The 1,153,433-nt window shown below is 40.9% G+C and overlaps 4 protein-coding genes and 1 pseudogene across 12 annotated transcripts in view; 3 read left to right on the top strand and 2 right to left on the bottom strand.

The window, feature by feature from the left end:
• Positions 1-684: 684 nt before the first annotated feature.
• On the top strand, positions 685-83,028 carry ARHGAP18 (Rho GTPase activating protein 18). 3 transcript variants are annotated; one of them, XM_063124689.1, is made up of 15 exons: positions 685-816; positions 45,273-45,472; positions 49,085-49,320; positions 53,086-53,158; positions 59,932-60,092; positions 61,940-62,105; positions 65,530-65,621; positions 66,432-66,509; positions 68,773-68,932; positions 70,633-70,715; positions 72,402-72,608; positions 73,752-73,916; positions 75,890-76,014; positions 77,698-77,759; positions 80,340-83,028. In XM_063124689.1, exons 1-15 carry the CDS (start codon positions 773-775, stop codon positions 80,429-80,431), a joined length of 1,944 nt encoding a protein of 647 aa, XP_062980759.1. In that variant the 5' UTR covers positions 685-772; the 3' UTR covers positions 80,432-83,028. The 3 variants fall into 3 exon arrangements, with proteins under 3 accessions (XP_062980759.1, XP_062980758.1, XP_062980761.1); XM_063124688.1 differs by lacking the exon at positions 685-816 and adding an exon at positions 22,173-22,343; XM_063124691.1 differs by lacking the exons at positions 685-816; positions 75,890-76,014; positions 77,698-77,759 and adding an exon at positions 22,173-22,343.
• A 65,412-nt stretch (positions 83,029-148,440) lies between these two features.
• Positions 148,441-626,092, bottom strand: LAMA2 (laminin subunit alpha 2). Of its 4 annotated transcripts, XM_063124693.1 has the most exons (67): positions 625,970-626,092; positions 520,847-521,017; positions 512,722-512,834; positions 479,518-479,760; positions 450,882-451,061; positions 444,733-444,822; positions 443,618-443,735; positions 441,380-441,558; positions 440,807-440,906; positions 436,729-436,889; positions 428,213-428,353; positions 420,652-420,825; positions 365,635-365,736; positions 363,805-364,016; positions 354,957-355,068; positions 346,343-346,396; positions 345,670-345,783; positions 339,570-339,697; positions 335,348-335,434; positions 326,234-326,445; positions 321,763-321,869; positions 319,303-319,566; positions 314,406-314,586; positions 306,990-307,126; positions 302,664-302,900; positions 300,217-300,360; positions 295,051-295,230; positions 292,994-293,182; positions 292,763-292,896; positions 283,965-284,082; positions 280,164-280,298; positions 278,540-278,664; positions 271,429-271,515; positions 269,190-269,245; positions 258,209-258,351; positions 257,578-257,676; positions 253,544-253,655; positions 249,232-249,394; positions 248,002-248,212; positions 245,657-245,773; positions 243,257-243,420; positions 242,519-242,657; positions 235,774-235,876; positions 223,634-223,750; positions 221,147-221,329; positions 215,450-215,604; positions 210,253-210,396; positions 206,768-206,901; positions 202,994-203,153; positions 198,364-198,488; positions 196,142-196,304; positions 193,223-193,367; positions 190,374-190,515; positions 187,481-187,492; positions 181,941-182,061; positions 178,098-178,274; positions 174,846-174,994; positions 167,469-167,645; positions 165,812-166,007; positions 161,675-161,734; positions 158,589-158,701; positions 155,913-156,102; positions 155,264-155,419; positions 153,666-153,819; positions 151,913-152,043; positions 150,850-151,072; positions 148,441-149,357 (listed from the first exon to the last, which is right to left on the bottom strand). In XM_063124693.1, exons 1-67 carry the CDS (start codon positions 626,070-626,072, stop codon positions 149,200-149,202), a joined length of 9,624 nt encoding a protein of 3,207 aa, XP_062980763.1. In that variant the 5' UTR covers positions 626,073-626,092; the 3' UTR covers positions 148,441-149,199. The 4 variants fall into 4 exon arrangements, with proteins under 4 accessions (XP_062980763.1, XP_062980762.1, XP_062980764.1 ...); XM_063124692.1 differs by lacking the exon at positions 346,343-346,396 and having other exon boundaries at positions 269,052-269,245; XM_063124694.1 differs by lacking the exons at positions 319,303-319,566; positions 346,343-346,396 and having other exon boundaries at positions 269,052-269,245.
• Positions 186,291-186,406, bottom strand: LOC134398543 (5S ribosomal RNA; annotated as a pseudogene).
• A 64,423-nt stretch (positions 626,093-690,515) lies between the features above and the next one.
• On the top strand, positions 690,516-707,317 carry LOC134398198 (vesicular inhibitory amino acid transporter-like). The gene is made up of 2 exons (XM_063125447.1): positions 690,516-690,806; positions 706,172-707,317. The coding sequence occupies exons 1-2, from the start codon at positions 690,516-690,518 to the stop codon at positions 707,315-707,317; spliced, it is 1,437 nt and encodes a 478-aa protein (XP_062981517.1).
• An 82,983-nt stretch (positions 707,318-790,300) lies between these two features.
• The window catches only part of PTPRK (protein tyrosine phosphatase receptor type K), a 389,066-nt gene continuing 25,933 nt past the window's right edge, over positions 790,301-1,153,433 (top strand). For 2 of the 4 annotated variants that reach the window (XM_063124696.1, XM_063124697.1), the window contains exons 1-17: positions 790,303-790,696; positions 889,288-889,410; positions 940,347-940,618; positions 992,441-992,522; positions 994,506-994,621; positions 1,013,954-1,014,128; positions 1,029,642-1,029,935; positions 1,084,720-1,085,022; positions 1,089,717-1,089,826; positions 1,091,656-1,091,857; positions 1,094,732-1,094,837; positions 1,101,708-1,101,981; positions 1,104,807-1,104,843; positions 1,123,179-1,123,317; positions 1,140,592-1,140,752; positions 1,149,533-1,149,717; positions 1,151,434-1,151,521. In XM_063124696.1, the coding sequence (XP_062980766.1) occupies positions 790,594-790,696; positions 889,288-889,410; positions 940,347-940,618; positions 992,441-992,522; positions 994,506-994,621; positions 1,013,954-1,014,128; positions 1,029,642-1,029,935; positions 1,084,720-1,085,022; positions 1,089,717-1,089,826; positions 1,091,656-1,091,857; positions 1,094,732-1,094,837; positions 1,101,708-1,101,981; positions 1,104,807-1,104,843; positions 1,123,179-1,123,317; positions 1,140,592-1,140,752; positions 1,149,533-1,149,717; positions 1,151,434-1,151,521 (2,770 nt within the window). In that variant the 5' untranslated portion in view covers positions 790,303-790,593. Of the gene's footprint in view, positions 790,697-889,287; positions 889,411-940,346; positions 940,619-992,440; positions 992,523-994,505; positions 994,622-1,013,953; positions 1,014,129-1,029,641; positions 1,029,936-1,084,719; positions 1,085,023-1,089,716; positions 1,089,827-1,091,655; positions 1,091,858-1,094,731; positions 1,094,838-1,101,707; positions 1,101,982-1,104,806; positions 1,104,844-1,123,178; positions 1,123,318-1,124,723; positions 1,124,766-1,129,424; positions 1,129,455-1,140,591; positions 1,140,753-1,149,532; positions 1,149,718-1,151,433; positions 1,151,522-1,153,433 lie in introns of all 4 variants that reach the window. The other 2 variants (XM_063124699.1, XM_063124698.1) reach the window with 2 other exon arrangements.

Here is a 1,153,433-nt window from a genome sequence, read left to right on the forward strand (position 1 = left end):
ATAAAAATACAATTATAATAAATTCAACAACTGACACATTGCTGCTCTTTCATGACACCCCAAAATCAGGGTGGGCTGTTTCACAGTGCCTAATGGTAGAGGTGGCCCTATCTCTTGTAGCTTTACCCGTTTGCATGACGGGCAAAAATTCATTAAGGGAGCAATGCCCCTCTCAATGGTGGGGGGAAGGCGTGGGGAGAGGAAGCTGCACCGGTTGAATTCCGCCTGCCTTACAGATGTCCAAGGCACAGGGCATCTCCCCAGAAACAACCTGACTGCTTTGCGGCAGAGGTCCCTCGTAAAGACTCCTCAAGAGTGATTAAACGGCAGCTGGCGCGCTGCAATCCGTCCTGTTGCTGCTCTGTTTTCGTGCTTAAGCTGGGTGGGGGTGGGGGGCGACGCCGCCATGTAGGAGCAGGAGGCGACACAGCACGTGGGGCAGAAAGCCCGCCAGCGCCGCAGGCCGTCCCTCCTGCTGGCCCCAGCTGCGAGTCCGCCCGCTCCTTCCTCAGTCCTCTTAACAGCAGCAGTAGCAGCAGCAGAATAGGGAGCAGGGACGAGAGATTGACGCCGTTCATCATGCTGAGCTGGTGAAAGAACCGAAGCCGCCTGGCTGCTTGCGTGCCTTGCCCTCCTCCGGAGAGACACGGAGCGAGAAGGCGGGGAGCGAGGCAAGAGCCGAACCGGGCACCCTCCGGAGAAGCCCAGCCCGCCCCAGCGCTTGCCTCCGAGCATCTCCGGCTCCCCTCAGGCTGAGGTGGACCACGCCAAGATGGTTACCATGGTGACCAAGCTCGTACACTACCTGCACCTCAGGTAAGGCGGCACAACGGCGGCTTTGCGCGGGGCACGGTCAGCGCCCGCCCGCGCTCTTTGGGCGGAATCCTCCAACCAAAACCTTCCCAAACTCTTGGCTCTTGTCTCCGCACAGGCGGCTCATCCTATCGTCACACACCTTTCTCCAATACACACAGACGCGCGCTCTCTCTCTCTCTCTCTCTCTTTCTCTCTCTCTCTCTCTCTCTCTCTCTCTCTCTCTCTCTCTCTCTCTCTCTCTCTCTCTCTCACACACACACACACACACACACACACACGCATCCCTCCTCAAAAAGAAAATATAGTATTTCGGTCTCTCTCTCTCTCTCTCTCTCTCTCTCTCTCTCTCTCTCTCTCTCATACACACACACACACGCACGCACTTTTTTTTTTTTTTTTTTTTTTACATACAGAAAAATTTGGTCCTTACTTTTTCTCTCTTTAATCATCCATATACTTCCCCCAGCCAGTCTCCCAGGAGCCTCTTTCTCTGGCATCCGCACAGACACAAATGCTCCGATATATATGCACACATTTATCTGCATGTGTGTGCATGCACAAACAAAATACACACACGACTTGCAATTCACCCAGCACACAGACAACTCCTAGGCACTTCTCCCTTTCTTACACAGTTTGTTGCTATCAGGCAAGTATCTCAACATTGTAGTCAATTGCATTCCTGACAGCCAAAACTGGACCTGACATGGGAAATATATGTGATCAAGATAGCTGGTTAAAAAAAGAAAGAAAGAAAGGAAAGGAAAGAAGTGGGCAGTACCTATGTGAGAGAATAGGTGTGTGTGTGGGGGAACACAATCATGACTGCAGCACCGAGGGTCAAGTATTTAACTTCTTTTCCCGCATTGTTTTTCTGATTAAAACCAAAACCAATATTCCCACCAGCTTTCCCTTGGAGGAAAACCTACAGGTATCAATATAGATACTGTATCCTATACTCCTCTAAGAGCACCTGAGGTAGACCCTTTGGATAGCAATAGGTTTTCAGATGCATGATGTGTTGGTAAATCAATTCTTAGGACACTGCTGCTGTTAAAGGGACAACTGGAATTTGGATTGCTTTTGTTTTGTAAAGATAAATTATAGTAAGAAAGAGTGCAAGACAATATTAGAGCAAATTACAGTATGGTCATATAACAAAATAAAGAATCTTATATATAAAGATAAATGTAGTAGATGATCCTAATGTAGAATCATTAAATGAAGATGATTTTTATTTTTTATGTAGACTCATTAAATGAGTCTGTGCTAGTAAACTATTTTGGCATGGAACTTTATTGTTTTATTCCTCACCTCTAAGCAAACATTCAATATTACTTTTTCGTGGTTCATTTTGCTGCCTAAAGCCATCCCATGAAACTACTTTTCTCTTCAGCAAAATCTATGCCTTTTAGAATAAAAATAAAATAAACGATGGTTATGCTCATGGAAATTAATGTTACTATTTTGCTACTGAATAACAAACAACATCTAGCATTTAAGTATAAGACATGCATGTCCCCAAAACTAAAAAGAAACTATCCCTAGTAATTTCTCTAAGTATTGATATTTGCACAATTATGGGAAGTCAAAACTTCTTGCATTCTGTAGCATGTCTGACTTATCTTGTTCTCCGCTAGTGCTGACACTATTTTGCAGTTGCATTCAACTGCTGTAAAACCTATAGCTTTCGAACTTTGCTCGCGATGAGAGTGTCTTAGATGTTGGCTGTGATCCCAAGAACTTCTTGGACATGCCCAATGGGATTTTTGTATTTCCTTCCACATTAACCATATCTACAGTAACATCATAAAATGCTTTGGAAATCCACCTCAGTTTGGGATGTAGAATAGGTGGTCACTATTTGAGAAACACAACTTCAAAGCCCAAAAGAACATTCAGAAGTAGTTGTGCAATGCTTTGGATACCTGTTTGTCTGTATTTCTAATGTCAAATTTCTATCTCTTAGGGGAAGTGGCTTACCAATATTGACCTATACATGGGCTAGTCAGTGGTTTTTTTATTTGATAAGCTAGAAGTGCTTGACTTATCATTTTACCTTTATTTAGAACATTATTTTTGAAACTTATGTTTGCTGTAAAATATATTCTTTAAAACAAGTCCTCTATGATTATCTACTAAGTATGTAGATTTACAAGACTGCATTTCATTTTACATTTGTCAAAGGAATTTCTATATACATTCTGATTCACTTGTTAATGACATATTTATATTTGGCATTACATTATCTTGGATGTTCTTTTGAAAAGATGTAATAAGCATGGAGAAATTTAGCTTGGAGCATTTTCTTGGTTGCTACATTCTAGCCATGGAATGAAGAAGGATCCTCTCTGTGCTGACAGATAGTTTTGCTCATGTTTGTATGCATACTATGGAGTAAGTGTAAAAATTACTGAATGCTCAACAAATGTCTGGGCCAGTAATCCTTGGATGCTCTACTCATGTTCATACAGTACAGTTCACTGAAGGTAACTGACCATATTTTCCCTATCAACTACGGTAGGTTGCAAATAAACAGTAGAATTGCTACTGTTGGCACTATTTAGATCTAAGGACCAACATCTATGTTATCTTTGGGGTGTGGTTAAAACCACCACAAAACTATTTTCCTATAGTTTGCTTCCCTCCCACAATGCATTAATTACAAATCATATGGATACTTCCAACACCTGGGTCTTCCCTCCAAAAATGTCACTAATGCTGATGTAGGAAGGACCCACATTATTGAGACTACATATGTGAATCAGGCCTGTATTTACATTTTCTCATGGTTTTGAAATGAATACTTTTTCATTTCTCCCCCATTCCCTTTTATGCTAAAGTCCACCTCTCTAAAAGGATGCAGAAATTCCCTTGATATTTATAGCTCTGTGTGCCAACTGTTGTGTAAAACTCTTGTGTAAATACCATTCCACTAGCAGTATAATTCCCCAATCCCCCTATTCATTCCTCAAACCCTCCTGAATGCACTGTAGACATTGTCTGTTACCCTGATCCTTTATATTATTTTTCTTGCATCATTCTTCCTCATGCTCAGTCCACAGAATTATTATTATTATTATTATTATTTATTTATATAGCACCATCAATGTACATGGTGCTGTACAGAGTAATACAGTAAATAGCAAGACCCTGCCGCATAGGCTTACATTCTAATAAAGTCATAGTAAAGCAATAAGGAGGGGGAGAGAATGCAAATAGGCACTGGGTAGGGTAAACAGGCACAGGGTAGGGAACAGTATAACTAACAGTCTAAAGTCCGAGTAACATCAAGTTTTAAAAGCTTTAGGGAAAAGAAAAGTTTTTAGATGAGCTTTAAAAGCTGAGATTGAACTTGTAGATCTCAGATGTCCTGGGAGAGCGTTCCAGGCGTAAGAGGCAGCAGAAGAGAATGGACGAAGCCGAGCAAGGGAAGTAGAGACCCTTGGGCAGGTGAGAAACATGGCACCAGAGGAGCGAAGAGCACGAGCGGGGCAATAGTGTGAGATGAGAGAGGAGAGATAGGGCGGAGCTAGACCATGAAAAGCTTTGAAGGTCAACAAGAGAAGTTTATATTGGATTCTGAAGTGAATTGGAAGCCAATGGAGAGATTTCAGAAGTGGAGTAACATGGTCGGAGCGGCGAGCCAAGAAGATGATCTTAGCGGCAGCGTGGTGGACAGAAACCAACGGACTGATGTGAGAAGAAGGAAGGCCAGAGAGAAGAAGGTTGCAGTAGTCCAACCGAGAAATAACCAGTGCATGAACAAGCGTCTTGGCAGAAGAGACAGACAGAAATGGTCGAATCCTGGCAATATTATACAGGAAAAAGCGACAGGATTTAGCTACTGCCTCAACATGAGGACTAAACGAGTGCGAGGAATCAAATATAATCTGTGATTTATAACATACATCAAATCTCTGAACTCCTTTCCCAGCTTCTTTCATGCCGTTCATGTCCCCAAATCTATACTCCGTTTCCCCTAATTTCTGCTCAGCTCCAGCACACTTCTACTGCCTTTTCTCTCATGGTGAAGTAGAAGTATTGATGTGTTGGAAGGAAACATGGATCACTACATCTATATAGACTACCATATCTACATTTTTTTTTTAAAAAAGCTGGCCTTAGTACCTCCTGTATTTCCAGTTCCCAAAGTTGATAACTAGTAGGAATTATGGGTCTGTCTTTAATGTGTGTGTGTTTTAATGCAATATCATGTTTGTGAGCCACAGGGTTATCTGAAATACTTCCTACTATTACTTATTTGTTTTAGAAACAAAGTGTCTGAAAGTAGACTGAAAATAACCGAAAGCAGGTGGGAAAGCTGGTACGTGAGTTCTATGTCAGTAACACATCGTCAGGTATTTACAAGAGAACAAGATTAATTTAGCTGTAACTAATTAAGCTAGGCTGGGCTACTCTAGTATCTCAATGCTGATTACACTCAGAATGCAAGGACGTTGTAAACTTAGACTTGAATAGAGTTCTATAGCTGAATTGTCCAATGCTCATTACAAAAAAAAGTGATAAGGGCAGACAGGTACAACAGATCTGACTTAAGTAAGCATTACAGTGGAGGTAGACCTTTATGATTATAATCTGTTATTACACCGCTACTTAAAACAACAACAATAGCTACGCTGATCCAGAAGAAGAAGAAGAAGAAGAAGAAGAAGAAGAAAGCCAAATCTACAGTTAGGCAATAATTTTATTAGGGATAACCAAAATGCCACAAAAGTGTGTGCAAGCTTTTGAGCTGTTGATAAGGCTAGATGGGATAAAAAGTATGTTGGGATATTGCTGTTTTATTTGTACATACTGTACAGTACCAAGTACATGATTAGTGCTATATAAATTATTATTGTTAATAAAATAATAATAATAATAATAATAATAATAATAATGATGATTAGTATGTGGGAGTGGGGTGGGGAGATACACTCAAAGAAGTACAAAGATTAAGCCAAAAGTTGTGGCCATGAGGTCTGCAGCCAGGACCAGATTTAAACTTGTTGTGGCCCTAAGCTATAATATGAGTGAGGCCCTTCCCTCTTCATCAAATAATAATAATAAAAAATGCAAAATACGGGCTGTACAATTAACTGAAATTTGATAGTCGTGTATTATAGGCATTAAAAATGCAAGTTATATGTGTGCACATTCTTTATTTAGGAGTTTCTTAAACACATAACACAAACAATAAAATAACATGTAAATCACAATGTAATTATTCTTTGCACATTTTCTTTGGTTTTGTAAATGTTGCAAACTCTTTCTTTCTTTGTTTCTTTTTTTGCTTTTCAACAATTTTAGAGCAAAGCATAGGGAAAAGGGGGAGAAGGAGAAAAAAGAAGAAGCAAACATTAGAAAACATCACATACTTAACTATTAATATGATACACTACATCTAATAAAAACACATAAACAAAACATATAAGGCCATATTCCATTTGAGGCAATCTTCATGTCAGACATAGCATGTCAATTACTACCCTTTAGCCAGCCCAGTGTTATGTAAAGACCACAGATTATATATAGAGTCCACAAACAAATAGATCATTCTTTTGCAACTCTTGTATATACTCTATCAGAGGTTTCCAGTCCAGTACAAATGAGGTTGTTGATTTTTCTCTTACTAACGCCATCAGTTTCGCCATCTCTGCTGACTCCAAAACCTTGAGCAGCCATTCCTCCGTTGATGGTACTTGTGTCTTTTTCCAGTATTGCGTGTATAGCAGTCTGGCAGCAGTTGTCATATATAGAAACAACAGTCCTCCTTTTTCTTTAAGATGGTCATCCATAAGCCCCAGCAAAAATGCTTCTGGTTTCATTAGTATATTTATCTTAATTTTTTTTTTCATTGACAAGTGAGTCTGAATCCAGAAAGATTTTGCTTTTTTACATGACCACCACATATGGTAAAAGGTTCCTTCTTGTTCTTCACATTTCCAACAGTCTCCCAAACAACCCCTGTACATTTTTGCTAGTTTTGAGGGAGACATATACCATCTATACATCCTTATAAAAAATATTATTTATTTATTTATTTATTACATTTTTATACCACCCAATAGCCGAAATTCTCCTTAGGTCTGGTATTTAACGTATATTTTAAACCTTTTACCCACATATTTTTTCCATAGTTCCATTGGTACCTTATACCCAAAGTTTTGATCCCATTTTATCATACATTCCTTTGTTTGATCATTCTCCGTCTCAAGCTTTAACAATAGCTTATATACCTTAGAGATAACACGTTGTCATTAGTACATAGTGCTTCTTCAAACATTGACTTTGTTTCCTCAAATCCACATTCTTTTATGTCTCTCTTAAACTTCTCCATAATCTGTAGGGAAGAAAACCACTGACATATATGGCCCTCCTTTAACAGCCCTTCTCTTGCTTTTAGTTTAAATTCCCCTTGGGACATCGCCAACATGTCACTATACTTTAACCGTTTGTGCCCACTAGATAGCTCTCTTCTATGAAAGGCCTCCTGGGCTGATATCCACATTGATGTTTTCTGATATAGTCTTGATTTCTATTTATTCCATACTCTTAAAATTGAATGTCTAATATAGTGACTATTAAAATCCATGTTGACCTTAGCTTTCTCATACCACAGGTACCCATGCCACCCAAATCTTAATTCATGGCCTTCGAGCTCCAATAGCCATCTATTCTCCAACAGAACCCACTCTTTCATCCAAACTTTGTTTCTTTCTAATGTGAGGCTCCTTGTAATGTGAGGCCCTGAGCTGTAGCTTTATGTAAATCTGGCCCTGTCTGCAGCTGAGAGTCACTCTTGAGAAGGAGATTGCAGATTGAATTTGCAGGTGTTGCAGGTATCAGATTATGCAACAATAATGGATTATTCAATAATGGATTATTCAAGGCAGTGTACATAATCCTCCTCCTCTCCATTTTATCCTCACAACAACAACTCTTTGAAGTAGGTTGGGCTGAGAGTATGTGACTGGCCTAAAGTCACCCAGTGGGTTTTCATGGCCGAGTGGGGACTAGAACCCAGATCTCCCGACTCCCAGTCCAACACTTTAGCCACTACACCACACTGGATTTTCTTTATATGATACTGTGTTTTCTCAATTGCCCAAATTATATACAATGCAGTGCCTATTTTACTGTTATGTATCTGCCTGCTGATTTTAATTATTTATCCTCTTTAACTGATTACTGTTGTTATGACCTACAGCTAAATAATAAATTATTATGATGATGTTTGGTTTTCTGCAAAAAATGTATGAGCTGATCATGTATTTAGTGAATATCTGCACTGATGGAAAATAAGGAAGGCAATAGAACATAATTATATTTTATGCTTATTTGACATAGAATTGGAAAGCAAGATAAAATTGTAAATTATGGTCCATCATGAACATAAAAGGTTGAGTCAACTAGAGGTACAGCATTTAACAAATTTAAGGGATCAAGGCAAGATAAAATAGTTAAATACAATGGCAAATTGAGTACTTCAAACAGTCCAGGAACACTGGGTTGTTTATGCAAGCTGATGCAAAGCAGAAGTAGAGAGTGGGCAAGAGGCAGCCCGCTTGCTCGCCACCACACAGTGGAATGAACTTAGCTCAGATTTTTATGAATCTGACCCGCAGATTCTGCAGTGGACCACCTTTTCCCTGTTGGGTTGAGTCCACAGACTTGCAGACCATTTCCCTAACCTTCAGGAATTTTGCGCAAATGTTGTTTTATAAAAGTATGCCCCCCCCAAAAAAAAACCCAGCCAAAAATGTGCATTTTCCCCCATAGGCTAAAGAGTAAAAATGCACATTTTAGGGAATTTGCAAATTTGTGCAAAGGCACAAATTTGTACAAATGCACATATTTGCAAATTCTGAAATTGAAAAAAATCATATTCTCTTCATGGGCAGCTGACAATCTGCAAAACAAAGATGGAATGGATTTCACAAAATCCCTACATGCCTCTGCATGGCCCCAACTAACTATTGGTTGTTTAACCAATACTTGCCATTATGTGCGAACCAGGCCATAGCATAATTTCTGTTCTGATTTCCATGAAACCCTTTTGCTACTGCTTAGCATAAATAATTATGCATTTTAGACCTGCAGTAGAGTTATAAATTTCTAATTGTATTATTTATATTGGTTGTAAGTGAAATTACAACAAATATTAGAAAAAAGCAGTTTTCTAGTTTAATATACTTCCCTGTTGACAAATATATATGGACAATTAAAATGGTTGTATATAATTAAATAAAGTCAGAAGAAATGTGAAAGAATACTTGAGAACAACAAACAAAGGAGACAGAAATGGGTAGAACAGACCCAAATGACTAATAAGAGAAACACTGAACAAACAGAGCAAGACAAAGAAAGAGCAAACCAATAAAAAACAAAACAGTATTCATTAGAAGTGGCCACTAATGTTACAAAATACATTTGTATGGAACATTACATAACTACGGTGTTATGTAAAGGGATGTTTTTTTTAAAAAGGGTGTAATTAAAGGGGCACAGGAGTACAACTTTAATTAAGGTGAATCACCCCAAAAGCTCCACCATTATAAGCCTTAAAATTCTATTCCTTATAAAAATTACACTTGTTGTGCTAATAACCTGAAATTTGGCATATCTGATCTACCTACTGAAGACTATAATTGCACAAAAGTTCAAAGAGGTATGATGAAAATGTCAAAGATACAGCCAGTGCTAGCCCCAGGTTTTGGGGGAGGGGGACCCCGCCCTTAGTGAGTCTGCCTTCTCGTTGCTATTGTCACCAGCTTCTATTATTCCCCATCCTCTTTGACATCATTGCTACAACTGTCTTGCTTTATAGAAAGCTAGCAAACAAGCAGGCAGTAGCATGTACTGCTCCTCAGCATTTTTGAATGTGTTGTCATCAGTATGCTGATGACATGCAGCTCTATTTCTCCTTCTCATCTTCATCAGGTTAAGCTGTGGATGTGCTGAACCTGTGCCTGGCTGCAACAATGGACTAATAAACTGAAACTCAATCCAGACAAGACTGAGATGAGATGCTGTTAGTGGCTGTTTCTTCTGACCGGATGGAGGATGTTCAACCTGTTATTGATGGGATTACACTCCCCATTAAGGAGCAAGTTCGTAGCTTGCAGGTTCTCCTAGAACCATCTCTGTCAGTGGTCTTGGTGGCACGGACTGCCTTCTACCAACTTCGGTTGGTGGCTCAGCTATGCCCCTATCTGGACAGGAATAACCTGGGTTCAGTTTCCTACGCTCTAGTAACCTCCAAGTTAGATTACTGCAATCCACTCTATGTGGGGCTGCCTTTGAAGACAGTTCAGAAGCTGCAGCTTGTGCAAAATGCAGCAGCCAGATTGATAACAGGGACTAGAAGGTTCGAACATATAAGACCGACTCTGGCCTGCTTGCATTGGCTGCCTGTACGTTTCCAAGCCTGATTCTAACCTATAAAGTCTTACATGGCTCGGAACCACAATAGCTGATGGAACGCCTTTCCCTACATGGACCTACCCACACACTACTACGTTCAACATCAAAGGTCCTTCTCTGGGTGCAACTACGAGGGAGGCCCAGAAGACGGCAACAAGGGAAAGGACCTTCTCTATGGTGTTCCCCCCACCAATTATAGAATAATCAACCCATTGAGGCCTGTTGCTATCTTTTCTGCACCAGGTTAAAACATATTGCATTTAGCAATATGTGATGACTTTCAGCGATCCTGGGTCAGTTTTTTATAGTTGGTTATGAAGATGTTTATAGTTGTTTTTAGATGTATGTTTCTGTGTATGTTGCATGTTTTTGTGGTTTTAAATTTTGTATATTGTTTTTAATAGTTTTAATCTTATGTAAATCACCTGAGCTGCAGCTATGGGACGGTATAGAAATGTAAATAAATAAATAAATAAATAATTATAATACAAAAAAGGAGTGGGGATGAGTCCACCAGCTTCTGTTCTTGTTGTCCTCTACACTTGGAGGATGACTATCAAAAAAGGAGAATTTCCTCTCTCCATGGAAACTGTCCTTGGGTTTTTAGAATCATGATACTTGACATGTTAAGTTTGCCCAGGGCAGTTCTCCTGTCAGCCTTCTGATGATGGGGGAGGAGAAGCAAGAAACTGTCAGCTCTTAGTCCAAAGTGAGGTAATTTTGAGGGCTGAGGGAGTCATTCTGCCTGACAGATAGATCACTGATGAAGAGAGGGAGGAAAAGTGAAAGGTTATTCTGAAATCCTGTGCAGACTTACTAAAATGTGCGCTTTTCTGAACATAAAGGAGTGTATCTATTTATTTGTAAATATCCAGTTAATGACTTGTTTGTGTTTAAAAACCAGGGAAATTCAATGATAAAGAACCTATCATTTTAAGACCAGAGGTATTTATTTATTTATTTAATTAATTTTTATACTGCCCAATAGCCAAAGCTCCCTGATAGCTTAAGCTTCACATAGCCAGAAAATTGGAAGCTAACACTGATTCTTGACATGACCAGTAATGATGTTGCGCAATGTCAGAAATTGTGCTTGCTTACAGCTTGCCTGACTTTGTGCAGGTGCTGCGCAGCTCCTGAAGGTGGAAACGCCACATGGGCAGTGCACTTGGGAGGCATGCTCTCACTTGCAAAGCCAGCCAAGCGGGGCCAGCTGGGTTGGGAGGTGCAAGAGCGGAATATGGAGCAAGGAACCCCACCTGTTCCTGAATGAGTGAATCTAGATTTATTTTAGCCTGATTTCAGCATGGATACAGTCCAGATGGATGACCTATTCCAGGAGAACAGGGGGAAGTTTGACTTTACTACTTCTCCTGATTCTCTCAGTGGCTTTCAGCACTATCAACAACTGTAGCATTTTGGATAGGCTGCCTAGGTTGGGGGCCTTTTGCTTCCATAGTTCCTCTCCTACTTCGATGGCTGATTCCAAATGGTGATAATGGGATAATACTGTTCCATCTACATGGCTTTTATGCTATGAGGTATTGCAGGGTTCTAGCTTGCTTCCACCTATTTATGATAATGCTATGTGAGGTAGTCCAGACGTTTGGAGTGAGTTGCCTTCGTATGCTGATGACTGTCAGCTCTAATTATCTGTTTCAACTGAGGCAGTGAAAATACTGAATCGGCGTCTGAGATCAGTCTTGATAAGGTACTATTGGTCGATGATTCATTTTAATAGAAAAGTGATATTCATCCTGTTCTGGACGGAATTGCATCTCAGGCCAAGGATCAGGTTCTCACTCTGGAGATGGTGACTGATCCAGTTTAATCAATAAAACCTTAGAAAATTTCTGCACTTTATGACATACATGACAATAAAATAAAAACAGCTAGATAGATCTATGCAGTTCAGGCTCTTACCTATTGAGCATGTACAACAAACATAACAAATGAATATAATACAATTGATGAATCACTGCTTAGCAACAAGAACAATCTTTTTGTCTTTTCTGACTATGTTTAATTGTTTTACTAATGGAGTAAACCATTACCCCTAGTTATTAAATCTTTCCTGCTATTGTCAGAAAAGAAAGAGGTTTTCAATCCCAGGACATCTTGTTTTCATTAACATTTATTTAATTTGCATCCAAATTCAAGAATGTTTACATTGGTAATAGCAAATATAATGAAATTTAGATAACACTAAAACCTCACCAGAATCAGAAAAAAACACACTTCTTGGGTTCTAATTTTTAAAAGGACTTCAGGTAAATGTTTAATGTTAAATATTGATAAGAAATATGCTGGCTAAAAAAAGAAGCAACTATATGCATAATCTCTGACTGCAGAACAAACCAGTGGATTAAATTATCTTCAGTTTAAATATTTGCAGAAGGCATATATATTATATAAAAAGAAACTGTACACCCAATTTTTTAATGGTCAATTACAATTTAATTTAAGCTAGTGAAAGATAGTGATTAAAGCTGATTGTATTGGTAGTTTATCAGTGACAAGTAATAACATTTTTCTATACCAGAAAAGTTGCCAGATAAATCCATTATAGCAGGCACAATCTACTGTGTACTTCGGTTCAATGGAATTCTGCAGGTACTCCTGAGACCTCATACACACAAAACATTGCTTGATCAGGGTGAAAGAGCACTGTGGAACCTCCCAGAAAAGCTCATTCACTTACTGAGTTTACTTCATCAGAGGTACAAATAAGAATAAATATCCACCACTAGCTTGCTAAGGTACAGTGGATGAAAAACCAAGTTAACTTGTGAGGGTCAGGGTCAAAGTAGACATGATATTAAACGCATGAATACAATTAACTTGCAGGTTTTTGTTATGTAAAGTTTGTGCTCTTGCCATTTCCTTGGGTAGCCAAAAAAGTTTAATGTATGAAGGCCATGTCCTCTACTCAAGCAGCTCTTTTGATTTTACTAAGTAAAAGGGGCAGAGGGTAAGCAATGAAATTATGTGTGAAGCATGACTGAAAGTAACCCATGTACATGGTTATATGAATCCTGGCAAGACGGAAGCCCTGTGGGTGAGTGGTTCCCGAGTCCAGGAGGTAGTCTCATTGCCTGTTATGGATGGGGTTGCACTCCCTTTGAAAGATCAGGTTCATAGTTTGGGGGTATTCTTAGTTCTGTTGCTGGAGGCTCAAGTGGCTGTGGTGGCTGGAGTGCCTTTTACCAGCTTTGGCTGGCTCACCAGCTGTGGTATCTCCTAGACAGGGATAATTTGGCCATGGTGGTACAGGCCTTTTGTACTTTAAACTGCCCTCCTTCCCTCAATCTTTCACCGATCTTCTTGAAATTTTCAGGGTATGTAAAACCAACATTTCTTTCTGACACACGTAAATTTCAGGAAGATTAGTCAAACATTTTCAATTTTATGAACGTTAGAATAACCCCCCAATTACCCCCTTATAAGGGTAGAAGGGTTCTACTCTCCGACCTTAACTACAGGGACACTGCCATGTCCCTGTAAATATTTAGTGTAGTATTGTTTGTTCACTGCACATTTAAGGGACCATTATTCTTCCAAGCGTTATATCCTCTACATTTTTACCGTTAGATTCCCCTCATCTTATTATCGTATTAAAAATAGTTACAAAAGCAACCACCAGAGTGCACCAACATACCCTTTTTAGAGCAGATTGTAAAACAAAAGGGGCAAGTTCAAACATTATTTAAGAGTACATCCGTTTCTCTAAGTTATTTGGGCTCTAATCTTATATATGCTTATTGAGGAATAAGCCCCATTTAACTCAATAAAACTTGCTTCTAAGTAGAAACACACAGGATTGCTCTCTTATAGTGCAATCTGTACGTGTCTATTCATTCATAAGCTCCACTGAATTCTCTGGTAAGTGTGTGTAGGATCACAGTCTTAAAAATGTGGGCATAACTAATATTTCATTAGCTGTCGTTATGAAGCAAGTCATGTAATAACTCTAAATACAATATACTGAAGCAAGTTACTATCATATGTCTATAGCTAGACTAGGAGGAAATAAATGTTTAAATATATATGATTTATTATAATTATATAAAAACAAGATAGTTATACCTTGATTGGTAGCCTTAATACAAGTTTACCTTTTCTAATGGGTAATCTGGAATAATTGACCAGTAACAAAATGTTGAGCACTCATAAGTTGGAAATTGTATTGCATTTTCTCCCTGAATTCCCATGATGTTAAAATGTTGGTACTCTTATGTGTGGCATATTTTTCTCAGATTTTATACTTGTCATTCCTGTCCACATTCACTGCTAATCCTTTTTAAATAGAGAAACCTATGACTGATAAAATCGAGATAGAATTTTAAAATGCTGAATACACAGAACTTCATATCCTTGCTCAAGCACCCCACCCTCTGTCACCTTTCTGCTATGTTTCTGTTTAATGGTCAGGAGGTACCAGATTTATCTTTGTTAAAGCACCAGAGTAAATTTGTTTCTTAAATAAATATTGGATTTACAGTATAAGCGAGGTCACTATATGTCCCCACAAGCATGTGGAAACAGTATGAACCAACATAAATACCAGCATTTTCATTAGATTCTTTTAATATGCAGCAAAACATTGTGCATAATATGACCAGATGAAAGGAACAAATACTTACACATAACAAAATTAAAGCAAATTAGGCAAGTGGCCTTGAGCAGGTAATACTGGAGGGGAAATCACATTTTTATTAAACCCAGCTATCTTTACAAGGTTGCATGACCTAGTTTCTGTTGACACTTTGTACCTTTGGACCAACTGCTGATTAATTAGCCAGTTTTATTGCATATGTCTTCCCCTAAGATCTTTTAAAAAGAAACTTTGCCCTTGATAACCCTCTTTACAATTGTTGGTCTTGCTGTAAACCCTTACAGCTTCCTTTCCTGTTCATGCCTTCTGAACACTTTCAAGAGTACAGATTTTTTAGGGGAAACTCCCACTATGTTTGAATGGTGAATATTGTCCTTTTGGCTGGATCTAACGATCTTCATGCCAGTTATACACATGGCACATTATCAGTATTATTTCTCCCTAGACCTTGCCACATTTCACCCTATAGAGTCCTCTAACCATTGGGAAATGGGGTTTTGAGGAGTGTGGGGAACAACCAAAGCTTTGGGACAAACTCATCAACTCTTGGAGCACAAACAAATCTCATGGATAGAGATCTTTGGATCTAACCAACAGCTACAGACACATCTACTGAAAAAATGAAGGACAGTATGCTAGTGTGGTGTAGTGGCTAAGGGGTTAGCCCTAGGGGTGTGCACAGACCCCCCGCTCCGCTTCACTTGCAGATCCGCCATTTTCCGGATCGGGCCGCTCCGCCCCGCCCCCGCTCCGCCCACTTCCGCTCCGCTCCGCCCGGAGCTCGGGATCCGGATCCGGAGCTCCGTTTCCCCCCCCCCATAGGCTTGCATTGAAAGCTAAAAAATTATACAACTTTTTTTCTGTTCAAGTTAGAAACCTCATGTTTGGCACCATGACACCTCATGGGGATATACACACGCATGCCAAGTTTCAAAGCAATCCCATCATCCCCTGATTTTTGGCGAATTTTTGAAAATCGGGCACCCCACACACACCATCCCTGCGAGGTGGGCAGGGGAGGAGGGAGGGAAGGCAGGCAGGCATGCAGCTGGCATTTCTGGGGGCATAAGGAAGTGAGCCAAGGATAAGCCAGTAATGCATATAAAATGGAATAAATCAATCAATAAACAAAGGAGGGGTGGAATTAAAAGCAGCAGTGTTGCTCAATAAACAACAAGAAGAACTTTTTTAAAAAGGCTATATCTGTCTTTTACCAGCAATAGGGGGACGTGCCCGGGGGAGGGGGAAGTAGCTGCCAGTTCAAGACACTGACAGCCACAGCTCTGAGAAGAAGTAAAACGCTCACTTCGACTCAGAACAGGCATTGCTCCACCACTGAAAAGTGACCATTCACTTCAACTCATGATAGGCATTGCTCCACCGTTTTACTCTCTTTGGAAGGCTCTAATGGCCTTCCAGTGCAGGAGAGAGTGGGGGCACGTCCACGATGAGATGCCCTAGGGGAGCTCATCCCCTTGCACCACATCGATTCAGTTGTTCCCCAAGGTTAGGGTGGGGAGCAGTGCTGTGTTTCTATCTCTTATTCTTGGCTTAGTATATGATTTCAGGTTGTGTTTGTGCATTTGGTGGGGCTACTGTGTTAAAAAACACGGGGAAAAGCCCGTTCAGATGAAGAAAGAGAAGTTTCCCAGAATCCCAAGTTACCTGTTTTGCCTATGCCCTCCTCCAACTTTGGGATCATCATGACCGGGAACTGACTCTGCCCCTCAGCCCTTTGAAAAAGGTATTTTTCCCGCCGATTTTTTAAAAACGTCTAGCCCGCGACCCGTACGATGCAGAAAGTTGAGAGTGGTCTCAAAATGACCCCCATCCACGACTCTCTGTGCACAAGAATTTTCAGAACGATAGCTTAAAACCCCCCCCAGTTATCCCCGATTCTTTCCCTCAATGCAATCCTATGGGCGAAAAGCCGAAAACGCAATTTGAGCCGCGCGGTTGACCCGATTTTCACAAAAATATAGCCCGCGACCCGTACGATGCAGAAAGTTGAGAGTGGTCTCAAAATGACCCCCATCCACGACTCTCTGTGCACAAGAATTTCCAGAACGATAGCTTAAACCCCCCCCGTTATCCCCGATTCTTTCCCTCAATGCAATCCTATGGGCGAAAAGCCGAAAACGCAGTTTGAGCCGCGCGGTTGACCCGATTTTCACAAAAATATAGCCCGCGACCCAGACAACACAGAAAGTTGAGAGTGGTCTCAAAATGACCCCCATCCACGACTCTCTGTGCACAAGAATTTCCAGAACGATAGCTTCAAAAACAACGTAGTTATGCGCGATTATTTGCCGCAATGCAATCCTATGGCGAAATGTTTTCAAGATGGCGACCGGAGCGCTCCGCCTGAACTCGGAGCTCCGAAAAATGGTCGCTTCTCTTCGCCTTGCTTCTAGGGGGTCCGCGGTCCGCTCCTACTCCGCCTCTGGGTAAGGCGGAGCAGGCCAATCCGCTACTGCTTCTACGCTCCTAATCGGAGCGGAGCACATCCCTAGTTAGCCCAATCTACCTCACAGGGTTGTTGTGAAGATAAAATGGAGAGGAGGATGAGGATGTATGCTGTCTTGGGTTCATTGGTGGGATATAAATGCAATATTAAATAAATAAATAAATAAATATTGATGCTTTTGAAAGAAGTATATTCAACCCAATCTGGTGGGTGGATTTGTGTGTGATATTCATCACTTTTAAAAACTAAATACATTCTTTATCACTGAAGAACAGGCACATACAGCTGGCAAATAAAGAAAGAGAAAAGGGAAATAAATTGGCTAGTTCACAAAATAGGCAGTGGGATGGGGAAGAAAGAGCATAAGTATGCATTCCTCATCGCTCAGATAAGCGCTCAGTTGTTTAAAGTTGAAAAACATGAAAAATAAAATACATTGTACTGTGCATAGAATTGGAGCCATAGATCCATCACAACTGGGCTATGTCAACTAATGTGAAGGCATTTGATAATGAGAATAAAGTAGAGGAACATTTATAATTCTTTCTTACAAGTCACATTTGACACTTTATACATTCATTATAATACATCCATCTTGTAAGAGAGCTTATTTTCTTTTGAACAGCTGCATGCAACTCACTCCGTTCAACCCATCAGCATTGAACATCTTTTCACAGGTGACAGTTCCAATTAAAATTCATGTTTTAAATGTCAAAGTAATTAATAGACCAATGAAGTTCATGCTTTCATCTAACTGAGTATCTGCAGATGGGTTTCGTAATTCACTTGTTGTTTTGATGTCATTCTAATCCTTGCCCTACCTGCCTCCCACTATGTCAACATGCTGTCAGGTGACTCCCTCCTTCCCATTTTCAGGTCTATCTCTTTCAGCAGTCCTTAGTGAGAGCTCATCTGGATTATGTTATTTTTGTATTTACTTTTTACAGTAAAAGCTTTGCTCTATGGAGCCTGAGATGTGGAATATTATAGGGATCCTTAAGAAAAGGCAGTTTTTGCATATTTATTTTTAGAATGCCAAATCTGCATTCTGTTTTGGCTTATATAATTGTATTGTTTTTCATTCATTTCGTATAACAAAGGTTTCTACTCTTTGTAGATTGTATTTGCACTGTAAATCGTATATATTTGACTTTGATGTCTGTCATCACTCCCTACCCCAATCATATTTTTGTAATTCTTTATAGGATGTTTTGTAACTGAGGGTAGTTTTTGTCATACTGTCAAAACACTGAAGACTTTCATATGAAGTTCTGAAATCCCTTCAGTTTAATACAGTTGCATACCCTCCATGAAAAGCAATGTTAAAACATTGTTATATTTAGGCATCCATAATTTCCCTACTTCAGGAATGACACAGTACATTTCCTATTAAATCTTGTGTCATGAAAATTATAAAAACAGTTACTGTGATTGAAATGAAGTAAGCTTGGTTGATAGCAGTTCAATTTAGGCTGCAATCCTATACCAACTCACCTGTACATTGCATTAAACTCAGTGGGTCTTACTTTTGAGTAGACATATATAGAATTACACTGCCATCCTATCTTTGGTTTAAACATTTGCTCTGCTGTAACTGTTAGGTTTGGATTAGAAAAAAAGTTGTGTCACCTGCCAATACTTTGTTACAAACTCTAAAACAAATGAAAACAATAAATATTTCTATATCTCACAGAGTGAAGGAAAGCTGAATATACCAAATATTGTGAGATCCCATCAAGTCTAAGGTCAAGTTAGGAACACACAAGCAGGAATGGAGTGAGGGTTCACAGGGTCAAAGCTCTGGCACCTGTTGATTAGCAAGGAAGATGCCTTCATCCGCCTCCCTTCCCTCTTGACTTCTCTGTTCCCTCTGAGCTTAACTGCAATCCTCACAGCAGCTGAGAAGGAATCGATTTCCCCAGAAATAATGCATAGTTGTGAGCTTTCCTTGTGGCAATGCAAAGTACTTTGGAGTGTCCATTGGCTTTACAAAAGACCTGCTTTTGGAAGAGCTGAAACTGATAGAACTGGTTTGCTGATATGGATCAAAACATCTGGCTGCATTTTTCAACTCTCCTTGGGGTGTGTGTGGCTATGATGAACAGCTATCATGCAAAACTTACCACTGTACATAAGCCTTGCTCTCATTTTCAATATGCATATGCACTGAGCACGTGCAAGGGAGCAGGAAGTGCACTATTGGCCTCATTCCCCACACATTCAATAAAAGGCATGAACTGTATGCATGCATGTAAGCTCCTTTTGTGGGATTGGAAGAGCCAAACACATGCATAATATACGCAAGTAGAACGCCTCCTCTCATATCTTTGCCTATATGTGCAGAGATTAGGGGCAAGGCCAGGAGGCACATTCTTCTCTCCTCCTCCCCTGCCTTTAGTAAATACCTCTCTTAAAGATGAGAACACAGAGTTATTGCCTGCAGATGTTTGAGTGGATCTGCAGTGCAGTGGATTCACCCATATTAACTGAAGATTCATGGTTTTAATATTGCCTGTCTTGTTAGAGCTGGATGGGGGCAGCTCCACATCATAAGAATCACTGGGTCCACCCCAGCCTAGTAAAACAGATGCAGGAGTATCCTGAACTGAAGTTAAACAGTTCTGTTGTTAAAAATAATCAGTTTAGTTACAACAGGCAGCAGTGGCTGTTTGCACCTTGACTGCCAGCTCCTTTCCTAGCCAACGACAGCTACTAGTATTGATGGCTACAATTTCTTTATTTCAAGAACAATTCTATATTATTATTATTATTATTATTATTATTATTTACTTATAAAGCGCCATCAATTTTCATGGGCTGTAAAGAATAAAACAAAACAAGACAATCTGCCATATGGCTTACAATCTAAAATCACCGTAACAGACAGGGGAGGGAGGGGAAAAATCAATAGGGGTAGGGGACATTAAAACTAAATATAGACTAGTATGACCACGCTACAGTTACTTCCAGGCAAGTACGAGTAGCTCCCTCTCAGTTTTCGCTTAGGAAGGCCTTGAAGTCATTTTTATTTCAGTCTGGAATTAATTAGGCTGGTTTGAAATGAATTGATTATATTGCTCTCTTTTATTAACTTAAATGAGAATTTTGATGGTTCTTTTAACATGTGTTAGCATCTTGTATGTCACTTTGGGAAGATATTTATATTTTATGTGGCAGCTTATAATTTTTTTAAATGAATAAATACATTTTAGAACTCAGGCTGCAATCCTATACACACTTTTTAAAGGAGATAACATTAGCGCATGGACCAAAGCTTAATTCAGAATAAGCATGAATAGGATAGAGCTGCATAGTGCCAGTGACTGAACTGAATTGATGGGCTAGCTTTCTGACACAAGTATGGGAATCAATGGAAGTGTGCGGATAAAGGAAGATTTAACCAGCCATTGGTAAGATGGTAGGTGAAGCTTCCAAAGGGGAAAACTATAAAATTAAATCTATACCAATGTGCAATTTACCAAAGTCCTGAAGGGACTTTCTGTCATCCTGAAAGAACTATATTCTATTTTTGTTTTGTTGTAATGTTTGTTTCAGTATTTTACATATGGTAAAACACCTTTGGTGCCTTGCCAGAAAGACAGTACTGAAAAATAATAAACATTTCAGTTAGAATGCTGACATTTTGCAGGGCAACCCTACCTGTAGTAAATCAAGTTAGCATTTCAAATAAATCTACAACTGTTAATAATCCACTATCCTCATTAAAAAAGAAAAGAAAAAACTAGCCACCTTGCCCATACATGATTTGTTAGGGGAAAACCAAACCAAACCTCATTTATTGACCAACTTGTCCATAATACCTTTTTATTCATTTTGTGGCACATTGCTCACCTGAAAGGAAAAAAGAACTGCAAATGCTTTATCTTTCCGGCTATATTCACTCACCCTTCTACTTGCCTAGTTGCTTATGGTATCCTCTCCTAAAAATATAAATGTGGGGGGTCGGCGAAGGATCATAGCAATGGTTTGCTTGCACAGGGCAAACGCCTTTCTAAAAACAAACAAAAAATCCAAAACAAACCCAAAACAAACAAGCATTGAAGGGAAAATAAATTGGGCAGAAAGTATTTTTTCAGCACCCTGTTTGATGAGAACAAAAGAATACAAAGCCTACTCCCCCGCCCTCTCTGATTCTGTCAATTATAAGTGTCTGCCCAAATCTGTGCAAGAGACACAGCATTGGGCCGCTAGTTGGCAGAAAAGCCCTTTCCATGTTGATCTGACAGAAATACAAAACGAACAAATAAAAAGCTGCATCGTGCTGAAATGGCAAAGAAACGCACATTCATGGCCAGGCGCCGAAATCTGTTCTGTGATCTGTTCTTTGCCGGTCCTTTTTCCTGTTCCACTGTTTTATTAAGACCGTAGCCGTAGGTACGCTTTGAGGAAGTAGAAAATCTGTAAGCAAGGGGTTAAGAAACATCTAGTTTAAGTTACGTTACAAAGCAGAAACAATCCGCTGGGAGCAAGAAAAGACAAAGTCAGCAAAGCAACGCTGCCGGGCGGGAGACATACGTAAAATCCTTTCCTTGCAAGCTGCTGGCGGCGTGAATAAGAGACCGGGTGCGTGTGACTGGCCTGCGCCATCCCACTCCCATGCTCGAATCATCAAGCTGCAATGAGCGAAACGCTGGAAAAAGAAGCGCTGCGAGGGACCCCGCTATCAACCCTGGCGTGAGTCACGCAGTGCAGCTGGCGAAAGGCGGGCCTTCGCTCCGCCCCCTCGGCCTGGGTGAAGCGCCGGCCTCAAAGGGGAGGGCCCGCTGGATGCTAATGAGCTAAGTTGCCGGGCGAGGCAGGAACTTCGGCTGCATTTCGGCAGCGCAACAACGATGCCATCGCGCTCACCATGAGTCGCTGGTCTGCTTCCCAGGGAGTTGTGTTAACAGCTTATCACCCCAGCAGCGGCAGTCGTAGCAGCAACACCCCCCGCCACAGTGCTGATCATGCCGCGGCAAGCACCGCCAAAGAGGCTGCAGACACGGCCCCCTTAAGGTAAGGACTCGCTCGAAGCCATCCTTCGGGTTGCCTGCCGGCTCTGGCAGCCGCACGGATGGGGGAGGAAAGCGAGGCTGGCTGGCGGCTTCTCCTCCTCCTCCGTCTGTCTGCGCTTACCTGTTGACGTAGGCACGCTGGTTGGAGCCAGGTACGGGAGGCCGGCTGTGTGAGATCATATGATCAAAGTTTAAATGTCAGAAGAAAGCTAATAACAGCGGCCATGGGGTGAAGCGCTCACGGCTTTGTGGCGCTGCAGGTAACAGGTGCACGTTAGCACTCACGTAGATTGCGGGGACAACGCACGAAAAATATGTACACAGCAGTAAGGCGTAACATCAAACGTCTGAAAACAAAATCCAGTCTGCAGGGAGGAAAGTAGCTGTAGCAGCAGGAAAATGTTTTGGACAGTGGGAAGACTGAGGCACGGAAAGGGCAGAGTGCATGTGGAAGTGGAGGAGCTGTTGTCCCACATGTTAGGTTTCGGACAGAGGAGTTGCAGTATGTTTTACATCAGTGTTCCCATCCTAGAGATTTTTTCTCTCTAAAGCGAATCCGGTTGCTTTTGATGGATTTTACTTTCAAGCAAGAATGCAATCTGAAGCGTGCAGTCCTGATCTGGGTGTGTGTGTAGGGAGAAATGAAGCAGCACTTTTCAGATGGTCATTTTCTTTTGTCTTCCGGGGGAGGGGGGATATCTTTAAGGAACAAACTTCTTTAAAATTATGAAGTAGGCCAATAGACTGAACGTTCCCTTTTCCAAAGAGGTGCAAATAGTGTTCTCTGATAAATTTTCTTCAGTTCTTGCAAGGCTCTGGTTATCCACCCCCCCCTCCACCTTTTTCTAACCTCAGAACTTCTCTATTTTGCTGCCTCTGAGATATGCTTGCATACATGAAAAATGCTGATTGCAGCATGCTTACATACATGGAAAGAAAGAAAGAAAGAAAGGTGGATTTAGGGTGGATTCCTGCATTGAGCAGGGGGGTTGGACTCGATGGCCTTGTAGGCCCCTTCCAACTCTGCTATTCTATGATTCTATGAAAGAAAGAAAGAATATCATTGTAGTGTGATCCTTGGCTCCTGAAGTTGGGGGACACGGCGGTGAGGATGGGGCAGAGCCAAGTGTGATGTAGGAAGAATTGGCTTCTACAGGATTGTTGCATGTTCAGCCTCTATTACAGGGATGCATTCCTGAATGCCTTATGCTCCCCACACAATATCTGCAACATGCACTGTAATAGTGTCTTTATACCTTTTTAATGATTAAACTATGTAACTGTAAAATAATGATTAATTTTAGTATTTTTTTTAATGATGCATGGAGAAGAGATAATGAGATGCAGGATTAAGTCCCCATTATCTCAAAGCTCTTGCCTTGCATTGCAGGTTAAAGCAGTCGCATGATACAATCATATGCATGCTTATTCGAATTTAATCCATAACGGGGATTTTTCTGAAGTAATTGTGCATAGGATTGTTATCTCTTCCCTACACAGATGGCCAATATCTTGGCTAGAAAGTCAGTTGAAACCAGTGTCTTCCCATTCCTATTGGGCATAGTGGCAGGGGCTGGCGGGAGTTGTAGTCCAACCTAAAGGCAGGATCTCCTGACACGGCAATCCCCAGATGTGACACTATTACAGATTGTTAGGCCTCTAAAAATATATTTTCACTGATTTCTGACCTGCATGAGCCAGTGTGGTGTAGTGGCTAAAGTGTTGGACTGGGAGTTGGGAGATCCGGGTTCTAGTTCCCAAATGGCCATGGAAACCCACTGAGTGACTTTGGGCCAGTCACAGACTCTCAGCCCAACCCACAACACAGGGTTGTTGTTGTTAGGATAAAATGAAGAGGATGAAGATTATGTATGCCACTTTGAGTTCCTTGGAGGAAAAAAAGTGGGATATAAATGCAATAAATAAATAAAAAGCCAGTTTTCTGGATCTTGTGGTCTGTTGACCTTATTCTAAGGAGTTAATTACTTCTACTATAATGATGTCCAGTCTGAAATTCTTGTGGTTTCTGAACTCTATCTATTTTTAAGGCAAATCTCACTTCTTCTTTTTTAAAGTTTGGAATATTTAATGACAAAAACTCCTGTTACTGTCTCTTGATTACCATTGTGAACAGGTATGCTTGTTTGAAGCAGGACACTATGCTTCCTGCATTCCATGGTTATAGGTACATCTGAGTACAAGAGCATATTTGGATGCTTTCAGATAATCCTGGGGTGTAATCCTATGTATGCTGTGCTTCAGGGGTTGGCAACCTGGTGCCCTCCAGATGTTTTCGATACAACTCCCATTATCTTTGACTATTGGCCATGATGGCTGGGGCTGGTGGGAGTTGTCCAAAACATGTGGAAGGCACCACGTTCCTTGCAACTACTTTACTTAAAAGCTCCACAGAGTTCCATGGGATTTACTTCCTAGTATGTATGCAACAGACATAGTTTTGCAGTACAAATGATTTATTTAAGCAACATGTTAAACGAAGGTTTCCCCAGGCATTTTAGTTTCCAACATCAGCATTCTTCTTCTGCCCCCCATAGAGACAGAATGTATCTAGGGCTTGAGGAGTTCTATTTCAATAGCTTTTTTTGAGGGGGGCGGAAATGTTTTCTTTATTTATTTTCCAAATGTAACGACAAAGAAAGAAAGAAATGAAAGAAATTACATCAAGTGTAAATGTAGTGGTTGACAGTAGTATGTTCAACATATTTTTTTCCACATTACTTTCCATGGAAAAATGTTAATGGAATCCATTGGCTGCTTAATTTCTTTTCCATAATCTGAGGGAAGGCTGTGACAGATGTTGCTGCATATGCCCCTGATTTGTATATGAAATAAAATTATGCCATATTGTATTGAACTCAGATATTTTAACTTTTCCTTTCGCTAATTTAAGATGACATGTCAATTTTTCTACCATGGCTATTTGCCACAGCTCCATGTATCAGGACTTCCATTACCCTACAAGCTGCCATCACCATGCCCACAATTAATTTCTTAGATGTCACTTTTGCATTTTGTTCTTACATATTGTTAATATATCCAATGCTACTATGACATACATAGTTTGATTTGTAATGTTAGCCATTTCTGAAAATATCATTTCCTCAAACTGTAACATATGTTCTAAGACAGAACATTTTCTATTTCCATAGCTGATTCAGTTTGCCTCACGGTCTTGTAATGTTGCAAGACTGTTAATAATGGGGAAAATCTGCAAATACTAATTTCATTCAAGATATTTACTGAGTATTTTAATCTTTATTTCACTCTGTAACTGTTGCTTTAAATTTGATGTTGCCTCAAAAGAGCTGGGATGAGTCAGAAGCGTGATTCCATTCTCTCTCTATGTTTAAGGGGAAAGCAACCATTTCTGTGTGGTGGTTCCCTGTTACAACTATATGTTAGTTTTCTGGTTTGGAGCAAGGATCGCTATGCAGAGGAAGTGGCCACAAATGATGAGGTCAGCATTTGCGTTGCTAAGTTGAAATACTGAGTTGATTATCCTAACCCCATGAGCCTGCCAACATTGTAATAATGTTACTAGCACTTCTTTAGGATAGGAAGGAAGTGAAGGATGTTTGTTTGCTCGTGAACGGCTACTTTTGGCTGTTCTAACCCTCCCCCACTCCAGATGTGCTTAATTTGGCTTCCCTCCAAGCAAACATTTCAATTCCTAGCTCCACATATCTCTTCCCTCAAACTCAAGTTTTATCAAGATACAACAAGCTGTTGTTTTGATGTGAAGAGACACCATTATACTATTTAATGATTAACATTCATTTTTATGGCAATTTGAAGAAATATTTGGTTAGGATTTATTCTGTGAAGGAGATGTAGCCAATATGTAGAGGACTTGCCTTTTCAGACATCCTGCTGTGTTTGCTTTTGCTTTAGCATGGCTAACCAGGTTCTAATCCCATTCATAAAACTTGAGCAATGGAAAATGAAAATAGAGCTTGGGGTGGGGTGAAGAAAGCCCTCTAACGATAGCAGCTGCAAATTGTAGAGTTAAGTGTAACCAAATTAGAATTCCAAAAATAGGAAATACTGCTGTGGTTTGGTATCCTGTAGAGCAGTTGACTCCTGCATCACTTCGGGAAAACGGTATGATCTGGCATAAGGATCATATGGGCATCTGGTTTTGTGTGGTTTATTTTGGTCCTCTGTAGCAAATGAGACACCAAGAGGTTTATTTGGATTGGGATAATTATGTGGGAGGTTTGTCCTCCCTCCCTCAGCACTGTGGCCTTGATGTGAATTCCCTTCTCCACTGCATTTTTTTTTAAAGTTGGGAGATCCAATCACATATCTTCTGCTTTCATACCTGGTTTGGTGAAGTTGTTTTCCTCTGTAATGTGGAATAGTGCCAGCTACTTGGTGCCAGAAGAAGGGTAGAAACAATAAGGTGAGATGCTTGATAGAATATCTTTTATTTTTGTCAAAGCTTACAGTGATAGCTTGCCCTTCAGCAAGCTGATGAGAGATAACAAGGTGCTAATAAGTGTCACACATAGAAAATGTAGCAATTTGATACCTATAGAATCACATTCTCATTTGTGAAGAAATTTCCTCTGTTGTTTTGCTATTGCATATGTCATTCTGCAGAAGGCTGTCATACTGCAGCTTCTCTGCATGTAGATGCATAGTAACTTACCATGTACATGGCAACAATGTGGTGAAAGCTTGCTAGAGACTGTCATGAAGGAAGAGGGCTGTACTCTTACACTGACCATATAATTGTTATATTATTCAGAGATGAGGGTTTGAGATGAAAAGAATTCTCTCTAAATTTGAACATCATAGCCCTATTCAGGCCTTCTGTTTCTGTGTACACTAAACATGCGAGGAGAGGTGAACTTTTTGAACAGGAGAACGAGAACCTGCTGCCTATGCGGCTGAGAATGATGGAAAATCAGGGTTCTCAGTCAGGTGGAGAGGCTCACAAAATCGCCCTCCGCAAATAGAGGGCATGGAATATGACAAGGAAGAGCAGGGCTAGAGTCCTCTGCTATTTAAGGTAAGCATTTAGAAAATGCCTGAATAGGGCTAATATGGTTTTGACATTCCATTCAAAAGCTATGAGTCTATTTTCTCTTTCTCCCCCATGCCCTGAATAGACCATTGTTGGTTGAAGACCCTGAAAGCACTTTTGAATTTTGCATAATTATTCCGTAGTAAATGGCTGTATAACTGTGGCTTTTCTCTCAAGTTTGTGAACCCTGATAGAAGTGGAATAGTTATTTTGTTTTTCAGCTGGATTTGTGTGAACCATAATCACTCACTCTTACAAACAAATGAAAAAGATCATGGTTTTGCTCCCAGGACAGAAGTGCATACTTTATCCCATTCACATTGGAGAGTAAATCCTATTGAAATCAGTGGAAGTTACTTTTCTGTTAACAGGTCTAAGATTTGTATGTTAGCACTGTCTTGCATCAAGAGTCTGGAGAAGACAGTTAGGCAGAGAACGATGGGTGGTGGACAAGATTCTCCTACAACCTGTCCGATAGTTCTTTCAGTATTTCTGTGAGTGGAAACTCTTCCTCTGTGTTCTCTTTCTCTGTTGGGGTCCCTCCGGGATCTCTTCTCTCTCTGTAAACTGTCCTTGAGTGAACTCGTCAGTTCTAATGGTTTCCAGTACCACCTGTATACAGCTGACATCCAACCCTGTCTCTCTACATCTGAGCTGATCTCTTCACTCTAATTACTCATCTCTAACTGCCTCTGATATTTGTGCTTGGATGCTTTGTTATCTCAGACTTTGTGAGTTAGATCAACCTTTACCCTTTAGTGAACAGAAGGGCTCCTTCCATTTTTCAAGGGAACTGGAGGAATGAGGGGGGAGGGCGTAATTTTCTCTGATTCCTCTTGCAGCCCCCAGTGTCACCTCCTATACTCTTCAGGAGGGTCTTTCAAAACTGAATCCCTTCTCAAAAGCTACCTTTTCTATGAAGCCTTTGGCACAACCCTATAAATCCCATGCCATACCACAGCCTTTGGCCTAAGCATGTGCAATGGAAACAGCTACATATTGCTTCCCTGTTTAATCCTGCCTGTGTTGCATTTTATATTGCGAGCTCCTTGGGGAAAGGACCTGTCCTCTTGTATTCTGTAAAGCACCCTGCACCCTGATAAACTACATCAGCTAATAAGTAATTGTACAGCATGGAGGAGGATGCTTGTATGGGATTGCCCATCAAAATGCATGGGTAATTGTGAATTGTGAAGTGGTTGAAATATTGTGAAATGGATGGGATAGGAATAGAATGAGTAGGAATAACAAGTACGTGTTAGACTTCTTCCTGCTTATCTCTTTGGAATTTTGTTGGTTTAATTTTTGCCAGAATGCATACTTAGTGCCCCCATACTTAGCCTCTCTGTTGCCATATCTGTATATTGATATGGAGCATGAATTTTTGTTCATTCCGTTTTGACCCCTAGATATTATTTGTTTGAGTCTGGAATGATCTAAAATTAAAGCAAAACCCCCCCCCCCAATGAATTGACAGCTTTGCAATAAAAAATTAAAGTTTATAATAATTTGTATTGTGGATCTGAACAAGTACACAATACATAATCACATGTATTTGCTATTAATGTCTACAATTTCAGAAAAATAATTCTGGTTTTAAAAATTAGTCGAAATGTCAATAATTAAATGTTAAGTTTTGAATTTAGACACTGTCTCATTTCTCCCTGTATTGCACTGCAATTACCTTGCAATGCATACTTTTTGGGTAAAATTAAAGCATTTACTACACAGATTCGGAAAAAACTTTTTGGGGGCAAATTTCATCAAAATAATTTGAAAAACATGTTTTTCTATTATGTATAATTCCAAACTGTGGGTCATAGCGATTGGCAGGTTTGTTTGTTTTTAATTTTGAAAAAGCTTTCCAAACTGAATATCTTACTTACTGTGCTAATCTATCCAAACAGTTTTAATACAAATTTAATATGAAGTTGTGTAATTTCAAGATCGGGTAAAACAGGTGATTAATGAAGTTAGTAAATCACACACAGTTACGGATTTTTCACAGTGGGAACAGCTAGTTTTCATTAACAGAAAGCATAACCCAGCCTTCCTCAACCTGGTCCCATCCAGATATATTGAATTGCTGGGAATTGCAGTCTAAAGCCTGTGGAAGGCTCCAGGATAGAAAGGTTGCTATAACTTGAATACTGAAACATTTTGCTTGTGGTGTCTTTGAGTAATGTTGTCTGTGGTGTTACTAAACATGGCAGGACCTTCTTGGTGGCCTCCCTGTGCCCAGCTAAAGAACTGCCTTCCCTAGAGATTTGTCCCCATTCTGTTGTCATCTAGGTGCTAGGTATGTGTACCTACTTGTGCAGGCTTTTGGGTTACAGTGCTCTATTTGCTTTTGATTGTATTGATGCTTTTATTGTATTTTTTTAAATATTTCTGATTTTAGAGTCATGGCTTTATGTGAGTTATGTAGTGTGCTGTGTTTTAAATAGTTTTTAACCCCCCAGGCTCTTTGTGAGGAAAGGCAAGATATAAATCAAATCAATAAATAATAACGTGCACTGAAAGGGTTTGTATTCCATGTTAGAAAGGTCAGCCATTGTATGCTGAGATGTATGCTTGGCAGCATGGTGTTTGTCAAGCAACACCATTTAGTAATTGTAATAGTCACCTCAAAAAGCACATGAGATTTTAGTCACTCTAATCTAAAGACTGTCAAGTTTATATGTATGAGTAATTTATAATTTAAATCTATTCATGTTTAGTCTGAAGGAAGTCCCATCATATTCAATGGTCCTAATCCTTAATAAGTGCATTTATTATTCGTTCTAACCACTGTATCTCTGTGGCTGCCATGCTAACTTTGTTCTAAGGAAACCAGTTCTCCTACACAATTTGATATGCAAAAGTCTGTCACAACTTATATGGAACGCTGCTGTTCAGTGGTGCACACACACAACAGTCACCACATAAGAGAACTTTGTGGATAAGAACATAAGAAGAGCCATGCTGGGTGAGACCAAGGGTCCATCTAATCCAGCACTTTGTTCACACAGTGGCCAACATGTAAGCAAGATCCTCGTGCTTTGTGGGAGGATAATGGCTTGGATCCCAAGGTACCATTACTGAAAACCATTTCTGATATAGCAGAAAAGTGTTGTGTGAGCAAAGTGAACTTCAGATGCCTTCTTCATTTGTGTAAGCCGTTGTAACATTTAAGCCCTTGGGTGGTTAGCTATTTTTTCCATTGGATTCCATGGGCTGCATCCTAAGAGAAGAAGGTTCACAGAAGGAAAGTTTCCTGACCCCTTTATCCCCTGCCCTTTGCAGCTGCCTGTGCTCAAAAAGCCTCTTTGGAAGGTCACAAACTCATCCTAAACAATGTGGGGTGGTCTGTTGGGAGAGAGGGAGAATCTCCCCAAATTGGCTGGACATCTGCCTAATGCTGGACAGTTCCAGGCAGGTCCCATCCCTCCTTGTTCTGGACTGTCCCCTGACCCTCCAGAGAGGGTGACTCACCCAGTTGCAAGGAAGAGGAGACCAGATTCATTACAGAGATATTGATGCTTTGGTACAGTTCAGTATTTACCCAAGTTATTATATATATGGGATTTGGGAGCAAATTAATGTTTTGAAGAACGAAGTTTGTTCATTACTTGTCGTCTTTCCTTTGTATGTCATTGCTTCTTGTGATCTTTAAACTTGAAAGCAGACTTCAGTCTTAGGATGTGGCGGCAAAAATGTTTATGTCCTTGATCATAACAAATTTTGCCAGCTCAATGTCTCTATTTTTCATTGTTACCTGTTTTGGTCATGCATTTCTATCGTATTTCTTTAGAACTAGCTAGCTGTTGTGGGGTGGGTGGGTTGAGGAAGCCTGAGAAAAGAAGTTGAATGGGATTGTTTTATTTTCCTGGTATGAGAATAATAATTCATTGCGGAGTATCACCAAGGCTTCAGTCTTCAAAACATACTACATTTATTTAACTGGGAGGTTCCCAGAGGAAGTGGGTTATGGATTGCAGCCCAGAGGAGTCCTGGCCCCAATCAGTAAGATCAGAGTTCTATTCTGTTTGTATCAAAATAAATCAGGAACTGATTTTATTTCCATTAGAATAAGCTCTGGGAATTTAAATTCATACTATGATTCTTAAACATATAAGTTCTCTGATTGCTTCACAGATGAAAAAGGGATACTGGTGTGTGTGTCGCAGGGAGGTAGCCTAGAGATGTGAACTGATGGACAATAGTGTGGCCAACATAATCCAGGTTCAAAAGTGTTATGGCTTAAACCAAACAGGACATGACATTAATTGTGTGAATGCAATTAAATGTTCCTATTTTTGTTATATATATATATATATATAGCAGCTGAGGGAAAGCTTGAGCAGGCTTGGGGCCATGGGGCGGAGTGGGGTGTGAACTTTAATTATTTCCCTCCCTACTATAATCTTGACAAAAATTATCTCTGAAGGGTAGGTCCATTCCAAAGGAACCTGATAGAGAGACCGTTTGATGAAGCAAGTCATCGTATTTCCAAGATTCCATTGCATGTGTCTTTTTTCATACAACTGTATGTATCAAACACTTGCACAGATTTTCAAACACAGGCATATTGTAAGAAGAAGCTGTGTTGTACATTTTTCAGTGTAGCCTGATGGCTGAATTCAAATCTTGAACTAACATTTCAGTTTTCTCTTGTCCATTCCTTAGGAGTCAGACAAATAAGGCCAGTTATCAATGTCTTCTACTTGTATTGTAAAACATTTTTGTATCCAGAACTATTACAGAACAGCTGTTGATGGGTGTTTGAAGCTGTGTGTCTGAAAAGCCATTGTTCCTGCTTCTGAAAACCTTAAAATAGCACAAAAAGATATTTGGTTAGACCATTTTAGGGCATTGTCTAGACCAATATCCCTATTTCCTTTAAATTATGATGGCTTCCTCATCCTCAGGAAATAAGATACATGTTGCTATAAGCATCTGTGGCATAGATCCACAAACAATCAAAATGTGTGCATATAATTCAAGGATGTGGAAGAAGCTGTATTGAGATAAACTAACATTCAAAGGAGTTGGCTTCCCTCATGGTAGAAAGTGTGTGTGAAACTTGGCATCGAGTTCTGTGCCTGAATTATCAAAAATATGTATGCTGTATGTGCTTGTTTGTGCTGAACACGCACTAGCAGCAAGATCCTTTGTTACTCATTTTATCTACTACTGAGTGTGATATCTTAAACATTATTTATGCACTTAAGCTGGATCAATTTTGGAAGAGGATTGGGATTGGGCTCCCCAGCAGTGGGGATTCCCTTAAAGGATCTTTGGGATGTGGCATGAAGACCAGGCCAGCTTGGTGGCTGTGAGCTTGCCACATCCAGGTTGGTGAGAAAGGGTTTCACATTAGTGGTCTGCACTGTGGTGGGCCCCTGACTGACATCCACCACCAGTGCTTCTAGCAAGCGGGCCAGGAAGAGGAATTGCACAGCAGGTGGGCTGGCCAATGACAGGATCCATAACCTATGCCTGTTCAGGCAAATCAATAAAGTTGTGGCTGGGTGAATAACATATTTTAAGTCTGTATGTCTGGTTTGTTCGTCTCATTTGCTTCTGCATCTCTTGGCTTGAAACACATAGTGACCCTTTTTAGATGACACGCTAAGCCACGATGGTTAAGCATTTTGAGCTAAACAGTATGGCTTAGAGTGTTGGGTGAACCATTCCTAACCACGGTGGCTACATAACCACGGTTTAAACATGCTCTTGAACCATTTGCTCCAAAAGGGGTAGTGGCCTAACCATGGCTTAGCATGGTGGCTGAACAAGCCCAATGCTTACAATGCTTACTCAAAACCAGAGGGTAAAAATGGTGAGTTTTATACCAGCATAGGATTTCCATGTGTCTTTGAATTTAGATGTAGAAATATGTACACAGTGGTGAATGGGTACAGTTTCTGCTATCTCCTTTGTGTATGTTCTGTATGTACATTTTTTGAGAATATGTTCACAGATCTTTGGAGGGTTTCTTAGCTCATTTGAAAAGGGCTGATAGCTTTGCCCAACTCTTGGCACCAGGAGAGACTTAGATTTTCCAGCTCTCAGTACTATGAGCTTAGCAGCAAATGCTCAGAGTTTTGTTGTGCTTATGGTAGGGATTTACAGATTTTGTTAAATCTGTTCTATCTGTATTTTGTGGATTGACTGGTGTCTGTTTTCTGCTTATTGATGAAATTAGATTTTTTTTTAACCAGAATTTTCTTCTACTTGTGCTCATTTGCATGAGCACAAGTGCACATTAGCACTAATGAGCACTTGCATGAATACACTAATGCTAATTAGTTAATGCAAATTAGTGCAATTTATCCCCGAAAATGACAATCCGGTCCACAAGTCCACAGACTCCATGTGTCTCAGAAAAAGCCAGTTGACTCCATAATCCACAGGTCTGATTCATAGAAATTCAAACTCATTTGAATGTATTGCGGATTTCTCCAACATTAGAGATATCCACAATTTGTGGATTTAAATGTGCTGACCATATTCGTATGTTGTGGCACAGTATGAAGTATAAAGAGCCTGTTCAGACAACACACCAAGCCATGGTTAGGCTGCTACCCCTTTTGCAGCAAATGGTTAGTGAGCATGTTTAAACTGTTGTTATGTAGCCACCATGGTTAGGAATGGTTCACAAGATGCTCTCAGTCATTGTCCACATGACATGTTAAGCCATAAAGTGTAACTCCAAATTTTTAACCTTAGTGGCATGTCATCTGAACAGGGTCATACTTTAGTTGTGAACCACAAATTTTAACTTCTTTCTTTAAGGATCATGGAGGTGAGTTATTCAAATCCAAGTTTAGGATCTACAATTGTCTTTCCATTAACTGAAGCCTATTGTATCAAAATATTTTAGGAATTGCCATATTTACAAAAACAAATGAGAAGTAAAATTATTTTAATTTGTTTGTATTGGCCCTTGTGAAAGCTATATCAGAGTGAAAATCCCCTTGCCAGAACTGCTGAACAAGTATAAGCAAGGCAAATAATAGACCTTCTGCATACACAGGCCAGAAGTGTTCTTGAAGGAAAACTATCCTTCTTGTGCTAACTTAACCTTTGATACCTGACCGTGCAGTGAAACTATTTGCAGAGGCAATACTGAAAGAAGCGTGGTTAATAAGATTAGGCTTCCTTTACAACACTTTGTAGGGCTGACAGGGATTGTTGCTTGATTTAATGAAATGATTTCTGGCAGAATAAGTAGGTCTCCTGATAGATAATTCTTTTCATACCATTTGCTGTTGTTGATAGAGAAATAAGATATCCATATAGACTTCAAGCCTGAATAAGTTGTATATGTATATGGCAAGCTACTGAGAAGAATTTCTATGTGGGGGATGTCAAGGAAGATTAAATTCTTGAGTCACCTAGCTGGTGTTTCATATGACCTTATGAAATGCCTGATGATTAGATAGTTCTAGGGCATTCAACTAAATCCTCCCAGGTTATGGAATTGAAGTGAGAGCCTTCAACGCTCCTGGCTATATGTAGGTATGTTTGTCTTTGGTTTTTACTCCTGGGTGGGAAGATTGTGATCTGGGTGTGGAAGAAATTGAGGCAAGTCCTTTGTCATGGACAGATCAATACCTGGTAGGATTTAGACTAACTGGGACCCTAACTTCTGCAGGGGTAGGGAACGTATCAAAATGGTCCACGTTCAAAGGCTTATGGAACTGATGGATTCCTTATGGCATTTAAAGGCCTATCTTTTTCAACATGCTTTTGAGCATAGTGCTCATTATATTGTAATGTGTATTGTTTAGGTTATGTGCTGTCTTAATGTTGTATGTTTGGAGAAGAAATTGCAGAATAGAAATTGTATTATAAATTATGAATAATAGTAAAGGTAAAGTATAATAAAGTTGAGAAAAACATTTTTTGTAGTTTAATCCTTGAGAATAATTCCTTTGCTAAGCTTCTGATAGCTTTATTTTATTAACAAAATTCATTTTTTCTTTAATTACACATGGCAGGAATGCTTCTAGTGTCTATTTCTGTAACTTTAATAGTCAGTCTGAACATTTCTATTGACTGCTTCTTTTCTGTGTGTTTTCATTCAGGAAACAAAAAAAGCTGAAGAAGTCCTGTAGAAAGGAATGTTATTTATTCATTTATTATTACAGCACTGTAAATGTACATGGGCTGTCCATCATATTTTTATTGTTGTGCCAGTTGCAGCATGTGCTATGTTTGCAAATTCAACTGGCACACCTGATTTGCAAGAAGAGATGCAAATCTGATGGGACACGTAATAGGAGATGCAAAAACATACGCTATGTTTTCTTCATAGACCCCTTCCAGAGCCTTCATTTAATGTGACCAAGCCAGTATTTGGTTTTAGAGATGGACAAATGTAAGATTCAGGTGTAATATACTTCCAATCATGCTTTAGTTACCAGACTTGTCTAATTGTACAACAGTAGTGTAAGAAAACAATGTTTTTGTACTCTGTAAATAGAATATGCACATTTTCATACACAGACATTATTCCTATATAGGAAAAATATCTGAAATTTGGTGGTGGTACGGAAAAGACCAAGAGAAAATATTTTCCAAAAATCTAGCAGCTTGCCCTTGTATCAACCTTAAAGAAAACAATAAAATTACATATTGTTATCTGACTCCATACACAGGTAAACAAGATACACAAACAAAAGTCTTTAAATATTGGGACTGTTGTAGGAACAACAAGGCAGACATCTTGAGTATCTGGTTGTCCTAAGATCCATAGATATTGGCAAAGAAGGATATATAAGATAAACTAATAATTAATTATGACCTTCTTTCCACCACAGTTAACGGACTACTGGAATAGTTAAAAAAATCTAAAAGAATATGATATACTAATTTAGAATTCAGTAAACTGAAGTGTATTTAAATAGCTGCTAAGGAATGACTGTGTAACATGTGGAATGTTGTTGAAATGGAAAGAGTATCCAATGAAGGGAATGCAAAATACGTGTCTGCTTTTTTTTTTGCTTTTTTAAAAAAAGCCGCTGTGTAACTAGTGCGTTTCCTTTTACATGTTTCTTAATATCATGACATCCCATCTATGTGTGCTTCCAGTAGTAACTAGTGTGAAGTGGGTGGAAGGGAAAAGCAGAATATCATGATAGCAGTAATGTCTACAAGATGTAATGGAGGGGACTTAGTTATGCAGCTGCCACTACTGGGCCATTTCTACACCTGCCTTTTCTCCTGGAATCATCCCTGTACGTCCAAATGTCACACAGGGGATCCCGGGAGCAGGCAGGGATGATCGCTCCGTTTTCCTGGGATAATCCTTAGGTGTAGAAAGGGCCCTGGTCTCAGCTTGATGTTTAATGACCTCTGTGGTTTGGTCCTGAGAGATGGTTTACACATTATCGCAGGTATGTGGTACAGCTGTCATGGTTGTATCTGTAAAGCATTCTCCCATTTTAACCTCTCTGCATGTGCAAAGCAAGAGAAGCCTTCTCCTCAGTGTCTTAGCTAAACATATTCAGGAATATACCACAGATCTGCACTTAACATTTGAATAGGCTGTAGGATAACTCAGTTCTACACTAAGCAAGATAAAACACTTTGAAAATGTTTTGAAAACTGTATATGGAGTGTGTCATGGGCCTCAACAGTTGTCAAAACTGTTATAAACTGTTTTAAAGCAGTAGTGTAGATCCTGCCTTGGAAGCCGGTGAGATTGTATGGGCCAGATAGAAGGGCAAATCTTGATCTCTAAGGCAATTGGGTTCCCAGGCCCAATTTAGATGCTAGCGGTTATTGGGTGCCTGGATTTTCTCACCCTTGGTGAAGGTGAAGAAAAACAAATTTGTGTCATGCTTCTCATAATTAAGTGACCCTGTTTAGATATGGTTTATTGCATGAAGGAAAGTATATGTTCTTACGGGGGTGCAATTACATTGGTGTGACTCTAATGGTTGGAGTGAGGGTGGGGGAGGAAAGAGAGGAGCCATCAAAGGAGGGGGCAAGAAAAAAAAAATCCAAATAAATATCTGTGGGCACAAATGACCAGCCAAAATATTGGGACAAATTTATTTACAATATGTCTATACCACTCAATATCTAAAAAAAGATACCAGAGTGGTGAACATAGGTATAAACAGTAAAAAGAAAGAATATTATAAAAGCAAATTAAAATTGTTTAATTTAAAATAAAGGACCAGAAAAAAGTGCCTGGTCAGTTTGGGAAGGCTTCTTGAAATAGAGATGTTTTCCCCCAGGAGGCACCAGAAGCAGCCTAGTGTTGGCACCTGCCTGATCTCCAGGGTCAGGGAGTTCCACAGAGAAGGGGCCACTACACTAAAGGCTCTTCTCCTGGTAGATTCCAATCGGGCCATGTGGAACCACCAGGCGCATGCCCTCCAATGACCTCAGTGATTGGTAAGGGAGAAGGCGCTCTCAAATGCACCCTCAATCCCCCTCCCCAAATGGCATAGTGCTCATGGGGGCCTATGCCTGCCCTAACCTCTTTGATCCAGCTTAAAGACCCTACAGTAGTCCTGAGATATTGAGATCTTCAATATCACATTGAGATCTTCATAGCAAGGGATTTGAACCCAAACATCGCTTGACCAATGCTTCTGATGAAGTATAAACAGCGAAATACAACTTTCAAAGGGTAGCCTTGCACTCATGTGATGAGACTTTCTTCTCCCCCTGCAGCCCCCTCCAAAATTTGCTCCAGAGGGTTTCCCAAATCTCCAGAGCAGATTTTGAGGGTGTATGTGGGATTGCAAGGGGAAGGAGGAATCGCTCCCTCCCTGTTCCATTAATGGAAGCTGTGGGGTTGTATCCAACGTTAGTCTGACTTAAGTCCCATTCATTTCAATAAGGCTACTCTAAGTAGGACTAACATTAGATCCTCCCTTTGGATTCAACCCCTAGTTCCTGTTCATAGTTTAGGAGTGGAGAACTTTCATAGAACGTTTCATTAAGTAACCTTTAGAAATGAATACCATTATAAATAGCATGGGGAAGAGGAGAAATACCTGGTTTTACCTTAGGTGACCATATGAAAAGGAGGACAGGGCTCCTGTATCTTTAACAGTTGTATTGAAAAGGGAATTTCTGCAGGTATTATTTATTATTTATTTGTTGTAAACCGCCCAGAGAGCTTCGGTTGTGGGGCGGTATATACATGTAATAAAATAAATAAATAAATTATACATGGAGAACCTGGTGAAATTTCCTCTTCATCACACCAGTTAAAGCTGCAGGAGCCCAGCCCTCTTTTGAATCTGGTCACTCCAGTATAACTCCTGCAGCTTTAACTGCTGTGATGAAGAGGTAATTTCACCAGGTATATACAAATTATACCTGCTGAAATTCCATTTTGTATGCAACTATTAAAGATACAGGAGCCCTGTCCTCCTGTCACCCTAGTTTTATCTATCAAACACCATGGCCGTGCAAGCTCTTTTTCCTCAATGTGATTCATGTGGCATCCTTCTACAAGTTCTAATGGAGATAGCATAGATAGCATACTTTAAAGGGTTATAGATCTTTTGCAGCAGATGAAACCCTTGAATAAAAAGACTGTATTGCTTTTTTGTTCAAGAGTTCTATATTAAAAGCAATACTTGCGTGAAACAGCTCAGGTGAGAACTGTGAGTAAACTTAATGAAAGATAGTGATGGTACAGTGTTATAACACTTCTGTAATGTTAGACTTGGTAGCCCACAACAGGAAGAGTCACTTCTTATCGTGACTCTGTATCAAGTACTTGGAACTCTGCGAAGGGTTATGTTTATCTTACAGCTATGCAAGAGTGGCTAGCAGCTAAATGCCAAAGGAAATCTTCAGAGAATATTTATGAACATACCACAATTCTTGGCATAACTAGTCCTTGAGTTGTAAATAGTTTTATGACGACTTCCCCTGAAACTGGTATCTTTCTGTGGTTTTGTTGTCAAGCAGTCACTTGGGTACTTTCTGGATACTAACATTTTCTGCAGACTGGGCAGTGCTTGATTTGTATGAGGGAGAAGCAAATATAAAAAGTATTCTCCTTAATGTTCACCTCACACTTGAAATTAAGAAATTTGTTGTGAAAAAGGAATCAAACAGAACAACTTTGGCAGAAACCTATGGGACTCATAAAAACCAGATAATCAATAAATGAAATGGAAACTTAAAAAAACACCCCGGGGGAAAAGTGAAATGAAAGATGTAAGAAGGAAACTGTAATCGACCATGTGTGGGGAGGTATATAGAATAAGTATTGATGTGTATAGTTGTTGTTGTTTTATTCTTGATTTTTGTGTTCAATGTATTTAATAATAATAAAAATTAACAAATTTGTTGGCTGTGTGGTGTCTAGTTTGCTGGGCCTCCACCCGTCTAGTTTCTCTCCAAAATTGTAAGGACCAAACTACATGTGACATTAATCATGTGGGAGGCCCTTGTGTGCATGAATTTTTCCTTCAGAAATAGCCCGCATTGGGGGCCAGCTTTGGATTAGGATCTTGGCCTTGGGAATAGGGAAATTGGAGCCTATCATGTGGGGAACTCTCCCCACATACAAACTGCAGGCACAGCTTCCCCAATCTGGGGCAAAATACAAAAGCTCCCCCTCCCCAACTATACCAGGTTCTGATCAGATTGAGGCCCCTGCTCTGTCTATTTCTGGGGGGGAGGGAAAGTTGTGTGTAAGAGCAAACTATTTAATTAACATCCTGTGTAGTTTGGCCCCAAGTGCCAGTTTGATTGTATCCTGGAGACCTGCGAGTAGCCTTCAAGTGTTTTTGCTTTTTAACTAAAAAGCAGCATTTAAGGCTACAATTGGGAGCACTGGGGCAGCAAAGAGGGTGAGGGCTGATAACCCTTTCCTCTTCCTGTCTTTTGTCCGCTCAGCATTGATCTTCCCTACACTATGTAAGTAAGTAGTTTATTAGGGTCACAAGATGTTCCACCTAAGTAGCAGGAAGAGCAACTTATGTTCTACCTAAGTAACAGGAAAAGCAAAGGAAGTCTGTGCAATTGTTCTGAGGTGTGTATTGTTTTGGTCAGGTGAAGAGCTGCATTCTCTGTCAGAGTCCTTTCCAAAAGCATTTTCATTCATAGTAACGGGGGCATGAGGCCACAGGTGTGGGGCTAAAAAGGGCATGAGGATATCACTGTTTCAACAATACAAGTTGAAAAATTATTTTATAGGTCATTCATTCATGATAGTTGCTGATTCTCATCAGACTTTGACCAATTTCTTTGATGATAACTACCTTTTATATTGAGTCAGTTAAATTGATTTCAATTTTCTTTTTCCTGTACTGCCATAGTAAAGCCCATTTTATAGACTAACTGTATTTCACGTGATTCAGTATTGCTTCCATACTACACTATAATATATATGAAGGCTACAACATTATTGACATCTGCCGGCAAACCAACCTACAGTGTATTATTTTATCACTGAAATAACTTTTGAAACAAGTTCATTATTCTAATCGAATCAAGTTAGAAAAGGTATACTTAATGTTTTGGTTTTAGCTCTGTGCTGCAGAGTGAGGCAATTGCCGTGGTTGACAGAAGCTGGGCTGGTGGTAGCAGGGAGGCATGAAAGGGCAGTGCAGTGAATGTCACACAGCCTGCTTTGCACCCACTAAGCTAGCCTTTTGTTTTCAAGTGTGGTGGACATTTGTTTTTCCATTGCCAGTGTTGAAGTAAGATTTAACTGCTTTTATACATGGAATTGGTAGCGGTGGGAGGTTACATGGAGCCATTTTGGCCTTCATCTCAGGCACAAAGATGTCTTGGGCTGGTCATGCCCCTATGTCATGAACTGGGCATATATTTATCATAATTTCTGAAGTCTAGCCAGTTTCCAGTTTCTCTTGGGGTCCATTTACCACAAGATGTAGTGATGGCCACCATGGCTACTAGCCCTGATAGTTGTGTACTATCTCCAGTATTCGAGGCAGTAGGCCTGTGTGCACCAGCTGCTGGGGAACATGGGTGGGAGGGTGCTGTTGCACCATGTCCTGCTTGTTGATCCCTAGCTGATGGCTGGTTGGCCACTGTGTGAACAGAGTGCTGGACTGATCCAGCATGGCACTTCTTATATTCTTATGTTCATATTCCATTATAAGAGTTAGTAACACAGTTGGTTTCAACTGGTTTAATGTATCTGTAATATCTTTTGTTTAATATCTAAAGTTTAATATCTTTTGTGGTCAGTGACCTTCTCCAAACAGCCAAAACTTCCTTCTCTCCCAGTACTCATTTTACTTTGCTAGCGAAGTATTGCCTCATTGCCTTTAAGTACGAGGAATTGCCCTAAAGGAAATTGGTATCCCTGGAGCAACTATTGCATTAATCTGCACAGATTAATCCTATCCTCTTTTTTTTTTTTTTTTTTAAAAAGTTGGCTTTCATACACTTTGCCTCTGCACTGTTGGTTGGTTTTAACCTCTAAAGTGAATGAACACTTGCCAATTGTGAATGTTTTTTGTACTAAGGGACGGGGCTCAAGAATCGTAGGAAGTTCAGATTTCTTTTTCGTCTGGAATCCTACTAAAGGGTGTTTGCCAATGGAAATGCTCCTGGCCACAGGTTGACATGTCATATTTGATCCATGGAAATGGTCTGAACAGAGTCATAGAAACTCTACATCAGTATGTTGGGCTTTGCTCTTTCTCCATCATGGGTCATCATGCATAAACTTCAGCCCTGCTTAGATTTGAACACAAAGATGAACTTCTTAACTTCAGTACACTGAAGTCGTTTTCCTTGTTTTAGCATGAATTGTCCCATGTGAGTTTATCCATATTTGAAGTATTTCTCTCTAAATAAACCCTGAAAGTGCAGGATGATTAATAGAATCATAGAATGATAGAATAGCAGAGTTGGAAGGGGCCTACAACTTTGCTGTGTGGTTTTATCCTGGTTGCGCTTTTTATACTGTATTTCGTAATTGTGTTTTAACCTGTTGGGTGTTTTACTGTGGTTTTAATTTTTGTGAACCGCCCAGAGAGCTTCGGCTATTGGGCGGTATAAAAATGTAATAAATAAATAAATAAATAAATAAATAAATAAAAATCGAATCCAACCCCCTGCTCAATGCAGGAATCCACCCTAAAGCATCCCTGCCGGATGGTTGTCCAGCTGCCTCTTGAATGACTCCAGTGTGGGAGAGCCCACAACCTCCCTAGGTAACTGATTCCATTGTCGTACCGCTCTAACAGTCAGGAAGTTTTTCCTGATGTCCAGCTGGAATCTGGCTTCCTTTAACTTGAGCCCGTTATTCCATGTCCTGCACTCTGGGAGGATTGAGACGAGATCCTGGCCCTCCTCTGTGTGACAACCTTTTAAGTATTTGAAGTGCTATCATGTCTCCCCTCAATCTTCTCTTCTCTTCTCCAGGCTAAACATGCCCAGTTCTTTCAGTCTCTCTTCATAGGGCTTTGTTTCTAGACCCCTGATCATCCTGGTTGCCCTCCTCTGAACACGCTCCAGCTTGTCTGCATTCTTCTTGAATTGTGGAGCCCAGAACTGGACGCAATACTCTAGATGAGGCCTAACCAGGGCTGAATAGAGAGGAACCAGTATCTCCTGTGATTTGGAAGCTGTACTTCTATTAATGCAGCCCAAAATAGCATTGGCCTTTCTTGCAGCCATATCACACTGTTGGCTCATATTCAGCTTGCGATCTACAACAATTCCAAGATCCTTCTCGTTTGTAGTATTGCTGAGCCAAGTATCCCCCATCTTGTAACTGTGCATTTGGTTTCTATTTCCTAAATATAGAACTTGGCATTTATCCCTATTAAATTTCATTCTGTTTTTTCAGCCCAGCACTCCAGCCTATCAAGATCACTTTGAAGTTTGTTTCTGACTTCCAGAGTATTAGCTATCCCACCCAATTTTGTGTCATCTGCAAATTTGATAAGCGTTCCCTGCACCTCCTCGTCCAAATCATTAATAAAAATGTTGAAGAGCACTGGGCCCAGGACTGAGCCCTGCGGTACCCCACTCGTTGCCTCTCCTCAGTTTGAGAAGGTTCCATTGATAAGTACTCTTTGAGTCCGATTCTGTAGCCAACTGTGAATCCACCTAATAGTTGTTCCATCTAGCCCACTTTTAGCTAGTTTGTTAATCAGAATATCATGGGGCACGTTGTCAAAAGCTTTGCTGAAGTCAAGATATATGACGTCCACAGCATTCCCACAGTCCTTGATCAAAAGATGTTACTTGATCAAAAGTTACTTGAATCAAAGTTACTTGATCAAAAGATGAAATCAAATTAGTCTGACAGGATTTGTTCCTGAAAAATCCATGTTGGCTTCTAGTAATCACTGCATAGATTTCAAGGTGTTTACAGATTGACTTCTTTATAATATGCTCCAGAATTTTCCCAGGGATGGATGTCAGACTGACTGGTCTGTAGTTCCCAGGTTCCTCCTTTTTGCCCTTTTTGAAGATAGGGACAACGTTAGCCCTCCTCTAGTCGTCCGGCACCTCACCCGTCTTCCATGATTTTGCAAGATAATAGACAAAGGTTCTGAGAGTTCTTCCGCTAGCTCCTTCATTACTCTAGGATGCAGTTCATCGGGCCCTGGAGATTTGAACTCATTCAAGGAAATTAGGTGTTCTTTGACCATTTGTTTATCAATCTCAAACTACAATCCTGCCCCCTCAACTTCTGCTTCACTTTTTCCAGGGGGGTCATAAACCCGCTTTTGGGAGAAGACTGAGGCAAAGTAGGAATTGAGCACTTCAGCCTTTTCTTTGTCATCTGTTATCAATTTGCCATCCTCATTAAGCAGTTGACCCACCATTTCTTTCCTCTGTCTTTTACTACTCACGTATCTGAAGAAAGCCTTTTTATTTCTTTTAGCATCCCTTGCTAATCTCAGCTTATTCACAGCTTTAGCCTTCCTGACGCCATTTCAGCACTTCTGCGCCACTTGTCTGTACTCTTCTTTTGTAGCCTGGCCTTCCTTCCACTTCCTATATGTATCCTATATGTAAGCTTTTTGTGGAGCCACATTGGTTTCCTCTATCTTTTCTCCTTGTTGGAATTGTTTGTAACTGTGCCTTTAAAATTTCCTTTTTTAAATACTCCCACCCACCCTGCACTCCTTTTTTTATTAGGCTCGCTTGCCATGGGACCTTACTTATCATAGTTCTGAGTTTATTAAAATCAGCTTTCCTAAAATCCAGAGTACGTGTATAGCTACACTCAACTTTTGTCTCCTTCATAATCAAGAATTCAAGTATGATGTGGTCACTTTCCCCCAGAGTTCCCGTAACTGCCACTTTATCCACTAAGTCATCCCTATTGGTCAATATCAAGTCAAGGATTGCCAATCCTCTAGTTCCTTCCTCCACTTTCTCTGGAGAAAGTTATCACCCATACATGTCAGGAATTTCTTGGAAGGGCTGCTTTTGGAAGTATTTGTCTCCCAACAGATATCAGGGTAATTGAAGTCCCCCATCACTACTACATCACACTTCCTTGAAACACTGGCAATTTGTTTCTCAAAAGTTTTGTCCTCGTCTTCGTGATTGGGTGGTCGGTAGTAGACTCCAATTATCATGTTCTTTTTATTCCTTGCCCCATTTGTTGTCCTGCACTGGGAAAAAACTATCTTCTTCACAAATGCTGATGGAACTCTGAATGTTAATAAGACCAATGGGAATATTTAAAAGAAAATAATAATTCAGGCTTTGAGAACTTGCAATCCCTCCCCTGTGCACTGTAACTTCATAAAATATTTAGTGGTACTCAAAAGTTTAGGAAAAGTGGATAAAAGGGGAAAAATGAAATGTAAAATTTAAATTTTATGACGGCATAAAATCATACGAGGATCAGTGTTATGTTTCTTTACTGGTTTTGATGTCATTGTAAATTATGCTTACATTTTCTAGCCGCAGATCTGGCCAATATACAATGAACCATGAAAACTCCAAGAAGCCCTCAGGGAAGCCACTTTCTCATCATTCAGGTTCTCAGGATTCACTGGATGAATTATCCATGGATGACTATTGGAAAGAGCTTGAAAACATCAATGAAACCAGAGGCAATAATCAGGAAGAACAAGAAATGGTTGTGGTGAAAGAACCTGATGGTAATCAGAATTAAACTTAATAAAACCTATTTCTCCGATCACTTTTTGGAATCTCACCATTAGATCCTTTGGTTCTTGCAGGTGTTACAAACTAGAAAGCATCCACAACAAATCCGCAAAGAGAGAACACGTCTCAAGATGCTGTAAAATATCGTTTATAATAAACCCCTACTTGTTTCAGTCCTGATATTTTGGAGGGCCTTCTTCAGCTATTGAGTTCAAGAGACATTCTTTTAGAGTTCTCTGAAGGCAGTTTTAAAGCTACCCCTGAAGAAAGCTTCTAAAAATATCAAGGCCAAAGTGCACTGGAATTTATTATAAATAAAGTAATCTTTTCTACTACCTTGAGACACATTCTGTGAATTTGCATTGTTACTGATTTAAGACTGAGATCAGTTGGACTTTGCAGTGTATCTGCAAAACTGCCATCCAGTGACTGTGTACTGGCCATGGTTTTCAAAGACTTGAAAGTGCTATTGTAGAACTGTCATTGGCTGGAGAAAAAAACAATAGTTCTTCTCTTATGTGAAATAGTGGGGTTGTTTGGACGACAGCATCTGTAAAAGAAGCCATTGTGGCTTCTCTCCCTGCCCCTGCGCATGTGACCGTCATTTGCAGAATTTTCACAATGCAGTGCAGATTGACATTTTGTCTGAACCCAGTGTGTGGGTGGCTTCGTACCCACGCTACAGCCCCTACTGCAAGACCTGAGTTGTAGGGTGGATACGAAGCCCTGCCCCCCCCCCCCCCCCCCGGTGCTATGCAGGAGGTTTGGATGACATGCCAACACACACTTCATCATGAGGAATTATTGTAAATGATGCAGCAGGGGCAGAAGCCATGATAGCTTCTTTTACTGACATGATCATCTGAACCCTGTCAGTGTCTTCACACCACTCCAGTGATTTGCGTGATGCTAAGGGAAGCAATTGCTAAAAGGGCGTTTTGTTTTTGTTCCTACAGTGAGGATGGATTTTCTTTTTCATTTACATATGTACAGTTTTCAAGCTACTGTTATTGGATTATGTCCAGAGCTTTGTGGTGGAGAACAAGAAGTTGCTCTTTTTCTACAGACGTGATTGTCAGTGCTCAGCTGGTCCACATGGTGCAACATCTAGCAGTCGCATTTGAAGAACTGATTTTGTTCTTCGAAATAATATGATAATAAATATGATATTTACTCTTCCAGCAAGCAGATAACACCATTTTAAACTTAACAAAAAGATTACGTTCTTATATTTTAAATGTAAAGTACAATGCATGTGTTCATTGTGAAGGAAGGAAACAATAACAGTGATACATGATTATACTTCTTTTGAAGTATAATTTCAGTGCTGATCAGATAAGTTTCCTTAGCAGATGCACTCCGCTCCATCATGTGACTTTGAGATTGTTCTTTATCAGTTGGACCCCCCCCCCCCACAGGGCTAACTGCCATCTTCACCCTGTGGGGAAGAAGATGCGAGGGAGACTGGAGCAGGCAGGGACCATCAGAGCCTGCTTCAGTTGGACACCCCCCCACAGGGCTAACACCTTCACCTTGTGGGGAAGAAGGAGCTGTTGGTTTGCCCCTCCATTGGGAGATGAGAGGACGGAGCAGGGCCTTCCCACCAGCCTAAGCAGTCTCCTTAATTTCTTTTTATTTTCTCCCTCTTCCCTCCCCATTCACTTCTCCTTGTGTGTCATGTCTTTTTTTAGAATGGAAGCCTGAGGGTAGGGACTGTCTTCTTTAATGATACATTGTAAGCCGCTCCAAGAGCCTTTTGGCTGAGGTGCAGGATAAAAATACTCTAAATAAATAAATAAATAAATAAATATACCCAGCGTTGCTCAGGCCCCCTAAGATATATGCTTGTGAGGTAATCCTTTTTCCCCTCTCTCACCCTCACAACAACCCCACAAGATAGGCCAGTGTTAGGCCTGTGAGGTAACTTTTAAATTAATTAAATTAGTTTCTTTCTGTCTCTCTCTCACTAGGAGCTGCATACATGGCAGCACTAAAGCCTCGCAGAAGGGAGAGGGAAGAGGGCACAGTGTCTGATAAGATTGGTGAAAAAGACCATTTCTTGTCATGAAGACATCCCTTTTTCTCTCCTCAGAGCTGTTTCCCCCCCTCCCAAGCCCCGCTCTCTCCCAACCAAGCAAGACTATTTTCTTTGCACCAAGCCCCCCACCCCAATCCACCCCACCTCCCAGGCTTGGGCTGATCTCTGAATGGATCCTGAGATAGCAACCATGATCATCATGGGGGTGGTTTGTGATTGGACTGCATGGTTTCAAGCTCCCATCCCCTATGTAGGAGCACATTGTAGCTGTTACAGAGTTCGCACCTGAGTGCTGTTTCCCTTCCACTCGCTCTCTGAAAGAGTTGTCTCAGCCAGAACCAAAGGAAAATGACTCTCAGAGGATGCGGCCAGCTCTGGTCTCATAATCTGAGAGTCGCTTACCTTCTGCTTGTCCTTGCTTTCTCTTGCGGAGTTGCCTCAGCCAGGAGCAAAGGAAAATGCCTCTCAGAAGCAGATAAATGACCACCAAAGCCCAGTAAGGTTGTGTAGCCATTACAGTTGCTTACGTGTTCGTGCGCTTTCTCCGAGATCTGCAAAATGCCTACACATCCCAGCATGCCTTCAGTTGCTTGTAGTCATGCTGGGAGTTGAAGGCATTGGCCTAAGTTTAGTTTTTAATTAATTAAAAATAGTTAAAACTGAAAAATACTGGACCCAAATCATGTAGGGCTTTAAAGGTAATAACCAATACTTTGTACTTCGCCCAGAAACTAATTGGCAGCCAGTGAAGTGATTTTAAAGTTGGTGTAATATGGTCCCCCCTAGGTGTACCAGTGACCAACCTGGCTGCCATATTTTGTACTAGCTGAAGTTTCAGGACTAGGCACAAAGGTAGCCCTATGTAGAGTGCATTGCAGGTAGAGATCCGTTTCCACATAGGAAAAAGTTGAAAGATTTAAATAGTGTAACACTTGAATAAAAAATGCTGCAACTTGAACTAAAAGACTTCAATTGCTAACAAAAGCGGAATTTAATTTGTTCAAAATAGTACTGAGCATCTTTTGCAGTGAGGTTGCAAAACAAAGGCATAGGTAGTACTACAAACATCCAGTTATAATTCTGTAAAATAAATTTTGATGGATTTTTTTTTAAAAAAGAAGTCAATATTTTATTGGAAAGAACTCTGAATCTGTGGTGGTTTATCTAAATTATAAGGACATGATCACATTCCTGGAAATCACTAAGGAAGAGAGAAAGCTGCAATACTATCACCCATTTGTATTAAGATATTTCCCCCCAACTTATCTATCTCTATCTCACTGTTAACAGCCTTTAACTTTCTCCCAGGCAAGGCAATGTATCCCATTGTATTTTTGTATGGGAGAAAGCGAAGCAGCTACAATCAGGGCCATAGGTAAGGTTAGCCAAAACCTCTTCCTCCAGACACCGGAGAGTCTCAATTTGCATCACTGATTACAGACCCTTTGCTTTCTCAAGTCAACAGGAACTATTTCTATCTTCCTTTTAAAATGTGTGTAATGGCCACATCTAGCATTAACATCTAGCATATGTCCCTCTTCATTCTTCTTCTTTTTATTTGGGCCAGAGGGAGAATTGGAAGAAGAGTGGTTAAAAGAAGCGGGTTTGTCAAATCTCTTTGGCGAGGCTGCTGGAGATTCTCAAGAAAGCATGGTGGTTTTGGCTACACTGACCCGTACGCAGGCAGCAGCAGTACAGAAACGAGTGGAGACTGTCACACAGACGATGAGGAAGAAAAACAAACAGTATCAAGTTCCTGATGTGAGGGATATCTTTAAGCAGGAAAATGAGTCAGACGAAAAAGTAAGTTCCTGATTTGTGGCTTGGGCTTGCTCACATTGCAAAAGCTATATACTAAAGTAGGCTATCAGGGATAAATGGGAAGTAAAGTGAGCCCTCTTCTCAAGGACTTCAACAGAGGGCATTTCCTAAGGACTGTTTTGTGTAGTAAGTGTTGCTTTGAGATTACTGAAATAACACAATATTCAGATTTGTTAGGATAATGAAGAAGAGTTTTTGCCTAGGAAAGGACCTGATGTGTGTTCCATGAAGCTTTCTGTTTTGTTTTGTTTTGTTTTGTTTTGTGAAGCAGAATTAGCCTTCACATGAAACAAAGTGAAACAACCTTTTCAGGCAGCATTCTCTGGGGTGGACTGGCAGACCATTATCATAACAACCTCCATTTCTGTGTCTCTCTTCAAAAATGGATTTGGGTGGGCTGCCCGAATCACATATGATTGAATTTATTTGTATGACGATTTTCTGCTATGAGACAATTTGCAATACTCCCATGCCTTCAGCAGGTTTGAAAATGGAGTAATTCAGATAAACTGCCTGTGTTGCTTTTTTTTTAATCTGTAAAAATAATGTTCTGCAGAGAACATGTTGAGGTTCAAGAGAGGGATCTTCCCACTTTTGAGATTGTCATACTGTACGAATTTGTGAGTTCAAGAAACAGATAATGGAATATCACATTTTATTGAATTATTACATCTATAGCAGTTCTTGGTTATTGTAGAATGGATGCTGAAATATGATTTATGGCAGGTGTAGGCAGAAAGTAGATACCCAGATGTTTTTGACTTCAACTCCCAGCATTCCTGCTCATTGTCAATGCTGGAGGAGCTTCTGGGATTTGGTTGAAAACATCTGGAGATCTAACTTTTGCTCCTCTTGACAAGGTATCTCATCTAGGATGGGGTCCCCAACATAGTGCCATAGTGCCCATAGGCACCTCCAATAGCACCTGTGAATGAGTCTCCAATGAGTCTCCAAAAAGCCTTATTCACCATGGTTAAAGCTGAGGTTTAAGATGTCTTCTGAACAGGGCCATTATGGCTTAACGTGTCATGTGAACCATTCCTAAACCATGGTGGCTTCATAACCATGGTTTAAACACGCTCACTAACCATTTGCTCTACAAGTAGGATTACACTGGATCAGTTTCAGTTGGTGAGTACTGAGGATGTGGACAAACTGCTTGGAAGAGTAAGGAGGACAACTTGCCCTCTCGATCCCTGTCCTTCTTGGCTGGTCGCCCAGGGAGGAGATGCAGTTAGATTACAACTACAACATATTATTAATGCATGTCTCAGGGAGGGGAGTTTTCCATCGTGTTTAAAAGAAGCGGTGGTGTGGCTGCTTCTAAAAAAAGCCCTCCCTGGACCCCCTGGACCTTAATAACTATAGACCAGTATCAAGTCTTCCATTTTTGGGTAGGGTGATTGAGGGCAGTTGCCTCCCAACTCCAAGCAGTTTTGGATGATACAGATTTTCTAGACCCATTTCAAACTGGCTTCAGGGCAGGATATGAAGTTGAGACAAATATGGTCACCTTAGTGGATGATCTATGCCTGAGTATTGACAGGGGGAATGTGTCCCTGCTGGCACTTTTGGACCTCTCCGCGCCTTTCGATACCATCAGTCATGGTATCCTTCTGGAACGCCTGAGGGGATTGGGAATCTGGGGCACTGTGCTTCAGTGGTTCTGGTCCTCCCTCTCGGGCAGGTTCCTGATGGTGATGCTTGGGGATAGCAGCTCCTCAAAGAAGGAGCTGTCATATGGCGTACCACAAGGCACCATCCTATCCTCAATGCTGTTTAACATTTAAATTAAACCACTGGGAGAGATCATTCGGAGGCATGGAGTGGGGTGCTATCAGTATGCTGATGACACCCAAATATATTTCTCTATGCCTTCAACAACAGTGTCAGCTAAGGATAGTGTGTCTCCTCTGAATGAATGCTTGGAGGCGGTAATGGGCTGGATGAGGGAAAACAAACTGAAGTTGAATCCAGACAAGACGGAGGTGATTACTGTCAAAGGCCGCAACCTGGGTTTGGAGGTGTGTCAACCAGTTCTGGATGGGGCTACTGGAGAGGAATCTATAGATCGTAATGCTCACCTCTCCTTTTAGGTCAAATGTTATCAAATTTCAGAAGCTCATTTTTGGGTCTCAGCACTGCAAACTTCACTGGCATCTGTAGTAACTGCAACTAAGAGACCAAGCTTCTGCCCAGAGAGCTTCGGCTATTGGGCGGTATAAAAATGTAATAAAGAAAGAAAGAAAGAAAGCTGAGTGCATTTTTTTTTTAAAAAAAATGCTCTTCAAACAGGGGGCTTCAAATCTCCCAGCCTTTCAAGTTCTGACTGGATTCTTCCATGAAAGTCTGCTGTTTAGTTCTTGGCAGTATTTTCTGTAAATATTTGAATGCGTTGCACACTTTAAATTATCCATACAAATATAAATGTCAGAGTGCAAGGGCAGAAAAACAGAGCTAGAGAACTTTATACATTTAAAACTGGCTTACATAACACAAATAAATGCTGAATAGATGTATTGGCCACTGTTTATTTTTATAATATCCCCAAACACAATGCACCTGAGTACACTAGAATTATTTAGTTGCTATGTAAGGGTTTAAGGGGTGTGTGTCCCCTGACTCTGCTTTAGACATTTTATCTTTTAGCATGTTAACTGAAGTATTGAGAGGCATGGATTTCAGACCTGCTTTTGTATTTGCTGAGTATTCACACACAACTGACTTATCAGTGAACATAGTACGCATATGTCTAATACTTGTCAATACCATCGGTTATTGAAATAGAGGAAGAACCAAGTCTGATCTTTACACACTGCTGACCAACTGGCAGTCAATATGAACAGTTCCTGCTCCCCCACACTCCAGATGTAGGACTGGAGTAAGAACTCAGTAGTATTTCTTTTTAGGGATTCCATTAAATATACACCTTTTTAACAACCATTATAGCATACTTCCCTGCATTGGTGTGATGATTAGAGATCAGTATCACAGCTATTAATTGTATCCTCTTGTTCAGTGAGGACATTGACTAAGGCATATAGCTTGTTTGGTTGCCATCAAGATGAATGGGGGGTGATGTAGGAAACTTATTTCCTTGCATGTTCTAATTAGTGTTGTTTACTAAGGTAGAAGAGATATAATAGCATAGCTAGTGCACCGGGGCGGGGGTGGGGGGCGGCGGCGTTAAATTAAATTTAGTGGCCATTTCATTCGTTTTCGTAGGATTCTTCTGGGTAGGTAGTGATTGCATTTCATTTTACTTAAAGAACCCTGTTCAGATGACATGCTAAGCCATGGTAGTGAAACATTTTGAGCTAAACATTGTGGTTTAGTGTGTTGTGTAAACTTTTCCAAACCATGGTGACTACATAACTATGGTTTAAACATGCTACAAGAGTTAGTGGCCTAATGACGGCTTAGTGTGTTGTCTGAATAGGCCCATACTGACCAATCTGGGAGCAAGTCCCATTGAAGTCAATGAGACTTAATTCTGAAGTAGACATATATAGGAGTGCGCAGCTAGTTTGTGTTCTGATTATGCTTGTGAGGTACGTTAATTCTGATGATGAATTACCTTACAAACTACCTCACAAAGACACCAGGCAATGAATAGTGTTGATTTAGTTACACTACTTCATTAAGGAAATAGCAACTTTGTTATGTCAGTACTACAATCAAGTGGGAGCAAAGCATTTTAACTATGATTTACTTATATTTCTGAATATGTTATTTTCTGTATTTTAGGAAACCGTCAGTGAACACCAGCCTGTAAGAACAAAAGAAAACAAGGATGACATGCGGGAGGAAGGAAATGAGGGTATCTGAACATTTTTTTAAAATGTTTGATTGCTTTGAACTGCCTGAGCATGATATATTACAGAACAGATTTATGTAAGTAAAACAAAAAAGCTAGGGTGACCATATGGAAAAGAGAACAGGGCTCCTTTATCTTTAACGTTTGTATAGAAAAAGAAATTTCAGCTGGTGTCCTTTGTATGCATGCAGCACTTGGAGAAATTCCCTCATCACAACAGTTAAAACTGCAGGAACCCTTTTTTGTATCTGGTCACTCTAGGGCAGGGTTCCTGCAGCTTTAATTGTTGTGATGAAGAGGGAATTTCACCAGGTGCTGCATGCATACAGATGACACCTGCTGAAATTCCCTTTTCTACACATCTGTTAAAAGATACAGGGGCCCTGTCCTCCTTTTCATGTGGTCACCCTAAAAAAGCTCTATAATGGACTCTAAAAATGTCAGAGTCTCTATCACAGGGATGGGGAACCTCAGGCCTGTGGGGACAAATCAGTTGCTCTTGGGGTCCCAATCTGGCGCCCCAGCATTTTCCTGGTGGCTACATCCTGTCCTCCTATCACCAATTGCTTGATGGTTTCCCAGCTTTTGCATATTCCCTCCCCCTCCATATTTTAAAAGGTTGAAATGCCTCTCTGACATTTTTGGTGTCTTTGGACTCCCCCCCCCCCCCCCACTTTTACCTTTGGCACTGCCCACAACTGGAATGTGCCCCCCAAGAGCTTCTCTGGTCTTGAGGATGAAAGAAGTTCCTGACTTCTCTACCAGCTCCATAGATTTAGTTACGTGGCTCCCATTACTGTGTCCAAGACAAATTAGGACATAACTGCCAGCTTTTTTCTTCATTGCAACTTCAAATCTAACTACTGGAAATATCAAATGTATAGCATTGATATTATCAATGTATGTTATCAAATGTGTAGCAGTGATATTTCTTATGTTCCATAAAATATTTCCCCATTTAATTTTTGAGCCCAAGAATGAAGAATTGATACGGGTATGTTCAGCATAAAAAATAATAAGAATATAAAAGTATATTTGGATAAGAGCCCCAGCCCACTCAAGTCATACTTGCTATGTAACATGTCTGGCACTGTTTTGTCAACACAATCATACAGTCCTTGAGTTAACATGACCCGAGGTCTGTTGCAAGTATTCCCACCATTTGCGGTAGCATTAGGCCATATAACCTCTGAGCCCTGAACATTCCTGCCAGAGCTGAGGGAGCTGAAAATGCGATTGCCGCAAACCTTGCATAGGTGTGGATCAGGCCCTTTGACCCTGCAGAGTTGTTGATCAGGACCGAACAAAAGTATTGGATGGGAAGGAGGGAAATAGATGAATTGTGCCACTTGTTATTTCAAGGTTGAAATGGTGAGGATATTTAATTCCATCAATTTAAATTGCCAGCCATGTGTATGAAATGAAGAGTAATTGTTTGAAACTGTTAATACGTTTGGTCATTTTTCATTGTCCAAAAGAATGGACATGCAATGAATAGTATTTAATGAAAAGGCTATGAATGAGGAGTTTTCCATAGTTGTTGTGCCTTTTTGTGCTTTTAGCGAGTTCTAGAGGATTGTTTACTATAAGCCATTCATATCTAGCTTTTGCCAGAGTCATTTTTTAATCCAGAAATAAACTAGTTTTAGGTAGCACTTAAATATCAGCTGTCAGCTGTTTTTATAAAACAAAAAGCAAAGAACAAAGAGCTTGGATTAAAATGTGATCTGGCCAAAATACTTTTATTTAATACGCCTTTTTTGCAGGTGATAACTGGTATTGATTTGAACACTCATACCTATTTAATCCTGCACTAACTGGGAGATTTTGTGCTTATGTCCTGTTGAAATCATAAGCATGACTAACTTTCTCTTCATTGGGGTCAATGTAAAATAAAAACAGAATGAGATAGCTCCTATATAGTTCATAGGTTTTGGTTTAGTGCATTTATCACTTACTGCAAACTCAGAAGGAAGTGAATGAGTTAGAGCTTGCAGAGGGAGGGGAGAAACTGTGAGATTGAGGCTAACTTGTGTAACCCCAACTCAGGTTTTGGCGTTACATGTGAGCCAGCCAATTTTAACCAGTTCCTCTTTCCAATGTCTATAAAGGAACATATAAAATTAGCTAATATTATTATTATTTATTATTATTATTTATTTATATAGCACCATCAATGTACATGGTGCTGTACAGAGTAAAACAGTAAATAGCAAGACTCTGCCGCATAGGCTTACAATCTAATAAAATCATAGTAAAACAATAAGAAGGGGAAGAGAATGCAAACAGGCACAGGGTAGGGTAAGCAGGCGCTGGGTAGGGTAAAACTAACAGTATAAAGTCTGCACAACATCAAGTTTTAAAAGCTTTAGGAAAAAGAAAAGTTTTTAGTTGAGCTTCAAAAGCTGCGATTGAACTTGTAGTTCTCAAATGTTCTGGAAGAGCGTTCCAGGCGTAAGGGGCAGCAGAAGAAAATGGACGGAGCCGAGCAAGGGAAGTAGAGGCCCTTGGGCAGGCGAGAAACATGGCATCAGAGGAGCGAAGAGCACGAGCGGGGCTAATAGAATGTTTTCACCTGGCACTTTGACCAGTTCTGTGAAATCCAACTAGTTGCATGTGTACATAAATCAGACAGTTGAGAATTGATAATGATGGTTATCAGAATGCAGCAGCTCCGCTGTTGTCAGGAACTGTGCCCTTTCAGCATATAATGCCTTTGCTGGGTGCCTATTCTGCTATCGGCCCAGGTTTAACACTGTAGTACCAGTATATAAAGCCTTAAACAACTTGGGATAAGGATACTTGAGAGAACACCCTCTTCCTTATCAACCTGCCTGGTCACTGAGGCGACCTGGTCATTAGAATCCACCCAGAGTAGAGCTTTCAGTGTGGTGGCCCCCTTTCCTTGGAAATCTCTGGCTCTGGATATCAGGCAAATACCAACATCGTTTTGTTTCCAGTGCCTGCTTGAACACATTTTTATTTCAACCAGGAGGGGATCTACACCTCATACTGAAGGCGCTTGCGTGCGCCTCCATTGTGCCCCGGAAACGATCGTGTAGATCCTGCCTGGTAAGAGGCGGAGGAAGAGGCGGAGGAGGAGGAGGCTGGGGAATCCGGCTGCGTCATTGCCGCCGCCCACCTCCCCACCGGCCTCCTGCTGCTGGGGAAAGAGCCACCCGGGTCGGAGAGCTCGGCGGAAGAAGCCGCCCCGCCTTCTTCCACCGAGCTCTCTGAACCGGGTGGCTCTTTCGCCAGCAGCAGGAGGCCGGCGGGGAGGTGGGCGGCAGCGGTGGCAAGGACGCGGCTGGATTCCCCAGCCTCCTCCTCCTCCGCCTCTTCCTCCGCCTCTTACCAGGCAGGATCTACACGATCGTTTCCGGGGCACAATGGAGGCGCACGAAAGCGCCTTCAGTACGACGTGTAGATCCCCCCTAGCTTTCCCTGATTGACCAGCCATGGTTTTTACTTGTATTCTCTTTTTAAAATGGTTAATTTTGTTAATTCTGCTAAAACTCTTCCTATTGCGTTGTATTCCTTTTATTTTTTTGTTGTTGACTGCTCTGGAATCTATTTAGATGGGCAGCAGTATATAAACATTGTAAATGAAAAATATCCAATAGCTTTCTGCTAGCAGAACTGATAGTACTGCTGGCAGAACTGATTTCTTCTCTCACTGCAGTCCTGCTCACCCTCCCACCCCAGCTGGGTCTGGAGGTTTGGGGAACCCTCTCAAGCAGATTTGGAAGGCAGTTGGGAGTGCAAGGGGAGAAGAGGAAGAGGAAGTCCCATTGTGTGACCATGATATTGAAAGGAGCCAGTAATTCCACAGCATGTTGAACAGAGCTGTACCCTGTTAGGGAACTAGAGTTTATCAAACTATGGATTTGTTCTCAAGATATGAAAATAATGACTTAGGAACATGTGTTTTGAAGCATACAGAGGCAGCCAAGTAAGCTCCATGTGTGGAATCCAAGTCTGAGACAAGGAAAACATAATGCAGGGTAAACAAGTATAGAAAGAAGAAAAATGACTTTTTTAAAAAACAGGAATTGGTGTACCGTAGCCATAAATACCAGTATATATTTGCCTTTTTTAAAAAAAGCAGCAAGAGAAGGAGAGAGGAGTGCTTCCAATCTGGCAGAAAAACAACAAGAACACTACTTCATGAGCACTGTGGATAATGACAGCAATAGAACCTTGTGTACACACAAATAAATGGGGTACTAATTAAGGCATATATTGCAAACTCCGAGCTCAAGTTCAGTAAGCAACAATAAAGTCAGAAATACAAAATACAGAAATCATTGGTAGTGCGAAGATATCACCAGCGAAATAGTATGTGCTCTCAGGGGCTTCAATAAGCCTTTTCTCCCCTAACTTAAGTCACCAGGCAGTCATTCACGAGTAGGAACAGTTTAAAACACGGGAGAGCTGCCAAACTGCTGGGTCAGCATAAGGCAGGGAGGGAGATACAAAAGCACAGGACTTGTGCCAATAAACGCTGCTGTAGAATCTTGGCCTGGAAAATTGCTAAGCATTTATGTAAGAATTTTTTAAACATCTGTTTCTTTTTTCCCAGTGACTTTTTCTGAGCCTTCTAGAAATGGGAAGTTCTGAAAGGCAATTTCCATATGCTAATGCTCCTCAGCACTGAATGAAAAGGGCACAGCTAAGGCAGCCGGGGTGCATTCTGATATGCTGCAGCTGCTGTCGGCTACCTGACTGCAAAATGGGGCTCTGCTTCCAGGATGAGGACAGGATAAAAATCTGTTCCGTTTGCAGAATTGTCCTGGCTTGTCTGGATCTAAAATGCAGCACCTGTTTCTGGGCTGTGCCAGAGACTCGAGAATAATGAACTAATAATCAATGTCAGTTTAACAGAGCATTGGGGGAGTTTCTTCTGTTTTTGTTTTCTAATGTATTGGCTGTCATTTTGAAGACATCACTAAACTTGAAGTGAAATCTAAAACTAAAAGCGTTGGAAGTGTGTTTCATGCGTTTTTTTTGGCTATAAGACAAAAAAAGCTAAAATGCTAATCTCATTTCTGAAAATGTGCTACTAATTGTTGTTGTTATTATTTATTTCATTTCTATACCTACCAGTCGCAGAAGTTCGCAACAATTCACAAAACCAAAGATACAATATGCCGATACAAAAGCATACAATTCCAATATACAAAATTTAATGAGCTAAAACGACAGCTTACATAAGTGCCCCCTCACATGCCATTAAATGCCTGGGAATAGAGGCCAGTCTTAACCTGGTGGCAAAAAGATGACATGTTGGTGCCAAGCAGGCCTCACTGGGGAGATCATTCCGTAATCGAGGGGCCACCAGTGAGAAAACCCCTCTCCTTTGTTGTCACCTTCCAAGCGTCCCTTGGAGGTGGCTCTCAGAGGAAGGCATTTAGTTGGCATTTGGAGAGAAGTTTAATGCTAAAATTCATGGTCAGGCAAGAACTTCATCAGGATCAACCAAAATGTTGCAAAATCGAAACCAAGCTTCTGGGTTTTCCAGTGAGTTTGCCCCACTGAATGAAGTTAGGCAGATGACTTCAAGAGAGAAGGTCTTCTCAGCTGTGGCACCCTGCTTAACAAATGCCCTCCCCAAAGAGGCTTGCCTGGTGCCACACTGTGATCATTTTGGTGCCAGGCAAAAACACTCTTCTTTTTCCAGGCTTATTAGATTATAGATATTTATAGTTTAGCTTTAAGAATTTTAAAGAATTTTTAAGTGTTGAGAACTGTTGGAATGAGTGTTTTTATATGTTATATATTGATCCCACCCCTTGTACTGATTGTTATTGTCGGTGGGTGACGGTTGTGTTTTTACTTTTTAAGTGACATGCAATCACCCAGAAAACTCTTGCTATTGAGTGGACTACAAATTATAATAAATATATTCTCTGTAATTTTTTATTACAAGGTAGAGTGTGGGGGACCTGTCTTAAGATGGAATGTGGGAAGAGATGGCAGACTTACATTCAGGTTTAGTTAAAGCCGCTGCTAATAATCACACCATGACTGAAGAACTGTGATAGCTTACTCTATTCTTGAAATGGCTTAGGGATGTTGCTCATTAGTTGTGAGTTTTCCATTGCAGGGAGTTCTTAGTATAGGGGAGCTTTTTCAAAAATGGCCTCTCTCACCTGCAGCCTGAAGTTGTACAGTCTGTTCCATCACTTCATTCTACTGCATGTACAGGCCAGGCTTGAAATGGCCCTCCTGTAGATAGAAGTTGGGGATAGAAGTTGGCACCATAACAGGCAAGTTCTAATAGCTCTGAAAATTATTTTTTAAATGGGCAAAGTTATGTGACGTGTTAGATCCATGTAAACCAGAAGAGAATTTTCCTCATTATTATTGACTTAACTCATTGGGTGGGATCCAGTGCAGCCCTTATGTTTGTGTAAGAGGGCTGTGATCCAACAGAAGCTGATAAAGAAGCAGCGGTGGGGGAGGGGGGAAACAACTATTTTTCTTTTTCTTCTTCTTTTTCCTGCAGCCTCCTCCACCACCACCTCCACTTTTCTGGAGCAGATTCTTGGGAGGCATAAGGATCTGCAAGGTGAAGGGGAAATTTTCTTTCCCCTCTGCCTCTATGAACAGAGCATTCTGTGAATGGAACTCCATTCTGGATCTCTGGGTTCAACCAAGTATTAATCAATTTTTTTAAAAATGTGGGTTTGTGCTGGTAAATTACACATGAAAAGAAAAAGGCTGTTTTTAAGGTTAACCTCTCTTTTTTCTTTCTCCTTTCCCACCACATTTAGCACATAGCCAACATACAAGCAACAACAGCCCAGCAGAGGAAGTGCCAGTGACTGAGACAGACATCAATTTGGAAATATCGTTTTCTGAACAGGCAGCTAGTCTCAAAGATGACCCAGTAAGCACAGTGTCAAAGGGCAAAGATGACGACACACTCCTTCCTGTAGGTGCTTTTGTTGTCCTGTTCTAATATCTTCAGTTTGTGATTTCTATCTATCTTCTTCCACAACTTCAAAACTATATATGATAACTTCGAATGTTTTGGGGAATGTTTTTATTCTTCACCTATAGCTCCCTTCATTACGTAAATCATAGGGCCTGTTCAGACAACATGCTAAGCCATGATTGGGCTGCTAATGGTTAGTGAGTATATTTAAACCGGGATTGTGTAGCCATTGTGGTTAGGAATGGTTCACATGACACACTAAGCCATAATCTTTAGCTCAAAATGCTTAACCACCATGGCTTAGCATGTCATCTGAACAGGGTCATAGAGTTGGAAAGGACCACAGAGATCTGTCCAATGCAGGTTCTCCACTGCAGGGTGCAGCTCCAGCATCCCTGACAGATGGCCACCAGCCTCTGGTTAAATACCTTCAACAAAGGAAAACCCATCACCTCCTGAGGCAATCTATTCCACTACTGTTAATGTTCTGATGAAATCTGCTTCCCTGTAATTTTCACCCATTGATTCTAGTCCTGCCTTCAGAGAACATGTCTACTGCTCCTCCTTCTGCATGACAGTCTCTCAGATATTTCAAGACTGTTATCATGTTTCCCCTAAATCTCTTCCCCAGGCTAAACATACCAAGCTCTTTCAATCATTCCTCATAGGACTTTGTTTCCAGACCACTCACCATGCTGGTTTCTCTTCTCTGGATGCACTCCAACTTGGCAATGTCCTTCCAGAACTGAAGGGGCATTGCATGAATAAAGGTCCGCAAGTCACAGTTTTGTCTCTGTCAGTACCCCTTCAAGCAATTAACGTGTGGCAAATGCCCAATGAGATGGTAAAATTGTCATAATGTTTAGATTACTGGAAAACTTATATGTGGAACTGAAGAGTTGATGCCTGCCTTGCACATCACAACAATCCATGGTGCTGGTGCATGCTACTCAAACGCTCCAGCTACAAACGTGAGTGGATAAACAATCCAGGGATGCTTCATTCCTGGGTTGTTTACTGTGACATGTGAATCAAGAAAACTGGCTTGTCTCTCCCCCAAGTAGCCAGAACTGGAGTGTCTCTGATTTTAAAAAACACCTGGGTTGTTGTGTTATGCAAACCAGGCCTTAGTCTAGCCTCCTCTCTGGTAAAGTTAGTTTTCTATGTGCAGTAACCTCTATTGCCAGCTATAGTTGGAAGAGGTACAGTTGAGGAACCCTTTTACCACCTCAACAGCTGTTTATTTTTTTAAGCTTTAGATCATTTTCTAGGAATGTAAAAACATATTAACATCTTTATTGTCCATAAGCATATTAACATCTTTATTGTCCAATTTTTGGTCTGTGATTGACTTCCTTAAATTAAAATGCATCAAGCCTTTGACAGGCATTGCATTTTCACTCTGGCATTGCATTTTTCGTACAGACTAAATTAATCATTACATACTTTTAGGGCATATGTGCCCCCCCCCCCAAAAAAAAATCTGTTAGGTTGCTTAGAAAAAGTCTTAGCTCAATATGCTTAATATACCTTCCAATTTATTACCTGACTGTACACAAATTAATTTTAGTATTATGTTGGAGGGTGTGAAAAGGAGGTGTGGAAAATTTCTAATCACAAATGCTTAATGTGAATTTATTATGCCAAAACTTAGCCAATCTTCCCAATAATACGTACTTTTGAAAGGAACCTGATTCCTTTTTATGACACTATATTCTCCTAATATCTAGTGCACAGGCTGGCATCCACGTCAGTTGACCTACAGGGAATGCACACTGAGACCCGACTTTTCTTGTCTTTTGGTTGAAATTAGGATTTTATGCTATGATCTTACCTTTTATTAGAATTTCAGACTGCCAAAAGACAAAACAGGTAGAACAAAGATTGGTGACCTTGCACCTCAGGATATGAAGAAAATCCATGTTTTGGCACTGATTGAGCTGACTGCTCTCTTTGATATATTTGGAACTGAGCTTAAGCCACAAAAAGCAATAAAAATAAAAATAAAAGGTGAGTTGCTTTTATTTGCAATGACGCATGTGTTATGGGTAGTCTTAAGGTCACACTTTTTTTATTTATTTTGAGGACAACTTTGTTAAACTATGTAACCATGGGAGAACAATGCAGTAAGCTAGTGTGAACTTTTCATTTGCCTTGGCATGAAACGTGTGTGTGATGGACATAAATGTGCACTGTTTTCTCCTCTGTCACATCAAGAAATGGGCCACAGGTGTCTTCCTAGTGCACAGGATGTAAACAGAACCTTTAAACCAAAATCAGTTGATTTCATTGTAAAGGGCTATGGAGAATTTACATGTCAATTACTAACATACAGACAAATTGATAGGATAGGTATCACCCAGGGCCAAGGGAAGCACTCCTGTACTCCACTGATGTTGGTGGCAGCAGAATGTTAATTATGCTTAAACCTCTCTCACTAAAGACAATGTAATATAAATGCACATAATCTGGCTGGATCATGTAGGTTGTAGAGAGAATGAAATGGAAATTGGATTATAGAGGCACCTCAGAATGGGAATAGGACATGTAGGACTCTGAATTCCCAACTCTGAAAGTTCTCTCAACCATGATTTATTTCTGTTTGTGCAAAGCCATGATTTCTTTGTTTTGTGGAAAATCATGTATAGTGATCGGCCATGTGGTCCTTAGGTAAGGATCAAATAACAGTTTAACATGACTGGCACTTAAAGTCTTTCAACAAAATTTTCAGTTATGTTTTATAACAATGTAAATACAATATAATTGACTTCTAGGCCAACACTTATTGCAGATTTATGACGTTTGTATAAGGTTTTTAAACTTTTTTTTAAATGGCATCATAATTTGTTCCAGTTCCAAGATAGAGAGTGGATTTGATATTTTGTTCATTTTTTGTGTGTGGAATGGCACCCACATTTCTCATCTGGTATATTCTCAAAACCTATGACTTAATCTATATGGGTAAGCTTATGTGTGCCACTTCCTTTGGGCCATTGGTTTGCATTTTAGGGTGCATTTGTACATGTGTTACTTGGTTGGGCCTTCCTTAGGAGAAAGCTTAATATCTTTTAATTCAGAATATCAATATTCCCCCCTGAGTAAACTTACTGCTTTCTTCAGACCCAATACAAGCCCCTTTGCACATTAATCATGAATAGGGGTCTTCCCAAGTTCCAGGGATCACAGTGTTTCCCCTGCCCTGACATCCCTGGGTTGAGCATCTGAAGGCTCCTGCAAAGCAGATGTCCATGTTCAGTGTATCAGTATGCCAGGCAGAGAAAATCTAATTTTGTTGTTTTTAAAGTATTTTCCCTAGCTTTCTGTCAACCTGAAACTCAAAGCACTATTCGACAATTAAAAGAAGGCAAAACAAGAATAAAACCAGTTTTAAAAACCAATACAGTATTAAACAAATTTTAAAAATAGTTTCAATGTGCAGGAAACGCTTCCATTTTGTTAGCAGTCTGCATTTCTGACCTTCTCTTTAATGTTTTACAATGACATGAAACAAGTTGCCAGTTAATCAAATGCCTTCCTGGGCTAAAACATGCAGTCAGGGTTCAGCAGAGACGACAGTGCAGTAGCTAAATAATTGAAAGCAACACTGAGTGATGAGAGAGCTAGTGCAGGGTACAGCTGAGTCCTCTGAATACAATTTTCATTCAACAGCCCGGAAAACAATTTCTTCCATTGCAGAACCAGCCACACAAGGTTTTTGTAACCTTCTTTCCTCCGCCTTCTTCCGTTTTTATATACCTAAAATGGTGTGGACGGTTAAATCACTGTACTCAACCTGTTCCAAAAATCTCTTGAAGACATTTCGTCAGGGTAGCTCTGTTTCCTTTCACCCCGGTCTACAGATTCTGTATTTTTTTTTAGGGCTCTTGGGCACCGTCCAACTTTTTGTTCCATCTGACTTGTTCAGAGGATGCTCCATTTTGAAAGGTCCAATGTTCATCAATAAAGTGACAGGGGTTCTTAAGTAGATATAGGAATTATATATAAGCACTTGGTGATGGTTCCACCCAAGGTTGTGCCCCCAACCCACAGGAGCAAATTTGAGAGGTGCACAGGGAGTTGCAGTGGGGATGGAGAATCTATCAGTTGGCAGATCTGTTCCACCAGCAGCTACTGTTACTACTATTACTACTGATGCCTAGACTTTATGTAGGTCATTTGACATGTTCAAATAGTTACATATACTAGTTCTGTCATTGTTACATAAGCCCTGTAAGGAAGGCCAGTATTGTCTCCATATAGTAAATGAGAATCAGGGAGAGGTTTGCCTATTTTTACCTAGTGAGTTTTATGGTTGAGAACTGAATCCAGGATTTCCCTGGTCAATCACGGTGCATGCTTTAGCCACTCTGCTACATCAACTAACCAGCAGAATATCATCTTCTCTTTTGGTGAGCTGTTCCAAGGATTAAATTATTTGCAAGTATATCTTCTTTAGTTCTGGTTAGTATATATAAGAGCATTGCTGCTTTAATAAAGTAGAAATAATGTCTAGTTAAATCCAAAAAATAGACACAACAGCTAGTTAAAATAGACATAGCTAGTTAAATCCAAGATAAATTACAAAAATGTAAAAAGCATACTTAAATTCTGTTACTTGATGGCATGAAGTTGCACCTTATTTATTGTAAATGGGAGGAATGCAGAAAGAAATAACATCTCTTGGAGTTAATGCGGCGAATACACATTTATGGCACCTCAAGACTTGACATCATTTATATCTTAACTTTCATACAATTCTGAAGTGTGCCACTTTTGTATGGTCAGTGCTGTAATATTTGAAAATACAGCATTTAACATGTTTTTCCCCACTGCGGTGCAAAAGGATGAGAGTGGCAAAATCAAGAGGAAATGAAAGACTATTAATTTATGGGTAGACAAAGTGTGAAATGGATTATTTATTTATTTATTAAATTTCTGTACTGCCCAATAGCCGAAGCTCTCTGGTTGGTTCACAAAAATTAAAAACACAAAATACAGCATAAAAAATAATATAAAATATAATAGCTTAAAACTATAGTATAAAAGTGCAACCCGAGTTAAATCTAGCAGCAGTGCAGTGATTTAAAATTCAGCAGTGGATTTAAAACAGCAGAGCTAAAAAACTGAATGCTAAAATGATAAAAACGCCTGGGAAAATAAAAAGTTTTTCACTTGATGCCAGAAAGAGCACAGCATTTTCAGCTATTAAACCGCAATCCTATGCATGTTTACTCAGAAGTAATTTTTGTGTGTGTTTACTGCCATGTAAATAACCATAGCATTGCACTGCAAATGTAATCTGTCTGAATTGCCTGTCTGAATTTACTAATGAAAAGGAGTGTAGATTTGAACATGATGGAAAATAATATTTCTGAAAATAATTTCTTGTCACCATGTCATAAGGAAATTCTCTCTTTTTCCTTGCTTTATACAGAATCTGGTCTTTTTGGTGTTCCACTGTCAGTTTTGTTAGAACAAGATCAGAAGAGGGTGCCAGGCATCAAGATACCACTTATTTTTCAAAAAGTAAGTAGGCTGACCAATCCATTCTTCCCACACCTCCTGGACATCAGCATATTTTAACACATGAATATGCTTATATTCCAGTTAAGTTGAGTTCCTGAAGTTTAGCATTTAATTCTGCTTCAAAGGAGAGACTAGCAGACATTAAATATTAAATATATATTTAACTGACCTTTCTGTTTAAACAGTCTTCTCCCAACCTGGTGTCCTCCAGATGTTTTAGACTACAATTCCATCATCCTTGACCATTGGCCATGCTGGAAAGCTGGTATTAAAATATTGAGACTTGAGTTGTGCACTAAGTTTGGGAACATTGTATGGCATTTGTGGTGTTAGTTATATAAAGGACATAATGAAATCATTCTTCGCTATATTTACTAAAAATACAACGCTCTCTCTTTTCATACCAGATACACTGGGGAGCATCAAATCACACAGCTAGTGTAAATTATGTTGCACTAGCCCCATCACACCAGCTAGCACTATTGTGTGATAGGTCCCTTATGCTAGCTCAATATATATTACATTATGTATTTTATATTTACTTTTGTATCTTACTGTTGTAAGAATTATTATTATTATTATTATTATTATTATTATTATTACAACATTAGCACTACTGTCCAATTGGATACTGCCCACTGATACAAATTCTTTTGACCTGGTTGGTGATAAACCTTCATAGCATCCTGAAGTCAATTTATACAATTGTTTGCCTGGTTCTCTTGCGTGTTCAGCTACTCATGTGAACAATTGTGTAACATCTGAGGATGGGACCTGTGTGTCTGAGCTATTTTTCATTTGTATTTACAGCTCATTTCGCAGATAGAAGAGGCAAAGCTAGAAACGGAAGGCCTTCTTCGCATACCGGGTGTTGCTGCAAGAGTAAAGGTAAAATATCCTTTCAGCTCTGGGACAATTGTAATATATGCATTATAACTGACTCTTTAACGTATTTCTAAGGTACTTTAAAACAACAAACACATTTTAAATTGCTCTTTGGACAATTGACTGCTGTTTGCTCAAGCTCAGTGGGAAAGTAGAAGTGTGGGGCAGAATCAGAGTTTACAGTATAGTTTACAGTACAGTATCATTTGTCAAAACATTATTACATTTTCAGATTTGATTTGTTCACAACCATAGGCTTTTTATATGCATTAGTATAGACATTTGTTCCTCATCAAGTTAAAGAGAAGGTGAAGAACAGTTACTCTATACTTCTTACGTATTGACTTTTCATTACTGTGATGTTGTCTTCTGGATTGTTGTTAGCCATCTGGGCAAACAAGATTTTGCTGTTACTCCTTCTAAGAGTTTTGTATCTCTCTCTTTTCTAAGAATATATTATCTAATTTGACCACTATGCCTTTCTAATATGACTAATAAAAATGTGGAATCCCCCCCTGCCCCTAACAAAGTGCATCTAAGACAGGTTGGTTATATTATTTAGGATTATGTACATAGAGAAATCATTGCTGCACAGAGATTATATTGCCTGAGCAAATGAATGAATTGAAACAGGAACCGTTTGAGGCGAAATGTGCAATTCATGTAATACTTTGTTGGAGGATAGCAGATGATTTTGAGGTGAACTCCATGTGACTATAATGTATGTAGAAGGGAGATATTTGACATGGGTCTCTTCTCCTATACCTGTGGAACTACATTACAATGAAAGGCTTTTGAGGCCTATCCCATATGCAAACTTATGGGATAGGGGATTTGGTCTTGGATAACAAAGACAGATAATGTGTCTGTAGTGTTTGTCTTAGAAACTTGCCTTATCCCATTGGTCCGATCTAGCCCACTGTTGCCTACCTTGTTTGGCAGCAGCTGTTTAGGGTTTCAGACAGAGACCTCACCCAGCTGTCCTTGCAGATGCCAGGGATTGCTCCTGGAGCATTCTACGTGCAAAACATACGCTCTCCCACAGGGCTATGGTTCTTCCCTAATATCTTGTTGTTAGTGATCAGCAGAAGAAACTTAGAAAATGAATTATTAGGCATAATTAGAAAAGGTATTGAGAATAAAACTGCCAATATCATACTGCCCTTATACAAATCTATGGTGTGACCATACTTAGAATACTGAAAATAGCCCTAGCTAGAACAAGGCACCAGCAGATAAACAATGGCTATGAACATTTTGAAAAAGAATGTGGACATTTGCACTTTAACGTTTTATTTGTAAGTACTATGAAATATAATGTAGTATATACAAAAATATTTTAGAATATATAGAACATGTAAATAAATCATACAAGAGAAAATGGCTTGTATGGAGAAATGTTGTCATGAAACTGAGTGTTCCAGTGGTTGAAAATTAAATCCATTTCTTGAACATTCACATTTCTAAGGGCTTCCAGGGAAATATTTTTGCTTCTTCTGAAAGTACTATTTTCAGCATTGAAGTTGAAACAAAATTTTTCAAGCTATAATTCCCTCGTTGCAGCTCAAAAACCCAGAGGGAAATTTGACTGTACCAAGAGTGGGCATGTCAGTACCTTCTATATATACGGAGAAATTTTAAATCTTGTTTAGATGGCCAAATAGACATGTGACATGCATAGAGGCTGTCTGTGGAAAGTGGTATGCTGAGGCCATAGAAGCTGTACGTGTAACTGGTTCTGAACTCTGAACTGCAGAAACATGTGGACTCTAACTAGTTCAAGAAGATTTGCATCAAAATGAATCCATTATGTTTGATTTATTTGAAGCTACACGAAATGAGCTCATGAATATCTCTGCAATTTTTGATTTAAATTTTTAGAGACTTTGTGAAATCTTGAGTAATAAATGGAGTCATTTTCATAAATGACCTAAGCAAACCTTTCTGTAGCTGCATAGGATTCTGTTGGAACCTCTCAGAAAGTGATGGTGGGATCATTCACACACACAGACACACACAGAGGAAATGTAGAAGGCTACTTTTAGCACCATCAGTGAAAGTGCCCTGCCAATTGTAGTAGCAAATGCTATGTATAATTAACCCAAAAATCTAGCACAAATTGTTTAAATGTATGTGCTGCTTTATCATCCAACCGGGATAGGGATGATTTTTAATTTTAAAAAGTGAGCATAAAATATTACGTATGTGGTCCCTTCTATTGACTGGTTTTTTGTTTTGTTTTGTGTTTTGCTCTTGTGTCTTTCAGAACCTTTACCAGGAGCTAGAAGCAAAGTTTTATGAAGGAACTTTCAACTGGGAAAATGTGAAGCAACATGATGCAGCAAGTCTTCTAAAACTGTTTATCCGGGAGCTGCCTCAGCCTCTGCTCACTGTGGAGTATCTCAAGGCTTTCCAGGATGTGCAGAGTAAGCACAACTTCTTCTGGTTCAGAGGGACCAGTTGTGCAGAGTCACATATTGAGCACACGTCTCAACAGCTCTAGCAAATGTTTCACCATCAAAGTTTGTGATATGGGACAATCAAGGAATCACTTATAACACCAAACATTTCTGGACACAGTAAACCTCCCAGAGAGCTTCGGCTATGGGACGGTGTAGAAATGTAACAACAATAAAAGAATCTTCATTGGCATGCAAATCTACATCTTGTAACTTGATATGGAGCAAGGCAACTTTTGGCAATTCCCTCTCCGCCTTGCAGCCCTCACACCATCTCCACTCTGTTATGAAGGGTCCTCTTCAAAACAGACTTGGGCAGGAACAACAGTAGAGAGGGGAATTTTCAAAAATCATATTCCACTGATGGAAGCCTCCACTGGATCAAAGAGCATTCCGTCAGTGAAGGGACACCAATTGGATACAACCCCATGAAGTTATCTGCAAACACCTCATTAGCTTACATGCATCTGAAAGCAAATACACAGAATTGCTTTCTATAAACTATACAATGGCAGTCTTACTGAAAAATGTCCCCAAATTAATTGCGATATAAAATGAGCATTGGTGCACATTTTAGGAGGTTCATTTAGTTTCATATTTAGAAATATTACATACTTTAAGGAAATAAATATTGCCAAGTTGCTATTGATTTCATTGTTGATTGATTTCATTGTTGATTTCATGTGAGTGTGTTGTGCTATAGATGTCTATCTTTCTGCTCTCTAATTGTGCATTCATTATATACTGTCCCCCAGTCAGCACAAGAGAGACACTGATCAGTTGATATTACAGAAACTGTTGCTTGCTTATTTGTATCAAGAAGGTTTGGACAGCTCTGCCAGATTTGAAAATGTTTTAAATCCACCGGGGGCGGGGTCCTGAGGAAAAGAGTAAGAATATCTAAACAATAGTAGTCTTAAGACTATTTCATATGTGAGTTTTACCCTCTGCTTCTCTTATTCACGAGAGTGCTGTATTTGCATAAGAAGTTTAGTCTGGCAATCAGGGGTTCATTGATCTCAGCAATATTCATGTGAAGATTTCCTGTAGCTGGCCTGGGCAGAATGTCTTAGATTTTCAAGTATGTGTATTTTCTTCCATGATAGCTAGATTGTAAAAGAAAACATTAGGGGGAATATCTGCTGAGATAGTTTCAAGTCTATAGGATATTACTGATAGAAGTATTGATCTTGGCTCGAAGTGGTAATTTAGAAATCCTGCAGAGACTGGGGACTTCTGGATTCAGCACCACAAATTAATTGGTATGTGCTAATACTAAACATTGGCTCAACTGAGAATATTGCACTTCAGTGAGTGTCATAGGCTCCTTTCCTATTGATAGGTATAGTAATTGGCAGTCTCATCAGACTGATTTTTCTTCTATATATTAAATTAAATTTATTAAGAAACATTACATTATGAAGAAAAATAGCAAAGGAGGACAAATTCATTATCTGAGAAATAATGAATCCTATGGCAGCTGAATCATGAAAACAATATTGAAACACAAGGTGGAATATCTGTAAATCTTTTGTTGTGCTTTTGAAACTTGCAGAGCATATTAATGATATTGTTTATGTATTACCAAGAAAATGTCATGGGCAGTGTTGTCTTCAGGGAAAATGCAAAATTATTCGAAATCTGATCTTTGCATGTTTCACTGGCAGAACTTCCAAAAAGGAAGCATCAGCTGCAAGCACTGAATCTTTTGGTCCTTCTTCTTCCAGAGGCAAACAGAGATACCCTAAAGGTGAGATGTTGAAATCATTTTTAAAAGAATATCATTATAAATTACCATTGATATAAGCCCTGTTCAGGCATTATGCCTGAATAGGATGAACTAACATTAATAGGAGGACAGGACCATGCATGCCAGCCTCATCCTCCTCACCCCCTGACCCATGGGGAAGTTGGCAGGGGACTTCTATTCCTGCTCAAGTCTCTATACAACCAGTCTCTATACAACCAGAAACACTGCTTTATCGGGATTCTTGATTCTGCAGAGTTCTACTCACATTCAAGCGATCGCAAGTAGAAGCCCACTGCAGACCTCCCTGTTCAACATGGGCAGGTCAGGAACTGAGGGGATGGGGAAGGTGCACACGAGGAAGGGGCTGCCATGCATGGCCATATTTCTCTTACTCATGTATTAATCTACTCAGATGTAATGCTTGAATAGGGTTATATTGAATCCTGGAAGAGAGGTGTGTGTGTGAAATTTAAAATTATGAATATACTATGAACAACTGAGCAATAAGCCTAGTGCGGTCTCTGAAACTGAGGTTCCAGACCTATATTTCTGTCAAACATGAGATGGAGCAGTGAGCTGAGTTCAGAGGCATTGGAATCAGTGGCATGGAGTACAGGTACTATGAATAAAAGTTGAAGGAGGTGAGTATGTTTAACCAGGAGAAAAGAAGACTAAGGGGCACATGATTACACTCTTGAAATGCCTGAAGGTTCTCACATAGCAGAGGGCAAAGAATTGTCCTGTGCTGCCCCAGAAGGCAGAGCTAGATCTAAGGAGCTCAGTTTACTTCAGTTGAATGTTAGGAGACTCTTCTTAATAAATAGTTCAACATTGGAACCAACTACTTCAAAGAATGGTGGGCTCTATCCCTTCTGGACAGCCATCTGTTGGGGGATCTCTAGCTCTGTCTAGCTCTGGATTTCCTGCATTGCTCAGAATGCTAGACTAGATGGCCTGCAAGGTCCAAATCAACTCTATGGTTCTATCTTCCTAATTTGCCTTTGAGAAGTGACCATAAAGCTTTCCAGAAATATGATGTGGTGACAGCTCAACATACAGTTCTTGCAAGAGTCAAACTATAAATGAATGATCTTGGACAATCTGAGTATGAGACAGATGTCTGAGCTAGTCAACCATATATTCTCTAGAATAAATGGCTATCCGCTGTGGTGCAGTGGCTAGAGTGTTGGACTGGGAGTCAGGAGATCTGGGTTCTAGTGACCACTCGGCCATGGAAACCCACTGGGTAACTTTGGGCCAGTCTCAAACTCTTAGCCCAACTTATTTATTTATTTATTTATTTAATTAATTTTTATACCGCCCAATAGCTGAAGCTGTCTGGGCGGTTCACAAAAACCTACCTCACAGGGTTGTTGTTACGAGGATAAAATGGAGAGGAGGAGGATTACGTATACCACCTTGGGTTCCTTGGAGGAAAAAAGGCGGGATATAAATGTAATAATAAAAACAAATCCTAGGTCACTTTTTCCCTTTTTTTTACTGGAAGTAAAAGGAAGCTGGCTTTGATTTTTGGACAAAGAGTGTGTCCAGTTTAGCCAGAGAAGGTAGAATATACTTGTGCATGAAGTTCAATCATCTTTTTCAAATATACTGTTTGAGCGTAATGTTTCATCTCTTGTATGATCTTGCACATAACTACTCTTCAAATGCTGTTCTCATTTTCAGGCACTGCTTGAATTTCTTCAAAGGGTAATTGATCACCGAGATGAAAACAAAATGAACCTAAAGAATGTTGCCATGGTTATGGCTCCAAACCTCTTCATGTTTCATGGTTTGGGCTCCAAGTCCATAGAACAAAACGAGTTTGCTATGGCGGCTGGGACAGCAGGTGTCATGCGCTTCATGATTAAATTCCAAAACCTACTTTGGACTGTAAGTTAGCAGGTTTTCATTGAAACAATTTTTTAAAAATGGTTTTGTCAAAAAGTGTGCATTGTCCTTAAAGAATTGCCTCAAAAGCAGAGAGCCACTTTTGTCTCTCTCCCTCAAAACCTTTGAGGTAGACTTTTCATGTTACAATATTAATGTGAAATCTAGATAATATGCCAGTCTTAAGTACTTCCAACATGTGGATGATGTAAATATTTCTCTCCAAGAACGTTTACAGAACAAATCGTCAGCATTATGTGTATTAGAGAATAATTTAAGTATTTAATTCTTCACAGGAGTAAATAAACTATATTTTGTCAATTGTATTTATATACAGTTCTTCACAAAACAGAGAAGAAGAAAACGTATCTGCAGATAAAGAGAGATTTTCCATTTTAGATTTTTTTAAATTTTCCAATAAGCTATTTGAGAAAGCCTTAGAGTGAGTGAATCGCTGTGCTTTGGACCTCTTAAGATAGTTTTATCGCAGTGAATATTTTTTAGTTGGGGCCTTTTCGTTAGTGTTTGAACTGCTTTGTTTGGCTGTTCTTCTGTCGTCTCCCCCCCCTCCCCAGTTTTTATTAAATTTATTTTATTTTAAAATCATTGATACCATTGTTTTTAAATAATGGTGTTTGTGTCTGCATGTGTATATAATTAAAAAGGCAGTATATACATTCTAGAATAAATAAATAATAAACCTGTCACATTTTGTAACTTGTATCCATATATGTTAATGTTATTTTGAAAGCCTGGTTTTGCCCTCCTGAGGCCTTATTCACCCATGCAAACAACAGGTATGGATGGCAGCAAACTGTTCATGAAGAACTACTCACTTTACTTCAACCCCTTTTTTAAAGCGGTGTGTGAAACCTGACTTGTGAGGTGGTCAGTCACAGCAATATGGTTTGTTTATGTAGAGCAGGTTCTGTACAGTTATATTTCAGAGCATGTCGCTTTGCGTATCTTAGATGAGCCTGAAACAGGAAAACTGGCCCTATATAATTCCATGGTTGTTGGACAGAAATGTTGGCATTTGATATTCTTTTTTGATAGCTTTGTCATTTGAAGGATTCAAACAGATGTTTATGGCAGTTCTTCAAGGTGGTATTAATGTTGCCAATAACATGTTGTATGTTTGCTTAGATTCCTACATTTCTTGTGAACCAAGTAAGAAAGCAAAATGCTGAAAGTCAGAAAAAGGAGAGAAAGGACAAAGCGATGAGGAAACTGCTGAAAAAAATGGCTTATGATCGAGAAAAACACGAGAAGCAAGACAAAAGCATCAGTGATGTAAAAAGTGTCAATGATGTAAGCAAGCAAGTAACATTCAATAAATAAATTGTACAGCATATGCTTAAACCATAGAGCATAACGCCCAGACAAGTGGTAGCTCTAAAATAGTGAGATCGTCATAAGTACAAAACATGATCTTGTTAAGATGATGCCTGAGCTACTAGTAAAGAAGTGTATGCAATATGTATGTCGTTACTAACCCAGTTATTAAAAATGGCTAGATCTTCCAATTCAGAAGGTCCGTATTTGCAACACTTGAAACCTCTTGAAACTCACACTGCTCTCAAGAATCTTACCATTTACTTATATTGTAGTACAGTGATGGAGAACCTCTGTCCCAAGTAGCTTCTGCTGTTACCTCCAATCCATAAAAGCCTGTTTAAACGCAGTTAAACTTTAAATACTCTACGTAGAATGGAGCTGTGCTTTACAGGCATGAGAGCTACTGCATAGAATTGAGTTGTGCTTTTGTTGCACAGTTCTATTCCGTGCAAAAAGATTTGGGTGTGGCATAGAACTGAACTGTTGCTTTTGCAGGCATGAGAGCTGCTGCACCACTCATGAGTAGTCGTGTAAAGAACTAAACTGTGTTTTGTGTGCATGGTGGAAATTGCAGTTATTCTAGGGCCTGCCCCAAGCCCCTAACCCTGCTCAATGCCGGAATGTGACGTCCCCCGCCCACGAGATCATTCACAAATTGGCATTTGAGCAAAAGAAGGCCCATGCTCTTACAGTATAATAATTTGTATATATAGCATAAAATGTTAAGAACATCTTGAATATTCCAAAGGATTTATTTATTGTTGCTTGTTCTACAAGCTGTTGTGGCTGAGCCTTTCCTAGTTTTCCTATTTTCAGCAGTGAACACCTGCTGGTTTCTTGTTCTTGACTGGTTAAGCAAAGCTTTTCTCTAGTTAATTTTATCCAAACTGTGTTAACATCAGGGTCATATAAATGTGAAACATAACGGAATATATTCCAACTATTTCCACTTTTTTGAATTGTGAATACAGATTTTCTTAGGATAAGTGTAACCCATCTTCAGTTCAATTAATATTCACAACCTCAGTGGACTAGAGACATCTTGTGGAAGGTTGTAAAACTGCACTGGCCTGTAAATTGTGTGTGTGTGTGTGTGTGTGTGTGTGTGTGTTTGTAACTTTAGCATTACAAAGGCTGTGCTGGTGCGGGGAGCTGAGCTCTTCCTCATTTTGCATCCCTGTGCACCAGTCTTTCTGTATCTGACTAGTCTGGAGGGGGAGGGATGAGTTTGGATGACAGATCAAATGGATATAAAATGGGGGAGGATCGCATGATTCTTACCTTTGTGCAAAGTTCTTTAGCCCCAGCCAGCATGGCCTATGGGAATGATGGGAGTTGCAGTCGAAAACATTTAGATGGCATCAGGTCAGGGAAACCTGTCCTAGGGATTGTAACTAATGCTATAGTTTTAATAAAACGTTATATAGCATGTGTTGAATTTTAAACAGAGGAAAACCCCTATTCTTTTGAAAACTCATTTATAATTTAATATGAGATATACCTCATTCAGAATTCAACATACAGCACCTTTCTTCACAATTTTTGCAATTAAGAGTGGTATAAAAGTTATTTTATACTGTAGAATATCTGAAAGGGGAAATCATATTTGGTTAGAAAATTAACTTTTTAACTGATCCAAAAATGTTCTTACGATAGCATAAGCTCAAATTAAAAAATAAAGAAAAATGTACTATTGCAAATGTGTGCTCTGTAATGTGCTGGGAATCTGTTTAATATTTCTGTGAATGTATGTAAGTTCCATTCCTGTGTAGAATATACCAGTCTGTAAGCATTTTAGTAAATTGCATAATAGGTTAAAAAAGTCTGCTTTGCATAGAACAATATGGCTAACTTCAGTCCAAATTAATTATTCTGTACTGTGTTTTGAGATGTTCCTCAAAGCCAGCTGCAAGCTGCTATGTTCCAATTTCATTATTGCTTTGCAGGCTGATATTCCTCAGGGAGTAATACGGGTGCAAGCACCTCATCTTTCCAAAGTTTCCATGGCAATCCAGCTGACAGAAGAACTAAAAGCTAGTGATATAGTTGCCAGGTTCCTCAGCCAAAAAAGGTACATGCCTGCCTGCCTCTCTCTCCCCCAAACACTTCATTTTTTTAATGTGTAATTTTGAATTCTACAGCCAGAAAAAAATCTGACTTAATTTTGCTCAAGGGATTATTGGATACACTTTTATTAAATGTCTCTATCTTGAATCCATTAAAAAGAAAAGGCAACCAAACTTGTTTTACCAACTGAGTTGTTCTCAGTAATTTTATAAAAGTTCTATCAAGCCACATATGTTAGAGTACCCATGAATGTGCCATAATACCTCATGAATTAATTTCTTGAAGAATTGCATCTGTCAGTCTTATATGCTTAGATAGATAGATATTATATTATGCGTCTTTGTTGAAAAGAAAGGATACAGGAGTGGGGAGGAAGCATGTTTTCTTAGGTAAACTTGTGCTTGTGTGTGGAAACATGAAAAAGATGCCTTTTCTAGTTCTTTTAAGTAATATCTTTAAGTAATATCTATATATATTTAATCAGATATCCATTTGCCACAGGGCACACAGTCTCATGGTCCCAAGAAATCTCAGTGCCTAAGAGCAAGACCCTTCTGTTCATGCAGGGCTGGGTGTGTGTGAGTGTCACTGTTTTCCACCTGCACCCTTTAATGGTCACTCCTGAGGATCCTGCATCTTGTTTTAGGGATTTATGTAAACTGCCCAGAGAGCTTCGGCTATGGGGCGGTATAGAAATGTCATAAATAATAAAATAATAGTAATGATGATGGTGATGATGATGGAGGGGCTATACACCAAAGGAGAGAATCATCACCCTCCTCTTGTTTGTGCAGCAGGATCTTTGTCTCTTAATTTTTGTTTTAACATGAGAGGGTTTCATCGTTATTCAGGTTCAGGTTGAAATGATGAATATATAGCCTTATGTCTGGACTCCCAGACCTTGAAATTACTTCATATTCTGAAATGCTGCAACCCTTTCATGTTTTTGAGAAATGACTGCCAACTTGCGATCCTTTAGAATTGATGGATTAGAAATTAGTATTATTTTCCAAGGTGGTTTTTTAGTTCTTTTCATGTTAAATCTTTCCCTGTTGTCTCACATTTTACTATTTTTAAAAGGGGAACAACAACTGCTCCCCCAGTCCAAAATTTGAAAACACACTTTGGGCTGTTGTTTTTTACAAAATTTGGTGAGTGGCACGGCAGATGTATTGCTGCCTCTGTGCCCCCCATTACATTTTTAATGATATCACATGACTGATGGCAGGATTAGAGCAAGGGGAAGCATAGCCCTGCATTGTTAAAATAGATTATGAATTGTCTGTGCAAGTTACAAAAGTGATAGTTATAATACATACAGTTATGCCATAAGTATGAAAAAAAATCATAAACATTGTTTGCATCAGTTTAAAATAATGGAATCCATTCAAAAAGTTCAAATCAAATGACCAGATTTAAAAATGGACAGAAAGATTATACTTTAGTGAGTATATGAGTTCCTTCCAAGTAATTTTGCTTCCATTATGTTCATGGTAGTATAGGTTCATCTTTCCATTATCATCCAAGTATGTTAGGCTTATTTCAGTAAGTTAACAGATGGGGAAAGATAATTTTAGTGCACTGGCAAATTCCCAGGCTGAAGAGGATTTTCCTAAGCGGATCTAGTAGTATTTGGTTGCAAGTTATTTGGTACGGTGCCAAATTATTTTGTTACATTTCTTTATAGTGGAATGGTCCAAACTGTGAAGAAAGAAGAGGTGTTTTTATATGAAGTCGGAGGAAATATTGGTAAGGGTGATTACTCAATAGACTGTGCTGATTCAAACTTTCGTTAAATCAGGTGGTACAGCCCAAATTACCTCAGAAGTTTTTTGTGGGAGATTACTTGCATGAAAGTACCTCTGTGTCAATTGCATCTGGAAATTAAGTATGTCAAGGACTAGGCTAGAAGCTTTTCCCTGGAAGTGAATGTTTTGAATATGCCATGAAAGGATATAATAGCACAACATTTCCCCTGTCTGCTGCATAGTGGAAGCGGGGAGCAAGGGAGGAGTCATGGTGGTGCTGGTGGAGAGAACTGTAACAGTCAGCCACATGGCCCTGTACAGTGGCTGACAATGAGGAGTGAGTCCCAACTGGCCCTTTAGCTGGAATACCCAGCTCCAATAACTAGTACAGTTTAGAGGCAGCTTTGTACCTGCCCACACTCCTTTAGCTACAGTATGGGATTTGCTGGTCATTTTAGGATTGAGTAGCTTTTCCTCCCTCCCTCCCTCCCTCCCTCCCTCTCCCCAACACACACACGAATGCCCCCAGCTGTTCTTCTCATCCCACAAAATTGCCATGATGGGACAAAGCGTGGGTGGACCTAACCAAAATGAAGCATCCCTTGAAAGGGGAGTATTCACGCTGTATTAGATGCTATGGCTTTTTAAAGACCCTTTTAAGAGATTTGTGACTTTGGGTTTATCCCAAAGCAGTTGTCCCACATTCTTATTTATGATGCAGCCACAATCCAGTGCATGTTTACCCTGAAGTAAGTCCCACTGTTTTCAGTGCAGCTTACTCCAAGGTACATAGGCAGAAGATTGCAGCTGTAATGGAGCTCATATCCGTGCCAACTTGGATGCTACTATTCTGACGGAGTCTGAGATTGACTGGGTAGTGCTTCATCTAGTGATGTTATGGATATGTTTCCACTTGTGCAGCCTGAAGACTGGACAAACTACTTGAAGGACTGAGGACCTGCTACTTGCACTTCAGTTCCTTGTCCATCCTGGCTTGAGAAATCTGCCAAATTTGGAGATCTGAGGTGGTTAATGTCCCCCTAAGGGACAGTAAGGTTCCCACAGCTTTGAAAGAAGCAGTGGTGAGGCCCTTGTTCAAGAAACTGAAGTTAGATCCTATGGTTTTGGATAATTATTGCCCTGTGTCAAATTTGCCATTCTTTGGAAAGGTGCTGGAGCATGTAGCGGCCTTACAATTCCAAGCAGTGTTGAATGATACTGATTATTTAGATCCATTCTAATTAGATCTCATTATGGGATAGAAACAGTATTGATCACCCTGGATGATGAGTGATGCCAGGGAATGGATGTAGGGAGTGTAACCTTGTTGGTTCTTCTGGACCTCTCAGTGGCTTTTGATATCACCAACCATGATATCCTTCTGGATCATTACCTGGATTGGGCTTGGGAAGCATGGTTTTGAAGTAGTTCCTTCCTTCCTGGTGGAACGATCTTAGGTAGCATTTGGGGAATTTTGTTGCACCCTATGAGCATTAGCATGTGGGGTGCCATCGGGTTCTATCTATCCCCCCTGCTTTTTAATATAAACTGTTGGGCGAATTGATAAGGTGGTTTGGACTTCAGAGTCTTCAGTGTGAGAATGCCTTGGGGTGGACGAGGGTAAATAAGCTGAAACATAATCCAGAGAGGACGGAGGTATTGTGGACTAGGAAACCAAATACTCCGGATGGAGGTTTACAAGTCGTCTTAAATGGGTTTGCACTCCCCATAAAAGACCAAGTGTGTAATCTGGGAGACCTCCTGGGGAAGCCCAGCTAGCTACAGTACCCAGAAGTGTATATTACCAGTTTAGGGCTAAAGCTGGTATACCAGCCTACCTGGAGAAGATGGAGAGGACAGACCTTGCCTCAGTTGTACATGCGCTAATGACATCCAGGCTGAGACTACTGTAATGCACTGTACATGGGGCTGCCTTTTAAAGACGGTTCAGAAACTTCAACTGGTGCAGAATGGTGGTTGAGTTGATTACATCATATAGCCCATACTACTTCGGCTGCACTGGTTACCAATGTGTTTCCTAGCCCAATTTAAAGTGCTGGTTTGGCCTTTAAAACTTAAATGGGTTAGGAACAAATTACTTAAAGGATCGCCTTCACCCATATCGGCCTGCCCACACTTTTAGACTAGCAAGGGAGGCACTTCTCTTTGCCCACTTGTGAGAGCAGTTACGTGGATGACTACACAAGAGAAGGCCTTTTCCGCAATGGCCACAGACCTATGGAATAAGTTGCCATCAGGGGTCTGTCTGTCCCCATGGTTGCAGGCTTTTAAGGCATCCCTGAAAAATTACTATTTTATTCTGGCCTTTCCCAATTAGGCTGGGTTGTAGCTCCAGTTGGCTCCTTTAAAGGTTATTTTATGTTGGTGTTTGCTGTTCTTTAGAATGTTTGCTGTTGCCGTTTTTACTGCTGAATCTGTTTTTATTGTGAGTTTTATTGTACGCTGCCTTGGAAAGGTGCCTACCCTGAAAGGCGGACAAGAAATATTTTAGATAAAATAAATACATGTAATCATCTTTAAAACCTGTAATTTTCATATCATTAATGTGTTTCCATAACAGGTGAACGTTGCTTAGATGAGGATACCTACATGAAGGATTTGTATCAACTAAACCCAAATGCTGAGTGGGTTATAAAATCAAAAAACTGCTGATCTTCTTGAATCTATAAAGGAAGAAATCCTATGGACTGATTTTATGTTATACTATAATGTTCAGACGTACCAAAATAAACAGGAAGTGTATTCATTTGTTACTGAATGTATTACACTGTCAAAGGCTGTATTGTCATTGCTACAGTTGGCTTTCAGGATGTTTCCTTCCCTTTCTCCCAATTCAGTGCGAGTTACTGTAGGAAGACTAGTAGGATAGGTAGCTATCATAAATTTCTGAGTTTAGGTAGCTATGATAACTTTCCGAGTTTGTTGGACAAGGACAGTATATACAGTTCTTTTGTCGTGGGAATTATTGTGCCTTTGGTATGGTCCCATCTAATTACTTTTACCTTTAGATTGCTTGTTGTATTTTCAGTTTTAAATGAAGGGCCAATTTTCTTAAAGACATCCATTTTAAAATGGTTAAAGGAAAAGCATTTCTCCATTGGCCCAAATACTCAAAATATGGTGCTTGTACGCCATACGTACACAGGGCAATGGCTGTGCAACATATGTAATGCAAACTTGCGGTGCTGTGAAAATGATAGCATCGCTTCCTCTTCCATGTACCAAAGTAAATCCATGTTCTTACTGTCCTGGGTTGCAACCACTTCTTCTCAATTCTTAATGAGCTACAAATATAAACATTCTAGGATAAAGGAAAGAGAGAATAAGAGAAGCATCACAAGTTAAGCATTTCCTTCACACAAAATACTTTCATGCAGGAAATAGTGTGAAATTTGTGTAGATCCTCCTGTGTCATGGAAACATCGCAAAAGGTGTGCAGTATTCACACTGGGCAATCTGTACATGTTGAGAAAAGAATAACCTGTGAAGTGTGGCCCTGATTGTCATGGCTAGTCATTTAATGGACATCAGTCAAGAGTCAGATTTCTTTCCTTGCATGTCTTAGACATATCCAAAGATAGCATTCTCAATATAACATCTAAAGCTCGTGACACCATTTATGGTAAACCATCCAGAGAACCTTGGTTATTTGGTGGTATTGAAGTGTAGAAAATAAGAGCATTCATGACCTTTTGATGTTGCTTCACTCTCATCTTGATGCTTACAATGTATTATTAAACATACTCCGTCATTGTTATGCATTTTGTGTAGATTAACCTGGCTGGATGCCATCTCACTAAAACTGTGGCTGTTTTATGATCCCTGGGCCGTATTCAAGCATTGTTTCACCAAAAAGAGCTACCACCAAAAACTATTCATTTGTGGTTGAAGATAAAACATGTCTAAGAGAATTTAAATATGTGTTTTTCTCCACAGTGAACCACCAGGGAAGGTATGGCTAATTGTATTCAGATAAGTGCTTACCTCTATATGTATCTGAATGCTTGCACATTTTTGTTCTTTATAAAACCAAATTAGCAGAATTTAAGTTTTGTAAAAGTATATCAAAGATAACATTTCCCCCCCCCCCAGGAGTTTGTAGCACATAGGAAACTGTCAATAGAGGAAGAAATGTATTACTATTGGGATGCACATTTTAAAGATGCCTCGTCATTACAGCACAGGACTGTTCCTGTTACTATTTCATGGCACTAGCCAATTAGCCATGAGTTTTTGTGTCATTGAAGCTATTGCAATTTCTCTGGCAGAGCAACACACCTGCATGAGTTTTGTGCAGACAACATTCCCAGTGAATTGTGCTATAATTTACATCTATAAAACCATGTTAAGGATTACCTTCCAAGTAACAGGAAAGTTTATATGAACATGCCATGAACAATAGAAATGAAAAAGCAGCAACACCAAATGAGCTGGTTCTTTGGCAGGAATTGCCAGTTGGCATTTTAGGAAAATAAAGCGAGGAAACGAAAACCCACCTTGAGCAGTATGTCTCTACTGCTACATCCCAGTGTTTACCAGTAGGCCTTTTTATCTCTGGATTTATCAGTATACAGTTTCCGTCAGTAGTTCCTGATAGCAAACTGTGGGTTGAATCCAATGGAAAAGCATGCACTAGTGGAACAGATTCACTTCTTCCTCTGAAATCCTTCTTGCAGACGATTCTCTATGGCAGATTTCGGGGGATCGGGCTCGTGGGGAGAGGGGAAAGGAAAGTCCTGTTGTGTAAGTGAAAGTCTGCTTGTGTAACACTGGATATAGTCCCTCCTCACCAACCATCTCGGACAAATGGGAGATATTTATGAATCTAAAACCTAGTTTTAATGGTAGTATAGGTGCACAATAGAGTAACTGCCTTTGTAGCTCTTCATAGTCCTTAGCTGCTCCAAACAAGATTGAATTATAAAGGTAATTTGAGGGATTTGAATGAGGAACATTTGCTGCTTCTGAGAACAGCTATAGTGGTCGTTTAAAAACAAACTTACTTCTAATAGTTGTAGATTTTTTTTAAAAAAAATTGTTGCTGGGTTAGTGCCATTATCTTTTTATTACTGTTTGAAAAAACTCTTTTGTACTTATATGCATTTTCTTAATGCTGTTCTAATTTGAATTATTAGATGTGTACATGAAGTATACACAAAAGATACACTGACTAGTTGTTGAATCGGCTCCCCCCCCCCCCCCCCGGTTTGGTTTCCACACTTGTGTAGATTTGTATATAAAATGAGATGTTTCAGATGAAATATATTTGATTTGGGTTTTTCTTTTTCTCTTGTGTGTATTGTTGCATTGAGCACGTCCCTGGATCTTTGAAATGAGAAAAAGTGACTGAAAGACTCATCTCTGTCATGGAATCATAGAATCATAGAATAGCAGAGTTGGAAGGGGCCTAAAAGGCCATCGAGTCCAACCAATGTTGGAACTAATGATGTATATATGAAGTCACAATAACCTTGCATACTACATTAATTCAGTCCAGCCGTCTTCTAGTGCTGTACTCACTATCAACGATATGAATTCAAAACCTCTCCCATCCCTTTTGAGTGCTTTTTGCCACTAATTTAGTGATGTGTCCCTGTCACCCTTTATTTTAAAGTGCACAGCTAAGATTTTTGTATCTGGAATTGGAAGCACTATGACCTGCTTCAGAAACTTTTTCTTTTCTTCAAGCTGAAAATTCAAGAAAAGAAGGAAAACTTGTACCTGATACAAGCACTATTATTATTATTATTATTATTATTATTATTATTTATTTATATAGCACCATCAATGTACATGGTGCTATACAGAGTAAAACAGTAAATAGCAAGGCCCTGCCGCATAGGCTTACATTCTAATAAAATCATAATAAAACGATAAGGAGGGGAAGAGAATGCACCAAACAGGCACAGGGTATGGGTAAAACTAACAGTATAAAGTCAGAGCAAAATCAAGTTTTAAAAGCTTTAGGAAAAAGAAAGGTTTTTAGCTGAGCTTTAAAAGCTGTGATTGAACTTGTAGTTCTCAAATGTTCTGGAAGAGCGTTCCAGGCGTAAGGGGCAGCGGAAGAAAATGGACGAAGCCGAGCAAGGGAAGTAGAGACCCTTGGGCAGGCGAGAAACATGGCATCAGAGGAGCGAAGAGCACTAGCGGGGGAATAGTGTGAGATGAGAGAGGAAAGATAGGAAGGAGCTAGACAGTGAAAAGCTTTGTAGGTCAACAGGAGAAGTTTATATTGGATTCTGAAGTGAATTGGAAGCCAATGAAGAGATTTCAGAAGTGGAGTAACATGGTCAGAGCGGCGAGCCAAGAAGATGATCTTCGCAGCAGAGTGGTGAACAGAAACCAACGGATTGATGTGAGAAGAAGGAAGGCCAGTGAGAAGAAGGTTGCAGTAGTCCAACCGAGAAATAACCAATGCATGAACAAGAGTCTTGGCAGAAGAGACAGACAAAAATGATAGAATCCTGGCAATATTATACATGAAAAAACAACAGGATTTAGCTACTGTCTCAATATGAGGAATAAAGGAGAGCGAGGAATCAAATATAAAGCCAAGACTACGAGCTTCCTTGACTGGAGTAAGCGTAACATTATTGACAGTAAGAGAGAATGGGAGATGAGGAGAAGGTTTAGGAGGAAAAACAAGCAATTCAGTCTTTGCCGTATTAAGTTTCAAACGACGATGAAGAAACCAAGCTGAGATATCTGAAAGACATGCCGAGATATGATCGTGAACATCAGGAGAAAGATCCGGAGATGAAAGATATAATTGTGTATCATCGGCATACAGATGATATTGGAGGCCATGGGATTGAATAAGATTGCCCAAGGGCAACATGTATAAAGAAAACAACAACGGGCCAAGCACCGAGTAGGAACCCCTACTGAAAGGGGAAAAGAGGAAGACGAGCTGCCATTAGCCAACACGCTGAAAGAGTGACCCGCTAGATAGGAGGCAAACCAGTTATAGAAAGAGCCACAAAATCCGAGGTCATGAAGGGAATCTAAAGGGAACCACTAGTTGGTTCCAACAAAAAAATACTGTCGTGCTTATTCTGTGGAATCAGCATTGTGCTGTGATAAAAAATATGTCCCCCTTTTTTCTTTTACAGTTGGAGCTTTCTTATCTATTTGGTCTACTTTACTTTCTAGGTTTAGCTAGAGATCAATATAAAACTTACTACACAAACAATCAGTTCATTACTATATTTCCTTTCCATGGTTTTGTTATGTTCGTGGAAGCGTGAAAATGTTATTTACATCTCACGTTGGCATGTACCAAATATAGTTCCTTGCTTCAGCTGGGAAGATAATTCCTATGAAAAGGAATGCTGGAGAATTTTATTTCGTTCATATTTTTAAGTGAACCAACCTAATTTGCACTTCCTAGATTAATATATTATTATTATTATTATTATTATTATTATTATTATTATTATTATTATTTTATTTATTACATTTTTATACCGCCCCATAGCCGAAGCTCTCTAGGCAGTTTACAAAAGTTAATATACAGATTGGAATGCAGTTATCCTTCGGATTTCTCACTTCTCCAAATTTTGTAATGCAGTTTTTGGCTCAAAATGCGTATTAGGGAAAGTTGCATAGAAAATCTGTATATTGGGGAAAGTTATGAACAAAAATCAATGTGAATTCTTGTGCATTAAAAATATTAGCAGAATGATGGAGCAATTGGGTGGAATGGACTTATGACTGCATACATATCAAACTGATACAGACTGGCTATAGACTGATTTCCATATCCCTATCTGCGAGTAGTAAAAGGCTTGATTTTATATATCTATTTCCATGTCTAAAGAACTTTGGGTTTCTCTGAAAGTTCCTGTATGCCACCTCAGAGACAAAAATCTTCAGCTTCTGTTTTGCATTTGGTTTTCCATCCCTTTATTTATTTTTGGTTCTGATATTTGTTTGCACTTTCTCTGCTTTTACACGTCTCCCTTCTCTTCACAGCCTCCATAGATGGCAGCATTGCTCTATAGCTGAAATCTAAGATGAAAAGCAAACCAAAATGTAAAATGATTGAAATATTCTTAGAAATTGTGTAGAAATCTTGGCATTTATTGGTAAAGGGGCTATCTATCAGTACTGCCTGAATGCAGGAGACAAGCATATTGAAGACACAGTATCTTAAAATGTGGTTGGTAGATATTCCTCTAAACATAACATATAGAAGGTGTGGATCAAAGTGGTACAAAGTGCAGGTTTGATGGAAGTTTTAATCTTGTTGTACCGGTGCTGTCATCTGCATCTCTGGTTTGGAAGGTCCACTTAACTACTGAAGACTTTGTCTTCCTTCCTGTCATTACCAGTGAGAAGCATCATTTATTTTGTACAACTATGTATGTGTCTTAGCTGCACTGTTTGTGCTCTTCATTTAGCATGCATTATCTTGCATGGAACACATTAAATATCTAAAAGCAGGCTTGGAGAAAACCTTTTCAAGTATTAATAACTGCACCCTAATACTGGGGAACCTTAACATTTGGGTTAAACAATTACACAAGAACTTTTTGCTTTGTTTCCATATGGTAAGACCCCAAAATAGTAATTGTTCATGTCTGGCTAAAATAAATTGATTCTAAACAAGCAAAGACATTCAATTTATCACCTGCCACCAAAATTAAAGTCCACCTTTTAAAAGCAGGCAGGGTATAAAGTCACCTGCCTTAGCAGAAAAGGATGGAAATGGATAACAGTTTTTTTTAATCCTCTAGTGATTTGACGATGATCTGATCGGAGCATTGTTGCCTAGGACATATGTACCCTTGCTAATATCACTTCTATTCTGTGGTTTGCAGGTTTCTGAAACACTTGCAAAACCTCTTATCCACAGATATCAGTTGTGCCACAGCCATGTTACAGCAGTCTTAAAAATAAATATTTTATCAATAATTGCAATCTCTTCCAATTATTTACTTCAGGGGTAGGGAATGTGTGGCCTTCCAGATGATGTTGGGCTTGGGTTGACCATATTTTGGAAACCAAAAGAAGGACATGTCTGCCAAGGGGGTATGCCCACCAACATGCCCAGCCCCCAAGGGGGCATGCGCACCCAAACATGGCCTTGGTCACAGGTCTGATTTCACAGCACACAATTAAGACAAACCTGTTCTACATAACACCTTAATGTTAAAATCACCAGAATAAAGAACAAGTGAGACATTCAATGTATCTGAAATTAACTTCACTCATTCTTACTTTTGTAGCTTTTGCTGTACTTTGAACCTATTGTTATACTCTGTGTGATACATTCTCCCCTTCCCTCAAATATCTTTTCTGACTGAAAATCCTTCACTGGATGATCTTTCCTAACATTTAACACTCTTTCCCCATCACCTTTCTCATATCTATACTCACAGTTTCAGCATACTGCTACCACTAAACAAACGAAGCAGTTGACAAGTACAGAAAAATCTAGTACAGCAAACAAGCATTCAGAAATAGTATAAACTACTATTACCCTGCAAACATTAGCCATGGAACAAAATGGACTAAAGTCTAGCACCTCTTAGCTTGTTTCTACTTCAACCAGACATAACAGTCGGAAACAACAAAGAAAAACACACCTACCTCATAGACATAGCAATACCTAATGACAAAAATGTTACAGAAAAGGAAGAGGACAAGAGAGAGAAATATACAGCACACTGGCTATGGAAGTTAAAGAACTATGGCAACAGGAATAAGTTACAATTATTCTGTTCGTCATATCAGTCACCAGCATTACATTATCATTTTTTTTACGGAAAACCTTTAGAAATTAGGCCTGTCAAAATACATGCACGCCAACATCCAGAAAGCGGTCATATTTAAAACATGTTCAATAGTCAGGAAATTTCTGAATCAGCAAAAGACAGCATTACTTGGCAAAACCCATCATGTTCAACTAGAAAAACCACCATGAGCAAGAAAAGAGAGATAATGACAATAATAATGGCAACCCTGTTAATTTTCTAAAAGATGTTTAAGAAGGATGAACAATTATCTCAATTTTTACAAAACGCACATCATGCCAATTATATCAAACAAATTGGAGAGGAAGATTTATGGATCAAAATGCATGATTTAATAAGCATATCACCTCCAAATCATCCCCCTCAACTCACACACAGAAAACTACAGCCCTCCCCACCCACACTGCAAATATGCACATGCATCCATTCATAGCCAAACAACCAGGCATCCCATTCAGACATCACATCAATACACTCACACACTCCCAGCACATGAACACACACATTCAGGATCACCCACTCCAAAACACGCACACACATCCATTCACTCAAACAACCAGGCATCCTATTCACCCATACACTCTCTCTCACACACACCATAGTCCTACCTTCTACTTGCTTCTTCTTCTACTACTTGCCTCTTTTCATCTGGTTACCCTAGTTGGGCTACATTGGCTGAAACTGATATCTCCAATTTAATATATATTTTAGGGTGACCATATTTTGGAAACCAAAAAGGAGGACAACGTGGTCACCCCCAAGGGGGCATGCCCACCCGAACATAGCCTTGGTCACATGTCTGATTTTACAGCACACATTTAAGATAAATCTGTTCTACATAACATCTTAATGTTAAAATCACTGAAATAAAGAACGAGAGATTCAGTGTATCTGAAATTAACTTCACTCACTCCTACTTTTGTAGGTTTTGCTGTACTTTGAAGCTTTTGCTATACTCTGTGTGTTACATTCTCCCCTTCCCTCAAATATCTTTTCTGACTGTATCTTCACTCATTGCAAGCTGCCGTTGTTGTTAACAGGGTTTGCTATTGCCCCCAGATCTGTTTCAAATTTGGTATGGCTAAAGCTCTACCTAAAAGCTACCATGGTGCCAACTTTCAGCTCTTTATCTTTAAAAATGACAGTCTAAAAAATAATAATTTTAAAACCTCATTTTTTAAAAAATTCCTAAAAAATCAATGGATGAACAGATCTGTTTCAAATTTGGTGTGGCTAAAGTTCTACCTAAATCCTATCATTGTACAAAGTTTCATCTCTTTATCTTTAAAAATGACGATTTAAAAAATAATAATTTAAAAACCTCAATTTTTAAAAAATTCCTAAAAAAATCAATGGATGAACAGATCTGTTTCAAATTTGGTATGACTAAAGCCCTTCCTAAGAGCTACCATTGTGCCAAGTTTCATGTCTTTATCTTAAAAAATGACGGAGTTATAAGCATTTTTGTTAATTCCCATTAGAGCTGCTCTTTGAAAGAAAATCCGGATTTCCCCTCCCCCTCCCGGATTTGCCATCATAAGCCCGGACAGATCCGGGCAAACCCGGTCATATGGTCACCCATACAAAAAGGCAGGGTGCCTGTATCTTTAACGGTTGTATAGAAAAGGGAATTTCAGAAGGTGTCATTTGTATGCATGCAGCAGCTCTTGGTTAAATTCCCTCTTCATCACAACAGTTAAAGCTGCAGGAGCCCTGCCCACTTTTGTATCTGGTCATTCTGGTGTAAGCTATTCAGACGGGGGACAAGGCTGTTAAGTCTTTAACCAGGCTTCTGTGAAGAACTGGAGCCTGGCAACCATCTTTTTTAAAAGATACATATCAAATGATTTAATTATAACTGTATTTTTAAATGTTTTGTTAGTAAAGGGAAAGCCAGTCTAAGGAACCCAAATAATTTTGCATTCATAGAGGATTGAGGAAAACTTTTTTTATAAATTTGTATGTCCACTCTGCTGAAGCCAAGTGAGCCCCAGCTTTTTTATGTACTGAATGCAGGTCTTGCTATTGCAGAGATGAGTAGCATTAAAACATTAATAAACAAAATGGTAAGGATTGCAATGGAAATCTGCTTGTGGGATGTCTGTTTAGGCAGTTTTCAGTTAAAATGGTTCAGTGTTTGAAGCTCAGCAGGATTTATTCCCTACTGAAGCGACCTGACTGCAGTGGGTGAAAGATCAGATACTTCCCGTTAAACCTTCTTGCTGTAGCTAATTAAAAAATTCTGCTGGCAGCCAATTAGTTTGCCTTGTTGAAAAGTACTTTGGTTGGATTTCATGCTACTTGAAGAGCATTAGCTGTTGGCTATTGGGTGGTATAGAAATGTAATAAATAAATAAATAAATAAATAGCTACTGTAGACAAGGTAGGAGCTATTCAATTGATACAGCCTGTCACGCTCCTCTCACACCCAAAATTCAGAGAAGACTTTTGAGGCTAATCAACATACACTGTGTTTTATCAAGGCTATGAGCCACTAGACCATGGTTGCATTACCCATGCACAAGTAGTCTTAACAGGGCTGCCCAAAAGCCTGTTTTCCTCCTTCTACCTGCCCTGGGCATGCCAGCAGGAAGAGAAACAGGGTGTTGTGTGGAATGGGAAGCCTGCTCACTGCTTGAAAGCTGAGCGAGTTGTTATTTACTTGTTTAAAAGGACTTTTAATGTCAACAAAGCAAAACCAAAAATGCCTCAACTTTCAGGGGACGTACTAAACCGAAGGACACCGAATGGCCATTGAAATGCATTGTGTCATTCCGAATGGCCATAGGAAATCATTGAAGGAGTTTAGGGATCATCTACAAATTAAAATACCTAAAGGAGTTAAACATTTAGTTTTCATAGAAAACCACACAGAATCAAAATACAAACCAACAAAGTGGTTTTGGGGAACAATTCCTATGACCCCCAACACAGTGGTTTCTAGGGATCATCTCCAAATGTAAAAAGAAAACAGAATACAATAAAGAGAAGGTGACTGCTGTTTCATGCAATGCTTCATAGGCACCAGTTTTAAAAGACCAAAATAAGTGGAGGGGGGTTGCCAAAAACTGTCACAGATTATTTCCATGTTTACAAATCCCCCCCCCCCCGCACCCTCTCCTCACAACTGGCTTACATTTCAAAGTGGTCATAGGAATACATGGGAATGATACCACAAGCCCCTTAAGAATCAGATGAAGCTGAAAATGCTTACGGAGGTTGAAATTAGAAACCCAAGCATCCTAAGACTCTGTGCTTGATACATGTTGCATTGGACTTGCCCCCAACTTGTGCATAGCCATAATACGGGGTGTCACTGAGAATGGCCATAGGAAAGCATTAGGCTGTCACAAGCAGGCACGCAGAAAAGAGGGGGAGCCCCAAAACGCACATGGAGATTTGAACTAACCCCCCCAAAAACCTAAGAGTTTCTACTGGAGACATGTTCCACCGGAAAGACCCCCACATTGCACATGGGCCCATAAGGTTCCATCAGAATGACCATAGGAAAGCATTGGACAGTCATGCAGCCCCAGAAATCAAGGGGAGCCCCAAAATTCTCATAGACATTTGTAATGAGACCCTAAGCTTCCTAAGAGTTTTTGCTGCAGACGTGCTCCATTGGAATGGCCCCTAAGCTGCACACGGCCACATGAGGTTTCTTCAGAATGGCCATAGGAAAGCATGGCGCTATCTGGCATCCCCAGAAAATCAGGGGGAGCCCCAAAATTCTCGTAGAGGCTTGTAATAACACACTAACCATGCTAAGAGTTTTTGCTGCAGGTGTGCTCCATTGCAATGGCCCCCAAGCTGCGCACGAGCACATGAGGTTTCTTCAGAATGGCCATAGGAAAGCATGGCGCTATCTGGCAGCCCCAGAAAATCAGGGGGAGCCCCGAAATTCTCATAGACGTTTGTAATGAGTCCCTACACATCCTAAGAGTTTTTGCTGCAGACGTGCTCCATTGGAATGGCCCCTAATCTGCGCACGGGCACATGAGGTTTCTTCAGAATGGCCATAGGAAAGCATGGCGCTATCTGGCAGCCCCAGAAAATCAGGGGGAGCCCTGAAATTCTCATAGATTTTTGTAATGAGACCCTAAGCACCCCAAGAGTTTTTGCTGCAGGCGTGCTCCATTGAAATGGCCCCTAAGCTGCGCACGGCCACATGACGTTTCCTCAGAATGGCCATAAGAAAACAATGGGCTTCACTGGCAGCCCCAGAAACTCAAGGGGAGCCCCAAAATTCACGTAGAGGCTTGTAATAACACACTAAGCCTGCTAAGAGTTTTTCCTGTAGGTGTGCTCCATTGCAATGGCCCCTACACTGCACACGGGCACATGAGGTTTCTTCAGAATGGCCATAGGAAAGCAATGCACTTTCTGGCAGCCCCAGAAAATCAGGGGGAGCCCCGAAATTCTCATAGATGTTTGTAATGAGACCCTAAGCATCCTAAGAGTTTTTGCTGCAGGTGTGCTCCATTGGAATGGCCTCTAAGCTGCGCACAGGCACATGAGGTTTCCTCAGAATGGCCATAGGAAAACAATGGGCCTATCTGGAAGCCCCAGAAAATCAGGGGGAGCCCCAAAATTCTCATAGATGTTTGTAATGGGAAACTGAGCATCCTAAGAGTTTTTAATGCAGGCGTGCTCCATTGCAATGGCCCCTAAGCTGCGCACGGGCACATGAGGTTTCCTCAGAATGGCCATTGGAAAGCATGGCGCTATCTGGCAGCCCCAGAAAATCAGGGGGAGCCCCGAAATTCTCCTAGAGGCTTGTAATGAGACCCTGAGCATCCTAAGAGTTTTTGCTGCAGATGTGCTCCATTGCAATGGCCCCTAAGCTGCGCACTGGCACATGAGGTTTCCTCAGAATGGCCATAGGAAAACATGGCGCTATCTGGCAGCCCCAGAAAATCAGGGGGAGCCCTGAAATTCTCATAGATGTTTGTAACGAGTCCCTAAGCATCCTAAGAGTTTTTGCTGCAGACGTGCTCCATTGGAATAGCCTCTAAGCTGCGCACGGGCACATGAGGTTTCTTCAGAATGGCCATAGAAAAACAATGGGCCTATCTAGAAGCCCCAGAAAATCAGGGGGAGCCCCAAAATTCTCATAGATATTTCTAATGAGACCCTAAGCATCCTAAGAGTTTTTGCTGCAGACGTGCTCCATTGGAATGGCCCCTAAGCTGCGTATGGCCACATGAGGTTTTTGCAGAATGGCCATAGGAAAGCATAGCGCTATCTGGCAGCCCCAGAAAATCAGGGGGAGCCCCGAAATTCTCATAGAGGCTTGTAATGAGACCCTGAGCATCCTAAGAGTTTTTGCTGCACGCGTGCTCCATTGCAACGGCCTCTGTGCTGCGCACGGGCACATGACGTTTCTTCAGAATGGCCATTGGAAAACTATGGGCTTCTCTGGCAGCCCCAGAAAATCAGGGGGAGCCCCAAAATTCATGTAGAGTCTTGTAATGAGACACTGAGCATCCTAAGAGTTTTTGCTGTAGGTGTGCTCAATTGCAATGGCCCCTACACTGCACACGGGCACATGAGGTTTCTTCAGAATGGCCATAGGAAAGCAATGCACTTTCTGGCAGCCCCAGAAAATCAGGGGGAGCCCCGAAATTCTCATAGCTGTTTGTAATGAGAACCTAAGCATCCTAAGAGTTTTTGCTGCAGACGTGCTCCATTGCAATGGCCCCTAAGCTGCGCACGGGCACATGAGGTTTCCTCAGAATGGCCATTGGAAAGCATGGCGCTATCTGGCAGCCCCAGAAAATCATGGGGAGCCCCGAAATTCTCATAGAGGCTTGTAATGAGACCCTGAGCATCCTAAGAGTTTTTGCTGCATGCGTGCTCCATTGCAATGGCCCCTAAGCTGCGCACGGCCACATGAGGTTTCTTCAGAATGGCCATAAGAAAACAATGGGCTTCTCTGGCAGCCCCAGAAACTCAGGGGGAGCCCGAAAGTTCATGTAGAGTCTTGTAATGAGACACTGAGCATCCTAAGAGTTTTTGCTGCACGCGTGCTCCATTGCAATGGCCTCTATGCTGCGCACGGGCACATGACGTTTCTTCAGAATGGCCATAGGAAAACAATGGGCATATCTAGAAGCCCCAGAAAATCAGGGGGAGCCCCGAAATTCTCATAGAGGCTTGTAATGAGACCCTGAGCATCCTAAGAGTTTTTGCTGCAGATGTGCTCCATTGCAATGGCCCCTAAGCTGCGCACTGGCACATGAGGTTTCCTCAGAATGGCCATAGGAAAGCATGGCGCTATCTGGCAGCCCCAGAAAATCAGGGGGAGCCCTGAAATTCTCATAGATGTTTGTAATGAGTCCCTACGCATCCTAAGAGTTTTTGCTGCAGACGTGCTCCATTGCAATGGCCCCTAATCTGCGCACGGCCACATGAGGTTTCTTCAGAATGGCCATTGGAAAACAATGGGCCTATCTGGAAGCCCCAGAAAATAAGGGGGAGCCCTGAAATTCTTATAGAGGCTTGTAATGAGACCCTGAGCATCCTAAGAGTTTTTGCTGCAGATGTGCTCCATTGCAATGGCCCCTAAGCTGCGCACTGGCACATGAGGTTTCCTCAGAATGGCCATAGGAAAGCATGGCGCTATCTGGCAGCCCCAGAAAATCAGGGGGAGCCCCGAAATTCTCATAGATGTTTGTAACGAGTCCCTAAGCATCCTAAGAGTTTTTGCTGCAGACGTGCTCCATTGGAATAGCCTCTAAGCTGCGCACGGGCACATGAGGTTTCTTCAGAATGGCCATAGGAAAACAATGGGCCTATCTAGAAGCCCCAGAAAATCAGGGGGAGCCCCAAAATTCTCATAGATATTTCTAATGAGACCCTAAGCATCCTAAGAGTTTTTGCTGCAGACGTGCTCCATTGGAATGGCCCCTAAGCTGCGTATGGCCACATGAGGTTTTTGCAGAATGGCCATAGGAAAGCATAGCGCTATCTGGCAGCCCCAGAAAATCAGGGGGAGCCCCGAAATTCTCATAGAGGCTTGTAATGAGACCCTGAGCATCCTAAGAGTTTTTGCTGCACGCGTGCTCCATTGCAACGGCCTCTGTGCTGCGCACGGGCACAAGACATTTCTTCAGAATGGCCATTGGAAAACTATGGGCTTCTCTGGCAGCCCCAGAAACTCAGGGGGAGCCCCAAAATTCATGTAGAGTCTTGTAATGAGACACTGAGCATCCTAAGAGTTTTTGCTGTAGGTGTGCTCCATTGCAATGGCCCCTACACTGCACACGGGCACATGAGGTTTCTTCAGAATGGCCATAGGAAAGCAATGCACTTTCTGGCAGCCCCAGAAAATCAGGGGGAGCCCCGAAATTCTCATAGCTGTTTGTAATGAGAACCTAAGCATCCTAAGAGTTTTTGCTGCAGACGTGCTCCATTGCAATGGCCCCTAAGCTGCGCACGGGCACATGAGGTTTCCTCAGAATGGCCATTGGAAAGCATGGCGCTATCTGGCAGCCCCAGAAAATCATGGGGAGCCCCAAAATTCTCATAGAGGCTTGTAATGAGACCCTGAGCATCCTAAGAGTTTTTGCTGCACGCGTGCTCCATTGCAATGGCCCCTAAGCTGCGCACGGCCACATGAGGTTTCTTCAGAATGGCCATAAGAAAACAATGGGCTTCTCTGGCAGCCCCAGAAACTCAGGGGGAGCCCCAAAGTTCATGTAGAGTCTTGTAATGAGACACTGAGCATCCTAAGAGTTTTTGCTGCACGCGTGCTCCATTGCAATGGCCTCTATGCTGCGCACGGGCACATGACGTTTCTTCAGAATGGCCATAGGAAAACAATGGGCATATCTAGAAGCCCCAGAAAATCAGGGGGAGCCCCGAAATTCTCATAGATATTTCTAATGAGACCCTAAGCATCCTAAGAGTTTTTGCTGCAGACGTGCTCCATTGCAATGGCCCCTAAGCTGCGCACGGGCACATGAGGTTTCCTTAGAATGGCCATTGGAAAGCATGGCGCTATCTGGCAGCCCCAGAAAATCAGGGGGAGCCCCAAAATTCTCATGGAGGCTTGTAATGAGACCCTGAGCATCATAAGAGTTTTTGCTGCATGCGTGCTCCATTGCAATGGCCTCTATGCTGCGCACGGGCACATTACGTTTCTTCAGAATGGCCATTGGAAAACAATGGGCCTATCTGGAAGCCCCAGAAAATCAGGGGGAGCCCCGAAATTCTCATAGATAATTCTAATGAGACCCTAAGCATGCTAAGAGTTTTTGCTGCAGGCGTGCTCCATTGGAATGGCCCCTAAGCTGCGCATGGCCACATGAGGTTCCTTCAGAATGGCCATAGGAAAACAATGGGCTTCTCTGGCAGCCCTCCCAAATCAGGGGGAGCCCCAAAATTCTCATAGAGGCTTGTAATAACACACTAAGCCTGCTAAGAGTTTTTGATGAAGGTGCTCTCCATTGCAATGGCCCCTACACTGCGCACGGGCACATGAGGTTTCTTCAGAATAGCCATAGGAAAACAATGGGCTTCTCTGGCAACCCCAGAAAATCAGGGGGAGCCCCAAAATTCTCGTAGATGCTTGTAATAACACACTAAGCCTGCTAAGAGTTTTTGCTGCAGGTGTGCTCCATTGCAATGGCACCTACGCTGCGCACGGGCACATGAGGTTACTTCAGAATGGCCATAGGAAAACAATGGGCCTATCTGGAAGCCCCAGAAAATCAGGGGGAGCCCCAAAATTCTCATAGATGTTTGTAATGAGACTCTGAGCATACTAAGAGTTTTTGCTGCAGACGTGCTCCATTGGAATGGCCCCTAATCTGCGCACGGGCACATGAGGTTTCCTCAGAATGGCCATAAGAAAACAATGGGCTTCTCTGGCAGCCCCAGAAAACCCCGGGGAGCCCTAAAATTCTCAGACATTTCTAATGAGACCCTAAGCATCCTAAGAGTTTTTGCTGCAGTCGCGCTCCATTGGAATGGCCCCTAAGCTGCGCACGGCCACATGACGTTTCTTCAGAATGGCCATAGGTAAACAATGGGCCTATCTGGAAGCCCCAGAAAATCAGAGGGAGCCCCGAAATTCTCAGAGGCTTGTAATAACACACTTGTATTGTATATAACACACTTGTATAACACAGTTGTATTGAAAAGGAAATTTTAGCAGGTGTCATTTGTATATATGGAGAACGTGGTGAAATTTCTTCTTCATCACAACAGTTAAAGCTGCAGGAGCCCTGCCCTCTTTTAAATCTGGTTACTCTAGTATATCTCCTGCAGCTTTAACTGTTGGGATGAAGAGGGAATTTCAGCAGCAGCTGAGTCTGGGTGTGGCTCAGCAACCTTTATTAGGAAAAGCCCAGCAGTCAGCATTTGGTAGCTGCTGGAAACAGCCTCTCCCCAACTTCTCCTGGTTTCTTCGCCCATCTTGAACCCAACTTGGACTCCTGCTTGACCCTGCTATTGGATTGTGTATGTATTGGGCTGCCTAACTCTGTTGGACTACTTTTGCTTTGGCTGACTCTATGGCCCTGTTCAGAAGATACCTTAAACCACAGGTTTAAGCACTGTGGTTAAAGCCATGGTTTAACATGTCTTCTGAACAGGGACGTTATCTTGGCTTGCTTGCCTGTGTCTTGACCCAGTGCCTGTTATCTAGACCCCTCCTGCATTTGCCAGAGCTTCTGAAACTTGTCTTCTGGAACTTTGGCCTGGGTTATTACTTGTCCCTTCCATCAGCCCTATAATTAAGATTGCTACCAACACAAGACTGCTAAAATCAAATGTTAAAGAGAGAGCTACTGTGTGTCTCTGGCTGCAGCATGGTTTAGCGTGTTGTCTGAACCAGGCCTCTGTGTGTTCTCTCCTCACCCACACCCACACCCAAAATCTGGGCTCCAGCAGGATCAGGAGAAAATTGCAATGCCCTAGGTCCTTCCTGGCTAAAAAGGATTCAGTAGCACCTTTTCCAGAGGGCTTCCTAAAACAATTCCTATCTGCCCCTGCTTATATTAGGGTGTCTAAAAACCCCTTTTTTCATGCAAAAATAATGCAGTAACCAGCAAACTGTTCTTTTGGTAAACATGGGGTGTGTGTGTATATCTTGTGTCACCCTAAAAACAGAGCTGCAGCACATTCCTAAATATGTCTACTCAGAAGTAAGCCCCACTAAGATCAGTAGGGTTTACACCTTTCTAGTCTTGAGACTGTCTACACGGCTTTCTAAACAAAGGAAGGATATTAAAGCACAAAAATATAACTGTCTCACTGCCTCCTAGGGCGTTGGCATGGGTGAGCATTCTGTCTGCAAACTGATTGGTCTGGATTTGTTTCACCTGTGATGTTGAGAAGCCAAAGGTGAATTTAAAAATAAAAGTACAGTGGTACCAATATTTGGCTTCACACAGGCAGCTTGCGCAGGATTCTGGGCTTCCAATTCTTTGTCTACTCTCTGGTGACTGTAATCCGATATTACTTGCTGGTTTAGAGGCAGAACAGTGTTAATGTTTAAACTTAATTCAGGTCTCAGGTAAACACTTCCTGCAGTTGGAGGCTCTACTTTAGTAGTCCTTTCTCTATCTAAAGGCAGTTGATTAGGAAGCAAGAGCTCGTTAACAAAGGGACGTACTAAAATAAAGGACAGTACTTGCCCATAGGGAAACCACACTTGCCCATAGGGAAACCACACTTGCCCATAGGGAAACCTAGGACAGAATTCTGCATAGAGAAGCCATGCTTGCCCATAGGGATCCACTGAAAAGCACTTGCCCATAGGGAAACCTAGGACAGAATTCTCCATAGAGAAGCCATGCTTGCCCATAGGGATCCATTGAAAAGCACTTGCCCATAGGGAAACCTAGGACAGAATTCTGCATAGAGAAGCCATGCTTGCCCATAGGGATCCATTGAAAAGCACTTGCCCATAGGGAAACCTAGGACAGAATTCTGCATAGAGAAGCCATGCTTGCCCATAGGGATCCATTGAAAAGCACTTGCCCATAGGGAAACCTAGGACAGAATTCTCCATAGAGAAGCCATGCTTGACCATAGGGATCCATTGAAAAGCACTTGCCCATAGGGAAACCTAGGACAGAATTCTGCATAGAGAAGCCATGCTTGCCCATAGGGATCCATTGAAAAGCACTTGCCCATAGGGAAACCTAGGACAGAATTCTCCATAGAGAAGCCATGCTTGACCATAGGGATCCATTGAAAAGCACTTGCCCATAGGGAAACCTAGGACAGAATTCTGCATAGAGAAGCCATGCTTGCCCATAGGGATCCATTGAAAAGCACTTGCCCATAGGGAAACCTAGGACAGAATTCTGCATAGAGAAGCCATGCTTGTCCATAGGGATCTATTGAAAAGCACTTGCCCATAGGGAAACCTAGGACAGAATTCTCCATAGAGAAGCCATGCTTGACCATAGGGATCCATTGAAAAGCACTTGCCCATAGGGAAACCTAGGACAGAATTCTGCATAGAGAAGCCATGCTTGCCCATAGGGATCCATTGAAAAGCACTTGCCCATAGGGAAACCTAGGACAGAATTCTCCATAGAGAAGCCATGCTTGACCATAGGGATCCATTGAAAAGCACTTGCCCATAGGGAAACCTAGGACAGAATTCTGCATAGAGAAGCCATGCTTGCCCATAGGGAAACCAAGGACAGAATTCTGCATAGAGAAGCCATGCTTGCCCTTAGGGATCCGTTGAAAAGCACTTGCCCATAGGGAAACCTAGGACAGAATTCTCCATAGAGAAGCCATGCTTGCCGATAGGGAAACCTAGGACAGAATTCTCCATAGAGAAGCCATGCTTGCCCATAGGGGTCCATTGAAAAGCACTTGCCCATAGGGAAACATAGGACAGAATTTTAGCAGGTGTCATTTGTATATATGGAGAACATGGTGAAATTTCTTCTTCATCACAACTGTTAAAGCTGCAGGAGCCCTGCCCTCTTTTAAATCTTGTTACTCTAGTATATCTCCTGCAGCTTTAACTGTTGGGATGAAGAGGGAATTTCAGCAGCAGCTGAGTCTGGGTGTGGCTCAGCAACCTTTATTAGGAAAAGCCCAAGCAGTCAGCATTTGGTAGCTGCTGGAAACAGCCTCTCCCCAACTTCTCCTGGTTTCTTCGCCCATCTTGAACCCAACTTGGACTCCTGCTTGACCCTGCTATTGGATTTTGTATGTATTGGGCTGCCTAACTCTGTTGGACTACTTCTGCTTTGGCTGACTCTATGGCCCTGTTCAGAAGATACCTTAAACCACAGGTTTAAGCACTGTGGTTAAAGCCATGGTTTAACATGTCTTCTGAACAGGGACATTATCTTGGCTTGCTTGCCTGTGTCTTGACCCTGTGCCTGTTATCTAGACCCCTCCTGCATTTGCCAGAGCTTCTGAAACTTGTCTTCTGGAACTTTGGCCTGGGTTATTACTTGTCCCTTCCATCAGCCCTATAATTAAGATTGCTACCAACACAGGACTGCTAAAATCAAATGTTAAAGAGAGAGCTACTGTGTGTCTCTGGCTGCAGCATGGTTTAGCGTGTTGTCTGAACCAGGCCTCTGTGTGTTCTCTCCTCACACACACCCACACCCAAAATCTGGGCTCCAGCAGGATCAGGAGAAAATTGCAATGCCCTAGGTCCTTCCTGGCTAAAAAGGATTCAGTAGCACCTTTTCCAGAGGGCTTCCTAAAACAATTCCTATCTGCCCCTGCTTATATTAGGGTGTCTAAAAACCCCTTTTTTCATGCAAAAATAATGCAGTAACCAGCAAACTGTTCTTTTGGTAAACATGGGGTGTGTGTGTTTATATCTTGTGTCACCCTAAAAACAGAGCTGCAGCACAATCCTAAATATGTCTACTCAGAAGTAAGCCCCACTAAGATCAGTAGGATTTACACCTTTCTAGTCTTGAGTCTGTCTATACGGCTTTCTAAACAAAGGAAGGTTATTAAAGCACAAAAATATAACTGTCTCACTGCCTCCTAGGGCGTTGGCATGGGTGAGCATTCTGTCTGCAAACTGATTGGTCTGGATTTGTTTCACCTGTGATGTTGAGAAGCCAAAGGTGAATTTAAAAATAAAAGTACAGTGGTACCAATATTTGGCTTCACACAGGCAGCTTGCGCAGGATTCTGGGCTTCCAATTCTTTGTCTACTCTCTGGTGACTGTAATCCGATATTACTTGCTGGTTTAGAGGCAGAACAGTGTTAATGTTTAAACTTAATTCAGGTCTCAGGTAAACACTTCCTGCAGTTGGAGGCTCTACTTTTGTAGTCCTTTCTCTATCTAAAGGCAGTTGATTAGGAAGCAAGAGCTCGTTAACAAAGGGACGTACTAAAACAAAGGACAGTACTTGCCCATAGGGAAACCACACTTGCCCATAGGGAAACCTAGGACAGAATTCTGCATAGAGAAGCCATGCTTGCCCATAGGGATCCATTGAAAAGCACTTGCCCATAGGGAAACCTAGGACAGAATTCTGCATAGAGAAGCCATGCTTGCCCATAGGGATCCATTGAAAAGCACTTGCCCATAGGGAAACCTAGGACAGAATTCTGCATAGAGAAGCCATGCTTGCCCATAGGGATCCATTGAAAAGCACTTGCCCATAGGGAAACCTAGGACAGAATTCTGCATAGAGAAGCCGTGCTTGCCCATAGGGATCCATTGAAAAGCACTTGCCCATAGGGAAACCTAGGACAGAATTCTGCATAGAGAAGCCATGCTTGCCCATAGGGATCCATTGAAAAGCATTTGCCCATAGGGAAACCTAGGACAGAATTCTGCATAGAGAAGCCATGCTTGCCCATAAGGAAACCTAGGACAGAATTCTGCATAGAGAAGTCATGCTTGCCCATAGGGATCCATTGAAAAGCACTTGCCCATAGGGAAACCTAGGACAGAATTCTGCATAGAGAAGCCGTGCTTGCCCATAGGGATCCATTGAAAAGCACTTGCCCATAGGGAAACCTAGAACAGAATTCTGCATAGAGAAGCCATGCTTGCCCATAGGGATCCATTGAAAAGCACTTGCCCATAGGGAAACCTAGGACAGAATTCTGCATAGAGAAGCCATGCTTGCCCATAGGGATCCATTGAAAAGCACTTGCCCATAGGGAAACCTAGGACAGAATTCTGCATAGAGAAGCCGTGCTTGCCCATAGGGAAACCTAGGACAGAATTCTGCATAGAGAAGCCATGCTTGCCCATAGGGATCCATTGAAAAGCACTTGCCCATAGGAAACCTAGGACAGAATTCTGCATAGAGAAGCCATGCTTGCCCATAGGGATCCATTGAAAAGCACTTGCCCATAGGGAATCCTAGGACAGAATTCTCCATAGAGAAGCCATGCTTACCCATAGGGAAACCTAGGACAGAATTCTGCATAGAGAAGCCATGCTTGCCCATAGGGATCCATTGAAAAGCACTTGCCCATAGGGAAACCTAGGATAGAATTCTGCATAGAGAAGCCATGCTTGCCCATAGGGATCCATTGAAAAGCACTTTCCCATAGGGAAACATAGGACAGAATTTGAATTGGATCCCTATGGGCAAGTATGGTTTCTCTATGGAGAATTCTGTCCCATTGTTTTCTATGGGCAAGTGGTTTGCATTGGATCCCTATGGGCAAGTATGGTTTGTCTATGGGCAAGTACTGTCCTTTGTTAACAAACACAAACTGGTGTGATGGAGCTTTTAGAGCATACACTCATGCACACACCATGTAGGGGAAGAGGGGGGGGAACCCCAAAAAGCAAGACACCTTTCCCTTTGCTGAAACCCTTTCCTATAGACTGCAACTAGTGTGTGTTGCAGTGCCTGGTTCAGACAAAACGCTAAACCATGCTGCTTAACCACAAAATGGTTAATGGAATGCATTAAGGTCAATGCATTCCATCAACCATTTTGTGATTAAGCAGGATGGTTTAGCATGTTGTCTGAGCCAGGCCAGTGAAGAGGAAGGAAAACGTGTGTCTGTGTGTGTGGCCTGACTAGAAGAGGCGAGACACCCAACAATGGCACTTTGTTCTGGCAAGCAAGAAGCCTAGTGCTTTCAGCAGGAGCCTTTCCTCTGGGAAGAGAGTCTCAGTTGCCCTGGGGAGTGGGGGGGGGGGTAAGGCACACTGTCTTCTTTTAATTGGATTTTAAAATTTCATATTGGTTTTAACATGTTAATGTTTTAATTTATTTTAGGATTGTATATTTATTCTATTTTATATGTATGGTTTTATTTGTACGCCGCCCTGAGATCCTTGTGATATAGCGTGGGATGTAAATGTTTTAATTAATAAATAAAATGCCTCTGGGAAGAAGGGGAGTCTGGACTCTCCCAGACATGAAGGTACTTACACAGTGCCATGGAGAAGTGCAGTGCCATGGGTCCTAAGCCCTGGAAAAGATGCTCCTTGATATGGGAAAAAGACTGGGCCGCCTTTCCATCCCATCTAACCAAAGGGAATAATTGCTGTAGTTGCCAGAAACCTGCTTTTAACAAAAGATGGCCTTACATGCTAATGGCTGCCTTAAAATACAGGTGTGCAGACTGACCAGGTGTGTCACTAACGATCACTCTGGCTATCCAGCATTCATATTCTGCTCAGGTTTAAAATAAAACCACACACTTTTGCCTTTGGAGAATACATTTTTAAGAGGTCTGTTAGGGACTGAATTGCTTGGTCCAGCTTTGCTGATTCTTCTCAGCCCTGTTCCCTGGGCTTTTCTCCCAAGGGGGGATGGGGACGTCTTGGCTTTTGGGCTGCCTCAAAAGGGAGCCGCTACTTCTCACTTGCAAAAGAGCTGCTTTGGAACAAGAGAGTTCCTTAAGCCCTGAAATAAGAGTAGGGTGACCATATGAAAAGGAGGACTGGGCCTCTGTATCTTTAACAGTTGTATTGCAAAGGAAATTTTAGCAGGTGTCATTTGTATATATGGAGAATCTGGTGACATTTCCTCTTCATCACACCAGTGAAAGCTGCAGGATCCCTGACCACTTTTAAATCTGGTCACTCTAGTATAGCTCCTGCAGCTTTAACTGTGGTGATGAAGAGGGAATTTCACCAGGTTCTCCATATATACAAAGGGCACCTGCTGAAATTCCCTTTTCTATGCAACTGTTAAAGATGCAGGAGCCCTGTCCTCCTTTTCATATGGGCACCCTAAATAAGAGGCATTTGCCATGAATAAGAAACCCCAGTGCTGAGGAGAGAGAGAAAAATCCCCTCAGAAGGAATTTTATTGTTTTACTCTGTACAGCACCATGTACATTGATGGTGCTATATAAATTAATAATAATAATAATAATAATAATAATAATAATAATAGAATGCAATTAATAACAGCTGGCTTCAGTCTCACAATTGCTGGGAGCCAGAGGAAGGCGAGGTGGACCTGAGTGAGGGTTTAGGGAATATGGCCTGAGGTAAAAAAAAGAAAGGGAAAAAAGTATTAAGAGGCTTGTAGGGTGGATTTGATTTAAATCATGATTTAAATCACTACTCAGAAAGACTTTGAGGTGACCCCCCCCAAAAAAGGTGCACTCTTCCTTGCCAAATTTTACACAACTCAGAATTACCAAAGACTCATTCTTGCTGGTATAAGCTTAATATTTACAACCAGATGAAGGTTTCAGTTTTAGAATAGCAACTTTTCAGAATAGTTTTACAGTTATATAAAAAAATAGTATCTAATAGTTTCTAATAGTATCATATTTGGTGATACTATTAGAAACACATCATAGATAGATAATTATGAAATTATTGTGAGGTAAACTGTCTCCAGTTTAATAGGTTAATCATTCATATTTGGCCACTTTTCTGCTGTACTTTATTGGAAGGTGAAAAATAATCTTACAGAAACCTCTGGAAGAGCATGACATTGTGAATGGATTCATGGAATTCATTTACCAAAAAATTAAAAATGCCTCATGCTACGTAGTTAAAAACTAATCCTTATTTCATGATGAATAACCTTTGAACTATAATGTATTTTAAATAGAAAACTATCTTTAGATAGATTTTTCCTCAAAAAACATATCAAAAGCATCAAATTTAAATTTAAAAAATCCGTAATTTTTTGGATTTTTTTTAAAAATCATGGATTTTTAATCAGTGATTTAATCAGCAATTTTAAAAAATCACTGTTGCTGCTTGTAGTCCTTCAGAGTTGCCACCAAGCAATCTTGAAAATCCTAAAGTAAATATTAGGGTCCCCTCAGGTCGGGAGTTCTTGCTGTCTCCTGCACCCCACACTTTCAGTCCTTAATCTCTCTCAGGGACCCCCCCCCACACCACACCCCCAAACTTCCATGTCCCCTTTTAAGACAAATCGCCCAGTCAAAATCACACACTCAAGAGTAAAGTTTTTTTTTTAAAAAAAAACTTTTGGTGATTTTAAATTTTGTATATTTGTTTTTAATGTTCATTGTTTATAACTTTTGTAAACCGCCCAGAGAGCTTTGGCTATGGGGAAGTATCTAAATGTCATAAAATAATGAAGTTAACGGAAAAGGAGCACAAGTCCTGGTTTTCCTCAATCTAGAGCTTTCAGCTACAGAAGGGGCCCAATCCTCCCCCTTTCCCAAACACAGAGGTAAAGAGGTTTAAGGACTGGGGCATTGCTTCAGTAGGAAAAGCACCTAATTTGTGTGAGAAAGGGGGGATCTACACTATTGCTTTTAAAGCGCTTTGAAAACGTTTTGAAACCTGTATATGCAGTGTGTCCTGGGCCCCAACAGTTGTCAAAACTGTTAAAAAGCGCTTCCAAATCAGCTTTGGAAGAACCAGTTCCCCACTATCTATATTATATATTAATGCCACTTTGTAGCATTACAGACTACACAAAGGCTCGAGGCTGAAAATTTCTACTCAGGAGCAAAAGCCTGCTCATGAGGAGAAGGAACCAGTCCTTTTAAAGTTTCTTTTCCCCTTCTTTTTTTAATAGCTGCTTTCAGTGCTGCAAAGCATCGAATGGGCGGAGACTGAAGGGGTCTACTCAAGAGAAGGAAGGACCAGCTGTGAATGCCAATGAGCCAGACTCCGTTCAGCTGCAGCAACAGAGCCAGTGTGCGCATAATCTCTCCGTCTCCCTCAGGACCTCAGTTAGGTGGAGAATTTGCGCAGGGGAGAGACTTAAACGAAGAACCAGCCCTGCCATGCCAGCAGCACAAAGGCCCAACTGGCCATGTGGGGCCAGAGTCTCACCTGGAAGTGGCTCATTTAAAAAAACCAGAGCTGCATCGTGGGGGCATAGCTGGGCATAGCTGCCTCGTGGGGGCATAGCCGCCTCGTGGGGGCATAGCCGGGCATAGCCGCCTCGTGGGGGCATAGCCGCCTCGTGGGGGCATAGCCGCCTTGTGGGGGGGCACAGCTGCCACGTTGCCACGAGGGAGGACAGCCGAGTACAGCCGCCACGAGGGGCACAGCTGAGCACAGCCACCATGAGGGGGCACAGTCACCACGAGGGGGCATAGCCGGGCACAGCCACCACGAGGGGGCATAGCCGGGCACAGCCACCACATGGCATAGCGCCTTCTTGCTTGGCCTGCCTGCTTACCGGGACTGTTTCAACCTGCAGCTGGCCACTAAGGGTTTGCTGTTGGGGACTCTGTGGTGGCTGGATTGGCCCAGAGCCTCACCTGGAAGAGGCTCGTAAAAGAGCTAGCCCTGCTGTGTCCTTCCTTCCTGGGAGCAGCACAAAGGCCCAACTGGCAGCGTGAGACACCCAGCCCTCTGTCTCAGCTGCGTTTTACCTGCTAGCAAGAGTGCCTTCTCGCTTGGCCTGCCTGCTGACCTGGACGGCTTCAATCTGCAGCTTGGCTGGTAAGGGTTTGCCTCTGGGGACTGTGTGGTGGGGGGATTGGGCCGGAGCCTCACCTGGAAGAGGCTCATTTAAAAAAAACACCACCAGCCCTGCTACTCGGGGGCAAGCTGTCATTTGGGGGCAAGCCTCAACACACGGGCGACATTTACAATCATCAGAGGGAGGCCCTGCTTCTCGTTCCAAGAAGAACAGACTATTGTCATGAAGATCCTCGACGGCAGGGCCTTCTCTGTAGCAGCTCCCACCCTCTGGAAAAACCCTCCCTCGTGCAGTTTGGGAGGCGGAAATAGCTTCGGCTATTAGACGGTATAAAAATGTAATAAATAAATAAATAATAAATAAACTTCCTTCAAAAGCCTCCTGAAGACGTACCTGTTTAGACAAGCTTTCCCTGGACTATAACTTGCATTGGTTTTATATGACATTTTAAAATCGTTATTCTTGATTTTGTGTATTATGATTTGAGCTGCCCAGAGAGCCTTGGCTGTTGGGCAGTATAAATATATAATAAAGGAATAAAATAGGGTTCTGCTCTCTTGGCTAGTCTGCTGTAGTTATGGCCGGGGTGGTCAGAGAGTTACTTGGCCAGTGGCTTTGCTCCCCTTCTCCTCCTGGTTGTCCTGAACAGCAAATGAGCCAACAAGCCCTATTGAAATGCAGCTTCTGTTTGAGGGACATCTGAAAACTAAAGGTGTCTCTTTGGATATTGCAATTAGTAAGTTTTAGTTTGCATTAGTCTTAAGTGTTTTATTTGTTCTTGTGTGTAATTGTACGTTTTCACTTCTCTTCTCAGCTTGTCTGTCTGCTTGATCTACTTGCATCAAAGAAAGCTAAGTGCCTGGGATTTCATTTTATAATGTTTCTTGTGTTTTGCATTGTTGTGGGTTGCATTTTATTTTCTGATGCATTTGGGGTTGGAATTGTTGTGGGTTGCATTTTATTTTCTGATGCATTTGGGGTTGGAATTGTTGTGGGTTGCATTTTATTTTGTAATGAAATTTGTGTTTTGAATGGTTATTATTGTGAGAGTTGGGTTGTGTAACTTTTTTAGCGTTTATCACGCAATCCTACATGTGTTTAATCAGAAGTAAATCCCAATGACCCTGTTCAGGAGGCACCTTAAAGTACGGTGGTTCAGGCTTTTTTGTTAACAAAAAAGTCTGAACCACTGTGGTTTAAGGGGCCTTCTGAACAGGGCCAATAGGGTCTTCAACTGTGAAATGGGAGGGCACCAGGTTGGGGAAGGGTGGTTTAGAGGAAGAATGATTGGTACTGATAGGGTTAAACTTAAACCCCTTACCAAGATTCCTTCCTTGCTTCCTAAATGTGCTTTCACATTTTATATTGTATTTTATTTGATGATGCGTTCTGTGGTTTGAATTGTTGTGTATTTCATTTTATTTAATGATGCATTTTGTGGTTTGAATTGTTGTGAATTGCCCACAGAGCTCAATTGTAAGAGTTGGTTAGTGCCAACTTTGCCCTTTCCCCTTGCAGGGAATGAGGAGCAGGACTTCCTTTTGCTTCTAGTACAGAACTTTAAGGAGGCTTCATGCAATCATACTCTGTTTTAATTCCATGTATTTTAAATATTTATTATGTGTTTTCATGTGTTTTATTGGTCTGTTGACTGTAATAAAAAGAATTGAATTGATAGTGCCATTTTTAGGATTTATCACACAATCCTATGTGTGTTTAATTGGAAGTAAATCCCAATGTGTTTAACTGCGAAATGGAAGGGCACCAGGGCAAGGGTGGTTTAGAGCAGTGATGGTGTGGTTGGGATTGCTTCCTCGCTTCCAGACCTCGAGGACCAGGCCCGCTCCCATCACATCTGACAAGGTAAGACATTGTGGGTACTCTTACTTCTTTACTAGCAATTGTTTCATTACCTAGTCATGTTTTATTAGGTTGTGTGGGGTGGCACAGTTTTTGGGATTGTTTCAGGCAGCAAAACACCTTGGGCCAGACCTGGACTTAGAACTGTGTTAGATACATCCCTTTATGGGATGTCCCAGGTTAGCCATGGTGCCCTTCCAAGGACCCTCCTTCATGGAGAACATTATGGTCTAAGTGCTGGAACTTAGCGGACTTCTTTGCCACCTCTTCACGAGGACCACTGACTTGGGACTGTGTTACACATAGGCAGCGTTCCCTTCATGGGAATGTCTCAGGTTAATTGAAGATGCCCTAGCAGGCATGGCCAGCATTCATGCATTTTGTGGTTTTAATTGTTGTGAATTGCCCAAAGTGCTTCACTGCAAAGAGTTGGTTTGTGCCCTTTTTTAGGGTTTATCACACAATCCTATGTGTGTTTAATTAGAAGCAAATCCCAATGTGTTTAACTGTGAAATGGGAGGGCACCAGGTTGGGGAAGGGTGGCTTAGAGGAGCAATGGCTGGTAGTGATATGGTTAAACTCCCCTTACCAAGATTCCTTCCTGGCTTCCTAATTACAATATAAAATGTAAAAGCACATTTTATTTCATAAAGCATTTTGTGGTTTTCATTGCATTTTTTTGTTATGGATTTTGTGGTTTTAACTGTGTATTGCGTGTTATTTGAACATGCATTTTGGAGGTTCAATTGTTGTGTGGTTTTGATTGTTGTGAGTTCCTCAAAGGGCGTTATTGGCAGAGACAGGGCTGGACATCGCAAGATTGGTTCCTAATTGCAATATAAAATGTAAACTCAAGATTCCTTCCTTGCTTCCTATTTGCAATATAATATGTAAAAGCGCATTTTATTACATATTTTGTGGTTTTAATTGTGTTTTTATGCATTTTGGTGGTTTAATTGTGTGTTGTGTTTGATTTTACTATGCAATTTGAGGGGTTAATTATTGTGTATTATGTTTGATTTTACTATGCAATTTGGGGATTTAATTGTTATGTATTGTGTTTGATTTTACTATTCAAATTGGAGGGTTAATTGTTGTGTGTTGCAATTTATTGTGTTTTATTTCATTTCTTAAATTTTTATACTGTCCCATAGCCGGGGCTCTCTGGGAAGTTCACAAAAAAATAATTCCAGGCTCATAGAATCATAGAATAGTAGAGTTGGAAGGGGCCTATAAGGCCATCAAGTCCAACCCCCTGCTCAGTGCAGGAATCCATATAATAATAATAATAATAATAATAATAATAATAATAATAATTTTATTTCTTAACCGCCTCTCCCTCTGGATTGAGGCGGGGAACAACATAGAACAATACAGATAATGGGATAATTGTGAACAGTGGGGTCAAAATAAATTTAACTGCAAAAAGCTGCAACTGCATTATCAGTAAACAAGGTAAATGATAACACCATCACCCTGACACCAGGATACAATCAGACAGCTGGTGTTAATTGTACAGCACCATGTACATTGATGGTGCTATATAAATAAATAAATAATAATAATAATAATAATTTGGCTTAATGGCCAGAGGTGTCGATGTATTCGACATAATTATGCATGGGGGGTTAATTGTTGTGAATTTCCCAAAGAGCCTGGTTGTAAGAGTTTGTGCCCACAGGCTTTTTGCAAGGTAAGTGTTCATAGGAATGACGCATCTCATCAGGATCATTAACATCAGTTGAAGACTTCTGACAAGGTGAGTGCAAGACTGTACATGTATTAGAGTAGAATTATAAAAACTCAGCTTAGCTTAGTCCTATGTACATCTTTTCTCAGACACTGTTAGTTCTGTTGCTTCTTTACTAGCAATTGTTTAAATATCTAGTCATGTTTTATTGGGTTGTGTGGGGTGGCACAGTTTTTGGGATTGCTTCAGGCAGCAAAATACCTTGGGCCAGACCTGGACTTCGGATTGTGTTATACACAGGTAATGTCCCCTTTATGGGGATGTGTCAGGTTAGCAATGGTCGCTTGCAAGCATGGCTGGCCCTCCATGGAGAACGTTATGCGCTAAGTGTAAGGACTTAGCAGTCTACTTGCCACCTCTTCATGGGTTGGCTGACTAAGTGCTTTGTTACACACAGGTAGCGTTCCCTTTATGGGGATGTGTCAGGTTAGCAATGGTCGCTTGCAAGCATGGCTGGCCCTCCATGGAGAACGTTATGCGCTAAGTGTAAGGACTTAGCAGTCTACTTGCCACCTCTTCATGGGTTGGCTGACTAAGTGCTGTGTTACACACAGGTAGCGTTCCCTTTATGGGGATGTGTCAGGTTAGCAATGGTCGCTTGCAAGCATGGCTGGCCCTCCATGGAGAACGTTATGTGCTAAGTGTAAGGACTTAGCAGTCTACTTGCCACCTCTTCGTGGGTTGGCTGACTAAGTGCTGTGTTACACACAGGTAGCGTTCCCTTTATGGGGATGTGTCAGGTTAGCAATGGTCGCTTGCAAGCATGGCTGGCCCTCCATGGAGAACGTTATGCGCTAAGTGTAAGGACTTAGCAGTCTACTTGCCACCTCTTCATGGGTTGGCTGACTAAGTGCTGTGTTATACACAGGTAATGTCCCCTTTATGGGGATGTGTCAGGTTAGCAATGGTCGCTTGCAAGCATGGCTGGCCCTCCATGGAGAACGTTATGCGCTAAGTGTAAGGACTTAGCAGTCTACTTGCCACCTCTTCATGGGTTGGCTGACTAAGTGCTGTGTTACACACAGGTAGCGTTCCCTTTATGGGGATGTGTCAGGTTAGCAATGGTCGCTTGCAAGCAAGGCTGGCCCTCCTCCATGGAGAACATTATGCGCTAAGTGCAAGGATTAGTAGACTGTTTGCCTCCTTTTCATGGGTTGGCTGACTAGTGCTGTGTTACACACAGGCAGCGTCGCCTTTATGGGGACGTCACAGGTTAGCAATGGTCTTCGTGGATTATGGAGGTTTTAATTGTTGTGTATTGCATTTACTGTACACATTTAACATTAGTCATTAGGCAGATTTAAAATATAAATTAATGAGAGGATATTAAAGCAAAAGAAATGTTTTCATTATGAATTTTATTTTATTTTTCTCCTAAGATATTAATGTAACAATCTAATAAAGGCATCTGAAACCTGAGTTGGTGTATTTATTTTGTCCGTGTGCATTTATTTTGCCTGTGTATATGTAATAAAAGCATTCTGTTGCAAAAGTGTCATTTTTCTTTTACTCTACAAAGTTTATTAAGTTTCTCTGAAAGCGCCATTTTTCATGCTATAATGTATCATCTTATGTTGAAATGTTTTTCATCCTTCCAAAATTTGTTTATGTGCATTTGGCTATCTGCATTTTATTTTACAAAGTATTTTGTGGTTTTAATTGTTGTGAACTGCCCAAAGAAATTAGTTGTAAGAGTTGGTTTGTGTCATTTTTTTTTAGGGTTTATCGCAAGGCCCGATTTGTGTTTATTCAGAGGTAAATCCCAATGCATTTAACTGTGGAATGCGAGGACTCCAAATTGGTGAAGTTTGGATTAGAATTTGAGTGGTTGTCTGTGATAGGGTTACACACCCCTTACCAGGACTGCGCTTTTACATTTTATATTGCAAAACATTTTATGGTTTTAATTCTTGTGCATTGCATTTTATTTTGCAATGTGTTTTGAGGGTTTTAATGGTTGTGAATTGCCCGAAGAGCATTGTTGTAAGAGTTAGTTTGTGTCATTTTTTAAGGGTTTATTGCAAAGTGGACAGAAGTAAATCGCAATGTGTTTAACTGTGAAATGGTGGGTGAGGGGCCAGCTTGGTTAAAGGTGTTTTAGAGGGACTGTTGGCAGTGATTGGGTTAAATACACCTTACCAAGTTTCCTAATTGCACGTTTTCATTGTTGTGTATTGATTTTTATTATTTTATTATAAAACTTAAATATCACCATAATACAGAAATCTTAAAAGCAAGGAATAAGTAATAAATTGCTATATATATTTAAAAGAAAGAGTCCGACACTATAAATACCCAGTAGGAATTTAACATTAATTATTAGGCAGGTTTAAAATAAGATAAATTAATGGGAGGATAGGTATCAAATAGAAAGGAAGACTGTTTTTTATTATTATGTACTTTAATTTTTCTCTCCTGAGAAACCATAACCTAATAAAAGCATCTGAAACCTGTGTTGGTACTTTTATTTTGTTTGTGTGTATATAATAAAACACCGGCATTCTGTTGCAAAAGCGTCTCCTTCCTTTGCTTTCTTAATAGTCTAAAATGTTGAGTATGTTTCTCTGTAAGTGCTATTTCCCATACTGTATTGTACCGTCGTCTTAGGTTTAAACCCTTTTGCATCCTTCCAACAGTTGGCAAATGCTATTTCCCATACTGTATTGTACCGTCGTCCTTAGTTTAAACCTTTTGCGCCCTTCCAAAATTTGGCTATCTGCATTTTATTTCAAAATGCATTTTGTGCCTTTAATGGTTGTCAGTAGACCAAAGAGTAAAGAGTTTGTGCCCACTTTGTGATAAATCCTAACAGTGTTCAGTTCCCAATCAGGCTTTGTGCAAGGTAAGTATGCATAGGAATGACACATCCCATTACTTCTGTCAAGGTAAGTGTATAATTTGTACATGTGTGAGAGCAGAATGATAAAAACTCAGCTTAGTCCTATGTACATATTTTCTCAGAGACATTGTTAGTTCGCTTACTGCTTTACTGGTAATAGTTTCACTACCAGGAGGGGATCTACACAGTCGTCGGGGCGCCCTGAAGGCGCTGGCGTGCGCCTCCAGGGTGCCCCGAAACTCCTAGTGTAGATACCTGTCCTGAAGAGGCGGAGGCGGCGACGGCGAAAAGTTCCGAGGGCTGCTGTCGGATGCGAGGGTGCCTAGAGCGTCCTTACCGCTGTCGCTCACCTCCCCGTCGGCCTCCTGCTGCCAGCGAAAGAGCCACCCGGGTTGGAGAGCTTCTTCCGCCGAGCTCTCCAACCCGGGTGGCTCTTTCGCTGGCAGCAGGAGGCTGGCGGGGAGGTGAGCGACGGCGGCAAGGATGCTCTAGGCACCCTCGCATCCGACAGCAGCCCTGGGAACTTTTCGCTGCTGCCGCCTCCTCCTCTTCTGGACAGGTATCTACAGGTATCTACACTAGGAGTTTCGGGGCGCCCTGGAGGCGCACGCCAGCACCTTCAGGGCGCCCCAATGACTCTGTGTAGATCCGCTCCAGGTCATGTTTTATTAAGTTGTGTGGGGTGGCACAGTTTTGGGGATTGCTTCAGGCAGCAAAATACCTTGGGCCAGACCTGGCTTTAGAACTGGGTTACAGCCTACATCCCCTTACATGGGGATATGTCAGGTTAGCAATCCTGACGTGCAATCCTGAAGAAAGTTATGCTTGAAGTTCTCAGATATAGAGACCTAAGAGCTTGGTTGTAAGAGTTTGTTTGTGCTGACTTTGTGATAAAGCTTCAGTGTTCAGTTCCCAATCAGGCTTTCTGCAAGGTAATTGTGCATAGGAATGACGCGTCCAAACAGGATCATTACCATCAGTTGAAGACTTTGAGGACCAGGCCCGCTCCCATCTCTTCTGACAAGGTAAGTGTATAATTTCTACATGTGTGAAAGCAGAATCATAAAAACTCAACTTATCAGAGACATTGTTCTGTTGCTTCTTTACTCGTAATAGTTATATTGCCTAGTTACATTTTATTGGGTTGTGCGGGGTGGTGCAATTTTTTGTATTGGTTCAGGCAGCAAAACACCTTGGGCCAGACCTGGACTTAGAACTGTGTTACACACAGCTTGCAACCCCTTTATGGGATGTCTCAGGTTAGCTATGGTGCCCTTCCAAGGACCCTCCTTCACGGAGAACATTATGGTCTAAGTGCTGGAACTTAGCGGACTTCTTTGCCTCCTCTTCACGAGGACCACTGATTGGGACTGTGTTACACACAGGCAGCGTCCCTTTCATGGGGAAGTCTCAGGTTAGTGAAGATGCCCTAGCAGGCATGGCCAGCATTCATGCATTTTGTGGTTTTAATTGTTGTGAATTGCCCAAAGTGCTTCACTGCAAAGAGTTGGTTTGTGCCCTTTTTTAGGGTTTATCACACAATCCTATGTGTGTTTAATTAGAAGCAAATGCTAATGTGTTTGACTGTGAAATGGGAGGGCACCAGGTTGGGGAAGGGTGATTTAGAGGAAGAACGGTTGGCAGTGATAGGGTTAAACACCCCTTACCAAGATTCCTTCTTAGCTTCCATACTTGCAGATTTTGAGGACCAGGCCTGCTCCCATCACATCTTGGAAGGTAAGACATTGTTGGTTTTCCTGCTGCATTACTGGTAATTGTTGCATTACCTAGTCACTTTGGGGGGGGGGGTTGTGTGGGGTGGCACAGTTTTGGGGATTGCTTCACGCAGCAAAATACCTTGGGCCAGACCTGGACATAGGACTGTGTTGCACACAGGTACGCATCCCCTTTATGGGGATATCCCAGGTCATTGAAGGTGCCCTAGGAAGCAGAGCCAGCCCCTCTTTCATGAGTTTTGAGGGTTTTAGTTGTTGTGTACTACATTTTATTTCATGGCTGACTGTGGGGAGTACTAAGAGTGGTATTCTTGTGTGAAATTACATGTGAGCACACTTGTGATCTTGATCACGCTTGATTCCTCTACTGAGGATGTGCCTAAATACCTAAATTCTTAGCATATGTCCAGGATTCCTATTGGAAATCCCACGAGCCCTTAAAGGACTGGATTTCCTGATAACGCACATCCCTAGCCAAGAAACGTTCATCTAAGAGAGGATGTACGGCTGGGTCCAGGTGTTCAGAAATTCCTGTTTGAGAGAAGGGTGGGTCACTCTTGGGTCGACCTGTGCCAGGAGAAGGACAGAGGACCTGCAACCCTGTGGACTCCCTTGGACCTCTCATGCCATCCTTCTGGGAAGGCTGCCTTGAGTTGGGATGTGAAGTCATTATTGTGATGGTCCCGCTCCTGCCAAGAATTTTGAAGGTGCTGGTAGGGGATGATGGATCTGTCCTATGGCAGTCTTACTACGGAGTGTCTCAGGGCTTTATTTGACCCTCAAGCTTTTCAGCATCTACATGAAACCGCCAGGAGACGTTTACCAGGGGTGCAGGCTGAGGCGTCACGAATGGCACCTAGCTTCGCCTCTCCTTCTCAGCTAACAGAGGTGGGGCAGTTGGAGCCCTGAACCAGCGTACGGGCAGGAGAATGGACTGGATGAGGGCCAATAAACTGAGATTCAATCCAGCCAACACAGAAATACTGTTTGCAGGTGGTTCATCATTCCGGCTTAGTGACATTGACCCTGTTCTGGCGGGGAGTTTCAGACTTCCCAATCAGTGACGTCTGTAGTTTGGGGATGGTCATGGATCCATCGTTGCCCGTAGAGGCACAGGCTCCCTTCGTGGCTCAGAGTAGCTTCTCACTAGCTTAGGCCAGGGAGGAACAGCTGCAGTTGTTTTGGCCTAAAACTCCCATGATCCCCTTACATCGGTGATGCTGGCTGGAGCTGATGGGGATTGTAGTCCAAAACAACTGAGGTCACCATTTTTTTAATTTCCATTTGTATTTTAGTTGTGTTTTATTTTACTTTAGTTCATTTTTTTCTTTTTATTTACTGGACCCAATCCCAAAGTTCTTCAAGCATTTAAAATAATAAGAAATTAAAACAGAATAAAACTAGCCAAAATTCAAACAACAGAAATAAATATACTAAACTAAAACCAGCAGGAGAGAAAATCACTAAAATCGCTGAGTGTCTAATAATATTTAAAATAACTAAGAAGAAGTAAAAACATCCCTTTAAAAGGTGGTGCTCTGAACCACTGAGGGAGCCTGCGCCTCTGCGGACGATGACGGATCCATCATCGTCCCCAACTTGCAGACCTCGCCCTTTAGGAAGTCTGAAACCCCCTTTCAGAACAGGGTGACTGACACTTAACCGGATAGATGAGCCACCCACAAACAGTGTTTCTGTCTTGTCTCGATTGAATCTCAGTTTATTGGGCCCTCATCCAGCCCACTCCTCTGCCCATGCGCTGGTTCAGAGCTTCAACTGCCTCACCTCTGTTTAGCTGAGAAGGAGAGGTGGAGCTACGTGTCATTGGTGATGCCTCAGCCCGCACCCCTGGTTAACGTGTCCCGGCAGTTTCATGTAGATGTTGGAAAGCATGGGGGTCAACTACAGCCCTGAGGCACTGTAGCAAGACCACCATAGGACAGACCCATTATCCCCTGCCACCACCTTCTCTAAGGGGCATTCTAGGCAGGAGTGGAACTGTTGCAATACACGACTTCACATCCCAACCCAAGACAGCCTTCCCAGAAGGATAGCATAAGAGGTCCAAGGGAGTCCACAGGGTTGCAGGTCCTTCTCCCGGCAAAGGACACAAGCAGGCTTGCACGTCCCTCACCTGGCTCAGGTCGACCTAATTGTTTCATGACCTAGTCATGTTTTATTGGGGATTGCTAAAGTAATTTGGGGATTGCTTCAGGCAGCAAAATACCTTGGGCCAGACCTGGACTTAGAACTGTGTTACACACAGCCAGGGTTCCCTTCATGGGATGTCTCAGGCCAGTGAAGGTGCCCTAGGAAGCAGAGCCAGCTCTTCCTTCATGGAGAAGGCCATGCTTGAAGTTCAGGGACTTAGCAGCCTGGCCTGCCTCTTCATGGGGATGGCTGATTTCAGAACTGACAGGCATGATCACAAACTTGTAATTTGGAGTTAACAGAACACAGGCTTCTAATATTGAAGGCTGAGTTCAGAATGTATTTAAATAGTTCTCACAGAAAAGAGACATTTGCACTGAGATTGTTTACTTCACAGTATAAAAATGCTGCTGTAACTGTACTCTGGGCCTTCCCTCTCCTATTGGGGTTCAGCCCACCGCTGTGCAAACTCTCTTTTGCTGTGGGAAATAATTCTATTGCTAGTGTCTCACTGGTCTCTTTGTCTGTGCGTTGGAGATCCACGACAATACCTGGGGAGCCTCGTCTGGGATTTGACAGCACTCGTCAGAAGCACACAGGCAGAAGCTCTCTGGGGACTGCCATTCCAGCACGTACCCAAGGTAAGAGACCTTTTGAAATCCCTATTGGCTTAGCCTTCTCTTTCAGGTGACACCGTGGGTCTGGTTCACACTGGACTCCCAACCCAAGACTTCTGTGAGACCCAGCAAAACAGACTTAGAAAAGTGGGCCTGGTCCATTGGAGGGGCAGATGAGGTTTAACATGGCTGGGCCCAGTGCAAAAGACAGGTCAGTAAAACAGGTACCTGAGGAAGCAAGTGAACAGAGCTGTCGTTGACACTCACGGTGTATATGTACAAAAGTTATGGGCCAGAACCTGCAAATTCGAAAACACTTAAATTGTTCAGATTCTCTTTAAGATAGCTAGGAAGAAGTTGAATGGTTTGTGGCTTAGTTTGCAAAGAGACAGGAAGAAGAGTTTAAATCTGGCACCTAGCAAAAGGTGTTGTGGAGCCTAGAGACAAGAACCGAGAAAGAAAGGGGAAGGAGATTTCTCCTGGCAAAGAAAGAAAGAATTTTTAGGCTGTTGTATATTTAAGCTACCTGCATTTTTTTTAATGTATCACTAGTATTGAATTGTAGTAGAAATTTCAGACTCTGAAGAGTTAAATTGCATTTAGAGTTCAAGCAATTAAGAATCTCATTTTTTAAGAAGCCCACAAAACAAGAACAATGCAGAATCCATGGTAGATTCAAGGGCAGAGGCGATGGATGAGAACATGGTGTGAGCAAAAAGCAAAATCACCCTAGAATATTGCCACTATTGTGGTGAAATTGGTCGCTAGAAAATGAGTGTCCTAATAAGCCTGGCCAGCTTATGCAGACACCTCATAAAGCTAGCTGATCTATACTAACGTTTCAAGATTTCCTTACAGCTACAATGTCTGCTAAAAAAACTATAACTGTTGTAGGCATGTTTCTTAACTAACCGCCTCACTATCCAGACCAACATGCTTCCTCTTTAAGCAGAAAGCTATTCTGTAAATAAAGGTTTACTCACCACATGAAGCATTTCTTGATGCCCTAAATATGTTGTGACCTTGCTGCAAAGCATGGTGTGTGTGTTCTCCTGATTCCGCTTCATGAAATCCAAACTTCCAGCCTGATCACCTGGGGGTCTTGGAATTTGATGAAATCCTTTTTTTGCAATTAAGAAAAGGGATTATCAAGGATATCAGGGCACACCATGTTTCCAGGAAAGGGCAAGCTCATACCTTCTGTGTAGTCTGAGCTATATGCAGTTGATAACGCCATGATTAACAGCGTAATTACTCTAGTTGGGCAGAGCAGTTGGGTGTGTGGCCGGCCTCTGGCACTTATGAACAAGAGATTAGTCCTTATGGGAACCCTCATGGGTAAACCAATGACTCCCCCCCACCCCCTACTAAATTTCAGGCCACCGAACTCCAGCTAACAGATGATCAAGTATTAAGACTATGGCCATGCATTAATGAAGTAGTTTTAGGTTGTCATTCACAGATTAAAGACACCCAGATGAGCCCTGCCACGACCACCGGCATCACGGTTCTTCAGTGGACAAGAGTGCCCTGGCGTCCAGGTGGAAAGGTCCCTACCAGATCTTCCCAGATCCACACATCACCCTGCAAGAGGGCCGTTGACCCAGATTTCGCCAGTCAAGTGTAGACAGCAACCGAGGCGGTGCTCTCAAGGACAACGCAGGCGATTTCTCCTCGACACGGCCAACAGCAGGTGTCTACTGCTTCTCCCAAGACCCAGCGGATCATGCCCGGAGACCACCTAACTTTACTCTACAAATATTTAAGGGCCATAATAATGCCCAGCCACTCTCCAGAAACCAAAAAGGTTTCATCCTACTGGTAGAGTTGGCAAAAGTCCAGCCAGCTGCATGAAGACAGACTTCGCCAGGCAGCCAACGATGACTGAGATGGCCGCTCTGTTCCAGTATGGCGGTCTTGTTCTCTTTGAACTATGCTTTACGGGAAATAAAGAAGGGAATAGTACAACTAAGTATAGCAGTAGCAGAAATAGTTAACCTTATTAAACTGTTGGATGTGTGCTTTAATTACTTTAAGTGTTAGCTGTTTTTATGCTTTTGTTTTTAAAATTTGTATATCGATTTTTAATGTTCAGTCTTAATCTTTGTAACCCGCCCAGAGAGCTTCGGCTATGGGGCGGCATATAAAAATTAACCTTACTAACCTTACTAACCTTACTAACCTTAGTTAACCTTACTAAACTGTTGGATATGTGCTTTTATTGTTTTAAACTTTAGCTGTTCCTATGCTTTTGTTTTTAAAATTTGTATATCGATTCTTAATGTTCAGTCTTTTTAATCTAATCTTTTTAATCTTTGTAAACTTTGAATCTTTTAATCTTTGTAAGCTTTGGCTATGGGGCGGTATATAAATGTAATAAATAATAATAATAATAATAATTAAAAATGCCAGCCCATCATGAACAAGGCATACCTGTAATTGGTGTGCCTGCCTATCTCGGGCAAAAGAAGGGTAGAAGGCATACCAGTTTGAACAAAACATCACCAAAGAAAATGAACAAACTTTGGTACAGAGATATATAGACTTTGCAGCTGAGAATCTAGTGACTGAATTTGCTTCCATCCCCCTTTCTCCTCCTCCCTCCCCACCCCCTTTCCTTTTGTGTCATGTTTTTTAGATTGTAAGCCTGTGGGCAGGGATGTTTTTTAGATTGTAAGCCTGTGGGCAGGGACTGTCTTAAGAAACATTTTTGTAAGCTGCCTTGAGAGCCTTTTTGGCTAAAGGGCAGGATAAAAGTGCTTAATAAATAAATAAGGAAATAAAGGATGGAATATAATCCATCCCAGTCTGAAACCCCTCTACGCTGCCAGTTCAATGGCCCATATCAGAATGCCACACATAGTCAGTGACAACCCGTAGAAGATTAGGCAAACAGCAAAAGTTATTGTGGATTACTTGGAGGGAATCTACACGTAGTACTGAAGGCGCTCGCGTGCGCCGTCAAAACGATGGTGTAGATGGCAAAAGAAGAGACGGAGGAAGAGGTGGAGGAGGAGGAGGCTGGGGAACCGGCCGCATCCTTGCCGCCGCTGGAAGCCGAGCTCTCCGACCTGGGTGGCACTTACCCCGGCAGCAGGAGGCGGCAGCGGCAGCGGCAAGGACGCAGCCGGTTCCCCAGCTGCCTCTTCCTCCATCTCTTCTTTCGCCGTCTACACCATCGTTTTCACGGCGCACACAAGCGCCTTCAGTACGATGTGTAGATTTGGCCTTGATTGGCACTAATTATGGGAAAGCTTTAAGAGATAGAACGCTGCACAAGATTTTGGGTTTCCGAGTTCTTTGTCTACTCTCCTTTGACCATAATGTGATTGCACTTGCTGGTTTAAAGATAAAACAATGTTAATTTTTTAGACTTCATTCAAGTTTCAGGTAGACACTTCCTGCAATTGGAGGCTTCAAGCTAGAGATGGTTAGCAAATACAAAGACCTCTTTATTAGTAGCACTGTTCTTCCTCCTTTACTGTCGTGTTTCAAAAGCAGTTACACACTGACAGATAATGGTAAAATCAGTAAACCCAATGTAGCAAAATGCCGTAAGGATTACAACCAAATAATAGAGAGATCTCCCTCTTCTGTTATATGGTATTCCAGAAGGTGCAGAGCATATTCCTCTACCAGTATGTTTTTCCAAATGTGAGAAATGGTTAATCTATCCAGCGTTAAATGTCCACAGACTCTATTGGCTATGTGGACCATGGGCATATAAGATCCTGCCATAGAACTATTGCCTGGTCTCAGTTCACACACCAGTTTAACAGCAGACATTATTTACAACCATAAGGTCAAAAGGGCTATTAATAATCCTTTGGAAACGGGATACACTAGATCCCATGAATTCATGAAGATCTTGCTTCCAGTAAACCTCTGACACAGCAGAGGCCAATTGAAACTGCCACAATTGATGCCATTTCTGCCCTTTAAGCTGAAACAAGAGATTTCACAAGTCACACTACAAAACTGCATGACCCTTGATGTCTTACTTGCAGCACGAAGAAGAGTCTGTGCCGTGATTAACACTTCTTGCTGCACATACATAAGCCAGAACTATGGAATAGAAATTTATTAGATAATGCATTTTAGCTAGTTCCCATGGAAAAAAGACACACACACTGAGGTTGTTTACTCAGCAATACAAAACGCCTGCCATAGCTATTCTCTGGGCCTTTCCTCTCTATGTATTATTGTGAAGCTGGTAACAAGTGTGAACTAGAAAGAGGGACATACTAAACCAAAGGACACTGAATGGCCGTTGAAATGCATTGGTTTATTCCGAATGGCCATAGGAAATTATTGGAGGTGTTTAGGGATCATCTACAAATCAAAATCCCTAAAGGAGTTAAACATTTCGTTTTCATAGAAAACCACGCAGAATCAAAATGCAAACTAACAGTGGTTTTACGGAACAACTACTATGACCCCCAACACTGTGATTCTAGGGATCACCCCCAAATTCAAGAAGAAATCAGAATGCAATAAAAAGAGGGTAATAGTTTTATACACTGCTTTATAAGCACCAGTTCTAAAACACCCAAATATGAGAAAGGAATTTTGTCGCAACATGCCAAACATTATTTAAATGTTTCTACATGCCCCGCCACAGCGCCCACACCTTACAAAAGGCTGGTTTCAAAATGGCCATAGGAAAACATTGGGCTGTCAGGCAGCCCCAGAAAAAAGGGGAGCCCCAAAATTCTCGTGGAGGTTTGTAATAAGGCCCTAAGCATCCTAAGAGTTTTTGCTGGAGGCGTGCGCCATTGGAATGGTCCGCACTTTGCGCATGGCCCATTAGGTTCCTTCAGAATGACCACAGGAAGCACTGGGCTGTGGAACCTAATGTGGCCAAGCACAAAGTGGGGACAATTCCAATGGAGAATGCCTCCAGCAAAAACTCTTAGGATGCTTACAGTCTTATTACCAACCTCCATTAGAATTTTGGGGCTCCCCCTTTTTTTCTGGGTCTGCCTGACTGCCCGGTGCTTTCCTATGGCCATTCTGAAGAAACCTTATGTACGGGACGTACTAAACCGAAGGACACCGAATGGCCATTGAAATGCATTGTGTCATTCCGAATGGCCATAGGAAATCATTGAAGGAGTTTAGGGATCATCTACAAATTAAAATACCTAAAGGAGTTAAACATTTAGTTTTCATAGAAAACCACACAGAATCAAAATACAAACCAACAAAGTGGTTTTGGGGAACAATTCCTATGACCCCCAACACAGTGGTTTCTAGGGATCATCTCCAAACGTAAAAAGAAAACAGAATACAATAAAGAGAAGGTGACTGCCGTTTCATACAATGCTTCATAGGCACCAGTTTTAAAAGACCAAAATAAGTGGAGGGGGGTTGCCAAAAACTGTCACAGATTATTTCCATATTTACAAATGCCCCCCCCCCCCACCGTCACCCTCTCCTCACAATTGGCTTACATTTCAAAGTGGTCATAGGAATACATGGGAAGGATACCACAAGCCCCTTAAGAATCAGATGAAGCTGAAAATGCTTACGGAGGTTGAAATTAGAAACCCAAGCATCCTAAGACTCTGTGCTTGATACATGTTGCATTGGACTTGCCCCCAACTTGCGCATAGCCATAATACGGGGTGTCATTCAGAATGGCCATAGGAAAGCATTAGGCTGTCACAAGCAGGCACGCAGAAAAGAGGGGGAGCCCCAAAACGCTCATGGAGATTTGAACTAACCCCCCCCCAAAAAAACCCTAAGAGTTTCTACTGGAGACATGCTCCACTGGAAAGACCCCCACATTGCACATGGGCCCATAAGGTTCCATCAGAATGACCATAGGAAAGCATTGGACAGTCACGCAGCCCCAGAAATCAAGGGGAGCCCCAAAATTCTCATAGACATTTGTAATGAGACCCTAAGCATCCTAAGAGTTTTTGCTGCAGACGTGCTCCATTGGAATGGCCCCTAAGCTGCACACGGCCATGTGAGGTTTCTTCAGAATGGCCATAGGAAAGCATGGCGCTTTCTGGCACCCCCAGAAACTCAGGGGGAGCCCTGAAATTCTCATAGATGTTTGTAATGAGACCCTAAGCATCCTAAGAGTTTTTGCTGCAGACGTGCTCCATTGGAATGGCCCCTAAGCTGCGCACGGGCACATGAGGTGTCTTCAGAATGGCCATAGGAAAACAATGGGCTTCTCTGGCAGCCCTCCCAAATCAGGGGGAGCCCCAAAATTCTCGTAGAGGCTTGTAATGAGACCCTGAGCATCCTAAGAGTTTTTGCTGCAGGTGTGCTCCATTGAAATGGCCCCTACACTGGACACGGGCACATGAAGTTTCTTCAGAATGGCCATAGGAAAGCCTTGCACTTTCTGGCAGCCCCAGAAACTCAGGGGGAGCCCCGAAATTCTCATAGATGTTTGTAATGAGACCCTAAGCATCCTAAGAGTTTTTGCTGCAGGTGTGCTCCATTGGAATGGCCTCAAAGCTGCACACGGGCACATGAGGTTTCTTCAGAATGGCCATAGGAAAGCATGGCGCTATCTGGCAGCCCCAGAAAATCAGGGGGAGCCCCAAAATACTCATAGAGGCTTGTAATGAGACCCTGAGAATGCAAAGAGTTTTTGCTGCAGGTGTGCTCCATTAAAATGGCCCCTACACTGGACACGGGCACATGAAGTTTCTTCAGAATGGCCATAGGAAAGCCTTGCACTTTCTGGCAGCCCCAGAAACTCAGGGGGAGCCCCGAAATTCTCATAGATGTTTGTAATGAGACCCTAAGCATCCTAAGAGTTTTTGCTGCAGGTGTGCTCCATTGGAATGGCCTCAAAGCTGCACACGGGCACATGAGGTTTCTTCAGAATGGCCATAGGAAAACAATGGGCCTATCTAGAAGCCCCAGAAAATCAGGGGGAGCCCCAAAATTCTCATAGATATTTCTAATGAGACCCTAAGCATCCTAAGAGTTTTTAATGCAGGCGTGCTCCATTGCAATAGCTCCTAAGCTGCGCACTGGCACATGAGGTTTCCTCAGAATGGCCATAGGAAAGCATGGTGCTATCTGGCAGGCCCAGAAAATCAGGGGGAGCCCCGAAATTCTCATAGATGTTTGTAATGAGAAACTGAGCATCCTAACAGTTTTTAATGCAGGCGTGCTCCATTGCAATGGCCCCTAAGCTGCGCACGGGCACATGAGGTTTCCTCAGAATGGCCATTAGAAAACAATGGCCCTATCTGGCAGCCCCCAAAAACCAGGGGGAGCCCCAAAATTCACACAGACATTTCTGATGAGACCCTAAACATCCTAAGAGTTTTTGATGCAGGTGCTCTCCATTGCAATGGCACCTACGCTGCGCACGGGCACATGAGGTTTCTTCGGAATGGCCATAGGAAAACAATGGGCCAATCTGGAAGCTCCAGAAAATCAAGGGGAGCCCCGAAATTCTCATAGATGTTTGTAATGAGACCCTAAGCATCCTAAGAGATTTTGCTGCAGGTGTGCTCCATTGCAATGGCCCCTAAGCTGCGCATGGGCACATGAGGTTTCCTCAGAATGGCCATAAGAAAACAATGGGCTTCTCTGGCAACCCTCCCAAATCAGGGGGAGCCCCAAAACTCACACAGACATTTCTAATGAGACCCTAAACATCCTAAGAGTTTTTGCTGCAGGCGTGCTCCATTGGAATGGCCCCTAAGCTGCGCATGGCCACATGAGGTTCCTTCAGAATGGCCATAGGAAAACAATGGGCTTCTCTGGCAACCCTCCCAAATCAGGGGGAGCCCCAAAATTCTCATAGAGGCTTGTAATAACACACTAAGCCTGCTAAGAGTTTTTGATGAAGGTGCTCTCCATTGCAATGGCCCCTACACTGCGCACGGGCACATGAGGTTTCTTCAGAATGGCCATAGGAAAACAATGGGCTTCTCTGGCACCCCCAGAAACTCAGGGGGAGCCCTGAAATTCTCATAGATGTTTGTAATGAGACCCTAAGCATCCTAAGAGTTTTTGCTGCAGACGTGCTCCATTGGAATGGCCCCTAAGCTGCGCACGGCCACATGAGGTGTCTTCAGAATGGCCATAGGAAAACAATGGGCTTCTCTGGCAGCCCTCCCAAATCAGGGGGAGCCCCAAAATTCTCGTAGAGGCTTGTAATGAGACCCTGAGCATCCTAAGAGTTTTTGCTGCAGGTGTGCTCCATTGAAATGGCCCCTAAGCTGCACACGGCCACATGAGGTTTCTTCAGAATGGCCATAGGAAAGCATGGCGCTATCTGGCAGCCCCAGAAAATCAGGGGGAGCCCCAAAATTCTCATAGAGGCTTGTAATGAGACCCTGAGAATGCAAAGAGTTTTTGCTGCAGGTGTGCTCCATTAAAATGGCCCCTACACTGGACACGGGCACATGAAGTTTCTTCAGAATGGCCATAGGAAAGCCTTGCACTTTCTGGCAGCCCCAGAAACTCAGGGGGAGCCCCGAAATTCTCATAGATGTTTGTAATGAGACCCTAAGCATCCTAAGAGTTTTTGCTGCAGGTGTGCTCCATTGGAATGGCCTCAAAGCTGCACACGGGCACATGAGGTTTCTTCAGAATGGCCATAGGAAAACAATGGGCCTATCTAGAAGCCCCAGAAAATCAGGGGGAGCCCCAAAATTCTCATAGATATTTCTAATGAGACCCTAAGCATCCTAAGAGTTTTTAATGCAGGCGTGCTCCATTGCAATAGCTCCTAAGCTGCGCACTGGCACATGAGGTTTCCTCAGAATGGCCATAGGAAAGCATGGTGCTATCTGGCAGGCCCAGAAAATCAGGGGGAGCCCCGAAATTCTCATAGATGTTTGTAATGAGAAACTGAGCATCCTAACAGTTTTTAATGCAGGCGTGCTCCATTGCAATGGCCCCTAAGCTGCGCACGGGCACATGAGGTTTCCTCAGAATGGCCATTAGAAAACAATGGCCCTGTCTGGCAGCCCCCAAAAACCAGGGGGAGCCCCAAAATTCACACAGACATTTCTGATGAGACCCTAAACATCCTAAGAGTTTTTGATGCAGGTGCTCTCCATTGCAATGGCACCTACGCTGCGCACGGGCACATGAGGTTTCTTCGGAATGGCCATAGGAAAACAATGGGCCAATCTGGAAGCTCCAGAAAATCAAGGGGAGCCCCGAAATTCTCATAGATGTTTGTAATGAGACCCTAAGCATCCTAAGAGTTTTTGCTGCAGGTGTGCTCCATTGCAATGGCCCCTAAGCTGCGCATGGGCACATGAGGTTTCCTCAGAATGGCCATAAGAAAACAATGGGCTTCTCTGGCAACCCTCCCAAATCAGGGGGAGCCCCAAAACTCACACAGACATTTCTAATGAGACCCTAAACATCCTAAGAGTTTTTGCTGCAGGCGTGCTCCATTGGAATGGCCCCTAAGCTGCGCATGGCCACATGAGGTTCCTTCAGAATGGCCATAGGAAAACAATGGGCTTCTCTGGCAGCCCTCCCAAATCAGGGGGAGCCCCAAAATTCTCATAGAGGCTTGTAATAACACACTAAGCCTGCTAAGAGTTTTTGATGCAGGTGCTCTCCATTGCAATGGCCCCTACACTGCGCACGGGCGCATGAGGTTTCTTCAGAATGGCCATAGGAAAACAATGGGCTTCTCTGGCAGCCCCAGAAACTCAGGGTGAGCCCCAAAACTCACGTAGAGGCTTGTAATAACACACTAAGCATGCTATGAGTTTTTGCTGCAGGCGTGCTTCATTGGAATGGCCCCTAATCTGCGCACGGGCACATGAGGTTTCTTCAGAATGGCCATAGGAAAGCATGGTGCTATCTGGAAGCCCCAGAAAATCAGGGGGAGCCCTGAAATTCTCATAGATGTTTGTAATGAGACCCTAAGCATCCTAAGAATTTTTGCTGCAGACGTGCTCCATTGGAATGGCCCCTAAGCTGCGTACGGGCACATGAGTTTCCTCAGAATGGCCATAAGAACACAATGGGCTTCTCTGGCAGCCCTCCCAAATCAGGGGGAGCCCCAAAATTCTTGTAGAGCCTTGTAATAACACACTAAGCCTGCTAAGAGTTTTTGATGCAGGTGCTCTCCATTGCAATGGCACCTACGCTGCGCACGGGCACATGAGGTTTCTTCGGAAAGGCCATAGGAAAACAATGGGCCAATCTGGAAGCTCCAGAAAATCAGGGGGAGCCCCAAAATTCTCATAGATGTTTGTAATGAGACCCTAAGCATCCTAAGAGTTTTTGCTGCAGGTGTGCTCCATTGCAATGGCCCCTAAGCTGCTCACGGGCACATGAGGTTTCCTCAGAATGGCCATAAGAAAACAATGGGCTTCTCTGGCAACCCTCCCAAATCAGGGGGAGCCCCAAAACTCACACAGACATTTCTAATGAGACCCTAAGCATCCTAAGAGTTTTTGCTGCAGACGTGCTCCATTGGAATGGCCCCTAAGCTGCGCACGGGCACATGAGGTGTCTTCAGAATGGCCATAGGAAAACAATGGGCCTATCTGGAAGCCCCAGAAAATCAGGGAGAGCCCCAAAATTCACGTAGAGGCTTGTAATAATACACTAAGCATGCTAAGAGTTTTTGCTGCAGTCACGCTCCGTTGGAATGGCCCCTAAGCTGCGCATGGCCACATGAGGTTCCTTCAGAATGGCCATAGGAAAACAATGGGCTTCTCTGGCAGCCCTCCCAAATCAGGGGGAGCCCCAAAATTCTCATAGAGGCTTGTAATAACACACTAAGCCTGTTAAGAGTTTTTGATGAAGGTGCTCTCCATTGCAATGGCCCCTACACTGCGCACGGGCACATGAGGTTTCTTCAGAATGGCCATAGGAAAACAATGGGCTTCTCTGGCACCCCCAGAAACTCAGGGGGAGCCCTGAAATTCTCATAGATGTTTGTAATGAGACCCTAAGCATCCTAAGAGTTTTTGCTGCAGACGTGCTCCATTGGAATGGCCCCTAAGCTGCGCACGGCCACATGAGGTGTCTTCAGAATGGCCATAGGAAAACAATGGGCTTCTCTGGCAGCCCTCCCAAATCAGGGGGAGCCCCAAAATTCTCGTAGAGGCTTGTAATGAGACCCTGAGCATCCTAAGAGTTTTTGCTGCAGGTGTGCTCCATTGAAATGGCCCCTAAGCTGCACACGGCCACATGAGGTTTCTTCAGAATGGCCATAGGAAAGCATGGCGCTATCTGGCAGCCCCAGAAAATCAGGGGGAGCCCCAAAATTCTCATAGAGGCTTGTAATGAGACCCTGAGAATGCAAAGAGTTTTTGCTGCAGGTGTGCTCCATTAAAATGGCCCCTACACTGGACACGGGCACATGAAGTTTCTTCAGAATGGCCATAGGAAAGCCTTGCACTTTCTGGCAGCCCCAGAAACTCAGGGGGAGCCCCGAAATTCTCATAGATGTTTGTAATGAGACCCTAAGCATCCTAAGAGTTTCTGCTGCAGGTGTGCTCCATTGGAATGGCCTCAAAGCTGCACACGGGCACATGAGGTTTCTTCAGAATGGCCATAGGAAAACAATGGGCCTATCTAGAAGCCCCAGAAAATCAGGGGGAGCCCCAAAATTCTCATAGATATTTCTAATGAGACCCTAATCATCCTAAGAGTTTTTAATGCAGGCGTGCTCCATTGCAATAGCTCCTAAGCTGCGCACTGGCACATGAGGTTTCCTCAGAATGGCCATAGGAAAGCATGGTGCTATCTGGCAGGCCCAGAAAATCAGGGGGAGCCCCGAAATTCTCATAGATGTTTGTAATGAGAAACTGAGCATCCTAACAGTTTTTAATGCAGGCGTGCTCCATTGCAATGGCCCCTAAGCTGCGCACGGGCACATGAGGTTTCCTCAGAATGGCCATTAGAAAACAATGGCCCTATCTGGCAGCCCCCAAAAACCAGGGGGAGCCCCAAAATTCACACAGACATTTCTGATGAGACCCTAAACATCCTAAGAGTTTTTGATGCAGGTGCTCTCCATTGCAATGGCACCTACGCTGCGCACGGGCACATGAGGTTTCTTCGGAATGGCCATAGGAAAACAATGGGCCAATCTGGAAGCTCCAGAAAATCAAGGGGAGCCCCGAAATTCTCATAGATGTTTGTAATGAGACCCTAAGCATCCTAAGAGTTTTTGCTGCAGGTGTGCTCCATTGCAATGGCCCCTAAGCTGCGCATGGGCACATGAGGTTTCCTCAGAATGGCCATAAGAAAACAATGGGCTTCTCTGGCAACCCTCCCAAATCAGGGGGAGCCCCAAAACTCACACAGACATTTCTAATGAGACCCTAAACATCCTAAGAGTTTTTGCTGCAGGCGTGCTCCATTGGAATGGCCCCTAAGCTGCGCATGGCCACATGAGGTTTCTTCAGAATGGCCATAGGAAAAGAATGGGCTTAGTGTGTTATTACAAGCCTATGGCCATTCTGAAGTAACCTCATGTGCCCATGCGCAGTGTAGGTGCCATTGCAATGGAGTACACCTGCAGCAAAAACTCTTAGCAGGCTTAGTGTGTTATTACAAGCCTCTACGAGAATGTTGGGGCTCCCCTTGATTTTCTGAGGTTGCCAGAGAAGCCCATTAATTTCCTATGGCCATTCTGAAGAAACATCATGTGCCCGTGCTCAGCTAAGGGGCCATTCCAATGGAGCACGACTGCAGCAAAAACTCTTAGGATGCTTAGGGTCTCATTACAAATGTCTATGAGAATTTCGGGGCTCCACTTGATTTTCTGGAGCTTCCAGATTGGCCAATTGTTTTCCTATGGCCATTCTGAAGAAACCTCATGTGCCCGTGCGCAGTGTAGGGGCCATTCCAATGGAGCACACCTGCAGCAAAAACTCTTAAGATGCTCAGGGTCTCATTACAAGCCTCTACGAGAATTTTGGGGCTCCCCCTGATTTGGGAGGGCTGCCAGAGAAGCCCATTGTTTTCCTATGGCCATTCTGAAGACACCTCATGTGCCCGTGCGCAGCTTAGGGGCCATTCCAATGGAGCACGTCTGCAGCAAAAACTCTTAGCAGGCTTAGTGTGTTATTACAAGCCTCTATGAGAATTTCGGGGCTCCCCCTGATTTTCTGGGGCTGCCAGATAGCGCCATGCTTTCCTATGGCCATTCTGAAAAAACATCATGTGCCCGTGCTCAGCTAAGGGGCCATTCCAATGGAGCGCGACTGCAGCAAAAACTCTTAGGATGCTTAGGGTCTCATTACAAATGTCTATGAGAATTTCGGGGCTCCCCCTGATTTTCTGGGGCTTCTAGATTGGCCCATTGTTTTCCTATGGCCATTCTGAAGAAACCTCATGCGCCCGTGCGCAGTGTAGGGGCCATTGCAATGGAGAGCACCTGCATCAAAAACTCTTAGCATGCTTAGTGTGTTATTAAAAGCCTCTACGAGAATTTTGGGGCTCCCCCTGATTTGGGAGGGCTGCCAGAGAAGCCCATTGTTTTCTTATGGCCATTCTGAGGAAACCTCATGTGGCCGTTCGCAGCTTAGGGGCCATTCCAATGGAGCACGTCTGCAGCAATTTTTTTTAGGATGCTTAGGGTCTCATTACAAGCCTCTATGAGAATTTTGGGGCTCACCCTGAGTTTCTGGGGCTGCCAGATAGCGCCATGCTTTCCTATGGCCATTCTGAAGAAACCTCATGTGGCCGTGCGCAGCTTAGGGGCCATTCCAATGGGGCGCGACTGCAGCAAAAACTCTTAGGATGCTCAGTGTCTCATTACAAACATCTATGAGAATTTTGGGGCTCCCCCTGATTTTCTGGGGTTGCCAGAGAAGCCCATAGTTTTCCTATGGCCATTCTGAAGAAACATCACGCGGCCGTGCTCAGCTTAGGGGCCATTCCAATGGAGCGCGACTGCAGCAAAAACTCTTAGCAGGCTTAGTGTGTTATTACAAGCCTCTACGAGAATTTTGGAGCTCCCCCTGATTTGGGAGGGCTGCCAGAGAAGCCCATTGTTTTCTTATGGCCATTCTGAGGAAACCTCATGTGGCCGAACGCAGCTTAGGGGCCATTCCAATGGAGCACGTTTGAAGCAAAAACTCTTAGGATGCTTAGGGTCTCATTACAAACATCTATGAGAATTTTGGGGCTCCCCCTGATTTTCTGGGGCTGCCAGAGAAGCCCATTGTTTTCTTATGGCCATTCTGAGGAAACCTCATGTGCCCATGCGCAGCGTAGGGGCCATTTCAATGGAGCACGGCTGCAGCAAAAACTCTTAGGATAATTAGGGTCTTATTAGAAATGTCTGTGTGAATTTTGGGGCTCCCCCTGTTTTTTGGGGGCTTCCAGGTAGGCCCATTGTTTTCCTATGGCCATTCTGAAGAAACCTCATGTGCCCGTGCGCAGCTTAGGGGCCATTCCAATGGAGCACGTCTGCAGCAAATACTCTTAGGATGCTCAGGGTCTCATTACAAGCCTCTACGAGAATTTTGGGGCTCCCCCTGATTTGGGAGGGCTGCCAGAGAAGCCCATTGTTTTCCTATGGCCATTCTGAAGACACCTCATGTGGCCGTGCGCAGCTTAGGGGCCATTCCAATATGGAGCACATCTGCAGCAAAAACTCTTGGGGTGCTTAGGGTCTCATTACAAAAATCTATGAGAATTTTGGGGCTCCCCCTGATTTTCTGGGGTTGCCAGAAAGTGCAAGGCTTTTCTATGGCCATTCTGAAGAAACCTCATGTGCCTTGCGCAGCTTGGGGGCCATTGCAATGGAGCACACCTGCAGCAAAAACTCTTTGCATTCTCAGGGTCTCATTACAAGCCTCTATGAGAATTTTGGGGCTCCCCCTGATTTTCTGGGGCTGCCAGATAGCGCCATGCTTTCCTATGGCCATTCTGAAGAAACCTCATGTGGCCGTGTGCAGCTTAGGGGCCATTTCAATGGAGCACACCTGCAGCAAAAACTCTTAAGATGCTCAGGGTCTCATTACAAGCCTCTACGAGAATTTTGGGGCTCCCCCTGATTTGGGAGGGCTGCCAGAGAAGCCCATTGTTTTCCTATGGCCATTCTGAAGACACCTCATGTGCCCGTGCGCAGCTTAGGGGCCATTCCAATGGAGCACGTCTGCAGCAAAAACTCTTAGCATGGTTAGTGTGTTATTACAAGCCTCTATGAGAATTTTGGGGCTCCCCCTGATTTTCTGGGGCTGCCAGATAGCACCAAGCTTTCCTATGGCCATTCTGAAGAAACCTCATGTGGCCGTGTGCAGCTTAGGGGCCATTCCAATGGAGCACGTCTGCAGCAAAAACTCTTAGGATGCTTAGGGTCTCATTACAAATGTCTATGAGAATTTTGGGGCTCCCCTTGATTTCTGGGGCTGTGTGAGTGTCCAATGCTTTCCTATGGTCATTCTGATGGAACCTTATGGGCCCATGTGCAATGTGGGGGTCTTTCCGGTGGAGCATGTCTCCAGTAGAAACTCTTAGGTTTTTTGGGGGGGGGTTAGTTCAAATCTCCATGAGCGTTTTGGGGCTCCCCCTCTTTTCTGCGTGCCTGCTTGTGACAGCCTAATGCTTTCCTATGGCCATTCTGAATGACACCCCGTATTATGGCTATGCGCAAGTTGGGGGCAAGTCCAATGCAACATGTATCAAGCACAGAGTCTTAGGATGCTTGGGTTTCTAATTTCAACCTCCGTAAGCATTTTCAGCTTCATCTGATTCTTAAGGGGCTTGTGGTATCCTTCCCATGTATTCCTATGACCTCTTTGAAATGTAAGCCAGTTGTGAGGAGAGGGTGCGGGGGGGGGGGGGATTTGTAAACATGGAAATAATCTGTGACAGTTTTTGGCAACCCCCCTCCACTTATTTTGGTCTTTTAAAACTGGTGCCTATGAAGCATTGCATGAAACAGCAGTCACCTTCTCTTTATTGTATTCTGTTTTCTTTTTACGTTTGGAGATGATCCCTAGAAACCACTGTGTTGGGGGTCATAGGAATTGTTCCCCAAAACCACTTTGTTGGTTTGTATTTTGATTCTGTGTGGTTTTCTATGAAAACTAAATGTTTAACTCCTTTAGATATTTTAATTTGTAGATGATCCCTAAACTCCTTCAATGATTTCCTATGGCCATTCGGAATGACACAATGCATTTCAATGGCCATTCGGTGTCCTTCGGTTTAGTACGTCCCATATTTTCCTTGAGAAACAGTTGGTAAGTGGCAGCAGTTATAAGTCAATTTATTCAGCCAGGCCTGATTTTGTTTTGGTATTTTATTTAATGAAATATTTTTATTGATAGTCTGAGCAAAAGGCAGCCTTCATTACTAAAGGATGAAGAATATTCTATTCTACAAGCATTTTCAATCTATCCACTCCTTGATTTACCAAGTTCATCCTGGCGTAATGCAATATCTGCTGACTTTTATAAGCTGTTGTGTTTTACAGTTAATAGTGTGTGTGATGTGTATCTTTTTAATGCATTGCTAGCCATGCACTTAGATGAACAGCCATTCATTGCTTTGAGCACTGTACATTACATTAATTGAAAAACATGATCAGGCATAAATTCCTGTAAACATGCCTGTGCTGTTCTATAAAACAAAAGCAAATGTCTCTGATCATATTTTGTGGCTCACCTAAAACCCTTTTTTGTGCTAATGTGTAGCTTCCAAAGTTCTGATGAAGGATAGCTGCACATACCTTGGCTTGTGTTTAGCAAATTATTGACACACTTGGGCTCTTTTTAAGTAGCTTCTTCACATGTGCACCCAACATATACAGAGGAGAGTGGTATTGTGCTTCTGGCTGCTCCCTAAATGTCCACATGCCTCCCATCCCCACATCCTGATATCCGTGCATGGAATGGAATGTTAGCTAAGAGGGGGCACATGTGTCTGCATGTAGGCTCTTCGAACCGGGAGTGGATTAGGCCAGATTCCCCTCAAAGTGGTAAGTTTACACAGGAGACAGTGATGCAGTTATGGCTGGACTCTGGGGGCATGTCCATGGCTCTAATATTGGGGGCATGTCCATGGCTCTACTAGGAGGAGGGTTTTCTCTGCTGTGGCACCCCGGTTGTGGAACGAGCTCCCCAGAGAAGTTCGCTTGGCGCCTACGTTGTTTTCCTTCCGTTGCCAGCTGAAGACCTTTTTATTTTCTCAGTATTTTAACACCTAATTTAACTTAAATTTAAACTTGCTGTTTTAATCTCATATTTTAACCTATATCAATTTTTGCTGTGTGGTTTTATCCTGGTTGTGCTTTTTATATTATATTTTGTATTTATGTTTTAAATTGTTGGTTGTTTTTATGCTCTTCATGGTTTTAATTTTTGTGAACCGCCCAGAGAGCTTCGGCTATTGGGCGGTATAAAAATATAACAAATAAATAAATAAACAAACAGGAATGTGGAAGTATTGGTAGAGCATGGAATGACCAGGGTTGGGCGGTGGGAGCTGAGAAATGTATTATCTCAGTTGTAAAACACATGTGACCATCTAGCTTGCATGCATGCATACACCAGTAAAACCATTAAGTCCACGCTTTAAAGTTACCTAGCTGCACCACTGCTAGGAGAAGGACTCTTGTGAAAAGCCCTACTGTTGCTGCTATATTAAGTGCTAAATAGTAATTGACGTGGTTGTCACGACACAACTACCCACCATGGCTGATCAGGCATGATGGATCGTTGTGTTGCGCAAATCCAGCGTAGTTTCGCTTGGACCACTCTGAGAACTCATGGCTTGTTTATGGCTGTTCATAACCATGGTGAGTTATTGTGTCATCTGAACCTAGCAGGGCAACTTCATTGTGGTTGTCAGGAAGAGCTAGAGAGCTGCCTGGCAAGAGTGGCAAAGCTCTCTGCCACTCCCTGCAATCTCAGTAGTGACACCGCCACTCCACCCTGTGCTCCTAAAAATATAAAGAAAGGATACCAGAAAGTCTTCCAAATGTCTTTGTGTTATTGTTTTTTCTGGCTCTGTATAACACAGGAGTGACTTCTGCTACTAGGAAATTTGCATTAATTTCCACATTGTTTGTTGTTCTGCCTTGAAATTTGCATAAATGTCTGTTCCGTTTTGCTACTCTGCCATGAGATTTGCGATCCCAGTCATTGCTCTATAACCTGTATATGTATACGTGAAAGCTAGAAACAGAGGCCAGTGGAGGGAAGTGACAAGAACGAACAGCAGGGGGAGCTGAAAGCAGCTGGTGGCTTGATACTATGTTCAAAAGTGCAGCCCCCCTCACCCTGTCCATCCTAAACCTCACAGTACAAACTCTGAACATTTCCATACATACATCCAGCACTATAATACATGCAGAGCAGTTTCTAAAGAGATATTTGTGGGGAAAGCAGACAAAAGCTGGAAAGCATTTGGTTTGGGACAACTCATCGCCTAAGGGATGATGGAGAATTGTTTCAGAGCATCAGAGTGTGAATAGAGTTGAAGCTGGCAAGAAGCCTGCAGGAAGAAGAGACAGATGTTTAGGGAGACCAAAGCATCAAGAGAAATTGCACACATACAGGACACTTTGAAAGAGATGCAATGTATAATTGGATATTGGAAAGGGATATGATGAGATTTTTCTAAGGCAATCTTGTGATTAGAATGTCTCCTAGAAATACTGTTTCCCTTAGTAAGGTGTAGTTATAACTATATTTGGTGTAGCCTGACAATTTTGTGTGCTTTTTATATTGGGTTTTGGTAATTTATTGGGTGGGAAAGTACAACTGAGCTTATTCAGAAAAGAGATTTGTTTCTTTTGCAGCAATATGGCTTGCCTGAATCAACTTTTTATTTTATATTTGAAGCTTCATGGAAGCGCAAAGTGGACATGCAGCTTTTGATCAGTGGAGTACCCCACCTGCTGTATTTTGGGCTTTTATTGAAAATTACCTATGAAAAGCTATGTAGGCTGGTTGAGAACTTAGGCCTTCTTGTAACTTAAAAATATAGCCCAAAACAAAGTAGTTGATGAGGATGAATGCATCTTAGGTTGAACCCAAATGACAGCTTCACACTGGTTGTGTTGTTATTGTTAATTTCTACATTGCCAAATAGCCAAAACTCTTTGGACAGATCATAAAAATTAAAAACCTATAGTGAAACATGGTAAAAACATAATATAAAATCATATCATTAAAAAAAAATTAAATCTAAAACCGTTAAAACAATTAAAATATGATCTCAGGACCCAATGAGACAACTGACCTTAAAAGCCCCATCAAATGCCTGATAGAAGAAAGTCTTAATCTCAGGCCGAAAAGATGACAACCAGGTGGACTTCAGTGGAGAGAGAACTTCACAGCTGGGGGGCCACCACCATGAAGCCTTCTCCCTGGTTGTCATCTTCTGAACCACGCTTGGATACTCAGAGAAGGGCCCAAGATATTGATTGAAGTGTATGGATAGGTAATATCAGGAGAGATGCTCTGTCAGGAATTGTGGTCTTGAGCCATGTAAAGCTTTATAGGACAAGACCAGCTCCTTGAATTAGACTCCGTAATGTACAAGGCAGCCAGTGAAAGTGGGTCAGAATCTGTGTTATATGGTCAGATCTTCTGGTCCCTACTAACAGTCTAGCTGCCATATTTTTCAAAGCTTCAGCTTCTGAGCTGACTCCAAAGGCAGCCTCTCACAGAGCACATTGTAGTAATCTAACATCTGACACCTGAAAAACCATCCATCTGTATCCTGAAAGTGGCAGAATTGAAAGAATTTTCAGGTCACAAACTTCAAATCTTCCCCCATCTCTCTCAAAAGCTCCACAACCATGGCTACCCAAAGTTAGAACCAAGACAAGCATTCTGAATCAGCACATAGTATAGCCCTTGTGTGCTATACAGCATACTTCTGGGTGCGCGATGTCACCTATTATTTATACTTTGTATCCTGTTTCAGTTTTTCTGAACCAATAACAGCTAAAGGCACCCCATAATATGTGAAATCTAATCAATGTAGTCGGTGCCGCTTACATGTGTTGGTAGTGGTGACTGAATATGTTTGGGCACAAGAATGGATCAGAACTAAGTTTTTAGATCCACTGTCCTGACCCAATACTTCTTTAAGGTGTAATGGCTGCTTGCCTGAACCGTGTCACAATGTGTGGGATGCGCTAATGATGCCAAGGTGGTCAGCACTGTCACCAGATGCATCAGGCTTAAAAAAGGGCTTGCATGGGACAGATTGGATGGAGTGAGGCTTGGTGGAAGGAGGACAGATAATAATTTGCCTGTATAGCATCCTAAATACAGGGTGTCATCACAAAGCCAGCCACATCTGTGTAATGGTATGCACCTAATACTTGCTAGTAGATTACTTACTTATTTTTTTAGACAGCCTTTATGGGGAAAAAACCACCAAGGTGGTCAACAGCAACAAACAACCAGCTTTCCACAAATTGATGTTCTCCCAATGTTTTGGATCACAACTCCCAGCATCCTTGCCCATTGACCATGCTTGTCTAGGACTGATGGAAATTGGGAATCCAAAACACCTGTAGGGTGGCATCCTGTTGGGGAAGGCTGCATTAAAACAACCCTACTACTAAATAAACTACTAAATGCAATGGCTTTTGAAATGGGGTCTCAGCTGACAAACAATGTAAACAGATGGATTTGTCTCTCCTGGTAAAACTGCCGTAGACCTGGTCAGACTATTTGTCCAATATTGTCCAATATTGTCTGTTTTGACTGGCAGCAGCTCCCCAGTCTTTCAGGTAGGGTTTTTCTCCTCTTCTGCTACCTGATCCTTTGAACTGGTGCTGTCAAGGATTGAACCTGGCACCTTCTGTATGCCAAGCATGGGCTTTACTATTGAGTGATGGCTTTTCCTTTTAATTATAAGACTGAAGTACCACTCTCCAACTTGTTGGTTTGAATGACCCAAGTTCCTCATAGCTGGAGTAAGATAAAGGGCCTTCCCCCTTCTTTAAAACACATGGAGAAAATTTGACTTCAAACACCCAGCAATAAGTGTTAAGATATCCAACACAATTCAGTCCAGATAAAGTATAAAGTGGCTGCCCGGCCTTCCTCCTCCTCTTCTAACAGTTCACTGCTATTCTGGATTTTTCAGCCTCTTAATAAAGATTGTGACAACCATAACATATACAGTGTATAAAATAATTACTTTCCCCTGTCAGTTGTCATTACTCCAGACATGTTCTTAAAACAATAGAGAGAGATTGAATGGAGCCCTCGGTAGGGAACTGCGCTGAAGCAATTTAGAATTACAACAATTCAATGGATTGCAGTTGCTGAAGTCTATTCACCATGAATTACCTTCAATATATTTGCCATTTCTGGGTTTCTAGAGTGTTTTCTCAGTTAATTACATAGTTGCCTTAGAGGAACTGCAGTCCCTTCATCAGCTCTTTTAAATTAACTCTACAGATGTTGTGACAAATTGTTGTTTAGGCAAGTAAAGAATTCAGGGGGGGAAATGTAGGAAATGAGAAAATGAAACAATGTTTAATAAGGTCACAGTACTGCCTCCTTGTGTACAGAAGAGAGACCCTCCTGCAGCCTTTCCCAACCTGGTGCTCCCCAGATGTTTTGGACTTCTGTTCCCATCATCCCCAGCCACCCTAGCTAATAGACCGGAATTCTAGGATTTGTAGTCCAAAATCTGGAGGGCACCAAGTTGGAGGGACTACCAATGTAGGTTGTCACTGAATTTAAGGTGCAGCTATTCTAAATGCGCTTATGAAGATTGTGATTTTAAATTTTCCTAAGTTGTTCTGTTTTAAAGAGGCTGCATGAGAGGCTACTGCAATATAAGTCGATACAACGAACAACAGCTTTCAGTGATCTGTAATTACTGAAATGATTTGAGCAGTGATACTTGGTGCTGGAAGAATAAGATGGTTACAACTATAGAAATAACAAAGAGCCTTATGCCACTCTAATGACTAACAAATTCATTATGGCATGAGCTTTCATGGGTATAGTCCACTTCATCACATGCATGAAGAGTTATCCTCAATTGGCAGATAAATATACGTATGGTTGACGTGTAAACAATGAAGTCAGAGGGAACTGAAATGCAGAAAGTACAGATAATTACCTTAGAGTGTCCATTTGCAAAAGTCTAAAGTGAAGTTATTGCAAACTTAAAAGTGTGGGTGGGTGGGTATGCGTGTTTAATGTGTACAAAGCAGAGTGAATTAATTAGCATGGAAGGAGTACTTTGAACAGCATTTTGTAAAGACGCAGTGTTAATTTTGTCACTGCAATGTAATGTCCCCAGTTCTACAAATTAATTGCCGAATAAGGCTTTAATGGCGTTCATTTATCTTTCTTGTATCTGGTGTGGGCCACACTTGTTATAACACCTTTATAACTTCTTTCTCTACATGAAGAGCATTCTCATATGTCAGATTTAAAACATTTGAGCCTTTTGTGTGCTATTTATCTTGATGTTTGCTCATTGTTCATATACAGAAAGAGCATTTATGTGACTATATATTTTATGCAATATAGGCTTTGCATTCACATTACAAACCACTTGAGCCAAGAATTACTCTAAGCTACAGGCATGAGAATAACTTCAGTATTTAAATAATAAGCTGAAACTCAAAAAAAACATAAGAGCATTGCTAACTTTAGCCTGCTTCTTTTAAAGGTGGAATAATAATCAGTTAGCCGGGGAATCCTATATGTTCTTAGATGATGTTGATTTTATGGATCTTTACCAGCCTCTAACTTCCAGCCTGGTTTGCAACTGGGACATCTTTATTCACATTGGTAAATTACATTCATCAAGAGAATACAGAGGAGTGTCTCACGACTGAGTGTCCTGGACCTCTCAGCCATTTTCAAAACCATTAACCATGGCAGTAGTGGGGAACCATGGGCCAGATGTGGCCTCTCATTCTTCCCCACCAAGCCTTCCCAGTAGGCCATGGCTCCAGATGTCCTTATTGAACACCCTGCTCTACCCTTTCATGCCTTGCATGAAAAATGCCTCCTGAGATTCAATATGGAAAATAAACTGTTCTGCATTGCCTGGAAGGCCTCCTCTTTGGAACACTTCAAAGCTCTTATTTCCTTTTCAGAGATCTTTAGTATTTTCTGAGATTTTCTGAGCTCCTCATTCTTCCTCAAAGCCTCTCGTTCGTCTCCACCCCTTCTCCTCGGAGCTCTTGCTAGCTAGAGCTTCCACCTCGCTTTTCCAGTCCCTCAGGTACTGCTTGGTGAGTTGTTGGAACTCTGTGAGAAGGATTGTTGGATTGGGAGAGTACAGAGAAAACTTTTCTGGATCAGGGGGAAGCTGAGTTTAGTGACTATGTGAATTTGGGTGGCATTCTTTGCATCACTATGAATCCTTTTGGATTACCTCTGGTAAATGGGAGCTGGTTCTGCTTCTTTCTGAAGGTTAGGTTTTAGGACTGTGCTTCAGAATTGAAGTGAATCAAATCGGGCTGATTTGGAAAGATTTGGGAATTGGCCAAATTGAGGTGAGGCTCCATCTGAACTTTCTGGAGGCATGTGTTTGTGGGACCTGGGATGGTGTAGCAATGGGTGCTTCCTTGAAAAGTGCTGGATATTCAAGTCCTTATGTCTCTCTATGCTTCACATCCATCATCCACCCTTATTCGATTGCACTTTCTTTGACTTTGGAGACAATTGAGCAGAAAACAAAAATACTTAAACTGTTTTTTGTTTCCCATAAATCCTCTATCTTTCTGATTCCCCCCCCCCCAGGTTTTATACCTAGAGAAACATCTATGCTGCTTGCCATTTTCATACAAATTGTCAAAAAGATTTTCTGGATGGAGGCGAAACGAATTACTTCTCCTTCTTCCAAACTTTTGAACTCTACCCTTTTCACAAAATCTTTTGCCCCTATCCTTCCAAAATTTTGCAGGTTTCTTACCCAGGGCTACATCTGTGCTGTTTTCTATTTGCATAAAAACAACCACACACACACACACACAAAAAAAAACCTCTAGGAGGAGTAAGTGCAGCGTTGTCAGTTCTTTGGGCATCCCCAGTCTGTAAAGGCTACTCTTGCACAATGCCCACCTCCTGAAACTTGACAGGCACGATACCTAAGAAGAGTCAACAATCCCTGCAATTTTCATTAAGTTCTGCCACAAATTATGAGTAGATTATTAGTAGTGTGCTTCCCCCCCCCACTTTTTAAAGGATCAAAATGTAAAGGCATGTAGCATAACACACCCTGCACCTATTTGCCTGAAATCTGGCAGGTGTCATTCTTTCCCAAGGTGCTATTATGCCTGTGAAATTCATCCAATTCAACAGTTAAAAATGTTACAGCCCTTTGTTAATTTAGTCAATGGGTGGCATGAAGCTTCAGATTTCCGAATCGAGAATCAAGATTTGGCACTGATTCAAATTGGGTAGTCTGAGATGAATCGGGCAGTTTTCCAAATCACCGAATTGGAGTTCAAATTCATTAAAATCACTCCACTGGCTGCCAATTAGTTTCCGGGCAAAGTACAAAGTGTTGGTCATTACCTTTAAAGCCCTACATGGTTTTGGTCCAGGTTACCTGCAGGATCGCCTTCTACCATACAGTCCGCCCTGCACACTCTGGTCCTCTGGGGAGAACTTACTTCAGTCAGCCACAACTATGCTGACAACTGTTACCCAGAGGACCTTTACTTCTGTCGCCCCCAGACTGTGGAATGGCCTGCTGAGGAGATTCTCAGGGTTATGGAATGCCCTGCCAAGTCCTTCTGCAACCATGCAAAGACGTTTCTTTTCAAGCAGGCCTTTGTCATATAAGCTAGCCTGTTGGTTGGGTGCTACTTTTATTCTGTATTTTTTGTGTCTATCTGTATTTTAATGTAGTCTTTTTCGGTTTTTAAATGATATTGCTATTCTCCTGCTGGCATTTTAAACATTCAAATTGTATTGTTTCTAAATTGTCTTTTGCTTCGGTTCTTGCTTTTTGTGAGATCTTAATTATTGACCCTACTACATTTTTTTCTTTTTTTGCATGCAACTATGAATTCTATTTTAATAGAAGAAAAGCATATAGGTGCTATAAATAAATAAAATAAACTATGCCCATTACTGGAAAATCATGCCTTGGTAGCCTCTAAATAAAATCACTGCAGTGCATTCTAAGGGGCAGCCCAGAAATATCCATTGCTTTTAATATTCTGCCAATAGGCATGAGACACTTGAATTCTTTCAAATACCACGTGCACTAATGGAGATGAAGCATGAACTCCCAGTGTGAATGTTTCCTGGTGTCATTATCCTTACCGTTCAAAAAAATAAAATAAAAAATAAAGAAGGATTCTTAAGTAAAATTATATGAATTGAACAGTTAAACTGCTCAGACCTAAATCTAAGTCCTTATTAAAATCAATAGCAAATCTCCTGCTGCTTTATAGTGCTCGCTTATCAAAGCCGGTCGTTCTAGTGCTTATTTAGGAAAGCCAGTTTCATATTGCCTTGTCAGGTAAAGAGGCATTTGTTTTAAAGTGATCATTCTGGCATGGCAAATCAATGATCCTCTGCAACCAATAAGCCAGACAGTCAGTAGAGCTGCCATAAAGCATGTGCCGGTACAAGTGTTTCTGATTTTTTTATGGCTTCTCACAGAAGCAGGAAGTGACAGTGCGGCAGAGATCTTTAAGACCAGCCACGGCTGAGTTAACCAAAGTACTAACAAGGCTATTTAAATGTATCATTCTGCTCTAGTTCCATTCCGTTAGAGTAGAAAATGAGATTTGGTTGGCGAAGTTGCCTGATCCCGCTGTGCTACCCTCAAATAAGCTTTTGCAAGGCCTCAGGACAGCAGCTGGTTTCAAGTTGGTACTACAGTTAAGTCCCCAGAGGGTCGCATGGCCAAGTGCAAGTTGCCTGACAGTGCTGAGATCTACAGATAATGGTTTCTTGCACAAACCGTATTTTGTTTAGTCAGTTGTTGCCTTTGCAGTTTAGGCAAGTTACTGAATTTGAACTCAACTCAATCAGTCTGAAGCAAATGAGTGTAAACTTGCAGAAAAGAGATTTCTTGCATCCATCATTGGCAAGCTGAGCATGGACAGGGGATGTTGTGTGAAGCCAAGTGTGACAAAGGTTCTCCATATGACCCAGTTTTGCCCATGTGGTTTCTGAGCCCCACAACTTCTCAGGGCAGCTTGTATGATGCTCTTTCACAAATATTGTAGGTGCTCAGCATCTTGGAAACTGTTAACATGTAATGGCTTTTTGTTTGGTTGGTTTGCTGAAAAGATAATTGTGCACATCAGGGTGCATGAAGCCTTCTGTTCCTTGTGCGATCAGCAACACAGCATAGACGAAGCAAAGCCTTGGGTGGAATTTTGGAGCAACCATGATGGCATCACCACAAAACTTGTAATGGGAATGAAAAAGTATAACAGGACAGAGGTACTGTTAGTAAGTGGTCTGGCCTCTTCTGCAGGGAATTGCACTCTCCCCAAGGGATCAGATTTATACTTTGAGGACGAGGCTAAAGTTCAATGTCCCTGGCTACTAGATGGGTGTACTGTTTGTGTTCCCAATGCATTTCAGGGACTGAATATGAAATGCTTTACAGCAAGCATGGGAGAAATCCAGACCCCGCAAGTGCTAGAGATTTGCGCTCTGCTATGAGCACATGAATTAGCTTTATACTGGGCCACACAAGTGACCCATCTAGTAGCAATATCAATAGGGATCGAAAAACAGCTGTAAGGCTGGAAACCAAAACCAAACAACAGACAGCTACTGGTTGTGCTCCCAGTACTTTTCGATGTGAGTCTTTATCAAGGGAAAACTATTAAAGGCTTTTCAGGAGGATTCTTTCTCTCTTTCTTCGTCCAAAGAAGTCTTCTTTGGATGGAGAAAGGGAGAGGGAATCCTCCTGAAAAGCATTTAACAGTTTTCCCTTGATTAAGACTCACATCGAAAAGTACTGGGAGCACCGGATCTACACTACTGCTTTAAAGCGCTTTATAACAGTTTTGAAAACGGTATATGGAGTGTGTCCTGGGCCCCAACAGTTGTCAAAATTGTTATAAAGCACTTTAAAGCAGTAGCGTAGATCCTGCCCAGGAGCTGTCTGTTGTTTGGTTTTGGTTTCTAAAACCAGCTGTTTTTCTAAAACAGCTGTTTTTCGATCCCTATTGATATTGCTACTAGATGGGTCACTTGTGTGGCCCAGTATAAGGCACCTTCATGTGCTCATAGCAGAGCGCAAATCTCTAGCACTTGTGGGGTCTGGATTTCTCCCATGCTTGCTGTAAAGCATTTCATATCCAGTCCCTGAAAGCAACCGAGCAAGTTGTGACCAGTTAAACAGTGTAATGCTAATGCCGGAAAAAGGAATTTATGTCACAGCCATTGCTGCAGTTTAAACAAAGACCAGAGTTTATGCAGCCCCACTTGCAACAGCGTTTAAATATTGTTGTCATGTTCACTGCTTTGTGCTCCAGCTACCCTCCAAGTCTTAGAGCGCTCAAAGATTCACAGGTAATAGCAAGATATTTTTTTAAAGCATTAAGGTTAAATGTAACAGCCAGCACTCTTCACTGAAATGACTCGACTGCCTTGCATTGTGGGGAGATCTTAGTAGCAATATACAAGTCATGGTAAGTGATTTCTATTTGTTCATATGATATTAGTGAGGTGGGGTGGAGTGGGGTGGGAGGAGTGGAGTGGAGCACTCAGCATTTTTGGAGCACAAATCCAAAGAAAGCCAAGTAAGATGTTACAGTAGCCATGTGGAAAAATTAGATCTTCTGCTGAATCCATATAATTTGGGGGTGGGGCCAGGGAATGGAATAATAATATATAATAATAATAATAATAATAATAATAATAATAATAATAATACACCCATAAACCCCAGCTAGCATGGCCAATGCTCAGGAGTTGAGGGAGTTGTTGGCCAAAATATCTGGAGGACACCTGGCATAGACAGTCCTGGGCTAAATAGACTGATAAACTCAGTATAAATTACTGACATTGCTCTTAGGAATGTTCTGTGTGATTTATCGCATTACTTTGAAGAAAATAGGTCCAGTACTTGGTAAAGAGAAGTCTGTGTGTTTCCTAGCAACCGCATATACCATCTGGCCAAGTTGGCTATCTTTTGGCTTAATGGAATTGATGAACAGTTGGTGCCATAACAGACTCTGGCCTTCCCAGGGAAGAAAACATCTCTGCAGAGATTAAATATTAACACCTCAGAGAGAGTGCTGGGGGAAAAAAAATCACATTTTTTAAAACACAAAACCTTGCAGTTCCATGAAATGCAAAACCCGCTGTGAGGTTTTTTTTTTTTTACCATCTGGTTAAGTGAACTTTAACATGAGAATGACTTGGCGGTAAGTCATAGGAGGACCATTTCTGAATCTAAGCAGGTCTGAGTTTGGCAAATAGCAGGATGGGCGTCATCCTGGAATCTTCACTGTGAGTCACCTGCTGAAGGAATGGGGAGAAATCTAAAATCAGCAGCGAACGTTGTGCTGTGTTAGTTCGTATCGGCAAGCTTTGGTATCGTTAACAGGGATGCAGATTTTGTTGGAGGAGCATCACAAAGATCTAATTGGAGCCTGAGAATTTCATCATCAAAATTTAAGTGGGAACAAGATTTGGAAGGCCTGGGGCATACTTGGCTCAGTTGGCTTATTAGCAATTTCAGCCAGAAGCAAAGAAACCACTATATTAAATTAAGAAGAGAAGCAGGACATCATGTTATTCTGTATAATTCATTTGCAACACTGAAAAAGTGAAACCTCTTGAGACATGGTATTTGCTTTCATTATTAGAGGGATGCTCTATAATTAATACAAGCGATTCACAAATGATCAATCTAATTTGTGTTCAGGCTAACTTTGATCCTTAACAGATGAAAAATAAAAGAGATGGGGCTGGATGTTCAATCAAGGAAATAATTGTACAGAAATATTAATTTAAAAGTGACACTGTGGAATTTCTTTGCAATTCTGAGGCAAGACCCAGAAGGGTGTCCCAATCCAATGCTATATGTGCATGGACTATTTTTGGGGAGTTTCAGTCAAGTTTGTGGAGATGCCAGAATTTGAACTTGAGAACTTTTGCAAACACTGAGTTACCTTGACACTTGCTAAAAAGGAAGAGCCACAGCTCAGTGATGGATCTCTCGTATCTCCAGGTAGGTTTAGTCTCTTGTATCTCCAGGTAGGGCTGGGAAGATCTGGAGAACTGCTGCCAATCAGTGTAGGCAATACTGAACTTGATGGATCACTTCTTGCTATAAGGTTGGTTCCCATGTTTCCAAAAGGTTAACATCCCCTACATCAGCTGGGAGGAGATTGTATCCACCCTCTCTTATTTCCCCCAAACAATCCAGTAGTAGATTCTAACCTTTGCATGTGCAGCTCTGCTGTGGTATCAGAAAAGGAGGCCATGCATGGAGAAGGAGTCCTTTGCACACATTGTTCTCTATCCAGATTGGGATACACATGCAGAAGACTGCTTCTGCATTGATTTGATCACAAGCTGTGCAGGGATTGGAGTATATGAAGTTCATACAGACTTTTCTATTGAATTTCCCCCACCTCACATGTTATTCCTTTCTGAAATTGTAGTATTTTGAAGGTGGGTCCAATCTTGTTGAGCCCACAGACTTTCAGGTTGGGCCATGGCATTTCCAAAATTGTCCACAAGGGGCATAGTTGCTCCAAAATATCTCAAGGAAGCTTAGGTACTTAACCCCCTCACCCCCCAATCTATTTAACATATGGGTGTAGGGAATACAATCCTTAATGTGTTGTGTAAACACTGTTGAATATTATTTCACTTCTACTCTGCTGCTTTTCCTAATGTCACTGTAGTTTTTTTAAAATGTGATGTAAGGAATGGAATGTGGCCAGGTGTCCTCTTTTACAGAGGACCATCTCTGTTTGAAGGACTGCCAGAGGACTGTCCTCCATTTGAAGGCATCCTCTATTTGAAGGGCTTTCTTGTTCAATTCCAGTTTAAAGATAAGGGACCATAAGAATCATTGCTCATCAACAGGGAGGACCTGGACAGTAAACTGACCAGGCAGGCACACAGGTCACCCAGTCATAGTCTTCTACACTGTGCTGAGAGATACTGTATTTCTATTAAAATTATAATAATTATTTCTAAATTTGCATCTATGCCTGCAAATTAGCATATAAAAAGTTTATGCCAATCACTGTCCTCTTCTGCCCTTTTTTTGGGTGATGGATTTCCTCTTCTTTGGCGATGCGTAAGTGGCCATCCTAATAAAATGTCTTGCAGTATGATGAGCACCAAGACTTGTTCTAGTAATCTAATTAAACTTAGATTCCCAACATATGAAAATATCAATTTTGTCAATTTTCTCTTATCAGTTTCTGTGTGAAATGTATTTTATTGTATTTTTTTTTAAAAAAAGAAACACATACCATTCAATTGCTATTCAAATGATATATTAGGATTTCAGTCCAATATGTTCTTCGTAATAACATTGCACAAACTGATCAAACAGTGAACATTGCCATTGCCTTTTCTCTCCCCCACATGCAAAGAAAATGTTGACTCCTGCATATTATGGAAATGTTATATTACATAAACAGAATATAGAAAACAGTAACGGAAAACATTTAAGATCCAGATATCTGGACACAGCGAAGCAATACTGTTTTTTGTTTTTGTTTTTTAAAGGAACCAATAGCTTTACTGTTGAGTTTTTAAATTACCCCCACACAGTAATGGATAATTTAAGCATGTCTGTCTGGATCTGAGGTTCTCAAAATGCAGCATGTTGGTCCTCCATATCAAGAAGGAGATGTTTGATTATTTCCAGATCAAACTATGAACAGCTTCAGATGTTATGCTGAAGGAATTACAGACGTGGAAGTGCCTGTATCCACCTTTCCTTATGTAATGTTAATGTAAGAACTCCCCTACAGAGAGACACACAAGCTCCAGATGCAGGTATAGCACATGAGTCTCACTGTGGGGAGACGTGTAACCAAGAGACAGCAGACTTGAGGCCACATGGGACTATTTCTCAGGAGCACCTGCATTTCTTGTTATTACAAAGTACCAAAAGCAATATCAACACATGAAGCACTATTAAAATACTCTCTTTTTTGCAGATGAATCTCAAATGCTTTAAGGCGGATTCCTGCATTGAGAAGGGGGTTGGACTTGATGGCCTCATAGGCCCCTTCCAATTCTACCATTCTATGATTCTAAATATATCCAAGATCAGGCCTGTAAGACTTTATGGGAAGCTTGCTTCCCTCCCAATTGAAATAGCTTAGTCTTTCCTACCAAAACCTAAAATGGCCCCCATGAGGATGACATATACCTTTTGGATGTCACAAGACAAGCCACAAAATCCAGTGATCTGGTTATTTGCTCATCTGCTTTCACCATTTTATGTAACATTCTACCAAGATAAAACATGAAATTGTTCTGCTGTTCACAGATTCGGAGGAACAGCATAAAGGAAAGGTAGAAGTTGACCCAAAGGTCCCAGAGAAGTTTGTTACCAGAGAAAATCCCATGGGAAACAGCATTAACTCAGTTGGTTCCTACCACAGTCAACCAGTGCAAGGAAGTGGGGTACATAGTACATGTAGCCACCTGTTGTGATCCCAAGATACCCATACAAATGGCACTATAGCCCCCTTTACCCCTTGAAAACCATGGATCTGTGTAAATACAATTCCATTCCTCAAAACTATAGTAAATAATTTCACTTCAAACTGAGGGAAAGACTGACACATCACACAGGAGTAACTTGCTGCTTTATTCATTCCAAGGGGAAAATATTTATCATTTAAATGTTTGTTTCAGAAGCACACCTTGAAATAGCACCATTTTGAATATATCACAGACTGAAGTCAAAATATTGGGAAGGGACCTTTTTATTATGAAGGTACTGCGCATATCTGAGGCACTCCTTTTTTCTTTTTAAGTGGTCAGGGCCATATCAGAGTGGGACGATGTCTTGTTAATTTGCAGGGCATGATAGAGGCTGAACTCCCTTTATCTCCAAGGCTTTGCTGAAGTTAATCTCTAGTGGCTTAAAAGTCCCTTTGGTGAGCTTCAAGGATCTAATACATCCTTTGAAACGGATGTTAGTGGTCAGGCCAAACTGATTGAGTCCATCTGTGAGGGAGAGAAAAATAAGTAATAACTATGCAGACCTCTTTTTCACCTAAAACAACAACAACACGTAAAAGAAAATATTTTCTGTGCTGCACTTGTAAATAGAAAATAATGTAAACTGTTTCCAGGCATCCTTGTTCACACATGTACGAGAACTCGCATATACACTCGTGCATCCAATAGACCTGGAAGTAATAGAATATTTAAATGGTAGCTTGTACACTGTTCTCTGATAAAGAATAGCTCGAGAAGTTTTATTTTACCACAAAAGTTTAAAGAAAGAATATGATTAGTACACCAACATCCTAGCTTAAGACTGGTAGACTATACCTTGTAACAGACCAGAAGGAGCCAGAGGTAGGGAATTATGGTTCTTCAATTAAGAAGTGGGGAGGGTACTGCAGAAATGACAAGGTGGCCTTCAGAGGAATATTGAGAACATGAGAACATTTAGTATCAGTGGGAAAAGGTCACACAAGGGGCAGAATGGACACAGTGGGTATGTTTAATTTCTTTCAGGGTAACTGTACTTCCGGGTTGGTCACAATAATTTGGAAACCCTCCATTGGCATGGGCTATCCTTGTTTTTACCTGTCTTTGGACATGCCATGGGGTAATCTCCTTAGCCAGGCTGATAACAGCAATGATGGGGGAATGAAATAATTGGCTAAGCTGTTATTAGGACCCTGAAGCCTTGCAAAATGCAGTTAAAAATAAAATAAAATACGGAACTGCGTGTTCTAGAGCAATGTCTTCATGGAGTCTGACTATTTTGAGGATAATAACAAGCATGGAGAGGAACTTAGGGGAGAAAGGCAAGGAAGAGAAACTAGCAAAATATACATTTGCTCTTAGCTTAAGAACCTGAAACACATCCGCACAATTGCATAGACTTCTAGTTTGTCTGGTGAAAAAGGCAAACCACTGAGCTTAAAGTTCACAACCTTGATGGTCCTGTTACTGTTAAACTGCCTTGGACCATACCCCAAGATTATGGAGACCCACAACCCCATGGGCAGCCATAGTAGCTGCCCCATAAGTTTAGAATTTCCTTCTCTTGGACTCTCACCAAAGTCTGAGCCTGGGTCTTCCAGAAGTGGCTTAAGTTGTCTTATCCCAATTATATTTTGATGAGCAGGGACAAGTAGGAATGGAGGAAGATAAGGGAACAATCATTGGTCATTGGGGCTTTATGACTAATATGTGGTTAGCTGCCCCAAGTTCAAGATGCTATACATGAAATCAACCAATTCAACCACATCCTTAGTTGTCTTGAAGTCAAACAAATACCCAGCTCCAAATCAATACACAGATTCTCACACACACACGTACTGGAATCTAAATTTTTGTTTTTAGCTCATGCAGCTCAGGGCATGATCCACCCTTATATATAGTATACATCCTTATATTGTGTTTGTTAGTCCCAGAGATTTTACCTTATGAGACACATTATGGGGGGGAAACCCTTTGGATACCTAGTTGGTATACTTACCAGGATATCCTCCAACGAAGACAGGATCATTAGTCTCTGCTGAGGTGGAAGCTGCATTTGGACTGATACCTTCTACATGATGGCCATCCACTGTCAGCATCACACGGTGCTTTATTTTGTGTGCAATAACCCTGTGCCACTGTCCATCACACAAGCTGCCTGGTATAGGAGGTTCATAGATGGCAGAGAATCGACCAGCACCATTATCGACATGGAACATAACCTGGAGAGCAAATTACAAAAACAATTAGGAAAACCAATTAGCTATAAAAGCAACAAAAAAGAAAAAATAATAATCTGCTAATTGCAGGCCTGGCTGCTGTGCTGTCAGATCTGATCTGCCTTAAAACTGTTCCTAGTTATACAAGGTATGGAGCAGAGACTGTAATATGGCCTCCTTATGGTACTGATTGTCCTCCATTAAAGGCAAGAGTGGCTTAGCTTTCCTCTTCCGCAAAAGCAGTGATTAAACACTTAATCAACATAAATGCATGAAAACATGCTGTACTCAAAGATCTACTTGAAATTAATTTGTAGCCTCAGGACCAATATTGGCAGGGAAGCTCAAAATTATGGACATACCGCTTGCCAATTTACTGCTGCCAAACTCTAAAATAGATAATAGACAGAAAATAGTGCTTCAGCAATGGCTCTGGTAATTACGATGTTTGTACACACTTGACTAACTTGCAAAATGTTTAACAATCCACTAAGTGAACAGCAATGTGTGGAACAGAGCAAGTGTCCATGTAGAATCTCTTTTAGAAAATATTGTAGCAGAACCAAGAGAAGATTTTGAAAACAGAAGTTTCATTAAAAGGGATTTTGCTTGCCCATTCCTATAAATCTGGCTATATCCTAACTGTGGGACAGAGCATCCTGGCTCTGCCCTATAAATCAAGGTAAGCCTATTAGGCTGGATTCTGGATTTTTCTACAGCAACCAGGGTACTGATGCTGGGGCCATGGTTGGTTTTAGTCCTGGCACAGGTCCTGGGATCCTGTGGCAAAGTGGTTGAGAAGCAAAATGTGACCAGTTACAATACTGATACTTCCATACTCACATTTTCATCCACCAACTCAATGCCAAGGCCATCCATTTTTTGGCTGCTGATCCCTAATATAACACCATTTGTCCGGGTTGTACGGAACTCAAATTCCACTAGTAGATCTATGCCCACTTTATATGCTCCAACTGAGAAGTGAGGAAGAAAGGTAGGGTAAAACACAGAGCCTCAATAATACCACCAGGATTATTTTCCTATCTTACACAGAGAATCGTATAACGTTCATAATAATGTTATTGCCAGTATTTCACAGTTATATGAAATATATGTAACTAAGAGTTCTCTAGCAAGTGGGAAAGAAAAGAAAGGTGCAATAACTACGTTGAAAATCCACTCCTCCTGACCAGAAAGCAATGGGTCTGAATTTCCTGTTACAGGGGCAGGCAGAGTTGTATAGGAAAAGAGGTTGGCAGGCAGCCCTTCTATCCCTGCAAGATTATCTGCCCATTTAGGCCTCTCTTCTGTGCAACTATGAAAGGCATAGGCCTGGATTGAAACTGGCAATCTAGCGGGTACTTCAGGTCTCATGCATGCTCAACATCCTCTTTGAAGCACTAACTAGGCTTGTACTGGCACTTATACTCACGGTAACCATGGAAATAAAACCTAGCTTGCTCTGACTTCCAGCTGCTTAAGACTACTGTAAGCAGCACATGGTGTTTATTGGCTGCAATCTACTGTGAACTCCCCTAAATGTAGGGTAATCTCAATGCCAGAAGGAGACAGGGTTCCCAGCTGGAGAAATGCAGGGCAGTGTTGCGGGGATGTGCATAGGAAGAGATGAGATTAATGGAGAGGCTCTGAGTCAGCTTTCCTCAACATGGTGCCCTCCAGGTATTTGGACTTCCATCAGCCCCAGACAGCAAGGCCTATGGTGGGGAAAGATAGGAGTTGTAGTCCAAAACATCTGGAGGGCACCAGGATGGGGAAGGGTGCAAGTTATTGAATTAAGTGTACACAGACCATGTCTATATGTGGGAGGGTGTTTTGCGCACACATTTGTGACTGAATAAGAGTAGCTGCCTCCTTTTCCTCAAATTTAATTGGAGGAAAGTACAGTGGTGGGAATCAGAGGCTTGGCTCCTAAGCTCCTGCGAAGTGGGAGAATGAATATCTGGCAATTCATCCATCTGCAGCTCCCTGCACCATATTTCACACCATATTCCCAATGGGACCCCAATCCGTAGGAGCAGATCTGGGGGCAGGGGGCAGCAAGGGAAATGGCAGAAAAACCTTGTTCAATGAATGTGAATTATGTGCCATTTACAGAAAAAATAGTGAGGATTCAAGCCACATGCTTTAATAAAACGGCATTTTTATAAATAAATAAATTTTTATATAGATTTGTTGAGGGAACCTATGGTTATGATGGCACAACCAATTTTAAATGCCATTCCTATGTTTGCATTTTAAATGATGTTTCTATGTTTTTCTATGCCATGCTTTCATTTTGAATCATGAAAATAAGAAAGACTACAGCCACAATCTTCTGCAAAGCCTAGTTATTGTTATTCGTTAAACAAATTCAGTTTCCATAGTGCTGACACAGGAAGCAACCTCTGCGGGTTGCAACAAATATCTTCTTTTCCCCTTCCTCTTCTTTACTTTTCAGCCTTTGTTCTCTGATATGTTCATCCCCCCCCCCACCAACCTCAGCAATTACTTAGAAGGGTCTAGCCATGATTTCTAAAGAACAATTGAGAGTATCCTCTGGTGCTCCATTTAAGGATAATACATTGCGCAACATTACCTGTTTTGGCAAACCCTGTTCCTGCAAAGTATGTTCCTTTCTGTGCATTAGCAAAGCACTTTCCAACATTATAGCTGGAAGTAGGATTATTCAGATCCACAGGAGACTCTGTCATCTGAAAGTGTCGTATGCAGCCATCAATGCTATACACAACCTGAATATGGGTGAAAAATAGGATATTAGTAATACAGCGCTTACATCCCACAATTGAAAGACTGAAATATGGCATCAGGAAGGATCTGGCATTTTATTCACTGCTTTTGGTTAGCTGAAATGAACGAGTCTCTTTATATGACCATTCTACAAAATATCTGTTGACAATGAGACGGATCTCCGTTTATTATCTGAAGAATTGTGTTGCCTAGTGGAAATTCTAAGGAGCACATCACACAAAATCTGGGTCACTTTTTTCAGCCTCGTTTTATGTCAAAGGCAACCAAAACGTTTGGTATAACAGTACATCAATCTCTATTAGAAATATAAAATGCCACATCCTTTCAAGGCATTCCTCCTGTGTAGAACGTATTTTCAGCATCACAATAGGGAGTGTGTGAATTTACTGTTATTTGCATGAGTACATCTTTTGGACTAGCCGTGTTATGAACAGATGTCACCTCCATTGTACAAGCAGGAAAAGTCAGCCTGTTGCTAGAGTCAGTTTCATTTGTTAAGCAGCTGACTTTTTTTGTTCTTCCCATTCTGGGGATTTGGATCCACATTGCCTTGCTTTCCACTGGCAGATAAAGTAGACAATATACATTTTCCTGACATGGCTAAAGTCAAACGGCTTCATTATGGTTATCAGGGCTGATTCATAAAAGATTTTGTTGGAGTACTCTATGTAAATATGGATTAAAAAGAACAACGCATGGACTATTGAGTCTTTACATGAATTTTAGTAATGATAGGGTTAATGGCACATTTCATATCTAGCATACTGTGGGCATATTTTGTGCTTGGCAATTAACATTCAGATTTACAGCAGATTGGCTGCACAGATGGAAGTGGGCTTCCCACCCCTTCCTTTCTATAGCAGCTCTTCCAGGCCCGAGAAAATGCTACACAATGGGCCAGTTCACACATAAAGACAGCCCATGGGCTAAACTACCTATGGGCTGTCAGAGATGAGGGGCAGAAAATGGGCACAATTTCACTTTTACTCAGCAACCCAAGAGTGGCTTCTTTGTAGGTTGCTAAGGGTGAGGTTCAAACATGGACTGCACACTGTATGAAATCCTGCGATATTTCAGAAGATATCCAGGTTGGTTTGTTTTTACCGGGGGAAGGCACGGAGACATGCAGGAGGTTGACGTCAAAGGGACCCACAAACTTCTGTGAGTGGCCAGGCACGAGCATGCCGTATTTCGCTCCTGAGAAGTACCCCTCAGCCTCAAAAAAAGAGGTTAAGAACCAGATGCAAAAAAAATTGTACTAAGCAAATTTCAAGTCTTTTCAAGGACAACAAAAACAAAATGCTTATCTGTATTTCCCCCCCACAGTATGGATATAATGTGTGCATAGAGGACTGTGGTTGCTAAGACATAATGTAAAAATTCTGCTAGGACTTTAAAAGCATAAAATACATCTTCCTTCCTTACCGGACCAATTCTTCTAGTTGTATAGTTAACTGGCAATCCTCCAACATACAGCATCCCCACAACATCCAAAATATCAGCTTTTTTTGGACTAACAGTCCTGTTTGTAGCACCATCAACTACCAGGACACCGTCTTGCTTCCTTCGGAATATTTTTATCTGGAATAAAATAGAGGTTTAGCCTGTTGCTATTGTTATTTTTACAACATATTTTTGTTAGAACTGCTAAGGTTGCAGTCTATGCACACAGTCTAGTGTCAGTCTAGTCTCTCAGCCTAGGCATAAATAGGACATGTGCAGTACAATCCTATACATACCTACTCAGAAGTAAGTCCTACTATGTTCACTGCAGAATGCTCCCAAGTAAGAGCATTTTTACCTGGAAGTAAACTACATTAAAAACAAGGCGTTATTCTGTCTAAACATACATAGGATTGCCCTGTTATGGTTCTTGGGGCCAAAGACCTTCCTGGTTTTTACATATGACACTTTTGAAAAGGCCATATATGCTGAGACGTTGTAGAACTATAAGTCATAATAAGTGTGGAATAAATGAATGTAATAAATGAAATGAATATAAATAACTGCAGACTTGTTAAACCTTTTTCTTCCTCATCATAACTGGTGTGCCATTGTCAACATTATGTCATACCTTGTGCCACTGGCCATCATTGATTTTGTTGGGAATCATTGTGCTTGTGTTCCCATGTCCCAGGTCATAACTAAAGTAAGGAAAGCCATTCTTTATCTGAACGGTGGCAAAATCAGCATGATTGATCCGGGCCATATAGAAGAGCAACCCATTTTCAGCAGTAGTTCTGATTTCAAATTCAATGGTAAGTCTACAGATTTGGGGATAAAAAAGAAAAAAAGTCAAGAAACATGAATCTGCTTTATCTTTCAGTCTTCCTCATAAAGCTAGTGTTGCCAAAGTCAAACTTATTTATAAGACTTATAAAACCAAGACATCTAATATCCCATTTCTAAACTTGCCAAGGTGTATGGATATAATATTCATGTACTTACAGTAGAGACTTGATTTAAGGCTTAAACTACATGTGATTTATGTGTGCAGAAAAATAAGAGATCAAAACTTGCCCCCCCTCCACAAAAGGCCGTTTGTTCTTCTTAAGAGCAAACAGCCAAAACTAGGTTTTCAGTGTATTGAAATGGATAGTTATGACCTCTGAGCATATCCATGGAAAATTCCATGGTGATGGGATTAGTTATCTGTACGCAGGCTGGGACTGGGTTGTAACCCAACCCGCTGACTGACTAGATTTAGTTTGCAGGCCTGAGGTTCAACATCCCTGTTGGTTCTCCTGGACCTCTCAGCGGCCTTCGATACCATCGACCATGGTATCCTTCTGGATAGGTTGTCTGAGCTGGGAGTTGGAGGTACTGCATTGCAGTGGTTCCGCTCCTATTTGGATGGCCGATTCCAGAAGGTGGTGCTGGGGGATTATTGCTCTGTACCATGGCTCCTAAGCCATGGGGTTCCGCAGGGCTCTATCTTATCCCTTATGCTGTTTAACATATACATGAAGCCGCTGGGGAGGTTATCCGGAGATGCGGACTGAGGTGTCATCAATATGCGGATGATACCCAGCTCTACCTTTCCTTTTCATCAAACCCAGGTGAGGCAGTGACTGTTCTGAACCAGTGCCTGGGCACGATAATGGACTGGATGAGGGCTAACAAACTGAGACTCAATCCAGACAAGACGGAGGTACTGTTAGCGGGTGGTTCTTCTGTCCGGCGAGGTGATGTTTGCCCTGTCCTGGACGGGGTTGCACTCTCCCTAAAGGATCGGGTCCGTAGTTTGGGGGTGCTCTTGGATCCAGAACTGTCACTTGAGTCACAGGTGAACTCAGTGGCAAAGAGCACCTTTTATCAGCTTAGGTTGATATACCAGCTGCGCCCTTATCTGGACAGAAATAGCCTAGCTACAGTTATCCATGCTCTGATAACCTCTCGCTTGGATTACTGCAATGCGTTATACGTGGGGCTGCCTTTGAAAACGGTCTGGAAGCTTCAGCTGGTACAAAATAGGGCAGCCCGTTTACTAACAGGGACTGGCCGGCGAGATCACATTACGCCAGTCCTTTTCCAGCTTCATTGGCTGCCAGTCCAGGTCCGGGCCCAATTCAAAGTGCTGGTATTGACATTTAAAGCCCTAAATGGTTTGGGGCGAGGTTATTTGAAGGAACGCCTCCTCCCATATGTACCTGCCCGGACCTTAAGATCATCTACAGGAGCCCTTCTCCGTGAGCCCCTGCCAAAGGAAGTGAGGCAGGTGGCTACTAGGAGGAGGGCTTTCTCTGCTGTGGCACCCCGGTTGTGGAACGAGCTCCCCAGAGAGGTCCGCCTGACGCCTACACTGTACTGCTTTCGTCGCCAGCTGAAGACCTTTTTATTCTCCCAGTATTTTAACACTTAATTTTAGCTTAAATTTAAATTTTACTGTTTTAACTCTGTATTTTAATCTTATATCAATTTTGCTGTGTGGTTTTATCCTGGTTGTGCTTTTTATACTGTATTTTGTAATTGTGCTTTAAACCTGTTGGTTGTTTTATTGTGGTTTTAATTTTTGTGAACCGCCCAGAGAGCTTCGGCTATTGGGCGGTATAAAAATGTAATAAATAAATAAATAAATAAATAATCCCCGCGATACAAGTCCCACTGAGTTCAATGGCATTTATTCCCAGGCAAGTGGGTACAGGGGTTGCAGCCATGGACTTCTGTGTATAACTGAAACGGATAAAATGTACATTCCAAATATTCTAGCTAGTTTTATTGTATGTGTGAATGAAGTATATAAATCATACTTCAAAATGTATCTGTTATATCAAATTAATCTTAAAGTGCAATTCTATGCATGTTCATTCAGTAGTGAATCCCACTAATTTCAATGAGGCTTACTACCAAGTATACATGATTAAGATTGCCGCCACAGTGTCTATAGCTTGCAATATAAACAATTCCAGGAAAATTCATTCCAGCTACAGAGAAATGATCTTATTTGCCTATGACATTTGGTAAGTATAAACCATTAATTTTCTCTCCTTGGTATTTTTGTTTTATTTCTCTTTGCTCTAACAAACTTTTTAAATGAATGGTAGCTATGCTAATTTTGTAATGTAGCTTCTGGTTTAGCTGAATTCTAGAAGGGCAAGAACATTTCATACGTCATTTTATGCAGTACGTATAAGTCATCTTGCTCAGCTCCTTGAATGGTGGCTGCCCTGCTTAGAAGCATATCTACAGTTCACCAAACCACAACAGTAGAATGAACTTCTTGACCACTCCATCTGAAAATTGGACATACTTATTCTTAACTTTGGTGTCATCAAATGCAACAGCAATATGGCTGTTCCTCGAGAGGCCAAATTGCTTGCCACCTTCCAAGGTAATTGGCTCCACATCAGCAGCACAATGTTCCTGCAAAACAAAATGCCATCATAGCCTCCTCTTCCTTATGCTGTGGTAGTTTAGGATGCACACTGTCTACAAAAAACAATTCACATTCTGCCTGAAGAGTGGATCATTCAAATATCTCATCTTTGTGTATGGCAGGGTTTGCTTTCTGCTACACAGGAGGAGGAGTCTAGAACATTATGTCTTTTTTCTCTTTTTCAAATATTTCTACTGCTTGTCTTTTTGCTTTAAGAAGGAACACAAAGAACCAGTGATACCGCGTCTGTGTCAGCACACACATATTGGTCCCGTTCAGAAGACACCTTAAACCATGACTTTAAACACGGTGGTTAAGCCAGAAAGGCAGGCCGTGTTCAGAAGACACTTTAAACCATGGCTTTAACCATGGTTAATAAAGCAAAAACCCTTATTCACTGTGGTTAAAGCCATGGTTTAAGGTGTCTTCTGAACAGGCCCATTATGTATGCAGCAAACCCAATTTCCTAGGTTAGAGAATTGAGGAAATCAGGTCTATTTACATTGAGTTGGATCCAGGATCTGCCTTCAGTGGACAAAAGAGCTCTGCTCACGGAAGGTGCCCCTGTCTGATTTTCAAGATATCCCCGTCCTCCCCTCCGTTCAGTTGTAAAAGGTGTATGGATATGAAGTCTACAGCCTGATTACAGTACTCTTTCCAGATAGAGCATAAAGAAGAAATGTGTGTGTGTGTGTGAGAGAGAGAGAGAGAGAGAGGGAGGGGGGAGGGAGAGGGACTACAAATGTCCAGTCTGTAAAAGAATTGAACTATTTTTGATATAATGGCACTCTAGTTCAGGCCCAAATCAATGGCATGTGCTAAAGACAACCATAAATATGAATGGCATCTTAAACATTTTGAGTTTTTATTGGGTATGCTTTAAAAGGGTAAATCAGGGAAGGTCAGTTTGTGACCCTCCAGAAGTTTTGATCTACAGCTCCAATCAGCCCTAGCCAGCAAAGCGAATGGTAAAGGAAGTTGGGGTGGGGAGAGGCACACAGGATGCCCAACCTGGGCTAAATAAACAATCCCAGACCAGTCCCAGAACAATAATGGTACTGGGAAAATAGATCTTGAAGCCCATCTTTGAACACTTTATTTAACAGCCCTGGGTTAGCCACATCCTTTTTCTTCTGTTTCCATCCCAATTCAGCCGAGATATGGAATGCACGGTGGGGAGTTCAGTCTGTAAAGCATTTTGAAGACATCATAAACGATACAGGAACTTTATACTTTAAAGGGGAATTTCCTTTACTTTGGAAGTTTCAGCAACATTTGTTTCCATGCAAGGAAATCTTCACAATGATCAGAAGCTGATTTTCTGACAGTTTATCGGGACAAGCATACTCTTCTCAATCCACACCCAAGGTGAAATTAATAGGAACATATGAAGCTGCCTTATACTGAGTCAAACCACTGGTCCATCTAGCCCAATATTTTTTGACCCTTACTGGTAGCGGCTCTCCAGGGTTTCAGGCAGGATTCTTTCCTAGCCCTACCTGGAGCTGTGGGGGTTGAACCTGGGACCTTCTGCATGCAAAACATGTGCTCTACCACTGTACCCTCCCTTTAGAGAAAGATAGAGAAAAATAGAGAAGTAGAGAAAGACATAAGGCACAAAAACATTAAAGCACTTCCAGACATAGTGTTTTGTGGGTAGTGGATGCTCTGGATCAAAACATGCATCATCAAAAACCTACACATTCAGAGAACCAATTATGGCTATTGCTGCTAGTCCAGATAAACCAGCAAGATTTTCATTACTACATGACCAAAATGGCAACCGTCACTTTAAACAATCCAAATGGGGAAATTACTTTGAGGTACTTCTTGTTGCATATTCTGGTCTGGTACTACCACTGAACCAGAAGGTCAAACTAGGAGAGTGTCTGGAAGAGCCCAGTTACAAATGTGTGATGATAGTCCTTCAGCAACTGACCACTAACAAGCCCTCCCACCCTACATTGACCCGGTTCGCATGACTGACATCCGACTGTGGCTTAATTTATCCACAGAGGCTGTCATGTTGTGACAAGCGCTCACAGATGCAATTTCTGCATGGCACCCATGGGTGTCCAGCTTGCCATAGCTTGTGTCATGCGAACTCAGGTGGCAGGGGTTGTTTTAGGTTATGTGAGGGTTGTTTAGCCCTCAACTAAGCTCTGCTGCTTGGGTTTGCACAACATGGGAAGCCAGATCCTGTGAGTGACACGCAAAAATGGCACCAGTGGGCACCTGACACAATATGGCAGCCCCCATGGGTAAATTAAGCCAGGGTGGCTATCGTGTCATGCAAATTAGGCCATTGTCTACAGTCATATACTTTTCCTGTCCATTACTATCTGAAATGGGTGTATAGATAAAAATAAAATAGAATCCATCCAGTGGCATAGACTGGGAAATAAGATAGCCATGGACTGATCTGATGGGCATGGACTGGGAAATAAGATAAATATGCTTAATGAAACTAAAATTACATTAAATATTACAAGGGACCAAAAATGTCCAGAGAGAGTAGTTGAAAGCATCCACGGTTAGTCTGAAATGTTGACTAAAGGTTTGTGAGGAGGAGGATTAATAATAATAATAATAATAATAATAATAATAATAATAATAATATGCCTTAATCCTGATAAGTGTCATAGCCATGTATACCACAGAATAGCTTTAAGAAGAAACCTTTAATTGAATGCTTTTAGCTGAAATCTTGACGTGACATTTCCTGTGTGACAGGAAATTGATACCTTTAGTAGAGATGTTTGAGCAAATGGGAACACTGCTGTCTGATTATCTCACACATTTGTCTGCAAAGTTGCATTACCAGGAAAGGGGCGGGGGGAAGCCATTTAGTAACAAAGGAACAAGATAACATCACTGAAACAGCACTGCAGTTCATCTAGCAGTGTTAAACAAAACTGGGTTGGGTGGGTGAGGGAACTGGGGAAAACACTAGGAGATACCGTCACAGCGTCAACGTCAGCTGAAACGCTGGCACTCTTCACTTCAGCAGCAAGCAAGTCCTGAGAAGCAGTAAACAGCATGAGGCAGGAGTAGCAATCATGGATGTTGTTCTCTTGCTAAGCACATTACAGCGTTTCTCTAGCAGGAAGAGTTCCTGCTAGCCCAAACTCATTGTTCTGCCCATTGTTTTAAAGACCAACTTCGCCTCTGAAAACAAAAACCACCCCCAGAACCTATTCAAAGGGCAAATGGAGGCCTGCTTTTGCCAGCATCAAAGCCTGCAGCACACAATGCCAGACAGAGAAGCAGCAAATCAACCCATGATGAGAGAGCCAACTTCCAGTAGCCCAAATCATTTCGTACCAGGGGGATATACTGTAAAGGCATCAATACAAACTGAGACCAAAATGATTAAGCTTGTAAGCAATAAGCTGGAAAGAAATCAGAAGAAATATCTTGAGGCATCCACAATTCAGATGCTGCAACTATGGGTAGAATAGACTACTGAATATTAGATGGAATTTTAGTGATCTAGCAATACGTGGAGCAGTGTGGACATACCCTCTTGTTTAAGGCTGCCCAACAAACCTTTCAATAGTAATACATTTTAGAGGGGCAGCTCTGTTAGTTGCAGTAAAAACAACAGTTTCTTGTGGCACCTGAAAACAACACATTCTTTGTTATTTCAGTAGGAAGGCTCTCTCTGGATCTAATCCACGCAGTACTTAGGAGTGCCAGGTACTCTGAGTGGAGAGACTTCCGACCTAGATATCTTGAGGAATAACTGGTATCACCTCAACATAAAAGGATACCTTACTGATACATTCCTTGCTCAGACAGTCCGGCAGAAATGATTGTTGCAAATTCTTAATAGAATGTATGTCTGCTTCTCAGTATCTATTAAGGCATTATTATCTTTACTGCACCATTCCTCAAAAAATGTTGGGCAATTCAGAAGTCAGACAAAAAGTAATATGAAGCTGACGTATACCAATGAGTACTATCCATTGGTTCATCTATCTGGGTCCTCTGAATGACAGCAGGGATTACACCTGCAACCTTCTGTATACAAAGGAGATTCTTTCTCCAACTAACTGATATATTAAGTGATGTTTAATAGTTTTCTGTTATATATTTCTGAAGAGACATCACATGTGATTATATTCACCTTTGGGGAATATATCCACTGTGAAGCACATTTTGTAGTCCACTATCTTATTACTTGAAAAAGAACAAGATTTTGGTTTGGGTTTAAACAACATTATTTTTGCTATGAAATACCAAATGAGTATGCCTCTTATTATTTACCTTGAACAGCTGGCACATCTGTCCTATCTACATATGCATTGGCAGTGATTTATTTAGTACATGGCTGCAAAGGAAACTCAAAAGGAAAAAACCCCACACATTTCAAATCTTGTTTCAAACTGGAAGTTTATGATAGTCTGTCTTAAACTTTGGTTTGATCTGAAAGCAGGTTACCAGCTTTCAGTTTGCATCAACAACATAATGTTATTTTAAAAACTCTGTTTTTAAAAATAACTGGAAAATAGACAAACATTATTAGCTTCCACATGTTACCATTACGCCACCTTGTGGGAATGAATAAAAGTGCTGCTTTATACAACACATACAAGAATGAATAATGTATATCTATTATCCTGTTATTTGGACTGATCTTGGTTAGAAAACAATTGTTTTACATTTTATGATTCCTTAGAGAGACCATAGAGTATACAGTTAGCAAGTTAACCAGAGACTGTAAAACTAGTGATCCACATGTGTAACTCAAGTCTATCAGAAAGCCACAAAGTGCTCTGCTCATGCAAAAGTGCCTCTGACTGATTTCTAGAAATTTCCCCCTCTCGCTGCAGTCCCTCCCTCCAGACAGAGCTTGTGCTGTTCAGCAGGGTCATCTGAGCTCCAGAGAGGCTTTTCAGGGATACAAGGGGGCTGCAGGGGAGGGGACAGGGAAAATCTGTTGTATGAGTGATTTTCTGCTCGTATAACATCTTATATTTAATGTGGTGATTGTAGTAGACAAGAAGAGAGATTGTCTGGATTTTCCACTGTGGCTTCTATAGGAGGAAGTGATGAATGCAGTAAACAGATGCCAAACTCTTTTGTCACTGGCGACAGAGAGCAACGTTTGAAATGTTGACACTCTGACCTATAATCAGTTCTGTCTTTTGAAAGAGGAAAAGAGAAGAGATTGAGTAATAGGATTCCAACCCCTTTCTCCTCTAGATGACAGTTTCATACATAAGCCATCTCATTGCAAAAGGAAAAATCACTCCTATCTGATAGGTGGCCTGGGTGAAATTAAACCAGTGAACTCCATCCATTCTGTATTGCACTGGTATTCACCTCACAGACATGATATGGCCAAAGTTACTGTTCTGATGGCAGTTTCAGGGGAAAAGTCAAGCAGACGACTCTACTGGAAGTTGATTCCTAACGTGATAATTTCTATGGAAAGGGAATAAGAGACCAAAGGTTTGGAAAGCCTCATCACCACTGGCCTGCATTGAACACGTAGACTGGGTCAGGCTTTTGGTAATAGTTAACAGGAAATCAATCAAACAAAAAAGAATTCATCTCCTAAGGAAAGTTTGAGTATTAAATCCACTTTTAAAAGTATTAAGTACATACTATATCCTTATGCTTTGTTTTTAAAAGAGAAACATCTAGGAATGGGATTTAAATAAATTTAAAATAAATAGATAAATAAAGTCACGTTCATATTTAGTCACTGCCCTTCTTCTTGTCAAGAAATACTTTTGTAAGCCGCCATGAGAGCCTTTTTTGGCTGAATGGCGGCATAAAAATCCATAAATAAATAAATAAATAAATAAACTTGCTTGTCTTATTATTATTGTCAGGGCTGTGGTGTCCCTGAATCCTGCAAACAAATAAATTTTCACTTGGCATACAGGATGTCTTGTTTTTGTTAATTCAGAATACAGAGAATAGCAGAAAAGCAGACGAAAAACGACCTCTCTACTTCTACCTCTACGACCAGGACATTTTGTCCTGGCATCCAGATTTCCAGGACATCACAGAAGCCGCTGTTAAGATTAAAGACGGAGCAAATGTTAATTTTATTCTGAGCATGTCTGGGTTCGTACTTCAGTTGGAAACCAGTGGCAGACTCAGTGCTTGAGCTAAGTGCAAAGTATGAGTGGTGTAGAAAGGCCTAGAGAATCCTATCCTCACCACCGAAATTTATCTTATGGGGAAAAAAACATTGGGTCCATTGCCATACCCAGAATCAGTTATAATACACAAGTCCATTCCCAAAGTTTAGCCCCCAACCCAGTAGTGTCTCTGAATGGGCCCCTTTGCTGCCATTCACTTCTATCGGAAAAAGCAAAGTGCTGCACCTGGGGATTGTGTAGAGGAGGCACATCTTGTCTTCCTTTGACACTGGATGCCTTTGGATTCCATGTGTGTTTGCATGTGAATGTATGTGTGTGTGTACATATGCAGTCCAAGACATTGTCCCCCCACACCCTGGAGGAGCAGATAAGAGGAATGTATAACAAGATGCACTGAGAGTGAGATTAACTATGAATTGATATGTACACAATGCTTGCAGGTACATCTAGTCACTCTGTTCTCATCCAAGGTTGTTGGTACTTGTTCCAGTGTCATGATTATTCTATATAGCCCTGGGCAGAAGTGGATCAGTTAGATCTGGTAGTCAAGCTGCTCTGCACATGGGGGGGAATGTTTCATGCTCAATTTATTTCAAGTCTAAGAACGTTTGGGGCCCAAATCCAAAGTAAGTTAAGCACACCGAAGTCCCATTAAAGTTAACAGGGTATAAATGAGTCGCAACTAACTTGTTGTCTTGATATCATTGAAACTTAACTTTCTCTGAGTTTGGGTCTTGATGTTTTTCTTAGTGAGTCAAGAGACAGCAGATTTTGTTTTCCAGTGTATTTTCCTGAAGAGGAATATCGTTCAGAAATGGGGTGACGCCTCAGTATGCATTCCCATTTACAAAGTGCTACTTTAGTAAATGTAAGGAATTGTTAATGCACCATCACAATACAATTACGGAGCTTCCTAGTCCCATGTAAGAACAAATGATTAAAGAACACATGCATGCTATAGAAACAAAGAAGACTTACAGGTAAAGGAGGAAAAGGTGGTGGAGGAGGGGAAGTTGCACTTGCTTTCTTCTCTTCTGTTTCTGGCCCAGGATGGATCAAGATTGTCGACCGGTGAATTTCATCGTCTTCCTCTTTTTCATGCAGTGGTCCTAAATCAGGGCACCGGCCAATATCTGCATTTTCAAAGGACACCGGCTGGGCAAAATCCATTGGACTAAAGAGATACAAAGAAATCAGCGGTGTCAAATGGTGCCAGTTCTTCGACTGCGTACTTTTTTACCCTGTATATTTATTATTTATTTTAAAATGTATAATCTTTTTTAAGGCAGTACTCAAAATGAACTAGAAACCTGTTTTATGAACTTACACATCATACCACTTTTAAAGGCAATTTTGGATCTGCTTTAAAAGAAGCCTGGCGTACAGTTAGAAAGTTGAACAAGGCTCAAATCCATACAGAGCTACAAAATTCACTGGGTGATCCTGGGCTAGAGACGATCCCTCAGCTTGATCTACTGCACAGGGTTATTGTGGAGATTAAATGGGTGGGAACTCATGTATCCTGCCCTGAGGTCCTTAAAGGTTTTGCCCTGATGGTTGTGTGCTATCTCCAGTATTCAAGGCAGTAAGCCTGTGTGCACCAGTTGCTGGGGAACATGGGTGGGATGGTGCTATTGCACCATGTCCCCCCTTGTTGGTCCCTGGCCAATGGCTGGTTGGCCACTGTGTGAACAGAGTGCTGGACTAGATGGACCCTTGTGCCATTTTACCATAGCTGCTGGTTCTTGAGAGTCTATCCAACATGTGCCCTAATAAGTGTATGAAACATGTTGGATATGGAATGTAGTCATAAATAATAGTTACAAATAAAATAGCAATCTAATTTTCAACTATTCTTTTGTATAGGATTAATGAACATCAGCAGATTCTGTTCAGCACCTAACATCCAGGTCGCCTATATTATTTTCAGTTTTTTAAAATCACCAGTAAGTTGACTTATTTCGCATCCAGTCTGCATATTATTATTATTATTATTATTATTATTATTATTATTATTATTATCATTATTATTATTATTATTATTATTATTATTATTATTATCATTTATATACTGCTCCATAGCCGAAGCTCTCTGGGCGTTTCACATAAGATAAAACATTTAAAAACAATATACAAAAATTAAAATAGCAGTGAACCGCCCAGAGAGCTTCGGCTATTGGGCGGTATAAAAATGTAATAAATAAATAAATAAATAAATAAATAAATAAAAACCACAAAACACGCAAAATTCACATAATTTAAAACCACTATATTAGTTTTTCTTAAATCTCTTCTCACCTTATGAAAGTATCTGGTATTTTACCATGGATTGTATGCAATGTCAGTCCTAGTTAGAGTAAGCCCATTGAAATGAATTGGACTGAAGTTAGAGTGACACTGGATACAACTCGTGTCAGGAATAGTTTCATTTATCAATGTGCTTGCTTTACTTTGCCAAAAAAATAAACAAACATGGGAATTGGTCCTAGTGGGATGTTTGGACTGGGATATCTTCCTGGCCAAGATTACTGGCAGCTTATGTCATATTATGGGCAGGCACATCTCACAAATATTTAAGACAGAGGTGTAGGATAGCATCCAGTGGTTTCTAGTTGAAACATCAACGTATACTTACGTAGCATTGACTACCAAATTCCATATGCAGCCACTGAAGGCAGGGATGTTCCTAATTGGGAAAATGTGAAATTCAAGTGGTGCCCCTCCCACAAAAAGCTTCTTAACAGAAATAGGCTGATCTGATGGGAGTCTCTGAGACTGTCTTCGGTCTTCATCTACTTGTATGGCAATCAACCTATAAAATGATTAAAAGCCAGTTAATACACAGATACCCTGATGCAGCTAGGGCTGCGTGATGATGATGTATTCAATTATACCCTGCTTATATACAGAATACTCTAGGGGCATACGAAGTTAAAGCAATTTAAGCAAGATAAAAACAATAAAATACCACAGGCAGCATAAAAATGTTAAAAACAACTTAAGAAGATAAAACAATCAATAAAACCACACAGCATAAAAACAATGTATAATAGTTAGCAATGAGATTCTAAAAAGGGAAGTCCTGCTGGAATAAGAGAGTCTTTAAGAAGAAGGACCGAGGGGACAGGAGCAGGCAGAAGTAACATCGGGGCCTGCTCCTGCTGGACTCTTCCCCCCCCCCCCACAGGGCAAACTGCCATCTTGGCCCTGTGGGGAAGAAGAAGGACCGAGGGGACAGGAGCAGGCAGAAGTAACATCGGGGCCTGCTCCTGCTGGACTCTTCCCCCCCCCACAGGGCAAACTGCCATCTTGGCCCTGTGGGGAAGAAGAAGGACCGAGGGGACAGGAGCAGGCAGAAGTAACATCGGGGCCTGCTCCTGCTGGACTCTTCCCCCCCCCCACAGGGCAAACTGCCATCTTGGCCCTGTGGGGAAGAAGAAGGACCGAGGGGACAGGAGCAGGCAGAAGTAACATCGGGGCCTGCTCCTGCTGGACTCTTCCCCCCCCCCACAGGGCAAACTGCCATCTTGGCCCTGTGGGGAAGAAGAAGGACCGAGGGGACAGGAGCAGGCAGAAGTAACATCGGGGCCTGCTCCTGCTGGACTCTTCCCCCCCCCCCACAGGGCAAACTGCCATCTTGGCCCTGTGGGGAAGAAGAAGGACCGAGGGGACAGGAGCAGGCAGAAGTAACATCGGGGCCTGCTCCTGCTGGACTCTTCCCCCCCCCCACAGGGCAAACTGCCATCTTGGCCCTGTGGGGAAGAAGAAGGACCGAGGGGACAGGAGCAGGCAGAAGTAACATCGGGGCCTGCTCCTGCTGGACTCTCTCTCTCTCTCTCTTTCTTTCTTTCTCTCTCCTCCCTCCCTCCCTCCTTGACTCCTTTTCCTTGTGTGTCATGTCTTTATTAGATTGTAAGCCTGAGGGCAGGGACTGTCTTTTTCCTAAGTGTAAGCCGTTCCGAGAGCCTTTTTTCGCTGAGGAGCGGGGTATAAATATGATAAATAAATAAATAAATAAATTTAATGCCTGCTTAAAGACACTCAAAGATGTCATCAGGTGCATTTCAACTAGCAGGTCATTTCACACTCGAGGGGCAGCAAAGGGAAGGTTGTCTGGCATGTGGCCACCAATTGTACATTAGGGAGTCTCAGCAGATGACCCTCTGAGGATTTTAAGTGGTGGGCTGGAATGTAGGGGAGGAGGCACTCCCTAAGGTACCTTGGGCCTAGACCACATAGGGCTTTAAAAGTAAGAACCAGCGGGCTGTCTATATGTGTGGGGAGACCCGTAGTGGCTGTGGAACTGCACTGCATCCGTTACATGATGCAGGCGCAGCTTTGCAGTTACCACGGGGCTTTCCTGCGAAGCTACAGATTGAAAAAGTTGGGGCCTTACCCAACTTTTACAGTGGAAGCGAGATCAGTATGGCTCTTCCGCCATCTGACCTTGTTCCGGGGCTGATCCAAGGGGCAGTCCTGCTGGAAGGCGACTGGCGATAGGTTGCCTTCCACCAGGAAGAGGGCGGGGGCAGCTCTGGTACCCAGATGATCGTTGTAAACCCTCCTCCCTCCACGCTGGAATTACCCGCCACCACCTCGGGAGAGGGAAATCGCAGCGTTTTAGAAGGCAGCAGTGTCAACACTTTACATTTTGCCCAAAAGGGAATTGGCAGCCAGCGTGATGACTATTAAACAAAGTAGAAGTCTTATCAGTCAAGGGTTTGGCAAGGGGGAGGAGGGATGGGGCTGGGCTCTGTCCTTCCTGTCCCCCTTTCTCCATCAAACAGCTGACTGGCAGGAAAGGGGACTGGCAGCTTCATTTAAAGGGCTTTATGTGCACCGCTTCACGTGGAGCCCAAACAATTCATTAAGGCTGCCTAATATGCAAATCTGTAAGCATCATCGAAGACTGCATCCGCCATAAACCCAAACAATAAACCATAAGGCTGAGTAAACCCAAACAACAAACATTTATCTTGAGCAGCTTGCTTGGAACAGCTGAGGTTTCTTAGTCAGGGCTTTAAAAAACAAACAAAACTCAAACCAGTAGGATTTCAATTATATTAGTATCACGATGAGCTGAAAAATACAGCCGGCAGATTGACAGCCTTAATATTGATAGCAAGAATCAAGTCTGTTTGGCTGCTATGTTAAGTATAATCACACACAGCTTAGTAAGGTAAAACAGCAAGGGGCCCCATCTTGTTCGGCAATTTATTTTCTTGGAATTCATACTAGTCATTATCTTCTTGTCGAGGAACAAAGAGGCCACCTGAGTGTGGTAGCTACAGTAATCAATAAAAGACAAAGATGTTTACCGGATGTTTTCCAAAGCTACAGACAACTGCAATGGCAATATGGCGACAGGCTGCAGCACCAGGAGTCTCTTTCCTACAGAGGCCCGATCCAGAGCTCCCTCTGAACTCTCCACTCAGCAATAACTAACTGTGTTCCCAAATGGCCAGAAGAAGCAAACATTCCACTTTGGCCTTTGTTGCGCCAGTTTAATGGTTTGTGCCATCTTTTAATTTTTGTGAACCACCCAGGGAGCTTCAGCTATTGGGCGGTATAAAAATGCAATAAATAAATAAAGGCATTGAATTGCATCCAATGCCATGCTTGAGCAAGGGTGCTCACATAAGGGGACTTCCCCACCCCTCTGCCTCACTGTAACCCGCTGAAAAGGGTTACGGGATCCTCAAGTATGGGCTGGGCTGCAGGGTGGAAGCTGCAGTAGGAACAAGGAATGGGGGGGGGGGAAATTGGGCACAGGCAGCTGGGTCTCATCCTTGCTGGAAGCAATCCAGCTATTATAACTGTTATAAATTCCACATTGCTCTCCCAATCTTATGCATTTTTAGTTGGAAGTAAGTCCTATTGAGATCAATGGGACTTACTCGCTAGGACTGCAGATAGTTTATTATTAATGGTAATAATAATTATTACTACTTTTGCATTGTAGTTTTTATAAAGAATGTTATAATAGTTAGTGTGAAAGTGATTTTGTGGGTGGGCACATTTATATGAGCCCCAATGCCCCAACCCTGTTTTAGCAAACAATGGGCTGCCACTGAGATTGCTAATCACTGATGCCCATCCTCAGTTTAAAAAGCAAAATGTAACCATGTCCCACCACTTACCTGGGAGGGCTACAAGATTGTTCATGAACATTAAGAACATCACAAAGAGGAGGGCATTGGACATTTTAAAAACTCGTATTCACTTTGGAGCATAGATACAAAGGTAGACCGGGCACAAATGTAAAAGTAGCTTAATTTGTCCAAAAGCTTAGAGGAGAAATTGTCTAAGACTTAGAATATACATTATCCTTACAGCATAGTCCTGTGCATGTATACTCAGAAGTAAGCCCCACTGAGTTTAAAAGGACATATTTCCAAAGGAATATGAATAGGATTACAGCCTCGACTAACCCTGATTCTCAGGGTAGGAACTGGGGCTCAAAGATCAACTGGGTTTTTTTCCAGCTCCATGATTCTGTGCCAGAGAACAGAACAACAACAACCCCAAATTAGATTTCAAATATATTTGGGTAACAAATTTCAAGCAAAACTCTACATCCCCAGAATTGTTGGATTTTGCTGTAGCCGGTAAACACTGCTGCTATCTAATTTGTAATCATTTACAAAGCTCTCTGATATTGTCCAGTTAGCAGAGAAAATGTTCACACACTCTGTCCCAGAAGACCCACAAACAATGGAGGAACCTAAGGAGGATTAGGCACGGAAGCGCCCTCAGTACGACGTGTAGAATCCCCCTAAGTCCCAATGCTGTCCTAAAATTATCCTGGAAAGGGAAGCAATTAGTTGATAATTGTATGGACAATTAGCTTTCTAAAGAGTTCTTTAGAAACACGAAACAAAAACTCCCTCTGCTTTTAATAGAATAAAGCCAGTGTGATTGTTAGCAAATGAAGAGGTTTGTTTAATAAATGACCTTTTTTCCATTCCTATTCCATTCCAGTTTATGGGGAAATGAATTCTGTTGAACCTTGTATTGGACAAGGTTTATGGAAATCAGGATAAGACTAGGACACCTTTTTCTCCACTAGAGTGTGCTGCAAAAGCAGTAATGTGCAAAAACGACTAACCACATCCTCACAGGGTAACATTAACATCACCCTGTGTATTATACAGCATTTTGATTTTGTTTTGTTAAATTGAAAAGATTTATTTTGGCATTCTCTACTTGTTACTGTATTATTATCAATACTTGTCAGATGGTGTTTTGTGACAGCAATAGTGGTGGTCTTTTCAGAAAATTAAACACCTTGTGTCTTTAATTCCACTTAAAGTGGAAGTTTTAACCAAATCAGTTATTGCCAAGTGCCAGTGTGGAAGGCGAAGATCTTTGCCTGGGAGTTATTTATTTATAAGATCATGGGTCAAGGAAAGATGGAGGTTCTGACAAAATGTAATGAACAGGAACAGAAATGAAAACCAATGAATGTACTTTTTAAGAGATACATGAGAGAGGCAGGGCCTACAGCAGAAGATGCTTCTTGATGCAACTAGAGAAGAAAAAACTATAATCAAAGTAATCCCTTCTGGCCCCTAAATCAACGTCTCTTCTGATAGCTTCAGAAGTAATGGACACATATGACTTATGCTTCCATGTCTCATCTTCAGATTCATATTAAGGGCTTTACTACAGGTTTATAGGTGCAAATATCTAGCTTCACAGCAGTACTTTTGGAGAGAGTAACCTGTCCCCCACTCCTGCCACTTCAGAGAGACTTCCCCTCCATTTCTGTTCATAATAATTTGTAGCCACTGTATTCCTGTCTGTCCTAAACCAAATGGCATCTCCCCTCTCCTCCATTTGTTCAACTTTTTCAGTAAATAATTTATTATTGCATATCTAGCCTCTTGGGGCATGATTTGCGTGTAAGGTTTATCCAAATCACAATCATTCACAAATGCATTCTATCTGTTGAATGGTATCTGATGATATAAATTTTCCCACAAATTAAGAAAAAAGAATGTTAAAAGAAAATTTGCTATATAATCCCAACCAATCAGGGTTTCTAGTCTTGATTGAGAAGGATTCCTTCTCAATCATCCCAGAGTACAGGACATGGAATAATGGGCTCAAGTTACAGGAAGTCAGATTCTGGCTGAACATCAGGGAAAACTTCCTGATTGTTAGAGCAGTATGTCAATGGAACCATTTACCTAGGGAGGTCGTGGGCACTTCCACACTAGAGGCATTCAAGAGGCAGCTGGACAGCCACCTGTCAGGTATGCTTTAATGTGGATTCCTGCAGTGAGCAGGGGGTTGGACTCAATGGCCTCAAAGGCCCCTTCCAACTCAACTATTCTATGATTCTATGATATGCTTTGCTTCAGTAAAACTACCATAGTCCAGTGTGGAAAGACAGAGAGCATCACCTTTCTTACATTGGCAATGAGAACACATTTCTTACCCCACCTGTCATACATAATGCCCAAAGGAAGTATGCATTTTAAGGGAGCACAAAAATGCTCAGAATAATTGAAAACCTTTTGTGCTCAGCTCTAATGCACGTGCGGGGGGAATGCATCCAGGCATGTGGAGAACATCTATTTCTCTTGGAAAGATATGCGCATTTCCAGGCAAGGTCAAAGGAAGTATTTATCACCCATGCTGCGTGTCTCTGTCAAAACACAGGGCAATAGCCAATGGTGTCATTCTGCCAATTAAATTGTACTTGTGCAACTCTGCCAAAACTATTAGTTGCACAAACAGTCGCACAAGCGTAACTTTATCTGGATCCTCCTCCTGTGCATAGTTGCATAACTAATTTCCGCTAATGCAACATTACTTGTGCAAGCTCAGTGCCGCCATTAGATACTGCCCACAGTCATAATCTTTTTTGAATTAAAAGAATAAATCCTTCCCACCAATTTATAGGAAGTCAAATTTAGCCCACAAATATCACCATAGGCTTTTGGGGTGAAACTGCGCAATAAAAAAGCAGCCGGCTTTTTCCCCCTTTTGTTGAGAGGTCACCGCCTTCTTCCCGCCATCTGTCGATGGTGACCTCGCCTCGTACCAAGGCTAGGAGGCATTCAGGTGGCAGCTTGAGGCCCATGGTAGGTCCGACAGACATGCGGGAAGGCCGGCAGAGGGCGGGCCTGATGCGCTTAACGGCTGCTGGCGCGGCTCAGAAAACCCACACTCCCTCCTTCGGCGGAGATTTGCCAGCCTCACCCTGCAGCTACAATGCCACGGAGTTTTCAACAAACGAGCAGCAAAGCAATGTTGTTAAGACGCCCCTTAAGAAAGATCTCATTACTTCAAAAGTGTACTTTTGCAGCTGTTACACAAGTGCATATTAAATCATTCCACACTGTTTAGCAACAATTGAAGGGGAAGTATGGATAAGGAGAAAGAAAAGAACACGGTCACACCCATCAAACATTGCATCTACACTAGGCATCTAGCAGCTTGTTTTGGCATGAGCCAGTGCTGTTGCTGCACAGCTCAGAGTCACAGACATCCACCTTCTCTTGACTGCTGTGTGGTGATGATGAGATACAGAACATACTTAGCCTGCCTGCAGAACCTGTCTCTTAAACATATAGGCCCCCTTTTCTGGCTCCCCCTCCCCCTCCCCCATCAATAGCTTTACCTGCAAAACCTATAAAGAAGTTTCCGTTTCAATTCAGCATGAGTGCCGTTAGGTCCTGATGCAGCTTTTGCTTCTCTTTGGAAGCTGTTCCCTTAATATTAGTTCAAGTTTCGATTCCTCAGCCACACAAATTAGATTAATAAAGTGTATTTGCAAAAGGCATCAAAGGTTAAACATAGCAATTTAGATTAATGAAAATCTTAAGCAGCAATGCCTACACTAAAGCGTGACCTATGCCTTAATGAAATCGTCACTGTCAGAAGATGACTTTTAAAAGAAAGCTGCAGAGAGATTCCATTCTTCCTTTCTCATAGTTGTGGTTGCTTGACTGGAATAGACATTCAGGGTTAATACAGTATCTCTCATAGTCTGATTTATTACCCTGGGAGCCTTTCTATCCAGATAGAGTGTTCTCTGCCATCATGAAACTCGCCAGATTCCGGTTTAATGGCGATCCTGTGAGGATCCCTGATTCCATTAGAGATGTGCACTTCTAGCCGACCTCCATTCAGGAACACTGCATAATGGGCCTGCAATGAGAAGCAACATTCTTAACCAAGTTCTTACAACTAGCCTTGTGTTCTCCTAAGATCATTTCCTAACATAATACACACCCTCCCTTTATATGTACGACAGAAAATAACACACAGCAACATCTGCCGTATACTTTATTACTGATGAACCAGGAGGAAACTATTCAATTGAAGTCCCTGATGACAGTGATTTGAAATTATCAAGCATCCATGCATGTTGACTCTGAGCTGCCAACCTACTGTGTGCTGCTACAAAAGAATCTGTATTGCTTCTGCACAAAGTACTGAAAGCCACAATCTACTTTAGATGCTGCTGAAACTATTTTAAAAAATATTCCCAATACAAAGCATTTATCATGCCAACTGAAGGTAATGTTATAATTTAGAGGAATTCACCAACAAAATACTAAGGGTGCAATTGTAGATAGTAAAAACTTGTACAGCTCCCAGCATTCTTCAGCTAGCCATGCTGGCTGGGGAATGCTGGGAGTTGCAGGACTTTTTTCTGTTTAAGCCTGCCAACTCTTAACAGCATACAGGATTCAGGGTGCTTGCTATTACAGTTAAAGGTAGCTTACAGATGATAGAAGACTGAGTGCATCACTACATTAGGGTAGAATCATGCTGCCTTTCCAGGGCTGCTCCTTTGTGTGATTGTAATGGTCTCCATTACATGGGCAGGCAGGAGCGACCATGTGGTTCGAATTGCCTACTACGTGTTTTGTAATTGAAAACTTCCCCTCCTTTCGGTGCTCATAGCCTTGAATGGCACAGTGCCTGTCAGGGCTGGAAAATTTACCCACAGAGGGTTAAGCCCTGGAAGAAGAAAAATTGGACTTTGGCACAATCTCTGGATCCTTGATTTTCTACAGGTGTAACACATCAGTACTGGACTATAAAATGTCAAGGACAAGGGAGGTGGCCTCCTGACTAATCTGTTAATTGAATAATTGGCTGATGAAACTGTGTGCAATACTATGTATGAAATGTATATAAAGTTGTTCAGATGTAATAGTGGTGTTGGTGGATGCTGGTCAGTGATATTGCGTATGCTGGATGTATTTTGTTCAGAAAACGTTACACGCCTCAGTAAAATCTTTGCTGAAGAAAGTTTTACGTGCCGTGATTATATTTCTTCCTAAGGGACGGCGCTCAGAAACCAAGCAAAAGAATCAAACGCTGAAACTGCTGTGTTGCGGCTTAATCTCTGCGAAGTCAATTCCTCACAGTGCCATCTAGTGGCTGTTTTATAGCACAACTTCAACTTTAGAGACTGGGAAAACCCTCGCTATTTCATAAGAACCAGAATATCTCAGGTTTTTCTTAGAGCGAGATTTCTGGAGGAAGGGCTGGGAGATGTCCTGGAGATTGATGACATCATCTAAAGGACTTCCATGGGTTGCCAATCATGAACATCCTATATATCACTGGTGTAAAGACACAGTGAGGAATGCTTATGCTAGACACTGTCAGCTATGCTTTCTATGAGAGGGATGGGCAGATCATCAATTGCTGGTCCATGTCAGCTTCACACATGTTCTTTTCTAAGTCTGTTCAGTCCTGTTTTTGTATCAATTTTATATATGCTTGAGAATACATTTTATTTTCATTTTTTTTTAACAAAATATGAAATTTTGTATCCCTTTTTATCCTACAAGTTGGAATCTGTGTTTTGTCTGTTTTTCATCCTAAAATATACCAGGGCAGTTCCCTTAAAAATGCAGATTGAATGAAATTCTTCCAGAACTTCTATTCTACCCATTGTCTCCTTCCTTCGTCTCTTCCTCCCTCCATGGCACATCTGTATAGAGAAGAGGAGATTGGGACTATCTGAACGAGAAGGAAGAACTGATTTGGGAAAGCGCTATTTCTACAAGAGTTCTATTTTAGCAATGTCTGTGATACAAACATAAGCAAAATAAGGTTGTCTAGAATATGCCAATGTTTCAGTCAATATATAGGTTGAATTAAAAAGGAGTCTTTTCTATAAATGGCTCAGAATACTATGGTTATTCTAAAGGGATGTAAAATCACTGAGAACACAGGGCAAAGAAAACATTATAAATGTACAGTAAAACAGGGGACCTGAACCTCTTTGAGCTTGGGGGCTGAATTCTACTTTAGAGAAATTCCCAGGGCTGTACTGTAGAGGTGGTTGGGAGCAAAGGCAAAAGAGCAGGCCCAAAATATCTGAAATACAAGCATGTTTTAGCTTAAAGCTCTTATTGCAGGCAACTAAGCTTTAGGAGAGGCATTTCAACCTTTTAGAATGTGGGAAACCCTGTGGAAAAGTTGGGAAACTACCAAACTACTGGTGGCTGGGAAAAGGGCTGGACTGAAATCCCAGGAGGGTCAGAGTTCTGCACCTCTGCAGTCAACCAAATCACATTCTTCCATCAGAAATAACATCCCCAGTATCTTTTAAAAAATTAAACCACTACATGACCATATTCAGACAACACACTAAGCCACGTTGGGTAAGCATTTTGAACTAAACATTATGACTTAGCGTGTCGTGTGAACCATTCCTAACCATGGTGGCTACATAACCATGGTTTAAACGCGCTCACTAGCCATTTGCTGCAAAAGGGTTAGTGGTGTAGCCATGGCTTAGCATGTCATCTGAAAAGGCCCCATGTGTGGTGACAACTGATTGCCAAGTAAAATGAAAAACACATAGAAATCATTAAATGAACCAGATTATTGGCATGTAGATAATGAATCACTTTGCATATTGTTTTCTGACATGTCTCTATTTGTTTTTTAAAAATCATAAGAGTGCCAGCATTATCAAGGGGATGGCCAACAAATCAGTGACTGAGCACATGCTTTGCATGCTTTGACATCTATAATAAAAAGAAAGATCTAGATGCACCTAACGTAATAAGATATAACCTCCAAAGCTCTGATAAGGACAACTTTCAAGGGAACTTGAATCTTATTTCCTTTCCCACACAGTTGAAAGTAGAAATAATGTATTTTGCAGAACAGGATCTGAATATATATATATATATATATATATATATATATATATATATAGCTTCTGCCAAAGAGCTACTAGAAACAATAAACCAAACATTCTCTATTAAGTGTGCATTACCTGCCCGGTCTGCCTGCGTTTCCTCCTTGGGGGTACAGGCACCCCGCTAGTGCCGAAGAGAATGACACCAGATTCATTTTTAGTGCTGAAGGACAAATGGATTTCTGTTCCCACATGAAGCGAGACTGGCGGCATCTCCACAAAGCCCGGTTTAGGGAAGCTGACTGTGTAGATATTCTGTGCGGAAGAAGGAACAGAACAGACAACATTCTTGAAACAGAAGATTAAAATGAATAAATAGTGCAACAGTTTACATTTCAAAGTGTTGTACTAATATTTATCATCTGTTAATTCATTAGTAACTGAAAACGTTTAGGGCACAACCCTATGCATGGTTAGAAAGAGAAAAGTTCTTCAATGCCCAGCATACCTGCATCAGCATATTTGGCTCATGAATCCTGGGTGTTATAGGGCTTTTTTTTCCTGTCCAAACATACATAGATATCTTAAATTCAGCAAAAAAATGCTGAAACACCTGGGCTCCCAATATTATGGGGCCCTTATACTCCTGCCAATTCTTTTACAACTTACCAATTCCCTTCCACAAGGAGCACCCACCACTTATACAAGGGAGATTTAGTATTTCCAGAGGAACCCGAAACAAGCAGAACCGCTCAGTTCTGGAAGGATGGAGTAGGCGGTGCTTGTATAAGGGAACTCTGCTGACATGCCTTCTTCAGAAAGGAGTGTTTCCACTCATTCCGGGGTTTCCTCTAGGAAGCGCTAAATCTCCCTTGTGTAAGCATTGTTTCCTTCTTGCGCAATGCAGTTGGTGGGACCCACAGCTTGCAGAAAGGAATTGGCAGTGCAGAAAGTAATTGGCGGGAGCGTAAGCACTCCATTGGGTTCTGCCAGACATGACTAGCTAGGCTTGGCAAGTCACAAGATCAGAGATCTGCATTGTGGGCAGTATTCAATGGGGCTGCTCTGCTCCTGCAGAGTGAGACCTACCAGTGAGACCCACCACTTGCACAACGGGCAGATGGTGCTTCATAAAGGACCTGTGGAAATGCTCATTTCTGGATCAGAACACATCAATGGATCTCCCTTCTATGAGCTCCGCTGACCTGCCCCATACCAGAAATAAGTGTTTCTGCTAATTTCAGTTTCTTTTACAACTGCTAACTCCCCACTGCTTTAGCGGTGGGTCCCACTGGCACATGGGCAGCATAGGATACTGTGCTGTATCTTTGAAATCTCCATTGCAGAGCTATTAAAGTAACTATGAATTTCCCTGCCTGTTTCTCCTCTCACCCTATCAATTACCCTCCTTCCCCAGTGGTTGTTATGAACAGGACTCCAGGAGCATCACACAGCAGGTGGAGAAGGAAGAGACAGATGCCAAGACGGGGAAAACAGCTTAGCTATGGCTTCAAGGAGGGATTTAAAGGGATAGCAGAAGTCTCAGCATTGCAAGCATGGTTATCTGAATCATGGGAGTTGAACTACAAGTCACTTCCTAAAAGTTCATATAATTTAAAAACAAAGCAATCTATAGAAATATAATAAAACAGCGGTAACAGTCTTAAAAAGCTAGATAGCATAATATCTAAATACTTTAAACAGGAAAACGTCTGGGCAAATAAAAAGTTCTTCACCCCATAAAAAAAGATATCAGTTTCAATGCCTGCCTGCCAAAACTCACTAAAAAGAGTATTCCAAAGTGCCACAACACAAAAACTCCTACTGGCCCCATTTAGAAAACACCCTAAACCATGGCTTTAACCACAGTGAATAAGGAAAAAAGTCTGATTCAACATGTTTAAAGCCATGGTTTAAGGTGCCTTCTGAACAGAGCTATTCTGGGTCATCTCCCACCTCTCCTCTGATGATCAAGGAAGCCATAGAAAGGCCTCTGAGCAGGTCTTAACAGCTGAACAGTTCATGTGGGAGGACGTGAGCCTTCAGATTCCCAGGCCCTTGGCTCCAGTTGGTATCCTAGCTGCCATATTTTGTACTAACTGAATGTTCTGATCTGTTTTAAAGAGCAGCCCCACAGACACAACTCCGCAATAACCCAAATAGGATGAGAAGCGTATGAGTAACTGTGACCAGTCGGTGGCTTTCTAGGAACCAGCCTTATTTGTTGAAGGCTGCTTCATGTCATTGAGGCCACTTGGTCTCTAAAGATCAGGATGGCAGTAATGACACCCCAAGGCTGCAAACCTGGCTCTTTCAGGGGAGTGCAACCCCCTCCAAAACAGGCCAAACACCATCTCCTGCGTGAGATGAACCCCTTAGAAACAACATGTCCCTCCTACTAGGATTGAACTTCCGTTTATTGCCCCTTATCGAATCCTTCCAAGAACCAATTCAGCACCTCCAGAACTTCACCTAAACTTTAAACACCTTTCACCTCCCCATCACACACTGCTTCCCTTTTAATTAATACTGAATTCCTTCTGTGTCATAATTGTGGCCTTTTCTGTCCCATTGATGTGTGACATACTTTATGGATAGTCCAAGTGCTGAAACTGAGCTCCAGCTGTGGTGTTAAGTTTGAAAAGGATTCTACTTTAAAACCAACACTTTATGGTTAATTAAACCTGACATTTCCCCACAGTGGGGTTTGCTTGCACTTTTAAACCAATCCACTCATACATTAGGCTCCATTATTTGTCATTGCTTTATTATCTGGGGTCAGCACTTCAGCTTGTCTGCTGAGCCCAACTCATAAATAAGGCATGCCTTCCACTGCCTATGGCTCTACTGCTTCCCACACGGGGAGATATTAGAGTGAGCTGAAGAGGTGCTAGATGTCACTGAATAATGAATCACCATTTTTATGTGCAATTGCTTTAGCACAGCCAATGTGTACACCATTACAGATGATGTTTAGGAGCCATTCTGAACACAATCTGCCAAGAACTGCGCCTTTGCAGCCCTCTGAAACGAACTGGTCTCATCTTGGAGCACTGTTTGGAAGATGTCACTTTCTCCCCACCCCTTGCAATATATCAATTTAACTATTTCTTGGTAGCTATGTTAGCTTATCCTATGGCAAGCCACTTTGTCTTGGCATGGCTGCCATGTCCTAATATCTAGTACAGCCTGTCAAGCAAAACCTCCAAATCATGGGATCAGTTTCCTTATCAGCAAGGGATGCTTCTAAAAGCAGCTCCACTGTGATTGAAACTCACCACATGGCAAGTAGCACTAGTCATTATGACCAGGGGAAGGGAATCAGCATGCAGAAGCAGCTTGCCATTGTGGCAGTAAGGGGGGGGAGGGGGAGGGGGAGGGAGGGAGGGATCTGTCAATTTTAGTTTCTCTCCGTTTCTCACTTTTGCAATTTTAATTTCAGTTCCTCTCAAACTTTATTTTTTTAAAAAAAAACGCATGAAAGGATTATCATGCGCCTTTAATATATGCACCTTTGCCTAACATACACATTTTTGCAAGCAATTTTTCTAATATAATATATTTTTGAATGTTTGTTTCCCTAATATATGCACTTGTGTATGCATGTTTTGATCGGAGAACTCCATTTTAATATTTACAGAAGTGCAGATTTTGAAAGATAACTTCAATTCTCATAGTGGTTTGAAAGTGTGGAAGTAGGTAAGTTTGCATTAAAATGTGAACTAAATGAGTTTCTCCCCATCCCTACAGAGGAGTATCTCCATAAGATGGGTAAAAAGAGGAGTTGCAAGAAAAAACAGTAACATTCTTCAAGCATGATAGAAGCTTGAAGGGGTTTTTTTATACAAAGATATGTAATATGGTAAGTTCTACCTTTTTCATGAATTTGCTCCCTACAAGTTATGAACTAGCAGTTTGTTGATAGTGATCAGTGATCATTCTTAGGTCATTCAAGGGAATATAAAAAACAGACAAACTAACCTCGAGTGTACAGCCTTTTGTAATGCCAACAAAATCAGGACTGCTCAGAAGATTATATGGTGTCCGAGAAATTTCAATATCCTTGAGGCAACCTGCATATTTATTTACATTTACTTCAGGCCTGTAAATACAAGATCAAAGTAGATTCACTCTCAAGCTAAAAAAAGTTCTTAGATTCTGGTAAGCATAGCAGTATGCATATAATCACAAAACGGCTAAAACAGTTTTCCATATGACTGTTTTAAATACACTGAACGCAATCGAGACCAAGTTAGACATATGTATGATTCAAGAAATCCACTGATTTCAATGGGAACAACAACTGCAACCACATGGAGGAAATTAAGTTGTAGACTCTCGGAACTATGCATCTTTCTGGTGCCAAGTCACACATGGGGGCATATATTTACAACCCTTACTTTTCAATAAAATCCATGGCTGAGTCAACTCATTTGCTTCTTTCTCTTCAAGGCTCAACTACAGATCTACTACTACTAATAATAATAATAATAATAATGCAAATGAAGGTGGCCTTTACTCACAGAAAAGCTGTTTTACACTTTGAAAAGTTTAAATACTCCAAAATATATCTTTCTGCTTGGCAAGAGCTTGAGCAAATTCTTGTATGAGCAAAAGCATGAGAAGTATAGGTGGAAGCATGAGAAATATGATAGCACTATGTGAACTCTTGGATAACTCACTGCACAAGCATTTGGGGAAATATGTGCTGTACAAAAATAAAAATGACTAAATTGTGCCTCTGAGATTTCCATGACTGAAGTTATTCATTACTAACTTTTTCTGGATAGAGGCATTGCACATAAATGTTTGCCTCCTACCTTCCAAGATCTCCATACCTATTTTTGTACACTTAACTATTTCCAATCAAGCTTTTTTTTCTATTTCCATGGAGAGCAAGTATGCTGGTATGAAATGAAACCCAATCTTCTTACTGTACATATTAATTAACATATTAATGCATATTTCAACAAATAAACCTCCACATTTGTTTGCTTGGGTCTGATTGGTAATGCCATCTTGCTCTGAAAACATAAACAGTAGTAGTCTAGAGTAAATGCAAAGCTTTCCCTCTGTATAGGAATTGAAGACCTGAATAGATATAGCCTTAGTTTTAGTGATCTGCCAGGATGGTAGCGCAGAAATAATCATAAATGTTTCATAAATGTTGACTTTTTTTGGAAACTGTAGCCTTTGTGAAGCTTGGAATTCATCTTCTGATCCACGTTACTGGTCAATGGACATAAAAACATAGTGACTTGAGATAGGGATACAATCTGGCCAACTTACCGACCAAGGGAAACGTGTTTATGAAAATAAAAACCTAAAACAAGGGTATTAAATATGGAAAACAGAAATTCATTGTTCATATACATTCTGTATTAATTTCAATCTTAACAAGGCAATAACAGTGGAATATAGCAAAACAACTTGCATATTCATTGATCACTTTTTTGGAATTGTTCTTGTCTCTCATGTTTCATTGTAGCCACCTTAGCAAAGCATAGCATGTCTATTTCAAAAGCTGCAAGTACTTGCACATTTGTACTAAAAAGCTGTGGGTGTGGGGATTTCAATTCTATTTCATCACCAGTTGAAGATATACAATAATCCTGTAACTTGTATTCTATAGTTTCTATAATCTCCCAATGGACACCATCTGAGAACAGTGAACACAAATTTTTTCCAAGTCTGAAAATGCCTGTCCTTCATCGCTTACATTTTCATCATAGCAGAGTTTTCTGCAGCCTCAACAACCTGTAATTTGTTAGAGAAGATCAGCCTCACTAAGTAAAACTTGTCAGAGTTTCAGAACCATTGAGGCTAAAATTATATGTTAAGCAGAGTACTGAGAGTCTTTTCCCTGCAGGTTTTCTTAATCCGAAGCAGGATGGGGTGGGTTGTGTCTCAGCAGACAGAAGTCTCAAGAAAGGTTGCCTGACCTTTCCTTTCATGACATTTTTCAGTTAAAAAAAATCACCTTTGCCAAATACCTTCTTCAACCATAGGGAGAAAGCTATGGAGAAGACATCAGGATGTTCCCTTCATGTGGATGATAAACTTGGCAAAGGGGATTTTGAAAAAGGACTGTTGGAGAAAGTCTGAATTATCCTCTCTCTCTGTGTTCTTCCATATGCATGTGTGCACACCAGCTGCACACAAAACATAGAGGAAAGAATCACAGGATTTTTTGAGCCTCAATGACAATCTCATTTTCCAACTCCACTTAAATGAAATTTCCCATAACAAGAACTGAGTGAACCTTTATGCCACTGAGAAACTTGCAGGACCACAAAACTGTTATTTAAGTGTTTCTAAAAACATCTCCAAAAGGTTACAGAGTTTACTTCTCTATAAAGGCCATGATATTCTTTAATTACTCATCTAAAGCATTTCTACCCCACTCTTTAGCTGAAAAAGGCTCAGAGAGCACCTTACAAAGATCAATAATAAGGCAGTGTTTGTCGTTTGGCTGACAATCTCAAGTTAAATTCTATTTAATTCTCTAACTTTTTTAAATTCTAGCTTTCTTTTGTATGAACCCTATCAGTAGGATCCATCTGTATACTCCTCAGGAAAAGATTGTCTGAAACTTTCAGTTTGAAACCTTGCTTCATATTATTAATTCTTCTTTGTCCTCTGGTTCATTCCTTTCTGCTTTTAAACACGCTACAGTCTCTCCGATTCTCAAGAAACCTACTCTTGATAGGCTATCTCTGTCTAACTATCGACCTGTCTCTTTGTTGCCTTTTGTTTCAAAGATCCTGGAGCGTGTGGTCTACTCTCGTTGTCTTGATTTTCTTTCTAGTAACTCTGCTCTGGATCCTTCTCAATCTGGATTCCGTCCTTTGCATTCCACTGAAACAGCCCTTACTAAGATTACCAATGATCTTCTTATTGCCAAGTCTAAAGGCCTTTATTCCATTCTTATTCTCCTTGATCTAACTGCAGCCTTTGACACGGTTGATCACGATCTTCTTTTAGATTCCCTTCATGACCTCGGATTTTGTGGCTCTGTCTATAACTGGTTTGCGTCCTATCTAGTGGGTCGCTCTTTCAGCGTGTTGGCTAACGGCAGCTCGTCTTCTTCTTTTCCCCTTTCAGTAGGGGTTCCGCAATGCTCAGTGCTTGGCCCGTTGTTTTCTTTATACATGTTGCCCTTGGGTAATCTTATTCAATCTCATGGCCTCCAATATCATCTGTATGCCAATGATACACAGTTATATCTTTCATCTCCGGATCTTTCTCCTGATGTTCACGATCGTATCTCGGCATGTCTTTCAGATATCTCAGCTTGGTTGCTTCATCGTCGTTTGAAACTTAATATGGCAAAGACTGAATTGCTTGTTTTTCCTCCTAAATCTTCTCCTCATCACCCATTCTCTCTTACTGTCAATAATGTTACACTTACTCCAGTCAAGGAAGCTCGTAGTCTTGGCTTTATATTTGATTCCTCGCTCTCCTTTATTACTCATATTGAGGCAGTAGCTAAATCCTGTCGTTTTTTCCTGTATAATATTGCCAGGATTCGATCATTTTTGTCTGTCTCTTCTGCCAAGACTCTTGTTCATGCATTGGTTATTTCTCGGTTGGACTACTGCAACCTTCTTCTCACTGGCCTCCCTTCTTCTCACATCAGTTTGTTGGTTTCTGTTCACCACTCTGCTGCTAAGATCATCTTCTTGGCTCGCCGCTCTGACCATGTTACTCCACTTCTGAAATCTCTTCATTGGCTTCCAATTCACTTCAAAATCCAATATAAACTTCTCCTGTTGACCTACAAAGCTTTTCACTGTCTAGCTCCTTCCTATCTTTCCTCTCTCATCTCACACTATTGCCCCGCTCGTGCTCTTAGCTCCTCTGATGTCATGTTTCTCACCTGCCCAATGGTCTCCACCTCCCTTGCTCAGCTTCATCCATTTTCTTCTGCTGCCCCTTACGCCTGGAACGCTCTTCCAGAACATTTGAGAACTACAAGTTCAATCGCAGCTTTTAAAGCTCAGCTAAAAACTTTTCTTTTTCCTAAAGCTTTTAAAACTTGAATTGGTCTGACTTTTATACTGCCTGTTTGTTGCATTCTCTTACCCTCCTTATTGCTTTATTATGATTTTATTAGAATGTAAGCCTATGCAGCAGGGTCTTGCTATTTATTGTTTTACTCTGTACAGCACCATGTACATTAATGGTGCTATACAGATAAATAATAATAATAAATAATAATAAACAATGGACAAAATATCCATCCATGTATCATTTTTGTGGATTTCAAACGAGATCGGGCGTATTCAAGGTAGTATGGCCGTAGGCTTTTTCTTTTCTTTTTTCTTTTTAAGCCTACAGCACCCGGTATTCCCAGGCGGTCTCCTATCCAGGTACTAACCAGGCCTGACCCTGCTTAGCTTCCGAGATCAGACGAGATTGGGCGTGTTCAAGGTATGGCCGTAGGCATCTTTGTGGATTTCAGAACACATCTCAGGATAAACGTGGCTTTCAGATTCCAGGTTCAATACAGACTAACCCAAACCTTATTAGTCAGGAAAACCTATATGAAACATTCAGCTACCAAGGCAGCATATACCTCTGAATATTATTTATTACATTTATATACTGCCCCATAACTGAAGCTCTCTGGGAGAATACCAAATAAGGGGGCAAACAACAAGGGAAGGTGATCACCCTTAGGTCCTGCTTATGGACATCTATAAACATTTCACTGGCCTGGTTCCCTTAACCATTTTGTGGTTAAGCAGCATGGTTTAGCATGTTGTCTGAACCTGGCCAATGGCTGCTGCTGGAAACAGATTTCTGGACTAGATGGGCATCTGATCTGACCCAATAAGATTTTTTTTTTGTATGTGCCTGAACCTACACAGAAAACATATATGTTGGAAAGAGATCTTCCTCTAGCTTGCACTCAGAGTTTACTCAGCCTTCTTCAACCTGCCACTCTCCAATTGTATTGAACAAGAACTCCCATTAGCCATGCTGGCTGGGGATACTAAGAATTGTCACCTAATATCTGGAGGGTACCAGGTGAGGGAAGCCTGGATCAGGGAGCTTGTTTTATAAATCACCTTTTGAGATTGACACTCAATTCTCAAAGATTTCCAAACAAGTTCAGCACTAATTTGTTTCATGCTGAGCGGAAGCACTAACTGGTTGTTGTTGTTGTTGTTGTTGTTGTTTTTTAAATACAGCTTTTTCCCTAGATATAATTAATTTAAAAGAAAAAGAAAAAAAGAAAACCCTACACAGCAAGATATAAACAGCTGTGTGAAGATGCTAGCTAAGGATTTGTTGCTGCAAGGGTGTGCGCAGCGTACGGCTAGACTGTGTTAAGCACTTAGGAGTAGCTTGATTTGCTGCAGCAGGATCTGTTGCCAAATGAACAGCCCCAGAGGAACAGCTGGGAACAAATACAGACACAAATTGCTTTTTGCTTTGCCACCTGTTGCAAGCTGCGCTAAACCCATGCAAAGCAGAAAGCATGCAAGTATTGATTTAAATTTGATATCTTTTACCTTGATTTCATACTAGGATAAAAAAATGAAAAGAGAGAGAGAGAGAGGGGGAGAGAGAGAGAAACACATAATTTTATTTGTCATGATAATATTTATAACAAATGACATTCCTATAATGATACCAATTTTGCAGGCCGATTCAAATATAGGCTACCTTCAGGAACCCATACAATTTTTTTTAATACCTCCAGGAGCCTATATACCTTTTTAAAAATCAGCAAAACCACCTCCTGTATGTTGGTAGCCCAGGCAGGCCAGATTTTATTTATTTATTATTTTAATTTATTACATTTATATACCGCCTTTTTTCCTCCAAGGAACCCAAGGTGGCATACATAATCCTTCTCCATGTTATCCTCACAACAACAACCCTGTGAGGTAGGTTGGGCTGAGAGTATGCGACTGGTCCAAAGTCACCCAGTGGGTTTCCATGGCCAAGTGGGGACTAGAACCTGGATCTCCAGATGAAAGGATCCTCCAAGCATATCACAACTTAATGGGGGACTCAACTTCTCTATTGACCACTCTTTGATCGGTCTCTTCATCCCCAACCTGACACAGTGGCTGTAAATTACAGGAGCCCTATCTGCAAGAGTCTCCTACAAGCCTATTATAGAATCAGGCCTTCCTTCAGAAGGCCGGGTAGGTTAGGCTAGAGAAGGGAATGGGCAGTCCTTGCTAGGTTCTACCCACCTGAACATGTCCCCTTAACTCCCATGCTAACCTCTCTATAGAGGGGAAAGAAAGCTCACAGTCTAGTTGGTGAAGAGAAAAGGGGCAATGCCCAGAGAAGGAGACAAATTAAGGGGAAGGCATGGAGAAGGACTTGCTGCAGATCTGATACACCTGAGATTTCCCACAGGAACAGCTGAGGTTGCTGGGATCTCTTCTCATCTCCATGGTATTAGCTGTCAGCTTTGATCACCAGGGGTATGGGACCACAGCATCCCAGAATCTATTAGAATAGAGCAACCACTCTGCCCTTCTACTCAGTGTGGCTATTATGGGTTCTTCAAGGGCCTATATTAACTATAGTGGCTAATAAGGATCCACCAAGGTCTCATATTAGCCACAGTGGGTAAAATGGATCCACTGAGGGAGTGACTAATATGGATCTAGCAAGGAAGCCATGTTGGCTGGGAATGGAGAAGGAGAGGATCCAAGCTATGCATTTACACTTACTGGAATAATGTCCAAGTGCTTTCAGCACTGCATAACATATTATCATTTACGTGTGAAAGCAGATTAAGTACTGCCAGACATCTATCTATCTTTTTATAGGATTTGTGCCACACCCCTCCAACAGTTCTTTGTGTGGATTACAAGAAATTAGATATGTGGGCAACTGGGGCAAAATGTAAAGCTATTGAATTCATGGAAGTCTATGGATAAACTCCCATTGGCATGTAGACTGTATCCTCTTATGGGGCAACTGAACACTACTTTCCTATGAGCAAAGGATTGGAGCACCTTTCCTACTGGAGGAAAAGCTGAAGCATTTGGGGCTTTCTAGACCAGGAAAAAAAAAGATGACCAATAATGGGGACTAACACAGATTTGTAAAATTAAGAGTCATTTGGAAAGAGTACATAGAGGGATTTCTTCCCTACCCTGATTATCCCACAACTCATCTAATGAAGATGATTGGTAGCACGTTCAGGACTGACAACTGTTCTTCACACAATGCATAATTCACTTATACAATTCACTTGACAATATATGTTGCAGGCTGCTAGCTTAGATGACTTTAAGAAGGATTAGACAAACTCATGGAGGATTGGGCCATTAAAAGATATTAGCCATGATAGCTAAATGTAACTTCTGCTTAGGAACTTCCAGGGGCATCTTGTTGGAAGAGGGTCTTGAACCTTTGAACTGATCCAGTGATGCAACTGTTACGATGTTGTGCTTTTCCTGTGATACGCTTACATGTTTTCTGTTGAGCTATTGCTTTATGCCAAATTTATGCATTTTGGGCATTTTAAATCTGTAGTACTAATTTCTGATTTTTTAAAAAAATATCTGTGGTTAGAAGAAATAAAAAGCATATGTAAAAATAATAATGCAATAACTGCATTCTCAACATTACCAATCAACCAAAAGCTGTTTGGCTCTGCAGCAGTCTGTTAACCCATCACTCCAGATCTATCTGCACGTTCACATAATATGACTGTTATTCTTCCTTGAAGATGAAGATGCTATACATAATAGGGCTATCTGTGTCATACCATATCTGCACTTTGTAGCAGAGAGTATGTAGAAATATTTATGTAAACTTCAAAAAAGGTGCAAGAGTTTATTTTTATAACAGCTAAGGGCACAATCTTATGCATGCTTTAATTCAAATAAATCAAACAATTGCCATGTTAGGTAATGAATCAAACCCATTAAGAGATTTTATAATATTAAGAGGTTACTAATAAATAAAATCGTATTGGAATCCCTGGTTCGGTACAAAACATACACACAGGTTTCAGTACCAAGAGATCTCCTGGTAGTGAGGGTTCTTTTCAACAGAACCACAGTGATGTATTCTCTAACAGTGCTGTTAGGCCTGTTCAACAGAACCACAGATGGGGGTGGGGAGACAAAGTTAGCAGGGGGTAAGAGGCAGGAATCAGGAGAGGGCAGGCAAACTGTTGCTGTCTTCCACATGAAATTTCTTTTGCGGAACTTCAACCTGTGTATAGGAAGTGCTGTTCTTGATGAACATTTATAAAGGATAAAGGAGTATTTGTGATTTTCTCATAGCAGACGTAAAGATACAAATTTAAAAGTACATGATACAAGTATCCTTTCTCTGGTAAATTTATCGCTTCCCTGAATTATTAAATCAGTTCAAATAATAAACACTTTTGAACCCCCATTGTTAACTACATGTTAAGTATTATACCTTAGGTTTCCTCTCAGAGTTGGTAGTCCACCAAAATATATTGGCTCATTTGCTTTCAAGTTGAGGCCAAAGTGCTTCCCTGTAGAAACTGTTGATATGCTCTCTTCCTGATTGGAGTCTATGTCTACAATTGATATATTAGCTGTGAAAGTATAAAGAAAACATTTAACATAAATTTGACCTGAAGAAGATGTTTCAAATATTTATAACATTTTCTGAAGAGAGACACCCGTGAGAAAATTTCAATAAAAGAAAAAAAAGGGGGGGTAGCTGTAATGCAGGGCTTGTTTTCATGATCACTTTTACTGGTATATTCTTTTCCCAGTTTACTGGGACTACATCACTATAAATACTTGTTAAGAGAAACAGTGGGTAATATCCGATTAAGGGTTCCACTGAGGAAAAAGATTCCGTCAGTGGAATGGAGAGGAAGTCAATTCCCCATCTTACCTACAGCTTCCATGCTCTCAAAAAATCTGCTCTAGAGGGTTGAGTGACCCTCTGGAGGACACTGAATGGGGAACTGAAGGGCTATAGGGGGAGGATAAGAGGGTAAGTCCCATTCTGCAAGTGGTCAAGACATCAGCATTAAATTTCACCCAGAATTATGCAAATAGTACAACATCAAGGGTTGAAAACATAATATATTGGGAAGAAAAAAAAACAAGCAAAGCTGGAAATAAAGAATGTGGAAAAAATACAAGAAAAGATGGTGAAAAACTATTTGTCATCCTAGCCAAAAAGTTTAGAATGGTTAGCACAGATAGTTCATTGAGGATGTTTTCTCCGCAGAACAAGGGCCAATGCTTAAGTATTGCTGTCTTGATCATGCTGACTAATTTGGGAAATATTTCCACAAAGGTGTAACTGAGGTATGTATATCCATCCAACAAAAATTACAACAAAAATATGTAAAACCACCAAACTGATCATGACTTTGTTCCAGTAGCCTTGCTTATACAGGCTTCATTTCTGCTCACTCCACCCACCGCTGTATCCATGGAAACTAGCCTAGCCTCCCCATCCTGACCCTATTCTATGCCACCTCAGTGGTTGGTGTCCCACTGGGTGTGGCCCATCAAAATGAGAGCACATGCCCCTTCTATACCTCACTTTGACCTGCTGTTCCCTAAGGCAGGCTTTGCCATGGGCCTTTGGGACGTGGAGAGCTGAAAATCGAATTCAATACAATCTAATGAAATAAATATATAGCATCCATATAGAGAGGTGTCAGACAATCTTGATAAAGCTGAGATTTATGGTCAATGCAGAACTTGGAAAGTTGACTGGTAGTCTCCAAATGCAGTTAAAGGTTCAATCCTCTGTATGTTTACGCAGGAAAAAGTCCTGCAGGGACCAGCATGCTCCAGCAAGCATGGCTGACTGGGGCATGCTGGGGGTTGTAGGACTTTTTTTCTGTCTAAACATGCACAGGATTGTGCCTTAACTCTCCTTTGCCAGTGAGAACAGTACTATGAAAACAACTGTGATGAACTGGACCTGCTGTATGGTTATATAGACTTTGACCCCAAAAGCAGAGTATTTATTTGCTTACAAAATTTATAAACTGCTCTATATCTAAAGAAAATTCCTATGTGGTGAGCAAAAAAGGGGAAATCAGAGTACAAAATAAAATATTTAAAATCAAGTTATACCAACAAAACTGTGGCTGGGCATGCAGGAAACACTTATTTAAACAAAAATAGCGGACACCTAAAAGAAAGCAATGTTGACACCTGCCTGACAACAACTGGCAGGGAATTCCACAAAGAATACACTGATAGTACCATCCTATGTATGTTTAGATAGAAAAAAAAGTCCTACCACTCTGCTGGCTGGGGAATGCTGGGAGTGGTAGGACTTTTTTCCGATCTAAACATGTCTAGGCGATCATCCTAAACACACTACTCCAAGTGGACTCTAAATGGACCTCAGGTCCATGTGGAAACCACCAGGAACACCTCTTCTGATGAGCTCAGTGATCAGGCAGGCAGGCAGGTTTTCTCTCAAATAGATAGTGTTTCTTTTGCCAGCACAACATCTGTGAAAGTTTCTTTTGGTAAACACAAAAATATCATTTCCAGATTTCAGACTTGAATGAGACAGCCTGAATCTCTTGAAAACCCCATGGTCTGCCTCATCTGTCATATTTTAAATTCATCAGAAAATTTCACTAATCTTCTTAAAATTCTTTTCTGTTTGCTGGAACTTCTGACAGATAATTCACCTGAGCAGGACTTTCCTTGGGTTTTATTTTAGGTGGAATTCAGCAGCTCTTCTAGTCATCATATAAGTTGAAGATCCCTGTCATCTTTGGGAGGCCTTTTCTCCTTGCAGTACAAGCAGCTGTGACACTTAGCAAGCCATGTCCATTGTGTATTGTAGACAGGTATTACACCACCAGCATTTAACTCACTGCCTTTTAAAAGCACTTTGAGAGATCCAGCTTATGAAAGATACCAAGAAGTACAAAACCAATTTATATTCTAACAGAAATAGCATGGGTTTGTTTTATGAACCTTGAACAACATCAGGGCACTTCATGAAAAAAACATTTTTATTCAGTTGCTTTTTAGAGTGTAATTTAGGTACCTGTAATGCCTGAATTATGCCTGAAAAATTAAGCTACCATTTTCAAAAGAAAATCATAAGAGACCTGTTTGACACTGCAATCAGTCAAACTAACCTGAGCCATCAGTAATTGGAAGCAAAAGAAGTTGCTAAATCACTTTCTTTTACAACTTTCTAAACCCAGCAATTTTGTACATCATCTTCTCCATGATTAGATAGTTAGCTGTGCTGGATAAGATAATTAGGACGTTTATGATGTTATCAACGCAGGAACTCACCTTGTTTTAGAATTCTTGACAAGGTGAACGATTTCCATTTCCCATCATTGTGGTTCTGGTTGCCGACAACAGAAGCTGTTCCTGAACCTAGATCATAACTGACTTTGATACGCCCATCGCTGAGCTCTATGCTCATGAAATCTTTCTGTTAATGAGAAGCATTAGGAATCTTATTTAGCTACTAATAGACAGGTTCCGCTTTGCTGGTGTGGAATAATTGCAGAGGAAATGACTGTCCCATCCCCAACCCCATCTCCAGGTAATATGCAAGTCTCCCGTCCCACCCCTCTTTCTTTTTAAAGTTAATATCGTTTAGAACAAAGGTGTCATCAGTGGGTTTCATTTGAGGAACCATTTGTGGATGGCACTGTAGACTGCAGTGAGAGTAACTTCCATTAATTACCAATAACATGACATGACATAACATGACATTACAAATAATAAAGAAGATGATTTGAGAAATAAATAACTTCCAGCTCAATGCCCCAAATATCATTCTTCTTATGTGGTTACTTCTTTAAAAGATTCTCTCTCTGTCTCTCTCAATCTCAATCTCAATCTCAATCTCAATCTCAATCTCTCTGTGTGTCCACACACACAAACACATGTTTTATATTTCCAAACAAGGGACAAGTTATTGTAACTGTGTTTCTATTATCCTTTTAAATGTTAAATTTATAAAATTATCAAATATGAGTTTTACATTAAAGTCTTGAATAGAAAAATAATAATAATAATGAAAAAAAGAAAACCAGATAGCACGCTTTTGTCAACATTCAATTAAGACAGTTAGATGAAAAGTTTCTTTTCTTAGATGGAAAACAAGGGGTTAATACCATTTTACAAGGTATTAACCCCTTCCAAAGATCCTCATATCTCTTTGCTAAGCAGATCTAGGGGAATTTTGGTAGTAGCAGCTAGTAGTATACTATGCCAAATGCACATCAGTTGGATCTACTGATAGTGCAAAGAAATTGGAAACAAGCAGATGTGCTTATTTCCAAAATGGAAAAGGTCAGGCGAACTTGAAGAAGGGCGCTCTGCTAACCCACTCTGATTTATATTATTATTATTATTATTATTATTATTATTATTATTATTATTATTATTATTATTTACATTTATATACTGCCCCATAGCTGAAGCTCTCTGGGTGGTTTACAAAGATTAAAAAGTTTAGATTAAAAAGACTAAACATTAAAAATCAATATACAACATTTAAAAACGAAAGCATAAAAACAGCTAACATTTAAAACAATTTTTGAACACTCAACCAGTCCAAAGCTCGTTTTGGAGTCAGTTAAAAACTCAACATATGCTGTTAAATGCTTTGGAGAAAAGGAAAGTCTTAAACTGGCACTGAAAAGATGACAATGTCGAACCCAGGTGGGCCTCGTCAGGGAGATGGTTCCACAATGGCCACCACAGAGAAGGCCCTCTCTCTTGTTGCCACCCTCCGAGCTCCCCTCAGAGTAGGCACCTGGAGGAGGACCTTAGATGTTGAGCATAGTGTATGGATAGGTTCAAGATCTGGAAACAAGTATTTTTGCTTGTTTCCAGGCTTACTTTATGTAGCACTGTGTCTCCCCATTGCACTAGTGGTGGGTCCCACTGGCACAACAGAATAAGAAGAATTGCAGCAGAAGTACCGGCTATTGCCCTCTGATGCAGACACAGGAGCAGAAAGAAAAGTGTGGCCAGAAATTACTTCAGCTTGTGCTTACTTAAGTGTTTCTTTGAATCAGAGCCATAGTCTTACATGCGCTACTTTCATACAACCATCTTATGTATCTGTTACAGGTAATGTCCAACATTTGGTAAAAATCAACATTCATGTGGGTATACTGCCAATACATATTTCGTCAGTTATGACATCAACCAAGGAATGCTGACACTCACACTTTACATCACTGTCCACATTTATCAGTGTATGTTGGAGTTTTCAGGCATTCACAGATATCTGTGGGATTGTCAGTGTGACATTCTCATGACATTTGTCAATATTCACCCAATTTCAGACATTCTTGCCATCTTGCCAAATGTCTTGCCATCTGTTACTAGCTGGTCTAGTTTTTCTCCTTGAAATTAAAGGAAAGAACTAGAATACTGTAAGAAGCCAATTTGAAATTAAAAGGAGCATAGTTTTTAAAAAGTCATACCCTTTTATATACAATCAGATTTCAACCTGCTATTAGATGATCTCTATGAGGCTCAATGTCTATGAGACACAAAGAGGGAGAAGAGGTTTGAGTATTCAATGTTCATTGGATTGTGTATTGCTTTGCATGGGACAGTCCTTCCCTTCTTTGTAATGTTTGTGTGTGCTGATTCTATGCATGACTGGACACGTGTGCCATGGTGTGTGTAGGAAGAAATAAAGATCTACTGAACCTTATGTATATTGATTTACACACAGACTCTTGTGTGGAGAAGGATCATGCCCCATACTGTCTAATTAAAAATGTATGCCTACTTTTCTTTACACCCAAGCAAACTAAGACATCATCACCTATCTAAGACATTGTTAAAGTTAGTAGAAGTGTTTCAGTAAAATATTTTTGATATCACGTTACGCATGACTATAACTGATAAGACAAAGTGTCTAACAGCTATGCAGTCCAATATTAACGTTTCTTTGACAATACAACTTATAAAGCAATATATATTAAAAATGATAAGAGCAACCATTGTAATGATCTACATGGAACTCTAACAACATTATGCAAACTGCTGAAGTACATCCTTGTAAATCACCCTGTTTTAGCTATAAAACAGCTAAATACAAGTCATAAAGCTCACTGTCTTCATTTAAGAGACATCCATCACAGCATAATGGCATACATTTTAATCTCTGTTTACAAAATCTGTGTACTCCATAATATTAACAAGACAGGCCAAGAAGTGTTTAGGCTAGTTTACCAGGTCTTGGGTAGCAAGGTACATCAGAAGAGCAGTGGAAGAAAATGTCTTGAACTTGAACATGACCATGGAGATGTTTGGGTTCCATCTTATTGGTCGGCTCACTGTAGCATAACCTTCTCCATCAAACTGAACAGTGCCCTCACCATCTGCCACCTGTGGGCTAAGAAGGAAAGAAAAATTCAAAGTCCAAAAAGGTTTCTCCAGAATTGCTATACATAGACACATAGCTGAAAAATGAATCATGGAGTTTGAAGATCAACTTCATATAGACATACTTTCTCTAAACTGGAATGTTTAGTTCTTATGGGTTGTATCCAAGGATGGATGTCCTACAGTGGAAAGATATTGCTGGTGTAATGGTTTTCCCCTCTCCTCTGCTCCAGAGGGTTGGGGGACCTTCAGGAGCAGATTGAGCCGTGGGCAGAGGCTTCTGGTGGAGAAGAGCAAGGGGAAGTCCCTTGTGTGAGCGAAGTCTATTCACATGACTTTGGATTTAACCCTATATACTTTCAATAAATATTTTCTTGAAAAACAAGGAGGAAACGGGCTGTGTTGTTGAGCTAAACTCAACAGCATTCTTTTTCAGAGCAATGACATGTCATGAGAGACTAGTCAGACATGGGCCATAAAAAAATGACTGGACTTGCCAAAGAAATCAAATTATAGTAGTTTCAATGTGTCAATAGTACAATATGAGTGATAACACTCAACCACAAAGGTACTAAGAAAGTTTTATAGATGAATAATTCAAAAGATATCACAAATGTACAAAAGACAGGCATATAGATAACATTTACAAGATGTTCATCAAACATTCATAATGATGCACACAAAAAGTTGGCATCCATTAAACATGCATGACAAGAATCAATGATCCCATAAATATGCATCTAATAAATAATTTCATAAAGCGTCTAATAAACAGTAGTCCGGTACAAGTTCTGTTTCGAGAATTCTTCATCAGTAGGATGCTGTAGAATGATACAAAAACACCTTACTCAGCATTTGTAACCAATCACATACGTTGTCATTTACTACATACAATGCAAAAAACCAGAGTATATTGGCCTCACCAACTGGTTCACAAAAGGAGCCGCGGCTATACATTTAGAGTGGAACCCTCCAAGGTTTATCTAAAGAAGAAATAGTGAAACTTGTAATTATAGTTATAAACTATCCAAAAACCTAAGTTCATTATATAAAAATATACTAAAGACTCTCAAGGCTTACCACCATATCATTTCCACGTATTCAAGCCATCAGATAATGCTCTCAATTTCTTGAAGAGATTTCAAAAAGCTCCCAGTTCTTATAGAGTGTAGTTAAAGTAAGCCTTGAGAGTCTTTAGTATATTTTTGTATAATCAACTTAGGTTTTTAGATAGTTTATAATTATAATTACAAGTTTCACTATTTCTTCTTTAGATAAACCTTGGAGGGTTCCACTCTAAATGTATAGCCGAGGCTCCTTTTGTGAACCAGTTGGTGAGGCCAATATACTCTGGTTTTTTTGCATTATATGTAGTAAATGACAACGTATGTGATTGGTTACAAATGCTGAGTAAGATGTTTTTGTATCATTCTACAGCATCCTACTGACGAAGAATTCTCGAAACAGAACTTGTACCGGACTACTGTTTATTAGATGCTTTATGAAATTATTTATAAGACACATATTTATGAGATCATTGATTCTTGTCATGCATGTTTAATAGATGCCAACTTTTCGTAGGCTTCATTATGAATGTTTGATGAACATCTTGTAAATGTTATAAAACTTTCTTAGTACCTTTGTGGTTGAGTGTTATCACTCATATTGTACTATTGTTATTTTCAACCCCAGCCTTCTATTTTACTTTAGTTTCAATGTGTCATCACGTTGAAAATGGCATAAAGCAGCATCCTTAATATACCTAGAAAAGATATTTAGAGGCCCTAATATTTAAAAAAAATTTTTTTTTAAAAAAATCTCTAAATTCTGGCACTCACTCCCTACTATATTTGACACATATGGAAGAATATTCAATGAAGCGTATGTGATTATTCATTTCTGTCTAGCGATAATGAACATTTGTTACACTGTAATTGTTGAAGACAAGCAATAAATAAAGGTGACAATTCATTTAGTATTTAGCATTTTAAACTTGTTATGATTTTATTTGGTCAAACGAGCTGTATATTCAACAGCATTACAATGGACAATATATATACAAAACCTACCTGACCGCACATCCTTTGCACTCTCCTTCAATGTCTCTGAAATTCCATAGTCCTATTGGTTTGCTGTCTAAATACGTCTCTCCCATACAGCCAGTGAAAGTAGTGACTCTTACAGCCTCAGATTTCTGGAAATGGAAAGCATGCTGGGTGAGTTTTACACTGCTTGTTAACGAACAACGCAGACAGTGTTTGTTTGTTTGTTCACTGTGCTCTTGTCTTCTGTTTGTCCTCACATTAATAGACTATTTTTTTAAAAAATGCAACTAATGTGGAAACCATTCAACCATCACAACAAATGGACACAATCTTTTGTGCCCGGGGAAGGTGCACCAATAGAGCTGAGGTGTGCCCGGCCTTCTTTGTTTACTGGTGACTGAGGAGAGCCGGGATGCCTCCGATTACAAGGAGGCTTAAGTGGTGATGAAGTGAGTAGGCTCAACTGCAGTTTCCTCCAAAACCCATTATAAGTAAATGTCACTATGGAGGCTGCTGTTTTTGCTGGGAATTCTATTTACCTCCTTCATCACCACAGGCCATTACAAAGTGTGGTGACGGATGAGATTGCAATATCATAGGACTACTCTACCTCTTAACATCCCAGTTTCATTTAATGGTGGAGGACACCTTCCTTCGCAAGTGTACGAAGTCATTTTGGAGTCATGGAAGACTTCATTCTTTCATTAGATGCATTATGGACAATGACTACACACTACTCTAGTTTACATCCCTTTTTCCCTACTGAAGGATATTCATGTCTGACTGAGTGAAACTAGCAGTTATGCCAGCCGGCCCCAACCTGGTGCCCTCCAGGTGTTTTGCACTACAACTTCCAGCATTCCTGACCATTGGCCAGGTGGGCTGAGACTGATGGGAGCTGAAATCCAAAACATGTGAAGGGCACCAAATTGGGGAGCCTGATCTATGTGGTGGCTACTTGAAATACAAGCCATGTGGAATCTGTTTGCAACTTTGCAAAATAACTGCACCATGTTTTGGGGTTGTTTGTGTAAATGAGCCCTCAGTATAATTATAATATGTCTAGCTCTAGAATAGTTTAATCTCTTTTAACGTCTCACAGTTCTTCCATACTGCACCAGGGAAGCAATCAGGTAACTTCTGCTAAGATAATCAAGGTTGCCTTGAAAGTTTGAAAGAGAGTCTCGAAAATTGGCAACCAGAATAGTTGTTTGACAAAGTTAAATTAAAATTTTTAGAGCAGATTTTTGTTTTGTTTTTTGCTCATATACCAGCAATATTAACAATCAAATTCCAAATAAATAAATGAAAATTAAAAATGCTTAGCTAAGGTCATATGGGCAGCTTGAAGAGTATTTGTTCTAAGAGGAACTTGTCCTTTTGAAAAGTATCCAATTTTTTTATGTTTCACTTCATCAATATGAGATAGTTTCAATTCCAGATATTTAGCAATTTGAGACACACAAGCACCTGCTACTTTTCATGAAGCAATTATGAATATTAAAAATATTAATGTGCGAGCATATGGAGAAGAGCAACTTGACTTTCAAAGTGAGACATGACATGAAAGTCTAACAACTTGGGTGATCTATTCCAAGGTCACTGTGGATGTTTTAATTGGCAAAGTATAAATTTAATGCCACTTTTGAGAACTTCATGATGAGTAGGCACTGCATTCAATATATATATGAAATAAGCCATTTGAGAGAGGAATATATATATATATATATATATATATATATATAGAATACTAAACAAATCCTCTAGAACCTATACTAATTATGTAAATACAAAATGGCAAGTACCATCTTAATATGGTTGCCAGCACCACATGGAATCTATACATTCGCCAATGCAATGGGAGATGGGGCAGCTATGTCTGTCCATACCTCCCCTGGACCCTTCCTTTCCAACTAAAATTAGTAGGAGGCTGTTTATCTCCTGTATCTACTTTCACTTTTGTTGCAGAATTGAGATCCAAGCACTACACGAAGAGCATTTCCTTTCTTGCTTTTCTACTACATAACCTCTAGGTGGCACTGTGGTGTAGCAGAATTACACAAGTGGAAAACATATTTTCATTTTCTTCCACAAATAATACCACATTTTTCCTTCCTTAAAAGAAAAACTCATAGAAAGTGCTGTTTAAAAGCAGAAGTGAAACTGGAGGGTCATGATGTCATCTAAAGAACCCATAAACAACCATGAGTAGGGAATGATGAGCGCACAACAAATGCTTCATGTAAGAAAGCTCCATGTGTGTTACAGAACAGGTGGGGAGGGGGACTAGGCAGGGGGAGAAACAAGTAAGAAAAACCATGGCTGCCTCACCTTCTCCTGCATCAGGGAATTTGAAAGTGCACTACAGATTTTTCCACTGCAGTCTGACCATAACCACCTTTCATTTAAAATAGCAATGACCATAATCAACATTCAGTTTTAGCCTTTTATATAAACAAGCACCTACATGAGCATTTGCTACATCTTTTCAATGGATGCTTGAGGAATCCACACAGGACGAAATGCTTTTAAAAGTTTATGAATCTGCACTATGCGAAAGATCAACAGATTGGGCTGTTTCCCCCTGCAATCTTATGCACTGATTCAAATCTCAAATTAGAGTTTTCTTATCTGAGCAGTAGACATGCATGCAAAGAAAATATATTAACAGCACTTGAGTTAGAGCAGTAACAAACAGTTAACCCACAGAAAAAGCAGGTGCCCTGGCTGGCCAGGTGAGAAGCAAGAGATGCAAATATTCACAGGAGCTAAAGCTGAGGCTGAAAAAGGAGATAGTTAGATGAGCAGGGAGGAAGCCAAACTGGATTGACAGAAGAACCCCAAAACAGATGAAAATATGTTAATTAAAAGTTCAAGGTTTTGTATAAATAGAGTGAGCTCTATCTAACACCACACAAGTGGACTTCCACTTGCACAATGGAATTCCCCTTGTTCTCCTCCACCTGCATCCCCACACATAACCACCAAATTTGCCCTGGAGCAAATTTGGTGGTGCTGAAGGTGGGGAATCTGTTTTGAAAGTGGTTTCAACTCCACTAGTTGACAGACAGCACTGGATATGCATACATATGTATAACTATATTATATGTAACATAGTGAACCTATACATTATAAAAACTGAACGGAATTTAAGTTGAAAACTATGAAATTCAAGCAGAATGGAAAAATGGAAATTCATCCAAATGTAGTCTTGGAAAAATTTCATCTTGTGTATGAGCGTCTCTACATTATGGGAAATCATGTTGTTTACCCAGGGCTTTTGTGCTTCCAGGATCTTTGGCACAATAGTTATTGGCTTCATTACATGGGTGGAGAGGGGTGACAAAGGGTTTGAATTGAATACTTGCCCTCTGTTCGTTGAGACAGAACCATTTAGTGGCGGAATATCCTGCTGTTTCCTGGCTACAACCACTTTAAAAGTGGTTCATTTTATCCCAGGATTTCCAGAAGATTCCAGAGGAGATGTCCTGGTTGTTGTCGACATCATGAAATCGACTGAAAAACTTCTGGGAGTAGCTAATCACAAGTTGTTTAGAGGAGCCCCATATATGCAATGACTGGGCGCTATGGAGGGACAACTATGCTTATCTTACCCAGAAGTGTAAAGGAAGCCTCTTATCCTTTTAATTTATAAGCTTTACTGGAATATAGTTCAGACCCAGTAATAAATAACTCTCCAATGTTTTAGATTGATTGACAATATCTTGATCACACCACATCGTTGCTGTTTTTTAATCTGACTGACCAGAGACAGAGGTGCTTGGAAGTTCCCTACATAGCCTGTCGAAGCTGGTTCCAGAATTAACATTCCAACTGAGCGCTTTTGCAAGGCATCCAATATATCCTATATCACAGATTTCTCTTCAGAATTTTCTGACTGGATATGGGCCGTTTGACTCTATACCTTATGAACCTATAATAAATCGAACATTTCCTTGCTTTGCCTCTCCATATGATCCCTTCAGTATAAAAAAGAAATTGAAACCCACTGCTAAAATCCTACATTCATTTATAAGCATTTTCAGTTATAAGGACTTGATATAAATAAAACCATCACTGATGTTCTTCCATAATGCTAAAAAAGGACTTGATATTCAGTGGGATATTTAAAAAAGCATTAAGTAGATCAACATGTCACATTAATATCTTAATTAGATACTGACACAGTAGGAGACTCTTGACGACCATCTATTTCTGCCACTACTCTCCTGCAAAGAATCTGATGTACCCAGAATGCGTAGTAGATTAGCCAATAACAGCGTTGTAGTATGCCACAAGCAGAAACCAAAAGAAACAAGTTGCTCAATGTTAATGTTGCTTGTAGAGTACAAAAGCTGCAATCCCATCCACATTGCACACTAATTTGGAAGTAAGACTATGAGATAGAGTGGCCATTATTTTGAAACAAATTATATTGGTGTAAAATGCTTAATTTGGTTTGCAGTCCAGAAACCACTTACAAATGCAGAACGTCTTTGAAATCCCACACTCCTCTAAGATTGCTCCCAAGCAAGTGATTTATTATTTTTCTGCCTTGGGCTCAATAATAATAATTTCTTAGTTTAAAAGAAAGCAAACCAACGAGGAAAAAAATATATGATTAAATTGGCTAAGCTAAGCGGAGGATAATTACCTTTATTTTCCCAGTTAGGCCTCCAACAAACAACATGGCATTTGCATCCACATCCAGAATGGTGTAACCGGGTGGAGAAATTGCATTGAAAATGCTTGGTACAATGGTGGCTTTAGGACCCTCCATTGCCTGTACTGAAATGGTGCCATTTCTTCCAGTCCTTCAGCAACAAAAACAAAATTGGAGGTTAATTAGGTTAATGGCAATGCCGCACTGATTTAAACAAGCCGCTATCATACCGATTGGCTCACTGTAGATTCCAGCATAGCTGGTAGGTTGCTGATCTCATGAAAGGAGACTAGTCTGCAACTAGCAAGCAAGATTCCCTGTTGGCTAGAAATTAACACAGTGGCAAGTTGTGATGGAGTGAAGCCACCAATGGATTGTCTGTATTTGAGAGTAACGTTCCAAGGTGCCACCACAGTATTGGGTGGACTAGCCATGCCAGACCCTTGCATTCTTCCCCCTTACAGTAGCTCCCTGCAAGTCCTTCCAAACATTTTATGCACGTGGAAAAGATACTTCCTTAGCAATACGCATTAACCCCATTACTTAATGGGATCTTTTGTCTCCCAAATCACAAATGAAGCTCTGCTTTTAAAATGAATAATTTACTTTTCGGCACTAGGTAAAGATCTCTTCCAGGAATTTTAGTCCTTCCATTTTTCTGATTTTAAAGGGTGCAATTCTATGCATTTTTAGATTGAAAAAAAAGTCCCACAACTGCCAGCACTCCCCAGCCAGTCAGCTAACACATGTGGGAGTTGTAGCACTTTTAATTCATTTGGGATTGTGCCCTAAATGGATTATGGTATTTTTACGTGGATCTTTACAGTGCTACTGGCTTTCACTTTGGTTTTATATTGTACTTTAAAAAGTGTTATATTATATCATGTTGCATTTTATGTTTTTAACTTTGTGACCTGCAGAGAGCTCCAGCTATTGGGGAATATAGAAATGTACTAAATAAATAAAAATATATAGACTTCTCTCCTTCTATAGCCTATATATGTAAGAAAAGAAGGAAATATGTGTAAACTTTATTTGAAAAGAACAAATGAATTAAACTCCCAATCCTTTTATATAAAACTGAAAGCCCACAACAGAAAAGTAAAAATAAATAAATCTTTAATGCATTTATTTGTTTCATGGATATTGTCTGCTTCATGCATCAACAGTATCTTTGATTTTACAGACCAGAAATATTTATCAGTTCTTTTCTTTCTTTGGAAATGTCAGGCCTTTACATTCCAATCTGTTTTGCCCCAATGAATTGATAATGTGAACAAGATATGCATGGCATCCCTTGGTGAATATTATCTAGGAAATAACATAAATTGCACTGTCATGCAAATTACTAGCAAAAGCGTTAAATAATTCTAATGGCGCCTACTGTATAATTAGACTGTAAAATGAAATGTATTACTAGAGCGTAATTATGATGTTGTATCGCATACTTAACAAAACGTTAATACAGATTTTATAGACAAAGCTAGCTAATTGATACAAAAATCTAACTAGTATTGTGGTGGAATTCCTGTCAGGAATAACTTCTGAAAAGTTTGAAAGTGCTTCCACAATACCTGGGTTCAACACTCCCATTTCAAAATTAATCTAACTCAGAGTCCTCCTAGACGAAAATAAGGTCAGTGGGATTCTATTTTGTAGAACCTTCTGTAATATATGAAGCATGTCCTGTCACATTCCTCCCCTTTGTTGGTACAATTTATATTTAGGGAAGGACATCAGGGAGATTGCTTTGTGGGGGAGGGGTGAGATTCAAAGACCCACTTTTGAATACGGTCACGATTAAACTGCACAAAAACCAGCATATTCTTAAGAGCATTGGTTTCCCTTTTTAGACTTTATAAGAAGGTATTATTATTGGAAGGAGTGAAGGGAACAGAACAAACCTGGCTTCACTGGTGCTGAGGCCATCCCTATGGGGGAAGGTGCGGAACAGGCAAAGGAGGCCTGGCTGAGGCACCAGGTTGATCCTCCACTCAGTGACTGGGTACAGACAGCATGATAACCTCTGATGGGTTAAATAAGCCATGATGGCATACTTAACCCAACATGGCCTATCATGTCATTTGTCAAATTTTTGTTAACCCGTGACGGTTTATTTGGCCCAAATTACCCACTCTGATAACCCGCAGTCTGCAGAGTGAGTTATTTAACCCATCATGGTTTATTGTGTTGTGTGGTGGTCACAGTGGTTTTGGCTGCCTTGGCAAGAGCAACCAGAACTGCTGTGGCCTCTCTCTAGTGGCAGATCTTTGCTTCCATGATCTGCCTAGCAACGGATTGCACTCACAGCCTGTCCTTGCCCCAACCCTTCCCCTGGCAGTGTGCTCTGCAACCTCCCTACGTGCCAAATATCCTGTTAGTTGGGTGGCGTCAGCTGCGCAGGGTTGACATATTGCCTAGCAGGGATGCTGTATATGAAGTTTTATCTGGGTCCTGCAAACTTCCATGGTGTTATAACCACCACCCCTTTTTGGTAAAAAAGTGCCTTTGCGCAGGTGTCTTTGTCAGCCTGCAGGGTTTTCAATGGGCCTCGTATGCACCCTTGCTAGGGGAGGCTGTGTATGAAGTTTGGTCACAAAGGGCTTATCTACACCACTCCCTTGTCAGGGTGATGCTGAATGCACTGAATTAAGCCCCTGTACTTTACACCACATCTGTCCCCTCTCATTGGGGATATTGTAGAAAGTTAAAACATGCTGCTGTGTTGTTGTCAATGGGTGAAACAGCGCCACTGCTGGGCAAGAGGACTGCAGCAGGACAGGAGGCTGGTGGATGACTGAGATTACGCACAGTAGTTTATTAACCCATCAGGGATGAAAGTGGTATCCAAATGCAGCCAGTGCCTTTACCAGGATGACTTACCTGCATGTGGGCGTTCCTTGTCTGGAACGCCCACATGCAGGTACCAAATACTAGAATTGATTTACTTAGTCCCTCAACTGCCTGCACTATTCTTCCTTCTTAGCTTAAGTTGCATATAAAATTGACTCATCCTGTTAGCTTCTGATGCTATAGGAAGTACTCAGTCCTCAAAAACATATGGACAAATGACTTATAGTTTACCCATTGGCAGAGTAACAAGCAAACAAAGAAGGCAATGCATAACCCTGATGCCGAGAACTGATTGTCACTAGAATTTGAAATAGCACTGATTGCCACAGGTGTTTTAAATATTTTCTTTTATTTATTCCTAATGCTTATCTTCTCTTCCATCCGTATTGGGAAGCTCAAAGCAATTTAAATACATTAAACACAAAAATAAAACAACAGTACCTAAACATTATAAAAACTATGGCCTTAGCTAAACCTAAGGTTTATCCTGGGAATAATCCTGGGGTCATCCCTGCCTGCTCCTGGGATATCCTGTGTGTCATTGACATGAACAGAGATGACCCCAGGTCGATCCCGGGATAAACCTTAGGTCTAGCTAAGGCCTATGACAACATTGTCTGTCTATTCATGTGCCAGCAACATATTCTTGGCTTTGGAATTTCACCAATTCCAAAAAAAGAAAAAGAAAAAAGACCACCTAAATAATTCAGTTATTTTAACCCACACTCTAAAAACAGAAAGGGATGAACTCCACAGGGGAGATGCTGCATGACTCTGGTGCCAGTACTGAAAATGCCCTGCTCTATGCCATGATATATTTAATGTCAAGGATACAAGGAAACTGAAGCATGGCATCTCCACTTGATCTCATAATATGGTGGGGTGGTGGTGGTGGAAGAACTGAATACTTGCCTTGATGCTTCAATTCGGTACCAAAATCCATCATCAATGGTTAGATCTGGATACTCAATGCGTCCCACACCAGATCCCACATCCCACAAGAAATCCACTTTGCCTTTACGCATTTCTATGGCCAAAAAGTCAGTCTAGGATAAAAAATATATTTTTAAATATCAACAGCATTAGAGAGATAATAACAAAATTGATTACTTAAGAGCAAAAGCAATAATGGAAGTACAAGGCAAGGCAAAACAAGGTAGTGACTTAGTAAAAGAGTGAAAATAAAACAAAGTGAGTAGAGGGCACTGACACACCATCACTTGAAGTGAAGGAATAATCCTCCCAAATCTAGGGCCAGATCTACACCAAGCAGGATATAACACTTCGAAAGCGGTTTGAAAACGGAATATGGAATGTGTCATGAGCCCCAACAGTTGTCAATACTGTTATAAAGCAGCTGTGTAGATCCTGCCTAGGTCTATTAAATTTCCCTTCTGAATATATACTTCTGAACATGATTATTTGTCATTTATGTGCATTACAATATACCCATTTCTACTATTGGGGTCAGCCAATTATTATCATAATTCCCCCTTCATTTGTTTATTTATTATTATCATTTATATACCATCTTATCTGCTAAAAAGGCAGTGTGAAACAATTTAAAACAATAATATCTTGCAACAATAAAAGCAAAACAGTAAAAACTTCAAAACATTAAAAACTACATATTTTAAAAGTCTAAATTTATCCCCTTTCTAAAGGCCAAGATTGGAGGCCAATCGCAATTCTTGAGAGAGTGCTTTCTATAGTTTGAGGACAACAAAGGAAAATGCCCTTTCAAACTAGTGTCTGCAGGTAATAGTGCCCTCAAAAGACAACTTCTGGAAATCTTGGCAGGTTCATAGTGAAACAGGAGGTCCTTAGATAGCCAAGTCCCATACTCTTTAGGGATTTAAAGGTTAGGACCAACTAGAGATGTGAAGGCCCAGAAAAAAACTGGAAAAATTTGGAAAAAAAGTTTTTTCCCGTTTTTCCCCGGAGCCTTTTTTGTTATTTTTCCGAAAAATTGAAAAAAATGAAGAAAAAAACAGATTACGGGATGTTTTATTTTAGCATGATGAATAACATGTTTAAGATAAGGTGTTTAGATATTTACTTCTCCAAATGATTTCTAAAAACTGTACAGTATCAGATTATTACAATGTCTGTGCACCAAGGACAAGCAAGTCCTAGGTTGCAAACTGAGACTACAACTCTCAAATGCAAGAGGAAGATGCATTTCTGCCTCTAGGGGGCACTTCCATGGAAGCAGAGACTGAAACTAATACTGATAGCTATAGGTCAGAAAACGAGTCTGATTAAATTTCATGCATATTCATTGAATCTTGGTCCCCCCTTTTTTCCCCTCAGTTCTGTTTATTGGAATGGGGGCTTTATGTTTTGACAATGGAGGACTAGCGGAGACATAAATAATTTTCTTTGTTACTAATGTTGGTGGTTTCTTCAGTTGTTCTTTTTTAAAATTGTTATTTGCTTGCTCCTCATAAACTGGCAGAACCAAAGAGGTTCCTTACAGTTCAGGTGTTCCTAACAGTTCAGGAGCTTGTAGCTCCATTTGTTACCCCCCCAAAAAAGTAAAAAAAGTAAATTAAATTTGTAATCATTGTTTGAATACATTACTTTTAATATACCAAATGTAATAATTTTATGCCAAACCAACTTGGACATAATTACATTTTATGTTCCTAAAGTAACAAAGTGACTTTCAATCTGTAAAAAGTACTAATATTGCATTATTTCAATTTTTTCAAAAAATTCCATTTCCCCCTGAAAAAAATGGAAAACCCCCGGTGTTTTTCCATGGCTTCAAAATTTCTGGAAATTTTACATCTCTAGGACCAACACATTGACTTGAGCCTGGAAAGCAGTTGGCAACCAGTGCAGCTCTTTCAGGGCAGGTGTAATATGGCCCAAATACCATGCACTGGTTAGCAGCCACGCTGCCACAGTTTGCACCAATTGAAGCTTCCTGTCCTTCTTCAGGGGTAACTCCACATTGCAATAGTCTAAATGTGATGCAACCACCACACGGATAATTTTTGCCATGAAAGACCAATTCAGGAAGAGTCATAGCTGACGCACCAGGCCAAATTGTTGAAACATACTCCTTGCCACCACTGCCACCTGATGTTCCAGAGGCAGTATAGGATCAAGGAGCGCTCCCAAGCAATGGTGCACAACACCTTCCTAACAGGTTGAATTTGTCCTTGAGTCAGACTTTCTTCTGATCAACACCTCCATCTAGTTTAACTTCAGCTTGTTCACTCTCATCCAATCCATTATAGAATCCAGGCAATGTTCAAGGGTTAAAATTGCTTCCATAGGGTTAGATAACAAAGAGCAATAGAGCTGGGTGTCATCAACATATTGGTGGCACCTCACTCCAAAGTTCCAGTGGTTTAATGTAGATATTAAACAACATGGGGACAAGGTAGAACCCTGTGGAATCCCACAGGCCAGGGGCTGTGGAGTCGAATAGTAATCCCCCAGTACCACCTTCTGGACACATAACCCAACAGAGATGACCAGAACCACTACAACACAGCACACCCAGGGCCCAGCCCCACCAGATGGTCCAGATGGATACCATAGGCAGAAGACTGCTGCTGAACCCTTTCCCCATTATGCTTTTCTCCCAATTAGTTTCCCAATCATTTTTCTCCTGGCTGATAGAAATAAGACAAGACCACTGCCATTGATGTAGGTTTTATCACTTTAACCACACCAGAAATCTCTAATATTTTTTTTAAAGGCAGTCTTTTTTATTTTTGTTTACCATTACAATAATTATTCCTTATCCTTAGTTCCCCTGGCCTTCTACTGCCTCCACTTTAACAGGGTTGGCACAAGGTACTGTGCTGCCTGAGGAGAACTGGTGGACCTGCCTGCTGCTTCCTCCTCTTCCCCACAACCTACACTTCAAAGATGTTTTTGCTGCTGGGTAAGCAGCGGTGAACCAGACAATCCCAAGATTTCTAAGGCCACCTCAGCACTCGTTTAAACAACATTTACCACTGTTGTGGCAAAGTTGTGGCAGAACAAACAGCCTCTGTGGCCACATGACCTATGATTACTCACTCCGAGGAAGGATCTCTTCCACAGAGTGAATCCATCCCCAAAGTGAAGCACTTAGTGCTATGAAGTCTGGAGAACCCAGTAGTAAGAGCTTTCTTGACAAATCGGAGGTCATGCTCCAGTGTGGGCTAGTGGGCTTTGGTGGCAGCAGGAGCATGATGATCTGGTGGAGGCAGCAGCGGTCATAGATGTCTCTGCATTACGCAGACAGGGGATATGATCTGCCACCCCTCCTGACACCTACCTGAGCTCATCATGGCTCATGCCAGGACCGGACATATTCTTTGAATACATTTTCATCTACTACAGGTATTGGTGCACAGAAAAATGTTTATAATGGAAAACAAATGCAGACTTACATATCTGTTACTTCCAAGATAAAAAAGCAGATTGTCAGCAACGGTTGTCTTTACATTGAGAATGACTGTGTTGTAGCTTCCTTTTTTAATATCTGGTTTGTATGTACGAATGCAGTTGCCTCCGGAAGCCACAGATACTTTAATCTTCAATGGAAAACAACAGAAAAGACAAAGTAGGACACACACACACACACACACACACACACACACACACACACACACAGAGAGAGAGAGAGAGAGAGAGAGAGAGAGAGAGAGAGAGAGAGAGAGAGAGAGCACTCAAGTTATACAGCTGATTACTGGTAATGAAACATTTACGTATCCTCATCCCCAACACAAAAATCCAACAGATTTGGGTTTTTCTTTTTTCTTTTTTAAAAAATATGCTCACTTGAAGTCTAAGCACATGGAATGCATTGCAATTTACTTTCCAGAATGCTGGGTTGGGCTTATGGGCTATTGGCAATCTTATCTGGCATTCTGCACAGACATCATAATGCAATTATTTAGCCATAAGGATTACTAGACTCTGTGACTCTGTACAAGGGTCAGCTATGACAACTCAATTGCTGAATATATTCAGAAGTAAGTGGCTAATGAACTCACAAGGGTAACCAAGCATATGGCCTTTGTGGAACATGTGGTCCATCTACTACCTTATTTTGAATGCATTCTTCTCTATTGTCTTGGGTTTGCATTATGAAAGCTTGTCACGTATTTTAGTTCTACTGTCAGTTGTTGCTAGTTCCGTCTCAGAGGAACCCTCTTAACTCTTAAAACTAATTATCTAATACTCATTAAGTGTTCACTTCATGCTTACTGTAATATTATTGCCATTATGTAAGAAGGCTTTGGCATTTATGGGAGTATAATAAAAGACTCAATAAAGTCCTGGACCATTTGCTTTATTGCACTTACAGAATCTTGTTACCAAAACAAACAAGAAAGTTTTTAATCATGAGCTTTTTTAAGCTCATGATTAAAAATGAAAAGACATTTGGGTGATGATGCAAGTGAATATCACATCTGTATCAGGTAAAAACTGGGCAAGAGTGTACCATATCCACATCTGTTACATTTTTTAAAAGTGGGTAATTCTATGATCATAACAGTAGCAGCAGTTTTCTCTGGGTACCCCTTCATCGCCACCTGCCATCTTTGATTCGTGTAAATGTGTACATTATAGAGTGAGGACCTCCTGGACTTGTGGCTGGATTACAACTCCCAGAATCCCTGAACATTGACCATAATGGCTGGGGATGATGGCAGTTACAGTATCTGGAAGGCAAAGTTTCCTCCGTCCTGTGATAACACTCTTACTGCATGTGTGAAGCAGGTATAAAATGTCATCTTGGGTACCAAAGAAGGCAGTAGAATGCTAGATAATGTTCAATATAGGGTAAAGATGATATGTCATATTTCATAACACATTTATTTTTTCAATAAGAATTGCTAACTAGAATGTGAGAGAAAGCATAAGGCACAATTATGACAATTTATGTTCATGAATTTGTTTTGTGAATTTGAGGATGTAGCAGATTCATATTATACAACTCAGAACAATAAAAGAGCTACATCATTGTAAAAGGGGGTGGGATTTTAAATGTAAATGTGCTACATTTACAAACTTTTAAGCTAATATACCTGCATTAAAACATGTCTGAAAATTATCAGCTTTGAAAGGCACACACACGCAAACAGAATATGATCAGAAATGTGTTTGCCTTTAAAACTTGTTGCTATGTCTAAAATGCCACTGGGGTGAATTACTGAACTGCTTTCCCATCCACGCATGCAAATATAGCAGAGATGTCTACCCAGAGACATGGCTAAAGTTAAGAAAATAGCTTTGAAATCTATGAATGAAAATTATTTCAGAGGTGAAAAAAATAATCTGATGTTTTGCCTCTATCTATAAAATTAACACATTGTTTTATCACTATTATTGTACATACATTCCATCTTGTATTTTTCCTACAGGCAGCATGATGATTTGACTTGAATTAAGCAGTAGCTCACCAAACATTCATCTCTAGGGATTTTCTTTACAGATTCTTACAGGTCATATGGCAAATAAGTTTAGCGTTACCAGCTGATCCCTGAGTTTAAAATGTAATTACATTGGGAAGACAGATTCGGGTCTTAGTAATGAGGCTAGAAAATGATGCTCTTAACCCAAGGACACAAGGTGAAGAAAATCAGGAAAATGGAAAAGCAATTCCACTTAATATTCTTGGTGATTCTGCAAAGGTGTTACAAGTTTCCTCACACAGAAGCAATGCCTGCTGATAACAAAATGGATACATTTCCCAAGTAACTGGACCTTTATCAAGGGAGGATGTCTAATATAAATATTTGAGCAATTAGTACATATTTTGGATATTTAATATATTACTTATAATATTATATTTATTGGCCTGTATCTAACGCTGCCTGCATGCTAGCAGAACCTACTGTTAGTACAACAGCAAGCTACCAGAACCTGCAGGCTTCAGAAATAAGTGAAACAATAATTTTTGGAATGAGGGAAGCCAGCGGACCTTGCAAAAGGGAGTTCTGTTGGAAATTAGTTTTTCCGCTCACTTCCGGGATTGCTGTCAGAAGTGCTAACACCTGTCGCATAAGCAATGGATCCCATTAGCACAAGAGAAATGGCGGGAGGCCAATAGCAGTATTGGATACTGCCCATTAATGTTTGTCAATAAATATCAATTGATAGATTGATTTCCAGTCCCTCTTGGCATACTCAAAACAGAGGGCAAGACTGGAATCAACAATTTGTTGTTTCAAGCACTGAACAATTTATGTTATGCTTGATGCACATCAAAGGATAATTGTAGACCATGAGCGTCCTTACATTAAGGGGAAATCGCATTGCTTACCCCAGGGCGTTTGAGCTTCCTGCTTTTTGGTGCCGATTGTTACGGGCTTAATTACATGGATGATGACCATGTGGGTTGAATTGAATTCTTCCCTTCCATTTAGTTCCTTTGAGACAGTGCCATCTAGTGGCAGAAAATTTCACTTTTTTCTATATGTTACCACTTTAAAAGTGGTTCTTTCCATGACAGAATTTCCAACAAATGCTGTGGGAGATGTCCTGGCCATTCACAACATCATTTAAAAGTCCACAAACTTTTGTGAGTGGCCAATCACAAGTGTACAATAAATTGCTTGTTTAGAGGAGCCCTATATACTTGACAGTTGATTTGTGCTAGATATTTCACACAACCAACTATAATTTGATAGACAATCATTTGATTTTAAGCATCACATGAATTTTTTTTCCCATTTCACTCCCCCTCCCATGTGATAAGATGTGGCATAGTAACTGAATCCCAGTAACCATGATATATGATACTCCAAAGAAGGAAATGAGGTTCAGTTTAATAATAGGCCAGGTACAAACCACAAGAAATGATGTGAATATGGGTTGAGACAGGAGGAGAAATTATAAGATCTCATTATGGTCTATCAATGAAATAACACCAATGTAAGAACATTTAGTTTAGGTATTCTAAAACTAAAACTTGGGCACACAATCTGTCCCCCCAAAATTGGCTGTTGATTTTTAACTTTAAGTACATAGTATCGTTTTATCTAAGGCCCAGTTCATGTTTACTGACTACATTATGGAAGCTACTTCCTCAAAGCTCTTTGTATACTACTTGGGGATGGACAAACCATAATGGTAGAGCCAATGCCATGGTTCCATCCCATGTAAATATTATCTGTGGTTATCTTCATGCCCATGTTATCAGAATGACATGAGAACTGGCTCCCATCTTTCTCTCAGTAACCCTTATACTACAACTCCCAAGAAAGCTAATCAGGCTAATATGTAATCCATATCCACCCAGCCAGGCCTCGCCCAAGGCAGGTCACTGCATGAAGTGCCAGGAACCCACTGTGCCCCAAGGGCATGCACTTTGTTATGTCTTGCCTTCCGGCCCTGCCTGCTGACAGGCAACTTACTTTTTGGAGGGTGGAGTTACACACCTGTGTTGCCAGTACACTGCCTCTTTAAGGTCTTTCTGCCTTCAGGAGCCATGCAGCGCCTGTGTGTCCATCCAGCGCAGCTCCTGAAGGCAGAAAGACCTTACAGAGACAGCACACTGGTGATGCAAGGAAAGTAAGCTGGCTGGCTGGCAGGGTCGAGAAGCGAGGCGTGGTGCGAGGTGTGTGGGCAACTGAGCAGCTGCTTCTTTGGGGGGCTGCTGGGTGCCTGCATGGCTGGCAAAAGCAGCCGATCCTTTGCAGGGGGAGAGGGCCACTCTTCCCCTCATCCATTGCCTGCTGCGCCCGCTAACTTCCACCCATGCCCCATTTCACCCGATCAGTCAAACGATCAGGGAATGCAGGAGATCTCTATTTTTATAAACTGGAGATGTGCAACTGTGCATCCACAAAGTAAAGGATAAAAGCCACCTCCATAACTGTGCAGGGGTAAATTAATGCAGTGTCAGGTGTGTGTGTGTGTGTGTGTGTGTGTGTGTGTGTGTGTGTGTGTGTATGGGGGATGGTTTGAGGTAGAAAAAAATTAAAAATCCTAAAATCAAGGGATGAAGGCATCTGCATCACACTTGACATGTCTAAAGCCCTACTTAAGAGCTATCATCATGCCAAGATTAATATCATTATCTTTCAACATGATGGAAATGTAAGCATAGACTATAACGGAACAGCTGTCTGTCAAACTTCTGAGAGCTGAGCTGTCAAACTTTTAAAAAATCCTAAAAAATCAAGAGATGAAGGGATCTGTTTCAAACATGGCAAGTCTATATCCCTCCTTAAGAGATATCATTGTGCCATATTTTTTCTTTTACATCTCCATCTTTAAAAATGATGGAGATGTAAACGTTTTTGTTAATTGCTGTAGACTACAATGAAGCAGTTATCTGAAAATAGAATGGAGCTCCGAATAACCTTCACTCTGCACCATGAGTATCCAATGGTTTAAAAAAATGTCCCTTAACTGCACCAAAAGTTCAGAGCTCCATCAGAGCACTGTTGGACCCTCAAGTTTTTGGTGCGGAGCGCACACTCCTAATAGTAAGGCCAGCCCTGCACCCAGCCTTCCTGGGCTAAGTTACCAATATAGTTATCTTCAGCCCTATTTACTCCTCCTGAAATCTCCTTACAGATGAAATAAAATAGTGAAAGAAATGGTTTAAACTATTAAGAAAGAAAGGCTTACAGAATTGGCTTGCTTCCTGGCTTGATTTATCAAGTCTTTGATATGAGAGATGTTTTTTCCCAGGTTATCTTGAAGTTGTTTGATTGGTTTGAGTTTATCCATCAACCGATCTGCTTCTTTTTCCAGATTATTAACAGTGTCATCTGCATCAGCAACTACATGTGAAAAAATAACATAAGAGATTAAACAGTGGATACCAGTGCCATCAGTAAAAACTAAGGACACAATGAACCACAAGTTTATTAACCCAGGAATTAATGAATGTCATGCCATATATGCCCTACCCTGCATTTGTCTTGCCTGACCATAGGGAGCCTTTTGTGGATGGGTTTGAAGGAGGGGGAGTAGGGATGCATCTATAAGCACCAGCACTGGCAGAACTTGATGGTGCCACCAGCCGGAGGAGGGGCTTACGAGGAGATATTTGGTTGTGTGGCCTCCTCCCTGCCTCTTCTAAGCAGGGCTTCCTCCCTTCCTTCATGTATGCAATATGGGTGGATTCCTGCATTGAGCAGGGGGTTGGACTCGATGGCCTTGTAGGCCCCTTCCAACTCTGCTATTCTACGATTCTATGATATGGGGGCTTAATTGATCACTCTTTTGAGGGCTGAGCAGAAATTTTTGCACATAGTCTGATTGGCTGGGCTGTGAGCCTTTTTGCCTGCTTCACATGTAAGTGGCATGAAAGCATCTTAGGTTGACTTGGTGGATTTTCTTCTGGTTCACTTGGCCACATCCCCCTAAGTTGGCTGGTTTGATGGGGAGTTATAATTGCCTGGATGCATCTGGGGATCATTCTGAGGTCTCATTGGTGGTGACAGGTGATGCCTGAGGCCTCCCGCTGAAGGTTCTGGGGCCCTGGTGGGGGGGAATAAGGATTATCTGTGGGGCCATCTCTCCGTGCACATCCAGTGTTTCATGGCCTGGAGGGATGTGACAGGGGATGTCGTTCCTTTCCCCAAATTTGGGAAATTCCAAGGGGTGCTAATCCTATAATCAACATCCAGCAGGCAAAGAATGTTTTGCCTGATTATATTGACTGGCTAGTGCCAGCAATCGTGGAGTAGCTGCCAGGGATCCTCTTTGCAGATCAAAATTTAATAAATGTGGCCCAAGTTTCAACCCATATCATTGTGTCGTCTCTTTATTGTTTCACCACCTTCACTCACAAATTTCCTCCTTGAAACCTGGAGGCTTGTATCATGGCTACATTAAATCACATTTCCTATTACCATGAGTTAACCTTAGACTCCAGACCACAATATAAAACATCTTGGTTTCATATTGTGGTTTTTAGTTTATTATTAAATCACGGTTTCCTGATTCAGATGTAACATGCAATTGTGGTTAGTTTAAACCATGATACACATATTGAGAGAAACATTTAAGAGGAAAAGGGGATGGAAAGGAGTCCACAGGCATGACATTCATTGCCACATTAATAAATCATCATCATCATCATTATTATTGGATGCAAAATAATTTCAACACTAATTTCAGAGCTTGGTTTAAAGGCAACATAGTTGCAAAAGAGGAAAGTTTAGAAGCATGTTCTGGGTCTGAAGTTACAGTTTTTTTCTGAGGTTAACTGATTGTGTAATATGGAAAGGTCAAAAGTCAGATGTCAGAGTATGGAGAGCCAATGTTCAGAAGTTTACTTCTTAAAATGGCAGTTCATTACTTAGTAAACAAATTAGCACATTAGCTATGCAATCTCAAATTACAAAAAGAACTATTAGCCTCAAGTTTGAAAACGATTTCAGATTTCAGGGTAACTTTGATTACTTGTTATAGACATTGCAGCCCATGTCACAAGCCTTTTCCTTATCCCTTAAAATTTATGTTGGTATCTCACATTGAATTTTCCAGTGTCCCTGAACATTACAAAACCTAAACAGACTGTCAACTGGAATTTCAGGGTGTGGCTCTGCATAAAAAATGCTGACGTTTTCTTGGCAGGCCTTATAGCGGGGTGGTTTGCTGTTGCCTTCCCCGGCCGTTATTCCCTTTCCCCCAGCTGACTGGGTACTCATTTTACCGACCTCAGGAGGATGGAAGGCTGAGTCGACCTGAGCCAGCTGCCTGAAACCAGCTTCCACTGGGATCGAACTCAGGCCATGGGGAGAGTTTCAGCTGCAGAAACTGCTGCTTTACCGCTCTGCGCCACACGAGGCGAGTAAGAGGAGACATGACAGAGGTGTAAAAAATATGCATGGTTTGGAGAATGTGGCTAGGGAGACATTTTTCTCCTTCTCCCATTAACCCATAAAGCTGATAGGTGGGAGATTCAAGACAGATAAAAGGAAGTACTTCTTCACACAGCGCATAGATAAACTATGGAATTCGCTTCCACAAGATGTTGTTATTGCCAGCAATTTGGATTGCTTTAAAAGGGAATTGGGGAAATTCATGGAGGATAAGGCTATCACTGGCTGCTAGTTCTGATGGCTATATGTTGCCTCCATTACCTAAGGCAGTATGCCTATGTACACCAGTTGCTGGGGAACATGGATGGAAGGGTGCTATTGCACTCATGTCCTGCTTGTGGGTTCATGATCAACAGCCAGTTCACCACTGTGTGAACTAAATCCTGGAATAAATGGTCCCTTGGTCTGATCCAGCATGACTCTTCTCATGTTCTTAGTGTATATTTATAGTGACCTTGTATTTCTTGTGAATTGTTGTGAACTGCTCAGAGAGCTTGGGGGATTTGGTGGCATAGAAATGAAATTAATAACAACAACTACACACAGCTTGCCACATTGGCAAAAATGCAGGAATCTGTGCATTTGTGCATAGAGCTCTGCACATTTCAAGAGTGAGGAGCCATGCGATGTCCATGGTGGGGCTACCAGCTCCTTCTATATGTAAAAGCTCCATTCAAGTGTATAATGCATGAAGGAGGCTTATAAGTACTGGATTGCTAGATAAAATCTGGATGTTTTTGGACTCTCTTGAAGAGGACATCATTATAATAAATAGCCTTCTCCTATTGTTTGTCTGCAGTATTTGGTATTTTATTCAGAACTACAGATGAAAGGTTCATCCAGTTATCATGGACACTGATACATGAACTTGACTTATGTTTTAAAATGTCTCAGTGACTGATCCTTATTACTATCTATGAGCACCACTAATTATGCATTGTTTCATGCAACACTTTCTTCTCTTTGTCCTGAACCTACTGCCAGCCAATTTCATGGGAAGGCTCTTGGTTCTAGCAGTATGATCCTTTGCCAACATTTTAGATGGTTATGCAAAGTGAACGTATAATGGTTAACAGGTCACTATTGCTATTGTGGCCATAATTTAGCTATATAGGTTAGCTATTGTGGCAACAATTTTGAAATCCTCCTTCTGTTGTAGAAATGATTCTATATCATCAGATATTTATCTTGGGTCTGTAAAGAAGGAAAAACCAAGTTCTTTGTTGGCCACTTTACTCATCAGATATAGAGATGGTTGTACTATTACATTCATCTTCAAGGTGGAATAGAGAACCAGCTTGTTTTTAAATGACAGAAGTAACAAGTCTTCCATTTTGGAACATGCAGTTTCTAAAGGAGAGTTGCAGCTTCCAAGAGCCTCATTTCCATCTGTCCTTTTGATAAGATGACAACTTGTGTCTTCTGCTATTCTTTATACAGTTTCTCACTTGGGCCATTAATACATGAGTATGAACATGCTCCTGAGCATAGGTGTGTCTTTTTCACACTACTGGGATGAACGGCAGTATTAGTGTCATTGCTGGAACTAGAGCAAATAGTTAGCTTCTCTAATGCAATACCTTGGATTTAGGTACCATGCAAGTATTTTTTAGAAAATGAAGCAAATAGACATACAGAAGGGGGAAAGGCTTATAAAGTGATCCTGATACGTACTGATTCCTGTAGACAAGATTTGGAGATTTAAAAGAAGAAGAAGAGAAACTTGTAAGACAGCAAGTTCAAAAGGGCTAATGAACATAATAAAATGGGCTACTGAACATAGAAGTGGAAGAGTCCAGAACCAACCTCACAGGTCTTTTCCCACAAAGTAACCAACCACCCTTAGTTTCCCCTCAAGCATCCTTTTTCAGAAATCAAATTTAAGAGTGTGGGGTGGGGAGTGGGTTATAATTTTTTCTGCTGTAAAATAACTGGTAGCCAGAAAGAAACCCTTGCCAATCGACTTCAAATCCCCCAAAGATCTAACCGTAGATCACCATCTGACTTCTGCTACCTCTGCTCTATGGTAGCTAACTGATATGACGGAATTGTGATACAACCTATTTTTAGGGTTTAAACATTTTTGTTTAGGTAGAACATTCTAACTGCCATAGCTTGACAGTCTTTAGCATTCAAGAAAGCTATCAAGACTGATCTCTTCCAGCAGGCCTACTGGCCTATCCAGTAGAATTTTAGGATACTTTTAATAAGCTTTTAGGATGTTTTTAAGATGTTTTTAACAGTGTATGCTATGTTTTTAATCAGTGTTTTATGTATTTTATGCTTGTTGTTGTTCCTCACCTTGATCCAATTCGAGAGGCGGGTAAGAAATATTATATTATTATTATTATTATTATTATTATTATTATTATTATTGCTGAAGATTCAAAATCCACAAACTTGTTGATAATATTTAATTCCTCTTTAAAAAGAAAAAAAAAAGCAGAGGCTTGTAGTGAAGAAGATGGCAATGTCACTTCTTCATTTCATCATTCACAGATACTCATTACTACGATGAACCAACCCAATTCTTCTTTGGCTTTACAGGTCTCCCCACCTCTTGCTCCACCTTGTTTCATGAACAGCAGCTCTTTCTTCCAGGTCCTACACACACACACAGACACACACACACCACCTCACCCCAGACAAACATCCAAATGCCACAAAAAAGTAAAAATAAAACTTGTGCAACTACATATAATATAGGCAGAATTAAAAAAAAATGCACTTCCAAACATGGAACTCAGAAGTTTTAGAAAAGAACTTCAGGGCTTATCTATTTAATATCTCAGAAGGTCTGTATTTTTTTTTTTCACCACTGCATATAAGGAACATTCAATGGAAGTGGATGTTCATTTGCTGTGTCATTGTGATGCTAAAGGTCATACAGTTGTGCTTGATACATCCTTGCTCGATTCTCCTACCATGCACCACAGTGCTACTCAGTGAATATAATAACTAAGGGATCAGCATAAAATATGCTCTTAACATTGCTGTATTACCCAAGAGGCTATAATACATCTTCTACAACCCAAAGACAGCTTTATTAAACTCTTTTCTCATGCTTTCCCCATTAAAGGTTAGCTCATAGACCAAGTTGATATGTTCATGTACAACAAAAGCTTGTCATTATTTCCGCTGTCCTGGGAATGCTCTTTCAAGGACTTTTTTTTTAAAAAAAACATTATTATTAACGTTCAGAGCTAAAATTGTTCCTATTAATAGAAATGTTCCATGGACCCAGGGAATGGATTCTTGAAAACATATGCCAATTATTTGCTATTGGAAGAATGCAGAACAACTAGGTGAGGAAGCACACCTGGAATATTACCAGGACAGTCCCATTAAAAATATATATAGAACAGCAACATCTATATTTATAGCTACAACATCTATATTTCTGTTTAAATTATACGGAGGGGCAATCTGTGCATTTCAGAAGATTGTGTATATGAAGAAACAACAGTAGATATGGAAAATAAAATCTTACTGTTTTTGGTGGGATCTTTCATTGCAGCATTTGTTTTGGCTGCATCATCAGCAAGTTTTCTGTAGTTATCTTTTAAGCCCAGGAGATTCTTGTTGAGATCTCTGATTCTAGCCAGTACATCATTTGCAGTATCATTAGCTTTCTGGGCTTTGTCTTTGACTGCTTGTACCTTGGCTGCTGTATCTGTAGGAAGGAGGAAGGAAAATGAGAAAGATAGAGAGAGCTGCCACTTATTGTATGCACATACACCCATTTCGGTTAGAATCTGTCATGCTTTTTTTAAAAATACGTTGCTGAATCGCGAAGCCCTTCAGGTTTGGAAAGATACATACTAACGTTGAAGGAGTGCAAAATCATGGATTAAATAGGAAACTTATCTAAACTTAACTAAACTTGCACCTAATCCAAGAGAGCAGACGATGTATTAGCCAGAACCTACTATTGCACAACCTGTTTGTCTTACGAAGAGCCAAATCTGCTCAGTGAGTTCTCATGGCATTGTAATGAGATCTCATCAGTAAGTGCAACCATCACATATTGCTAGTATTGGCCTGGCTGGCTCAATGTTTCATGAAAGAATGTCAGTGGAGCGGAGTGGTGCCCAGTGCTATCAGTTCTGTGAAAATGGAAGACTACAAACATATGTGAATTGAACTGGCTGGAAGTTTACTGCATTATGTTTGAAATCTAAATTTCTTTATTCTAATATATATATATATATATATATATATATATATATATATATTAAAATGAGTATATTGTTTTCAAGGGAGCCACCTTTGGGGCATGGTTTCATGTTTGTTACATCCCTCCTCCCTCATAAAACCAAAGCCATCCTATCACCTGCCCTGGCAAAGGAAAGAGCACAGATGCTTTTGAGTGAATTTAATTAGATCACAACTTTGTTGAAGCAAAGATGTCTGTGATCCAGCATAGCTTGGCACACTGCAGAGATCATGCTGAGCCTTATATAGCTCAGACCATCTCTCTCCTCCCCACCATACCACAGAGAATTGGTCTCTCCAGTAGGAAGTATGGCAAAATCTCTATGATGTCATGCCAAGTTGGCCCATAAGGATAGAACACTGGCAGCAGATCTTGGCGTCTGTTTACATCCTTTGGATGCAAAGTGTCTCAGCCAATTTCAGTCCCTTACATGTACACACTTTGGATATTTCTGTGGAAATGATGAGTTTTATCTAACTAGATCTTTTCCTCTGTGAATGTTTGTTCTTGTCTCAGTTCTAGATTGCCACAGTAACCACAAGTAAAAATACTTTGAGGAAATGGGCTAAAGAAATGAGGGACTGGCTGGCAGCATGTTGTCTTTCGTTTCTTTTTTTTTTTAAAAAAAAAAACAACTTCCAGAACTGGTTGCAAAGAATGACAAGAAACTGACAGCTCCTGCAAGGCCAAAGAAAAAGTGAACACCATGTATTCCTTCTTCTGCAGAGCACAGCTCACCAGCATCCCTAAAAAACTGAAACAGCCAAGGGAACTTGCAGGATGGAGTAAAAAGTATAATACACTTTTTTTTTTCAAAAAGTGAAAGATAAAGTTATATTTAGCCAAGTTTCTCAGCACTTTGTCACTTCTTCCTGGGGCTGAGACTGGTTTGTGGGCTATGAAAGGGGCTCTCACTTTTGGTGAAGCTTCAGGTGGATGACCCATTGTGGGGGTAGGGGTAATAAAACCACCACAGTGCAGCATGAAAAGATTGAGACCCTGTTGAGATGACACAACAAGCCACGGTGGTTAAGCAATTTGAGCTATACAATATGGCTTAGTGTCGTGCGAACCATGACTTACCGTGTCATGTGAACCATTCCTAACCATGGTGGCTACATAAGCATGGTTTAAACACACTCACTAACCATTTGTGGCAAAAGGGTTATTGTCCTAGGTGCAGGGAACATGTGGCCCTCGAGATATGGATGGACGACGACTCCCATAAGCCCTAGCCAAAACAGTCAATGGTGTGGAATGGTGCAGTCCAACAGCATCTGGAGGGCCCCACACAGGCCTCATTCATGAACTACATGTTCCCTGTTCAGCTAGATTCATTCTGTGAGGGGGAAACAAGGAGCAGCAAAGATAGGAAATACTGAGCAGTATCCAATGCTGCACTGGGACTTACAGTGGGAAGCTAGTGGATCCTGATGCAAATGGAACAAATGGAGATGCTTGTTTATGGAATAGGGCAGGTCAGCAGAGCTTTCAGAAGGGAGCTCTGTTGTCTTGTCTCACTCCAGAAAGGAGCATTTCTGATTGTTTCTGGAGTTGCTTTAGGAAGCACTGGGTTCCTATTGCACTTGCAGTGAGTCCCACTGGTGGAAGAGAAACAAAAGGAGTGCAGAGGCAGTATTGGATATTGCCCATTGTAAGTGCACACAGCCTGGAAGGAAAGATGGAAAAGTGTGTTTGAATTTAGGGGGCACTCTGCAGCTCAATTTTTCATTGGTGATAGTTTGAATCCGTCCTACTTACCATTAGGAATTGCTGACAGCTTCCCCAGTGTGTCATTCAAAGCTCTCAGGAGATCAGAGTTCTTTTCCTCTGCATTTTGCAATCTATTCTGCATTCCTTTTAGATGATCCTCATTTGCTGCAAAGAGTACACAAACCAAATATTTAACTTGGTTTTTTATGGCCAGAATTCTATGTTCACTTCATGTATCATACTGGCTAGCAAATAGTGATCTAGTGCTATCTCTGAATATATTAAAACTATGCCATATTTTACAGTTCATATATTTGTTTCCCACTTGAGTAACCTCTTCTTTGAATGCCCTCAGATGTACATGGGAGTTGCTCCATTTTATCCTCACAACAACTCTATGAGCGTCATCAGACGAGCGTTTTATTGCATGCTCACAACTGCCCACTTACAAATGTTCACTTGTCCTTTAGACGACATCATCCGCCTCCCATGTGCCTCTTGCCCATTTTTCTGTCACAAAATAGACCCATTTTAATCTGCCTTTTTAAAAAAATAAGCTGAATGTGCCGCCATTTCCTGCTGTGTGCAGGAAAAGCAGCCCCTGAATGGTCGTTGCTACTTCCTCTTTCTCTCCCCGTGTAAAGAGACTGTCGCTACTGCAGGACAGCAGCAGGAGGCCATAGTGACGGTAGGGCAACATGAAAATCCACCTGTCTGATGATGCTCTATGAGGGAGTTTAGGCCAAGAGGCAGTGATTGTCCCAAGGTATCCAATTAGCTTTAGGGAAGAGCAGGGATTTGTAGCCAGGTCTCTGCAGTCCAAGACACACTTTTTATTCACTACATTTTCCCATGGTCAATTCATTTCTAATCAGTGGGTCTGGAACCTACATAATATGAAATGCCAAGAACTTTTTCAACTTTCCACCTAGTGTCAAGTTATGCATATGAACATATATAACAGCAGTAGAAAAGAAACACCAACCAAATATGTCAAGGTTTTCCATAATGTCAAATGCCTTCGTTTTCTTATACTGGTACTATAAAATACCTGTTCTTAATGATCTTTATTATTAGAGAGAAAAAAAACTTGATATAGAAAAGTCCTTTGGGTCTGGCATAAAATTACACAAAGAGAAGACTTACTGAACAGCCCAGAGATAATAGTTGAATTGAACCAAAGACCCAGGGGGCTTGCTTAAAATCATCTGACCTGATCGATAGATGACATTTCTTTGCGGTAACCTCAGAATTTCTCAATTCTTAAATCACTGCCTTTGTGTGTGTATATGTGTGTGAATAAAGAGGATCAATAAGGTTAGAACAGTGTCACAAAGAGAATGTTTTACTTACCACATTCCCATACATTTACTTGATGCAAGGCAGCTGACACACATGTAATGCCCATTGAAAGGTCATGAAGTTATGTTAACTCTAACATGATCAATAGTCAAGGCAAGACTGACAATTCTCTCACACACACATACACACACATTTTCAGGGAAAACTCACTTGTAAATGAAATAACATCAGTCTAACATCAGTTTAACCCACCCACCCCATGCCACAAATTATAAGGGCAGTAATTGAATATTCAATATGCTACTGATGGAATATGATTCAATATTCTTTGCAAAGTATTTTGCATGATAGCAGTGCTTTTCTAGAATGTCATCTCCCTTAAAAATTATTCCTATAAGACTGCTGAAAGATATGTTACAACTTAGATTTGTGGGTATTTGCAAATACATATGTCAACAAGTCAGGATGTTGTTTGGCAAGGAAAATGCTGATTAGTGCTGAAGCATCATTTTAGAGACATTTTTCATTATTTATTCACATCAAGATGGAATGTCACACTGTTGCAGAACTGGGAGAAAGAAATCTGTAACAACATGGCACTTTACTCTTGGAAACAAAGGGATTGAACGGATGGCAGAATCTGGGAAACGAGCCATAAATCACTTTGCTGTAGATGGCAAATTATAGAGAATTCCAATGTTTGGGTATTAGCAATATTGGGTTGCATTTAATGGTAGTTTTGTGCCAGCGCAAGGTGGAGCCCCCGAGTTTCACTGATCGCCTATTTCCACTACAACCCTCTGTACCATTTCCATAATGTTCTTGAAGGAACCGCAAACCTCAGGAGCAGCTTTTCAGAAGTGGATGGGATTGCAATGGATAAGGAGTGATTGGTGTAAATCAGGTATCCCGGCTTGTGCAAAGCCACCATTGGATACAACTAAGACCAGATCTACGGGCTTCTTTAAATAAACGATTTATAGCATGCTCATGGAAGTTTGCAGGGCATTTTGATGATGTCGTGAATCTCCTGCATGTCTCCCGCTCCTTCCTTCAGTTATTCTGCTTAAAAATAAACCTTGAAAAACCCTATTCTTCTGAAATACCCCAATTCTTCCTGCTGTGTGCAGTTGAAATTGCACTACAAACAGTCACTAGAGGATGCTGTCTCATTCAGCTATATGAGCTGGGAAGTTTTAAATTGCAGATCAAATGTTTGCTGCTCTCGTCCTGTGTAATTCAGCTTGTTTCAAATGCTATATCCCTCTTGCGCGCGCGCACACACACACACACACACACACACACACATATATATATATATGATAATGTGAAATAAAAAGCAGAAAATAACACGATGAAAGTGATACATGGAGTGCATAATGTGCCTCAACAGTTATCAGTGCACTTCAATGCTGCCATAAAGCAGTAGTGTAGATCTAGCCCCAGTATATTTCCAAACATTGGCTACAAAGATGGATCAAGGTACAGAAATGCAGGAGTGACAATATGTCCAAGTAAATGTGTTTGCAAAGGGAATTTGGATAGGTTAAACTTTGTTTCTGATTGAGGGATATTAACAAAGGTAGTTTCTTGCGTAAACAAATATTATTCCGAAATATTTTTAATTGGATGATTTGTTTTAAAATACCAGTTTCCCAATATTGCTCCAAGTTCTCTTGGGCATTTCTTTTTGAAACTGCAAAACATATGTATTAATTTTAAATTAGCTTCCTTATAATAGATACACTTCAGGTGGTAGTTTTAGCAGTTCTGCAGCCCAATGCCTCTTATACTGACTGCTTCTCTCTTGGGCGGCTTGCTGAAATTATAACAATTATTCCATTTTTACATTTCAGAATCACCCTGCTTTGAAACCTGATTCTAGCTTTGTAGCCATTGGACCAGCCTATTTTTATGGCTTTTAATAAGTTTAATCTCTGTGGATCTTTTAAATGCCAATATTCAAACTCCATCTGTTTAATATTTTCCCGTTTAATAGCTCAAATGCGTTTTAATTGTTTTCTCAATATTAGCAAGAAAAAAAAGCAAAATAAATTTCCTGAGGGAGCCTCATGCAGAAGGGAAAATGTTCCAAAAATCACCATTAATATTTAAAGAAATTGCACTGTTCTACTGGTGATAAGTGTGCTGAAAAGCCACATTTTGAAGTCACCTATGGTGAAATTAATACTGAGAGAGCATTTTACTTAAAGCACTGTGCTCTAGTTATAACACAAAATTCAGCAACCTGTGTTTGCATTTATTCTACATGTAATAGAAATCCTCTTTCTCTCATTTTTCTTTCTTTCTTTTTCTTTTTTTAAGAGAAAATGGGCTAGATCCTTGTGGGAGCCTTTGCCTCCCACAAGTGGAAGGGCTCCTGGTGGATCACGGGAGGAGGAGATTTCTGTCGAACCCCCTTCAGCCTCTATGCTCCCCTGAAAATCTGCTCTGGAGTGTTGGGTACCTTCCAAAACAGCATTCTGAGTGGAACTATGCTGGGGGAGTGTTACTATTAGATAGGGTCTGTGTACGTAGTTCCCAAGTATTCTGTAAAAATAACAGTCTGTAAGGAAGTGTAACCACAGATAATGAGAATAACACAGCATTATAAGGTAACTCATGCTATTCAAGTAATGTACCAGTTCATTTTTAAATATGAAGAAACTTAGTTTGTGCTAGAGGTGAACACAAATGGTATCTCAAAATTCTCCACCCCGTGTCTGTCTGCAGAGAAATGTAGTGGAGGGTGGTCATTTTACCAAATTCCTCTAGGAGAGGAGAAATTCTCCAATAGTTCCTCAGGGGCAGGGCTCACCATTAACAATGGGAGACCGTAACACAGCTTCTTTGGTTTTTCTTATGTTCTTGTTTTGTTTTTATTTTGCTGCTGCGAAACGATGCTGACAGCCTTGCCACCATTTTGCTTCCACAATGTCCTGAATGTCATTTGGGGCCATTGTGGGGAGAAATAAATAATATAGTAGCGACCACGAAAAACAGTAGAAAATATTCAGAGGAAATTCTGTGAAGTAGCCTTCTGTTTCTATGGGTAAGAAAAATAAAAATCTCAGACAATTTCTATGAAAAAATGTCTTCTGAGCAATGTCTCACCTCTAGGCTTTGTGCACATAGGAACATAGGAAGCATACAATGAATGTGAAGACAAGGCTCTTCTTGGGAACTGCCAGTTTTGTGAAACAGCTGAATAATTATAAAGTGGACAGAAGACTGAGGGAAGGCAGGTACCTGCCAAAGCCAAGAGTGATTGTGGGCTCCTAGCACTAGCAACTACACGACATTGTGTAACTGTTCCATATTTTTCTCCTCAAAGGATTTTCTGCATTAGGGAAAAAGATGGAAGATGTGGTAACCTTGGTTTGATTGACAGAAGAAGCATAGGTCTTGAGAATGTTTCTCCTACCTCCTCGAAGGTAGTGTCTGTAGAGGTTTCCCAGTGTCTACCTGAAGTGGTCCAGGAAAGAGGCCTCCACCAATTTCATGGTCCTTGGTGACTCAGAATGATTTCTCAGACAGTTCATTACACTGGCAATGCCCAGGGGGAGATCTACACTAAGCTGGATATACTGCTTATAAACATTTTTTATTGTGTATTGAGTCTTATCTTGCCACATGATGCTTGCCTTGTAACATTGTATCACTTACCCTTTCTGTCGTTCTATTTTCTGTATAAGTTGTTGTATTTTCTCTTATGTGGCCGATTGCATCATAAGAAACCTTCCTTTTTTGATATGCTTTTCCTTAGCCAATCACCTTCCTTGGGGCATGTTTCTTGTGTTTCCCTGCCCAAAGTAGCAGCTGTTTTTCCTCTTTCTTGCCTCGTGTTCCTCTTTGCAGCCACAACCTTCCTCCCCCTTCCATGATCTGCATGTGTATGGGCATTGTTCTATATGTGTTTACTCAGAAGTAAGACTCTCTCTGTTGAATGGGCTTTCCTCAAAGGTAAGCCAGCATGTGATGTTAGCAATTGAAATAAATGGGATTTACTTTTGAGTAAGGGAACCAGCACACCTGTAGTTCATGAACTTGAAGATGCAAGCAAGCAGGGAGGGAGCCTCCAGGCAGGGTTAGTAGATTTACTTTATTGCAATGCGTTATACGTGGGGCTGCCTTTGAAAATGGTCCGGAAGCTTCAGCTGGTACAAAACAGGGCAGCCCGTTTACTAACAGGGACTGGCCGGCGAGATCACATCACGCCAGTCCTTTTCCAACTTCATTGGCTGCCAGTCCAGGTCCGGGCCCGTTTCAAAGTGCTGGTATTGACATTTAAAGCCCTAAACGGTTTGGGGCCAGGTTATTTGAAGGAACGCCTCCTCCCATATGTACCTACCCGGACCTTAAGATCATCTACAGGGGCCCTTCTCCGTGAGCCCCTGCCAAAGGAAGTGAGGCAGGTGGCTACTAGGAGGAGGGCTTTCTCCGCTGTGGCACCCCGGTTGTGGAATGAGCTCCCCAGAAAGGTCCGCCTGGCGCCTACACTGTACTCTTTTCGTCTCCGGCTGAAGACCTTTTTATTCACTTAGTATTTTAACACTTAATTTTAACTTAAATTTAAATTTTACTGTTTTAACTCTGTGTTTTAATCTTATATCAACTTTGCTGTGTGGTTTTATCCTGGTTGTGCTTTTTATACTGTATTTCGTAATTGTGTTTTTAACCTGTTGGGTGTTTTATTGTGGTTTTAATTTTTGTGAACCGCCCAGAGAGCTTCGGCTATTGGGCGGTATAAAAATGTAAAAATGTAATAAATAAATAAAAAAGTAAATCCCATTGATTTCAGCTGCTAACATGACATGCTGCCCCTTGGTCTGTGCTTAGGAAAAGGGCTCAGAAAGAGGGGAAACCTTTCCAGCCCCCCTTCTCTCTGTTTCTCTCCCCTCCAAGCACAGACCAAGGGGCAGCAGGTCACATTAGCAGTTGAAATCAATGGGATTTACTTTTGACTAAAGTAAATCCCCTAACCCTGCCTGGAGGCTCCCTCCCTCCCTCCATGGCTCCAGCTAAGGAAAAGCTCCCAAGTGTGGAAAGAGGGGAAATCTTTCCACCACCACCCTTCACCATTTCTCTCGGAGGAGGGACAATGGAAGAAAAGAGAAAGCGGGAGGAACAATAAGCAGACGGGGAATTGGGGGAAAAAAGTTACAACATACATTGTGTGGCCCTGAGTGCTGCATTCCTACCAGAGAGGAAAACTGTAAGAAATGTCTTAATACCTACGTGTGCCCAGCGACGTTTTCAATCGGTATAACATATTACGTTTACTGACTGACAAAACAATGTTATATATACCAGTGTAGATCTCTCCCAGGTAAAAACGTATCCACTTTTTTTGGGTCTCGCTTGAAAAGTAAATTGCTTTTATGGGAAAAATCAAATAAGTATAAAGAGAAATGCACAAGATATATAAGAAGAACAGACATCTGATAATTGTAGGTGTTCATGAAGTGTCAAATAAGCAAAAAAAATGACCTGTATAGTCACATAGCTTAAGAACTGTTGAATTCTGTTCTAATTATATACTTTAGTGACATTGATGAATGGTGAAAAGTACTTCACTTTTTGCTGATTTTGAACATTTTTGTGGTTGTAAAGTAAGTCAAAGGAAAAGCTCAGGGGAATTTATTCAAGAACATATACAAAAAATAATGAGTATACAACAAAATAAAGACAGGGAGGGGTAGGGAAGCCACTACTGCAACTTTTAAAGTTGCAGTAGTGGCTTCAGAAAGCTACAGAATCAAAGCTACAGAAAATCACATGTCTTCATCAGATATGTGGAAGAAGATGCTGCATTTGAAGGAAAACCTAAAGTGAAATATTGGTAACCAACACATTACAAAGGAAATCCCTGATTGGATCTCATTTCTTAACACTGAAATGCAGGAGCTGCCAATTTGGATCAGTCTCATGGTGGTGGTGTGTGTGCACGTCAAAATTGCCCCACTTCAGCTGCTCTTTGTCTCGTAGGGCAAAAATACAGGGATTTTAACAGGTTTTCTGAGAGGAAAAAAGCAGATGTGTGTGTAATACAATACCCAGAATTTCCCAGTCAGCTTAATTAACTGGTGGGGTAGTATGGGAGGAGGCAGTCTTTTAGGTGTTTGAGCCCCAAGCCATTTGGGGCTTGAAATGTGATAACCAGTACCACTGTATTGCATTTATTGCTTTTAACTTTTATTGTAAGCCAGCCAGAATGCTTTCATTGTTGTGTGGCATACTAGTAAGGTAAATAATATTGCTCTTCATAGGCATACTTTGAATATTTGGGTCGCTCAATTAATGGATGAAATGATGCAAAGTTGTCAATCAGCCTAGAATCAATAGACTAAGGGACAGCTTAGAAAAGGAAGACTGGCAATACACTGGCTTATAAAGAGGACTCAAGTGGAGTTCTAAACAGAAGCAATGAAACCAGTGCAATGAATCTGTATATGCAGCTATCCAGAGCCTTTCTACACAAAGCATTTATGGAGTGCTCATGATTCTCCACTCACGGTAGTATGTGGGTGCTTTATGTGACATCGTCATCCTCCAGGGCCTCTCCCATTATTTGGAACCATTTTAGCAGGGTTATGTTTTTTTTAATGAGGATTATCTGCGTATATCTGTGAATTGTGGCACAAAATCCTTGTGTATTTGTGCAGTTCTGCTATACCATGGCACCACCTAGTGGTTGTGTATTGGAAAGACAAAGAAAAAACCCCCATAAAAAACAAGTGTAAAGGAGATGATCTTAATCCCAAAAAGAATCTGGAAGCAGAAGCCTTGGTAAAGTGGTAGATTAAAAGCCTTATATAAAAAAGCCTTATGACTCTTATTTGAATATTGTTAGCCATTGATAAGAATGTGCAAAGAACAAGTCCATGTGGATGCTTGCATCACATAGAATAGATGAGTTTCAAACCAACATCGTATATGCAACATCATATACTAACAGTGTAATCCTATACATCTCTATTCAGAAGTACGACCCACTGTGTTTAATGGGACTTAATCTCAGGAAAGTGCGTATAGCATTGTGGCCTTAGAGCTTAGGAGTGGAAAATATAAAACGGCAAGAATAGGAGAATTAAGTAGGCATTGGCAATCAGTTTAAATAAGGCTAATGAGCTTTCAGTATTAGAAAAGGAAACCCAATTTAGTATGACTCTGTAGGGAAACACCAGACAAGGCAAACTTTCCAATTCCACTGCCTAGTGAACAGTCAGATTATACTGGCATATTAGAAATGAAATATTTGAATCAAGTTCTCAAAAACACCACTGTCATTAAGTTATTAGTTGTTAATCTGAAGGAAATGTAAGGGCCTGGATTGGAAAAGTCACCATTAAGGGGCATATGATTTCTGGCCTTTTATGTCATAATTATGTTGTAATTAACCTTGCTTTAACAGAAGCTTTACACTAACTAAAATATTGCCATGTACAGGTATATTTTTAAACGTATATTTTTGTTTCCATTTGTCTTGCTTAGAAATTGATTCCTGGCAAAGAATCCTTCCTTTATTCTGACATGGAACAAGGCCAAGGAAATGCAGAGTTCAGTCATTCATAGCCAAGATCCTGAAATTCACATTTGTGCAAACTGCTAAGTGCAGCATCTACAGTACTTTCCCTACCAATCCTCTCCACTTTTCAAACTTCCAACCCCACAGAGGGAGAAAGAGAAAGAGAGAAATGAGTAAATCTCCATTTTAATAGCTGCCCTCAGACGTTTTGCTCTGTAAGGCCTATTTCAGCAATTTTTGGTGGTAATATATGGCATTTTCCTGATTAACAGCCATTTTATACCTTATGTAATTGGCTACAAATCAGGCAGATGTCATAATGTAGCAAGAAAACATTCCCATCTCTGTCACGGCCCAAGCCCAAGTTCCTGGAGGATATATTACTTGAGTAGTTTACGGGTTTTCATTACTTTAACTAATGTACTACCTGTAGTGCAGAGAGAGAGAAATTCTAAACTAATGATCACTTCTGCCTACTAGCTCTTTATAGCATCCCTATTATTTGTCTTTCAGTTCTGAGTTTCCTATAGGGATTCTGGAGAATTCTAAGGAGATTTTATTCTATACATTTTTAGTTACCCCAGTGCTCTCTTTCTAACCCAGAAATGCCAAGCTGTGGATAGAGGATAATGTTCATAATAATTTTTGAGCAAATGCTACAATGCAGCTAAAAACAACTAATCTCAGACTCCAGTTCCACTTTATATCTATTGAGGCCAAAACTTGATTCTGCAGGGCAAATGAAAATGTGTAACAATATATTACCATATATACAGGACAGAGCATTGAGGAAAACATTAAAGCTTTATGTCTTGGCATGGCAATTTCATCACTGTTAGAACCTTCTAATGAAAAGAAAAATCAGCTTCATAACCCTCCAATTAACTGGTAATAGGGTTTCATGACCATATATGAGTACTTAATTTGAAATGTTATGTGAAACCCTTGTGCTGAGATTAGATTGCGTCAGAGGCAGAACTTTTAGTTAGTGAAAAAGTGAATCTTTGATGATAACTAAGGTGTAAAGTGTATGAACTTATGTTAAATATTGCTTATTGCAATACAGTACAAGCCATTTTGATTATATTCAGTAGTGCAGCCATGAAAAATCCAACATAAGAAGCTATCTGTTACAGCTGGATGATTCTGAGAAAACTAGAATCACTAATGTTAATGTATCCCAAAGGGTGGTTGTGGGAGTAACATGATATAAATAGGTTTTGGGGAGATAGGTTAAAAGTCATCTCTCCACTTGCTGGAATCCTAATAATTACCAACCCCCTCACCAGTTGGTACAATTTGCATTTTTAACCACCACCCCCATACCAAGACACGATTAATATCATGTGCAGTTTGGCCTTTAATAAGGATGCCAATGTTTTAAGCCATTCCCCACCACCACCTTGCTGGATTTCTGTCCCTTGGGTCCATTAGGCTCTCTGATATCGTCCCTCATTTACACTATTTATTTATGCATTTATTTATATATTTTCACATAAGCTGTTCTGCTCCTGAGGACAGAGAGCATTTTGTTATATTATTTATCCACTTAACCCTACATGTAATCTAGGCCATTATTAACAACAATGAATCTTTTGGCACATTAAAGAAAAACAAATTTATCACGGCATATGCTTTCATGGACTAGAGTGCCCTTCATGAGATACATGATGACATGTTATCCTTAGTTAACATGGATATACAGGGAAAAATGTAAATTATGGTCATTTGGTCACACAATTTAATTCTGTTCTCTTTCTCTTTCTTTCTCTGTATACACGTGTGAATACACACACACACACACACACGAGAGAGAGAGAGAGAGAGAAACCTGACAATTGAGGCTAACACTTCACATACCTGATGAAGTGGCTTCTAGTTGTGAACCGCCCAGAGAGCTTCGGCTATTGGGCGGTATAAAAATGAAATAAATATATAAATAAATACTCCTTGAAAGCTTATGCCATAATAAATCTGTTCATTTTAAGGTACCAGATGACTTTTTGTTGGTTTTGATGCAACAGACTAACACAGCTCTATTGCGATTACCTTTACTAGAGGTGTGAAACAGAGGCTGAGAAACTGTAAGCTACCGAAAGCCCCCAAACAAGATCATGACTGAAATCGTTTGTGAACCTATATGTCATAGAATCATAGAATAGTAGAGTTGGAAGGGGCCTATAAGACCATCGAGTCCAACCCCCTGCTCAATGCAGGAATCCACCCTACAGCATCCCTGACAGATGGTTGTCCATCTGCCTCTTGAATGCCTCTACTGTGGGAGAGCCCACAACTTCCCTAGGAAACTGGTTCCATTGTCGTACTGCTTTAACAGTCAGGAAGTTTTTCCTGAAGTCCAGCCAGAATCTGGCTTCCTATAACTTGAGCCCATTATTCCATGTCCTGCACTCTGGCATGATCAAGAAGAGATCCTGGCCCTCCTCTGTGTGACAACCTTTCAAGAATTTGAAGAGTGCTATGATGTCTCCCCTCAATCTTCTCTTCTCCAGGCTAAACACGCCCAGTTCTTTCAGTCTGTCCTCACAGGGCTTTGTTTCAAGACCCCTGATCATCCTGGTTGCCCTCCTCTGAACAAGCTCCAGCTTATCTGCATCCATTTTGAAGTGTGGTGCCCAGAACTGGATGCAATATTCAAGATAAGGCATAACCAGGGCCAAATAGAGGTGAACCAATACCTCACACGATTTGGAAGTTACAGTATACTTCTATTAATACATCCCAAAATAGCATTTGCTTTTTTTTTACAGCCACATCACACTTATATTTAGCTTGTGATCTACAACAATTCAAAGATCCTTCTCATTTGTAGTATTGCTGAGCCAAGTATCCCCCCATCTTGTAACTGTGCATTTGGTTTCTTTTTCCTAGGTGTAGAACTTGGCATTTATCCCTATTAAATTTTATTCTGTTGTTTTCAGCCCAATGCTCCAGCCTATCAAGATCACTTTGAAGTTTGTTTCTGTCTTCCAGGATATTAGCTATCCCACCCAGTTTTGTGTCATTTGCAAATTTGATAAGCGTTACCTGCACCTCCTCGTCCAAATCATTAATAAAAATGTTGAAGAGTACTGGGCCCAGGACTGAGCCCTGTGGTACACTACATGTTACCTCCCCGCAGTTTGAGAAGGTACCGTTGATAAGCACTCTTTGAGTCTGATTCTGTAGCAACTGTGCTTTAGATGGGTATACAGTTCATATTGGAATCGTGTACTGAATATGGACGCAGAATTGTAAACCAAAATATATTCCTATAGAGATGTCTGTGTACTAAGACCATGGTGGATCTCATTAGCTTTTCAATAAAAGCCAGTTATTGTAGGGAAAGAAAAATGCATACCTTTAACATCAGTTGCCTGCCTGTTGGCATCAGTGAGAGCCCTGAAGCTTTTTTGTAGAGCATTCTTAGCACCATCCTTTAATGAACCTTCTGGACCGGATGCCTATAGAAGAAAAAACAACAGCAACCAACTAGTGTCAATTAAATGTGTGGTAAACAGCAGGTTCAGGAAAAGTTTAAAATCCTAAAAATGTAACTGGGGCAATTTAGCTGAACAGTCATGAAAATTTGAAAATATCATCAATATATTTTAAATTATACTCTCAAACCACTATGATATTCATCATACAGAACAAATAACATATTTTTAAAACTAATTTGGTTTTTACATCAAAGCAGAGACCTCCATAGCCAGTTCCCAGGAATCTGGAAATGGATGTGTGACTAAATTGGGGAATAGAACTAATGTATATGTGAATTATATAGTCAGTCTTTCTGCATCTATATGATTATAGTTGTTTCCTCATTAAAAGTTTATAAAACACTTATTATAATTATTAGAAAGAGGACAATATAAGTATATTTTTGGAGTTAAATAAATTCTGCTAAAATGTAAAATGTTTGTGGAAATGTTATCTGAGTAATCCTAACTTTTCCTATGGTCTCGGGATGATCCCGAGGCCACGGGATGTGTGATCAGGTGTCCTGTTTTCGTCCCGGCTCATTGCATCGGGGGTGGGAGCAGAGTCTTCTTTAAAAAATTTAAACTTACTTTCTCGTAGGAGCGCTCCTGCACTCTTTTTTGATTTTTTTTAAAAAAACAAAATGGTGGGTGCAATGTCCTCCGTCCTCCCAGGATGTCGCACACCGTGTGTAGACAAGGGGGAGGATCTCACAATCATCATATCGCGAGATCATCCCCCTCCATCCCCTCACCTAGTTATGCCCTTGGATTCATACCTGCAGTCTTGGCACAGACTCTCCTGCTGGCTGTGGTGAGAGAGAACACGCGGTGCATCACCCCCTCCTCCATGATCCCATGCCCCCTTACCTTTACCATTGTTGTCCTCTGTTTGCCTTATCATGTCAAGAGCCACGCTGCTGGGAGAAACAGATGTGGATCTCCCTTAGATGTCGCGAACCCCTTCCAGCCATACAGCTCTTCACATGATGAGGCAAACAGAGGGTGAGCAGCTGCTCCAGAGAGCCCCTCTTGCTTCTCTCTCACTGAGGCAAATGCCACAGTGGTGCAGTGGCTGATGGGTCTCACCAGAGCACCTGTGGGGCAGCAAGGCAGTGGTGGGCATGTTTCTGGGCAGTAGCAGCACAATTCGCTGCTCCTACCACTCTGCTGACTGAAGTGGGCACCTCACCCTGCCTCATGGGAGAGCTGGCTCTACATATTTGGTACTTCTAATGGCTTCTCCCTACCCCTTTCCCAAGGGGACATTGTTCTTCTTTAACCCCTGTGCAGGAGTGGGGATTTTTGGAAAACAAGCAGATGGTGTGTGTGTGTGTTTTAAACCTACTGTGTGTGGTGGTACTGATTCAGATTAGGCTCTGACATGTAGGATACATATTTAACACATTACACTGTTTGACCCTTTGAACTGTACTTCTGTTGAAGGAAACGGAGTCGCCTTTATGGATGGGGTAAGTCCATGGGTTCACAGTGCTTCCTGTGCCAGCAGCAAAGCAGGGAATAATTGTTGTAACAGGTGCTGCTAAAAGAGCTAATCCTTAGAGAGATGTTCTTATGAACCTCTCCATGGCTTTTGGTGTAATTGGCAACCTGCAAGGAGCCACTTGTAAGGGACTGAAGTGGGGGAGCACAGCTTGATAGTGGTTCTGTTCCCACATGGTGGGTCAGGGCTTGTGATTACCCCTGGGTTTTGTCCTATCACATATTGCAAGGTTCACCATTCAACAATACATGCCACAGCTGGCGGGTATCACCCTGCAGTTCTGAATGTAGCGTCATGAATAGGCTGATGCCACCCAGCTCCATTTTTCATTTTCAGCAAATCAGGACTAATGGTGCAGTCGCTGAATGAATGCCTGAACATAGTTATCAGTTGGATAAGGGAGAACAAATTGAAGCTTAATCCAGACAAGACTGATAGTGGGGATGGTGATCAGCCTGCCTGTTTTGTATGGGATTATTCTACCCATTTAAAGGAAAAAGGAAAAAAAAACTTTAAAATATTCAGATCCTGAAAAGCTGCTCATGTGAATCATTTGTTTTTCTCTTATTAAATATCTGAACTATCCTTACAGAGAGGCCACTCCATCAAATTCAGCAATAGAGGCGCCTGCCACATCAGATCATATTTATTCTGTCCTTTCTCCCTTTGGATCCAGAGGCACTGGGATGAACTCCACACTGAAGGATTAATAAATATATTTGCTTGACTGGCTAATAAAAAAAAAGGGCATTAGACAGAATGAAATTGTAAGAAGTCCCATTTGCAATGTAAAAACAAGGAGTAAGTTGCATATGAGGCTGAGTGATTAGACTTGGCTTAACACTTGAGCAAGACATTCTGATTGCATTACATTCCCTGTGAAGGACTATTTATGCATGCTATTTAATAGATCAGCAGAGATTATTATCAATACTGTATCGATGTGCCTGGATGTGCATGACAATTTATATTACAAACATAGGCCTGGATCAATCTTCAAATTCCATATTGATCAATATGATTGCCACGCAACGAAAATGCTTTAGGCATAATAGCTGCATGTGATGGAATTACCTTAGAAACAGGCTATAATCGCCAGCTAGATCACAGTGGGAGGAAAGGGAAGGATTAAAACTGTGAGTGAGTGAGTGAGTATGTGAGTGCGGGAAGTAAGTAGGTGTGCATGTAAGTGGGTGGCAGTGCATGTGTGTGTATGGAAGGGGGAAGAGCCACTCCTGCCAGATTATATTTGAGGAACTGAGGTCCCTGGGAGTGAACAGGTTGATTTAAAACATCCCCCAAAGTTCTTAAAATAACATGTGCATGTAAGCTTATGCAATCCATTTTGGGATTTGTTTCAAATGAGAAGTGGTATATAAATATTGCTAATGATGAAAGAAATGTATGGACAAGTTTAAATATTGTAAGAATGTATGGGTCTATACATGCACACACACACACACATGCACAATGGGACGTTGCAGTTGGCAATGGTTCCGAAAGATGTGCATTGTGTTATATGTGTAGCAAAACTCCACATCACACATGTCCTATCATCACACATGGCTTTCACAGCTTTTCCTCCATTGGTTCTTAAGAGTGGCCTTGAGATACATGGTTGGGTAATTCACTTATAAAGACGGTATCTTACTACAAAGACTTAAAAGAAACAACAAAGGAGAAGGGGGGAAATAATGATCAATTGTGACTGCAAGGCCTTGGAGCTGAAGTCCAGGGCACCATGGGCCCAAAGAGTGGCAGGTCATGGGGTTAGTGGCAAGGCAAAAAGGCCTGGTGTCATAGACATGCCAGGGCCTACTCGGGATGGCTGCTTGCTGCAGCATTCTTTCCTTCCTCTTTTTAATTTCCCCCCTCTTTTTTATTTTGAATATTAACAAAACAGAACCAAAAACAATTGTGAAAAAGGGGGAAAAAGAGAAAATTTTAACAATTTATAGTCGGGGCCAGCTGATTGGGCATGTATATGGCTACAAAGGCTCATTTTATTATTTTTACTTTTATATTATTTATATTATCCTTTTCTAATATAAATATTATATAAATATAATATATAAATATAATATAAATATTATATATATATATATATATATATATTATATAAATATAATATATAAATATAATATATTTATATTATCCTTTTCTCCCACCCCCACCCCCACCCCCAAATGATGCTTACTCCCAAGTAAGCATATTTAGCTTAAGGTCAGCTGAAGCAAATTGCATTTTATTCCAATAGTTATGATGGTGCAGTGATTTAAGTGAATCTAAAATGCAAAAATTCATATGGCAATAATACTCCTGCTTTTATCTGGGTTGGCAAACAGGTGTTTTCCCCCCCTCTAATGTATCAGGAGTATGGAGGCAGGTATAAAGCATGGGATGAGGGTGGGGGAATGCTATTTATGTGCTTTATGACTAAAGTAATACTCAAAGCTGTCTAAAGGGAGGGGGCAGAAGACCATTTCACCCAGTGTATAAAATGACGTAGGTGTATCACTGTACAAGACTGTAAGCCCAGTTATGTTAGAGAGTAAAAACAAAACGAGAAGTTAAAGCGAAGCTTTGAAGAACAAAGTTTAGGGAGAGGGAAACCTTAGAACTGTGAGTGATCAATTATAAGCCCTATCAAAAAACAAGCTGTAAATAAATCCTGCCTTATTTAAATTAATGGATTCTTTCATCACAATTTAAATAGTATAGAATAGCTAATCAGTGTAGTTTAACTGTATAGCAACATGGCTCTTTAAGGAAAAAAAGGGGAAATAACTTGTCAGAGCCATAACTACATAATCACAACATATACCACTGAAACCTTTTTTGTCAATTTAAAGGTTATACTGACTTTTATAAAACATGAGCTCATCCTAAATATATTTTAAAGTCTTTTATATTTTAAAAAATAAAATAAATATAAAAATGGGATTCTGAACTCTGAATTGGATCTTTTATCATGATAAAACCCAGATTACCTTCACCATCCAGGCAAGTAATGGCCTATGTAAATCCACTTGAATAGTGGGAATACCTCATCTGTGATGAATTTATTTTGCTTGACAAGGAAGGGGGAATCCATCATATAAAATACCAGAGGAATTCCTCTGTCATATTTTAACATGGTTTACCTTTCTAGTTGTCAATTATTCTTTCTGATCCTGTAAGGATCTCTAGAGGTTTGTTTTGTTCTTGCTTTTAAGCATTGGCTGCTTTTAGGTTTGGAACAAAGGCCACAATCTTGGCCCGTTATGCACAGAAGGGAAGGTGCAAAGGACTTCTGGTAGCAGATTGATGCTTGGGCCATAGCTGTGCCAGGCATGAAAACTAAAGGCCTCCTATTTTACCCTTGGGGAATCCAGGAACACCCTGCTCCCCTAGCCCTTATGTACAGGGTTTTCATAGTAGGAACAGGAGTAAATTCTCCACACACTCCCTGCAATGTAGGACCCCATGTATGGCATGACCCAAGGAAAGGAACAGAGGATCTTGGTTTACTTCTGTGCATGGCATGTGGGGTTGCTCCCTGCCCAACACAGCCACAGTGTTACAGGCAGATCTGCATGTCATGGCTATGAAAATAACACCCTGTCCTCTGTGTATGAAAGGGCTGGATTGTAGCAAAATTACCCTATTCATAAAAATAAATTCTTGAGATACAAACAAACAAACCCCAGTGCAATGATAGGCTGCTACATGAAAACTTTCTTGGACAGAAGTTGAGATTTTATAATGCACCATGGAAACATTGAAAGCTAAACTTGTGGAGTAAACTAGACACTTTAATGAACTCATCAAATGATCCATATTCTATATTAGTATAGTGCTATGGGATACAAAAGCACCCAAAGCCACTTAAAACTTTACACACTACACAGAAGCTGGGAAAGAGCAGTACAGTTGATTCTTCATTTCTCTGTGACTACTCTGCTGTGTGAAATGGGAATGTGAGCCCCAGATCAACACTAAAGTGAGATCTGTAGGTCACATATCTGCAAATGATACAGTAGATCAGGCTGTCACCAACCTGCTGCCTTCCAGTTATTTTGTACTTCAATGCCCATCAGCCCCAGCCAGCATAACAATGGTCAGAAATTTTGGGATTTGTAGTCCAAAACATCTGGAAGTTGTGAAAGGCTGCAGTAGGTAGAGGATAGCCGTTCTTCTATTTCACTCCACCTCTGTGATAAGCAAACTGGCCCAGAGGTGCTTAAAAGCCAAAAGCATGAATTGCGCTGCTTTCTTGCTATTTTTATTTCTTTTTCTACTAAAATAATTATCACTGAAGTCCTAAGAGCATTCACTGGTGTATTTGTCTGTGATACCATCATTAAATTTTCTGCAGCAACTGTAGAATATAATATTTTGTGACAACGCACTTGTAATAGCTCTATGTATACCCTTTCCCGAGCACTGATGTGCTGATACAGCTGGTTGTCTTTAGAATATAATCCACTGGTTCACTGTTTGCCTGACAGTTATTCAATAGCAGCAATCCTCTTACTTGTCTGCTTTGTTTCCTGGGCTTCCATTACAAAGTACTTGAGTGATAAAGAAACAGACAATATTTTTAATGCCTAATATCTCTTCAAATACTTGATCATTCTAAAATATACAGGCTACCTGAAACTGGGTAATTGTTCCTATGCTGCTCTGTGCCGTGCACTGACCCACTGGCTCTGATGTCAGTGGGTCAGTGTATCCATTCTGGGTTTCAGTCACAACTCTAAAAGAGCTATTCACATCTTGGATAGCTGCTTTAGAGTTCTGACTGGTTCTGAGTGAAATCTGGAGCGGATTCACCAACCCACTGACATCAGAGCCACCACTGTCTTCCACCCACCTGTTTAGGGAAAATTGCATGGTTACATACCATGCTGTATTTGGGAGGGTGAGTATGTTACCAGGGGATGTGTTAACCATGCAACCTGCCCTAACCTTTCCAAAGACAGTGGAACCATACCATTCTGGATAATGTAGATGAGGCCTGATAAGTATTTGTTTGCAGATCAGAAAGACTGTCCCAGACTCTGGGTGTTGGAAGGAAGATAGTGTAAAAGACTAGGGCTTGCATTTCTCCCTTTTCAGAGAGCCTGACTTTTTCTTACCAGTCTTATGGCTTCATTGGCCTGAGCTTTAGCTCCTTTGGAAATTCCATCAGCTTCATCAATAAAGTCCTTGATGTTACTGTAGGCCTTAAAGGCTACTGTGGCATTAAAGGAGAGGTTTTTAGCTTCGTCAAGGATCCTGTTAGATGTAAAAATAAATATTAATGACCCGCCATGGTTTATTTTGCACTTTGTTTTATTTTAAAAATGTACTTCTAATGTTTTTTATTCTGTTTTTATTCTATTTTATTTTGTTCACCACTCCAAATTTATGAATGGGGAGTGGAATATAAATATTGTAAATAAATTAATACATAAATTGCATATAACTTAAAAGAAAACTCGAGAGGCAACTCCACAGGTCTAATGAGTGTTGTCAGTTTGAACCCACCAGCTTGATTCCAACCAGAATAGACAAACAGATCTGAAATATCCAGGATCAGCCAGCCCATCCTGAACTGTGCTATCAGAGGATGAAACATGGACCCCATGTTAAGTGATGCAGGGATCAGGGTTCAGCACTCTTACACTCCTGATGGTAGTCCTAATGCTGCCAGAGGTTCCCTCTATTTTCTTTCAGACTGTTAGTCATTCAACTAAAGACAAAAGTGAGCATAGCTGCTGGAGATCATTCTTTCCTTCGTTCGTTCGTTCCTTCCTTTCTTCCTTCCTTCCATCAGTGAATTCTACAAGGCAGTCAAACTGAGTCACAAAATAACAATTTCATGGTTAACATACCCATCCAGTATAGCAGATGAATCATTCAGCTGGGCAGCTTGTCTTTCTGCCTGGAGCACCATTTCTGGAAGATTCCTGTCTTTGATGTCTTGAAATAAATCATCTATTTTATCCTTTAGTTCATCAGACAGTGGACTTATTCTATCCCGAATGTCATCCACATACTGAGAGCCACAAAAGAGAAGAGTGTTTAAGCAACTGAACACAGGAATCACAATTATTTTTCAGTGAGGTGGTACTACTACTACTACTAATAATAATAATTCATTACATTTGTATACCGCCCCATAGTCGAGGCTCTCTGGGTGGTTTACATAGGATAAAAACACTAAAAACAATGTACAAAAGTTTTAAATCACAAAAACATAAATTTTAAACCACAGAAACATACAAAAACAAACCCAGGCTAATTACATATTGCTATTAAATGCCTGGGCCTCATCAAGGAGATTGTTCCACAATTGGGGGGCCACCACAGAAAAACACCTCTCTCTTGTTGCCATCCTCCGAGCTTCCCTTGGAGTAGGCACCCGGAGGAGGACCTTGGATGTTGAGTGCAGTGTATGGGTAGGTTCATGTCGGTTGTTAACAACAACAACAACAACAACAACAAATCCCCCCCCCCCAAATCAAGAGAATTCAGGGCTGTATCATTTGAGTTTCCAGGCAGTTTTCTCATCTAGATTCAGGCCAGGCTATTTATTGCTTGGCTTGGATGGAACTATTGCAGGTTCCCTCAGGTATACAAACTTAACTAATCAAATGTTAGTGGATGATGAGAGGAAAATATAAAATGAAATAATATGGTACTAATTAATTGACTGATTGTTTTCAGAAAGTTGATAGTCCCTCAGAACCATATTTCCTGAATTTTATTTGCTGTAAAGACATAATGGAAAGTAATTTGCCTAGTAAGTCATGAGAACAGGCTCTTCACCAAAAAGCACATGTTTTTGTGCCATCAACATACTTCTTTACCTAAAAAGAAGAACCATGAAATATGAAAATAACTAGTTCTTTGTGAATTTTCTAGAACGAATCCACTGTGTATAAAATTTGCTTCTAGTTTACTTTGGTTCATGGTGGCTGCAGTTTATACCTAGACAAATGTGCAAGTACAGAAGGGTTTCATATTGCCATTCACAGATATACCAGACATTCCTCGTTAGGGAAAAAAGCCCACTAAAATGTTCCAAAGATTGGGAGAGTCCCTGGAGGATGACAATGTCATATAAAACTCCCACAAAGTACTTATGAGCGAGGAATCCTGAGTGCACATTAAATGACTTTTGCATAAAGGCTTTTAATTTTTGTCTCAAGAGCTAGAGAATAATTTCCATCTTAGACTCTTCCACTAATCTTTCTGAGTCTCCAATTCCCTCCCCCTTTCCCCTTCAGTCCCATGTATTGGGTAGCAACAGCATTCAACAACAACTACTACTACTTTTTCCAGAGGCAGCTGAAGCCTTTTCCCTCTTCTCTCCTCTCTCCCTGCAGCTGGAGCATCATCATAAGCTCATAAGTGGGTTTTAAAGGAAGTGGTTGGAGATTGAGTGAGGCAAAAGGGGCTGAGAGGGTGTGGGTTCAGGATCCAAAGAAGGGGAATAAGTTTATTTCCAAGGTTGGACTGGCTCAGAAATACACTTTTGAAGCTCTTTGGAAATAACCTGTTTTCCAGGCCAATCTGATATGTTCTGGGAGGGAGCAGGTCAAATGATTTGAATACTTCCTCTGTCTTGAAAACAAATACCTTGGAGGGCAGCATGCTGCAGGTAGCCATGGGCTTCCAGGTGGACATCCAAGACCCTAGATCTAGCAGCAACCCAGGCAGCCCTCAAGAATCTAGCCAGAGGAGTGGAGCAGAGCCCAGCCCAGCCCAGCCTCTCACTAGAGTAAAGCAATCGCCATCCCGACACAGGGCAGTGGGCAGGCAGACAGAAGAGTGGCCTCGCTGCTCAACAAAAGCTTTAAAAGGTGGTGTCCAATATAGTGGGGGGTGGGGGAGAGGAAAGGAGGAACTTTGCCTGGTGGGCCCTCAAGCCTATCATGCCTCTGGTTGAAAGCAGAGCTGGGCAGCACTTCTCCCTTTTGCCAGAACATTCATCCAATGTGCTGGGTGGAAGAATGTCAATGAATTTTGGGGAAGGGTGGAATTCAGCTCTGAAATTCAGATGGGCTGAAGATTTGGTTGAAGCCTAGTTGGAGCCACTTCCACTCTAGAATGTATATCCTCATCCTTATACCAGAATATTTATATGGTATGATTATAAAGCTGAACATTTGTATTTAAGAAATACAGTACTGACAATAAATATTAATCAGAGTTTTATGTGATCACCAACATCAGTTTCATGAAAATCGGTAGCATTGTGCCCATTCTCCAAATATAATCATTCTTACCTCTACAGCTGAATTGATTCCATCTACAAGGTCATTAGCTTCATTAAGGATATCATTTCCTTCTTTTAGAGTATTTTCAGCCTCCTGCCGTCCATCTTCTAAAACTTGCTTCTTTTTCTATAGATTATATTTGGTTGTGTGAGTAAAACAGTTCAAAATGTATGCATTTGTTTTCAGAGGAGCATTTACATTTAACAAAACATCCCATTTCCAGTGTTGTTGCTTATTTTGATCAGCTTTGCTTCATTTGCATTATGAACTACAAGAAGGTGTTTGTAAGAAACCTTGGGACTTCCGCCTTCCCTAATACCAAAGAATTAGGAAAATGCATAAGAAGTTGAATAACCAACTGCATAATACCACACATATATTTCTGACTCTGCTTCCCAGCATCAGAGGCTTACCATCTTTTAGAGAGAAGATCTGAAGAATCAAATTAAAGCACAGAATCCACAGTATTTTTTTTTTATGTTTTGTCAATTTATCCCAAGAATCACAGGAAAATGACAACAATGAGAAAAAATTGGGTAAACATGGGCTTCTTTAAACCTTCTTAGCCATTGGTTGGGATGTGAAATGTCACAGAAGCCTGGAAATCAGAATTAGAGCCTCCAGCCATTGCCTAAGTTTCTGTAATATCACGTGATGCTCATACACACCGTCTAACTACTGAAGAGTTAAACTGTTCTAGGGACCGAAGAGACAGGTGTGAAAAATGGGACATAGTGCTATCTCAGCAATGATCACTGTAAGGTTGAGTGGAGTGTGCAAGTTGTTTGTGCATAAATGGAGTATCTGAGTGTTCTGTGCAGAAGTATGAAAATGGGTGTGAATGGTGCTTCTGTGTGAACAGCTAAGGAATTGTATGACTTGGTGGTGTGTGTGTATGTGTGAAACATGAATTTCCTAGCAGACAGAATGCACGAATTTCCTGAGGCAGCAGTGCTTGGTTTCTTCTGTAAGGATGTTAAGTGAGTTTCAAACACACCATGTAAGATGGAGTATCAGCTGACCTCTAGTCAGCTGACTCCAAGGACCAGTCCTTGAGCAACAGGCCATAAAAGCCCTGGCCTCAGATTTTTCTCTTATCTGCTGGTTTCTAGTGTGTGGATTCTGCCTAGCTCCTTCTCTCTTGTCCTGTTTGATACTCTGAACCTTGGCTTTTGCCTGACTTTGACTGTGCAATTGCCACTGACCCCTCTGGTCTTTTCCAAAACATGACCCCTGAACGTTTTATTCTCCTGGATCTAGAAATCCAGCTGCCTGTAGCCTGACCCTAGGCTTAACATGAATACTGACACAATTCTGCAAATAATAACAAAAATGGCTGCAGACTCATAGACAGTTGGGTTCCACAAATGCCCTACAAGCAACAATTACAAAACTATTTTAAAAAGATTTTTTAAGGATTCAGGTTTATGGCAAAAACGTTGCCCAAAAATTCTAAAAAGCAAAAATAATTTCCCCTCTTAGCTGAGGGGAAATATATCAAATGCGTGGAGGTGAGCACATCATAAAATTGTATAGAAAATAAAAGATTTCAATCATTTGTATTTATCTTCTCTCTACTTTGAAGAAGAAACCTAGAAGCTAGATCCACTGTGAGGATGTGACAAGTGTTAGCCCTTGAGGCCTTCAAGCATTTTATGAAAACTAGCATCATAGGACTAATAACTGCCTTTAGGCACAAAGTGACTGAGACATAAACAAGAAACCAAAACATTTGTCTTCATTTGAGGTTGACTTTGCTCTTCCTGTCATGGCTAAGCACTTGTTAATGTACAGTATAATGTGCTTTGAAGACATTGCAATTAAAATTAAATCAAGGGAAATCATTTACACCACTTACTAACTACAAAAGATATGTGGTAGTTTGATTTATAATCTGAATTTGCATAGGCCCATTTAATTCCTTACTGGGAGCATGACAGAAGGAGAAAGTGCAGCATTACTAATCCTGAAGACTGATGGGCTCTGTGTGCATATGGCCTGTGTTGTAAAAGGCCATATATAGGCCTTGTCTGTTTTGGACTGCTATCATCCATCTATAAAATACATATATATTAGTCATGAACTATTCGCCAGTGGAACGTTTAAGTTTCCCTCAATTTCCTTCCTTGTATCAATAGTAATTTCACTGATTTAATTTAGTCCCCAACCAGGAATTAAAACAAGGTGTCAATTAACTTGTCAAGGTTTTACTAAGTTTTATTTGTAGCATTTTCTGCAGTGGGGGAAACCTTCTAATTGTGAGTGAAGAATATAAAGTATATTTTTTAGCCCTGCTCTATAGTCCACATCCGTTCAAATATTCCAAGAGGGAAATCTTCTGATCAGACACACACCTCCATTGCAGTCATGTTTCTTTGGTTGGCTGCAGATAGTCTATCTGCCTCTCTAATTTTATTGGTTGCTTCTCTGAGAAGGTCCAGAGCATCATCAACTTTATCTTGGTAGTCTGCCAGTTTGTCTCGCACTTCATTCTTGAGCTCCTCCGTCTTCTTCCTGGGCTCTGCGAACAGCCTATGCACATTCTTCAAGAGGGCTTCAGCTGCTCTGTAACAGACCATTATTATTATTATTATTATTATTATTATTATTATTATTATTATTATTATTTATATAGCACCATCAATGTACACCAGACACAGTATTTGGTAAAACGTCATACATCCTATGTGCTTATGATACTCACTTTAAAATGGACTTAGTCAGCCTTAAAAATTATTGGGACAAAATACAGAATTGCCCAGATCACCTCAATGTTGGGTGCTTGTTCTGATTTTGTAATATTTAAGCTTTGAAAATGTGGGTCAAAGTACAGAGCCTGTGCTGAATGATTAAGTTCACATCAGAAACATCAGAAGCGAATGCAACCATCTGCCACTTGCTATGCTTATTACTCTTGGAGGGCACAAACCTGTTCCCAGGAGGTCTCCTGTTGACAGATACGTGTACACTTTTGCAATATTCTCAATGTTGCCAAGCAATGTTATAAGTCAATGTCAATCCTTTCTTTCTTTCTTTCTTTCTTTCTTTCTTTCTTTCTTTCTTTCTTTCTTTCTTTCTGATATACAATATTTCCCAGGGCTTGCAGCATTCAATCACATTTCAATGATAAATTGCCATTTCAGCAGCCCAAATATTGACAGGATCAAAATGTATACCTTTGCACAGAGATTCTGAAGACGTGAAGATCTCAAGCTACAGAAAGCGAGTTCAAAGTCCAAACTAAATGTTATATGGGAATCTGTGTATTTTTTCCCTTCTTCTTCATCTACTTTTTTTTGTCCAAAGGAAAAGCAGCCACAGGAGGCTGCACTATTATGTGGAAGTACAATTTACCCATTCAAACCATACTCTTTTCAAATGTCTTTCCAGCCATAGGATAAACGTTATGGATACTTTTGTATAATTTGTTCCCAACTCTTTGCTAGTCTGCAGCATATTATAGGAACAGAGTGCGGCATGTTCTATGACTGTTTCATATGGTGATAAAGTAGTGCTAGCCAGAAGGATGTTGACAGAGCAATCCTACACGTTCTACTCAGATAGTTTATAGCTTTACTACTCACTCCAACTCATCTTGGGCTGCTCCCTCTTGCACATTCAATTTTCTCTTCCTGAGCTCTGCCATCATTTTGTCAACGTCATTCTGTAATTCATGAAGGGTCTTGTCTAGGGTCTTATCTGGGACTCCAAGCGTCTCATTCAGTCTTAAAGCAGTATCGTTTGCAGCTGCAGAAAAGTGTCAAATTATGCACATCAACCAAGAGAGCAGAAAAAGTATTGCATATTCACTTCATCTTTTCCATTAAGGGGGTTGCAATTTATATTGGATATTCCTTGTCTGAAATACAAAGGACCATTCATTGAATGACCAGAAATCAATGAGGAAATATCATGGTTTCCCATCAAATTCCTTATTGTACGGGGGCCAAGGCTCAGTGGTAGAGACTATGTGTAAGGTCGCCAATTGTTTCCCCTGTATCTTCACTTAAAGGATGTCATAGCATATACTTTGAACAGACATCTCCCTTTCAGTGTAGACAGTATCAATGCTCTGATCCAGCCTAATGAAGTTTTGTATGTTAATATCACTTTGATGTACAATAACCGAAGTAAAGCCTCAGTATTTAGAGCAGCACCAGGCCACATAAGTTCACATAGTCTTATCTTTTAAGCAGTGGAGATTGGTGGCCAGAACTCTAAAGGAGCTATCCAAGGTTCTAGAACCTATCCCCAAAATGGGTTCAGCACATTGGATAGCCCCTCTGGAGTTGTAGTTCGGAATTAAACCCAAAATGGAATTATAGCCACCAGCCTCCACTGCCTTTAAGCTATTTCCCCTGCAAAGTTATTGGACTACAGGTCAACCACAACAAGACAGAGGACACTAGGATTTTGTAAATCATAGGAAAAAATGGCAATGAATCAGAACCCTCTTAGAGGTTCAATGAACTGAGGGAGATATAGAATCTTCCCAAAAAAGTGATCTTCATTCATATTAGCTTGAAAATCATTCAAATTTATAATCTTCTCATTTACTTTCACACATGCTCATGCACCAGTGTGGATGCTATTGGATGAAGAAAGAAAACGTGATGAAGTAGTAGAATTGGCAACATGACATTTAAAATAGCTGCTTTAAAATTCAACTATGAGATTTAAGATTTTTTTAAAGTCACATTTCAAAAACTTGAAAATATTTGAAATGCATGCTTAGAAATCAAAATTCAATTCTATTTTGCCACATTTTGGATGTGTGCAAGATTTCAAGGAAGGAAGAGAGATGTCACTGTAATCTCAGGGCAATGTAAATTGGGGAAATTTGCAGAGAAAGAAATTATTATAATGCGAGTTTCTGTATTATGTTAAAAGACTGCTTGGAGGGAGATGGAAAAAGAAATTGCGTGGGGACCGATTAATGATCTCAGTGTAGATTAAGAAGTCAACAATATACAATAAACATAAATCATTGGATGGTTAGTGCACTGTGTTATACATAATGTCAGATAGCCTGAACTTAAGACTTGCTGTAGTAGCAAATAAGTCTCCTGAGTGGTGTGTACCAGCTGATACTTTATAGTAAACTCACCAAAAAGGTTGCTGCCATAATTGTGTTTAGGACAGAGATGCTAATTTAGTAAAATTCAGTTTCTATGAATGGAATTGAAGTCCTTACTGATGATTTCCATAGTTGGAAATCTTTTGCAAGGCTTGTTACATTTCTCACATTAATAGTTATATTTATTAATATTCTCAAATGTAAAAACACATTTGAAAACATACACAGAAAGCCTCCATAAGTCAAAAAATACAGCTAAGCCAAGTACTGTTCTTTGACGGGAGGAGCAGTAGCCCAGTGGTAAAGAACCTACTTTGCATGGGAAAAGGTCCTAGGTAGGTTTGACCACCAGCATCTCCAGATGGTGCTGGGAAAACTCCTGCCTGAATCCTGGTGAGCTGCTACCAGTCATTATCAATAGTATAGGTTAGATGGACCAGTGGTCTGACTGTATAAGGCAGCTTCATATGTTCCTATGTTCAGGTGTGACTAAAGCAAAGGTGACATCACCCTCTTGCCAAATGGACTTAACACTCTTTTCTACACATTCTGTGGAAGGAACCTTCTAAAGAATATCCAAGCAGGAAAGGGGAAGTGAGGGGTTTCAGAATCCTAAAGCAATTATTCATGCTTCTACAGTGACTTTTCCTTCACCCTTTTGAGAACTGGGTTACAGGACATGGGCATGATCCAGATGAAATGAAGAAATTTTAAGACTCACTGATATTAAAGGGCAATTAAACAAGTGCTTAACCTTCTCTGATAGACATAAACGGGACTGGATAGTACTTTGTTTTCCTTAGATTTTGTCCAATGCATATATATGGACTGGGCAGTGAGATCACATTACACCTATGATTTGTCAGCTGCATTGGCTCTTAGTCCATTTCTGGGCCCAATTGAAATGCTGGATTAAGACTTAAAGCCCTAAATGGCTTGGAAACAGGTTGACTGAAAAACTGTCTTCTCCCATATATACCTACCTACCCACACCTTAAGAACTTCTTCAGAAGCCCTGTTCCAAGTGCCCTTGCCAAATAAAGTGAGGTACGTGTTTACTACAAAAAGAGTCTTTTCGGTTGTGGCACCCTGGCTTTTGGAAGCCTTCCCAGAGATTCTTGCCTGGCGCTATTCTTTTTCAGTGCAAGATGAAGACCTTTTTATCCACTCAGCCAATTTGAATAACTTGTATCTTTTAACCTGGGCATCTTGATTTAATTTTTTAAAAGTTGTTTTTAGTTTTAATTGTTCTTATTATTTTAATACTATATTTATTTTATTACATTTATATACCGCCCCACAGCTGAAGCTCTCTGGGCAGTTTACAACAGTTAAAAACGTAAACATTAAAAAAGTATACAAAATTTCAAAAACCATCAGAAATATATAGAGAACAATATAAAAACAACACTATCCATTTAAAAACAACAGTTCTGGAGTCCATTAAAAACAAACTTAGTGTTGTTAAATGCTATTAAATGCCTGGGAGAAGAGAAAAGTCTTGACCTGGTGCCTGAAAGATAACAGTTTTGGCATCAGGCGAGCCTCATCGGAGAGATCATTCCACAGTCGGGGGGCCACCATTGAAAAGGCCCTCTCCCTTGTTGCCACCCTCCAAGCTTCCCTCAGAGTAGGCACTCGGAGGAGGACGTTAGATGTTGAGCGCCTTAAAAATTTGGATTTTTACTTATTTGTGAGCTGCCTAGAGAATTCTTATGGGGTGGCTATATAGGCATCTCTCTCTCTCTCTCTCTTTCTCTCTCTCTCTCTCTCTCTCTCGCTATGGAAATGTACTTGAGATATATAGTTTTGCCAATTAACTATTCTTTTCTTTTTACAGGGGGAAGATTGGATTTAGACCTTCCTGTTCCTCCCATCCAATTGAAATTAGTGCAATTACTAGTTTTTTAAGAGGTTTCTATTTTTGTATCTGTGAGTGCTGGGATGTACACAGGTGGGCTGGGCTAGTGACTACTGCAGGCAGTTCTGGATATTTCATCTGAAAAGATGATAAAATAGAACTGGAAAGGGGATAGACAAGAGAATAAAGAAGGCCAGGCTATCCTTAAAAGGATAGCATCTCAGTTCAAACAATGGCACCAAGTTTATAATCATGTGATTTTTTTTGCCTGGTCTTTTATTATTCACGTTCTGTCTTTTTCGCCACCCCCAGATGTTGCTTGATCTGTTCTAGTGATGGCTCTCAATTGCACTTTTAAGTTCAGAGAATCAAATTCCTTACTGGGGCATCGTTGGCTGAGTCTCAGGGCATATGTATGGCTGCATAGTTATTTGCAGATGCTAAGAAGCAGATGTTCATTAATGACAAGTAGTAATGTATTTTTAAAGCCACTTTGAGAAATTAAAGATGTACTCTTAATGCACCACACAGAATGTTAAAATGATGCGGGGCCTTTCTTCTTCTTTTCCAAATGAACTTTTTACTGCCTTGAAGATAAACAGCAGCAAAACAGAAGTTGCCCATTAGTTATTTAATCATAATAGCCATTCTTCAAGAACCAAAATGTTCCGGTAGGAACATATTTACGTTTTTATTTGTGTGTGTGTCTATTCTGTGCTCATAATTGGCAATTGACCAACAGCTCTAGCAAACGGCACCCCTTAGGTTGCAGGGAGTCTGCAATGGGTCTCGCTGTAGCGTCTCTAGTTTAACACATCTGAAGTCCAGGACTTTAATCAACTTATTCTGTTCAGCTCATGAACTCTTGTTCAATGCCTTGTACTATTATTCCTAAAAGGTGCTGCTTCACTTTCCTGGAGAGGCTATTGGCATTTTTCTTTCTTTCGTTCTCCAATACCTTCTGCAGCCTGGAGGGTGCCCTTGATGAACTGTCTAAGGCCCTTCGCTCTCTCATTAGTTGTCTCAGCATCCTGTCCAGTTTGCTCCCCATCTGCTGTCACCTTGGTCGCCTGGCGATACAGATTAAAGAAAAGTGTAATTAATGAACATGACAAGGAGATACTCCATCTGTCTGAATCTACTTGGAAACCTTACCTCAAGCAAGAGGCAATCAATGCATTATTGATCAGATATACTGGAAGTGACACACACTCTTTCCAAGTACACAATTACATTTTATTACTACTTCTACCATTAAAGACCCATCAGAGGCTTCATCCTTGATCCTTGGAAAGCAGCAGGGAAACAATAGGACACAAAAGAGGTTCTGGATGACATTATTCTTTGATTTTGTTCACAGATATCATTCTTAAAAGATGTAGGGCTCCATCCATGGTGAAAATACAGAAGTCCCATTGAAATAATGAGACTCTTGGGATTTCATTAGTCACTTCCATCCTATTGATTTCAATATCCCTTAAGAACACCCAGGTTATACCCCAGGTCATGACTTCACGATCTTTTTACATAATTATCACTATCATGTAATTTAACAACAATAAGGCTCTCTATTTTGCACTGTAAGCTGAATCCTAAATGCTTGTTTTCAGGGGAGAGAGATAAAAGAGTAGGCCTAGAACTTACATGTCCCCTTGCACATTCCCTCATCACTTTTCCTCACCATAGGACGAAGTGAATGATTTAATTGGGATATTGCAGAATGGGATCTTCCTGACACTGGGAGGATAAACCCCCACTTTTCAGAGGGTCTAATCTGGCAATTTCACTCAGAATTTATGTTCAATAAATATGGAATGTCATAGGGATGTACAGATTTTGTAAAATCCATTCCATCCATGTTTTGCTGATTCTCAGATGCCTTTTGATCTGTCATCTGCTCATTGACAGAATCAGATTTTTTTAATTTCCCAAATTTGCGCAAATTCATCTTTGCACAAATTCGCATTTGTGAAAATGTGAAAATCCCCCCCCAAATCCTCCTCCCCCAAATGCACAAATCCCCCAAAATGTGTATTTTTGTGCTTTAGTCTATGTGGAAAAGGCACATTTTTTGCTGTTTTTTTAAAAAAATGTTTTACATATTTTTCTAGGGCTAAATTTGAAAGTAAAAAAAAAAAATGCTCTGCAAATCTGTGTAATCTGTGTGACTTGGCAAAGGCTGGTCCACTGTGGAATCTGTAGGTCGAATTCATAGAAACTCATTTGATTCCATTGTGGATTTCTCCGACATCCCTCGGATTTCATGGGTTGGATTATTCACTTCTTCCTGTGGGAAATGCACAATACTTGCTCCTAATCCATTATGAAGTTCAGTCATTCATTCCTGTCCCCTAAAATGCAGTGTATTAAATCAAGTAACGTTTAGGACACATATTCTTTATCCTGAAGGTATTTTGAAGAACAGTCCTTTGGTTTTCTATCGCAATTTTTCACTATACTATGCACATGCAGAGAACTGAGTTCCTTAAGAGCACAAAAGCAGCCATCAAATCTGCTAACAGTATGCACTTTACTGCAAGATGGGAAAAGAAACAAACAAACAAATGTATTGTACTGTTTATTAATTGAAGTGTTACAGGTACAAAAAAATGATCTGAAGGGAACTGTTCTTTTCATTTTCCATAACAAATATATTCAACCACTTAGAGGTATGACAATAAAATGGCATGGCAATTGTACACCACTGTAAACCAATTAGGCTTTTAACTCTACGTGAATACGGATGTCCATCTGTCCAATGATAACTTACAACTGCGTGCATGTAAGCATTTGGTCCTCTGTATTGTGTTGCCAATTGAGGGAAACGGCACTGTTTCACATGATTTATCCTGGTTGTGCTTTTTATATTGCCAATCAGGGCCCCTTATATTGTATTTTGTATTTGTATTTTTAACTTGTTGGTTGTTTTTATGATGGTTTTAATTTTTGTGAACCGCCCAGAGAGCTTCGGCTATTGGGCGGTATAAAAATGTAATAAATAAATAAATGATCAGAAATCTAGGAAAGGAGATGGGTAAGACTTTCCTTTTCACTTGGCAAAACAACACAGATGACCACTAAGACTGCTATTGTATACTCACTTCCCTGGAGAAAGTCCCATTGAACCAAGGACTTAATTCTAAGTAGGATTGTACTGTACGGACTATATCCATGTGCTAGTAAGTTTCCATTTAGCAAATGGTCACCTGAAGTCAGCTGTTCTTAAAAGCACAAATGGCACAGAAGAAAGCTGAACTACTCTGCAAACACCATATTTCCAGATTCTCCTCTCTCCCTCACTGTATTTCATCAAACTTCTTCAACTTAGATTGCTTTGCCACTAGGTGGCACACTTTATATTAATATAATCCTCTTTCTGATTCATTCACTAATGAAATTCCAATTTCTGCACAGTTTGGAGTGTTTGCTAATAAAAGGAATAACAAACAACACTGGTGTCATCTCAAGAGGATTTTACCTCCTACAAAATAAAGGTGATTGTTTTTCTCCTAACAGTTTCCCCCCGCCCCTTCTAAATGAAGTTTGCTTGATAAGGACTAAGTCATAACTGAGATTTCATTTTAATATACAGTTTTCTCTCTCTTGCTTTGCCTGTGTTGGATTAGAAATTTAAATAAACCAAAGTGCTTTTACCTGGATAGGACAAATAGTAATGCATAACTTGTGGTAAAAGTAAACCATTTTCTATATTTTCTTTTGCCACTACATAGCTGAGCATCACCTGGACAAAAATTAAGGGGGTGTTTCTCTCTAAAAGGGCAGCCGTATGTGTGTGTATCTAAATTGAAGTAAGACAGCAACAAAATGGCTGCCCCATGCCATTTTCCTCAGTCAAAACCATGCCTCTCCCCACAGTTGTTATTAGCCCAGTTGGAGGGGTGAGGGAAACACAATTCCCTATTCCATGCCTTTCCCCAGGAGGTATAATAGCATCTTGTGTGTGTTTCTATTTCTATTGGGAAAATGTTGAAGGTGAAAGGATAAAATACCTCCACCCCCAACACTGTGGCACAAGCTAAACGTACCCCCGATACTGCTTATTTCTTAAGCAGACAATCCAGTCATGGATCTCCCACAACACATCTGGTTTAGCCCTCAAATAACTTTCACTTGTCAAGTGTAGAAAATGAAGTGGAAGTATATTTACTGAAGGTATCCCTTAAAGGATCTAAGACTGTAGCCACCAGGGTTTCTGCAGCCTCTCGTAATTGTGGAGCACATAACATGTGGGATTCCTTTGGATAATTTCCTTTCCCTGGATTCCTCTCACCTTTATGACTGCAAAAGTCCTTAAGTACTGAGGGACTGGGGGCTCATTATTCATATCCAAGAGGTCATAATATGTTGACAGGCATTTTCACTCAGATATAATAGACTGTTCTTATATCCAATTGGTTTCATTCATGTAATTATTAATGAGCAATTTGAAGGCATCCAGGTACCACCACCTCCTCCTCCTCCTCCTCCTGCTCCTCCTCCTCCTCCTCCTCCTCCTTCTTATTCTGTTTATTTGTGTTTGATGAACAAGGTGGAACAGTGGAGAATATGATTCTCAAGAGGTTCTTCTGGTCCACAAGCAACAATGATGTACTTGAAGTCCTTCTTATATATAGATATAGATATATTCTATTATGCCATGACTAGTGCTGGTACTGCAGCCAAACACACTCTGGCATGGATAACAAATAAAAGATTAATTTCTTAAATCATCAATGTATAATTTCATTTCATAAAGTTTTTTCCCCTTTCACTGTGGGCCTATTCTGACATTACCATACTGTTACATTACATTGCCATTGGTAGCAAGTTATGCTAGTACAGGAAGTATCCATATTATCAACAATTCCACATGATTTCCTGTATACAGGCATTACCGTTGACAACCATGTTCCTCGTGTATGCAAAAACAGGTACTGAAACATTGTTCTTCATACTGAATTCACGATCTATCCATTTCTGCATTGTACTCACCCTTGTCAACAGCTCATCCATCTCTGTCACAAGGGTACCCAAATTCTTCTGTGCCAACCAAAGGAGTCTCTCTGGTGCTTGCTGAGGTGAAAGTAAATGCTGAGGGAATAAAGTCACACATTTTACATTATGGATTTCATTTTTAATGAGGAAAAATTAAAGTTTTCTCACATTGCTGAATGACTTCCCTATTGACCTCAATTATTGTCACTGCAGACACATCAAAAACTGTTTATTTAAACAGTTTTTTATAGGACTACAAACAGTATGTGCATATCATCAAGGATTCCCAGCACCGTTCAATATGTTAAGTGACTGCTTTACTTCATCAAATGTTAGGACCATTATTTTACATTAACTGTACATACTTCACTTTGCCTGTTCTTACCATTCATTTCCTTCTAGCCAAGAGAACAAACAGTAATTACAACAGCATAGTTTACATATTATCCCTCTCAATAATGTATTGTAATAACTATTTAACCACTGTGGCATGTTTAAAGTAATCAAACCATTAATTCACCCTTTTCTCAGGTCTAAGCACAGCAACAGATGCCGATTAAAAATGTGTGTGTGTACTGGCCTGTGTTTCAGTGTGTGAAATCTAAAGCAGCGACGGTTTCGTGTATACCTTTAATTCCTGGGTTGTATTTTCAAAAGAATAAAGCATTTTATATGGCGGATGAAGCGGCCCACTTAGATTGACACTCAAAGCCATCTGGTTAAGCTGATCCAAGTCACGAAGAAGGACTCCGGTGCACTCATCATCACAAACTGTGGGAAAGGACAGTAAAGAATATTTATTCCAGCTAAACATTTGAGGCAGATGCTTGATATTTCGACTCTGAAATATTTTACAACGTACATAAAATTCACCAAAATATAAGGCCACTAAACTCCAATAACTAGTGCCTACAAAACGTGGTGCAATAAAGTGGGGATGGGACACAATATGTAAGCAGCAGATGGGATAAATGGGTACCTAATTGTCAACAACTTTTTCACAGGACAATGTGATATAAAATATGATTTGTTTAGGAGCTCAGCATATACTGAGTCACAAAGGCAGACCATAACACACAGTCCAGGGAAGTTTAACCATCTAATTTAGATTGAGTGGAAGGAGATAACAGAGGAATTAAATGGTAGTGGGGAAAGACAACAAAGATAAATGTGAATAAATGCATTGAATGTATAATTAAGGCACATTTCATTTATGGATTAGGACTAAGTGGTTAGCCAATGGCCCCACGACTTGAGTTGGGGCTTAATGGGACTGTCTTAGTGTCATGAGGAAAATTTCCAAGCATAATGTGGGGGGAAATCCCCTTGATAAAAAATCCCTCCCCCTCTCTTCATCAAGCCTCAGCCTTCCCTCCAAAAGCAGCTAGTAATGTCCAGCCACGTGCTTAGGGGTCAAACTAGCCCTCCATCAATCTGAAAGCAAATACTCCAGTGTACCTGGATTGAGGACTGGGCATTAAATGCACGAATCACACTAAAATTGTACATTGAACATACGAAATACATGATCTAACTGTCTGTCTATCTATCATTTCTATATCTGTATCTCACAGTCATTTATTTCAAGTTTTCATTCATTTATATCCTGCCATTCCTCCGAGGACCTCAAGATGGTTATGCCCACTACCACCATTTCTTCCTTACAACAACCTTGTGAGGCAGGTTGGGTTGAGAGATTATCACTGGCCATGATCACCATGGCAGCCATTTTATGAATGGGTAAGCCCCATTGTCATGGCAATCATTTTGAGACAACACCCATGAGACTTTCTCAAAATTCCAAACATGCCCACCAACCCAAAAACGTTGGGGACCCCTAGCTAGACAAAGTAAGTTAGACAAAGAAAAACTACTACTTCTTCATCAGCATGAATGGTGCAAATCCATTTTGCCTATGCTTTTATGATTAGCATTGTTCTCAAATCCTTTCCTTCATGGGCTAAGGAGCCCTGATCACCAATCCCGAAAGGGTGACTTTCAAAAGAAGGAAGCTCATGAAATGCCAATGGTGTACCTCTGTAGATCATAGTAGACAACCTCACCCCTCTGATTCTGGATTCATACATGTTTGTCTGAGGCTGCCAAAAGCTGAGGTGACATGTGGCTAACTAGAATTTGGAAGTACTTTGAGAAATGGCTTAAGAAGAAAATGTTCTCAAAATGGGACAAAATAGTATCACATAAGTTTTTAGGGGCCCTGATAGGCATAACACCAGGCACTTTCCCTAAGGAATTGATATTTTCCTGCTTTCTACGGATTATTTTTTGCCAGTTTTAAAGTGTTTTCTCCCTGATACATTCAAATGTCATATGAACTCTGTTTTCCTTTTTAAAAAACAATATTCAATATGTCTTTTTCATTATACTCAGATGCCTTTATTTTTCTTTCTGTCTACTCCACATCATCTCTATGGCATGCACATGCCAGACTGATAGGATACATAGCAGGGGTGTGCACTCCACCCCAGAATTATCTGCAGAGCATTTAATCTTCCAGAGCAGAGATTGGCCACTTCCAAACCCATCGATTTATATCAGAACGGAGACGTCCCCATCTGGAGCTTCTAAAGTCTCGGGAATTCTCTCTCTCTCTCTCTCTCTCTCTCTCTCTCTCTCTCTCTCTGTGTGTGTGTGTGTGTGTGTGTGTAAATTGATTATCTCCATATTGGAAGACGCTGAGTGGGATGAGCGATAGCTTTGATATTGACTTCTGTGGCTAACCAATTAGAAATAGCCACAGCGTTGTCCCTGACCATGTTCTCCTCCAATCGCAGTGTTTGGGGGAGTGGGAAACTCTAACTGGCTGCTGATTCTGGCCATGGGGGGGGGGGGAGAGGGAGCACGTTTCTGCTTGGACTCATAGAAGTCAATCATCCACATTTCCACAGTGTGAAAGTGCTGCTGTGCTGGCTGGCTGGCATGGTGAGTGAGAAAGCTTATTTATTTATTTATTTATTTATTTATTTAATTTCTATACCGCCCAATAGCTGGAGCTCTCTGGGTGGTTCACAAAAATTAAAACCATTCAAAGTATAAAACAACAGTATAAAACCATAATATAAAGTACAATATAAAAGCTCAACCAGATAAAAACAGCAGCAATGCAAAATTACAAATTTAAAACCATGTTATTTAAAATTTATAGATGGGAGAATAAAAAGGTCTTCACCTGGGGTCTAAAAGCATATAATGTAGGTGCCAAGCGAACCTCCTTAGGGAGCTCATTCCACAGCCGGGGTGCCACAGCAGAGAAGGCTCTCCTCCTGGTAGCCACTTGCCTCACTTCCTTTGGCAGGGGCTCACGGAGAAGGACCCCTGAGGATGACCTTAGGGTCCGGGCAGGTACATATGGGAGGAGGCGTTCCTTCAGATAACCTGTCCCCAAGCCGTTTAGGGCTTAAAATGTTAATACCAGCACTTTGAATCGGGCCCGGACCTGGACTGGTAGCCAATGAAGCTGGAAAAGGACTGGCGTAATGTGGTCTCGTCGGCCAGTCCCTGTTAGTAAACGTGCTGCCCTGTTTTGTACCAGTTGAAGTTTCCGGACCGTTTTCAAAGGCAGCCCCACGTATAACGCATTGCAGTAATCCAAACGAGAGGTTATCAGAGCATGGATAACTGTAGCTAAGCTATCTCTGTCCAGATAAGGGCGCAGTTGGCAGCCTGAGCTGGTAAAAGGTGCTCTTTGCCACTGAGTTCACCTGTGCCTCAAGTGACAGTTCTGGATCCAAGAGCACCCCCAAACTACGGACCCGATCCTTTAGGGGGAGTGCAACCCCATCCAGGACGGCAAACATCACCTCGCCGGACAGAAGAACCACTCGCTAACAGTACCTCTGTCTTGTCTGGATTGAGTCTCAGTTTGTTAGCCCTCATCCAGTCCATTACCGTGCCCAGGCACTGGTTCAGAACAGTCACTGCCTCACCTGGGTTTGATGAAAAGGTAATGTAGAGCTGGGTATCATCCGCATATTGATGACACCTCAGTCCACATCTCCGGATAACCTCCCCCAGCGGCTTCATGTATATGTTAAACAGCATAGGGGATAAAATAGAGCCCTGTGGAACCCCATGGCTTAGGAGCCACGGCACAGAGCAATAATCCCCCAGCACCACCTTCTGGAATCAGCCATCCAAGTAGGAGCGGAACCACTGCAACGCAGTACCTCCAACTCCCAGCTCAGACAACCTATCCAGAAGGATACCATGGTCGATGGTATTGAAGGCCGCTGAGAGGTCTAGGAGAACCAACAGGGTCGCACTCCCCCTGTCTCTCTCCCGACAGAGGTCAACCCACAGGGCGACCAAGGCAGTTTCCGTTCCAAAACCAGGCCTGAAACCCGATTGAAATGGATCTAGATAATCCATTTCATTCAAGAGTGCCAGGAGTTGTCCTGCAACCACCCGCTCAAGCACCTTGCCCAGGAAGGGGATATTAGCCACCGGCCTGTAGTTGTTAACATCCTCCGGATCCCGGTTAGGCTTCTTCAGGAGTGGTCTAATTGCCGCCTCTTTTAAAGAGGCCGGCACCACTCCCTCTCTCAAGGAGGCATTTACAACCTCCTGGACCCAGCCGGCGATCCCCTCCTTATTTGATGTAATGAGCCAAGAGGGGCAAGGGTCAAGCACACAGGTGGTCGACCGGACTTGGCCAAGCACCTTGTCCACATCCTCGGGCCTCACTAACTGAAACTCATCCAATAAAACTGAACCGGACGGCGCTCCAAACACCTCTACTAGTGGAGCTGCATTAAGTGTGGTGTCCAATTCATGACGAATCTGAGCGACTTTATCTTCAAAGTGCTGTGCAAACTCGTCACAGCGTGCTACCGAGGGTTCCACCATCTCTCGCCCTGGCCCAGAGTGTAACAGGCCACGAACCACACGGAAAAGCTTCTACACCTGAGTCAGGCACAGGGAGGCTCTTTATTTTAGTGGCTGGGTGCAGAGGGGCTCTGTCCAATAGGTCTAGAGGGTACCAGGTTGGAAAAGTCTGGAATGGTTTTTTTTAAAAAATTTTTTTTAAAAAATCAAGGCATTAATGGATCTGATTCAAACTTGGCATGGCTAAAGCCATCCTTAAGATCTATCATCATGCCATTTTTCATCTCTTTATGTATAAAAATTATGCAGATGTAAGCATTTTTGTTAATTTCCATTTAAAATTCCTAAAAAATCAAAGCATGAACTGATCTGATTCAAACTTTGTGGAGCTAAAGCCCTCCTTAAGAGCTATCACTGTGCCCAGTTTTATCTCTTTATCTTTCAAAATGAGGGAGCTGTAAGCATTTCTGTTAATACCAGTTTCCTGAATACTGAATGGTTCTTCAATGGGTAATTCAATGAGGCGGAAAGAGGGAGAGAAAGGGGGGCACTCTGAAATCAAGGCAGCGAATCACCTCTATGGAGTTCCAGATCCCCTAATACATAGATAACATTACATTGGGGTTCTTTGTATAATAGGGTTAAAAGGCATTATTGTGGTCTGAACAGCCACAAGGCGGCAGCTCACTGTGAGTTTTGAACCTATATATTTTGGGAACTAATGTGGTGCTAGGGCAGGAGTTAGGGAGGGAATCTGTGTGTCCCCCTCCTCTCCCTCTAAATACCATGCAAATTCCCGTATGTAATATATGGGGAATAATCAGAGTGATCTTCAGGTTGTTCTGTGAGAAGTAAGAGAATTATGTGAAGTGTTTCAAGCACTTAGAAAAATTGTGATACAAATATGAAATATTATTCATCTTCCATCCATTAAAAGAAGCCCTTCATATGCCTTTAGAGGGTTATGACTTGCTTAATCTTCAAGCACAGAGTCGTTTCAGATGCTACCGGTACTGTGCAGTGTAGAAGAAACCGGATGGCTAAATAATAGTGACATAATTACCTCATTCAGCAATACTCTGAACCATTCTACCGGACCAGAAGAGAAGCATTTAACATGTATCTTCAACCATTTATTAAGGGTAGTGGGAGATCAGTATTTCCACATTTCCTAATTATAAGGATACACCAATTTCATTTGATCTTGTTCAAGCAACACCAAACCTTTGTGGTTTCCTGTACAATGTTGTCACTACCGTCTACCATAAGGTGGATACATCTACAAGGGTCCTGGAATAAACTGACACATCCTAACTAACCATATGGCTTGCACCTATGTATGCGTTTAAATGTATTGAGCCTGATCCAACAGTATTTCCTGTGCAGCAGTAGGAGGAACTGGGCATGCAGAGTCCCTGTAAAATAAGCTGTGAACATGCCGATCAACTGGTTGGTGGGGAGAAGGAAGTGGAAGCTAAATCTAATACCTCTGCTCCACATTTGAAACACCTGACTGGGGTGAGTGCCAATATTTGACACCAGTAAGCATGTGCAGTGCTGGATGCTGGATTAATTTTATATTATGATTTTATACTGTTGTTTTATACTTTGAATGATTTTAATTTTTGTGAACCGCCCAGAGAGCTCCAGCTATTGGGCAGTATAGAAATAAATAAATAAATAAATAAATCAAACTGGGAAACCATGCATGCATATCCGTTTGCACACTGTTCCCACCCACTAGAGATTAATGTAAGGTAGCCTGCTTCCATTGAGCTTGGTTGGAGAGGCAGGTAGGAGGGGAGGCTCAAATTTTATACCCTCCTGTACTTTTTGATATTCAGTGAAACTCATGACAAACGGTTCTCGTTAAAAACTCAGGTGCGATGCTGTTTCAGTCAGCATGGAGCTAAAACTACATTTTTGCTGCAGAAGTAGAAACAACAGCAAAGCAAATCATTGGCCAGGAAGCAAATTGATTTAGTGCAGTGAGAAGGCAATTGCGAAGTTGCACAAGGAGGCACTGAGATGTTATTTTCAGTTACTTCCTTTCCCCACTAAATTCTTTTTGCCTTCTATTCCACATAGTCCTCCCACTAATTTGCCGCTTGAACTGAAGTGCACTGTAATTGCTCTAGGAAGGGGCGATATTTTCTACTTTACGCATGCATGTCAGAGAAACCTATTAGTGGCCCAAGTCTTCTCATTTGTGCACTTGTATACAGAACACAAAGAGAAAGAGCATTTCCATAAATAACATATGGGTTTAACACTGAGCTGTGTGTTTTATATACCAACATCTATTCTAGTTGGTCAAGGAGTCATACAGATCTGTCAGGCTGGAATTCAGAAACTGTAAATCAGATAAATAGCAGAAAACCATTTTATTTGAAAGACTTAGACTGGGTTTTGATTTGTTTTTGAAAGAAATATTTTGTTGTGCTAAACCAACAGATAGCAGCATACTAACAGATTTCCCTATTTAAACAAGCTTTTCCTAGTTAACCTTGAATAGTTGGCAATGAATATCACAAAATGGGATGCAAATGAAAACCAACTTCATTCAGCATTTTAGGGGGAAACCCTGAATCACTTATAAAGACATGAAACTACCCTGAATGAATAACTACCCTGAATGAATAACACTATAACATGTGTTCTAAACTTTCAGCATGAATTAACACCTCTTGCTTGAAAATTGAGTTGAAAAGAGGAGATGCATGGAGTTTGATGCTTTAATAAAAGAGACAGGATGATGTTACTTGAATACACAGGCTAGAATGTATCAGAGCAACAGAAAATGTTTCAGGGCGATAGTTATATAATTTATACATGGCTAAATATCTCCATGGCTCGGTCTATAAAACTGTCAGTAAGAATTTGTGTTCAGTATTAACAAATGCAGCATTATATCCAGATCATTACGGCTGTGCACACATGAAAGACAAAAATCATGCAGTGTTTCAGAAAAGAGTTAGTAGGAAGCACTGAGTTGAATCCAAAATTAGTCTAACTTAAGTCCCATTCATTTCAATAGATCTACTCTAAGTAGGACTAACACTGGATACAACTCACTGTGAGCAAGTTGTAACTTCGGCTCATCCAATGGCCTGGTTCAGACAACACGCTAAACCATGCTGCTTAATCACAAAACGGTTAAGGGAATGCATTAACCTTGTGTTGTCTTGAACCGGGCCAATGTGACTTTCCTTTCCTCTCTTCCCTAATGTGCCTCCTAATGTGCTCTAGATGGTTCTACAACCCTCTAAAGCAGATTGCAAGGCCATGGAAGGGGTACAGGTGGAGGGGTAACTACTCCTCTCCCCATTGTGCTGATGGAAGCCGTTCCATCAATGAGAGGAATTAAAAGGAAACAATCCTGCGTGTTCACTACGCACCCACTTTGCAAAACAAGTAGAGTACAGCTCAGACCTACCTTAAAAGTGAAATTCCTCACAAGAAAGCATGTTTGTAAAAACAAAGCAAATTATTTAATAAAAGTGTTTGCAAACAAAACTAAATTTTAAAATACATTGGTTTTGCAAATACAGGTATGCTTCCATGGTCAATTTTCAAAAGAAAGCTCTTTTCTAAGTCCTAAATCCAAAGATTCTCAGGATCAAACTGTCAGACTGTTACATTAATTCCCTACTTTGTAGCTAGCCCTGATAGTCATTGGTGTCCATGTGTGTGTGAACGGGGTGGGTGCGAGCAGGACAACTGCTCGACGGGCACTGGGCTAGGCTGGTGCGTCATCTGGATCGTTACAAAGTGCTTCAGATGCAATTTGACCTGCTACAGGCTGCTTTGGCCTGGATTTGATCGACTCCAGATCCAGATGGATTCAATCCAAATCAGCTAGCTTCAGCTTGGAATTTGGGTCCGGAGCCAAAGCGGTGCACAGCCCTATTGGAAACCAGTGCCTTACCCTTCAAAAGCAGCTATCAGCAACAATGTTGGAGATGATTTTGAAACTTCTTTCTACAGATTGGCTTGTCTAGATGTGGATGTATACTTAGGACAGAATCTTTTATATCATAAGCTTGCTTTGCTGACAGAATTTTCTAGAATTGCAGTTTGAAGCTTTGAAGCTTCCTTTTTCATTGGGATTTTAACGTTTGATGGTTTACTGCATTGAAAACCTGTCTTATTAGAATAATCTTCAGTAAATTTAGATATTATTCCAAACAACATCAGTATTAGGAAGGACTGCCAACACATTTTGTCTAAACATAAATTAAACGCCAATTGGAGGTCTGCTCTGGTGGAACGTTGACTCTGTAACGCTGTGTTCAGGCTTTGAAAATACCCCTTGTGCTCTTATACCCCTTATACACCAGCATTATATATGACTGGGGCAGACCTGGGTATAAACAAATGAGTCTGCTGCCATCCTGTGTAGTTTAACCCTGACTCATAACTTATTTTTTCAGGATTCATTTATGGTCAATATTTCTAACAGGTAATAAAGCAAATATCTTGCAATAAATAAATAAACATCAGGATTTAATAGCAATTTAAAGGTTTCATGCTCATGCTTAACTTATAACTCTGAAAATTTCCTTATCTATCTGTCTGATGGAAATATAACAACTATCCAAAAACAGATTTTGCCATGTAATTTTTGATTATCATTTTGTTAAGCTTAAATGTAGATAATCATAGGAAATTAGTCATGTGCTGCGGACAGAAATCAGAAATACAATATCAATTTTACAGTAACCAGGACCCAAGCAATTTTTAAACAGAAGGCAATCTATTAAAAAAAAAATGATAGTGGAGAAATCCAGTAGTGTTTTCAATGCTGAACTGGTGGTGATTTTAATACTTTTATAAAAAGAAAGTCTTTGTTCTTCAACCTCCTGTACTCCTTTCACTTGGCTCTGTGTTTTATTAGGAATGTGTGAACTGGCATGACCAGCCACTGCTACCTCTGAGATGTACAGTAGGGGGAAAATTCCTGACTCTAAGTAAATATTAAATAAAACAACAGAGTTGTTTGTTCAATATTAAGGAGGATGCTTTAAAAAAAATAAGCACAGAATTATTTGATAAAGTAGCTGTGAAAACTATGGCAGAAACTGAAAGGATCCTTTCTTGAGATACTTCTATTCCAGAGGGCAAGATCCAAACCTGGGATGAAATCATACTTCGGTGGCACAGCACATACTTTCCACACAAAGGTCATAGGTGCAGTTTCCCAGGTAGGGCTGGGAAAGCCCCATTTGAAATCGTGAAGCGATGCTGCCAGTTATTGTACACCTGTAATCTGCAACATGGTGTGGACATCTTTCTTTAGATTTTTAAAGAATATATATTAACTGAGAGGATGGCATACTGCAAAGTGGAGGGTTGGCCTTCAACACCATCTTTATTTGGGCTCAAAAAGGTGGCTTTGTGTTTTGGAGCCAGACTTCACCTTATATTAGGTTCTTGGGAAAGTTACTTTTCTTTTAGGGCTTTTCTACATGAGGCTTTCAACCTGCCATTTTAACTGAGCCTTCTGGATTCTTTGTGGGATTAAGACTGGCTCCTTTACATATTTTTCCAGTGTTTTTCTTCCTCTGCCTTTCTACATGTTCCATTACTCATTCACTGGGTGGTACTGCTGGAATAGCAGAATCGCACAAATACACAGGGTTCCATGCTGCCATTCACAGAAATACACAATTTTCCTCATTAGAACACCCCCACCCACGCTATAATGGTTGCAAACAACAGGAGAGGCCCTGAAAGATGACAATGTCATGTAAATCTCCCTCAAACCACTGTGAGGACTCACATCCATACAATAAATGCCTATGTAGAAAGACTCATCAGTTTGCCTTCTGGGTAATGAATGTTTTGTGTCTGGCCATGCCATCCAAGACAGTAATTTTATCAATGGGCAAGCCCTCCCCTACACACACATTGCAGTCATTTTCTGAGAGCACCAATGACACTTTCAAAATCCCAAACCTCTGATCCAAAAAGGTTGGGGACCCCTGTTGTAGACAATACTGAACTAGATGGTCCAATTCAGTATAAGGCTTCTTCAAAGATCTTCCACTGTGACTTGCTTCCCCATTCAAAGGGCAGTTCCCTTCGAAGCTCAGCCAAAGGATTCTAATGGCAGGCGCATGAAGCTGCTGGCAGTCAGTGTTTTTCTCTCCTCCATGAACAAGCAGAACAGTATTTCACTCATGAACACCACACACATTTTAGATTTCAGCGTCTACATGGTAACAGCTTTTCTACATGAGGCATTTATTGTGTGCTCATGATTCCTTGGACAACATTGTGATTCTCTAGTTTTGCTTCTGTTTTTCAGGGCACTTCCCTGATTTTTTTTAGAATGGGAAAAATGGGATATTATTGCTAAAAGCATATTTCTACTTGTGTATTTGCGTGATTCTGCTAAGGTACAACTCTTTGTGTACAGCTCGCATCTCAGTTTGAAACTGAAAGCAGGTAGAGCAGATTAATGGCCTTGTGTAGAAAAGCTTTAGATCTCAATGCAGTAGTGCAGAACACAGTATAGACACATGACAGGGGTCTGGGGATATTAGAGGTCTAGCAACTATCCTAAGAAACAAGATTCACAAAACAAGCCATCAAAACTTCAGAAGTACTGTTAATATACATACAAACACATGCTATGCCTTCACGAGCATGCCGGGGTTCACATCCTGCACACTTCCAGCCAGTCGATCCAGGTTTGCACGTGCATTGTCCAGTGACAGGATCACAGGGAACAGGCAGCGAACCATATGGATGACACTCACATTCTTGACAAGATCCACCAGGGATTCTTGGGTTCCCAGTATATCCAGAGGAACAACTACAGGTTGGAAAATTGAAATAAAAAAGTAAATTAGGTTTAAGAATCACCATGTCAATGGTTTTCTGTGAAGGAATCACCAAACAAGCAAAGCATGATTCACTTTTTTTTATTACTGGAGCAGGTCCTCTGTAGACATGTGGGGGAATGGAAGAACACTCACACACCTCAAGTACATAATGCAACTTACATTTTTGCCAACTTTCTCTATTATCAGGGGAGAATGATTTCATCACATTTGTGTGCGTATAACTTCCGCCATACAAAACATTAGGCACAAGGAGAGGAGGAAGAGCATCTATGCTCCCCAAACAGGGACATATGACAGTCCAATCTGGTTAAAAGTGTGAACCATACTATAGAGCTCAAAGAAATACAATGAAATATCCAGTCACATGGTACCTCAAGACAGGCTCTTTTATACCCAAATGTATGCAGAACACATCATGCGATGTGCTGGGCTCAACGAATCAAAGGCTGGAGTTAAAATCGAAGGAAGAAATATTAACAATCTCAGATATGCAGATGACACCACTTTGATGGTTGAATGTGAGGAGGAGCTGAGGAGCCTTATGACAAAGGTGAAAGAAGAAAGTGCAAAAGCTGGGTTGCAGTTAAACCTAAAAAAAACCAAGATTATGGCAACCAGCTTGATTGATAACTGGCAAATAGAGGGAGAAAACGTGGAGGCAGTGACAGACTTTGTATTTCTGGGTGCAAAGATTACTGCAGACGCTGACTGCAGCCAGGAAATCAGAAGACGTTTACTTCTTGGGAGGAGAGCAATGACAAATCTTGATAAAATAGTTAAGAGCAGAGACACCACACTGACAACAAAGGTCTGCATAGTTAAAGCAATGGTATTCCCCGTAGTAACCTATGGCTGCGAGAGCTGGACCATAAGGAAGGCTGAGCGAAGGAAGATAGATGCTTTTGAACTGTGGTGTTGGAGGAAAATTCTGAGAGTGCCTTGGACTGCAAGAAGATCAAACCAGTCCATATTCCAGGAAATAAAGCCAGACTGCTCACTTGAGGGAATGGTGTTAAAGGCAAAACTCTGAAGTACTTTGGCCACATAATGAGTAGACAGGATACCCTGGAGAAGAGGCTGATGCTAGGGAAAGTGGAAGGCAAAAGGAAGAGGGGCCGACCAAGGGCAAGATGGATGGATGATATTCTGGAGGTGACAGACTTGACCTTGGGGGAGCTGGGGGTGGCGACGGCCGACAGAAAGCTCTGGCGTGGGCTGGTCCATGAAGTCACGAAGAGTCGGAAGCGACTGAACGGATAAACAACAAAACTGGACCCATTTTGCAAATCTCCAATAGGCCTCAGAACTATTCTCTTTGGCCTCACCGTTGAAACCTGAAATGGCACGCGTGTTCCTGGTGGCGTGGAAACATTACTTCCCTAGTCTTGAAAACATTTCTTTGCTATTCACTCTAAATGGACTCATGTGTCGCAGCTTATTTTATGTATTTTATGCTTATTGTTGTTACCCGCCTCGATCCAATCGGAGAGGCGGGTAAGAAATAAATTGTTGTTGTTGTTGTTGTTGTTGTTGTTGAGTCATGTTCACTTGCTTATTCACTAAAGCTTATAAATGGTTCACAGAAATGGCACTTTCTAGTCAATTTTCTTTCACCTTATTTTGCCTGCTGTTTTGTTGTTCCTATGGGCAACACTTTATATTCTTCTTCAGCGAATTTCATTCTTTTGATGATTTCCCCATCTTTCTGCTTTAGATCTTGTTAACATCCCTATTCTGCTAAGCAAATTCCCACACATCCCACCAACAAATCAACCTGTTTATCAACCCTTCTAATAAAACTTCCAGTATGGAGTAGGCAAAAACCTCCCCACCATTTATGGGGAGGAAAAATTACTACTCAGCCCTCCCCGCAAAGGGAGCATCTGGCTAAGTCCCATACTAGAAGAAGGGAGGGAGGGTGGGAGCCAAAAGAACCAGAGAGGCTGATGGTTGGGTGGAGACGGCCTTTGAATCCATTGATTTGTTTCATTACAGTAATTTATGAAAGAATATGCAATGGCCCTCTTAATAGGCTAACAGGCAGATGTTCAATGATTGCTTATTCCTCTATTTCTTTCACTATTTGTCATCTAGTTGTTCACTGCTCCTTTCATTTTGATTATTCTCTTCATCTTTCGGTACCATTCCTTACCTTTCACAGTACTGTCCCTCGTATCCAGGCGGGCAAGCAGTGCATCGGTAATCATTGACTCCTTCCATGACACATGAGGGACTGAAACTGAAACAAAAAACAAAACACAAGGCTCACTCTCTTTCAGTTAACATATATCAGCTGCAGGTGATTTTGGGCCCATCCTTCTGTATATTAAAGAGAATGTCAAACTGCAACCATGTAGATACATAGAATGTATCTGACCATCTTAATGCTTTGGCTGTTGTGTAGCATAAAAATGCAATAAATAAATAAAGCACAGGGAGATTGGTATGAGAGGAGACAGTCCTTCAGGCTCCCAAGCTGCTCAGGGCCTTAAAGGCATGCACTGGCCCTTTGAATAGCACTTTGTGTGTTTGTATACAACCCAATATGTGCTGTCCCATATAGGCCCCGTTCAGACAACACAATAAACCATGCTGCTTCATCACAAAATGGTTAATTTGTGGTTAAGCAGCGTGGTTTAGCATGTTGTCTGAAAAGAGCCATAGCCATGTGGATGGAAAAGGACCAATCTCACCCCCCCTCCTCCTTCCGCCTTTTCTTCCCTGATGCACTTGCACATGTGGGGTGGGGTGGGGTGGAGTGGAGAAGAGGCTGCTGAGCTCTTGAACATAGAGCAGCTCTGCTTGTTGTTGTTTTTTAAAGCAAATTTCTTCCCACCATTTTCTCATTTTTAAAAAAGGTTTTTTTTAATTTATTTTCGCTCTTGACTGAATGATACAATGCAATGCAAAATCACACGTCTTCTCTGTTCTTTTGCATACATACACCAGTCATCCCAAAGTAAAACCGAAGACATTCTCTCTCACTCCCCCACCTCCAAGCCTAAATAAGCAGTGCTCGAATGCTTTCCAAATGGCAGGTGAAAATCAGATCTTAATACCTCTCTTACCTGCTTCTATCCTACCACCCAGCACCCAAAACTCCTTTCCAAGCTTCCAATCACATTTGAAATAACTCTGCACTGAACTCAAAAGTACCAAAAGCTTTGCATTGAAAAAACATGGAATCTCCTATTTGTAAAGAGCAGTGCACATTGAATGAATATTAGTCCAGTGGAAGGGCCCAGGGTTTCTACCCGAATTCGTTAATTTTCTTTCCTTGCCTCTAGGTATTGAATCTCAGTAACCAAGGGAATAATGCTGGTCAGCAAAAACAAACAAACAAACAAACACACAAACAAACAACAACCCTACTTTTCGTAACAGCTTTGCTTACAATTCTTTCTTTCTTTCTTTCTTTCTTTCTTTCTTTCTTTCTTTTAAATGACTAGATTCTAGATTTTAAATGACTAGTAAATTGAGATCAGAATTTGTGGTGCTCTCACCTAATTTGTGAACACTCTCACACAGCTAGCATGTAAATGCTCAAATTGCTGGCAAAATAAATGCCTTCAGTGTAAGTTACATGAACAAAAGTATTTTAATGTTCTGATCTTTAGCACATTAAAAAAAGAAGAGGCCCTTTATAAAAGAAGCCCAGGAGAAATACCCTGATCAAACTGGCATGCACACACACAGACATACAGAGTCTCTGCTATTTTGATTTAGAAATTAGCAGTGCATGTATATACATATCTACTCAGAAGTAAGCCTCATTAAGTTCATTAGGATTTAAGACTGTAATCCTACACCCATTTACTGTATTTGTTGCACTTTGTAAACTGCTGACCTATTTTATCTCATGTACAACACTTTGTTAGAGAGCGCTATATAAATTATTATTGCTATTATTATTTTACACTGTATAGAACAGTGTTATATATGTTGTATATTACATTGTGTATTATGTTGTTTATTTGCAACAGAAGAGATTTCAGGGATAGTCTCATATTGGGGTCTTGTCAAATCTCCAGTGGGACAGCATATACCCTATTCCACTTTGTGATTGTGGAACAAATTGAGGAGGAGCCTTTGAACCCTTTCAGGATATTTTAGCTTCTCTGGATACTCAAACCAACAATGATTTGATCCTGTTGTTGAAATTGATTGGAAAGAGAACTGTAGTTCGTTTTCTCTTTCCCCCCTCTCCACCTTAATAGCTGGAGAGAGTGTTGCTGGGCTGCATAAGCATTAGATATGTCTTAAGATTTTTGTTTGTTTGTTTCATCCACCACAGGAAACCGCTTGAGAATCGTGCTGTCCAATAAAATATATTTGAGCATCACAGAACACAAGGTCTTTATTTATGTATATTGTTCACACCTTTCCTGAAAATATTTATAAAACAGAATGGTGGCTTTCACAACCGCTGCATGCAACACACATTTTCAAACACCATCAGATGATTTCTGGTTTTATCCTTCCACTTTCTCTCCCTCCCGCTCTACTCCTACTTTGCATTTTAGAACAACACTGAAATGTCAGCTTGAGAGCATAGGGCCGCTCACTCTGCATTTCATTTCCAGAACACTTTCCTCAGCATGATTCAATGGCTATGTTTTTATGCACAACATCAGTCCAGTTGTACATAGTAAAACAGGTGCATCACCATCAACCTGCTCTAACATTCCTCTGAATGTCTGCAAAATTTACCTGGATGTGGGACTGGAACTGGATCAATTTCCAAGGCCCTAGAGTGCAGTGATGATGCCTTTACCACATGCCAGGTCCTGGAGTCAAGAACCTAAAGCAGTTCCTATGTCCTGCTTTATTTTATTCATTAGAGGTGGCATGAAGAGTCTCTTGCGTTGTAGATGCTGGTAAGCAGCCACAAAGTGCATCCAAGGAAGCTGAGAGCCATCCACATCTCCGTGAAGATGGAATCCACCCTTGCCCAACCTGCTGCCCTCCTGATAATCTGGACTTCAGCTCCCATCAACTTCAACCAGTATGATTAGGAATGCTGGGAGTTGTAGTCCAAAACATCTGAAGGGCACCAAGTTGGGGAAAGGCTGATGTAATCTCTACACAACAGAGGCTCAAGGACACTTTGGACCAGAAACACACCCAAATGGTCTGGAATCTGGACTGAAAATAATAATAATAATAATAATAATAATAATAATAATAATAATAATAATAATAATTATTATTATTCTAACCCGCCTCTCCATCCTAATCGAGGCGGGGAACAACAGGAAGTATAAAATACATAAAATATTAATCAAAACACAGTATACATTGTTAAAATACCTGATGGAACGCCTCTCCCGACATGAGCCTACCCATACATTGCGCTCAACATCTAAGGTCCTCCTCCGAGTGCCTACGCCGAGGGAAGCTCAGAGGATGGCAACAAGGGAGAGGGCCTTCTCAGTGGTGGCCCCCCGACTGTGGAATGATCTTCCCGATGAGGCTCGCCTGGCGCCAAAGTTGTTATCTTTTCGGCGCCAGGTCAAGACCTTTCTCTTCTCCCAGGCATTTTAAGCAGCATTTTAACAGCATTTAATAACGTTGAGTTTGTTTTAATGGACCCCAGAATTGTTGTTTTAAATGAATACTGTTGTTGTTTTTATACTGTTTTTATGTTTTTTAAATTTTTTGTATACTTTTAATGTCTACTATTTTTAATTGTTGTAAACTGCCCAGAGAGCTTCGGCTGGGGGGCGGTATATAAATGTAATAAAATAAATAAATAAATAAATAAATATAATAAAACCTCCTAAAAACATACTAAAAATATACTAAAAGCATCATTTTAGGCTGAAATTTATTGAAAAGAGTTGTGTGGTGTGTCTATGTGTGTGTACCACCCAAATAAGGTGTGTGGGGCTTGCTGGGAGCCATAGGCTCTTTTTTTGTTGTTGTTGAAATATGCATAGGATGGTGCCCTTAGTTGTAGGTATTTTCCAATCTTCATATTGATTACGCCAACTGTCACTGCCAGAAGTCCATGCCATTTTTTTTTAAAAAAAAAATAACCACAGAAACTTTAAGGTAAGACAGTGCGATCTTTGAATGGGTGGGTTTCTTTCTGCTTGGCAAAGCTGCTTTTCTGAACGTTAACAAAAGACACTTTTGCAATTATAAAGAAGTAAAGGATCTCCCCATTCTCAGGATTCAAACTCAAGTTTACTATTCCTGATCACATCAGCTGACCGATGTGCTTGCTTTATTTTTTCATTCACCCATTTTAAACTACTAGGCGAAATTATTGCAGGAATATTCTGATACAATCTTTAACCTGTGTGCAAAATGAAATGCCAAAAGCCCTGAGGGGCATGTGGAACTGATCGTGTGGAGGCATTTCTACACGAGGCTTTCATCCTGCACCTTTACTGAGGATTATGCTTCCGGATTCTTTGCGGGATTAAGATCGCCTCTTTTACATGTGTTTTAAGATTATGCTTCCGGATTATGTTTTAAGATTATGTTTTAAGATTATGTTTTAAGATTATGCTTCCAGATTCTTTGCGGGATTAAGATTATGTTTTAAGATTATGTTTAAGATTATGTTTAAGATTATGTTTTAAGATTATGTTTTAAGATTATGCTTCCGGATTCTTTGCGGGATTAAGATCGCCTCTTTTACATGTGTTTTTTTCTAGGTGTTTTCTTTCTCAGCCTTTCCATATGTTTTATTATACAACCACTAAATGGTGCTGTGATATAGTGGAATTTTGCAATTTCGCAAAGCTCTCATTCTGCAATTTCTAAATAATACTGTACTTTCCTCATTAAGAAAACAAACACGCTAATGGTTGCAAAGCATGGGACAGGCCTGCTAATGTAAAGGACCTGCTAACTACTGTGAGTGAGAAATCATGAGTGCCCAATAAAGACTGGTGTAGAAATGCTCTAGTGTCAGAAATGTATCCAAAATGTGTTCAGGGTTTGTGGAAATGTTGGTCAAGAGGGAGAGGAGGAACACCATTGTTGGAAGCATGTTCTGTTACATTTGCAACAATCTGTACAGCAAATGCTGAGCCAGATCGATGCTAAAAAAGAAAAAGAAAAAAAGCAGTGCTGTGGCAGTTGTAGCCACATGCAAAAACTTCCCCTTTGCTACAGTGCAGTCAGCAGCATCCTCTAACTTGCTTATAATGCATTAAATCAATAGTGCTTGAATGAGTAATAAAATTACGCCTTTGCAAAAAATGTAAACAAATTGATCTACGACTCACAAACTCATTATTCAACACATTTTCAACTCAGTAAAAACAGACCCACGAAGCAAGTCACACTCTCCAGATTTGTTTGTTTTTTCTAGCACATCACATTGGAAACTGAATGCTGAATGAAGAAAAAGGAAAGCATCTTAAAATGTTAAAGACTTAAACATTGCCGTTAGGATTACCTACTGTTAGGATTATGGCCTCTGAAGTAAAAGTAGAAGAGAAATATATGCAAGGCCTTGTACTCTGTCTGGGGAAGACTGGAGTTGAAGGGTGTCATCCATGGGCCCTCATGGATTTTCACGGGTCCTATTCAAGACGTCGTCTGTATCCTGCATGCCTCCCACCCCTTCTAGCCTTCTTCACACAACAAAAAAACACCCCAGAAAGTCTGATATATTTTAAAACATGCACCTTCGCACAATCTCCTGCTATGTGCAGGAGAAGCAGCGCGATCAAAACAGTCCACTGAATGGGCCACATGCACGTTGTTTATTCCCTTTTTAAAAAGAGGAAGTAATGAGGGACAAATGTGCAGGTGGAGAAGCGAGGGTAAGGAAATGTGATTTCCCCCCGTGTGATGACGCTCAAAGGCCACCTAATGATTTCATGGCAGAGGCAAGGTATGAATGGGAATTTCCTCATTTGTATCTCAGTCTCTTCACTAGTTTGCTACATTAGCTCTAAAGCCAAGTCCTCCAATGTAACAAGGATGCGTGGAATTGAAACCCAACAGCCTGACCTGCTGTGAAGATACAAGGGTACTGGTTGAAGAAATTTAATTAGGACATTGGTGAAGTTTGTTACCTTTTTAGTTTGCCTTGTTAATAATACCTGGAAGAACTGAAAAGTCTTCAGGGAACTCTGATATGCACAAGGAAATAGGAGCTTCCTGGGTACAGGGATGTATGCATGGAACTAGGCGCTTTCTGTGTACAAGGATGTGTGCATGGAACTAGGCGCTTTTAGTGTACAAGGATGTGTGCATGGAACTAGGAGCTTCCTAGGTATAGGAATGTGTACATCGGAACTCCACTGAAAATTATGGATCAATATGTTAAGGGGTGGTTAGAGGTATGTAGGAGGTAAAAGCAATTTAAAATTTGGTCACTGTGTTAATCAATAGACAGCATCTTCAAAGGAAGCAGTGAGGCGCTGGCCATTGCTAAAGACTGAAGTCAATCTCTTTTAGATAGGTAATCCGATTCAGTATTAAAAAAACAAGAGAAAGAGAGAGAATGTAGAGACCTCTCAGCATAAAATTAATGCCATTTTAAGTCACATTTGCCAAAGAATAATGGAATGGGAAGGTCATTAGCGTAACATATCCAACTAAATGGATCAGCATGATGGTATCTCCTTTAAGTTATTTGATCGTTCACAAGTTGTCCCAAACCAACATAACATTAAATAAGAACTCGATAAATTACAAAGCCCATAGCAAAGCACTGTAATGCTTTTATAGCAGCACAAAATATGAGCACAAGTCTCTCTATGGCTCCCTTGTGACTACATTGAACTTGAGAGCTCTGTTCTAGCTTCACTTGTGAGAATAATTTTTATAATGCTCATTCATTATCCGTTGACTATCACATTTTCTATCCTTTATGGATTTCTACATAGCTAATTAGCCTGGAAGCAATTTCTGAAGCAAGACAATTTAACAGTTTGGTCAGCCACTATTTAGCATGGCTTGACTCACTGTGCTTTTAAAAAAAAACATGGATAATTGACCTAGAGGAGAAACACACAAGCTAGACTAAAGACAGTAGAGTCAGTGTGGTGTAGTGGTTAGCGTGTTGGATTAGGGCTGAGGAGACCCAGGTTCTAGTCCCCACTCAGTTTTGAAGCTCACCAAGTGACTTTAGACTAGTCACTGACTCTCAGTCTAACCTACCTCACAGGGTTGCTGTGAGTACAAAATGGAGAGGAGAAGGATTGTGTGCATCAACTTGAGCTCCTTGGAGAAAAGGCAAGATATAAATGTAACAAAAAAATAAAGAAAGAAACAAATTTTAAATGTTTGCTTACTTGTTGCTTGAAACAGTCAGAGGACACGCACAAATCTGGCAGTCATTAGGAAATCCTCTAACAATCCCATAGAAGCCAAGAGCACACCTTTCACAATGGTCACCACTAGTGTTGTGACGGCAGTTCTGTGGTGCAGAAATAGAAAAGAAGAAATCACAGAGGATGAGCTACTGGAGTTTTTTTTTTAAGGGCCTGTGAGTTTGCCATTTTTCCATTGCAAAAAACATTAAGAACATAAGAACATTTTCACTAGATCAGACCAAAGAGCCAACTATCCCAGCATTTTGTTGCCAATATTGGCCAACCAGGTTTCTATAAAAAACTCACAAGCAGGATCTTATGATCATCCCCTGTTTGTCACAGCATTGAGTATTCAGAGCTATGCAAAAGTCAGAATGCATTAAATGTAGGGATGCTGGTAAATTTCTCCCAGAATTTCAGGGATGTCCAATAACCCACCTCAAAAGGAAAGATGAGCTTTTAAAGACCCCGGAATCTTCTCTGTCTCTTGGATAAAAATCCGAGCCACAGAAGAATAAGCTGTACTTATCTTAAGTATGGCTTCTTAATTCTGCTCCTATTTAATTTTATGGAGATATAATGTCACTCCATTATACTGAAGATAAATGAAACCTGAGAAACATTGGAGAAAATTGAGAATGGTGGAGGGAAAATACCTTGTGGGTTCTCAGCAAGAGATTTTCTTCTGTCCTTCAGTTCCCCCCCCCCATTACTCCCTTACATTAAACAGAGAGAGAATTAAGAAGTGGAAACCTGGATGCCAGTCATTCTAGGCCTGAATTTGGCTTGGGGAAAATGTTACACGATCTTCTGTATTTTTTCAGAAGGCCTTACATCATTTCCAAATTAATCTAAGGCAAGCTTGCCCATGTCTAATTATATATTTACTAAAGATCTAGTGAGGATTGCTGAAAATCTGCCTAGCTATTTGATAACAAGAATCCCAGCATACTGCCTCCACCATTCCCTTATCTGCCCATCACACTCTCCCACAAACATAACCCAGTCCTTACTGTTCCTAGCCACTATATGAGGTTCTTTGATTAAACTGGCTCATTTATCTCACCTCTCTATTTCCACTGCCTCTTTCCTGTAATGATCTATCTTATGGTCCATTTCTTTGGCTCCTAACCTATGGCCCTATGCCTAACCAAGCAAAGAAATAAAAATGGGAATTGGCCCTAATGTCCTTAGGAACTCTGCCTAAGAAAATATCCACAGTTTATGGATATAAGCGTTACAGAATGCTAAACATGGGAAATTGACGTGGAGACAAGTATTTGTAACTACATGGCAGACACTTCCCAAGAAGATGTGACAATCAGGTTTCTACAGCATATGGCTGCTATATGTTTACAAATATATGTGTTGTTCATACTTTATTTTGTTTTCACTATGAACACTGAGATATAGTTAGATAGATAGATAGATAGATAGATAGATAGATAGATAGAATCTCAAAACTTATTTACTGAGCAAGGTGTGAACCAGGCTTAAGTATCAAAGTGAATTTTAAAAAAGCTACTTTGTTTCAGTAAAAATGAACTATATGCAAAGAAAAAAGATTGTGGTAAATAGTCTAGGAAAAGCATAACCTTTATACCTGACATAGTGAGGTTTCGGGATCACACATATCACTATGCCCATGACACTGACATGGGACACAGGATCCTAAAGCTGGACTTGGTCGTCTCTCAGCTGAAGTGGAAAGGAGTCTATAAAAGCCCGGAGAGCACGTCTGCAAGAAATCAAGAAAAACAAACATCACAAGTCCATTATACTGTGGCTAGGCTAGGAAGGACTGGAGAGGACTACAAACACATCTTCATCCCCACTAGTTTTGACAGGCAAACTGCCCTCCCCCATTCCAATAGCCAAGCTCAGGATGTTTGACAAACAATGCACAGTCCACTTTAGAAGTAACAGAACCAATCCTAATTGAAAACTCAGCCGCCAGATCCCTGGGGGGGCACAGCAGCACCAGGTGTTTCATTTTACAGCTTGAGAAGCCTTTCGTTTAGATGATCTTTCCTTATCTGTCCTTCTATTTCCTGAGAAACACACACACACACACACACACTGTGCAAAGTGAGCAGAATTGCTCTGTTTTCCCATTGTCCTTGGTGTGTTTTTCTGAGATGACAAGCTAATATCTGCCTACACACTGGCTGATAGATAACAAGCAAATGCCCAGTGATACTCAGCAAAATATGTCTCCATGGCTACATTATTTATACTTGTATAATTTAAAGACCATAAAAATAAAGAATTCAAAATAATAAAAATGCTACCATGTCCTGAGACCATTAGCCCTTGAAATAAAATGTATCTCGCTCTCATATATTTTCTTCACCCAGCAGTAAAAATCAGGAAGCATACTGAAAATTACTACCAAAGCTGACAGATGCAAAAGAAGAAGAAGAAGAAAAAGAAGCAATTCACTATCTTCTTACCCGCCTTTCCTTTACTCTTCCCTCCCCATTCCTCCCTAATGCGTTTCATCTTTAACTAGATTGTAAACCTGTGGACAGAACTAGATTGTTTTGCTTTTTTCAAGATTCTACAGCATATATATATATATATATATATATATATATATATATATATATTAAAAGTAGTAGTAGTGAAAGTGCTATAACACATTTATAGCCAGTGGAGGCTGGTGGCTCCAATGTCAATGGGGCAGTAAATCTGCTATGGGTTTCAGGCAGAACCAGGCAGAACCAGATAGCTCTTTTAGAGTTCTGACTGAAAGCCAGACTGGATTCAACACCCCCTTGACATTGGCGCCATCAGCCTCCACTGGCTATAGCTCTTCTAAAACGGACACAGCTATAGGATGTTGACAGCACCACGGGGTTAGTTGGGGAAGGACTGTACCTCAGGGGCATAGAACATGCAGGTTCAGTCCCTGGCACCTCTAGACAGAGCTAGGAAAGACCCCTATATGGGGAGTCAGTGTAAACTGCCAGCTAGACGGACCGATGGCAGTGAGCCAAGTTCTTGCCCACCGCAAAGCAGAAGCACTGCAAGACAGCAGCTAGGTTGGCTCCATGGTCCTATTTGGAGAAGAGGGCAGGAGCAGCAATTCTACTCTCAAGAGACGTTTTCCTTGCTACGGCTGAATCTGACTTGGTCTAAGGCAGCTTCCGACACTCCTAGGTTTGTTTTAGGGCGCACTGCCATCGCAAGGAAGCAATAACAGATTTCCCAATGTTTTGTTTCAGCACTCCTCTCAAAGTGAATTGATCGCTAACCATTGGCTATTGTGGCTAGGGCTGATGACAGTTCAAATCCTATTATTATTATTATTATTATTATTATTATTATTATTATTATTATTATTATTACATTTATCTACCGCTCCATAGCCGAAGCTCTCTGGGCAGTTTACAAAAGTTAAAAACAGTGAACATTAAACAGAAAAATACAAAATTTAAAAACATAAGAAGCATAAAATGCAAACAAAAACAGACAACATCCATTTAAAAACAGCTATTCTGGGGTTAAGATCTAGAGGGCCACAGTTGTGACCTTCCATCTTCAGATGGGCTGCTGATCCACTCTGGTAATGGAAGCAGGAGGAGGAAGTGTTTTTTGTTGTTGTTGTTTTGCCATTTCCCTCCTTATTCCACAGTTCACCGAGCCCCCCCTTACCCCGCCCCCCCATCAGATCCAGAGGTTTGGTCAACCCTCTTCAGCAGTGTGGGACATGGCACAGGTGACTGCAGGAGAAGGGGAAGTGGTGAAAATTGCCTCATTCCACCTTCCATTCATGGAAATCTCCACAGGATCAAAGAGTGTTCCATGAATGGAGGGCCAGCATTAGATATAAGCCATTTCTTTTTTAAAAATGAGTTGTCTGGTGACCTTTAACAGCATTATAATTGAATGCTTTTGAATTTACCAAAAGTAACATAATGCCTAAGTCAGGAGTGGGCAACTGCAGGAGATCACAGGGCCATTTTCGTCTCCAGACCTTTTTAAAATGGCATCCATAAATGGTATGTAGTGACAAAAGGCTCAAATTTAACTCTGTACTTTCTACAGATGCCTTTAACAATATTTGTGCCACATCCCATCCTATTTTGGAGTATCTTCCAGTCTCAAAACTGGCCATTTGTAGGGTGCAGTAAGACCAGGGAGACAGAAAATTCTCGTTGCATAAGCAAAGTTCCACTTGGGCTACTCTTGTTCTGGGTACCCGTACCCAGGGCTGGGCAGAGGGGAGCAGTGGGACCAGTTGGCATGGGCCTACGATTTTGAGGGGGCCTACTTGGAGTACCCCTGGGCAAAGTTGCTTGATTTTTCTGTTGTTGTTGTTGATGATGATGATGATGATGATGATGATGAATTTGCCCAAAGAAAAGCATGTAAAACATTTCTGAATGTGAAGAAGTGATGTCTTATATACATCTTGAATAAAAGTGCTTGCCATTACCTTTTTTTAATAAATCGTTTTATAAAATAAATTTTATAAAATAAATTCTAGTTCATATGTATTTAGAACTGATTAAAAAATACTTAATAAGCAGTTTGAAAAGGGGCCTACATTTCCCATCTGACCTGGGCCTACTACCAGCTTTACCCGTCCCCGCCTGGACCCTGAAGTAACTTCCATTTATTGACTCAAATGGAGCCTGAATGATTCAAGTTCTTCACTGAAGTGCTCAAAATGCATATATTGATGGATGGATGAATAAACACAAGATATCAGGCAAATGGACAAGAGTGCATTCCACAGAACTGGAAAATCTAGGGAATCCAAAGATGAGGAGAGTAGATTTTTCAAAAGTGATATGAAAGCAATTAATTCTTGTGAACAGGTTTTGGAGTTTGTTTGGTTTTTACTGTATTTTTTAAAAAAAGCAAAACAAGAAATGTGAGTGTACATATAATTTTCAACTGTCTTAAATATTGCAAGCCTTAGATTACAATCCTATATAGATATATTTACCCAGGAGTAAGACCTATTAAACTCAAAGTTGCTTACTTCTGCATTGCAGTTCTTGCACTGAGCAGGGTGGAAGACTAGATAACCTCATAGTTCTTTCCAATTGTATGATTCTGTGAAATAATAAAGCTACTAACAATAATAAGAATAACTACTATTATTACATGCCATTTCCCCCCCTCCAAAGACCCTAACACAGCTTACATGATCCTCCTCCTCTCCATTTTATCATCACAACAACCCTATGAGATAGGTTAGGCTGAGACTCAGTGACTGGCCCAAATCATCCAGTGAGCTTTATGCCTGAGTCAAGATTAGAACCGGGATCTCCTAAATTCCAATGTAAAACTCTTAAGCACACTGGGTCTTCATTCATTTCTAGTCTCCAGACAACAACACTACTGATCAGCTGAATATGGTAGCAAAATAAACGTGGAAGAGTTCCTCTACCTCACATGACAAGCCAGAAGAACCCAATGGGCAGTCACATTTCTCAATCATTTGGGCACGAGGAGTCCTTCCCGATACATTTCCTTCCTCTGCAACTTCCATGGAGATTTCAGAAATTCTGGCATAAGGGAAGAGGAGGAAAAATAATTAAAGCTAACTAATGGAACTTTTCAGTGTTGATTTAACTTCAGTTGTTATATAAGAACATAGCTACTTTTACACAACCTCTTGGCATCATCCACAGAAGAAAAACAACATTTATTTTAGCCTGTCTCAAAGAAAGATCAAAGCTAGCACCATCTTTAAATTCATTTGCTTATTCACCTACAGTGTTGTTTTGTTTTTAATTTAGAGCCAAAATACCACAACTCTGCAAAATAAAATGAACAGGATGTGCAACAGACTTCAAAGACACTGGTGACTTATAAAAGAGGTTTTAAGATCTATAGCCAGAATCAAATATTTTGTCTGAATATCATGAAAAAACTCAAACACATGCTCCAACATGTTCAAATACAATTCTATCATACTAGATAAGGACATTTCTCTTTCTTTGATGATGGGGGAGAACAATACAGTTAACCCTTCTCTACTTAGATATCTCTCTCATTAGAGGGTTCTCAGGTGAGAATAGAATTGAGTGCAGGGCTGGTGCCAGACTACTTTGCGTGCTAGGCAAGGCAAGCTACTTGCACCCCCCCCCCCAAATTGCCAACGTCAATTCAGCTATTCAAGAAGAGTTTCTGAACTATTATATTTTCCTTTTATTATGTTTTTTCTTAAAACAGCTAATCTGTATAGAACTGTGACCCTTAAAGGGCAGTACGGTGCCCCTCTGAGGTCTGCGGCCTAGGTGGCTGCCTAGTTGGCCTAATGGTAGCGCCGGCCCTGATTGAGCATCATCAAATGGATAGGGGCAGAGAAACCAGAAGGCCTGCTCTTTCCCCTCTCCCCTCCTCACATGCTCAGTGAAGCTTTTAAAATCAGTAAGTCTCTACATGCACTTGCACATTCATACATAACAGCCTTGTCACGGTCTGCACTCAGTGAATATTTAAAGGGGCAGGCAGCAATGGACCACAGGGTTGAGACAGCGTCCTTTCAAAGCAGCAGAACCAACACCCATCCCCAAGGCAATAAGTTACTTCTGGGTAGACATGAGCCCTCGCTCCATGCAACTCCTCCCTTCTGTAAATTAGTACCACTTCCACCAGCCCATGCTGAAGCCAGTTGAAGTAATATGGACTCCCAAACTTCATTGAAGCTGCTATGACTGGAAAACACACCACAAATAGAATTTGTTTTTAAAAACAGATTTAGGACAAGAAACACTGCATTAACTTTGGGGAAGGGTGTATGTGTCATCTGGCATGACCACTTTGGCAGTGGAGTAGAACTGGAGTAAAAGCCCAGTGTAGATGAGGTGCAGAAGGCTGGTAAAGACCTCCCATTTTAGAATTCCTTCAGGCTATGATCCTGCCTTTGCTGTCATTATTTGTAGATTTTCAGTGTGGTGGCTGTCATATATAGAAGCCACCTGCTAGATTTCTTTAAATATATTATATGCATTCTGGCTGACAACCTTATTGGCTCATGGGGGCATATATATATTTAAAAAATAAATGATAAATGAGTCTTCATCACTATTTGTGGCCACATTGTGAACAGATCAAGCTAAAACTATGTGGGCAGTCAGGCAGACATTGTGCATTGTTCCACACAAGATATCAACAAGCTACAATCAGCTCAATTTTTCAAAATTATTTTTAAGCCGGCTTTAAGCTACCATCGAACCAAAAAGGAGAAAAGTCCCACTCACACGTTCATGGGAGGTTGAGACATTTCCTCCTAGAGTTGCCAACACATGAAATACAAGAAATCCAGAACATGGGGTGGGAACCAACATTGGCCTGGAGTGGATTCTGGAGGTTCATGAGTCCAGAGCTTTTTGGCTGGCCCAGCAGTATTTGTAGGTGTAGTCAGTCCGATACAAACGGAAATAAACTGGTTGAGGATTAAAAGCATCTTGTTTTTTCTGGTCCAAAGAAAATGCCCAAACCACTCGACAACCCAATTTTCTTCACACAGGGCTGTCTGTCTCAACCTATTTTGACCTAGGCAAAATGGTATTTTGATGCCCCACAGAGAGACATGCTGCTGCCCTCTTTTTTCTCTTGCCTACCCTTCCCCATCTCCCTCAGCCACCACCATCCTCCACTCTTCCCTCCTGGCCACCTGACTGCCCAATTGCTATGATGCATCCTTCCTAGTGAGGCAATCTCCTAGGTCACCTCACCCTTCACAGTGAGGCACTTGGCCCACTGCCAGGCAGTCTCTCTGAAGAGCCTCACCATCCATTTTCCTTCTACAGTTGTTGCAGTAGGGAAGCAGTCAGTGGGGCTTCCCACAGTGTCCCCCACCCTTCTGAGGGGTTCAGAAGGGTGGCATTCTGGGGAGCTGTGCCAGGCATTCTCCAGGAGGAGCACCAGGCAGGCCAACCCCTCAGAGCTAGGCAATGCGTGATCCCCCAGAAGTGGAAGGATGTGTAACTGCACCTCCCAGCACTGGCTAGGAAGACTCAAATTTCTGCAGCTGGCTGGCCCACCACCACTACCACATGGCTGCACTGCTACCACCTTCAGGGGGCTGTTTGCCAGACCAAGAATTTGGCGTCCAAGGCTCTGTTCACCCCTCCCCCAAAGAACTGGCCCTGTTTCCACACCTCCTTAAAAACTCCTCCTTGATTTTTGCTAGTGATTACCCATGGTAAGCTGCTGCATACAAGCAAAACACCATGTGGAGGCAGGCATATATCTAACTGTGTCTGTGCTCACGCATATGTGCATGGGCATGCAATGGGAATGGGATGAGAAACAGGAGTGGGGAAGCAATGGGGCAAGAGAGGGAGAGATATGGTGCATGTGTGCACTACAGTGAGAGCTTCAGAAGGAGGGAAGTCATAGAAAGATTTGAAAATGATTAGGAGGAAACATTGTCAATGCCTTCCTGGTGATGTATCCAGCACTTTCCCAACAGCAACAATCCATGTGCACCAAAAACCAAGCACTAACAGAGAACAGCTGAATGCACAAAAGCTATCTATTGTTTGTTAGAAAGTTGTGCTCATGGAAAATGAGGCTTGGCTGTTGGTTGGGGCATTTTGGTCTAAACACTGATACCCCGTAAATATTAGGAATTCTGAAATAACTGATGCTAAAACATCCCAGTTCGAATAGATGGATTGTCCTAGTCTACTTTCTTGAAAAGGAAAGCGGCCATCTAATGTAAGAAATGCCTCAATTTTGAGGACTAAATGGGAAAAGGGGAGCAACAAAATTAACACAGCAGGAGAAAAATGTTTGGCTTTAGCTTTTCAGCAGCAGCCTCTGAATCATTCACTGTAATAGCATCGCTCCCATGCTGAAACATGATTAGCGTTGCTGCGAAATTACATTGCTAATATATAGAGCTACCACTGGAATTAAGCTATTTTTGCCCTTGCACCTATAGTCAGCGTACAGTTGCTTTATCATATTTTGCTGCAATATATCAATGATCTGCAGTGCTGCACGTCAGACAATCATTTTCAGATGTGCCAGCATTCATTTGAAAAGTCAAAGGAAAACTCTCACTTCATTGAAATCAAATAAGGGACCCCCAGCTTTCACATTCTTCTTCCCCCATTGCCACCATTTTGCACGCCTATTTATTTATTTATTGCATTTATATACCGCCCCATAGCCGAAGCTCTCTGGGCGGTTTACAAAGATTAAAAACATTAATCTTCTGCAGTACGTTTAAAATGCTGTACGGAATCACAGCCTGCCCACATTTTAAGAACAGCAAGAGAGGCCCTTCTCACTTGCTCACCTGTGAGAACACTTAGATATGAGAGGTCTTTTCTGCAACGGCCCCTCTACTCTGGAATAAACTGCTATTGGGGATCTGCCAGTCCCCATCACTGCAGGCTTACAAGAAGGCCCTGAAAACATATTATTTTACTTTGGCCTTTCACTGGTATGTTCCCTGTTTTTATTGCTGTTTTTACTGTGCACTTATTTATTTATAACATATACCACTCATCGCTCTCTAAGCGATTCACAAAAATTAAAACCACATTATTAAAAGTTAAACACAAATTATTGCTTTCAAATACCTTATAGGCATTTATAATGTGTTTTATTATTGCAGGTCCTTCCCTGAAAGACAGCCAAGAAATATTTTTAAATCAAGCAATAAATGATTGGTCCAACTAGCCAAGTATTGACTAAGGTTACTGGGCACAGGACTTTCAGGGTCTGAGGAAGAGAGGACTTTGGCAGCCCAGTTCTTTTTGACTAGAAATGTCAAAGACTGCATCTGAGATCTTCCATACACATTCGACCACTGAACTATGAGCCTTCTGCCACTGAATTATGGACCCACTGGTTTCCAGTGGGTCCATAATTCAGTGGCAGAAGGCTCAGTTCGCAAAGTAAGAACTTTGGGACCACTGGAATCCCAGCAAGGAGCAGCACTAGGCACTGGGCTGTGAACAGGGGTTTTGTAGCAAGAGAAACCACATGCCCTAAATGTGAATTCCTCCCCCACTGGCCCACTGACATTTTAGAGCAGTATTTTGAGCCCCTTTTGTCATGACAAATAGTACAAATGTGATTAAAGGAAGCACTTCTTCACACAAGGTAGCTAACCTATGTGATTTGCTATCACAAGATGTAGTGAGGGCCACTAAGCTTTGAAAGACAACCAGACAAATTAATGGAACATACGGCCATCAAGGGCTGCTAGTCGTCATAGTTATACATCTACCAGAAGCTCTATCCTGTTTGGTATGCTTCTGAATACCAATTGTGGGGGAACCCAAACAGGACAGAGCAGGGCTGGAGAATGTCAGGCCCAGGGGCCAAATCCAACCAGAAAGCTGCACTCCCTTCCCCTCACCCTATCCCTTTTCTTCCTACCACCAACAGTTTAGTGGTTTCCTGGCCTTTGTGCAATTTAAAAGGCTGAAATGCCTCTTCTAAGGCTTAGATATTGGCATAGAATCATAGAATCATAGAACAGCAGAGTTGGAAGGGGCCTACAAGGCCATCGAGTCCAACCCCCTGCTCAATGCAGGAATCCACCCTAAAGCATCCCTGACAGATGCTTGTCCAGCTGCCTCTTGAAGGCCTCTAGTGTGGGAGAGCCCACAACCTCCCTAGGTAACTGATTCCACCGTCACACTGCTCTAACAGTCAGGAAGTTTTTCCTGATGTCCAGCTGGAATCTGGCTGCCTTTAACTTGAGCCCGTTATTCCGTGTCCTGCACTCTGGGAGGATCGAGAAGAGATCCTGGCCCTCCTCTGTGTGACAACCTTTTAAGTATTTGAAGAGTGCTATCATGTCTCCCCTCAATCTTCTCTTCTCCAGGCTAAACATGCCCAGTTCTTTCAGTCTCTCTTCATAGGGCTTTGTTTCTAGACCCCTGATCATCCTGGTTGCCCTCTTCTGAACACGCTCCAGCTTGTCTGCATCCTTCTTGAATTGTGGAGCTCAGAACAGGACACAATACTCTAGATGAGGCCTAACCAGGGCCGAATAGAGAGGAACCAGTACCTCACGTGATTTGGAAGCTGTACTTCTATTAATGCAGCCCAAAATAGCATTTGCCTTTCTTGCAGCCATATCGCACTGTTGGCTCATATTCAGCTTGCGATCTACAACAATTCCAAGATCTTTCTCGTTTGCAGTATTGCTGAGCCAAGTGTCCCCCATCTTTAAGAGCTTCAAACAAAAACAAACTTTTCATTCAAAATAAATAACCCCCAAAGTGGTTTACAATATAGTAATATACAAGACATTGGAGGCAGTATACCAGATGCTGGGGAACATGAGTGGAAGAGTGCTAAAGCACTCTTATCCTGCTTGTGGGCTTCCCATAGGTAAACGGTTGGCCATGGTGGGAACAGAATGCTGGACTAGATATGCCTTTGGTCTTATCAAGCACGACTCGTCATATGTTCTTAGATCAGCATGGAGAAGATTAAAAAATACACAATTTCCACCCAGCTCCACCTCCCACAATGTAGACGGCCAACAGAATTCTGTGCTATCAAGAAGTATAAATTTCCAGAGGTAGAATGACTCAAAAAACAAAGTGGCCCAAATTCATAAGAGATAAGAATATCCATTATCTATAAAGATAGGGTATTCAACTCAGCCATGAGAAGCTTGCATTGCTATTTCACATTGAGCTGTGATCAATAGCTGGCAAATAACTGCTTAAGCAAGTGATCCGTTCATGTGAGCAGTGAACTTAAGTGACAATACAGCTCCACTTCCATGAACTGGAAAAACTGTGCGAGTTGTTCTATCTAAACAACAGAACTCAGTCACTTAAAATTTAGGACAACTGTGAAAACTGCAGCGCAGTGCAACTCAAAGCAGATTCACTCAGAAGTAAGCTCCATAGTGTTGAGTGGGGCTTAGTTTGAATTTGCCAAATCTTGGCCCAGCCCCAGGATAGGCTATAACTGAAGTTCTATTTGAGTGTGGGCAGTAGGGCAATAAGTGTGTGTGTGTGTGTGTGTGTGTGTGTGTGTACACATGCTCAACTCTCTGCAGGGGCTGCAAATTGGTGCTGCATCACTTATATGATGCAGCCACAGATTCACAGCCACTGTGGGGCTTTTCTGTGAAGCTGTGCGGTTGAAAAGTTGAGGCTTACCCTGATTTTTTTTGGTGGGAGCAACGTCCCCCCTGCTCATATACCAGATGCTGGGGAACATCAGTGGAAGGGTGCTAATGCACTCCTGTCCTGGTTGTGGGCTTCCCATAGGCAAACGGTGACCTCACTCCATGGTCACTGGAAGCCAGGAAGAGGGCAGGGGGTGGCTCCAGTACCTGGAGGACCGCTGGAAATCCTGCACTCCCTCCTTGGCATGGGGATTTTACCCCACAGGAGTAACATTGTTGGGTTTAGAGGGAATGCAGTGCTAATGCAGCGCTTGGTCACAGGCAGGCTGGAGGTTAGGTACTGGATCAGGCAGATGAGGAGCAAAAGGGAAAGACATAGTCACTCACATGTTGGGAGATCAGGATGAAGATGATAAAGGGATGGCCATATGCCTCCAAACCCAAAAGCTTGATCCAATGCAGAGCAGGAGGAGCAATGGAGATCTTCGCCTCCCCGCTCCTCCCACTCTGTATTTTAGCTAGCTGGGGTGCATCAGAGGGGGAGGGAAGGAGGCATAACCCAGCCTCTCCAGTCCCCTCCCCTCCTGTCGGAATGTCCCCTTTACCTTGTCTGGTTGCAAAAGTGACCTTGCAGGGGAAGCCAATGTGGTTCTTTCCACACTGGCTGTGAGGGAGCAAGGGAGGGGAGCAGGAGTGTGGATTTTCAGCTCCAAGGTCAGAGCGCTGTCTCCGAACTCAGTTCCAAGAATCTGAAATATCCTATGACCACTGAGATGCTGCCTAGGGGCCATAGAATTCCATTCAAAAGTGAAGAGTTAGAGCCAGGCAGAAGGTCAGGTTCCAAGGTTGAGATGAAGGAGCAAGACACAGATGCAGATGTAAGGTCAAAGACAGGCAGACAGGCAGTAGTCACAATCCGAGGCAACAGTGAGAAAAAGTGAACAGGAGAATAGCCAGAGCCCTCACATTCCCCCGAGGCTACACCACCTGGCTTCCTGGGGATCCAGAGTTCTGGTGACACCAGAGGCAAGGTGGTGGAGGGTGCTGCTTGAGGCCCTAATTCAAGACACCCACTGATATCTTGCATGAAGCGTGCATACGATTGCAGGCATAGTGGTCCCTCACTGGAGTTTACATTGTTTTCTTCCCGATTTTAGCTTGATTTGTTATATGATGTTTCAAGCACTTTATTGTTGTGTGGCAATTGACAAAAATAACAAAGAAATAATGGAGCCTGTACACCTGATCAAGGTGATGCTTAAGGACAGCTCCAAATGAGCAACTATGTACAGATTAATGTCTGGAAATTAATCTAGACCTCCTGGAGTAATCCTTTGGAATTGTTTACTTATTAAACTTTTATATCCTGCTCTTCCTCAAAGAGCTCAAAGCAATACACATGATTGTAGCCTCTCACTTTATCCTCACAACATCCCTGTGAAATAAATTAGGCTGAGAGAAGTGACAGACCCAAGGATGCCCAGTGAGGTGAGTAAGGCTGGGCGGAGATATGAAGCTGGGCATTTCCAGTTCAGGTTTGACACACTACCCATCACACCACACCTGACACCTCCATGTTCGTTGCCTAGAGACCTCTCAAAGGGCGCCTAAGCCTTTTGCCCTCTTTGGTCTGTCCCCTCAAAATCCGGCTAGTCTCCTTCCTTCCTCTGCAAACAGTTACTGGTTGTCAACCCTGCTGCCAACTACAGCTGTGTGTCTATTGCTTAATTTCAATTGAATTTGCATGAAAATCTCTTGAGCATTTTCCACAGACCTGCCTGCCTGCCCCTCTCTTCTCTTGCGCAGTCTTTTATTGACTGTATTTGTCGTCAGAAATCAGCATTCAATTTCTAGAATGAGAGATTTGTCATTCAAGTCTGCTTGGAATTCCCATCTTCTGATGATGCAGATGTCTTTCTCTTTTCACTTTTACCAACAACTAGAGTTTAAAAAGTGAGTATATTGGCCAACTCCAGGACCAGAGTTAGGTGAGTTTAAGCCCACTGATGTAATGTGCCAAAATGTACATAACACTGGGCTAGTTGGTAGCTTATGTCTTTCCTGTGAAAACGACTAGTGCTGATGCTAATACCATTAATTGCACCATGCAAAATGATTACCTGCTTTGCCTCATGAAGCTACCATGAGTAGCCTTAATAAGTATGTAATGAATGTTGTACAAGACATCCATGAAGTCCTCACGGGTCACAGTCCTGCTGACTCTTGGGTCATCACCATAATATTTCCACTCATGCTGAAAAGGAAATGGAAAGAAGCTCAGCGCAAATGATTTAACTGTTTCTAAAGTGCCAATGACATAACTTCTTGAACAGGTTGGATTGAAAAATTACCTCCGTCATTTCTATCTCGTGCCTTGTCAACTGACCATTCAGAGGAGCAGCTACGTGCCTGACAATAATTTGTGTACGTGTGGGAAGCCCCCCTCTGATGATGACCTGGGGTTTATAAGTTGCAAAGCCAGTCTCTTCCCGTGCTTCAAAGAAGATAGCATATTTGAGTTTCCCCCCATAAGCCGTCAGCTATCAAAGAAAAACAAACCATATAAATATTGACCATACCAAAATCAAAAACATTTCTGTGGGACATGCATATTAAATTGAGAGTTTGCCAACAGGATTAAACGTGAAAACATTGTTCTGAGAATACACCTTTCAAAATGTTTACAATATATTTAGGGCATCTTTAATGAACATAAACATAAGTGGTTGAGTTCTATTTTGCATGCCTCATATAACAGACCTACAAATGTACATAATGGCATATGATGAGACTATGAGCATGTCTACATGAAGGGTTTGCCCCGAGGTGGCTTCGTGGCAGCGGCACATCATCTACATTGCGAAGCCATCCGGGGGCAAACCTTGGAAGCTCTGCTCCAAAAAAGTCGGGCACTTACCCTGACTTTTTTGGCAGTGGAGCCCATGGCGTTCCCTGATTGGTCACCATGGGCGGCCCTGCGCGTCTGGAAAAGTGTTTTTTTTAAAAAAAGGCTGTTCTTCCTCTGCAGATACAGAGAATAAAAATAAAAATAAATGGATGTATGTGGGTAGGAACGGGCAGCCAGAGGGAGGAGACATATAGTCCCTCTTTCATCCTCCTCTGGCTGACTCATTCCTTCCCCCCCACCTCCACAAATACAGACAATAACATTTAAAAAGGGTGGGGGAGGAATGGCCCTGTTCCTCTCCTTCCCCCTTTTGATTTTGATTTTTTACTTTTTCAGAGGCTTTTACTTTCCCAGAAAATTTGCACTTGCCTTCCTTCCCGTGCAGATGTCAGGAAGGAATGGAAGTGCAGTCGGAAGGCGCCTCATGGCGCCGAAACAGTGCCATAAAGACGGGGGCTATGTAGCCTATTTTAGGAAACAAACTATCTAGACTACTTTTGTTTGGAAACTTACTAAACTATTGTTAGTTTTTCACAACACTCTTTGTTATTTTCCCTGCAACACTGGCCCCTCTGGAAATGCCAGGCTACATCAAGCTAACCTGAAACGCATTCCAATATGGTGGATGCTGCAGGAGTCTTTTATACTGTGCTTCCCAAGTGCATCCCTCTGCATCTCAGTTTGGCTGACAGGGTTAGGTCAACTAGAAGGAGATTGTGTTTCTTTCTGGATAATCCCAAATTGATCCGGGTCAACTATAGCCACAGGCAGAACAAAAATGATGTACTTGGAATATTGTATTGTCTTAATGCTTTCCTCAGTACTCAGGTGGTTGTGACTCAGCCTGGGTCAACATGACCCTAACTACATAGTTTTTCAGGAGTGTTATTCAAGTATTCCAAAGGAGCTTGTTTTAATCCGAGGGCTGGGGAGAAAAGAGTAAGTAGAGTTCTTTCATTTTATTTCACGTTTTAAAATTTGTTGCACTATATTATAAAGTCTCAATTAAATTTGAAGTATTTTTATGTTCAACTGTAATATCAAAGAATAAGGTGTGGGGGGGAATTCTGAAGTGCCAACAAGTTATACTTTCCTGCAGAGGATTCTCTTGTTTTTATTTATTACATTTATATTCCACCTTTGTTTTCCTCTTGTAAGGAACCCAAGGTAGCTTACACAGTTTTCTCTCCCCCCCCCCATTTTATCCTTACAACAGCCCTGTGAGATTGGTTAGGCTGAGAATCAGTGAGTGCCCCAAAGTCACCCAGTGAGCTTCATGGCCAAGTGGGAATTAGAACCTTTATCTCCCAAGTCCCAGTCCAAAAATGTAACCACTACACCACACTGGCAACAGTGGACATTGATTCACAAAAGAGAATGAACAGTTATTGTTGTAGCATTTCACATTATGACAATTCCAATTCTTCCTAGCCTTTCTAGAGAAAGGAGAAGAAAAAATGGCACAAAATGGCAGCTCAAATCAGAATTCATATCCTTTACCTTCTGTCCCTCAAACTGTTCAGGAAGTCTCCAATAAAAGGACTCCGAGTGTAAATCTTGCATCACCAAGTCAATATTTGCAATTGTCTCTGGATATTGATATATAATTCCTTGGACAGTTCTGTGCTGGACATTCTCATCAACCAGGGGAAGAATCACCTGATCTGGCTTCAGAGTCAACTATAGGCAGTGAAAGTTATAAGACAAAAATAGGATATTTTTCTATTTTCCAGACAAAATAATATTAATTTGTAAATTGTCTAAGATTTAAATGTTTTATTAAATAATCCATAACATTTTCACAAAACTAAGGATGCATAATGTAAAATAGAGCAGTCAAATAAAAACACGAATGAAAAATGTAAAATACACAGATAAAACAGATTACACAAAAAACTGTAAAAGGCCGTCTCCCAAAGGTTAGTGAAATGTCACAAATTTTCCAAAACATTTTACAGGTTGTCTGCCAGGTGTATTTTGTTAGTACTTTCACTGCTTTCCATGCTTTAGAGCAGTGATAGGGAATCTGCGTCAACCCCCTGGGCTCTGGCCCTGATTTACTGTATTTATTTATAATATTTATATACCACTCCCCATTCAATAATTCAGAGCAGTGTACAAGATAAAATAAAATAAAAGCAGAATAAACACACAACACATATAAAAGCAAGATCTTCTATTGCCTGTGCAAGACTGTTTGTGACATTTCTTCCTATTGCGCAAGGCTGAGACTAGGACTGGCCACTGTGGGGAAATCTGGCACTTTTTGAGCCCGACAGATCCCCACAGCCACCCCAGCTCATCTGGCATTTGTGAGCCAAGTGGTGGGTCAGTTCCTGAAATTCAGGAAATTTGCCAGCTTTTTAAAATTATTATTGCAATTACGCCATTTGCACAAAATTGTGGGGGAAAGTATTTACAAAATATGTGATTTGTGCAAAATTGCAGCTATAAATAGCACGATTTGCAATTTGCACAAATGAAAAAACACTGTAAAATCACAAGCTGGCCTGACAGATTGCGCGACGAGTTGGGCCAGCTTGTGGATGAGTGGTCGGAGTCCAGGGGCCCGATCTGCTCTACTCCCAAACAGATTTGTCTGATATCCTTAGCTGAGACTGAAGTCTTGTCTTGACCCAGTTTTTAAAAATATATAGTGTTTTTTTTTCTGAAAGCGCACCAGAAATATGTCAACCAGATTTACAGCATAATCAAAGAAATCTGAAAGACCATCATACTAATTAATTACACATACATGTGTGTGCATGCACCCATCCACCTACTCACCAATGCACCCACAGAAATTGGGTAGAATATTAAATAAGTACAATTGGGGGGATCTGAATACACAAAATTGTAGGTAGTATGATGCTAAAGAAACAGTTATGGCAATTAAATTAAGCAGAGAAAACCACCGTTGAAAACACCTTTGTGGAACTTCACAAATGCCTGTCTAGCAAAGGAGAAGAGAAGAAGCCCTGAGCTGACATTATTATTTTTCTACCATATCTGTAGCAGATTCGGCAGTATGACAGCAGATTTCTTTGAAGTGCTAATGCCAAAATGAAGTGCCTGACTTCACTCTGGAGGTGTTTCTGGCTCCCATGCATTAGACATGCTAATCAGAAAGAAACTGGTTAATGCACAAAGTATTTGAAATGTATGCTCAGTGTCATGATACCGGTGTATCAGAGGGTTTGCCAGTTGCCCTCAATCTGTATTAAAATAGATTGGAATAGATAGAAGTTCTAGATGTTCAGAGAGACTATGGTGTGAAGCCGCATGCCTAATTTAAATATGAGATTTCAAAAGAGAGATAATTGATCATTAGGGAAATTTAAAATCAATATTTTAGATCATGTACACCTGCACCTTCCAAAGTGGAGAGTTGCAGGAGACATGAAGCTTTGATTAACTTAGGCTGCAATCCTCTACACATTTACCCAGGAGTAAGTCCCACTGAGCACAGTGGGATGTATGCATAGGATTTCTTTGTTCAAATATAATTTTTACTGATTTAGTTATATTCTCCACTGAGCCCATGACAGATCAATGAAACACCTGATGATTTTCACAGAATGTCAGAGGGCCTGCTCAAACATATATGTACATCACTTTATTTCAATTCGCTTGATTACGCAAAAAATGATATCTTGCAGCTGAATGTGTGACCTAACTCTACAGAATAGCATTGCATTTGGTGAGGTAAACAATGATATATTAAAGTTCTGTCTCTGATGTTTGATCTGTAACGTTGTGTTCACATGCAAAATCATCAATGCTGCAGTCTTGGGGCTTCACTAAATCAGCTATTTATGGCAAGCTCATTTCTGGCCACTCATGGAAGTTTGCAGGTCAGTTAAATGACACTGTAAACAAACAGGACATCTCCCATGGTTTCCCTCCTTATTCTGTTTTAAAATAGATCAGAAAAAAAGCTGGAATAAACCCTTAATGGTGCAAAATTGGCAGCGTGCAAAGCTGGCATTACGCTATGAAGTTGCCAAGGACAGGAGAAAGGACTTTAAATGGAGGGAGAAGAGGGTGAAATGCCTCCCTGCAACAAAGTAGATCTGAACCCCATGTGTCCCATTGGGTTCAAGTATGCTGAGAGTTGCAAACTTAACAGCAAAATCTTATTTCTACTCAGAAGTGGCTTTCCTGGGGGCTGCGTGGTACCTTTAGAAATCAAGACACACACCCCCACTCCTTTGCACACATGCTAGGGAGGGAGGGACGGAGGTGCTCCCTTGATTCAGCTGTGCTGCCCCTGGAAGCAGCAAGGTCTTCTGCCTTGTCGCCCCTCTCCTCCTGTGTAATCCAACTCATATCAATTGCAACAAAGAGCCAGGAAGCACAACAGTGCCAGGTAAACAACGGGATTTCCCTTAAAGTACACATGCTCTTGGTGATCAACATTCATGTGCAATCCAGCTCAGACTCTTGAATAGCTTGTCCACATACTTTAGTGCTGACCTTTTTCATTTCCCTCTCTAGTACTCAGACTACTTGAAAATCTTGATGTGAGTTCTGTGAAAGGTTCTGATCAGTGCAGAAGCAAGATGGAACATGAATTTTGAAAGCTTAAATTTCCATATAGAGCAAGGGTAACTGTATAATGAGTGTCCCAAATCTCTTTCTACAGTTTTTGTATTCTCTGTGCAGTTGAGAAGACTGTGGATAAAACCATTACCTTACTGAAGTCTTTGCATCCATGATTTCACATTTATGGAATTCTGTGCTCCCTCTTTCCTCCAATATCTTTCAAAAACAAAACTGCAACCTGGGAGGAGATGTGGTATATTGGGAATAATCCCACCATACCTTTCTTTATCTTCCAGTCTTCGTAATAAGATAGGTTTCAGATGGTCCCTCACTTTCTTAGGCTAAAATTTGCTGAGCCCATGGAGATTACCTAGTTCCAAATCTTAATATCAGCAAATTCGGAAGATCCCATTAAAATGTTTCCATTTATCAGAAACATAGACGAGATTCAGACAACACATTAAGCCACATTGGGTCAAATAAGCCACAACTGAATACCCCTTTCTGATGTCCTAAGGGCCTGCTTCTAAATATTTGAAAATTGTCCTTCTTCTCTTCTCTAGGTTAATATATTCACAGAGCATCCTATGCATGTCTATTCATTTCAAAGGCGTGTGATCCCAAGTAAGTGGATATAGGATTGCTGCTTCAATTTCTTCACTTGATTTGCTTTCTAGACTCTTATCATCATAGCTTTTTTTCTAAGTTGTTTCCAAGTTGTCAATACGCTTTTGGAATGGTGGTAACCAGAACTTGAGCCAATCTCAAATCAGATCTAAATAGTGCTGCACAGAGCAGTAGCTATTTCTGAGGGCACTTCCAGGTGGAAAGACCTGTGTATGTCAGGTATGCTAAATCAGTGTATCTGACACCCTGTACAGCACAAGGGATTTTGCTAATCCACATGATGATCACTAAATAGGGTCATAGGATTACTGTAGGTGAGGCAGCAGAATAAAGGCACAAAAACGTCAACAATAGCACCAAACCATGAACTTGTTATTAATCTCTCACTTCACTCCGTCATTGATTAAGTGCTTCCATCTTAGCTGCAATGCTTTAACAAAGACAACATAAAATGTTTGTTTTTAACGACTGCATCGCATTGTTGATTCACATTCCGTTTGTTATGCAACAGAGCCCCAAAATCATTCTAGGTAGTGCTACCACCTATCCATTCATTCCCTTCATTCCCATGTATATATTTATTTGTTACATATATATCCCACCTTTCCTCCAAGGAGCTCAATGTGGTGTACAGTATATTATCCTCCTCTTCCTCCTCCTCCTCCTCTCCATTTTATCCTAACACAACCCTGTAAAATAGGCTAGGCTGAGAGTCTGTCACTGGCCCAAAGTCACCCAGTGGGCTTCATGGCAGAGTCATCGCAGAGTCCCTAGTCTGCTTCATGGCATAGTCCTCAGTCCTAGTCCAGCACTCTAACCACTAGACACTCACCTGCCCTTTGAGTGTAACATTTTATAATTTGCAATTCAGTTTCATTTTATTGTTGTAATTTTTCTAATCCAGATCATTTTTGATCCCAGCCATATCCTTTAAAAGTTCATTAGACTGCTGCTTTTCCAATCCATGCATCACAGCCCTTGAGATAAATATCTAGTAATATTTAGCAATATCAAAAACTAGCAAGTTTCTTCTGCTTTTAAGGAGAGGTACCATTACCAGTGCTTAATTTGCTTTACAAATTAAAATGACAACATGAGCAATAAAACAGTTAAATCCCCTTAATATATCAGCAATCTGTTTCACTGGCTAAAACTGAAAGATTCTAATTTTCCTCACGGTTTCCCACTTGAGAAGCAAAGAGTGTTATATTTTCATGGAACAATTTTCCCTCACTTGACTACATTGCCTTTTCTGGGTTTTAATAGCTTTACTCTAGGGCTTGACATCTATTACCCTATCTGAGACTTTTCGTGAATGAGTTGACCCTGATTGCCTAATGGAACATGGTCCTCTTACCCAGTTCTGAAAGGACACAAGGGAGAATTGCTTAAATGTTTTTCTACAGTTTCTAGCTTCATCTCTGTGTCTGACTAAAAGACACCAGCAGGAAATAACATTATCGCATTACATGGCTCAGCAGTCCCCTTACTCACCCACAGACGGACTAGCCCCTTTGCCTCGCTGCACCTTGATGTCAGGCCAAAGCAGTAGCAGCTGCTGCAGCCAAGTGGGTTTCTGGCATAGAGTCCAAACCTGCCAGGTTTGCACCTGTCACAGTGGACACCTTCCACATTAACCTATTTGCAGAAACAGCAGAGGGGAAAGCTTTAGAGATGTTAATATCTCCATTTCACACTCTGAAACACACACACACACCACGCCTAAGGCTGGTGATCACAATAAAATTCTTTAAAAAAACTATTTTGACAAACAGTAGGAAGAAGACATGTGGTAAACATGCTGACTTTTGCAGAAAAAAGCTCAATATTTGCAGCACTTCAAGAGCTTACAAAAACAGTTTACTTGCCTGCTGTCTCACATATAAATGTGGGTCACTGAAAGGCATCCGAACTGGGTTCTTGTGGAGTGTTAATGAGAAATCTAGATCACAACAGTTCTGCTCCAGAGCGAGTTTAGTATCAAGCATCAGCACAGTGATACATAGAATAAGAACATTTCTCAAGGTAGGTACAGAGTACATTTTAAAAAGGTGTCTCTAGAGGCACTGCTTCCCAAATAAACTCGAGATGTGTTGCCTACATGCTGCTTTTAGACTAGTGGCTACCTTCTAAAACAGGGTGACTCAGTGGATAAGCTACTTTGGTCTGAACCAGTAAAATTCTTAAGTTTTCCTTTAACTCCTTTTACATATCATTTAGACATATAAATAAGACACTCCAATGACCATTTACAGATGGATAGTTAATTGAAACCGATAGGATCAAAGGCCCTTTCTACACCTAAGGATTATCCCAGGAAAATGGAGGGATTGTCCGTGCCTGCTCCCGGGATCTCCTGTGTGTCATTTGCATGCACAGGGATGATCCCGGGGAAAAAGGCAGGTGTAGAAATGCCCAAAGACTCCTATGGCACCTTAAAAACTAAGACAATTATTGTGGCATAAGCTTTCTTGGAGCTCATATACACCAAGCAGGATATTGCACTATGAAAGCAGTTTGAAAGTGGTATATAAAAGGCAGGAGCCACACTACTGCTCTATAGCAGTATTTAAGTACGCTGCAGGATCTACACTACTGCTTTATGGTGGTACTGAAGTGCACTGACAACTGTTGGGGCCCAAGACACATCTACACCAAGCAGGATATAACACTATGAAAGTGGTATGAAAGTGGTATACGATATGTGTCAATGGGCCCCAACAGTTGTCAGTACACTTCAATACCGTTATAAATCAGTAGTGTGGCTCCTGCCTTTTATATACCGCTTTCCTAGTGGAATATCCTGCTTGTTGTGGATGAGCCCTTGGTCTACAGCCCAATAGATGCATCTGTGGGCTGTAGTCCATGAAAGTTTATGCCATAATAAATGTGATAGTCATTAAAATGCCACAAAACTCGTGTATGTTTCTTCGATTTGTTGCAACAGACTAACATGGCTACCCTTCTGGAAATTAAAAGCAATGAGGCTAGAACTAAGTAAGTAGTCAGTGAATTGGTCCTTAATAGTGAGGAAAAGTGCATATATTCAGGCAGTATTTTAAAACAGGCTATTAAAAGTATTTAGAGAAGTACTTAGCAATGTTCTATCAATGAGCACAATCTACTGGAAATTGTCATTGCATATATGCTCTATTAATTTAAGTCCACACAGAGTTGATTCTATACATTGTGGATGTTAAAAAAATGCCTCATTACACCTTATACAAGTCCATCAAGGCAATGAACAGTAACTATGGCAGAGAGGGTAGCTGCAAAAATAGCAGAGGGGAGGAAGCCTAGATCTCTCTTAAAAGGACTGCTGGAGACTTGGGGAAGTATGGAATAGAAGCAAGGCATGAAGAAGTGTCAGTTCAATACTTAAAACTCTGGAGATCACCTTGCGAAGAGGCCGATTTGGTCCCCTTTTCCCAACCAGTCACTGTCAATGGTCTATATGCAGTCTCATCTTGTCAATTACCTTGTATGTTCCCTAGTAACACTTCCTTCCCTTTAGCAGGTGAAACATACAAGGACATTGACAAGGCATTATATATATGAAATTGTATAAGTGCAACTGCAAAAAACTGACTACAAATAATAATAACTAAAACAAAATTATGAACGCATTTTCACAAATTCCTGGGGGCAAATATTTGCACAAATGTTGGGGGTTGTGTGTGGGTTGTTTTTTAAAGGAGTTGGAAAAAAGTGACAGCCCCACCAAAGTGCTGTTTGAATATTGGTGGTGGAGCTGTCACTGTGGCATGGGCAGGATCACTTAGGAAGAGTAGCATGGTTTTTTTTGCCACTCTTGCCATAGGTCTCTGTACCCAATCACCACAATGCAATTGCCACAACAGTTCATCCACTGTTTCAGCTAAATAAAAGGCACTACAATGGAAACAGATTAGAAAGAAGAACTAGTAATCTTCCTTTCTTACCTTACACGTGCATTGTCCTGTCTGATCAGCACATGAACATCTTTCCATTTCTGAATCACAGGTCTGTGGCTCAGTTCCTGCTATCTGGCATTCACAAGAAGTGCACTGTGGGTAGCCTCGATATCCCAGCCTGCATTCAGTACATTTATCACCAGAAAATTCTGCGCGGCAGAAACAGCAGCCAGTATCAGGGTTACACTGGGAACTGAGGGATCCAGCTACACTGCAGTCGCAGGCCTAAAGTGGAAAGGGGAGATTTTTTTTTTTAAAAAAAAGCTTTTAATGATTTCTGATAGGGCTTCCAAATGTTTACCAAAGCACAAAGCCTTCTCAAGAATGACTGAAACAATCAGTGCCAAGTGTCAACATATTTATATCAGCAGACTAGGCAACTGGTTTATGGAGGTAAAAAGTTCGTACACATGGGTTCATTTCTTAAGTATCACTTTACATTTATTTCTTGTGAGGAAAGTGAATGAGTGCCTTGGTGTTCTAGTGGCTATGATGCCTCTTGTCTCTGAGGTGTAAGAGTGAGAAATCTATGGGCTGTATCCAACTGTGTCCATCCACTCTGCTTGTGAAACAGAGTTATCTCACCCCCTTGCAGTAATCCTGGCACCCAAATCTACTCTGGGTTGGTGGACCTCTCAGGAGGAGGGAAAGTGGAAGTCTCTTTTTGCAAGCAGAACTCTACTCAAGTGATGTTGGATGGAACGATGGATGCAATGAAGGAGAGGGGTGGGGTAGAGCACTCCCTCTTTTTGCATGTTTACCCTATTCAGGTTCAGAACGCCTGAATAGGGCATCCATCCATCTATCGTGGTGGTTTGTTTGTGGCTATTTTTCCCCTGAGCCATAGTATTTCACTTTACTTTTTGACTTTATTTTATTTATTTATTTACAATATTTATATACTTCTCCTTATCCAAGGATTTCAGAGTGTTGTTGTTCATGATCTCATAACTGTTGGATTGATTGTATATAGTGCTGCCCAGGAAGGCTCCATGCATTGTGGGTGGAGTGTGGGGTTGTGTTTGGGGTGGTGGTGGAATAGGGCTTTGGTATGCCCTATGAGGATCTCTCTGTATCCATAGAATGTTTCCTAAGGGATAGAATGCTTCCTAAGTAAATACACACATTTTCACTGAACAAATAATAGTCATTTTTCCATCTTTATAGTTATAGGTGGCTAACACTCATTAAAGTTTCCTACATTTCTTAATTTCTATATTATAAAAGCAACTTGAAATGTATATAACCAATATGTATATAACCAATCATCTCCCTGTCATCTGGTAGAAGCAGTGGCCGAGAGTGAAAAGAAATATACCCTGTTCAGTTGACATGCTAAGCCATGGTGGTTAAGCATTTTGAACTAAACATTATGGCTTAGCATGTTGTATGTACCATGACGTAGCATGTTGTGTGAACCATTCCTAACCATGCTAGCTACATAACCATATTTAAACACACTCACTAATCATTTGGTGTGAAAGTGTTAGGAGACTAACCATGACCTAGCATGTCATCTGAACAGGGTCATAGAGTATCAGCTGAACATTACAGAATGTTGGCAAAACATGAAATACTCTTTAATGACCAAGCTGAAAATACTGGGGGTGGGAACTGTGCGAGCAGTGCTGAAGCTATATTATAAGACATAGTAAAGTAAATGTTGTACATAAAAATAAAATAAATGGAATAATACCAAGGTGAAGGGGAAAATAGCAGGTATTAAAAGGTAAGCAGTTGTTAAAAGGTAAGGCAAAATTCAGAGGACACAGAGTTTGTAGTAAAATGGAAGTATAATAAAATTCTACCATCTGTGGTTGTGAGGAACTCCCTATCAAATTAAAAAAATAAATGATATGTCTTGCAAATCCTGAAGATTTCTTTCTGACATGGAGGCCTTGTCAAGCTTATGGAGAAGCCACTAAAGCCCTTGCTAGTAAGCCTCCAAATATAAATTCTGTATTTCAATATTGAACTTAATTTTTTAATCTACCATAAAGATACTATTCATATCAATGTTGATCCTAAACTAGTAGCAGGAAGGTAGAAGGTGAAGTATACTCCAGATCAATTTAAAGGGTTTTAATGAGTCTGAGTTTTGCTTGGTTCATGTTTACTATTCCTTTAAATTGTAGGTGAAAATCATTGAATTAACGAAAATTAACAAATCAATATAGTGATAACAATTCTGTAGAGCTGGAAAGGTATGGGGGGAAAAAGTAGCTGGAAACACAGCCCTTCATTGTTCACATCAAAATCCCATCACAGAGATTACTGGTGACAGCTCAAGTTGATTTTGAATGAGCAGTCCCACAGCTCAATTGGATCAGCTCATAGGGTAGGCAAAACCTGTACTATATGTAGCTGGGAACACTAACAGTTAAGAATTGCCTGGCAGGCTGCTGTGTAGTCTCAGAATTAAAAGCTATTTGGACAAGGGAGCCTGCACAGTGAGTAATGCCAGAGGATAATGCCTACTGGGCAAATTGTTCACCATATGCAGAGTAAATTACAGTCAAACGTAATGTTTGTTTTGCAAGGAGGCAGCTTCATGTAATATTCCCTTGCCAGTGAGTTACGATGGGCTCCGAAATCGGCTCCACTAAAAGCTCAAGTGGAGAGGGGGCAATCACACCTTGCCTTGGAGAAATTAGTTGCAATGCGTTAAAAGGGGAGACTTGGCTGACATTTCATTATTAATTTAGAGAGTGCTGTAGCAGCTGCCATACTAATGCACTCATATAATAGACAAGGCGAGGATAGATAGAAAAGACCCCAGAGCTGAAACAAGGGTCTTCACCCCTATTAAGTGGGTTTGCAGAAGCTGGGTGATCTGTGTGCTGAAGAAAGGCAGAGGTTTTGCGAGAGGAGCTTTACAACTCCAAAAGAAAATAAATGATTCTGCATTAATTAACTAGTCTTACCTATCATAAAAACAGCTTTGAAAAGAGTGTGTGGTGGCATGTGATTGCTTGCATTCAGGTAATATATGCTGAAGGAAATCACAGCAATGTTAAATGAAGCCCTTTAATGTTGCTGTTAATTATCACTTGGTGCAGCACTTACAGTATGCAGTGATTACTGTTTTTACCATCTTCATATTCACTACATCCTTAAGAGAAGGTCATTCTTATTCCTACTGAATAAGAGGAACCCAGACGTGAGTGTCATAATGACAAAGGTGGGAGCCTATAACAGAAGTGGAAGCTAATGGTAGAGGTGGACATTGAACCACGGCCAAATCCAATATTGTGTTGACTGGATGACAACGATTCTCGTTACGGATACAATTAAATTTTGGTTCAAAAGACAAAAGAAAACACTGCCTTACAGATGACACAATGAATGTATGAAACTCACTACCACAAGATGTAGTGTTGAGCAGTAGTTTAAATTGGAAAAATACATGGAAGTCGATGCTAAAATTGACACGTAATAGCTCCTAGGCCAAACTTCCCTGACCTGGTGCCCTCCAGATGTTTAACACTTCAGTTCCCATCAGCACCAGCTGACATAGGCAATGGACAAGAATATTGGGAGCTGTAGTCCAAAATATTTGGAGGGCACCAGGTTGTGGGAGACTGTCCTAGGCAATGGATCCTTCATGCTTACTTTATTTATCAAATTTGTAACCACCTTTCTCCTAGGAGCTAGATAGCATACATGGAGATCGTCCCATTTTATTCACACAACTCTGTGAAGGAGGTTAGTCTTGATGTCTTCTTTTTGTGTGAAATGCAGCCACATTTCATTGTGAAATGAAGCCTACATTTAGCTCCCAGAAGCTTGTCCTCAGTCCGTAAAGCTTGTAACTCATATCTGGCCTCTCTCATATTTCTGGCTCCCATTTTTAATTAGAGAAAAGTAAGATCAAATGTAGTCCTAATACTGCCCATACACCAAACATTGGTGTCACTGAATGGGACACTCGGAATATTATTAAACTAGCGCATGGAACAAAGAAAGCATTGCCAAACACAATACAACACATCTGAGTTTCCTTAGGTTCACTTTGCCTTAGTTCTGTGAAATGGGATAAACTTTGCTTGAATTCAGACAGACTTGTTCTTCTGACTTCAGCATATAACCGTTGAAATAAGCTACATGCACATGCAAATTTTCAGCACTTATTTGCACAAAGAAGCATCTCCTGTTCAAATACATCTCATCTACTCATCAATGCCAATATTCACAAAAGAAAACACAATTCTATGATTCTTTAGAGAACTACCATTGTGTTTTGGTTCCTAACAGTAGCAGTTTACTACACAGACAAGGAAGAAACACACACAGAGAAAATACAGATCCACTCACCTTGCACCCGCTGATAATGTCATGACCCCAGTGATTTGGTGCACATTTATCACACCTCTTTCCTATGGTATTGGGAGGGCAGATGCAACGGCCGGTGTGTGAATCACAATTATTACCAAGATGGGAACACTCACAAGCTTCATGGGGAAGGATAAAAGAGAAACAAAACAATATTTTGAAACATGAAACGCACAGCTTATTATATTTGAAGACAGTTTCCATCAAGATCTTCATAATATGTATCTATTGTTGTCCCCTTTGTGGGTGTGGGTACCATCCAACGATGGGCAGAAAAGACAATAAATGAGCCACAGGCTATAGGCTCCTTTGAAGCTGATCTAGAAATAAGAACAACAGAGGTAGATCTCTGACTAGAGAGCTAAGAATAAGCTGTTGCGTGACCATATCTTCACAGAGCCACCACTTACCACATAAGCTATAATTCTCAGCTCTTCAGCTGCATGGGAACAGACATGGCCAGCTTACTTGTGGGGATCCTGCTGTGCATCTATCCCTTTTCTTATGATATATGAAATATTGAGGCTAATCTATTCTAGACATGTACAATGGCTGCAATCCTATACTCACTTACTTGGGAGTAAGATCATTGTATTTAACAAGGTTTCTCAATAGACTTGCACACTGTGAATTGATGCTGAAAAAATGAACAATTTTTGCTAGACTGCTGCCATTCCAGTATTTATTTCACTTCTGTCTTGCTTTTAATTTTTTTCCAAATAGGCCAATTATCAGCTGGGTGGATGGGTGAGAGGAGATTACACTGGAAAGGGGCAGATGGGAAAGAAGTACCAATCCAATCTCTCTCCCCCAGCTCCGCTCTACTTAGGACACATGATGATGCACCAGAGACAGTATACCTCTGAACATCAGTTGCTGGGGAACACAACTGGCAGAGTGTGATGGCATTCATGTCCTGCTTTTGGGCTTCCCATAGGCATTTGGTTGGCTACTGTAGGGAGAGGATTAGTTAGCCATTAGCCATTTGGACTGACTCTTCTTACGTTACGTTCCTAAATGGACCGGAAGCATATGTCTTTTCTCAGTATGCCCTTTAAGATGTGTCTTTAATTTAAAAGATTTAAAAGACTGATATGCTGTTATGAAATTCCCCCTACCCCAAAACAACTTACTAGAAAATGAAAGCCCAGAATTCATTAAAAGTAGAAATGGACTTCCTTGAAATCTCTTCCATACCTTTTCTCTTCAAATGTCAATACTCCATTTTTTCAGCTCTTTTGTTACTACTACTACTACTACTACTACTACTACTACACAAACACACTGTAGGATTTAGTGTGCCAAGTGACATTTCTTTTAATCAGATTGAATTTCAGAGATACAATGGCACCAGCCTCTTAAAAGGGCATGAAAACGGCCATTGTAGAGGAAAAATTCCCCACATCCAGAGCCTGGACGTGCATGTACTGTATTCCTGAACTATTCATACCAGGAACAGATGACTGACACTACCATCTCCAGTAATTACCTCTAAGAGGCACTGGGGTGGGGGTAGGGGGAAGGCCTAGGAGAGAATGAATGTAGGGGGCTCTTTCTCTTTCTCCCAAAGTGAAGTCAAAGCTGACAGCACTGTCTATCTGTTAGGCAGAGGCAGTAAAGATAATCCATGTGTACATCAACAGGCAAACAGCCCATTGCCATATGAGAACAGTTTTGCATCAGGGCCAATACGTTTTCTACAATTCAATTTCTACACTTTCATATTCATAACTTGTGTCAGCACTTACAGCACTACTGAGTTATTCTGCTCCGTTGTTGTTGTTGTCTTAGCCAGAGGGACTTCCAGACTTCTCTCTCTGTCCCCCAGAGTTGTTTCGAGTGGCTGGATTTAAAATGTGAGGAACTGACCTACTGATCTAATTAAATATTTGCCCAAATCCAGGATTCCCAGTGTGCACACAGCAACCAGGTTCATTCATGAAGTTCCATGTGAGCACGGTCTTGTCAGTGTCAAAGAACACTCCGCAAATACACCCCAGAGCACATACAGAGCCTTATTCAACATTGAAGAGAACAGGAAGTTCAAGCCCATGCAGGACTCTCTTGCATAAGAGCACCATAGAGTTTTATATCACCAATGTTATTTCTACTCCAAAAATCCTACCATTTTTATCTATTAGATTTGTCACAGAGATATCTCATTCTTTTCCTTTTTGTGTGTGTGGAAGCACAATTTAAGATGAAAATGTAAACCATCATTCATTTCCATTACTTTATCATGTGAAAAGCAGACAGGCCAAACCTAGTTGTTCTGAGAACACATCTATTGCAGAAAGTTTTCACAACAGACAACAGCTTTCCAAACCTGCAAGTGCTGCAAAAACAGCAAATCACAGAGATCATTCACTGTGTGCTTGTTCCATCCCTATTTGTGCTAAGAGCCTTAAGACTACAGTTACCATTTGTTTTTCATTTCAAGTTTTCTCTTCAGTGATTCCAAAAGGTGACCTCTTACTCTTAGCAAGTGCTGACATGCTTAAACTTTTACACAACAATAAACATGCCATTATAGATCCACTCTTCTTGTACAGGGACACAATAGTACAGAGTCATAGTTCTGAATATAATCCACACAAAATTTAAGATATATTCGTCATCCAAGAAGTTTGATTCTTTCCTAGTTTGAAACAACCTTTAATAGCCTTGTGGCTTCTGCCACATTTAGGTAGAAAAGGAAGGTGGTATAGCTCAGAGTTATACCACAGGGGTTGTATAGATGAGGTTCCAGGTTCAATTCCTGGTATCTCTGATTAAGGATTTGAATAGAAGAGTTGGTAAAGGCATCTCTGCCTGATACGCTAAGGATTTGCTGCTAGACTAAGAAGTGTTATACAAGATGGACCAACAGTCTTATTTAGACTGCAATCCTATACACAGTTACTGGAGTCTAATGGCTTTTCCACATTCAGCAAAAATCCCTCAGCCTCACTAGTGCTTCGTCTTCTGGAACCTTTGTGGATTTGACAATAGTCACAATACATGTGCTTCCCCCCCACCCGTTTTTTCAAATTCCTTCTTATATGTTTCAATTCTAGTGCCAGTAGATGGCACTGCTTTATAGTGTGTTTCCATTTTATTACTGAATTTTCAGGGTTTTATAACATGATGGATTCCTGCTTGAGAACAGCGGGAGAGGCACCAAAGGTTGACCATGCCATGAAAAGAAACCACAAAATTCTGTCAGTGAACAACCATCAGCGTGCAATAAACTGCTTGTGTGGTGAAGCTCTCGAACCTACTGAACAGAATGGAGCTTATGTTTGAGCAGACTTGCACAGAATTAGCTAATAAGGCTACAATCCTGTACACACCCCATGGAATATAGCAGGACTTGCTTCTGAGTGTGTAGAACTGGGTTATAAATAGGGATGGGCAGATCAGTCTATATTTCCAGTCTGTATCAATTTTGTATGTGGTCATTCATAAGTTTGTTCTGTCTCATTTCTGCATTGATATGTGATTTTTGTTGTTCTTTAAATCCACACAAGAAGTTCATATAGATTTTTACTGATTTCTTTCACAAAATATGCCTTTTTATTTAAATATATGCATTTCTAAACATATTCTATTCTAAAAGGGGCATTTGCTACTTTTGCCTAGCCAAAAACTGCATCAGATTCGGAAAAGTGTGAAATCTGAAGGACAATCACATATTAGTCTGGGAGGTCAAGTGCAATTCAGAATTCACATAGAACCAATTTTACAAGCTTTCCTAGCTTTAAGTCAGCAATGTACACTTATGACATAGGTCAGGGACTCTAGAGCTTGTTTATAACAAGTGTATTAGATAGATAGATAGATAGATAGATAGATAGATAGATAGATAGATAGGGAGGGAGGGAGGGAGGGAGGGAGGGAGGGAGATTTCATCATATTTTATATGTCAGGAAGTGTAAATATCTCATTGTACAAAACACTGGGATATGGGTTTCTGCTTGGCTTTATGTTTCTTATGAAGAGTAGCTCATATGAATTGCTGAGGAACGAGAAAACCTTCACACTTAAACAGGGCCAGCGCCAGACTATATTGCGCCCTAGGCAGGCGCGTTCTGAAGCCGCCGCCCCTGCTCGCTCACTCACCGCCCCCTCACTCACCTGCCCACCCGCTCGCTCACTCACTGCTCCCCCTCGCCCGCTCGCCCCCCCACCCGCCGCCCCTGCCCACTCGCCGCTCCGGCTCCCCCCATCGCTCGCCCGCCGCCCCTGCTCGCTCGCTCACCGCTACAGCTCCCCCCTTGCTCCCCCACTCACCGCCCACTCCCTCCCGCTCCCGTCTTTGAAGCCGGGACTCTGGGGTTGGGGGGCGGGGCAGAGGCTTTGAAGCAGCGTGCCTGGAAGTGGCTTCCTGGCGCACCATACTGAAGCCTCCACCTCCAACCCCAGTATCCTGGCTTCGAAGGAGCCAGGACGCTGGGGTTGGGCGGAGGCTGGGGCGGCGGCTTTGGAACAGCACACCCAGAAGCCGCTCTAGGAGAGCAGCTTCCGGGTATGCTGTTCAGCACCCTCGTTTGCTTGGCGCTCTAGGCAGCCGCCTGAGTTGCCTCTATGGCAGCACCGGGCCTGCACTTAAATAGGAAGGGTTTCTATCAATTACATACTATTAGGAATATAAGCTGACCAGTGTAATTGCATCATTTGAATGCTTCAAATGGAGGACGAAATAACCATTTCCCAAATAGGCTTTGTGTTACCTGTTTCATTTCTCAGTAATTGTACTGGACTCAGCAACTTATGTTCATCCATAATTTCCCTGCGGAACTTGTTCTATTGACTATCATTCCTTAGACCGAAAAGTCTCCCCCCCCCCCAATCATACAGGTCATACTGATCTCACAGACCCCGTGAGGATCAAAGGCTCTTACAGAGAGTTGGATTTGGGCCCAAAGAAACAATATTACATGTAGTTTGGGAACTAAAGGGGGGAAAGGCTTTTGAAATTAAAAACACATATTCAGACCCATGGAAGTAAGTCAATATGCAAATAAATAAAAATAAAAACCCAATAGCACACAGGAATAGCCCACAATTGTGGACTTTAGGAGGCTTCTTCTGCATTGTGAATCTTTCTCCAGTTTTCTAGGTTAGCTTCTGGAACTGTCAGGATGAATCCTTTGGCTAAAGCTCTGTGCTCTCATTGGATGGGAGGGGCATGTCCAGTCTGTCTCCAGCCTATGAAAGCACTTTGACACTTGAGCTTTGCCAGTTGTTAAATGGGAAGGTGGAGAAATCTAGACTTGCCATAATCTCCATTCTCTTGCTCACCAAACCAAAAGGCTAAATCAGTGGACTTCAGTCTCTCCAGACCAGGGACTCATGTCTAACTTCATGAGAAACATAAAAGACACCTTTAATTATCTTATATATGATTCTTTCTTGCTCTGTCACAGTCTTCTCATTCTCCCCCATCCACAAGCATTTTGTGGATATTATGCTGATTTCCCAACCAGGACTGAAACTGTGTACAAACTCAGAGGTGTACCTCAGCATCCAGAACAATGTGGCAGAGAACACTGGGGCTCACTTCGCAGATTTTGGTCTACTGCTGAAGTGTGTGTGTGTGTGTGAGAGAGAGAGAGAGAGAGACTGTGTGCATATGAGGAAACAGGAGTACAGGTAGCACAAACCATCTTATATATGGTTGTACCCAACTCAGTTGTATCACCAGTTCAAGATGAATGAGTTAGAAGACAAAGTCAGAGTGCATGATTGCCCCTCCTTCAAGAAGGAGGAAGCCCCTAAAACGAGAAGGGATATAAAAGCAGAATAAACATTGTGTGAAAGGCCTTAGCTAGACCTAAGGTTTCTCCTGAGATCATCCCAGCCTGCTCCTGGGATATCCTGTGTGTCATTTACATGAACAGGGATGACCCTGGGACAATCCCGGGATAAACCTTAGGTCTAGCTAAGGCTGAAGAGAGAATGAACAACTATTATTTATTTCCTTTCCTTTTCAAGGAGTTTTACAGCCAAGTCCAAAGACTCAAATTGGCCCCACCTAGAAATTAGGGTTGCAAACTTTTCTGCTGATGGAATTATTTAAATGATGCAACAATTATAAAATGGATTTAAAACAGCTGATGTATGATATGACCTCAGCTGTTCACATGATAATTATTTTCCCAGGTTAGCTGATATTTTTCACATCTGACACATCAATTTCTTTTGGTAATGCTTTAGGCTGTATTTCTGTGGAATGTTTTGCAGTGAACTCTGGGTTATATCCAACGTCAGTCTAACATAAATGCCATTCATTTCAATGGAACTACTCTAAGTAGGATTAACATTGTATACAAACCACTGTGATTAGTTTAGATCCAGGTTCAACAAAGAATTCCACCACAACACACAGTTTCCTTGTGTGACTGCATACCTCCACTTACAAGCTTTTGTTTCTGAGATTTGCAAGCAATATTTTCAACTTACGTTTCCTTCTGATGTGCCAAGTGAAAACAGAAGAGATATGCCACCACATAGCAGCTGTTGATTTTGCCATGCAGTCTATACATTTGTAAACATGGAGTTTCACACCCATTATGCTTTGCCTCTTAGTTGCGCTACAAAGACCTAGCTGCTACATTTATCTCTAATGCTAATATATGAAAAGGGAGAACTTCAACCTACTCTAGAATTATGTGGCCATGGCTGGCAACCTTCATATTTCAAGAGAACGCTTTTCACTGTATAACCTTCCAAATTACCCCTCTGTTAAGATCCTCTGGGTGGGTCTTTAAAAACCTAAGAAGGAAAACCAAAGGTTCCAGGCAGTCACAGTAGACTGGAACTAGATACTTGAAGAAGCCTATCTTGGTTTTTAGAAAGAAACTCAAATCACATATTTTGGAGTAAGCCTTTGGACATTCATCACTCTTGCTTTCTGCAGTGCATCATGGGTGATATCCAATTGCATCTGACAGAGCAGCATCCCCCAGCAGCATCCCCACAAATCTGCTCTAGAAGATTGGAGCTGAAAGAGGATGGAGATGGCAGGAAAGGTCTGTTGTTCATATGGAAATCTACTTGAATGTAGTCCAATGTATACCTGAATATTGACATTTTTTGTGCAAATGGGTTTATCTGGACATTTTTTTAAAAAAACAACAACACCCTGCTATGGCCGCCTTGAGCATTTGAAAAGATCCCCTACAAATTGTTTGTTTGTTGTTTATTCGTTCAGTTGCTTCCGACTCTTCGTGACTTCATGGACCAAATAAAAACTCCTCTGTGTAAAATTAAATTTTCCTATAGTTAAATCCCAAAGGAACACAATGCCATCAGTTCTTTCTATTATGAGACCAAGTCAATCCTGGAAAATGGCCCATACACATAATAAAAAAGAAAACTCCCCAGCAATTAAATAAAACATAATTCTATACATACGGGTGCATCCTCCTTCTTCAAAGCCATAAAATCCATGAGCACAGCGGTCACACTTCTTTCCTCCAACACCTGGCTGGCAATGACACTGTCCGGTCTCATCACAATCAAAAGATTTGGATCCAAATGAATTACAGTTGCATGGAACACAGCCTCTGGATGACTGTACACCAAAGGTTCCAGGCTGTCAAAGTAGACAGAGGGAAATCATTTAGCAGAAATAAAAACAACAGGCAAACAGAAAAGGAGGGGAAATGTCTGAGGGAGACAGAGATTTTAAAGGGACAAATGGAAGAAGACACTTTTTTTTCTATCTAAGAGGATTAAAATAAATAAGTAAGGTCCAACTCTGATATCTCTGGTTGTAGCTACTTTCAAGGTATCCATGTTCATATTTCTAAGAGGATGTTTAATGTGTTTTAAAGTTTTGTTTGTGACGTCTGAAATACACGATAAAATCCTGAAATCTGAGATACAAAGGAATCCAACTTGGACCTTTGCAAGCTCCAAAATTAATTAGAAATCTGATTCATTTATCCTCCTTAAATATTCAGCACCATGTCTTGCTACTTACTGTTTTACTCTGTACAGCACCATGTACATAGATGGTGCTATATAAATAAATAAATAATAATAATAATAATAATAATAATAATAAAAATAAAAAGCACTCATTTTCAATTCTGAATTTGTTTCAACTTTACTGGAGCACCTCAGCAAGGCATCTTCTGCATTTCTTCTGCACTTCCCTGACTCGTATAAAAAGGGCCTCATAGCAGAGCCCTGATCAGCCCCTTGTGATACTACAAGGACCTAGCAGAAGAGCGACCACTTGCCCATGGGATCTAATAGAGCCATTGTTCTGCTTTACAAGTGAGGCCCTGTCCGCTGCATTATAAACTAGGATTTCCCATGGACTTTAGATGATATGGAGGCCAGCAGTGTCCAGTCTAAGTGAAAATATGGGAAATGATGGCACATCTTAGGATATCCCACTAGCTGTGCTTCTTGCTGGGGGCAAAGGCTGTTAACCAGCTCAGCAGTTCTGAGTCATGAACTGCAACGCTACAGCTTAAAGAGATTCATAGGTCTGAGAGATCAGCTAGTATAGAATGCTAAAATAATACAGCATGAACCTGTATCAGCAGCAAGTATTAGTGCAATGACATCTTTGACTCCAAATCCCAATAAAAAACAGAACCAAAAGTTCTGTTGAGGAGACTGCCCACTTCAGTGCTAGTGTGTACAATCCTAAAGTGTGCCTTTTAAATCCTAGTGTAGGGTTTACCAGTTGGAGGGTCCCGGTCTAAATCCAGACCCCAAAGGCCTTGATCTGCCAGTCTTGGGAAATATTCAATGCAACATAAGCCCTAACATTAAGCTGGACTGGCATAAGGGACCTGTTGTGTTAGCCAACATGACAAGTTTTCCAGCTAGCATTATTAGTATGGTGCTAGAGGTCCCTTACACCAGTGCAATGTGATTTATGTTAGCTCTAGTGTCACATTAGATACTGTTCATTGACTCTGTTCGGAAAGTGTCTCTGACCCAGGTCCTGTTCAAAATATGACTTTTAGTCTTCTTGTCTAATCCATAAAGGCAGATCTACTTCACAACAGAGCCAGCCTATCTTGTCTGAATTTCAGGCCAAGAAGCTGAAGTTGCTCCCCAATGCTGTAGCTGGACTGCTCCCATCCCCAATGGGGCCATCTGTCATGATATGTCTTTTGGGAAGAATCCTGATCACTTCTTATGACCCCCCCCCCAATATTTTTTGGTGTGATTGGATTAATGGTTGCTAATGTTACTTGTAAACTCCCTTGGAAGGATTTGAATCCTGATAGATAGGATATAAATAACTGCAATTGTAATAACAATAATTAGGAAGAACACTACACATACACTTCTGTATACTTCAGTAATTGCTACAGCAGCATATCTCTCAGTGAGAAGAGATAGGAATACTTCCACTCATGCAGTTAAATCCTAAGGTCTGATTAAATGTGAAACCATCTTATTTGTTTCCCCAAGATGCAAACAAAGAAAACAAAAACAGAAAAGGAAGGACAAAGGAGCTCCCTTAACAGCCATTCAAAATAACACAGTGACCTGGTGCTCATAATCAAAGTAAGCTACCATGGCTTATTTAAATTGTGGTGCCGATTTGAATAATCATCACCCAGACGTGGCTTGGCTTGTTGGAGGAAAACAACCCTCCAATAACTCATGGGTTGCTGTTGTGTTATTGGAGGGCTGCTTCCCCTCCAACAAGGCATGCCACCTGGGTTCAGACAACACGACAAGCCACACCCCAAGTGGTGATTATTCAAATCACGTGCCTCAATTGAAATAAACCACTGTGGCTTAAACGACCACTGTGGCTTATTTTGGTTATGCAAACCAGCCCAGCGAAGTTAAATACAGCTAGCATGCAACTATCCTCTAAATAAGGAGGTGTAATAAATTATATTTAGAAGGATAAAAGGATAGAAAATTATTTGCCCAACCCACAATTCTGTGAAGATTTTTTGTCAGTGGCTGTAGAAGTTCACTTAGGATGCCAACTCTGAAGTCGTATAGCCACCAACTAAAACTATGTTTTATTCATTGTTTTCCAATGAAGATGGTGAATAATTTAATAAATGTACTGTATTTTCTGTTAAGGGGCCCCTAGAGTCAAAGAACTGTACAACTAATTCAATGAAACCCTCATGAACAGGGTCCACTACCACTGCCAGCCCATGCCATATGGTATACCTTCCTGGAGAGTTCCAAAAGAAATTTGTGAAATTACAAAGGGATCTGTCATTCAAATCACCAGGAGAAGAATTTCAATGGGCTTAGGTTGACCTAAAGTAGCTGTATGGATTATGGTCTAATTGTAAAAAGAAAACACGTGCATGCATGCCATTGGATAGTTTTAGAAGACAGCCTTGCCATAATATCCACTGCCCATCCTGGCTTCTATCTAGCAGTGCACTGACTTTTTGAACATCACTGCAGGTACTTGAAAATGTCATGTGGAGGAACATGAAATGAGTCAGCCACCTCACAACCATGTCCACATATGCCGCTGATAGCTCAAAGACTGCACAAGTAATCGCTGCAAGAGGAAGCCATACAAATCTGCCTTCCCTTTACGGAGAGTAAAAATAATATGGGGTTACTTGAGAAAATGTAACAAAGAATTCAGATAAACAAAATAATTTGGGCAACTATTTATTTATTTATTTATTTATTTATTTATTACATTTTTATACCGCCCAATAGCCGAAGCTCTCTAATGTTATCCAAGTTCTGGTGTAAAATGGGGGCAGTATCCAAGGGGCAGTGTGAGCAAGACCTACTGCTAAAGCAACAGAGAGATGAACATTGTCTAAAATAAATATGTAAAGGAGCAGAAATGCTCATTTTGGGATCAGAACAGGTCAGTGCAGCTCCCCTCCACTGACCTGCCCATTCTGGAAACGAGCATTTCTGTTAATTTCCAGTTGATTTAAGAACCACTTGCTCCCTGTTGTCCAACTGGTGTGCAGGTAGTGTAGGATACTGCCCATTATTATTTATATGTGAATTGGTATGTCTGGGGCTGCATGGACTCTGTTGCTTCTCAGAAGGTTTGGATTTTGTAATTACAATTTTCTGAGATTGTCCTCATTAATTACCCCAATTTTGTTGAACTGTGAGTCTCCTGTGGCCAGCTGTCTACCACAATGTAGGAAGCAAAGAGAAAGAGAGATCCCCTCAAACTGTAAACCAGTTCTCACCCACCAGATATGAAAGGTTGCAAATGGACCAGAGGGGAAAGGCAACACAAATATTGTTACTTGAAACCTAAAAGCACCTTTGTTAGGTAGGGCTTTGCAGAAACTTGTAAGAGGGAGCTGGCATGAAAGAGGTGAGGGGAAAAGGTGTCAAGTGCCTTGTTTGCTTCTTTCTGAATGGAGAAAAATGTTGACTTCGCTCTATGAGAATGTAACCATGATGTTAAATTAAAGTTGGGGAAGTGATCACATTAACACTATGCCAGCATTACAAAATTGAATGGAGGGGACATAGGAATGCATTTGCTGTCCCTCCACCTCTGACTTCTCTGTGTTCACCGGGAAGGTCTAAAGAGAGACTGTACCTGCATTTGGCTAAGTGTGGTTACAGTCTTCTGCAATCAGCCAGACATAGAGGTGTCCATCGCTGGGAAATCTAGTTGTTGTTGTTTTGGCTCAACAGAGTTCTGTGGCATGCATGTCTTGATTTGTATTTGCAAGCTGAGCTGCAGGCTTTCCCCCAAACTCTGGGAACCTTTTTGTGCATTTTTTGCAGTTTCTGCAATTTGCACAAATTGCTCAGAAATCTGCAGGAATTGCTCAGAAATCTGTGCAAATTGCTCAGAAATTTGTGCAAATTGTAGAACCTGCCAAGGGGGAGGGTTGTGCAAAAGAAAATCCATGAAGTAGCCCAACTTGCTGCAGACCGAGTTGGGTGCCACAGTGGGAACTGGAGCAAAGTCGAGGAGGGCAAATTTAGGAAAAACACTCAAACTCCACCGCCAGCCCCAATAGATTTTTCTAGCAGGAAACGGTTACCATCTCCCTACTGGGGCTGGCATGCATGTCTTCATGCTTTCTATTTTGTAATGCCTGAATAGGATTATTGTTTATCAGCAAATCCTGATTTACAGATACATCTCCACGGCACATAGCTGTGCAGTGGCATGGATCCCAAGTTCAATGAGACATATTTACAAAGAAGGGTCTTGCCCATATTGTACATTGTGCCAGCTAATGTTTTGAAACCTGTTGACTTCCTTTGCATTGATTCCTGCTACATTGTTAATGTAGTACCACACATCACAGGCACATGCTAGAATGCAAGGCATGCTGCACATGGTCTCTCTGATTACCAAAGAAGCAGGTTTGAAAGCACCTCTCGGGCACCCACTTGCACTGGAGGAGCCCCATCTCTGATGATGTGCTCTGATTTGCTGAGAGGCCGATGGGTTCTCTTTCCGGATATACACCTGCCTGCTCAGTTCACATCGTTTGCCTGTGAATCCTGATTTACAGATACATCTCCCTGACACATCACAGTGCAATGACATGGATCCTAGTGGATTGCAGCCACATGGTATGCAGAACTGCTTTTCCGGAGCCCAAAAGTAATTGGGCTTTTGAAGAGAAAGGGGTAGGGGGAACAAGTTAAAAAACAAACCGTACAAGAAAAAGCAGAAGAATAAATACAGAGGGAAAAGAGCCTATGCAAAGCTGCTGTACATCAGATCATTAACTTCTATTAAAAAAAGAAGAGAAGATGGAATGCAAATGCACACACAAAATCCAGTTAAAAATTATATAAATGCAACACCTTTTTGTTTTACACTTCAAACATGTTTACAAAATCAAGTCAACGTTGCTCTGATACCGTAATATTAAGCAATTTATATCAGAGAGAGATAATGTTACATCAATAATGTTCCAGTAACATTAAGTAATTTATATCAGAGAGAAGATTTAACCCCAAACATGAAAGTACTGGGAGAATTGTTTGGGTAACTTTTTTTTTTAGAATTCTTAGAATCCCAGTTTTCAGGGCGGGGAGGGAGGAGGGACTTTCTGGAACTTTTGTGCCTCCTTATGGTACTTTCAACTGTAGAATTTTAAAGTGCTTTAGTTCAACATTTACACAAGAGATAGGGACAAAAAACCTCTAGAAACAGACTCTGAGACTTCCTTAAGAAGACCGTGATACAGAAACACTCTCTTATTTCACTAGATAGCCTCACTTGTTTATTGGCTCCATCACATGCTATGATGTTTGTTCTATTTATTTCAAGGTGCTTATTACAAGTGCTTGAAGTGTTTACATTACCATGATAAAAAAATGACATTAGTATACCATTGTGATCAAGGTGTAAGATAGTTATATGTACATAGATTGATCAGAAAACAGATCACTGATCTATCTTAGAAATGCAGTATGGGCTGTGTGCCCACAATTATAGTGACTAAGCATGTTCACGTCAGTCTATATCTGGTTTGTGTCAGTTTCATATGTATTAAAGCACACGTCTGCATCATTCTGAGATGTAAAAAAAACTGCAGAGAAAGTTGAATTTATTTTTCAATGCATCTTTCCCTAACATCTTTCCATAATATACACATTTCTGTATTTATCTTTCCCTAATATATGCAGTTTTGTTTAAACATTTCCCAATATACATGTTTTTGTATGCAAGTTTTAAGTTGACAACTGCATTGCAAAATTTAGAAAAATGAAAAATCCCAACAACAGTTGTATTCCAATCCCCATATTAGTCTACAAAGTGTGTATTATGTTGGTTCACTTAAAAATGTGGCCCTGGTGAAATTCTCCAGAATTGCTAGTATTGGCTGACAATCCTGGAATCCAATGGGATTGGTCCTTTTTCTTTCTTTCTTAGGGACCCCTCCTTGATGTAAACCCTTCCATGTGTTCTTATTGAACTCAAAGAAAGAATCAGGTTAACTGGAATGCTACACATGGTAACAGGAACTATTCCATGGCTATTCCAGTTTACATACATCTTCTGAGTTAGACAAGTGGATTCATTTTAATCACTGTAGGGAGATCCTTTAATATAAGTAAACACAGAAATTGGGAAGCTTTGCAAGTTCTGAATCTATGAGTTTCTCTTGCGCAAACTTGACTGAAATAAAAAGTCTAGCAATTTAAAGAGAACACACAGGCGACATTCTTGATCATTTGTCTCTCTTGACTAAAACGGAAACATTCAGACACAACTTGAGGCTGTGCATGCTTACTCAAAAGGAAGTCCAACTGATTTCAGTGGTATTTACACCAAAATAAATATGCCTAAAATTGAAATTTTAGGATTACATCTGTCCCAGTGCTTTACAGAGTAATTTGTAATCCATGTCAGCAAAAGACATAAAAGACTCAACACACTTGTTATACAATAGGGGGGGAAAGATGGTGGGTCTAGTCCAGTCATTTTGGCTCCCCCACCCCCCGAAGTCAGCCATTCTGTAAATAATTTTTGCAGAGAAATAAATGTGCTCCTTTAAAAAAAAAAGGTGTTAAATATTCATGGTGTACATTTATTTTGCTTGTCTAGATATTTAAAACTGGATGGAAAATAGCATGTTCTATTTAGCTCTGGGGGTTGTTCCAGAAAACCTTAGACATGAATACTGGGATTCTGAGATAGAAATAAAAATCATTTAACATCCTTTGTTCTATGCCTAAAACTACCAATGACATTTTTTTCTGAATCAAAAAAGAGTTATGTGAGAATACATAAGAATTGTGTGTGAGGGGGGAGCATTAGGTCTGGATTCGTTTTTTTGTTTTGTTTGTGGCTTACCTTACACTCATTACATTGATGTCCCACAACATTGGGCCTGCAGTCGCATTGTCCAGTCCTAGAGTTGCAGTTCTCTGAATATGAGCCATTGATATTGCAACGGCAAGCTACAGGCAAATGAGAACAGGTGTCACAATGCATGTTGGTAGATGAAATGTACATTAAATAGAATGAACACTTGTACCAGATCATTTGCCATTGGGAGAATTAAAAATACAATACAAATAAATAACAAATACATACATAAATGCTTATTATGGAAAATCCAAAGCTGGTAACCTCTTGCAATACATGACATTGACAAAGTACTAGCTCTTATAACATGTTACATTAGCCTATACCTATTAATAGGAGAAGAACCTCTTCAGCAGCCTGCGGTATATAAAGTGCTAATTAATTCCCGATATATGGTTCAGTGAGCCAGCTTTGCTCAGTCTACAACCTCCACCGCTAGTATCCACAGTTTTTATGACCCAAAAAGGCCCTGGGATGCCATGCAAGGGAATGAAGAGGGACTTTGCTTTCTCCCGTTTCTAATCTTGCCACGGCTGTGAAACCAGAACTATGGCATAAAGACACAAACTCCTACTTCTTCTACATTTACTGATGGATGCCAGGTCACGTCTCCAGCATGAGGGGGAAAAAAATCAACTATAGCTCTTACACAGACAATGAGACTGTGACTGCCCCAAACAACTTGTGATCCACCAAATTTAATGCAGCAACCAGACATATCTGGCAGCCTACCAGGAGCTCCATAAATGTTCTGCTTTTCCTTCCTAACTAGGACTGCAAAATCAAAGGAATTGTCAAGCAACAGACAGATTAGGTTGGTGGATCACAGTCTGTGCAAACCTGACCTATGCTGTTCCACCTCAAGGCATAGAGGTTTACCAGGTAGTCCAGAGGGTTCTGGAACAGGAGTGGGGGTAGTCCACACGGCACACAGGAAGCTATGCAACATGGCTTCTGCGATCCCCTCCCCACCCCACACGCAGGACCACTCCAGGGGAAGGAGCACAGTTTCTGGGAACTGCGGTCAGAGCCAATGCTTCCCAGAAACCAAAAAATCCTGTGGCCATCTTCACAGTGCATAATGGCCATAGGATTGCATCCTAACTTATTCTGAATCTAATACAAGCATATTTATTTATTTACTTATTTATTAAAACATTTGCATCCTGCCCTATATCACAAGGATGTCAGGGCAGCATACAGGTAAAATCAGGGCTGTGGCTCTGTGCCTGTGTGGCAGGGGCACTCGGTATGGTTAGTGGTAACCACCATGTACCGTGATTAGCCTATCCAGTCTTCCCCAAGTTGCATCTAAACAGGGCCATTGATAAATGGCCTAAATTATATAGAAGATTAGACAATCATTAGGGCTATAATTGTTTTCTATTCTGTCTCGAAGTTTATGTAGTCTTCAGCTATAAGATGTATCAAACCATGATGCTTCCATCATTAAAAGTCAGTTCTAAAATAGAAGTCAAATAGATCTAGGAGGTTAGTCTTTATTTTAGTCTTTATTTTAGATTATTAGTCTTTATTTTTGATTATTTTAAGATGCAGCAACCTTTAGGAATGCTGTACTGGTGACAAAACTCAGCTATCATCTGAATTGGCAAATGCAAATGATAATGCCACTGTTGATAAGGAAGAAAAGGAAAGGGGGAAAAAACATTTCCAGCTGTACTTTGAGAGCAAGGTTGGTGCTTTGCTAGTTTCCAATCTTGAATTTGATTCTTTAATGAACAGTAAAAATGGAAAACAACAAAGTAAAGGCACGGTCCCTCCAATTTCACAGCTTCAGGGCAAGCTTCATGGAAGCCTGCCCAAGAAATATGCAAAAAGGAAAACTAGTGGTAATAGGGGGAAAATAAACACGGGGTAACTACAAACGCAATGACGTGAATATATTGAAAAGTTCCACTGTCAACTCAGCTAATGACAAAAGCAAAGAATCTTGAGTATACATTAAAACTCTATCTATCTTTAATGTCTACTTTAATTATATGTTTTCATTCCAAATACAGCCCCCTTTACAGCTGTCTCTGTTGGGGAAATGTTCAAAGCTTCAGCCGTGTCAGTGCCTCAAGGAGAGTAACACAGCGATGAGAGCTGCAATTCCACTCAGAGTTTGAAATTTCAAGTCCTCTGCTTTTTAAATGACATCTTTAAAGAACAAGTCATGAAGCACCATACCAGTGAATTATTAATCAACGCAGATGCACCTCCTGAATTTGGAACCTTCAAGGATGCCAAATGTGCAAAAGTGGAGGGGTGGGGTGGAAATCTTATGGAAATATATCTTGAATCACACAACAGTGAACAATTGTGCCGTAGTACCATTTTGTACAATCTCATCTGTTTACCAGTATTTATGTCCTTCTGGCAAAATTGAGTATAAGAATCAGGCAAAACTAAGTATAAGGGGATAACATACTATCTATCTATCTATCTATCTATCTATCTATCTATCTATCTATCTATCTATCTGTCTCAAGGTACTGTCACAGAAAATGGCAGTCTGCAACTTACCCACCTTAGCCTCGATAATCAAATACAACTTTTTTGTCAATAGAGCCCAATGACAAACTAAAATGGAAGGTAACTCCCCAAGCTCAGAAATGTGACCAATTGGTCCTGGGAAAAGGGGGGGTGGGTGATCCCCAATCATGCTGTCTAAGAGAAGATTGGGGTGGTACATTACATATGGCAAAGTTCATCATTATGCAATGTATTTGTATAATGACAAAAACAGTTTAGGCAAATAATTTCAGGACATGAGTTTAGTTGTACTCAGCATTATGGGGAGGACAAACTCAATGTGGGGCTGCCATTTTCAGCCGTTGTTTATCATAACTTTTATCAGTAGCCTAGGAAAGCATGAGCAATTTCTGGGATTTCTCTCTGGGATCCTTGTTTTTGCTGCCATGAAAGGAAATTTACAAAGGGAGCAGGCCCTGCCTAGAGTGGTATATTGCCCACTATAGGCAATCAGGCTGCTCAAACACCAGCAGGACCTACCACTAGAGCAACAGGGAGCTAGCAGTTCTATAAGCAACCCGAAATGAGTAAAAACTAATTACTGGAGTTGGGCAGGTCAGCAGAGCTTACAGGTGGAAGCTCGGCTGATCTTTCCCGATCTAGAAACAAGGGTATGTGGTATGCATCAGATTGAGTGGGAACGTAGCAGCAGAATTAGATACTGCCCTATAGAAGGAATCACAAGACATGCTCTCACCATAACTTTTTCTGTTCCATCCACAGCAAGCATCCTCAAGGCTGCAACACCATGGAAATCTCCAAGTGAACAATTTCCTGGGGAAAATTGTCTTATAAATCCTTGCAACCACATTCCCCCTCCTATGTTCCACCCCACCCCACCTTGACAGTATGAATACTTAAAGGCCAAGCCTCTGGCCTGAAGATGAGCCTTCTTCTTTCTGTGACCTTTCTGTTTGGAGTGTTCCAGTGGTCTTCTGCCTGTCATATTGAAGTGGGAAGTATCTGGATTTTCAAGTGAATTGGGCTCAGGGAGAGACTGCCTCTGTTCCTGGAGGTAGCATGTAGCCATCATTATTAGTAGCCATTGATAGTCTTATCCTCCCTGAATTTGTCTAATCCCCCTTTAAAGCTGTCTAAATTGGTGCCCATCACCACATCCTGTGGAGGCAAATGCCATCATTTAACTCTATGCTGTTCTTTTGTCTTTCCCGAATCTCCCACTTCATTGGATGACACTGGGTTCTAGTACTGTGAGAGAGGGAGAAAAACTTTTATCTATCCACTTTTCCCAAATGGATAATTTTATATACCTCTTTCACTCCCCCTTGCTTGCTTTTTCTTAAACTAAATGGCCCCAAACACTATAACCTTTGCTTGTAGGGCAGTAGGGAATAAAATTTATTTATTTATTATTTATTTATTGCATTTCTATACCGTTCACAAAAACACCTTTTCTAATCACAAGGGGTGTGCTCTGGATGCTAGAATAAAAACAGACAGGACCCAGGCTGGGGATGCAGATCATGGGTGACTAGGACAATATATGTTGTTTTCCAAACCTTCAAAATACTTGAATGTAATTAAGTACGCATTAAGTCCCATTTATCTACTTGGCTAGGTGACATTCCAAGTATCCACACAGTCTGAGCTTCAGATGAAAAAGAGGTTGCTGGTTGTATATCTGTCCTCTTGTACTCTGTAAAGTGCCACTCACACAGAAGATGCTAGCACAAAAGTGCATACATAAATACATGACCATGACCACCAGGTTACTCAGAGAACACACAATGAATGTGGATGGTAAGTAAGGAAATCTGAACTATCAAGCTTTGGATGATATGGCATTTACTGTATGTAACACAATGCAAATAAATGCATGTCCTATTTGACAGACACTCATGAGATTTGCCCATAGGGAACGAATGCATGCTGACAGGAGAAGCAAGATTCCAGGACTTACGTTGACAGTTCCTTGCATCAAGAGCATCTCCGAAATACCCATCAGCACACTTCTCACAGTACTGGCCTGTTGTACCTGGCTTACATATCAGGCAGGCTCCAGACAAGCTGTCACAGCTGCCAGGAACGGAGAAGTCAAGGTTGTCATTACATTGGCAAGGCTGGCACGATCCCCCCGGTCTTAAAGGTTGTCCGAAATAGCCTTCTGCACACCTAGGGCAACAGACAGAACATCTTAAAGTATTTACCTTGGCCTGTTAGCATTACAAAAACATGTTTACAGTTGTGCTGTCTTACGGATCACTAAAAATAGCTTGATTTTCTCTCAAGTGTTTTTCAGAGTTTTCTCCACCCCTTCCCATTTTTTTCAATTTTTCATTTACTTTCTTTAGCATCACTACAGATTCATTACTTGCTGAATTCCTGCCAGCTCCAGTAGGTCTTGAGGGTTGGGGAGGAGAAAGCAGGGAGGGACCATGTCACTGGAACGGAAGATGAGACAAAAGCATAATAAGAAATCTGTCCATTGGCACTCTAGGGGAAATGAGGTTCCTGTTGAGACCTCTTTGTATAACTAACCACCCAGATGCTATGCTAGCTAACCAGGAAGGCTGGCATTTCCCTCCTTAGCATGAAGTGCTTTTTTAAGATGGGAAACAAACAATAAAAGTGTATGCAGAATAATATATCTCTATCTGTCACAGAAGAATATACTGAATTGTACATGCACACAATGCAGGAGATACAATTTTACCTTATTCGAGGTCTCTGTAGACACTTGGCAGCAATGCGGATGCTACCTATCTGTGAAAAGTTCTACGTGGCTGGACAGACATTTTAATAATGCAATCACATGAACAGGAGCCAAGCATGGGAGTGATTGGCACCCTCTGATAAGAACGTAAGAAGAGCGCTACTGGATCAGAGAAGGGTCCATCTAGTCCTGCACTCTGTTCGCACAGTGGCCAACCAGCTGTTGACAGGGTGTTGTGAGAATCCGACCGGGTTCATGAGGGTAGTGAGCCACTCTGCTTCCAGAAATGCTGCATTTCCCCCTTTCATGTTAATAGCAGCTGCCACTAGCATGGGAGGGGGAAATCGTGTGTTCTCCTTGCGTTAATAGGGCCATTAAGGCCCAACTGGTGTGGGGGCAGGATGCGCAATTTCTGGAGGTTAATGTCAGCTTCATTAACGCGAAAGGGAGGCAAATACAACTACTGGAGCCTCCGGAAATTGCACTTCCCCTAGCTGCATTAATGGCGGACACCACTGACACAGGGAGAAAGGGTGTGATGCTGGAAGCCAGGGCAGGTGGTTGTTGAGCACTTGCAAGCCTTGTGAACGTTTGATGGAGGCTCATGGGGGCAGGCAGCAGCCACCATGGGGCAAATGCTCAGTGATTTTGCCCATCCCTAGTTGTCGACCAGGAACTCACAAGTAGGACATGGGTGCCCATGTTCTTCGGCAACTGTTGTATCTAGGCTTATTCCCAGAGGAGTTTCACATATGTGTTTGAAGTTGTATGTATATAAAACTGCAACCTTCATGCCTCCAAAACAACTGGCAGGCTACTTTTAAAAAACTGGATACTGCTATTGATGGAGCCTTGGTTTGATTCAGCAGGGCTCTCCTTTTGTTCTGAGATAAGACAGAACCCATAGGATGAAGGCTGCCGCCTGGCCAGTACAACACAATTTCTGCAAGTATATTGAGACAGCACTGATAGCTTCTTAAATTACTACTCATTTTTCCCTTCGCTTATCTGGGTTCATTTTGTTCTTTTCCCCCCATTTAGGCTTTTGTCTTGTATCCGATAACACCAGCAGAAACTTACAAAGATGAATGCCCCCCAAGGACTCATGAGCACTGAACTGTTAATAATAAATAACCCTCCTACCAATGACAAGCCACTTTGATCAATTTTTTTTTGGGGGGGGGTATTCTCATCACTTCGGACTCTGCTAATTGAGGTTAACACAAACCTTTGTTTCTTGGCCTTTTCCAAGTGTTGGAGCTACATTCTAGTGGTGTTCTATATCTTGCAATGAATTCCAAGTATCTTTTGAAAGTGGTGTGCAGGGCAGGAGTGAAATGGTCCTGCATCTATCTTCCCTCCCTTTCGGTCTTTTGCCCTTCTTTTCTGAAGGCAAACAACTTTTACTACAACTCTATATCTGTCCTGCCTTCTGTTGTCCCTGGTGTTACGGCCTTGGAGGAAGATTCAGATTCAGACATAGAAGGGACTGAAAAATTGGGGGCTGCTCAGGCAGTGGAATGGTGAGAGCTGCCCTCTTCCTGGCTTCTCAGTGGGGAGCAGGCCAGAGGAGTTGAACACTCCTTTTCAGAAATTCGACCTTGAGTGACAGGCTGACAGTCTTTGTGTGGAAAAAAAGCAGGCTAGAGACTCAATTGAGGAAGTTGGGTTTCCAACACAGAATGAAAAAGAATCGCCCTTTAGGTATAGTTTACAATTACAGACAAAATTTGCTTGCAGGGTTAGGTAGACTGGAGAAGGGCTCTCAGCGCCTAACCTCTGTTTGAAAGCTGCTGCAGAGCTCAGGGAGCTTCATGGATACAATGTCTTTAGTATCAGAACATTATCTTGCATGAACTATACTTGAACATTGATCTTTTGTCTTGCCTTGACTTCCATTTTCATGGGACCTTGTCTTGAAAATTATTCCTGAATCCTGATCTCTTGTAAGAGGTTCATTAGATGAATGTTTTATTTCATGCTTGCTACTGCCCACTTACGGATGTGTGCATGTCCTTTAGACATCGTCGTCTACCTCCTGCATGCCTCCCACTCCTTCTGCTTGTTTTTCCATCGTGAAATATACACCTTTTAGACACTTTTAAAATAAATAAATAAATAAATGGATTGTGCCACGATCTCCTGCTGTGTGCAGGAAAAGCAGTGTGATACAAATGTCCCCTGAATGGGCCACATGGTCTTTGTTTACTTCCTCTGGGCAGAAAGAGGAAGTAATGAAGGACAAAAGCAGGGGTAGAGAAGCAACGGTAAGGAAACGTGATTTTCCCCCGTGTGATGATGTTCTGAGTCTTGAAACCTGTACCTTTGAAACTCTAAGACTACATTGCTGATCTTCAGAATCCTTTTCCTAGTTTCTGTTTGGATTGTGTCTTGGAACTTAATACTGGATTTACAATTCTGTCTGTGATCCTAATTGAACTAACTGATTTATTGGGACTATAACCTCTGTGAAGTTTCCATGCCACGGACTCTAAAGGATTGCTTGTGTTTCAATCTCACTACAGTGAAGAGAGTTCTTTGTTTATTTTAATCCTGTGCTAAATTGTTGGTATTACAAGGGAACCAGGTCTGACAATACCTTTCCCTTAGGATTTTTTCCACTTCGGTTACTCTCTTCTGATCTAATGTGCTATGCCCATGGGAATATGAATATAGCAGAAGAAAGTCATATGGGAAATTAATATCTGCTCTTAACAGGAAAAACAGCACTGACTAACAAAATGGTTATACAGAAAAGAAACAAGAAGGAAAATACAATTTTAAAGGAAAAGGTAAAAAAAACCACATTCAGCATATTTCCCCTGCCCATCTTAGCTGTAGCTATGTCCTAGAGCAACATTGTCCATATTTTTTATTGGCAGGTACATCTATGCAGTGACAGTTATAAAACAATTTATAATTGTTCCCCTTCCTAGAGTTGGAAGACCTAAAGATGGTTGTGCATACGTTGGTAACTTCAAGGCCCGACTTCTGCAATGCGCTCTACATAGGGCTACCTTTGTGCCTAGTCCGGAAACTTCAACTAGTTCAAAATATGGCAGCCAGGTTGATCACTGGTACACCTAGGGGGTGACCACATCATACCAGCCTTAAAATCTCTTCACTGGCTGCCAATTAGTTTCCGGGTGAAGTATAAAGTGTTGGTTATCACCTTTAAAGCCCTCCATGGTTTGGGTCCAGGCTACCTGCGTGATCGCCTTCTCCCGTACAGTTCGCCCCGCACACTCGGGTCCTCTGGGAAGAATTTACTCCAGCCAACAAAAACAAGGCTGACAACTATTACCCAGAGGACCTTTTCTTCTGCTTCTCCCAGTTTGTGGAATGGCTTGCCGGGAGAGATTCGTCAACTTACCAGTCTTCCAGAATTTAAGAAAGCCATAAAGACTGATCTCTTCCGGCAGGCCTACCCAGTAGAATTTTAAGATGCCTTTTTTAATGGTGTGCTGCTTTTAACGATGCACTGGTTTTAAACGTTTGAATTAGTTTTATGTATTTTATGGTGTTTTTATTTGTGTTGTACCCCACCTTGATCCAGAGGGAGAGGCAGCTAACAAATAATAATAATAATAATAATAATAATAATAATAATAATAATAATAATAATAATAATAATATCCCCTCACCATCACCACCCTAGGGTTCATCCATTCAAATTGTGACTCTTAGGTTACAAACACACAGTGTGGAATCACAAAGCTTCAGAGTATGCTATTCAAAGTGGATTATTTGTGGAAATGGTTATTAGTCAATATGAATTATCAGGACTCAGTATACCAGTACAGTGATTTATGAAAATCAACTGAACATCAGTCATTTGTGTAGGACTGAGGAAGAAGAAAGTATTAGATGCACCAAACCCAATAGTGCTGTTTCATATATATGGTTCTTTAAAAAAACAAAAACAAAACAAAAACTAGAGCTTAATTTGAAGTTACATTCAAACAATAGTTTTTAACCCATTTCCAATGCTAATTTTAAATCCTTTGTTGTGGGATCTATCTTTCTTCCAGTTTATTTCAACCACTCTCCTGCCCTATTTTCTGCTATCTCTATCTCTCTTCAGAAAATTCAGAATGGCTCTGTATTTGTCACTACTAAGATAAAATGATCTAAGAGGGCAATGCTATGCTGACTGGGAGATGCTGGGAATTGTAGGGCTTTTTTCTGTTGAAAGAACCATAGGATTGCACCCTAAATGTCTGGATTCTTGTCTCTTTCTGGAAGAATAGTCTTTTAGTCCATACATTTAAATTCAAGGGTCACTTTCCATGCTGAACATGTGTTGGCCCACAGATTCCCAGCTCATCTTGGACCCTCAGATGTGCTTGTTCAGAAAGTTGATGATGAGCCAGGGTATGGAAAGAGATAAGAATTGAATTCCACCAAAGGTAGAGAGACAGAAAGCTGCAAATACACGGATTAGGACATAAAATTGAAAGCAACAAGGAGGCAGTTGAGAGATTTAAAGAGAGGGATGTTGTTATCTTTGCAATAAGGAAAAGCAGAAGCATTCCAACTTTACTGAAGGAAGGAGAGATAGCAAAAGAAGGGTAATGGCAAGGAAGTGATTACAAAAAAACTAGAGGGAAGATGGGTACAGAATGATGCAGGAGAGAAGAAGATGAAGAAGAACGTACAAAGAAACATAAATGCAGCCCAGCAGTCAGTCTGTATATAAATCAATGGAACAATGACTGTGACAAAACACACACACACCGTATTAAGCATTTTAATTTACTAGAATTATATATAAACAAAAAGAGATGTATTGCCAGTTCTAAGAGTGGGAAATCATGGGTGGCTGCAAGACAAAACTGAATATAGAACACTTCATGATAATTTTAAAGCAGTTAATTTAATGACTACATATGACTCAGAACAGTATCCTCAAGCTAAAATAAGAAGGGATTCCATGCAAATTCCTGAAGCTATTACTCATTCACATTTAATAGCATATAAAGAAGGCTTCCTAAATGTGCATGTGTTTGCTATAATCAAAGGCCTCCGGCAATTTTATTCAACTGTTGACAATTAAAAGAAACATTATTCAAATTCTTTCCTCATGGCTAATCTATGGATTATTCCCCACTCAAGAAATATTACTTTTGATGATGAGAGGTGCCAGTGACCCCTACACTGACCAACTGTCACAAAAGTACTCTTCAGCTGATTTGTTCTTGCACTCATTAACTTCACAGCCCTCTGATTTGAGAGGAGGGTGATGACTTGCCAGATAGACAGGAAAGGACAGATAGAAATAGCATTCAGCAGTAGCCATCACAGTGATAAGTGGGTGAGTGCCTAAGCCTTTGTGGCAGGTGCTTTTAGCCAAAAATAACACTACATGGATGTAAAAGAAAATGGTGGACTTGGTGCATGTGCTGAATCTTCAGCTTCAGTTGTGTGTTCAGGTATGTTTCTTTTTAATGAAGCAAACGGCTAAATGATTATACTCTCCAAAAATCTTCCACAGAAGTCCATCATTGAAAGGAATATTCTGCATTTGGCTCCCTTCTTACACATGGTGTAGATTCCTCAAAGGCTTTGCTAATTCCTAACACGTTAGTGGTCTTCGGTATTCTTTTTAATTGCCAGAGCTTCCACATTTTAAGGCTTATGGTGCATGTTACTGCATGTCTCACTACATGTCTACTCAGAAGTAAGTCTTAGTGAATTCAATGGAAGTTATTCCCAGGCAAATATATATAGGATTTCAGCCTCAGCAGGATTGGAAAGATTCTAGATTTTGCTAACTGAAAACTGTGGACTATAGACTTTCAGTGCCATCCAAAAATGGCTCTGTTTTGCTTTCATATTAGTGAATAAGTTGAAAGATGCCTAAAGGTGAAATGGGGTGGGTGGGTTGCTAAACAGAACACCTTGTAGAGTATTGTTATATAACCCATCTAACAACTGCCAGCGTATTAAACATATCCATTTACTTTACAGCAAGGTACAAGATATTTTAGATTTTGTAGCAGTGGAGTAGGAGCTGTAATCTTTGGGTTCATCCCATAGTGCCACAGTAAAATTATAAGATCCACCACCATGTGAGCTGGGCATGTGAGTCCATAGCACTCACTTGTTGACTGGCTAGGATTGGAACAATGATTGACTGGTAAAGAGCTATGCAGTTGGTCCATCCATGTATTTGTGAGCCTCTAAAAATTACAGCAGAACCATGGGATAATCCTTTAGAAAAGCTCTCACACTGTGGAGGTAATCTGTTGCATTTTTAAAATTTGGCAAATAACATGACCAGCTTAACGTCTCTTTGGAAACAACCTGCTTGCTCGGATGTGCCACTTTCTTTGATAATGGACACCTCCTAAATTCCCCTTCCCACTGCTATTTGCTTCTCTGCTATTGAGTATATTTGTATGTTCAGTTTCCTTTCTCGCATAGTCAACTGTGGATTCACATGTAGGGCATACAGGAGAGGTCATAAAAATAGTCACCTAACACTGCTATGCCTTTTTATGATTGGGAGCTTAATTCCACCACCACCCCTTTTAGCAAAATTGTCAATAAACACCTTAACCAGTTCTGCCTGTTCTGCCCACCAGTGAGTTTCCAAGTCTACATCAAGATTGAAAGAGGAGAGCTTTCCATTGTTAAATGAGGACTTCCTCCCTTTGGCTTAAAGAGCCATGGTGGAGGTGTCTGTGTGGCCACTTTTAAGGTGGGGTGAAAGCAAAGGATTCTGTTCTGGAACTAAGGATGCCCTGGCAAAATAATTCAAAACCTGCTTTTGAACCTTTTCTTTCTTTCTTTATTACATTTTTATATTGCCTAATAGCCGAAGCTCTCTGGGCGGTTCACAAAAATTAAAACCATAATAAAACAACAGTCTAATTTTTCTAATTTTTAAATGACATTTTGATTCACTTAAATAATTCCATCATCATCATCATCATCATCATCATCATCATTATTATGACCACCACCACCACCTTCATGCCTGCTTGGCTGATATTGGTGAGATGTTTGAACTACCCTATCTATTTACAAAAGTTTTGAACTCCTCTTTTATTGGGCATGCACACTGAAATCCAGGCCAGCCAGTAAAGCTAACAATGTTTTGCATTTTAAATACTTAAAGATTCTGTACAACACCTTTGTTATGCCTGGTGACAGTTTTATTTTACATAAATTAACCTAGCAATTGGCAGTAAGAATCTGAAAATCTTTTGTCAACCATCTCTTCAAATAACTACTAGTGTTGTTCATTTCAGGCAAATACATGACAAAACACTTTTTATCATGATCAACTCTGGGGGGTGGGGGGAAATAGTTTGAAGGAGCAAAGTGATGGCAAACCCCATTATATGGGGATCAAGTATTTAATCCATCCTATGTAGGACCTTAATACAATGTTACAAAAAGCTGGGGGAGCAAATGGAATGGTGTGAAATATTTGTGGGGCATGAATGGACCAGCTACCCTTCGGAGTCAGTCCTGCCACTTTTGGACTTTTACCACCATCTTTTTCTATGTTTACATCAAATCCATTTCCAGAATACAGCAAAAGAAAAAAGTGAAGAAATGCACAATAAGAAGATGTACAGTTTTATCAAACATGAAATTCTCTTAGGGAAAGACTGATCCCATACTGTCAAATTTCTCCATTTGTTGTGGTTCAATCACTTAGGAAGCTATGTGTCTTTATTAAGCTCCAGAGAGAGAGGGAGAGGGAGAGAGAGAATGAGAACACCCTTCTGAAATATTTGTAACACTGAGATATTGCTTGGAGCCCAGTAATTCCACATGCCAAATGAGCAACTTCAGAGGAAAATTAGAAGCAAACATATTAGAAAATATGTGTTTTAAAATAATTAAGACAAATAAATCTAGCTTCCACAATTGCATTGTTTGGCTAAATGTAAGAAGATGAAATGGCAATTCGCTGAATAATTGAATAAATATACTCTCAATGCTCAAGCCAAATTTGGTGGAAACAAACATAATAACGAAACTAACAGGTGCACAACAACAAGAAAAAATAATTTTAAAAATCTTATCAAGTAATATTACTTCCACGGAAAATACTTTCTTTGATGTTATGGCTTACTATTTATCGATAAAATTAAATAAAACAATTGTGCTGGTTCATAAAGCAGCTGAACAAATCTGGAACAGACAATGAAATTTCTTATTAAAAATAGAAACTGTATGACATCATTACTACAACAGCATTCTGACTATGGGGAAGACAATAAGAACATGGGTATGACTTAATATGGCTGCTTTAATACACAAAGGCAATGAGGATTTAGAAAGAACCATTTAATAAAGTATTGTGAGATAAAGGAAATAAAATCCTATACAATGTTTTCTTACCTCTCACAGCGTGAGCCAGTATATCCAGCAGGGCATTCATCACATATTACTCCACGACTTTGGTCCAAATGACATGTTGGGCTAAAACTTTGTTGTTGATGTAGGGCAAGAAGAGGGGCACAGAGAAAACAGAGAAAGAAATTCATTAACAGCATAGTTGCTGTCCTTCTTCAGAGAGCGCTGCTTTCAAAACAGAGCATGGGGAAAGTCCGTCTGGCCTCACACATGGGGCTTAGGTTTGGCTCCAGCCGGTAGAGTTTGGAATGACTCTGCTATTTCTGCCGAAACTGGATATAGCTCAAATGGGTGGCAGCATCCAAGTGACATGTTGTTATGGGACTTTAGTCTATCAATGAGTGCCTATGCCATTTAAAAAAGCAGGAATGTACAGCTGTTTGTCTGAGCCCTTGAGGGCCTATCTCAGACTATACTCCTCAGTTAAATCTCACTGCAGCTGAAGGGCAATTGATGGGAAAGCTCAGTAAACTCTGGTTCCATATATCGTGGAATAAAACTGCAGTATTAAAAAGCAAAGGGAAAGGGGAAACTTCATAACTTAACCTTTGTAAACCGCCCAGAGAACTTCGGCTAAGGGACCATATATAAATGAAATAAATAAATAAATAAATAAATAAATAAATGTGCTGTTTTTCAGGATCTACCCAAGCCTTACCTAAGGGCACACAAAGATAACTGAATGGAAGTGGCTTTTACCTTACCCCCTTCCTCCTTGCAGCCCCCTGCAATCTCCCAGGGCCTTGCTAGACGACGGGGTAGCCCGGTACAAGCCCCTGTGCATCCAGATGATGCACAGGGGATCCCGGGCTCAGGCAGGGCTGAAACCTCCTTTGGCCTGGGCTAACCGGAACCTCTTTTGGCCCGGTATTACCCTCGGCCTCAGGCTGAGCCCAAGACTGTGGGCATCTAGCTCGTTCCGCCGCTTTTCCCGGCTACCACACTTACTCGTGAGTAGCCAGGACAAGCAGCTGAGCCTGGGGGAGGTGGGGGGGAGATCGGAGGCAGGGGGGAAGAGGGCAGACGGGTGACAGAGCTGGCAGGGATGGGGGGGATGAAGCCGGCGGGAGAGGGGGGGACTCATGGCCAGGGAGCGGGGAGCGGGGAGAAGTTTTTTTTTTAAAAAAAAACCTTACCTAAGAGCAGGAACATTCCTGTGTCTGGCCCCTTTAAAAAAAAATTAAAATGGCGGACGTGATGGGGCTTTGCTTTCCCCCATCGTGTCCATGTCTAGCACGGGCTTGCCGCTCCTCCCGCCTGGATTAGGCGGTAGGTCTAGCAAAGCCCCCAGATTGTTTCAAATGGCCCTCTAATCCTCCAGAACAGATGTTGGATATGTGCAGGGAATTGCCTTCCATCAACAGAGGAACTGCCCTTAATCTGCCCTTAATTGATTCACAATCAAGAGTGGCAACATTTGTGGATACTTCCCACCTTTCCAGGACATGCTTGTGACTCAGGGTGAGGATTTTATTTAATTTGTATAATTGTAAAGAACCAGAGGCTGGTAGCTATCTGGATGATTTAAATTGGAGTATGAAGTATAATCTCATGAAAGTAGCTTTGTAATGGAATCCTGTGTCTTCTCAAAAGTAAATGTCAATGAGTTCAAAGAAGCTTGATCCAAAGTCAAATGGTATAGAATTTTGGCATCATTTAATCAGATTGTCACTGCAATAGCAATTAACCATCCTCCATAAATTCTTGCTACCCTGATGTTTCAAACTGGCTGCATACCTAAGAGACAGAGCTTTATATTTGTTTATTTCATGCCTCCCGTGCTTTTTACAAATAAGATAGCTGGAACATAGTTGCATCTCTTGGCAACCCAGCCATTTGCATGTTTACAATCCCCTCTGATAGTATTTTACCCTAGCTGTGTACCTCTGCCTTCTAGCATTTTGTTTTCTGCATTTTCCCCCCTCTAGCATCTGATTGACACACAGTAATGAGGTAATCTGCTGGCACACAGAAAGATACAAGCAGTTTGAAACAACAGGATATCTGTCACTCTACTATTTTAAAGAGATCAGCCTTCAATTATTCTTCCTTTTATTTCACTTAGAGATTTGTTTGCACTGCATAGCTATTCAATTTGCCAAACAACCCAGCAGTAGACCTGGAGCCCTAGGACAAACTTTTGTTTAACATGGGTGCACTAGTGGAATAAATATAAGTAAGCAATGAGATCTGTCATTCTTCTTTTAGGGATGAAACTGTGCAGGGCTATGAGAAGTTTTTGAAATTTCTAATGGGTCCGTATGAAGTGGCAAATAATCAATACAAATAAACACCATTTTCTTCTTTGCTATTTCTGTAACCCATACCATGTAATGGATGTAGGTTTTTTTTATATACTAATGTCAAGAAAGACTGACTAGTAACATACTCCCATGTGTATCTATTCAGAAGTAAGCCCCATGGAGTTCAATGGAACCCACACCCAGGTAAGTGTGTGCAGATCTCCTCAGTGCATAAGAGCCCAGCTGGGTGAGACCAAGGAACCATCTAGTCCAGGGCTTGGAAACTTGTGGCTCTCCAGTTGTTGTTGGACTGCAGCTCTCATCAGCCCTAGCCAGTGCAGCCAATGGGGCGGGATCATGGAAGTTGCAGCCAACCAACACCTCGAAGGTCACAAGCTGCCCAACCTGTTTCCCACAGTGGCCAGTTAGACACCTGTGAAATTTAGCAGAATTATAAACAGCGGTCCTCTCTCTCTGACCCATATTGCAAATGCACTTCACATACATCACCTCAAAAGCAGATCTGTTGGAAGGGAAAACCCTCAGCTTTCCACTCATTATGGCTGGTTGAGTGGATTCCTCACAATCAGATCCACTCTTGTGGAAAATGCTGTGACAAGCACAAGCCTAGGCAGCTTTCTTGTGAATAGATTGACTTGCATGGATCCCTATTAGATATTTTAGATATGACCAAAGATACTTATTCAAATAGGGACATAAAATTAGTCTAACCCTGAAAAATGTAACCGTGTGTGTGTAACAGCATGGAGGGAAATTGTTCTTTGGCTCCCACATACACATTTCCATTGACAGCCAGAGTTGTGCAGTAGTTTAAAGTGATGAACTGGGACTGGGTCTTCGGAGATCCAGGTTCTAGTCCCCACTTGGCCATGAACCTCACTGGATGACTTTGGGCCCGATACTTACTTTCAACCTAACTTAACACACAGGGTTGTTGTGTGGATAAATGATAATGTCAGTGTGATGCATGGTGCTCTAAGCAGGGATAGTCAATTCACATTCCATTGGGCCACATTTAGCCCATGCACCAATTCCTCCCCTGTCTTCACACCCATCATGACTAATACCACTGGTTCTTACCTAGTAGGTGTCCTCAGTACATGCAAGGGAAAAAGCAGCACCACACATCCAAATCACAGTCCACTGCGGGAAGGAATGGCTACGATCAGTAGCCACACAGTGCTTTTTCTTGCAGATAGCACTCATATCAGGAAATGAGATCTACATCTGTACAAGAACTCTGTTTTCCTGGGAGTGGTGCTTGCCAGTATATAAGCCATGCAAATCTCTCGATCGTGTCACACTTCTCAAAGGGAGGAGTATCAGCAAGAGGAGAACTGATATAACTCTCTCCTGGTCTGCTTGTCACCTCTCAGGTGACCCTGTCAACATCTGGAGCCTTGTGAGGTGGGACTGTGGACTTTTCCTGAGCCAAACCACAATGGAAGTCTTAGAGGATGACTACCCATCCATCATGCAGCTTGACCAGAGCAAATCTAGACTCAAGATGGTAGCCATGCCTACATAAGCTCCAGCCCTGCCCTGATTCTTGCCAGAGAGCCAGGTTGCCAATCTTTCCACCCAGAACTATAGAGCATTCCTGTAGAAAATGGATCTCAGAGGCCCTGTTGGGCATGTGGAGCTCTTAGGATCACAGTATATCTAATTAACCTATTCAATCTAGTGTTTGCCTATTTGTCTGATTAACATGGAAAAAATCAGGAATCTGAGCTAGGCAATTGTGTGGCTAACGGAAGTTTACATTGCATTGATGTTCATTTCACTGTGTAGAACTGAAGTAAGAGAATATTGGGATTATACATTTGGTTTGAATATTTATGCTAGCCAATCTATTATTTATTTCATGGGTTGCCAATAACCGATAAAACGATACTTCAAGGGATAGTTCAATATTATTTTTACTGACAGAAATTGCAACTTACTTGTTTGAAGGTACACTCAGTGGGCAGGCACACAGCTGACAGTCATCGGGTTTCCCTTTAGTAGCATCTCCATAGAAACCGGGAAGACATCTATCACAATATCGGCCACCTGTGTTGTGCCTGCAGTCCTAAAACGGCAGGGAAAGACACAAAGACAACTTTTCAGTATATCATAGAACAATAGTTGGTAAAAATACAGTAGGGCATCTAGTCCACTCTGTCTGTTTTCTGTCTATTATATGTTTATCCTGCATTTCTTCCAATGACTCAGGGCAGCATACTTTTCACCTTCCAGCCCCCCCTACAAACTTTAAAGGTATGTTAGGCAGAGACACAGTGACTCCAATGTAAGTCCAACACTCTAGCCATCCTATGAGTGAAGATTTGATCTGTTATGTTATAGGTATCCACTGGTGCTCCCCCCAACTCTGAAAACAGGTGACTACATTCTTCATCACCTGTAGATTACAAACTTTATTCAAGAGCACCTCAATACAGATCTCCTCATTTCCTAAACCAAGCTAATACAGATGTAGGGAGAACAGAAGCAATCAATGAACTGTCATTCAAAAATTATTTTCTGATTTCTTTTAGCTTTATGGCTTCAAATTGCTGGTATCAATACTACAAATGCTTTATTAATGTGCATTTAAAATCTATTTTTCCTATGTATATTCAAGCTTCAGATATACAAATCAAGTGTTAGCAAAACTCTGAAGGCTACCCACTTCCAATTATTCAGTGATCACACATGAATAATTAAGACCCAATTATCTGAGCTAAATTATTTTGGGGGATATCGCAGTAATTAACCACAGTTTGCTCACAAACCAGAGAGTGAAATCTGAATCTTCCAGAAATATACGGATTTACTTTCCTCTGGGGAAAAATGAGGATCAGTGACTAGATGTTCAAAACTTTGTGAATGTTAGATGAAGAACTGGGAAAGGGGGCTGAATGCTCATCTGAATGCACATCCAAGTGTACATGTTTCTCAGCGCTACATTCCTCTGCATGGGTTGCACATAAACATCGGATAAACATCCACAACTAGCACAACTGGTCAACTCACATGTGACAACAGCTGCTGTAACATGCATCAATTTGAACATCTACTTTTGCAGTGTGTGTGTGTGTGGGGGGAGGGAGCAAGAACCCTGAATGCACTGAAGCTGATGAGAAAACCAAGGATAAATAAAACACTCTGTATTTACAACAGTAACTGGGAAAGCAAAGCAGAAACTCTGTGGAAATAAAGGGGCAGAATGGTTACATTTATTCAGATGTCACCAAAATAATAAACAAATGTTATTGCTCGCTAGGAAACTGAGTGAGGAAAATAGGGAAGCCCCACAGGAAAGGAGAAATAGGAGTGGGGAAGGATGCACAATCCCATCAGACACTCCCAACAAAACAAAAACCCATAGTTTTTGTCGAACAGGGATTATGACATCTGAACTCACTGTTGTGATGTGATTACTCAAAATTCTCTTAAAATGGTATCTGTATAACACCCCATCGGTGCTGAAGACAAGAGTAGCACCACAAAATGCCTGACAAGGCCTATATTTTGTGAATCTCTTAACAGTATGGCAAGGAACAGTGTGTCAGTAACATGACAAAATGGAACTTCTTCATGTTCAGAGCTTGTGCTATCTACAAAAGTAGTTATCATGTATATCACATTGGTAATAAGAATGTAATATGCTACACCTCCATGGGTGTGTTGGGGATCAAAGGGCTTTGCAGGTTATTCCAAGTTGTGTGTTAGAAATGGGCTTTTTTTTTTTTAAAAAAAATACCAACCTAGGCTACAGCCGTTGATTTGAGCTCTTATTATGAGTCAAAGAAACATATTTCAGCTTCTTTTCAAGTCTATTTCAAAGCTGAAGAAGAGTCAAAAGAAGTAACATATCAGTAAATTAGCTGCCTAAATTGTCTGTTGTATTACTGAAAAAACACCATGAATAGTAATGAGAAGGCCAAAAGGCTCAGTGCATCTCAATACAAAAAAGGGGTAAAAAAGAATCCCTTTGATGTGAAGCATGCCTCTTTTTCAGCACTCAAACTTCTCTCTCTCTTTTTCACTTCAAAAGGCTTATGATCCAAATTGAATTGCAGCATTTAACAGCCTGCATGAGTACCAAGTAATCTGACTTCACTTACAGCCAACACAAAATCCCCAAATAGATTTTCAAGACTTAGTTTCTGGGCACTTTCTCTCTACGTGATGATATAGTGCATGCTTCAATGCCGCAGTGAAGGGTACAGAGAAAGCACAGGATAAAGGCATAAAGGTTGGGCAGATGCTGCATGTTATTGTTTCCAGAGATGTATTTCTCCTGCTAGTTGTCTCACTGGTGTACTATATCTACCAGATAACATGAGCACTGATAACCAGGACTAGAGCTGTATAAATCAGAGCCACCAAGTTACTAGGCAGTGACTTCCACGAAGGTTGTGCGTATGTGGGTCTGTTTATATGTGTGTAGCTAAACTGTTTTTATATTATGCACAATATTGTATTTTGAAGGGTTTTAATCTATATAAACCCCCAGTAAAGAAATATAAATGTAATAAATGAAAATGAAATAAAATGAAGGTTACATTGTTCCAAAAAATCCTGTCTATTCCTAAAAGTTTCCCACATATTACCATGCAGGAAATATAAGCAATGTATAGAGATGCAAAGGTCTGAAAGAAGCCCGGACAAAATGGGGACTGGGGAGACAATACAATCCCCCCCCCTCATTTTGTCCAGAGATTTTTGGGGAAATTCTAGGGAAAATATTTTTCTCATTTTTTTCTGCTCCACCCCCCCCCCCCTCGATCCTTCCCAGGACTTCACATCTCTAGAGATGTTCACCAAAAACAAGATTCAATTCAGATCCCACTTTCAAAAGTAAGCTGATTTGACACAGTCTGTTTCAGGTATGACCCGCTTCACCGTAGGTCCAAATCCAAGCCTCACTTTGGAAAATCCAAAGCTCTATATGCCTTCCTAGTGACTTCAATTGAGAAATGAAGAAACAGCTATTTACATTTTTGACTGTTTGAGAGAAGTGGATGAAATCTGCAGGCAAAATAGCCCCTTCTGAGTGGTTGAAGTTGACCAAATCTCAGACAAATAGGTAGATGGGTTTTTATGCAAGTAGACTTTGAACTGCAACATTGCTTTTAAAAGGTGAAGCCTACAATGTTGTTGTTGTTGTTGTTGTTGTTGTTGTTGTTGTTGTTGTTATGGACAGTTTCTTGGCACAGTTGGATCATTGTTCCTTCTGAGATGAAGCCTGCAAACTTCAGACAGATAGCTTCAGAAGGGACTGTGCAAAGGGACCCTTACAGTTTTCAGGGGTTAAAACAGTTCAATTCCTCCTTGTTTTGTTGTGGGTAATTTGAATGAAGATGGCATATATTGCAGAGGTGCTCCTATGTACATAATCTACAACATTTCAGACAGATATGTGTAGGGGTTAGGGAGAACTGATAAATGAAAAACAGTTTGAGAATTTGTTTTTGTTCTCTGACACCAACTGGTCTGTTGTTCTATCTCCATCCCTCTCAAAAGCTCTGGGGTCGGAAGTGAAAGGAACCCCCAAGCAAAGTTATTATTTGTTTGGAAGCTAGAGCTGTCAGTCACAAAATTATACTCCTCTTCCCCTTCCCCTTCCCCTTCCCTGCCTCCCTTTAACGGAAGGCTTGGAGGGGAAATATAACTATTTTTACAACCAGTCTGTCAAATCTGTCTTCATCCTTCAAACCTCTGAGGCTCCAAGAACAGCCCAATTTACACTGAACTGCTTCAGGGAATCTTCACTTCGCCACAGACAAAGCCAAAATTGGTCCAAAGCAAACTGCTTCGGTTCTGGATTGGGGCTGCGTCTGAAGCTGATGTACACTGCTAGTAACAACACATTTGTGATTTCACAGGAGGGGTGGGCAAATTGTGGCCTTCCAGATGTTGTTGGACTGCAACTCCCATTATGTCTGGCTAGGCTAGAGCTGATGAGAGTTGCAGGCAAAAATATAAGGAGGGCCACAAGTTGCTCGCCCCTATCTTACAGGATATAAACATTTTAAAAGTCTGTTTAATGGCTCAAATCCAGCTAGAGTCAGTCATAACTAAAGTTGCAATCTTAAACACATTTCCATGCACTCAATGAGACTTACTTGTGAGTCGACATTGTGGCATTAATCCCACTGAGATATGGGAAATAAGTTGCATTTCTCTCAATTGAACATAGTCATGACTAAGGCCACAGCTAGACCTAAGGTTTACCCTGGGATCATCCAGGGTTCGCCCCTGCCTGAGCACTGGATCCCCTGTGTGTCACCTATATGAAGAGATTTGACCCCTGGACGATCCAGGGATAAACCTTAGGTCTAGCTATGGCCTTAGTTTAGCTGAGTTGGGGCCAATGTGTGAAGTAGCTCTGTCAGTAAAAAAGCAAAGAATCAGGGCTGCTTTCCCTTGAGACCTTTAATCAATGGAGGCTTCCTTTTCTTTTTTTAACACCCCCCAGCCAACATGGAAAGAGGGGTGGAATTTTGGGATGAAAATGGAGAATACCTTAATCCCCCCTCCAGATCTGAATTCGGACCATTTGCTTTTAGGAGCGTAGGGAATACAATCACACATAGCTCCATCATGTGTGATTAGGAGAACATCTAGTTTGGCCCTAAAATAACAGCAGAGATTGACTAGGTTCTGCTAGATTATTTCAACATGAAGACCAAGCTGAGCAAGTGGCTGTAGAATTCTAGTCAGCCATGCACTAGCATAGCGAGAAAATTGTTGACTTGCTGTTGGAAGCACAGAGTTTCAAAACATCAGCCAATTTTGTTGTAAATCTTAACTAATTTTGTTAGATATTAGCATTAGAAGGCTGAAATCATGGGAACCCCCCCCCCCCAATGAAATAGATTCTCTAGAGACTGGTGAGGAAAAACAAATCAATTTATTCCAGGTGAGATCTCTCTCTCTCCAAATTTAAGTGAAATATTTCAAAACATAGCTATGATGACATACTTTTTGCCAAGTACTTCTTAAGATTAAGTATAGAATTAATGTGAATCATGTTAGGTATTCATTCATGAAAAAGCAATTTGAAAAAAACCACCAATCCACCAATTTAAGCTATCTTGTGCAGGTCTGCAGAGCAATTAAACATCTTGTACAGAGGAAAACAAGAAGGCCAGTGGTAATTTCAAATGCCAAATTGCATTGTAAAGACCCTGAATTTTCATTCTGATTTTTCCCTGAAGCTTTTCCTTAGGAAGAAAAAGTAAAGAAGGGGCGGGAGAAACATTTTAAAGCACACACAATGCAGAGTTAGTTTGAATACTGCAGGGAATCTGGAGTATGATATCCCACTAAATTGGCAGAGGCTCAAATTGCATTTCTGCAAGACTAATGAAATGAGAAATGTTGTTTCAAGCTTCATGCCATGTCAGACAATATAAAACTAAAATGCCCTTGAGTTAATCAGAACAGTCTATTCAGCGTAATTCACCCATTCAAAATAGCTACTGAGCAGGATGGAAACAGAGGCTCACTGGGCATGATTATGCTGGATAATAAACGCATTTAATTGCTGAAGTAATAGTTAGCTACAGCAAATATATACATTCTTATAGGAAAAGCCACCTTTCTATTTAGCCTAAACTGTGACCTTTCCCCAATTGCTTTATTTCTGAAGAATTTCAGTGAGGGTTACTGATATCCCCCGATAGTCATACTTGCATATTGCATTACAGTAGCATTTACAATTAAATTATTACTCTTCTGTACAGAAAGTAAACCCACAACAGAGATGAGAACATTCTGCATGGCGAAGTTTGTTGAAATATTCTCTTTACTGATTTCTGTAACAGCTATTGTTATCAGACTAAGGCGTACAAGAAGGCTTCTTGTTCACCTTTATTTGCAGCAGCTACATTATCATGTTACCGAGATTCTTTAACTTCAGAGGCAGTTCAATATAAAGATCTCTCCTGTCAAATCTCTGCTTCTTTCCTAAAGTACTCATGGTCCCTAAGGTAGTTAATTCAATTGCATTGGTCTACCAGGCTGATCTCAGCACTGTCAGTCAACACTTACCAGGCATTCTCCGGTGACATCATCACAGGACTCCGCGTGACCAAAACATGTGCATGGCGTACAGATTCCTCCAACAATGGTGCCGTTCACTCGTCTGTACCTTGACTGACAAGACTATATAGCAGGGGAAACATTTTTGAAATAATTATTATATATTTAACAACAACAACAACAACGGACTTAATTTGATAAACTAAAAAAGAAAAGAAAAAGAATTTGATATAAGGCAACTTTTTAAAAATCCTGCCTTCTGTCCCCTCCCAACCCAGCACCATCTTGTTCCATAGCAGAGTGTGCTGCAGACAGGATTGCTGCTGTATGCAAAGATCGCTTGGGGCACTAATTCAGTTCTATCATGAAAAAGGGGAATACAGCAAGACATCTCAGACGCCCTCCCATATCCATACACACAGAGCACCATTGGGGGAGGGGGAGACACAGCAGTTCTTTCCCAAACAAAGATAATGGGGCAAAACGTTCCCTCTCTTCATACAAATCCAATGTGGCTCAGCAAGGATCTAGGCTTGTGTGCCTGTGGCAAGGCTCAGCCTGGAACTTCACCTAGGGCAGGGCTGTCCCAAAGTTTGAAAACCACTGTGATATGGAATCAAAATGGAAGCCTTCAAACACCTCTAGAAAACATGTTTCCCTGGCATGATGTCTAGGCACTGACCTTAACCGAATAGGTGGGTGTAAGACTAAAGGAGGCATTAGCTGGATGTTTCTTCTGAAAAGGTAAAATAAAAGCAGAGAAGTAAAAGAGAGGAAATAAGGCAGATTCAGAGTTACAGACTGAAAAATAGAAGACAAATTAGTGGAAGGAAAAAAAGAGAAAGAAGAAGGGACTCTAATCATAGCTAAAATACAACTTGGGCTATTTTGTATTGAAGATTAAAGAGAGAAAGAAGGCAAACATGCAGGTAGAAAAGAATCCATTCCTCTGACTCCTCTTAGATACAGGTCTAGTGACATGAGAGCTGCTTCTTCATATTAAAATTCCATATTGCTGGGAGGGTGGATGAATATCACAAGCATGTAGACAGATTGCATGTCTCTTGCTCAGGTCTTTCCCAACTCATAGACAACCCAACAGGAAAGTTCAGTGTAGTCAACCATGTCTAGATGATTGCAGTATTCACACACACATCCAATAGCATGGAATAGCACCATCGGAAAAGAAGCTCCATGTCTGGTGTTTATAGGCAGAGATGCTTGTTATACAAAAACTTCATTCTTTAGTCCTTTGCAAGCTTTCAGCCCCCTTCAGACTGTGGAATGGAGTCTCTGGGGACAAGACTTGCAGGCATGCCTCACCCTTCCATACTTTTACCCACCATATGATTAGGCTGAATTCCTACATTGGGTTGTAATACAAGTGGAGATGATTGCTATCCAAAAATCTTACTTTTGATTGCAGCACAGTACACTGTATCACAATCAATGGGCGTTTCTCCGCAAAGGGGACATCTTGCATGTGTGATTCATTAGCAACCCGCGACTGTTTTGCTTGCATTTCAGAATAAGATGCCAGGCAGCAGTTCTTACCTACCATATATTTTACAAATGGTTTTACAATTCTGAACGTTCAAGCACAACTGCTGCTAGCCAGAATCAGGCCATTTCTGTATAACTCTGTCTGTAGGCAAGGAAAGCGTTCAAAAAACGTTCAAATACCCAGCTCTACCTTTCCTTTTCATCAAACCCAGGTGAGGCAGTGGCTGTTCTGAACCAGTGCCTGGGCACGGTAATGGACTGGATGAGGGCTAACAAACTGAGACTCAATCCAGACAAGACGGAGGTACTGTTAGCGGGTGGTTCATCTGTCCGGCGAGGTGATGTTTGCCCTGTCCTGGACGGGGTTGCACTCTCCTAAAGGATCGGGTCTGTAGTTTGGGGTGCTCTTGGATCCAGAACTGTCACTTGAGGCACAGGTGAACTCAGTGGCAAAGAGCACCTTTTATCAGCTTAGGCTGATATACCAACTGCGCCCTTATCTGGACAGAGATAGCCTAGCTACAGTTATCCATGCTCTGATAACCTCTCGTTTGGATTACTGCAATGCGTTATACGTGGGGCTGCCTTTGAAAACGGTCCGGAAGCTTCAGCTGGTACAAAACAGGGCAGCCCATTTACTAACAGGGACTGGCCGGCGAGATCACATTACGCCAGTCCTTTTACAACTTCATTGGCTGCCAGTCCAGGTCCGGGCCCGATTCAAAGTGCTGGTATTGACATTTAAAGCCCTAAACGGTTTGGGGCCAGGTTATTTGAAGGAACGCCTCCTCCCATATGTACCTGCCCAGACCTTAAGATCATCTACAGGGGCCCTTCTCTGTGAGCCCCTGCCAAAGGAAGTGAGGCAGGTGGCTACTAGGAGGAGGGCTTTCTCCACTATGGCACCCCAGTTGTAGAATGAGCTCCCCAGAGAGGTCCGCCTGGCGCCTACACTGTACTCCTTTCGTCACCAGCTGAAGACCTTTTTATTTTCTCAGTATTTTAACACTTAATTTTAACTTAAATTTAAATTTTACTGTTTTAACTCTGTATTTTAATTTTATATCAATTTTGCTGTGTGGTTTTTATCCTGGTTGTGCTTTTTATACTGTATTTTGTATTTCTGCTTTTAACCTGTTGGTTGTTTTATTATGGTTTTAATTTTTGTGAACCGCCCAGAGAGCTTCGGCTATTGGGCGGTATAAAAATGTAATAAATAAATAAAAGATACAGGTATAGCAAGCCTCACTGAATCTCAAGAAAAAAAGTATATTTAAAGTTTAGAATTCTTTGGGATTCTACACTTTCAACACAGCATAACAGAGTAACATTTCTGTTTCAATCTTTTATTATTTATTTATTTATTTATTTATTTATTTATTGCATTTTTATACCGCCCAATAGCCAAAGCTCCCTGGGCGGTTTTACTTAGTGTGATAGTTTTGTCAGGTCTGACACCTGTATGTATGTTGGTAAATATATTATCTTCCCCATTTCTACGACTCACAGTGGACAGCATAGTAGAAAACAGTCTATACATGTGTAAAACTCATTAAAATAACTCAAAAGCCATCCTAAAAGTATAGCCTTAACCAGGGTGCTCTCTGTATTATAACCAAAGTTTATAAGAACATTGGTTATTTTTGGTTTTACTCAATTAAATATTTGGGGGAATTCAATACCAGAATGAAAGAAAGTAGGCAAAAAGTATTTTATAAAGTTCATCTTGTTTATTTGCTCCCACTCTTTTGAACTTCTGTCTTCCACTGAACAATTCAAAGGGTTCTCACTATCGACAACCCTTTCCCCTCAATTAAAAAAGATGTGTCCATTGGAGGTCAGGTACAGAAGCAACACCTTATTATCTTGCCCACTTCAAATTGCAAGACGGATGCTCATAACAAATACATGCAATAATGGAATTCAAGAAAGTCATTATTTTTTCATTGACATTCTACGATGGGCACAGGATAGTACTGGAGACCAAATCTATAAATTATTTGCTTAGTAGAAAGGGTCCAGCTTTCCAATGAACTGTTGGTTATGAAGTATGCAATAGCAACATATGAAGTCGTAAAAAAGTGCTCCCAGGTTGTGGGCAGGATCACAAATGGCTGGCATTGCCAAAAACTATGCACTAAGCTTTAAACTGAAGTACTGGGCTTGGGTCTGGGTGGTGGTGGAATGGGTTCCAATATGACAGAGTAGAATTTGGAAGGTGCACCATGTTCACATTATCAACTGAAAGTTGGTTTAACAGTCATTCCCAAGGGAATCCTAGGATTGGGGGTTCTTTAGTAGGGGTTAGGAGTTTCAATCAGATAATTTTCAAGATTATTTGATAATTTTCAATTACCTCACCAAACAAACAAACAAACAAAAACCAGCAGGAAGCCGGTATGAAAATATGTTTTAATTTTATGATTTAAATTTCTTGTGTACATAAACCAAGTGTCTTTCGGCATCAGTTTCCCTTCTAGAAGCGCATTTATTCCAGAATTCCATTTTAAGAACTACTAGACAGTGAACCAAATTTTATTTTAAACCTAATAAAAATGTTTAAATGCCACCTTTTTTTAAAAAAAAATGCAGTGTGCTCTAGGATGGCCAATTCAAATGATGTGTGCCTTGAATGGCTTGATTAGGTTAAGTACTGGGCAGGAAGAAGGCAACTGCATGTACCTGGAGTTCCCATGCCCATTGCAGAAAAGCAGGAACCCCAACTGCGGTGTGTAACAAAGGATGGCTGCCCACATACACATACTTTATTGCTATGTATGCCCAAGTTTTTATTTAATACATTACATTTATTACACTGACATACCTTACCCAAGAGGCAAAGTGAAAGTTCCTAGAGTCAAGGTATTATGGGTATACTTAAAACAGCCACAAGGCTGAGATCCTTGGTAACAGAACATTTATCCAGGGTCTTCAATATGTGGGAAGATAAACTTTAATTACAAGGAAGGATAGGAATTGGTGGTGGTCAAGGTAGAAAGTTCTGAATGTATGAATCAGAACTTCAGAAGAGAGTCAGATTGAGTAGTCGACATTTTAACAGTGAGCCAGAGCTTTTGGTTATGTACAAGAGGCTGGTACTCTTGAGATCAAAGATAAAATGTGAGTTGAGAGTACAAGAGAAATTGGAAACATAGGGCATGTCTAGACCAGCCCTATATCCCGGGGTAGCCCTGGATCATTCCTGTGCATCCAAATGATGCACAGGGGATCCCGAGGGCAACCTGAAATGACCAGGGACTTTCCCTGGGATATCGGGAACTGCAGAAAACCTTACTTTTCCACAGTTCTGGGACCATCCTGCGGAGCGCAGGCTGCGCGGCCGCTGCTCCCGGGTTGTCCTGTCCTCCCCGCGAGTAGCGGGGCACTTGAAATGGGCATGGAGCTGCATGGCAGCAGTCCATGCCCATCAGGGTGGGGGGTCGGGGAGCGAGGTCGTGTTTTGTTTCGTTTTTTTTAAAAATACTTTTTGTGCTAGAGTGCAAGTGCACTCTTCCTCCTGTTTTTTCTTTAAAAATGGCAACCACAACGTCCTTCTGGGATGTCATGCGGCTGCAAGATGCCCAGGGAGAATTGTGGCAGCTAATAAGTCCGCAATTCTCCTCCTCCCTCCGTCTACAACCGTAGGTGTATTATTATTATTATTATTATTATTATTATTATTATTATTATTATTATTATTTATATAGCACCATCAATGTACATGGTGCTGTACAGAGTAAAACAGTAAATAGCAAGACCCTGCCGCATAGGCTTACAATCTAATAAAATCATAGTAAAACAATAAGGAGGGGAAGAGAATGCAAACAGGTACAGGGTAGGGTAAGCAGGCACAGGGTAGGGTAAAACTAACAGTAGAAAGTAACAGTAGAAGTCTGCACAACATCAAGTTTTAAAAGCTTTAGGAAAAAGAAAAGTTTTTAGTTGAGCTTTAAAAGCTGCGGTTGAACTTGTAGTTCTCAAATGTTCTGGAAGAGCGTTCCAGGCGTAAGGGGCAGCAGAAGAGAATGGACGAAGCCAAGCAAGGGAAGTAGAGGCCCTTGGGCAGGCGAGAAACATGGCATCAGAGGAGCGAAGAGCACGAGCGGGGCAATAGTGTGAGACATGCCCATAAAAGTCATGGATAAACATTGTGTTTTATTCTATTGTACCTCCATTCTATCTGTACATAATTTACATATAGGTTTCAAAAGCTGTGTTCTCTCCAGCTAAGATATACTTTTCAATGGTTTTGTTTGTTGGTTTAACATTAGGAGCTAATAAGAATATTTGCCTGGAGACAGATATTAGTTGTTTTTCTCTGCAAATAACTGAAGATAGTACAAGAGATATATTATTTTATGTTCATTTTATGTTACAATGTTTAGTTTTTTATTGTTAATATGATATTGAATTGAAGACTGGGATTTTATTAACACCACCCTGGAATACAGTTTCTGGGTAAAGGTGCAGTTTAGAGATTTTTAAAATAGATAAATAAATAATCATTGCCTATGATGTATACATATAATTCCTTTGTCCCATTGTCATCTCTCATCAAATAGGTTATTGAATGGTCAAATGGTTATTGAACAGAAATCTGCAAGACCTTTATGAATTGTTTTTGATTTGGTTTGTACATTAGTATTTCTAATAGGAGGAACAACTGAAAACATTTGCTATGAATCAAAGCTCCAAGCCCTAAATAACATATACAAAATCATGGTGCGCTTTAAAGGAAAAGAGATCTGACAAGTAAATGCCTAGAGTGCCTATATAAATGGCATATTGTTTATAGTCTTGTGAAACAGAACATCTTTGTGTTCTAAAGTGTTTCCTTGGAGGCATGGTTCCGAAGAATTTTGCATTTCAAACCACCCTGAGCAATGCCTTGACAAATTCGTTAAGCATATGTGCACTCAGTAAGCACTCAGAGTATATGCTAGGCAGCATTTGGATACAAATACTGAAAATATGGGAATGTTACGTTTATAACCTTCAACAAGGCTGCAATCCCTAAACCAATGTGGCAAGCATCCCAGAGGCAGAGGAGACAATCACACCAACAGTAGGGAAAGCATCAGCTCAAGCCAGAAAATTGCATTTTGTGTTTTAATAGTCAAACAAAGCTTGTGTTTTGATTGAATACCTAGAGCTTCTAAAACTGCAATGTCTGATAATGAAGCGAGGAAGCCCAAGTAAACTGCTGATAATAAAATTCTTACAATATGGAAATCGCTGTTTGAGGCACTCACAGTGCATTCCTATCTATGTCTCCTCAGACATAAGTCCCAGTGAGTTCAGTGGGACTTATTCCCAGATACTTATATATAGAGCCATTCAAAAACAATATTCCATTATTTGCAAATGTGAAGAACTAAAATACAGAAGGTTCCAGATTTGGTGTTGTTGTTGTTGTTTTAGCAAACCATTGCATCAAAAATCAAGTGACCATTGATCTAACAGTCAATTACATCTGTTTATGTCATTACATAAATAGTGAAACTCTACTAGACTGTGTTTTGAGAAAGTTCCTTTTCCAATGAAATGTCTCTCTCTATAGGAGTGACTTTGATATACCAGTGGTGGGAAAATGCTACACCGTCACTGTAAACTTACATAAGGAGGAACAGTAGCAACCAAGTATGCTTCTCATAAAACTTCTCCCTTCCCAAACCACATTCTCTGGACCAGTATTTTGTAATGTGGACAACCTATTAAATGTAATAACATTTTGGGAAAACAGCTACAAGAATGCTTGCTGATTCTCCCACTTCCTCATAATGAATTTTCCTCTCTTCTAAGGTTGTTAACAACTTTAGCTACAACCAGAAGTGGACAAAAATGTCTATTTTGCTTTCTCTCGCATTCAATCTTTAAAAAAATATAATATAAAATTCTTCCCATCCTCTTTATGAAGAAATCTGTGGATTTTTGGAAGTCCTTATAAAAAATATCCTCCCCACCCAAAGGGCAGCTCTACTTCATAGTCAATGGGATAATGCTTACAGTTCTATTATTTTTAAAGATAAAGAAATGACTCTTGGCAGCATGGTAGCTCTTAAGTAGGGTTTTATCCATGCCAAGTTTGAAGCAGATTCATTCATCTGTTGACTTTTAGGAATTTTTTTAAAAGTTTGAGGTTTTAAAATTAGTTTTTTTAAAAAACAAACAAACCATAATGTTTAAAGATAAAGAGATGAAACTTGAAACAGATTCGTTTCTGTTGATTTTTAGTTTAGCTGGTATTAACATTTAAAGCCCTAAATGGCTTGGGGCCAGGTTATCTGAAGGAACGCCTCCTCCTATATGTACCTGCCCGGACCATAAGGTCATCCTCAGGGGTCCTTCTCCACGAGCCCCTGCTAAAGGAAGTGAGGCAGGTGGCTATCAGGAGGAGGGCCTTTTCTGCTGTGGCACCCCGGCTGTGGAATGAGCTCCCCAGCCGGGGTTCCTTGGCACCTACATTATATTCTTTTAGATGCCAGGTGAAGACCTTTTTATTCTCCCAGTATTTTAACAGTCTTTAAATTAATTTGAACTTGCTGTTTTAAATTTGTATTTTAAATTTGTATTTTTGCATTGCTGCTGTTTTTATCTTGGTTGTGCTTTTATACTGTATTTTATATTATGGTTTTATACTGTTGTTTTATACTTGAATTGTCTTAATTTTGTAAACCGCCCAGAGAGCTTCAGCTATTGGGTGGTATAGAAATGCAATAAATAAATAAATAAAATAGATTTTTTTAAAAAAATTGAGGTTTTAAAATTATTATTTTTATAAACCCTTCAAACTCAGGTTGTCAAACCTCCTCTTTGGGGTCTTCCACCATGAGTAGTTTCAGCCATTGGCATCACAGGGATCTTGAGTTTTCAGCTAAGAAGTGTTGCAGATTTTGTTGAGTAGCTTAAATAATTGATTGAGTATAATTATTGTGTTGTATAACAATACAAAGTATATTTTTTCACTAATAAATAAATAAAAAGCCAGCCAGCTGGCAGCAAGCCCTGCTAACAACAGCAGCAGCTTGCAGCAGAGTGAGGATACAGTCAGAAAATCAGTGTAGGGGTTAATGGGTTGAAAAACCCAACTATGCAGCAAGGGGTAACTCCTGCGAATTTACAAAAAAGAAAAAAGAAAAAAGAGGGGAATCCCAATGATAGGCTTCTTCCATTTGATCTTAACAGGACAAAATGGGGCTGCAATTTTGGGGTAAGTCCAATTTAACAGATTCATTCAGGCCACATTCAGACATCTGAATAAACTGTGATTTATCCTGATGGGAATGACCCTAGCCTCCCTCTTGGTTCACATGCTTCACCATCTCCTCTACTCTTCCATTTTGGGGTGTCATTCAAATCCTAAACTGTAGATAATTTTAACTATGAGTTCTTGAAACTAGCCAGCTTCATGACCCATGGGTTGAAGATGGCTTGTTTTAAACAAACCACAATTAAAATTAATCAGAGTTTGTCAGGTTTTGTTGACATAACAAGCCAGTTAATCACAACTGGAAGTGAAAGCTTCCAAGCTTCACCTCAAAGCTACATTCAAGTGAAGGAAAAGGGATCCTGTGAGGATGCTAGGCTTCTTCCTGTCATGATAAACCATGGTTTATTGCAATGTCCAAATGTGGCTATTATGACTTGCTTTCAAGTACACACATGCATACAATGGTGTTCTGGGTTAATTTGAAAGAGGTTGCTTCAGTCTATTCTATAAACCCACTTTCAGTGCTTATTGGTCTTGCAATTTCAACTGGAGATCTGTCCACTATTTACAATCAGATACTCACTTCACAGGAGGTACCAGAATACACTGGAGGACACTGGCAAACTTCAACAGCAGATGCATCTTTTCGTCCAGTTGAAAAGCGATCAGCAACTTCCAGGCTAACACCACTCAGCCTAGAGTGTAAGAATAAGATTGATAGATTACCATTTACCATTGAAAGAAACATTGATCTTATCATGTTTCCTTGGTTAGCTATGTGTGTGTGTGTGTACGTGTGGTGGTGGGGTTGCTGATGGTGGAGAGACCTTAAGTATAGAAATTGCCTGTTACTGTTTTATTGCTTTAAGTGAGGCAGGTCTTTCCATCTTTTACCTCTTTCTCTTCTTTTTTGATATCATTCATGTTTAGACTGTGGCAGGCCCATATTAGAAGCTGTCTCAATAAGTGTATCAGCAGTAGCAGGACTGTGCTTAGCTTGCAAGTTGTATTTTTTTCTTCCATTGCAGACTCAGTCTCTCTCTCTCTCTCTCTCTCTCTCACACACACACACACACACACACGAGAGAGAGAGAGAGAGAGAGAGAGAGAACTAAGTTGTTTGTCAAAAGTCAAAGTTGAGAAATTCTCCAACACAAAATCCTCTTTTCTTACTTAGAAGGACTGAAATCTTTAATTACATTCACAAAGCATACGTGACTTTTGAATATATATTCTGTTGTTGTTGCTGCTGCTGCTGCTGTTGTTGTGGAAAATAGTATACCGCATTGAAAAATGGTATTCAGCATTAGAAAGTAACAAAGGGAATCACTTCTTACTTCCCTCATCCTACATGCTATTCAATTAAAGGAAAGAAGTTTGTGTTCAAAAAAGTCACACAAATTAGTGACCAGGAGAGGATGTCTTCAAAGTGCCAGGTTGGTGCCGCATTCCTCGGAAACAACACGCTTTCCTTCCCCATCTTGCGCGTCCTCACCTTGCTCCGGGGAAAAAAGTTGGGGTAAGCCCTTGACCTTTTTTTATCCACAGCTTTGGTGGAAGGCCTCGGGGCAGGTGCGTGTTCCAGCTTCGTCATAACTGACACCACACCACCACGCACCAACCTGGGGCTTTGCGAGTGTTTCGACAGCCCCCAGGTGATAGCTATCTGAGCACGTACGTGCAGTAGAGAGGAAACATCAGGTGGCAAGTCTATAAACCCATTGCAGCTCTCCAAAGGGCAGTACCATACACTCTCTACCCTAACAGCAGGTTGTTCGGAGTGACTTTCAAAACATCCAGAAGTCGTTAGACAGGTTGAAGAAGGCACTTGCCTAAGGCTCAGCCCCCTTTCAGTCTATACAACTCCTCCATTGTGGGCAGTATCATACGCTGCACTGTGCCTCTGCTGTTCTCTTGCACAAGGGGAACCGACTGCTCATGCAACAGGAACTAGTGGTTCCTGAAATAAACCCTGCAATAAGCACCAATATTAGTTTCTGGAATGGAGCAGGGCAGCAGAGCTTCTTTCTCTGAGCTCCACTGATTGGCCCCATTCTTTCAGATGTTTCTGAAACCACAACTTCTCATTGCAGTAGCAATGGTCGGACAGTGTAGATTACTGCCCTATGCTTCAGAGGAGTACTTGGAGCCTGTCCCAGCAGAACACTGATATGTTATAGAGAGAAGAGAAGCAACCAGAGACTGAATCTGGGATCTTACACTATTCACATGCCAGGGCTGTGAGAAGCCCCTGCTCTCCAGTACTGACCACCCTGTAGGAATTCTGTGAGTGCATTAAAGAGGAATGAAGGCTTTTGCTGTACACAGGATTATCTGCATCAGGGACCAATGTGGCTAAAGACCACAAATGTATGTATGGCATGAATTTTTATTTATTTCTTTAAAATAGATATATTTATTTCATCAGGACTGTACATCAGGACGACTGAACGTGCAAGCCAATTGATCTACTTTCACAGAGCAATTACTGATGCAGGTATGTGCTTCACAGAATTAGGATTGTTGTGTGAAATCTAGTGGAAAGGTAAACATGTGGAAGTCACACTCAGACCACTGATACTTAAAGAACACTGCTAAGTATTTAACAGCAAGAACCTAGGCATGCTGAGTTGGAAGTAAGTCCAACTCTTTTCAAAGGGCTTGTTCTGGATGCTTTGAAGGAGGAAAGGAAATCTGAATTTCTAGGGAGCAGGTTCCACTGAACTTAATGAAACTTACATCTAAGTCTTAGATATGCATAGATTGTACAGTCAGTCTGTTAACTGTGGTTAAGAGGACATGTTCATTACATCTGCACTGGACCAAAATAATTATTATCTATAAAGGATTTTGACAAAGATAGCAAGCAAGTATTTCCCAGAATCTTATTAAAATCATAAGCTATACTACTAATTACTGTTTTGGAAGTATTTTTCTACTCTAATATCACTATTTTCTTCAACAGAATGTGTTACTAATTGCACCTGTATTGCCAGGAAAAAATAGACAAGCCACACAGCCTGGGGTTCTAAAGAGCAACAACGTTAACTATAAGGGATCTCTGATGGGCAAACAGCATAAGAGAAAGAACTCCCTCCAGTGTTGCTGCCTTATCAGATCAAGATGGAGGAATGTCCTTCCTTCTACGCCAACATTTTCTGGGTCAGTTGTCCCAGCTAGTGTTTCACCTACCCTTTGCCCTAGCATTAATGTGCCAAGTACGGCCTACTACATAACTCCTGCCCCCACAAGGGCTGCTGTGGCTTTGTGTGAATGAGTAAAGTAAACTCCAAGCGGAGGTCCTGTCTCTGTCCCCTTTAACCACATGGCCTTGAAAAAGTCAAGTCTGAAGAAACGTCCCTTCATCTCAACCAATGCCTCAGGGTGCTCGCTTTCAGTTTTCTTCCCTTGAATTCACTCTGCACTTGCCAACCAGTCCTATACTGACCACCACCCTATAAATAACTTCAGATCAGTATGCTATAAGTGAAAAAAACACCATTAGCCACTTGTCCAAATCGGGCCAAGAGGGTAAACAATTCCAACAGGGTTCTGAAAAAAAGGCAACCAGTGAAACCCACACTGCATTTTGGATGTGTGAGTATCAAGGAGAGGGGAGAAAGAGGAAACATGAAAGAAGGAACTGTGCTTTCAAAGATGCTCCATTCAGCACCAGACTTTTTTTATATATATATAGCTAACTCAGTCTTCTAGGCCATCCCTATGGACTGGGTATAAAAAGGCCCTACTCTGTCCACCAGCAAAAGCTAGGGGTGGGGAAATTACCAGTAGGCTTCAGGACTAATTCTTCTTTTTCTTGATACCCAATCTCGATAGTGCTCATCCATACATTTTACAGAGCTGTGAGAAATAATCTTACCTGAGAATTTATTAAATGCCACAGTTTATTTGGCTAACTACCTCATGATGGAATACTCTGCCATAAATCTATAAGGGAAGGAACAGAGTTGACCACAAGTCAATGGGAAAAGCTATTTTGCAAAACAAAGAGCTACTTGATATGATGTTTTAGTTTAGTTTTTACTCAACTTTTGTCAACTTGAGTTTAGTTTCTATATTAAACTAGAATCTCCTAAATAAAGCACAGCTGAGAAAGATTAGGTATGCATGTATTATTAAAATCATTTATATCTCATTTTACAAAAGCACTCAAGGCAGCTTACAAAGAACAAAGGAAGTTGAACCAGTATAATAATTTCCAGATATTCCTTTCTCATCTATCCAGTTTTGTCTTTATGCTAAGTTTTCATTGTAGAGTTTCATTAAAGTGAGACAAAACAAGTCTAGCAAAAAGTAAAAAAAAATACAACAATTTTAAAGACTAACTATAAATCAAAAGAATCTAAGAACGATAAACACGACAAAATTTGCCCGTCTTCTTATTATCCTATTTGCGTTTTGAACCACAGATTGTCTCTTCCTAGTACGATGTAATATAATTTGGAACAATGAGAAACAGTTACACACAGAACATTTCACTCAGTATTATTCTACATTTGTATTCACTGAACAGTTCCAGTTTTCATTAGGTTCTGCTATTTGGTAAATGGTATTTTAATGTGTTTAACAGTTTTTATTCATTGAAAAAAAGCTGCAGTGCAATTTTTCCCCAATTCAACGTAGTAATTTCTATTCCTGTGTGCCATTCTGCAGACATTAAAGTACATAATGTTGGCAGTAATGGGACACAGGATCTTGGAGATACTTGAGAAATTCGAGTATCTAGACCAAATATTTAATATGACGCTGCTCATGTGGCAGACACTGTTGACTTCTAAATGCAAACAAGATTAAAAGAGATACCACTTTTGAAGCAATAGCTGCACAGTTTACGATGTGCTATTACATTAATCGCTATATCCTGAGATTAAAAAAGAAAAGAAATTCCCACAACGATACAATACTACTGGAAAGCCTCTGGGTCACATCATCTACATTTCACGCAACATTATTCCACAGTTGTATTTGTTCAATTGTGCCAATTTTCATTAGGTACTCAAGACTGAATACTGGCTACATGGATACTGACCTATCCTATTTCTTGATACCACATGGGTCTAAGTGACCTATCATGAAACCATCAGGATATCTATTGCTCCAATCAATGCTTGATTTCCACTGAGGGATTCGGGTCAGACAATGAGCAACATTACCATAAGATTATGACATTTTCTTCTGCCCCAGTAGTTCCAATGTTCTGCCCTTGTAAGAATTTCAATAATTATCAGTAAGGCCATTGATGTTTCGAATACATTGTTTCTGCTGATATATCAGGATATTTTGCCAAAGATCAGCAGGATTCACCACAGTGTTTGCAGTCAGAATGCTCCAACTACACAGATGTGAACATCTGCTGCAAAACTTCCGTGTTGATGCTGCAACAAGAAATATGAAGCAGAGGCAAGCTGATTCCCCAACACTGTGATGGGAACTCTTCTCTTTTTAACATTGCACCATCTGCTTAGGCTTTGTTACTGGCCTCATGCTGATGTTCAAAGTTGCTACAGAAGAACACACAAAGGAGTGAATATCAGGATTATCCTTGCAGGATCCATCTCAAACTCTCTGCATTTGAAGTCTGGTCTGAGCAAAGAACATAGGCTCCAAATGCACAATCTACACTCTGGAAAAATGGAGTGTTGGTGCTCAAAACCTACATAATAGGACCTCAGGGATGGAGGTGGGCCAGCAGGCATGATCCAACATTCCTCCATGCAGTCATCTCTACCTGCTTAGAACACAGTGCTACAGTGTATAATTGATTCACAGAAACAATTTCAAGTGCAGAAAGTCTAACAGATATCTAACTGTATGGAGGATTTACAATTGACATAAAAGAAAGACACAAAATGCTGAAGGAAAAAAATTGGCTGTAAGAAAATGAATCTGCACATGCTTAAGACAGTTGCAGTGTCCGTGCAATGTAATTATCCATCATGCTCTAGTGTGAGCAAGAGATGGAAACCATCATAGGCTAATTATCTGTATATCTGTGCATATGGAGTACACAGAGATACTATGTCTAATGCATTCCTGGTGGTTGTGATGCTATTGCTGCATGGGTCAGGAAGGGCATTCCAGAAAATGTTTCTCAACACTGCCAGCGCTACAAATACAACCACTGGGTGCACTTTGAAACAGGAATAGGGTATCTCATGCCCTTACCCAATGGTGACAGCAGTGGCACCACTAATCGTAACCCTCTGGGCAATGCCAAATACCTGAAGTGTTTTAGGAAAGCTCCAAGCCATTTGCCTTGCACGGCATAAGTTGTTCCTTTGGGAAAATATGCCTGACATGGTGTCTCACACTAGCTACATTATAGCCAGTTTACCGAAGAAAGGTCAAGAGGCAGAATGAGTCTGTACAGAATGAGTTTCTGAGGATGTTTTTGAAAGAGAAGGGAGGGGTATAATGGCATACGTGCTTGAGAAGCAAGTTCCGCGCACAAAAGAAAAACAAGGAACATAAGGCAGAGTCGACAGAGAGATCAAAGACCTTGACATGAGTGAAGGTAGAAGAACTGCAGTAGCGGAGGACTTAAGTGGCGTACAAAAAGAATAGGAGAAAAATAAGAGGTGAGGTTAAAGCCAAGGAGAGGCTTGATGGTAAGGAATCGTTATTCAATGTGAAATGAAAAAGTCACCAGATGGAAGTTAGCATTAGCACGTTCAGTGCTAATGCTAGCAATCAAATGTTTTGGCAGAAATTAAAGTTGCACTGTATGATATATAAGGCCTAGAGAACGTAAGGTAGCATGAACCAGGTGTCTAATCAAATGAAAATAAAGAGCGTTCCTTGGCAAGATCACATCAAAGTTTTGGCAATAGCTTGCATCCAGGCTAAAAAAGGAAAGCTTCAGAAATAGAATGGTTACATGTTCTGATAATGAGATGCTATTGCAATCCACCAGGTTCAATTTCTGATATGGATAATGTTGTTCCACTGGTGTGGATAATTATGTCTGATTATATCTGATATACAGTACTTTTGGTAAGGAAAAGGAAGAATGGGAGGCTGGATGCAGGGCCAGCATCGAGGGTAGGCATGGCTGGGCACCTGCTGAGGGCCCAAAGCCCAGCAGGGTCCTATTGATAAGAACCCCCTGAAGATGCTTGTCCTCTTCACCACTGCAATCTGTTATTCACCTGTTTCTAGGGATGGCCAAAGTCCCCTGAGTCATCATCATGCTCTGTTTGCTGGACTCCTGCTGGCTGCCCAACTGTGTCGTGTTTGTGAGGGCATCTGGTGAAGGCTCGCTTCTTCTTTCTTTCTTTCTTTCTTTCCTTTTTTATTTATTTATTTATTAAATTTTTATACCGCTCAATAGCCGAAGCTGTCTGGGCGGTTCACAAAAATTAAAACCATGAAAAGCATAATAAAACAACCAACAGTGTAAAAACACAAATAAAAAACACAATATAAAAAGCACAACCAGGATAAAACCACACAGCAGAAATTGATATAGATTAAAATACGGAATTAAAACAGCAAAGTTTAAATTTAAGTTAAATTAGGTGTTAAAATACTGAGAAAATAAAAAGGTCTTCAGCTGGCGATGGAAGGAATACAGTGTAGGCGCCAGGCGGACCTCTCTGGGGAGCTCATTCCACAGCTGGGATGCCCCAGCAGAGAAAGTCCTCCTCCTACTAGCCACCCGCCTCACTTCCTTTGGCAGGGGCTCACAGAGAAGGACCCCTGTGGATGAATTTAAGGTCCTGGCAGGTACATATGGGAGGTGTTCCTTCAAATAACCTGGCCCCAAGCCATTTAGAGCTTTGAATGTTAGTACCAGCACTTTGAATTGGGCCCGGACCTGGACTGGCAGCCAATGAAGTTGTAAAAGGACTGGTGTGATGTGGTCTTGCTGGCCAGTCCCTGTTAGTAAACGGGCTGCCCTGTTTTGTACCAGCTGAAGTTTCTGGACTGTTTTCAAAGGCAGCCCCACGTATAACGCATTGCAGTAATCCAAACGAGAGGTTATCAGAGCATGGATAACTGTAGCTAGGCTATCTCTGTCCAGATAAGGGCACAGATTGTCCACAATCTGACATTTACACAAATTCACGGTTGGGAATATTTACACAAATCACGATTTGTGCAAAATCGCAGCCATAAATTGCACAATTTGTGTAAAAACGCAGGCATAGGTCATTTATGGCTACATTTTTGTGCAGATTGCCCTATTTATGGCCGCAATTTTGCACAAATAGCTATTTCTGTACATATTCCCAACCACAAATTTGCACAAATCACGAATTGCACATGCAAACAAAAGAATGGGAAACCACAAGCTTGCTTGACTCAGCACGTGCCAAGTCGAGCCAGTTCAGGGATTCACAAGCTGGCATCTAGGGGCCTGAACTGGCAAAGACTTGTCGAGCTCCATCTCCAAACCAGATTCCTCTGATATTCCTACCTGTCTCTTGCTCTGGCCCAGACAACAGTGATGGTGTGAAGGAGGAGCAGTCGATAATACTGCCTACCTGCTCACTGGATCTCTGCCAATCAATCAAGCAAGGGGTAGCAAGGATGAGAAAGAGGAGGAACAATCACAGCTCCTGATGATAGCAGTGAGAATGAGACTCACTTAGGTAGGGCACCATTGAGTATGTCTTTCACAAGGGCCCTCAAAACCCTGGAGCTGACATTGGTTGGATGTGCAGACATTTATGCAATTTAGGTAGAATGCAGCAAAACCCAGAATTTAAATGGATTTCAGAATGCATACTGGAATGCCACAGCAGATGAACAGACACTAAACAGCACTTAATTCTCCACAAAAGAAGTGCCAGGGTTCAAACTAGGCTGAAAGGCATGCCTTCCTATCTAAAACAAAACAGAACATGCAACTGTATCCAGTAAAGTGTTTCTCATTAAGATAAACAAAATTATTAACGACGCTGACAAAATTAGGAATCTCATTGCAGCTTAACAACCAGGCACTGGGAAATGCTCACATACAGCAAATTGCTGCTCCGTTTGCTGCAGTGCATTCCATTTTTAAAAAATGGGAAGCTGAGAAATCCAATATTTTAATGTTATACTTGGCGAAATAGAATATTACTTACTTTTCTATGTGTATTGTGTGTGAGTCATTATCTACCAACCTTATCTCTCCCTTATTTAAACTTAACTATTGGTCAGAGCTTAGTTTGAATTGAAATGTGTTTCATTCTTTTATTAACAAAAACAGCCTGTGCCTCTCAAATTATTTATGAAATTTCTTCTCTTCTAAATTTGCCATTGGACACTAAATACAAATATTACTGATCCCAAAACTATCTGAAATTTAATGACATCAGCAATGAGAAAAAGATAGGTCAACTTCTGGGACAGAACATCAAGGCTGAACAAAGAAAAAAAATCACAACATTGCGGACAGAACAAAATGCATTTTCAACAATTACCTGTAGATGGCATTCATCCCATAGCTGTATGTGGCTCTTATAAGGAGTCTCTTTATATTTGCCAACACAGTCATGAATTCCCTTTTGCTGACCGGAGAGTCAGTGCCATGCAGCATAAATAAATTATGCTTCAGCAACACTTCTTCAGTATGTTCTTCAAATGGGTTCAAGTGTATTCCCTCCTGCGATGTGCTGATTCTCATGCCACTTCCCTAGCAATTATAATAAATGTTAAGGGTGCAAACATTTTAAAGAAGCAACAGGTGAAGCTGCCTCATTATAAAGAGCACAGCGCTTTGATATATATATAAAAAAGTATGCAGCACACTATATTTCATATATATCATATACCCCCTACTATTTGATATTATTACTGGTGTGGAAACCTGAATAATGATGGAACAAAGGAATTCAGATAACCTGTTGGAAACAGACATCAGTTTTGCATTTTCGTGGAAAAAATGCAGAATTTTGAGGTCTACTTTAAGTTATGCAAATGTACAATACAAGATATGCAGCTATCTAAAAGAGTATTAATATCCTAGACATTGTGTACTCCAGTTAGCTTAACCCCACCCCCACACACATACATTATGCCCCCCTCTCTCTATTACTTTATACTTCCAAACAAAGTTACAACAACATATAACTTTTATTATCTTTTTCTTTTCTTTTTTGTGTACAGGTTATTCCATTTCAAGGATTCTTCCAGCATGAGGTTCCCTCCAGTTTACATTTCACAAAATTGTAGTCACTGGCCTGGTTCAGACAACACACTAAACCATGCTGCTTAACCACAAATGCATTCCCTTAACCATTTTGTGGTTAAGCAGCATGGTTTAGCATGTTGTCTGAACCAGGCCACAGTATTTTCTCCTTTATTTTACTTGGCTTAGTTTTATGTATCCTTCCAAAAATGAATACAGTTATAGAACTTTTTTATATTTAAAGTGTAGTTCCAAACAAATTTAGGACTTTTCTACACGAAGCTGCTAATCCACTATATCTATTTTTTGCTTTTGTCCCAGAATTGAAATCTGAGCACTACACATAGAGCTTTCCATTCTTGCTTTTCTGCTATATAACCTCTAGGTTACACTGCGGTATAGCAGAATTGGAAAAATACACAAGTATAAACAGTGTTTTCTTTCCGCCATCAGAAATAACATCCCATTTTCACTGCTCTAAAATAAAATTCACTGAAAGTTTTGTTTAGAAACAGAAGCAAAATTGGAGATTCATGATGTTCTGTGAGTAGGGATTGATGAGCACACACTAGCCTGGTTCAGACAACATGCTAAACCATGCTGCTTAACCACAACAACATGGTTTAGCGTGTTGTCTGAACCAGGCCAATAAATGCCTCAAGTTGAAAAGCTGTAAGTGAGGTCATTTCCATTAAAATAAATGGCCTTTATTTGCATTGATCTTTCTTAATGTGAAGTCTTTGGGAATCATCCTGCACACAACCGAGCATCCTTAGGTCTTCTTGAAATCAAACATGCTTACCTGTGCAGAGGATTACACCTTCTGGGATGTTTATTGCCATTATATTAACCCTTTAGTTATTATCCCCAACCAAAATTAATCCTAAGAATGTTTAGCTGCATTTGCATGTATTTCTCCTGCTATCCTTGCTTCTCCCTTTCTTTCTTTCTTTCTCAGCTGTTGTCTTCCCCACCACCAAAATTTAGATTGTACTGTAAGAGTCCTGGGGAAAAGCCCTGTAGTTAGCTTCTTCTTCTTTATAGCTGATGAGGTCTGCTGATGTTGTGCTGGTGGCAATTTACCCTTTCAGTGAATGAATCCAGAGATGTGGTAGTACTCTACCTCTATGATGACATCGGATTGAAGCATGGCTTGAGCAGCATCTTCTTCCCCTGTGAGGTCGTATGAAACGGTAAATTTCAGATGTCCTCCAGCAGCTGTTAACTGCAGTGAAAAAGAATGAGGTTGATTACATAGCAGAAAACATGCCTTTAACCATTTTGAACTACTCTTTTCCAATTACAGTGCTTTCAAGGGGAAGGACTTCTAGTGTGCTGAAAGGACATGTGGATGATATAGAGCCCCAAGGAAGAAGTCATTACAAACTGTTCATTTCCTGTATGCAATCTCTCTCTCTCTCTCTGTCCTGCGATCTCTCTCTCTCTCTCTCTGCCACAATCCATTGCTGCAGTGCTCCAAATAAGCCATTCTTATAGGTACTTTCAGAAACTTCTAAAGGCTGGAAACCTATGAATGCATGCACAGTTTCTCCCCAAAGGAGGTCACAATAGTGTGAACTATGTCATAAGAATGTTTGGCCTTTATATTCTATTATTCCTCCTTTTAAAAAGTCCTAACATGCAAGACGAAATATTTGGCTGACGTTAATTAAAGTGTAATAAAGAAATACGTAGAGGAATAGTGGCTCTATGGTCCCTCTTCTGTCGCACCCCTCTTTCCCTCCTCCCCATTTTCAGTTCCCAGATTCAAGGCTAGTAGAGAGGGACTCTGTGTCAGCCAGCCTGAAGGACTGGCTGCTACTTGTGAAGTATAACATTAAACAGAGGGAATCTGCCTGTAGGAAGTAAAAACAAATTCAGTTAAAAAGAATGCCACAATCTTTTTCTCTTAGAGGCGTATCTATCTGAATGCAGCCTTTTCCTTCAGATTTGTTCACTGCTTCAAATACAATATGAGGCAAATAACCTCAAGCCATCTCTTGGCCCTGTATTACATTTTCCATCCATGTTTTTATATATATATAAAAAACTATTACCATTTTTAAAGATGCTGATCATGGCATTCCAGAGAACAGCAGACTATTCTTAGGAGCAGCATCAAAACCAAATCACAAATGAAAGTATCCACTGCAAATGCAGCAATTTTGCTTTATACCTTGACATGAACATAACATATTTTTAGCAGAATAAAGTAAGCCGTGTTTTATATTCAAGTATAACAAAGGGTGAAATCTTGGAATCACTCTCCTTTCCTCTGTTGCACACATTCTGCATGGAACAGAATTGTTTTATTATTTTCAAGGCTGTTTGTTTACTTACTTACTTACTTAATTAATTAATAACCTATCCTTCCACCCCCCAAAAAAGGTGCTTGATTTAATTACCAATAAAATGCTGGTTGAAAACAATTTTTTAATTAAAAGATAACCTAAAAAGAAATAAATTAAGAACACAATAAAAATACACAATAAAAGGAATAAAGCAGTACCCAACCAATTAAAAACCATTTCAGCAACAGACCAGCTTATATGCCAAAACCCCACTTGAAAAAATGTCTTCTGCCTGACAATAAAGAAGGAGCCCACCTAACCTGTCTTGGCAAAGCATTCCAGAGCCTGGGAGGAGCCACTGAGACACCATCTCTGCGTCCTCACCAAATGAGTTTCCAGTTGTGGTGGAACCACCCAAAGGTCTTAAAACCTGGGGAAGCTCATATGAAATGATGTGCTTTCTCGGATCACCTGGTCCCAAGTGATGTGGGGCTTTTATTGATCATAACCAGCGCTTTGAGTTGTGTGTGAAAACAGCGAAGTTGTGGTAACAAAGGAGTCACGTGCACCCTGTAACTTCTGGACCAGCTGAAGTTTCTAAAACAGTTTTCAAAGGGATAACACATAGAGCACATTACAGTACTGCAAATGGAAATAATGTACCATTTCCCATAATTATTCATAATTCTGGATTCCCCCATCCCTGCCTCTCCCCCCACCCACCCACCCACCCACACTGCATGTCTTTGAATGCATAAAACCAAAAGGGACTTTCGTTGTATGCATTCTAATGAAAACTAAACCAGGTTTTGTAGAGAGTCAATCACATCCTGTGGGTCATATTCTGCCACTGTGAGCTATGATAAATGGTCACTATTTCAATACATTCATGATGATGATGATGATGATGATGATGATGATGATGATGATAGTGTAAACCACTTTAAGCCTAAGTTGATATGACAGTTTCTTATTATCGTTCTTTAAAGTTTCTCCCAGCAAACATAGAAAAACAATCTACCACCACAAGCAGAATTAATTTCATTTCATGGGGGCTACTGCAGACCTTCCCGGTGGATTATACTCTCTAGCCAAATATATTAGGACATGTTTTGGTGGGACTTTCACTAGAAGTGTAACAGCAATACTATTATTGGATACATAACTCCTGTGCTCTTTGCTATTGTTACCTTGAGCTGTAAAATTCAAATATCAAAATCGATTCTCTCTCTCTCTCTCTCTCTCTCACACACACACACACACACACACACACACAAGCTCTAACTTCTGACCTGCTCAAAGGAAATGCAATAATTGAAAAGGCAATAAGACATTATTGTGTTAAAATTGATACATTCTGCACACTCAGGCATTCCATTACCTAGAGTACCGATGAAGGTTTTTCATTCTTCTGTAATCTTAAGGTTCTATGAACCATACAACTGTACGTATATGTGTCCCTGGCATTTCTCCAGGGACACATAGGTTCTGCTTCATCATGAAAAGCTACTGAATACTGCATAGACTCCCCTTTTCCATGGTTACTGGTCCAGTCCCATTCCTACCACCAGGAAACAAAGCTCTGATATGCTAAGGATGAATATAAATGGGAGCTGTGTGGAGGAGAAAACACCTCAAGCATTGTTTCTTGTGCAAGAATTGCAATTATTGCTGAATACTTTTCAGTGCCAACCACAGGCTGGTATGTTTGGGTAAGTGTCTCTTGGCAGGAGTCCACCTTTTTGCCAGGCATAGGAGGTAGCGGTGGATGGCCAAGGAAGAGGCAGAAATAGCTGTGGAAATGTGTGAATTCCACACATTACTAGGTTCAGCTTGACAATCCAGACTTAGTGATGGACCTTGGGGCACTTTGGGATTGTTAATGTGAGTAAGAAGGCAAGGTTAAATCATGGCAGCAATGGGAATCCACTCTTCTAAACCAGTTCCTTCTAAATAGGTTTACTTCCAACTTCAATTTGCATGCCCACATGTTCTCCCAAACTATGGAAATGACATATGGCATCTCAACATTTGTCTATGCTCCACAGATCATTCCTTCTCTTTGATACCTAAGACCAACCTAAGATGAAATGACTGGAAGACTGTCTTGAAATGCATGAAATAAATTGATTTTATTCTCTCCCTGGATTTAAAACCATTTACTGCAATGTATCTTAAAGACAACAATGTATCTGTTGTCTCCTCAATGGCTTGCGGGTGAAACTGTTTCACTTGCACTGGTTGAATCTGGGAGTTAGGATCTCAACGTTACTAAAAAAATTAATGAATTCTGCCTAGCAGGAAAATGGAGGCTCCCAACATCAAAGACCGGGGGTTATAATTTGCTTGTATTGGGGCTCAATGAAGGACCTTGCTGCCAGGGGAAAAGGCACCCAGATATTGTGACACTTGGCTGACAGTTGTCAATCTGAATAATGTTTTATACTGTTGTTTTTATATTTTTGATGGTTTTAAATTCTGTATACTTTTTTTAATGTTCACTGTTTTTTACTTTTGTAAACCGCCCAGACAGCTTCGGCTATGGGGCAGTATATAAATTTAATAAATAAATAATTGGGCTCAATTTTTTATGTTTCAAGCAAAAAGTAAAAAAAAAAAGAATAATAATCAATAAACCTTCAAGTATAAACAAATACATGTTTGATGCTAAATAGCTCAATGCACAGTAAGTAGGCAAAATCTCTATAAAAATGGCAATCCAATTGATAGATAGGCTGCCAACCTAACCCCAAACTGACTGCCACCTGAGATAAAGTACTGAATGGAGAACAAGCTACCTTAACAGATGGCCAGTAAGTATGTATGCGCCTCATGTGGGTTTCAAGATGCACAGACGGAATGTCTGAACATCTGTTTGCTTTAATTTACATGCTTATGTTTTAGGAGAATGTTCCATCATTAATCCAGTCCTGAGCTGGATTAGCATTTTTAGAAATAACAAATACTGGCTGAAAAGTCATAAGGAGAATTTTATATGGATTTGTTACATTTAGGGAAAACGGCAATCAGACAGATGTAGAAATGAATTCTAATGAAGCTCTTACCATGGAAACAACATATGTAGGTCTTATCATCTTCATATAATTTTTCAGCAACTATTATATATTTTAGTTCCGCTGAAGTTCCATTTGTTGAGTTTAAAAGGAATTGTCTGTCTCTGAGAAGACCTTTGTCCAGAGTTAGTATGACTGATGAAAGAAAAACAGTATTTTTTCCTAGATCTGTCTGAACAAGCACACAGAACCAAGGCATTTTAAAACAAGTTTTGTTCCCTGTAAATATTTTCTATGGGCATGCAGAACAGGTCTGCTCCTCCCTGAAATTCAGAGCAGCACTCTGATGAGGCAATTCCCGACCCAATTTTTGGGGTGAAATGGGTGTGTGTGTGCTCTCTCTATGAGAGGTCAGACAAGAACAAACAAAAATAATGTGTGTATTCCAAAGCATATAAACTTGAGTCCTGTCTTCAAAACAGGAGATATACTAGCACTAGCAAACTTTTCTCTCGCCGCCCCTTCTTCTCTTGACTTTATACCCAGCCAAGTTGCAACCATACTTGCAGTAAACAGATAAACCTTTGGCACAAGATTATTTTCCGTATCCTAATATTGGCTTGTGAGACTGTATGGACCTACACTGCCTGCCAGTCATCATCACTTCCTGGGACAACTCATTTACATGGAATGGTTTTCATTAATTTCATAATGTGAGTCATTTTTCCTAAATCCTTCCTTTCAGCCAACATCAATAGTGCATATTGACACTTTATCACTCCACGAGCTAGCAAACAAATGAGTTCCAGGGTGGGGGGAAATGGCTTGTATCATTTGCAATCCCTCCCCCTAAGCACTGAGATTGAAGAGGGGACAGGGAGGAGACTGTGGCTATTGGTTAGCCACAGATGTCAATCTCAAAACTTCACCCCCTTCACCCCTCTGTGTCTTTCTAATATGGAAGTGTGCTCAGCCATCCATCAACATGAAATGTGCCCTCACGTCGCCTAAAAAACCTTCAGACCTACAGATCCATTTGGGGCTCCGAACAATCCATGGGTTTCTGATGGTTTTAAAACCACCCCTAACTGCACTGCGATTTCGGAGGTTTGTTGGAGGTCTGGCGGAAACCCAGATTTTCAGTGCGGAGCACACACCCCTAATATTTTCCACAGAGGTATAATATTCAGTGTTATAGAGGAAATCCAACTCCTCAGTGCCAGTGTTAGAAACCTGAACGCCTAAAGCAAATAATAAAAATGCCACTAGCCATGTTCTTGGTGGAATACATTATGGGCTCCATCACACCTTTTTTTCCCCCTCTGGTTTTCCTCTGTGTTTTTTACCTCCATTTCATAAGTGCATCAAGGTAATGGTCCCTTTCATGTGGGTTTGTGGTATTACACTGCACCGTGAAACCTCCCTTTCCCTTGTTTGCTCTTCCACTCCACCCCGCCCCTTCTCCTTCTGCCTCCAGGTCATTGGTTGTAGTACTTTGATGGGTGTGGGCTCCTCCCCCCCTCACTCTGGCTTTGTTGTCTAGCAATTTACTGATTTAACATTTCATCGGCTGGGCTCCGTTTCTGCAGGCAATGAGGGTGGGGTTGGAGCAGTAAAAAGTCCATTCAACTGACTAAGTACAAGTCTGTTTGTTCAACATGGTGTATTAGAGGAGGAGAACTGTTCCATCTTCCCCTTTCATCAGCAAGACCCTATTCAAAGCACACGTCCCCAACAAAGGAAAAAAACAAGAGGATAGCAATACACAGAGGCTTAAGGGTGCATTAAATCTGCTTGGAGAAAATAATCCAGACTCTCCCCACACCAAAATAATTTGCAAAATGAAAGAAAAGAGGCGAGATGGGTGCAGGACAGGTGTGTACCACAACATCATGTGTCCCTTGCAGCAAAACCGGATACCAGACATGGCGAGAGTGCGTTAAACCGCTGGTGTGATGGATCTCTATGAATGACACACAGCTAGCCATTTTTATTGGATAGAACTGTGAAATGCCCCCCACCCCACCCCAAGTCTCTTGAAACCAACATCTGAACACTGTCTTTGCTTGCTTTTCATTTTGGTCCTCAAAGAAGAAATAAGACACAACATGAGCAAGGTGTGAAATAGTGATTTGGGGTGGAGGTAGAGCTAGATTCAAAATGGGGGCTCACGAGATGCCTCAAAGACGAAGAACAGGGTTTGCAGCAATGTGGCACTGACACCGCTTCTAAAGCATGCAGAGGCCAAGGGCTAGATCATATTAGTCATGGTTGTGTACAACATGGATCCTCCAGCCAAGTACTATATACATCCCATGGCATGATTGTGCATAAACACCAGCCCAAGGCAATATTACTCTCATACTGCAGAAGGAGATCTGAGGCTGAGAAAATACTGGCTAAGAACCAGTCCATACTCCAGGAAATAAAGCCAGACTGCTCACTTGAGGGAATGGTATTAAAGGCAAAACTGAAGTACTTTGGCCACATAATGAGAAGACAGGATACCCTGGAGAAGAGGCTGATGCTAGGGAAAGTGGAAGGCAAAAGGAAGAGGGGCCGACCAAGGGCAAGATGGATGGATGATATTCTGGAGGTGACAGACTTGACCTTGGGGGAGCTAGGGGTGGCAACAGCCGACAGAAAGCTCTGGCGTGGGCTGGTCCATGAAGTCACGAAGAGTCGGAGATGACTGAACGAATAAAAAACAAACAACAAAAAGAATATCCAAGTGGGATAAGAAACAAAAATAAAGCTTGGTTTCTAAATAGCAAAGCAGTCATCCTTCAGCCATGCCATTTGGGGAGGGGAGGGGGGCAGGTAGTCAATGACCTTCATAGCATTGGGCAAAAGGCAGGATACAAATAATAATAATAATAATAATAATAATAATAATAATAATAATAATCTGCCCAGAGAGCTTCGGCTTTGGGCCGGTATAGAAATTTAATAAAGAAAGATTCTTTCCTTGCGAGTAAGCTAATGTGTAGAAAATAAATCAAACCTCCTAACCTCCAGGCCACCACATCATCCCTTTCCATGACTCCAAGATTAAATTGAATATAAACAAAATCTGTGAGATGGTGCTATCCTAGGAACACACAGGGATTTCATGGCAGAAATTAGAGCTGAACTGGGGACTTCTCAACACACCATTTCAGTTCTTACATCAGCTTCACTATGGTTGCACCAAAATATATTAATAACCACTTACTAGCCACCTTTTGAGCATACCTAAAAAAAATCTTTGTCTTTATCTATATAGTCTCTAAGCAAACTATCACTTCTATATGAATAGCATTTTTGCAATGAATTTACAGTATATATAAATCTTCCAGAGAGCTTCGGCTAATGGGCAGTATAGAAATATAATAAATAAATTTAACACAGTATATTGGCTAAAATTTACAGTTGTTTTGAAACAGTTGTTGTTGATTACAACTACCAAGAGCAATAGTGGAGGTATTTAGAAACCCTAAATTTGATGAAATATACTTTGGGACAGGTGTGGACAGACTTCAGATTTGTAGGATCTACTATATTATTTTTTAAAAAAAATATTACTCAAACATGAATGTCTACTAACTGGAGCCAGGTGCAAATAGTGGCTTGAGGAGGGGATAGAGCTAAATTCTAAATGGTGGCTTTAGGGATGTAACCAGTTACCCACTACATCCCATGAGCCATACACTGGGATGACCTTGATATACAAGTACAAATATACATTTATTACTACAGATCAAGCATTCTAACTGCCTAATTTAGGTGGAAAGGGATTCTTTATCTACCTTCCACCCACTTCTGCTCTAGGAATTTCAATAGCTTCTGCTACAATGGATTTTGTACTTATTGAATGCGTCTGTGTTCTAGCTTTTGAAACATATAGGTGCAGTAAGTTCATTAGACCAATTATGCAGTTGATGGGAAAAGGGCATATTCATTATGCTAGGCACAATCATGAAAATATTCAAGTTAAATGTTGAATTCTGTAGATACTTGGTGGGCCTGCTCAGACAACACACTAAGCCATGGTTAGGCTCCTAACCCCTTTGCAGCAAATCGTTAGTGAGCATATTTAAACTGTGGTTAAGTAGCCACCATGGTTCGGAATGGTTCACATGACATGCTAAGTCATGGTTCACATGACATGCTAAACCATAATGTTTAGCTCAACATGCTTAACCAACATGGCTTAGCCTGTTGTCTTTTCATACATATTTTAGGAGTTAAGCCACTTGAACACTTCATATCCCCACCCTTAAATTGTTTCTTGAATATCCAGTCTGAGGAAAGTTCTGTTGTTCAAAAGCTTGCACACTGCATTGTGTCTTACTGACACTGAATTTTGTATTACTGGATCAAGCTGGCTATCTGATTTTGGTCTGCTCAGATGCTCATATCTTCAAACTGCAAATTAAGATGTGGAGTAGTGGCTAAAGTGTTGGACTGAGAGTCGGGGAAATCCGGGTTCTAGTCCCCACTTGGCCATGGAAACCCACTCGGTGACTTTGGGCCAGTCACAGACTCTCAGCCCAACCTACCTCACAGAGCTGTTGTTGTGAGGATAAAAATGGAGAGGAGGATTACGTACGCTGCCTTGGGTTCCTTGAAGGAAAGAAGGCAGGATATAAATGCAACAAAAAGATAAATTAAGATCAGCAACAAAGTTCTGCCTGTGTAATCAGGGCCGGTGCCAGACTATTTTGCACCCTAGGCAGGTGAACTGCTTTCACCCACCCACCCCCACCCCAGCGTACCTGGGCACGGGGCGCCATCTTGCCTGCCCAGCCAAAGCGAAGCCAGGACGCTGGGGTGGGTGGCTTCGGAATGGTGCACCCAGCCGGAACCCGCTCTGGGAGAGCGATTTCCGGGCGTGCCGTTCTGAAGCCCACCCCCACCCCAATGTTCTGGCTTCACTTTGGCTGGGTGCCCACCCAGCCGAAGCGAAGCTAGGACACTGGGGTGGGGGGGCCAGCGGGCAAGCGGCTTCGGAACAGTGCGCTCAGCTGGAAGCAACTCTGGGAGAGTGACTTTCGGGTGCACCGTTCCGAAGCCGCCCTCCCTCCCAGCATTCTGGCTTCGCTTTGGCGCCCACCTAGCTGAAGCGAAGCCAGGACGCTGGAGTGGGGGGCGGGCATGGCTTCGCTTCAGCTGGGTGGGTGCCCCGCCGAAGTGAAGGCAGGATGCTGGGGCGGGCGGGTGGCTTCGGAACGGTGCGCCCGGAAGCCGCCCTCTCAGAGCCGCTGTGGGAGAGCGGTTTCTGTGTGCGGCGTGTGGCACCCCCCCTACTATGGTGCTCTAGGCGGCCGCCTGAGTGGCCTCTATGGTAGCACCGGCCCTGTGTGTAATATATATTAACCATATACTTATGATGGCTTCATATTGGGGTACACACAGCTGAATGATTCATTTGTCTGTATCTGCAGTGCAGGAGCACACAAGTACCATATATGTGGGATATGTACCATTTCCTTATACAGCACATTCTTATGCAGGCAGGTCAGTATCTATTAAGACAATCCACATGTACAAATCTTGCTTTATGCATAACTTGCCCTTGCCCTCCATCTAGAGCAGGACTGCCTACAATGTACTAGTTATGGTTGTCCTTCTAACCAAAACTATTATTTTCCAAGCCAGAACTCCTACATTTTCAGTCGATGAAGAAAACATTAATTAAAATGAGGCTCATTGTTCACTTGAGTTCATTGTTCAGTTCATAATGATAATCCTTTCTTTGGGAAGATAGACGTTTTTCACTGTCATTAAAATAAAAAAGTAATTGTAAGATTTCTTACACCACAGAGAATACCCTGCCTTGTCTTTGCTCAGATCCAGTATTAACAGCCTATTGTTCTGTACATACACAGACAATAATATATTATTTGTAAGAAATATAACAGACTTACTAGACTGATGGTAGGTTAACACTAGGGAACACACAATGAAGGCATTCTTCGCCAACCAATACATAAATAAATCACAAACTATGAAGTTTAGTGAAGAAAAAATGTAATCAAACCACCTGATTGTGCCTATGGATCTCAGCTTTATGGCCAACGAGAAATTCTCCAATGTTGAATAAAACACGCAAGAAATGCTTGCTTGACCTAAAGTCTCAAGCGGCTGGCTTCTAAGGAAAGCGAACATAGTCTCATTGAATTATCTACAGCATGGACCAGTGGACTCTGGCAGACTCAGGAGACCTTTTTGCACAATCAATATATATATATAATGCAAATTTCACGGAGATTTGTATCCTATAGGTTCTGATTATTTTATGTGCCTAACAACACAAAAATGATGCTGCCAACAGTCCTCTTTAGAGAAGGTTGTTCTTTAAATTCCAGAAGGGGAATCCAATCACATTCAGATGAAATTGCTGTCTTGTAGATAACACAGCAAACCAATACCAACAAAGCTAAAACAAATATACGCCACAACAGAAGAGTAGCAAACCTTTCTTTCTTTCTCCGTACAAACATCCTTGAGCCTATAAGTTCCACACATGACATGACTGCCATTTCTAGATATTAACTCTGAATGTACCCATCTAATATATAATTAGATTTTGCCTCAAACTTGTTTTCTAATTCTCTCAGGTGGAGATGATATAAATGCAATATACCCACACACTATATTACTGTAGTGATGGGTAGGCCTGAATTAGCCCTTGGAAACCACCCAGTCTGGCAAAAAATAATGCTGACAGCTGTGATACTGCTGCAGAATATGCCAGGTTTTTCTCATTGAAGGGTTATTAAAAATCTACTAAGTGCTTCATCAGAATTATAAATATTATCCAAACCTCTATCTCATCTTAAAAGTGAAGAAATAGAAAAGGACAAGCTGACCAGCTGCTGAATAGATTCCCCCCGCCCCACAACAGTTGTTTTGCTCTTAATAAACTATAATCCAATAATTAGAAGTCAGTGAAATAGATCATCGCAGTATTCAGTCGCAGGAAGACACAAACTTTTCTTTTGGGGTTTTTTTTTTTTTTTTGGTAATATAAAAGGTAAACAATGAGAAAAAAGTTAAATGTATCTATTTTGTTGTTGATAACAAAATAGGACTTTTTTTCTCAATGTTTTGAGAAAAGTCCGTCTGCCCTGAGAAGGAGCCTTAATGCTCTGTGAATGTCGGGAATATTGCGTAGTGACTCAGTGTGATGAGAAAAACTCTCAGCATACTCTGAGCTCCATTTTAAATTAAGTAATTTTCTTTTATTCTGAGGCACAATCCCAGTTATGAAAGCAGATTCCAATGCTGAAACCCAACACAAACTGAGCCCTAGATTGACAGCCTTCTGCGTATGGATACAATCTTGTTAACAAAAGAACTGTGTGTGTGTCAAGTAAAAACAACAACAACCAGAGGTCACAGCATTAACTCTGACCATAATCAAGACAATCTTCTTGTAGGATGAAGTATGTCACAGTCTTGTCTGTAAGTCTTAACCATTAAAGAACAAACTAGTATCTAAAACCACACTTTGCTCCACATTTGTTTGAATACTTAGGATAAACCCAGGTTTCCCAAGAGTGGATGTAACAGGAAACTGGTTTATTCAAAACTGAAAGATGAAGCTTTCAATCGTCTCACCTCATGTGCAAACAGGAAGGGTCATTCTCACAGCACTAAACCATAGTTTAGCATTACATCCAAACCAGGCCGACCTGCATATTTATCAGACATAAGAGAATAAAATTCTTTATTCCGTGTTGTTTCATTGACATATTGCAGCTGTTCAGCTACAAGCATTTGCCATCTCTCTCATATAGCAATAAAAATGTACTTATGACAATTGAATGTCATTCATTTCTGTGGCCAAAGAAACACAAATTACCTCTTTTAAATTGACCTAGGGCTTTGCTAGACCAGATGACGCACAGGGGATCCCAGGCTCAGGCAGGGGTCAACCCTGCCTGGCCCCGGGGTAATGGGCACCACTTTTGGTCTGGTATTTCCTCAGTCCCGGGCTGCCCGGGACCATGGAAGATCTAGCCTGTTCCATGGCTTTTCCCGGCTATGCCGCTTACTCGTGCATAGCCAGGAGAAGCTGCGCCACAGGAGTGCTGTGCTGATTGGGGCCAGGGGGAGAGATCAGGGCCGGGCAGGGGGAAAGATCGGGACCAGGGGGGGAGATCAGGGCCAGGGCAGGGGGAGAGATCAGGGCTAAGGGCCAGATCAGAGGCAGGGGGTGAGATCAGTTATCCGGAGATGTGGACTGAGGTGTCATCAATATGCGGATGATACCCAGCTCTACCTTTCCTTTTCATCAAACCCAGGTGAGGCAGTGACTGTTCTGAACCAGTGCCTGGGCACGGTAATGGACTGGATGAGGTCTAACAAACTGAGACTCAATCCAGACAAGACGGAGGTACTGTTAGCGGGTGGTTCATCTGTCCGGCGAGGTGATGTTTGCCCTGTCCTGGACGGGGTTGCACTCTCCCGAAAGGATCGGCTCCATAGTTTGGGGGTGCTCTTGGATCCAGAACTGTCACTTGAGGCACAGGTGAACTCAGTGGCAAAGGGCACTTTTTATCAGCTTAGGCTGATATACCAACTGCGCCCTTATCTGGACAGTGATAGCCTAGCTACAGTTATCCATGCTCTGATAACCTCTCGCTTGGATTACTGCAATGCATTATACGTGGGGCTGCCTTTGAAAACGGTCCGGAAGCTTCAGCTGGTACAAAACAGGGCAGCCCATTTACTAACAGGGACTGGCCGGAGAGATCACATTACGCCAGTCCTTTTCCAACGTCATTGGCTGCCAGTCCAGGTCCGGGCCCGATTCAAAGTGCTGGTATTGACATTTAAAGCCCTAAACGGTTTGGGGCCAGGTTATTTGAAGGAACACCTCCTCCCATATGTACCTACCCGGACCTTAAGATCATCTACAGGGGCCCTTCTCCGTGAGCCCCTGCCAAAGGAAGTGAGGCAGGTGGCTACTAGGAGGAGGGCTTTCTCCGCTGTGGCACCCCGGTTGTGAAATGAGCTCCCCAGAGAGGTCCGCCTGGCGCCTACACTGTACTCCTTTCTTCGCCAGCTGAAGACCTTTTTATTCACTCAGTATTTTAACACTTAATTTTAACAAATTAAAATTATACTGTTTTAACTCTGTATTTTAACCTTATATCAATTTTGCTGCGTGGTTTTATCCTGGTTGTGCTTTTTATATTGTATTTTGTATTTGTGTTTTTAACTTGTTGGTTGTTTTATGATGGTTTTAATTTTTGTGAACCGCCCAGAGAGCTTCAGCTATTGGGCGGTATAAAAATGTAATAAATAAATAAATAAATAAATCGGGGGCAGGGGAGAGATCAGAGCTGCGAGGGAGATCGGAGCTGGAGGAGAGATCAAGGGGGAGATCGGAGCCAGGGGAGAGATGGGGGGGAGATTGGAAGCCGGGGAGATCGGGGGCAGGGGGAGCAGGGAGATTTTTTTTTTTAAAAAAAAATACTTGCCTAAGCGCGAAAGCATTTGTACGCATCTGGCCCTTTAAATACAAAAAAAATGGCAGACACGACAGGGCTTTCCTTTAGCCCATTGCGTCTGACGTCTAGATTAAAGCGACAGCCCACGGAAGCTGCACCCCGGCTCGACCCGCCTGCTGCACGGATTAAGAGGTAAGTATAGCAAAGGCCCTAGACTTTATTTTTTATACTGATTTCAATCCCAGTGTTCACACCTGTAAGGTCTGAAGTTGTGAGAAAGTATAGCATCTATCCTCTGGGAGTGAAACAAGGCCAGATCTACACTTTGAAAATGGTTTTAAAACTGTATGTGGAGTGTGTCCTGGGCCCCAACAGTTTTCACTACTATTATAAACCGTTTTAAAGCAGTAGTGTAGATCCTGCCCAAGAAATAGGAATCAAAACTCTCCTAAGAGTTCATCATAAGAAGCTGAAATAGTTCCTGGATCCCATGATCCTCTCACTAGGATTGAAGTTGTAGCTTTGTATGCACCTTTAGTTTAAGGCATCTTGGGAGACCCTGCTGTTGGCTACAATACTGATTCCTGGGCTAAATTGACCAATGGTCTGACTCAATATAAGGTAGCTTCATATCCTGCAGATGGCACCCAGGGTACATTAAGTATTTCTTGGGCAAGTGATCTGGAAATTAGCTCACCGTTAGCTTTAGCTTTATGTCTAAAGGGCGAGTGGAGAGCCGATGGCTTCAAAATACAAGCTGAATTCAGCAGCCAGATTGTCCCTGCATTAAATCCTAGCATACAGTGTCACTCTGAAACTATTATCTTCATTTTCTTTTCTCCAGCTCTACCAGATGCACCACCGCTGTGTTTCACCAAAGAAAGCATAGTATGCTAATGGTGCGCAAAGTGGTTTCTTGCTGCATACACCATAGTTTGTAAGTAGTTTGAATTATTTGGAATGAAAGAGACTACATGAATGCAAACTAATAACAATAATTATTTTTGCAGGTAGCAGGGCTGATGGAACTGCAGCATCCATTTTGTAAATTGACCTGATGTAAAATATCCATTACTCTTTGCTGAGTTACCTATTTTAAGGTTAAATGCATTTGAAGAGAAAAAGAGGGAATGGAAGGGAGAGAGGAATCGGATTCAACAGCACTGAGCAAAAACCAGAAACGCAGCATCTTCTACCCTTGGGACTCTTTAATCATGTCCCAGCTATTTGTACTAAAGAAGCAGATCATGTTTAATGTAATGATAGTATAATATAGAGTTATATTTCATAATCTTTCAAACAGGCTTCACCATTATATATCAAAAGAGGAATAAGGAAGAGCATTCAAGAACAAGTTATAAAACTATATGAATCTGACAGTTCTTTGTGCTAAGAAATAGTCATATTAATCCTGCAATAACTAAATTTCTTTCTTTCAAATATTTTAATATTTTTGTAAATTAGGGTGACCATATGAAAAGGAAGACAGAGCTCCTGTATCTTTTACAGTTGTACTGAAAAGGGAATTTCAGCAGGTGTCATTTGTATATATGGAGAATCTGGTGAAATTTCCTCTTTATCACAACAGTTAGAGCTGTAGGTGCCCTGCCCTCTTTTAAATCTGATCACTCTAGTATAGCTCCTGCACTTTAACTGTTGTGATGAAGAGGGAATTTCACCAGGTTCTCCATATAAACAATTGACACCTGCTGAAATTCCCTTTTCAATACAGCTGTTAAAGATACAGGAGCCCTGTCCTCCTTTTGATATGGTCACCCTATGTAAATACTTCCTTTCTCATCATGAATTTTCCCATACAAGATTTGTAGTGATTTAATTCATGTTTTAGAAAATGAAGTAATATTTGAGCTTCATTTATCTTCAGATTTATTGGCATGCTAATTCACATCAAATAGAGGCTTACCTAGAAGTGAATGGGACTTACTTCTGAGTAGACATGGTTATGATTGCACTATTAATGACCTATATGAAAGCTTGGTGCAATGTTCCTTTGTATTCTTGTTCTTTCTTTTAGCTGTGGGCATTTCAAACTAATTTGCAGATGAACATGGCCCTTTCTACCACTGACAAATGCAATAAAATAATGTGATGAAACTAGCTTCAAAGCACTTCAAAAATATCTAAAATGCATTTATATTAATTTTTGAAAGTGTCCCCGCCTAAAAGGGGACTTTATACACATTTTACTGTATTTTTTGAATAGCTATAATTGTCTAGTTGAAGATTGTTTTAGAATTTCATTTAGGTCAGTCACCTAGCCTGTCAAATCCATATGACAAGCATCATGTTTAAAAAAGCACGAGTTGGATCCACATTTAGAGTAGACCAATTGAAATCAACATGACTTACATTAGTTATGACTAGTGTATGTATCAGTTCTTATGCATGCATCTGTGTGCCATCTGCACAATTAGCTGAGCCATAGATTGTTGGTATGCAAACACTTCATATAAATAGGCCAGTACATATGGGGTTGGATTCAGATTTAGTCATACTTAAAGTAAACCCATTGAAATTAATGGGACTTGACTTGGCAACTACAGTTAACTGGACTGTTTAATTGCAATGTTTGCACAGCAGCAATTGGCTGTATAAGTGCCACGGGGATGCATGCATATGAGATAGTGAATAGGGTGAGCAATAAACAAGTAAATATATTTTTGTGAGACAGCAACACATTTAAATCAAACCTGAAATAGTGTGTAGTACAGTGGCTAAATTATTGGATTGAGATTGAGAACTTCAGATTCAAATTCCTGTTCAACAATGAAATCTTAGGTGGCTTTGGGTTAGTCAGTTTCTCTCAGCCTAACTTACCTCACAGTGTTGTAAAACTAAAATTGCCTTTCCTGGGGTCGAGGCAAGATGCACATGGAACAATAATCATGTCACACTGGACTGGAAAAATATGCCTAAAATACACCCAACACACACTTGAAATGTCCCTTCCCACTGCAGTGAACTTCCCCATATTCATTCAAACTACAAAAACTCAAATGAAGTGCTCATAAACATCAAGGTGTGGTTGTTGTTGTTGTTTTAAAAAATATAGATCATAAATAAAATGCACTGAAGAGGCTTTGATTAGTATGGTTTGAATTGTATTCATTCATTTCTTTTAATTTACTTCATTCTTATAAAATGCCCATGCCTTCCTCTCACAAATGTATGCTAACAGGACTGTATATTCTTTATGATAAATTCTAATGTTTTGCTTTAGTCTCAGAACTCTTTAATATTTAGTAGCATCCCATGATACCTTAGGTTTAATGCAAATGGTATAGCCAGAAGCAATGATTAGCTTTACAGCTGAAAGATGAAAAATGGCTAGAAGAGCTATTATATTACTGGAGAATAAAGAGGAAAAATGATTATACGTTATTAGCTTAACATTAAAGCACAACATATAAGCCTAGCCTGATGCAGTGGATTTATAGCATCCGAGCACACAGGCTTCTAGACAAACCAATGCACATTACCCGCTGGCCCACACTGGCAAGGACAGCATAGTCTATAGTCCTTTTAGGCACAAAGAAACCCTAGGAGGTGACATACTGTTCCATCCAGAAGAGAAAAGCAAAGAATAGTGTCTCATCTCAGGTCCATCCATTCTCAGAAAGAATTTACTCCATACAACATGAACATGCTTGTTTAAAAAAGCAGTTCACCCATAATGAGCCAAGGGGACATGGCTAAACATCCTGTAGCAGCCCGACAGAAAACAATGAGTGAAGCCTCAATTGTGAACCTGTGGTGAAATTGCACATCAAAACAGCAGCAATAATCAACCGGGGGCGGGGGGGATAAAGGCTTCTTTCACTGATTAATACAGGGATGGGGAACTTATGGCTCCCCAGATGTTGTCAGAGGGCAACTCCCTGACCACTGGCTCTCCTGGCTGAGGCTCATGGGAGTTGGAGTCCAAAAATATCTGGAGGGGCACATGTTGTTCACCTCTGGATTAATCAAAGTGTTGCTCCTCTCTTGATTTCATGACTCAGTCAAGATTAAGGGTGCTGGAGAATTCAAGACCGTCTAAAATGAGTTTGGATTTCTAAGATACCGACTGTGGAATCCGCTGTGTACCAGTCTCCCAGGCTGCAAGGAGTCCACAAACTTCGAGATTTTTTTTAACTTTCTTGAAATTTATGCAAATTCATTCGCAGGAAAATACACACATTTTTGCTGAGACATATGCCATGCTGGTATACATGGGGAAAAGTTGAATGGAGTAGGGGACAATATGCTAAAGGTTACATACTAACAAAAGTAAATTGTTGCAAACTTTCTTATGGAATTATTTGCATATTTTTCTGTATAATTGGGGAAGGATCTAATTCATCTGTGAATAGACGTAGGAACGGACAACACTACATAATCCACAAAACACTCACATGATAGGTTTCACAAAATCTGAACATTCCTAGTCAAGTTACATGCTGGAAGATGTGAAGGGAGCCTTACAGGTTCTCTGACATTTGTTTCTGTAGAGACACCCAAGATTTAGTAGAATGGAAGACTGTAAGATTCCCTGAGAATTTAGGAATAGGATGACACAAAAATACAATAAATAAATAAAATGCAGTTATCAGTAGAGCCAATTCCAAATAAATGGGGTTAGAGTTTTTTCTAGGTTTTGAAGTGTAACTGCAAAAGAAATGATTACTATTATCAGTAATAACAGACTAAAGGTAATACTAGACACATATATGGATGTCATACTCCTGTTTAGGTGTGCAAAGCCCAACTCACCTCTACAGATAAACAGGGAGTCTAGCCATAACATGTAGTCCCACCTAGGGTGACCATATGAAAAGGAGAATAGGGCTTCTGTATTGTTGTATAGAACAGCAGTTGTATTGAATACAACAACAACAGTTGTATTGAAAAGGGAATTTCAGCAGGTGTCATTTGTATGCATGCAGCACCTGGTGAAATTCCCTCTTCATCACAACGATTAAAGCTGCAGGAGCTCTTTTGTATCTGGTCACTCTAGGCAGGGCTCCTGCAGCTTTAATTGTTGTGATGAAGAGGGAATTTCACCAGGTGCTGCATGCATACAAATGACACCTGCTGAAATTCCCTTTCCAATACAACTGTTAAAGATACAGAAGCCCTGTCCTCCTTTTCATATGGTCATCCTAGTCCCACCCCAGCGCACGCTACGTAGTTCCTCCCAGGTGTTTGCACATGTAGTGTGTCTGTCTTCAAAATAGAGGCCTGCTCAGTTATAGTTGTACGCATGTAGGCCTCCACACCATCCATAATATTCCTGGTATCGGAGACTGCACAATATCATGCACCACACTGGTCCCATTCCCTGCTTGAGTGTAGAAGTAACTCAGGTTTTGCACAGCCAAATAGGGCTATAGTGAGATAATTAACTGAAAATAATGTTTGTGTGATAAGGATGCAACATGTGGCTAAAATGATCCATAATAGACATAACTATAACTTATATTCCAGGCTTGGTGGTTCTAAGTGCCTTCCTCCCTTTTCAAATATTTAAATATATGTTGTTTGTAAAGTCCTTGTGTGTTCACTGCTGGGATTGTACAGTGAGCTGTGGTCATACACTTCAGTTCTAAACATTTCTATACCTGTGTGTAAGTCTGGAATGTTTCAATAGCAAAACATTAGTTCACCCCGATTTTAAGCACACATTTGTTTCTGTAGCAGATATTAGGATCCAAATATTACCATTTATCATTACCTATCAAGTTCCAAAACATATATATTATTAGTAATGTAACTGATGCATCAGGTAAAACAAAAACTTATATAGACCGGGAAATATTAGTAATTTCTATATAGCACTCTTAAATGAACTATTTTACTGGCTCTATAACTTCCTTCTCATCTGATTTTTTTGGGTCATAAACTATAAGAACTATCTAAGACTAAAGTAATGTTTGCCCTTTCCTGAGAAAGGTGACTTCTTGCTGTCCAAAGTCAGACTCCCAGGACTTTAGAGAATTTGCTCAAAGTTCAAAGCAGGGCATGAAAGCAGAGGATATCTATCATGGTGCATAAGCCACTGCTCTTCTCACACTCTTGTGGGTGGTACACATATTTATGCAGCTTTAGACAATTTGAATTTGCGTCACACTGTTTTCTTTGAAAACTATCTAGGCTCTGTGACATTTTGTGTGTGCAGAAAAACATGTCCTTCCTTGATTGACCAGCCATGGTTTTTTATTGGTATTCTGTTTTAAAACAAACAAACCAACTTTTAATATGTTGTATACTTTGTATATTTTAATATGGTGTTTTTATCTTTTATTGTTCACCACTCTGGAATCTGTTTAGATATGGAGTGGTACATAAATGTTATAAAAATAATAAAAAATAAAAAATAAAATAAAATCTCTGCTTGAATTGTTGACCATGGCCTTTTCTTATTCTAAAGCTATCTTTCAATCCTAAATATTAAACTACTTGTGATACAGTGTAATATATATTTATAATGTTCATGTTGTAATGATAACAGTAACATGATAAAATTGTGTTTTGTGATGTTGCATTAACAAAGCTGAAAGTATGCCATTATGCATCGTAAAAATGCTATGTGCTAAAGCAACGCATTTTAGGACCAAGCTGTTAGAGTTATTATAATAGAATACCATTGAATTAAAATTACTTCCACATAATAGTTCCAGAGTATGCGTGGTGTGTATAAGCATAGTGCCAATACACACAAGAAGGACTTTTTATTTTAAAATTATTTGGGTTTTCAGTAGCTTCCCTAACTGATCTCTAAATTAATTCTTAAACTTTTTTTTTGAGCTGAAAAAGCAATTTAAGGGAAAAGTTGTGAGCAAACGTGAAGTGAAATAGATGGAAAAACTGCTCTCACATAACACTGTTCACATAACCATTGGTTATGAGAACTGGGCTGTGCTTCGTTCTGTTCCGGACCCCCGGATCCGGAGCACATCGTGCCAATCCGGACCCCCTAAATTCGCATCCAAATTGGGTCAGGGAGGTCCAGATTGGTTTAGATTGGTTCGGATCGATCTGGATCGATCCAAACTGATCCGGAGCTCTGGACGCCATTTTGGGTTTCCATTGACTTACATTGGAAAAGAAAAACACCTATAACTATTTTAGTTTTAAAGATAGAAAAATGAAAATGGGCACCATGATAGCTTCTAAATAGTTATGCCAATTTTGAAGTAAATCGGCTCACCCCCTGATTTTTAGGGAATTTTTAAAGTTTCCCCATTTATAAAACTGCATTCATTTCTGTCATTTTTACATGTAACTGGGCACCATGATAGCTTCAACATAGGACCTTATGCATGCCAACTTTGAAGCAAATTGGATCATGCCCTGATTTTTAGTGATTTTTTTAAAGTTAAACCTCAACCACAATCTCCATCAGAAATAAATATGTTTATTAGAAAGAGCAAAAGTGCATCTGAGGACAACATTAGCGCTTCAAAAGGAACACAGTGAATTCAGGCATTCTCTTAGTGGATATAGAAAACACACAAGGAGAGGACGTGCTCCGTCGCTTCTGCCCCTTGTCATGTTTGTTGCCCTCTACTTATTCAGCGCAACTGTCTCCTGTATTCTGGTTCAGGTAGAGAGCCTCCATGACTACAGGAGGCTTTCATCTTCAGAGAGTTGCCTTTCATGAACAGAGGGTGACAGTGGGAAGGGAGGCAGGGCTGGAGCAGTCTTTCTCCTCACATGTTTGCTGTAGCTGGTAAGAAAAATCCTGAACAGGGCTTATATCTGACCACAAACCATCCTCAAATCATTGAGACCTTTAAGTGTGAATAGTCTCAACATAAGGCAAAATGGAGGCAAAAGGAAACTTTCCCATTCAATATCCTGTTATTATTCACAAGATAAAATTACAAATTAAATATTACAGAAGGATGTTCATATTCTTTTGAAGGGAATGTACAAGAAGGATGGGAAAAAAACACCTTTCCAATTGCCCTCAGAAGAAGCACAAATAAAAAATCTGAAAGTTTTTGGTCTCACACTTCATGAACAGTATTTTTCATGTGTAACTGATGTGTGACAGATATTTAAGAGTAAAGCACAGCCAAAGTAGAAGAAACCAAAGGAAACATAGCAAAGAAAGACTAGAACGGGTAAAGTAAGAGTTTAGGAGCCAAAATTTTGAAAGCAGTGGGAATCAGGATCAAGGACACATAAACAGAAAAGCAGTTAACACAATATGATGGAGTAACACGTGTTGAGAAGTAGCAGCTATGGTGGGAGAACACTGTGGACAGCCATGACAGGGAATCTATGCAAATATAAGGTTAATAGTAACACAGCCTTTATAAATTAGTCCCTCATGGCCATGAATAGTTTAGGGGTGTAAATGATATAGTTTTCAGTGCTGAGAGAAATAGATCTCAGTAATCATGCTGTCATCTAATTCCAACTTTCCTTGCTTTCAGGCTATTATAACATTAAGGGCAGATCCTCTGAGACAACCTCATGCTATCACAAGACATCAACTATTTCCTGTCAGCCATGGGGACCAGTGCATGACTAGAACAGATTAAAGCTCCAGAATCTTTGGGCTGTCAGGCCTAGAAATACTAAAACAGCATGCCAAATGCTCCCAAATTAGAACCATCTGGAGGTATCCTACATATTTCTTACTGCACATTTCTTTTACACCAGACATGTGTAACTTGTGCTACCCTGAGATGAACATCAGTCATGTTCTGTGGCCTACTGAGTGCTTTACAACTGGTTGTTGTTGCTATTGCTGTTGTTTTTGCTATCCCAGCCATTAGTAGTTTGATTTAAGGACATAAGACACTGCCTTATACTAAGGCCTTAGCTTGATATAGCCTGGGATATAGCCCGGTCTAGCCATGGCCTGAGACAGATCAATGGTCCATCTAGCCCAGTATTGTTGACACTAACTGGCAATAGCCCTTCATTGTTTAAAGCAGGATTCTTTCCTAGATTTACCTGGAGATGCTGGGGATTGAACCCGAGACCTTCTTCATGCAAAGCAGGTGCTCTACCACACTGACCTATGGTTGCGAGGTGATGGAGAAAGATGCATTTTCCAGAAGGGGTGATTCTGCTGGCACATTTACTGATTTTCATAAAAACAGATGTAATATTGTAAGAACTGTAAGCAATGGAGCCACTGAATGCTTGTGATGAATAAATTATTTTAAACTATGCACTTGTGTTCTATCATTACACTGATTTCACCTGTAATCCACAAGATTTAGACTTGAATCCCTAGGTGTTAGTCCCATTGAAATAAATGGGCTGAAACACAAGTAACTTTGTATATGTGCAAGGCTATTAAATGGGGAGTCTCTTTTATGGAGAAATATTAGAATGCAGATTGTTGGGCAGCATTTGACATAGCTGAGTGAGTTTCATTCCTGAATGACTACCTACAAACTTGTCATTTACTTTATAACTGAAATGGTGAAAAATCTTTTGAGGATCATGTTTTGACTTGTGAATATCAGCAGTTTCTCAGAATGTTTTAAAGAACAGCAAGTAAATTGCCAGAAGATACAAACTACTTACGCCACAATATTGCCACTGTAGTTAATGAGGCTACTTCAAAGTTGGAATCATGTGCATTGCAACTGAGGCAAGAGTACACAGTCCTATCATATATCTACATGGACTAGAAGTCTTAACAATCCTTTCTCATTTCTAATTTATGTGTTTCTACAGTTCTATTAATCGTATGGTTAGCCGGCAATGCAGAATTTGTATAGATTTGTTTTCTTTGGGACTGGTAGAATTTATCTTCTGAAATGATTAATGGGATTTAGCACTGCTCAAAGCACAGTTAGATACAATCTTGCTTATAGTAGGAAAGTTAGACATGTTAGCATTAAAAATTGACTGTTTATTTGAAAGATAATTACTATGCTAGCTCTAAAGCTCTAACTAAAAGACAGTTTTAAAGTGTTTTGTGAATGACCCAACAGCCAATGGCTTTATGATAAGAAAAAATACAACTTTTGAAATGGTATGTATGTTCTTTAGACATGCTTGAGAGTTTTGGTGTACCTAGTGGTGTTTTCCCTTTCCCCCCTCATAGAACAGTAGATCCACCAGCCATATCTCAAACAGTTTTGGAAGGTCTTCATAGTTTCAAAGGCAGTTGGCCATTTATTATGGGGGACTGCTATTTGAGGAACTCTAGTCCAAAGATCCAATTGGCATGCAGAAATAGCCATACTATTTGTTAGATCCCAGTCAACAACTGGAAATGCATGTCTGGCTTTTTGAGAATTACAAAGATACATATCTATGATTAGTTCTGAGCCATTTCTCTCTATGTGTTTTGACAAACGAATCAGGTAGAAGTAACATCAGAAGCAGTTCAAAGCCGCCAATATAACTATGTAATAGAAGTTGAGGAAATACTATTAAGATGTTCACTGATCTAACATCTTTGGAGACTTCCCAAGAATCACATGAAATGGCACTACCATTGATAGCTGTGGCCGTGGGTGACCAGTGGCTGGGGGGGTGGGGCAGCTAAGAAGAGAAACATCCTCACATTTGTGTTTGTGGAGACAATACACTGCCCGTACGGAGTTTGCGGCTCTCTGTTTTCCCAGGCAAATCCCATGTCTGTCTATGGCATTAGCTGTTCTTCCCATGTTCCTCTCTTGAATGGTCTACTTGAAAGAATTGTAGCTACTTCCTTTATTTCATGATACCTAGTACTTAAAACAGTGAACAGTGAACAGCAAACAGGCTTCACTTGTCTGCTTCTCATCTTTCCCTATAATTTCACACAAATGAAGTAAAAGTGAAGAAATTACAAATTAACAACCATATGAAAATTAAGTTTTTTTTAAAAAAAATCTTAGAATCAAATAGGCTAAACTTTTTGGGGACCACTGTTCTCGGACTAGCAGAAGGAAACACAAATTAGTATCATGGTAAACATGCTGAATGAAGATAATATTTGGCCGTGTAAGAGAAGATCTTCTCAAAATAGAAAACTACATTTCCTCAGGATATTGATGTAGGCTTGCTTGATCCTGCAAAAGACTGGAAAGTGGATAATGTAATTTCACATGTGAGCACTTATTAACTTAAGTGCTAACTAATCCTCAACTTTTAGAGAAGGAAGATTGTTCCAATTATTTTGTTTTTCTGGTACACATCTGCTAATGTGAGCCATTTTTAGTAGAAAGAACTGCTTCAACTAATTTGTGATTGTGCCTGTAAGAGGCAAGTTTTGATGGATAGAATTATTTGCATTATTTCCACAGGCATATTGAAAGGTACAAATCAAATCTGATTGATTTGATTATGGAAGAAAAGGGCTTTCTTTGTGTCACAGAAATTGTGATTCCTGGGTTTTTATATTGTTGGAATTTTTCATGTTGTAATCACAGCACAGTGCATCAGCAGGTAACTTGTATTTCTAGTAATCATGCAATTGCATATTAAAAATATGGCTAGTAGTCTAGTGTTGTTACAATTGCCCTAATTCTATCATAAGTTGGTCTAGCTCAACTGGATTGAATGTGGCCATAATGATTTATACTGGGCGCGTTCAGACAACACATTAATCAACTGTGTGTTAATAGTCAACTCTACGGTTGATTATTTAGTGGGTATTCCCCACACAACATGCTTTTAGTCAACTGTTGTGTGTGTGTTATGGCAAGCATCAAGTTGACTATTAGTCATTGGTGTTTGATTGACACAGCCCCCTCCCTGTCTCCTCCTTCACTCCTCCCATTGTTATCCCATCAGCTCTTGCTGCACAAAATCTATTCTGGCAGCCATCGCAACTCAGAAATGTCACCGCTCCTCCGCGATTGGCTCCTTCTTGGCTGTGAGCATTCCTATCCCCCTCCACTCATAGCTAGGAACTTTTACTTGAAGCGGGGGCTCCCCATTCCTGTGATACCCCCTTTTTCCATTGAGATCAGCTGCTCCCTATTCCCACACAGCCACAATCCTTCCCTCCCACCCCACCTGTGGGCTTTCTGCGCAGTTTATGCCATGCCACACACAGGCACCCAAGCAAGCCCGGGCATAGTCCCCGAAAAGACTCACCCCACTTTTCCTGGCCATGCAGCAATTCCTCCTTGTTCAAAGGATGTAAGCATCACCCCCTTGTTCAAAGAGGCAGTGATCCTTCTCACCTCTTCCCCGCTGTCCCTTTTCCCCAATGGGCCAAATGCTCATTCCTTGGTTAAAGATTTATCCACTGAATTAACTTCTGATTTCTAGAAATGATATATCTGCCTTTAAAATACTGTGGCAGTAGTAGAGCGCAGGCCTTGCATGCAGAAGATCCCAGGTTGGATCCCTAAGATCACCAGGAAGGGATGGAAAAATTCCCAGAGACCATCTGCCAGTCAGTGTTAACAATATTAAGCAAGATGGTCCAATGGTCTGACTCAGTATAAGGTAGCTTCCTATGTTCCCCGGTAGTATGATAGAGATGGTACAACATGCATAGCCAAAAACTAGAGCATAATTTAGAAATACTTTGAGCAGTGCCCCAAAATAACAGGAAGTGGTTTCATAAAGCTTATAGAAGGTTCTGCCTGAAGCACTGTGACTGTGTGACCAGACAGTCTTTATTACTGTATGTAGGAGAGATGTTTCTAAGAGAGAGAGGCAAATGTCTAAGGTCTGATTCAAATATTATGTTACTGAAGTGGTACAACACTCTGATGTCACCTCAGTTTTCAGATGTGGAGTGTGGAAAGTGCTCCTTATGTGAAGATTGTACAATGCATGAAAACTTGATATAGCAGAGACAAGGTGGGACTATAATTTTCATGTAGGAGCACTTTGCACTTGAAAAGTGAGATGGTACAGTCACATGACAAGGATGTGCAGTCTTTGTAGGGATGGATGAACCTCTCTATTTTGCTTTCTACAATATTCAAATTTATTGAAGCATAAGTTCAATCTATCACATTTCTGCATCAGTTTGCAATTCTTTCTCTAAAAAAGTTGACATGAAAATTCATATACATTTTTGTATGCATTTCCCTTAACATATTTTGTTTGCAATTTCCCCTATTATATGCATTTCCACAAGCAATTTCCTCTAATGTATGTCTTATTGTACTCACATTCCACTAATGGAAACATTTTGTTTGCCTTTTTTGATCAGAGATCTACATTGCAAAATTCAGAGAAGTGTGAAGACCAAAGGATAATTGTGTTCTGATTTGCATATTAGTGTGAATTACATAGGTTTATGTTAAAATGCAAACCAGACATATTTATTCCCTATCCCTAAGATTTAGTAGTAACTTAAGTCTTTCTTAGTGCAGACTTCACCAACCTGCAGCAATGTTTATGCTATTTATGCGTCATTCTTGTTATTTGTATTTATTAGAATGTAAGCCTATGCGGCAGGGTCTTGCTATTTACTGTTTTACTCTGTACAGCACCATGTACATTGATGGTGCTATATAAATAAGCAATAATAATAATAATAATAATGCCATCCAATGTAAGTGTCCAAAAATTAATGTGGGAAAAACCATCAGACCCCTTAAAAACACAGGGGAACACCTGTGTAATAATAAAAACAATAGACCAAGAGCTCCACTCGTATCCCACTTTGGGGGAAAGAACATCTTTTAATATATTTTGAAGAAGGGCTAGAAAACAAGAGGCCAGAATGGGTTGGGCTTTTGTAAAATAAACTTTTCTAATAGCATCCTGAGACTTCTCTCCTTTCACCAACCTAGGACCTCCCTGATGTTTTGGATTACAACTCCCATCAGCTCCAGCCAGCATGGGCAATGATCAGGAATGCTGGGAGTTGTAATCCAAAACATTTGGAGGGCACCAGGTTGGGAAAGGCTGCCTTAGTGTAACATATGCTTGCCAAAACCAACAGGCTTTTCTACATGAGGCCTTTATCACAGTTGTTTATGGGTTCTTTAGACAACATCATGATCCTCCAGTTTCACTTCTGTGTCTAATAAGCACTTCTTTATTCTTCTCAATAAATTGGCTATTTGCAGTTGAGTTCAGTGGCTCAAAATCTAAAGATCCCATACATGTGTTTGGGTTCAACTTAAGAACGCACAGACACACATGTCAATCAGCACATGTAGCAATACCCACTAAGCATTATTAGTAATTTTGCTGAGTGCCTCCTCAATGATAGCAATGTTATTCTGAGCCCTATTTTATTTCATTTTTTACATTTTCTTAGAGAGTGAAACAAGGTTGGAATCAGGCATATTGCTTCAGTTTACAATTATCTGAGGCCTTAGCTAGACCTACCTTTTATTCCAGAACAGAGGAGGGAAGATCTCGCATTGTGTTTAACACTAGATCCCTCCTCCATTTACACGTAAGGCGCGACGACCTCAGGAGGAGAGGCATCGCGCCCACCATTTTTTGTCTTCAAGAGGAAGGTGCACACAAACGCTCGTGTGCTAAAGGTAAGTTTTTTCCCCACCATTTTAATTACTTTCCCCACTCTCCCCACTCTAACTCCAATGGGCGCAGTGCTCCTGAGGAGCACTGCACCTTCTGGGCAGCTCCCGGCTCCGCATGAGGAATCTTGTGGAGCCAGGTCAAACCACAGCAGTGGGCCGCACATTCCACAGTCTCAAGCTCAGCCCGGGACTGTGGAAAAAGCGGGCCCAAAGGGGAGGGCTCTATCCCAGGGCAAGGGAGGGATCGTCCATCCCTGATCCCAGGATCCCCTGTGCATCATGTGGATGCAAAGGGACAATCCCAGAGTTTGCCCCATGATAAAGCCCAGTCTAGCTAAGGACTGTGTTCTCCTGACCGGGAAGCAGTTTGAATTTTCAACAGGGTTTTAGGATTGTTTGGTGTTTACATTGGAAATTAAGCTCTATAAAATCATGGAGAATTTGAGGAAGCTACATTACCTCTCTCCACATCACACACCAATACTCAGAGTTGGTTTGGCTGCCCATCTTTCTCAGCTCCAAATAGGATGTTGTATTTTCTCCCAAAGAGAGTTATTCAGAAGGATAACTAAGGCCTTAGCTAGACCTAAGGTTTATCCTGGGATCGTCCCAGGGTCATCTCTCCTGGGATCCTCTGTGTGTCATTCAGATGACCCTGCGACGATCCTGGGATAAACCTTAGGTCTAGCTAAGGCCTTAGTCTACTGTGAATATAACTGTTTATGCAATTAACAAAATTACAGGGATCACTGGTAGAAAAAAAAGTTTACTTATTTAATTTCTATTATAATTTCTTTTCATTTCTCATTTAAGCTGTGATGCAGTAAAGGTAGTGATTTATTCATATTTTCAGCAACAACTAATACACATTCCTGGCATTTTTAATATTTTGATATGCAATATACAGACACATTCCTGGGTCAATAGTTTGTAATTTCTTGCAAAGTCAAATTTCCAAAGCATGTTTTGAGGCAGAATTTTAACTCTTCTAATATTCTTGAATAACCCCAATCAAATTCATAGTAGCCTAAGCTAAATATGTTATATTTTTCACCAAGTTTTATAATTAATATACTTAATTTTTTTTAAAGTTCCATTCATTACTTATTCACTAGAGATCATACAGCCAGCCATGCAATTAGCCATGAAATTCACTAAGTGACCTTGGCTCAGTCATTATCTGTCAGTCCAACCTTGCTCACTGGTTGCTATGAGGATAAGGGGAAAGAACCATATACTCTTCCCTAAGTTCCATGGAGTGAGGGCAGGATATAAATATAATCAATAATAATTTGGCACCAATTTGACATTGTATTAACACTGAGCAAAATGGAATCCATATGCATAGCAATCCTATGCATGTTTATTCAGAAGTAATTTTGATCACTTCTATTCCATGGAGTTTATAGTGCAATCCTATGGTCCCTGGAGAGCATCCCAAGGGCCATAAGAATTCACCCTTCTGAAACCAGAGACAATGGTAGGTTCTTCAGGAGGGGGACTCCAACATCCAATCCCTCTTCCCACCACAGAAAGAACCATGGCGTCTGCTTTCCGAGGTCACAAAAGAGGCCTTTGGAGATCTCACAGAAGTCCCAAAAGAAGCTTTTTGGTGGGCAAAAAAGGGAGGGGAGAGAAGAGGCAGTGTGGTGTAGTGTTTAAGGTATTGGACTGGGAGTCGGGAGATCCAACTTCTAGTCCCCACATGGCCATGGAAACCCACTGGGTGACTTTGGGCCAGTCACAGACTCTCAGCCCAACCTACCTCTCAGGGTAGTTGTTGTGAAGATAAAATGGAGAGGAGGAGGATTATGTACACTGCCTTGGGTTCCTGGGAGGAAAAAGGCAGGATATAAAATGAATAAATAAATAAAATCCTATGGCTTTTCTAGCCCCACCCCTGTTCAAAGACCCATCTAGAGGGAAATGTAAAAATAGGAAGACAGAGAGGCAAAATCACCTATGTCACTCTTCCTGCTCTGCTGGGCATAGGATATTCCAAATTCTACTGAGATTGGGGGCTTCCATCTAATGGGCAGCAACTCGATAGGATTGCTCCTTTACTCCATGTAGAATCATAGAATCATAGAATAGCAGAGTTGGAAGGGGCCTACAAGGCCATCGAGTCCAACCCCCTGCTCAATGCAGGAATCCACCCTAAAGCATCCCTGACAGATGCTTGTCCAGCTGTCTCTTGAATGCCTCTAGTGTGGGAGAGCCCACAACCTCCCTAGGTAACTGATTCCATTGTCGTACTGCTCTAACAGTCAGGAAGTTTTTCCTGATGTCCAGCTGGAATCTGGCTTCCTTTAACTTGAGCCCGTTATTCCGTGTCCTGCACTCTGGGAGGATCGAGAAGAGATCCTGGCCCTCCTCTGTGTGACAGCCTTTTAAGTATTTGAAGAGTGCTATCATGTCTCCCCTCAATCTTCTCTTCTCCAGGCTAAACATGCCCAGTTCTTTCAGTCTCTCTTCATAGGGCTTTGTTTCTGGACCCCTGATCATCCTGGTTGCCCTCCTCTGAACATGCTCTAGCTTGTCTGCATCTTTCTTGAATTGTGGAGCCCAGAACTGGACGCAATACTCTAGATGAGGCCTAACCAGGGCCGAATAGAGAGGAACCAGTACCTCACGTGATCTGGAAGCTATACTTCTATTAATGCAGCCCAAAATAGCATTTGCCTTTCTTGCAGCCATATCGCACTGTTGGCTCATATTCAGCTTGCGATCTACAACAATTCCAAGATCCTTCTCGTTTGTTGTATTGCTGAGCCAAGTATCCCCCATCTTGTAACTGTGCATTTGGTTTCTATTTCCTAAATGTAGAACTTGGCATTTATTCCTATTAAATTTCATCCTGTTGTTTTCAGCCCAGCACTCCAGCCTATCAAGATCACTTTGAAGTTTGTTTCTGTCTTCCAGGGTATTAGCTATCCCACCCAATTTGGTGTCATCTGCAAATTTGATAAGCGTTCCCTGCACCTCCTCGTCCAAATCATTAATAAAAATGTTGAAGAGCACTGGGCCCAGGACTGAGCCCTGTGGTACCCCACTCATTGCCTCTCTCCAGTTTGAGAAGGTTCCATTGATAAGTACTCTTTGAGTCCGATTCTGTAGCCAACTGTGAATCCACCTAATAGCTGTTCCATCTAGCCCACTTTTAGCTAGTTTATTAATCAGAATGTCATGTGGTACTTTGTCAAAAGCTTTGCTGAAGTCAAGATATATGACGTCCACAGCATTCCCACGGTCCACAAGGGAGGTTACCTTATCAAAAAATGAGATCAAATTTGTCTGACTGGACTTGTTCTTGACAAATCCATGTTGGCTTCTAGTGATCACTGCATTGATTTCAAGGTGTTTACAGATTGACTTCTTTATAACCTGCTCCAGAATTTTCCCAGGGATGGATGTCAGACTGACTGGTCTGTAGTTCCCAGGTTCCTCCTTTTTGCCCTTTTTGAAGATAGGGACAACGTTAGCCCTCCTCCAGTCGTCCGGCACCTCACCCGTGTTCCATGATTTTGCAAAGATAATAGACAAAGGTTCTGAGAGTTCTTCTGCTAGCTCCTTCATTACTCTAGGATGCAGTTCATCGGGCCCTGGAGATTTGAACTCATTCAAGGAAACTAGGTGTTCTTTGACCATTTGTTTATCAATCTCAAACTGTAATCCTGCCCCCTCAACTTCTGCTTCACTTTTTCCAGGGGGGTCATAGACCCTCTTTTGGGAAAAGACTGAGGCAAAGTAGGAATTGAGCACTTCAGCCTTTTCTTTGTCATCTGTTATCAATTTGCCATCCTCATTAAGCAGTTGAACCACCATTTCTTTCTTCTGTCTTTTACTACTCACATATCTGAAGAAAGTCTTTTTATTGCTTTTAGCATCCTTTGCTAATCTCAGCTCATTCTGAGCTTTAGCCTTCCTGACGCCATTTCGGCACTTCTGTGCCACTTGTCTGTACTCTTCTTTTGTAGCCTGGCCTTCCTTCCACTTCCTATATGTATCCCTTTTTGTTTTCAGGTCATCTCTAAGCTTTTTGTGGAGCCACATTGGTTTCCTCTGTTGTCTTCTATCTTTTCTCCTTGCTGGAATTGTTTGTAACTGTGCCTTTAAAATTTCCTTTTTTAAATACTCCCACCCATCCTGCACTCCTTTTCTCATTAGGCTCATTTGCCACAGGACCTTACTTATCATAGTTCTGAGTTTATTAAAATCAGCTTTCCTAAAATCCAGAGTACGTGTTTGGCTATACTCAACTTTTGTCTCCTTCATAATCAAGAATTCAAGTATGATGTGGTCACTTTCCCCCAGAGTTCCCGTAACTGCCACTTTATCCACTAAGTCATCCCTATTGGTCAATATCAAGTCAAGGATTGCCAATCCTCTAGTTCTTTCCTCCACTTTCTGTAAATATTTCTAGAATTGCAGCCTAAGTATGTCCCATACTTTCCCATAAGAATCCTGCTGATATCAATCTATGCATATCATATCATATTATGATGCAACTCTTCAGTAATAAAGATTTCATCATTCCAACAGCATTGTGTTTTATTACTAATTATCAAGCACCTGTTTTCAAACTGCAATATATAAATTCCTTGAAAGATGAAGATAACATCTTGTTTCCTATGTAACATTTTGTATAGGCCAGTTAAAATAGCTCCAGTATGGGGGATTCCCCCCATCTACCATGTGTTACAACATGAAATCTAGCATTTCTTGAGAAATGCTAGATCACAGCATAGCACCATTCCAAGTGAGACACACTGTGGGAAAATATGGTGTTTGTAGTGACTCTGATAGTGGGCTGCTGTTATTTGCAGCAGTGACAAAACTATGTCTAAGCAAGTTGAGGGGAGGAGCCATTGCCATTTTCCCCAGTAAGACCTCCCCCAACACCACATACACAAATAGCTCAATTAATCCTACGCACCTCAATGAAATGACCTCCTGGAAAGTGGGGGCAGAACGATTTCAGTTTCACACAAATTTATCTATCCAATTTTAGATTGCCTAAAGAGACAACCAGATGTTTTTATCAATCACAGAAAGGTGGATCTGCATTAAGTAGGATAGCCAGTTCTATGACTGCCAGACTTGTGTGAGAACAGGAATCTGGGGAATTGGTGTCACAAGAAACGTCATGACAGATTTCACAGCTCTTGAACTGACTATCTGATAACACTCAACTACGGCTGTAGCTAGACCTAAGGTTTATCCCAGGGTCAAACCTGTTCATCTAAGTGCCACACAGGGCATCCAGCGCACAGGCAGGGACGAACCCGGGATGATCCTGGGATAAACCTTAGGTCTAGCTACGGCCTACATGTTCCTTGAAATTCCACAGATCCATTCCAGCATTGTAATTTGTTTATAGTTATACATTCAAGATCATTTAAAGAGAAATAGTCACCCCTTAACATGCTTCCCCTCCCCATACACACACGCTGTTAAGATAATTAAATGCATGTTAGAAATACGGATTTCCTACCTTAATCTTCCAATGTGTGTTAATTAATTGTGTGTGATGTTCAATTAACTTAGTGGCTGTATTCGAACAACTATGGTTTAGGGAGATGTAACCTTGCCAACCATGCCCAGGACTTGTGTGTGTCCCTCACCTTTCTTCTTGAACATGACCGCAAGGATGACTTCAGATGCTTTTGCTTCCATTTTTGATTAAGCCCAGCTTGCCATGTGTTACAACCTGAGAACAGTGGTTAATCTTAACTATGATTAATCTATACCAGGCTGCTTCATAAACCACTGCTCAAAGTTGGCTTATTTGAAACTAACCAGAGTCCAGATTAACCACAGTTTGCCAGATTCAGCAAGTTCTGGTAAATTAAAAGTGGAAGTGGAAGCATCTGAACTCCTCCAAACTGGGAGTGTTAGACCCCAGTTGAAGTAAGGGCTAAACTCAAACCAGAACTGATGTCTGAATGAAGCCAATGACTAAAGGCTTATTACTGAGTCAAGAGTCAGAGGTGGATACACACACACACACACACACACACACACACACAGAGAGAGAGAGAGAGGCTATCCTGAGACACATCCTATCTACATAACAAAATATTCCAAAATGTTCTAGCTGCACACCTTTTACTCACTATCTCATCTCATTTACACACTGCTGAATTTGTCTACAGACCTGTGCAATTCATCTACCCAGAGATAACACTATGTATACAGATAACTAAAGAAAAGTGAGTAAAGAGCCGCTGTTGACTCCCTTTCAACCCCATTTAACCGGTGAATCACCCTTTGAGTGGGTAAACAAATTACAGGTCAAAATGATTTGATGGGTTATCTCTCAATAACTGATTATATAAATGGGCCCTCAGAGCATGGGAAACAGTGTGGTGGTTATTTCAAATTAACCTACAGTGAAAGGTTGCATGCTCAGTAGAATTCTATGCACAGCACTGATAAAAAGGTATCAAGAAGCAACACAGTGCAATCTATAGGGATTTTTTGCCCTTGGAGAGAACTTGCAATAACAATAGATTAAATATAATTAAATCAAATATTTAAATCATAAGATACAGCTGACCAAACATAATCAAGTCTATTTATTTGATTAATGTCAAAGTCAGCTGTTGCCTGAAACCTACTGCATAAATTACTTCCCACTCCTATAAACAAAAGAAAATATTAAGGAACTGCTTAGGGATGAGGAGAAAATTGGAATTGTACATGGTTCATCATTCACCTCGATTAATTTTGCCATGTTTCTAATTTGGAAGTGAGTAGCCATATATATATATATATATATATATATATATATATATATATATATATACATATACATACACACATACAGGGCTGCTTTATGTACATATCTTGTTCATCTAAAAATGTAAAGGGTTCTATGAATAAGGGGAAAATAACCTCATTGTGTATGGTTTCTAGAATCCTAGAATAGTAGAGTTGGAAGGGGCGTATAAGGCCATCGAGTCCAACCCCCTGCTCAATGGAGGTTCTTCCTTCATAAGTGCAAACATGGATATGTCAAACTCTTCCCATCTAAAGAGAACAGCTGTTAGAAGACTGTCCTGGAGAATGAACAAGATTCAGTCTCTTTAAGGAGCCTGGGTCCTTGAAATAGAAAACTAAAATCTGATCCACCATCCACGCCATGCCATTCTTTCTCCTTTGGGTGAGACAGATTTGGGGCGGGGGGAGAAGGCCTTATTGTCTGACCTATAGAACAAATTAATATTGTACATAAATGAGGCTTGTGGGGGGTGCTTAAAAATAGTTTCCCACCTGATTGATACCAAGATGGAGGCTTCAAGATATTCAAGATACTTGTGTTGAGTCTTTATTTCTTAAAGCCAACATTGGCTGAACCAGTTTGGTTCTTGAATTCACACTTTAACCACCACACCAATGTCCACTGAATGGATAATCACTCTGTGGATTTTAAGTAGGAAATGTTGACACAGATCTCTTTGACAAAAAGGGTCTGTGTGTACCAAGAAAGCTATGTGGATTGGCACATTACAACATATATTCAGCTAACTGAAACCTATCTCTGTTGCCACTACTTTCTTGGCATCTGTGGCCTCTAGTTGCTCTTCCTGAATTCCACCTTATGGCTGCCGCCACCAGACAATCCAGGGTTGGAGTGCCAGCTTCCAAACTGTGATTGAGGGGAGTGAACATTGTTTCTTGTCTCCTCAGCAACATGCAAATTGGCTGCTTGTGAAGTCCTGCAGAATACAATGGGGTATGGCTGAGCAATGCATAGGGCAGGTTGATGTAGCAAGCACCCTATGAGAAGGTGGGAAGGAGGGAATATGTGCTGCTACATCATGGTGCTAACCAGCCTTTTCTGCTTTGGCACTGGATGCTTTTGGTTCTGTGCCTAGGTGGGGAAGCTGTGTCAGGAGAGGAAGGCTTGCTCTCCTCAGAAACATTCTTCTTGAATGTTCTTGAGTGATATTTTCTTAAGCTTTGGTCTCATGGCACAACCAAGAGGGCCCCTAGCCCTGCCTGAAAGGGGGCTTCTCTTCCACAAATGAAACAAGCTGCTGAAGTAAAATTTAAACAGTGTCACAACTACTAAGATATGAGTCATGCCAGAAGCCTGTCATTGGATAAAGTATGAGCTGAGGGGAAATGTCATTCCTGCTGGAAACCCTGTCAGTCAACCAGGAGGAGGTTCTACCCTAAAGTAAAGACTTCCGTACTCCAAAACCCTGAAGAATAATCTTTGGTGTACATTTTGAATAGAATAGCTGTTAGTGTACATGTTGAATGACTGCCCTCTCCATCACCATCTTTTTTCCTCACAGATTTGAAATAGCTGCTCATAAATTTCTTGATCCATTTGGGACACTTATCCACACTTAAGAATCCACCATTTTCTCTTTGTGAATTAACAACACCCTGAGACAAGAAAATAGTTAATTACATTTATTTACTTTCCCCAGGGTTTGGACTGTTTAAGGAAAAACTGCAATTAAAGCCAGAATAATTTAAAATATTCCAATTATATATTATCCCTAGAAATTAAAATTATCTTATGCTTGCTTAACTCTGGCTGTTGAATGCAAACAATAAAACTTAGAGGGTTTTTTAAAATATTCAAGTTCAGATTTGAATGATCATTGGCCGCCCTGGCTATCTGGAGAAAAATTCAAACAGTGTCACAACAGCTCAGATAAGTAAATGATGTGATTTTTTTTTTACACTACCCTTCATCTAAAAAAAAATGCTAGGCCATTTCACATCTTTTTTTAAAAGTATAGAAATACTTTAAATAAACTGGAAAATAAACCATTTCAATGTTAAAAACAAATAAACAACAACAAAAAATGAGTGAGCTGAAAGGACTTTGCCTGGAATCTAAAAGAAAGCAGTGTGGATCCTAGGAAAAACCTCCTTGGTGTAGGGTGGGGCTTGTTCCTTAGTTGGGGTACCACAAACAAAAATTCTTTGTTATCACTTCACTTATGATTAGATATGGATGAATATATCAGTTTTGGTTTCTCTCAGTTTCTCATTTTTCCAATCCTCAGTTCTTTCCAACTGAGGTCCACATCACTTTACAACAAAATTCGTATGCATTTCTTCTAAGATAAGCAGTTTGTATGCACTGTTGCTTCCTATATACATTTTTTTGCAAATGGTCTGTTGTACATTTACCCCACTAATGAACACATTTTGTATGCCCTTCTTTTGTTCAAAGAACTGCATCACAAAATTCTGAGAATTCGAATACCAAAAGGTAACTCTGTTGCAGTTCACATATATTTATTTGGGAAGTGCAAATTTGGTAAGTTCTTATCAAAATGCAAAATTACAAGAAGGATGATAGTTGCAACTTCTCACTTCTGTAAGATCAACACAGAAGAGTCAATAGAAAAATTAGAGCTGTATGCAACAGGCCTCTCAACATTCTCCACCTTATTTGCAGGTAGAGAAATTGCGGGGGGCAGGGGACACACACAACAATTTCACCAGATTTCTCCAGGGGGAGGAGAAATTCTCCAGCAATATCTCAGAGGTAGTCATCACCATTAGCAAAGTTTGTATAACACCTTCTTCCTTTTTCCCTAGAGTTTTTTTTTTTGGGGGGGGGTTTGCACTGCTACTGCAAATGGCAGCAGCATCAACTGTGCAGCCTTGCTCCCATTTTGCATTCCCCAGAATGCCCCATATACCTAGCCTCTCTCCAGGGCATTGAGGGGAGGGAATGCACCCACCACAAAAATAATGGTGAAAAAAATGTGGAGAAAATTCTGAAAAGTGTCCTTTTATATCCAGAAGGTAAGAAAATAAAAGTCTCAGAAATTTCCTGAAAGTTTTCTTTCCCCGTGAAAGGGGCTTCCATTCTCGCCTCATTCTCAGGGCATTTTATAATTAATCACTGTGAGGTAGCTGAGGGTATTGCCTATATTTTTATTTCTATTACGCATCTCACCATTGCTCTACAGACTCCCAGGGTGCAAGCACATCCTGATCTGAAAAGGCTCTATGAGAGAAATAAAATTCATGATGTCTTTCCCTGGACAGGAAGTGTAGGAAGCCAAGGAAGCTGATTGTAAATAAAAGACAGTACACTCACACACACTCCTCAGTCATCTCATAAGTAAGGTAAGCACGAGAACCCTGAACCAAGCCCATCAGAATTTCTCCGAAATTCTTCTCCTTAGAATTACTTTTCGAAAGCAATTCTTTTCTATCAAGTTGAATGAGAATGGTTGAAATTTTCATAGGAATTTGTTTTGGCCCAGCACTATGAAAAATTGCACTAAGAAATCTAGGTTGACACTATTTATGCATCTGGATATATTAACCATGCAATGAAGATGCATTTGAATGTGGCAAAGCTCTGTAGGACACCATGTGTGAAATATGCTTATATTTATATTGTATTACTATCGACACAGATAGTAATACAACTAAATATATTTTAGTTAATATAACTAAATATAATATATTTACTAAATTTAATATAACTAAAGGCTTCCATCAACATAAATGCAATGGAAAGTTAATTATGGAAGCTAAGGGGTTATTCAAATCAAGATCAATAGGAAATTGATCTGCAAATTTATAGTAAAATATTATGGGAACACAATACAGGATATATTCATTGTGCATTAAATAAGGGTAATTTCATTTCTCTTGTCATTTTTTCAAAGGTAGATAAAATCATAGAATAGTAGAGTTGGAAGGGGCTTATAAGGCCATTGAGTCCAACTCTGGACTCCTGCTGGCTGCAGGAACCCACTTTAACACATACCTGAAAGATGTCTGTCCAGCTGCACTTTGAAGGCCTCTAGTGTGGGAGAGCCCATGAACTTCCCTATTTAATTGATTCCATTGTTGTACTGCTCTAACATTCAGGAAGTTTTTCCTGATGTCTGGCTTCCTGTAACTTGACCCCATTATTCTGTGTCCTGCTCTCTGGGATGATCGAGAAGACATCCTGGTCTTCCTCTGTGTGACACTGTTTAGAATTGTACATGAAGTATGTCATACTTGTAAATAGTTCAGATAAGAAATTTGATGTCCAAAATGATGATTATGGAAAAAAATGTCTTTGTGGTGCCTTGCACAGAACAATGACATGTATTATGCATGACATGAACACATGCATGTACACTGTACCTCTGGAGTTGAGTTCTGCTAGATGAAACTGTTAATGAACTTTTTGTTAGTGGAAAAAAACAAATACAAAATAAATTACAGGATATAAATGACACAGAAAAACATGAGGCAATGTAACTAATGCGATCAATAAACTAAAACTGAAATGCCAAGATCAATCATCCTAAATTATTAATGTGACTCTAGATTCTCAAATCTTCATCTTGTATTCTCACAGTTAATGTCAGATGCTTGGAGATTATCTCTCAATCATAAAACATTATTGCTGCCATATTCCAAATTATGAGAACATTTTTACTTATTTTCAGCATGTGCCTAAGAAAGGCCTTTATCTCTACTTTACATGTCAATATTTTTCAGAAAGATATAGTTCTGTTGGAAGCTAACTGTTGTTGTTTTATAATAACTATTTCTCTAAAGACCTGCTGGCATCTCCCAGACTCTTTTATATCTTAAATAGGAACAAACAGGGCTAAATAAATTCAGTATACTAACAAACTACCAATATGTATCACTTCAAAGCAAGGAATTAGTATTCTAAAAATCAATATTTTGCCATGATAAATGGAATCTGCATGCTAGCATGAACTAATGGAGAAAACCCCTATTCATACAGCCAAACAGGGGATACTGAACATGTACTACTATCTCAAAGAGGGTCTACATAGGGTCAGTGAAGGTAGAGAGGGGGTTTCTTAAACTTCCTGCTGTATAGGCAGCAGGCAAATTATTACTGCCACCACACCTTTATGTCCACCTCAGCCTGAGCCAGGACACACTTAGGGCACAGAAATAAGGGTACCCTCTATTTCAAACTCCCAAGCCTGAAATGTTGCATAGTAGCAATTAGTTTACTGGGAGGTTTACCTGGAAGAACTCACAAATGGCTGTAAAGGTAGGGGGGTTACACAGGGAAAGGGGTAAAAAGGTGTACCAATATCAGAGAAAACCAGAGAAACTCTTTGGAACAACGCTGCAGGCAAAAATAACAAAGCAATACCTAACCCTATCCCATATGTTATGTAAGTAAGGGTTTTCCAATAGAACAGGGTCCAATTCAGGATCCAAAAGCTCACGGGCCTGAAAGCCAGTAAGTACACAAAGATGAATCTGAAGATGAAAATAAAGTAGCCCCACTTGCTTTATACATCCCCCAGGCCCTCGACAAATGTCAGGTGAGCCTCCTTAGCCAATCCCTGGCTAGCAGAATAGTTTCTTCACAGACAAGCCTTTTTGGCCAATCACAGCTTCTAGGAGGCCAGCCCTATCATTAGGCAGAATGAAGCAGTCACGTTGCAGCAAAATGCTGAGAGACCTTTGTGCCATGCAGCCTGCTCCGTTCCCCCTAAGCTAGCCTGTTGCCTTCAGGTGCAGTGGAAGAAGCTGCCTCATCATGCATGATGAAGAAAGATTCATCTGCCGGTCCAAGTGGCTTTTGTATATGGACTGGGAAGCGGCACTATTTTTAACCTGTTGGTAGTTTTATTATGGTTTTAATTTTTGTGAACCGCCCAGAGAGCTTCGGCAATTGGGCGGTATAAAAATATAATAAATAAATAAATTAATAAATAAATCTTGTTCTTCACCTCAGGCAGCAAAATGTTTTGGGCCAGCCATGATGATGCAAACTTGTGCCTTACCACATAAGAATGGTAGCTCAAGAGTACTGTATATAAGCACAAGGCTGCTGAGGAGGAGGAGCACTCAGCATGAGTCATTAACGTCAAATCTCACTCTCTCTCTCTCACAAACACACACACACATGTAGCACACAACACCTGCAGGCTTTCATGGTACCAAGTGAGCAAGCCCCATGCTTCCTCTACAACCACACAACATCTTCTAGAGCCAGTGCCAGGTTCCTCCTCTCCCATACAAGCAAACTGCCCTAGAGTCCACCACTGGCCAGGATGTTATACCGAAAGGATCTCAGGTAAAGGGGCTGGAAAAGCTCTTTATCTGATAAGCTGTTGTTCTGCTGCCAGTCAGAGTGTCCAATATGAAAGTAGGTAGATCAAGGCTCTGGTCATTATAAAGCTGCTTATATGTTTATATCATAAAACAGAACAGAAAAATTCCCTAAAATTGAGCTTTCAGATTAATAATCAGTAACAAAGACGTTTGATACTATGTATGATACTCTGCAGAAGGTGCCTATTACAATATTTTTAGTAAAACTATACTAACTAATGTAAACTGCTTCTTACAGTATAGTTGACCAGATATCCCTGGAACATTTAGCTTAAACAAACAAACAAAATGAAAGGTTTTACAAAAACGTGGGATCTAGTAATTAAAAAAATAATTTTCTTATTCAGAGAAATGCAGTTCCTGCCTTACCTGGGGAACACAGTTGGTGTGTGTGTGGGGGGTTCATTGGGGAGGCAGGTATGGAGCAGCTGAGCAGTGGTGCCAAATGTGTGCACCCACATGGGAGGGAAGGAGCCAATCAAGGGCTAGATTGGCTCGGTGGGAACAAGGTTTTGTCAGTGGACTGGTGGGAAAACCATTAAGAGCAGGGCTTGCCATGTGGCTTCGGCATTGCCGTCATTGGCATTCCCACCCACCCATTCCAGGCTAGCTCATTTCTTACCATGGATTACAGTTAGGCCATAGCTAGACCTAAGGTTTATCCCGGGATTGTTCAGGGGTCAAACCTGTTCATCTAGGTGACACACAGGGGATCCAGTGCTCAGGCAGGGGTGAACCCTGGATGATCCCAAGATAAACCTTAGGTCTAGCTGTGGCCTTAGTCACCAGTTAATGGGGATGGGAAAGAATTTTACCTGCACACAGATTGGCACCATTGTGCAGAGTTTTCACCTTCACCATAGCAAGAATATTAATTCAGTGATATCTGGATTTGTTTGACTTGACAAGTCTAACAGCAAGGATGGTTATAAGACTTTCAATTGTAAGTCACAATTTTGTAGGTGCAGAAGGCATTGGGCTAGATCCATTGGTGAGCGGAATGGGATTGGGTGCCCTGTTTCCCCTTCAAGAGGGGGTCCACTTAAGGGACCATGGGGGTGGCATTAAGAGCCAGCTCAACACGGGACTGCAATCTGGGCCACACCCCGAGAGGCAGAAAGAGGCTCACTTCACTGATCTGCACCATGGGGTGTGCCTCTGACTCTTGCCCCACCCCAATGAGCAGGCAAGGTGGGAAGTCTGATTAATGGATTTATGCCCTATGCCCTGCCCACTCTATTCCAAGCTGAACCAATGAAGTTGTGGTCAATTGTTTAACAACCAAGTCTATGTCTGAATGTGTGCCCCCCACCTGCTAGTACTGCCCTAAAGGGACCAGCTATGTGCTGCCACACACAAAGGGTCATTAGGGATCTGTCAACTGCCCAAAAAACAATATCAGAGCAACTACAAACTAGAAGTGGCCATTGTGGATTAAATTGTTATCTGAAAATATTTTGGTGGGAAATTAAAAACTAGAATAAAAGGCTTCCAAATAGCAGGAATGATTCATTGTTTGACATGATTGCCTAAAATCCAACTAAGAGTGTAAAGTGCCCTTTAACTTCTTGGAGAGCTTTATCTTATCCAATGTTTCATTACTTTATAGCTAAAGATGTCTGGATAAGTCTATAATGAGTGATTAATCTCTAGAACACAATCTAGGCTACATCATTTTGTTAAGAGAATCCCATTAGCTTTCACTATCATGCTTGGCAATTCAGAAAAAGGATGAGATGTGAATGAAGGCCACATTTTCTAGAGAAGCTCAGGTTAATGGCAGCAAATTCCTTTAGAAAGGAAACATACTTGAGTAGGAGATTTTAAAAAAAGTACAGCAGATTGCTGGAAGGCAAATTGCACTAACTTTTCCTAAAAACTTCCATTTGCTCCCTAGGCCTGAGAGACCAAAAAAAGGGGGCAAAGGCCAAACTGTCATCAAATTGAAGCACGGAGTCATGTGGGCTGAACTCATCACTCTACCCCCCTCCCCAATTCGAAATGTGATGAATTATTAAAGAAGCAGTTTGTTGGGCGATTGAATATTACCTGCAAAGTACCGCTCATCTCCTTGAGGCAAACTGAAAGCTGACAGAGTTGAGCCAATTAGACTGACTGTCTCCTCAATGAGTTGTGACCTATCAATGGTAATAGCTTATTATGATGATAAATGAACCCATCTCTCAAACTGAAGCACAAGTACACACTTCAGCAGTTTCCCTGAATCATGGGGCCATTACCTCACAACTCTGGATCGACAGGAGCGACAGCAACAAGAGCGGATGGCATGCATGAACAGACACAGATGATTGTTTTACCCTGCTGAATATATTTACAGTTATTTTTGGTGAAGCATTATTTTCTTTTCCTTCTTAATGGGCCTGCCTGAGCCTTCCTTGTTTTCACTAGCAATATACACACTCACACATGCACACATACTTCTCTTGCCGTAGAAACACTATGCCTATCCCATGAGACAGGTGGATGGATTTCTGATGGGTATCTACATGTCTGCTCAATCTTCACCGTCTCAGAGGAACTCAGCATTCGATCACCGTAGAATATCCTCCAGCCTGGCTGGAAAAGTTTGCTTTACTTCCTTTTAATCCAATTAGCACCTTTAATTGCTCTGCCAGAGATAATCTTCCTTAGGAAATGTAAAAGGAAATAGGCTGGGGGTGGGCATAGAACATTAGCCTACATACTTTCCCCATGTTGAACTTATACAAGTTTCAAGACTTTTTAACAAAAAGAGAGAGAGAGAGAGAGAGAGAGAGAGAGAGAGAGAGAGAGAGAGATTTCAAGGACCAGGTATTCCACTTGCAAGGAAAGCTTCTTTGCAGCAACCAAGACCAAAACCACCACCAACTGGGAATCATTCTGGATTTGTTTTCATGCTAGCGCTGAAGGACATTGGTGCAACAACAAACACATCCATCTTCCCTTCCTCATTTTATTCTATCTTTAAAATACCTATTGGTAGCTGCTACAGCCTTCTATGCTTTGATAAGAAAAATATAACATATAAACAGACTGAATTGAGGACACCATGTACGTTTATGCACCAGGTGTGCTTGCTGTAGATTTATTTATTTATTTTATTTATTACATTTTTATACCGCCCAATAGCTGAAGCTCTCTGGGCGGTTCACAAAAATTAAAACCATCATAAAACAACCAACAAGTTAAAAACACAAATACAAAATACAATATAAAAAGTACAACCAGGATAAAACCACGCAGCAAAATTGATATAAGGTTAAAATACAGAGTCAAAACAGTATAATTTAAATTTAAGTTAAAATAAAATGTTAAAATACTGAGTGAATAAAAAGGTCTTCAGCTGGCGACGAAAGGAGTACAGTGTAGGCGCCAGGCGGACCTCTCTGGGGAGCTCATTCCACAACCGGGGCGCCACAGCGGAGAAAGCCCTCCTCCTAGTAGCCACCTGCCTCACTTCCTTTGGCAGGGGCTCACGGAGAAGGGCCCCTGTAGATGATCTTAAGGTCCGGGTAGGTACATATGGGAGGAGGCGTTCCTTCAAATAACCTGGCCCCAAACCGTTTAGGGCTTTAAATGTCAAAACCAGCACTTTGAATCGGGCCCGGACCTGGACTGGCAGCCAATGAAGTTGTAAAAGGACTGGCGTAATGTGATCTCGCCAGCCAGTCCCTGTTAGTAAACGGGCTGCCCTGTTTTGTACCAGCTGAAGCTTCCGGACCGTTTTCAAAGGCAGCCCCACGTATAACGCATTGCAGTAATCCAAACGAGAGGTTATCAGAGCATGGATAACTGTAGCTAGGCTATCACTGTCCAGATAAGGGCGCAGTTGGTATATCAGCCTAAGCTGATAAAAGGTGCTCTTTGCCACTGAGTTCACCTGTGCCTCAAGTGACAGTTCTGGATTGAAGAGCACCCCCAAACTACGGACCCGATCCTTTAGGGAGAGTGCAACCCCGTCCAGGACAGGGCAAACATCACCTCGCCGGACAGATGAACCACCCGCTAACAGTACCTCTGTCTTTTCTGGATTGAGTCTCAGTTTGTTAGCCCTCATCCAGTCCATTACCGTGCTCAGGCACTGGTTCAGAACAGTCACTGCCTCACCTGGGTTTGATGAAAAGGAAAGGTAGAGCTGGGTATCATCCGCATATTGATGACACCTCAGTCCACATCTCCGGATAACCTCCCCCAGTGGCTTTATGTATATGTTAAACAGCATAGGGGATAAAATAGAGCCCTGTGGAACCCCATGGCTTAGGAGCCACGGCACAGAGCAATAATCCCCCAGCACCACCTTCTGGAATCGGCCATCCAAGTAGGAGCAGAACCACTGCAACGCAGTACCTCCAACTCCCAGCTCAGACAACCTATCCAGAAGGATACCATGGTCGATGGTATTGAAGGCCGCTGAGAGGTCTAGGAGAACCAAAAGGGTCGCACTCCCCCTGTCTCTCTCCCAACAGAGGTCATCCCACAGGGCGACCAAGGCAGTTTCTGTTCCAAAACCAGGCCTGAAACCCGATTGAAATAGATCTAGATAATCCGTTTCATTCAAGAGTGCCAGGAGTTGTCCTGCAACCACCCGCTCAAGCACCTTGCCCAGGAAGGGGATATTAGCCACCGGCCTGTAGTTAACATCCTCCGGGTCCAGATTAGGCTTCTTCAGGAGTGGTCTAATTACCGCCTCTTTTAAAGAGGCCAGCACCACTCCCTCTCTCAAGGAGGCATTTACAACCTCCTGGACCCAGCCGGCGATCCCCTCCTTATTTCATGTAATGAGCCACGAGGGACAAGGGTCAAGCACACAGGTGGTTGACCGGACTTGGCCAAGCACCTTGTCCACATCCTCGGGTCTCAATAACTGAAACTCATCCAATAAAACTGAGCCGGACGGCGCTCTGAACGCCTCTACTAGTGGTGCTGCATTAAGTGTGGTGTCCAATTCATGACAAATCTGAGCGACTTTATCTTCAAAGTGCCGTGCAAACTCGTCACAGCATGCTACCGAGGGTTCAACTATCTCACGCCCTGGCCCAGAATGTAACAGGCCATGAACCACTCGGAAAAGCTCCGCCGGACGACACTGAGAAGACGCAATGCTGGTGGAAAAGAACTGCCTCTTTGCCACCCTCACCGCCACAGAGTAGGCTCGATAGTGAGCTCTAACCCGTGTTCAATCAGACCCAGCACAAGTTTTCCTCCACCTGTGTTCTAGCCGTCTCCCCTCTTGCTTCATCGCCCTCAGCTCAGGTGTATACCAAGGAGCTGACCAGGCTCTGCTCAGAGGGAGAGGACGCTTGGGCGTGATCGTGTCAACCGCCCGAGTCATCTCTGCATTCCACAGAGCGACCTGGGCTTCGACAGGAGCACCGGCCATATCAGCAGGAAAATCCCCCAGAGCCCTCTGGAATCCATTGGAGTCCATTAGCCTCCGGGGGTGGACCATTTTAATAGGCCCCCCACCCTTGCTGAGGGGAAAGGCCGCCGAGAGTCTAAACCTCAGTAGGAAGTGATCTGACCATGACAAGGGGGTAGATGTTAGTTCCCCCACTTCCAGATCACCATCCTCCTGTCCAGTCGAGAAAACCAGATCAAGCGTGTGTCCCTTTGCATGTGTTGGGCCGATGACATGTTGAGACAGCCCCATGGTTGTCATGGCAGCCATGAAGTCCTGAGCCGCTCTGGATACAGCAGCCTCGGCATGGAAGTTGAGATCCCCCAGAACCACCATCCTGGGGGTCCTCAACACCAGGTCCGAGACAACCTCCGTCAGCTCAGGCAGGGAGACTGTTGGGCAGTGGGGTGGACAGTACACCAGCAGAATCCCTAATCTGTCTCGAGTACCCAACACACAGTACAAACACTCCAGACCAGCACTCGACTGAACAGGAAGCCTAGAGAGGGAGATTGTATTCCTATAGACCACGGCAACCCCCCCTCCCCAGCCCTCGAGTCTGTGCTGGTGCTGCACCGAGTACCCAGGAGGGCAGAGCTGGGTGAGAGCAACCCCTCCCAGTTCCCCCACCCAGGTCTCAGTGATGCATACCAGGTCAGCCCCCTCATCCACAATCAAATCATGGATGAGGGAGATTTTATTCTGGACTGACCTGGCATTCAGCAGCAGCAGCACCAGACCCGAGAGCAAGCTGATATGGCCGTCAGGAACTATCCGGTTGGGGTAGGAACCAGAAGAGGGAATAGCTGTAAGGAATCTATCCCCTCTTCTCCTCATCTGGCCTGTTCCTCCCCTAGCACCATACCTCCCCTAGCACCATAGATATACTTGTGTTACACTGTTTTACACGTTCCTGCAGTGAACATGTAACATTTGGATGACAGAAATGCATCCTTAGGGCTGGACCTACCATTAGGCAGAGTGAAGCAGCTACCGCAGGCAGCAGCTTTTAAGTCTTACGAAAGGGTTGGTTATTAAACTGCTATTATTATATTTTCACCACCAGGCATGGGGAGAGGTGCTTGTTGGATTTTCTGCATCATATGCCAAAATCGCTTGCCTGGCTTTGGGTGTAATGCACTTTGACTTGGTGGTTGTGGAAGGGGTAGTGCTATTTGCTGCAACAACAACAACAACATTTCTTACCTGCCTCTCCACTTGGATCGAGGCAGGAAACAACAATGAATATAAAACACATTAAAAACTGATTAAAAACATAGCATACATGATTAAAACATTCTTAAAACATCCTAAAAATATTCTAAAAACATTCTAAAATTTTACTGGGTAGGCCTGCCGTAATAGATCAGTTTGTATTGTTTTTTTAAATTCTAAAAGACTGTCAAGTTGCCGAATTTCCTCCAGCCGGCCATTCCACAGTCTGGGACCTGCAGAAGAGAAGGTCCTCTGGGTAACAGTTGTCAATCTAGTTTTGGCTGACTGAAGTAGATTCTTCACAGAGGACCTGAGTGTGCGGGGTGGTTTGTACTATGCCTCTGGCAACAAAATATCTGGGGCTGGCCCTGTAGATCCTTAAATATCCTCTTACTGAGGTGCTTGGGAACCTCAGTAGAACTGGTGCACATGTACATTCTTTAAGACACATACCTGACATCCAGAATGTATACATTGGTCATAGAACTGCACTGTAAAATGTGGACTCATGGAGAAACACACAGATGGCCAGACACATTTGTTCCAAATAAAAAACATAAATGCATATTCATTACAGAAGAGAAAAATGGTTTGGTTGGTATACCCTCTAATACATGAGTCTAGTAGGCCTAACTAGAAAAAGCCAGGGGGAAATGACTAGTGTTTATCAAATAAGGAGGGGAAGATAGTGTTACGGAAATGGCAGACCAGGAGATTGGGAGCTATTTGACCAAGGTAGCTCAGGCGCTGGTGATAAAGGTGGGCAGAAATTGATAGATTTAGGAGAAGGAAAAGAAGCAGGAAGAGAGATAATTACATGACTTTAGAGGAAGGGGAAACCAAACACTTCCTGTTGGTTGCAAAAAGTAAGAAAAATGCTTGGGACGCAGACCACCCTCAGCTTTCTCAGTTGTAGTAACATATTCAAAAGGCAAATGGAGCTGTCAGGGCAAACTAGGCAGGAAAGCAGGGGGTCTTTGGCCCTGGAAATGCGACATAAGTGCCAGAATAGAGCAGAGAATTGTGCTAGGAAGGATCACAATGAATGGTATTAAAGCCAATGGGACCCTGGAGTTATTCTTAGAGCCAACACACACTAGGCCAAATCTACACCAAGAGAATATAACACTTTTAAAACATTTTGAAAACTGTATATGCAGTGTGTCCTGGGCCCCAAAAGTTGCCACTACTGTTATAAACCATTTTAAAGCAGTAGTGTAGATCCTACCCAACATGAGGGATGCCCAAGTAGAAAGAATGAACACTGGCTGCCCAAACGCAATGGGAGCTATAGGTTTAACACAAGGGGAATGAAGAGCTCAGTGGATCAGGCCAGGATGGGTCAAAACAAAGGGAACAAAAGTTTGTTTCTGACAACTGAACAGAAGGCTCGGGGAGATTCCTTGCATCTTGATTTATTTTACATTTTGCAGGCTATACGAAGTAGCATAATACAATAACTAAAACAAAAGGTGCCACCAAGGGTGCTCAAATGTTTCTTCCAAGGTAGAAGAATCCCCCAAGTTCTCTGGACCAGGATCTTCCCAACCTTCCCTACTCCCTGTCCTCCTAGATTAGATCACTCTCATATTGCAGAACAGCTAGGTGTTGTGTTCTTTTGTTTTGTTTTCAAACCTGCAGATTCACACAGGTCTTGACTATGTCAATACAGGAACATATTTTTCTTGAGAACACAGAGAGATAAAGAAATGTTAAACAAAACAGACAACTATAAAGAAATTAAAAAAAGAAACATAATTTTAACTTCTTTGTTGTGTCTACATGGAAGGTAATATGCTGAGCTGGTTCTAAAACTCAAAAATTACTGAGCCATACGCTCAGTGATTTACATTTCTAGGGAGCCCACGATGGGCAGCACTTCCCTGAGGAAATGAATGAAACTCGACACGTTATTTTGCTGCCTGGGGAAAAGAAAACAAGATGTCCTCCCCTTCCTCACACCACCCCGTCGCACCACCACCATTCCACATACAGAAGCAGACTGGACTGACTGGCAGTTGAATCTTACTTTAACACTGGTTCCAGGAGCATTCTCCACTGAATTTGAGGGCAGGAACCTAGCTTATGGGTCACACAGCAGGCTGTATGGTACACTTGGCAGTGCCTTCCAGCACTTTGCTACTGCTTTGTGTCTCCAGCATGCATCATGTGAGATGGCTGCCCTGCACATTACAGAAGCAGAAACTTCCTTTTTCAAAGAGTCCTTAGGGAAGAAGGCGTTTTACAGTATTCACCCAATCTCTTTTTCTCTCATACACACTGCACTGTAAATATCCTGTTGAACTAAGGAAAGGAAAGGAACCTCTCGTGCAAGCACTGAGTCATTACTGACTCTTGGAGGGACGCCAGCTTTCGCTGATGTTTTCTTGGCAGGCCTTATAGCGGGGTGGTTTGCCGTTGCCTTCCCCGGCCGTGATTACCTTTCCCCCAGCTACCTGGGTACTCATTTTACCGACCTCGGGAGGATGGAAGGCTGAGTCGACCCGAGTTGGCTGCCTGAAACCAGCTTCCACTGGGATCGAACTCAGGCCGTGGGGAGAGTTTCAGCTGCAGAAACTGCTGCTTTACCGCTCTGCGCCACTTGGCACATAGAGAGAATGGGGAAAGTCAAGAAAATGCCTCAACAAAACAAGACTCTCTTGATCACGACTGAATCTTTTGCATCTACATGATGACATTTCAAAACTCGATCACAATCTTGTTATGATCAGTGATAATGTTGTCATAGTGCCAGAGGAATAAGCAATGGTTGGTTGTATGCATATGCGCGGAATTTGGGGTGTTATTTGTATTATTACAATCTGTTGTAAGCTATCTGAAACATATTCAATTGAAAGGCAGGGTATACATCTTCTTAATAAATAATAAATAAATAAAAAAACTTCAGTGGGATGTGGGGTAATAAATAAATGACCAGGGAGAGAATGTAAAAGCGTGGCACTTCCCACTGTATAAGGTATGGCAATGAAACATGAGAAGGTAAAAAAAAAAAATGGACAAGCAAGGTCACCATCTATTCATTGCATACTGAAATCTTAGTTTACGCTACTTTAGGCAATATATTTTAGAAAACCACACATATAATGGGGGTTATTATATTTGTAGCACTGCAAGCAAAGATTATCTAGAAAGGCTGGTTTAATCCAGTTTAAACTATTTAGAGAAATGTTTTATTGGGTTTACAAATAATAACCTGCAATATTCCATTTCCATAGCAATACGCTAAATCACCTTGGCTAAGTATGTCATCATGGCTATAATTTACAAGATACAAAATGACAGTTAAGATGTACTATGGTAATTTGTGAGTGCTTTCAGTATTACTGTAGTATCAAAAATTTATATGGTTCAGTTATTAAGGCAAATTTTTTCATTCATACAGAGTTGTCTGACAGGAACCGAAGTCCTTCCAAATTACAAGAGGAAAATAGTCTTTCCAAATTACAAGAAGAAAAAAAGCCTTCCCATGTTCAAACAAATTGCACATGTTCTTTCCATTATTTTGCTTCCTAAATAAGAAAAAAAAGGACCTGCAAAGTATCTTCCATAAGCACAAAATGTGCATTACCTACAGGAGCAAACAAATAAAACCCTGCTCGTGCCAAACGGACGCAAGTCTCCTTAGCAATCTATAGCCCCGAACAAGATGTCCATATTCTTTGGAAGAGATGCACTCTAATCTTTACTTGCTCACTTACCTTCTGTCATACCGATTTCAAACCAAGAAGAAAAAGCTAAAATAGAGATGCCTTGGGAGCTATTCTTAGAGTTTCAAATAAACTATACCATAAGCAAGAAGACGCAAGTAATAAACAAACAAAAACTCAAAAGCTCAATCTTCAGTTTTATATATGGATTCTGGACATTTTTGGTAGCACAGCCAACTGTCTCCATGCCTTAATCTAGCTGCTACAGTCTAATGCTCACCCAAAGGATCTATCCCCAGGCATACAAATTTAGGGATGTAATCTTAAACCCTGACTGAAAACACAGGGCATGTCTACACCATGCCTTATCCCGGGGATCGCCCCGGGATCATGCCTGTGTGTCCACATGATGCATAGGGGATCCTGGGGGCAGGGAGGGAAGATCCCTGCATTTCCCCATGAAACCAGGATGGCTTTAATCCCAACTTTTCCCACAGTCTCAGGATCATCCCGAGACTACGGGAGGTGTGGACGGCCGTCCTGGTTTTGTCCTGGCTCCTCACATGTAAACACGAACCAGGCACGGGAACCAGGCACTGAGCTCCTCAGGTACTCCATGCCCATCGGGGGTGGGGAGGGGAGTGGGATTGTTTTTTACCATTTTATTTTTGCTGGAGCACTCCAGCTCTTCTTTTTGTAAAAAAAAAAAAAATGGCCACCGTGACAAGCACAAGGCCCAGGATGTTGCGTAGCCATGTGTGGACTGAGGGGGAGGATCTTGCAATCAGAAAATCGTGAGATTCTCCCCCCTCTCTCCAAGAATGCCGGGTGGTCTAGACATGCCCCCAATCCTTTAACAAAGGGTTCATCCCAAGTGGTGGTGGCAGTGGATAAGCCATTGCTCAGTAACAGAGCAGATGTTATACCTATAGAAGTGCAGAGATTTAATAATTGTCCTGAATTTTCTTTATGACTGATGGTGTCTGATTTACTTTCCATGGTCCAGCATATCCAGTAAACAGGTTCAGATAGCATTCAGAATTGATTGGTTAGATGGGCCAATTGTCTGAGAGTAGAAGGGAGCTTCATAAACTGCACTGAAATCAGTAAGCAGGACACTATCCTCACCTAAGATTATTAGAACTGGGGTTATATGGGGTATTATTCAACTGTGTCCAGTGCTAGCACTACTGATGTTTTGCAGCTTTTTCCCACTGCCGTAGCAAGTGCTAGTTACACCACATGAGCTACTTACATTAAGAACATAGGAACATATGAACATCAGAAGAACCATGCTGGATCAAACAAAGGATCCATCTAGTCCAGCACTCTACAGGAAACCCACAAGCAGCTAGGAGTGAAATAGCACTCTCCTATCCATGTTCCCCAACAACTAGGGTATACAAACATACATACTGCCACTGATATTGAAGGCAGCATATAGCCATCAGGACTAGTAATCACTGATAGCCTTTTCCTCCCTGAATTTGCCTAACCCTCTTTTAAAGCCATGCAAATTGGTCGTGAATGCCATAGTTTTACTATCTGCTGTGTGAAGAAATACTTCTTTTATCCCCCCATCAGCTTCACGGAATGACCCTGGGTTCTAGTATTATGAAAGAGGAAAAATGTCTCCTTATCAACTTTTTCCACATCATGCATAATTTTGTATACCTTTATCATGTCTCCCCTTACCCACCTTTTTCTCCAAACTAAACAACCCTAGCAGTATCTTCAAAGGGGAGTTGCTCTAGGCTCATGATAATTTTAGTTACCCTTTTCTGAACTTTTTCCAACTCTACAATATTTTCTTTTAAGGTATGGTGACAGTATTCCAAGTGTAGTCATGCCACAGATTTGTATAAAGGCAGTATATTGTCAGTTTTATTCTCAGTTCCTTTCCTAATTATGCCTAACATAGATCGAGGCAGGGAACAACATGAAATACAAAAAAATTAAAATACAAAAAACTAATTAAAAACATATAAAACATTGAACTGTCCACCACTACCCCAAGATCTCTTTCTTGGTCCGTCATTACTTGAGCTTAGATCACATCAGCTTATACTTGAAGTTGGGATTTGTTTTGCCCCAACATGCATCACTTTACATTTGCTCACATTGAACAGCATTTGTCTTTTGATGTCCATTCTCCGAATTTGGATAGATCCTTTTGGAGCCTTTTGTTTTAACCCTTTTTGTTTTAACCACCCTAAATAAATTGATGTCATCAGCAAACTTGCCCACTTCATTGCTTACACCTTTGAATTCCAGATAATTTATGAATAAGTTGAAAAGATTCCACAGATTTCTGTGGAACCCCACTGTTTATATCCCTCAAGTGAGAGAATTTACCGTTTGTTCTAACTTTCTGTTTTCAGTTATTTAACCAGTTACTTATCTTCAGACTCCCTTCCTGAAAACATCAGTTCAGGCTCAGGTATCTCTCTTACATCTTCTGTAGTGAAGACCAATTTGAAGAATTCATTCAGCTCCTCTACAATCTCCTTGTCCTAGTACTCCTTTAACCCCATTGTTATCCAACGACCATCCTACCTGTTTTCCTGCTTCTGATATATTTAAAGAATTCCTTATTGTTGGCCTTGATGATTTTAGTGACATGCTCCTCAATATTCTTTTTGCAGTTCTTATTGCCTGTTTGCATATCCTTTGTGCAAACTTGTGCTTCCTTTTGTTTTCCTCATTTGGGCAAGATCTGTGGTATACATTCTAACTATTATTATTCTATTATTGTGGTTTGGGTAACCACCAAGCATTTTGAAGGCATTGAACCCTCTTGACCTCCCCTTTCAACTTTTTTTTTATCAGTTCCCTCATTTTAGAGAAGTTTCCTCTTTTCAAGTCAAATGTGTCTGTGTTGGACTTCCTTGGCAATTTCCCACTTAAATATATATTAAATATGAATATACCATGCCTTCAAGGTAAGCAAACTGCCTGTTGATGCAAGTAGGGGTGGGGAAATTTCATTTATCAGAAAGGCATAAGGCTTCAGAAGATGGGTCAGCTTGTAAGTAACTGTGTGGGATTAAACAATGCAATAAAACCTGTTAACTTTTTAGCATTGCACTGTCTCTGGAATGCCAGGGTAGAATTCCCTGCATTCAAGTTTCCCACTAAGCATTACACTTTTTTTAGCACACCCATTCAACATCTGATCTGCTATCTGTATCTGTATTAACTAAGTGGGAACGAACCAGCAAAATTTGAAAGCATAGAAAGACTAACTTGAAAGAAACACATGTTCACTGCACATAACAGACCACCAGCCATTTCATCCTAAAAATAATACTGCAAATTATCTGAAATTTCCTAACGCCTGACACAAGAAGCTGCCAAGGAGACTCCAGAGGCAGGAGTACTTTACTTAGTCTACTTACCCTTTACCTTGTGTTTCACAGGGATTCTCTGTATGCCTATGTCAGTTGCTTTCATCAAGCAATTTTGCTGGTCAAATATCTCGCCAGCAAATGAGGATTCAACCCCCCTCCCCCCCATATAATTACTTACATCTTTCACTATTAATAAACCAAATTAACACCCAGGCAAAGACCATCTGCACTTACTTTGTTGCCCAAATAAGGACTGGGTGCGCTCCAATAATATATCTGCTGCAGAATGCTCCTCACTGCTGTGTTGCTGATGCTAAGCTGCTGGGGTCCATCAAAGCTGTCCTGCTGAGGAGTAACTCTTGTGTGTCCAGGTACATCTGTCAGGTACCAGCCATTCATGTCCCCAATCTATGGTGACAAGATGAATTACGTATTAATATCTACACATTGAAACTTGCATAAGCTTTTCCCTTACTTCCTTTCTGTATTTCTTTCTTGTTTCTTTTTTGTTTTCAATTTTATAGTATGGACACATTGCCACTGAACATAGCTGTAGAGAGTAGGGACGGCTATATTTCTTCTACTAAATGACTACAGAAACTTTTGAATAAAGTAATTCCTGGACTTTTGATACTTAGTGAAATCAAAAGAATCAGAGATTTTTAAGTCTGCAATTTACTTGAGAGTAAGTCCCATTGAAATAAATACAACATACTTCTGAATAAACATGCACAGGATTGTGCTGTAAATCATTGTTTAAAGCTATGAGTAACATGAAATTGGCAAGAGTTTTTTTTAATGATCATGAGTTCAAAGCACTCACTCAGTTTTTTCCTTCATATTTGAGGCTGATAACAAATTCTGAATGCAAGTACTGTAGAACAAGTAAAACGTAGACTAACTGTAATTTTACATATGCCAGGTTCACGAGAAAGTTATTAAAATTGCGTTTAATGCATCTAATTGAATATGCATATTAGAAGTGGATCTTTATATTCAAATTATCCAGTGTAATCCCCATACAAGAAGTATAAAACCATAAGGATTTATGGGCCAGGAAAACAAAAAACATAACCTTGTAATCACAAATGGTATTTTCTATAAAAACAAGAATTTGCATAATAATTATAGCAAGGATCTGTAACAGGAGCTCTTACTTTCTAACACACTGAATTAAGAAAGACAGAGCTGAGCAATTTCTAAGCAAGCTGGTTGTACTCAAGAGTAGGAGTGGGAGTTCCCATACTGGAATCTGGCCTGGATTCATGGCTTTCAGTGAGGGCAAGGAAGGAAAAGGGTATAGTAAGGAAACAGCTTAAAAGTAAAAAGGAGAGAAAATTTCAGTGGTGCACCAATAGCAATATATTAAGACCCAACACATTCCAAGTCTCAAGATGCTTTTTCAGTACAACCAACTTATTATCTTTGGGGGGTAGCTAGAAAAATCTAGTACGATATCACAGGGTAATGGCTTTCTCCAAGTACAGGCATGCTCTATAAATACATGGAGATGTTATAGTCTTCTGCTTCTTGTCTTGCATCCTGAATGACCGCTGCTGAAAAGGGTAGATAAATACTCTTCCCATTTGCTGGATTGGAGACTGGTGGGGTGGCCAGGGAAGGTCGACTTCAGCTTACCTCTCCCTAACTGGATGAGGGGGGCACTGAAATGAAAGCACTTCACATCAGCCCCTGTAGGTTTTGTACCTATCCATCTCTATATTGAAGATATTTCTAATAGCGATGAGAGTTCCTCAGGAGTGAGGTATCTGTGCTCTCTGATTCAGAGACAGGTAGGTAAAACAACAAACCTGCCTGGCTCAATCTGAGCTACACCAGTCGACCCTCTGGGTTGCCCAACTGTGGTCAACATGCTCTGATCAAGCCAGGCTCCTACGGATTGGAAACATTTCCACCAGGCTTGAGGGGGAAATGCAGTATGATAGGATGGATTGCCTGCATTCTCTGATGTACAAAAGCAACTTCTTACGCAATGTAAGATGTATCAAAATGGGAAGGGTGAGCCAACTATTCCCATCCCTATGCCTCCAACAAGAAAGTTTAACCTCTTTCTGACATGGAGACTGCCCTCCTGAGATAAGGAGTACTGCCTACATCACAGGAGAAAGCATCTTCATTCTCCTATCCAGTAAGTGGGAAGTTTTTAAAAAACAACACAAAAACGTTTCCCTTACAAAATTATACCATGCATAATTTTATACACCTCTATCATGTCTCCCCTTAGCCTCCTTTTTTTCTAAGTTGATCACAGCTGTTGTAACCTTCCCTCATAGGGGAGATGCTCCAGTCATTTTATCATTTTAGTTGGCCTTTTCTGCACTTTTTCCAGCTCTACAATATCTTTTTTTAAGTGTGGTGATCCAAACTGTACACAGTATTCTAAGTGTGATCACACCATATATCTGTATAAAGGCAATATGATACTAGCAGTTTTATTCTCAATTCCTTTTCCAATAATGCGTAACATGGAGCTTGCCTTCTTTACAGCAGCCACACACTGGGTTGACATTTTCATCAAGCTGTCCACAACTCCAAGATTTCTTTCTTGGTTGCTAACCATCAGCTTAGATCCCATCAGGTTATACTTGAAGTTGGGTTTTTTTGTCCCAACATGCGTCACTTTGCTAACATTGAACCATATCTGCCATTTGGATGCCCACTCTCCCAGCTTGGAGAGATCCTTTCGGCGCTCCTCACAATCCCTTATTGTTTTAACCAATAATAATAATAATAATAATAATAATAATAATAATAATAATAATAATAATAATTTCTTACCCGCCTCTCCATTTTGATCGAGGTGGGGAACAACAATAAACAATAAAATACAATAAAAATACGATTAAATAATGTGGTGTCATTGGCAAACTTGGGCACTTCACTGCTCACTCCTAAGGGAAGAGACTAGTGAGGACGGTATTGGAGCATGAGCCCCATTTTGTGTTTGACCCATCTGAAAGGGAGATAGGTCAACTAAAAAGGAAGACAATCAATTCAAGAAGGGGCCTTGCATTTTCTCTCTCTCTCTTTCTCACACACACACACAAAATAAGCTCATTAATTCTCCTCCCTATGCTCTCCCTAACACACAAAATCATGAACAGACAGGCCATCCAATTTTCAAGATTTCTCAGAAAAGTTCAAAAGTGGAAAGCTTCTTTCCCCAAAAAAGAACACAACTGACAAACATCTCACAACGTCTCAGCTATCGAAATAGCTTTGTGTGCCATATGTTGTGCACTCCTGCTGTAAGGAACTCAGCAGTCTTCTTCAGCACAAAAGAATGAAGTGAGAGTACAGCGGACTATCAGATGCAGGTCCAACTGTTTAACAGCACCTTCTCAGTTTTCTTGCTCAAAATATTCACCACAGAGATCAAACATCACTTCAGCTGCATCATCTTGAAGAGGAACATTGGGTGGGAGAGGGGAGCCCCTGCCCTGGAAAACCTCTAACATTATGGATTTCAAAAGCCAGTTTTAACTGCAAGGCATGCTCAAGGCTGACTGCTTTCTGCTTGGACTGGATGTCATCAGAGTTGCGGAAAGGCTCCGCTGTGAGCGGAAAAAGATCCTAGTTACACAGTTGGCCAGCATTTCATTTTGTACATATGCAAAATACAGTGGGGGAATCCGCACGTCGTTCTCAGGGCGCTTCTAAGCGACCCCAGTGCGGCCCCAAAGCGATTGTGTAACTTACCTGGAGAAGAGCCGAGGAAGAGACGTCCTTGCCGCCGCCACCACCCAACTCCCTCCTTGCCGGCCGGCGAGGAGAGCTCGGGGGGAAAAGGCGGGGTGGAGAGCTTCTTCCACTCTCCACTCCGCCTTCTTCAGCTGAGCTCTCCTCGCTGGCCGGCGAGGAGGGAGTTGGGTGGCGGCAGCAAGAACGTCTCTTCCTTGGCTCTTCTCCAGGTAAGTTACACGATCGCTTTGGGGCCGCACTGGGGTCGCTTAGAAGCGCCCTGAGAACGACGTGCGGATTCCCCCACATTTAAACTAAAATAGTTTTTCCCAGGCCCAACTGACTCAGGGAACTATTAGCTAATTCAAAACACATGATGAGAAGTTGAGCCTGAGATAAGCTGATACCTATTACCCAAATTCATTGTGTTCTCGATTCAACTCAACACCTGATCTGTGGTTAAAAGCTTACCCTATGGTGCTTGTAGTGGAGCTACCTTGAGTGCCATTTTCTTGATAGAAAAGTGGGGCACAAATCAAATCAATAAATAACTGTAATATCATGGGTAGGTGGTGAGCTAAGGCAGCTAAGTCAAGGGCCTGATCTATACCAAGCAGGACATTGCAATATTAAAGCGGTATTTTATTTCGACACCAAATAAAAACATGGCTTTTTAACAAAGCCTTTGATGGTTAAATTCACTAAGATGGCACATTGTTTTAACTGTTTTAACTGCTTTTAAATTATATATTGTTTTAACTTGGTTCATGGTTTAATTTGTTTTTAACTGTGCATATTTATTATTTTATACTGTATGCTTTTATCTGTGCACCACCCTGAGATCTTAATGATATAAGGCGGGATACAAATGTTTTAAATAATAAATAAATAAATACATAAATAAAAGGCAGGAGCCACACCAAGCAAAATTTACTGTTTTACTCTGTACAGCACCATGTACATTGATGGTGCTATATAAATAAATAATAATAATAATAATAATAATAATAATAATAATAATAAGCAGGATATAGCAGTATGAAAGCAGCATATGGTATGTGTCAATAGGCCCCAACAGTTGTCAGTGCACTTCAATACCGCTATAAAGCCATAGTGTAGATTCTGCCTTTTATATACTGCTTTCATGCCACTTTCATAGTGCAATATCCTGCTTGGTGTAGATTAGGACTGCAGATGGGTAATAACACTCGGCTTAACCATGTGATCAGTGGGTCTATATGCAGGAGGGAGTGCACACAGTTACAAGTGCCATACACAAACTTTTAAGCAGCACTGCATGGCTCCCACTACTCTATTTATGTTATTACTCCTAAAATAACACATACTTTGTTTAGGGTTAGGGTTAGGGTTGTGGGTGAGTGGGTGGGAGGAACAGTGATGATAAAAAAAACCCAGTGATGAGAATGCTATGTTCAAAATTTCCCCCACTTTCTAGGAGTCAGTACTAACCCTGGGATTCTCCACTCTGGAAAAGCCTGCTTTCTCAGTAAACCTACATGTTAATCCAACATTTTCAGGAGACTTGTACTGTAATTCTCAATCATGCTAAATGTTCCTTAGCTTTTAGTAGGGAAAAATGGGCATCCTTCACAAGCCCAGGGCCGGTGCCAGACTATTTTGTGCCCTAGGCAAGGTGAGCTACTTTCACACACACACATAACAAAAAATGCCAACTTTGATTTTTAAGAACATATGTTTCCTGGAAAAAATAAGACGCACAAAACTTGAAACTGCTAAATTTATTTTAAAGTGCAAGAAATACGTCATGCCAATTATAGCAAACAAATTGGAAAGGAACTTCTATGGGTCTAATAGGAATATCACCTCCAAATCATCCCCCCCCAACTCACACGTGCGCGCACACACACACACTTAGCATCACTTACTCCAAACAAATACATGCATGAACACATGCATTCACTCAAAGACCCCATGCACCCCATTCACCCATACATCCTCTCTCTCTCTCTTCCGGGCGCGTTCCGGAAGTCCGAACGTGGAGCTGCCCCACCCCCACCCCAGCATCCCTGGCTTCACTTCGGCTGGGCGGGCGCGGGGCACCATCTCGCCCGCCCAGGCCCAGCTGAATCCTCGGGCCGGGCCGGCTCACAGCCAATGCACGTGAGTGCTGCGCCCCGCGCCCCTCTTAGCTTGGCGCTCTAGGCGGCCGCCTGAGTGGCCTCTATGGTAGCACTGGCCCTGAACAAGCCACATTATCTCATTAATGGCACATGGATGGCTTGCAATAATACAAATCACTGGAAACTACAGAGAAATGTGGATGGTTCAAGTTTCCCTTCAGTTAGGGGAAGAACAACTGAATTTCATCTCAGGCTGTAACCTACATAACATAAGAATATAAGAAGAGCCAGTAGCACCCTCCCAATCCTGTTCCCTGGCAATTGACTCTGATTCTGAAGGTAGCACATAACCATCAGGACTAGTAGTCTTTAATAGACTTCTCCTCCAGGAATTTGTCTAACTTCCCACCCCCTAAAGCCATACAAGTTGGTGGCCATCATGTCTTGTGGTAGCGAATTCAATGCACTGTGTGAAGAAGTACATCCTTTCATCTGTTCTGAATCTCCCATCAATCAGTTTCATGGGATGACCCTGAGTTTTAGTATTTTGAGGAAGAAAAATGTCTCCTCACACTTTCCACACTATGCATATTTTTATACACCTCTATCATGTCTCGCCTTACCTTTCTTTTTCCAAACTAAACAATTCCAGCTGTTGTGACCTTCCCTCATAGAGTAGATGCTCCGGCTCCTTGATCATTTTAGCTGCCCTTTTCTACATTTTTTCCAGCACTACAGTATCTTTTCTTTAGGTATGGTGACCAGAACTTTACAAAATATTCTAAGTATGCTCACACCATAGATTTGTATAAAAGCATTATGTTAGCAGTTTTATTCTCAAATCCTTTTCTAAGTATGCCTACCATGGAGTTTGCCTTTTTTTTTTTTTTACTGTGGCTGTACACTGGGCTGACATTTTCATCAAGCTGTCCACCACAACCCTAAGATATTTTTCTTTGTTGATCTTCTACAAACTCAATAAGCTTCAAGCCTTTTTGAGTCATCAATTTGGCTAGTTGTTCTGTTAACATTTTTCAAGACCATTAAAAAAAAGTTTATATCTCACTGAGGGCATTATGCTGAGTCATTCTGTTAGTGCAAATGATGTTGTACTAGAGAAAACTAGGTTCTGAACTATGCACACAAGAAGAATGCAACTAAAGTTGTGCTTTGTAATTGTGCAACCTGTTGTGGAATCCACTGTGCAACCAATTGCATAACTGCTTGCACAACTAGTTGTGCAAGCGTAATGGACAAAGACTTGGACAACATAAATGTTCATTGGAGCTCCATTAGTGCTACTTGAGTTTGTGGAACGACACTGTTGGATACTGCCCTGAATATTCCAATAATATATACAAAAGTTACTGGTAAATACCTCACTAAAATATTGCACAAGTAAACTTGCACTGATCTGTATGAGACAATAGGCATATGTGTTCCGATTCCAGAGAATTTTAAGTCTATGTCCATTCTAACCAACTATACAATTGCAACTTTAGTCAGTACACAACCATGTCTATCTACCAGCACAACGAACACTGCTGGCAGAATGAATTTCCCTTCTCCCTCTGATGGGTTGGGTGATCCTTCAAAGCAGATTTTGAGGGGGTATGGGTGTGACCAGGGGTCAGAAGTGGAAGAGTAAATCCTGTTGCACAAGAAATCCACTTGCAGAATATTGGATGTTGCTATACAACAAGAGCTAAACATTTTCTCTCACTCTCTTGTAATTTTCTCACGAACACCCAAAGAGCAATTTCCTGGAGTGATTTTGCTTGCATTTTTCTCTTTGGCATGGGTTATAGAACACCTCTCCAGTGTAAACATTTACAACGTTGGGCTTTTACATGTGAAGAATTGTCTTGTTTTATTCTTGAGGAAAGAATTCTGCTATAGAACACACAGCACAAGGCTATGTTCAGGGAAGACCATTTTTAAAAGAAAAGACACACTGGTAGGATGTATACATTTACTCTTGTTTTCCTTACAGTGTTGTAGGTCCAGTGAGAGGCCACACAGTTGCTTGTTATTCCTGAGCAGAAACATGCTTCACAGCCCTGGGGGTTGTCTTGCTGCAGGTTAAAGAAGCCTGGTTTACAATGATCACAGTTCTCTCCTTCCACATGGTCCTGGAAAAGCACATTAGAATATTAGTTCTTCTCTTTCATGCATTATAACTAAAACAATTTTCCTTTTGGTTTTTTTGTGCTTTGATACAATGACTATGAATATTAATCCATGGCTTTAAAAAAATGTTATTGCTTTTTAATAATTCTTTTTTAGTCCTTTTTTATTGTTTCGCAAACATACATAACATAAAAGCATTACATAATGACATTACAGCTTTTAAATATTTGTATGTATTTTTTTATTTTTTATTTTTTATTATTATTATTATTAATTATTATTATTATTATTATTATTGTGATCATATATCAAATCAAGTGTTCCTTGAACAGAGGGGCAATTCCAAAAGTATTATAAATCAAAACTAAAATGAATATAACGATCAGCTGAAAATGTTTAAAGAAATACTTTAATCAATAGGTGGTTCAGATAAGACCCCAAGCTAATCAGGCTGGTTGGGCTTAATTGCACTGGGCTCTGCACATAGGCCTTACTCCAATGATACAACCAATACATGAAATCTGATACGACGAAAGGCAGGACTGTGGGACAGGCAGCCACAATCCCGTTCCACCACACTGTACTTTTGGAGAAGCTTCATGTAGACTACTCCAATATTTTGATGTACATATTTAAAGATAATAAATAGCTGAATGTGTGTGTTCAGTGTGTACCCTCATTTCCTCCCTTTTTAAAGAACTTCATTTTATCTGCAGTCATACTCTTCCGTTCCTCACACAGAAAATTGCAAATGGCTAAGAAAAGGAAACAATGCCATTAAGCCCTTTTGTATACTTTTGTTAGGGACAGACACTTTGCTATTGTTTCTGTGGGTTGGATTAACTATTATGCTAATGATAAAAATTTATTTAGCTAGCAGCTATATCTTCTTTGTTTCCCTACTGAAAAGTAAGCATAGAAAGTAAACCTAGATTAGGACTCTAGGATGAAGTACTCCTCATACTCCTATGCAGGTCTGATCCAGATTGGAGGGGGGGTGGGGTCTGTGTGCCTGCAATTTGCATTGCCAAAAAAGGATATATTTATTTACTATTGAGCAGAATCCCATTCCTCTGTTCTATAATGCTCCTCTTCCTCCTCCTGTGCATATTCTGAATGTGTCTATTGCAATGACTGGAATCTAAATGTGATATCATAATTTTACTATAAAAGAGTCACAGTTCCTCAAGAGTTGATGAGTTTCTGGGCAGTCACTAGTCTGGTTTTATGCAGTTACATCTCAAAGTGGGTGTTTTAAAGAATAGCAGGCATTGAAATTTGCAGCATAACCAAAATGCGAACTCAGTACTGTCTGTCCACCTTCAAAATTCACATCCATGAGAATTATTTTCATGAAAATGTTCTTTAAAAATATTGTGGAGATCATCTCCATTTACAGTGCTGTGTGCCATGCACAGATGGACAAATATGAATGACTGCAGGCCAGCAAAGGCTGAACATTCCAGTGATGGCTATCCTATTCCAGCTAGTATCATGCCTGTAATACTTTTGTTATACAAAACTAATCATAGTCACTCACTTGCTTTACAGTCAAAAACATTGAATAAATGTGAAGAATAAGGCAAAAAACCCAATTCTTGGATTTTCTAATACTTCAGGAAAGAAAAGCTATCGAAGAAAGGAAAAAAGAAAGACATTTCGATGAAAAGAGGCAAAGAAAACAATTGTGGGCAAATGGTAAATACGGATTTTATTAAGCCTATTAATTCTATAGCCCGAACACCGTTTTCATGTATCTCTTATTGACAGAAATACCAGAAACATCCTCCTCCCTTAGAATCTGTTGTTCATATCCATTGTCTAGAAAATAACTAGATCTCTGGGTCAAAGATATATGCTACTTATATTATAAGGGGAAATGTACAATTCAAGAAGTAAAGCATGAATATTTGCGGGTGAAAATTTTAGAAGGCCTTTTGAGCAGATGACCTAAAATTAGTTTCATTTGTGTGGAATGGTTCTGTTCTGGTGATGCTATTTTGCTATTAGCATGGATAAAGAAGAAACAAAATTAGCAATACAAATCCACTTGATTCACAAAAAAATGCCAACAACCCCAAAGCAGGGTGCCTAATTGATCCACCTTATTTATTGTGGATAGGCAATGAATTAGTAATATTGAGTGGAGAACGTGTAACCTATACTAAAAAAAAAAGTAAGTTTGTTTATTCTATGGAATGGTTTTTTAAGTCCGTTTTTAAATTAGAGAAGACAATAAATTCTATAGATGAATATGAAGTGAGCATTGGTTGGTGAGATGCAGTTCATTATTAAGTGTCTACTTCTGCTTTTCATTTCCTGAATTCTTGTGCAGTTTGAAGCTAAGAACGGAGAAAGGTTTTATTGAAAAGGACAAAGTACATAAAATTTCCATACTTTTTGTTTTGCATATAGTCAGGTCTATATGTATTTTTAAGGGAGATGTATTTTTAAGGGAGAGTAAGGAACAATTTCAAGTATGTTAAGTCAAGGCATAATAACAAAGTTGCATATTTTGGAATTAAAAAATGTGATAAGAAGCCATTCCATTTCTGAGAAAGAAAAGAGCATTTCATACTTCTGCAAGTGCCAAGTGGGGGGAAAGGTTAATACCCTGAGCAGATTTCAGGGATGACCAGCTGTCACTGTAGTAATTTGAGTATGTGGTAATGCAGTTTTTTCTTTAGACTTCTGATCCTGATAATAATAATCTACTTGTATTGGTATGCTTTAATGAACACTGAAAAGAAGCTTCCACCAAGACAGATTCAGCCCCTACCACCCAGGTTGACAACAGCAGGGAAGGGTTTAAAAACAACCACTGCGATGTATAAAGAACCTGACACCTCAGGTACAACTATGGAACTTAGATTTCATTCAGAATTAAAATGATATGCGGATTGTGCTAAGCACATTATTTGGAAGTAAGTGCCATTGATTTCCATTGAATTTAATCTTCATGTGATATGTGATATGTGATATGTATAGAAGTGGGGTACTAAGATGTTTTTATTGCAATAACTCATCTTATTCATATTTTGATAATATATCAATAAATATTGTTCTCGCTATATACCTTCACAAATTGTTTATTGCGAGTTCTATGTAAAAGTGCTCTTTCGTATATTATTGCCTTGGTGTGGAAGCCTACACATTGTGGCATCCCCCCATGCAGCTGTGGTAAAGTTTAGACACTCAGAACCATATTGATGGGCCAATCGTATGTATTCTTCCTACCCAATCATCAACCTTCTCTTGGTTGGGAAACAATCACATGGCAAGGGCCTGTGTACTTGACCCTGTCCACGGGGATCTGGGATTTTACATATGGCATAGTGGCATTGGCACTGCTTGTCAAAGAAATTAGCATATGAGCTTTAACCTGGCCTCATAAGCAGGGAAAGAATAGTGAACCAGAGTGTGAGCCATGACCTTTTAGGGGTCAGGACAGACAGCAATATTAAAATATACTTTGAAACGTTATTCTGCATCATGACTTAGCATGTTCTATACACTTGCTAGCCTACGCCCCTGTTTATTGCCTCTAACACCCTGATACCCCACCCTGCCAGAGCAGTGTGTGTAATATTGATAAAAAGTTGTATAAGGTGTTTACGTCATGTGTGTAATGAAAACATGTCACACCAGACTGTATTGGATCGGATATTTCAAATGTATGTGTGCTTTGATTGGTGTTTTCTTGAATCCACCTGCACCCTATAAACCTGTGTGTTAGTATCAGATGCCAGTCTGCTCTAATGTAGACTCCTTGCAATTGCTAGTAATAATAAATTTCCCTCCATTTAAAAGAGACTGTGTCTTGAGAGTCTTTGACCCCTGCCACTCAAATGATCCCAAAAGGAGGAATCAGATCTTACAAAATTCCCCCACACAGCTCTGCCACCAAACCCCATGGTATTGGGCTGCTGGCAAGTAATCCCCACTGGAGGAGGCAGTGCAGGCTTTCTGGCAGCCATTTGGCTCACCGGGCCAGCAACCTGCCCCTTCCTGTGCCCAATCGCAGGTCGCTTTCTGGCCAGGAACACCCCCGACATGACACCAGACAGAGAGGACAGATGGCAGAAGAACCATAGTGACTTATCCAGCATGCAGCTTTGTGAGAAAGCCCCATGGTGGCTGTGAGGTGGCTGCTGGGTCATATAACTGACGCACCACCACCACGCAGCACCGCAGGGCTTTTAAACCATATATTCAGTCCCCTAATCTTTGTAAAGTACCATTTACATGGATGATACTATACAAATATATAAATTAACTGGAATCCACTCCCACGCTGCTGAAGTAACCTATGAAATTACTAATTCATTCAACCTCAACTAATTTTTCCAGATAATACACAATAAGGCCATCAGTCTTGCAAGCAAAATCCTGCTTACTCTATGGTATACCCCAGAGCAGAGAGCAATGAAACAAAATAGGAGACGGCTTGAGGGCAGATGGAGATGAACTCCTAATGGATGCAATCAAACACTGGTGAGTGCCTTTAGTAAGCTATATTCAGGAGCAGTGAGGGCAACAAAAAAAAACCCAATACCTTGCTGCCACTATCAAATTATCAATCTGCCACCCAGCAGAGTTTTTCACAGTTGTCCAGAGGCTATTACATGCCAGCCCCAAGGACATGGTAGAACCTTCTGAGGCCCGCTGAAATGAATTTGCTAGGCACTTCCTGAATAAAATCTTTGGCATCCACCAGGACTTAGACTCCAGTGTTATAGCAGGTGAATCTAGCGAGGAATCCAGAGCACAACCTTATCCAGTTTTATTGGATGAGTTTCAGTTGGTACAGCTTGAGGACATTGACAAAGTGCTTGGACAACTTTGTGCAACCACCTCCATATTGGATCCTTGCCCCTCTTGGCTAATAAAAGCTAGTAGGGATGGAACAGCCGGCTGGGCCATGGAAGTGATTAATCCCAGGCCATCTGAAAGAGGCGGTAGTGAAACCTCTTCTAAAGAAAGCTTCCCTGGACCCTGACAGTCTTAATAACTATAGGCTGGTGGCAAATGTTCCATTCCTGGGCAAGGTCCCTGAGCGGGTGGTTGCGGGCCAGCTCCAGACACTCTTGGATGAGACTGATTATCTGGATCCATTTCAGTCAGTTCTGGCCTAGTTTTGGCATGGAAACAGCCTTGGTTGTCCTGAGTGATGACCTATATTGGGAGAAAGACAGGGGAAATGTGACTCTGTTGATTCTCCTTGATCTCTCAGTGGCTTTCGATACCATCGACCATGGTATCCTTCTGGAATGACTGGCTGAGTTGGGGGTGGAAGGTACTGCATTGAAGTGGTTCCACTCCTACTTGGCTCGTCAGCTCCAGAAGGTGGTGCTTGAGGAACTTTTGTTGGCCCTGTGGATTTTCCAGTATGGGGTTCCGCAGGGGTCAGTCTTGTCTCCCATGCTGTTTAACATTTACATGAAACTGTAGGGTATGGTCATCTGGAGTTTTGGAGTGCATTGTCATCAGTACGCTGATGACACACAGCTCTATTTCTCCATTTCATTTTCAACAACTGAGGCTGTGGATGTTCTGAACTGGTGCCTGGCTGCGACAATGGACTGGATGTGGGCTAATAAACTGAAACTCAATCCAGACAAGACTGAGATGCTGTAAGTGGGTGGTTCTTCTGACTGAATAGTGGGTGTTCAAACCTGTTCTGGATGGGGTTGCACTCCCTCTGAAGGAGCAGGTTCAAAGCTTGGGGTTTTTCCTAGAACCATCTCTGTCACTTGAGGCTCAGGTGGTCTCGGTGGCACGGAGTACCTTCTACCAACTTCAGTTGGTGGCCCAGCTATGCCCCTATCTGGACAGGGATAACCTGGCTTCAGCTGTCCATGTTCTGTTAACCTCAAAGTTAGACTACTGTAATGCGCTCTACATGGGGCTGCCTTTGAAGACAGTTCGGAAGCTGCAGCTTGCGCAAAATGCAGCGGCCAGATTAATAACCGGAACCAGAAGATTCGAACATATAAGACCAACTCTGGCCTGCTTGCATTGACTGCCTGTATGTTTCTGAGCCAAATTCAAGGTGCTGGTTTTAACCTATAAAGCCTTATACGGCTTGGGACTAGAATACCTGACAGAATGCCTCTCTCTACATGAACCTACCAGTACACTACACTCAACATCTAAGATCCTCCTCTGGGTGCCTACTCCAAGGGAAGCTCAGAGGATAGTAACAAGGGAGACGGCCTTTTCACTGGTGGCCTCCCAATTATGAAACGATCTCCCTGACGAGGCTCGCCTGGCACCTACATTGTTATCTTTCTGACGCCAGGTCAAGACTTTTCTCTTCTCCCAGGCTTTTAACAGCATATGTTGAGGTGTTGCTTTTTAACTGACCCAAGAATACTTGTTTTAAATGGATGTTGTCTGTTTTTAGGCTTTTTAGGCTTTTAAATTTTGTATATTTGTTTTTAATGTTCTGGGTTTTAATCTTTGTAAACTGCCAAGAGAGCTTCAGCAATAGGGCAGTATATAAATGTAATAAATAAATATAAAAAATAAATAAACCTTCCCACCAATCATCACTGAAGTGAATCTTATATCCATTAGCGCTGCCATCTGTCATTTCATGTGAAAGATGCCATTTGGGTCAGTAAAAAGTGGCAGCAAAAACAAACACCCCACTTTGCACTCTTGCATTTGTCCGGCCTTTTTACGGCCATGATTTCTCCAGTCTCTTGCTGCTTTGGCATCATGTGTTGTTGTTGTTGTTTTTAATTTGGAATGGCTTCTTCACTGTATGATCCTAGACGATCAGGGTCATGTAGTGAATGTGGTAGTGTAAAGGCACCATGTAGCCAAGCTGTTGTGTCATGAGAGCCATTCTATTGCCCTCACTCTGAAAGAAAGGGGAGAGGGTCTGCATTCCCATTATCCAGGCAACCGTCCAGACACTCTCTGAAGTGTTCTGGATGTCATGACTATCCAAGGTTTTAATAAATGCTGGGTAGTTATGAATGAGAGGGAGCAAGCGAGCGTGCGTGCGTGCCGAGTCCCAGCCATCCAATTGCTCACATTGAGCTAAAGAACCCAGGGGTGCTCTTTCGCTGAGTTGTTTAGTGTGAAGGGTTGTTACCCCAGCTGCAGCGGGAGTGATTGGGAGGCCAGGAACCAGCACACTCGCTTGCTCTCCCTTCTCTCACAACATCCCAGCTGTTTGTGTGTAAAACAACAACAACCTGGGTTGTGGTGACATTCCAAACCAGGTCTCTGTCTTGCTATGTTGTGCAGGCAGTTTCGTTGCATGCTGCCATGAAGGAGAAAAATTCCCACCACAAGTCAGCTTCAGTTGCACATAATTATGCATGACTAATTGCAGCAGAGTGCGGATGATAATGTGTCATCCATCTACCCTAAATCACTTTCTGTGGGATTGCAATGCATTACTTCCAGTGGGCTGTGCATCCAGATGCACATGTGTCATGTCTAGCCCTGCTCCCTCTGTTTTGGGAGAAGGTGTTTCAGGTAATCAATCAAAATCAGACTCTGAAGTAGAGGAGTCGGCACCAGACACAGGCCAGCCTATACCAGAGGGGGAGAAAGCTCTCACGCTTTCTTCTCCAGCTGGGAGTGAACCCTCTCCAGAGCTTATCTCCTCAAGGGCAAATCCTACACACTCAGTGGGAAGTGATCATTCTTCTGGAGGAGAGCGCCCCAACAGGCTGGCTGATGCTAGGGTGCGCCACAAGCTAAAACGCAAGGAGCGAAAGGAAGGCGTGAGAAAGTCGGCCCGGCTGGCATTGCGCCAGAACCTGCCCCTGAACCCGCCTCTCTGGGCTTTGGGAAAAAGCTTTCTGTTCTCCTTGATAGGACAATTATTTCACTTAATTTGCATAGTTTTGCCTAAAGAGAAGTTTCCAAGAAGTTAGACTCTCTTCAAGTGAGAAGAGATGTTTATTACTTAATAAAAACTTTGCAGATTACTTAGCAAGCCTCATCATTTGTCTCCCATCAAAGCAAGTTTCCTGAAAAACTCAACAACATCTGAATGTGCTTTCCCAAACACATAGGACTCCCCCCACACACACACCATAAACAATTGTTCTAGAAACATGTTCAGGACCTCAAGCCAATGGAATGTTTTTACACCATCAAGTATTGTCTGTCTTATGCAAACACATTATTTAACAGCAACTTACGGTTATAACAAAGCCTCCTTGCTGGTGCGATTCCTAATAACTATTGAAGATTAAAAGATCAATTTGACATCAGGAATATTTACTTCAAAAGGGAAGTCACAGTTGCTTTACACTTCGGCAACAGGAAGAACGGACAGAGGGAAAACCTTCTTATCTTTCTTAGATGAAAAATTTACGTTCCGGAAAAAGAGGGAGGTCGTAATCCATACCTTGCACCTGCAGGGTCCTTGGCAAGGGTCATCGTTTAAGCTGCCTTTCAGAGAGCAGTTGCAGGGTGCACAGTACGGAAAGCCTTTGTAACCCAATGCACATCGATCACACCTCTCTCCTCCAAAGCCAGGTTTACAGTGACAGAACCCAGGGAACATGTCTGCAGCAAGATAAAGCAAGCAACAAGCTGAGTGAAGTATTCATTAATACTAAAGAAGTTGAAAGTTACAGAAAAGGAGTTTGGGGGAAATTTAAAAATGTAACAAATCTCTATTAAAATGCATGGGAGCAAGAAAGCTCCCCCCCCACCCCATGTTTAATGAAACAAAACTACCCAAATGTGGCTTTTCAATAATGGGCAATCCCAAAATTTGATTTTGAAGTATTTGGCAGCATAATCATCAGTAGAAGGAATGCTGAGTTGTCAGACAGCATTGTTGCATGCTGCTGGGAGGTAGGATGAAGACCTCCTAGACCTCCATCTCTGCTGGGTGTTGCTGGCAGGTTGCATAATGCTATGGCTGAAGCCTGCATTATGCAACCAGGGTAGGATCTACACTACTGCTTTAAAAAGGTTTATAACAGTAGTGACAACTGTTGGGGCCCAGGACACACTCCATATACAGTTTTCAAACTGTTTTCAAAGTGTTATATCTTGCTTGGTGTAGATCTGGCCCTGGTCATGCCCCAGCCTTTATATTTCTTCCTAAGCAACGCACTTAGGGCTCCTCCTCTCCATGCAATTGTGGAGAGCAGGCAGTGCATTCACATATACGTGGTCAATTCACAACTGGTCTTTGACATGGAAGACCTGGGCCTGAATCTCAATGCAGCCATTGGCTATCTTTCAGTAACCTGGTTCGCACATTACAAGAAGCCACTGTGGGTGAATTTCCCCATGCGGCTTCTTGTTTTGGCAGCCATCACCATTTAAAATATTTGAGCCATGGTGGGGGTGTGCTGTAGCTTCTTGAATGTCAAACCTTGAGAGGGTGGGTTGTTAGGGTAGTTGAATCCATGGGCTGTTTTAGGGTTGCAGGTGGCTTGCACACACGCACACACCCAACAACACCCTTTACTGGGTTTGTACGTAATAGACTTTCATCATTTGATAGCTTACAGATAGACACAGGGTGGAAGAAACATAGAGACTGAGTAGGAGAGACAGCAAGGGCCAGATCGACACCAATCAGGATATGACACTTTAAAAAAGTTTGGAAAACTGTATATGGAGTGTGTCCTGGGCCCCAACAGTTGTCATTACTGTTATAAACCATTTTAAAGCAGTAGTGCAGATCCTGCCAAGGATGTAAGTGGTGCAAAACTAAAGTCATTGGGGCCGAAACACACGCTGCTTTAAATCTGTTGTCATTTTTTGTCCAGGGCCCCTGATTTGTATCTTAAACGGTCACCTACCTCCCATTCTAAGATCCCAATCCAGTTTGGAGATCCCAGAGCCTATTTTAGAATAAAAATGAAATACTAGACACAGATTTAAAGTAAAGTCTGTTTTGGCCCTTAGTGGGCCTTGAAGAATTTGACATTGGACCAATGAAAACTGGGACCTGCGTAAGTGAAGGAAGGTGTCTATGGTTTGCTTCTGATGCACCTCTCTTATCTCACAAAGGTACATCCACCAGTCATTTTCATGACAAAATGCCTACTGTGAGGTGTGCTATTAGTTTTGTATTGTAAAGAGCTTCTAGATATTTTTTTCAAATATGGTAAACATTCTATAAATTGATTTATTTAAAGTATTTTGTATCCCACTCCTAGCCAAAAAGGCTGTTGAAGAAACTTACATATAATTCTGAAACAAGACAGACCCTGTCCTCAAGCTTACAATCTAAAAAGACATGACATATAAGGAAAAGGGGGATGGGAAGGGTAAAGGACAGGGAAGCATGGCTGGTGGAATGGCCCCGCTACCCTCTCATCTCCCTCTGTACAGCCTGCTGGAATGGCTGATGATGATATGTGCATTCAGGAATTAAACATGAGTATCCCAATCTGCTTAAAGGGTTATTAGCATCATTGAGGATCAAACTAGATATTACTGTAAATGCATTGCTCTCATCTTGCATGTACTAATCTATTGCAGTTACTATCAAGAGACCAGGAAAGACCGAATACGTCCTATTATACAGTGTTTCCCCGAACACTCTCCTGAGTCTCTTATGATTATTTTACTTCAGGGTAACAACAAGCGTATTACAACAAGTATATGTACCTGCCCGGACCTTAAGATCATCCACAGGGGTCCTTCTCCGTGAGCCCCTGCCAAAGGAAGTGAGGCAGGTGGCTACTAGGAGGAGGGCTTTCTCTGCTGTGGAATGAGCTCCCCAGAGAGGTCCATCTGGCGCCTACACTGTACTCTTTTCGTCGCCAGCTGAAGACCTTTTTATTCTCTCAGTATTTTAACACTTAATTTTAACTTAAATTTAAATTTTACTGTTCTAACTCGGTAATTTAATTTTATATCAATTTTGCTGCATGGTTTTATCCTGGTTGTGCTTTTTATATTGCATTTTGTATTTGTATTTTCAACCTGTTGGTTGTTTATTATGTTTTTAATTTTTGTGAACTGCCTAGAGAGCTTCAGCTATTGGGCGGTATAAAAATGTAATAAATAAATAAATAAATAAATAAATAAATTACTGAACAAGTGGCCAAATTTCTGAATCTGGCTATTCTCATTAGACCACACATGAATGTCTGATCATTATTTTAAACCTACTGATTAGCATTTTTACAGATTTTGTATCCTTTCTTTTTACCATCATGTATTTTTATTAACATCTGTGTACCTGTATACTATAATAATGGTCTGTTGACTGTAAATAAAGATTGATTGATTGAAAACAGCAGTCATGCATATAGCTCTCATCCTGCCTACGTAGAGCATGTCTCCCTGTTCTAGCATCACAGTGTTCTATGTTCATCCACTGCCAATCTATATCATTGCTTGCAGAGGCTGGGGATGCAAAATGTAGTGCACCAGGGGTCCTAGATGTTGGGGGAGCATGATGTGTGGTTGCCATTTCTGGAAGCAGCTGTCTAGCATAATATCTAGTTTGACCCCAAATAATTGTTCTCCACACATTTACATTCTTTGAGTATCTGCACAAGGCTATTGTTCTCATGTTTTAAGTATAAGATTCCAACACTCTAAACTTAAAGGTATTTGTCAGGCTGATGCCCCTTCTTGACTTCCAACTTCTAATGCCCTAGTGTACCTTTTAAATATTTCCATACATCCACTTATGTGTTCAAAATGAACAGTATCTGTTATTGGTATTATCTGTCCCACAAAAAAAAAAAGTCATTGTAAGCCTTCTGCCACTCCAATCTAATGTTAGCAATAACAAGACCTAACATTACACTCAGCTCTTTCCAGGCTACAATATAAACTACTTACAGCTTATCAGATCACAACTCTTACACTTCTAACTCTATACAGTTAATAAACAGGCAGATATATGTGACACATTATAAAAGGCCTTATTCTGTTTTTTCAAGTGCAAATAAGAATGGAGAAGAGAATACTGGGGATTTAAATTATTTCTAATCACTCTCTCCAGAGGAGAAGTCTCCTTGCTCTTGGCAATAGGATAAAAAAAACCTTCACAAGGATGCAAATACATGGTTCAGATGTACAACTCTTTTTCTAGGAGAGAATATGGAGTGCACACTAGGGGAAACAGTTGGATACATATTCTGTGTGCATTTTTGTACAGAACCTTGAACAATACTTTTCCAAAAATAACAAGAGGAAAAGAGGGAGAAAACAAGAAAAATTAAAAGTCCATAGGGGAGAGATTCCCCCTTGCCCCCCCCCCCTGCAAATGTCACAACAAAAAGAACTGAAAGAGAGCATAAGAGGAAACAGCAGGAAAAAAATATCTTAGGTCTCCAAGGGAGAGCTCTGCAAGAACACAGGCAAGCAGATTTGAAAAGGTCTCCTGTGAGATGATATTTCTGAAAGGACTGGCATAGCGAAAAGAGGTTACTATTCAACATTCATTTTAACAAAGTGGTACATAATGTTTAACACTGCAACCTAGTCAAAAATCTCACCTCCTGAAGCATGTTTTTCATCCTTGACACAAGTGCCATCTAAACAGCCAATGGACTGGCAATTACATTGCCGGCACGGGTTGCGGTCGCCTGGTAGCATCTGTATAAGCAAGGAAAAGGCAATACAATTGCAAGCTAAATTTCCTGACAATACAACTTTACAAAATAAGGAAACCCAAGAACTACCCTGTACTTTATTCCGCAATCTCTTTCCCTGGCTCTCGCCTCATTGGTGATTACAATAATATTTCCTTGCTCTGAAAAACAACATGCCCCTACTGATAGAAAAGCAGGGTTTACAGAATTACATTCTCTGTCAGTTCAAACTGAAATATTAGCTGGAGGCCCTGACCCTCTAGTCATTCTTTCATAGCAACAAAATTTACTTTCATATCCTTGCAAATCTTTCTTTTACAGATTTCCCACTGTGAAAGGCAACTAGTGGGCTGTAAAAATTAGAAGTTAACCTTCATAAAAACGCGATCAAAAGTGTGTCTTTTCCATTTAATAAGGTAACACCTGTCACTGAAATGATGCCTTAGACTACAGAAGATAAGATGGTGCATACTTTACCCCTTTTGGCCTGAAGTACCCATCAATGCAGGTTTCACAGTTGATCCCTGCAGTGTTTTGTGTACAGTTAATACACACTCCACCCCCAATATATTCCCCACGGATATTCAGACTCTGCTTTCCGTCGGCCACAGTCTGATCATAGTAACATTCTTCAGCTTTCCCATGACAATTGCAGGCTGAGGAAAGATAAAAAAGTATATTAGCAAACATCACATCCAGTCTGCAGACATGTAGAAACAACATTTTTACTGGAGTATTAACAACATTCTTTCATCATTTTGACACTTGTGTTGTGCACATTGAAACAAATGGCCTCAATGACTCCCAAACACAGGGCTTTTTCTGCTCTTTAAATGAATAAGGGCCCACTCATAAATGATGTTGAAGCATTCGTCCGGACAATTCCTTTTCAAATCATTTTGTTAGTAGATGGACAGTATTCAATGCCTTTTCCAGACATTGACATGTCTAAAGTACAAACTACCTTGTTAAAACCAGCACAGGCACACAGCATTTTTCTAAGTATAGTGGTTTTTCATGAAAACGTTGATTAATAGAAGGCCATGATTTAAGGAAATGTACTTCACTATTATTAAGAATGGCTCAACTTTGAAAGAAAATATAGTTGCTCACACTTATTTACTAGACTTGTATTTAATAGGAACATTTGCTGTGTGAACACAAAAAATAAGCAAACTTGAAAGGGTACAACCCAACCAGGGATAATCACTCATAAGTCCCAATGTTTTCAGTGCAATGATATGTCTAAATTTATCCTATTGAAATGAATGGGACTTTAAAGTGCCCTATATTTCCAAAAGGAAATATATATCCAGATAGTTTATTTATTTATTTATTACATTTTTATTCCGCCCAATAGCTGAAGCTCTCTGGGCGGTTCACAAAAATTAAAAACCATGAAGAGCATAAAAACAACCAACAAATTTAAAACACACATACGAAATACAATATATAAAGCACAACCAGAATAAAACCACACAGCAAAAATTAATATAGGTTAATATATGAGATTAAAACAGCAAAGTTTAAATTTAAGTAAAATTAGGTGTTAAAATACTGAGAAAATAAAAAGGTCTTCAGCTGGTGAAGGAAAGACAACAATGTAGGTGCCAAGCGAACCTCTCTGGGGAGCTCGTTCCACAACCAGGGTGCCACAGCAGAGAAAGCCCTCCTCCTAGTAGCCACCTACTTCACTTCCTTCAGCAGGGGCTCACGGAGAAAGATCCCTGTGGATGATCTTAAGGTCCGGGCAGGCACATATGGGAGGAGGCATTCCTTCAAATAACCTGGCCCCAAACCGTTTAGGGCTCTGAATGTTAATACCAGCACTTTGAATCAGGCCCGGACCTGGACTGGCAGCCAATGAAGTTGTAGAAGGACTGGCACGATATGATCTCGCCGGCCAGTCACTGTTAATAATCGAGCTACCCTGTTTTGTACCAGCTGAAGTTTCTGGACCGTTTTCAAAGGCAGCCATAACGCATTGCAGTAATCCAAACGAGAGGTTATCAGAGCATGGATAACTGTAGCTAGGCTATTTCTGTCCAGATAAGGGCGAAGTTGGTATATCAACCTAAGCTGATAAAAGGTGCTCTTTGCCACTGAGTTCACCTGTGCCTCAAGTGACAGTTCTGGATCCAAGAGCACCCCCAAACTATGGAGCCGATCCTTTAGGGAGAGTGCAACCCCATCCAGGACAGGGCAAACATCACCTTGCCAGACAGATGAACCACCAGCTAATAGTACCTCCGTCTTATCTGGATTGAGTCTCAGTTTGTTAGCCCTCATCCAGTCCATTACCGTGCCCAGGCATTGGTTCAGAACAATTTCATGAATCCATAGAAATGGCAAAGGATTTTAAAAATATTTATTTAAACAGGAGTCACTGGCAGGATCTTTAAAACAGTTTATAACAGTAGTGAGAGCTGTTGGGGCCCAGGACACACTCCATATACAGTTTTCGAACCGTTTTCAAAGTGTCATATACTGCTTGGTGTAGTTCGGGTCACTATCAGAGGCAATAGTAATTTCTGATGTTTATTTATTTATCTCCATTTATTTATCTCTGGCCCCAAGAAGGCCAGAGCAGCTTACACATAGTTCCTAGGCAGACAGCATGCAGGGCCAGACCTGGATATATTGTTATGAATATGTAGATAGTCTCATGTTTTTGTCAAATGTCATAAACAACATCTAATGTATTCTTTCCATTACCTTCACACTCGTGCTTTACAAGGAAGGTCCCAGCTTGCCAAGGCTTCTGATTAAATCCAGGGCAACACTGATCACAGCTTTCTCCACAGGTGTTGTGTTCACATTCACAAGAAGATCTCTAATTGAATTGTTAAAAAAAAAAGGTAAAGACATAAGAGCAGCTAAAAATCCTAGACAATCAGAAAATATAAGCAAGTTTCTCTTGGTAACATTTCAGATGGGATAGGGATATGCAAATGGACATAGCAGGTCTATGCAGAGAGGAAGGAGCAGGTGTGGTTTATATCTGGATGCAGAACCTCTTTCAGCCCAAGGGCCACATTCCGTTGGAGGCCACATTCCAGTGGTGGGTGGAGCTAAAGGCCAAAGAAGCAGGAACAAAATACAAGCATATAGCTCTTACTAGGCCTGTTCAGAAGACACCTTAAACCCTGCTGGTTAAGGCTTTTGGTCAAGCAGCATGGTTTAAGGCGTCTTGTACAATGCGTTTGCTAAACCCTGCACACTCACTAACCACAATCTGCAGCAGGGTTAGTGGCTCTAACCATGGCTTAGTGTTGTGTGCGACAGCATGGCTTGTGGTTGGTGCAACCACAGCCTGAAGTGTCATTTAAACAGGCCCACTTCCAGTAACTAAGACTAGAGGCCTTAAAAGCTGAGAAACCACTAAAACTTGGGTGTCTGGGGAGAAGAGGGGGCTAACTGAATTGTTAAAAACAGGTATAGATGTTAGGAAAGGAAAGGAACCTCTCGTGCAAGCACTTGAGTCATTGCTGACTCCTAGAGGGACGCCTGCTTTCGCTGACGTTTTCTTGGCAGACTTTGTAGCGGGGTGGTTTGCCATTGCCTTCCCCAGTTGCAGTTACCTTTCCCCCAGCTAGCTGGGTACTCATTTTACCAACCTCGGAAGGATGGAAGGATGAGTCAACCTGAGCCGGCTGCCTGAGAACCAGCTTCCGCTGAGATCGAACTCAGGCCTTGGGGAGAGTTTCGGCTGCAGTAACTGCCGCTTACCACTCTGTGCCACACAAGGCTCTATAGATGTTAGAGGTCAGTGTAAAAGAAGAGGCTATTTTTAAAATGTTAACAGTGAGAGAGTTTTAAAAAATACATACATTTGTAGCTGGATTCAGTGGGCATGCCTTTGCATGGCCATAACAAATGCACATTCCTCCAACGGATATATCTTTTATAGAATAGTAATACTGCAAATAAAAACAAAATAAATAAATGAAATTGTGATTATATTGCAGACTGCAAATACATACTTATCACCTATTTTGTTGCATTGCTGAAAGCTTCCTAATGGTAAAGGAGAAAAATAATATGAAAATAAAAAAAACACAAAAATAAGTGAAATACAGGCCTTTTAAAGGTTCAAAACAACATGTTTTCTAGGTCCTTGGATGAAAGAACTGTAGGACTCCCTCACCCCTATAGTGTACTCACAAGTCACAAAGGCCTGACGAAAAGCTAAACACATATCAAATTCCCACCCCCAATTTCCACCTCATTCTCTTTTATTTTCCTCCCATGAAATGAAAACAACTTATTTTACCACTTTTCCAATTCTTTCCCATGCCTCCCAGAAAAAGTTGAGAGCAAGCAATGGTAGTTTATGTGGATAATGTCGTACCACCAGGGAAAATAGTACTACACTGGAGGGAAAGCACTGAGGTTCCAGTAGTGCAAGTCAGAGGAACTGTTGTTGAGTCCAGTTCCTGTGCATGGATATCTACTCATAGGATGCTCCCATTGGAAAAAGTAGGGTGATTTTAGCCAGTCCTGTTTCCCTCCTGCAGCCACATGTGCCTCTGAAAAGCCATTCTTCATTGTTGGGGGAGTCTCCGTAGGGAGGGATATTATTTTAATCAATTCCTCCTTCCCTGACAGCAGTGGTTACCTGGGATGGGGAATTTATTAAAATGACTCCTCCTTCCTCCAGTAGGAGCTTCAGCTGAATATCAGACCTTTCTGTAAACAGAAGGAGCCTTTCTGTTCACAAAAGGGGCACTTGGAATCAAACCTGATATATCAGTGAGCTTTACTTATATGTAAGTATACTTAGGCTTGTAGCCTAATATCTACATAAAACAAAAAAACCTACGGTTTACAAAACAATGTTAAGGCTCTATAGTTTTCAACCAACCACCAAAAAGCATGGAAATTCTCATCCAAAAGTCTCAACTCTGTACAGTATCATCTATCCACACACCCAATTGTAAGTGTTAAGACTGTAAATAAATATGATTGTGGGATTTATAGTTGTTGTTTTCATTCTGTATATGGGCTTCTTCTTGAAGCTGGCCAGTTCCAGAAGTTTGTGCATTCCTTGACCTTAGCAACAGTCAGAAGGTCTCCTGTGACTGACTGCCCCACTTACTGTGTTATAAACTAGATCAAAGAAAAGCTTGAATAAATCCTAATGGTTTCAAATCCAAAATGTGTAAAGCTGGGATTGTGATATGAAATTGCAGAGGAACGACATTCCGCTAGCATCTGCTGTACTTTTTCCTTGCAGGCTCCGGGAAAGCCAGTAGCGGGTCTACATATAAGTGGATAAACCACTTATAAACATTTTTAATGGCGCTTTCCATCTTATTCCGCCACATGACGCTTGGCTTTTATCATTTTATCGCTTACCCTTCCTGTCGTATTATTTTGTGATGTTATTCTTATAAGTCGTAGTATGATCTGTTATGTGCTCAATTGTATCGTTCCTAAGCGTTCTTTCTTTTTCTATTTTTTTTTTAAAGTCTATCGGTTTCCTAGGGGCGTGTTCCTTTTCTTTCCCGCCCAAAGTTGCAGCTGTTTTTTCAGTCTTGCCTCGTGTTCCTCTTTGCAGCCACAACCTCCCTCCCCCTTCCATGTATGGGCATTGTTCTATATGTGTTTATTCAGAAGTAAGACTCTCTCTGTTCAATGGGCTTTCCTCAAAGGTAAGCCAGCATGTGATTTAGCAGTTGAAATCAATGGGATTTACTTTTGAGTAAGGGAACCAGCACACCTGTAGTTCATGAACCTGAAGATGCAAGCAAGCAGGGAGAGAGACTCCAAGCAGACTCCCTCCTCCAAGAGAAATGATGAAGGGTGGTGGTGGAAAGATTTCCCCTCTTTCCACACCTGGGAGCTTTTCCTAAGCTGGAGCCATGGAGGGAGGGAGGGAGCCTCCAGGCAGGGTTAGAGGATTTACTTTATTCAAAAGTAAATCCCATTGATTTCAACTGCTAACATGACATGCTGTCCCTTGGTCCGTGCTTAGGAAAAGTGCGCAGAAAGAGGGGAAATCTTTCCAGCCCCCCTTCTCTCCCCTCCAAGCACAGACCAAGGGGCAGCAGGTCACATTAGCAGTTGAAATCAATGGGATTTACTTTTGAGTAAAGTAAATCCCCTAACCCTGCCTGGAGGCTCCCTCCCTCCCTCCATGGCTCCAGCTTAGGAAAAGCTCCCAGGTGTGGAAAGAGGGGAAATCTTTCCACCACCACCCTTCACCATTTCTCTTGGAGGAGGGACAATGGAAGAAAAGAGGAAGTGGGAGGAACAATAAGCAGACGGGGAATTGAGAAAAGAACAATGAAAAATACATTGCAGATATCTATGGACAACACAACGGCAAGGAACGTATTAATAAATACATGTGCCTGGGGATGTATAAAATCGTAATAAAATAATACTTTTAATGACTCAAAAAACGACGTTTTATATATCTGTGTAGATCCGCTCCAGCAGGACTTACTCTGGGTAGACATAAGACCCTCAGTACACTTACTTGGTAGTAAGGCCCACTGAAGACAATGGGACTTTTAAAGTTGGAATAAACAGCCCATTATAGGACACTGCCGTGTCCCTGTAAATTTCTCATAAGTGTTTCATGAAGTTTAACTTTATGTACCCTTTAGGTGTTCTATGTCAACACCATGTAGGAGAAGATGCAGCACAAGACGAAGACCTCAAATGCTATGGTTCTCTACAACACAGGTAGGCACCCTCGTGCCCTCCAGATGCTTTGGACTACAACCTCCATAACCCAATTCCCAGCATGACCAATGAACCGGGGATTATGAGAGTTGTAGCCCAACACAGTTGAAAGCACCAAGTTGCCTAACCCTGGTTTTATAGCAAAAATGGCCATAAGTAGTAAATAATTATTATCTTTAAGTTACACCTTGTTGTAAGAATGGAACATTTATAACTTCCACACTACCCACATTAAGGGCCAAAACAGACATTCCTTTAAATCTGTATCTCTTTTTTTCATTTTTAGCCTAGAGTAGGTCAAGGGGGCTGATCCAGATTGAGGCATGGAGAGCATGGAGAGCATCTGTAGCATGGAGAGTAGGGGGATTATTATTATTATTATTATTAATAATAATAATAATAATAATATATTGCCCCATAGTCAAAGCTCTAAGAGTGGTTTAAGATCCAGATTTGGGCTCCTGTACCTACACTAGAGTAAAAATGAAGAGAAAAAGATGTAGCTGTTAGATATGGATTTAAAATCATGTTTGTTTTGGCCCAAAATGCCCAAATTTCTAGGGATGATCTTTTGAATCAAATGTAACTATTTCCCTGAATTGCATACCATAATCCAAAGACATTTTTACACACATCTATGGGTATCTCATATACTGCAGAACCAATGGGCAGTATCCAATACAACTGCTACATTTCCACAAATTCTGTTGCAGCAGTGAACCCACCGGTAGCACAATGGGGAGTTAGCGCTAACTAAATCAACCCTGGAAATGAGCTCTATTGTTTCTGCAGACCTGCCCCATTCTAGAAATGAGAAGTTCCATTCATTTCCAGTTGCTTTAAGAACCACATGCTCCCCGTTGCACTAGTGGTGGGTCCTCCAGTGCATGAGCAGCACATGTACATAGATGGTGCTATATAAATAAATAATAATAATAATAATAATAATAATAATAATAATAAAATTTCTGTAGTTTTCACTCATATAAAGCAAGCTGCTTTTAAAAATGAACCACACCTAGCATCATTACTGTGGAAACTGCAGCAGTGAAAACAACGGATAAAAGTACAGTTGCATTATCCATTTATTTAAATCTATTTCTTTCTTTTAAAAAAAAACTTATCTAGCTTTCCATAATAGTATTCAAGACAGCATACAAAAAGTTTACAAATTTAATAGCTCCATTTTAATGTCGCCATTAAAATATGTCCATCAGAAGCAACAAGGGTATTTTAGAGCCATGTATGAAAGTACCCTCAAGGCACTTGTCATAGAATTCTCAATACTCTCTGCAATCTGTAGACTCTTACAGCTGCATTTTCCAATTGAATGGACAAGCAGAATTAAAAATCACATCTATAATGGCATGAAAACAACAACTGCACTTTTTAATTTTAAGTAAGAACTAATTTCAGTGTTAATTTTCAATATATAACACGGTTGTGGCAGTGCTGCTTAGAGAATGTCAAAAGAACCAAAGGATACGTAGAGGAGCATCACAATAATCAAGAGTATCTGACTCTGATGAAACATCTGTATCAGAACATCCTGCAGATCTCAGCTACCAAGTCTGCACTGTTGCTGATATACCATGTTGATAACCCCATTAAACAAAAGAGGTAAGCAAAATATTTTATTTTATTTTATTCCCCATTCTACAACACAAAGGAAGGCAAATGACTGAAAAGACAGAAGAACTGCTTAAATGCCAAAGGATGATTTTATGTATTTATTTAAATAAAAATACTCCCCTTCAGTTAAAAATATCTAGGGCAGAAATTGAAGGAAAGTAAGCAAGAGACAGGGTGCATTCATACAACACAATAGTAATTGGTACGTTAACAGTCAACTCCACAGTTGATTATCTAGGGGGTACTCCCCACATGACATGATTATAATCAACTGTGGTGTGGATTAAGGCCAGCATCAAATTGACTATTAGGCCGTAGCTAGACCTAAGGTTTATCCCAGGATCATCCCGGGTTCGTCCCTGCCCGAGCACTGGATGCCCTGTGTGGCACTTAGATGAACAGGTTTGACCCCAGGACAATCCTGGGGTAAACCTTAGGTCTAACTATGGCCTAAGTCAACAGTGTGTTTGATTGACACATCCCCTCTCTTCCCCCCCCTTCAGTCCTGCTGGTATCCCATCAGCCATTGCTGCCCAAAAGTGAGTTCTGCCAGCTGGACTAGAGCAGCAGCTGCCACTTTCACCACTCTTACCAGGGGACTCTGTAGTCGCCGAAAATAACCAACTGTGTGCAAGGAAATAGTCAACAGTGCCTGCCACTTGAGACAATAGTCAGCTCTGCACAACATTGGTTATTTGCTTTGGTTATTTAGGCCAAATAAAATCATAGAATAGCAGAGTTGGAAGGGGGGCCTACAAGGCCATCGAGTCCAACCCCCTGCTCAATGCAGGAATCTACCCTAAAGCATCCCTGACAGATGCTTGTCCAGCTGCCTCTTGAATGCCTCGAGTGTGGGAGAGCCCACAACCTCCCTAGGTAACTGATTCCACCGTCGCACTGCTCTAACAGTCAGGAAGCTTTTCCTGATGTCCAGCTGGAATCTGGCTTCCTGTAACTTGAGCCCATTATTCCGTGTCCTGCACTCTGGGAGGATCGAGAAGAGATCCTGGCCCTCCTCTGTGTGACAACCTTTTAAGTATTTGAAGAGTGCTATCATGTCTCCCCTCAATCTTCTCTTCTCCAGGCTAAACATGCCCAGTTCTTTCAGTCTTCTAACCAACCATGGTGTGAAAAACTCCTGACAGACAACACAATAACCCACCATTGATTATTTAACCCACTGTTGGTTATCCTGTCATCCAAACACAGGCCCTTTCTACACCTAAGGATTATCCCAGGAAAATGGAGGGATCATCCCTGCCTGTTCCCGGATCCCCTGTGTGTCGTTTGTATTCACAGGGATGATCCCGGGATGATATTGGGGGGGAAAGACAGGTATAGAAACGGCAGCAATCACAGTGATGTGGGCTTTCAAAGAAATTCAAATCAGAACATTTCCCAATAAAGGTTCTGTGAAATGATCCAACAGTTTAAATAGATTGGCATCCAACTTAGAACAATTAGCAGGACAATCCTAAGGAGAATCTAAATGTGGATTCAGCTATTGGGCAGTATAGAAATGAAATAAATGTGGAAGGTGCATGTATGGAAGATTTTTACAGAGTGTTTTTTTTCTTTGTGTGTATGTGTGTTTTCTTGATTTTCACTTCCATTCATTCAAATAGCCATTCTACCATTTCATGCCAGGACTTACCCTCCTTGTAACTATTGGGTCAATTTCGATGAGATCTCTGTGTGCAAGCATCATTAAATCAGCATTCAGTGTCCGTATTCTCTGATATCGCAGGCGAATGTAGCGAGCTGAGGTGAATTCTAGCAGGGCTGGAGAAGGATCATCTGCACTTGGTCGTCCATTGATCAAAGATGTGTGAATCTACAAAGTGGGAAGAACAACAGGTGTAGATTAAGTAACAATTCTCACTTCTCCTTTGAAAACTACTAGAACTGCAATGTCACTTCAGGCATGGTGATAGTGAAACAGATCTGCTTTTAAAAGATTGTCCTGCTCTTTCACATATGTCTGTCTGCCCTCTCCTTCCATCATTCTAAAATAGTACTGGGTAAACTGGGTGATCAAATCTCAGTGGGTAAGAGTGAACGTTAAATGCAAAAAGAGGAGGATTTGATGATTTGTTTTTTTATTTTTGTTTTAAAGAAAAAAGTATTTAATTAATTAATCTATACATATGCAAGAAATGTTTGTTTGTATGTCCTTGATGGGTTTGAAAATGGTGCAACAGATTGTTATGAAATGTTTAGGATTTGTTCTACCTCAATCTGGGATGGTTTTAAGTTTAGTAAAAAATTCTAGAAACAAAATGGCGGCCAATCAACCTATTTAAGCATTTATAGCTTCAATACAATTTCATTGATTTCAACTAAACACCATGATGATGCAGCACTGCAGCAAGCAAATTTTAACCATATGATTACCTATAGTTTTGAACTCCATACAGTTAGAAGCTGCAACAGTTTTGTAGGTCAAGGGTCATAGTTCTACACCTGACCCTCCCCCTGCTGTGAGGCAGCCCCCCTCAGGGACAGACATTAGATTCATTACAATACACAGCGATAAATGTAAAATACATAATAGTGGCTAAGACATTGATATAAAACATTGATAAAACATTAAAACGAATACTCACTATACCATATGACTATGCCATATGACTATGACCAAATGTTTGACATACCAATTATCAAACTATTCCAAGGTCTCTCAGAGAGAGCTCACATAGGTATGGCTTATGCATTTTAGGGTCAATCTATGCATGACACAGAAGAAACGCCAGTGGATCACCCAACATTTTTGTTTTTAAAATTAAAAGCAGCTCCCAAACCCTCAACCTGGATTAGGACAGCAGTTAGAAAAGAAAACTTGTGGGAGCTGATTCACCACTGCGTGAACAGAACGCTAGACTAGATGAACCCTTGGTCTGATCCAGCATGGCTCTTTGCATGTTCTTATATTCCTAAGGAAGCATTTAATCATTCTCCTCTGCACTGTATCCCAAATCCACTCCCTGTTGGGGGAAAAGGAAGGCATTATGCAGGTACCTATCTTTTTACCTGTAAAGCTAAAAGCTGGGGAGGTTTTAAACCCACTTCAGGACCACTACCTCAATAAGATTCATCCGTGCACCAGCACCAAGGATCTTCTTTTATGTTATTGTTTTTTTAATATCAGATACGCAATTTAATTTTATAGTGAACTTTGAACGTTGTTTCATTAAAGTCTCATTACTTTCATTTTTGAGCAACTCAAATGTGAATGGATTAGACCCCACATGAAAATTTGAAGAATATCTGTTTTCTGGTTTGTCTGGTTTACCTTGTACTGCACTTGAAAATATGTTGCCAGCATTTAAGCTTTTGAAAACTCAGATTTTAGATTTCTGTTCTTAAAATCATGCATATGATCCTATTTTAACCAATAACCCATATGGTAGCTTCATGAAGCATTTAAGAAAACATTTCTTTTTTTCCTACTCACAGTTTTGGTATTTGAAGTTAGATACTTTGCCAGAAAATCCCACTGAGTACAGACACTCCCAAGTTGTTTCTGACATATATATAAAAAAATCCCAGCTGTTTGGCTATGCTGCTCAAAGCATTTAGGTTCACTTGCTTTTCAAAACAAATGACATTCTTGTCTGGGAGGGGGTTTCACTCTTCGGAGCTTTTTCCTTTTTTTAATTGTACAAGATTCCTTTCTTCCTCAAATTCTAAATACATTTCCTTGCAGTTTTCCTCAAAGGACCACTTACATATTAAGACAACTTGGGCCTTGGCATGCCAGAACAAGAGATGGTATCGATTTGAGTTACACGTAATGCATCACTAATCTCAGAGTGTTAAAAATATCGACCCATTTATCAAGGAATTTGGAGGAATCTGGAACTTGTTATACAAGGAAATTGGCGGAGACTGGATATCTGTTTGCTCATTTGTTTCTTTAGTATATTTCTGGCCTACCTTTCTCTAAGAACACACATCCAAGGGGCATAGCAAATAAAAAACAAAAACAAATGCATTGAATCCAGAGATCTGCAGCTCTGCTCACAGAAGAGGGCACTCTCATGGATCCTTTTCCTACCAATGTAAATTGCATTTCCCACCCCCACCCCAGATCCAGAAAGCAGCAAGGCGGAAAAAAAGTTAGAGTTACCCTACTCCTTATGCTAGGGTCACAATCTGGGTCAGGTCACCCATCCTTACATTTGAGTGGGGATGGAAGAGATGTGGTTGCTAGCTATATCTTCAAAGGTGGCCTGGAGAGCCCATTCCTGAATAGGGATAGCCTAGCCATGGTGATCCATGCAGTGGTAACCTTACCATTAGACTACTGCAATGCACTCTATGTGGGGCGGTCCTCGTGCCTGGTTCAGAAGCTGCAGCTAGTGCAGAAAACAGCAGCTAGGGCTCTCAGTGGGGCATCTAGCTATGGTCACATTACACCTAGGCTAAAATAACTGCACTGGTTGCCTATTAGCTACCGAGCCACGTACAAAGTTATGTTAATGTAATTGTTGTTTATTCGTTTATTCATTCAGTCGTTTCCGACTCTTCGTGACTTCATGGACCAGCCCACGCCAGAGCTTTCTGTCGGCTGTCACCACCCCTAGCTCCCCCAAGGTCAAGTCTGTCACCTCCAGAATATCATCCATCCATCTTGCCCTTGGTCGGCCCCTCTTCCTTTTGCCTTCCAATACAAAGCCCTAAACAACTTGGGACCAGGATACCTAGCAGACTGCCTTCCCTTAAACCATTTAAAATGACCCTAGGAGGCCTTGCTGGTCATTCCAAAACTAATGGAATGTCGCCATGTGATACCCCACCGGCAGGCTTCTAGCTAGCAGCAGCCACCCTCTGGAAAACCCTCCATCATGCGCTTTGGAGGCAGCAGATGTGGCATCTTTTGAATGCTTCCTGAAAACACACTTGTTCACCCAGGCTTTCCCTGGGGGTGTAATTAAATTAATCACATCACTCCATCTTACTGCTCCTATATTGCTTTTATTGTAATTGGAAGTGTTTAATGATGTGTTTTTAATATTGTATTTTAAATGTGATTTTAATATTTTTTGTGAACCACTGAAGAATTTTATTATATTTAGTGGCATGCAAATGTCACAAACAAACAAATAAAGGAATTAATAAAATAAGTTACTGATAATTTGACCCTCAGGCCTTAGCTGACCCTTTCCCCCAGCACACCCTTTCCCTCGGCAGCCCAGACAGCTGTTCTGTTGCTGCTGTTAGCAGCACCAGGCCAGCAATTCCAATCTGGGTCAATGGAGCAGGGGGGCAAGGCTTTACCTTCCCCTCCCTCACTAACACTAAACAGCCAGGATTACTGCTTCCCTGCCGCTAATGGGAGCAGGGAAGCAACAATGCTAAATGGAGTTGAGGTGTGTAGCGGGGACAAAACATGGTGTGTGTACCTGTCTATATGCTTAACCCACAAGGCAGCCCAGTGTGGCCCAGAGATTCTTGGGGTTCCTCTAGGGGCATCTCGTAGCTTCCAAGTCTTGCCCCCAGAAAGGATTCTCTCAGAGGGCAGCTCCTATTGTTATCTTTGATGTCAGATTGGAGGGCATCCCCCTACTGAAGCACACTAGCAACAATCTCTGATCCTTGGGGATGTGGGACAGTAGGATTTGTCTGTGCTGGGCTGTAGGGCTCACCCAAGCTGGGAGGAACCTTGCTAAGTCCAGCTACTTTGCATCACTACTGTTCAGTGAGGCTTTCCTTTGGCACCATGCACCAGCAGCAGAACCCCTATTATCACTAGGGATGTGGGCAGGGCCAGTGCCAGACTCTTTTGCACCCTAGGCAAGGCGAGCTACTTGCACCCCTCCCAAATTGCCAACTTCGATTCAGCTGTTCAAGAAGACTTTCTGAACTATTATATTTTCCTTTTATTGTGTTTTTTCTTAAAACATCTAATTTGTGCAAAACTGTGTCCCTTAAAGGGCAGTACTGTGCCCCTCTGAGGTCTGTGCCCTAGGTGGCTGCCTAGTTGGCCTAACGGTAGTGCTGGCCCTGGATGTGGGGCAGCCTGACTAGGCTTATGCTGGGAAAAGCAGCTGCTCTCCAGAGCACAAGCCAAGTACCTTTGCTGGGCACCTGGTGTGCAAGAAGGGCACTGGCACAGCTCCTCCTCCTACAACCAGCCAAATCCCTTTCTCTGTACCGGGAGGAGGCACAGAATTCCATGCCACCTTCCAGCAATGAGGGGGATGTGTGGGAGGCATCAGGGACAGAATCCCTTCCGGATGTAACATCACGTGGTGGGGCCATGTCTCCTGATGTCATCTAGTCCATGCGGAGGGGGGGGAGGCAATTCATCTCCCTCCCCAAAACTGTTTTGCACTACTGCTGGGGACTGGAGACCTACATCAGGTATCCTCTGTGTTCACAACAGATTAAGAGACTAGCATAATTACCATTAGGAAATAACTGCCATGTACTTGTTACCCAATGTAACATGATAAATGCCTAGTACATTATTTATTTATTTATTTATTAAATTTTTATACCGCCCAATAGCCGAAGCTCTCTGGGCGGTTCACAAAAATTAAAACCATCCTAAAAACAAGCAACAAGTTAAAAACACAAATACAAAATACAATATAAAAAGCACAACCAGGATAAAACCACGCAGCAAAATTGATATAAGGTTAAAATACAGAGTTAAAACAGTATAATTTAAATTTAAGTTAAAATTAAGTGTTAAAATACTGAGTGAATAAAAAGGTCTTCAGCTGGCGACGAAAGGAGTACAGTGTAGGCGCCAGGCGGACCTCTCTGGGGAGCTCATTCTACAACCGGGGTGCCACAGCGGAGAAAGCCTAGTATAAGGCTGTTGCACTGTAAAGATCATTGTTATGATGTGGATATAGTTAGACCAAGAGCATTCTGCGATACCATCTGGAACAGGTAAGATATGTCCAACGAGAAAATATATTATATATTATATATTACATATTTTATGCACCAGTAGCTAAAGATGTCAGCATTAATACATTAGTAGTGTTTTTAGTCTGCAATCCTATAAGCAGTTATCTGGGAGTAAGCCCCATCAAACTCAATGGGACTTATTTGTGAACAGTTATCTATAGGATTGCACTGTGAACCAATTATTAAATTCCGTTTCATTGATTGTTAATGAGTACAGATCTCAGCTGCTTAAAATGCACAGCTTTCAGCCACCACCAAAATGTCAAGTGTTGTTTATGTCATATTCAACTTCAGCTAGTTCAATTCCCCAAAGAGTATAGGCAAATGTCAGCTTAATGAATTGTTTAGCAAATACTGTTATATGCTGGACAACTTGTACCTCATACAGCTTAAACTAAACAGAACTTTTTTTTTTCAGTAAATCAATTCCTTCAACTCACTTGCACCTGAAACTTAAAATTGCTTCTCTGATACATCCTTTTTCTTCTACAGCAGTGCAATTCTTGCATTTTTCATTTTCCGATGGAAAGTAATTTGTCAAAGACAATGTCTTTTGTAAGATATTTAAAGAGATTGTTCATTGTCAAAGCAGTGATTATTAATAAATCACAGTGTAATAAGGAATTCAATTCCCTCAAAGGGTATTTGTCATGTGCAGGGTTTTTTCTTAAGTCCTTTATTACTGTTGCACCTAAAACAAAATATTATATTAGACTGAAGCTTTCAACAATAATTATGCATTAAAAAAGCCAATAGGTGTTTCAGCAAACACATATGATCTATTGCGAAGGTATGCAGTAACAGTGTGTGCGGGGAAGTGCATGTTTTGTTATAGGGGATATTGTTACTAATGTTACTTCCTCCAGGGAGGCTGCTGTTATCGGAAGGGGGGGGGGGAGAATCTAAGTTCTGGAATGCACTATGTAGATCAAATAACATCAAAAAAATTCCAAAACTGGGGGATACATTGGAGAAAGATCCCTTTGCCCGATATTGGGCGATTCTCCTCTTGCACTGCAGTCCCATGCAATACAGCCCTGTATGAAACAGCCACTGTTCAGGAGGGTCCCCCAACGTCCTAGAAAGGACTTTTGGAATGTACAGGGAGCAAGAGGAGAAGGAGGGGAAAAAAGAAAGACTGGTTGTTGAGCTGCCTTTGACTTACACAACTAGTAGATATCTGAGAATAAGCCCCATTGAATACACTGGAACTTATTGTAGACTCTAGGAAGTAAGTCCTATTGTACTCAATGGGACTTATTAAGTCATTTCAGTTGCAATTCTATGCACATTTAAATGGGATACCCCCTTACACTGATTGAACTCAGTGGGAATTACTTCTGAAAAGGCATGTAAAGGAGTAAAGGATTTTATTGCACTAGACGGTGGTGTGGTTATAGCAGAACTGCACAATTTCCCATTGCCATTAAAGCAGATTTAATTTATTACTGCATTATTTTTGATCTATTAAAAAGCAGGATACAATGGGAGATGCCCTGGAGATTGCCAATATCATGTAAAGGATCCACAAATATCCATGAGTGACCAATCACGAGAGTGCAATAAAAGCTTTCTGTAGAAATGCTCATAGAAGCTAACTAGCCTGGCAATTGTATTAATACTAGCAACAGGACAGCAACCACCATCACATCTGAAGGCAGCAGGCTAGTTTAAGGGCTGCAGGACAGACCTGCACCTCAAGACAGGGGAGTGGCTGGGGTGGGGTGGCAGTTCAGGAAGAATGGTTGGGGAGCTGCCAATGCTGTCTTCCCCAGAATCTGTCATCTGAGGATGTTGTCTTACCCTGCCTAATAGAAGGACTGGCCCTCCCAAAAAATACTGTCATGATTGTGGACATCATTACAGCAAATAATAATAATAATAATTGTATATTCCTGCTTCAACAATTCCCATGTAATCATGTGTATACTGCTGTGGAGAAAACGGAGCGGTGAAAATGACTGTGTGAAGCCTTTAGTGAGCTGACATTGCTATTAGACAAATGTACCAATTACCCTTATTGCAATGTATGATTTAAAATAGTGCACAAAGAAGATGGAAGGAATGAGCATGGTTTCTCTGTAATTTGTCTTTGCATATGAAACAGCTGTGTAATAATAAGGTCAGGAATACTGACAGCTTAAAGTTGGAGCATGATCTGTATCTGAAGCGCCACATCCTGTTTTATTCCAACTGGAACGTAAACTGGACAGGCATCACAAAAACACAGATGTGACTGTTTTTAAACTGGAAGTATTCTATGTTTCGTCCCCCCCCCCTTAATTTAAAAGATGTAGAAGAAATTCACAGGAGGAACAGGCACCCTTCAACCCATCCACGCTGTGCTTGGCAGTAGCTGTAAGCTGAGAAAAAACCCTCTGCTGAGCAGCTGTGGGTGAGGAGACAAGCTCAGCCACATCATAACGCCATTAAGCTAACTTGTAAAATAAGACGAATTTGTAAGCATACCTATGAAAATATCTGTACCACCTGTCACTTAATTTCACTAGTTTCATGAACTAAATACTGTAATGCTATACATATTTTACCACTGAATTAGTAACGAAGGGTTTAGCCACAAAGTATTTATTAGATTAGATTTATAAATTACACCCTCCACCAACTAGGCATCTGGGACGATGTACAATTAAAAACTAGCTTGTGTAGGCAGTGCTTAATTGGGTCCGGTTGGCGAAGGGAAGAGGACAAATTAGATACGCAGGCATAGCTGGGATAATAAATTGGCCACAACTTTATTGACTCACTTGAAAAGGCCAGGCTGTGGGCATGGATCCTGTCATTGGCCATCCCACCAGCACTCTGATTCCCTCATTCTGGTCCACTTGCTAGAAGCATTAGTGGTGGGTGACAGGGCCAAGGGCACACCACGGGGTGGACCGTAAGGTGAACTCCTTACCACCACCATGGACGTGGCCAGCTAGCAGCCCCCATGCTGGTCTTGGTGACACATCCCCGAAATCCCTTAAGGGAATCCTCACCATGGGGAAGCAAGGAACCCAGTCCTGCTCCCCCTCACTAGCCCAGTGCCTATCACACCTACTTAAGTTGTGACAAGTGTTATAAAATGAAGCATCTAAGAATTCACTGATAGCCTAGATCAATTTATTTACAATATTAATCTTGTAATGGGGAAGGCAAAAACCCTGCAGTCTTTGCCAATTGGCATGCAGGTACCAATTAACTGGTGACTATTTCTGCCACTGCAACAGATCTCATTACCAGTAGTGGTTGGTTGGGTGGGTAAGTCAGCAACTGCAAGCCAGCAGCCACATGGGAGGCCTGCCTTTCGGGGCCTCAGGTTGAAATGGAGTGAGAACAAAGGAGAGATCTCACTCTGCTATGTCTGCCTCTTTTGCCCCATCCCACCAAAGTGCTGATTGGCTCAGCAGTACCCCCCTGGGAAGGAGACGCTGCTGCTGAAATTGGTTCAGCAGTGCCCTTCTGGCTGTGCAACTGCTCCTCACCAGCCTTCACTGCCAGCCTGCATGCCTTCACAAATCATGGCTCTCCCTTAACAGGGCAACTTAGCATAAAAACATATAACAAAACTAAAACAAACAAACAAAAAAAAAAAACAGAGCAAAACACATACCATACAAAAACATCTAAGAGTAACATTAATTTAAGAACCGAAAAATTGAAGAGCAACATAAAAAAAAAATAGATAGCATTAAAAACCCAATGGAACAGAACACTCCTTACTTTCAGTCTAAAGCACAGAAGAAGAAGAAGAAGAAGAAGAAGAAGAAGAAGAAGAAGAAGAAGAAGAAGAAGAAGAAGAAGAAGAAGAACTACTACTACTACTACTACTACTTCGGAGGGAGTTCTTCAATTGAAGTGCTGCTATCAAAAAGGCCCACCAACATAGCCTATTCAGGGCCTCTAATGGTGATAGTAAATTACATGTTGGTTGCTATGGAATGAAGCAATCCTTCAGGCAGCCTGGCTCCAAACCGTTTAGGGCTCTGTGGATCAAACCTAGCATCTTGAATTGCACATGGAAACAAACTGGAAGCTGGTGAAGTTGATCCAAGACTGTGTAATGTGGACTACAAAGTGCATGCCTTTCAAAAGTCTGAAGGACTCCCCCCTCCTTCCCATAATGGTCATCAGAGGCTCTCTTGCATGTCCCATCATCAAGATGGGTTAGGTTTGGAGAGTACACAAAACAGGGCTTTTTCTGTAGCAGCACCTCAGCTGTGGAACTCCCTCCCAAGGGAGGTCAGCCTGGCCCTCTCTTTAAAGTTTCACCTGGGTCTTTGGCTTTTAAAATTGTGTCTGGTCTGTGTTAAATAATGTTGTTGTTAGCCTGTATGTGGTTGTGATTTTATTGTGCATTGCTTTGAGGGTCCCGGTGGGCAGAAAAGCAATGCATAAATACTTTGAATAAACTAATAAAAATGGTCTAGCCACTTCATTTGCACTAGCTTCCAGTTTCCGAATACTTTTCAAGGGCAGCTCCAAATAAGAACCAGATAGCAGACAGAAATTTCAGTAGGCATGTCTTTCCCAGGCATTACTTTTCCATATTAGGGAAAGTGTTTGGGTTTCTATAAGATGTACAGTTTTAAAACAAAGTAACAGAGCTTCCAAAAGGAAAACAAAATGGATAATTTAGCAAGTAGTAATGTACTAGTTTTTAAAGATGCACACAGTCTATCTTCCTAGCTGTCTGTTCTTGTCTCCCACTCTTTTTTCTGGATCATCATAACTTCCTTTTATCCCTCAGTGAAAGGAAACAAAGCAGAAGCAGCACTAGCCCTTCACCATAGGGCTTTCAGACCATTCCCTGCCAGATGGCTACCAGAGTATCAGCTGATAAAAGCCAGGATCCTTTACACCAACCGACAGCTTGCTTCCTCCTTTCTTTCCACCTAACATCTCCGTCCTCTTGCTACCCAGCAGCTTTGATTTGTGTATTCTCCTCTACACTGGTTTGTAGTCTGATTCCACTGTTGCAGCTCTCAACATCCCACCAGCTGCCTGACAGTGCAACCCTGTACATATTTACTCAGAAGTAAATCCACTGTGTTGAGTGGGACTTACTTCCAGGTAAGTGTGTGCAAAGGATTGCAGCATGAACCTATTGTGTCTTAGATTCTGTGAGGCAGGGGTAGGCAATCTTTTTGAGTCATGGGCACATTTGGCAAATTGACAAACACTCTTGGGCACCACCACAAAATGGACACAATGCAGATAAAAGTATCTGCCTGCAGCCACCCCACCATCATCATTTGCTAAGAACATTTCTGAGCTCTGTGTGTGGCCCAGAGGCATCCATAGGAAAGAAGACGGGAACAGCTGGAGGACCTCACTTTTCTTTAAAGTAATTCCAGCTGTCAGTAAAAAAAATTTTAAATTTTTTTAAAATTTTAAAAATTAAGTAGAAGAGGAAGAGCATCTTTCCAGGTGGAAAGAGATGTGTCCAAGACCACGCTGGTGCACACGGGCACCACACTGCCTCCCCTTGCTTAAGGATTTTGCCTACTCAACATTTGTCAGAACAATCCATTCCCCATCCAAATGATAATGAAGTGAATGTTAACTATTCCATAGTTTATCTTTCCCACAATTTTCTTTTACTGATTCTTCCTTCCCCATACAGCCCGCTGTACCTCACAAAGATCTGCTATGGAGGGTTGGAGGAACCTCCAGGATACCACTGGGAACTGCATGGTTAAAGGCAAAAATACCCCAATTGCCACCTCCTTCTTCCAGAAGGAGTCACCACTAGATTTTGAGCCATTCCATAAGGTGAAGGAGTTCTAGATCCAATCCTACAATTCAAGACTGTCATACAAAATTCTGAAATTTTAGTCCATCATTTTGACTAAGGCTGCATTTCCCTGCATGGACTAATGGATTAATTACATGAACCTGACACAGTGTTATGCAAGTGATATGTATTATTCGCCAAGTAGGCAAGTCAAAAACTAATCTATTTGCTTGCCAGCTTCATAAAGGTTTCTGGGTTGGCCTCTTTATTTAGGTTATTTTATATACATTTCATCTGACAGTAACGGACTCAAGACAAATGGCAATCCACACACATCATAAGTAATTCACAACACTGGTTCAACATACCCATATCTACTAACAGTCAGATTATGTTAACCTCACATGTAGAAATTAGTGTATAAATTTGACTGTGATGAAAACTCGTACACCATACTAGCTAAACTCACTTTTAGAAATGCTTCATTATGTAACTTTGGAGGCATACGCATACATTGTTTAATTTGCCCATGTAAAAATATAGGGATGTGACAAACACATGCTTGAAAACACTTGCAGTGTAGAGTTATCATCGGTGAATGTAAGAACGTAAGGAGGATGCTACTGGATCAGACCAAATGTCCATGTAGTCAAGCATTCTGTTTCCCAGAGCAGCCAACCAGCAGCCAACTGAGAAGCTCATAAATAGGATACGAAGGCAGTAGCCCTCTCTCACTTTTGTTTCCCAGCAAATGGGGAACAACAAACAAAACCTGAAGGCTGCATATACACTTGTGGGCTATACACAAAGGCAACAAATTAAAATTTGCATTTGAGGATAGTAGTGTTATATGTTAGAGGGTGTTAATTGCACCATTTTTTTTCTTCCTTAGTATCAAGTGTTCGAGGCAATATAATAAGTAGACACAAACATCACCCAAAAGGTTACCTAACCCTCTAACCTTTAGCAGTACTGGATTGTTCTGGACACAGCGTACTTTGTAAATGATTACTTTTAAATCATTTGTAACATATTATCCTAGACAGTGTCTATGAATCATGTTATTAATGATCGTTCTGTTTTCAATAAGTGACATTAATTACTATCATGCTTCTGTAACAGAAAGCCACAATGGAAAGGAATTTGTCAGCAGAAAGAGATCATCATTCCAATTTGCTCCAAAAGAAGTAGTAGCAAGTCTCTTTCCTCCTCCTTCTTTTTCTCAATAAAAGTTTTCCAATCATTTTCTTTCCAGCATATGAGTAAGCACAGTTGATTAATGTTATTATTACTCCTTCACTTTTTGTATTCAGAAAGGTGGACTGAGAATGTAATTGTGTACAGAAAGAGTCCCAAATATTACTATTTTTCTAGTTCAAAATTCACTTCAAAGGGCTTCAGTTTAGGAAAAAAAGGCCTTTTACATAATAACTTTACCATCCTAAGTTATTCAGTAATAACTCCCATTGAGTTCAGTGTGGCTTCCTTCCTAATAAATGTGCTTAAATTACAGTCCTGTTGGCAACCTTTTATTTAGGTCAGAACTATATGTTTACCTTGACCTTGTATCTTTATAGTATGAGATCTTCTCCTATTGGGAACAGTAACTGTCATTGTAATTTCTAATTTGCCTTCTTCCCAATAGGAGAAGAGTCCAGAAAGTAAACAATAACTTTCCCAATCACACAGAGAAAAAAGGAGTCTCACAGCCTAATTTTAAAAAAGCAAAAAGGGATATGTGGGTAAGACAACCATTCCTGTTCTTGGTAGTTTCCTCCCCAAAGTGTTTTTCTCTCAACTCCACTTCCTTCTGGCGTCAGAACCACAGCTGGAAAAAGTGTACCCGGAGAAAGGCTATAAATCACAAGAGAGGGGAGGGTTCAACTCTCCTCACCCACAAATCAATTTTGCTTATAAACTTGAATTCTATACCAACCTCTTTCCTTGTTTAAACACATGGAACTGCTACCATCACATCTAGTTTGGCTCTTGAGATATATGTAATCTATAAAGCCTTAGCTAGACCTAAGGTTTATCCCAGGATCGTCCCGGGGTCATCCCTGTTCATGTAAATGACACACAGGATATCCCGGGAGCAGGCAGGGAAGACCCCGGGACAATCCCAGGATAAACCTTAGGTCTAGCTAAGGCCTCAGAAACAAGATGCGCAAACCAAGGAACCAGACCTAAGTCTGGGATTTTATAGGTGATGATGGAACCCTGTTGGCCATTGAGCTAGTTTCTGGCCAACTATAGTTGTACTGGCCATTCATAGTTGTACTACCTAAGCACAAAATGTTGAACTGTTAATATTCGCTGCTGTTAAATGGATTAAAACACTGCCCAACGGTTGGTGCATAGTCTGAACATACAGTAGTCTGCACCTGGTGAAAGCCTACAAAAGTCCAGCTTTCAGCTAAAATTAGAAGATAGTTGCGTTCATTAAAACAAAGCTACAAATAATGGCAGTGCCCTATCTGATGAGTCAGTCACTCATCATAATGTTATCTGCTGTAGTCATTTGCACAAAATGGGAGAGAGACTCAGGATTCAACAGGAGATTCAAATATTGAACTGAACACTGATTGATACTGAACTGCACAATCACCCACCTGGCCAATAGCAGCCAGGTAAAAGAGAGGCTTGGAATTTAATATTAGGGGTGTGCACGGACCCCCCGCTCCGCTTCACTTGCAGATCCGCGATTTTTGGAGCAGGCCGCTTCGCCCCGCCCCCGCTCTGCCCACTTCTGCTCCGCTCCGCTCGGAGTTCCGGATCCGGATCGGAGCTCCGTTCCCCCCCCCATAGGCTTGCATTGAAAGCTAAAAAATTATACAACTTTTTTCTGTTCAAGTTAGAAACCTCACGTTTGGCACCATGACACCTCATGGGGGTATACACACGCACGCCAAGTTTCAAAGCAATCCCATCATCCCCTGATTTTTGGGGAATTTTTGAAAATCGGGCACCCCATTCACACCCCTTTCCATAGCTCCGTCAATTTGCATGTTAGAAACCTCAAACTCGCCACCATGAAAGCTTATCCAGGGATACATACGCACGCCAAGACTCAAGCAAATCCCATCATCCCCTGATTTTTGGGGAATTTATGAAAATCCAACACCCCTTTCCATAGCTCCGTCAATTTTGCACATTAAAAAAACCCCTCAAACTCACCACCATGACAGCTTATCCAGGGAGACATGCGCACGCTGAGACTCAAGGCAGTCCCATCATCCCCTGTTTTTTGGCGGGGCTTAAACCTGCAAAATTTGGAACTTCCAAAACTCCAAGTGAGCGCAGGAAGGACTTCTCCTCTGAGTCAAAGCCACACACACACAACATCCCTGCGAGGTGGGCAGGGGAGGAGGGAGGGAAGGCAGGCAGGCATGCAGCTGGCATTTCTGGGGGCATAAGGAAGTGAGCCAAGGATAAGCCAGTAATGCATATAAAATGGAATAAATAAACAAAGGAGGGGTGGAATTAAAAGCAGCAGTGTTGCTCAATAAACAGCAAGAAGAACTTTTAAAAAAAGGCTATATCTGTCTTTTACCAGCAATAGGGGGACGTGCCTGGGGGAGGGGGAAGCAGCTGCCAGTTCAGCTCAAGAAAGCCATTGCTTCACCAACAGCTCTGAGCTTGAGAAGTAAACGCTCACTTCAACTCATAACAGGCATCGCTCCACCACTAAGAAGTAAATGCTCACTTCGACTCATGATAGGCATTGCTCCACCGTTTTACTCTCTTTGGAAGGCTCTAATGGCCTTCCAGTGCAGGAGAGAGTGGGGGCACGTCCACAATGAGATGCCCTAGGGGAGCTCATCCCCTTGCACCACATCTTTTCAGTTGTTCCCCAAAGTTAGGGTGGGTAGCAGTGCTGTGTTTCTATCTCTTATTCTTGGCTTAGTATATGATTTCAGGTTGCGTTTGTGCATTTGGTGGGGCTACTGTGTTAAAAAACACTGGGAAAAGTCCGTTCAGATGAAGAAAGAGAAGTTTCCCAGAATCCCAAGTTACCCGTTTTGCCTATGCCCTCCTCCAACTTTGGGATCATGTGATCATGACCGGGAGCTGACTCTGCCCCTCAGCCCTTTGAAAAAGGTATTTTTCCCGCCGATTTTTCCAAAAATTCTAGCGCGCGACCCGCACCACGCAGAGAGGTGAGAGTAGTCTCAAAATGACCCCCATCCACGACTCTCTGTGCACAAGAATTTTCAGAACGATAGCTTAAAAATCAACCCAGTTATCCCCGATTGTTTTCCGCAATGCAATCCTATGGGCGAAAACCTCCGTTTGACCCGCGCTGTCCCTGTTTGTAATGTTTGTTTACCCGATTTTTTAAAAAATATAGCACGCGAACCACATGACACAGAGAGGTGAGAGTAGTCTCAAAATGACCCCCATCCAAGACTCTCTGTGCACAAGAATTTCCAGAACGATAGCTTAAAAATCAACCCAGTTATCCCCGATTGTTTTCCGCAATGCAATCCTATGGGTGAAATGTTTCAAGATGGCGATCGGAGCGCTCCGCCTGAACTAGGAGCTCCGAAAAATGGCCGCTTCTCTTCGCCTTGCTTCTAGGGGTCTGCGGTCCACTTCTACTCCGCCTCTGGGTAAGGCGGAACAGGCCAATCCGCTACTGCTTCTCCACTCCTAATCGGAGCGGAGCACATGCCTATTTAATATGTCTGCTCTGATGCCCACTAGAGTAGGTAAGCTATTAACTTACTAGGCCTCTTTCAGCTGGACCTGTTAGAGAATAGAGATCAATAAGGAAAGAACAAAAGCTGAATTTGGCAGAAGGGGTGTTTTCATTCCTTTATTTTGACATTGCATGACCTAGTAGAATGAAACCTTCGTTGGGAGTATTAGCAATCATGAAAAAGAAGCATGAAATTTGAGTTTGGCAGCAAAATGCATTGCTTAAAATATCGAACTAGGATATGTGTGTGTGATTATTTTAAAGGAGACATTTGCTATATTCATCGAATTTTATTGGGCAGCAAGTCACAACAATTTCTCAAACCATGCTGGGATGAATACATTTCAGTTGTGAGTACTTGTAGACATGTTGACCCTTTGACCCTATGGTGTTGACAATCTGAAACTCCCAGTGTGAAAGGATTAAATCAGGCTGGGGGGAGAATTGGATTTACAGTTCATTTGTAAGTCCCTTTCTCCTTCTCTCCATGCCTTTCTCGATCAGCCAATCAGTTTGTCTAGAATGCCTATTCAAGCAGTAAGGCATGAAGGAGATCTAACAGACAGGCATTGAGAAGTACCAGAGTTCAGCACTCCTGACATCGTTGGCCTGACATTAGTACAGCTCAGGAATGAGTTACACAGAAAAAAGGAGCTTTTCAAAGGGAGTCAAGACCTACATTTTAAAAAAAAGGAACATAAAAATGGATCCCGGTGTTAGCAGATGAGCACATGGGAAATGAAAGCAGTGACACAGCTACAGTGTCAAGGTCTTCTATCCGAGGGCTCTGTACAATTTTTAACTGTGGAGCAAAATTTGCTGTCCTTCCCTCTCTTTTTTTTATTTGTATCCTTTTTTCTCTTGAGTTATTTATGGATTGCTAAAATCCCTTCAAATCTCTAAATGAGTGCTTCAAGCTTCCGTTTGGCCAGCCAAATTAAACAAAGACTGACGCACTTGTTAAATCAGTTTTACAGGAACAGGAAATTATCTTCTAGACCTTATACTTATCTTTGTAGTATATCAGGAGGGGCATAGGGTTAAGAATGTGGAGGAAGCAGTTGAAAAACTACCAAATTACTCATCAGAAAGGAAAGATGCAGAAATTCATCTCATGTCTACTATAGCCTCTCCACGCCAGCATATATGCAGAAAATAAATAAATAAACTGGATACCTGAGAAGACAATGGACAGATCTACATCTTGTGCCAAATCATTACAAGTATGGAATAAAAAGCAGGATATAGCACTATGGAAGTGGTATACGGAATGCAGATTGTGCCCCAACAGTTATCACTGCACTTCAATACTGTTATAAAGCAGTAGTGTAGCACTAGCCCATGTTTCTGCATAGGATCAAGGCTATTACAAAAAACCAATGGTGAATCCATTCATCAACCACACAGAAATAGCATGCTGTGTCTTCTAACCTTTCTTTGGTTCATTTGAGCGAAGTAAATAGGGAAATTATGCATCATACCAGCATTCCTATGCCATTGCACTGCTGAATAATTACAAAGCTCCTTTTGATCATAAAAGTTAATAAGAAACAACATTTTTGTAACTCTTTGAATATACTTTAGACATAATCATGATTTAGAAGTGGAGCTTAAGTCCACTTTTGGGTAATGCATTGTTGAAAAGAAGAAACCCAGAGTAGAATCCATTTTAATATTACAGTTACACAGTGTAGAAATAAGATACACTTGTTTCATGCACCAGTCTTGGTAAGAACAAATTGCAGCGACAAATCATACACAATTCCTAGAGACTAATGCTTGCAGACATCAGATCCAATGACTGGTTTATGCTGCATCACATAGTCTCTCTGGCAAGCTTACTCCAGGTCTGGACCCACCCATTGTCTGCACCTTGGGCATCACATTTGCATAAGGGCCATGCATTTGTGTGGATATGTGCATTTTGCACACTGCTAAACTGGAGTATCCAAATTGACTAGTTTAGGCTTCTAAACATTTATGCTTTATAGGCAGTACCACTAAAGTGAAATATGTTGTGCTAGAGTAGACAATCTCTAGCACAACGCTAATACTGTTTGCTGGCATGATGGGTTTCCCCATTGCACCAGCAAGTCCTATTGGCATTGCACGAGAGGTGAATTACGCTATTGGAACATAATTTACAGTGTCACATTGGATACTGTCCTATGTGCCCATATGCAAATGTGACATCCAAAGCAAGAGTGCTTGAGGGGCTTGGAGCATGGTGGTCATTCCAGAAAGAGGCAGGGGGAGCTGGCATGATACTGGTCCCTACTCCCATCTGCACTTTATTTATTTATTTATCTAACACCTCATAAAACATTTTCTAGGCATTTTACAAAGCAAAGAAAAACACAATAAACATATTTCAGATTTTCCCAAAGTGTCACAAAGCAGCTGTCCCACATAAAGGGCCCCTAGGTGTCAATACACATTGTTTGTCCTAAATATACTATTAGAATATGGAAAGGAGTTTCATTCTATATTCATATTTGGTGCAGTGGAGATATTCTAAACCAGACCATGAAACTAAACTTCTAATGTAACAACATGAAAAATTGAGAAATGAAAATAAAGTGAGAAGAAAGAAAAGAGAAAACCTCAAGAGGACAGAGTTTAGAGAAACATAGGAAACATCTACACCTGTATATGAAACGTTTTTTTTACAGTATATAAACATTTCTTTTAAAAACATTTTTAAACGTAGGTGTTTTTAAAAAGTTTACTTACGTTTTCTCTTGCAGTGGGAAAGCATTCTTTTTTGGCACACTTAGAAAAGTAATTCGCTTCTTCTATTTCCCCGTGTTGCCGTTTCCCCTCCCACTTCCTCTTCTCTTACCTTTAGATTAGAAGTCATCCACCACCTACAAATAACACACCAAGCCGAGCCTCGCAAAAGTGAAACTGGAAGTGGCTGCCACTTCCAGTTTCACTTTTGCGAGGCTAGAAAAAATTAACGGCTGGAGGTTTAGGCGCGGAAATTAAATAAACATGCCCCCAGTACTACTGGAAACACATTTAATACAAAGAATTCAGGCACGACGTACAAAAAAACACGACTTTTTCTTGAGAAGTTCAAAAAGTAAAACGAAGAAAAGGGAAGAAAAATACATCAAAAAGTATACGTCATGTGGCGAAATACCATGAAATGCACACTTCAAACCGGTAAGAAACATTCCAAAATGATAAGTGTAGATTCCCTCATAGTTTCGATGTTAAAACCTTAAGTTTGGCAAAGTGACTTTTTCTTTGCAAAATGAAGGCTGGAAATTGACTTGGTATCTTCAGGAATTTGGAAAATTTCTCTCATTCATAAAACAACTATTTATTCACCAGCCCACACCTTTGAATACAGAATACACATTGAACATCTATGACTATACTTGTTGCAGAGAGCTTCGGCTATTGGGCGGAATAAAAATGTAATAAATAAATAAATAAAATAAATAAATAATGTCCTTGTTGGACTCTTAACTCATTGCTTCTTTTAGAACCCCCTTTGTGGAACTCCTGTTTCTATGATGGGGGAGAACCTACACATATATACAAGCACTCTCCTAACTCAGCTATTAACATGAATAGATTATATATTTTCCTACATTCATGTACATGGATGTAGGAAATATGCTGTGTAAACCAACCGTCAAGGGGAAAAAACCCTAAAGCAAATTAGATATCATCTTTCATTGGATGCAATTGGAGGCTCCAGGGTAAAAGTTGTAATTATGATATGCCACAATATGAACCATTCACTTGTATTTGTGTGAATCAGTAGGATGTGAAACTGATTCACTGACAGACTTGTACACTTCAGAGTTGATTCTGTATTTTACTGATTATAATGAAAAGGATCATAAAAATGAAGAATGCTAACTGTTAAGCACTGTATTTAAAACTATGGGGTCATTTAAAAGTTCCAGTTAAATTAAGATAACATTAAACAAATGCCTGATATCTTCCACAGAAAAAATAAAGATATTACCAAGAGTTAATGTCCCTAAAATAATTTCTACATAACAAGATTAATAAAAACATAGGCACTGAGTCTAATCCATAAAAACAAGAAACCACTGCTTTTATAAAGAAAGTAATTAAATGCAAATAACAGTGGCTTCAATGCAAGTGAAATGAAAGAACAATCACTATGGTAACCATTAATTTTTAGTTTTCAGATTAATGAAAATCACAGGAATCAAAAGCAATGATGGTAGCTTTGCAAAGCTTTTGAAAAGGTTGAAATTTTATTAAATCAACACGAAAGGTAGTGTAAGGGCATTAATCTCAAGAAAAAACACTACATGGTCTTAATTTGTGCTGAAAGGAAAGCTCACACAATATAACACATTTGCTCTGATCTACATTGTTGGATTAGAGTCCCAACACAGATAAAAAACTGCAAATTTCTTCAAACCCGGTGAAGCATATCATTTTTAATTTTAAACACTAATAAAACCCAACAATAAAAGCTGAAATTCATGCCAAAACTTGAATTTCTTGGTAAAGCCCAAATCTGAGGCATGAAGTTGAAGTGATCACATTTATTCCATTGCTATAAAACATAATTGTTCAAATTTATGATTCGTGTGAGTGAATGGTGCGATTATGTTCCCAAGCTCACAAGACAGAACTTTGGTGAGGGCGAACTATGGGCATTTTGCACACGATGGGAAGACTTTGTACAGAGCAGTCTGGCATCACAAGACACATGGGAACTACAATACATTGATAACATTCTTTGCCTAAAGCTCTAACAGACACAACACCAAACTCCACTCCAATGCAACAGGTGGTGGTGCCAGGACAAAGCAGCCCACACAGGTAAGTAAGGGAGCATAAGCAAAGCAGAGCTTGTGTGACTATCTCCCATGGATCCTCAATTGACATTTCACCAATGGAAGCACACTACATGCAGGGTGGGATTTCTGTCTCCCCACTGCAGCTCTTCCATTCGCCCTCTGGAGCAGATTTAGAGAGCAAGTGGGGTGTTACAGGAGGGGAGAAGAAGATGCAAAAGTCCCATCCCATAGGTGGCATCCTTCTGCTGACAGAACAAAGATGCTGGATCCAACCCCTTGTCACTCGGTCCAATGAGCTACACTACCACAAGAGGAGGAGATTTGTTTTGAATCGCTGTTTTCACCACATCCTGCAATCCTTAAATAATATAGGGGTGTAGGAAAAGTTATAGTAACTTAACGGCTGTGGTACAAGACCCAATGGAAGTTAATTCAAATTCTCCCAATCATTGGTTGACAATGAAAAATTGCAGGCATATTTGCATGATGTATGGTGACAAATATCATAGTTGGTGTTCATAGTTTTTATATATAAAACTATGTCTCAATGCTCTGGTCAAATGCTTCACAGTTAAATAAAGATGCCTGCAATATAGGAAAAGTAATTAATTCATGTGACAGTAATTGAAAGTAAGCCAAGATTTCTTATTCCTCACATTATATTATACTAAAAGATTAACTAGGGAAAACTAAGATTGTACAAGCAAATACATATATGTATATAGGGAATACAGTAAATTCAGAAGTAATTATAAGAAAGCCCAATATAGTTATTTAAAAAGGAACTTTTATAGCATGTGAAATTCTATAGAAGATAACTAGAAAATTGCTGAAAATTAAGGAACCATCTTTGAAAAAGTAATGGCAAAAAATGATAATGGTTGTAGCTAATAACAGGTAACCAGTCATAAATCTGAATGACTACAATATTATATCATTATTTCACCTATCGGGTTGTAAAATAAATGGCTAGGATAAAATGTAATGTTCAGATGTTTTCAGGACATCAGTTAAATGAAAACAATTAAGTAAAAATTAAGATTTTCAAGAAAAGGCAGATTGAGATCCACTACAGGTAGATCTTTGGATGATTTGTAGTAGATGGACAAGGGTTTCTGCTTCCTAGGCGTTTAATAATAGAAATAACTAAAAAGCTCCTCACCCCCTGCAAATTAGGTTGCTAAGGAATAATGCTTGGGTGAAAACTAGGCATTGGGTTTTGTGTGGCAGGACTTATGTGTTTGGTTCTGATAATGACCACAGATTTCTTGGCTAAGCATGGGCCATAGACACACTGTTCCTTAATTCTTAGTATATGTCTGTCCATCTGAGCCACTGTTTTGTATCAGGCTCTGTTTGGTGGATCTCAGAGTTCTAGTAAAAAACAAAGTAGGTCCTGCAAGCCTGCAGTTTGTCCACCGCATTGTAGAGTAATGAATATACCTTATTTAAATTTTGCTCTTTGAAATCATGCCTATAGACAGAAGGCAGCTGTTCCTCTTTAAAAAGAAATGTGCTAAAACTCGTCAAACAGTTGTGTCTACCTATCCAAGCCCTTTTCATCTAGCCTATACCCTCCAAACTTTACAATCCAAGCACCCAGGCATACACATAACCTGAGAAATGTCAGGTTAATAAAAGTCTTAATACAATTAGTGCTGTACTAAAATCTGTCGTCAAATTCTCTGGACTTTTTCTTCCCCTATGAAAGAGGCCTCTGTCTTCTCAAGTTGTTTTAGAATTTCCTTGACACTTCTGTTGGTGACGTTTTTGAGCCCAGTTTGTCACGGAGAAATGGCTGGGGGTGCCAGGTTTCTCTCTCTCTCTCTATTCTACATCTCCCCATATGTCCCTGCTTCCTGTTCTGACAAAGATCATAGGACAAATTACTTCATGACATCTTCACCTGGACTTTAATTGAAGTGTAGGCAACCGAGAAGACTGCAGACTGCCAGAGAGAATATCATATAGTAGGGATGTGCTCCGCTCTGATTAGAAGCGGAGAATCAGAAGCGAATTGGCCTGCTCTGCCTTGCCCAGAGGCGGCGTAGAAGCGGACCGCGGACCCCTGGAAGCAAGGCGAAGAGAAGCGCCCATTTTCGGAGCGATCCTCTTTCTGCGGACCGCTCCGATTGCCATTTTGAAACATTTCGCCCATAGGATTGCATTGCGGAAAAGAAAAGGGGATAACTGTGTTGTTTTTGAAGCTATCTTTCTGAAACTTCTTGTGCTTAAAGAGTCATGGCTGGGGGTCATTTTGAGCCTACCCTCAGCTCTCTGCGTGGTGCGGTTCGCTTGCTAGAATTTTTTAAAAAGTAGGGTAAAGGCGGGAAAAAGATTACCTTTTCGATTGCTGAGGGGCAGAGTCAACTCCCGGTCATGATCACATGATCCCAAAGTTGGAGGAGGGGATAGGCAAAATGGGTAACTTGGGATTCTGGGAAACTTCTCTTTCTACTCTGAACGGAGTTTTCCCAGTGTTTTTTTAAAACAGTAGCTCCACCAAATGCACAAACACAACCTGAAATCATACTAACAGATAGGAAACGCACAGCAGTGCTACCCACCCTAATGTTGGGGAACAACTGAATACTTGTGGTGCAAGGGGATGAGCTCCCCTAGGGCATGTGGACGTGCCCTCACTCTCCTGTACTTGGAGGGCCATCAGAGCCCTCCAAAGAGTAACTCAGTGGAGCAATGCCTATCATGAGTTGAAGTGAGCGTTTGCTTCTTAAAAGACTGATACCTAGACAGGACCAGTCAAATGGCTGATGCTTCCCCCTTTGGGCACGTCCACCACCACCCTATTACTGGTAAAAGACAGATATAGCCTTTTTTAAAAAGTTCTTCTTGTTGTTTATTCAGCAACACTGCTGCTTTTAATTCCACCCCTCCTTTATTTATTTATTTATTTATTCCATTTTATATGCATTACTGGCTTATCCTTGACTCACTTCCTTATGCCCCCAGAAATGTCTGCTGCCTGCCTGCCTTCCCTCCCTCCTCCCCTGCCCGCCTCGCAGGGATGGTTTGTGTCTGGCTTTGACTCAGGGGAGAAGTCCTTCCTGCGCTCAATTAGACTTTTGGAAGTTCCAAATCCATTTTTCAAGTGTGGAAGAATATTCATATTTAGGTTGATCTCTCTACTCCCCAATTCATGGCATCTTGGGATTTCCTTTGAAATGGCCCCATTGAGCTGTCTGCAGGTTTAAGCTCCGCCAAAAATCAGGGGATGATGGGATTGCCTTGTACCTTGGCATGATTGTGGGTCTAGATGGCATCTGTGCCCACTTCCCTTTTTTTTATCTGTCCAAATGTCAGAGAACAGTCCATGTCTGCAAATGGGGTGCCCGATTTTCATAAATTCCCCAAAAATCAGGGGATGATGGGACTGCCATAAGTCTTGGCATGCGTGTGTATCCCTGGATAAGCTATCATGGTGGTGAGTTTGATGTTTTTAATGTGCAAATTGACGGAGCTATCGAAAGGGGTGTGAATGGGGTGCCCGATTTTCATAAATTCCCCAAAAATCAGGGGATGATGGGATTGCCTTGAGTCTTGGCATGCATGTGTATACATCCATGAGGTGTCATGGTGCCAAACTTGAGTTTTCTAACTTTAACAGAAAAAAAGTTGTATACTTTTTTAGCTTAATGCAAGCCTATGGGGGGGGGAAACGGAGCTCCGATCCGGATCTGGAGCTCCGCAGCGGAGCAGAGCGGACATAGGCGGAGCGGGGGCAGAGCAAAGCGGGCCGATCCGCAAATCGCAGATCTGGAAGAGAAGCAGAGCGGGGGGTCCGTGCACATCCCTATCATATAGTGAAACACAGTGGGGACATACCTATCCCTTGGCCATAAAAATCCCATACACCAGAATTTCACTGAAATTCCCTTCTCCTTAGCAGAATTTTTTTTTGAAAGCAATTTATTTTCCATCAAACTTGATGGGAATGGTTGAAAAAAAGGCAGAAGACACTTTCAGCTTTAATATAAATCATTTTTCTTCACTCAGAATTATTCCCACTTTTCTCCTGCCTTTCAGTTTCACTTTAGGTGAATTATAATGCAACCTTACTTCTAGGGCCCTTTCTACACCTAAAGATTATCCCAGGAAAATGGAATGATTGTCCTTGCCTGCTCCTAGGATCCCCTGTGTGTCATTTGGATGCACAGGGATGATCCCAGGATGATCCCTGGAAAAAGGCAGGTGTAGAAACGGCCTAGGTCTAATCAGCTTTATTCACTGCACTGATATACCTTTCACCAGACTGGACTTCCAACCAGGCATTCAGTGCTAGAGAGCAACTAGTCTTCATCTAAATTTCGAATGGGTCCAGATACTTCTGGACTTTGGATGTGATTCATAATGGTCCTACATGCTTCCAGGTAACTATCTCCCCATTGCCCTTTCCTTTCCCTATTCCAAATTTAACTGGTGGTGGCATTCGGGAGACTCACTGTTAGATAGATACTGCGACAAAAACAGCCGTCATGAAAAGCTGTGGTAAATACAGCTTCCATGGAATGACAACTACATTTCCTATGGTTGGAAATTCAGTTCTCTGCTGCACATGCTGTCAAGAAGTTTGTAAAGGGAAATGGTTGGTGAGATGGGCAGTGCAAGCCAATACTTTGGAGTGAAATGGGAAGAGTCACTGTTGATGAAATCCCCCTGAAAGTAAGTAATTGTGAATTTGTTTGTCCTGTGGCATAGTGCTGGACAGAGAGAAATGTTCCCTGATTCCCTAAGCTCCTTTCCCTGGCCTCAAGCACTACAGGCAACTCTGTCCATCTTCCAAAGACCTCCATGCAAGTGGAGGAGGAGGAGGAGGAGGAGGAGGAGGAGGAGGAGGAGGAGAAGAAGAAGAAGAAGAAGATGAAGAAGAAGAAGAAGAAGAAGAAGAAGAAGAAGAAGAAGAAGAAGAAGAAGAAGAAGAAGAACCCTGCACCCCACCACCCACAAATGAGGTTGCAAAGCTGGGCCCTGTGTTTTCACTCAGCCTTTGAGGTAGAGGACTTGTGGCCAGTGTGGAGCTTGTAGAGAAGGTGAGTAGCAAGGAAACTGCTCAATCATGCTTCCAATGAGATCTGAACTTTGGAAAGGGTTTGAACTAAAAATGATTTTTGTAAAGCGAACAGAGGACAGTAATGTATTTGAACAACTACCAGAGGACTGTCCACTGCTTGAAGGCATCCTGTATGTGAACGGTTGTTCCATCCCATTCTAGTTCAAAGATAAAGAAGCATAATAACTGTCCATCAAGAGTTAGCTCCTGGCCAGCAGCCCAAACAGGCAGGCAAACTATGGTGAGATTTGCTATATTTCAAGTTTAAAACAAAATTCTAAATTTGCATTTATACATATAAATCAGTATATGCAAATACTATGCAAATTCTGTCATGTTTTGTCTTCTCTTTGGGTGATGCATTTCATTTTTGGTTATTCATAGATACTAGATTTATTTCTTTTGTCCCCCCTTCCCCACTTTTTTTTTTTTTTTTTTTTTTTTGCAGTTTTACTGAAGCCTATCCTTAACTGTGTGCAGGGGATTTTGTATGATGCCACTGGCACATCTTGGCTAATAATCTGTATTAATGTGTTCTGTAAATCCCAGGTAGGTGTGTGTGAAATCCCTAATTAATTTTTCTTCCTAGCCATCAAAATTCCTTTTGCATCCCTGAAAACATCTTAGATATTTCAATTGAAATTCACCTTGAAATTTCACTTTAGGAAAATTTCAGTACCAACTTTCATTACTATTATAATATTAATAGTGTTACACACAGGTAGCCCACTTTAGAACATTGAGAAGTTTCAAACATATGGAGCTCACCTAGGTGCTTTGGTTTTCTAAAACAAGGCATGGGGGGTATGACATTTCTGTGAAGCCCACTGCCCATTTCAGACTTGAATCTAGCACCAAATGACTCTTGGTCCATACACTTATCTTAGGTTAGCACATTCCATGGAGGATGTCAGAGGATAGACCTCCCAGACCAGAATAGTCTACGGCGATCTCTGGTGTCAACTATCACTTGATCGTCTCTATAACAGTAGGGAATTTTCCAGACTAAACTTATTCATTCTAGCAGTCTTTCCAAAACCGTAGACCTACAAAATGGGAGGTGGGGTGATCCTTGACTTACACCTCGGGCTCATCTACACCAAGCAGTTTATTCCACCATGAAAGTGGTATGAAAGCAGTAGGGCTGTGCTCCACTTTGCATCGGAGCGTAGAAGCAATAGCAAAGTGGCCTGATTCACCTCCGGCAAAGGCGGAGACGAAGTGGGTTGGGGGGCTGCGGAATGAGGTGAAGAGGATCGAGACCAAGCGGATCCTTTGCCTCAATCCGGAGCTCCGAAAAAAAGGTAAGTGGAGGCTTACCTGGCTCTGCCACAGTCCGTGCGGTGACAGCAGCAGAGCCAGGTAAGGGGGCAGAGGGAGGGGGGCTTACCTGCCTCTGTTGCAGTCCGGCGGTGGCTTCAACTGAGGCTGAGGCTCAAACCAGAAGACCAGGCCACAACCGCGGCCTGCCCTTCTGCTTTGAGCCTCAGCCTCAGGTGAAGCCACTGCCGGAACGCGACAGACTCAGGTAAGGGGGGAGGAGGGAGGAGGGCCTTTCCTGGTGCCGCCAATGCCACTACAGTCTGTGTGGCGATGGCGATGGAGCCAGGTAAGGGGGCAGGGGGGAAGGGTCTTACCTGAGTCCGTCACGTTCCGGCAGCGGCTTCAACTGAGCCCGAGGATTCAAACCGGGAGACCAGGCTGCAGCCTGGTCTTCCTGTTTGAGTCCTCGGGCTCAGTTGAAGTCGGTGCCAGACTGCGATGGATGCAAGTAAGGGGGGAGGAGGGAGGGGGCCTTACCTGGTGCTGCCGGCGCCACTGCGGAGCTCTGATTTGGAGCCAGAGCTCTGCAACAGAGCGGCTCGTAGGCGGATCAACGCGGGTCGGAGCAGGCCTGATCCAGAATTTGCAGATCAGGTGCGGAGAGGATTGGGGGGTCCGTGCACAGCCCTAGAAAGCAGTATATAAAAGGCAGGAGCCACACTACTGCTTTATAGTGATATTGAAGTGCACTGCAGGATCTATACTACTGGTTTGAGGCCCAATGACACATATACACCAAGCAGGATATAGCATTATGAAAGCAGTATATGGTATGTGTCATGGGCTCCAACAGTTGCCAGTGTACTTCAATACCACTATAAAGAGCAGTGTGGCTCTAGATGACCCACACACACACACACACACACACATACGCACAACCCACACAACTTAAAACAATATATACAGATGAAAGCAATGAAGCTGTTTATGGACTTGCTAAAGTCCACACAACAAATCAGTGCATAGTTGGGACTGAAACCAACACCAAACCATGGGTATTTCCAGTTGAGACTTGTATCATGCAATTGCTCTGCCTTATTCACAGAATTTTACATTGACATTGTCTTTAGCTTGTAACCATCCCGTGTTTTAACACTATTTCTTCAGTCTTTGTTCTTCGCACAAAAAAAGCTGTTAAAGAGGAAAAGATAGAATAGCTGCCCTGTGTCTAGGAGCCCTCTATTTAGAAGCACCCCATATCACATTTCCTTTTCAAAACAAACATCATTTTCTGTTACAAACTTTGTAGGTCACTACTATGCATAAACAAACAAAAAAACCTGATAGTTCTAGCAATCTAAACAAAATAAGTTGTAATGTAACAACAACAGGGTTTTAGGAATAAGAAGAAATAATGTCGTTTGGGTGCTTCACGTGGTTCATCCTTACAGATGTTACCAGAATGACCATGAATCTTTTAACACCAAAGAAATTTTCTGGGGTTTGATTTATGCCTACCCACCCCAATACTTACACTTTTAGTCAGTGTCTTTTGAGACTTTCTGTTGTGTATATAATCATGTGTCACTTGAAACTTTACCTGTCCTAGTTAAGTCATTATTGATGGATATGCAATTTTGGGTAGTCTGAATAGATTTTGTTCTAGACTTCAGGGAGGGAAACTATAACAATGTTTGAACACTCTTGATTTTACATATGCACGTCCATTAATTGATAAGAACATGTACATCTTCAAAAGGGCAGTTTAGTTGACAGCAGCAATACTTCTCAACTTACCTCTCCATTCTCCAGTGGATGGATCTTGGAGTAATATGAAGTACATATAACTTCATCATCTTTTGCATATGATGGAGGTCCAGTGCGGGGAGAAATGTTGTAGCGTGTCAGACATTCAGTATCCGTGATAGCATAGTATTGCCAGGGCTCGTAGTTAACACCATCTAGTGAACGTTCCAAAATCCAGTTTCCAGGTCGTGGTGAATTAGCTGCTTTTACAATGACATAAGCAATCTGGAACACCTGAAAAAATGTAAAGAAAGAAACCATGAGAATAACTTGTTGAAATGCAACTGCATTTTCTTCTTTAGCTCTTTTCCTGGCCTGCCATGCTGATTCTGTAGAATCAAAGTTTGATACAACGGCTTGGTTCTAGCCGATCCTACAGAACAAGTAGTAGTTTACATCCTGTTTACAGCAACTTTCCATACATGAGACAGGAAGCCAATAGTCCTCTCTCTGTTGAAATATTCTGCATTAATATAGATTATTGTTGCAGCACAGTTTCCCTGCTGTTTCCAGCTCTGGGACAAATGCCTAGCACACAAGTTAAAGTGGGGGCCCTGTGGTTGGCCCAACTGCATCCCTATCCCTATTAGAGTTGCCCAAGCCCTTGGCACTGCACATATCTGCCATGAAAGAGCTTGAGGCACAGCGCTGGGGAAGAGTGCTGGCACAGCAATGACAGTGGGAATAGATTCATATGCTACACACATTACAATGTGATGGGTTGTACCCACCATCTCTAACAATGACTGCTTATTCTATGTGTCGTAGACTCTGGACTGAAGATATTCAAAATGGATAGGGTTATTGTACTAATGACAATGAGTGGATATGGCTAATGTGTATAAGAATGTTGTTCAAGTTAGACTTCTGGGAAATTGGCACACAAAAGAAAAGCGTTAGGGTGGGAGGAGTGTACAGCCCTACAGCTGTTCCAAGTTCTTAACCATGGCTGAGACACAGCCACCATTATGTCTATGCTGACCTTGATTGACCATAATTTCTTTTTGAATCTGTAGTATATTCGTACGACAAGAACTTCAGTGAAAGCACTTTTTTCTGAAGATGGTTAAAAATATCATTCTCCATTTAATATATAAGCTGCATACCTTCTGTATGATATGAAGTAATAATTAATTTCAGATATCATATTTTAATTTTCCTTTGATAATTTCACAGCAGAATTCATATCCTTTAAATCTGGACATCATAAGAAAGTGGAGGTTTGTGTGTGTGTGTGTGTGTTTGCAAATCCATCTTCCACAATGTTATTATTTATAGCTGTCAGATATCTGACACTCACAGAAGGCTATATTTAGCTTACACATTTAAATCTCACCTTCCTTCCATGGAACACAGTAACTTGTACTGAATTACATTCCATTTTTACCTGACAACACTATGAGATGTTATGCTGAGAAAGAAGAATGTGACTTGTACCATGCCATCCAAGATGCCCTATTGCAGCCTTTCCCAATGTGATAATTTCCAGATGTTTAGACTACAACTCCCATCAGCCCCAGCCAGCATGATTGGGGATTATGAAAGTTGTAGCCCAAACCACCTGGATGGCACCATTTTAGGGAAGGCTGTTCCACTGGCTCTCAGCAAGCTACCACAGGATTGTTACCACCTTCATGGAATATGGCTCCTTCAGCCAGGCCCCAACTGGCTTTTATATTGATCTGAAGCCCAGTATAAAATTATTTCCTCTGTGAAACACGTACCCTGGGCATTCTGATGATGATCTCTATCTGCAGCGTATGACTACTGCTCTCATATAAGCAGATTAGGAACATTTAATCAACACTTATTATGGTTTGTGCTTTCACCAGCCTTTCCAACTAATTTACAAAGGATTTATTTTCAGCTAACCTACTTGCCAGGAGTGAGACTCAAAACACAGCTATATTTGATGAAGCTTTGAATGTGCTAATAATTTATCCTTCTTTGTAAATCAGACTTTATTCCAGCCCAGAAAAAAATGAGGCAGATGGAAAAGTATACATCTCAGTAAGAAGAATTAAACTAAAGGGATTTTATTCAAAATGAAGCAAATCTAGAATGTAGTAAACTCTTGTGAATAACATAGAGACCCTGAGCAAAATATTTAGCACGTGTGGAAAGTGGAAGATGACGTTCCAGAATGCATTTTACATATTGCCAACCCATTCATGATATAACAAAGAACATTACACTGAAAGGTAATCAGGTTCCAGTGTAGAGATCCTGTTCAGTCAATCAATATTTCTTTATGATTGCACAGTGGAACATTGCCTAATAATATGCAACACAGTTTTCCTGGAGGAAAGGAGGTGTAGATATTTCTCCAGTTCCAGTATGATGCCCCTGAAGTTAATGCAGGTGTACATAACCTCTTAATTCGCATTTCTGAGATTCTAAAGAAATACAAGGTGCAAAAAGGAAATGCAGGTTGCTTACCTGTAATCATAGTTCTTCGAGTGGTCATCTGTGCAGTCACACAAAATGGGCTCTGCGCCTGCGCGGAGTCTCGATCGGGAAAAACTTCTATAGCTGAGGCGTTTTTGGCGGGAACCCCTCCCCCATGCACTGAGTGCACATGCGCAAGCTGAGGGGTTCCCGCCCTGAAGCTCAGTTCCTTGAAACCGACATTGTGGCCTCGGGACCGAGAGTAATAAAAACTGTCAGTATCGATGGAGACATCGATACCGAAAAACAAGTGCTGTTACATAATACTATGTGTTGGTATGGATACCGAACAAAAAGCTTCAATAACTCAATATCGATGTAACCCCAATTGTAGCTACACTTATATAGCAACATCATTAAGAAAGTAAACAAAGTTACTATACATAACACACCGAAGTGGGGATGGTAGAGTGGGTTGTGTGACTGCACAGATGACCACTCGAAGAACTGCGGTTACAGGTAAGCAACCTGCATTTCTTCTTCGTGGTCTCTGTGCATCACACAAAATGGGAGATTAGCGAGCTGACTTACCGGAGGTGGGTCGGTGTCGTTATGTCAGTATCGATGAAAGGACGGCTCTCCCGAAGGAACAGTCGGTTCTCGCTCTCGTATCCAAGCGATAGTGCTTAACGAAAGTCGACGGTTTCGACCAAGTCGCAGCACGGCAGAGGTCAGGGATGGAAACGCCTTTGCCGAAGGCTGTCGAAGTAGCCATAGCCCTGGTGGAATGGGCTCGAACGTTGGCGTCCAAAGGGAGTTTGGCAAGTTGATATACCAACTTGATAGTCTCAACAATCCATCTCGCAAGTCTCTGCGATGAAATAGGCATGCCTTTATGTTGTCCAGAGTAGGAGACAAATAAACAGGGTGATTTGCGAAAAGGTTCTGTACGCTGTTTGTAAAAAGCTAAGGTCCTACGGACATCGAGTGTATGAAGAGTGGCTTCCATCTGTGACGATGGAGAGGGGAAAAAAGCAGGAAGAACAATATCCTGCTTCAGGTGGAACTCTGAAACGACCTTCGGTAGAAAGGTTATGTCAGGTCTTAATATGGCCTTATCCTTATGAAAAGTTAGATACGGAGGATCTATACGGAGAGCCACAAGCTCACTCGATCTCCGAGCTGTAGTAATTGCTATTAAAAAGCCTGTCTTAAAGGAGAGTAACCGGAGGTCCGTTGTGGCCAGTGGTTCGAAGGGTTTTGAGGTTAATAAATTGAGTACCACTGAAATGCTCCAGGATGGTATATGGGAACGGATTGGTGGGGTTAAATTATTAAGTCCCTTCAAAAAACGTTTTGACAGAGGATGTGAAAATACAGTTGAACTTTCTATACTAGGATGGACTGCTGAGATTGCTGAGAGATACATGCGTATGGAGGATGTAGATAAACCCTTGTCTGAGAGAGATAGAAGAAACGTAAGAATTTGATCTATGGTGGAAGACAAAGGGTTGAAATTATTATCTTTGGCAAATTTCTCAAAGATAGTCCACTTCTGTGTATACGATTTTCGAGTGGATGGTTTCCTAGCTGCATCTAGGATATCCTCTAAACTAGTGGAGATTACGTCGGATTGGCGAACTGGATGTACCATGCTGTTAACCTCAGGGTTTGAAGACTGGGGTGTCTGATTTTGCCCTGTTGTTGTGTCAGCAATGTTGGTGATAGTGGAAGCCGGCGGTATTGGCCGTTCAACAACCGTAGAAGTGAGGTGAACCAAGTTTGCCTCGGCCACCAGGGAGTGATCAAGATGCAATTGGTCTTGTCGGCAATTATCTTGGTGATTACCCTCGGTATGATGGGAAATGGGGGAAATGAGTAAAAAAGGGCATTTGTCCATTGCAAGGTGAAGGCATCGCCCAGGGAGGTCCTGCCTAGACCTGCTCGACTGCAAAAACTGTGGACGATCCTGTTTGTCCGTGTGGCGAAAAGATCGATGTCTGGTATGTTCCACATTTGGAAAATTACTTTGGCCACGGACCTGTTGAGCTGCCATTCGTGTGCGAGATGATGGGATCGACTTAGGAAATCGGCCAGCAGGTAATTTGAATCAAATTTTGTAGTTGTTATTTTGTTGGTGCTACCAAAAGCCAATCATCAAGGTAAGGATAGACTTCTACTCCCTTGAGACGAAGGTGGGCACAGACTGCAGACATACATTTTGAAAAAACTCTTGGGGCCGTGGATAGGCCAAAAGGGAGAGTTCTGTATTGGTAGATGTTATGGCCAATTATAAAACGTAAATATCTTCGGTATGTGCCCTCCATTGCGATGTGGAAATAGGCATCGCGAAGGTCAATAGAAGCGAACCATTGTCCCTTCAATAATAATGGGATAATAGAAGCCAAGGAAACCATTCTAAACTTTCTGGTTGCAATATGTAAATTTAATAAACGTAAATCCAAAATAGGACGATGTCCTCCATCTCTTTTTGGTACGGTAAAGTACCTTGAGTAGAAACCCCTATTAAGTTGACTCCATGGAACAGATTTGATGGCACCTTTACCAAGGAGCATATGGACTTCCTGGAGTAAGGGTGTTGTAGGTGGTGTAATGTTTATGTTACCGAGAAGAGGGAGGGTTTTAAATTCTATACGGTATCCTCTCTGTATTATAGAGAGGACCCAGGAGTCGGTAGTGATAGTCTCCCATTGATGGAAATAGTGGGAGAGCCTATCATCAAAGAAAATGGGGAAATCATTTACTGGTGTGGGTAAAAAATCAAAGACGCTGTTTAAAACCTGCGTCGTTCCTCCGAGAGGTGATTCTGCCTCTGTAATTTGAGAATTGCTTACGTGGCTGGAACGTTTGTTGTTGTTGTTGTGGTTGCTGGTGAGGTTGGAATTGTTGGTATTGTTGCCTATTGGCATAATATGAGGAACGCAGGCGGACCCATCGACGTTGGAATTGTTGTTGTTGGGGTTGGTTGAACCCCATACGGCGGGATGTAGTTCTCGCCTTTTGCACGGTATCGAGCGAGTTGTCGGTGTCGGCATTGAAAAGCCCGATACCGTCGAATGGTAAGTCCTCTATTCTAGAGCGAGCTTCTTGAGAAAGGCCGGCCGAGCGGAGCCAAGCATGTCAACGGAGCGCTATGGTTCCCATGAGAGTTTTTGCTATGCAGTCAACTTGGTGTTTTGAAGAATGTATTTGTTGACAAGACAGCTGTGATGCTTCGGAATGGAAAAGTCTGGCCAAATGCTTTTTATCTTCAGGTAAGTGTTCCATTAATTTTCCCATCTTGTCCCAGAGTAGTAGTTGGTAACTCGACATTGCTGCTTGGTAATTTGTGATCTTTAACCCCAAGGAGGAGGAGGTGTATAACCTGCGAGCAAGAAGGTCTAGACGACGTCCCTCTTTGTCTACAGGTGAGGAATGCTGGTGCCTACTTTTGCCGTGGGATGCCTCACCGACGATGGAGTTCGGAGGCGGGTGCTCAAAGAGGAACTGTACATCTGCGTTTTGGATCTTGTACATCCCCTCCAATCTTTTTGAAGTCGGTGGAGCAGTTGAAGGTGACTTTCAAGACTGTTTAATAGTTTCCAGCAAGGCTGGTAACATTGGAATGGCCACTGGTTTAGAGGTGTCGGACGTGATGGAATCGAAGACCGGGTCCTGTACAGTGGACGCGGCTTGTTCGACTTGGAGACCCAATGCCTGAGCCATTCTAATAATTTGGTTAGAGAAATGGCCCAAATCCTCTGATGGAGAGATGCCCCCTTGGGGAGCAACCTCTATGTCTGGGGAGGCAATAGATGGTCGTGCTGATGACGAAGAAGAAGAATCAGATTCATAATCGTCATGGGGGGACGACGGAGAATTCACTCTAGGAATTGGCACGTGAATGAGTGGTTCTGGTTGCTGTGGTTGGGATGCCTGTAGACTGAGAGGTAGCAATGAAGGCGGTTGCATTGGTTGTGTGCTGGCATCGATAAGACTGGATTGAGGGTTAGGCATTGTAGCTGAAGGTCTAGCTACAGGCTCAGCCTGTGGGTGTCCCGTAGAATATGGCAGTCGGGTGTAATAGGTTTGGGGAGAATATCCCCATTGTCCTTCATAAGGTCTTTGGTAATACATATCACGACCATAATATTGGTCTCTGTAAGAATGCCGTTCCCATCTCTCATGGTGTGGTGAACGGGACCTGTCTCTCGGCAGTGGTGGTCTATCATAGTAGTAGTAGTCTCTCCCTGAGCGACCCGAAAACATGGAGTCTGGGGAGTCATGTCTATAACGTCTGTCCTCAGTTCGCGCCTGTCCAGGCGGTATAGGGGCTGGAGATACATCTCTTATCTCCCCTTCAGACGTTGACGTCAGCCTTGGGCCCCGTGCTGACTGTGGCCTTAGTGCTGGTATAGGCGACAGCAATAGCGGCGGTGGTAAAGGCTGTGCCAGTGTCGGCATTGATGCCGAAGACTCGGCCGCCGAAGTCTGTGGCAAAGGATCATTCCTCGATGCTGAGGGAGATTTACAGTATCGACCGTCAGCATCAGTATATTAGTCATCGGAGGAGGAGAAGACGGCCGAGTAGGGTTCGGCACACTCTTTTTAAGAGATTTTTTTATTTCTCTTTTTCCTGCGCTCCTCCGGATTTGAGGCAGTATGCTTTGCCTTCTTTGCTAATCGTTTGGCAATAGAAAGTGTAACACTTCTCCCAGGCGTCACAGGTATCTCTGGCTGTTGGGGAGGTTTTGGGGAGGTTTCAACAGGCTCCATAGTGCTGGAAGTCGATGTCGAGGGTTTTTCGACTGATTGTAAGGCTTTGCTCCAAAGGAGGGCTTTTAGCCTATCTGACCTGTGTCGTCGTGTTTGCTTGGAAAAGGCTTGGCAAAAACAACAGGTCTCGACAATATGTGCTTCACCCAAACACAAAAGGCACAATGAGTGTACGTCTGAGGGGGGAAGTTTACTTCCACACTTGGTACACTTCCTGAACGGGACCTTGAGGGCCACGCGCCCTTTCGGGCATTTTCGCTTTTTCGCGAAAAATAGGAAAAGAAAAAATTGTAAAATAACAATAATAATAATAAAGAAGAAATATGAGAAGGATAGAAAGAAGAAGAAGAATAAAATGCCTCTTACAATTTATTTCCTACAGAGAATTTCCCAACGAGGTCACCACAATGGCGGTCGAAAGAGAACTGAGCTTCAGGGCGGGAACCCCTCAGCTTGCGCATGCGCACTCAGTGCATGGGGGAGGGGTTCCCGCCAAAAACGCCTCAGCTATAGAAGTTTTTCCCGATCGAGACTCCGCGCAGGCACAGAGCCCATTTTGTGTGATGCACAGAGACTACGAAGAAGAACTCAGTGTTTTCAGTTCTGCAGTTGGGAGTGAAGAACGACAAAAAAAAGTGAAAAACAATGAAGGAAATTGTACTGTGGGAAACCAGAAGACAGCGTTCCATATCGTTAGTTGGTGAAAGCTTGCATTTTCAATGGAATGCTGCCAATTCACACCAAATGAAGTTCTGGAATATTATAATTACAAAGTGGAACAGATGAAATAATTAAAGCTGTTTCCTTTTTTCTTTTTCTTTTTCATGGTGCCTTGGCAGCCTTTTCAATGTTGGAATTAAAATAAGTAAAGGGGAAAAATGGAGATTTCACAGCTACTGTGACTAAGTACTTCAGGGGTTTCCCAATGGAGAATTCTGAGAGCTATGTAAAAAGGCAATCCAGTGGCAATGAATGTTACTGTCTTAATACTATGTTTAAGGAAGGTCCCAGGCTGATGGCCTCACTCAACAAATTATGCAAAGAGGAGTGCTGCACTGGTTAGTGCTGCACAAAGCTATGTCATGGAGCATTTCTTCTTAATGACCATCCCTGTGCTTTAACCATGACTTGTACACATCTAGTAGCAAACAATTAAGCTCAAGAAATCTACTTCCATTTTGGTACGCTTGCTATTAAGGAGAATAGCTAGCTCTAATCACAACAAACTTGGATTGAGAATAAAATCATAATGCAGCCTTCCCCAGCCTCGTTTCCTCCAGATATTTTGGATGACTATCCCTGCTATCAAAAACCATTGGCCATGCTGACTGGAACTGATGGGAGTTGTCAGCCAAAACACCTGGAGGGACCCAAATTGGAGAGGACTCACAAAAGGCCTGTGGGATAAGTCTAGCATCCTTTTTGAACAGTGACCAGTCAGATGTTTCCAAGAAGTCAACAAGTAAGGTATGTAGGAAATAGCTCTCCGCCAGCAACTGGAATAGAAAACTTCCATGCCTTTGAACATGAAGGTTCCACTTCACTATTATGGCTAATAGCTGTTGATAGTTGTTCCATGATTTTGTTTAACTGGTTTAAAACCATCCAAACCAAGACTGAAACCAGTAATTCACCACTCCATTGATGGTGATCATTGATCACCACTCTCATCCTGATTCACTCTTAAATCTGTGACTCAGGCCGTTGCTAGACAAGGGTTTAGCCCGGGCTGATAACCGGGCTCACCTCTGTGCGTTCAAATGACACACAAGGGATCCTGGGGTCAGCCCGGGCTAAACCCTCCCTTGGCCTGGGATAACCGGCACCGGTTGTGGCCCAGTATTTCCGCAGCCCTGCCTGAGCCCAGGGCTGCGGAAGGTCTAGTCCATTTGGCAGCTTTTCCCGGTTATGCAGCTTACTCGCGAGTAGCCAGGAGAAGCCTCTGTGCCCATTGGGCAGGGGGAATCATGGGGGGGAGAGATGGGGGCCGGGGGGGAGAGCTGACCCAGCGGGAGAGATGGGGGAAGAGAGGAGCCAGGGTGGGGAGATCGTGGCTGGGGGGGCAGAGGGGGCATCGGACATGGCAGGCGGGTGGGCGATCGGGCAGGCGGGCAATTGGACATGGCGGGCAGGCAGGGGGCGATCGGACATGGCGGGCGGGCGGGCAGGGGGGATCAATTGGACATGGTGGGGGGGAAATCGGGGGCAGAGGGAACAGGGAACCCTTTTTTTTTAAAAAAAACCCTACCTTTGTCGTTGGTGCGCTCCTGCGCACATGGCCCCTTTTACCTCAAAAAAATGGCCGACATGACGGGGCTTTCTTTTACCCCGTTGCGTGTCAATTGTAGACTGGGGCGACGGTCCACACTAGCTGCAGCGTGGGCTCGCTCCTACTCCCGACTGGATTAACAGGTAGGTCTAGCAAGGCCCTCAGAGGCACGGCTAGCATCTATAGTGCTATGAGCTGCCCACATTCAGTCAAACAAAACAGATCATAGAATCATAGAATAGGAAGGGTCCTATAAGGCCATCAAGTCCAACCCCCTGCTCAATACAGGAATCCACCTTAAAGCATACCTGACAAATGGCTGTCCAGTTGCATCTTGAAGGCCTCTAGTTTGGGAGAACATGACCTCCCTAGGCAATTGGTTCCATTGTTGTACTGCTCTAACAATCAGAAAGTTTTTTTTTTTATTTTTAATGTCCAGTCGGAATCTGGCTTCCTGTAACTTGAGCCAAATAGTCCGTGTCCTGTACTCTGGGATGATCGAGAAGTGATCCTGGCCCTCCTCTGTGTGACAACCTTTCAAGTATTTGAAGAGTGCTATCATGTCTCCCCTCAGTCTTCTCTTATCAAGGCTAAACATGCCCAGTTCTTTCAGTCTCTCCTCAGAGGGCTTTGTTTCCAGACCCTTGATCATCCTCGTTGCCCTCCTCTGAACCTCCTCCAGCTTGTCTGCATCCTTCTTGAAGTGTGTTGCCCGGAACTGGACACAATACTCAAGATGAGGCCTAACCAATGCCGAATAGAGGGGAACCAGTACCTCGCATTAGAAGGTACTGTTGATAAGCACTCTTGAGTCCAATTCTGTAGCATCTGTGGATCCACCTAACAGTTGTTCCATCTAGCATGACTATTCATAAATGTGGACTTGCTAAAACTGAAGGTTACATAGTATCCCCAAATTTATTGTAGTTATTTATTTCATAAAAGAAGCATTACTTGTGTTCTTGCTATTTTAAAACTCTTCCATATTCACCCATCCATGCCAAGCATCAATGCCATGCCACACAATGTATCATTTCCATCTCTTACACTATCGCTACACATCATCAAAAATTATTACAATTTTAAATTCTATCAATTCCATCAGCATACTGTTGTGTCCATGCACAAGCAGGACCTACCAGTAGCACAACAGGGAACTACTGGGTCTTAAACATGAGCAGAAACTCTCGTTACTAGAATGGTGCAGGTTCTACTGACTTGCCCCAATCTGGAATTGAGCATTTCCACTCATTTTCAGGGTTACTTTAGGAAGCTAATTCCCCATTGTGCTATCAGTCAGAATGAGTTGCTGGTGCAATGAATGAGCAGGACTATACAGTGGTAGTATTGGATACTGCTCCATGATGCCATTTGATATGACAATGGACAAGAAAAGCAAATGTCAGAATGACCATTTGTTTATGCAGCTATAAATCCACGGAGTGATGTGATCGCAAGTTGATTTAGAACCTGCATATAACAACATCCAGTGTCTGAACTGCAATAACCAAGTGAGAAAGCACTGGACTATGAGGGACCATGAATAACCACTTCAATTTCCAATTGCCCAATAGATTTTCTAGAAATTCATCTTAGAGATGAGAAAGTAGAACTGCTGATCAACTCCTATTCGTTGTTGTTTTTCTATCTTTTTTCCATCGTTGCAATATTGTATGGGAGAAACTGACCTGTATAACTCCTGGCTTCCCCCGTAGCCCTGTACCAGAGAGCATCTTGACATAGCAGATCTTGAAGTATCCCATTTGACATGGTCAAACCACAACGAGTCCATCTTGCTCTCCATTCAAATAACCATGTGAATTACCACAGCCTCACACCTCATCAGTTCCAATGGGCTCATCAACATCTCATGTCGAGCCCTAGATCTGCCAGATTCATTATCTAACATCCACCACTGCTTGTTATTTCACACTTCCTTGTGCTCCTATCAGAACTTCCATCCTTTATCATTTCTCTGCTGCTTTACTGCAGCAGAAGTGAAATAGAACAAGAAAAGCAAATGCCAGAATGACCATTTGTTTATGCTACTATAAATCCATGAAGTGATATGATCACAAGTTCTGTTATATAATCCAGTAGCAAACTACTTTCTCCTTCTCAGCATTCAATAGTATACAAGCACACAGCAGTGTAGAGCAATAAGTTTTTAAAAGGCAAATGTCTAAAAAAAAATTATTGACAAACATGTGTTTAAATAAGCCAGCAAACTTCATAAAGGTAAAAGGGGCATAACTCCGCCCCACCCCCCGTTTTCTCTGTTGAATCATCCAGAAAGGTGTTTAGAATTAATTGGAAATAATGACAAGTGCAGAAATGTCAGTAGAGCCTGCTTAACATTGAAAGGTGAGAGCCCAGCTCTCAATTCTGTACTTTTGGTTTCTTCCATACAAGCAACAAACCAGTCAGTCAAGATGGTCTGCCCTATTGGAGAGCTGAATATTTATTTATTTATTTATTTATTTATTTATTACATTTATATCCCACCTTTTTTCTTCCAAGGAACCCAAGGCAGCGTACATAATCCTCCTCCTCCTCCTCCTCCTCCTCCTATTTTATCCTCACAACAGCAACTACCCTGTGAGGTAGGTTGGGATGAGACTCTGTGACTGACCCAAAGTCACCCAGTGGGTTTCCATGGCCGAGTGGGGACTAGAACCTGGGGGGGATCTACACTACTGCTTTAAAACGCTTTAAAGCGCTTTATAACAGTTTTGACAACTGTTGGGACCCAGGACACACTGCATATAGAGGTTTCAAAACATTTTCAAAGTGCTTTAAAGCGCTTTAAAAGCAATAGTGTAGATCCCCCCCCTGGATCTCCCGAGTCCCAGTCCAACACTTTAGCCACTACACCACACTGGCTCTTGTGTAGGGACCAAGTATTTACAGCACATGATATGAATTTAGAATGAGTAGGATGCAAATCTGCCTTCTCTCTAGAGTCTTGCAAAATAGCCAGTACAGTATAACTCTAACATAGACATTGTAATCTGGCTATTCAGATCTGCAGAATGTGAATATTCAGAGTGACTGTACTGATGGTTGCCTTGGGTAACAATTGATCTCTTCACTCACAGAAACTTGGTTATACATCGTATAGACTTCCTGAGGTGTACAGTGGCAAGAACAGACTGTCACTGCTGTTGTTAATGTTGTTGTTGCTGCTGCTGTTGCTGTTGCTAAGTCGCTTTCCTGCCACTTCCAAAATAATAACCCCTATTCTCTTCATTTTCCCACTAAATGACAGAGTGAACTGTAGCCTGTTACAGCCACACTGAATCAGACGAATGGATGTCATTTATAGCAAACAATGCAATGCAGTTTTAATACAGCTGGAGTATATTTTACCCTCTCACAAAATGAATTTGTTTGAAACAAATTGGTCAGCTTGGAGTGCTTAGTAATTGAAGGTTCTTTCCCTGTTTGAATACCACAGGAAACAACTGTACTTTACAAGAGCACCTTTCTGATTCATTATCATGGGGAGCCATTTTCTATGTTCAACTGCCAGTTAGTGGGGAAGGAGGGCAAGGAATAAATGGCTTACTTGTTCTAAAGATGTCCAATTGCATTTGTATTACTTTAGCCGCACATATTATTGGGTCATAGAGTACTGAGATGAGAATAAGAGAACTGTGAAGCACTAAAATTAAATGTTCCAGTAGTTAGGTTATATTCAGAGTTCTGATTTAAAGATGGCAGCATCCACTAAAGATCAGCCAGGTGGCAGGTTAGCATTAATTTAGCAGTGCTCCCAGGAAGTGCACTGTTTGCTGTGACTTGCTATCACACATTGTTAAGCAAAGGAAATAGAATAGAGCCATGATTGAAATCACCAAGACAGGCAATTGGAAACAATGGACTGCCTTTTTCTGAAGGAAATCTGTCACCATTTCTCATTGTTGCAACTCTGTTCGGTGAATGCTCCTCTAATAAATGATGTGATTCATTCTTAAACCTTGAATGTAGGCTTCATCCTGAAGTACATGTTCAAATCATTAACCAAGCAACTCTATTTGGGATTGTAAGGAATCCTCAGCCAGGTTGACAGGAGATTCTTGCCTGCTCCTCTCAGGTAACGGAGCTCTGTCCCCATAAGAACCCGAAGGTTCACCAACCTGCTTATCTCTGTGACTAATCGGATGTCTTTAGGTAGCCCAAAACCATGACATGAAGGCAGTAGCCCTCTCTGGCTCCTGCTCCCCAGCAACTGGTACTCACGGGCATATTGCCTCTGAGCTCAGAGCTTCCATATAGCCAGTGATAAGCTCCCTTTTAGAGCCATTTAACTAACTGGCCACTGCCACAAGATGCAAGCTTGTCTAGAAAACAGAAGTTGTGAACTTGGAGCTCTGGCCCTTAATCCCATAGGTGCTACCATTGCCAGTGGTTATTTAGCATTGCAGAAATGCTCATGCCCAGCCATGATCTTCTTGAAACGCTACTGTCTCGTTCCAGAGCTGTGAGGGCAATTCAGCTGTGGATAATGGATATTCAGTGTGATAGAGATACATGCTCCACATGCTTAAGAGGTATCCCCTTCTGAACTATTCATTTTTTCTAAGGTTAATCCAGGGCATTTAAAACAGAACTTTAGCTCTGTGACCTTCCCCCCTGACAACTAAGACTTTCCCATTACCAAAGGGGCTTTTCTTCAGCCTTTAAAAAAAACCACCTTTGACATTGGCATTTAGAAGAATTCATGGCTCATTGTTTCAGCTGTTATAATGGTTGCCATATTGGTTCCAAATGCAGGAAGATGTGTTTCAGATTATAGCTTTCCCTGGACAAATGTATTGTTAGCAAACTGTTTGGTTCCTCATCCAGTGTCTTTAACTCTATATTTAAACCCAAGGGACCGTATCCAACGCTGCCCCTTTGCCAGCAAAACCCACTACTAGTGCAATGGGAAACTAGTACCTAAAGCAGCCAGGCAAACACTCATTTCTAAAGCAACCAGAATTGAGCCTAGCACCAGCCTACCTTGCAGGGTTGTTGTGAGGGTGAGAGAGGGGACAAATTTAATTTGTTTAAAAGTTAACTCACAGGCCTAGCATTGGCCTACTATTTTAAGATGATTACCTCTCAGACATATATCTTAGGGGGACTAAGCAACGCCAGGTATATCAGCTAGTACTACTATAAAATGTGTTTCTATTAACCATATTGCCCATGCCGGATTGGGATGCACATGTGAATAAATATGCGTATCTTGTGTGGAATAGTATAGAATACATTTAATCCATCTGTTCACTGCATATCTTTAGCTAAACCATTTATGAAAATTACAATAAACCCCAGAAAATAATCGAAATTCTGAGTTAAACTCCTATGAGAGCGGCTTTTGTTTTTGCTTTATTAATGTGAAGATTTTCTAGAGGGAACACAAGTACTTAATAAAATAGCGCACAAAGCTCATTTTGAGATATGCAGTAGTTAACAGACTCTTCTTTTGTTTCCACTTCAGCCTTTGATTGGAAAAAAAAATTCCATAAGTCCTTTGTTGAATTTATGCCAAGTTATTTACATTCCATAGAGTGGTGGACCACATTGCATATTCTAGTCTCCACTCATCAGCTTGACTGAAAGAGAGTGGCCAAGTAAAACAGCAACAAACAACCCCCAAGAATCCTTGAGGGGTTGCAGTCGGTAACCAGGCCTTTTGTCTGGCAGCATTCTGACTTGTGGAATACCTTCCTAAGGGAGGTTAGGCCAGCCTCCTCTTTAGTATCCTTTAGATGGCTGGTGTAGACCATATTATTCCACCAAGCTTTTAATAGTTAATTCCACTGTCTGCTTTAGGGCCTTTTCAGCCAACACGCTAAGCCATGGTTAGACCGCTAACCCTTTTGCAGCAAATAGTTAGTGAGCATATTTAAACTGTGTTTATGTAGCCACCATGGTTGGGAATGGTTCACATTGACATGTTAAGTCATGATTCTCCCAAGACGCTAAGCCATAATGTTTAGTTCAAAATGCTTAACTACCGTGGCTTAGCTCGTTGTCTGAAGAGGATTAATATCATTGGTCTCCAGTTTTAACACCTGCTTTGGGTTTTTGTATTTTTATGTGTTTTAATCCTTGCATTTTTATTGTACGTTGCCTTGAGTACTCATATGCTAAATAAAGCAATACATTTTTATTTTTATTTAACTTTTACTGGATATTGAGAGATGTGCATCAGCTTCAAATGAAGCCAAAAGAAAAGTGGGCTGATCCCAAAGCTTCAGACTATTCTGGAACGTTGGCAGATGCCCCACTGTTAAGCGCCTGCAGTGCAGTCCCTACTAATCCTGACAGTGAAAGCTTTGACCTCAAGGGTGTGTATGTTGGAGGTGGGGGTGTCTCCACTTAGCCATTTGGGGGAATGCAGGGTTTTTTCTCCACCCTGTGCAGACTATCAATATCACCACTGGTTTGCATAGGAGAGGAAAAAACATGTACATCTGAAAATGGCAGTGCGCGGGTATCCCACCCTCACCAAGGAACCTGTTACCCTAAGAATCCTTGAGGGGGTATCTTCCCCTCTGTGCACACATCAATGTACATACGTAGACACACACCCCAAAGTCATTTCCCCATGAAAGTCAATAAGGAAACATGAAAATTTGGAATGGAAGGAAAGAATAAGGTAAGGATGCAATGGCAGCATAAATATGACATTTTTGAATAGGGTTGCACAAGAATAATTGGTTTATGGAGTGCAGCCTAAGCATATTAGTACAAAGCTATGAGAGAATGCAGTTACAGTAGTTGTGTTCTGCCTCATTATGTAAAGTGACCATTCCTGATTCTCACAGCAAATGATTCAAATTTATCAGGGAAAAAAGCAGGAAAGCTATATCAAGTTCTTAAAAGATGTAGCAACTAAAGTAGAAAAAACTATGATGAGATAGAATCTTGACTGAAGAGCATGTTACAACTCTGGCAGCAAGAAAAATATGAGACTTAGTTGTATGATGGAAGATAGAGAACACTGAATTAAACAAAATCCTGAGCCAAAAACATTTAGCAGCAGCAAAGGCATCTGGTAACATAATTTGTTAGCAAGGAACAGGCTGCTGTCTCTGACTGACAGAAATGAAAGGAATGGGAGTCTACCCCTTACTTGTAGAACTTGAAGGCCGTAGCAAAGCCTGATATGTCAGCAGTGTGGAGACACGTAGCAGCTGACTTTCAACAGCAGCCACTGGGAGCGCTGCTGAGACCAGAGCAAGTCTGGTGTAATGGTTAGAATGTTGAACTGCAGTCAGGAGATCCCGCTCAGCCATGAAACTCACTGGGTGACTTTCAGCCTAACCTACCTCACAGAGTTGTTGTGAGGATAAAATAGAGAGGAGGAAGACCATGTAAGCCACTATGGGTTCCTCGCAAGGGGTGGGGGGACTGGGATAAAAATTAATACATAAAATAAAAATGCCTGTGCTGGGCACTGCTGGCCATTCACCATCTACACAGCTGCATAGTACACATTAGCAACTCTTCAAGCCTCTTCAACCAGCTGACAATGCCTACCAGGTGCAGGGACATCTGCCAAGGCACACCCTAATGTCTCAAGCATTAAGGGCCAAATTGGGGGGTGGGGCATTGTTTTGGGATCCAGAGGAGGATCCAGATGCAGCACGATCCTCCTCTGGCTGCTCTGCTGTAGCTGCCCCCAACAGCACACTTGCTCCTGGCAGGAGCAAAACAGAATCACTCCACTGGAAGCCAGACTTCAAAGAGTCCAGGAAGAAGGGTCCCAAAGGCTAATATCACCAGTTAAGCCCCTCCTCTGGCCAGTGTCACTACAAAGCCCCTCCAATGCTGGGGCTTGAGGAGCATCATCTCCTCATTCCCCCACCCCCCAATCACCTGCAATGGCCCTCCAATGGTCAGGCAAGCTGAATGCGGAGTAGGGCATCAGTGTCTACAGCATTTAATAAATAAATGAATAAAAATAATGTCCTTTATGACTGAGTATTCAATAAATGTTCATCTTTAAAAAAATGATAATCCCTGGGTGCATGCCCTAATAAAATGTGTTGTGCCCGCCTATGCCGTTGCTTACTGCTCTACTGCAATAGCCTGTTACTTATCATCAAGCCATCTTACTAGCTCAGCTATGTAGTGCTTAACTTCAAAGGTAGAGAACTGTCATAAGGCCAACCAATGGACAATCTACATGGCAATCTAGCGGGTCGCTCTTTCAACGTGTTGGCTAATGGCAGCTCGTCTTCTTCTTTTCCCCTTTCAGTAGGGGTTCCGCAAGGCTCGGTGCTTGGCCCGTAGTTGTTTTCTTTATACATGTTGCCCTTGGGTAAACTTATTCAATCTCATGGCCTCCAATATCACCTGTATGCCGATGATACACAATTATATCTTTCATCTCTGGATCTTTCTCCTGATGTTCACGATCGTATCTTGGCATGTCTTTCAGATATCTCAGCTTGGTTGCTTCACCGTCGTTTGAAACTTAATATGGCAAAGACTGAATTGCTTGTTTTTCCTCCTAAACCTTCTCCTCATCTCCCATTCTCTCTTACTGTCAATAATGTTACGCTTACTCCAGTCAAGGAAGCTCGTAGTCTTGGCTTTATATTTGATTCCTCGCTCTCCTTTATTCCTCATATTGAGACAGTAGCTAAATCCTGTCGTTTTTTCCTGTATAATATTGCCAGGATTCGATCATTTTTGTCTGTCTCTTCTGTCAAGACTCTTGTTCATGCATTGGTTATTTCTCGGTTGGACTACTGCAACCTTCTTCTCACTGGCCTTCCTTCTTCTCACATCAGTTCGTTGGTTTCTGTTCACCACTCTGCTGCTAAGATCATCTTCTTGGCTCGCCGCTCTGACCATGTTACTCCACTTCTGAAATCTCTTCATTGGCTTCCAATTCACTTCAGAATCCAATATAAGCTTCTCCTGTTGACCTACAAAGCTTTTCACTGTCTAGCTCCTTCCTATCTTTCCTCTCTCATCTCACACTGTTGCCCCGCTCGTGCTCTTCGCTCCTCTGATGCCATGTTTCTCACCTGCCCAAGGGTCTCTACTTCCCTTGCTCGGCTTCGTCCATTTTCTTCTGCTGCCCCTTACGCCTGGAATGCTCTTCCAGAACATTTGAGAACTACAAGTTCAATCGCAGCTTTTAAAGCTCAGCTAAAAACTGTTCTTTTTCCTAAAGCTTTTAAAACTTGATTTTGTTCTGACTTTTATACTGTTAGTTTTACTCTACCCTGTGCCTGTTTGGTGCATTCTCTTCCCCTCCTTATTGTTTTATTATGATTTTATTAGAATGTAAGCCTATGTGGCAGGGTCTTGCTATTTTATTGTTTTACTCTGTACAGCACCATGTACATTGATGGCGCTATATAAATTAATAATAATAATAATAATAATAATAATAATAATAATAATAATAATAATTTAGTCATTAAGAGACTTGTAGCAGCAACAGCATATCTAGAGTTCTTATGAGTTGTCAGTAAGCATACTTTTGAAAATCTCAAAGTAAATATTAGTATCCTCTTACGCACAAAAGATCCCTTTAATAAATTGCCTTGTTTAATAGTTCATCTTGTCTCTAGTATTGATGCCCATCTCATACCTAAGCCTCTTATACCAAGCTACTGGGAGATTTTAAAGTATTCTGAGAGAATTGGTGGCAGGAGAAGAGAGTCAGCTTGGATTATAGTGACAGAGATTTCCTTAGGCCCTGAAATATAAACATTTGTTAAAACAAGGAACCCCATAGGTGGGTTTGCCCAGTGAAGGAGTAGTTTTCCCATTGGTGGTAGTGGTGCTGGAGAGAGAAAAACCCATAGAAGGTAACATTATTTGCTCTGCATCTGTGTTCAGGTTATCGGTTCAACATCGGAATTAACCACAGAAAAGAGGCTTCAGTTTCATGGCAATGTTGAATTGGGCCCTACTGTTCCAGATATGAAAAGGGTCTTGTATTGCACTGTTTGTTCAGTGCAATTACCTTACCCTATTAGAGTGTGCTTAACTTTACTATGTTCTTGACTGTACAGTTGTTTAGGAAAAGGGGTAATGTACCCCTATTCTAATTTACAAAACGTCATTGATAACAGCAGAGAGGGTACAGGTACTGCAGATCAAAGCACACTTCCTAAGGAAGAGCATGATGAAGCATATCACACCAATGCTCTATAGTTTGAATTAGCTACCTGTTCTTTTGTGGCACAAATCAAGGTTAATATTTCACAAAAGCATCTAATGTCTTGTTTAAAAGTTATCTTCTCCTCCTCCAGTCATCCTGTCTATGATATGTATATGTGTACATGTCTTGACGAAGCCTCTAAGTGTTACCTTTCCTTTCCTTTATGAAGGCCTTGGATGGGACTCTCTTGTATCCTCTTTGTGCAGGCCTTGGAGTTGTCTGGCATATGACTCTTCAGGGTCTAGTCTTCTCTCATGTATATAACAATAAAAATGGCTGTTGAGTGTTTCTGGATCTGAAGTGCATTGCCTAGAGCACAGGGCCTACAGCTGGACTTTGAGCAGGTTAATTCACCTCCACATCAACCTTGCCCAAGGGCTATGACACCCTCAACCTATCATATTGCAGTATCTATGGTCAACAGAAAGTGACTTCTCAAAGGGCTTGTCTACACCTAAGGGTTTAGGGGAAGGATCATGGACTTACCTGCTTCCACGATCCTCCCCCAGCATCCAAATGGCAGCACGACATCCTGGAATTTTTAAAACAAGGAGCGCAATTGTGCTCCACAGAAAAGTAGGTAAAAATAATAATAATGAACCAGCTCCCCACCCCGCCCCCTCATGGGCATGGAGCATCCCCATACAGCTCAGTGCCCATTTTCAGGGACCCACTACACCCAGGGAGGAAAAGAAGAGGTGGGAGCAGCTGTGGTCCGCAGAATGCTCCCGGGACTACAGGAAACATTGGTTTTTCCACTGTTCCTAATATCCTGTGGAAAGCCTGTGGCCATCCCTGTTTGCCCCCAGGATTCCCTGTGTATCATATGGACGCACAGAGACCCACCCAAGACCTGCCCAGATTTAATGGCTGGTGTAGCCATGCCCAATATCAGTAAAAAGTCATTCACAATACCATCTCTCTGGTTCTATGCCTATTCCCTCAAAGACTGAAGTAAGATTTAGGTATTATTTTTCTGTGGATATGTGAGATTGAATAATACAAAAATATGAACATTCAAATAGGTAGCACAAGGATCTCATCCGCTAACAAGTCAGAAACAGAGGAATATGGGTACACTTTACTGGGGCTAGTCTGCAACAGCATTGCCATGAGGGGAACAATTGGAACTAAGTTGTAGATCACGCTTGAGGGTATTTATGGAAACTCATTTCCCTGTATCTATGCACTTATTGTCAAAAATCTTGTGATATTTGCCAAATCTAATGAGAAGTAGTGTTAGGGGCAAAATAAGCAACATTTCTGAACAGTATGTTAGTAGCCTGGGCTCTTCCCCTAGAACAAAGAGAGTGTAGTTCTGCAGATAAATTAGGGCTTGTTGTTTGAGAGAAAGGGAAAGCACAAATATCTATGTGGCATGCCCTCTCAGGAACTGCCAGCTGGAATTCCTTGTACACAGACAGGAGAAGGGTCAATAGGCAGGAGGTACAAAGCCCATAATAACTGGGGACATTGATTCAAGAGATAGTGGAAACTGGTACTGCTCACAAACTTCACAGGCCCAAAATATAGATGAATACATATCTACCTCTCTCTCTCTCTCTCTCTCTCTCTCTCTCTCTCTCTATATATATATATATATATATATAATATTGGGGGGGATCCTGGTGAAATGTTGTATCTCCCTCTTGCCCCGAGAGAGAGAGAGAGAGAGAGAGAGAGAGAGAGAGAGGGAGAAATCTGCATTTAAAAAAAAAAGAAAAAAAAGAGTACACATTACGCTCATGTACCATTTAAAATTAAATTTACAAACAAAACCCAACAACTACAGCTAATTTTCAGGGAAGTGTGCATAGCCATGCGGATTCTTTTGTACATTTTCCATGACTATGGCAGAAGTTGGAAGAAGTTTCAGCAAGCTAGTACTCTTCAAAAACTGCAGGCATTCTACTATGTGACAAGAAAAGTTACGCCACTTAGGTATTTGTTTATTGAGTGTGAATGTTCAAGTGAGGTTGACTTTGAGAAGATAATTCATGGGTTTGGAGTTAAAATGGCCAGAAAAGAAAAGCTTTGAAGTGATTTGATCTATTTATAAAATGCCTGCAGCTGTGCTTGTTTATTAGAATTTTAAAAATCAAAATAATGAAAGAATTGTTAGGGTCAAATAAAAAAGTTACAAAACAGTAACAGTAACAAGTTTTGGAGGATATTTCTTCAGGGTGGATATTATGTTAAACAAAAATAGTGAAAAAGGAGGGGGTCTTTCAGAGCATGGAAGACATTTGTAATGGCATAATTTCAGAAAGGCAGAAAATATAATTACAGAATCAAAATACAAACTTTTTTTTCTTGACTCATCAGATGGTAGATATGGGATGGGACCCAGGTATGTGTTGGAGGAGGGCTGTGTCCACAAAAGCAGAGGTAGGAAACCTGTAGTCCTCTAGAGTTGCTTGGCTATAACCCCCATCATCCTTGACCATTGCCATGCTCACCATGGCTGATGGGATTTGGAGTTCAAAAATATCTGGAGGGCTACAGGATCTCCACCCCTGCACTAAACTCAACTCTGAAGCTCATAGATTTGACTGTGGATTAAATCTATTAGCAATCAGTTTATACTTTTATAAAATTGCAAGTGTGCATGAAGAGATTCTTGAATCTGCCATGGCTACAAAAAACTAAGACTGTTTGAATTTAACTTTTTTTTTTTTACATATAGAAGTAATTAAAGTTTGGAGATTTTGACATGTTGAACCATTTTTTAATTTTTATTTTTGTGTGTGAATCTCTGATATAAGTCCAGGTTGTTAATTGCCTAATCCTGAAATATTTCACAAAATACGTTTAACCAGCAATCAGGATAAGTTGTTATTGTTTTAATTATGTTTTTGGAACAAAAATAAGAATGAATCAGGATGAAGAGAAACTAAAATACAAAAGAAAACTAAAAATTACAGAGAAGTATACACAGCAATGCAAGGTCATGTTAATTGGAGTGTTTATATATATGGCAAACAAGATTTATGCTGTAAGGTTGTGTTGTGATCAACACACAAATTGGAGCATTCAGAAGTCCAAGTCAACGTCCAAAACCTATTGAATACATCTAGTCAGTTTAAATAACATTTGAAAAAACGCCTCTAGGAATCATGGAAGCAATTTGGTTGTTTTTCTTCTTCTTGGCCCAGCATTTAGTGGTTCAGGATAGCTAGAAGATTTTTTACAGGTAGCTGCACACGTTTTAATTGGTATATATTTTATTATTTTGTAAATGCTGTTTTCTATCCCGAGACACAAGGGACAGTATGAGCTGTAAATCTGGGTTAATAAAATACACCTCTAAAAACACGACAGAATTTTCCAGTATTAGGCAGTGTGGTCCCTATGATAAGACACAAGTTTCCATTTCCACTGGTAATTGCCTCAATCTGTACAGTACACACTGTGAAACATACCTCCATAACTTGCAATACTCACTAACAAATGGCTCATAAGACACAGGAAACGGTATCGTATTACAAAAGGTTATTCACTACACTAATATTATTCATATTGAGCTGAAATGAATCATTAATCTACATAGCACTAGCCAATGAAGCAGGAAATCTCATTGTGTATTGCTCCCACCTGCTCTTCTAGCTCAAAATAAATCCATTAGTTAGGAGCCGGTTGTGTAATTTAGCTTGCAGAACAGCGTCACACAGAGAAATACAATTGAACAGCTACATACATATCTGTAATATGAGTAATATGTATGTAGGAATTATGTATAGCTTCTAACAACCTGAGACTTACTTTTGTCATACCTATCTTTCATGGAGTTGCAGCAACAAACCGATATACACTAGAGTTTCCCTCCTCTCCCCTGATTATTTATTGTGATGGCTTAATCTAATGTTTATTCTACCATACTAGTCATGTCATTGAAAATGCATAAATGATATTTCCAGTGCAAGGCAACACATATTTACTCAGGAATAAGTCCCTCTGAATTCATTGTGACTTATTCCCAGGTAATGTGTATAGGATTGCAGCATAAGTCACTCTGGGAGTGGAGTTTGGAGAAACAATCACAATGCTGTTGCTCTCTATAACCTTCAGCAAGGAATTGGTGGTGTAATATCTACTTTGGAATGCAAAGCAGTATAGATGACAACAGCCTGGATTTTTTTCTTAATTAACTTTTAATCCTTATGGTTGCAACAATGTCTCTTGGCACTTCAGCAGAACATAAACCAGGATAGTGTTATCTTTTCTAAATCTTAATACAGGCGTCTTGTAACAATTGCTTTGAGAGGTATCATGAGCTTATCATCTCAATACCGGTAGATTCCAGACTCTGGTAGCAATGTAATTACCATAAATAAAATCAATTTTATGACAGCTATCCATTTCTGTATAATGGTAGGTAGCCAAGATAGGAAGGCAGGCTTCAAACTCCTTCTATCATTCTCACATCTCATCATCACTCCTAAATTATGTCCCAAGTAAAGGGGATGTTGAAGATGGTATAACCAAGCTGTCACAGTAATAGGGTTAAAAAATAACCCCCTAAAATAAAACGTGTATCTAGAAGTTTTGGGAAACAGGATATATGTCCTGAGAAAAGGGATTCGGTAAGACACTGGAATTAATCAAGGCAATGCTCATCCAGTTTGCATGGCTGGTATGGGTAAGATGTGCACACAAAATAGTGAGGAGGGAAGCATATCCAGACCTACCTTGTCCCTTCCACTCTAAAGGATTAGGTCCTTTTTACAGCTGGGTGAACAACAGGCAGCCAAGCTCATATGAGCCTAATGGCATTTGGATTCCAAACCACCAAAAATGTAATCCGCATCTCCACAAGCAATCTTGCCAACATTTGTAATTTCTTGGCTCTCTTTCCTCTAATGCCATGTAGCAAAGCTAGGGATGATGAAAGTGATACCCATAACTGGGAGGGATAGAAATGGGCCTTTTTGCTAACAGTTTAGCAGGTGCGCTTACCTTAGGTGGCTGGAAAGTATTTTCTTTTTGCTTTCCTTTTAAAATATTTTGTAGCAGACTGTGATGGCTGCACGAGGGCTCCGTGTGGAGGCCACCAGCTGTAGGCCACCACGGCTCTCCACCAAGAGACCACCATGTTGGTGTAACGTTGTTCCAAGAACATTCTAGAGGCAATCTTCATGGGAGGGGTATAATCCTCCTTTTTCCAGCTTAGTGAGCTGCTAACAGACCAAAGCTGATTTCAGGAAAAAAGTGGAGAAAAGGCTAAAAGTGATTCTCAATGTGTTTTCTTGAACATGGCTCCCTAGATGGGAACAATATGGCTTACAGCTGCTGGCTACTGCAAGGACCTCTTTTACTCATCTGCCACTGCCATAAACAGGGGCAAAAAGTCTAAAGGGGGGGGGGGACAAAAACTACTGACCAGCCTCGGAGAATATGCAGCACCTGTCTCCCAAAATTTCTTGCAAAATTTTTCCTCTGGTAAAATAAAATTATGGGATGAAATTGGTGATGGCGGTGGCAGGACCTTAATAACAAACAGAGTACAAGTGGCTACAATGGAATTCTCAAAGAAAACTCCAGCATTCAGCATTTTCCTCTCATGGGCTGGTTGAAAGCACATGAAGGACCACCACCTCATTGCTTTAAGCCATTCAGGAAAACAAATGACTCTAGTTTGTCTTCCAACCTGGTGGTTCCTGGCTGCCTTACCAGGTTTCCTTTGAGTCTGGTGGTGCCGTTGCTGAATAACAGGTCAGTTCAAAACAAAAACTTCCTCGTCCATGATTTGTTTGTGGATTAGAGGGCCGATCTGCTATGCATTACTGAAACCTGGGATGGATGAGTAGGTCTGGGAGGGGTTAGTCTCTCCCAGGTGTGCCCTCCCAGGTACTAGGAGCAGCACCAACATTGATTGGAGGGTAGGGCATGGGGGGATTGCTCTGGTTTATAGCCATTCTATTCCCTCTCTATGCTTACTGTCCACTCGAATACCAATCCTGAGTGTTTGTACCTTGTGTTGTGTACCTGGGGCAGACTGGGGATTCTGCTGATGTGTCACCCAACCCCTTGCCTTCAGTTTCCCTGCCAAAGCTGAAGGAGGTGGTCTCTGATTTGGTGTTGAGGACCCCTAGAATTCTATGACCTGTAGAATTCTAGGAGATTTCAACTTCCATGCTAAAGCTGCCAGGTCAGGGTTGTTGTTGTTGTTAAAGGCCTCTATGACAGCAAATGGAATGTCTCAACATGTTGTCGGCCCAACACATGTTGGATTTAACCCTATATACTTGCAAATATATATAAAAAAACAATATCACCATTAAAACCTAGTTCCAAAAAATCTATTGCTGTCACCATCCCCATGTAAACTCTGTGTTTGCAATAAAATATTGCTGCCCTTGGAATAGTTTTAATCTTTAGGAAAGATCTTAAATTTTAATGTCTGCTCAGAGATAAATGGCTGCTGCAATAGTAATTCTGTCATATCTTGTGACCACAGACATTCCCATATACTGTTATTTATGCTGCAAACATCCAGTTTTAAAGGCTTGATTCTCATTCCCTATAAACTGTTTCACTGTAATATATTTCAAAAACAGGACCAAACCTGTCCAAGATTCAACCACATCTTAAATCTATTGTCTTACAATACTTTGAAACTTTCCACCAATTTGGCTTACTGTACAGCCTGCCATTGAAATAGGTTGTCAAATAAGGATATAAACTAGAATACACTAGGCACGCATATGTCAATTAAGGTTAAATCCAAGTCTTACATGTGTTTACTTGGAAACATTATAAACTTCACTAAGAGCTATGGTGATTACAACAAAGTACATTTAGTTTGCAGAATTGACAAGAAGCAGTATAAAACATATGGTGCTACTAACTGCTAAACCTTGACATGATATCTGTTATTGAACAAACTTCTGTTGGTCTAGGAATGTGCAGACTTGCTGGTCACAGAATGCTTAGCTTAGCTTCCAATACTGAATAAAGATAGGCTGTTTTAATTGCATTGGCTTAATTTAAGTTAGGTTTAATTTAAGATGCCTAACTCTGCAGAACTGAATCATCAATGAAGCAGGTAACTATATAGAGGTCAAAATGGACTATTGATACACATTTATTTTGAGTAGTTCAGATAGAAAGTGGGTTCAGGATCCAACCACATGTTGCATGGGGGTCATTTTTTCCCTCCACTTTAAAAATAAATAAATCACAATGAGACTGGGGAGATTATGAGTTGAAGCAGAGGAAGGACAGGAAGAAATATGCTGCTTAACCCTTTCCCCTTTTCAACTAAAAATCATCTCCCCAAACTGATTTTTCAAGTGTGATAAGGCCTGTTCATGCTGCGCACATGTGCTGTGAAATGTGACAGGGCATCATCACCTAAAGGCAAGTTGTGGAAATTATGCTTTCCTGCATGGGTACAAAATGTAAGTTCCTCTTTTGCATGTTAAAGGAGAAAAGTGAAAAGGACTCCCGTGATTCTTCTATTGTGACTTCTGGATCTCAGTCTTCGTACCTTTACTAGATTATGTGTTTTAAAATCTTTTTTTCTATCTTCATGACAGCTAGAAACTTACTATAAAAGAAACCACACTCATGACATTCTCAGAAACTTCAAACATTCCCAGTTTGATCTCTTCTCGATCATCCCAGAGTGCAGGACACAGAATAATGGCTTAAGTTATAGGAAGGCAGTTTCCGGTTGCTCATCAGGGAAAACATCCTGACTATTAGACCAATATGACAATGGAACCAATTATCTAGGGAGGTCGTGGGTTCTCCAACACTAGAGGCATTCAAGAGGCAGCTGAACAACCATCTGTAAGGGATACTTTGAGTTGGATTCCTGCATTGAGCAGCCAGTTGGACTTGATGGCCTTATAGGCCCCTTCCAACTCTACTATTCTATGGTTCTTTCTTTCTTTCTTTTTAAAAATAGGCTATCTAAATTAGCTAGCTCTTTTGTTTTTTTTAATAATAGAAGCCTCTAAATAAATTTCTAATTGGCTAGCTAGACCCCTTGCATTAAAGTTCAAGCTTCTCTCATCATTAGTCCAAATTTCAACTTCCATAAATATGTGAGGCATACCCTCAGTTACTTTGTCTCCATGAAACTATCAAAAGACCTAATATACTCTATAAGGACTCTATACTCTCCAAACATCTCTTCTGGAAGGAATTCTACACATGCTCTGAAAGCCAAGATTCTACTAAACCAAATCTAACTAGCTAAGTTAGACAGAATTTTTTATTTTATTTCCAAGTATCTGTGTGAAATTTATGGCTTTCCCCTTTTTTCTTACCCTTGCCCTGCAAATAAACTTGCTTTATATACTTTTGACATTTGGCTTCATTTGTTTAAAAATGTATTTCTCTAGAATTTGGGCTGATGGGAGGGGTCTTAACTCTAGGGCTTTGAAACCCCAAAGCAGCTGGACATCCTAGGGTATGTCAAGAGGGTCAGTCTGACTAGTGACAGCCTGTTGTAATCCTTCTCTGGAGAGCGCTAACAAAAAGAGGTCCACCAATGGGGAAAGACTTCCATTATACCATTATTATACAGAAACGGAATAATGTTTTTGCTTCTAAAAATGTGTCAGTTCTGCAAATACGTTTTTATTATCCTTTTATGCCATTATTTTATTATAGTAGATAGTCAAAGAAATATAATTCAGTTCCCCAAAATGGCCCAGATTTATTTAATGAAGAAAACTGTAATTATTTTCCTGGTTTTTTTCCATAACATTAGAATTTGTTAAAGGCGTTCTGCATACATTCATAAATATCAATAATAGGCACTAATGCATTTCTACAATTTACAGCCTATGGCTTTTAGAAATTGAAAATATCCCATCTGCTATACAAAAATCTGTTGCATTTCAATAAGGACCCCTCAGTGAACCTCTGAATTTGGTGCTTTCCAATAAAGAGAAATACAAAGCCTTCTGATGCTTTAGTCTTATCCTCTTGACCCTATTCATAAGAGCTCAACAGAAACAAAAATCTCATATTTTATTCAGTATTACATTAATGTTCTATTATATAGAGAAATGTGTATCTCTGAGGCTAGAAATACACACTGCAGCTGATGTGGTCACCTCTGAAAACAGCAGCACTTCCCCTCCTTTTCAAGACACCAGATTGTAACAGTGACCCCCAACACAGACACAGAAGCTGAGGAAGCGGTGGTGCCCACAGAAGAGGAACCAGAGACCCTCAAGCCAGAGGTGGAGGCCCCCGAGCTGAAGACCTTTGAGCATGAACCAACACTAGGCTAGCTCCAGCACTGGGCCAGCACACCCATCTCTTAGATCTCCATAATCCATGAAGCTGGTGTACCGATGCCAGCAGGGCCTTGCTCATGGAGAGACTGAGGTGCGCTAGGCTCAAGACTAGAGGCCTGTTCCTTTAAGGCTTCCACTTTGTGGGAAGGGGTGGAGTCTAAGAAAGAGCTTCCAGGCTGAAGTATAAAAGGCTTCAGTCTAGCCTCAAAACTTGTTAGAGCGAGTTGCTTACTAGGATCTCTTCTAAGTGCTACAACATTCCAACTACCTTCCAGTCCTGAACCCTATGGGCTTCTGCTTCTGACCAGAAGAGGACAGTCCCCTATAACATTTAATAAGTCAAAGCATGTCACTAGAAAACTTTAACCTTTGTACTGTACACCTTGTTGTGTGCGATATTATCTCAATCAGGGCTGGTGTGTGTGTGTGTTTACGTGGGGCTTCTCTAAACCAGTGATTTATAGCACCCTCGTGACCAGCCACTCACAGAAGTTTGCAGGTCAATTTCATGACATTGTCAACAAACAGGACGTCTCCCACAGTTTCCCCCGTTTATTACGGTTTTTAAAAGATCAAAGATAAATTGCAATAAACCCTTAATGGTGTAAATTCAGCAGTGTGTAAAGCCGGCATTGCTCTATGAACTTGCAGAGAAAGGATTTTCCATGTCTGCGACTGAGAGAGAAGAGGGTAAAATGCCTCTCTGTAACAAAGGGAGGCAGATCTGACCCACCCCACCCCACCCCACCTTTAAGTTCAATGGCGCATAGTCCCAAGTAATTGTAGTGAGTACAAACTTACAGCACATTCTTATGTCTACTCAGAAGTAAGATCCATTGTGTTCAATAGGGCTTACTCTTAAGTAAGCCTCATCTTGAGTATTGCATCCAGTTCTCGGCACCACACTTCAAGAAAGATGCAGACAAGCTGGAGTGTATTCAGAGGAGGGCAACAAGGATGATCAGGGGTCTGGAAACAAAGCCCCATGAGGAGAGACTGAAAGAACTGGGCATGTTTAGCATGAGAAGAGAAGATTGAGGGGAGTCATAATAGCACTCTTCAAATACTTGCAAGGTTGTCACACAGAGGAGGGCCACGATCTCTTCTTGATCATCCCAGAGTGCAAGATATGGAATAATGGGCTCTAATCAGTTTGAGCTACAGAAGGGGCATTTTATTGGTATAGAAAATGGTAGAACATTTACAGGGCTACTCTAAGATGAGACTGCAGGTTTTGGTACTAAAGTTACTAGCAACCAGTAAGGGTTAGAGATTCTCCACATCACTCAGTCACTCCCCATGAAAGTCCAAGTGAATTATGGGTGTTAGCTGAAGCATCCATAGAGTTTTGCCAGTCAGGAATCTCAGCTGACTATGCTAACTTACCTGAGCACCTCCATCACATCTAGTTTCTTGCTCCCTTATTATTTTAGCTAGCTTTATATGCCTTCTTCCTTAAATAAACAGGAAGCCTGTTTCATCCCAGTCTTTGGAGATGGCTCTTTATTTCTTGTTCCTGCAAATGAAATACTGTAATTTCTATTCTTTTCCCCAACACTGTTGCTGATACTCTGGATATTGTCACAGAGGGTGTAGGAGCAACCGATAGCCAAGAGAGCAGATTCAGGAGCCAATGTGACAATCTTCCATGCAGAACGGATAAAGGGAAGGGTGGAACCTCTTAGGTTAATCTAGTCTATTTTTAATTTCTTAGATACCGAAAAGCAGCAGGATAGGTTCTAAAACTGAGATTTGTTTGTTCTGGCACCTACTAGTTATTCTATATTTGCATTAGCTAGAGGGAAATAAAAACACTTCTTTTCAGACACTCCATATTGTCTTACGTGCATACCTGCCATAATCCAGCATACTCGTGAGCATCAAAAGAAAACAGCCTTCTAAAACTTATACAGCTGTCATTTCATCAAGTTTACTGTGGAATGAGAAGGAAATGATTGGCAGGAAATGCAATGAGAAACCTAAGGCTACTTCCTACTGAGTCTATGCAAATTATCAGGTCTTGTTAGCTTTCCAAGTATACTAGGTTAACTATTTTCTTTTTTAAAACTGACACAGTTTGCTGAGCTTTCTGTAGTAAAATGACATTTCTTTTAACACATCCCTGGGTTATAGAAAACTGGATCTGTGCCCATATCATTTACTCACATTTTTAGCAATTCAAAATTTTGAAACAACACAAGGTTGTGCTGCAGTCTCTCATATTTTTACATTTCTAAGGAAATATACAGTAATATTAACTTCCATTGTTCTAGACACTAGAGGAAAAGCTTGATATTTAATATTTGTTTTAAAAGTGTGTACTGAAGTAATAGCCTAAAAGGTAATACGTATGTTCTTGTTCTCTCTCTCTCTCTCTCTCTCTCTCTCTCTCTCTCACACACACACACACACACACACACACACACACACACGAACTGCCCATGTGAGTGTCTATAATCTTCTAATTTAGGTCATCTTAAAAAAAATAATCTGTATTTATAAACATCTAAAAATTACCCTGACCATGTGTGCAGATAAATCACATTGCAGGAGGCAGTGTTGTAGCTTGAGAAAGTGTGGGTTACACCAGCCCTGCAAAGTAGCACAATGTTGTTTTGCACAGGAGAAAGGTTAGATTAGTGTATGACAATTTTGCAGTGTAGTCCTCTGTTGTTATCTACTCTCCTGGAGTGTTGGTGTTTCAGGAAAATGCAGATGGGGCAGTGAACTTCATTGTAGCAACAGTGCAATTTATAAAAGTCAGCAACACCCCGTAGACTTTAATGAATTGCACTGTTTATATAATTTTAGGAAAAACTGCCATTTTTAGCTCTTACGGGGGGACGAGTGGAGCCTCCCCCCACATCTCTCTCTTAATGCATGCCTTGGAGCTGAAACAGTGTGCCATGTACCTTCTCTGTTGCGAAGCTACCTGAATCTAGGAGTGGATCCCTAGGTGAGCGATCATCCCTGTATTAACCACTTCCTTCATTGCTGTAAGTGCTGTTGGCCCAAGGAGTCGGGGGGGGGGGGAATAGGGTTTCAGCTGCAGGTGGAAAGACATAGGCTGTGTTCGGACAATACAATAGTCAATCGTAGGTTAATAGTGAACTCCACAGTTGATTATCAAGGGGGTACTCCCCACATGACATGATTATAAGTAACCATGGTGTGGATTAAGAGCAGCGTCGAGTTGACTATTAGTCAACAGAGTGCTTAATTAACGCATCCCCTGCCCACTCTCCACCCCTCAGTCCTCCCGCTGGTATCCCATCAGCTATTGCGAGTTCTGCCGGCAGGCTAGAGCAGCTGCCACTTTGGTCACTCTTGCCAGGGGACTCTGTAGTTGCTGAAAATAACCAACTGTGCGTGACGAAATAGTCAATAGAGTCCAACACACAACATGATAACCAACAGTTGTTCAGATTATCAACCCATCATAAACCAAACTGTCTATGTGTCTAATGATTGAATCTCCCACTATCACAAGCCCCCCTCCTGCTAGAGGCACATCCTTGATGCGGGAGGACATTTGCTCATCTTCCTCGGAATGGGTCCCTTCTAAGAGTTCATTTCCCTCTTCCTCGGAATGATGCCCTCCTTCTCCCAAGACCTGCATTTTCCATGACTGCTGGAGAATGCTGGTTTAACAGGAGACTTTTCCAGCCCTGCTTGGAGATGCCAAGTTTTAAACCTGGATTTTCTGCAAGAAAAGTGTGTGCTCTGCCACTGAGCTATGGCCCTTTCTATCTGCAGTAGTTCTAACATTCTTATTTTTATGTCTTTTACATGTTCTACAATATGCTGAAATACAATATGATGAAGTGCAATATTAAAAAAGAGAGCCAATGTGGCGTAACGGCTAGAGTGTTGGCCTGGAAGTTGGGAGATCCAGGTTCTAGTCCCCATTCGCCCATGAAAGCTTACTGGGTGACTTTGGGCCAGTCAGAAACTCTCATCCCAACCTTCCTCATGGGGTTGTTGTTGTGAGGATAAAATGGAGAAGAGAATTATTATGTATGCTGCCTTGGGTTCCTTGGAGGAAAAAAGGTGGGATATAAATGTAATAATAAATAAATAAATAAAGTTTTAAATAAAAAGAATGAATACATAATATTGATGCTTCAACATGGAAGAGAATATGGAAATGTTATATTACCATGAACAGCTCACATTTTGTATTGTTTGTAAGCTAATCAATGCTCGGTTGGTGATAATCCAGGAGGTAACAGATGCTCAGAAGCACCGCTGATAGGCTTTGGAAGAACATGGGAGCAATTTCACTACCAAAATGCAGAGGCCATAACAAATAAAAAGCTTACCTGACGAAGATCCAGAGTAATGGTCACATAATGATATTCCTTCCCATTCTGAATGCTAGGACTTTGCCACCAAGTATTCTTGCCATCAATTGCATTTGTTATCGGGTGTCGCACTGTTGGGCGAACAGTAAAATGGAAAATAATAATAAAGTTAATTAATAGTGAACGTGATTCAGCTTCCATCTCACCCACTATTCTATTTGTCTCATACAGTATGTAAGGATCATATTATAACACCTCAGATAATACTATATTCCTGCGCTTGTTATGGTACACTGCAGATTTTAAATGTGTTCTCACATCTTTATTATGAAATGCATTTCAAGTACATGTTTAGATTCCTAATGAGATTAAATATAGAGAGTTTTAAAAATAATCAACATACACACACAATAAAAAGCAAGCTATGGCTTATTATAACAATCCAGCCAGTGCTGCAATTAAATCAACATTAATTTCAATGGGACTTGAAATACATTTCCCATGCATATTCCACCGAAGTGAATCTTAGATACTCAGCAGCAGTGTCTATTGAACTGTACTCCACAAAGTGTCAGCTGCGAGGTGTATAAAGAAAAAGAAAAGAAAAAAATAGAGAATATGCCATGCTGAGGAATCCGTAACTTTTCAAGCACAGCTCTGCAATTGCCAGCAGTGACTGCTAGAATGTATTTTTTTAAAAAAAAAAAAAGAAAGAAAAAGAAAGTAGCAAAAGAAAGAAAGGGCAAAACATATTGAAGCAACAGAATTAAAAACTGAGTGAGGAAAATCGGGAGGACTTGGGAAGTATATAAACAGCTACCTCAATCCCACTAAAGTTGCAGCTGATGTTACTGCAACTCCCATTCCCTCAAAAGTAATTTGTGTTCCCTTACAGACGTGGCGATGACCTACTACATTCTTTAAAAACTTCAGTCCCACAGCAACACGGCCTTTTCTTTTCTAGCACCCTGATTGTGCCGTTCTCTCCCTAGAAAGGTAAAACTGTTCCCACCTTTGCTCAGTTTCAGGTGGGTGGTGAAGTTATGTTCTTTTTGAATTCTTGTGGGTTTTAATCGGGATTGATTCTGCTCTCTGATAGCTCTGTTCATCTGGTTTGTTTTGATTTTTTTGTACATGCCTTGTGAGCCCAGTTTGGGCTAAAAGGTAGGTCATTAATATTGTCAGTAAATTAAATAACGTGAGCAGCAATTGAGGGGTTCTATTATTTTCTTTCCTAACAGCAGCTTATCATACATCGTGAAACTGCATTTGAACTTTGGTAACTTTCAAAAGCCCCTCATTTATTTATTTATTTATTTATTTATTACATTTCTATACCGCCCAAGAGCCGGAGCTCTCTGGGCAGTTCACAAAAACTAAAAACATTCAAAGTATAGAACAACAGTATAAAACCATAATATAAAATACAATATAAAAGCTCAACCAGATAAAAACAGCAACAATGCAAAATTACAAATTTAAAACACCCAAGTTAAAAAAATTTATAGACTCTTACAATGCTGGGAGAATAAAAAGGTCTTCACCTGGCGTCTAAAAGCATATAACGTAGGTGCCAAGCGAACCTCCTTAGGGAGCTCATTCCACAGCCGGGGTGCCACAGCAGAGAAGGCCCTCCTCCTGGTAGCCACCTGCCTCACTTCCTTTGGCAGGGGCTCGCAGATAAGGACCCCTGAAGATGACCTTAGGGTCCGGGCAGGTACATACGGGAGGAGGCGTTCCTTCAGATAGCCTGGCCCCAAGCCGTTTAGGGCTTTAAATGTTAATACCAGCACTTTGAATCGGGCCCGGACCTGGACTGGCAGCCAATGAAGCTGGAAAAGGACTGGCGTGATGTGGTCTCATCGGCCAGTCCCTGTTAGTAATCATGCTGCCCCGTTTTGTACCAGTTGAAGTTTCCGGACCGTTTTCAAAGGCAGCCCCACGTATAATGCATTTGTAAAGCTTTGTTGCTTCACTTGGAGAGGATTCTTATTTGCCTACACCAAGTAGGATATAACGCTTTGAATGTGGTTTGAAAACAGTATATGGAAAGTGACCTGGGCCCCAATAGTTGTCAATACCATTATAAACCAGTAGTGTAGATCCCGCCCAAGTCAACTAGATGAGTGGCTAGTTACAAGATCTTTACATTGCTAAATGATGTTTTGGCACCACAGTGCAGCAATTAGGAAAGCAATTGAATGAATTATGTTTTGTATGACTATATTTGTATTTCTTTTCATTTGTTAACACCATGGGGAATTTTTTAATAATAATACCACCACTTTTTGGCCCAAAGGGTCTCTAAAGCAATGAACAGCATATAAAATAAAATGAACTGTTTGGTCAATCATTAGCTGAGGCCTACAAGCTGCACTTACATGGAGATACATGGGAAAGACAAAAATTATCATCTGTTTTGCTTATCATCTCTTATGATTAGCTGTTATCTGGGGCTGAAGCCCAGCAGAAGAAGCTGACAGGACAGCAATCTATTTGTTGTCATGTTTGTCCTTTTTCTTCTGCTGCCCCTTACGCCTGGAACGCTCTTCCAGAACACTTGAGAACTACAAACTCAATCACTGCTTTTAAAACTCAGCTAAAAACTTTTCTTTTCCCAATAGCCTTCAAATATTGAGTTTGTTCTGACTCTATACTGTTAGCTTCTCCCTACCCGGTACCTGTTTACACTTCCCTGTGCCTGTTTGCATTCTCCTTCCCTCTTTATTGTTTACTACAACTTATTAGATTGTAAGCCTATGCGGCAGGGTCTTGCTATTTACTGTGTTATCTGTACAGCACCATGTACATTGATGGTGCTATATAAATAAATTAATAATAATAATAATAATAATAATAATAATAATAATAAATAATAATAGATTCCATCCAACAACTGTCCCATCCTGGCAAGGATGAGCCCATGGTGGCTGAGATGTTTAGCTGCCTTATATGCCATTCTATTTGCAAAGTTATTGTTTACATTATGCAGGTTTTTATATATGTCTTTAAAAGAGTTTAAAATGCATACAGTTCCAGGAAGTAAGTAGGCCTAAATGTACTTACAATTTGTGTTTACAAGTCTGGTAAGTATAAAGTAGAAGAGGAGGGAGTGAATGCCTGAGTGCTGAGTGCTGATCTGATGGTGGCAGGGGAGTGCTTGGATTGGATGGCAGTGGGAGAGTGGGAGGAGCTGGAGAAATGTGTGTATATATATATGGTTTTGGCTGACAGGAGCTGAGTAGTAGATGAATATATGAGAGTGTATGATAAGGGAGTGAGAGTGTTAGATTATATGGTGTGAAGAGATTGATAGGCAGATACTGGAAAAGAAAGATTTATGTAGGACATTGTGTTGGGAATACAGATGATTATAATAAGGAACAGTAGAATTCCACAGTGAAACCTTTTAAGAGAGAACTTACAGAAACCAATACACATTGAAACCTTGTAACCATATGCACTGCAACTGAGGAAACCATTAAGCTTGTTTACATGCAATTACTTCTGTTAATAAATTCCAGTTAATTTGAACAACTGGTGTGGTCTGTGGAGGAGTGCCTGAAGAGGGTACAGTTAATAGTGGCAGTGGAAAGGAGAACTGAGAGCTAGGTTGCTGGGCTGTGGGTCCTAATAGAGACAGGGGCAGCAGCAGTAAGCCTAAACCCTCACAAGCGTCATCAGCACCGGGGTGGTGGTGTTGAATTAAGTCCCGAGTGTGAGTGGCGTGCCTAGTCCTGTCAGGTGGGCATCACAGGTGAAAGCAAGACATCACAGTGGCATCAGAAGGAAGCAAGTTGGGCAGTAGCTTGGAACATGCAGCAAGAGCAACCAATCAACAGGCAGAGACTGTGTAACACAGGGGTAAGCAACCAATGCACCAACCCCCCAGATATTTAACTAAAACACCAAGGTGCCCATGGGCACTAATGAACTCCAGATACTTCTCTTGGCCCCCAACAAGGTGTCCTGCACCTCCCACATTTTAATTAACTTTCTAAAAGTTTTCTTATTGGCAGCATGGATCGCTGTGAAATAGATTTCTGTTAGTGATGAAAACTGTAGGTTTAGTTTGTTGGGGCTCTGATGCCACTTCTAACTTGCAGTCAATCTTTTGGGTATCTTACTTGTCCTTGCTACACCTCTCCTGTGCCCACCACGAATGGTTAAATGTGTCCATGTCAGTTCTTGCCAGGATAAGAACTGGCATCACAGAACAAGGGTGGTTCAAGACAAGTCCTTCAGAACTCTTCATCAACCCAAGGCAAGAGACAAGGGGTTCTGGCAAGGCTGGATGATCACTGAACTCTTTATAATGTTGCTCAGCTTGACTATCTATCAGAGATCCCTGAAAGGACAGGGATCCTTTCTGAAGTCTGGCATTCCTTTCGCATCTGCTATCTCTCATTGAGCACATTGTCTGCAGTCATGCACAGACGCAGTGGGAGCCAGTGTCACAGTGGGCAGTATCCAATGACACTCCTACACAGAGTAGATCCATTGAAGTGAAAGGGTCTAGTTTACATAGGACCACCATTGGATACTGCCCCGGGTATTCTAGTTTTTGAGGATCTGAGGCTGGGCTAAGGCTTAGTGGTGTTAGTTCAGACCTCTTATGTTTAGATTGTCCTAGTGGCCCTTCTGTTTCCACTGGCCTCTCTGAGACAGGATCTAAGTCACTGCTGAAAGTCTGGGTCATGTAAACAACAAGAACTACATGGACATCCCCCAACCATTGGATACAGTTATCCAGCTGAGATATCAATGCGTACAGTGCCCTGTTGCACATGCTGGTCCCAATCCAGCCAAGAGTTTATTGTATGTGTGCACTGATGTCCCTTGTTGGATATGGGCAATGAATAATACCCAAGATCTGGAGATAACATACATTATCTGGATTTTGCATATTATCTATCAACAGTTATCTGAACTTACCAACCAGATTGATAATCTCTAATTTCATAGGTTCATATCACATCAGTAGCTCACTGAAGGAAAGGAATCCTGTCTCACTACTGAAAAAAACGGAGTGCCAGAACACATGTGAGAGCACAATTTAAGCACATTTGTGGGTGGGAAGGAAGGTGTCAGTCTCAAAATTGCAAATGCCATACACTGTATGTAAATATCAAATGAATCAGCACCACTAGGATGCATTAACAGCATTGTGTTATAAGATTAGGGAAAGTATTGAGTTATTATTGGATTCATCTTTGTATTTTAAAGAAGATACCAAGGGTGGGAGAATCCTTTGCTCTAGATATTGTGTGATCTTTTACTATGTCTGATCTTTTTTTCTTTTTTCTTTTAGAAATGAGCTTAAAAGTATCTTAGGGGAGAAATCAGCTGTAAATCAAACCCAGGTCTCCAAGGTGATAGTGATAGAAGTTGCCTAATTGGAAATTTTGCTATCAGCCTCCTCAAGTGAAATTGATATGAGGGCTAGTCATGAATAGGAGGAATGAGAGATGAATGTATAATTAACTGTAATCCCATTACAGAAGTTTAATCTTAATTAATTTGAAACCACTGATTAATTGCTGGAATGTATTCCTTATTTTTAGAAAGGAAAAGACAAAATATACTATACTCTGCCAGTAAAAAGGGATAAAACTGCAGGCTTAACACAAGGACCTATCTCAGTGATAAATGACAAGGGAGTTAGTTCACACAGGCAACCCATCAAAGTGTGGTCTTTAATTTGTGCTCACATATGATTAACCAGGGAGTGTGTGTTCATTTCCTTCTACAATAATTAAGGGGAGGTACACCAGATTCACAAATTCCAAGGGGACCATTTAAAGTCTGGTTACATTACATGGCACTCTTATTAAAGGGCCATCTCTGGATAAATAAAACAGTTCATGTTGCCAAATGAACATTTTGCAAACCTTAAAATGAGATGGGCTTGTAATGAAAGACCGTGTTATTTTAATGGCTGACTGCACTGCAGATTAACAGAGGCAGATGGAATTGCAATACACAAGGTGTTTACAGAAGCTAAAGGGTGCAATACGGGTTAATAGAATGGTACATTAGATTACAGAGCCCCCAGAATTTGTCCACACTGTCCTCTTACTGGAGATACTGATGATCACAGACCCACGCAGATAAGCAAATGATTATGTCATTCTTCTCAGAGTCTTCTAAGAGGATAAAATGATACTGCATAGCTCTCTGAGTTAGGATAAATAATGTTATTGGTGTTCCCGCTTTGCTAGGATAGTTCTGAAAAATAACCAGGAAAATGTCCATAACATTTAATGCATATGCAGGAAGAAAGGGGACAGACTTACTCTGATCTAATCATAAAGTGTCTGATGTATAGAAGGCTTCCCCTAAGAACAACGAGGTACAACTAGGGAGCACAACTCCTTCATGGACCACAATATTCATCAGCCAGGACTGTGTATCTGCTTCCTATTTCTCAAGTTTGACTGAGCAGGTAGCATTAACAGGGCTGATGGGGAGTGAAGGAGGATAGAATTCAGTATTTGAATATTAGCATGTTTATCATTTATTTTGTTATTAATGTTTATATGCCACCTTACTTGCTAAAAGGCCACTGAAGTGGTGAATGAATTAATCTGTGTCAAAATTAATCTGTACCATGAATTATCTGTATTAAAAACTGGATTCACTAAGCTTTTTGTGAGGAGGACATAAAAAGGATAAACTTCATTCTGGAACAGTCTTTAATACTGAATGATGTACATGTCCTCCTAAACTATTACCAGTCTCTTGGAAGCTAACTTATGGTCAGCGCAAATAGAGATTTCCAAGCCCTTATGACAGCCAATAGACTGATATAACTATGTTGGAAGGATAAATACCCACCTCCCATAATGCAATGGACTGAGGACCTTACAACTCCATCAACATATGAATGTGTGGTATATCAGTGCCACTAATGAGTGGATTAATATATGGATATTGGTCTGTGTTTCTTGAAATTTATGCATAATCTCCCCCTTTTTTAAAAAAGAAAGAATGATGTATTTGATGCAATTTTGATATTTCTATTCATGTAATTTTCTATTCCTTTTTTATTTTTATTCTCACAAATTGTTTTGCTTTGTTTTGTTAAATTTATGTTAAAAGGAAAAAAAAATATTTTTTAAAAAACTAAGCCCATAAAAACATTCTTCTGGAGATTGGTTAATAAAGGGAAAGTGTCTGTACTGAATTAAGTCTTTGGCATTTCATCTTCATAGAGAACAACACTAAAAAGTGAAAACAGGGGGGCAGTGAGGATCACATGCACAACAATGAACCAGGTAAACAAAACCAGAAATAATTCAAATATGTTTACAACATAGCGGTTAAAAAAGGTGCTTGGTCCCCTTTGTTTAGAAACCTTCCAGCCAACACAATAATAGCCATACTACAAATTAAACATAATGTATGTAAGAATTAAATGAGCACATTTTTAAATTTTAAATATCAACTCAAGAAGGCCTAAGCAGGATATTGCATGGCTCTCTGAGGTATTGTGGGGGATTGTTAAGTTTTCCCCTGCATGTTACTGTCCTCTTGAAAATTGCCCCATCTCTGAAGCTGATATTAGCCCCAAGAGGGAATCTTCCATTGGCAGCAAAAACACGCTATACCCCATTTTCTCCAATAGAAAAATAATCTCTATATTGCCCAATACCCCCCAAAAAAGATAGTATTCAATGGATTTTTTTTATTATGTTGCATTTTGTGTTGTAATTTTGTAAAATAAAAATGCAACATACTAAAAACATTGTCTACAATGTACCACCCAGAGAGCTCCGGCTATTGGGCAGTATAGAAATGAAATAAATAAATAAATAAATAAATAAATAAATAAATAAAATCTTTAACATACAACATTTAAAACACTTTAAAACTGCCAAAAACACTTATAGTCAAACATTGGGCCCAATAAAACAATGGATATTCAATCCCCCATCATATGCCATGAAATGCCTAGGAATAGAGAAAAGTCTTAACCAGTTAGCAAAAATATGATAGTGTTATTGCGAAGCAGATCTCATTGTGGAGAGCATTCTGGCGAGAAGACCCTCTTCCTTTTGCCATCAGTTGTGTTCAGAAAAATACCTGAAAGATTGGACACACACAGCGAATGTTAATATGAAACAAAGAAATGTATACATACGATTTGGGATCCTACTGTGCTGGTCACAGATTCGACACTGAGGGTTTCTCGCTGGTTGGCCAGATACATGTTCCACCAATTTGCAGTACATTTCAGGACCTCTTTTGCCACAGGTAGCATTTGTTGTGATGAGAGCATTGGAAGCCAAATTCAGTACTGCTGGAAACAACCCTGAAAGAAGAAAAATGATGCTGTAAAGCCAGAGTAAAGTAAAGACAGAAATTCTGCATACTCTGGTGCAGTAATTAAAGAATAAATGTGATATACTAATTTTCCTTACTGATTTGGGCTATTGGAAGAGGTTCAGGAAATGGACAGAACAAACTAAAAGGCATGGCAACACAACCCATCAAAATCCTCTGGCAAATTCCATCTCTAGAAGCTACACTTTGGGGCTTGAAGGTTAAGTAAACCTTATCATATACCCATCATTTGCTTTTGCCCCCAACCTGTTGTCTTTTAAAAAAATATGTACATTTATTTGAATTAATTACTTCAGTGTTTAAATGAAATGCCAAAACAAGCAAACACACCTTCAGTTTATTGAAACACACCTTCAGTTTACTGCAAGTACCACTAATTGGTCCTATCTATCCAATTAAAAGTAGAACCCAAAAAAATCTCAAGCAACAAATTGGATCAAGTATTAAGATCTTTCACAACAAAATAACAATGTGGGCTGGGGATTTGAAAAACTGAAGACATCAACACTGAATGGAATTTGGGTTTGTGTCTGAGAGCTACAGAGGAGTCTTATGTTTGCCACCCCCGTGCCTGGCTTCATTCCCCGTTTCCAGCTCCAGACTTTAATGAGCACAAAGCCTAACCTCAACTAAAACGGCCAAGGATGGGCCTGAATGTGTAACAGATTTCCGAAGCTTTTCTTCTTTCTCCTTCTGGAATTAATGTGGCATTATTCACCCGATTCCTTCTGATCTGCCATCTCTGTTCTCTTGTCTGTCCCTGCAATTAACCTGTGTGTCATTTAATTACTGACCCTTTTGGTCATGGTACAGTTATCCTCTGACATTCTACATTAGTGACTCTAGTGCTCCCTTTAAAAGCCATGTTGAACATATTGCCTAAGCAAGGCACCCAATTAGCTGCTAACTTGTTCAATTTGTACAACCAGTCAATCAATAGCCAGGATTGTATTGAATTTGCAGCTTGCCACATCTTTACAGATTACATCCACTTGTTATTGTGTGTTAAATTTGATATCGTTACAATTGTTGTATTGTTATTATTATTTTCATTCAGAGATATTTATGGTTCTCTACAGCGGGGGGGGGGGGTTACACAGCAAAGGCAGGGTGCTGAAAGTGCAAATGAATCGTCAGTGGCTATGGCACCTCCTGATTGATTTATAACCTCATTATTATGTCTGAAGTTCTGTAGCATAAACAACATAAAAGCAAGCAATCATTTCGGCATGATATGAAGACTGGTGCCCTGCTTTCAGGTGTACCATATATAGCTTCATCTAATGGGAGGACAGTATAGGCACATAATATTGCGAGGCAGAGAAGAATTTACAGCATAAGGTGTTGGAAAAATGTATTTCAGGAACATAAAAGGAGAAGATAAAAGAATGACAGGGGAAACACACACCACAATGTTTGTTTGCTCTTTCTTTCCCTTAAAACCACTCTCACATACACACTCATGCAAACATACATGACATACATTTTATTTTCCCTAGTAGATACCCTAGCCTTTTAGGAGCAATTAGATATTATACACATATGCATGTAACAATCCTCTGGTGGCTACATATGAAAACAGAAATTAAACCCTAGCAGTCTGCACTCAACTGTGGAAGAGCAAGGCACAGAGGGTGCTTAACCCTTTTCCTGCCAACTATTTTTCCCACCCTATCCAAACAACTTCAGTTGGCCTTGGAAAACATTTCAACTGTTTTAAGGTTTTGAAATTAGCTGTCTATTGCAACAGTAACTTTGAATTTTCTAAAACAAAAATGGGAATCATTGTTAAGACAATTCCTGTTTAGTATTTGATCTTTGATCACCTCAGGACCTTTCTGGAGGAGGCTTTTGTTTTGGGTTCATCATACCTCATTCATGGTTGTTTATAGGTACTTTAGACATCTTCATCTTCCAGTTTCTGTTTTGTGTGTTCCAACCACTCTCACAGGATTTTGGGGGAGCAGTGAAAATGCAGTTGTTGTTTTTAATCATGAAACAAATCACAACTCTCCACAAGCTTAGTTGGTTATTCTGTTTGTTCCACTACAGCTCAGCACCAGTTACAAGTTATGTAGCAGAAAAGGGGGGAACTGTCTAGTGATCTGATATTAATCCTGCAAAGAATCTGGAAGCAGATGCAGCAAAAATGACCCCATTTAGGAAAAAACTCACAAAATGAGAAGAATGCTTCCTCTAAGATAGCACATGCCACCTGCAGTTATTCTATGCACTTTTATTAGTAAACACTTACTTAAACCCCTGCTCCTGATTAATCTGGGACACCTTTGAATTTGGCCAAAAACATACTAATCAATAAAACATGGCAGGCCTACATACCCCACCTAGTTTACACACCTGCTTCAATAAATATCATGGGTAGTTGTGGCTGAGTGTGATAATCCACCTCTATCTATAGAAGTACCACATAGATGTATGTGGAATAAGAGTTAGCACAACATTATGGCCATAAAAGGAATAATAATTGATATCATCAAGTTAACTGCTTGTTTTGGCATTTCATTAAAACACTGAGGTAATTAATTCAAATAAATGTACATATTTTTTAAAAAAAATACAACAAAAGCAAATGATGGGTATATGATGAGGTTTATTTAACTTTTTGGGTTAAATTCAGGGGCAAAACATTACTTTAGATTCATTTCTAGCAGCTACATCCCCCCCTTTTTTTTTTTTTTTTTACTCTAGAGGATGCACAGATCCCCTAGTCTAGATTGGGACTGTAGCATGGAGGTAGGGAGGATTTTAAGTTCTTGTATCAGGCTCTCTATACCTACTCTAAAGTAAAAATGAAAAAGAGGTAGCTACGATATACAGATTAAAAGTAATGTCTGTTTCAACCCTCAGTTTAAAATATCATTTGATATAACCTTTTCATCTTAAGTGCTATTTCCTAGCTGCAATTATAAATTGATAGGAATGTTCTAATCATAGAGATGTTAATTCAAGTTGATAGTATTAATGATCTTTTAAAGTGTTAAGCTTATGTTATCATTTAATTTCATATCATTTTCTTCCTTATTTTATGTTGGATTTAATAGTGACTCATGAGAAAGTTAGCTTTTCAGAACAATTTCTTATGCTTTGGAGTATTGTTTCTGTGAACAACTGCCTTACTGTTAATTTTACTTTGATTAGTAGCTTGGTGCTTTGAAAATGATTACACTTATTTGAGCTATGGGTCAAAATATGTTGGGAGAGCAGGTTTGCTAGGAAGTGAGCACATAGTCAAACCTTGAGTGGGAACACTATTCATGGCACATAATCACACACACCCCCACACGACACTGCTTCCTCACCAAATGAGGGAAGACCACCTCTGCACAAATATGGCTACCCTAAAACTACCCTGGAGGCAGCATTTAGCATCTCTTTTTAAACAGAAGCTCCACACTCAGGGAGGTATTTAAAGTGGTACATAATGTGAAATTGTCTGAAGAACAATTACTTCAATGCAATTACCAAAGTTAAAATGAAATTAATATGCTCCCTGAATAGACTGCTGGGTTAATTGCATGCACCTCTATAAGTTATTGTAGAAATGCACCGTTTTACAAAGAGGTGCACAGGCATACATACAGGCATGTGATATGTGGCTGTTTTTTGCAATGAATTATCAAAACCATGTAAAAGAACATTCTGCTTCCAACTGTGCCAATATGATGTCATTAAATGAGAACAAAATTTGACCTCATAATGCAACATGTTACCAGCATAAGCCAAAGTAACTATTGTTAGATGTTTTATTAAAGAGACATTGTCAATGTGCCAGTGTTTCTGAGAGAAGAAATCTTGTCACATTCAACCCCCTGCTAGCATACATGAGCAGAGATGGCAGGCAGAGCACAATAGCAGCAGAAGGAAGATGAGCTCTCCTACCATGAGGAATTCAAATACTGGGACTGCCAATGATGAATTCCTAAGCCTGTGCTACACAGCCAATCAGAGTAAAACCATGTTGGGAGGGTTTTTTTTTGGGGGGGGGGCAGTCTTTCTATAACACATCACATTTGTCCGTGTTTAATCATCATGTAATCTAGTGCTGAGAAAGCATTGGTGGATTCAATGCTAATCAGAATCTTTCATTTCATTTGTCTTTGTACAATTTGAGAATGTAATTTTTGAATTATTTTCAAATACAGCAGTGAAATCAACTTAACTCTCAAAATATCCATGGCTTCTAATCCCCTGTATTGTGGGTGAATAATGGCTATAAAAATAATTAAGTGCTGAGACCCAATGAAACACCATCTATGAGTAAATTATATATCACAACTTATTTATTCTCTGAACAGATAACAATATGATCCTTTTTAAAGGAAGATACAATAAGGAAGTGAGGCAGTTCACATGGCATGGTAGCAAATGATGGGTTAATTAACCCACGTTTTATGGGGCCATGCATGGATCACACAAGCAATTCCAGTTTGGATGAGCAACCTATAAACATCCCATTTGTAGGTTGTTAGTGTGACATCTGAACCAGGGTTAAATAACCCAGAGTTAGCCCAATAACAAACTATGGGTATCCGAGTTCACATTTCTCTGTGTCAGGGTAGCTGGCTGCTGCCTCTTGTTGCACTATGCTACCAATTTGGGTTCAGTACAGGAGGAAAGATTGGCAGTGATCAATTTCTCTTTGCTTCTGGTGACTAGAAATATTACATTTGGGACATATGGTCCTATTTCATCTGTCCCTAAACTAAAAGGGCTAGCATACCTGGCAGTATGTGAATGGAAGAGACTCTAGATTGGATGGTCTAGGTAAGAACTCTCGTTGCTTCCCTTCCCTTTTCTCCACATCCCTTTCTCTCTGTATCACCCTTGTAAACGTCTGATTTGATATTCAGATTTGATTACATTCATATTCATTGCAATAACATTATCCTCAACCACAACAAAGCTAACATATAACAAATAGTGTTGTTAGATGCATATAACAAATAGCTTGGCAAGATGAAAGCACAGAAATATATTTATTTTACATTTATTATGGCTTTTTGGGGACAGGAATTGCTTTCTTTCCCTTTATAGACATATATGTGGATAGTTAAGACATTGAAGATCTTAAAAATATCACAAATGTATCTTTAAAGTCAAGCTAGGTTATGCAAAATTCACTGAGTTGGATCCAGAGTTCCATTCAGCAGAGTTCTGTCACACTAGAGGAAGGGAGGAGGGTGTTGAAATTTGTCGATTTCTCTTTCACTCTGAAGCCCCCTTAAAAAGCTGCTACAGGGAGCATGGGGACCCTTTGGAATAGTGTAGGAGGTGTCGCCGGCCACACAGAGGGAAGGTGAAATCAGTGGAAATTATTACTTCTACTGGATCTGAATTCCCTTCCCAATTGGAAGGAAACTTTCCATTCATGGTGGACTTCGTCTGGTTCCAAGCCATTAAAAAGCAAACTTTGATTTAAGTTTTAAATTACATGCAATATCTTAGCAATTCTTCCCCTTCTTGTCTTATTTATTTGTTGCTATTTTTAGGCACTAAACAGAGTGTGAAATACGTGGAGTACTGAACAAACAACATGACAGACTTCCCTGGCCAACATAATGTGCTACCCACCAAACTGAACACCACTCACACTAGCTACATCTTCTGGCCTAACAACTATCCTCTTTTTCTGATCCATGTATGTAGCAAAACAAGTGATGCATCAAATCCTTTGTGGGTAAACATCCATGGCTGATGAGCTTGGCAGGTCACAAGTTGAGTAGGCCAATGTTAAAGGCTAGAAAGCTTAATTCATCATGGAAACAAAGGGCACAGAAGTTTCCAAACTGTCAGTCTAAAATGCATTTTATAGAGGATTATAAAAATGGACTTGATGTCACCCAACCATTCTTTTTCTGACTAATATCACCACAGTTTCTGCTAACACATGGCTATTTGAGACAATTATCTCCTCTGTTTCTCCACTGCAAACAGCACTTGCCACTTCAAAGGAGGAAACAAAGCAATCTGCCTAAATTGCATCTTAACTTTTCCAAGCTCATCTTCCAGGTCTGCGGGGGAACCTTGAAATGTCACTAAAACAGACCAAAAGCAATAAAAAAAAATCTGGCAGTTTCAGATGCTGTAAGAAACATCCCCAGGAAGAAGAAAAAAGTTACTTGTCTGCTGTAGTACTAAGCTATGCTAGTGTGGGGTGACACAGTGAGTAGGCATACAAAAACGCTGGGGCAAAACAAAACAAAATGTTGCAGCAAAGGATAATTTCCAGCTGTGCACCACAGGGAGTAACTTAATGCACTCAATCCACAATGTAAAAGAACACTTTTATACAACTGGAAAATAAGTTCCATTTGTAGAAATCACTGTCCAGACACAGCAGTGTTTGCAGACTGGAAAATATGATGTTAAAAACTATTTGTCCAGAGGCAAACAAAATCCAATACCACAGCCTTTCAGTTCATATTTACTACTCTGATCAAGTGTTCCTACAGCGTTAAACAGCTCTGTTATCTTTTCTTGTTTAAAAGAGAGCTAATGCATTTTTGTTGTATTGCTGCTTCTTTCAGTTGCTGATCTTTTCATTTATTTTTCTGCACTAAGCACAGGAGGTGGGGAAATCTCTTTTAGACCAGGAACTTTTCGCCCCAAGTTATATTCTTCACTTTGTGTAAAGATATACCTTCAAAATATATGACTTTCTCCCTGTACATTATGTTTTGTTTGTATGTAGATCATAATGTACATTATGATCTACATACAAACAAAACAGATCTCTGCCAAGGCAGCTAAATATGTGGAACCTGCATATTTAGTGGGCCTCTACCCTGACCTAGACATTGGAATTCCTGATGTCTGAAGTAGAAATCAGTTTTTGCACATTTTGAATGGCTTCCATTAACTAGTATAAGAGAAAGTAAAGGATCCACAAATAGGGCATTGTTATTAATGGGAGATAAAGTTGCTCCCCAACCCAGGCACTGAAAATTCCAATGTCAAGGGCAAGGCCAGCATCAGGAATCACCATAGTTGGGCACTTATAGAGGGCTCACACCCCAGCTCCATCAAGACCACCCAGAACCTGTTGGTCAAAAAGACAAGGTCCAGCAAGGGTATTCTTGCCCAAGAGGCACCTCCAAAACCCAAAACTGACACTAATCAAGGGAGAGGACTGGAACACAGTTGTAGTAGGAGACACAAATAGGGGGATTTGTTATCATATCTGCTGATGACACAGTGCTGAGAGGGGGACCTAATACCAGGGAAGCCAGAATCACAATTCAAATACTGACAGGCTGGAACACTGGGCCAAAACCAGCAAGATAAAATTGAACAGAGCTGTTCTATCCTTAGGTATTAAAAAAAATCAAAGGCACAAGTAGTATAGGATGGGGGAGACCCAGCTTGGTAGCAATGCTGACCCACTTTGGCAGGGTCAGTTTCAGCATTTAAGGTAGTTTAAGGACAAATCCAAGTGCAAATCAATAAACAAACAGTGGCCACAATCACAGTATCACCAGGCAAAAAGGAGAGTGCCAAGAGAGAGTTCTGAGGAGCAGCCAAAGTCCAAACACAGATAAGGAGTCAGATACGAACACAGTCCAAGCAGCATAGTGAAGCAGGGATCCAAAAATCAGTAGCAAGATGGTTCAATCACAGAACAAGTTCATAAAAGCAAGACTTCAAGACGATAGAAAGATAAGATATAATTTCCAACAGCTCTTAAGTTCCATCTATGAGCTGATATAGCCAGAGCTTCTAGAGCCTCCACCCAGTCCTCAGCTGAAGTTCGTCAAAGACTTGTGTTAAAAAATTAAGTTCTCCCCATGAAAAGGGCCCTACTCATAAGGAGTCCTTAACTCATTAGAAGCCTACTTGTTGTCATTCTTGAGGCAAGCACTAAGCTTCCACCTCTTGGCAGCAGCACACTGTAACACTGGGCAAATGCTTGCCTCCTCCTTAGGCTCTATGGGGATGTATGCTCTGCAGTATCTGACAGCTACATATGAAAAGGAACTAGGTGTCCTAGGGAACAATCCTATGTGGATTGCCAACAGCCTGGAAGACAGCAGAGGCAATCTTTGCTTCCATGCTCCAGCTGCCCTGCATTTCTGCTAGGCAGTTGGTTTTGCCCATCCAATGACGGTGCCTCAGAGAGGGAGGCAAGGAGGCTGAGGTGGTTTCCTGGCTCCAAGGTCTTCAGAGCCAGGAAACTGAATTATCCTATGCTTCCCCCAGATGCTGGTTGGGGAGCATAGGGTTGCTCCCTCCATTGATCACAAGCTGGAGAAGAGCCAGCAGTGCAATACATTTGCTTTAAAAGGTAATAGAAACATAGGCTGCATTAGTAGATGCACAGGGCAGTATCCAATTCAGCACTACAGCTAATGTAAATTATTTTGTGCTGGTGTAAGCAACCTCTAGTGCACCACCAATAGCATTTGCTTTTGCAGCAGGTTTTCTGGGGAATCCTGTTGCACCAGCAAACACTATTGGCTAGGGCAGTGGTTCCCAAAGTGGGCGGTACTGCCCCCTTGGGGGCGGTGGGATTGCATATGGGGCATTAAGAGTCAGGAGGCACTCGAGGTGGTCTTTTCCGAGAAGTGCCTCTCCAGAAGGTCTTAAAACCCAGGGACATTTTTATGGGAGAAGGTAGTTTGGTCCCAAGCCATATAGGGGAAGAATCCACACATGTATTAATACCATTTAAGAAGAGTTCTTTTAATGGTGAATTGAAATGTTTCAAAAGCACCAAAATGCTAATGAAGAGACATAACCTGTTTGGTATGCCACGCCACGCCAGCTGCAAAACAGAGGTGTTCGCTCTCTTTTCCCTCCCTCCCTCGGCAAGCCTGCGGTGGGTGCTTACCCTGCACTATGGAGAGTGGTTCAGAAGCTCCTGGTTGCATTTCCAACGTCATATTTGGTGGAATGTGGTTTTAGTGTGGTCTGCCTATTTCTCTCCAAGCAAAGAAATTGATTCCAGATTACTAAACGTGGTGATTTAAGTCTCATGTTAAGTGACTTTAAACCAGACATTGGGAAACTGGTATCACTTCATCAAGCCCATCCATCACATTAAGGATATACGGAATAGTGAAGTACTCTACCCTAGTTACTAAATGTGATATCTAATGTTCTTGCTAAATGACTATCAGACTTTGAAAAGACGGTATCACTGGATAAAGTTCATCAATTATGTTTAATTGAATAAATTAAAAAAATGTAATTGGGTTTTGAATAAATATTCAATTAATTGTTACTGTTTTGAATTTTATTGTTATTATCTTCCTTAGTGGGTCGTTGAAAACCGCTATTCTGAATAATGATTTTTATAGTGTAGGGTAGGGGGCACTGGGCATAAGTTTGTGGAACCAAGTGGGCGGTTACCTGAAAAAAGTTTGGGAATCGTTGGGCTAGGGTGACCATATGAAAAGAAGGACAGGGCTCCTGTATCTTTAACAGTTGTACTGAAAAGGAAATTTCAGCAGGTGTCATTTGTATATATGGAGAACCTGGTGAAATTCCCTCTTCATCACAACAGCTAAAGCTGCAGGAGCTATACTAGAGTGACCAGATTTAAAAGAGGGCAGGGCACCTGCAGCTTTAGCTGTTGTGATGAAGAGGGAATTTCACCAGGTTCTCCATATATACAAATGACACCTGCTGAAATTTCCTTTTCAGTACAACTGTTAAAGATACAGGAGCCCTGTCCTCCTTTTCATATGGTCACCCTACTATTAGTGTTGCTTTAGAGGTCACTAACAGTAGCACAAGTTACTTTACATGTTGAATTGGATACTGCCCATAGTGTCCACATGACAAGATCTAACAGTTTTGCTGTATTTTGCACTGGTCAAGTAGTACACAGAGTCAGGCTTTAAGAAAGTGGTAGACAAAGTGAAGCATGTTACAGGGAGGTAGACTAGTGACCTGAAAACCATACCCAATAGGAAGTGTTGAAAAAACTGTGTATTTAGTCCAGAGAAGATTAAGGGAGACATGATAACAATATCTGAGCAAATTTGTTTTGTGGCAGGAGTAGAACCAATGAATGAAAATTGCAGGGAAGCACATTTCATCTACACATTAGGAGAAACTTCCTAATGGCAAGAGGTGTTCAACAGTGCATCAGACTGCCTCAGGACATGTTGGACCCTCTGTCATTTGAGATATTTAAGCAGAAGTTGGATGGCTATCAGTCAGATATGCTGCAATTTTATCCTACGCTGCAGATCCTACACTGTATTAGACCACGGACAAGGTCCTTTCCAAAGTTTCCTAACTTTGGTTCTGTAGACTCCAGTATGAAAGTTTTGGCTTTGCCTCAGCTTATCTTCCCAACTAGAATCCATTCACTTATGTGGGAAGGTAAGTCGGAAGAAGAGTGTGCCCCTCCTGCAACAGGAAATATACAACACATCCAGCATGACCAGGGGCAGATCTACACTACTGCTTATTCCATTTTTTCCTACCACTGGTACCATTTCATGTTGTTACGCTTTAATACGTAATGGGGCACACTCTTGGAATGTTTCGTACTAACCTTTCTGTCTACTGGTATTAATTCAATACTGCAGGGCACACTGTTTCTTTTATCGTTGTTGCTTGCTTTTTGTTGTCGTCGCTGTAATCTGTCCCCCGCCCACTTCCTGGCCTCAGCTTTATCCCCATTTCCAGAAGCAGTTGTTCAGGTGCCAAAAGGAAGTATCCATGCCCCCTGGAAAACTATTGGCTGACAAACGCCAATTCAAACTCAGTGGGATACAACTTTATGATGAAAAGGGGCACATAAAACTTGCAACACTATTTAAATGTCATAATGGAAGACATACAACGATTGAAGGAAGGGAAATACAACTATGATAAAATGTAAGAAACATAGCGTCATGTGACCCAATAAGTTATTGCAACCCTTCCCTAATGTTTTAAACCATGTGTAGATCCCACACAAGAGAGAAAAGATGGAATATGAAACAACTTTGGCACTGATTTCCTTCAGAGGTGCATGATGCCCCTTACAGCATGAGCAAATTTCACTCCCCCTCATTTGTTTTCACAAACAAGCCTGGAAGTTATGTGAAGAGTATTACTTTTTATATATGAGGAATTGAGATCAAGCAGCTGTGATTCCCTGTAGGCTGCCCAATTAGTTCATGGCTAAACTAGGGTTTGATAATTCCTTTGAAACCATAACATTTTACAAGAATTTCCTGCAATAACCCAGTACCATCTTCACTTCCAAAACTTTATTTGCTTCCTCAGTCCCAGTCCATGTTGAGGATGAATGGAGAGCTCAGAGCAGATGGCTGTCAGAAAAGCAATGACTACATACCATAGCTGAGAATTAGTGCACACACAAAAATTATGCATCTTGGTGAACAGTAGAGAGATCCTGCCTATAAATGCCAACAGACATCTGGCTTGAAAACACTGTAAAGCCAGTTTGAATATTTTTCTATGCTTCCTTTAATATTCATGAATATTATTAGATTATTACCATATCTGCTAACACTTCTCTGGGTGAGGTTTTACTTGCCTAAAAGAACTTTAATTTCAAGCACTTACACTTTTGCCATTTAAAGATTATACTAGAATGAACAAAGATTTGTATCCCATTAATACAGGAAGGAAACAGAAAAGACGCTCCCATTTACGGTGGTGGTACTTGTTAGCTGGTTCCTAAAATTCTATTTTAATTACTGAAGAATTTTCATAGGATTATGTTTTTTGGTTCATAGTTAAGGAAAACAATGTTTCTCTCAATCTTTTTTTTTTTTTTTTTTTTGCAGGTTTATAGAACCAGATGATGTAAAAATCTAGTCATTTCCCCTGACACACAGACACATCCAGACACGCATTCACACTCATGTGTACACGCGCACCCACAAACGTGTACATGCAAGCACCCATCCGTGCACACACACACATGCACCCACACACCCTCTAGGACACCGCACCAGGAACCCACCCGGGGACACCTGGAAAAGGTGAATGGGCACAACAAGGCAGAGAAGGAGAGTAGCCAGATGCCCCTCAGTAAAAAAACTCCATTTACCCCCATGCAAGTGGCATGTAGGTGACTTCCAAGCCCCTTTCTTGCCAGACAATATTAAGTTAATCCTGCTGAATCCACATTGCTGATTAACTGCCAGAACAACACCATAGGTCAGTTTCAAATGAAACTGACCAATCAAACCCAACCAAGTCCTTGCGATTGTCCCCTAGCCACATCACCAGTAGGGGAGGGGCTACAGACGCAAAGCACATGGCAATTTCAGCTGCAATTCCCCTTCTGACCACAGCATAGAAGTATATAAGCTATTGTCCTGCCTCAGCACAGTGTGACCCTGCCTTTGCAGCGTGAGCACCAGGTTATCACCTATTCTCGAGAAAAAATGTTTGGTGCCCAACATTTACTTGCCTGTGATTTTTCATGAGTGTCTCAATACTGGATTTTGGCACACTTGGATTTGGCATAATTTATGCAACCCAGATAGTCAGCAGGATTGATCAGAGAAATATATGATGAAGCTGCCAGTGGACCCACACCCACTGGCTCTTCATAAATCAGTAGACAATGGCAGAGGGTTATTTTGGAGGATATCAGGGAAGTCTGAAGTGGACTAGCTGAGTAACTTAGCCAGTGACCTCTAAGGGCCAGGGCCTTATAGACCCCCCCTCCAGATATGTCACAATGAAGACTGGAGAAGTCAGTTAGCTACATGGGCAACTCGTATGAAAAGCAGAAAGGTAAAATTCCAGTGGAAAACATAAATTATACAGGTATAGTGGAGAAGAATCTTTTATTTATACAAGGGGACACAAAGTAAGGACAAAGAAGAATCTGAAAATATATATATAAGAATGACTAGCTTCCTCAGAATCTTCAGATTTAAAATGTAATGTTTCTGAATAAATTAAGATAGTTTATTTTCCATGATTCTTTTACATGTCTGTACATCTTTGTAATGTAGCTGGCTGTCACTACAATAATATTTTATTTATTTGCATAACAAGCCCATCATTTCTGCCCTTAAAAGCACCCCAAGTGCCTCACAATATAATAAAAATACATAAATAATTTTAAACAATAAAATATAAAAATACAACAAAAAAGTACTGAGCTAATTTAATACTTCCCCTTCAAAAGCTGTTTGGAAAAGAGTAGCTTTAAACCTATTTCCAGATGGAGAGGAGAGGAGAGGTGGGCCAACAAAGTTTCCCTTGGCAGGAAATTCCAGATTATAAAATACTGTCAGAGAATCCTAGCGTGGATCTGGTTTCTCATGTAAATCATACTACTTGGATTTCGGTTGTATAGGGATGGGGATGGGTGTTTTGAACACCTTTCTGTTTGTTCAGCCTGAGAACGGGACAGGATTCTTGGAGAATAGAAGCAAGTCTTACTATCGGCACAGTTGAACCTTGCCATTCCTGGCTAATTGGCATGGCCAGACTTAACCTAAGTCTCATTCTTTTCAATGAGTCTATTTACATAGGATTAACATTGGATACTACACTTGCTGTCTGAGCAACAGAAGTTAATAGTTTCCTGAGAGAGAATGTTGTACCATGTATTTTGATGGAAGTGGTGGTGCATCCTTCGTGGCAACATCTACTTTGGATAGAAATAAATCACCTAGTCTCACCCAGTTTTGTGTTTGGAAGTTTAACTCCATATTTCCTAGATGATGCTGATTATCTGGATCCCTTTTAGTCTGGTTCTGAACCAGTTTTTAGATAGAAACAGGCTTGATTATCCTTGTGGTAAGGAGACAGAAGGAAAGTAACACTGATGCTTTGCCTGAATCCCTCAGTGGTACTCAATAATATGATCACTATGATTACAATATTCAACTTTTATGTCTTTATCACTTGTTTTCATCCAGTCTTAAGGAGGCAGAAAAAAAAACCTTGAACTTGGAATAGTGAAGATTGGACATGAGACAACATATTAAATTTTAATTGAGATAAGATGGAGGGCCTATTGTTTGGGGTTTTAGTAAACTGGGAGATAAATGTGTACTGCTTGCCTGAGGTTGCACTCTTGCTTGCAATGCTGGTTCATAACTCAAGGTACTTCCTTTGGATGCCCGTGTAGTGTCCATGACTTGGAGGTGCTTTTAACTACCTTAGGCTTGTACACCAGTGGGTAAAAAATACTTGATGGTCATTCATGCTTCAGCAACCTTTAGACTAAAGTACTGTAACAGGTTCTATGTTGGGCTATCCTGGTCTGAAACATAGAAAGCTGCCTTATACTGACTCAGAACAATGGTCTATCTTGCCCAGTATTGTCGACACTGATGGACAGCAGCTCTCCAGGGTTTTAGGCAAGAGTTTTCCCTGCCCTAGGAAATGACAAGGATCAAATCTGGTACCTTCTGCATGCAAAGTAGATGCTCTACCACTGAGCTACAGCCCCTATTTTAACAGGACCAAAATGTCAGTGTCAGGAGGTTGTCTGAGGCTGGCCAAGATGGGGCACAGCACACAAATTCTGATCAGCTTCCAGAAATAAAAAAATTAAGAACATTACATTCTATACTCAGGAACTTAAACATTCAATTGGTTCATCCAGTTCCAACAATGCTGAATGCAATTTCTTTTTTTCTTTTTTAACCAGCTTCTTCTATTTTACATTTGCCTATTTCTTTCCCAAAGAGATGAAACTAAGAGATCTGTAAATGAAACATTTGGAAAAAAAAGCCATAGATTACTTTTAATTTCCCATGTTAAAAGAAAAATCTCTTTCTTTTTGAAAAAGAGAACTTTTCAGTTATTGTAAAGATAGCAGGAACACACATTTCAATTAATTCTCCACATTTAAAGAATACCCCTAGGCTCTCTTATCTTAGCATTCAGCTCAAATTAGTGCCCAAAAGAACTGTTTCTGCTCCCTGACTGGCATACACAGAGTATGTTTTAATATTTCAGGGGCTTATTTTATTAGTCTTTTCCCTAATAGTTTTCTCTCCTGTAAGATGATATCATAGTGGTCTTCGTCTGCTTTAAATTACTGTTCAATTGTTCTGTCAATATCTGTATCAAATGAAAGCACCTGCTTTCACCTAGCAGTTATTTCATTCTGTTGATGTCATAGTGTGCTGCTACCTGTTCCCTTGCTAGAGGATTCACCTGAAATGTACAACATAGTCATGGCCTATCTTGGACTTTTTATATTTGCTGTTCATTGTCTTTTATATCCATGGAATAAATTGTTTTGTTTATTAATTATTTATTATTAACATTTATATACCGTCTTATCTGCCAAAAAGACATCAAGGTGGCTTACAACAATTTAAAACAATAAACCGTTACAAACAATATAAAACAAAAACATTAAAAAGTTTTAAAAAAATAAACTACAGGTTCTAAAAAGCTAAATTGAAAACATGTACCTTTATAGCTTTCCAAAGGCCAAGACAGTGATGGGTCAATCTTAGTTTTTGTGGGAGAACATTCCATAGCTTGGGGGTCACACAGGAGAAAGCCCTTTCATGTTTGCCTGATACAGAGAACCTCTCAGGGTAATTAAAGGTCGTCTCCTGCAAGTTCAAAGTGTGTCAAGTGGTCCTTTAGATAATCAGGTCTGACACCATTTGTTCCCGTTGCTTCACTCTTCCTAATGTTCACATCATTGGAAGTTTGATGAATTCCAAAAAATGGATTTACAAAGAAAGAAACTAACTAACTAACTAACTAACACCCTCTACTAGCCACATTGTCATAGAATCATAGAATAGTAGAGTTGGAAGGGGGCCTATAAGGCCATCCAGTTCAACCCTCTGTTCAATGCAGGAATCCACCCTAAAGCATACTTGACAGATGGCTGTCCAACTGCCTCTTAAATGCTTCTAGTATGGGAGAGCCCACGACCTCCCTAGGTAACTGGTTCCATTGTCGTACTGCCCTAACAGTCAGGAAGTTTTTCCTGATGTCACCAGTCACATTTCTTATGGTGTCAATGGAATATCACCCCATCAGAAAACTGCATGCTAATTAACTTAGCTACCTTGGATGGAGGGGAAACAACAACTGAATTTTATGTTCTAGAGAATATTGGACTTCTTGGGAAGTGGAGGAGTGCTAAGACTACTAAGTCAGTCCCTCTAGGCATCTTTCACATGCATTAACGCAGAGTGGCAGCTCAAGTCTCAGTTTTCCCTTTGTTAACGCAGAGTGGCAGCTCAAGTCTCAGTTTTCCCTTTGTCGTTGCATTTTCCAGTTAGCTAGTCTTTTGTGGTTCAACATCTACAGATCTGCTGTCACTTTGTGTGATTAAAAGGTTCATCTGATCCAACATCAGTGACACAGAAAACCAAAACTCCATTTCCCACGTAATCAGGCCTACTTTTCATTGGATCTCATGGAACACATTCATTTATATTGTAAATATATAAAGGTAGCTTGAATTTAAAACAACAACACCTTTCCAGAGAATCCCTGGAATCATTCAGCTTGCCTTCAGATTGCTATTATGGGCAGAAGTCCCTTTCCCTTTCCCACCCTGCTGGCATGGCTAGGGTGGGGGCAGGCTTTTGCGAGTGGGAAGAGCGAGGAAGGATGGCCTACCTGTTTTTACACCTGAACAAGGTGAGGTGTGGATGGTGCTTGCCTTTAAAAGTAAGCCCCATACGCATCCCAGGCTTCTTATGTTTCTGGCTCCCAACCTCTCTCCCTATACCTAGTATGGGACTAGCCAGTAGCCCCCTTTGCAGGGGGGGCTGAGTAGGAATTTTGCCTGACACAGATTGGCTTTAATGTACAGGTTTTTGCCTACTCCATACTGGAACTTAAACTTAGCAGAGGGTGGGTAAATATGTCAATTAGATTGGGGCAGGGTTGGGCGGGAATCTTAGGATATCAGATGAGGTTGGTGTGCACTCGTTGGGCACCTTTATGTTGATTGGCAGATTCTGAGGCCTGGTCCCCTGGGGGCTAAGCAGCTCTCGACCCAGGATACGGCCGGCCTCTGGGACCTCACTGCCTCACCTACTTGGAGTTGAGTGGCCCGAGCGGGAGTGAAATGGAGGGGGGGTTCCCTCAAGCACACATGTGTAGTGTAAGAAATGAGCCGGGTTTTACCCGACTCCTGGCTTGGCCGATTGGCTGGCCCATAACACAAGCTAGTTGCCTGGAGACAGAGTGATTAGATTCCCACACCAGCAAGCTGCCCAGTACAGATACAAGTACTGTATAATCCTTGCCTTAAAATGAAAGCCCATGGAGCAATTTTATTAGCATCATCAGAGGGAACCTGGTTTATTATTATTTTACTTAGGTCACCAATTCTAGAGAAGCTCTCACAGCAAGGACACTGAATGCCGCAAGCTCCTCTTGTTGTCCCCTCACTCCTGACACCTTGCAAAGAATCAGGGAGCCCTGCTGTGTAAGAGATCTGCTTGAGCATTACAGCATTTAAACCCCGTTGTCATGCCTTTCAGCCTGTTTTCATCAATGACCTAACCAGAAAATGTATTCAGAAGCGGTGGCTTATGAAGCAGAACTTACTTCTGAGTAAACATGCATAGGATTGTGCTGCAAAACGGTTTTTCACACATGAGGTATAAATTACTTTTATGGAAAACCCATGCATTTCTCACGCTATTTTAACCTCTGATTCCTAATAATGCTGACGAAAAAAGAGGATGAAAGCCATTTGTAATTTGAAGGCATGCTGTGGCCAATGCAAAGTTTATTTTTTAAGTCTCCTCTACAAAAACACCTTGCATCTCAGTCTATTTCTGCAGAAAGCTGTTGTGCAGAAAGATATACACTGATTAGCATCCAAGCTTCCAAATGGATTGAGTACAGATGTGACACTGCTAGTCCCCTAATCATTGTTAGGAAATGGGAAGTAAGCTCGACACTCACACCCACCACAACCTTATCATTTCCCCTTCCATACACACACTTTCCTCATTGTTTCAGTTTCTCATTGTTGTAATCTTAAATTTCATTCATCTCAAACGTCGAGAATTTCTCCAGTCCTAAATTTGGTTTGTCCCAAACTTTGGGATATTTTAAAAAGTTTGTATGAAAATTCATAGGTATTTTTGTTCAAATTTCTCCTAATACATGCATTTTTATGCACTTTTGCCTAATATGCACATTTTTGCTAGCTGTTTTCCTAATACAAGGCATATTGCAACATTATTTTCTCTGTATGCATGTTTTTGTTTGCATTTTATGATTGAACAACTTCATTGCAAAATTTGGAAACATGCAAATTACGAAGGATAATTTCTCCCCCATTCTTAAAGAGCGCACATAGAAATTCCTTCCTAGAGCGCTCTCTCTCCCCCTCCCTCTCTTTGCCTGTCCATATTCACTACCTTTTTGACCATTACCAGAAACTGGGTCATAGTGGCTATTTTGCAGCTGCCCTCACACTACTGAAGACAAACTAAGTACAGGGTGTTTATACTTTGAAAATGGGGTCCTTCTGGTTTCTAATCTATAACTAAAGTCAGTGATGGACTATCTTACTGTTACTGGAAACAGAGCATATGAATGGTGGACATCCAAGCTCTTCAGACCATAATGTTTCTAGATGCTCTGCGTGGAAAATGGGGAAGGATGACCCCAAAGTCAACAAATTTTTATCTGGGATTCCACTAACCTTGTTGACAAATAGACATTTTCTCTGAAAATCTAAAACCTCTTGAGTTGTTTCAGGAATTCATCACAGATCATGGGTAGTCTCTTAATTTCTTTATGGGTAGTAAAGAATTCCTAAATGCAGAATTCTTCACCTTCCTTTTGTCCTTAGTAGAGAGAAATCACATGTGTAAATGAATATACTGTATTGTCAATGCAAGCAGACAATAAAAACAATTCAGAAATAGCACAGTCTAAAAATAAATGAATTCATTTGTGATGTAAAACAAGTGTACTTTCAGGTAAGAAAGGGAAGGGGGCAAACTTCTTGTAATATAGAACAATTTATGGAAATAAGGAAAGTGTGATTATAGTTGTTAGACAGCCTAATAAATCATTCAGTGAAATGAAATGCTAAAGAGTCTCCAGCAGACTGGAATATTCCAGAATTTTTGGTTTAGGGACTAGATCTATGTATGTGGAATAAATCTGGATTCTCATGTCAGAAAAATACAAAATTAATGTTGTCTCTACAGGAAGTTTAAACTACACTTTTTTCAAATCGTCTTTGGGCTGTGTTAGAATACATACGAGCAAAATTATGCATTTTTTCTATTGGAGCAGGGAGAAGCCCAAGGTATACAAAAAATAATTAGAACAGGTTACACAGTCTAAGCTTCAAAGTTAAAAAGGAATAATCTATATCAACTCATCTTGTCAGTTTTTACATTGAACACTTGACATCATATATCTATACCCATCTATCTATCTATATATGGCAGATAATAACCCAAGATGTTCATTCTGACAGTATAAACTTCAAATGAAAATGAATTGTCCTTATAAAAAATCTTGTGTAAACATACTAAACAGCCTGCTCCTTCCTAAGAAAAACACATGATTTTTCACAAACCCAAATATCTAAACTCAAATAATAATGGCCTATATTTTGTATCTCTCCACCCGTGATTGTAGATCAGAGATAGGCAGCATCATGCCTTTCAGGTATTATATTGCACTCCCATAATCCCTGGCCAAGCTGACTGGGGCTCATGGGAGTTGTAGTCCAAAACATATGGAAGAGGGCACCAGGGCACCTGCCCCTGTCCTAGATCTTGAAGAAGGAAAATGCCTAGTTCCAGTTACATCTAGTTAGCCATGTAAAGCTCTGTTTTGGAAGCTGTAGTTCTTCAAAGAAATTGTTAGCATTTCCATTTATATACAATGCACTTTTCCCCTTGTATCAGGCACACTGGTACAAATTCACATTGCCCAGTGTTAAAGCTACATATTTCAAAAGCTTGGGTAAGCATATCCCACTGGATTTCTCAGTACTGCATTAGCCAAGATTGTGGGGAGCAGGTGGGGGAGAGGTAGAGTTGCTGTGGTGCATCCTGATTCCAGCCCCAGACCAGATGTCCTGTTCAGCAATCTACCTATTTTGAGTGTCCGTTCTTGAGCGTAGGTTTCAACTTGTATAGCCTAAGGATGTGGACAAGATCTTTGGTAGTGTGAGATGAAACATTTGCACAAACATTTGATCCTTGCCCATCCTGACTCATTAAAGCAGGTGCTTTAAATGAAGCAGTCACAGTGCTGGCTTCAAGTTTTTTGTGGGCTCTGGGGCAAAACAATCCCAATGAACCTCCTCCATCAGTGAATATATTCTCACTACCCTTGTCATCAGCTGAGATTGCTCCTCATTCTCTTTCTCATCATTGTTACCTCTTGCTTGCTTGACAGTCAGTGAACAAGTAGGCAGTGGCATCTACTGCTCCTCCTTTGTCTAGGTCAGAATGAAAAGCAGGTGAACAAGGAGGTTACAATGGTGAAGAGAAAGAACAAGTGCAGGGGGCTCTTCTCAGAGGGCCCTTGCTGGGGTATGGGCCCTTGAAAGGTGCCCAACGATATCTACCCCTTGATGCTAGCCCTGCTTGGTCATGCGTAAGGGACAGTGGTGAATTCTTCCTTAGAGGAATGCATAGTTTCATCTAACCTTCAGATGGTTGTTTTAAGACATTTCTTGAAAATATCTTCTCTAGACCTAACCATGTTGGACAACTACAAACCAATCTCAAATCTGACATTCTTTGGTAAGGTTTTCAAGCATATAGCAGCCTCTCAGGAACTGGTATTCAGAGGCATAGTGCCTCATGTCTGATGGCCTTATCCATCGTGAATGTGAAGAATTGCCTAGACCTGTACGATATCATGATTTAAGATAATCTTTGGAGGCCCTACTTTCTAGCCTACCATTAAGATCAATAAGGTGGGTGGGCACTAAAGAAAGGACCATCTCACTGGTAGGCCCTTTCCTATGGAATTCCCTCCTGAAAGATTTGGCTATGCTTTAATCAGTATTTTGCTATAACTCGTCCACTTTAAATGATTTCTGATTTTTATAGATATGTCATACTAGAATTTTACATGGTAATGTATGTTAGGAAGTCAGTGGTCTTGAAAGGCAGATAAGAAATGTTATAACTATATACATGCATACATCTAATCACCTCTAAAAACTATATAACCTGGTAGCATTATCACATCTTGTAGTAGCAAATGCCATATGTACTAAGTGTACTAAGTGAAGTACTATTTTTGTGTCTCTGAATTTCCCACTGAACAGATATATTGGATGACCTTAAATCCTGTTACCCCTCTATCCACTTTCTCCACACCATGCATAATATTGGAAAACTCAGTTATGTTTCCCACTTACTCATCTTTTTTCTAAACTAAAAAGTCATGAACCCTGTAATCTCTCCTCATAGGGGCATAACTCTATCCCCCTGAATATATTGGTGGTACTTTTCGACAATTTTTCCAGCTCTATAATATCTTTCATTAGATGTTTAATAAATTCTCAGATATCAGTGAGTCATTAGTCCATTACAAATTCCTAGACAGCCTGGATAGAATGTGTGCTAAATTAAGATGCCAATGGAATATGTTACACTTAATTCCCTACCCCCACCCCAAAGCACATGACATCCTCTTTCTGCCACGTAGTATACAGTATGTTTGTGCAGGAAATAGCAACTGTCACAGGACAGACCTTGTCCTTTGCAGAAGGTTAGGGAATATTATAACTTGTTTCAGTGATATTTGTCAGGTGTGACCTATGCATGACCTCTGACTGCAGAAAAAAGGACTGACCACTTGTAGCCAGTAGATTAGTATAATAACCCTAAGTGCCAAGGATCTGAAGCACAGATGTCAGGTCATCAGATCAAAGTACTGTCAACTCCCAAGGCAACATTGATTCTTAATGCAACTGTGACATATTGCAAAGATAACTTGAATGACCTCTTTAAGTATTAACCCCTTTATTCCCAGTGGAATCATTTATTATTATCATTTATTTCTAAAAACTCTGCTTCAGCAAATAGTCAAATATATTCATGGGTTTTTTTTCCAATATTGAGAATTAATTTAGTGGTTGAAATAAAATATGTAAAGCAGCATAAGAATAGCAACATAAACAAATCATTACCTTAACCATTTCAACATTTTGTCATGTAAGTAGTTTTATTCAACAGGCTCAGTTCGGTTCAGATACCAAGTCCTGGGAATGGACTTCAGATACAGTATGGGTATGGACACAAGATTTACTTAGGAGGACCTGCTGTCTGTTCCTCACTGTCACTACTGTCCTTCATTAATTTCATGAAGGACAGGTCAAGACTTTTCTCTTCTCCCAGGCATTTAATAGCATTTAACAACACTAAGTTTGTTTTTTAACAGCCCCCAGAACTGTTGTTTAAATGGATACTATTGTTTTTGATGGTTTAAAATTTTGTATACTTTTAATGTTCACTGTTTTTAACTTTTGTAAACTGCCCAGAGAGCTTTGGCTATGGGGCGGTATATAAATGTAATAAATAAATAAAATAAATATGGTGGTAGTTCATAGCTCAATCAAGATGAAACCACCCTTGTTACCTGCAGACATCTAAATCAGTGGCAGAGTGCAGCTTCCATACTAAATCAAGAGGTCATGAAATTATTAATACACAGAGACCTTAAAGCAAAGTAAAGAAAAGTGTTAATGCATCATGCAGCACCTAAAACTACCACTGACCAGGTATAACATGAAAGACATTCTATCCAGGTAGACACTGTTCTATCATGAGCTAAGGCCAATTCATACGAAAAAGCATAAATGCATGAATTACTTCACACAGACTTGCAGCTGAGAGGGAAAGGAACAGAAACATGAAAGAAACTAGAGGATTGTTTTCTAAATGTGAAATTCTTTTTTTAAAAAAAAAAAAAATCACTGCCTATGGCCACTGGGAGGATGAGAAATCTTTGATCAGTAAGAGAAGTGGCTGAATTGTTTGTCGGTGAAATGATATATGCTGTTAATATAAGTTATTCTTCTCAAGCAGAAACTTTGAGCCTTGGGATCTGTAAGCATTGCTTGTGTGAGAAGATTTAAGTGGGAAAACAAGAGCTAAGGAACAAAGTCAAATGAGTAAGAACAGATGTGCATTACTTTAAACCCTCACAGGATGTTTAGGAACCTGGAGTAATCAAAACTACATTTGTTCTACAAAGCAGAATTAAAAATTTAAAGCCCAAACCAGTCATGTTTAGGTATAGAAACCTACATTCAACAATAATCAGATTTTTAAAAGTACAAAATAGAGAAAATATATTATTTGTGGTATTTGTACCTGCATTCACACACACACACACACACACACTTACACTTACTTCCCCATTGGCTTCTCCCATTTGGTCTACCCCTTGACTTCCCATGACCTTTTAGATAATTGTCTGTACCCAAGGGTTACATGAACGTTAGACACGTGTGCAACCAATATTTCTCTTTTTCTCCAATTGCAGCTCTAGTACCCACCAAAAAACAGGGGGGGAAACCTTCTTCAGAGGGTCAGGGAGCGTCCATTACAATGAGCACATTGCCTTATGGGGCTTTAGTGTGAAGAGATATCACACAAATCCCTCTACCTAATTTTAGCCGATTCCTCCCTGCCACTGCAGCACCACACTCTGTTCAGCCTCCCCTCAACCCTCTGGAGAGGTTTATGGATGCAAAGTGAAGATAAGCTGTGATACAAAGTGAAGATAAGCTGTGTGAGCACCCTTCTGCTCATGCCACCACTGGATACAACCTAATAAGTTTAGTCCTCATATTAGGCCTGCAATATGAAGGTCCTATGGGCTATTACAACTAACTTTTTTTAAAAAAAAAATAATAAAGCTGCTTACAATTTTCAACCAATATCAAATGCTTTGATGCAAAGCTCTTTCTCAGATTTTTCATCACAAAATCACCATACATTTCATAATTCCAATCTACATCCTATGTTGGTTTTCATTAATCAGCCCACATTTTACATGGTTATATGCACATATGCTCCATGGACTTCAAAATTGTGATTTCAACGGAGAAAGTCTGATGTACGGCAGCTTCCTATGCAAGGACAAGGAGCTTGTGTTGGATATATGACTAGGTAGAAAATGTGTGGAATTTTAAAAAAGGTGTCACTCAAGGTGGAAATTCTTAGTGTCAGAGCACTAGATAGAGATGAGAGGAGTGGTGTATGATTACAGAAAGCCAGAGAGGGAACAGTTGCAGTACTCAAAGTAGAAGATGATCAGAGCATGAACTGGAGCACCCTTCCCCAATCAGGTGGCCTCCAAATGTGTTGAACTACAACTCCCATCATCCTTATCTAGCCTGTCCAATGATGTGAGTTATAGTCTAAAATATCTGGAGGCCACCAGGTTGTGGAAGGGTAGGAAAGGAAAGGAAAGGAACCTCTCGTGCAAGCACTCAGTCATTACTGACACTTGGAGGAATGCCAGCTTTCGCTGATGTTTTCTTGGCAGGCCTTATAGCGGGGTGGTTTGCCGTTGCCTTCCCCAGCTGTTATTACCTTTCCCCCAGCAACTGGGTACTCATTTTATGACCTCAGGAGGATGGTAGACTGAGTCGACCCGAGCCGGCTGCCTGAAACCAGCTTCCGCTGGGATCGAACTCAGGCCATGGGGAGAGTTTCAGCTGTAGAAACTGCTGCTTTACTGCTCTGTGCCACACGAGGCTCAGTTAGAGTTTATTCCAAGAATACTGAGATAAAGCGCCTGGGGCTCATCTACACCATGCAGGCTATTACACTATGAAAGTGGTGTGAAAATGGTATATAAAAGGCAGGAACCACACTACTGCTTTATGGCGGTATTTAAGTACACTGACAACCGTTGGGGCCCATTGACATCTTGTTTTCATACCGCTATATCCTGCTTGGTGTGGCTCTTGCCTTTTATACACCGCCGCTTCCATACCACTTTCATAGTGCAATATCCTGTACGGTGTAGATGAGCCTTTGGTTTCTGTGATGTTATATCCCTATCAAAACAGGGAGTCTTTAGGTTTTAATGTATGGATGATTTTTGCTTGCATTTTCCTGGACAGATTAGACCCAGAGTGCAGATATGCTATTTCTACTTTACAGTTGACAAAAACCACTTAAGCAAACACCTTTAGTGGCTATTTTAAATCTGATTTAAAATTGTTGCCACCCTTTTTATAACCAAGAAACTTGCAATAATCCTCAACAGCTGCCAGCCAACAGGTGCAGCTGAATAGCAGTGCCATGAGCTGAAATCAATTTGGTTTCCTTTGCTGTTACAATCAGGCAGGCAGAACAAGTTTAAGATTTTATGTCTTACCTTAATATCCTCCTACAAAAACTGAGGTGAGGAAACAGGACCCTGCTGTATAATCAAGAAAGCACATTGTGCTATCATTATCATCGCTCTTTAGAGCTATTCATTTTATGACTTATATACGGAAGTTACAGTGAAGGTCAGTTTCCTGAAGATTCAGTACGATGGGTAAGTGGTGAGAACAAAATTACAAGAAAAATGGGTGAGCACAGAAATACTATTTTCTCAAGGTTCTTTATTCTGCAGATTTTATAAAATGCCCCGTTACAATGTGAACTAATAACAGGAATAAGTCACTTTATGCAATCCTAAGCATTCTTTCTGGAAAGTAGTACCAGCTGAACTCAGTAGGGCTTGCTATTGAGTAAATACGTTTTAAAATCAAGTTCCCAGTCTTAGCCAATGAGTCTGCAACAACAAAAATATTTTCGTCTTTATAAAAAAATCATTAAAATTGCTGGGCTTGACGAATCCAAGGCTGGAGTTAAAATCGCAGGAAGAAACATTAACAATCTCAGATATGCAGATGACACCACTTTGATGGCTGAAAGCGACGAGGAGCTGAGGAGCCTTATGACAAAGGTGAAAGAAGAAAGTGCAAAAGCTGGGTTGCAGTTAAACCTAAAAAAAACCAAGATTATGGCAACTAGCTTGATTGATAACTGGCAAATAGAGGGAGAAAACGTGGAGGCAGTGACAGACTTTGTATTTCTGAGCGCAAAGATTACTGCAGATGCTGACTGCAGCCAGGAAATCAGAAGACTTGGGAGGAGAGCAATGACAAATCTTGATAAAATAGTTAAGAGCAGAGACACCACACTGACAACAAAGGTCCGCATAGTTAAAGCAATGGTATTCCCCGTAGTAACCTATGGCTGCGAGAGCTGGACCATAAGGAAGGCTGAGCGAAGGAAGATAGATGCTTTTGAACTGTGGTGTTGGAGGAAAATTCTGAGAGTGCCTTGGACTGCAAGAAGATCAAACCAGTCCATACTCCAGGAAATAAAGCCAGACTGCTCACTTGAGGGAATGGTATTAAAGGCAAAACTGAAGTACTTTGGCCACATAATGAGTAGACAGGATACCCTGGAGAAGAGGCTGATGCTAGGGAAAGTGGAAGGCAAAAGGAAGAGGGGCCGACCAAGGGCAAGATGGAGGGATGATATTCTGGAGGTGACAGACTTGACCTTGGGGGAGCTGGGGGTGGCGACGGCCGACAGAAAGCTCTGGCGTGGGCTGGTCCATGAAGTCACGAAGCGTCGGAAGCGACTGAACGAATAAACAACAAAATCCTAAGACTTCTGATGATACATGGACACATTGTATGGTGTGTGCACGCAGTTACACACATACATGTACACACACCTGGGAATCTCTGTCAATGAGGGCCAGCTTAGCCAGTGTTATGGCTGCCGGGAAAGCTTTGTCCTTACTGCAGCCAAATGCAGTACTGTACTTTCCCCCATAGGAATGAATAGCAGCCATTCACCCATACACAGGAAAGTAAAGATGTGCGTTTTGGAACACATAACAGAAAAAGTACTTAACTTTAGCTTGGTTGAGCCCTATGTTTAATAAAGAAAACATCTAGCTAGCTCTAACATAATCTATAGGGATGGGCAAAACACATTAGCAATTTCAGTCTTCAAATGGAAAGGCATTGTTTTACAAAATCTTTAGCTGTGATTTGGGCATTCAAAAACAGTAACGAATTCTGTATATTAAAATTATGTGCTTTATGGCATCATAATAACATGGGACATCTTAAACCAAGCATGCAAACTTGATCACAAGGAAGACTTCTGAAGTGTTAGCTGGAATTGCTAGAATTAGTCCTTCACAACTAGCTGGGTGGGGTACAGTTATAAGATCAAAATCCTGTCAAATTATTTAACCTTGCATCATATATACAAGTATTCACCCAATAGCTGGTGTCTCATATGATCTGAACAAGTACTGAAATGTTGCCAACATTTCCATAAGACTCAGATGGCAGGAAGTTCTATTGCACTGTCCCACTATGTCAGCCACCAATAAGCCACAGCTACACCAGTTATGTCAGCATAGCATAGCCACAGTCCTTTACATCCCCAGCAACAAAGTTCATAGGACCATAGGAAGCAATCTTATACAAAGTCAGACCATTGATCCAGCTAGTATTGTGGACAATGACTGGCCACAATTCTCCAGGGTTCCAAGCAGGGTTTTTTTCTTGGAGATAATGGGGAGCAAACCTGGGGCCTTCTCCATACAAATAACGTGCTCTATCACTGAGCCATGGTCCTTGCCTAAGTAGAAGGCAGACCAGTGCTAGTAAAAGAAAAGAAAAGAAAAGAAAAGAGAAGAAAAGAAGACATAAAGTAGCAACATGGGCAGCTACTTTCTCAGCCACCCTAGCAATGGCACCACCATCCACCAATCTCGACATGGCATACCCAATCTTCCAGACTAGCAAGGTAAGGAGGACATAGAATCGATGAGCGTCTATGGCAGGGATGCCATGAAGACATTCCTACTTTCTCCTACACACGGTGTCTTCCTGCTGAGAGTCATTCATAGTCTAGCAGTTATTATTTATTAACTAAATTATGTATTTAATACTTTGTTTCTTTGGGGATATATACCTCATCTTTCTAGTGTTTTCACACCACTCAGAGCAGCTTTCAACATTTAAAATACAACATTCCCATTAAAAAACACACAATATTAAAAACAAAAATAACAACAACAACAACAACAACAACAACGCCATGTTAGCCATAAGCAAAATCCAAAATCCATATTATGGGAGAATCTTTACTAGGCCAACTCAAAGGTCACAGAAGATGCACAAGCTTTTGAGATCTCCTGATCTTTTCTGGCACAATGTTACAAACAGCAGGTGGGGAATGGAGTGGGGGAGGTGTAAAGAACAGCTGGCTTGATGTTGAAGCCATGAGGTCTGCATGGTCAGAATATTATGATAAAATGTGGAAGGAGGTTGCAGACTTGGCAGAGCCTAATCTGAATGTGCCATCCAAAACAGGTTGAAACCCTGTTCCAGTGTCCCTCTCCTAACCAGGAGCACTTCTATCTTGTCTACTTTATCCTTTGAAGGATGGTAGGTAGGACAGATTTAGGGTTTTCCCCAGAGAAGCCCAAACAGGTCTAGCAACAGGAAGGAGTGGTATTAAGCATGGACAAATCCACGAATAGTTGATCCATTCTGTCTCATTTCCGCATTAGTCTGCAATTGTTTTAGTCCTTATGAGAACAAAAGAAGACACATAGAAGACACATATGAGAACAAAAGAAGACACATAGCTCAGGAATAATGCACACAAAATATAACTTCACGGTAAGCAACACTGTGGGTTTTGGGGTGGGTTTTTTAAATCTGTAGTGGCAGTGCTGGTTACTGCTTACCTTACCAAGGCTCCACCATTCCGTGGGGAGGAGAGATGCATTGCGCGGAGACGCTGCACACCTGTTGCCAAGTGATGGTGGATCATTGCCTCCTCCTGTCAAGGTGGATGTCTGAAGGAGTGGTGGTGCCCACAGGCACTGTGTTGCAGATTCCAGAACTATGAGTTGTATCCAATGGTGGGTTTGTCTTAGCGAAAAGTGTTGCCGCTTGCACAGATAAGGGCACCCTGCTCTCCTAAGCTTCCAAATCTTCCAAAGAGCTGCCTCTGGGGGTTGGAGGTCCCTGAGGAGCAGAATGGGATTTGGTGCAGAGGATTGCAGTAGGCAAGAGGAATCAGCAGAAATGAAGTATCAACTTGCACTTTCCACTCAGGCAAAGACATTATTTGACCAACAACTTATGTTTATTGTCAGATAAATCAACTTAAAGTCCATCATGTTTGCCTTCTTGCAGCAATAACAATTACTGCAATTGATTTCCATTTGTCTTTCCTTTAACTGGAGTCCATAGAAGTGGAACAGCTGGCTACAAATGTAAGGTTGTCATTCTGAACACTGACCCCTAGGCTTTCTCTACAGGAAGGATTGTTTATGCAAGTGTTATATTGTAGTCACACCGTAAGTAAACTGCTTTAGGGCAGATGGTTAATCTAGATGTACCACTAGGTTTTTCAGCTCTACACAGTTCTATGAATAGACCTGAAACACTCCATAGTTATTTAGACTCACCTTTTATCCCTTGGGGGGGGGGGAGAGTCAATTTGCTTTATATGTTCAGCTTCCTGCTTTAGGTGTAGCAGATGGGAACGATCCATAACCATCAGTCAGCACTTCATTTATGCAAGTATCCCTTTTTCTTTTTCAAGAGCTGTGCCCAGCTAGCTGTGCCATCTGTGCTGTGCCCAAGGAGTGCTTTGCAGTCTGTTCTTCAACATTCTTTACTGCCATGCCACGGAAAAGGTTATGCAACATGCTGCTCTTTCCATGTGACATTTTTTTTATCCCAACCCAAGCATACCGATGCCCTAGAAAGATTTCTTGCCTGTCCTTATTGATTTGTTCCATCAGTCATCTATAGCATTTCACAGCTGCCACTATCTACGTCCCATTTTATCCATCTCTAATTGCAGCCGCCTCAAAACTAATTTTCTGGTTTGAACTAACCCTTTACTCTTAAATCACAATGATTTTGTGGAAGTGTCTTTTTAATGCAAGGCTATTGCTCTGGCAACTGACTTTCCGTTGGGTGGGGGGGAATAATTCCACACAGAGTTTTCAAGCCAAGATATTACTTAAACATATTATCTTCCATTTATAATATCTCCCACAGTACTTGAACATTCTGCTCTTTTTCCCCACCCCTATTCAGCTTAGTCCAATTACTTGTATGAAATGAACTTCTTTTGCATATTAAGAGGCCATACATATTTTTACACAGCCTCTGTGACTCAAGAGGTCCTTTTATAGATGAGCCTTTGGTAATAAATAAGTGAAGGGCAAGTTACACACACAAAAGAACAATTGTTTGACAAAATAAAATGGGTGGGGGACCCAGAATGGCAATTAATGTCGGATTCTCTGTCTATATTGTTCTATTCTCTTAATACAGACAAAAAAGAAATGGGAAAGGGAAATGAGTCAGATTGGTATATAATTGGACCCTTCAAATACAGTTAAGGCAACAGTGTGATACATCTGGTCAACCTATTGCTAATCCCCATTTTATAATGATTCGAAATAAAGCAAAAACGGCAATTATGTTGAGCTGGCTTCAAAACGGCAGGGATAATTCTATGACCTTCTGCCATACAGCCAGCTTCAAACATCTCATGGAAATAATGTAATTGCACACATAATATTAACATTTTTAGAGATTACTACAGTAACTTTTATGCATATATAATTAATTCAGGAAATTTTATATAGCAAGCATAATCTATTTTGTCAAACTTGGCAAATTTGGTTTTTTATGTGCTGTTCAACACTCGAAAGCATTATTCTTTGAAATACTTTTTTTTCCTCAAGAAAAAATACATGTAGGGTATTGCTTGCATGTGATACATCACTCAGCTTTCATCCACTGAAATTAAGTTTTGATAGCACAGGTCATATTGGAAAAAGCAATATTTCTTTCTTACGTTCTTTTCAGGATGCAAAACAGTTTCCCTCAGATTTTACAAGAAAATAAAGCAGCCAGCTGCCAGTGCGAGAGCATATTGATAAAGAGACTACTCTAATCATGGCCAAGAAAGGGACAGCCTTGAACAATCTGAATGTAAAGTAGGCTTTATTCAATAAGGCAAAATTCTCAACACTTAAGTTTTTCATTCTCATTTGGAAAGCACCCAGCTGCTTTTACAATAACTCTACAAGAATAAAAAACAAAGGCCTTATTTTAGAATTTCGGTATGGGGTGGGGTGATTTCAATGATAAAAACGTTTTAAGTCCTCCTCCTGGACTTATTCAATTTGGAGAAAGCACAGGCATTAAAAAAAGAAGTTTATTGAGTTTAATTGGTAACAACCACAACAACCTGGTGGGGAACTTCCTCTGGTTGGGTCACCAGAGGAAGACCCAACCAGTCACCAATGAAGAAGTAGTCTTTTGAATCCCCAGCAGCCCATACCGCAGAAAGGGAAAACTGAGGCCCATGAACTTTAAGATCATGAATGCAAAGCAAAGGCGGAATCCACACAGCCAGACAAAATAACTTCTTTGAGGCCCATATTCTCCTGTCCATTGCACAAAGAATCAAGCAATTTTAAGATTATGAGTGAAAAATGGGGGGGGGGGAATCCGCACAGCCACACAAAATGATGATAATACATTGCAAAAAGGGACAATCAGAACGTGCCTGCAAAGCTGAATATTCAGGGGCTAGAATAACCACCACCACCACCTCAGAGCCAAACAGAAAAGCAGTTTTTGGAACCCAGAAGCAAATGCTAAGAACAACCAAAGTCCATCCCCTGACGTGTCCATCACAAAGCATCCCCCAAACTATCCCCACTGCACTGCATAGCTATTCAGAAATAACAGTGAAAAGTAGCACAGTATAAAAATCCAGTTTATACTCAGTAGTAAGAAGGACTGGATTATTCAGGAGTAAACATGGACAGCAAATTCTGAGCATACAAAATCCAGTACTTCCAGAACCAAGTGATCAAAATCCCCTAAGTAGTTTCAGAGATTTACAGAACATTTACTCAGAAGTAAGTCCCACCATGTTCAATGAGGCTTAGTCTTAGGTAAGTGGGTATAGGATTGCAGCCTGAATGCTTTACTTTTGTAGGTGCATAGATGTACCAATCCTCTGCAGGTCTCACCATTTATAGCCTTTCCATTGAGGTATTTGAATGATGCACTTTATTATCACTGTGCAGATTAATTTCAATGCAATTCAAACCACCACTTAGCCATAGCCATGGAGTAAGCATTTATTTTATTCTTAGCTCTACATTCAGTTTTCATTATTTAAATCCTAAAATTTAAGGAGTCAGAGTAGTCATTCAGCAAACAGCAGAGTTTCTTCTGTTACCAAAAGGGCATACACATTTCACCAGATACTTCCACTCCAAGAAAGAGGCTTGTTTTCTGCCAATTCCTTCTACCCTCTGCAGCCTCCTGGGCCTACTCCCACACTGGTTTTTTTGTGGCAGGAGCAATGTCATTTTTTTTTCTTTTTGGCATTTCTATAAACTTGCCTATCCCAACCTGGTGCCTTCCAGAAGTTTTGGACTATAACTGTCCAGGGTTGATGGGAGTTGAATTCCAACACATCTAGAGGACGTGATGGGGAAAGCTACTATAGACAGAGACTTGGTTCACAAGACATAGCAGCCCATAGGTGCCTGGCTTGCCATGGCTAGTCGTATCTTGCAAACGCAAGCAGAAAAGGGTGTTTGAAAGTTAGACAGCCCTCAAATAACCCTAAAACAGCCATGGGTTATTTGAGGGTTATCTAAGCCTCAAACTTCCCCTGCCACCTGGGTTCACACAATATGACAAGCCACAAGCCCACACATGGTCATATCATGTGGACCAGAGCTTCTTCACATGAGCAAAATAAGGCCTGCACATGACTCACAGAAGTTTGCAGTTCCTTTTGACAACATTGTGAATCTCATGCATGTCTGTCACTCCCCCCCCCCCATTATTCTGTTTAAAAATAAACAAAAATCCTTTGAATGCCCCGATTCTTCTGAGATATCTTGGGATTTCCTACTGTGTGCAGGGGAAATCATGCTACAAAACACCCATTAGAAGGTGCTGTCCCATTCAATACTATGAGTACTGAAGTTTTCAATTACAGACCACATGGTTGCCCCTTTCCTTCCATGTAATTCAGCTCATTACAATTGCAGAAGAAAAGCAGGAAGCAAAGCACCAGGAAGCAAACACGATTTCCCTTTAATCTAAAGAAGCCCTGTGTCTCTGTCTGTAGTAGCTTTCTACAAATTGTTATCCTCCAACTGTTTTGGAATTCAACTCCCATTGACCCCAGGCAGTTGTAGTCCAAAACTTCTGGAAGGCACCAATTTGGGAAAGGCTGGTCTATAGCAATGCCAAAAAGAAAACTTAAGACTGGAAAGATGACCTAATTGTTTGAACAGCCTTGTAGATTTATCATCATCAAGTGTAGGTAACATATTAGTGTTCACTGGAACTTCCTGTTGCAGAGGATAATCAGTTGTACCACTGATTATATGGAGAACTGAACATTTTTCAAGGCCAATGGCTTTTTTTATAACTTCACTGAAACATTTTGTCGTTGTTTTAAGGCTGCCGAATCTAGTTGTGGATTCAGCAAATAATTTTATGTCATCTATATATAAAAGCTGTACAATTCTACTACTTTCTCTGCATTTTTAGAGTTGGCACCAAAACTAGAATTTAATGAAGCTGAGAGTGGCATAAAAGCTAGGCAAAATTGTAGCTTGCTCAGAAAGTTCCCCTGACAAATACCTCTCTTTATATGAATATTATTGATTTTTATGTTGGCCAGTTTTACGTTTGTGTTCCATTTTTCCATTGTAGTTTTCTAGTATGCTATAACAGTAGGGTTCTTTTGTACTCCCTAAGTTGAAATAGCCAGAGGTATGGCATCAAAAACCTTCCAGGAGTCAATACACATCACTGAAAGATTACATGTTCTCAGTTCTGTTTTCTTCAAAATTACAGAATCAATAACAGTAAGTTGATCTTTACAACCATACTTCCTGATAAAGTGTTGGACTGGGAGTTGGGAGATCCGGGTTCTATTCCCCATTCGGCCATGGATGCTGACTGGGTGATTTTGGGCCAGTCAGAGACTCTGAGCCCAACCTACCTCACAGGGTTGTTTTTTTGTAAACTGTCCAGAGAGCTTCAGCTATGTGGCGGAATATAAATTTAATAAATAAATAAATTGTTGTTGTTGTGAGGATAAAATGGAGCAGAGGAGGAGGATTATGTATGCCGCCTTGGGTTCCTTGGAGGAAAAAAAGTGGGATATAAATGCAACAATATATAATATTTCTTTTGCCATGTAGTTATCTTGATGGAGCTCAACTGATGGTTTATTTTATGGGCCATCACTGAAGCTAGTATTTTTTTACATAGCTGACGACGAGGGGATATGTTTACAGAGACAATTAACTATATAGTATATATGTGATATTGTGACAAAGAACTTGGGAAACTGCCTGAAGAGCTTCAGCTGTGGGAAAGTATAGAAATGTAATAATCTCTACCTAAAAGGCTGAAAGTATGTTTGAGGGATGTATGTCCAGAAATGTTTACCCACTTCCTGATGAGTTAGAAACTTGATATTTGGCAAGCAGATAGGTCTGGATGTACAATATACCAGAAAAATCTAAAAACACAGAATTTTAGGTTTTAAGGATTTTTAAAGAATTTAATTTAAAAAACTAGGATTTCACCTACAACTTTCAGCATGCCGTTGGCAGAACTCTCAGCATGCCTTGGGTAGGAGACCAGCCTTGCCAGCCTTTGGTGGCCATTGTGAGTGCATGGGCGTGTGGCTGCTGCATGCCTTCCACAACCTAGATTCCTAAGGTCAGTCTTGAATAGTCAACCCAATTCCACGTAAATGGAAATAAGCCACATAAATGGACTGCATCCATTTGCAGTGCCTCCTCCCACCTGGTGTGCATGCTTCTAAAATCATAACTTGATACAACAGCTTGACTTTGAGAGGCCAAACTCTGAATATGCTCAAAGACAGAATCTGGAGGAAGTGCACATGTGGCCTTCACCCTTAAGAGGAAGGGGAAGAACTCTGTGCATGCCCAGAAACAGGCCCATTGAAGGGGGGCAAGTGCCCAGCCCAGCCCAGCCCTGGCCCTCCAGTATAGGCTCCTGATGGAGCACTTGGTGGGTGAGAAGCATGGGCTGAGGCAGTCCCAGCAGGACATGGCCAGAGCGGGACATTTCCACTGATGGCTGCTTACCTCCCCTTCTCAGCGATGCTACTCCTCAATGCTCTATCAAAGAGCAGCATTGGCAAGGAGTGGAGAGAAGTGTCTCTCAGAGGATGCAGGCGCCTGCAAGCTGCCAAAGGCATGCTAGGAGGTGTAGTAATGGTATGTAGAATGGATGGTTTTAAAGAAAGCATGGGTTAGCAAACCAGGTCACTATTATTATTATTATTATTATTATTATTATTATTATTATTATTTATTTATTTATATAGCACCATCAATGTACATGGTGCTGTACAGAGTAAAACAGTAAATCGCAAGACCCTGCCGCATAGGCTTACATTCTAATAAAATCATAGTAGAACAATAAGAGGGGGAAGAGAATGCAAACAGGCACAGGGTAGGGTAAACAGGCACAGGGTAGGGTAAAACTAACAGTATAAAGTCCGAACAACATCAAGTTTTAAAAGCTTTAGGAAAAAGAAAAGTGCAAATCAGATCACTGTCTCTCAATCCTAACTTAGCTCCCACTTTCCTGATCTCTCACACTAACTGTCTTTGTTCTCCCTCTGACTTTCTCCAACTGCCACTAACCCTGCCCACCATTCCCTTCTAGCCTCAGCTATCAGCCATTCCGCCATTCACTCTTCTATTTCAATGGTATACTCAGGCTTCTACATAAAAATCATAAACTTTATTCAGTAATTCCAGCATCTGTCTTGGAATATTGTGGTTTAGTTATAACAGGAATACAACAACAACACGCAGCATTAAAAATCTCATCGGGTTAAAAGGCTTTGGAAAATAAAATTAAAAAATTAACTTGGTACAGGAAAGCCATAAATGCCCGCTCTCCATCTGTCTCCCACCACACCTCAGATGGTGTTCAAAGATTAACACATTATTCAGAGACCTAGGCTTATGCCCACAACTCCCAGCATGCCTTGGGCAGGAGGGAAGACTTATTGGGCTTTGGCGGCCATCATCTGGAAGTGCCTTGCCATCCTGGGACTGAAGGGAGAGTTCCTAGGACCACTAGGCACCATTGGGAGTGGGAGCGAAGGAGGGTGCAGCTCTGGCCCCATTGCCAATGGCAAGGACTGAGCTAACCATCAGTCAGCTGGCTGGCTCCATCACATCCTACATACAGGCACCAACTGCACAGTGCAATATGGACTGGCTTGGCCAGACTTCACTTCCCTCAGTGGCATGATTCCCATTGGGCAAGTTGGGCACCATGGCAAAAGGCATCCTGGGAGTTGCAGTTTCATTTTCTATGGGGACAAGGAAAACTTCAAGGCGGCCCTGCCCGTGCCACGGGGTGAGAGGGACAGAGAGAAAAGAAACAAATTTAATTTGTTTTAAAGTTACCTCACAGGCCTAGCACCTGCCTACCTTGCACGGCTATCATGAGGAAGAGGGAGGGAAAAAAGATACCAATTTAATTCTTTTAAAAGTTAACTGAGAAGTCTAGCACCAGCCTACTACTTTAAGATTATTACCTCGCAGACATAAATCTTAGGACCTGAGAATGCTGGGTATATCAGCTAGTAAATAAATAAACCTTCTGGAGCCTGAACAACATCACAGATTTCTACCAATACTGCTGTACTTTATACCTTCTAAAGTGCTTTCCCATTTGTTGTATTTTTGAGAATTGTTAATAATAATAACAACAGCTGCTTTTTTTGTTATTCATTCCAAGCCCAAACAAAAGCAAATTTTAGATATGTAAACAAAACTATTCCAATGTTCATCCTCGGTTCTGAACAAAAATTACATCAAAGGGATATTTATTGTTATACCCCCAAACTTGTTAATAAGCCTGAATCTGTGAGCTTGCAGAATTATATAATTTAGGTTCCATGCAGCATTCTCCTGTAACCTGCAAGTGACTTTTAGTGTCCAGAACATTTAGTAACATTAGTGTCCAGGAAAGAACATCTCAGATTCCAATAAAAAATGTTTATAGCCTCATAAATGTGAAGCAAACTGAGAAAATGTGACAGCACTGTCCAGTATTTAAAACAACCAAATTACTTTGTAAATATGCTTGGAATTAATTGCTATCTCCCAGCAGGGAGTCCCTCTTATTGCCTATCAGAAACCTGTTTAAGAATTGTGCAGGTAAAGAGACAGCTGGTGCGCAGCTAGCTACTGGGTTTCAGCAATAGAAGCAAACAGTTAAAATAAAGCTCATATAGTGACAGGAGACAGGCTTGTGACGATGGCCGTCTATACGATGTCATATCTATATTTAACTACTCAGGGAGCAAGACTCTCTCCCCCACTCTTTCTATCTCAGAGATTCCTGAAAGAAAAGATGATCCTCAAAAGAAATTGATTTAGCTTTAAGCATTAAAAGAAAAGGAGGGGAAACTCTGCAGAGCCATTTCAGAAGCTCTATCTGATAGCAGCGTTGTCAACCTTGACTGATCTGTATTTTAAACTTGAGCCCTTCAGACGAAAGTCTAAAAAGGCATCAGTGGGTTCCCCTCCTGCCTCTAAAACTGTACAAGCAACTGACCTATTTTTATTCATAGGAATTCACTTAAAATTCATGACCACACACACACGTAACAGACATAAATCAGAACAGGATGAAATAGGTTATGAACAAAGGGGGAGGGGGAGCTGAGGAAGAGCAGACTGAGTAATACGGGAGTTACAGGTACAGCATTCTGATTTACATCAAAAGAATAAAAATGTGATATTCTGTCACTGAATACGTGATAAAAAAAAACCCAGGTATTTTGGGCTTGCCATCTAATTAATTTGTTGAATATTTGACAGAGGTAGAGTGAACGTGAGAGAAATGCCAGTGAGGCATTGGTAAAGTATTCATTTCTTTATGTTTAACATATTATAGCAGTTCAAAACAGCAACAACTATAAGTCCCCTGGTTTAGGAATGCTATCTGGGTTCGGTAAAGAAGCAATAATGCAGGTATCCTCAGCCAATCCAACAGATAGCTAAAATACAGGGGAGAAGTCATGAAAAATAAGGTTGGCTGCCACAAGTGACTGATGCTTCAGATTAAGCTACAGTGCAATTTGGGAAAGGAATCCAATAGCTTAAGGTTAAAACATTTTCCTTATAACCACAAAGTCGGTTTCATTTTAATAAAAATCTAGTACAACACACAGACAGACACACACACACACGACACACACAGAGAGAGGCACCATTCAGTTCTCTCTTTGGTGATCTTCTGTTGAACATACATAACACATCTTAGTTCCCAACCTTCTTGAAAAGGATCTTAATGCATTCTGGTGCAAAAGCCTAGGATCAACAGTTTAAATCAGAAACAGCCTCAAGAAACAAAACTATATCCTTAATAAGATGAAATGCTTTCTGCTGAATTAAAACATTCCATCATGGGATGGCAGAGTTGTAGTAGAACCACCTTTACAGACATCAGGCTTGTCTATTAAAACAATGTTACCAGTGCTTTTTAAAAAAATTGTTTCACAGCTAGGATAAGCCTAAGAAGGTTTTGATTAGGGCAGGAGCATTTTTTGGAGTAGATCCTGAACCAGCTAAATTCCAACAAGCTCCAGGCCTATTCTCTAAATACCAGAAAGAAGCAGCTCACATGCCTGAAGGCCCACAGTAACAAGGTCATAATGTCAACTACCTCTCACTGAACCAGAAACCTCAGAGCTTGCACAGAAAGGACCAAGCATGATGCTAGACCACTCTGCACAGGTTTGAAGTGGATTACAGAATCTATTCCAAACTGCAAAAAATTGCTCCAGAGTTGGAGGTGTGAAATAGGTTCACTTCTGGCTCTGTCAAAACTCCATCTCTACTCACAGTAATACTGAACTTTAACAAGTTCTAGCAGGGACTCCTGCTAGAACATATATATTTTTCTGCACCTGCTGCCACAGGCTCAGCTAACACTTATACACCAGGGTACACTGCTACAACAGCCCACTAGAGAGAGAGAGAGAGAGAGAGAGTGAGAGAGGGAGGGAGGGGGAGAGAGAGAGATAGAGAGAGAGAGAGAATAGTTCCTTTTGAATGACATTAAAAACATCTTAGGTTGCTTTCAGATGAGGTTTATATGGTGCCATTGCCCTGCCTCATTCAGAGAATTCTGTGAGGGATCCAGATGTCATCATTGTCTTCTACTCGAAATCCTCCCACATTTTCCCACCACTTCTTCCATCTTTTCTCTTGCCGCAGATAATCCATTAATGAAAAAAAGATGAACTATCTGAACAATGCCTTCTCATTGGTAGCGCTAGGAGCACTCTGTTTGGAAGCACTCCTTTCCTGTATTCCATCACATCCAGATGTGGCTCAGCTGGGTAGTGGCAAGGACTGATGGGATGGCCAGGGTGGGATGGCATGATAGTACTGTCCTCTGCTGCCAGCTCTAGCCCTAATGTGTGTGTCACATTCAGAGGGCAGTGCCAGTGATCAAGCTGAGGACTCTGCTCAGCAGTCCTTGCCACTCTGTTGCTTCTGTTGCCTCTCTGTTGCTTCTAAGGCCCCTGTCATTCAGGACTTGTTTATCTCTAGGTCTCTCCACCTCCTTGCTCTTACTGGAACCTGGCTTCCTGCCCATGATACCACCATCTCTGCTGCCCTCTCTCTTGGAGGACTCTCTTTCTCTCACACTAGTCGCCCAGAGGGTCGGGGTGGTGGTGTGGGTCTTTTATTATCTAGTTTGTGCCAGTTCCAGCCTCTTTCCATTCCACCTTCACATTGTTTTTCCTCCTTTGAGGTACATGTGGTGAGGCTTTTCGCTCCATTGCGACTGCGGATTGCAGTTCTGTATCGCCCCCCAGGCTCGTCCTCAAAATTTATCTCTGATTTTGATTCGTGGCTGTCCTTTTTCCTCTCTGATAACTGTCCTACTCTTATTTTGGGTGATTTCAATATTCATGTGGATGACCCTCAAGACGCCGCAGCTCTACGATTTCGCTCATTATCTTCCTCTTATGATCTTAAGCTTTGGTCTGATGTACCCACACATTCCCTTGGACACTGTCTGGATCTTGTTCTCACTTGGAATTGCTCTGTTTTGGACTTTTCTACTGCTCACTTTCCGTTGTCAGATCATCACCTAGTTTCTTTCAATATTACTCATAATCCTCCTCCTTCACGTCCCGCTTCTCGCTCTTGTCGTGACTTGCAATCTATCAATTATGAGGCTTTTTCTCAGTCTCTAGCCTCCTCTCTTCCTTCTGTCTTTTCGGCTGTCTCCTTGGACTCAGCTGTCTCCTTCTTTAATTCCTCCTTATCTTCAACTCTTGATACTCTTGCTCCATCTACAACTCGGATAGTTCGCCCTTCTCAACCCCAACCATGGCTCACCTCTTTCCTCCGCTACCTTCACTCTTGTTCCCGGGCAGCTGAACGCCTTTGGTGTAGGACCAGGGACTGGGCGGACTTTGTCCATTACAAATTTGTACTCTCCTCTTTCTCTTCTGCCATTTCATTGGCCAAACAGCAGTATTACTCAACGTTGATCCAGTCAAATGCTAGGCATCCTCAGCGGCTCTTTGCATCCTTCAATTCTCTGCTGAAGCCTAATCCACCATCTCTCCCCGCCTCTCTGTCTGCTAATAACTTTGCCTCTTTTTTCAATGCTAAAATCCAAACTATTCGCTCTGATCTGGCCAGCTCTGCTCCTCTTCCAGTTCCTGTTCCTCATCTGTCAGTTCCTCCTGCAAATTTCTCTGCGTTTCCTTCGGTTTCAGCTGATGAACTGTCTACAATACTGCGCTCTTCGAAGCCCTCCACTTGTTCTCATGATCCGATTCCCTCTCGCGTCTTTATTAACCTTATCCCTGCTATCCTCCCTTCCTTGCTTCATATTATTAATTTTTCTCTGTCCTCTGGTTCATTTCCTTCTGCTTTTAAACACGCTACAGTCTCTCCGATTCTCAAGAAACCTACTCTTGATAGGCTATCTCTGTCTAACTACCGACCTGTCTCTTTGTTGCCGTTTGTTTCAAAGATCCTGGAGCATGTGGTCTACTCTCGTTGTCTTGATTTTCTTTCTAGTAACTCTGCTCTGGATCCTTTTCAATCTGGATTCCGTCCTTTGCATTCCACTGAAACAGCCCTTACTAAGATTACCAATGATCTTCTTACTGCCAAGTCTAAAAGCCATTATTCCGTTCTTATTCTCCTTGATCTAACTGCAGCCTTTGAGACGGTTGATCATGATCTTCTTTTAGATTCCCTTCATGACCTTGGATTTTGTGGCTCTGTCTATAACTGGTTTGCCTCCTATCTAGCGGGTCGCTCTTTCAGCGTGTTGGCTAATGGCAGCTCGTCTTCTTCTTTTCCCCTTTCTGTAGGAGTTCCGTAAGGCTCGGTGCTTGGTCCGCTGTTGTTTACTTTATACATGTTGCCCTTGGGTAATCTTATTCAATCTCATGGCCTCCAATATCATCTGTATGCCGATGATACACAATTATATTTTCTTCTCCGGATCGTTCTCCTGATGTTCACGATCGTATCTCGGCATGTCTTTCAGATATCTCAGCTTGGTTGCTTCATCGTCGTTTGAAACTTAATATGGCAAAGACTGAATTGCTTGTTTTTCCTCCTAAACCTTCTCCTCATCTCTCATTCTCTCTTACTGTCAATGATGTTATGCTTACTCCAGTCAAGGAAGCTCGTAGTCTTGGCTTTATATTTGATTCCTCGCTCTCCTTTATTCCTCATATTGAGGCAGTAGCTAAATCCTGTCGTTTTTTCCTGTATAATATTGCCAGGATTCGATCATTTTTGTCTGTCTCTTCTGCCAAGACTCTTGTTCATGCATTGGTTATTTCTCGGTTGGACTACTGCAACCTTCTTCTCACCGGCCTTCCTTCTTCTCACATCAGTCCATTGGTTTCTGTTCACCACTCTGCTGCTAAGATCATCTTCTTGGCTCGCCGCTCTGACCATGTTACTCCACTGCTGAAATCTCTTCATTGGCTTCCAATTCACTTCAGAATCCAATATAAACTTCTCCTGTTGACCTACAAAGCTTTTCACTGTCTAGCTCCTTCCTATCTCTCCTCTCTCATCTCACACTATTGCCCCGCTTGTGCTCTTCGCTCCTCTGATGCCATGTTTCTCGCCTGCCCAAGGGTCTCTACTTCCCTTGCTCGGCTTCGTCCATTTTCTTCTGCTGCCCCTTATGCCTGGAACGCTCTTCCAGAACATTTGAGAACTACAAGTTCAACCGCAGCTTTTAAAGCTCAGCTAAAAACTTTTCTTTTTCCTAAAGCTTTTAAAACTTGATTTTGTTCTGACTTTATACTGTTAGTTTTACCCTACCCAGTGCCTGTTTACCCTACCCTGTGCCTGTTTGCATTCTCTTCCACTCCTTATTGTTTTATTATGATTTTATTAGAATGTAAGCCTATGCGGCAGGATCTTGCTGTTTACTGTTTTACTCTGTACAGCACCATGTACATTGATGGTGCTATATAAATAAATAAATAAATAAATAAATAAATAAATAATAATAATAATAATAATCCTTGCCCTCATAGTTAGGAAGGCAGCCTCCTTACCAACTCCTGGGAGGAGGGAGGGGGATAGCAGCATTCCTGTGCATATGTTTTCTATGTATGGCAATGCTCAGATTTTGTTCATTCATAAGTTTTGGATCCGCAGCACTCTAAAATCCAGCTTGTACTTCATAGATTTTGCCAAGCAGGCTGTCCTGTACATCACTCATAAAACTGTCACTGTGGGGTGAATCCAGGAAGGAAAATAAGAAGGCCATGCTGATGCTTTCTTCCATCTTTACCCTCTGAGTTGGAGGGAAAGAGTTCATTCAGTCACCTTATTCTTCCTCCTCTTGCCCATGCCTCCTAATACTGAGTCCCTAACTGTCTTCCTTGGCTGCTCAAGCATAGTACAGCAAGCCATGTTTGTCCTCTGAAACCCTCTGGTCTTCCACAAGACAGTTGTGGCCTTGCAGAAGAGCCACAGCAATGCAATCATCAGTGCAACTGAGAAAATGCATGTCCCCACTGCTGGATCAGGAGCCAGCCTGGTTGCCCAGGAGCAATGGCCAGCCCTTCTCCTTTACCACTGCTTCAGGGAAGATTCAGCTTGCTATGGAGATTATACATGTATCATCCTGTCCTCCTACTTCCTTGTGAGGAAGAGGGCATCCAGAAGCATACACAAGTTTTGTATGTACATTGAAAGATGATAATCCTTTGTTAAGTCATGTCACAAAGTCATCTCACATGAGAGTTATTGTGATGTAGTGGTTAGAGTGTTGGACTGGGACTTGGGAGATCCAGGTTCTAGTCCCCACTCAGCCATGAAGCTCACTGGGGGACTTTGGGACAGTCACTCACTGTCCACCTACCTCACAAAATTGTTGTGATGATAAATTGGAGAGAAGAGGATCATGTAAGCCATCTTGGGTTTCTTGCAGGTGGGAGAAAGGCATAATATAAATGTAATAAATAAAATTAAAATAAAAGTGAAAAGCACAAGTTCCATGTCCTGAATTGTTTAATATAGTAAGAATCTCAATTGTGTTTCCCCCCTTAAATGTAAAAACAATTACCATTGTGTAGATAGAGCATTTATCCTAATCTATACTTCCTTATTGTTTTCTTCATGTTGGTTCTCATGTCTTATTTAGAACAAGAACAAGAGGAAATATTAAATGCCATAATGTGGGTAAACGATGACAAGCATCCAGTTGATGAGCATCCATTTGAGAAGAGTCTCTCTCTCCAAATCATATCTCATGTACTTATCTATGAAGAAAATGAGTTTCCCTTGAGTATGAACTACATTTGTTTCTAGAGGCGGTCTCTTAAGGTCAGGAGCAAAGAACGGAAAGGAATTGATTTTCCAGGCAGTGATGTATTCCAGACAGACACCAGATATCTAATCCTTAATTGGAGCAACAATTGGAAGTTACAGAATTTCCTACTGCAATGAGAAGTTTGAAGTAAATGCTTGCATAAAAACAAAAAAATTGTCACATTCCTATTACTCGTTTATATAGTGCAGGTGTGACTAAAACTGCTTGTGATTAATTTAGAGCTATAGAGAAACAGTGTTTTGATTAGAAATTCATGGAATTAATCCAGTAATTTGAGAAGAAATCATTTCATGAACTTGTCTCTACCATTTTGCACCTTCACTTCTGCATGTTTATTTGGAAGTATGTCCCATTGAATGCAATGGGGCTTACTTCTGATTAAACATGCATAGTACTGCATTGTTAATCTCTAATTCCCAAAACCCCACAAACAATGACATCAGGGGTGCATTTTAATCTTTTCAGTCTACTTTCAAAATAAGCATCTTTGGGTTCTTCCTCTTCCTCTTCTTTTTCAAAGAAGAACATAAAACGTTTAAAAAGTATTCCCTAGAATTTCAGTTTTAAAACAGGGTTGAATGGAATGGCACACTGTGACTTTATATTTTTAACGAAACTGCTTCAATCACTGATCTTTCTTTGGAGGGTATTTTAATACTGCACCTCTCAAATAAAATGAGCTGCTGGGGGAACAATCTGCTCACTCTGTAAAAATTAGGGCCGGTGCAAGACCTCCAGCTGCCTGAGGCGGAAGTACATGCTGCACGCTGCTGCGTGAGCTGCTGCCATGTACTGCTGCATGTACTGCTGCCAAGGATTGGGGAGTGTGAGTTGCCATTGGGGAGGTGGGGTAGAGCTACCCATGTTGCTGGGACTGGGTGGAGTGTGAGCCGCAAGTCACATACTGCTGCAGGGGGTGGGGTGACGAGTACAAGTCAGCACTGTGTGCCCCTGCCAGGGATGGAAGAACACGAGCTGCCACCAACTGGTGGGACTGCCAGCAGTGGGGGGAGTGTGAACAGGCCCCGCACACTGCTACTGGGTGGTGGGAAGACACCCCGCTGCTGGAAGTGTGAGAAGTGTGAGCCATGCAGTACTGAAGGTAGGGGAGCACAGGCCTCTGTGGCCACCACCTACCTTCCTCTCAATACCTCGCTCTGAGGTGTGTGTTTTTCAGAACAAAGCACTGGTGAAGAGGTGGCCCTAGAGACTGCCTGTGCAGCACAGGCAATCTCCAAGGTCACCTCCCCACCACACCTCACTCTGAAAAAGTGTCCCTTAGAGGAAGATATTTAGGCTAGGTAAGCTGTCTGAGGAGCCATGAGAGATTCTTCTTGTTGCAGCTTTCTTGCTGCAACGTTAAAGTGAGCAAATGGCACCAGCAGAGGCAGCATTGGAACTCCCATCAGTGGGCATGTGGAATCCACCACTTTTCCCAATCTACCACCTGAGGCAGAGGATTCTCCCTGCTTTATAGGACAACTGGCCCAGGTAAAAGGGTGTGTTTTTCCATTACAGTGGAACTGCGGTCCACTGTAAAGGCAACCTCAAGTGAGTGGCAAAGGAGGCAGCCATTTTTTTATGGTGGCAAGCATGTTGAATTTCCCAGAATTAAAAAATAACCCAGAACAAGATTTTCTGAGAAAAACAAAACAGTGACCATTCTGTTTCTCTTCCCCCATCCCAAAATATTTTTGCCTCAGTCCTGAAATATAGCTGAAACAGAAAATCAACTATTTCAAGGTGAATGAAATGGCCCTTGTTAATTCAGTACAGCCCTATTTTCCTCTAGAATTGGAAGTTATAATGTTATTGTACACTTTATAATTTTAAGTATGTACTTCAGGTGTTTTAGTAAAGTGTAAAGGCAACAAATGTTTATCATGGAGTTTTAATTATAACTTTGTTATTTTATTCTTAGCTGCCTTGAGCACTCTGTTTAGTGGAAAGGACGGATAGAAATTTAAATAAACAAACTGGCCATAGATATGAACTTTCAGTGGAAAGTCTTGCTTTGCCCATGCTTAACACAAGAAAAGAACAAAGGTCAGAGAAATGGGGTTTCTTCATTTGGTTAACTTGGTGCCTCTCTTTCAGCTGTTGGGCTCAGTAATACTAAAATATTGTTTTGACAGTTTCACAATTGCATTCAGCCTTGGCTGACCAAGCCAGTGTATTGAAATACTTTTAAAGTGTATGTAGGGAAGAATATAAACATTGATTCAGAGTCTACCAGAAAGTGCATAGTCTGCATCATAATAACCAGAGGGATAATGCAGCTGGTGTTAATGCTATTTACATGAATGAAATCTGATTATCCCCCTCATTCTGGCACTGTGTAGAAACAAGCATACTTATTTCTGGTTTTTGTAATCCCTTTAGTAAATACCGTGTGGAGCTTAATAAGATGTATGCTTGCTGAATTTCACCTAGTTTGACCTACTGTTCCATTAGAAATCCCTAGAAATAATATAAGGATAAGGAATTTCCTCTTTAACATAGAGGAGAAACATCCAAGGCACAGTGTAGTTTACACCATATGCAGCACACATGCCTTTTCCTTGTCCAGCTTGTATATATTGCACAGAAAACACAGATGTGCTGGACTTCTATCAGCTGAAGAAGTTACAATATGATATGTGGCTCATCAACACAACAGCAGCCACGGTTGAGTCAGAAGTGGTAGGGCTTCAACTCTCTGCTGTTTTCTAAACCAGAGCCGGATCTACACTAGTCTTATAACATTGCTAGTGTCCCTTTCTAACGTGGTTCTCTGTATTACGGAGCACACTAGTGTGACTTACGTTTAGCTGTAACATTACTGCCAGGCACATTGTTAAATCCTTTCCGTTGTTCTCACTCTTCTCTGAGAGTAGCAGAGTTGCTGGGTTTGCTCCACCCACTGCCTGCCTCATTCCTAGCCAGCAGTGCAGGGAAATAGTCATAAGCACACACAAACCCCCTCCCAAAACATCTTAACTAGGGTGACCATATGACCGGATTTGTCTGGGTTTTTGATGCCAAATCCAGGAGGGGGAGGGGAAATCCGGTTTTTTTTCAAAGAGCAGCTGTAGTGGGAATTACAAAAATGCTTATAACTCTGTCATTTTTTAAGATAAGGACATGAAATTTGGCACAATGGTAGCTCTTATGAAGGGCTTTAGTCGTACCAAATTTGAAACAGATCCGTTCATCCATTGATTTTTTAGGAATTTTTTAAAAATTGAGGTTTTAAAATTATTATTTTTAAAATTGTCATTTTTAAAGTTAAAGAGATGAAACTTTGTACCATGATAGGATTTAGGTAGCGCTTCAGCCACACTGAATTTGAAACAGATCCGTTCATCCATTGATTTTTTAGGATTTTTTTTAAAATTGAGGTTTTAAAATTATTATTTTTAAAATTGTCATTTTTAAAGATACAGAGATGAAACTTTGTACCATGATAGGATTTAGGTAGAGCTTTAGCCACACCAAATTTGAAACAGATCTGTTCATCCATTGATTTTTTAGGATTTTTTTTAAAAATGAGGTTTTAAAATTATTATTTTTAAACTGTCATTTTTAAAGATAAAGAGCTGAAAGTTGGCACCATGATAGCTTTTAGGTAGAGCTTTAGCCATACCAAATTTGAAACAGATCTGGGGGTAGTAGCAAACCCTGTTAACAACAACAGCAGCTTGCAATGAGTGAAGATACAATCAGAAAAGATATTTGAGAGAAGAGGAGAATGTAACACACAGAGTACAGCAAAAGCTTCAAAGTACAGCAAAACCTACAAAAGTAGGAGTGAGTGAAGTTAATTTCAGATACATTGAATCTCTCACTTGTTCTTTATTTCAGTGATTTTAACATTAAGATCTATGTGGAACAGATTTGTCTTAAATGTGTGCTGTAAAATCAGACATGTGACCAAGGCTATATTCAGGTGGGCACGCCCCCTTGGTACTGGACACACCCTCTTGGGGCGACCATGTTGTCCTCCTTTTTGGTTTCCAAAATATGGTCACCCTATCTTAACACAAGTCCCATGGAATTGCCTGAATGCATAGGAGCCAGCTGCTTTGCTGAAGCTAAGCAGGGTTGGGTCTGGTCAGGGTTTGGATGGATGACCAAATTGAAAAGTTTTAGCAGCAGCCCCGTTTTGGACTGGGAGCCTTGTTAATTAACCCTTGTTAATTTTCCTGCACAGAGCTACAGTGATCCTTTGAGCGCTCCTCAGCTCCTTTGCAAAGAGGGGGGAAATGTTTTTTAAAAAATCATAAAAAATCAACCGATGACCCAATTTGATTCAAATTTGGTATTTGAATTACTGTGCCAATTTTGGTGTCTTTATCTATAAAGCTTACGCAGATGTAAGCATTTGTTTAAAATCCTGCTCCTGCGCCCACAGCAGCGGCTCGGGCGAATCTTTTGCATCCTTTGCATGCAATTGTCAGTGATTGCACAGTATAACGCTGGTGTGATTTATCTGCTGTAGCAGATAAGATAGCAAATGGGGCGAAGGAAGGAGAACAGGAAGTGGGCGAAGCAAACCCAGCAGCTCTGCTCAGAGAAGAGGGAGAGGAAAATTACCGGTAGAACAAGGCACATGAATCTGTAGACGTGCTGGAACTAAGAAATAGAACCTGTAAGTACAACTCATTTACAATGTTAGAGACCCAGGGTCATGTGACGCTGTGCGTCACAGTAACCCATTCAAAACTTTAGAATAACATCAGTGTAGATTCCCACCAGCTGTCAATTCCTCTGCTTCTAACTTTAGTGTATAGCTTGGCTCACTACTTGCCCAAGCCCTTTGCTGCACAAATAATCCCAAGCATCTGACTGCAGCCTCTCTCATTGCTCTCCTTTTAGGGTACACTTGATTGGATCTAAAGATTCCTTGAGCAAGCAGAAAGGCAATTCCACTCCTGAAAGGCAGTCAATCATCAAATTCCACCAATTCCCTCTTTCTGCCACAGCCCCCTGTGCCCCATTCCACACCATCCTGCAAGTGTAGCTTTTCGAGAAGAGCTGGGAGCTGCAGGGTAGCGGAAGGTCCAGAAAAGCCCCAGTGCATGAGCAGAGTTCCACACTTCTTTCTTTCTTTACAAGGAACTGGTGAATATAAGGAGATCCATGCTGGATCAGGCCTATCTAGTTCAGAATTATGGGAAGTCCACAAGCAGATCATGACTGCAATAGCAACCTCCTGCTTGCATTCCCCAGAATCATACACAAAAAGTGTCCTATATGACTTCCTTATAAAAAAATCGACCTTTTAGTTGTTCGGCAATCAAGACAAATGATCTCTCATCAAATAAACACATTTTTGTTCAAGTAATTGAAAAATACAAAAGGTCAGAGTAAGTCGAATAAAGAGGTGCTTCGTAGAAAAAGAAAAAGAAATATTTGAAAATAAGCAGTTGCCCTAATTTGGAGGGACAATGAAGATGCATCATTTAACTGATTGCAATCTTGCACACCCTACATACATAAGAATCATGCACAGATGAGAAGGCCCCGCCTCAATCAAAATGGAGAGGTGGGTAATAAATAAATAAATAAATAAATAAAGCACCACAGCTGAAGGGGAAATCTACTGCGCATTATTGCTACACAATTTTCATTTATTTCAATGGGGCTAATACAAGAGCTAAGAACAAAACCCCAACTAAGGCCTTTGCTAGATCTAAGTGAAAATCCGGGGGAGAGGAGGGGAGACCTCGCATTATAAATAACACGAGATCTCGCCCTTGTTTACATGCGAGTCGTGATGAGCTCAAGAAGAGAGCCGTCACACCCGCCATTTTTTTTTATTCTTAAAGAGGCAGGAGCGGTCCATCGATCCTGCACAAAGGTAAGTGTTTTTTTAAAATTCTACCAACTTTCCCTGCTTCCCGCACCCTAGCCCCGATGGACGCAATGCTCTTGAAGAGCCCTGTGCGCAGCTCCCGGCTCCGCACGAGTAATTGTGCGGAGCTGGGAAAAGCTGCGGAAATGGGCCACATGCTCGCGGTCTCGGGCTCAGCCCGAGACTGCGAAAAAAAGCGGGCCCAAAGTGTAGGGTTTTATTCCAGGGCTAGGGAGAGTTGATCCCTCCCTGATCCCAGGATCCCCTGTGCGTCATTTGGACGCACAGGGGCGATCCCAGGTATCAGCCCGGGATAATCCCTGGTCTAGCAAAGGCCTAAGATGTATGGAAAGTATTTAATGTCATGGATTGGTTGATTGAACCTGTAGAACATATCACCACTGAACATATCAATGTTTTAAGAAACATTACGAGGGACCACACTGGAATAAAACTAAAGGGTTAGAATGGCTATACACTAGTAATATTTGGTGGACTCTCTTATCTCACTTTTTAATTAATTAATCTTTTTGGGTGCTTCAGAAAATGAAAGGAGATAGACAACATTTGCAAGTGTGTTCCTGCCTGCACTAAAAGATGTAGTGAACATCCCTTATCCAATATGCTCCCATCTTACACTCTTTGAAAGACTGGCTGTTTTGGAAAAGTACCACTTGCAATTTCATGCAAAGACAATAAATTCTCAGATTTCACAGAGACATTTCAAATACTGTTCATTTGCAACAATTATTTAGAGAAAGAATGGGTAAATATGGAGACTACAGTGTTCTCATTTATTTATTTAGCTCTGTGGTCACATCAGAAAAGGATTACAACAATTCATGGCAGGTATGGAACAAAAACACAAAGTAAGCTTAATATTTTTCAAGTGATTTAGAACTATTGTCTATTGTAGCTCTAGGTGCTGTCTATCAGAAAAGTTGGAACGTACAAGGGCAACACAGTTTACTTTTGCAAGAAGAGTTAATGTGTTCTTTGAGTAAGTTCATCTCCCATGTGATCCTTTGCTTTTCATGAGATCTTTTTAGCATTTTCTCAGCTCTCATTCCCTCTAGTAATCTGCAGTTGCTAGAATTTCATTTTGCTTTTAATGCCAATCCTCATGGAGGATCAGACAGCCTGCAGCTTTATTCATGTGACACAGCTTTGGAAATAATGAAAGGAGTCTATATATTTTTATTACACATATTGATTGTCAGTAACTAAAGATGCTTCCCAAGTGTGTGTTGTTGCTGGAGAAAACTTCCCTTCCCCACAATAGGTACTTCAAGTAGAGAAAGTCAGTGCAGAATTCAGCAGCTCCAGGCTCCACCTGATTCCACTCATAACATCAGAAGAGCAACACTTTCCTACAGTGTTCATTCTAAAAACTGAGGCTAAAATGTACATGACAACACTCCAAGGTCTTCCTTGTTTTATTGATACAAGATATTGCTTTATTATTGTAATCATGCCTCTAGAGCACTGGAAAGTAAACATGGAGTAGAAAACTTAGCCTCTATTTTCTGTTCCTACTGCTGTGTTAATTATCATGACTTGGAGATATCTGTTTGCACTCTTCCTCACACCTTTCACTTTCTAGGTTTGAAGAGTCCAAGTTCTTCAGCTTTATGGACTTCTATAATCACAATTCACACTTAGCTTGACAAAACTGGTCAATAAAATCATGGGCCACTAGTCCTGTGTTAGCTAACTGGCTACCAATCCATTTCCAAACCCAATTCAAAGTGTTGGTGTTGACCTTTAAAGTCCTATGCAGCTTGAGGCCAGAGTATTTAAAGGAACATCTTTCCCCATATGTACCCTTAGGTCATTTTTGAAGGCCCTCCTCTGGGTGACCCTGCCGAGGATGTTAAGCAGATGGCTACCAGAGAGACGGCCTTCTCAGTTGTGGCACTCATTTATGGAATGCCCTCAACCAAGGAGGCTTGCCTGTGGTCTTCAGCACCAGGCAAAAACCTTGCTTTTCTCCCAAGCATCTTAGAGACTTAGTTTTTAGATTAAATGGCTGCTCTTCTGAATCTCTAAATTTATCTATTCCTATGCTGTTGTGGCTTTATTTTGTATTTTATTCTTTTAACTGTTTGTAGTTCACCCAGACAACACTTGCTGTTGGACAGAGGGAATTTCACCAGATGCTGCATGCATACAAATGATACCTGCTGAAATTCCCTTTTCAATTCAACTGTTAAAGATACAGGAGCCCTGTCCTCCTTTCCATATGGTCACCCTAGTAGCACTGCCAGCCATTCTTCCTCTAAACCACCGTGCCCCAATCTGGTGCTCTCCCAAATGGCAGTTAAATATATTGGGACTTCCTTCTGAGTAAACATGCATAGGATTGCGTGCTGTATCCTTAAAAAAATGGACCTAGAGGCTGCCCCAGAATGCAGCGCTCCATCCTCTCCTCTTCAGCCTCTTCTTCTCTTTTGAATCTTGCCTTGAAGAAGGTAGCCACAAGCACAGGGTACACTGAGGAACAGCATTGGCCTTGCTGAGGCTGCCTTGGCCAGAATGACCAGGTGAGCCCTCCTGGCACAAGTGGTACAGATTCACCATTTTTCCCACTCCCTGCCGCCTTCAGCAGGAGCTTCCTCCCGCTTCACGTAAGGCCAGCTCTAGTGCCACCCCATCCTTTCTCTATCTCTCTACCACTTGTGCACACAAATACAAAGCTGAGAATTCCCAGAGTTTTGGCTCAGAGAGCATGAGCGGGCTCATAGCATCCACAGAACAGAGAGTCACAGGCTCCCCACACCAGCTTTAGTGGAACCAGTGCCTTGAATTGGGCCTTGAAACATAGTGGGAGTCAGGGCAAACTGAATAGCAATGGAGCCACGTGTTCAAGATAACAAGCCTCTAGAAGCAGCATTCTTCACAAGCTGCATTTTTAAAACACTCTTCAAAAGCAGATTACATTGCAATCAGCTAAACATAATGTGATGTGATCAAGGCATGTATGACAGTGGTCAGGTTTACCTTTACCAGGAAAAGACACAGCTGGTGCACCAACAAAAGCTAAGCAAAAGCACTCCCTAATCATAGCAGCCATCTTACCAGGAGGAAGGCTGGATCTAGGACCACCATCAAGCAGTGAACGTGATTCTTCAAAGGGACCAGGATGTATCTCTCATCATGGAGCAGGTTCCCAACTAACAAACAGCAGTTTGTTTTGTGTGTATTAAATCTTGGCATGTTAGCCCACATGCACACAGCTCCAAAGCATTGATTAAGAACCTTCCCTGCTTCCCTGAAGTAAGGTGGAAAAGAGAGGCAGAGCTGGAGTCATGTGCCTATTGGTGAGTCCAACAACAAGGAGAACAGATATGCTGGCAATATAACCTCTCAATATTCATTATGAAACCCTACCACTATGATTCTATTACCACTACATTATGAACATAAGTGACATGAGATCATCAATAGGTTATTTTGTCTCAAACAAAGACAGGCTAGCAAACATCTCAAAGTCATTATATAGTCAACTACCAACCCTTGAACTATAATGCTACTACATTAAGAGGCACCTTTAAGATAAATTTAACCTCTCAGTCATCAGTCTGTTATGAAGAATCTTGCCAAAACAAAGCAAGTTTTCCATCCTCTATACATTGGCTCTTGACCCTACTGAATGCTAAGAAGGAATATAGTGCCATATTAATTATGTTTCACTTTTACACTATCCACTGAACATTCTTAGAGGCTAAATAATAGGCACATATTTCTGCCATGATACATTGTAAAACAGTGGGTTGGTTTATCAATAGTGCAAAGCCACTAATTATATTCTTCTAATTTGATTCTCAAACTGACAGAAAAGGCACAAATGGTATAGCTTTTTTGAGTGCGATAATAGTCACTATGAAGGCAATTCTAAATACCATTTGCTAATAGAACATGTAGGATTCTTCAAAAACACATCTCATACACTTGAATATATATTTTTCAGATATACTGTGCCCATAGCAAAAAGAATACAGATAATTAATATGGCTAGGGAAAAATGAAGAGGCACTCCAAAGTTACTTCTTTCTCTTCTCTGAAGTACTACACTTAGAACGACTTTTATCAATGGCTATTTTCTTTTTCATAAGTCTAATTATTAAAATGCTGTAGTGGTGTTTTACTTGATTTTTATTAATGTTTAAATTAACTTTCTAATGGATTTATGTGATGTTAAATTCATCTATATGAGTTCAATTAAACGGGGACATACAAGATAAAATAAAGAGCATCTCTTTTTCAAGTCAGTCAAAAATGTTAGGCTGAGACATACATATGAATATATTTACCTTGCCAGCACATTGTTGTGTAATACACATCTTCATAAAGAGTCTCTGAAGAGCTTTCAAGCTCTCTTTCTAACTTGCTCTATTTTTCAACTTAATTTTGATAGGTATTTAAACTACTATAGGTTGGATCCTGGCATGCCCCTCCACAAAGCAAAAGGCTTCTTCACTTTTCAGAGAGAACTGGAATTCAATGCAGACTCCACAATGGAGGAAGGGGGCAAAGCAGCAAATTTAGGTGATTCTTCCTTTCCCCTGCAGCTCCCATTACATCTCCCATCATGTGCACCCCCACCAACACCCTTGTGCAGGTTTTCAGGGGCATAGGGGGGATCAGTTAAAATTGCCTTCCAACCTGCCACCCATGGGAGGATCCAGTTTGCAGAATTCAATTCCATGTAACTCTGGATCCAACCCATTATGTATTCTCCTCCTCCTCCAATCCCCTTCATCCTTCACAATAAACCACTGAAAGAGAAAAGGACAAGGGGATTTGGGAGTTATAGTTGGAGCAGAGGAGTTTTGGAGAGCAGCATGAGAGGAAGTTCTTTGTTAGATCAGCAAAAGATTCTGCCGATGAGCTGATGACACACTTATGCTTGGCAGTGGAACTGAAACTTCATAGGGAATAACTCCTCCAGAGGAGGCTTGGCAGGGAGTGGGCCATCTGGAGGCAATCTGCTACGTGTTCAGCTGCTCGCAACATCACCTCCAAGTGTTGTCCTGTCCCTTGTCCAGTCAGATAAGCACTTGTTGTGCATGTTGCATGGTATTCTGGGAGCAGTCCAGAGTGAAAACTGCTTTGTTCCAATCCTCCACTAGCATATGTAAAGAGAAAGTCCCAGGAGCAGGTTCATTTGCTTCTTTTCATGTATGTTCCAGTTTAAAGAATGCACTGTAAAACCTTGCTATAAACCACAATTGCTTGCAAGCTGAAGATCCTAAAAGGTATTTTATCCCTCCCACCCCATGTAGCCAAGTGGGGAGTGAGTGCCTCTTCATAGCAAACCCACTTGTTTATGCTTGGCATTGGTAATGGTGGTTCTTCATCTCACCATCACAGCTAGCACTTTGATATCAGAGAAGATCCATGGTTTGGATAATCACTAATGCACTAGATGGACAGGTTCTCGAGTACACCCCTGTCCCCAACACTATGGGATTGTGGTAGTGGTAGTGATTAACATCATCCATGATCATAATCCCCTTCTTCCTCCCAGGTTTGCCCAGCACTTAGACCAGACAGATACCCAGCTATAGGAAAGTTCATTCTAATCAGCCATTTATTTGAATGGGGGAAATGTTAGTTATGACCCAGGTCTATTGAAATTAGAGGAGTTTAAGTTAGTCACTGAGAGCTAACTTTTATTCCATTGCATTAAATTCATCTTAATTGCAGTTAATTCTGGTTTGTGCTCAATGTTTTTAAAATTCTCTGGCTGGAAAAAAAATGCCATAAAGTACTATAAACCTCTTTATTGATTTGAATCTTTCATGGGGACAAGTAAAGACTGAAATAAATGGGATAGTACATATTGCAAAACATTCTTTTCCTTTTCATGCAATTGTCAGAGATCCAACTGTCCAGAGGACTGACATAACTTTGGCTACAATACTATACTATACCTGGGAATATGTCATTCAACTCAATATGACTTGCATATGAGTAGACATGCATAGGATTGAACTGAAGTTTACTTTATCTTATCTACTATGTCAGTACCCAACACAATTTTAAAACAACAACAACAGTACAGATATTGAAACAAGATTATTCAGATTTAAAATAGCAGGATTTTTTAAAGGATTCTTCATATATGTCAGTGAAGTCACACTTTGAGATATCTATGTGAAAGCAGTTCATGATATAATGGTGATGGGGGGGAATACATTATTTTTATCCAGCTGCTGCTCTGATTATTCTGTGGTAAACTAGTTGCATCTATAAAAATAAAAATAGTTTAACTACAAAAGTTGTTCTACTCAAATCTGGACATTCTTTCTCCTCCTTTTTCCACAACTTTCAGATTATAAACTTCTGTACTTTCATTCAATTTAAACAGTAAACTGAGGGATCCTTGAGTGGATTATATCCTGTATGACCACCCTGTCTATTTAATGCATTTTCCAATACTTCACAGCTATATAGAATGTCAATGGGTGCTTCATTAGCTGAAATGTGATAGCACAACTGTTACTTTTTAACTTCTGCCTGTGTGTGAATGTTTATTAATAATTTACAGAGATCTTGGCCCCAGCAGAATCACACCACATAAAAACAAGTCTCATCATCCAGCTGATGAGATGGCATGAGTTGTTTGCCTTCAGGAATTGTTTAAATGTGTTTTCCACTGTAATTGCTTATTGTATGTGGGCAAATAAAAATATAGATTTTATAAAATCAGAGTCACTACACCCTTTCCCTGTGTTTACATGTGAAGTCTTCCTAGAGAAGACAGGTTCTGGAGGCCCTTTGCCATAAACTCAGATGTGTAGAGCTGGCTCCAATATTTCAAGCTCAATTGAGATGATAAAAAGCCTGACTTGAGCCTGAGTGACACTAATGGGAACAGAGAGATAATGCACAGAGTAAGTCCAGCTATTAAAAAATACCCTAAACGTGAGTTTTCAGTTGCATGTTAATAGTGTTTGCCATAGGTAAATTGAGCACATCACATGTTAGTCAGGTATTTTGGTTAATAGTAGAACAACAGATTTTTAGACCTAGACCCAACACTATTTTTTTCTGATTTTTACAAACACCCATAAAGTTATGATCGCATATATAATTAGCATAGCCAGAGCATTGTATACAAATTGTTGGATGCTAAACAATGTACCAAGTATTGAAGAATGGGAGAACAAGTTAGTGAATATGCAGTTTCTGTTAAATTAGCCCACTATACATAAGCTGAAGAGAAAATAACAAATAAACCCATCTTTTATAAAATACTGGAAAAACAGATCTCACCTTTCTGTAGATACTGTGTTCTAAATACTGTTATGTTTTTAATCTATTCTTTGTTTTCCCTTTTCTTCATTGCATTGTATGTTCATATGATAATATTAATAAAAACTCACAAACATAATACTATGAAATATTATTTACTCCTGTAACAGGTAAGCTAACACAATGTTTATGAAGCTTCAATAGATAGTAAGGCTGCAAACATATACCCATTTAACTGCATTGAAGCACCATTGAACTTAATGGGACTTAGTTCTGAGTAGACATATATAGGATAGTGTGATGTAAGGCTGCATTTCTATGTGATTTTTCTGGTATTATATCCCTTTGATCACTTCTAAGTAGACATGTATAGGATTACACTGCACATCTGAAATAGTGACCACTTTTACATTGTTACAAAGCCACAATGCTCAGTTTTCTCCTGCTGTTTTGGTACAAGGGTAGCATGGATAACATTTTTTTATCTGGAATAATTTTGAGGATTGTTTGTTTTTTAAATGAAGTTGCAACAGCTGCACATATGAAAGGCACTTTGAAAACATGTCTAGGTTGACAAGGGCTTCATGGAACAGTGCTTGCAGTTTCACTGTCCCAGTATCCACATTTGATTTTTGAAAATAGTTTGCATGTTTGATTTTTTTTTAAAGTCCATTTCAGCTTGAATAAAAGATTACTTTTATTAGTAGAGTAGATCCACTAGTGTGAAGACATCAAAAATATGTAGCGGTAATGTGAACATAGTTCAGGGATTTTCACATAGTACTCAAGTAAAACTACATTTTATATGAATACACAAGCATTTAAACTATATTTTCTAAATACAACTGAATACATGTGAGTAATTGAAAGTCAACATGAATCTATGTTCTCAAAATGTGGATGCGGATACTGAGCGAATTAACTTGTTGGACATAGCATATGGCTATCCTGAAATAATTGTTTCAACATAAATAATAAAATACTGCAAACAAAACAATTTGGAATCATGTCAAAAAGATGTTTCACTATGTTTGCTTAGATAGTTGCTTTCTAAAGTAAAAATGTATGCACCTAGAATACGAAATACCAAAAACAGGTGCAGCAATTTCCATGGAGCTCTGCTTTCAATCTAAACGTGTGTCCCTTAGAATCTAAACATTCACCGCAGTCATATTATATCATAGGGTTGCTTATACTCTCAGTGAAATCAATACAGGAACTCTTGGTATCTTTTACCAAGAGAACAACATGAGAGAAATTCCTCCAGTATTTACCAAGCCTTTACTCAGGAAAGACATCTACTAATACTTGCATAAGTCAAGATGTCAGGAGATTATTGACATAGTGAACAGTTTCTCTTACATCTTTTAGTCTCTGAAGTGTATGATGATATCCAGTTTGATATGTCTTTTAAACCTGAGAGCGGATGGCAGGTGTGGAAAAACTGGAAAACACTTCTTAGTATTCAATTTGTTGTCACTAGGCAGAAAATAATCTTTCTGTAATGAGGTTTATGTATGGTGTTTCACTGCCCAGTAATGTGTCAGGCCCCAGCTGCCCAAGTCCATAGGAAACCTCTTTGGAAGAGGAAGATTGAGATTCTACAGCAAACTCCACTCCAAGAGACATGGGGCAATCTGAGGAGCCACATCACATGAACATTTTGGGGGCCCAAATAACTCTTGAACCCCATTACAAGCCTGCCTTGGTGTTCAAATCCCCTCCCTCATTCTATGACTCTTCAGCACTGGCAGCAGACCAGGTAAGAGACTCAGAATACTGTCACAAGTTGGAGAACTTGCATGACCACCAGAAGACCCTACTGACTAGAGTCTACTCAGGAGGAAGAGTACACTGAAGAAAAAGTGCCAGCTGTGTACAATGAGGAAGCAGACCCAGCTGCAACTGCTGAACCAGGAAGAAAGGTAGCTGACAAAATGTACATAAATCTTCAGTTTACTCCAAGACCTTTGCTGGATTATCAGCTCCCTTAGCGCCTTTGCTCATGGATATAGTGAAGCACCTGCAGTGGTGCAGTCTCTGCCAAAGATGGGAAGTAGAAAGTGTAGATTGCATGGCAATCATGAAGGGATATGGTGTTAATCATCAGGACCTAGGACAGCACACTATGTCAGATGGACAGGACTAAGGATTACTGTGTTTTAACCTTTTGTGCCTGGTTTTTGTTTAACAAAAAGATGGCAAGAGAGGAGGGCAGTCTGCATTGTGACCATGGTGTAGTGGGAAAGGAAGGCTTTAATCATTTGAGCTTTTCATGGTTCTGAACAGAACTGAAGCCCACTGTGCCTCTTTGCAATGGGATGAATAGTATAATTGACAGCAATGGGAGCTTTTTCTCCATGGAATAGGAGGTGTGAGCAAGCCCAATTCTGATTAGGGCCACAGTCGGGCAAAAGATTAAAAAAAAAACCTCCCTATGCCATGGTCCCAATTTAGCTCACTCCCCACCCCATTGCCAGATCTTCATTAAACAAAACTCAGCCACACAAGGCCAAACCACATGATGGACAAATGTCACATTTAGTTTCACTCTAAGGCTAACTAGCAGATGGCAAATAATCTGAACGGTTGCTCCAGCATTCATTTGATCCTAAATGAAGGCTGAAACCTGCTGCAAAGTACTCTCAGTTAAAGGAGCAGCACCCTGCTGTTGACACATTCTTACTCTTCAGCAGTGCTAGTACATCTCTGACCACTTGGAGATTGATGTAATGGTAAATAGCTGAGGAGGTTTGGTGAGTGAAATGACCAGCATCTAAGGAGTTTAGCAGGAAAAAATATATTAGGAGTAGGAGATAGAGGAACATGGTCCCAGGGAGAGTTTTCCTTATTTATGGAAGCCTTTGCAAGAAAGGGTCTTTGCAGCCTGCTCCTCTGATACAGATATTGTGCCATGACACGAAGATTACCTTAACAGGTTAACACTTGGTAGGTGTACTGCATTTTATGGTTTCCTCTTGAAAAAAGAAAATCATTAGAAGTGTGATGGCATTTATACAACCTGCCTGTTTGGAACTGATTACACTTTCTTTAAAGGTAGAATAAATTCTTCAAGCGATGGGATGCAGTTCTGCCACATCTCTGTGTGATGGCCATACTACATCACATCACAGAGAAGAAAAGAGTGTATCTTCTCTTTTTGCCTCTTTCTTATATGCTGAGTAGATTAGGAGCCTTGTAAAGTAGTTTATTAAACTATATTCAAGAATATGGTAGGCTGACGGTGGGGAGAAGTTGCTAACACCAAAGAGAATTAATTTCACAAAGTTAAACTGTTCTGAATCACTTTTTTAAATAAATGCACATGCATTTCACCAGCAATTTGACTGTCTGAGACAAAGAGAACTAGGAAGGTGTCAGGACACTAAATAATTTATAGTAAAGCACAGCAAGCCTGTCACACAAATACAAGAGGAAAAGCACTAAGCAAGCATATGTATCTCCAGCTCAAAGATTAGTACATATTACTTAGCAACTGCAGGATGCTACTCGAAGAGGCTAATAAGCACACACAAAAGAACAAGACTTGTAACAAAGAGTTTATGCTGTAAAAACATATCTCATTCGATTAATGGAAGGAGTTTGATTCAGTTTCTTTTTAAAGCTGTGCCCTAAAATGGTTTGCTTAAAATAAATAATCTAGAGGTTTGTATTTCGAGATTGTTATCCTGAGACAAAAACACCCACAATCTTTATTTCCTCCACATACTCATTACTGATGATCATTCTAGAGTAACTTTATTTACAGGCCACTATATTTCTCTATGAACAGAAATCTCTACCACAAGAAGTAACCAGCCTTGTATATTCAATTGTAAAAGAAAGTCAAAGTTAAGAACCTATGACTTTGCTAGAAATTTTTCAATCTCCTTTATTAAGGCCTAATCTACACCTATAGCCCTTTTGCAACAGAGGAGGGGTGATTACGACTTTTCCCGCTTCCGCGACTGGCACTCATGGGGCCCATGGAGCAAAATTTCCTGCAATGACAGGAGTGCCATTGCGGGAGCACGTGTGCCCCATTATAGTGGTTCTGCATATGTATCAGTAGAAGTGGGCGGGGCTAGGCAGATGGCTATCGGGCACAGGATTTTTTAAAAAAAATATTTGTGAGGGATGCGCACCAGCGCAGATACACAGCAACACATAGGGGGATAGGAACTCTGACGAATATGCACTCCTGCACAGAAATATGTCTGTTTTTTAAAAAAAACCTTGGTGATTAAACACACTGATACCCATGCACACGCCACTCACAGCTAATTGGCTGTTCACTGATCCTGGAACTCATGGCAAGCAGCGACCTCACAAAGGGAAGGGCACACCGCACACAATCCTTGCAATGGACGTGAGAGAGAGGGAAAAAACATGCCAAAAGCTGTCAGGGATATTCCAGGAAAACTAAAAGGTGGAGCCGAGATCACCGTGGGAGCAAGTGAACATCATATGGCCCATTAGTGATGACAAGGATACAATCCTGCAATAAACGGCTGGTGTACACACACCCTTTCGTTTACTCCATCCTGTTATTTATTCCAGTTCAATAGGACAATCAACAGCAAAAACAGGCATCTTACCTGGTAGACTATTCTTCCCTTACACTAATAACAGAAATTTCATCTTTTCTTGTCACAAATACACCTTCACTAGATATGTATACAAAAAATACAACTAGTAGATCACTGAACCAGGTTGGGGTGAGCTGTATTTTGCATAAAAAATAGTGACACTATAAAAAAAGTTGATTATTAATATATAACAAAACATGGAGTTGAAACATTAGCCAATAGAAAATATCCAATAACTAGCTAGATTCTTACTAATAAAAGTTTGCCAAACTGTGTTGTGAGGTTCCTTGTAAGCCTAATGGGTGTTACTCAGTGGGCATGTCTACACCAGGCAATATATCCCAGGGATCATCCCGGGATTGTCCCTGTGCTTCCACATGATGCACAGGGGATCCCAGGAGCAGGGAGGGATGAGCCCTCCATTTCCCCAGGATATCGCCATACCCTTTTTTCAAACCCCTTTTTTCTCATTTTTCCCCACAGTCCTGGGATAATCCAGAGGACCGCAGGTGGTGTGGCCAGCTCTCCCAGCTTCTTCCCTCTTCCCCACGAGTAGTGGGGATCATCTGAGGGAAGGAGCTGGGACGGGAAGAGTTCAGGGCCATCGAGGGTGGGGTAGGGAGCGGGGGTGGGCTTTTTTTTTTTTACTTTTGCTCTGGAGCACAGGTACTCTCCAGCTCCTACCTTTAAAAAAAAATGGCAGGCACGACATCCTCCTTCCTCCCTGGATGTCACACGCCATGTGTGAACACAGGGGGAGGATCTCATGATCAGTATATTGTGAGAGCCTCCCCCCTCCCTCTCAGATCCCCGGGAGGTGTAAACATGCCCAGTGAAAAAAATCTGTATTTGTAGATAATACAAATACATTGAAAGACAATTTCCCTATTTTATTACTCCTCAGTGCACAGCTACAAGCCAGTGTTTTCTCAATCTACCGAAGGCAGCAGTTAGGCCTAGTAGGGCTGGACAGCATTCTGCATGAAATTACTGTGTATTCTAGGTCATACTCCAGATGTCTTTAGAATGTTCAGGGGTTTCATGGCAAATTATGAAATGATATGTAAATGGTGCCATGAATGTTGGAAGTTTGAAGACTACTGGTCTTGTGGTGAAATACTTTCAGGCAGACTTGGCTAATATGTATTACACTGAAACTGGTTCTTTCTTTCTTTTTGATTCTCAATGCTACTGAAACACTATCAATCCTTTATTAAATCACACTTCAAATATAGACACATCAAGGTCAAGGTCAGATTATTTGCAGTCAATGAAAAGAAAATCACAAGTGATTTACCACCCCCACATACATGTCCCTGATTGGATAATGTATTCAATTAGGAGACTTCAGTGTTTCTCTGTTGGATACAAAAAAGTACACAAAGTTATGCTGTTTGCTCTGTGAGTGATTATGTTTATTTATTTATTACATGCCTATATCCATCATAGCACACAGAAAGTAAGAAAGAAATGCATCTTGTATTCTTAATGTGAAATATAAAACAGCAGTCAAGTCATTCATGCTTAGGAGTGATTCACTCTGTGTAATGCATGTGTGTTCAGATGAAAGAGCACCCACGTGTTTCCCTCTCAGTGTATCCACAGCTCAGATTTTCTGTTAATGGAAGCCTATTTACTGTGTAAGGAGACTAATGAGAATTAAGAATGCTTGATAGTTTGGGACAATTAGGGCCTGTAAAGATGTTCTGCAGGCAAGGACCCAAAGTAGCTGGTTTCCTTTCAAGAAGCACTAGCACCTTGTCAGTGAGTAGCCTTTTTCTTTCATATCACTTTTCTGTGGTCTTTCGTATCTCTTTAAATAAAACCTCACTCTCCTCTCATGTTTTCACTTCTATTTGACATCATTATGATTTGGCTCCTGAGTGTTTTCTTAGAATCAGTTTGTATAGTACAAAGGAATATTGCAGAGAAAGAATTCTCAGTTGAATATCGGCATCTATCAGAAGTTGATTTTGCTTCCAAGTTATTCCCTGCTGCTAGAATCTATCTCCTAGAATTAAGGTTGCAGACAACTCTACACCATATCAGTTCATAGCAATTGGAGATAAAACAGATTCTTGCATGGGAATCCATAAGTCAGAAAGGCAAGTGCCACCAGAGGGGGCTAATTTATGAGTTTACAGTAGCCAAGATCAACACCATGTCTAATTGAATTTGGATGCATTCAGACAACCATTTTTCACTCACATGTACATTTAGTATGAAGGAGGGTTCCCTATGGAACAACCCAATCCAATGCACTTTGGATTCTATAACTACTACACTTTGGACTTGAGGCTGTTGAAAGCATGGTGTCCACAAGCTCCATTGCATGCTTGGCCCCTTTATACAACCTAGTTATAGAGGGCCACATGGTGATTATAGACATCCTCTGTGTAAATCCACAGAGAACAAAAAATAAAGCTCCTTGTATAACTCATTAGACTACTGAAAACAACTCATTGTGAAAGCAAGTAGGACGACTACCAAAGCCTTCAGAAAGATAACAAAGCATTTTTGCTAATTGGTCATTATGCCATTAAGTTGCAAAGCAGGCATATACAAAACAAATGTCCATTTAAAATGTGTAAAAATTGCTATTTACAATGTAACCTTATATGCAAGGAAATTAAAATCTTGACTATTAATGCCAACTTTGACAAAATGCTTAAGGAGGAGGAGGAGGAGGAGGATTTGGGCATTTTCTTGCCAGAAATTTCCTATGGCCAAACTAGATGAGACATTCACAAAATTAGAAATTATGTGAATGGCTTTTAAAGTAAATTGAAGGCATAGGAGGGATAATCCGGAACAGGAAGGAACCTAGGATAGGGATAAGAGGGCCTTGCCTCCCACTATTGTCCTGATCCAATGCCTGCTATCTGCACTAGAAAAAAAGCTCCCCCATTTGTTCCATGGAGAGGTCTTTTTTCCAGTGCAAATGGCAGACACAGGGAGATGATCTGGATTTGGACCACAATAGGGGGGAAAGGGTCAAAGCTCTCTATCTACCACCACTGGGGACCTAATATGAAATGAGCCTCCCATGCCTACAAATTACTTTTAAAAACCCATTCATACAATTATTAATTTCATGAATGGTGTCATAACTAGTCTGGCCTTAAATAAAACAATTTATTGTTTCCTCCCCTGCAAATTATATGCATTCACTGATTTGGTTTCATACCATTTCAAAAGTACTGAATACAATTGTTTCTATTTTAACTACTGTGCTGTAGCTGCCCATTATATTGAAGTAACATCTGCTCATGGACAACTGAATTGGCTTACTAAAGCTATTTTCCAGTTTTTAGCATTTAAGTGGAAACATTATTAGTCACTTAACCACAAAATAATTCAAATGTCTCAACCTTTTCCTATTTTGTGCTTTTGTTTTTAATTTAAAAACCAACATTATGACTAATGAGAGTACTTTGTGAACTGCCCAGGGAGCTTTGGATATTGGGTGGTATAAAAATGCAATAATAAATAAATAAATAAATAAGCACTCGAAATTAAAGCATGGATTGTTTAACACACACTCACACACTGAAAATAGTGATTCACTAGGCATACCCGAAACTGATGAAATTGCACAAAAACCATTTTCTATGTTATCAGATTATTATATTGTATACAGTTTATTTTACTAAACTTGTTTAGTTTGCAGGTAACACTGAGATGTACTTCTTGATACTCCTGTCTCCCTACTAAATGTTACCCCTTTTGTGATTAGCTGAAGTAACTAGATGCAATTTTCACTTCACTAAACTTCAGTGGATTGCGGATTGCAAATACTCCACTGAGGCACCCAGGTTGTGGAATGAGCTCCCCAGAGAAGTCCGCCTGGTGCCTATACTTTACTGTACTCCTTTCGTCGCCAGCTGAAGACCTTTTTATTCTCTCAGTATTTTAACACTTAATTTTAACTTACATTTAAATTTTACTGTTCTAACTCTGTATTTTAATCTTATATCAATTTTGCTGCGTGGTTTTATCCTGGTTGTGCTTTTTATACTGTATTTTGTATTTGTGCTTTTAACCTGTTGGTTGTTTTATTATGGTTTTAATTTTTGTGAACTGCCCAGAGAGCTTTGGCTATTGGGCGGTATAAAAATGTAATAAATAAAAAAATAATAATACTCGCATTTGGATTGCATCTAGTACTTTATTAGATACTCACAAATGGGGGTAACATTTCTCTCAGATAACCTCTCCACCGTGCCTGGGTCCAGCTCCAGCTGAGAGCCCCCTCCCTCCTGCTACCAACTGTCTCTGCAGAGGCCACCAGTGAGGGAGGAAGCAGCAGCCAGGCACCTCTCCACCGTGCCTGGGTCCAGCTCCAGCTGAGAGCCCCCTCCCTCCTGCTACCAACTGTCACTGCAGAGGCCACCAGTGAGGGAGGAAGCAGCAGCCAGGCACCTCTCCACCATGCCTGGGTCCAGCTCCAGCTGAGAGCCCCCTCCCTCCTGCTACCAACTGTCTCTGCAGAGGCCACCAGTGACGGAGGAAGCGGCAGCCAGGCACCTCTCCACCATGCCTGGGTCCAGCTCCAGCTGAGAGCACCCTCCCTCCTGCTACCAACTGTCACTGCAGAGGCCACCAGTGAGGGAGGAAGCAGCAGCCAGGCACCTCTCCACCATGCCTGGGTCCAGCTCCAGCTGAGAGCCCCCTCCCTCCTGCTACCAACTGTCTCTGCAGAGGCCACCAGTGACGGAGGAAGCAGCAGCCAGGCACCTCTCCACCATGCCTGGGTCCAGCTCCAGCTGAGAGCCCCCTCCCTCCTGCTACCAACTGTCTCTGCAGAGGCCACCAGTGAGGGAGGAAGCAGCAGCCAGGCACCTCTCCACCGTGCCTGGGTCCAGCTCCAGCTGAGAGCACCCCTCCCTCCTGCTGTCACCTGTAACTGCTGAACTTTCCAACTAAGATTGTAGTGCCTGAATTTGCTTTCCTTTTCCCCCTCCTCCTCCTCCCTCCCAATCCCCTTTCCTTTTGTGTCATGTCTTTTAGATTGTAAGCCTGTGGGCAGGGACTGTCAAGAAATACTTTTGTAAGCCACCGTGAGAGCCTTTTTTGGCTGAATGGCGGCATAAAAATCCTTAAATAAATAAAATAAATAAATAAATTTGAATTGCATTCAGCGCTTTGGTTACTCATAGCAGTAACATTTCATGCAACCCTCAGCTTAATTTTAAAAAAATCCTCTGCAAGGTCTCTGAGAGGAGAGAGTGGGATAAAGAAAGAAATGGCCGAAACAGATGAGTGGACAGAAAAGGAGGGAGAGAGCGGTTCCACCCACCACTACTAGGTTTAGCCCCACCTACCTCCGCCATGCAGCCTGACAGATTCCCTGAGAGAATGCTGCTCTTGACAGGGAAAAGGTCCCAACCCCAGCACCTAAGTCAACAGTAAAACTCCAACTGATTTGAATGGAGTTACCATGTCTACTAGAGACTTATTGGACTAATTTATTCTCTGTGATATTCAGCAGCTAACGTTTCCTACCATCATCACCAATTCAGAACATCAGCAATGTCAGGGAAGTGCAAATGGCCTGTTTGCACTTGTGGTTTTATGTTAATATAACCAAAAAGTTATAGAATATAATTTAACCTGCTATCTTCGCCTTAAATAATCACTTCACTAATCACTTTAATTAATCAGTTAAGATTAGAATTTGACCAAGGATTTCCCCACCTAAGAATATTGGTTTCTCAACCCATTTTAAAAAATGCTAAACATTCTCTGAATATTTTCCACAGTCATCATCTCTCACACACACCCCAATGCCCCATAGTGCCAATAGGTTCAGGGCATTGTGGAGGATACAAATTGTGACAAGGCTGGCAACACAATTGCTGGGGATGCCACCTGCAATACACCCCCAAAAACCCTAGGTACAAATAAAAATAGTGCTAATGATGCTTTGGGAAAGGTTCAGGTTCAACCGCAGAAGGTCCAGGTTCAACGGCAGAAGATCAGGCTCACTGAAGCCACGTATACACAGCAAGCACTCTAAAGTGTTGTTTTCAACAAATGCCGGGGAGCCTTGCTGACTTATATACAGGTGCTAGCCTGGATATGCCCAACTGCCAACTACAGCTCATTAGAAAGCTTTCCTGTGAAGTTGGCTATAAAAGGGGTCTCTTAGAGAGCTACATTTCTGGCTTGTAGCCTGGTGTTTTTCTATAGAGGCTGAAAGCTTTATCACACCAGCCTTATGGTCTGCTTTCGCCGCAAAATAAATTCAATGGGCTCAGATGATGCCAACCTTATAATCTGCTGTGGGGGAGAATTGCATTCAAGGTACTCACATGACGGTGACCATGTCCTGCTGGGATTGTGGTCCTTTCCCCACTCCAAGTGACGTATTTTGGTGCTCGGAAAGTCTGGTTCTTCCTGTTATGCAAAAGCACCCCGCTCAAACTGCAACATGTATTTTCATCCCTCGTTTTGAATCCGTGTGTTTTCAAGGGGTGGTATTGCTGACAAAAGAGAGAGGCGTGCCTGTTCTACAGTGGTTGTTTTAAAATTCCTATTCAAATCCTTTTCTCCTGCTGCTTCTTGACTGCTGGGTCTGTTGTACTTTGGATCCTCCACCTTTCCTTCATGACTTGCTTTGTGTGTGGGGGGGGGGAAAGCATTGGTAACATCATAGAGGGGGCCCTGCGTAGTTTCTTTCCCCTCCCGTTTCCCTCTTGATTGGAAGTGCATGACAAGAGGAATGCAATGCAACCTCCAGTGGCAGGTGATAGGAGTTTAAGTTGACTAATCAATTGAACTCCATGGGATTTTTAAATGGAAATTAAACAAATGTTTACATCTGTGTAAAGATATCTTTTTAAAGATAAAAAGATCAAAACCAGCACAGTAATAGCTATTAAGGACAGCTTTCAGCAGACCAAATTTGAATCAGATCGGGTCATCCCTTGATTTTTTATGATTTTTTAAATGGAATTAAACAAATGCTTACGTGTTCATAAGTTTTAAAGATAAAAAGATCAAAACCAGCACAGTAATAGCTATTAAGGACAGCTTTCAGCAGACAAAATTAGAATCAGATTGGGTCATTTGTTGATTCTTTATGATTTTTTAATGGAAATTAAACACATTTTTACATCTGCATAAGTTTTAAAAATAAAGAGATAAAAATTGGCACAGTAATAGCTATTAAGGATGGCTTTCAGAAGACCAAATTTGAATCAGATTGGGTCATCTGTTGATTTTTTAATGTTTTTTTTAAAAATTCCCCCCTTAAACCCTTTTCCTGGTAGTTCAATAATATGAAGGATCATAGTTCCATTCCTTTGATCATGTGAAGCTGAGTGGGGGATGGCAGGAGACGCAAACAGGGGGAAGCAGAGATGAAACGAAGAAAATGGGGGATTGCTAAACACAGGAGGGGAACCCAGTGTGATCACTGCTCTTCATCCCATCTAAGCAAGTATAGTTTCAGAAAGAACCACTTCACTGATCGTACCCATATAATTTTTATGTTCACACACACACTCCTGAACAGCATGGGATCTCACCCAGAAAAGCAGCTGCAATCAGATATGTGTGAATGGGCTATCTGTTAGGGCTCTTGTTCCGCCAATGCCTGGATGCTCCTGTATAATAGCCTTGTTCCTCAGCAGAGCTCTGAGGGCACGGTGTTCAGTAACAAAAGAAGCAAATCACAGTGCAAGACCCTGTTTTCCAAGAAGGAGTTGTCTCACTTCAAACAACCAATAAACTGTAGGGAGAGGTACAAAGGAGATCTGGGGGGTGGGGATAACGAGGTGTGCAAGTGGATCACAGCAATGCGCTACAGCAGAGGTGTAAGTTTGCAAACTTTCATACGCTATATATAACCGAAGTGGGATAATTCAAGGGGAAACCAAAACAAAAGCACATGTGGGATGAAGCTTTGAGTTTACTGTCTATGCCTTATCCTTTACTGCTACCTAAGGCTGGGTGGTCTTGTCACATCTGCCTCAGCATCCCATTCATCCTGGGAAGGGAATGGGGGGGGGGGGAAGAGAGAGAATCCCATTGGGCACTCCAGAGGGCCCAGCCTTCTCCTCAGCCACACATCTGCCATCCACCAATAACGCTGCCTCCGGAGCATCCTCAGGGGAAGGAGAGTCCTCAAGCTCAGGTAAGCCAAGTTCCTCCTCAGAAGAAGACTCCTCAAGGATAGTCATGACAAGTAGCCATTGATAGTCTTCTCCTCCAAGAATTTATCTAACCCCCTTTTAAAGTCATTCAAATTAGTTCTTGAATTTGATTTTGTCTCCTTTAGACATAATGTTATTTTTTTCTTTTTATACTTTTAGGCCACCTAATAACCTAGGTTCTCAGACAGTGAACAGATAAATTGCCTGTATCCACCATTGGAGATCCTCCATAAGAACACCATCAGGCAGTTATGAAGGAATTGGTTGGTGAAATGGAAGCAATTAAACACAACTGCAGTGCATCCTGTGGTTACAGCAGCCCAGCTCATGAGTTAGTCTGAAATATAGAAGCTTGTGCATGGCAACATGTGCACTAGGCATAAAAATAAGTATAGTTTCTTGCAATATATTGGATTCCTGTGATTCTCCCATCATATTTGCTGCCCAAAGTATGGGTATTGACTGACATATGTGCATTATTTATGCATTTCCAACTATATGAAATGACCCCTTTTTAGAGCTGCTATGATCTAGGAATAAACTGCAACGGCATGTTACTAGATACAAGTATGTGTCCAATTTACTCACTACTTCCTCAATGTAAATACAGGCTTTAACCACACTTTTGGTACTTTTGATTAAGTTTCAATGTGTAAATACTTGCTGAGAATTAGGATTCAATTCTTATTCATTCATACTCATGCAGTCATATAAATTAAACATTTTTCACTGGCTTCATTGCATGCAGATTGTGCTCTGCAACCTCCTTCCCTTTGGGCAATTAGTATTTTATGTGCCTGTTCAATTATGTGGTCTGCTGCTGTTTTGGCACCACCTTAGTTTTGGGTTTTTTCTCTTTACAATGCAGACCCAAGCAATTTGCCAGTTTCAGGATTCTAAATTAGGGGAGAGCAAATACATGAGCAGAGAGTGTGCTGGTCCCACACTCTCCATTGTTGCTTTCATCATCTTCTACACATGGAGGGTGACTTTGTGAAGAGGAGAGCTTCCTCTATCTATGGGGGCTCTCCATGCAATCCAGAATGCTGATTTCCCAGCATTCTGGATCACTTGGGGAGTCCAGACAGGTAAAGGAGGCTCATGAGTTCTTGAATTCATCCTCTTTGTATGGAATGACAAAAGCAATTAGTATTTTAAGTGCCTATTCAAAACAGTAGTTTATGTGCCTGCCTGAGGGCATTGGGGCTAATGCACTCATTCTCCTTGTGTGCTCACTCTCCCCCAACTCTAAACACCTGAATAGGGCTATTGTGAATGTGAAAATATCACAATGCTAACACAGATGTTTGCCTATGTGGTGTTATGATGCCAGCAAATTCAGGGACTGTTTATTAAGCATTCTGAAGGTTTTAGAAAAAACACCTCCCACCCTTTTTGGCTCAGCTCCACCACAAACATTTAGTACTGGAGTGACTAACAACTTGAATCCATTTATTTTGGCTCAGCTTAGGTTGTTGTTAGGCTATAAGTTTTTTATTTTTTATTTGCTTTGACATGGATAAAAATGAGTGTCTGGAAATAATTCCATGTGGACTTTGAAGCAGTTGAAAGGGAACTTCTACTGGCAACCCTACACTGTAAACTAAAGAAATAACAGTCCAAGGTTAAGGTAGAATTTGCAGATAATTGATAAACCCAGATTTGCCAACTTTTCATGCACTGTTAATTTAATCTGACACTGCCCCACAGCATTAACATGTTCTTGAAATCTGAAGCAACATTTTTGAACTAATTATTCAAGCTGACTTTCAGACACAGGTGGGGGCTTTTACTGTGCCTGCACTGATTATTTCTTGTCCTGATTGAGCCACCATAATTTTTAACTCAGTAAGCGAGCTAATTTAAGAACAAACATTCATAACAAAAGCCAACAAAACAAAATAAGATTTCCTTGCAAGGGTGCCTATCAAGCCACATTTTCCTAGAGTAAAACAGAATCCAGATGTTGACACAATTCATTTCTTAACGTTAACTTAATTTTTCTATTTCTCTCTCATAAATAAAGGCTGTCATTGTGCCATGAAGCAGCAACCTAATAGAAAAGCATATAAGGATTAGTAACAAGTTAATTTTCAGATAATGTCAAATCAACTGAAAGAACTAAGTCTAAAGCCATATCTAAATATTATCATATACTAACCCCAAGATGGATGTGGCCTTCCCTGATTAATTTCTTCCGGCTTTAAATGTGATCAGGTAGCAGTTTCTCCCCTTTACAATGGCAAACTATATGGCAAGTTGATAGCATCCCTTCAGGCAATTTTCCACATGAGTGGAAGGCTTTATCTGGGGTAGCTGCAGTGTAGTTAATTTCTAATCTTGTATTGATTTCTAATAATCAATCTAACACATGGTAGTAGTGGTATATAAATTATGTCTTTGGAGAATTTATAAGGTGACCATATGGATACTCCTGTATCTTTTAGCAGGTGTCAGTTGTATGCATGTAGTACCTGGTGAAATTCTCTCTCTATTGCATTGGATCCAACCCTAGATCATATCAGTTAAAGCTGCAGGTGTCCTGCCATCTTTGAGCAGATAGAAAAGAGGGCAGGGCTCCTGCAGATTTAACTGTTGCAAAAAATCAACAATTTTGGAAGATACCACTGGAGTTAACTTGGTCCCTATGGTATGGTTACCATACATCAGTAGGCTATTAGTGGCACTAATAACTGCCTACTCATGTTAAAAGATAGGCCTTACAACCATGCCTGGCTTGCCTGGGTGTGGTGAGGCAATTGTGGGGAGGGGAGAGAGACGTGGATGGCTTGCCATAGGCTGCCTCCATTTTTGGCACCACCAATGTGGGTAGGGGACTGGATGCCCTATTTAAGGAGCGCTCCCCCTCCCCAGCCTGCTCTTCATCTTTTGTGGCTCCCTCCCTCCCTGTAGACAGTGTGGGTTCTCCAGTTGCTCATAGGGGGGCCAAGTAGGATTTTTTTTTTGCTCTCGATCATTTTTTTTGGGAGTTTTTTTGCCTACTTCACACTGTAAGACAGCAGGGGAGTATTAACTAGGCTAATTGGTTGAATTTGGTCACATTTTGACAGGGGCAGGTGTGCAGGCATCAGGAGCAAGGATAAGGTTGGTGAGCATTCTTAGGCACTGTTGTGGCAATTGGTAACACCTGAGGCCCTCAGCTGGGAGTCCTGTGGCACCAGATGATGGGATTAGGGTTACCTCTTAGGCCAACCTCACTCACTCAAGAGTTTTGCAACCTGAGGGGGAGTGATATTGGAAGGCCCACCTACCCCAAAAGGTGAATCCTGACAGGTGGCGATAGACACGCATCAATGGCTCGCCCGTTCCCAATTATGGCCAAGATAGGATGCCCGACTAGGCCTCCATCTTCCTTTGCAGAAATTAATAAATGTTGCCCTATTTAAATCCAACTTCTTGTCTCGTTATTTCATCTTCCATCCACAATAAAATGCCTATCAAAATTATTTCCTCATTTATTGTACCATTTGTTTTAGTTAGCAACAGGCAATTTCATTGCTTCTAAACTGGCTATCATGAATGGTATATAACACTTTTCTTTTATTCAGTTAGAGTTATACAATTCTAAATTATTTATCTAATATATGTTTATTTTGTGTTCTTAAAAACATGTTAGCTGTACTGATTGTGCAAAGGCTCTTATATCACTGTCTTTGAGCTTCTAAGGATTAGGTCATGGCTTTGCAAATTTGAGAATATAAAAAAAAATATTTCAAGTTATGTATTATTCAAGTGGAAAAGTAAGATACATCCCTTTCTTTTTCTCTAGGAATGTCTAATTTCCTGCTACATGAAATTGTTCCTCTTAACAGAAATGCTGAGTTTCTCAGACAGGGAATCTATTTATATGAAGACAGCCTTTTTATCATTTTCTTTCACAGTTTAAACACTCTGTCTGTGACAGCTATTGTTTTGTATTAGATGTTGGAAATTTGCTAATTTCATACTATTTTTAGAAGTCAGTAGTACAATGGAAATATGATGTTGTAATGATTTTAGAAGCTAAGCTTTTGAAATTGTTTTCTAAATGTGCTCTGATATAAATCTTAGCCACTATAATTTTAGAAGCTAAGCTTTTGAAATGTGTCCATTTAAGGATGTGTCTGTGGGCTGGTCACACATTAATTAATTTATTACGACATAAGCATCAGCGTACACTGCAGAGGATACGGGACAGATGCCTGTGCCTGAACCAATGTTTTCAGGAAGGGAGTCTGAGGAACTGCAGCAAATAGTGGTGACAAAAGATGAAGTTCTCAACCTTATTGACAAATTGAAATCAAATAAATCACCAGGCCCAGATGGCATCCATCCTACAATTTTTAAAGAACTCAAATATGAAATTGCAAACCTCCTCACAAAAATATGCAACATGTCCCTAAGCTCAGCCTCTGTACCAGAGGACTGGAAGATGGTCAATGTAACACCAATTTTCAAAAAGAGATCCAGGGGGATCATGTTGCACCATGTCCTGCTTGTTCATCCCCGGCCGATGGCTGGTTGGCCACTGTGTGAACAGAGTGCTGGACTAGACCCTTGGTCTGATCCAGCAGGGCACTTCTTAGGTTCTAAGCAGTCTCTTCACCTTAGGATAAGTCTGGTTTTGAGTCAGAACCCCATTCTTTTCAGAATGGATAGTATGCTAAGTAGGGGGTGCTCCACTCCATTATGGATCCCCAGATCTGAAGCGGAGTGGGCCAATCCAGACCTCTGAAGCCCGGTTCCGGACCGTTCCAAAGCTTCAGAGCAAGGTAAGTGGGGAGGAGAACTTACCTGGCTCCCCCATCCGCCCCCGCCATGGTCCGTGCAGTGACAGCAGCAGAGCCAGGTAAGTGGGAGGGAGGGGGCTTACCTGGCACCGGCGCCACAGTCCATGCGGCAACAGTGGTGGAGGGAGGGGGGCTTACCTGGCCCCATTGTGGTCTGGGTGGCAGTTTCAACTGCGGCCCAGGCTTCAGGTGGAAACAGGCTGCAGCTTGTTTCCGCCTGAAGCCTGGGCCACAGTTAAAGCCGCCGCCCAGACCACGACGGAGCCAGGTAAGTGGTGGGAGGGGGCTTACCTGGTGCCATCTTTAAAATCATGCCATCTTTAATGGAGCTTAAAGTCTATATATCAAAACAGTCACTTATTAAGACTGCAATCTTATAGTTCCTTAGATGTATAGACTCACAAGGGCTTTAAGATATTGCAGATCACCTTCTATGTGTGTGTGTGGGGGGGTGTTTCCTGCCCCTGGAGGTCTTTTTGTTGTGGTAGCAGAGTGCTCCATTGCCATTACTTGTCTGCCATCCATAACAAAGGGAGGAAAAACAGGCATGTTAGAGGTGGATCAGGAAGGCCTTGGATCTGTTAGATCCAAAGCAACCTCATTCTCTCAGTATACCCCACAAAGCAGGGAGAAGGACTATGCCAAGGCTGGAGCTAGCATAGTAAATCCCTCTCCACTGAAGGCATGAGAAGTAACATTTTACTAAAAAAAGAGATAAAAAATAAAATAAAGAGAAAAGGTCACTCTTGCCCCTCCCACCTCTACATTGGCTGGTGCAAGCTAGCAACAGGCTGGTAACAGGGCTCCTCTACCACAGATTTTCCTAATACCCTTTTATGATAAAATAATGATCATGTAGTATAGCCTTATTTAGTGTGCATATGGTTTTATTCTTAAAGGGTATTTAAACTGTACAAAGACATTATCAAAAATAATACCTATTTTAACCTGATGAAGTAAGAAGTGTCTGATGTAAAACAGGCATGTGGACGTTGTCAGACAAAACAATACTTTGTAGGCCTACTCAAAAATAGTTCCCACTGAGTTCAGTGGGAGCTCAGTTGGACTGACTTGCAAGTAAGTATGCACTAGATAGCATCTTGGGTTCATAGGCATGCGGACTGGGTCTGCCTGGTGTGCCCAGGCACACCCTAATAACTTTGGGGGGCTCTACTTTCCCAACCACCCCCACTGCTCCCATTGGCTATGGATGGTGCAGAAATAAAGCAGGTGCAGAAGCAGCGCCTCTGCTCCCATCCTTGATGGCCTGCTGCGTGCATTTGATCTTTACTCTTGGGTGGTCTCTTCTGGGGAGCCTTCCTTTGCTAAAGCCAGTCCTTTGTTTTGCCATCGCCTGCCCTCTTCCCCCACCATTCCCCTCCTTCTCCCCGGCACGGCCTGCAAGAAGAGAGAAACACGGGCTTGGCTCAGTATTGGGTGACTGTGGAGAGGTTTGCACCTTAAGTAGGTTTAAAATGTGAAACTCAGCATATGTGTGGAGTCTTTTTTAAAAAATATGTTTTTATTCTAGCTTCATGTATGCATCAGTTGCGCAGTGTGGAAAGTATGCTGTGCTTTCCCCTCCTCCCTTCCAGTCAGGGCCTTAGGTGCACACCCTAATGAAATGAGCTGCACATGCCTATGCTTGGTTATCAATATAATAATTGTCTACATGTCTATTCATCCTGCAGAATATACAGCTATTAATATTATTTATCAGCAGACCTTTCTGGGATTTTATTGTAGAAACTCTTCTTTAGAGTCTCTTTTCTTTGACTTTTTGCTTTATTGTTGCTAACAATAAGTACTGGTTGGTGAAAGAAGCAAGCAGATTTTAAATCTACTGTCTTAACCAAGTAGTATAAAAGAAGTTATGAGCTACCAAGTCCGCTTGGTAGCTCATGTGTTCACAAGAGAGCATTTTTCCTAGTAAAGAGAACCATTAACAAAATACTGGTTAACTTTAATGAAACATGAACAAAGTCCTAAATATGCCATTAATGTTTCTATTATGTTACATATAACAAATACAAAATAATGGTGACATACGTTTAGTAACAGTTGTGCTTTCTTTAGTATTGCTACATTTATTTACAGAAGTTAAGGTATCCCCAGCCAAGAACACATTTTGTCTCTTTCCATCTATCAACCTGTAGACTCAATTGGGTAGGGACTTTTTTATTTATTTTCCATGTACTTCGAGCAAAAGATCAAAAGGAGTAATAAAAAGTGAGCATTCATTCCCTTATCTTTTGTGAACAAGCCACTCTTGAACTCCTCCTTGATATATTATCTGCCATTGCTTTAGTATATTGGTAAAGTTGTTCTACCCTTTATAGCATTGAGCCATATATGCTGTTTAAGTATCAGCTTGTATCTTGAGCAGAGGTTAAGCATATATGTTTTCTTTATTTTCTAAACATAGGGATCTGTTCAATGAAACAATGCAAATGGAAAAACTAGCAATAAAAAATAAAACAGCCCACATCAACCACAGAGATATTAGATCTTACAATTATTTTTCCTTATAGCAATATATTTACTGCATAGCATGCAATGACTACAATTCGTAAAGGCTTAGAATATTTTTGATTTATTTTTAAGATTACAAAGCAGGAAAATATAATTGACCGTCTTATGGTTTATCTTCCATGTGGCATAGAACCCTGAAAAAACAGAGCCAAAAGTGGAATGACAAGACTAAAGACTGAAAGTAGAACAAGGAGGCTAAAAAGCTAAACATAACCTTTTTTCCTTCCTTGTAAAAATAATCATATTATTATTATTATTATTGTTATTATTATTATTACTATTACTCAATGTATATTATGTTTTAATCCAGTTTATGTATTTTATCATTTATTGTTGTTCCCCGCCTTGATCAAAATGGAGAGGCGGGTAAGAAATAAACGTATTATTATTATTATTAATAATAATAATAATAATAATTTAGTAACCAATGTCCTCCCAGAGGATTACAAACAGTTAAGAAAGCTAAAATGCCATTTTAAAACAATTAAAAATATAAAATGCAATACCCATATTTAAAAGAATAAAATGCAATATAAGAAGCAGCAAACAGCACAGTAATTGATAAAACAACCTTGCGCTAGGTCTCTAAAATTGCCTGAGTAAAGAAAGACCTAACATTTATGTTGGAAAGATAACAGCATAGGTGTCAGGAATAACTCTTTGGGGAGTTTGCTCCATAAGTGGGGTGCTACCACCCACCTAGCTTCCTTTGATGAGAGCACCCAGAGGAGGGCCCATGAAAATTACCTAAGCTTTTAGACTATAATATTTACTGAAAATGAGCCAGTAACATCAAATAGAAGCTTAGGAAATGTCTTCCACTGAAGCCCTCCAGAGCAGATCGCAGGGAGAGGGAAATGCATTCCAGCAGCATTCCAGCAATATGTGACACAACCCACTGTAAAGAAGGCAAACTCCATGGTAGGCATTATAAGAAAAGGGATTGAGAATAAACTGCCAGTAGCATACTGCCTTTATACAAATTGATGGTGCAACCACACTTAGAATATTGTGTACAGTTCTGGTCACCACACCTAAAAATATATATTATAGAGCTGGAAAAAGTGCAGAAAAGGGCAACTGAAATGATTAAGGGGCTGGAGCATCTCCCCTATGAGGGAAGGTTACGATAACTGTGAATGTTTAGGTTGGAAAAAAGGAGGCTAAGGGGAGACATGATAGAAGTGTACAAAAGTATGTATGGTGTGGAAAATGTGGATTGGGAGACATTTTTGTCCCTCTCTCAAAATACTAGAATCCGGGGTCATCCCATGAAGCTGATTAGTGGGAGATTCAGGACATATAAAAGAAGTACTTCGTAACGCAGCACATAGTTAAATTATGGAATTCACTACCACACGATCTAGTGATGGCCACCAATTTAGACTGCTTTAAAAGGGGGGTGGAGAAATTCCTGGAGGAGAAGGCTGTCAATGGCTACTAGCCCTGATGGTTGTGTGCTATGTCCAGTATTCGAGGCAGTGAGCCTGTGTGTTCCCCATGTTGCTGGGGAACATGGGTGGGAGGATGCTGTTGCACAATGTCCTACTTTATTGGTCCCTGGTTGACAGCTGGTTGGCCACTGTGTGAGCAGAGTCCCGAACGAGATGGACCCTTGGTCTGATCCAACATGGCTCTTCTTAGGTTCTTATTTTCTAACCCTATCGTCTTTAACTCATGAGCAGGCAAGAATATTATGGGAAGCAGCTTATACACTCAAGACTCCCACACAAACTTTCATAAATAAGGTATAAATTTTGAGAATGTCCACTCTGATGACCCTATAAATATTATCAAATACAGCTATTAATATATGGGCAAATAAGTAAATGATGCACACTTAGACTAGTATGAATATTTCCCCTGTTCTTCCATCAATTTTGGAAGTATTACAAAGACCAATGAAATGTAAAAATCAGGCTGGTTTGTTTAACGTTTAAAGACTGATATCAATGGTAAATATTTTTACCTTTCTCCTGCTGAAGGCAATGGGAAATAAAATGTAGACCCCAAGCCAATTGTATTCTTTAATATTCAAGGCTAGGGCACTATTTTCTTCTGAATGTTTGCCAATTTGCTAATATGTTTCTTAAACACAGATTCAGGTTAGACTAGCCAGGCCACCTTATATATCACACAACTGTATGGCATGTGCCTTTGTTCTAACTGTGCTATATCACTGCCAAAGCAAAATTATCTTGCATTGTGTTTTTAACCTGTTGGTTGTTTTATTATGGTTTTAATTTTTGTGAACTGCCCAGTGAGGTTCGGCTATTGGGTGGTATAAAAATGTAATAAATAAATAAATTCTCTATGATTTCTTTCCTTTCCATATTATAATCCATTTTAATGTTTTCAGCCCAAATATTCAATCATTTTAAATTCCAGATCCATTCAACAAAGAATGTAAAATAATTTCCAGACTTTTGATCACTTCTTTGACCAGGTAATGAATAAAAATGTTGAATAGCACCAAACACAGGGCAAATCCCTGTTCAACGTCTGGTTGATACATTGCCAATATGACATTGAGCCATTAATAGTTGCAATCTGCAAGTGGCATTCCAACTAACATTGTAAAAAAAAAATCCGCACAAACTGCACATTGAAGTGACAGAAAGACATCTTTGCTGAATATCTGACAGCTGCTTGAATTCCTCTTTCCTCCCACAGTGGAATACAGTGTTGAAATTAAAAATTCATTGAGCTCCTATTCTAAAAGCAATAAGGAGTGACACTGTAATTCTTGTAAAATAAATTACTCATAAGTCAAATCTACACTGCAAGTATTGATAATATTTTATGTGAAATGCAAACAAAAAAGTGCAAGATAAATTTTGATTTGATTTCATGTCTGCCTCCTTGAAGAAGATGAAGAATGCTCTATTCAGAACCACTTTAGCAATAGTTAGGACACGTGCACACACTTAACTCCCCTCATGTTCTTTGCATCCATTTGTCCTACTGAAGGTACAGAAACAGCTCTAGATCTACAAGTTTTAATACAGACATTCAAGTACTCAACCCTAGGGATGGAGCAAAAATCTGCAGGGGTCTGAGAACTCACTGGATGACCTGCATCCAACCCTCATGGGCTCCGATGAAGAAGCCTGGCAGATTTTCACTTCATGGTCCCTATAGTGACAAAGGTCTGGGTGGAATTCACTTCCAACCTGACCTGTCCAGGCTCTTTGTCATTATTGCAGCAAGTGAAAATATGCAATTTCCCCAGCCCTAAGGAAATTGCATTAGTCCTCCTACCATCACCAATGGGGTTCTTAAAGGCCCTTTTAACAGGGCCTTTAAGCCCCACATCGGCAGAGGGGTGGGGGAGAGGCGGGTTTTCCCCTTCTAGTCTAATGATGACCACAATTAGAGTGAAACTCATGACCACAAACTCATGCACTACTGTTGTTTTCTAATTCCTACTTGGTGGTAAACCACTTGCCACAGTTTTCAATGTCACAGCAAACTATACTTAATGCTGAACAGGAAACAGGGAAAGTAGGTGCAAATGAGAGAAACATGCAAGTGTAAACCTTGCAGAAACCATGTATATTACCGCAACTGTGAAATGTATTGTGAATATAGCTGTAAAATCTAAGGCGCTTCAGTATTCCTCACAGGATTATTCATAGTTATTCTTGGAATTGGCTTGACGCCATCATCCTTGATTAGGGTTCTTCAAATGATTTAGTATAGTCCTCAAACTTCAAGTCTAAAAAAAACTACTTGAAATACAACTTGCAATGGACCCTGAGAAGGGTTCAGAGACAGGGTCAAAAGGCGGTGCCAATTCCTAGAAAACAAAGGCTAAACTGATTACATAAAATGAAGAAGGCAAAAAACATATTGAGCAAGAATTCATGCAAGACTAAAGTTGATGCAAGTTCATGGCGCAATCATGAATTCAAGAGCAATGCATAAAATGATGACCAGAGCGCCCTGATTAGAATCAGGGACTCACGCACAAGAATTGTGTCCAAGATTCAGGACTCAGGCAGGATGAGGATAAGGCTTAGAGATGTTTTTAAATATAGTTAGCACTATATAAATCTGTCCAATAACTAAATAATAATTAGTAGTTTTTTAAAAAAGAGTGGACAGATTTTGTGCCACCGCAAACATTCAACATTTTAGATGAGCCCCCCAAAATCTCAAGCCAATCAAGGAAAATACATAGGAAGGCTTTCTTTCTCTGTTAAGCACGCACAAGGACCATCGCAGAAAGAAGCCAGCTTGTCTTGCAGCTGATCTTTTTATATTCCCAATTAGCCAGTCAGGCTACAACTTCGTCAGCTAAGTTATCTGAGTACTCTGACAACAAGCAGCTGAGTTCCAAGTAAGCAGGAACCTGATTAAATACAGTCTTGGACAGTTGCCCATAACACTGAAGTTGATGGCTGAAATATGGACCCTGAGAAGTTCTTAATGAATTCAAACATCAAAAAGCTGAGCAAGTAAATACAAAATCCAGGCTCTTTTCACTGTAACCGAAGCCAACAAATTCAGTGGCGACGTTCAAAATTATCCAACAAGTATGCATGTGTGAGCTCAATATAAATGTTTTAAAGTTTTATCTCATAAGTTCAATTTGAAAAATAGCCATGCTTTAGTCAGGACTGCTTTGTCTAAAGTACGTCCACTGAAATCAAATTAACGAAACTCTATTGATTTCCATGAAAGTTATGTACAACTAACTAAGTCTGGCGCTAACAATATATATTGACCTGGTTTGCATATCACATGCTCAAATTCAAGCACATAAAAATCATGACATTTATATATGCAAGATGGTCATAGTGAAAAAAAACACAAAGGTCTTTTCAAACCACTTGAAAACTTTGAAGCAATCACGTGTGAAGCAATAGTAAGAATTGGGGTTTTTTATTTTTAAAAAAATCTGTTGATCCTTTCAAACATTTTCCTGTTTATTATTGAAATAAAAAGCAAGTTTTCAAAAATGGCCCTGTGCTCACAGTTGATTTCTATTCTATCCAAGCATTCTTATTATTATTATTTTTGAACTTCTGTGCAGTGCTTTAACTTTGAGGATAAAGCTCTTATCTCCACCTGGATAAGATTTAAAGGGCAAGGTGGCTTTATGTGAAAAATGTCAACAGTAATTTCTCTTCAAGAGAAGACATACACTATAAAGAAATAGTAAGACTTTTGTCAGGGGAGGTGCTGTTTCATATAAACTGTCTTTTTGAAAAGCATGGAATAGCAGCAATTACAGCCAATAATGTACTTAATGTTACATCTGAACTAACACCGACATTAAATGCCAACAGGTCACTAAAATACACTGGGCTTTTTTCATTTCACCTCATATTTGAATAGTTGTAAGTACTAACCTGCTGTGAAAATGCAGTTAATTTATATTTCTCTGCAGGTAACCTTCACTGCACTGGAATACGACAGATATGCTTCAGCTCTAATACATGCCAGTTCTACTTAAATTGTATGTGAGCATGGTACTCACTGAAATAACATAATGGATTAGTAACAGCAGAATGCAGGAAACAAAACAAACCTGAAACTGGTTTGCACATTGCTTGATGGACCAGCTGTGGAATCAGGGGCCCTTTAAATATTGGCCCAGCCCATGCAGCAACCACTTTGCCATAAGCAACTCCCGTGAAGCTGGAGTAATGTTTAAGTGGAGAGCCAATCATATAGGACTTTCAGACTCCTGCTGCTCATCCTTTCCTGTCAAAGGGTGAGTTTTCAGCCTTTTATGCGCATGCAGCTCCACACATACTTCATTGGAATGGAGCAAGTGCTTGTAAAGCTGCTGTTTGACTCAGCTCCTTTGAATATAAGAGTCCAAACATCCAAAATCTTGACATGCCTAATTCAAGTTGAAATATTGTTATTTTATTATTTTATAGCATAGCACAATAATTTTGTATTACTGCTATGGTTTTATATCTTGACTAATTGCATTCAAGAAATCTATCCTGTCAGTTTTCAAAATGAAGACTGCATTTTTTCCAGTAGTCTAGGGTGACCATATTTGGGAAACCAAAAAAGAGGACACCTAGTGTGTGTGGGGGGAAGCAGCTTTCTGAGTCCTGCAGAAAGTACGTTATTCCCCCGCCAACTTAAAGAACCTGATTGGAGTGGAGGAGGGGAAAGGATTTCATTCTGCACCACCACCATCCACTCCAATTGGGGCCTTTTCTATAATGTCCACGAATGACCCACTTTCCCCTTTAAGACCACAATTGGAGCTCGGGGTGGGGGAATGATGTGCCTCAAAAAAGCATGTCATTCACTCCTGCCATGCTAATGGCAGCCTTAAAGAGGAAGGTGTATCATTCCAGGACATTATTGAAAATTATAGAAAATCCCCCCTGACACCATGGAAAGAACAAAAACCAGGACAAATCTGGGGAAATCCTGACAGTTGGTCACCCTACAGTAGTCCAGCTTTGGCTGAAATAAGCCTGTAAAGCAGAATATGCAGGATGCATTTGTTGTGAGCATACACTGGGCCAGATCAATAACTCATCTTATCTTGTTGCCCAAAATGGCCAGTACCATTATGTTAGAACAGGCCTGCAGAATCTACAACCTACCAGCTATGTTTGGTGACTCACCACGGGCTCAATAGATTGGCTTTTGCAGCACTCCAAGATTGCAAAAATGGAAAGAGGGGTAAAAAAAAAAAAATCCCTGGCAAGCCAATATAATAGGCGAACCACATTTGACTTGGAGGGTAACAAGCTATGCAAGCCTACTTATGTTTACATATATATAAAAAAGGTTCTTCTGATTATCAGTTGTGAATTTAGTTTTCATAGTAGATTTTACTAAAGTACTGGAAAATGTTTTGTTCTTGCTTCTTCTCAGGTGAAATTATTTATGCTATGGTGTTCAGCTTTAAACAACAGAGGGCGCCACTTGACACATTTACCTACCAAAATGCTGGATCAAGATTCTAGAAGCCTTTCACATGTGAATAAGTCTGATAAAAATACGTCCTAATAAGTAAGCATTGGAAGGACTATAACTGTTAAGAATGGGCATTCCCTCACCCATTTAGCTTCTAAGTGATCACTCATAAACACTTTATTTAGGGTGACCATATGAAAAGGCTCCTGTGTCTTTAACAGTTGCATAGAAAAGGGAATTTCAGCAGGTGTCATTTGTATAAATGGAGAACCTGGTGAAATTCCCTCTTTATCACAACAGTTAAAGCTGCCGGAGCTATTCTAGAGTGACCAGATTTAAAAGAGGGCAGGGTACCTGCAGCTTTAACTGTTGAGATGAAATTTCACCAGGTTCCTCATATATACAAATGACACCCGCTGAAATTCCCTTTTCAATACAACTGTTAAAGATACAGGAGCCCTGCCCTCCTTTTCATATGGTCACCCTAACTTTATTGCTTTCAAAATAACTTCTTTAAATGTTGCCTTATCATATTATTTTAATGGACTACTTGTATTTCGGGATTATCCTGGCCCTATGTTGTTCAGAACACTGGTATTAGGAACATCTATGCTTCCAGCTAATGTTTTGAAGGAAAAAAGCACAACCTCCTCAAGAGGGCTATTTTTCATGTCTGACACTATTGAAGCTGAAGACCTTCCTTTTTGGCTTACTGTTCTAGGAAGAAAGAACAAGAAGATCTCAAAGGAAAATGTGTTCATTCAAGTTCAGTTAAGGCAGCCAAGTTCATTCCAAATAAGACAAGCCATCCTGTTGGGATGGTGGCGGGTATGAACCACACCTACTCTCAAAAGATACCCAAGGCTACAGCTGCTGCTGCTTCATTTCAAAACAAGGTTCAAAAACAGGCACGGTACATAAATAAAAAGACATCATAATTCCTCCTGCCAAAAAGTAAAACCAGTTATACTGATCTAGTTTACTTGAACTATTGTTGCTCAACATTTGACACATATGTAGCTCTTTCTATTGTAGGGGTAGCCAACTTGGTGTTCTTCCTGAAGTTTTGGACTACAACTCCAATTAAGCCCAGCCAGCATGGCTAATGGTTGGGTTAGCAGGAGAGCATCCTCCACTGCACTTGAGGATAGTGAGCTAGTTTATGGAAACCCGGACAGACTGCAGTAGGATCTACATGACTGCTTTAAAATGGTTCATAACAGTAGTGACAACTGTTGGGTCCCAGGACACACTCCATATACATTTTTCAAACTGTTTTCACAGCCTCATATCCTGCTTGGTGTAGATATGGCCTGCATGGCACACAAAGATCTGTTCTCCAATATCTTGCCACTGCTCTTACCCCTTTCCCCAGCATATGCCGCCTGAGGCAGGTGCCTCACTCATTCAGCAAAAATGATATCGCCCATCTAGCAAAAATGCAAGGTGGATGGAGAGTGGAGACAAATATCACTTCCGCACTCCAGCCATCCTGGATTGGATACTCAGCAGCCTCCGACTTTGAATGCAGCCATTTATCTTCATAGGATTACGCTCTTACTAACATTTACTTTTCAAAAAATATTTCAAAGCAATGTACAACATAAGTCATTAAAATAATAACATTAAAATGGCAGCAGAAGAACAACTACATCAGCAAAGATAATTCTGAAAGAAATAACAGCAAGGATGGGGGGCCTTCCTCCTGCAATATGGCATTCCACAATGTTGGGGTTATGAGGGAAAAGCAGCCAATCACGTTTCCCCACAAGATAGAATATGAAACAGGGCTTCACTTGTAGATCCCAATTGCTAGGGAGCTTTTCAGAAGTGAAAAAATCCCTGAGATAATCAGGAATGTTTTTTAAATATATGTTTTATTTTTAATTTGAAATGTGTCAGGAACTGCTGGATCTTCACGCACCTCTCCTGTGACTGTGGTGAACTTTTGAACTGCATTGAATACTTTCAGGCCCTGACTAGCTCCACTCACCCAGGCTGGCCATTGGATCATCTTGGAAAAGAAGCCTTCAGGTGAGCCTTGGTTAAACAAAAAGGTCTTCCTGAGTTCTGGAGTGTTCTTATATTCTTGGTTATTCTTTGGTTCTGATTTCCTCCTCCTGGTTTATCCTCTGGTTCTAATGTATTTTTTGGTCCTGACTTCTGGGTTGTTCCTCAATCATGCTCCCTGGTTTGTTCATCTGCCTTCACTTACTCTTTGGCCCTGACCAGTGATGTAGTGATAAATGTTGAAGTGCAGGCACTCATCATGACAGTCCCCTTAGCCACATCCCCAAGGAAAGTCCAAAAAACTCTGGCAACTGTGTTAATCCATATCAACAAACCACACTCCGCAGCAGATCTTTTGCAAGTCTTAATTGACCACTCAAGAGAAAGCCACCCCTAAATACCTGCCATTACAACAGTGAACAATATATCATTAATGAGAAAATTCATCCCATCCGCCCCTGCCCTGCCAGCTACTAGGAGGATTACAGTGAAAGTCAGAGAGAACAGGGAAATCTAAGGGGTGTGAGGGTAGCAGATGGCATCATCAATGCTGCTAGTAAAAAAAAAGTGTTGGTGTGCTGCATCCCTGAAAGCCCTGGCTCCACTACACCAGTGGCCCTGAGTTCTGGCTTCCTTCTTGACCCTTCCACATTGGCCCCGTGGTTGTGACTTACTCCACAGTCCTAACCACTGACTGATCTCAGAGCGCCTGGTTTCTAAACTCCTTGCTTATCTCAGACTTCTGCTCACAGACCAGCCCTGATCATGCGTATGTGTGTTTATACTGTATCCAAATCTGACCCTTAAATGTGGGGTGGCCTAGAAGCCCAGTAAATAAATAAGCACAATAGAAGCTACTGAAGAAGGTGAGCATCAGTTTTGCCAACTTCAGTTTTTAAACAATGAGAATTAAATTATTTTTATAACAGTGGAATGTCACAGGAGTCGCAAAATGTATTTTCAAAATTTAATTCTACATCCTATGTTGTCTGGCCTACTTTTTTTTTAACTGAATGAGGGGTGTGGGTGTGGGTGTGGGTGGGTGGGTTGGTGTGCTTATTATTGTACAGAAGCCTAGTCACAGGAATATTAACGTCAAGAGGATGAAAAGAGAAATGACAATGTCTTCCCCAAGGGAGAAACTTGAAAGTGAATAGCTACTTGGAAGTCCGTCCTATTGAATCAAAATATTCGTGTACCTAACCACAGCAGAAAAGCTACATTAACTACATTAACTTTACCAAGCAGCTATGTAAGCTACATTTGCTTTTCATCTAAAAGTAAACTCTGTGTCAATGCAAAAAAAGGAAGAAGGAATCCTGCACATCTTCTGCAGGTTTTTGTGCATAGTTACATTTAACAACAAACCACAGCAATGATAGGAACTAAAAGAGAGCAGTAATAATGGAGGTTGATTTTGGACACCCATTTATTTTATCTGGCATATCAGCAATATTACAGGAAACGGTGCTCCAGATGAGAATGCATGGTGCTCAAAGGTTTATAACATTATCAGATTTCCAATATCTCATGATGCTTTGCTCTTGGTTGGGATGTGAAGGCAGTAACCAAATCCAGATGTATGTCTAGGACACTTGTAGAATTATTTAATTTATGTTTTCCTGAACACTTGGTATAAACTAATTTTTACAATTTGCTTATTAGCTTAAAAGAACAACATACCCCTGGGAGGCGACTCAAAAGGTTAGTACCAGTCCCTCCTTCATTTCCTTTCTCAGGGCTTAATATTACTGTGAAACCAACAGAACAGGACTCAGTTAGAAGTTATAACCATGGCTCCAGTGAGAAGTAGGATTTTATCTTCCTATGTAGCACAACATGCCAGATTTGTTGGTGGGTGGGGGGAGTATGGGAAGGAAGAGGGGGGAGGGAATTAATTGATTCCACCTATATTCAGAGGCTCAGGAAATTGCTCAAGGTTTTTCTCCGTTACTGATAGGCTTTACTAACTGTACCATGCATTCCTTTCCCAACTAAGCACCAAGGAAAGTTACAGTCTGTGGACTAGATTCATACTTGCTATTTTGTGAACAGAATGGCTACTTCTGCTCTCTTACATAGATGCTTGCACAAGTAGACAGAGGAGGGGATTTTTCACCAATCCCACCTTCTCCTTGAAGTTCCCATTACCTCTTCCCTCAGAGCCATGGTGGTGGAGGGTGGGGTGGAACTGCCCAGAATGGTGGAATTGGTGAAAAATGTCTCCCTGCTTTCTACCTGTGATTGCATCTGGATAGTAGAGTTCCAGTCCATGCAACTCTGCATCCAACCATTGAGAGCCATTTGCTATTGAACAAACATAGAGAGCATGATATTCTAGACAGAATAATACACAGAAAGGCCAAACCCAAGACACAAATCTCAACAAACCCAGAATAAATTAATGGCAAACTAAATGTCAGTCATCTTATGTAAACCGCCCAGAGAGCTTCAACTATGGGGCGGTATACAAATGCAATAAATCATCATCATTATCATCTACAAGTGTTTATGTTGTGCACTCCATACAAGGGACAAGTTCACTACCTAAAAGTTACATTCTAGGAGATGGAGGGGGACTAGATGTTGGTGTTTGGAGTGCAGACTGAGACTGCGGTGGTTGGTAGCAGGAGTAAAAGCATTCAACCAAACAAAGGCCCAAACGTTTTGGGGTTGCTGTATTTTTTAACAACTCATACATGATAGAGTATATAGCAACTACACAGTAACTGAATATGGATATATCCACTAATTAATTCCGTAGGTTAAGAAGTACACCCTGTGTTTGCCTAGCACCTGCAACACATATTTCCCGTCTCATGCACTCTGCAAAATGTGTCGCATTATGAGGACTAAAATACTGCTGCCTGTCACAAAGGAAACCAGAAGAAGTGGCAGCAAATGGCTGGCTTTGAGGCATCTCCACCCCCACACTCATAGTTGAGATCCAAGACATGGGTCTGTTCTTTTCAAAAAATGAGGCAGGCCTAAATGACTTTAGGAAGAAAGTGAAATATTGCTGAGTGCCTTCTAACAGGAAATTGACACACAGAGAGAGCATACACTGTTACAAACCAGTAGCTTTAATAGGGTACAACCTGAGAACATTCTGAACAATTTTGTTCCTTAGAGGTTTGAAACCAGATGTTCACAAGGTCCAGCTGACATCTTTCGTGTTAGCCAGCAAAATGTGGGATGATTCCAGGAAAGTGATTATTCATGAAAGCAATGCATGTCTCCATTAAAGAATTCCAATGCCTCAGTTTAAAACTGTGATTTAAAATGGTTTTCTTTTTGTTTACCATATTAGAACATTATAAAAATGCAGCCATACTGTATCAGACTAATCCACATTCCATTTTCAAAGTGTTGTTAATACCAGATTTTCAGATGAAGCTACGATGGATAGGTCAAAAATGCACTGTCCCTATTGGTCATTTATATCTCATCCTCACTCCAGTTTATACAATTCCAAGATTCATGGATACTCTTCATATAAATTTTCATCCCTAACTATCACAGCTACTAGCCCTTAAGTGGTCTGTTGCTCAGTAAGTTTGCAATCCTTTCTTCACTCAGGTATTAGCATTATAACACCCCAGAGCGAGTTAATTTCACATGGCACAAAAAATCAATACTTTTTAAACCAGTCTTCTCCAACCAGGTGCCCTCCAGATGTTTTGCACTTCAACTCCTATCAGCCCTAGTCAATATGGCCAATTGTAGTCAAAAACATCTGTTCTTCATTTCATGTTCTGCATCAAACACCATTAATTAACTCATACATTATTGTCATATCACATTTTGATACTTTGTTTTATATTGTTAATATCTCATTTGATAACATTCCTATGCTTCTCATCGTATCTTCTCCAGTTCTGCTTAACCACTTGTACTTTGTGTCCTGATCAGTCTTCTTCCAGCCATTAATCCATGAAAGAAACTCTGTCCAACCCTGCCCTTATCTCTCATGTTCTGCTCATCTCTCATATTGTTACAATGCTGAGCAGGAAAGGAATTCCCACTTTTCTTCCATTTGTGGGGTGGGGGAACCCTTGTTGAAAAGCCTTGTTGCTTGTTGCTAAAAAGAAAATCCCCCAAATGATAGAAATTTATTGGTATGTTCAAAATATCTCAAAAAGTGTGATAAATTGTAGATGGTTGCAGCAAGTCAGAAGGTTTTAAGGGAACCTTTGTAGATGATATCCACTTCCCATTCAGTGCACAAGAGCAGCTGCACTAGAGCTGGTTCTTTCATTTGGGCCAGTATGTGTTTACTCCTACAAAATAAATCTCTCTTTTATATTACATTGTGCCATTTATGTGTGCAAAACAGTCATCATAGAAGAGCAAAACGGTCTCGTTGGATATGAGCATGGAGTTTAAAAAAACCTCTAATGTCAAGCTGTAACTTTAATCCAGTGGGGATTGCCATCACAGAAGGATCCGTGTCAACATGAAGAAAAAAAGAGACATAGGAGAATGAGGTGGGTATAAGTAGATGTCTGGAGAATATCAACTATGTGAAATGGAGACTCATGGGGAAGTTCTGTTGGTTAGAAAAGATATGGGACAAGTGGGGGCAAAGGGACAGCTCCAAGGGGGAATCCACCTCATGCCAACCTCTTCGAGTGGAGAAGAGAATCTCTAGTCTCAGGGCAGTAGATTTGTCCTATGGGGCATCTTGGCTGCTTTTCCATCTGGGCATCCTGAACTTCTATTGAGGCTGAAATCTCAACACATTTACAAGGGAGCAAGATTTATTTCACAAAGTGGATTTTACTTCTGAATAAATATGCAGAGCATTGTGCCATATTTCCCCTCTTCACTGGTTTAGGGTGAAACTAAACATTTTCTTGATATAACCATACAACTATGTATCAGGTTTTCATTACCTAATTATTGGTGTGGGTGTGTGAGGGAGGGTGATCAGAAGACATAACATAGAGGACAGGCTGTGGCTAGAATGCTCAGGGATTCCCCCCCCCCCTAAGCGTTCTAGCCATAGGATGTGTGGTTGATATTCGTGCTGATCATGTTGTGAAGAGAAGGCATAAGTCTCTCCTCTCCATGCACCATATTGCTTGTAAGGAGTGCCCCCACCAGCCTGTAATTATGTAATGGAAAACTTGATATGAAGCTACATACTATGTTCCAAGAGAATGGCTAGTTTGGCCCTTAGAAAGTAGCTCTAAGAAGTTCTCTTTAATGCTCACAAGAACATCTAGCTATGCTCATATAAAACCTGTGTTAAAAGAACTGCACTGGCTTGCCGTTAGCTACCAACCCACATACAAGCCATGTTGTATGGCTTAGGACCAGCATACCTAGCAGACTGCCTTCCCTTATATGTATTCAGATGACAGTTACGATCTTCCGAGCAGGTCTTGCTGGCCATTCTGAAACAAACAGAATGTCACCATGAATAGGCTGACCATATTTTGGAAACCAAAAAGAACCAACATGGCCAGCCCACAAGGGGGCATGCCCACCCCAACATGGCCTTGGTCACATGTCTGATTCTATAGCTCACAATTAAGGCAAACATCTCTACATAATATCTGCACTTAGTGTGTTGTAGATTTGTCTTATGCTGATAATTGATTTTGATTGATTCCCCCTTGGAGGGGGATTTTTTTTAATGTTTGCTATTGTGTGATTTTTAATAATGAATGCCACCTTGGGAGAGCTCCCAGAAGTATTTTAAATAATAAATAAAGTCCTATTTAGTGACCAAATAACCCAACAGAATTCTCCCTTATATTGGATAGATTATGTTTTGATATTCCTTGATTCTTTCTGTTGTCCTTCACAGAATGTACTCTAATGATGATGATGATGATGTGTGGATGTTACCAGAGATAGCATTTCACAATTATGTTATAATTACACTGCATAGTACAGAAAATACCTTACTGCTTTTAAATTTAGTGTGTTGATGAGATCCCTTTTTTGTCAAACCATTGCAATTTAAGTTCCAGTTAAGGTACTTTTCTTCAGTGTCCCATGCAGAGCTTTATACAATATAGTCATGTTGTGTTAAGAGCTTTATACAATATAGTCATATAGTGTTAAGTTGTTGTATACTGTGCCATTATAGCAGGAGATTAGTTCTGCAATCTCACTATCCCTACTTAACATAATCTCCCTTTCCAGAATACATACAATAACAGTGATTTCATTAGTGTGGCTGTAGACCTGTTGCTGGGGAAAATGGGTGGGAGGGTGCTGTTTCACCAGGCCCTGCATTTAGGTTCCTGGTAAACAACTGGTTGGCCACTATGTGAACAGAGTGCTGGACTAGATGGACCTTTGGTCTGATCCAGCACGACTCTTCTTTTGGATTTTCTCCAAATAGAAGAACTGTCTCTGGAGAGGCCACCAGTGAGGGAGGAAGCAGCAGCCAGGCACCTCTCCACCGTGCCTGGGTCCAGCTCCAGCTGAGAGCCCCCTCCCTCCTGCTACCGACTGTCACTGAGGAGGCCACCAGTGAGGGAGGAAACAACAGCCAGGCACCTCTCCACCGTGCCTGGGTCCAGCTCCAGCTGAGAGCCCCCTCCCTCCTGCTACCAACTGTCAGTGCAGAGGCCACCAGTGAGGGAGGAAGCAGCAGCCAGGCACCTCTCCACCGTGCCTGGGTCCAGCTCCAGCTGAGAGCCCCCTCCCTCCTGCTGTCAACTGTAACTGCTGAACTTTGCAACTAAGATTGTAGTGCCTGAATTTGCTTTCCTTTTCCCCCTCCTCCTCCTCCCTCCCAATCCCCTTTCCTTTTGTGTCATGTCTTTTAGATTGTAAGCCTGTGGGCAGGGACTGTCGAGAAATACTTTTGTAAGCCGCCGTGAGAGCCTTTTTTGGCTGAATGGCGGCATAAAAATCCTTAAATAAATAAATAAATAAATAATTTAAAAGAATACATCCTTTATTAAAGGTTTTTGTTTTTCCATCTACTGACAGAAGAAAAAATCTAGTACCTTTAGCAGAAATATATAATGACTGACAAAATGCAGAGAAATGATTCTGTTTTCAAATTGTTAAAATAGAGTTAAGTCATTACAAGCAAGTCACAGGTCATTTCTGGAAGATAAATAGCCAACTATGGAAGGTTGGTGGCTCCTGGCAATATCTTCAGCCATTACCCAGAGAGGATCATCATTAATACATGAAAATTACCCTGCCTAGAGGCTGTCATTGATATTATAAGATGAAAGTGCAGAGAAGTGAAAACTATTTTATAAGTCTGAGTTTGCAAATCCCTCAAATTTGATTGTGACAAGTTCTGAGCACTTCTTTTTCTAAATTAATACCTCATGTATTATCCAGCCTAATTGTTAGAATCATTTCAACATTCAGTTACATTTATGTGTACGTATGACAAAATTAAAGTGGCGTGAAGAATACCTAATGCAGCTTGATTTGTTATTTCTTTCCCCAGAAATACCTAATTCTTTTATTTTCATGCATACTGAAAGTGCCATGAGGCAAATATGACTATTTTTCATGCCCACCTTTCAAAGATAGCCAATAAACAAAACTACCTTCCCACAAAATAATATTCCCAGAAATGAATATAAATATACATTAAGCGTTTGACTGAACCTACATGTATATTCATTGGAATCACATATCTGCTGCCTAAACACTCATTTAAAGAAAGCTGTGAATGTCTATTCAGCCATATATACAAGCTACAACAGTCAGCCAATTAATCAATTAGATTAAATAGTTTTTTAAAAAGCTATCCTCTAAAACAGGTATTTTAATTGTTATTTTTATTAATATAATAACCCTACCAATTAACTGCTCCTGCCAATGCGAAAGTTTCTGTCAGCAAAATAGGGAATGAGGTGATTTCCCCCACACACACAACAAACCACCTCACACCCTCAAAGTCAGTTCTAGATGGTTGGGAAGATAAGGTGGGCTGTAGGGGGGAAAGAGAAGGCGAAAGTCTTGCACAAGCCAAACTCCATGCCTTTGGATTTTGCTCTGTGTAAGAATAAAAACCAATGCTTTTTTCTTCTGCAGAACATTGCTTTATTTAGGTCCAAATTTATGCAGATGTAATTGATTAATAAATTAAAATCATTAAATTTTAATTGATTAATCAATTAAACTCATACAATTAATCAATGAAGGTTTCTTTAATTGGATGACATCCCCATTATATAACAGATTCAATTAAAATGAATATTAACATCATATATCACGTATTTAGTTGGATACACTGAGAAAATAGTAAAATTAAAAGAAAAGCGTTTTGAGGCAATGCTTTTTCTTTTGTTTTAAAAAAGTAAAACAATATGGGGTTGTTTCTTATATGGAAGTTATATTAGATCTGTCTGCAGCAAATGCCACACCATGTTTTACCTTCCTGTGAGGCAGAGGAGGGGGGATGGAGCTGAGAGGCCAGTGGATCTGTTGGATCTACAGCCTCTCCTCAACCCACCCACCAACATACACCCCTCACATTCCATCCACTTCCCAATGTCAGAACTTACGCCTTGAGAGAGGAACTGCTGTAGAGCTTTCTATAGCGGCTGGGATAAGGAGAATCCCTGTTCAAATTTCATAACCCTGACTTCGGGAAATCCACACACCTTCAGATGCTATCTAGGAGCCCATAAGATTGCTCTCTTTCACTAGCTCACTTTTGTTTCCTTTTGTAATCTCAACCTTGTATTCTCTCTAAGGTCGTAAGCCATGTAGAATCCATTGTCCTGGACAGGTAGGAATTGTAAGGTGTTGTTCAGGAAAGATTTGAGTACTGTGCTGGATTACAAAATTTAATATGTCATATCCATTGAATTCACCACCACCCTTTAATCATTACCGTATATGCCTACATTTTATGTTCAACAATTGGAAAACTTAACATAGTTAAGAATACCAAGGGATAGTATCTTGAGTTGTTGTTGTTGTTGTTGTTGTTGTTTTTAAAGGGGGGGTTAACCAATTAAACATATTGAAATCTGTTTTGCTGTGGTACCAGTGTGCTGTAAAAATAATATCAATGACTAAAAAGCTATGTTTAATGGACTATATCTCATTTTAATGTCCCCTAGTGATTCACCATCTCAGAACTAGATGAGCACTCAGCTCTTGCATCTAAGATGATCTTATCACAATCCACATGCCCTTTATTTGTTGTTTATATTGCTGTCCAAGATTTCTTACTTAAAGAGTCATCAACTCCAACAAGACTTCAGCTTGGTTTGAGAAAATAATTATTGTCTCAATAATTGGATCCTGAGCCATCATCTGCTTTTAAGAGATTGCCTCCTTTTGCCCATTAGGCCCTCTTGACTTATCAGAATGAATGTTCCCCATAATTGTTTCAAATAGAATGTGGTTGCCATTTGTATTATAGGCATTCTTTCCTTCATTTGTTAAGTGCTTTCTATATTGTACATACATAATGGGATTTGTGGGAAAATACACTTTTGCTAGCTATTCAGTATGTGCTCAGCTAGATCTTAGATCTCATGTATATAATTATTTTGTTAGTCTTCAATAGGACAAGTAGACATACCAAGATATGTAGGTGGCAGAAAATATTCACATACTTAACTGACACATTATTCAGTTGTCTGTATTGTAGCTGGGGGAGCGGAACACAGCAACTGCATGCATAATCAATAGGTATAGACTGTGCATGTAAGAATTCCCAACCCACTCTCACGCTAGCAAATATTTTCCACAATTACTATATGACCAATATGGTAGTCACTGCAAGGGAGGAATACATTCTTTGGCAAAATGTCTAACCAACAGAAGCCTATTCTGGAAATAATGGTGCTATTCTAGAGGCTATTCTACGACTCTTGTGATGTTAATACATGGAGCAGAGCCACAAGTCAAAGGAAAAGAGGGGAATGGGACAGTTCTATGCAATGAATTTCTCATCACATTTGTACTTGATACTTAATACATATAAAATGAAAATACTGCTGGTTTGGGAAACTACTAATCTCTATAGAGTTTTGCAACTGATTTTGGATTGAGTTTACTTGTTTCTTTATGGATTTTTATCCTGTTTTTAAAATCAAAGTTCTCTCAAGAGAGCTTACAGTCAATATTATAAAAACATTTTGAAAATAAACCCCAATGTCTAAAAATTCAAACTAAAACCTAAAATTCAAACTGGAACCTAAAATTCAAACTGGAACACTACCCATGAAGGTATTTAATTGGGTAATTAATATACTTGACCCAATGGAGGGCAGGGTGGCTAGGAATACCTTTTATCAGGTGACAAGTTTGCTAGTTGCAACGCTATCTGGAGAAAAAGGACACATGATGCTACATAAAGCTAACATTAAAAAATAGTTCGGAAAATCCAATTGGTACAAACTTCAGCTGCCATAATGATTATGGGTGCTTGGCTAACTGATAACCAGGACCCACTTTTTGGAAAAACCCTCCCCATGTGCAGTTTGGGCATCAGAAATTATGGCATGTTCCAAATGTCTCCTGAAAACACACTTGTTCACCCAGACATTCTCTGGCTTGTAATTAAATTAACTGTGCTGTTACATCTTACAATATGAGCAATACAAGGGGCAGTAATTGTTTTTAATATTTATTTTAAAAGTGATTTTAATATTTGTAAGTAAATCTTTTGCTCTATCGTCTGTTGATTAATCAAACTGGAGTTTCTCAATTTCTTAGACTTGTAGTCTTGTGGACTTGAATAAAGGTTCAATTCCAAAAATGCACAACTCCCTCCAAAATGTGCAAATACCCCCATTTGTGCATTTTCGCTCGTTTTTTTTTTAAACAAACAAACATATTTTTCAACAACTAAACTTGCATAAAATTCTGGAAAATAAATATAAAAAACTTGACTGGAATTCCACAGAATCCATGCAACTTGGGAAAAGTGGGTCTGCTGTGGAATCCACATGTCGGAGTCATAGAAATCCAAACTCATTTGAATCCGTTGTGGATTTCTCCAACATCCCTAATGATAGGTCTCAGCTGTCCAATTACATTCAAAACTTTTCCCTCTATGGCTTCCTCACAGCATCACATATACAGATTTCACAAGGGCTATGTGCTCACTGCCAGACTCTATAGCAGCATATCCCTTTGAGTCAGCGCCTAATGTCATTACAAGGCCTACAGCAGCTGCAGCAATGATATGCCAGTGAACTATTGTGAAATCTTACCATGAATTATAAACACACTTTCTCATTCCTTTCTCATTAAGCATTGTATTTTCATAGTTTTAAAACATAGCCAGGTATCAGCAGGGTGGGGAGTGCTAAATGATTGCCTTTCCATTGAAATATACCATCATGCTTTTCTGCCCAAGCAGCAAGATCACATCCTTTGGATAGCAGCTGAAAATCACTGTCATTGGCAAAACTTACTCCTTTTATTATAGAAAGACACTGGATGACACCTGCACCTTGAAAAATGTGGAAAATGTGGTAAAATTGGATAGTTCATGAAACTGGCTCCACCTAGGCAAGTGTTCTGAGTCTTCTCACAGCTCAATTTTATGCAACTCTACTAAGGAGGAGGGTTCAATAGGGCTTATCCCAGGTAAGTGGGCCTAGGGTTGCAGCCTTAATTTGCATGCTGCCCTTTTGCAAATCACTGATATGTGTTGTTGCTGATTGCAGTGCATTCAGATACAGACAGCCACCATTCAATTTATGTTGTACTGTTCTGAAACACAGTATGTAGATATCTGTAGGCATTATACCATTTGTAGATATAATTGTTCTTGAAGGATATTTGTTCCACATGAATTTGAGTGTCCTTCTTTGATCTCTGCTACAAATAAATGTTTATTACCTTAAATTTCAATATGCTAGTGTGAACAAATTTCAATGTGCCATTGTGACTAAAACATCATATGGGCCCAAACATGAATTGTCACTTTGATATACAATTCATTACAATGTAATGAAACAAAAAGTAGGAAGTGGGGCAACAGGTTAAATATCATGTAGCATACATTATCAGAATTTGATTTCTATCAACAATCACTGTGTGCGTTTCTCTAAACAAAATAATATAGAAACTCACATGTTGTTATTGTGCTATAGGGTTAAGACCATAATCAATATCAGGCATTTCAGAGACTGAATTCATTTAGATGTCTTACTTTTGCAATGGGAATGTTATCAATGGTCATGCAACTTCATTATTATTATTGCATTCCTGACTACTATTTATGCGACATCCCTAGCTACTGAGATTCCCTTAGCCATGTTATTGATATCGATAATTTTGATGCCACATCAATCTGTGCATATAAGAGGTAGCATACACATAGCCTTTAAAAAAACCCAAAAAAAACAGGTCCCTGCATTTCAAGAGGAAACTTTTTCTGACATACCTCTGAAAGGGAACAAGTAGTGAGAATGGGACTGCTAAAAACTGCATCTCAGTGTTGAATCCTCCATTTGCCCCTTATAACATGTAGTAAAGCTGGCCCTGTGTCCTAACATCGTGTTGTTACATGTTTCCTCATTCCTAACACTGGGAGCTAGTGTTAACATGATGTCAAGATACAAATATGTTTTAATACACATTATGGAGTAGAAGGGAAGAACTCAGAACAGGACTGAGCTGCAAACCCATGTTTATCCTATGTACTTTACACAAAAAACCCAATGTATCTGTGGATTTTGCCATAAACATCTCTGGATTGTTGCATTGTTCTTACACAGTAGGTTTATAAAGTTACATACTGTAATAAAGGTGCTAACATATGGAAGTAATCCAAGAGATGGTTCAGTCATAGTGCTCCGCCCTTGTGAAAAAATATTTTAATTTACAATTATGTATTTAAGATATTTATATTCCATTTCACACCATCCAGTAACGGAAAAGCAGCAATAAAGCCCACCAGCTAAAAACAAGCTTTTTTTTTTAACAGGGCATACCCTAGTCAAACAATTAAGCACTGTTGTTTTCAATGAAAAAGATGGGTTTGGTCAGAAAAACCCTCTCTGAAGTCTTAGAAGAAACTTCAACTCAGAGAAGGCTCTTTGTTTTTGAAACCTCCCTTCTGGCCCCTCCCAACCATCACAGAATTTTCCCAGTATGATGAGTTGGGGCTGTGTGGTGGATGGGAGAAGCCATGAATCCACAGAATCCTCAGCCTTCTAAGCCCCCAATCACACCCCCCCGACATGGGGAAACATTTAGACCAGCTTGCTTGGCATGGGAAGGACTTTTGTCTTAAACTGGGGGGGGGAGGGGAAGCCCCATGGAGGGGTGGGGAGAGCCCAAAACCATATCTGTTGTTCCTTTTGCCCTGCCAGCAAGAGCATAACAGCACTTTCGAAGTGTCAGAGGTTCTTACGTTGGATGTTCCAATGTCAGAGCTCCAACCAGCGGAGGGTTGAGAAGCATAGATTCTTTTCTTAAATATCTACTTAACTTCAGTGAAAAGACTTCAGTACCTACTTACCTTTAGCTGCATTGTACTACATAAAAAGGAGCAGAACAACAATATTCTCACTCCTTTTCATCTACCTACTAATGGACTGAACACGCCTTGCACATCCCTCATCTAACTCTTCCAAGAATTAAATATGCATTCTTTTTTACAGTCACTTTATTTTAATGGCTCATTCTCATCTTGTGATCAATCAGTATCCTGATTGCTAATCATGAATGAAGATGTTACTCAAATGTTTATTTAAGTATAAATCATAGATCTTTACTGAAGCAAGTAAAAGAAATCAAATGCATAGTGCAAGATTAAAATTGCAATTGCCAAAAAGAAAACTCTATCATGCCTATTTAATAAACTACTACTTAACAACAGTAGGCATTAAGGCCAAAGATTCCAAATTGATGTAAAATTTGATGGAATTTTAAGTTCAAGACATTTACATAGGCTGTGTTGATTCACTAGTCTTTAACAGATGGCCCAAAGTTGAATACCAAGTTCTTTTACAACTATGCAAAAATAACCAGCCACATGATGGATAGCTCAGCCAGTAAAATACTGATATAGATCTTGGTGTCACATACCATTATCCTGGCTCAAGTTCCCAAATCATTATCTAACTCTGAATATATGAATTTAAATATTCAATTTCAAAATCTGCAACACATAGTATCTGTAATTTACATTCATTTCAGGTTCAGAAAGTATGTCATAACTTGGTATGAAATTTACAACTCATTTAAGCTTTGGAAATGTTTCTTAATCGATTCCTAAAACTGCATGTAATATTTTCTCCACTCTTACGAATTTCATTCTAATATTCTGGAGGAGGCAGAAAAGTGTACAGTCTCACTTTTTAAAGGCTGCTATATATCTCTTTGGCATATTTCCTGTACTAAAAATATTCCAATGTATAAGATACAGTTGTCTAGAATACTGTTTTTCTTAGGAAGGGAAGAAAAGGTTCTCTAAGTTAAAAAAAAAAGTTCTCTCTAAGTGGAAAAAAAACCTTCAGTCAACAGAAGAATAAGTAACATATGAAGCAATGAGCTAAATTAACTCCAGGCTTTTGACAATAAAACTCTCCAAACAACTTTAAAAGTCAAATTGCAAACTAGTGTACTGTCTGTGATGCAAGATGTGCTAGAATTCTACATTTTAATAACCATCCAGAAATCCTGTAGAAGTGCCTTAGACATGTTTTGCAGTAATATATACCAAAATATCTCAAAATGGTACTCCACACTATCATGGGATTAATTACACAGTAATTGGGATGGATGAGAAAGTGCAGAATAACTCATCCCCATATTATGCCAAATTTTGAATGTGTGGTTAGCATCATTATTTATTTAATGCATTTTATACCAACTTTCCGAAGTCAACCATGGTGTTTTACCCCAAAATTAAAAGTCATATTCACATTAAAATGTAGTAAAATATTATAAACATTTTAAAACATAACAATTTAAAAATCCATGTTAAAAAGATGGGCTTTGACCCACTTCCTGAATGCAGAGAGGTCCAGTTACAATTCCAAAGGGAGTGTGGTTCAGAGTTTGTGAGCAATGCAAGAGAAAGCCTTTCCTGTGGGCCCTTGTAAATGAGGATGTCTTCAAAGAGCCTCTCCTGCTGATCTTAGTAACTGAACAGGTTCATCCCAAGATAGGGGGTCCCTCAGATAGTCAGGCCCTAAGCTCTTTAGAACTTTAACACCAACACTTTGAATCTGGCCCAGAAAAAAAGTGGTAATCAGTTCAGTATTCAGGTGATATAATTACAATACCATGCATCTGTTAACAGCATAGTGGCCGATTTTGCACCAATGGAAGCTTTCAGATGCTCTTCAAGGGTAACTCCACATACAGTATATTGCAATAGCCTAACCATGATGCAACCAAGGCATAGATAACTGATGCCAGATCGACTGACTCAGGAACAGTGCTGGTGCACTAGATACAGTTGTGCTTCTAGAAAGTGCTTCTCGCTGCCACCTGAGAATTCAAGGACAGTGTAGGATCCAGAAGCACTCCCAAGGTACAAATCTCATCTTTCAAGGGGAATGCAACCCCATTCAGAATAAGTTAAATCCCAGTTACTGAGCCAGGCTTTCTACTGATGAACAGCAGCTCTTTTCTGGATTTAATCTCATCTTGTTTACTCTTACCAAGCTCATTATCAAGCTCAGACCAGGGTGTCAACTACTTCCTTGGGTTAGGTGACAAAGAGCATCAGAACTGAGTGTCATCAGATGTCATCTCACTTCAAAACTCCAGATGACCTCCCCAAAAACTTCCATGAAGTTGTTAAACAGCACAGGGGATTTCTTATGAACAAGGAAAGATTTACAGATGCATCACAGCAATATGTAACCTGTATATCAGGGGTGTTGAACCTCTTTCAGCCTGAGGGCCAAATTCAATATAAGAGATGCTCTTGGGGGCCACATTCCAGTGACAGGGAGGGCCAAAGGCAAAAGAGAGCAGTGCAATAATACCAACAGATGTTTACCTTTAAGAGAAGTATTTCATCCTTTTAGAATGGGGAAAATGCATTAAAGCAGGGATACTACCAAAAAATCAGCAGTTGGGAGAAAGGTGGCATGGCCACTTGGGGAACCCCAGAGAGCAGATTAGGACCACAGACCTGAGGTTCACCCTCCCTGCTTTATATGGTTAAATCTAGCAGTTCTCAGGATTCTCCTACTACTTCATTCTACCAAGTTAGCATGGGCCAAGGCAGCGTGGCAAGTCCCAAGGAGTGAGGAAAGACACAGGGGCAGGCAGGGAACAGTTGCAAACTGTGCCCCCCACTTCCCCCCCCTCAAATCAAAGAAGTAAGCTAAAAGATATATTACATGAGTTCTTCTTGCCTATTAGATGTTCAGATGGTTCTTTTGGGACTAGCTAGTCTTCTGGCAATTATCTCTTTTTATCAGGGTGCCTATGGGTGACTCAAAATATAGAATGGATGATAGAGATGCAATGGTTAGTGACCAGAGAAGGTGATGACATTGACTGGGGTTGCTGTGAGGATAAAAACAGGAGGAACCATGTACTCTAATTTGAGATCTTGGAGGAAAGGTAGGTTATAAATGTAATAAATGAAAATAAATATGGAATATATACCAGTTAGCCCATTTCTTTCCTTGCTCTTCATTAGTCTGTTTCACTACCACCCACATAGCTTCCATGTAAATAGATTTATCCATTATATTATAAAGATTATAAGCATAAAATATATGATATCTAACATACTGCTGGGTGGGGAGGAGAGATTCAATGCTAGACTGCAACTATTGGTATGTGTAATTGATATTTCCATAGTTCTAATTGATATTTCCATAGTTCTAATAGGAGGTGTACTGTGGCAGACAATACGTTTTTCTGGGACTGTGGCTCTGAAACATATCAGCTATGCCTGGATTCTATTTAAATTCTGGCTGCCCATACTAATGACCAACACTCCTCATCATTGAACCAAAGTTCACTGTTACCAACATGGTTCCTTCCTCTATCTTTCTTCAAATCCCCCCAAAGCCAAGCTTTTTTTTTTTTTTTTTTTTAAAAAAAAGCCTATTGCTCTACATAGTTATTTATATATTTCTCATCTCCAGCTGAAATGAAGCCAAACTACATGGAACTGCATTTCCTCACATTAATTTATTTGCTTCCCCCTTCTTTCCTTTCCTTTCCTTTGACTGTTTATTCCCCACTGCCAAAATTTAGATTGTAAACTCATTGGGGCCAGGAACTGTCTCTTTTTTTTTTAAAGTGCCACTACAATGATGGACTTCTATAAGTAACAAACCAGTACTAAGAAAATGTGACAAAAATGTGAAAAAGATATTTCTATAACTGGAAATTATCTCCTTGTCTGAGCAGTACATGGTAACAGTACTGAATATATGCCTCAATGTATTTTAAATGTGCTATTTTAAAATGTGATTGGCAGTGCTGTTTTCCAGTGAGTCAATTTCCAAATGTAGTCAAAATGTCTGACTGAGGTATTCTCCCCTAGTTACCTGTAACTCTATTAAAATTCAGTGAAGATATGCATGGCCCAAGCCTATGCATGCTTACATGCAAGTAAGTTCCACTAATTTCAGTGATACTTATTCTTAAATATGTATGCATAGGATTGCAGCCTTAGTCAAGCTCTATTCATCTTCTAAGAGTTAAAATTAGCATTAAGAAGCCATCTGCTTGATGCTTTCCAATGGGGATAATACATGAAAACTTACAAGTTTAAGTATCTAATCTTCTCACCTAAAATGTGGAATGGACAGGAAATCCTTAAATGAATCTGAGGCTTTTGATTGGTGCCACATTACTACATTAAAATCATGATCAGGATTTGTTATTCAAGCTATTTTTAATTTGTTTGCTTTCTAACATGCTTTACCGCAAACTTTTGTCTTTGAAAGCTCAGGCTGCAAACCTATACACAAAATTACTTCAGTGCAGTGAAACTTAGTTTAAGCTACACATGTCTCAGATAATTTTAGAGCCCTTTTTGTCCCTAAATAATATGTCCATGTTATTCTCTTAATTGATTGTCTCCATCTCTAGTCATCATTGCAGAATCAGCCCCACCCCACAAAACCAAGCTATACAATGCAATTATAGTATTATAATGAAAAAATAAATGCTGGGTACTTATTCCATATTTGATGGGGTTTTGGTCAAATTCATTGTAACATCACTACATCACCACACAATGTAGATTGAATTTGACTGAAATCTGAGCCTTTTGGATAGATGCAGTTTCCATACTGGAGATGGTCTACCAATATGTTCTTTAAATATTCAGTCCAAATTCCAGGTGGCTGCTTTTAAATAATAATAATAATAATAATAATAATAATAATAATAATAATAGCAGCAGCAGCAGCAGCAGCAGCAGCCACCTGAGCTTTAATTCTTATCTTCTCAGTGGCAAGTTTATAGTTAGAAGCTCAAAGCAAGAATTGGTATTAAAGGAGGGGGGGGTGTTTGAATGTGTGTCTGTTAACATGTGCAGTGAGCCCCCTCCATTTGAAAATATGAAAAAGGGAAGCAGCTTTGCATCAAACACGCATTGAGGCGGGGGTGGTGGAATTTGTTTTTGAAGAAATTTAAGTTTCCTCTAAAGGATAAAACCAAGCCAGAGAGAGGCGGTGGGTCTCCTGACTCCACTTCGCAGAATGGAAGCCCAGCTGCCTGTCTGAAAGCTTCAGGACCTTGAGTCGTCTTTCTGTCACAGCTTTCCATGGGGGCCTCTTCTTCAGCCCAGTCCCATCCATGAGACGCAGTTCAGCGCTCACCCTATCCGAAAGACCTCACTGCCAAAGTTTGCCGCTTCACTTCATTACAGTTCAGAACCAACGCGGGGGAGAAGAGCAAAAGGAAGGCGCAAAGGACGGGGTGGACGGGGGGAACAGCTACCCAAGTGTGTTATGTGTGTGCTTTTGCCAGAAGCCCCTCTGGGGAACTATTTCCATGCCGCAAAAGCGCTACCGTACCTCGTTGCTGCGGCGCTGCCTGTTGCTGCTGCTGCTGCTGAGAGCCGCACCGGCTCAGTAACGCGGCGAGGACCAAGAGAGGAGGCAAACTTCTCCGCGTCATCGCGGCGAGCACCGCTATCTCTCGCTCCCCTCCGGGCCGGCGAAATGAGGCGAGGAGAAGAGACGCTGCCTGTGAGGCGAGGAGGAGGAGAAGTCCCGCCACACATACGCACACAACTGCTGCCACAAGGGAGGGGACCGCGCAGAAGGCCACACCCCTGTCCCGTTGGTTTTGCTCCCTCCCACAGGGCCTGAGGAGGGTCACAAGACAATGAACAATCGGGGAAGGCTTCCAAAGAGGGAGGCTTAGCGGGGGAACGGCAGGGGAGGGAGGGAGGGAGGTCGAGGCATGCCTGAGGTGGAGATAAGGGCACGAGGACAAGGTCATGGCCAGAAAGTCAGGGGACGTTTAAATACAACCACCACGGAGCACAGATAGACGTTATAGTCTTAAGCTACCCGTGACGTTAAACACGTACTTGGAAAACGATACTTTTTAACACTGCCGCTTCTCTCTTGAAGGAAAGGCCGATGACGGGCTGAGCCGCGGGAAGGCAATCACCACCTCTCCTCCTTTGCCCTTTCAAGGGAGGGAAAACGCCTCCCTTAGAAAGCACCCTGTGTGCCTCACCGACCCAATGGTGACGTCTCCTCGTTCTGTCTCTTCTGAGGAAAGGCAGGGAAGAGTGCAAGAGAAGGGAGTGGCTCTTGCTCACCAGCAGGTGGGATTGGGCTCACAATGCTGCCTACAGAGAAGTAGTGAACAGAAAAAGCTCTGCCCAGTTGCCTGGCATTTCCTTCTGGGCAGAGAAGCACCGCATCCTCTCACTAGCTCACCTGTGCTCCCTCTGTGAGTGCCCAGCCAGTGGGGGGGGGGGAGCAGCAAAGGTGGTGGCTTCTCCTCCTCGAAGGAACTGCCAGCCTTTCCTCCCTTTAGGAGCTAAGTACAATTCCTTCTGCTGCACCACCCTCACATGTTGGGGTGCACAAGCAGGTAGAGTCTTCCAGAGTGGGAGCACAGGTGAACAAACGGAGGGGAGTGGCTACCATCAGTTGCCCAATCCTTCTTGCCATTGCTTCCTCTGCCTCACTATTATCTGTGTGTGTCTGCATGGCATGTTTCTCAGGGGTGGCAAGGGTACAAGCAGAAGGAAGCAGCAGCTCCTATATCCTTTCTTGTTTACCCTTTCTGGACACTGTGGCAGGCTGGGTTGTGGCAGTTGTGCTCCTTAGAGAGAGCACACAAGCCGTGCTTGCTCCCCTCATCTCCACATTCTCTGGGTGTTGCAGTGGATCGTGGAACGAACGGGGATGATCATGGAAGGAACGACCAACTCATCCTCCCACTTGCTCATCTGAATCCTCTCTCTGGGTAGCGTGGTAGTGGCGATTCTGCCCAGTGAATCAAATCCTCCCTGTTATGCCACCCAAAGGGGGGGCAGTAGCTGCTCCTCCCAAGAACAGCTGCTGCTTTCACACAATTACTCAGCTATCCTTTCTCTCCACAGCAAGGATTTGCCTCTGTCTCAAATTGCTTACCTGCCCTTTTCTTCTGCAATGCTAACTTGCTGCTCAATCATCCTTTTTTTGGAAAATGCAGCAGGAAAGATTGGGTTTAGTGGGGCCATCCAGTGGGAATAAATGAACAAAAGGAAGCAGTAGCCTGCTAACTTGCTCTCTGCCTGCTTACTTACCCTCTCTGTGTAAAGGGAATGAGCAAGCAAGAGAGGGAAGAGCTGCAACCACGTTTGCCTACTTACTCTCTGGCTGAGTTCAGACAAGACGCTAACCAATGGGGGAGGTAATAGGAACAGAATGGGAAACAACCATTGATTAGTGTGTTAACCGAACTCAGCCTCTCTCACACACGTACACTTACTCTGCACTGGATTATCTCCAAAGGCATTGAATTAGCCCACAGGGCAGAGAGGTATCCAACATGGTTACATGGGTACTAGTATGTGTAGCTCTTCCATAAATAAAAGATTTGGAGAATGGAAGTGATAGTGGAGGGGTTGGTGGAGGGGGCAGGGTGATACACCAATGCAAGGTTCTGGATACAACTGATCTGGAACAGATTAGAACACCAAATTTTGGGGTTTGATGGAGACTACAGACTACCACCTTGGCAACAAGGGAACAGAAGAGCAATAGTGAAGCTGAAGCAAATGTGTGATTCTTTCATCAGTCTCTTAGGACCCAGTAATTTGCTCTCTCTCTCTCTCTCTCTCTCTCACACACACACACACACACACACACACACACACTTTACTGCACTGCCACTCAACTCATTTCAGGCACATTTGTCAGCTGACTACATATGCCCATTTACCAAGTGGCATTTTATCAGCGTGTTGCTAAATAAGTTTCATGTAACCTTCTGCCAGGTGGTGAAGAGAATTTCCGCTTTCCCAGATTTCTGATATCGATTTGTGGTAAAGTTCTTGTTAACTCTTGGTGCTATGTTATAGATGATGTACACATGGTATTACATGTGTACATCGCAATAAGGTGCTATTTGGTAAATACTAAATAGCTCTCTCTTGTCCAATATATAGATATTGTAGTAAAAATTACTTACAATGCAGTCTGATGCATGACTACTCAGAAGTAAGCCCCATTGTTTTCAATGAGGCTTACTCCCAGGTAACTATAGAATTACAGTCTAGGCATGTATTGAACAAATCATATGCCTATTTGTGTACTGAACTGTATGAATACCATAAACTCATATTCTCAAAACATGTTTCATCATGTGATTTGCACTGAAACATATTTTCACAATATAGTAGGAAATCTCGTGCTGCATAATTTAGCTTTTGTTCCTACTCTTTCACACATCTGAAAATAAAAGATTGGATTCAAACTTAGGCCTTAGCCTAACCCTAAGGTTAACCCTAAGGTTTATCCTGGGGTCGTCTCTGCCTGCTCCCAGGATATCCTGTGTATCATTTACACGAACAGGGGTGACCCTGGGACGATCCCGGGATTTTTAATTTTTAAATTTTTTTATTACATTTTTAGGTCTAGCTAAGGCCTTAGTCACACCATCAATTGGACAAGTGAGTCATGACTAATTAGTTCTATTGATTTTAATGGATCTACTCTAAGGCCAGATCTGCACCAAGCAGGATATAACACTTTGAAAATGGTATGTGGAATGTGTCATGGGCCCCAACAGTTGTCAGTACTATTATAAACCGTTATAAAGCAGTAGTGTAGATCCTGCTTAAGTACGGCTAAGTCTGGATCCATCCCAAAGGTTGCCTGTAAAGATACTCTTGAGCATCTTTATGGGCAACTTTTGCTTTCAAGAGTATGAAGGAGCAGTTTGACTCCTGCAGTTTCAAATGGGTGCATACAGTCCTTCAAGTGACCTGGTCCCAAACTTATAGGTCAAACCAACACTTGAAATTTGGATCAGAAATGGGATCAAGAAAACTGGCAGTAGTGTAGTGGTAAATTTTGCAGTGCAAATACTCATCAAGACAGCCCTAATAGCCACACTTCCAAAGAGAATCCAAAAATGCAGGCAGCTGTTTTGATCCATCTCTGTTTGTGCATATCTACTGTAGGTCTCCTGTAATTTTTTAAATCCTAATTCAGGACCATGCCACCCAAAATAATTTTCATTACAATAGTATTGATTCATTTGCCCACCTTCGATGGCAGTTAACTGGGCAAATATATAAGAGAGGGCCTTTTCTGCAGTAGCCCCAAACCTCTGGATTGTGTTGCCACTGGGGATCCATCAGGTGCCATTATTGCAGGCTTTTAAGAAGGCCTTGGAGACTTATTTGTTTACTCTGCCTTACCCAGATTATGTTTTACTGGACTGTTCTGGTCGTAGTTGCAAGTGTATTATAGGTTTTTAGTACAGTTAAGGCCAGATGGTTCATTGCTGGTGTTTGTTGCTTCGGTTTTTATTTGTTGCTAGAGTTTTTATTGTAGTAAGCTGCCTTGAGAAGGCTCTTATCCTGAAAGGCAGCCTAGAAAAGTGTTAAATAAAACAAATAAATAAACAGGGATAGCTCACAACAATATATTGTTGCTGGGAGAACCCATTTCTCCACCAGCTACTGCGAGGATTGCAGCTAGGCTCAGAGGAAACAGAGAGGTCTTGGGGGTGGAGATGGCAGATGACATAATCATCCCTGCTAATCAAGAGGTCCCAGTACTTCATCCCTGTGAGTCCTGGCTCCACTATACCACTGGTAACTAGTACAGAATTGGTCTCACATGTTCTGATCAACCACCTTCCATCAGTAACCAAGCTGTTGCATTGTGAACCAGCTGAAGTTTCTGGAAGGCAGACCCGCATAGAACACATTATAATCATCTACATGACAAGTTGTCTGGATGCAACTAGTTGGCTCTGTTGTCCTTTTGCCAAAAGGCAAAGATGTTCTTATTTAGGCAGGTCCTTGGCATATAAGCTGGTCTCTTGCTGAGGGATTTTTTTTAATTGGTTCATGCTGTTTGATTTTTTTATTGCATTTTTTATTTATTTGTTTTATGCTATGTTTTAATTAAGATTTTGTTTTTATACTGGCTTTTATTATTAGCTGCCTTGAGCACCATTTTTTATTTTTTGGCAGAAAGGTATGATAGAAATAAAATACATTAAAATAAATAAATAAAAATGTATGGGTAACCATGGCAAGATCCAAGTTCTCTAGGTAGAGTTACAGCTGGCATACCAACCTATGCTGGTAAAAGGCTACTGATGCTTTGACAGAGCTAAATACTGGACAAACATGGTCCTTCAGGGGCAGTGCAACCCCATCGAAGACCAGTTGTATCTCTCCATCCAGATCAGCCAGGTTACCTAGGCACCTTGCCTGGATTAAGCTTCAAATTGTTTGCCTTCATTCATCCCAAAGTTTTCTCCAGACATCTTTTCATGAGTTCCACAGCCTCCCTGTAGATTGAAATGATGGAAAAGAGAGGTGTAGCTGGGTGTTTAGGCAGGTAGGGCACTGCAGAGGAAGGCAGCAGGAGGTGACCAATCAGAGACAGCAGCAACCATCACTTGCCAAGCCTTACTGTTGGAGAAGCTGAAAGGTCATGTAGGGAAGCAGCACCTCTCTCTCTCTCTCTCTCTCTCTGGGTGGCACAGCAGGGAGTATGTGGTTGACTGGAAAGAATCCCCACCACCGTACTGCCCAGGAATTCAGGTGAGCAAGGTGATGAGGTGGCTATTCCTTCACATTAAGAGACCTTATGCACCCATCTTCGACTAAGAAAGAGTCAAACCATCTAGGTGTAGATTGGATGTCTTGGAAGAATTTGTCTAACCAATTTAAAACATGTGCAATAATTCAGAGTGCAGAAAGGGTAAGTAAACAAGACACAGCAAATGTAAAGTAAAAATTAGTATAAAATATGGCATAAGATAAAACTGATGGCATTCTATTAAAATCTTTATTTTAGTCTTATTCCATTATACAAATTAAATCAGTAGAATAAATATATGTTGATAAATTGGTTAAAATCTCTTTAGTCAGCTTGCAGCCCTGAGCTTCAGCAGGAAACACATTGCAACATTTTTGTTACCAGTCTCTCTTGAATCACATCTTGACCAAGGATAACTTATTGATAAATAGCTAATATAGTTAATAGGAAAAGTAGGAAATAAGAAGCCAAACATAGGGAAAAACTATGAGCAGCTGAATAAATCAGGCTGAATTCAAAAAGTCAAGGGCTTGACAAACTTTACTGAGTCATAAACAAATAGCCCCTTGGCTAAACAGACAAAAGTATAAAACAGCAGAGCAAATAAGGCCAGGCTTCTAACAGAATAAAACCACTACTACTACCACTACCACCAACTTATTTAGCTCCATCTGGCTGCTATTCCCTCCTTGTGATCTCTGCACCCAAAGCTTTCTAAATGTGTCCAGGCTATTAATTAGTTCAGCACCCTGAGCAGCCCTTGCTACTGTACCTAATAACTGCTTTTAAAACACCAAGAACAGGTTAACAGCTTACACCATTTTTTGGTGTGATCCCTGACTTTACAATTTGAACAATAACAATAGTCATTTGAAAATAGGAGTTCATGCTCAAGATCAGTTTAAAAGATTAGGTACCTGTAATCATCTTTTAGCCACTTGTCCTACTCATAATCAAAGGGTGTTCCCCCCATGTTCAAATCATGCTCGTTAGTGTCATGCAGATTCTAAACATCAGTAATTGTGTAAATAAAAGTGTTAGATGTCCTGTAATGACACTGAGTACAAGGGTCTGGTTTTGTGTGTGTGTGTGTACTTGGGAGATCAAGAAATATAAGTAGAATTATTTTTATTATTTTGGAAGGTGAGTAACAAAGTTTAAATTGTGAAGGTGACATATAATAGCTATGAGGATCTTACAAAAAGGATTGGATTACATGCTCCAAGGGCAAAAATCTTAGTAAAGATTCGGAAGGCCAAAGATATTTCATTAGAAACTAAAATCAATATCTATGATTCAATTTCCGTGCCATTCTTCCTCTTTGGGTTGAAATATTGGAAAAGAAGGACACCTAGAGAAAGATCTTGACAGTGGAATTGAGATGGCTAAGATTTGAGATGGCTGAATTTCAAGACAGCAAAATAGAAGACACATAATAGAAGAAAATGGACAGGACAAGAAATCACATTGATACAAGATGTCCAAAACTGGAGCTGCTATGGCTTTGTGTGTCTGGAATGCAGAGAAAGTAATTCACTTGATGTGTCACATCACACTGTAAGATAAGAGAAGCACGAGACAAACCCAAAACACAAACCCAAGACAAAGATAGCAATCCTAAACACACCTGTATGTAATGACATCCCATTGATTTCCATGGAGACTGAGTAAACATGGTTAGAGCTGTACTGAAAGAATCTTGGGATATCTTAAAGGCAAATTTGTTATTATAACATGATCTGCTGAAGAAAAGGACCTATTGTTATATTACTTCGATACACACTGATGGTAAAGCAATCCTTTTTAAAAAACTTAACTGATAAAATTTTTATTGAACTAATCTGTGTGTCTGATGGGCAATTTCAAGTGGATTCATTTGTTCATACATGGTTTATGTTGTTTGGATTTTGTTTTCTTTGAAATAATTAAAATAAGCATATAATTTAAAAGAACTTGAGTTTAAGAGAAGAGTTAAGGCACTTCCAAATTAATTCACTCATTCTCTAAAAAAAGCTTGTAAGTTAAGACAGCCACCTTAACTCCTGCGCCATGTAAGTGACAAACATGTTCCACAGTCTCACATGTGCCCATTTATAACTTAGCTTCCATGTACAAACACATAGTCTTGTTGTTTTTACCCCTTGCCAGGTTATTTCTCCATGTCATAGTGGTAGGATTATATAAGAAATTTCTAGCTTGTCGAGGTAGAACACTGAAAAACCCAAGTGCCTTAATTATCCTGCCCCTTTTTACTATATAATATCTTAGTACACCGTGTTGTTGTTTTGAAATTAAAACTGGAGGTATATTTCATTCTCACAATACTTTTTTTTTTAATGAGCAGGCATCATTATTGCAACTGTGAGATAGTCCAGTTTATCATGTCTCCCAATGTCCTGCCCTTCTTCTTTGGCCAATCAGTCAAGTCTCAGGGATATTTTCTGGGCATTGTTGATGTTTCTAGGTTCTCTGCATACATGGCAAAGAATCATGGATTGGCAGATGCATCCAACAAGATGCCTTTATTTTAGAAGGTATATCTTGAGACGCATCGGTGTGTGGCAAAAAAATTCAAAGATAAGCCATAAAACAACTCTGTAAAGTAAGTCAATATTAATATTATCATCATCATAACCACCACCATCTCCATGTTGTAGAGGTGGGTCTGAAGCAGAATGAACTGCCTTGCCTAAGGGCACATTTCTGAACTGAAATTTGGTGTTACCATTCTAAAAATATTTGAGATAGGCCAGAAAAGAGATTTAAATAAATAAGAATTTGGATATCTGGTGTACAGCAAACCATGGGTTGATTCACACATGTATGTTTATTCCTAGATGAATACAGAATTAGCTATGCAATCATATATATCTATATCTATATATATCTCACTGAGTTCAGTGTGGCTTACATCCCAGTAAACGAGTATAAGATTGCACCCTGTTCATTTGCATGGGTGAACTCTCTGTTCTTCACATATTTCCACAAGTACTCCAGACTCAATATTTAATTCTAATGCACACTGAAATGTGCTGACAATAAAAATATTCTGCTCAGTGTGCGTGTGTGTGTGTATATATATCTCCATTTGTTCCCTTCACTGCTTATCTGTATTGAAGAACACTCTTTTTTTCCAGAAATAGCAAGCAATATTGAGACCAAAATAGTATATGGTTTAGTTACTTGCACTTTCTTTTCAAAGAACTCTCATTACTTCTTATGCATTCTCAAAATTGGTATGCATTTCAGTTGGTAAAAATAAGGCCCCACTAGTGGTTAACTATCTGTAACTCATGAGCATCTCCTTTGCATGCCCAGTGCTGAGGCAGAGAGGAATTGTTAACTTCTTAATAGGAACCACCTATTCAAGATTAGCTTTGACGATCCTGATTTTGAAAGTTAGCAGTTAGCAGGGCCAGATTTTGAACAGACCGTCAAATATCAGTCTATTAAGATTTCTAACAGCAGCTGTTCTTACTAGTGATTTTAGAAATTTAAGAAAAGATTATTCACGTTTTAGTCTACTAAACAATGCTGACTAAATACTTTCTTTACATGTATTTACTACTAGGGCTCAAATAATGACATGGCCAGTATAGTGTAGTGTCATGTCGTGGATAGAGGAGACCTGAGTTGAATTCCTGCTTAGCGATGAAGTTCACCTTGTCTCAGCCTAACCTACCTCCAAGGGTCAATTGTGAAGCTAGATTTTTTGAGGGAGGGAATATATGATGCTTTGAGCTCCATTGAAGAAGGATAGGATATACTTAAGATAAAACCAGGATGGACACAGCATGGGTTAGAGAGGGAGAATGTAGTAGTGATGCCTATTTCCCCACAAATTGGGCTAAAATTCATAGCATTCCTTACCACTGGCCATATTCGCTGAGGCTGATGGGAATTGAAGTCTAACACATCTGGAGGGCACCAGGCTGGGGAAGGTTGTTGCTACCTGTCCCATGTTTCTATCAGTTTGTTCATTGCACCATTTGAGATGTAACAGATTCACAGACTATGCAAAGGCAAATTCAGGTCTGCCACAGTCAGACCTGAATTTACAAGTAGCAGGAGCTGCTTGTAATAATGGTTCCCTGGTGTACATGAAGGATAAACTCATTTGTTAAAAGTACATTGTGGTTTTTTTAAGTGTACACCTAGGAAGTGTATAGCATGTAAAGTGGTCCTTTGATAAATAACAGGAGTTGTTTTCACCTAGGACAGGGTTAGGTAACAAGCCTCCCAGAAGCTCAATTTCCTTAAAAATAAAGTAGGGTAACCATATGAAAAGGAGGGCAAGGGTCCTGTATCTTTAACGGTTGTATAGAAAAAGGAATTTCAGCTGGAGGGCTTCCACACACAGTCTTCGGGGCACCTCGAAAGTGCTTCAGGGCGCCCCAAAACTCCTAGCGTAGCTACCTGGTCAGAAGAGACGGAGGAAGAGGCGGCGGCGGCAAAAAGTTCCCAGGGCTCGGCGGCTTCCTTGCCGCCGAGCCCAACTCCCCGCCGGCCTCCTCCTGCTACCGGCGAAAGAGCCACCCGGGTTGGAGAGCTCAGTGGAAGAGCCTGCCTTCTTCCGCCAAGCTCTCCAACCCGGGTGGCTCTTTCACTGGCAGCAGGAGGAGGCCAACGGGGAGTTGGGCTCGGCGGCAAAGAAGCCGCCGAGCCCTGGTAACCTTTCACCGCCGCCGCCTCTTCCTCCGTCTCTTCTGACCAGGTAGCTACACTAGGAGTTTTGGGGCGCCCTGAAGTGCTTTCGGGGTGCCCCAAAGACTGTGTGTGGAAGCCCTCCGGGTGTCATTTGTATGCATGCAGCACCTGGTGAAAGTCCCTCTTCATCACAACTGTTAAAACTGCAGGAGCCCTGCCCTCTTTTGTATCTGGTCGCTCTAGCTATCCAAAAGAGGGCAGGGCTCCTGCAGCTTTAGCTGTTTTGATGAAGAGGGGATTTCACCAGGTGCTGCATGCATACAAATGACCCCTGCTGAAATTACCTTTTCTATACAACAGTTAAAGATACAGGACCCTTGCCCTCCTTTTCATATGGTTACACTAACGTTTACTTTGTGTGGCCTCTGTGAGGTAATAAATGTATCTGAATTGGACTGAGGCCTTGTTTTGTTATGGTCAAAGACCTGTGTAGTAATTGCTTAGTGATGTTCTGAAAGGGAAGAGAAAGAGACAATTGCTTTCAATTGTCTGGATCTCCTAACTGGATCTCTTAACTTCAATTCCAATTGGCAGGAGATTCTCGTTAGGTGGAAAAGAGTGGCTGGGAAATGGCAGTTAAAATATGACAGTTGACAGTTAGGAGTTTAGTCAGAGGGAGTCTATGGAGAGGCAGAATGTCTGTTGGTTGGTGTTGTAAAAAGGACTGGAGAAAGCCGAGGAGAAGGGAATAGCTCAGGCTTGAATAGTATGCTATTTCTTATCTGGGATGACCTTATGTGGCTGTTGAAGATCAGGAGTAGGGAGCAGGTGGCTGCCCTAAGATCTTGCCAGAGGAAGATTATACAAGCAGGCAGTTAAAACTCAGATAAAATGTCCAAGAATCCAGAAATACAACAGAAGGAGCTTTGGTGTCAGGGGAAGACTGTACCCAGAAGCTGGAGCTAGTTGTAAATGTATTTGGGGGTGGAGGTTTAGGGAATTTGGCCTGAGGTAAAAGAAGTCATAGAAGCTTGTAACTAGCAAGATGTGTCTCTTAATTCCTTAAGATGTGTCAGCAAGTCATCTTTTGAAACCCCCAATGTAAATATTAGTAATCTCTTATATACAAAATAATAAATTAATACATTACTCATTTAATAAATAAATTAATAAATTACTAATTTAATAGTTTATCTTGTCTCTAGTGTTGGTGCCCATTTTATGCCTCCGCCTCTTATACCAACTACTAAGGGAGGCTTTAGAGTATTCTAAATTAATTGGTGGCTGCAGAAAAGGGTCGGCTGGGAAAATTCTGAGTTTTAATGGCAGATAGCGTGGCAGAGAGGACTGGAAGATGGCCAATGTAACACCAATTTTAAAAAAGGGATCCAGGCGAATTTGGAAAAGTAAAGGCCAGTTAGCTAAATGTCTGTTCTGGGTAAATTGATAGAAAGCATTATTAAAGATAAAATTCGTAAGCAGCATATAGAAGGACAAGCCCTGCTGAACAGGAGGGTGCTGTTGCACTTATATCCTGCTGGTAGGTTTCTTATGGACAGTAGTGTGAACAGAATGCTGGACTAGATGTACCCTTCATCTGATCCAGCATGGCTTTTCTTATGTTCAAATGATATGAAGAGTTCCTTAGGCTCTGAAATATAAGCATTCTCTAAAAATAAGAAACCCCATAGGTAAGATTGCCCTGTGAAGGAGCAGCAACCCTGTGGGGGGTGGCAGTGCTGGGGAGAGGAAGTCTTAGTTTGTGACTTTCACAGGCACTTCTGTTACTGCTATGGCTATGCTTTTACCTCCTCCCTGCATTCCCAAGTCTTGGTGTTTGTTTTCATTGTTGTTGTTTTCTTTTAAACGCTAAATAAAACAAATGCTATCTCTATATAGTTTTCCAACTGAGTATATAATAATACGAAGCTATCATAATGCCGCAAATGTTGAAATTCTTGGTGTTTCAAGATTGGTTCTAATTTGCCCTGCTTCAAAGACAGCACTGTTTGGAATATGCTTTTGAAAGAAGAACATCACCAGAAGAACCTTTAGGATCCAGATTTTTTAAAAAATCTTAACTGTGGGAAGTGAAGCAGATGGGCAATATCTGGTCATTTTATTTGTTAGATATAGCCCATCTGGTTTTCTCCCTGATTGCAAGGTTAGTTTGCAGTACTATCAATGTTCTGAAAAGCTTGTCAATAGAATTCGGCAAATCTAGTCTAATTTAATATTTATTATTTTTGCAACTCATCAGCTCCTGGCAACAGCCCATAAAGCTTTGCTGAAGTGTTGATTAAGCCTCACAGTTCCTAGGTCCAATGCATGGAAAAGCTAAGATACATAACAGAGTAAATTTAGTAGTCCCTATATTAATCAGTTCCAGCAATTTTGGCAGCTTTCCCCATGCAACAGACGTAGCAGTTAAATGAAGACGGTAATGGCTATTTTTATAGGCATTTTTTTTAATTGAAAGCATCAAATGTCATCCTGAACTGGTTCTGGTTGCTCTTGGCTGCATCAGACTGTGAAAATCAAGAGGGGTTCTTTAGCAAACATCTGATCATCTCAGAATGTTGCTACTGAAGCCATTGAAAAGGGCCAAACAAGATGTGAAGTTAACTGTGCAAATGCAATTAATGCATATATTAAAAAGACGTAAATAGCAACCAGCAGGAGAGCCAAGCCGCAAAGGGGCAGGAAGGGAATATGTCACCATTGCCATCCTAATGTGGTCCCAATGCAAACCATCCCTCCCCACCCCACAAACACATTATTTGCATCAAGAGAGAAATTGGTGCCAGTGGAGGCTCCCTTCCCTATACAAATAATGCCTGGTTCGTGTGTAGGAGGTCAGGGAGGGATTTTATTGGAACAGGACTGGGAAGGATTAAACTCTCCCTCCTTCCTACCTGTAGTACTGATGCTACTCAGGCTCCCTCATAGCTTCTACTTACAAAAACAAGACTGCAGCCTTCACTGGCTGCTTTTCATACACACACACACACACACACACGCACACACACTCCTCCACATAACATGTAGTTTGACATGGGCTATTCTGCCAAGGATAGGAAAGTAGCCCCTCTTGTGGCATCCTAGGGCCAAGGAGCTGAGGAGAATGGAGTAATTCTGCACTGCTGCTCTTGCAATTGGACAATGCTGCCCCCCCCCCGAAAAACTAGACACATCAGCCACTGTGGAAGAGACTATTGCTTGATCCTAAATAACTAAAGTGTATTGATGGAACCATGCTTTTAGACTCTCCTGTGAAGATTATATACAGCTAGTTATTTAAGTCCTCTTTCTTTCCTGAAGCAAGCTCAATGGAAGCCATAAAACATTGATATATACTAGTAGGTGGGGCAGAATGAGGTGTAGATGAGTAGCAAGCTTATTATAACTTGAGGCTGCAGGGTTATGGGCATGAATGCTATGTGCAAAGAATATGGAAGAAAAATAGAACTGAAGCTGAAAGGGGCCCTGGAAAGGAGATCAATGCTGTGCTGGTGAGCTATTTCTAGTTGGTCAGATGGTGGCTTCTCTACTCGTCACTTCTCTTTTTAAACACACACACACACACACATTACACTACATTGCTTTCCATAATAAAGCCATCAGTCTTGGCTTCCTATACTCATTGATAATTATTGTTGCATACCACATGGCTCCAGCCAGTGTTCCACTCTATTCTACTTCTTTTCAGTAGCCATGACCTGATGGCTGAGGTTCAAATGCTTCAACTAAAGTATCTTACAGGAATCCTTGAACCCAGTGAGGCTCTCCAGAGGACAACTGTGGATTTAAAAGAATGTAGATATAACTGAGAACAAATATAGTATTTCAAAAAGGGTGGAAATATGTTTACTTTCACAAATATTACCAGGAAATGTATCGAACATGACTATGGGCTTACTTCAATACACACACACGCACGCACACACGCACACACCCCTCATTTCACAGCTTGGAGCAAAGACCAACTCAGGGGTATGCCCTGCTTCATGTGTTGCGTCAATGACAAACTTCATCAGCCCCATGGTTATCATGGAGGTTCTGAGCTGGAGCACCTGGGACAGCTTAAGAATGGGAATTAAAGTCACCCAGAACCACCATCCTGGTTTCCTCCAACACCACACTTGACACCACCTCTGCTAGCCTGGTCAGGGGACACTCTGAGCAGTAGGGTGAGCAGTACACCAGCAGCATCCCCAATCTATCTTTAGGGCTCTACAGCACGTGTAACCCCTCAAATCCTACTCCAAGATGGGATGGCTTCCTAATGAGATGGAAGTTCTGTAAACCATGATGACATCACCACTTCCCACCCTCCAGCCTATGTTGGTGCTGCACTGAGTACTCAGGTGGGTCAGCACCACCCAGCTCACCCACCTAAGTCTCAGTAGTTCATGCCAGATCACCCTTCTTGTCTATGATTAATGAGTGTGACCTTATTGCGGACCGACCTGTCATTAAAAAGCAGCACTGCAAGATAGGCAGGCTCAGCGGATGAACTACCAGGTACATGAGAGCTAGGGGAGTATCACATAGTCGTAGTATCCCATAATACCTAGTGCTACAGTGTCAACTAAGCAGGAAGAAATGGATAGGGAAGAAGTGAATGTGGGCAAGAGATACTGCCCACAGTGTGATAAAAGTCTGAATCTATATAGCTGTTCCAGATAGTGTTTTTGTGATTTGGGTTCTGTATTCTTGATTGTAGTCAACTAACTAATTTCAAACCTGCAACATGGACTTAGACCACACACACACACAAATCTACCCATACCTAAACTTTACAAATCACTATACTGTAAATAAGGGATAGAGCAGATTGTTGGTTGATATCCATCAAATAGGGTACTATCCTTTTATGCATGTATGCTCACAGGAGCAACTACACATGCAATGGGGCTTTCTAACAATAATTCAAAACAAGTGGAAATGGAGCACTTCTGGAATGGGGCAAATCAATGGCGCTAACACAAGGGGATACCACTGTCCTGTTCCCATCCAGAAATGAGGTTTTAGCCCAATTCCAGGATTTTTTTTAGAAGCATGAAAGCCCCAGTGAGCAAGCAATCACTCCCGTGACTGCAACAGAATCAGTGGAGGCAGAGAATCCCTGCTAGATACCACCCTAGCAGCTTAAGAGAGCTCCTTACATGCTCAGCTATTCTGGGATAACAATCTGTATGCACTCACATAAACTTGGTAGCATCTTCTTGGGATGTGTTCACATTTACCATGTTAAAGCAGCAGTGTTTATTCCAGCTACTGCCACTTGTAGAGTGCAGATGTGAGCACACCCCATCTTACAACGAAGAAGTTTAACTGAGTTCATATAAACTGTTAGCACGGGATAGCCGAGCATGTAAACAGCTGTCTATGCAATGGACATCAACCAACACAGTATAGAAGTTCTTTTTAGTTTAAGTTATTCCTGAAGTAAATTTAGGTGCTAATGCATCCATAGTGAAGTAAATTACTAAAGGAATTTGGCTAACAATACTACAATTCCTTGTGGAGACTGGCAAAAGTTGATCTTTGAGGAGCTGATATTTTGGAGTAGTGAAGAGCATAAGCTATAAACTATAAATCTCCAGTTCAAAAATTAAGCTAGGAACATGATCAGTTCTGGAGCTGTCCAATCTAGACTACAAAGGTATCATTTCTTCTTTCTGTAAAGAAATATATTCATATAATGTTAAGGTCACTTTGAGATTTATTTTGGAACAAAGCATATTCTCCTTTTATCTTGCTCTCTAAAGATTTCTCTTAACGACAAAGTCTCAGACCCGGCAACTCATTTCTAATATAAGAAAATATTCAAAAGTAAGTGAGAAAAGAAATTCTCAATATTAGGTTACACTTAATTATGTCTCAGAACACATCCTTATATTCAACCACAGTGAACTACTATTTAATAAGCTCTTCCAATCTGTTTTGGTGGTTCCTTTCCTAGAACTGATTCATACTTTATAGACCAGCTATGTTTTCTGAATGTGCATGAATGTTTTGCTCCCTGTACATCAATCTCTATAGAGTTTTGGAAAGATTAGTAGGAAGTTGAAATATAGGACAGAATCCTTTGCTTATTCAGTTATTAACCAAAAGAAGATTCCCACCCACCCCAGCCAAAATAAAGGACATCTCATTAGAACTTTGTCATGGGATATTTTTTTTATTTTATTTTTTATTTTTCTACAATACTTAAACATACGCCAATACAATTAAAGAAACAACATACTACATAAATGTTGAATAACAATAATATAATGTCTATATAACATAATCAAACATAACATATAAGTGCTCCCCCCACCTCGGGATCTCATTCCTGATTCCAAAATCTCATACTTTCTTCTGCTGGTGGCTTCCCACTTCCCTTAAAAAACACAAATATTAGGAACTGTTTCCAAATTCCTTCAAAATCATTTGTTTTAGCTATACCTCTTCTCAATTTAATATTACAAGTCAGTTTATCATTAATAGCTAAATCCCAATAGTCATGGGATATTTTAAACCTTTAAAGAATTTTGAATTTTTAGTCATTGAACTCAAATATTATTGCTATCTCTTCTTTCTGGATTGGATTCAAGTCTTCAGTCATATCAGTATATTGTTTGGACCATGGAATGCATACTTAAGTTGATATGCTTTCTGAAGTTTATATACTATGGGAGAAGCCGTGTACATTCTGAACCAGTGCCTGGATGCAGTTATGGTTTGGATGAGGGCTAATAAACCGAGGCTAAATCCTGATAAGACAGAGACCCAGTGGGTTGGCAGTTCCCAAGTCCAGGAATTGGGGTGTTTGCCTGTTCTAAGTTTGGTTGCACTCCCTCTGAAGGAGCAGGACCATAGTTTGGGGGTGCTCCTGGATCCATCTTTGTCACTGGAGGCCCAGTTGACCTCAGTGGCCCAGAGCGCTGATTACCAACTTTGGTTGGTGTGCCAACTATGCCCAATCTTGGATAGGGGTAGCCTAGCCATGGTCATTCATGCACTGGCAACCTGATGATTAGATTACTGTAATGCGCTCTGTGTGGGGCTACCCACATATGTGGTTCAAAAGCTGCAGCTAGTGCAGAACACAGCAGCTAGGGTGCTCATGGGGACACCCAGCTCTGCTCACCTAAAACCTGTGTTAAAAGAACTGCACTGGCTGCCTGTTACAGAAACTTGTAAGGAGGGAGGCAAAATTAGAGCTCTCCCTCTCTCCTTCTGTGGCTAGTAGGTTTAAGGGTTTAGTCAATAAGATTTCTCCTCTGTAGCTAATAGCAGCTTCAGGGGCAATTAAGTTGGGCAATCAGCACAGGGGACAGCAGATCCAAATCTCTCACTCACTCATTCACACACACACACACACATACACACACACACACACACAAAGCGAGAGAGAGAGAGAGAGAGAGAGAGAGAGAGAGAGGGGAGAGAGAGAGAGAGAGATGCTTTTTCTAATGCAAAAAGACATCAGGAATTCCTGTCATAGAACTCACACATGATTTTAAACTTACAAACCAAGCTGTAGTTTTAACTCTCTTAGCTAGTAGTTTAGAAACTGTCCTTCTATATCAAGTGAATTACATGCTGCTGTTTAGATATATGGCAAAGGAGGAGGCAAACTCTGGTGCTCAGGACAGAAGTAAATTTATTATGCTCTATGTGTTTCGGAAGGATTACCTCCTTCTTCAGGAGCTGTCTTTTCTTTTTGAATTTCCTGGTCTCCAAGAACAATAACATTCCCTTCTTTTTTGAGTGCTGTAAATGCTGTGTTTTGCTGTTTAGATATAAGCAGAAGACATTTTTCATCAGGCACTCAGACCTAAGTGTCGGCAGGTGCCTGGCTTGCTTGTTTACTGGTAGCACAGAGGGAGAATCTGCTGTCCTGCCTGAACAATTTTGCCTACATTAAGGAAAGGCAGCAACTCTGGGAACTTTATTGCTCAGGCAGTGACTCTGGATTAACCCTGTGGTATAACCAGACCCCTCAGGATTAGGGGCTGTTGTGCAGCTGACCCAGTTGGAACCTCCTGCAGCTTCCTACTCCATCCAGCAGCACTGGTGGCAAAGGAAGACACCCCCTAATCTCCTGAGAGCTTCTATTCAAGCTCTACAGCCTCCAATGATTTACCAGTGACAGGTTTGGTATGTTATAGACCACCCCTCCAAAGTGCTTTAACTTGACAGCTATATGATCAGCAAAGTCATCAACAATTATCAGTTCAGACATCTGGAACTGCTGATAGGAAATTCAAGGTCTTCTGCTCTGGAAATAACTTCCCTCCCCTTTTGTTCCAGGAGAAATCAAAGTTTATCGTCCTTTGGGGCTTGCCTATTGCTCACCGGAGAGCTCACATGAGAGGAGATGGACTTTGTAAGGAGTGATTATTTTCTTAGCAGGAGCTAAAGAGTTCTTTAATGTCCCTGTTTTATTTGCTACACTTTTTTCTTTTTCTTTCTTTGTTTGCTTGCTTTTATGTTTTGTTGTCATTAGGAGATCATGACAGCAGTGAGCTGCTTTCCCCCCTCACTCCTCACTTCAATCCTGATGTTAATAGAGCTTATAATAATCCTTTTGTTTCATGCAGTTAAGTTTAATTTGAGGGTAGTTATTTATATGGACTGTGAGTTAGTGTAGCTAAAAAAATATCCAATACAAAAAGTATAACTGGATATACTAGCCCCAGAAAATAGTCTACAGGCACACAAAGGGATTCTGCTACTGAAGCTAAGCAGGCCCTTTTATTTGCCTGGAAAGGAGACCACCTGAGAACCATATGTGAGCTACTCTGGGGTCTGTGAATGAAGAGTGATATACAAGTGCATTTTTTTTTAGAGTTTAGGGATAAATTGTTGCTAGATTTCTAGCTCCTTTTACACGTTCACTGAACACATGTGTTGGGGCATGAGATAGCATCCTCTGTCCCTGCTACTGACTTCTGCATATTTATCCTGAGGTGTGAATAAAGTATATATATATATATATATATATATATATATATATATATATGTGTGTGTGTGTGTGTGTGTGTGTGTGTGTGTGTGTGGTATAGGAATAGGAATAGGAGGGTCCCCAATCATACGTCCAGTCACATGTGCATACGTTATAAACATTCTCCATATCTTTGCCTGAATGCTCCTCCACATATTCAGTAAACATATAGCTGCTGCATGACGCAGGACTGCTAGTTCTGTTTGTATTTCCTAAATAGCTAAGCACATACCCTACCCAAGATACCTTTATGCGTGAGGCAGAAAATACAAATTAGCTCCAATACATACACACACTAATTACCTTAGGGCACAATTTACAGCAGGAGCTCATAACTCACATGCAGTGCTCTGCTGCTCCTGTTGTGGTCTGAAAAGCCACCCCACCCACTTTTTCCTCAAGCCAAGCTGATCGCCTGCCAGCTCCTTCACCAGGCCCTGCCCCCTCTTCAAGCACAGAGAAGCTCTTATCTCCAGTCAGATGATTATCAGAGATAAGAGCTTCCCCCCTCCCCAAACACAGGAAAAGGCTGCCTTCCTCAAGTCTGATCAGAAACAAGAACTTTTCCCTGTCAGAGAGTGGGGACAAGTCCCAGGATGGAAGCTGCTTAGTGATTTAGTTCTGTTTACCTCTGAAGAGACATGCAGATACTAGGCCTATGTACTTGTAAGTAGTAGACATGGTGCTCATGCTTATTTCTGAATAGACATGCAAAGGCTTGGTATTTGAGATGCTGTTTGAACATATTTCTGAGTGATTCAGTCCTGCTTATATCTGAATAAAAAAGGTTCCTATTGGCAGCAAAGGCATTACACATTCTATGGTGTTGGTATTTATGTGTATGTGTGCAAGTGCGTGTATGCATGCATGTGTGTGGCCTTCACTCTTCCAGCTGACACCACCCCTCGACTGATGCCATGGAGCTTCGGCTATTGGGCAGTATAAAAACATTTGAGGGCTTCACATATGCATCTGGCTGGACATTGTACAAATAGTATACTAGACTAGATAGGCCTTTGGTGTGATCCAGTGTAGCTCTTCTTATGTACTCATCATGGCTATATACTATCAGTTGCTGGAGAACAACAGTGAGAGAGGGCTACTACTTTCATATCCTCCTTGTGTAGATCCCATAAAGCATCTGGCTAGCCATTGTGAGCAACCGGATGCTGAACTAGATAGACCTATATTCTTGTATTCTTACATTCTTTTTCATATATGTTTATTAGGATTTATTAGGATTTTTCAAAAGGAAGTCAGACACATCTAGTTTTCATTTTCCCATCCTTGTCTGCTTCCTTCATATATGATGCTTATATACAAAACACAAACAACATTTGAAAACAAAGGACTGCCCCAAATCTTTCTTGTTAAATGGAAAGATTCCATATCAAAGAAGTATGGGAAATTGTATAGCCACACTTGCCCTTATCTGTGTTCAAGTAGAAGAAGAGGGAGAGAGAATGACTGAGAAAAGACAGATACATTTTGGACATATTTGTCCTTTACCAAAGCAGAGGGTATCATGATTTATCAGATAGAGAACTGGTAGCAAAAGAAGAGATGGCTAAGAGGGGGAGAAAACTTTATAATGAAATGCTGACAAGGAAGAAGAAAATAAATAACGGTGCAGTAATGGACAAGTAAATAGAGACCACAGCATAAAACTAGGCTGCACTCCATCCAATATTTCACATCCCATCCAAAATATAATAGATTGATATTTTCTGCAAAGGCTTCTGCAGTGGTCCTGAACATAATTCATGTGATACTAGCTGTTTTCACATGTTCTTTGACTGTGTACATGGAGGAAAGAGAATACATGTTTGGAAACACAGTTCTTCAATTACATTTGTCAGTGTATTCACTGTAAGTAAAAAGGATTTTACAGACCTGAATGGTAAGGGTTAACCAAGCTCCTGAAATGAAGAGAGCTAATTGCATCAGCCAGGGTGTGCTGATTAGCAGCACCTGGGATGTTGCTGGTCAGGTTGAAAACCCTGTGTATATATTCTGTAGGTAATGTTCATGTTGTGGTTGGGTAGTTGATGTAGTCGGTGGTGGATGTTTGCTAGAAAATATATTTATGATTAATTGGACCAGCAGACTCTGTGTCTTTCTTTGGACTGCAAGAAGGGAAGCGCGTACTCTGACAGGTTATGGGCCCAGAGATGACTTGAAAGCTCTGATTCTGTTTGAGTGGATCCACTGGTGAGCAGTGCTTAAGGCATCTTCTTGAGCTGTTGAAGGTTTTGTAACGAGGCCTGAGAACACCAGAAGATATGGAAGCCGAGGCAGCAGTTGCGGTGAGTGGAGGAATTCCTTTGAACCGACTAAATGAACATAACTACCTAACGTGGTGCATTAAAATGGAAATGTACCTCCGGAGGGAAGGTCTCTGGGATGCAGTCAGTAATCCTCCAGTAAACCCTACTGCAAGAGAGCTGAGAGCTGATGAAAAAGCTAAAGCATGTATAATTTTGGGTCTGGAAGACAGCCAACTTGTCCACATTCGTGGGTTAACAACATCCAGTGAATGCTGGAATGTTTTGCAACAGATTTATGTCCGTGACACTCCAGGCAGCAAGATTGCTTTAACCCGAAGGCTATACAAAGCTAGCTTGAAGCTGGGGGAAAGTTTATCTCAGCACTTGCAAAACATGAGAACTTTGTTTGCAGAACTGGAGGTAAGAGGAATGACTTTTTCAGAAGCAAACAAAGTATATATTATTCTAAGCTCCCTAGATGATTCCTGGAATATGATTGTTGCCAGCTTAGAATCAATGCCAGAAAGAGAGCTTACTTTGCATTATCTTACTGGGAGGCTTCTCGAAGAGGAGCAGAAACGGACTGATAAAGCACAGGAATGTGCCCGTGCAAAAATAAGCTTGCGAGGAAAAAAAGACATGGAGGAGGCAGCGACCAGCGGAGGAGTAGAGAGAGCTCTGGCTGTAAAGCGTTGCTACAGATGTGGATCAACACAGCATCTGAAAAGAAATTGTATGGCTCAGCTGCAAGAAGGGGCTGAGAAACCCAGGAACCAGCAATTAACAAGAGGCAAACGTCAGCAGTTTGTTTCAGTGGTGAGAGCAGTTGATGAGCTGCAAAAGGAAACCTGGCTCCTAGACTCTGGATCCAGCCAGCATATTTCCAACAGAAAAGAAGATTTTGTGACTTTGAATCCAACTTCTAAAGACCATGTTAGTTTGGCAGATGGAAAGAAATCTGCAGTTCATGGTCAAGGGCAAGTGTTTGTGCCAAGCATGAACAAAACATTTGATGGGGTATTACTGGTGCCAGGCTTAGAGTACAATCTTTTAAGTGTTTCCTCTCTTACACAGGATGGATATTCTGTGTTATTTAAAGGAATGTATTGCAAAGTAGAAAAAAATGGAATTCTCTGTGCGAAAGGTGTGTTAAAGGACAGGCTGTATGTCATGTTACCTAAAGAAAATATCTCTGATAATGTAAATACTGCAATGTATAACAAACCAGTGCATGATAATTGTATACATTTACTTCATAGAAGGTTAGGTCATGCAAATTTCAGAGCTTTGGCCAAAATGCCTGAAATGTGTGAAGGGTTAAACATAAAACAGTGTGGCAAGTATTTGGATTGTGCTGCGTGCAAAGTATCAAAATCAAAGGCTTACCCTGTTAGTAAACAGAGTAATAGGTCAACGAAAAAACCATTTGAATTGGTGCATGCAGATTTAATTGGTCCACTGCCACAAAGCCTAGGAGGGGCAAAATATGTACTGGTAATAGTAGATGATTTTACAAGGTATGGGTTCTGCTATTTGCTCAAATCCAAAAATGAAACGTTTGAGACATTTAAAAGCTGGGTTGCTTGGGTGGAGAGGAGGTTTTCCTACAAAGTGGCTCAGTTACAAACAGATAGAGGAGGAGAGTTTCTTGCAGGTGTTTTTCAACGTTGGCTGAAGCGGCAAGGCATTTGGCATCGCAAAACAAACCCATACTCCCCCAGTGAGAATGGTGTGGCAGAACGGAGGAATGGTGTGTTACAAACCATGAAGGACTCACTGTTACAGGATTCAGGATTGTCAAAGCATTTCTGGGGGGAGGCTATCTTAACAGCGAATTATATACTGAATAGATTATGGAGTTCTGTCATGAACAACACTCCATATTATCTGCTGTTTGGAAAGAAACCAGTGTTGTCTCATTTAAGAGTATTTGGTTGTTACGCATGGGTGCATATACCAAAGGGACAAAGAAGAAAGGGTCAGCCTAAGGCAAGGAAACTGAGATTTGTTGGATACCAACCTGGTTCTAAGGCATATAGATTTGCACTTAACAATGGGAAAGTTGTAATTTCCAGGTCAGCAGAGTTTGCAGAACAGGATGGTTGGGAGAGAATACATGCAAACACAGAGATAATCATGCCACTAAGTGATAGTGAGGAGACAGAACACAGTTTGCAGCCATCACAAGAATCAGCAAAGAGTCCAGAAAAGAAAGCAGACATTCTAAGTCCTAAAGTAGAGAGAGAGGAGGGGGAAACTGAAATCTTTGTACCCAGGCGTTCTGAAAGGGCAACAAAAGGCATACCTCCAGAGCGATTCACTGTGGGGGAAGTGAGAGTGTGTCATGTAAGTTATGAACCTCAATGTTTAGAGGATGTGTTGGAATTGCCAAAAGCTGAATCTAAAAAATGGTTTGAGGCAATGGATGAGGAAATGCATTCAATGGCAAAATACAAGGTCTTTACACCAACACAGTTGCCTAAAGATCAGAAAGCAGTTGGCTGCAGATGGGTATACAAAAAGAAAGTTCTAGTGTCTGGTAAAGTAAAATACAAGGCACGTTTAGTAGCACAGGGATTTACACAAAGAAAGCACTTGAACTTTGATGAGACCTATGCACCTACTGTTAGGTCAGAGAGCGTAAGATTAGCTTTGAAATTGGCAGCATTAAAGAAATTTGAAGTCAATCATTTTGACATCACAACTGCTTACCTAAATGCAGAACTAAAGGAAAATATTTTCATGATGGAGGCTCCTGGGTATGAAAGTGGAAAAACAGGAATGGTGTATAAATTGAACAAAGCCATTTATGGTCTAAAACAGTCAGCCAGAAACTGGAATCAATGTTTAGATGAAGTTTTACAATCTCAAGGTTTTAAAAGAAGCTTGGCAGATCCATGTGTGTATACCAAGGGAACAGGAGAAAAACAAATGATTTTGTTAGCTTTTGTGGATGATCTTTGTTTGATGGCAAGTAAAAAGGAACAAATTCAAGACTTTGAAAAGGAAATTGGTAAAGAATTTCAATTGAAAGATTTGGGAAATATTAAAAACTATCTTGGAGTTGAAATTGAAAGGGCACAAGATGGCAGTTTTCTGCTAAACCAAAAACAGAAAATTGAGCAATTATTAAAAGAATATAACATGGACAATTGCAAAAGTGTCCAAACTCCAATGGTAGTAGATTTTCAAAAGAATATAGGTGAAACATATTTTCAAGACCCAGACCTTTATCAATCTATCATTGGAAGTCTGTTGTACCTGGCACAATGGTCAAGACCAGACATATCCAATGCAGTAAGCATTTTGAGTAGATTGGTGGCAAAACCCACAACAAATGCATGGCAAGCTGTAAAAAGAATAATGAGGTATTTAAAAGGCACTCAGGACAAATGCTTAAAATTAAGTTCATCAGGAACACCAAATCTGGAGTGTTACGTGGATAGTGATTATGCTGGAGACAGAAGTGATAGAAAATCTACCACTGGCATTGTGGTAACATTTGCTGATTCCATAATTGGCTGGAAAGCAAGGAAACAAACTGCAATTTCTGTTTCTACTGCTGAGGCAGAATTTGCAGCACTATCTGAACTGTGTAACGAAATAGTGTGGTTCAAACAACTGTTGATAGATGTAAATGTGCCAATTGATATACCAATAAAAGTAAATGAAGACAGCCAAACGTGTATCCAGATGGCTAAAACTGAAAGAATGCATGCCAGGAGTAAACATGTGGATATAAAATATTGTAATGTTAGACAATCTGTAAATAATGGACTGATAGATCTGGAATACTGTGAATCAGAAAATAATGTAGCAGATCTGATGACTAAACCATTATGTGCAAAAAGGCATCAAGAGTTAATTGAGAAACTGAATATGGTAAATCACAATATGTAAACTGTTTTGTGTATGTTCATTCAGGTCAGTAAAATGGAGGGGTGTCAGTGTATTCACTGTAAGTAAAAAGGATTTTACAGACCTGAATGGTAAGGGTTAACCAAGCTCCTGAAATGAAGAGAGCTAATTGCATCAGCCAGGGTGTGCTGATTAGCAGCACCTGGGATGTTGCTGGTCAGGTTGAAAACCCTGTGTATATATTCTGTAGGTAATGTTCATGTTGTGGTTGGGTAGTTGATGTAGTCGGTGGTGGATGTTTGCTAGAAAATATATTTATGATTAATTGGACCAGCAGACTCTGTGTCTTTCTTTGGACTGCAAGAAGGGAAGCGCGTACTCTGTCAACATTGACCGTAATAGGATTTATGGGCTCCCTCTGGACTATTTGAGTTCTGTATAACTTCTACCAGCTGGTAGCCAGAAGTGAAATATATTTGCATTAAACCATTGCATTATAGAAAGTGAGTGAGAAGACACTATCAAATCCCATCAGAAGCTCTAGTATCGAATTAGGGCAGAATGTGGAATCATAATATGTAGCCCTGGATCTCTAAATGCCTATGCTGGTAAGGTAAGAGGGATTTAACAACTACACAATGAAGATTCACATTAGAATATGTTTTGCTTTTCATCACTATCATTTATATTAATAATTAGCTTCCAACGTTTTCTTCATAGTCTACTTGTCAGCTTTATTCAATGTGACAACTGTGTGAAATCTTAAATGCTTTTCTCCTACATCTGACGTTAGTTTATAAATGATTTTTTTTAAAGTATTTAAAACTCAGCAGAGCTTCTGAAAAGTCACCGAAAGAATTCTTTAGCAATTCGAGTATTGATGCCTCCATGTGAATCTAACGCATTTTGGTGAGCACTTAGAGATACACTTTAATGATGGGCACTGTCAAAGGATTTTTTTTTCTATAGCCAGTTAAACTGTTTCAAGGTCATTCTGCACCACTTGTATCTCTCTAGATAAATACCATTCCCTCTGTTTTAGTAGCAACTGTTGGTAACTGGTATATTTTTGGATGGGAAGGGAAACATTGGAGAAGAGCCACATGTGGGATCCATGTGCACAGTTCTTTATGATGAAAGAGAAGCTGTTTCCTTTATAAAAAACATCGTGACCCAGGCAAATCAACAGCAGAATATGCAAACCAAAAAAGCAAAAAATTCATGCCAAACCAGTAACAGAGTTCCATGTGCTGAAGCAAGACTCTGCATGTACAGCTCATGTAGATCCTAAGGCACATCTGGATAGGCGTACATGGACATCTTCACCCCAGGTTTCTAACAGATGTTCATAACTAGTGTCCCATGATTATGGCTGGATCAAGGCTGTGGCGATTAAGAGAGTAACCACACTTCACTTGATTTGAAAGGGGGGTAACATTCAGGTAGCCCTTGCCAGGGCCACATCAATATTATTTGTGCCAAATCTCCATCCTTTTAGTATATTGCTGTGTTGGATTAAAACAGAGGGTGATCTAGTGTGGCATCCTCTTTCCAACAGCAAATAGCCAGATCAGCTTGCCCCAATCTGGTGCACTTCAGATGTTTTGGATTAACCATCCCAGTATTTTAGGCCATTGGCCATGGTGGCTGGGGCTGATGGGAGTGGAGTTTTAAAACATCTGGAGGGCACCCAGGTTGGGAAAAGTTGAGCCAGATGCTTCCAGGTAGTCCACAAGCAGACTGTGAAGCAATTCCACCCATCTGTTGTTTGCATCCATACAGTATGCAGAGGTATACTGCCTCTGAACCTGGTCACTATCATAGCTGACAAACTGACCACCATGACTTTGGTTAAGCTAGTGGCCATCACCACATTTTCGGGGGGGGGATCTCTGTCCATTTTCTCCACACCATCCATCATTTTATCAACCACTGTTGTGTTACCTGTTCCAGGCAGAGTAATGAGCTTGACAGCTACATAATCCCTGGTGTTGGACCGCATCAACAACCTTGTTCAACATGTCTATACTTTGTCTTAGCTGCTCAGGTTATTGTGTTGCGAGGGCAGGAAAATGCACTGGTCACTTCAGTCTGTTCTTAAATAAATAAGGGTTTTATCATTGCTTGGTGGAAATTGTTTCAGTATGTGAATATTTCTAATATTTGTATTTAGTTTTAGTCCTATTGCTTTGCTTTTATTAGTAATTCAGTTATTAATTGGATTCTAACTGCATATTATTGATGTTTATGAATGTTGTGGGCCATCTTGAAAAGATGGGTTTGTCCTATAGCCTAATACAAAGAGGTTTTAACCTCATCCATAGAAGTGGTCCATCTGGCTCTTTCAAATACACAAAGAGCTAAGGAGTGTTTCCCCTTGCCCCCCGCCCCCGCTGTCTCTTGCTCTCCAAATAAATACAGCTAAAGAATATACTTAAAGTCTCCTGCTTGCCTCCACACAGATTTCTTGCCAGGATATCATGTTTAGAGAAAAGTAACAAATAAAAACAAAAACCAATCTGTTTCCCTGCCTAAGAAGAATAACTCGGCTAGGCACAGCTTTTATAAAAGCAAACTGGAGGGGGGGCAGGGGAATCGGATCTTCAAGTCATTCTTATAAAAGTAATATTGGAAAAACATCCCAGTGGATCTTCTCATCTGAACTCCAGATTTCAAGAAAGACAAACCCAGGAGTCTACATTGTTTAAGATGTCGCACAAGGACTAGAAGTGATGGTTATTTGCAAGTGGAGAAAGGTAATTCATTCACCATTTTACAGTAATTGACTGCGACAAAATTTCAAAATTATATGAAACATCAATCTTTAATGTGGAAGGTTCACCAGGGCCTGCAATTTCTTCAAACAGTCCTCTATCACTCAGTGCTTAAAAATTGAATAACGTCTTTGTGCCTCACCTTCCCAGCGAACAATACAACCATTGTATTGGTGGGCACTGTACTGCAACATAGCCTGTATTCCAGCTGTTCTTGTTTACAACTTCTGAAAACCTCTTCATTTTAGCCTTGTGTTATTTGAACGGATTGCAAGCTCTGCATTTGTCCCTCTGTAATCTTCCAAACAGTACTGTGAGTTACATACACACACCAGAGTGACTTAGGATAAACCATTGAAAGAGACTGAAGAACATTAATCTTATAGCAAATTATAAAATATCTTGTTTGGAAAGAAATGTCTGGTGATTGATATGCCATGAGGGAAGTGCAGTTGTTATGCTGTTAAGGGAATTCTGTATAGGTAACACAGGTGGTGGTGTATTATTAATATGCAGAATTAATTTCTCTTGCTTAATTAACTGGTGAGATTTGCACTCTCTTCTGAGTGATAAAAACAAGCCACCTATTTCTAAACGCACAAGTTGACATGTACAATATTTGGAGTGCTCCATTATTTACTGAATGCCAATACCAATCTGCTTCACAGCTCCTTTGTAAACCCTTAGGAATAATGTACTGGTGGATGTCTTAGGTATTTTAACCCACAATTTTAATCAATGACTTTTCTATTGTATTAGTAGATGATGATGATGATGATTTTCATCTCTGTACCATCCCATAGCTGAAGCTGTCTGGGTGGTTTACAGCAATTCATAAAAACACAAAATACAACATAATAAAAATAGTATAATTTAACATAGAAAAATTGAAACAATGAAAACAGCTAAAAACAATTTAAATAATCATTCCCCCTAATAGACTTGTTCTAAAACAGCTGACATAGCTGTTTCATAATATATCATTAAGTGTCTGGGAGTAGAGGGTGGTGGTTACTTGATGCCCAAAAGAAGACAATGACTAGGTTCGGATGACACCATAACCAGTGGTGAGTTAAATAGTCAACCTTGGGTTATTGTGTCATCTCTCAGGACTTTTTCACACCATGGTTGGTTATTCAGCTGAAATGACCAACCAATGCTTTGTAGAGTTGATTATCTGAACAACCACTGGTTATTGTGTCGTGTGTCAGGCATTGTTGACTATTTTGTCACACACATGTGGTTATTTTCAGCAACTACAGAGCCCCCTGACAAGAGCGACCAAAGTGGTGGCTGATGCTCTATCTAGCCAGCAAAACTCGCAATGCCTGATGGGATACCAGCAGGGGGGCTGGGGGGGAGAGGGCAAGGGATGTGTCAATCAAACACACAATTGACTAATAGTCAACTCAACTCTAGCCTTAATCCACACCACGATTGATTACAATCACGTTGTGTGGTGTGTAACCCCCTCAGTAATCAACCGTGGTGTTGACTATTAGCCCATCATTGACTATTGTGTTGTCTGAACACAGCCATTGTTGGTGCCAAGTAGGTCTCAATGGGAAAATTATTCCATAGTTGGGGGGGGCGCCACTGAGAAGGCCCTCTCCCTTGTTGCCACCTTTCAAGCCTCCCAGTTTTATTTCTCCAATGTAGCTAAAGATTTTTCTTCAAGAGAAAAAAAATCTTACTTTTTTTTAAATTAGCTGCCACAAATGACCTAAATCATTGTGTTTCCCAACCAAGTCAAACTTGTCTGTTTAAAAGAAAGAATCCACCTTCCACTCCCGGCCACTGCTTTTGTCTAGGATCTAAGGCCAAGGTCAGGAAGCTAGCCAAGACATGGGTGATATAGCTAGAACAAGAAGAATGCAAAAGGCAGGCAGACCTGGAGCAAGCAAACAGACTAGATAAGATTCAGAAAGAATCAGATTACACCAAATGAAACGAAAGAGAGAAAACGCAGCTCAGGAGCTAGAAGCAAGTGCTGTCAACCACCTCCCCAGCAGCCGCTTCCTTCTTTCTTTTATAGAGGGTTGGCTGGATGCACAAAAAGAGAAACTCAGGTGACTTCAGGTGAGCTTGCATTTCAAAGTAAGGCAGGGATGAGAAGCTATTCTTGGCAGGTAAGAAGCTATAATGAAGAGTTTTTATTACAATAGTTTCCCCTGGTCTTCCTTTAATCTTTCACAAGGGGCTATTTTCAACAACCCTTTTTCAACACTGATGCCCATCCCTCCTATCAAACTGCATCCTTTCCTTTTCAAATACTTCCTGTCATTTGTATGAGCAGTTCTTAGTAGCTGTTGTCCTGGCTCACCTATGAGTTCAAGGTCTGATCCTATTGGGTGCAATGTATTAAACCGTAACATATATATTTTAGGAGGCACTTCATTTTTGGAGAATTCTCAGAATGGAAATGAAGTTAGCATTCTGGCAGCCTAGGTACTGATTATAACTGGAGAAGGGATAAAGGACAGCTCTTATTACAATGACTTGACTGAAGAGCACAGAGGATGATAGAAACTCAGTTAGTTAGTTAGTTTAAATATTTATATACTGCCCTTCATTATGAAATCACAGGACAGTGTACAAAATCCATTAGAACAATTAAAATAAAAAATATCATAAAAACAACAGCAAATAAAAATCTACCAAGCTAGGTATTAAAATCTGCAAATGACTCAGTATATAGGAAAGTTTTTACAGATACCTAAACACCATTAAGGATGGCACCTATTGCACTACCAGGGGGAATGAATTCCAAAGTTGGGGAAACCATGACAGAAAAGGCCTCTCCCCTGGTTGTTGTTATTATATTTATTTGTATCCCGCCTCAAGGCGGCCTTACAAAGTTTAAAACATACATTGGGGGGGCATAAATGTTTAAAATACACAACAATATAAGACATTAACATAGATGGAAGGCCAAATTATTCTCCAAAGGCCTGCTGGAACAAACAAGTTTTAGCCTGCTTCTGAAAACCCATCAAGGAGGGAGCCAGCCTAGCTTCCCCAGGAAGAGAGTTCCAGAGCACTGGAGAAGTTCCAGACCACAGAGAAGGCCCTCTCCCATGTTCCCACTAAGCGCGCCTGTGAAGATGGTGAAACTGAAAGACTGGCTTCTCCAGAAGATCTCAAAGCACGGTCAGGCTCATAAGGGAGAATACGTTCTTTCAAATAACCTGGACCTGAGCCACATAGGGCTTTAACCAGCACTTTGAATTGTGCCCAGAAACAGTGGAGCTGTTTTAACAGGGGAGTTGTGTGCTCCCTGTAACCAGCCCCGGTCATCAATCTGACTGTAGCTCTTTGAACCAGCTGGAGTTTCCAAACACTCTTCAAAGGCAGCCCCACGTAGAGCGTGTTACAGTAATCCAATCGGGATGTAACTAAGGCATGTGTCACCATGGCCAGGTCTGACATCTCTAGGAATGGGCGCAGCTGGCGCACTAGCTTTAACTATGCAAATGCACTCCTGGACACCGCCAAAACCTGGGCATCCAGGCTCAAGGCTGAATCCAGAAGTACACCCAAGCTGCGGACCTGTGTCTTCAGGGGGAGTGTAACCCCATCCAGCACAAGCTGAATCCCTATTCCCTGATCTGCCTTTCGACTGACCAGGAGCACCTCTGTCTTATCAGGATTAAGCTTCAATTTGTTCGCCTTCATCCAATCCATTACTGCCAACAAACAGTGATTTAGCACAGAAACTGCTTCCTTGGAAAAGTAGAGTTGTGTGTCATCAGCGTACTGGTGGAACCGCACCCCACAACTCTGGATAACCTCTCCCAATGGTTTCCATGTATATGTTAAATAGCATGGGGGACAAAACACCCAATGGCCAAGGAATCGAACAGGAGTCCCCCATCCAGGAAAGAATGGAGCCACTGTAAAGCAGTGCCTCCAAATCCCATCCCAGCAAGGCAGCCCAGAAGGATACCATGGTCGATGGTATCGAACGCCGCTGAGAGGTCCAGCAGAACCAGCAGGGACACACTCCCCCTGTCCAGTTCCCGGCGAAGATCATCCACGAAGGCAACCAAAGCTGTTTCTGTCCCATAACCAGGCCTGAAGCCAGATTGAAATGGATCTAGATAATCCGTCTCATCCGGGAATCCCTGGAGTTGGGAGGCCACCACAAGCTCCAATACCTTGCCCAAAAATGGGATGTTGGAGACTGGCCAGTAGTTATCCAATACAGTGGGGGCCAAGGAGGGCTTTTTCAGTGTGGGTCTTACCACTGCCTCCTTCAAGCAGGCTGGCACCCTACCTTGGTGAAGGGAGGCATTGTCCACTACACTTACCCACTCGGCCAGTCTCCCTCTGGCAGCTTTTATAAGCCAGGAACGGCAAGGATCTAGTATACACTTGGTGGCTCTCACCAATCCAAGGACCCTGTGCACATCATTGGACTGTGCAAATTGAAAGGTATCCAATAATACTGGACAAGCAGGGGCCAAAGTTACATCCACTGGGTCTGTATCAACAATAGCATCCAAGTTAGAGCGGATTCAAGCGATTTTGTCTGCAAAGTGCTGGGCAAATTGGTCACAGCAGGCTGTTGAAAGGTCTGAAATCACTTTTGGGGGGCCAGAGTGTAGAAGGCCCCTGACTGCCCAAAACAGCTCTGCTAGACGGCTCTTTGCAGATGCAATAGTGGCAGAGAAAAGAAGTTCTTTCGCTGCCCGAATTGCCACAGAGTAGGCCTTCAAATAGGCTCTAGCCCTTATTCGATCAGATTCACTCAGTTTTCCGCCAACATCACTCTAGCCTCCATCTCACTCGTTTCATTGCTGCCAGTTCACTGGAAAACCAAGGGGCTGGTGTGGCTCCACAACGTGAGAGAGGACGCTCAGGAGCAATCATGTCCACCGCCCTGGCCATTTCTGCATTCCAGAGATCAACCAGGGCTTCGAGGCAACAGGAAAATCCCCAAGAGCCATCAGGAAACCATTCGGATCCATCAGCCTCCTGGGGTGGACCATCTTAAACAGTCCTCCACCCCTGCAGAGGTTCTGAGTGCCAGCAAGTCTAAACCCCACCAGGTAGTGATCTGCCCATGACAACGGAACTATAGAAAGTTCCTTCACTCTCAGATCCCTGTCACCCCATCTAGCACAGAAAACAAGGTCCAAAGTGTACCCAGCAACATGGGTGGGGCCAGATACTACTTGAGACAGACCCATTGTTGTCATGGCGGACATGAAGTCTTGAGCTTCTCCCAACAGGGCAGCCTCAGCATGAATATTGAAATCCCCCAGAACAACAAGCCGTGGGGACTCCAACACCAACCCCAAGACTACCCCGGGTAGCTCAAGAAGGGAGACTGTTGAACAGCGGGGTGGACGGTACACCAATAGAATCCCTATTCTATCCTGGGCACCCACCTTCAGATACACACATTCAAACCCTGCAGACTGTGGGACAGGGCACCTGGTCAGGGGGATGGAATCCCAATAGACCACTGCCACTCCACCTCCCCGCCCTCCAGGCCTTGCTTGCTGCTGGACAGAGAATCCTGGTGGGCAAAGCTGAGAGAGATTAACTCCCCCAGCTTCATCCGACCAGGTCTCTGTGATACAGGCCAGGTCGGCATGCTCATCCAGGATCAAGTCCAGGGTAGCCGTTGTTTTCCCATTAACCGACCTGGCATTCACCAGCAGCAACTTCAACCCGGGAGGTCTGCTGCCAGGGCCATCCAGGTTATTTGAATTGGGGGAAAGTTTGGGGGCAACCAACACCCTGTCGTTTCACCCTCTCTTGTTACAGTGCAACTGTCTCCCCCCACCCCTGGTATCTCCCTCTGCCCTGTATAACTGTGATGGCTGCTCCTGGACTCCCATCACCTCCTCCACTCAAGCAGATATTCATGACAGGCTGGCAGAACCCTCACACGATAAAAAGGAGGCAGTCCAGCAGGCCAAAAGTAGGGGGAGGGGGAGAAAAGGAAAGAACAAAACAAACAAACGCGGGGACAGGCCTCACCCTCGTGTACTTCCCCAAAGTGGCTTCCCCAAAGGGGCAAACTCCTTTGGTGTCGCCCCCTTCAGCAGCGAGCCTGCCTCTTAAGCACCCAGTCCCCCAAAGTTGTTGCAGCTGGGGGTGAGATGTTTCTTTGCTGGGAGCCTGAGTCTGCTAGGAGGCAGTTGGAGGTTCCGCAGACTAGGCAAACCCCCAGAAGGCAGGACAACGGCAGCCGCTGATTGGCCACCTGCTTTGCAGGGCTTCCTCTCCTGGCTGGATCAGATGGTCAAAATCCCAGGAAGCAGGAGCCTGCCTCTTAAGCTCCCAGTCCCCCAAAGTTGTTGCAGCTAGGGGTGAGCTGTTTCTTTGCTGGGAGCCTGAATCTGCTAGGAGGCAGTTGGAGGTTCCACAGACTAGGTACCTAGGTTGCTATCAGAGATACCTGTGCAGACAACAGGACAATTAGGAGGCCCTGATCTGTAGATCTCAGTGAATGGGCAGTGGAATAAGATCTGGGAGTAAAGGGCAGTGTCCAACCGTGTTGTTCTGTTAGGACAAATGACGTTGTGCTAGCAGAAACTAGATTTTGAACAATGCGCAACTGGAGAATCCAAATAAAGTTCCATTTGCTCAAGTGCAGTTGTGCATTACGCTTCTGCAACATGTTGTGCATAACTCTTGCCCAACCCATTGTGCAATCTGTTATGGAACTGCTTGTGCAACTGGTTGTGCAAGCATAATGAGCAACAGCTTGAGCAACAAAAAGATTTGGCAGAGTTCTGCTAGTGTTATTTGAGTTTGCAGAATGCCACTATTAGATACTGTCCAATAACAGAGCTAAGTTAATTAGGCCTAAAAATGGTTTTCCCTCCAAGAAAAGTTAAGGATTATATAGGTAGACACAAAGAGGTAAAGGAACATGATACTAATAGTTGTATATATGGATGAGGTGTTAAAGTCCCAATATAAGAGTGAGACTACAACCCTGAAATTATGCTATCACTGAATATGACCACAGATTCAGCACAATATCAGCCATTAGTGCTTTTCAACTGGCTTTTGCATCTATCCTTGACATTGTATGTTGGTGCTGTGAAAGAGTAGAAACAGGATGGTGACCGGGAGAGGTGCAGGGGACGATAATCTAAGGGCACATCTACACAAAGGGTTTGCTTCACAGTAGTGGCACGTCATCTACATGAGGCAGCCACTTTTGCAAAGCCATCCGGGGCAAACCCTGGAAACGCCACTCCAAAAACGTCGGACACTTACCCAAACTATTTTGGCAGCAGAGCCCATGGCGTCCCCTGATTGGTAACCATGGGTGGCCCCGCACCTCTGGAGAAGTTAAAAAAAAAACGGTGGGGGAGGAGAGGAATGGACTGTTCCTCTCCCCCATTTTAATTTTTTAATTATTATCTATATCTGCAGAGTGGGGTGGGTGGGGAGGAACGGGCAGCCAGAGGGAGGAGACATGGTTCACCCAGTCCCTCTCATGTCCTTCTCTGGCTGCCTCATTTCTTCCCTCCACCCCATTTTTATTTTTATTATTTGTATCTGCAGAGCTCTGCAGATAAAGATTATAAAAGAAAAAGGGGAGGAGTGGCCCCATTCCTCTCCTCCCTCCACCCCACCCCTCTGTTTTGTTTTGTTTTACTTTTCCAGAAAATTTGCACTTGCCTTCCTTCCCGTGCAAATGCCCAGAAGGAATGCAAGCACCAAAGCACCACTGTAAACACAGGGGCTAACTTAATGCACCTGCAGTCACTAAAGTCATTGCAAAAGAACTTCTATGGGGGCAGTGGGGGAGACACATCAAGAGGCAATGAGATGAGATAAAGGAGAATAGAGGAAATAAAACTAGATCGCTTCTTAGCTGAGCTCTTGAGAAGGAAGAAGAACAAAACTCAAAGCTGGTTTGGGGGGAGGAAAAAAATACCTGCAATCCCAGATTCTACACTAGAAAATCTCAGAAGTCCTAGATACATAATAACTGCTATTGAAATAGGGAGGATCGCTAAGTAACTGTTTTCTTCATATTTTTCCTTTCGTATTATCTCTTCTTGGCTGGTTTTTTTTTTGAAACCCATTATTACTTTTATTTAATATATGCGTAGTTTTCTTGTTGAAGGTGAACTATATATCAGTCTAGATCTCAGTATCTGTTCATTGTATATAAATTCAGAACAATGATGAAGTTTGAAATTCTTCAAAATCTGATTTCCCCTGAATTACAGTCATAATATAATATAATACAATTTAATGTGATTATAACATACGTTAAAGCAGTTGTCCAAAATGTAGTGACTGTCAGCATTCATATGGGTCAATCCTAAAGGAATCATGTAAATTCTGAAAACTCAGTGATATACTGGTGAATGTTAAAATGTGATCTGTCAGCATTTCCTTGTGTGCATCCAAAAACATGGAGAATTATTTATTATGAGATGTTCACAAATTCATCTATTGTTAGTATTTAGATATGTATGTTGATAGTCACCAAATTTTGGGCATTTGCTGTAAATATGTATATGGCTTCATGGTCCTGCACAGGATATCAGTATTCTAGTTGTTGCATTATTTTTAAATAAACTTTATGTTGATAGACAAATAACACTAACGTAATTGTTATTAGCACTATGTAAGGAAGTGTTTGTATTATTTTCTTGCTTTCCAGTTATTTCATTTACTATTTTGTAACTAGTTAGTGTATCGAGGCTAATATTTTTAACATCAGATTTTGGAGTTAAAGGAATATCTGTGTGAGGTGTTATTTCCTCCTTTTAAGATTCCAGTCCTTACAATCTATGCAGCACCCATATGATGCTGCACTATAAAGCAAAGGAATCATGGAAGCAGCAATTTCTAGAAAGGTGCATAAATCCCCACACGTCATTCTATCTTTTCTACAGGAAATGCTTTCCAAAGGACTCTGTCTGCAGTAGGCAATGTCTGTCCGGGACAAGGAAGGACAAACTGTACTCTCTGTTTGTCTCATGATATTTCTGTGGATTTATGCACACAGAGCTTCACAGAGATTACTTTCTACTACGTGCTCTAGACTGCTGTACCAACATATTCTGTTAATGCAGAATATTTTAATAACGACCACCAAAGCTGTTGCTCCATGTTATATAAGTATTTTTCTCCAACCTTACACTCTCATGGAATGGACTACTCCCTCACCTGAGTAGCTATTTGTGCATATCTGAGCCAATTAATATATGAACTGGGTCTCAAGTGTAGCCTGGCCAGGTCCCTTCAATGTTGCCTCCCAACAGCCCCAATGAAAGCCTTGAGCTGCTCAAGACGTCTCAGGGTCTCTGAATCTGTCAGAGGGGCAGCTCTACACTGATCTCTCTGTGGAAAAGGAGAAGTTACTAGATATGGAATATCATATGCAGTTTGGAGCTTTTGGGTGATGACTGAACTAGCACACCAATCACCCAAAGAAGCAGTAGTCTCTCTCCCCATTGGAAATGGCAGAGGGCAGTACAGTGTACAGCACAAACCAAAGAACTGCCTCTATAAGTTCTTTGCAGAAGCACATGGGATGGGGCCATGTCAGTCATCAGTCTGTGCTTGGAGGTAGATCTATCTATCTATCTATCTATCTATCTATCTATCTATCTATCTATCTATCTTCTGTTCAGATGATATGCTAAGCCACAGTGGTTAAGCATTTTGAGCTAAACACTATGGCTTAGCGTATTGTGAGAACTACGACTTTCCATGCCAAGTGAACCATTCCTAACCATGGTGGCTACATAATCACAGTTTAAACATGCACACTAACCCTTTGCTGCAAAAGGGTTATCAGCTTAACCATGGCTAAGCATGGTGTCTGAACAGTCCCATAGACTCAATTGGCCTTTGGAACTAGACCTCCTTCACTAGCTGTGGGTGGCATCTCCTGTGATTCTATGCAGTTGCACAGATTTATTTATTTATTTGTTTGTTTGTTTATTTTATGTACCGCCCCATAGCTGAAGCTCTCTGGGACGTTTACAAAAGTTAAAAACAGTAAACATTTAAAAAGTATACAAAATTTAAAAACCATCAGAAACATAAAAACAACAGTATAGAAACAACAGTATCCATGGGTGGGCTCATTTACAAACATGCATACACATATACACACACACTAGAGCCACATGGGAAGAAGTTCACCAAGAGCCACCTGGATTAATATGCCTAGGAACTCTTTCAGATAGTGAGGACTGTATCTGTGACAAAGAAACAGAAGGAGAGTGTTACACAAGGAGGAAGAAAAGGAAAGCCAAAGGTACAAAATAAATGCGGGGAAAAACCTGACTATATTTATTTATTACATTTCTATACCGCCCAATAGCCGGACATCTCTGGGCGGTTCACAAAAATTAAAAACATTCAAAGTATAAAACAACAGTATAAAACCATAATATAAAATACAATATAAAAGCTCAACCAGATAAAACAGCAGCAATGCAAAATTACAAATTTAAAACACCAAGTTAAATTTATTTATAGACTGTTAAAATCGTGGGAGAATAAAAAGGTCTTCACCTGGCGTCTAAAAGCATATAATATAGGTGCCAAGCGAACCTCCTTAGGGAGCTCATTCCACAGCCGGGGTGCCACAGGGGTGCTCTCCTCCTGGTAGACTATATAAATATCTTTCAAAATTGTTTATCAAAAAGCTCATCACAACTCAATGTAATGTCCTGTCCCTCACCTGTCAGCTCCTCCTTCAACTCTCTCGGCATTCCCTTCGGTCTCAGCTGATGAACTGTCTAAAATACTGCGCTCATCGAGGCCTTCCACTTGTTCCCGTGATCCGATTCCCTCTCGCGTCTTTATTAATCTTATCCCCACTATCCTCCCGTCCTTGCTTCACATCATTAATTCTTCTCTGTCCTCTGGTTCATTTCCTTCTGCTTTTAAACATGCTACAGTCTCTCCCATTCTCAAAAAACCCACTCTTGATCGACTATCCCTGTCTAACTACCGACCTGTCTCCCTCTTGCCCTTTGTCTCAAAGATCCTGGAACGTCTGGTCTACTCTCGTTGTCTTGACTTTCTCTCTAATAACTCTGCTCTGGATCCCTTTCAATCTGGCTTCCGTCCTTTGCATTCCACTGAAACAGCCCTTACCAAGATCACCAATGATCTTCTTACTGCCAAGTCTAAAGGCCATTATTCTGTTCTTATTCTCCTTGATCTAACCGCAGCCTTTGACACGGTTGATCACGATCTTCTCTTAGATTCCCTCCACGACCTTGGACTCTGTGGCTCTTTCTATAACTGGTTCGACTCCTATCTAGAGGGTCGCTCTTTCAGCGTGTCGGCTAACGGCAGCTCGTCCTCCTCTTTTCCCCTTTCAGTTGGGGTTCCGCAAGGCTCGGTGCTTGGCCCGTTGTTGTTCTCTCTATACATGCTGCCCTTGGGCAAGCTCATTCAATCTCACGGCCTCCAATATCACCTGTATGCCGATGATACACAATTATATCTTTCATCTCCGGAACTTTCTCCAGATGTTCACGATCGTATCTCGGCATGTCTTTCAGATATCTCAGCCTGGCTGCTTCATCGTCGTTTGAAACTTAACATGGCAAAGACTGAACTGCTAGTTTTTCCTCCTAAACCTTCTCCTCACCTCTCATTCTCCCTTACTGTCAACGATGTCACGCTTACTCCGGTCAAGGAAGCTCGTAGTCTTGGCTTTATATTTGACTCCTCGCTCTCCTTTACTCCTCACATCGAGGCAGTAGCTAAATCCTGTCGTTTCTTCCTGTATAATATTGCCAGGATTCGACCATTTTTGTCTGTCTCTTCTGCCAAGACTCTCGTTCACGCACTGGTTATCTCTCGGTTGGACTACTGCAACCTTCTTCTCTCTGGCCTTCCTTCATCTCACATCAGTCCGCTGGTCTCTGTCCACCACTCTGCCGCTAAGATCATCTTCTTGGCCCGCCGCTCTGACCATGTCACTCCACTTCTGAAATCTCTTCATTGGCTTCCAATTCACTCCAGAATCCAATATAAACTTCTCCTACTGACCTTCAAAGCTCTTCACTGCCTAGCTCCTGCCTATCTCTCCTCTCTCATCTCACACTATCGCCCCGCTCGGGCTCTCCGCTCCTCCGATGCCATGCTTCTCGCCTGCCCAAGGACCTCCACTTCCCTTACTCGGCTTCGTCCTTTTTCTTCTGCTGCCCCTTACGCCTGGAACGCTCTTCCAGAACACTTGAGAACTACAAACTCAATCACTGCTTTTAAGACTCAGCTCAAAACTTTTCTTTTCCCTATAGCCTTCAAATATTGAGTTTGTTCTGACTTTACACTGTTGGTTTTGCCCTACCCTGTGCCTGTTTACACTTCCCTGTGCCTGTTTGCATTCTCCTTCCCTCTTTATTGTTTACTACAACTTATTAGATTGTAAGCCTATGCGGCAGGGTCTTGCTATTTACTGTGTTATCTGTACAGCACCATGTACATTGATGGTGCTATATAAATAAATAATAATAATAATAAATAATAATAATGTATAAAGCCCTAGATCTCGTTTGCACATAATACTAACCCAATGCGTTTTTAACCCATAGTTTGTTGCCCTATCCAGGCAGGGCCAGCACCAGACTATATTGCGCCCTAGGCAGGCGCGTTCTGAAGCCTCCGCCCCCCCCCCGCTCGCTCGCTCACTCACTGCCCCCTCACTCGCCTGCCCACCCACCCGCTCGCTCGCTCACTCACTGCTCCCCCCTGCCCACTCGCCCGCCCACTCCCTCCAGCTCCTGGCTTTGAAGCCAGGACGCTGGGGTTGGGGGGCGGGGCAGAGGCTTTGAAGTGGCACGCCTGGGTCGCGGAGCTGGAGCGCATAGCGTGTGAAAGCTGGGCTGGGGCGAGGTGAGGCGGCGATGACACAGGGTGGGGACGCCGACGCCGCGGGCCAGCCCACCAGCCCCCTCACAGCCACCGCCGCCTCTGGGACGTGAGGATCCACTGCCGCCACCGCTGCTGCTGAGGGGCCGCCGAGGCCGCCCCCCGCCCAGCTGCCCCTGCTGCTGCTGCTCCCCCCCACGGGCCGGTCAGCTCCAATCCCAGCATCCTGGCTTCGAAGGAGCCAGGACGCTGGGGTTGGGCGGAGGCTTGGGCGGCGGCTTTGGAACAGCACACCCGGAAGCCGCTCTAGGATAGCAGCTTCCGGGTATACTGTTCGGCGCCCCCGTTTGCTTGGCACTCTAGGCGGCCGCCTGAGTTGCCTCTATGGCAGCACTGGGCCTGTATCCAGGGTTTGTTGGGCAGATGATTGAGGAAACCAAGATTTCTTTTCTCAATCCTTGGGTTGCTTGTTTCCCTCCTCCTTTGCCTGCTCCCTTCCTGTATCCTAAAAGCCTTTGTGGCACTATAGTACGGACATGTAGAGTGTCTGGTTGTTGTTGTTGTTGTTTTAACCACTCTGGGTCACTGCCTCTACAAACTCGCAAAACAGCCCATTAAGAGTTCTACGTTCATATGTAACAACAACTAATAGTTTTAACCACCCAGAGTTTACCATTCAACAACAAACCATAGTTTCTCTTTCTGGTTGTTTCTAGTTAACAAACCATGGCTGGGATCGCATAACTCAATAATCCTGAATTCAAAAACCAATACTATAGGTTAACTTTATGTGCAGAACCAGCCTTAGCACAGCTTTAGTAACAAGTTGTTACATGTCGAGAGTTTAGTTTGTGAAGATTTTTTAAAAACTATTTTGATTATGAGACTATTTTTGACAATTACATGCTGTAACAGTTTATCTTGCAGTATTAATAGTTTTATGAGTATAATTTGTATACTCGTTCCTACATGATTAGTTCATCATAATATTATTGTTTTTAAAGGATTAGATATTTATGGCTTATCACAGAATAATAGAATAGTAGAGTTGGAAGGGGCCTATAAGGCCATTGAGTCCAACCCCCTGCTCAATGCAGGAATCCACCTTAAAGCGTACCTGACAGATGGTTGTCCAGCTGCATCTTGAATGTCTCTAGTGTGAGAGAGCCCACAACCTCCCTAGGTAATTGGTTCCATCGTTGTACTGCTCTAACAGTCAGGAAGTTTTTCCTGATGTCCAGCCAGAATCTGGCTTCCTGTAACTTGAGCACATTATTCTATGTCCTGCACTCTGGGATGATCGAGAAGAGATCCTGGCCCTCCTCTGTGTGACAACCTTTTAAGTATTTGAAGAGTGCTATAATGTCTCCCCTCAATCTTCTCTTCTCCAAGTTAAACATGCCCAGTTCTTTCAGTCTCTCTTCAAAGGGCTTTGTTTCCAGACCCCTGATTATCCTGGTTGCCCTCCTCTGAACACACTCCAGCTTGTCTGCGTCCTTCTTGAATTGTGGAGCCCAGAACTGGATGCAATACTCTAGATTAGGCCTAACCAAGGCCGAATAGAGAGGAACCAGTACCTCACACGATTTGGAACCTATACTTCTAATTTATGCAGCCCAAAATAGCATTTGCCTTTCTTGCAGCCATATCACACTGTTGGCTCATATTCAACTTGTGATCTACAACAATTCCAAGATCCTTCTCGTCTGTAGTATTGCTGAGCCAAGTATCCCCCATCTTGTAGCTGTCAGATTAGTCTGACAGGATTTGTTCTTGACAAATCTATGCTGGCTTCTAGTAATCACTGCATTATTTTCAAGATGGTTACAGACTTACTTCTCCATAATCTGCTCCCAAAATTTCCCAGGGATGGGTGATGGGTGTCAGACTGACTGGTCTGTAGTATCCAGGTTCCTCCTTTTTTCAATTTTCCATTTTTTTATTGTTAAAAGATGTTTTTACAATTGTTGTTTTTAAAAGTTATAAAATTATATATATATATATATATATATATATATATATATATATATATTAAAGCTTTGACGTGAAGCTGCCCAGATACCTTTAACCATCTCTACCATGGAAGGCCTGTTCCCTATTCTTTGCTGCTCAATCCTCCTGCTGTTCCCTACTCTTTGCTGCTCAACCACATGGTCCACCTCCAGTTGCCTTGCCTCTGTCAGACCTTGTCTGCAACTCCACAGGCTCAGCCTGGTCTGGATGAACAGAACAGCTTGCTAAAAAAATCCTCTTGAGTCATTGTTTGAATCATAATACTTGCTTTATTTTTATTTAATTTGGACCCTACATGACGGCAGTCCTATATTTTTATCCTGTGTTTGGTGACAGATTGCTTAGGCTGGATTTAACAATCACTGATTAGCAATACTTGATCTTGTTCTTTTTCTGTTTCACCTAGCAGAGGAGGAAGTCAGAAAACGAGGCCATGAACCTCTGCAATTGTTGCCAACATTTATGTTTTCAGACTAGCAATAAGCATTTGTTAATGTTTATATGAACAGTGTGTAGAAAATTTACTGAATTTCTATCTTTATCTCTCTTTTTCTCACATACACATTCCACAATATAGTATCCAATTTTAATTACATACACATGCATGCACGTTTCAGTTTTTTAAATAAATGCAAGCAAGTATTAAGTTTCATCAGTCCAGAAATAACACTGACTTCCATGCCTCTAACTTTCTTGTTGCAACATATTTTTTAAAAACACACTCAGCTAGCTCTGTCATATACAAGATGTTTTTCACAATGGTGGGGGTGTTCTGGTGCTAATTTTGTGCTACACATATCCAGAGCTGCCTTTCACCCTCAGTCCATCCCATGTGTGTCTTGGGCAGGATCTACACTACTGCTTTAAAATGGTTTATAACAGTAGTGACAACTGTTGAGGCCCAGGACACACTCCCTATACAGTCTTCAAAACGTTTTCAAAGTGTTATATCCTTCTTAGTGTAGATCTGGCCCTGTGATGTATTCAGAATGACATCATTCCTGGAATAACTCACTGCTAACTTTGAATAAATAGACCAGCACAGGTATGTAGGGGTGTTATTACAATCTCTCAAGCATTAATGCTTTGCAGAAAGAAAGGGTATTCTTACAGTATTGTAAGTATGAAATATAACCCATATTTCTGCCTGCCCTACCCAAAGGCTTAATTCAGCGATATCCATGTATAAAAGAGTACTACATGGAACTAGTTCTAAACAGGTCACTTTGGTACCAAACTACTACACAGTTTCATCTGCATTAAGATAAGGATAGCCAGTATGTTAGGCTAGCTAATCAGAATGTACCATGCCTGTTAGCAAAGGGTTGGACAGAAAGTAGATATCTAGATGTTTCTGACTTCAGCTTCCAGAATTCCTGACCATTGGGCATGCTAGCGGGGGCTTCTGGGGGGTGCAGATCTACCTTCTGCCCACCCCTGTGTTAGTAAAATCCAACTCCTTGGCATGTGTTTCTCCCAGGTCATATGGAATTCATTCATTACTGACCTGCAGCATAAGATTCCATGTGTAAGATTCCATGGCAGGATCTACACTACTGCTTTAAATGCTTTACAGTTTTGACAACTGTTGGGGCCCAGGACACACTCCATTTACAGTTGTCAAAACTGTTATAAAACGCTTTAAAGCAGTAGTGTAGATCAGGCTCATGTGTGGAGCGCAATGGATCAACGTTAGTTTTAGATATATTCTGTTGCATGTTTTGCACATCAAACAACTTTTCTTCATCCATAATATCTCTATCATAGATCAAAGAAGTTGGTGAGTTTAATAAGCTTGTAAGGCTGGGAGAAAAAAAAATCCATGACCCCCCTGAACAACTGGCAGACACTGTCCAAAATGACAGTGCTGACCATCTTTTAATACACATATGTGGGCATGTAGTGTAGATGACAAAAATATTTGGATCAGGGCCACAGGACCAAGCTTCCTTCTCATCAGAGACATTCCTTCTTGTATGGCTTTAAAGGGAGGTTGGAAAAATTGCTGGAGGAGAAGTCCTGATGGCTATGTACTACCTCCAGTATCAGAGGCAGTAAGCCTATATACACCAGTTGCTGGGGAACATGGATGGGAGGATGCTCTTCCACTTGTGTCCTGCTTGTGGGTTCCTGGTCACTCTCTGATCCAGCATGGTTCTTCTTATGCTACTATGTTCTTATCAGAGAGACAGAGTTCCCACTACCACAGAAGATACTATTATGTTCCAGGTTCAAGCTAGCATTCAGTCTTTAGAGGTCTGCTTTGCTTATCAAGGAAAACTGCACAGGTTTTTTTTTATCAGTATGATGGGTTTTATTGTCCTTTAAATAAAACATACTATGCTTTAAAATTATAGTTAATACCCATGGATAGAGGCGCATAGGAAGCTAATGTATACTGAGTCAAACTATTAGTCCATCTAAGCCAATACTGTTGACACTGACTGGCAGCAGTATTCCAGGGCTTCCAGTATCAATTTTTCCAACCATCCCGGAGATGCCAGGATTTGAACTTGGGGCCATCTGCATTCAAAGCATGTGGTCTACCATTGAGCCATGTCCACCCCTTCCTCTCAGCTCCCTAGTCCTATGGTCTCCCCCACTCCATCCTAAATCTACATTGGTGCCTGCTCCCATTCCTTGCCTGCACATCTCACTGTCCGCTTTTCCTACCATCTCTTTTGTCTCTGCCACTTTGATTCTCAACTCTTTCATGCTGTCCCTCAAGCTTTGAACAGCTTCCCCCTTCTTGTCTGACAAAAGCCATCCCCCACATCCAAATCCCTGCTTAAAATCCACTTCTCTCCAGAAGCCTTCAAGTACTGATCTCTTTGTTGACATCTCTTACCTCCTCACCCCCACCATCTTGAATTAAATTGTCATCCCATTAATTATTATCATCCCATTAATTGTTGTCTTGTGGAATTAGACGTTAAGCCCCTCAGGGCAGGGGCGTTTGTCTTATGTACTTCTAAAGTGCCGTGTACATTTACAGTGTTCTACAAAGATTTTTTCTTTAAATTATAATGTCAGAAGAGCTACTGCAAGTGCTGGTGGGAAAATAACCCCAAAAGAAAATAATTATAATGCGGAAAACATTTCTTCTGAAAAGAATACAAAACTGAACTTCTGAAGCAGATGCTTCACGAGACAAACAAGTTTTAAACAATGCATTTACCTTGACAAAGACCTTTTGTTTCTCTTCCATATTTAAGTTCACTGGCATAAATACCCATGGAACGCAAACCTCCACCTCCTGTAATTCATGGGAAAATATGGAATTTCAGTAAGTTTGGTTGGGTTGAAGTTTTCTTGACAATCAATTTTCACTAGGGTCAGTGAGTTTGAATAGAGAAATATCAGTCCTATAAATCTTTTTTAAAAAATCTTACATGTGATCATTGAAGAAATGTAAAGAATAATTGTTGTTTATTCGTTCAGTCACTTCCGACTCTTCGTGACTTCATGGACCAGCCCACGCCAGAGCTTTCTGTCGGCTGTCGCCACCCCTAGCTCCCCCAAGGAGTCTTGGAGGGCCTACACAAAGTGTCTCTTCCACGGAATGCAGATTCTCCTTCAAATGTTATTTACCTTATTCAGGTACACTGGGAGTGAAGGGGAGGGTTACCATTTCTTTTCCCAGCTATAACCCTTCTAAAAATTCTTCCTATTTGGCTACAAGTGATAGGGAAAAAATGTTCCCATGGATGCCCCAAAATTAGAAAGAAGCTGAGGCCCAAATTTGCACCATTACCACAACCTACTGTGCCATATTTAAGCCATGCTGGGTTGTAGTGCATGTTGAAGACCCTTTTGAATATTCAAGCTGCAATGGTCAGTGGCCATGGCTTATCATGTCATATGAACCCAGTGAGGGTGGCTTATGGAAGGGTTTAACCCTTATTGGGTTTGCACAACATGATAAGCGATAGAGTAACTGCTTGCTATGGGATGAATATTCAGAATGGTCGCTGGCACAGTAAACTCCAGCAATCATATGAAACCGCGATCATATGAAGTTATCATTGACCCTGTTCAGATGACACGTTAAGCCATGGTTGTTAAGCATTTTGAGCTAAATGTTATGGCTTAGCATGTCGTATGAACCATGACTTAGTGCATCATGAAAACCATTGCTAACCATGGTGACTACATAACCATTTGCGGAAAAAGGGTTAGTGGCCTAACCATAGCTTACCATGTTGTCTGAACAGAGTATCTGTATGATCAGATTTAAAATATCTATTATGTAATTTCTTCACAGGGATACCCTGGTTAGTTTCAGGACTGCAGCATATGGGAAGAGGGGATTTAATACATGCCATAGTCTTTGTTGAAATTGTCACCCCACAACAAGCTGATATTTGCTGCAGAAGGGAAGCTGCTATTGGTGCCAACTACATGTTCATGTTTAATGTATTTATAAAGTACTGTCCTAAGTATAATAGTTAACCCAATCCTGGTAGACTGGGAGAACAGGATTTAATTGTGAACATTGCTTTTGGCAGTTTCTTTACCTATAAATGAGGTAAATAAACCAACAAGCCAAATATACTGACTTGTGGAATATACATTGTTTTAGACTAAACCTCTAGACTAAAAATTCACTAATGTATTATTTCAGTAGCAACTTACCAGCAGCGTCCAAGGAATATATAGCAGACTTTTTTTTTAAAAAAATCACTGAACATTATGGGTGCCATTTCAGTGGGACAAACAATGGTGACAATGCATATAACTAATGAGATGAACAAAAATATAGATAGTCCTTAATGACACCAAAGAATCCCCCACAACAAACACACATACACGCACATCTTCCTGAAATGATACCAAAGCTGAATAAAGCTGAAATACTGTATGAATTTACCTGGGAGTAAATCTCCTTTATTTCAATAGGGCTTACTTTTGAGGATATATGTATAGGATTGCACCTTAAGAACCTTTTAAAAGAATGGCACAACAATAGTAAAAAAAGAATTAATATAGGATATAAATAATCATGAATCATTCGCTGAAGCTTTACAAATTTTAATGATCTCATGTGCTGTTGGAGAGGAAGACTAATAAAAAGGATGAGAGCACATTTGCCATAACCCTTTTACTGATAAGAATGTCAAGTGATAGACTCAAGTGTTTGTTAGTTTGCAGATGTCTTACTTTGTAAGGGCTGACCTGAAAAGAGCATTATTGTATGTTATTTTGGAGCACCTCAAATTATGCTAAGCTTGTCACTCCCTGGGAAATTGGACACACTCCCTGAATTGGAAAGCTAGAAACTGACATTTAGAGAAGATCCAGCGAAGGGAAAACAAGATAGTAATGAGGAAAAACGGAGTTCATCATGCAGTTATTCAGCAAAAGCCAGGAGTTAACTGAAATAATAAAATAAATATTTATTCTTCAAATATATTTCCCTCAGCAGGTATGAAGACACAAATCCCTGAAGCACAAGAATCTCATATCCTGCTGACAACAGACATGTGTGATTAACGCTTACCTCTTCGTTACTTACCTGGTTCTATAGGTCCTAGAAACTGCTTTCATTTCTATTTCTTTCTTAGGAGATCACTGAAATTGTTGCATCTGCACTATGCATGTAAATAGACTTGTTGCAGCATTTAGGGTGTGGGGGAGGATGTAATGTCTGAATGATAAGCTCTCTGTGAATCAAAAAGAGGCCGGCCATCAATATTCAAGAAGAGAGCTGAAATTAGTTCATTCGCCCACAAAAACATAAGAAGAAACAAAAACACTGCCTTTTCAAGTCACATCCCTACTGAAATGGAAGAATATTAAGCATTTGGGGGCTAGTTCTTGTGATTAGTGTTTCGTGGTCCTGCCTCCTAGCTTAGCTTGCTCTTACTCAATCTGGCCTGCTGGCTTGTCCTGTAGTCCTGATCTGCTCTTCAGCCCTGACTTCAGACTTGCTTCCTGGCTCAGGTGAAAACATCTGGAGGGTTGCCCACCTCTTTCTTTTATTGGTAAATAATAAACTATCTATCTATCTATCTATCTATCTATCTATATACACACACACACACACACACACACAAAGAGAGAGAGAGAGTCCAAAGTCAAGTACAAACATAACACAATCTAATTATAATTATGATCACAAAAAATATTTCTTTTCCATTTATATTCACTCTCATTACAAAAGATTTTTTTAGCAATAAAGAGTGGGTCAAGAACAACATTATCCCAACTTGAATACTCTGCTTTCCAACAACAAAAATACCACCAGTACTTCCTCAATTAAACCTTCATGTTTATTTCTTCCTTTCTCATAAATAAGAATTTTATTCCACTGTCTCACAGAATCCTCCTTTCTTGCTCTACATTTCCCCAAAATGTATATCGAGTTATTTTATACATTAATATTCTTTGCCGTATACTGTTTTCCCATAACTTAAGTGGTGGTGTTTCTTTCTTTTTCCAAAACTTTGCAATTAGAATCCAAGCTGCAACTGACATATTAGCAATTGATCAACCTTCCGTTTTCTTTCCAAGCCCTTTAATATTGCCTGCTAAAAAACCCAAAGGGTTCACAGGTAAACTACAACCCATTACCTTTTAACAAAAATAAAATCCACATCTTGTGCCCAGAATCTATTCATTCCTTACAATTCCCCCAAATGGACAAAATCCGAAGGAAGAGTATGGCAGATTTTAGGGAAGCTAAAACTGCTGAGTTTCCCTTTTTTATATGACAAAGGCATGGAACCCCTCTCCTTTCCACATAACCTTAGGACTATAAGGGCCAAAATCAAGGGATAACATGAACTAGTTTGGCTCTTCGTACCCCTTATCATCATGGCCCGGGATTATCACTTGCTATTTTAAAACCACATTTTCAGCACTGTACCAAAGTCAGATCAACAGAAGCCTGCTAATAGTCTTGTAATCTCATTAAGACAAGAGAAGAAAAGGGAGAAAGGGGGTGGGAAAAACATGTCAAATATTAGCATTACGCAGGCACAGAAAACAGTCAACAACTTTATTGTAGCAGAGAAAAAGTTTGATTTTAAATATTTATGCCTTCATCTGAGACTCATCCTTGTGTCTCAACTCAATAATACATAAAGGCTAGATAGTTTCTAATATCCAACAGGGGAGTTTTTTCTAAGCTATTGTGGATATTTCTTGGAAGCACCCTATAATGAAACTGTATAATTTCTTCTTTAGATTCAAAGTGAAATCACTTCCCAAAACTAGAACACCCAATCAACGCAAGCCCGCAACACAAAACCATCACGGTTAAATGAAAGGTGTTTTTCAAACCTACTGATTAACTACTAGTACGTTCTCCTCAAACACACATTACAAATTCAGGTGTGGCTGGAGAGCCAGCAAAACCCAGATCCTGGTGGTTGTGGGGCAGTAGCATTTTTTCTGAGCAAGATATTGCAGTGGGCTTGGGGACTGTTATGAAACCCATTTCTGTTTGCTGTTCCTAAGCCCACTGCAGAAACTTGCTCAGAAAAACAATATTATTTCCCCTGGAAGGAAATCATATTATAATTCTTACTTAGATTTTTGAACCAAACTTTAATTTAAAACATAAAGTTATACATTTTATGTAATAAAATGACTATATTAGGAGTGATAATGAAATGTTTTTCTTATATCTTGTTATTTTTAAGATTGTGGGATGGACACTCAGCAATGTATCAGCTCATGCTGATCCACTGCTGGTGTGTGTTAAAAATGTGACTCATTGAGCTTCTTCAGACAAGCGTTTTATAGCATGCTCATGACTGACCATTCATGGTTGTTCACAGGTAATTTTGATGACAGTGATCCTCCTGCATGTCTCCCGCTCATGTCCCGCTCCTTCCACCTTTTTCTCGTTATAAAATAATCCTCAGAAAATGAGATTTTCCTGAGCTGTAGTGAAATTGGTCGCTATTTCCTGCCATGTGCAGATGTTTTGCTACAAAATGACCAGTAGAGGGCACGGTCCCACTAAACTGAATGGGCCACGTGGTCTCTGCTTGCTTCCCCTTTCTCTGCTGTGTGATTCTGCTTGTCCCTATCACAGAAGAGAAGCAGGAAGCAAGCGTGACGGTAAGGAAATGCGATTCCCCCCTTCCCATCTGAAAGATCACATTCTTAGAGCATTCACTGGAGGGGTGGGCTGTAGAACAGTTAATGATCTTGGCACCCACCAGGCTCCCTGCCCCTCATGATTTTAATTTTACTTCTTAAGATGTTTTACTTTATATATATATAGAAACCTGGGAGACTGATATGCTGCCAAGCAAAGTGCTACCCTCTAGCACCATCCTTATTTGGGTTTTGTGATTTAGAGCTCCTTGTCTCAAATTATTACAAATGTGGAAGAAAAAGCAGAAAATAACACTACGAATGTGATATATTGAATGTGGATTGTGCCCCAACAGTTGTACACTTCAATAATGCTATAAAGAAGTAGTGTAGGAGCTCCATCAGGCGAGCATTTTATTGCATGCTCAGAGATTTTCGTGGGTCTCTCTGAAGACGTTGTCTGCCTCCCACCCCTTCTAGCCTTCTTTGCGCCACACAAAACCATCCCAGAAAGTCTGACTTATTTTTAAAGACAGAAGTTGCCGCTATCTCCTGCTGTGTGCAGGAGAAGCAACGCAATCAAAACGGCCCACTAAATGGGCTACGTGCACGTTGTTCACTTCCTCTTTCAAAAGAGGAAGTAATGAGGGACAAACACGCAGGTGGAGAAGCAACGGTAAGCAAACACAATTTCCCCCCGTGTTATGACGCTCTTGATCTGGTTTTTCCTTTATAAACTTTTCTGTCATGCAGCCTTCCCCTACCTGGTGCTCTCCAGATGATTGGGGCTAAAATTTCTATCATTCCTGAGCACTGGTCAGGGCTGATGGGAATTGTACTCCAAAACATCTGGGGAATACCAGGTTGTATAAATGTATATGTGGTTATTCCTGCCCTGGGCTAGGGAAGACTGGCACAAGACATCTACTGGAGACTTGTACGGGAGCTCCTCTGAGTTGGATTGACTGGGGCAATGTTGACCCACCTCAAGGGCATCACAGCTCTTCTTCAAAGGTTTGGCAAGGTCTTCCAGCATGCTCCTTGATAGCTTGCCTGTGAACTTCACAGCTCCAAGACTTGGAAGCTTCCTCCTGTTCTCATTTTTTCACAAGTTGTCTCATTTTGCAATAAAAAGTGCTATGTTGTTAACAGGGCAACTTTCAATAAGAAAATAAAAGTTGATAAATATTTAGTTTAGCCTTTATTCTTAACTACTACTTCAGCACACCAATTTTAATGTGACTTATTTCGCTGTGATAAACAGTTATTCTGGGATGTACTGCCAGTTTGCTATAATCAGCAATTCAATTCAAAAAACCCTCCCTCCCCCAACGAAAAGGTTAAATGTAATATATTGCTGTATTTCCTTCAGTTGCTCAGAAAATGCTTTTTAATTGTGGAAATCCTTATTGAATAAATTTGAGACAGGAGACATCTTTTTGTAATTTGGATGATATCCAAAATCCTATCAGGTCAATTCTATGCTCAGATTTGTGTTATTTACAGGCTCTGACCTCATAAACACTGAAGTATCCTAAAGCTCTCCAGGCCAGGCTGGAGGGACAAGAAGACTGGGCAAATAGAGGGGGGAAATATTTTGATGGTAGCTAACATGGTAGCCATGGAAGCTCTGACCCTGGGGACCAGTCAACACACACTCCCTAGTTGACATCCACAGCCCATCCAGACTGCTAATGTTTACCCATGGATACAGACAGAAATGTACACACATGCCCACATCAACAAACACACACATATGTGCTGTCAGCCAAGCAGGGAAAGGCCCCAACCCCACAAAAGCACTAGCAGACCTCATGGTGACAAGGAGCAACACCCAGGGTCGAAGACCCAGTAAGGATGGCTTCCCACCCATCTTCCAGAAGGGCCACACACATCCACAGAGGCCATGTTGTGGCACATTCCACACTCTCACTAGCACTACCATTCTTGAATGAGCAGTCACAAAGCAAACAACAGCTACAACAGTCCACAAAGACTGTTTATCCATTGCAAAATAGGTGGAATGCAATTCCTAAGAGCTTTGGCTATTGGGCGGTATAGAAATGTAATAAATAAATAAATAAATAAATAAATAAATAAACACACCCCATTTCAGAGAAGCATACGCAGAAAGGGGAAACATGACAGTAGATCAACTAAAAAAAAGATAATCCATAAGCACGGGCAGAATATCCCAGGATAAGTAGGGGAATCACCATTTGGTAGGAAAGAATGCCATGAAAGTTACTGCCACCTGGCTCTGAAGGGAGTGCCAAATAGGGGTAGTTGGGAGAGCAACCCATGCCTAGCCTCATGGCCAGAAGGTAGCTCCAGCCACCATACTTTACTTCATCTGATAGCCTGGTGAGTTCCCAAGCAGGGTCATCCCTAGTAGGGACATTAACCTTTTCCCTGGCTTTAGGTCAAACCACAACTCTTCTGGGTATCTGTCACAGAGCAAAGCACACCATCAGCAGACTCATGGATCAGTCTGCCCAAGTATTCCTTCTCAGGCATGGTCACTTATTCACTCCTTCCTCATCAGCCATTCTGAACAGTTTCCAGTCCATTTCTACAACTTGGGCACAGGTGGGAACCAGCAGTGTCCTCAGAGCCACCTGGCTTGATGCCTACACAGGGGCTGTTCAGACAACTTGCTAAGCCATGGTTAGGCTGCTAACCCTTTGGCAGAAAATGTGTGTTTAAACTGTGGTTAGGAATAGTTCACACAATAAGTTAAGTCATGGTTCACACTACAAGGTAAGCCATAATGTTTAGTTTAGCTTAAAATGCTTAACCACCATAGGTGTGTGCAAGGGGTGTGCCAGGTGTGCCCAGGCACACCCTAATGTGTACATCAATAAGCGTCGAATTGAGGGGGGCATTTCTCCTCATTCCCCTCCCCCACCTGCAGTGGCCTTCCTGCAGTCAGGCAAGCCAGAGTAGGGCATCAGTGTCTACAGTGTTTAATAAATAAGTGAATAAAAATAATATCCTTTCTGACTGAGTATTCAATAAATGTTCACCTTAAAAAAGAAAAAATCAAATTCCCTGGGTGCACACCCTAATGAAATATTATTAACCACCATGGCTTAGTGTGTCGTCTGAACAAGGTCATTGACAGAGGCCATAACCAGGTAGACAAGACAACTCATCAGTGAGGAAGTTGAGCATGCATGGGCTCCCCTATTCAGCCTTCGGGTTGCAGGATGTCCCACCTCAGACAATAGAACCTCTATCCAACAGCCACAAAAAACATCCAAGCCCAGGTGGCACAGCTTCATCTCCTAGATCAACAATCCTGGACAAGGGAAATAAGGGCATCAATAGAGTGCATAGAGTGTACTGTGGACTGAATCTACAGAGCAAAGTGACCAATGTTCCTATGGGCCCTCACAAGAACAATTGGCCCACAACATTTTTACTAGGGATGTGCTCCGCTCCGATTAGGAGCGTAGAAGCAGTAGCGGATTGGCCTGCTCCGCCTTACCCAGAGGCGGAGTAGGAGCGGACCGCGGACCCCCTAGAAGCAAGGCGAAGAGAAGCGACCATTTTTCGGAGCTCCGAGTTCAGTCGGAGCGCTCCGGTCGCCATCTTGAAAACATTTCGCCATAGGATTGCATTGCGGCAAATAATCGCGCATAACTACGTTGTTTTTGAAGCTATCGTTCTGGAAATTCTTGTGCACAGAGAGTCGTGGATGGGGGTCATTTTGAGACCACTCTCACCTCTCTGCGTGCTGTGGTTCACGTGCAATATTTTTTTAAAAATCGGGTCAACCGCGGGGCTCAAACTGCGTTTCGGCTTTTCGCCCATAGGATTGCATTGAGGGAAAGAATCGGGGATAACTGGGGGGGGGTTTAAGCTATCGTTCTGAAAATTCTTGTGCACAGAGAGTCGTGGATGGGGGTCATTTTGAGACCACTCTCAACTTTCTGCGTGCTGTGGTTCACGTGCAATATTTTTTAAAAAATCGGGGTTTGGGTTTTTTTTTATTATTATTATTATTTTTTTGGAAGCGATGACAGGCACATTCAACTCCCAATCCTGATGAGAATTCATCTCCTCAGAAAGCATCCTCCTCCAATCCCAGCGTTGGAGGGGGGACTAAGGCAGACCCACCCTGAGAACTTTCTGTTTTGTGTCTCTTTGTGGGTTGGCGTTCGTGGAGGGAACACTTACTTAGCTAGTGCTCCTGCTTTGGAGATAGATTAATTTAATATAGGTTTAGTTTGGCGCGTGTGTGTGTTTGTTTGCTTCTTTCTGACTTGTAGCTTAGTTTGCCCTGTGTTTTCCCCTTACTTTGATTTAATATAAACTTTATTTTTGAATTTTGGAGTGTGTGGTTGGGTTGGTTGCCCCCCCCTTCCCTGTATTAAAGCCTGACTGTTCTGCTTTTGTGAAAGCTTTCTTTTGAAAGCATACACACACTTTTTGTCCCATTTCCCTACATTTATATTCTTAAACATATTTTATTATATTCTTTCACATAGTCCATTAGTATATATTCTCATACATATTATATTAGTATTCATATTTTGTTCTTCTTATAGTAGTGGTTGGTTCTTTTTCCCCCTCCCCTCTCTTAAATCCTGATTGTGTTTCCTTCTATCTTCTATATACCAAATATACCAAAAAAATTGGATTCTCTTTTTCTTCTCTGTGTAACTTCGACGGAGTGGGCTGCTTTTGTCAAGTTCAACAGGCAGCCACAGATTGAGCATTTTGGGGAAAGCATACGCACACCATTTCCCTATTCTTAAACATATTATTATTATATTCTTTGACATAGTCTTAGTAGTCTATTAGTATACATTCTCATACATATTAGTAGTAGTATTCATATTTTGTTCTTCTTATAGTAGTGGTTGTCCCATTTCTTGTCCCATTTCCCTACATTTATTAGTAATATTCTAAAACATATTATTATATTCTTGTAGATATTCTTAGTAGTATATTCTCATACATATTAGTAGTAGTATATTTTATTGTTCTTGTCCCATTTCCCTACATTTAAACATATTATATTCTTCTTATACATATTCTTAGTAGTACCTTATACATAGTATTAGTAGTATTAATATTTTGTTAGTCATCATGAAAAGAGAAAGCAGGTGTGCTGAAAGCAGCAAGGCTCAGTCTGCCAGCAGGGCTTCCTCTCCTCCTGTGAAACTCAAACGGGCAACTCCTTGGCTGACTGCTCCAAAACAGAAGCAGGACAAGCAGCAGGCAGAGCCACTCTCTTCTGCAACTTGTGCCCGGCGTTCTCTTTTTGAGGGTGGGAATGGGAAAAGTGCCCGTTTGCAAGAGGCACGTGGCAGCAGTGCCATTAGAGGAGGAGGAGTATCCCCAACTCCTTCATTCTCCTTTCAGCCCACGAGCCCGCTGATGGACCTAGACGAGGTCCTCAGCACAGTGGAGGGGGGGGAGGAGGAGGAGGCGGTGGGCCTCCAGGATGTGGGGGCTGAGGAGGAGCAGCAGCAGGCCGAGGCTCTCTCCCCAGTCTCATCCCACACCCCTGTTTCTGTGGCAACACCAGAGAGCTCAGGCGGGCAATTGGTGGTGTCACCACAGAAACGAAAGACAAGCATCGTGTGGGACCACTTTGAGTTGGGAGCGGATCCCCGCTTTGCTGTCTGTCGCCACTGCAAACTCAGCCTAAGCAGGGGTTCATCGACAGGGCATTATGGAACCAGCAGCATGAAGATGCATCTTCATAGGCAGCACCAGGCGATCTTGCTGGGGAAAGAGGCGGGCAAGGCGACTGGTTCCAGGGGAAAGCCGAAGGCTGCTGCTGGCACTGCCACTCTAAGCTCTCCATCTCCCATCCCCACAAGGGTTAGGCAGGCAACCCTGCAGGACATGGGGTGGGGGAAGTATTGACCCACAAGATGGCGTTTTCCAATGCCCACCCAGGGTGCTACTGTGTTGGGGCATCTGCCGGGACTGACTCCTCCCCAATACTAGATCTATGACATGTCACTCTGCCTGCCCCTCTGCTAGCCTGTCCTCCTCGGTGACCGACTCGCTGGGATGGTTTGCGTTTGCAATGCGTGACTAACTGCAATGCTGGCTTAGAAACCAGCCATCACTTCCTTGTGCCCCCAGAAATGCCCGCAGCCTGCCTGCCTGCCTGCCCGCCTCCCCCGGGGTGCTGCTGTGGTGGGGCATCTGCCAGGACTGACTCCTCGCCTACTCTGCCTGCCTCTCTGCCCGCCTGGTGCCTGGTTTGCTCCCAATCGTCCTCCTCTGTGCCCCTCAAGGCGTAACTGCTGGCTTAGAAAGAAACAACCAGCCATCTTTGCCTCACTTTGCGCCCACTTATGGGTTGGTTTGCTATGCGTTAGTGCTCAAGCCATCCTTGCGGCACTACAATGCATGCTGCCTGCCTGCTTTCCATTGATGGTGCTATATAAATAAATAATAATAATAATAATAATTCTCCCCTTCCCGCCTTGCAGCGATGGTGTATGTGTCTTGCTTTGACTAAGGGGAGAAGTCCTTCCTGCGCTCACTTAGACTTTATCAAATTCAATAATCCCTTTTTCAAATGTGCCAGAAGATTTAGGGTTATCTCGTGGCATGTTGGGATTGCCTTGGAACTGGCCCCATTGAGCTGTCTGCAATTGCAACTTTAAATCCCTGACATACTGGAGTGTTCAAATTTCAAAAGTTCCCCTAACATCAGGGGATGATGGGATTGCCTTGAAACTTGGTGTCCATGGGGACACATGGGTAAGCTGTCATGGGACCAAAGGATAGGTTTCTAACGTGCAAATTGACGTAGTTGTAGAATGGGACTTGATTTGGGGTGAGTTAAAAAGTTTAAGCCGCGCCAAAAATCAGGGGATGATGGGATTTGCTTGCAACTTGGCGTGCATGTGGACACATGGATAAGCTCTCCTGGTGCCGAGTTTGAGGTTTCTAACATGCAAATTGACGGAGCTATCCCAAGGGGTGTGAATGGGGTGCCCGATTTTCATAAATTCCCCAAAAATCAGGGGATGATGGGATTGCCTTGAAACTTGGCGTGCATGTGGACACGTGGATAAGCTATCATGGTGCTGAGTTTGAGGTTTCTAACGTGCAAATTGACGTAGTTGTAGAATGGGACAATTTGGGGTGAGTTAAGCCATGCCAAAAATCAGGGGATGATGGGATTTGCTTGCAACTTGGCGTGCATGTGGACACATGGATAAGCTCTCCTGGTGCCGAGTTTGAGGTTTCTAACATGCAAATTGACGGAGCTATCCCAAGGGGTGTGAATGGGGTGCCCGATTTTCATAAATTCCCCAAAAATCAGGGGATGATGGGATTGCCTTGAAACTTGGCGTGCATGTGGACACGTGGATAAGCTATCATGGTGCTGAGTTTGAGGTTTCTAACGTGCAAATTGACGGAGCTATCTAAAGGGGTGTGAATTAGGGTTATGGGAGGTGCGTTAGAGGGTAGAGCCGCGCCAAAAATCAGGGGATGATGGGATTTGCTTGCAACTTGGCGTGCATGTGGACACATGGATAAGCTGCCCTGGTGCCGAGTTTGAGGTTTGTAACATGCAAATTGACGGAGCTATCCCAAGGGGTGTGAATGGGGTGCCCGATTTTCAAAAATTCGCCAAAAATCAGGGGATGATGGGATTGCCTTGAAACTTGGCGTGTGTGTGTATACGCCCATGAGGTGTCATGGTGCCAAACGTGAGGTTTCTAACTTCAACGGAAAAAAAGTTGTTTACTTTTTTAGCTTTCAATGCAAGCCTATGGGGGGGCAAAAACGGAGCTCCGGATCCGATCCGGAGCTCCGGGCGGAGCGGAGCGGAAGTGGGCGGAGCGGGGGCGGGGCGGAGCGACCCGCTCCGAAAAATGGCGGATCTGCAAGTGAAGCGGAGCGGGGGGTCCGTGCACACCCCTAATTTTTACCTATGTGAAAGCAAAACTGTCTGGATCAGTCCATGACTCACAAGCACTGCTAGCCCTACTGGAGACATGGCCAAGCAGCCAAGGCTGGCAACTGTACTGGGTAGGTATAGTGGAAGAACAAATTGTGTGTTGACCCAGCCCACATGACTATCCCTGGGGTCTGTTCCTAACAGGTGACTGAGGATATTACCTGAAGCCTTACCTTCTGGGTCCACTGCTCATTACAACAGAGCTCATTAGAATGTAAGCCTATGCGGCAGGGTCTTGCTATTTACTGTTTTACTCTGTACAGCACCATGTACATTGATGGTGCTATATAAATAAATAAATAAATCATCATCATCATCATCATCATCAGACCTTTGACATGCTGAAGACGTGCTTCTGTGTCCCTGAGAAAGTGCCAAAAGGTTATAGCATGTGTGATGTTACACAACTTTGTCCTGATGCTAAAGCTGCCAAACCTACAGAAAGAATGAAGCATGCAGGCCCCTCAAATACGTGCCAGAGTGCCTAGAGAGCTATGAGATGAGAAGGGCCAGAACTCACCTGAGACAGAGATGTAGGAAATGTCTATACCTAAGGTGTAGAGAGAGAGGAGGATCACAGACTTACCTGCTTCTGCGATCCTCCCCCAGTGTCTTGATGGCCACGCGATGTCCCGGAAGAGAAGAGAGATATTGCAACCTCCATTATTTATCCCCGGAACGGAGACAGAGCACAATTGTGCTCCAGAACATGTAAGTTAAAAAACAGCAATAACCTTGCAACTGCACCCCACCCCTGATGGGCGTGGACTGCCCCTGCACAGGTCCATGCCAGTTTCCAGAACCCCACTACTTGTGGGGAAGAAGGGATGACCCGGGAGCAATAGCCACACCACCCACACTCCTCGGGATGGTCCCAGGACCATGGAAACATTGGGAAATCCGCAGTCCCAGATATCCTAGGGAAAGTCCCTGGTCATCCCGGGTTGCCCCCGGGATCCCCTGTGCATCATGTGGATGCACAGGGACGACTTGGAGACAACCACTGGATATAGGCATGGTATAGACATGCCCATGGATACCATTGCCAGGGAATATCTCTGTATGGAGGACTCAGTAGGCACCATTTGGGGGAACAACAGCCATGACCCCCACAGACACCCATGCCCCTTTACAGAACTACAGCCATCTACTGACTGGCAAACCATGAGGAGAGCATCCATTAAATCTATCCACTAAAAACAAAATTTACTTCTGAGCAGACCTATAGGATTGCACTGTTAAATGAGTTCAATGCAGCTTACTACTAGGTAAGTGTGCATAGGATTGCGGCCTTGGTTTACATTAAGGCTTCAATACTATGCACACTTGCCTGGGAATTAAGCATCACTGAACTCCTTTAAAGAGCCTCGTGTGGCACAGAGCGGTAAAGCAGCAGTTTCTGCAGCTGAAACTCTCCCCACGGCCTGAGTTCGATCCCAGCAGAAGCTGGTTTCAGGCAGCTGGCTCAGGTCGACTCAGCCTTCCATCCTCCCAAGGTCGGTAAAATTAGTACCCAGTTAGCTGGGGGAAAGGTAATAACGGCCGGGGAAGGCAATGGCAAACCACCCCACTATAAGGCCTGCCAAGAAAACATCAGCGAAAGCTGGCGACCCTCCAAGAGTCAGTAATGACTTAGTGCTTGCACGAGAGGTTCCTTTCCTTTCCTTCGAACTCCTTTAACAGTGCAATCCTATCTATGTCTGCTTAGAAGTAAGTATTGTTTTCAGGGGGACTAACTACTAAGATTTATTTTAAAAAATTGGACCTTAAATGTATAGTCTCGTCACATTATGGCAAGTACAGCAACCAAGTGTTCAGATTTGTATGGAAATTTTGATATTTCTGGCCCATCTCCTAACGCAGGAAACACCAAATATCCAAACTATCCTAGGAAACTTTGCCTTTTTTCTATGTAATACATCAAACATAAAAGGAAGAACTGTGAAGGTTTTGCTTCTGATGTAATTTAGTTTTTCAGTCAAAGGTTTTTAAATAATTCTTATCTGTGCTCAAATCTAATAATAATAGAAAAGCTTTTTAAAATGCTAATTACATGTCTCACCAGATTATACCTCTCACATAAGGCTTATTCAGTGAATCAACGAAATGTGGTTTTTCTCTTATAGTATAAACTTGTACCATAATAACAATGCTTCATAAGTAATAAAAATTAAAAAGCGCAGAATAATCATATTTTGTATTTCAATCGTTTTAGCTTATTTAAAAGAGAAATGTATTCAAATAATCCTAAAGATAGATGGCAGCAATTTCATCCGCATTAATTTACCTGTTCACAACTGCCATGTGCAATAAGTGCATAGCATTTTTTTGTTGACAATTTATATATTTTTATTATACTCCTTGCTGTCTTTCTCTCTTCACTGTCATTTTGCCACCCAATGAACACATTTCTGTTTCTAAAGACATTTCCTTCTGGTTGACGTGAGCACTTTGAAATGCTTTTAGCCAACCACTGGTTTAATTTAGGAATGATTTTAGGTTTTAATGTTTTATTAACTTTGTATTGCTGTTCTATGTTGTTTTATTGTTCTTACAAAATGCCACTGTGAGTGTCAATCTGGCAGAGAACACATCTTATAAATACCTGCAATAAACTAAAATAATCCTTCAGCAGAAGAAAGAGCTCTTCTGGGGGACATCTACATGGTGCCACTTTTACTGCTGATCCCCCCCCCCAAAACCCGGAGCAACAACCACCAGAATACATGGGCCAGATTGAACATGGAATATCCTGACCCAAAACTTCACAGGATCGGATACAAGGCCATAATGTGCAGCAAACAGCGACTAACTATGACGCTCTGAAAGTATTTTTTTCCTTCTACTATCAATTCCATAGCAGTGAAAGAATGCCTCCACACACCTAGCAGCTTCACATCAACAGGTGCCCACCCTCTCTCACATTGGCTGTTTCATAGCTGTGAAGCTTTGCATTAGCAGGCTTCCGCCCTCACTCATGTGCTCCTAAAGTGAAATGGAGGAGTTACATCTGAGTAGACACACAAACATCCACCCTTGCACCCTCTCCCTCCCGGTGGTGGCGTCTGCACTCCTAAGCCCGGACGAAGTAGGAAAGCCTGAAATACCCTATATTGCAGGTGCACAACTTCACAACTGCGAAAAAGTGCAGCAATAAAGAGTGGGATGGCAGTGATTGATCCCACATTCACAACAACAGAGTTTCAAAGCAGCTAGCTTCCCTCCTTCTTACTCCTGTATTCAGAAAAGTACAATGGAAGGCAATGATTTACTTCTGGGTAGCCATGTTTAGCTCTCTAAACACAACTTTAAGAGCATAAGAAAAGCCATGCTGGGTCAAACCAAAGGTCCACCTAGTTTATTTATTATTTATTTATTTATTGCATTTTTATACCGCCCAATAGCCGAAACTATGAACCCAATCATTTAGGGGGAGTGCAACCCCATTCAGAACAGGGTGAACATCACCTAGCTGGACAGATGAACCACTCTCCAACAGTACCTCCATCTTGTCTGGATTGGGTCTCAGTTTATTGGCCCTCATCCAGTCCATTACTGTGCTCAGGCACTGATTCAGAACAGCCACTGCATCACCTGGGTTTGATGAAAAGGAGAGGTAGAGCTGGGTGTCATCCGCATATTGATGACACCTCAACCCACATCTCCAGATAACCTCTCCCAGCAGTTTCATGTAAATGTTAAACAGCATAGGGGGTAAAATAGAGCCCTGTGGAACCCCATGGCCTAAATGCCTTGGCACAGACCAATAATCCCCAAGCACCACCTTCTGGAATTGGCCATCCAAGTAAGAGCGGAACCACTACAACACAGTGCCTCCAACTCCCAGCCCAGACAACCTATCCAGAAGGATACGATGGTTGATGGTATTGAAAGCCACTGAGAGGTCCAAGAGAATGAACAGGGTCACATTCCCCCTGTCCCTCTCCTGGCAAAGGTCATCCCACAGGGCAACCAAGGCAGTTTCTGTTCCAAAACCAGGCCTGAAACCCAATTGAAATGGATCTAGATAATCCGTTCCTTTCAAGAGTGCCTGGAGTTCAGCACTCTGTTCACAAAAGTGGCCAACTTTCCCATTGGCCAATCAATGCCTGCTTCTACTAGAGTGCACCAAAGCCAGCTGAGCTCACATGGACTCCCAAACTGTACTGAATCTGCAGTGACAGGGAAATCCTTCACAATATGAGTTTGGGGGCGGGGGAACAGATTTTGGGCAAGAAAAGTCATGCTAGCTACAGAGAGGGATGGAGTAGAACCAGAGAAAAAGCAACATGTAGATATCCTCCTGGTAGGAAATGACCAAAGCCAAATGTTGGAAAGAACACTCTCAAAGACACAAAAAGCCATTATATTCATTGTGTAGTTTGAGACACATTCCCACATCCACACTCCTGTGCCATGATACAGAAATATTGCATATATGGTGTGCCCCATTTATTTCAGTGGAAGGAATGGTTCTGCATATACCATAAATTCTTTTGCAAAATGGCTTCATGCATATACAGGAGCTCTAACACCTGGGACAGCGCACTGGATTGGGAAACAAAATTGGTATAACATTTATGATAGAGGTCCTACCTAAGTGCCCGATTAGAATGTAGGTAAAGAAGATTCATGTTTTGTCCTGTAAAACAGGGATGGGAGGCTTTTTTTTTCTATGAACGGCCATTGACCCATGGGAAAAGACCTTCAGAGGCCTCAGCCAATTGTAGGTGGGACCAGATCCGACTGTGAATGGAGCCAAAATCAAATGTTGCTGTAGTTTGTATGAGTGTGTAGCTCTTTTCCTCCTGCCATCCCATCCTTTACATACTGTACCTCTTTTAGCATGCATGCACTCACAATCCCACACACCTAAGGCAGAAGAAGAAGTGATTCCCTGAAGGTAGTCTATAGAGTATAACATGAAAACCGGATGATGCTAAGTGCCACATGAAATTAGTGCCACATGAAATTGACCCGCAGGTTTAGGAGAATCTAACAGGCTCATCTTCAACCCTTTAAAGAAGTATAATAGTGGACACAACAGGTGAGAATTAACAGGGATCAAATGAATTGGAGCATGCACCCCAATTCTGACAGTATTTTTCTTTCTTTCTTACAAAAGATAGCTTTAGCATCCTGTGATTATATAATAAGATTATTATTATTATTAAAAAGCAACTCCTGTAACAGGGACCAGAATTTGAGAATAAACAGACTATTATATCAAATTTTGGAAGGCATTATCCTGCACTTTTTCACAAACTAGCAAGGGACAATGTAAAAGGTCATAACAATGTCTAATAGAAATTTCTCAGACTTGGAGAAAGGAATTTCTGTGTAAGTTTTTATTTTCTGCATCTAAATTTGAACAAATGATTAGTTTATGTAAGTTTTATATCAGTTTTTTAATCTTCACCTGAGTGAAGAGAAACTTTTTTTTAAAGTACAACATGACTCACCCTAGTGAAAACCTGAGTGATTAGCTTGCAACTGAATACATTTTAGAGTTCATTTTGGCAGCGTCAGTCAAACTTGGGTGTTAAGGGCAGTAATTATTTTATGGAGGCATAGTTGCTTGTATGGAGATGGATACTTGCATAATACCAAGCAATAAATTCTGGCAACCACTTGTAGCTGTTACACGATTGAGCGATCTACGTAATGATCATAACTGGGAGGATTTGAATTGGACGGGTTCATTTGCACCCTCATTGATTCAGAGTAGCACATTGGGGACCACTGCAGACAGTCTTTTAGATTAGAATTTTGGACTGCCTGAAATAAAGGACTAAGACAAATCTACCCTTATACAGCACAGATACTCTTTCAATGCACATCTTGCAAAATCCTAAATAAGAAAATACTTTTGCAGAATTAACTTCCGCAAGGACAATACCATTCATAGGGCTTTCTGGTAGGCAAGGCAGATTACGCGCAGCAAATGTTTCCATCTCTTTCAGTCCACCTTAGAAGTACCAAATCCCTATTTTTGAAAATGGTGAGATGGAAAAGTTGTCTGTACACTGATGAAGAAAATGTGAATTTTGCCCAACATGATGAACTCAATCGAACTCAGGATGAAGAAGGAGGAGAACCAACTGGAAGAGCTTCTGATAAGTTTGGTGCACCTTCTCAAGACCCAGACTACCAGAGCCAGGTTCATAGGGAAAATGCCCAGGGCACATTGATCACCACCTGGGAAGCTGGTTGGAATGTAACCAATGCTATTCAGGTAATGCGATGCTCAGTAATTCATTATGCTCACCACCCATTCATCATTTTCTTAAATTGTCTTTACTTCACAGCCTTCTGAAGATCCAGTTTCTCCTCAAAGTACAGCTTACATTATATGTATGCTTTTATCTGCACACTGCCCTGAGACCCTAATGATAAAGGGCAGGATACAAATGTTTTAAATAAATAAATAAATAAAGTGAAGGCAATTCTTAAACTTCTATTGTAGTGTTGAGTTTTTATATGCATATATGTTTTCTCTCATTCATCCCTTGTTAATCTTCTCTCTCTTCCCTCCAATCCCTTCACCCCACCATTTGTCCATTGTTGAAACGTAGGCTGTAAGCTCTTTAGGATGGAGTCCTGTAGTTTGTTTTTGTTATTCAGTGATGTGTCCTGTGGATAGATGGTGTAAATCCTTAAATAAATAAAAAAAAATGTAAATAATGATGATAGGTTGGATCCAGACTCAGCCAAACATGAGTAGAGTGATTGAAATCAATGGCACTTAAACTGACCAACTTAAATCCTATTGAATTCAATGGGTAACTCTAAGTATAACAGTGCAATCCCATACAATTTTCAGAATTAAGTCTCATTGAGTTCCATGTGGCTTACTCCCAGGTCAATGGGTGTAGGATTGCAGCCTAAATCTGGATCCAGCCTAACAAATATAATTGTGACTAAATTCTAACAAAAAACAACTTAATTGAAGTACACTGTAGCCACAGTCCCAAAACTGTTGATCTACAAAACTTGGATTAGTTTATTTAATGGGAGTCACTTTCATGTTAATCCAAATATTCTGTTTTAATTGGCTTTGCTATAGATATTGTAGTAGGACTGATTTCAGAACTGCATTAAAAGCATGAACAACATATGATCATCATTGGCTTTCATAAATTTATATAGCTACAAGTCACATTAAATTTTGTTAGGAATTGTACATATTTGTGCTTGCATGTGTTTGTAACATTGCCACAGACAGATATCCAAATGAAGAAATTAATCAAATGAGCATTTTATCACATGCTTTCTATTGCACACTTATGGATGTGTGATCGCCCTTTAGACAACTCTGTGCACCTCCCACTCCTTCCGCTCATTTTTCCATTACAAAATAGACCCCTTTTAATCCAACTTTTTTTAAAAAACAACAACAACAACACACAACAGAATTGACCCTCGAAGGAAAATACAAAAGACCTTGTAATATTTAAATTCAGATAGATATACCATTTGTAGCTTCTAGATTCTAGACTCTAAACATAGAACAAAAATCTAAAGGCATTTAAAAACTTCTTAACTCTGTTCTGTTCCTTGTCTTTGAAGGCAAAAGCAGTTCATATTTCTTTTGATATTTCATTGAAGTTGAAAAAGCTATTGTAAATTCAGTTTAAAGAATGCCAATGCAGTAAAAAAATGTTGCTTTTAACAAACATGTTATGACTACAAAAATGTGCAATTGTAATTAAAGAATGTCATATTACAGCTGCATCTGCTTACCAGCTTGGCATAGTAAGCAGGAAGTTTCTCAATGAATTTGAGCTAAATGTTTTCAGTTCTTAACATGTGCCTGCTCTGGAAGCCAAAAAGAAGAAAAAGTTGAGATGCTTTTGTCTGTACATTTTTGGGAACATCATTTGCTAGCATTCCATCCACTCTAATTAAAACACATGTGTAAATGTATTCAATGTTTTTGGATATTTTGGAGCAAAATGCTAACATGCCGATATCAATCACTGGATTTGTTAAAAGAAGCAATTTATTTATTTATTTATTTATTTATTTATTGCATTTTTATACTGCCCAATAGCCGAAGCTCCCTGGGCGGTTCACAAAAATTTAAACCATTCAAAGTATAAAACAAACAGTATAAAAACATGTTATAAAATACAATATAAAATCACAACCAGGATTAAATTAGCCAATGTCTATCTGATTTCACCATGCCTAAAATAAGGTCAGTCAAAATTGTTATCTGCACCACAGCAAGGGATGAAATAAGCAATAAATACACATTAAAAGTTAGTAGAAGTCAATGCATAATTTCTAAAATTACCTTACCCAAATTGGCACTGTCCAGATGGATTGTACTATGACTCCCATTTTTACCAGCCAGCAATGATGGGAGTTGTAGTCCAATACATCTGGTGGAGATGAGGTTGGGGAAGGTGGCTCTAAAATGAGAGGTGCTACTATAAAATGATAATTTCTTGCTAACTCAAATGTCCATCAGTAAGAGGAGAGCTGCGGACCAAGTGTGGGGGAATGCTCTTGCTTCAGCAGGCCACCCTTCCTCTGTTCATGCCAGTGGCTCCCAGGGTCAGGGGTCACAGGCAGCCACTTCAAAACCAAGAGAACTTCCTCTCACCCCTGCTGGCCCCCTGTCAATCCTGCCGTGTGTCTCTCTTCTGTGAAGCATCAAGGGGGTGCACAGAGTGAGGATGACACTATCAGTTGGAATGAAGCCATATGAATGAAGCCATATGAGCTCCTCTCAATGGCAGTGTTGCTCAGTTGCACACGTATAAGCTTGGCTGCCTCCCTTTCTTCTATTTTTCTTCTAAGATCAGTGTGTGTAACAAAAACACTTTGAGTTTTTTACGCTTGATTCTTAGGAAGGTAGTAGTTCACTCTGTCACTGTCAAAAGCACAACAATAACACACACCTACAGACCGCAAAAAAATAATCCTACAAACCCTTAAATGCCGTTTTTGGGAGGGAAGGAGAGCAGTAAAAGTGGACTGTACTATACCTCTGTGTGTACATGGATGCCTGTGTGCCTCTTGGGTTAATATGCCCCTTTCTTTGAATGTTATTGTTGTGTTCTACAAGCCAGAAATCATTTTCCCTGTGGTCTCCATTTATGGAATCATGATTTTTTCTTTAGAAAGCAATGACAAATATGGAGTGATGATAGAAAAGCCTGCATGAAATAATAATGAATTGGAACTTGGGGAGGGGTGTGTGTGAATCTTTGCAGACCTTAGAAGAATGATTAAAGCAATCCGACTTCTCTTTAGTGGTGGAAACTGAGTGTAATAAATGAGAATGACACAGTTGTTTTGCCCTACCCAGAGGAAAGGGCAACAGTGTTTTGCATGGCAATTTAGAGGTAGCAATTCCAAGTTACACTTGAAACAACACAAAACAGCTACTATAAAAACCTCAACTTGGCAAAGTTTTATGATCTGGATTGTTCGGGATGTATAGGTGATAGGGTGACCATATGACCGGATTTGCCCGGATTTGTCCGGATTTTTGATGTAAACCGGCAAATCCGGGAGGGGGAGGGGAAATCCGGATTTTTTACAAAGAGCAGCTCTAATGGGAATTAACAAAAATGCTTATAACTCCTGCCCTGAGGTTCTCCATCCCTGATTTACAGGGTCATCCTACCTGCCACTGTGAAGAGCTCTGACGTTGGAGCCTCTAACAAATTCAAAGCTCAGCTGGCACAAACCCAGCAGGGTTAAGAGAGGTAGGAGCCACATATCTACTTCTCCCCTCCACCCCTGAGGCAGTTTTAAAAAAACCACCAACCTCTCCTATTGAAATCAGTGGGAGGGATTTGATCTATGCCAGCTCCAGGACTGATGTAGTTCATCAGCTGACTGGGAACATGTTTGGGGGCCAGAAAAGCTGTGGATGGTGCAGATCCACAGCTGTTCTTGTCACACCCCAGAAAATGCCTCCTTTTACCCTTTTCCAGTATTGTGCATTTTCCCTCAATAGATTTTGTTGTTGCTGTTGCTTTGTGGTAAGAAAAATGATGGAAGTAGCAGTGGAAAAACCTATGGCAAATGATACCATCTGGACCCCCTGTAAAATTCTGTGAATGAAGTAGGGCAAAGCCTCACCTGGAAGCCCCCCCCCACCTCTCAAACGTCCCGGATGGAAGGGTAGGGGCAGCAGTGGTGGTAGCAACAAAGTCTCTTCCTCTCCCTCTCTTTTTCTTCCTTTGCATTCTCTGTTTGACACCTATAAAGCTGCAAGGCATTGCTCTTCAGAGCTTCTGAGTCCATATGGGAAGACGTACGCGTTGTTTCAAAGTTGGTGAACTGCACTTCGCAGATTCAAACAGACTTTGCTTCCAAGCAAACTTACTGTTCTTATTTAAACAAAGACTGCTATATAGAACTCTCTCTGGCCACTCTCTCCTCAGGCCAGAAATGGTTTCCTCTCAGGAAGCACAACCCATATGAAAAAAATATTTCATATTGTTACAAGTGGGGCTTAATGCACTCACTTTTTGCAATCTCAAGAGTCTTTTTTTAAACCATCCTCTGGGAAAGATCACCCCAAAAGTGAATGGAATTCAAAGTGAGCCAAGAAGAGTTCATCGCCAGTCACAATTAGAATCACAGAATGATAGAGATTGAAGGGGCCATTTAGGCCACTGGGCCAAACCCACTACTCAGTGCACGAATGCAAAGACTGAACCTGACTGTCCAGTCTACAGTTGAATACCTTCAGTCTTTGCTTGTTTCTGGGTTGCTCTAGGGGACAGGAGCTTTGTTAAGCAGGTGTGTGAATAATTTTGTATCTTTCTCATGATGTGGGAGCGGGGGGGGGGGAGAGAGAGAGACACCAGCCTGCCCATGTGAGAAAGAATGAGGGGAGGGAAGGATTAGTGTTTGCTTCTGCGTTAATTGTAGTCAGACCTGTTCGTTGCTCTCCCAAAGCTCCTTTCCATCCGTTTTACCAACCTAATGGACTATAAAGTGGCTGCAAGAGCTCAACAGCCTCTGATTGTTTTGACTACATCTTTTAAAGTCATATGGTGACACTCTGTCAGGGGACCCTTTCAAATGCAACACTCAATGCATAAAATGGCCTTCGCTTTCTCATTTCCCTCTTTAGTTTAATATACACTTACATTAGTAAAACTAAAGCATAAAGCATGACAGCACTACTATGAAATCATTGCTAAGTTGAGAAGGTTAATTTTGAACCATTTAAAATATTTTCCCCATCCAGGTTTTTAAAATGGCCACGCACCCAAATTTTCTCCTTCTGTTTAACAGGGACTACAAAGCTTGCAAGGCAGACCTTAAATTATCTCACATACAAGTTCATGTAGCTATCCTTTAAGTAGTTATACTTAGCAACAGTAAATAAGTCACCGCAGTACATAATAGCATGGCACCAAAGGATTGTGTACTCTTGATTTTTTTAATATAATATTGGTGAGTGCTTTGTGGTGCTGGGCAAGGAAAGACCCCTTTTCACTTGTTTAATTTGTATATGCACTCTAAATAACATGTGTGTGTGTGTGTCTGTGTATCTGTCTTGCTGCTTTTGAACAAGGCATACAGCAGTGTGAGCAGAAAGTAGATTCCCAGGTGTTTTGGACTTCAACTCCCAGAAGCCCCTGCTAGTATGGCCAGTGGTCAGGAATGCAAGGGATTGATGTCCAAAACATCTGAAGATCTACTTTCTGCCCACCCTGCCTTAGAGTATACTTACCTAAATTGTTATAATTGGGGTTATGGGTACATAAGTGCTGTATTCAATTTAGCTAACAAAATCTTGATAACCACGTGATGATCTTCTATAGCAGCCTTCTCTGCCCATGTGGGGGGCACAGTTGGGGAAGTCTAATTTGGACAGCTTCAGTTTTCTACTTGTAACATTGAGATAATGATCGAGCAAGGGAGATGCATATTTAGAAATGGACATCTGAATGTTTGGCAATATATCTGAATTGAGCCATAGGAGGGCTGTCATTCCCACATGTTCTTGTCCTCTGCCCTTGTGAGAAACACATTCCTCATTCGGTTTGGAAGAGCCAACAAACAGGAAAGAGCTATCCCAGGGACACAGTCGGACATCCAACTTCCTGCTCCGCCTCCTTTTTTCCACCTGACCCTCTCTGTTTTTTGCAGAGCCCTCTCCCTCATCTCCCCCTGGGTTGGGGGCAAAAGCTCAACCCATCCACCAGCAAGCCAGGTTGGGGGGGGGGAAGTAATGTTCCCCCCTTTCCTTTCCTTTTTTGCCATTCCTTTTCGTTCATATTTTGATAATACTTTGTCTCATTCCTCCCAATAAATGTAGAAGCAAGGATAGAGAAATAAATTGATGCCTTTTCTGCCTCTCATTTCTGCCTGGTCCTTGCTTTTTAAGGCATATTAGCAGTTCTGTAGATTACATTTATTATATCTGCTTAACTGAGGTATTCAAGAACTGTCTTTTCTGTTAAGAGTGCGTTTTTATGTAGTCTTCAAATGAAAGCCATAATTACAAGGTTCTTGTTCCTCACTTATAGCCTGCAAGCAACACTGTTAAAGGCTGCAGAATGGGGGTGGAGGAAATAACCTCAGCTAGTCAGTACTTCCACACACTTCTGAAATATATTTCTTATACAGTTGCTTGAGTGAAGCTTTAACTTTTAAAACTTCCTTTACTCTCTACTTTATTCTTTGTGTAAATCATTTTCTTTAACAACCTTTAAGAAATCTAAAGCAATGCTTTGAAGAAAACAAAGCAAGAAAAACATAGATGCTAGACCTCCGTGATTGACAGCCCTAGGCTAAAACTTTGTCTAGCCAAGCTTTGATTATGATTTTTTTTTTCTTGAAGAGAAAACTTTCCCCCCTAAGATGTCAGTGGGTACTGGGCAGGCTGGGCAGTGACCAAAATGTTAAACCAAAGAAGAGTGACCCCTAGTGTTTACAAATATAGATTCTGAAATTTGTCCCTACTTTCTAGGAACATCCTTATAATTTTAACGCTGGAAATCACGTACATTGCGCATTGTTGGTATTTATAGCGCTGGGATATCCAAAAGGCAGTGTTCTCTCTTGCCATACATCCATGGTTAATCTATTGTGCATGACTAAGTGCGTAAACCCAACATTCTCTTTGGAAAAAGCATAGTGCTTTGCTTGAATGAGCAAATAGACCTATGCCAGAAAACCAAATGCCCTAAACACTGATTACACAGAGTAGTGAGGAAAATGACAAATCGCACCCTAAGTCTCAGAGGTAGGGAGCTAGATGGAACGCTTTGCCCCTGGAGCCAAAGGGAGGAAATGAACCTTTCTTTCCATCACATCCACATTTCTAGCTGGGAAGACAGATAAAGAAAGGAAGGGGAAAACATTCTTTAAGTGATCATTTGTATTAAGAGGCACATATTAATTCATTAATTCATGACATTTCTATACCACCCAATAGCCAAAGCTCTCTGGGCAGTTTACATATTGGGAATGATCTGTCCCATAGTGCTTCTTTTAAATCCCATTACTTTCAATGGGTGAGAATTAAGCAAGGATTGCCCCTGCTTAACTCACTCAAATAAAGGGGGTTTACAAATGCATCTTGCCCCCAGTTTTAACTGTAATCCAGTTTAATCTCCCCATATGCTAAACTGTGTGTGTGTGTGTGTGTGCCAAAACTATACCTTGTCTGTGGAAATGTGTGACAGAAATCTCAACTTGCTAGGCTTCCTCAAAAAATGTGTATGCATATTGGATTATTAATGTTGTAAGTAACTGAAAAGTGGCACTGGATCAAAACATATGATTTCAGATGGACTTGATCCCCTTTTCCCTGAATGTGCCTTGAAGCAGTTCTCTGTTTTGCCTTTGCCTCTGTAATTACACTGAGCAAGTATTGCTGAAGGACTCTTCACACATTAATATGTGTAGAGGGGAAAGTGGGATCTTGCCTGCAGCCCTCATTCTGGGCTCTTACACATTTCTAGGAAGCTTTGCTCTTCCCATGCAATTTGTACATCTGAGCTCTTTCAGAAGTTATGCTGAATGCAGACAGTGCTCATCCCACCCCCTCCCTCTATGTGTATATTCATCATAACATGCGAAGAGCCCTTGAGCTTTCCTGTAAATACAACTGACATACTCACCCAAATGTTTTCTCAGCATCAACAAAATGCACCACCCCTGCATAAGCACTGCAATGTGTCAACCTACTCTTGCTAGCATGATTACTGTCACCAAATATATATTTTGCTTTCTGTTTTAGAGGTCTATTAGGAACTAATAGATGTCCTATAGCACTGCCATAATCATTGCATTGTGTGAACAAATAAAGATCCAGCACATTGGCAGGGATTCCAGAGAAGCATTTATAGCAGAACCTCTTTAGGAGTAAACACATACACACACACACATGGACAGATCTACACCAAGCAGAATATGATACTTTGAAAATGGCTTGAAAGCTGTTTACAGAGCGTGTCCTGGGCCCCAACAGTTGTCACTACTGTTATAAACCGTTTTAAAGCGGTAGTGTAGATCCAGCCATGAACACATGTCTTATGGCACCTTAAAGACTAATATTTATTGTGGTACTTTTTTTTTGTGAACTAGAGGCTACTTCATCAAATGAATGAAATGAATTGGAAGAAGATAGATAGATAGATAGATAGATAGATAGATAGATAGATAGATATGGGCCGGGGGATATGGTTGGAATTCAAAAGTGTGGACAAAGAACCCCAAAATCATATCTCTCAATGAATAGTCATCTTTCAGGCCCCCAAGTCACCTTTTTGTGGAATTTCTCTCTCCATGTGAAAAAATACCCCTTGGTAGAACATGAAGACTTCCTAAAGGCACTATATGGGTCCTCCCAGTCTTGATGTGCCAGCAGGCGCTGCCCTCTTTTCCACTTTGCCTGATTCACTCACTACACACCCAGCTTCAGTACTGCCATTCAGCCTGCTGGACCTTAAAGGGCCTAAAGGTGGCAGTATCGACAATACCGTGTGTGAGAGAAGGATGACTTCGGAACACATCGAGCTCACTGTAGTCTAGACCAGAAACATGATGGGACAAAATACTGGCAAGCTGTCCGTCCTTCCTTCCTTCCTTCCTTCCTTCCTTCCTTCCTTCTGCACTGCTTTTTCATCTTTCTCCTCCTTTCACTTGTCATTTCCTTTCCCTTCCTTCATCCATCCCCCTTTCTCTGCATTGCTGTTTGTTCTTCTCTTTTTACATACTTCCATCCATTCCCCCCACCAACATTTACTCTTTATTTCTGTCCCTTGATGCTGAGGAGAAGATGTTGGCTGGAAAGTAAGGATTCCCATATCTCACCACCTGAAAGAAGAGTGCTGGAACAACCACTGCATCCTCTAGTACACACTATTTTCTTTGAATTGGCAAGTAGAGGACCAGATAATACTCCTCAAGGGCCAGAAGGTTAATGATCTCTATCCTAGAATCTTTTTTTGGATGGTTGATTTCCTGATATTCAGCCTGAACAGAAACCAAAAGATCATTCCTCCCCTCCCCCCACATCCAGTAGGAACTGAATTAATTTGCACTGTATCTGAGTCTGAAGCAATCAGGTTACAATTGCTCCTCAAGCACAACCCGTTAAACCGAGAATCAACTTTGGATAGAGTATTATAAAAAAAAAAAACACCAGAAAAATGCTCAGTTATACTGAAAGAAGGAAACACATTTAGAATTAACAGAATGCTGAGTTTCTTTTCTCGGGCACCGTTTCGAGGTCCATGGTTACAGGGCAGCTTTTCCCCCTATTAAAAATAAACGAAAGAACAGGGTCATTAACTTCCAGCAGTATTCTGTAATACAAATGTTTTCTGTAAAATGGAACCCTAAACAAACAAGATTAATCTTGTTAATGCTTAAAAAACAAAAACAAAAAACCCTTTGGTAATGAATAGCTGATGTGCTAATTTTGGACACAGGACGATTGTCACAGTGTTGGGTTCCTAATAAATTGGTCCATTTTTGGCACAGAAGAGAAGTTCTGAGATGTACAGTGCCTCAAATAGAAACTCCAGAGCAGATTTGGAAGGTGTAGGAAGAAGGGATGAAGGAGAGAGTAGAGCGAGGGAAAGTCCGGCTGTGAGTGGAAGTCCACTCATGCGACATCGCATTTAAGCCCAGGAAAAAATCATTTTCTATCAATGCACAACGATAACATATAGAAAGGAAAACCTGTCATCAGTTTATTGTTTTGTAATAGCATATTCCCTTCCATGGAGTGACCCTCTATAGAGCTACTCCAGGGAGTTGTTATTCTTTTTTATTTTCATCTCACTCTGGTCTGAAAAGGTGCTCAAGTATGCAGCTGCAACACATTTAGGACTACCAAAATACATGTCCTCGGTGTAATGGCTGCAGAAAGCTGGGAAGGTTAATGGGAGCTAACCTCTGCACCGTTGTGTTTGTTCTTACTCCTGTATAGTAGGCAAATGCAATGCTTTTAACTCACTGGATTTTTATTCCCCATAGTTGAGTGTTGTAGTACAATCTTCTATTTCTGCTGACGCTGCTGACTAGTAGACTGAAAACTGCTCTCCCATCTGGTTTCCTTGCTCTGGTACAGTCAAATAGAAGACACTTTAGGTCAGGATAGTGAAATGCTATATCTCAAAGGCAGATGGAGCAGCTCCATCTCAGCCCATCTATCTTAGCAAACAGAAGCGTCAGAGGAGTTTTAAAGAGGCACGTTGAGCAGCTCTTCGCTTTTCTATTTCTCTTGCATAGAACACCAATTTCACTTCCTGTTGCAGTGCAAGCCACCCACCACTGCTGTTGTCTCTCACCCATCGTAATCCCATTCAATACACTGTGGTTCCTCTATTTCAGAATTGTATTAATCCACATCATGGATCCATCCTGCTTCCTCAATCGCATGCCTCGATTTTTAGGCTTCCCAACAATTATACTGAAAAGGAGGGGAGTGAGGGAACAACATTACTGTGAAAGCAAGCTATTCATCAACACTTCATAAGAAATAACAATTAAAAAACAGTGTAAAATTTGGTGTTCCTGTGTAAAAGAAGCAAGAAGCAAAGAAACAGCAGGTCCCTATTAAAACCTGATTATAAGATTCTGACCCTGGCCAGATTATCAGCATGGAGCTGATCCATCCCTTCATAGAATCATAGAATAGCAGAGTTGGAAGGGGCCTACAAGGCCATCGAGTCCAACTCCCTGCTCAATGCAGGAATCCACCCTAAAGCATCCCTGACAGAGGGTTGACCAGCTTCCTCTTGAATGCCTCTAGTGTGGGAGAGCCCACAACCTCCCTAGGTAACTGATTCCATTGTTGTACTGCTCTAATAGTCAGGAAGTTTTTCCTGATGTCCATCTGAAATCTGGCTTCCTTTAATTTGAGCCCGTTATTCCGTGTCCTGCACTCTGGGAGGATCGAGAAGAGATCCTGGCCCTCCTCTGTGTGACAACCTTTTAAGTATTTGAAGAGTGCTATCATGTCTCCCCTCAATCTTCTCCTCTCCAGGCTAAACATGCCCAGTTCTTTCAGTGTCTCTTCATAGGGCTTTGTTTCCAGACCCCTGATCATCCTGGTCGCCTTCCACTGAACACGCTCCAGCTTGTCTGCGTCCTTCTTGAATTGTGGAGCCCAGAACTGGACGCAATACTCTAGATAAGGCCTCACGTGATTCCAGTACCTCACGTGATTTGGAAGCTATGATCCTTCACTAGATGAGGCCTCACGTGATTCCAGTACCTCACGTGATTTGGAAGCTATGATCCTTCACTGGATGAGGCCTCACGTGATTCCAGTACCTCACGTGATTTGGAAGCTATGATCCTTCACTGGATCAGATCAGCATCCTTGGATGGGAGGAAAATTTTATCTTAGTGTTGATTCCTATAATCCCTTTGCAAGGTTGAATCTATTTTTTCCCTTTCTTTTTCTAATTTATTTTCGTGTATACAAAATTCCAGGGAATCATGGCAGCAGGGAGAAGAGATCGAAGAGCCATCAAATGACTAGGTTGGAGGTCCACTAGTCCCATCCCTTATCTGAAATGCATTAATACTTGAATAGTGAACTACAACTCTGAACTGAAGTAACTCTATGGGGCACTATATGGTATTATTTTGGGACCAGATGCAGCAGGTTTCCACTCTACATAGCATTAGGAGTGGAGAAGAAACTTCTTGCAATCCTACTCCCAATCCAATAATCTGTCACAGGCATGCGGAGAATGTCAGAATATCAGACACCTACCTGTAACATCTCTATATTTCCTCAGAACAGTCTTGAATCCAATAAACTTCATAATTCTCTGACACCAAGGCCATAGCTAGACCTAAGGTTTATCCCTGGATCGTCCAGGGGTCAAACCTGTTCATCTAGGTGACACACAGGGGATCCAGTGCTCAGGCAGGGGCGAACCCTGGATGATCCCAGGATAAACCTTAAGTCTAGCTGTGGCCTAAGACACCTTCATAAGCCCCCACCCTCAATCACACCTTCATCAGATAGTTGTCTGGCCATGACAGAAGTCTAATCTCTGTATCTCCTATCATCAATATCAGAATTATGCTCAGTACAAAAAAGGAAAACAGGAGCGTGGGACTTTTCAAATATCCAGGGTCTATAATAACCTGGGAGAGCCCATAGGTTGCCATAGATGCCACAAAGTCCTCAGCTTCACCTAGCAAGGAGGCTTTGGCAGCAAAATTGAAATCCCGCAGCATTTAAAAATAAATGGCTAGTTTCCACAATCATACTCAATACCAGCTCTGGCATCTAGGCATTTGTGCCACCAGTAGAACCCTTAGATCCCAACACAAGGTACATTTAAGCAAGACTAGAGAGTAAAAATACTGGGTATCTGTGCAAGAAAAATAAGCATGGTGTAGGGAGACAACACCCACCCTCAACTTCTATTCCATGATTCATAAAGATTTATGTAGTACATGGCAGGTCTGCTTACTCAATCACAATCAAATTATGTCACCTGCAGAACCCTAACTCAGCCTTCCCCAACCTGGAGCCCTCCAGATATTGTGGACTACAACTCCCATCATCCCTCACCATTGGCCATGCTTCCTGGACCTGATAGCGGGGGGTCCAAAACATCTGGAGGACATCAGGATGGGGAAAGCCCTAACCTATCCCTAGACAGCACAATGTATATATAATCAAGAGTGGACAAGAATTGCACTGGTTACCTGAGGGTCAGGGATACCTGAAGTTGCAAACCCTGAGCAAAACCAAGAGAAGATCCCTTAACTATCTCAACTTCATATTTGCATATCCCATATCCTCCCATCACTGTTTCTCCTCTGCCTCATAAGCACTCCAAAGTAATAGCCCTCTTACCTAGCAAACACATCTTGTCAAGTTTTGTTCAACAATGAATCTAACCTTTCCATTACCACTTGTGTTTGGACTAGAGAGTCACATTGCAGGAATAATATGCTGGCCATGTCTTCTTGGCAGATAACATCAGTGTCAGCATGGCAATGATTATGGCAATAAGATGAGAAGTCACACACACACACACCAACCCACAGGACCAATGTTGGAGGAAATGACCTCCTCCCTGCTGTGATATCGCCAACCAAAGCTGAACGGTCTCGTCACATGTAGGCTGTAAACTGTGCCTAACAGAATGGGTGCTGGATGGTAAACTTTCCCATCAAAGTGATTTCCTTGCTGCTTCAACAGTCTCATGGAGACAGAGGCAATAAGAGGAGAAGCCCCATAAGTATATACAAAGCTGCCTTTTAATGAATCAGACCTTCAGTCCATCTAGCACTGACAACACTGACTGGCAGCAGCTCACCAGGGTCTCAGTCAAGAGTTACTCCAGCCATACCTGGAGATGCCAGGGATCGAACCTGGTTCCTTCCACATTCAAACCATATGCTCTGTCCAGAGCTCCCCGTTAAAAGTGGTTCTCATCCTGGAATAATCCAAGGATGTGTTGTGTTCAGCTTCCAGATGGGGAAAAGACCACTATGATATCTCTTCAGCCAAGGCTGGTGAGGTTTCTTAAGTGCAGGGGAAGCTGTGTCTGGCAGAGTGTGGTGGGGCTGGACCTAGAGCTTGCAGTTGTTCCATTGCAGCTGGGACGTTAATCTAATAAGGATAATTTATCTACACAAATAATTTTCTCCTTTCTTTCTTTCTTTCTTTCTTTCTTTCTTTCTTTCTTTTGTCTTTCATGAAATGAGAAACACTGACAAGAGTGTGACTGATGTCTGTGGATATGTTTTCAAACTTTTATATAGAGAGAAATGGGAAGTGTCAATGAGAACTTTTTGTCTGAAATTGAATCTTTTCTTTTTATGCATAGCTATTAAGAGGTTTCCGTACTGCTGTGAATTAAACGGCAATAAAAACAACACAGCAGCACATGGCATTACATGAAACATGAGAGGCTTCCATTTGGATGGTAAATCCACCCACTCTTGTATGTGCTTAAGAGAAGTGTTATAAGTATAAAATAGGTAGATTGTGTATAACCAAGGTTATTTATTTAAATTTATTGTAACCATTTCTGCCTTCTTTTGAGCAATGCACACACTCAAAAATAATCCAAGAAAAATGTAGCTGACCAAGTTTTCATTTTCTTAAGTAGGGCCCTGCAAACAGACGTACAGCTCAGTGGCAGAGCAAACTTTTGCATTCGGAAGGTCCCAGGTTCAATCCCTTGCATCTCCCATTTTAACAAGGACGAGGTAGCAAGAAATGGAAGACGCCTCTGCCTGAAACCCAGGAGAGCTGCAGCCAGTTGTTTGAGTAGACAGTAGTGGGTTCGATGGAGAAATAGTCTGGCCTGTGCAGCTTCATATGTTCTTAAGTATAATTGGCTCTGTTGAACAGGGCGGCATTAAAAGCTACGGTAGGCAAGCTATAGAATTTGCCCCAAAATGAACACACACACACACACACACACGCTGCTGCAGTGTAAATATTTTTAAGGTATTTTTGAAATATTGCTACCCTTTTGTATGTAATGGAATGGCTGGATTTGCAATTGGGGGAAATTGAAAACACTAGTAGTCTGCTCAGTCTGAACAGCATAAAGGCTGTGTCTATGGATGAAGGCTAACAGAAGAGTTCAATATTTCATGTATTGGAAGTATCAAGGAAGTATTGCAGAGTTTTAAAAATTCAGGTATAATTCCCCATTTTTATTTCTGCAGCACAGCTGCTAGAATTGTCAGTTTCCCATTTGCACAAAATGTGTGGAGCCAGCTAAATCTCTTTGATTTTATCATTATCGAACCGCTATTGAACATTAATATGCACATTGATTAAATAAATACTTCAGAGCCTATCAAAATGATGCCTGCAATCACATCAGCACTTAATATTTAATAGGAGCTTGTCTCTACAGTTGGCTTGTCTTCAATTTCCGGGCTTATCTGGATTTCTGTGCTCCTGCCAACAGTTGTTTTCCCTGCTAACTTCATTCATCATGAATATACACATATTTGGCAACTATTATTTACGGAGACAGGTTAATGTAACAGTGATCCTTCTGTGCAATTAGCAAAAGGTAGCCTTTGACAGCTGCAGGTTTGAACGGGTTGTTTCTAGTAAACATTTTCCTTCAGGGTTTTTGTCCTCTCTATTTTTGTCTCTAGGGGATTTTTGTTCTAGGTTTGCCATATGCTCTCCTCCACAGTGGATATAGCGGGCTGCTCCTTATTATCCTGGCTGCAGTTTTCTGCTGCTACACTGGCAAAATTCTAATCGCTTGCCTGTATGAAGAAAATGAAGACGGGCAGCTTGTAAGAGTGAGAGGCACCTATGAAGACATCGCTAATGCCTGCTGCAAAAAGCTATTTCCGAAACTTGGTGGCAGAGTTGTCAACGTGACCCAGGTGATGGAACTGATCATGACATGCATTTTGTATCTGGTTGTTAGTGGGAACTTGCTGTCTCACAGCTTTCCAGCTCTACCAGTGACTGAGAAAACGTGGTCGGCAATTGCATTTGTAGGCCTGCTGCCTTGTGCATTTATCAAAACCCTCAAAATTGTATCCAAGCTCAGCCTCCTCTGCTCCTTGGTCCACTTTGTTATTATCTTTGTAGTGATCACTTACTGCCTAACCCAAATGCACCAGTGGTCCTGGGCGAGATTCAACCTCTCTGTAGAATTTGAGAATTTCCTGGTTTCGGTAGGAGTGATCATTTTCAGTTACACATCACAGATATTTCTGCCAACCCTTGAAGGGAATATGCAGAACCCTGGAGAATGTCGATCTATGCTCAACTGGACTCACTTCTTAGCTTGTGTCTTCAAAACAGTCTTTGCACTGACAGCATTCCTAACCTGGGGTGAAGAAACAAGGGAGGTTATTACTGACAACCTTCCACCATCGTTACAGACCTTGGTAAATTTGTGCCTCTTAACCAAGGCACTCCTGTCTTACCCATTGCCCTTCTTTGCCGTCACAGAGATCTTGCACACTTACATATCCCCAAGCCAAAAATGCCGTTCTAATGCTCCATGGCTTCCTGTGGTTTTAAAAAGTTCCCTCCTCTTGCTAACACTACTGATGGCCATGTTTGTCCCACATTTTGCTCTTCTTATGGGTTTAACTGGCAGTGTAACGGGTGCTGCAATGACCTTTCTCCTTCCATCTCTTTTCCACTTGAAGCTTAAATGGGAAAAGTTAATGTTCTTGGAGAAATGTGCAGACATTTCTATGTTTATCTTGGGCATCTTTTGCAGCCTAGCTGGTCTTGTGTGTTCGATAAAAGGTCTGTTGAAAACATTTGGATGAAAATAACAAGACTACATCAAAGCCCCTTAACATTTGGCTATTGTAAAACATTTAAGTAACATTGAAATTGAATTAAAATAAAGCAATTGCATTGATGTCTGCAAAAGAGCGGGTTGGACCCAGAGGAAATTAGTCATTTTAGTCCCACTGAAATCCATGGCACAAATTCCACTTATCTCAATGGAACTAAAGCATGACTAATTTCTACTAGATCCAACCAAAAGTGTCCATGTACGTATGGAGAATTTATTTATTTTTACAGTGAATTTCACATTCAAGGTGGAAAGTGATTTAATGCCCTCAAAATATCATACCACAGCAGTGGCATACCTTTTTGGCAAGGCAAGTCCAAAAACTGAGGCATTGCCATCTTAAACGTAAATATGCATGCTTTTCATATCTTTATGTGCTTTTGCCTCTAATCTACTGATCTGAGAGAAGCCAACAGTGTAACACAAGAGAGGGAAGCAGGTTTTGTGTTGTAGCTTCTTCTTCTTTTCCTAGGAAAAGCTTCCCTTGGTGAGAGGGAAATTATTTGGACTGAAGAATCAGAGGGGAGCAGCAACTACCCCTTTCTTCATCCAACGCGTCTCCAATCCAGATCTTGCCCCCATGAGGCAATCTCATGTTTAGAACCCCATGTTGAATGAGTAGCTTGGGGAAGCTGATTTGGAACAGAGAATTGGTGAGTGAGGAAAGGTTAAGCACACACATACCACCTCTCCACATCAAATTGCTTCTCCCAGAATCAATTTCTCCTTAAGGAAAAGGAAAAGTCTCTTGGGTTATGGCTCCTTGCATTTATGTATATTGATTTATTTTATTCTTGCTGTATTTCTGCTGCCAGATAAAATATTGCTATTCTAACAATCTGATGATTATGGATTATTATATTCACAGAATATACTCTAAATGTTTTGTTTGTTTGGTAAAGTAACTTTTCCCCATTCCCTCACAATGTTATTTACAGGTAAACATGAAGAATGAAGTAGTAATGTGGACACACTGAGGTCTGTGAGGTACTTGAACATTATCTCATTTAACCCCCATTTTGAAGCTAGATTCTGATGCATGTTAATGCACATCCATAAAACATATCAACCTACCTACAAACCAACACTATCGTCTGTATCTTCTATATTATACTACTGTGCCACAAAGGATAGAACAGTGGTGAACAGAGCGTATCACGCTGGTAGATCCTTTAGCCAAAAAATATGCCAACTGGTTCATGCTGGTAATCAAAGCCACAAGGTGAAGAACCTTTTTGGAGGTCTCAGGGGCCATGTTACAGTGGTGGGTGGGGCCAAAAGCAAAAGGGGCAGGGCCGAAAATATCATCCTATTTTACCTTAAGGCTCTTACTGTTGATAACTAAGCCTTAGAAGCTTTCAAGCATTTAGAATGGGTGAAAAGTTACACAAAGAATGTCATTATACAGGGGTGAAATTGCATTTCCTTACTTCTGTCACACAATACCTCCTCTTCCTTCACAAGAGGAAGAAAGAGGAAGTAAACAATGACCATGTGGCCCATTCAGTGGGCGTTTTTATTGTGCTGCTTTTCCTGCACACAGCAGGAAATGGCAGTACGCTTTGCTTTTAAAAAATGGATTAAAAAAATCAGAGTGGGAGATGCGCAGGAGGTGGACAGCGTTGACAAAAGGAAATCATTGTGGTATTCAATAGACATGATTGATTGATTGAGACAAAAGGAAATGTGAAAAACCGTTGAGTGCCCAGTAACAAGCGTGCAATAAAATGCTCAGCTGATGATGCACAAAAGTTGGGAATTTCAGGGGGGAAAGGAGTACGGCCCCTTGAGCTTGTTCTACACCACTTCCACATGCCATTAAGCAATGTGACTTGGGCAAAATCACTTTCTGACCCTCAAAGTTGCTTAGAGCTGGAGTGTACAGCAGAATATCGAGTGGGAAGAAGGAAAGAAGGGGCTAAAGTCTTCCGTAGGATTGGCTGAGCCCCACTCCCAAGGGATGTTTCAGCAAAAATAAAATAAGAAAGGCTAATTGATAAAGAAGCAGGTAAAGTGTGGCCTATTTTCTAGGACCCAGCAACAAGCTACACCATTTTGCTTGCTGTGCATTGGGAGCAGAGCTTCGCTGTGAATGGAGGAGTTGAACTGAGGTCAGCTAAGAGCGAATGGAGGGGAGTGGGGTGGGAGACAGAGAGAGGAAGACAGAGCCATGGTTGAGAAGAAAGAGGCTGAGCCCTGAACAGTAAGCTTCTAATTCTTCTACCATTCTATAATATTAATGAATGGTCTCTTCAGCATAGTTCAGATCCATTTTGAATGGAGTGTTTAATATTGGACCACCTTGACCCCACCCGTCTTCCTTAAAAACACTTCAGGAGTTGCTGAAGACTGGGGTTGTGGCAAGGAACTTTCAGACAATAATTATTTGCTGCAGTTTCCTTCAGTGTCTACATTTATAAGACTCTTGTTTCTTCAAATGCAATTATCTTGTGGTTTGGTAGAAGCTTCGCTGGCATCATCAGGAAATTAATATGCAATTCGCTTTCTTTTTGATGAAGAGTATTTCTTGACTTCTTTTTATATTTTATCTGAGCAAATTAGAAGCTGGAATAAAGTAAATCAACTTCAATAAGCAGACACATAATTAACATACTGTACAATAGACTTTGGTTTTAAAAGATAGCGGCTTATTAAAAGAATAGGCATCACAATGTATTTCGCATTAGTGATAATCCGTTATGATAGGAAACAATCTAGATAGAGTACTTTAATGAATACTTAGCATCTTATTATGCCAAATCTATCTTAGGTTAGGTAATTAGAATAATTATTTGTAAGACAAAAAGCTAAATTATCATTACTAACACTTTCACTCAAGCTGGCACCGAGTCATAATAAAATGTGCAAACGGAGGTTGGATCGCAGACCAGAATGCCAAATAATAGAGTCAAAGTGCAGCATTTACCTTTGTATTTCTCAGCAGTGATGCTCGTGGTTTGAATGAGTAACAGTGGATTTCTCAAGAATAACCTGTTGAATAATTACAAATACACAATTAAACAAAGGTGTCAAAATTGCACAAAAATCGTGATATGTCTGGTGTATCTCCTTTTATCTCCTTTCTAGAACTACATGCCCATTGATTTGTTAGAGAGCATGAACTCACAGGGCTTGTGTACACACTCACTGTGTCCAATCCAGAGAAAGTTAAATGCTCTTAACACACATTTATCTCCATGCTACCAGAATGGCACCACAAACATTAGTGGTGGCAGCGCATCTTGCTGTGGAGTTAAACCATGTAGCAAACACATGGAGAAGCCAAGAAGCAGAGAGCAGAGCTGCCCCTGATGTATCATGAAAAGTGGATAAGTGCTTATTGATTTCATACACTTAATATTTTCCAGATTCACACACTACATGTACCATTTGACTGCGATGTTGAATTTTAAACAGACTAGAGGTAATTCATAAGAGTGAAACAAGAGCCAACCAAGTGGAAATTTCAGCCTAATTTTAATATAATATGGGAATAGTGATAGATTCCATGCATTAAAATTTCCCCCCAAAGATAAATTATGCAGATCCTAATGTACACTCATGGCTATAAGACAGTCACTCAACTCATCAATGTTTTCTAGGTCTTGGAGCCCTAATGCATACAGGGAATTCTGTCACCCACAATGATTTGCTCATTCATTCCAAACCATGAAGAAGATCTAAATGCACATAACTTTGTGCATACAAGTATGCTCTTTTCACATAGCCAAGTATTCCCACATAGCCCCCCCCCCAAAAAAGATTCTTCTATTTCAAAAATGTAGTGTATGTAAAATGTTCTTTTCAAACTCCTGCTGGGATTGCAAGACCTGCGATTTTGCATTTGTGAACTAAGTCCTCCTCCCTTCCTTTTTGGGTTTTCATCAGATTTAGACTCTAATCCTCAGCGCACTCTGTCAGAACATCCTGAAAGAATAGGCTGCCCTTGCATGTAGACTGGTTTGCTCTTCTTGTAATGTGGGATAGGAAAGGTTAGGAATAGTGATGAAAAAAACACAAAATACAGTTTGCAATTTGATGAGTTATGAGTGCTCCTGTAATGCGCAGATTGTGGGTTATATTTTTGGCCAGGAACACCTGAAGTCAAATGACTGCCTTGAGGCAGTCACAAACAATCTCTTACCTTCATTTTATTTATTACATTTTAATACCGCCCCATAATTGAAGCTCTCCGGGCAGTTTACAAAATCTTAAGCTATCTTAAAGGGCTGTTGTGAGGATAAAATGGGATGACCCCCATGTATACCGTCTGACCTACCTGGAGAAAGGTTGAGATACAAATATGACAGTAATCATAATTTATGTTTCTAATACTGAATGTAATGTGCTTGCCAGAAACACACTTGCTACGAGGTGGGCATCTATCACAGTAACCTTCCATCACAGATTCATCTGCTCGGTGTGAAAGATCCTTTCATCTCCCCCCAGATAGAGAGAGATAGAGACAGAAATACTGCCCTCATTCTCAGGAAGGAACCCTTCCCTTGGAACAGTCCCACATGATTCCTTTTATCAGAGGCAGGAAATTCCCCAAGAGTGGTTACACCATTCTGTGAAAAGAGTGAGAGAAACAGACAATACGCTAAATCACAGTCAGTGGTTGAGTATGGGTGGTTGTTGAACTGTTGATTGGATGTTAAACCAAGGGTTAACATGCTGTGAGATCCCAGGACATTTTCCACAGGATGGTTTCTTAACTATGCAGTGTGGCTTGTTAACCACCCTGAACAACCCAACAACAAACCATGGGTTCTCGAGGTGGCTACACTACATGGTTAACAAGCCACCCTGTGGAAGATGTATTGGCTTCAGACAACATGCTAACCTACAGTTCAACAAAGAAACCATTTTTGTCAAACAACTGTCAGGTTTCCCAGTCCCTCAGAAAAGCTCACATTCTTGCAAACTGACATGGGACATTAAATCAGTGAGACTTCTTTACTGCAGGAATCTCATGGTAAAAATTTAATGGTTACACACTTCAGAAGTTCATATAGCTGGTGGTCAGAGTTATAGGGCATGTCTACACCACAAGGGTGTAGGGTGAGGATCACAGACATACCAGCTTCTGCGATCCTCCCTGGGTGTCTAGACGGCCACCATTTTTTTTAAAAAAAATGTTAAGAGGAGTGCACTTGTGCTCCAGTGCTAAAGTTAAGGGGGGAACCCACTCCTGCTACCCACCCCCGATGGGCATGGACTGCTTTTGAACAGCTCCGTGCTCATTTTACTTTCCCCACTACTCGCAGGGAGAACAGGACAACCCAGGAGTAGGGATGGTCCTGGAACCATGGAAAAGTCTGCTTTTCTGCGGTTGCTGATATCCCAGGGTAAGTCCTCGCTAGTCCAGGTTGCCCCAGGATCCCTGTGCATCATGTGAATGCACAGGGATGATCCAAGGACTACCCCAGGATATCGGCATGGTGTAGACATGCCCATAGGCTCCAAGAAATTCTAAAACAGTTAAAAGCTTATCACTACAATAGCAACATGGTATCCCTGTTGCCATCTCCAGTTTCAGAAATGGGTTCCAAACCCAGACAAGGGAAGGGAAAGATTCTTGATATGATCTTTCAGGCAACCAGGGGAAATTCTTGGAAGGCTTAACAAACCACCTAATGGAGCTAGTCCAACTGTGGATCACTTGTTGGTAACTTGAAGGAACATCGTCAAAGCTTAAACAAGATCACAGGGGAAGTAAAACTTGAGGCTTCTGCTTTGTCCTGTGCTTCTGCTTTAGCACTGGAAACTCCCCACCACCTGATTCAGCAGAGGAAAAGTCCAACAGTCATAATCCAGCTCAGTCTGCTGCTACACTGAGCTGTCAACCAACAAAAAACAGAATCCACAACAAACGAGAGTTTAAGTTTATGAAAAGCCTCACAGTACTTTTCATGGCAAGTTCTTAGTAATCCAAAGTCTAATAGGAGAGAATCCATGTGCAGAGTGCTTTCTGAGTCCTAGACAATGATGGATCCAAACCAGGTGGGGTTTTGTGCCATGTTAGCAAGACTTCCTAGCAAAGGCTCCTTCGCCTTTGCTTCGGCTTATAAAAGGAGGCATGGACTGCTCCAGACCCCTTGGCAGACAAGGGTTTTGGCCTTTCAACAATGTCCCTATCCAAACGGGGCGGCACTGCTCAGCCCTCTTGGATGATGCTACAATCTGAGTGACTCTTTCAGCAAAGCCCCCACCTTTCCAAAACTCTATCCGGTTCTCAGAGAAGGCTTGCAACCTCAAGGTCGAAGCGACTCCCATTTGCTCTTTCTCTGAGAACATTGTCAGAGATAAGCTTGCATAGATTCTAACATTTCAGACTAGTTCTAATTACATCTTGCAAGGCCTCACAGCAATGCCGAAACCTATACCTAACAACAACCCACACTCAACCACTGATTATGGGTTAGCGTGTTGTTCATTCAAGAGATGAACAAATGCAAGTTCATCAGGGAGATGTCAAACAAGAAAAACAACAACCACTCAGACTCACTGTAAAGTTTATACAATGTGAAGAGTGACATCCTGCAAATCATGCCTGTGTAGACCTTTGTGTGACCAGGAAGAGCTATCTCATTGCATTCTGACACATCTGGTAGCAACTCAGATGGCAGAAGAAAGATTATTGCTTCAATAATGTCATTGACAGATTACCTCTACTTCTTTATGTGAAGAACATTAATAATAAGCAAATATGCACATGGGATTTTTATTGCATCATTCTCTACAAGACTCTGAAGGGTATACTTCCTAAAATATAAGTGCCACTGAAACCAGTAGGACTTACTCTGAGGAAATATGGAGAAGAATGGACAAAGCTTTTGCAAAAAAAAGAAAAGAAAAATGGGTTGTATGTTTCTTTCTTTAGACATTATTTTCTTTGACCTCTGTTCAGGGTAACTTATTTTTTTTTATTCATTTTAGCTGGTTAGTTATGCCCCGCTCTTCAAATAAACTTTTGTTGGATAAAAACAAAAATATAATAATAGAACAAAAATAATTAAAAGTATACAATAAAACAAAACAGCAATTAAATCTAAATGGTAGATAGTGGAGCAACGTAAAATACACTTAAAATGCCTAGGTGAAAAGAAGGGTATTTGGCTGGCACTGAAATAACACTGAGATAGACTCTGGGCTTCCCTGTGGAGAGTACTCCACAACTGGGGTACTACCACTGAGAAGGCCTTTTCCCTGGTTGCTACCTGCAGAATCCATGATGGCAGGGACATTAATGTGGGGTGGGATACCATACTACGTACTTTCAGACGGACTTATAATTATCCCACTTCTTTTCAGGTAGATAGAACTGAATCTGGCCTAACCATCCTAATCCCCTTTTACTCCTACTTTGAGCACTGCTTAGATATAATTTATTTCAATGAGGTTAAACAACCTAAGTCTGCACAGCCTAGTCCTGTGCATAGGACTCACTCCCAAGTAAGTGTACATATAGAATAGCAACCTGAGACTGGAGTCATATGCGCTTTTGAGAGTAAACTCCATTCTACTCAGTGAGACTTATTTCTGAGTAAATATACATATGATGGGGTTTAACACCTGGGTTCTATATATATTTATTTAGAAGTATTATCTCATTCATGTTTGACTATGGTGATGGGAGGGGCATTCAGGGAAGAAGCTCCAAAGATCACCTCAGCACACAGACAGACTCATGTCGAGATAAGCAGTACCTGACAAATGCATTCTTAGTACCCCAGTATGACTCAGTGGTGTTGATGCCTGCTTTAGGCCTCTCTCAACATGGACAAAAGGACTCAGCCAGCACTAGGAGGAGAAGCTGCTCCTCACAGCATTGACTGAGTCTCTGGCTTCATGCAGCAGGCAATAGGGTCCCAAGCACTGTGTGAAAAGACTTGGCTAATGCTGGGTAGAGCAGCCACTCCTCCCAACACTGGCCAAGTCCAGAGCTTTGCATAGTGCATGTCACCCCTGTGGGTGCACTGTGCACTGTGCAAAAGCACTTGAGTGGTGCTGGGAAGAACAGCCACTCCTTCTGGCACCAGCCACTCACCACCCACATTCCCATGGTTACCTCAGCTAATCCTGCCCCCTGGAAGAACCCAAGCAGATTCCATGGCGGATGGGGTTAGGCCCGCAAGCTGGAGGTTCTACATCCCTGCACCGGACCCACAAGGTCTTGAAATAGTCATGTATCCAACATTTCATAGAAGTCCCCAGTAATGGCGGAAATGTCTCCTATCTATTTCCCAAGGCTGTAAATGAAGCCTGCAATTCAGGTACGTTTCTAAAACAGGATTTTAGGGGTACTGCATAGCATCAAATTGAGGTGCTGAGGTGTTGGAGGACAGAGCTGTATGTGCCACATGGCTTGGCCTTCACCCCCTAAGCTAGCCTGCTGCCTTCAGCTGCAGTGGGATGCTATCCTGTCATCAGCATAGAAATCATTTATGATTTATTAAAATTATTTAAAGACTGCTTTTCATTATAAAAGCTACAAGGTGGTTTAAAAAGAAATGAAACTTGCTTATAATAAAACAATGGTAAAACATACAAAAATAGCCAGGACTCAATAAAGCTGATACTAAAACTCATTGACCAGGAATTCCCACCTGAATCTGTATGTTTTTAATAACTGGCAAAACACCGGCACCATACCTGCTCATTCGATGTTTAAGATTCTACTCAGCTTCTTTGCTTCAGGCAACAAAATATCTTGGGCCAGTCCTAGAGTTCCATCAGACCAGTGTTTTATTGCATGCTTGATACTAGGTACTCAAGGATTTTCACAGATCCCCCTCACATTGTTGTCTGCCTCCCACATGCCTCATGCCCCTTCTAGCCTTTTCTTGCACCACAAAAACACACCCCAGTGAGTCCAACTTATTTTTAAAGAGGGAAGCTGCTGCTATCTCCTGCTGTGTGCTGGAGAAGCAGCATTATCAAAATGGCACACTGAATGGGCCACATGCACACTGTTTACTTCCTCCTACAAAAGAGGAAGTAATGAGGGACAAAAGCGTGGGTGGAGAAGAGACGAGAAGCAAACACGATTTTGCTCTGTGTGATGACACTCCTAAACAACGCGGATAGCATCTTATTGTGACTGAGCATTAGCAGGAAACACTACTTGCGCAACTGGCATTTGTGGTTCTAAAAATAACCTGAAAAGCTAGCAGAATGGCTCATTTCTGGAGTGGGGCAGGTCAGCAGAGCTCACAACCGATGCAGCAGAGGTGGAGTGTTTCTACTGGATACTGACCTATGTCTTCTCTGCTGCCTTTGCTGTACCAGTTCTATGTGTGATGAAAGCAGTGGCCATATTATGCTATTGCTTTTTGAAATTGTTCTCCTTTTGCACATAGGTTCTTCAAAGCCTTGTATGTTTATGCTTCTCAACTTTCCTCATCTTTCAACAGTTTGGATACCAGCAAACACAGGATATAGCCCACAAGGCAGTACACTTGAGGACCCTTGAGTAGAATTTATGATAGTGCCACCTTTAAATGTTCGTTTGTTTGTTTACAATATTTATATACTGCTCCCCGTTCAAAATTTTGGAGCGGTGAACAAGATAAAATAGAATAAAAACAGAATAAAAACACATTAAAAGTAGATTTTTAAAAGAAACAATGTGTAATATTTTATGTTTCCAATATCTAAGGACCCTTATCAGTCTGAAGTGAAAATATAATATGTTTTTCACTGCAGTGGATCCTTTGAACAAGAACAACGACAGCTACTACAATAACAACAGGACCTTCCACAGTTATGTGCAAAAAATGGACTTGGCTAGATACACACACTATAAATTAAACACTCATTAAGGACCAGCAGGTTATAAGAGTACAATAATGTGCTCGATAAAAATAATAGCTCAATATGGGCTAATGGTATAAAAATGTAAACTCCATTTAATAGGATTATTATTTTTAATGAAAATAGCTGCAAACATATTTCCATATACAATTTTATTTCTGTTTGGTTGGCCAAACTGTCTTCTGAAAAATAATGTATAACCCTGTAAAAATTAAGATCACTGTTTATGTTTTCAGATTAATATCGCAATATAATGTGAGCCTCATTCACTGCAGCTGTGAGTGTGGCCTTGTCAATATGCCTTTTATGCAAAAATTGGGATTAAACACTGGCATTTTGTTATATGTCATTTCAACGCATGGGGAAGAGTAAAAGGCAACTAATATTGGCAAATGTACTTCAAATATCCCTTTCCATATAGAGCTGGATTCCAGGCAACTGTAGCTTTTCTAAAGAAACTAGATCAGATATAAAGGGAACTGGACTCCTCACCACTAGGTAACCCCTCTGTTCACTTCAATTGGCACCATTAAACTACCTCTTATGCATGTCCCATTAAGGTATCTGGTTATTAGGAATGAGAAAAAAAACAGATGAGAGGTGCAAGAAAAGTAAAGAAAGTATAAGGCTGTCCAACTGCTTCTTGAAGGCCTCTAGAGTGGTAGAGTCCACAACCTCCCTAGGTAACTGGTTCCATTGTTGTACTGTTCTAACAGTCAGGAAGTTTTTTCCTGATGTCCAGCTGGAATCTGGCTTCCTGTAACTTGAGCCCATTATTCCGTGTCCTGCACTCTGGGAGGATCGAGAAGAGATCCTGGCCCTCCTCTGTGTGACAACCTTTTAAGTATTTGAAGAATGCTATCATGTCTCCCCTCAATCTTCTCTTCTCCAGGCTAAACATGCCCAGTTCTTTCACTCTCTCTTCATAGGGCTTTGTTTCTAGACCCCTGATCATCCTGGTTGCCCTCCTCTGAACACGTTCCTGCTTGTCTGCATCCTTCTTGAAGTGTGGTGCCCAGAACTGGACGTAGTACTCAAGATGAGGCCTAACCAGGGCCAAATAGAGAGAAACCAGTACCAATGGTGAGGGGGAGCGGGAGCGGGCTCCGGGCTCCCCCACGGTGAGGATCCCATAAGGGATCCTGGGGACATAGCACCAAGACCAGATCAGCATGGGGGATGTGAGCTGGTCACATCCGCGGTGGAGGAAAGGGGTACACATTAGCTGTGGTGTGCACCTGGCCCTTCCATCCACCACCAGTGCTGCTGGCATGCATGCCAGGAAGCGGAATGGATCAGCAGGTGGGCTGGCCAATTACAGGATCCACGTCCTATGATGCCACCAAGCCTATTCAAGCGAGTCAAAGTTGTGGCCAATTTATTATCCCAGCTATGCCTGTGTGTCTATTTGTTCTCATCCTTTCACCATCCAGACCAAATTAACCGCACCCACACAATTGGATTTCAATGAACATATGATGAAATGTTTCTGAGCATGCTAAGACTACTTTTTTATCATCATCAGATAATCACAGCAGATGCTCACCCATCTGGGGTCAGTGAACAATGCAGCAAAATAAAGACTGTCATTTCTAGCTCTATTATTTTTACACAAAATTAATTAAGCTCTAGATATTGGGCCAGACTTCCCTTCATGCTTCTGCACCAGAAATATAGTAAGTGTAATGAGACCTCATTGCAGCCTAATATATTTTAATGATCCAAACGAAACCTCTTGCCCTCAATAGTTCTGGAATACTACCAGTATTCTTCCAACAAAAGATTTATAGTCATATTAAATTTATAGGGGTTTTCTCCCCTTCACACTGCAAATTGTTTTCCAAACCCTACCTTGGTCTTTATTTTTCCTTCAACTGCAATGATATATGTATTCCTTTCCTAGGTTACTGATAAGAAGACCTCAAAGATAGGTCAGGAGAGGATATTGAAAGGCATTTCTTGATACCCAAACACTTTTATTAAATGTTCACCCTGAGTTGAATGCTGAATTATGCATCCTAAACTCATTTTATACTAAGCAGCTACTTTGAAGAAGAAAAAGGGGGAAAGGCATTAGGAAAATGGAAGCTATATAAGGCATGTTATCTGTGCTTCAAATAATAGACTGATGCCTATCTCCAAAAATGCTAAATCAAGTTTCAGTTTTCAGTACTGCTGTTCATTAACTATAAAACTTTTAAAAGTTGCAACCAACTGCTGAAAATCATTCATCCTGCTCTCCTGCACTACTATTAATACCAGGATAATCTATCTCTGTAAGAAAAAGTTTAATCTTCCAAAATTCCTGTTAAAAAGGAAATGAAGTTTTTTTTAGAAAGAAAAAATCTGATGGTATTTCAAGATTTACAGTCCAAGAAGCTTATATAGGAAATAAAACGATAGGAAATTTATTGCATTTTTTAGTCATTTGTATTGTATTTGAGACAGCAGAGAGAAAAGCTTGAAAGTATTTTTGCCGTTGTCTCAAAGGTTGTCAATTTGTTGCCATTTCTACAGCTTGGAATGCTTTGCATGGCATTCAGTTACAAACGTGGTGCAGTTTGTAAATCCAATGCTCAAGGTTGGGTGGGATGCCACACCTCTTTGTTTAAAGGCAACCTTATAATTACCCCACTTCTTTTCAGGTGGACAGAACTAACGGTCCGACTTCCTTTTTTCTCTCTGACTTCAGGCCCTTCATAGATTCCATTTATTTCAATGGGATTCAAGCAACCTAACTGTGCATAGCCCAATCTTGTGCATCATTGAATAGGACTGACTCCCAAGTAAGGGCGCATTATAGGATAGCAACCTGAAACTGGAATTGTATGCGCTCTTGACAGTAAATCCCATTAAACACGGTGGGACTTATTTCTGAGTAAATATATGTAAGTGTGTTTATTTGTGAACATGGGAACATGTCTCTCTCCGTGCGTGTCTGTGTCTGTGTGTTTGTGTGTGCGTGCGTGCGTGTATGTAGACTATGTCCATAAGCAGGTATGTGTGCACATGTGAGGCCTCAGCAGGCACCTGATGTGGCCTCAGAAACAAAAAGCATGTGCACCCCTGACCCAGACACAGGGTAGCACTTCATACATAACACAGAAAGCATGAGCAGCATAATGTATGGAAATGTGTGATCACAGCACAAAAGATAGTTGTGTGGTTTTCACTCATGATTTATGTACATTTTGCTCTTGCCTACCACCCTCATAGGAATCATGTCACACATCAAACAGCCCATAAAGAGCAACTTGCTTAAATGTTGATTCTATAGTGTTGTGTTCTATGGATTTCTTTGATTTTTGGCAATTCAGATATCTGGGGGTGGGGTGGGGCATTTAAGGCCTTAGCTAGACCTAAGGTTTATCCCAGGATTGTCCCGGGGTCATCCCTGCCTGCTCCCAGGATCCCCTGTGTGTCATTTACATGAACAGGGATGACCGCAGGACGATCCCGGGAGAAACCTTAGGTCTAGCTAAGGCCTAAGAGCACAAGAACCGCCCAGAGAGCTCCGGCTATTGGGCGGTATAGAAATGTAATAAATAAATAAATAAATAAGAAAAGCCCTTCTGGAACAGACCAAAGACCGATCTAATTCAGCATTCTGTTCCCACATCTGACTAACATGGGATACAACCCAAGCTTCCCAACAAGCTCTTGGGCATTAATAAGAGGGCTGAATGATGGGCATTACAGGATGGGACCAGGGAACACTCACTGTAACAGCAGCAGCTTCACAACTTTGTCCATCACATAATGTAAGGCTGACAAATTGGACTTTTTCTAGTCTATTTCAGTTTTGTATGTATTTTTTCTAAACCTATTCTGTCCCAGTTCCATATTAATCTGATTTTTTAAAAAGGTCACATGAATACATATTTTTGAACACATTTTCTTGCAAATGCATTTTCTCATAAAATGCATGTTTTTATACATGCGCTGTTACATTTTTTTCAGCTGAAAACTATCACAAAATTCAAAGAAGTGCAAAATCCAAAGGATGACTACATTCCAATCCACACATTAATTTGGAAGGTGCAGATCAGGTCAGTTCGTAGCACCATTCACAAAATGCTAATTTCTCAAGCATCCCTAACATAAAGCCCTGATGACATCCACTGCTGACTGCCAATTTTCGGACCTCCTGTTCCTAAAGCACCTTTTCTTACGAGCACAGCTTAAGGTTTCCTTCAGCTGAAGATATGGTTACTGTTCTCTCATCTTCTCATGATGCAACAGCCAATCTGTTCAAAGGTGTAAGGAATCTCAAAGTAGCCCAGCTCATAGATCAGGATGCAAATAGTCTCTAAACATGGAGGAAGCCCAAGATGAACACAGTACCTCTGGAGCCTCAAAATAACATACTATTTTATTGCATATTATTGCTTTTTGTTAGCTACCTTCAACTATTATGAGGAAAGGCAGGTATAAATATTTAAACAAAATAAAATATATTATATTTAAGCAAAATGAAATATACTTTAAGCAAACAGACAAATAATAACTGACTATCCTCTTGCTCTATAGCTTATATAATAGCTAATTTGGTCCCACTAAGAATATAATAGCCCTACTACAGTCCATGCAGCCAGATCTACACCAAGCAGCCAGATCTACACCAAGCAGGATATAGCACTATGAAAGCGGAATGAAAGTGGTATATGGTTATGTGTCAATGGGCCCCAACAGTTGTCAGTGCACTTCAATACTGCTATAAAGCAGTAGTGTGGCTCCTGCCTCTTATATACTGCTTTCCTACCAGTTTCTTAGTGCTATATCCTGCTTGGTGTAGATCTGGCCTGTGTCATGGATCAGATCCAAATTCTAGCAGCTGTCCACAACCTTGTTTCTGTGCCATAGTTCAGTAGCAGAAATGTGGAGGGTGTATATATAAGAAAAAGGCAGATACCTTTTATCTTGGAGTATAGGATAAAATAAACCAGGTTAAAAGGTATAGGGACAGCAGGAAACTGGCTATGCCTCCTGCCTAGACTAGTATCCCAACTGGGTCTCCTCCAGATGTTTCTGTCTAAAACTCCCACAATCAGTGACCATTGGCCATGCTGGCTAGGACTGATGGGAGCTGTACTCTAATACATCTGGAGGTTGAACTAGGTTGATGCTGGTCTAGACCGTGTTGGTCCTACAACAATCTCTGTCAGCTGTATTAATGTTTGGCAGACTGAAACACCCAGTACATGTCGGTACACATAACCCAGGAATACAGGAGTCAGCATCTACTTGAACCTGAATGAACTAGAATGATCTGAGTTCAAATTCCACAATCAGGTCTTTTCTGGGCAACCTTGAGCAAACCCACAATCAGCCACAGAGAAACACTTCTTTAAAACAGGGGTAATAATACCCTATCTTGTCAGCAGGGTTATCACAAGTCTAAACGAAATACGGCTGTAATCAAATGCTTAAGAAGAGATCAGTGGAAGTAGCAACAATTAAAACACTGAACCTGAGAAGGCATTGACAGAGCCATAGAAATCCTCATCATAAAGCACACTGTGAAAAGAAGTAGAGGAGAGAAAAATACATCATTAATTAGCACTGCCTCCTCAGCATGAGCTCCAGCAGACCAAAAAAGAAAAAAGAAACGGAAATAAACGAAACCCACCCTCAACACATGGGTGAACTGTGGAGTTAGCAGGTTGCTAACACCACTTGGTTAGCACTTCGCAAATAATAATACTTTACAGTAAAACTTGTAACACAAACGGGAACAAAGAGAGAGAAGCAGAAGGATTCAGTGAGTGTACTCAGCACATATATGACACACTGCCTGTACCAAATTCCCACTACAGCTGCCTCAGGGAGACTAAGCTGCACTTGGACAGCTGCACTGCTCAGTTATCGCCATCTGTGGCTGGTAACTGTACCCAGCACCCAGAATAGACCGTGTGTAGGTGAAACGGGCCGGGGTGGGGGGTGGGAGGGAAATATAACTTCTATCAGCATAAAGTAACTAACAAGTCACCAGGCCTGGGCAGTAAAAGGGCTACCCCCACCCCACATAGTCCTTGGAATCAGAAAGCAACTCGGTAGCAACTGCGTCATGGAACAGTTGCCTAGTTACCAGGCACAGGAGGCTGGCAATGGTTAGTGGTGGGCAAATGTTGCCCATTAAGAAGCCAGATGGGAATGCCTAGCATGCAGTCATTTCTTGTTAACTTGGGAGCTACTTTGGCAGAGAACAGGAAGGATTGTCAATGAGAAAGATAATTGAATAAAAATACTCATCTATCCAGTCCCTTGCTCCTTCTGCCATATTTAAACTAGGGCTGAGGCCAAAGCTACTCAGTCAATTTGGATTTTGCTTTCACTGACACACACACACACACACACACACACACATACATACAAACACAAAACATATGCCTCAGTCGTTCTGGTTTCCGCTTCTTTGGAAAGTGCTGGAAATTCATCTCAGCCCTGACTTAGACTGAGGTGATTTAGACTGAAGGACCAAAAATGAAAGGGGGAAAACATCCAAGTCAAACAGAAGAAGGGAGAAACAGGCCCTCAGGGTGCAAAAGGATTTATTTCTGCAAAGCCCGACACATTTCAGCTTGTGTCCTTTCAAAAGCCTCCTTCAAGGGGCTGTAAACATTAAAAGTACATTTAAAAATATAATGGGACAACATATAACATGAACCGTTGTAAGTCTTCCCCATCTCCCTGCCAAATGGTAAATACATCATTAATATACCTCAGCCATATCAGAATATGTCTTATATATTGGCCCTCTGATGAAAGAAGTTCCTTTTCATATTCTGCAATATACAAATTAGCCACCTCTGGGGCCAGAGCAGAATATGAAAAGGAACTTTCATCTGAGGGCCAATATATAAGACATATTCTGATATGGCTGAGGTATATTGATGGTTCATAACATGGATAAACTCTAGGAATGAAAACGTCCAATTTGATATTCAATACAGCAACCTGGAAATTAATTTCTTGGATTTAAAAGTGAAAAAAGAGGGAGAACATCTCATTACCTCCACTTACAAAAAACCCACTGATGTGCCTAGATACCTGAGTTATAATAACTTTCACCCACCCACCCCACTCTCTTAAAAATAACCTCCCATATGGACAGTTCATAAGACTAAAGAGTAACTGTTCCAAGATAAAAGATTTCAGACAGGAATCTCAGACACTGGACTTACCTACACCTAAGGGTATAGTGGGAGGGAGGGAGGGGAGAGGATTGCAGACTTAACTGCTTCTGTGATCCTCCCCCAGCTTCTGTACAGCCACACGATGTCCCAGAAGGGAAGAGGGATGTCATGGGTGCCTTTTTCTTTTTTTAAGAGGAGCCCCGTCGCGTGGCCCTGATCCATGGAAAAAGATAAGTTTTTTTAAAAAAAACACCTCTGTGCCAACCCACCCCCGCCATCTCAGGAATGGCAAAATTGCTGGGCCCCCACCCCCAAAGGGCATGGAGCCCTCCCCCAAACAGCTCCATGCCCATTTTGAAAGCTGGAGGAGGTGGGAAGAAGCCAGGACAGGTGTCCACACCCCCACGGAGCTCAGGATCTTCCCAAGACCATGGGAAAAATTGGGATAACCAAGGTCTCGGTTATCCCAGGGAAAGTCACTGCCAGACCCTGGTTGCCTCCAGGATCCCCTGTGTGTCATATGGATGCACAGGGACGCTCCTGAGTTGATCCTGGGATAACTGCATGGTGTAGACATGCCCACTGTCACTGCAATTAAGAAAAAGGGGTATCCCTGTGCTGTAATTACACAAGGCCTTGAAAAAGCAGAGAGAGAAAAAACATGTGCAGAGCGTCTCACAAAAAAGAACAGAACACCTTCTGAATGAATCAACTGTAATTTAACATACGATTATGTGACTAATCATCTACAAGGAAGCATAAGGAGACATTGGCACATAGTGCAACATATTCCAGGGTGCTAGGAAAAAACTTCAAAAGAACTAGGAATTTAAGAAACTTACTTATCAGGAGTGAATTTAAAGAAGCACACCCAGTATTTTCCCTGGTGCCACCATGCCTAAAGAACACCATCCATGTGGACACTGCTGCTATTGCAAATACACCACCAAAATCACTGAATTTATAAATCCCTTCAAACAGCAGAAATATTCTCTGAGACATTTTACCACCTGCAGTAGCATTTTTGTCACCTATGCTATCCAGTGTAAACGCCCTAAAATCTATGTGGGTAAAACAATCAGACCTTTAAAAAGACACATAGGAGAGCAACTTCAGCTCCTGTGCAGACCTAACGTTTTGGGCACTGGACAAGTTGAATACCCATGATGACAAACAACTACTAGGGGGGGGGGGGAATCCAATGGATTCTTAGATTAAAAACTCTGAATCCAAGTGACCTAAATGAAGATCTTGAATTTTTGCCACTACTGTGACTCAGTAATTTGCTGTAGATATTCCTCTAGGATAGCAGAAGTGTCTCATCACAAGACACTATCACAGCCACATGGGAACACCTGGCAAAGTAAAAAAAGTGAACAGGGATATAATGATGGCTCTGAATATCATTCTTTCCAGTCGCCAGAGATTATTAGTGTAAGACAGTTCATTGCTAGAAGGAAATCTGCAGACACCTTCTAACTAGTAAGGTATGATAATGATATTTTTGCTGTATAATTATTTCATATGTTTTTATTTGGACACATGTATACATGCTCCAGTGGCCCTATGCAATATGAAGACTATACATACATACATACACACACACACACACACACACACACACACACACACACACACATATATATATATACACACACACACATACGTACATAGGCCCTTGTGGCAATATGTCTAATCAATTCTACAATATGAATATATTTTAATGTTATATGTTGTCCCATTATATTTCTAAATGTACTTTTAATGCTTACAGCCCCCCCTGAAGAAGGCCTTTGAAAGGACCCAGGCCAAAACACTCCAAGCTTTGTATAAATAAACCCTTTTGCATCCTGAGGATCTGTTTCTCCTTTCTTTTGTTTGATTTAGACTATAGGACCTATTCGTGCTCATGAAATGAACAAGGCTTGCTCAAGAACTCCTGCCTGTGTTCGCCTTCTGCTGGAAGCTTCCAGGTGGACGGTACGCTGTCCTTGGAATCGGAGTTGAGTTGAGCACTGTGTGTGTATCATGTGCTGTGCTTGGGATTCCTGGGAAGTATTGAGCCATGCTAAAATTACAAAGAAACTATCACATTTGCTGATCCCTAAACTCGGCCTCGGGTTGCAATTATGAATTCTCAGTCCAGTTAAGACAGAACACATTGCAACCGCACTGCACAGTAACCTACATATGCATCAGTTTCCCCCAGCTATAGTCCTCATCTGAGTATGTCTGACTTCCTTTGACAACCTGATGAGAGAATCATAAGTGTGCAGCTCATACATAGGGCAGTTTGCTTTATGCAATCCTTTGCTATCAGTTTGATTGGAAAGTGCTAGATTTACATACTTTCCTGCTGCTGCGCACCATCCTGTAGATGGGATAATCAGGCCCCTAAGGCTAAATTGTCAATCCAAGAACATCATGTTTTCTTACACTGTCTTGAAATCTCCTTGTTACACATTTGGGAGGGGGGTAAGAGACACAGATGCCTTTACCAATCAACATAAACACACCTGATTTGAAATGCTGATGAGTGCTTCATCTTTCATCGGTTCTTTCTAGGATGTGCCCAGGGAAAGAAACAAGGCATACACTTCTGTGCTTCCAAAGTGCATTCAGTGGTGAGGAGGGGAGGGACTCCCTCTTGAAATACAATCCCTTTTAGAAGTGGGGAAAATTCCAATGGAAAGAGCACACTAGGAGAGTCAATACATTTTGAACCTTGGAGAAAAAGTGCAGTAGGTTGATTGGTACACTGGGATGGGTAAAGAACCAAACAGCAACCAAAAAGATACACAGAAAACAGCAACCAAAAAGATACACGGGGACATTTTTGATATTTGGGGACACTTCCAGGTTTGTTTGGGTGGGGGCATATCTATGTGATATACTCATTAACTAAATACAAGAAGGAAGTTTCTGCAAACCCAGTAGATTGTTAAGTTGGTGAAGCAAATAGAAAAAAGTTCTTGTCAGTATGGTTGATCTTGGTTTTGTATTACTTCTGCTTTAATCATGCCAATCTAGCAACATCCCACCCATCTTTCCTCTTTCTTTAAACAAATGGATATTAATATACAATAAAGAAATATGCCTCTCAACATGTACAGAACATCATTTCATCCCCACTCAGGCCCTTTCTACACCTGCCTTTTCTTCCAGGATCATCCCGGGATCATCCCTGTGCATCCATCCTGGGAGCAGAGAGGGACGATCCCTCCATTTCCCAGGGATTTCTGGGACCACTGTTATCCTGGTTTTACCTGTGGTCCCAGGATGATCACGAGGACAGTGGGCAGTGTGGGTGCCCATCCTGGCTTCTTCCCTCTTCCCCATGAGCAGCGGGGGTCAGCAGAGGGAAGCAGCTGGGTAGTCCAGGGAAATTAGGGGTGGGCTGGGGAGCAGGGTCAGGTTTTGTTTTTTTAACTTACTTTTCACGGGAGCGCAAGTGTGCTCCAGAGCTCCTGTTGTTTTAAAAAAATGGCGGGTGCAACAGGCGTGACGTCCCTCTTCACTTCCAGAATGTTGCACGACCATCTGGATGCAGGGCAACAATCCCAGAAGCTGGAAAGCCCAGGATCATCTTCCCTTAGGTGTAGAAAGGGCCTTATGTCAGCTTATACACACAGAAATAAGATGCTAAGCTTCCTTCCAGGATGCATGGTAGGGATCCCATACAGACATGGGGGAATATTCAAGTCTACCTGCATGACAGGCGACCTAGCACTAGCTCAGTGGTTCCCAAAGTGGGCGGTACTGCCTCCTTGGGGGCGGTGAGACTGCAAAGGGGGGCGTTAAGAGGCCAGGGGGCACTAAGAGGCAAAGGGGCGGCAGGGGGGGTGCTCGAGGTCGTCTTTTCCGTACCAGGAGTTTTGGTTACAGAAGGAAATTTCTGATCGCTATCCTGCACTATGGAGAGGGATTCAGAAGCTCCTGGTTGCATTTCCAATATCATATTTGGTGGAATGTGGTTTTAGTGTGGTCTGCCTACCTCTCTCCAAGCAAAGAAATCGACTCCAGATTACTGAATGTGGCAATATAAGACTCATGTTAAGTGACTTTAAACCAGACATTGGGAAACTGGTATCACTTCATCAAGCCCATCCATCACATTAAGAATTTACAGAATAGTGAGGTACTCTACCCTAGTTACTAAATGTGATATCTAATATCCTTACTAAAAGACTATCAGACTTTGAAAAGATGATATCACTGGATAAAGTTCATCAATTATGTTTAATTGAATAAATAAACTTTAAAAATATAATTGGATTTTGAATAAATATTCAATTAATTGTTACTGTTTCGAATTTTATTGTTATTATCTTCCTTAGTGGGTCGTTGAAAACCGCTATTCTGAATAACGTTTTTTATAGGGTAGGGTAGGGGGCACTGGGCATGAGTTTGTGGAACCAAGGGGGCGGTTACCTGAAAAGTTTTGGGAACCACTGCACTAGCTCAACAGGGAGCTAGTGGTTCTAAAAGCAACCAGAAATGCTCGTTTCCAGGACGTTTGCAGAAGGAAGCTCCACTGACCTGTCCCATCCCCAAAACAAGTATTTTTGCTTGTTTCTGAAGATGCTTTTTGAAATGCTAGTTTTTCACAGCATGAGTGGTGGGTATCACTTGCACAACAGATCAAGCTGGAAAGTGCAGCAGCAGTATTGGATACTGCCTATGGGCCCCAACATCTTTGTGTACAGAAATGAAGTACTACCCAAATCTCACTTGAACTGTTCCTAGAACACAGCCCCAAATTGTTTTGACCCTTTGAAAGGTTCCAGTTAGTCTCATATTCTGTAGTCACTCACAAAGTCCCTTTCTACACCATATGGTGTAGAGGGAGGGGGCAATCCCGGACTTACCTGCTTCTGGGATTGTCCCAGGGTGTCTAAATGGAAGTGCAATGTCCCAGATGGGAGGAGGGCTGTTGAGCGAGTTGCGCCCGCCATTTTTTTTTAAGGAAAAGGAGCTGGAGCGCACTTGCACTCCATCAAAAGGTAAGTTTTTAAAAAAGACCCAACCCTGCTCCCCACCCTACCCCCAATGTCTCTGGACTGTCCCCAGCCTGGCTCCTTCCCTCTGCTGACCCCTGCTACTTGTGGGAAGGAGGGAAGGAGCCAGGACATGTGCCCACACCTCCTGCAGACTCGGGATGATCCCGAAACCATGGGAAGAATAGGGGGTTTTTTTATCCCTGGGAAAACCCATGCCCGTCCCCACCTGCCTCTCCCCCGTGAGTAGCATCATTTAGACTCACAGAGACTCAGCCGTGAACAGCCCGGACTATTGGGCTGGTGTAGACATGGCCATAGTATATCTGCATAGGACTTGAAAAGTTTGAGAACAGAATATAGACGTTGGAACCGGAAGTCTATGAAATGTTGCAGCTCAAGTAGAATATCAAAACCTGCTAGCTTCTACACCATCCCTGAGGGGAAGCTTTGAAAAGTAAATAAGCACATCATGACAAAGTGCAATTTGTCAGATTATCTGCGATGTAAAGAAAGGAACATGAAGTTCCTTATCGGATCCTTGCAGGAAGCAAAACATCTCATGATCCATAGCATGATGTGAATAGTTCATTGGTGATTCTGCCAAACAAGTAGGCAGCCAAGGGAGAATCTAGGGCAGCAGTAAAAAGATGCATACAAAAATACGAAGGACAAAGGGACTCTGCAATCGTATTCTTCCAAACGTGCCGCGTTAAACTTCATTGCTCACAATCAACCTGGACTTCGTTTGTATGCACAATTCGTTTGTACTTCCAATGAATTAGAGAGAGAGAAATGATTATCTCAATCCCAGAGCAAGCCTTGTGATATAAAATATGTTTTGCATTGAAGATCCCACAATTCTGATAAAATCATAATACGTACTGGAAATGACATCTGGAGGGGGAAATAAGTGAAACAAGCCCACAGCACAAAGCAGGATAAGGCTGCTCTGTTATTTTGCTGCCAAGTGTACAGCACAAATCTCCATGTTCTGAAATTGTCGCTACCTGCAGAATTGTCAGTTTAAATAGCCTTCCATTTTGCCTTTGTTGATAGTTCTTTACAAGAGCAGGTGATGGAATTATCCAGGGATATTTCATAACAAACTCTACAATAGACATAACTCAAGGGCATTCTTCTGGTTTAATTAGACACCCAAAGTAAGTGTAATATCTGTGGCTGTCACAAATGTTGATCCTTTAACTGAATGTGGCCTACAAACACATTAATACCTATCTGGGCACTGGACCCAATTAAATAATCCAGCCATACTGTGAGTAAGCAAGTGTAAAAATGGTAAGAACAGGCTCATATATTTAGGCTGAAGCAAACTGTTCCACATTAGACTGTTGCTGAAACTGTGCATTCTTCGGGGAAGAAAAGCCTATAAAAAACAACTCAGGGGGAAGGGGGTCATGCTGACATTACTGCAAAACTGAATCTTGCTTAGTTAGAGGTCCTAATTTGGCTAGGGTGGCCATTTGTGCTTGGCCAAAGCAGATGTAAATGTATCAAGGAAAAAAGGATATAGATTTACATAAGATTTGCATATGATGATTTATGTTCATAGATGCAAATGTAGAAGTAATTACTATAAATTAAATAAAAATATAATACAACTCATCAGAGTGGGGAAGACTATGACCAAATACCTTGTGTGCCTGCTCATTCTGCTGTCCCAGTGCTATCTGTTGATGAGTCCCTGCTCTCTGCACTTATGGTTCTGAATCTTTAAGCTGGTCTTGGACTGTTCAAATAGAGGATGTCTTCAAACAGATGACTGTCCTCTGTCAGCCTTTGAAATAGCAGAAGTGTCTTCTGTATATGTGGCCTGTGGAGCCTGACCCAACATTTCCCAGCAGCGTAGCTGATCACCCTTCAGTTGAATTGCAAGGAATAGACTGTTGTTAGCAGCAAGGAAACAGGCATTCACTGGGGAGACAAGTTTAACGATAGCTGTTTACAAGCAACGATCTTGCCAGTATTTGGTTTGAGGGTAGGGAGAGGTTTTAACCTCCCCTCTAGCAATCCTGATCAAGATGGCTGTTTCCCCACTACTACATCCCTGCATTGGGATCACTGGGGGTGGGGCAAGTTAAAGCTTCCCCCTCCCTGTTCTCCCAGCAATCCTGATGCAGGTGAGATTGCTATAAACAGCAGTATTGAATTGGCATGTGTGAATGGGTTTGTCTTGGGCCCAGTCACTGATGATGCACCACTGACCTCCACCCCTGCCCCTGAAGGGTTCCACCCACCTACATCCACACCCACACCAGGTTGGCTACCACTAGTACAGTCGGACATGGCCACCCTATGCCTGGTATCTTCTTGGATCGTCATTAGCAGAGAGTAAGAAACAGACTTCATGCTAGCTGCTCGCTGTCTTCATGAAACAAAGGAAATCATGTTTCTGCAGAGATCCTTAAAAGATCCAGGCTCCAATTCTATGAACAAATTCCTGGGAGTAAAAACTCCCATTGAACACAATGGAACTTACTTCTCAAAGATCATGCATGGGATTGTATTACCCAAGCAGGAAAAATGCAGCCTCTATAGATATTGCATAATTTGGATTTCACTAAGATAGATGATACTAAAACCCTGGTAATTTCTAAGCAAACAGGAATCTATTTTATACTTGCTCCTCTGTGTGTTTTCTGTTGCCAAGTTCTGCAAAACTTCACATAAACAAGTTGGGGTACAACTTACAACATACGATATATATATATATTGGCTTGCCATATTCTTCACAACTGCCTTCTGCAGTTCCCAAGCAGGCAGTATTCCTAGAGCTGCAAGCAAATTGCCTCTTGATACTCTCCATCCTACTTGTGGGCAGAGAAATTGGGAGGTCCATCTCATCAGTTTTTTCCAGAGAAAAATTCTCCAGAAATTATAAGGGGTGGGGCTCAGCATTAGCAGTGGCAGTAGTACAGCTATTTCCCCTTTTGCTGTTAACCACCCTGAACAACCCAACAATAAATCATGGATTGTCAAGTTGCCTTGTTCAAGAGAAATAAGCCACAATGCATGGTTAACAAGCAACCCTGTGGAAAATGTCTTGGATTCGGACAACATGCTAACCCACAGTTCAACAACCACCAACACTCAACCACAGTGTTTGGAGTAGCATGTTGAGTGAATCCAGCCATTGTGACATGTCTACACAGCAAGGGAATGTTGAGCCACTTTGCACAATTAGTTTTCCCATACACATGCAGGCATGGCCCCACTCTGCCATTACAACCATCTGAAAAAAGTCGTGTCAATCTGACCCAAAAAAAAGTGTAATCACAAAAATGACTGTTGGCTGTCTCCATGTAGAGCCACATTCATGCTATGAATAAGTTAATTTTTTAGCTAGTAGCTGTTTATCAACAACAAACACTAACAATAATACGTGATACCATTAATGCTAAGTGCATCCACCCCATTGATGCCGAAGAAGAGGGCAGATGGATGCATAGCACTGACGAATACACAATTCTCTCAGACTTATGTATGTCCTACTCCCATTGTTGCACAGAGGGGAAAGAATTCTTATAAAAATCTTCCATGCCAGTTTCCTGGTGACAGATTTACATATAGCATGGAGAGTAGCCCTGGCCATGATGAGGCTATTTTAGAGAAGCTACCACATGGAGGCCATTTCAAGTGTTAGCATGAAAAAGGTAACATGGAGTCTGACTCTCAGCAGGCACTGCCTTCATTTTTAAAGACTGTTCCCACTAAAACAAAATCTAAACACTTGCTCTCTTTTTTTAAAAAAAAGCAAAGGTGAAGGGAAACGTCCTCTGACATTTAATGAATAAATAGGATTCCAAAGTGGATACCACCAGTTACCATGTTTCACTGTATGATCAAGGAGATACACAAAACTATGAGTCTGTAAACACCATGGTCACTGGGTGTGATTAACATTCAGAGGCTAATGCACTGTCACCAAGATGGAACTCATTTGAAGTCTGAGCTTTTCCTCAGATGATGCTTTCAGTTAATGTATATGCTGTAATCTGTACACATAAATGAAAATCAATAAGGAGTTAATGGAAAGAAAATGCCTTGGGGAGCTTCAGGTACCACACAGAGGATTCTTACAGGGAGCAAAACAAACAGTTGAAGTAAATGGATAAAAGGAGTGGATTGTTTTGCAGAAGAAGCAGATCAAGAATTGGCAAAGTCCTTTTATATGATGCTTATCTTGGACATACTGAAGACAAGCTTCTGATGGGTTTAATGTATTTTCACTCTATCAGGGTTATAAGAGAGCCCCTATCCAGAGAAAATGTGCGAGAAACATCCAAGCTGAAATGACTCACCTCGTTACAACAAAAGGCCTATAGATCTTACCTTTATCAGAGTTACAGAAAACAAATTTTCAAAGACCTGGGCCTTGTACATGATGGATGTAATGAAGTACATGATACATTTTAGGTGAAAGGACATAGCAATTTCCTCTGTAGGCTCCATATTGTAAAAGCACTTTATATTAATTTCAAGAAAGCCAAAAAAGAATATTTGTCTTGAACCATTTCACACAAAATCTCTCAGACTAATCATTTTTCCAAGTGTTGTTAGACTGTACAAAAACCAAAATGCAACAACAAATGTACCCAGCTACCATCTTCACATATAGTCATTTCCTAAAGTATTCCTTTCTGGCTTCAGTGAATACAAGTATGACAGCAGATCTAATCCAGTTGTTGGTGATGATGTCCTCAGTTTACTCTCATATACAGTAAATAACATGTTTGATCCTTTTTTCTTTTTTTTAATAACACAAGTTTTCATTCTATTTACTAGGCTGCCTGAGGAGGGTGAAAAAGCAGTTTCAGGAGGGGGGAAATTTGGACAGGAGGAACTGCTGAGAGAATGGGGAATGGGGAACATGGAGATTTCCTGGTTAATGCACCAGTCTCTTCCCCATGGAACATAATCACAAGTAATCTCTTTGGATTGGGGACTTTATGTTCTAACTTCCAAAAGTTAGAACTTAAAGTTCCACTTTTGGTGGAAACAAAGACAATCCTTATCCAACTCAAGTGGTTGACATTACTTAGTCTACATAAAGCTCTTTAAGGGATGATTTACATATGATTTACATATAATATTTATAAAGCACTTTTCCCAAGTGTTTTAAATGCTGCACATACATTATCTCAGTACTCCTGATGTTTGTATTGGTCTCGTATTAGAGATGGATCTATATAGCAGTGGGGGCAGCAGTAACATTCCAATCAGCACAGGATGTGTCTGGGAGACACCATTTAAATTTCCCACAATGCCTTAGAGCAGGGTGGGCAGACAGTAGATTTCATAAGTGTGTGTTTTTTTGGGGGGGACCCTCAAAGCATTCCTAACCATTGGCATGTTGGCAGGGACTTCTAGGAAGTCCCAAACATCTGGAAATCTACCTTCTGTCAACCCTGCTGTAGAGTTGAGGCGGACAGCTTGTGACTTGCCAGACGTTTTGGTCTATAATTCCCATCAGCCATAGCCAGTATAGCCAATAGTGAGGGATGATGGGAATTTTAGGCAAAAACATCTGGAAGGCCACAAATTGCCCATCCCTGTCCTAGAGCAATGGGGAACTAAAATGGTGGCCTGGCACTGGATGGAAAATTGTTTAGAGGGGCCCAGAGGAGGTTTCAATAGTGGATCTTACTGAGGTGTTGGGGCCCTAGTGGCTGCCCAAGGATGCTGTGTGCTGATACTCAACCTGCAGCCACATGAGCCAGCAGTATTTTTAAGGGCACCAGTGTGCAATCTGAGAGTGAAGGCCAAGCATCTGTCACCACACTGCAAAAGATACTGAAGCACCCTTTTGGTTGGTGCAATACACAACCACTCAGGGCAGAAAAATGTTTTGGGCTGTCCCAGTACCAGCAGTGTTATAAGCAAATGTCAAAAAGGGTCACATTCATGAGGCCTAGACTGTTTCCCAAGATTAAAACATGAGTTTCACTTTAACTTAAAACATTTTGCTAAGAAAGAATGTGTGGCCTTTTGTTCCTTAGAACCTTAGACTCACGCTAAATCCTTTCACCAAATTGCTTTACAGAAGGTTCTGACCTTCCTGTTTCCTCTAATTAACTCATCTTAATTAAAAGCAAATTTTCAGTCACCTCTTCCTTGACTGCAGAAAATGCCCCAGGCAGAATACCTTTGAGGAAAAATTCCTTTTTTTATCTCTTTCCTTCCACAGCAATCCCAATTAAAAGAGTATTTTAATAACTTTCATTCCCAAGGAAACATCTTGGCACACGTAATCCCTCAGGAAATGAGAGTGGGACAAGAAAATGGTGGGGGCTGAGGCAGTGTATGTTCTTCTAAGGCATGTAGATGATCAGCCTCACTTCAGGAACATAGTTAGCAAGAAGCAAGAAAACTGGGACATTCCAAAGTTTTCTTATCACAATCAGGAATGCAGTGCTTGTTAATCCAGAGTCCTGGATTAACAAACCCTGAATTCTGAAGTAACAACTCCAGTTTGACAAGGACAGTAAAAGATGCATGTTCACCATCATCCAATGACAATGGTTTGCAGCACATAGAACTTTCACAGTAACTCAAGGACAGTGTTGTTTTTTCAGTAGAGTCAGATCACATTTTTATCAGATCAGATGAACCTCTCAACCATTGGGTGGGGGGCACAGAGGGTGGGGGACAACACAGCAAAGCAAACAGGGAGGGGATGTAATGTTTTGGTGGCCACCTCAAACAACACCATAGCTTACTTGTCAATCCAGGGCTACACTTTGAAAATTGCTATCCCAGTGTGCACAACCAATGCACCCCAACATCTGAGTATTCAGCACAATGCCTTAAAAGGGGTCCCTACACATGTACAACTCTACACATGCAGGATTCTCAATTGGGTGGAGAGTCTATGCACATGCAGCTATATGTGGATAGGTTTCATATCCTGTGTCGCTATATATTTATATGTGCATAACTATATGTGAATAGGCATCATATTCCTTTTCAGATGGTGTGGTGAATGTGTGGACATCAAGAGCCCTGGTGGCAGTGGCAGAGAGAGACAGCAGGAACTGTCTTGCTTGCTTTCCCCTCCATGGATAGAGTGTACACGTGGAAGAAGAGCAAGTGAAATGTAAAGGGTTCAAGTGATGGGGGAAATGATGCACATGCATGTGTGAGCAACTGATTTCCCAAAGGATCTGGTCCCAAAGGATTCAAATGTTTGGTTGGAGGGAAGAGGGAACTGGACCAGGTTTATACATTGAGCCTCATCTCTTCTCTGCCAAACTTAATGGTCTTGATGAGCGATGGTTATGGGGAGATGAGGGAGAAGTAGGCCAGTTGGGTTGTAAAAAGGTCTAAAACTGCATCTCACCACATTACCCATCCACCAAACTTAATGGATCTTTACATAGTATCTAGGAAACAACAGAAATGGAGGAGTTCTTTGCCTCTTTGCTATGAAAGAAGTTTAGTTAGTACTTTTAGGCAGTAACCCTATTCTCACTTATCTTAGAGTAAACCCCATTGAATTCAGTGGGGTTTACTTCTGAAGGACATAGAGCAGATTGCAGTTTTAATACGTTTATATCACAGAACTCAAGGTAGCATACGAGAATCCCATTGAACTCAGTTGGGTTGAATTCTGAGTAGAGACATATTGGATTGCAGTGCTAGTGCAATTATATAACAGCTTTTTCCATCATGGAATTCAGCATAGCATATGTAGGTAAAATGGTTGCAACATCAGACCATGTCCTGAAATTCCTCCTGCATAACCTGCCCATTCTTTGTAGAAAGATGATCCCAAAGATTGGCAGGGGAACAGAAAGAAAGATAAGCTCATAGAGATAGCACAGGTTTAATTCAGGAGAGGAAAGCAGCCTGAGATCAAGAAAATGGAAGTAAACGTTGTTCCTAATGTTTTAATAGTTCCTCAGTACTTGAACAGGAAAGCTGTATAATGGTATATCTTCTTGAAAGAAGGGAGAGGGGGAGAGGGAGGGAGGGAGGGAGAGAGAGATGAAAAAGGCAGCCCTGTCCTGAAAAGGGCAAGAAAGTGAGCAAAACAGTAGAAAGTGATGGAAGGCATGCATGAGCACAAGATTTCCATATAGATGGAAGTTGTGTTCCCAGGGGTCCACAAAGATCTCCGATCAAACATAGAGCTTGCATGCAACCTAGTGAGGGTACAGAAAAGAAAGATATTCATCTAATAAAGATATGAAGAATAAATGTCAATGGGAAACCACGAAAAGGTTTTCCTGTCACCAAAGTGCGTCTTCTCATCTACGTATGCAATCTGACCTTGCCATTGGATGCAGCTACCGCTTTCTCCTTGAGATACAGAATATGTAATGCAAGAGTTGTTTAACTTCCAAAGATCCTCTAACAATAAGTTACAGCACATTATGTATTCACATTCTCCTGTTCCTTGGGTTGTTTACAGAGGTTTCAAGAACAAAAACGCTTTTCACCCCGATCCTGCTCTGATCAAGGAAAGCATTAGGGGCTTAGAGATTTCCCTCCCTCTCCTTTGTGGCTCAGCAAAAGAACAGGTGAGTGGGACATAAAAAGCCACTAATCCCACCTGGGCTACATGATAATAAGGGCATTTTCACACGTTAGCCTCCTTGTATAGGTAGATGGATGTTGTTGATGTGGGATAAAAATTAAAATGCAGTCTAGCCAATGTAATTTTTAGATTCTCATTATAGCTGTAGGAAATAAAAAAAAAGACACCCTGCTTTTAGTGACATGTGTAAAAGCATCCTGCACAGTATCGCTGATCTTGTATCCTAGGAGATGCAAGTTTATCCTTTCTTCATTTGCAGTTCACTTATGCGACAAATAAGTTAATATACCACAATAGGAGATGTGACCTAGACCCATAAAAGACCTAGTTTTACAGTTCTTTCACCTGCTTTGCTTACTATGAGAAAAAAATAGCTAAGGAATTTCTCTTCTTCTCCTGAGGAGCTTAATCAAGAAAGGAAAGAAATTGCTTCTGTGGCCCTGGAAAATAGTTAAGACTTGAAAATGACTCTAGAGAAGTAAATGTTCAAGCCCAGTTTAGGAGAAAAATAACAAATATTCCTTTGCTTTATTGCAGTTATCCAAGTACTTGCAGTGAAATTGACTAGTCAATTATTTGAGATGTTAGAAATCTAGAATCATAGAATCATAGAATCATAGAATAGCAGAGTTGGAAGGGGCCTACAAGGCCATCGAGTCCAACCCCCTGCTCAATGCAGGAATCCACCCTAAAGCATCCCTGAAAGATGCTTGTCCAGCTGCCTCTTGAATGCCTCTAGTGTGGGAGAGCCCACAACCTCCCTTGATTCCATTGTCGTACTGCTCTAACAGTCAGGAAGTTTTTCCTGATGTCCAGCTGGAATCTGGCTTCCTTTAACTTGAGCCCGTTATTCCATGTCCTGCACTCTGGGAGGATTGAGAAGAGATCCTGGCCCTCCTCTGTGTGACAACCTTTTAAGTATTTGAAGAGTGCTGTCATGTCTCCCCTCAATCTTCTCTTCTCCAGGCTAAACATGCCCAGTTCTTTCAGTCTCTCTTCATAGGGCTTTGTTTCCAGACCCCTGATCATCCTGGTTGCCCTCCTCTGAACACGCTCCAGCTTGTCTGCGTCCTTCTTGAATTGTGGAGCCCAGAACTGGATGCAATACTCTAGATGAGGCCTAATCAGGGCCGAATAGAGAGGAACCAGTACCTCACGTGATTTGGAAGCTATACTTCTATTAATGCAGCCCAAAATAGCATTGGCCTTTCTTGCAGCCATATCGCACTGTTGGCTCATATTCAGCTTGCAGTCTACAACAATTCCAAGATCGTTCTCGTTTGTAGTATTGCTGAGCCAAGTATCCCCCATCTTGTAACTGTGCATTTGGTTTCTATTTCCTAAATGTAGAACTTGGCATTTATCCCTATTAAATTTCATCCTGTTGTTTTCAGCCCAGCATTCCAGCCTATCAAGATCACTTTGAAGTTTGTTTCTGTCTTCCAGGGTATTAGCTATCCCACCCAATTTTGTGTCATCTGCAAATTTGATAAGCGTTCCCTGCACCTCCTCGTCCAAATCATTAATACAAATGTTGAAGAGCACTGGGCCCAGGACTGAGCCCTTCGGTACCCCACTCGTTGCCTCTCCCCAGTTTGAGAAGGTTCCATTGATAAGTACTCTTTGAGGCCGATTCTGTAGCCAACTGTGAATCCACCTAATAGTTGTTCCATCTAGCCCACTTTTAGCTAGTTTGTTAATCAGAATATCATGGGGCACTTTGTCAAAAGCTTTGCTGAAGTCAAGATATATGACGTCCACAGCATTCCCACGGTCCACAAGGGAGGTTACCTTATCAAAAAATGAGATCAAATTTGTCTGACAGGACTTGTTCTTGACAAATCCATGTTGGCTTCTAGTGATCACCGCATTGATTTCAAGCTGTTTACAGATTGACTTCTTTATAATCTGCTCCAGAATTTTCCCAGGGATGGATGTCAGACTGACTGGTCTGTAGTTCCCAGGTTCCTCCTTTTTGCCCTTTTTGAAGATAGGGACAACGTTAGCCCTCCTCCAGTCGTCCGGCACCTCACCTGTCTTCCATGATTTTGCAAAGATAATAGATAAAGGTTCTGAGAGTTCTTCCGCTAGCTCCTTCATTACTCTAGGATGCAGTTCATCGGGCCCTGGAGATTTGAACTCATTCAAGGAAATTAGGTGTTCTTTGACCATTTGTTTATCAATCTCAAACTGCAATCCTGCCCCCTCAACTTCTGCTTCACTTTTTCCAGGGGGTCATAGACCCACTTTTGGGAGAAGACTGAGGCAAAGTAGGAATTGAGCACTTCAGCTAGTCCATGTGATCATGCTGACCCAGTTCACACATCATGGCCAATTCCTGGGTTGTTTAACCCAATAATTGGCCAGGACATGTGAGAAGGAGCTTTGGCTTTCAATTAACATCCCAGGAACATTGTTTTGCTATGTGTGAACAATTGATGCAATGTCTGTTGAGGTTTCCAGTGCATTGGCTTATCCTATGTATTGGAATCAGTTTAAGATTTTGGAGCTTGAGTATGTGAAAAACTCACTTGCATCTCTACGATCCACCACATGCTTTTTCAACTCCTTGCCCTTCACAGGTTCTTTCAGCCAGCCTCAGGGGACTGATCAGGTGGATCAGGGGAGTAGCGAGCACAGCATTGCATGATGGTGTGGTCTCTACTGCCTTAAAGAAGGCAGTGGTGTGACCATTCCTAAATATGCCTTCCTGAACTGAAAGATCTATGCCAACTATTGTCTGTTCACAAATACCCCCTTTCTATGTAAGGTACCTGACACAGTGGTCCTGTCTCTCCTGTAGATGCTCTTCTCTGCCAGCCCCCCCCCCAAAAAAAAGTGACTTTCTGTTTGGTTCTGTCCTGCAGATACTCTTGGATGAAACTGATTGTCTGGATCCATTCTAGACAGGGTTTAGGCCCACTTTTGGGATAGAATCACCCTTTGTTGCCCTGATGGATGAGCTTCTTTAGGAGATGGATTGAGAATTTGAACCTGTTACTTCTCTTGATCTTTCAGTGGCTTTGGGTACCTTTGATATCCTCTCAGGCTGTCTACATGAGTTGGGAGTTGGAGGTACTGTTTCACACTGGCTAGACTGGCTATTGTCCTGGTTTAGTACAAAGTAGTTTCTTGTCCCATTGGTATTCAGCTACTGGGTCAGGAACCACAAGTAAGCTGCACCCTAACCTAAAGTGGGTTGTTGTGCTATAGTATCACCACCACTTCGGTCTCGTTTAGGATTTTGTTCAAAGAGGAAAAAACAAACAATAGGCAGTCAGCCTGTGCCTTATAACCGTTGGTGATCTTAGATACTGTTTATAAGATGAAATATAAACGAAACACTGCTTATTTCCTGCTTTGCCATGTCTTGTTCATTTTTTAAAAAAGAAAAGAAAAAAAGAAAGCCTTTTTAAAAGAAAAGGAAAAAGAACATAGAGGGAAAATGTCAGGGAGAAACAGAAGGGAGAAAGAGTGCCTACACAAGTACAGCTGTTCACATGCAGCAATTCCGGAACTTTGTTGAGCAGAGGGCTAAAAGGAAGTTCAATATTACATTCAAAAGGCATTCCAACCGTACTGAAAAGACTCAATTTATGAATATTATAGAAAAGTAGAAGACACAGATGTGAACTGTTCAAGACTTGGCCACCTCACTCTCAAGTTCCTCTCCCCACCACCACCAATACATTATCTCTCAGCTCAGCTCAGCTCCTCTCTCCACAGCAAAGTTCTGCTCGCAACCAAGGCATAAACAAGATGAGGCAGTTGGCTGCTATACATCTCTTTGCGCTTTGACTATAAAAGCAATCTCTCTCTCTCTCTCTCTCTCTCTCTCTCTCTCTCTCTCTCTCTCTTTTGCTTGACCCAGTGGATGCTCTACCCAATCTTCAGGGGAGGGGTGACCTTCTTTGCCCACTTCCTTGATGCCTACTTAAGTGGCATAAATGTTTTACAACACTTAAGCCTCTTAAACATAGCTTATAAAATTATCTGCCAATAGTAGTATGAGGCAACTATTTACTGTTATTAATTTAGCACTGCTTGTATAATTAGTTTGCAGCACTAGAGTGAAGGAACTATTTAGGGGCACTCTGTCTTTGTGTGTGTGTGTGTGTGTGTGTGTGTGTGTGTGTGTGTGTGTGTGTGTGTTTCCTTGCACATTTTAAACAACCCACTGTTGATAAATGATTATCTGTTGATGAATGATTATCCAGCCATCTGTCAGGGATGCTTTAGGGTGGATTCCTGCAATGAGCAGAGTATTGTACTCGATGGCCTTGTAGGCCCCTTCCAACTCTATTATTCTATGATTCTATATGTAAATCCTTTTTTAAAAAGTGTTCTCTTAAAATGTGTAAGTGCTATACTACTTGTGAACCGCCCAGAGAGCTTCGGCTATTGGGCAGTATAAAAATGTAATAAATAATAAATAAAATAAATTAAAATAAATAAATACTAATTTTTCTTTTCTTTTCTTACTAGACTTGCAAACCAACTAAGCCATTGGCATGAACACACTCTCATCCTCTTAATAAAAAACACAACTACTATACACATCTTAGCCTCCACTACACAACCATCCCCTTTCTTTCTTTCTTTCTTTCTTTCTTTCTTTCTTTCTTTCTTTCTTTCTCTTTCTGTTTTCTTTTTCTTTGTTTGTCTCTGTCTTTGTATTTTTAGGGCAAATCAATTCAGCACAGTTTTGGATGTGTGCCAAAACCATTTGTTGCACTCTGTTAAAAATTGTCATCAGAATAATATTGATACAACTATCACAAATCCATCAATATTGCCATAGCAACTTTATAGAAATGTAAGAGTCTATTATGAATCTATTTTATAAGCTAAATCATCTTGCAGTATTTAATACAGCAAGATACTTAAATTATGTTTGCTTAAGAAGCTGTTGAAGCTTTAGTCTTCTAAACAGCACTGTTACGTTGTGCAAGTGGCATTATTGCAAACCCTACGAACACTCAAAGGTTATAGCCGTGATCACTTCCAAAAGCTGCTAGCATTTGGGCTTTAAAAGTAAATATGTCTTTGGGGAAGAAGTGGGAAAACCAAAAGCTCAATTCTATGCATGTTAACTCAGAACTAAGGACTGCTGAAGTTCAGGAAGGGTTGCAGTGTTAATGCTGGCTATTAATTCATCTTACTTTATCCTTGTGAAAAACAACAACAACTCAGATCCCATTTCATTAGGACTGTACATAGATCTGAATAAGAAGCACTACAGAACTTATTAACTGCTACAAAGGCAGACTCTTCAAAATCAAAGCAGAAGGGGATGACATCCAGGTAGCTCTTCCTAAATGAATGCTATGAAACAGAAGCTTCCGCTATTGCCTCAAAAAAGGCTAGTTGGCCATTTGATCACTTTCAAAGAAAAGGAAATTGTGGCTACTTAAGCCTGCCTTTTACTGTGACCAGATTGGACACCCAGAAAGGTAGCATGAGCATCTCATTGGGTGCTCAGTCTAACGAGGATTGCTGGCATAGTTGGAGACTGTATGTTCTTTATCCCTTTTCTCTGGCTTTCTCTGGCTCATCAGTTAGGAAACCAGACAAGAACTTTATTGTCTCTCTTACAGAACAGCTACAGGAACTGCCTGATTCCTGATACCTAATGACTAAACTGCCACCTAGTGACTAAACTGAATAGAATATCTCTTCTGCCCTGGAGGGCTAAACTGTCCTACTTGACCAACTACTAGAAGCTAGTGCAGACTAATAGTTGAGTCACACTGTTCCTTGCTTTTTAAATGAGACACTCTATTCTGACTGGCTGCAGCAGCAGTTGGGGTAAGCAAGCTAAGCTATAGAAGAAGGCAGGTTTGAGAGGGAGCCCAGCTCTCCCAGCATGAGGAGGCCCAGTGACAAAGTGCCTTAGGCCATGGCTAGACCAGGCCTATATCCCGGGATTGTCCCGGGATCATCCCTGCGCAACTAAATGACACACAGGGGATCCCGGGAGCAGGCAGGGACGACCCCTCCATTTGCCTGGGATAATCCTTAGGTGTAGCTAAGGCCTTAGCCTCAGTGACAAAGCATCAGCACACAAGCGAGTTAGGCACTTGTACAAGTTTAGCAACAGGGTGAGGAGGCCAGAGCAGTTGACTCCGCCCTGCCTTCTCCTAACAAGTGACTATAAATAAATAACTATAAATAAATAACTATACATAAATCCCCTGATTCTTCTAGTTAATAACTTATTTTCTAGATAAACAAACCCAATAAAAAACCAGCTATGAAGGCAGAAAGCCAGCAAGGATGTGTGAGTTATCCAGTGTATTGCACTGAGAGCTACATGTATGACTGAAGTCATGGGTGTGTGTTCAGAATAATGAGCTCCTGGCTTTCAATTTGTTAATAAGGTTGAGAACTACATCTTTTTTCACCACTATTGGATTCAGCTCCTCACACTCGTTTCCTGAAAACATTACTTTAGGGACAGGTATCTGTCCTACATCTTCAGCAGTGAAGACAAATGACAAGAATTCAATTAATTTCTCTGCAATCTCCTTATCCTCCTTTATTTTTTCCTTTAACTCCGTTGTTATCCAGCAATTTCACACAGCACATAGTTAAACTATGGAATTCAGTACTACAGGAGGTAAGTGCTACTTCCAGTATCAGTGGCAGTATACCTATATACACCACTTCCTGGGAACATGGGTGGAAGAGTGTTGTTGCATTCATATACTGCTTGTGAGTTTCCTGAGGGCAGCTGGTTGGCCACTGTTTTGGACTAGATGGGCCTTGATCTGATCCAGGATGATACTTCTTATGTACTTATATAATCATACTATTCCTACTTTGCCAATGCAGCACTGCAGAGTTCTAGATGGGGATATATCTCTAAGATCTAAATTTAGGTTCCTGGAGATACTCCAGTGTAGACAATTTACCCCAGATCCTAAAATGCTCCAGCTGGTATATTTAGAGCAGAGGACGGTGTCTAAAGTGTCTAAAGAGTGGAAATAATAGATTGTAAGCCTATGCGGCAGGGTCTTGCTATTTACTGTGTTATCTGTACAGCACCATGTACATTGATGGTGCTATATAAATAAATAATAATAATAATAATAATAAGCAGATTTAGGAATTTAGATAAGGGAATTTAGCTGTACAACTGTTAAAGGTTTTGCTTAAGTTTAAGCACAGATGTGCAGTGTCATGTATAGCCCCACTGCTCCTGTATTGGGAGTAGGTGAAGCAGGTAATCAATCAGAAACAGATTCAGACTCAGAAGACGCTGAGCCAGACACCAGGCAGTTAGAGCCAGTGGGGGAGGAGGTTCACACGGGTGAGACTCCAGCTGAAAATCTGCCCCCTCCAGACTCTATCTCTTCAAGGCCAAATTCTATGCTTTCAGGAGACAGGGAGTCAACTTCCGGGGGTGACTTCCGGGGGTAAGGTCTTTCAAAGACCTTACTTGATGCTAGGAATTGCCAGAAACTAAAACGTTCAGCGAGGTTAGCGGCAAAGAGACAGGCGGACAGATTGCATGAGAAATTGTCCACACATCAGCCACCTTGAAGTTATGAACTTTTGAAAAGCCTTTTCTTTGAACGGACAATTGTCTTGCTTAGTTGTAGCCTAAGGAGGAGTTTCACAGAAGGCGCCTAGTTTTACAGAAGTGTTTATTGCTTGCAATAAAGTTTTGTAAATTGCCCAGCACTTTGTCTTATTCGTCTCCCAGAGAAAGCTGGAGCAGCTATAGTACACCACATGCAGTAGCTGCATGAGGCCTTTGCTAGACCTACCTAGAAATCCAGGCGGGAGGAGGGGTGAGCCGCGATATTGCTATCGCCCTAGTCTTCACATCAGACATGATGGGCTAAAGAAAAGCCCCGTCTGTCTGCCATTTTTAAAAAAAATTTAAAGGGCCGGGTGCGCAGGAGCGCACGAACGAGAAAAGATAAGGTTTTTTTTTAAAAAAAGTTATCACTCACCCCACCCTGCCCCCCGATGGGCGCAGCACTCCTGGGTAGTCCTGTGGACCATGCGCGGCTTCTCCCGGCTTCTCGCAAGTAATCGCCAAAGCCGGGAGAAGCCACGGAACAGACCACAGGAAATATCGGGCTACAAGTGGTGCCCGTTATCCCAGGGCAAGGGAGGGTTCATCCCTGCCTGAGCCCGGGATCCCCTGTGCATCATCTGGACGCACGGGGGTGATCCCAGGTATCAGCCCGGGATAACCCCTCGTCTAGCTAAGGCCTCAGTCTTAACAGCACTGAGACAGGTTACCTTTCTGCTATTTGTGATGGATCCACAAGAGCACCACTTTCCTTTGGTTATGAAGTTAAGAATCTTGTGAACTAATGGAAGACCCTCCCATTTTCATCAATAGAGTCTTAACCTACTTCTAGTTCCAGATATTCTGTTCTGCATGAAATTCACAGAGGCAATTACATTACATTAATATTTGAACACAAGTTCATAGTGCATGAACCAAGACATGGAATCATCTCCATAATTCCTAGCACACATAACATTTGTTTCCATCGTCTCATGCAAACGCTTTTTCAAGTGAGATCTTTCATCTCCATTTGGTGAAAATAACTTTTTTAAAAAATTCAACAGCTATTCTTTGTGATATGTTAATTCTCAGCAAGAGGTCTCTATACGGAAAAGAACTGAGACAGGAACTGTATGCACATTGTCACTCAGGCAGGCCTAAGGTTAGTTCTCTGATGTTATCGGTTAATTTTCACAGAACTCATACCTACTTTCATTTTTTTCATCTTTAGTGGTATAAAAGCTTACTGCCCTTATAAAAACAGATCTGTGACCAGTATCTGGTTCAAAAGCCAGAGCTCTTGCCCCAAGAGTGAGATACAAAAAGAAAAATCAACCCTACTCATCAAAGCTTTGTATGGGGAATAAAATTTGGGGTCCAGGATCTTGGATGTCAGTGGTAAATAACAACAAGAAAGGTAATTTATTTATTTATTTATTTTATTGTAGCACTTTTATCCCACCCTTTAACCAAAATGGCTCTCAAGGCGGCTTACAAAAATATTTCTTAAGACAGTCCCTGCCCACAGGCTTACAATCTAAAAAACATGACACAAAAGGAAAGGGGATTGGGAGGGAGGGGGGGGGGAAGCAGCAGCACCAAATTCAGGCACTAGATTCTTAGTTGCAAAATATATAGTACAAATATTAAAACAAGCAAACAAGCAAACAAAAACAGTGCAAGATAAAACCAGCAGCAAAGAATAAAAGTACTATAACATCATAAATGCCAATTAAAAATTAAACACATTCACTAATCAGGGCGTCTAAATAAGCATTCACATTTCTAGGCGTCTAAATAGTTGTAGGCATCTAAATAAAACAGGTGTCCGGTACAATTCCTGTTTCGAAGAGTATTCATCAGTTGGACGCTTGTTTATAGAAGTTGCCGGGGCTGTATGTTTGGGGTGGAGCTCTCCAACATTATCACCTTGTAGTTTTCATGTTTAGATCAGCCACATAATGCTCTCAACTGTGTGGAGATACAATTCTGTACCTTTACTACAAAAATATTTTTCCCATATGCTGTTTTGTAACATGTTATTGTGACTTTAGTGCTGACACATTGGACACTATTATTGTTATTGTTTTCTCTATTTTCTATATAGTGGAAGCTTCTGCACCGTTGGATTTCTTTGGAGGGGTTTAAGGCAGTGTATCAGGAAGGAGAAAGTGTTTTGTATACTTTTTACAAACTGTATATGTAAGAATTCTGTATACATCACCCACATTTGTAATAGATTGCGTCTATCTTATATTTCAAGAGTGAGTCTTTGTGGTTGAATGCTCAGCACTCCAATTGTGTTTTTGCTATTTTAACCACAGCCTTCTATTTTCTCTGCTCCTAGCTGGATGTCAGACGTGACGGGGTTACGGAAGCCCCATTGCGTCTGCCATTTTTTTTAATGTTTTAAAGGGACCGGAGCAGGAGCGCTCAGGTAAGTGTTTTTTTAAAAAACTTTCCCCACTCCCCCCCTGCCCCCAATCTCCCTCCCCATTGGCCACAATCTCCCCTCCCAGCTCTGCTTGTCCCCCCATCTCTCCTGCCAGCTCCGCTCTTCCCCCCCTGCCCCTGATCTCTCCCCCCCATCACCCCTGGGCTGCAATTCCCCCCCCCAATGTCCCCTGGCTTCACTCTTCCCCCGGCCCCCATCTCTCCCCACCCCCCATGATTTCCCCGCCCCTGGCCCGTTGGGCACAGCGCTCCTGTGGAGCGCTCTGCCCAGTGCGCTGCTTCTCCTGGCTACTCGTGTGTAAGTGGCATAGCCAGGAAAAGCCACGGAAGGGGCTAGACCTTCCGCGGCCCCGGCCTCAGCCCGGGGCTGCAGAAAAACTGGGGCAAAAGTGGTGCTGGTTACCCCGAGGCCAGGGAGGTTTGAGCCCTGCTTGAGCCCAGGATCCCCTGTGCATCATCTGGATGCACAGCGGGGACCCTGGGCCTCGCACTGGGCTAAACCCTCATCTAGCAAGGCCCTGGGTTTACTTCTGAGTAGACATGCACAGATTTGTGCTGCTGCTGTCTTTATTAATGGTGAACATGTATGTAGAAGGCACCTCATGAAACAATTTTTGGGAACTTTTGCCTTAAATCAAGGGTGAGCTACTTATAGCCTCCCAGATGTTATTGGACTACATCTCCCATCAGCTCTAGTAAGCATAACCGATGATGAAGGTTGTATAGCAACATCTGGAGGGCCACAACTTGTCTCTCTCTGCCTTCAATTATTACACTTCAGGAATGAATATGAATAGATGGCTTTAAAAACATAAGAACATAACAACCATGCTGGATCAGACCAAAGGTCCATCTAGTCCAGCACTCTGTTCCCGTCGTAGCCATTCAGCTGTTGACCAGGAACCCACAATCAGGATAAGGGTGTAACAGCACTCTCCCATCCATGTTCCCCAGGAACTGGTATATATAGGCTTACTGCCTCTGTCTTTCATAAATTTGATTGATGACTTCAATTTGTGTGAAGAATTCAGATTCCCATAGACAAGCAAGACTGAATAATATATTTTTAGATAAGTTCCAATGTAACCTTTTGAAAACAATAATATTAAGAAATGCCAATGAACAGACTTGCTAGCAAAAGCTCTATAGTAGAGATGCCTTACAGAGATTTTTAAATACTTTTATTTGTTCCATTATCATTGTCTTTTTGTAAGAGGGGTGCAGGGAGAAGAATATCACAGAAACTTAATTTGCATAGGAAAGGGCTTGCAAATATGAAATCAGAATAGTAAGTCGCTGCTAAACAGAAACAGTAAATCTCTGCGTGGGTTTTTTTGTTTGTGTTGATTATACTAATTAAAATTAGAACTTCCAACATTAAAATTTCTTGCAGCTGTGTAGCGTTCGCTGCTATTGTTCATGTGCATGGAAATACTCCAAGAGAGGGCACCAAGAATTACTCATGATCTGAGTACCCATGAAGTCTTGTCACATTGGAAGGGTTGCAGAAAGCATAACTAATAAAGTTATTGTGCTTGTTTGAAAGAATAATAGCATGCTTGAAGAGAGCATATTAACCCTGTTGTAAAGTATTGATTCCACTCTTGTCGTAAAGGAAATGAAACAACAAAGACATTGGCATTTTAATTCTTATTCTGTTTTGCTCTTGCTCCCTTTTATTTTGTTTCATTTGCACTTATATTTGAAAACACTTAAAATGTGTCATCTGCGACCACAAAAAGAGTTTTATTTGTCTTGGCACTTATTCAGCAGTGTTGGATGTGTTCTGGATGGACATCAGTCCTATTAATTGCAGGGCCTGATGCCCTGGCTCCTTCTCCCAATAAAACCTCATATGACACTAGCAGGGCTGTGAAAATCACAAAACTAATCCAAACCTGTGAATTATGAAGAGGATGGCACCGTCAGGTAAATCCTAAAATCTAAAGAGTTACTTCTTGGCAGCAAACCTTACTTACAAACGGCTGAGCCAGTGGATGTGGATCAGGAAGACAAGGCATGAGGCAGGTTTAAGACCTCTCAATACCTCTACAAAAACCTTGGACTGTCATGGATGAATCTTATAAATGTAAGCATTCAAGAGGCATAATACGAATGGCTGTTGGTGAATGCAGCTAGAAACAATCATATTGGTAGCTTTTGGGATATTGATCTCAAAAGCTACCGATCCCAATACAAGGTTTGTGATTGGCATATATAGCCCGTAAATGGTTTGGTACCCAAGTATTGGTGGACACGCCTTCCCTAACACCAACTGACCTAAACCTTATGATTAGAAGGGGAAACTTTGCTTGTTGTCCCAACAATAGTAGAGGCTAGGAAAGTGGTAACATGAGACAAGGCATTCTCAGTAGTGGCACCCCACCTCTGAAACGCTCTCCCAGGTGACTTTAGATCTCCCCCAATGTCTAACTGTTTACACAAATGTTGAAGATATTGTTATTTGTTCAGGCATTTGAATTTTGATGCATAGCATATTAGGTGTGGCCACATAGAGATGTATTACTGGGGACAGTGTAAAAGCTGAAATGGAACAGAACAGGCCGGAACAACCCCTTGATAATAATTTTTAAAAGCCCCCAAAAAGTGCCATGTGTTAGAATTGTATGAGAACAATATTTTAGGACTAGAACTCTTGCAATATTATATCACTATTTTAACCCTATAACTCCCATAACATCAGGAATAGAATGGATGGCCCAGAATGGCCACTTCCAAATTACTGAAATCAACCAAACCCACCAGTCACATGTAACTTCATGGCAGGGTTGTAATAAGCACCAAAACATCCACAAAAACCATGTTCTGACACTTGTTCTGGGCTTAATGGATTATCAGTGCAAGAAACCCAAGAAGAAGGACATCATGGTTCTGTGCCAGGGAACATGTCAGGATTGGTACCATCTCTCTTGCCTTGAGATAAATCAAGCTCTTTGTCATATATTCAAATGTCCAAAGTGTTGTGAGAAATGAAGACTGAGTCAAACAATTGGTCCACCTAGCTCCCTCTTATCCACACAGGGCTAAATTAGACGAGACAACAAATGCAATTAGCAATTGTGTGATTGGCTTTTAAAAATAAATTCCTTGTTTGGGCTGGGAGGTACCTATCAAGATTGTGGAATGAGGGCATTGATGTTCATCTCCTGGTGTGATCCCAATCTGGGTCAGATTCTGTGAAAGTTTATTGTTCCATTTATTTATATTTTATTTATTTATTACATTTATATACCTCCCCATAGCCAAAGCTCTCTGGGCTGTTTACAATGAAAATGGCTTATTTGATTGTCTTCACTCTCACAGTTGTAATTCTGAGCTATTTCCCAATAATAGTTTGAGCCTCATTTTGCTCACCCATAATTTGCTTTTCCAGCTTATTTTGCAGAATATGAACTATAGAATGGGTATTGGAATGTGGTTTTCAAGGAAGTTTTTGAGGTTATTACCCTGTAATGTGTACCTGGTGAGTTTGGTTGAGTTGGCTTAGTTGGAAGCTGCCATTCCAGCCTGCTTTGTGGAATATAGACTATTGCCCACAACGGGTATTGAAGTGTGGTTTCAGTGGACATTTTGTGGCTAATTATATCTGTCCCATCTAGTATGTTGAGTTTGGTTGAGTTGGCTCACTTGGAAGCTGCCGTTCCAGCCTGTTTTGCGAAATATGGACTATGGCCTGGAATGGGTATTGGAATGTGGTTTTCATGGAAGTTTGGGTTCTTATTGCATGCCTGCCATGAAGGTACATGTGACTGGTGGGTTTGGTTGATTTCAGTCATTCGGAAGTGGCCGTTTCGGGCCATCCATTCTGTTCCTGACATTCTGGGAGTTATGGGGTTAATAATGATATAATATTGCAAGGGGTTTAGTCCTAAAATACTGTTCTGAAATGTTTCTAATACATGCCACTGTTTTTGTCATTATTTTTTAAATAAAGGGGTCATTCTGTTCCGTTCCAGCTTTTACAACATCCCGTTTTACTGGTGCTTTGTGACATTTTAAATATAAGTGTTGTTGAGCCTTATTTGTAGAGAGGTTTTTTTAAAAAATATATATATCTTGGGTTGTTAACTGCTCTGTGGTCCAGAACTGAAAAAATGGGCAAGATACAAAAATACTGAATAAATAACATACCATGTTGTTGTTGTTGTTGTTGTTAAATCACCATATAGTCAATGCAGGGGTGAGTTTACCTGCTCAGCTTGCAGTTCACCCTAGACCTTGCCTGCCAAGTAATGACCCTGAAGCTTCTACGACAGCTGCCAGTTGTCTGCCAATTGTTTATTGGTTTCCCAGCTTTTGCACAGTTTCTTCTTCATTCTAAAAGTTTGAAATGCCTCTCCTGTGGCTTAGTTACTGGCAGTAAAAGCTTTAAACTAAAATATGCTGATATATATATATATATATATATATATATATATATATTGATTGATTGCATGGTTTTTACCCTGCCCTTTTTCACCTTCAGTCCCACCCATCACTGGAATGCCACCCCCAAGAGCTTCTCTGAGATTAAATTCAGCCCTCTGGCTGGAAGCGGTTCCCCACCCCTGTCCTAACCTCTTCTGTTGCTCCACACAGCCCTTCGCAGCCCGGTCCACCCTCCTTGCTTCCTCTTCCCTAAGCAATGTGGTCTGTCCCTTCCTTCCTTTTATGGAGGGATGACAATGAGTGCTTCAAAGCATAGCACTAGCCTCCAGCAGCCCACCATCTTTACTTCCTAAGAATGTGGGGCTCAGAAAAATAATAATTAAAATTTAAAATATTATAAATCAGTGTGGGAATTCATAGGTGCTATGCAGGGCGAAATTTCCACCAGTGCAGTAATTCCTACAAGGACCAGCTACAAAGATGGAGGGTAATGCTCGCTAGAGTGACACCCGCCTCATTCCATCCAAATGCAGACAAATTAAACAAGCCAATTTCAAACCAATTTCAAACCATTCACTATCTGAAGATTAACCACAGTATAATTTGGAGGTAACACAAAACAGATTACTTAAAAACAAAAGTGAATGCTTGTGACCTTCTCCTTGCAGCTACACCAGAGAAAAGAAGGGCAAGGGCATAAGCCAAAAGCACTTTTGTGTGATGCTAAACTATATTTCTGCATGTTCTCCAAATGAGCCCACAATCTCATATTTTGAAAACGGCTTGTGCACTTCTCAAAAAACACTGACCACCATTGTTTAAACTCGGGAGTGCAAAATGTGCATTCTGGAGGCTACAGGCAGCCCCCTCAAACCCTGTCTAGTGGCCCACAGACCCACAGGGGGAAGGAAGGAAAACTGCTCTAGAAATGAAAAGTATAGTTCCCGACATAGAAGCTTTGTTCCTAGAGCATCCCCAGAGCATTCTGTGAAGCAGTGCTAGAAGCTGTCTGCTTTCTAGGTTGCTCTAGGAATGGGGCTTCTATGACAGGAATCCTAGCATCCATTCCTAGAGCATTTTTCCTTTCCTCCTTTTTCTCTGTTTTCCCCCTTTCCTTTCTGGGTTTTAGGGGCTATGTGTGAGTGTGTGATTTTGTGTGAGAGTGAGAGCGAGTTGTATGTTAATGTGTATATGCATGTATGTATATGCATACACAAATATGCGCAACCCCCATGAGACACCTGGTGTGGTCCTCAGGGCTGAAAATGTTATGCACTCTTGTTCTCAATTTTTATTGATTATTTGCATTGTGTGTGCTTTTGTTTATTTTCTTCCTTCCCTACATATAGTACTTTACAGTTGTCCTTGCTGGATTTCATTCTACAGTTTTCTGCATGAAACATCGTATAATTATGATGGCAGCCTCCAAGGGAATACATTAATTCCACACAAAAAGAGCAGCAATGTGCAAAGCCAAGCCGGGTTGTTGTCTCTAATGTTTTGCAGATGTTTTGTGCATGAGCATAAATACGCAGAAATAAATTATGTAATGCATCTTTATAAAATGGCTCTAAATGAGAATGAACAAACATTTGGGAATATCCTAGAAACTACTTTTTAAAATATTTAAGAGGCCTTAACACTTAGCCATAAGTGTTGCCTTTTAATGATTTGTTCAGAGATGCAACAGTTTTTAAAAACTAAAAAACAACAACCACGATACCAAAACTACTGCATTTTTCTTGGTTCAGGTGTAAGCTCTGTGTGTGTGTGTGTGTGTGTGTGTGTGTGTGTGTGTGTGTGTGTGTGTTTGAGAATGATTAGTGAGTGATAAATGACAGGTATTTTATACCGCTATTAGATTTAAACCAATATATAAAATTTAAATAATGTTCTTCTTTATTGTTAATGAATGTCATTTGCAATCCTTCTTGTGCAGAATCTGATACTTATAAAACCACTCACCTTTTTCTTAAATGCTGCTTTTAAGTCATGAGTCCTGTAATTGCATTTCCATCTCTTCCTGTGAGCAACTGAAAAGACATTTGGCATCTCATCTGCAAAAACAGCAGATGGAAAAGCGCCTCCCTACGTGCTCTATCAAGGGAATTGCAAGTTTAGGTGGGGGTTTAATAGATATCAAGGATTTACTGACATGCTATAGATTGCATGCCTTCACCCTTGCTATTATTTGCGCTTCTATCTTTTAATGGGAATGAAAACAATTACAGAGTAGAAGAGGTTCAGCTTTTCATTGAGAGTATCATCCCCGGTCCTGCTCCAGCTGAAGGAATGCATAGCTTGACAAAGTGAATGTAAAAATGACATATTTGCACATCAGATAATACCAGTTAAAACAAAGATCTGGGCTTTAAATCTCTCAGTGAGCTGATGAAAAGGTTCCCTGGTATCAAAATAACCCAATATGCTAATGACAGTTTTATTAAGCCATAAAAGATAGTGGTTGCAATGTGCTACTTTTCCCAGGGGGGTGGCCTTGTGAACCAAACCACTGAAATATAAAATCTACCTTACCTAAGCTTAACTAGGACTATAACCCCAGACTACAAGCATTGATGCAGCTCATCATTTTCCTTGCAGTCAACTCAGCTCAACAGAATATCATCAGCGCTGACCAGCACAGAGAGTCTGCTCCACAGAAGTCTCATGTAAGGGGAGGTCAGTCCATGAGATCAATCAGAATTTTACTGGCGATGCCAGGGGGCAGGGGGGCAAGTACCCCCCCCAACAAGGAGTTTGCCACCCCAGTTGCTGGCAGAGCTGATTTTACCAGGGGGGCTCACCCAGGCAAGGCAGCCTCGGCATGTCAAGAGTTAATACCACATTTCTTCGATTCTAAGATGCCATCGATTGTAAGATGAACACAAATTTCTGTACCAACAACAGAAAAAAAGCTTTGATTCTAAGAAATAATAAACGCAACCGCAATTCTAAGAGGCACCCCGTTTTTAGAGATGTTTATATGGGGAGAGAGTGCGTCTTAGAATCAAAGAAATATGGTAGTTAGCCTTGTTGATGCCGGGCACCTTGCCTGTCACCTTTATTGTCATTCTCCTCCTCTGGTTTCAGAGAAGGAGTGAGAAGGAGCCACATGGGCAGCCTCTCCTCTTCAGCTTCCTACTAGAGTCCTTTCCCCTCATTCAGTATCAAGGAGCCAGGCGAGCCCAGACGCCGGTTGACTTCTGCTGATAATCACCTACACTTTCCAGGTACTGGTAATAGTATTTTTTATATTCCATCATGACTTATTAGGGATATTAGCACTTTCCACTTACAAGCTGTATATTTTTTTATGTTGTTACTAAATCCCTGTAAGACTCCAGGATGAAATTAGGAGTTGGGGAAAAAATTGTGGGAAGGGGATGTTTAAAGTTTTCCAACCTTTGCTGTTCTCACCCGCCCTTGCCCCAACCCCTGCTTTTTGCCCTCACTGGGGAAAATACAGAGTGGAGTATTTTCTCTCTTGTCCCCCTGTGTATTTAGTGAGTAGCTGCTAGGAGAATAACTTTAAAAGCAACTTTGCCCAGCCTGACACTGTCTAGATGGTTTGGCCCATAACTCCCAGCATTCTTGACTATTGACCATATTGGCTGGGGCTGATGGGAGTTTAAGTACAAAACCTCTGGAGAGCACCAGGTTGGGGAAGGCTGGTTTAGAGGAAGAATAGTTGGCAGTATAAACACCCCTTACCAAGATTCCTTCCTCTCTTCCTAATTGCAGATTTCCTCTTATTTTCATTTAAAACTTTTTTAAAAGGCAGAGCTTTAGGGGAAAGTTTTACGCTTTTACATTTTATATTGTAATTTATAACAATATGGCTTTGTGGTTTTAATTGTTGTGAACCGACCAGAAAGCTTCATTGTAAGAGTTGGTTTGTTCCAGTTTTTAGGATTTATCACACAATCCTGTACACTCAGAAGTATGTCACAACTTACTGCCAACGGGTATTAGGAGCCCTTCTTGGCAAAGAAAGGGTTAATGGGTGTTTTTCCTCCACTCTTTGCTTTCAATGTTGCAGGGGTTGCTGGGTTCAACTATTTGTAAATGTGGGCTAGAATCCATTTTGTTTTGCTGTATAATGCATCAGTCATAATGTGAACATGCGGTTTTAAAAAATCCTTTCTTTCCTTTTTGTGATGCGAGTTAACACATATTCCTGGCTAAATTCCTTCTGTTCTATGAGGCACACTTTCTTTTTCTTAAACCTGTGATTATGTAATCCAAACTCACTTACAGCCATTGATTTTTATTTTCCTGCTGCCTCACCTTGCCTATGTGTGAAATGGGTTTCGTGTTCTCCCATAACCGTTTAATGTAAATCTTGGAGAAGTGGGCTTGGCTATAAATGCCTTTCTCTGTGTTGTGACATACCCTGGATAATTTTTTTAAAAAAAACATTTTTTTTTAAAAAAAAAGGTTGATCTCTGTTGGTTCTGGGAATTTAGTATGCTGAAATTATGTAACCCGAACACACACTCTCTTGCAGTCATTGACTCTTATTTGTCTGCTGCTTCAGTTTGCCTGTGTGTGAAATGGGCTTCTTCCTTTCCCACCTCCCTTTGCTTTCAATAAGTGGGTTCTGCCACAAACTGCTTTCTGTGTGTTATTCTGAAGACGTTTCTGGGAAGGAGTGGTTCCCTTGGCTCTGCCTCCAGTGAAACCATATTCTGCCCCACCAATTAGGGTTAGGTAACTGAGGTTTGGAGTGGGGGAACTCATAACTACATCACTCTTAAAACCCGTGATGCCGAAACTTTTTCTTGGCAGTTCTCCAGACTATACTCCGGTACCAGCAGTCAGAGCAGCAAGAATACCCTTGGAAGAATTAATCAGCTTCTTCCTTGGATCTCTTCCTTTTTTCCTCAGGCCAGGAAAAATGAGAGGGGGAGGAAAGGATTAAATATGTACCTTCTCCATGTCTTCATTTTTTTCCTCTTCTCAGAGAATTAGGACAGGAATGGGGGTTGGGAGAATTTACTCACAGTGCAAGCCTATGAATGTTTACTCATCAATTAATCCCATCATATTCAATGCCTTATTTCTTTTATTTCATATTACAAAGGCAATGGATTGCAATAATAATAATAATAATAATAATAATAATAATAATAATAATAATCCAGATTCATCAGGAGCTCCATCTAAAGATCCAAAAGATGAAGTTTTTGAACTTCATCTTTTGGATCTTTAGACTACTACTTCATATGCATTGGGTTTTGTGGCATTACCCCACAGTTCTGTTCCCTTGTATGTCTAGTGAGTGCAGAATGTTGGACTGAGTGGGTGTGGCTGATGATGCTGTGAAAGGGGGGAGGAGTATAAATGGGGGAGTCTAGAGTGGGAGTTGTTGGTCAGTTAGTGACTTAGAAGTAACTAAGCTTTTAATTTTGTTTTGTTACCTCAAACCACGTGTCTGCTTGGCTTCATGACCTGCTTTACAGTTGTTATCATAAACACCTTATATATAACCTTCAGCTTATTACATACACAGTAAAACCTTTTCAGATTCTAGCCTTTACCCTCTCATATGAGGGAAAGGTTGTGTTTTACCCTATCCTCAGGTTGTTCAATTGGTTGCACTTGGCTTGAGGAGGGTTTGTGCGTGTCAAGGTGTGGGAAGCCTGTGTCGTGACAGGTTTCCTAGGTGTACAGCGCCCGGATATCTCTTTGCTCTTACTTTCCTTACACTAAGTATCTGCCTTCCCGGTTCTGCCTGCACTGGTTCAAAAGTAACTGTTTTCTAAAGAAAGTGTTCTGTCTGTCTAATCTGTATGTCAAGGAAATGCTTGTGTAGTGACTGTACCTTGTTTGAAATCCTTTTTCCTTACAGTAATTTGAATTTGGTTAATACATGCTATATTAAAAAAAAAAAACATAAATTTATCAATATATGACTTATTTCAGAATCTATGGTTCAGTTGGCAGTTTTACGGCTTTGCTAGACCTACCTTGGAATCTGTGCAGGAGGAGGGGTGAGCCCGTGCTACAAGTAGTGTGGGCCATCATCCCTGTCTACACTTAAGACATGACGGGCTGCAGGAAGGACCCGTTGCGTCTGCCATTTTTTTTAGTTTTAAAGGGCCATATGTGCAGGTGTGCACTAATGATAAAGGTAAGGTTGTTTTTTTAAAAAAGGGTTCCTCACTCCCCCCTGGCTCCGATGTGTCCCCATCTCCTCCTGGCTCCGTTTCCCCTCCACCTGAGATCTCCGTTTGCCCCCGCCCACGATCTCCATTTTCCCCCACCCGCGATCTCCATTTCCCCCACCCGAGATCTCCATTTTTCCCCCACCCGCGATCCCCCACCCGCGATCTCCGTTTCCCCCGCCCGTGATCTCCATTTTTTCCCCTGCCCATGATGCCCCACCCGCGATCTCCATTTTCCCCCATCCCCCCGGCTCCGATTTCCCCCATCTCCCCACCCTGCCCTGATGGCCGCGAGTAAACGCGGTAGCCGGGAAAAGCGGCGGAACGGGCTACACACCCATGGTCTCAGTCCGAGACCATGGGAAATACTGGGCCACAGGAGGTGCCGGTTACCCCGGGGCCAGGGAGGTTTGACCCCTGCCTGAGCCCGGGATACCTTGTGTGTCATCTGGATGCACAGGGACGAGCCCAGGCCTCGCACCGGGCTAACCCCTCGTCTAGCAAAGGCCTGTGTGTGAGATATACTGTTATTTTTCTTTCAGAGATCTTATGATGTGGGACACAGTCCACCCCTCTAAAAATATGCTGTGCCCCTTCTGTGCCGCCCCCCATTTTTTTTCTGGTGCTGCAACTGATCAGAATGTGTATTATTCCCCAAAGCTAGGAGAAATGTAGAGATATTTTCATAGACTGTGGCAATGAAAAGTTCTCAGTCTGGGAAGATCTTGTCCATTCAGATCTTTATCTAAGAACACCTTCCCCAACCTGGTGCCCTCCAGATGATTTGTACTACAGCTCCCATAATCCCTGACCATTGGCCATGCTGGCTAGGGCTGATAGGAGTTGGAGCAAAGCAGAGATCAGTTCCATGATGAAGAGGTGGACAATTGTGCTGATTTCATTGGCTTGGATCCACTGTTCCTGAGAAAATGTGTGCTCACAGAACATACTAGGAGGGGAAGGCAATTTTGATCCTGAAAAGTTGCTTGCGAGGTTTTGGGGACCCTCCAGAACTGTGTGAGAAGTGGTGCAGAGCCTGCAGGGGGAAGGGGGAATTGGCCCAAAATAATCCCCGCCCCACTTCCTCCAACAGGAGTTTTCACTGGACATCATTCCATAGGAGTGATGGAATGATGTCCCAGCTCATTATGCTATGGATCCAACCCATTACTAAGGTCATAGCTAGACCTAAGGTTTATCCCTGGATCATCCAGGGGTCAAACCTGTTCATCTAGGTGACACACAGGGGATCCAGTGCTCAGGCAGGGGCGAACCCTGGATGATCCCAGGATAAACCTTAGGTCTAGCTGTGGCCTAAGTTTATCATAGACATTTTCTTTTCTTTTCTTTTCTTTTCTAAAACCCATCTTGATTAGGGAGATAAAAGAAATACTTTCAATTGTCCAATATAAAAACACCTTCACCCATTCAAAAAAAATAATTCTTTAGCAATATAAGAATTTAGGAATTTTGGGGTTCTTTAGCTTTTAAAAATGCTTTGTAATGAAAGCCCTTGATAAGATGAAAGCTGAAGTCTTTCTAGCTAATGGCATTCGATTTTTCCCCTTCACAAAAAAAAATCCAAGTCTAATTTTGAAGCCACAACACTTTAATGTGCTGGCAGTTTGATATTCCTCTCTCTGTGTTGTTGTTGTTGTTGTTGCTTGGGAGGGGGGGCGGTTGTGTGTCTGTAGGTATGATGAAATACTTTTTATACAACAGGAGATGTAGCAATGCTACATTCTCTGCTGTCAACAATGAACATCTGTAGATACTTCAACAATTCTTATTGGAACCAAAATATACTTTGCAAGAAATCCATGATTGCTCCTGGCCCACAGATTGCTTCCGTGTCTCTCTGCAGCAACATTCAATTAAAGAACATGTATGATGCGGCATCATTGTCCTCATGGTTTCTCTGCCCCTCCCTTCAATTTCATTAGGTGCTGCTTCTGGGGAAGGGAAATGTTCTGCATGATGCTGTCCCATCATTAACTTATTGTTACCAAGGAGATGGAGATGTGAGTCATGACACTCATGCTTTCCTCATAACATGTCATTTGGATGGGCTGATTCCTTCCCTTTTTAGCTGATTATATCTGCTACTTTGTCTCTGTACTTTTCACACTTACTTTTCACTGTGGTTGAATTGTGCTATGGTTTCTTGTTATTTTAGTTTTACATAATGTAAGCCTCCCTGAAAATGGCCAGCCTCAGAGGTAAGCATCCTTGGGCTCCTGCCAAGGACCACACACCCTGCAGAAGGCCCACCGGCATCCCTTCAAGCCTCCTGCTCCTTCTCCTGCTTGCTGTCACTGCTTGTTCACCTGCCCTCCCCAAGCATGCAAGCAGTGGACAAAGTGAGAAGTTGGTGCCGCATGGATCATCTGGCCTATGCTCTTCCTCTGGCCAGTTGTACAAATTGGGACTAGAGAGAGAGGGCAAGTGAATGTGCAGTGGAGACAGAAGTGAGGAGGAGGTGACCCACTCTGGTAGGAGGGCCCTGAAGGCATCGTGCCTAAGTGCCCAACAAGACCTGGAGCCAGCATTGTCCCTGTGCACTACTTTGACAAGTCACACTCACAAATAAATACATAAAAATAATTCCCTGGTGGCCTTATGAATTCTATAGGGTTTTTAAAAATAGAGCTTCAGCTACTGGACAGTATAGAAGTAATTCAATCATCATCATCATCATCATCTGTGATTCTTCACAGCAAAGGAAAACAAATACATTTTCTGGGATCCACTGTGTGTGCACACCAAGAACATCAGTGCCCATGAGCACCATATTGGAGACCCCAGCTCTAGAACACCATTCAGCATATCACAGAAAGCTGGGCCCTGAAAAGAAAAGTGGCCAAATTCTCACATATATGTGGAAGTGCCTTTCCCCCTCACACATGGGACCATTTGGGTTTCAGCTAGAAAGGTGTTGGATATTTCACACAGCACATAGTTAAACTATGGAATTCACTGCCACAGGATGCGGTGATGGCCACCAATTTAGATGGCTTGGATAAATTCCTGGAGGAGAAGGCTATCAATGGCTACGTCCTGATGGCTATGTGCTACCTCCAGTACCAGAGGCAGTAAGCCTATATACACCAGTTGCTGGGGAATATGGGTGAAAGTGTGCTGTTGCACTGTGTCCTGCTGGTACATTCCTGGTCGACAGCTGATTGGCCACTGTGTGGACTTGATTGGTCCTTGGTCTGATCCAGCACGGCTATTCTTATCTTATGTTCTTAGAATTATCTCCCAGATAAACTCAGTTTGGGAATATATATATATATATATATATATATATATATATATATATAATATTTTTAGCCCTGTGCCAATAATCTAGGAAAATAATCTAGGAGAAAAGCAGCTGTATAAAAACTGGAGGAATTTCATAATGCCCATTGATTTCACTGTGTTATCAAGGCAAATAAGTAAGCAGGCTAAGCTGTGTGTACCATCAGATACCATAATGCTTTGTTGCTATTTCCCAAGAAATGTAAAGCACACACTTTAATCTTGGATTTTGTTTTGTTCATAGAGAGAAAAATGCCAAAAGTATTCAGAATACTTGGATGACTCATTAATTTTCTCAATAGGCTTGATATAAGCCTAGATCAGTACTGAATAAAGATAATTATCTTTTGGTGGCTACGATATCTGCTAAGGAAGCTGAAATGCTAAGGTATTTCATGATAGCTGCCAATGTGCAATAGAACCTGGTGATACAGGTTTTATTATGATCTGGAAGTCCTAATAAACTAAATCCCCCAAGAATATTCTCTGCAGCTCTATATCACTGTGACCATCTGTAGATGTGAAATTGTAAAATGAATATCTAGCTGTATGTGAAATTCATGTCTAGGTGTTTTGAGTGTTCCTTCTGGAACACATGGATCAACACAATTGTGCTGTGATTAAGATATTTTCAGAGAAATTCTTCAGTAGCCCAATGCTCAGCAGGCATACATTCTGAAATACCTTCTAGTCCCTGAAATCGACCTTCAAGCAGTCTTGATCAAGGTGAGACACCCCAGTAGAGCAATTTGGGAAAGCCTGCATTTTTACAACCCATTCCATATCTGTTATGTGAATAAACAGAAGGCTTCAATCTCTCTGGAATGTCAATCTGTCATCTTTTCTTCTTCTTCTACACACAGAACGAACAGGTATTGCCTTATAAAAAGGGACCACTGTGTTCTGAGATGGGTTGTAAATCTCCATTTATTTTTTCTATATAAAAGAGTAAAGAAGCAATGTCAAATTACCATACCCATATTTAGAATTCTATTTCAATTCAGAAGAAGCAATGAATAAAGACTACAAAAGCTGATCTGGAAAGTGGAGGAGTGCAGGAAGTTTGTTAAAGAAGAAGGGAATATGAAGCATTTAGATCTCTATGTGGGGATATAATGGTGGATGCAAGTTTCAATCTATGGCTGTCATAAAGGGTGATAGAATTCACAAAACAAGGTAGCCGAGCCTGATGTGCCATCCATCAAATGCTTACTTTGTGACAAACACTGGAACTTTGAACACAGCTGGATTAGAAGATCACAAGCCTCTCTGCAGTCCGTTCACATTGCCAGACACTCTGCCTTCTTTGTAGCAAGAAAACAAAAACACAAGTCTTAGTTCCAAACTGAAATGAAATTCTATCTGGAATTAATTAAAGCTTATTGTGGATTTCGACAGCCAGTTTTACCCCAATATGTAATGTTTTCTGAACATGTTTTCAGATAATCTACAGAGGTCATAATCCATTGGAATCCTTCAATCAATTTAGGGCATGTCTGCACCATCAATTTATCCCAGGATCATCTCTAGGTTGTCCCTGTGCATCCAAATGACACACAGGGGATCCCAGGGTCAACCTGGGATGACCAGAAACTTTCCCTGGGATAATTGAAACCAGAGGATTCCCGGTTTTCACGTGGTCCCAGGATAATCCCGACAACCACGACTGGTGCAGCCAGTGCTCCCAGGTCCTCCCTCTGAGTAGTGGGGCTCTTTAAATGGGGACAGAGCTGCACAGGGTGACTCCGTGCCCATGGGGATGTGAAAAAGCAATTTTGCCATCCCCAGGATGGGTGCCGGTGCTTTTGTTTAAAGTTGCAGCTGTTTTTTTTACTTACTTTTTGGAGGATTGGGGTTGCACAATTGTGCGACCAGCTCCTCCTTCCAAAAAAAGAGGAGCCAGTTGGACCAGAAGCTGCAACTAGTGCAAAGTGTCGCAGCTAGGCTGCTAAATCAGACAGCCTACCAGAGACATGTTACACCAGTTCTGAATGAGTTACACTGGCTGCCGATATGCTACCAAGCCAAAGTCAAGGTGTTTGTGTTGACATATAAAGCCCTACATGGCTTAGGGCCTGGATTCCTGGTGGAGCCCCTTCCCTCTTATGTACCTGCCTGGATATTAACATCTACTGAGGATGCCCTCTTGATGGTGCTACACTTGCCAGGGATTCAATATGTGGCAACCAGAGAGAAGATGTTCTTGATTCAGCCACTCTGGTTGTGTAATCTCTCCCAGAGATAGTCAACACCAAGTTTTATAAGTTTTTGATTCTAGCTGAAGACCTGTTTGTTCCCCATGGCTTTTGATTGAATCTGTATTGCACTGTTTCATAAATGGTTATGACATGCAGGAGATTCAGGCCATTGTGAAAAGGACCTGTGAACTTCCACAAGTGGCCCGGTCATGAGCGTGCCTTATTTCACTCATGTGAAGAAGCCCTTAGTACAACCACCACCCTTATAGATCTGTCGGCCAAAAGGACCCAAGATCCAATGTAGTCAGATCAGTAGTGCAGTCTCATGGCAGGAGACATACTTCCAACCAATACTGTAAGGCATCTATTTTGTTTTGTGAGGTAACAGATGGTTCAACTTCCATCTTAGTACAAGAGCCTCAAAATGAGAATGTAGAACACTGCTGTGTTGATGACCATTTAAACCAGCAATGAAATGAATTTTCTGAACAATTATCCTACAAATTATCCTCTGTGACTGCTGATGGCAAATATTTGTGAAACATTCCCTAAACATTTGAAATCTGTGAATTTAACACAGAATTTGGTAGTTGGCCTATAATGGTGTTTAGAATGTAACAATATTTGATATTTGACCTCTGATAGTCCATAATGTTTGACTGTGTTCGCTAGCTGGCATGTGTAATGGTATTTGTTTCAACTGACAGTTGACAGATTCTCATATTTCATATCTGAGACCAGCCAGATATGAAAACAATCAAAAGATGGCAGCAGTACTAAAGCTCATGGATTTCAAATTGTTAAACATTTGAAACTAATAATTTCTCAAATTGGAAATGGTAATATCTAAACTGTAAAGCCTAAAATTAGTTACGCTGCCTTCATGCATTAGTTGTGAAGATCAAGGGAAAGTGGTCCGCATCTCAGGCTGTGAAGGTGAAGGTGATTGCACAGGATTCCAGCAGTGGGGAACATCCATGCATCTATGCAGATGTCCACACTTGAAGTGTGGAGATCAAGGTGAAGCCACATGAGCTCAAGGTGGGGCCAATAGTATGGTACACTGTCCTTCAATCACATAGAGACTCCTTTATTTGGACTCCTAATACATGAAGGAGCCTTTAGTTTATAGAGAAATTCTGATGAAGTTGATGAAACTATACAACAAGTACATAATAAGCTGTTTTATACCCTCCGGCCACTGGTTCATCTCAGTATTGTCTACATTGACTGGCAGTCTATCTCCAGGGTTTCAGTTGGTTCTTTCCCAGCCCTACAGGCATGCTGAAGATTAAACCTGGATCCTTCTGCATGCAGTGCATGTGCTCTACCATTGAGCTACAACTTTTCTCCAAGTCAGAAGACTATATAGAGTTTCTCTCCATGAGTGATTTATTGCACACTCATTATTGGCCACTCATGGAACTTTGCAGATCCTTTACACTATGATGTCAACCTCCAGGACATCTCCTGTGCCTTCCCCTGGTAATCTTGCTTTAAAAAAGATCAGTGATAATGCACTATTTAAAATTATGTGGGATATAATACAGCCACTAGATGGCACTGTTTCATTGACCGTTATGGAGAGGGGAAGTTTCCAGTTACAAATCACTTGGTCATCATTTGTCTCCATCTAAAGGGGGCATAGTCAATGCAGAAAGACCCCAGAAGAAGAAATTGTAAGGGTGTGGGTTATTTCCTCAATATAGAGTTATTCATAGTCTACTTTAAGGTAGCTATAGTCCATAGACTATAGCTTGAAAACTATAGCTACCTGAAATTGCTGGTGCTCATGCAAATGACCAGGGGGTTGGACTCGATGGCCTTGTAGGTCCCTTCCAACTCTACTATTCTATGATTCTATGTTTCTGGTGCTCAATTAAATGTGCTTTTGCACATGTAAAAGTTTGCAAGACTATGACCCTTGCATAAGTGCAGGTAATGAGTGAGCAAGTTATTTTTGTAGTCTTATCTATCCTTTCTGAATAATCATTCTCAGTAGAAACACACACAAAAGGATTTTAAAAGAAATTTCCAAGAACCCCACTGATCTTGCTCAGCAGGACAGCACTTTTCAGCAGTGTTCACTTCATTCTAGCTTTGCTTAGGACAATTTTATTACTTAGCCTCCAATACTATTGACCTTGACTCTGTTGTTTCTACCTTATTACTGAAGGTGAAGGTGTTGGTCAGGTTATCCTTTAAAACATAGAAAGTCTTGTACTGTGAGCCAAAAAGAAAAAGCTGCAAATAATGTAATGTATAGCCAAATTGTATTAAGGCAAGTATGAAATGTTGCACACAAAGTGTTAAAAAGTAAATGCATATTTTTAACTATGCTGATGACATGCTGAGGTGTTGTGACTGAGTGTGAGTCACTTGGCAGACCAGAATAGAAAATGAAGGTAATAGCACAATTGGGGGAAAATAAGAATTTTCTGGCAATAAACTTTAATTCTTTCTCTCACATGCACACAAATGCAAAATACTTCAATTAATAATAATAATAATAATAAATAATAATAATTTGAAAAGTAAATGAAATAATATTTTATTCAGGTCCTTAAATCCAATATTTAAATCCAAGCTTAAAAACCTGTTATAAAATCAGTACAGTAATTTTATATTATGGATGAATAGGGATTTTAGAAACAAAATGCAATTCAAAAACTTTGTAAGGGCCATGGCTTTTAAAATTGAAGTTAGATAGACACCTTTTAAGTGTGGATGTGGGTGTTACATAAGTCAGAATGATGTCTATCAGACCTAGGGCGTATCTATATGAGGAGAAAGCCCCGGGTTGGCTCCTCAGTGGTGCTGTGTCATTTATATGACGCAGCAGCCATTGCGAAGCCATCCCAGGGCTTTCCCCCAAAGCTCCAAATTTTAAAAGTCAGGGACTTATCCCAACTTTTTTCTGTGGAGCAAGGTGACAATGGCTACATCTGTCGCCTTGTTTTGATGTTACCGCTGAGGTGTGGCTGGCCAATGGCAACCCCTGATTGGTCTCCATTGGCCAGACAGGAAGGAGAAGGGCAGGCCAGCAAGCTGAATGGCCGCTTCCGTGCCTCCAAACCTTCTAGCCTCCACACCTCCAATGGGCTTGAAGAGTTCCACAAGGTAGGAGGGGGAACTGGTGAGGGATGCGATGAGGCTTGTGCGGTGCTCATGTAGTGGAGCATGGGACAGCAGTGACTCTTCTTCCCCCTTCTTCCCCTCCCATTAATGGCTAGAAACCCAGAGCTTGCTGCTTGGCATGGGGACAACCCCCGAGTATGCAAAGTGTGGGGTTGGGGGGGCTCACGACGCCAGTGTGCCTTCTCAAGACACCCCCTAGCTTCTGCCAAGCTCAAAGGACTGATGTGGAGTAGTAAACACTGGCAGACACAGTATAAGGCTAGATGAAACACTGGCAAAGGTAGGACAAGGCACAGACCAATGCTGGCCAAGGCTAGTTGCCCAGCTTTTGTTGGTCCTTAACAGCAGGCTTTGTTGCTGTCTGAGACCAAAGAAGTTGGCTTAACCTGGAAGCTCTTGAAGGAGATCAGACCTTGTTAACTTACTTCCTCTGGCCTGCTGAATAGAGAGTGGCTCTGATCAGTCTAATTTTCCTGTGCTTTCCTCCTCTGACCAGATCCCATCTGTGGCTCAATAGGGAGATGCAAGCAATTCTGGCTTCCCAATAAGTATGCCTGTATGAAATGTGACTGCCAATACATGGCTGCTGCATTCTCATCATATGTTCTAATGTGCACATATAAAACACCTTGAGTGGCATCTCAAAATGTAGAATGTCAAACAGTCCTAAGCATTCTTTTAATTTCAAAATATTATCTAGGTTTTTTGGATACCTAAATGACTCTCAACAGTTATTAGAAGTTATGACAACACGAGATACTTCAAACTTTTTTTTTGAAATTCAAATCAGATGCACTTCTTGGACAGTTTGCCTGTCCTAATATATTCCCTTCAGACAAGCAGGCAGGCCTGACAAAACAGGTAGTGTTACTTCTATTATGTTGCAAAACTAGCTCCACTTTGGTCTCTGTTAAGATCATTTTATCTTTAGAGAGTCATCCGCAGCTGTATCAGTTTTCCAATTAAATGAAAGGTTGTGCAAATAAGAATCTTAATTACTGAATGTAGTGGACTCACTTTTATCAAAGTAACAGGAACAATCACAATAGCTCTGCCTCTTATTTTCTTCTTGAGTAATAGAGCTGGAAGCAATCTGAATGAAACCCTTATAAGCAAAAGTTCACACAAAGTCAGTGAATAAATGCAGCCCGTTGTTGTTGTTACTGTTGTTTGAAATCATATTTTAGGATCTACACTAAATAGCCTCCATTTCGATAAAAGAAATCTGCAAAATCTGGTGCTGAAAACTTAGCAGTCAGTGCAAGAATCCGATCTGCATTAAAGAACTGACTGCTCAATTTATTGTACAGCTAAATAATTGATGTGGCCCTTGGGTCCTCAATAAACCATTTTGCTGCATATAATACTACTGGACATAATAGAAATGTGAGGAGCCTCCAGGCTACAAACCAACTGGCTATCATTATTCTCCATCCCAGGATGCTCTGTGCTTTCCACTAGTACCTGCTCCACTGGTGGGTGCTGCATTTTAGCACAAGTTGTCAGCGAGAGAGAGAGAGAGATTGATTCCCAGATGAGTTCAGGTTCTTTTGGCTATAACTGTAACCTCCCAACATCATACCAATCATCAGTGATCCTTGCAAGCATTTTACTGCCCCTCTCCACTAAAACAGGGCCATATAGTATATACTGTGAACAGCTAAAAGCCAAACACTGCTCAGTATCTAGTTAGAATAGCCTAAAAATGAAGGGTACAATCCAGCCAAAGTTTAGTTCAATATATCACACTGAAGGATTTACAGCCCAATCCTGTCCACCGTTAGTTATTTGTAAGGGCTGCAAAATTCAGGGAAAAGTCTGCAAAGACACACTTACCCTGTTCAGGCTAAGTCACGGTGGTTAAGCATTTTGAGCTAAACATGGTTTAGCATGTCATATGAACCATTCCTAACCATGGTGGCTGAAACCATGGTTTAAACATGCTCACTAACCATTTGCAGCAAAGGGGTTAGCGGCCAAACCATGGCTTGGAGTGTTGTCTGAACAGGCCCTTCAGGTGGTCCGTGTGGGACTTTACAGAGTGCTGAAGCTGTCATCATCCAGACTGTGAAATCAATGGAGCATCTAAACCAAGTGATTAGGATGGGGGCCTGTCCCCTGACTCCCCTGTCCCCTTGTAGCCTTCCAATAGCAATAGCTAACCAGGCTACACAAAAGGTAAAGGCCCCCATCCAGTCAGAGTAATTTGAACACTGATCCAAAGACAAGGCACAATCACAGAAAAGGGCAACTAAAATTATCAAGGGGCTGGAGAAACTTCTCTATGAGGGAAGTTACAACAGCTGGGATTGTTTCACTTGGGGGGAAAAGGAGGGTAAGAGGTGACAAGATAGAAGTGGACAAAATTATGCATGGTGTGAAGAGAGTAGATAGGGAGACATTTTTTCCTCCCTCTCTCATAATACTAGAACTCAGGCTCATGCCATGATGCTGATTGGTAGGAAATTCACCAAAGGAAGTACTTCTTCATACAGCACATAATTGCACTATGAAATTTGCTACCACAAGGCGTAGTGATGGCTACCAATTTGGATGGCTTTAATTATTATTATTATTATTATTATTATTATTATTATTTATTTATATAGCACCATCAATGTACATGGTGCTGTACAGAGTAAAACAGTAAATAGCAAGACCCTGCCGCATAGGCTTACAATCTAATAAAATCATAGTAAACAATAAGGAGGGGAAGAGAATGCAAACAGGTACAGGGTAGGGTAAACAGGCACAGGGTAGGGAAAAACTAACAGTAGAAAGTAACAGTAGAAGTCTGCACAACATCAAGTTTTAAAAGCTTTAGGAAAAAGAAAAGTTTTTAGTTGAGCTTTAAAAGCTGTGGTTGAACTTGTAGTTCTCAAATGTTCTGGAAGAGCGTTCCAGGCGTAAGGGGATTTAAAAGGGGGTTAAAACGGGGTTAGACAAATTTCTGGAGGAGAAGGCTATCAATGGCTATGCTGCCTCCAATATCAAAGGCACTATGCCTATGTACACTAGTTGCTGGGGAACATGGGTGGGAGAGTACTATTGCAGTCATATCCTGCTTGTGGGTTTCTGTGGACAGCTGATTGACCACTGTGTAAATAGAATGCTGGACTAAGTGGGCCCCTTGTCAAAGAATTACTAATAGCAATGTTGCAAGAAACCTCTCCTAGGCTAGCAGTGGGACTGCCTGAACACCTTCCTTCCTTTGAAAAGCATCATTGCAGCCTTATGTCCATATATGGTCCACTTACTTTGGAACGTGTAACTTCATACACAGACTTCCGAAGAAAAAGGCAATGTATTTGTTGGAAAATGATTATGATGAATTTCCACAGCCATGTTGTAATTTACATTTTTTAGAAGATTTCTTCCTTTACCTGCGGGCTCTGAACTAGTTACCTTACAGAAGAGATAGGTAACAAGAACCCTTTCCAGTAGGCTTCAAGTTTCAAAAATAGGCACTATTGAAGCTACTCAAACTCAGTTTTGTTGCTTGCGTGGTTAAAATGAAGATCCTGTTGCAACATCAATGTTTTTGGTCAATCTTGTGAGCTTGAGCCTTCAAATAAACAACAACAACAAACTCTACTTTGTAAACCACACACACACATTCATTTTTGCACCAGTTATTTGTGCAGGCTATCTCAAAGTTCTGTTTGAACCTTAAACAACTGGTTTTGGGTTACTCAAGGAAATATTGAGCAATTTTCTGTTGCTCAAAAATCATAGGAGATTTTTGCTCAGGCATTACAAACAATAAGGAGGTTATAGAAGAACATCTCGGGTGAAAAGTCAAGCATGGAAAATTACTGTCCTACTGGTGAATGCTGAAGAAACTGTGCAAGCAAGAAAACATAAGATACTTGGAATGAAGACTCTTGCACAATTCTCCAAAGCTTATGTTACACCTCGGACTGTCAGGTAACAAGGCTAGAAAGCAGGAAATGAACTACAAAGTCTTCTGTGGCCTCAGGGCTGGAGAAACAGTCAAAGGGTTGTCCCATACCGATTCTGGTTAGAGATGGGAGAACATTCTGTCCTTACAAAGTCTCAAAGAAATCCTTCTAGGATTCTCAGCTCAAGGAAGGGCAAATTCAATTCCCAACAAACCTTCTGGTAAGTGATGGCCATTATTTGGACAGCTGACTTTTAAATAACAACTTGAAGCATGACGTCATGACCCTAGTAATAATCTAATCAACTCCATTATAGCAAGTAGTACCAAAAGCAAAAGGTTAGCTAGTATGAGCAAAAGCAGCTCAAGTCTGTAATTGTCAGGAGGAGCAAAACCTGGTCTCAGGCAGGCAGGGTCCAAGTATAACGTTTTCAGGCCCAGAACACACTTGCATCGTAGAACCCTCTTCCCATTTGCAAACCTCCCATTCATACTGGCCATGTTCAGACGTCATTTTAAGCCATTATGGGTCAATAAGCCACTGATAGTAGCTTATTTTGAAAATAAGCTACTGTTATCCCCCATATGATCAGATAAACTACTGTGTGTAGTTTGATCAACTATAGTGTGTAATCTGAGTTCCCCCTCCCCCGGCCTTCTCTGTAGCAGCACCTACCCTCTGGAAAAACTTCCCTCATGCCATTCAGGAGACAGAAAATGTAACATCTTTTAAACACCTCCTCAAAACACACCTTTTCACAAATGCTGTTACTGCTGCTGGGTTTTACTTTAGTTTTATGTGGTACTTTAAAACTTTTAAAAGTTTTATATTGTGTCTTGTCATGCTTTGTTTTATAGTTTTAATTGTGAACTACCCAGAGAGCCTCAGGTCTCGAGCAGTATAAAAATGTAATAAATAAATAAACTTCCAGCATTCCTGACTAGTGTTCATGCTTGCTGGGGCTCTTGGGAGTTGAAATCCAACACATCTGGCGGGCACCAGTGGGCCATCTTCACGGCGCCAGGTTAGCATTACCTCCCTCCTCAACCCCACACTTCCTCTCTCCCGGGGCAGCGTCAGCTAATCCTGACGCTGTGGAGGGAGCACAGAGTTTCTGGGTTCCGGAGCCGCCCCTGCGACCAATCACTGGTCATTGGTTGCCTTCCACCAGGCTCCGCCCCCAGGTTGGCCCCAAACACAGCATCACAGGGAAACTCCACAGTGGCTGTGAACCTACGCCTGCATCTTTTGACTGATGGGGCGCAGATCCACAGCCACCATTGGGTTTTCCCCATGTGTAGAGAGTCCCCAGGTTGGGAAAGGCTAGTTTAAACTATGTGCCAGATACAACTGCTGCCTCACGCTGGTGCTGGACTGTGACCCAAACTATTCCCTCCCCCTGTACAAACAACTGCTTACTACCCTTTGCATCCGAAACAGTAGTCTAAGGACTCTTTCAGTACACTAATTAAACATAAAGCACAGGGCAGTTTTGCTTGCTTCATTCCGCATTTTAAGGCTCTCTTTGGACTTTAAGAAACACAGAAGCTGTAAACATGCATTTGACTCTTCCTTTTTGATACGATTTATCAAAGAAATGAACAAGATTCAATATAGAACAAAACACAAGGCAGACACAGACACAGGCTGCACCATACCCCAGGCTTCCATTCTCTAAAGGAAACTCATCCTTTGGGAAGCATGAAAATATTTTATAAAACAGAACTAAAAATTGTAGTGGTTTCCTTCAATTATATATTGTCAAGAAAACCTTGGACCTCTCTAATGGTGTCTCCTCAAGTACTTATAACAAACTGTTCTGAAAAACAGCTTTTAAGGATTTTTCAGAAGAGTTTAGATCTTTTCCCATTCAGCATCTTAAATGAAATGCCCAGATTTTCAACAGTGCTGTTTTTAACACCCACCATTTTCAGAATGACCATAAATAAATAATGGCATCTCTAAAACGTACTGGTTCTTCAAACACTTTAAAACTCAGAGTGTATTGTTGAATTTCTAAGGGTTTCTTTCCAGTAGCCATTGTTGTGTCCTTGTGGAAAATTAGCTATTTCATTTAGGTGCCTCAAGAGGAGAAGAGGAGAGGTTTTGAACACTGGTTAGAAATGTTAGACACATGCAGACTCATCCACCCCACTAAATTATGTAGACTTGCAGCTTTATATCCATGAATTAACAGACTTGGGCAAAAAAAAATTCTGCAGAAAATTTTGATCACATTCTTATGCCAGCTTTGAAGGTCTCTCTGTTGAAGCTCTTATTCAGTAGCATATGACAATTGCTTTAGGGACTCAAAGAAAGCCCTGTTAGAATGATGAATAAATTTTTGAGTTGGTTTATGATTCAGCAGAAAACATCTATTATGACACTGGATGTGTGCTAAGTTTAACACAATCCAATTAACAGTGCACGTTTGAGCATTTGACAGGATTCCAAGACCCGCAGATCAGCCATCAGGGCCAGCCTACCCATAAAGCAGAGTGAGGCATGTCATCAGGTGGCAGACTGGGAGGGGCAGCAAATTGTGCTGCTTTCCCACTACTTCCAGTAGGTGCTCTGGAAAGATCTGCCAGCTGCTCGTCTACCATGGTATTTGCTGCAAGAAGAGAGCCATTGGCGGAACTCACTGGAGCAGCCGCCTGCCCTGCTTCCTTCAGCGTGCCCCCCTTCTTCTTGCTGCAGCCGCGTCGGCTCTATGGACATGTTGTGTCAAGGAACACGAGAAACCTCGTTCTCCAGGGTAGCTGAACCCATTCTGTGTACATCAGTTACCTGAAAGCTGCATGTTCCAGGCTCCTAGGGCCTGATTTGTTGCTGAGCATTTTGGGGGACTAGCCAAGCATGCTCAGCAACGAACCAAGCCTGGAACATGCAGATCAGGTACACTGGAGGAAAAGTTTTTTCATGCTCTTTGAAACCTGACAGTAGCAGCATTTTATTTGTCAATTAATATATCACTTTCCATATTTCTAAGCAGTTTACAACATTAAAAGTTAAATATATTAAATACATTTAATAAATTATATTAAAATATACTCACCTCATCATATATATATATATATATATATATATATATATATATATATTACACTGTGCACAGTTGTGCACAGTGTAGTTAAGGACGGTCAGTAAAACGAACATTGCCCTAAACTCTCCACTGATGGAATGGCCTTTCTTTTTTCAAAAGACCATTCCATCAATTTTTAATTACTTTTTTAAAATCCCCATGTTTCCCTATGGGGAATCTGATAAGCTAACGCATACGCGTTAGCATCTGATTCCCCGGAGGGAGGGGGGAGAAACAGGGAGAGCGCGGCCGGCGCTCATCCCCGACGGGTAAGGTAAGTGGGGTGAGGGGGCTTCCCTGGAGCCGCCACTGCAGTTTGTGCAGTGGCGGGCCCAGGCGTAGCGGGGGGGAAACCGGAGGGATAAGTCACGCCCCCACCTGGTTTCACCTTGTCCATCGGCGGCAGGCCCGGGTTTCAATTGAGCACCCGGCTCCACCCGAAAGCAAGGCCACAATTGCGGCCTTGCTTCTGGGTGAAGCTGGGGGCTCAATTGATTGAAACCCGGGCCTGCTGCCGACAGACAAGGTGAAACCGGGGGGGCGCGACTTACCTGGTCTGTCGGCGGCAGGCCCGGGTTTCAATTGAGTGCCCTCTCCACCCGAAAGCAAGGCACAGTTTGTGCTGCGGCAGCGACAGGCCCAGGCCGGGGGTGGGGAGCGGCGACTTACCTCCTCGTCCTCCGGCCGGCCCAGGTTGAAATGGAGTCCCCGGCTTCACCAGAAGTTAGGCCTTGGCCTAGCTTCTGGTGAAGCCAGGGGCTCGAGTTAAACCCGGGCCGGCGAGAGGACGAGGAGGTAAGTGACGTTGTGGGGGGTTGAGGTTGGGCGGGGGGGAGTGGGGGGGGTTTGTCTGTGGCCACCGCTGTGGCAGGCCCAGGCCTGGGGGGGAGCGGAGACTTACCTCCCTCTCCGCCGTCCGTCGCAGGATTAAATTTAGCACCTGGAAGCGCTAAAAATGACACCTGGCAACTGTGACACAACCTGCCTTGTTCCAAATGCCTTCCTTCTAAGGTTGTCAACTTGTGTTGGCCCGATGCCTTTAATACCACCCTGACACACATATGTGTATCAGGTGTAACTTTTGCTGGCATCATCATCTAATTGATTATTTATATGCCATTGTTCTATTATTGTACCCCGACTGGTTTACAGAGTAATGATAAAAAGAGTACGTGGAGTGGAAAGAACGCTGTGTGACTGGGGCTTGGTTTTTCTGAATGAAGACATCACCCTGATTCATTCAGGGAAGTTTAGGGGTGGGGGTTTCAGATAATGATGTCTTCTACTTGTGACCTTCCCGTGTTTTCTTACCATTTCTTCTTTCTTTCTTTCTCACACAGAGAATCTGTTAAAAAGATGGAACAGCCTTAGTTTCTTTGTGTCTGGATACTATTGAAAGGAAAAGAGGACAAGCCTATTTCTCTCTGTCTCTTACCATCCCCTATATAAAATTCTACTTTCAAACTCTGTGGGCTGCACCACATTACCCCATTTTTACACCTCACTGTCTGCTTTCTCTCTCCCCATATACTGCATTAGGTTGTTGTTGTTGACAATAAAGGCTCCTTCCAGCTGCTGGATGGTGAATGGCGGGATCCCCCCGGAGAGCTTTGAGGTCATCCCCCAGCCCATGAAGAGCAGGTCACGGCCATCGTTTCACCCCACCAAACCGACAGTCAAAACCCACGGCTCGTTGGCTGTCACAAACTGATTGTCACCAGGATCTTTGGGGTGGTACAGCACTTTGTTAATATCCGCAAGGGCTCACCCTACTGGCACAGCCCCTGGAAGAGCTGAGCACTAGATCGGGCCCGAATCGCTTTGGGTCACTCTGCCTGTCCGCTGCTCCGTGGAGTGAGATCCGGCGCTGTCGTTGTCCCCTTATGGATAGCAGCACCAGGTAGGCCAAACCCCCTGCCCCCTTACCTACCTCTGTCACGGTCCGTCACAGGCTTCAGTTGAGGCCCCGGTTGAAGCCAGAAGAGAAGGCCGTGGCCTCTTCCAGCTTCAAGCTGGGGCCTCAATTGAAGCCCGCAATTGATCGCAACAGATGCAGGTAAGCCCCCTCCCCCTGCCACCACTGCCGCTCAGACTGCGGCGGTGGAGCCAGGTAAACGAAACTCCCCCCCACCCCCTTACCTGCCTCTATCATGGGCTTCAACTGAGGGCCATGGCCTGCTTCCACTTTGACACCTGGCCCTCAGTTGAAGCCCACAACGGAGGCAGGTAAGCCCCCCTCCCCCCTGCCCCCTTAACTGGCTCTGCCACTGTCGCAGCGTGGACAGCAACGCCATATGGACAGCAGCGCCAGGTAAGCCAACCCCCTGCCCCATTACCTGCCTCCGTAGCGGGCATCAATTGAGGCCCTGGTTGAAGCCAGAAGAGAAGGCCGCGGACTCTTCCAGCTTCAAGCTGAGGCCTCAACTGAAGCCTGTGACGGACCGCAACGGAGGCAGGTAAGCCCCCCTGCCCCCTTACTTGGCTCTGCCGCTGCTACCGCCACATGGACTGCAGCGGCGGCAGTGGACCCAGGTAAGCAAAATTCCCCCTCTCAGTTGAAGCCCACCACAGAGGCAGGTAAGCCCCCTCCCCCCTGCCCCCTTACCTGGCTCTGCCACTGTATGGACGGTGGCAGCAGCAGAGCCAAATAAGCCCAACTCCCCCCCACCCCCTTACCTATGTCTGTTGCGGTCCATCGCGGGCTTCAATTGAGGCCGTGGCTTCAAGCTGGAGGAGAAGGCCACGGCCTCTTCCAGCTTGAAAATAGGGCCTCAATTGAAGCCCGCAACGAACACAGGTCAGCCCCCCTCCCCCCTGCCCCCTTACCTGGCTCCATCGCCGTCGCCGCACAGACTGCGGTGGTGGTGGCACCAGGTGAGTCCTCCTCCCCCCCACACTTACCTGCGTTCGGAGCTCCAGATCGAGGTAAACCGCTCCGCCTCGATCCACAGCCCCCCCGACCCAATTCATCTCCACCTGTGTCGGAGGCAAATCAGGCCAGTCCACCATCGCTTCTCTGAACCGAAGCGAAGCGGAGCACAGCCCTACTGGCCACATACCACCAGCTCCCCAGCCCGCTCATTCAGCAACAGCAAAAAAAAAAAAGGATTTTTTAAAAAAATCTCCCTGTACTTTTTTGTTTAGTTTCTACCATTACTCTGCCCATACTCTTTAAAGCAGTCTCTATTATATACACTATATTTAAATACAAAACACATTTCAGAGCAATTGCAGCAGTACTGGCTGTCAGTGACCCCTTGAATGTCTAAACAGCAAGTGCAGGTTTGCTGTGTTTATGCTGTTTGTTTTTCTAAGAGTGTAATTTTGAGAATGTTTATTCGGAAGAAACTTCCACAGATTTCAGTGGGACTTACTGGGTTCACACAACACACTAACCCACTCAATGTGGGTTGTTGTTGAACCATAGGTTATCATGTTGTCTGAACACAGTGCATTTTCCACAGGGTGGCTCGTTCCCCATGTAGTGTGGCTTGTTAACCACCCTTAACCACCAAGTAACAAGCCATGGGTTCTCAAGGTGGCTTATTTGAGAAAAATCAGCCACACTGCATGGTTAACAAGCCATTCTGCAGAAAATGCACTGCATTCAGACAACACTCTAAACCCACTCTACAGAAAACAAACTGTGTTTAGAGAACATGTTAATCCACCCAGCAGGAAACGTGCTGCATTCAGACAAGATGATAACCCATGGCGAGTTAGCATGTTGTGTGAACCCAGTCTGTTTCTAGGATTGAAACCTAAATTGTTCTAAAATCTCTGCACCTACAATGATCACCAAGAAAGCCTGGCCCACGACCTCATTCTCACTTGGATTCTCTCTGCTGTGTTACGACTTTTGGATTTGTCATAGAGAAAGCTATGTGAGATCCTTTGTGCATATGGATGAAGTTGGACTGGCCATATAAGTGGCTGGATGAGATATGAATGGCCACACAACTGAATGCCAGTGGAGGCTGGTGACTCTAATGTCAGTGGGGTGGTGAATCTGTTCCAGGTTTCAGCCACCTTGGATAGCTCTTTTTGTGTTGTGATTTGCACTCACTAAAACCCGGAATGGATTCACCATCCCACTGACATTGGAGCCATCAGCCTCCACTGCTGAATGCCAATGTCCTGGGCTTAATTTGGGCTGCACGCATCTTCGCATACAGTTTATGAAAAATAGATCCCAACTACAAACTCTGATGAATTAAAAGCCAGACTTTGTCTGACCTCAGATTAATGATTAAAGTTTAATGTTAAACCTTGGGCATAGGTTGGGAAAGGAAGTAGAGAAAGGGGCAATGTGTGAGAAACCTAATTTTAGACTAATTGAATAATTGCAAAATTATTGTGAAGGAGTGTTACGGCTACCAATAGGGCAGGATACAAGTAGATTCACTCTCTACCTGTATTATCAATTACTCCAGTCTCCATATATGTTGTTATAGAAGTGCACTCCATTTCTGAGCAGTGAGAAGTTTCAGGGTTTCACTTCTTAGGATTCAGTTTCTTTAGAAAGAGGCCACTAGAGACTTGTGGTGTTTCTGTGATATAAGGTATATTATTCACACATATATACAGATTGAGCATATAATGAGGGTTCACAACATTAGAACTCCAGCAGACTGCTGCTCCCCATCAGATGTTTGGGGGGGAACCACAGTGTCAGAGGACTTTCTGCAGAGAGCAAAGTCAGCTGTCTGCCTCCTTTTCAGATCCAGTTTCAGCCCAGCCTGACTTCCTGCAACACACACAGACTTCACTTACCCCTTCCCTTTTTCCAGTATGGGAAGAAAGATGAGTCATCTTCAAGCATTCTGTCTCCCATTGTAAAATATCACCAGAATTTTACTAGCTATCAACTGTCTTTTAAGAAGTATTGCCTAAAGGCATCCACATTGATAGCTTCACGAAGAATTACATAGTTGGAAGGGGATCCTGCTGTCATAGGCACTGTAAAAGATCCCTGAAAGGTCATTCAGGCCAACCCCAAACACATAACAATATGTGTTTATTGGAAGCCTAACCATTTGGCTTCTAACATTTGTAAGGTCCTTGGGGGAGGGGACCTGGCATCTTGTAGAGCCCCCTGTACACTAGGGGTTCAAAAACTGTACCCTGTGGCCCATTAACCCATTTCTGGTGGCCTGCCCCCCACCCCGCCTGTGCCACTGTGACAGCACTTCCAATGCTTTGCTTATGTCCATCTCTCATCAGAGATTGCAGGTGAGCAAGGGATTTCATTGCTAAGGCTACCTAGGGGATCCATTCCCTGATCTCTGATGAGAGATTGGAGAGAACAGGGATCACATGGCAGGGGCACAGGGCAGAGAGGAGGCTGCAGCTACTGGGGATAGTAAAGCAGTGATTGACTCTTGTACAATGTCATCTATTGTTTTTCTAAAAGAATGCACAATTCTTTTGGCATGGGTGTTGCCTTTAATTTATGTTTAAGTTGTACTCATTTTGTTCTTTTAGCTCCCAAGGAAGGATTTTTATCCAAAATGTTGAGTCTATTGAAGAAATTGCTAAAGATAAAAAATTTCACCAGAACCAGAGCTTGTCTCTATTTTTGCAGTGCATTTGTGGTGCTTTCCCCCATCTTTTCCACACCTCCTGGTACGTGGTATGTTCCCTCACCCACTCCTGGAACATGCCCCCTAAGAGCTTCTCCAAAATTGAATTCAGCACTCTCTGGCACTCCCCAGCCCTGGCATAATGGCTTCTGTATTTCTGAGTCTTTCTCTTGCTGAGACCATATTTGTCCAAGAGATTCTCCCTGAGACAAGGAGGAAGATATGTAAGCTCTTCCTTCGAGACATAAAGCTATTTGCCATACCTACCCAGACCCTAAGGTCATCCTCAGGGGTTGGTGGAGAAGGGAGGAGACTGCAGCCTCTTCCCTTCCAAGCAACGCCAAACCAGGTGTGTCTCTCCCCCCCCCCACCCAGTGTGTGTGCATACATTCCCACTTAGTGCATGCATGCACATGCGGATGCTAAACCTGTGAAAATTGGATTTGGCCTTCGGGGCTAGAAACATTGTGAGCCCCTGCTGTACACTGATCGCACTAAAGAAATAAATAAATAAATAGCACAGGTTTTCAGTAACAAACTTTTCATTTAGAAGCTCTGAATGTCAAGCAAACCCTTTTGACTTCACTGAATCTCGCTAGGCAAAAAGCCTCCTGCTGTACAATGCCATTGCAACCACACAATCCAATGACAAACCAAGGTTTTTATGCAGTCACTAAAGGAAAACACTTCCTTTATGTTTTTGGGAAATAGTCTCGGAGCACTGATATGATGGAAAAAACTCCTTTTTGATGGAAAGTAACAAGTGTGTGCATCTGTGTTTGGGGGTGGGGTTCTCCCCCACCCCTTTTAGTTTTGTTGTGTCACAACCTAGCTTATGATTGATTTGACAGTACCCAGCAGTGCAATGGGACAGTTCTAATGGGAATACATTCAGAGCTGGGAGATCCTACAGAGATTTGGAAGTATTAAGCTTTTATTTCTTTTTTAGTTTGGGGAAGATTTCTTTCTCATCTCACTTGGAAACTAAAACCAGCTGGGATTAAAGATGGTAGGTTCCTTAGGGCTTCATATGCAAGGCAGAAACTCCCTCTAGGGTGGAAAGAAAAAGTCATATGAGGGTTTCTGTCTCTGCTGTTTTAATTCTCTCCAGGCTTCCATTCCGCATATAAGCCCGTAGCTCAAGTGTGTGTGTATTTAAAAAGAGAGATAATTGGAAATTATTTTTGGACTAGTCTCTTAGTTTTAAAGCCCAAATAGCCAAAATCTTAAGAGCTGGGAAAATGTAAGATAAATATCTTGTATTCATATGTACTCATCATCAACTAAATTATGAATAGAGACTCTTTAAATGGGCATTGATTATATCATCTTCCAAATATCCTCTAGATTTTGCTTAGGGTGCAAAAATACCAGTGCAGCCTGAGGGAAATAAAAAAAGTGCATAGCTGGCCTGCGCTAGGATTTCGTGGCCCTTGGGATGACACGCTCAGTGGGTTCCCTCGTTTAATGAGGCTACTTCCTCACCACCATGATCACCAGTTGCCATTGCTTCTCATCCTCTTTCTCCTCATTGCGGCGTCTCCCTGTTTCTCCTTCTCACCACCACCATTGTCAGGGCTGGAGCGAGAGGCAGGTGAACAAGCAGGTTGCAGTGGTGAAGAGGAGGCGCACATCCAAGGAGCTCTTATTTATTTATTTATTTATTTATTTATTGCATTTCTATACCGCCCAATAGCCGAAGCTCTCTTGCCACTAGGGCCCTGCTGCAATGTGCAGGGCTAGTGCCAGACTATTTTGTGCCCTAGGCAAGATGAGCTACTTGCACCACCTCCCCTCCAAAAAAATTGCCAACTTCGATTCAGCTGTTCAAGAAGGGTTTCTGAACTATTATATTTTCTTTTTATTATGTTTTTTTTTCTTAAAACAGCTAATTTGTATAAAACTGTGACCCTTAAAGGGCAGTACTGCACCCCTCTGAGGTCTACGCCCTAGGTAGCTGCCTAGTTGGCCTAATGGTGGCCCTGGCAATGTGCACCCTCAGTAGATGTCTGACCCTTACCACCCTTTACCTGTATATAAGGGTCCTGTATTGGGAGATACCCTCCAGTGTCTCACTTCTCTGATTCACATATTGGCAGTTTATTCATTCAGAATTAGGACCAATAAAATAACTTTCATAATGCCTGCCTGAACTGATATACCTTTAGAATGTTCCTTCAAGACTGCAATCCTATATACTCTTACCTAGGACTACGACCCATTAAACTCAGCGGAATTTACTTCTAGGCAATACACATCCATATTTTGTAGCTTTTTGATTGGCCCTAACTCCTATCAATAGCATTATCCTGTCATTTATTTATTTATTATTCTTTGATCCTGGTGGACCAATGCCACTGCAGATATTTTATACAGAGACCAATTCACTTTAAAGCTTTACTTTTATAGCCCTTTTCATTACACAATCATGAATTATCTCACCCAAAGTCATTTTCTCTTCAAAGTTCACACTCAAAATAGCAAGTTGGTCCATGGTGGAATGCCTGATGCTTTTGATGACTGCTGAAGTCTCTCGGATTCTGAGGCCGCAGTCACTGGCAGCATGCAAAAAAATCTGCAGGGCTGTGCACACTTCACTGAAAATTACTTGTAACTGTTTCTTTTATTAAAAGAAAATTTGTAACTGTTCCCACCTCCCCAATACTCCCAGTGTGGATAGAATCAGTGTCCCTGATTATTATAGTGCCCTGTTTCTCTTATCAGTTGTCATTCCCTCCTTCCCCTGCAAAAGGAACTCTGGGAGTTGTGAGCCATGGTGCATACTGATGCAAGCCAGGCATGATTTGCATAATCGCCCTAAAGCCGTGGCTTATTATGTCATCCAAACCTGGGTGGAATGGCTTCTTGGAAGGTTAAACAACCCTCAAATAACCCTACAACAGACCAAGGGTTATTGTTTTACTCACAATGGCAGTTTTGATCATGTGAACTAGGTCAATGGGTCTTACTTCTAACAAAAGAAGATTCCTGGATCATATCAATCACCTATCTAGTGGCTAACCAGATCCTTCTGGGCAGACAGGCATAAGATTGCACTGGAAAAATGATAGTACATTTCACCTTTCTTCCTCTCATGGATCCCTTCCTATATTAACTTCACAAAAGAATGCTCTCTGGTCAGAGGCCTACTCTGAGAAGTCACTTTCTCCTGAGGAGTCCTTCTTGCAGTCAGGCACTTCTTCTTACAGAAGCCCTGCAGATTAGCCTCTTAAGGTGACAATGCTCTCTGGGATAGGGCCAGCCCCACTCATCCTGTGGGGATGGACCCATAGTTCTTTCCCCTGAGGGCTCAGGTTTCCCCAAGTCTCCTATTATAGACGATTCAATGACATGATCTGTCTGTCAGAGCTCTAGCTCCTTGGAGGAGGAGGAGTTCTGCAACAGTATGCCTGTTTCAGCCTCTTTGCTGCTCCTCCTATTACCTGCTGGTCTCTAATGGTCACATTATGAGGAACGTCTGCAAGGCCCTGGACTTTGGCTCAGAGATCCAGTCCTATCTGCAACACAGTGTGAAAAGGAAGTCCTAGTTACACCTTCCATGGATCTACATCGGGGATATAGCTAGTTCTCTAACCGTGATCTTTAAAATATAATGTAAAAGGAGGGCAGAGAAAGAATCTGAATAATTAAAAATAAGAACCAAGGAAGTATTTTTGACACTGACTGCTTGTACTGCGGTATCTCAACTGTGGAGATGGGCACATGCTCCATTGTGCTGAAACGCAGCGACCAGAAATGTGGCGAGATCAGGAATTCATGTGCTAACCCAACACAACTTGGCATTTCCTTGGCTCTGTCAGATAAAGAATCAAGTGTTTCCTGAACCACAGCTGCTTGCATGTTCCAGATATATTGGGGTTAGTTTTCAGTCACTCCATTCAAGTGAAACCTTTCCGGGCCGCATTCAAGTTTCTCAACACAGCAAAGATCTTTGTAAAATGTTAACCATCTCCACCACAAAGAAAAGATTCTGTGTAGCAGGGTTTTCTGTGTATTTATTACTGCTAGCTAGTAGCTGTGATCCACCCCCCCCACCTCCAAACCTTACACAGGCATCTAGAACAGCAGCTAATTTTTTTTGTCAAATTACTATATCCCAGATCTGAAATCCAGACCACAGAGTTCAAGAAAATCTCCAAAGTAGGGAATAACTAGCAAACTGTGTTTTACTAGGATTGCAATTGTATATGTGTCTCCTCAGAAGTAAGTCCCATTGAGTTGAATGGGATGTACTCCCAGGTAAGAATATAGGATTTCAGCCTTAATGGCTCTTTTCTTGTGCCTTCAACAGCAGCCTGACAGACAGAAATTCCACTAGTGTATCTTTTCTTGACATGTGATGAGGCGGGGGGGGGGGGGGACTTCACCAGCTAAATTTCTGCTTTTAAAAGCATTGAGGCAGGATCTGTAAAGCTTGGGTCCACTAAAGACTCCTAAAAGCATATTGCTCAAAGTAAAGCCAGAATTACTGTAGTGAATTTCTAAAATGAAATGTGCTGAGGCTCAAGCTTGATTGGAAACCATACCATCAAAGCAAGAAACATCACTGTCTCATTCTAAATGTACAGGAGCAGTCTGTAGTTTGCAGGTACTTTACATTACATCATCTGTCTCCAGAACATCTCCCATGCTTTATGCCCTTTATCCCATTTTTTTTTAAGGATTGGGGAAAATGAAGTATTTTCTCTAGAAGCACAATGAAGCACTCTAATGACTGCATGAACTTCTGTAATTACGCTATACCACACCGCCATCTAGTGGCAGTACAATGAAACATATAGAATTTGCAGATAAAACAACCCCCTGAAAAACAGCACACGTAAAGGAACCAATCTTAATCCTGCAAAGAATCCAGAAGCAGGTGCCTTGGTAAAGCTGTGGGATAAAACCCTGGTGTAGAGAAGCCCTACATTTCTATTACTCCATAATGAAAGGGGTAATACATCAGCTTTCTCCAACCTGGTGCCATATGTTTTGGATTACAGCTCCCAGTAATCCCAGCAAGCATGGTCAGTGGTCAGGAATGCTGGGACTCATAGTCCAAAACATCTGGAGAACATCAAGCCATGACATGTCACGGCATGGGTGGATAACTATTTTCAATATTCAACCTCCGGCTAGGTTGCCATGGTTTATTGTATTGTCTAAACCTGGGCAGTGGTTGTTTGAGGGTTAACCCACAATAGACAATGAGTTAATTGAGGTTGTTTAACCCTCAAACAATGCCTGCTTCCCGGGTTCTGATGACATGATATGCCAGTGCTTGAATGTGGCGCGAGTGAACTCATGGGCTGCGGTGATCTTGTGACCAGGTCAAGATAAGGCAGCGTCTATCTTCCTATGTTAATGCAAATCACTGTACGAACTGATGCAGGATCTACTTGCCTGCAGGCACAGGGTGTCAATCAAATTCAACAAGTAACAATCACTTATGAAGCAGATACCCTACTGCGACAGGAACACTTTCCTCACAGTGTCAGTAGTAAACCAACACTTAAACCCAAGTGCTAATATACTTTGTGAAAACAATTTCTTGAGCAATATGGGCTCATACTGCAAAGTGTTGGTTTTTCTTTCTTTTTTGGTATGTGCTTTCATTTAGAGCTAATATGCGGCTCAATAAAAGCGATTGCATTTCATTTCATTCCATCTTCTAAAATTATATGTTATGTGTGTTGCAGAAGCAGTCGCCTCCCTCAGATCACAGCAGATTGTCTTCCCTGGTTCGGAGCTGTGGCAAAAGACGTCTGATGAATCCAGGCGTGCTTCCAGAGGAGGCTTTTCATGGAATGTTACTGGGGGTGGGGGGGGGGAGGGTGTCTCATCCACATCTCATCTTCCACTTGTATCCCTCTCCTGTCTCCCCACCACATCTTCCATCTTTTTTTCTGACCACAGGAAAAGATGGAAGAGCTGCACAATGTCCTTTGATTGGTAGCACTAGACGTCCTCCATCTAGAACCACCCAAGCCAGGTTTCCTATTGGTCCCAATTGGAAGCTGTTTTATACTGAGTCAGACCATTGGACCACCCAGTTCCATATTGCCTACACTGACTGGTACCATGTGGCATACAGGAGCCTTCCCCAACTCTACCTGCAGGTAGCATGAATGGAACCTGGAACCTTCTATATACAAGGCAGCTACAGTCTTTCCTTTCCTAGTTTTAGGCCCCTCAAAAAGCATTTGAAACATACGGACAGCCTAACTTGCCAGGAATGAACAAAGCTTTGGCTACTGGGCCAAATAAAAATGGAATAAATAAATAATTGTTAAGTGGGCCCAATTCCATGAGCTGTGAAGGCTATACAGTATATCACCTCCATGATCAGAGGCAGAATGTCTCTGTATACCAGTTGCCGGGTACCACAAGAGAGAGGGGACATATTGCACACATGTCTGGACTTCCCACAGGCAGTTAACCACTGTGCAAACAGAATGCTGAGCTAGATGGACCCTTGGTCTGATCCAGCATGGCTCTTCTCATGTTGTTATTGTAGGGATGCAGCCCGGGTCTGCTTTCCTTTGGAATGAGGCTATTGGAAGCTTGCTAGAATTCTATTTATTTATTTATTTATTTATTTCTATACCGCCCAATAGACGAAGCTCTCTGGGCAGTTTACAAAATTAAGACAATTCAAAACAAAACAACAGTATAAAACCATACTATAAAATACAATATAAAAGCATAACCAAGATAAAAACAGCAGCAATGCAAAAATATGAATTTAAAATACAAATTTAAAACAGTAAGGTTAAAAGACTAAGATATAAACTGTTAAAATGCTGGGACAATAAAAAGGTCTTCACCTGGCGTCTAAAAGAATATAATGTAGGTGCCAAGTGAACCTCCTTAGGGAGCTCATTCCACAGCTGGGGTGCCACAGCAGAGAAGGCCCTCCTCCTGGTAGCCACCTGCCTCACTTCCTTTGGCAGGGGCTCACAGAGAAGGACCCCTGAGGATGACCTTAGGGTCTGGGCACATACATATGGGAGGAGGCATTCCTTCAGATAGCCTGGCCCCAAGCCATTTAGGGCTTTGAATGTTAATACCAGCACTTTGAATCGAGCCTGGACCTGGACTGTAATATATGTGTTTATTTACAAACATGCTGGTTGAGCACAATGGAGGTACAACACTGAACACTTCAACAGATGTCCCAAAGTTCATTGCCTGGTCAGTTTTCTCAGGAGTGGGGCATGACAGCCTGCACCTGAATGTACTGGGAGAACCCCATTCAGCTTTCTGTGTGTCTTTTTCTGTCTGATCCTGTCCATCTTTCTCCAAAAACTACCAGCAGGCTTTTACTCACAACATCCAGTAAGGAGAAGAGAAGGTGAAGGAAGAAAGACAGAACATACACAGGCCATTTCCTTGGCTATCAGCTAATCTCCTTAACAAAGAGAGGGTACTTGAGCAGTTTGCCAGGACTATTTACAAGTCCAAAGCTCTGACCAGGTTTGGCTTAGTAGAGTTAGAACCAGGTCAACCAATCCAACCCCAATCCCATAAATATATATTCATTAATTGGAACTAAATTGAATTTGAATTATAGCTTTCAATCCTTTTGGGCTAAGAGTAACCACATGCAAATTCAAAGGGACCAGGGGCTTTAAAAATAAAATTTGTCAGGCACATGCAAGAAAAACTGTGCCTACTGACATTTCTTCTGCAACACAACTATTAAAGCCATGAGCTTTCTCCTCTCATTTGCAGAGGTGGGGAGGAGGAATCAAAATTCAATTAGTGGGTGGGGTGGGGGAGAAGTGTGAAAGAGAAGTTTTCAGGGCTTGAGGGGAAAAACTGGTTATAAATGAAGCAATACAGATATTAGGGGAAAGGAAATTGCGTTAAGTAATGTACCATTATAAAAAATGGCCAAGAAGTATTAAATAGAGAAGGGAAAGGGGAAAATTGCATTTATCTTTAAATCAAATGTCAATGTTTGTCCTTTTAATATATCACTTTAAGAGCTATGTACAACATAGGCCCATTACACTAAGTGACAAGGCAGCCATTGAGTATGGTCAGCCATAGGTCACTTTTTATGGTACATTAACAGTCCAATATGTGTAAAACAGTGGAATGCCTAATAGATGGTGCCAAAAATAAGTTAATAGAAGTCACGAAGAGTCGGAAGCGACTGAACAAATAAACAACAAAAAATAAAAAGTAACAGAAGCCACATCGGTTCATAAGAAAAAAATCCAAAACTCACAGTGGGGCAATAATTTTATTGGGACCAGCCAAAACGTCACAATATACCGAGCAAGCTTTCAGATTCTTCAGAAAGCTTCATTGGGCTGGGTGTCATGCAAAGCAGAGGGTATAGGATGGGGGGGAAACCCTCCCATAATACCATAGCCAGTTGTAGTTCAACACATCTGGAGGGCACCAGTTTGGGAAGAGTTGTCTTAAGGCCTGCTCCTACAATCAGTCTCAAGATGGAGACTGCAGACTGGATTGAAGTCTCTACTAGGTGCTGCCAATCTCAGTTTACACCTAGGAGTCTGTGAGAAAGACCAGTAGCTATTATCCCAATCTTTAAGCAAAACACACAAGTTCCTTATGAGGCAGAGAAGATAAGTAGACAAACATGGCAGGCTTTATATTACCAAAGTAGAAGCCAAGGATATTGGTATAAAAATGGCCCATGCAGTGCAAGCTAACCAAGGTAGTCCTACTCCCTTGGTGCGTATAGGATTAAACCTTAAGGTGCGATCCAAGCATGTTTACTGACTGACTCCCACAAAATGAGGAGCTTTTATCTGCTATCTTCAACCCACTGGTTCCATAATAGTCCCATTAGATATTGAAGAATCTGGACCTATTTGTCCTACAGATCAAAGTTCTCATGTTGTTTTTAAATCTGGTTTCATAACTTTCTGAACTAGATAGCTGCAAGTGAGGTCAGATCCTTTATGCCACTTACAATTATGCTATGTATTTATAGATCACATTTTTCAGTACATGAAGTGTAGACTTTTTATTTCATTTACCCTGGCAAATTTGAGACATTCATTCAATGAGGTTCACAGTTCTGTAGGGATTTTTTTCCCAACTTAATTTGGCAGTACTTACCCACAATCTACCTGTCTGTTAAGTGCCCTTGAGATAGGGTAATACTCAAGAGCTTCTGTCCAATGCACATAGTGCCCCTTACCTATGAGAGGATCAGGCTGTAAGGCTGCAATCCTATGCACATATTTATTTAAGAGTCCCATTGACTATAGTGGAACTTTCATTTGAGTAAATATAGATAGGAACAGTTTGCACCCTAAAGTAGTCTGCTAAGAAGCAAGTCCCAATGAACTTAATGGGATTTACTTCTAGGACCCAGGATCAGGCCCTAAGATGAGTATTCTAAAATAAGCAGCTTGTGCACAAAAACAGAAGCCATGCATTAAAAAAAAAATAACTTTCCCCGGTTACCTTCATATACTAAACTCCGCCCAGTTTTTAAAGCCTTTTCCAATTATGTTCCATAAACCACACAAAGTAGCCCGTCTTGCAGATTTTAACAGGACTACGCCGTTTGCTTTAATTGACCAGGAGACACGGAAAGCACGTATTCAGCCGCACTCGGGTATCGACTAGCCTTCCCTGCCCGGGGGCGAACATTGCAAACAAAATGAATGCGAAACGTACAAACGCCTGATCATGTTGGTTCTCAGGGCAGCTGCCTTTAACAGCTGGACAGGCAAGTAGCAATCCAACAGGTGCAGCTTTGCTCAACCTGGAGATAAAAGTGATGGTGAAAGCTGCACCTGCTGAGTTTTCACGCAGCTGTTAAAGCCACAGAGTTCTGAAAGGGAAACCGGTTCAGAATGGCGGGGAGGGAGGACAGTGAGAGAAAGGTGGCAGCCTAGCAGGCAGATGCGGGGTGAATGATGCTTACCATCTCAATATGTTATAAACCCCTCACATTACAAGGCTTACAATTCATTTCTCATTATCTCAAAAAGGTCTCGTATTGCAGGGTGGCAAACTGTATACAACCGCGATCCCGTGTACACTTGCTGGGGCGAAAGCAACCTTAGACCTGCTGCCTTGCTGCTGAGTTCAGCATGCACAGGGCCAGGGCTAAGAATGTTGCCGAACATGAAGAGCATCTCCCGCGACTTCGAACCTGCCCCTCTCGGGGAGACACAGAGAAATCGTGGATTTCTAAGCTGCTCTTAATTCTCCCGAAGAAATCACTTGGTAGAATCAGGGAAGCCGAGGCAGCGGAGGAAGGAGCACATTCAACACCCTTTCACGGCACTTCGTGTCTGTGTCGAAAGAAAAAGTGTGTCTGGGATTCTCTCTCCGGTGTCTCAGAGGCAAATACCAAACGTGAGCGAACACACGCGCCGCTTTTTAAGATAGCCCCCGTCTCCCTTTGTCCTCCCCAATCCATACCCCCGCTTCCTCTTTTTGTCTGGAAAAGCAGGCTGTTCAAGGAGCCAAGTGGACGCGAGCCTGGTGGCTTCGTCTTTCTCAGTCGCAGGCAGCCGAGGCAGCGAGCGAGCGAGCGAACTGCCCTCCTCTTACGGGCTGCTTTTCCACGCTCCAGCAGCAGGAGGCGCTGACGGGCACCGCTGTACCGGGCTATGGACTCCGGCCCGAAAGGAGTCCGTCATTCCCTCTGCCGAAGCGCTAAGAACTGGAGGGCTGGACGCGCGCGCTCGGCTCCTCCCTTCCCCACGCGCTGATCAGCAAAGTAACTCCGGTGGAGTGAGAGCAGCCGCTCTTGTCGCCAAGTGCAAGGAGCGCCTGGCTTGGGATTGCCCCTGGAGGGGGGGAAGCACCCCGCCGCCGCCGCGGAGAGGAAGAGACTGTTGCTGCTGTGGCTTCCTTTCTGCCTGTCTTTCATCCAAGCAACAGGAGGATCCGGACTGGCCAGGAGGACGAGCTTTCCTCACGCCGTTGGGCGACAGAGCGCGTCGCAGCTCAGCTACCTTGCAAAAGTTCTCCAAAGTCGCTATGGCCCCGGCGGTTGGAGCCGTCGGCTTGCTGGCGGCGCTCGCCTCCTTCGTCGCTCCCTCGGCTGCCCTTCTCGGAGTAGCCCGTGGACAGTTCTCAGCAGGTAAGCCGTTCCGTTTCCACGGGGAAGGGCCGCCTCGCGAGTCTTCTCCCGCTCAGGCTTGCGCGCGCGCGTATGTGTCCATGTACCTTTTTGGACTCGCGTTGGGGCTGGGATCGGAAGTGGGGGTGGGGGAAGGGGAAATAGGGAGACGGAGTACTCGGCGAACGGGGCTGTGCTCAGGAAAAGTCCTCCTGAGGCTTGGCTGCTTTCCCGACTGTTGCAAAGGGAGAGCGCGGACTAGTCTCTCTTCCCAGGGAGGGGAGACCCTCTGGAGAAGTGGGGCTGTTCCACCTTCTCCCTTTAGAACGCTCCGGAGCTTCGGGCAAGCTGAACGTTCCACTTCGGAACGTTGGGACATTGTCTGCTGTTTTCGGGACCGCCCGAGAGGTTGGGGGGGGGGGCTGGAACGTTCGACCCCCCCCCCCAATCCGGGGCAACTATCCCTCTGCTTTAACGATGACTGGCGGGTTCGAGTGCCCTTTGTATAAAATCGCTCTAGTTTGCATCTTCGAAGCGGGGTGGGTGGGTTTGAAATCTGTACTCTTCCGAAAACTCTTCCCTTCACACTTCCCGCTTCTCAAGCCAATCCTCGTCCTCTTTTTCCTGGTCAGTTTCCCAAGTGGCTTTGGCCGATTGCGTTCTGGACCCTCTTTGTTAATAGTGATCGGGTAACGTTTTACTCTCGTTTGAGTTCCGGATCGAAGCTCCTACGGGCTGTTTTCTGCACGATAAGGGCAGAAATCGAAACACCTTACAAAAAATCTCTCCCAAGTTTCTAGAAAACTGGAGTCAGTGGCTACTTTGTACCAAAGGTGGAGGAAAGAGTAAAGGGCTTAGACGAAAGGGGAGCTGGTTGCAACCAAAAACACACACACCCCGCGTAGACCTCTGAATGGGGGTGGGTGTTTCTGGTTGCAACCAGCTCCCCTTTCGTCTTTTCTTTCTTCTCTTCCTCTCCCCCGATCGCTTGAGCAGCCCCTTCCCCGTTCAAGGAAGGGGCGAAGCAGTCACGAAGGAGTTAATGCATTGGAGGTGTTATCTGCGTTTCCTAAAGCAAACAGGCTGCGCCCAGCAGCGACAGGCTGATTCTTTCTTTCTCCTGTTGACTTTTAAATGTTGGGCTAACTTTTGGCAACGGGGCTGCTCTTGGCTGTCCAATCTCGCCGGCAGCGACGTTACCTGGGCGGAACTGCTGTGGACGCGCAAGTTTCACTGCCCGGACGTGAAGAACTTTGTGTGTGAGAGAGAGAGTGCGCGCGCTTCTACCTAAGCGCGCGCCTTCTACGCCAATCTCAGCCTGGGCTTTGTTTCGGGGAAGGTGGCCCCAGAGAAGTCATCTGAAGGTTTTTGCAGAACTGGGGGTGGGAAGAGGGGAAGCAAGTTGATTGCGGCGAAACGAAATGCCGAAAGTCCCAACAAACCTGCTTGCCCAGTTCAAGGGACGCGAACACACATCCCAGTTGAAGTTCAGGCTTGAGCCATTTCCAACAGGTCCGTGGAAAAAGCTGCCGTTCAGCTTGTAGCAGTATGCAAGCGCATGCAAAAATTGCACGCGCAATTCTTCATTTACAATCCCTCCGGGTCCCTGCTGGTCAAACCTCTTGCCATTGCTGCATTTTCTATATAGGATCTGGTGAGCAGGCTACCCTGATCTAATACTGTTGTTTGAGTTGCTGGCTTTAAGGATGAAATTCTGTACAGACTTACCTGGGAGTAAGTCCCATTGAACTCAATAGGGCTTCTGAGTAGACATGTATAGGATTTTGCTATAAGACTGGTATTGCAAGGGAAACATTTCATGCAAAAGGCAGCATTACAAACTCAGTTTTGAATAGAACTCTGTTTTTCCCATTTTGTCAGTAATTGTAAATTGATTGGAAGTTTGAATTGAAACACTGCTGGGGCTAGAACTGCCCCTAATTACCACAGTTGGAAATATATATTTTTTATTGCAAGTGATATATATTTAACAAAAGCAAATCAAAGGTATGGATTCTATATACTTTGCCATATTCTCAGAGCATCTGAGCTCATTTCTTTCCTAATAAAAAGATGCAAAAGTTGTCTCCTTTGTGTTGATATGCATACTTCTGTTGTATACAGTTCTGGGCAAAGAGGTGGCAGCTGTATTTCACATCTATTTACATGTGACTTTTATTCCTAAACACTTGTGCTGCTTTGCTCAGTAGTAGCATTTTCTGTCTCTCCCCTCCCCCACTGCCAAGGAATGACATAATAACTTTTTATTCTACAGATATACAGTACTTCATGGCTTACAATGTAAATTAATGGCTAATAGATTACATCAGTATCCTGGAATTTTACTAGGTGTGGTGTTAGAACAAAGAGAGAGAGAGAGAGAGAGAGAGATGGGATTCTTAGGGGGTGATTCACAGACCACCTGCAGTGGTGGCAAGCATTAAATAAAACAACTCCAAGTAGTCTGTAAATTATCCTGTTATTTTTAGGATACTTGAGCAAATTGGAGCTGTCTTCTAGTATGCTAGTATTAGACATATTATGGTTCTGCACTTGTCTTCAAATATGTGGCAATCAGATTGAAGCTCTATGAATTGGATGCTTATTATAGATTTTAATTCAGAAGGGGGAAGTCACCTTTTTGACTTTTGGCTCAAATCTGCAATGGTTTAGAAGTATGTGGTGCTGTTGTTTTTAACAGCAACCTCATGTAACCCTCCTGTATAATTTTGTTAAGTGAATTTTCTTCAACTTGTTAAGTTTCCTTCAATGTGCTGTTAGCAAAGACACATATTTGAAGAGAAGGGTCTGCATCAGAGAAATTAGAGGTGTTGCAAATTAATGCAGATATTTGTTACTTCTCTGATAAATACATAGGGATTGTCAAGGACAAAATAAGCTTCATCGATGCTGAGTGAAATCTGGGGGGAGGGGAGCCGAGCCTGCATAAAACCAAGTCACATACATTTGTCTCCCAAGTTTTTACATCATAATTAGTTTCTGTGTCTCCCTTCAACTGATTATATAAAGTTCATTGTCATTCCTGCTTAGTGTTCTATGTTAAAATTATCAGATTGAGTGTAAATGTTGACTGTCTTGATCATCATTTAATTAACATCTTTAATAATCTCAGCCTACTAGCTATAACTTCAGTATCTCAATGATGTGCATCACCAGCACATTAATTGAAATTTTATTGTAGTATCCAATTTGTTTCTTGAATCTGTTAATGTAGAGGCAGTAGCTAGATGCAAGATAAACTACTGCTGGTTTTTGTATCAGATTATGCAATGTACTGTATTGATATCTGACCTAAATATGGTCCACAGAACAGTGTAAAATCAGCCCTCCTCCAAGTGGCTTTTGCAATACCTTCACTCCCCTCCCTGACTTCTTTAGGTTTAAATAATTTCCATAGAGGGCATTAAAGAGCAGAAGATGAACAAATTAAAGAAATGCTGCCAGAGATCAGCGGGGGGGGGGGGGGGGGAGAGACTGAGAACAGTGCCTCCTGGGTGGAGAGTGAGGAGAAAAAAGCAAAAGCAGAGGACAGAGGGGCATGTATTCCTTGTCGCATTTTCAAGGCCCTCCAAGATGGCTGGTAGTTACCTTTACAAATGGGACCTTCAACAAAATGCTGCAGTCTAGAGCACTGCGATTCAAGATTCCAGCCACTCTATTCCATCTATCCATTCTACCCGCTATCCCCATCAGCAATTGGGGGTCATGGTTGGGCTGTTTTGAGGGTTTCCCCACGAGATGTTTTCTCTAAAGATTTTTTTGTACCTCTGCCAACCTTGGGGTTCACTGGCTGATCAGGATGGGTAGTGTTTTTGTTTTGTTTTTGGCTACATAAGGCCCAGTGCTTTGAGAATCAGGATCAACAGTATATATGCATAATGGATATAGGTAGAGTAGGTGAGTGATGCTTGGCTTTTGACCAGAGTTTAAGTCTTTCAGTTAATACTGTTGCATTTTGTCTTTTGTTGCTTGTTGTTCCAAGTTTCTACACAATGATAAGTATCACCTGCCTCTTGAATTCCTGTTACGGATGGATTTCACTTTCTTAGGTATATGTTAGAAGATACAGCACGATGCGTGTGTTCCAGGGAGCCATGGGAGTCAAAGAGCAGGAAGCAGTTAATAAGTGCCTCCTTTTTAATGAGTGGAAGTGAAAGGTGACTGCTGCTCCTTTGGAACAGACCTCTTAGTTTTTATTACATTTGGCCACAACACTTCATATAGAGGAACTCTCCAGAGAGTAGTCTCAAGGTATTTCAGAGTAGAGGGAACAACCCAAGAAATGTCCACATTACAGTTGGTGTTATTGTACCAGCTTTGTCCAAGATGTCAGAAGTTTAGACATCTACCACATTATCTTGATTTTGGGGGAAAGTTAATATTGCCTTCATTCATTTTCTTATGATAAACCATGGTGTTTAACTGTTAAAACTATTTTTTGTGACAGTCACAATAGTGAACATGTAAAAATTCTACTTTTCGACCAATTGCGTAATAGCAATATTCTCTCTGCTATACCAACAACGTAGGTGTCACTTTGAAACCAAGAATATCTTGTGTCCCTGAAGCAGGCAAATCTTAAAGCTGACCAGACATGAACGGGGCATGGGGAATTGAACAATGACATCTAAAACAAATGTATGGTTTAAAATGTTATATTGTTTAATATATTTTAGAAATATAATATGCAAATAATATATTAAATGCTCCTGGGTAAAGTGAGCATAAGTTAAACCAACATAAGCCTGCTTGATAGGCTCAACACCTTATATTATACATTTTGCGCATATTTCTAAAGCAAGAAATAATTTGAGAACTGTAGTTCCTCTACTTTTCAAAACCCTTGAGTATCTGCCAATTTGATTTAGGCACTGATTTTGCCGACTTGATTAACAGAATTGGTCTGCATGAGTAGTGCTTCAATTGGGTGACAGGGTTATTACCATGATCTTTTATTCCTGGGCCATGACCCTTTTAACTCTTCATTTTCAGTGTTGCATCTGATTTAAGGGCCATTTCACACAATTGGTGGAGATAAACTGATAGCTGCATAGACACTATCACTGGATTGGCCTGTCTCAACTAAAGGGTGCTGTATTCAGCTGATGAATCTCTCTCGCAAAGCTCATCTATATTTTTTTTTAAATAGTTATTTCACACAGTCAGGCCAAGCCACAATAGTGGTAATCATGTGTGAAGAGATGGTCATGTGAGTTGACTTTAAAGCAAAGTTTTTAGGAGATTGAAATTGAGAACACCGAAAAATGTAGATATAAATTGGAGCTACAAAGTAGTCCTGGTAGCTTGAGTTCTGTGAAAAACAAAATGAGTTTGTTCCTGAGTAGTGCAAATAGAAGGAAGTTATGCAAAGAAACTTTTCCATCCCATTCTCCTCTGGAGGTTGGATGACTCCATAACCATAGAATCATAGAATAGCAGAGTTGGAAGGGGCCTACAAGGCCATCGAGTCCAACCCCCTGCTCAATGCAGGAATCCACCCTAAAGCATTCCTGACAGATGGTTGTCCAGCTGCCTCCTGAATGCCTCTAGTGTGGGAGAGCCCACAACCTCCCAAGGTAACTGATTCCATTGTCGTACTGCTCTAACAGTCAGGAAGTTTTTCCTGATGTCCAGCTGGAATCTGGCTTCCTTTAACTTGAACTTGTTATTCCATGTCCTGCACTCTGGGAGGATCGAGAAAAGATCCTGGCCCTCCTCTGTGTAACAACCTTTTAAGGATTTGAAGAGTGCTAGCATGTCTCCCCTCAATCTTCTCTTCTCCAGGCTAAACATGCCCAGTTCTTTCAGTCTCTCTTCATAGGGCTTTGTTTCCAGACTCCTGATCATCCTGGTTGCCCTCCTCTGAACACGTTCCAGCTTGTCTGCATCCTCCTTAAATTGTGGAGCCCAGAACTGGACGCAATACTCTAGATGAGGCCTAACCAGGGCCGAATAGAGAGGAACCAGTACCTCCCGTATTTTGGAAGCTATACTTCTATTAATGCAGCCCAAAATAGCATTGGCCTTTCTTGCAGCCATATCACACTGTTGGCTCATATTCAGCTTGCGATCTACAACAATTCCAAGATCCTTCTCGTTTGTAGGATCCAAGTATCCCCATCTTGTAACTGTGCATTTGGTTTCTATTTCCTAAATGTAGAACTTGTCATTTATCCCTATTAAATTTCATTCTGTTGTTTTCAGCCCAGCACTCCAGCCTATCAAGATCACTTTGAAGTTTGTTTCTGTCTTCCAGGGTATTAGCTATCCCACCCAATTTTGTGTCATCTGCAAATTTGATCAGTGTTCCCTGCACCTCCTCGTCCAAATCATTAATACAAATGTTGAAGAGCACTGGGCCCAAGACTGAGCCCTGTGGTACCCCACTCGTTGCCTCTCCCCAGTTTGAGAAGGTTCCATTGATAAGTACTCTTCCTCCTTTTTGCCCTTTTTGAAGATAGGGACAACGTTAGCCCTCCTCCCATTGTTCGGCACCTCACCCGTCTTCCATGATTTTGCAAAGATAATAGACAAAGGTTCTGAGAGTTCTTCCGCTAGCTCCTTCATTACTCTAGGATGCAGTTCATCGGGCCCTGGAGATTTGAACTCATTCAAGGAAATTAGGTGTTCTTTGACCATTTGTTTATCAATCTCAAACTGCAATCCTGCCCCCTCAACTTCTGCTTCACTTTTTCCAGGGGGATCATAGACCCGCTTTTGGGAGAAGACTGAGGCAAAGTAGGAATTGAGCACTTCAGCCTTTTCTTTGTCATCTGTTCTCAATTTGCCATCCTCATTAAGCAGTTGAACCACCATTTCTTTCCTCTGTCTTTTACTACTCACGTATCTGAAGAAAGCCTTTTTATTGCTTTTGGCATCCCTCGCTAATCTCAGCTCATTCTGAGCTTTAGCCTTCCTGATGCCATCATCTGACAGGGCAACAGAGGTGGCTGGCACAGGGGTTAATTGACTGACTGACATCAGTTGGAGACATCTTCTGTGAGTGGAGAAGAGGTTGCGCATGATGACTCTAACTGATTTTGGGCAATTGCCACATTGTTTAGAAGTGACCCCTAACACACACAGTCATACACACTGGGAGAGGCTCTGCATGGGCACAGGGTTGAAAGTGGGATGGGAAATTCCCATTTGATGAGCTTCCTTCTGCTCAAAATTACATAAGATCTCTCCAAGCCAATCCATCCAAACCAATGCAAATTTGGGCTCTTGGTCAATGAATATGTGGGATGCTTTCACATATGGTTTAATTCCAGTGAAGGGATTAATCTAGCAAGTATTAATAGCAATGGTGGCTGTTGCAGTTTTCACTTAACTAATCAACAAAAAAAGAGGATTTGGACACTTGTGCTTATTGGTTATAATGTCAAGAGTTATCTTAAGCTGTGCTTCTTGGAGAATCAAATGCTTCATTGATTAGCTATGGATCACAATTAACAGCCTTCCCCTCCACTTGGTAAAAATGTTGACAGCATTCCTTAAATGGGAGTAGTCTACCAAAAGCTGTTAGAGGACCCTTCAATTGAGGCCACACTTGTTGATGCTGATTGCCAGTCCTGAATGTCAGCAAAGTAAAGCTATCGCAGGTGATCATATAACACAGGGACACTGTATGCATTGAAAGAATAAGAAGAAGCACCTTAGAATATTTTACATGCCCCATATGTTTATGAAATAGAATCCAGTACCCACATACAGAACTGTCGCTTTCACTGCAGTCTTAACTCTCCTGATGAAGTTGTGAGAGTTTTACACAATGATCCCCCCGCCCCCAATTGCAAATAGATCCAGTATTTTGTTACATTAAAGAACTTAGTGTGTGGAAACAAGTAGCATTCTCAAGCTTTTCCCTTGTGGTCTTCAGATTTTGTTGGAGAAACCTCAAACTACAGAAGCTAGCTTAAAACGAACACATACACACCAGGGTTTAGCTAAGTCTTCATGGTACCAGTGCCATATTTAATCTAGCTTGCAAATTTAATTGTCAGAATTTGAAAACTATTAACAAAGTAGTCTAGATTTGACATGATAGCAGAAGAGCATTCTGCCAGTCAGTTGGGTACAGTTGAAGGGTACATACTGCACGAACTGGTATATGTCATTATAAAATGGATGCTGTACCTATTACAGTGACAACTACAACTTTAAAGAATGTCAATACAATTGTATAAACTTTTGGTAGTTAAAAAATTTCTGAAGGCTGCAATCTTATACCCACATACCTGGGACTAAGCCCCATTGAACTCAGTGGGACTTTTGAGTAGATGTAGGATTGCAGTGCTAATCACAGGTTTATGAAAGAGAGATGTATATGTCTCTAAATGTCTTCAAGACTTCTAGCACAATCCTTTATCTGTTTACTCAGTTCCATTGGGTTTGATAGGGCTTACTCCCAGGTAATTCAGTATCAGATTGCGACCTTTGGCTGCAACCCTAAAAAATACTTACTTTAGAGTAAGTCCCATTGAACATAGTGGGATTTTCTTGTGAGTAAACATGCATAGGATTTTACTGTTAAAAAGAGGACTAGTAATTAACTATTATGAGTAACTTTCTGTTCTATATTATTATAAGCAGTTTGTTCAGTACATTCTACCTGAAGATGTCCTAAAGAAATATCAATGAGCCATTAATGCATCCCTACTTGATTAGTAAATTATCCCAGCCAATTTTGGAAGCAGTCTAACCTTTCACCAAAATAACTTACTAAAGTACAGAATATTTACATTTAGGGTGTAATCCTATACATGTTTAGATATATAAAAAAGCCCTACAATTCTCAGCATGTCGCAGTCATGCTTGGAATTGCAAGACTCCTCCCCCCCAATCTAAACATGCATGGTATTGTGCCCTCAAAGGGCATGTGAGCAAACTTCTGTTTGTGAAATAGGTTTGCCCCTTGCTCACCTCTCCCCTGCAGCCCCCCAAACTCTGCCTGGGCCCCTAACCTATATGCTGCAGATTTGGGAGGTGTGCAGGGGAGAGGTGAAATTGGTTCCTTTCGCTATTCTGCTGGTAGTTAGTGAAGATTGGATTCAAGCCAAATGTGTGTACAAATGTGTTTGAATTGAGTGAAATAACCCTCGTCATGTTGTATTTCTTTATTGAGACAGTGAAGCAGGGGTGGGCAATTTGTTGCCATTCAGATGTTTTCGCCTACAATTCCCATCATCCGTCACTATTGATTATTATGGTTAGGGATGATGGGACCTGTAGTCCAGGACATCTGGAAGGCCACAAGTTGCCCACCCCTGTAATAGACAGTGCATCTTTAGTCTAAACACATTCTCAAGCTTGCATATTACTAGAGTCTGAATGGAGCAAGAACAAAGGTTAGTGTACAGCTCAGCTGATAACATTTAGGCTAAAGGGTTTTCCTTCCTTGCCAGATGTAGGTGTTCTGGCCAACTCTGTTTGTAGGCCCATTGTAAGCCTTTTCCCAGGGCAAGTTATTGTGGAGATGTTTCATAGATATTTGTTGAATCCAGGTGACAATCTTACCACATTTCTGCACCTGTTGTGCGATGAAATTCTCCTTACCCTTTGGCAAAGTACCGACAACTGGTTTACCAAAATCTGCATGTAACCATGCAAATTTCATTTGCCACTTAAGTATTTATCTGCATCCGTTTCCATAATCTGTTCTGCAATTGCTCGCAATTTGTATCTGGCAGTCACATGGTTTTCTGGGCCCATCTGGTCAACAGAGTACATGTAGATTCAGCTGAGATTAGTTTGTTTTTATCATTGTAAAATAAGCACTTATGCAGTATTTCTAAACCATTAAAAGAAACTGTTAAAGACAAAATTGTGACTCAGCCTTGGATTTTGCTATGGAAACAGCCACTGAAGTACATTTGTTCAGCAGAGTAAATTGCTATTTCTTAATTGAATGGTACTTAACCTCATTAAGAAAAATATGCACCTTGGAGTATGTTTGGGAATTTCTCAGATATAGTGATCAGCATACTCTAGACAATAAGGAATGAAAGAGACAGTATGGTGTCAGGTTAGGAAACCCAGGTTCAGATATTAACTCAGCCATGAAGCTTGCTTGGTGACCTTGAGTCAGTCACAATTGCTTAGATCAGCCTTCTCCAACCTTTGGATTACAACTCCTAGCATGTCTGACTGTTAGCCATCCTGGCTGGGGCCAAGGGGAGTTGAAGCCCAAAACATCCAGAGGGCATCTGGTTAGGAAAAGCTGACTTAGCCTAACCTACCTCAAGGGATTGTTGGAAACATAAATTCAGACGGGGGCAGAATGTTCCATCTTGAGCGCCTTGGGCGAAAAGACAGGATATGAAAGTAATATATAAAAATAAATCTTCACAATTTTTTCCACACATAAGTTAACAGTGGTAAAACATTATATATCTGTGAAACAAATACTTCACTATATTAATGATTGGAAAAGTAGTACCAGGGCCTTTTCATAGATTACACTTTTTATGTGAATATCCAAGAGGTTGTTTGTTTATTTTTAAGTGTTTGCCTCAAATGTAACATGTGAATGCTATAAATGTCTGAACATGAGTGTATCATGTCAACCAGAGAGCTGAGATAGGCTGTAGAATTTTGGGGGATGTACCCTCAGTGGAATCCTGGCTTAGCTGCTGTATATATAATGTGTAAAAATCCCTCCTTCTGCAACCTCAGGCAGCAGCATTCTAGTTTCTTTGGAAAAGAATACAATCACGTGAATGTTGCCTTATACATTTCCAGAGATGATTAAACAGGGCTTGGCCAGCTCTGTTGTGGTGACACAATGGTAGAGTAATTCATCCTGCAGCGAAACATGCGATACCTGCCTTCCTGTCCCATTGTGTGGAATCTTATTTGTAAGAGGAGGCAAGTGCTCTCTGAGAAGGAACAGTGCTGCCCAAACAATCAGAACCAGTTTGCTTCAAGCTTGTAAGCACAGGAATAATTTCCCCCTCTTGTGTCTCTCCTTCTCCGAATTTAGAATGCTCAATTTGACTTTTTAGCTAGACCTGGAACAAGGTGGCCAGCATGTCATTTATTCCTGACAAAAGTTGGGTTGAGAAATCTGTCTTTGGGTAAGAGAATTTGGGCTGGAAACTGAGAAAGAATACAGGTGTTCCTTGAAGAACTCAAGTGTGTGTGTGTGTGTGTGTGTGAGTGTGTGTATGTAGGGAGAGACTATACAGTATTCTTGAATTTACTAGCAAGCATTTAGCCCAGCATTTACAGGCAACATGGTGATTGTGTGGATTTGGAGGAATAATAATAATAATAATAATAATAATAATAATAATAATAATAATAATAATATATTTATTTATTTGTTACCTGCCTCTCCCTCCGGATTGAGGCGGGGTACAACACAAATGCAAACGCCATAAAATACATATAATTAAAACATTTAAAACTAATACATTATTAAAAGCAGCACATTATTAAAAGGCATCTTAAAATTCAACTGGGTAGGCCTGCCAGAAGAGATCAGCCTTTATAGCTTCCTTAAAATTATACCATATATAATTATTAATAGCATTTCTAGGCTTTGGGTACACTGTGAAGTAATTGGATAGATTGTTTGTGCACAATAATAGCATTCAAATGTTTGCTATAAATGCCTCATCCTTAACTGAGTATGGAAACCAAACTGAGGCGTGTTAGCTTATTCTTATTTAGTTTATTTGAAGTTACTTTTAATGGTCCTCCAGATTTTGGCCTACAATTTCCATCAGCCCTATGGTGCATGGCCAATGGTCAGGAAGGGTGGGAGTTTTATGCCAAAACATCTGGAGAGGCACATGTTGCCCACCCCTGCTTCATGGGATGTAACGTATTTCTCAGTTCTTTAGTTGTTTGCGAAAGACAACTGTAAAGATTTGAAATGGCTCCAGAGAATAAATCGAAGCGGACACGACTGCATTGGGTAAAATAAATTAATGCATCCCATGCAGTTTGTGAAGCAGTGTAAGTGTGAAGAATGTTGGCTTCAGTCCTCAAGATGGAGAAACCTCTAAGCAATCAGGAATTCAGGAAAGTACTACAGAACCGCTCGTGTTTAATTAGCTTATACACTAGATGATCCCTGGAGGATACACTAACACGAGGAAGAAGTTGGTAAATGTTTAGTCATTTCTTCCAGAAGAATGTATTCTGATTTGCTTTTGAGGCTTTATCAGCATGCTGGTGCTGATTTCATAATTGGTCTTTAATTCATAGTTTTGTCTTGAAAGCAGTTTCCCTGTGATAAAAATGATTATAATAAAATATGACAAAGCTGCTTTCAGAGCTTCTTTTTTTAAGCGTACTATAAAACAGTTGCAAGATGTTTTAAGAATTTATCACCCACACCAGGAATTTAGCAACGAAACTGACATACACATGTGTATTACACCATGTTTTGATAAGCTATAGCGTTCATGAGCAAGTATTTTGCATTTCAGTGGGTTTCATTTATTTATTGAAATTGTGAGTCACTATAGTGGAAACTGAAGGTGACATACATATAAAAAACAAATAACTATAAGGATATAACATGCACAGGATTGTGAACAATGGTCACATTCCCACATCATGGCAAGCCATGAATACTGGCTTATTGAACTATGATGCTCACAAATTGTCTGCTTGTACCTGCAGTTCCCTGATTTGCATGAGGAGGTAAACAAACCAGGAAACCTCTGGTAAGTGTATCTTCTTGTTAAGATCCAAGCCTGGGACAATGGTTAATTCCTCCCAGCAAGCAAAGATCAGAAGCCAGCTTTAAACAAGGGCAGTTTAAACCAAAATTGGTGATACAAATTCTCACTAGTAAAATCTTTGAGTTGCCTATTAATAGTGAAAACAAATAAGCTTAGATTTGCAAAGGAAAGAAGTTAGATATGTAAAATCTTAAATTTCTTTTCAAAAGGCTAAGGGAGGATGATCTTGCTGAATGAAAACAAAAGGGTTAGCAAAAGGCTATTTTGCAGAAGTGGGATATGGAAATGGCTGCTAGTTTGTTATCAAGGATACCTTAACAGTCAGATAGCATAAACCTCCATGAAAGGAGAATAGGGCTATCGATGGCTATGTTTTACCTCCAGCCTTGGAAGCAGTGTGTCTCTTCTTATCAGTTGCTTGGAACCATAAGCAGGAGATGCTACTGCTCTCATGTCTCTGGGGCCTAATCTCCAGCAAGCAGGATATTGCATTATGAAAGTGGTATATAAAAGGCAGGAGCCACACTACAGTTTCATAGTGGTATTGAAGTGCACTGACAACTGATGGGGCTGATTGACACATACCATATACTGCTTTCATACCACTTTCATAGTGCAATATCCTGCTTGGTGTAGATTAGGCCTGGGAAGCTCACAAGTAGGGCGTTCTGGGAATAGTAAGCTGGACTAGATAGGCCTTAATTGGGTATCTGTACCACCATTTTTAAAAATGGTAAGTTAGGAGCGGGCTACATTGTGCTTTCATTGCATTTAGAAAATATTCAGACATCAGTTTCAAACAGGGATTTGGGTAAGAACAACCATGTATGCCTTTCGGTGTGCATGTTCTAACCATGGTGCTTAGATAGAATGCTCACGGCTGCTCTTTAACTAATCTTGGTGATGGAGCTATGAGAGGCCACAACCAACGTTTTGACTTGTGCCCAGAGGACTGTTAGAGCAGTACAACAATGGAACCAATTGCCTAGGGAGGTCATGGGCTCTCACACAAGGCCTTCAAGAGGCAGCTCGACAGCCATCTGTCAGGTAGGCTTTAAGGTAGATTCCTGCAATGAACAGGGAGTTGGACTCAATGGCCTTTCCAAGTCTAATATTATATGATTCTATGACTTCAAGCAGCCATTGTTGCCACAAGAGCACTGATGTAATGAATTTTTTGATACTCATTCCCACCCCATATCCTATGTTCTAAATGTCAGAAACACCACCATTAGATGTGCAAAGCACATGACCATAGTATGCATTGGTGAATTAAGGATGCAATCCATGGCTAACTGGGGAATACTAGGAGTTCTAGGGCTGTTTTTCTGTCTAAACATACATAGGATTGCACCCTAAAGGATTTGAAAGCAAAGCATACAAGGAAAGGCTGGCTGAGCTGGGTTCATTCTGGGCTAAAAGAAGAAAGGGGTTATGGGACGGGTCTCTAAAAATATATATTAGAATGTCAGAAAGAAGAAAGAAATATACATTCAAGGTGTCCTTTGGGAATAAGACAAGGAACAATAGGTAAATTATGAGGATATAAATTTGAGACAGCTCAATGAAAAAGTCTGAACTCTTTCCTCCATAGGGTAATACAAGAGGCTACATGGGAAAGCTGTGGAATCTCCTTTCTTGCAGTCTTTCAAGGGAAGAACAGACCAACATTTATTCAATACTTTAGGTCTATTCCTCTGGGGTCAGGAGTTGGATTTAGCCAACTGGGCTTACTTAGAAGGAGAAAAGAAGGTTCCTCTTTTAACATACACCAATTTATGCCCTAAGTCACCTTTTAGATTACTACATGTTGTACAGCCACATGGGTAGTCGAAACAACATAATATTCAGATAGTGTTGATATTTCTTTTAACATATACCGATAGTTTTTGTACTAGGGTGAAGGGAGGGGAAGCCACTCATTCTGTGACACAGTGATTTTGACTTCCCTGCCCTTTCTAGAGAAGAAACTGGAGCAAAAGGCAAAGATACATGTGAAAAGAGCGTTTTGTCATCTGCTTCTCAGTGGACAGCCAGAACTATGAGAAAAGCCTAATTTGTAAGCACTTGGAGAGCTTCGGTAAAATATATGATTTGGTAAACATTCCACATGTAGGATCAAAATTCCTCTTAATAACTTGAATTTTATTGTATTAAAACATCAAAACAACATATCTGGGAAGAATGGAAACTTCTCCCAGGGCAAATGCTTCTACAGCAGATACTATTTTCCTTGATTTGGGTGCCTGGCCATATAGAAAGTTGGATGGACTTGCTTAATAAAATCTTTAATTCAGAGCCTGCTGTTTTGATTGCTGTTATAAAACCTGTTGGGAAGCTTTAAAGTTGGCAGGTTTGAGCTGGATCTGGAGAAGCTCCCAGATTTCTAGCCCTTGATGCTCCTAAACTTAATCTAGTTAGTTAAAAGTGTGACGTAGTTCTGCATCTACAGCTGTCTAATGTTTTGGAAGCTACGTTTATATCCCCACTTCTTTGGTTCCTGAATTCACTAATTATTTGAGAATCTACCAATTAATACAAATTGCTCAATAATTATATAATTTGATATTTAGTTCTCTTTATCAATGAGGACGTAAACTTCTATCTGGACTGTACCACTTCAAATTGCAATCACATGAAAACAGACAAAAAGTCTTCCACATAGAAAACTAGGGACTCGGTCCAGCCCCATAGGACACAGTACAGCCTATTTTCCCCTTACCCTACTGGTGTATCCCCAGCAGTACGTCCCACAAGTACCACACCAGGCTATTACAGAGAATAGGAGAAATTCCGTTCACACTTGCAAATGGAAGTGGTGCAGCCTAGACAAGTAAACTATTGTGTTATGAACTAGGCCTTAACTGTCCAGTAAGGATTAGAGGAGGCCAAATACAAGTTAATAGTATCTCAGATATTAAACTTAATCTGCAAGTAACATAAGAAAAAGCAAATTAGCTAGTTAGGTTATAGGTGTCAGCGGATTCTCAAAAAGTGTCCAGAAAGAAAAGGTGGCCGAACTGTTGACACCTACAGAAATTTATCCCATATTTATCCTAAATATGGGATAATTTATCCCATATTTTATCATATAAAATATGATTTTTACATCATATCTTATCTGGAAATTAATTAAAAGAAGAATTGACCAGAAGAGAAGGATGAGCTATAGCAACTTTACGAAAACATCCACCCTAAGGGAGATTAATAATAGGGAAAATCTGATTTAGAAGCGATATAAGCAGGCATTAACCAAAGGAAGAGCCAAACCCACAGCTATTGCATAGTGAGCTGCTTTGTAAAATGTGTTCTAGAAGAGCCTTTGAGGTTTGCTTCTTGCTTCCTTAAACATCTCTATGTAAATAAACCAAAATGACATATTTGTTCTGTTCAGAATCCATAGTTCTCTGCAGAAGGCATTAGTTCTAGATGGTTCCTTTTTCTTTATTCTTTTTGGGGCGGGGTGGCGATTGTCTGATTTCCCTCCTGAAGGGAACAATTGCATCCCCTCATATCCAGCTGCCAATGTATCCACAGGGCATAGATACATTGACCCAGTATATTATTTATTTATTTGTTACTTTTATATCCCTCTTTTCCTCTGAGGAACCCAAGGCAGTATACATGATCCATCTCCTCTCCATCTTATTTTCGCAACAACCCTATGTGGTAAGTTAGGCCGAGATTCTCAGACTGGCCCGAAGTCATCCAATGAGCTTCATGGCTGAGTAGAGACTAGAATCTGAGTCTCCCAAGTTCCAACGCAGTATTCTGACCAGTAGACCACATTGCCTTCCAATAAATGTGATCCTTGTACCCCTTTTTATTCCTTGGCCTGATAATGTATATCTGGCATACACATGTGTGCCTGCACTGTATGACTTATGTGATGCTGAGTGCATGCAGAGGATGCAAGTGGCCATGCCCTTCTATTGTGCTTTGAGTATACACATCCTTTGGTGTGAATAGGTGTTAACAATGCTAGGACATTGTTTGTTACCCTACCAGAGGATGATTTTTCTCAGAGTGAGGCAGCTACTTGAATTATGTATAGTATTTGGTGCAATGTAACCTAGATGGCACTGTACCATAAAATTTCTACTCCGCCGTACCTACCCATGCAGAATGAGAAGAATGTGGATACAGAGATGTACAGGCATTTAATTTAGATCATGCTTTTAAAAAATAATAATAGAGCTGGTCTTTCTGACAACACTGCCTCCCTACTAAGGAAATATGTGTGAAACTGATGCTCAGCTAGTGTTGGATGTTCAACACTCATGTAGAATGGACTCTAAGTGTGAACTGAACTGAACTGAATTCATGGAATTCTAATGCCTAAGGGAATACTCCTTATGTCCCTTCGGAGGGCCATGCTGAAAACATACGAACTGCACCAATCAATTGCATCCCTCAAATTTGTGATTTTGAAATGGTTGATTTTGTTGAAATGTTAATTTTTCAAATGCTGTTAAAATTCTTAAAACTAACAATATTTTATTTTTTTAAAGAAAGAAGTGCATACCTTGGCCAAATTAACAGGCGCTGCCATGTGTATGTTATGACCCTTGGATAGTGGAGTGTCATTGCAAGGTTTTTGGGAAGGAAAGAAAGAGCCAAATCTTCAGGACTGAAATGGAGTTTATGAATAGAAATCAAGAGAGATACCAATTTATGAACTTTTTTCAAGAAGATGCAAATTGAAAGTTATCCCAGAAGGAGAGGCAGTAGATAGAGAAAGTGAAGAGCAACAAGTTGAAGGAATAGGAAGGAGGAGGGTGGGAGGGAGGGAAAAAGGAGGGCATGTTACCTGTTTTTAATTTGGTGATACAAACTGAGAAGGGAAATACTTGGTGATAAATTAAATCCAGAAAACGAGGAGATAGCAGCTGTGAGTCAGGCAAAGTGTCTGCCTCCAGGACTGCTCTTAAATACACATGAACCCTGGGAATCTGAAGGCAATTATATTTTGGAGAAGAATCTTCTGCAAAGAGAATTTCATAGGTAACAAAAAGGTTGAGGGTGTCAGGGCTGATTTCTGAAAAAGTAATGGTAGACACTCGATGGATGAGCAGGTACTAGGCTGAATCATCACAAAGGAGCCCAAGACATTTGGTAATGTCAATTAGTGAGTGGCAGGGTATGGCCATGATAGCATTGGTAGAGGCTGGGGGGGAGCAGCTAAACCTGGGTGCACCATTTCTCATGGTGTTTAGATGTTAGGATGCTCTCCGTTCTAATGGAGGAGTAGCCTGACAACCAGCCTGAAGCCGTCAGTGTTTGCCTGCATGACAGCCATAGAAAAGCAAGATGGAGGGGATGTGCTTGGACAAAATGGAACTACTTTGGGATCAGGCAAAAGAGTCTAGTGGGAAGTGGCTTGCCTATCTGGTGGGGACTGCCTTGTCCACAGCTCAGTTTCTTCACCAGTCATATATATGCGTGGTCCACAAAGAATGAATGATTTTTAACATTTATTTATTTATTTATTTATTTATTTATTTATTTATATAGCACCAACAATGTACTTAGTGCTGTACAAAATATACAAATAAAACAGCAATACCCTGCCTAGAGGCTTACAGTCTAAAATCACAGTAAAACATATGAAGTGGGGAAGGGGTTACACAAAACAGAAATAATCTTGTGGCTGGGGGAAAGAGAATTGCTCTTGTTTTATATAAATTAATATCCCGCCCAACTGAGTGTCTTTAACTGGCCCCTTGCAACCTGTTTGCACAGTTATAGGGAAAGTTGTCTCCTATACTTGGCAATTGCAGCCATCCTGCTAAATTCTCTTACTACTTGGGGAACAGCCACTTTTCTGGCTCTGGGCCAGCTAGCATGGGTTCCTTGGCTGTGATCGCTGCCATGTTGTCCTGAAGAAGCTTTGTATATGATATGATATGATAGCTGTGTCATATGCAAGGATGTGGAAGTGTGCTGGATCAGCTTCCCTGGATGGGTGGATGCCAGCTCTTTTGTACTAGCGTGAGGGTCTAATTGGTCCCACTGAGCTGGGGCCGGGGCCACTGTGCCGAGAACATGTGCCGAGCTGCTGCTTCTGAGCACTGGCTCGTAGAATTGGAAGCTGCTGGAGGCAGATGTATCCTTAGGAAACAGGCATATAACTTGGAATTATCAGCCCCCCTTTCCCAACTTCCTTTTGCCTTTGGGAAGTAGTCTTATGCATATTCATTATTTTGTTTTGATTGCCAGTAACAAGAAGGTTCTTTCAGAATGTCAGTTTTTCAGTTGGCAAAGTGCTGAATCATTTTGGGTTTTGGGGAGGGGGGTTAGGAAAAAATGATTCGTAATGGTTTTTGTTTTGTTTTGATGATTTATGTTAATGTGTATGTGTGGACAGGGAAGTGTTCAAGGTTTATTTAAAAATATATGTATATAGATAAGCTCTGCAGTTTAAGAATGATCATATAAAACCAAAAGCTTGCATGTTCTTAAAACTGTGGCCTGCTCGAACATCTGCTCCTGTAAAATGTTATTTAATTACCTGGAATTATTTTCTGTGTTCAGAGACATCTTTATTTTATTTATTACATTTATACTCCACCTTTTCTCCTCTTGCAAGGAACCCAAGGCAGCTTGCACGGTTCCTGTCCTCTCCATTTTATCCTCACAATAACCCTATGAGGTAGATTAATCTGATGGTCAATTATTGGTCCAAAGTCACCAAGTGAACTTCATAGTCAAGTGGGGACTAGAACCTAGGTCTCCCAAATCCCCATCCGCTATACCATGCTGAACCTTTATGAGAGAACATCGTTGATAGATACATAGTCAGGTAGAAGAGACCTGATGGGTCATCTAGTTTTGGACCCTGCCGGCCTGGCCAATTATGAATGCTAGGAGTTGAAGTCCAAAACATCTGAAATGTACTTTCTGCCCTGATCTAGTTCAACTCTATGATGGCATATATGATTTGTTTGGTGTGGTTGTACTCTAATGTGTCCATTTGGAAGCCTGATGGTGAAGTGTCCATTGAATTCTGGACTTCTCGGTTGCTGGGCAGGTGTTCATTTGGTAAGTTCAGTATGATAATGATGGCTTCTGGCCTTGACCTAAAGAGGGGATGAACTTACTTGGGCAAGAAACAGGTCAAACTTTCTCTGCTAATCACTGGTAGGGTCTCATTTTACTATCTTTCAAAGAAATCGCCGTTGTGCATAATTTCCCCTTTGGGTTTTGTACTCATAACATGCTATTGAATATTTGCTTTTTTAATAAAAGTGTGCCACTTAGGTCCTTTCTTAAGTGTTCACAAGGAATTGGCTTTCGGCCAGCTCTTAAGAATGATCTGAGTGGATTCGCTTGCATTGCTGACCTTATGATTCTGCAAATGACAAGTGCTAGCTGGGCTGTTGGCCTTATGACTTTTAACTGTCTCTAATGGCATCTGTCTTTGAACTTGCTCTCAGTGGCAGAGCTTGAATTGTAAAGGGTAGGTCACGTCATCCTATTTAGGGCACATTCAGGATTCATTTTGGCCCTTGAGGATGCAGGGATGGGTCTGAAAGGTACACAAAAAATGAACAAAAACACATACCAAAGGATGTGAAACAATAAACAGATACCTATTCTTATTCTTTCAATGTGCACTTCCTTCGTGTCAAGCTGATCTGAGTTCACATTTGATGGTGGCACCATCTGAATACACACTATAGAATAGGTACACCACTTCTCCAGTTGTCATTTGGCACAAACCACGTTCGTGAAAGTGACATGTAGCTGATGTTAATTATATGTGAATAATGTAGATGCATTTGAAGAGGGCTCCCATCTTATGCGATTCAAAAGCGCCTGTGTCCTCAGATGTAGGATCAAAGAGAAAGCCACTGTGGCTTTTGCAGCTCTAGTGTTCATTTTCCATACATGTTCCCTTAAGGGATTAATAAGGAAATAGGGAGAAGAAGTCTGAAGACTTAAGTCTTTGTAGTTTTGAATGATTACAGATGATGACCACACACATACACACAAAGCTAGCAGTAGAGTTTTTGGGAGCTTTGCCAGAAGAGCCATTGTGGTGTTGTGGTTGGGCTGTGGAGACCCAGGTTAACAGCCCCACTGAAGCACACTGTGTAACAGGTCAGTTGCCATCTCTCAGCCTCATCTACCTCACAGGATGGTCTTGAGGATCAAATACATGATGGGGCAGCCATGTATGCTTTCTTGAGCTCTTCAAAAGACAGGCGTGATAGAAATGTTATAAATAATAACGTAAATTATAGATGCCATTCTAACTTGACAAAGTCACTGTTTCCGCATCTACTGATGCCTTGCATAAATGGGGAAATTACTAAAAACTTGAAAAGCATAATATAGGCACCCATATTTAAAGAGTTGAATCTAATGCTTGTGTGAGCAGAAGACAGCTCATGCAACCACTCTTTCTTTTCCGGTCCTACACCTCTGTAGCTTTGGCACCTTCTAAGAAGCTTCTCCAGAGGGCAGGGTCTTCCTGCGGAATAGTGTGTTCTGTGTTGTATGGGTCCGCAGTGGGACTGGGGCGAAATTGCCTGTTTCCGGTGGAAGAACTTTGCAGAAACAGAGCTCAGCTTGTGTAGAGCTTAGCTTTCCCAACCTGGTATCCTCCAGATATTTTGCACTTCAATTCCCATCAGCCCTAACCAGAATGGCTGATAAAAAAGAATGCTGGGTGTTGTAGTCTAAAGCATCTGAAAGGCATAAGGTTGGTGAAGGCTGGCATAGAGTGACATTGTTAATCCGCAAGTGTAGAAAGAGTATGCTGATGGGACACTTCTTATTCTTCAGGGTAGATCTCCATGCTTTGTGTGTTTCTCTTTCTCCTGATTCTTTGTCCACATGCTCCAGATAGAATCATAGAATAGCAGAGTTGGAAGGGGCCTACAAGGCCATCGAGTCCAACCCCCTGCTCAACGCAGGAATCCACCCTAAAGCATCCCTGACAGATGGTTGTCCAGCTGCCTCTTGAATGCCTCTAGTGTGGTAGAGCCCACAACTTCCCCAGGTTACTGATTCCATTGTCGTACTGCTCTAACAGTCAGGAAGTTTTTCCTGATATCCAGACAGAATCTGGCTTCTTTTAACTTGACCCCGTTATTCTGTGTCCTGCACTCTGGGAGGATCGAGAAGAGATCCTGGCCCTCCTCTGTGTGACAACCTTTTAAGTATTTGAAGAGTGCTAGCATGTCTCCCCTCAATCTTCTCTTCTCCGGGCTATACATGCCCAGTTCTTTCAGTCTCTCTTCATAGGGCATTGTTTCCAGACCCCTGATCATCCTGGTTGCCCTCCTCTGAACACGCTCCAGCTTGTCTGCATCCTTCTTGAATTGTGGAGCCCAGAACTGGACACAATACTCTAGATGAGGCCTAACCAGGGCCGAATAGAGAGGAATCAGTACCTCTTGTGATTTGGAAGCTATACTTCTACTAATGCAGCCCAAAATAGCATTTGCTTTTCTTGCAGCCATATCGCACTGTTGGCTCATATTCAGCTTGCGATCTACAACAATTCCAAGACCCTTCTCATTTATAGTATTGCTGAGCCAAGTATCCCCATCTTGTAACTGTGCATTTAGTTTTTATTTCCTAAATGTAGAACTTGTCATTTATCCCTATTAAATTTCATTCTGTTGTTTTCAGCCCAGCACTCCAGCCTATTAAGATCACTTTGAAGTTTGTTTCTGTCTTCCAGGGTATTAGCTATCCCACCCAATTTTGTGTCATCTGCAAATTTGATCAGTGTTCCCTGCACCTCCTCGTCCAAATCATTAATACAAATGTTGAAGAGCACTGGGCCCAGGACTGAGCCCTTCGGTACCCCACTCGTTGCCTCTCCCCAGTTTGAGAAGGTTCCATTGATAAGTACTCTTTGAGGCCAATTCTGTAGCCAACTGTGGATCCACCTAATAGTTGTTCCATCTAGCCCACTTTTAGCTAGTTTGTTAATCAGAATATCATGGGGCACTTTGTCAAAAGCTTTGCTGAAGTCAAGATACATTACGTCCACAGCATTCCCACAGTCCACAAGGGAGGTTACCCAATCAAAAAATGAGATCAAATTAGTCTGACATGACTTGTTCCTGACAAATCCATGTTGGCTTCTAGTGATCACTGCATTGATTTCAAGGTGTTTACAGATTGACTTCTTTATAATCTGCTCCAGAATTTTCCCAGGGATGTCAGACTGACTGATCTGTAGTTCCCAGGTTCCTCCTTTTTGCCCTTTTTGAAGATAGGGACAACGTTAGCCCTCCTCCAGTCGTACGGCACCTCACCCGTCTTCCATTATTTTGCAAAGATAAAAGACAAAGGTTCTGAGAGTTCTTCCGCTAGCTCCTTCATTACTCTAGGATGCAGTTCATCGGGCCCTGGAGATTTGAATTCATTCAAGGAAATTAGGTGTTCTTTGACCATTTTTTTTATCAATCTCAAACTGTCATCCTGCCCCCTCAACTTCTGCTTCACTTTTTCCAGGGGGATCATAGACCCGCTTTTGGGAGAAGACTGAGGCAAAGTAGGAATTGAGCACTTCAGCCTTTTCTTTGTCATCTGTTCTCAATTTGCCATCCTCATTAAGCAGTTGAACCACCATTTCTTTCCTCTGTCTTTTACTACTCACGTATCTGAAGAAAGCCTTTTTATTGCTTTTGGCATCCCTCGCTAATCTCAGCTCATTCTGAGTTTTAGCCTTCCTGACGCCATTTCGGCACTTTTGCGCCACCTGTCTGTACTCTTCTTTTGTAGCCTGGCCTTCCTTCCACTTCCTATATGTATCCTTTTTTGTTTTCAGGTCATCTCTAAACTTTTTGTGGAGCCACATTGGTTTCCTCTGTTGTCTTCTATCTTTTCTCCTTGTTGGAATTGTTGGAATCGGGAGAAGACTGCGGCAAAGTAGGAATTAAGCACTTCAGCCTTTTCTTTGTCATCTGCCTTTAAAATTTCTTTTTTTAAATACTCCCACCCATCCTGCACTCCTTTTCTCATTAGGCTCATTTGCCATTGGACCTTACTTATCATAGTTCTGAGTTTATTAAAATCAGCTTTCCTAAAATCCAGAGTACGTTTATGGCCACACTCAACTTTTGTGTCCTTCATAATCAAGAATTCAAGTATGATGTCACTTTCCTCCACAGTTCCACTAAGTCATCCCTATTGGTCAATATCAAGTCAAGGATTGCTGATCCTCTAGTTCCTTCCTCCACTTTATGTAGGAGAAAGTTATCACCCACACATGTCAGGAATTTCTTGGAAACACCGCCTTTGGCAGTATTTGTCTCCCAACAGATATCCCAACAGATGTAGTTGGACTGCAGCTCCCATCATCCCTGACCTTCAGCCATGCTGTCGGGTGCTGATGGGAATTATAATTCAACATAATCTGTAGGATACCAGTTGTTCAATGTCATCTGGAGGGTACCACTGAATAGCCAAAGGTAAACAGTGTGAGGCATGGAAGCCACATCTTGCTGATATGAGAAAACATTGTGGAGAAAACTTTGGGAGATGGATTACCTACACAAGGCTGACCGTTTCTAAATTATGCTCTTGCCTAGGGGCCAAAGTAGCACCTGAGGGGAAGCTTGAGTTGCCTGAGAACATTTTCTCTGCCTGCCCCAGTTTGGACATAAATGTCCCAAGCCACTATCTGCATTTCAAGGGAAGCTTTGGCGCCAGTGCGGAGGCTGTCTGCATTGTGGTGATTGGGGGTGGCAGGGAGATAGTTAAACTTACCCTCCTTACTATTCCAAGACTATTCAGGCTTCTCCTTGCCTGTTGTGCACATAACAAAAACGTGGACATTAATTGCATTCATGCAATTAAAGTCACATCTATTTTGGCCTAGGAGAGCTTGTACTGCAATAATTTGGCTAGCCTCTAAGGTGCTGCATCAACTCTGTTTCTTTGGTACTGTTGACTATCCTCAGACTATCTGAGCTGATTAAAGGTATTGTTAATAGACAACTAGTTGTTACATTGCAGCAGTCCATTATATTTGAGATCTTAGAACAAGGATAAACTTAAAATAATTTACATTTTCTTTTGCCTCTAATTGGATCATCAATAAAGGCATTCTAGTTTTGAACAATTTCTGAAGCTACCGTAGCAAGCATTTTCTGCCAGGGCCAGAGCCTTAACCTCGCAACTTAAGACTGCAAATATTTGTTTTAAAAGAGAGAACTTTGTTCTAAAGGCAGAAGTACTTAAGAGTCCATTGACAATAGTATGTTCTTTGATAAGATAAAGGATTTGAAGAACCTCTCAAGAAGGAGCGTGTGAGACTCCTTCAAGGCCATTAACTGGTCTTGAGACACAACTGCAATGTTCTACGCTTGGACTAGCTGGAATTCAATTATTGGCTTTTTCCTTCAACTAGGGAGAGCAGTTCCAGTGTGTGTGTGTGTCTGTATGTGTTTGTGTAACATACACATACACCCCCTCCTTCATGCATTCTGCACAAGCAGCTGCGAAGCTGTAGTATCTTTGGCTAAACTCTGCAGTGATAGCTATGGCTATAGCCATGCAGCATGGTTTGGATTTGCGTGGGCTCAGCTGCCCGGGCTGGAGAAGCAGATTAGAGGGTTGCTCAAGTGCAGGAAGAAATTCTTGTGGATCTGTGTTTAGTGTTAGTGTGAGAGGTAGCTGTGGAAAAATACTTAGTTTCTGCCAGAAAATGACAGTCTGACATAAAGAGTTAGTGCTCATTTGTATTGTCACATGATAAAAACAAACAAACATTGTCAGTACAATGGCTTGTGGTCCATTACATTGAGCATGAAGCTGGCAACTATATCAATCTTCATATATGCAAGAGCAAGTATGCAAACTGCTCTTGTGTGTCCCCAGAGGTTTCATTCCAGCCTATTGTACTCCAAAGGATCAGATGTAACATGACACCTGGTTGGCCTAACCTCTAATTTTTCTTGAAGGAGAAATGCTTTAGCTTATAACTTTCCCCCTCTTATACAGTTCAAGTAGAGGCTGCTCTTAAGAAAATATTTTGGCTTGTCCTTTAGTGGAAAGGGCGAAGTTCTGTGGTTCCTTGTTAAAACTTCTGTCCACATTCCACAGGAAATCTCTCTCATTCTTGGCTGAAAATTTGTCAATACAGGCCTTTGTGTGAAAGATTTGAAACCTGTTAGGCCTACTTGGAGCTTGATTAGTAACAAAACAAAACAAAAACAAAATTGTTAATCATACTCAGTTTATTTTATCAATGGATTTTTCCTAAATTGCTTGTTTAAACATCATTTTTATGTTTTCCCCCTCCCTTTTCCCCAAATTTGATTTGAGTGCGGGGAGAAACTTGCTTGAATGAAATAATGTTCCTGGCAGTGCAAGAAGAGAGAGAACCCAGAGGAGAAAATTTACATTTTAGTGCAGAGTTAGTTTCAATATGATACCAGTCTTAAACTTCCTAGAGCTAAATGAGTGTAATCTGCTTAGTCTGGTAAATAGAGGCCGTTGGGTTTTTTGTTCTCATTGTCAAGTTGTAGACTGAATTCACAGTTCTCTGTTTAGCGTTATGTGTATTACATACTGTTAGCAGAATATGAAGATAAGAATCAGAAGTGTGAAGATGTTTTGTTTCAGGCAGTGTTATGTTTAAAAGCCTGTTAATGTACACTAAGTGGCACTTTTTCGGAAAAAACCCCCACCAGAGCTGAATGAAGAAGAAACCGCTTTAAGAAAACCGCTTTAAGAAGCCAGATTCCAGCTGGACATCAGGAAAAACTTCCTGACTGTTAGAGCAGTACGACAATGGAATCAGTTACCTAGGGAGGTTGTGGGCTCTCCCACAATAGAAGCATTCAAGAGGCAGCTGGACAAGCATCTGTCAGGGATGCTTTAGGGTGGATTCCTGCATTGAGCAGGGGGTTGGACTCGATGGCCTTGTAGGCCCCTTCCAACTCTGCTATTCTATGATTCTATGAAATCATATTATTGAATACACTTATAGGCCTAGTTCGCATGATCATAGCATGGTTGATAAGCCACAGTGGCTTGTTAACCGTCCTTTATGTAGTAGTCATGTGCTGGGAGGATTAGCATACTTACCCTTGACAGTATAGCTTGTTTTGTTGTGCAAACCCTGCCAGGGAACCACCAAGAACCCATTGGCTTTCTGTAGGGTTCTAGGGTGGCTTGTTAACAATGGCAGCTAGGTTTGCACAACACAATAAGATGCCATGGGTAATTATGCTAATCCCCTGGCATTGATCCGTGAGCTATGGTTTATTTCCCCTGCTGAGATCATATGAATTAGGCCTATACTAAATTATTATTATTATTATTATTATTATTATTATTATTATTATTAGTATCACGCCTTTTGCCCAATTCTGGGCCTCAAGGCAGCCTTACAAAGTTTAAAATATACATGGGGGGGGGAGGGAAACAAAACCATAAACAATTAAAAAATACACAACAAAATTATAAGACATTAACATAGATGGAGGGCTGGATTATTCTCCAAAGGCCTGCTTGAACAAAAAAGTTTTAGCCTGCTTCCGATTTAAATAAGAGAATAACATCACAATCCTATCTACTCAAATATAATCCCTACTGAGTTCCAGTAGGTATAGTGTTGCAGCCTACAATAGTAGACTTATGAACTGCATCCAAGATGGAACAGACTGGAGTTTTGAAGTAAACAGTAAAACATCAGCATAAAGAATAATTTCAAATGTGAACACTACTATTCTTTCTAGTAGTACACACCAGGGCTTCCAAATATAGATCAAATATCGATGGAGGAAGTGGACAAGTAAAAAGGAAGCCAAGAAAAGACCATTGGGTTTGAATATAACATTTGTACCCATTCAAAAATGTTACTGAAAAGCTAGAATTAATTAATGTAGAGGTGACAGACTTGACCTTGGGGGAGCTGGGGGTGGCGTCAGCCGACAGAAAGTTCTGGCGTGGGCTGGTCCATGAAGTCACGAAGAGTCGGAAACGACTGAACGAATAAACAACAAAGCAAAGATAAGTTTCCAGTGAATTTTGTCAAATTCATTGCCAGCATCTAAAGAAACAACAACATCCGGGTCTGTTCTATCAGTATTTAACGCTATCAGATTGACAGCTAATTCAAGATTATTGGTCTCCTATCTGTGTTTATAAATCCCACTTGGTCTGGTCGAACTAGTTTTGCAATAACTTGTTGCTATCTTTTGGGCAGAATTACAGTTAATATTTTAATATGTACAAAATAGATATTAAATATTAACAAAATAGGTCAACAGCACAATTGGTGTGATCCTTGCCAGGCTTAGGAACACTGTAATATAAGCATCATTTAATGATGGGGAAAGGGAGCCCGATTCAAAAATACAATTATAAAGGCAATAAAGTTTTGGAGCTAAGAGGCTGGAAAATATTTTATACCACTCAACTGGAAACCTGTCTGGACCAGGTGATTTCCCAGTATTCATATTTGCAATTGCTTTCATAATTTCCTCCATACGCAAAAGAGCCTGGAGTAACTCTAGTTGTGAGGAATCTAAATATGCAAGATTAACACGAGGATGAAAAATGTCCATGTACTGCTCCCATGTTTTGCTACCCATTCTATATAAATCAGAATAAAACTGTAAAAATTGAGAGTTTATATCTATGGGACAAGTGTATATTGTATCACTCTAATCTTCAAAAGCTGTTCAAGACAGGATCTCACCGTTTCCTCAATATGCCTGCTGTAAACAGGTTACAGCAAATCCGCCTGCTATAACAGAACATCATTTCAACTCATGTTAACATTGTGCACCTCCTGATAATGTTGTACAGTTGGGCAAATGGCAAACTGAGTTCTAAAAGATTTTAACTTATTTAAAGACATTTTTAGTATTAGCGTGGGGTGATGATTCAGCTCCGTGTAAAAGCTTTTCTGGCCTCCCATTTAGTGGCGCATTAATCTTAAACTACTTAATTTGGCAGAGAACTGATTTTTAAGCATCTCATCATTAAGAAGAGAAACTTGTAAGCTGTAGGGGGACTGGGGGACCTTAGCAAAACTGAAAATTGCAACTCCCAAGAATAATGGGGCATGATCTGAGACTACCAGTCTATCAATCTTACAAGCATTTATTTGATGCATCTCAGATATAGAACCCCAAAAAATAATCTAATCGAAATCAGTTATGATGGACAGGTGAAATAAAGGTGTAGTCTCTCTTGCCAGGATACAAAATTCTCCAAGCATCAATCAAACCCAAGTTCAGTCATGAAGCTTAAAGTGCAAATCTCACCACCATTTGCCTCTTAGGAACAGGTGTACTCCTATGCAGCAAAGGGTCTAAGATCTCTTTAAAATATCCACCCACAATCAAATAGTGATAAGCAATATCAATCAAATTGATAAAACATTCATGAAATATGACCGGAAAATCACTGTTAGGCCCATACACATTAATCATAGCAATTACTTTATCCATGTATTTCTCAACCAGATGAAAAAACAACCAACCATCAGGATCAATGACCTGTTGAGCTGAAACGGAAAGTTGCTCGTGAATTAAAAGCGGAACCCCTTTAAAACATGTCAAAGTATCTGTTAAATAAAACTCATGAACCCAATCCTTTCTCAACAAATGTTTGTCTTCAGCTATCAAATGGGTTTCTTGTAAAAAAAGAAAGAAAAAGCCATAACAGTGTTAAGCTCTTTTAAATTAGAAAGCACTCTCTTCTGCTTATTTAAATCCTAGAAACTCCTTGGCATTCCATGAAAACACATGGAACATAGAAAAAGAGAAAACATTATTTGCCCCTCTACACAACCAGATCTTGCCAATTTTACAGAGGTTACCAACTTTAAAAAAATGTAACATATGCATCATTAATATAATACATTTCAGTCCAAAATTTCAAAAATAAATAAAATAAAATAAAATCCAGACCTGATTAAATTTAAGACATGTTTGAGGTAAAATTATTGTTGATAAGCCTGGGACATAAGTAAATACTTCAAATCCTTTAAGAATGTGGAACCTAACTTTACTCTCCATAACTTGCACTATATATCTAGGAATATACAGCCCAATTTTGTTTTATATCGTGTTTCTATAGTAAAGTAAAATGTTCATGTTGGCAGAACATTTGTATTGCTTTTTTATTTCAATTGCACTGAACAAGTTTTCAAAAAGGATACGAAATGAAATACAAAAATTAAGAAAAGTTACAGCCCAAAGAAACAACAAAAAATAATAAACGAGTGTCAAATCTATATGTGTGGTAAATAAACATTGAACTCTCAGTGGAGAAAAAGTACGTTCAGGGTGAGTGAAGCAATGGAAGTGAAGCGTAAGAGCAGAGAGGGAGACTTATTGGCATATAAATTAGAGTATGCAATCCTACTTTTATTTCATAGGAACAAAATTCCTAGTAAGGATTCCACCTATGTGGTGACTGGGAATGGAGCAACCACTGCATTCAGTTTCTGGGCTGGATGTTGACTGAGCTTATACCCTATTTCTTTGATTCTAAGACACACTTTTCCCCCCATATAAACATCTCTAAAAATGGGCTGCGTCTTAGAATCGCGGGTGTCTTAGGTATTTTTTTTCTGTTGGTGGTACTGAAATTAGTGTGCGTCTTACAATCGATGGCGTCTTATAATCCAAGAAATACGGTATATAAGGCATGGCTAGACGAGGGAGGTTGAGGGGGATGATCACACGATAGGATGATCGCGAGATTGTCCGCCTCGTCTACACGTGGTGCGTGACATCGTGCCCATTATTTTGGATTTTTTTTAAAAAGGAAAAGGAGCGCACGAGTGCTTGAATGAAACCGTGAGTATTTTTGTTTCGTTTTTAAACCCTCGTGCTCTCCTCACCCCACTCCTGATTAGCTCTGTGCCCAGTTCCCGGCTCCTCATGGTTACTTGTGAGGAGCCAGGAAAAACCGCGACGGCGGGCCACACGTCCCGTGGTCTTGGGATCATCCCTAGACCACTGGAAAAACTGGGATGGAAGGATAGGGCGAGATCTCGAGGAAATGGAGGAATCATCCCTCCCTGCCCCTGGGATGCCCCGTGCGTCATATGGACGCACAGGGACAATCCCGGGGCGATCCCCAGGATATCGCCCCCTCTAGCCATGCCCATAATCACCAGCTCTTCACCTTGTCCAGCCATTGCTGTTTGGTAGGCCATATTGGTTTCTGTGTGAGGGGAAATGAGCATTTGAAAGGCAAAAGGATAAGGACTGCTTAAAAGGAAGAATGAACACTTGAAGAGAGAACCACAGGAGGCAATAGGTTGGTAGGAAAGAACATGCAGTGAGAAGTGAGTGAGCCACATACCTGAAAGATGTGAATCTGGCCTCCACAGCGAACACAAGCCTTCTGGGTCTACTCAACTCAGAACAACATTATAATTGTAGATAGAAAAGGGAGAAACTTTCTCCCTTTTCTATCTCGTACTCCAGAGAGTAGCACATTAACTGTACTATCACAGGAAAAGGCAAGAAGGAAGGCTTATGATAGGGCCTTTGCAGTGTCCTTAATTGCTTTCCAGTTTTTATGTATATTGGTCACTTTGGGGACCCTCTGGGTTGAAAAGCAGGGTATATGTCTTATATTAAATAAAGTGAGGCCTTTCCATTGAACAGTCCAGGGCCACCAGCCATATAAATTGATGCTAATGTGTTGAGCTTGAGCTCAGTGGAAAAATCACAGGCTCACCCCTAGATACATCTCTAGCAAAGAGCAGCCTGCAAGGAGCTAAACACTGTAGGCCACTGATAGGTGATGAAAAACTTTCCACCGATATATATTTTCACTTAAAAATGTCCACCTCTAAAAATGCAGGTTTTCATAAAAATAAAATAAAAATCAGTAAAATAATGACTGGTTATGAAAGTAATATGATTTTTCGGTCCTTGTCCCCCTGTCCCATTAAATTTAAATCATGTAGGGAATGTGAATGTTATTGAGCTGTCATGTCTTAAATAGATATTCAAGTATTCTAATAAAAATGATTTCCAAGTGAAGATTGGAATTTGTTTGAATGAAATTGCTAATTAAAACACTGAGTATACTTTTTATTGAATTTCTAACCCTCCCCCAATACAATATTTCAGTTCAGCAGCATTTGAATATTGAGACTTTTGCAGCATGTAAAATTAACATCGCATGCTTTAAAAGATTGATTTACTAAATTAAAATTAAACATGCTAGACTTTAACCATTAGGTTAAGACATTAGAAAATGTTCTGATTCAACAACCTTCTGAGAAGTCCATATCACTGCCTGAGATTGCTAATCAGAGTGATTGGCACATGGACCAGTGGCCTCATTCTAATAATTGTTGGACTTATATGCCTCGACATGTGCGTGATTTTGCCCAGTCACCTTATTCCCCTCTAGCTATGCCTTACAGATATTGATTTGGTTGATTGCCAGGGTTTGTTGCTGTTTTCCGAGGAAACTTGTTGCCAGTTCTCTCTCTCCCCACCCCTCCCCCAATATTCCCCATCATAGTTGTAATAGTGTGTGATGTAACTAGGGGTCTCCTATAAGGCCTAGAGTTAGCTGAGTCCATACTTTCCCCCAGGACTCCCCCAAACATCCTCTGCTATTACCTACTGATTTATAGAGAGCAGTAGGACTTAGCATGTGAGGCAAGATATGCCAATCTTCAAAACAACAACAACAACATGGTTCAAAAACCTAACACCACTTCTCTGCTTTCCATAGTTTCTCTCCCTCTCTTCTCACCCACAACTTGTCTCTAATTCTTCTCATTGGGTAACATAACTAACTCTGCCCTGTAATTCCTCTCACTGTCTCTCCATCCCAATGCCACTCCCTTCTTCCCTGACTTCTCACTAACTGCCTCGTGTTTCTTCGCTTAGCTCACTTTCCACCAAGTGCCACTAGCGTCACCCAAGAGTCCATTATGGTCTTAGGTGCCAATCATTCCCTCCACCACTTTTCCATTACATACTGCTTGACTCAGACATAATGAGAGGGAGAGCAATAAAGAAGTCACTGAGATGTTGGGATTTTCACCCTAGGTCAATCTTCCCCAGCCTGGTGCATTCCAGATGGACTGCAAGTCCCAGCATTTTTTACCATTGGTCATGCTGACTGGAGTTGATGGGAGTTGAAGTCCAAAACATCTGGAGTGACAGTCAAAACAATTATGAACAATAACAGTTATAGAATAAGTTCTACATAGAATCACAGAAGAATAGTATTGCCTGGCAAATCCCCTGTTCCTTTGAAGGCTACATAAGGTAACAACTGCAGCTTTACCTATCACAGTTTCCCCATGCTGTGTAAATCTGCACCTGCAGCATTTGTCTGTCAAGCAATCTTGAGAGAATCTAAATTAAATGTGCTAGATCCCAATTCATTCAAGGAGTTGTTAGCAGAGGTCACTGTTGCTATGTGCCACTTGTTGATAATGCACGGCTTTGGTTGGCAACATCCTGGCCTGTCAGCACTGCATGGCTGCTTCATTGCTTGTGTAGGGATGCTGACATAGTGAAACATTAATATAATGATGCACAATGGGTAGCAGTCGTGACAGGTAGGATTTGTGACTGGGTGATCATGAAGCATCAGTGCCTTGGAGTTCTCCATCTGTGTTCTTTCTCTCGCTGTATGTCTTACTTAGCCAGGCCGTTATTTTGGGTAGTCCCTGGTATCCATCTGGTTTGCCTTTGCTTTGGGTAGCCATGAGTCCTGTCCCTTGGCATTTTTCAGCCTAAAGTGGAGCCTAAATGCTTCCCCCTCCCATACACACTACGGCTTTAAAATAAACTTCATTGCACCAGACCACCTAATTCCTGCCATAAGCTGTTTCGCCTTATGATCTCCTTGAAGTAGGTTGCATCACAGGTCAGCCCTGTTAAAGATGTGAACATTAAGCAGCACTCTCCCATCTATTGTAGGAATTTTCCTTAGAACCCTGGCCCCAGTTGTTTGTGTTGCAATATGCTCTGGTAATCTTTGACCACCACTAGAGTTAAGAGTTCATTCACCAATGCAGGTTTGTTTGGAAGGGTTGCCAGGAGAAAGCCTCTTCTCTCTAAAAAGAACGTGGCAGCACGGCTTAGGTTTGCAAAGTTGCATCTGAACAAACCACAAGACTTCTGGAACAATGTCCTTTGGACAGACGAGACCAAAGTGGAGATGTTTGGCCATAATGCACAGCACCACGTTTGGTGAAAACCAAACACAGCATATCAGCACAAACACCTCATACCAGCTGTCAAGCACGGTGGTGGAGGGATGATGATTTGGGCTTGTTTTGGAGCCACAGGACCTGGAAACCTTGCAGTCATTGAGTCGACCATGAACTCCTCTGTATACCAAAGTATTCTAGAGTCAAATGTGAGGTCATCTGTCCGACAACTAAAGCTTGGATGAAATTGGGTCATGCAACAGGACAATGATCCCAAGCACACCAGCAAATCTACAACAGAATGGCTGAAAAAGAAAAGAATCAAGGTGTTGCAATGGCCCAGTCAAAGTCCAGACCTCAACTCGATTGAAATGCTGTGGCGGGACCTTAAGAGAGCTGTGCATAAACAAATGCCCTCAAACCTCAATGAACTGAAGCAACGTTGTAAAGAAGAGTGGGCCAAAATTCCTCCACAACGATGTGAGAGACTTATAAAGTCATACAGAAAATGATTCTGTGCTCATACAGAAAGTTATTGCTGCTAAAGGTGGTTCTACAAGCTATTGAATCATAAGGTGTACTTACTTTTTCATACATGGCTTCTCCATTTTGGCTTTATTTCTGTTAAATAAATCATGACACGGTGTAATATGTCATGTGTTGCTGTTCATCTGAGGTTGTATTTACCTAATTTTTAGACCTGCTAAGGAACAGATGATTGTTATTATGACCTGATATGTAAAATCATACAATTCCAAGAGGGTGTACTTTCTTTTTCACACGACTGTATATAAAGGAGAATCTATCTCGATGCTGTTTCCCCAAAGCTAAGCAAAGTTCATCATTCTCATTTTGTTTTGATGTTGCATGAATCTACATCAAAATACATAATCTGTGAAGCTGCAGCTTTGCAGTTTGAGATTATGACTGCAAATTAACATTGGTCAGAAACCATAGGGGTTATAGCAAAAGTTTCCTCAAAATGATTTGTTTGCGTATTCAAGAACTTGGGATCTGTTATCTTTCAAAGTTAATTCCCAAAGAAAACAATCCCCGCCTACATGGACAGGCTATTTCAGACACAACAGCTTGCTCAGAACATTTTCCCCCCTGAAGGAACTCAATATATCACCCAGCAATTTGCCAGAATAAAAATCTTACTAGTGTTTGTGATCACTTGACTTGGAATGAAAAGGAGGCACCACATGAGCCCCTGATCTTAAGAGGACTTGTTGATTTTTTATTCAGATTTCAAATCAAAGCTTCAGCACAAAAATACACCACAGCCTGCAGCAAGTGCCGATTTCTTCATCCTGGAATATCGGATTGTTAAAATCAAACAAAATTGAATTACATTTCTTTATAAATTGAATTACATTTGTATATTGCTTACACTCCAATCAGGTGTCTTTCTCAGACATTGATGGAACTGTTTGGTGATTGGCTAATGTATGGTTTATTTAACCCAGGGTTTGTTGCCCTACCCAGGGTTTGTCTGGCACACAGTTTAAATAAATGGTGGTGTCCGTCCCCCCCCAATCCCTGGGTGATTTGTTTCCCTCCTTCCTCCCTCTATCTCAAATGCCTTTCCGGTGCTGTAGGACTACATGTAAAGTGGAGTTGGGGGTTTTCTGCTTCTGTAGCCTGGCAAAATAACTTATGAACAACCCACAGTTCTGGGTTAACATCCAACGACAAGCCATGGTTTTAACAACCCAGAGTTCACAACTGAACTACAAACAATGGGTTCTCTTTCTGGGTTGTTCAAGGTTGAGCAGCTATATTAACACATCACGACAACTCAGAATTTAACAACCCATGTAATGGGATTAGTGTTATGTGTGTCCCAGACCATTGTTAGAACATTTTGCACAGACCTTTTACAAGAACGCAGATAACTTGTATGGTCTTAAAAATAAACAGATATGCCCTTATCTCTTAGCCCTACCAATTAAAATTTGTCTCAATCTACTGTTTGAACTGATTACAGCTACTAGTTCTTCTTGATGAATTTATAAGGCCCAAATACACAGTTCCCAGCTCTGTGTTTAGGATGAAGTGGACAGCTAATGTTTCACGGCTGCTGTGTGATGTCTACATGTTTTTGACTGAAAGCATTATGTTCAGATATTCTATTAGCATGCCAATCAAAGCAAGCACACTTTTAACACATGACATGCATATGTTATGCTGTAATTTATGGCAAGAAACGGCAAAGTGAGACTTAATGGCCCAAGATTGATTGTGATGTGAAGGCCAATATGTAGGCACATGCAGTGCATTGTGGGACAGCTTAATCTTTAACTATTGGCTCTAATCCAGCAAGAGGTGTTTATTTTCTAGATTGAATACAGAGTGACAGCACATCAGAGGCAATATTTCCTTGGAGATCTGTATTATTATTTTAATGTACAAATAAACACATTTTATAATATAGAATAGTAGAGTTTGAAGGGGCCTATAAGGCCAACGAGTCCAGTCCCCTGCTCAATGCAGGAATCCACATTAAAGCATACCTGAAAGATATGTGGCTTAGCATTTGCTAAACATTGCATTTTTAGGCTCCTGTTTCAGCTAAGTTAATAGATCTTAAAGAATATGATATGGTGTTTTTTTTAAAAGGCTATACTATGACCAGGAGGTGGCAGTAGAAATCACATACGACTGTGCTCATCCTAGCTTTATTTTTCATATTCTAATCGTGCACAGTTTTAAAATATAAAGTCCATGCTACAAATATTTCAGATACTCCTGTAAAATAACTGTATCACATAAGGTTTATGAAAAGGCGTAAACCGCATTTTTGTTCTTTGTTTAGCGATTGATCCTTTGGGATTCATGGGTGATCCTGAAGAAGTATGATTGATTTGCTACAGAATTACTTAGAAAAGCAGTATATGTATTGTCTCTGGTAGTATTATCAAAACAGGAATGTCTGTTTAAGTAGTCAGGCTTGCTGTATGGTATGAATTCATGTACTATCATGGGACATGTCTACACCAGCCCTGTATCCGCCCCGGGATCATCCCTGTGCCTCCGCTTGACACACGGGGGCAGGGAGGGGTGATCCCTCCATTTCCCCAGGATAACCGTGACGGCTTTTAGACTGATTTTTCCCACGGTCTCGTGATCGTCCTGAGACCGTGGGAGGTGTGGGCAGCCATCCTGGTTTCGTCGCAGCTCCTCATGAATAAACGCGAGGAACCGGAAACCGGGCCCAGAGCTCTTCAGGCGCTCGGTGTCCATCAAGGCTGGGAGGGGGGAGGGCAATCGGTTTTTTTAAAAAATAAAAAAAACCTTACTTTTACGTTGTAGCGCTCGTGCACTCACCTTCAGTAAAAAATAATAATGGTGGGCACAACATCCCTCGTTCCTCCCAGGATGTCGCACGTGCCGTTTGTCCAAATAGGAGGATCTTGTGAGCAGAATACCATGAGACCCTCCCCCTCCCTCCCGGAATGCCGGGAGTTGTAGACATGCCCTTAGCTTCTCCTGCATCACTTCATATGATTTGCTTGACAGCCCTGCAACTGTGATTTATTTTTACTTTTTTAGTTCATGCTTATTTTTGAGCCATGTTTCCATTGGCTGAAGTAGTTGTGCTATGGTTGACCCACTGTCTCAGAATGTTGTCCACATTAGATTTTGTACTTTTTTCAGTTGAAGCGATAGGCAGGTGATAGTAGTATGGAAACTTCTGGAAAACCACACTGCTCTGTAATTTGAGAACCATCTCCATACCAGTTGTAGTTTTTAATTGGCCCTGTTGTCATTTAGCCACGCTTGCTCAAGCTGAAGGACAGTTGCAGAATTTATGTAGTCTGGGAGCGTTTCCAGAAAGAGGGCTCCCAGCGCTACCAATCAAAGAGCTCCTTTAGACAGGGGAAATTGCATTTCCCTACCATTGGCTCTGAAGCTGCATATCTTACACCTCTGTAACAAGCTCCAATTACACAGAGGGAGAGAGCAGGAAGAGAAGTGACCATGTGGCTTGTACAGCGTCAATGCAATTTAATAGGACAATGCCTATTATATTTTATAGTGGAACTTCTGCTCATGGCAGGAAATAGCGATGTATATCAGAAGAGTTGGCTTTTCAGAGCCTTTTTTAAATCCCTAAAACCGGGAAATAGAGCAGGAGACATGCAGGAGGATCACTCTATCATCAAAATGACCTGCAAAGATCCATGAATGGCCAGTCGTGAGTGTGCGATAAAACATGGGGCGATTACACCACAAAAGCACCCTGAGTCACCATTTTTTAAACTATTTTCAAGCATTTCTTTTTGTTTCCTCTCACCAGTTGAAAGGTTTGGCTGAAATAATCTTGGAAACATGCTATTGTTCATAAAATGGATATGAGTTTACCCCTTCACACGAATTTACCATGGTTGAGGCAAGTTCATATATAATATAGTTTTTTCTGCCGAGCCTGAAAATCTCTTATTCATGTATTGGCATTTGGTCTTTGAAGATGGAAGAGGCAATAGCCCCAACCATCACACTGGTTGGGTCCTTAATCCCATCTAGCAGGATTCTTCTTATGTATACATGCTGGAGACAGTAGAGCCACCATTTCTGTGGAATGGTGGGAGCAAAGTTCTATCATTGGGATGGCAAGATTCTCAGCAAGAGTTGAAGGCCTGCTCTTTGAGATTAAATTGTTTTTAAAAACGCTGTCTTTTAAGGACAGTTGTAGCAGTTACTTTTTTATTTTGAAATTTTATTTTATTTCAAAATAAAATTATATTGTATTTTATATTATGGTTTTATACTGTTGTTTTATACTTTGAATGTTTTTAATTTTTGTGAACTGCCCAGAGAGCTCCGGCTATTGGGCGGTATAGAAATGTAATAAATAAATAAATAAAACCAAAGCAAATATAATATATGAATCAAGATTATGAAAGAAGCAAAGGTATTTACAAGTTATCATTCTTAGGGTAGAATTCAACTAAAGTCCTACTTACAGTTGATCCATTGAAATGAATGGGACTTAAGTTAGTCATGGCTAACCTGTCCCATTTATTTTAATGGGTCTGCTCTAAGTTAAGTCTTTAGTTAGATTCTGTCCTTAGTCTATAACAATATGTTTATGGAACATCTGCAGTAAAATGGGCCTAAGTAGGAGCTCAATATCTAATGAAAGAATAAAATTACAATTTATGTAGCATATATAGGGGTGTGTGTGTGTGTGTGTGTGTGTGTGTTATTTGTCAGAAAAAATATAGGCAACTACACTTGGTTGGAATTTAATCAAAATAAGAGATACGGCTTGAGAAATAATAATGTGTCATCTGAAATATCCTTTGCCCTTCCTAAACGGTGCCCCTGGGAGACAAGCCAAATGGTGTAACCCAAGGGCACAATAAATAGCCTAAAATATGGCTTACATTTGTTTGGGGACTAGTATACATCTTCATGGTGTCCCATGAGATGCAGAAAAGTGTACATGTAATGAGGGTTAATGACCCTTGCGATTATAATATGCCTCTGAATACCATTTCAGCAAAAAAGCAGGTCTTACATTTCTTTCGTCTTTCTCTTCCTTGATTGAAGCCAAATAATCTCCTTGAAATACATGGCCTTCCCCAACATGGTGCCCTCCAGATGTATTGGACTACAACTCCTAGCCAGCATGGCTTTCAGGCTGGGATTATGGGAGTTGTAATCCAACATATCTGGAAAGAGCCAGGTTGGCAAAGGCTGAAATAATGTAAACTTTTTCTCAGAGATTGTCCTGTTCAGACAACGTACTAAGCCATGGTTAGGCCGCTAACCCTCTTGCAGCAAATGGCTAGTGAGCGCGTTTAAATCATGGTTATGTAGCCACCATGGTTAGGAATGGTTCACATGACACTCTAAGTCATAATGTTTAGTTCAAAATGCTTTCTGAACAGAGTCACAGTTGCATGGTGTAGTTTTGAACATTGTACAAGTGTATGGCTATTGTACATTGTGCTTTGTGATACTTGGTAAAGTTGAAAGTTAACTCTGCATTATCAGCCGTGAGTGATACAATTAATCATTTGTGAAGAAGAAAATGGAGCTGGGATACAGGCCAGTGTATACACTGAAATTAACATTCCTAAATGTAACACTGGCTTTTCCTTTCCTTTTGAATATATTATCTCAAAGTTTCAGATGCTATTTAAGGGAAGCCTAACTTTAAATCAAAGCGAAGATGAAACATTAGTTATTAAAAAGTTAAAGATGAAACCGCAAATCTCACCTGGTTGTGTTTTTCCCCACTCCCTCTTCTGTTTTCTTTTCTCTATTTGGATTTTGTGGGGGAAATGCCTAAACTTCAAGAAGGTTTTTAAAACTACTAATTAATATAAACACATATCAGCTGTAACTACAAAACAAAGATTGATTATATTATCATTAAAAAAAATTAGTTGAGGTTCATATAATTAGTTGGAACTGTATCTTTGGGCAGATATTGGGAGTACCTAGAAATTCTATAATTGCCTTAGTTGGAATGCAACAGGTGATTTTAAAATACCTTTTATCTGTCTGAGCTTGTAATGCTTGAAGGATGACTTTATTAAGTCCTGATTAATATTAAAAGGTAGTCTTGGTTCTTAATAAATATATTTGAGGGAAAGCGCTAAAGCTAAACCTGGATTCTCTTAAGCTTTACAAATAGAAAATAAGTCTGCTCATCGGTTTGCAGAGGTTCTGGATGAAGCTATACTTTATTGTAATGCAGTAGATATTAACCATCTTGTCAGCTTGTTCAAATAAACGTGCAAGCTTTAATTTGTTCATGACTTTCACTCTGGATTCTTCAAATTCTTTCAGGGAGGAGAAGCTGTGTTTTAGGGGTCTTTCTGTGAAAGTATGCTGTAAAGTAAACATACATTTGTTGCACACAGTCCACAAGTCTTTCATGGTTACGCACTTCTGTTTTGGACATTTACACAGAACACTGGAATATGTGTTATTTTCAAGACAGCATATTAAATTTGTTAGTCTTTAGTGCCACAAGAGTCTTTGTTTTTTTTTCTGCAACACCCAAACATGGCTACCCTTCTACATATTGGTGGTATGATTACTGTGTACAACAATAATCTGCCACCAGTCCCAGCCAGTATGGCAAGTGACCCGGAATCCTGGGAGTTGTAGTCCAAAATATCTGAAGTGCATCAGGATGGCATGGCTGGTGTAGAATGTGGTCTCATGGGTGTCACAGGCCCTTCCTGAGCCTTACTTTGAGTCTGTGTAGCCCCCTCTTGTACAAGTCTTAAGCCACGGTTTCCCAAATCCAGGTACAACATTTGCCTCTCCAAGGTGAATACTAGGGCTGTGCATGGACCCCCCCCCCCCATCTGCTTCTCTTCCAGATTCACAACTTCCAGATCGGGTCCACTCCGCTCCACAGTGATCCGCCTATGGCCTGCTTCGCTTCGCTACAGAGCTCCGTATCCGGATCGGAGCTCCGTTTCCCCCTCCCCATAGACTTGCATTGAAATTCAAATGCCTATAACTTTTTTCTGTTAATGTTAGAAACCTCAAAATTGGAACAATGAGACCTTATCCATGTATACACATTCATGCCAAGCCTCAAGCAAATCCAAGCATCCCCTGAATTTCGGGGAATTTTTGAAAATCTGACACCCCATTTTCAGAAATGGGATTTACTCCGATATTTTTACAGATACAAACTTGAAAGTGGGCACTCTCACGGATGCCATCTAGATCCACATTCATGGCAATCTTCAAGCAAATCCCACCATCCCCTGATTTTTGGTGATTTCCCCCCCTTTTAACTCACCCCAATTCAAATCCCATGCCAGAACTCCATCAGTTTTCACGTTCGAAACCTCAAAATTGCCAACATGACAGCTTATCCATGTATCCACCTTCATGCCTCCACTAATTTAGGGGGAATATATGAAGAATCCCCCACAAAGAACAGTATGCCCATAAGGAAACCATACCTGCCCATAGGGATCCATTGCAAACTGTTTGCCCATAGCAATCAATAGAACAGATGATTTGGGGGTATCAAGATTTTTTTTTCTAAATAAGGATCTTCATCTCAGGTGAAACACTTCCAAAAATGCACGCACACACACACACACACCAAGAGCGTGCAATGCAGCTGCCTTTTATCACATGGAAGGCTACCCTTCCTGAGTCAAAGCAAGACACGTACAAACCATCCCTGCAAGGTGGGCACAGAGGAGGACAGGCAGCACTGGGAGCAAGAATGTCAGAGGCTTGTGGGGTTGAACCACAAAGGCCATCATGTAGTACATCTCTCAGGCACCAGGTGAGCAAAGAGGCAGGCAGAGATGTACGACTATGCCATAGATCTATGGGAAAGTAAGTCCCAGCAGATACCCCAAAACAACAGCACCCAGGTGGAGGTGGGAAGGCAGGCATGCAGCAGACATTTCTGGGGGCACAAGGAAGTGAGCCAAAGATTGTTTCAAAGCCAGTAATGCAAACTGTCCCTGTGAGGCAGGAGCAGCACAGAGAGATGCCTTTTCTTTTGCATCCCATAACTAGGGGACTAGGAGGAGAAGAGTAAAGCTTTGTGATCCTTGCTTCAGAGTTGATTGACTGCACTGTGATCACAGCCATTAATAATGTTAATAATAGCAGTACTAATTAAAACTAACAACAACAACAACAACAACAACAACAAGGAGTTGAACCACAATGAAATCCTGCCTGACTTCACTGAAGAGGGAAAGCCAGGAGAGCTTGGGCTATGGGGTGTATAATAAATGTAATAAATAAATAAATAAACAAAGGAGGGGGTGGAATTAAAAGCAGCAGTGTTGCTGAATCACAACAACAAGAAGATTTTTTTTTTTTTAAAAAAAAAGGCTATGTCTGTCTTTTACCAGTAAGAGGAAAGTGGACGTGCCCAGGGGGAGGGGGAACTCTGCCCATTTGACAGTCTTTAAGAAGCTAACTTGCACTTCAACTCATGACAGGCATAGCTTCTCCACTGGTTAACCTTTGGAGGGTTCTGATTACCCTCCAAGGGCAGGAGTGTGCACTGGGCACGTCCACATGCCCTAGGGGACCTCATCCCCTTGCACCACATCTATTCAGTTGTTCACCAAGGTTAGGGTGGGTAAAAGTGCTGTGTTTCCTATCTATTATTTATTTGCTTAGTATATGATTTCAGGTTGTGTTTGTGCGATTGGTGGGGCTACTGTTTAAAAAAAACACTGGGAAAAGTCCGTTCAGAGACTGAAAAGTTTCCCAGTATCCCAAGTTACTAAGTATCCCATTTTGCTTATCCCCCCCTCCAACTTTGGGATTGGAGGATGCTTCATCAGGTGATCATGATTGGGAGTTGAATCTGCCTCTCAGCACTTAAAAAAAAAAAGGTACCTCTCCCACTTTTTTAACCCTATTTTTTTAAAAAAAAATATAGCAAGCAAACCGCAGCACGCAAAGTGCTGAAAATAGGCACAAAATGACCCCCACCCATGACTCTCTAAGCACAGCGAGTTTCAAATAGGTAGCTTGAAAAACAAAAAAGTTATCCACTAATCTTTTCCGCAATGCAATCCTATGGGGGAAAATGGTGGGCGGAGCGCTCCGCGAAAAGAGGAACGATCTGCTTATGGTTGCTTCTCTTCGTCATGCTTCTCCAGCCCCCCGATCCGCTTCTCCGCTGCCTGTAGCGGAGGCGGATCACCCCGGTTCGCTTTTGCTTCTCCGACCTGAAGAGAAGCAGATCACAGCCCTAGTGAATACATACATTTATAATGTTCAATTCTATATTTCTTTCATAGTTATTAAATTAGGCCTTTATGATCTTCTGATTTCTTCGTATCTTTAATAGTGCTTTTATGTTCATGCAGAATTACTAATTGGAGCTGTAAGGGCAGCTTTCCCTATCTGAAGTTTGATCTTGAAAAGAACTAATGAACAAGCCCTTAGGTGCTGAGCCTATGTTCTAGCATGATTTATTTGGATTGGTGGGGGAGGTGGGGATCTTTCTCTTAGATCTAGATGATACTGGACATATGCTTGCTTTTTCAGATAAATATGATAATGTTGTGTATTGGTAGGAAAGCATATCTGTTTGTTTAGAGCTAATGTACACACAGATGCTAAGCAGAGTTTGAAAAAGCTGTCTAGTATAAGTACAGATTTCACTGGTTGAGAGAACTTTTGAGACTGAGATTTTCCCATGATTATTAACAAGGATATATCAGTGTTGCCACTTATACCAAGTTTCACAAATGCAGTTGTATCCCATTGCGAGTGGAGAAGTAAGCATGGAATAAAGATACAGAGATTGGGATAAACTATGACCTCTTTATTTAAATGAGGGAACTTCTCCCCTCCCTGGATCAGAATGTGAAAGTGCGGGAATCTATTAGATCCTTTCTTCAGGCACCTAGCCTGCCATTACGGGTGAGCCACTCTCCCAAGCCAGGAGTCAGGTGAACTCAGCTTCTCTCTTATGTGACACTTTGAAAATGCCAGGAGACTGACCTTCGTCACGCCGCCTAGTGCTACACAGCTCCGAATAGGTGAGGCAGGAAGGTCATAGAATCATAGAATAGCAGAGTTGGAAGGGGACTACAAGGCCATCGAGTCCAACCCCCTGCTCAATGCAGAAATCCACTCTAAAGCATCCCTGACAGATGGTTGTCCAGCTGCCTCTTGAAGGCCTCTAGTGTGGGAGAGCCCACAACCTTCCTAGGTAACTATTGTCGTACTGCTCTAACAGGAAGTTTTTCCTGATATCCAGCTGGAATTTGGCTTCCTTTAACTTGAGCCCGTTATTCCGTGTCCTTCACTCTGGGAGGATCGAGAAGAGATCTTGGCCCTCCTCTGTGTGACAACCTTTTAAGTATTTGAAAAGTGCTATCATGTCTCCCCTCAATCTTCTCTTCTCCAGGCTAAACATGCCCAGTTCTTTTAGTCTCTCTTCATAGGGCTTTGTTTCCAGACCCCTGATCATCCTGGTTGCCCTCCTCTGAACACGCTCCAGCTTGTCTGCGTCTTTCTTGAATTGTGGAGCCCAGAACAGGACGCAATACTCTAGATGAGGCCTAACCAGGGCCGAATAGAGAGGAACCAGTACCTAACGCGATTTGGAAGCTATACTTCTATTAATGTAGCCCAAAATAGCATTTGCCTTTCTTGCAGCCATATCGCACTGTTGGCTCATATTCAGCTTGCGATCTACAACAATTCCAAGGTTCTTCTCGTTTTTAGTATTGCTGAGCCAAGTATCCCCATCTTGTAACTGTGCATTTGGTTTCTATTTCCTAGATGTAGAACTTGGCATTTATCCCTATTAAATTTCATTCTGTTGTTTTCAGCCCAGCACTCCAGCCTATCAAGATCACTTTGAAGTTTGTTTCTGTCTTCCAGGGTATTAGCTATCCCACCCAATTTTGTGTCATCTGCAAATTTGATAAGCGTTCCCTGCACCTCCTCATCCAAATCATTAATAAAAATGTTGAAGAGCACTGGGCCCAGGACTGAGCCTTGTGGTCCCCAAAGGCAAACCATATCCTGACACGTGAGTGGCATAACCCCCGAGGAGCAGGTCCTCTGGATATGCCAATCACCCAAAGGTGCCAGAGTCCCTATTTTAATATCATGCAAATCCCCACACAGCCTAGGGGAAATCCCACAGGCCTACATCCAAGTCCTGCAGGAAAATGTCATTGGCCTGCATTGGACACGTGAACCTGTCTGCCCTATAAGGTTCCCCTCTGGTGCAAAAAATTGTTGGATGCTAGATCCCTGCCAATCCTTAGATACATACTAATTTATCTATTGACTTTTGTCATTGTGCTATTTAAGCTATGGGCTTCCGCACCCTCACGCTTCTACGCAGAGGGAGCAAGTTTGATCTCAGTACAAATATCTGGCCATCCTCCAGGTCTGCCCTAGCCTGTAAAGTTGGGGACATCTGCTCCAGGAGCCAGCTAATACCCTCACCCCCAGGAGGGCACCACACCTACAGTGGGGCAAGAAACCAACAAGACTGAATTGCTTATGGAGGAGATGCCACTACAGCATGCCTTGCCTGCCGCCCCACTAGGTCGAGGCCAACTGAGCTCCGGCTATTGGGCGGTATAGAAATGTAATAAATAAATAAATAAACAGCTGCTCACATCACTCTATGGATGGCCCAGGTGCCATGTCTGCAGATTAGGACCCCCCACGGGCTGTGGTCTCTTTTGCCAATCTAACAAGGAACACAATTAACAACTGCACCCATCTTCCTGTCAGAATGTGCACCTTGCATGTGCCATGTTTCTTCCACTCCTTCCCACCCACAAAAGCTCCTCCCCCCCGCCCTAGCCATTCTGACTGGACAGGAAGCGGGCATGCCTTAAAAGCACATTTTACTTTGGGATCGCAAGCTGTCATATCCAGTTTGGCCAATTGCTTTTAGGATTTTAGATATTAGCCTATTTATATTTTTCTCTACAACAGGGGCGAGAGAATTGCTGCATATTGTGGGTGCTGTCTCATTCAGGCATGTGCATTGCTTTATTATACCATATTTAATGCTGTGCAGCTGAAAGCATGAAGCGATTTCACAGAAAAGCTCCAATACTGTAATGTTTAAAAGGCTGTATTTGAGAAAGCAAGAAGATATTACTTGGTTTTTAGGAATGATGATTAGGGTTCAGATTTGGGTTTTCTGCTTTCCAACTCCTGAGCTTTCTTGTCAATTTCCTTCGCCCAGTACCTGAGTTTTCAAAGTGGCTGTTAAAGGCAGTTTATGATATTTGTACTTTGGCTTTTCCTAGCTAGGAAATACAGCTCAATAGATTCAATAGCCATCAAAGGATCTTATTGTGGGGTGATTCGGGGTGGGTGTGTTGTATGTTTGTTTATATATTTCTACTGATTGCTTTGGGTAAAGGTTATATTTGTTTGCAGTAATCTGCTATAGCGTGTGTTTTTTAAAAATATTTGAGCATATTACTTCTGGCTCTATCAAAAGCTCGGAGAAAAGTTTCAGTGCAGAAACCTAGCCCAGGAGAGACGACCAACAAATTGGATTTAATCTTTTCAATTTGTAGCCTATGTAACCTGTGTTCTTTCCCCTCTCTTGGTAAAACTGCAGTCATTCACAGAGCCTATGGTAAGAATGTGTGCCACTTTCCTGCTGTAACTTCCATTTATCCCTCTGTTAGGTGGCAGAAATGAAAACAAAATTGAAGGTGGCTGTGGGTGAACTAGCTCTGAATTCTATAGAAGGTGTAAGAGGTCTGAAGGAGGCGCCGTGTCGGCTCTGCTTTAAAAATCAATCTCTGCTCATTTTTTCCTTTTTTTTTTTTAAAGCATGTTATTGGAAAATGGTAAAGACTAAAAATGGGTGGATACTGAACCGAGACCTCAGTCATTATCTGTTACAAAAATGATATGGTTCCTGAATGAAAATTTAGTTTCCTGTGCTGTTTTATTTTCTCTGTACACAATGTTGCTAGGCTATTCTGTGATGGAAGATGCACAAAGCAGATATGCTACAATTTGACATTGGTGGTTTATATTGGAAAAGGAACATGAAAAAATGAAATATATTCATTCTCATTCTGTGTGTGTGTGTGTGTGTGTGTGTATATATATATATATATATATATACACACACACACACACACCTTGATGATTTATGGATTATTGAGCAGATATTAATGAAAAAGCATTTTGTCTGAGGTCACATCCAGTGATTTAGTGGTAAAATCTGAAGTGCAGGCATCATCACTGCCACTCCCATAGCCAAGTTCCCAAGGAGAGCCCAAAATCGCAGACAGCTACAAACAAGTTCCAGAAGTTTTCATCTGCTGGGATCAGATCTTCCACAAAGCTAATGGCTCTTAATTTCCCATTCAAGACCAACCAACCCCCCCAACACAAATACTTTGCATTATAAAGGACAATAGATATATTGTTGCTCGGAAAATCCATTTCCTACAGTTACTGTGAGATTCTAGCTGGGTCTAGAGGGAACACGACATCCAGCTAATAAAAATGTTACCCTGCAAGGCCTGTAGCCACTACCAAAGGTTAAATCAGGAGTTGTTGTTATTGCATTTATATCCTGCCTTTTTTCCTCTTAAGGAACCCAAGGCAGAGTACATAATCCCCTTCTCCATTTTAGCCTCACAACAACAACCCTGTGAGGTAGGTTGGGCTAAGAGTCTGTGACTGGCCCAAAGTCACCCAGTGGGTTTCCATGGCTGAGCAGAGACTACAACCTGGATCTCCCGACACCCAGCAACAAAATACTGCAGTATGTTTGGAGCCCCGAACTCTGGTCAGAAGTGGATGATATGCTGTGTTTCTTTTCCACTCTCTCCTGGCCTTCACCTGCTGTACTATATAGTGCTAAAGGGCTGCCAGTCCTGAACCTGCTTATTTTATAGCTGTATAGTGAATGTGGGAGTGGGTGGTGCAGTTTTGGAGTTGGGAAAGGCATTCTTCTCCCTCCCAACCTTCTAGGTTACTTACAATGAAGCTGCCAGAGGTTGAGCAGATCAATTCTTTCTCTTCTTCTACGCTCCAGTTTTCTTGTTGTTGTTCTTAAACTAACACACAAACATTCTATGATATAAACTACTCTTGGCCTTAGATTGTCACAACTCATCTTCACAAGGTTCCCAGTGGGGCTGCACTGTTGGCCCTGGCCCCAAGATCACACAGCTTTCTCACTCTGCCCTCTCCCCGGGGTCCATGTGCAGAGCATGGCCATCTACAGGATGGAAACCTTTGCGAATAGACTTCCAGAAGAGCTGGAACCCCTGTGTGATCAAAGCTCCAGCTCCTTGGGAATCCTAGTTACACAAAGTTCTATGTGTGTAGGCTTTCACCCTGCAGGCATCCATGCTCAGTGTGTGGACATCGAGGAGCATGGTGAGGAAACCATGTGAGCTATCAGGAGGGACCAGAAGTACCCCCCCCCCCCGCTTCTTGGAACTTCATGAAGGCTCCTTCACATGTATAGTGCGTGAAGGGAGCTATTGTCGAACTTGTCATTTCTTTAATACTATTCCCCCCTCCCCATAGGCTTAACACCCATCAATGTTATGGAACTGCACATATTCCTATCAGCAGTTTTTAAAAACATTTAACTTCCTTTAAATTCACAGTCTGAAATACTTCTGTGAATCTGCGGTGTCCCCTGTATACGTAGAAGCCACCACCCTATTTCACCTGAGTTTGCTATTAAGGGGAATGATGGCTCATTCACAGTTAGGCACTCCTTGATGTCACAGTTATCAAGTTATAAACGTGGTTATGAACCAGTCCTGTCCCAAGCTTACAACCCAAAGCTGTTTCTGCTTATGTAGAGTTTTGTGTTAATAGTTTCGCTTGTTGTTGTTGTTGTTGCAAAAGCAACTAATTTGAACCACCCTGGTTTATATACTGTTAATAAACTTGGAAGGTTTTTTTTTTTTTTTTTGCCTTTGGCAAATTTTCTTCCTGCATGAAAGTGCAAAGGAGAACCTGTTGCAATTAGCTCTTCTTCTTTTTTGGGCCAAGTTGCTTACGTAATAATGAATAGGTGTTCTACATTCCCTTCATACCTGTGTAATCTTACTGGCATATCTTGGCACATATTTCAAGCAAGTCGTTTAGCAGTTTGGCTTGACTAGTGAGCTGTCTGGAAACCTTGTTCTGCTATGGATATAAATAATACACCTGTCATTTAAAAATATTGCTTAGTGTGCACAAGTTGAAATGTGTGTCACTGAAAGAGAGACAGTACACCATAAGTTTCTCATTATGATTATACTCCTAAATATGAATTTTCAGTTCTAAAATAACTGAAATTAGTCCAACTTATTTACAAGTAATCATAGCTGGTTGTACATGACTAAAACAACTACTAACATAGATTGCATGAGACTCATAGGAATCTTGGGGGGAAATGGCAAGGTTTTACCACTCTAAGCCAGCAGAGGGTAAATAATAGGAAATCACCTAAACATGCACTTTTTACTAAAAAGGCTTTTTATATTATATTTTGTATTCATGTTTTTAAATTGTTGGTTGTTTTTATGCTCTTCTTGGTTTTAATTTTTTTGAACCGCCCAGAGAGCTTCAGCTGTTGGGCGGTATAAAAATGTAATTAATTAATTAATTAATTAAATTAATAAGTGGGTTTTCCCCATTTTCTTAATCTGGAATTAATTCTGATCATGGTGTGCTCCACTTTTTTGTGATTTCTAAAATGAATTCTGTAGTTAATGCATCTTCAGTTTGCTACTGCTTTCATGTCTGTTTCTTTGTATTTCCCACCCCCTACCGAAATTACTGATGTGCACAAGCGCTTGTGCACATCAGCACAAACAAATGTATTGAAAAAGGCAATTAATGTAGCCACGTGCCCCATAGCATCAAAATCCCCTGTCTGCACTACTAATTATGTGTATAATTGCTTGTGTGGTTGCAAAAACCGCAGATGAAAAGATTGGGAGGAAAAGTGTAGCAAACTGCACATGTGCTTTAAATCCAGACATCAAAACTGGGAGAATAGTGGATTGCTATCACAGTGGTGTCACTCTGCAAACTAGGCAATTTAGAACTACAAAATCCAGGGGATTTCCCCCCTTATTTTTAATGTGCAAAGCCAACTGTGGCCAGCCAACGGACGCGGTTGGGTTCAAAATCAGCCAGCCCAGCAGCTTGTTTCTTTTACTTGAAAAGGGTTGGGAAGGAATTTGATCCTTGGAAGCATCCTTTGATGAAAGGGCACATATCTTGCTAAAGCTACGGTGACAGCAGAGGCCGTGTGACAAACCAGTTTGGACTGCCTAGTTTTTCTAGATTTCCAAAAGTTTCCAAAAGTCCAAAAGACTTGCAAAAGTTCTTTCCACATTAGGGAAAAGTGGTTACTGCAATACATCTTTTGATCTTTATCTGTAGAAAACAACATTATTGGCTGCATTGGTATTTTTCCATTAGCTGAAACGGCAAATAAGACTGTGTGCTATCTCTGGGCCAAATATTCAGTTTTGCTTTGCTACCAAAAAAAGACTGGAGTGTACAGAGACTTGCTTTCACTTTGCTAGGCTAAATGTCTCCCCTGTAGCATACGCTCTGCTCTTATTTGTTGGCAGTCCCTAATATTGAAGCTGTGCCAAACCATATCTGAAGTTATTTTTGAGACCTAGCCATCTCTACGCGCGCACACACACACACACACACACACACACACACGGCTTGTGTGCAGCACTAATGAATAGTTGGCTGTTTGCTAGGTAACATTGACCACATGCACTGTGGCTTAATTCATTTAGTAATTTTCCATCGGTAGTTCAATTCAGTCAGAGTCTACTAAACAGGCTGAGTCCCTGTTCCAGTGGATTCACTCCTCTTTTTAATTATGGTTTCATTAGTGGTTGAAAATGTGGGAGCAAAGAGAGAGACTATAATTAGAAGGCATGAATACAATGTGGCTAATGAAAATAGGTTTTATTTCTTGTAGTGTGCATGAATACTTTTCTTTCTTTCTTTGTATAGAGTTCTACTGTTACGCAGGAATGAAAATTACATCTAAATTTATTTGTAGTTAATTACCTAGATATTTTTAAGGCAGTTCTCGTCTTCGAGACGTAAATGTTTAAAAAGGTGTTCAAACGATATGCAGGTGATGTAATGTGCATGATACAGCACTCCTAAAAGCAAAACAAATAACCATTCAGTTTAAAAATGATTATAGATATAAGAACTTTAAAACTTCTAAAAATTTAATTTTTTAAAATATATACAAATATAAATAGATTTTAAAATGTGAGATGTTTCGGTATCAGACTTCAGTGTGAAATGTTTCTGTATGAAATACCAGCTTCGGGTGTTATTGATTTGTCTTTGGAAATTTAGGGCAGTTTCCAGTTGAGGCCTCTGCGCACAGCCAGCCCCACCGGTTCCGGTCCAGAAACAGCCCCTACTGATTGCATGACAGGATTCAGTACTTCTAAGGGAAAGCCCCCAAATGAGTTGAAACTGTTATTTCTGGAATGGACAGGGCTCCAGTGACCTCCCCACTTCCAGAAATGAGCATTTCCACTCATTTTGGGGCTTGCCTTTGGAAGCGCCATATTGTCTTACATAAGCAGTAGGGGCCACCTGCAGACCAGGGCTCGTGGGACTGGCCACCTGCGGGCTGGAATCAGCAGGGCTGGCTGAGCCCAGAAGGCTGCAATTGGATGCTGTCCTTAAATTTTTAAAATACACATATTTCTGAGAACATTTTGAGCACTTGAAAATGTGTGCATGGTGTGTGTGTGTGTGTGTGTGTGTGTTTCTTTCTGCATTTTTGGCACTGAGAATTCTTATGTGAATAACATAATCAGGTATGACTAAAATTTCCTTCTTCTGCTCGGCTCACTGCATCCTTCCTATTCAATTTCATTTTCATTGCTGCTGGGATGCTAGTAAACATTATCTGGAAATACAGAGTAGGATGAGCCTGTGTCTCTGCTGATCACTAGCTTGCTTGCTGCTTTTTCAGGAGTCCAGAGATGGAAGCAGGCTAAGCGGGGTTTTGTGTTAATTTACTATGAGCGAGTAAACATCACATTCTTTTGGTGCTCAGAACTACTAAATTTCACAGTTTATATAATTATCCATATATATATTATATTCAAGTACACTTCGCTTTGATTTTCCTGTCAAAATGAACAATTTTGGTAGGGTGGAAAATACTTACTGGATTAATCTTGGTCAATCCTGTTTGCTTTTCTTGGGTGTTGTTGTTTTGGTGCCCTTTCTGTCCCTGGCATCTTTGATTAGTCACACATAGGCAATCCCACTCAACCAGGAATACTATAATGAATGGGAAGACATCATGTTGCTGCACACTGATGTCACTAATGGATAGTGAGTTTAATGGAAAATAATAAAGTGGACATTTCTGCAAGCAGTGTCAAAAACTAGTTAAAAATACTTTTTTTAAAAGCACAGCTGAAGATGTTTTCACTGGGGTTCTGCACATGACATGACAACCCACCCATGATGAGCCTGCGGTGCGTGTGGACACCATTTTGAATATGGAAAGCCTGCTTGGCAGATGTTATGACGTGTGAACCCTGGCAGGCACGGGTTGTGTGAGGGTTAAACGACTCAACAAATTTAAAACTGTTGTGTTCACACATACTACTATGGTGATTATAGTAGTGCCATCTTAGGTTGCTGTTCTGAAGCTTCCACCATGCATGTTTTCTTTGTGATTCTCTTTTCATTGGTTCTGGTTAGCAGCCACCCCCTGAATTACTGAAAGGTGGAAGTAAGAGGAGTTGTGTACGAATCATGGGGAGGAGTAAAGGGGCCTGACAGCTTGGGAAGGAAGTGGTGTAGGGCAGGGGTTGAAGACCCAGCTGTTTCGTTAGGGGTCTAATAGATTTAGCTCTATCAGCTCTAATAGATTTAGAAAGGGGGCACTATAACACTTATTTAATATTATTTTTAGGCCACCTTTAAGGGTGGAAAGGGTATAAAAGGTGGTGTGTGCTTGTAAAGAGAGCTTCAGAGCTCCTTTTATGTTCCCTAAAAGTTAAGGGAGGAACAGTCTTATCAGGCCTGTTGCCCGTTAGATCTGTTTACTGTAAATTCCAGGCTGTATTTCAACAATTCCTCTTATTTCGCCTGCTCTGGCTGGAACAGCTTGCTTCCTTTGACAGGCCATACTGCCTTGCATAGATTTTCTCTGTCCTTTCATGAGGAGTGTGCGTACGTGTTTTGTGTGTGTCTGAAAGGGAGATTGATGGGTTTTATTGCCAATGCTGACAACTGGCAACTATAGCACTGAGGTGAGGTGGAGGGAAATTGTCAGATTGTTGAAATCCCTGTGGAGACTTGGTGCTGCAGCAGTATTGGAGGAAGCAAGGAATACAAATAATGGGAAGTTTTGAGTTCCATTGCCTTCTGCCCTGACTGTGTCTTTGACAGTCTGAAGCAGTATGAGGGCAACCCAAGGCAGCTCCATTTGGGAATGTTAAGGAGTTAATGTGCTGTGTCTTTAGTGTTGCTGTATGGCGGCTAAACAGATGGTGTAATTAGCCTGCAGCAGCGAAGAACTATTTTTCTGCTATGGTAAGAGGAAGTAGCTGTGGGTGGCGAACAAGAGCTTCTAAATTGATCCTAAATATGTTTATAAAAGCATGTTAAGCGCAGGCATTATAACGGTTTGTCTCCAACCCCAGGGCTACTTTAATTTTATATCTGTTATAAAAATACAGAAGTACCCAAGAGTAACCTTTCAGGGCAAAAGGACTGTTTATATTTTGAGTTGGGCATAAGTCAATGTGAAGAAAAAGTGGAGGAGGAGAGGCTTCTAAAAGCAAATAACACTTCCCATTTTCCTGAGCAGTAGCAATTGCAGAGCATAGAAGGCACAGTATAATTGGCCTTTGTTTGCCTTGGACCCACTGCACATACACTACTGCTTTCTTGCACAGGGTAAGGAGATCTTGGGGCATAAATGGTTCCATCCTCCCCAGTTCCTTCTTTTCTCTTTGTTCTTGCACAAATTCCCCTCCCCTTCCGTTGTTGGCATTACCGATGATTCAACATTACATCTGCACCTACACTAACAATGGTTAAAACTAACGGGGCTCCCTCTTATCTGGGATTTGCAAACCTGCTTCAAAACCTGGTTGCAAAGCTTGGTTAAAATGATACCTGGTTAGTGTTAGCTATAGTTAGTCTTGGTGACTTAATGCTGATCCGTGGTGAGGCTGATAAGGAAAGGAGAAGGGGTCTGTATCAGAGGTAGAGTCCTGATATCTCTAATAAATCGTTGCTTATCTTTTAAACACGACTCTGTGAAGAAACAGGATCTTCATTGTTGATCTAGTATAGGGTATCTGGATGGAAAGTATATTCACAACATTAAGGTTGCAAAGCCCAGATTAATTACCATCTTCAGTCATTATTTAGTTCACAGTCTACAGCCATTATCTAATTCAAAGTTTCAAACTGTGTCAGGTCTTAGAATGAAATTCATAGGTATTTCGATAAGAATTAAGTCTTTATAAATCACTTACCAAAACTTACCCGAAAAGGAGAAAGTCTCAGTATTTATTGCTACAGCCAATCTGCTATAACTACAAACTGAATTTATAAATATCTAATGCTCTCTTTACCACTTCTTTGAACTTGACATGAACTTTATGTGCCAAATACTTTTGCAGCGGAGATCCTGATAAACTTGTTTGCACACAGCTTTGTTAAATAGAGACCCAGTGTTAACAGCCGTCCAGACTACATTTTAATTTAAATTCAACTTTAGGTGGTTAGGAATGGGTGTTAAGATATTCCAAAGCAGGAAATTAGCAGGAAAGGGTATTTAATAGGTCATAGAAATAGGAGTTAAAGTAAGAAATAAGATGGTGAATCCAAGAGAACCTTTCCTTTTCAAGGCATTTTACTTGTATACTTGTAACAACTCATAAGCTATACTATTACAAAAAATAGGTGTCCCCTATTTCTATCATGCTATGATAGAAAGTCTACTCTGAAGACCTCAGAAAAGTAGTTATTGCTGCTCATCAGTCTAGGAAAGGTTACAGAAACATTTTTAAGGATTTGGGGCTGTCAAACAGATAGTCTACAAATGGAGAAGATTCAAACCACAGCAGTCATCCTACCAAAATCTCTTCAAGAACAAACTGGTACATCATCCAGAAAGTCCAAAATCCCCCAAATTGATGTGAGAAAGTAACCAACAGTTATAGAAAATACTTACATTAAGCCATTGCTACTCAATGGGGTGCCATCAGGTACTGAATCTAAAGGTTCACAACATTTTCACACCTAGATATTGTATGTTAAATCAGTTATGATTAAAGAAATGTTGAAAAAGCATTATGTTTGTGTATCATTTGTTTTATCAGATTATTGTTCTTTATCTAGAATTACAGGGTTAGATTAAGATCTAATAACATTTTAGGTTGGAAATATTTGACAATTCTAAGGGGTTCACAAACATTTTATTGCCACTGCACATCTGAACTATTGCTTACTCCGCAATCCTATGTAGTAGGTCCTATTGCTCAGTGGAGTAGTAGTAAATTTTGAAGTTCAGGTACTCCTCATGACCCTATAGTTATTCCCAAAAGAAGAGTCCAAAATTGCAGGCAGCTGTGTGGATCCGTATCAACCAACTAGTTCTAGGAGTTTTCATCTGCTAGGATCAGATCTTCCGCAAAGCTAATGGCTCTTAATTGCTCATTCAAAACCAAGCTCCCCGAAAATATTTTATATTGTAACAAGGAACAATATATTGTTGCTGGGGAAATTCATTCCCCGACCCCAGCCACCAGTGCACATCAATATCACTATAAACAGTAGTGTGGCTCTTGCCTTTTATATACTGCTTTCATACCACTTCCATAGTGCAATATCCTGCTTGGTGTAGATTAGGCCATAGCGATGGCTTTGAAGTGAGAAGGGGGAAAGGGGCAACTTTTTCAGTAGGGCTGTTAGGGAATCTACAGGCGATTTTTAATTTGCCACAGGTGACCAGGCTGAAAACATATAGACAAAAAACTGTTTGCAGCCTGGGAATGCATCGTAGAATTGCTCTTAAAGATTGTTTTAAAATGGATTTATCCAATTGTCAGGGTAATGTTTTAAAAATGACTATTGAAAAACTATTTTGAATTTGCAGTCCTTTGCTCACACCTGCCTGTGGTCAATTTCATTTCCATCAGTGTCCTCTGAATTTTATAAGCAAAATTTAAACTGAACAGAGGACAAAGAAAGAATGTTAAATTCTAATGAGCTGAACTGAAGTGCACCGATCTACAATTTTTTAATGAGATCTTCCCCCTAAAAAGTACTACAGCTTTGTAATCTTGAACGCCGCCCCCCTCCCATTGAAATTAAAATTTCAGTTTGTTTAGAAATGTGTTCTGGGATACATACCAAAGGATTTCTGTGAACTGGGTGATTGGGCATAAACATCTGGAAAACGTCACATTGAAATGTTTGGAGTTTAATCAGTCTAAAGCAGGCAAGCCAGGGTCTGACTGTCATAGATGAATAAACACTTTGAAATCCGTTCTTTTTGTGGAAAATGTGGATTGGTAGATGGATGATATTCCAGTGTACTATACAGATCTTGTTGTTCAGGTAATATGATGAAAATACTCTGGGAACATGGAGAGCTGGGTTTGGTGTTACAGTGTCTGACATGCAACGTAATCCATTCAACTATTGTACTCACCCATGCCTTCCTGGCATCACAAAATGCTCTTTCATGAGCTTTGAAAGAGACTCTAGGTAGGGATGACAGCTAAATTGGAAGTTATTAATCTATCCTTCCTGGGAACATGGGGTTTGTTAGGGGTTTCATTTGTTTGTTATTTTGTTTCTTCTTTTTCACATTAGGTCAAAATGTGAAGATAAGTAGAAAGTAGAATTCAGGTGATTAATTCTAGAAGGGTAGCTGCATTAGTCTATTGTAGCAAAACCAGAGTTTTGTGGTACCTTAAATAGACCAGGATGGGACTGAAGTGTGCTCTGACCTATGAAAGCTTATGCCGCAATGAATTAGTTCATGTCTTGGACACTACAACTTGTAATTAATCTTAACATGCAGTGGTGAGTCCAGTGTTTATATACTGCTTCTGTATATAAGGAGTGTATCAAAGATCATGTGATGCAACATTACCTAGACAACTCCATACCACTATCATTAATTTCTTCAAGAATGTGTCCCAGTTCCCCTCTCCGCCTTCTCTTGGTCTTATGCAGTCTGCCAACAGCATGAGACTTCTTGAATGTTTTCCATGAGTACCATAAATTATTTGTTGTTTGTTCGTTCAGTCGTTTCCGACTCTTCGTGACTTCATGGACCATCCCACGCCAGAGCTTTCTGTCGGCTGTCGCCACCCCCAGCTTCCCCAAGGTCAAGTCTGTCACCTCCAGAATATCATCCATCCATCTTGCCCTTGGTCGGCCCCTCTTCCTTTTGCCTTCCACTTTCCCTAGCATCAGCCTCTTCTCCAGGGTATCCTGTCTTCTCATTATGTGGCCAAAGTACTTCAGTTTTGCCTTTAATACCATTCCCTCAAGTGAGCAGTCTGGCTTTATTTCCTGGAGTATGGACTGGTTTGATCTTCTTGCAGTAGTGCCCTCTTATTTTTTGTCCTGCGCCTCATGATTTGCATCTTTCTACCAATTCTTCTCTAAGAACCTGCTTTCAATCCACTGTCTCCCTGTAACTTTAATATCCCTTGGAACTCTTCCACACAACTTTAGTCCTCTGCTGACATAGCTCATCCTATCCCTCAACATTTTGCGATGTTTTCCCAAATTGACTTCCTGCTTCTCTAATTAAAGATGGACTCAAGTGTGTATATTCTCTTGTGGAGCGAGTAATTCCTTCAGTGGTTGGAATGCTCAGGAATGTTCCCTGATATCAGAGTAGTTTAGCCAATGACAAGGGGCAGTTTCATACTACTACTACTACGACCACTACCACCACATCCTTATTGCTATTATACTATAGATTGAAATATGCACTGTAGGCTGCCCAAAAAGGTAAAAACACACACCACCATATCATATTTTTGCTGCTTTAGAAAAATTAATGCTACATGGCTTTGTGGGATGCCATCTGCCCATAACTAAGAGCGCACTGAAGTGCACCAGCTATGCTTCCCTTCATTTGGATTGTCTATTTCCAGTGTGTGTTCTTCAAACAATGTTTGCACTTATACAAAGCTTATCTCCCTTTAAAAAATTAAATACCCACTATGTCCTCCTCCTCCTCTTCCTCCTCCTTGGTTTCCTTGATTATTCTTTGCACTCTGAGAAAGCTTTGGAGAGACTCGAGTTCTTGTCTACAGGTTACTGAAGTTTCAGGGATAGTGACAAGCTATAAAAGAATAAATTGACTACATTCTCTTTATTGGCTATTATACATTTCTTAAATATTGTATGGCATTTGTGCTGCGTATTTGTTTTAGAAGGCTCAAAACCCAAATCAGGCTTTCACATATGGTTAAAAAATCCAAGCAAATTTCCCAAACTGATAGGAGGCCCCTCCTAAAGATAAATTGTTCTGTTTTCTGTCTCTCAACACTCCTCAGAATGACGGGGATAAAGAGTTGAGTGTCTGTTTTATACAAACAAATATAAAGGCTGTGACACACACACTTGAAAAGCTTAGGAATTCAGAACAGAGGGGAGTGTGTGTGTGTGTGTGTGTGTGTGTGTATGTGTGTGTGTTTTAAGAGAATGTATCATGAGATTAGAAGTGCCAAAAAGAAACAATTGAAGGCGTGTGTATTTTTATGTCATCTTTTTTTGCTAATAAAAGAAGGCATTGTAATGTGCAAGTGAATAGTGATTAATTGTGAGGGCGCTAGGTCAGAAACAAAATAAAATGCATGCAATGAAAGTTGCTTTAAATGTGATCTGTTACACCATAATTTTAGATTAAATTACAGTATATGGTGCAGTGTTCCTCCTAAATAATGTCTTTACAATTCCATCATGCACTTCTAAGAAGTGCATTATGAACCTTTATTCTCACCCCATCAAGAATTTCTTTTCATGGCTGGCATTAAGCCACACAACTAAACTTGGGAGTCAACATGACTCCATCCCACATTTTTATCTATTTCTGATGTGGACTTGAAGATTATGGGAGTGTCAGGATACAACTGCAATCTACAAGATTAAGAAAGGATGCAATGAGGCTTGTAAGATTTTGTGGATGATGTGAGATGCAGTGCTATTAATTATATTTTTATTCTACCTGTAGGTTAGAATTCCCAGTTTTCTTCCACCTAGACACCCATTTTATGCCCACATCAATTATGTGGGGTAGATTAAGCAGACCGAAAGTTAACTTCCAAAGATTGTGGAGTTTAAGAGTGAGTAGCATTTGAACCTCCGTCCCCCTAATCTTCAGACCGGTGTTCTACCACTGCACCATACTGGTTGCCTATTAGTGCTAGGGTATGGCAGAATAAGCAATGGATATAGCAAAGAGCTTTATTTATTTATTACATTTCTATTCCGTCCTTTAGCCAAAGCTGTGTGGGCAGTTCACAACCATTAAAACCACAAATTACATCATAAAGTACAAAATAATAATAATAATTAATAATAATTTTATTTGTTACCTGCCTCTCCCTCTGGATTGAGGTGGGGCACAACACAAATAAAAACGCCATAAAATACATACAACTAATTCAATATAAAGTGTAAATGTTTAAAACTACAGTATAAAATTACAACCCAAAAATAAAACTTAGCAGCAATGCAGAGATTTAAAGTACAATGACTGATTTAAAACAACAGAACTGAAAGATTGAAATGCCTGGGAAAATAAAAAGGTCTCAGCACTGGAAAGACTACAATGTAGGTGCCAGGCGAGCTCATTCCTTAACCGAGGTGCCACAGCTGAAAATTAGTCATGGGCATGGCAAAGAGAAGGGACAACTTAAGTTTAAGAACCGCTGATGGTACCTGCTGCCAAAAAACCCCTCTGCCACTGCTGCTCAGTCACTAAGGCCATAGCTAGATGGGGTTTTATCCTGGGGTATCCACATGACGCACAATGGATCCCAGGATCAGGGAGAGGTGATCCCTCCCTTGCCCCGGGATCTCACCCTCCCCTTTGGCTCCCTTTTTCTCGCGGTCCTGGGCTGAGCTGGAGACCGCGGAACGTGTGGTCAGCTGCCACGGGTTGACTTTGCTCCACGTGATTCCGCGTGAGGAGCTGGGAGCTGTGCATGGGGCGCAGCGCTCCTCAAGAGCATTGCACCCATTGGGGGTAGGGTGGGGGGAGTGAGGAAACGAATTTAAATTTTAAAAACCACTTACCTTATGTGCACGAGCGTTCGTGCGCTGCTGCCCCTTTAATAAATTTAACAACACTTTAACGACACTTTAACGACCCTTTAATAAATTTAACTGCCCCTTTAATGACACTTCTCCTTCTGAGGTCGTTACGCCTCGTGTGTAAACAAGAGGAGGGATCTCGCGTTAACCACAATGCGAGATCTTCCCTCCTCCATCATGGGCTAACAGGTAGGTCTAGCTAAGGCCTGATTTTCCTCCCCGCACCATATCATTGCTGCTGAATACTGTAACACGGATGTTCCCTCACTGCCAATCACCCTCTTCCACCGCCTCACCTCCCAGTTCCTAGCTCTTCCAATAAAAGCATCTTCCTACTTCCTGAAGAAAGCCCTAGGACCAGCAGTTGGAGAGCAGCAACCCTACATCCCTGAATAAGTGGCTGCCAGATTGTCTCCTCATGTTGTTCTTGCAGCCTGCTGTCAGAGGGCTCTATGGCTCTTTTGCATCTTCATTGCATCCTTTCTTAATCTTGTATATTGCCCAATTGCATGAGTGCAGCACTGACTGTTTCTGCTGTTGCTCCCACAGAAAAGCGCACTTTTTAAAAGAAATGTGAAATAAGTACATTGTAGAAATCGAAAAATTAAACAGCCTAATTGGAGGAAATGGTGGTGATGGTGGTGGGAAGAAATGATAGACACGTGTGTGTGTGTATAGACTCCTGCTGATACTGCATGTGGCCCTCTGGGCTAAGAAGGTTGGGCACCCCAGGTTAATCTGAAAAGGAGGAGGATTTAAGGAGGCATACTGAGGTAATAGCAACGAAGTTCCTTTTGACTTTTAGCTTTGGAACAGTATCAGCAATATGAGTCAAGACTCTTCAGGGAAGGTTTTGTTCTTTCATTTTCTTGCCTTTGTTCTCAAGCCTGCAACCATCTGCTAATAATCAGATAAGTGATTCAAAGCTCAACTATGTTCATGTAAGACACACTGTCGGAGAAGGAGAGGGCTAAAAGAGAAGAGGACTGTTCCTGAAGCAGTGAGTGTTGCTTTATGTCCCCTGGGATGTGGTGTCACTCCAATGACTGCTGGCATATCTGTCACTAATTTGGAATATTTTGAACCTGGCTCGATTGCTGTGGTATTGTCCAAAAAACCATGGGAATTGTGGTTTTGGTAGAGTGTACTAGGGATCCCTTGCTAATTCAGATTTCCTCTGTTTAAAGGTAGAGTAGGTTTAAATTTGTAGGAAAGACTTGTGCTTTGATGCCAGGTACAGCCCCTTCCCCCACAAGCATGGTACCTAGCCTAGGGCAGAATTGACAAAGAAAGTGCTGTTTGCAGTATTGCTGGTAGGGACGGCTTCTCAAGAGCTCCAGGTTGTACCTGATAGGTAAAGATAATATTTTGGGATCTTCAACAAAGTAAGGTTCACGCTGTTAACCTATTTACATTTTACAAAGTATTTTACAATATTTACATTTTGGTCTTCTGTCTCTGAAAACCACACATATCTATCACAAGTCCGTTTCTCCAAAGAAGATTGTACTAACAACATGATGTTCAAAATACAGCCCCACACACATTCATATTCATTCTCAAATTGATTCCCCAATGCATGTATTTATCTTTAACGTCTAACATGTATGGCAGCCTACTTGCTTGCTCATCTAGGACAGATCGCAAATGCTGCTGGGTGAGTGCCTGAATGGTAAACTCTGTGACATGTGCCCTCTGTGCCCTCTAGCTTTAGAGGGCTGGCAGACATTTAATATACAGTAGTGCGAGAGGAATGGAAAAGAGACCGAACTTGCCAGTGCCGTGTGAAGGCTTTTGTGCTATTCTATCTCGTTCCTGGCTGTTTAAGGCAAAATGAAGATACGAGGTGAAAGCAGCATATTGGCCATTGCGTCCAGCTATGAAGTGCTGCCACTTTTCTTGGGCTCTTGCTATCCCGCTTTGCAACATTGAAGGTAGAACAAGGTGCAGGAAGAAAGGAGGACTGGGGAATACCCCCCAGCCCAGCCTGACTGTTTGCAAGTCCCTTGTGTTATTACATTTTTCAGTTTATATATTAAATAAAGGATTTTCATTTTTAAAATAAATCTATAAGGATATTACAAATTTGTTTACATTAAAACAAAATAGCCTACACTAAGACCAACCTCCATAGACAATATCAAAAACAAATGTTCAGCAATAGCTTATTGCTGAATTCTATTTGTATTGCCTGTATGGATCAGTTTGAATAATGTTTTTGGCCTTTGCCAAACTGGGTTTTTTAAAACAAACAAAACAGACGTTGGACACCAACTGTCTAGCCAGGCATTTGTGCTAGCTTAGCTATTTAAATGTATGTATTATACATATAGCAGCTTTCCAAAAGTCAAGAAGCGGGAAACAACAGCATTAGCCTGACTGTGAAGTTTACACTTTCAGCCCCTGCTGTTGTGGGGGTGGATTTAGTTAAATGTTTTTTACTGGGTTTGTTTGGTGTATTTTCATGTTAATTTTAAAAAATGTGGAAGAAAAAATGTAGCACAGCAACAGGCAACTTTTTCCTGACGTTTCTCTAAGTTTTTCTTCTGAAGAGTGCTCCTTGTAAGTGTGCAGTGAAAGCGGTTTCAAGGTCACTGTTTCACATGATTACAAAGTCAAATTGCATAGGGTTGGATCCTATACATAGCGTTCTTACAGTAGGGTTACTCCCCCCCCTTTTTTTCTAGGGTTCCTAATGACATAATTGTATAGTTGTGTTCTGCTACTGGCCTTTCCCATTAATATAGGGAAGTCAAGGTTGGAGCATGCGTCCCCTCCACAAATACATTTGCCAAACACATGAAGTGGGTTCATTCTCCTCAGCCCTCCCTCCCTGCAGTAGCTCCACAGGGCTGTGCTTCAAGAATCCCACAGGGGGCCACAGTGCACAGGGTTACAAATATATTAATTTGGGCATTATTTGATCACTTATAAAAAGCAGCGATTTCCATTTCTGTGCTGAACACTAGTGGCTCTTTTAATTCAAAACACTTTGCTTATGCTCTTGCAAAAACAAACATTGGCCATGGCTAGACCAGGCCTGTATCCCAGGATCATCCCTGTGCATCCAAATTATTATTATTATTATTATTATTATTATTATTATTATTATTATTTATTTATATAGCACCATCGATGTACATGGTGCTGTACAGATAACACAGTAAATAGCAAGACCCTGCCACATAGGCTTACAATCTAATAAAGTTGTAGTAAACAATAAGGAGGGAAAGAGAATGCAAACAGGCACAGGGAAGTGTAAACAGGCACCGGGAAGGGTGAAGCTAACAGTATAGAGTCAGAACAAACTCAAAGTTTAAAAGCTATAGGGAAAAGAAAAGTTTTTAGCTGTGTTGGGATCCCGGGAGCAGGCAGGGATGACCCCTCCATTTGCCTGGGATAATCCTTATGACTAGCTAAGGGCATTCTTTCACCAGTTCACAGCTTCTATCCTGTAGTTTTGGAGTGGTGGCAGTGTTTCTGTTTCCTGATCAACCTGTTCATCTGTTGCACTGAACATAATAAAAACAGCAAGAAAGGTGGGGCGAAACGATTAACCTCGGCTGGAGCCCAATTAAATCCCACAAATCATAGGGATGTATTTGCTGAAAGAGAAGCTATGCCAAACACAGCTGCTTCATTCCAAAATTTTCAGTCTTAATAACAGAAGGAGGCTTTTCCAGGTGGATCATCTTCCTTTGAAGGAATTGCTAATGATAATCGCCATCTAGCGTGATTCCATGCAGCGTCCTTGTGACCTCCAATCTCATGACAAGTTGATTCATTCTTTAATTCCTGTCAAAGAAGCATCTGAACAATTGTGTATTCCTTACAGAAAACTCGATTCCAACCAAATTGTTATTTTTTACTCGGTTCCTGACTGACAACCAGGTATGGAAATCCAGCTGCCCTAACTTTGATCAGATAAGTCTATTGGAACCATTGCAAGTAGGTCTTTAGTAAGCTTTCCTGGAAGAGCATTTCCATAAAGCGTGGAGCATTCCCTAAGAACTCCTTCACCACACACTTTTGGTTAGCAGCCTCAGTCTATCCTGGATAATCTGGGGCCCTTATCCCAGACAAATGGAGGGATCGTCCCTGCCTGCTCCCGGGATTCCCTGTGTGTCTTTTGGATGCACAGGGAGAATCCCAGGATGATCTCGGGTGTAGACATGCCCTGGTTGATGCAGAGCAGGGATGCTGAAAGCTTTTCTGCCTGAGGGGCCAAATTCAATTTCAGAAAAGATTTTTTGGGCTGAATTCCAGTGGTGGGCAGGAGGACTGAAGACAAAAGGTGGTAAGGTCAAAACACACACAAAATACTAACATAATTTAGCTTAAAGCTTTTCCTGCCAGTAACTTGGCATTAGGTGAGGAATTACAATATTTTAGAATGGGGAAACGCCATGCAAAAGCCAGGAAACCACAAACTGACCGATGGTCAGAAGAAAGAAGGCGAGGCTAGGGGGAAGGGGGCATGGTCAGTTGGGGCAGTTCTGAGCAGCATTGCCATTTCGTAAACACAGAGCCTGTGGGTGTGCACAGAATACATTAAGAGGCCGCTGTGCATTATTAACTGCTAATGTAATTGTCTTCCAGTCACTGAATCGGGGGACTTGGGTAGTGGAAAAGTTGGCAGCTGTCTCAACGGAATTGCATGACATCGTTTCTCTTGGATTTACCATTCAGAATGCAGGTGGAAGGCTGCCTATTTGTATGTCTTGCACTGAAAAGACCTCTCTGCACACAGGAACAGCTAGTGCATTGAACAGGAGGTTTCTTAGGCTAATGCTTGCTGTTCGGTGCTATTTTTCTATAAGCACATTTTATTTATTACTAATATTTCTATACCATCTTATCTTCCAAAAAAGCCATTATATGCCATCTCACTTTGCTATTTTATTTGTGTGAAGCAGCAGTCAAATCTCCATTTGAAGTCTGCTGTATAGTAGGAACAGTAGCCTTGAGCTGTGACATTTTGCTGAATCTAGCCTTGTGGTTTTAATTTAATGTGATTACATTAGATGGATGAAATGCCACTTTGATTTCCCAGCCAGTAGATGCCACCTTCCTTTAAATGCCTGGACAGTGCAGTAGACAGTTGAGCTCCATTGTTAACATAGCCATGCTGTTGGTTTGTCAGAAAAGAAATCTGACTTACAGGACCTTCCATCTTCAGTTGCAACAAGACAATGGGTTGAAGATTTGTTTTTGTCTGTCATATGTCCTGCTGTTCTTCCTAGGCATATACAGGTTCTCTCTATGCTGGTGAGGAAAGTTGTCTGAAAGAGAGGAACCAGTGAGCTTTATGTCTGACTAGTGATTAAAATCCAGATCTTCCTGTTCTACTACCCGGTCTAGTCACTATATCAAAGCCCCCCAACCTTTCTGGATCCATGGACCCATTTGGGAATTTGAGAAACTGCTGCGGGCACCATCACAAAATGCCTAATCAGTAGATCACCAGCTTGGCATCTATTATTTATTTATTTTATTTTATTTTATTAATTTATTACATTTATATACTGCCCCATAGCCAAAGCTCTCTGGGCGGAATAATAATAACAATAATAATAATAATAATCCTGTCACAACTATGAATCTTAGGTGTATCTTACTCAACAAAAACTGTTGTTTCATGTGTATTGAATACCACAACGTCTCTTTAAGAAGATATTGTCTAATTTGGGTAATTGCTGGCAGTGCAATACAGACATTTTTCTCCCTCTCTCAAAATACTAGAACCAGGGTCATCCCATGAAGCTGATTGGTGGGAGATCCAGGACAAATAAAAGGAAGGACTTCTTCACACAGTGCAGAGTTAAGCTATGGAATTCACTACCACAGGACGTAGTGATGGCCACCAATTTGGATGGCTTTAAAAGGGAGTTGGATAAATTCCTGGAGGTGAAGGCTATCAATGGCTACTAGCCCTGATGGTTGTGTGCTATCTCCAGTATCCGAGGCAGTAAGCCTGTGTGCACCAGTTGCTGGGGAACATGGGTGGGAGGGTGCTGTTGCACCATGTCCTGCTTGTTGGTCCTTGGGCGATGGCTAGTTGGCCACTGTGTGAACAGAGTGTGAACAGAGTGCTGGACTAGATGGACCCTTGGACTGATCTAGCATAGCACTTCATATGTTCTTATGGTCCCTGGCCGATGGCTGGTTGGCCACTGTGTGAACAGGGTGCTGGACTAGATGGTCCCTTGGTCTGATCCAGCAGGGCACTTCTTATGTTATCATGTTCTAATGCAGCTTTTAAACATAGGTTTTGTTAATGTCCAGTAGTTGCTTCTTTTTGTGGGGAGGTCATTACACAGATAAATTTTGTACTGGAACAGTCTTTAGTTTTCACTGATGTACATGCATTTTTTTGGGGGGGGGTTGCTTTTTTTTTTTGCTTTAAAAAAACCAAAAAAAACCTGCTTCATGGAAATTGCGTAAATGGATTCTTCACACCCTTTTGATAGCTAAAACACTAATATTATAACATTGGAAAGATAAACACTCACCTCCTATAATGCAATGGTTTGAGGACCTTACAATGCTTTCAGTATTTGAATGGGTGCCATTCAAATAGATACTTATTTAAATATTTGGTCTGCTTTTGTTGAACCATATGTATAATTGCTAGAAAATTCTATAGTGCAGGGTGCCGTGTTGGGGACCCCTACATTATACTGTAACAACTCAGTACTGGCATTGTTAATGTTTCCCATGTTGCTTGTCTTGCTTTCATTGATTGCATTTATATCCTGCCTTTTTTCCTCCAAAGAACTCAAGATGGTGAACATAATCCTCTCCATTTTTATCTTCACAACAACAATTATGTGAGTTACATTGGGCAGAGAATCAGTGACTGGTCCAAAGTTACCCAGTGAGCTTCCATGGTCGAGTGGGGACTAGAACCCAGATCTCCTGATTCCCAGCCCAACACTGTAGCCACTATACCACACTGGCATTGCTTTGGAAAATGCTGCAGAGTAGGTGTGTGTGTACATTGGGCTGCAGGATGGAGGGGTAACTTGTCCCATCAGCAGCTTCTGTTCCATTGATGGACAGCCAGCATAGGAGTTGAGTTGATTGATCCACTTAAGATTTCTTCAGTCATGCTACAAAACGGACTGCCTGGTTATTTGCAATTCTCTAATGGTATTCTTGTTCTTTTTCCATGTCTGATGTGCTTAAACCTTTCTAGCTTTGAGTGTCCATAAATGAACCAGGTCATAGATCTCTACAAATGAATGTGGAGCTTTAATTTGAGAGAGCTTTTAGAGATGGACCTAAAAAGCACATTTGGAACCCATCCCCATACTCTCTCTTGCTGATAGTGCCATATATGATTGATTGATTAATCACAGATAGGGAAGATATATCAATATGGGAGAGATTAAAATATGGAGGAGAAAATAAATGTATATTATAGTCAACATAGGTTTTATGGTTGCAAAAGAAACCAATTTAAGGATATTTAAGAATATTGATAAAACTTTCTTTCTAGCTAGGAGAGGGAGCAAAAAAGAGAAGTCGTGCTTTCCATATGAAAAGAACTTACCTTTGGGTTTAGATTTAAGCTGCCAGAGGGAAGGAGGTGTCTTGTGAGATGGTGGTTCTCTGCCTTAAGGAATGGAAGCTTACTGAAAAAGTTCACTTCCATTGCACAACATTTGTCATTCCAGTAAGTCCAGGTCTGACTAATTTAAGAAGTTAAAATCCTGTCTTGCGTATCGCAGTCTTGAAAATCCAGTATAATGTGGAATGCATTATACTAGCACACTTTTTGTGTGTGAAATATGGCATAGTGTAGCAGCAACTTAAAATGGAATATACTTGCTTGTATAAGGAACATGCTATATTCCACACACACTTATGAAGAGCAATGCAGCTACTTGGAAGCATGAGGAAAATTGTGCCAGTTTGTTTTTGCTATGCTCACTATGAATATGATTTTTGATTCAGCTCCAGTCAAGGTAATATTTTTTAGTCTCAATTCCACTTCTGTATGTAGGCTTCCCCCCCTAGCCCCCACTACCTAAATGGCGGTAGAGTGTTTTTTTTTTTTTAATGCATTGAAATCATATGCTCTCAGTAGCTGACTGTGGCTTGATTTTGTATTCTTTCTACAATAAATCTTTTTTTCCCCAATTAGCCATTAAGGTTACTGATCGTTATTTAATGGATGGTGTAATAATGGACTTCTCTCCCTAATTACTAAAATTAGTGCCCTGGAAATGCAGTAGTCAATGAATGAATTAGAGTGCTGGATCTTGCACTTCTCCACCCCAGCCCCCAACATTTACTCCCCACGTCTGTCTCAACAATTTGAATATGTTGCTAAACCACTAAGCTGGGTCCTTTCTTCCAGAGGAAAAATAACCTTGTCACAGTAATTGTGTGGTTCATGTCTACCTCCGGTTGTTAAGACCTGAATTTGTGATAAATACTTGTACGTTATGCCTCATACTTCTTTTAACATTGTTTTTAAAACCCAATACTAACGGGAGTGCTGCCGTTTTTAATTCTTCTCAAGTAGACATGTCTGTTTTTTTTAAAAATCTTTAGATTTGCATCACAGCAACAAGAACAATGGCATCAATGGAAATGGTATCCTATCAATAAAACATATCAATATACCGTAACTATTAACAACAGATAGAGAGATCTTGATGGAAGGAGGGGATCTGCTTCTTTCCAGACAATATGTACCTGTAAATTTCTTCGTAAGTAAAGAAGGGATGGGGGGGGGGGAGTGAGGTCGTGGCTCAGCAATATTGTGCATGCTTTGCATGAAGAAAGACCCAGTGGCATTTTGAGTTTGGGTTTTTTAGGGATTACATTGGAATCTCTGCCTGAGAAGCTGGAGAGTTACTTCCAGTCACAGTAGACAACGCTGGAGTTGATGGACAAATAGTTTGACTCTGGACCTGAATATGGGAGAGGGTGATGGGATAGTTATAATTTACTGGAGCCCTGAGGTCAGGGGAGATAGTCCAGGCTGTAATCCCATTGCCATGAGCACTTCAGGTGAAGAGGAGTGACTCCAGCAGGCTTTTTTTAGGGGCTCTTGCTGGTGTGTAAGCCCTCAACAGGTGCCCAACTTTGCCTACCTTGATGCTGGCCCTGGCCCTGAGGAAAACGTTTAGGCTAAATTGTAGATCATGCTTGAGGATATTGATGGAGACCTATTTCCCTATATCTGGGGTCGCCAATTAGAAGCCCATGCTCTCTTGGTGCCCAACAGGCTCCCTATTCATTCTAATTCTGATTTTACTTCTAAAGGTTGTTTTTTAAAAATGAAAACCTGTTTTAACTGGGAGGCTGCAAAGCGAACTGCTCTCCAGTGTCATTTTTATTTGGGTTCAAAAGAGCGGTTTTGTGTTTTGAAGCTCAGACCCTTCCATTTCTGCTTTGTATTTAAGTTCTTGAGCATGTTGCTTTTCTTCTAGTCTCACCAGTTTGCCTTACGGGAGTGAATCTTTTGTGACTGGCCATGCACACCATGGCAGCTATTTTATGAATGGGCAAAACACTCTCTCAGAACTTCAAATATGCCCAGCAACCCAAAAAGGGTTGTACCTATTTTCCAGATCTTGGTGAGATTTGATGGACCCAGTCAGAGAAGCAGTGTTCTGACCAGTGAGTTGTTCCTTCTTTAGAACAGGCCCTTTTCTAGAACAGATAGTGTGCTTGTGCACTGAAAGCTAGAACTTGTAGTTTGAGAATCAGATATTTGGGTTTCCTTATGTGACATAATCTCTCAAGAACTACTAATCTCAGGACAACTGGTGGGAGAGATGAAGCATTATAATAATCAGGGATATTGATCCGAGGGACAGTAGGAGCCAATACTGCTGTAGTATTTCCAGGCTCAAAATACAAGTGAGTAAACGTCTAGTTCACACAAACACAACAAACTGTCAAGGTTAGCTAAAAATACAAATCATGAGATGTATGGGATGGATTGAGGTATGTGGCATAAAGCAACTTCCTTTGATATAAATCTTCACAGACTTGAATTTGATGCTTCCACATTTGAGTAAAAGTTATAATCTAGTTTCAAGGCCTAATCCTCAAATTTTGCTGCTGCACTTACAAGATACATATAAATTAAAATAGGCTTCCATAAATATTCTCAAGCATGATCTACAATTTAGCCTAAATGTTTTCTTCATGGCAATGGGGTTGCAGCCTGGGTAATCATAAGATTTGAGAGTGGAAAATGTGATGTGACTTAGAGTAAAAGACACATGTGGTCCTTCAACGATCCAAATCATCTCAGTATTACTTCATGAAGTAAGATATCAGTGTCTGTTTCCTTGTATAGAAAATTGTTGGCTACAGTGACATGTATTGCTTTCTCCTCTCCACTGTATTATTTCAAGCACCTGAAATTCCTGCTGGACCACATTCTTAAAGGTTGGTGACTGAATTGGAGTGTAAGTTGGATGAATGTAGTGGATGCTTTTGACTTTTCACTAAGACAATATTGCTTCCTAAAATCTCAATAAATCTAAAATATACTGTGTTCTAGTTCATAATTTGTAACCTGCTGTGTTCACTGATATGGAAGAGCAATACATCTGGTGGAACAATGCTGGGAACATGAAATAAGTAGAACATTGAATGAGCACTTAGGGAGACTACTGAGTACAATCTTAGTTAAGACTTTATCACAAAGTCAGTATGAGCAATAACAGGTACTAAAATGCAATGGAAGAGTACACAGTAATTGAGAACTGGCGTGAGTGCAAATGCAGCCTATTTCACATTGATGGCTGTCCATCAGATTTAGCTCTGATCTGCATGTATAAGCAACAGTTGTTGTTGTTGTTGTTGTTGTTGTTGTTGTTATTATTATTATTATTATTATTATTATTATTATTATTATTTACATTTATATACCACCCCATAGCCAAAGCTCTCTGGGCGATTTACAAAAATTAAAACATTGAACATTTAAGAAAACATATACAAAATTTTAAACCCATAAAAACATAAAACAGATAATATACAAAGACAATATCCGTTGAGCTCTTTCCTTCAATGACTACATATAGTATTTAGTTAGTACACTGAACTCCACTTAGCATTTCTCATACATTTCTAGTCTGAATTATTTAGAGGCCATCAAGTGCAATGGTCAAGGCTCAGATAGTCCTAGGTGTAAACAAAGAGAGAAGCCAGTCCAGTCCAAGGTCATACACTGGAATCCAAATAGCATAGCAGGGGCGAGGTCAAAAGCAGTCCAGAGGTCACTCCACAGAAGTCAGTTATGCCAAGTGACAAAGCCAGTCAGGGGTTTGTCCAGTGGGGGTCGTTGAAAGTCCAGGAGTCTGCAAGGGTCGGAGAAGCAAGGCAACATGCTGAGGTTAACTCAGAGTTGACTGCAGTAGAGATCTAGTTCAAGCTGTGCTGATTTATAGCTGGTCATTCATCAGCACAGCTGGCTAATTAGGTCAGCATGCTGTCCTACACGTAAGAAAAGTCATATTGGATCAAACTAGTGGCCTACCTAGTTTAGCATTATGTTCCTAGAGTGGCCAACCAGATGCAGGCCTGGTGTCAGCAGGCAGCATGTTTGGGTAGGTGCCCACCAGCCAGTGGAGGCTGGTGGCTCGGATTTCAGTGGGGCTGTGAATACATGCTGGGTTTCAGTCAAAACCAGCCTGAACTCTAAAGGAGCTATCCAAAGTGATGAACCTATGTTGGGCATAGGGCTGAGCACCTTGGAAAGCTCCTTTAGAGTTCTGGGTGGTTCTGACTGAAACCTGGAATGGATTCAAAGAAGGGCCATGCACAGTCTCCCCCACCCCAACTCACCTCAGAAGCTGTTTCTGAGCCTTAGAAACAGCCCCAATTCAGGGTTACCCAAAACAGATCAAGAAAACTGGGTGCAAGGCTGAACAGGAATCCATTGGACTCACCGTTCGCTTGCTGGTGTAAGTATTCTGAATGCAGCATTGTGTAGGCCAGCAGATGTGAATTGTATTTCCATTTTGTAAATAAAATACACATTCTGCACACTAATAAAAAATGCTTTCAGCTATAACTTCCTGGTTGACTGTTTAATGCAGGGATGAGGGATATGTGTCCCTCGGCATAGATGGTGAAGGATGATGGGAGTTGATCCAACAACATCTGGAAGTCATCCATGTTTTCTGATTTAATGAAACTTAAGCTTCATTCATGCAAAGAAGGCCCAAGTTTGCTTGAATAATATTTAGTCAGACTAGAATTCTGGACAAAATTGCATAGTGTCCACTCCAGGAATACATTTAATAACCACTTTTAAGTGAAGAAGCCCCAGACACTGTACTTAAGTAATTGCAGCAGAAGCAGAAAGAGACTGTCTTAAGTCCAAAAATTATACACTTAAGGTTCCTCTCCTCCATCCATATCACCAGTGCACCATTAATTTTCTATTTCTATTCACCTTTCAAAGACTGGTCAATGGCTTTTTAAAGATTTTACTGTATAGCATTTTAAAAGTATTTCATAGGAGACAAAGTGAGGCTATGACTGGGTTCGCACAGCACTACAACCCACCATGGTGGGTTGTTGTGTTATCTGAACCCAGAGTGTTTTCTGTGCAGTTACTTATTTTTCTGGCACAAGCCACACCGAGAACCCGTGGTATATTTTAGGGTTGTTCATAACCATGGTTGTTTGTCATGTAGTTCAAACCTGGGAGAGCAATATTATGGTGAGTTGTTGGAATCAACTACAGAGACACTTGGAAAGCATGGCAAAATGCCCCTTGTTGCTCTCTCTACCGTTTCCAGCCTCCCTTGCCAATGACTGTCCTTCTACTGATGCTGAAACGGCACTTTGGAGGGACTGTCACTCATTCACTGGCTGTTTAAGGTTAGGGAGATTTGCGCACATCCGCTGAAGTGCAGTAACCATGGCAGTAACCAATAAAGGAGCAGTGAAAAGAGGGGGAGTTAATACCTCCCCTTTCTGGAGTAGCTGGAGACTTGGGGAGATGTTGAAAAGGAGGAAGACAATGATAGGTGTCAGTTTAATGATGAAGAGTAAGAGCATCACATTGTCTCCTCCCCTTATGGTGCACTTCCTCTGCTCACCTTTTTGCCCCATTTTCTGTGCTTCTGACTTGTCCCTCCTTTCTCTTACTATTATTTCTCCTCTGGTCCTTCACAGCTGTGCACTAGTTAGCTTGTATGCAGCCTAATCTTGTCAATACCCTTGTATGTTACCTACTTTTCTTTGGCACTGCCTTTGACAGCTGAAACATACAAGGAAATTGACCAAGCAAGACTGCACATATTAAACAGCTGTAAGTGTGCACTTGTACAAGACCAATAAAACATTTTTTAAAGAACTATATGACCCCTTTCATGCATTTTTGAGGCACCCAAAAATTGAAAAAACACTAGGCGTGATATGTGAACCTGCCCATTGTCTAGCTGTAGTACTCTAGATGCATCCTATTCCAGGTGTCCTCTACTTGGATAAATCAAACATGCAAGGAGAGAAAGCACTCCAGCATTGTCCCTTTCTGCCATTACATTTGTTGCCCTCTACTCATGGAGGGTGACTTTCTGAAGTGGAGAGCCCCCTGTATCCTGCGTGATTGAGAACATTGATTTTCTAGCATCCTGACTCACATGGACCATTAAGAAGTTATTCCTGATGTACAACTGAAATTTGTCTTCCTTCCTGTAACTTTAGTCTGTTATTTTGTGACCTACAGTCCTGGATGATAGAGAACTGATTGCAGCCCTCTTCTGTGTGACAATCCAGAACAGATACTTTAAAATGCTATCATATTCCCCCTCCCCGTCACATTTCCCCTTTGATAATAGGTTCTAATGCAAATGAATTGATTGCACATTAAGAGTTTGTCCAAAGAAAATTATTTATTTATTTATTTCATTTATATACTGCCCGATAGCTCAAGCTCTCTGGGCGGTTTAAGGCTTTATGCTAACTGTTGTGTCCACAGACCTGGGACCCTTGGAAATAGGAATCTGATTCCATATAAGACTTAGGTGGTAGTCATTTATTTTAGTGTTCCTTCTTTGCAGGCAGCCACAGGCGAACTAGCCTTTCCCTTGCCCGTCTGGTACAAAACCTTGGATGGATAATCTGTACTTAATGCAGGTCATTCAGAAATCCTGGCCTGGCTCAAAGAATCACAAACACTATACAAACCTTAGTTAAGTACTAGAGGGGTCAATATAGAATGGGTTGAACAAATGTGTGGTCCTAAGGGGACTGTTACTAATTGTTTGTCTCTACTTCCTCTCTCTTTGAGCTACAACAGACATGCGGCTGCAGAGGAATGACAGACTTTCTGCGCAAATGTTTGTGTGTGTGGATGCCTGTGCGATTCTGAAACAAATACTGATATGGAAATTAAAATATATAATAGGAAACTATTATATATTTTAAGGAAACAAGAACTGCAGTCGTGAGTTTGTGTGTGTGTTATTGGTACACAGACACACCTGCATCCAGTGGAGATCATTCTGAAATCCAGACATCATCATCATTATTTTTTGACAGTTTTATCAGTAACTTTTCCCCTTTATAACCCAAACTCACCCAGTGGATTGGAAAGAGGATGCTGAAGAACATCTGCCCCTTCCCTTCAGCAGACCTTCTTTTGCTGTTACTTGCCCTTGAGGAAGATCCAGGAGCCATGACAATTGGATAACAAACCTGGTGTAGGAGTCCATTCACTCGTCCCCCCCCCCACTGCCATTACTGCCTTTTACTAAAAACATCTGGCTGCGGAACATAATAATAATAATAATAATAATAATAATAATAATAATAATAATAATAATTTCTTACCTGCCTCTCCCTTTGGATCGAGGCGGGGAACAACATTAGAACAGGAATCAAAACATTTTAAAAATTCATGATTTAATGTTGATCTGGATAGGCCTGCCAGAAAAGGCTAGTCTTTAAAGCTGCCTTAAAATCACACAGAGAGTTAATTTTACGAATCTCCTCCGGCAGGCCATTCCACAATCTGGGGCGACAGAAGAAAAGGTCCTCTAGAAAACTGATGTCAGCTTAGTTTTAGCTGACTGAAGTAAGTTCACCCCAGAGGACCTGAGCAGACTATATGGGAGAAGGCAATCCCGCAGGTTACCTGGACCCAAACCATTTAGGGCTTTAAAGGTAATGACCAACACTTTGTACTTTGCCCGGAAACTAATTGGCAGCCAGTGGAGTGATTTTAATGTTGGGGTAATATGCTCACCCCTAGATGTACCGGTGACCAACCTGGCTGCCATATTTTGAACTAGTTGAAGTTTCCGAACTAAGCAAAATGGTAGCCCTATGTAGAGCGCATTGTAGAAGTCAAGCCTTGAAGTTACCAGCGTGTGCACTACTGTCTTTAGGTCTTCTGACTCTAAGAAGGGGCGCAGCTGGCGTATCAGCCGAAGCGGATAGTAGGCGCTCCTGGCCGTCGCATCTATCTGGGCTGTCATTTGGAGCAACGGATCCAGGAGCACCCCCAAACTGCAAACACAGTCTTTCAGGGGGAGTGTAGCCCCATCCTAAGCCTGGTTGCCTATTTCTGTAGGACAGGACCATTTTCTCCACATAGCAGCTGCTATTGACCTGGAGAGGCAACAACTAGGCTGGGGAGAGGACTTTATACATCCTTCCATCCCATACCACTGTGCCCTCAACAAGTCATCTGCTTCTGTTTATGGACTAGGTTCTCCATTCCAAGATTTTCCTTGCAAAAACACCCCCCCCCCAAACCAGGATAGAAATTTTTCCCTTTGTGGGCCCCATTTACTAGGAATTGAGAGAACATGCCAGTTCACGTCCAACCACGCTAGGCTGTCGGCATGTGTTTAACCTCTGTGTCCTGTCTAAGTTATGACTGATGTGCAGCAAGTGTAGCATCATCTCTCCAAGGATAGCTACACTCACCTGATTAGTTCATCCTTATTCCCCTGCCTTGAGTATAAAAATAAAGATGAGGCTGTTTTCCCTATGGCTTATGCCCATCACCAAATACTGAGAGGACACCATTGAATCTCCAAGTAAGGCAATTTACCCTATGTAACTCTGTTTAGCATAGGGTTATTTAGAACATTTCTACTATCTTGTTTTATGCTACTTTCTTATTTCTCCCATCTCCTCAGCCAAAGCTTAAATTAACCTTTTAATGTAGAACTGGGAGTTGACTGGATGTTTATATAGCTGAAAGATCTGACAGATATATGTGGGATCAGTTGCCTTTCTTGCAGTTGCAGGAGTCTTCTCTTGACATTTGATGACCATTAAAAATCTGGAGTGGGTTGTGTAAACTACATAAATGCTTTTACAAGTCAGTCACTGTGGAAATAAGTGGGGAGTTTTGGAACATGCGGCTATTATAAAATGCTTAATAATTGCAGCAAATCAGGTTTGTTTCTATAACCTTTGTTGAATCTAAGTCACTAAATTACAAACTTGGCCATTATAATTTGCAGGTGTAGTTCAAAACACTTATGAATAGGATTTGTTGCATCAGAATATAAAACTGCTGCAAAGTACCTTGACCTTGCTATACATGCAGCACTGGCGTGTTTGGTCCTCTTCTGAATAAGACTGTCATAACAGCAAAGTTTGTATTAGATTAGAGCCATTTCAAACTCCCAGGAAAACTGTTTCTCTTGGCCAACAGGAACCATGTGTGCATTTAAAAAGATTAAATGCTCTCTACCAAATCAGAAATGTGTGTGTCCGAATAGTTTCCTTGGTTCTTTATTTGAACTGAAAGTGACAGTGCTGTAAGATTAAAACCTTCATTTACTTCTAATGTCTCTAGTAAATGTTCTACTTCCAAACGTGAAAGTGCAGATTTGGCTATAAAACAGCCTCATTCGTTTTTCACTCACAGACTCAGTGATTTAAGGTGGTAAGCTCTTGAGCATTGCTAAGCAACATACATGTCTATTGTTTGCACAGAGCTATCAGTATGAATTATGAACTATTAACTTATATGGGTAGGGTGTTTTTACAAGCCTGTCAGAAGAGTAATTGCATCCAGACTGCTTAATATTCTGTGCAGAGAAAGGGCAAGTTGTATAAATGTGGGCCTGGGGGTAGTTTTATTTCTTCCAAGCTTCTCGGTATTGACCACCATGAATATTTTCCTTCCATCTTCAGCTGTACTTTTGTGTCTTCTGTAACTTAGGAATAATTTCCTCCACCACATCTAAGGGAGTTCTCCTGCAAGTCAACTTCCAAGACTAAAATTGTAAAGTGGGATGGATTCGTATCGCAAGATTCGAATCATTGGAATACAAGGGGTCCAGGAGCAGCTTGGCATAACAAGGTCTGCCTTGGAGTCGGGGTGAGGGGAGGGTGAGGTTGAAAGAGAGAGAGAGAGTTGAGGGGAATACTGAACCTTGCATGTACGTTGAGATACCTCAACTTCTTTTATCTGTTTTTTAGCTGACAAGAATTTATGGGAGAGGTCAGCTGATCATATCTCAGGTTATGAACAAGCATTTTGCCTGTAGCTCCTTTGTGCATGCCGTGATTAAACCAGAAAGCCTTTAATGAATTGTAGTTTCTCATTTTGTTGGATGGAGTGTGTTTGGGGTGGGGGGGGGAAGTCCATCTTTGCAGTTTGTTTCCCCCACTTTTTCCAAAACACTCTGAATCATAGTTTCCCAAAGCAGCAGCTGCCACTTTAATCCTGCCAGCAGAACTCGCAGTGGCTGATGGGATACCAGCAGGAGGACTGGGGGGGCGGAGAGAGGGCAGGGGATGTGTCATACAAACACACCATTGACTAATGGTAAACTCAGCACTGCTCTTAATCCACACCACAGTTGATTATAATCATGTTGTGTGAGGAGTACCCCTTCATAATCAATTGTGGAGTTGACTGTTAACCCACCATTGACTATTGTGTTGTCTGAACACAGCCAAAGAGAGCCCTGTTTGATCACACCAAGGGGATGTCTAGTCTAGCATTCTTTTCCCACAGTGGTGAACCAGATTTTTATTTATTTTGTTCATTTAAGATATTTATAAACTGCATTTAGGGGGAAAGCCCTCTCAGGGCAGCTTTCAAAGTTGTAAGTAAACTTTATAATTAATCAAACTTAGATGCAAAAATTAATCATGAATAAAATTAGCAAACAACTATAACATTCTAGCCAATGACATGCAAAACTTCAGTTGATATTTAAACTACAGTAGCTAAAAGCATCTTGGTTCAGTAGCGCATAAAACCTTAAGAAAAGGCTAGAGAAAACAAGTGCACCTTAAGAGGTCTTCCAAGTGATGACAGGGTCTGACACACATCAGTTGGTGATGTGCTCCATGGCCATGAGACCATAAGTGAAAACCTCTTCTCCTTAGTGCTCACCAGCCTAATTGTCCTTACTGGTTGGCGTGTGAGCAGGGCTTTGGCAGCCGCCCTCAAAGTGCAGGCAGGCAGGTAAGATTATGCCTGGCCCCAATCGATTTAAGGCAAGGGTCCCCAAACTTTTCAGATTAGTGGGTATGTTTGGAATTTTGAGAGAGTGCTGTGGGTGCTATCACCAAAATTGCTGCACTGGGGGGTGGTCTCTTTTCCATTCATAAAATGGCTGCCATGGTAGGCATGGCTGGACACCACAAAACACTCATTTTCCAAAACGCAAAGTGGTGAAACTGAAAGAAAAGTAAGAATTTAAGTACAAGATAAAGGTGAGATCTGAACTCCAAAACACAAAACCACTCTTTTGAACTCAAGTAGAGATAGAACTGGAAGGTATGCCAGCCTCCCAGAATACTACTACTACCACTACTAATAATAATAATAATAATAATGCAAATCTTAAGAAATAAAATCAAAAGGCACAGGGAGTCTGGTGGGTGCCAAGAGAAGTCCAGGGGTACATTGGTGTCCTTGAGCACAGCACTGGAGATCACAGATTTAAGGGTCTTGCTATTTACTGTTTTACTCTGTACAGCACCATGTACACTGATGGTGCTATATAAATAAATAAATAAATAAATAAATAAATAAATAATAATAAGAAGTCTTTGAAGGTTAAACCCAGCACTTTCAATCGGACTCGGGACCATGCTGGCAAGCTTGCAACTGGTGCACTATCGGTGTCACAGTGTCTAATTGCTGTACTTTTCCTTTTGCACATCAGGTTCAGTGCATAGATTCTACCTTGTATTAAAAAAGAGTTGTCCATTATTTCTGAATTGGCTTGATCATGGTTAACAAACCAGGCTACTAAGACAGGGTCTGATTTGGGTTTGTTAAATATTCGTTAAGCTGATTTGGATGCAATGGTGAAGTCTGGCTTAATGCAAGCCAGGAACTCTATACTGAAGTCAGTGTGCAATGGGGAAGAGAGGAGGGAAGGAGCAATTCCCATAGCTCTCTCGTTCCCAGCCACAGTTTAGGAAGTGCTGGATGAACATCCGAATGTGGCCGCTCTCTTCCTCCATAGATTTTAATCACAGGATGGACTTGTGGGGGTGTCTCTTTTTGGCTAAAATCTGTATTGCTGTAGGAAGTAAGCCTTTAACATTGAACGTAAGTCCATGTTTCATTTAATTAGCATTTCTTCCTTTCCTGCTTTGTTATTAAAACAAAAATCCTTTTAATGGGAAAGGATTATTATTTGGTATAAATTGCTTATAGTTGCCGTAATTTTCTTAGCATGGTGTCTATTATAATAAGACCAAAAAAATAATAATTAAACGTTCCATTTTTAGAACTTTGCTATTTTATTTTCTAGGAGATTTAGGGTAAAATATTGTGTGCCAATAAAAGTTTTCAGCTTCACGTTTTCAGCCTCTTTTGAAGTTTTGCACATGGCCTTTAGTCACGGCTTATGTATAAAGGGATAGAGCTTACTTCTTTTGGAATGGCGTGCAGTTGTAAAAGTCTCTATGTGAGTGTGCGTGAGTGTGTGCTTGTATGTACAATAAATGCAGCTCTGTTAGAAAGAAGCTTTTAAAGCAAAATTATTGGGCACTCTCTCCATTTATGCTTGAATGTTCAACAGGATACCACAGATAAAAGTTCTCTTGTTTCACCTTTGGCAGTCTGCAATAAAGAAATAGAAGTGACTCGGCCTGTGTTTATGGGGAGGGGGGCCTTCTTCATAGTAACGTGTTTGCTGTCCCAATCCCAAAGATGTCTGTTAAAATACCTTCTTTGGTTGACTTGTTGGCTTCACTTGCAGTTTCACTTGGAGACAACCATAAATAACTCTTAATTCATCATGCTAATCGCTGCAAATACCCTTTTTTAAAATGTTTGCCCTATTCCTCCCTTTCAGCTAAGGATGAATGACAGTAAAGCCCTGACTGCCCCAAGGCAGAGGTAAGTATATGAGGTTGTCTTAGTGGGCTCCCTTGGCTTTTTTCCTCATTGCATTTTTTTAGCTGACATTTTACTTTCTTAGTATTCCGTACTTCAGCAGCTCCTTGATAGCTCTAACCCTGAGGCCAAGGGACGTTGTTTCCAAAATTGGAATGACACTTTCCTTCCTTCTCAGCTAATCACTAGAGGCTGCTGGTGAGAGATGCTTTTCCGTTGTTTTACAGTATAAGTGTATGTCATTGAGGGACAGTTGCAATGGAAGCCTTTACAGCTTCAGCCACTTATTTTGGGCTGCTAAGGAGCCAATGCGCATTGGTCCTCATAATATCAATACAAACCAATATTTTCCTGGGGACCCCACAACTTCCTGTGGATATGAGGTATATGCTGGGTTGGATTGGATTGGGGAGCAATCCAATGGCTCGTTGCCTTTCTGTTCCTTTCCAATCTCATCCATGCTTGAAATTTAGCCATTTGGAGGGGTGGACCTTGGGAATCCTGTTCTAAATTTTCTGCACTCTTGAGCTCCTGTCAGAGCAGTGTGTGGCTTCACTGCTTTGCATGTCCATTTGGCATTCAGCTGTCCTTCCCCTGCAACTCTTAATAAGTAGCTGCATTGATTCTACCTGCATGCTTTTTCCAATCCACTCCCAAAACATTGCATCAAATATCTTAAGGGTCCAGCTATGATGCAATGTGAGAGGATGCCATACAGTGGTGACAGTACACATCCTTTGCATGCAGAAAGGGGCCTCGTTCAGTATTTGGCATTTCCAGTTAAATGGCTCTCTAGCAGCAGCTTTGGGAAAGACCCCCACCATACCTGCCGCTTGAGCACCAGAGATAGAGCAGTCTCTATTCAGAGCAGGCAGCACTGGGCTCAAGGGAGTAATGGTCTCACTCAGGGTAAAGTAGCTGCATGTGTTCATGGCCTTTTTAATCTTCTCCTTTCCTCTCCTTTCACCACTCCTTATAGTACTGTATAAAACCATTCAAATGCTAAGTGATTATTTAAAGTTCTTGAGATAGGGTAACAACAGTGGCAGATGCATGAATTAAATCTATTTGATTCTGCTGCTACACCTGAGAATAGTAAAACTGCATATGAAATGGTTTCATTAACCAGAAAGGTGTAGTAGGGTCCTGGAAAGACATTTGAAGCTTAACTCTCTCAAACTATGTAAGGAGAAATGTAAACCCACTGACATGCATTGAATTCTGGTATTTTTAAAATGAATCATTCCTTGATTATATATGGGATTAATGACTTCGGAAATGCCACTTTAAGAAATGGTATTGTGCAGTATGCCCTCAGTATTCTTGATGATTGCACTGGGCAATATTAAGTTTCAACAGAAGGACTTGGAAACCTGGCAGAAGAAGGATTTTCATTTCTCATACTTTCTATTATGACATGCCAGCTTGTGTTAAGCCAACTGTCTTTGGTTTTGTTGTTTAAAACAAGCACACAGTATGAAAGCAGGCCAAGTGTGCTGCGTAAACCAATGCTTGCTAGGGCAATGGGAATAATTGTCCTGCATGTGGGCCCCTGGTTGACAGCTGGTTGGCCAATGTGTGAACAGAATGCTGGACTAGATGGACCCTTGGTCTGATACACCATGGCTTAAGTTGCAATTTGGCATTGTTTTACGCCAGCCAATGTCACTGGCGCTAACGGTTGGGTACTCCCCTTTGTGTTTTCTGCACTCATAAGGTGCACCGACTTGCGTGCACTCTCTTCATAGCTTCTGTTCAGTGGATGAAACTCCCCCTAGAATGTGAATGAGCAAAATAGATACACTTGCATTGTCTTGACTGAAATCCTAGAGAGTCACTGCCTGTCAGTGGTGACACAGCTGCACTAGCTGAACAGTCTCTGACTCCAGATTAAGGCCGCTTCTTGTGAGACGGTTGCACACATGTTTTCATACCCTGAAGATTAATTTGTACCAGATGTTGGGACACGTTTGACATATATATGGCTGATAGAATTCCAGCTATGTCTTGTGCCAGCTTTAACACGGTTTGCTACCATTTGCTGAACACTGGAATTCTGTAGTTTATTTATTTATTTTATTTTACTTATTACGTTTTTATACTGCCCAATAGCCGAAGCTATTTCAAATGTCTAGCATTTGAAAACAGGATGGAGCAACATAGATGGAGGGGTGTGCGTTGATAATGGGAAAATGCTATTTGTGAGGTGAAGCCTCTCTAAATGTTTGCCAGCCACTAGACCCCATGAGAGCATTTGGTTTCCATTGCTTGCTCTCTAGTGCACTATAAAGATGTGCTGTTTCATGTAATATAAAATAGGAACTCTTACTTGTCTTTGACAAGCATTGGATGATAAGGAGAGCTCCGGCTATTGGGCGGTATAGAAATGTAATAAATAAATAAGTAAATAAATAAATTACACCCAGTGTTCATCACTTAAAATGTTCAAATGTTCCTTTTAACAACCATACAAGGTTCCTGTTTTTGCAAGTTCACTTACTGAATACTCATTATCCTGTAGCTTTCTAGCGCAAAGGCGTTTGCAGGCTTACATCTGTAGGTGGTTAATTCTGGAGTTCTTGTTTGTAGCTATATTTCCAATGTATTCCGCATCAGTTATGAAAGATTGATTTTTATGTTGAGTTAATCAGCTTTTATTGTTTGGTGCTTACTGCAGTTTATGAAGCCTTTCCCCCTTACTATAGTTCTCTGTCTTGTAGTCTCTATGTTTTCTCACTGTGCTGTTCAGTCTAGTAAAGCTCCCTTCCTTCCATATGAACCTGCCTGTAATTTACGATATTCCCCCCCCCCCCCCAACCTAGACAGGTTAGGTTTGTGGGTACATGAGACAGGGCCTTTTTGGAAGCAACACCCTGTAGAACTCCCTCCCAAGGTAGATGAGATCAGCTCCTTCTGTACTTTCCATTAGATGGACAGTAAAGACTGTTCTGTTCTGTGGGGCTTTTAATACTTCACGATGTTTTATGTTGTTGTTCAGTTTTAATGCTGCTGTCAAATTTTAGGGTATGGCTTGTTTTTTATTCCAGTGTTTCTTATTTTATTTTTAGTATACATCATGCTAGACATCAGCTAGGCAGATGGTGAAAGCTATAAATTTAATAATAATAATCAATTAGGATTGAGTTTATTATTGCTCAGTTTCTTAGATTTATTTAGTAAGCCTTAATGGAGTCCTAATTTTGTTTCTGTTTAGTGGAAGTGCTACTCTTGGTATGTGCAATTCAACCAAAGCAGCTCAGTGTTGCAGATCCGTGATCTGAGGCAATCTGCAGTCTCAAAGGGGGAGTACTTCAAAGAAATGTGTCTTGACAAGCAGTATAAGCTCCAGGCCACTTAATGACCACTGAAATAATCTACATTTCTTCTCGTAGATGAATGAAAACTGAAAAGTCTCATGTTTTCTTTCTTTCCCGAAGAGATTTTTCTTAAGTAGTTTAGGTGAGCCAAATTGCTTCCCAACAACTTTTTTTGATATTTCCTACAAAAGAGATTTTCATCCTTCTTGTAAGGGTGTACACAATTTCAAGGTGTTCTTGAGAGACTCATTTTTCTGGACTTATTTCGATCTGGTGTCAGGCTTCATTTAGGGACAAATGAACAAACCATGCTTGTGCTGGTAGATGACCTTTTACTGGGAGAGACACCTTTCCTGCTGGTTCTCTTAGACGTCTTAGTGGCTTTAATATCACTGACCACAGTATCCTTTTAGACCTTCCTAGCAAGAGTAGGGGTCATTGCTCTTTAGTAGTTCACTCCCACCTATTGGATAATTTCTAGAAGATGATACAGGTTAGGGTGACCATATGACCGAATTTGCCCGGATTTGTCCGGGTTTTTGATGGCAAATCTGGGAGGGGGAGGGGAAATCCGGATTTTTCCCCCAAAGAGCAGCTCTAATTGGAATTAACAAAAATGCTTATAACTCCGTCATTTTTTAAGATAAAGACATGAAACTTGGCACAATGGTAGCTATTAGGAAGGGCTTTAGTCATACCAAATTTGAAACAGATCCGTTCATCCATTGATTTTTTATGAATTTTTTAAAAATTGAGGTTTTAAAATTATTGTTTTTAAAATTGTCATTTTTAAAGATAAAGAGATGAAAATTTGTACCATGAAAGGATTTAGGTAGAGCTTTAGCCACACAAAATTTGAAACAGACCCGTTCACCCATTGATTTTTTAGGATTTTTTTTTTAAAAAATGAGGTTTTAAAATTATTATTTTTTAAACTGTCATTTTTAAAGATAAAGAGCTGAAACTTGGCACCATGATAGCTTTTAGGTAGAGCTTTAGCCATACCAAATTTGAAACAGATCTGGGGCCAGTAGCAAACCCTGTTAACAACAACAGCAGTTTGCAATGAGTGAAGATACAGTCAGAAAAGATATTTGAGGGAAGGGGAGAATGTAACACACAGAGTATAGCAAAAGCTTCAAAGTACAGCAAAACCTACAAAAGTAGGAGTGAGTGAAGTTAATTTCAGATACATTGAATCTCTCACTTGTTCTTTATTTCAGCGATTTTAACATTAAGATGTTATGTAGAACAGATTTGTCTTAAATGTGTGCTGTAAAATCAGACATGTGACCAAGGCTATGTTCGGGTGGGCATGCCCCCTTGGTACTGGACACGCCCCCTTGGGGGCGACCATGTTGTTCTCCTTTTTGGTTTCCAAAATATAGTCACCCTAGTACAGGTGGAATCCTGCTCTGGCATATCGCACGGGGTTCCTCGGGATCCTATATTCTCGGGGGTCAAACTGTGTTTCCAGAAATGGAGATCAGCCATTGCTTGTCTGTCTCTGAATGCATTTGTTCTGCAAATATTCATTTTGAGACTGGGAGTATCTCCCATTTCAGACCTCACGCCATACCATCTGGCCTAATTGTTGGACTATTCTACTTCTTCCCCCGTCCCCTGCTTTTTTTGTACCACCTACCTGATGAAGAATTCTCAAGAATTTGAAAGCTTGCACACTTTTATAGCATTTTGGTTGTTGCCCAGCTGTGGGTTTGTATTTTTAATGGCAGGGATACAGAGAGACATTCATGATCTTCCTTGTGCACAAAAGAGCTTTTAAGACTCCCTGTTTCACCACAACATTCCCATGTACGCTGAGAAGCTGCTCCTAAAAATCAGGGTGTTTTCAGAGCAGCATGACATAAAGAACTAAGGGCTGCCTCTAGTAGACAAATGGGTGCGCACACATGCGCACACTCACCTATCTGCTTACCTATGTATATGTGCCTATGCCACATTGAATCCCAGCCAAGTCAATTTTCACTTTTTAAAACTGAATGCGCATTTTCAATATTAAGAGAAACAATTATTTAATCATGTTTAGGCAAGCAAACTAAACTATTTATAAAGGTCAGTGCAGCTAGAGGGATTGGGCCTGACCCTGCCTTCCCGAAATGTAATATGCAAGATCATTTGTTGCTACAGGGTGTGTGTGTGTGTGTGGTTTTAATGCTTATTTGGAATTGCCTTTGAGTAGAATCTGGCTTTTGGTCAGAAAAAGGAGGTAAATGTTGGCACTGATGTAACCGTTTTTCTATAATGTAAGCACATTCTCTTCTAATCATCTTAAAATAGAAACAAATGTAGAAGAAATATTTATTTATTACATTCCTATATCGCCTAATAGCCAAAGCTCTCTTGGCAGTTCACAAATAGGCTTTGGAAGCTGTGTAGCACAGCTAAGGTAACATTACATACTTGTGTTATGCAAAATCTTGATTTCCTTTATGCCTAGTCCAAACTTCACGAAGGTGCGAGTCACAAATGAAAGGTAAACTGCAGAAGATTTCAGTTCTAGTTTCTGTTATGTCACTGCTAATCAGGCTGTAGCACAGCTTTTCTACAGTCAGTTGTTTTGCCAAACCTACCTAAAATGCTTTCAATGATCCTCTGATGACACACTGGTCTCCCTAGATCACCAAAGGTGTTACTAAACATGAAATCAGCTTAGAAGTGGTGTTCTGTATGTACTCCATACTATATCTGATGTAATTTTTGGACTCGGTGAACTAAGAATTACTAGAACGGGAAAGAAACAATTTGGGCTTGATATATGCAAATATATCCAGAGTCACAACATAATAACAGAGCAGAGTAACTTGTGGCTTCCAGTGATTTGATAGATTGTTTGTCCCTGTCTGTCTTTCAGGGTTGATTTGATTTATATCAAATTGATTGAAATTATGATTTAAATAATGATTTAAATCACTTCTCTGACGGACTCATTTTAATGATTTAAATCACTAGTGAGGAAGATTCTGTTTAATCACCATTTTTAGTAGAAGTAAATTATTCTTTAATATAACCTTAATACATATTCAGTGATGTAGGTTTCATTAGAAAGTAGGTACACACTAAGCAGTTGTTCTGAATTGTTCTCAGATCAATTTTAATCAAAAAATGGGATGATAATTTGGTCATTTTAGTACTAAAGTGGAATGAACGTTTGAAACCATTTAGGAAATGAACTGTTCAATTAATCATGATATTTTTGTATTGATGTGCCACCAATAAGGTTGTTGCATGCAGCAGAAATTTCCTTTAGAGTCAGGATTGCATGAATATGTTCTGTTCACGTTTGATTTTACTTTCTATTCCCCTTCCCTATTCCTTGCATTTACACCCAGATTCCTCCTTATTGTTCAAATCTACTCCATATCCCCAAATTCTCTATTCATTGACTTTCTCTCTCTTTGCACTTAGGGCATGGCTAGATGAGGGGGGTGATCTCACGATTTTATGATCGTGAGATCATCCCCCTCATCTACCCGTGGCGTGCGACATCCCAGGATGAAGAGGGCATTGTGCCCGCCATTTTGGATTTTTTAAAAAAGAAAAATGAGCGCACGAGTGCTTGACTGAAATTGTAAGGTTTATTTTTAAAAAAACTCGCACTCCCCCCACCCCACCCCCAATGGGCACAGAGCTCTTGAGGAGCTCCGTGCCCTGTTCCTGGCTCCTCGCATTTACTTATGAGGAGCCGGGACAAAACAGCGATGGCAGGCCACATGTCCCACGGTCTCAGGATCATCTTGAGACCACTGGAAAAAACAGAATGAAAGGGTAGGGCGATATCCTGGGCCAAGGGAGGAATCGCACAGGGACAATCCCGGGACCATCACCGGGATATTGCCCCATCTAGACATGCCCTGAGAGAGAGAGAGAGAGAGAGAGAGAGAGAGAGAGAGAGAATGCACTTCTGCACACCCCACCTGCAGTGTACAATAGGAATGATCAGGTTATCTCCCATCTTCATTAACTTCTGTTAACATACATATATATAATATAATTGGAAGCTATGTAATTAGTATTCATGATGATATCATGATGTTATCTTTGATCTAGGCTCCTTTTTAAGTAATTGTTTAAATCTGATTTAATTTTTTGAAAAAGTAGAAATTAAGTTAAAAATTCTCATATTTGGTGTTTTTTTTAAAAAAAAATCATGGATTTTTTTTAAACTAATGCTACTGACTTTTAGGAAAGTGTAATGCTAAATTGGAGGCCACATGGTAAATTGCCTGCCTAGTTAGAAGGTTGTGGATATCACGCACCATCTATATAGCTTTGTAGATAGAGCTGGGGTAGAGTCAATGATCGTGATACATGTTGGTACCAATGATGTAGGGAAATGTAATCATGAGGTCCTGGAAGCCAAATTTAGGTTGCTAGATAGGAGGTTGAAATCCAGGACTTCATGACTATATTTTTTGAAGTTCTACCTGTTCCTTCTGCAGGGCCAGCTAGACAAGCAGAGCTGAGGAGCGCTGCTGTTGCACCCATGCCCTTCTTTTGGATTTCCCACAGGTAGCCAGACTAGATGGAACTTTTGGTCTAATCCAGCTAAGCTCTTCTTATGTTCTTCATATGTTACAGAATATACCATGGACACCCTTATTTTTCCCTTCAAAATGTGTGTGCCATACTTTTCTGAACACATGTACACCCCCCTTGGATTCATGGCTGGATTCCACAGTGTGTACTCTGTTAAGTTAACAGCTGGGATATGTGCTGGAGCTGGGGGAACCAGTGGGGGAAGGGGAGAAAAGGAGGGATAAAATGAAGAGGACGAGGAGGATTATGTATGCTGCCTTGGGTTCCTTGGAGGAAAAAAAGGCGGGATATAAATGTAAATAAATAAATAACAAATAAATAAAAGGAGGGGGAAACAAGCCATGTCAAGACCAATCGTCTGTGGGCGCATCGTGGGTTGTTCCACAAACAACTCAGACTACATGGCTTATTTGCCAGGGTGGCTCAGCGTGTCATGTGAATTTGCCCAGTATGTCTTCTGCATGGAGTTGAAGCTGCTGCAGTCTTCATACAGATTATTGAGCATCTTTAGTGTACAAAATTTACACTGAATTATACTTCTCCAGGTGCTCCTTCCAGTACTACTTCTTTGTGTTAAAGGACAATTCATAGTTGAAGATCCACTTTTTAAAAAAGTACCTTTATTGGGATGTGAAGAATACAGTATGTGTTTCTGTATGCGCAGGTTGGATCCAACCAAACTTACAACCGGATCTCAAATTAGTGGGGGGGGGGGGGTTACTGGCAGGAGTATAAAAGGATGTGCATAGTCTCTCTTTACGCAGTTGTATACTTAAGGTGCCTAGAAGGAGAGGGATCATGCCCACCAGCCCCACCCTTGACCTCTGTGCATGTAGTGCATAGGCTCAGCCATGTGATTGGGAACCCGGAGCGTGTGAGGTACCTACACACATATACCCCAGCCTTCCCCTTGGTGTCCTCCAGATGTTTTGGGCATCAGTACCCACCAGCTCCAATCAGCATAGCCAATGGTCAGGAATGCTGTGAGTTGTCCAAAACATCTGGAAGGCACCAGGTTTGGAAAGGCTGGTTTAGCCCATTTCGCATTTGCATTGAGTGTGCAGAAGGTTGAGTTGTAGACTGCAGTACTGGTTGCTCCTTTGAAAACTGATGCTGTAGCAGTAAGATCTTTCACATGAAAAAAGTTTTGCAGTTTGCTGATAGGATAAATGGGAACAGGCAAAATGTGAAATTCCTGGAAGCTCAAGCTGGAATGGAAATGGAGAATCTAGTTTCTTTCAGTCTAATGGGCAGGTGTATGTTCAATGCCATACTTTTTGTTGTAGGTTGAGCTTAATGTATAGCTGCTTACTCTTTGGCTTTTCCTGGATATGGCTGGTATGCATTTCTATGTGTCTAATCACATTTGTTTCTGAGGTATAATGTTTTCAGTTACTTAGAACACAATGATCTGAGAGGTTGAAAGACAATTGATATATGTTAAAACTGCAGGACAAGAACAAAATACAACCATTGATATTTCCCATTGGTTTGTGTTAATTGCTCCTCTCAGATTAATCTCCAAAGCACACTTCTGAATGAGTTTAATTTGCGTCAATTTCAGGAATGTTTGGTATTTCATAAATATCAGGGCTATTTTTAACCACAACTACTGATGAAGAAATTACTTTGACTTAAAAGGAAATATACACCAGATATGCCATGTCACATCTAATTTGTAGTGTTAATTCCTGATTTAGCTGGCATTCTGCCTGGGTTTCCAGATGAGTCTTGATGTGGCTTATTTAGTTGATTTGTTCTTAAAGGATGAGAGCGCTCTTTGGAAATATTGGTGAATTCGAATGATAAGAAAAGGGATTCGGTAGATGTTTGTTTTTATGTTGCTTTTTTATTGTGTTATGTGCTGTGTGAATTTTATTACCATCTTCAGAAGAGCAATGTTGCAGTAAAAAGCAAATGTAGCCATAAGAAAGATTCCAAAATCCATGTCAGGCCAACCCCTAATGTCAGAAAATAGTGAGCAAGCATTTGAGTTATCCAGAATTATCCAGAAGTCTTTATCAAGCTAGATGGTAAACAAAGTGGGGAGTGAGGGGGAGAAGAAAGAAGCTGGCTGGTGGTGAAGCCATGAAGTCTTTAGAGGGGGCCATAGCTCAGTGTGATAGAGCACCTGCTTTGTATGCAGATGGTCCTAGGTTCGATCCCTAGCTTCTCCAGGTAAGGCGAGGAAAGGAATTCTGCCTACTGCCAATCAGTGTTGACCAATACAGGGCTAGATGGACCAATGGTCTAACTCAGTAGAAGGGAGTTTCCTACGTTTCCTAAGTCTGCATTTAGTAACGAAAATGGAATGGCTGATCTTTTACTTGTGAAAATCTGTAATCCAACTGTTACCTAGACCTGTCCTCATTTGTAGGCATTTTGACTATAAGCATGAGCGTGAGAAGACTCGGATTGGAAATAAAGGGAATGATACACAGCCCAAATGAGTCTGGAGTTTAATTGATAGCATTATCTAGGAAAGGCAGTTGGTGTGAATGGAATTATCCTTCCTCACAGCCCTATCACATGCAATGGTGATCAGCTTCACATCACTTTGGAGGGTAGCCCCTGGGCATAAAACCAACTTACAATAACCATTTCGTTCTCACTGACTTTTGTTAGACCAGACCCACAGGGCCTTTCCTTTGTCTCTCTTCTGCCTGTTGAGTATATCTTGGAATTTCCTTTCATGTGGGATTTTGGAATGGTCTTGTACAAAAGCTACAATCATACTGCAGACCATATATTAATGGCTCTTTTGTCAAAGTATTTTGTCCATCTAGCAGAGTGACACACCTGCTACTTGCATTCTTAAAGGGGCTTCAACTACACCCTTCCCTTAATCCCCTTCCCAAATTTAACAGTCATGGAATAAGAGCAGAGATCCTTTTATGGATAGTAGGAACCGGTGAAAGAACAGAAAGCCAAAGAGTAGGAATAAATGGCCAGTTCTCAGAACAGAGAGATGTAAACAGTGGGGTCCCCTAAGGTTTTGTATTTGAATTGGTGCTTTTTAAAATTGTTTATAAATGATCTGGAGTTAGGGATGAGCAGTGAGATTGTTAAATTTACTGATCATACTGAATTATTCAGGGATGTTAAATAAAAATATTATTAAGAGTTCCAAAACCATATCTCTAAACTGGACAAAAGGGCATTAGCATAGCAAATCTGGTTCACTGCAAGCAAATGTAAGGTAATGCACATGGGTAAAATACATCTTATTTCATATATATGTTGATGGGGTCTAAACTGGTAGTGACCGACCAAGAAAGAGACCTTCGGGTTGTGTTGGATGGCTCAGTAAAAATGTTGACCCAGCATGTGGCAACTGTGAAAAGGGCAAAGTCCATGTCAGGGATCATTAGGGAAGGAATCAAAAATAAAACTGCCAGTATGATAATGTCCTTATACAAATTTATGTTGCAGCCACACTTGTGCAGTACTAGTTGCTGAACCTCAGCATGGATGTTGTAGAGCTGGCAAAGAGCAAGCAAAAGGATCAAGGAGCTAGAACAACATATCTTTAAGGAGGGGATTTGGGGAACCCTCTTATCCTAATTATATGATATGCTTAATTTGGAAAAGACATTGTTAGAATTGACAGTCATCATCATCATCTAAGCTAGAGTTTGGTGCAAGTGTTTTAGGAGTGATTTGTGTTGCTTATTAAAAAAATGTGCTGCATTGGGGCTACTGATTCATGATGGGAAGGGGTTCTAAATGACAGATAAGAAAATCCACTTTACATTAGAAATACATTCTTACTGATTTGGAAGCAATAAATGGCAAAAACCGTGAAGTTGCAAAGTTGCTTGTTTACAGTTAGCACTAATCAGAATCTGGATTCCTAAAATTAATAGGGGCTGTGAAGGACAGCAATTAGGAACATCAATCTTCCAAATGAGTCCATGTGAGCTCCATTGGTACTTTACATTTATATACTTGAGGGCACTTAAGCCATTAAAAGGGGTAATGGCTGCCCTTAAGGCATGCATGTTAAAGCAGACTGTCACTTTGCTATTGTGACAGGGGATAGTGATAACATTGCTTAAAGGAATAGCACTGTTAGTTTATCAGTTAAGTATCTATAGAAATGGAAGGTTTTGCTGTAAAATGGCCATAGCATTATTGTAATCTAAAAGGAGACAGATTTGAGCGCTGAGATATGTCATGACAGATGCTGATTAAAAAGGACTCCTGGTGAGAATAGTGTTGTAACTTTTAAAGGCTTAATGTTTTCTGGTTTGTCCCCCCCCCCTTTTCCACTCTGTAATCTGCCATCCTTGACAGTTGCTCTGACAAAGCAATCAGCTCAGTAGAGAACATTGCTCTTTGTTTTTGTTTGACAATCTAAAGTGATACATAAATGCCTAATATATGAAAGACTTCCCTTGGGTGGAAATGCAACTGGTTTTGGATGCTTTAGAAAAGTATTCTAGCATTGTCAGAGACATTAATATTTCAGTTGCCATCCATTGATATCCAGTTGTTTTGAACTATCTCCTAGCACTTTCCTAATTCTTCCACCTCAAATGTCTCACAAACTTTAGGGAACATTGGTAATTGGGAGGATTAAAAATGTTTTTTTTTTTTAAAAAAAAAACCTTTAGGAATCTCTCCCTCCCTCCCCAGAAGATTTTTTTTTAATTATTGGTTTCTTGTAAAATTGCTTAATGCTAATGAATACATCTACAGAGGAAGAGAACTGAGTGGACTAGACTTCCCAGTTAATCAGGTAGAAACAAAATAGTTCCATAAAACTCCCAAGGATCTTTTGTGAGCTAGCTGCACAACTATGTATTGGAATTAATGAAATTGACAGTAACACAAAAGATTATACAATTTGAACTCTCCATTAGTGGTTATTCCATATGAAGATGATGGCATATTTTGTAGTAATAAAATACCTTTGATAAACAATGCCGACAGTGGTGGTACTCCTTTGGTGTCCTTTATAGTACATTGCTAGGGTGCCCTTTCCCTTTCTTCTTTATTGTTGGTACAATAGTGAAAAGTGAATGGTTTAAATCTTAAATAGTGTGTACCTTTAAGCCTGCATATAAAATAGTGGAGATTACTGGATTGATCCCAGTGTAATGGTGTATAAAATCCTGCTTTCCTACTGAGATTATTTTGTAGTGGCTTCCTTGTACTTTTCCATTAGAACTGCTGCATAAGAAGGTTGGTAATTTGAAGCCTATAAGACCTAGACATCCATGTTTGGGCTGCATAGTAGATGTGAAGTGTACAGAACAAATGACAAATCGGAATCTTTCAAACTGATCATTGTGCCATGCAGCTATTAAAAAGCAAAGTTCTTACATCTATGAACATTGTTAAGATATTTGTTGGAAGAGTGGAAATGGAAGAACAGACTTTATGCATTGTGAAATTGTTCCGAGACAAGGAAATTCTGGAAGTAATAATTTTTAATTACAGTAATATTCTGCAGTATATTATTCCTTCAGATCCTAGAATGGGAAACATTTAGGAAGTTTTGGCATGATTAGCAAGATGTGTTAATCCATTTCCTTAACTGTAGTGTTGTTGTAAGTTATTTGAGAAGTCTCACAGCTTTGTTGTAAGGTACATGATGGGTCTTATAAGAACATAAGAAGAGCCATACTGGATCAGACCAAGGGGCCATCTACTCCAGCACTCTGTTCACACAGTGGCTAACCAGCTGTTGACCAGGGACCCACAAGCAGGACACAGTACAACAGCACCCTCCCACCCATGTTCCCCAGCAACTAGTGTATACAAGCTTACTGCCTTTGATACTGGAGGTTGCACTTAACCATCAGGACTATTAGCCATTGATAGCCTTCTCCTCCAGGAATTTATCCAACCCCCAACCCCTTTTTAAAGCTATCCAAATTGGTGGCCATTTATTTATTTATTAAATTTATATACCACCCCATAGCCGAAGCTCTCTGGGCGGTTTACAAAAGTGAAAAACAGTGAACATTAAGAAGTATATAAAATTTAAAACCATCAGAAAAATAAAAACAACAGTATAAAACAACAGTAGCCATCACCACATCTTGTGGTAGTGAATTCCTTAGTTTAACTATGAGCTCTGTGAAGAACTACTTCCTTTTATCTGTCCTGAATCTCCCACCAAGCAGCTTCATGGGATGACCCTGGGTTCTAATGTTATGGTAGAGGCCTATCCACATTCTCCACACCATGCATAATTTTTGTACACCTCTATCAGGTTTCCCATTAGCCTCCTTTTTTCCAAGTCTCAGTGGCATTTTTTTAATGTTTGTAATAGATTCCAGTGTGTTAAATATCTATAGAAAAGCAACGTCTTAGTGTTCGCCATGATTTGTTTTGTAAGGTAATCTGTTCAAAAATAATACATAAATAAATAATACCTTTAAAAGCAAAATACTTTTGAACTCATGAATAATGAACCCTACTATGACAGTGGACTACTGCAGACTGGACCTTGGGCACTCCTCTGCCCCTTGACAATTCTTTCTTCTCTAATCCTGAAGTTTCACACTTGTTTTATGCCCATGAGTTATAAAAGCCACTCTATATAGGTGATCTTAATGCCTGTTCGCAGCCAGCCATTTTCTTTGAGATTATCACAGATTATCTTTCCTGATCTTGCCTTTCATTTTCAAAGCTAAGCAGCAAAGCCAAGGATTTCTAAGTGTAGGCTGAGATAACAGCTGCTGCAAAGTTTATAATATGGCTTACATCTGTTGCCCTTGTGAGAGGCATCTGCAACTAGGAACATAGGAAGCTGCCTTACACAAGGTCAGATTATTTGTCCACCTCGCCCAATATTGTCTACTCTAAGTGGCTGCAGTGCTCGAGGATGTCACAGGGGTCTTTCCCATCACTTGCTACCTTATTCTCCTAAAACCCTTGTTTTTCCTTATTTTTCTTTCTGAGCAGACTCCTATGGAGTGCTTATGGCCCTGCTGATTCCTTTAGATCTTGCTGATTCCCTTACACAAATGATGGCTCCTTCCAATACTATTGCACAAGTTGGACCCACTGCTTATGAAAAGGAGATTTAGCGCTTCCTAGGGGAAGCCTTAAGACAAGCAGAAACACTTGTTTCTGGAAGGAGGCAGGTCAGCAGAGCTTCCTTATTGAAGCTCTGATATGCCTCCTTCCAAAAACATGTGTTTCCATTTGTTTTGTGTTACCCAGGAAGCGCTAAATCTCTATTGCACAACACAATTGGCGGGGCGTAAGAGAATTGGCAGGAGCGTAAACATTTTACTGGATTATGTGCTCTGTCTCCTACATTCTGTTACAAATTTCCAGCACTAAGCTCAAGTGGGTAGATAAACTCACGTAAGGGGCGCAGAGCCATGTCTATGGGCCATGCACCCCATATCCCATGTCACCGACCCTGTCCACTCACTTCCAATTACAGCTAGGTCTGAAGAGAGGTTTTACATTCATTCACTTGACTACAAATAAAACTCAGCAATCAGGAACCCTAATAAAGCCAAGTCCCCAGTTGGACGGTTTATCATGTTCAAGGGAACATAAGTAGAACCACTCTTCAGATTTTGCCACCCAATGTAGGCTCAGTGGGCATGAAGTCATAGGTGGCGGTGCCAGTGTGCGCAGGCAACCCTATGCCACTAACATGAGTTTGCGTACCCTGTTCAGGCTTAACACCAGAACAGGAGGGAGGAAGAGGGGAGATTTTGCATCAGGACAAGTTTTGCTAGAGAAGAGGCATCCTGCCACCTCTTTCGCACATGAAAGCAGTAAATAGGCCTTGACCAAGACCTATACTATATTCCTAAGGTTTCCAGTATGGTGCCTGTGAGCCTGTTATTTTGTTTAACTGGACATTGCCATACTGCAAAACCATGTCCTACCCTCAAGCACTGTTATTTGGGTTCAAAAGAGTGTTTTTGTGTTTTGGAGCTAAGACCCCCATCTCTGCCTTTTACTTGGATTCTTGGGAAAGTTACTTGTCGTTCGTTCTCACCAGTTTTCATTCTAAGAAATTAGTATTTTATGACCAGCTATGCCCACCACGACAGTTGTTTTATGAATGGGTAATCAATTCCAAAACTTAAAAAGTTTTGCGACTCCTGCTATATTCTTTCTTTCTGGAACTTTAATTTTACCTTTCATTTCTGGTTCTTTCTTCCATTATTCTTGAAGTTAAAGATTTGAAAAAGACCGTGAATTGCAATTGACCATTATTTTCTCTCTGAGGCCAGTTCTTAGTCTTAGTGATTGGCTTTGTGTCCACCCTTTTTTGGATTAGGTTGATATTAATAAATAAATACCATTAAATGACAACTGTATCAATGAAGTATTAGTGTACTTCATTCTGCTTTTCTCAGTGGATTTGCTGGATGCCAAGTTTAATGCAACACTGAAAATTGGATGGACTCTGGTACTTTTGATTGAAGTTACCATTAATCAGTTTGTCCCACCTATCCCTCACTGATTATATACTTCTTTAAGTAAATACTAAGCTACATTCCAACTGGGGTTGATTTGCTTGTATTGTGATTTCTAACACTCTGTTAAGGGACTTTGTTTGAAGCAGGCCTATGGTAAGCAACTAATGAAGATGGATGAGGTTATTGGGATTAAGAAATATCTTCAGGCCTGGAAACTCATGAACAGTTTTTTGGAGTGTGGGCATACTGCAATAATGTGTGCTTGAGAAAACTTTCTTGGTAAAATTACATACATATGCATGTTAGTGCTTTTTGAAATGGTACCTTCCTTTATTGCATCTGGTTCAGGGTGCCATCCATTTATTTTGTTGATTAAAAATACCACTCAAAATTTGTTTGGGGGTGGGGTCAGACCAAATCTGAGCTTCTGTTATGGCTGCTCTAAATTCTGCCTCGATTCCCTCTCTCCCTCATTGCCTTGGCTTGCAGGATCAAAACATGCCACGGTTTGTTGTGTGCCATCACTGCCTGACCACAGCATATTGTATCATCCGAACCTGGGCAGCATGGCTTATTGAAGGGTTAAACAAACCTCAAATAACCTATGGCTTATTTAAGACAAGGTCACTTGTTTTGATCATGTGAACTGCTCCAGAAGGTCTGCGTTTTGCAGATCCAACCACTTCCTCTTGGAAGCGTTAGCTCTTGGATTGGTCCACTACAGAGCTGTAGCCTGGACCAATTGGCCAGTCTAGAATGATGGCAGGGTGCTATGGATCCCAGGAGTCATCTCCATGAACCACCACTGGTGCCTCTGGGCAAAATCCAAAGCTCAAATCAATGTTGGGTTAAGTTGGAGGCTGGCTGTGGATGCAAGGTCTACTGCCGGTAGTCGAGCCTCAGATCAGAGGATGTTGGCAGTAGAGGTGCTGCTACTGCTGCTGTTTCAGGTCCCGAGGAATGGCTCCTTGTGGCTGCATTAATTCTCCACTCCAGAGATTAATAATGGCAGCCTGCATCCAGTCTCTAAAGAAGCTCATTTGCTGGAAAGAGAACAAGGAGCTTGTGTTTTTAAATCTTGCTACAGCTGCAAGAGGTAGGCAGCTACCCTGAGGAGCTGGCAGCAAATTGGAGGGAGGAAAACCCCAAACCTTCAATCTAGCCTGCCAAATCATCTTCATGTCCCTGTGAAATGCAGTTCTCTTGTTTCAGGTGCCCACCTTGGCAACAGCAAACTGTAGGATTTCTGGTATAGGCCTTATACATATAAATATATGCGTATTAGATAATACAATCCAGATTTTGAAGACAGAACTGATTTCTTTCTTTCCTTTCTTTTAGGGGGTTGCACCTTTGATGATGGTCCAGGGCCCTGTGATTACCATCAAGATCCATATGACGACTTTGATTGGGTTCATGTTAGTGCTCAAGAGCCTCACTACCTGCCACCTGAGATGCCCCCGGGTAAGAATTACTACAGTAATGAATACGTTGACTCTGTTGAGTATGGTTGGTTTCATAGGGCTCCCCCCACTTCACTTGAGACCTGTTACCCTTTGTTACTTGGACATAATAGCGAAGTTATGGAAAGAGACAAGTGTGTACCTTGCATAATTCGCTATGTATGGTTTAGTGTATATCTTCACTATAAACATATTCTGGCTTCATACCAGTTTGAACAGAATTCCAATTAAACACAATAACATAAAATGAAAAAAATGAAAATATGTTGGCTTACCCTGATCTACAAAAGCTAGCCCAAACTTTTCAGAGAAATCAGCATAGCAAGAAGAAACTACGCTGCAAGTTAAGCCTCAGGTTGTATCCCTGGTCACAAACTCCTTGCTTTCAGAAGGCACTACTTGTCAACTGCTGTTCTTTATCTGTAATGTGAAGTCCTGAAATAAACATAATTACAGACATGGGTCAATCATCTGACACAATAAGAATCCCATGTGCCACCTTATAATTTCCTCTATTTCCATCATCCGGGTTGTGAGTGCTGTTGCTGAAATGGCACTGCCGACACATAGGATAAAATTATTGGTAGGTTTGTGGGGAATCACATGGTTTGTAGGAGTACAGAACCCCTTTAGGATAAAGCCCTAAGTGGGGTGTAAGAGCCCTTCAGTAGGGATTAAGTATGCTCAATGGCCACAGGTTGTTGACTGAACCCAGAGGAGCATTTAAACACGTGATTCCCCCTGGCATTCTGAAGCTGATTGAGAGCAGCACCCCAAATTTCTTCTCACAATTTAGGTTAGCTACTGCTCTTTAAAAATATCATTTTCAGTAGATACAAAGAATGGGTCACATGTAATTCATTCTGCACAAATCCCATTGTAATAAATTTAGATTGTGGGGACAGTAGAAATCTGGTGGGTTGATGAAATCATTTACACCATGATCTTATTAATCAATTTATTTATTTTTACAAATCACAACAATGAAACACATATTGAAATGTCCCTCTAGGTTCGAAAAACAGAAAGAAAAAAAGCCAAGTGTAACTACACACTGTAAAGGCCTCAGTTTCAAATATTACAACGTTCTAAATGAAAAAAAGGGGGAAAGGGGAGTAAATTACACATAAACTTCTGTAAAGCCAGACCAAATATCCAAATATAAGTCCATTCGTAAATGGTGCCTATATACCACTCTTTCAAATGTTGCTACTGTTGTTAGGTCTTCAATCCATTGCATTATAGGTGGTGAACTTTTATCTTTACATTGTTGCAATATCAGCCTTTTAGCAGTCAAGAGTGCGTGAAAAATCCATTCGCATTGATCATGTGTAACTTTCTGAAGAGCAGGTACATAATTTAAGATAACATGTACATCAGAAAATATTAAAGAGCTTTCCAATACAAAGTTAATGCATCTAATGACTTCCTCCCCAAATGAGGCAACTATTGGGCATTTCCAGAACATATGAACAAAAGAAACATTATCTGTAAGACACCTCCAACAATTAGCCAAGTTAGACAAACCTTTATTAAGAAGACGTTGTGGCATCCAATAGGCCCAAAACAAAAGTTTTTGCTGAATAAGAGGTAACTGGAGGTCCATAAACATATCAGTTATCGATGCCAAAACAATGGTCCATTGATTGGACGAAATAGGACATTCCAATTATCTGTTCCACTCCTGTTGAAGACCCCGTGTATTATATTTATTCACTGATAATAAGTATTTATAGACATGATTCATGTGTCAATATACCTGGTCAGCTTCAATAAGTGTTTCCAATAACAATGGAGACTCTAAAGCAATAAAAGCCATGATGCTGAATCTAGATTCTAAGGAATGTTGCAGTAAAAAGTACTACCATTCAGCTGTAGCAGGCAATTTAAATTTATCTCACAAAGCTGAAAACAGCAAAAACTCCTCATCAACACCCAGTAATTGATCCAGGGTAAAAACCATTCTGTCTGTCCAGGTCTGCCACAGAAATTTTTCTTTCCGATTTTTAAATCTGGAGTTCCCATAAAGTGAATTTAGCGTGGGAAAATGGGTCAAACTGTAGGCCATAAACTTATAACCATTTACTTGGGAGTAAGCTGCATTGAACTCAGTGAAACCTTCTTCTGAGTAGAAATGTACAGTATTGCACTATTAATTTTGCTACCTCATTCTCTATCATGGAAGACTTTGCACATGTGCTTAGGATTACCTAGCCATTTTCAGAAAATATGCAAATGGAAGTGTACTTTGTAAAGGTAAACGCAATTATTGAAAGAATTTTAATTTCTTAACAGTGGCACAGTCTTTTAATTTTAGCATAAGTAATAAATAACAAGAGTGTACTAATTATTTAGTTCCCTCGTTACATCCAATTAATTTGGGTTCCTGAAATGTTTTTCCTCTGCTTCTTACCATACAAATTAACTTTAGATGACAATATATTTTTGCTGACTTGTGGTTGTTAGCCAAATAAGATGGAACAAATTAAAAAGTTAATATATCTTGTTTAAAAATAACTACAGGCTGTACTCTTACAGTAAGTATAGTTAATCACTCAAACTATCTACATATGCCATAATATTTTATTCTCAACTTGGAACATTAAAATTTTCATTTAAGCAGGCAATTAATAACTCCAAAAAAAGTCTCTCAACATAGCCATGAAAATATTTGAATATATATGCATGCTTTTGGACTATAGTAAATCTGGTTTTCAGTGTTTCCTTTATATGCAAAAAGATTGCTTAAATAGGATTAGCTGATGGTTCCCTGCTTTAAAAAATAAATTCCACCTGATATCTATATCTATATATCACGGCACTCATGATAAGCAGGGGGGGAAAGGAAAGAGTTTTCTGACTGTTCATCAGAAAGCTTGTGATTTATAGAAATGTTTCCATTGTTAATTACTACTGTGGACAAGATAATGAATAACTGAAGAGGTATAGCCTAGATGACCTTGTCTGTTCACCTTTGATGAACAGCTTAATCGGTGCTTTCTAGACAGAATGATATGCTGAGTAAAATGAATGCTTCTGAAATTCAATTGCATTTTTCAATTAATAGGTTATTAAATAATTAATCACGCAAAAGGAGGAAATAAGGTCGGGGCTACTTTATTTGTGCCTCTGCACAACTTGTGTCAGATGCAAGGAGAAAAAATGGGAACTTTCCACTGTCAAATTAGACCAACCCATTTGCAACCCCTTTTTTTCCTCATCGTCTGTTTCCTATAATTAATTATGTTTAAAAGCGGGTGCACTTTCATTTTTGTAATTAGCGATTAGGCTTTCACTATTATGTGGCCGCAATTGATAAATGGTTGAATGCTACAGTGCACCTTCCTTGTTAAACAAGGTAACATATTACATACACATTTACATCAGCCCCCTGTCTCCTGGAAGACCCTATAATGGCCGGACATGCTCCAGTTCTTAAGGAAAATAGGTATGCTCAATTTATGGTGACTTCGTTTTTCATTGGACTGGTGCCATACCCTAACAACCGGTTAGAAATATTGGGTTGGATCCAGACTGTATTTCCATCAACGGTAGCGTCCCCTGAGCAGAGTTGCATTCAGAATGCTCCTGCTGCCAGAAAAGCGATGGTGGTTTTCTATGACCCTGCAGCCCTCAGCACCACCCCCTTTTCCAAGAGATCCCCCAACCCTCCTGAACAGATTTTCAGGGGCATAAGGGACTAAGGAGAGGGCAAATAAATAAAACCACCTGCTCCCCCATTCTACCAGCAGGATTACTTCACTTGGAACAGAAAACTTCCATGAACAAAAGGAGTCTTTCTCCCCATGGGACACATGTTCTGGATCCAAACCATATCCTCAGTCATACCATGGGAAAAACACATTTTCATATGAATCATAACTACTGTGCAACATCTAACCCACTCACCCCACCCCAATTCAGTGAACTCTTAACAAATGACTAGTGCTTATTGATGCCAACTAAACATAAGTAGATGTGGTAGCATATGTTCAATGTCTTCAAATCTAGTGTGCGAAGCTTGACTAGTGGTAGGTTGAAGTCAAGGTAACAGTATTATTACATACCTAGCTTAGAAGGAACTATGAAATTAAACCATTACAACTCTATGATCCAAATTTAAACGAGCATTTATCAGTTGGTTAATTAGTAATGTTTCCCCCCCGAAATAGATATTTCTCTGAGTGACCATCACTCCCAAGTCACTGCTCTCCTAAACTTAAGCATCCATAGGATCAACTTTTTTAAAAAAGAGATTTCCTGTAGATTGAATTGATTGCTTTAGGGCTCAATTTTCTCAGGATTCCTGTCAGCCTCTGAACTTGGAGGTTGACAGGGAACCTATGCAGAGCAGGAGGAACATGGAGATGATTTCTGCCTCCCCGCTCCCCCCACTCTGCATTTTTGCTAGACGAGTGATTTTGCCTGTCTAGCCAGGGCTCTGAGGAGCGGGAGGGAAAGAGGCTGGGGGATGTTGGAGGATTCTGTGTGTCAGCCACTCTGGTTTCCCACGCACACCAGTGCCCCCTTTCCCTCCTGAACTTGTGAAGGCAGCCAGCCCAGTTCTCTCCATACCTGCTGAAAGGGGAGGAGGCAAAAAGCTTGGACTCCTGGATCTGAACTTGGAATGATGCTTTGGCATTAGATTCAGGAATCCAAAGTATGTTATGCCCCCCCCCCCAGACTCCATCTAGGGGCCATAGGATTGCTCTCTTAAATGCTTAAACCATTACAACTATATGTACCATTTAAAATGAGCACTTATTCATGACCTTTTTTTTTAAATTCTAATACCTCATAACAGTTCCTCAAATGATTTTTTTTATCATACACATGGGAAACAGTTATTCCTGACATTCACCCATATATAGTTACAGGAACCCAATAGAAAGCATGGCCACATTGATCTTCCTCCTACCCTAAACACTGGGTAGAAAAGTCAGATAGACATATCATTCTCATCTTGTGGAATATGCTTCTCCATATTGGATGATCCATTGGCGTAATCAGTGTTCCACCAGTCTCTTCACCTTTCCTTCATTGCTCTACCCTTTGATAACTATTTTTCAGAAATTTACTTAAACCGCATTTCCCACCTCAGATACTTCATATAAAATGTCCAGCATACAGTTTCTTTTTGTATAGCTCCTTGAAGAGCTGAGGGATGTGGAAGTGGGTTGATCCCAATCTCTTTCACATCCCAGCTTTCTAGGTAAGCAGTTATGATTCCAGGGTCTGGCTAGAGCCAGTAAGTGAGTTAGGTTCAACACCCAGTGCCACAACTTCTCCTCTTTCCTTTCTTTGGCATTCCAGCTCTCTTCTAGCTTTTGAATCTTAGTGCTAGGCAAGAGGAGGTAGAACATGCTTCTATTTCCTTGAAATTTTAGTTTGAAAACCATACCTAAACATGTAACATAACTTGGCAGCTGCTGCTCATTTGGAATGAGATGTACTTTTTTTTTTTTTGCCTCAAAGAGCATCATCAGACTCATTGTTATTAAGTTTAAAACATTTGTTTACTTGCCCTGTACCTGTTTTCGATGCAATCTCTTGGTGGATTTTTCAGTATATGTCAGGTGTAGAATGCACTTCTCCAAATACCATTATTAAAGGATTTCATGTAAAAAATTAAATAAATCCCCAAAATGGTTAGAGGTCAAATGTGGAAGATTTCATGGTGAGTGGTATGCGTCTGGAATGTTTTAACCAGGCTGTTTTGAAAGCAGGTCCTAACTGGAAGACACTTTGCCATTTTAACTATGATTTCACTACTGATGGGACAGAGGATCCCTTCTAAATTTGTAATACCTCTTTAATTATTTTGTTTTATTGATCTAGGCTTCATGTATTGAAATCACAATGAAAAGAAAAATACATTTTTATTATGGGGAGGTCATGTATGACAATTGTAATTTTTATTAGAAGTGTAAAATAAATGTTAGAAGATGTTACATAAGATTTAATAGAAAACATGTATTGCTACACTATTACATACCCCAAAGAATACTGGATTTTGCTTTTAATCAGTAGAAAACATCTGATTGGCAAAACTCTTTCATTTCTAAATCTGTTATAGGGCATTGATAATGAGAATGTCGTTTTCAGTTGGACGTGTTCATTGGAAAACTGTACTTTTCGCCCTTTGTATCAGCATGTTTCTATCAGAGCTGAGTGATAAAATCAATTAATTGGTGTATTTGAATTTGAATGCTTCACTTGGTACCAGATGAAATTTGGGATTAGAAATCCAAAGCTCAACATCTGAACTTTCAAAAGAATTTGAGATACTTGTGATACTTCTTAAATACTTGAATAGTATCACAAGCCTCTTGTTTTGAATTACATTTGAATATATTAATTTTATATGGAATAATTCTTGAATGTTTGATAGTCAGTCAGTTTATTGTGTTACAAGCAGTTAGCCATTATACACAAGTTATAAAAGAGAACAGTTTACAATAAAAATAATTGAGCATCACAAAAGGGGTCACTACCCAAACCCTTCATGCATTGTGAAGAACGTATCTGCAAAGACTTAGCTAAAAATTTCGACACTCTAAAAGAAACATTTTTTTTGCATCTGATAACAAATGACAAACTTTAACATGTGATGAGGAACCCTTCAGCGATTTTAGCAAGGGAGAAATGTAAATATTTCTAAGATCGTTATACATAGGACATTCAAGCAAAACATGAATTAAGTCTTCGATAGAGACTGCATTACATCCACATACTCTATCTTTAATTGGTAATCTCTTATATTGTCCTAACTGAACTGCTAAAGGGAGAACATTTAATCTTGCCTGTGTAAAGATTATTCTCAATTTAATGTTGGGTATATCCACCAGATAACTTGGTAGAGATAAATAAAATGGCGTGAAAGAATTATAGAAAGGGTTAGTTTTACAGGACTTAAGCTCTTCTGACTGAGACTGCATCTCTATATCCTTTAACCTTTGCAATAGCAGGGTTTTAGCTTTATCATGGCCCTGGGATAAGAGAAAGGGTACTGAAAATCCCAGATTCATTACAATCCCTTGCATTCTATGCATCCATGAGTCTGAGCCCTCCTCTGCCAATGTCATCAGAAGAATCTCTGACAATTGTTAGAAGATGAATTTTAACCAAAAGAGCAGGGCTAATCTAAGAGCTTCCGCTCTAATTGGCATAACTCCTGCTTCTGCACGCAGGAGTGCCAACTTTGTAGAGCTGGGCGCTTCCAAGAGTCTGCGCAAAAATTTGTTTTGCGCTTTTTCAAGTTGATCTAAATTTGTAAGCGCCCACAAGGGGGGTCCATATAACAACATGGGCAAAACCCTAAGCTTATAAAGTTCCATTGTGGGCTGAATCAAATTTCCCCCTTTTGTCCGGTAAAATCTTAAAAGCCCGTTCAAAGTTCTTTCCGCAAGCAACGTACTTGCTTGAACCTGAAAGGACCAGTTGCTCGTCCTATGAAACACCACACCAAGATATTTATAAGAGGAGACTTGCTCTAGTTTATTCCCATCAAGTTGCCAATTGCAGATTTTTTTGGATTTACCGAATATCATAGTTTTTGTCTTTTCATAATTGATGGAGAGAAGTTCGTTCTTGCAATAACTACTAAATTGATTCAGCAATCTGCGAAGGCCAACTTGGGTATAAGAGATCAACACAGCATCATTTGCGTATAGAAGGATAGAAAACTTCTGACTACCGATTTTAACTGGGAAATGTTGATCGCCTCTTAAAAAATCAACGACATCATTTACATAGAAGTTAAAGAGGAGAGGTGCAAGCAAGCATCCCTGCCTCACACCTTTTGTGACTGGAACCGAGTCTGTTAGGTGTTGTTGTTGTTGTTATTATTATTTATTTATTTATTTATTTATTTATATAGCACCATCAATGTACATTCTAATCTGTACATCTCTATCTAATCTATCTCTATCTAATCTGATTTTCAAAGATGTATTAGAATAAAGATGTATTAGAATAAAGAGCCTTTATACGTATTAAAAGTTTCTGGTCAATACCCAGAGACTGTAGTTTGGTCCAGAGGCGTTCCCGTGGGATAGAGTCAAAGGCAGCTTTCAGATCAATGTACGCCACATAAACATACTTTACAATACCGGCCAAGTACTTATCCGACCTTTTTTCTAACCTCGCAATTATATTCCAAAATTTAGATGTATCTTTTTGGAGAAGTGCTAGACCGAGTTCCCTCCACTGATCCCTATAATAGCTATTTTTTCTCTCTCTAATTAAATTTTTATATTTCCTATGTAAATTGTAAAATTCCAAAGGTATTTTAGGGAGGTTTTTGGTACAATAGTCTTTAATAATACTCCCCATTTGCCTTTTTAGAGCCCTGCAATCCTTATCATACCATGAATTTTCCTTTTCAGTCTGATGGATTCTTGATTGAGGATGCTTTTTTACCTCAATAAAAAGAGGTCTAAGAAAATTTATTAATTTATCAAATAGCTGGTTCACTAGCTCAATAGAGGACGCTTGGAGGAGATCACTTCTTAGGGTCAGAAGTTCAGATGAATAAAGCCTCTGCTGAAGATCTGCTTGTAATAAAGGACTCCACTTAATCCTTTTATCTGATGTCAATTTCACTTGATCAGAATCTAAATGATAACTGACTGAGGAAGAAACCTCATTGAGTCCCCGAAGAGAGAATCTAAGTGGTTGATGGTCACTGCCAGCTATGGAATTAACTAGGAAGAAGGAGCACAGTGACTGGAAGGCAGAGGAGATCAGTACATAGTCAACTATACTTGCACCACTGTTGTTTATATAAGTAAATTCTCCATCTGACTGGTCCAGTTGTGAGCCATTGATTATCATTAAACTTAATTTAAGGACCAGAGCAAAGAGAACAAGGCTGGAATCATTAATCTTTTTGTCTTTGGACTTCCGATGTTCAGTAGCTTCACACAATTCATTTGGAATGCCTGAGGCCCTAGCAATAGCTTGATTTGAGGAGCCTATACGCGCATTGAAATCGCCAACAATTACGAGTGGGACCGTTGGAAATTCATGTTCTAGTCCACCTAGATAATGTTCAAGCTTGTTTGATATATAATCTCATAGTAGTTCTATTGGAGGGGATCTCTACCAGAAATTATGCAGTCAAGTTTCCCACCTGGTTGTCACTTGGAACTTGACCAGACCTTAAAACAACTGCCTGGAGCTCTTGTTTCGGGAGGTTGTGGAATAAATCCATTGTTACTTGGACTTTCAAAAGGCTTTTGACAAAGCCCGTTACCAAAGACTTATGAGCAATCTTAGGATTTATGGAATAAGTGGAAACACCCTTCTATAGTTCGGAAATTGGCTAAAGAAATAGTGTGTGTGAATAAATGGACAATTTTCGCAGTGGAAGGATATAAACAATGGAGTCTACCAAGATCTTTATTGGACCAATGCTTTTTATATTGTACATAAACAATCTGGTGTTATGGGCGAACAGGGAGGTGGACAAGTTAGGAACATAAGAAGTTGCATTATACTCAGCTAGATCATAGCTCCATTTATCCCAGTATCGTTGACACTGATTGGCACCAGGGTTTCAGGAGTATTTCACTGTAAATCCTCACAATGGAAGGAACTAAATTGCAGGGTCCCACAGGGAACTGTGTTGGGACCAATGCTTTTTTTAACTTGGAATTTGCAAGTTTTTTAACTTGGAATTTTTTTAACTTGGAATTAGGAGTGAGCAGTGAGGTGGCCAAGTTTGCTGATGACACCAATTTATTTAGGGTGATTAAAACATAACAGCACAGTAAAGAGCAGCAAAAGGATCTCTCCAAACTGGGAGAATGGGCAAAATAGCAAATAATAATAATAATAATAATAATAATAATAATAATAATAATAATTCTTGCCCGCCTCTCCATTTTGAGAGTAACACACATGGGGCAAAACATCCCAACCTCATGTATATGTGGATGGGAACTGAGCTAACAGTCTGATTATGAGATCTTGGGGTTGTGGTGGATAGCTTGTGGAAAATGTCAACCCAGTGAGAAACTGCAGTGAAAAAGGCAAATTCCATATTGGGTATAATTAGAAAAGGAATCAAAAATAAAACTATCATATTGTCCCTATACGAACCTGAGATGCAACCATACTTGGTTGGTGGACCTCAAAAATGATATTATAGAGCTAGAAAAGGGCAACCAACATGTTCAAGGAGCTGTAGCAAACCCCTCTAAGAAGATGGGTTACAGTGTCTGGGGCTTTTTAGCTTAGAAAAAACACAGGTAAGGGGGTATTGTTGTCAACAGTGTGACAGAGGTGTTTACAGTTATGCATGTTGTGTAGAAAGTGAATAGAGGTTACGTTGCTCATCCTTTCTAATACTAAAACCTGGCAGTTTGAATGGTGGGAGATTTAGGACAGATAAAAGGAAATACTTCTTCACATAGTGCATAGCTAAACTATGGAATTTTCTTCCACAGCATGTAGTGATGGTCAGCAACCTGGGTGGTTTTAAAAAGGGGTTAGACAAATTCATTGAGGATAAGGCGCTCAATAGCTACTACTCATGATGGCTTTGACAGGTATAGTACAAGGCCAGAGGCCTTGTTGAATGTAGGTATATTTATTAGGAATAGTTATAGAATGTAAAATGTCTCGGCAAGCTTATCTCTGTCAGAAGTTTCCATGGGACTAGCTTGCTTACTCCCTGTTGCGGCCTTGAGTCTGCTGGTTCTCTGGGAACTTGGGAGTGTTTGCTCCTGAGATTTTACCCTACCCATGATCTTGTTTGGGCTTTAGTCACATCCCCTGAGTTACCAGCGTATGCAGCATCTGGAGAAGCTCCCTTGGGATGGTTTGCTCAACCTTTCAAGAATTCCCTTTGAGATTGCCTGAAGCATGGAGCCTAAAGTGCTCTGACCATCATTCAGCTTTAAGTGTGTTTTGGAGAGTGTGTAACCACTAAGCCTGCTACCCTGAGATTTCCTCAATAAAAAGAAGTCTCACTGATGTGTCTCGTGTCAGTTTGCCAGCACGTGTGAATGCCAGAGGGAACAGGCATGCACACGACAAGGTGTATATTACTGGAAGCAGCAGAGCCCTTCCAGCTTTTTTAAAGTCCTTGGGTGAGACAGACACAATGCCCCCTGCCTTCCCCAGTAAGTCAAGCTTCTCATTGCCATTGTCACAAGTTGCGATTGCTTCTCATTTTTTTAAAAATGTTGCTACCACTTGGTTGCTTGCCAGGCGGAATACCAGTGAATAAGTTGGCAGTGGCATCTGCTGCTGCTCCTTCTCGCCACCATCTACTGTTTGGGCCAACGTAAGAGGCAGGCGAACAAATAGGTTGAAATAATGAAGAGAAGGAGCAACTCCCTGGGCCTCTTATTGTTGGGCCCAGCTGGAGTATAGGCCGTAGGCAGGTATCCAGCCATGCCTACCTTTGACGTCAACCATGGCATGCAGTATGCCTCTGAATACAAATCCTGGGGAATAAGAGTGCGAGCAGGACTAGATAGGCCTTTGGTCTGAACTAGCAGGCAGCTCTTGCATTCTTAGATTGCTGATAGAGCACTGTGAGGAGGTGGGATGGTAGGGGAGTGCATGGGACTGATCTCATTAGCAAATGTAGTTGTTAGCCCTGGTGCTAAAAATAACTCAAACCCTTTTTTTGGTGTTACTAGGCTGCTATAGTTTAGGTTTGTTGTCAGTAGTTATGGGCTTGCATTACAGGTTTTATGTGGCAGCCGTTTTTAAAAATAAAATGGATGAAAGACATTTCACCATCCACACTGCGTTATTTGCTACAGGGTTCCCCCTTTTTGTTTATTTGGTTTGTTTTGTCTTCAGTTTTTCTGCTAGGCCTTTGTGTGTACAATTTCCATATGGTAAAGACCACCATGTAAAAGGTCCAGTTTCTTTCATATTTTTCTTCTCTTTCTTTCCTCCTTGTATCTCCGACATCTGTTCCTTCGATCTTTATTTTCCTGCCTGGAGGGTGGCTGACATGGGAGAAAGGAGATGGAATTCCTGCTGCAGGGTATAGAAGATAAGGGTGAGAGTGATGATGCAAGAATCAGATTTTTCTATCTTGTTGTCCTTTGCAAGACACTTTAAGTTGCCGGAGGGTATCTTTGTGCTGTTCTGCAGTGGTTGCTCAGCTCCTTTCATGCTCATTCTTTGTTATTTCTTAAGTTTGCCATTCTGCCTGAACATGACTAATTACAGAAGTATGCATAATATAAACCTTAAGAGCTAGAAATTCGAGAGCTACATTTCAGTATTGGAAAATTCTGACCTTTTTATCTCAAACAGGTTTCAAGGAGGAATGCATTTAGAATCCACAAAAACTTGCAGCCCATGTAGGCAGCCAAATTTTCTTAAGGTAGAGACTTTGTTCTTAATTGAGGTACATTGTTTTGAGTGCCTTCTGATGGAAAATGCAATATAGACATAATAAATGAATCATGTGCCCATGAAATCTACAAGTTTACTCTTTTGTTTGGGGAAATGTTATTTATATCACCCCGCCAAGTGATAAGGGCAGCTTTTCCACACATCAAGTGCATTAAAGGTTTTGGTACCATGCGTAAAGTGGTTTATTAAAGCTTTTATTAAAGTTTTGAAAGCTTCAGCTTTGTGCTGGTGATTAAGTAAACAACTAGATTTCATGGTCTTACGGTTTCTTATATCTGACTTGTGTTTCCCAGCTGAAGGCTATCAAAGCAACATAGATAAAGTAAAGAATGAAGCCAGTACAATAAGAAAAGTTAAAAAGAGGAGAGCACCAGCACATAATGGAGTGAGCAAAAGAAATGCCAATTGCTGCTGCCTGCTCCTTCATCTGTGGTTTCTCTCTGGGCAATAATGGGATGGGCTCAGACAAAAAGCATGGGGGCAAAGGAGGAGAGGGGCCCGCCGGCAACATCTTGCCCAAAATCTCCCAAACCTGGAACCAGCACCGCCAGCAAATAAACAAAAATAAAGCCAAAATACAAAGTAGTTTACAACATGGAGTAGGCTGAACAGGAGGGGAAATCACCTAACTTCATGTTCTTCTATGAGAGTGATTATATCTGCATGACTTCAGCATGCCCTCTAAAAGAATGGATTATGGTATTTCAATGAAAGAATGGGAAGTACTTCAAGCTTGCCACTGGACAGATCTACACCTTGTGTCAAATCATTACGAATGTGGAATAAAAAGCAGGAAATAACACTCAGAAAGCAGTATATGGAATGTGGATTGTGCCCCAACAAGTGCACTTCAATACTGCTATAAAGCAGTAGTATAGATCTAGCCGCTGTCTACGGGTTTGATGGTCTCTTAGTGCAGTATATAATGCTAGCAATCTGCTAGCTCTAAACATGTTGGGCTAGCAGGAATGACTGCGAGCTCAACGGCAAAATAGTGCTTGCTAGCTCAACCCTCTTTATCCTCAGACAGCATCACCATTGGGATAGCACTGAGTTTGGGGAAGGCTGATGTAGGCAATACTGAGTGGAACAATATAATTCAATACAATACGGACCAATATAAAGTAAAGCTTCCTATATTCCACTATATGGCAGTGATGAGGAAAACAAGGGAATTCTGGGACATGATGTGTGGTGTAGTCTTTTATCCTGTCTGCTTGATAAGATACATTCTATTAAATTATGGTTTTATTATTTTAGTAATGCTTTTTTAAAAAAAATCTCCCCTTTGAAAGTTTTTATGTAATTGAAACTGGTAGGAAAGGGTAAGAAATGGGTGGATGATTTTCGGTCACTAACCTTTTGGTATCTATTTGTGTGCATGCTTATGAGAGTTGCAGCCTAACACATCTGGAGAGTGCCAGGTAGGGAAACTCTGATGTAATGTATATGTTTTAATAGTCATTGCATCTTCTCAGTAAAATGTCTGTATGTGTTACTATTTCTTTTCCCTAAGCACTTCCTTTAAAATCATTTAAATCCAAAACAGGCATATTACTACATTTGGAATACCCATTTTCAGCTGCAGCTCTCTGAACAACAAAGGGTCAAGGTATGAGATCCTTTAATGAACAGTTAGAGGGAGAGAGATTTAATGAAGGCTCCTTTTTAGAGTAAAGGCTACCTGCCTCTCAGATAAAAGTACATTTTGAAGAATGCCTTAAATTACAGGAGGCAAAAATGACACGCTGAGAGGTTGTCTTGCATTTGCTATTTTGGGAATTTAACATTACCGTATTTTAGATGTACTAATACAACTGAAAACAGTTACACAAGAAAAGGCAACATTTTAATACATGGGGATATTACTAGAGCTTTTCCCCCTTTAGCCCATTTTAGAGTGGACTAGAGAAGAGGTACCAAACATAGTGTTTATATATGCATTAAATTAATGTCTTGTGTAATGCAATTAGTAATGATTTTGTGCACTTAGTCCTAAATATTAAAATAGCTACATTGATTATGGTTTATGAGGTTGCCTCCACAACTATTTAAAAAAAAACCCATAAAGAAGTTCACTACATAAAAACATACACAAAAACTGGTTTTTAAAACTTTATGTCAGTATTTAGAAATAAAACACCTTAAAGCTTCCTATATGTTCTGTGGTTCATCTGAGGCTCAACTTCTGCAGTGCGCTCTACATAGGGCTAACTTTGTGCCTAGTCTGGAAACTTCAACTACTGTAGTTCAAAATATTGCAGCCAGGCTGATCACCGGTACACCTAGGGGTGACCACATTATGCCAGTTTTAAAATCTCTTCACTGGCTGCCAATTAGTTTCCAGGCGAAGTATAAAATGTTGGTTATCACCTTTAAAGCCCTACATGGTTTGGGTCCAGGCTACCTGTGGGATCGCCTTCTCCCGTACAATCCGCCCCACACGCTCAGGTCCTCTGGGAAGAATTTACTCCAGTCAACAAAAAACAAGGCTGACAACTATTACCCAGAGGACTTTTTCTTCTGCCACTCCCAGATTATGGAATAACCTGCTGGGAGAGATTAGTCAATTTAACAATCTTCCAAATTTTAAGAAAGCTATAAAGACTGATCTCTTCTGACAGGCCTACCCAGTTGAATTTTAAAATGCCTTATAATACTGTGCTGCTTTTAATAATGTATTAATTTTAAATATTTTAATCAATTATATGTATTTTATGGCATTGGCATTTGTGTTGTACCCCGCCTCAATCCAGAGGGAGAGGCGGGTAACAAATTATTATTATTATTATTATTATTATTATTATTATTATTATTATCTTGCTCACACTGCATGAGAAGTACTGACACATCAGAAGACACATGGACCACAAGTTATTTTGACCTACAACTCCCATTATCAATTAAATAAGTGAGTTCTTAATGAAACATATAAATAACCAAGTTGTTTTTCATAAGTAACAGGCATCTGGTAATAATCCCATTTCGTCATGCTAGACTTCCTCAGAGAAACAGTTTCATTTTCGCCATGTGCAAGCAAAAGCCATGGGAGAAGGGTTTGCAGACTCTAAATAGTAGTCCCGCAATGTTTTTAGTTTTTAGTTAAAGCCCTCCAAAATGTTTTTTCCCCTTAGTCCAAACAATCCAAATGCTTCAACAGCGGCAGTACAGTTAGACATGCGACTTGGAAACAGCTGGTCTGTTGTGGAATCCTCAGGTCAGATTAATAGAAATATTTTCTTATTTTCTTGAAAGAATCCCTCGGTGTTATGAACTAGTTTGTTCTTTTTTTCTTTCTTTCTTGGTCCAATAGTCTTATCTGTCTTTTAATGAACCAGTTGCTTATGCATTCAAAGTGATGGATTATTTCATCTTGCACATTATTTATACTGAAGTAGCATGTTTAATACTAAGTGCCTTGTTAGTAGAAGACATTGAGGGAGTCTATTAAAATAAATCTCTAGGCCTGACTAAGCATCTTCCTTCTCCCTTACTCTCCATTTTAAAACCTGTTTAATACAGCTTGTTAATCAACATGTTGTTTAGTCATTAGCACTTGTGCTTATTAATACCTTGTAGAGTCGCAGTCTGCAATATTCTGCTCTAACTAGATCTCTGCCATTTTACTGAACTTAAATGAGCTTGAAAATAATAAAGTTAAAGAGGACGACAGAAGGCCTTTATAGGTAATAGAAAGTGTGATGAGTTTAGGCCAATTTTCTTTCACTAAACATGCCTGGATGGTTGGGGAGGAATAAATGCAATGATACCTCCCAATTGGCAAAACTATTTTCTACATTCACTTCCTGTGAAATATTTAGATTGTCCTCCCTGCCTCCCTCTCTACCTTCAAATTCTTCTAGTCTGAGAATTACTATTCTTTTCTTGTCTGAGAATTAATGCTGGCTTATTTTTGTGGGACCATTTGTTTTGAGCTCTAACCTGGCTGTTTTGAGAATACTGGTTTTATTTTATTAAGAAGGCAGTTATTCCAGTGTTGTGAAAGTGTTTGGGATACAGTGGAGGGAGGAAGGTCCTTGCAAAAGGGGAAGGATCAACCCAGGAATGGGGAAAACAATCCACAGTTTGTTTGTCCATCTGCCAGATAAATTCTTGAATAAAGCAACAAACCATGGGTTAGCATGATGTGCGAATGTAGTATTCATAGATGTGTATGATTCTCTTAATACTGTAGAATAATTTTTATTTGGAACAGAAAAAAATGCTATTTTTTCCTGTTAGCTAATCTCCTGTTAGCTCAGTAACTGATTGCTTAGAAGTATGTTTTTATTGCAAATCCAAAACAAACATCTAGTGAGGAATTGCTTGGATCATTTATCTTGTTAAAATAACCTTTAGGTTCTTGACCTTCATGTAATTATATCTAGTTTATGTAAATATTTTGTTTGATGATAATAATAGCATGACTGTGAAACAGCAGTACTTAAAAGGTCCCAATGAGGATCTTCATCATCTTTTTTTAGTTACTGCACAGTCTAATAGGCATAACGTTATGACCTACAGGCCTTGAAATCTAATTTGAGACAATAAGTGTTGAGTAAATAAGTCAATGATGGGAGTGCTGAGGCAGAGGACATAATGAGGGCAACATCAAATTCTACTTTAAAAAATAATTACTCAGACAACATCATAGAAAAGAGATGGAGGAAATAGTAAAATCGTTACACATTTTTCTCATGTAATACTCTACAGAATCTGAAGCGCTGTCGACATAAATATTGATTTTTGAAACTCTATCCCTTTTGGCTGTTCAGCATGTAATTTGTATTCCCTTATTATGTTTTGCTGCTGAGACAGCATTCATTGATGTTTTACGTATAGCAACAATATATTCCAGTTATATCATTGCACTGAAGTTGTTGGGTTTTTTTAAATTATTAAGCTGTTAGCATTTAATAAACAAATAATTTTGGCTGTGAGTATCGAAGGAGCCTATTGTCCCTTTGAAGCTTCATTCATTGCTAGATGTTTCCTTGCCCCTCTCTCCCCCCCCCCCAAAGCCAGGATGCTAGATGTGGTCCTAAATTGGAAGTTGTCTAGCTCCAATGGATGATGAATGGATGCATGGAATTTGGAAAATGTAGGATATGGTGGACTTTACTAGAAGCCTGTTCATATACAAAAGTGCTTATTCCTTAACCATACTTTAGGAAGAAGGAGTGGCTTTTAAACTGTGCATCCCGTCTCTTTAGCAGGATCTACACTACTGCTTTAAAGCGCTTTGAAAACGTTTTGAAAACTGTTTATGGAGTGTGTCCTGGGCCCCAACAGTTGTCAAAACTATTATAAAGCGCTTTAAAGCACTTTAAAGGAGTAGTGTAGATCCTGTCTTTGTCTTAGGCTTCACTCTTATGTGGATTTACCTGGCAGTAAGGACATTGAACTATGTGTAATTTAGTTCTGAGTAAACATGAATAGAATTGATCTGTTAAGCATGGTTATGGGTTACGTTGGCATCATAGTTAATCATGAGGGGGATTCAGACCACCCCTTGCCTGTGTGTTAAGGGAACTGTGAGCAGGGTCAGGGAGCTATGTGAAATAGTCCTGCTCCCCACTGATGCAGACAGCAGCCACGTCGCTGTATGTACACAGATAGGGCTACTCCTTGTGAGATGGCACCTGGATGTGTAGACAGTGGGGATGTCTGGAGAGTTGTCTAAAAGCTCCATCACACCTGGGAAAAAATTCTGGCTACCGTGGCTTCTCCGCTTCTGGTTTCATCACTCACTTACTTCCTGTTTACTAGGAAGTAAACAATGAGCACGAGGCCCATTCAGTTGGGAGTTGCAATCTTGCTGCTTCTCCAGCACACACCAGGAGAGAGCAGAACACTATTTAGGATTATGTGAAGAGGCATGCTCCCTACACCTTGTACTTGTATTCCCTTCATCTGTTGTAACCACAGTTCTTCATTACATCTGACCTTGGCTAACCAGGTTACAACTAAATCCCAGTTCAGAAACTAGGATACAGGGATGTCTTTCAACCTGGGCCCTTTCTACACCTAAGGATTATCCAAGGAAAAGGGAGGGATCGTCCCTGCCTGCTCCCAGAATCCCTTGTGTATCATTTGCATGCACAGGGTTGATCCCGGGAAGATCCATGGAAAAAAGACAGGTGTAGAAACGGCCTTGGATGCACTGGGATGATCCCGGGACAATCCCGGGATAAATGGCTGGTGTAGACATGCCCCTGGTTAGCTGTAACATGATCAGATATAACGCTGAACCATGGTTAAGGAGGCAAGTGTGCTTGTTTACTCTGATCCTGCCAGTTGAAGTAGTACACGTTATTGTAGATTTGTGTGCTCAAATTTATAATAACTAGTATTCATAGTAGGGTTTAAAAAACATATAAAATGTCAATAATATGTTTGTCACCAAATAAATGTAGCCTGCACTTGGGGGGTCTGCATTCCAGTGGTAGGTTAAAGAAAAGGGGCAGTGCCCCAGATCCCAAAAATACCAGTACATTTTAGCTTAAAGCTCTTTCTGCCAATAACTAAGCCTTAGGAGAGGAATTCCAACCTTTTAGAGAGTAAAGTATTAAAAGAGTAAATGCAAAACCCATTCTCTCTTGGGAAATACCTTTCCTAAACCTGTTTTAACGAAATTTGTACAAGATCCACATTTTTAGTACTTTAGATTAAGACTGCTGCAGTCTAGTTCCTGGAAACCTAGGATATAATATTTTTCAAGCTTGTTTTCTTGTAATACAAAGAAACATTATTGTACTTCAGTATCAGAGGCAGTAAGCCTATGGGGAATATGGCTGCTAGAGTGCTGTTGCACTCGTGTCCTGATTGTGGGTCCCTGGTCAACAGCTGGTTGGCCACTGTGTGAAAAAAATGCTGGACTAGATGCAGGGCCGGTGCCAGACTATATTGTGCCCTAGGCAGGTGCGTTCAGAAGCCTCCGCCCTGCTCCCCCCGTGCGCGCGCCCTCCCACTCCTGGCTTTGAAGCCAGGACGCTGGGGTTGGGGGGTGGGGCAGAGGCTTTGAAGCGGTGCGCCCGGAAGTGGCTTCCTGGCATGCCGTACTGAAGCCTCTGCCCCGTGCCCATTCCCGGCTTTGAAGCCAGGACGCTGGGGTTGGGGGGCGGGGTGGAGGCTTCGAAGCGACGCGCCTGGAAGTGGCTTCCTGGCGCGCCGTTCTGAAGCCTCCGCCTCCAACCCCAGCATCCCGGCTTTGAAGCCAGGAGCGGCTTCCGGCTGGGCACTGGCTTCGAAGCCAGGACGCTGGGGTTGGGAGGGGCGGGGCGGCGGCTTTGGAACAGCGCTCCCAGAAGCTGCTCTAGTAGAGCAGCTTCCGGGTGCGCCGTTTGCCGCCCTCGTTTGCTTGGCGCTCTAAGCCGCCGCCTGAGTTGCCTCAATGGCAGCGTCGGCCCTGACTAGATGGACCCTTGATCTGATCCATCATGGCTCTTTTTACATTCTTATGAAAAACTACTGAGTTTTTGTCTAAAACTATCATGGCCATTTTAAAAGATAAAGTCTCAAGAACTTCAAAGTTTAGGGCAAATTAATATATAACTTTGGATAACCTGTGCATTTACTGTACGTCAGCACAGTAGCCTGTAGCTGTGTAAGCTAGAAACTTATAATATTGTTGCCTGCCATACATCTCTTACAGCCCTGTGCATTCCTGCCCTGAAACTGCTGTGCAAAAATATGAGTATTGTTTTTAAATACGGTAGCCAACACCACTAATTATTTTGAAGAGTCTGCCTTATTGAATGCTGTTAAGTCAACATTTAGCTGTGTGAGGCTGCTACTGCATTCAAAATATTATTTGGTGAAGCAGCAGTGGGCAAAAATCACTTTCCAGCAAAATTTTCTCCATGGTCATGTCCTGCAAAATAGTTAAAGATTGAAAGGAGGGGATGGCAGCCTGAGCATCAGTCTGAGCCCCCCCCTTTTCTGTTTTCAGAGAGGCTGCCACTTTTTGTCCCTGCCAAAGCTAGCAGCTGGACAGGAGTAACTTGTTTTTCTCTGAGAACAGTGACAGAGACAAACTCACTCTGATGCTGACATTCCACAGACTGGATAGGCCGAAACCTTTCCAGATCACCTCTATTCACTGGCTGTAAATTATAAGGTCCGCTATCACACTGGAGTTGGGCCACAACATCCCTAGATCTGAGTAGTTCTGAGCCTGTGCAAAGTTCCATTCATTTATTAACTGTGAATGTGATGTCTTGTGGCTCGCTCTTAGCCTTGCCTGTCTTCACTAGGTGAGAGAAGCTCCTCTGGTGTAGCTTGGACCAAACAGTCCTTCTCCTGCGAAGAAGGCAGTTTGGGATCTACTCTGGGGTTGTGGGGTTGTCTGCAAGCCTACAAGACTCCAAACTTGCAGAAAACTTGCAGTCTTCTCAAATGATGTGTATAAAATGGTGCCATCTATCTCTGTGGTTCTGTCTTAAAGAGGTACGCCTTTGTGGAACACCATGAGCTGTATGTGCTTGCATTTACAGCCGAAAGCTTTCAGAGCTCCTGCATGTGTTCTACACTACAAAAACACTACCATCCTGATGTGATGTCTTGCACTGGTATAGTTCATGCTAGTGAATGCACAAAGATTAATTGCAAGCAGAACTCCGTCTCTCGACATGCATTTTGCAATTGTGGCTTCTGTCTAGCTAACAAGCTTATAGCTGTGCCAGTCTTTTTGCATGAGTTTTGTTTCATGCTGCTTTCACAAAATCTATATTCGTCTTTAGAGATGCCTGCAGTTATAGTATAAATGTTTTAATTACCCATTTCCTCGTAATTAGTGATATTGTTGTGCTGTAATGTGGTGGGCTTTTTGTTGCCTGTATTTTCAATTTTCAGTTTTAAAAACACTTAAAAACAGGAGGAAAAGGATGGAGAGGCTGAAGTTCTCCCAAAAAGATAATCTGATCCATGCAGAAGTAGGAAGTGAGGGGCTCTTATTCCTGCCTTCACTATTAAATAGCTGTGAGCGCAAACCTAAGCACACTAACTTGGGAGTAAATCCCACTGAACATAGCGGCACTTACTTCTGAGCAAACATGCATGGGATTAAACTGTGAATGATGAAGTATTAAAGAAAGGCTGCTACTTACACAATGGAGTTTTGGACCAAATGGAATATTTGGCAACATTTCAATACAATCAAGTAATGTGTGGTTAGTTTCACAGTATTTGATGGGACAGTTGGCCCAACATTCCAACTTTACTAATTTCTTCGTAGTGTTTCATTTCTCAGTATATACTAATACCATTGTATATTTTTATAATAATAACTTTTAATTGTATTTGTTGGGAAATGTTTCATTAAAAAACAAACTTGTCAATTAGGGTCATGTAAAATTATGTGTAAGCTTCTAACAAAATTGAATATCTAAATGGAAGGAAGCGTGAATAGTTTCCTGGAGGAGAAGACTATCAATGGCTACTAGTCCTGTTGGCTATGTGCTACCTCCAGTACCCGAGGCAGTAAGCCCATGTACACCAGTTGCTGGGGAACACGGGTGGGAGGGTGCTGTTGCACTTGTGTCCTACTTGTGAGTCTCTGGTCGACAGCTGGTTGGCCACGGTGTGAACAGAATGCTGAACTAGATGGAGTCTTGGTCTGATCCAGCATGTCTCTTCTTATATTCTTATTGATCTATGACATTATTTTCTTTAATGCACTAAAGAAAAAGTGCTGTTCCATGTTTTCCAAACATTGTAATTGGTGAAAGTGTTTCTTTGTTAAATATTAGCTAAGTCACTTTTAATTTATGATTTACTGCTACAAAGGCTGTTCATTCTGCAACATGTCACAGCTTATTAGTTTTCGTAGATCATAAAAGCTATAGATCTGTTAAAACAAATTTTGATCAAAGAGCTAAAACTGATATATATGGATGCTAATGTTTTCCATGTTGGAGGTGCATTCAAGTTTTATGTGCCTGAAAGAAGCAAGTATATCTTAATTATTTTCAAAATGTAATTGAATTTGCATGCTTTTCTAACTCCTCCAGAGTGGACTGAAGTTTTATAATAGGAAGAAAAATTGCATGCAATGATATTTTGTATTTGACCTTCATGTTAATGAGATAGTAACTATCTCTAGTCTTATTGCACTGTTAAAATCTATTATTTTTGATAGTAAGGTGGGGAAATCTTTTAAAATTTAGGCCCATTTCATCTTGAATCAAGGTCATTTAGTATCAGAAAATTAAGGGTTGAATAAAACCCATACTTGGACTTTAATTACTTTTAATTAACAGCTACTATATGTACCCTTCTCTGAAGGTAGTAGAGTGTGAGAGAAATTACTACTCCATACTCCTGGGTATTATAAGGGTAAAACTAAATATTAAGAAAGCAGTGTAGCAGCCACCAAACATGATGCGCTGTGTTTAGTTTTAGGTTTTTTTTGTTCATTAATGAAACTCACTATGAGAAGGAGATATTTAAATTGTGCATTTCTCTGACTTGATATGGTAATATCAAGCCACATAGTGGGATTCACCTTACAGGGAAATGGGAGGACTAGATATGGGGATGCTATTTGGCGATGAACCTCTGCAACAAACAGCCTTTTGTTTCCATGTAGGCTCCACACACAGGATGGGTTCAGACAACACGCTAACCCATGGTGGTTTAAATAGTAGACAGTTGGTTATTTAACCCACCATGGGTTATCATGTTGTGTGGCAAGAGTTTTTAAACAACAGTTGGTTATTTGGCCAAAATAACCAGTGCTGTGCAGAATTGGCTATTTGAACCACCGTTGATTATTGTGGTGTTGGAATCTAATTCCCTCTGCAGACATCAGTGTGGATAGCACTGGTGATTATTTTCTCAGCCATTGTTGGTTATTTCATCAACCACAGAGTCACAAGGCAAGAGCAGTCAGCTGCCACTCTAGTAGAGCCGGCAGGGTAGATTGGCTGACGGGATACTAGCAGGAGGACTGAATGGGGGAGAGAGGGCAGGGGATGAGTGAGTCAACTCAGCGTGGACTAATAGTTAAATCAACGCTGATCCTAATCCACATCATGGTTGATTATTATGTTGTGTGGGGAGTACCCCTAGATAAACAACTGTTGAGTTGATTATTACCCTGCAGTTGACTATCTTGTTGTCTGAATGTAGCCACAATGTAGAAACCTGATTTTCCAGTGTTGTACGTGGAGCATAGCAACATAAGAGCCATGTTGAATCAAACGAAAGGCCTATCTACTTCAGCATTCTGTTCACACAATGGCCAACCAACTTCCTGTGAGAAGCCCACAAGTAGAACATGAGTGCAGTAGCATCCTTCTGCTCATGTTCCCCAGAAACTAGTATGAAGAGGCATACTGCCTCCCAATACAGGAGGCCATACATAGCCATTATGACTAGTAGCCTAAGAGGGTTCCATTTAATAGTTTTAAATAAAGTAATAGCCTGCTTGCTACAGAAGGGGGAGGTTAATGAGAACAGAGACAAAGCTGGTGTGCCTCTTACTCTTTCCCACTTCTGTGTTTGTTAAACTAAAAAAATAGAATGAATGATTGTGTCTCGTATATTATCTGAATCCAGTATTATCCTGAGTTTGTAATTTCCTGATCTGCAGTCTTCAAATATAGTAAAATTTGCTTCCCTTTTTATGGTAATATCCCTGGTCAAAGGAGGTCATACTTATATCAAGGTGATGTTCAACATGTAGAGAGATTACAAGGTCCTTGTAATTTATAAGGAGCATTACAAGAGGATGCCCTGCATTTTTAATATGGGCAAAATACTAGTGTATTTTTCTTTAAAACTGAATCTAGCAGTGAATAAACAAGTTGGAAAGCAGGTTTAGCTGGGACCTATTGACTATTATAACTGTGAGCATAGAATTCCCATTAGGAATAAGTACAGGCTGATATTAATGGGGGCAAAGGTGCAGGAAAAAGAGCTCAAGGTGATAGATTACAGAGCATTTTTTCATATATATTTGCACCACTTATCAAAAAAATTAATGGCTCAACTTTTAATCTTCTCCCAATTTGATTACATGCCAGACATTGCAGCATGCTTAATTGACCTTTGAAATATAAATCAAGAAGTTAGTTGCCCAATTTAATTACCATGGAAAGCTACATTGAAGGTCAAACTCTCCATCAGCAGGGCAGTGTGAAAAGACGCATGTAAACATGGAATACTTGCATGACATTGACATAGAGTACTACATCAAGTTTGGTATAGTAGGTATTGCCTGTAATAATTCTAATGCAACACAAACGTACCAGTTTTTGCAAAAAAAACCAACTAAATGGGTTCCCATAGTTAAGAGGACAACTCTAAGAAATGTAATAATGTGTTATAACTTGCACATGGGAACTTGGGAATCTCAGCTCTGAATGTATTTCTTGACTAGATAATGGTTAAAAGTAATCGGTGATTTGTTCTGTATAAGACCGTGTCTTTACTTTAGTGTTTCTTAGAAGTATCTTATGCAATTTCCAGTTTTTTTACAATTGAAGTGCCTTTCCTAAATCCCATACAGCATGCTCATTTTTATTGAATGTATAGAATGGTATGTATATATGTCTGTTTCTTCATTTTTATCCATCACCCTCCTAGCTAAATGTGTTCTGAGACTTATGAATAATGAAGCTATAGCATTATACTAAAACACATTTTTAGAAGGCTGCGTAATGAACAGGTACATTGTGGGATGCTCAGAGGAGCAAGATCTAGATGGAAGGTAATCCCTATTTAGGCATTTAAAATGTGATTACAATTCTGTGACGGGGAGGGTGGGGCTGTGGTATTAAGCCTCATACTCTCCACGTGTTCAGGAATGTCAGCAATGCTCAACGTGTCCTGGTTCTTCCCATGATCTAGAAACAGAGTTCCAGATCATTGGGATATCTTACACATACACAGCAGTCTTCTCCATTGCGAACATGTGGACAAAGCTGGGCGGGTCTGACAAAGGAAGCATGGAAGCATGCCCCTGCTCCCCTGCTCATATATTTACAAAATCATGATTCTTAACATTGAATAAGGTCATAGGCCTTCTGAAACGGTGCTTCTGTTATGTTCTATGTAGTTGTCAAAGGGAACAGGAGGACCTGTAAAGGGGAAGGTGCAGATGTGCCAGGAAGCCATAGACGAATGCATCTCACTAGAATATGAACTTAATATTTAGAAGCAAACATTATCCCTTCACACTGGAAACTTTAGTATGTTTGCTGCATAAAGTGAAAGAACAGTATTCCATTAAGTAGAACTCTACAATGGAAGTTTGGAAGGCACAAGACATTTTTGGGGAGTGGGGCAGAGGGCGGTGAAAATACCATGTGAAAATACCACCAAAGAACCTTGTCTTGATGAAGAGTGAACAAGTGTGTGTGTGTTTATTCATCCTTGTATGTTTCTAAAGCCAATTTAGATGCTACCTCCATGCGGATGATGTGACAAAGCTCTTGTGCTAACAGTGCCTATGAGGTAATGTAACAGTTAAAAGCTTCTAACAATGACCCAATTCACATGATCTAAACAGCTGTAGTGTGTGGTGGGCAGGATTTGCACATTCAGTGCCTGGCAGTGGCTTGTCATATTGTGTGAACCTGGGGGCTGTGGGTTATATGAGGGTTAAAAATCCTCATAACCCAACAATAGATCATCGTTGCATAACCCTTGCATAACCCATTGTCTCTCAGTTTGAACGACACGACAAGCCGCGGTTGGAGTTGAATATTCAAAATGGCTGCTGACATGTACTGCAGCCCTCCGTGACACAGTGGGCTGTTTGATTGTGTGAACCAGCCTAATGGGTGTGTAATTTACAAAATCTAATGTTGCATGCTCCCGGCTGTGCGAAAGCTTGATGTGTGGGCTACTGTACACGGGTGAAGAGTAATTAAATGCTATGTATTTGACAAAGTTCTTTCCTGCTTCCCACACATGGGACAAATAACATCTAAGCTCTAACCTCAGTGGGAGTTCCTGATGACCCAAACCTCCAAAGCAGTCCTAAACTCCTTAATTTGAATTAAGGATTAGTCCTTAATCCTTAGCCCTCATCCTGTTTCCAGGTTGCAAATCTTCTCTCAAGCCAGTTAGATGTGGATGATGATGCACCAAGCACCTCAATTGCAGAATGTTCATGCCATGTTTAGTTTAGGCCTCAATTTGCCTTCATTCCATTGGAAAATTGATAAGAAGTTTCAATGAAGATACTATTTGATATGAGACTCAGTGGTGAAACTTGAGTTATTTATTCTGTTTGTGGAGGGGAATACCACCAATGTTTTATTTTTGTATGATTTACAGCACACCTGGCAGCTCACCTGTGTCTCTGTTCTTTCCCCCCTCCCCAGATGTTTTACCTGTCAACATGATAGAGCAGGAGTTTAGCTAATGATTTTATCTAGTAACAGTGGGGGGAAATCAATAAACATATGAAAAAAGGGACAACAGATTGTAAATGGCTTTTCCAAGTTGTTATAGTAACTAAGATTTTAGCTCCATGATGGCGCAATGATTATAATGCTTCCTATGCTGTGCGACTTGTTTTTTTTTTTAAAAAAAATGTCTTTAAAGAAGTACTAATTTGCATTTGGCTTGCTATATTTTTTGAGAAGAAAATGTGCTTATGTGTGTGCACTGCTTTTACCTATCTAAAAATGACATTACCTAGCACAGAACAGAAATGAGCAAATAAAATGCACTGCAGCGAATGTGCAGTCTGATACATTCTGTGGAAATTTGAAAGATTAATTTACAAAAGTCAAGTATACATTCTCCTTCTAGTTTCAACTCCCCACAGTTCCTGACTTCAGCTGAGTTGGCCGTAATATGTTACTGAGCTGTTTCAAAGTAAATTAGTGTCCAAAATAAATTACTTTATTTCTGTGCTGCTGTGGCAGAGAAGGCAGGGTGGGAATTGCACTCAAAGATACATGAAGTAGGGAGGCTGCTGGATGGAGGAATAAGCAGTGTTCTGAGAATCAGAACCTGAGGGGATGGTGGGTGGGAGACAAAAAGTTGTCAAGGGGCAAACATACTGAAAGAAACCCTCACACAGAGTCTCAGTTTGCACAGTGCAAACTGTGCTAACAGAATGCTGGACTAGATGGACCCTTGGACTCATCCAGCATGGCTCCTCTTACGTTCTTATGGATATGCTCAGAAGTCCCATTGAGTTCAATAAGGCTTACTCCCAGATAAATATGTATAGGCAGCTGGTTCACAACTGTATGAACAGAATGTTGGACTAGATAGGCTCTTGAGTTTTATCCGGCATGGCTCTTATGTCCTTCAGATTGTAGCCTATGTCTACTATTGGTTGTAAAGGAACGAAGGAACTAAGAAGAACAGAAAATCTGAGTTTAAACCTCAGTTTGAAATAGCCAGACAAATCTTCAGGGCCTATGTATCTGGTACATACATACTGACGTTTCGCTCTTAACAGTGGCTATACCACTCCGTAATAGGAAATACTGGTTGTAGAGCTATTGGTGGCAGCTCTAAATGGTTAAGTGAGTATGAAAAGAACATAAGAAGAGCCAGGTTGGATCAGACTAAAGGCCTACCTTGTCTAGCATTCTATTCTTACAGTGGTCAATCAGATGCATATGGAAAACTCACAAACATAAGTGTGTTTCACATGACTGCCCCATTTGGAACATCCAAATAGTTAAGAGCATTTAAATGCATTTGATTTTGATTATGTTATTCAGTTTAAGAGATCCTGTTATGAAGATAAAATGAATTTCCAGCTAGACTTTGCCTACTTATCATCTATCCTTTTGCAAGGAATAATGCCTTATAATTTCATAACAATATTTTAATCATCCCTAATAGCAACTAGAGCATTTCTCAATACTCTTCTTCCCTTGGGCTGTCATGTTTCACTTGGCTGTCAAGTTCTTCCTGTAGAAGATGAGTTAAGCAGGTGTGTGGGTTAACCGAGGCCTATCTTTACCAGCTCAAATTACTTTGCAGCTGTTCCTCAACCTTTACTTTTTCAACCCTATGGAAGTGTGGGAGTTCTGTTGGGGACCTTAGAAAGCTAGACTATTAAACTTAAGGGCTTAAAAATGCATTCAAAAAGAAGAGTTTATAGACTAGTGAAATATATCCTTCCCTGGGAGTTTGAAAGAATAGTTAACAGGAGTAATACTGTTTTAGCATCTTTAATTTTGGAAAACAGATACTTTAAGGAAATCTTTATACTGAGGTGGATAGTGATCAAGAGACACTGATACTTGTGTTTCTTCATTTTGTTATCTTCATTATGACAGGACAATGAGCATTGTGCCCTTGTTCAAAATGAAGATATGATAATTATGTTAAGTATTTATATAACTTGATAACTAGAGGGCATTACTGGTCAACATTCCTTGAACCCAGACATGCAGTCCACAACCTCTGACAATATCATGCAAGTATTCCATGTTTACATGCGTCTTTTCACACTCCTCTGCCTAGAGGAATAGAGAAAAATACAGTTTGCATCTGGTCACAGAGGGAGAAACAGACTGTTTGTTTTGCTTGCGCATGCTGGCAAAAAGCAGTCTGTGGAACAGCTAAGGTGGGCTGTTGCTTCTGAAGGACTCGTGGCTTACCTTGTGCCTCTCCGCTCTACCCACAAGTTCCATTCCAGTTAACTGGTACATGTTATAAATAAATAGATATTACAAAACCACAGTAAGTATTTTTTTTCACTGCAAAACAACTGATGCTATAGGATACCCCCAAACTTTCAACTGCTTGGGGAAATGGTGCTAGAACCGAGAGACGATTCACCGAGCTTCTTGGTTGGAAAGGAAATGATAAAGAAAATTTCTCTTCTGACTCTGTTAAACATGGGTAGAAAATATCCCAAGGCTGGCAGCTTTTGTCAGCTGTTTGAGCCACTTTCGTTTCTCCACTGGAGGGCTAATTGGTGTATCCGCATTGATGGATGCTTAGCTCTACTCACTTGAATGTTGCTGAGTCTCATCCCAGCCATGATGCAGAGGTGACAATACTAAGAAGAGATTATGCTGGCTATTGTGTTGAGATAAAAGTTGTGCAAGAGCATGTCGGGCTGCAGAATAGAATCTTTTGGGCTGTACACAATGCAGTTATGATGCCTGCAATTGTAGTCACACATTTGGATCAAGTAGGCTGCGCCTAGCTACATGCCATCTCCCTTCCTTTGTGTCTTGTTGTTTAGCCTGCACCTGGTGAAAAATTATTACAAAGATCCACTGTTAACGCTATCACAGACTGATCAGGGGCATTTCCAATTCATAGGCTTTTCACGGTCCAACAGGTGGGAATTGTTATGCCTCTGGCTTATTGGTTTGTTATAAATACTTTTGTACTGCCTTTCAGTTGAATTCCTAAGGCAGTTTGCATGAAAAAAAAATTAGGGGGAAGTTAAAACAATATAGAAATTTAATCAATACTAATATATTTACAAGTATATATATACTAATATACTAATTAGTACTAGTATACCTAAAAATACAGCTGATCACATAGTAGAATAAAACAATCAATATTTTTAAAAAGAAAGTGACCTTAAAAGCCTGGAAAAAAATAATAAAAAAGCAGAATTAGGCATTACCTTTAGAAAGTTTTAGATTAATTGTTAAATCAAATTTCTGTAATTTGTTGCTTTTTATAAAATTTAGATTTATCTTTTTGTTATGTCTTTTGTGTTTTTCTTTGAATTTTACATTCTATATTGGATTATATTTTGGATTTTTTTAAAAAAGGCCAAGGTAGGCTTATTGCCTCCGGCTGGACAGAAAACAGATGAGATATTGAAAATCAAATATATATTTCAGCAACAACATGGAGTGTTTTGTTGCATAGACAGGCTCCAGGCAGGATGAGCTGGTTCTATAGAAACAAATGTGAGGCAATATAAAAATCTATTGTGGCTTCTTGGCACTGGAAGGCATGTAAACTGTGAGAATGAGCCAGTGTCAAAGAGTGCAAGGTTTCTTCCCAACTCCTAGAAAGAAGGAACCATGTTCACGGTTCTCTGTAGCCAGATGTTCTGACAAGCCCAGTAAACTGTTTTATAAGGACTTAGTTTGAGTTATTTCAGTGATGGCCAACATTTTCAACCAAACCGGCGGGGGTGTTAGGTGTATGTATGTAGGTGGGGCTGAAAAAGCCTAGTTCTTTTATATATGACAACATGCTCTCAAACAACTTCGTAACATATTACGGCCAATTCATGCTCTCCCATGTACAGGTTTTTGATATACTGACTGTTTTAGATGCTCTATTTTTCCCTTCAGTGGGACGCAGGGGGCAAAATCCAACAGGACTTACCATTCTCTCCTTCCTCCTGCAGTCCCTCCATGCCTCCCCAGATCTGCCACAGAGGGTCCCCCAAGCACAAGGAGGGATGAAGGTGGAAGGGGAATTGCCTCCACTCCATTCTGCTTATGAAAGCTTTTCTGGCGAAAAGAATTAACTGGATACCACCAGTGCTAGTGGTTGACATTTCCTTCTCTCCACCCTCCACTCACTTCTGTAAACCAGTTTTATTAGCTGCTGTTTTACATCAAGAGCGGGCATGTGTCATATCCTAGATCTTCTTAAATCACCTGTGGCTTCCAAACTGCTCTCTGTTCTGTATACATGGCTGATGCGTTGAAACAGAATCCATCTTAACTCTGTTTTGATACTCACTGCCTGATTTCTTTTTAATGGCAGATAATGGGACTATAATGTTCTGAAGCCCACTCTACCTCATGAGACTTGGCCTCCTGCTGTTAAGTACAGTGCTCTATCATTATGATGGCAGCCCCTACTGGGAGAAGGAGAACTGTTCATTTAATAGAGACACTAAAACCAATTATTTCTATCTGAACTTGTGGGCAGGGAAGATCTTGCAATATTCTGTATGTTTTTAATGTCTTAGAGCAAGTCATCAATTTTTCTTTATACAGCTATATTTTAAGTAGGGACACAACTCCCAGCTTTATCTAAATGATACCTGTCCAAAGCAGTTACTGTGATATTAACTAAATAAGAGAGCAAGCAATTCATCTATGGAACCTTTTGCTTTGGTATATACCTTTATTTATTCAATTTATACCCCGCCTAGCTACAAAATATCCTAGGCAGCAGACAAAGTTAAAGCAATTTCAACCAGATAAAAATGATCAATAAGATATTACAGGTAGCATAAAAGCATTAAAAACAGTTTAAAAAGATAAAACAATAAAACCACACAGCATAAAAACAATATATAACTGTCAGCAATAAGATTCTAAAAAGGGAAGGCCTGCCAGAATAATAGAGTATTTAGTGCCTGCTTAAAAGACATTCAAAGAAGCCAGCAGATGCATTTCAATCAGCAGGTCATTCCACAGATGAGGAGCGACAAAGGAAATGGTCCTCCGGTGTGTGACTGCCAAGCTCACATTTGTAGCAGATGACCCTTCGGTGGTGGGCTGGAACATAGGGGAGTGAAGCTGAGGACTGTGGTTTAAAAACTTTGATGGGGGCTGTGGCTGCTACCTGACTGCCACTACACTTGGAACTTAACACCAAACGCACAACAAATGCAATTAGGTTTCCTTCAAAAAGGATTCAGTGTAAAGTGGGAACATCATGGAGGAACTGAGGGGCATATAGAAACAGGTGAGTATAAGCCTCTAGAAATGTATGACTGTTTTCATGGAGGATAAGGCTAGCCATGGTGGCTCTAAATCCCTCCAGTGTCAGAGGCAGTTTGCCTCTGAATACCATTGGCTGAACCCCAAGTGAGATGGTGCTAATGCCTTCTTGTCCTCTTGTGAGCTTTCCATAGACTTCTGCAAACAGACTGCTGGGCTTATATAGACCTTTGGTCTGATTCAGCACAGCTCTTCTTATGCTCTTATGTGAGAATGTTTCAGGACACACTAGATTTGATTTATTCTTAGAAAAAGTGAATGTTCATGTGTCTATAGATGTGCACACACACAGAAGCACACACACACTTTGTACGTGTAGCTTTTATCCCGGCATATTGGGCCTCCTCTCTTAAAACTCTACCATATAATTTTGTGAGAAACAATTTTTTATGTTCCTCTGGTGGGTGAGTTAATATAGTGCCCTCTCAGCCAGTGCATTCTTTGCTTGAAGGTTGTAGATGTTTATGGGAATGCTGGAGATTCCCAATTTCATTGATTTAAGGAAACTAAACATGTTTTACCAGTAGTTTTATAGAGAATCTCAAAGATAAACCTAGGTTTCTGCAGTACATAGAAGAGAGAAGATGCCTGATGCCAGGCAAGACTGTTTGTCCATCCAGGTCAGTATTGTCTGCTCTGGCTGGCAGTAGTTCTCTGGGCACAGAGAGACAGACAGACAGACACACAGAGAGAGAGAGAGAGAGAGAGATCTTTCCCATCACATGTTACCTGACATTTTTTAACTGGAGATGGCATAGGTTCAGCCTGGGACTTTCCACTGGTGGATGGCCAGTATAGGATCCAACCCTGTATTTTCTCTTTGCCATGTTCGCTGTCTCATTTTTAACACTCTCACCCATCAAGCTTTGAACTTCCTTAAAAATATTTAGCTGCTTTTACAGGCACCTTTCAAAGTAGCAATGTACCTTTCTTCAGGTTCCATGTCACCTGTGTGTGCTTTTCTGTGATATTTATACCTAACCTATGTTCTCCTGATTCATGGTGAATTTATTTCTTGTTGCAAGCCCTATGTTAGGAACATTATATTTTCCTGCTGTTAATGTATGACTTCAGTAAGGGCTTTGCGGATATAATGCATTGCAGTAATCCAGACAAGAGATTATCAGAGCGTGGCTAACTGTAGCTAGGCTATCTCTGTCCAGATAAAGGCGCAGTTGGTATATCAGCCTAAACTGTTAAAAGGTGCTTCTTGCCACTGAGTCCACGTGCCTCAAATACATGTATGTATGTATTTGTTTATTTCATTTCTATTCCAATGCTCTCTGGGCAGTTCACATAAACTAAAACCACAAGGTACAGCTTAAAATATAAAATATGGATTTATTTATTTATTTATATCTAATAGTTTAACAATTATCTATTTTCTGTAATGTAACAGAGGAATATGTATCTTATCATGTAAGGAGTGTATTTTTTCTGTGCTGCAGCGTTTTCCTATGAGATCCGGACACCGTAGGTTTTCCAGAAGGCCACGCTCACTTTCCCTCAACCACTGATCATGGTTTTGCATGTTGTCTCTCTCTCTCTCTCCCCCCCATTCTAAAGGCTTGAAATGCCTCTCCCAAGGCTTAGTTACTGGCAGTAAGAGCTTTAAAAAATGTACTTGTATTTTTAGTATTTTTATTTTTGCTTTTTGGGTAACGTCCCTTTTGTCTTTCGCCCAGCCCACCATATCTTCTCTGAGAGCTTCTCCAGAATGGAATGCAGCTTTCAGGCTGAAAGAGATTCTACAACCCCCTGCTTAGAAGCATACAAGAGGAGGAGAAATTTCAGGGAAAATGACATCTTTCTCCCCCACCCCTCATGCAGGCTGGAACATTTCCACCTCTTTTTAAAGGACACACCCTGCCTTCCTTTTCAGCATTCTGTGCCTCAGAATGCAACCAATTCCCTGCCACATAGAAGTTCAGTCCATAGGCTCTTCCCCATCTAGTCCACCATGTAAAGAGATGGAATAGATCCATTTCTTTACATCTCCCTCCCTTGTTGCAGGCAAGCTGTCCCAGAAACTTCACACTCTGTTACCTTCTTTGGGTTCAAACTGTGCCTGTATAACTTGTGTAGCAGAACTTAAATGTGGTGCCATCCTACCCTTTAGACTTCCTTTGTAGTACACTTTCCCAAAAGTGTATTGTTATTTGAAAATGCCATTAGAATACCTCCCCACAGCTATCTTTCCCTAAGCACTGCAGATCCATATACTAGAAAAAGGCATTAAAATTAAGCATATATAATAAATACGAACATTTATTTGGATGTCTTTTTAATGGGGTGTGGGAAAGAGGGCAGATTTTTCTCCCCAATAATATAGCTAGAAGTAAAAACCGCAAAGTGAATTATTCATGATTATACCACATCCCACCTAGTCACAAGTCATTCCTCTCAACAGTTCAAAGAGTAGTCACAAACCTAGGCACTCTGTCCCACTGACATGACCTAGAAAAACAAGCTTAGAGCCTGGCCCCTCTAGAGTCAGAACCTCTGGTGCCCTCAAAATATGCCTTAAAAACCTTTGTAGTGCATCCAAAATTATTCATTTAAAAGGAGGCATAATACACAAGACAGTACACAACCGTGCAGCTCAGCGGTCTTGGTAACAGCACATTCTGTATTCTGTTTAAACCGCTATTTTAATATGCAATGCTTGCAGTTTTTACTTCTGAGTTTTTATTTAAAACACAGTAGCCTGTCAGCAAATAAAAGCCTAATGCCAAACTGTGTGTGGTATGCAAGAGGGGGAAAAAAAAACCTGCTTGAGATTCTCCTCAGAAGTCATGGCTTCTTAAAGTGTTTTCCCTTGGAAAAAAATAGCTCTCCAAATTGGTCTTTAACGAATTCCTGCTTGGAATTTGGGGAGGGCAGTGTTACTATGTGTACTCATTCACACATGTCCCAACAAACTCTGAATTATATTTCCTAAAGATGTTGTGCACATACAACAGACCGTGCACTGTACTTCAACAAATAGGAAATATAGTTTGAGAACAGCAATCAAGGTTGACCAATACAGTTTTTTTTATTTCATTGCAGTTTTTCTCTATAGAACAGAAGACTACTTAGTATACCAACCCCTTTCCACATGGATCAGCTTACTACTCCTAACAGTAATAATAGAGATAACAGGGCTTGTTACACAGGGAGGATCTGAGTGCTGATGGCACAGGAAAGACCATGTAAGGGGCCGAATGGATAGATCCAGAAAAATACCAGGAGGAAAGGAAGAAACAGAGTTAGTGGTTATATTTACCTTGTTTCAGAGTAAAGGGAATACAAAGGACCTCACTTCCTGCTTGGTCAGACACACCTGGAAACTCACAGATGCTTCTGAATTCAAAATAGGGTAACACTTGGCTGCCCAGATACTTCTGACTAGGTTATTGAGAAACAGCCATACCGAGATGACTCCACTAGACTCTTGGTACTCGTGGAGATGATGGGGAAACCAAACATTTTTATGAACCCTAAAGGCAAAATGGTTTGGTTGCAAAAGTAAATATTGGACTGGAGCATCTGAAAATCAGGCCTTTTCTTAGACCCCGAATTCTCCAAGGGAAATAACAGAGATTGAGAGAGGCAAGGGAATTTCGGTAAAGAAGGGAAACTAGCTAAAGGTATGTAGGTGGTGGTGCTTGACTCAAGACTCTGGAACAACCTCAGTGCAATGCCCAGGAGTCTCAACTTATCCACCAAATAAATAAAACAACTCATAAGAAGTGGTAGACCCTGCTGTGGATAAATGCTATGTACAGAAACGTTTTTGCTATGTATTTAAGTAACAGTTGATGCTTAAACACTCTGTTAACGTCTGTGAGGCTATAATGTATCTTACTAGGAATTTACCTGATCTAGGCCCCATCTATAAATATTAAATTGATAGTCTCTCTCCCCCTTCAGAACGTGTCATCAAGCACTTACTATTAAAATAGCCCATCAATACAGCAACAACGCTTGGCTTCAGGCGACTAAAATACATTATAGTCTCATAGAGGTCACTTAGAGTATTTAAACATTACAGTTATTTACATAGCATTTCTTCAAACTTCCATGAAACAAAGCTTCCTAGATGGGGCACCTATGGAGCTCACAGTCTTGGTGTAAGGCTATGCCACAGATGCAAGTTGGGTAGAGAGCCACAATGGGTGCTTCATCAGGGAGTGAAGCTAAATCACGGTATGCAGGTGGTGGGGAGTAAAGCAAAACATGCACTAAGCACAAGAGGGCTACGAAGGGTCACAAGGAATGGGCTTGAGAGCCAAGGGAGCCTTGTGCACATCCTAGAGCTATGTGTCAGTGAATTGCTTCCAGGAATGAAGACAGCAGCAAGAACAAACACTAGTGCCGGAGCCCAAGGGCAGTAAAGGCTTCAAAACAAAGAATGCGAAGGGATCAAAGGCAGTGGGCCAGACTCAGGATGGGGTGGAACTAAGAGTTCAATAGCTTAACTACTGAAAGGGAATGAAACAGAACCTCAAGGAGGTTCCTGGCTACTTTACTGAATTAAAGCTGGCTAGCTAGTTGAGCATTACAGGCAGTCATGCTTCAGAACATTGGAGTTGGGCTATACAAGAGGGAAAGGGAAGCAATTTTTGGCTCCTTCTCTCTTTGAACTGTTTCCAATATAGCTGGTTGTGCTAAGAAGACCAGCAATGACTGGCTTCAGACAACACTAGACAGTGGTTGATTGAATAGTCCATGGTAGACTAAATAGTCCACTATTGACTACTGTGTCTTCTGTGGGGCAGAAACCACCCAACGGTTGGCTATTTTCTAGAAATAACCAACTCCAATAATCAACACTGTGCAGAGTTCACAGAGTTCACTAGCAGTATGGCAATGGAACCAGTTACCTAGGGAGGTTGTGGGCTCTCCCACGCTAGAGGCATTCAAGAGGCAGCTGGACAACCATCTGTCAGTGATGCTTTAGGGTGGATTCCTGCATTGAGTGGGGGTTTGGACTCGATGGCCTTGTAGGCCCCTTCCAACTCTACTATTCTATGATTCTATGATCTGCACAACCGTTGGTTATTGTGTCGTCTGTCAGGCTCTGTGGATTATTTCCCACTGCCCACAGAGTCGCAAGGCAGGAGCAGCAGAAACCCCTGCTGCTCTTGCCCAGTAGGGCTCTATAGGCAGGGGAAATAATCCCGTCCAGGAAGTGCTTGGCAAACCATGCCCCTTGTGCCGTCCCTTGGTGGGGTGCTGCAGTCTGCGGCTCCCCATTTGTTTCCCAGGACAGGGGCATGCCATCCCTGGGTGGGGCGGCACCAAACGTGGCACCCCACATTTTCTCAGGGACATGCATTTCCCTTTCCCCCGTCCCCGCCATGGAGGGAAAGTGCTGGCTGTTGAGGACAGGGGATGCTAGGGACTCCAGCCGCTGCAGGAGCTCCTTGTGTCCCTCATCTCCAGCCCCAAGCACTTTGCAGCAAACAGAGGTTGGGGCACCAGACGAGTGAGGGCATCCTTCTCTGCACCCTTTCCTCCATTCCCTATTAGTTTCGAGGCTGAGGGCAGAGGGAGCCTCAAAATGAATGGGAATAGGCGTGTTGCAGATGAATATCATACCAGGTCCGGATATGGTATTCATCCATAGCGCGAGCGTTCCCGATAGATAGATATTTAGATAGATAGTGAAATCATTTTCTGTCTCTATTCTAGAAATATATTGATTTAAAGGGTGCCATGGATGGTGCCCAAGATGGTTCTTCAACCTGCTAACCTACTTTGGGGTGAGGATGCTTTAGAATTAGACCATTCTTCCCACCAGTTCTCTGGACTGGCTTAATTTACAAGTACGCTTATGAGTTGTCTGGCTGGGGTGGTGACTTGGTAGTCAGGAAAGTATCTTCGTGTGTCCAGGACCATGGTGGCAATTCCTTTTTAGTTTTTCTTAATGGAAGACACAAATAGGTAATTCGGTGCTAGCCCCCTGCTACCCTTTGGGGCCATCTCATTCTTTTCAACCTTCAAACCTCTTGCTGTTGCTGCTTTCCCCCAGAACACAATGGACAATTTAAACAAGGTGCTAGGATGATGCCAGCAAGACTGCAAAACACAACCTCCATGCGTACAGAAAGCCACCGTGGCTGAGCTCCTCTGAAACAGCAGGGGAAGGCAAATGAATATGCAAATCTGTGTCTAGGTGAATTAATTTTACAGTCTTGGTTTTATTATTTGGAAGAGATGAATATAAAGTGAATTCTGATCCATATCGTACGTTATTTTGCTGAAATACTACTTTGCTCAGTCATATGAGTTCTCGTACGAAATAACTGCTTTTTATACAAGTCTATTTCATTTTTAATTAGAGCTCAGGAATGTTATAGTGATATAGATTTTTTTATTTTATAATAGTGACTCATCATGGTGCCATTTACCTATTGTTTGCTTTACAAGGATTTTGCAATACTGGACATACCTAGACATGGAGCTGTGCCTAATTGAAACACGGCTGTGTTTTCCTTTATCACTCCAATCTGAAAAGACATGAAACTTGAGTTATTGGTTATCTGCTCTGGACAAGATTTGTAAGTGAAGGTACATTTCCTTTGCAGGCGACCAGTATCTCCAAACTTAGATTTGCAAGATTACTTTTGGTTTGAACATCCATAACTAAAGAATCTCATAAAAGACAAAAACTTGCAATTCCTCTGAATGTAACTAAGCTAATTGGCCCAATAAAAGATACTGTTGGCTATTTCTTCATTTTGCCAAGTAATCCCATCAAGTAACCCCTGTCCCTTGCATAGTTTTCAGTGGGACTGTGCACGGACCCCCTAAACCACTTCGTGGCCTGATCCGGAACTTTCGGATCGGGCCCGAACCTCTTTGGGTCAATCTGCCTGTCCCCCACTCAGCGGAGCGAGATCCAGCTCTGCTGATGGCGCGGTATCGACGGCAGCACCATCGGCAGGTAAACCAACCCCCCTGCCCCCTTTCCTATGTCCGGCGCGGGCTTCAGTTGAGGCCCTGGTTGAAGCCGGAAGAGAAGGCCGCGGCCTCTTCCGGCTTCAAGCTGGGGCCTCAATTGAGGCCTGCGACGGACTGCGGCGGAGGCAGGTAAGCCCCCCTGCCCCCTTACCTGGCTCCACCGTTGTCGCCGCACAGACTCTGGTGGTGCTGGAGCCGCCAGATGAGTCCCCCCCCCACTTACCTGCATCTGGAGCTCCAGATCAAGGTGAACCGCTTTGCCTCAATCCGCAGCCCCCCCCCCCCCGACCTGATTTGTCTTGGCCTTTGTCGGAGGAGAATCAGGCCGCTCCGCTATCGCTTCTCCGAAGTGGAGCGGAGCACAGCCCTAGTTTTCAGTAGACCCTGGACTTCAATTTTGGTTAGTCTATATCAGATTAATTTTTAGCAATGGACATTTTGCTAGTATTGACAGTGTCATTGGTGATAATACCCACCATTTCCTCTCCTGGTGCAGAGCCTAGCCAGGTTGCCCAGGCATATCACGCTTAACTGTAATTGGCATTGATGTCATACATACTCTCAAACCCAACCAAGTAACACAAATATTTATAATTATAGGTACAATCTATCTCAAAATGGGCAGGGATTGGTGTAGTGTTTAATGGAAACCCCTTCTTGGCCTCTTCACAGCTGGCCTTAGGCCCACTAAGTTTACATAAATTGGTTACAGCTTGGGACCAGGCTATCTAATAGCTTGCCTCTCTACACGAACCTACTCAGATCCTTCTTTGGAGGCCCTTCTCTGGGTGCAGCAGGGGATGGCTACTGAAGAATCGGCCTTTTCATTGGTGCCCTGGGTCTGGAATGCCCTCACCAGAGAGGTCTGCCTGGTACTGCCTTTGTTGTCATTTTGGTGCCAGGCAAAGGAATTTAAAAAATAGTCCAGGTCTTTTAATCTTTCTTAAGTTTATTAAAAAAAAAAAACCCACAAAAAACCCTGCTGCTTGTGTTTTTACGCTGCAACATCTTTTGACTGTTCTGTGTAATTGTTAATGAATATAATCCTTTTTATTTCTTGTGATAATTTCCACTGAGAACTCTGTTATAGGACTGGCTTTACACATTGTTAATATATAAATAAACAAATAAGCCAAGGCACCAGGGATGAGAATAGTGACTGGTGGCAGACAAGGACCTAAAAATAGGCTTTGCAGTCCACTATAATGGCCATTGTGAGTTGTACATTATATGGGGGTCTGTCATGGAGGGAGAATTGGCCATATATCAATTCTCTATTGACCTTATACCAGTTCCTCCTTGTTTCATACAGGGCCCTATATTCATCCAAATGAGAGGAAAGGCATTTTTACTTATAACCCTTATCAGGATCAGTGATGTAGTGGTAAATTTTGAAGTGCAGCCGCTCATCCTGACAGTCCCAGTAACTACTCCCCCAAGGAGAATCCAAAAAGGCAAGGAGGTCTGGTTTATTTCAATAAACCAGTTCTAGCAATTTTTATCTCCACCAGAGGCATGTCTTTTGTAAAGTTAATAGGTCTTAAGCAATATATTGTTGCTGGGGAAATCCTCCCCCCCTCCCCCCAGCTAATGTGAAGGTTACAGCTAAACTCAGAGGGAGCAGGTAAGTCTGAAGTGGTTGGCAGATGATATTATCCTTTCTAATCAAAAAGTCCTGGAGCTGCCATCTTGCAAGCCCTAGGTCTACTTGGGCTATATTTTCCTTCACCCAGGACAACGATATTCCATGCGCACATATGGTCTGCTTAGGTGTATCAGAGGGAATCTCCTTAGCAAATGGCAATCTAACCACCTAGAAATTCTGGGCTCCTGCAGGTGGAGACTTTCAGAGCAGAAGGGCTTGGGGACTATCCTCACTGAGGCATGCACCAACAAGAATGTTTAAGCTGAAGGCTCGTCAGTAGGGTATTATTCCATTTGGTTAGACCTGTTATCTGCTGCTGCTGTTAAATAAATGTCATATCATACAAAGTGCAATACAATTCAATATTATAAAGTTATTATAATTTGAGCAGTAAGAAAACAAATCACATTTCTTTATAGCTTCCTTTCTATTACCCCGAGTTCTAGCGCAATAAGCTTTGGACTTGATAGTGACCAGTTAAAGCTTAAAAGCACGTAAAATAACTGAAGAAGGTCCCCAGAATGTATTTCATTTTATTTAGACCAGATACTTAATTAAACAGCATTATAATATTTTTTGTCTAGATTAACTTAAAGATATTAAAATAGTGTGTATTTTAAATAGTGTGTATACATAAATATATGTATTTATATATATATATATATATATAGAGAGAGAGAGAGAGAGAGAGAGAGAGAGAGAGAGAATATGTGTGTGTATGTATGTGTATACACATGTGCACACACACAGAGTTAAAGGAACCATAACCTTATGGCAGCTTGTTAGGAGAGAGATTGTGAACTAAAGTGAGGAATGGTTCTGATGGTGTATATAAAAATCAACTGCTTTCAGCTGCTTTAGTTCTGTCATGCACTAAGGCACTAACCTTATACAATGATTTGCTTCAGTGGTGTTGTATTTCTTTGAGAATCGGCCCATAACTCTTTGGTTCACCTGATTGCAGATATGCTTATGGTAACGTCATTAGTTTCTTCATGACGGCTGTGGTGTCCTTTTTAATTAGTAGAGCTTGTCAAGAACATCCATCAAGTAATTAGTCACTAACTGTTCAATTGCTGAAAACGTAATAAAGTGGGTCATGAATTAAGAGTAAACAGTACAGCCAATAATTAAAGGGTTATTTTACTGTTGACCACGTGCACATAATCACAGTCATGAACCTTGTATTATTGTCTAGACTATGAGCTCTGTGTTGTAAGATACCTATTCCTTAGCGAGTAATTTTAAGTACTTCATTAGTGCCCTGTAGTTTATGGCACCAGCTATGTCAAAGACAGGTTATAGGGCTAGACTGAGCATTAGTTTGACCTCAGAGCAGAGTCATGCAGAAATGGAAACTTCATGTGCCAAAAGTCCTTCATTAGTGCCCTATAGTTTATGACATCAGTTATGTCAGAGGCAGGTTACAGGGCTCAACCAATGATTGATCCAACATTATAGCAGCAGAGTCATGAAGAAATGGAAGTTACGTTTGCTATCTTTTCATCAAGCATGTTCTTGCCTTCAGATTGTCTTTACTCTAGAGTTCCTGTTCCCCCAAAAATTACGTACTAATGGTAGTCCTGCCAATTCATTCATTAATTTGTTCACCTATGCATGTATTCACTCATTCTTTGGAATTCCTTATGTCACGTAACTTTTTTATGGTAAATCCCTGCCCCTTCCCCCCAGGAATTGGAATGAAAATAATATTGTTTCGTAACCGGTTTTGATGTAGTAAACCAAGAGGTTCAATTTCTGACGTGGATATGTTTCTGTTGGTGCAGAAAATTCCAAATCTTTGTTACGTCCAATTGACTTTCAGACGTGGAGAAAATCTTCATCTCAGTGCACAAATTGCATTGGCGGCAGCAAAACAAATGACAGAAAAAGAAACTATTCCTGGGTGTGGGTGTCTGATAGGGCTGTGGGATTTGTAATAACGGGCAGGGCATGCGCTACAATTAGGAAAACCAAGGTACCTGCCTTAGGCAGCATTACTGGAGAATAGATGGGGGTGGAGAGGCAGCAGTGAGGTGTTGGGGAGTAGAACTCCCCAGAATTGAAGCAAGGTTCAACTGGAATGGCTGAAACACCACTTTGCCTTTTGCTCTGGGCAGAAATATGTATTGGGCTGGTCCTGTGCATGGGACATATATGGTAGGGCTGTGCAAGCCTTGGGCCTTGGATTTGAATATCCAAATCACAGAGGTCATTTTATGATGGATCTGCCATTTTATGATGTATCTGCCATTTCCTTGCAGAGTCCTAGGCTCTTGTACAGCCTATAACTCCCAGCATGCAGTGCATGGGAGAGCTGCACTTAGCGGGGTTCAGGAACAAAGGGCACATGTGTACTCACTGCTGCTGCAATCACCCACTCCTTGCGGTCGCCTCCTCCTTGGCGTGATTACCGGCTTCTCAGCATGAATAGCCACTGCTGCCACAATCCAGGATACTCCAGTGACTCTGGAGGGGTTCCTGCATGTTCCACACGTGCCCCTCAGCCCCCTGCTTACCCCAAGAGCCAGGGATGCAGGCAGCTGCAGGGCACCTGTGGAATGTGCAGGGTTACTGGAGTATCCTGGATTGTGGCAGCAGCGGCTGTTCACGCCAAGAAGCCAGCGATCATGCCAAGGATGAGGCAACCGGCGGCTGCGAGTACACGTGCCCTCTGTTCCTGGGCAGCCCTCCCAGGCACTGCATGCTGGGAGTTGTAAGCTGTATGGGGGCCTAGGGCTGTGCAAGGAAATGGTAGGTCCATCATAAAATGGCAGATATGTCATAAAATGGCCTCAGTGATTCGGCTTTCCAAATCCGAGGTCCAAGGCTTGCACGTCCCTAATATATGGCATAACAAACTTAGGTCTCATTCATTTCTATGGGTCTGCTCTATGTAGCACTAACGTTAGATATTATCCTATATGTGCATCATAAATGAGTAAAACAGTAATGGTTACCTGACTTATGTGTACGGTCAGGGACAATCTCTTCTCCAGTTCCATGTTTGGACCTGGAAAGGATGACTGGTGTATTCTACCCCACACCACTGAGGCACTGTGGCCATCACAGCCAGTGAGTCCTGCACCGCCTTCTCCACAGCTGGTGAGGGTGGCAGTCTTCTTGGTTTGCATCACCAAGGTACTTTGAGCAGTTGAGCAACTCCCAACCTTCTTCTGAACCTTGGAGCTGGGAAGAGGACAGGATCAAGGATGGTCCCTGCCCCCTCTGAGGCTTCAAACCTGGGAGGCTGGAGCTTGTAAGACTTTTCAGTAGCTATAGTGAATGAGAATGTAGCACCTTAGTTCCATCACATCATAAATAAATCTTCACTCATTGTTTCATTGTCCCTGTGCAATACAGCACAGAGGAAAGAATAGAGGGGGATGGGGAACAGCCTTTCATGTATCAAAAATATAACATACATATATCTTCCATGTAACTGCATTACTTTTATATCACACACACACATTTCTTTATGAATTCACAATTGAAGTATATAATAGCTACCAAATATATTGTGAGAAATAAATGTGTTTTATTAGCTTTGAGAAACCATTACTTTTAGCATCTCAGGGTACTTATTTCTTTTCTCGCTGTCAGGCAAAGCTGTATAATAACCCTAACTCTAAAGTCTAATGGTTCCATTGGGCCTCTGCACCTCTGTTTCCATTTATTAATTTATATTTACACAATAATGGGAATGTCTGAGATTGTTGAGGAACATCGTCTGCTTTGGTCTTTGTTGATGCAATCATTTACTCAGTCTTCTATTATGTTGACTTGCAAGCTGCAATTTTCAGGGCTCTTTGGTTAGCGCTAGTCCTTTTCTGTTTCAATGGCATTTGAACAAGTGGGGATCCAGCATTGCCACTGTGCTAGCTATCATGGAAATGAATCTTTCCCCCATGGCCATTTGGGGCCTCGACATAATGTACTGCACGGTAGTACTGTTTTTGAAATGTCTTCTGTGATATAGGGCTTGTAGAAAACTATAAATTGCAATATGGGATTACACCCTGATGATGTAATCAAGACAGTGACAGGGCCTGATCCCTCAACCAGCTGCTTCCATCAACCCGCTTGGCTTCCCTCCACCCTTTGTCTTCTCTTGCTTGCTGCTGCAGCGACAATGGGATGGGTATCTCTCTTCTCCATTGTCCACACTTAGAATACTGTGTACAGTTCTGGTCACCACACTTAAAAAAGGATATTATAGAGCTGGAAAAAGTGCAGAAAAGGGCAACTAAAATGATTAAGGGGCTGGAGCATCTCTTCTATGAGGGAAGGTTATATCAAGTGGGATTGTTTAGCCTGGAAAAAAGGAGGCTAAGGGGAGACATGATAGAGGTGTACAAAATTAAATTATGCATGGAATAGAGAATTATTTATTTATTTATTTAAAATATTTGTATCCTGCCCTACATCAATAAGATCTCAGGGCGGCGTACAGATAAAAGTATAGAGTATAAAAACAGTAAATATACATAGCTAAAAACAAATTAAACCATAAACCAAGTTAAAACAATATATAATTTAAAAGCAGTAAAACTATTAAAACAGTTAAAACAATGTGCCTAGTGTATTCAACCATTAAAAGCTTTGTTAAAAAGCCATGTTTTCACTTGGCGCCAGTCGGGCCTCCAAGGGGAGGGCATTCCACAGTCGGGGTGCCACAACAGAGAAAGCCATCTCCCTTGCCCCATCATAGAGAATGTGTTGTGCTGGTGGGATGCGGAGAAGGGCTCCTCCAACAGATCTCAAGTCTCGGGCAGGCATATATAAGGAGAGGCGCTCCCTCAAGTATCGAGGTCCCAAGCCGTTTAGGGCTTTAAACATCATTACCAACACCTTAAATTCCGACTGGAAGCATATAGGCAGCCAGTGCAATTCCTTTAAGACCGGTGTTATGTGGTCTCTGTAAGATGTACCCGCCAGCAGTCTAGCTGCTGCATTTTGTACTAGCTGCAACTTCTGTGTCGCCTTCAAGGGCAGCCCCATGTAGAGTGCATTGCAGTAGTCTAATCGGGAAGTTACCAGTGCATGCACTACTGTGGCTAGGTTGTCCCTGTCCAGGAAAGGCCGTAGCTGGTGGATCAGCCAAAGCTGACCCCAAGTACTCCGTGCCACAGAGTCCACCTGGGCCTCCAGTGATAATGATGCATCTAGGAGTACTCCCAAGCTACATACCTGCTCCTTCAGAGGGAGCGCCACCTCATCCAGAACAGGTCGCTTACCCAATTCCTGGACTCGGGAACCACCAATCCACAGAGCTTCCATCTTATCAGGATTCAGCTTCAGTTTATTGGCCCTCACCCAGCCCATACAGCCTCCAAGCACTGGTCCAGCACCTTCACAGCCCCAGCTGACTCCGACGACAAGGAGAAGTAGAACTGAGTATCATCAGCATACTGATGGCACCCAACCCCAAAGCCCCTAATGACCTCACCCAATGGTTTCATATAGATGTTGAACAGCATGGAGGATAGAATAGAACCCTGTGGCACCCCACAGCTTAATTGCCATGGAGTGGAACAGGAATCCCCCAATACCACTCTCTGGAGTCGGTCCCGCAAGTAGGAGCGGAACCACTGTAACACAGTGCCTCCTACTCCCATCTCGCAGAGCCGGTCCAGTAAGATACCATGATCAATGGCATCCAAAGCCGCTGAGAGATCCAGGAAGATCAACAGGGTAGCACTCCCCCTGTCTTTCACTCGGAGTAGTCAGAGCCACCAAGGCTGTTTCAGTGCTGTGCCCTGGCCTGAAACCAGACTGAAATGGGTCCAGATAATCCGTTTCTTCCTAGAACGTCTGAAATTGCCCAGCCACCACACGCTCAAGCACCTTGCCCAAAAAGGGGATATTAGCGATGAGGCGGTAGTTCTCACATACCTCTGGGTCCAGGGAGGGCCTCTTCAGGAGAGGCTAGGGAGACATTTTCTCCCTCTCTCATAATACTAGAACCCGGGGTTATCGCATGAAGCTGATTGGTGGGAGATCCAGGACAAATAAAAGGAAGTACTTCTTCACACAGTGTATAGTTAAATTATGGAACTCACTACCACAGGACGTAGTGATGGCCACCAATTTGGATGGCTTTAAAAGGGGGTTGGATAAATTCCTGGAGGTGAAGGCTATCAATGGCTACTAGCCCTGATGGTTGTGTGCTATCTCCAGTATCCGAGGCAGTAAGCCTGTGTGCACCAGTTGCTGGGGAACATGGGTGGGAGGGTGCTGTTGCACCATGTCCTGCCTTGTTGGTCCCTGGCCGATGGCTGGTTGGCCACTGTGTGGACAGAGTGCTGGACTAGATGGACCTTCTTATGTTCTTATGCATCCTCTCCAGTGGGGTAAGGGCTGGGCACATAAAGCTGAGGCATCGCCTGGAGGAGCACTCATCCAGTGGTGCCTTGATTGGTAGCCCAGCCTTGCTGTGCATGAATTTTCTCTCCCAGCCTAAAAACACTAACCCATCCCTGTTTTGTGCTGTCTGGTTGAGCCCTGTAATCCTAAGCAAAGTGCCAGGCTTGCCCAGTCTCCATCCCTCTTCCACACAGCTGGGAAGAGTATTCAATTTCACAGTCCCCTATTCCTGGCTTGTCATTCTTAAAGACCAGGAATCCTGGTTTAGAACAAAGTCTAGTCAATTGCTAAACAAGCCAACTACAAACACTGGTTGGTTTGTTTTTTAGCTGTCTTATTTAACAAATGAGGCTTTTATTTTAAATCACAATTCCTGGTTTGTATGTACCGATAAGACAAGAAAGTGAAAATAAATAAACTTTGTGGGACACCTCTTTCCAGCCATGTTTGAGGAGGAACGGGGGAGCATGCAAGACCAAAGCTCATCCACAGAGTGCTGGATCCTGGCATATCACACATGTTGCTTGATATGCAGAGTATAGTTTCCCCTGCAAAAAGATGCAACATTCATATTAATATTCAAAAATTAAGCAGAATTTATGTAATATTAATTTGTACAGGCTGTAGCTGTAAGAAGAAATAACCGTCATCTCCTGTGATAATTTAGAAGGACTATTTGTGTGGTGCTGAGGGAAATGTTTTGAAAAAGTTGAGGGCAAACACAGAGTTTCTTCACTTTGGTTTAGAACAGTAGTTCTTGTTCATGTGCAGCTGCTGCTCAAAACTCAACAGATGACACAGTTTTCAATGTGGTGCAAAATGTGTACTGTTAAGGCGACACTGTATAAAAGGTACAACACAAATACTTTCATCTATCTCAGACATATTTTCCACAAGCATTCAAGCAGAGTATTGGAATTATAGGCTGGTTGAACTGTTGATATGAGTTAATACTTAAGTCCAGTAACGTGGGTTATTCTATGTACGTCCAGTGCTGATAAATTTGTAGGGGTTCTCAATTTTTTCTTCTTCCAAAATTCAGTGCCATCTGCTAGAATTTAAAGGTTTATGTACTAGTCACCTTCTAATTTCCCATGAGTATGTCATAAACTATTGTCAGCTCATTCTTTCCCAATTGATGTAGACCCTATTGGACAGATTCTTTACTGGCATGATACTTACTTGGTGAACAATAAACTAAAAGATTTAGGATGATACTGAAATGTTGTGGGGTTAATTTTTCCCCTGTGAAAGGTGACATTTTAGGAACCGCAAACACTTCTTTTAAAAAAGCATCCGTCTCGGGGGAAAAATAGTGTTGTGGCTCCTTCACTTGGCAAATTAGATAGCAATAGTCACTTTGAAGGAGCTGATCTACAGTGCAGTGGGGAATACATTTTCCATGCCCCACTGGCCCTATGATGGGACAGATCATGCTGCATGTCTTGCTGTGGATTTGCCTTCTTTAAAGTGGGTCTTGCTCTTGGCAAAACATTAAATGCAGCAACATCCTGCCCCTTTTTGGGGGGCTTGCACTGCAAACCGCCTTGTTAAAAGTGGCGGTCGACACTTCATCCTAGGGAAACATTTTTGCTGGTGTTTGCACGTTTCCCAAACAGTTGCAAAGGACCCCTTTTTACAAAGCCAGAAACGTTTAGTTCAGTATCAGCGCAGCCCTTATAAAAAGGATTTCCAATGCTATTTGAGGAAGATGCATACCAATTAAGCTGCAGGCGTATCCTCCTGTCCAATGTCAGTAATCGCTGAAGATGTTGGGTTTCTAGGAATGGCTTGTGACTGGCTTGAGATGGTTTGCTCTGCTCTGTGGTATGCTTCCACGTTGGGGAGCCAAGGAGGTATTTTAGTGTTTGAACTGCCTTCCCAAAATGTGGTTCTGAATCCATGTTACCACAGCAGCGCCGAAAGAAGCTGCTAGGAAGCAGCTCATGTATAACAGAAACTAAATTCTGTATCGTGCTTATTACCATGAATAAGCTTAGCTAGTAAATTATTTTTGTTAGTGCACTCAATTAACCCATTACACTTCTCTGCCTTTTTTTTTGAACGGTACATAAGATGGAAAATCATGATATTTTATATACACAATGTATGGGTTTTTCCGTTTTCATGATGTATTTTCTGTTCTGTTTGTTAATGTCCACAATAAAAAAAGACAAAAAGGGGGGGGGAGAAAAGAAAGAAAGAAAACGTGCTAAAAGTGAACTTTCTATGGCTAAATTTCCACCATTTAAGTCTACCTGTCTTGGAATTCTTCCACTTTGCTCACAGATGTGTGTTTGAGGAAGGGGATTTATGTCCATGCCAACTCTTCAATTATTAGACCACAAAGCATGGTGGTTTGGGTTCTACATACCCTGTAGCAGTTATTTTAGAAACTCCTAGTGTGCTACATTTAGTCATTTCTGATCCAACAGCGATAGCAACTGCCAACAATTATGAATGTAAATATCCTGCTGCCAAAGTATTCCCGGATTTAAGAAAGAAGCAGTAAAAACAAAGTTGGCCAGCAGCCAATGTAGCCTTGCCAAGATATCTGAAACTTATCACTCCATTGGGTACTGTCTGGTTAATCAAATATAAATGTCAACTGAGCTCTTGAACCTTTAGCAGCTTTGTATTAAAAAATACCTTTGTTTCATTTGGATGCACAAATAAAATATAATGGCATGTCATTAATAAAACTTTTTAAAGGTGGTTTTGAATCTGTAAAACATTACTGTCTGTGCCATTAGTCACTAACTTAGCAATGCTGAATTGCATGGAAAGGCAATTAAAAGGTTTGTACACAAACAAAATAAATGTTGATTTTTTTTCTGTTACATACTGACCTATTTTTATTTTCATTGAGCAATAACCTCTCAACAATCTATCCCGCATTACCTCAAGTGCATTTTCAAGAGCAGTTAATAAACCTCTGCAGAAAGCAAGTGGGCATGCACAATAGCTTCGCTGCATATAAGTTTTTGGAAGTCAGTAATTTAGTATAAAATATTTTCTTTAAAAGCACACACCCAAATGCTGGACTCTGGAGTTGTTTGTCTTTCTATTTGTTTTTAGCATCATGCTTACTAAGAAGGGCTAGTTGCTCTAGTAAGATGTTCATTCATCACTTATGGGCAGGCCTGTAGCAGGCATGGCCAGCATTTTGTTAGATGCTTAGCAGAAAGGACAGCTGCATAATTGACAGTTAGTACTATGTGGCATTGGTGCCCTGGGGCATTTTGGAAGTGGGTCTAGTTTTGGGTTTTCTCCAAATCGACAATAGATGGTACTATTTTAAATGTACTATTGGTGGTGGGGAGAGTGAGTTTACATTTTATAATAGTTCAGACATGTGGCTCGATAGTCCAGTAGTTTAAGAGTGCCTCCAGTTGGCTGCTAAATAATTTGCAACAGACTCCTTTCTTTTAAGTCCTACTAGATTGACTTTTCTGAGTTAATTGCTGTGCTGAACATTCTTAACAGTTATGATTAACATGATATGGGCCAGATCTACACCTTGTGTCAAATCATTACGAGTATGGAATAAAAAGCAGGAAATAACACTAAAGAAGTGGTATATGGAAGACATAGGCCACAGCTAGACCTAAGGTTTATCCTGGGATCATCCAGGGTTCACCCCTGCCTGAGCACTGGATCTCCTGTGTGTCACCTAGATGAACAGGTTTGACTCCTGGACGATCCAGGGATAAACCTTAGGTCTAGCTATGGCCACTATGTGCCCCCACAGTTATTAGTGCACTTCAGTACTGCTATAAGGCAGAATCATAGAATAGTAGAGTTGGAAGGGGCCTATAAGGCCATCGAGTCCAACCCATACAAGTGTCATGATGGCAAGGGCCACCTCATTTTTCCTGAATGAGTTGATGTGCGTCTCCACATTTACCTGGGTTCTCTTCCTCTTTCTCTCTCTTTCATCAGGTTCATACATGATAGTGGATTCTTCCCACCACAGCCATGGAGAAAAGGCTCGCCTCCAGCTTCCTACAATGAAAGAGAATGACACTCACTGCATTGATTTCAGCTACCTTTTGTACAGCAAGAAGGGGGCAAGTCCTGGAACACTGAATATCTTGGTTAGGGTAAACAAGGGGCCTCTGGCGAATCCCATTTGGAATGTGACAGGTTCCACTGGCAAAGACTGGCTACGGGCAGAGCTGGCTGTCAGCACCTTCTGGCCAAATGAATACCAGGTAAGCTTGGATATATAAAAAAAATGATTTCAACCATTTTGCATCTATTGCCAGTATACATTGTGTCTTCATTTCCTGGTAATATATTCTTGAAGGACTGCTTGGAAATGAGGGTCCTATCATGAACTATCACTAGCGAGTGGTTGTAGAACAATACTCCAAAAACCTTGCACATATTCAACCATTTGGAAGTTGAGAAGGAGGAGTAAGGAAATGCATTTCAGAAATAGAGCACACATCCTAACCTGGGATCTGGCTTTGAGAAAGTGCTTTGCTTTGAATGTGTGACTCCATCTGTCTGTTTATTTTATTTATTTATTTATTTATTACATTTATATACCGCCCCATAGCCAAAGCTCTCTGGGCGGTTTACAACAGTTAAAAATGGTAAACATTAAAAAGTATACTTACTGTTTAACGAAGGTTTCTTGGCGGCTTATCTAATAGGCACTCTAGTAGGCTGGCACACCTAATTCTAAGCAGTTAGATGTTCCATGTACAGATTTCTGCCACTTTGTCTTGACTATCTCTTCTTTTATTTTCCCAACCTTACCTTTCTACACAAATACAACTGATTTTGTCTTTGTATCTTCCACTCTCCCCAAAGAACCCACCATTGTGGCTGGATCATCATTTCCTATCCTAATGTAATCCAATGATGGGGACCGTGTGGCCCTCCAGATGCTGTTGGACTGCAATTCCCATCAGCCCTCACTATGTTGGATAAGGGTGATGTGAGTTGCAGTCTTAACAACATTTGCAAAGCCAGATAATCCAACTGTCTCTTCTTCCCTTCCTTCCTTTCTTTTCAACAATGTGGGTTCTGATTGTTGCACCAAAATAACACCCATCGATTCTCAAGAAAAGCTGAGAGACAGCTTATATGTTACACACATGTACATAATAGGAGAATGATAGCTTTTCTTATGATTGAAGAGCCACTCTAGGAGGGAGTGACTGGAATCAGAGACGTGGGGGAGAGAAAGAAGAGGTGGTACTTAACTCTTTTTTTTCTACCTGTTACTTATGTGTTCACATTCTCTCTCTCTCTCTCTCTCTCTCTCTCTCTCTCTCTCTCTCTCTCTCTCTCTCTCTCTCTCTCTCTCTCTCTGTGTGTGTGTGTGTGTGTGTGTGTGTGTGTGTGTGTGTCTGTCTCTACCTTATGGCTTTCCCCCTCCCGGAATTCTTGATCTGTTTGCTTTGACATCTTTATTACTTACTGTGCAAACTTTATGGAATTGTATTTCTTTCAAGTATTGGTGTCTTGTGTTTGCTTGGTACCATGTTAAGTAGTAGAACACAGAGTGTGGACAGGAAACAATATAGTAAGTGATCTGTGAATGCATTCTCAAGTAGGGACATGTCAGTGTGGAAGTTCTGTTAAGTCACCGAGATGTTGTTTTACTAATATTTTTTAAGAAAACGGTTGTAAACAAGAACTAGCCTTCCCTGCTTCCCCTGCTATTTGATGCTTTGTTTAAGCACAAAGCAAAACTAATACTAAGAGAAAATTAAATCTCTCCCATTTTTGTCGGTCCAATGAGAAGTAGGTCGGAAGCTCTTGTTTACACAAGCTTTCTAGTATAGTAAGATGTACGTGGTTCTAAAAGCCACTTAATGGAGTGTGGTTGGAAGCCATATAATCTTGTACAATTTCATGAAGGGAGAGAGCCTGTCAGTGTGCATTGTTTTCTCTCTCTTTGAACGGTGTGCCTTTTTTTTTGGTCTCCTTTTGTAAGAGCTTCCTTTAAGGGTATGAGGTCAACACAGCTGCTTTAAAAAGGACTGACTTATTTTTGGTTTCTTTACAATGCTCGTTTAAATGTTGCCTTACACTACAGAGTGTGGCATGAATGTCTCCTTTGTTCAGCAGCAATTCTCTGTGACAATGCTCCGGTTCACTAACTCTGTTGGTTGCATGTTCGCCTGTAGAGAGTTTAGCAAACACTAGCGGAATGCCACATGTGCTTAAGACAGGATTGACAGCTATGAATTTGCATTTAGGAGCTGTGTTTATAAAGTGAAACAGGCATATTCATGCCCACAAGTCCCATATTACCAGGAACAAGAGCCCGGGATAAATGAAACATGCATACAAGCATGCAGATTCTCCCTTTTCAGATCTTAAGGAGGTTGTATAGTTGCATAGATAAGCCAGACATCTGTGCTAATCAGTCACTTCCATAATATTTCATGTATGTAGGACATGAGAACCTGAATACCACCAAGGTTATACTGTCATTTCCTTTCTGCTTCTGACCCTCAAAATGATTAACTTGAATAATTGAATGTTAACTAGCAATTGGTAGGTGGCTGCCAGGAAAGGGAGTGGAAAACATTTTTTGCTTGCAAATAATTGCTTCGAAATTGGCACATATGTGAATCACTTGTAATCATCTGGCAGTGTTTGCTTATCAGCGTCATTTAATAGACATCGATCCTGCTGGGAAAGATTGAAGTGAGTTCTGGGAATTTGCTGCCCTGCTTGAGTGTAGCGGAGTTTGGAATGTCTTGACAAAAAATGACTCTGGGTGTGAGATGGCAGCCTTTGCAGAGTTGAGGAAAGAGCAAACCAAGCTCAATTTAATCTTCATTGAGTTTGTTAATATGGCACATTCGCAGTTATCAGATAGGATTAGATGTCTTTATTATTATTTATTGATTACATTTCTTGCAACACCACTCAAAACTCAGGATAGAGTAGAAGGCATTGTCACAGTTATTTCATCCATTCAGCTAGAGACAGTACTGAAACATGTGACGAAGGAATAGTGCAAGCGCAATTTCTCTAACCCAAACAATGGGAGGGAATTTCGTAGTCACCTATCACTTTAAAAAGATTTATTTTATGTATTTATTATTGCACTTATATCCCTCCTTTTTTCCTCCAAGGAACTCAAGGTGGCATACATAATCCTCCTCCTCCTCTCCATTTTATCCTCACAACAACCCTGTGAGGTGGGTAGGGCTGAGGGTCTGTGACTGGCCCAAAGTCACCCAGTGAGCTTCCATGGCCAAGTGGGGACTAGAACCCGGATCTCCCGACTCCCAGTCTGACACTTTAGCCACTACACCACACTGGCTCTCTAGATCCAAGGGAACTTGCAAAAAAGTGATTAAAACATGCAAAATATAAAATAAGACAAAATCAATTTCCATTAAAATACTATAACAAAACAAATTAAATATCAGTGTAGAACAAAAAGGTCATCATAGGCCTTCAAATGCCTGGGCAAGGAGGGAAGTTTTGACATGGCACAGAAAAGATGACTGTGTTGGTGCTGGGCAGGCCTCACTGAGAAGTGGACATTTGTGCCTGCCCCAAGTTCATTCATTCAGATTGGGGAGAGTGCTGAAATCGCATATTGGTGGAGTGGCTTTAGGAATTCTGCACGAGAATTCAATTGTATGGTGGTTCTACTTGCATGATTCTCCCTCCTGTTGTTTTGAGTTAGAGAAATTGGGCTTGCACTGTTCTTTCATCACAATGTTTTAGTGCTGCCATAGCTGAATGGATGAATTGACTGTGACAATGCCTTCTACGCTATCCTGAGTTTTGAGTGGTGTTGGAACAAACTTAGTCAAAACATAAATGAAAATGTAAAAGTCAATAGAAAAGATAACTGATAAAATGTCTCCAAGTTGTTTGAGATGGCCACAAACTGTACGTGCCAGATGTGAGAAATTCATGTATTTATTTAATTTAATTTAATTTATTTTATTTACAATATTTATGTACTGCTCCCCATTGAAAACTTTGGAGCAGTGTACAAGATAAAATAAAATAAAAACAGAACAAAACATTTTAAAATAGATTTTAAAAGAAGCAAATTGTACAGTGAACCATGGCCGGACATTAAGGAAAGGCTTCCTGGAACAATGACGTTTTTAGGAGGCGCCGAAAGGAATACAAAGTTGGCTCCTGCCTGACCTTCAGAGGCAGGGAATTCCATAGGAGGGGGGCTACCACGCTGAAGGCTCTTTCCCTGGTGGACTCCAATCGGAGAATGGGTCTATGTGGAACCACCAGGAGCATGACTTGTAGACGATGCTCCTGAAAGGACTTCCCAGAAAGGTTCAAATGTCCATAACAGCTCCTAGTTGCATCTGTGTTATCACGAGGCTTCAACTCCTACATGGTATAGTCGGGAGAAAGTGTGGGTGTTCAAGAGAGCAGTGCAGGATAGGAAAAGTCTTTGATATATTGGAGCAACAATTTAGTGCTTTATAAGGGAGGTCCTGCACGACATTGTCTTGGAGGTGGTGGCGGGACTAAGTCACATTGGAAAGCTTCTGCTATGGGGCGGAATATAAATGTAATAAATAAAATAAAAATATATAAAAATAAACTTGATTACAGCAACAGACAAAAGGATATTACATTCTGTAACAACTGTAGCTTCTGAATAGTCATTGAAGTCAGATAATGCTAGCTTTGAGATTACGATGTAAGACTGTTTGCTAGGTCCAAAGCATCTTCTGCGTTGTCAACTCTTATGATATTTGGGGCTCTAAAGAGTTGGGAAATAACATTGAACTTTGCCAGTACTTGCTCACCAACAGCTGGATTGATCACAGGCTTTATAGCAAGTCATTCACATCTTTTTTTAAAATTATTATTATTATTATTAATAATAATGTATAACGTGCCATCAATGTTCATGGCGCTTTACAGAATAAAACAAAACAATCTGCCATATGGCTTACAATCTAAAATCACAGTAACAGACAGGGGAGGGAGGGGGGAAAACAACCGGGGTAGTGGGCATCAAAACTAAAATATAGACTAGTATGATCACGCTATAATTGAAAAGCTTTCGAGAAAAGAATCTTTCGCCAATATGTTTCTGGAACTCTTTTTAATTTCAAATGAATAGTCAAGGTGAAACCTAAATAGCTAAACCCGATGATGAGTGGAGATTCAATCTGGTGTAATAGTAGTGTCGGGCTATGACTGGACAGATCTGGGTTGAAATTCCTACACATTGATGAAGCTTATTTGGTAACTGTCTTTCAGCATAATCTACCTGATGGGATTGTTGTGAGAATAAAATGGAAGTGGCAGAAGAAACCTGCATGCTGCCCTGAGAAAGGGATGGGCTAAAAATGTAATAAACTATACTCATGGATTTCCTGCATTGTGTCTAGTTTGGCTCTTAGAGCAGAAGGGGGAAAAGACTGTCTTTCCAAGGTAGCCATTGGAAAAGAGGCAAGATTCTGGTAGTTCCCCTGTTTCCTGCATTTGCTTTGACCGCTGGCTCCCTCACCCCCAGTACAAACGGCTTCTCTATGATGAAGACAAAGAAAAGGCTCATTGAACTCAACTGTTGGCTCATTTGAAATTTCTTGAGACCTGCATTTCAAATGAATGGAGTGTGACCATGTTTTTAATCAGATAATGCCCCTAAAGTACTATTCAGAGTATCCAGAATTTAAAGGAGCAAGAGACAGTGATCAAGGACCAGTAAAACTCTAAAAGGAGCTCTCCAAGGTGTGGAGCAAGGCGAACAAGTTAAAACCTGGTCACACTCTATTCATTCTTCATTATAGAAGAATGCCGGGGTGTGTGTTTGGGTCAAAGCAAATACAGGAGACAGGAGAACTACCAGAACCTTGCCTCTTTTCCAATGGCTACTTTGAAAACTAGGCACATGACTGTAGTTTATTACATTTTTAGCCCATCCCTTTCTCAGGACAGTTTGCAGGTTTTTTCCACCACGTCCAGCTACTCTAGAGTTCTGACTGGTTCTGACTGAAAGCCAGAGCAGATTGGACTGAAACTCTGACATTGGAGTCACCAGCCTCCACTACTTCAACATATGAAGTTTGGCTTCTACAACTGAGCTATGGGTCCTTTTCTATTCTTTTATCAATTAGGTTTAAAAAGTTTTTTAAAAGTGTTACATACAAGCTAAGTCAAAAAACCCACCCCTGTAGACGTTTATTTTCTGAATTTTCCCTAGTCCATATATTTAAATATAGAGTTCTGAGATTGGATATGGAGAGGCATGTTTTTCTTTATAAAATCGTTGTCTAATAACCACTTTGTTTCTTTGAAAGATTTGCATGAGAATTCTCAAGCAGCTTTCTTTCATTTCAAAATGCAATGCAAGATGTGCCTTTTCCTCCCCCACCCCCCCCCCGGGTTGCTTGTCAATCATTTGGTCTCTTTGGGCCCTCTTTCTAACATAAACCATCTGCAGCATATTGAATCCATGCTGTTTTGTAGTCCTGCCTTCACGTTGCAAATGAGTTGACTCCGAACAGAGGTGACTTCATTCATGAGGTCACCTTTCATGAACTTGCTCCAAGAGGGATTTTATCCATTTCTGAGGATCATCACAAATAATAATAATAAAAAGTTTGACATGTTCAGCATTCTGATGCAAGTTGTGGAGTGACTAGAGATAACCTAGTATTCATAATGAGAGAATGTAGCAGATTGCAAATAATACTATTGTAGTCCGTGGGAAATTCTTTTTGTTGAGTCTTCTTGTGTTAATATATAATGTTGCTCCCTGTGACACCTTCAGGTAATTCACCATCCTTCAGTGAGAACTTTTCTGTAAATAAGAGTGATATATGAAGCTGCAGTAGTTAGGCATGAGTTCAAGCTGCAGTCTCTTTTCCTAAAAACATACAAATGCACTTTGATTTTCTCATTTTGGGGGCTGCAGACAAATGTTTGTTTTGACCCTTATTGTATGTAAGGATGATCCACAAGCTGCTATTCGCTCTGAGGGGCAACAGAATAGACACAGATACCCATATTGTACCTGCATGGTTGTTTGTCACAATGGCAGATGCAAAAAGCAGGTTGGTTCCTAACTTTTCATTACATGAAGGGAAGGAGAGTTTTGTTCACGAAACAGGTCTCTCCGTCAGCAGAGGCTCCTGATATTGGCAAAAGAAAAACTTGGATCCAATCCTTTGATCTGTAACTGTATGTTGTTGTTTTCTTCCATACATAGTTGAACATTAAGGGTGAAATCTAGATACGGCTTTGATAGTTGATTAGATTAATTTTAGAAAATACTCCATTTTTCCAGGTAATCTACAGTATATAATATGTATAAAGTTAACCTAATTTTCCATATTGATATAGATAGGATAGTGGTATTCTGAACTGTTTCTTATTTTAGGAATAGATTTCCAGATAGTTAGTGAGTAAGGAAGAGAAAACCAAAATGCTGAAAGGGTTGGAATCAAAAGGAGTTAGGGAAAAAGTTATTCAAATGGCTACAGTGCAACAAATGGTTACACTGCAGGATAATATTTCTCCCTGATAATATAGATTACCTGGAAACCTCAGCTGGAAATACTTAACTGCTGTACGTTTTTGACATTAGTCAGAATCCAAGGAATTGAATTCCATGAGCTCCATGAGGCCCAAAGGGCTTTCCATTTCTTTCTCTTGAACCACAGCTCCCAATGTCACGTAGCAAATGACATTGAAACTTAAGGGAATTTCCAAAGTCATTTTATGGCAGGATGTGGTGGTGAAGATTAATTGCCCAAAGAAAAATCCACTGTGTCTGCCTAAACCCCTTTATGTGAACCTAAGCAACTCACTGGATGTGAGCCATTAATCTCTGGTACTTTAGAAATTGCAGAGGAACTCGGCAAAGTGCAGACAGAACATACAATTTAGGGAAAATATGAACCACAGAACGGAAGGTGAGCATACGCCCCTCATAGTATGGTAATAAATATGGTAATAGATTGAAGAATTGGACCTGGGACTTTATGAAAATAAAGAAGCATGCCTAATTGAACTAAAATCAATAATGCTATTGATATTTTGTTCATGAGATTTTAGTAATTTGTGATTCTGAATAGTAGCCAGTTAATGGTTTGTGAGACTAGATACGAAGACATCTATTCTCCCTCTTGCTTGCCTAGTCTTTAATGTAGTCTTTTGTGGGAATTTTCCCTGCTTTATGTTTAAATTGTCACTCATGGATTGCTCAGCTCTGTTGTGAAAGCACTTTTCAAGAGAATGGCATGAACTGCCCCCACCTTTGCAATTCTGGTTATGACATATTTCCAGCATCTCTGAATGCCTTAGAAATACAGATAAATATCACTTCTAAACCTATTTCAAATGAAACTATACCGATTACTGCTTTTGGCTATATCTGTTTGTTTGGGAACAGGGGGAGACTGGGAGACTCAGTACTTGTCTGTGTGGTTGGGAATGCTACTTCCTTATACAGATTTTCTTCATTTGAGGCTATATTAAGCGCTGGAACAAAAAATGTTGGCTCTGTAAATGGGGGAAAATGACAGCAAAATGTGACGCACAAATATGACACATATAGTTAGCCTGATGCTTGCACTTTGTGGAGCATAGAAGTGTTAGTTCTGGGAATACAGCAGAACACTTGAAAGGGTGTAATTATCTTAAATGATAACAAGAACTATTCGTTTTGCAATTGAGGGCGTCCAAAGGCAGAAAGCACATAAGCCTAGATGCTTGGCATACTTGTGGTTATTCTCTGGTTTTTATCCTTTTTAGATAATATAGTTATGTTGCTGTGACAGAGCAAGTTCAAACACTGAGAACAAAGCTTGGGCATTAAAAATTGCCTTTCATTTGCAGAATTGGCTAGATGACTTGCAGTTAAATTGCTCTTGCTCTTTTAGAAGTATGTATATCAGACAATCAAAAATAATTCAGCTGTTTGCGTTAAAAATGAAATGTTATTATGATTTAAACTATTTGGATTAGAAATTCCGTTAAAAGGACATCAATTTTAAGTTATTTGAAGGGGAAGTGCTTATTATTCAAGAATAACAAGTAATGAAAACAATTTCTTCTGTCTGTGCTCAGAATAAAACTCAACAATATCTATTTCAGTTGATAACAATTGAAATGGTAAACTGCAATAGTACAGTAGTCAGCTCTTTTAGAGTTGCTGCAATACCCTGTTTCCCTGAAAGTAAGACATCCCCCGAAAATAAGACCTACTTCCAGTTCTGCCTCTCGCTGTAATGTAAGGCATCCCCCCGAAAATAAGACCTTTTTTTTGTTCAACAATAAATGTGTACCGTATTCTTCTTCATGGAAAAATAAGACATCCCCTGAAAATAAGACCTAGCGCATCTTTGGGAGCAAAAATTAATATAAGACACTGTCTTATTTTCGGGGAAACACGGTATGTATTATGGTGGCTAAATCCTTTTCCAGGAAAGAATGCAATTACTGTACCATATATAGTTGGAAAGAGGTACATATGGCCACGTCTATTGCCTGTCTTATGAAGCAGCAAAGTCATGTCCACAAGTAATCCCAAGCTGCAAACTGTGCACTGTAGGGGTGGGTGGGTGGGGGGAGTGCGACTCCATTTTAAAAAGACTGGCCTTCTAGATCAGCCTGGCTGTCCACTGGGGCATATTTTACAAAGCATTATATGTAATAGTGACTTTGTACTTGTGGAAAGCACTTCCACTTGTGTAAGTCAGGGTACCTTATTTTTTCTCCTCATATCATTTCATTTCTATACTGCCTGATAGCTGAAGCTCTTCATAAGATAATAAAATGCAGCATAAACATTTGAATATACAAAGTTTAAAATAATCTAGACAGCTAAAACTAGTTTCAATAGAATACTAGACCTGTTTAGATGGCTGGCATAAATGCCCCCATCATATGCCATTAAATGCCTGGGAGTAGAGGACAATTGTAACCCGGCGCTGAAAAGATGGCCATGTTGGCACCAGGTGGGCATGAGTGGGGAGCTCATTCCATAGTCGAGGGGGCACTGATGACAAGGCCCTCTCCCTTGTCACCACCCTCTGAGGAGGTACTAGGCGAAAGGCGCCAGATGTTGATTGTAGCGTTTGGGTAGGTTCAGGTTGGGAGAAGCGTTCTGTCAGGTATTGTGGTCCGGAGCTTTATAGGCTGAAACTAGCACCTTGAATGGGCTTGGAAGCATACAGGCAGCCAATGCAAGTGGGTCAGAATTGGTTGAATGTGCTCAGAACTTTCGATCCCAGTTACTAATCCGGCTACTGCATTACCCCCACCCCATATATCCCATACTGTTCCAGAGTGTTCCCAATGCCTTTAGAAACAGCTTTGGGGAGGGGCAGAGGACTGCAGTGGATGCTTTCTTCTCGTGCAGAGACCCCATTGTATACAACCCTAAAGTGGCTTGCATCTGATTTGACTTGAACACCATATTGAGACGAGTGCAACTGCTGAATGATCCTGTTGTTGGTTTGGATGATTTTCAATCTGTGCAGGCCAAAGATGGGGATGGGGAAGTTGGAGAGTGTGGCCTATTGAATGAATGCTTGATCTAGTCTGCCCTTGCTAATAACACCTGGGCTGGAGATGATTGACTGGCTGGGATGGAACCAGGGAATGGAGAGTGGCCATTTGGGACCCCTGAAGGGTTGATTTGGAAACCCAAGTGGGCTGGATTTGGCCTGCGGGCCTGAAGTTCAACACCTCTAGTTTAGGAAGTGGTCCTAGTTTTCTTAAAGTGGATTAGCTTCCCATGATTCATGTGGTCTCTCTGTCCCTGCTAGACCATTTAAAGAGCCTATGAATCCTCCTGCATCTGAAAAAGCAGCTACATCCTCTTCTAGATAAATATGACTTCACCACCATCACTTATGCCTTAGTTATAATATTAGATTACAGTAATGCTCTCTATGTGGGGCTGCCTCTTGAACATTGTTTGAAAACTACAACTAGTACAGAACATGGCAGCCAGACTGTTGGTTGGAATTGTCCACTCTGAGCACTTCACCTGAGTGCTTCAAGCTCTGTATAGGATTCTGATTTGTTTCCAGGCACCAGTGTCTTGGTCGGGATATCTAATGAACCAGTTTCTCCGATGTCAACATGCTAGTGTGCTATGGTTGTCAGTAGGAAGACCTTGGCTTTGGATACCCTTCCCCCATCTAAATCCAAAGTTAGTGGGTTGTAGAGAACACAATTTTTTCCAGCGTGGTACCCGGACTATGGAATTCCCTTCCCAAAAAGGGCCATCCTACGGAAGAATGGGGAAGAATATATCCCACTCTGTTATGTAACCCAAGTGTAGCATAATTTGATTGCGTTCTGCAATTCAGCTGGGTCCAAAAGAACTTCTTCAACAGCAGTCTTGCCTCGGTTAAAAGGCACACATTCCCTGAAATTCACAATTACCAAGAAGGAACTGGTTAGTCTCTAACCAGTTAAGCAGGTCAGTGGGTGCAAAGCACTAGTACTTGGTTAAACAGCAGCAAAACTGTATTGACATCTTCAGTCTGTACCATCATGTTGCCTTTCTCTGGTGCTTAATCAGATCAGGGCTTGGTGAGCTCCAAGTTCATCAGTTTCCTCTGCATATCCTTGAGGAATATCGCCAAGGGATGTACGAAGTTACTGTGGAATGACAAGATTCATCTGGCCCATTAAACGTCTTTGGGTACATCCCTAACTGTGTAACTAATTAGCCTGCTGCTCCAATGTGAGCAGCCCCCAGGTTTCTCTTTGGGCGCACTCATTCATTCGATCCAATCCCACAGTCCAGTTAATTACCTGCAGCTGTGTCTTGAGATCAAACAGTCTTAACAGGTCAGGCACAAGCTGCGTTGGTTGCTGTTCTCTGTGAAAAGTCACTTAGTGGCTATAATCTCACGAGAGACACAGTGATCCCCTGCTGTTCTCTTTTGTTGCTCATTCTCTTCTGAAATAGTTTATTTTAATTCTAGAAGTGCAGACTGTGGCTAATCCTACCAGCATAGCCTGTAGCAGTAAAATGATCAAAAGTGCCATGGTACCTTAGAAGAGGCTTGCATGTACATGCTCCATAGTAGCGTGGGAGCAGCTTGCCCATGGTGTGATCCCGCAACACTTGGGAGCGTGAATAAAATGAGCATGGTTTTCGCTCACCCAATCATTATTCTTCCTTTTCACTGGGTGATCTATGGGTTGGAAGTAACCATACATTTGGCCTTTCCCACATATCCCTTCATTTGTATACATTCCGGTGCATGAAAAATTCTGCCAAAATGCAAGGAATATAGTTATGCATGCACACACTGCTTGATAAGATGGATTAATAACATTTTGTTTGTTTCTGGGACATGGTGGTGATTTCAGACTTCATTAATTCTGTGGAGAAACACCAAGTGGTTTGTTGAAAACCAGTCTTTATTGGCTGCTGGAATTAACAATGGGTTGTATTCGATGTTAGTTTAACTTAATTTATTTCAGGGGGTCTACTCCAAATAGGACTAGCACTGGCTACAACCCCTTGGCCTGGTTTGCACATAACAAGAAGCCACCGTGGGGGAACTTCCCTATAGGCATTCTCATTGAGCCATTTTGAATATTCGGGCATGGTGGGGGGGGGCACTGTAGCTTTCTTGTTATGTGTGAACCTGGTGAAGATGGGCTGTTGGGGTGGTTGACAATCCACCTACAACCCTAAAACAGCCCATGGGTTCTGGGTGGCTTGTCAAGCACCCCAATAATCTACCCTCGCTGGGTTCACACATAATGAGAAGCGCAGGGGCTTCGATTGCCAAATTGGTGCCCACGGGTGCTGCAACCCTCCATGGCTAATAAGTCCTGGGGGGCTGTGGTGATCATGTGAACCAGATCAATAACTGTAGAGCATAAAGAGAGGGGCCATTGCTTAGTGGTAGAGGACATGCTTTGCATGCAGAAGGTTCCAGGTTTGATCCCCTATATTTCCAGGTAGGGTAAAAAGACTTCTCCGTGCAATCTTGGAAAGCCACTGCCAGTCATTGGGCTACCCAGACCAATGGTCTGACTCAATATAAGGCAGCTTGCTATATTCCTATTTTCCTAATGATAATGTTCAGATTCTCTCTCAAAATAGTTCATACTAAACCTATTGCAATATTAAATACTTCTTTATAACCAGGGTGAGCAATCACATGGCACTTATATTCATATGAATTACTCTTCCCCAATGTGCTTTCCTCCAGATGTGTTGGACTCAAACTCTTATTATCCCCAGCTGACATAACTATTAAAGCTAAAGCTGAATTGTTTAAATAGGAGTGTTATATTATGATGTGTTAGATTCATCTCCAAATGCTCCCCTCCCTGATTTGGTGCTTTTTCTTACTTCTATATGTGTGTGAGACTACACTTTTCAGAAGATTCTTGTCCATAATGTTTCAGGTAAATTAAATGTAAATTGCTGTAGGAAACCATTAAGATATCCTTTCCCTGCAACCATTTTGAGTTCAGATCACCGTAAGAATAGTTCACCTTACTTTCACATGCTTTAGCATGATTGTCTGCCACACCCTGGCGCAGGATGAAATATTGTCACCTGCTAGACTTAGGCCTTAGCTAGACCTACCTTTTAATCCATGACGGAGGAGAGAAGATCCCGCAATGTGATTGTCACGAAATCCCTCCTCTGTTTACATGTGAGGTGCGACGACCTCAGGAGCACCCGCCATTTTTTTAAAAAAATTAAGTGACAGGAGCGCTTGAGCGCCGAAAGGTAAGTTTTTTTAAAAAATACTTAAATTTCCCCGCTCCCCCCACCCTACCCCTGATGGGCGCAGCACTCCTGGCTCCACGCGAGGAATCGTGTGGAGCTGGGTCAACCTGTGGCAATGGGCCACACGTTCCACAGTCTCGAGACTGTGGAAAAACCGGGCCCAAAGTGGAGGGCTCTATCCTGGGGCAAGGGAGGGATCATCCCTCCCTGATCCTGGGATCCCCTGTGCGTCATGTGGACGCACAGGCACAATCCTGGGGTTCGCCCCGGGATAAAGACCCATCTAGCTAAGGCTAATTTATATTGTGATAATATTGCTAACAAACCCTTTCTCCCTCTCGATGGAGAAGGCAATTCACATTTATAACATGTTTTGTGTTATAAATGAATTCAATCTCTGGTAACTCCGATAAGAGAATCTGTAAAGGATAATTGCTGTTTATGTTGGAAATGAGTGGTTTTAATGAAATGTTGGCAAATTTATCCTTTTGTAAATGAAACATATTCATATTAATTTGTTTAAAAAACAAAAGTTTGGTGCATCTGACAGATAGGCAAAAAAGCCATTTTGATGGGCATTTTCATGCATGCAGCCATGGTAAAATGAGAAATAAATGGGGCCCAAGTAGTTATGACTAACTTAAATCCCATTCATTTCAGTGGGTCTACTCTTAGTAAGGCGTTAGTTGGATTCTACCCACTGCACCCCCACGGCATGTGTGGATTGGCCCCATGTTAACAAACTGCCTCTGCCTTCTACAAACCTTTAGCATAAATGGAGAAGGCAGGAGTTGATACAAAAAAGATGCAACCGAATTAGTGCACCAGGCACACAACTACTACAGTATGAAAATTAGAGTCAAAGATGGGGTGAACAATTATAACAAACAAAAGGTTTTATAACAAGAACAAAAATTCAACAATATTATAACAAAAGCAAACATAACAGATAACATGAAAGTTAAGAACAAATGCATGTTGTACAATAATAATAATCTACAGTGTTGAGACACGAATAAGTCTCTAGCGTATAATAACCAAAAAACATTACAATGTAATATAGTTACAATAGGAATCCACAGTGTGAAGACACAAATTGGTCACTCAAGTGTTTTTGAACCTGTTGTGTTAAGACAAAAAATAGTCTCTTCATTCTCAACGCTGTAGATTATTATTATTGTACAACATACATTTGTTCTTAGCTTTCATGTTATCTGTTAAGATTGCTTTTGTTATAATAATGTTGAATTTTTGCTCTTGTTATAAAATCTTCTGTTTGTTATAATTGTTCATACCTTCAAACATACCTACTCTCCTCTATTTGAAAGAACTAGTTTAACTTGTTATTTTGTCCTTTTTTTCTGGTAGGAGATCCTCCTGAATAATCGGCTTTCAAGTTGTGGGAATGTGGACTTTTATTAGTTTTGTATAAGTTTTTCCCCTCCAATTCTATAGCAGTAAACCGTAAAGAAGCCTGCGGCTGAAAGCACGGACCAAAAATTTATCATCCTCCAGTTGAGATCATACCCAGAATTTCTAGTTATTGAGTGTGTCACCCTTATCAGAAAATAACTTCTAAATCTCTCCTTCCACTTTGGTTTGGGCAATAAAGTCATAGAAGTTGATTAGACAGCTAAGCTTGCCTTGATCTACAGATTCCTCAAAAACATAGTTAAAAGTATGGCAAACATGTTGTTTTTTAACCTAGTAGTTAAGAACTGAGTATCTCGTCACTTCTGTTTTTGTGTATTAAGGAACAAATATCCTCAAGTTCTGTATATATATATTAAGGGGAAAATGTACAGCATACAAATAATTTTGCCTCTGGGAAATACTTCATCATAATATAAATAATTTCTACGAGTAAATGTTGTTTGGGGAAAAGGTACATTAGTCATTAAAAAAATATATCCCATGGAGAAATGGCAGTAACTTTCAAAACAGTTATTGATTTTTTTTTTAAAAAAAAGCCTCCATGTAACCAAAATACACAGGAAAAGATATATAAATTAAGACTGGATATGTGGTAAGTTTAGGTACATGCACAAATCTTAGTGATGTGAATCATGAAATTGGGTATTATATGTTGTTGCACCTGACCTTGGCCGTTTGGCTAAGTGGATTTTGTCTTTCCTTGGTCCAGTTTACATAGGGCTAAGAATCGTAAGAACATAAGAAGAGCTGGATCAGACCAAGGGTCCATCTAGTCCAGCACTCTGTTCACACAGTGGCCAACCAGCTGTTGACTGGGTAACCACAAGAAGGACATGGTGTAACAGCATCTTCCCACCCATGTTTCCCAGCAGCTAAGGCATACAGGCTTGCTGTCTCTGATACTGGAGCTTGCACTTAAGCCATCAGGACTAGTAGCCATTAATAGTCTTTTCCAGGATTTGTCCAACCCCCAAATTGGTGCCCATCACCACATTTTGTGGTAGTGAATTCCATAGTTTAACTATGTGCTGTGTGAAGAATTACTTCCTTTTATCTGTCCTGAATCTCCCACCAATCAGCTTCATGGGATGACCCTGGGTTCTAGTATTCTGGGAGAGGGAGAAAAATGTCTCCCTATCCGTATTCTCTACAACATGCATAATACAAATCATCTTTGTATGTCATATTGTTACGTTCACCCCACTTCTTCAATTGGTGAAGAGTTCCAGGGGTTCAAGCACTTACCCGTGTTTGATTTGCTTTGGAAGGAGGCTTCTTGGTATTTTGTAATATCTGAGGGTGTTTGTTTTTACAAATGTACAGGTTGAGAATAGGTGTAGGGACAGCTTAAACAGTCCAGCAGTCAGCCAAATCCTCCGTCCCACCTCAGATCTACAAAGTGAAATTCAGAGCTCAAATTCAGCTCTCTGTGTCTCTTTCTCAAAAACTATGGCCTGTCATTTTTGTTCTCTTACAGACTGTAACACCTAGATTACATCATACTTTGCTGGGTGGAAGGGGAGAGCTGCTTTCCTCCCATTCAGGAGGCTTCAGGAAGATCAGGCTATCAAGAGCTGTCATATAACCATTAGCTGCCATGGAGACACATCACTTCAATATCCTGGGCTATTGAGACTCCTTTCTGAAGTCCAAGATGCTGGAAAGGATTGCCTTAAGACTGATGTTTTTGATCACATTTCCCAGTGGCCAATACTCGCTGATGACATTTGTAGTCTGAAACGTCTGGAGGTCACCAAGTTGCCTACTCCTGCCCTAAAGCAACCCATGGTGCTAGTCCTATTCACAAAAAAATGGTAGTGAAACCCATTACAATATGATGTGGAGAGTTTAAAGTTAGGCCTGTTCATTAACTACATAAGAAGAACCATGCTGGATCAGACCAAGGGTCCATCTTGTCTTAAAAAAATTATTCATCATGCTAAATTCCGTAATCCATTTTTCCTTTTTTTTTCTTTTCCCAATGTTTCCAATTTTTCGAGGGGACGATGACAAAAAAGGCTTTGGAAACAAATGGGATTTCCCCCCCTGAATTTTTCCAGTTTTTTTCCGGGCCTTCACATCTCTATAAATATGTATCATTGCATCCCAATTCTTGCTGCTAGTGCAGGGCCAGCAGCTTCTGGGTGTTGCCTAACACACCCAGAGCCACTGAGGGCTGTACTTAACTGAATACATCACAGCAGCGGCAACAAACAACCCCCCCCCCACCAATTTATCAGGGAAAGTAGGCATGTGAGGATTGCACCTTGTTCCCAAACAGAATCCTGCTTCCAAGCAGATTTGTACTCTCCGAAACAAAAGTTTCCCTGCTAAATCTGTGTGATTTTTGCTGCTGCCCTGCAGCAGCAAATCTGGCAGCGGTAGCAGGAGATGTTTGAGCACTCACGAAAGGTATGGGCTTTTCATATTGTGATGGTTTTTGCAAGTACGTGCAAGTATCAGCTATTTGCAACTGCAGCTTCTTTAAGACTGTCAACCATCCACTTTTTAAAAAAATATGTATTGAGTTTCTTGTGTGGGGTTGATAACGTGAAATGATGTATTGCTAAGCAATAGATGAATGTTTTTTACAGGCTATAACAAGGCATGAGGAAATAATGTGCCAAAAGAGCCTGCCTTAAATTATCCCTGAGTTTTGGCAATGTGAAGTACCAAGATGCACAGTTTTTAATCTCATTTGTCTTTTTGTAAATTACAAAAGAATATTTCTCTGCAAGCTTTCTGACTTGTTCACCTCGGCACTATACAGGTGATGTAGGACTTCCAACTTCCTTCCACCCCAGCCAGCATGGCCGTTGGGCTGAGATGGCGTGAGTTCTGGCTCAACGACATCTAGAAGGCCAGAAGGCCCTCTGCTCCAGGTGTATATAAACAGTAGATGAAACCCAACCGACTTGTTTTGTTTTGAAAATCCTGTGTTGTACTGTGTAAACATCCATTTAATCTCCTTCCACCTAGTTCTAGAATGCTAGAATGAAGGTCCTGGGAGTGGCTTTGTTGGAATTCAAGACGAAAAGTTAGAAGAAAGAGATTGTGGGGAACTTTAAGGACTAGACAGTGGCTGCTCCTTTTGTTGGAGAAGACCTTTTGCCAGGGTGTAGAAACTTGTTCTCCCCAAAGGCTGAATTCCTTTTCAGAGAATTTCTTGGAAGCCACATTTTAGTGATGGGCATGGCTGATGGCAAAAAGGGGCAGGGGCCAGTAAGCCAAAAATACCATCCCATTTTAGCTTAAAGCTCTTAGTGCCAGTAACCACTTTAGGAGAGGCATTTCACCCTTTTAGAATAGGAGGAAACTGCACAAAAGCCAGGAAACCACAAAATGGTGCTTGAGGAGGGGGAAGGGGCATGGCTTTCTGGGGAACCTTAAGGGGCATGGTTTTGCCCCTGGGCCTGAAGTTCTGCACCCCTGACCTATTAAACTGGAAGGAAAAAAAATATTCAGTGTCCCATTGTGAAGGGTAATAGTAACGCAACCAAGGAATTGAGAGAAAATCTGTTGTTGTTGTTGTTGTTACTATTATTTACATTTCTATACAGCCCTGTTGCTGAAGCTATCTGGGCAGGATCCTTGAAGTATTTAAAACTTGATTGGGTTAAATCTATAAGCAGCACTTTTGAACATGTGTACATTTCTTTCAAATGAATACACGGATGAGTAAAACAGGGCAAAACTACATATAATAGAGTATGATAAAAGGGCAACGTCTGTTTGATTTGGGAACCAGAATCCCCCCCCCCTTTTTCAGGTGGAATTCCACACTTATCAATTGTTGCAGCTGAGCTTGATGATTCTGCTCACTGCTTCTGATTATATACACAGTCCTTTCCCAATTAATACAAAACCACGCTTTTAAGATCTCATACATATTTAACTTGTAACTGTCTCAGAACTTACAATGTTTAAAATGCAGCATTTTAATATCTAATAGGCAACTGTGGAATGTAGATTATTAACAGGAGAATTGGAGGCAGTTGCTGCTGCAAGGCTTCTTGATTTACCAAAAAAAATTAAAAAAAATGTTTCTGATTTCAGAAATGGGAATTAAAGCTTTTCAGTTCCATTTGAAAAAAATCAACAACTTTCTGTGTTTTAGTGGGACAGGTTGCAAGGATAAAGAAAATAAAATGAGTTTTGGGCAATTATTCTACAAAAGTTGATTCAGAGTAATTCTCTTCGTCTTCATTGTGCTCCAAGATTCTTAATTTTTGCTGCAGCAGGCTAGTGAGACAGGCAATTTGATGGACTCCACATGGTTTAGACTGCAACTCCCATAAGGCCCAGTATGGGCAATATTATGGGATTATGGGGTTGTAGTCCAAAACATGTTGAGGGTATCATGCTGCTAACCCCTGGGCTCATATGACTACCCAGAATGTAAAGCATTTTGCAAATTTAAAAGTGCCAACCATTAGAATCCTCAGCGTCTGACCCAGGTATCAGCTCAAAAGTAAGCTCCACTAGGTTTAATGGACCTTTCTGTCAGGCAAGTGTGTGTACAGGATTGCAACCTGAAGATCTTAATTTCTGGGCAGGTTCTTAAGTGAGTAGGCAGTCCTATGATATCCGTCCCAAGCCATAAAGTGCTGAAAAAGTTAAAACCTGGAACAGGAAGCCAGTGGCTCTGATACAACACAGGTAACATGTTCCTGCGGCTAATACCAAGCACTGTCTTTTCAAGTTTCTGAGTAGTCTTCAAAGCAGCACCATGCTAAACACACATTGTAGAAATCTAATCTCGATGGGCAAATGTTTGGGGTCAACGGGCACATTTGGAATTTTGAGGGAGTGTTGTGGGCACTCTCAAAAACTGGCTGCCATTGGACGGGGCTTTCCCATTCATAAATTGGCTGCCATAGTGGGTCACAAAACACTATATTTGCCAGAAGGGAAATGGTGAGACTAAAAGGAAAGTAATTTAATCAAGAAACTGAGCACAAGGCAGAAGTGGGGGCAGCGCCAAACTACAAAACTACACTTGATCTCAAAGAAAGATGTCGCTGGAGTAGGTTGTTGGAGAAATCTGCAATGGATTCAAATAAATTTGGATTTCTGTGAATTTGACCTATGGTTTCTGCAACAGTCCGGCTTTTTCTGAGACTTGCAAATTGTTTTTGTTTTGTTTTGTTTACCTCTTGATGGGATTTGCGCAAGGGCACATTAGTACAAATGTACATTTGCAAACAAACGAAATGCTCATATGTAAAGTCTGATTCTGTCAATGAGTAGATGACGGAATGAAAGTCACCTGACAAACTGTGAAACAGACGGAATGAATTTAACAAAATCTGTACATCCCCATGCCATAGGATAGCATTTTACATTGCAGCATGCCAGCATCACAGTTAATTAATTTAAAATAATTAATTGAAAATCTTATGAAATAAAATACATTTCAAAAGGCACAGGAAGCCTGGTGCATGCCAAGAAAAGGGTCCGTGGACCTGTGGGAGGTCCCAAAACTAGAGCTATATTTCTGAACAGGATGAGAGCATCTACACATATACATCCCACTTGTGTTGGTGACAGGCTCTTCATATCACAGGTGTCCCCTGGATAGCTAAAGTAAGATCTAGATCTAACAGCATTCTCATGCTGTGGAACTGATTTTTAAGGGAGTGTGCAACCTGTCTACAGGCAGGCTGAGCACCACCTTTGAGGTGGAAGCATTCTTGAGTTATGGATTGGCAGTGGTGAGTGCTTGGAATTTCAGCCTTGTTTGGATCATCCTTATATTGATGACAATCATTTTGTGCTAAACTACCCCATTTTAAAAAATAAAGAATCACTCCTTTGCTTCCTCTGTAATATTGAAATGGTCTCCTGAGTGTTGTCTGATAGATTTTCTCTTAGAAAACTTCACTAGGGCTGTTCATGTTAGCTGGTTTGACATAGTGCCAAGTTGCCTATACCTATATTGACATGGTGAAAATAATTGCTGCTGTATGATGTGTCACAGCAGAATGTTTTGTTGTTGTTGTATTTTAAATGTAGGCTTGTCTTTCTGATTGCATAAACCTCTTGGCTCTCAATCAGATTGTCAGTGTGTAGAATTAAGTGCTATTTAGAGGATTTCTGCAAATCTGTTGGTTTTGTTTGTAAGGTTTCCCTCTTTCATCTTTTCATCTTTTATTGTAATGTTTCCTCTTTCTCAGACTGCTCATTATTCTCAGTATCAAAGGAAAATAGCTGACCTTTGTTTCCAAGCACATTAAAAAAAACACAACCCTGGATATTTAGGACAGGAAAGCTTTTGAGGGATAGCACTACAGAATCATTGCACTTCTGTTAAAAGCTTCAAGTGGAAGTACAGTGGGCTTTCCACAATACCAGAGCCTGTGTGTGTGTGTGTTTATACGGGCATATCTTTCAAAGCTGTGTAGGCGCAGGGTATGACCAATTCCCCCTTCCCCCCACTCTAGGATTTTGGGGCATTAGCAAGGAGAACCGCCCAGAGAGCTCCGGCTATTGGGCGGTATATAAATAAGGAGAACCAATGGAAGGAAGTGCCTCAGGAAGAGTGTACTTTCCTAGGGAGGGAGTGGTGCCTTGTGGACTGCTTGAAGGAAATTGATGCTTACTTGACTCTTTCCTTAAGAACCCTAAACAGGAAGAGGAGGAGCATGCACAGTGTGAGGTTCCTCTTGGCTGTTTGAGCAGGCTAATGAGGTTGAAAGGAGGGAAGTCCAGAAAGCTACAAGGAGCAGTTGCCGTTTAATCCTGTGGAACTGGAAGTCAGAGAGAGCAGAACTGAGATTGTGGAAGGGAGCGGGGTTATAGGCCAGCCTGCAGCATAGTGAAAGAGGCTCGTTTGGTTTATCCCTCCCACTTCCTGTCCCTCAGTGATGTCAGACCAGCAGTCTCGTGTAGCAGCAGGTATCTCGAGTATGGTGTATCCCTAGCTATGTAGACTGTGGATGCTCTTCGTATGCCTGCCCGAAAACAACAAATAGGGGGTTGCAAATGAAATCAAGGCTTAAAATCTACTGGCATTTGGAAAAGTGTCAATAAACAAGTAGATTAGAGTAAATTGATATTACTTGAAGCTTTCAGAAAGCCTTTGATAAGATCCTCCAGCAAAGGCTCTTAGAAAGCTTAAGTAATCATGATATGTGTTGAAATGCCTCTTGTGTGGATTAACTACAGTTGAAGGATGGGAAACAAGTCAGAAAATAGTTGTACAAGGGAAGTGTTCCAGTTGTGCTTGCGGAGTGTTCCAGTTGTGCTTGTGGTTTTAACATACACATTTTTGTGCTGGAAATGGCAATAAAGAGTAAAGTGCTTAAAAATAGTTGATCAGAAACACTACAGATAGATGAATTCATTAAAAAAAAAACTAGGGTTCTCAAGAGTCTATTTCTGCACAATAAGTCATATTCCATTGTATGGAACATGTGCTGATATGTAGAAGGTGAAAATGCTTTCAGACTCGTACCTGGGGTCATCACTATCAGAGATGCTCAACGGGTTGCCGTAAGATCCTCACTTAGAAATAGTTAGATTCATGGGTCAGGTCTCCTCAACTGAATTCCTCTTTTGTGTAATGTGGATCTAACCTTCAAAAGTTACTGAGACCTATCCCAAATGAAAAATAATTTTGTACTAGCCTTACACATTTTCTTTATCTCTTGCTGCCTCACTGCCCGTCCCCCACACACCAAAAGACTAGTAATGTGAACAGCTTACAATATCAAAATAAAATCCAATTTTGCAACAATAAAATAACTACAAATAATAAAAATAGAACAGTATGTGTGTATGTATGTATATATATACATACATACATACATACATACAGTGCAGCAGCAGATCACTGGGTTAGGGAGAAGAACATTTCCAATGCAAAATGCGGGAATGAACTGAAGCAATCCTTATCCAATACCAAAGATATCAAGCCCATATTCAGTGTTGAAGCTACAATAGGTGCCCATCCCAGGAGGGTATTTCATAGAACTGGTACCACAACCAAAAAGGCCCTGGGTCTTCATTTATTTGTACCCTGTTTTTTCCTCTGAAAAAAGACCAAAGCAGCAAACATCATACAAAAATATCAGAATACAACCAAACAACATGAAAAGGTAGCAATAACAATGCTATAGTGGATGCACAGAATTTTAATTTAATACCTAAGAGAAAACAATTTCAATACAAAATATGTAAATGTCAAATCAATAAATAACTAGGAGATAATAACTCATATTACCCCACTTCAGCAGACAATATATTGAATTAACCAGAGTTGTTATTAAAACTGAGAAATTGCAAATTGCAGAGAACATGCACAGCAGTCTCAGCCACTCACTTTGGTTGATATTCCAGATGAATTTACTCAAGAATTTTAAAAAAGATTTTTCAACTGCAAAGCAAATTGCTGCTCTCCAGCATCATCTATATTTTGGTTCAAGACAGTGATTTTCTGTTTTGAAGCTCAGATTCAAACTCTACTTCATACTTAGATTGTTGGACAAGTTGCTTTTCACCTAGGCCATTTCTACGCCTGCCTTTTTTCCAGGGATCATCCCGGGATCATCCCTGTGCATGCAAATGACACACAGGGGATCCCGGGAGCAGGCAGGGACAATCCTTCCATTTTCCTGGGATAATCCTTAGTTGTAGAAAGGGCCCTAGTCTCACTGGTTTGCCTTCTGGGAAATGAAGGCTTTGTAACTGGTCATGCCCACCTTTGCTGCCACCTTATGAATGGGCAAGCCCCCTGTGGTAGCCATTTTGTGAGAGTGCCCATGGTATGCTCTCAAAATTCCATATGACCCACTGATCCAAAAATGTTAAGGTCCCTGACATAAAGGAATATACATATATTCTAATAATGAATATCTTGGCAGATTAAATGTCTTCTATTACTTGGAAAAGCAGCCTCCTGACTCTTTATAGTTAGCCTAAGCGAACCTACCATTTTCTTATGTTTTGACTAAGTATGAGTATAGGCTTCAATCATTTTAAAGTGTGTTGGAAGTGGTTTGAATGTACATTCACAGCATTCTGAGGCACTGGTTTTCAGGCTAGCAAAGATGTGTCAAAACTTCTTCAACTGCGCTTGGAATGTTTGTCTGTTTTTTCTTCAGATAATGAAGTGGTTCACACATGCATATTCATAACTTGATAACTGCAACACCTAATGATTATTTTCATTCATGAATGCAAATCACATAACAGGCAGGCATTTCATATCTTGCATCCTCCTCAAATACAATCGCCCATTCAGTTGCTACTCATCAAGCGGAGAGAAATCAAGTGATGTACATGAATGTGCAAACAGGTTTCTTCTGGAATGTCACTGAAGGTTGCTTATGGATGTAGATTTTAAAAAGTTTTCTATCTAGTACTATCTTTTTGTATAATGTGGTAAGTGCAAGGGAAACTATTCACAGCTCTACCCACAAAATATTTATAACTTCAGTTTAAATATGTCAAAAGAAGGGTAAACACTTGGCATGGTGTAGCTTTTGTACAAAGTTGCATTCCCTTTAAATGATTTTCCCTCTCCCCTTTTAAATGATTTCTTCCAGCTTATACATGCGCTTGCCATTATTTGTAGCCACTGGAGTAGCTTTCTATGCGCAACAAGCCATCTAATAAAACTGCATATAGAGTTCTGCTTTATGTGCAATAATTAATTGGTTCTTTCACACTGACAAATGCTGGTGGCTTTCTTAATTAAATCGTGCAAGTTAAGGAAATTGCATTGTCAGGTTGTTTATTGGTGTATGAAATCCATCTGGCATTGCTTAATATTTTCCTTTTGTATTGTAGTATTTTTTTCTTGTAACAACTTGGATGCAAACAAAAACAATCATGGAAAAGTTGATTGCTTTTGATTCAATCTGGAAGACTACATCAGGACCATGCTGACAAAGCCTCACATTTCCTTAGCTACAATGCCATGTCTTGTTTGTTTTAATTATTGGCCTAATAGGTGTACCAGGAGGCAATTGGTCTCATGTTACAAGCTGTAATGGTAGTGAAACATTTTATCGATGAATCTTCTCAGACTTAGGCTGTTTCTACACCTGCCTTTTCCCCTGGGATCGTCCCAGGATCATCCCTGTGCATCCAAATGACACACAGGGGATCCTGGGATGATACCCTACATTTGCCTGGGATAATCATTAGGTGTAGAAAGGGCCTTAGGTTAACATAGGTAAAACAGATATATAAATATTTGGGTGTGTGGGTGTGGGTGTGTTATAGCAAATGTCCAAAATGTGATTGTATTGTCATTCACATATGCATGCTGGTAATCTCAAATGAATTTCATGACTACCCATAAATACAGATTTCCCAGCTTGTCAGGCTTGTATCATTGAAAGCTGAGTATCACATTTAGCTATCAATATTCACTGGTGTTTTCTTTTCAGACATTCAAAAAAATTGTCTGAGATAGCTAACATCCACATATGAATGTCATCAACATTCACCAAATGGAGACACTCGGACTTTGTAACCTATGAATGAAGCGATCGTCAACTAATATTTACAACTTTCAGCAAATTGAGATGCTCACTCTTTATAACCTATGTATGAAAAGATAGATAACTAATATTAAAGTGGTACCACTGGGTGGGTTTTTTTCAAGCCACAAGAAAGAAAAACAATACTCTTTCCCATTGTGGTTAAATGCTGTTGAATGGTAATAGAAGGAGGGATCCCTGTGAAGCAATTGCATTTGCCCTCTGAGCATGCAAAATAGATTTCTACTGCTCAACAGCATCCTGAACTCTCACTCTGAGATCTTTCATCAGTGCTGCCCAAGACATTTTTTTTCTTCCTGATGCAGAGCCAATACTTAAATATTTTTTTTTAAAAAAAAATCCTCAGTGCACCTCTCAGACACTAATGCGTGCCTTTATCTACCTCCCATGCCCTTGCCTTTCCAGTGCTGCACATAGCAGGTAACTTCCCCCTGCTGTATCGAAGGAGTGGCCTTGTCTTTCTTCTAGAGGGCTAATAAGATGTTGCTTTCTATGTAGAATTTCGTCCTCTTCTCCAATTCCTGCAGTTAGAATAGTGGCAAGGAAGAGTATTGTTTTAAGGGTAATAAGAAAGAGCAGCAAAACAGAGTTAACTGGTTGCACAAGGAACTTAAGCAGCTTTCATAGAATCATAGAATAGCAGAGTTGGAAGGGGCCTACAAGGCCATCGAGTCCAACCCCCTGCTTAATGCAGGAATCCACCCTAAAGTATCCTTGACAGATGCTTGTCCAGCTGCCTCTTGTTCATGTAGATCTTAGAGTCAGAAAAATAAGAGTGGGGAAAGTAAGGTATCTGCTCTTGGGCTTTTGTGATAGTATTCTAAAGCATGTTCAAAGCTAGTGTAATGTATAAATATCTGGGCTATGAATCAGAAGTGCCCTCTTGCCCTCACGCCCTCTCTCCTTCTCCCAATCTCTCCCCACCCCAATCTGCAATATATGGATAATAATCCTCACTTACGTGGTAGGGCTTGCTATGATAATGTATATGAAGCACTTTGAATGCTCGGAAAGTGGCATATAAACACTTGGTGGTACTGGCATTATTATAGTACTGGCATTTCTCTTTCTGGTTATGTGTTCATGAACTTTGACGGAATGTAGGGAATGTTTGCCTTTCGAAGTGGCTGCATTCAGGCATCACAAGAAACATGATAGAAACAAGTCCAACTTTCCCCCAGGGCTCATGCATTCCCCCTCCCCTCCAGCATGGCCATGTTTCTCTTTCTGAGAAACCACAGCTTATTGTATTGTCTAAATCCAACAAACTGTGGTTAATCATAACTATGGTTTGTTGAAACAACCCTGAGATATGAAAATGGCATGTTTAACAAACCAGATTTTAAAATTAATCTTTTTATAGTGATTTAAACAAATCAGAAAGAAAGAGGGAAAAATCTGTGCATAAAAATATCAGTATTAAATACAAGCTTCTAAAAAAGACAGGACCTTCAAGAAAAGCAGACTAAATATCCCTATATTTATCTATTTGCATGTGGTGCCGATATGTCACGTTTAAATGTTGATGGCCTTGTTAGGTCCTCAGTACATTGTATTATGAGCAGTTGTCCCTCCAATGTTGTAAGTTAAGCCTTTTCGCTCTTAAAAGGGCTCAGAAAATCCATTTATGCTGACTGTAAGTTAACTTCTAAGAAACCAGTAAATAGTATAGGAGGACATGTACATTGTTCAGTATTAAAGCGTGTTCCAATACAAACTTTATCTGTATTATGACTTCTTCCCAAAAGGAGGCCACTATTGGGCATTGCCAAAATAAAAGAAACATTAACAATTATGCGAATTAGCCAAGCCCTTATTAAAAAGATGTTGTGGAGCCCAATAAACCCCAAACAAGTTTTTTTTGCTGAATAAGGTGTAGCTCCAAATCCATAGATACTTCAGGTACAGAGACTAAAACAACAATCCATTGATTAGGCAAAAGGGGTGATCCGGTTTTCTCTCCTACTTCTATCTCATACCCTGAGTATAATATTTATTTACTGATAACGAGTATTTATATCCATAAATCATGGGTCGATTAACCCTAATTTAGGGTGCAGATAATGCACTAAATTGTGCTCTATCTAAAATTGAAGCAGATATCTTCTGATCTCTTTGCAGTGTTGCTGGCTGGTGGAGGGCTAGGCTCATAAGCCATGTGTATTGTGAGTCATGTCTGAACACAGTATCTGTCTTAGTATGCATCATTTGAAAAGACTGTAAATATGTGGGGAAGGAACAATGCTATTCTCTCTCTAATGTGGATTTCTTGATGATTTTGTCACATCACTTTTGCATGCATCATTTAGTTTAATCAGTACAACAAAGGTCACTACTGCTTCAGTTTGTCAGTGATGATTATTGTTAAAGGAGTTCATCCCAATTACTGTTGAAGTCACACGTAATGAAGACAGCAACACTTTTCGGTCTGGGATTTTTATTGGCCAAGTTGATGATAAAGCTAAAAGAAAAAGAAGCTTCTGATAATTACTGGAAGGCAATGATGATAGTTTGTTGTAAAATGTAGGTTTAAATGTGTGTGTTTTCTCTGTAGATTGCCTGAAGTAGTTGTGAATATTTATGAATTGTTGGTTAAATACTTTAAAGATGATGATCGACTTAAGATGAACAAATGTTGAGATATTTGAAATGAATGAGATGGAAGCTGAAAGCTGACGAGGCCCGGTAGGCAATGTGACTTCTAAATTTCCGCTTTCTTTTCAGAGACAGATCCAAGTATAAAATAATTTTTCGTAGCACCTGTTGAGGATGGCATATATTTCAATTGCTTCTTTTCTTTGCAAAATGCTTTTTTGGCTTTTTTGGGCCACTTTAATATATTTTGCAGAGAAGCAACAATACAGTGTAAAAGTTTAAAATGACAGTATAAAATAAAAATAAAACCTAGCAGCAATGCAAAGATTTAAAATTCAGTAACAGATTTTAAACAACAGAAACTGAATGACTCAAATGCATGAGAAAATAAGGTATTTACAGTACCTAGCGCCCAAAAGAGCACCATGGGTCTAGATAATCCGTTTCAATCAAGAGTGTCTGGAATTAACCACTATTCACCCGCTCAAGCACCTTGTCCAGGAACAGGATGCAGGGTTTAGGTGAGGCTTTTTCTGGAGTGGCCTAATTCCTGTCTTCTTTAAAGTTGCTGGCACCACTCTTTCAAAGGAGGAATTTACAACCTCTTGGACCCAGCCAGATACCCCCTCACAATTGGACTTGGCCAAGTGCCTTGTTAGCACCCTCAGGCCTCAACAACGGAAACTCATCCAATAAAACTGGGCACCTCTGCTAATGGAACTGCATTAATTGTGGTGTTCAATTTGTGACCGATTCAAGTGACTTTACCTTCAAAACAACTTGCAAACATGTCACAGCATGCTACCAAGGGTCCACCATCTCTTTCCTTGGCCCAGATTGTACCAAGTTATGAACCACTTGGAAAAGCTCCACTGGATGGCACTGAGAAGATGCATTGAAAAGAACTCTCTTTTTGCCACCATCACCACCACAGAGTAAACTCAATAATGAGCTCTATGCTGTGTTCGGGCAGACGGCATGAGTTTTTCTCCATCGGTGTTCTTGTTGTCTTAATTATTGCTTCATTGCCCTCAGGTCAGGTGTACACCAAGGAGTAGGGCTGTGCACCCACCCCCCTATCCACCTCAGAGGCCAGTTCAGAGCCCCTGAAGCAGCTCCGGTTCAGCTCAGGGGTGCTTCGAGGGTTGCACCCCTGAGCCGAAATTTGGGCCCTCCGAGGCAACTCGGACTTTTCTGGGTGCTGGTTGTGCAGCTGGGCTGTGCAGCCAGCACCCAGAAAAGTCTCCAATTCCCCACTTACCTGGTTCCTCCACCGTCCGCCACCGTCGTCCTTGCATCCGGCGGCTTCCACTGCCACCGACACAAAAGACCGAAAGTTTCAGTCTCTGTTTCAGTGGCAGTGCCCCCTGGAGGCAGAAATATATCTTGCTCTTGCATTTGAGAGTTGTAGTCTCAATTTGCAACCTAGGACCTGCTTGTCTACGGTGTGCAAAAACTGTAATAATCTAATACTGTACATAGTTTTTAGAAATCATTTGGAGAAGTAAATATCTGAACACCTCTTTTAAACATTTTATTCATCATGCTAAAATAAACATCCTGTAATCCTTTTTTTCTTCATTCCCCCCCCCCCAATTTTTCAGAAAACCCTCCCAAAAGGCTTCGGGGGGCGGAAGGGGAGAGAACATTTTTTTCCCGAATTTTCCTGTTTTTTTTCCAGGCCTTCACATCTCTAGTTAAAGTACAACATTTTCTCAAATGCTTTAACAAATCAAAGAAGTCATTGTCATCAGTATAAAATACAATATAAAAGCACCATCAGGATAAAATCAGCTGCAGTGCAGAAATACAAATTTAAAATACAAATTTAAAACAGCAAAGTTGAAATTAAATTTATAGCCTGTTAAAATGCTGAGAGAATAAAATGGTCTTCACCTGGCATCTGAAAAAATATAGTGTAGATACAAACTACAAATATATTATGCTACTCCTGAGGCTAAGCACATACTAGACTCCTAACCTGATAACAGATGGTTTCCCAAAACACACATGGCACAAATGGAGAAATTAGTTAATAAATTTAACCCCCTGCAAATTCTATAGGAAAAAGAAACTGACAATACCTGTCAAATTGCTAGTTGTCACTTATTTAAACTCCCATAAATGAGCTATTTCTTTCCCATTCCACCTCAAAACTAGCACAAATCATCTTCAAACCAACCTTGCCTACAATGCCAAGTTTCAGATCAAGCTACTTAGCATTTTTTTTGAAATATAAGCTGTAGAACCTACAACCACCACCACCAAATTTCTGGTTATAATGGTGGAGCGCAGTTTGCCTGACTCACTCTTATATAATAGTTGTGGCCTTATCTTTTTTTTTTCACCTGACAAAATAAAAATGTAAGAACATTTATGGAAGTCACACATAGGCAAATTTTTCTTGTGTACTATAAAGATGCTCAATTAATAAATCAACATCTTCACCTTGGAATGCCAGAATGGTTTGATAATACTTTCATTGACCATTCCCTTTGCTGTGGCATTTACTGATTGCCTTCATCAGTTTCTCCCTGACATATGGCTTTGATTAATCTTTTGAATTGTATTTTGATTGCAGCTAATTATATTGATAACTCCTGTCACTAAAGGTCGTTGTTAAATAGAGAGCGATGCTATTTCTGTATGGATCATGTAATGTTTTCCATTGTCTACTGATGAATGATGAGAGATGGTTTCTAGAGAGATTGTCCTATTTGTACTGTGAAATTGCTCCCACCCCCCATTTTCCTTTGCTATCAGAATGGCTAGCTTTCCACAGCTAGTTGGCTGCAGCCTAGTCAGCTGTCCCATTGCCAGTACTCGGCATTCCTTTTGATTGAAGCACCAGGGAGTGTGGCATGGTGCCTCCCAATACGCTGTGTTGGGCTGACACAGCACATGTGGGCACATAGAGGCAAGGAAGGCAAAGGGGGCCCTCCGCTAAGGATGGTCCACCGCTGGGGAAAATGGTGGCAGTTGCTAACGTGAGGTGAAAGAGGAGATAACTTTAGAAACCAAGGTGACCATGTGTGCTCTTTTTGTATACTTCAATATTTTCAGACAAGCCCATCTGTGGGGGAGGTGGGGGAGAGAAGGCATAATGTTAAGGCATGTTCTACATCACCTTCTCTCATACTTTCCATATAAAATTCTAACTATCACTCTTTTTTCTGGAATTTGAATACACACTGTAGCATACAAGCATAAATTGTAGTAGCTAAGTATTTAATGGTACCTTGATGATTCCTGTTTTGTAGTGTCTGTGTGATGAAAGTGTCATTGCAAGAACAAAATATATACTGCCAAGTTAAAAAAAACAAACCACCTTTCCCCCCCTCCCCTCTCTTCAGTAGTGTACATTGGTTTTCGAAATTGAGGCATTCAACAGTACCTTGTAAGGCAGTAAATAAAAGATAAACAGGAAGGGGGAAAAGAAAAATCATGGCTGTTAGTAAAGGATTGTTCTACATAGCTTTCAAGTGGAAGATGAATTGTGCCTGAGTTGCCTAGATATTCTGACATTGACTAAATTTATTGCTTAACAAAAGCCTTGCATTTTTACACATCCAAAGGCTTGTTTTACAGCACTGAGATGGCTTATGAAATTTTTCTTGCTTTTTGTTTGCATTGCCCTTGTTCATCATTTACTTTTTGTCAGTACAGTGACTGTTGACTTGGGTTTTTGAGTACAGGAAAAGCTAAACCAAAGCCAAGGATACAAGGATGTGTGCTGTGTACTGTGCCAAAACTAACATTGTTCAGTATCCTCTATTGTTTTTCAGTATCTATTGTGTCTTTAATTAATAGTAACTGGAAGCATTTTAATTACGCAAACGAGGGATCACAACATTTAGTTGTGTGACACATTCTGCTAACACTGCTGCTTCTTGACAATGGCATTTGCTTAATTATTAAATATGTAGAAACTAATCATTCACATTTGTTCTCTCTCACACATTTCCTCTCTCTCTCTCTCTCTCTCTCTCTCACACACACACACACACACACACACACACACACACACACACACACGACCAGGTTCGCATGATCAACAGAGTTAACAAGCCACCGTGGCTTGTTAACTGTGCTGTATGTATTGTTCACATGCTGGGGGGATTTGCATAATTACCCCTGGCAGCCACAGTTGTAGCGTTCTGGGTGGCATGTTACTCGGAGTGTCAGGTTTCCCAGTCCCTCGGGCAAGCACATATTCTGGCAAACTGACACGGCACACCTGACACACACACACACACACACAGAGAAATAGATGGGTTCATACAATATGCACACCATACGCTAACCCACACTCAGTAGATTGTTGTTGAACAATGGGTTATTGTATTGTCTGAACGCAATGCATTTTCCTCAGTGTGGCTTGTTATGCATGCAGAGTGGCTTGTTAGCCAGCCTGAACAACCCAACAATAAACTATGAGTTCTCAAGATGGCTTGTTCCAGAAAAGTAACCCACACTTCATGGATAATAAGCCACCCTGTGAAAAACACGCTGCATTCAGATAACACGATAACCCACCAGTATAACAACAGTCCACGGTTTGACAGTAACCCACACTCAGCCACTAAGTGTGGGCTAGCATGTTGTGTGAACCCAGTCAATGAGAATAATTATTTTCTGCATATTTTATAATGTTGGCCTTGGCGCACTCAGCGACTGAAAAGAGGCATGCAAGGAGGAAAACATACCCTAGCTTCTTGCCTGTCAAATTGATAGGCCACTGGGTACTGCATAATGACCATTGTTATTTACATTATCTTTCAGTTTTCAAAGGGCAGTATTTCACAGACCTTTATACCAAGCCTGTGAGGTAGTCCGTTGTTGTTATTGTTGTTGTTGTTATTCATACATTACAAATCAGACAAGTGAGGTTCAGAGAGAGGTGTTGGCTCATGGGCACCCAATCTACTCATGGCCAAGCATAACTGGGAAGTTCCCCAACAGTAACTTATGTACTTGGAACTTGCTTTCCACTAAGCTTGCCTGGCATTACAGATCCTAAAATATAGAAACATTGCATGCTTTAATAAGTATTTTTCTTTTGCATAGTTTGCTTTCAGCAGCATAATGTCAATGAATGCATGTATAAGAATTTTTTTTGAATCTGATCTATGTAGGAATGTATGCAAAAGTGTTCTTCCATACTTTTCCTTATTTTTCTGTGCTAAAGAGGGAAACTGATACAAAGACATACCTACTTAATGAGAAAGAAACAATATAAAGCATTTGTCTCAGTGTAAATATATATTGCTTTGGAAGATAAGAACCTGCTTATCTTCCTCTTGAGATTTTTGATGCAGGACAGATGCACAGGAAGCCCTGTTGTCAGTGATGGTGGGAGAGAGGGAGGCAAATATTGAGCTCCAATTAAAGTTCGATTAATGTACTGATTGGATTTATCAAAACTTGCACCTCTACTTTGTTAATCAAACTCTTTAATAGCCTATGTTTCCCCCTGTGTAAAGTATTCTGTTGTAACTGGGAGTTCGGAAATGAAAGGAGATGGTCTTGAGCAGATGTTGTTCAACAGGTTGTTTTAGTTATGATTATTATTTTTGTATGGTGAGGGAGGAGAGACATATCTGAGTGAGAATGTAGGCGAAAATACCCCTCATTATCCTGTTTCTGAATTTGGTTAGAATTGAGAAGATGAGACAATCTCTCTCTTTTTACTGTGTAATTTACTCGCCATTTGATATCCTCCCTGATGAAAGACGGCCTGCCTTCAATTAAATGGAACGATGGCATTGTTTGGCCTTTTGAACGTATAACCTGGGCTGTGGAAAGAAGAACAACTGCTAGTTGCTTCTGAATAGCTGTTTTGCACAGCTTTCTTTTGAAGACTCTCTCTGATGATTTTAATTATCAGGAAACTGTTCTGAAATGACTACAGTAATGGCCATGCCCTGCAGTATAAGGGGCATCTGGTCAGGGTTGTTTTTCCAAGGGTAATGCTCATTCATTGCTAACTACGCCTGTGTGCCTTATTTTCTGAAGGTTACCATCAGACACCTCAATTGCAAAGGGCTGCGATAATTAGATTCCTTTTCAAATGCTTTCCTGTTTTCCCTCTTTGGCTTTGCAAAGCCAAACTTTGGCAACCACAGTTACATTTTATCTTGCACAATAGAGTCTGACCATTGTAGTTGCCAAGAATAGCTTGCATGATGAAATGCAGTGTAGCCTAACAGCCCTGGTGGAGAGGTGATCTGGAGTTATTCGGAAAGCTGTCCTGGACAGCCGTTTTATGCACAAGGACTATTTCGTGTGACGCGAAATAGGGCTTGTTTTCAACATGGGAGATATCATTCATTGATTTGAATGGAAAGTGATCATCCACCACGTGTCCACTGCTCTGGTGCACTCATGACAATATGCTTGCTGAAGAGGAGCGGGGGTGGGGGATGACAACTCCCTATTTCAGTGCTGTGCTTGGGGAGGGGGGGAACCGAAGTGTTCATCACCTGGCCAAGCTGAGATTAAGAGCAGACACACCACACTGACAACAAAGGTCCGCATAGTTAAAACAATGGTATTCCCCGTAGTAACCTATGGCTGCGAGAGCTGGACCATAAGGAAAGCTGAGCGAAGGAAGATAGATGCTTTTGACCTGTGGTGTTGGAGGAAAATTCTGAGAGTGCCTTGGACTGCAAGAAGATCAAACCAGTCCATACTCCAGGAAATAAAGCCAGACTGCTCACTTGAGGGAATGGTATTAAAGGCAAAACTGAAGTACTTTGGCCACATAATGAGAAGACAGAATACCCTGGAGAAGAGGCTGATGCTAGGGAAAGTGGAAGGCAAAAGGAAGAGGGGCCGACCAAGGGCAAGATGGATGGATGATATTCTGGAGGTGACAGACTTGACCTTGGGGGGGGCTAGGGGTGGCAACGGCCGACAGAAAGCTCTGGCGTGGGCTGGTCCATGAAGTCACGAAGAGTCGGAAGCGACTGAACGAATAAACAACAAAAAAGGAGAGAAGGGCCGTGTATTAAAGAGAAGGGTGGTGAGCTGAGCTGTGCCAGAAACTGGTGGAGGGGCTGTGATTCGCGCCCAGAGGAACCTGGCTGCTGTGACTTCGATTGTTTCCTGTGGTAGCAGCATAGGCATTGGTGGCAGCACATGTCAGAGGGTGAACATGTAGAAGGGACTTTTGCTGTGACTCTTAGCTGTGGACTGTGTTTGGACTAGGTTTGTGGACACTTGGGGTAGTATTCAAGGGATTTGTATACAATGTAAATTTAACATTGGGCAAGATTGACAAATCCCATTACAGAGAAGCCCTTGGGGGACAAATTGCGGTGGTGGGTGAGACCAAAGATACCAAAAATATCAGGGTTTTTAAACTTTAAATTCTTACTATCAGTAATTAAGTGTTGTTAAAGGCATTTCAACCTTTTAAAATGAAAAAAAAATGCAGAAAAGCTAAACAATCAGTGGATAGGGGGAAAGAAAGGGGTGCAGCCATTGGAGGAACCCTGGAGGGGCAGATTGTGATCCCAGGTAGGGCAAAATTTGGCCATCTGGCCGGAGGTTTTGCACCCTGGTTTTTGGTCCCATTCATTTGAACTCTAAGGAGTACTCTAAGGAGGACTTAATGTTGGATACAACCTAGTAACTATGGAGGTATGAGATATGTCAGCATGCCTGTGGACTTAGAAAAGTTCATGAGCATTATTACCACTTGCTCTTCCTGACAAAAAGGAGCATTGATTCACATTTGTTTACGGTGTCTTTAAAAAAAAAACTCCGTGTGGCTTTGAAGTGCTGAGATACTTGGGTCCTCTCATGAAATGTTATGCCTCTCTGTGCTTCTTTCTTTCCCAAGTTCTATGATGTTTGTATTTTTTCTTCAGGCTACTGAAACACACAAACCTGATTTGCCTGTTAAACAAAAGCAACAACACAGAATGAAGAAAATACAGAGCACCCAGAAGACTTGAAATGGGGTAGGGGAGGAAAGCCTAGGCCTACCCAAGTAAAATATAATTACTACCTTTGGGAATGTTAATATTTTTCCAAGTCCACATTTTAATATTGCTTCCCTCGAGCGTTTAGAGATGATGAATCAGACCTGACAAAATGAAGCACTTACAAACACCCACATGAACGCGAGGTTACCCCATTATCTAAATTTAGATTATTGGGAAATGTTGATGAGATAGAATCTAAGCCCACTGCTAATATGCCTTCCTTTGATTCATGCATCTGGTAATTTGAAACCTCTGGGAAATTCCCTAAGCTGCTTGTGAAATGTGTTCTACTTCCGATTTTTTCTGGAGATTTTTATTTGCTTTCCTTGTCCTGCCGTTTACTGTTCACCTGGGTCACATTTTCAAGCTTTCCCCTCATTCAATAAAAGCAAAATTCCAGATTCTCATACAGTAGGGATGTAAAATAAAATTTTAAAAAACAACAACCAAACAAATCCAAAGTGAAGCAAACATCTCCTCTCATGAAAACCTATGGTGGTAGTCATGAATCTGAAAGAATAAAGGAGACAAAGGGGCAGCTATTCTCCCAACATGCAGTGAGGAAAACCTCTAAAATGAGTATATCACGAATGTTCATGCAGCCCTCCTATCTTTTCATTTTATCACTCCCTTTAAGTATTCCATACATTTTCATATCTCCTAACTCTTATCCTAAATTTATTTATAAACTAGCTGTACCCTGCCACGCGTTGCTGTGGCTCAGTCTGGTTAAATTGAAAAGAAAGAAAAGACAAAGCGGATGTTTCTAATATGTTTAATTTTTAGTTGTTCCATTGTCTGTGTAGATATAGAGATTGTCTGGTTTGCCGACTCTAGAACACGCAACATATAATTGTCCATGTGAGAAGCAATCTGTGTCTAGATCTAAACCGCACAATTCTAAAGATTGGCCCTGAGCTTTGTTGATGGTGATTGCAAACGCCAATCGAATTGGGAATTGCAATCTCTTAAATTGAAATGGCATATCTGTTGGAATCATAGGAATGCGAGGAATGAGGACATCTTCACCTTTGAAAGGTCCTGTCAAGATTGTTGCTTCTATGACCTATAAGAGCAAATAGGAGAGAACATGCAAATAGGAGAGGAGGCAGAGGCAGTGGATTGGCCTACTGTTTGGTTTTTAAAAAAGGATGTTTTTACGGTGAGGAGGTTAGTGGAAACTCCTGGCAGTTACCTTTCTTCAGAACGTGCAACTGTCACAGGTGTGACATCTATATTCACTCAGCCAATTGTGAGAGAACATGCAAATAGGAGAGGAGGCAGAGGCAGTGGATTGGCCTACTGGTTGGCGATGTCACAATGACCTATAAGAGCAAATAGGAGAGAACATGCAAATAGGAGAGAAGGCAGAGGCAGTGGATTGGCCTACTGGTTGGCGATGCTACAATGACCTATAAGAGCAAATAGGAGAGGAGGCAGAGGCAGTGGATTGGCCTACTGGTTGGTGATGTCACAATGATCAGCAGGACTGGTTTTGAGGAGGCCTATTTCTTCGATTTTAAGACAAACCTTTGACCCCATAGAGAACATAGTTAACGCCATGTTAACTATGTTATGTTGTTACATAACAACGCTCGCGTATTTGAACGCAACGCTGTGTCAAAATTTCAAAGCAATCGGTGAAGAACTTTCGGAGATATAACGACAGTAACGAACGGTCTTTTTTATTTTTATTTATATAGATGAATAGAAAAGGAAATGGATATAGAAATGGATACTGTGATGAAATGGGGGAGATTCCACGGCATACCAGTAGAAGACAGGTTATGTGTTTGTGGAGAGCCAGTTCCAGAGGACATAACACACTATGTATTTGACTGCCCCTTATATATAGATATAAGGAAAAGTTATTTAGAGCCTTTTTTAAAGAAAGTGAAATACTGGGGTGCTAAGGAAAAACTGAGTTATTTATTATATTCAACCAACCCATATGTGATACAAAGGGTTGCGCTATTTGCAGTGAAAGCTAATAGATGTAGAGCAAAGTTTTTAGATACTATTGGTGTGTGTTGTTATAAAGATTCAGAGATATAAATGAAATGTCATTGAGAAGCAATTAAAGGTTTCTGTGTGTCCGCTGTGCTCCTATCTTACTATCCTTTTAGTAATGCATGTTACGTTTTTGATAGCTCTGTAATTTTTATCATGTATAGTATAGCAAAATGTCAAGTTTGTATGTGTTGCAATGATCTGTGGATTGAGCAATAAACATATTGATTGAAGTCTAAAAAAAAAGAATAGAAAAGTACTCTGCTCTTTGTTAAAATAATGTCAGGCATCGGAGGCTAGAGAAAATGAGGTTTTAATGGTGCAGTGGTTCTGGGTCAACCTCTCAGGAGGACGAGATGTAGCCTCCCTGACTTGTTCCTTCCCATCTCACCCCAACTTGTAGCTTCCCAGATGTTCTGTCTTACAACTCCCATCATCCCTCACTACTAACTTCGCTGCCAAAAACAACTGGAGGGCCACAGGTTCCCCAACCCTGTACATCGCTGCATATGCATGGTTAGCCTAGGAATTAGAATGGCAACCTGCTTTTTTCTCAGTTAGTGCCACTGAATACTTGAACTGTCCATATGTTTCTAGCAAAGTTAAGAAGATAATGAGGAAACTTGGTCAGTGGTGCAGGTAGGTAATTTCAGACCCAGAATGGTCTTATAGGTGTGCGGGGAAGTTAGATGTAGTGTGTTTTACTTCAGTTTGTGAAGCACACAGCTAACATTTCTCTTTCCCTCACCACTCCAATCACCATTCCATGATTTAAAACTGCTCCTATTTTTCCTGATATGTTTGCCTTATTTTTTTAAATAAGAAAGAAATACTCTGAGCATGTGCAGTTTTGTTTGTAACTGTCCTACAAAACAGGGTCCTGGAAGCCAAATTTAAGTTGCTAGGTAGGAGGTTGAAATCCAGGATTGCCAAGGTAGCTTTCTCTGAAATGCTACCAGTTTCACATGCAGGGCGAGCTAGACGGGTGAAGCTGAGAAGTCGTAGTGTGTGGATGAGATTTATATGGAGGAGGGGTTCAGATTTGTTAGGTACTGGGGAACATTTTGGGACAAGCTCCACTTATACCAAAAATGGAACCAGACTGTTGGTGCTAAACATAAAAAGAGCAGCTTTTAAACTAAACCCGGTGGGAAAGCCCCCAGGAGCTGGGAAGCATCCAGTTCGAGTTAAATCATCTGAAGAGGATGAAGATGAAAATGTTTTTGATTGTCCAAAAGTGGAAGGGGATAAATAAGGCCATGAGTATATGATAGAACATGATAGCCAATCAAAGAGGCCTGTGCCACAGCGAAAAATGCATACTCCAGAGACATCGGGAGAGGGACACTGTGTATAGGTGCTTCTATGTAAATGCTAGAAGCCTTCGAGCCAACATAGGAGTATTAGAGTGCTTAGTCTTAAAGGAGAACCTGGACATAATGGGCATTACAGAAACCTGGTGGAATGGAGAGAAGCAGTGGGATATGGTCATCTCTGGATATAAACTTTATAGGAAGGACAGGGAAGGGTGTACTGCGGGGGGCTCTTCTGTACGTCAAAGAGGCTATAGTGTCAAGTAGACTAGAACACCTAAATGGGTCAGACTCTTCCACAGAAACGCTGTGGGTGACAATCCTCTCTCGTGCAAGCCCTGAGTCATTACTGACTCTTGGAGGGATGCCAGCTTTCGTTGATGTTTTCTTGGCAGGCCTTATAGCGGGGTGGTTTGCTGTTGCCTTCCCCGGCTGGTATTACCTTTCCCCCAGCTAACTGGGTACTCATTTTACCGACCTCAGGAGGATGGAAGGCTGAGTCGACCCGAGCTGGCTGCCTGAAACCAGCTTCCGCTGGGATCGAACTCCGGCCGTGGGGAGAGTTTCAGCTGCAGAAACTGCTGCTTTACTGCTCTGTGCCACATGAGGCTCGTGGGTGACAATACAGGGCCCCAAAACTAATTTAGTTCCAGGAACGTGCTATCATCTTCCAGACCAGAATACTCAGGGTGACCTTGATATGGAAAACGAAATCAGGGAGTGAGCAGTGAAATGGCCAAGTTTTCCGATGACGGATATTGTTTACTTGGACTTCCAAAAGGCTTTTGATAAACCCCCTCACAAAAGACTCCTGAACAAATTTAGCAGTCATGAAATAAGGGGAGAGGTCCTATTACTATTACAGGATCCGTAACTGGTTAAAGAACAGAAAGCAGAAGGTAGGAATAAATGGTAAATACTCCCAATGGAGGGAAGTAAATAGTGGCGTCCCACAGGGATCTGTATTAGGACCAATTCTTTTGAATTTGTTCATAAATAATCTGAAATTAGGAGTGAGCAGTGAAGTGACCAAGTTTGCCATGACACCAAATTATTTAAGGTGGTTAAAACAAACAGGGATTGTGAGGAACTCCAAAAGGATCTCTCCAAGCTGGGAGAGTGGGCATGTGTAAACAAGTGTAAAGTGATGCACGTTGGAACAAAAAAAAAACAACTTCAAGTATAACCTGAGGGGATCTGAGCTGGCGGTTACTGACCAAGGAAGAGATCTTTGGGTTGTGGGGAACAGCTTGATGAAAATGTCAACCCAGTGTGCAGCAACTGTAAAGAAGGCAAACGCCATGTTAAGCGTTATTAGAAAAGGAATTGAGAATAAAACTGCCAGTATCATAGTGCTTTTATACAAATCTATGGTGTTACCACACTTAGAATACTGTGTGCAGTTTTGGTCACCCCACCTAATAAAAGATATCGTAGAGCTGGAAAAAGTGCAGAAAAGGGCAACTAAAATGATCAAGGTACTATGAGGGAAGGTTACAACAGCTGGGATTGTAAGGAAATAAGGAGGCTAAGGGGAGACCTAATAGAGGTATACAATATTATGCATGGTGTGAGAATTTTCCCCCCTCTCCCATTATACTACACCAAGCGTCATCACATGAAGCTGATTGGTGGGAGATTCAGGACAGATAAAAGGAAGCACATCTTCACACAGCTCATAGTTAAACTATGGAGTTCACTACCACAAGATGTTATGATGTCCACCAATTAGGTTGGCTTTAAAAGGGGTCAGGATAAATTCCTGGAGGAGAAGGCTATTAATGGCTACTAGTTCTGATGGCTAGGTGCTACCTCCAGTATTAGAGGCAGTAAGCCTATCTACACTAGTTGCTGGGGAACATGGATGGGAGGGTGCTGTTGCACCATGTCCTCTTTACACCAGTCCTTTTTCAGCTTCACTGGCTGCCAGTCCAGGTCTGGGCCCAATTCGAAGTGCTGGTTTTAACATTCAAAGCCCTAAACAGCTTGGGGACAGGTTATCTGAAGGAATATGTGCCTGCCCAAACCGAAAGATCATCCTCAGGGGCCCTTCTCCGTGATCCCCTGCCAAAGGAAATGAGGCAGGGTGCAACCAAGAGGACAGCTTACTAGCTGTGGCGCCCCAGCTGTGGAATGAGCTCTCTAGAGAGGTTTGCCTGGCACCTATGTTATACCTTTTTCGACGTTGGGTGAAGACCTTCTTAGTTTCCCAGTATTTAACAGTTTATCATCATAGTCTTTTAACCTTACTGTTTTAAATCGGTATTTTAAATCTGTATAAATCTCTCCATTGCTGCTTGGTTTTGCCCTGGTTGTGCTTTTATATTTTATTTTCATTGTGTTTTTATACTATTGTTTGGTTTATACTGTACTTTGTTTTATACTTTAGTTTGTGTCTGATTTGACCCAGCATAGCTCCTCTTATTTTCTTATCTATATGCCTGCTTTCCAAGGTACCACTTGGTAAATAGTCACACATTCGCCCTTATAAGAATTACAGTTTCCAATACAAATAACAAGACATGCCACATTGCAGGATGGAAGCAATACAGAACCTTGATTTTTTTTTATCCTTTTATGGTACTTCAGCTCTAGACCACTCTGTTAACTCATGCTACAGTGTTCATTGAGAAAGAGAGAAGCTCATAATTTCATCTGTTCCCTGTTAGTTTGCTTGAATTGTTGCTCTGCTTTGCTAATTTCATTTCAGCGTATTTCCTGCCAAAATCACTTGCCAAACATTCTGTGGAGGACCATCCATATCACCAAATGATCTTGTGTGAGATTGCATGAGCTGAGATGAAACGGGACACTGAATCTGTGTAATCAGATGCCAGGATTAAAACCGCTTTGTTTGTTTTTAAAATTATTTTTTCTTTAATTTGCAAATGTAACAAAAAGAAAAAGAAAGGGGGAGCAAGTCACAAACGAAAAGGGGGAAAAGGTAGAATATAACATAAAACATAGCCTTACACAATAATCATTTACAATAACATTCATAAACGAAAGAAAAAAGAGAATAAAAAGGATTTGACACTTCTATTTCAAATATATACATTAATATATGCAGTCCAAATATCTAAATATGCATCCATATGAAATGTGATTATCCTTCCAAGCTTGAAGTAGAAATCTCTAAGGGCTCTCAGTGTTCAATTTTGTTGTCCATCCATTAATCTTCACATCATAGGAATATACTTTAAAAGCGTGACAACATCCACAGTTATCACAGATTTTTCAAAAACATTTTTTTCATGAGCAGTAACTTCCAACCAAAAGGAAGTCACTATAGGACTTCATGTGCCTAAATGAGGCATTGTCTGCATTACATCACCAGCATCTAGTGGAGCTAGCCACCTTCTTCTTAGCAAGCCTATGCTAAACATCATTTTTGTTGAATAAGCATCTATTTTAAATCTACAGAAATAGTACATATGGAAGCTAGGGCAACTTTTAATTGATTAGGTTTTATGGGGCATTTCAATTTCCTATTCCATTCCTCTCTAACATTCTGAACAACTGGTCCCAGATCTTTCCCATTTCTTATAATCTCAGTGACACCCTTATCCTCTTCCACACACACAGGGTATGCAAGTAGTTCCTTTTGCTGCAAATGTAATTGTGGAAGGACAAAATCTGAAAAGAAATGTTCAAATCCCTAAAGTGTAGAATAGCTATGTTTCCTGCATAGCTGAGAATAAAATTTGTGAAGCTTTAAATTTATGTCTTTTGGAGTAGTGTGTGTGTGTGTGTGTGTGTGTGTGTGTGTGTGTATATATATATATATATATATATATATATATATATATATATATATATTATGGTTATTGTTAATCAACAGAATATAATTCTGAATTTTTAACCAAAATGCCAGAATCTTGCCAGGTATTTCTCAATATCCCTGATGCAGACAAGTCGACAAATTCTGCTTTACATGAATGTAGCTCATTCAGTTCCTATTTAGCACTTTTTAGTCTTTCATAAATGTGATCAGCCACTATTATCTTCCGCCGAAAGATGAGTTTCCTCTAAGAAAGTGACATCCACTTTTAAGCCTCTTAAGTTTGGAAGCACTTGGCTTTCACTTGTTGGGAGTGCATAGCAAGTACTCCCATGGCATTCGAAGGAATAATATTCAAGGACATAATAACTCACAAATTAGGAACAACCAAAAGAAGAGTACAACAGAAACAATTATATATCTGAAACATCTACTTACGCCCACCATCCCATTGTTGCCACATCATTTATAGCATATGCAGAGCCTTTCAAAAGTCACACGTATATAGAATCCATACATTATATGAATTTGAGGACAACCTACAATTCCTTCTCTAATATATTTCTAAAGCTTTCCATCACCGCAAAACAACCCATGTAAAAAAAACAAGATCACATGTTGCATGTCCAAAGTATCCACGACTGTACTTATGATGCTTATAACAACAAACCAGACATATAAATTGACTAACCCAATGTTAAAAGAAGAAAAAGAAACCAGAAAACAATCAGCCACCCAGTCTATCCCCCCCGCCCCCCCCCCCCCCAATTTCAACAACCAACTAAAAAGACCCAAAACTTGAAAAGGAAAAACAAAAGGGAAAAGAGGTGTGTGTGGGGGGGGGGGGGGAGGAAGTCACACAAATCCCAGTGCTTCGAAACCAGAGGTTTACAACCCCTGTTGAGAACATAAAAGTACCTCTAGCAAGCTCCCTGGATTGATTATCATGAAATACATATAACTGGAGAGCACTTGCTGACCAACCCTGTAAAGACTAATGCTGATTTAGAAATAAAAGGCTGGCCACTTAGCTCCATTTTCAAATCTCAGGAGAAGTGTCTGTGTGTTTTTTAACTAGCAGATCTTTAAGAGCCTAGATTAGAAATTTTCCACCCAAGCGTTTTGATTTACTGTGTTTAAAAATAATAAAAAATAAAAAGACAAAATCCTCTGGGGCTCTGTCAGCAGAAAACGCTACCTCACAGCATTACTTAAGCATTCAAATGGGTGTAATTATGTTTTCATGGTTTCTAAATTAGCTAAGCAAAAATTATCTGGCAGCTTCACATGGGAGATTCGTTTTATTATGTCAACAAAATTTTTGTGGGTTAGGTAAAAAAATACATGTTAAGACACCCCTTCCCATCTTGCTCTTTCAGGGAGGAGCTCATGGTGAAAGTATCTCCTATCTATATAGTTCTTGAAGTGTGTGCGTGTGAGTGAGTGACAGAGAGAGAGAGAGGAGACGAAGAATGAACCGTCCTTCCTGTTGAGGTATCTTCTCTGAATGTGCAAAGAACAAACATTTCTTGAGCTGGAGAAGTGACCTGCAAGCCAACATTTTAGGGACAAAAAAACCGTCTAATTTTAATAAAAACCTACAAACTCTTGCTTAATTTTTTTTATTGCGCTGTGTATTAATATCAGTATAATTTGGATGAAGTTTAAGATTATTATTTTTTGCACTTCATTCAATGTAGTGAAACTTATTTCCAAGTAATTGCGCTGAACACTGTGACCTTTTTGTAAATTACTCAAAAGTGCCAAATATTTATTTTTATTTTTATTTTTATTTATTTACATTTATATACCGCCCCATAGGCGAAGCTCTCTGGGCAGTTTACAAAAGTTAGAAACAATGAACATTAAAAATTTATTTATTTATTTATTTATTACATTTTTATACCGCCCAATAGCCGAAGCTCTCTGGGCGGTTCAAAGCTCTCTGGGCCAGTTCGGCTGCTAAAATCTTAATATCCTCCCCACAGAGTGATAATAACAGCTTTAAGATCATCTCCAGAATGGTATTTCCATTAAAACAGATATACAAAAATTTAAAAGCATAAAAACAATATCTATTTAAAACAACTATTCTGGGGTCAATTAAAAATTCAGCATATGTTGAATTTGAACATATTTTTTTCATCCATGTAGTTTTCCCTTCCATTGGGAAACACACTTTTTTCAAGAAGATCATGCATGTATTACTACTTCAATTCGTATCCGGATGTGATCAAAATTCCCAGCAAGACTAAAATTAAATATACAGTATAATAACATGGTATTGAATGCACGGTTTTATTTGTGTTCCTACAAAGTGGCTGTTCTTCTGCAGTTATGTCCTAAAACTGGCATCCTTAAGACTGATCCTAAAATGTTTCTGTGTCTCCAAAGTATCTCATAGTGGAGGCCTATTAATTACATTAGAACTTGTAGACCTGTAGAGTTAGAGCCTTCTCAGGTGAGCAACAGTTTAGATACTTATGTACACATTTAAGTGTGAAAATAAAGTCTAAGAAACGTTGATCCTCTTTGTCTCTATTGCTTTAGTTTTCTCCAAACTTTTAAAATAATATATGTAGTACGCTTAATAATTCAACTAGTAGCCTAGAAATGGTCCTTGGGTTGCTAGAAGTAGATCGGAATGGGCCAGAATTTCAAGCAAGTGAAGTAAAAAACAGCACGAAGGGCAAAACTAATTTCATTTCCAAGCTGAAGGTGTAAGTTTGCTTCCATATTGTCATGGTAGCAGTTCCTTCTGTATCCAATCCCTTAACACAATTCTTGACACCAGGCATTAGAACTGACCTGCATCTGAGCTCAGGTTTCGGATAATTAAGCTTGCCAGAATCCATCTTTTTCTGTAGACAGAAAGAAATGATTTGCCGGCTGAATGATTTGCTGAAATGATAAGGACAATTAGATCTTGGGCAGTTGCAGATTCTGCCTTTCTGCTCATCTTAATGATGTATACCAGAGCCTAGCAGGGGAGAGTAAAGTCCAAGGGAAGAAAGGGACCTTTTGTTTGGTCAAAATAAGGCATTTCTACATGTATAGAACTGGATATGTATTTCAGGAAAAGTATCATTTCTATAGATCTTATGTCTATGTATACACAACTCCATTCCACACAGTCAACCATCTACTCCCCAACCTCTCACATCTTTACAATTCATTCTCTTTAGAGTTCATATTTCCTTCCCATGTTCATTGCAAACCCCATACAGAGCGTTCAGCCTAGTACTTTAAAATATGAGATATCTTCTTACAAATATCCAGTCAGTACAATTGTCACACAGTCTTATTTGCCTCGTGTGGCGCAGAATGGTAAGTGGCAGTTACTACAGCCGAAACTCTCCCCACAGCCTGAGTTCGTTCCCAGCGGAAGCTGGTTCTCAGGCAGCCGGCTCAAGTTGACTCAGCCTTCCATCCTTCCGAGGTCAGTAAAATGAGTACTCAGCTAGTTGGGGGAAGGGTAATTGCGACTGGGGAAGGCAATGGCAAACCACCCCACTACAAAGTCTGCCAAGAAAACGTCAGTGAAAGCAGGCATCCCTCTAGGAGTCAGTAATGACTCAAGTGCTTGCACGAGAGGTTCCTTTCCTTTTTTCCTTATTTGCCTGAAGTGTCTACTAAATCAGTACCCAGAGTCTGCTGCAATGGCATCCTATCAGGACTGGAAGTAAAGTACCATCAGGGCTTTGGGTCCTAGAGCAACACCATGAAAGGAGTGGGAGATGTCTCCCCTTCCCTCTTCCTGCAGCTGGAGTTCCATTGCTACTGTTTTGGACTACAATTCCCATAAGGCCCAGCCAGCATGGCCAATGGTTGTAGATGGTGGGAATTGGAGTGCAAAACACCTTGAGGGCACCAGGTTGGTATAAGGGTTCTGGGGCTGGATGCATAAGATGGGAGTAACTCTCCAGCATAAATTTAAATCCAAACTAGAGAACTTGGCTTTTAATGCTCACTTTATTTATTCATTTATTTTTGGAATGAGCATTATGACTCCCTGAAGCTTGTATTCAAGCCTGAATACAGTTAGTTTTACCAGCATCTCTCCTTTTCTCTGTTTCTGTTCCAGTTCTCTGAAGTTTTGTTGGGATCAACAAAGGTTCAAGAGATTATTTTTCCTTCTCTTCTTCTCTAATGGCTTGAGGTCCAGGATACCTTCTCTAATCTAGAGTTAGGTGTAAGCCAGTAGATGTGTGTTACTTGTGCAGAAGGCCAGAGCTGTGGGACAGTAGTTATGCTTGGAAGCACTGGTCCCAAAGGAAGCTTCAAATATTGTAATCTGTAACTAAATAGCCTGGTCTACACATCAAGATGATCAGTGCAGTAAAAGAAATTACTTCAAACTGAAAACTTGGTTAATAAATATTATTTAGCACTATGACAACCACCACCACCCCGCTTATATCTGAGTTAATTGATTCTCAGGGTCATTGTTCACCAGGAAGTCATCACCTTTGTAGCAACTGAGACATATCTTTCCCTTCCCGTCACTAATCTTCTGATGTTCTTTAACTTATGTTGGATTACCTTTCCTTACTATGACCTTCTAGAATGTATCGGTTTGCAGTCCTAACAGTTTTCAAGATACTGGCTCAGTTCAGACAACACGTTTCTCTACACAGTGGGAAAACTCCACTCAGCAATTGGGTTTGTAAGGGGTACTCCCCATACAACATGTTCTAACTCCATTGTTGTGTCACTGTGGGCTACTGTGGAATTGAGTAAAAGGCAACGCGACATTTGATTGATAGTTTCTCTGCCCTCACCCAATTCTCTTGATGGTATCCCATCAGCCACTGCTGCAAAAAAACAATCCCAGCAGCTCTCCTAGAGCAGCACTCCTTTTTGCCGCTCTTGCTGGAGAACTCTGTAGTCAGTGGGAAAAGTCAACTCAATGCAATTGAAAACTCCACAGAGCCCGCCACACAACACGCAACACAACGGTTCTGCAGGAACTCTTCTCTGCACAGCATGGATATTCTGCATGAAGTGTTTTCAAAAAACAACAACACAACACCTCCACCATTGCATGGAGTTTTCTCTCCAGTCAACACATTTCTCAACAGTGGTGTAAGAACTCCACTGTGGAGTTCTAAAACTATTGTTGAGAAATGTGTTCTTTGACCTTCAGGGCTGGTTTATAGACTAGAACTGTGGATTAAAATAGAGTCTCTTTTAATTTGTGTTTGAAAAGAGCATTGCAAAGAAGGGAAGTAGCACTTCTGTGAAAATTAAAAGGTGATATTTGATGGGGTATCACTATGTGATGATAGTAAAATTCCTTTAGTTGCTTAAATGATGCTCTTTGTGTGAAACGTTATCTCAAAAATAAACAAACAAACAAAACAAAACCCAGCAAATTAGAGTGTAGATATAGTGACCAACATAAATGCAAGTTTATCAATTACATTATGAAAAGACCAAGATTTTGGAGTAGATGTCACTTCTGTGTCTCTGGTGTTGGCTGGGAAATTCTTAACTGCTGATTGGAAGTCAATTAGTTGATATATCCCTCCCTTGAGAACTGCTAAAGTGTGTGTGCGCGTTGCGCGCGTGTGTGTGTGATCCTCTCCCCCCCACTCATCTCTCTCTCACACAGCTATTTATATAGACAGAGTAGGTATGATTGTGAGGGACAGCTCAAGATTGGGTAGTTCTGATTCTGGGGTGTCTTATATTGGATTCCTTACACTGTCAATTACCATGTTCATGGCATTAGAGTGAACTTGGCTCTTATAAGTTTTTTTAAAAAAACAGCAACAGATGAACTGATGAACCTTTAGAATGTTGTGAAAATAGAGGAAAGATTTTATCATTATCACCATTGCTTGACTTGACAAAAGATCAATATTTTGCTTATTAATGTTTGTTTTCTGTGTATATAGCACCAAATAGTCCCACAGTTACACGAGAACTTAATTATTTCACTTCTGTAAAATCTTCAGGATCAGTCCTTCCAGAAGTGGAGCAAGTTTTGATTTGTTTTCCCTGGCTTACGCAACTGAGATTTAGTGCTTCCGGTGGGGAAGGGGGTAACCTGAAATGAGTAGAAACACTCATTTCTGGAAGGAGACAGGTTGGCAGAGCTCACCTAAGGGCCGACCTGCCTCCCTCCAGAAACAAATGTTTCTGCTCGTTTTGGGGTTTCTTCTTGTTGTTGTTTATTTGTTCAGTCGTTTCCGACTCTTCGTGACTTCATGGACCATCCCACGCCAGAGCTTTCTGTCGGCTGTCGCCACCCCCAGCTCCCCCAAGGTCAAGTCTGTCACCTCCAGAATATCATCCATCCATCTTGCCCTTGGTCGGCCCCTCTTCCTTTTGCCTTCCACTTTCCCTAGCATCAGCCTCTTCTCCCTGTCTTCTCATTACGTGGCCAAAGTACTTCAGTTTTGCCTTTAGTATCATTCCCTCAAGTGAGCAGTCTTGTGTAAGCAGTGTGTCCCATTTTTGTAACGGAATTGACGGGTCCCATCACTTGCAACAGGGAATCGGCAGGGGTATAAGCACCCTATTGGATACTACCCATAAGAGGGGGTCACTTCATCAAATAACACTTATCTGTATGTGGAGGAGGGGGAGAGAACAACACTTCCTAAAGGTATTTCATATTGGGTTGTGAGAAAGAACTCAAATGCCTATTGACTTGGTTGCGAAAATACTTGCACCATAGCACCCAATTCTGAAGCAAGGTATAGAATTCCAAACATTAAGATTAGACTTTTCAAACTGTGTGAACTTTCCTTTTGTAAATTTCTTTAATATTGGATTGCTCTGGATTACAGTAAAAATGTTTACTGGTACAGACTTGAAATATAGTTGTTTGATAAGTTCATAATGAATTACAAGAATTTTATACTGCACAGATTCTTGTTAGAAGAGGAGCCACAGCAGACATCCTTTCACAGAAATATATGTATATATTCATATTGCATTTGATCAGAAAATTATGTACCAAAAAAAGCACAAATTCTGTGCTCAGAACATATACTAAATATAATGGGTTGGAACTACCTGTGGGATGAACTCTGCTTGCAGGACTCTGTGGTGGTAGGAAGGGGCCTTACATTTGCCTCCAGTGGAGCTTGCGCTGATTCTCAGTCCCTTCTGTGAACAGAGAGAGACCTTCCTTTTGTGGAAGGGGAGGTCTGGATTCAACCCAATATCTGCACATTTGCATAGTTTGTATAGGCATATAATTTCCATGCTTTCGTCTCAACAGTAATTACTTTGGACATATTGTTGCATTGGGTTCATCTGTGTACAAGAGCATGCTTGCCAAACCTTTTCATCAGCAGGAGGAATTTGCTGAGATGTAGAACTTTCTGGAAAATCCTTTGCAAGCTTTTCCAGGCAGGTTCAAGTACCAGGAAGAGGTGACTAAACGGGTACTACCAAAACACAATTTGATTCTGAGAGCCATCCTTTCTAAAGACATGAGAGTGACAAAGCCAGAGACAAGATCCATGAATGTTAAGGGCACCAAATCAGCTCTGCAGATGAAGTGGACTTTAGGACCGCAGGAGTACTCTGATACATTCCCCTTATGCTTTTCTCTGTGTTTGTGTGTTTAAATCACCCTTCCTCAACCAGGTGCCCTCCAATGTTTGGACTACAACTGCTGTCATTCCAGACCATTGGCCATGCTGGCTAGGAAGGTGCCACATAAGAGACGGCAGATTTAAATTATTTCTAATTTTGCCTGTTTTCATACACAGTACGGTTCTTTGCCACTTGGGTAAATTCTACATCTATATTAATTTCTTAACTGCTGTGTTTGTCTCTTTCCCCCCAATCTGATTTCCTCCCCTAATCTTCTTATATTCTGTAGTACCACTTCAGCATAGCACCAACCTGTTGTTTGGGTGCGTGATAAAGATTCTTGCAGCCAACATCCCATGCTGTGGGTCAGAATCTGCACATTCAGTGCCAAAGTAAATGTGCTGTTAAGTCCCTGAACGCAGTAAACATGCAATGGGAATACGGGGAGGAGAGAAGGAGAGTCTCTGCCCCAACCCCGCCATGGTCCCAAGGAAAATCATCTCCCTGAAGCTTCTATTTGTATAGGAAGGCAAGCGCTTCTAAAGCCCTTCATCTTAGGACTTCTTGTTGGTCTATTGTTCAGAGGTCAATTGGGCATTTCTATAGCTATAGCATTGTGTTGCTGCCACTACCTGCTATACAAACAGATTTGGTCAAGGCATAAGAGGAGATACAATACACTTGCCATCATTATTTGTCATGTGCCATTTTTATCTTAACGAAAACAGAGAATGACGATACCTACAAGTGTATTAATCTTGCACTTCCAGTTTCACTGACGAGGTGGTGTTCACCCAAATTACTGAGGCAGGAAATGTGGGGGACTTGTCACCTAAGCAGTGGCATGAAACATTGAAAAATTGTTGGTTCTCTTTTTAATGGAAAGTCCTGGTCCGTTTTCAATGAAATATTTGTTCTAAGGTTTCTGTATGTTAGCGGGCTAGAAAGAGAACGCATGAGCAATGAAGTGTCATTAATTAAGAGCTGATCATTGTATAAATAAAGAACAGCAAAATGATTAAATCTCTTAATGAAATATAGCAAGGACTTCAGCTTTAATGAAAAAATGCAGTCTTCTATCTGCACAGTGCACCGATGGGAATTCTGTTGCAGTGAGTGCTGTAAACATGTTTTCTTTCTTTTTGACAGGTAATATTTGAGGCTGAAGTCTCAGATGGAAGAAATGGCTACATTGCCATTGATGACATCCAGGTTCTGAGTTACCCTTGTGGTAAGTAGTGATTAAGAGTCACATTTTTCTCTGTCTTTTTCAAGACAGGCTCAATATTGTCTAGCTGCTGTTTTCATCATTCAACTCTTGGTGTCCTCCCCCAACTTTTTCTTCTATAACTTTTTAGAAAAGGAAAATGACAGTGTTGAAGTAATGAATTAGTTTAATGTTGTTATCATTATTAACATTCAGTGTTCCTCTTGTAGTTCACAAATGTGTAGCTTACAATTAAAAGTAGATATCTAACATTTTTGTTGTTAGTTAAACTTCTAGCTCATCTTATTCTCAAGGCTCAGGGCAGAGAACAGCATTATATAAAGCCTATCAGTAAAATATCTATTAAAACAGTAAAATTTGCCCCATCCCTATTTTACTGCAGTCCTTAAAAGTCAGCCCACATAGTCTAGTAGCAGCTCTGAAAAATGTCCACTCGCAGACATGGGAATCCATTTCTCTCCATGGTGGGTGAAATTTCACAGTCATGGTGAAGGTGTTGCCTTATGCCCCTGGAATATGAACTCGTCTTACAGATGATGTAGGGCTGGATCCAGGATCTGGCTTCCACGAGAGGCTCATGGCATGTACCTTCACCCAATTTTTAGGCACTAGCCCTCCCTGCCACAGCACAGCTCACTGACTCTGTAGTATTTTCAGGGGATTGGAGGTGCTGTACTTTTTGTATGCCTGCTTTAGATGGTTGGAATACATAGAAAAGAGTCAGTAATTAGACAAGCTGGTGTGGAAGCATGTGGTTTTTCGTGTACTCATTTCCCAAGCAATGTAGGACCTGTTCTTTGATTTGTGCTCAGAAATGGACGGGGAACTTCATTAAATACTTGTGAAATGTTCCCAATGACCCTTCCAGTTAGTAGTCTAATGGCCATATTTTGAAGTAAACGCTGTCTTAAAAGGTAGCTCAATTTTAGCCAACTGTGCTTGGAAGATGGATAGCAATAATTCATTTAAACTTCTTGGGGTGTGTGCGTGTATAGAAATTAGAGACAGGCCAGGTACTAGTTAGGGAAACAGCATCCAGATTTTAGTTTCCTAACCGTGGATGGAATAATGGCGGTCTTGATATGGCATAGCAATCCACACTTCTTTCTAATGAAGCATTGATGACTCAGTGAATGGATGTCTCAGCCAGCTTCTTCCATTTTATCAGTGAGGATGGCTATAGTTTCAGATCAACGTCAACAAGCCTTCATTACAAGATCCATAGGACTATAAATATTACCCTTGATCCTGATAATCAGTGACTATGTGAGTCTCTCCCCCACCCCCCACCCCCGTATTATGGAAATGTTTAATGGCAAATGGAATAGAGCTGAATGAATCTGCTCTATTTGCTAAGGCTAAACTAAGTTACCCTTGATACTTAGCCTATTCCCAGGTAATTTAGGAGAGTGATGTGTGAGAACTATGTAGCATATCTCTTTCTGTTCTCTACTGCCACCACCTTTTCCACCCCTAATCCTTCACATGGATGGTTTTGCCACTGAGCTTTCCTTGAGGCAATGCAGTTAGTATGAAAAGGGTTGTCAGTGGGTCAAATGTTGCTGTATTTAGTGGTGCAGGTGATATTTACTGACAGGGAATTCTACGTTGCACTGTATCACACTATATGTGGCTAATTAAATCTGACTCTTTATGTTGTTAATGCCGTGGTTTCACATTGCAGTGGTCTCACACAAAATGTAATAGAAATTCACTCAGAGTTTTTGGGCTTCTTTTGAGTTTTCCATCCTTTTATGTTTATAAGTCACTTTTTATAATGTATGTTTGACAAGCTTTAGCAGAGTTTGTGTGGTAAGAAAGATCAAACTGTTTTGTTCCCCCTCCATAAGTTGAAACAATTATTTTCTTTCATGTAAAAATTAGTTTTACCTAAAGGTTGCAGTAATGTGCATCTTTTGGGAGAATTATGTAGGCTTTTGTGTTTGTGAGCAGTTTTTGTAACTTTTCTTTTCCCCACCCACGCAGATAAATCTCCTCATTTCTTGAGGCTGGGGGATGTGGAGGTCAATGCAGGCCAGAATGCTACATTTCAGTGCATTGCTACAGGGAGGGATGCAGTGAATAACAAGTTATGGCTGCAGGTAAGGCTAACACACTCTGGTCCATTTGTGGGCATATTTCTTGTCAAAACAAAAATGTTTTATTTCTTCCAGAACAAATTACATGACTGAAAGATGTTTTCAATTTTTCCCCCATTAGTTTTATTTCCCATTAGAACAGGATTGCCATAATAAGAATTTACATGCAGTTACTCCCATACCCTCCTTCACAGATCATTAGTCAGCTGTTACCCCTCCTGGAGTATGGCAAACATGAAGTCCTGTTCCCAACTGCAGAACAAGATAGAGGAAAAGCATAAGAACATAAGCCATTCTGGATCAGACCAAGGGTCCATCTAGTCCAGCATTCTGTTCACACAATGGCCAACCAGCTGTCGACAGGGACCCATTTGCAGGATAATATGCAACAGCACCGTCTTGCCCATGTTCCCCATCTAGTGGTGTACATAGGCATTATCCCTCTGATACTGGAGGTAGCATTTAGAACATAAGAAGAGCCATGCTGGATCAGACCAAGGATCTACCTAGTCCAGCACTCTGTTCACACAGTAGCCAGCCAGCTGTCAACCAGGGACCTACAGTATTTGCAGGATAAGATGCAACAGCACCCTCCTTTCCATGTTCCCCAGCAACTGATGTATATAGGCTTACTGCCTCAGATACTGGAGGTAGCACATAGCCATCAGGACTAGTAGCCATCCCCTTTTAAAGCTATCCAAATTGATGGCCACCACCATATCCTGTGGTAGTGAATTCCATTGTTTAAATATGCACTGTGTGAAGAAGTACTTTCTTTTATCTGTCCTGAATCTCCCACCAATCAGCTTCATGGATTGACCCTGGGTTCTAGTATTATGGAGAGGGAGAAAAATGTCACCCTATCCACATTCTTTACACCATGCATAATTTTATACACACCTCTATCATGTTTCCCCTTAGCCTCCTTTTTTCCAAGCTAAACAATCCCAGCTGTTGTAACCTTCCCTCACGCAGGAGATGATCCAGCCCCTTGATCATTTTAGTAGACCTTTTTTGCCCTTTACCCCAGCTTTATAATAACTTGTTTTAGGTGTAGTGACCAGGTGTAGTAACCATCAAGACTAGTAGCCATTAATACTGTACCGGGGGGGGGGGGGGGAAAGGGCCTTTGCAAACATACTACCCTCTCTCCAACTTTATCAACACATTTACGTATAAATGCTCATTCTTGGATTGAAGGCTGGTAGCATTATTTATTTATTTATTTATTTATATAGCACCAACAATATACTTGGTGCTGTACAGAATATACAAATAAAACAGCATCTAATGTTTGTAGATGGACAGTCAGAAAACTGGGTAAATAACGCAATGGCATGCTATTTAGCTTGTGGATGAGAGCAAATGCACAGAAGCACTTCCATTGTTCCTTGACTACAAGATTTAGGTTTACTTTGCATATATGAAATAATCACCATAAACCTTTCTTATTACAGAACATTATAGGCAGTTTACACATGCTGCCTAGTCACTTGAATAAGTTATGCATGAACGATGGACATTCCTAAATGAACAAAGGCTGAGCCACTTTAGTTGAAGCTACAGTGATCCAGTTTTTATTTAGTCAGGTTTCTCGCTGTTTGTGGGCACTATGTTGTGTGGGCTGTGGCTTAGTGGTAGAGCACCTGCTTTGCATGCAGAAAGTCTCAAGTTCAGTCCTCAGCATCTCCAGGTAGGGCTGGAAAGATTCCTGCCTAAAACCTTGGAAAGCCATTGCCGGTCAGTGTCAACAATTCTGGGCAACATAAACCAATGGTCTGATTCAGTATAAGGGAGCTTTCTATGTTCCTATGTGTGTTAACTTGGTTGCATTATCTTTTTTAATTAAACGAGGTTATTATATGAATTTGCTGTTATCCCATTATACACATAAACGATGTAGACTTGAATTTTAATTTCAAAACATAACCATGGTTGCTTTATTTAGAAATGTTTTTTGCATTCTTAGCAACAGACTTAAACAAATGGAGGATAATACAGCACAAGAGAGAGTTGTGATTAGGCTATTAGACTTGCACTTGAAAATCAGCTGGTCATATGTGTCTATGATTTCTGTTTGATTTTTTGGCTGTTTGGTTTTTATGCTCTACTTTGTTTCTAAATAACAATGTTATTTTAAGGTGCGTCTTTGACCCTGGTCAGACAGCATGCTAAGCCACAGTAGTTAAGCATTTTGAGCTAAACATTATGGCATAGCTTGTCATCTGAACCATTCCTAATTATGGTGGCTATATAACATTGGTTTAAACATGCTCACTAACCATTTGCTGCAAAAGGGTTAGCAGCCTAACCATGGCTTAGTATGTTGTCTGAACAGGCCCTGTGTGATGCAACTAAATTGCATTTTTGTCTGTCTCTTCTACCAAGACTCTTGTTCATGCATTGGTTATTTCTCGGTTGGACTACTGCAACCTTCTTCTCACTGGCCTTCCTTCTTCTCACATCAGTCCGTTGGTTTCTGTTCACCACTCTGCTGCTAAGATCATCTTCTTGGCTCGCCGTTCTGACCATGTAACTCCACTTCTGAAATCTCTTCATTGGCTTCCAATTCACTTCAGAATCCAATATAAACTTCTCCTGTTGACCTACAAAGCTTTTCACTGTCTAGCTCCTTCCTATCTCTCCTCTCTCATCTCACACTATCGCCCCACTCGTGCTCTTCGTTCCTCTGATGCCATGTTTCTTGCCTGCCCAAGGGTCTCTACTTCCCTTGCTCGGCTTCGTCCATTTTCTTCTGCTGCCCCTTATGCCTGGAACGCTCTTCCAGAACATTTGAGAACTACAAGTTCAACCTCAGCTTTTAAAGCTCAACTAAAAACTTTTCTTTTTCCTAAAGCTTTTAAAACCTGATTTTGTTCTGACTTTATACTGTTAGTTTTACCCTACCCAGTGCCTGTTTACCCTACCCTGTGCCTGTTTGCATTCTCTTCCCCTCCTTATTGTTTTATTATGATTTTATTAGAATGTAAGCCTATGCGGCAGGGTCTCGCTATTTACTGTTATACTCTGTACAGCACCATGTACATTGATGGTGCTATATAAATAAATAAATAATAATAATAATAAATTCAAAAATTCCAAATTTTAGGCAGGATGAAATATAGTAACATTTGTTAGTAATGCGTAAAATGAACTGAAAAATTACAGGTTTTGCTTCAGTGTGATAACTCTAATTATGTAATTTTAAAGACTAACTGTAGTTTTTATTTTACTTTATATGGCCAGTTTTGGAATCACATGCCATATCACCAGGATTTATTCACATCATAAGAATTTCTATTGAACAGGGATTTTTTAAAAAACAACAACAACCTTAAGTACAAAGAACTCATAAAGAAGCAGACTATGCCAAGTGCCAAAAGGAACACAGTTTAAAAGACACTGGATGATTGTCACAGTTAAGGTACAAGTAGTAAAGTTAGTCGCCACGTCCAACCCAAATAATTACTGGATCAGACCTTGTAAAAAAGAGCCAACTGGAATGTTTCCTTACTATTCAGTCCTCCATATCAGATAGCTGACAGATCATTTCAACTTTTCTCTCTAGGGAAGAAAGTTAATAGCCGGAGCTGATTAGCAAACGTATGCTTTGTTGTGCCTAAAGTACACAATTTGATATTGTGTTTTTCCTTTTGTTATATGTTGAAAAATTCTACTCATCAAGAGTGTTTGCAAAATAAAACACATCAATTTTCCTAAAGTAGTACACACTAGCAATGAGAATAAAATGAGAGTTGTAAGACATAATCCTAAAGACCAAAGCCAAAAGTCATTACAGCATAATAGCATCAAGCAAACTTAGTTAACCCTCAGAACCAGGTGGAAAAGGTATGTCTTAATTAGATTCCTAAATCCACTGCTGAATCCAGCTTGGGGGTGGAAAATGGAACCATGAGGAGTGTCATACTGTTTGCATGACAGTCCCCATGCTCTCACTGAACGCACAAGGAGGAAGCAGGAATGTGCTCACAAAACTACAAAGCTGATGGGTCTGCTTGCCATGCCCCTCTGGTAGCCTCTTATATTATGTTAATGAAAAGGGGGCTTATCCATGTACAGTCCTTTCTCATTCACACTGAATGTGTGACTGATGGGGATGGGGGTGGCAGGCAAGGTTGATAACAATCAATGTTTTTTAAAAAGCAAATTAAAAATTGGATTTTTTACCATTTAAATTGGAATTTTTTTTACAATTTAAATCAGATTTTGAAATTTGCTTAAAGCAGTTAGTAAAAAAAAAAAAGAGCCTAGGTCAAAGATATCATCATGAATACTCATTATACAGCTTCTAATTATATTCTATGAATATGGTAAAACCAGTTTATGGAGATGGTTGATTACCTGATCAGTCGTATTCTACACTGCAGGTGGTGTATAGAACTACATTCTCTCTCTCTCTCTCTCTCTCTCTCTCTCTCTCTCTCTCTCTCTCTCTCTCTGACTTACCTCTCTCTAAGTGCAAAGACAGAGATGGGTATTATTATTATTATTATTATTATTATTTATTTATTTATTTATTTATTTATATAGCACCATCAGTGCACATGGTGCTGTACAGAGTAAAACAGTAAATAGCAAGACCCTGCCGCATAGGCTTACAATCTAATAAAATCAAAGTAAAACAATAAGGAGGGGAAGAGAATGCAAACAGGTACAGGGTAGGGTAAGCAGGCACTGGGTAGGGAAAAACTAACAGTAGAAAGTAACAGTAGAAGTCTGCACAACATCAAGTTTTAAAAGCTTTAGGAAAAAGAAAAGTCTTTAGTTGAGCTTTAAAAGCTGCGGTTGAACTTGTAGTTCTCAAATGTTCTGGAAGAGCGTTCCAGGCGTGGAGTAGATCTGAACAAGGAGGGGGAAACTGGATATAAAGCAAGGGATAGGGGATGAAATAGAAAATGAAACCAAAGTGAACAGAACATATTCATGCACTCCTAACTCCTGAGGAAATTTCTGCTGCATGTATCCTACACTATAGAATGAAAATACCTAGCATGGCAGCAGCAGGCCGTAAATGAGACCCCATTTGGGAATATTTTGTTTCTGAACATTGGTTGAAGTTACCAATGTTTATTTTTAAAAAATAATTGTATATTTATCTAAAAACTGAAATAGTTAACCATTCAAAATTTCTTCTTTTTTTTTTTAACCTCTGCCACACTGGTCTGGGGCTAGGGCAGTGGAGGGCCTAGGGATTTTAAATTCAGGCAGATGAATTTCAATGTTGTTAAGTGTTGTTGTTTATATATATATATATATGTGTGTGTGTGTGTGTGTGTGTGTGTGTGTGTGTGTGTGTGTGAGCATCTTGAGGCAGCTTTTAATATTTGGGGGCGGGGGACATCCTTCAGACCTAACCACCTGCGAGGCTTGAGGGATAAGAACAGGAGCTCTTCTTCAGGCCTGACCAACCCACCCACACAAAGCTGTTAACCCTGAGATAGCAATGGTGGTCATATGGACAGAGCTGCAATGCCATAGGGACCCATGTTGTAGCTAGTACCTAGCAAGGGTAGGGTGGCCACTTATAGATCACCAAAGAGGAGGAAATGTGTTACCCGAAGAGGACAGTGATTTGCATAACATTTGGATATGCTAATTTATCTGAATAGATGCAAATTTAGAAATAAATATTGTAATTTAAATAGAAATGCAGTACATTTTACTATAGTGTGGGAGACTGTGACCTGTGTGCCTGCCTGTTCAGCCTGCTGATGGGCAAGGGTTGTTTTTGTTTAAACTGGGATTGAACAGGGAAGCTTGTCAAATAGAGGACACCTTCAAATAGAGGATAGTCTTCTGGCAGCCCTTCAAATGGAGGACTGCCCTATGTAAAAGAGGACACCAGGACACCCCACAAGAACCTTTAAAAAAACCAATCTGTAATTAATAAAGTTGTTGCCTATTTTAATACCCATGTTGATGTTTCACCCCTTTCTTGCGGGGTCCTGGCAGCAACAAAATATCCATGAAGAAGCCACAAACAGCTGAAAACTTGGAGCTCTTTTAGCAGAAAAGTAAATTTCCCTATTTCCTTTGAAAGTACCTGTTTAAAATTATCAAGGGAAAGTTCACAGTGTCAGAGGGTTGTGAGAGAGTTATTACCTTCCTGCAGGCCTTTGTTGCCTGGAGTAAAAGGATCAAATAATTCATGAGCTCATCTGTGATAGCATTTTTGCAACAAGTGATAACCCAATTATAATAATATAATATGATGTAACAGTGCATGATCTGGCTACGGCGGCAGCGTTCTGAACTTACTGACTGTGATATAATAAGCACTGTTAGCACAGGTGGTTTCTTTGCCCAAACAAGCAGACACCTGCCAACCCCCAAATAATAATAATAATAATAATAATAATAATAATAATAATAATAATAATAATAATTTTATTTGTTACCCACCTCTCCCTCTGGATCGAGGCGGGGTACACCACAAATGCAAACACCATTAAATATAAGTAATTAAAACATTTAAAACTAATACATTATTAAAATCTGCACATTATTAAAAAGGCATCTTAAAATTCAACTGGGTAGGCCTGCTCGAAGAGATCAGTCTTTATGGCTTTCTTAAATTCTGGAAGACTGCTAAGTTGACGAATCTTTCCCGGCAAGCTAATCCACAAACTGGGAGCGGCAGAAGAAAAGGTCCTCTGGGTAATAGTTGTTAACTTTGTTTTTGTTGAATGGAGTAAATTCTTCCCAGAGGACCTGAGTGTGCAGGACAGATTGTATGGGAGAAGGTGATCCCGCAGGTAGCCTGGACCCAAACCATGTAGGGCTTTAAAGGGATAACCAACACTTTATACTTCGTCCGGAAACTAATTGGCAGCCAGTGAAGAGATTTTAAAACTGGTGTAATGTGCTCACCTCTAGGTGTACCGCCGGTGACCAGCCTGGCTGCCGTATTTTGAAGTTTCCAGACTAGGCACAAAGGTAGCTCTATGTAGAGCACATTGCAGAAGCCGAGCCTCGAAGTTACCAGCGCGTGCACTACCGTCTTTAGGTCTTCTGACTATATACTGCTGCTTGTGTCACAGCTGTGCCATATGGATCTTCCATCATCAGCCCCACTCTCTACAATTGCTTTATTGTGTATTTATACACAATTCTCACAATCTCTGACCATTGGCCATGCTGACAGGAATTGGGAGTCCAACCATATCTGGAGGGACACCGGTTCCCCATCCCTGCTTGATGGTTCTTGAATTCTGGCTTAACTAGGAAAATTTCTAAAATGTATTCTAGAACTGGAGTGTTGACAGAACTTGCTATAGCTTTGAATTCTTTCAGTATTTGTATTTTTAACCCCTGCTTACAAATGCATTGATAGAACATTGCAAAAAAGCAATCAAGGTAAACTACTGCAGGAAGATTGGTTTTTCTTCTGCTATTGAGTGGTATAGAAATGCAATTGATAAATCAATAAAACTTTCTGTGGCTTTCTAGCAGTGCTCATAAGTGTGCATGTGTGTTGCTAAAAAGCTGCACAAAAAGAACCATGACGCAATTATATAATCAAAAAGAACATGAAGGAAGTGAAATCTGCAGCAAACACATGTAGCGCTCAATACTAAATTTTTTAAAATGGAACAATGGAGGACAATGGAGAAACAGGATCAACTAAAATGGGGTGTGTGTGTCAGATTATGAGGATTCCAAAAGCAGCCCTAGTTATTTTATTCACTTGTGTTTCTGTTAGTCTAGTGTGAATATCAGAGCCAATTTCTTTCCCCTCATTATTTCTGAACCAAGCTGTCTTCATCTACTTTCCAGTTTGGGAATGGTAGTGAATATCATAAGCTGTTCCATAAGGTTTTATCAGTGGCCAGCATAAGATGACACCTATATGCCCCAATCCATAGAGCCCTTGCTTGGAGCATCTGGTAAACCATATGCCCTGGCTGCAGGTTCAGTATCTGACAACTAAACCACTAATGAGCCATTCTGTTACTGCTGTGCCTTGGCATTAACATGCCATTTGGCTTGGGCAAAGAGGCTTGGCTTGCCTTTGCAGCTCTGTTTGTACTTTGCCATACAGGCCTTGGTGCTGCCATTTGCTTTGGTGAATCTGAAATTAGGAAGGTTTATCGCCCTTGCTTAAAAAGTTTTAAAGCATGACTGGTAATCCCCTTCAGATTGAGATCAAAGCAATGATGCATGTGGGCCAATCTGTCAGCAGTTGCCTTAGCTGCTGGCTTAAAGCCTTCTCAGTTGGCATGCCAAAGCTGGAAGAGGGTGCCATGGTTTCACCCTTGGAGAGGCTCATCAACATTAATGCAGCATGATGCTTTTCTTCTCCCAGCCAGATGAAAATGTCATTCCTAGTGGAGTTAAAGATAATTAAAGCAATTGCCTGAAAGTAGTAATTGGAGGACAGAAAATGGAATGGAAAATTTGATTGCAGTTTGCTGCAAATACAACATAGGGGCTTTCTACATGTTTGGGCTTCATTTATACAGTTAGGTATTATTGGTTTCTCTTCTGTACATCATTAGGATGTTTCCATTGTAGGGAATATTGCTTTTGACCAGCATGCAAAACCACAGGGTTTTGAATCTCATAAAAAGTTATACTTCACATTGACAGTGTATTTATGACTCTTGTTGCTTTGTGGAATGTGATTGCGCAGGTATCACAGGCATCTGTTGAATATTTATGGCATGACTGATGTAAGTGATGGAATGTGATTGGTTGGCCTTATAAAAATTGAGTCAATAAATATACATAAGTAAACATCACCCGTTAATATGCCCAGGAAAAAGCAGCAAGGCTAACCCACAGACTTTTGTGCGATTTAGGATTTTGTTGTTGTTAAGGATTGTGGATTTTGGGAAACATTGAGAGCTGAGTGCTTTCCCAGTGATTGGGTAGATCTGTCAAATTATAAAAGCAGGTGCTGTGAAAGGAACAGATCTTCTTTCGTCCCAAATAAAGCTTATTCTTTCTCTCCCCTTCCTGTTTTCACCAGCCTATTATGTGCAGATCAACTGTTATGGCAATGGCATTGGCACCGAAAAGGTACTTGCAGAAGTGTCCAAGGCTGGAATATGGTTTGGGGCTTGCTTTTGACTGGTCATGTGGAAAGGCCCCAAGTAAGGTTCTTAGCAACACCCGCAGTTTCCAGTTCAGTAACTGCATGTGCTGTTGATCGGCTAAAGCTCAGCAAGCTGACTGCACATTGTAACTTATTGGGAAAACGCCATTACAAGCGGTGCTTTCTTAACCTTGCTATTAATTTTGGACATCATTAAAATAAAAGTTGGCTTATTTAACAGCTAAATCTGTCACATAATCTGCCCCCTCCACCCACATGTGCTTACTTTTGTTTATCTTCCCTTTCTTCAAGGAGCTCAGGATCATTCTCGTTCAGACAGTATTTTCTAGGGGAGAAAATTGCTCCGTGTTCCTTCTTTATATAATGTTAAGCATGACTGTTGTGAATGGACTCTTAATTACTCCTGCAGGTGGGCTAATTGTCGCTCTCTTTAAAACAGGCATCTTGTCATTTCCTGCCCTGTCAAAGTCTGAATTAAGATTCTTGTATCTATTTGCCATTCTGAAGAAAAGAAAAAAATATTTTCCACAAGCTTAAGGAAAATTTAGTGTACCTATCTTTTTAAATTATTTTTAAATCAGCCTTTTTCGTGTAGCTAAAATCTTTTAAATGCAGCCCAGATTAGCATTATTATGTAGATGGGAATACACACTGACCCTGTTCATTGACCCTCGGACCAACCCAATGAGTGTATAGAAGTTAAGTAAAGACATACTAATTTTAGATCAGCTTTTTTTAGCCCAAGTGTTGTATCCAGTTGAGTTCCGCTTACTTTTTTGCATAAGTTCAATAAATAAAAAGTTTTGGAATTCCTTTTTGAAGGGTGGGGAAATATATAGTATTAGTTTCAGTTTGCATGTTACATGCTGAATATGTACACACCAGAATGTAACATCTGTACCTGACAAATGTGTGATCTCACCCACATGTAATTGCACATGCGTAGTCTAGGGAATGGGGGTTAAAAGCATTGAGCAGCCCTCCACTTCTATCTCTCTGTATATCTGACAAGGCATATTTTAGGTCTGTAAATAGTTCACTTGTTTACACATTTCTTCTATTTCGTAATTTGTTGATGTTTAGAAATATTCATTTTACCACAGCCTTCTCCAAATGAATGCCCTCCAGATGTTTTGGATGACACATCCCAACATTTCTGACTATTGCTGGCTGGGGCTTATAGGAGTTGAAGTCCAAAACATCTGGAGGGCACCAGTTTGAGGAAGGCTGCTATAAAAGTATCTAGAGCTGAAATGCTTGTGGGTATCATAACAGCAGACATAGGTAGAGAGGGACCTTTGCATCAGAAGCAGGAGGGGAAACGACGGGAGAAATCATTCGTCTTCCACTTAAAATACTTTCAGGTTTGAGTTCTTCTAATGCCTCAGGTTTGTTCTCTTCCTTGCAACAGAGCAACCACTGCTAAGGCTGTTCTAGTCTAACCCTTTGCTTAGGCCCTGAGCTACTACCTTCTTAAATCAATTCTTGCTGTATTCCCTGGTGCACTGCTGTTGCACAACATTGCCTTTAAAGTTTTCTTGCTTCACACTTCTTTACTTTTCCCTATTACTACAAAGTTAATTCATAAAGATCTCGTTGGGTTTTCCTTTTCTCTCACTGCCAGAGTCTTGTAGGCAATTTATGCCTCATCTTGTTCTGTCTCTTTGCTGTACTGCAACTGTGGTGACACATGATTCAGGGGATGGCTGCAGGTTCTGTCCCTCCGGACTCAATTCTGCAAATTAGCTAGTGCTTTCAGGATGTCTAGCATTACATCATTCTTCAGAAGAGATGTCTCTTTATTACGGCTCTTGCACTGAAAGTATCTTTCCAAAGTTCTTTTTCTGTTCTTCCGATAATTTCCCCTAAAATAGCTTTCCTTTCTTTGATCACAGCTGTCTAATAGGGGTTTAATACTTTTTTTTTTTAAAAAAAATAATCTTTGTATCCAGTATGCATACTCTGAACATGAACAGAAGTGTTCTGGTGTGTTTTAATCATTGCACTTTACAAGTTGTTTGTTGAGTCTTATCTTTATTTATTTATTTATTTATTACATTTTAAAATGGCACAGTAACCGAAGTTGTCAGATATTGAGGTGTGGTAAAATATGTAAGTAACCTTAAACATGAAAGAAATACTCATGTATATATATATAAAAATCTTGGTAGTTATAATATTCCAGTTAAAGTATGTGCACACATGACTTTCCATTTTAACAAGGAGTTGTATGTAGTACATTAAAACTCCCTTCCCTTAATTTAGCTTTTACTTGAGCCCAAATTTCAGGTCCACAGCTACAGTGTTGCAAATATTTGTAATAATTTATCAGGAATATATATCCCATCCTGTATACGTTGCCCCGAGCTCTTTAGAGGATAGGTTGTTGTAACTATGATCACTGACACATTGAGTAGTTGTATAGTAAACAGTATTTTTGTACACTTAAATACTTGGGAACTAAAAGAGAATATTATTAAATAAAATGAACAATTGGTTCTGTAAACTCCTTTGCAAATACCATCTTTTGGAGGTACTGCTGTATAGTATCTTTGGACAGTGGTGCTGTATCTATATCTTACTGACATAAATTCCTTCTTATCTAGTCCTGATTTCTCCCCACCTCATCTCAAGGACAGGAGCCTCTCAGTGTTATTATATGCTGATGATGCCGTTCTCCTGTCATATACCCAGGTGGGGATGGATAGGCTTCTAAGAGCTTTAAGTTCATATTGTATGAGGGAAGCCCTTCAGGTCAACTATGATAAAACTAAAATCTTTGGTTTTGGCAAAAAGGAGGAAGATTTACTGATGGCAGCTAGATAGCTACCCCTTGACCAGGTCTATAGGTGCAAATATCTAGGAGTAAGATTTCAAAGTCCTGGTCCGAGCGTTTGAAAGCAAGAGTCTTGACAGCTAATGCAACTGGCAGTGCTACTCTTCACTTTTCAGCAGGACCAGGTGGAAAGATGGTAGCCTCCTGAATAGAACTATACAAAAGTAAATTACTCCCCCAGATTTTATATGGGGCACCTGCCTGGGCTCATGCAGACATTACCTCACTGGAGTCAACGCAGCATAAATTATTATCTAGAGTAATCGGGGTACCTAGATCCACCTCCAAGGCTATTGTCCGATTAGAAACAGCTTGTCATTCAGTGGGAATGCTTGTCCGAAAAGCAGCTATAGTAAGGGAGGCAGTGGTGGTGAAAATGTAAACAAAAGGAACCCAAAAGGCGACCACCATAGAAACAACATAAACCCAATGAATTAAATCGTCATTCAAAAATTATTTATACTGGAATAACTATTTTCAATCCAATACTAATACAAGTCTACAACAATTAAGTATCACATCAGTGTAGCATTTCATTACATATCAGTATAGCATTCAATTGTAGTTAACAATAATTTCAAACCAGATTTAAACAGTCATTGCATGGAAATCCGACCCATACACATCAAACACTATCATCTAATCACATAAACAGTATATTAAGATCAAATTTAGTCAACAAGGTTCATGTTATTCCTTGTTTCGAAGTATTTTCTTCAAAAACGTCAGTCTTAGTACTCTGTAAAAAATAACAATTCCAAAGTAAACACATTTGATTAGAGTTACTCCATAGTAACAACTCTCATTTACTTCTTATTCTTTTGGCTGGTTCACAAGATAAGAACACCGTGAATTGCTTTATTCAAACAACTTACTGTGTAGATATAATACCAAAAGATGGTCTCACCTTGAAAAACTTCAGATTGCGTGAGCTTTCCACTGCCTGTTGGTGGTGAGTTGGTGGTCGCCTTTTGGGTTCCTTTTGTCCAAAAAGCAGCCATCTTCTTTTGGCTAAAGACAGTGTTCCAACTGGTCTCACCCTTGGTTTTATCAGCATGTGAAGATATGGGGAAAGACTCATGGGCAGACAAGATAAGCATGATTATTTCTGAGTTAGGCTTTTCGCAAACATACCTACTAGCAAGGGGGTACAATAGTGCCAGGGAGGAGATCTTTAGAAAGCTACATGATGTTGACATCCAGACAGCAATGGCCGTCGCTGCTGGGAGTCGTTCCAACTTGATGTATAAAAGTATTGTTACCTTCCCGGGAAATCCCCCCCCCCCCCCGTACTTGACTTCTATCACCTCAAAGAGCTGAGATGGCTTATGACTTGGTGCAGACTGAATTCAGTCCAGCTGATGGAGGTGAAGGCATGCTATAGGTCCCAAGACAGTGTGAAAGCAGATTGCCCAGCCGGTAGAGGACAGGGTACACTTCCTGGCAGAGTGCACATTGTATGCAGAGCTGAGGAAACAATATCTTGAGCCCTTAATAGTGTGGGTCTAATTATAACTCCTCTGTAAGCACAATTTATTTATTTATTTATTACATTTTTATACTGCCCAATAGCCGAAGCTATAACTCTAACACTATTGGCTGGTACAGATTATTATACATCATATAGGACTGCCATGTTTGTCAAATGGGCTCTGGAGAAACAAGTCACTGGCTGCCATAAAAGACTAAATTTATCAATATAATCTGACATGTTAGTAAGTATTATCTAAGATTACAAGATGTTTTAACTTGCTCTTGTTAGCCATTTTATTAACACTTTGTATTTTGGTATTCCCTCTGGGGAGAGGAGTATTTTATTATGTTTCTGAATGTGCATGGCCTGACTAACTAATAAGCAATAAACTGTTGTTGTTGTTGTTGATTGCTGTGTGTGTTTGTGTTTCAAATCTCTCTTGTCACTCTACATCTTTTGAAGGCATCTCTGTAGTTTAGGCTTGAAGAAAGCCTTTCCTTCTCGGATAAATATGACCATTTCCCCAGGGTCCTTAATTTGTAGTTCCTTGTTGTTTTACTTTGCAACAGGAGCAAATGATAAGTTCCTCCTGGTTTGAATTTAATTCTGCCTCAGCTAACTAGATCCTCCAGTGGACAATAGCTAAGAGTCACATAAGCCTCACTCTATAGCCTCAGTGGTTATTAGCTCTATAGATTCTCTCTGGGGATGCCTAACTGCTAGTAATGTTACTAATAGAAATAGCTATTACATGACTTCTTAGGGAATTTTATTGTCAGGTTCTTCACTGATTACATGGCTGTAGGACACATCATTGACTATGTGTAATCTGTTATGATTCCTTTCTTCTACCTCCTGTCAGTTTGCAGTTCTGGTTTACAGCGGGTGATTGGTGGATTTCCATGAAATGTACTGGCTGCATTCAAACAATTATATCTTGTCTTAATAAGCTGAGTTTTCCCCCATCTTGTTATATAAGATTTACAGTATATCAGCCATCAACTTAGCAACAATACTACATTAAAAAAGTATTACATCAAAAGATATTTAGGGAGGTTAGTTGAGATATTAGCCTTTTGCCTGTACACACAGCCCTTTTGTTCCTCCTTTCCCAGCATGAGCAATCAAACCAGGAAGCTGTTAATTATCCATAGTTTCACATTTCATCTAAACTACGAAACTGTGGTTACCAGCTTTGGAACAAGCCAGGATTTAAAATCATGGTGGGAAATGTAAGGTATAGGTTTCAGCAAGGCTGTTGTGTTGAGGCCTTGCAAGCTGTAGTTAGATTTAATTAGAATCTACCCTATTTCTTCGATTCTAAGACGCACTTCCCCCCCCCATATAAACATCTCTAAAAATGGGGTGCGTCTTAGAATCGCGGGTGTTTCTTAGGTTTTTTTTTTCTGTTGGTGGTACTGAAATTAGTGTGCGTCTTACAATCGAAGAAATACGGTAATTAAAATTCTCAGGGAAAGAGTTGAAGGGAGTAGTTTAACCCCCCCCCTCCCCTGCCTCGACTTTGAGGCTGCAAGACTTCTCTGGGAACCTGAAGTTGGGGGTGCTTTCCTGAACGAGTCACTCAGATTGTATTGTCATCTGGGTGGACTGAGCACTTGCCATTTCAATGGTTCCAAAAATGGATTCCAAACCCAAACAAGGGAGGGGGAAGTTTCCTGATCCTTCAGGCAATCACGATGGTAAATACTTCAAATGCTTTATCAACCATGCCTAGGAAGCTACTCCAAACGTGGATCATTCTTTGGTAACTCAGAGAACATGGCCATAGCCTTAACAAGATCACAGGATGGGTAAAAATCTCAGGCACGAGAAATCCTGTGCTGCTGCTTTAGCACAGGGAACTCCCTGCCACTTGAGTTTGCAAAGAAAGGGACCAACAATAAAAATCAACCCCAGTCTACCCTTACACTGAGCAGTTGATGAGCAAACACACACAATCCACAACAAATGAGAGTTCAAGTCTATGAAAAGCTTCACAGTACTTTTCATGGCACAGTCCTTAGTAATCCAAAGTACAAATAAAAGAGAGTCCATGTGCAGAGTGCTTTCAAAGTCCCAAATGGTGACGGATCCAAACAGGGAGGGATTTTGGGCCATGAGTCGAAAGATGTTCCTCGCAAAGTCTCATCGCCTTTGCTCCAGCTTATAAAGGGAGCTGTGGACCTGTTTAAAACCACTTGACAGACAGGGACTCTGGCCCATAAATCATGCCCGTGTCCAAATGCTCAGTCCACCAAGATGACAATACAATCTGAGTGACTCGTTCAGGAAAGTGCCCCCACCTTCAGGTTCCCAGAGAAGTCTTGCAGCCTCAAGGTCGAGGCAGGGGGTGGAACTATTGCTACTGGAATCCAATTCCTAATGCAGACAGCCTATTGTAAAGAAAATGCCATGTAACTAACAGTTGTTGTTCTGCAATGCTTACTTTGTGTCTTCTCTGACAGTCTATAATGTATGTGTGCAGGCTTGAAGCTTAGTGTTGTTACTATGTTGAATGCCTGTTTCAGTAGTTGTTGCTTGGTGACGAGTTTTGAAATGGGAGAGAGAAATAAGCACAGTTAATATAAGTATAGATTCACCAGGTAAATTCAGTTTTGAGTTGTCTGGGAAACATTAGACGTTGATTGGCTGGGGATTCTTGCTAGGTCAAAAAGAGCAGTTGGAGAATGACAGTCGACCATTAAGTAGTTGATAGTTAGGGGGTTGGTCAGTTGGTGGTTTGAGGAAGAATTTGTGGGTTGTGATAGAGAGGACTAGGGAAGAACTGAGAGAAAAGTGAATAGCTCAGGCCTGAATATTAAGCTATTCCTAGGTTCTGTGTGATAACCATGAGTGTCTGGTAAAGATCAGAAGTAGGGAGCAGGTGGCTGTGTTATGCCGGGTGGCCGCCCTGAGATTGTATCAAAAGAAGGTTATGCAAGCAGACATTAAAAAAGTGATAAGCTGCCCAAGCCACCAGTAGTTGAACAGGACTGAAGGTTTTGTGTCAGAGGAAGAGGCATCAAGAGCTGGACCTAGTTGTGAGTATATTTGGCTGGGTTGGATGTTTAAAGAATTGGAATGAGATAAATGAAGTCATTAAGAGGCTTGTATTAGCAGGTGTCTCTTGAATCCTTAAGAAGTGTCAGCATTTTTTTGAAAACCCCAAAGTAAAAAGTAGTACTTCCTTACATGTCCCTTTAATGAACCAACTTGTTTAATGGTTCATCTTGTCTCTAGAGGTGGTGTCTATCTGACACCTAAGCCTCTTATACCAAGCTAGTAGGAGGTTTTAAAGTATTCTAAGAGAATTTGTGGTAGTTGAAAAGGGTCAGCTTGTGGGAACTTTGAGTTATAGTGTCAGGGAATTCCTTAGATCCTAAAATCTAAGCATTTGTTGGGGAAAAAATTAAAAGAAAAGAAACCCATAGGTGGGAATACCCAGTGAAGGAGCAGTTTTCCCAGCGGTGGTGGCAGTGCCAGAAATAAAAAGATTTTGATTACATCAACCATGGTATCCTTTTGCAGTATCCTTTTGCAAAAGAATACCATGGTTGATGTATTCAAGAGCCACTAAGTTGTAAAAAAATCAACAGGATCACACTCCTCTTGTCTCTCTCAGCACAGGTCATCCTATAAGGCAACCCCTGGCCTGAAACCTGATTGAAATGGTTCTAGAAAATCTGTTTAATCCAAGAAAGACTTGATTTGGCAAGTGACCATCCTGAAGTGCCCAGAGTTGGCTTGAGCACGCCTAGGAAAACTTGGATGCTACTGTCATTCACATTTTTTCTTGGACATCATCTTCTAGATTTTATATTTCAGCCTTCCCTCTCAATTTAAATCGTTCCTCTATGAAGTAGTGTTCAAATCCCTTAACAGCCTCAATGCTGTCTGTGATGTAATTGGGATAGAAGGAAATTAAATTGATTTTCACAATATAAAACTTCATTACAAAACCGGACAGTCTTTCCAATAACATTGCCGTTGATAAACATGATGGAATGGCTTTCAAAACTGTCATCATGAACTGCGGAAATCTTCCTGAGAAGACAAGAATTAAGAGTTTTCACAACTTCTAACTAGTGTATATAACTGGTTATTACTGAAAGCTCTGAAGGATATGTTCCCCTTTTAAACTGAAATTAAAAAGTTCATAATGCATTTGTGGTAGAGTTGAAAATTGGTTAATTCTAGCAGGAAAAGAAAAAATTGAGAACTATCCACAGATAGTACTGAGCCATTGACATCTAAGGGGCCATTTTCGCAGCAACACATTGAGAATTGCGTTCAGCTTTTCTCCGCTTTTTCCTGAAATTGGTTGTGTTCTGTCAGCAGCACACTAAGCTGAAAAAGGCAGACTACACCCCTCCCAAACCAACCACTTCCACAGGTCAGACTGCACTCTAATCCACCTTACTTTGGGGTGGGGTGGACTGAGTCAAAAGGAGCATCATCAACCACATATGAGAGGCTTGCTCCCCACTCCCCTCTTTCCCTGCTCAGGGAAAGGAAATGTATTGTAAGAGACATCAGGCATCCAGAGAAAAGGAGCACAGTTTCCCTGCATTCCACCAACACATGTATTTGCCAATCTTTCTGCACAGAACACAATATAACAAAGAACACAATATAACACAGAACACAATATTTATATTGTGCTTTATAACGTCTAGTTCTGGCTTTAAAAATGAGATTTGCTGGGAATAGGATAATATTATCATGCAGAAGGAGCTTCACATACTAATTCTGTAGGATTTTTCCTTGATTTTCAACATTCAATATATGTTGTAAAGAGTTACGTTTTCCAAGACTTGCAATATGAGAACTTTTACCAAGTTTTGTACACTTCCATTGTTCATTTTACATTTCCACTATTCGCAATTTGTAGGTTTCAGGCATCCATATGTACATTTCAAAATTTTCCACCACTCATGGCACTATTAGCTGGCCTTTAGCACAAACCCCTTCAGATTAATGGGTGTAGTGAGTGTTCAGATTGCACAGGGATGATTTGCCATTCTGCAGTACATCATCTTTCCCTTCCTATATAACTCCTCTGTCATAAAGATGGGCACTTTGCTAGGATTACTGTTTCCTTCAGGTGCTGTTTTATGCAAAGCACATAAATTATTTGGATGTGTGTGGTTTGCTCTACGTCTTTGAGCAGGAGAAAAATATATTGGCTGTTACTTGTAAAGACTACAAGAAGTGCCTTCTGGATTGGGAAAATATCTACCAATTCAGAGTGGCTCAATTCAGACAATACGTTAGTCAATGCAGTGGGAAAACTCCACTCAACAATTTAGTTTTTAAGGGGTTCTCCCACACAACGTGTTCTAACTCTTTTTTGCACAGCGTTGCTATTCTGCATGGAGTGTTTTCCAAAAAAAACCTCCACGGTTGCATGGAGTTTTCCAGCAGACAACACATTTCTCAACAGTGGTGTAAAAACTGCACTGTGGAGTTCCATTGAGAAACGTGTTGTCTGAACTCAGCCAATAGTTCAGTGTGAAAGAAGTTATTTAACGCTTAACAGTTTCGTTCATAAAACTCACATTTTAAAATTTCATATGGTAAACTAACAATGTGAGTTAATGAAGTCCTTGTCTAAGGAGTTGTGAGTATTAGTATATATATTATTAATATGTTGTGATTGTTATTTTAATATTGTATTGGTTTTATATGCTCTTTTAACTAGTTTTATGTATTGTATTTAATGTTGATCCCCACCTCGATCTAGAGGAAGAGGCGGATAAGAAATAATAGTAGTAGTAGTAGTAATAATAATAATAATAATAATAATAATTATTATTATTATTATTATTATTTGTGAAATTCGCTGTCATCTTGGTAACTTGCCATAATGCTTGTATAAACTGCACAGATCACACATGCAATGTTTTAGTCATCCAGCCTTTTTTTGTGGGATTTTATTGTTTCCAGAGACGGAATGGAGAAGATATTCCAGTGGCCCAAACTAAAAACATAAATCACAGACGATTTGCAGCTACCTTTAAGCTTCAGGAAGTAACAAAAACAGATCAGGATTTATATCGGTGTGTTACTCAGTCTGAGAGAGGATCTGGAGTCTCCAACTTTGCTCAACTTATTGTTCGAGGTAAGAGGTATTTTCCTGGATTGTTAAGAGATGGATTCTTGATTCTCAGTCTGGCATTATGTTCTTTCATGATGATCCATGCAAAAGTTCATTCCTGCACTGGGTTCTAGATCAAAATTAAGGGCAGGGTGGTGGAATAATATCTCATGTTGAAGAATGCAAACATTTTCAAAGGTACCATGACTTCTTTTTCATTCAAGTTCTATATGTTCAACTACTCTGCTTCCCTATCAGAAATCTTAGTGGTATCAGTTGAGGGCTTGAGTACCTCGAGTTCCTTACTTGAAAAGCAATATGTGGAACTAACGTTTTCTTGTTTGTCTGGATATCCACCAAATAAACCTCGTTAGTCAAAAACATACCCTCGGGGATGAGCTACCCTGGTGTTAAAACTGTGCTGAAAATTAACTATAGTGACAGGTCTTATATCTCAATGGCACTTTAAAGCTGACATCCTGCTACATGGATACAAAAGATGGTAATTTTAAAGGAAATTTTTGGGCCACTGATATGAATTGCCTTTAATAAGAGCTGGCATAGTATTGCCCATTGTCAAAGATGACCCAGGGGTAAGAGTTTATTAGTGCATTTCTTCCTAAACCGAAAGTGACAGGGCAGGCTTAAGGTCTTTTTGTTGCTGTTTGGAATGGATGAAAATTTCAGTGTAGAGTTCTCATGCTGAAGAGTGTATCGATCTATGTGTTCTCTCAGCCGCAGGAAGAAAAAAAAGATAGGATGAAACCCAGTTTACTTTGTCACGTCTTGAGTATTGCTTCCATATCATTTTGAGTAATGAGAATATCTTCAGCTTGTAGAAGACAAACTTTGACAATACTGGTTATTAGTGAATGGGAGATGAATAACAGCAGCTGTTGATAAAAAGTATTAAAACTGGCTATGCTCGATTGCCAGTATAGGTTAGATAAAATGAATGTTTACAGTGTCCAATTTAATAGTTAGAATTGGTAAGCCGCCATGGAGGTGGAGAATAAGCAGGGTAGAATGTTAAAATAAAAATATATTACACTGTTAAAAGAATGAGATTGATATACTGTAGTCTTCATTACTTGAAAATTAGAAGTTTCACAAAGAAATGTCTGGGAAGAGGAAGTTGCTTTATATTGAGTCAGAACATATATCCAGTTGAATATTGTCCATCCTGACTGGGTTGACGCAGGTCTCTTTCCCAGTCCAACCTGGAAATGCTGGGAATTGAACCTGGGGCCTTCTAATGCACTGCAGGTACTCCAACATTAAATTATGATGCCTTCCCACTTGGGCTAAAAATGGGCTAATTAGTCATAGCTAACTTGGCATTGAATGAAACTCTTTATTGCAAACAGTACTAGACTTTCAGGAATTCATTTCATTTGTTCTTATTTCACAAGGAAGGTTCCATCCAGTGTATATAGTTGAATTATGTTTGCCAGAGATGTTCCATGTCAATAATGTAGTGCTTGTAACCTATAGATCGACCTAATCAGTATTCATTTGAATTGATTTCCATTGCACAACAGTCACTCATGGGCATTTGTATAAATAAGCACCCAACCCTATAATTCCTCCATGAGAAAATCTGAATAGTAGATTGACAGAAAACTAATTTGTCTGAAAAATCTACTAAATATTCCATCAATTTATGTAAGATGTAATATTACATTTATTTAAAATGTAATAAATAAATAAATAAATAAATAAGATTTATTTGGTGCCTGGCGATATTCTAGAGATATGATGTAACATGATACTTTTTAACAAGATAAAGGCACATAACTCTGACAATCAGTCACTTTTTGTACCAGTTGTGGATGTATTGGAAGAGCATGGAAATTTTACTGACAAAATTTTACTAAAATTTTACTAAATTCAAAATATCAGGTTCAGAATTAAATCATTCGTATTTAACAGGTTTATGGGAAGGAAAATAAATAAATGTCAGTACATTTTACTTATTTTTTCTTGACTCATCCTCGTCCTTATCAGGCACTGAAATATTTTAGTAAACCATTTAGAAACTGAGTAAAACAATCATGAATACAATGGGCAGTCTAGTTCAGTATTCTGTCTCTTACTATTAGCTAGACAAATGTTTTAGGGCAGTACTTCCTATCAAGATAATTTGGACTACAACTCCCCATCTGCCTAGCCAACATGGCCAATGGTCAAGGATGCACTAGATGCCAATTAGTTACCAAACCATGTTCAATATGATACTGCTGATTTATAAGGCCCTAAACAGCTAAGCACTAGGTTACCTGAGAGACTGCCCCAGTCTTTATATTCTGATGGGGAGGCCTTGATTACAGAACTACAGTCTACTGATGTTCACTTGGTGCAAAGAATTGCCTTCTCCATTGTGGTGCCCACCATGTGGAATGATCTCCCCATCAAGATCAGGCAGGCTCCTTGTGTGGAGAGTTTTCATTGACTATTTAAAGTCATGCATGTTTGTCTAGGCGCCTTTCTGACCATTGGCATTGCTAGCTACACGTGATTATTTTAATGAGATCATTTACTCTATGGTTATAGCGATTGGTTTTATTGTATTTTATTATTATTTTCCTTGTGAACCACTTTGGACTTAAAAACAAAGCAGAAGCAAAACATTTTTTTAAACATAAATCAATGTTGGAAGTCGTAGTACAAACCATCTGGAGGGCTCCAAATAAGAGAAGGTTATTTTAGGGAGATTGATAACCTATCATAGCAATCTCCATCCTCTGTTGATCACCAGAAACAATATGTGATAATGACTGTTCCACTTAGATTGACTATACCTACTAACTACTAATAGATCCAACTTTTATTCATTATAACATGTGTTTATTATTCAGACATTTTTATTTATATAGCAACATCTGGATGCGCATGTATGATACAATTTTCAGAGGGGGTAGATTTGTTCATCTACTGCAGTTAAACCAAGCAAAGAGGCTTGTTTAATAGATTTAATAGATAGCATAGTGATAATGCCATAATCTTTCATGCACTATAGTCTGTTTCATGCGGTTCACATGAGAAAAAGGTTTAAAACAGTCATGGCAAAATGACAGTGAAATCCAAGAGGTACAATTGGTGACAGTTGTACACTATGAAAAGTGTACATGTATGCAAGATCAGCACAGTGACTATTTACAACAGCAGTAACTGGTGATAATGCAACCATCCTATTTTTGACACATTAATTAACACCTGTAGTGAGAGAAGAAATCATCATCTTGATTTAGGCCTAAACTAATAGAAACAAACATCTTGATTAGTTTTAACTTAGCAATTTCATGCTGGAGATTACCTTTTGATGTGTCTTTCTTGAATAATGATACTGCCACTCTATAGAAAATCCAGTGTGAGATTTGGATAGTAGCTGCCACAACAAGAATGGAAATTTAAAGAAGAATTAATTGAGAGGCATGCAAAAAGACTGAGCAGCAAGAGAGTATTATGATTATTCCAATATCATGGAATGTGGTTACAGAAAAGAGAAAACACTGACTTCTTTGATTAGTTTGTTAGACTTGAAGACCACTTATCTAGAAACTTGTGAAAAGAGGAGCTCTCTGCTGTTTCCCTTTTCTTCTGACAAGTAGATGATTCATGGTAGGACGGAAGGCAGTTGCTGTACTGAGTTAATTCCTAATATAATAGAAGATGAAGTTTGATAGGTACAGAGAGAGGGAGAAGCAGTCATTGGAAAAGAAGTGGAGAATCAGTCAGTGGGACTGCTAAAGGTGGGAGATCCCCAACACCACCACAAAGAACATCTGTGTGTGTGGTAAGAAAAATCCCCCGTGCCGAAATCTTTCTTGTGTATACAAATCAATCTTTGCTAGATCAGGGCATTTTTTAAAGAAATGATTTATACATAGGCTATCTCATCTTGAGAAGTTGAAGACCTGATTAGTCTGTGAGGCCTATTTCTGCCGTTAACTGGATTTCTTTGTCTTTGGTGAAGTGGGAGAGAATTGGCTGAAGACACGTATTTTTAAAAAGGTCTGTTGTCAATAAGACGAGTTCTGAGCCTGACACACGGCATTTAGAGTGCCACTTAGTCTATTTTCAGGGTTTGTTTGTCAGACTTGAGTCTGACGGTTTTGACATTACTATATATTTGGCGATTTCTCCCTCAGTTCTGCTTCGACTTGGATATATGGGAAGCGCTGATGTCAGAAGGACTCTTAAAGTAGAAAGTTGAAAGAAACAGCAGCACCCCAATAAGAAGATCAGATGTAACTATATGACAAACCTTTCAAGAAGCTGCTTCTAGTCTGTCAACACTATAGAGCTTGTGACAATTAAAAGAAATAGTTTTGGGACGGTGGGCTCACAAGATGAAGATGTTCTTTTAGGGCTCATTGTGTGAATACAGAAGGTCAGTCTGCCAATGCAAATTGTGATTATTTATTTTAAATGTTAATTACTGACTTTAAGGCAGGGCCCCAGAATTGTTTTTCAGTTGGGGGCTGAGCTGCTCTCCATCAAGCCCATGCCCAGATGATGTCAATGGGCATGGTCAAACCCACCAACAGCAGAAGGTGTGCCCACAGCCACCAATTGCCTTCACATACATTTTGTCTTTCTCTGTACTGGGAGAGGCATAGAGTCCCCTGCCACTCTCAGTACAGAGAAAGGACTTGGCTAGCACTAGAATGAGCAGCCACCCCTGGTGCTGTCCAAGTCCTGGCTTTGTGCAGCATGAGTCATCCCAAACCACTTGGCTGATCCTGGGAAGAGTGGCTGCTCCTCCCTGTATAAGCAGAGTCCCTGGCTTACCCTCTGGGGTAAGCCAGAGGCTGCTCTATGATGGGTTGACGATACTAGTGGCAACCCTTGCTCTAGCAGTAGTACAGGAAGCATGTTGGAGAGGGAGATGGTAGCAGTGAACATCCTACCCCTGGCTTCCCAGATGGTTCCACTTGCCCCAGTGGCTCAGCTCTGTCCTGCTGCTGCTTCTAATCCTGCCTGACCCAGTCCCAAAGAAATAGTCCCCGTTGCATGCAGATAGGCTGATTAAAGTGGTGCTGTTACCAAGGCAACCCTTGTTGAGCCAAGAGCTCTTTGACACATCATGTGTCTGGCCCACATTCCAATTCTTCCTAGAGAGTCAGAGCTTGGGCTTTGATGTCTCCCCACACACAACTGAGAGATTCTTTTAAATAACATGCAGACTTCTTTCGTCCTCAAGGACATGATGCCGTAAATACTGTTTGTCTATATGTCACTGCAGAGTCCAGTTTGAAATATAAATTAGTTGTGTCCTGAAGGGTGGTGGTGATATTTTCATGGGAAACACATTTATAGGTAAAGATGGCCCCATATGAATTGGCAATTTTCTTGGAGTAATTTTATGTTTGAGACCAGGCTTTTACCACAAAGCACCTAAAAGTAACATGTTGTATGCAGCATAAATCCTTCCTGTTAATTTAATATGTAGGTGACCAACCTACCAACTGCATTATGCCAGGGCAAAGCTATTGTATGGAACTCCTTTTGGAAACACAAGTCTTGGCAGACACCTAGATCTCATTGATGGAATTTTACGGTCTCACAATCTAGATGGTGTTATGTAACCAGTCTTAACACACACACGCACACACACACACAACTATTTGTGCTGCTTTGGTTATCAGAGAGACTTTAATCTAAAAGTAAATAAATTCCCAGGCTATGTTTATTTCACTTTCTTATTGTATTCCTAAGAATAAACAGTTAATTCTAATAAAATCAAAAGTTACATACATATTGTTTGCTCAGTAGGTACCCTCATAGCTGGGCAGAGGGGGTGACAACTGGGGCAATTTGCACTGGGCCTCCACAAATCAAGAAATCCACCTCAACTCCTGTGCACACCATTGCACATCAGGGCTCCCAACAACACATCTGCCCTGGGTCCACATACCCCTGGTTGACCCTATACATCGCAGCACAATGCCCTCTCACACATTGTTACCAACTGTGGCTCTGAAGGCAATGGCACACAGTCATTGGGAAGAGATGGTCCTTCAAACAGCCTGGTCCCAAGCTTTGTTTAACCAGCACTTTGAATTGCACTCGAAAATGAACTAACAGCCAGTGCAGCTGATATGATAAAGGAGCCAGATATCTTAGAACTGGTCCAGTGAAGCTATTTAGATAGCTTTATTTTGTTGCCATTTAGATCTTAAAAGAAATTATATGTAACACTGTAAAACAATTTGCATAATCCAAGTGTTAAACTAGGAATTTACAATTACTCCTGTAGGGGCATTGCATGTGTTTGCTCAGTTTGTCCAAGAAACATTTGACAAGAAATTAAGCTATGTTTATAAGTGTAGTAAAACACAACAACTAAATCCTGGATTGTTTAAATTATTATTGTTCTCGGTTTTTGTTGCCATTTTTAATTGGCTGTTCAATCTCTTTTCCATAGTCAGGTTTGTTTAAAAAGAAGTGCTTGAGTGGAAAAGAAATTAAGAGTATTCTATTCTAGTCGATACAGAAAAGAGGCTTCCACAACATTTATTCAAATGATTCTTAGCTGCCATTCACTGACGGGCACAAAAGAAAAATCTATTAGGTTTGACATCTCTGTAGTGTCATGCTGGATTGTTAAGAACTGATTTGATGACTGGATTGGTTGGCCGATGTATGGTAATGATGAAAAGGGAAGCCATTTGGAATTCAACCTAGATGGTAGAAAATGCAAGATGTCAGTAGAATCATATATTAAAAAGAATTTGAATTGGAAACAGAATCCCAACCTGCCACTGGGGGCATTTTGATCATTTTGATTTATGAAACTTTTATAACAGCATTCAGATGAAGCTGAATTACTCTACTTAATCTTGGGTGGTTTTTGGTCTACTGAGATTTTGAAACATTGTTTGAATGATAAATCAAGGGTTAATAATATTTTCCCCTTTTCAGTGTCAAGGTTCGTACACATTGAATATATACATTAAAGCATCTAATGGTGTCTGATTGAATTACCAACATCTTGAACAGTCTGAAGTGTTGGATACTGTGCATTGTACCTAAAATTATTTCCTTTAAATAATACGATGGTCTGTGTGCACGGTATGTTTGCAATTTTAGATGTGGGTGGATATGTGTGCATCAATGTAAAATATACACCCATAACATATAAGGTGCAACGAAGAGGAAAAGTTACTTTTTTCCTACAGCAAAATCTGAATTCTGTGTAGCAATGATATTTTGGATCATCTCTCTTCCTCATTCGCCATAGATAGGCTTTCCAAGTTCTGAGCATGGCAATAAAAAGAAATCAATTACTATTAGAGTGGCACTCTAGGTTAGAGGCATTATGGGGTTCACACTTGGTTTTGCAGCGAGGAGATGATACTTTGCTGCAAATCAGGCATGATGCAAAAGATGGATGAGACAGAGTTCAAGGAGCAGTAATGTGAGGGTCCCGCACTATCATTCCAAGCTGTCTCAGCAACATGATGGATGACTCGGTGGCAAGATGCAATAATACTTGATGATGAAAGATTCATTTTCAGATCCTGAGCTGCTGCAGTGACTACCTGCTGGTTCTCTAGCATCACAATGATCCTTGATTTGTTCTGAGGATCTAAATTACTGTCCTTAAGCAAGGAAACCAGGATGTTCAATTAGGAGCCCAAGTATTTTTGGCAGCTACTAATGAAGAAGGTAGCATATCAAACATTCCTGCTCATTGCAAATGTAATTACCTCATATTTATGCATAGTACTTGTTGATGGGATCTTGTAAGCTTATGCTAATATGGTAGGTAATTTGTTACCTCTAGAAATCGCTCTCTGCGTGCCTTCTGGTCATTACCATGAACATGATAAATGATCTTGCCCATGAGGTGTAAATGAAAATGAAATGGATAATTGGATGCTATGTAAAATGTGGCTGGAATAGTTTTGCACTATCATAATTAAAAAAAAAATCATTTGGTTTGAAATAAGGTGATTTGCCATGTATCCGTGGCCTTTAATCATCTTGGATTCTGTATTGTTTGAAAATAAATTTTAAAGAGATGGCACAAAACTTACGTAGAATAGTTCACCTAAGTCCTTCTCAAACAGTTTGAAATATTTTGTTGTTTTATAATTCACAGGCAATGACTAATCATGGCTTTTCTGGTGTTTCTTATAAAATAGTGCATTTATGAGCTCCTTGATGCTCCTCCTACATTTCTGTGTTCAACTGCAGTTGGACAGTATTTATAGAACCAGTGCCAAACCAAGAACACGTTAAGAGATTGGCAGCAACCTATTCAATTTACTTCTGGATTCAAGTGCTAGATTCAGAGCATACACAGGTTAGGTTAGGATTAACACTGGTGCAGACCCAATGTTGAACCATAGCTAAAAGTGCTGGTGGTGGTAGAGTACAACCTCATAGTAAGTTCCTTATCCCTGGTTAATTTGGCTGGCCTTGAAATTGTATACAAGCCCATATAATGTTAATGATTTGAATACAGCTTCTATTTCCCACGTCCTGAAGTGAAGCAAAATGTGTCCTATATAAGAACTATATATTATGTTTTGATACATCAATATTTATATATAATTTATTAGTTATATCACCGGATTCAAAGAACAGATCAAATTATGTTAGTTGTGTGTCCCTTTTATATTTCTCTGAAAAGCACATTAATAATTCAACTCAAATGAATTATGAGAACCTCAAGAGTTAGAATACTTACTACTGGGAAATCTATTTATGCTGACTGTGAAAACAAAGGCTGACAATGGAGCAAAATATTAGCCTTAATTTGTAAACAAAAAGTAATCTTAACAATTGCAATTCATTAGTGTTGCTAGGATTTATTATCCTAGATTAAGAAGGTAGTAGAACAGGTATTTTTGGAATCTTACTTGAATTTTACAGGCATGTCTTTGTATTTCTGAACCCTCCAGAGTGAGCAAATGGTGTATTTGTTTGTTTATTTTATATCCTACCTTTCCATGAAAAAAGTGCCCAAGGCAATTGATAATAATCAAATACGGATTAAATATAACAAAATAAAAATGCATTAATTAAAACAGTTTCCTTGGATTAAGGTGGTGGGGGGAAATAATTTGAATGTCAACATAGCAGTGAACCCCAAATCTCTGGATGACCTCTCCCAGCAGTTTAATGTGTGTTAAATAGCATAGGGGACAATATGACCTCTCCCCATCCTGGTCCCCCTCGGATGTTTTGGATCAACTCCAAGCAGCCCCAGCCAGCATGGCCAGTGGTTAGAAATGCTGAGAGTTGTAATCTAAAGTTTCTGGAGGGCACCAGGTTGGGGAAGGTTGCTGTGACAATGCAATGGTGTTGGCATTGAACAGGAATCACCCAGCATCACATTTTGAAATTGTCCCCCCAAGATGGACCGGAACCACTGTAAAACAGAGTGTCCCAATTTACAACCCAGGCAGGCAATCCAGCAGGATACCACAGTCAATGGTATTGAAAGCCACTGAAAGGTCCAGCAGAACCAATAGGGACACACTCCCCCTGTCCAGTTCCTGACATAGTTCATTCACCAAAGCAACCAAAGCAGTGTCTGTCCCATAACCAGACCTGAAGCTAGATTGAAATGGGTATAGATAATCTGTCTCATCCAGGAATGTCTAGAGCTGATATCCAACCATCCACTCCAACCCTTTGCCCAAGAATGGAATATTATAAACTGGCTGGAAATTATTTGATAGGCATGATGGCATCACACGTTGATGTAAAGAGGTGCTTACCTTATCCACTCAGAAGCAAGAAGGAGGGGAACCCTCAATAATTGTATAATTGAAGCTCTTTGTAAACCATGGGGCTAATCTTCGGGTTGTCAGGCTTTTCAAAAACCCTCACACATAATGAGAGCATAGCCATCACGATATACAGTAAATGTAAATTAGATCCACAGAACCTGATATATCACATTATTTATAAATAATCCACAACTACTTGAAAAGTTGGCCATCATTCTGAATATTGAGAATAATAAGAATGCCTCCCTAGTTTAACTTGAGCTTCATAGGGTAAGCCTCTAAATACAATATCTTGTGCATTACAATTTTATAGGAGGGGGTAACTGGGATATGCCTAGGGGTAGAGAGAAGGCTTTAGCCAAAAGAGAGAAAACAATTAAAAAAAATTACTGAGAATCTCTTATTAAACTGCAGTAATATTGAAAAGAATCTCAAAGAACTCTGCTTTGTACAAAGATGAACTAATTCAATGGGCTTGCATGCAATATCTATATGTGGAGTATGGTATCTTTCATAACAATTGTGCGTTCCTCAAATACCTTTAATATAAAAATCATAAGTACCATTCAATTTTTTTTTAAAGCAGTCAAATATTCTGTAATTATAGATTCCCCCCCCCCCCAACTGTTCTGGCAGATGCGAATATTTACTGATAAAGCATAGAAGTTGCGAAACAATTCAGTCATTGATCAAAGTCTCCTCTGATATTTCCTACTTTCCTCCCAAAAGTTAAAGATTACTCGTAAATACCAATATTTAATGAGTTTTTGAAAAATAGAGCTGATTTGGACATCATGATAAAACATGGCTTATTTTCGTTTGGAATGAGCTACAGTAAACCCAGGTCTTGTCTCTTCCTCTAGTGTAGCCATGAAGAGGAGACTAAGCTTCCACGCACACAATACAAGCCTGTTTTCATGATTCAGCTGTCAGACAATGATACCAGCCTGCTGAAAATTGTTCCACATGCTTGGTAGTGTTCACCTTCGCGTAGGCATACATGAGGCTGAGATCCCATAAAACCAGTCATAATAGAAATGGAAACAGTCACATAGTCTTAATGGTTTCCTGACGAAATTGCTGCAAACCCAGTGAAGAAGATTAACTAGCCTTATAATGCTAAAAAGAGAAAGAGAAATATTTGCTTGTCATTAAGACTAGAGAAGACCTGATTTTCAGCCCGCACTCTTTCCGTTCTCATTTCAAGCGGTGTGCTAATCTGGGGATTTAATTTTTGGAGTGATTTGTGAACTGGATTACCCAGTTCAGCTCCCTAAAGGGGGGGGGGAACTGAGGGGGAAAATCCATATTGTTCAACAGATTGGCTGTTCATTAACCAGGCTTCACCTGGGTATAGACCTAGACTATAGATCATAAACAATGTGATCTACCAAGAAAGTGTTTGGTTAGAGAAAGTTTAGTTCAACCCACCTCCCTTAAAATAGTACAACAGCTGTGGCATCCTACAGAGCCCTCTGATTTTGTCAGTTCTCTTTCAATGCCTTAATTAGTGTGTCTGACTGTTTTAAACACATACACAATTTATTAGTGTGACCGAATGAATAGGGCTCCACAATCCAGAGCCCACTGCTGCAGCTCAGCTATTTCTAATATGAATGAGCTCCCTAGAAAGTGTGACATGGAAGAAGAGTTGGGTCCTTGTTCTCTTTTATAAGCCTGTGAACTCTTAACTTGCTTTCTGGGTATGTGGCCATCCCATTCCAAACTGTCTTTAAGGTACCACAAGTCACATTGTTGCTATGCTATCTGCAAATGAAGTATTTACTTCATTCAGTATTTCTCCAAGCACGTACAGTGGTTTGTGACCATACAGCCTATAGGCACCAAACAAAAGGAAGTTATTTTCTTGAGGAGTGGCTTTGTGATATATTCACATCCCCCTTTATTTCCTGTTCTACAATATCTGATAAAATCTAATTCAATTTCTGAAATTTCAAGTTAATGCAAGCTTGTTAATGTCACTCACGGGCTTTATGAATGAGATAGCAAGCTGACAAGGCTCTTCCATCTCTTTATAGCTGCTAGAGGCTACCATTGAGGGTTGTTCTTTTAACGGTATATCCATGTGAAAATAGTGTCATAGAAAAGCAACGTATAACAGCCTCAAACTTTGCCCATTAACTTCTGCTTAAAGATGCAAAAAGTTTCAGGTTACTTGCTATATAAAAGTAAACTCAGCAATTTTAAAATTATAATGGGAATATTTGATAACTCTGGATATAGAATAAGGAATGAGAAACATTAATAGGAAAGTTAATTAGGTAACATCAAAAAAGTTTATCAGGTATATTGGGACTGCATGCTTCAGTTGCCATTTAGTGTACTTTTGGGAACCTTGGTTACGCCACACCTCTGGCTCTGATAGAGTATTGTGTTAGGAAGAATATTAATAATTCTGAGAACAATTACTGGTTCACTTAATAACTGATTAAAATTCATGCATAATTTATTGAAACATGAAGAGACTTCATAAATGCATCCTAGTCTTCAAGAGACTGAAAATAAAATGTATATGCAAATATAAGAATATGCTTTGCCTACAACCTAAGAAAAATGTAATATGCAGTGATATATTAGCCTTATGAATACATAGCTTTATCCACAATAATCACACTGTTATTTATCAAAGTATATATTTCTAAACATAGCAAAACTGTTCTAAGAACTGACTCAAATATTTGAGGACAGATGACAGTAGGTATCAATAATTATGTGTCACTGAAAAAGAAAAAGAAAACACCAGTGAGCCTCCCTATCAAAAAATAACTCAGCAGGCACCTATTTGGTCAGGACAGGTTTTGCCTGTACTTTTAACTTTATTTCAAAACAGAATCCCATGTTAGAGAACAGTGCTAGTGGAATTGTATGCTGTGCAGTGTTGTGTTTGTTCTTGACGTTTGAGCTTAGACTTCTTAAGTCTGACATTTAACATGTTCACTTCACAGGAACTGTCGTCATTCATACTAGCTTCATCATTGAGTTGTGGATTCATTTGGAGGTCCAAATTAGTTTTAAATTGTGTTTTCATGTGTGTGTGTAGGGGGAAACCTATGAAACAGACTTTTTTTAACTTAGGGTCTTACACCCTAAGGCAGGGGTCCCCAATTGTTTTAGGATCTTGGGCAGATTTGGAGATTTGAGAAACTGCTGTGGGCATCACAACAAAATATCTCCTCAATGCTTAGGCATCTACCTGTCACATCTATGGACTTTAGGGGGTGTCTTATTCAACAAAGATGTTTGTTTTGTGCCTATTATTATTATTATTATTATTATTATTATTATTATTATTATTATTTTGTTGAAGCCTATGTATAATTGCTAGAAAATTGTATGCATTTCATATGTATTCATTGCTATGGATATATACAAATCCATGTATGTATAATTTAACAGACCAGGAAAAATATTTTTTAAAGATTTGTGGGTGCCTGTAGATGCCACATTGGGGAGCCCTTCGTGGGTACCATTGGAGATGCCCACAGGCGGCATGGCATCAGTGAGCACTGTGTTGGGGACCCCTATGCTACAGGTTACTTATATCACAAATACATATATTTCCCCCTCAACGAGTCAATGAAAAGGAGATGGGTTGCATCTGCACTAGCCATTTAGTCTGAAATTGCTGTCCTTTCTTCACTAACATTTTACAGAAAATTCAACTGATAACACTGCCGACTCATTTCATCTCTCTCTCTCTCTCTGTTTGTGTGTTTCTTTTATTTAAGTCTTGAATTGTGCCCATTTTGGGGATAAAATATTTGCAGCACCACCCTCTCCAGTCTGAAATGGCAAAATGCTATTAAGGCTTTTTAGGGCTAATATGCGTTCCCCTCCTTGCAGCTCTGACTATTTATTTATTATTAATTTATTAAAAATTTGTATCCCGCCCCATATCACTGGGATCTCAGAGCAGCGTACATTGTGTAAATAAAATTTATTTATTTATTTATTTATTTATTAATGTTTCTGAACAAGAAACATTAAGGAGGGAGTGACTAAGTTTGTGTCGGACCTTTGCTGAACAGGCCTTGCTTATGAAGGCCAAACTTAGACATTCACTTGATACATCACACACTGCTGCGTATTTTCTTGTTATTATAATCAAATAAGAAATCTGTACTTATTGTTCAAGGTATTCCTTTGCATAAAGTTATGGCATGGCACAATTTTCTTTTCTTCAGAAGACAGGCAGAATTGCATAATTGTGTGTATAAGAGAGAGTATTTTTAAAGGGGCACAGGAGTGCTGCATTAGTTAAATTGAGTCCACTATAGATTCCGCCATTTTAAGCCTTAATTTTCTACTAATTCTATAAATGACAACTCTTTAGATAATAATGTGAAACTTGTCATCCATATCATACCAGATGAGGTCTACAGTTCTAAAAATTTCAGTTATCTGATAAAATTGCTATATATCAAGTTAAAAAGTTCTGAAAATTGACACGTTTGTACTTTTTACTCGTAGCTGCAGCTTGGCATATCATGTTTGTTTTTCTCAAATGCTGTGCTTGCTTACAACTTACCCTCCGTATACCCACACTTTTCCTTGGTCTTTCAGAGCCAAGTCCAGATAGGGAGGATGGAGTGCCTGGGACCATCAAAGATGCCCCACATTGTTCTAGTCATGTTTGCACGTTGTAAGCAAGCACCATTTGTGACATTGCACAATGTCATCACTGACCATGGTGCACATCAGTTAATGCATCAACCTTAGCTTCCAATTTCCTGGCTTTGTGCTTGAGCTTAAACCAACATCTCTCTCTCTCTCTCTCTCTCTCTCTCTGTGTGTGTGTGTGTGTGTGTGTGTGTGTGTGTGTGAGAGAGAGAGAGAGAGAGAGAGAGAGTGAGAGAGATTTGAAAAGTTCTGTTCCACTGGTGAGCAAATAGAGTCCTCTCCAACAATATGGCAATGGAAGCCAGTCATTGATAAGACCTTGGATCCTGGAGATAAGTTTTTAAGCACAAAATAGGTGTCTGTCTAGAAACAAAAGGTTTACTTATAATTGCTATTAGCTGAAAAAGAATGCACACTGTGCAAGCTGTGGCCAAGGAGCTGTGATGTAGGTCCTTCGATAAATTCTAATCTACAGAAAAGTGACAGTATCTGATTTTGGACTGACAAAATGGCTGAATTGCACAGGAGATTCTTGGATGCTCTTGTTTTTCATATATTAGACACAGAAGGAAGCAGCTACCTAACATTTCATGGGTTTTTTCCCCCAAGAGATGGAAGACATGCAGAAAATGTTAATAGATCTTTTAGGGTAGACATTTTTTCTAGTCTCCTATCCAGCTTTTGGAGTTGCTACGTTGCATTACTGCTGATTGTGAAACCCCCATGTGCCTTGAATTTAGCATTGTTGCCTAATTAACTGAAACGAATTAGCCAAAATATGAACCATCTGGAATGAAAATGAAGCCCCTGTGTTTATTAGTGGATTCATTTTATTCAGGAAAGTATGCTTTAATTGCTTTCTAAAATAAATCATTCCTAGGCAATGGTACTTGGAGGCAGAAACTCCATTGTTATATTTTAACCCCTCTTTCAGTTCCCTGGTGGTAAATTCAATTTTGCAGCAGTATTAAAATACATTTAGTCACCTTTTATTTTATTATTGGGTGATATCTCTTGTTGGCTGTGTATTTAGATATCCATGTACTTCCTTAGTTGCTATAATATAATCTTTTAAGAATCCTGTTCCATAGCTATATTCATAGTTTATTATTTTTCTGATATCGCTCTTTTATATTTTGTCTTACAGAACCACCTCGACCAATAGCACCCCCGCAGCTGCTTGGAGTTGGACCAACGTACTTGCTGATTCAGCTGAATGCTAATTCCATTATTGGGGATGGACCTATTATCTTGAAAGAAGTGGAATACCATATGACAACTGGGACCTGGACAGAAACCCATGCTGTGAATGCCCCAACCTACAAGCTATGGCATTTGGACCCAGACACCGAGTATGAGATTCGTGTTCTTCTAACCAGACCTGGAGAAGGTGGCACTGGTCAGCCAGGCCCTCCACTTATCACCAGAACGAAATGTGCAGGTATTGTCTATAAGCGCAAATACCATTCTGTATTTACTGTGATGGGCGTAATGCTAAAACATTGGACTGCATCCAGTAGTGTCCTTCCGCCAACAGAATGGATCACGCTAGTGAACTGAATTTCTCCTCTCCCATGGAGTTCCCTGCATGTCCACAAAATCTGCTCCAGAGGCTTGGGAAACCTCCTAGCGCAAGTTCGAGAGGGGTGTAGGGGACTGCAGGTTGAGGGAGGGGAAAGGAAACTCCTGTTGCATGAGTGGAGGTCCATATGTGCATTGGTTTTAGCCTTGCATCCTAGAATGTTTTCCATTCCTGTAGCCCAGCCTTCCCCCAACCTCATTGGAACTGAAGTCTAAAACATCTGGTAGGCACCAGGAAGGAGAAGGTTGTTTTGGCCCATGTGTTTCACCTTTGTCAGCTTTATAATTTAGTTTGTAGAACAAAACACCTGGTGGGCCATAAGCTGCCCATTTCTGTTCTAAGGGTTGGGAAACCCTTCCTCAAACATTTTAAGTATGTGGCACAAAGTGGTAGGCAGAAATTAGGGGGCTCTCCCTTGCGCAAGTCGAACTGCCTGCCTTTAATTTCAGAAGCTGTCTGGATCTGAGCCAATATAAATCAAAATGTGATTTCAAGACTCCCTTTCAGAAAAGGATGTTGCATGGAAAAATTGAGCGTGTTTTTTTTGTCTCTGTGTTTTTTATGCCGAAGGATAGTCAAACCTAAGACTTCATTCTCACACCCAGGTCTGTTTTGTTGTCAAACTATCCTATTGTCTCCACTTTGCCATCTCCAAATATAGATGAAATTCTGGTAAACACACTCTTCAAGTTAAGTCCCTTGTGGTGTGTCATTCCAGCAATGTTGCTCTTTCCTGCAACAGTGGAATGACATCAAAAGACTTGGGCAAAGAGCCCATGCTGCATCTGATCCCAGGACAGGTATCAGCCCTTGAAAATTGGGTTAATGGTAGAGTGCAGAGAAGCTTTAGGGGCCCCTCCCCTTGATCTCAGCAGTCTCGCATTACCCAATAGCAAAGGAAAGAGCACTGCTGCTGCAGCTCCCGCATGGCTGATGTAGCATAAGAACCCAGTGTCAGAGGTGGCCTTATAAATAGAAAAAGAGGGGTTTAATACAAGCTGCCTTTATAGTTCCTCTGCTTGTTAATAGCAGGAATTTCAGCAGAGCAATGTGACGGGAAGTCAGGGCCAATTCATAGGTCACTTTAATTGTGTAGGTCGCAGGAGCATACATGCCTTTTCCCTGCCCTGAAGCTCATGGATCTTGCCACAACTCCCACTTCAAATGTTACTCTAATTGCGAGGAAACCAAAAGCACATAGCACTTGTGATTGTACAAGCCACAAAATTAAAGTAACATGTGAACCAACTGAGAATTGCTGTTTTCAACTGAGTTGTTGTTATGGTGCTCTCCTAGGCATGTGTGCTATAATTAAATCTGCAGGAAAAAAGGGTTATTGGAAAAGTTGGGTATCAACTGTTGAAAACATTCCTAAACTAGGCCAGATCAATCAGTAAAGTGAACCACCTTGTATTGATGCTATTTTATTTTCAAAATAAAACAGTGTGTTCCTTGAGGACTCCCTGTTCTGCCCCTATGTCCATTCAGTCTCTGAAACAAATGCAGCTATGAATGGTTCTAAAATTGCCAGTTACCCTGAAATTTGAAGTACATGATGTTATTCCTACCCTAGGATTCATGTTTCAGTCACTGATCAAGTAACGCTCACTGATACCCACTTCTATTAAAGTGTTCTCAATTCTCTTAAATATTTTAGGCCTTGATGCAAACATAAGTGGAAGCTGGAAAATTACAGCTAGAATTGGAGGGGGGGGATGGTGACCTCCACTTTCCCAAAGGTGAACTATAGTATGAATGAGAGTGAAGTTACTTACAGTGCAAGCAGTGTTTATTCTTACTTTAAGCCTTATATGATTTGACCTAGAACCCAAGGGATGTCTGGCAGCTCCAAGCTGGGAAAAAGAAAATACGGGTTAGAAATTTCTTCCATTTGAAACAGGGCCTACATGGAAAAATTCCAAGTGAGCCCACTTTGGATTTAAATCTGTATTTTGTTCTCTTCCCTCCAAGTGTGGGGAGTGTATAACACTATCAATCTGGAAGTTTACAAGTTGTGGAACTTCTCTCAAGTTTGGTTCTGTATTCTAAATCAAGTGCAGTCTCTTAGTTTAACAATGACCAAATTCAGACCAAAAACAGAACCCACAGAACAAAAACTGCTGTACAGGCAGAAACATGTCTCCCACCTCCGCCACTTTTTCTGTAATTGACCGAAAGTGCTGGCACAATTCTGGTTCCAACACATAGAGGAGCTTGTCAGCATCTGAACAGCATTCTTTAAGCATAGCACTAGCAGTTTATTTGTAACATTGTTTTTTAAATAAGAACCTAAGATGAGCCATACTGAATTAGACCCGATCTAGTCCAGCATTCTGTTCACATAGTGGTTAACCAGCTGCATGAGTGCAATAGCACTCTCCCACCTGTTTTTATGGCAACTGGTGTACCCAGGCATACTGCCTCTGATATTGGAGATAGTATACTGCCATCGCTATCAGTAGGCATTGATAGCTTTACTCTCCATGAATTTCTGTAATTCACTTTTAAAGAACCAGAGGGAGATGAGCATCCGAAGCAGGTCACAAAGGAGAGAAACAAGTTCTCAGGATGCAAAATAGATTTATTGACAATAAATCTATGTTGCATCCTGAAAACTTGTTTCTCTCCTTTGGGACCTAATTCCCTTTTAAAGCCATTCAAGTTAATGGCCATCAATTTTAAAAATTGTGTTACTGTGTTTTAGACCTCTGCACTGCTGTTGGCGTTTATCTTAGTTACTTCTTGTAATAAATAAATAAATACCTGGGGTCATCCAAGAAAGCTGAATGGTAGATTCGGGACAGATGAAAGGAAGTATTTCTTCACACAACACATAGTTAAACTATGGAATTCGCTACCACAAGATGTAGTGATGGCCACCAATCTGGATGGCTTTAAAATGGGTTGGACATATTCGTAGAGAAGGCTATCAATGGCAACTAATCCTGATGGCTATATGCTACCTCCAGTATCAGTGGCGCAGTATGCAGTTGCTAAGGAACTTGGGTGGTAGGGTGCTATTCCACTCCCATCCTGCTTGTGGTTTTCCCATGGGCAGTTGGTTGGCCACTGTGCTGGACTAGATAGACCCTTGGTCTGATCCAGCATGGCTCTTCTTATGTTCTTGCACTCTTAACATTTTCATGATGCTAATGCTTTCAATACATACAGTTCTAGCTTACTGAACTGATTCCAGTTGTGTATTGTCAATGGGGGACCTTTTACTTCTATGGTATTGTGTTTGATCTTTATTGTATGTTCAATTTAAAACAGGTTGAAATGATTGTGTGTGTAATCTAAAATATAGTGCCTGGAATTTTAATTTTGAGCTAATATGCTTTACTTTTTGGATAAATAGATATTGCCAAACACGGATGTTTATTGTGCATCAAAGGTTTATTTTCAGTGTACAGGTGCTATGGAACACGCTTTAAAGACAACACTGTTTTTATTTTAAGATAAATTGAAAATGACGTGGCAGTTAAATGTTCTGACATTTCAAAACTGTGTTCTAGTTATCCCTAGTCCTGCATTTCACTTTTAAAATACCTGTGGCAGAGCAGTGCAGTTTTAAGCATCAAGTACGCCATGATTATAAAATAGGACAACTAATATGATTTGACAGTGATTTTCCTTAATTACTTATGATATTTAGCTAGACTTGGCTGACTGGAATGTTATTAAATTAGCTGATTCCCACCCCACCCACCCAAAATAAAAAATGTCAGGGCATTATCTAGTCCCAACACAGGACCTATTGAGCCTGTGGGAATTTTCCATGTATAAGAGCTGCATCCATAGTTGAATTTCACATGCAAATGAATCAGAATTAATCTCACAAAAAGCCTTTAGGCTTCTGGGTATGAGAAATACCAGTGTCTAGGGTCTATGTTTTTTTCAACTCCCTAGATTCTAAAAGAGAATTACATTAGTCTGATGTGATTGTCCAGGGACAGAATTCTGAAGTATCTCACTATCACAAGCACCCTGCTCCTCATAGTTCAGTCCAACCTCTAGAGTGTTCAGTCGGTAGAAGTCTTCCGCAGACAACTTAAGTATATAGGCAGGCTAATATGGAAAAAAGGCAGTTCTGAAGGCACTGAGGTCACTGTTTTTTCAAAGGTCATTATAGCAACTTAAAGTCCAGCTAGATGTTTCCTCAAATGTAATGATGACCAGTGCACAGTGTAATGTGTTCATTATGGCATGCCCTGAACAAAAGCCAGGCTGTTGTATTTTGGAATGTCAGCTTCACCCAGCTCCACATAAAAATCTATATTTTGAGCAGGAACGCAATGGGACAAGGAGTTGAGGCTTTAAATGTGAAATTGATTGTGGCCATAGATCCTGATAAATCAGACTTGAGTCATCTGTCTATATGTTTAAAGACCATTCAGTTGGATTTCTTTTCAAATATGATTTTTAAAACCATGTTAACTTGCAAGGAAGCTGAATGTATAAAAGCAATATACTTCTAAGTATCAAATGTTGACGACAAACAGGGGGAAAGCTGTACACTCATGTCCTATTTCTACACTTCCCAGAGAATTGGGTTAGCTGATGGAAAGAGAATGCTGGACTAGATGGATCATTGGCAGTTCTTATTTTCCCTGTTGCTGCTACTTTATCAGATCTGAAAATGGAACCATATGTAATTACTTTTTTTATTTTACTGCTGTTCAAGATAGTTATCAATCACATGGGCTTATTATCAGTGACAATCAGCTTTGAGGCACCAAAAGCGGTATCAGATAGTGCTTCAGCATTGTTGACATAGTTTTACTGAAGGGCTCAGATAAAAAAGCCATCCTACACTCTTTCATAACATCCAGTGTGGAATGCACGTCTATGTTTCAAGGGCTGCTAAATTTGGGGGGGGGGGAAGGACATTAGTGAAGTTCATTCAAATCTCTAATGCTAAAACATCCCTACTTTTGTTATATCAACTGCTTACAAAGTAGGTAGAACTATCGACTACATATAATCCTTAATAGGCATAAAGAAGGGGGAAATTATCCATGGGTAGTCCTTTCCTGGAGTTGTGCCAGTGAATAACCAGTACATATCTCTAGTGTTTATCATTGGGTCCTATGCAATTGCAACCCCCCCTCCCCAATTCACAGGTCTCACCTTGCATTCTATAATTGGGGGCCTTTGGGAAAAGACTGAGCTTGGTGCAACTTCAGCATCTGAAGGTGATATTTCAAGATATGTTTCTGATGGCACATGATGAAGCAACCTTGCTGAAGCCTAGGGCTATCTAGAAGTTATACTGCTTTTTATACTGTATTTTGTATTTGTGCTTTTAACCTGTTGGTTGTTTTATTATGGTTTTAATTTTTGTGAACAGCCCAGAGAGCTTCAGCTATTGGGCGGTATAAAAATGTAATAAATAAATAAATAAATAAATAAATAAAAATTATGAACATGACAGGCTTATCTTAAAATGGAGTTGTGCTGCCATCTGCTGGGAAAGTGGGCAGACCCAGAATCTAGAGATGCTACTCATAATTGGGTCATAGCGACCTGGTTCTCAGGATCAAAATAGCTGACTGTGGCTTATTTAAGCCCACCATGTCATGCAAACCCGTGCGGTGGTGGTTGCATGATGGTTTAAAAAACCTCACATAACCCATGGGCTGTTCACATTTATTTATTTCATTTCTATACCGCCCAATAGCCGAAGCTCTCTGTTAAACCCTCGCACAACACCTGCCATCTGGGTTCGCACAACATGACAACCCATGGCAAGGTGGGGAATATTTAGAATGGCCATCAACATGTGGAGCTACCTAATGTAGCTTAAATAAGCTACAGTGGGTTGTTCAGTCATGCGAACCAGACCAGTGAATGTAAATATTCAAAAAGTCTTCTTCTCCTTCTCCTTCTCCTCCTCCTCCTCCTCCTCCTCCTCTTTTTTCTCCCCTTGATTTTTGCTGCTGCTTCTGTTAGGAAATAAATCCAACAGAGTTCTTTTGAAGTCCAAGAAAAGTGGCAGGTAATAAGGAGATGACTAAAAGTGCAGGGGAATAGCCAGTTTAAAGTACAAGCAAAGAATACAGAGCTAGATTATCTATGTGGAGATTTATCTGAAGCAGGATATGAAGTTTGAGCTTTTATAGAGAATTGATAATCTAGAAAGTGATGCTAATGGAGATTGCCATAGTTCAGTAAGAAGACTCAAAGCTGATATCTTCAGTAATTGAACCAGTAGTGGTTAGATGTAGCCAGAACTTTCCTAATGAAAGCAACTCTAAATTAACAACATCACTGGGGTGTCTTCTCAGCACTCAAGCAGATAAAAATGGTCTAATTTAATTATGTGCATACACCACTGGAGAGCCATACATCAGTGCAGGTGAGAAGTGTATGGATGTTATTTTTCCTGTACATTTACAGATTTTTCTCCCAGTGTTTTTGTATCCTACTAGACAAGTAGAGAGCCCCAGATGCATTTAGACTTCAGTGATTTATCAGACATACATGCAACTAGTCAATAGATCAAATTTCTGAGAGGAGCACTATCTGTGGCAAGAAAATGTATTGAGCACATTAATTCAAAGCTGCTGTTCTAGCAGTAAAAGGAGAGACATAAATGATCATTCATGTGATACTGCTTCATAATTGCTTAGAAGGAAGCTCCTGCTACAAAGTTCAGATCCTAATTATAATTGTGGTACACCTGAAGAGCTTCAATAAATAAATAAATAATAATTATTATTATTATTATTATTATTATTATTATTTATTATGCAACATATTGTTGCATAACAGTTATCATTAAAAATTGTTATGTTTTAAAGAATATGTTCTAAGTTAGATGATTGTGAAATAAGGTTTACGCTGCAATTCTATACACACTTATTTGAGAGTAAGCACCAGTGAATACCATGAGACTTCTTAGTAGACATATATAGGATTCTGCTGCTGATATTTCTCTCTCTGTGTGTGTATGTATTGAAGATTATGATAGTTCATCAAAATTCTATTTGGTTCTAACATATTTTTAAAATTTATTTATTTGTTTATTGCATTTGTATACTGCCCCATAACTGAAGTTCCCTGGGCAGTTCACGTAAGAGAAAAACACTTAACAATATACAAAAATTTAAAACCACAAAAATATGCAAAATGCACATACATTTAAAACCACTATAACAACTTTACAATCAATGACAACCCCCCCCCCTCAAAAAAAAACCACCCAGACCCAGGCTCATTACATATTGCTAAACGCCTGGGAGAAGAGAAAAGTCTTGACCTGCTGCCGAAAAGATGACAATTTCTTTGGCAGGCCTCAGCAGGGAGAATGCTCCACAGTTGGGGGGCCACCACAGAGAAGGCCCTCTCTCTTGTTGCCGCTCTCCGAGCTTCCCTCAGAGTAGGCACTCAGAGAGAGGACCTTAGATGTTGAACATAGTGTTCGGGTAGGTTCATTTCGGGAAAGGTGTTCCGTCAGGTATTGTGGTTTTTAGTTTCTATAGGAATTATACACACTTCAAAAGTTAAGTTTTTAATTTTTCGTATTTTAAATGTGTTGTTATTTTGTGGATATATTACAAATTAGATAGAAACATGAGAATGATGATATGGAAGAAATATTACTAGCAGCCTATATCACAATATTAATAAACCAGCAGGTATACCAGAAAACATATGCCTGGAATGTCTAATGTTCCCATTAGAATGTACAGGTAGAAACATGGACAAAGTTTTTTAGTACTGGACTGTTTAGTGATGCACTGTTAATTTACTAGGACAGAAAAGACAGACGTTTGGGAGATGCTCAAAAGATGCCTACTACTTTATCACCTATTTAACAGGGTGGGGGAAGTGCTAGGGATTTCCAAGTTATAGAAGGACAGGATGTGACTTTAGGTCCAAATGCAGGAAACAACTAGACATGATGATTGTCAAAAGGTGAAAATTTCCCGTAACAGGGTGAAAGCGTCTTTCAATTACAATGCACTTTCAGGAGACTGAAAGTGAACTGTGTGACTCATTTGCATGGCCCAGCGAATGCAGACCTATAATATTTAGTAGGAAATGATGGTCTTTCCCTCAGCTGCTACAGCAGCCTTGATGACAGTATCTTCACAAAATGCTTTATGTACTTAATGAGGGATGGTGTAATGATCCCCAAACTTATCCCCCTGTGCTGCCCTTAGGAAGACTTGGATGACAAAGAGATACAGGCTGCCCACTTCATCAGTTTGTCCTGTGCTTGCCCAGCCTGAAGACAGGGCTGTTTTGCCTTCCTCCAGCTCAGACAACAAGTCTCCAGTATCTCCCTCTTCTTTGTCTTATAGAAGCCAGTGGTTACCAGACAAGAGTCTTTTAAGAAGCACAGCCAGTTCCTCCAGGAGGCAGGCCAACTGCAGGACAGGCCATGCTAGTTTTCAGATGGGTTCAGCCTTTTGCTGGAATAGCATCTCCCATTGCCTGCAATAATGGGAGAGTCACAGGCAGCTGAGCTCTCCATGGTCCTGACAAGGCCTGCCTGAATCTGAACAAAGCTGGCCCAGTCATTTTCTGGAACCTGAATTTTCCTGACATGAGGTGAAGTCTTAATAAGAGTTTGCCAGATGTGGCTTTACCAGAAGAGACAATACCCAACTTGACCTTGACCCTATAGTCCCAAGTCCCAGGATAGGTGCAATACTTCAATGCCACAAAAGATAATAGCTCTCCCTCTTATCCAGTAATTGTTTAGCTTGGATGGGGGTGGGGGGAGCATTGATTCTATGGGCTGTCACCTTTCTGAAGCAGTATTTTTCCCTCAAAGATAGGCTTTTCATTCTACATTATTAAATGCTATCATATATGCTTCACAAACTAATTAATGACAAAGTGGGACAATACAGGATATTATTAACATGTTCAGTTTCTCACTAGTGACCTAGGGTTTACACTTATGCATTACCCTCAATATTTAGAAATATATCGAACTATACATCCGTCCTTGAGGCTGTTGCACATGGCCTCAATTTGGAAAACGTAATTTGAAAAAGAGAAAAAAAAAGTTTTCCAACCCACCCACCCCCCAAAAAGGTTCACACTATAGGAAGCAATGAGCAAATATCAGCAAATTAACTTAAGCAATGGTGTTATGATGCCATAGTGGAGATGGTCGTCAGAGTTAGTATTTTGTAGCATGCATCAACTTCCCTGAAGGTCATTATTTTCCATTTTGTAGTTTGGGGAGTGAGTGCATTTCCATCTAGTATCCTTATTTAGATGATAAAACCTTCAGGGTAGACATTTTATTCTATTAGCTGTGCAATTCTTTTTAAGGGACAAGTATTCTGAGTGAAGTACTTGGAGTTTGAGCTCCTCTCTTTCCAAATGCTGATACAGTACAAATAAACAATACTGGTACATTTAGAAAGGAACGTCTCAGAATAACTCATTATGTCGTTAGCATTGCAGCTCCATAGAGCTGTAATATATGTGACTAAAAAGTTCATCTGATTTGAGTTATTTTCTTTGGCTACAATTTATAGATGAAAGGGATTCAAAAGAAAAATGGCAAAGACTGTTTGTTAATTTTTTCAGTGCTATTTTTATTGTTATAAATAAACATTCAAAATGTGCATGTTGAAAATTTATTGCTTGTGCCAAGAAGAAAATGAAAACAAATTTAATTTGTTATCCTGTATAGCTGTCAAATGAGCTTGTAGAAATATTGCCTGCTGGATAACCCTGCACTTAACATAATCTGAAAAAATTACCATGTTTTGCTACAAGTTACCCCATTCGAATTCTTTTTGAAAAAGAGTTGCCACCAAATTTTACTTTGAACCGTCCTGCTTACAAGGATGCAAGGTTAGTATGTAGTCCAAAGTCAAACACAGGGAAATCTAAAGACAAGCTGGGATAGGAGGAAAATACATAGCACGTGTGCACACACACAGACAGACCAGGGAGCCGGTGTTCAGACCTTGTTCTTGTGTCTTGATTTGAAAGCTTTTAATCCTGAGCCTTTAGAGCCCCAACCAGAGCACACATGCAAGCCATTAATGTCACCTAAGGTGAGGTCTACTTGTGTGCAGCTCCTTGCTCACATGTATACCTTTATTCACAAGGAGTCCTTGTGCCTCATGTGGGTACTTCTAAGGGTGGCAGTGACTTGAACTTTAGACACCTGTGCTCCTGGGGCTAGGTAGCCACTTGACCTCTGCCTCAAGTTTGAGAAGAGACTATATCTTTGAAAGTAAGAGCTGATGGCCATCTCCCCTGAGGACTAAGGACCGCCCTGATCTGCTTCAAAGTCCCCAGACACAAGCAGCTCCTCTGTGATGCTTGGCTTGGTGGGTTCCAGGTCATCTTCTGAAGAAGAATCTTCAACAAGAAAAATTAAAATAAATTGATAGGATCCTACCAGGCAAAACAATTGCAGGAATCACAAGAGAAGTCAAATTAATTTTGATAAGATTAGCAGCACTTTCCAGAAATGTTTTCCCCCTTTTCTTTTCATACCATATAAAAACAAGCCCTTGTTCCAAATGATTTGCTTATGTAGAACTTGAAGATCTCAGTAGATCATTTCAAGACACAGAATTGAATAAGGGTGTGCCCTTTCACGAGCAGAAAGCCTCTTCAACTCACTGAAGGGATGTTTCCAATTAAGCAGAAGAACGTTGCATGAGAAAAGTGATCCCAAAGCCAGATATGTTCCTCTTTTTGTACAAACTCATGTGTAAGTCTGGCTTTGCAGAGCTACTTCTCAATATCATTTTTTAAGTTACAAGTTTATACATTACAGCCTATAATGTCCTTTTTTTACTGTCCACCTATTCAGACAACACACTAACCCACCATAGATCACTCAAAAATGCAATCCACAGTGGGCTCAGGCGGACTCACGCAGCGCTAGGACAGGCCCATGTCTGACTGCGCTTGATCCTTCAAGAGCAGTCAGGCACAGGTCCGCCTTCACATGCGCCCCCCCTCCCCTGCACTGATGGGGGACTTAAAAGCTTTATTAACAGGGCCTTTAAGGCCCCCATTGGTGGGGGGGGGACGACTACACGATGTTCTGAAGGCTGGGGAAATCACGTATTTTTTTCCTCCACTCTAATGGCGGCAACCTCCATTAGAGTGGAGGGGAGAAATACACAATTTCCCAGCCTTGAGGAAATCACATCCCCACCCCCACCCCGGTGTGCCCAACCAGGGCCTTAAAATCCTCTCAATGCAAGTTTGAGAGTGCCTTTAAGGCCATGATTGGAGTGGCGGGGGGAGGCGAAGCGTGCCTTCCAGGGTTCTGGAAAGTGTGCGATTCCTCCCACCCACGCTAATGACATGGTTGTCAAGGGAATTGCGCACTTTCTGGAGGCCCCAGAAAGTGTGCTTTGCTAAGGGCTCCGGAGGCTTGCATGGCCTGGCTCCTTGGAGCAAGGCTGTGCGAGCAGGCTCGGTGGGGCGAGCTGGGATGGATTTTAATTAAAGCCCAGCCCTAATACCTTGTCAGCCTTGATTGACTAACTGGATCTCTAAGTTGATAGCTATCTAGCTTCTCAAACATTGAGGCATTTATCTAAATAGTTGGCAAATCATGTTGTTTTAAAAATGCATTCTTAACTTAGACAAGTGATATTTGAAAGAAGAAAGAAATTACCTAGCATTATATGAAGATGCATCACTAGTGATGGTCTCGGGAATAATGAGAACAAGACAGGCATTTTCCATTCTAGTCCAACAGCAAAGTGCTAACATTATGCCCTAAACATCTACACACTCCAAACAGCAATCATGCACTGCCATTTTCTGTGCCAATATGAAAGCAAGAGTCATTGTCTTTGACACATATTGCTTCACTTCTTGCTTCTCAAGGTTGTATACTTGTACTTGGGGTTGTTGTTGTTTTGAAACTCCGCTAATATGCAACGAGCAGTCTCCAGTACACTGACGGAAAGGGGGAATAATTGCCATAGCCTGTGAAGTATGCTGCAGTTACATATAATATTAAGTTACATGTACACACTTCTGTAATTATTTGAAGGCAGGGTTCTGTGAATATAGAAATCTTTAGTCCTTTCAGGGAAACTACCATTTTGGAGTCTGTTTTTCTACTGGGTACCATAAACTGGGTAACCACTATTTCTATAGCACATTCTTGTTTTATGAGCAGAAATGTTTATAATCTTTTCTTTCTCCTACTTCCAGAAGTATGTGCTTTGAGTTTCATATGTTTTTATTTGCCCCAATGGAAGAATCTTTCTTCAATAGCCTGTGGTAAGGAGAGACAGCACATTGAAGTGTAATTCAAAATCTGCCTCCCCATGAGGAAAGATGGCAGGTTCATCACTATTGTTAGTTTACTTGTACATACCAATAAAGCATACCACATACTATATATCTACTTTACATTGAAGATACTGAGGTTGGTGGTGGTGGTTTTCATCCCCCTGCTAGTTATTTCCGTTTTGATTGAGCAAATAAACTTCTTCATGTGAAAAATGTGAATAGTGTGGCAGTTGTCTACAAAAGTTAGACATATTATTACTGTCTGGTAGAAAACTATCACTTTAAAAACACTAATAACTAGTTAGTGCCAACAACACATCAAAGGGGGAAATGCTGAGATTCTAGCCTCTTTTGCTTTCTCTAATGCAACGTTAATAATTCAGTGCCACTTCATTTACTATGTATTTTATCTTTCTGTCAATATTAAAATTGTTCTCTGGGTACAATTTAGGGTCATAATCACCATTAACTTCAAAGCCAAACCTAATTTGCCTGGAATGCTAAAACATTCCTGCCCACTAGCTGCTCTTTAGGGATGACATCGCTCTTATGTCACAGCCCTCCGTCCTCCGACTGTAGACAGTGTTTTTGATCTTAGAAGACCTACTGTGGAAGAAATAAGCAGTCCATTGCAGCTTTAGTCAATGTGATGCAGACCCTAGCACTGTTTGGTTGAGACCCTGTTCATATGACACACTAAGCTATGGTGGTTAAGCACTGTGATATAAACATGGCTTAGTGTGTCATGTGAACCATGACTTAGCTTGTTGTGTGAACCATTCCTAAACATGGTGGGCTACATAACCATGGTTTAAACAAGCTCACTAACCAAAGGTTAGTGGCCTAACCATGGCTTAGCGTGTCCTCTGAGCAAGCCCATAGCTAGTTTTGGCACAATCTTGAATTTGTGATATTAGGCTCAAGTGAGACTAGGCTGCCCCTCAGTGTCTATCTCTTTAATGCAGAGAGAGTTCTTTCTCCATGACAGGCACTGCTTGCAAGTTGGCATACAACACATGATAGATAATTCCAACCATTTGATTGCTGCAGTTGCTATTTAAAACACACAAACACACACACACACAGCTAAGTGAATCTTTGCTCGTTCTTAGTATTGAGAAAAGTATTGATTTTCTCATGCTATAATACAGCACTATCCTGTGCCACTGTGTATGGGATAAATTGCTCCAGGTAGATGCAACAACAACAGTGAAATTTAAAATTGACTTTCAGCAGAGCTTTCCTGATATTTCATTCCTTGATTCAGAGTTCCTCGAATTTAACCAACTGGGTTTGAATTATTACTTCTATTGAATTATTATTTCTATATATATTTCTTGAGTTCATTTTGAAATTGGCTGTGCATTGCATAATGAAATATAACCATTAAACGAGGTTTGCAAGCTACTTAATTGGGTGTTGTGCTAGGCCTGAAAAATACTTATGCAGGTTGCCATTTTGTATTCCTTATAATTAATTTAATTGTTTTTCTTTGGGGGAAATTATTAAAAATCTAATTTAAGGTGACCAAAAGCAATGCAGAACTGTCCTATAATAAAAACAGAACTAATACAGCAAACAAGAAATCATTTTTGTATTATAGTTTTGCATAATTAGGTAATGTTTACTCTCAGCATGTTCTGACGACTGGTAATGTGATACAACTTTTCCCCATTTCCCTATGTGGTATTTGTGATTTCAAAATATAAATGGAACCGTGTATTTGCATATTTGCTAATACAGGGATTAAATATTAGATTTCCTGATTTAAAAATGTCTACAAAATATTTTTAGATCCCCAGCTTGCTTTTATATATATTTGGTCTTGCTTGTCAGTTTCTGAAGTACTCTTGATTATTACTACTGTGGAGTTAATGAGGTGGAATTATTTTAAAATATGACTGAGCCACTTGAGGGTGCATGTATTGAAAATAAAGGCATTTCTCCACAATTCTACTTAGTTTCCCATTTTCACCTCTACAGGACAAATGTTTTTGTCTATGAATATATTTTCCTTAATGCCAGAGTTCTTCCACTCTTGCAGCTTTAAAATTTGGCCTTCAAAGCAACCTTCTGGCATGCCTTGATGGTGCAGCATCAATACCCATCCACCTTTAACCTAATTCTCGGACACATTGAAAGTTTACTTTTCAGCAAGCATTGAATAATATATAGTTCGTATGCTTTCCATTTAGCCTGCTTTCTTGGATGCAGTTTCTTTGGGCTAACCTATAGGCAGCTAAGAGTTTGATCTGAGTAGACAGGAAGAAAGGGAAAAGGCAGAAAAAAGGGGGGTTCTGGCCACCAGCTAGGAATATCTAGGGGGTGAAGTGGGCAAGAAAGTAGAGAAGTTAAAAAAAATAGGTGCACAGAGAAAGGGCTATTCAACTGGGGAGACAGAGTAGAAGCAATTTGAATGAAGGATGGATTGGAGGAAGATAGGGTAGAGAAGTATAAAAAGAGGCTGGAAAGAGAATTCATACAGGTCTTGTGGGAATTGGGTGCTGTTTGCTTTGGCAAGGGAGGCTAAATGATGCTGCATGTGTACATGAATTGAATATACCAAGAGTAGGCAACTCGTGTGTTGCTGGATTGCAACTCCTATCAGCCCTGGACAGCATAGCCAGTGCCAACGCATGAAGGGAGTTGAAGTCCAATAAGATCTGGATGGCCACAAGTTATCCACCCCTTGCATACACTGTACTAATGAGCCAGGTTTTCAGCTGCAGATTTCTGATTTTAATTCCCAGCCTTCTATCTAAAAAGAGCCATATGCTTCTCAAAATATTCATCCAATTAACTAATTCACTTCTAATTTGCTATCGGTTTCCCACTTCCAATATTTAAAGGATAAACAGTGGATGTACATCAGGATGTGATACGTCCGTCTCCCCACCCTAGCCCAACTGCAGTTTGATGAGCCTCTTACTAGGTTTGCACTTTCGACTTATCTATTGTATCAGAATTCCAAACTAAGTAATATGGAACTTAGAAATAGATGTGTGTCTACAATTGTCTCATAACTAAATTGGAAGGAGTTTGCGGTTGATTTCTTTCATACTTTTATCATTTTATGTCAGATACTGGTAACATTATTGACTGCTTCTCATTCCTGCCCTTCCATGTGAAAGTGCTACCTAGGAACCATAGAAAGCTGCTCTATAAAATGTCAGACCATTGATCCATCTGGTTCAGTATTGTCTACACTGACTGGCAGTGGCTCCCTGGGGATCGAACTGGCACCTTCTGCCTAGAATGTGCCAGCTGTACCACTGGGAGGTGGCCCTTCCTCTCATTCCTTTTGCAGTTTTATCTTTCTGAAACCATTTCTTGTGATGGGTTTAATGGGAGCATGAGCCAAGGGTAGAAGAAAGGAGCGGACCTCTATTATAGTAATTACTGTAACAGATTCTGTGCAGGACTGCCCTTGAAGAGGGTTTGGAAACTGCAATGAGTACAAAATGCAGCAGTCACATTGTTTTCTAGCTTATGCTGTTTTGACTGTATTACACTGGTGTTTTGCTTCAACAGCCATTCTCTTTCTGAGTAAAATTCAGGATGCCGGTGTTGGTTCTTAACTAAAAAGACTTAAACAGCTTAGGGCCAGTATATCTGAAAAACTGACTTCTCCTGTATGAACCTGCTCATAGTTTTAAGATCTGCAGGTTCACCCTTCTGTACATCAACCAGAACAAGACACTGGATTGGTGGGAACACAGGCCAAAGCCTTCTCTGTGGTGGGACCCCAGTTATGGAACTCCTTCCCTAAGGAAGTTGGTTTAGTTTTAGGTAGGCTATTTAAAAAACAACAGCTACGTTTCTGTTCCACATAGCTTTCAAGTGATTTTAATGTATTAGCTCTGCTCTCTGTTCTTAAGATTGTTTTCTCCTGCTCTTAATTTTGATGTGTGATAGTGTTGTTGTTGTTGTTTTTTAAAAAATTAATAGTTTTAAATTAATTTTAAATTGGAGGGACTTTCGGGCTGAAAGGCAACTTAGAAACAAACTATCTGAAATAGACCTTTTCTATGAAACTCTCCCCATGGCCTGAGTTTGATCCCAGCGGAAGCTGGTTCTCAGGCAGCCGGCTCAGGTCGACTCAGCCTTCCATCCTTCCAAGGTCGGTAAAATGAGTACCCAGCTAGCTGGGGGAAAGGTAACTGACTGGGGAAGGCAATGGCAAACCACCCCGCTACAAAGTCTGCCAAGAAAACGTCAGCAAAAGCAGGTGTCCCTCTAGGAGTCATCAATGACTCAAGTGCTTGGACGAGAGGTTCCTTTCCTTTTCTTTTAATGAAGCCTTTGCTTTAACCCTGTAGTTATCCTCCCAAAACAAAACCTATATAGATGCTCACAGTTCAGTCACTTAATAAAAATCTCAAACCAACAAAGTCTTTCAAGCAGTTGTTATTGTTGTTGTTGTTGCAGAAGTTCTTTGCACTGCTTTGTGAAAACCACAGAAAGAGCCTTAGCTGAGACATGGTGATAGAATAGCATCAGACATTGGCTGCTTAGGAAAAATAATGATATGGGTTGGTGAACAGAGAATAGATTAGATTTCTGTGCATGTGATATAGACAACTAATCAATGCTGGTAATTTTCTGTAAAAGTTACCAAACATTTAAAACATGAAGAGATTATGTGTCTTCTCGTAAATAAAATAGACAAATTTGCAGGCCCAATACAAGCCTCGCGATGATATCGGTGTAAATTGGATGGAACAAGTATGGATAGAAAAAATAGAGTTAACTGTTAGATACTTTACTTTTTCTCAGTGATTGCTATTAAGCTGATTGATGACTGAAGTAAGAGGCATTCAAGACAACACCAACACCAAAACACAAGATAGTTCAAAGTATAATATGCAGACCTCCAAAACATGGAAATATAGCCATATGGCCCGTACTACATTGGCTCATGAGTTGTTGAGGAGGAAGAGGAGGAGGAGAAACACATTCTGAATAGTTTGCAAAGCACACAGCCAATAGAAGTACCTTGGCATATGCTTGTCTTGTTATTATGCGTACTTTTCAAATTGCATGGATCAAGGGACAGGATTCTTGTAGCTGTAAAAACAATCCATTGTGCATTCAACTTTTATCCTTCCTGGCAGCCAGAGATGCTCTGGCTCAGTGAGTAAGGGAAGTTGTTAACACCACCAGAAAGGTGTATGAATGTTCCATCTCATCTAAAGGAGGCAGCACGGAGATTACTTGGACTCATTACTTGGACTTATTTCTAAGTAAATTGTTTAGAATTAAGCTGCAAGAAAGGCAAATCTCAAAGAATATATCACCTGCTATCTCTTGCCTGGCATTGTTAGATCACACATGTATCTCTGTGTATGTGACTTTAAGTTGGAATCGAAGCTAATGTTACCAACAAGAGAGCCATGTACTTACTTTGCACTTAACAAGTCTGAATGTTTTGATGTAAATTACTTTCAGGCAGTGAACATCAGAGTAGTTCTTGTTTTTACCTCAAATTACTTATTCATCTCCTCTGGTAGGACTGAACACCCCTCCTCCTTCCAATTGGAAATGGAAAGCAAATTAATTGGAGTCTGGTAGTTTCAGATCATTGCTGATGAAGATAAATCATGATGAGATACTGGAAATACAATGTACTTGGCAGTCCACATAGGACTCCTAATACATTAATTCTCACTAACACATTATTCAAGGTTTTATTTCTTTCAGATTAGTATTCCAATCCAAAGTGCTCCTGTGGAATGCTTACTTGTGGAGGAAACCGCAATTTTACTTGTTTTGAAACAATGTCTTAAATTATTCCAGATATTTCAATCTCTGAAGATTTGTCTTCATGGCAATGCAAATTGTCCTGTCCTGTTCTTACCCTCTTCTTTTTGACATATCAGTTATTTAGTCTAACACTACTGTTTTGAAAGTCTTCAGTCTGAATAGTAAGTACTATTAATACTTAGATAGATAAATAAATAAATAAAATTTTGAACACTTCCCATAATTTCTTTCTAAGTAGTTTGTATCTTGTTCACTCATCCTTGTATAAAGTCAACATTCATTCTGTCTTCAGTTCACTCTTCATCTACCAGGAAATTAATTTACTGGAGTTGCTATCCTTATTAAAGCACTTGAAAATCCTCAGAATCTATAGCCATGCTATATGAAGCCAACTCACATAGCTCGCTGGGGGATTATGGAAGTTGTAGTCCAACACATCTGGAAAGTTCCAAGTTGTATGACTGTATTTAACGTTAACTTTTCTTTTTTTAATAGCTGTCAGTGTCAGGGGGCTGGTCAGGACTGAACCCACAGGGTTTGTAAAGGGTTTTTTGTGTGTGTGTTTTTATAAAAACATTTTCTCTCCAATCCATGGTCCTAATCAAAACCCCACCTCCACCATCCCATTGGTTTGCTGCAGTAGGGATGCTGCAATCAGTGTCGAGAGCTTCCCTTTAACCTTCACTGCACTTCTTTCAATGGCCTAGATCAGGCTGGACTTTTGAACCATGCTGGAGTTGAATCTTTTCTAGTTAATTGTGTATAGCATTTTGGTGGTCACTTTAGTCAGTTGAACTTGGTTTATACATGGCTGAAAAATTGCGGGGAGTGTGTTGGGTTACCAATTATCAGCCAGCGCATGTATAAGATCTTGTTTCTGAACCATGGTGAAAGGTAAACTTCTGGTTGCTATGAATCAGTCTCGCAAAGTTAACATGAAAGATGACACTAGGCCAGTTTCACTGCAGTAATTTTCTTTGCTTTTTTCTAAAGAGGGTTGGTACTCTTAAAAGATTAATACATTCTCTAATTAAGTGCATGAAATATATTACGAAGTATCATCTGGTAATAAGAGTGTAATTTTTACTGTATTTTTACGAAAGCGTTTATAGATTTTTATTGTATTTATTGTATTGCAAGCCACACAGGGCATTTAGTGAAGATGAAGATAAAAAGCAGTATATACTTTGGAATATATATAATTCCCCAGAGAGCGAGTCGTAGTCCCCAACCCCTACAACTGGAGTGCAGAACCTCCAGCCTGCTTGCCTAATCTGGCCTGCAGTTCACCCCAAAGTGCACAGCTCTTGGGGTTCCTGCAGGGGGCAAGGATTAGGCGTCAAGCCCAGCCCCCTGGAGGAATCCTCTTGCCGAGTGTCCCAGTTGTTATTTCCAGTCTCAGATCGGAAATAACAAAAGATTCCCCTGCTGGCATGTGCCAGCAGCCGAACACGCAAATATTATCACTGATCTCAAATTAGACAAAGCAGGGGGGATGCAGGGCAGCCTAAGACACTTTCTCCATGCTGGGAGGAGGCATGATTCTGTGCTTCCTTCCAGCATGATAGACAAAGGGTCTTGATGCTACATACCCTGATGTCATCTGGCCCACAGGAGGCAAGGTGAGGCTATGGGCCCTCACTCCAAAACAGTTCTGCACTCCTGTTCCACAAGATAGCTGTAGTTCTATCATATATGTCCAAGATCCAGATATTTTCTCAGTAATTTTATGGAGTAATCTACATTAACGCTAAAACAAAGATTTCTAAATAGGATATTATATATATATATATATATATATATATATATATATATGGCTTTTCAATGCATGCCCATGTTTTATACATTTTTATTCCACAACGTCTCCAATGCAACATCCTGTAACAGATTTCAAAATCACACCCAGAATTCTCGTGCGAACAGGCTTCATTGTTTATTTAGATAATCAGGAGTCAACCTAGGTCTCTCCAGATGTTTGGGACTAGAACTCCTATCAGCCCCAGCCAGCATCACCAGTGGTCAGGGATGCCATTGCCTGCAAAGGAATTTGAGTATACTGGTACTGCTCTAAGTACAAGAGCCACTGGCTGGATCACTCTTTCAAAGTAGGTTCTCACTGCACTAGCTGTAGTTCTGCCTAATGCACCTGGAGCATTGGATACTACTCGTAGTTCATAAAGTAGAGAGATGAATCAGTGAGGAAACTATTGCTATGTCTTCTGGTCCTTCTAGTTCTAAGTGTGATGAAGTTTAAGATGTTCCCAATTTGTGATTTATTGCATATTTGTTTGAGTTAACTTACCCCAGGGGAAAAGCTGACCTTTTCCTTCTGAGTGAGTACCTCCTCTGGCCCTATCACAATGGTTCTTCTCGGTTTACAGGTCACCCAAGCAATTGGGCTGGTGAAGCAGGCAACTGGTTTTGCTCAGTGTCATGTTACTATGCTAGATCCAAAGAAATAGAGGGCAGTGTGGGAGAGTGCATTTATGCAATCTCTTTTTCTGAGTATCAAATTATTTCCATTTTATCCTGAAAGTTGTATAATGTTTGGCAGTTTTGGTCTTAGCTCCATGTATAACATACATAATCTAAAGCCAACTGACCAGAAAGCTGCTCTGCCCAAACATCCTATGGTTTAAATGCTCTAGAGCAGAATATGGAAGGTAGATCATGTACGGATTTCCACTGCTTCTGGTTGCTATTATTCGTACAATGAATGCCAGGCTATGTGAATCTTCATCTGATCCTTCCAGGGCAGTATTTATGTTATTAATCAAAAATACACCATCTGAATCACTTAACGCAGGTTTGGTATGCCTTAACTATTAAGAAGATCCTGTTTGATTAATCCTGCTTTGTAAATCAAAAACTTATTAATGGTCCACAGGACTGTAATGTGTCTGCCTGTGTGTGAGCAGGATTAACTCCAGATTTTTTATTTATTTATTTATTTATTTATTTATTTTTGCATTTATATCCTGCCTTTTTTCCTCCAAGGAACCCAAGGTGGCATACATAATCCTCCTCTCCATTTTATCCTCACAACAACAACCCTGTGAGTGGGTTGGGCTGATAGTCTGTGACTGACCCAAAATCACCCTGTGGGTTTCCATGGCCAAATGGGGACTAGAACCCGGATCTCCCAACTCCCAGTCTGACACTTTAGCTACTACACCACACTGGCTCTCAGGTTTGAGGAGGACATCAGCAATATGCCCTTTGGTGAACTGCCTCTGATATCAGTAGACAAACCTGGCAGAAGCAATGCTCTGATATGCATCTATTTCCATAACACCCCCAATTTTGCATCATATCTAGGCATTGTGGGGAAATGGCTGCTCGCATCCCTCTTGGCTGCGTTGAGGGGGGAGAGCTGCCATTTTTATTTTCCATTATGCCTCAGAAGATGGTACTTTAGAGCAGGAATGGGCAGAAAATAAATCTCTGGATGTTTTCAACTTCAATTTCCAGCATTCCTAACTCATTGGCTGTGCTGGCCGGGGTTTCTGGGAGTTGAAGTTCAATAATAATAATAATAATAATAATAATAATAATAATAATAATAATAATAATAATAATTTACCCGCCTCTCCCTCTGGATCGAGGCGGGGAACAACACCAAATAAAATATAATACATAAAATTAGTTAAAAGAGTATATAAAACAAATACATTAAAATAACAATCACAAGTTCAAGACATCTGATGATCTACCTTCTGTCCACCCCAGCTTTAGAGCATTGTGGGATATTAAAATGGCTCCCAGACCAGCTGCCTGACACTGATTGGAGGACTGAAAGAAAAAAGTTGCTTCAAGGGGACCCAAGGTAGGCATTGGGGGTGAGACTTGCCAGGGCACAGTAGTTACAACAGTTGCCTGAAGATGCAACATTCTGATGTGTGTTGATCATGCAAGACTGAAGTGATTCCACCCCTGCTCTGGAGATCTAGCAAAGTATTATTTGGGCAGTTTTGTGTTTGTGTGAAAGAAGTGTTTTCCTTGGTATTATGGTATAGTTCAGACTTCCCCAACCTTGCACCCTCAATTTGGGATGGACTGAAACTCCCATAATTCCCAACCTGCATGGCCATCTGTCATGGGCCAGCACCCCAAACCATCATCCTCAGAGGAGCCTGACCCTTCATTTTCAGAAGAGGCCCCAGAGTCATTAAGAGAAGATGGAAAAACATTATGACGCTTCTATCTCCCAGGACCCAGTTCTCCAGAGGAACCTCATGGAGCTCCCCACCCTCCCTCAGTTTCAGAGGATGCTCCATTACCATCTGCTCTGAACTTTGTTGGAGCAACATATCTAGCTTCCAGGCCCATCATCACTTGGAGCTTTCCATGGTCCTGATCCATTCCTAGTCCAGAAACCTGCCCTTACTGATAGTTCCTGAATCTTGACTTTCCTGAAAATTCCAACTCATAGAGCTATTCTGCCACCTTGTTCTCACCAGCACCTTAACGACGCTGACCCTTCACCATAGCAGATGGGACTTGCAGTCCAACACACCTGGAAGGTCTTAGATTGGGGAAGGCTGTTGTAGTCCATGGAAGGTCACCATCTCTAAGCGTATAATCTGTAAATGTGAACTGAACTCCATATTCAGTGAAAAACCAGTCTTGTAAAATCAGGCATATGATATGTACTTAATTGTCCATGTTATCAAGCCAAGAGGCTACCCTAGCTTGAGATCATTGGTCCTTTTTCAGGGTTGGCAGCTTTGCTACCAGGAAATATATCTCTTATTGTTTCTGTTCTGCTGCTGAGCATAAACAACTATTCGCTATCCACCTGGCACCTTGCTTGTGAGTTAAACTTATGTAAGGAGAATAATAGACTTTTCTTGCCTTCAAATATGCTGCCAGCAATGAAATAGCATATTTACTCCACTGTGGAGTACATTCCACTTTGGAAGTAAAGAGAAAATACACATTAGTTTGGATCCCACCAGATGAACGTTCCATGCAAAGAATGTTCGTGGGACATTCCTGATAGCAAAAGGAAGGGAAGCAAATTTCGCCAATCCAGTGCACCTTACTCCAAAGTAAATCCCACTGTATTCAATGGGGCGTACTTCCACATAAATGTCTTTTGCCATTAAAATCAGTTAGTCTTGAAAATAGTTTACACTGAATTGTGCCCATTCTCTCAAGCATTCCTTTTCATTTGCTAAACCGAATAATAAGAGGCTTTGCCCTCAGTACACAATACACAGTTTTGCAATCTGTGGGTTTTGCCATCTGCTATGCCAATGTAGTGTCTCAAACTGTAATGTTACATTGCTGTTGTAGGCAGATAACTTGATAGAGATGTTTAGTGTTATGGTATACATTGGCCTCTCTTTTTGCCATATTGGACTTTTTTTTTTAAAAAAAAAATTGTTTCAAATTCCAAGAATACCTCCTTCATATTTAAACAGATACTGTAAGAATAAGTGTCGTTTCCACAAATATTGTCTGGATTTTTACTGACACTTGAAAGTTTTTCAAATGTTTGATTGGCATATCTGTACCACTCTTTCTAAAGTTGAGAAAATATAATTAATTAAATCAGAGGTTGCAACAAAAACTAATTTCTGACATTGCCAGTTTTTTGCCAACACCACATTACTTTAATTTTTTTTTGTTTTTTGTCCTGATGACAGCAAACACTTATAAAAAGTCAGAAATTAAGAAGCTGGTAAAAAAGATACAAATTGACCTTCAAATTGCATGACTTCTAAATCCATATTTTAATTTTCTTTTCAATAGCCTTCTGGAAAGGGGTCCCATGGAAGATATGTAGGGCAGCAATATAGGTCATATCTTCACCAGACACAACAAAATTAACACCTTATCAGCAAAAGCTGCCTTTGGCAGGCAGGTCCACCAAAAGGTCCGTCTCCCTCATCAGAAGAGACGGTTTGTGGAGGGTCAACTGGCCCACCCTGGGATGCTTTCCTATATACTCAGACTAGCTGGCCTCCCTCTCATCAAAGGGAGAAATGGGGATTCCGTATTTACCCAGTGAATTTCAGTTGCCTTCGAGTAAAGGAGGCCAGCTAGGGCAACCCTGGATTTGTCTTTTCATTCAGAAAGAACATGCCCTAGGGCAGATTCCCTCTCTTTCCACACACATCCAGCCTCAGAGATGTGGATCAAGAGTCCAGGAAGGACACTGGGGAACAGCATCCAGACTCCAGAGCCCAGGGTTGACTCAGCAGGAAGCATCCCTGGAGAGCTTAAAGGGGGTGTTCCTCCTCCTCTGGAAATCAGAAATAGAAGACTGCTTCCCAGCCCCAGAGGTAGGGCTTTGCCCAGACTAGCTGGTCTCCTTCACTCAAAAATAACTGAAATTCACTGTTTAAGAACAGATTTTCAGTTTTCTCAGCAGCAAATGGACTTGTGGATCAGCAACTTGCTGGAAAGGAAACATGGGGGTTAAAAACAGCACAGTGCACCCTATTTGTGGGAGGAGAGAAGGGTGATGTGATTTTCTCAGCATGAACCGTAGGCAATCAATCGAGGTGAACTTCCTAGTCAGGGAGAAGAGTCAGGGAGAAGTGTTGGACTGACGGATTTGTAATGCAACACTCCTATGTATTAGATTACCCTTACCAAGACAGTATTTCCAATTCCTGACAATTGTCATGAGAAAGGGAAAGAATGATGGCATTTGCAGTCTCTTGCTCATCAGGCAGCACCAAGTGCCTTTGAGGCTTTGCCAGCCACTCCTGGAGCTGAGTGGAGGACTCCAGTGTTGTCACTGCAGCATAAAAGCCACTACCTTTGTTTATCCACAATTCTTGTTGAAAGGAAGGGCAAAAGATCAACCTGGCTAATATTTAAGCCATGATCAAAGACAAGGAAATTACTTTCATAGACGCAGTGTAATCCAACGTGAACATAGTAATATTTGAATTGTGCAAACTTCTGTTGTCGCTGAACAGAGTGGAAGTGGTGTGATAGTTTTGGCATTCCATGTAGCTGGGTTGTGTTTGCTATTCATGAAACCTGTTTTAGCACCTTAGTAATTAATGTTTAAAAACCGTAGACTCTAAATATTTTTGATTACTCAAGTGAAATAATGTTTGCTTTGTTAATTTGAAATTAAAATGGGCTCTTGAATTCAACTTTGTTTAATCCCATTAAAGTCAGTAGTAGGAATAAATTGGCTTCTAAACCTTATTACTTTAGGCTCAAAGATATATTCAAAAGAAGAAAGTTGCATTTTAATGTATTGAGCACACAATGTAACTATTTCTCTAAATATGGCTCATATAAGGGTTTTTCTAACAAGAATATTGCAATAATGCCATGTTCAGTTGTCATTTGTCTCTCTTAACTCTTTTGTTAAATAAATTATAAATTATGGCCAACACAGTATGTGATTGGGCAAATGAATGAACGTTATTATAAGCAACCATTCAGTTTAATGACCTGATAGATACATTTCTTTCCAGTGAATAGCAAATCTTCAAGATCTTTATTATTAGGTTTCTTGTAGAAATGTGTAGCATCTAGCATCTCCTTAGGAGGCATATGGTGATTCTATGTGATGTTATCATGGAGCCATGTTTAAATACAGCACTTGAGAGTCCATAATTGACCAAGCACAGTGAAACCTCCGATTTAACTCACCTGTTTCACATTCCATTTGTTGTAATGTTTTATCTCTTTTAAATATGATATCTGCATTGAAGATTGAGATAGTGGAATGAAATGTGATATGTATGATTGGGACAGAATTCATATTTAAAATTTAGAACCTTAGCTCATTGCCTGCACTGGTCTCATTTGCAATAGTTAGAAAAATGGAACTGGGAGGTTTGATGGAGGCAGTACAGAAATAAAGTTCTATACCAATCCTTCTTAGCTATTCTAGTTCTCTTATCACTCCAACAGGCAAGTAACTATCCTTACTCATCCTATTCAACCTTTCTTCCATCGCCTTTCCCGCCATAGAAGGGCAGTGTTTTCAATACCCCAAGTCTCACCCTGTTCCCATCTTCCAGGGACTCATCGTTTGAAATAGGATAGAGTAGTCAACAGCTGAGATTCCAGATAAGGAGAGATGATTTGGAAGCTTCAGTTGGTATAAAATGCAGCAGCTAGGCTACCAAGCCCTGCTCAATGTCAAGATCATACATTACTCCAATATAAGAACTGCACTGATTACCAGGCATTTTCCATTTATTCTAGGCTCTAATCAAGGTGTTAGGTTTAATTTTGAAAGCCCTCAGTGGCTTAGGGCCAGAGTATTGAAGAGACCAGGTGTCTCGCAATGAAACTGCCCAGTTACTAAGATCTGCAGGAAAAGTTCTTCTGAGGATACCATTGTTCATAGAGGCCTATTTGTTGAAAAGGCATTCTCCTGTATCACTGTGGAATGCTCTTTCTTCAGAATTAAGTTTAGCCCCACTTTCTCCGCTTTTCAAAAAAGAGTTGAGATGTTTTTGTGGAATGCTAGTATAAAAATATTGCAAATAAACAAATAAATAAATAAAATAGTAAAATGAAAGAGGGATAAAAAGATAAAAATTGTATGCAAGTCTCAAATAGCCAGAAAAGGGTTCTTTGAACTCTGCCGAGAGAGGAAGGCAATTGTACTAACTACAGAATGCTATTGGGAAGAGCTAAAATCTTCCTCAGTGCCAGCTATTTTTGAGGACAGATAGAATTATCATTGACATCACCTGCAGTCTTCTGTTAGCCACCATGATACAGGAACCACCCAAAAAATTCCAGAAACCACCAGCGGGGTGGAAGGCCCTTCCCTTGGATTTGATGTATTCTGGGATGAGGATTGCAGCTGGTGGGTCATGGCTTCATTTGGTTGGGCTACTTAATACACTTGAATGTGGATCTGACTAGGAAGTTGTACTCTATGAAAGTGAAGGAGATATTGTCCTGTGCAGTGGCACCTGTTGCTCCATCTTCTCACCACCACTGTTGTATGGACCAGAGTGAGAGACAGGTGAACAAGCAAGTTGCAGTAGTAAAATAGAGGAGCAACTCCAGGAGGCTCTTGTCAGAAGCGCCTGCTGGGCTGTGGACCTTTGGCAGGTGCTTAACCACATTTAATTTTGACGCCAGCCCTGCGCAACTTCCAGAAGAAGGAAGCAGTCAATCATTACAGCATACAGTAGATAATTGCTCTGCAGCATTCACCATCCGTCACCTAGCCCATTGTTTCCAGCAAGGAGATCTCTTCCTAGTTGCTTATTTTATGGGGAGAAATAGGAGGAAGTCCACCCATTTGTCTACTTGGGCAGAGAAACTGCCTTCAGAGACAGTAAAGAAATGATGCAGAAAAACTGGGCTAGTGTACAGCAGGAACAGTTAAGCTCAGAACTATTCCTTTAAGGACAACAAAAGTAACATCAGAAGTCCCAAGACTGGTAAGGAAAACCCTGCCAGTAAGTTAAAGATTTCAATATTGATTTTGCAGCACAGGAAGAGTGACACTCTAGTGTCTCACTCATGAAAGTAACATGAGCAGGGCCCCTAAAAGGGACACTGGCTATACTAGGGCTAATTATGGAAGCTGAAAAAAGATGTGGTAGGGATTGAAAACGTGCTAGGCAGACTGTCCTGAGCGGGGGGGGGGGGGGCAGGGGGGCAGGGGGATTGCTTGTTGTGAACTGTGGATGAGATAGTAGAACAAAAACAAAAGTCTGAGGATTCTTCTTCTCTCGCCTTCCCTCCCCCACTTTTTTTTCTTAAAAGAAAAGCTGCCTGGACTGGTAATTCTATTATTGATGCTATGCTATAGGACCCTTCTTCTTTTTGTTGGTTTTGTTGTTAGGTTCTCAGTGTTTTGTTTGGAAACAAGAAAAATCTTAATGATGGAAAAAAGAGCTCTTCCTACATGTCTTTAAAAATAATAATTGTAAGCACTATACGAGCTATGAATAATATTAATGCTTTGTTTAATGTTTTGGAAAGCACATATTTTTGAAATTCGGGGGATTAAGAGAGACCATTTTAACAAAAGGTAAGTAGTGGTAGAGTGGGCAAAGGAGGTGAATAGCTTTCCTCCCACATACCTTCCTCTCTGTTCCGGAACACAGCCAAGCTGGTCTGTTTTCTATTGTGTGTTTTGAAATAATGATGTATCTGGATCTGAGACAACTTTTCTTGGGAAATGTAATATTTATGTCTAGTTTTGAGAGATCTGTATTCATAACTCTATACTTTAGCTTTGTTTTGCTTGCTTGGGTGAAAGTAGTGATGGATTTGTTCAACCCAGACGATATTTATTCCTTTTACTTCATTATACATAATCCACCTGTGCTAGATCTTAAGGCCTATATAGACTTTATACTCTACTAGAGAGCTTATCAGCCTCTCTGCAGGCTGCTCAATTTGAATTTTAAAACTAGAAATGAATGAATTTGTGTTGCGCCTTTTGTGTTAGGGTGCAGAATTTCTCTCCTGTTGGTGTGATAACTCAGGAATTGAGAGCAGGCTTGTAGACTGTTGTTTGCAATGGCTGAAGAGTTTCTGATACCTTTCCGATTGCCAACTACTTCTAGTTATTTCTTTTCCCCTCCGTTTTTATGAGGAGGCATGAGAAAAGCTAGTAAGGATGCATCTTAAATGTTTCCAAGTGGAGAGAAACAAACAATAATATCAGATAAGAACATAAGAAGTGTCATGCTGGATTAGACCAAGCGTCCATCTAGTCTAGCACTCTGTTCACATATTTACTAACCAGCTGTCAACCAGGGACCAACAAAGCAGGACATGGTGCAACAGCACCCTCCTGCCCATGTTCCCCAGCAACTGCTACACACAGGCTTACTGCCTTGGATAATGAGGTAACACATAACCATCTGGGTTAGTAGCCATTGAAAGCCTTTGCCTCCAGGAGTTTATCCAATCCCCTTTTAAAGCCATCCAAATTGGTGGCCATCACTAGATCTTATGGTAGTGAATTCCATAATTGAACTATGCGTTGTGTGAAGAAGTACTTCCTTTTATTTGTCCTGAATCTCCCACCAATCAGCTTCATGGGATGACCCCAGGTTCTAGTATTTTGAGAGATGGAGAAAAATGTCCCCTTATCCACATTCTCCACACCATGCATAATTTCGTACACCTCTATCATGTCTTCCCTTAACCTGCTTTTTTGCAAGCTAAACAATCCGAGTTGTTGTAACCTTCCCTCATAGGGGAGATGCTCCCAGCCCCTTAATAATTTTAATTGCCCCTTTCTGCACTTTTTCCAGCTCTATAGTATCTTTTTTTAGGTGTGGTGACCAGAACAGTACACAGTATTCTAAGTGTGGTCGCACCATAGATTTCTATAAAGGCAATATGTTATTGGCAGTTGGAATAGGGCTTGAGTGGAAAGTCTATATAGGCCATAGAGTTTTGTTTAATAGTTATATAAACAATCCATGTTCTATCTCAAATGGATACAACTGGGGTGCCATTTCACGTTTCAGGAGTGGGGCCACTCAGCATACTCTTAAAGTGTGGAAATTGTGTAATGCAAAATACAAAGTATGTGTGCTAAATAGCCAAAACACACACACACACATGTATATAAAAGGCAGTCCTGACAAACTTATAGAACATCTGTAATTATGAAATGCAATATGTTTTACCTAGCATAAAGTTGAACAGTTGTTGAGGGATATAACATTACAGATAAAATTGAAACTAATGGAACTCAGAAGGGATGAGCTATAAGATAGGACTAATTCGTTTAAGTTTGACAAATGCTTTTAGCCTTACCCTTTAATATATAGCTTCTTGGGTAAGCTTTTAAGTGCTTTCCCTTAAATTGCTAAACTAAGATTTAACTGCATGTAGTGCTTTGTAATTATTTGGCTGAAAAAACTGGCATGACCTTTAAGGAAAGACTGCATATGCATAAATGGCCCTAATTTATTTAAATATTTTATACACAAACTATTAGGCAGAATAATATTTTACTTCAGAGGAAAGATTGGAGTGAAAGAGAACAGTTAATGACACAGCTTGTAGCCTCAGAATTCCATTATAAAGCATTATCACAGCATTAGTGGGCTCTAATTTGGCATTATTAAATTTGAGGTAGGGAGATTTTTTAAAAAATGTTTAAATTGTTAATGGTACCCTTTTTTGAATTGGGAGTTAAAATTACTCACTAAACCTTATTGTAGATTGTTTTCCTTGCACTGGGATAAAAAAAAAATGCCCTATGGTGGTGCTCAAGGAATTCTGTTTTGTAATGCCCCTGCCACATTTCTAGTTTCTAAGGAGAAAGGATGGGATGAATGTAGATTTTTATCTGTGTTCTGTTAAAGGCATAGATTTATGCCTTTAAATATTTATCCCAAAGGGGCTACAGCTCAGTATCTTTTCATGGATAAGAGCCCAGATTCAATCTCTAGCATCTCCAGTTAAAAAATTTTAGATAGCAGAACAGAGAAACACCTTTGCTTGAGGCCTTGGTGCATTAGTCAAATCTGATTGACAGTGCTGGTTAAATGGTGCAATGATCCTTTGTATACATTCAATGTACTGTGTGACCCTTCCACAGAGTAAGATGCTGGCTGCATTTGAATGATCAGTGGGGAAACATGGGCTGTTTCCCCTACCAATGCACATCCCAGGCACGCAACTGGCATTTTCCTAATTACCTGAATTGCAGCTTGCTGTGTCGTCTGAACCCAGTGCAGCCACTCCACAACGTGTACTGCAAGCCATGGGTGGAAGGGTCAGGAACCATGGGTAATTAGGGAAATGCTGGTTGCATGAATAGCACTTGTGGGGGCACTGGGGAAACAACCCATACTGCTTTGTTTCCCCCACTGATTGTCCAAACCCAGTCACTGCCTAGAAAACTCATAATACTCCATTATCAACTAAAGATTTCCATTGGCCTTCACTATATCAGATTTAGTTCATTATCCTCATCCCTATATTTAATGTTTTGATACTGAGGAAAACTGGAAATGTTAATGTGTGCATGGTTTTATGTCTGGTGCGTCTAACATTTGGAAAGCTGCCATAATTAGAAACGCTAACTTGTCTTTTGTTACTTGAATGGATGCCAAATTTTTCTGCCACACTTAATTGAACAAAGGTTTGGTGATTACAGAGAACTTAATATATGATAGCAGTTTTAGATGTCTGCATTCAACTAGTAGAAGGGCTGGTAAAAAGACTGGAAGGAAGGTGAGAACAGGCTGGTTGTCATGCCTATTACATGCCTAGTACATGTGCCAGAGTACTCACTGCCTGTTCTAAACAAAGAGCATATATTGGATTTCTCTGATTACTTTAAACTACTATAACTGTTTCAGACAGAAACAGAGAGCCTTCCTTGTTCTGAACAGGGTCACACTGCCAATTTTAATTAAGCCACTGGGCTAATGCATAAATGCTTTTGTGTACTGATGTGTATGGACTAGGCGGCTATGAAGCTATGGGTAAGTACGTGGATTGCATTGTCCTTAGGCTGCTATTGAGAGTACTCTGTCCCTGGTATGACAGTGTTCTGACCTGTGTATTTAATGGAACATATTTTTTTTTATTTTTTTAACCAGGTTAATTAAATTAAGGAAATTAATTATCTGTAACTTTTGATCAAAATAAGAATCTAAAACCCAGTAATGAAAGGGCGGAGTGTTCAAAAAACATACTGAAAAGATCCCTGAGCTGATAAAATTAAATTCATCAGAATTAATTAAGGATATAATATTCTGTCACTAAGCTGTCTTGAAGCTTTTGACCTAAGTACCAATTTAATTTCAATACTGTTGATATTGAAAAATTCTTCACAGTTGGAGAAAATTAACTCAACCTGGCATAGTTAATGCTTTTTGCTGGGCTCTCCTAGTGGCCCTCTATATTTAGGATTAGCAAGATGATTGTTGTCTTATCTGGTGACACTCAAGTTTTTACATTTGTTTTGCTTTCTTTGAGTCTTCCCCCCACTTCCGAATACAAACAAGATTAATGTACTTGACTGATATCAGGTATTTAACAATTACAAGGAAGGAAGCTGTAACTCCAGGGCTGTATAAATGTCAAACACTGCCACCACACAACCAAGGGAATGACTAAATTTTGCTGAATTATTGGCTTTCAAATTTATCAAGTTGTTTTAAAAAATCTCTATTATTCTTAGCAGTAATTGTTCCTGAATCTTTGTTCTGTTAGTAACAAAGCAGTTTGATGATTATTGAAAAAGCAATAGGTAGAAAGAAATGTTATATCAAGTAAGGATGGGGTGAATTCCAAAATTGGGGCAGATCAGACAGAAGGTTTGTGGAGTTTACTCTCACTTCAGAACACATTTATGGGGGTTGAAGTCCAAGAACATTTGGTGACCCAAACTTGGGAAATATTCTTATTTCTTAAGACTTGAGACTTATAAAAACTAAACTGGGTCACTGGTATGCTGCAAAGCAAAGTACTGCCCTCTGGTGCCATCTTTATTTGGGTTCAAAATAATTTTTGGAAGCTCAGACCCCACATCTGCTTTGTAATTAGGTTCTTGGGCAAGTTACTTTTCTTTTAGTCTCACCAGTTGGACTTCTGGAAAACGAATGCTGTGTGACTCACCATGCCCACCATGGCAGACATTTTGTGAGAGCACCACCAACACTGTCTCAAAATTCCAAATGTGCCCACTGACCGCAAAAGGTTGGGGGGTTAAGTATCAGTGGCTGAAACAGCTTTGGTTGGTTTCTGAAAAAAAGCCGACAATCAAAATAATGCCATGTAACAAAGCAGGTATTCAGAGACATCTGCTAAAGGTTTCCAACTCAGCAGAAAAGTTGCATAAGGCTGGGTTTGGAATGGGGAGGTAGACAAAATTGGCAAAACCCAGCTATGATTCTATGCTTATGTACTGGCATCTGGATGTGTTTCTGTTTTGGCATTGATGTCCTTAGTGGCAGACTTCTGCATTTTCTGTACTGATGAATGGCATATTTGGCACTATGAATCAACCTCTTCAGTGAAATATAGGGCCAGTTGGGGTGACATGTATATATGGTTTCTAGAATAACTAGGTGGAACCTTCGAACTGAAAGAGGTTGCCTGGGACATGACTTGCAAAAGGCATAGGAGGCTGTTGGGAGTGTCTCAGAAAAACTGGCACAACTCTCTTGTCTGGATTTACACTCATGGCTTTCTTACCTTCTGTCTGTAGGTGAGATCTTTCTTCATAACATTTATATTTCACCTATATTTGAGAAGTCTTCCAAGAAAATCTCAATATCAGGAATTTAAAAACACATTATGTATTTCATGCTAATGTTCCTTTTTTCCTAATTTTCCCTAAGAAAACTAGTTTTCCCTCAGAAAATTAGTATATGGGGGAAAGCTAGTTAGAACCATTCTCCACAGAATACTAATATTCCATTGGCACCATTTGGGAAGTATTTTATCCTGCAGTTTCCACACATGCGTTCTGAAAGTGGTGCAGTCCCAGGAATGCTACAATGGCCTTAGCTAGACCTAAGGATTCTCCCAGGCAAATGGGGGGGGGATTCGTCCCTGCCTGCTCCCAGGATCCCCTGTGTGTCATTTGGATGCACAGGGATGATCCCGGGATATAGGCCTGGTCTAGCCATGGCCAATGTGTGCATATTTCCGAATGTGCATAATCGCCCTTAGACTAACCTGGTACCCTCCGGAAGTCTTGAACTACAATTGGCACCATTCCTGACTATTGGCTGTGCTGAGTGAGGCTAATGGAAGTTGCAATCCAACCCATCTGGAGGCCGCCAGCTTCAGGAAGGCTATCATGGTCCCTATATTCCCCCCACCAAGTATGTTCAACCAGTCAAAATTGCCCAGCAACCACTGAATGCAAAACCATCTATTTCTTTGAGTATATGTGTTGGAAAGAAGAACTCCATTTTAAAAGGGTATGATTTATTCTACAAAGTAGATATAGTGTATCCACCTGATGTATCCATGTGAACTCCTAAACTGTAGTTTCTTGTAAGAAGGATTCACTGATCTGTGTGTTTTGAACACCATTTCCCCTCCTGCTGTTTAAGCAGCTCTCTCAATTAGAAAACTCAAGTTCAGTATCCAGTCTGGCAATCTGCTTCACTTCTCGTCATATTTATACGCCAGCTGTTCATGACTTTGACAAACGATGTCATTACCCAAGATGGTTGGTTCCTATTTATCTTTATTGCAGTTAGGCAAGGTGTCCTGAACAAGGAGCTCATAATTGCTATCTGGCACTTTAATTGGAGGAGCTGTGGTTGGTTACTACTCTGCAGAGCTACGTAATAGTTTCCTTGAGTGACTTATTAGCAGCCTTAGTTCTGCCAGAGTGAGGGCAAAGGATTTGTGAAAGCTATTTAAAAGTTTGTAGGAGTCAAGTAAATAAGTATATGATTAAATTATTCAAATAGCATAATTAACAGATGGCAGGGACAATTATATATTCGTATTTCTGGGCGACAACATTTGGTAGATATAATTATTTTACAGGTGTTAACTGCCCTTCTATGAAGAAACTCTACTTCACTATAGATGCATGGTAAAGTCAACCACTTTAATACATTTGCAAACAATCTTTTCTCATAGCCCTTCTATTGCAAGAAAACGTCTACAATTAAATTCTGCATTTGTAAGTGTGCTTTCACTTCTGATACAATAAAACAGTGCTGAATAATTTCTACACTGCCAACTGTGAAGAATACACATTTCTTAAAAGATGGTCACAAGTTACAGAATATTAGTAGGTATAAACAAACTCTCTGCTGAATAGAGGAGAAGACTAGCCTGTTTTTGAGTAACAGGCATAGGAAAACCATACGGTATTAATGCTAGTGCTTCAATATTTGACCTTTTTACATTCAACATAGTCTAATAACTAAACAAGTGTGGTTTTAACTCATAGCTCCAATGATTACAATTTGCTGTCCCCAATGATCCCCACAGAATGACGAATAAAATGTTTAGTTGAATGTGTTATTACAGCTGCAATCCTATGTTCACTTACCTGGAATTAAGACCCATTGAACTCAGTGGAGCTTACCTCTCAGTAAACATGTATAGCACTGTACTGTGTAAGGCTTAAGAGAAGAAAAGCCGAGAACTCTGCTTTAGGTTTCACCCACAAACTACCCCCACTAACTAGTCTTACTAGAACAAAATATCAGGAGGGAGAGGGAAGATGATTGAATGAGATTATTACTACTACTTTTTCATTATACTTGGATACTACTGCTGCAACTGTTATCTAGTCAGACGCATTAGGTATATCTAGTTATCTAGTTAGTTATGTCCTTTCAAAAGCAAGGCGTGGGAGTGGGGAGGCCAATTGTGGGCGGGCTGAGAGGAGAGATGTGCCCAATTCTTATTGGGCAATTAAGGGTGGTGCCACTGAGTTGGGAGGGGTTAATTCCAGGACAATAAATGGGCACTTATCCCTCCCAGATCCACATTGCTCATGCGGCTCCCTCCCTGTAGGAAGTGTGAGTTCTCTGGTCGCCTTTTGGGGCCGAGTAGGATTTTTTGAGAACTCATGTTCTCAATTGTGCATGAGTTTTTCACCTACTCCACACTGTAAGACAGACTGGGGGCATAATTAGGTTGATTTGGCATTGTTCATTAATTTGGTCACATTTGTTTATTTGCAGGTAGGAACGGGCATCCAGAGGGATTTTGAATGGTGAGCATTCACAGGCACTGTTGCGGTGACAGGTAATTCCTGAGGGCTCCCAGTGTTGAGCCTTGTGGCCGGCCTGGGAGATAAGGATTACCTCTTTGGCCAACCTTTCTCACCCACCTTGAGCCTTGTGGCCTGGGTTTGGGGGTGACACAGGAAGGTCTCTCTACCCCAAAAGGGGGCGGCCAGTGGGAGGGCGAATGATGCAGCGCCAACCCACTGGCCAAGAATGCTCGCCCTACACAGAAAGGTCTGTAAGCAGGCCAGGCTGGATGCCCGATAGGATCCCCCTTTGCAGATTTTTAATAAATGTGGCCCTGTTTAAACCCAAAGTTCTGTGTGTGTCTCTTTATTTTTGACCTCTGTCTCGCAATTGGCCTTTTGTGCAAGCTGGGACTCAGCAATTGAAGTCGCTATCATCATTTGTAAAGTAGCTAAAGATACTAGAGAAATGATGAAAGATTCCATCACATAAATCCATGAGCTCATTCTGCACATTACCTTGCTCATAGAAGCAGAAATCATTCAAGGGGTAAGAGCACAGCTAAAAACTAAGTACTGTGTGAAGCTGTTAGAAATAGTAGAACAGATAATAAAGCATAATGGACAGGAACTATTTAAGTATTAATATATGAGATGTCTTGAATTCCCATAGTTTAAATGAGTAAGACCGCAACCCTGTGCATGTTTAGACAGAAAAAGGCCTACAACTCCCAGCATGCCCCAGGCAGTATGGTTCACTGGGGAATACTGGGAGTTGTTGGCCTTTTTTTCTGTTTAAACAGACATGGATTACAGACCGAATCATTACATAAAGAGTCTTAGATCCTTAGTAGACTGTGTCGTTTATCTGTAAGGCACATGTAGACCTGGGTCATTGGGCAGCACCTGTCTGTGTAGATGTGGGAGTCACAGACCAAATCAGTAGTCAGGACTGAAGAGTAAGTCAGAAGAAAAGGACAAAACCAGGAGACAGGATCAAGAAGCAAGCCAGAAGTCAGGACTGAAGAACGAAGCAGCAGACAGAATCAAAGAGCAGGACAGAAGTCAGAATGGAAAGACCATTAATAATAATGCAGAAACAAGCAAGAGTTCAATTAGACCTTGGCTAGATCTACACTAGTGCCTTTTATTGGTATTGAAGTACACTGATAATGGTTGGATCACATTCCATATTCCGTATACCACTTTCCTTGTGTTATTTCCAGCTTTTTATTCTGTATTATCCTGTATTATCCGCCCTGCACACTCAGGTCCTCTGGGAAGAATTTACTCCAGTCAACAAAAACAAGGCTGACAATAATTACCCAGAGGACCTTTTCTTCTGCTGCTCCCAGATTGTGGAATGGCCTGCTGGGAGAGATTCGTCAACTTTAGAGTCTTCCAGAATTTAAGAAAACCATAAAGACTGATCTCTTCCAGCTGGTCTACCCAGTTGAATTTTAAGATGCCTTTTAATAATATGCTGCTTTTTAATAAAGTATTTTATGGTGTTTTGCATTTGTGTTGTACCCCACCTCGATTCAGAGGGAGAGGCAGGTAACAAAGAAATAAAATTATTATTATTACACCGTAACATATGTCATTGTTTGCACTATGGGGTATAAATGTGTAAGAGGGATATAGCATCACCATGATAGGATTGTCTTAATATGAAGATCTGGTCCTTGTTTCTTAAGCAAAGCTTGTAACCCTTCCTGTCCAGGTAGGTCCAATAGATAGCCTCGGTGGGCAGTATTAGTCCAGGGCTTGATCATGCTAAACTGCCTAGCACTGGGATCCCCAATGCCCATTGGCACCAGTGCTTGTAGACACTTTCTTTAGCACCTGCCAGCCTCCATGCCCCTCCTGCTCTTTTTAAAAATTAGATTATAAAAATTATTTTATTTTAACTGGGAGCCTGGCATGCTGCAGTGTGAGGTGCTAGCCTCCAGCAACATCTTTCTTTCCAAGAATGCCTCCAGGCCCTGTGTGGGCTCCACAGGCTTTCTTAGAACATTAAAAAATGGTGGGCAGTTGCATCCTAGCTCTTCATTTCAAAATATGTCCAGCCACCACTACCATCACCCCCAAAAGTTCTGGAGAGGGAGAAAAAGATATGTTTGGGGTGATAGGGAGTGTCCTAGGGGCTGATATTTTCCCTGCGCTGTTTGTGTTTCCTTTTTTCATGTGTGTATATTTGCTGGTTGTTGTGGTGTGATATGGTTTCTGGTTTTGCCTGGGTTCATGTAGTATGTGTTTGCCTGGGGTGTTTGTGTGTGTTTCTCTGAGCATCATCAGTGTGCCTTGTGTGAATTTAAGCATTTTGTTGTACTTTGAGGACAGATATGTGATTTGGTATTGGGAGCTGAGACCCAATCTGTGCCTTGTACTTACTTTCTTGGTCAAGTTACTTGTCTCTGAGCATCATCAGTTTGCCTTCAGTGAACTGGGTGTTGGTACAGAAGACAGTGGTTTCAAAAGAATGGTTTTGGAGCTCAGACACCAGCTCTGCCCTGTGCATGGCCAATTTGGAGGCAAGTTGCTTTTCATTTAGCCTCTCCAATTTACTTTTCTGAGAAATGGGTGTGTTGTGATTAGCCATTCTAAATATAACCATTTTGTAAATGGGTAAGACTACCCTGTGGCAGCCATCTTGTGGTAGTGCCTACAATACTCCCAAACTTCCAGATGTGCCCAGACTGCCATAGAGATTGAGGTCCTCTGCTAGCACGTGCTGGGACATGCAGTTCAGTAGCTCACCAGGCAGGGCAGTCATATGCAAACCAAGGGCTCCTAGTCTGAGCCATGGCAGGTCCTGAAAGCATGCCCAAAGGAAACAACCCCAAATCTTATCAATGTACATGGTGCTGTACAGAGTAAAACAGTAAATAGCAAGACCCTGCCGCATAGGCTTACATTCTAATAAAATCATAATAAAACAATAAGGAGGGGAAGAGAATGCAAACAGGCACTGGGTAGGGTAAAACTAACAGTATAAAGTCAGAACAAAATCAGGTTTTAAAAGCTTTAGGAAAAAGAAAAGTTTTTAGCTGAGCTTTAAAAGCTGAGGTTGAACTTGTAGTTCTCAAATGTTCTGGAAGAGCGTTCCAGGCATAAGGGGCAGCAGAAGAAAATGGACGAAGCCGAGCAAGGGAAGTAGAGACCCTTGGGCAGGCGAGAAACATGGCATCAGAGGAGTGAAGAGCACGAGTGGGGCAATAGTGTGAGATGAGAGAGGAGAGATAGGAAGGAGCTAGACAGTGAAAAGCTTTGTAGGTCAACAGGAGAAGTTTATATTGGATTCTGAAGTGAATTGGAAGCCAATGAAGAGATTTCAGAAGTGGAGTTACATGGTCAGAGCGGCGAGCCAAGAAGATGATCTTAGCAGCAGAGTGGTGAACAGAAACCAACGGACTGATGTGAGAAGAAGGAAGGCCAGTGAGAAGGGAAATCTTTCCCTTATTTTCAAGTAGTACTATATTTTAATATGCACAGCTAACCTAGATGCCCGTTTTTAAAATGCATGTTTTGCGTGTTACCCAGGCATTATTATTTTTAGACCAGAATCAATTTTAAATGTCAGAACTATTTTGTCCTTTATTGAAGCACTTCAGTGACCATCTAAGGTCTGGAAAACAATGATATTTGTAAGTTTGAGTTGACAGCAGGAAAGGAAAGGGATTTGTGGGTACATATTTTAAAAGTATTTGGCTTTGGCTAGCAGCTACTTAATTTCATTAATTAATGTTTTGGTCGAAGAAAGTGGGCATTCAACTTTTTTTGTCCATTGACATTAAGGAGGAGACAACATGAAATTGCATGTGTGCTCTTTAGACAAACTGGTTGATAATCAAAGACTTAATTTAGGGTTCAGTGTTTTTTTTTGTTGGTTTGTTTTACTTATTTTGTTGGACTGGAACTCGATGCCAGATCACAAACTTTTTTCTAAGTTTACCTGCTATTGTGCCATGAAGGGGTGCTGTTCAAAAAAAATCTAAGCCCCTTTGAATTCTCTGGGGCTTTGGATCCTGTCCTTTGTCTTAAAATGCACCCTGTCCAAAGTCTGGGTAGAAAGCCTAATTTGTCTTGTAGAAATGCCAGTCTGTGGTTTAATTCAGGCTTTTTTTCTACATTTTTTCTTGCCGTCCAAGCTCTTAGATGGAACGAAAATGCCAGGCATCGCTCGAAATTCTTAATAGGAATGGAGAGCAGTGTGAAAAGAGCCGTTCTGGGGCTTCTAACTGAAGGAAATTAACTTGACCCAAAACTCCTTCTTGTTTTAACTATGTTAATTCAGTGCTCTCCTCCCACCTCCCATCGATATTTGAGATTCTTGATTTTGAAAAACAAGAGGGAGAAAGCGAGAAGTCTGCCAACAAAATCTTTGTCTCATTTTCTTTGACTAGAAGCATGTTAAATGAGCAAAAGTATTTGGTTTCACAGATGTGTCTTTATGTTTGCCCTGTGACTCTAATTTGAATAGTCCAGAGGGAGGTTTCTGTGTCTCACAGAAAAGATGCTAGTTACCACTAATAATAATAATAACAACAACAACAATGACGCAATTGTTTTTGTACTTGAGAATGATTTTGCTCTTTTCTGTTTATATTGGAAGGCAGTGTGACCCTTTTATTTTTTTACTCTTGGGGCAATATCATCTACATTTTTAGAAATGATTATTGCTGTATTAAACAAAACGTTTGGCTAATGCACTGATGGTCTTCGATTCGCCAAGATTAGTGGTTGTATCGCTTTTCCACATTCAATCACTGACTGACTAATCACTGTCATAATTGAAACTGCATTGGAAGTACGTGCACATCAACCTGCTGGATTTAAAACAGATGTTGCACAATATGTATCAAATGCTGCTTGCATGTATGAAAAGCAATGCAAGTTGGGGCAGCATTGGTCTACCTTTGCTATTTTTACAGAATCTTGCTGCTTCCATTGCTTTCCACTCCTGGGCAGATTGCTTTTTATTTTTATCATGGACTGCTGAGTCTAGATAGAGCATCCTCAGGGAAGAACCATGAGTCTCTAAAACCCTCTGACTCATGTAAATAAGTCAGGAGTCCAGGAATAGAAAGGGGTTCTGAACATCAATCTGGTGCAGAGGATTCTCCAAGTAAAATGTCGGTGGATTTGAGGCAACTGTTACATTATTAGATTGTAAGCCTATGCGGCAGGGTCTTGCTATTTACTGTGTAATCTGTACAGCACCATGTACATTGATGGTGCTATATAAATAAATAAATAAATAAATAAATAATAATAATAATAATAATAATAACATTTCCTTCTTTCGCCATGATCCCTTCTTATCCACCCCCACCCAAGGCCAAGGAATGTAATAAATAAATAAATAAATAAATAAATAAATAATGGTGGCCATGGAACGTATAGAGATTGCCATCACAAGAAAGCCTGCTTTGCAGCCTAGGGTTTTCCTGTGGCGATAAGTTCCCATAAAGATGAGTTTATACAATATCAGGATCAACCACTGGTATGGAGGCTTTCCAGGAAAGTGAGCAAAAGGGCTGTGTTGATTTGTTTACGGTTTTCTCAAATCTGTTCACAAAGCATATTCTGCATTTGATGTATTTAGCACTTGTAAAAACATTTGAAGTCTGGGACATTTGGAATTAGGAAGTAATGCTTCCAGGATGGAGTACGTATGGTTTTCTAAACAGGATTGATGCTTCCAATGAACATCAAATAGAAGCAAACATCAAAATGGTGATGACAAAGTCCCCCTGTGGGAATTCCAGATTTCTTAGACAGTTACCTTTACCTGGACTACATTCAGTTTTGTCATAACTAATCTTAACAGGAACAGTTAACTCATTGTCACCCCCTTGACACCTAATCATGATGCTTCTGTAATTTGCAAATGTGTGGAGAGAAAGAGATTGCACATCTTGCCTGCAATGGGATCCATGAACTTCAAAATAATTCCCTGGGAGTCTTGGTTCTCACTCCAGATATGATGATTTCAGTGCAAAAGCTGGGGTGGGGGTTAGGGGGTGGGGGTGGGGGGAATAGACGCAACTTCTGATTTCCCGACTTCCTATTTAAAATGAACCACCAATCAGACCTGATTGTGAGCTCTCTTCAAGCCTTGCAAGTTCTAAAATTTGATATATTGAATAAGAAGCAGTGGGCCTGTTCAGATAACACGCTAAGCCATTGTGAACCGCCCAGAGAGCTTCGGCTATTGGGCGGTATAAAAATGTAATAAATAAAGAAATAAAAATAAATAAAATTGTTAGACCACTAACCCTTTTGCAGCAAATGGTTAATGAGCACCTTTAAACCATGGTTATGTAGCCACCATGGTTAGGAATGATTCACATGACATACTAAGTTATAACGTTTAGCTCAAAATGCTTAAATATCTTGGCTAATCGTGTTGTCTGAACAGGGTCAGTAACCGTTTAATATATATAGAAATAGAAAGATCTCCAGTTAGGGTGTGTGCATGTTTCATATTCCTCATGAGGTGTTATGTGTTTCTTTTCAAAAGATGGGCACGTAGTCACAGTAAACATGAAGGGTTGGTGGTCAGGGAGAATTCTGTCTGTCTCTATTTTGCTCTTGATGTTAAAAACAAACAAAATAATTTAGAGAATAATCTCAGGAAAAAAAATGCCATTTACAATTCTACCTAGGTGACTCTGGTATTGGTTTGTGCTTTCTATCACATTTTTCCTGGCTTTGCAGTTTCATTTTCATGCTTGTTGACATGTTCATTCACATTTTATTAGACCAGATAGATTTTATTCATCTGGAGGGATGAGTTTAAAGAGGTCACACCTTATAATCATGCCAGTATTTCCACACGTTGAAGGCTATATATTTCTTTTTAATTTAAATGCTGAAAAATGTTCTGGGATTATTACAGCTAAGCTGCAGAAATCAATGGAATTTATTATCAAGGGATGTCTAATCTCTACAGCTAATACAAGACTTCACAGCTATTGATTACAGGTGAAGGATACACAAACTGTTAATCATGCATGGAGGCTGTAGAATAAACATACCATCAGATATAGCAACAAGTAATTGCCAATAGTACAGTTATATCTTTGTCTCTTTACCGTGTCTCTGTAGCATGGGCATACACATTTTTCATGTGTAAAGATATATACTGAAATATATTAGTGATGATCACCTGGTTGCCATTGAAGTGGCTACGGTACTTCTGATTATCCATATAATAATTCAAGTATTTTCTCTAGCTCCCTGCAGTATATAGTCAATAACAAATTTACACATTGATTTGGTTATCAAGAGAAAGGAAAGAACAAAAGCAAAATTGATTGTCAGGATCTCAAGTTATAACTTTAACTTGAAATGAAATAAAATAAAGGCTACTTCACACATTACATTTTTGGTAGGTATATGAGCTTTTGGTTTCCAGCTTATCCTAGATATGTTTATGTAGAGTGTATTTAGACATAATTGTAGGCATGTGGATATTGGGTCTGTGTATTTATAGCAGGGAGGCAAAAGGTGCAGACCCCAGAAAAAAAGCAGCAAAAAGGAAAAATACTCTAGGAATAGGCTCTATGGTTCCTGCCATCTAACTCTAAGAATGTTCCCAGACAGTGCCACTTAATGAGCATTGTTCAGAGGCTCTTGCCTGCTTCCAAGGTTGCTCTAAGAACAGGGCTTCTTATGGCAGAAACCACAGAGCCTACATACACCAGTTGCTGGGGAACATGGGCAGGAGGATGCTGTTGCACCATGTCGTACTTGTGGGTCCCTACTTGACACCTTGTTGGCCACTGTGAACAGAGTGTTGGACTAGATGGACCCTTGGTCTGATCCAGCAGGGTTCTTCTTATGTTCTTAGAAAGTTTTTTCCCCTTTTTTCCTGGGTTTTTTTTTTTCCTTGAAAAGGTGCCAGGTATGTGATCTCAGGATCCTTCAGTAAGAGAGTGGATTGGGGGAGAAAAACAGGTTAGGACCCAGTATTCATGGATTCCTGTTTTTTGAACTGAAGTTTCTGGGAGGAATGTTGTTTTTGTTTGATCAAAGCGGGTTCCAGGCCTCTGAAACATTCTTGGGCAAAAGTTGGATTTGAGTGAGTGGTGTGTGTGTGTGTGTGTGTGTGAGTGAGTGAGAGAGAGAGAGAGAGAGAGAGAGAGAGAGAGAGAGAGAGAGAGAGAGAGATGAATGTTATATGTTAGTTGTATGTTGCTGAATGTGCATGTTCGTGTGTGTGCGTGCGCGTGCGTGCGTGCACACATGTCACCCTTGGGCCAAATGGGTTGTGCACCCCTGTTATAGAGCACTTTCATGCATATCAAATATCTGAGTTAAAGGCTGGAGTATACAATTACAATGGAGAAGCTGTCAAAGCAGGTCTCCAAATCGCAGGTGATTTCCATCCCATACATAACGTATAGAGAGCTAATTGCCATGTAGATTTCCACTACCCCATTGTGCATCTCAGTGTTTGTTTTCTGTCTTCCTGGTGTGGACATAGAATATTGCAGTGTTATGGCAGACGTCCATATAGTAAGGAGTTCTGTACTTTATGGCCAAGAGTGAACATCACTTAAGAAGATGTGTTTTTTTGCAAATATTCATGGTCTAGGCCTGAATTAAACGTGGAAGAGGGGGGGTGGCTTGTTTTCTGAACATTACAGGCTTACAATGCATTAGTTCTGTAGGCACAGGTTATTCTCCAAGTTAAATGCTGCACTACTCGAGAATGTATGACTTCTGCTCCCGGTTCAACATAAAAGTTGGAGGTTTAGAAACAACCGCCTCACCACCACCTGCCATCTTCCCTTCGTCTTCTGCTTCAGTAGACACTAGCAAAGGATATGTGCAGCAGACTTATTTTTGCTTTGTAAACTTCTTCTTTATAGAAACTCAACTAGCACTATGGGTTCGTATAGCCCATAGTTGCTGGGGCAGACAAAAAGAGCTGGCGAAAGCCTCAGATTGGGATGGAAGGTGGTTTGTGTAGTCTCCCCAACCATCTGTTTATCTAGCAAAGACGTGTGCTCCTACTATCTCTCCTCATCATGCCAGTGCCCTAATTTGGGATCAGGAGGGGAAGAGAGAGGTTCCAATCAGAAAGAAACCTGAACCTTTTGCCTTCTGTTTTCTTAAGTCGTCTTGTCATCGTTCCAAATAGGGAAAAGCAGAAAACAGGGTGGAAGGAAAGAGCTTTCTGCAACTCAGTTGGGTGTATAATTGTGAATACATTTGCTTCCACAATATGAGTTCATAGGAAATGAGGGGGTTTCTATCCAAGCAGCTCTTCTCTCCTCACCTACCCACTGCAAAAAAAAAAAAAAACTGTCCAGAGACAAAGTTTGGAATCTGGTTTTAGACATGTTTATTTATTTTATTTATGAGCAAACAACAATCTCTGTATGCAATCTGCCAAAGGAGATGACTCCACTCGCAAAGGAAATGGCTCAACTGAGATAACTCACCCATTTGGCTATCCTGAATTTCAGTTTGAGTCATAACAATACTATTTAGCTATAAGTTAATACTATAAGTTAAACCAGTATTATTATACCCATATTTCCGAGGGGAGTGGCAAACTTAAGGCTGAAGTAAGATTTGAATGAGCAACTTTTCTTTCTTGCAGTTCACACACTTAGCCACTATACTGCACTGTCTCCCCCCCCCAAAAGGACTGTTATTTTCACTGTTACCTGTCTCATGTATGATAACTTATGTGTACAAGCAACAAGTGACGATGTACCATACTGAGTACTTGGTTGTGAAATCTTTGAGCTGGCTCCTGATTATGTCTTGCAACCTGGGAACAGGAGAACCCGAGGGAAGAAAAACTGCTAAAGGCATCAGATATTGTTGCTGTTTTCTTTATCGTTGTCCTTTGCCTTTGCTATGAAATTTGTCTCATTGTTTTCAATTTCACGCCTACAAATGTGTGTGTTATCTTCCAGCCAGAAAAGCCACTTCCTTTTATTTTAGATAAATGGAACTGGAATTGTGCATTGTGATCAACCTATGGGATTTCTGTTGAAAAGCTGCCACAGCAAAGCAGTTGTCATGCTTGAGTGTCCTATCCTTGTGTACATCTTTGAGAAATAGACTTTTTGTCACAGGAGTTGGGACATATTCTATTTTTCTTTGATTGACAGTGGGTAATGTGTTTTATCATTAAAATTGGTTCTGAGGAGATGCATGTTGCTTTCCTTGTTTCTTTTCTGGCTGTGGAGGCCTTTTGTTTTGAAAACAGTCTCTGAATAAGTGGAGATAATCTCTACAAAGAGGCACTGATATTGACCTGTCATATCATGTGTTGCTTATCAAGTGCTAAAGAAATTGAATTTCATTTTAGCCATTATCTTGAGCTATTTATTAAATCATTCCACTGTTGAAAGGTGGCTTGTGGGTCAACAGGTTCTGTGTCTGTTTTCTATCTCTCCATCTATTATTAATCTTTAGAGAATTACTAAAGCTATTAGTAAGATTTGAACTATAAAGTTGTGTTCCATCTTCCTGATCCAGACACTTGTGTACATATATTGCATGTAATAATGTTTGTGTGTAATATATATTCATTAAACAAAAAATCTATGGCTCTACAGTTTTTAACCATGAACCAAAAAGCAGGGAAATTGGGAGTTAAGCCTCACAAGCCTTGGCATAGGTTGTCTGTTTATTGAATATCAGATATATGGTGTTGGGGGACTAAACATCATACTTTAGAACAGATGTGGGCAGAAAATAAATCTATCCTGAGGTTTTAGACATCAACTCACAGCATTCCCATTCATGCCTTGATTTTCAGGGGACTAGGACTATGAGCAATACAAATTTAAAAAACTGAAATTAAAGATAAAGAGATGAAACTTGGCACCATGGTAGTTCTTAAGTAGGGATTTAGCCATGCCAAGTTTGAAGCAGATCCGTTCATCCCTTGAACTTTTAAAAATTCCTAAAAATCAAGGCATGAACAGATCTGTTACAAACTTGCACACATGCCACAGAAGGAGGGAGGCACTTAGGGACACTCTATGTCTTTTGAAATTGGTAGGACTTGCTTCTGAGTAAGCATGCATTATTGGCCCAACACTAAAACCTTAGCATTGCATTCTAAACCAACAGAAGTGTCCCATTCTTAATGAGGAGGATCCTGCACCCAAGCATTGGATTTCAGACTTTTACAAAAGAAAGAGTGTGGGTGGAAGCTTTATTTCTGTGGGATGGAAATGATGCAGAGGATAAATTAGCTTTCCCTTTGCTTTCAGCACTGGCAGGGGGGTGGGATCTTACTTAACTACAACCAACCCCAGGCAGTCAAAAAACAAGTGGCTGACTCCTATAACTTGACAAAACTACATGTTCTAGCCATGGCAAAATAGAAGAGCACTGTTTGGGGCTCAAGTGCTTTCCCAACTTTTAAAGTTTTTCTTTTAAATTGGTAATGTTTTTCTTTCATGATAAGACTGCCCAGCCCCAAGCCTCTCCCTACACACACAAACACATATCTTCCTCCCCAGTTATCGACATTAAAACCCATCGTTGCTAATAAGAGCCCGAGCAGTATATATCCATATTGTGATTCCCAGTCAGACTGGATTGCCAGAGTAGGGTGGGCAAAGGAGGGGAAAACATTCCTCGAAATATTTCTCATTATTATTATTATTTATTTATTTATTTATATAGCACCAATGGGGCTCTTCTCCTGTGCCCCTACTCCTCCCTTCTGATGAGATCTGAGGCTCCCTAAGTGGCATCATCACAATATGAAGTCAGATAGGGACTCAAGGAATAAACATTCTTTAAAAATCAAATACGTGGAATTTTAAAAAAAGAAATTGCAGGTGGGGGAGGAACCCTGATCAAGCAGCAGTAATGATCAAATGAAGGCTAAAAGGACACACACAAACACACACACACACACACACACACACACACACACACAGAGTAATCAAGTTGTTAATTGTAGGATTATTGTGCTGGAAAGGAGAGGAAATTCTCAGTAACATCTCTCACTCTCCCCCTTCTAAGGTCCTAGGCAGTTTTTAAAAGGCTACAATACCCTACACACTTAACTGGGAGTAAGACCATTACACTCAGTGGAACTTATTTCTGAGAAGACACTGATGATTCCAGTAAGGAAATGTCTGTGCAGGCGGCCATTTTATTTTCAACATACGTCTAGCTGAGGCAGGAGGGAGGGGGAGAGCGACACTACTAAACATGTATCATGCTACCCCTGAAGAAGGCCTCTGTATTCACTCTAATAGGATGAATAAATATTAATTAAAAATCAACCGAAGGGAATTTTTTTAAAAAAGAAAAGCCATTCCACCAACTACAATGAAGGAGGAAGAAGACACTACCACAGGATTAATGGTAAGGGGCTCAATACTCCAAATTTCATGTATTAAACAATCACCAGCCTATATTACAAGAACCATTTCGATTCAGAGAGGCTTCCCCCCCCCTTTTGTACTTTAAACTGCCCTCCTTCCCTCAATCTTTCACCAATCTTCTTGAAATTTTCAAGGTATGTAAAACAAACAAAAAATTCTGGCACATGTAAATTTCAGGAAGATTGGTGAAACATTTTTTTATTTTATGAATGTTAGAATGACACCCCCCCAATTACCCCTTTATAATGGTAGAATGCTTTTTCTACTGTCCATCCTTAACTACAGCGTCACAGCCATGTCCCTGTAAATATAAATATTTATAATATATATACATACATACATACATATATATACACACAATTGTCAACTGGGAGAATGTGGAGTTTTAGTCTATGATATGAGACTTAGCATTTAATCTTAAATTATCCATTGGCAGTTCAAAAAAATCTGAGCATTATTTTTGGTAGGCTGACCACCTTAAAATGAAAATTAAAGTACTCCGTTTGTAGGTCTATCTAACTTCAAAGGTGATATCCAATGTTGTGTGAGTAGACTTCTGCTCACATAAAGGAACTTTCTCTTCGCCGCCCCCCCTTGCTTCCCCTGTGCCCCAAAATCTGCTCTGGAGTGTCCCCCATGTCTCCAAGAGCAGTTGTTTTGGGGGAAGTGGTACTCCGGCAAAGATGGGAGGGAATCTACAGATAGATGCCATTATTTTGAAGAAAGACAGTACTTGGGCATCAACCAATAGGGCTGTTGACATCACATAACAGCCTAGTGTGGGTTGTTTAATCTTTGCATAACCCACTCTTGCTGGGTATGCCCGACATGACAACCCCTGAGCAAAGGGGTTGAATATTCAACATGACACCTGTGGGCTAAATCACCTATGATAAATTGCAGTGTGTTGTCTGAATCTGGTCAATGTTCCATAGGTTAGCCATGTCACAGCAAAAACAACAGAGAGTCTTGAGGCACCTTAAGGTCTAACAAATTTATTATGTCGCAACTTTTGTAGACTAGAGTATGAAGTGGACTCTAGTCCACAAAAGGTTATTACATAAGTTCATTAGTCTTTAACTAATGTGACTCTTCGTTGATTTATTTAATGGTTAGTTATTTGTTTATATTTGGTTTAAAAAAACTAATTCATCCTAGGTGTATGTATGTGTGTGTGTGCTGGAGGATGTCTCTATCAGTCAGGGGCCAGCCCAGCTATGTTTATGTGCCAAATAGCCAATTTTCCTTGAAGTTTATCCTGGGAAGGAGACTGTACATAAGAACAAAATGTAATGAATGTGCGTATACATTTGTTTGTACCATAGATTGATGGCATGTCCCACCCCACCAAGCTGACTAGAAGCAAGCTTAGTTTTCTTTAGTCCTAAGCTCGGTTTATTAGCAATTAGACCTGCAATTAATGGGACTCCTCCTACCCCTAGTAAGAGACTAAGGATCAGGGAGCCAAATTCTGGCTAGACATCAGAAAAACTTCCTGACTGTTAGAACAGTACAACAATGGGACCAATTACCTAGGGAGATGGTGGGCTCTCCCACAGTAGTCATTCAAGAGGCAGCTGGACAGCCATCTGTCAGGTATGCTTTAAGGTGGTTTCCTGCACTGAGCAGGGGTTGGACTCAATGGCCTTATAGGCCCCTTCCAACTCTATGATTCTGTGATTCTATAGGATGTGTCCTCAAATAGTAAACATATTTTCAGATGGAAACAAAATTACTTGACCTGCAGAAGAGATGTAGAAAACTACTGAATAATTATGGACTGCCCTGGGCATATAAACCATGATACCCTAATATATAGATACTTTTGAAAACTTCGTAATGAGTTAGGCTTCTTTTGGTTCCTAATGTGCAGATGATAATTTGTTAGCAGAATAGGCATTCCATGAATTTAATTAGAAATTTTGATTGGGGTGTAGGTGAAGGAGTTCTCTGTGAAGAAGGGAATAATAAAAAGAATACATTGAAGCCCTTTGGAAGTATAGCCTGCACCTAGGAAAACCCCTTAACTGGAATTAAGTTGCAAGAGGGCTCAGCCAATATTCTATAGGGCAGTGAAGCCCTGAAGAGTAATAACTGGGGCATGTTAGTTCTCTTCCTGTTTTGAATGAAATTATTCTTAATGAGATGCAATTAACTTTTTTGGAATTTACTAAACAATCTAGCAACGTCTTATCGGGAAACATAATTATTAGGAGATTACTTTCTACTGAGGCTCTACAGATGGAAGCTTTGTGGTGCCCCAGTTTAAAACAATTGAACCTGATCTCTGGAGACCCTGTTGTGAATGCTGCTCCAAGAGGAGAACAAAAATTACATTTTAAAGCATCATTTTCATCAGCAGCAGGACAGTTGGCAGAGTTTACTAAGGCTGTTGAGAGGCGCCACAGATTTTAATTACCAACTCAGCCGTAACAGAAAATGGTTGGTCTCTGCCAGTGGTGAGCGAGGTGGTGAGAAATCTTGACTGGTCTTTCCGTTTTCTGGCAGGAAAAATAAAGGATGCCTTTAATGTACCTTCCGATACCGAGAGACGTTTGTTACATTCAAGGAACTTTTTTTTTTTTTTTTTTTGCTCCAAGATTAGCAGTAGTCTAATTTCTTTAATGTCTGACGTGATGTAGCTAGAATGCTTATTAGCATCCTGGCTTGGAAGGAACTCAATCAAAACACTTTGAAATTCAGTGTGACAAACTGAAACCTCGCATCCAGTTCTTATTCTTTTGTATTATAGGAGTTCAAGCAACATTGATTCCACATAGAGTTGCAGTAAGTTGGGGAGTGGGGAGGACTGGGCGGGAGAGGCAATTTCTAGCTTCCCTACCAAATGCAACAGGGAATTAAAATGTAAGGGTGAAACTACTCAAAAGGTTAAATATGTTTATGCATTTAACTTAGCTTGTTTTTACTTTTAAAATAACATACATATGGGAATGGGGATGTTGGGAGCACAGGCTTAACCCTTTCCCCTTCACTGGGGCCCTGGTGAAAAAAAACCCACCCCACCCCAACATGCTGTTCATCCTGGCAATGGCAGCTTCTTCCCTGTTGGAAATAGCAATTTGCAGCAGGAGGATTTTCACCAGGGTTGTCGTCGTCATCATCATAATCATCCCATATAAATCAATTGAATAAAACTGATTAAAAACATATAAAACTGATACAATATAATCAGACATATTAAAATTCATCTGGGTAGGCCTGCTGGAAGAGACTAGTCTTTATAGCTGTCTTAAACTCAAAGAGAGCATTAAGTTGATGAATCTCTCCTGGCAGGGCAGGCCACTGTCTGGGAGCAGCAGAAGAGACGGTCCTCTGGGTAACAGTTGTCAGCCTAGTTTTCCCAGAGGACCTGAGTGTGCGGGGCAGATTATATTGGAGAAGGCAATCCCGCAGGTAACATGGACACAAACCATGTAGGGCTTTAAAGGTAATAACCAACACTTTATTCTTCGCCCGGAAAATAATTGGCAGCCAGTGGAGTGATTTTAATGTTGGTGTAATATGGTCACCCCTAGGTGTGCCAGTGACCAACCTGGCTGTACAGGGGAAAGGGTTAAAAAAACCATACACTGATACTAATGGTGCTCCATTTAGCAGTATAAAGAAATTGAGTTAAGAGGTTTGTTTTTAAAGAAAGAACAAGACACGCTAAATGAATGGATGTATCATTTACGTATCATTCAAGGCTAGGTGGCCTGGTTCCCTCCAGATGTTTTGAGTAGTTTCATCAGCTCAGCCAGCATTGACAGTGCTCAAGGATTATGGGAGTTATAGTCCAGATCTTCTGGAGGACAGAAGGTTGCCTACCCCCAGTCTAGTTTGACCCTTGAACCCAGTGTGAGGAAGAAGGTGCATTTTTCCCATCTACTGGTGACTACAATTGTGGACTGTACGGTTCGCATCTAATGACAGCCCATCAGTTTAAAAAACAATGGGTTGCTGTGCATGGGGGGTAGAGCTTCCCACAATGCATCCACCTAGTCTGCTTTACAACAACCCAGGATTGGCCCCTTTGTAGGTTGTGCAGCATGATGTATGAACTTGGAAAACTGGGTTGTTTAGGGGCCAACAAACCAGTGATTAACTCTTGGTTTGTTATTGGGTTAACTCTGGGTTGTTTAACCCATAAACAACCCAAATTGTCCAGGTTCAGATACCATACTAACAACCAACAAATGGGGTGTTCATAGGTTGTTTATTGAAAGTAGAAGCAGCTTGCGCGCTTCTCCATGATGTGCAAACAGGCCTAGTGAGTACATGTGCACATACCATCCACATATCTATGTGAAGTTTCTATCCTCATGAAATAGGATCACAGAATAGGCCAATCTTGACTTACATCTCATGGAATGCCACTGCATAGGTCCCCTGACTGTTAGGGTTGCCTTACAGCAACCCTGTGAAAAGTCCAGTGAGTTTATAGTCTTTTGAATTCCAGCCCAGGTCTACTGAATGCTCCCCATGCTGCAGCATTTTGAGGGCTAAATTTGCCTAAAAGCTGCACATAGTTTTAATTGTTTTTATTGCTTTTAATTTTTCTACTGCTTTTATCTTGTTAAAAGTTTAATATGTTTTTAGTTGTGTACATTATTCAGTGTTTGATGCTGTTTGAATTGATTTTATCTGTACGCCACCCTGAGATCCCAATTATATATCTTTTCAGCGCCAGGTCAAGATTTTTCTCTTCTCGCAGACATTTAGCAATATGTAATTAGCCTGGGGTTTGTTTGTTTTTTATGTTTTTGTGGTTTTAATTTGTACGTTTTTGCGATTTTAATTTTTTGTATATTGTTTTTAAGTGTTTTTATCCTATGTAAACTGCCCAGAGAGCCTCGGCTATGGGGCGGAATACAAATGTAAATAATAATAATAATAATAATAATAATAATAATCAGGATAAAAATGTTTTAATAAATACATTCTGAAGGCATAATTTTGCAGAGGTTCTTGTTTTCATGAAAACAAGCTTCTTATTGCTGAGATACAGTGTGTGTGTGTGTGTGTGTGTGTGTGTGTGTGTATACACAATATATATATATATAAACATATACACTTTCACTGTAATGGGCAATGCACAAGAGGAAAGATCCAAGTTGGAAGTTAGTTACTCTGAGCAAAAAGAACATTAATCCGTAAGTGGCATTTTAATTCAGAAAAGCACATGTATTTGACAATATTTATAAATGTATTGCAAGGATTAAGGATGGGATGGGGGGCGGTTAAATGTTTGCATTGTCTTGCAAACTGTATGCTTGAACACATTTAATGGAGCCCCTGTTTGCCTGTGCCATCTGTGCCTTGTGCTGTTTGCTTAGTTAAGAATTTTAGTTTGGTGTGAGAGTTCTTAAAGACAATGAAGACTCATGAATGAAAACATGCGCATTTTGCTCATTTGAGTCCTTTGTGAATATCTTCACCCCGAATCTCAAAGAATATAATTAATGTATACAAACTATAACTTACTGAGGTAAATAAATATACTGAGAGTGAAGAAAGATTTCTTACTGGGTTTTCAGTGAATCCTTAATATATGCACTCATGGTCATGACTTTCATTGTACAATCATTTTAATTAAGTCAGACTATAAAGTTAGTCTTGCATGAGGGATGAATACACTGGGGAGGCGATGATAGATTGATGGCTGCTCAGGGAGTAAAATGAGTAATGCTGGTGTTTTCCAGCTGAATGAAGAGCTGTGTACATGAGCTTGGGTGATAACGCATACCTTTACCAGCTAAGATACCTGCTGGTTTATTTGAGGGATCAAGGAAAGAACCGGATGTTAGGTTTTCCAGAGTGATTTTCTAGTTTGTTGTCTGGCTTTCTGTTGTGGATGAATAACAACATTACTCAAGTAATAAATTTTAATTAATATCTGTATCATTTTGGTTACTGCTAGTTTAGTAGAGCAATTAGTGTAATTAGTAAACAGCATTGCTCGGTGCCATGATAAATCACAGTGCAGAGCATGTTGACTCCTCACCAGGATGATATATTATCCAATTTACTCAAATTTAATGCGTGCCCAAAGGAAGCCATGAAACACAAAGAAGCCTAGCATCAGCTGTGGTGGTTTGGTGGGTCTTAGTGAGTTTACTGTCTGTGTTCTCCAGTATTCTGAATTAGTCAAAATTGTCCACTAATTAAATATTTTATTTTTAACATTTGTCAATGTTCTTTTTTGAAATTACACTGAAGGGGCATCAGAAAGGGATGAAATTCTTAGGACAGGCTAAGGTCAATTTACTTTGTGCAGTGACCATCTTGTGGCTCCAGCCCACCAATGAGGGTTCTGCATTTCCTTTTTTCTTCTTCACATGTGCATTTTATTTTATCAATTTTCCATACAATATATTTCTAGACAAACTCCTTTATGGAGTTTATTTATTATGTATTAGAATACTAGAATTCATGAAGAAACACAACCTTACATATGATTAGATCTATTATAAAGAAGAATACACTGTTTAATCCAAATGTAACTTTACATGGTTTATTTTCTTTCTTTGTTAAGTATACTGAAGATTTTGTTCAACAGTTCTAAATTTCTTGTGGAAGCTCCATGGTAGAACATTTTTGAAAGTTATTCATGTTGAAGTCTCATATTTTTTATTTTTAGAGCCAATGAGAACACCAAAAACTCTGAAGATTGCTGAGATCCAGGCCCGACGTATTGCTGTGGATTGGGAGTCTCTAGGTTACAACATTACTCGCTGCCACACTTTCAATGTTACCATCTGCTATCATTACTTCCGTGGTCATAATGAAAGCAAGGCGGACTGCTTGGATATGGACCCCAAAGCACCTCAGCATGTTGTGAATCACCTGCCTCCTTACACAAATGTGAGCCTCAAAATGATCCTGACTAATCCTGAAGGGAGGAAAGAGAGTGAGGAAACCATTATCCAAACAGATGAAGATGGTACGTTCAAACTCTTCTCAACTTCACTCCTTAGCTGGCAAAGCAGGGGTTCAAGGGAACTATTGCTCGTGATGCTTTTTTCTGTTTGGCAAATTATTTATTTGTTGCATGTTCACTCAGGCTGTGACTAGCTTTAGACTAAACCAAAAAACAACTCCCCACCTTAATTTGTCATTTCCAGGTGTCCAAATAGAAACGCCAGACATGTCAACACACATCAGTGAAATACCTTGAATATCTATAAGAACCTTTAATATTGGAGAAAGAAAATAAAGCCTAGTTTGGGTAGGCAGTGAGCAGGATGAAAAGATATGGAATGATCTGCAGAACAGCATATGCTTCCCTGGCCCCCTCACGTATGCACAAATTCCTGACCCCCCTGTGCCTGGGTTTCATCTTTGATGTTAATATTGTTGCTCTCCCTGTTAAAATGAAAGTAAGGATCACTCTTATATTCACTTTAAAGATTCATAATATATGTTAGTAATGGGCATGGGTAAGACCAAACCTGGCTAGAGGAAGGTGGGAGAGGCATTTGTGCATAAGAAGACAGGCTGCACAGTGTGCATGGATGATTCTGCGGGTTTATCCATTGATACTAGTTCCAGCATCAGATGTGAACCAGGCCTAAGAAAGTTCAAAGTTGTCGGGAAACATTACTACATGCAAATGTTAGATGTTTCTGTTAGAAACGTCTCTGTGAAAATCAGAATAACTTCAACAAATTCATGTTTACAGTACTGTGTTCTTTCAATTTCCTAAGTAATTACAACTGCATATATTCAGATTACTGCCTTAATATATCCTTTATTTAATTCTGCTAACAAGATAGCGTTATTTACCTTATTTGAGGGGAAAATAAAGGACACTTCAGATGTTTACAGAGCAATTTAGTGATTATCCTTTATGAATCTTAATTCTAAACAAATTAAAACAGCATTAAATGAAGTTCCTAATTAGACGGAAATTATAATATATGAAAGTAGCTTAATGTTCATGTAGTTCAGCTTGTGACTATTCAAAATGCAAGGCAATTTTAAAAATATGCATAGTTTATAAGCCTTGTACAATCAGATTTTCATATTGTACATCCTGTTAGTTTCAGTAGAGAGGACAATGGAAAAGACACATGAGGTGCCTGATTGGAAATAAAATAGCTACAATAATCTGTCCAAGGCAATAGAAGTTGAATAGGTTATTAATTCAGACATTACACCAACGAACTTCACTAAGGCTTGGCATAATGTCCAAATTGAGAAACCATGGTTTGAGAACCATGGCTTTCAATATGTCTGTGTCTGAAACCTGCAGTTCCATTTTCACTCAGCTAGGTGGTAGATTTCCCTAAACAGTGCATTGAAGCTGGGGAGGAGCAGAGTTGCCCCTTTCCAAGCTCTTCTGGGGGCTCACAAGCAGTTGGGTGTGGGTCTGCCTTAGCACTGGGCATGTCCAGTTGTGTTGTATGCAGTCAACTACTCTATTTTCATCAGCAAAATGTTTGAACGCAGGAGTGTAGAATAAGATCTAGTTGCAAGTTTCTTCCCCTGGGGTCCATTAAAAGAAACTTGGGAATACGAGGAAAGATATAAATCTCCTGCAGACCCTACATTGCCAACTCCAGATGTTTAAAGATCTATGATTTATATGCCTACAGAAATGTGTAATACAAATGTGAAGTTATATATGTTTGCATACCGGGTTTTCAAATCTTCTACTGACAACTCAGCACTTCCAGCTACCATACTTCCATGAATCATTGTCTGTATCCCAGCCCGTCTCTATAAAATCTCAGCTCTCCAGCAGAGGAGATGGAGAATTAAGACAGAAAAATATGATGATCAAAGGGGGCTCTAAGGAAAACCTTTCAGCACATTTGGTTAGGAAAGACTGTTTAGGTTAGGGAGGCGGGTCACGGCACATGGTGGCTAATGCAAACGTGACAAAGTTGGCTTTGTCTTGAAAAAGTAGGGACCTTGACAAATCATGGATTTGCAGCTCCTCCTTTGTTCATTTCTATGGAAAGAGTAGGAAAGGGCAAATGTATCCCTAGGAGGGGCTGTGCACTATTGGCAGGCAAGAAGGCAATTGAGGCACAGCGTTGCTAGGTCTAGAGCAGGGCTGGGGAACTTTTTTTCTGTTTCGGGCCATATTCCCTTGGTGGTGGTCAGAGCTGAGGCCAGGGGTGCTCAGGGCCACTCCCTTTTCTATGTCTCTTTCTACGACCTTCTTTTCTACTACACTTTCTTCCACCCTCTTTCTCTTTCTTTCTCAATCTATCTTGGTATTTTTAATTTTTTTGCCACTCCTTCTATCCCTCTCTTTCCCTGCCCAACCAGCTCCTGGTGGAGGAGGAGGTCATTCTTGCCAATGAGCTAAACCGATTGCTTACAAAAGGGCTTTTGAAATTAGTTCGAGGGCCACAGATTGTCCACAGGTCGCATTAGAGTCAAAGACTTAATAGGAATTTTGGAAGTTATTGTATCATCCGTTACTGTAATATTTTGATCAGGCAACATCTAGGGGGCAGATAAGTGATTGGTAGCGGGGGCTGACTTTCAAATATTGATCTGAACTAACTAACCAACTAATTCTTTAGCTGCTGGATTCCAGTTCCATTGTATTATGATGATTTACAACCCTGTGGTCTTGTAGCAAAGCACTTTTGTAAGCTGCATGCTTGCAGTCTTAAATGATTGGGTTTACAATGAACAATCAAGCATTGTACATAATACGATCGTGCTCATTTGGTAGACATATTTCAGTGCAGTCTGTCATGTGAATATTCAACTGCCAAAGGACGTCTATCACCTGGGCTAAGCCCTGTGCAATATATGCTTCATTTGAACTGTAGACAAGAGAAATGCAGAGCATTCCCATAGAAAACAGAATGATGCCTGCAGCGCATCAGCAAGTGCCACAAAACAACACACAGGGACTGTCAAATTACATCAGCTGTCATCTACTTTGGAATCTATGTCAGTATTGTGTGAAGCAAGGAACAGCAGTCTTCACTTGACTGATGGATAAATATTTCTCATGTTAGATGAGTGTTTGAATCTCATCTGTGTACCTGTGGTCTTCTTACTCTCTGGAGTTATTTTTAAGTCATCAAATTAAATTGTATTCCCAAGGGGCAGCATATTATTTTTAGTTTCATCCATTCTGAAATAAAACTGACACGCATAATGGTGCTCTCACTATTTCCTAATGCTGCTATCAGACTGTATGATATCTCATAGAATTGGATCCCTGCGGAATGCAGGAATCCATCTTAAAGCATACCTGAGGCCTTTAGTGTGGGAGAGCCCATGGCCTCCCTAGGTAATTGGTTCCATTCCAGTTGCACCCGTTCCTAGAGATGTTGGACCTGGCCACAGTGACACATTCCTTAGTTACATCCCAATCGGATAACTGTAACGTGCTCTATGTGGGGCTGCCTCCTTTAAAGAGTGTTCAGAAACTTCAGCTGGTTCAAAGAGCTGCAGCCAGATTGTTGACTGGGACTGGTTACAGGGGGCACACAACTCCCCTGTTAAAACAGCTCCACTGGCTTCCAATCTATTTCTGGGCACAATTCAAAGTGCTGGTTATGACTTTTGAACCCCTACATGGCTCGACTCCAAGTTATTTGAAAGACCATATTCTCCCTTACAAGCCTGCCTGTGCCCTGAGATTCTATGGGGAGGCCCTTATCTCAGTCCCACCACCATCACAGGCATACCTGGTGGGAACATGGGAGAGGGCTGTCTCAGCGGCAGTCCCAGTGCTCTGGAACTCCCTTCCCAAGGAAGCTAGACTGGCTACCTCCCTGGTGTGCTTCCGGAGGCAGGCTAAAACTTTTTTGTTTCAGCAGGCCGTTGGGGTATAGGCTGGGCCTCTGTTTATGCTTTATGTAAATATTGGTTGTTGTTTTTTAAATGTATTTTAAATGTTTTAATATTGCAGTATGTTTTTATACACACACACACACACACACACACACACACACACACACACACACCTGTTTTAACTATACATGTTTTAATTTGTACAGCCGCCTTGAGTCCCAGTATTGGGGAAAAGGTGGGACATAAATAAATGTCATCATCATCCTGACCTTCCTCTTGAAATACCTTTCATGTATTTGAAGAGCGTTATCATGTCTCCCCTCAGTCTTCTCTTCTCAAGGCTAAACATGCCCAGTTATTTCAGTCTCTCCCATAGGGCTTTGTTTCCAGACTCCTGATCATCCTTGTTGCCCTCCTCTGAATTTCCTTTGATCCAATGATTTTAATTTATTTCTGTCCATTACAAAATTACAAAATCTTGAAAATAACTCTTCAGGAAATGTCACATGAGAAATTCATGCGTGTTGAACTAAAGCATGGGGACAATTAATTTGAAAGACTAGGTTTGGAAACTTGTTAGAGCATTTTAATTTCCCCAACTCTATTTAGTTGGCCACATCCCTGTTTTCAAAACTCGCCAACACTCCCAATGATTTGCTGATAGGTACAGAGATCCATAGGTTGCTTCAGAAATATTTGGTAAAAGTGGAATACGGGACAATTGTGACTAGGGCTCTTATTTAAACGGTTACAATCCCACCCGCTCAACCTATCATTAAATGCATAACTTGGTTCTAAACCATATAGTTGCCATTATCTAACTTTGAGGGGATTGTTTCTCTTACACCTTTAATCCTATTTTTGCAGTGCCTGGTCCTGTACCTGTAAAGTCACTAAAGGGAACCCCATTTGAGGACAAGATCTTCCTAAACTGGAAAGAACCTATGGATCCAAATGGCATCATCACACAGTATGAGGTATTAACAAAATCCAACTTGGCAAACTACTGGTGGCATTTTGATCTTCAGGACGGTGTTATTGTTGTATTCCATGTCTGGAGCATGCATTGAAACTCTGTGGATGGGCTATGATTTGAGGGTTCACTGGTCAGTAGAGCTACTTATTCAGAGTGCACTATTATAGTTCTCATGATGGTTTGTAAAATGTCACAAAATCACTCTGGTTCATACACAGAATGGGTCCCAAGGAATCAGAAAAGGCATGTTTACCATTTCACTGTAGATATGAACTATGATCTAAGTTTGGTCAATTTAGATCATATCTCATTTCTTTTGAATCTATTTTTGATGTCTGTACTTAATAACTTAGAATGTAATGATTCTTAATCTTTTAAAAATGTTGACTGTTTTCTTTACGGAACACACACTATATTACCACTTAAATGGAAGCAGAGTATTTTCTTGTCAAGGGATCATGCACCCAAGCCAATTATTTACCTATGAGCCTGCAATAATAATGTGCTGCTAATAATAATAATGTGCTGCTAATAAGCTTTAGAGTAAATTAGACAGTAATAGACTACTATAAAGATTAAAAATCAAGAATTCAGTTTTAAGTTGTATAATAATACAAGCTTGTTCTTGCCAAGACACCTGCCAACGAGTTTTTAATAAATTATGAAACCCAGTCCTTAAATGTACAACTTTGATTTAGGTCTGGTAGCATTAATATACAGCCTTTCAAAATCATGATTTAATGTAGCCCTGTCCAGTGAAGGCTACAGGTAATGTATGTGAGAATTTATTAATAGAAATCAGACATTTCTAAGATTCAAGGTAACATGTTTTTCTCCTTCAAGAAACTTTGAATGCAAATTCTGGGAATTAAACAACAACAAAAAATCAGTGGTTTGATGAATGAGCCCTTGGGGAATGAAGGAAAAACAATAATTTTGCACCCAATTTCCTGTGTTTCCATTATTTTCAGGCCTGGGCAGCCTTGACAATACTACTTTTCTGCTTAAAAAACCAATCAAATGACACTTAACTGCCTCAGACATATATTTACATGACTTAGCATATGCTAATGTCTGCTTATCCTATTAATATTTTAAATGACTGTCTTTTTTGCTAAGTGTAAGCCGCTCCGAGAGCCTTTTTTGGCTGAGGAGCGGGGTATAAGTATGATAAATAAATAATAAATGTGAATGGAAAAGCTCATTTTATCAAAGTCCAGCTCAAACATATATACATAATATAGCTTCCTTCTATGTAGGTAGTACTTTTAACAAAAATTAAAGAAAGATGCAGTGATATGTCAGTTTCTGTAAAAAGTAAAAAAAGATGCTTACTGCCTTCACATGGCTAAACTTGGAGTAAATGACTGACATTATTAGAGAGATTAGAGCAGGCCTACACAATTTATGATCATACATGTTTGGTGTCTCAGGCTCTCAATAAACGGCAAGTCTGGTGATGCTGCAAAAACACAGGAGATATAGCCACCTAGCAAACTACAGTACATGGCCGGTGAGCTGAATTTAGCTTGGTTGGTCACAATTTGGATAGGCTAAGGTTAAGAGAAATGAGTACTGCAATAGTTAAGATTATTTTTTTTCATTTATATCATAGCAACCCTACACAGCAAGACATTGTTTCTGATTTTATAGAGAGCTATGGCAGAAAGATTGTGTTGTGTCTGTTGCAACCCTGCTCTAAACCTCAATTTGAAAGCAGAGGTCCATCCAAATCTAGAAGACTAATCTAAGTGCTTTAGCTCACTGGTTCTCAAAAATTACCTAAGCTTGCCAGAAACTCCACTTAAAACTCTGAAATTGTTTCCACAGGTCAGTTACAGCAGCATACGGTCATTTGATCCTGCAGTTCCAGTGGCCGGGCCGGCTCAAACAGTGTCAAAGCTATGGAACAGTACCCATCATGTCTTTTCCCATCTACACCCTGGGACGACCTACCAGTTTTATATAAGGGCCAGCACTGTCAAAGGTTTTGGACCAGCTACGGCCATCAATGTAACCACCAATATATCAGGTAATGGCAAACATAAAAAAGATAGAGGATTGCACTTAATGAATACACACAATAGGAGATAATGCACACAGTCTGAAGCCCACATTGAGTAGTCTGGGTTGTTTTGCAGTTTTACAAAAGGTTAGCAGGTTCTGCTGTAGTTATATGCAGTCATATTTCTACAGCATATGCTGTCTTTTGGATTGCAGCCCAACATTCATTCATTGTACTAAAGATATTATGGGAATTGGATTTTGCTAAAATCCAAAAGTCGATACATAAATGACAAGGATGGTTCTCTGATTTTAGAATGTTCATTATGTTATATCAGCTGTCTTTTATGTACCACATGTAATGTAAGCTTGTTTTGCATATTAGAAAAATCACATAGAAGGCAATGCATTCACTGGTCTGCGATAGCTTAGTGGCAAGTTCTGGGCCTCCCCTTTGGAGCTTTCTAGGACTACCAGAAGTGATTGCTAAAGTAATGGAAAATGAATGTACTCTGGTCATTGTACTGTGAAGTAGCAGTTCCTCTGACTGTGTGTGTATGTCGTTTCATGTTTTATCTGGGGATTGTGGTTTTACAATAACGCTGGTTAAACAAGCCAGTTTCATAAGCCCTGGTTTGAAGCTGGCTTATTTTGAAACTGATCAGAGCTACTATTAAACCACGTTCCCCAGTTCTGACACCCCAACAAGCCATGTTTAAAATGAAACAGTATCTGCATCATCATCAGAGCTATTAAATGACACATACATTTTGTGTGTTTTTGAGCATTTTGAGTTTTGGTTGGACTGTTATAGATTTATTTAAAGAAACTGGGACAATTTCTAGCTCCTGTTACAAAAGATGGGATACTTTAGTCTTCATAAATGGTTCCAACTTTTCCCCCATTCAGTAACTTATTCATTTTTAACAGACTTGCTTTATTAATCTAATGTACTTTGAAACATTGTAAAACCAGTATGGAAGAAACTCTGTCCTTGCTGCTTGTTGCTTATCACAAAAACGGTAAGGGACCATGAAAGTACGACATACTTTGTTGTTAAGGAACAAGTTGGAGTGAGAATGCCATGCGCAAAGCGTCACTATGCCCCCATGCATACAACAGCCACACACAAGCTGCGATCTTGTTTTTCTGAGGGACACATGCAGAGTTTGTTCACAATGCCACTGCAGAGAGAATATAGCTTGTATAGAAAAGGATAAGAAGAATGGAATGGAAATGGTTGCCTACTGCTGAAATGTATTGTATTGTTTCGTTTGAATAATACTTCTTTACCATCTAGAAGTCCCAAGTGAAAAGTGCTTATATTTCAAAAACAAACTAGGAATAAAAACCAGGTTTTGAGGGATGAATAATTTAGGAAGGCTACATCCAAGTTTTCAAAAGACTTGAAAAATTGTCATTATTCTACAATGCACAACTGTTAGTGCTAACGTCTTTCATTCGGAGCTGCCATCTCCCTGTCATGGCCCTGCAAAATTTCAATCAATTAAGTGGGGGGGGGGGGAATTGAACATGGTACAACAGTTTATACATAATAGATACAATGTTGAACAATATACTCCTGCTACTTGAGGAGTATTTCTTATACAGCACAAGCTGAAACACTGAATAAAAATGGTCAGGGATCATAAAAGATTCTTATTGCAAGTTATTAACTGAGATTATTTCTGTAACACATTTCACACTCCACACTCTTGACAGTTGTGGGCTAATTTAAATGAAATGGAGAGGCTGGTGTTCAGAGAAGCAGTAACAGCCATTGGTAAGGTCAGTCTTTTTACCCTATTAAGGCCATCATTTTCTAGTTTGATCATTTCTGTCAGGTATATTTGGGAGTGACACAAGCCACGCTGGGAATCCTGGCCTGATAATCTCTCCTATAGGGCCTGGCACGTACCAGTTATTTCAGTGGAAGGCTTGGAGCTACAGGTGGTTTTTTTTGGACAGGCCTACTGTAGCATGACGTATAACCCAAATGATGTCCAGATGTAATACACCACAGAATTAAATAATTCTGCCACAGCATCCACTTGGCCAACCTCCAAAAACCACCACATTCCAGGATTTTTTCCTGAATTCTATGGGAGCTCTACTAAGCTCTACTGTAGAGAAGGTGGAAAGCCAGAGAAAAGGATATTGCAGTACTCAATATGACCAGAGCATGAACCAGATCTTTTTCTGTTGTGGTATCCTTCCTGTGGACCTTCCATCCTGAGGGAAACTTTTTTGACCAGCCTGCTTCTAGCATTAAGGAAAGGGGTCAGAGTTTACGTTTAAAAAAAAAAAAAGACCAGGTTTTGGTACTTTCCTGGTAGTGCTCTAATCTACTTTTAGATGTTTGGTCTGGAATCAGTTGAGTGTGTGATCTTTTTCCCTGGTTGTTTTAACTGTTAGTTTTAAATTGTTGCTGTTCTAATTTTTATTAATAGCCAGTTCTTGTTGAAAAGTGGGATAGAGAGGGAAGGGAAAACTCTGCATCCAGTGATTGATCACAGTGTATCCAGGTGATCTGAAAGGTCATAAAATACCTTCTCTGTAGGGCCCTTTACAACCTTAGCAGAAACAGCCTGCAGACAAACCAAAGACATTAGAATTTGATTTACTCATAGAAGATGTGCATGCAATTTTTGAATTTCTCCTGCCTTACCACTTCCTGTTTCTATTTACCATATATTTGTTTTTGCCGTAGTTAGATATATTTTAAACCCAAAACTGAAGTCACACACCAACGAGAGCTGGCAATTTGCTGCAGCACTTTGTAAAACTAAGCAGTCATTCAACAGCCATTAAGAAACGTGATGTTATACAAATTGTAAACGGCTGTGTGAAACTGGTAGGAAAAACGCATATTTTAATCCAACTTTAATTTTCTTTTGATCAGCTCCCACATTACCAGACTATGAAGGCATTGATGCATCTCTCAATGAAACTGCCACCACCATAACTGTACTCCTGAGACCAGCACAGGCCAAAGGTGCTCCAATCAGGTAAAAAAGAAAGAACAGCAGCAGCGTGTGGACCCAACAACTTCTTGACCACGCATTCCTCACCCCTGTCCTATAGAGTGGGGCTTACATCTAAGTAAACATATACATAGTGTTGGGGCTGCATGACCCCGTTTAGTGTTGGTCCAGTAGTAAAGATCTGTGACACCTGGGATCAAGTTCCACTTCTGCTATGGGCCTCTTCGTAGGCCATGGATCAGGTGTTTCTTTATTTGCTTGTTTGCTTACAGCCTTCCCCCCCCCCTGTCCTTCAGCCATAAAGGCTCCCAGTGTGGCTCGCAAAGATAAGTACTATGACAGTCCCTGCCCTCAGGCTTATACTCTAAATTTAAGACATGACACATGAGGAATAAGGAATAGGGAAGGAGGATTTATATCATTAAAATGCTTTAAAGCCTCTTTAAAGAGGTGATGGAGACAGTTTGCTTCCTCTTCCTCTTCTGCTCAAAGGGCACTTGGTTGGAATAACCTCTGTGTATTCCTTGCCTTGAGGGGAGGAGGGACAGAAGCCACCAGTGAGAAAGATGATGTTGGCAGATCACCTAGATGGCATCTTCTTCCTCACCTAGTGCTATCTCTCAGCCACCATAATTAAAAGCTGTAACAGTGACATAGGGTGAGCGGCATACACAGGCAACAATACCTTGCAACCAGCTCCAGCAGACAAATTCAGAAAATCTGGACATGCAAGGGGAGCATGCCTTACTTTGCTAGGAGTAAGTGGATTAAGGATGCTAAGGCCTCTTGCCTGTGTACCTTACCTGTCTGGATTCAGTTGGTTCAGCCAATTTTCTTCATTCCCAGTCCTGATACTGGAACAATAAACATTTAAAGGTTTTATATTTTATCACGTATTTTAGGGTTTTAATTTTTCCAAAATGTCCAGAGAGCTTTATCTACTGGCCAGTATAAAAATGTAATAAACAGACAGACAGAAAAAAGTGATCGGAGCAACAGACTGAGGGGTGGTAAGATGTGACACGGGGGCGGGGGAAGAGGTTGAGAGCTGCTATCCTGTGAACTGCATTTATCCCATATCATACGTGAAAGACATGAGATGTATTTATTTCTCAGGTTTATTTGTCACCTTCTAGCTAATAGGGCAATGTACAATAAAACGACAAATAAAACCCAGAAGTAACATAATGAAATAATAAATTAAAAGCAGAAATCATTTTAAAGCAGCAGAGGCTAAAACCGGCATCAAAATATCAAAAACAAAACTCCTTAAAAACACCGCATAGCAACAGAAACAGCACAATGAACAATCAATTAAAAGCAGCACAGCCAAGAAATCTGTAGCAAAGGCTAGAAGCAGGCGACAGAAGAGAACTAAAAGTATCAAGACAAAATTACTTGAACACAGCACAACAGCAGAGATAGAAAGGATTAAAAGGCCTGAGAGAATAAAAAGCTCTTTGATGTCTCTGAGGAGGGTATTCCACAGTTGGGAGCCGGGGGGAGGGGGACGACTACCAAAAGGCCTGCTCCCAAGTAACCATATGTGGTACCTCAGCATGCAAGGCTACTCGGACCAGCACCTTCAATGATCATCTCAGGGCTCAGGTAGGAATATATATATATATATATATATATATATATATATATATATGTGTGAAGAGGTGCTCTTTTAGATACTGTGGCCCCAAGCCACAAATGGCTTTCTAGGTTAATGCCTGCATTTTGAATTGGGCCTGGAAACAAACCGGGAGCCAGTGAAGATGATAACATACTGGCATGCTATACTCATAACGCCCAGTTCCAGCCAGTAGTACTCTAGCCTCTATGTTTTGTACCAACTGAAGTAAAAAAAAGAAAAGTGCCCGGCATGATTGCATCTAGTTTGAGCCCAGCTCTTGCTCTTTGTTTACTGATTTGACTTATATCCAGGATCCTGTGTTGAGGCAGAAGCCACAGCTGACGTCCTGGAAGCAGCGCGCCTCCAGATGCATTTTTGCCAATACATTTCTATTCTCGAACTCTCCAGCAAATGCGGATGTTAAACAGTTGCCTGGTTTAAAGATGCAGTGTTCAATTATGCATTATAGGAATCCGCCTTCCCTATATAAATGCCCCCTTGCACTCCTTCCTGCTCCATGCACAGGCCCCTTGAAGCAGAAGTGCTGGAATCCAGTTCAAATCTGCAGGTGCTGTCAGTCATTCCTTAAGATGCAACGTGCTGCGCTACTCACAGCTCTAATCGTGACATAATCGTGTCTCGCCTGCCAAGTGTTATCTCATAATCTCTAGTTTTCTTTATGGCCTCCTGATGTTGTAAGCCAAACCGCAGACATGAAATACACCAGGAGACTGGATGGATCCATTTTTATAATCAGATGTTAAGCCTTACTTTTTACCAAGCTGGAGATTCCCAGCTCAGCCAGTAAGGAATAAACATTTATTCATCAGTGAGCTGCACAAAAAAAAGTGATTTGCTTATCACTGGCAGCATGGACTGGTTAAGCCTCTCTGCTGAGCGATGTCCTCAAGATTTATAAATAAATACGCCAGGAAATTGCTAATAGAATGATTATGGGTATTCCGTTGATTTGTTGTTGTTTTGTTCGTGTTGGGTGTTGTTGTTTTTTGTGGTGGGGGAGATATTTCAAACTGGTAAGAGCTATATTGTTCCATATATAAAGATAACAAAGGAAGATAACTAGGAACTGGTTAATTCTTTTGAGTCCTGTTTGCATAAACAGCAAATAAGGACATAAAATTGTTCCTGGAATGTACTACATCAGATGGCACATGGGGATTCTCAAGACTGAATATTCTTGCATATAAAATAAACTCACTGCAGGTTGAAGCCTAGATGTCAGGGAAAAGTGTTCTAATCTACCCTTCTTCCTGATATACTAGTTTTGTATATGCCGTATTTTTTTTTCCAATTATGCAATCTTCCACCTGCAGTCTTAAGTGGCACAGTGCAGGGTCAGATTTAATAGCAGAGGATGGTTGATAAACGCAAGAAATACTTTTAAAACTGGAAGTTTACCTAAAGAACATAACTTGTTACAGTCATGGCTTCTAGTTGTTGGAGAGGGAGAGAGGGAGAGAAATGGAGGAGCGTCTCCTAGCTCCATCATGCAAGGTGGATAGAAAAGGAATGGCTTAGGCAAAGAAAAGGAACATACTTATACAGAAAAGGTGGGAATGGTGGAAAGACCAAATACCTTTTGTTTACTGGGCAATACCCACTATCTCCTCCCTAGCCTCTGCGGGAGTGGTTCATTCTGTTAACCCCTGACCCTAGAGTTATCCCAGAAGGCTTAAAGTGCAAAGTCAAGTTAACCCTTGCATCACCTCCCCAAAACTCCTCCCTCCAGGGTTATTCTTCTGTCGTCATTCTTCCAACAAGATTTACTGTTTCATCTGATGGTTTGTGAAGTAAGCCTCAGTGGCCTTGAAACAGCAAAACTCGAACATGCCAGATCTTTTTAGGCATTCAAAATAAACTCCTGAAGAAGCCGGAGGGGCTGCGTTCCTGTACCTCCAGGCGAGAGCTTCGGGCCTTCATGCATTCAGCACAACAGTGCAAAGAGGGATTCTGTGCATGTTCAGCTGAATGCATCTAGATGCCTATGTGTGATCAGGAACACCCTGCCTTATCAAAGTTCCTGATCACACAGAGTCTTCTAAGCTCATTCAGCTGAACAGTGTGTTTCGAACCCAGCCCTCCAGTCCTTCCTGCCTCTGAAGCCCCCTCAACATGGACATTAGGGCCAAGGCTAACTTGTACAATCCCACTCTTCACCCTTTTGAGTGCCTAAAGGGAGCTACCCTCTCCCTTGGTTTCTTTTCTAAAAAAATAAAGTTTTGGGGGGTGTGGGGTGTTCATTGGCTTGTTTTTGCAAATCTTTCCCTGAATGGGATCTTGGTTTCATGTTAAAACAGAAATTGGATCATAAATAAAGCCTTAAACGGCGTATCTTTCCCCTCCCCCTTTGTTTTATATATACACATTGCACTCTGCTTCCATTCTCTCCTCTGGCGTTCTTCTAAACTGGCCAGATATTGAAATTGACAGGTTGACTGATCTCCTGATACTTTGGAGAGCAGAAGTCTTGTCAATTGTTCTGCATTGGCAGCTCAGAAGAAAGGAGCGACAGTGTCTGCAGAGGCAAAGATAAGATGTCTGTGTTCCCAACAGAGATCTAGTTGCATATACAGAACGTAATTGTAACCTATTACTGCCTAAATTCTTAAAAGGTAGGAAGTAAAGAAAGCATATACTATTTAACATCTGTAAGAGGATCTGAAAAGAAAATTCATGGAATAAACTTTGTTTGTTTCGCTTATCACCATTTGCCCACACTGCTTTTCATTCCCTGGGGTCATGCTCATTTTGCTTTTTGCTAGCTTATTTGATTTTACCACCAAAACAAAAAACACCCAGCCATGACTCTATGGAAGCAATGTGAATCTTCTCTATCATTGCCTCACTGCAAGATCATAGACAGTGGAACTTAATTTCAAAATAAATGTGTGTGCTTTCCCCAGCATGTGATAATCAAGAATGTCAGTCAGCTAAGGGTGTGATCCTATGCATGTTTAGACAGAAAAAATAGTCCTGGCTAGGGAATGCTGGGAGTTATAGGAGTTTTTTTCTGTCTAAACATGCATAAGATCATGCCCTAAATTTCTTCCATTTAAAAAACTTGGCACTTTTTTTTAGATAGAAACTTTATTTATTAATTAATCAGCTAAAATGCCTCTGTCAGGTAATTAATCAAAGTTGCATTTGAAAAGGTGCTACACTTCTAATGAAAGATGACACTGCAGAGCTGTAATGTAGCTCAAATATTGCTGTTGGGAGCAAGACTGGGAGAGATAGGCCACAGCAACCCTATGATGTAAGGCAGTGTTAATATCACCTTGTTGCAGGCTGGGATGGAGATTACAACCCTCCTGGATTATGATCGCTCGTTTTAGACAGGAGGCTGAAGTTATTCAGTGGTGGTTTACCACAACTTCCTAACAATAGTTTCAGAGTACTAGGTCTGCAATGGTGTAATTGTAACACCCTCCCCTTTCTCGTCAGTAGGGTCCTCACAGATCCATCCAGTGGCTTCCATTGTCAGAAATGGATTGTAAGGAACGGTTATTGTTGCCTGTTCCTTGAATGGCCTTGCAGCCACACTGATACCAGAGCTGTTCTTGGTTCTCCAGGTCCCAAGTAAGAGACTGGCAACTGGATGTATATCAACTGGAAATCCAGTTGATCCTTTAAGCTCTCCCCCACAAAGAACTTGAGGCATGGTGAGGGGAAACCCTTTTGAAGGCCAAAGTTTGGGGGGCAGTCCCAATTAATGGGGGGCTGTGTTTTTAATTTATTTATTTAAGGTTGTAACCCTAAAGATAACTTACACCTTGAGTATGCATGCATGAAACTTGTTTTTTTAACTGTGTCTGACACAGCCATGTGGCTCAAATGGATTCAAGTATGCAATTGAGTGATTGAGTGAGCCTCCGTGCCTTTAGATTTTGAATGGATCCCTGTCATCAAAGCACTGCCCTGCTGTTGAGACAGTCAAAATTGGAAGTTGGTGCTAATTTTTACTATTTCTGATTAAAGGCTAACTTTAGTTAGTTGGACTAGCTAATGCTGAAAAAAAGGGGAAGGAGGAGCTTGTGGCCTTCTCTTTAAACCATGTTTAAGGAATCAGCAGTGTTACATCTGCCCTTGGCCTTGACTTTAGAGATTTATAGTGGAGAGTATCGACCATGCGTCAGAAACAACTCGGAATATTGCTTTCTTTGAATGGTACTTATGCCTACAAGATGCCTACCTGCTTAAAAGATTTCCATATTACATTGAATGCGGACTCCCTTTCTTTTAGTATGCTTTCATTTTATTTGCAGGGGGGTGGGGTGGGGAAAAGATTTTGAAATGCCTGAAACTGTTACTCTGTTTTGAATTCAATATCGTCCTTTATGGCACGTTCTATCAGAACATCCAAGTGCTGGTTATCTATTAGTGAAATGTTTCACTTGTTTGCCTCTTTCCTTTGGTAAGGAAAGAAATTAGAATTATGTCTTCTTCTAAAATGACATTTTCATGAGGAATGACCAAGAGCTGTCATTACGGGGAAGGTATTGGCAAGTTTAGGCTGAAGCTTGTCTTTGGTGTGTGTGTTAATTATTATTAAATAGGCTGAATACCATCTGTGCCAGCAATTTGTAACGTTTTTGTCAGTGGCAACTGCAGAGAACGGAGGCAGACTATTCGGAGAGAGTGGACAGATTTCCATCCATCTGTGCTTGTATTACAGGATGTCGCTTACACTTTAGGTCTGCATAGCTGTGAGCCAAGTTAGATGGCCATCAAGGTCAAAAGGTTAGAGATGCCTGTCGACACGCTTTGTCTCTAATAATATGACAACTGCAAATTGGTGCTTCAGGCATTGCCGGGAGGCCGCCACGTTGAGCCTTGAAGCTGAGCTTTCTATAATATCATTTCAAAGGCAAATGCTAACTTCAAATGCTGCAAATTATCAAGCAGAAAACGTAATCTGTTACAAATGTCTATGTCCAATGTGAGATTCAGTCTTGGGCTGTTTAATACTTCAAAGTCTGTGTCAATGTTGAGAAAGGTTTTCTTGTTGTTCCATTATATCTTTGGGGAAGAGAGCCTGAGATAATCGTATTGGCAGAAAAACTGGGTGGGATTAAATATTATGGAAAATAAAATCAACCACTTCCCAATCAGAGCCTTTCATTGAAAATAATTTAGTTATTGAAGACAGAAATGGTCACTTTCAATCTTGTTTATCTCCTCATCTTGTGCTTTTGTATTTGGTGCAATACAGTCAGGTGTGCTGAATTGTTTTTTGTCTTGGTTTTGAACAGTGCCTATCAAATTGTTGTTGAAGAGCTGCATCCTCATCGAACCAAACGAGAAACAGGTGCAATGGATTGCTACCAGATACCCATCACGTATCAAATTGCTCTGAGCGGAGGCTCAGCATATTATTTTGCTGCAGAATTGCCACCTGGTAACCTTCCTGAAGCAGCCCCTTTCACAGTTGGTGACAATAGAACTTACCAAGGCTTCTGGAACCCACCTCTAGCTCCTCGGAAGGGGTATAATATCTACTTCCAAGCCATGAGCAGTGTTGAGAAGGTAAGGCACCTACCAGGTTTTCCTTCTGAAACAGATCCGATGTATTCCTGCAGAATATTTGGACTATCAGACCAAGCTCACGGTCAATGGAGATGTTTTAGGGGACACAAAGCAGGCTTGTATATCTGATGCATTAGGATTTTGACTTTTTTTTCTTTCACACAGCAGCCTCCCCACACACGTCCATAGTAAACAACTCTTGATCCCCCAAACCGTTTCAAACGATGCTTGCTGAGCAACCTGTTAGAAGGAAAGACAGAATAATGTCGTATTAGCATTTATTTCTTGAAAGCATTTTTATCCTGCCTTTCCTCCAAACAACTTCAATATTGCTAACAACAATAAAATAATAATAATAATAATAATTTTTAAAAAAACTACAAAAAATGAAAATGGCACTGTTTAAAACAACAAACAGTGCCCAATGAAAACAGTTAAAGGAGTTTCTAGACCTGGACGTGTGTCTGGAGTTGTCCCAAGCCTGGGGTAGAGCAGCCTTCTCCAACCTGGAGCCCTCCAAATGTTTTGAATGACAACTCCAAGCATTCTTGACCATTTACTGTAGTATTTGGGGACTTGACGTTCAAAATATCTGGAATTCACCAGGTTGGGGAAGGCTGGTGAAGAAAATTCAAATGGCACAACTCTTGTGGTGGGTGAATAATAGGATCTGAATGGACAATTTACTTCCCTTTAGTTGTATTCCAAAATCTGCCACCAGAGGGAGGCCATTTTACCTTGTCTGATGCATGTTGCACCCTGGATTTTGGCCTGAATTGTTGGTTCTGTTACTATCTGAATTCTTACTCAGGGCTCCTTTTTCAGACTGTATGTTTCTGTGCCATTCATATTCCAAACATGTTTTGTCTGACAGAAAATATTACTATTTGAAAATATAATAAGTCTTTGAGCAGTATTTTTAGTGAAATAATTTTAGCCATGTTATGATTTTGTATTTCCAAGAAAATGATCCTCATCCTACCTACTGTTCTCAGTGCCCATAAAGTTCTGAAGATTAAATTGCTTCAAGATAAACAAAATCCAGGTTTCTCAGCAGGCTAATAAGACATTACCAACTTTAACGGGCCTTGCACACCAAACATGAGATTTTAAAAAAAATTGTTTTAAAAAGCCACTTGTTGTGAAGTAACTTCCATACGCACGGTCTGTTTGTGAAAAGCCTCAGTATACAAGTTCAAAATTGCTTGACTGCTGTGCGGGTACTAAAGGTATGGCTGCAGATCTCCATTGCTATTTCCTCACGGTTTGATATCTCAACGCCATTGAGTACTGCTTCTATTTCAGTATGCATATTGATAGAGAACAAAGCAACAGGAAGTTAAATATTGCAGGCAGCCCTAGGTGTGAAAAACAACATGACTTGATAAACCCCATGCTGCTGCCACTGAATCATTTTCTCGTATAAACTGAAATATGAGATGGGAAAAGGAGGAAACGGCATTCAGAACAATAGCTGGGATGTTTAAAACTTCAATTTAAAAATTAAGTATCGTTTTGTGTGAGATCCGGACTCCTGGTTATTGTGTCCCGGGAGCAGATGGCTGGGGCAAGATGAGGGCGAAAGGAGGGATTTATGGGAGATTGCTACTAGACAGATAGGTTTCAGGGATGTCAATCAGCTTTCAAAAGAAACTAAACTGGTTTCTACCCTGCCATGTGGATTTCTGCTGTCATTAGTAATGAAGAGATCATAGCTATTGATGACTTTGCTATTGAGTCCCTAGAATGAAGTCTTGCCTAGTGTCTATAATTAAAAAAATTAGCTGTTTAGAGTAGCAAGTTGTGGAAAATGTCATAGTTTGTGAAGCTATATGTGAGAACAGCTGTAGAGCTGGAGGATTTTCCTGATGAGAGAAGTGTGTGATAAAAAAAATGATTGTAGAAAACTGTGTTGCAGTGTTGACAGAAAGGAAATATTATACCAAGTTAGCCTATATGTTCAATTGGGACCTGGGGGACCTATGTGCCAATATAAAAGAGCTGTTCTACAGAATCCTTTCCAGATGGTACATGGCCATCCTTCAACCTAACTTTAAACCTGGGATGGAGAATGGGAACTTTTTCCCCACATCTGATCAGAATTTAAAATTGTGCAGGAGTTTTAGCTTGATATGTTAGACTTAGGCAGGATCTTTACTAATGCTTTAAAACAATTTATAACAGTTGTGACAACTGTTGGGGCCCATGACATACTCCATATACAGTTTTCAAACCATTTTCGAAGTGCCATATCCTGATTGGTGTAGATCTGGCCCAGATCAGTTGTAGCACAATAAGGCACCCCACTTCCTATAAATTCACCCTACATTTTGCTGTATTTTTGATGGGTGATACCCAAGTCATGATTTATCCTTGTATCTTATTTACTGTTGGTAGCTAAACCAGAATTAGCTAAAAGGTGGAGTTTCTTCTACCTTCCCTCCATTCTTCATTGGTTTAGCATAGTATGGAGTTTTCTCATTGCTGAAAAGATTATGCACCAAATAGAAGTCAGTGTGGGCAGAACACACCAGATGCCTTTCATCTTACCTGAAGTCCATTCACTGAGTATGCCAGATATCTTGATGGATCCAGAAGCATCGCCTGACAAATATAAAACTATATACACAAATTAAAGCCTTGTCAAAAAAAAGTTCATCATGCCATGCTTTATTCACCATATATGTGAGTAGGCTGAATTAAACTAAGTTTTGCAGAATTTCCCAAGCAATCCCACGCTGATGCACATTGCTGATGCTACTAATGAGGCTGGAAAATTGAGGCACGAACTAATTGCATTTTTTCTTCAATTTTCTTCTTAATAGGAGACCAAAACTCAGTGTGTTCGAATTGCTACCAAAGGTAAGCAGTTTTCCCCCTCTGAACAAGAGGGTTTTTACATCTTGCTTTGGAGCTAATTAAATGTGGCATTTGTGTTGCTGGGAATTTGTACTTGGAGCTCAGTTAAAGTGTCAGTAAAATGTTTGGCCTCTGCTTGATATCTTAACATATGACAGGGTGCAACCTCCTCAGGGGTTTTGTTTGTTTATTTTATGGTGGGGGGGGAGTGGAAGGTTTGCTTACTTGCGGAAAAAAACTGTGGCATGAGTAAGCAGGTTTTTGAGAAAATAAGGAAAGTTCATTTCAGTTGCTTGGAGGCTTGTAGGTTTCAGTTCTTGTGAGGAGCTAGAGAAATAGAGAAAAGTAAGTGTGACTTGTAGAGTAAAAAACTTTTTAATTCTTTAAGGAAGCACAACAGTAGAGCAGGTGTGGCCAACTTATAGACCCTCAAATGTTTTGGCCTCCAATTCCCATCATTCTTCATCATTAGCTATGGTGGCTAGGGTTCTTAGCAGTTGTAAGTAAAACATCTGGAGGGCCACAAATTGCCTCCGCCCTAGAGAAATGGCCTGCAGTATTGGTATAACATGACAATGAATGATGTTTCACTGTAATCCTGCTCCCTGGTCTGTTGCTTGAACTGATTGTGTAGCCATTTCTTAAAACGTAGAGAATAGAAAACTAAGCAACGTGTGGATAAGACAGTCTGATTGGGAATAGGTTTGGATCCCCTCACCCCCCAAAAGCTGTGAATAGATAGCTGGTTGCCAGGTTAAATTATATTTCCCCCTATAAAACACCTTAATCTTACAAACCTGCATCTTCAAATAAGAACTTGGAACTCATAATACCAGTCTCCTGCTCTGTGTTTACAATATTAGTTAGTCATTAATTCTAGCTCCATTTACACACTTCCCATGTGTAGGCCCTTACTGTGTTGAAGCAGGACCTGGGCCAAGCTTTTAGCCCTGTTCCTGATACTGTGTGTCCATCCTTGCAAAGGAAACCCAGTGCACCAGGAACTCTTCACATGTAAAGTTTCCATGTGGTCAGAACAGCCCTGCTATCAGGTATCCTGGTCATGCTGAGCCGCTACACACAAGCAGCTGCTTGTGCACTGAGGTTCCTTTACAGGCACCCAGGCTCCATGCTTGGATGTCAGAAGATAAATGCACAACATTGCGGGTGGGGCTAAAAGTATGACCCTGTTCCCGATTCAACACGGGAAGCCCCTACATGTGAGCAATGCATCGGTCTTTTATTAGACTTAGATGTTAGGTTGAGGGAGAGTAAAATGGAAGAGCATTATAAATAATCAGATTATGGGCAGAATCCATCACTGCCCAGCCATTACATAGTTGGCTGCCAATTGTGGTCCGCACATGGCCAGCCCCAACACTTTTGTTCCACAAGCGGCTCCAACTACTTACAAAACCATGATTTTGTGGTTCTGGAGGCAAGCCCCAAAATGAGTGGAAACAGTTGTTTCTGGAAGGGGGCAGATCAGTGGAGCCCCCTTCGGACTTGCCCCCTTCCAGAAACAACTGTTTCCACTCATTTTGGGTCTGCCTCTGAAACCGCTAAACACAATTCTGCAAGTGGCCCAGAAGTGGCGGTGCTGCCCATGTGCAGACTACAATCAAGAGCCAGCTCCTCCAGTGGCTGGATTCTGCCCATTATTTGACACATCTTGGTGTGCACCCATTATGTGTATTTGTTGATATAATCAGGAAAAGCACAAAATATTACGTTTTCTAAAATTGGTAACTAAGATGGGAGAGATTTCTAGAATAAATGCTTCAGGGAAGATGAACTGTGTGTGCAACCTGTGTGTTCTGTCTCCTTTCCAATTATTATTTGCTTAAAAAATTACCTTAACTTAAAAATGATAGTTAAGCCTTTTGTGTATGATCATGTCAGTGTTCCTTGGAATAATCCTATGTGGGGAATCAATATTATGAAGGGCTGTGGCTGACATGAGTTTTGAACCTGAAAGTTCCCTGCTCACAGCCCACTATACCACACCAGCTCTTATTTGGTCAGTATGTACCATCCACCCCAATCAGCATTTTAATTTTTTTATTCTGAAGGCTTGTAAATAAACAGCTCACATTATATTGTAGTACCTTCCTCTTATAAGGAGAGAACCTAGAGACAGACATGAAATAGGAACACGTTCCTACCTCTGCTTTCTTTTCTTGAATTTAGAAAAAAAAATTCTAGATAAAATTAAATAGCATTCCCCTCTCAGTAGTTTGGGATGGGGCGCAGTATAAAATACCCATAATTCAAAGTGCAGGTTGAAGCTGAACACATTCTCAGTTTGGTAACTACAACACCATCCAACAGGTCTGCCAAACCTTTCACTACATCAATTCATAGTGAAAAGTACATTTTTTAAAAATCCATTCTTTCTGAAATCTGTCAAAGGGATTTGGTTTTCTTGTATGGCTGATGCTGCAGTGTGTTGCAACTGATTGCGCAGGGAGTATCTGGCATGTATTTAATTTGCGAGGTGCTGGTGTGGGAGCGTGTGACCCATTTGTTGATAGCAAGCTGCTCTTGGCAATTCGAGGCCCCTTTCTATGAACACCAGTGGCAAATTTTAAATTACTTAATACCTTTGGGGCTTGGAGCATTGCCCAGAGTGGGAAATATGAAATCAAATTATTCTGATAAGCACATCACATAATCACAAGCAATAAAGAGCAAGGACCCAAAATCATTTTGCAGGCTACTTTGGCAGCCATCCCAAAATCTACAGTAGTCTTGTTCCCTTCCCTTACAAAATTTAAAGCTTGTCCATCAGCCAGAGTTGAGCTCCTTAATGTTTCCAGGTAACTCGTAATTGTATGACATTTTAGGGACATATTACATATAATAAACGCAGAAGGCTTTAGAGATTTTTTGTGAAATTCTTGGTAGAATTTGAATTCATTTTCCAGCTCAAAGGACAAGGAATAGGCAGTCATTCTCACGGCAGTTGCAATTATGTTTCAGTTTTGAGAGAAGGGTATTTTACATGATACTATAAATGACATCCTTTCCTCCAGGTGACACAGGAGCGTGGCCTGGCAAGCAGTGGTTGTGATGGGACCAACAGTATCCAGACCACGTCAAGTCACACACACTTCAAAAGACTGTCAAGAAATTAAGAATATAGAAAACATTCACACATTTTACAGAATACTCAAACACAGGGAACCTTAATTTATCTGTATTAGTCCTCTTTTTTATATTAGGGGTACATTGTGACACATAAGAACAACAGATAGTGAGGTAAACTTTAAAAGTACAAACGCAAGCACATTCCTCACTTCTCTTCCTTCCACCGTGTTCTCTCTCTCTCTCTCTCTCTCTCTCTCTCTCCACACACACACACACACACACACACACACACACATGCAAGAATAAGACACTTTCTTCATGTACATACAAACTGGAGACTCTGTGCTCCAGTTCTTCCTCTTCTGTAGCAGCACTTCCAGCGCCAGGCAAGTGAGTGATACCTTGACTTGGCACAGGCGCTGCTGAAAACTTCCAGCAGTCTGTCTGAGATCATGGGTAGAGTAGATTCTAGGTGCAGGAATTGCTGAGGAGGTCAGGAGAATCTGAAGGAACAATCATCTGTGGGCATGGCTAGATGATGGGATATCCCAGGGGATCCCAGGAGCAGGGAGGGATGATGCCTCCCTTTCCCCAGGATATTGGCATAGTCTTTAATCCTGGTTTTTACCACAGTCTTGGGCTCATCCTGAGACCACGGGACGTGTGGCCAGCCATCCCAGTTTTGTTCCGGCTCCTCACAAGTAACCGCGAGGACCCGGGCATGGGGCATGGAGCTCCTGAGGGGGTGGGTGGGGTGAGGTGGGGTAAAGTATCTGTGAGGGGAGGTAATGTATCTGTGTTTGCAATAGACTGGTGATGTAGATGTAGTTGTTATGCATCTCATCATCTTTAATCCGCTTTTCTATAAAAATCCTAATGAGGTTCTCTGAAATGTGATCTATTTGTAACCCTGCAGTTGGAACTACCTGCTCTCTCTTTATTGAAACTTTGAACGTGGCCATTTCCTTGTAAAAAACAACCACCACAGACCGATGGCAGTCAACAGTTAGTTTGCCATTCTTATTTATCACCATTTCTTTTACCATAATCTTGTGATCCCCGAAGGGGTGTCCTATGGGCCATAGGATATAGTGGGACCCCCTCTCCAGCTTGTACGGAGGTCTACAAGCAGAGAAAGAGGTCCATCCTTGGAAGCCTCCATGTGGTGATGGAAATGCTTGTCCCATTTCTCCTCTGATGGAATTCTGATAACCGAGAAGGACAAAAAGTAGGAGTTCTGGGGCTGGGTGGGGGACCATGTGCAGGATCCAAAGTCCTCCCATTCCCCCATCATGACCCTGAAATGGGGAAAGAACCACACCATCCCAGACGGTGGTGTAGTTTATTTCCCTCCCATTTGGATCAATGTGAATGGAAAAGTTGAAATGGAAAAAATGCAGGCAAAAAACCCCACCCTTCACCAAAAAGGTGTAAAATGCTCCAACCCATGAGGTGCTGGTTCACCTGCCACATATCCTTCTTCCCTCATCCCCATCGTAAGGGAATTTAGCACTAATCCTAAAATTATATGGTATTTTTTTAATATAATCTGCTGGCTGGCTGCATAACTACATGTTTCTCAAATAAGCTGAGTAAAAAAGATCATCACAGCAATGGGAGACTTACTTTTATATATAAAAAATACCTGGTAAAGAATTCTATTAGAAATTAGGTTATGATGTGCACTATTCTCAACATTTTCAGTGCAGTTAAACATCTTTGAAGGCTAGTGTCTGTTTTCCCACAGGATATATAAAATATTAATACATACTTTTATGTATGTTGTGACATGCCTTCTAGTGTATTTCCCAGCAGTATTACATTCTTTGTGGATTTGTTTTTATTCAAACAGAATCTACTTGAAACCAAATTTGTTTTTAGGCTTCCTGGTGGGAGTTGTTTACTAAAAATAAACAAATAACAAGTCTCGTTTCCAGGTAATCTGTTTTCCTTTAACCAGTTAGATACCTAGATAGTCTTGAATTTCATAGAAGGCCATAATATTAGGCAGATTACGCTGAACAGTGGAGGTGGTGGCTGATGTCGATGCATATAGGTGATGCATATTTTTGATACAGTATGTTGACTATCAGTATGCATGGCATTCCCATGCTTGCCTTTGATTTCATTAGAGTGACTTAACCCACTGAAATGAACAAAGATGCATGTATGCATGCATGCATGCATGAATAAGAATTCTCATCTTTCAAAAAAACCTCCAACTCTGCATTTTGGCTAGTTGGGCTTTCCCCCCCCCCCCATCTAGCTGGGGCTCTACGGTGGGGGGGAAAAAGGAGGCTAAGGAGGCCTCAGGATAGTCTCTCCAGTTTCCTCCCCCCCCCCCCGGGTATGCCCCTTCCTCCCCTCCAAGATCGGCTTTTCGACCTTAGAGAGGCGGCTGGCATGGTTCTCTCTGTGCCAGCTGCAAGGGGGAAGGGTGGAGAGCACTGATTCCTAGGTCTGCGGTTGGAGCGCTGTTTCTGACCTCAGATACAGGGATCTGAATTATCTTATTGGACCCCCAGAGTCTGTGTAGGGACCATAAGACTAGTCCCTAAACAAATTAAATCTTTAAAGAGTAGTTGATTAACATATGTGGATATGAATGAAGGAATAGATCAATGAGAATGTGTTTGTAAACAGATAAAAACACAGGGGATGTGGTTGGACTGCGTATGAATTGTACTTCAGAAGTCTTGTCACTATTTTAATGACACCTGAATCTTGTATTATTAAATGTTCATGATATTTCTTTTTCTCATTTCTGTTTAATAGTATTAGAGTATGAATGGGCCTTTGGTTTAATTCGTGCCTGAGTAGTATGAGGATTACATGCAGCCTGTGCATATTTCATCCCTTTGTGTGTGTTTTATCATGATGATACGAATTTATAAATCTTTAATGCTCTTAATGCTACCCATATGTCGTGTAGAAATCCCCAGAAATCTGTAAAACTGGGAATCAAGAAGATAGTAATAGGCTCAGAAAGCTGAATGCAGTCCTAAACCATTCTAGCAGCTAAAGATTTGTCAACCACAATCCTAATACTCCTAACCTCTAACATCACAAACGTTGGCTTCTCCAACTCATCCCATTATATCTGGGTATCTTAAATCATTTTACCAACTGCTCCTTCTCTTCTCCCCACCACCCCATTCAGCTCCTAAATTGAAAGTGTAGCTGCAGCATCTGTGCTCTTGCCCCAAGTGCTCTCCTTATGTGCTACAATCAGCGGAGCTTTTTCTTAGAGTTACGCTTCTGGGCATATGGACAACTGGAAGTCATTTAGTGACACTACCGTGTCCTCATTTCTTCAGTATATTATCCTTATCTACAAGCTTCAGTTTAGAAAGCAGTTAGTAGTCCTGCTTTTTAGAGCACAGATCCATTTGATCTTTAATCCATAGTGTAAAAAGGGAGGTTGAATGTAATCAAAGCTAAATTCATACATAGAAAAATATCTATAACTAGTAAAATGTTGCAGCAGGAAGGGTGGAGAGTGGCCGGGGGGAGCCCGTAATTAACTCTTCTGGTGATGAGGACACATGCTTCCTAGTAATAAAGATTTTCATTGACACATAGTTGCTAATACTGATCTGTTCATTAGTCTAAGGCACTCTTTCTTATTTTTTTGCTTTTGCTTCAGTGCCTCATTTTTAATCTAGAGGATTTACATTTATGGCCCATTAGTACTTTTGACACAGTGTTAATCCAATGCAATTTAAACTTATCCTTTGGTGGATTTCCGTTTAAAGTGAATGGATTTTATGTTTTGAAAGAATTGCATTCTTCAAAGCACATATACAAAAAGTGTAGATACTTTATACGTAAGCCTGCGGTTTGCAGAACTTTTCCACTTTCTAAACCTTTCTTTCCTTTCAAACACTCATGGGTGCGCACACACTTCCTTTCTGTGCCAAGATAACCAAATCCTGCAACCTTCATAAATTGCAAATGGGCATAATTTCTCTTAGGGAATGCGATGTAGGCCACTGGAGCCTCGGCTTCTGATGCTGGCAAGCATATTAAAGGACTCTTCTAGTTCAACAGTATTGTTACAACCAAGAGGTTAGAAAGGCACTTTAAAAACAACAGCCCTGAGATCTCTGCCTTCTCATGATTTCCGACACACCAGCAATATCATGGCATACACACTGTGACAGATTTGTTGTTGTCTAGGGATATTATGATATGGTATTTCTGTATTTAGCTTAATCATGGATCAGCAGATAACATATCTCATGCCATATTCCAGGAGCAAAGTGTCACTATAGAATTTGTAAGTTTACAATATTCCTGGTTTTTAACACATAGAGTTTTTAAATAGAGAACTCTGAGAACAGGCATGTCTTTTTATCTTTTATTTTAAACTCTTAAGTATTTTCTACATGATTAATATTTGAAATAGGAGTACTGAACCTAGACAAAATACATAATTATTGCACCAAAATGGTGGTCATTGCCACATTTTGCGGTAGCAACTTCCATAGTTTGACAATGCATTGTGTGAAGAAGTACTTACATTTATGAATCTCTCACTAATCAACTTCATAGGATGACCCCAGGTTCTACTATTTTGAGAGAGAGAAATGTCTCCCTATCCACATTCTCCACACCATGCATAATTTTGTATACCTCTATCATGTCTTCCCTTAGCCTCCTTTTTTCCAAGTTAAACAATCCCAGCTGTTGTAACCTTCCATCATAGGGGAGATGTTCCAGCCCCTTAATCATTTTAGTTGCCTTTTTCTGCATTTTTCCAGCTCTACAATATCTTTTTTAGGAATGGCGACCAGAACTGTACACAGTATTCTAAGTGTGGTTGCACTATAGATCTGTGTGAAGGCAGTATGATATTGTCAGTTTTATTCTCAAATCCTTTTCTAATTACATCTAACATAGAGTTTATCTTTTTCACAGCAGCTGCACACTTGATTGACATTTTCATCAAGCTGTCCACCACAACCCCTACCACTAGCTCAGATCCCATTTTTGCCCCAATGTACACCACTTTACCCTTAGTTTCATTGAACCACATTTGACATTTGGATGCCCATTCCCCCAGTTTGGAAAGATCCTTTTGGAGCTCCTCACAATCCCTTTTTGTTTTAATCACCCTAATAATTTGGTGTCATTGAGAAACTTGGCCACTTCACTGCTCACTCCTAATTACAGATCGTTTATGAATAAATTGAAAAGCAATGGCCCCAATACAGATCCCTGTGGGACCCCACTATTTTCTTCCCTCCTTTGGGAGAATTTACCATTTATTCCTACTCTCTAATTTCTGTTCTTTAATCAGTTACTGATCCAATGGTCCAACTGCCTCCCTAGCTGGTTTCCTGCTTGTGCTTTGCTTCCTCCTTGCAAAACAACCCAGGAACATCCCTGGCTTATTTGCTGCAATGTCTAATCCCAGAACTCTGGGTTGCTGAGGGATAAACAACCCAGAGTTTGAATGCAACAACAAACCATGTGTTTAACTTTGAGTTAAAGCTCCTGAGTTGTTTAGTAAGCAGAAGCAAAGTGGAATCAGTGAATAGTCACTGGTCAGCATGTTTCCTCACTCCTAACTAACCATGAGTTAATTAACCCAGAAATTGGCATGACATGCAAACTGGGTTTCTTCCCAGTTTGTCTTGAATTATTGCAAAGAGAAACAAGATGAAAGGAACCTCATCGGCCATTCATTCAAACAGTTCACTTCTCTTTGTTCCTAGCACTCTCCACAACCTAAGCGCCTTCCCTTCCACCTCCCTTGCCAGCACTTTCCACCATAAAATGGTGGTCAGCCCCTATTGGCTGCAAGCACTACTTCCTTCACAGCAACATATATCTGGGCTGGGAGAGCAGCATAATCAAATTTATTGCAACATCCTTGTTGGCCAGGAAGGATTTTTTGTATGCTGCCATTTAGGATTTTCTGCCGAAGCCCTTTTATTGGTACTTCCTTTACCAGAGGTACAGTATTTAACAAAAAGGAGAGGGCTTTCTTGACAGCAGTGCTCTGGTTGCTAAATGTCAAAGAGGCTTGCCCTGCGTCTATCTTACAATATTTTCAGCAACAGGCAAACATGTTTTATCTACCCAGGCATTTTAAATTAGGAATATTATTATTATTATTATTATTATTATTATTATTATTATTATTATTATTATTTGCATTTATATACCGCCCCATAGCCAAAGCTTTCTGAGTGGTTTACAAAAGTTTAAAACAGTGAACATTAAAAACAAATATACAAAATTTTAAACCATAAAAAGTATAAAATACAAACAAAAACAGACAATATCTGTTTAAAACAACTATTCTGGGGTCAGTTAAAAACCTCAGCATATGCTGTTAAATGCCTGGGAGAAGAGAAAAGTCTTGACCTGACACCGAAAAGATAACAATGTTGGCGCCGGGCCAACATTGGCCATGGTTGTTGTTGTACTGCGACCTAATTGGGTTTGCACTGCCCTGAATTCCAGATAGAATGAAGAGATAGTATATAAATATGTTTTTAAACCAACAAACATAATTTAAAAATACTTGTGAAAGCTGATATTCCATGGTTCAGTTTTGTGTTCAATTTGGCATTGTAAACTCACCATGAGGTGAGTATTGCCTATAACTTTCATGTGGCAAGGAAAATTTATTCCAAGATATTTTTTTATGTAGAGAAATCAGTCCCTGGGAAAATAGTGGAAGCTAAGGAAATTAGAATGATCAGGTCTTACTACCACCAAACACTTTCATATGAAAATCTTCATTCTCCCAAAACTATTGACTATGTCAAGAGAGAACATAAGAACTGAGCTTTACTACAAAAGTGGTAGCTAACAACAACTCTAGGTTAGAGCAACTAACTCTCAATAAAATAGTAATGCATAAACAAGCAAGTCATCCTTGAAAATACATGCATTGTTGGTGGAAAACGCTGTAATGGAGGCATGTGTTTCAACATATTTTGGATAAGATATATGTCATAAAAGGATGTAAGTCACAACTGAACTCTGACAATAAGTGGTTTGTTATCATCCATCTCAGACACTGAATGATTCATCTTGATTACCTGAAATAATGAAATGAAAAATTCAGTAGCATGGAAAGATTTTTTAGTATTTTGTTTTTGTTTTTATAGTGCTCTCTGAGGGAATCTTCCTGCAGTTATTTATACAGTGAATGTTGGATGTGCAGTAACTAAATTTCCATTATGGAAGTGTTTTGCAGAGCCTGAAGTAATAGTTCCATTTGTTTACTTCATGTTATCCCATTCTCCTATTTTTCCTCTTAATTTAATCTTTCATCTTCACGTAATTCATCACACTTCATTAGTTCCCTCAGAGAACAAGCTATTTTCCCCATGCAGTAGCTCTAGTAAATAGGTTGAAAATTAGATTTTTGAACCTATAACGTTCAAGCTCTCCACTGTCCTATGGAACTGACTGCATCTTCTCTACAACGAATCAATCTTCTCTGGTGAAACTAATGGATGACTTCCCAATTGCTTTATATTTGTCTAATCATATTTGCTATCTCTATCCATCAAGCTGCCTCTTTCATTTCTTTCAGTGCTTACCTAAATATGCAGTTCTTCTGTGAAACATTTCTTGGACCATCAGTGGACACAATGAGCAGCTTCTAACAGTATCATTCCACAAACTCAAATAGGGCTAGCTAAATCTTTCTGTTGCACATTATACTTGCACAAGTGGCTGTGCATGTATAATGCACAACCAGTGGCGCACACATAATGCAGAAACGCTTGTGCACCTGTACTTGTGAAAGCATAACTTTAGTTGTTTTAACACCATAACTTTAGTTGTTTTAACACCAAATAAAACATCTTAGCATGAGTGCAAAGGAGTAGTTTGCTTCAGATAGCAAGCTATAGCTTCCTATGTTATTTTGTATGCTGACTGTAGAATATTAGGATGTAATGTGATGATGATAAAGAAGTTCTGAGTCTCAAGAGAAGTCTGCCCACAGCCCATTCTGACCTTGACAATATACTTTATATATTGGGAAGCTTTAAGGTTAAACATTCTTACTCAATATTAATTAAAACTGAATTGAAGCGGATTTGGTGGCTGTTGCTGTTTATTATTTATTTTCTAGGAGCAATAGAAAGATTATAAAAAAAATAACGCAGTCTCTGCCTGTAGGCTTACAATCTAATAGGCATGAAACAGAAAGAAAAAGTGATATAGAAGGACCAGGAGAACAAGCAAAGCTTGACGTTCAATTTTTGGCCACTGATTTAGAGTACAGATATTCTGCTTCAAACATCTGTTATGAACCTGCACAGCAGCTCCTTCCTGTGTTGTAACTGAAACCAAGGTTATGAACTAAATGCATTACAGCTCCTTCTAATACTGATTCACATCATCTTATGTAAACAGGGCCAAAACTGCTCTGATGCACCCTTTGATGCATCACTCCCTGCATCAAAGGGAGGAATCCTTTTACCTGGGGTAACCCCAAGATTGCAGGGATATGAAAAATCTTTAGGGGAAAAACCCTAAGAGCCCCCCTCCCCGAAAACAGCCCAAAGATAACTTAATGACATGGAATATTGACAGACTGATAGAGGGAAACCCTGACAGCTGGGTGGGAGGAGCAATGGAATTGTGTGGCTGTACAAGGATGAGGGAGAAAAAGACACATTAAAAGGGTAGACAAAACCATCTCATTGTATGGATAGACATTTGCTGCTTCACGCTGAGAAGCTATTTTAAAATGTTTCCAAGAACAGAAGTGAGAGCTGCTTCTAGAAATCAACAGAGAAATTCAAGGTTTCTGTGTTGCTAGGATTGGGTAGCACTGTGTTCAACCCCCATCACTAAGCACCACACACACACACACACACACAGTGTAACAGCAAAGAAAAGAATTACTGCTTTTTCTAACATTTCGTGTGAAATATATGAAAATTACCCTGCAAATGCAAATTCCAAAGCCAATACAATTCATTGTCCCCATAATTACAGGTTGGAAAGGTCTGTGGCTGAAATTGAATGGTTTATGACAACCCTACAGTGTAGTTCACACTCAAAACTGCAAATATTTATAACCACCTTGCAATGTTGTCCAGAGCTATTCGATCTCAGTTACATGTTAGAAATTTGGCTGAAGCTGGAGAGTGACTTATAACAACTCTGCTGTATTGTCCATAACTTTATTTACTTATTATTTTAAATTATTATTTAAGGGAGGGTCACAAATGAGAAGGTGTTGTCATGTCATTCAATGAAGAGTCATATAGTTATATAATGTAGTCAAGGGCCTTGTCCAAGATCCTAGATAATCCTAAACATGAGCAGGTTCATAGAGGAAGAGGTTCTCCTTCAGAAATTTGGCATCCAAGCCAAATTTGGCATCCAAGGTAATTAACAGCACCTTGAATTGGACTCAAAATCAAAACAGGCAGCCAGTGCAGTACTTTCATAATCTGGGTAATGTCATTCCACCTGACTCTATGTCCGTTATAATTCTGGCTGCCACATTTTACACTAGCTGAAGCATTTGGATCATCTTTAAGGGTAACCCCACATGCAACACATTACAGTAGTCCAGTAGGAAGGTTACTAGCACTTGAACCACCATATCCAGACTACCTCTGTCATAGCTCAACAGACAAAACTGTTAAAAGGCACTCCTAGCCACCAAGGCCTAACGTGACTGAGTTGGATTAAGGGAAAAGCCCCAAACTATGCATCTGGTCTGTCAGGGGGAATGCAATCACTTTTACAATGTATGCCCAAATCCTGGATATGGGTTCACCCTTGGAAACATACAGGCATCCAATGCAATCAGGCCACAATTGGTCTTATATGCTCAGACCTTCTGGTCCCAGTTATTAATTTGGCTGCTGCATTTTGCACAAGCTGCAGCTTCTGAATAGTCTTCAAGGGCAGCCCCACGTAGAGTGGATTGTAGTAATTGAACTTGGAGGTTACCAGAAAATAGATTACTGAGACCAGGTTATCCCATTTTATGCCATTTTATTTATGCCATTTATGCACACAACCTTGCAGTGTAGTTTACTGTTATATTCCTTATTGCAGTTTTGGAACACTAAGCTAAGAGAGCAGCTTACAGCAGCCATGCAATGTAGTCTACTGTTAATATTACAGGCCCTGGGTGTACTGAAGCTTATTTGGATATTCCTCAGGGTGCAGCAAAGCCCAGTCTACTTAAATTGCCTGCTCAGACCTAATCTGAAGCCAAATCAAGCATTCAAATTCATCAGAAGCCTCGTGCACCATTGACTTGCATGAAGATTGGTTGCGCATTTAAATGTCCAAAAGCGTCTTCTTTTTAAATGCATATGAAGTAAGACCCAAATTAGACCAGAGACTCCTGTCTTTGACAATAACTCTTGTTTTTCATCTCTCTCAGCTACAACACATGCATACTAGGGGTATTCTGGAAACGATACCTATCTGTAGGAATGTGTAAAAGAAACAAAGTTTGCGTACAGCAAAAGATGTGGCAGTATCCTTGATCTAGAAAACTACATTGATAGACATATCACTCAATAGAGAGCTTTTATCAGTGAGGGAACTGAATAAGTTTAGGGAAGATGACAATATTCCAGGAAGCAAACTCTAAACATATGTTTAAAATATGCTGGGTTTGGTTCATAATAATAATAATATCTTTAAAATGTAAACAACTTGAGTTTAGCATTGTAAAGTGTGATCTGTTGTTACAGTTTGCCTCTGTTATGACATACAGATTATTTACAAATATTTCTGTGTACTATAAGCAGGCATAATGTTTACAGTGGTTTAAATTCAGCTATGTTTGTAGATTTCATATTTTTCTGAAAGTTTTGGGGTGTTCAGTTATCAAATCATACTAGATTGAATATGATATTCTTTTCTATGCAAATCTGAGTTTATATGAACTGAAAACCGTCTCTGGCCAAAATGCTTGAATCTGAACAAATAAAGTAGTCTAATTTCAGGAAGTTACCTAGTTTTCAATGGTTTTAGAATACCAATCATCAGTCTTTTTTGAAATAAATAACCTAATTCTAAACATTGTCACTGACGTTATAGCCACTCCATAAAGAGGTTTCTAGAAAATATTTTTGCCTATCCCATGTGTCCATGGTAAGCACTGTAACCTGTACGGGACATGCTTCTTAAACACTGAGTATAAACATACCCAAGATCAGTTCGGCTTTCACGGGAACATCAACAACAGAGCTTTAAATACCCAGTTTCTCTCCTTGTGTTACAATTGTCATCTCAGGGATACAGGGATTGATAAACTGGAACTATTTGACATGGAAATAGCTTGAAGTTCAATCAATTTTAGTTCAATTGCAAAGTAAGTGTGTTTAGGATTGAAGGCTGGGCAACTGATTTTTGCTATTTAATATAGAAAATTATTTGGATGCTATTCTTCTGTTCACTACTTTTGCCACAGTTCTTGAAAAAAGCTTTCATGTGATCATGTGTGTTGTTTGCGGATAGAGGAAGAAGAGAGGAAATAACGACACGAACGCCAGAGATTGGGGGGAAAGATTTCATGTGATCATGCATGTTCTTTGTGGAACAATTTCCATCTTTCCTTGACAAATAGCTACACAAATCTGAAATTATTCAAGACATTACTTTTGTATTTATGGTGAATACTGTGTGTTAATTTAAGATGTATAACATTGTTTGCAGTTTAAAAACAACAGCAATAACAACATGAAAAGTAGGGCGTGGGTCCCCTGTTTCTGATTGGCTAAAATATTTTCAATACTACAGTAGATGTAATAGCTGTTACTTTGTATTTTTACATCTTAAATTTTACATATTCAAATATATCGTGTGCTGTGATAGAATGAAGCATGTTGTGTTCTGATTTGATAAGATCACAACTGGTTAGAATCCTTGAGTATAGATGAGAAGTGTAAAAGCCATTTTGGTAACTGCTTACTTAGAACTGAACTGCAAATTATTTTATAGTTTTATTTAATATGGGTAGTTTCATTTTGATGGCCTTTTAAATGTGAATTGTTGGTAGATTTCAAAGAAGGAAAGTCATCTTCCTTCTCCCTTTTAAAGTCAATATGGAGAATTAGGCTCTTACATAACTTTATACTCCAGATATTAATCTTTGGAACCTAAGGCCCTTCAGAATGTCTTGTGAGTAAATATTAGTTATACATTCCACTATAATATTTATCTATATAAGATTTTATTAGTAGTAGTATAGCTCCTCTAATCTATTTCCATATTCCTATAATATTTCTCATTGGTTAGAAGTTTCCTTGTTTCATAATTGTAACAAATAATCATGCCCATAGTAGGATGATTTCCTTTACTTCATTGTTCATTGTCACATGGAAAGATTTTTCACAATCTAAGGCTCCCTATTGCAACAACCTTACACTAAAGCTGGTCTAACATTGGATAGCTGTAGGTAATATATGCTGCACAGATTTTGAATGAGACTCCTTTCTAGATGGATTAAAAAGAGCAAAGGTGAAAATTCTCATACGAGAATTTTAAGCTAGAATTGGAGGTGGCAGAAAACAGTATCCACTTGAAACCTCCTTGCAAATTTCAAGGGCAATTTTTTTGTAATGGTAGCGGGATGGGAAACAGCAGCTCTTTCGGTTTTTCTTGTTTTTTGACAATGTTGTTTTGCCACTGCCTCAATTGGTGACTGGTGTGATGCTTCCTCGCAGCTGCCATGTTTTCTACACATGCCCTGTTGGAACAGTGCTACATCATGACATAGAGTTTTTTCAAGGGCATGGGGGAGGGGAGGATCTTGGTCATGTTATTCCTGAGAGGATGAGGATGTGCCAATAGGATCACCACTGTTGCTTGAAGGGGAAGCAATTTAAAAAGAAAAGGCTGCATTTCCAAAATATATATAGAATCTCTTCTCAAAAGTAGCCAAAATGTCCTCCACCAATTCACTGTCTCCCAATGGGTATATTTCACTTCAACACCAGATAAAACATCTTAGCATGAGTGCAAAGGAGTAGTTTGCTTCAGATAGTAAGCTATAGCTTCCTATGTTATTTTGTATGCTGACTGTAGAATATTAGGATGTAATGTGATGATTATAAAGAAGTTCTGAGTCTCAAGAGAAGGCTGCCCACAGCCCATTCTGACCTTGACAATCTATACTTTATATATTGGGAAGCTTTAAGGTTGAACTCTACTGCTCCACTTTTTAGAAATGTTGACATTGTCTGAAGGATGTTATTTCATAAAGTAGCTATTGACAAAAGTAGATTACTTCCATGTGTCCAAAATGTGTAAATCAAATCCTTGTTTTGAAATCAAAATGAGCTTTCACCACACCTATATGGAATCTACACTGTTTCCAGCTTAATCCAGCAGACCGCTTGGCTCCTTTAATCATGTGTAAAATAATTAAGCACTGGGTTATATGGTGGGCAGCTGGTTACTTTCTGATGAGGAAATTCATAATGAAATTGCAGTGATATATGTAGCTCTTTTTGAAAAAGATGCCTTGCAGATGATGAGCAATGTATTAAATTGAATATGTCAGAATAATTTCCAGATGAGACTTTAGTATGCCAGGACACCATTCACAATGCCCTCACTTGATTGTATTAGGTCATCAGGATCAGGAATCTGCCAACTAGTAGGTTTTAAAAACCTGTTACTGGATGGATCATGAAGCATTGAATCTTAATGGTGTCATGTCAGGAAAATATATTTTATCGTTTAGGCGTCAAAACTGAGAGGAGAATATTACTAAATATAATTTATATATGTATATTCAGTAGTGTGACGGTGTGGAGAGATATATTCTGACAATTTGCGCACATTCTCCATGCTTTTATGCAAATACGAACAATTGTCAGTGTCTATAGGCATTCTCTGCTCAACACACACACAAAACCTAACATATACAATGTGCCCAGAGAATAGTGTGAAGGCATGTGTTTTCCTGTTTAAACCTGCTCCTATAAAGTGCCTAGAGGGGAAATTACCTAGGGACTCACCCAAAACAGCTTGATCCAATTAATTCCTGTTTCGTTGTAAGTTTGTTAAATTTTGTGCTTTTTTAGTTCTGGACCTAACTGTGAAGTGCTAATCTATAAAGATTGATATTTCTATATGAACCATGCTGATTGTGAGCTCAACAAGGAGATAATATTTTTAATGTCTGGGCAACTCATAGCCCTCCAGATGTTTTGACCTACCATTCCCATCAACCCTAGCTAATGGTGAAGGCTGATGGGAGTTGCAGGAAGAAACATCTGGGGTCAACAAGCTGCCCATCTCTGTCTTAATGCCTAAAGAAGTGAAGAACGGTAAAGAGAGTAGAAGAGCAATCTTCATTTTTCCCAAAACTGGAATCTATGTTTTACCAGCCTTAACATTGGTTAAGGCTGTTAAAACACTCCTTCGTTTTTGCAATGTATGTCTTTCCCCTTCTCTTTCCTTCACTCTGCCAGGCTCCTCTTTATTTCCCCTTGCGCTCTCTCCTCTTAAGAAAATATAAATAACAAAACACACACACCCAAAATGGTGGCAGTGCAACTCATGCAAATACAACAAACACATTGTGCCCACTCACTCAAAACCAATTCAATTAAAAAAAAAGTCATGGCTAAAGCAGAATAAATAATGTAACACAATACTAATAAATAAATGAGGATTTAACTAATTAATTTTCTATTTTAAATATGTTTTTTTAGTATATGTGTATATAATTGCTGTAAAGGAATTAAAATTCAATAGACTTTTCAACAAACATCATTATAAGGTCAACTGATTCATATATCGTACCTTTGTTAAGCGTCTCATTGACAGTGTAAGGAGGAGAAATTCACCTGACTGCATCAGGTAGATGTTTGTATGTGTACATGTAAGAGCCTGATACTGTTAAAAATATAAATAAAATAAATATATGGTCATAGAATGCAATCCTCTACACACTTACCAGGAATAAGTCTCACTGAATTCAAGTGGGACTTACTTCTGAACAGCATGTATAGGATTATGCTATTATTGGTTTGGGTTTATGTAGCCCAATCCATTCTAGGGACAATAACCACAGGTGGAAGCAGGTCTACACATTCATATCCTCCATCTGGATAGGAGAATTGTGTGCTCAACCAGGTCCTGCACACATTGTTCCCCTTCCCGATCCAGCAGCTAGGACTGAGCACACAGGTGTCTTCCAAAAGCACATACTTGTTGGAATTGGGGCAACTATCTTGTCTGATTAGAACAATTCCAATAACTTTTATTTCTGTTTCTGTTAGCAGCAGCAACAGAAGAACCGGAGGTAATTCCTGACCCAGCCAAGCAAACAGATCGGGTTGTGAAAATAGCAGGAATAAGTGCTGGAATTTTAGTTTTCATTCTCCTACTGCTACTTGTCATATTAATTGTCAAAAAAAGGTAGGTACCGTAAGATTTGCCATTTTCTATTACTTTTAAGTAATCTAAAAGAAATTCTTTCACAGGTTATTTCAGCAAAATGTTTATCAGGAAAAACATTCTTAGTCTGAAATTAAGTTATATTGTAGAGTGGGGAACCAATATCCTACTAACTCTTTGTAAGTATAAGGCTGTGAAACATACACAGGCAATGGCATGCAAAATACACTGATGTAATTGAAATTCTTCCGCATTTACAAACCATCCCAACAATTTTGTACGGATTAGGCCAGCCTTTCTTTTTTTATTAGCCCTATCGAGTGTACCGTAGCTATTCAAAGTCTCACCAACTTGTCTTGAAAAATATTTTATGGATTATGTTACTTTCATTTGCATCTTTGAAAAATATTAGAAACATTTTTAAAATAGTTAATAGCACATAACATCACCATAAATTTTCTATTGGGTTATAGATATGGAAACTTTAAAATGTATTAACTGATATCTGAATGAAAATCTTTTTATTTTCTTAGCAATTTCCAAAGGCTTGACAAAAATCAATAGCGCCATCTTCTGGAATAATAAGTACTTAGGAAAAAAACAATAGTTTTAAATTATCAGAGTGATCTGCTTAAGTGTTGTTGATTTTTGAAAGGATAACATTTAAAATGTAAATTTCATTAACTGTTCATCTGGCATAAATGTTCATAATCAACATCTATAAATGTTTAAGAATCAAGCAACTAAAAAGAAAACTATCAAATCCCTTGTTCCCTACATTTTCTCCCTTTCCCCCTCGATCCCTTCTGGTGCACTAACTTGACTGCTTTAGAATAAGACTTATTTGAAAATATGAAGCTGCTTGTATCAAGTCTGTTCATTGGTCCATCCAGCCCAGTAGCGTCTACTCTGACAAACAGCAGCTGTCTAAGATCTCATGAAAAGGTCTCTCCCATTACCTGAGCCTTGTGATCCTTTAGCTCAGCCTTCCTCAACCTGGGGCGCTCCAGATGTGTTGGACTACAACTCCCAGAATGCCTCAGCCAGCTGGCTGGGGCATTCTGGGAGGTGCAGTCCAACACATCTGGAGCGCCCAGGTTGAGGAAGGCTGCTTAGTTTAGCTGGAGATGCCAGTAGTTGAGCCTGGGACCTCATGCATGCGAAGCATGTGGTCTACCATTGAGCTGTGGACTTTTTGCTTCAGAGATGCATTGCAGAGTTTTAATTTTTTTCTAGATAAGAAAAGGATAAACGCAAGAATATATTTGTATCTCTGTTTTATGTTAAATGAAATAATTTTTCTATTCAACTTTACCAAGTAGAAAAAAAAACATGACCATTGTGCCTGAAAGTCATATCTGTGTCTGAATGGTTTCCAATAGATTTTTTTTTAAAATTTATTGCCTTTTTACAATTACCCCCTGGAGATATATAACATGGAGAAGAAACGTCTGCATTAGAAACCTTAGGTATGCTTGTGGTGTTCTGTGTTAGTTAGATACATATGTGATTTTCCCAACAGTGCTTTCACTCTTTCTTTTTTCCTGTTGTGTACCTCTGTGCTTGAGAATAAACATACATACCATAGGCCAATTCATATGAAAATGACAAGAAGCCCAACTAGATTAGGTATTTATTGAAACAAAGGTGCAAATCAGTAAACAGCTTCACAGCTTTTTAGCTGGAACCTCTACTTCAGCTAAATATAATTGATTATTAGCTTGTAAGGATACTCCAGTGGGAAATGTCCTTAGAATATAATTTAGCACAGAGCTGCCCGTATAGATTTTACACTGATCTACTGACTTTCATATCATTAGGATCAGATATCACATTGCCCTTTGTGTGAATACTAATTTGCCCATAGCTATATGATAGGCTGTTCCTACATTCACAGTAATTCGCATTGGCCTTCCTGCTGCTCCCTTATACTTTGAAAACACTGAGGTAATGGTTACTTATGTAACATATGTTTACACCAGTGGAGGGTGAAATATTGTATATTTGGACCCTGTATTACATTTTTAAGTGACCCTCAGGCCTTTGTTAGAATCCTCAAAAATCTCAGGTTTCATTAAATAAAGTAAACTTGTAAGGCAGTATCCAATATTTCAGCTGCACCTTCAGTTGTTCCGTTGCACTCAGTGGAGCACAACAGGAACTAGAACTTCCTGAAGTAACCCCAGAAACTAGTATAAATGCTCATTTCTGAAACAGGAAAGGTTGGTGGAGCTCCCTTCTAGCTCTGCTGACCTGCTCAATTCTGGAAACAAGCGTTTATGCTAATTTCTTATTGCTTCAGGAACTGCTCACATGTGGGCAGTATTGGGTACTGACCACAGATCTTATAGTTTCAATAGTCTGGTCCCACCAGCTATGACACATGATGGGAGGGAGTTCTTAGGATATATCAAAGGAGGCAGGTTCAGAGCTTTCCTTCGGTTTTGTCTAGGAGCTTCTCTAAACCTGGCTTGGAAACTACAGAGCTCTTGAATATTTAAGCATAGGAACCTCCTTTGACCCAGATCCATGGGCTGGGCTAAGAGACTGAACAGTTCCTTTTGCCTGACATTGGAGACCAACCTGGCCCTTTAGATTATCAAGCCTGAATTCTGGTGAATTTCAGCAGATATGATTTAAATTCTTTTGTTGTGGCTTCCAAGTGGGAGGAAACCTCAAAGCTGTTATGGATTTTCACTGGTTAAAAGTAGTTTGTCAGTAGTTTGTTACCACCTTGAGAGGTTTCTACCTCTAATGGTGACCTATTTAAAAAAAGAATAATAATTTCTTATCACATGGGGGTTCCTCAAAGTTTTTTTCTTATTTGAGGGGTAACTGTTTTAGAAAACAAACACTATCAAAAGTGTCGTATCACCACATGCTCTGGTCCATCAGCATCTGGTCCATCAGCATCTCATGTTTAACCAAATTTGCATGACATTTTCATAACTGTTTGCCACCTTGCCTAATTTACCACATCATGAACCAGTTGGGTGATTCTGTAGTGTGCGAACCTTTACAGGAATGAGCCCTGGATATCATTTATTGGAGGCTTCTGATGGACACTATTATTTTAGATTAAAAGGGAATGGATATAAATCCTCCCTATATGCTGACTAACTGGCCAGCTCCCTTGCTTTCCTGGAACCCATATTCTTGGGGATAGAGCTCCATGTGAATCCTGCACCTGTGGGTTTCTGAAGTGAATTCAGATTCATTTGGTATTGAATTCACATCTTTCTTCTATAGGTTTTTAATAGTGGCTCTATCATTTGTTGATAAATTAGCCATATGAATATAAAGCCGTTTTATTTAACATCCAAATGTGAAACAACTTGATGATATAAGTGGTACCTTGTAATTCAGCTGCAAATGTTAAATTCCTATCACCCTTCATTTCCAAACTATAGTTCTTTTAATGAAACTTTAATGTTTTGGAATTTACATGCTGCTTTACTTGATCAGATGTCTATTCTAATACAAAAGTCATTCACTTTCTTGCTTGTTTTCTTTCCCACTCCTCCAAAGTGGGCAATTTTATATACAAGCCTTTGGACAAAAGTCACGAAAGACATTTTCTAATACAATGCATGCTTAAGAGCACAATGCACAAATACGTCAAAATATATTAAAACTGACTGAAAAGAGACTCACAACTTCAATGCTGTATCTTAAAATGGCCTAACACATTTTCAAGCCAGGCTCTAAGTTACAATTACCACGTGGAAGCTCCCTGGCCCTGCCTGTTTAATGTCTCCCCCACAAACATGCCGAAAAAGCTGGAGGACATTGTAGTCAAACTCACAGTAAAGGAGGAATCACAGACTGCTCCTTTGTTTATCTGAGCATATACAGTATTAAAACAAGAGCTAAATTTGTCCTTAGTAAGCCTCTGTAGCAGTTTTAGCAGTAAATGGCCAGTTTTTTTCTTGCCTCCCCACCCCATTTTGGAGGAGGGGTTTAAAGAGGTGGAGCTACCTGCAGGCAGCAGGAGCAACATGCGGCCCATGATCTCTGTGTTGCCCACCCCTGGCGTATCACTTTCTTTAGTGCCTATATATCCCCCTAATCCTCACCCCTTTCCTACTCCTAGGGGAAATAAGCCTGCAGGGAAGATAAACAAGTTCCATCTTCCCAAATGCTTGGCTGCAAGCAGGGGGGTCTGCAGTACTCACAATAGGAAGAGGCAGGCTGCTGTCTCTTCCGGCTGTCAATACATTTCAAGATCAGATCTACCACCTCCTACAGCCCATTTTGATGTTTAATGTGTGAGCAGCTCCCCATGTGATTCTGAGGGCCAAAACAGACATTACTTTACATGGATTACTATCTTGCAATAGAAATTGAAGGCATGTCCCACCCCCAATCCAGGTTGGGCCCTAACGGGTGGGGAAAACATGATAAAGCCCCACACTTGGTTCTGGATTGGGGGCTCTGTGCCTACTGTAGAGTAAAAATGGGAGGGGGGAGTAAAGCATGGCCCTGACATGCTTTATATTTGAGTGGCTAGAAATAAAGCATTCTTTGCATCATGTGGGAGTCTATCTCAGAAACAACTTACCACAAAGGCGTATTAACCATTTATGAGGAATCTTGCCTTTATTGAATCACAATTTATAAGCTTTTCTAGGATAGGATAAGCTGTAACATTGAACAAGTCCATTTGAATTACCAATAACACACACACCTGTACATAAACCTTCTCACATTATGGTGGTCTCAGCAAATCGGTTACCAAGATAGTCATGTGGAATTATTATTCTCATTCCCATTGATTCAGAAGGTCCAAACTGACATCCACCCAGGGTCCTTCACCTTAATTGGGGTCAAGGGTTTTTAATTAATTGAACTTCCTGTGAATTAGGGAAATGTGCCTTCTATTATACTAAACATAGACATTTTTCTCTTGTAAACACCTCAGAATGAAAACACAATAGAGTTTAACTGAAAACGTTTTTTCCCCCCGTTTTCAGCTTTAATTTTAAGTGCTTAGTATACTTTAGGTGCTCTAAATGACAATTGATGATCATTTGTGCATACATATTAGTGATTCCATCATGTGGTATCCCTTTTGATACTTGAACTTTATTATAATTTTTGAAAGGAAGATCACCAAAAAAAAGGTTTGCTAACTTCACATGGGTTTAATTGCTCTTAATGTATAAGAACAATAACACAGATTTCCAAATTTGATATATTGGGGGGCAGAAATCTAAGTGGTAAGCAGTTTTGTATGATCTCACAAATCTGTGGTGTCTTATGGTTTGCCTGATCGTTTTGTACAAACAGATTTGAAGCTAAAGTGGGTGAAACTCTATTAGCTATTATAGAGTTTTATAAAGTAATCAAACTACTTAAGAAAAGGGATACTGCATCTCTTGAACAGAAAATACTGTTTTTTTGTTTTTTAACCATTGTTGAAATATTTCCAAGTGTACATCATTTCCTTCCATGTGTTTACTTTCCATTTTTTTCAAGCTAAGCATGCATATATCAGCATTTCCAGTTTTAAGATTAAAACAAACAAACACCAGTAGCTGTGTGGGTGTATATAAGCCTAATGTAATATATACACACATCTACTGCAGAGAGGACAGAGCATAGGCCATGATCTATACAGGATGTTGCTAAAAATGCTTACACCTGTATATCTGCAAGTAGCCATCTTAGTTGTTGATAACCCAGCTCTGCCATTACAGGATTTTGAGTTTGTAACTGTAAGTTAAAAGACGAGAAAGATTGAGAGCACAAGGCCTGTACACAGCTGTTCTGTATGTCATGACATTCCAATAGTTATCAGTCATCACATTTATCCTGAACTGCATGTTGAAAATACATAACCCATTTAATTTCCAAATTTTTTGCAATAAATGAAGTGTCAGCATGTCATTTTTCTATAGTGATCTCTTTCTAATATTGAAATCATTTTTATATGCTAACGTATTTTTTTTAATTGCATGGCACTGTAAGGCTAATCAGTGCATGAGCAAGTTTGTAATGCTAACAAAAAAAACATGAATTTTTAATTTTTTTTAACGCACATTTCTCTGCTTTATCGAATGTGACAGAGTCACGCTTTTCATTCACCATTGCTTCTCTTTTTCCACTGTCTGTGATTTGCTTGCCAGGAGGAGCTACTATTCTTACTCCTACTACCTGTAAGTAGAAATGGGTGACTTACTTGTTTACATGTTTTGCAGATGCAGTATCCCTTTTCAATAATAATATTAATAACTATAATGGGGTGAAAAAGTATTGATATTTTGCTTTTAAAATTCCATATAATTTTGATATTTTTTTAGGAGCTAAACATTTAAGGGGGCTTGCTTTTATTTTTAAAGGGATATTGTATTCTAATTGAATGTAGATTTTTTTTCATTTCTTTTGATATCAACAAATTTTAATTTCTATTCTAATTTTAAGCTTGGCCTCCATTCTAAGGAGGCTTAATGTGGTAAGTATCTAGTTTACTAAGCAGGAAACCAGAACCAGCCCTGCTTTGAAGCAATATGAAGCCCTCCCACTTCAGGTGACAAATGGAGAGGTCACCTATACCTTTTTTTCACAGCTCCCACCATCCAGGAAAGATGCAAAGAGTTAGTGCTGCGTCTGCTCCCTAGTAGTAGGATCAGGACCACCTTCTTCCATTAGAACTGGAAAGCATGTGGCATACAATGGTTTGTGCAGCTCCTAAGCCTCCTGTGAGAATCAGATCTGGCCACTTCCTTTTCTGGGTGGCTGGTGCAGTGAAAAGGACCAGAAACTCTCTCGCAGGTCTCTGTCCAGCCCGTCTACATCTTCTTAGGTGCATCTATCTTTTCTATTGGCAGGGGTCCCACAGGAAGCAAACTTTGATTACCACCTCTCTCCAGCCAGTTGCAAATGGCCTTCTCTCCTCAATTGCCAAAAACACATGGGCCAACTACGGCTTTTATGAATTTTATTTCTTCCCCTGCTGTCCACCACTATCACCTAATTGTCCTGGGATAAGTGGGCTTATTGGTCCCATCTCCCCACTCCTCCCCCACTGTGTGATCTAGCACTTATTTAGAAGTGGTACTTCCTCTGAATTTGAGATATTAAACTTTCTTTGATATCCTAACCTACTTCATGCATTGACCCTGGGATGCATAAAATAGTAACAATATAATATTTTGAAGATGCCTAGCATAGGCAAAATTTGAAGTAGTCTAGCATAGGCAGAATTAAGCTAAACAATGGCTGCATTCATAGTGAACAAACCAGCATGGTGATGCATGCTGCTGGATTTGATCCCACTTTGTTTTTGGCTTATCACTCTGGCTTGTCTGGGGAGAGACAACCACAGTTCTTGGTTCTTAGGTCACGGTGAAACCGTGGATAGAGGGTCCAAGGTTTGCTTAGCTGCTCCAGCAGAGGGCAATCAGGCAGTGTGCCCAAGAATTCTGGTTTATTGTGACACATGAACACAATCGTTCAAAACAATCCACTATATAATACATGCACCAACCTGCAGTGAATTGAGATTCTCTTTAGCACATGAATCTGTAAGGATTTGCTAAAATGAGAGATGTTCTTATTATTTTTATTTATTTATTACATTTCTATACCACCCAGTAGCCGGAGCTCTGTGGGCGTTCCCCCACTCTCTGGGCGGTTCACTTTTTGAAAGAAAAGCAGACTAAAGTAGTATAGACTGACTTTGGCATCCTTTAGTTTATTATGACAGATTCCCTTGCTAAATAACAGTTAGTGCAGCCAGAAGTAATTAGGCTTTGCGATTTTCAGAAATTGATAGGATATCTCTTCCCTCTCACCTGAGCTCTTACTGAAATAGCCACCTGCATAGCTTTATGCAGGTGAATGCTGTGATAGATAATGATGGCAATCTACATATGTCAGCCTCTGATACAAATAGGTTTGTGTTCCTTAAGAACAGATTGTGTGTGCTGAGCTGGAGTACCAAAGGTACAAGGAGCTGCTACTTGTGGATTTATAAGGATGCTTCCAAACCAACTGATTTTGGATCAGAGCACCAGTCATCCATGAATCACACAGTCAGGGGGTTGCTCCCAATTCAGCTAGCCCAGACAGAGTTGTGGGATTGACACAGGAGAAAGGGTTAGTGTTGCATAAAACAGTAGGAGTACTTTTAAGCCCCTGCAACAAAAAGTATCTGTTTGCTGGCTGCTATCACTCATTAGACCAAATTGTGGAAGTACCCTAAGATATCCTCAAAGACAACTATTAATAGATCACAGCACTATGACCCTTTTTAGGAAATTAACCTTTCCATAGCTAGGTAATTTGCTCCTTGTAAAATTTTAAGTGCTGTTGACTTTTTGGCTTGCCTTATCCAGAAGCCAAGTTACAATCTTTACTCTAACAATCTCAGAACTCCTTTTAAAATCTTAGAGGATTTTTATGAAGTATTGTAGAAGTGGTGCTTCAAAAGAAGGTTTAGTGAAATGAAGAAATGGGACTGGTTATTTTTCCTCTAAGGGTGGAAGCAGTCCCAATAAGCGCTATTATTATTATTATTATTATTATTATTATTATTATTATTATCATCAACATATTTATACTGCCCAACAGCCTAAGCTCTCTGGGCAGTTTACAGCTAAAACCATAAAATCCAGATTAAAACTTTAAAATCACATAAAACCAGAATAATTTACAGTCCATGGAAGGCTTATTTAAAAAGATACGTTTTTAGGAAGTGTGTAAAAGTTATTACATTTTCCACCTCCCAAATCACACGAGGGAGGGTTTTCCAGAGAGTGGGTGCCACTACAGAGAAGACCTGCCATCAAGGTTCTTCATGGCGACATTCTTTTCGTGTTGGGATGATGAGCAGGGCCTCCTCTGAAGATCGTAAATGTCACCTGGGTGTATATAAGGGAAGGCGGTCTGCTAGGTATCCCGGTCCCAAGTTGTTTAGGGCTTTGTGAGATAATAGCATAAACTTGTACATGGCTCAGTAGCTAACAGGCAGCCAGTGCAGTTCTTTTAACACAGGTTTTATGTGGGAAGAGCTATGTGTCCCAGCGAGCACCCTAGCTGTTGCGTTCTGCGCAAGTTGCAGCTTCTGAATCACATACATGGGTAGCCCCACATAGAGCGCATTACAGTAGTCTAATCATGAGGTTACCAATGCATGAATGGCTGTGGCTAGGCTATCCCTGCCAGGAATGGGCATACCAACCAAAGTTGATAATGGGTGCTCTGGGCCACCAAGGCCACCGTGACAAAGATGGATCCAGGAGCACCCCCAAATTAAGGACCTGCTCCTTTAGAGGGAGTGCAACCCCATCCAGAACAGGCAAACACCCCAATTCCTGGACCTGGGAAGCACCAAGGTCTCTGTCTTATCAGGATTCAGCCTCAGTTTATTCGCCCTCATCCAAGCCATAACTGTATCCAGACACCGGTTCAGAACGTGCATGGCCTCTCCCGATTCAGATGTTACAGAGAAATAGAGCTGGGTGTCATCAGCTTACTGGTGACACTTTGCCCCAAATCTCCTGATGACAACTCCCAATGGCTTCATATAGATATTGAATAGCATTGGGGACAGGATGGTGCCCTGTGGCACACCACAGTTCAGCTGCCATGCAGTTGAAGCACAGTCACCCAATGCTATTCTCTGGAGCCAACCCTGCAAGTAGGAGTCGAACCAATGTAGAACAGTGCCTCCAACTACCAACTCACAAAGGCGGTCCAGGAGAATACCATGGTCAAAGGTATCAAAAAACGCTGAGGGATTGAGAAGAAGTAACTGGTTTGTACTCCCCCTGTCTCAAGAAGAAGAAGGAGGAGGAGGAGGAGGAGGAGGAGGAGGAAATCCATCAGGGCGACCAAGGGCAATTCTGTCCCAAAACCAGGCCTGAATCTAGACTGGAATGGATCCAGATTATCAGTTTCATCCAAGAGCGCCTGCAGTTGAGACGCCACCACTCTCTTGAGCACCTTGCTCAAAAACAGGGTAGTTGACATAAATCTCTGGGTCAAGGGAGGGTTTTTCAGGAGTGGGCACACCACTGGCTCCTTGAAAGCAACAGGGACCACCCCATCACGCAGTGATGCATTCACCACCCCCATGACCCGGTCGGTCATCCCACCTGTGGCTAGCTTGAACAAGCCAAGATGGGCAAAGGATCGAGAGAGCATGTGGTGGGTTGAACAGATGCAAGCGTCTTGTCCACATCCTCAGGCTCCAAAAACTGAAACTGATCCCACAAAACAGGATAAGACAATGCACTGGACACCTCATCAGACTCTGAATCAATAGCAGCCACCTTCTGACCTATCATTGCACGAAGTTCCCCAGTAAACCAGGGGGCCTTCTGAGCTCCACAGTGTCGAAGAGGGCACTCAGGAGCGATTGTGTCAATGTCCCTTCGTAACTCGGCATTCCATAGTGCAACAAGAGCCTCGACAGAATCGCCAGTGCTGGCTACTGAATATTCCCACAAAGCATTCAGGAATCGCTCGGATTCTGTAAGTCTCCGGGGGCGGACCATCTGAATGGGTCCCCCACCTCTGCAGGGAGGGACTGGCTCTGTGAGACCAAATTTCACTATGACAATGGGGTAATTTCCATCCCCTCAATATCCAGACCACCCCCCTCACATCCTGAGGCAAACACCAAATCAAGGGTATGCCCTGCCCTATGTGTTGAGCAGATGACAAATTGAGACAACCCAATGGTTGTTATGGAGGCCATGAAGTCCAAAGCTGGTCCTGTTAAGGCAGCCTCAGTGTGAATATTGAAATCTCCCAGGACCAAGGTCCTAGGGTTTTCCAACACCACATCCAAGACCATCTTAGTCAGCTCGGTCAGGGAATCCATTGGGTAGCAGTGTGGGTGATACACCAATAGTATCCCCAATCTGTCTCTTGGCCCTGCACAAGGTACAGACCCTCACAGCCTATCCCAGGGTGATGCACACCAGGTCGGTTCTCTCATCTACGATCATATCATGGATGAGTGAGGTTTTGTTTTGAACCGACCTGGCATTCACCAGCACCACAACCAGGCCAGAGGGTACATTAGCCAGTCCACCAGGATCCTGCGGGATGGGGATGGGGTCAGAGAGGGGAATGGTTTGTAGCTATCTAACTCCACCACGATTTTGATGACATTTCCTCCCCATTGTACCATACCTTCCCTTGCCCATGACAACCGCTATGGCAGCACCCTCTAACTCCATGTTACCCTCCCTCCCACCCTGGCACATCCTGGTTCTTAACAACCCCTACCCCAGAAATTTAGGAAAATAATGTGAGAAAAAGATCGGGAAAGGGAGAAAAAGAAGGGAAGGGTTAAGGAGCAGTAACAAAGATTAGGGCAATAACTGAAGTTCATGAGTGGTTACATCCTAACCCCCCAATCCCGTTGGTTGGAGCACTTAACTTATATTCCTATCTTTCTTCCTCCCCTGACTCTCACTCAGGGGAGGACCCCACATACCACAACTACCCCCACCTAGGCTCTCACCCTAGGTCAGGGTCACAGGCCTGTCTCTCACACAGAGCCTGGCAGCCCTCCTATATCCAAACCAACCCGGGGGTGGGGGTGGGGGAGAACGCCACCCTCAGCAGGGCTGGTCCTTTTTTATGAGCCTCTTCCCTGAGCCAGTCCAGTCCCAGGTGAGGCTCCTGCCACAGTACAGTCCCCAGCTGCAGACACTGAGTAGCAAGCTGCAAGTTAAAACAGCCCGGCAAAGCAAGCTAGCAAGCAAAGCTAAAAATTAAAGAAACAAGAAAAGAAGGCATATGTTGTGAACTTTGTGAATAGAGGTTCACTGAGGATCTCTTTTTCATAGAATCATAGAATAGCAGAGCCAGAAGGGGCCTACAAGGCCATCGAATCCAACCCCCTGCTTAATGCAGGAATCCCCCCTAAAGCATCCCTGACAGATGGTTGTCCAGCTGCCTCCTGAATGCCTCTAGTGTGGGAGAGCCCACAACCTCCCTAGGTAACTGATTCCATTGTCATACTGCTCTAACAGTCAGGAAGTTTTTCCTGATGTCCAGCTGGAATCTGGCTTCCTTTAACTTGAGCTTTTTGTGTGTGTATGTGTGCAGAGGGCAACATCAAAGAAATTATTTTATGCTACTTGTGCTGTAAGGACAAGTATATGGAGCAACACAACACCACATCATGATTTTTCCTCTAAACTCTCCAGTGAAGACACGAGGCAGTAATTGGCTATAACAGTAGACCACAATTTTATTAAATATCCTTACTACTACCCTGACAGTAGCCTGGTTCAGATGACATGACAGTTCACTATGGTTTAATTAACCCTTGGGGTGCCTAGAGCACATGACATACACCATTATGAATATACAAGCCATAGCTGGGGGTTGTTGAAACTTGTTGTGTCTTGCAAACATGAACGGCATGGCAGTTTGAGGGTTAAACAACCCTCACAGGACTCACGTTTTAGGGTTATGTGAGGATTGTTTAAACTTCAAATAACCCCCACCACCTCAGTTTGCACAACACAACAAGCCATGGCAATCCCTGCCTGAGGTTTGCATATTCATAATGGCAGATGGCATGTGCTGCAGCTTCTCACAGGTAAATTAAGCCATGATGGGCTTCCTATCCCTTGATGCAAAATCTACTTAAATTTAGTGAACCAAGTGCCAAATCAGTAAACTAACTGATCTATACTTTTCTTTGCCTCCTCCCCTTAAATCAGGGGTGGGCAACTTGTGGTCCTTCAGATGTTTTAGCCTACAACTCCCATGATCCATCACCACTGAATATTCTGGCTATGGGTGATGGGAGTTGTAGGCCAAAACTTCTGGAGTGAACCTTCCACAAGAGGAACTAAGTCACCCCACATGCAAAAAGTTATGCAGGTCACAACAAGTCATAACACTGTTGGAGAGAGATGGTGTCAGCCTTTAAAGGCAGCCTTACCTCCCACCCAATTGTTCCATCCAGCACTAGTCAGCACTGAAAGACAAATCCCTTCTTGTGCTACTGATTCAGGGTGGGACAAACATGTTCCCAGCCAGCCAGTGCAGGTTGAGTGAGCAGCCATCTTGTTTACTAAATTTGCAGGCACCCCCAGGACCAGCTCCATGTTGAGTTGTCCCATGGTTGTGTTCAACTTACATCGCTTTTTAAACAGCAGTTATGTATTGCTTGCATTGATATTCTCATCCAACTATTCCTTCAGAAGGATCAGAGCAGTTTCCCAGCCAGGCAAAGGACAGTTCTGCATCCATTTAGGGTTCAATGATCTTACAGCAAAAATACCACCAAATTATTTTCCACATAACCTATTTTCTTTTTACTAATGATGTCTATTTATAAGACATTAGAAACTACAGCCACAATAAACAAAAACACCACTCTTTCAAGATCTGACAGAAAACTGTCCAGAAAGCAAGAATGTCTGGAATGGTCAGGCAGAGAATGTCTGTTATATGTATGGGTGATATTTTGGCACTAGTTTTTCCTATTTCATCTTCAGTATACATCAGCTAAATCTGTTCAGACTTCTAAAACAATTCCCCCAAAAACTGTCGGCCACATGAGAGGGAATTCTTCATGAGTGCACCTCTATACCAACTTTCAAACAGAGCAGTTCTTCAGGTGATCCAAGGTTTTGTACCTAAGGGGGAAACTGTTCCTCACTACAGACAGTATAAGAATGGGATGGGAGATTGCCCCCAAACTCCCTAAATTCCTGCTTGCAGACTACAAAGCTCCATATTACCAACAAATAGCAAAATGCTTTTTTTCAGTCCCAACATTTCCTACAATGCTTACCTTCTCTAGATATTACTTTTCCAATTTTGCAAGGCTATGCAGCCTGCTGTATAGGCTAATCACAGTAAGGTTGTTTCTACATAGCAGGGATCCCTTCCCCCCTCGCTTTCTCTTAAATGTTTGTTTCTACATTAAGGCTGGGTTACTTTCATTCCATTTTGGGCTTTGCCCAATTTTGGGGAAGATGTACCCCAAAATAGGCAAAATGAGCACAGGGCTGGGCATTGCAAATTGCTTCACACTGTTCTGGGGGAGGCGAGGTGAGAATGTACCATGACATGATCCCTCCTTGCCCTCTCTTAAAACCCACCATCTCTGCTCGAGTCTTTGGTGGTGAACAGGCAAGAGCAGGGCTTCTTTCCCAAAGGGTTCTGACACATGGACAGAAATACTCTGAGAAAGAAGGATGCTAGTGTCGAGATGAGTGTCTGATGGCACTACAACCCTGCTTCTGCCATGGTAAATCCCTTTTACTGGAACTGTTTGGGCAGGCCACATCAGAATGGCCAGCTGCAGTTTGTCACCCACAAATGAGGTAGCAAATTGGGGGCAGGCATTTCAGCTCAAGCCTAATCACTCTGGTTGCTTAATCTGGAATTTCCATTTTTTTGTTCATTCACTTTTTAGGGAGAATTGTTGTGAAATAATTGTATTCCAGTGTCTTGTCTGTAGTCATTCTGTGTTTCTTCAGATCTAACTGGTGATTTTTTATTGCTTAAAAGTTTAAGTATAGCTCTAGCCTGCCAGTGTGGACCGGCAAAATACCAATGAAGTTTTTCTGGATAACTTCCTTGAAATTGAAAGGTTCCGATTTGCAGATTCCACCTTTCCCGCTTACAGCTTGCTGCTTCATTTGTCCCTTACTTAGTTTTGTCCCGTTTTGTCACTAACACCCCAACCACACTGAGCAGTAAAACAAGCAGATTCTGCAAACAGGAAGCTTTCAGTTAACATTAGAAAGGACCTTTTCTGAAGAGAAATTACAAGTTCTTCTAGAGTAAGCATTCTAGAACGGTCTTGGCCATGGGCATTGCTCGAAAATACCATGCTTTTTAAAGTGCTTGTGTGGACCCTCTGTTTCTTTTCCTGTTTCTGCTTCCAGATGATTGTGGAAAAGAAATGCCCTAGCATTTCTAAAGTACTGTAGTGTGGTTTGTGTGGCCATACACATGGTTTCTCTAACCACATACGAAGGCTTTAGTTTTCAATTTGGGCAGGTCTTATCAGTGCTAAATTCTAGGATCTAAATGGTTCCATATCATGTTGCCTTACCCACTGAGTCTGTACATCCCTTAAACTGTTCAGGCTTCAAGGCAAGATTTTTCTCTAAGGGTATGTGTTCTAGACAAGATTAAACACAGCTGCGTTCCTTTTTAGTAAGCCCTGCAAAGTTATAACAGGATAATATAGACATCTTAGAACATTTATGAAATGAACGTACAGGTACCTTTTCTTGGCCATACTGACAATTTTTCCCTATGTGTCTGTTACTTACCTATGAATGTTCCAGAAAGACTACTTTGAGCAGTTTCCCATTAAATGACAACTGTAGCTGCTATTAAGAAGGGCCCCACGCTAAATGGCTGGAAAGGGAAAATGTGGGACATAGCTCTTTCTGAAATGCTAACATATCATCGCAGGGCCTTGTGTGGCCACCTGAGACATGACCCTTTTGATAAAATATGGTCCCTGTTTGTCAATTATGTTAATGGAACTTCTGGTACATCCAGCCCCCTTGTTTACTTAATCACACCCCTGACCACCTTAATTATTGAATTTTGATTGAAACTGGAATTGGTAATGTATTCATACAATACAGACAATGTAAGGCTCTGCCCGATATATTCTTGCAAGTATGTGTGTTTGTCCTGAAAAAAATAACCGCCACACTTGTTGCAATGTCACCAATGTAACTTTATTTCATTTTGAAATAAAGATTTAAAAAAGGGGGGAAAGAACTTTTTAATATGTGTGTCATGCGCACATAGTATGTAGTATGCCAACCTGTTACTACTACACAGTATGTGTCATGATATATTATCACTGGGGTGACTTATTTGTGTTTGTAAAGTTGGAAATAGACATTTGGTATAAAAGCGGTAGTGTATCAATGTGATATTATTATGCGCTCTGCCTTTCACCGCAACTGTAGGAGTTCTGTGTGCCTAATTAACACTGATGGTGTGCTGTATTGTTTCCTTATATGTGACATACCACCGATGTGCCTCACAAATGTCTGGCTACACAAAGAAAGAAAAATCTAAATCAGTTTGCTTGCAGCTTGGGCCACAGTCTAACCTCTTCCCCTGCATATGGCAGTACATCCTCACAAGTATGCACTGATAGGAGGGATACCATCCACATGGGAAGAGCTGGCATCCCACTCATTTGGGAGAGGCCATAGCTCACTGATAGAGCACCTGCTTTGCATACAGAAAGTCCCAGGTTCAATCCCCAGCATCTCCAGGTAGGGCGACGAAAGGAACCCTGCCTGAAGTCCAGGGGATCTGCTGCCAGTCAGTGTTGATAATACTGGGCTAGAAGGACTGATAGTCTGACTCTGCATAAGGCAGCTTCCTATGTATCCCCTTGCATGCACAGTCCAGGCCCTATGAGAGTTTCAGTTTCCCAGTATAGAATTCTGTTTATAAAAAGACAGTAAAGAAGTAGAAATATTTGCCATTTGTCATGCTTCAGGAAAACTGAAAGATAATCTATGAAAAGCAACCTCAATATGCACAGAACTGTATTCCTTTCGTTGCTGCTGTTTGCATACTTTAGGCAATCTTAGCAGTAAAATAAGTCAAGGTTTTAAAACAGGGAAATGAATTATCAAAATGTAGATTGAACTTGGTATGTAAGATACAATTACAATGTTTAGATAAAAAGTAGTTTTGTTTCTAATTTGTATATATTGGTATAATTGTGCATAAAAACAGTATTGCAGGAAGACTACGAATTTATAAATGAAAACATTTCTACAGAATAAATAGGATCTTGATCAGAAATAAAATAATGGCAGAAATACAACTTTGAATCACTGAAATGTATAAACTTGTGCTTGTGCAAGAAACAGCTGAGAGGAGCTTCAGTACTGGCAGCTGTCCCAGAACCACCAGTGCACAAGTAGTTAGAATTATTGCACTGTTTTTGTAATATCTGAAGGGCAACTTGCAAAACTAAAGCTGAAATCCTAAGCCTGCCTAGAAAGTGAGCCCCATTGGAATTCCTGCAAATTACTTCTGAGTATATGGTTAGAATCAAGCTGTGAGTTTCTTAGAGTGCAATCCTATGGATGTTTAGATGGGGCAAGGGAGTCATTAAACTCCCAGAGTTCCCCAGTCAGCCATGCTGGTTGGGGCTTGCTGAGAGTTGTATTTCTTCTTTCTGTCTAAACACATAGAACTGTACCCTAATTTGCTTTGTATCACTTAGCTACTATTACAAGCTGTTGCTTAGCAGTTAGTAGAATTACGATGACTTTCATTGTTTACTTTTTTCTTTTGGTTTTGGTTGGGCAGCAAACTTGCTAAGAAACGCAAAGATGCAATGGGAAACACTAGACAAGAAATGACCCATATGGTGAATGCAATGGATAGGAGTTACGCTGATCAGAGCACCCTTCATGCAGAGGATCCTCTCTCGGTCACCTTTATGGACTCCCATAATTTCAGCCCCAGATGTAAGTACAGTTGTGGCAGAGATTAAAAGTGCTCATTGTAACTGAAGCTGGCATCTTAATTTGTTTCTGCATAGCTGCTGTATTTAGTAAGATATTAAAACAAAAATTATGTGAATTATGTAGAATTTGTCCTATTTGCAGATAAAAAAATTCCAGAGGGTGACCGTAGTACAGCGAAATGTGAAGTAGACTTTTATGGAGTACCAGGAAAAGAGTATAATTTCCTCTGAGGCAGCAACTGATTTTTTTTTATTATTCCAGAGTTGCTACTTACTGGCTTCACTTTCACTTTATTTGGAAACATGTCTTTCTTTGCCTAATATGTGCTGGAGACCAAGGGCAGTATCCAATTGGGACCACCAGTATCCTGCTGGTCCCAGTCTGTAAGCAAGGGCAGTATCCAATTGGGACCACCAGTATCCTGCTGGTCCCAGTCTGTAAGCAAGGGCAGTATCCAGTTGGGACCACCAGTATCCTGCTAGTCCCAGTCTGTAAGCAGTCCCACTGCTTGCATGACGCAATAAAGCACTTCTTGTTGCAAGCCCCCAAATGAGCGAAAACACTCATTTCTGGAAGGGGCAGTGCTCCGTCGACCTCCCCCACCTTTCCAGAAACAAGCATTTCCACTTCTTTTGGCACTAGTCCCCATAAACACTATTTTGTGGCACGCAAGCAGCTGGCTGCGGACAGACCAGAACCAGCAGGGTTGGCCATGCATAGAAGGCCCCAATGGGATACTGCTCTAGAGATGAGAAACACATAAAAATGTAATGTGTAAATAAACTCTATTACAGGATTTCTTCCCAAGTTGAACTTCCAAGAAAAAGAATTAAACATCCTTAAGTTAACTTACCATACAAACAAAGCTGGTGTGTATAGTTCTAAGAATACAGTAAAATGTAACAGCTCTTCCAAAAGGAAGAAGTAAAGTACAAAATTATCAGTTGGACCCCTTCTTTAGTAGTGTAGTTCCTGTCTGAGACATTACCACAAACAATTGTTTCACTAGTTCTTTCTCAGGGCAAATGGATGGAATTGTGAGACTCTGAGCCTTAACCTTTTCTCCTAGCCTGGTTATTCCTACTGTTTACCTGATGCATATAGCAAGCACGACACTTGTATTTTGAAGAAAATCGCATACACTGCCTCTTTTTTCATGGGCCAAGAGAGAAATGAATCAGCCAGTAGTATTCTATTTGCGACTTGGTATCAACAGATTGTGCATATATGTATGCTCTAAAGCCTTCCATGTGGGATAGACGTACTGTTTGGGATGACCACATTGATAGATCTTCCCAAAGCTCACCATAGATACATTTGGAAATTACTAGAGAGTTCTTCCCAAAGACAGAGGGAGAGACAATGACCTCTGGTAAGTTTTCTGAACCAATTGGAGGACTTGCAAAAATTACCCTCATCTTGGGAGCCATTTCCCTTTCCCCTACCACCTTAGGAACTAATAGTTCCTGTGGGGGGGTCACTATGGGAGCTAAATCCGGTGTGTGCGTGTGTACACAGAGGTGGACACCACCAGCCTGGTAAAGGACTTTGTAAGAGTGGCTTCCTCACCCCTCAACCTCAGATTTGTTCCCTGAAGGATATTTCCCCATCCAAATTACTTTATTTAGGGGTGTGCACGGACCCCCCACTCCGCTTCACTTTCAGATCCGCCATTTTCGGATCGGGCCGCTCCGCCCCGCCCCCACTCCGCCTGTGCCCGCTCCGCTCGGAGCTCCGGATCTGGATCGGAGCTCCGTTCCCCGCCCCATAGGGGGGGTTACCAGGCCCTGCCGCCATCACCGCCCATGCGGCGACGGCGGCAGAGCCCGGTAAGGGACCAAGGGAGAGGGGGACCTTACCTGCCTCCGTCCGCGGTCCGTCGCCGTCTTCAATTGAGCCTGCGGTTCCACCAGGAAGTCTGGGCCGCAAGCAGCCCAGACTTCCTGGTGGAACCGCGGGCTCAATTGAAGACGGCGGCGGACTGCGGACAGAGGCAGGTAAGGGAGAAGAGGGCGGGGGGGGTACCGGGCCCTGCCGCTGTCGCCTCATGGGCGACAGCGACAGCAGCAGGGCCCGATAAACCCCACTTACCTTTCCGGCGGAGCTCCGGATCGAGGCGAAGGATCCGCCTTCACCTCGATCCTCTCCGCCACGCTCCGCTGGCCCCCCAATCCTCTTCGCCTCCGCCTTAAGGGCAGGCGAAGCCCCCCGCTCTGCTACTGCTTCTCCGGTTGGTACAAGGCCCTGCAGGGGTCAAATCCAAGCATAAGGGGGCATCCTCCACATGCAGAAGTAGCTTTTTCTTCTCCCTTAGATTTGGCCCCTGCGCCTCTTAAAACTGGCCTTATGGAATGTACTGGAGCAACCTAACTCCATTACATTGCATAGGATTAATTTTAAGAGGCTTGATGGTGTGTTTGGCAGACAAAGCAGCCAACTTTACCTGTCACAGCTCCTAGAATTCTTAGCCAGAGAAAGATTTGCTTGGGCCATGCAAAGCCCTTGTCATTCAGAGAAGTTGGCAATTCTTCTCCTTGGAGAATTTGGAGACTTTAAAAGCTCACCTCTCCTTATAAGCACATGGACTTTTAGTAAGTATACAGTTTAATTGCTGAAGAGTGAAGTTCCCACTTTTTGGTGTAAGTGCTTATGATGTTCCACTACTTTTTATCAGGGAATTTGCTGATGAATATGCCTTGATCTGATACCGCTGCACTTTATCTTCCATAAGTATTTCACGCAAATGCATTTTAGCCATATTCTGTACTTAGGCTGTTTCTGAGAGCAGCAGTTCCATTCTAAGCTGCACTGCCAAAACTACCTGAGATTTTGGTCTGCGACTATCAAGCAGGAAATGCTTCAAGGTGGCCAAGTTCAGCCCAATTAGCCATTCTATAATTTTACTGCCTTGTTTACCCTGTGTAAAATGCAAACATCATTTTAAGCAACACAGGCTGTGTATTCTCTGTTTCACTAAAGGGGTAATAGACACTGCTGTGTGACTTTTTAAAGATCTTTATTTATTTTTAAAATGCACCAATTGAAGGTAATGTATTTTTTCATGAGCTTTGTTTTCCTGCAGTGCCCAATGATCCGCTTGTGCCGACTGCTGTGTTAGGTGAGGACCTAGTCCTTCATAATCTCTTCCTTCATGGATTTCATTCCTTGCATGGTTTTATAACTCTTGTCAAGAAATATATTTATTGTGTGTCAAAGCAGCTTGTTTCAAATTGAAAAAGATAGACAGCTGTTAGCAGAATATTCAGGTATTTTCAGTCTTGCATTCATTTTACCAGGCAGCACCAAATATTCATTTTTCTGTGAACATTAATAATGAAAGGGTTTTTTTCATGGCCTGAAATGTTTCCTGAAAGCCAACTTCCTCTTTTTAAGCTAGTTTGGTCCTTTTCTAGTGAAAGATGCCTTGGAATTTTGAAAGATGGGGTAGAAATGTTTTAAATAAACATGCGGGGGTGGAAGGTCCTTTAAGTACTCTGGCCTCTGTTTAGAAACCAGTTCATTCCAATTAGTAATCTAGATACATGTACAAAACCAATTGAAGTTTCCAAACATCTTCAAGGGCAGCCCCATTAGAATGCATTGAGATCATCTAACCTGTTACAGGAGTGTAGGTAACTGTAACAAGGCTATTTCTGCCTAGGAGGGGCCACTGCTGCTGTACCAGGCTAAGCAGTGAATAGTGCTTTCCGCCATGGATGCTACTTGAGCATCCATTGTCAGGCCCAAATTTATCAGCAATCCCAATCTGCCACTGCTCTTTAAGGGGTTCAACCCCATCTAGAGTAGGCCAAATAGCACATGCACACACATACCTAGGTCATCAAAAATTCAAGTAATAGTACTTCCATCTTGGCCTGGATAAGGGCTACAGCTGTCCTTTTATGTTTTCAGAAACCGGATCAGCCATTGCTTCTTTGCCACAGAATGCTAGGTATAATCTGATACCTGAAACTCCTACCAGTGACTAATTTGTTTAGTCTGCAGTCTCCATTTTTAGATTGGGTTTAAACTGCAGGCCTCATGGACACAACATCTGGCTTACTGCTTTGATTTTTCTGTTCTTCCCCCATGCCTTGGTTTGCATTTTTTTATATTACATAGCTTGTTTAAGAGTTCTGGAAAACTCAAAAACTTGCACAATCATTTATGGCATTTTGATTGGTCCTAATTAATATGTTGACTAATTGTGGGTTTTGGATTTTAAACTCATTACCAATGTTCAGCATTTCTACTGCCCTTCCTGATTCATATATGAAATAGTAGAACTGCCATCGGCATCCTGATGGCATTTCAGTCCATGTTTCCAGTCTTTTAGCTTCATGTAGATCTTAAAACAGCATGGAAGCCAAGATAGAACTCTGTGGAGCATGATAACTATGGTGTCAAATTATAGTTCCTAGCACTGGATAAAAGTGACTATTGGTCACATATAATGGCAGCCCAGACTATGGGTTGAATAGTTGATTAGTGGGTTGCCGTTGAATAGCGGGTTCTTGTTGAATTGTAGATTATGTACATCATGGTTTAACTTTGGGTTGTTCGTGGTGAATAGCCCATAGTTAGACTGTAGTTCAGGCAGCGTACATAATGATAACCCACAATTCAGCAACAACCACAATTCAACTACAAAAGCCCATACTCTTGATTGTTCTTACATGTGAACCAGGTCATTGAGCACAATCCACATTCCAGATAGGAGGGAACCCAGAAGGATACCACTGAGAGAGAAAATTAGCACTCTCCTTTTCCAGCAGTGCAACCAAGGCCATTTCAGTGCCAAACCTAGCCACAAATTATATTGGAATGGATCAAAGTTGGAATGGATCTCGATTTAGACTCATAAAGCTCATCTGAGCATAGTTATAACATCCAACTACAGCTTATAAATGTACAATACCTGGAATAAAGAATATAGATTCCAATATACAAAGTGTTTTGGAATTCATATACTTTATCATGATAGCTTTCTGAGAATAGATCAAGCTGAGAGATTTTGGACAGGATCTGAAGAGCTATTTTAGGTGCGTCTGAAAGCTTGAGCACACCCAGTGAGACTTTTGATTGACCCCTTTGAACATCAGACTCCCATGCCATATCATAAACTGATTTTAAAAGTATTCTCAATTTTTAAAAGTTGGTCATGTGGCATGGGAACTGTTGTTCAAGAAATATGGGCATACAAATCTACCTTATGTGCACTGAACAAGTTATTTTTTATTATTAATTTCATTTTTGTTTATATCTTGCCTTTCTTCTAAGTTGCTCATGGTGGAATGCATGGTTTACATTCCCACCCCACTCTATCCTCAAAACAACTTGGGGAGATAGAGTAGATTGAGAGGAGAATTATGTGCCTAGAGTTACCCCAATAGGCTTTATGGGTGAGCAAGGATTTGAACTCTGGTCTCTTTAATCCTAGCCTGGCACTACACTTTTTAAAGTCCTATCAGGGCTTTATGGCTGTTCAAGTATATGGAAGTGGGACTCCTATGTACAAATGCAATCATATATCAGATGGCTCACATTCGTCTTCAGTTATTTAATAATGCATTCGTCACAATCTTAGACTATAATCTGCATCTCTAAATAACTAGTAAATTTAAACTCACTGATTGGGTGCTGTTTTCCAAATCCTTTTCATCAGCTCTTACTGCCACATAGTCACTAAACAAGTATATTTGATTTGACGTTAGAGCTATCAAAACCTCCAACTCAGTTAAGTGAAACAAATCTTTTGACATGCAAAGGTTAATCTGTTAGAACTTTAGTGAGACAGGCAGCTGTGAAGAGCAACCCCAGGGCAAAACTGAAAGGCGGCCTGACAGTTTCTGCACACGTTCACATGACAGTGTGGTTTTCATTTGTTGTTCGTTGACAAACAGAATTTATGTGAGGCAAAATGCCTTCGTTGGGAGTTCATGGATGCTTGTACTTGAATATAGGTATTTGATGCTATTACTCATTCTTCATTTTGTTTTTTTATATTTGATACTTCATTCCATTTCATACATGTGGTCTCTAGTAGTGTATTGCTCCTGTTATTTTACAATCAAAAAGTATTTTGTCTAGGTAGTATAATGTGAACTATGTGCATGAGCATGTTTTAGTCCAAAATAGCAAAGTTATTTAGATTTCTAGATCATTACAAAACTGTAGAAGCTACTCTCTTTAACCCCATTATGAAGCTTCTACAAATTTTACACAGTGCTTCGACTATTTTCTAATACAAGGCAGGCTTCAAATATGGCTCTTACGTTTTATTTGCTTTTTTATGCTTCAATGGGAAACAGTCCCTATAACTGGTAAGTATTTGAGGAGACACTGTAAAGCTGACATTGAGGAGATTTTGGATACTCTATACCATAGAGAATGAAATACTATATTTAATGTGTCCTTGAATTGTTATTCACTTGTTGGTTTAATAAAGTTCACTGTAAAATTAAAAACTTACAAGTTGCTTAAAAAGATGAGCTATTTAATTCCAACCTCTTCCATGACACACAGGGTCTAAAATAACAATAGCTTTAATACTTGGCTTTTCCTATGTATACTAGATGTGACTTTTGCTCAGGCATACAGGTACTTAAAATAAAAGACTTCAAGACATCATGGTCATGCTCTCTCCCTATAAACCTGCTTCCCCTTAAATACTGCTGAGTTTGCACTGTAACTGTACTGCGTAACTGACTATTTCCAAGATGGTGGTGCTTGGTTCAGCTGTGCTGTGTGTGTATTCCATTTCTAATAAAAAAAAAAACATGCCATCATGGGACGGTTTAAGGAGCAGAGTTATTTACTTTCATAAAAGAACATGATTGCTCTTTCAGCATGCCAATCTGACTTTGATTTTTGTTAGAAACTGAAATGAGTGTTTATTTTAAAATAGGACCCCTCAATACAATCAATGTACAAAGCCACAGGTATTTCTAGTTGATGGGGGCTGATCAGGGCAGAGAAAGTAAATTCCAAAATTTTCATTTGGAATGCAAATCATCTGTTACTGAATGTAATTTCTGTTTTCATATACAGGCGCTAAATAAATGCAGAGGTTGACCATATTCTTTCTAATTATCTTTCAAAGCTTTGTCATGCACTTCAATAGCACCTGTAGTTCTTCCTTATATATTTCCTCAATAAACAGGTGTTGGCTGTGGCAACTGTGGCTAGCAAACAACTAAGACGGAGTTCTATCATGGATTTTAGTATTCACTCTTAAGCCATTACATCTAACCGCTGATTAAATTTAAACATGGCCTATCTCAGCGGAGCAGGGCTTCAGTTGATATAATGAAGGTTCATTAGCTGTATTTGAACACGTTAATCCTACTGTATGAGTGTATGGTCACAGGCTATGGTGAACAATGTAGTATTCTGACTGTAACACATTAAGTTTTTGTTGTTAACATTTTATTATTATTTATTTATATAGCACCATCAATGTACATGATGGTGTACATTGTCATTGTACATTGTACATTTCCTAAAGCTTTTAAAACTTGATGTTGTGCGGACTTTATACTGTTAGTTTTACCCTACCCTGTGCCTGCTTACCCTACCCTGTGCCTGTTGGCATTCTCTTCCCCTCCTTATTGTTTTACTATGATTTTATTAGATTGTAAGCCTATGCGGCAGGGTCTTGCTATTTACTGTTTTACTCTGTACAGCACCATGTACATTGATGGTGCTATATAAATAAATAATAATAATAATAATAATGGTGTACATTGTCAATGTACAATGTGTACATTGTACATTGGTGTACAAAGTCAGCAGTACATGATCCAATTTTACTGTTGGATCATAAGAAATTTGCCAGATATAAATGGAGCAGGGTTGCTGAGAAGACCTGTCAAAAGCCATCCGTCTGGCTTAACTAGAAATACATACATAAGAACAAAACACAAAATTGGCTTTGATGCACAAGGCCAAGGTCCATTTAGTTGACCATTCTGCTTCCAGTGCCTGACCATCAATTCTTAAGTGGTGGATATAGCTAACAAGAGAAAATACCCTTTGAACCTCTCCAAGGACAACGTATAGATAGTGACCACCACAGGGAAGCCACTTAAACTTGTTCCACATGCCTGCTGTTATCCTCAGGGCAAGCTGTTTGGTAGTAATGGCTCACCAGATAGATTTGTGTTTCCACTACAAATCTCCAAAGGTACATGGATTGTCTCCATGTGGTAGCCATAAAATGTATAAAGGCCTTAGGTCCAAGCAAGGTTTGCCAACTTTGCCAGAAGCCCTTTCTCTCATCTTATGCTTAAGGGTAGGTGAAATACAGAGAGCAAGTGCAGGTGAGCCTGTAGCCCATTTTGAGAGTACTTAAGACAGCCAAATAACTACAAAGGCCGTGAATAATGGGAAGCTATTGCACAATCATTAAGTATAGGGGGCACATAAAGGTTGCAATGATGACATAAGCAACCTTGAGATCTATGGAGGTATGAGCAAAAGTTGAGCTGGAGTTTGTGCTGTGCTGACTAGAGTTGGCCAACTTAAACTGAAAATGGGGATAATTTCCTGCTGGACAGTGAATTTGAATTTTTGCCGTGTGCATTGTGGAGCTCAATGTTTTATAAATAAAATGTGAATACACTTGTTACTTATGCATTCTTGTTAAATTGCAAATAGTTGCAGCCAAAAATGTTGCAGAATGCTGCAGCAAGCTAATTTAAAACTGGACTATACCTCAGATATTTTAAGTTTCACTATTACTGAACACTGCTTTATTCTCTGGGATCCTATAACCACAGACGAAAACCACAGTGCAACAGCGGAGTCAAGTCGCCTGTTAGATGTGCCTCGCTATCTCTGTGAAGGAACAGAGTCTCCTTACCAAACAGGCCAGCTACATCCTGCTATCAGAGTAGCTGATTTGCTGCAGCATATTAACCTCATGAAAACATCTGACAGCTACGGTTTTAAAGAAGAATACGAGGTAAAAAGAAGTCAGCAGTGACTTTTTAAACAACTGACTTAGGAGGGAGAGGCCCTATGAGAGTACAGCTTTGTGTTTGCAAAGAAAGTTCTTAATTACAAGAAAATTAAAATGAATGTTTAATGGGATTAAATTTTTAAAAGACCACTTCTCATTAAGCCATGAGGGAATGAATTCTAAAGATAACTGATAAGTTCCACTGCTTTAGCTGCTATGTTACAAAGATCCAGAACGAGGGAGGGGGCTGATGCAATCATATTACTTGCTGCTTGCTATCTGCAATTAGCAAATGAGGAGCCACTGTCAGGAACACACGCTCCCTATTAGAAGTACTCCACTTTATGAAGGAAATTTTCTTTAAACACTCTTAAACCAATAGTTTTAATGGAAATACCATTCTGGAGATGATCTTAAAGCTGTTATTATCACTCTCTGGGGAGGATATTAAGATTTTAGCAGCCGAACTGGCCCAGAGAGCTTCGAACCGCCCAGAGAGCTTCGGCTATTGGGCGGTATAAAAATGTAATAAATAAATAAATAAATACTCCACCTGTGAGCTTTCCAGCACAATCTCATTGGCCACTGTGTGAAGTAGGATGATGGACCAGATAAGACTTGGTCTGGTTCAGCTAACTCTTACATTGATCAGTTCATGTGCTCAATGGTCATTGCTTAAAAGATATACACTGTAAGTACAGTATGCATAAACTATACCTGTGGCCTGAAAAAAAAATGATGCAGATCCTTAATTTATATATTTTCTAACTGCAGAGGTTTTTGGTCCAAGGGCTGGTGGCAGGAGACTTTAAGAATATCTGCATGGGGCAAAGCATAGCTTCTCTTTACCCTGGATCTGAAGCTGTGACCTTGATGGCTATTTCTATACAAGGAAAATGTATAGAATTCTCTTAATCCCTTCTTTCAGTTTCTGGGCCATGACCCATTACTTAAACCACACAGAATTGAACGTATTTGACTTGTTAGTGACCTGCTTTTTGGTCAGTTTGCTTCTCAGAAAAAGGCAGCCCATTGGGATAACTGCTACTGTGTATCTGTTCTGATAACATCCATTAGTGAGCAGTAGGGGGGAATTAGAAAAAAAACCCTCTCTCTTACCACTAAACACAAATGACTATTTTGTTTCCAAGCTCTTATTCTGAAGAATATTCCCACCAGGTAGGACAGCCGGCAAACAATGTTCACCAGACAATGCTTGGTTAAAAGCCACTTTGTCCCAATCGTGGAAGCCTATTTTGTTATGTTTCATTCAAGAAATAATGAATTTGCTTTTACAATTGTGATAAAAATAGTATTTGACTGAGAAATATTTTCTTTGCATGTTTAGCTATTTGTAATTTGACAATTTTTGATGTTATTTATATCAGGAGGGTGAAATTGGGGAAAGCAAAAACATCTCAATTTTCTCCCACTGTAAGCATTCTTGTATTTGTGGATTGACCCCAAACCTTCCTAAAAGCAGCAATCCCTGGATTTATTCCAGGGTTGCTTCTGCCCCCACCAGAAGCTGTGTTCCAGACCAAGTTCTAATGGGAGCAGAATACTTCCATCCCTAATTATACGTGTTGATACTGGAAAAAATATACATATTTTAAATGTAAAGACAAAATGTGCTAAAATTATTAAAATGTTAAATTCAAAATTATGCGTTAATGATATAATTTATTTTTCTCCTTCCCCTCCCTTTTTTGTTTGAAGAGCTTCTTTGAAGGGCAATCAGCTTCTTGGGATGTGGCAAAAAAGGATCAAAATAGAACAAAGAATAGATATGGAAACATTATAGCATGTAAGTTAAGAGTGGGTATTCAATCATGTTGATAAATATGTTTATTACATTTTTATACTGCCTGTCCTCCAGTAAGCTCAGGCAGAATACCATTTGATCCAACCCTTTTACCTTGTGAGGTAGGTTAGCTGGAAAAATGGTGACTGGTCAAAGGTCACCAAGTGAACATCATGGGTGAGTGGAGATTTGAACAGGTTTCCCTAATCTGTCATTTTAACCACTGTATAATACTGGCTCTGTATGTTGTGCATATATATTTAAACTTTTAAAATATTAATGTGTTGTACATAAAGTCAGCCACTCCCATCAGTTCAGTCAAGTGCTCTCTGCACAGTGCAGTATTTCCAGCTCTTGTTACTTTTACTGCCTTCGTACTTCATAATGTAGGATCGGCTGTCAAGTTACATTTGAACACAATCACCCAAGAAAAAAAACTCCAGTGGAAGTTGGTCGTACCTTTTGTGACTGTGGCCATATTCGGAGATCAAATTAATCTAGGAATCATGGCCTAATAAAACATAGTGTGAATTAGAAGTCTATTTCCCTTTCCCTTCATGCAAGCACGCAAACAAACCAGGAATATCTTCACGTTCCATTCTATCCCAGAATTATGGCTAAGTATACCTAAATAATAAAGTTTAAAGTTTGATGTATGAGTCCAGCTTGTTTGGGCACACTTAACCATAATCTGGATCGAGATATAATATGAAGCTATTCCTTCCTGGTTGTTTATCCAGTTGCATGATGGAAAAAGCAAATGGGCTGCATATACCAACATGCTGCTTGTTCACATTGTAGTTTATTAAGTCAGGAATCCTGATGTCCAAACATAGCCTCAATGTTAAATTGTCTCTCTGAAAAGCTGTTTTCCCCATTTTTCAAATTGAATTAACATGTTACTACATTTCTTTAACTTTGCTACACCATATCTGATGTTCAGTTGTTTACTACTGATTCACTCCACTGCCATGATTAGAATCAAAGAACCTTGACAGGTTCTCAGGAGTAAAGCTTTTGATAGTAAGGACCAAAGTACAAACAAAATTTGATTACCATTTTACAACAAGAAAAGCATCTGCTGTCGTGGTGCCATTGGGAGAACAGCTAATAAAGGCTTAGATTTAGCTGCCCATCGTATTGATATGCTTGAAAGAGTATGTTTTCAAATGTACCTATCACAGTTTTCAAGAACTAAGCATTTAAGTGATAGTGGTAAGCAGGGTGAATAACAATCAATGATTTTTAAAAAAATAAATTTAAAAAAATCAGGTTTTTTTAATTTAAATTGGATTTTTTTTATTTAAATTGGATTTTTTTTAATAAAATGCTTTTTGAGGAAAATCTATCTAAAGACAGTTTTTCTATTTAAGATATGTTATAGTCCAAAGGTATTCATCATGAAATAAGGATTAGTTTTTAATATGTATAAATTTTTTGGTAAGTGAATTCCATTAATCCATTCACAATGTCATGCTCTTCTAGAGGTTTCTGTAAGATTATTTTTCTCCTTCCAATAAAGTACAGCAGAAAAGTTGTTCAAATATGGATGATTTACCTATTAAACTAGTTCACCTCGCAATAAATTCATTATTATCTATGATGTGTTTCTAATAGTATAACCAAATCAGTATTTTTTTGATATAACTGTAAAACTAATCTGAAAAGTTGCTATTCTAAAAACGAAACCTTCATCTGGTTGTAAATATTAAGATTATACCAGAAAGAATGACTCTTTGGTAACTCTGAGTTGTGTAAAATATAGTGAGGAAGACTGCACTTTTTTTTGGGGGGGGGGAAGTCACATGATTAAATTGAGTCTTTCTTAGCGATTTAAATCGTGATTTAAATCAAATTGATTTAAATCAAATCCACCCTGATGGTAAGCTAAGCCTTCTGTCAGCAGAGGGACATT

This window comes from Elgaria multicarinata, chromosome 4, assembly GCF_023053635.1.
Source record: "Elgaria multicarinata webbii isolate HBS135686 ecotype San Diego chromosome 4, rElgMul1.1.pri, whole genome shotgun sequence".
In the NCBI taxonomy this organism is placed as follows: Eukaryota; Metazoa; Chordata; class Lepidosauria; order Squamata; family Anguidae; genus Elgaria; species Elgaria multicarinata.

Coding starts and splice junctions, on each gene's coding strand:
- ARHGAP18 (XM_063124688.1), top strand. CDS start 22,198: ATGAGTCGCTGGTCTGCTTCCCAGGGAGTTGTGTTAACAGCTTATCAC. Junction 45,473..49,084: donor TGTGGTGAAAGAACCTGATG/GTAATCAGAATT, acceptor TATTTGGGCCAG/AGGGAGAATTGGAAGAAGAG. Junction 62,106..65,529: donor AATAAAAATAAAAATAAAAG/GTGAGTTGCTTT, acceptor TGCTTTATACAG/AATCTGGTCTTTTTGGTGTT.
- LAMA2 (XM_063124692.1), bottom strand. CDS start 626,072: ATGACGCGGAGAAGTTTGCCTCCTCTCTTGGTCCTCGCCGCGTTACTG. Junction 302,901..306,989: donor ACATTATCAGCGGGTGCAAG/GTGAGTGGATCT, acceptor TTTCCACTTTAG/GCCTGCGACTGCAGTGTAGC. Junction 278,665..280,163: donor CCGAAACCTCACTATGTCAG/GTATAAAGGTTA, acceptor TCTGCACCACAG/AACTGCCGTCACAACACTAG.
- LOC134398198 (XM_063125447.1), top strand. CDS start 690,516: ATGTTTCCATCTCTTTCAGTCCACCTTAGAAGTACCAAATCCCTATTT. Junction 690,807..706,171: donor ATGTAACCAATGCTATTCAG/GTAATGCGATGC, acceptor TTTTGTCTCTAG/GGGATTTTTGTTCTAGGTTT.